General features: G+C 46.1%; 2 protein-coding genes, 1 long non-coding RNA gene and 2 other non-coding genes across 9 annotated transcripts; all 5 read left to right on the top strand.

Moving 5' to 3' along the window:
* The first annotated feature begins 182961 nt into the window (after window positions 1-182961).
* Window positions 182962-1010444, top strand: FAM131A (family with sequence similarity 131 member A). 5 transcript variants are annotated; one of them, XM_069618793.1, is made up of 7 exons: window positions 182962-183180; window positions 509846-509985; window positions 697711-697770; window positions 762507-762600; window positions 785790-785972; window positions 899769-899897; window positions 1000469-1010444. In XM_069618793.1, exons 4-7 carry the CDS (start codon window positions 762531-762533, stop codon window positions 1000966-1000968), a joined length of 882 nt encoding a protein of 293 aa, XP_069474894.1. In that variant the 5' UTR covers window positions 182962-183180; window positions 509846-509985; window positions 697711-697770; window positions 762507-762530; the 3' UTR covers window positions 1000969-1010444. The 5 variants fall into 5 exon arrangements, with proteins under 5 accessions (XP_069474894.1, XP_069474891.1, XP_069474892.1 ...); XM_069618790.1 differs by lacking the exon at window positions 697711-697770 and having other exon boundaries at window positions 182962-183276; XM_069618791.1 differs by lacking the exons at window positions 182962-183180; window positions 509846-509985; window positions 697711-697770 and adding exons at window positions 653041-654956; window positions 727492-727559.
* LOC138496850 (U6 spliceosomal RNA) lies at window positions 268111-268218 on the top strand. Its single transcript, XR_011278314.1, has one exon. It is a non-coding gene; the product is annotated as a U6 spliceosomal RNA (small nuclear RNA).
* On the top strand, window positions 517068-517939 carry LOC138493270 (uncharacterized). The gene is made up of 3 exons (XR_011276343.1): window positions 517068-517141; window positions 517232-517322; window positions 517432-517939. It is a non-coding gene; the product is annotated as an uncharacterized lncRNA (long non-coding RNA).
* LOC138496847 (U6 spliceosomal RNA) lies at window positions 791801-791908 on the top strand. Its single transcript, XR_011278311.1, has one exon. It is a non-coding gene; the product is annotated as a U6 spliceosomal RNA (small nuclear RNA).
* A 74661-nt stretch (window positions 1010445-1085105) lies between the features above and the next one.
* Window positions 1085106-1145360, top strand: LOC138493269 (heat shock protein beta-7-like). The gene is made up of 3 exons (XM_069620386.1): window positions 1085106-1085911; window positions 1139995-1140143; window positions 1145070-1145360. The coding sequence occupies exons 1-3, from the start codon at window positions 1085728-1085730 to the stop codon at window positions 1145241-1145243; spliced, it is 507 nt and encodes a 168-aa protein (XP_069476487.1). The 5' UTR covers window positions 1085106-1085727; the 3' UTR covers window positions 1145244-1145360.
* Window positions 1145361-1153433: the final 8073 nt, after the last annotated feature.

Raw genomic sequence — 1153433 nt, 5'->3', positions numbered from 1 at the left:
TATTCCCGAATTATTGGATCAAGTCAAAGACGCCCAAATCTATACCAAACTGGACCTTAGGGGGGCGTACCATCTTGTTCGAGTGAAGAAAGGAGGCGAATGGAAAACCGCCTTTCGTACCAAATACGGCTTGTATGAATACCAGGTAATGCCTTTTGGACTTTGCAACGCTCCTGATGCATTCCAGTAGTTTGTGAATGATGTTTTGCAGGAGTTAATCAATGTTTGCGCCCTGGTTTACATTGATGACATCTTAGTGTATTCTGCTACAAAAGAAGACCATGCCAGGCATGCCCGTGTCGTCCTTGCTAAACTCCACCAGCATATGCTAAACTCGAAAAATACTGTTTTCATGTCACCAAAGTGGCGTTCCTCGCACCAAAAGGTATCAGAATGGATAGGCACAAGGTAGATTCCATTCTTAACTGACCGTCACCAACTTCATTCAAAGGAATCCAGAGTATGTTGGGCTTTGCAAACTTTTACTGCCGATTCATCCGAGATTTTTCCCAAATAGTGCATCCAATTACATCACTATTGAGAAAAAACAATAAAAAGTTCCATTGGACCAAAGAAGCAGAGAAGGCCTTTCAAGAACTTAAGAAAAAATTCACTTCTGCTCCAGTTCTAAGGCATCCTCGCCCAGACCTCCCTTATATAGCTGAAAAAGATGCCTCTAGCATGGCTATGGGAGCTGTTCTCTCACAAAGTGACCCAGGAACTGACCAGTTACACCCTGTGGCCTTCTGGTCACAAAAATTCTCACCTCCTGAACTCAACTATGCTATCACAGATAAATAACTCTTGGCTAGTGTAGAGGAGGTTCCAGATATGGCCTGCACACCTGCCCCCCAGTGTGAGTTGCCAGTAAAATACTCGCCAAGGTATGTGACGTATGAGGAGCAACTGAACCAACAGAGAGCCGCATTGGGCCTCTGCCCCGTGTACATTAGAAGATCAGTACCTGTTGAAATGCCAATAAGCAGACAGCCCTGGGCAGCATAGTACCCAAACAGACAACCATACCAGCCGCTGATACGAAACGATGAGTATTTACAGACTGTCCATGAGGAGACACAAAGAGCCCTGATGGAAGACAAACGATGATGAGAAGAGGGCCTGGACAGACTAACGCATGAGAAAAGGCAACACGTGAACGCGTGTATCCACGAAAACAGGTGCAAGAGACACGAAGGACAACACAATGTTAAAACATAAGAAACGTCATAGCGAAAGAACCAAGATGAAAGAATCAAACCTGTTAAACGTGTGTAAATAGGCTTGAAACGCAAGATGCTAAAAAATCGATACTGCTTGCAATGCTTAGTAGAAGATAGAGCGGCAAGCGCCAACCATATATCTACCTTAAGAAGGCACAATGAACACGTGCAACTCCATTTTGTAAAAGCAGAAGTATGCCCAGGCGGCCAAGGCCTAACTGGTCGGGTTTCATATCCAAGCCCAAGCCAGGGGAAAGAGCGGAATTGAAACTCAACAATGGACGGCTCAGGCCTGGGAAATCAAGGTCAACCCAAGAGAGGGAGGCGAGCTTCAGCTAAGGAGAATTGAAACTTCAGAGCATACCAGCCTGCCCTGTGAAGGTCAAGATAAGGAGGCCCGGGCAGGTGGTGGAGATACATGGAGAATTAAATACACGAAAAGCTGGAAACTGAATCAGATTCACGGTGAACCAACACGTGACCAGCCAGGCGCGAAGATGTACCACCGTCTGATGTCACCCAGATCCAAGGGGTACCATAACTTTACCTGATAAGAGACTACAGTTTCGAGGCCTTCCTTAGCCAACTAATTGACACATCACCCTAAAACCACTGATTGATGGAAGGGAGGCAGGGTGAATCTTGGGACACTAGGCACCTGGGTGTCCATCCTGCATGCTGCTAATTAAAGTGGAGATTTATGGTTAGGGGTGTAACTTGCCCAATCACAATGGACCATGTAATATAGGGTCCTATAGACACTGTAACCAATAGGACGTCGTACTTATAGTGACGTCCATCACGTGTGATGTAGAGGGATGGGTGTAGACGCCCACCAGATAAGAGTTAACCAATCCGCATGCACTATTTGTCATATACAGATATAACACCTATACTTAAGTTATCTTTCCCAACCAATTATATTGCGTGATGATTTTTTGTAGAATTAGACGTCAATGATGATGAGTTTAGCCTATAAAAATGGCTGTTCGACTGAAGTTCGAGGAAGTCGGAGCGAGACAGGTGTTTGCAATGCTGCTGATTTCCATATGCTGATGTATGCATCATTAAACGGACCTCCCTTTGCCAACTTACTCAGTCCTGATTTTTTAGATGTGCTGGAGTATGTGAATCCTGCACCCTGTCCTCACATGGTGCAGCTATCCAGTATTACAAGTTCTCGGGGGTTGAGTACTGACCAATGGGCCCGTCAGTAATTTCCTCTCCTCGTGAACACTATAAAATCAGCTTTCAAGGCATGGTGACACTATCTCCTTGGTGCTAAACATACTGTCACGGTCATAACTGATCATCGAACCCTGCAATACCTAAAAACAGCAAAGGCTCAATCATCCCGTCAACTGCGGTGGGCTCTTTTCTTCGATGAATATGACTATGTGATCACCTACCGGCCAGGAGTCCGAAAGGCAAGGCTGACGCCTTGTCCCGCATGGGTGTTGATGAAAAGGTATACATAACTCCAGATCCAGTAGCCATCATTCCAGAAGACAAACTCCTGGGTTTTACGACAACTTTGACACAGGGTGAACTCCAAAACAAGATCCAACTCTTAATGGATCTCACTTTCTCACAAGAGTGGTGTATTCAAGGAGAACATTACACCATTAAAGACCAGGTACCATATTTTAGGAACTGTCTATACTTGCCAAGGAAAGATTTACAAGAGCAGGTTATTTTGCGTTATCACTACTCCCTGATTGAAGGTCATCCTGGAATTGCCAAAACTCTAGCTAAAGTAAAACGAAACTTTTGGTGGCCCACATGTCGTAAATACATCATACAATGTATCCAATCTTGTGGTGTGTGTGCACAAAACAAGTCCCAAAAGCAGAAACCAGCTGGTCTTCTCCAACCATTGGAAATTCCTCCCACACCATGGCACACACTGTCTCTTTATTTCATTACAGATCTACCTCCCAGTCAAGGATTCAACACCATCTAAGTAGTTGTAGACTTGTTCTCTAAAATGGCACACTTTATTCCTTTTAAGGGTCTTCCAAATGCATCCAATTTAGCAAAAGTATTCCTGGAGGAAATCGTACAGCTACATGGCTTTCCATCGGTCTTGATCTTAGATCGAGGTAGTCAGTTTGTATCCAACTTCTGGAGGAAATGCTGTTCAATGGCCCAAATTAACATTCGACTATCCACAAGTCACCATCCTCAAACAGATGGCCAAACACGAAGAACAAACCAAATCCTCGAGCAATACTTACGTTGCATGTTACATCAAGTGGAAAGAAATTGGAAGGACTTGTTATGGATAGCTGAATATGCCTATAATAATTCATTACACACCAGCACTGGACAAACCCCTTTCTACACTATATCTGGTAGACATCCACGTACTTCAGAATTGGATTTCCCAACCCCTTTGGAAATTCCAGCGGTTAAAACCCGACATAGGACTATTTCCCAGGCATTCAAAGAAGCAGCAGAACATTTACTCCAAGCAAAGAACAGACAAAAGAAATTTGCTGACCAACATCGTAGTAAAGCCCCCGACTATCAAATTGGAGACAAGGGGCCTCATTACGACCTTCGCAGAACGGGTTAACAGGCTCTGCTAATGGAAGCAGACCCGTTAAACCCGTTCCGCAAAATTACGAGGTCCCCTCGCAGGACTCGGTAAGGACGCCTGTTAAAACCAGGCTTCGTTACCGGGTCCTGCGAGGGGAAGAGGGAGGTAACAACGGGCTGGTCGTAATCGGCCCGTTGTTAGCTCCCTCTCCCATTCCCATTGAGCCTTATGGGGGCTCAGATGGGAATGGAGAAGGTCCGGCCCGGATTCCCAGATGGAGGAATTACCGGGCCCTCCGAACTTGGAATGGCCCGGTAATTCCCCATTCTGGGAACCCGTTAAAGGAGCCTGTTTGGCGGCAGCCATGGTTAGCTCCATGGCTGCCGCCAAACTCGTAATGAGGCCCAAGGTCTGGTTAGTATCAACATATGTGCCCTTAAAAGGGACTAGGACCTTTCGTCCCCGCTATCTAGGACCTTATTCTATTGAATCCATAATAAATCCAGTGGCAGTTAAATTAGCCCTACCACCCACTATGCAGATTCATCCTGTGTTTCAAGTATCACTCCTGAAACCGGTACAACCCGGTACTCGGGTTACAACACCACCAAAACCAGTATTAGTTGACGGAGAACCAGAATTTGAAGTAAAGGATATCCTAGACTCAAAATACACCAGATCCAAACTATACTACTTAGTTGATTGGAAGGGATACAGCCCTCAAGACAGATCATGGGAACCTAGTGAATACATCCATGCACCTCGCTTAATTAAAAAGTTCCATCAGAATTACCCAGCCAAACCAGGGCCAGGCAGAAGTGCCACCATGAGAGGGGCCTTGGGGCGGAGTGCTGTCATGACCCTTGCCCTGGCCCTAACTGGCAAGTCAGCCTTCCAGTTAGGGCCAGGTCAAAGGCCTTAAAACCTCATCCAAGACTCTCTTGGAGTCAGTCCTGACACCTTTGGCGCCAGGCTCATAACCGTCATGAAGACCAACATTAGAATGGGACTATTTACTTGGGACTATTTAACTTGGGGGGTTCAGCCAACATGGAGGCACACACATAGCTCAGTTACAAGGAACTGAGCTATGCGGTCTAGTCTTTTGGGTGTGGCAGGCCTGGGACTACTTTACCTAGACTACTTTGGGTGTGGCAGGCCGGGGACTATTTTACCTGGACTACTTTACCTGAGACTATTTAAACTACACCCAAACAGCAGAACATGCTTTGCGTTATTCTGCTGTGGTCAGCGTAACGCTCACCGTGTCCAGTTCTTTGATGTCAGCTTACCTGAAACCAAGGACCTGCAGAGAGAGAAAGAACACTACGAAGCTTACCTGGAACAGTATCCTGTCTTCAATCCATCGCTGACTTCAGTTCCACTCACCTGAAGGTACGGACTCCATCATCCGGCACCTCATGAATCCTGCTAGGAGAGAAAAGACACAGGTTAGCAATATAAAAGGCGAAACAGTGCCGCGCATCGCGCATTACTCACCGGACAGCAACGCGCACACCGCACTTTCGCCTACCGGCCCATGCTCATCTTCAAACTGCATGACAACACCAAAATACCTTTCCATACCTAAAAGGAAAGAAGCAAGACATTATTATTCGAACTAAGGGGAACATTAGAACTGCATATAAAGACTGTAAAGCAGCAAACCTACGGAGTCGCAGCAGGCCTGGATTCCCACAAGGGGGCTTGCACCAGTGAAGTAACTTGGTCGCTGCTCGCCCCCCACATCTACGTGCCCCTGCCACGAGGAGCATGACAGAGAATCCACCTTTTACAATATTAAGGTGAGGAGAAGGCTCAAGGGGGAGGAAGGAGTTGAGACCAAGGAAGGTGGGAAAACATAAAGACAATCTGGTATTGAATCCAGCTCTCCTATATTGCAGATCCATCTTTAACCAGAGGCCTTACCAAGGGACCGGTAGAGGGTTCAAGAGTGCAAATCATCCAACCAGGGCTGGGTGGCATTCCCGTGGATACCAGGTGAGCGTAACATAACGATTAAAGACATAGAAATATTTATAAAATGAGCGCATGAGCAGGGTTTTAAGAGAGATTGGGTAAAAAGACACCTAGTAGCAATTTCATATTTTTCAAAAATACGGGGAGACTCAGATCCCACCCAGAACGTCCTTATCTCCTACACGATGAAAGGCTGGGGCAGAATAGAGGGCCCGCAGGTAGACACCCCCTAGATTTCAACAAGGTAGTAAAAATAGCGGACCAGCTGGAGGCCATATGCTGGCATCCATATGAGATCATACTATTCAAAACAGCATTTTTCCTGGCCTACTTCGGGCTTTCCGGGTAGGAGAACTCATCGCCTCCAGCACCAAGGCCAACAACGGGTTAGGCATCACGGACGCCAGGGTCAGACAGGACAGCATCAGCATAGACATCTAACAGTCCAAAACGGGAGCCAAAAGAACTATCAACATTTGTTGCATTGATGATGCAACAAACTGCTCAGTGTGCATCACCAACCTTTATTACGCGCAGAGGCCCAGAGTGGGGGGGGGGTTTAATCCACAAGGATGCCTCGGCACTAAGCCGCTACCAATTTAAAGGGGTGTTGATGAAAGCAATCAGCAAAGTGGGATGGGATCCCAAGGAGTTTGGCACCCACTCCTTTAGAATCGGGGCCGCCACCTCAGCACCACAACAGCTAAAAAACATAGGGGACTGGAAGTCAGATTGCTGCAAAAGATACATCAGACCACAGCTAATATAGCCATCTCCCCACCCTCTTTCTCTCCACCCCTCCAGAATCAACAGACGGGGGTAAGACCCCACTTCGATTAGCATGGATAGTCGGACACTCATTCCTCTTCAGGACAGGTCGATGGGCAGAAGAAACCAAAGAGGGCCCACCCTTCAGGAACACCATTGCTTCCTGGTGGGGATACAGAGGCCTCCGCTGGGCCGACATCCATGAAACGCTAGCAGAGCTGGTCGCATACAGAGACCCGCCAGAATTCCTGATAGTACACTTAGGGGGCAATGATCTGGTGACCACAGGAAGGAGAAAACTATTAGAGGAAATTTGATCCTCCCTAGCTGGCATTTCACACAACTGGAGTGACACAGAAATATTCTTCTCGGCCATCCTACCCAGAAAGAAATGGCAGGGGGCCATCTGTTAAAAATCAGTAGACATTTCCAGAAGGAAACTTAAAAGGGGGCTAGAGAAATTCTGTATTGCAAGAGGCCTGGGCTTCATAAAGCATCCGGCCATTACTCTGGGTGACCCAAACCTTTTTCTCAAAGATGGCACCCACCTATCAAACCAAGGTATGGAACCTTTCTTTCTAGAAATTTCAACAACCCTAGCCTCCAGGGGTTGCCAATAAGAGATACTTTCGGGGGAACGCGATCAGCCGGCTACCTGCCCGTGTGTGGCGGCACGGGCCAGAGGGGATAACCTCAGGACCCGGTGCCCAAAAGTATGATATTATCATGATATGTGATTATTGTTATCCCTGTAACCACATCTGCACAATAAAATCCTACAGCCTTTTATTGCCAACACTTGACAAACTTTGTGATCTAACTTATTTACTGGTGAGGGTAAGGGTTCGGCCAATACAAGTTGCATGCATATGGGTTCAGCAGTTATGGGCAATGCCGCAGGGCCGCCCAAGGCGAGGCAGGGTAACTGCTGTTACCATCTGGCAGGCCACCCCCAAGCCTGCTCCTCTCCCCCCATGGAGACACGCAATCTCTGACACACAGAGCAAGGGAAGGGTGAGGTGTGAACAATCACCTCATCCTTCCACGAAGCAACAAGGTGCTAAGCACCTAGGAGAAGCAGCAGTCAGGCAGGGCGCAGGTTCAAAGACCTGTCCCCCCCTCAGGGGGACAGACAGTCGGCTACACCGGCCTGGGGGCCGGACTACAGCCCCCCACTACACACATCAAAGACCCAGGGCTCCCCTGGGTCTTATAAATAAGAGCAATATGCTCTAAGAAAACACAATCTGTTTGTGGACCCTGAACGGGGACCCAAACAAACAGGAGGTTCGCTGTTCACTCAGCGTCCTCCAATCTTTGCTTCTTTACCACAAAACCCTCCCACCCTATAAAAGAAGGGAGAAGAACAAAGAAAAAACGAAGAAGGACACTGTACGGTGACCACTACAAGTCGTGGGACAATAAGACAGCACGGGCCAGAGGGGGTAACCTCAGGACTCGTTGCCCAAAAGTATGATATTATTATGATATGTGATTATTATTATCCCCATAACCATATCTGCACAATAAAATCCTACAGCCTTTTATTGCCAACACTTGACAAACTTTGTGCTCTAACTTATTTACTGGTGAGGGTAAGGGTTCGGCCAATACAAGTTGCATGCATATGGGTTCAGCAGTTACAAATGAGTAACTCTATAGAGATGCTTGTGTCGTGTGGCCTACACAAGCAGCAGCAAATGGACACCTATTAGCTGCTCCCTGCGTACCATGTCCCCCTCCCTCCCTCTCTCTCTCCTACCAAGTCACCATCCCGAACTCCAGGACATATAAGCAGAAGTCACGAGAGACCTCAGCCGACAATTGATCTGATATAATGATTACTGTCGTGCATTGGTGGATGTTTGTCCTGGGTTTGGGGGGGGGGTGTTGCTCAGCATTTCCCATTTCGATAGTGACAGACCTAAATCATTCCTTTTCCTATAGAATTCCTTTGCATGAGTGCTTGCTGGGAAATCTGTCCTTAGGTTGACCATGATGATGATTTTTCCTGATGTGATTTGATTGCTTCTGATCAGATGCAACCATTCTCTAAGAGTGTTTGGCTATGCCCTGGTGGACAGGAGTCAACCAATATTATTAGAGTAGTTTTGGGAGCTGTGTCCCACTTAACAACACGCTTCCCATAAAGGAACAAAAAGAGGTCCGGGAGTCACTACCCTTGAAACAAACACAGCAAATAAACCTGTTCTCTGGGAAGGTGCGCACTTGGGAGGGTCTACGACCACGTTTCAGATCGCTGTACATTTTGCAGAGAAGAAATATCCAATTTGCATAGCCGTTTGGTCCCACCCACTTGGGCAGTCCCGCACAGCAATGCTAGGAAAAGCTCTTCTGAGCAAGAGTACCAAAAGCAACCCCAGCCATGTGTTTTGGCCTAGTCAGGACCTTTCTCCCTTGTGAAGGCAGCAGGGAGCTAAAACGTGGTTTTAGACCCTCCTGAGTGGGAGAAATCACACAGAACAGGGTATTTGACCCGCATTCATTCTCAATTGAGGGGCTGCCGCACCCTTGTTAAATTCTATTAAAGGTATCGTGTGTTAGAGGAGGTTGCAGTGCAGCCTTGGAGTTCAAGGAAAATAAATGTAGACCTTTCTCTTGTTTCTATATTTCTGATCTTTTCCTGCATTTTTTTATGAGAGTGTCTTCCAGGGCAATGTAAGCCTATAATGTTTACATGTAATTACTTGGATATTTTATGAATGTTGGTGGCATTTCAATTGGCTGATCTTGCATTTATTAAAGGGGTAATTCAGTCAGAAATGTTATTAGCCCAATGGATCGGGCATGTATTTCAGAGCATACATAGATCATTCTTTTTTTTTTTTCTTTTTTTTATTGACATTTTTGCTGAAATAAATCAACTTTTTTTTTCCAATTTATAGGAATACATTTTTTAACATGATTAAATACAATTGATATATAAAAGGAGAAATTTACATAAACAAAGAAAAATATTTACATGGAAAAACAAGGAAATATCATGGGCTTCTAGAGGCCAGCAAAAACACAAAAAGAAAACGACAATCAACGCTAAATTACAGAGAAAAAACATTCAACATATGATTACAGAAAAAAGACAATCTATGTTTGATTATACAATTTGTGCTGATACTGAAGATCTTTAACAAGTTGTCAAGCTGCACCAGTCATCAATTCATCAATTCACAGGTTCTATTGATCAAACAAATGGAGTGCATTAAGAAAACCCACCGATGCAATGAGTATACTCATGTTAGCAGAATTAAGTACAAAAGCCCATCTAAGATCTGGCGGGACATTAGCTACTGTAAGCATATGCTTCATAAAGAACTTATTTCGCAATGCACATAATGCTGGCCATTCACATTCAGTTATAATGTGTTCTAAAGTTTCTTTTTGAGATGGGTCATTGCAAAATCTACAAAAGTTACCAGTCATTTTAATTAGTTTGCGTTGAGCTAGAATATCGCGAGTATGCCAGAGGTTGAATCGCATTCTCAGAATACCCATATGTGCTTGGGGTGACAGAGATTTTAACAAATACAGTTCCACACTCCCCATTTTCTTGTCACCATATAACTGGCTTGAAAAATGCTTATATTGCAGACATAATGTCTGTGTCTTAATCCAGTCATCGAGAAAGATCTTCTTTTTTGCTCTGATAGGATTTGTAAGAGTATTCAATTCAACACTACAGCTAAGTCAATGCCTAGTCTGGGATACTGAATGGAAACACTTATTGATATATCTTTACGTCCAGTTCATGAGTTCTGGATGAATACCCCTATATAACACCCCTCTCTTGGAATCCCCCTGACCCCAGTGAGCCAAGAAGTAGTTCTGTTTGCAAGTTTAAACAGTTTATTTGATAATTTAAACAATATATATAGATATCACACTTTATAATAAATTAATAATTGAACATCACACTTAATCTGAGCAGTAATCAATAATGGATAGTCCGGCACTAGCACACTTCTTTATAATCAATGATGAGTGGTTATAGGATGGATAAGATAGCAACAATACTTTTATGGTTTCAAATGGATGCAATGTGGAATGAAATGCAGTACAGAAAATAACTTGATAGGATTTCAGCAAAAGACAATGTAATCACTTTCTTGGACAATTCACCCCCCTTAATGCAATGTAAGGAGATGAATAGAATGGGACTCAGTTCTTAGAAATGCAATCAAATAGAGTTCAGTTCAATTCCCCCCCAGCAGCTTATACAACAGATAGGAGTTTTGAAACACAGACCCAAGTGCTTTGAATATGGTGACAATGCAGTGAGAAATATGCTGAAAATGCTTTTAATTCCCTTCAGGAGGTTCAGGGTGATTGGTATCTAGTTAATATTAGTCCAGGTTCACTCTAGCAATGATTCAGGGATGGTTCTTAAGAGGCAAACGAATTTTTAGCAAGGAAAGAGATGACTGCTGATGGTTACACGTGGCTGGATTTTTAACCAAATCGCAAATCGCGGTAAAATTCACGAGTGTGAGAATCGTGATTACGGAGAAAGTTTGAGATTCTAAGCTTTCAGAGGAAAGTTACACCAAGTTCCTAGCCCAAACGGTTCCAGAGATACGGACGATTAAATAAAGGTAGTTTTTCGGATTTGAAATTTTAAAAGTTCAAAGCGACAGGTTACAGCTTGCAGCTAGAAAATGACAGGTGACAGCTTTGCAAATGACAGGTGACAGTTAGGAGGCAGTTCTGGTCAGATTAAAATAGATTGAATTATATTATTTTAACTAAGAGATTGGTTCTGCACAGTTCTGCTAGGTACTCACAATATATTTTTGAATTAGGCCTCGCCACGGATCTGGTCAGGTTTTGGACTGGACTCCGGTTCTGGTCTCGGCACTTCACAGTGATCTGGGTCAGCTCTCTGGTTCTGCTAACAGCGGTCTGGGTCACTCTGGATCTCTGGCCTCTGGTTCTGGATACTGCTCTGCTTTCTCTGGGTACAGCACTGCTTCTGGATCTTTCTGCACAGCTTTCTCTGGACCCAGCGCTGATCTGCACGGCTCCTGGATGCTGCTACCGCTGTTAGGTTTTCTGGATGCTGAGGCCTACTGAGAAGAGTTCTCAGTTTGTGGGTTTAGGCCCTTGCTTTGAGTTCTGAATCAAGTTCTTTGGAGTTTTAAAGTCTAAGTGTTAAATCTAGTATCTTCTGGATGTTGTGTGGTCCGGCAGAGCGCGTTGCAGCAAATGGATTTGAATCCCCTCTCTAGCTTCCAGTGGCTCTTTTTATGTCTTTTGAAAGTGGGTGTGTGTGCAGCGTCACTAGCCAGCCCCTCTCTCAACTGCCCATTGGTCAAGCTTTCCTTTCTCTCTTGATTGGGGAAAAGAAGTGGAGTGTCAGAGCGATGTCATTTAATGGCTTGCAGAAAGGATACTCCCCTGTCAAATTACACACAATCTATATTTGACCTAAAGACATATTTCATAGATACACAGTGGTTTGAAATTACATGCACCCATCACATATCACACGAGGTATACCCTGTTCAAACTCTGCTCTTCCTGGGGGCTTGCATTCAGAAATGGCAACTTATTTTCGATTTTAGTGGGTTATGCAACATCAGATTTTTCTCCAGATTTATACGCATGTACACGGCCTGTCCATACATACTCCAGTAAACTCCCATGTCTCTAGCTTAAACACAGAGTCTGTAGTATACATAAATAGTAGGGTTTGCCCCAGAACCTCACACAAATTGGAGTTTGGGCTTGAATCGAAGGTACATTTTTTAAATGAAGGCTCTCAAAGTTATACATTCCTGTCATTTGATTACAAAGAGTTATCAGTGTTTCTGTAAAATATATATTTTGCTTTCAATTCAGTTCTCAGAGTGTTGGAGTCTGCCTCCAAGACTTGGGTGGGTCAATGATCACATGTGTCTTCTGGCAGGCAGGCCTTTGTTGACAGGAAACAGTCAAAATCAACATATCCTATTCAAGTGCAAGAGCCTATTGTGTGGTCTCCAGGAGGCTCCCAGCCAGTCTGCCTTCTATCAATCAAGAGGTCATGTGAGATTCTAACTCCTGGTGTGAATCTCTGGAGGTGAGAGGTTTCCCAGCCTTTGGCCTGTTAATTAAATCAGATTGTCTTCTGGGAACAGCATGTGGTTAAGATTTTAATTAACTCCCAGCCTTTGATGTAAAGGCCTCTCCTGCAACTCCTGACATGCAGTTTCCCTGTCAGAGTTTAGACCGCTAGCGCCGCCCCCTGGGTCAAAAGCGGGTACTGCATGCAATTTTGGGATCTTCCTTGGATTAATGCATTCTAAACAGGAATGGTTCTTACATGGTTGTAAATCCTTGCGTAACATTGTTTTGATGGGGCTCCTTACAGTAAAATGGTTATGTGGAACCCCACAAAAGGGTTGAATCTTTAAAGTGGTCCGATGAGCCACGATTTCAGCAACTTTTTGACATCCGTAACAGTGGATTTTGTTAACAAAGATCTTTCTTTACACTGGTGGGTGGCAAGTTAGGTAACCATTTTGGTGTGCGCACAAACTGCGTGGTTCTCCTGGATTCTGGCGCACATGTGGGCTTTTTGGTCATCTTGGATTTTCTAAGCCCACAGCACCAAATGTTGCAGCATGATAGCTCAAACGTGGGTCAGGACACCCAACAGATTTTGTATAAGTGTTTCGAGATCTACATCTGCACTGATCATAATTTGATACACATACTTACTCCATTTCTGGACAAACAGATGAGTTGATGTGAACAGATAGGTGGATAAAGTGGCTAAAATCGACCCTTCATTAGAATTTACAAGACATTTTCGAAATAACGCACATAGTTGCCAATGATATTTTGCAGTTAACGAAACAAGACCTAGCTCGTATCCCAACCATGGGCCAGGTGTTGATTGTGGAACATTTAAACTTTTTCTCCAAAATTTGGATTCTACTTTATCCAAATCTTGTCTATCGGTGATAGCTCTTGCCTCCAACCCATACAATAACACTGGTGTTACCTTTTGTTGCCAAAAGTGTAATGCAGGACTGATAGAAAATTTGACATATTTATGGAGAATGAGTTTGGTTTGAGATATTGGCAATGTCAATTTGTTTTGTAATGTCTGCAAATGCTCTATAGAAGATGTATTTGCTTCAAATTGTGATCCCAGAAATTTATAGCATGGAACAATGTTCAAAATTCTGTCCTTGACCATCCAGGTATATTTAGTGCTATGAGTTGGTTTTGGACTATACGCTACTATCTGGGATTTTTTAACATTCATCGACAACTCATTCTCGTCATAGTAAATAGCAAGAGTAGAAATTAGCTTCTGTAACCAAGTTGGAGTTTTAAAGACCAGGACGAGGTCATCAGCATACCACAGTGCTTGAATAGGAACTGAATTCATTTTAGGTGAGTCATATGCTATATTTAGGAAGTTGGCATGTACATCATGGATAAAGAAATTGAAGAGGGCTGAAGCTAGGATACATCCCTGCTTCAGCCCTCTCGAAGTTCCAATGACCGCAGACAGCATGCCCATCATAGTCAAACAGATCTGAATGGACATCGAAGAATGCAAAGATAATGTCAATCAGATCTTGAGGACATTGAGCTTTAATGAGTTTCACTCTTGACACTGAATCAAAAGCCGCAGTTAGATCAACAAATGCAAAGAATAAGGGTGTTTTAGTATGTTGCGCTTGTGCTTTTAATGAATTGAGGATGAAGAGATTAACTACTGTCCCAAGGCCAGAAACAAAGCCCGTTTGGTTATGATCACGGCGGTTGCTTGTCTGAGTCCATTGGTTAAAGTCTCTTAGGACTAAGCGATTGAAGATCGTGCCTGGGGAGTCCAAGGGAGCTATCGGTCGATAGTTCGAAGGTGTTCCACAATCTCCTTTTTTAAAGATTGGGACAATTATATAAGTGCGCCAAGAGTTCGGTATCTCCTTGGATCGAAGAATACATTGAAAAATGTTGTTCAAGACGATTGCCCAGTGCTTAGGATGTTCCTTTAGCATGTAGTTGGTAATGCCATCAGGCCCGGCAGCTCGTGATGATGAAGATTTTGCTATTAGTTCCTCAATTATATTCTCGGTGCATTCCAAGGACCAAGAGGATGAAAATGTGTTTTTATACTGAAAAAGAACAAAGGACTTGTCAGCATATAGATTTGTGAAGTGTAGTATCCATTGATTTTCAGTAACTCCATTTATTTGTGAATGCAACTGATGAGTGTTTGCATTTAACAGTTGCCAAATTTGTGAGGTGTTTTTATTCAGTGTGGCTACGAGAAAAGCCTCTCCATCATGTTGAAAAAGTTTGCCTTTATGGGCCCTAACCCAGTTTCTATAGCGTGATTTCAACGCTTTACAGGCTTTAATCCTCTCATTCCATGGGAGGTGTCTGATTGTTCTTACTGCTTTTCGGTATTCATTTTTTGCATATGACATCGCAAGATCAAAAGTATGGATATGTGATCTTCTGGTCGGAATGTAAAAAGGTTTTATATGGTGACAGTGCATCCACATATGAGTTTAAATGGTGAAATTCATGTAACGTCAATGTTTCATTATGCGCAGTCAAATTTTTCTGAGACCACTTAAAGCGAGATTTAGCATTATTGATGGTCACATTTTGAGACATCCATTGGTGCTCACATGGGTCATCATAATTGTCCCTTGGCCAGGTTAACTTTAGCATGTCATGATCACTCATCGCTTGTTCTATTATCTTGAAGCTTGATGTCTGCATAAAATGCGCTTCTGTTAGATATATATAATCGATGATGCTTGCTGAAGCTCCTTCCTGCCAGGTCATCTGTGGAGGAATATCACCGGGAAGGGAACCGTTGGCCATTCTCATGCCTGCATGCTTCATAAAAGCAGTCCATCTATTAATCTCTTGAGTTGTTTTCCCTTTGGTGGATTTGATGAAGTCGAGATTAAGATCTCCAACTAATATGACTGATGTTATTCCTTTGGTTGTTGTGATCAATTCAAGAAGCTTGGATAGATCTTTGTAGAAGAGGACATCAGATATGGCTGCTGGATTTCTGTAAAGGTTAATTAATGCTACAACTTGAGAGTCCATTGTGATTTTCACGAGTTGAGTGTAGTTGTTCGGGCTTGCCCAGGGATGCAATTTTAATCCTGCGCTTGTTTTTACAGCAACCATCAAACCTGCCATAGGATGACCTTTTTGCACCGTTACCGCTGGAATAATAGATATTTCATGATTGTCCCATATCGGAGTAGCATTTAACCAGGTTGCTTGAAGGGCTACTATATCTGCTTCAATAAGGTTATTGTTCTGTTCAGTTAGTAAGTGAGCATGGCCTCTTGTGTTCCAACTTACTAATGTCAGGCAACTTGGGTGATGATTTTTTTTGTTAGCTTTTTGGTGCAATGATGGTTATGTTTGAAGTTCAGATGAGTGCCCTGTTTTGGGTTGTTCAATAGTACAGTGAATACACTGGCATTCAGAAATAGGAGATTTTATATGTACTTGCGATTCACATGGAGAATCCCAATTATTCCTTTCTGGATCCTGAGCGAGCAAAAATCCCATTTTGAAAAGTTCCATCCTGACTTGCCATAGAGTGTTCATCACTAGGCCGGATTTCATCCAAAGACGAACGATAGAGAGATTTACATCGCAGATAACACCTACTTGATCAATGTCAGATGAAGTTAAATCTCCTAGCTCAGGGACACTGTTAAAGATGTTTAACACGCTTGCTCTTGATAAGTCATATTGCGGGTGTGGAGCAGCACGACATTTCAATATTAAGGTGTGATAATTTGCAAATGCCTTTTTTTTAGGGTCCATCTTGTGTTGCTTGTTGGAAGACTCTCCAATTATAGATTGATTTTTGGAGTTTTTCGTCATAATGCTCGTCTTCTGCCGTGGTAAAGACTCATGGGCAGGAATCCTATCGTCAGCGAAAGTTACTTTTTGTTGGGTTTCTTTCATTCGCTCACAAGCATTCATCATCTGGAGATGTTGTGAAAAATAAGATTTGATCATAGACTTGATGGTCTCGTTCTGTACATAACTCGTGCCAAATGAGGGCGCATCCCTTAGAGACATTGGAGTGGAGGACTTCTCGAAGATGAATTGAGTTGAATCTTCTCTACAACTCAAACATGAGAATGTTGTAATACTCCGCTGGTATGGGCTTCTTGTGAGGCTAGATTCACATCTTGGTTAAATTTCTCTTTTGCTGGAATTAATGTCCTTAATTCATTTGAGCGTTGTAGAAGATAGGCATCTACCACATTTTTTATTTCATCATTCTGATGTTGTTTGTTTCTCATGGGTCCTACTTGGTGTAATACTGCAGGCGAAGGAGCCGAGTTCTTAGTATGTACGATTCCATTACTGGTTCTTGAAGGATTTGGTTGGTTGTACTGATTCTGATTCACTGAGTCAAGTGCTGTAACAAGTTGATTTAATGGAGAATGATTCGTTGGAGGTTGAGGATGACTTTCTGTTTGATTTAATGTAGCTCTCTGTCCAGTCAATGAGTTAGTGCCATCCTGTGGTTCATTAAAACTCTTCGCGGGACCTGTCAAGTCTACGGTAGGAGTACGTGAGGATAGAACACTCAGGTTAAATTGCCTCTTCTTGTTGGTTGCATTGGTTTAGTCATAAGGTGCCTGGCTTTTCCTTTGTGACGAGGGCGTTTCGAAAAGATGTCATAGGTTACTTTATTGGTCTGTTGAATAGTTGTGACGGTATTATTATCAACACTTATCCATGAAGAGTTTGGATCAGCTGTTTTCAGGACATCTTTTTCAATTGGGCAGATAATGTGCTCAAAAGCTGGAAGGCTTGTTGCAACTGTTGAAGGTATTGTAACAATTTCAACACTTCTAGACAAGTCATTTATGAACAGATCTTCAAGTTGAGATTTTTCTCTTTGGTATGGATGTGCTTGAATCCATGATGTGATTTGATCAATCTTTTCCATTCGCAGGATGATTTTTTGTTTGAGTGTTTCAAAGAGCTTAAATAGGCTTTGAATTGTGGTATTTACCACCACCAACGTAACTTCCAAGAGCCCCGAGTTTGGTGGTATTACTGTTTTTTCTCTGAGGAAGTTCGATGTCACGGCGTGGGCAATATCTATGATTCGGCCCCGGAAATAGAAGAATCGATTGAACAACGTTTATGATAATCTGTGACCGAGGTTCTCGGTGATAAGATCTTATCTTGTTCAGATTGTCTGATTGTTTGTAGCATGGTGTTACCAGACACCGGGAGTTCCTCGCGTATCTCAGGTTCCACATCACACAACTTGGGATTCCTTGATGAATCATGTTGTAATGGCGGGCATGTGTTGCCCTGAGACGTTTTTTCACCGGCGTCATGATTCTTTGCTATAGGATTAGATGTATCATTTCGCTCTGAGTGGGGAAGCATACTTGATTCATGTTGGCTTTTCTGGGGAGTTGAAATAGTAGCATGATGCAGAGTATTTTTTAGAGCGGGGCCGAATTGCCTAATATCTTTGCTCACAGTTGGCGTTTTCGGTCACGATTTACCTTGTGGCGTCAATGTTATTGTTGTGGTTGAAGACACCTTTTTTAAGTTACTTTTCATTTTGGTCGAACAAACACTGATCGGAGAGTCTGTGTGTGTTATTGATTTCGGCATGTTAGATTTCAAAGTATACGGAACTAAACTCATGATGAACTTCAGTTAACAAACTAGTGCAAATCAAAAATATACCAAAGCAGTGTTATAAATTAACACAACCTAATTAATAAATATTTAAAACCACACAAACAATTAAATTAGCCTTATTTAAAAGCTACTCAAAAAATACCCAAACATAAAAAAATAAAAAACAACACTTGAAAAGAAAAATACCAGGAAAGTAAAAAAGTTAAAACAAAAAATTAATAGCCTCCTAGCCACAACACCGCAACTCCGCGGCTAAGCGGCAAAGTGGGACTTGATGGGACTTGCTTGGGTGCGCGCAGAGATTTTATAGTCCCTCCCCTAAAAGCAGCCAAGCCTAAGAGGTAAACACACAAAAAGATTAAGGAAGTCCTTAAAGCACTGTTGGGTGCTAATATAAAGTCAATGTGCGTGGGAGGTAAAATCACCTTCTGGTATATCCAGTTCAAAGCAGACAATCCTTTTTAAAATGTTCCAAATAACGCGTCCTAGAGTAGCAGCAGAACAGCAATCTCCCGCGGCAAAGCGGGACTTGAGGGGACTTGCTTGGGTGCGCACGTAGCAATAGCAGTAGCAATAGCCCACTCAATCAATTTAATCTAGTTGCTCAAAACAGTTTCGTGCAGAAGCGCCCGTGGGCTCGGCAGGACACCCCCCAACAGACCCAACAAACCCCAATGAGCTCCTGCTCGTGCCTGGGTAGTTGAGGAAGAGTAAATGTCAGCTGGCGTTTTCAAAGCCACACCATAGAGAAAAACACAGCAGCAGTGCGCGATGGCTATAAGAAAGCTGCGTGCGAGCGGGATCAAAGAGGATTCCATCTGCAGTCTCCCACTTGCAACTTACAGCCGCAAACAGCCGCTAACAACTAAATTCATATGTGCATAAGTCACAGTTTTCAGAACGGCTATGGCAGCAAGAAAGTCGACACACTCCTGTACTTTGCTTAGCAGCAGCAAACCAACGGGCTATGAATCAATTCACACTCCCGAAAGGTCTCCAAACTCTATTTTCCAAAGGAAAAAAAAAGGGAAACAAATAAGGCAGCATTCACAGTGGGTATTTGTAGGTATTTGTGTGTTTAATGACCAGCTCCTTGCAAACACACTTTCCAATTTTACTCAGATTGCTCCCCACTCGTCTCGCGCCTCAGAAAGCGGCTCCGTTATAGTTCTTACCGGCGCGGCTGCAGTGCAAGTGAACCCAGACGCGATATGCTATGTGTCGGATCCTTTCTCCTCCGCTGTCACTACTATGGCTTGCGATTTTTCTTGCGATTTTCCTTGGAGATTCGCTTCTCCTAAACCGACAAAGCCTTTGTGTGGATTAGGCACCACGGGCACCGTTCACCGAGACCTGAGCTAAACCGAGCAAATCTGCGTGGTCAATAGGGTGGGGTTAGAGGAAGGAGACAAGGAAGGAAACAAGGAAGGAAACAAGCAGCTACATGATACGTAGCACGGAAGTCGTATCAAGCCGCACTGATTTCTCACATCACTAAAGAAACAGCCACTTCCGATACGTCTTGTGAATAAGGATTGATCATATTGGATAATTCTCACAAAAACATTCCAATGCAATTTACCCAGGTTTTTTGCACTTTAGCATTTAGCACATGCGAAAACGATGGCTGCGGTACCGCCATCTTGCGCTATTCTTATCCGTTGATCTATCGCCCTAAGTTCAAGTGCCCTGTGACACTGATTTGGATCGCCCGCCCCTAACACTGACATCATTAGATACTCACGCCCCATTTCACAACACCAATGCACGTTTCGTGTCAACGTCCGCTGTGCGCAAACTATTGACGCGTCTCCATGCCTTTCTGGGCACACAGCATTGGAGTTTCTCTTTCCTTCGTGTCAGTGTATTTCATTTCAAGCTTTCCTGACTTTTTTCTGCTCTGTTCAGCTCTCTGCCAAGTACGACAAACTGAGAACAGGTACTTATACGGCCTAAAATCAATTAACCCAGTAGTCGTTTTTCATTTCTTATATTATGCACAGATGTCTTTACTAAACCATATTTAAACATGTGTCCACGGGAATTTATACAGTTTGAGACTATTAATCTTGCCTTTTTATGATGTGCTTTTGTGGCATTGGTTGTTTCTTTAGTTGTCTTTCTTTAACATTCATTGTTAAAGAGAAACCTCTTTTCTTTGTTTTACACAGGTAACAAAAGTTTTTTTTTTGCCTCTCTGTTAATTCTGTGCTTCTTCACTATTCAGGAAATATGGCAACAATTCAACCCTACATGTACGAGCCCGAATACTCAGAAGAGGAGATCCTTGAAAGAGAAAAAAGTCAAGACGATGTGGAATCAGATGAAAGTCATGAGGATCAATCGCAGGAGCCTGAATCCAGTCGCATGGAACTTGTTTCTACCTGGTGTACCTGCCATTGTTGTGATCTTTTGCCTAGTCTGGTGGAGAGCTGCTGTTGCAGAGAAAACTCTGGATGCTTGGCCTACATTGCCAAAGGAGACACACCGCTGCTATGTGTCACCGAGCTGGATGACTTTAGGGCTGCCTGCTTTACAAGATCCGTGCTGTGAATGATGATGTTCCTCATACACAAACTTCGAGCTACAGTTCGCCCTCGTAATTCAAATAACAAGTTAGTTCACTCTATATATGTTATTTGTTTGACACTAGAGATGCAGTTTACCATCCGGGGTACTCCTGTATTTTTTTCTTACCATTTTCTGCACCCCTACCACCGGTGCCTTTTATCTGGGTCACTTATGTACCACACTTGCACAATCCCACGTGGTATGCGTTTTTAGACCTTGCATCACCAACACCGTCTAGATCTAAGGGAAAAATTACGGTTTGTCAACCTTGTTGGGCCCTATCATCTGGCCTGCATGACCTGATATTTCGGAGTCATCCCATGCAACCCTGTGACATGGGTTTTCATAGTCCAGCACTTCAAAAAGGACTTTCAAGCACAGTGCCCCTGCTGCAACTTTAGCCGACGGTGAACTGTTCTTTCAAATACACGACTAGTGTATTTAGGCACCAATCAGCCATTATTTAATCATATTTTAATTCATAAAATGACTCCCTGAGATCCTCACAGCTATCCCTTCCCCCACAGATTACCTACACGGACAGCCCCACGATCAGAGATCATCCTGATGAAGGCTACCACTACCTTGGGCTCTTTCTCAGCCCTGCATGGCCGAAACACTCCAGTGTCGATGTTCTGTGACACAACCCCTGTGTATATGTGTTTATAGATAGTGTTGTGTACACCATCTTGTTCAGTATCCCCGGACCTACTACAGTCTTGGGTCGCACCTTGTAAAAATTCCTATGTTCTCACTTACCTGTATTGTATACTTGTACATCACTTTGGGAATTGTACCTCGACAAGAGAGAGGTCGATACTCACCTGTATTTCCTGTTTTAAAATAATGTATGTCCGTACACTTTCGTGTTTATCGAAAGTCATGTAAAACCGTTAATTTTATTATCTGTGCAAAATCGTTTTGGAGGCTAAATAAACAAGCATCCAAACCAGACAGCTGGCTACGGATCTCCCACCCTGATTTCTAGCATTTTGTATACAGGTACCCTCCTGGGCATATCAGGACTCTGCCAGGCGCCCTTTATTTATCCCCCATCCACACTTGCATACATATTAATTTAAATCTTGCTGACATTGTGTTTTGAGATTCAATTCTTCCGATGTGGTGGAGGACCATTTCCTGAAATAGAAATGTTACTTTCTGATGTAAGCTTTCAATATAGTGAAACGTATCATTTCTTTGTGGATTTTTGACACATTTGGTCCATCAAATTCTTAGTGCAGTGTATTCAAGGACACATAACAATGGAACCCTTCATCTAGAGTTCACAACGTGCCTGAGTCAGTTTAATTTTTGGCAACACATGCCACAAAAATTAACAATATTAGTTGCGATCAGTGTACTGAAGAACAACGAAATAGTTCAAATAAACCACATATGACAATATTTACTTCCATTTTAATGGTATCAACGTGCCTGTTCCCACTACATTTATGTTTCATTTCAAAGATGACCTGAGGCACGGTGCACACAGGCACTGATTTCCCTATACGCTAATAGTGATCTGCACCCAGCACTCTGCTTGGAGAAGCGTTTGCCCAGCAGAGAGTTGGAGCGAGAGGATTGAAGGTATCGTGAAGGAGAGAAGTTTGTGCGAGAGAGCTGCAGATAGTGTGTTCCACACCCTAGACAGCCTTGTGAATGATGCAAATGGTCTTGAATTCGATCCTTGAAGGAGTAGTTTGAAGGCAGAAGTCACAGGAGAGAGTGTTGTGAGGGAGGCATGGTATCATAAGTAGACACTGACACAAGAGCTGCAAGTTTCAAAACCTTTATTGATAGTTTAAAAGGGGTTGGAAAACTCCTATCTTGTCCTATATCTAAGATGGGAGTATTCTCGACCATCAAACAAAATGAAAATACAGTCCTAGTCAGTCCTTAGTGAAAATACAATGTCCTATACTAATATACCTTATGCCTGCCCTCTTTCTAATACAATAAATATGTAAAGGGAATTTGTAATGCAAAAAGGAAAATCAGTGTTCAAAAGAAATGTCAGTATGACTGAGTACACTCCCTTCTCCACGTTCTGTAGCACGCGGTAAGGTGGCACACTTGGACCTTGCGACACATTCTGGCTTCGGACACAAGTATGCAGTTTGTTTCGATACCAGGGCCCACTTGGCCAACCTCAAAAAGTCATATGGTTAACTGCTGGACCTCTTGGCTTTTTCTCGCTCCAGCCCAGGTCACCTTTTAGCCTGTAATACAGTTCAACAAAGGTTTGTTTCCTTCTGATGACCACAATTCAGTATAGGCTTCCATCCGCCAGGCGCAAACCTTTCTATCACAATTTGCAGGGGTTCCCTTCCCCAAAATTCAATCACATCTTGATAGGCTTCCCTCCGATGGGCTCAAGCTTCCTTTCACTTTTCTTCCGCTGTCAAAGAGTTTCGAAACTGTGAGGCTTTTGCTCTTACCTCGACATGACCACTTCGACTTTCTTTCCTGAAATGTCACTTTTTCTCTCCTACAACAAGGCTTCTTGGCAAATGTAGTTCCGAGCACAGTACTTATTTCAAAGTTCATAGATATCTCTAAAATCCAGGTTTCCCTCTGTCGGATCAAACCTAACAGTTCAAAGCCATCGCTCACATCCAGGTTTCCCTCTGCCTGGATCAAACCTAACAACAGTTCAAATCTTGCATCTCAGTTTCTTTCTCTTCCTGCTGCTTCTAAGACATCAAACCTTTAACAGAGACTTTCGATTGGACAATCTTCTTTTGCCGGACCCCTCTGTTACTTTGTATCTTTAATTTACAATTCTTTACAATGCTTTGCTTTCTCTCGTGGCACATGCACACCCTTCATTCTTCATTCTTCAGATACTGTTGCCATCAAGTTTCATTTAACACAAACCAGACTTTTATTGCTTTCAACAACTCACCAGCTGTGTTAATTCATTTTCCATACCATGTCTCACCATCGGATGTTCCTCCCCCTCACCCCAAGGACCCCTCACCAAGGTGATCCGTATGCACTTGTCCAACCCCAGGGTCTGAATCCAAAGGCGATGGCCGTGCCCTGGCCACCTGAGTAAGGGATCCCCGGGCTCTAGGCAATGAAACACCCTCTGGTTTGTCTCAGTGAGAAGTTATCCCATTCAGAAAGGAAGACAGACACAGGGCCAGGGGGTCTGCACATAGTGGCACGGGGGAGAGAGAAGGTCGAGAGACACCCAGTTTGCAGACAAGACTTTCAAAGGAGGAATAGCGCTAGGTGGGTAGCTAGGGACCAACCCAGAGGAAATCAGGGCTACTCCAACGCTAGATCGGTTGGGTTGAGGCTTGGAGAGGATTTTGCAGACATCATTGAGGAGGGAGTCAAAAGCAGTAACAGAGCTAGCATTGAACCACGTCTCGGTGAGAGTGAGGATGTCAAGATCAAAGACTTCAAGAAGGAGGCAGATGTCAGTAGAGGCTTACTAGTTTCTGTGTAGATCTATTCCTGCAATCATAGCGATTTCAGAATTGATGCAGGCGCACCTGGTTGTCCTCCACATGTGGGCCTCCACAGTAAGATGTAAATGTGCAAAGGCCACAGGCGCATGTTCATAATGCACATTGGCAATACATATTCCTTTGCCCATTATTTCAATGTTGGCTAACACTGTGGCACGTAAACCTTTGGTCTATTGCAATCTGCAGCCACTTATCATGGTTCCTAATTTCCACGGTGTTCAGACTTCATTTACTTTATTGATTCATTTATTGGTTATTTGTGAAGTGCCTACACCAGAACATTGTGTTTCAAGTTGCTGTAAGACCAAAAAAGGGTGGGGTGCCAGGGAAGAAAACAACAATGATATGATATGATAAGTCATTTATGATGCGCCTGTACAAAGGTGTTTCTATGTGCGACAAGACAAGGAAGGAGAAGACAAAGGGGAACAGAACAAACAATTTTATTCGACCTTGTATCATTCAGATTGTGCAAGTGCAAGGGGAAGGGAGAGGAGAAGTGCCAGGGGGAGGGAAGGCGAGAGTGCATTAAGCAAGATCGAGTACGTGTCGATGGGGTGGCTGGCTCTAAGTAAGTTCAAGTAGGCCGGAGACTGTAAGGTTGCAGATACAGTCCATAGTGCATGGTAGGCCCGGAGGCAGTGCATTAGGCTACTGGTCATGAAGGAGCCTGGTCCCCATAAGGTTCAGTGGGTGGCCAGGTAACCAGTTAGCACAGTAGAACGAGAACATCAGCAGGGGAGAGAGAGCGAGAAAGCAGAAGCATAAAGGAAGGTCTTCAGTTGCTTCCGGATACCTGAGGTGGTCTTGCTCAGGTTTGAGAGAGGCAGGGAGGCTGCTCCAGAGGCAGGCACCTGCAGAGGCGAGAGATCTAACCCCCCCACTCTCTGCCTGGAGAAGCGGCTGACACTTAGAGAGTTGGAGGTGGATGAATGGAAGGCTCCAGAAGGAAAGTGCTTAGGAAGAGAGAATTGAATGTAGTGTGGTCCCCGGCCCCAGAAAGCCTTGCGGACAATGCAGAGAGTCTTGAACTTGATCCTTGCAGCCATCGGGAGCCAGTGGAGAGATTCCAGGGGTGGAGAGATATGATCCCTTGGCTTGAGGCCAAGGACAAGTCTTTCAGTTCTGTTCTGGATAAGTTGTAGAGGGTGAAGAGAAGAGGCAGGAAGATTTAGAAAAGAAGCTTTTGCAAAAGTCTAGCCTAGAGAGAACTATTGCTCTTCAGACAGTGAGCTTCTGGGGGAAAGTGAGAAAAAGAAGAATACCTCTGAGGAGGTGCAGCTGTCCTTGATGTGAGGAGAGAAGGAGAGGGGTGGAATCAAAGCTGACACCAAGGTTTTCTGCCTCGCCGGAAGGCGCAGGTAGAGGGCCCAAGGAGGGCGGCGGGTGTGAAAGAGGGAAAGTCAGAGCAGGGGTCCCAATGAGAAGGATCGCTGTCTTTCTGGAATTAAGGCAGAGATTGTTGGATGCACACCATTACTGAATCGCGGATAGACAGTCAGGAATAAGCGAGAGAGGAGGGGAAGCACCGCAGAGCTTGAAGGAGAGCTGAGTGTCATCTGCATAACACTGAAAGTTAGGAGAGAATGTAGAGATGAGGTGGGTCAGAGGTGCTAAGTAAAGGTTGAAGAGCCAGGGTGAGATATGTGATCCCTAGTCTTGAGGCCAAGGATATGTCTTGCAGCCATATTTCGGATTAGCTGGAGTGGGCCGAGAGAGGAAGCAGGTAGATTAAAGAAGAGGCTGTTGCAATACTACAGCCTAGAGAGTACCAGAGCTCTAAAAACATTGAGCTTCTGGGGAAAAGTGAGGAAAGGGAGGATACCTCTAAGGAGGTGAAGTTGGAAAATGGCCTTCTTGGCAAAGTCCAGGATGTGAGGAAGGAAAGCGAGAGAGGAGTCAAAGATGACTCCAAGGTTTCTGGCTTGAGAGGAAGGGGAGGGAGGAGAACCCAGGGAGGGTGGCCGTAGTGAATTGAGTAACAACGAACAGCAGTCTTTATAGAAAGGATCTCCGTCTTGTTGGCATTGAGATAGAGATCATTGAAGTGAAATAGTTGAAATAATCAGAGCAGCACTTATTGTTGAAAAATAAATCATTTATTTTGATTGTTAAAAATAGAAAAAGCAAAACAAAAGTTGAAATTGTTATGCCTATCTAGTGACATTACTTCACAAAGAGTAATTCATTAAAAAGCACATGTTTTATCAATTACATCGCAAGTCACATACTATTTCATTTTTTGTACAATAAAAACAGCTTGCAGGCACTGTGCGAAAGCTTGAAACTGCTGTTGTTAAACATTGTAAAAAGAGCCACACATCATTTAAATCTCAAAGTCAACCTTTCCCCAAGTTCACGTTTGGGAGAGCAAACCTCTTTTGCAATGTTACGGGGCACAGTCTGGGCCTTAGAAACAAAATATGGATCAAGTCCATGCATTTTCATGGCCAACACATTCAATGTCAGATCTTTCACCAATTAAAAATCCATCGGCTGGTAGATTGGCTTTGCCACCCACAGTTTGCTTCCTTTGGTAAACTCCTCGCTGTAACGAGCCATCCTGAAAATTCCTGCAGTTTTTGCTTGTTCCCTTCCAATATTCTCTCTTTGTGCAAGTACAGCAAGTGTTGTTCTTGCCTCCATACCGTCTATGCGAAAATGTAACCTTTTAGGCTTGTACTTTAGGCACATATTGTGGAACACCTACAAATCTCTGGTGTGGCAAAATTCAGTGAGTCCCCTCATGTCTCTTGAAAGCGTTTTGTCGAAAACAATCTTCTGAAGTGCTGTGTGAGGAGGGGAGCCTGTAACCAGCCACCTTTTCGTAAGCTCCTGCTCCTTGCTCAATGGTCCATGTGCACATTGATGGAAATTTTCTTGCCAAGAGTGTATGTTAGAACAATGTGCATCAGTGCATCACTGAATGCCATTTTTCAAGGAGATCATCAACAGATCCTTGACAAATTTTTGACCTTCACCAAAAATGGTTGCTTACAGATTGTGACCAATTTAAAATGTTTTCTGTGGCCTTTTTTCCAGCAGCTGTAATTTGTTTTGTAAATGGATTTTGCGACTTGCCATACATCATATTGATGCTTTATGTCTGGGAACAGTTCTTGCGTGGCCTTGGCAATGGAAACATGCCTGTCAGTGGCTATCAGGTCTATGTGCATTCCTCTCGGTTGCACAAGTTGAATGGATTTGATGGAACCTCACTTTTCCATGGCAACTGAAGATGTGCATTCAGTTACTTGCACAACCACCCACTCACTTTTTATTTGGTTCCCATGTCTTGGAAGTTTTAAGTGCAGTATTTAGCAGAAAAACCAGGACTATTGCACTGTACATCACCAGCAAGACAGAGCCTTTTGTCAGTGAAAGCATTGTCCACGCCTGGCTAATAGCGGGGAACAAGAAATCCTTCTGATATTTGTAGTATTGTTTGTTTTTTAAAGGAACTGGAGTCCCACAAAGTTAGAAAAACTTGAAAGTGTACTGAACGTTGATCCACTAAACAATAATGCAGATGTACAAATTCAATTTCCAGCAGACACTTTTCCAAGTTTAGGTTGAGTAGACCATGAAAATTAGTTATGGTGGTGTACACTGCTACCCCTGATCTGCACGTTGGTGCCTTTAACTACATGAGTAAATGCCACTAATGGCTCCCCACAAATCCTCCCCCGTAATTTATGATCACATTCAATCATTTTCATGATCTCGATCTGGCAGCAGTCGAATACAAGGTATTTTGGTTCCTTTAGTAGCCAATTGTCCAAAGGTACAGTGGATTGCGATTCCATTGAGGTGAATTAGTCCTCCACACTAAGAACACTGAAGTCCTCCTCACGAGCACAATCATCAACTAGTGGCAAAAATGCTTCAGTTAGTTCTGTGTGTGATACTTCCGATATGTCCACATGTATTGGGGAAACAGCAAAAATGTTCAGGTTCCTAGTAATAATTTTTTTTATAGGGTGTTGATTGTGTGGGTGGTTCTGCAAGCAATTCAGAAACATCTGCTGTGTTGTCTGTCTCTTCTGGGTGACATTGTGTGGTGTACCAATGATCCAGGCATACGTTTAATAGGTCACTGGCCACTGGACTTCTGCATCACAACACTGAATCTTGCGTGAACCATGCTCAGCCTCAACATATAGCTGCTCCCAAGTCACGTCTGTTTGGCAACTGACATCATTGGCTAGTGTAGTTGTCTGAGTCCTAAACATTTTTTTTTTTAAACCTTTGTTATGTATCCTTGTTTTGTGGATTTTCCTTGAAACTGTCAAATTGGATTTGCTGACCACCAGACCAAGCTGAAAAACAACATTTTTAAATTGTATAAACCTTGAAATTTGCTCTTCCACCTAAAGGATCATATATCCGTATGTCCAAATATAACAAAATGTCACTACGGAAGCATCTAAAACATATTAAATATGACATTACTCTTAAAATGGATGATAATTGATATTTTATAATATGTGATATATACCTCTTGTCCATGTGTCTCTTCACTTTCGGCCACTTCAGTAGCACAGTCCAAATTCAAAGAACATTGAATACATTTTTAAACAATGTAATGTTAAAAGCTTTCGATCTCACAAAGTACAACTTGAGAAAGTGGTTTTAATGATTGTAGACCTTGCAATATTGTAATTGTAATTGCTTATTTGTAATGCGGTTATACACAAGTGAATTACTTCAAAGCACTTCAAGGTGGGAAGGGAACCAGGGGACATCATTGTCATTCTTAGGCCTTGAAGATTCCAAAGGATCGAACAGCAATAACTAGCATAGTAGGCAGAGGCATTTCTACTAGTGTAAGTTTGTGACAAAGAGTGGGGGAAATAGGGAGGGAGCGGGTGAGGAACATACAAGACAATAAAGGTTGGTCATCAATGCGCCTATGCATGCAGGCATAACCAGCTAGGGAGGGGAGATATAGGAGGACAGGGCAGACAAACATGCTAAGCCTAGTACATTCAAGGTCGTGCCAGTGTGCAGACAGAAGTACAAGGGAGGAGGAAGGGTACAAGTGCACGCACACCAGCAGGGGCCAGGGTTAAGTGCAGAGTGGGTGCCACTCTCAGGAATGTATTCCGAGTGCAGTAATGCAAGGCAGAGTGCGGAGGCCCGGAGGCAAGTGCAGGACTGGCGGGGGAGCCTCGGACCTATGAGGCTCTGGGGGTGCACTGTGTGACCAGTCAGCTGACTGAGCATATTGGGGGAGAGAACAAGGGAGGGAAGCAAAAGATAAGGGAAGGAGGTTAGCAAGCGAGAGGGAGAGAGAAAGAGGAAGAGGAAGAGAAGAGGAATGTCTTGAGGAGTTTCCGGAACTTAAAGAGGCCCAGGTCAAGACAGAGAGAGGCAGGCAGCCCATTCCAGAGGGAGGCACCTGCGGAGGATAAGGATCTACCCCCAAATCTATGCTTGGAAAAACGGCTCACCCGCAAAGAGTTGGAGGAGGCTGAGCGGAGGGCTCTGGATGGAGAGTATTTAGGAAGAGAACATTGTATATAGTAGGGGCACCAGCCCCAGAAAGACTTGTGGACTATGCATAGGACTTGAACTTGATCCTTGCAGCTTCAGGGAGCCAGTGGAGGGATTTCAGTGCCGGAGAGATGCAGTCCCTGGGCTTTAGGCCAAGGATAAGCCTTGCGGTTCTGTTCTCAATAAGTTGTAAAGGATGGAGGGTAGAGGTAGGAAGATTGAGAAAGAGACTGTCACAGTAGTTCAGTCTGGAGAGAACCAGGACTCTGGAGACATTGAGCCCATGGGGGAAGGTGAGAAAAGGTAGAATACCTCTGAGGAGGTGCAGCTGGTAGTGAGACTTTCTGGACATGTCCGCAATGTGAGAAGAGAAGGAGAGAGTGGAGTCGAAAATAACCTTCCAGATTTTTTGCCTCATTAGTGGGTGAGGGTGCAGGACCACGTGTGGTCAGCCAGAGGGAAAGTGGGAAAACAAGAGCTGGGGTCCCAATGAAGATGTTCTCTGTCTTATTTGCATTAAGGCAGGGATCATTAGCAGCACACCAGGATTGAATTGCAGACAGACAGTCTGGGATGAACGAGGAGGAGGAAGAGGCCGAGGGTAGCCTGAAGGAGAGCTGTGTGCCATCAACGTTACACTGAACGTTGGAGGTGAATCCAAAGGGGCCATGCAGACATTGAAAAACCAGGGGGATAGAGATCTCTCTGTGGGACACCACAAGTAGAGAGTGTGATGGCGGAGAGAAAGGAACTGAGTTCTACTTGGGAAGGACGGTCAGAGAGAAAGGATGCTAGCCACGCCAGGGCCTGAACAGTGATGCCCAGGGTCTCACGGAGACAGGAGATCAGGATGTTGTGGTTTACCATATTGAAAGCAGAGGAGAGGTCGAGAAGAATGAGGACAGAGGGAGAATTAGACTAAAGGTTTGAGAGCAGGTCTTCACAGGTGTTCAGAGGAGCAGTTTCCATGCCTCTGGATGCTCTGAAGCCAGACTGATGGTTATGGAGACAACCAACAGATTCAGTGTTGAGGATAAGCTGAGAGACAGCCAACTTCTCCAGGAGTTTGCCCAGGAAAGTAGTGCTGGAGATTGGGCAATAGATAGCCAGAATAGTAGGGTCAGCAGAGGGTTTTTTGAGCAGAGGGTGTACAAGAGAATGCTTGAGAGAAGTGGGTCAGACTCCAGTGGCGAAGGAGAGGTTGCAGAGGTCTGCCAAGGCTGGAGCCAGTGAGTCAATGTTGTCCTTCATTGTTTTGGAGGGGCAGGGGTCCACCTGCTTGGAAGAATCTTTCATATACCGGACTTGTCTAGAGACCTTCTCAGGTGTGACAGGGGAGAGGGAGGAGAGAAGAAGGGGAGTGGTAGGGGGGGGGGGCTGAGGGGGGGAAGATGATGACGGTGCATGAGTTGGTGCAGAGGAGAGAGAAGACAGGATGTCCTGTGTTTTGGTGGTGAAGTGTGCAGCCAGGGCTGAGCAAAGGGCCTTGGTGGGTGCGGTGGAGGAAGAGGCTGCAGTAGGATTGGCCAGATCCTTACAGACTTTGAAAAGTTTGGCCGTGTTGTTGGATGCTGCAGAGATGCAGGCATGAATATGGACTCTTTCTTGGACTGGACGCAGAGTCTGTATTGCCTTTGCAGAAGATCGCAGGCCAGCTTGTCTGAGGGTGCGCCTGAAGATCCCCATTTCCGTTCCGCTGCCCTGCACTTGCGTTTAAGGTCGGCTAGGCCAGAGTCATACCAAGAGTTCCACTTTTTGGCAGGCTTCAGTCAGACCCTCATGACAGGGGCAAGGGTGTCAAGGGTATTGGAGATAGAAAGGTGAAAGTTAGAGAAGGCTGTATCAGGGTGGGAGTCAGCCACAAGAAGTGCAGAAGGAGAGTAGGTGGAGGCAAAGGCAGCCACTGACACTTTTTTCATGGGTCGGATGACCTTGAAAGTCGGAGGCAGTGCAGGGTGTGGCAGTGCTAAAGGAGAGGAAAGCTTCAAGTGAGAGGAGAGAAGAGAGTGATCAGTCCATGAGAGTGGGGTGGTAAGAGGAGTAGAGAGAGGAATGTCTGTGGAGATAAGAGCATCCAACGTGTGGCCGGCAATATGTGTCAGACCAGAAGGTAGAATGGAGCGAGAGAGTGAGTGGCATAGGTTGCGGAAAACATCTGAAGAGTCAGGAGAGTCAAGATGGATGTTGAGATCCCCAACAGGAGGAGTTGGGAGGAGGAGGAAAGGATAGAAGATGCCAGGTCAGCCCATTCCGAGAGGAAGAGGTTGGACTGGCCCAGTGGCTAATAGAAGGCGGCCAGCATAAGAGAGGAGACAGGAGAGAGAGAGAGAGAGAGAGAGAGACTGTAGACCAGGAATTCGAAAGAGGAATAGGCCTGAGTGGGGATGGTGGAAACAGGGATACTCCACCTCCTGGTCTGTTGGGCCTGGGATCCGAGAGAATCTTTTAGCCTTCAGGGAGAAGGGTGTCAGAACTTGTGATAGAGCTGTCCTTAAACCAGGTTGCAGTGATAGCGCGAACATCAAGGTCCAGGTGTTCCATGAGGTGGTAGATGTCGGAAGAGTGCTTGACTGTGGAGCAATAGTTAAGCATGAGTTAAACGATCTAAAAAATTAAGTTTCATCCTCTGATTAACATTTTTAAATGAATAATAGCATAGAGTCGAACAATGTGTGTATGTGTAAGATTTTAAAAAGACACATATGAAAACTATACCTGATAACCTTCAGAGATGTCGCAGGGAGTTGGTTTGAGTTCACCCTGGAAAACATATTGATTAAATTGACTTTAATGTGTTGTAATGTTATTTTGTTTCACCTATTCCATTTTTCACTAAGCAGCTAAAGTTTATGAACTAAAACAAAGACAATTAATATGGTGACAGGGTCTATATTATTCAGTGATAAAGTACATTTTTCTGAAGGTGTATTCATTGTTGCATGTATTTCTGCGATAAATACATCACGGTTGTTGATGTAATGACAGTATTGCAAATCACCCCAAAAATTGCAACTTAAATGTAAAAAACATATTGTTAATCTATAACCATTAGTATAAATCAATACATTTTCACTTCTCTTGCCTCATCTTGTGGACCGGTTGCAGTAGAAGAATAGTATGCTGTTGAAGTTCTAGGCTGCGCCTATTTAATGGTAATTGAACCAAGAAAGATGTAAATGCAAAAAGAAATGACAATAAAAAGGTTGGTATTGACACAGAAGCCTAAAAGTTAACATTATACATAACAGTAATCAATATGTTTTAAGTGTAAATTGAACAAATACATATTTTGTGTAGGCGCATCTGAAGGATTATTCCCAAAAATATACTTGAAAGGTGAGTGAGTTTGCTGTTGACTCCGGAACAGTAGTTGATGTAGCATCCTGGTCCTTTAATCGATGGAAATAGTCAAAACATTGTTTGTTTGAAAATCTACATTTGTATTATAACTTAGACCACATCAAAAACAAAAAAAAGAAGCTTGTGTTCAAGTCGCTTGGCCTCCCCGTTAGGATGTTAGACGTGTCTGTGGTTTCCATCTGTGCGGTCTAAGTAAAGGCAGACATGGTAACTTACCAAAAATGATTACATCATTTTTAAAAGTCACGATGGGAGTGTGTGTTTGGTAAGGCTCCCATTGCTCAGAGCTATTTTAGTATCTCACAAAGTAATCCAAAGTTAGAAATGTATAAACCAAAGATCGTGTCAAGAAGGAAAGACATGCAATGAAATATAAATGGAATTAGTCCCCAAAAACTGAAAACCATTATTTATGGTACCTGCCCACAGACTATTTCCACATGAGTGTTCACTTCGAAGACTTATTGTACATGCAAACCTAGAAAATGGTAAAATACATTTAAAAATGTAGTGTCCACTACTCACCTGGGTCAGTGTGTGCTGAAATTCAGTTGGAACTGCATTGGGCAGTAGTTTTTGAAGTACTCTGAAGCGATGCTTTTTGGGGTACTGTGATTGCTCATACATATATTCTGAGAACTGCATACTTTGCATACATATCGATTTCCCCTCATGTCATGTAAGACATCCTTGGCTCTGCTTTCAATTTCGGGCACTGGAAATCCGCAGTTCAAGAGCCATTTTCTGAAGGACTGTACTATCACTTTTAGCATGGCTGGTATTACTGCAACTAAAAACGATACAAGCAGGCATAGTTCAGTTGCCCTTATGATCTTTTAAAGAAATATAGAAAATAATTAGCATTAAAAAAGTATCACAGTGAGTAAACCAAACATCACATCCCTCTGAAAATACAAATAAATTGACTTTATAGAAAATGGCACTGAAAGCACATTGAAAACATGCACTACTAAAATTACATGAATAACAATACCCTGTAATGTTTTGTGCTAATTATAGAGATAGAAATGCCTTGTCCGGTTGATAATGGTGTAGACTTTTTAAATAAAATAAAGTGAGAATAGGGTTACAAGGGAGTATAAAGCAATAGAAAGTGTCCTAGTGGAGATCGTTGACAATACAGAAAAGTACAGGTGTGAACTGCCATTGATACTGGGCAAGCATGATAGGCCTGGAGCAATGTTCAAGGGACACATACATATGTTGATTGCAGGGACGGGGTCTTTAAAGGAGAGTCTGGAGACACCGGGTCCACAGTGCCATGTGGACAATGGTCAGAGTGCGTAAGATGCCTTTGAGATGTACATGTTGTTTGGCACCCTTAGCCTTCCCATCCACCCAGCCCCCTTGCAAGCCCATCGTCACAGGTGCAAACTGCCATTGATACTGGAGGGGGGATTGATGAGGCGAGCACTATAGGCCACTACAGATTTTATCGCACACCAATATCTTGCGATACTCTTATATTTCTGGACGTGTAGTGGACTTACAAAAAATAAAGTCTCACAGCTGTTCAGCTTGAATTATTTTTTCTTTTTGTAGTTAGTTTGGTAAGGTAGATGTCAATGATACTACAAATTATACTGCTGCAGTCGAGGTACTGGATGCATAAATACACGGTATTGTCCGCTGTCACTGGGGAATTCATCACAAATGGCTTGAACCACACAGGGAGGTAATACTCTTCGGACGCGAAATCCCAGTCTTACCCTGAATCCACCAAGTAAACGCACGATACGCCACAAGCCTATACCACCTTTATAAGAGATGCAGTCATAGTTTACTGGAGTGAACCCAATAGTTGCATTTTGTTTTATTTGCACTACCTTGTAAAATGTACGGCATTGTTTTGATTTAAAAAGTAACTTTTCATACAAGGTATTGACAGTACTTGTGATTTCAAGTATGGATCAGTTACAAATGTGAACCCACATTAAAGAAACAAATGTTTGGGGGATACTTCAAACAATTGTTTGGACGATAAATCTAAAGTTGAACACTTTGCTTCAGTTTACAATGAGTAAATTATTCAATCTACAGAAGAATTCTCGCATCAGTGATCTGAATTTATATTGATTTGGATGAACAACATATTATGTTATCTGTCTCTGTTGTCAAACAAATAACATATATAGGGCCTCATCATCAGTTGGGCGGTATCCGAATGGGATACCGCCCAACTGTATTTGCGTTACCACCCAACCATCCGACGCTATTAGTGCCGGATCAAGGGTTGGGTGGTAATGGATATTCCCCATTGGGTCCATTGGACCCAATGAGACATTTTTGGTACAATTCCCACTTGCGGTATTACCATGTGGTAATTGCACCAGAAATCAGCATTTTATGAGCGCATTTACCCCCAGCTTAGAGCTGGGGATAAATGCTGCCAAATCATGTTTGAGTGGACCCTTAAATGCAGCAGTAATAGCGTTACCACTGCATTTAAGGGCTATCGCCCCAACTTGTGATGACGCCCGTACAGTGAACTTTCTTGTTACTTGGATTACGAGGGCGAACTGTAGCTCGAAGTTTGTGCATAAGGACCATCATCATTTGCAGCACATATCTTGTAAGGCAGGCGGCCCTGAAGTCATGCAGCAGTTCTCCACCAGAGCAGGCAAAAGCTCACAACGATGAACACCAGGTGGAAACGTGTTCCATGCGATTGGGTTCAGGCTCTAGCAATTGATCCTCATGACTTTCATCTGATTCCACATCGTCTCGACTTTTTTTCTCTTTCATGGATCTCCTCTTCTGAGTATTCAGGCTCGTACATGTAGTGCTGAATTGTTGCCATAGTTCCTGAATAGTGAAGAAGCACAGAATCAACAGAGAGACAAATGAAACCCCTTTTGCTTGTGTAAAGCAAAGAAAAGTGGTTTCCCTTTAACAATGAATGTTAAAGAAAGGCAAGCAAAGAAACAGCCAATGTCACAAAATCCCATCATAAAAAGGCAAGATTAATAGTGTTAAACTGTAAAAATTCCCATGGAGACATGTTTAAATATGGTTTGGTAAAGCCCACTGTGTATAATATAAGAAATGAAAAGCGACCACTGGGTTAATGGATTTTAGGCCTTATAAGTACCTGTTCTCAGTTTGTCATACTTGGCAGAGAGCTGAACAGAGCAGACACAATTCAGGGAAGCTCGAAATGAAATATACTGACAAGAAGGAAAGAGAAACTCCAACGTTGTGTGCTAGAAAGGGTTTGTTTACACTTTGAGAAACGAGGCGTCTTGGCATTTCCATGGAGACACATCAATAGTTTGCGCACGGAGGACGTTGACATGAAACCTGTATTGGTGTTGTGAAATGGGGCGTGAGCATCTAGTGATGTCAGCGTTAGGGGCGGGCGAACCGAATCAGTGCCACAAGGGAACTTGAACTTAGGGCGATAGATCAACGGATAAGAATAGCACAAGATGGCAGTTTGCAGCCATCGTTTTCGCATGTGCTAAAGTGAGAAAAACGTGGGTGAGTTGCATTGGAATTTTTTTTAAGAACGATCAATGAATGCTCTGAAATGCAGGCCAGGTCCATTGGCCCAATAACATTTCTGACCTAACTACCCCTTTAATCCAATGCTCAGGTGTTTCATTTTGTTGTTTCCTTTCTGGTATTTTCTGTTCTTCTGTCGGGGGGTTCTGGATGTAATGAGTTGGTTGTGGGTCCTTTCGTGTGTGTTGATTTTCTCACTAGAATGGTGCAGTAGCAAGCACTTTTAGTGTTTTTTCTGGGTGAATGGGCCCCTGTATCCCCGATACATCCTGGGTGTATGTGTTCAGGTTTGTAGTCTTGATTTGACATGAGGTTGAGTATTGCCTGGTTCATGGGTGTTGGTGGATGTTGAAGAAGGGTGGTGCTTATGGTTTTCTGCAGGAGAGCCCCCTGTTGTGCTGTCCCTGAGCATACTGATGGAATCACATATGAAATCACAGATGCCATCATTTATGACATAACTTGCTACATCATCGATGACATCACTGGAAACTAGAGCACACTGATAGCATCACAGATGGGTGACAATGGCCCTCATTACGACCCTGGCGGAAAGCAACTGACCTGACCGCCATAGCGTAAATAGCGTTTCCGCCATGGCACGACAGAGTAAAGTGCGGCTAATTCTGACCCATCGGGCACGAGCACTACGCCTTGGCGGAAGTGCAAAGTCCGCGATGGCGGAAATGTCCCCAAAACGCCCCTCACCGCCGTCGTACGGCGACCTAGGTGCAATTCCGCCACCGGACATAGCGGTCACCGTAAAGAGCGGCAATCGGAAAATACGGTGACCGTAAATATACGGAAACGGAAGCAAAAACATGGTCCCGGAACGGGAAACAGCACGCCGTACACCTATAAAATCAGAACATTCACACAACCATTAAAAACACTACCCTGAGAGACATCCCAACCCGTCATCCACCCTAGTGAAACCAAAACAATGGGAAAAGTAGCGAAAAAAGCGTGCGACCGCAAGCGGCAGGTCCACTTCTCACGTGAGGAACTCACGGTGCTCACAGAGACCCTCCAGGAGAATGCTGCCGTCGTCTTCTCGACGCAAATGACCAGGACGGCACTTGCGAACAAGAAGGCCATATGGGCCCTGGAGGCACAGCGGGTAAGTGCGGTGGGGACCGCACCCCGCAACCCACAGCAATGCAGAAAGCGATGGGACGACTTGCGGATACGCGTACGGAGCATACTATCCGCCAACCATAACATTGCCACAGCTACTGGGGGAGGATCGGAATCACCCATCAAGCTGACCCCCTGGGAAGAAATCTGTGCCTCCACCATTGGAATGGAGACCATAGAGGGAGTCGGAGGGATGGAGAAAGGAGTGCAGACATCCGAAGAATCAGGTAGGTGGCCCAAATAAAACTATGCTAAAACCACAATGTTCAATCATGTGAAGTACCATGTGTCCACATAGTGCAACAGAAACACATGTCCAGGAGAACGTCCACTCACATTGGCCTGATAGCGGACATTAAAAGTCAAATTAAATAAATAAATAATTAAAATTCCTAAAAACACCCTCTACACGTGCAGCAGGCACCCCCTAACTGCAGGCTGCAATACAACTGCACCCTCAATCCACACAAAAATGAAACCACCTCCAAGGCCCTGACCCAAATCACCCTCAGGTACCACCCCAATGCATGTGATACATTGCCATTCCAATTTCCACAGACCCATTAATAACGCTCGCCCTCCTTTACTCCACCACAGGGTCCGATTCAAACGACAAGCTCCAGGACACCCCTACCAGCACACCTGCAAAGAGGGCCAAGACCAACGGCCAAAGACCCTCCACCTCAGCTGCACGCATCAAGACACGGCAGCAGCACAAATCAAGTGGCAGCACACAGGAGGGGACTTCAACAGGCACCCCAGCAGCCAGCATGGCCACAACACCACCACCACCACAGGCCCCCCCAATGGATGCCACAGAAGGCACTGCTTCTGGTGGCAGCAGCACCATAGGTGACACTGCATTAATGGCAGCATGCTCCGACACAGAAAACGGTGATGTCGATGTACGATCCATCCATGACCTGTCTCAATCCCCCTGTTTGTTTCATCCCGTACACCATGAGGATACCACGCAGGGGCACTCACAAGACGACGACTGGCCATCCCCCACAAGCCCTGTGTCAAGGCAACATGAGGTGATCAGCCCCTCTGTGACACCACCGCAAATGGCCATGGCCCAGCAGAGGCAACAGTCCCTCGACCAGGTGATCGTGCAACAGCAGCAACTGGCCACGCTCCTCAAGGACCATGCTGATGAATGTGGGGGTACCAAGGCAGCCATAGAAACATGTACAGAGACACTAAGGGCAGAAATGGAGAGAAGCACCGAGAGCCTGAGAGAACAAATGGAGAGAAGCACCGAGAGCCTGAGAGAACAAATGGAGAGAAGCACCGAGAGCCTGAGAGTACAAATGGAGAGAAGCACCGAGAGCCTGAGGGGGGAACTGCATGCGACGTCCAAAGACGTATGTGCTGAACTTGCCGCTGTGCGCCGTGTGCTCACTGAGCTCTCACAAACCCTTAGGGACATGCATGGACGTGAGCAGGCAGAGACATCATCCGTTGCAAGTTCCGTCCAGGGCAGCCCCCAACGTAGATCTGGGAGGAACCTGCGCTCCACAGGCAGGGGTGCCCCTGATACCCGGAGAGGGGGCTTGCAATAGCGTCTGCCCACTGACAATGAGCATCCTTGGACACTGGTGTTCGGGGGGGAGGTAGGAGGGTGGAGGGGGTGTGTTGGGCTTACTTGGGTGGCGGGTCGATGGGGTGTGTAACACAATTTCACATTTGCTATAAACATTTCACAATCATCCAATGAGATGTGTGGACATTGATCTTTGTGTACGAGGCCATCATAGGCGTACAGTTCATATTGTGCATGTTCCAGACACACACAGTGCCACAACTCCCGTGTCCATGTATCAACCACCAGGCGTGAGTGCTAGAAGCATGAATCTATGATAATCTGACGAATTTCACGGCCCTCCTGTGCCTCGCGGACTCCTTGAGGTTCTGCCACATCCCCACCCACATCATGACCATATTCTGGTGCTTGCAGTTCTGCGTCAGGGGGCATGGGCACATTTCTATGTATGCACATGTTGTGTAGCATGACACATGCCATGACCATCTTAGCAACCTTCTCATGGCGGTACAGGAGTGCCCCGCCAGACCTGCTGAGGCAGCGGAAACGACCCTTCAGTAGGCCGAATGCCTGTTCTATGACTACACGGGTACGTGAGTGGGCATGGTTGTAGTCCTCCTCATGCTGGTCCTGTGGGTTCCGGAGTGGTGTAAGGAGCCATCTCTTCAGTGGATACCCGGCATCACCTGTATGTGGACAATAAAGGATGTTTGAGGAATGACATTGCTACGTAAGCACCCCCCCCCCCTTCCTGGCAGGTCATTGCCGCATCACATACCCCACATTATCATGCATGAAATGAGACTCACCGAGTAGCCAGGATCTGTTCCCTGCATGTCGCTCCATGTAGCGTGGTATTGTAGAGTTCCGTAAGACCATGGAATCATGGGTTGATCCAGGAAATCGGGCACAACAATGTGTAATGATCCTGTTTGAGTCACACACCATTTGTACATTAAGAGAATGATATTGTTTTCGGTTGCGGTACTGGGCCTCCATGGCATGTGGGACAACCAATTCCACATGGGTGCAGTCGATGGCACCAATGCAACCCGGTATGCCGGCAAGTGCATGGAATCCCACTTTTGTGTTCGTAATTTCCTGGTCCGAGCGTGGTAGAGAGATGTAGTCGTCTGCGTGCTTCAGGAGGGCATCGAGCACTTGCAATAGTGTCCGTGACAACAGTGGCTGTGAAATGCCATGCAACTGTCCGACTGTGTGCTGGTAGGTGCCTGTGGCCAGGAAGTGGAGTACAGACACCACCTTCAGTAGGGGTGGGATGGCGGTTGGGCTATCTATCATGCTGACAAGGTCAGCATGTGTCATGTCCACAATGGCGGTTATGGTGTCCCGGTCCAAACGGTAGAGGGTGTGGATCTGCTCATCAGTGAGGTTGAACGGATGTGCTCGGAGGCGTGGGATTGCGGGCTGCCTGCGTGGTGGTAGTGGCTGTGCTGGTGGGCCTTGCTGGCCCTGCCTTGCCCTCCTCCTCCTCCTGCGTCTCCTCTGTGCGGCCGGTTGTTGTAGTAGTTGGTGTTCGTCTTCTTCTTGAAGTTGGAGTACTTGCAGTGCTATCAGGTCCCCCAGGGCCAACATCGCAAGTCCTGCCGGTAGCATTTTGGAGTGGGTGTGGTTGTGGGAGGGGGTTGGGTGTGCAATTTATGTGTTTCCAAGCTGTATAGCCTCCACCTGTGGTGATTCATTCCACCTGTGCAAGCTGCAATCCCCTTTGAGCGAGCACGTCCCGCACACAACGCTGCAAATCGACGCATGGCATCTTGCTATTACAATCATGTATTTCATCCCGATGGCAGTGAGATCTTGCTTCATATGTTAAATCTGCTATGCTCCCATTGTTTCACATACTATCTTTGCAGTCGGGAACATACTTGTGAAGGGTCCGTGGAATGTAGTACTCGATTAACGGTGGACCCTCATGCAGCGCTGTACCGCGGTTCACCGACGGGCGGGGCGTCCCATTTGTGAGTGTAGCCAGTTGCCATTTTCACACACTGCCGCACTAAATGGATGGATTTGTGATTTCAAGCGGTCACAGATGCCTTTTCGACGTGATGTTGCAAATGAGGAATTTGAAGGACAGCGCTTTCGGTTTCCAGCTAGCGGCGAGGAGACGCCCACAGGTCTGACTGCAGATAGAAAGTTCTATTGTTTAATGTCCTTGGGACAGGGGCCATGCCGAGAATGCAATGATTGATATGAATAGTATGGGATGCGCAATAGCGTAGTGGAGGATAAGGCAGGACGTTCCCAAATACATGTTACTTCACAACACTAGAATTCCGGCCTGGAGCACAGTGGATTTTGCAGACTGCATTTAGCACAGATTCAATGGAAATTTCTAATGTTATGTGAGTAAATAATCAGGCGTTTTTATACCGGGATGAGGGAATGATGTATGGATGCATGGACAGATGATTTAATAGAGAGTCTGCCATGTACATGGCTTTTTGGAATCTATCAACTTCCTCTGCGCTATGTGATGCAGGGCTGCCATAGTGGGACCATCGTCTATCTGCCCTTGTTGAACCCTCCCTGTCTCGACGCGCCTTCAAACACTTGTGTCTATGCACGTTACTAATCCCATCTAATGGATTCTGTTTTAACAGACGCATGCACACAAACACTCGTTTGTAATAGTGTTTTCACCTCGATTTATATGGTTATGATTCGCAAGTGATTATTGGGTGCGAATAATCCTTTTGAGTGGGCTAGCATGCATATGGCTGTGGATTTAGTGTGATCTTTGAAGTGAGTAATTCAAATGGAGTTCAGATGCCCATACTATTCTTTTTCGTTTCATTTGGGTGACAGGTATCTCCTCCCCTTTTGCCGCTGCCATCTGTATGCCACTCCTGCAGATGGCTTTTACTCCCGACACCTGCTGCTTCGTGTTAATCAGTGGAGCACCATTACGATCTTATGGGACGATCGCCAATGGCCCACATGCCCTTACGCAGTACTAGTGGCTAGGAGCAACATTTCGAGCTTTCAGCTGGACTAGTGCCTACCTAATGGGACGGCCCTGCGGTTCTAGGCGCTTCCATGTTGCCTTTTTGAACATGGATGTAGCCCCTGTGTACCATGGAGGAACAGGGCGTCACACAAGAAGAAGCTGGTCATTTATTGCGGATGCAGCCCACAATTATGAGATATGATTTGGAGTTCATGACCTAATAGCTGTATGGCCCGGGTGATTTTGTTGTGCATTAAATTTTGATTATGATATTGACCTTGTAGCGTTATTCTTTGCAAGTTATGTAGCATATTCCTATTTGTGGAGCGATGTATTGTGAGGAGATCTGCTTTGGGTTCGGCCTTCTGAGCATAGTTGCGTGGTACTGTACTGGGCGCGTTTGCCTACGAAGGCCAGTAAGGTCAGGGATAGGGGCTGCCATTATGACTGTTTTAATGATGTCATGCTCATGGGAGGGGGATTGGCTTTTGTGTAACAGATGCCGGTCAGCCAGGTGGATTGGTGGAATGATGTGATTTTCAGAATATGGCTGGTCACAGGTGCCTGTGTTTGCGTGCGTTTCTTTGAGGGAGACTGAGGTCATGTCCATTGGAATGGCTTCTGTATTCGTGCCATCTGTGCCCTGCTGCTCCCATTGGCCCCTCTTGAGATGTGCCTGGCTGCTCAGTCACTCTGCCAACTTGTGTGGTACATGCTTATGCTGCTGGTTGGTTTGTTTACTGGCAGGAGTACAGGGCTGGTGCAGTCTCACTCAGGATACTGCTTTGTATGTTGCCTTGCACTGGTGTCAAGCGATGGGGGGCCTGTTTTTGTTTGTCTCAGTTTTCAGTTCATGTTGCTGTACTTGGAGCTTCACATGCCTGTGCTGCATCAATACGGCAATGGTGCCATGGCTAATATGGATGGCCACTCACAAGGCACTTGGAGCCCCTACATTCATTTGTTCGTTGGCATGCATGGGTGACTTGTACATTTCACTGGTTGCATTGTTTGACTTCATTGCACCTACGAGGAGTTGTGCAATGTGGCCAGGGAGTGGTGTACAGGCACTCAGTAAGGCCTTTTACGGTTGGTTTGTGATGCCGTACTTCTCACCATGGCGGAATGGTACTTTCCGCCATGCTTGATGGCGTTAGGTACATGTCCGCTAGGGTCAGAATTCCCGTACCGTTGCGCCATGGTGGTAATTACGGTTTCGCAGTGCGCGCGTGCGCGTACTTGGTGCAGTTAGCGTTGGCGTTCACTACGGTGTCGCTAATGGCATCGTACTTTACGGTGACGGGTCATAATCGCAACGGGCGGTATTCGATGGCGGTATTGCATTTCCGCCATCGTTTTTCGATTTCCGCCAGGGTCGTAATGAGGGCCAATGCCTTGTATATCACAGAAAACTACTTGTCAAAGAAAAACATTCTGTTTGTCTGTTTGAAGACCTATTGTATAGGTGTATGTGTAGTATATGCTAACAGAAATGTAATTTACCTGTGGGCCTGTTATGAAGGTACCAGTGGCTCCTTAATGGCCTGGTGAGGCTGAGGGCAGAGCCATGGCTATGCCTAATGCATTATGGCAGCAGCCCATAGCTACAATCAGTGTGTTCTAGTTTGCAGTGATGCCATCGATGATGTAATTAGTGCTATCATTTGTGATGTCATCTATCTGCTCAAGGACTGTGCAAATGGGGGGGCGGGTGACGTTGTGTGGGGTCCGAGCTAAGCTGGTGTTGCTTCGAACACTAGCCGAATTTCAAGGGTTTTGTCACCATCACCTTAGCTCACATTAACTAAAGTTTCCTTACTCAAGTTCAAGGTTTTTGTTGCGTTAAACTGCTTCAATGTATCTTTCTCTTTAATCAAGTTTTTTTGTTTTATGCTTACATTTGAGAATATAAACATGCATATGAACCAAATAGTCATAATAATGCCCATGGTCCTCTTCTCTTGATTGTATATCTTTTTATATGGATTAGGGGTCATGAGAAGAAAGGAGGACAGGATTACGAGGTTCATGCAGGATTGGTGCACGGTGTGGATTACAGAATATAACCAGATGTGGGCTTCATACACAGAGCTAGGTGATATACACCAGGTGTTGTTAAGTGTAGCTTGAGTCTTCATAACCTTGTATATCACCCCTTTGGAATGGCTTGAGTTGGGAGGCCACTAACCCAATCCATGATTTTTCATGGTGCGTAATGTTTTTCCATTGTCGCTTATGGATGCACGTAGCAATTGCCAGACTTACTGAGTTCTCAGTGACCATGTATTGTGAGGAATCTGAGGGCATCCTCACTTCTTTCCCCAACATATCCTCCTCCCAGGTGGCCAGGGAAAGGCCATCGCTATCGGATCCTGACCCTGGGGGTGGATATGCGAGGGAGGATCACCTGTGTGGATGTCATGATCTCTGCTTCCAAAAGGTCAGGGTTTTCCCAACTCCCTTGGAAGCAGATCCATAACCCAGGTTCCGAGTGCCAACCAGTCCCAATTGGGACCTTTTGGACCCAGTCCTGGCGCCAGTGGCACCAGGCTCATAAATATGCCCAGTCCAAGTTGGACTTGCCCCCGCACATGAAGATACATCCGGTCTTCCACGTCTCTCTATTAAAACCCGTGCAACCTCAAACCCGACTAACCAAATCTCCAAAACCTATCCTAGTGGATGGAGAACTCGAGTTTGAAGTCAAAAGCATTCTGGACTCCAAGATCTCCAAATCTAAACTATTCTACCTAATTGACCTAATTGACTGGAAAGGCTACGGCCCCCAAGAGAGATCCTGGGAACCTGCTGAATATGTCCACGCTCCTCGCCTAATCAAAAGATTTCACCGAACATTTCCTGACAAGCCAAAACCCCCGGAGAAGCCCGGTTTGGGAGGGGCCTTGAGGGGGGGTACTGTCATGATCTCTGCTTCCAAAAGGTCAGGGTTTTCCCAACTCCCTTGGAAGCAGATCCATAACCCAGGTTCCGAGTGCCAACCAGTCCCAATTGGGACCTTTTGGACCCAGTCCTGGCGCCAGTGGCACCAGGCTCATAAATATGCCCAGTCCCAGCGCTGGAAGCGCCGGGCTCATAATGCTTGGGTGGACTTACCTTCAGCAGACCATGCTGCTTACTTGCCTGCCAGTTGAGCCTCTGATCCTCTTCTGTTTGGAACTACTTTTCCTGTTGGGTGGGGCTGGAGCCACTCCCTAGATTCAGAACACTGGAACTCTTCTGGAAGGCAGGAACTCTTTTCTTACCAGGAACTCTTTTCTTACTTAGGCGTGGCTGTGGAAGGAGACACCTAAGCACTACAGGAGGCTATTTAAACCACACCCGGTGGATGAATCTTGCTTTGCGTTATTCTGCAACCTCTGCAGCAGAACGCTCATCGTGTCTTCTGCATCCGGTCCTGGGCCTAAAGAAAAAGGCTTACCATCCTGAATCCAGTCTTCAGCAACACCTATAAAGACAAGAAAGAACAGGTTAGCATTCCGGCATCTGAAAGGCAAAGGCTTACCATCCTGAATCCAGTCTTCAGCAACACCTATAAAGACAAGAAAGAACAGGTTAGCATTCCGGCATCTGAAAGGCAAAGGCTTACCTACTCTTCGTGCGCTCCGGAGGTCTTCACACTGCATTCCGGCATCTGAAAGACAAAAGTTTACCAACTCTTCGCACGCTCCGGAGGCCTTCGGCGCTGCATCCCGCATCTGAAAGACAAAACAAGGTGCGATTAAAGACATTGGGGAACTTTAATACTCACGTGCCATTACTCCTTTCCACATCTAATCCAGTGGGTATTCCGGCACCCTGCAGCCGCTCCGAACTCGTACCTGCAAAATAAAAAGACAGTTAGAGCGCATAGTGAAGCAGGCAACAAGCGCTTACTTACGTGCTTCCAGGCGCTTCTATTCATCACACGGGCTCCATCTTCAACTCACTTCAGCCCGTCATCCGCCATCGCCGGAACCCTGCAAAACAAGAGACATCATTACTAAAGACTTTAAAGACATTTGAATGACTCGAAACTTACCGTTCGTGCAGTAAACGACGGACAGCAGTCCTCTGAAGTCAAGAGGCCTGCGCTACCTATCCAGTGAAGAAACTGGTTACAGCACCCTGCCCCGAGGCAGATGGAGAGCTCGGCATTCACTTACCTAAGACATCTTACTCTACACGTCAGGCATACAGTGCACAGAGGTCCAGCCCAAAGAGCCAACCGGGTGCTACACATCACCTTTGAAGATACGGTAGTCGCCCAGTCAAGACCGGCGCCTCTGCGAGAATCAGGTGAGCGTTACAGTGGAGGAGACTTGGGGAGTTGGATGAGGCACCCTTCGGTGAGACACGGTATCCCCCATTCCCCTTTTAGAATGAGTCTGACATTTCCCAGCCCTTTGTAGGCTATTCCAGTACCTTCCTATTTTTCCAGTAAATCATCTCCCAGTAAACACCAGTCAAGTACTAGGACAAGGAAGATACAAACTAGGGCAATACATCCTTTCTTTATTGACTCTCACGCACACAGCCATCAGTTATGCACTGGGACAAGGAGGAGGCAAGCAAGAGTAATGCAGAACTTCCAAGTCTGCAATGAGCGGTCTAATACTTTTTGGACCAATCGACCTGGCGGGAGTTTAAAAGCATCAAGAACGGTGAAAATGGAGTCAGCTGTGGAAACAGGTTGGCAGTCAGCTGTGGAAGCAGGTTTACGGACTGCTATACGAGAGTAGACCTCTCCAGGAAGACGGCGTGGCAGACAGAGTGCTCGGGGAAACCAGAACAATGCAGAGGGAAGTGAGGCTAAAGGAAGCTGGCGGCCTGTGGCAGAATACGGAGAAGGAACCGGTGTGATCAGGCCAAGCTACGAGAGATGCATCAGAGTTGGGTGCGAAGCCAGAGAGAGCCGCTGTGGAGAAGGAGCGAGGCGGTGCACGAGAGACACCGAGCTTGTGGCAGCCAGAAGCCTCGCCGGAACACTGTAAGCACCGACCAGTGAGTCAGTCTAGGAAGGGGGACACCGGGACAGCAGGCAAGCATGCAAGACTTATAAGAAAGTCAATTAATTCAAAACAAGCATTTTGAATACCGAACTGAATGAAAGCAATCACTTTGAATACTGAACTGAATGAAAGCAAGTATGGTTGAATACCGTTAGGAATTAAAGTCGTTTTGTGGAATCACACTATATAATGGAATTGCATAAGCTTGAGAGAATAAGCATTGGCAAGAGCCTTAAGGATATAAAGGAACTGTGCAGACTGACAGAACAAGCATCGGCAAGAGCCATAAGGAACTGTGTAACTTGAGAGAACAAGCATTGACAAAAGCCATAAGAGTATATGAAAGTGCAACAAGTGAAGGGTAGCAAAACAAGCAATGGTAAAGCATCATGAGGCTGTGAAATGAAAATAAGCCAAGCACCACTGTAGAGATGACACAGTCCAACGTGTAAATGAAGAAGGAGCAAATAAGGTGTGTCAGTTGCGTGACCAGTAATGGGTGGACCATGTGGTCCAACAACTGCGCCTAGACTGAGTAGAACCACCTATGGAAAAGACACTTAAAGCACCACAAAGAAGCTTGTGATTGGTCCTAAAGGAAATCTTGTGTGATTATAGCTTTCACATCCTGCTGCCGTGGCGCACGTGGCGTTTAAAAGCCCACCAGCACAAGCTTTGTTATACCTGAGTGAAGCGAGGGCCTCAGAAGTTAAATGCGATGTCGGCGCCAGCGGCGTGGTGTGAAAGATATTCACACCCCAGGATTTCCCAGGGTGCGGATAGTTTTCTTTTTTTTTCATTCTGACGGGAGATGAGCTCAGCACGAGCACATCACCCATTGGAATGAAAACAAAAAAGACAAGAAAATTGGCACCGCCGTGGAAATAGAAAAGGGACTAGGTCGCTTTTCGGATGACAGCGGCCATGTAAAACATGTTCAAAATGGCCATCGCCATCCGAAAAGGGACCTAGTGCCTTTTTTATTGCCATGGCGGCAACCATTTTTGTTTACTTTCCTTTTCCCGAACGGGGCAGGTGGTGAAGGCCCAATCGTGCCCAGCAAAGGCGGATTGTGATTGACCAATCTGCCTTCCCCGGTGCAAATTGAAATTAAGGAATTAAAATCTATGAAACTGGTGAAAGATAACAAAGCCAGTGGAGCTGGGAAGTATCCCAAGGAATGGTGTTGTGTTAAAACTGTTGACTGACTTGAAAGGGTGTGAAAAGGAACGCTTTTTCGCATTGTGATCTATATGAACCTTGGGGAAGGGAAATGCTTTGAAGACCAAGAGCTGGAACTTTTATTTGAACACTTATCATTTTGAGGCTGACATCCCTACACATTGTATAAAAATAGATATGAGGGCAAGTATAGGTTTTGGACACAGACAGACATTTGATTTGGACTTCCTGACACATACTACCCTTAGCTTTATTTAGGTAGGGATTTTCCACCTTAGCATAGGGCAAGTTAGGCCTTTTTTTTCCGAATTACCATGAATTAACCACTCCCCCGAACATTTCTGATAACCCACAACCCCCAAGCCCCTTACTCACCTTTTGGCGGCACACTTCACTGTGTGCCGCCGTCTTCTGCATCCCTCTGCAACGCCGGTTCCCTTCACTTACATGCATGGGAACCCGTGCCACAGGGTCCTCTTTTTTTTTAAAACGTTATTTAGTCGTGAGCGGAGGAACCCCCTGCATCCTCTGATGGCATTATAGTGAACAAGGGTCCGGAGGACACCCCCGCAACCCTTGCCCCATTGTTCACTATAATAACACCAAATGGGGGATTTATTTGACATTTTCGGCTGTACATAATTTTCGTCCAGCCGATTTTCAAACAAATCTCCCATTCGTTTTGTTAATAAAAATGATATACGGATTCCCCTTTTTCCAACCTTCTTTTCTTTTAAATAAAAATGTATAGCCCAAACATTATTTGCGTTATCTGGGTCTGCTTCATGATGCCTTCACAGTATATGTGTCATACTGGTTTAGGGCACTTGTGCCATAATATAATGAGACGTGAGTGTAGAGGTGTACACCTGTTCCCACCTGCGGGCAAGTCCACATTCCTGCCTCTGCTCCAACACTGCATGACCCTTCACAAAGCACGGCATGAAGCCCAGCTTCATACTCACATCGCCTGGGATGGGAGTGGGGAGGGGGTATTACGGGGAGCCTGTGCATCTGGAGTGCACAAATAAACTCCTCTAGATGGTACTGGATTAACTGGTTATAGAGTCAGAACATTCGAAACCTAAATCTGGGCCGCCTGAGGCAAGGGCAGTCTGGGCTTCCACCCAGGGTGCAGAATCCAAGGGGTTTGGGGGAGGACCCTGAAGCTGCTCTAACTTGGTGCTCCCATTCATTTGTTAATTTTTCAATCTCTGGCAGCCTGTATGTTGTGCTCTCCTGCTGGTCATTCTCACCTCATGACCATCGCATTTCGGGGCCTAATTAGACAGAATCAAGACACAAGTGCCAACAGCTGTTTGCATTCATGTTACCTGGGCGCTGGGTTGTTTTTAAAAATAATATTTAATCTCTTCTATTGATATATGGAGCTGGAGGAAGCTTTTTTCAGCAAGTTTGTCAGCTTGTCAAACCTTAATTCACAGCATGTTTCCTTCTTTGCATTTGACGTTTGGCTTGGTGGAACAACACACGTCTATTTCTGATGTGGTTATTTTCCATTTACCTCACTGCTCTGCTTTTAGAATATCTGCATTCCATCTCCTGCCCCTTTCTCCTCTAAAAGCAAACTGTGTATGTTTTACCTGACAGGCTTCTAAGATAACTTCCTGTTTTTTGTCAGATTCACTTATGAGACACGCTTCTTTCACAAAAAGTTAATGATAGACTACAGTTTTTGGGTGTGGAGATTTATTGGGGATGAGTTTCCGAAAGACAACAAAAACAGATGAAAAATATGTCGCATCCTATTCCCAGGTTAAACAATCAAAGTTACGCCAGTCATTTCTACCCAATGCATTATTCATTTTGGGGGGTTGCTTGGTAAATTTTCCTGGACATGACAATTCATATTTTGTGCTTGTTCTCTTTTTGACAATTCATGTTTGTGTCAGATTCATGCAGGCACGGGCAGGTTTAGTTTAAAACCAGGTGAGATGGATTCCCCACATTAACGTTATTGTATCATCCTGGGCAGAGGCGCTGCTGGGAGGCGGGGGGGGGAGTGAGGGGGCTATAGCCCCTGATCTTTTGTTTGTAGCCCCAGATAGAAGCTCAGGGGCTACCACCAGAAGGCTAGCTAGCCCTGAGTGCCGACAGTCCCGACAGTGTAGCCCCGGATCTTTTAGAAACGCAGCAACACCCCTGGTCCTGGGCATATCAACTTCTTTCTCTTTGCCTCAGTTCACTTAAGTGCCAAAACTGGGAGTGCATAAAAGAGTGGCCGCCAAAATCAGTGCTATATAAAACTGAACTAGCATTGGCAAAGCCAATAGTCGTGGCTTTTAATGAGGGATGGTGAGGAGTGAGGGAAAGCAGGGGCATTAGAAAGAGGAGGGTGGTGAGGGCATGAGGGAAAGAGTGGAGCTTCTACCCTAATGGCTACAGAAGTGCAAATGGGGAGATGGGGGCTGGTGAGGTTCAGGAGATGGGGGCTGGTGAGGTTCACAGGGATGAACACAAATCACCACTAAAACGTTCCTCTTAGTCGTTCGTGGGATATACAAAAAACCCATATGTCGTCAACTGGATCCAGTAGAAACCATTTAAGAATGGCTGAGTGGAATAACCAGCAGCACACCTTCAGAAGACAGCAGAGGCTGGAGGATATTCCAGGAGCTACTATGCTAGCTGCGTGGGGCTCATGCTAGTGATTTTCCGATTGACATGGAAGACGTGTTTAATACTACTAGGTGAATATATTGTCAGTTTTGTTCCCATTTTTAATACATGTTTCTTGCTTAATGTCTTTCAATTAATTTTAGTTTTGTGTACAGTGTAGCATATAGAGGCAAGTGCAGACAAAGCATGGTTTGTTGTGTTTCCATATAGTGTTGCATGTAGATTTGTACAGGCGTGTAGATGTATGTTGCTGTAGTGGGATGGCAAAGTTCGGCCCTGACTTAAAGTATGCTCTGATTAAGCATGACTAGTTTGATGCCATGTTTAGAGACCTCATCAGACGAGACTGTCCTACCAGTTCCAGCCTTCGGGGAGACATTGTGGGGATGGGCCCTAACGAGTCACACATCAATATTTGGGGGGCCTCGGTAGAAATGCCTGGGGCGGCCTTAGTATTGCAAGTAGCTGAGGAACCTTACAAAATATGAGGCCTATGTACCTGACGGGGTGGCCGTCCAAATGCGGTCGAGTGTCTGTAAATGTCACAAGAGGGAGCAAAATCAGTTTTTAAAAAGGCGCGTTCAATACAATACAATATAATCAGCAGCCAAGCCAAAAAATCAGCTAACATAAACATTTTGAGTATGAAAACGAAATCAAATCTTAATAGGCTATCTTAGTAGGATCCACTCTCTTAGTTCTTTTGAGGGAAATCCATGATTCTTATGTATTAATTAATATAATGTAATGTTACTAATGGCAAGGCTTCAGTATGTAATCTTTATATTTAAAGCAGAATGTATGTATGTGTGCATGTTTGTGCGGCTATACAAATGCACACCGTTGAACCCACGTCTACCAAATTTTGCATGGATTCCTCATTTCTCTGGGGCAAGATTATAGCCTATGTTCGGATGCAAAAAACCCACTCCGTAGACACCCTAATTTACTGATGCTCACCCCGATTCACTACACTAGGTACTAGAAGGAGGCTACATTTAGAAAGGTGTATGAAGCAAAATGTTCGATGTATTGGTTTTTCCTTTTAAATGTATTACTAACGTATACAGTTCTAAACTGTTTATTAAATAATTTTAAATGGAAAAAAATGTTTTAAAAATGTTATCACACCACTGCAAATATGGGAAATGGCAAGGTCACAATTTACTTAAGTTCATTCACGATAAGAGAGCACAATCAATCAATCTTTCTTGGGCATTTGCTCAAATGTTTTGAAGCCATTAAGTGACTGAAACATGCTGCATAAAAACTGAACATCACTTGTAAAAGCTCCATCTGATGCAAAGCGAAAATCAATATCAAGAGCTTCTGAAACACAACAACAAACAGCAGCGCGACTTTCTCCAAGGCAACTGAGATGCCAGAGTAAACTGAAGAAAGACTTTCTGACATGAGGACAAGAGCAACATCCTCCAGGGCACATGAGGCACCAGAGCAAACTGAAGCAAGACTTGCCAACAAGAGCAACATACTCCATGGCACATGAGACTCCACTCAATCAGGACATGGCCAACGTTGGATACCCCAGCTAGTATGTTGTACAAATAAATGTTTTGTTCGTATTGTTAGGTTCAGAGTATTACGAATCAGAGTAAGTCCAAATGTATGAAACTATGGGATGCTAAACAAGGGTGATAGCCCGAACTACTGGAGAAAAGCTGTATTTTTTCATAGCGTTTTAGTGTGGGGTCATCAGGTCCACAAGGGCACATTTTGGACACTGTCAGGCTGAGCCCTGGCTCATTTAAATCTCTGAGTTTCAGATGTCATCCACCAAGTTACACTCTCTGTGGCATTTTTTGGGAATCCGTGCCCTCTGATTTTCCAATATGTTCATGCCTAGAATGTGCAACATGAGTACACGATGGAAATTTGCCAGATGGATTAAACATATGTATCTGAAGTGGGAGGAGCCACTCATTTTACTGCAGATGTCAAAGCAGGAATGCACTGTAAGAATCTGTGATTGATTGCCATCTGGCAAGTGTGTAAAAGCCCTAGCTCTTTTGATTTGTATTAACCATGAAATCATGCGGGTAATCCAGCTCAGAAAGGTTGGTCTGCCAACCAGACCTCTTTCATAAACTCTATGCTGAAAGCATAGTTTACACATGTGCCCCGCTCCACTAGTCACATGCCAGGACTGAAGTATCTGCTCTCCAGTGACCCAGAACAGACACATGTCACATGTATCCTTTTGACAGCTGCTGGAGCACAAGAATTCTTTAGGATGAGGCTGCATTGACTTCAGCAGCTCTGATTCAAAACACCTGTAATCATGATGATACATTGTGTACCTAGTGGCAGGATTATCTTTAAATAAAAGCTATTTATGAGTTGAGTATGGTGGCTGGTAGTTCACAAAAGTAACCTAGCGTTGAGATGAGTCATGGCTGCTTCAGGTACCGGCATATGTTCCACAAAACCCAGATGAGGTCAGAAAGCAAGATGGCTGACACAAACAACTAGGAGGATGAATGCAGCTCTTCAGTGCGATGCAGGGCGCTATGTTGAAAAGGAGCACAACTTGCTTAAGACGCGGCAACAAGCACCAGGAGGGCCATAATGACTAGGGCCAGCAACTCATGACAATTCCATTCCAAAAGCCTGACTCACCCTAGTGGGTGGCACCAGAGAGAGCCTTTGAAACTGTGGGCTGGGAGAGGATCGGAGTAAGAACAGCCAAAGGGCCCAAGTGAGCTTAAGGAAGGGTAACTCCATTTGACTTTTCTGTGGGCTTCTTTCTCCTTCCTGTCGACTCCACTTTCTGTGGAAATAAGGCAGTCTGGGTATGACATCAGGAGGCAAGGGTAGCGTGTCTCAGAGACAGGCATTTGACCGCTTAAAGCAGGCTTGCTTTCAACCAATCCCCTGTGACCTTTTACTCATAAAAGAGGGGGTCTCCCATTCATTCTTTGATTGACTTTTGGACCATTAAGGACATCAGCAAGAATTAATTTGGACCCTGTTGGTAGAGCAGTCCATTCCGGGGTCCTTTGCTAGAGGTGAAGACAGGTGCTCCAAGCTAGAGGAAAGCTCTGCTCCCTGCCTATCCCAAGGGCACATTGGTGGTTACTTTGCTGGGGACCAATGCCTACCACTCTGCCAGATAAACTCCCTAGACTGGGAGAGCAGTGAGAAGGGCTCACTTTTCTCTAGAGCCCCTGGCAGTGGGACTCACCCCATCGCGAGGACCAAAGCAGCCAGGTCTCCTGTTTTAATTGAACAAACCACTTTGAATTGAATTTAAACCGTGTAGTTGTTTTCAAACTACTAAGACCCACAGTGCTGCCTTTGGCATTCGACTTCTAACCGCTGCTTGTATCCACAGGACCAGTTGGATGAAGCCTCACCCCAGCATAGCCTCGTCACCTGTCTGTCTCAAGCCACTGTGCCCTATGCACTTCACACTGCCGAGCCATCAAATCTAGCATTGAACCACCAGGACTTCGCATTGCAGCTCAATTCGAACAACTGGAACATTAGAACACTCATTGTTCTCAAACCAGCAGTACCCCTCGTGTCGGACCATGATCGTTTGCAGTAACACGTCTGGTGATCCATCAACCTGCATTGCTCAATGCCACACTTGAACCGCATGAAGCACTACTCAAACCCCACTCAACGCTGACTCGCTGCCTGGGATCGACACGACTCACCGCCTTTGAAGCGGTTTGACACACAAGCAAGGCATCTCAATGCCTTGTTGGAGACTGTCGAAACATCCAAGAACTGTAATCAGGTACTATTGCAAACTCTTGTCTGCTTGGTCCATTTTTGGGGCCCTAGTGACTGGTTAAGACCTTTGTTGCATCTTTTTCCTAGAGAACATATCCTTTTGAGTGACATTACTGCAATTCTTGCTCTTTTCCTCCCTACTAAAGTATTGAAAGTGCCTACAAATATTTGTTCTGCAAATTATGTCTTCTTTTACAGGGGTGGGCTTTGATAGTGTTGCAATGAAAGGGTGGTAAGTCAAAGCCCTCAAGAAGACTAGATAGGCAGAGAAGTCCCTGGCACAATAAATAGAAGAGTCAAAGTAAATGACAAAAGCCTGTGTTATTATCACTCATATAAAACAGGGACAGCAATAAGTGAGAGATTATCTGAGCTCTCAACTTGTTTAATGAAGGTAACAGGTTTATAAACGTTAAACGCGTCATCATTAGCATGGTATGACAAACTTAGTTACAAAAACTGATGAGGGTTGGGGATTGGTTAGGAGAATTGTCTACATATACGATATATAGGGGTTAGTACCATTATTGGTCATGCCATATTTGATAGCTCTGGCCGGAACCACCTCTAAACTTATAACATTGACTACATGTCAATTCTCTACCTCTGGATTGGCCAGTGCATTTAATTATGAGATATCGTGAATTGAGGCTAGGGCTTGGTTGGTGTGGACTTTACCAACCTTAATTACTTGGTGGGTCATCAACACATGAGTAACTGTACTGGCAGGGGAGAGAAATCGAGAGGTCACTTTCTCAATTAAAACTTCCCATTTCAAATTTTCTAGGTCATGTGCCAGGGCTTCCAGCTTTGAACTTAACCTTGTCCCATATAGCAGTTCCAAGAACGTTTTAAGGAGTTGCTGGCAGGTGCAGCTCTGTATCTAGCATTAATGAATATGCACTGTTTTCAACTGTAGGTCACGTGTGCAGAGACCACATTTTGACTTATTCTGCATGCCTTTTACTGGGATTTTAGTCCATTTGGACGAGGGTGCCTTTTCCCTTGCTGTCCTCTAGAGACTTGTTTGAGTTACTTTTGTTCAATAGTAGGCCTTACTAATGAGCACCTGGTTTTTATTGAGTTGTTCGTTCCCTAACTTAATCTTAAGAGAAACGAGTTTTGCCCCTGGGCATTATCCTGTTTTAATACCGCTAAAATGAATGGGAAGGAGCTCCAATGCGGGTTATTAAATACCAGCTCCCTCATAGCTCACTCTATGGAGTGCTACGATCTAATATCGAATTGGGGACTGGATCTCCTATTCCTGACTGAGAATTGGTTGAATGACATATCGGGTCCTGCCATTGTGCAGTCCCTTCCGCTGAACTATGAACTGATATATCTTGACGGGAAAGGTACCCACTCAGGTGGTGAACTGGCCATTATCTATAACACTAAATTTAAAGTGAATTTCTCCATTCCCAATCATATTTTGAAAATGGAATGTCTCCTTGCCGGTATCTTGGTATCTCCTATATCTACACTATCTGTGTTGTTTGTTCCGGGGGTGGATAGTGTGTTCTGCACGGATTTCCCGGCGCTGGCACTGGAACTGCAGACCCAACACCCTAATCCAATAATTATGGGTGATTTCAATCTCCCTAATAACCATGCCTCCAGTGATCAGGTGGAAAAATTCCTCCACCTGATGTTGGATCTTGGCCTCCGCCAGTGGGTGACAAAACCCACCCACATACAGGGTAATATTTTAGATCTGGTATTTGCATCGGAGAAATCCATCATTTTGTCCCCTCCTTCTCCTATTATCTGGTCTGATCACTGCTTGGTACTTTTCACGATCCCTCAGCCTGTCCCCATTGCCTTGAAACCTAAATTGGCTATTCTTAAACATAGCTGGCATAGGGTACCAAACTCTTCTATGACGGCCGTATTGGCAGCCCACTGTGGCCAGCCTACTCTGTGCTCCCTGTCTGCTCTGGAATCTGCGTTTTCCAGCACTGCAGACCAATTATCTCCCCTTAGGATGTGCAAGCAAGAAGCTCACCCTTCAGAGCCATGGTACACTGATCAGCTTAGAGCTGCAAAGCTTCAATGCAGACAGTCTGAGAGAAAATGGCGGGTTGATTACTGTGCGGAAGCAAAATCTGCTTTTCGCCTCCTGCTTACTGCTTACCTTAAATCAGTGGTTGACGCTAAGAAAGATTTTTTTGCCCTTAAGGTTGAAGGAGCCCTTAATCAGCCCAGGGCCCTTTTTCAGCTTGTTCAATCTCTGTCTACCCCTTTGATGGCCAGCACACAGACCACACCATCTCAAGCACTCTGTGACTCTCTCTCGTCCTTCTTTGTGTCAAAGATATCTGCTATCCGTGCCAATATTAATAATGATGTCGCACACTGGGCAGTCGTTAAAGTACTGACTGAGCACTCTCGGGTGGAAAGGACGTGGTCCTCATTTCCCACCTTCTCAGAAACGGATATCTTGTCTGCCATTCAATGTTTGAAATCAGCCTCCCCAACTGATCCCATCCCTTTGGCGCTGCTGAAGGAAAATTCGAGGGCTATCATTTCGCACATTACTGTGGCAGTTAATGCTTCCTTTATGAAGGGTGCGATTCCTTCCACACTTAAACATGCCCTTGTGATTCCGCTATTAAAGAAACGTTCACTAGATCCAGAGGTATTGGCTAATTACCGCCCCATTTATCATGAAATTGTTGGACGTCTTGGTCTCTCCACTGCTCTCTACTTTTCTTGAATCTACTTCTTGGTTTGACTCTTTTAATCTGGTTTTCGGCCCGGCAGGGGAACTGAATAGTCTTGAATTGTGTGCCCGATGACCTGGCCCGCCTGGTGGATCAGGGGGGTGACAGGGCAGTTGTCTTATTAGATCTGTCGGTGGGTTTTACACTGTCGACCATCCCACCGTGATCTCCCGGCTGTCTACTGCCCGGTTGTCTGGCAGGGCTCTTGACTGGTTTGTCTCCTTTCTTGCCGATGTTTCTCAATCGGTCTTGCTTCCTCCTTTTCACTCCAGGCCGGTCTGACTATCCTGTTGTGTCCCACAGGGATCTGACCTTTCCCTGAATCTGTTTAATCTGGCCCTCATCCCGTCCCATGGCTTTCGCTACTATTCCTACGCCGACGACACCCACATTTTGGTTTGCCTCGACTTAAATCAGGCCAATACGGCCAGTCGGTTTAGGATGTGTCTCCAGGAGGTATGGGAATGGATGTCCTCAAACTGGCTGAAATTAAATGGCAGTAAGACTGAGGTGCAGGTGGTTGGCACTACCTCGCCTCTTGTTTTCTGGACCAAGGACTGTTGGCCTGCGTCCCTTGGTCCTCTCCCGGTCCCTGTGTCATCAGTGAAGAACTTGGGGGTTGTTATCTCCTCCTCCCTGGCCATGGATGCGCAGGTGGCAGCACTATGTAAGAATGGGCATTTCAAACTCTGCATACTTAGGAATGTCCTCTAATTTGTGCCAGGAAAATGCCAGGCTCCGGTGGTAGCCACACTCGTCTTGAGTGGTCTAGATTACTGCATTTCACTGTATCTAGCCTAACCTCGCTGTGTGATTAATCGTCTTCAGCTGTTGCAGAAAGCTGCTGTCAGAGCTATTTTCCAACCCCCGGTTGGTGCCCACATTATCCCACTGTTAAGGCAGCTCCCCTGGCCTGCGGTGGAAAATTGAATTTTTTTTAACCCTTGTGCATGGTGCACCGGGCCTTTAATGGCCTGGGGCCGGAATATATTCAGGATAAATTTCCTCACTATGTTCCAACTCGGTGCCTCCGTTCCCATTCTGCATTTCTTGTTAAGGTACCCTGTTTCACACTTACCCGTACTGGCGGGTACGCCTTTTCTGTGGCAGCCGCCAAGGCATGGAACACCCTTCCTTGGGCGTTGCGTATGACTGGTGATCATCTTGCCTTTCGGCGTCTGCTAAAAACATTTGTGTTTTAATTCTGGTTATTAAGCTGCTCTTGTCAAATTCTAGCACCAGGGTGCCTTCGGGTGTTTGTGCGCTCTAAAAATGCATATGACATAACATAACACAACATAACATACCATAACATAACGTAACACAACCTAACATAAAATCTTCTTTTGTCCTCCTTAACTCCTTAGTGGTGGCCCAATTTTCCCCCTCCTCCTGAACCTTAGCAGGGGCTGGCAGCTGTCTTCTGCATTGCTTGGCCTAGAGTTTTTTTTAGCTAATTCTGCAGGTCTGTTTGGCTTTCAGGCTCCACGCATCCCTTGATGCCTTCCATTCACTCGACTGTGGCTTTGCCGTCCATGTTGTTTTCTATGGCCACGCATTCTTGTTGCTTCATTTGCATTAATTATTATTATTTGGAATTTATTAAGCGCAACGGTCGCCCAAAGGCATCCTGGCGCTAGAGGAGAGACAGATGTCCATGGATAGAGAGAGGCCAGCAGGAGGAGAACCGATCTAAAAAAGAAAGGTTTTCACAGCTTTCCTAAAAGTCAAATGGCTGGCCAACTTCTTTATAGAAGACGGTAGCGCGTTCCAGGCAGTGGCCACGGCTACAGAGAAGGAACAGCCACCTGTCCTAGCACAATTAGAAGATGGCACAATAAGCAGATCTGCCGACGCCGAGCGAAGCTGGTGACTAGGAAGATTGCGCACAAATTTAGAGATTAGAAACTCCGGACCAACATTGTGAATGGAACGATGGACAATACACAGAGCCTTAAATTGGATGCGTTGACACACTGGAAGCCAGTGTAGAGAGCGCAGAACAGGTGAAATATGTGCCCCATAGGGGGAGCCAGTGGCTAGCTGCCAGATTTTGTAGGCGCTGTAGTCTCTGAATAAGACCTCTCGGTTGGGCAAGATATAAAGAATTACAATAATCCAACCGAGAAAGTATAAGGGCAGCTACGACCAGGGGACGAAGATGTTCTGGGATGAGGGGCAGCACTTTTTTTTAGAACTTTCAACTGAAGGTGGCCAGTTTTGCATACCATGGTGACCTGACTATCCATAGAAAGAGAGGCAGTCAGCGTGACTCCTAAATTCTTAACCTTCCCGGATGGAATGGGAAGGTTGCCTAAAGATGTAGGCCAGAAAGAGGACACCCAAAGTGATGGATTGGGGGGACAGCCTACCACCAGAACCTCCGTCTTATCGCAGTTCAGTTTGAGCCAATTTTAGTTCATCCAGTTCCCCACGGCAGTCAGGCACTCGTGCAGACACGACACCATCTCAGCCTGATCTAGGTCTAAACGGATCAAGATCTGAGTGTCATCAGCATATGAATAGCACCTGACGCCGAAAGACTGGATGAGACCAACTAAAGCCCAGATATAGATGTTAAAAAGAATTGGCGACAAGGAGGAGCCCTGTGGCACACCACAACGAAGAAGACAGGGAGTGGATAGAAAAGGTGGCATAGAGAGAGTCTGGGTACGATTTGCCAGGAACGAGGTGAACCAGGCTAGTACTTGACCAGATATACCCATCTGGGCAAGGCGGGACAACAGGATAGGGTGACCGACCATGTTGAAGGCCGCTGATAGATCGAGTAAAATCAGGGCACCCACCCCAGCTGAGTCCACCAGCCTGGCCATATTGTCCTGGACGGAGACCAGAACACTCTCTGTGCCTCTACCAGGTCTAAAACCAGCTTGAGCAAGACTAAGAAGTGAAAAAGATTTGAGATAGGAAGAAAGTAAAGTAGAGACCAAAGATTCCAATAGTTTAGCAAGAAAAGGAAGAAGTGAAATAGGATGAAAATTGGCAAGGACTGTAGGGTCCAGGGTGGGTTTCTTTAGCAAAGGAATCACTCTGGCTGCCTTCAATTCTGGGGGGATAATCCCGACTGACAGGAGTTGATAATGGCAGTAGTGATTTCCCCTAAAATGGCAGGGGAGATAGTTTTCATAATAACTACAGGAATAGCGTCAGAGGAGGAAGAGGATTTGATCTTGTGAATGGCTGCACGGACTGTTTCTTCAGAGAAAGGTGGAAAAACCGACCAAGTGGGCAGTTCCAGTTAAGCAAGCCTTTTGTGAGTTCTTATGCATCTTGCTTTTCAGCGTATAGGGGACATTTGTTTTTTAACCTATTTGGTATTCTTCATGTCTACATGGAGTTTGACCGATTGTTAGCACAGCTTCATGGTGGATGCGTATTTGCTTTGTGTTTATTTACAAGTGTCGTCTCCTGTAGTGATGTTAACTGATGTTGTCACTTTGGTTCCATTTGGTTTAGTTCTTCTGGATCCTGCAAGTCCCCTTCCTCTTTGATTATTTCAGGAGAGGACTGATACGGAATATCGTCTTTTATTTCCATGATACAGCAGTGGAGTGGTGATGGGTTTCATGAATGGTGCTCTACCATCATTCTGTCATGATGCCTACCTCCAAGGAGCCAGGTCCGACCCAGCAACCCCAGAGGCAGGCATCATTCCCCACAGGGAAGTGCCAGCGGGCCCAAGCTGGGGCCCTTTGGACACAGTCCTGGCGCCCTAGGCGCCAGGCTCATGTTGGACCCCTGTCCTGGCGCCTTAGGCGCCAGGCTCATAAAGCTAGACATGTGTTCAAGTGTTTTAATGTGCACTTACCTGATGCAGACTATGCTGCTACATCCAGGCCCTCTTGAGGCCTGAATGGAACTACTTTACCTGTGGGACTACTTTCCACCTGGGTGTGGTCGGGGAAGGATACATACCTGATCGGTGGAAGGATACATACCTGGAACTTCTTCCAAAGCTATTTAAACCACGCCCGATCAGCAACTCACGCTTCGCGTTGTTCTGCTCCTCGCAGCTGGACGCTCACCGTGTCAGCTCCTGCATCTGGACTTCAGCCACGCCTGTCAGCATCCTGGGTCACCTGCTAAGAGAGAATTTGAGAGAAAGAAGACCTTACCTGCTAAAGCTGCTTCACAGAGACTTCACACCGACGATCCTGAAAGGGAAGACATCATTTTAAAAGCATTTCGCTTCGATCGCTGCAGCGCTGCATTTCACTCACCTTTCCTGGGCACCTCCATCTTCAGCAGCGATCATCCGGATCTGCAGCCACTTCCCAGAGCCTAGAGAGAAAAAGACAAGAACACAAGGTGAGAGAAGGAAGGGAATAGGAAAAGCTCAGTTTCCTTCTAAGTCTTACCTGTTGGGTCATTCCCATTTCATTTCGGGTCCTGCCGCTTCCTGGCATTCCGGACCCCGGCCCCTATGGGGAAAAAAGACAAAGACATTGAATGAGCGAATGCAAAGACATTACCCGAACACTCATCCAGAACTTACCTGTCATTTACTGGAACTGCACGTTTCACTTCGGGTCGGCGCCATATCTCCGGCATTCCGAACCCCGGCCCCTAAGGGGAAAAAGACATAAGCGTTAGCGCTTGCTGCAATAAGACAATGAACATTATTATTAAGCTTGAACTTTTGAACTTGCTACAGAACTCTTACAGCGCCTTACCTGAATAGTCAAGTTTATTTGAACTCCCATCAAAACTCAATCCAGTGAAGTAACTGGGTTTCAACGCGCCCCTGCATCAGAAGCAGGATGGAGAACTCATCCATCCAGACCCTAAGGTGAGACTTCACGGGGAATCGTGGAAGGGTATCGTGGAGGGTTGGAAGGGAGTGGGAGGCTTGAGCATTATTCCGTCAGTAGGTAATACTCCCTTTCCACGCACAGGGGAATATTCCTGCGAGCCAAGAAGCCAGAGTAGAGGGGCCATACCTGTCCATCCTCAGAGTCCTGCGCTTCACCATTGAAGAAGCATCAGCACTCGAAGCCAGACCTGCGCCTCCGTGGGAATCAGGTGAGCGTAACAGAACGCGAAGCCTACCCACAATTTCCCACCCGGGCGCTATGGAGACTTCCCAGACAGATCAGCTGTCCCAGCTTTTGGGGGAATTACGGGCAGAAGTGCACTCAGCCCGCCAGGAGACTAACGCTCTCAAAAGAGAACTGATCCTATCCAAGGAAAGAACAGATGACCTGGCCAAAAGGTTATTACAGGCCCAGGCAGGGCACACTCCTTTATCTAATTCCGGAGGTACTTCCACATCTATGGGTTTGAATAACCCGGTACAAATCAATCTACCTGGAACATGCCTTTGGCCCCGCCTGAACGTTTTGCGGGGGATCCCAAGAAATATGCCGTCTTTATGAACCAATGTCGTTTACACTTCCTATGCAGACCCGGGGCCTTCCCTAACGACCAGACCAAGGTAGCCTTTATACTATCTTACCTCAGTGGCAGTGCTGCCGATTGGTCTATTCCATTGGTAAATCAGGATGATCCCATTCTCCAGAATTTTCAGGGTTTCCAGGCCAGCATGGAAAGATTGTTTGCTCGACACTCTCAAGGACAGGCCCTTGATAACGAACTGCTATCCTTACGACAAGGTAATCAGGATCTCCTGTCCTAGGTTGCCACCTTTAATAGACTGGTTGTGGAAACTGGATGGCCAGAAAACAAAAGGATCACATTGTTTCATCGAGGCCTGCGTGGAGAGCTTAAGGATGTTCTAGCTCAGATAGTAGATCCACCAGAGGTCTGCGCAGACTACATAGACTTGGTGGTTCAACTTGATCACAGACTTCAAAATAGAAAAGCAGATCGGTTCAAGTACGAAACCCGAGTACCGATCAAAACCCACGCTAACTCCAAGAGTACCGACGTATCCGAACCTATGCAAATCGGCGGTGTTAAAGGACCGTTAAAGCAGAAGGAACGAGAGAGAAGGCGGCAAATGCAACTTTGTCTGTATTGCGGGACTTCTGGTCACTTTCTTCGAAATTGTCCGGTTAAACCACCTAAGAAGGTGGTTGGAGCCACTGATAACGATTTATTGACACCTGATTCGGGAAACGACCTAGCCCGACAAGTGTAGGGGTCCGCTTGCCGAGCTTGAAAACAAACTCTTCGACCTCGCATTTTGTCATGCCAATGGTGCTCGTGGACCCAAAACAGCCTCAGCAGTTGCATGCTATAAAAGCATACATCGACAGTGGAGCTATTGGAAATTACATAGACCGTGAATTGGCTTCCAGGATTAAGCTCCCTCTCCGCCCGAAAGTAACCCAAGATGTCATTACTACAGTAGATGGAACCGAAATAGCCTCAGGGCCTGTAACGCATTCCACTGTTGAAATGACACTGGTGGGTCAGGATGGACATCGGGATTGCAATCGTGTTTGATATGATCAAGGCCCCACAATTTCAAGTAATTCTTGGAATTCCTTGGTTAGAAACACATAATCCCAGAATTGACTGGCGAGCAAAGAAGATAAGTTTTCCTGATTGTGAACCAATTTGTTATCCAAGAAATCCAGTTATGGGTCTAGCCTCAGCAACTTTCACCCGTGTACAGCTACCGTCAGAATACCAAGAATTCCAAGACGTTTTTCAGAAGGAACAGGCTAACACGTTACCACCCCATCGGTTTTATGATTGCCAAATCGATCTGGTACCCAATGCTCAACTACCGTGTAGTAGGATTTATGCTCTTACGGAACCAGAGAACCAGCATTTGCGTCAGTATTTAGATCAGTACCTAGCCAATGGTTTTATTCGCCCGTCCAAGTCTCCTGTCTCCTCAGCTCTGTTCTTCGTGCCGAAACAAGAGGGCGACCTTAGAACATGTATAGACTATCGCGCCCTAAATCAAATAACGATTAAGAATCGTTATCCTCTGCCCCTGATCCCTGAGCTTATCGACCAGGTGAAAGACGCTTGTGTGTACACCAAGTTAGATCTTCGAGGAGCTTATCACCTGGTGTGTATAAAAGAAGGCGATGAATGGAAGACTGCATTCTGCACCAAATTTGGGCTCTTCGAATATCAGGTGATGCCCTTTGGTTTGTGCAATGCACCTGCCGCCTTTCAGTACTTTATGAATGATGTTCTTCGGGAACCTATCGATGTCTGTGTCATTGTTTATATTGACAACATCCTGGTGTACTCTTCTTCAGAATCCGATCACAGAAAACATGTTAGGGCAGTTCTTGAGAAATTGCGCCAGCACAGACTATTTGCAAAGCTCGAAAAATGCGTTTTTCATACCACAGAAGTTGAGTTTCTCGGATTCATCCTGACACCTCAAGGAGTCCGAATGGACTCGCGAAAGGTGGACGCCATGCTCAAATGGCCATCTCCTAGCTCGGTGAAGGGAGTTCAGAGCATGCTCAGCTTCGCCAATTTCTATCGAAGATTCATCCCGGAATTTTCCCGAACAGTCCAACCCATCACAGCTCTCCTAAAGAAAAACAAACGCTTTGAATGGACTCTTGAGGCCGAACAAGCCTTTCAGGACCTGAAAACCAAATTCACCTCTGCACCTGTATTGAAGCACCCGCACCCAGATCTCCCTTACATTGTGGAAACCGACGCATCCAGTTCGGCCATGGGAGCTGTCTTGTCGCAAAGAGACCCAGAAACTAACCAACTACACCCTGTGGCCTTTTGGTCCAGGAAATTTTCTCCTCCTGAAATCAACTACGCAATTACCGACAAAGAGTTACTGGCTATTAAATCTGCTTTCAAGGCTTGGTGTCACTACCTTCTCGGGGCAAGACACACCATCACCGTAATTACGGACCACAGAAATTTACAATATTTAAAGACGGCCAAAGCTCAATCTTCACGACAACTCCGATGGGCTCTATTCTTTGCGGAATTTGATTTTGTAATTACCTATCGCCCTGGCTGCAAAAATGGTAAAGCGGACGCCTTATCCCGGATTGGCATGGAAGAACCCAATTCGAGTTTAGAACCTGCGCCAATCATACCTGAACAAAGAATCTTAGGCCTAACTTCATTGCAAACTATTGAGGACATCCAAACGCAAGTAAAACAACTTCTAGACTCTTCAGCCTTACTGGAATGGACTCAAAAGGGTCCTCATTACACCGTTAAGGATGATTTACCCTACTTCCAGGAGCGGTTGTTTCTGCCAAATAAAGAATTGCAAGAACTTGTTATTGCCCATCATTATGAATCATTAATGGAAGGACACCCTGGTATCGCTAAAACGGAGGAAAAAATCAAACGCCACTTCTGGTGGCCTTCTTGGAGAAAAGACATAAAGTCTTTTGTATTGTCTTGCGGAATTTGCGCCCAAAACAAGGGTCAAAAGAAAAGGCCAGCCGGCCTACTTCAACCCTTGGATATCCCACCGGCACCATGGCACACCTTGTCAACGGACTTTATAACTGACCTGCCTCCTTGTGCTGGTTACAACACTATCCTTGTAATTGTGGATCTATTCTCCAAAATGGCCCACTTTATCCCTTTAAAAGGTTTGCCTTCAGCTTCCACCTTGGCCAAGGAATTTCTGGAGAATATAGTTCGCATACATGGTTTCCCTTCCATATTAGTCTCGGATCGTGGAAGTCAATTTATCTCCCATTTTTGGAAGAAGTGTTGCCAACTAGCACAAATAGATGTGCGGTTATACACCAGCCACCACCCCCAGACCGATGGACAAACCGAGAGAACCAATCAGACTCTCGAGCAATATCTTCGGTGCATGTTTCACCAATCCGAGTTAAATTGGAACGACATCCTTTGGATCGCAGAATATGCATACAACAATTCAGTGCATTCTGGAACCGGACAAACTCCTTTTTATACTTTGTATGGTCACCATCCTCGGACCTCTGACCTAGATCCACCTCTGACCCTGGAAATGCCCGTAGTAAATCATCTGCATTCCACAATAACCCGAGCCTTCAAAGAAGCTGCAACTCATTTACAGCAAGCCAAGAAAAAGTATAAAGAAAACGCTGATTTGCACCGAAGCAAAACTCCTCCTTACCAAGTAGGAGACCAGATATGGCTAGCAACGAAACATTTACCCCTCAAGGGCCCGCGAACCTTCAATCCCAGATTCATAGGACCTTATCCCATCAAGGCTATAATCAATCCCGTGGCCTTTAAACTGGATTTACCGTCCAACATGCGTATTCATCCAGTTTTTCATGCATCACTTTTGAAGCCAGTACAACCAGGGACCCGACTGTCCAAGCCTCCAGACCCAGTTCAAATTGAAGGGGAATTAGAATTCGAAGATAAAGACATTTTAGACTCCAAGGTGTTAAAGTCAAAACTCTTCTATCTTGTTGACTGGAAGGGATATGGACCTCAGGAGAGATCGTGGGAGCCTAGTAACCATGTTCACGCACCTCGATTAATACAAAGGTTCCACCGGAGATTTCCGAACAAGCCAAAACCCCCGGAGGGAACAACCTTGGGAGGGGCCTTGAGGGGGGTACTGTCATGATGCCTACCTCCAAGGAGCCAGGTCCGACCCAGCAACCCCAGAGGCAGGCATCATTCCCCACAGGGAAGTGCCTTAGGCGCCAGGCTCATAAAGCTAGACATGTGTTCAAGTGTTTTAATGTGCACTTACCTGATGCAGACCATGCTGCTACATCCAGGCCCTCTTGAGGCCTGAATGGAACTACTTTACCTGTGGGACTACTTTCCACCTGGGTGTGGTCGGGGAAGGATACATACCTGATCGGTGGAAGGATACATACCTGGAACTTCTTCCAAAGCTATTTAAACCACGCCCGATCAGCAACTCACGCTTCGCGTTGTTCTGCTCCTCGCAGCTGGACGCTCACCGTGTCAGCTCCTGCATCTGGACTTCAGCCACGCCTGTCAGCATCCTGGGCCACCTGCTAAGAGAGAATTGGAGAGAAAGAAGACCTTACCTGCTAAAGCTGCATCACGGAGACTTCACACCGACGATCCTGAAAGGGAAGACATCATTTTAAAAGCATTTCGCTTCGATCACTGCAGCGCTGCATTTCACTCACCTTTCCTGGGCACCTCCATCTTCAGCAGCGATCATCCGGATCCGCAGCCACTTCCCAGAGCCTAGAGAGAAAAAGACAAGAACACAAGGTGAGAGAAGGAAGGGGATAGGAAAAGCTCAGTTTCCTTCTAAGACTTACCTGTTGGGTCATTCCCATTTCATTTCGGGTCCTGCAGCTTCCTGGCATTCCGGACCCCGGCCCCTATGGGGAAAAAAGACAAAGACATTGAATGAGCGAATGCAAAGACATTACCCGAACGCTCGTCCAGAACTTACCTGTCATTTACTGGAACTGCACGTTTCACTTCGGGTCGGCGCCATATTTCCTGCATTCCGAACCCCGGCCCCTAAGGGGAAAAAGACATAAGCGTTAGCGCTTGATGCAATAAGACAATGAACATTATTATTAAGCTTGAACTTTTGAACTTGCTACAGAACTCTTACAGCGCCTTACCTGAATAGTCAAGCTCATTTGAACTCCCATCAAAACTCAATCCAGTGAAGTAACTGGGTTTCAACGCGCCCCTGTATCAGAAGCAGGATGGAGAACTCCATCCAGACCCTAAGGTGAGACTTCACGGGGAATCGTGGAAGGGTATCGTGGAGGGTTGGAAGGGAGTGGGAGGCTTAAGCATTATTCCGTCAGTAGGTAATACTCCCTTTCCACGCACAGGGGAATATTCCTGCGAGCCAGAGAAGCCAGAGTAGAGGGGCCCTACCTGTCCATCCTCAGAGTCCTGCGCTTCACCATTGAAGAAGCATCAGCACTCGAAGCCAGACCTGCGCCTCCGTGGGAATCAGGTGAGCGTGACACATTCCTTCTATATGGAGGTAAGGGAGGGGCCGAAGATGTAGATGATGTACTCATCTGTCTCCCGACATTCCCCCCTCTGGGTGAGACCTCTACCACATTTCTCGGATGGCCCTCTCCCCATTGTGATCCCTAGGTGGCCCATATCTCTGTCACCCCCATCAGGTCACAATAATTTTGGATGTGTTGGTCCACACTCCAGGTCATATAGCAGCACTCCCTATCTGGTTTGCAGAACATCCAATGTCCCATTTAATTATGAGGGTCTTGGGGATACCAACATTTTGAACCAGGAGGAACAATCAGACTATGTTTTAAGTCCAAATGAGGTAGATTATTGGTTGTTTGTGTGTGCTTGTGTATCCCTGTATCCATGCTTCTCACTATTTTCATTCTTAACGCCTTCTTAGCCTTTTTTTGCATTGACTAATGATAATCGTCAGGGTACATAATCCTAATAGCACTAACACTAGTATGGCTATCAGTATCTTTAATACATTAGCCAACCAGGAGGGGATCCAGGAGAAGAGATATGATAAAGATATTTTCCATTTCTACTACCATTTTAGTGTGGAGGTCTGTTAGCAATGTGATGGCCTCTGTGAGGGACCCAATTTGCCTCATCGTGAGCAGATATGCTTGTGCAGGGAGACAGGCCGATATTTGTGCACACGCCACCCTTAATGGCTGTTATCAGATCAAGGATATACCTTTTGCGGAGTCTTATCACCCTCAATTCTTCTCTTATGGCATTAAAGCCCTTCACTGTTGAGTAATTCTTTTGCAACAGTTCCCATCTCTTAATCTGCAGCCAACTTCCATTCGCTGCTGCCTGTAGGCCGGGGAGAAATATCACTGAAAGAACCATTTCTGTCATGCTGAACAACTTGTGCTCATGTGGTATGTCAAAATAAGCGTTAGTTGATCTTTGTGAGAAATACTTTTCTCTCTTCAGGCATTTCAGAGAGAGGGATCTCCTACACCTCAAATGTGTATCCATTTTAGGGAACTCTGCAATTTGTATGTCGCTTTGGGGTACTATCGGGGCAGGTATGCCCAAAGTTACTAAGGAACAGAGTCCTCCTCAATTAGGAGCCCACAGGCCCAATAGTAGTCAATTAATACCAATGGGCCTCATTACGACCCAGGCAGTAAGGGGTTAACGGCACCGTAAAAGGTGTCAGCGCCGTTAAACCCTTACCGCCTAATTACGAGGTCCCTTTGCGGGTCCCAACCTTAACAGCTGGTTTTACCAGCCGTTAAGGAAGGAACCCGCAAAGGGACTTTTGAGGTAATTATGGTACCGTAATTACTGCCTTCCCCATTCCCATTGAGCCCTATGGCGGCAAAAATGGGAATGGGGAAGGGCCAATGGTGAATGGGGAATTACCGGCTCGCCAACCTTGGAATGGGGCGGTAATTCCACCATTCACCATGGCGGAGTTGGTAAAATACCGCCATGGTTAACGCCAGGGTCGTAATGAGGCCCAATGTCCCCACTTTAATGCTGGGGAAATCATACATCTTCTTGCACCCCTTGTTTTCCCTTACTTTTACTGTGTCTGTATTTGTTATGCATAATGACACATTTTTTACAGGTGTATTTGTAACGTCCTAGCTTCATCCTCCACCCATGTTAGCAATCCAATGTATTTGCCCCACTCTTGTGACATTTGGCATTTACTTTGCGGATAACTACTCTCGGTTGTTCGGTGAGCACTTCTGCCTTACAGCTAATCAGCCCGTTGATCCGTTCTTCTTGTGGGAATATGTGGCCTTTTATGTGCAGTTGGCCTCTCTCCCAACATCCAGGGTTTTCTTTCCCCTTCTTATCATTGCAGTTTAAGAATCGGGTGTTGTTCAGTTATCATTTCCCTTCTTCTTGGGCCCGACAATGTGCATTGTATTACTTCATGGTTAGCCACCCCATCACCCTTAGAGAGTTTTTCTTTGTTTCCCAAAATATTGAGACCCTCCCTACCTTGAAACTGCCCTCTTGTCATACAGGTCGCAAGATATGTCAGGCAGGGTGCTACTTCCTCTGGGTATTCTGTGACTATGAAGGTCCTGGAAACGCCCATGGAGTACGGAATGAGAGAACACACTTAACAGCTCTCATTTGATGTCTCACTCCCCACCTGGGCCATGTGCTGATACCACATATTAGTTATCTGGACAGAGTCGGCCAGGTAAGCATTTATGTGCTGGAGGTTAGCACTAGCACTTCACTTCATTCTTTTCATCTGGCTAGTATTGATGGAGAAAGATTTGGTTATGGCTTTGTTCTTCATCAGCATGAGAGTTAAACTAGTATACACTTGTTTGGGGGCTCTATAGAGACCTAATTCTCTTAAGGCATAACGAACAAAGAAATAGAAAAAACAGAACATAAAGAATGTAGCTATGAGCATGATTGCTACAGTGGTCCAACCTTTGAAGAGGTCTATCTGAGTTAGGTGGTCTTTGAGCCAAAAGCGTATATCGCACAACATTAAACCGTCCCATTTGAATTGTTTTAATGACAAGATTATCTTCTTATCTTGCTTCACTGTGTGTATCAACTAGAAATGTCTGCACCTGTTAAGAAAAAGGCACCTTTATAGCACTAGAAGAGAAAGGTTACAAAAGAAATTGCATAATAAATGTTAAAAGAACTCTCTCGATAATAGGTCTTTGGATTTTCAAAGAGTGCCACAAGTGTGATGTTTCGAGTGCGGAGAACTGGGTGTAGATGTAGATGACGTACTCAATTGTCTCCTGACATTCCCCCCTCTCAGTGAGACCTCGACCACATTTCTCGGATGGCCCTCTCCCCATTGTGATGCCTACGGGGTCCATATCTTTGTCACCCCCATCAGGTCACCAGAATTTTTGATGTGTTCTTCCACGCTCCAGGACATATAGCAGCACTCCACATCTGGTTTGCAGAACACCCAACTTGTGTTCATGTGGTATATCAAAATAAGTGTTAGTTGATCTTTGTGAGAAATACTTTTCTCTCTTCAGGCATTTCAGAGAGAGGGACCTCCTACGCCTCAAATGTGTATCCATTTTAGGGAACTCTGCAATTTGTATGTCGCTTTGGGGTACTATCAGGGCAGGTATGCCCAATGTTACTAAGGAACAGAGTCCTCCTCAATTAGGAGGAAATTTCATGTTGGCTCTTGCCCCACAGGCCTAATAGTAGTCCATTAATACCAATGTCCCCACTTTAATTCTGAGGAAATCATACATTGTCTTGCACCCCATGTTTTCTCCTACTTTTACTGTGCCTGTATTTCTTATGCATAATGACAATTTTTTTACAGGAGTATATGTAACGGCCCTGCTTCATCCTCCACCCATGTTAGCATTCCGATGTATTCGCCCCACTCTTGTGACATTTGGCATTTACTTTGCGGATAACTACTCTGAGTTGTTCGGTGAGCACTTCTGCCTTACAGCTAATCAGCCAGTTGATCCGTCCTTCTTGTGTGAATATGTGGCCTTTTATGTGCAGTTGGCCTCTCCCCCAACACCCAGGGTTTTCTTTCCCTTCTTATCATTGCAGTTTCAGAATCAGTGTTGTTCGGTTATCATTTCCCTTCTTCTTGGGCCCAACAATATGCATTGTATTACTTCATGGTTAGCCACCCCATCACACATAGAGAGTTTTCCTTTGTTGCCCAAAACACTGAGACCCTCCCTACCTTGAAACTGCCGTCTTGACATACAGGTCGCAAGATATGTAGGGCAGTGTGCTACTTCCTCTGGGAATTCTGTGAATATGAAGGTCCTGGAAATGCCCATGGAGTACGGAATGAGAGAACACACCTAACAACTCTCATTTGATGTCTCACTCCCCACCTGGGCCATGTGCTGATACCACATATTAGCTATCTGGACAGAGTCGGCCAGGTAAGCATTTATGTGCTGGAGGTTAGCACTAGCATTTCACTTCATTCTTTTCATCTGGCTAGTAATGATGGAGAAAGATTTGGTTATGGTTATCTTGCTTCACTGTGTGTATCAACTAGAAATGTCCACACCTGTTAAGAAAAAGACACCTTTATGGCACTAGAAGAGAAATGTTACAAAAGTAATTGTATAATAATTGCTAAAGGAACTCTCTTGATAACAGGATAGGTCTTTGGATTTCCAAAGAGCACCACCAGTGTGATGTTTCGAGAGCGGAGAACTGGGTATGAATTTACTATATAGGCAAAGATTGTATCTAATAATCTTTGCAGGAGTGTCATTGGATGTCAGTTTAGGTATGTGTAGGTCACATTCTCGTGCAGGTAGAGTTTCTTGGAGTTAGCTGCTTTTTTATTGTGTCAAAGAGATAGGGCCTCTTTACAACTATGCCCGTCTGTAAAAAACGATGCCAGTAAGCTTACCGGCACTGTTGTTTCTGGACTGGCATATTACAACTCTGCGGGCCGGTACCATCTCGTCCAGCATGTCAGACCTGCTGGGCGGAATGGCACCCTCCCGCAAAGTTTTCACAGAAGCATTGACACTGTTATTAACGGTGCCAGTGCTTCTGTGGTCCCCATTCCCATAGAGTTTCATAGGACTCTATGGAAATTGGGATTTATCATTTGCCGGTGCCTGACAACCCGGACCACCAGGGGTGTAATCCTGTGGTGTTACCGGGAAGTCAGGTGCTGGTGACTCATTACGATCCAGCGGCAACCTGCCGGGTGCACCGGCACGGTTACCGCCAGACCCGTAATGAGGCCCATTGTGTCTTATGTTGGTTCTCCCATGGGCTGCTGTCTGTTCCTTGTAACAGACCGGCCTGAATTCTCATTGCTTCTTCTTCAGGTTCGACATGAGGGGTTGGCGGCAGGTGGTGTCTTGCCTTTGCAGGGTTTGACATCAGTGAGGTGGAGCCACGCTCTCCTTCCTTGTACCTTAACAACTGTAGGGGTGATGTTCTCTACGATAAATGGGCCATCAAATTTAGGTTTGTTCCATGTCCTTACGAAATTCTTCACATAGACTGAATCACTAGGGTATAGGGGGAGGGCTTGAGCAGAGTCTGGGTGTCAAGCTGTTGGTCCTCTTCATCATTCTTCTTTGACCCCACCTGCCATGTTTGTAACTGTTGAGACATAAAAGAAACACTTGCCGCCATAGCAACCAAATATTCATTCATTTCTGACCCAAGAACAGTAGAAGCACTTTGGGCATCAGTTAGCGCTCTAGTTGGATGAGCAAGGGGTGTGTGCATGCAGCGTCCCATCACCAGCTCATGAGGAGTCAGGTGATGGTCTGAGCTGGGCTGATTGTGTAATGCAAATAGGGCTAAAGGTAGGCAATGAAGCCATCCTTTTTTCAGGGTCAGTTTTATTTTTGCTATTCTTTCTTTGAGAAGACTGGTGAGTGGCTCGCAAATTCCATTTGCCTGTGTGTAATAAGTGGAGAACTTATGCTTAATACCCAGTAGAATTGTGATATGTTCGAACAATCCGTTTGCAAAATGTGGTCCATTGTCGATCGTAGGACCTCGCACACTCCCCATCTTGAGAACACCTCTCGTATGAGGAACTTAGCAGCACATCCGGGTGCGTAGATGGCCCAGCCTCGATCCATCTGCAAAAAGGGCATACAACTACCAGCAGTTACCTGTAGCTGTCACAATTTTGGAGCATGTCAACATAGTCGATATGCAGGTGCTGGAAAGGTCCAGTAGGGCAGGGTATTGTTCCTCTCACTACTCGCAGTGTGCGTCCCACCATTAATTGTTGACATATTATTATCATGCAGTTAACAATAAACACAGCAACATGCTCAGTCAAATTAGGTACAAACCAGTCCTCCAAAATCAGAGCTGCAAGACTTTCTCATGTTGTGTGTGCAGGGTAATGGAGCTGTTCTAACTCTACTTTAAGTAAAGTGAGGGGAATCAATGGCTTGCCGGTGAGGGCCAGTTGCCACAGCGCATTGGTGCGGGAAACTGAGCACCACCATTGTTTCCATAGTTCTTGTTCTTCTGGTAGTGCACGCCCCTGTAGTTCTATGACCTGTGTTATGGACTTGTGTTATGGGCAATGAATTAAAGTCTTCTTTCATTATCATGCTCCTTGCTCTTGTGTACTTATTAGGTGGTGTGTTGAATTCAGATATCTCAGGGGGGTACGCTGATGTTTTGGCTTCTTTGTCAGCGGCTTCGTTGCCACAGGAAATTAAGTCTCTTCCCCTAGTATGGGCTGTGCATTTTACCACAGCGATGGCCAGAGGTAGTTGTAGTGCATCTATGAGTCTGGCCAATAATGGTGCATGTTGCACTGGTGTTCCATCTCCGCGTAAGAAGCCCTGCCCTTTCCAATGTGATAGACCTGCGTGTACTGCTGTTGTCACGTAGGGGGAGTCAGAATGTACTGTTATTTCTTCATTCTCATGCATTTCAAGGGCTACAATAAGCGCTACTTACTCTGCTGCTTGTGCTGAGACATATATGGTCCCAGCATGTCTTTCCCCTGAATTCTGATTGATAGTTGATGACCCATCAATAAAGAGTATTTCCCTCCCTACGAGGGCATTTTCTCTAACATTGGGCATATCATCATAATGCTCTGTATACTTGGTGCAGTCATGCATGTAGAATCCTTCTTCCACTGGCTCTGCTATGAACATTGCTGGGTTTACCACCCTACACCTGACAATCTTGATGGCTGGGTTGGATATAATCACTTCGCACGCAGACGCCCTTTGTGTCATTAATGTGCTTTTAATTTGTTAAAGAATGGCGGGGCATGATCCACATACAATTTTAATTCACAGCCCATTGTAATATTTACTGATTTCTCAATTGCAGCAGCCAGCGATTGTTCTCAGGGGTAATGGCCTCTCATTACTGGGTCTGAAGGGTCGCTGTAATAGGCGAGTGGTTTGTGTCCTAGGGTAGTGTTCTGTGTAAGCACTGCGGTTATTACCACCCCATTTGAGTGTGAAAACAGGAACAATTATGCACCATAATGCAGGACCCCTAGGACTGGCGCTGACCATATTGCTCTCTTCAATTTGTCAAACGCTCCTGTCTGCTCTTCTGTCCACCCTATGTGTCAGTTGTCTTTCTGGGCTTCCTTGAGTCCCTTCAACAAGGGCCAGATGTATGTGCTGTAGTCAAAGACCCATGCCTTGCAATATTTGCACAGGCCCAAAAAGTGTTGCATCTCCCTTACTGTCTTTGGCTGTGATGCTTTCATAACTGTCTCTGCTCTTTCAGGAGTCACTTTCCTCTCGTGTTGGGATATCAATTGTCCAATATACAAGACCTCTTCCTGGTAATATTGTAACAGTTCCTTGGCTACCATATACCCCTTTGCTGCCAAGATTGCCATCAACTGCACTGAGTCATTACTGCACTGTTCTTCTGTTTCACTACACACCAAAATGTCATCCACATACTGAATTACTGTGATTTGAAGGTGCACCCTCCCTAAGGCCATCTCGAGTACCCAGTTGAATATTGAGGGGGACTCAGAGTACCCCTGTGGTAAACAAGTGTGTTCCACTTTTTATTTCAGTATGGAAATGTCTTGTTACTCCTCATGTAGGGGGATCGAGAAGAATCCATTCTTTAAGTCTGTTACTGCAAAACATTTGGCTTTAGCAGGGATGTTACAGAATATTGTGGCTGGATTTGGGACCAATGGAAACTCAGCTTCAACAATGTTGTTTAAAGGGTGCAAATCCTGGATAAATCTCCACGACCCCCCATTTGATTCTTTTCGCTGGATACACTGCAGTGTTAGATGGGGATTTGGATGGTACTAGTATTCCCTGTCTCACTAGTGCTGGGATCATTTTGTATATGCCCTTGTATGCTTCTTTTGACATGAGATACTGTTTCACTCTTGACAATATCACTCCTGTCTTCAATTTCATTTTAACTGCACCTATTCTTTTCAGCAGGCCGACATCATAAGGACAAATGGTCCACAGTATTCTTGGTACTTGTGTCAAATCTTTGTGAAAAAAGAACAGTCTTTTTTTTTTATCAATGCCATCCTCTGTGCCACTTTCCTGTTCTCAATTCTCCCCCAGTACGTGAGAGTTATGCAAAATACCACTTGTCTGAGCCCCGTCCCTGAATAGTTCATCATCTGTCAAGTCAGTAAATCTGTACCCTTTGTCCAAGGCAATCACTGCTCGCCATTCTATCCTTTCCTCATCCGTCGTGTGGAGGCTAACCCTCTCGTCTCTCACTATGTCTGTTTCTAGTTTTAGTGGGAACTCATGTCCTACCTCCTCATCCATGGGGATCTCTGGTCTGAATAAAAATTCTGCAGGTAACCGTAGCACTTTGCCCTTTCAGGAAGCCATGCTAGCAAAAGGTTCACTCCATATTGGAACACTTTGGGATTCCTGGGTACGCCCCGCTTTGCAAGCTGTCTTGAAAATGCCAATATAAATTCTCTTGCGTTCACATATTAAATCCCTGGAGTGACACATACTATTCCATGGTCAGTGAATGAGATGGTCTTGTTGAGCCGACCCATCATGTCCCGCCCAATGATGTTAAGAGGTGTCTGATGGGAATATAACAGCGGCATGGAGCGGTTGTGTTCGCTGGTAGTGATAGATAAGTCGTCAGTAAATGGAACCAAATTTGTTGCCCCAAAAAATCCTTGTGCATTCATGGCTATTAGGCAAGATTGTATGCAGTACCCTTTGGGTGCACTACACCAACCCTGACCTCCTGGCATTAGGAACCTAACCGTTGGTATAAGTCTGTACTATACAGGTTGGTAGCGTGTTGAGCAGCCAGGCCTATCTCAAGAGGGGTCAATGTGAGAAGTAGGGGAGTAACACAGAGATTCACAATGACAAGTATTCAAATAAACTCTTACACAGAAGGTTTCTTGATTAAACACTTATTAATTTATTTAACAGTCAGTTTGAGTAAGCCTTCTTCAGACGGGGCAATATAATAGAAACACACAAATACACTCCAAAATACACACTCTTAGTTTCCCTAAATCAGCAAATACCCATTTGGGATGGCACACAGACACTTCCTACACCCTCGGGTGACTTAAATAGCTAGGACACTGTGGACATTAATATATCACTGTTGCATTTAGGGCAATACGTAGGAGTATGTCAAAGAAAAAGATTATTACAATAAAACAAGAGATCTCACAAATATTCTGAAGCAGGTAAGTACTTTTGGTAACCCCCAATGCAAAGTAAGTCACCCCTTCCTGGAAGGAAGACAAAACACAATGTCAGAGGGAAGAAGAGTTATTCAGGGAGCCAGACCAAGCCAAAGTCAATTGGGCAAAAGTCTAGGTGGGCTGAAGCAATTCTTTCAGGTAGGTAAAAGCCTTGGTCAATGTTTTAGAAGTCTTTGTAGAAAAGTAGAAATCAAAATAGGGACACAAGCTGATTAGGCTTGTGAGGTAAATAAGTTGTTAGCACCTCTAGCGAAGCAACCAAGAGAAGTCTCCACTGAGAACAAGGGAGGTTACACAACAAGAGGTAAGTTCTCTGAGACTTTAGAGTACCTTCGGTTAGAAGAAATACGGTTTCAGCTGGCTTCTGTTCCTGTGCAGCTCTACAGATCTTGTGTTCCTGGGCCTCAGTCGTGGGGACAAGAGGGCGGACATCTGGAGGACTCCTACACTGCAACAGGACAGTCGGTGACAGAAAGGGACCAACTTCTATTCAGTGGCACTTCGCGGTTTCAGCTCCTCGCATCTCAGCAAATAGCACCACCGCAGACTCTTGGCTGTTGAGATGGGCTTTCGTTGCATCTGGGGTCCAGCACTCTGTTGAGGTGGCTCAGGCTTGGTCAGTCCTGCTTCTTGGGAGTCCAGAGGATCTTCCTACAGCTCTTGGCCAACTTAAAAGCAAAGCACATGATCTGGTGTTCCTGTCCCAGGCTCTTCGGTTTCCAGCAGCAACTGCAGTGGAAATACAACCAGCTTTGAGAGGATGTCCAGGTGGCTTACTTTGGAGTTCCCACCAACTCAAGGGGAGAAATCGTCCTTGCAGTGCTTCTCTAGTCGAGGTAAATTCAGAGCTTCAGCACCGCAGCAGGGCTTCACCGGGCAAGCCAAAGGTCCAGGAGTTGCGGCAGGCATCTCTTCCAAGTTCTTCTTCGGATTACTTCATCCAGTGGTCGACTCTGCCTTCCAAGCCAAAAAGCCTTGCCTTTTATGCAGGTTTCTCCCATAAATTCCAGCCCAGCTGTCAATCACCCAGCAGGGTGGCTGTCCTTGCCGGACAGCCAGCCGGCCAATCAATTAGGAGTGCATTCCTGTCTCCTAGGAGACTAAGCACAGGGGGTTTTGGGCACTTCCCTCACTTCCTGCCCCTACAGACACCCTGTGAATCCCGCCAAAGACAAAACAAACAAAGGGAGCAAAACTGGTTTGGCACGCAGAGTAAATCTCAAGAAGGACCTTTCCACAAAAAAATAGCAATAAAAAGAGGACCGGGCCCGCTTTGGCAAAAATGGCACCCTTGGGTGCTTTACTGAAGCTGCAAACGCAGCTCGCGGTAAAAGCACACCATGGTAGTTAGACGTAAACCACTGCCACCAGCCATTCATTGAGGAAAGGGTAACATAAAACTGTTACATGAGAAGCTAGACAAAGGGGATACTAAGTAAGCCCCCGGCACTCTGTTGTAAGATAGTGTGTGCTGGGTCTAGAAAGTTAAAAGTGGAAGTAAAGTCAATTCCACTTCCCTGCTCTTGGAAACAGTAGTTTATCCAAGAGAAGGTATTTAAACCTTTGGGAAATCTAAAAGACTTCCCTGTGCCATTGCACTGACGGTGCTGTGTGACACATTGTAAAGATGATGCCTATGGAGTTTGTCAGACTCCATACTTAACAAAGAAACACAGCATTCAAATCACTTTAAAAATAAATGAGAGAGTGGGAAAAAGGGTCTCACTCTCTCCAGGTTACAAATTAAAAGTCCCAAAATCCAGCAAAATTGCTGGGTGTCTCTAAGGTAGAGAGGAATTAGCACATTTCTGAGAATTCTCCCTAACAATGGCATTGCCTGAGAAATCTTCCCTCCTGAACACAGCACTTGAACACCCCAGTATCTACAAGAAAGGAAAATGTTTGTCACCTATCATCACTCCAACTCGTGGTTCCTCTTGTGGGTCAGGCGTAACAGATCGGATTGAACACATCAAGTTAGTCCGTGGGCTGTCCTATTGCAGATATAGCTTAATTTGTATACCAGTAAAAGGATTCCACCAACTACGGTCCCATTCCCTATTCTAGGCGTTGGTGCCTATACTCTTGCATTGGCGTTCCAGGTTGCCATGGTAGTATTCTGTTGTACTGGTGCTTGCGGTTGCATCTGTGCTTGCTGTGTCCATATGGGTACTTGCTGGGCCTGTGCTGGTGGTAGTTGTGCTTGCATTGGCGGCTGTGGTATGTGTTGCATTTGTGGTGCATGTGTCTGATACTCTGTGTGATCTTGGGCAAAATACTCAGGTGGCACTGTACTGTATGGAGGCGGATATTCCATCCCGCCTCTTGGGTTCTACCAATTCTGTTGCATCCTTCCCCCGCTTCTACACACTGGGGCAATGTGTCCCAAACCTGGGGGCTTCCCCAATAAATCCCCTTCCTTTTGGTCCCGGGACGCCAACCCCTCTTCCTCATTGCGCAACCTCTCTTCATCATGGCCAATAATTAAATTCTACCCTTCCTTCGAAATTCCCTCCAGCCATTATCTGCTCTTGATGTGCATCTTGCGTAACCCCTCCCTTGCCACTGGTCATTGCAGTGCCTTCCACAGAGAACTTTGACCGTTTTTTCTGAACTAGCTTGGCTTCTTCTGTCCTCTAGCTTCTTTCTCACCTTTTCTTGTAATAGTCGACAATGGTGAACTTTTGTCAGCTGTATCTCTCTGACCATGGTTTTGCCTCCATCCCCACTAGTTTCTTCAATTGTCTCTTCATTTGCTCGGGCAACCCTTGACATAGTATGTGATAAAAAATAGATATGCTTTTGTCCCACGGTTCTCACGTTTTGATACGCCAATGCTCTTGAATCTCAAGAATGTACACAATGGGGTCCTCGTCATCACGCACCTTGCATGTCATGATCGCACTGATATCTGACATGTCAGGGTATTGTAATCTGAGTGCCTTCCATACTGTTGCCCTGTAATTACTAAATGATTCTCCATCATGAGCCGTGTTCTGTGCAGTCACCCCAGGATGTTTTCAAATGTCATCAGCTCTTTGCCCTATAGTGGCAGCAACAAGATATTTATGTCGCCCATTGCTAGTGTCAACTCTGACGTCATTCTTTCTAGTTCATAAACCCATTTCCCCTCCCCGATGTCAAAGTCTACAACTTACATCTTAAATTATCTTTATCCATCTGTGGCCCTGGTATATATTGTGGTCGCCCTCCTCCCTTTTCCAACAATTGGAACTGTTAGTTCTGCATTTTGTCTAGGTTCAGTCACACCCTTTGTTTTTGTAAAAGTACCTGTTATGCTCACTTTCCTTCATCCTGGTAACGCCCCTAACCTGTTTGTATAAGGGGTTGTTTCTTCTAAGCTCTGTGACCGCCCCTTCGAATGCTTGGTGTGTTCTGCCTGCAAGTTCAGAGATTACCCCCTTCGGTTCTTCTAAATCCAACCACTCTATTTCTCTTTGTGGGTTCACTTCCACGGATGAGCCTTGCCCTGCCCCCTTTTCTTCCTCGTGGCCACTTACATAGCTTTCCTCATCTGAGCACATTGTCCCACAATTGTCATCACTTTCTTCATCTTCTCTGTCCTCAAAGTCTATTTCCTTCGGATGGTTTGTCCCATATCTTCCCCTCAACGCCTGTTCCAGTAAACTTGGTTCTCTAGGTAAGGATCCTACTACACTCCTTTTCACTCTACGGGTGTCCCCCTTTCCCTTCTGCTTCTATACAGGTTGCCAATCCTCTTGTGTGTAGCTGCTCCCCCATCTTCATCTGGAAGAGTATTATTCCTCACTATGTCCTCCACTTCTCTAGTGCGCCTCTCTAAACTTCTCTCTCCTGTCTGTTCATGTCCCACACTTTCTCCTTCCCTTGAAGTAAATGCTCCTTAACAAGCCTTTTTACTTCTTTCCGCTGTCTTTCTCTGCTCTGCTGTATCTGCCTTTTTCTTTCTTCTTCTATTTCCTTTGCTTTCTTACTCTATCTGTCTTCTCTCTTCTCTCCTTTTCTCTTTCTTCTAGTTCCCTCCTTATTTCTTTCTGTCGTTTCTTCTTCTTTTTCTTGGTTTTCCCTACGTCGTCTTTCCCTTTCTTCCACTTCCCCCATTTTTCTGCCCCATTCTCTTTGTTCCTCTTCCAACTTCCTTCTCTGCTGTCTCTCTCCTTTTCCCTTTGTCGCTTGGCTTCTCCTTCCTTAGGGTCCTCTATATTCCTTCCGTCCAGTTTAAGTCATTTTTGTCCTCCCACCCACTCATTTAAGGTTATCGCTGTTTCCTCCTTGTCTTTCAGCTGGCCTTTTTGTCTCTGGATCTCTTGCTCTGCCTTGGTTAGCCTCGTCTGCAACTCGCAGCGCTCGCTATATTCATTGCTTAAGTGCAGAGTCTTTTGGTTATTTAATTTAGCTCCACTAATGACATCTTCATTACTATAAGTGGGTGGCGCATATGTGGGGTTGGTGTACCCTGCTGCTGCTTTTAATTCTTTAGGTGGGCAGAATCCCTGTCCTTTGTTTAGCAGATCAATGCTAAGGGGAGGAGGAGGAGGAGGAGCCAAGGGCGCTGTGGCCTACCCTTCATACTGATTAAGTATCCACTCCTTCGAAGGTAGGTCTTCCACCTCGTCCTTGAAAATTTTCCATAGCTCTAGGATGGCCAATCTTTTCCGCAATTTCTTCCCTTTATACACTTTGTGTAAATATGTATTAATTTGTTGCAGCACTGATTTCGAGAGGGTACCCTCCAGTGGCCATGGTAGAAACATTTTGTTTGCTGTACCCTTTACCCATTTCTTGCTACACTTGAGGATTTTGTCCTTGTATCTCGGCAAGGATTTGCACAGGTGTACAAGGGGAGCATCCCCTCCCGTGATGGCACGTCACGCTCTTGCCTGCCGATACTTAACTGACCTTTTGAAACCTCTCAAATTTCCCTCTACCTTACCACGTTATCTTCATACTCTCTTGACTAACAATTCTCCTCAGTTTCTACCATTTTCTACACATTTTACCAGAAGCCTCCTTAACGTCAATACAAACACTTTGGGCGATCACCACTAACGCTGCTCATGCTCAGGGTCCGCCCTTTAAATCCTTACCAGAGGTTCTGCCCTTTGATACAAACCAACTATCCACAAATACTTTTTTTTTTTAAACAATTTTTATTATTTTAAACAAACAACACTCCAAACATTACAACCATTTAGGACGTTCATGATCAATGTTAAAACATTACATTATTCAATGCTCTCCTTCGTCCTCCCCCCTCCCTCCCCAAAAACTTGAGCCGTCGTATCTGTGCCATCCATCTGGGCATCTTCAGGTGTCTCAATCATAGTCAACTCATGCCAGTCTTCCGTTTCATGATTGACCTGGTGGGGGTTTGCCATCAAGGTCACCAATTGTCTCCAGGCTATCTCATCCTCCCCCCTCTAGTGACTGCTTCATACCAGACCGCAGTTTCTGCTTCAGCCCATTTCAAGAGGTCAGCCCACCACATTTCCACTCTAGGCCGCTGGGCCACTTTCCAGCACAATGCAATTCTGCGCTTGGCTAAGATTTAGGCCAGGTCTTTCATCTTGCTAATATGTTTTAGATTCCGTGGCCTAGGGAAACTCCCAAGCATACATGCCCAAGCAGACCCCACGTCAAGAACCACCCCCTGACTGGCCATTCTCGTCTCCAGTTCTACCCAGAATATCTTCACCTCTGGGCAAGCCCAGAACATATGTAACAGCCCAGCCTCTTCCTCCACGCACCTGGAGCATTTCTGTATAGCCGAGCCACCAAACCTGGCTATTCTGCCAGGGGTCAGATAAGCTCTGTGGGTGACATACAGCTGGATCTGCTGGAGTCTCGCATTCCGGGACACCTTCTTATGGTACTTTTGGGCTCTATCCCATTGTCCCTCTGTCATGGGTTCACCCACCTCCCCTCCCAGTCAAGCCTCAGTTGGAGCAGCTCCTTCCCCAGCTTTGCACTCAAGAGCTCATATATCCGGGATATCTCGTGCCCGTCCTCTGAGACATCGTACATCATTGCTAGGGTGGCATCAGGTTCTTCTGCAAGTACTGTTTCAGGACACCTTTCTCTCACCCGTTTCATGATCCTGGTGTAAGTGATATATTGGCCCTTATGCACCCCTGTCTCCTCCAGCAACCTCTGGAATTCCACTGCCTCTCCCTCCTGCCATATGTCTCCAAGGGTGGCCAGGCCCACCGGTTCCCAGTATCTGCGGACCCCTTTAATCAGTTGGGTGTCTTCCTCACATAATACCACCAACGGGACCTGCTGAGAGAGCGGGTCCTGGTCACCCACAGTTCTCCATGCCCTATGCCAGACCTCCCAGCCCAGCACCAACAGTCTCCCCATCTCCGCTACTTTCGTTTTATGCAGCCACACTCTATCATTTAGGAAGTATGGGGCAGATCCTCTGTGGACAACCACCTAGCCACATATAATAGCTGTCCCACCAAGTATATAATTAAAAATTTAGCAGGTTTATGCCCCCCTTATCACACAAGTTTTGTAGTTTCCACAGGGCCACCCTATTCCTAGAATTGTGTCATATAAAGCCCCTGCACAGGCTATGGAGTCTGGTAAAGAAACGTCTGGGGATCACGTACGGGACATTTACAAAAATGTGTAATAGTCTGGGCAAGACCACCATTTTGAGTAGCGCTGCTCTTCCCATCATGGCCAGGGGTAATCTGGACCAAAACCCATGCTCTTTTTAATGCCTTCGACTGCCTTCTCTGTGTTGTGTTTGTGCTCTACCTCTATCTTGTGGTATATGTTTATGCCTAAATATCTAAACGTCTCGGTCTGCCAGGATATCTGCAGAAAGGGCAGGTTTTCCAGTGGAATGCTTTTGTACCTTCCCAGGGGGAACACGCTGGACTTCCCAGGGTTTACTGATATGCCCGAGAGGGCGGCATAGCAATCCATCACCTCTGCACATATTGCAGATTCTCCTCCGGGAAGCGCAGATAGAGGAGCATGTCATCTGCGTACAGTGATATCAAGTGTGTGTTTCCTGTCGTACGAATCCCCACCTCTTTGTATTGTTGCCTAAGGCAAATTGCCAACGGCTCCAATGCAAGGATATATAACATGGGTGACCAGGGGCATTCCTGTCTAGTTCCCCTACTGAGTTGCCACTTGTATGAATTTATGGTGCCTATTTTGACCCTTGCGATCGTAGAGCTATATAACATCTTGACCGATCTAATATATCCCGGCCCTATCACGTATCCTTTCAGGGTCGCCATTAGCCATGGCCACCTCACTGAGTCAAAGGCTTTGACCGCATCCAGTGACACTATGGCCAGCTCACCCGGGTCATTCTCTGTTTGATCAATGATATGGTGTAGCCTTCTGTGGTTGTCCGTGATGTTCCTGCTGGGGACATAGCCTGTTTGGTCTGAGTGTATCAATTTGCCAATTACTTGTTTAAGCCTGTTGGCAAGTACTGCCGTGAGTATTTTGCTATCTTGATTAAGCATCGATAAGGGCTTATATGACCCACAGTCCACGTCTGGCTTGCCCGGTTTCAGGAGCGGGATGATCACCGCCTCTCGGAGGGATTCCGGCAGCTCCCCCTGTTCGTAGGCCTCATTGAACATGGCCAGCAGCGGCTGGAGTAGCCCCTGCCTATACGCTTTGTAGAATTCGCTAGGTAACCCATCCGACCCGGGCACTTTACACGTGGACAGGTGTTGGATCACCGCCTCCAGTTCATCTGAGGTGATTGGGGCCTCCAGATCTGCTCTTTCTAGGTCGTCCAAGGTGTGCAGCCCTATATCTTCTATTGTTTCCAGAATTTCTTGACCCATATCTACACCCACGTCCTCATACAAATGTTCATAATATATGAGGAACTCCTCGTTTACTACTTCCTGGGTGTTACGGATCTGGCCTTCTGCGTCCCTGACTTCTCTAATCACCGGCCGGGGTGTCTCATTTTTGTATAACCAGGCCAGTAGTCTGCCCGGCTTGTCTCCCCCCGCATGTTGCCTCTCTGTGTATTTCTTATAGTTTAGCTTACATAGTCTGTCCCAGAGTTCGCTGCTAGCATTTTGTAGATCTCTTATCTTAGCGCTGTCTTCCCGGGTGGCCCCCCCTTCGCATCAGGTCCTCTAGCTCTCTTTCAGTTTCCTGCAAGTCTTGTTCTGTACCCCCCTGGAGCCCTCTGGATTTTGAAATGGCCACCCCATGCACCACCACCTTAAATGCCTCCCATACTGTTCCCATGGATCGTACACTACCCGTATTGATTTCAAAATATTCCTCAATGGACTCCCTCAGGTCCTCTCTGAATCCTGGGTCCTGTAGGGCCTACAGAGCAGCTCTGAGCCTCCACGTCTGGATTCGCCCTCTAGGGGTGTGGTGTCGCCACTCCAAGACCAAAGACGAATGGTCCGAAAGTACCCTGGCTAGATATTCTGCGCTCACCATTTCTCTCGCTATCTCAGCGGCGGCGAGCACATAATCCAGCCTAGTATGTAGGTCATGTGGCGCTGTGTAATGCGAGTATTGCCTGTCTGTTGGGTGCAACCGTCTCCACACATCTTCCAGTCTGAGGTCTGTCAACAGTGTCCCCAACGCTCTAGCTGCTGGCGCAGGTTTTGCTAGCTTGCTATCTGACCTGTCTATCTCGGGGTTCAGGGTGCAATTGAAATCACCTCCCCACAATATTGCGCCACCTAACAGGGGGTGAATTTTACTATATAAAGACCTATAGTAGGCTGCAGTATCATGGTTAGGGGCATATAAATGTATGATGTTCACTGTTTTCCAGGAGTCCTGCCACCACCACCATTCTGTCTTACGGGTCTGTCGTCGATCGGAGCAGCTGAAACGGCACATGTGGTGCCATCCATGTAACCACCCCTCTTGCATATGCTGAATATGTGGCTCCTGTGACGCTACCCTTCCATTTTCTCTTAACCACCTCCAATTTCTCCTTGGTGAGGTGGGTTTCCTGTAGCAGAGCTATATCAATCCTCATCTTCTTTGGGTACATCATTACTTTATTACGTTTTAGGTAACTATTGAGGCCCCGCACATTCCAGGTCACGACTCTGAGGTTACCCGATTTCATTGTCTTGCTGTCCTCCCTCTCCCCTCCACTTCCCATGTCGTTCCCGATGGCTCGTTTTCTGGCTCATTTCCCTCTACCCCCCAACAACCTAGGGTGCCACAGCAGCATGTTACTTATCTTCTCCGGCTCCCGTCTGGATACCCGATTATTGGGGCTGACTCTGCATATCCAGCCACTCGATGGCGTTGTCTGGCGTTTAAAAAAACTAAGTTTTGTTCTTGTGGAACACCTTCTGTTTGGCCGGGTAAAGCAACATATATCTATAACCTGTTTCTCTCAGTCTTCTTTTCACCGCTCCGAAGTTCATTCTGCTAGGTTGAACCTGCAAGATGTAGTCCGGGTATGCAGTGATTTTCGCAGGCCCCCTTTCGATCGTTCCACCCTTCCGGAAGAATTTGAGTATTTTTTCCTGATCCCGGTAGTTCTGAATTTTCACAATCAACGGCCTGGGAGAGGTTCCCGGGGGTGGCCTCCTCGTTAAAGCCCTGTGCACCCTTTCAACAGCAAACCCCTGGGTCAGTGCCCCTCCAGTTATTTCCTGCAGTAACATGGTTTCCACGTATTCCGTTGGGTTAGGCCTTTCCGTTCCTTCTGGCAATCCAACGATGCGGATGTTGTTGCGTCTGGCGCGTCCTTCTGCTTCCTCCGCCCTCCAGATTGCCTACTCACTGTATAAGGGCATGGAGTTCCGATCTGTGGGCGGCAAATTCCGCCGTGTTTGGGGGCCAACTCTTTTTCCAGGTTTCCAGTGCGTTCCGCAAGTGTTCTCACATCTTGTCTTAGTAAGTTTACATCTTCCTGGACCGCTCTGACCTTAAGGTCCAGTGCCACTTTCAGTTCGTTCATAGCCAGGCCCAGTTTAGTCTCCCAGGCAACTTTCAGGTCCGCGATCGCCGCCAGCAACTCCTGGATTGCGCCTGGAGCTTCCTCCATCACAGTAGTAGATTTGTCCTTACTCCTGACCCCCTCTGCCCCTGGGGATGTCTTGGCATAGGCCTCCAACGTGGGCTGCTTGCTCTTTGGTCTTACAACTTTGTTAGAGATTGTGCCGTGCCACCTATGTGTGAGCCGGCTCAGCCGCCTCTCGTGTGAGGGTCTACGTGGTGTCGGGCTGTTCCTGATGTTTAGGACCTGCTTCGAGCGTGTTAGGGGTACACCCCTACTGCCTGCTGTACTCTGGAATGGGCTGTGTCCTCCCACGTGCTTGCACCCGCTCAGTGTTATTCCGCTGGCCCCCTGGTGGTCAGGCGCTTCCATTGGTTCGACACCCCTCTGCACCAGGACCCAACAGGGCCCCACGGCCATCTGGCCCACAGTCTAGTCCCTGGCACTTTTTTGCCTACTGTCTGTTATACTCCTGGAGTGGGTTGGGTCCTCCCACATGCCAGGCTTGGCTCAGTCCCTCTCACCTGCTTGCACTGTGGCTCAGCCAGGCGCTGGTGGTCAGGCGCATCCACTGACACCACACGCTTCTATTCCGGGCCCCAACCAGAACCCTCAGTGTCTTCACCAACAGTGGTACTTTCCGCACGTCGCCCCGGACCCGTACCAGCATGGGCTACCTTCTGCCCGCTCTCTAGTGTGCAGTGTATGCCCTGGAATGCACTGTACTGGTCTGCCCCGTCCTATGGGCAACAGGGTCTCTCACCGCCAGGGCCTTGTACAGGTGGCACGCTGATTCCTCTCTTTTTCGTGGGAATTAGTGTGGGGCACCGGCCCCTGGCGTATGTCTTTAGCCCTAGTGCATTCTCCCACTGTCCCCAGGCCAAAGCACTCTGGTTTCCCCTCGCCGGCACGTATGCTGCGCCGGCACCCCACAGTTGTTGCGGGTACTACAGTGTATTGACTCCGGGGCTGGATGCTCTTCCCAGCACTTCTGGCGGGTGCTCCACGAGATACCAGCTGGACGCCACTCTCGGGCGCTCCAGTCATCCAACGTATCCCCAGTTGTCCGGAGGGATCTCCGGCTCCAGCCCCCTTGCACCGATCCCAAGTGTGACAGGCCGCAACCCAGAAAGTTTAAGTATCCTCTGGATCTCGCTCTCTTGGGTCCCTTCGTAGCCGTGCTAAGAGGATTCCGGCATCACCTCACTGGTGATTTGGGACGCGGTGTGGGCCGGCGTCTCCTTATCCAGCCCCCTCCTGGCCACGACACTGCAGGGACCACCGCCGGGGGCCCTGCTCATCAGCCGCGAAGCCCAAAGCACCCAGCTCCAGCTGCACTGCCATCTCGCTCTCAGTGGCTGCAGCGCCGCCGGGGGCGATCCGCACCGGCTTTACTCAGTGTCTATCTGACGGTGTTGGCAAGGACCCCACGCCGCCCCTGTGCTCATCATGAGCCTCGGTGTCCACCTCTTGGTCCAGCAGGCCCCTTCTGTCCGGGACCTCAGTTCTGTGCACAGGCTGGACTTTCCCAGCAACCTAGCGCCGCAGCAGGCTTAATCATTGCCGCACCAGTTTGTGTTGCGTCCGCGACCCCGCGGCCAGTTTATAGCCCTTTGTCCTCTGTCAGCCATCTTGTCCTCTTCCAGATGTTGGGCACCCTGCTTCTTTTCGGCGGCCGCAGCTTCCGTGTCCTGCCACTGATCAGGCTCTTTGAGCGCTCCATACGTGCACCAGACCTTCACTCATCCATGGGTGCGCTGCCAGCATGCTTAGTTTCCCGGGAAACTTTGTTTTTCTTAAGGATCACTGTTGGATCTGCGGGAGCTCCTCTAGGGCACGTCCTTTCATGCGGCCATTTAGCTACGCCCCCACTATCCACAAATACTTGTTGTTACACCTAAAGACATTCACATTGTGCTCCCATGCAGGTGATGATGGCTATCCCTTGAATCCGTGGCTCCTCACCCCTGTTCAGATCCTGTAGACCAGGCACAAAAATCGGGTTCATTCCCGTACCCGTGTTGTGATCGAGGAGACCTTTAGCCTGTTGAAGGCACGTTTCCGCTGCCTCAGCAGGTCTGGTGGAGGACTCCTTTAGGGGCCTGAGAAGTTGGATAAGATCACCATGGTCTGTGGTATACTGATCAACATGTGCATCCGGTGGAACTTACCCCTGCCACCAGGCATTGACCAGCAACCACCGGATGAAGATCGGGATGATGAATGATAAGAGTAGTACATCAGCCATGTGCCAATGCCCATGAGGGACGTGCTGTGCGCCAATCAGTGATGGACATTTACGTTTGATGCACTGTGATGAAGAGGGTGCATCAATTCCCACTCGTTGTGCACTGGGATCGGGGGACTCTGGGCAGTGTACACTGTTTGGCATTATATTCTGACACACTCAATAAGTAATGTCCAGTCATGTTATTTTTTCCAAATGAGATGTAATTATCAATTAAACTATTTACATATGAACAGCCCACCCATGATGCAACTGAGTCTACCTGCCAACCCCATCCCCTCCCACCACCCTCCACCACTCATCCCTCTAACCCCCTCACACGCCCCCCAAACATCCCCCATCCCTCAACTCCCCCACACACCCACGTCTCTGCACACAATATGAGTTCTAACAGCCTCCTTCCCGCATGTCTGTCCGGCTACAGTCGGCCCCTTTTGCATGGAGGCTGTGGCTCCTCTGGCTGGCGCATGGTGTGTAGCGACCTACGCGCTGGGCTTGTCTGAGTTGAGCTTACAGGGGTACTGCTTGTGGATGGCAGGGGTTGTGACTCGGCAGGTGCTGCAGGGCATTGTGCCATGGTGGCAGCCAAATGTGTGTGTGCCTGGGTGACTGATTCCATACCCTGCCGCACCCGCCTGGCAACGCGGTTCACAGCACGGCCGAGTGCCAGTGTGCTGTCATGGTGGGCCTGGCGTGTGGCTTCCCCTACTGTGATGAATTGTCGCAACATCTCGTCCATGGATTGCTGACGCTCCTCCATGCGGGTGATGCGGGCCTCTAGGTCACGTATGTCAATGAGTGCTGGTGGTCGCATGGGAGCTGGAGTTGGACTGGTTTGAGGACTGAATACGGGTCCAGCTGTTTCCTCCCCGGAGCTACCACCACACGACCCATGTCCAAGGGAGTGCTGTGGTGTGTGCCCCATGGATGGTGTTCCCTCAGTGTCCTCCGACATGCATTGCCTTGCCCTGTGTGCCTTGCCCTGTTGATAATCATCCTCTGCACTATTTGTTGCGGATTGGACCACCTCCCCTGGGTCACTAGTGGCCGGTGACTGAGGAGCCTCACCATTGCTGGCTGTTGGTGTACCCTCCTCGTCCACATGGGCTGGCTGCAGTGGGGCAGGGGTCATTTGGTCTGTGGGCCTGGGGGCCAGTGTGCCTTGTGGCAGGTGTGCTGAAATGGCACCCAATTTCCCAGGCCGGTGCACATTCCCATGTGTTGGGGGTGGATGCTCCTCAGTCCTGTGGCCCCTGTTTACCAGACAGCTGTGGCATGGGGGTGCTAGTTTTCATCTGCCCGGCCCTTGACGTGGACGGCCTGCTGCCATCATCTTCCCCTCTGCTTCTACGTGGTGCTGATGGCTTTGTTTCTGCGGTGGGCCTGTCATCGCTGTCTGAAACTGTGCCTGTGGGATGGAGAGACAGGGCATGAGCCATGGGTATAGGGACATCCAACATATATTAGTGCAAGTACATTTTGGGACCTGTGCATTGCTGTCTGCATGTTGGAGGGGCAGACATGGTGCTTACAGGTGGTGCAGTGACCATGCGTCCTTCTAGCGCATCCATGTTGTGCATGCAGTTTGATTGGTGGATTACAGGTATGTCATGGATTGCATGCGGTGTACATGCCTCAGGGTGTGTGTGCCATGTGATGTGTCTCTAGGGCTCTGGTGTTCACTTGGTTGTGGAGATTTCTGCACCATGAAGTGGGATGTGACACTGGTGGGGCCTGCTTCTCTGCAGTGCTGCATGTGTGTGTCTGCATGCTGGTGGTACTTGGGTTAGGAATTGGGGACTTTGGTGGTTTGTATCAGTGGGGTTGTTAAGGGGTTGCTCATGGGCAGAGGCGGTATCAGCGGGTTCCGTGATGCCGCTATCGGGGGTCTTTAGCAGCATGGCAGTGCAGCCATTAACGGCATGGGCGTTCGCGCGTTCGTAATCAGACGATATTAGCGGCGTATAGGGTACACGACGCACCAATAGCACCATGCCGGTAATGACTGCGTTTTTCCCGCGATTCTTGTAATGAGGCCCTATGTCATGTGTGCCGAGAAGACATTTTGACTTATTCTGCACGTCTTTTACTGGGATTTTAGTCCTTTTGGACAAGGGTGACGTTACCCTTGCTACGCTCTAAAGACTTGTTTGAGCTACCTTTCTTCAATATTATGACTTACTAATGAGCATCTGGTTTTATTGAATTTTTGGTTCCCTAACGTAATCTTAAGAGAAATGTGTTTTTCACCTGGGCATTTTCTTCTTCCGTCCTTCTCAGTGCCGGCCCAATCCTCCCCTTCCTCTTGTAACCTTGGCAGGGCTGGCAGCTGTCTTTTGCATTGCTCGGCCCAGTGTTATTTCTAGCTAATTCAGCAGGCCCATTCGGCTTGCATGCTCCATGTCTCCCTTCATGCCTTCCATGTACTTGACTGTGGCTTTGCCGTCCATCTTGTTTTACATGGCCACTGATTCTTGTTGCTTCTTTTGCATTAAGCTTGCCTTTTATGTGTTCTTATACGTCTTGCGTTTCAGCGTATACTTGTGTTTTCTAACCTTTTGGGTGCAAGCATATTCTTCATGTCTACATACAGTTTGACCTATTCTTAGTGTAGCTTCATGGTGGATGCACATTTGCTTTGTGTCTAGCGCATCTACATGTGTTGCCTCCTGTAGTGACATTATCTGCTGTTGTCACCTTGGTTACAGCAGGTTTAGTTCTTCTGAATTCTGCACGTCCCCTTCCTCTTAGATTATTTGAGGATAGGAGCGATACAGTTACCTTGGGGAGCATTGTCTTTTCTTTCCACGATACAGTGGTGTAGTGGTGATGGGTTCCATGAATAGTGCTCTCTCGTCATTACTTCTATACAGACTTGGGGGAGGGGCCGATGACGTAGATTATGTACTCATCTGTCTCCCGGCAGTGGGCCTCATCAATAGTTGGCTGGTATTCTGGTGGTAAATCTGCTGGAATTCCGCCCAATGCAATTACCATTACCACCACTTGGTCCTTCGGTATTCCCGTCGGATGACAAATGGCAGTGTAAATCCCAATTTTTTCTGATTCCATAGGACTCAATGGGGAATTTTCAGTGGAATAACTGCAGCGATAATACCGCTGCGCCATTTCTGTCAAAAATGGGTGGTAAGTCAGTGGATTTACCCCCAGCTCATAGCTGGAGTTGAATTCTCCCACTTTCTGCCCAACTCATAGTTGGGCGTTGTGGAAATGCAGTGATAATGGTATTACTGCCGCATTTTTACCACACCATCCAACTCGGAATGATAATAAGATGTGCCCCTCCTGTACCAAACCTATGATGATCATACATACCCCATTATGGATGGCTGCAGGCCCATGAGCCTCTGTGCGACCCAATCAATCCAGACAAAATCCTGCTCTATTTGCACAGTTACAAGCTGGCTGAGGGACGAACATGCGGCTGGAACCTGCTGTGAATGCCCAGAACCAACTCTGATCGTTCACCGTGCTTGTTAAGTGGGCTTACACATCGTGCAGAAGTGTGCAGAGCTCCCGCTGCGTGATGTGGGGAAGGTCAATCGCCCTGCCTAGCTGTGGCGGGAGACAGAGAGCGAAATACTCCCATCACCGCTGCCCGCTGTACCAATTAACAACAAGCGGAGATAGCTGCTGCATGATCGGAGGCATGGACCGCTGAAGCAGAAGGGATTACCAGAGTGATCAGTGGAACTTCCTGGGAGGAGGCCATAACACCTGGGAAGGGACACTACCTCTGTTGAAGGCCCCAGAGAACTGGCCAGGCGCCCGTGCAGTGCACATGATAAAGAAAGGAACGTGTTGAGCTGCAAGGCAACACTACACATGGTCAGACCTGGGATTGGGCCCCAGATAGGAAACTGATCATGAGACAAGGGGGACCCCATATCCGGGACACCAGATCCAGCAGAGTGCAATCTTGAACGCACTCTTGACTCCCTCATGCTGGATTGCACCACTCCATATAGTGACAGTGGGGCGAGCTGATTCACCCTGAGTGACTGCGGCAGGGAAATAGCATGGACTATTATGTGGAGGCAAGAAGGAGTGGTTGGTGGAGCCACCAGGGGGAAGAAATAACCCTCTGGAAGAAATGCCACCTTGTCATGGACCCTGGGGAACTGACCTGGGTGATTGATGTCCCCTGCAACAGACAGAAGAGTTTAAAAAGAACGTGCTGAGAAAAGACGCAAACTCCATACATAACCGTCCTGGGATTGGGCCAACAGGATAGACACCTGGGTAAAAACCAAAAGGGGCACCATGTCCAAGGTGCCAAAGTCTGGAAAGCAGCAGTCCAAGCTACACTTCGAAACCTCACACCTGGCTAAGAGATCACCCAATCACCCGCAGAGGAAGGCCTCCAGGAGGGGGTTCCTCAGCCTACACTACCGGATCCAGGAGGAGTACTGAGTGATATTAAACAAATGGTCTGTCAGGTCCAAACCAGCATTCTATCCTTAGATGGGAAAATTCAGACTTTAACCTGCAAGGTTGATCACATGCAGGTTTGACTAGACAGACATGGGAAACGCTTGGATGAAGTAGAGCGCAGATTGTCTACGCTGGAAGATGGAACCAACTCTGCAACAAGGGGCTTAATAGCGCTTAAATGTCCATGAAAGAATAACTAGAAAAGCAGGATGACCTCGAATCTAGGTCCTGGAGGAATAACCTACGTATAACTAGGGTACTTGAAGCAGCAGACCAGCGCAACACGGAATCGATGGTGGGAGAATTACTGAAAGAAGTCCTGGATTAAGAGGGACTCTCCACTGTCTTTATTGTGGAAAGGGCCCATCGCATACTGAGCAGCAGAAAACATATGCTGGGAGCCCCCGCTCACGCACTCATAGCCCGGTTATTTAACTACCGACACAGGGATATTGTTAAGACGGATTTCTGAACTCTGTCCTGGTGGCGCAGAAGTTCAGAAGGCCAACCTAATTACTTGGAACAGGGTAACCTCTGGACAAGCCAGACCAATCAAGGTAGCGATCGCGGCGGTCAAGACTAGGTCTCAAGAGGGGTGAGGGTGACTGAAAGCCCGCAATGAGCACACAAAGCAAGAGCGCTTACAAACTACTCCAAACAGTTGTTATATCAAAAATAGATACACATTTATTTTAAGGCCTTTAAAATAATGACCGTAGCAAGAAAATCACAATATCACAATATTAAACCAACACATACCATATCAACACAATATATATACAAATACACAGTCGCAAGCGTTTAAAGCACGAAATATGTAGTCCACCTGAAAGGAAAGGAAAACAGGCAGTGCGATAACGCTTTAGACTCAGTTTGCTTTCAGAGGCGCCTAACTAGATGGAAGTCCGAGCCCTGCGAAGAGTGGAGCCTTGTGCTCAAAGTACCTGCCACGCCGGTGCCAACGGGCAAAAGGGGAAGCTCTTCAGAGGAAGTCAGGCAGTTCGGGTTAGTGCACAGCAGAAGGAGAACAGGTTCCGCAACTCAAGCGCAGCCTCCACAGCGAGCAGAAGCAGAGCGCGAGTACGGCAAAAGGGTGCTGTTTTTACACAGCAGGGAAAAGCAATGGGATACTGCAGGAGGGCGACCAGATCCTAGCTAAACTACTCACCGGTCCCCGAAGCAAGCAGACCCAGGCTTCTCCACGTTAGTTTCAGCAGCTGGCAGGTTCAGAAGAGCAGGGAACGCCTCGTAGTCGTGTAGAGCAAAAAGACGTCCCAATCGACGAAACCAGCACAGTTTGTTGCCGCAGCAGGACAACGGAGCGGCCGTGTGTATTCAAGCCAAATGTACACTCTTCCCTTCAGACTTGGGAACGCCAAGCGTACGAAGCGTGGGAGAGTGACCAGGACTCGAAATACAACACAACCTGGCGGCGGTTACAGAGCAGGACTCCCTTGTAAGCTGGTCAGTCAACTGGATGGCCCAGAGACACTTCCGAAGGCTTACTTGGCAGGAGATGATGAAGTCGCCGGGAATAGCTGTTCCTGCTATTCCAAAGGTCGAAGCACCAGTACAGGCCTTCTGGTTCGATCCAAGGAGGAAAGGGCTTCACAGGACGACAGCAGTGCAAAGGAGGATTCCTTCAGCGGGTCACCAGCGATTCCTCGGTCCAGCCTCTTGGTTGCAGGATACTTGGCTCCTGTATTCCTTCGTTCGTGAGAACTCAGGAGATCGACATGGTAGTGGTGTTTCCAGCTCCCTCTTATCCACGGTTCCCTTCGCGCCAAAACGGAGGGGAGCCAATGGGAGATCCGCTCATCAACACACATACCATACGTGGACCAATCACGGACCACGGTGGTCCCAGGCATTCACACCACCCCAGACTCTCTGGCACCCAGGATGTGTATTGGGACCAGACATCCCAGCCCACACCCTGGAGGCACACAAACGACATGTAGAAGCCCGCGAAAGCATCCGTGTTTCGCGGGAAAGTACATGCCCAAATAAGGAAGGCCCCGGGTCGCTGGACCTGGGGAAGGTGAAGGGAGCAAGACGGTCAGTGGACAGGACAAAGGAGCCTCGTGGTCTGGCCATTTTTGGAGAGCCAGGCCACCATTTTGGGTTCAGGGCAAAAACGTGCTCAGAACGCCAAAAGGAGCTCAAAATAAACAAAACGATCGCTGCCACCATTCCAGTCCCTGAATGACCTGCACCGATCAAATACCATCCTAAAAGAGTATCTAGGGTCTGTAGAAGGCTAGAGACCCAAGAGAGCTGTAACTTAGCTTACAGTGCCCTCTTGTGTCATGTTGCACTAAAGCCGCAACATGATAAAAGAAACTACGGGAAACAGCGTTCCCCGGTACTGACTGTCTTAAGGGCATGTCAGTTTCCCCGTAAGAAAGGAGCGAAAGCCCAGAGAAGCGCGGCAGAAGGCTGTACTTCTCTGGAAAAGTCAAGAACAAGGTTAAAAACAATAGCAAAAAGTTTAGGGGTTGCCACATGGAAGGAAAATTCCCTACAATTACGAAATCTTTCCTAACAGATATGGTCCTGGAGAAGGCGAGAGAGAAAGGTTCCCTGAAATACCACAATGCACAGATACAGATCTTCATGGACTTCTCTGATAAGGTACAAGCCTCGAGGAAATCTTTTATCAATGTCAAGAAAAGACTCAGGGAGAGGAATGTAAAATACGCAATGATATTCCCCTTTATACTCAGGATTGAACATGATGGCAGAGTACTGTTTTTCAGCACTCCGGGAGAGGCAAACTCATTCCTGGAGACTCTGCCTAGAGACCCGCGGGGCAGAGATAACAACAGCTAGGGGGGGTCCTCTCCCGTGGCAACCCGAAGCCACCGCAAGATGGGAGCACTGTTTAATAGCAGATACCTCTGGCGAATGAGACAACAACCGACAACCAGCCGCTGGGTTGACCGGGTCCTGATTGGCCCCCAAACGTGAGCAAATGCGTTTTTTTTGGGTGGGTAGGGAGTGGGGGAGCTGGCAGATTGGGGTTGCTGGTGGGGTTGGGGGGAGGAGTGGGGTTGTTATTGTAGTATGGCATGTTGGGGACGCCAATAGAGGGGGAGGAGGGGAAGTGGGTAGTGTTATGGTTAGTATAGCACAGGAGACTCAAAGGATACCTGCCTTCAAAGGCTATAGGTGGGTTTTGGTAACTTGGACTATACATACAAGAAAACCCCGGAATGCATCTTCATGGAAGGTAATTCCTGACTGGGTCACTTAGAAACATCACATGGAATGTGAGGGGCCTAAAATGCCCATCAAAATGCTGCAAAGTATTATTATATATGCAAAGACATAGAGTGACTGTTGCCTTTTTACAAGATACACACTTATTGCCAAAAGAGGAATCGAAATTTGGGCGGGACTGGGGATGTCACTGCTACTACTCCTCTTACTCCTAGTATTCAAGGGGAGTGTGTATTCTCCAACATAGATCGGTTGGGTTTTGGTTGATTAAGATGGTCAAGGATCAACAAGGGAGGGGGCTGGTGGTACATGGTACAATTCAAGGTCGGTTATACACTCTAGTCAACTACTATGGCCCGAATCAAGACACAATAGATACCCTGGAGTGGATCAATCACCAACTAGCCGAGTTACCATCCGGAGAGGTTATGTGGGCAGGCAATTTCAATGAAGTCATGAAACTAGACTTGGATCGCTCTGGGGGTGTCAACCGTCTGATCTCTAGAGCCACAAACAAACTACATCACATGTGCTGGGAATGGGAAGGTCAGGGCGTCTGGCGCATTGGACATGCACACAAAAGGGATTACACATTCCACTCATCGGTTCACAACTCTGCATCCAGGCTAGACTACTTCTTGCTCTCAAATACATTGGTGGGGAGCGTTACCGAGGTATCCATAATAGCGCGCACACTGTCAGGCCGTGCCCCATTGCTGCTAACTATCGAAATTCCTGGACGAGACAAGGGGCGGCCCCCATGGGCATTTAAAAGTGAAGGTCTGACGGATGGGGTGTTCTGGGAGGGATTAACAAAGGCAATTGACACCTTCTTTGAAATTAATGATAGGTGGGTAGAGTCAGTGGCAACATTATGGGAAAGTTTCAAATGCGTCATCAGGGTAGAATACATTTCTAAAGAAGCCGGGGTGGTGAGAAAAATCTGCTTGGAACTTGCAGATACCGGGGCTCATCTACATGAGCAACAATCAGAAACGGCCAATCCCACATTACTGGAACAGACAGGGATCAAAAAGCAGATACAGTCATTTAATGGCACAAAGGGAGATGACATTTTTCCAGGGGAAAAAGCTGCGCAACAATACGGAGAGGGGCAGCCCCCGGAGAGTTTTCTGGCAAGAGCTGCCAGGCCACAGGACTCTAAACATTGAGTGTTGTCCATAAAGGATGCAACCGGGGATGAGAAAATTGCAGACTTGGACACAGTTCAAGAATTCTGTACGTTCTACAGCGAGTTGTACTCCCCTCGCCTGTCGGGGTCCCAGTGGGAAACAGGTGATTACCTAGATCAAGTGGCCCTGTACTGGTGCACAGACGAGGAAAGAAAATGGCTGGGCCGACCCGTGCTGCTGGAGGAGGTACTGCTGGCAATCAAATCCCTCCCCTCCGGGAAGTCACAGAGACCTGCCGGATACACAACTGAGTTCTATGAGATGTATGCCCCGAAGTTAGCACCCTATCTGCTGCAAATGTATCACCAAAGTGTGGGGGCGGACCAGCTACCGGAGTCTCTAAGGGAAGCAGTGGCAGTGGTGTTATTAAAACCCACAAAGGAAGTGGATGACTGCTCCTCCTACGGATTATCCCTTATTATTCTAGACAATAATATCCTGGCTAAGATACTTACATCTCGGCTGGCACCACTGACAAAATAAATGGTGAGGGTGGACCGATCCGGATTCCTTCCATGGTGGTCCACCTCCTATGGCCTGCACAGAATGTTTGGGTTGATGGAGGCGATTCTGGATGCCACAAAGGCATTTGACTCACTTGAGCGGCCATTTTTGATGACAGTACTGCAAAGAATGTGAATGGGTGACCGTTCATATCCCTAGTCTCACTGCTTTACACGCAACCATGTGCCGGGATCCAGGTGAATGGCCGTGTAACATCGACCATAAAGCTGGAGAGGGGCACTCACCAGGGATATCCCCTTTCACCACTACTATTAGCACTAGCAATTGAGCCGCTGGTGGAGGCAATTAGGGAGAGACATATTCACAGAGGGGTTCAACTTTATACACACAGGGTGCTGATCTCCCTCTATGCTGACGATATGGTACTCTTTGTTAAATATCCCAGCAGCAACCTAGACCCGATTATGCAGGATGTTATGACATTTGGTGACTTCTCTGGGCTAAGAATAAATGTGGCTAAGTCGGTCCTATTCCCACTAAATGGCAGCGTGGAACAATACGCAGACAAGTGGGGGTTCCAGTGGCAGGGGGACAACACTCGATTCTTGTGGATATTCCTTGCTAGGCCCCCGCACGACCTCTATGTGCACAATTATCAGAGAGTGCTTGAACAAGCTAAAATATTGGTGGAGAGGTGGAAAAATCTCCATTTAAATTTATACAGAAGGATATCGTTAGTCAAGATGGCACTGCTACCACGGTTCCTATACATCTTTCTAAACGTCCCGTTAAAAGTGCCTGCAGAATAAATCCAGGAACTGAAGTCGGTGATCCTGGGGTTCATCTGGGCTTGGAAACAGCTAGGATTTCCTGGGATAGGCTCATTGCGCCAGCGGGGAAAGGGTGCCTGGCACTCACAGATTTTTAAAAATACTATGAAGTGGCCCAAGCACAGTTTCTTCTATACTGGTATGAAGATAAAGCAGATAGATCAGTTATTCTGATGGCACCCGATAGAATTAATCAAGCAGATAATATGGTGGACCTGACCTTTAGTGGCTATATCTCCTTTATGAATAGGATGCAGGTTTCCTGTTTTCGTGACCTATTCCCAAACCAAACTTTTATAATGTTGGAGGAACTTAGAGACAGGAGAGACCGCAACTCTCTAAATGTGTTTTAATGCTTAAGATTGAGAAACTCTCTGAAACAGAGGTTCTTAACCTTCCGAAAGGAGCCCGGGGTGGCTCCAATATTAGACAAGATGCTTCAAGGTGGCCAGATGAGTAAAGTAGTCTCCACCATGCACAATGTATGCCTTAATACCAAATTACAAAAAGGTGCAGATCCTCCAGTAAAATGGGAAATCACCACAGGAAGCAGAATCTCAGATGAGATGTGGAAATATTGCTGTGAAGGTACAAAAAGGGTCACACTGAACAGTAGGTACAAACTGATTCATTTCAAATACTTTCACCCATTTTACCACACACCCGCTGCTTTACACAAACACTACCCAGAGGTCTCAGAGAACTGTACAAGATGTGGGGACACAACGGCTGATTTCCTACACATGACATGGGAATGTCCAGGGATCTGACACCTCTGCGAGGGGGTCTTTGTAGCTCTGGGGGAGATTATCGGAGAAAAGCTCGGCCCACGCCATGAGATGGCTCTGCTGGGAAATACAAGACACATCCCCAGAGGCATGACGGGGCTGCTACTGCTCCTCGCAAAAAGACAAGTGGCAATGCTGTGGCGAGGAACACGATCCCCAAGACTAGAACAGCGGCATGTAGATATCCAATATCGTAACGACATGGAGGCGGAATATAGCAGAATAACGTACCCCCAGGCTGGCCCCAGAAACATATGGGGCCACACATACTTCATTTGATTGCCTAGTCCCGAACGCCCTCACCCCCAACTGAAAGGGACTCTGGTGGTGTAGACCAGTGTTCCCTCTAAGCTGTGCGCATGTGCGCTTGCCCAGCTTCCTTCTGGGTGCCACTCAGAAGATTATTTGCAGCGCACACAGACAATTCCCACCTATTCAAAAATATTTAATAAGGCACAAGCCACTGCAATTAATTGAAATGTGCTTTCTCTTAAACTAAGTAACTAGTCTTGATATTCTGCTAATTTGCATTAACCTACTATGCAAGGGTGTCCGTAAACACCTAAAACCCCTAACAGCAAAATACACACATAAGAGGTTAAAAATTAATATGAAAAACTGCTCCATGAAAAGAAGAATCTAACCAAGATATGCCTGCACACATTAACCAAATAATGTTCCCTCCCCACCGATGACTCCTAAGCTTGATTCTACCACACTTTTACCTTATGACTAACTTCTGCCCCAGAACACATTAAGATAGTACCGGACAACGATGACTCTTCCTCTCTTGGCTCTGTGAAAGCCAAGAAGACGTTTACCTACATCCACTTGTTTTATGTTTGTTGTAATATGAATAATATGAATAACATTCACGTACTAGAATTTCTGTTACTCATTGTGCCTTACCAAAAACATCACCCACACAATACAATCGAACCACCAGCTAAAATATTGGCTACTGACTGTGTAAGCAGACTACTTGGATGTGTAATCTTATCCCAAACTTCCTCTTCTTTGTACATATGTCACACAAGTGCTTTGAAGCGACCCCTTGCAAGTTAACGCATTATAAAACTCAAATGTTAATTTGCCGTGTAAGGAGTTTAATACAAATGTGATGCTCAGTATCTCCTACTTTACCATTACTAACATTACCCTATAAGTGGAGACCAACATTGCAATATTATTTATTTTGAATACAAGGGATAATGGGTATGGTCTATGTCTAGGATTACTCATCCATAGTATCAGGGCACTGGATATTAAGACAGGAGAATGCTTTTCACACAATCTGCCTCGTTTCCAAGTGATCAAAGTTCCTTTGGGCATAGACCTTCACACATTATATGTTAACTCTCTGCAATGCAAAAAAGGTTTCACTAAGCACTGTGTAATCATACACAATGTTATAAGGGTGGGGTATGTTGCATCTTGTATACACTGCAAAAGAATTGCGTACATGAAGAGTCATGACATTCTTAAAATGCACATATGTTGAGGCATTAAATATGCCTTGCTTGCAAAGTATTGTGGATCTGCAAATATCCCAGTGAGTGTTTACTGCTACAATCCCTCACTTTTTTTTACAGTGCTCTATCTACTAGTACTGGAGGCTAGCACAGTGGTCAGGGAAGGGTATGGGTGAAAGTGCACAGGTCATCACTCCTTACGGGTGGTGAACAAAGCAGCACATTTCAAAAACCAAGTCAGACGTTTCGGCAGTACACTGAAGGAAATGTGTTGCTTGTTTGCTGAAGGATAGGAAATTTTTGTACCCGTATAGACAACAGTATCTTCTTTTTTCTTTCTATGCTCAGCTGCTGAGGACTTTTCAGTATAACCATGTGTTCTGTGTGTATCGTCTCTAGCATCCCTCTGCATCTGATTGAATTGATAAAGAATTACAGAAGAGGAATTCATAGTTACAGAGGAAGGCACTCAATCAGTTGTATCTCTGATGAATTGATTATATTAACTTAAAAAGGCATATATATATATATATTTTATTTTCTTCAGCAGGGCTCCATAACAAACCTGAGTAAGGCTCTTAGTTAATTTTATCTAGGCTGTGGTGCGGAACTATAGACTTTATTATGTGCCCTGTCATTTAACTTCCTATGTCAAGGGTATAAGCAGGGCACTAATCAGATTTTGCTCCGTACTTGGAGTCAAATGATTTTTCAGGGAGTAAAAAAGTAATTAGCTTTGCCAGTAGGGATACCTTCTGCTTATTAAAAGATGTTCTTCCTCTTAAAATTCCTGTTGAGATCAGACATTAATATTATTAGAGTTCCTTCCTTTGCCACTGCTCTACCGGTCACTGATTTGAAAAATATTTAGTTGGGCACATTTTCATTTTTAAAGAGTAAAAATGGATGGTGAATATGCCTCTTAGATGTAAGCATGGTGTTATCACTACCCAAAGGACAACGTAACGTGGATAGTAAGCAGAGGCACATGAATATTTAATCACATTCTGAGGTGCAGTTATTCTGATGCAATCATCATCCTTACACAAATTATTTGAAGCATGTTCTCCTGGCCCTTGAATTACTTCATTAATGTGGCACTTGAACTCCTATCAGCATGTTTTTTGACACATTGCTTTTTAATCCAATGGCAAATGTATTCTGTCTGAATTTCTTGACAGCCACATCAGTTTATGACGAGCAATATTTGTGTTTTGTATTACACACGAGTAATTTTCCAGTGGCATAAAACGTTTTCAAGGTACTCTGACAGAGGCTGAAGTCTTGGACTGGTTGATGAGTTTTCTGTCTAATCACATATTACATTCTATTTTAGTCTATGTGTTTGAAAAAAGTGTTGCAAGATTTGTCAAGAATTGCCATGGCTGGGAAGAGGAAATTCCTTTCCAATCTCTCTTCTGCGATGGTAGTTCACTAAATACGCACAAAGTGGCTTACCTCATTAGTCAGTTGCGCACATGGAAAATAATATGCGCATAACAGCAAACCAGTTCTGCACACAGAGAAAAATAATTAGAGGGAACATTGGTGTAGACTGTATAAGATGAGAGTATAATCGCTGGTGAATTGCTGATGTAAATAGGCCTATGCACTTAAGGACCCTACCTCAAATGTCTGTGCTGTACAAGTTTGGGTTGAATTGTAATGTCGGTTCTCTCCATGAGGAGATGTTGCTTGTTCCTTTCTATTTTTCGTGGCTTGATTGTTAGCATGAAAGGTGCCAATGTATTGTTGGAAAATGCAAATAAAAAGAAATTAAAAATATATATAAGTACCCCATTATGGTGGCCTGCTAAACTTTAGGAATAAAGCTATGCCTGAGGTAGGGCATATTGCATGGCACTACTTATGATTGTTGCAGCCACATCCAATTTGATATTGCACATGTGTCAGCTACTGCGAGCCAAGCTCAGCTGTGGACAGTGATGTGTATTTGGGCCAGATGGGATAAGCCTGCCAAATGACAGTACAGGAACCTGAATGGCCATGCCTCTTCTTTGATCTCTTTGTGAGGTCAGGTAACACCTTCTGCCAGGGACAGTTGCAAAGCAGGCAGCTGCTCTGGGCTCACGCATCAAAGGAGCACACTGCGTCATTGGGAGTAGCCTCACACCATGGTGCTGCATTTCTAAAGTTCTTTGCTCCTAGTAAGACTAGAAGGGGAGTAATCAGGAGCGATCTGTTCAGTGATGGAGACTTCCACCATTGTGTTTCTCTCTGGCACTCTCTCCTTCCTGCCCCTTCCGCTTCCTCTGGAGCTAAGCACTTTGGGTGTGATGTCAGATGGGTAAAGTGCACTTCTTCCAAGAACAGGGATTGGACTACTAAGGTAGTCTAGTTTTAGTCCAATTACCTGTGGACTTTTACCTTTAAAACGAGGGGTCTCCCAACACTTCTTTGATTCACTCTGGAACAGCACCTGAGAAGGATTTGCTGAGCCTCTTTTGGGACAGCTGTACTTTCCAAAGCCCTCAACCAATGAGGGGAAGAAGGAGCACTTCAAGGCAAAGGAGAGCTCAGCCCCCAACCCAATCCTAGGGCGCATTGGGGGTGACTTTTGCTGTGGACCCAGAGCTGCTACACTGCAACAGCATCTCCTGAAGCTAGGAGAGCAGAACCTGGCTGAAACCATCCTGTCCTCAAGTCCCCCTGAGTGGGCCTCAGAGCAATCAGAGAACCAGACCAGCTGAAGTTCCCTGTCCTGACACACTGAACCGGTCGCACCTTGTTCATCACCAAGAGGGAACACTCCATTTTCGTGTTTTTTCGCTTCTCCACCCATCAGAACTATTTGCCTGCATCTCGAACCAACTCAACACTACATTGGGCCCTCATTGAGCCTATCACCTGCTAGGCTCAAGTCAATATATCGATTATGGGACCTGATCCGAACTGCAACAGAGTCCCATGCCCACTCTGGCCAGGGGTTGAAACCATGGCTCAAACTGACTACCCCTCAAACGGCTGTTTCACCGACCTGGACATCAGAGCACCCAGATCACCAATTCGATGACCGACACCTGCCAACCCGACCAGCTGAATTGTCACGCTTTGACCCTTCCCAGTAGCTATATCCCAACTCGGCCTGCACTTACCTCGAAGAGTTCCTGGGAAATGCCCCGACCTTTATTGCTGAAAGCCCCCCTTCGAAATGCACAGAGTGATCGCATTCCCCCTGCTTGATGCCCGCTTGCTGTAGGGCCCACATGATCCAGCGTATCCGAACTGTGCGAGATCCGCTTGCATCAACATTCGACACCAGGTGCGAAACCATCATCGCACCAAAGGACCGAAACCTGGCACTGTTCACCACAAACTCCCCCCTTAGTACACTTGGGCCCTAGAGACTGGGTAGGTCACTATTGCACCTTCTTTCGCCCAAAGACATATCCTTTTTGTGGTTGGTGTTTTGGCTATCACCCCTGTATTCACGCTCAGAGTGTTACTCTCTTCAGTCTCCTTGCACAGGGGTGGGTTTTTGTACAGTGTTCTCTATTTGTTCAATTGCAAATGGTGTGTTTAATTAAAGTATATATATTTGTATAGACCCTTGATTGTACATTCCCTTTATATTGGAATGTGTTACTGTGTTGTTTGGGTCACTACTGCATCACATTCATAGCCTTCCTTCAGCCAACTTTACCACAAAAGGCGAATGAGATATTTCTCTTAACTGACCCTGATTTACCTTTATTATTGTGTTTGCTCTTCGTTTGTAAAAGAGCTGAGTGGCCATTTTCGCCCCTACACCTTGTACACTTGCAGAGCAGAATCCAATTTGTCACAGTATTTCTTTTGGCTGTGCCCATTTTACCTTAATGATGGGATCACGGTTGGTTTGTAGAGGTGTGAGAGCTGAGTAAGCGATTTAACCACTACGCTTCAGAAGTCATTTCGTTGTGGGATCGATCACCTACTCTTTGTTGAAATGGGATCATGACAGAGCCGAGTAAAGCCGCCACTAAGAAAGCCAGGATCTGCACATGCACTCTCCGGTTGCTGCATAACGTAGATCACCTTCAAAACACTGACCAGACACATAAAATAACTCACTCAGCAGTCAGTGGGCCCAGTGAGTAGGCATGCATCCCCTTGCCACTTCACTGAATGCGATTATGCCAGGTAATGACACCATTCACGAACTTTGGAGGCTCCCGGGGGCCCTACGATGCTGATATTGGTGTGGCAAGGCAGCCAGGTATGGTCAAAGTGATACCCTTCGCCGAGGGCTTAGGGCCTTTACCAATTAGGTAAGCCCCCCCCACCCCTCTATTAGCACCCTGACATCAGCTGTGGGTACTAATAGTGTTTTTATACAAAGGTATTAAGGTTCCCTCTGATGAAAATGTGCTGGCAGGTGTGCACCATTTCATCAAAGGAAAGCGGGGGCCAACAGAAGATGGCCACCATGGAAACACTAGTGTGGTACTCACAAGCAAGCCATTTCTCTCTTTCTATGGCATAGTTGGTGGTGTTCAAGATGTGATGCAGCTGAAGGTAAGCGTAGAAGCTGGGAGGATGGAGGGTGGTGAGAGCAAGCATTCATATTTGAGAAACTGTTGCAGTTAGGTGGAACAAGGAGGGACAGGGCTGAACGTCTGCAGTGCCTTGGGGAGCAGCATTCATCTTCAGATAGCTGATTGGCTGGCTTCCCCACATCGGATGCTAATACAAAATGGAGAGCATTGAATGGCATTGTGAGAGCCTAATGAAATATCCACTTATAATACATGGCAGCCTGCAATATCCGTAATTAGCACCCGGGCAGGGGGAGCCAGCCAATCAGATGGCTAGGAACTTGGGCTTGTACCACCGGGAAAAGGCTCCGTTCCAAGCCACCTGACACCCGGCTCCCCCGCTGCCATCTTCCCCCCACCCTCCGTCCATTATTTTTCTTCTCCCCCACCCCGCCACTGCATCCGCTCCTTCCCTTTGCCTCTGGCAGGCTACCATGAAAAGGGAAGAGGGGCTCCATATGGAGCCCCGCCTTCCCTTTCAATGGTGGCCATCTTGGAAAAGGATTTTCCTTCCTACAGCGGGATGCCACCCGCGTCCCATTGTAGGAAGGAAAACCCTTTTTTTTTAGCACCACTGGTTACCGCTTTGGTGCTAATTGAAGTATGGGACACGAGCCGAAACAGTAAAACTCTTCTTTATTGTCTACATAAAGATAGTTAATACATATATAACCGGCGCCCTGCCTGTAATCCGCATCCACCTTCGTTCTCACATCCCACCCGTCTCCGACACCCACGTCACCGCATTCCACATTCTTCATGCCACGGCTCGAGGCCTCGCGATGAGAAGCTTCGGGACGTGGAATGCTAGAATACTACATCATCCCCCCTTTACACAAAATTAGAAAAACAAATAAAACCTTGAAGGTTCCCCAAACTTATCCATAATAATAAAGAACTTGAAATAGGAAAGCAAACTATTGGAAAAAACATCACATTAATAATTGAATGCAAACTTATTTAGTCATCAAAAGATTAAAGAGTCACTTAAACACAATTGCAAAATAAGTAATTTCACATGTCATAATCCCTAGACCAAAATGGTAATCTCCTCTCTCTTGTACTACGCACACTCCTACTATCAGACATCTCAACCACTTGTTGTTGGCGTGCATTTTCTCCACCAGAACCAGACTGTCTCACTCTCGCCACATTGTCATTCACCCTATCCGTACCCTTTGGAATATTCTCATCACCAAATAAATCATTCTCTCTTCTCCCAACATTGGCTTGTACAAGTCCTTCATTGTTTCCTTTCCACATCCACTTACTAACTCTATCCAGATTCCAAACAGATCCTCCAACAACTCTAACTGCCCTCTTGAACACTTGTACCACCTTAACAGGTCTGCTGTACTTAGATTCACCTTTTTTGACACTCTGCCCAGGTTTGATTCGCACATAATCTCCAGGTAGGATTCTCAACCTAACCCTCTCAGGAGGAGTATTATGTAAATCAACCGTACCTTTCCGTTCGTTGCAGTTCTTAGACTTTGTCTTCATCACTTTCCTCCGATTAACCCATTCAGGATTTAATAAAGTATTGGGAGCCCTTCCCCTCATTAATTCAAAAGGAGAAACCTCCATTCCTCTTTTAACTGACATCCTCGTGCTCCATACCCTCTCCTTTAACATTTCATCAACTGGTATGTTGTTGCTCAATGCCAATTCTACTGCTTTTACGATCACACGGTTATACCTTTCCACCAACCCTTTGGTTTGAGGGTGGTATAACGACGAAAACCTCCACTCAATTCCCATCTTCCTGGCAAAATTTTCCATTTCACTGCTTCTAAACTGAACACCATTATCACTTATTATTATTTTGGGAAATCCTTCCCTACTACAAATCTGCATTAGAAATTTTACTACCTCACCTGTGTCAACTTTCTTCACCGCTTTGACTTCTGCCCAACCTGAGTAATACTCTACTAGTACTATTAGGATTTTTTTTTCTCCCACTAGTTTCACATATGGCCCAATGATATCAATCCCCAACATCTCCCATGGGGACTCGCCCTTGTCCATGCTAATTGGCTTGGACTTGACAATCTTGCAACTTTTATCACTGTTTTGACATGGCCAACAATTCCTGATATATCTTTCAATCATAATATCCATACCTGGCCACCAATATTTCAAACGCACATTATTCTTAGTACCTGTAATGCCGGGATGACCTTGATGTGCCTTTTCGATGAGTTCACTTCGAAACTTGTGTGGGGGAATTAATTTATCACCTCTAACTAAAAATCCATCCTCCATTGACAATTCGTCTCTAATTTCCCAAAATCTTCTACAATCTTCGCTAATGACCCTTTTCTCTGGCCAACCTGACTCTGTGTATCTCTTTATCTCTTGCAACTCCTCATCTTTGGCAAACTCTACCATCCACATCTCTTTGGATGTGACCTCAAAAATAGTCGCTACTCTTTCTTCGTCAGAATCAGTGCTTGTCTCATCGCTCTTCAATGGTAGCCTCGACAAATAATCAGCAATTGTGTTCCTTTTCCCTGGTACATACCTTACAGAGAAATTGTAATCTTGTAATTTTAGACTCAATCTAGCTAATCTCGGTGAAGCTTTACACATTCCCTTCACCGTGAGAACTTCTATTAAAGGTTTGTGGTCAGTCTGAACTATAAATTTGTTTCCCCATAAATACTTTCTGAAATAATTCACTGCCCATGAACAAGCCAACAATTCCTTCTCAATCACTGAATATCTACTTTCTGTTTCAGAAATAGCCCTTCAGGCATGACTGATAGTTTTCTCATTTGCCTCTTCATCAATCTGTGTCAGCACTGCCCCTAAACCACTTCCACTGGCATCAACCGTGATCTTGGTCAATCTTCCATAAACAAATCCTCCCAATTCTATCGAATTACAAATTCCTTGTTTTATACTTCCAACTGCCTTACTACATTCATCACTCCATGTAAATTTTGCATCCTTTTTTAACAGACTCCTCAATGGTTCAATGGTGCTGGCAAAATTCCTTACAAATCTATTGTAGTATTCACAAAATCGCAAAAATGACCTTAACTCGTCTTTATTTTTAGGTTCAGGGGATTCCTTGATGGCTTTCAATGCATCCCCTTTTGGCTTATAACCCTTGCCATTCACTGTATGTCCTAAATACTCTACTTCCTCCACTCCAAATTTACATTTACTATCTTCAACTTTCAAACCGACTTCTTTCAATCTCTTCAACACTTCCTTCAACCTACTATCATGCTCCACAGACCCCTTGCCAAACACTATTATATCATCTTGATATACAAGTGTCCCTTTCAAACCTTTCAACACATTCATCATAATTCTCTGGAATACTGCTGCACCAGACGTCAAACCAAACGGCATACGTGTGTGTCGATACAATCCTTGAGGCGTAACAAAAGCAGTAATATCTCTACAACCTTCTGTTAGGGATATCTGATGATAAGCGCTAGATAAATCTAACGTAGAAAACACATCAGCATTATTAATAGGATTTAGCATCTCGGATATGATAGGAAGTGTAAAAACATCTGTTACAATGTTCTTGTTGACGTCTCTCAAGTCTACACAAATCCTAGGTTTGCCATTTTTCTTTACTGCAATCACAATGGGGCTTATCCATTCAGACGACTCAATTTTCTCTATCACTCCTTCAGATTCTAACAAGGTCAATTCCTGTTCCACCTTTTCAGCAATGGCAAACGGAATGGGTCTGGATTTAGTATGTCTAACAGGAATTGCACCATCCTTAAGACGAATTCTGTGTGAAAAATCTTTCAACAAACCCAATTTAGTCGATTTGGCCTGTTCTTTTTTATGACTTCCTTGCTTTTTGCTGCTTGGCTCTTATTGACAACCAGAATTTGTTCTTCATTGTTTGGGTCCAACCTGATCCTGAGTCCAGCTTGATCTCTCCAACCCAAAACATTTACTCCTTTTTCGGCCACGTATACCTTTACTTGAGATCTTCTGTCTTTAAATTGAACGATGCTCGAGAACCACCCAATCATCTCGATTTTGGATCCCTCAAATCCACCAGGGTTCAGAATGTCAGATGCCTCCATCCTGGTTTTTAGGCCACATTTTGCTAAATTCTTCCAAGTTTTCTTGGTGATAATTGTCCATGGCGAACAACTATCCACTTTTAATTTCATTCTCCAGTTGTCCAAAAATACTTCACAACTCGGACATTTGAATTCTCCATCAGGTGGTTCCCGAAAAATAAGAAACACTCTTTCTTCATTCAATTCTTCTTCTTCTTCCATAATGGCAGATATCTTCTTCCTTCTTCTACACATGACTGCTAAATGGCCTCTTAAGCCACAGTTTCCACATTTTTGTCCCAACGCAGGACATTGTTTTGCATATGCATAGTGACCAACTCTTCCACAACTATAACATCTGTCTCCTTCCTTCTGTTGGTTATACTGATTTCTCTGATCATTCTGGGGTCTGGGTTCATTTTTCACCCAAGACTTTCCTCTATATGAATTCCCTCTCTGCTCATAGTTTCTCATTCTGTTATTTCGTCCCGGTGCATTGACTTCAATCTTATCTTTGATCTTAGTATTTCCTCCTCCTCTGTCTTTCGGTCGAACTACATTGACCTGTGTTTGTTCCTCTGTTTCTTTTTCTTGCACCTCCTTGCTGCTCTGGCTATGTTTTTGCATACTTTGTATAGCCTCCTCTTTCTTGCTTTTCACCTCCTTCGAACATAAATTAGTGTGTTCTACTCGCTTTGCTATTGCTATGGTTTCTGGCAAAGACGATTACCCACCATCCATAATCTATCTTGGATTAAATTATCTTTCGAGTGGATAATGATTTGATCTCGGATCAACTCATCCAAAGTGATGCCATTGCCAAATTGGCAAGTCCGTGATAGTACTCTCAGTGCGGAGACATATTCTTCTATGTTTTCATTTTCCTTCTGTACTCTGGTATAGAACTTATACCTGTTTATAGCCACATTGGTTTCTGGAGCATAATATTTGTCCGATTGCCTGATCGCTCTGTCATGCTCATCAGCATCACCAGCTTCATCTCTAGTCAATTCTGGCAATTCTCTGAACTTCCTTTGCCCTTCCAACCCCAATGCATGTAGTAATAACAACTTCTTTTTTTGGGATGTGAGTTCTTCCTGTTCTACTGCCTGGATATAGTTTAACCAGAATTCTTTCCATTCTGACCATAAAACTACCAGTTGACCTGGGGTTGGAAGAAAACTTGCTGGCGGTTGTATACTGATGCCCTGCATAATCCTGTAGATAACTGATGATAGTATCTGCATAAACTCTTTTATACTCCTAAAGTATAGGCTATGTATTATAAGTTCTTTCTTATAATTTTTTTTCTTTTTTTTTTTTAAAGTACTGTGAGGAGGGGGAGTGGATCATTGTCTACTCCTCATTCTGCCTGCTCTTCCTGCTCTTCCTAATCACGTGACACGCTAAACGGCGGGTCCTTTACTCTAACGCTTCAATGGCATGTAACTTAGAGGGCAGGGAACAGTTCAGCACAAACCAACGTGAGGGACATTAGTTCGGAGCAGCCGCTCTTGTCCTGGCCTTGTTTAACTGCACGAACCAACGCAATGTCAGTGCGCTAGTTCAGAGCATCTGCTCTCTGTCTGCACAAGCCTGCACGAAGGTGCAACCGCTCGGAGCACCCGCTCTCGTTATGGCCGCTGTCGCTGTATCTGCCACTCCTTCCGACCAGTGGGCTCTCAAGGCGCCGGCATCCTCGTCGCCATTTGAAGTATGGGACACGAGCCGAAACAGTAAAACTCTTCTTTATTGTCTACATAAAGATAGTTAATACATATATAAACGGCGCCCTGTAATCCGCATCCACCTTTGTTCTCACATCCCAACCGTCTCCGACACCCACGTCACCGCATTCCACATTCTTCATGCCACGGCTCGAGGCCTTGGGATGAGAAGCCTCGGGACGTGGAATGCTAGAATACTACACTAATGGCCTTCATCCCCCGTTCCAGCCCCTGGAACTGGGGATGAATGCCACATATACGAATGGTAATCATTTTCTTATTACAGGCTGGTTGTGATATCACAACTGATCTGTAATAAGAAAATTACATCACAACTGCTCTGTGATCAGTTATCAGGCTTTAATTGTGATGTCACAATACCTCCTACTTGAGCCAGCAAAGGTCAGAATTCCACCTGTCACTGCAGCAGTTAATTTAAGCCATTGCAAGCTTTTTCAAATACTTGCTTGTTAAATAGTTTTCTGTGACACCTTACGATTAATTGCCAAGGAACTGTTTATGACAGAAACCCCTGCTATTTAGGCGTTCCTTGAAGACTTATATCTTCTAAACCCTATTGGATTCCTCCTTCTTTTGGTATACCTTCTTCTACCTGGGTTATCTGAGCGCCATGATGCCCCAGGGCCTATGTGGGACTTTACAAATAACTATAACATAACAGAAGGAATACAATACCCCCTACCATGTGTCAAAAGGATATTACAAGTCACCTCGGAGCTCATTGACCTTGTAAAGAAGCTCGCCCTTTGGCCTCGTTCCTCTGTTTGGTCACAGACCTCCTCAGTGACTTGCAATATATTTACTGGGGGTCCCATATATAAGGTTATGAAAGATATTGCTTTGAAGGGTGTAATTTGGTGAAAGGTGTTGGATTTAGTGTAAGCTTTCATAATACCATTATGGTTGTAGTAAACTACAATTGAGGGTGAGTTGCAGATGCTTTGTCACTTTTGTGCCCACATTTCTCGAAATATGTGTGCTTTAAAAATTGTTATTTGATATCACACTGGGTGTTTATTATATAGATTTGAAACTTTGTGAGCATTTTGAAATGTTTGTTTTGGTACCAGTTAGCAGGCTTGGGCTGGCCTGTCAGGCTGTGCCCGCACTGACAGCCATGAGCATAATGTGGGCTGCATTTGCATGCCAGTGTGTGGCCTTATTTTACTGTGTGACTGTAGTTTCGACCAGTCACCAGTCCAGTGTGATTTTAAAAACACGAATTGATACTCATCTTTCTGAAAACGCTATGGCAGACGCTACCCAAACAATTAGCATACAAGCCAAGATGGTCATTCCTCAGACACTACCACCAGTACTGGTTTTAAGTTTGCATCTGGGATTTGCAGTCCTTGATTTTCCCCATTATAAATCCGGACTGCAAGTCCCAGAATGCAAAGATGAAACCAGGCGTGGACTAATGTCTACCGGAAGGAGCGGATAATGTTGGCAAGTATGTATGCTGTGAAAGTTCACGAACTGGTGACTCGTGCAGGTGGTACTATTTGATTTTGGTAGCCAGTTCTATTTTGCAGCCCCAGTCCGGCCTTTCAAATTACATTGGCTCATATTTCACGAGCTTTATGCAGGTGTTGTAAGCAGGATAGTTCTGGATTCTACACGAGTAGACAAACACGATCTTTATCAGGGGGATAAGAGACTATGAAACCCAGGGCCTGATTTACAAAAGCGTTCATAATGGTGAAAATCCTATTGTAAACAAGCGTTTTGCAATTGGGAAATCCCATTGTAAAACGCTTTGTAAAATAGGTCCCCGGTGTTTTTAACATTCTCGCAAGATTTCAAGTACTTAAAAGTGTGTTTATTCAAAATGTGTTTATTGCACACGTGCTTCCTTTGGTCCGGCTTGTCATTTTCCGCCCCTTCCAAGAGGAGTTTAAATTTAAAATAGTGAAAATAACATTCATGAAAGTGATTGGGAACTTCCCATAAGCATGGGAATGTCTTGTGCACCCATTCTGATAAAGAGGTTTCTGCATCGAAAGACAGATGTCTGACTCGCCCGTTATTGATCTTTCTGTTATGTTATTTGATATTTGCATAGCGCCTCCTGCCATTGGCATGGCTTCGACATCAAATGGAATTATTTTGTGCAATATGCAGAGTATGCAATGTTTAGAATGCCTCCGAAGCCTGCATCCTCATCCCCCCGCTATTCTTTAAGTGCCGTTGTTATTGAATATGCTTATTTTCTGGCTTAATAAGGAGAAATAAATCGAAATATAATTCACTTTGAAATGTGTTAATAAATAATAAATGAGGCGGAAATCCTTTCAGAACCAATCTGCACACTGGACCGCAACGCGTGGCTCTCCAGATGTTTGGACTACAAGTCCCATGATTCCTCATCATTACTTACAATGGTTAGCCAGATGATGGGAGTTGCAGTACAAAATATCTAGAGAGACACAGATTGCAGACCAGTACAGGTGCAATGGTTTACAGTATAGACAGCCATTGGACTACTGAGTGCATAGCAGTCCAGCCTATAGCCATATCTCAGTGGGCACCCCCAACAGTAATGACCTTAACAGGAGGTTTAATGGTGAAACTTGGCAAGGCCCCCGGCTTGCCTTCCCCAAGCAATCGCATCTAGTTCCAAACCTCTCTGGGATCAGTGGATACAGTATTGGTCCAGCTAAAAGAAGCCTTAATGGGGGTCTCATATGGCAGGGCTTTTGCTACATACCCGACAGTTACAGCAAAGCGGAGACTCGGAATAGAATGTTGGCAAGAACGCATCACTGCACCCTCTTTAACTCACTCGGGCTACAGCTCAGCCCCTACGCTTCAATTAACTTTCTTTGCCCCTTACATCCACTCACTATACACAACTCAGCTCCAGTGACCCGGGCCCATCAGAATCCAATGCCATGGATAAAAACAGCAGGACTTGCCGCAGTGCACCATCCCCTTCCTGGCTACACCAACACCACGCGTAGAGATCTGTTCCCGGATACATCCGTTTCCAGAATCAGAAAGGAAAAAAGATCAAGAACCCTAATGACAGGTTATGCCTCTAGCAGAAGTTCCAGAAAGCTCACAGCTAATCTCTGATTGCATCCTCGAAGGCTAGAGACAAGGAGAAAACTATTCACGGCAAATCACCAAATCCCTCTGGCAACTTGATGGTCCAGTGGAACTAGACTCCTGATGCAAGGCTCAGTGAGTTGTGCCATCAGCCTTACTCGACGCCAAATCACTGAATCCCTCCGGCAACATGATGGTCCAGTGGAACTAGACTCCTGATGGAAGGCTCAGTAAGTTGCGCCATCAGCCTCACTCAACAACAAATCCCTCCGGCAACTTGATCGTCCAATGGAACTAGACTCCTGATGGAAGGCTCAGTAAGTTGTTGTCATGCCTGCGCCATGGGCGCATCCATTTACTCTCAATATGGACTATTTGTTTATCATTTATTTGCAACAGACTCTTGGATCCATCTATATTTACTTTGGGAACTTTATTATTTTTCCCACAAACTACGTATACCACAATGCACCTGGCTACAAGCATCGATTCCTGGCTGTTCCTATGGGTTATCAAAGGAACTACACCCCCCAGAAGCCCAAGGGACTTGCCCTGCTTCCACCAGCCCAGGAACAGAAAGGGAGGTGGCCGATTGCCTGCAGGTGTGCTTAGCCAGGTGCAACCAATTAGCCTGCCTCTCTGCTGGGCTAGGCAGTATAAAGGCTGCTGCCTGCAGTGGCTCAGCCTCTTGCATCTGAGAGTCCTTCCTCCACCTTTCGCGTCTTCCTACGGATCTTGTATGCTGTTACCTTCACTCCTGCTTGGACCCTGCCTTGTTGCTTGCTCCACCCTGCTGCCTCCAGCCATAGCCTTCCAGGCTCCCTGCCTCACAGCCCTGCTCCTCTGGGCTCTCCACACTGCAGCTGATCACGCTCTGCTGCCTTCCAGCCTCCGCCCTTGCCCTGCCGGGCTCTCCACATTGCAGCCGATCACGATCTGCTGCCTTCCAGCCTCCACCCTTGCCCTGCCGGGCTCTCCACATTGCAGCCGATCACGCTCTGCTGCCTTCCAGCCTCCGCCCTTGCCCTGCCGGGCTCTCCACATTGCAGCCGATCACGCTCTGCTGCCTTCCAGCCTCCGCCCTTGCCCTGCGGGCTCTCTACATTGCAGCTGATCACACTCTGATGCTTTCCAGCCTCAGCCCTTGTCCTCTGGGCTCCCTGCTCTGCAGCCTGCCTCACGCCGGCTGCCTTCAGCCCTTGTCTTCTGGGCTCCCTGTTCTGCAGCCTGCCTCACTCCGGCTGCCTTAGCCCTTGTCCTCTGGGCTCCCTGCTCTGCAGCCTACCTCACTCTGGCTACCTACAGCCCTTGTCCTCTGGGCCTTCCTACTTTGCAGCTTATCACGCTCCGCTGCCTACTACCTACCTTTTCCGCTGGGTTCTCGGCCTAGCAGACCTCTACAGTCCTCTGCTACCTTCTACGTTCAGCGGCCCTGTCCCTCAGGGTTCACTCCTACTGCCCGGCCCTTATGGGATCCTTGCCGTGCAGTCTGCTTTACTCTGCTGCCCTAAGCCATTTTCCTCTGGGCTTTCTACCTTACAGTCCTACTCCTGTGGGCTTACTCATTGCTTTCCTGCTCCTCTGAGCTCTCAACCTTGTTCCTTACTGTCCTCTGCAATCCTATCCTGTTACACGACTTTCCCTTCATTTCCTTCTGCTAGTTTGCTATCACCTTCTTCCCTGGATTTGTCTGTAGTATCTTCTCTTGTACTGTTTGTAGACCCTTTTGTACAGAGCTTGTCTGTTGGTTCCCATCAGTCAACCTCTGCCCCTTCCCTTGTCTCGTTTCTACATTACAGACACCCATAGCTGGTGTTCCAAGTCATGAGCAAACAGCGTGGGCCTCTGTTATAGCAAACTGTGCAGAAGGCTAGAGTATTTCCAAGGTTCGTGGAATACTCTTTTCCTATATCTGCATACACCCCAAGAGGGTATTCATTCTGTATCTTTTCCCTTGCTACTCTTGCTTACTCTTCGTTCTCTTTCCTTTCCGCTGTGTGTGATCTTTTCTGTCCACTTTATTTGGCACAACCACCCAAACCCTTTCTGGGTGTCCTGTGCCACTCTTAATAGAGTGCCATTCCTGACAGATGTGCCATCAGCCTCACTGAAAACCAAATCACTGAATCCCTCAGGCAACTTGATGGTCCAATGGAACTAGACTCCTGATGGAAGGCTCAGTGAGTTATGCCATCAGCCTCACTCAACCCCAAATCACCGAATCCCTCCGGCAACTTGATGGTCCAGTGGAACTAGACTCCTGATGCAAGGGTCAGTGAGTTGTGCCATCAGCCTCACTCGACTCCAAATCATCAAATCCCTTTGGCAACTTGATGGTGCAATGGAACTAGACTCCTGATGGAAGGCTCAGTAAGTTGTGCCATCAGCCTCACTCAAAACCAAATCACTGAATCCGTCCGGCAACTTGATGGTCCAATGGAACTAGACTCCTGATGGAAAGCTCAGTGAGTTATGCCATCAGCCTCACTCGATCCCAAATCACCAAATCCCTCCAGCAACTTGATGGTTCAGTGGAACTAGACTCCTGATGGAAGGCTCAGTGAGTTGTGCCATTAGCCTCACTCGACTCCAAATCATCGAATCCCTCTCGCAACTTGATGGTCCAGTGGAACTAGACTCCTGATGGAAGGCTCAGTGAGTTGTGCCATCAGCCTCACTCGACCCCAAATCACTGAATCCCTGCGGCAACTTGATGGTCCAATGGAACTAGAACCCTGATGGAAGGCTCAGTGAGTTGTGCCATCAGCCTCACTCGACCCCAAATCACCAGATCCCTCCGGCAACTTGATGGTCCAGTGGAACTAGACTCCTGATGGAAGGCTCAATGAGTTGTGCCATCAGCCTCACTTGACTCCAAATCATCGAATCCCTCCGGCAACTTGATGGTCCAGTGGACCTAGACTCCTGATGGAAGGCTCAGTAAGTTGTGCCATCAGCCTCACTGACTCAGGGACTATCACGATTCAAGCTCGTTTCTAATCTTGAACCATTTAAAAGACCATATTCACCACCACATGCACTGAATGCTAAACTAGTCACCCACTAAATGACTAGCACTCCCACACAATAGACATCCTGACGTAAGCCGATGACCAACTCCTATTTCCGACCTCCACAACAAAAGAAGCACAAAGCTGAACCCCTGGAAAATAAATCCAACCAAAGACTATCTAAACCAAAGAGCTACCATAACACTTTAATGCTTCCTCAGTACACTCACATCTACGATGCATCATTAATGATAAGGACTGGTCCTTACCGTTGTATGCCGGATACTGCCATACAGATTTGCCTTCCTTGAACACTACCCATTGTATCTCAATACCTTTAAATGATATCCAAGAAAGAACTGATCACGGGAGGCTTCAACTCATGGGCTGACTGTTTACTGTAATGGCAAGCAATTGATGGAAGTGGTGGAGAACTTGCTCCTAGTAGGGTTTGGGAAACACAAAAATTCACCCATCCACAATGCAGACCATATGCCCCATCCCTTCTTCTTTTGCAATCTGAATGTGGATACGGCGCACCTCTTCTCTTCTGAGTACATGATTATCTCGGTCCAGCTGGTTCTTAGAACCCCTTGTCAACAATCACAAAACAGCGAACACTTGGAGCCAATTCCTGTTGAATCTGTGGAAAAGGCTATGGACCTAATGAGAATCAAAAGCCACCCACTGGGAAGCCGATGTAGACCAACTGCCAGCAAACACGTATATCCCCATTTTTGCGCCGCTAGACGAGGCCCCCAATCACAATGAGGAGAACATCAGCTGCGAAGATAAACTACAAATGGCCAATTGAGACCTTACTGCCCTGAAATATGGAACGAAAATGAGATAGATCTAGATTAACAACAAGCCAATGCAATATCCACATGAGGGGTCGCAGCCAACCTACTGACCGCGCAATTCCACTTTTCAACACTGATAGTGCAGTCCATTGCCGGAACCATTCCTAAGAACTCTAGACACCCAAGATCAAGCTCTGCCGCTCTGACCTGCCAGCTGAAGCAGCACAGGGGCAGAAAGCTAAACTCCAAGGGGCATAGTTCTGGACCAACCTTGCCCAAATACTTGAGTATCTAGTAAATTACCATGAAATAGCCACAAACAGAGCTCTTCAGACATGTGTTCTACAAGCGACTTGACCTTTGGGAGCAGCCCTGCAATTCTCCATTAGGAAAATAGGCCCCTTTATTCACAGATCTGTGATATTTCAGTGTGGTGCACATTTGGCTTCTTTTTACTGATTTTTTTTGCAATCGTAGGCCAGCCTCATTTACCCCATTCTACCTCTCTCCTTACTGCCATATTACCTGTTTCTCTACCCCCTGATCTGCTACCTCCTATAAACATACTGCTTTCAAACGTTGTGAAATGTCACGTGGGCAAAGTGCTGTGGTGGTTTACAGTGATACCTTCTTCACAAACAGCGCTTTGAGGCCATAACAATGGGAAAGGCGCTATACAAATTAAAAATGACATTACACTAAAACTGGACATGGATGGATCACATGTCTGCCCTCCCCCAACAAGCCGAAAATCAACCAGACCTGTTCCAGTTTATATATGGAATGTCCTAATAACTTGGTCCCGAGGGCAACCAATCTTGCTCGCAAAGAAAAGTGGTCTGAAGTGGCCATGTGGCCTCATGTGGCGTGATACAAGAACAAATAAATAAGTATGCAAGTCAATACATACTATGTGGTCAAAAATCCACAATTAACCAGGGTGACTTGGGTGAGCCATGACTTAGCATTCCATGTTGTCCTGACATTTTTAAATAACACTGCCTTCCAGCCAGAGGTCAAAGTGGGAAGGAACAAGTGTGAGTCTAGAAATTACCCTACCCAAAGCATAGATGGTATATTATGTTGGCTGAAAACTAATTGCATCATATGCCCAACATCGCCAAATACAGAATCGTCAGCATAACCATAGAGCGTCCATTTTGTGCCCGCAAGATCCGCCATTTGCTTTCCCTTGCCTTTCTGTCTAAACGCTTTGCTAAATGTATTTTATTTCGTTCTGCTCTTGCACAAAGCAAGGCCACAAGTTACATGTTGAGAGACCATCCCAGACAGAAATGCCAAATAGCACAGAAATACATTGTTTTCCGACCTCACAAGCCCTTGAAGGCGAGCCGAGAGGCATTTAATCACCAAGTCAGGTGCCAGCTGCTCTCGCTGAAACTGTAGAAACAGGCTGTTAAAGGCATGAATTATAATCTCCTAACGGCCCCCCCTTTTCGGGCCCTCTTAGATCAGGCTGACCCCTAGTTCACGAATAGAAACTAGAAGATAACATGCTTTGGAATGTGTCTCTCCTACGTGCACAGTTTGCTTGCTAAACAAGTACTTTATGTTCTCCATAACAAAAGAACCATATCTCCTTACTGCAAATTGCAACTGTTGCTAAACCAAGTAATATAGATTAAGAAAGAAACATGCCATAATGTGTCATATTTGTCATATTTGTCAATCACCGAACCCTAGCTCAAGAAGATGCATTATGGGCGGTTTTGATGTGTCACAAACAGATTGTACGATTGTCTTTTCCTATATATGATACTGTTGTAGAATGCTCACTCTCTTGCATCTCACGAGGTCTGGGTGACACACGTTGTGAGACGTGAGATTCAGTTGGCCAACTGAGTATATTTTCTTTGCAATAAACCCTAGATTTTGGGAATCGAACCTTGTGTCTGTCGTATCAGTTAGTGTATGGTGATTGTGCCTTGTTTCCATGCGCGAGGGTCTTCAGGGCCTAGCAAAAAATGACGCCTGAATAGGGACCCTCCCCCATTTGCTCCATCGTGTACGTTGAATTTGGAGAAGGCAAAACGAATCGAGGACGAGGCCACTGAGCCGGGATCGAGAGGTGTTCAGGGTGCCCCTGTGAAAGTGATGAGGGACTCCTTTGCAGATCTGTACACAACCAGTCCCTGATCAATGAGTCCGGCCAGAGAGCAAGAAGGCGAGGGTCCCGAAGTGAGGCAGATTGAGCCAGATACGCAGTCACGATGATCGTTAGTTGCGTCTGTATATGGACGAATTGCGTCTTGAGAGACAAGCTGATTGATCAGGTGAGTCGTGCCCCGATTCTTAACAGCCCTGATATTGGTTGAGAATTGCTCTTGGGTACGAATAAGATCAAACATGCCTGGGAAATTGTCTTCCTGTCTAGTGGGATTTTTCCACTGCAGTAGACAATCTTTGGAAACTGGCCAGGCTGCGCCACCCATAGGGTCGCCAGCGTTCGAGATGTATGTGAAATATGGAATAGGAGCAATAATGTTTAATGAACTTTGGCATAAGCAGACCAGACATGTAGAGGATTTGCAATGGCTGAAAGACGGTACTTTTGAGATGTCTCGAATAGAGCATTTGGGATCCGTTCTGCTGCGCAAGAAAGCACGCCCCGCGACATTTGATGTCATTAGAGACTGGAGGAAAGAAGCTAACCTCTGTTTAAGAAGTAGAGAGAAACATGCGCGAAGACACCAATCAAGCACAGAGAAAGCAAGGGAACTGGAAGAGTTAAAGTGGGATGAGGATATTAGAAGAGGGGATATGAGCATCCAATTAGGCATACAAAAAATATATCCACAACAAGAGTTGCATGCATCAGATGAATTAATAAATAAGATTTTGAATGAAAAAAAGACAAGAACGCCCTCAAAGCAATATTGACATAATTGCACCAGTACCCATTGCTCCACCTCAGTTGACACCCCCCTTCCTGTTGTTCCCACTGCACCATCTCCCCCTAAACACGTGATCCCATGTGAAGAAATGAAAATATGTACACGAGAGGCGCTTAGATGGATTACGGATGCTTGCATTCCCATAATGGAGGTGTATGATACGTTTGAACAGTATACGATAGAAATGCAAAGGAAGGTATTGCAGGTAATGGTTGAATATTTGCAAGATAAATATGTTGAGAAAAATGATTGTTGTCCCTCTGAATTAATGACAATATACAAGAGAGTGCTTTTACCTGACTCTGGAAAGACTGCCCTATCCCTCTATTTAGCTATAGTACTTAATAAGAGAACAAAAAAGGAAACAGCCAGCTCGATATTTCCCATGAGAGAAGTCTCTCCCACTTTTGTGCCAAAAGTAGAAACTCCTGGTGTTAATGGAGCTCCAGCGCAAGTAACATTATACAGGACAGTATATACATGTCCCTTTCTCTAGACAAGAGGTGAATAATATCAAACAAACAATCGCTAATTTGAGAAAGAATCCGGCAGGATTCTATAAGAAAATGGAGTCCTATTTGAAATCGTCCATTTTTACAATGAGTGATATTGACCTATTATTTCCTTTGATTCTCCCAGTAGATATATGGAAGCAAATTAGGAATGTAGATGACCATGAAATTCTGGGTGGTACCTGGGAAAATATGATAAAAGAGGATACAGACAGAAAGGCCGGCGAGAAGCCATCGCCAACTCTGTTAGCATTACCGGTGCGAATAGTACAGAAATGAAAGATTTTGGTGCCTGAGAGAAGAATTATTTGGGACAAATTAACTGCATGCGTGCAAGGTAAAGATAAATTGGCTACTGACTATTTCAATAGATTAGAAGAAGTATTTGCAGATTTTAGTGGTCAGGATTTAAGCACTGAACCTGGAAAGAGATTATTTGTTGATAAATATGTGAGAGGGTTGCTAATGAAAATTAAAAATTTAATAATGACGTCAGAAAGTGCATGGCAAGCAAAATCACAGAGTGAAGTATTACACGTGGCACAATACTACGAGAATAGAGTAAATACAGAAAGAGAAAGAGGTGAGGGATAGAGTGAATCTGAAAACAAGAGTGTTACTGCAACAGTTAGTGAATAATAATAGGGGCGGAGATAATGCACAAATGAGAGGGAATTACTCCAACATGCACAGAGGTCCAATTGGCCTGCATCAATATGCATATTGTAAGGAAGAAGGCCATTGCCGAGAACAGTGCCCACATTTACAGAATAGGAATGGGAATGCCCCGAGAAGACAGAATAGAGGTCGCCTGGGAACACAAGGACAAAATAGAAACACTAGAATGCCACAAAATCAGAATAACCAAGGAAATAACAACCCGAATCAAAACCAAAATCAACATCAGCAGAATGGTGCAGGAGAAGGGAATGTCTTTGATACTCAATCGAATACATACTATTCTGGTGACTTCACATCGGATGATGTATTGTTCAGCTAGGACAGCCCAAGACAGGGGTTGGAACCGGTGTCTATTCCCGTTGATCAGAAAGTACCCTACGTAGAAATTAAAATTGGGAATAAGGAGCACACTTTTCTAGTGGACACAGGTACACAGAAGTGCTCAATAGACCATCACTTGGTTCCGGAGATACCACTGTCTGGGCAAAAGAATGTTTCAGTAGGGTTCGCAGGCACCCCAGTAATTAGTCCAGTGTCACAGTCAGTACCCATAACATTAGGTCCATTCACTGAGTCTTGCCCGTTTCTTTTGACACAAAATTGCATCGAGAATTTATTGGGTTTAAATTTGTTGAAAAAATTAAGTGTGGTTATTCATTGTTCTCCTGATGGAGTGTTTTTGACAATTGCACCACAAAGAATGCCAGTATCACAATTTTTGTCTAAACCACTACCAACTGAATTAAGCAAGGTAACGACTTGTATATGGATGTAACACTTACCTGGCTCTGCGGGGACACCACTCCCTATGATATAACTTTCTTCTCAGAGTGCGTTGTTCTAACCCTTTGGGACAGCCAAAACAATGTAACTGGAGGCGGGGCCAGCCAAAACCATGGTATTGGAGGCAAAAACCCTTTGTTTTTTCCTGAATCTCAAGCTTCAATAGACTAGGAATCTATGAGTAAACACAGGAACACAGATAAATGTAGCTTTCCCAAGGTAATTTAGCACTAACTACTCTCCTTATCTATCTCCCCCTTCAAATCTCACTACTCTTACCTTTTATTGGTATATGGTGGGCTATCCATCCTGCTTCTGCGCAGGGGCGCTAGTCCTGAAGATGGAAGGGGTGGCAACTAGGGTCTTACTGTAGAAGGGTGATTGGAGGGAAGGCAATAAGGCACAGGAATGGAACCAATAAGCCACTGTATAATAACCACCAACCAACTATCACACTGGAATGACTCCTAAACCCTCGGACTGGATTGAAACGGGACCCTGAGGTGAGGTGCACGCATGACAATAAAAACCTGAGGAGAACTGTAAAAGGGGTCTCAATTTAGAATGCCACAGGATTTCCTAATGACGTTTTCCAAATATAACAATGACTAAAATTAAATGGAGAGAATTTTTTAACAATTGCGTATTCAATGAAGTGTCACAGGTCAAAAGTATTTCACAGAGAAGACATAGCGACAGGGCACCTAAGGCAAGAGCCTGCGTGTCACAATTGACAGACTCCTCACACGCATTCGAGTGCCGGAGCCCTGACACTCGACACCTGACTGGAACTGATAGCAAGTTCAAGGCGCTACGCGCACAATCCACCACAATAAATATACTCAAAACTATACTGGCGGAAAGCGCGAGCACAGAAAAGCGTTGCCGCTAACTTACTTCAAATTAGAAGAATTTGCCCAAACGTGTAACGAACACCAAAGGCAAGAATGGCAACGGGCAAGGTAAGGAATGCTATGAATAACGGAAGCACTGGACCAGGAACTATCAACCATGAAGAAAGGACGGGGTTCTGAGGTGAATCTTGACAGGATCCGCGGTAAGCGTCCTTTGCAAACAAACAGACGCGAAGCGCGGAACGTAAAGGGGGAGGGGCTTAAATACTGAAGGCATGACAACAACTAGGCTGCACAGCCCAATACCAGGAATTTCACTGGGGGCCATGTTTGAAGGATGAGAAAGTGTTAAAACTACATAGCCAAGGTCCTACTTTCCCTGAGCCCAGGATCTATATGCAGTTAGCCAAGACACTTTAGTAGACCTTGTGAGGGGAAACCCAGTGGTCATGACCATGGGCGATAAATGACAGTGATGTTGGTTGTTTGAAAATAGAGCCAGTGAGAATTGTTTTGAAAGAGGGAGTCACATTGCCACGTATCCCAAAGTATAACATTTTTGTGGAAGGTGAGAAAGCATTGAAATGCATTGTTTCTGATTTGGTAAAACGAAACCTGATTGAAGAAAGTACTGGTAGCACTTGCAATAGTCCAATTCTCCCAGTACATAAAAAAGGAGGAAATTAAATACCATATTGTTTTATTATTGATTTGCACGCATTGAATAAAGTAGTTGATCCCCAATTCCCATTGGTTCCCGATGTCACTACCATTTTGACAATGATTCCAGCCTCTGCTTCATATTTTAGTGTCGTATACCTTAGGAATTCATTTTTTTGCATCCCTGTACATCCAGATAGCAGATATTCATTTGCTTTCACGTTAGGAGGACGTTCTTTCACATTCACACGAATTCCACAAGGTTACACTGAGAGCCCGAGTATTTATAGCAGAGCATTAAAAGAACAGTTGCACATGTTAGAATTGCCAACAGGTTGTGTACTATTGCAGTACATTGATGGTCTGTTGATTGCTGCCGACACAGAAGACATTTGCAAGGAGAGTATCGTTAAATTGTTGACACATCTGGCAGCACATGGACATAAAGCGTCATTAAAGAAATTCCAGTATTGTCGAAAGGAAGTGGCCTATTTGGGCTACCTCCTTTCGAAAGAGGGAAGGAAACTGACACCAGAAAGAATAGAAAACATCTCTGGTATGCCTATTCCAAAGACACAGAAAGATGTCAGAGCCATAATAGGCATGGCTTCATATTGCAGGCAGTGGATTGCCAATTTCTCTATGATTGTGAAACCAATGGTGGCATTGACAAAGAAGGACGTTGCTTTGCCTTTACCATGGAGTGAGGAATGTCAGAATGCATTTGATCTGCTCAAAGTTGCGTTGTGCTCAGCTCCAGTTTTGGGCACACCAAATTATGAAAAAGGATTTTAATTTGTGCATGAAAATGATGGCTGTGTGCTGGCTGTTTTGACTCAGGGACAAGGAGGAAGAAATAGACCATGCAGTTATTTTTCTTCCGTGCTGGATCTTGTTGCATGCGCTTTGCCACGCTGTTTGCGAGCTGTTGCTGCGGCTCCCACTTCAGTAAAACAAACCGAGGGAATGGTTTTGGGTCATGCCTTAACCTAAATGGTGCCTCACACAGTAGACGTTCTTCTAAATAGAACGCAGATGCAACATATCACATCAGCTAGACTGACTGGATATGAAATTGTCCTCTTTGCGCCACATATCCAAATTCAGAGATGTTGCGCTTTGAATCCTGCAGAGTTAATGCCCCCTCCCAATGAAGATACGGGTGAGAAGAAATCACCACCCCATGATTGTATAATGGTTACTGAACAAGAAACGAAAGGGAGAATTGACCTAACAGACACCCCACAGAAAGAGCCAGAAAGAAAACTGTTTTGTGACGGTTACTATTTTAAATTGTCCGATGGCACATCAACTGCTGCATATGCCATCACGACACTGAAGAGCATTGTAGAGAGCAAAAGAATTTCATACAATTCAGCACAGGCTGCAGAGATAATAGCATTGACAAGAGCATGTGAAATGTCTGAAAATTTGAATGTGAACATCTATACTGACAGTCAGTATGCATTTGGGATGGTACACAATTTTGGTCGACTCTGGGCTGAGAGGGGTTTCTAACATTACATGGAACCAAGATCCAACATGGTGCTTTGATAGCAAGATTGTTGTCTGCACTCATGTGTCCAAAGCGACTAGCAATAATGAAATGTGAGGCACATAAGATAGTAACATGTAACGTTGGAAAAGGAAACACATTTGCAGACAAGATAGCGAAACAAACTGCCACTGATCCACGTACAAAATGTTGATAGCAAAGTCAGAAGAAGTGCCCTGCATGATAGAAAATGGGATTGCCACAGTCAAGGAAATGCAAACAGAAGCAACTGCAGATGAAATAAAAGGGTGGGCTGAGGGCTCCGCAGAGTTAGACGTAGAAGGTTGCTGGGTGGACAAAGAAAGTAGAAAGTGGTTGCTGCCCAACTCCTATGTAACCGCAATGGTCATCATGGCCCACAGCCCCACACACATATGTGCTAAAAAAATGATTCAGCATCTAGCCACAGTATGGCAGAATCCACACATTAGAAAAACTGTGGAAAGACTAGTCCAGAATTGTATGACTTGTTTGCAACATAATATTGGAAAAGGAACAACTATTCTGATAGGTAGTTTTGCCCCCCCCTCTATACCCTTTGAAGTCATCCATTTTGATTTCATAGAAATGGAAAGATGTCAGAACCTACAATACATCCTAGTGGTAGTCTGTGCATTCAGTAAACGGGTGGAAGCATACCCGCTTAAGGACTGTACAGCAATGAGCACAGCAAAAATGATGCTAAAGGAATATTTCTCTAGATTTGGCCTGCCACGGGTCATATGGTCAGACAACGGCCCGCATTTTGTTGCCGCCATGATATCACAGATTTGTGCAGGCCATCAGATTGATAAATGATTCCATTCCGCCAGGCACCCGATGAGTGCCGGTTTTGTTGAGCGCCAAAACGGCATCTTAAAAAATAAAATAAGTAAAATCTGTTCAGGGAGTCAATTAAAATGGCCGGACACGCTGCCCATAGCTTTGTTGTGCATGCACACATCTGTGCAAGCAAGGACTGGACTCTCCCCATACGAGATTGTCATGGGGAGACCTGCGAATGTTTGGTGCGCTCCGCAGCCTAGGCACCTGAGTGAAGTAGAATACCCTTTGCTTAGTACCTATTGTGATGTGTTAATGTAAAAACTTTGTTTGATTCATCAGCAGGTGCAGGAGGCTCTTCCTTTCAGATACACAAGCCCGGGGCATTGTCTGCAGCCGGGAGACTGGGTGATGATCAAGCACTTTGAGAAGAAGTCTTCACTCGCACCCAGGTGGTGGAGGGGCCCCTATCAAATTCTCCTGGCAACGCAGACTGCAGTCCGTGTGGATGGTCGTAAGGCGTGGATCCATGCCACCCACATGAAAAGAATTCCATTCCTGTTGAAAGAACTGCATAATCTGGATGACAAGGAAGAAACAGGTGCCCTTGATTCGAAAGACACCATCGCCAGTTCTCTGTCACAAATACTGCCTGAGCCTGAGAAAAAGCCTGAAAAGATTGCCAAAGAGGAGAAGGGGTTGAATGTGCCCCAACTTTTCCTAGCTGAACCTGCATCATCACAGGCTGACATAAAGCCTGCATCATCACTTGCTGCATCACATGCTGACACTGAGCCTGCATCTGGAAGTACATCTGCACTGTTCATTGATCACACAGTACCTGGAGCGATAAGGTGCAACCTATGTTCTCAAAACCGAAAGTGATCTGATCTTCGTGTTTTGCTTTTGCCTCTATTCCCATCACGGATGAATTGGGAATCGGAGGCCTAGGAAAGTGGAGCGTTGGGGCTGTACCAATCTGCATCAATTTGGGAGCTCTGGAAGGCGGCTTCCCGGTGCTATCTTTGAATAAAATCCATTTGTTGATCACCCCGTGCAAACGAGCGGGGCGCACATGGTACAAAGGCAATTGATGTTTGCTCTGGAGTCTTTTGAGCAATGTGCAGAGGCACAATAATCTTGCTACCTGTAGAGCAATCCAGGCTGCCGGGAACTGGCCTAGACACTTTGCTAACCTCTTCGAACATATTGGTGTTTCAACGGGTGCTGCTGTGAGAACTATTCATGACGAACATTGTTGGAGAAGAAGAATTGCACACAATGCCCATACTTGCTTCTGTTCCCTCCTGCACCAATGCTGATGATGTAATAGATATAGAGACTATAAAAAAATCTAGAAAGACTCGCTGTAAGAAATCAATGCTTATAATTACACCACTTCTGTATATCCTGTGTACAATTATCCCAGTAGTATGTATCCCAGTATTATGGCATTTGGAGAGCGTGCATCCATTGAGTTCTCTTTTTCCTGCCAAGAAAGCACCTGTCACAGACAGTCCAATCCATGTACTCTCTTATACTCTCCCTCCAATAGAAGAAAGACACAGGGAAGGCTATGGTAATAACACGTTGTTTTTAATTATGAATATGACTCACTCCATCCTGAACAGAACGAACTGCTGGGTCTGCACCCATTTACCCCAGCATGGCGGTAAAGGAATGGGTTGGTATGTACAGCCATTACCCCTTAATACAGCATGCTATGCATCACTAAGTGCACTATTTTATGGAAAGTGAAATAAGAGTGACACAGGTCAATTAGACAGGACAAACATAGATGAATTTGAGAAAGTGGTAATGGAATATGTAGGTTGTTCCATATTTAACAGAGCAAGAGTGATAAAGCCAGTGGTGGTAAGGCCAGTAGACAGACTGTATGTGCTTTATAAGTCATTGGTAATCACGTTTCACATGAACCCAGTAGGGAACAAGGACGTAGTGCCCCCCTCGTGTACAATAAATTACAATCCTCACACTGTCCCATTTTGTCTACGGAAAAAGGTTCCTATTCTGTAGGGACATTCAATAGATGCATGAATATTGCAGTACTTGAGAGAGAAGAAGAACCAATAAATGTAGGTGATCCCGTTTATTTTGTATGTGGAGAAAAAGCGTATCCCTGGTTGCCTAGAAATTGGGGTGGGACCTGTTACGTAGGGATCCTTTTCCCCGGGGTATTCCTTTCCCGAACTCCAGATATATCAAAATTATCTAGATCGAGGCCCCGGCGGGATGATGAAGCAGGAATAATTGCGGAAGACATAGCAACATCATTTATACCATTTTGGGGCCAAGCAATAAACTCCTGGAATATACGCAGATTGTCCAGAATTTTAGAAAAAATGATAAATGGAACGACCAATATATTATATAATATGACACTAGAGGAAAAGGCAGTCAGATTAATGACACTTCAAAATAGAATGGCTCTTGATATAATTTTGGCCGATCGTGGAGATGTTTGCAAAATTGTGGGGTGAGCGTGATGCGTATTTGTAAGTGACTCCTCCCCTACGATTTTTGAGGCAATAGCGAAATTACACATTCTGAGCTCTGACCTTCGTGCCCCGACAGGAGGTTGGGAACTGAATATAAGTTCCTGGTTTTGGGAGTTACTGCGCTCATGGGGATGGAAACCAATTGCAATTTTAGTAACGGTACTCAGAATCTTCATGACATGTTGTTGTTGCATACACTGCCTGCTAATTATTTGATCTGAAATAACTGATGAATGCGTACACATGGTGACAGAGAAAAGAACTCCCAAAGTAGATACAAATACAAACAACGAAACAGAAACCATGAAAGAGTTCATGTTGATTAATATTGGTGATGACGATTACAGTAGTATGCATAGTTCAGAACCAGACACATGGCCAGAGGAAGATGCGATGTATGGTTGATGCTCTTGGCTTACGGCCAAGGTTGTGAGTCTAGAAATTACCCTACCCAAAGCATAGATGGTATATTATGTTGGCCGAAAACCAATTGCATCATATGCCCAACATCGCAAAATACAGAATCGTCAACATAACCATAGAGCGTCCTTTTTGTGCCTGCAAGATCCGCCATTTGCTTTCCTTTGCCTTTCTGTCTAAACGCTTTGCAAAATTTATTTTATTTCGTTCTGCTCTTGCACAGAGCAAGGCCACAAGTTACAAGTTGAGAGACCAGCCCAGACAGAAATGCCAAGTAGCACAGAAATACATTGTTTTCCTCCCTCACAAGTCCTTGAAGGCGATCAGAGAGGCATTTAATCACCAAGCCAGGTGCCAGCTGGTCTCGCTGAAACTGTAGAAACAGGCTGTTAAAGGCATGAATTATACTCTCCTAATGGCCCCCCCCTTTCGTGACCTCTTAGATCAGGCTGACCCCTAGTTCACAAATAGAAACTAGAAGATAGCATGCTTTGGAATGTGTCTCTCCTACGTACACAGTTTGCTCGCTAAACTAGTGCTTTATGTTCTCCATAACAAAAGAACCATGTCTGCTTACTGCAAATTGCAACTGTTGCTAAACCAAGTAATATAGATTAAGAAAGAAACGTGTCATAATGTGTCATATTTGTCATAATTGTCAATCACCGAACCCTAGCTCAAGAAGATACATTATGGGTGGTTTTGATGTGTCACAAACAGATTGCATGATTGTATTTTCTTATATATGATACTGTTGTAGAATGCTCACTCTCTTGCATCTCACAAGGTCTGGGTGACACACGTTGTGACACGTGAAATCCAGTCGGCCGACTGAGTATATTTGCTTTGCAATAAACCCTAGATTTTGGGAATCGAATCTTGTGTCTGTCGTATCAGTTTGTGCATGGTGATTGGGCCTTGTATCCATGCGCAAGGGTCTTCAGGGCCTAGCACAAGGGGGCATGATATTCCTTTACTTTTCGTGGGAACTCACCATAGTTCCCTTAATTTGCCATCTGGAGCACCTGTTCCCAAACGGTAAGGAAGGGCACCTTTGTTCTGTTTTTTTTCTCTCTCCTACTGGGGATTCGAACCTGGGCCTTGTGGGTAACAGTTCTGTGTCCATCACACTGAGGTATCTCACGAGCCGGTTTGCTCTTGTTTGTAGAGACTGCTTGGGAGCAGGGATGTCATTTGGGGGTCGCCAGGTGTCGCAACTGCGACCCCAGAGGGCTCCCTTGCTATCCCTGTGGCCTCCCTTGCTACCACCCCCTAAAAAACAAAAAAATAAAAACTTTTTCTTTTAATTGAAGATCATGGGCTGTGGCCAGCGGCATATGGCTCTTTATTTCTAGAGTGGCTGGCTTTCTTGTTCAGGCCTCTTTACAAAATCAAGGGGATTCCACAAGGGTGACACGGAGAGGTGGCCCTAAATAAGAAAGAATCGGAATAACAAATAATTTGTCTTTCTGGAATTCTATACAATAATTGCTAGACTCATTAAAGGTTTATTTCAGGCAGACTTCAGGGGCGGAGTCACTGATTTAGTCTGTTCTTAAGCACCTCAAATTCTCAATGCAGACAAAAACTTCCCAAAAACATTTACAGTAGAACAAGCATACATTTTGGACTATTTTTTTTTTCTTTTCACAAGTTGCAGTTATAGCTTGTTTTTTTTCTGCCGTTGTCTCCTGTTAAGATCATCACAAGATATTCCATCTCAGTGTCCTCGTTCACTTGACAAAATCATTGGGCCTAAAAGCTTGTGTACAGTGTAGAAATGCTTGACCAAAGTACATAACGTGGCCCTTGATTTCATTGTGCCACAATTAATGCTTTGGTGTAATGTGTGTATCTTTCCTATCTCCACGGCTTGCTGTTCAGGATGTTTGTTTGCATGTGTGAAGAAACGAGCGCCCAGAGTACGAGATGCCACGTGAGGGTGCTGCTTTCACTGCGCTACTCTAAATTCTTTAATACACAGTTATGAACCCTCGCAATGGTATGTATTTTTCCAACATCTGAAGCATGTAAAGTAGATCCATGCAGGCTTGACATGTGGACAATTTTGCACCAGACCTCCAGATAAACTGTCCTGCTGTTAAATTTGTTACCAGTTTGATGGTATCCACTACATAGTGTAATTTTTTTCTGACTTTGAGACCATTCAGACATGTAATTGCTAATTTTACTATATCTGAAGAGATAGTTATAGTTGGTAAAATAGCTCAGTGGGTTGAGTGCTTGCTGCTGCAATGTGTGTGTGTGATCTGCAGGTTGCAGGTTTTAATCCCGGCGAGGCCAATTTAGCCTTTGATCCTTCTGAGGTTGATAAATAAGTATCAACACAGGCTGTGTGATATTGTATGTATATTTGTTCTCTATAGACTAAAGCGCTTAAGCATACGTGCTAACTAATAACACATCACTATCATTTGGACATCTGCTTGAATTCTTGGTAATATGGGCCCACACTAATATTAGCGATACGCATGGTGATCCTTGCTTGTATGCAATGTACATCACATTACAGTGATATCGTAACCATATTTTTCGTAGTGTACTTGGGTACAATGCTATGTGATGCCACTTCCAGTTTTGTCAAGGGGTGAAAGGTTGTGTTCCATCGCTTCCCGTGATGTCACTTTGGAGTGGGGTCAAATGACATCACTTCCTGTGATGTCATTCGAGGTCAAGGGTCGTGTGATGTCACTTCGGCTACCCCTGGCATTTTGGTGAAATGACGTCCCTGCTTGGGGATTTTCCCCGCTCCACAAAGGTCCGCTGGGCAGTGATCTGGACGCAACTGCCTGTACAGTTGATGGGAGGGTATTTGTGGCTATACTCCCGAGCACCTACTTTAAGAGGTGGAATGGTGGGTGGTTGGAAAGGGGAGGCAGCATGCTGTGGGGGTACAATTACTGAAACTAATGGTTCGCATTCAATTGCGTTTATTTTCCCTCAGTGTGTTTTTACAGTTGTAAAACTCTGGAGTGGAGCAAAGGCACCGACAGGGCCCAGGTACAGGGTTGAATTGGGGAAGCGGTTGTGTGTGTGTTTGGAGGCGGGGGACACGGGCGGGGCAGGATAACATAGTTAGACTACTGTATTCCAGCGCCTGGGGAAATATGGGAGTTTAGCTATAGAGGGCTGAGACTGATGTGCGCTTCCTTGCATCTCAAATCAGCCCCCAAGGTTGTGCATTAAGCCCCTCCTTTGTCACACTTCTGTCTTGGCATTACATGATTCCCTCTTTCGCATTAACGCAGAGTTGAGCGCGCTTAGCTTGAAGCCAAGTTGTTCATCAACACATGGCGCGGGGAATCCTGGGTATTTTTAACGTTTCCATTCTGAACTGCAGGCTGCCCTGGATCAAGCGGTTGTTAACTTTCCAAGAATCACACTTGCTACTTATTTCTTTGTGTCCCAGATTTGCTCCCTCAGCACAAGGTGTCAGACACTAATTATCGAGAATGTAACGTTTTTTAATGCAGGTGGGGAGGGTGGCTTCATCGTGCAATTATTATAATACATTATGCACAGGAATTCATTTCTGCCATTTGGAAAATGCAGAATATTTGTTTCTGTCTAAGCTAGGTCTTTTAGATAGACTGCAAATTCAACCTAAATGAACATTGTGAAAGTGATAAAATGTGTCAACATATTTTGTGTTTGCATGACTGTGATCTTACCCTGGGTCTTCAATCCTTACACTCGTGTGCATGGACTACATCAAGCACAATGAAGGTCACGGAAATGGGAGATAACATTACCAGGGAATGACAACGTCTTCGAAATGTTAACGTGCTACTCCTGACCGGTGGTAGAAACAAGAGAACAGATCTGCAGGATTGAAACCAGGTGAAGCTTTTTCAGGCATGTCATTTCAGAAAAATGCCAGGGGTAGTGTAAGTGACATCACATGACCCTTTACCTCTGATGACATCACCAGAGGTGATGTCATTTGACCCCCCACCCCAAAGTGACATCGCGGGAAGCGATCTAACACGACCTTTCCTCCCTTGACAAAACAGGAAGTGGCATCACACAGCATTGTTCCTAAGTACGATATCACTGTAATTGACATCTATTCATACAAGAATGGATCACCATTTGTATAGTTAATATTAGTGTGTATAGGCCCATATTACCAAATGACTGTGAATGCAAGCAGACGTCCAAGGCCAAATGGTAATGTGTTATTATATAGCACTTACAATTAAACGCTTTATATAGAACAAATATATATATACAATATCACCCCCATTTATAGACCTCTGAAGGATGAAAGGCTGAGTTGGCCTTGCCGGGTTTCGAAGCTACAACCTGCAGATCACATACACATTGCAGCAGCGAGCGCTCAACCCACTGAGCTATCTTACCGGCTACAGCTATCTTACCAGCTATAGTAAAATGAGCAATTACGTATCTGAATGTTCTCAAAGTCAGAAAGCAAATTACACTCTAGTGGGTTACCATTAAACTGGTAACTGAGATTTAACAGCAGGCCAGTTAATTTGCAGGTCTGGTGCAAAGTTGGCCACATGTCAAGCCTGCGTGTATCTACTTTTCTGGATTCAGAGGTTGGTAAAATACATACCATTGGGAGGGTTCATAATTGTTTATTATAGAATATTTTTTTTTTATTCACTTTATTTCAGTTTTAAATTATCATACAAAAACAAACACAAAACACAAGTGTAAAATCAATACGTAGCATAGATCACAAAAATTAGAACATTAGTAATAGTCATTAAACATATGTGATAATTCATGAAAACCAACAAATCAAGCGAATGAGAAAACACTATACTACAGCCTAACCAATTAATAGTTTTCAGACTCACAACCACAAGACAATATTACACGAAAAGCTCAACAAACAATGATGTATAAACCACTCCATCCAACCCCCGACCAGTGTACATTAACAATTGCACATACAATACAGGAAACTTAGACATATAAGTCATTAAAGGACCCCCACAATTGCAAATAACAATCCTCTCTACCCTGGTGTAAATACATAACCTTTTCATAATTCGATAGAGCCTTCACATCTAACAACCAATTCTCCACTGTCGGTTTTTTCCTTGACTTCCAAACCCGCATTATCTGCTTAGTTGCCATCACCAACACTCTATTTATCCAATCAGTTTTGTCCCTGGCCCTATACCCTCTTCCCTTGTTTGACAACAGGATAGTGGAATAAAAGGTACGTGGAAGTTGTTCCTCTACAACAATGGCCAATCTATCCAACACCTTAGACCAAAAAACTGATACTCTCGAACACTCCCACAACATATGCATTAAAGTTCCCCCACCACATCCACACACCCAACATGAATCATTATCCAAAATACCCAATCTTAACATTCTAGACGGTGTCCAATACAATCTGTAAAGGATCCGCTGTCTAACATAACGTAGCCCTAGGTCCAATTTTGACTGCACCCCTACACGGAGTACAGGTATATTCACCCCAAGGTCCTCACTCCTGGTCTGACGAAGTTTATCCCATGCTAACACCTCCCGATCGTCCATTGGCATCAACCTTATATATGTGGATACAGTACACTGACAGGAGCGAACAATCTCGCACACTGAGGGCCTCTCCGTCATAGCATCACCCAACATACCAGTCCGCTCAATCAAAAGAGCCTTCAAGGACCTGTATCCTCCCCATTCCCTACCCCCAATCCCAAAAGATGTCCTCAGTTGATCAAAGGGAACCATACAATCATTGCGCCATACATCACGAATTTTGAGTATACCCCTATTAATCCAACTTTTCCAGCACAAAGGTCTATTCGCTAATTGCAGACCCACATTATGCCACAGAGAGGCATCATAATGCATCCAAACATCTTCACCATTACCTTTCACAAAGTCTTGCAATGCCTCCCTAGTAGTACCCATAGTCAGTAATTTCACTCCGGACTTTGGCAGCTTCGACATAGAGTAGACAGTACTTAGAGCATACGGTGAAAATTGAGAGTTCTCAATGACACGCCAAGTAGGTACATAGCCGCCCACTTCAGAGAAATAAAAAGTTGATTTTTTCAGGACAAAACCCATACTGTATTTCCTCAGATCTGGATATCCAAACCCTCCCTCCCTTACAGGAAGCTGTAAGATATATTTAGGCACTTTCGGTCTATTGCCCTCCCCCCAGAGGAAGGATTGGAAAACTTTATCAATAGAACCAAGGATTTTCTTAGTAACTTTTAGAGGGATGGACTGTATAATATATAGAATTTTGGGTAAGAGAACCATTTTCACCGCATTCACCTTAGCCCATAGCCCCAATTTCAATAGACTCCATTTTAGTATATCCCTCTTCACAGTTTCCAGTACTTTGGACACATTGAACCCAACCATCCTCTTCAAGTCTCTGACTAAATAAACCCCCAGATACTTTACAGCACCCACTTCCCAACGACAATCCCATGAACCCAAGATATCCCGTGGCAGACTTACATCCAGTGGGAAGGCCACCGCTTTTTCCCAATTAATCTTGTGACCCGACAACCAACCCACTTCCTCAAATATACTTTTAGGTTTATCGCATCCCTCTGCTGGATTGGACAAAACAATGGTCATATCATCAGCATAACAAAGAATCTTTACCTCATCATTCCCAAATTGGAGGCCACGTAGACTTGGTTCCTGTGCTAGATACGCAATGAGCGGCTCCAGTGCCAAATTAAATAAATAAGGCGACAATGGGCATCCCTGCCTCGTCCCCCTATACAAGAAAAAAGAGGAAGACATAGCACCATTTACCCAAACCTTAGCATTAATGTTTAAATTCAATGCCCGAATAGTATTAATAAAAGTGTCCCCAAATTAATTCTTTTAAGGGTATGATACAGGAAGGACCAGTTGACTCTATCAAAGGCTTTCTCAGCGTCCATGAAAAGTAGTAGGGTATCTTGAGTCGTAGTCTGTGGTAATCCCAAAATGTCAATCAATGTCCTAATGTGATCATATCCATACCTCCCTCTCATCAATCCAACCTGGGAACCGCTTATCAAGCCTCCAACATACGTATCTAACCTATTAGTCAATATTTTCGTAAATATTTTCAGATCCACATCAATAGTGAAACTGGCCTGTAATTCTTACACTTTCTACAATCTTTCCCTCGTTTTGGCAAAACCACCACACAAGCTTCCTTCATTGTGGGACACAGGACCCCATCCCTCATGAACCCATTATAACAAGTTCATAAAGAGGATGCTAACACTCCACTCAGTCCCTGGTAAAAGTCAGCGGGAAGCCCATCCAGACCCAGGGATTTACCCCTATTAAGTTGTTTAATCGCTGTCAACACTTCTTCCTCCGTAGTAAGGCCATCCACTACTTCTGCCTGACACACACTCAACTTGGGCAAAACAATCTTGTCAAAAAACGTATCCATATCATCCATCATTGGAGACTGTTCTACCTGATACAAAGTAGCATAAAATGTTCGAAACTCTTCACAAATATCACCTTTTTTAACTATAAAATCCCCATTCACTTTTTCTAATTTACGGACAAAGGATCTCTCGTGAGACCACAAAGTCTGTTTGCTGGGAGCTTACCATTTTTGTCCCCCTGTTCCCAGAATTTTTGCCTCATAAAGAACATTCCCTTTTCATATTGAGCATCCATCAATTGTTTAATCTGTTCCCTAAGACTTCCTATAACCATCTTGTCCTCAATTGTGTGAGACACTGCATATTGCTTTTGAGCAGCATTCAGCTCTACTTCCAATTTCTGAAGCTCCACCATCCCTTTTTTCCTTAGCCTAGAAGTAATATTAATGATTTCCCCTCTTATGGGCCGCCTTATAACTATCCCAGACCATATGATCCGAAGCCGAGTTAATATTTAGCTAAAAAAAAGTGTTAGTGAAACTTTCCAGGGACTCAATTACCCCCGGCTCTTGTAAAATATAAGATTTCATTCGCCATTTAGAAAACCCTGAGTCTCCCTGTCCCATAGTCGCTTGCATGGACAACAAGGAGTGATCAGATATCCCCCTTTCCTTAATAGTCACCAAACAGATTTTGTCATTTAACTTATCCGAAGTTAGGAAATAATCAATTCTCGAGTGAGAATCATGGACAGGGGAATAAAAGGTGAATTCCCTACTAATAGGATGCATGAATCTCCAAGCATCTACCAAGTTTAGACCATCCAAAAAATCTCTAACTGCCCTACTAGAGTGTCCAGCTGTGTATCTACAGTGCGCTGCACGATCCATCTTCCCATCAAGTACACAATTAAAATCACCCCCTAAAATCACAGATTCGCCAGTCATGTCTCGCAAGAGTGACAAAACCCTATCAAAAAAAGAATTCCCACCAGCACAAGGACCATAAATAGAGCCAATTGTGACAGAACTACCCTCATAATTAGCATCAATTAAAATTACCCTCCCTTCTCCATCCATCACCACCTTATCAATCACCAAATTCAAACCCTTTCGTAACAAAATACCCACACCTCTCGATTTGCTACCGTAACAATTCAACATGACCTTTGTGAATCATCTATTGTCAAGAAGGTGTTTCGACTCATCCAACAAATGAGTTTCTTGAACTAAAGCAATATCAATCTTTTCCCTTCTTAATCCCGCCAGTACCTCCTTCCTTTTCCGTGGGATGTTAAGGCCCTTGACATTCCAGGAACCAATATTCAGTTCAGCCAGCATTTATCAGTTCCCTCCAGATGTATGTTCAACCAAGCAAACAGACCTATCAATGAAAGGTCCCCCAGGGGGTTCGTACAGAGGAGTTGTAGGTGAGCTTCTAAGACAACAATCAACACAGACAAGCACGACAAACAACAAAACAAACAAACATATAAAACATTTAGAAACCTATACCCAGCCAATCTCACACCCAGCGCTACCCCCAGGTGATACTGAGTTTTAATATTTTAATATTAATAACCATTCCCGCTTCAAGAATTTCAGTCACTCCAGAGCCCACGCCAAACTTCATCCCCCCTCTTGCATTTTCTTGCATTTTGCATTTAAGTAATATGCCCCCCCACCCCACTTTCCAGTCCCACACAACCATTTGAATCATAAAAAAGCCTTCAGCCCCCAAAATAAGTCAGGAGCAACCATAACAAATAAAATATAATAACCATTGCATTCCCACTGTTATTCTCCCCGTTCTGGAAGCTACCAATCCCAACCCTACCTCACTTCCCCCAAGTCAAGATCCGGCGTGGCAGTACGGCACCTATTGACAGCATAAACAAAAACTAAACTAAATACAGTAACCAACTACAGCCCTCATATGAATTGTGGTCTCTAGCATAGACCTATGTTAGGATGAAGAGAGAAAACAGGTGTTAATGCAAAAAATAGTGAATGATGAGGAAACCATTAGTAGTTAAACAGTCATTGACCTACATCCTTATTCCCCCCCTTAATAATCTTTGCTGTGTAGAATGGAGTTCTATAACGACAATTGAACATCCCCGAATGATACCATTGTCTCCCATCCAAGTTCAAGCTTGAATCCCAGCTATACCTTATGCCTTTATCCATCAACACATTTCATGCACATCTAGAACTTGAGTGGTACCGTGAGAGGCCACTTCCATTAGGAACCCATCAAATGCACTTTTTGCCCGGTTACAGCAAAGAGAAAATCCATGTTGTTTACCATTTCCGCTGTACATTGACCATAAAATTGAAACACAGACCAGGTACATTCCTCCACGTTCAATATAATCAGCATATCTCCAAAGCATGAAAACAGTAATCCGTGAGTATTCTTTTCAGGCGACACCTCAATGGATTCCACCTTATCCCGTTCTAAAGAATAAACATCGAAGGCATCAGAAGGCAGTTAAACAAAAGTACGCACCCGACATATAAATATCGGTTTATAGTCATAATGTAGAAAAAAAAATGTCGACTTACAAAAATGTCGAAAAAAAATAGAAAACAATAATGTCAAAAACCTATACATATAATGAAAAGAGTGAATTTTTAGAAAAAACATGTAAAAAAAAAATGTCAATTAGCACTATCAATAAATACATAAACAAGAAGAGTATCATTTACTAGGGGGGCCCCCCACAACGCCCCTCACCCAACACCCCCCGGCCACCCCCCCACCACCCTCTCACCCCACATATGCAACACATTTTAATTATATATATATTTATTTTATTTTTTTGAAAAATTCGACATTATTGGTTTTCAACATTGTTTTCTAAAACAAAATTTCGACATTTTGACTTTCAACATTATTGCATTCTACATTATGACTGACCACCATAAATATCCAGCGCCACTGCCGCCAGGACTGAGAATGAAAACCAAAGTTCACAGCTGGTGCCTCGGTATCGTGCACCAAGGACCAGATCCCAGTTTGCACATCGTGGTGCATGTATTCTCGCTCTACAGTCGCTGTAATACCTTGAATGTTTTAGTCAGGGAACGCGCATATGCAAACCAATGTCGCTGCGCAAGCCTCATCTCCCGGAAAAGGCAGGCATCAAAGTCAAATAGGTAACAACCCACGGTTCAGCGTCAAATCCATATCCAATGCACTCGCTGACCGTTAGACCTCCCGCCTCCTCACCTGCAGTGAAACCGAGGAGCCCGATCCGCCAGTCTCGTCATCTCCACATCAAATAGACACGGAGACAGCAGGAATCCCCTCCGTTGTTTATGCATCTGCGCGTTCTCCATCTCCATCTCCACTGAATTTCACTTTAGTTCATGTTACGTGATCCACGCATGAAGCGTCGCCAGGGCCTTTCCTTTAGCATCCCGCGGACCGCAGAACAAAAATAAACAAACTGCAACGGATCCAACGGATCACTGGTGGCGACGTTTTTTTTTTTAATATCTCAATAAAGAAATAAAAGCAATCAAAAATAAAAACATAGGTAGTAAAAACATAGTTGTGAACCTTGGTGGAAATCACAAGCAAATTTATCTTTTCTTTTTGGAAGGCAGTGACCTCCATGAAGTAGAAGCAACTGCTTCCATGGGCTGCTTCACATCTGCCTCAGTCCCCAAATCACTGAGATAAGCCTCAGCACTCTTGCTGTCAGTAAAGGAGAATAACATACAATCTTTAACCATACGGAAGATGGCAGGATATACCATATAATATTTAAGATTCTTTGCTTATGCCTTGTCTTTTGCTGCTTTGAAATCTCTCCTCCTGTCAAGGATGTCTCGGCTGAGATCCCCAAAAATCATCATCAGGGAAAGCAGCACACTTATATGGCATCCGGTACTCTGGGCACTCGTTACCTCAAACATGCAAACAAACATCCTGAACAGCATGCCGTGGAGATAGGAAAGATAGACAAATTACAACAAAGCATTAATTGTGGCACAATGAAATCAAGGGCCAGTTTGTGTCCTATGGTCAGTGGTCGAAGTGTACGAAAAGAAGTAGTGGAACTATGTTCCCTACTGGACTGCAGGGCTCCCCCACAAACCCCATTGCCACGCACCCTCCCAAGCACAATACAAACCCCAAAACACATGCTTCTGCTGTTTAGGGGAACGCTCAGTGCAGTGCACTGAAAGTGAAAGTTTTAACTTCTTCCTGCACTTTTATTTTAAAACGAAACCATTCCGGAATGGTTTCTTTTAAAAATAAAAGTATAGAAGCAGTAAAACTTAATTAAAAGAAGTAGAAGAGCGCCGCTCCCGACCGCTCCCGCACACTTCAACCACTGTCTATGGTCAAACATTTCTACACTGTACACAAGCTTTTAGGCACAAAGATTTTATCAAATGACCGAGATGGAATGTCTTGTGATGGCCGTGACAGAGACAACAGCAGAAAAAAACAAGCTATAACTGCAACTTGTGAAAAGCAAAATACATAGCCCAAAATGTATGCTTATTCTACTCTAAATGCTTTTCGGAGGTTTTTATCTGCATTGTGAATTTGAGGTTTTTAAGAACAGACTAGTGCCTCACCCACTGAAGTGTGCCAGAAATAAAACTTTAATGTGTTTAGTAATTATTGTATAGAATACCAGAAAGACAAATTATTTGTTATTCCCAGACTTCCTTATTTAGGGTCACTGCTCAAAGTGATATACTTGTGGACCCCCCTTTTTTAATTTTTTTTAAGAGGCCTGAACAAAAATGCCATCCCCTCCAGAAAAAAGGGCCACATGGTGCTGGCCACAGCCCAGGAGCTTCAACTTAAAAAAAATATTTTTTAGGGGTAGCAAGGGAGACCTCTGGCCACCCCCAAATGACGTCCCTGCACTTTTTTGTTTGTTTGTGAGGTGGGGATTGGGAGGCCAGTGGAAAAGTGTTCTCTAGCTCATGACTCAGTATCCCTATGGAGCACCATAAAGATCTGCATATTATTAGGATTGTAATGATTAGCCTTGCGTGACATCTAGACAGAATTGTGAATATTAACATGTGTCACATTTAGAGAGGATTGTAAAGATTAACCTTGCCTAAAGAGGTGAAGGGGAGGGGCACTACAAGTATAACAAAAGTTCACGTTGTATTAAGACTTCAGTCAATTTAAAAGGTTTAAGTGTTAAGTGTAACTGCTGGTGCAAGAGGGTATATATAGCTTCCAGGCATATGGAGACTGAACGTAATTCCAAATCCACCAAACCTGTTGTCGCCAACAGGTAGCCCAATTGCACTCTCTGTGGATAGATGTCCTACTATAAAAATCACGTATTCAAATGTACGTTCAAACAAAACCAAATTTTAATGATTAACAGACATGCATATCAAAGAAACAAGATTTTTCTACTAGAAGTAAATTGAAATGTTTTGTTGATTGGGTTAATTCAACCTTGATCAACATAGATCTTAGATACAAAAATATAAATGTGTGTTCATTTTTGCACATGGAACTCTTTACAAATCCAGAGAAAGGTAACAACCATTTCTCCTCAACATAGCATAGCAATAATTAGTTATGTCTTCACGATGTTCCTTTTCCTATAACCAATCAACTCTAATTTAATTAATAAGATTGCAGATGCGTTTCGGATATAAAATCCATCATCAGGGCTTAGAGCTGTTTGTTCTTCTCAGTTTAGTGAAACAACATTAGCAAGTTCATCTGTAAACCTATAATACATAACAGGTACACATGGTGCGGTGTCTGTGACTCGCTCCCTCTCCATTCTTCTCTCCGGTCTAAAACACTTAGCCGGACACACTTTGGATGCTCTCATCTCTGCTAACATCCCCTATCTCCAACCCCTTAATTACTCCTCTCTCCTGGTCTGATCATGCTCTCCTGTCCTCTGCCCTAGACCTCCTGGGTCCCCCGGCTATGCCCCCATCCGCACTGCCAGTCTCCTTCTCCGTCATTCGACCTATGAAGCTAGTGTCAGTTTCAGCTTTCGCTGCCACCTTCACTCCCCCTCCTACTCCTGCCACTGACTCTCACGCTGACACAGCCCTTACTAACCTTCATCTCTCAATCTCCAACACTCTGGACATCCTTTCCCCTGTCATGAGTATCTGCATGAAACCTGCCTCCAAGCAAAACTCCTTGTATGACTCTGACCTGGCCTCTCTGAAATGCAAATGCAAAGCAGCTGAGTGGAAGTGGCAGGCTTCGAGCACAGCCTCTGATAAACTGGCCTGCCTCCTGCTCAAAGGCAATACAGACTTTCCAGCTGCTCGAAAAAAGAGGGAATATATCCAAGCCTGCAACCCTGTGGTCACTAACAACACGGCTGAACTTTTCAAAATCTGCAAGGAACTCGCTGATCCTACTGCAGTCTCCATTTCTCCTCTACCTTCCCTGGCCCTCTGCACTTCTCTGGCCTCTCACTTCATTACTAAAACTCAGGATGCCCTGTCCTCAGTGTCCTCTCTCTACTCTATACCACATCCTTCTCCCACCCCCACTCTCAGGCCTCCCTTGCCCCCCCCCTTCCATCCTCTTGCCTCTTTCTATCCCATATCACCTGATGAGGATTCTAGTCAAGTCTGCTCTATGAAAGCGTTGTCCAAATAGGTGCTCCCCTGCAACTCCAGAACTATCATGGACAACATTATCTCCCTTTTTCCAGCCTTGGCAGATTGCTGCAATCACTCCTTTGACACTGGATCCTTACTGTCACTCCTCAAGCACTCCCTTGTGCACCCTCTCCTTCCTGTCTGGCTAAAGTCCACCCTATCTCCATTAACCCCTTCTTGGGGAAACTCTTGGAGAAGCTGGCCATCTCCCAGCGTATACAACACACCAAATCTGTTGGTTGTCTCCACGACCACCAGTCTGGCTTCAGAGCTCCCAGAGGAATGGAAACTGCACTCCTGAACCCCCATGAAGACTTGCTCTGTAATGCTGATTCCAACTCTTCTTCCGCTCTTAACCTTCTTGACCTTTCCTCTGCCTTTGACATGGTCAATCATGCCACCCTGATAAATCGGCTCTGTGATACCCTTGAAATCACAGACCTGACTCTGTACTGGCTGACCTTCCTCTCTAACTGACCTCGCAATGTTCAACTAGGCCCTTTTCTCTCCTCCATCTCACTCTCCACCTGTGGCATCCGTCAGGGCTCTATTCTCTCACCTTGGTTTTTCAACATCTACCTTGCCCCCCTAGCCCATTTGATCCCTGCCTTTTCTCCTAGCTTCCATTGTTTTGTGGAAGACACGCAACTCTCCTTGAAGCTTCCCTCCTCTGCCTCCTCCTCTTCCTCTCATTCCTGACGGTCTGCCTGCTATTCAGGCATGGTGCACTGCTAACGATCTCTGCCTTAATGCCAGTAAGACTGAGGTCCCCCTCCCCCCTTCTCTCCTACACTCTGGACACCCTCCATGGGCCCCCTCCCTGCACCCTCCTGTGAGGCAAAAAACCTTGGTGTCATCTTCGACTCCTCTCTCCCCTTCTTTCCTCACATCACAGACCTTGCCAAGAAGGCCCACTTTCAGCTGCACCTCCTCACAGGCATTCTCCCTTTCTAATCTTCACCCAGAAACTCAATGTCTCTGGAGCTCTGGTCCTCTCCAGGCTGGACTGCTGCAACATCCTCTTTCTTATCCTACCTAATTCCTCCTTTTGCCCCCTTCAACTAATCCAGAACAGGACTGGAAGACATATCCTTGGTCTCACGACTGCATGGCTCCAGCCCTAGAATCTCTCCATTGGCTCCTGGTTGCTACAAGGATCAAGTTCAAAACCCTCTGCATCATCCACAAGACTTTCTGGGATCTGGGACCCCGCTACATCCAGCTCTCTCTCCCTAAATACCTCCCTGCTAGAGCCCTTCAGTCTTCTAGCTCCAACTCTCTGCAGATCAGACACTTCTCCAAGCAGAGAGTGTGGGTTAGATCTCTCTCCTCCGCATGTGCCTCCCTCTGGAATGGCCTCCCTAACCCTCACAGGCTTCAGTCGGATCTCCTTAAGTTTTGGAAGCTTCTCAAGACCCTCCTTTTCTCTTCCTCCTTCTCTCTCCCCCTTTCCTGCTAATGTTCCCCCTCTGACCCTTGGCTGGCTGTCTGGTTCCTTCAGATTCTTACAGGGCACCAGGACCTCACCTACCAGTCTACCCCTGCACTTAGTCCCCTCTGACCCTCCCCCTCCCTCAACCTGCACTTGGGCTCCCTCCCCCTGCATTAGTTGGGCTGGGCCTGCACTCCCTGAGCCCTTCAAGCCCAGTTCCTCGCACTTAGCACATGGAAGCTCTGCCCCAGCACTCTCTTCTCCCTGGGCTCTGCCCACTTTGCCTCCCCTGGCACTTGCTTAACCCTCCAGCACTCCCACCCCACCCCTCTCCCCTACACTTCTGTTTACTGCATGATATGAATGTCACAAGGCATAGTAGGACTGCTCTTGTTTTTGTCGTCCTGTCCCCCCACTTGTCTTGTTGTGCCTTGAAACAGATTGGGCCTCATTACGAGGTTGGAGGTAGCCTTGCCGGTTTTCCAAACTCGGCTCCGGCACCCGCGAAAGGGGAATCAACGGGCCATTCTGACCTCGGCGTACACGGTAATTCCTCTTACGCGGGTGCCGGAGCCAGTACGTCCCCATTCCCATTTGAGCCCCTATTGGGCTCAATGGGAATCGGGAGGATGGTAGCAGTGGTACAGTTCATAACGGTACCGTTGCTACCATCATGTTCTGCTCGCGGGTTCCGGTACGGCCACTTGGTTAGACCAGGTGGCTGCTAGGACACTCGCGGGCAGAAGTCCTAGTATGGCGGCAAGGTAGCAACGGTGCCGGTAGCGATACCGGCGCCGTTGTTGCATTACTGCCATACTCCTAATGAGGGCCATTGTGTATAGGCGCATTATAAAAACACAATAAATAAAATAAAAAATAAAATGTTACAAACATAGGGGGAAGAACACAGTGAGAGAAGCAGAGAAAAAGGAGTGGGGAGTTAACAGGGAAGGGTGGGCAATTGGCAAATAGGGGGCCAGATAGTAGGGAGCAGATCGCAAAGTCTCTGGTAGGGTGGGAACTGCAGGGTGTGCGGACCTATGTGTTACGGAGGAGCCATTCCTTGAAGAGGAAGGGCTTGAGCTCTTTCCTGAACTGCAGAAGTGGTGGGGCAAGTCTGATGGTGACGGGGAAGAGGTTCCAGAGTCTTGCGGCGTAGACAGAGAAAGCCTGTCTTCTGGTTCTTTCCTTTCTGCAGTGTCGTAATTCAAGCCTGCACATGTCCTTAGTTCTGGTGGATCACAGGCCTCCAGAGATGCTGAGTTTCTCAGTGAGGTAACCTGGAAACTTCAGGGTGACAGCCTTGTAGATGATGCAACAGGATTTGAAGATGATACAGGCTTGCAGTGGGAGCCTCTTTGTTGCATGCATTGTAAATAACACATGTTACAATACCAAATTCAATAGTACTAATTTCCTCGACTGCGAAGAATGAAATGCAGAGGGGGGATTGAGGGGGCTGCCAGAATTCGAGCAGATACATGCAGTTTGCACAGAGCTGATCCCAGACCTCTGGAGATGTACATACATGAGTACCTGGTCCTCTGAGATGAGCCCACTTTGTTGACAGGGCTTAATGTTTTCTCTTAATTCACATAATAGTACTCTGCGCACTAAGTAATTATTAGTCTGTTACTAGTTACTGTCGCTGCTGCCATTACACTATTTCTTTCTCCAAACTTTGCCTAAACAGTGCCTTCAAGGATTGCCCTGAAAGTTCTGGCTTTTTTAGAGCGTGTCATTTTGTCTTCTTGTGCAGAACTTGTTATCCTGTATTTATGAGAAAAACTACAAGTACTAGAATGCAGTATAATGTGAGCCTAGACGCCAGGACTGGATAAACTGCGTGCCTGTACCAAACAAAGCGCAGCATCAGATAACGTATACAACTCAGGCCCTGCTGAGGATGTGTATTTGCATATCAAGTAGTACAACCCATAGGCCGGTTACTGACGGTATCAAGTTGTTACATGTCAGGTGGAGAATAGTTACTGCTACAAATGATGCTAATTCTGTTTGCAATTCCACCAAAAATGTGAACGGATTTATGTTTGTTAAACACGCAGAAAATACAGACTTGTAAGCTTTACACAGAAATGTATACGGTACGATGCAATTGACTGCAGAGTAGGCACAGACTGAACTGACAATGAAGATACTTTTACATGCGGATGTGCTTGTTCTTCTGCTAACAGCAGGAGCTCGGACCTTTCAAGTGAAAAGGTTTCTTCCCACAATGCAATTCATAAACTGTGGTGTCTTCTGCAAAGTCCAAACAAAAGAGGTGCCTACTGAAAAAGAGCAACACAGAGAAATTGCAGCACCGCAGAAGCTCCTGCTCTAGCTGCTGAGTGGTCAAGATCTGGATACTTGAAACACTGGCAGGGGTGTCACGAAGGGGGGGCTACACTTACATTGGGACTGCCGGTACTCAGGCTAGCTACCTTTTGGTTGCAGCCCCTGAGCTTCTATCCGGACTACAACCAAAAGACCTGGGGTTATAGCCCCCCCAACCTCTCCCTCGATCCCTAGCGACGCCTCTGAACACTGCCACCTCTGGCCAGAGGTTTCATATGCATCGTTTTGTCGGAATTTTGGGGTTGGGAATTGAGCCCCAGAATGCTTTGATAAGCCGTGACCCTGTACATTGAGGGACTGAGAGCGTCACGTTGTGACAAGGCTGGCCTCGCCCCCCTCCCACATCCTTAAGTGGATGGCCCACTCTTTGGGCCAGACTGTTGGGGGAAGTGACGTTGGGTTAGGGAGGGGGCAGGATGAGACAAGGTCTGTTTTTTTTGGGGCAGTTACTAGATTGATGGCAAAGAATAAAGACATGTTAAAGTTGCAGTGCGTCTGTTAATGTTAATGTTAAAGGACATTTGTACCGCGCACTATCACCACCGGAGTGGTCCCCTGGCGCACTGGCGGCTCTGAAAGAGGAAGGGAGGGTGAGTTAGTGGGAGAAAGCAGGAAAAGTGCAAGAGAGCAGTGATGTGCTGTTGGCGACCTCAGCCCGGTGGGACCGTTGGCTGGGCCTGGGGTGTTTGCGGCCGGTAGTCATCATGTACTGTTGTATAAGTATATGTGTGTTTTTGTTTTGTTGTTGCAATGTAATGAAGTTTGTGCAGTTTGTTGTGCCCCCTGATGCGCCTTTGTTTGTTTGTTTGTTTTATTTATTTGTATAGCGCTCCAAACCCGGAGGTAGAAGGGCGCTTAATAAGACGGTTACATAATTGTGATGTATACAATTTCAAAATACAGCAGTTTACAGAGTATGAAGACATGTTTGAGCAATGGGAGGGGTACGCACATATTAGGTGTTACTACAGTTACAGACACAACAATTTGCAGAGTTCACATATATTTAAGCATATGGTGGAGCTACTCATTGTTCAGGAGCCAACGGATAACATGTTTCCTGAAGATCTGGAAGGACTTGATAGTTTTAATGTTGAGTGGTAGGGTGTTCCAGAGTTGGGAGGCAAGTAGTGTGAATCTAGCTCCTCCAGCTCTTTTTAAGAGGAATCTTGGCACTGACAAGCATAAAGTGTTGGAGGATCTAGTGGTTCTGGTGGCGAGTTTCAAGGTGAATTTGTTAGTGAGATATGGTGGGGCTAGGTGGTTTAAAGCCTTGTATGTGAGGCAGATGGTTTTCAGGTCGATTTTTTGTCAGATGGAGAGCCATTTGCAGGATTTCCTGGCAGTGGAAATGTGCTCTCGACTGGGGATGTTGAGTGCTGCTCGTAATGCGTTATTTTGAAGTACTAGTAGTTTGTTAATTATTGATTGGTTGGCACCTAGGTACAGGCTATTGCAGTAGTCTAGTTTGGATTGTATGAGGGCTCTCGTATGAGTGAGGCAACTGTTGGGTGATAGGAAGGGTCTACTGGCCCTGATAAGTGTGCTGGTGTAGGCAGAGGCTGAGGCAATCATGTTAGTTTGTTTGGAGAGGTTGCAGTTGGCATCAAGGCAAAAGCCAAGCGTTTGTACACTTTTGGCGATAGGGATGGTGTGACCATCGATAGCGATGTTGTTGTAATTGGGATTCAGTTTTGCCAGGTTACTGGGAGAGCCGACAAGGAGGAGCTCTGTCTTCCCATCATTCAAGCAGAGGCCATGGGAGGCCATCCATGCCTGAATGATGGAGAATATTTTGTTGATCCGGGTGACGTCTGCCTGGTAGTTGCCTGTGTTGGTGAGGAGTATCTGGGTGTCATCTGCGTAATTTGTGTATGTGACACCCAGACAGTCCAGTTGGTCAAATAGTGGCTTTGTAAATATGTTATATAAAGTGGGGGAGACACAGGAGCCTTGTGGGACTCCGCAGGAGATGGGGATGGGGTCTGCTGCAGCTGTTGTTGAGAAGACCCGCATGGTTCTGTTTGCCAGAAAGGATTGTATCCATGTGACGGTAGCAGAGGAGAAGTGAGCTGCGGTGGCTAGGTGGCTACAGAGGATTTTATGGTCGACCAGGTCGAAGGCGGCTGAGAGGTCTAAGAGGAGTAGGATTGCGGCATTGCCTTTGTCTTTAATTTCATCAATTTGACTTTTGAGATCAACAAGGGCTGTGTCTGTTCCGTGTTGAGGTCTGAAGCCAGATTGGCGTATTCCTAGCAGTTGGTTGGATTCTAGGTATTCCTGAATTCGGAGGTAGGCAACTCTGTCCAAGATCTTTAATAGGAAGGGGACTGTGGTGATGGGTCTGTAGTTAGTTTAGTGGGTATGGCTGGGTCTAGAGATTGTTTTTTCAGGAGTGGGAGAACCCATGATTGTTTTAGATTACTGGGGACTGATAGGTTGATGAGTTTCGTGATGAAGGGGGATAGATCTCTGGCTGCGTCCTTTATGATCTGGGCGGGACAGCTTTCCCCTTTGCAGTTCGAAGGTTTTAGGGAGGTGATGATTTTTTGAACTTCTACTGTAGTTACTTTCCTGAATGTGAAGCCTGATTTGGTATTGATGGGTGTTGGTGAGCCAGGGTTGGTGAGCTTGTTGTTAGAGAGTTGTTTGCGTTTGTCCTCAATTTTAGTTTGGAGTCCTATGATTTTGTTGTTAAGGGCGTTTTGGATGCGGGTGCACCAAGGTTTGTCTTTGACCTGATGTGGGTCCATCTTGTATTCAAGGTCCCTTTCACATCTGTCCCCCACCTCCACCAGCCTCCCTCCCAACCCCACCTGTTCTCCCTTCCTACTCCTGTGGGCAGTGCACCTGCCAATGTCCACCACTCAGCTAGTGTGTTGATTGTCAGGATCACAGTCTGTAACTTCTAATCTGCCTTAGAAGGATGAGGCACAGGAAATAAACCCTGAAGTTGCATTAAGTGGTTGATCTGGAATTTGGCGATTACCTTTAGTCGAAAAGGCTGCCTCACTCAAAGCTTCAAACGATCTTTCAAAAACATTATGTAAATCAGCCAACAGAATGTGTACCTCTCACCGGCCTGCAGGTTTCAGGGCAAGGCGACTGATGCTGCAACTGTGCATCTGCTTGAACGGTAAAGCCATCTGTTGTACAAAAACCAAGTTCAGCTGCTCCTGCTCCTGGGCACATGGTGTTGGCGGCTAGAAGATGATCAGCCCCTTCAGAAATTGGACGATGGCGAATCTCGAAACAATAACCCCACAGGGCCTCCGGACAAAGATAGGGAGCACAGTCAGGGAACCTCTTATGGTGGAGACTGAGAAACTGTAACGCTCACCTGATTCTCGCAGAGGCGCCGGTCTTGACTGGGCGACTACCGTATCTTCAAAGGTGATGTGTAGCACCCGGTTGGCTCTTTGGGCTGGACCTCTGTGCACTGTATGCCTGACTTCAAGAGTAAGATGTCTGCAGACAGAAAATATGGGATTAATGAACTGGGGTTATTGGGGTGTCCCTATCTCTTCCCTTTTTTGCTCTCCTGTAGACCCCCAAAGGTTAACGCTCTCACCTTAGGTAAGTGAATGCTGAGCTCTCCATCTGCCTCGGGGCAGGGTGCTGTAACCAGTTTCTTCACTGGATCGGTAGCGCAGGCCTCTTGACTTCAGAGGACTGCTGTCCGTCGTTTACTGCACGAACGGTAAGTTTCGAGTAATTCTATTGTCTTTAAAGTCTTTAGCAATGATGTCTCTTGTTTTGCAGGTTCCGGCGATGGCGGATGACGGGCTGAAGTGAGTTGAAGATGGAGTCCGTATGATGAATAGAAGCGCCTGGAAGCACGTAAGTAAGCGCTTGTTGCCTGCTTCACGATGCGCTCTAACTGTCTTTTATTTTGCAGGTACTAGTTCGGAGCGGCTGCAGGGTGCCGGAATACCCACTGGGGTTGATGTGGAAAGGAGTAATGGCACGTGAGTATTAAAGTTCCCCAATGTCTTTAAAAGCACCTTGTTTTGTCTTTCAGATGCAGGATGCAGCGCCGAAGGCCTCCGGAGCGTGCGAAGAGTCGGTAAGCTTTTGTCTTTCAGATGCCGGAATGCAGTGTGAAGACCTCCGGAGCGCACAAAGAGTAGGTAAGCCTTTGTCTTTCAGATGCCGGAATGCTAACCTGTTCTTTCTTGTCTTTATAGGTGTTGCTGAAGACTGGATTCAGGATGGTAAGCCTTTTTCCTTAGGCCCAGGATCCGATGCAGAAGACACGATGGGCGTTCTGCTGCAGAGGATGCAGAATAACGCAAAGCAAGATTCATCCACCGGGTGTGGTTTAAATAGCCTCCTGTAGTGCTTAGGTGTCTCCTTCCACAGCCACGCCTAGGTAAGAAAAGAGTTCCTGCTTTCCAGAAGAGTTCCAGTGTTCTGAATCTAGGGAGTGGCTCCTGCCCCACCCAACAGGAAAAGTAGTTCCAAACAGATGAGGATCAGAGGCTCAGCTGGCAGGCAAGTAAGCAGCATGGTCTGCTGCAGGTAAGTCCACCCAAGCATTATGAGCCCGGCGCTTCCAGCACTGGGACTGGGCACATTTATGAGCCTGGTGCCACTGGCGCCAGGACTGGGTCCAAAAGGTCCCAATTGGGACTGGTTGGCACTCGGAACCTGGGTTATGGATTTGCTTCCAAGGGAGTTGGGAAAACCCTGACCTTTTGGAAGCAGAGATCATGACAGTACCCCCCCTCAAGGCCCCTCCCAAACCGGGCTTCTCCGGGGGTTTTGGCTTGTCAGGAAATGTTCGGTGAAATCTTTTGATTAGGCGAGGAGCGTGGACATATTCAGCAGGTTCCCAGGATCTCTCTTGGGTGCCGTAGCCTTTCCAGTCAATTAGGTAAAATAGTTTAGATTTGGAGATCTTGGAGTCCAGAATGCTTTTGACTTCAAACTCGAGTTCTCCATCAACTAGGATGGGTTTTGGAGATTTAGTTAGTCGGGTTTGAGGTTGCACGGGTTTTAATAGAGAGACGTGGAAGACCGGATGTATCTTCATGTGAGGGGGCAAGTCCAACTTGACCGCTACTGGGTTTACTATGGTAGTGATGGAATAGGGACCAAGGTATCTTGGGTTGAATGTGCGTGGCCCTTTTAGAGGTAGATATTTGGTGGATAACCAGACTTGGTCCCCTACTTGATATTGAGGGGCTTCCTTCCGATGTTGATCTGCTCCTTTCTTGTATTGTTCTTTAGCCCTTTGAAGGTGAGAAACAGCTTCCTTAAAGGCTTGGGTGATTGTAGAATGCAGGTAGTCTACTGCTGGTGTTTCGAGATCTTGGAGGGGATCCAACTCCGAGGTTCGAGGGTGACTGCCGTACAAAAGAAAAAACGGTGTTTTCCCAGTTCCCGAATGGACAGAGTTATTGTAGGCATATTCGGCTATCCAAAGGATGTCTTTCCAAGTTTTTTCAGTTTGTTGCAGCATGCAGCGTAAATACTGTTCCAGAGTTTGATTGGTCCTCTCGGTTTGTCCGTCGGTCTGAGGGTGGTGACTGGTCGATAGTCTCACATCAATTTGAGCCGACCGACAGCAACTTCGCCAAAAATTAGAAATAAATTGACTACCTCGATCTGAAATTAGAACCGAAGGAAAACCGTGTAGTCGGACGATGTTTTCGAGAAATTCTCGGGCCAGAGTTGCTGCTGTTGGCAAGCCTTTGAGCGGAATGAAATGCGCCATCTTGGAGAATAAGTCCACGATTACTAGAATCGTATTGTATCCGGAGCATGGAGGTAGATCGGTGATGAAGTCCATAGAAAGCGTATGCCAAGGTCGAGGTGGGATGTCAATAGGGCGTAAGAGGCCTGCTGGTCTTTCCTTTTGACTCTTGTTTTGGGCGCATACTCCACAGGACATTATAAAGTCTCTGATATCTTTTTTCCAAGACGGCCACCAGAAGTAGTGCTTGATCTTTTCTGAGGTCTTGGCCATACCGGGATGACCTTCCATTAAAGAATCATGATAACAGGAGATTACTTTTTTCTGTAAATCTGTGCTGGGTAGGTATAATCGTTCTTGGAAATACAATAAGTTGTCCTTTACTGCAAAGTCCTTTCCCTGCAGATGCCAATTCTGTATGTCTGCTGGAGTTACAAGTTGCCTGGCTTTATCCTTAACTTCCTTTATGGATTCTGTGGCGATTACACCCAGAATTCTTTGTTCGGGAATGATTGGTACAGGTTTAGGGTTGATCAAGTGTTCTTCCACTCCCATCCGAGAAAGGGCATCAGCTTTACCGTTCTTTGTACCAGGTCGATAGGTAATTATGAAGTCAAACTCGGCAAAGAATAATGCCCAACGGAGTTGTCTAGAGGATTGGGCTTTTGCGGTTTTCAAATATTGCAGGTTTCGGTGATCCGTAATCACAGTAACGGTGTGTCGGGCCCCCAGCAGGTAATGCCGCCAAGCCGCAAAGGCAGACTTGATAGCCAGAAGTTCCTTGTCAGTAATCGTGTAATTGATTTCAGGAGGCGAGAATTTGCGGGACCAAAATGCCACGGGATGCAACTGATTGGTTACCGGGTCCTTTTGTGATAGAACTGCCCCCATGGCAAGGCTTGAAGCATCAGTTTCCACGATGTAGGGGAGTTCTGGGCGAGGGTGTTTTAAGATTGGTGCAGAGATAAATTTAGTCTTCAAATCCTGGAAAGCTTGTTCCGCCTCGGTAGACCATTCAAAACGTTTGTTTTTCTTTAACAAGGCAGTGATGGGCTGGACTATTCGAGAGAATTCGGGGATAAACCTGCGGTAAAAGTTAGCGAAGCCTAACATGCTTTGCACACCTTTTACGGAGGATGGTGATGGCCATTTGAGAACTGCATCGACCTTCTTTGAATCCATACGTACTCCTCCAGGTGATAATATGAATCCCAAGAATTCAACTTCAGTCACGTTGAAAACACATTTTTCCAACTTAGCGAAAAGTTTGTGTTGACGCAATCTTTCGAGGACCATTTTCACGTGTTTCCGATGTTCAGATTCCGATGAAGAATAAACGAGGATGTCGTCAATGTAAACAACAACACACATATCTATGAGCTCTCTGAGGACATCGTTCATAAAATATTGAAAGGCGGCCGGGGCATTGCAAAGTCCGAAGGGCATGACCTGATATTCAAATAGCCCATACTTGGTGCAGAAGGCAGTCTTCCATTCATCGCCCTCTTTTACTCGTACCAAGTGGTAAGCTCCTCTAAGATCCAACTTTGTATATATGCATGCTTTTCTGACTTGGTCCAGGAGTTCAGGGATCAAAGGTAACGGATATCTATTCTTAACGGTGATCTGGTTCAGGGAGCGATAATCGATACAAGTTCTAAGGTCTCCTTCCTCTTTTGGAACGAAGAACAAAGCTGAAGAAGCAGGGGACTTGGAAGGACGAATAAACCCATTCGCCAGGTATTGATCCAGGTATTGTCGAAGGTGAAGGTTCTCAGGCTCGGTGAGGGCATAAATTCTACTACAAGGAGGAGTAGATCCAGGTATCAGGTCTATCTGGCACTCATAAGACCTATGAGGAGGTAGAGTGTTAGCCTGATCCTTCCGGAAAACATCTTGGTATTCAAGGTATTCGGGAGGTAACTGGGGAGTCTCTGAAGAAATTGCTGCCAGTGCAACACCAGGTGGAGGGTGACAAGTAGAGACACATTCTGGAAACTGGACCGTTCCTGCTCGCCAATCGATCAGAGGATTGTGTTTCTCTAACCAAGGTATTCCTAGAATAATCTGAAACTGAGGGGCCTTGATCACATCGAACACGATCTTCTCATGGTGTCCATCTTGACTTACTAGCGTCACCTCTTGAGTGGTATGCGTTACTGGCCCGGAGGCTATCTCCGTACCATCCACTGTAGTAATGACGTCCTTTACAGCCTTGGGACAAAGAGTTAGATTCATCCTCAAAACCATTTCATGATCCACATAATTGCCGATGGCACCGCTGTCGACGTAAGCTTCAATTGCATGTAATCGATCCGGATTATCAGGGCTAATGAGGACCATAGGTATCACGAAATGCGAGGTCACGGAACTGGTTTTCACGCTCGGCAAGAGGACCTCTATTCTTGTCGGGCGAGGTCGTTTCCCTGCTCAGAGTTTGTAACTTTGGTAACTGCAGCTCCTACTGCCTTCTTGGCAGGTTTCACCGGACAGTCTCGAAGAAAGTGCCCTGAGTTTCCGCAATATAGGCATAATTGCAACTGTTTTCTCCTTTCCCGCTCCTTTTGTGTTAGAGGACCTTTCAGACCCCCAATTTGCATGGGTTCCCCGGAGTCTACTCCTTTGGAAGGAGTTGGCGGTTTGGAAAATACTCGAGCATCAAACTTGGAACGGTCGGCCTTCCTGTTCTGCAGTCTATGATCTATTTGAACGACCAAGTCTATATAATCCGAACAGTCTTGTGGGGGATTCACTACTTGGGCTAAAACGTCTTTGAGCTCTCCACGTAGACCTCTGTAAAACAGCGTAATCCTTTTGTCCTCAGGCCATTGAGTTTCCACTATTAGTCTATTGAAAGATGCAATATAAGCCAAAAGGTCTTGATTACCCTGTCGCAACGAAAGAAGCTCATTGTCCAAGGCCTGCCCCTGTGAATGTCTTGCGAACAGTTTTTCCATACTAATCTGAAAGGCTTGAAAATCATGGAGAACCGGATCATCTTGATTAACTAGAGGGATCGACCAGTCTGCCGCATTGCCACTAAGGTACGAAAGTACAAAAGCTACTTTAGCTTGATCAGTTGGAAAGGCTGCTGGCCGGCATAAGAAGTGCAACCGGCACTGATTGATAAATACTGCAAACCTCTTTGGGTCACCAGAAAATCGTTCGGGCGGAGCCAGAGGTACATTCCCAGGTAGGTTGATCTGCACTGGATTCATAGAGGATGTTGAAGGAAGATTTGCCCCTGATGCGGGTAACGGGGTTTGTCCGGCTTGTGACTGTAGCAATTGTCTAGCAAGACCGTCTGTTCTCTCCTTGGAAATAATTAGTTCCCTTCTTAGAGCATTCGTTTCCTGACGAGCTGCATGCACTTCTGCCCTTAGTTCCCCAAGTAACCGGGCTAGGTGGTCAGTATCCGAGGTTTCCATAGCGCCTGGGCGAGAGTTTTGCGGTAGGCTTTGCGTTCTGTAACGCTCACCTGATTCTCGCAGAGGCGCCGGTCTTGACTGGGCGACTACCGTATCTTCAAAGGTGATGTGTAGCACCCGGTTGGCTCTTTGGGCTGGACCTCTGTGCACTGTATGCCTGACTTCAAGAGTAAGATGTCTGCAGACAGAAAATATGGGCTTAATGAACTGGGGTTATTGGGGTGTCCCTATCTCTTCCCTTTTTTGCTCTCCTGTAGACCCCCAAAGGTTAACGCTCTCACCTTAGGTAAGTGAATGCCGAGCTCTCCATCTGCCTCGGGGCAGGGTGCTGTAACCAGTTTCTTCACTGGATCGGTAGCGCAGGCCTCTTGACTTCAGAGGACTGCTGTCCGGCGTTTACTGCACGAACGGTAAGTTTCGAGTAATTCTATTGTCTTTAAAGTCTTTAGCAATGATGTCTCTTGTTTTGCAGGTTCCGGCGATGGCGGATGACGGGCTGAAGTGAGTTGAAGATGGAGTCCGTATGATGAATAGAAGCGCCTGGAAGCACATAAGTAAGCGCTTGTTGCCTGCTTCACGATGCGCTCTAACTGTCTTTTATTTTGCAGGTACGAGTTCGGAGCGGCTGCAGGGTGCCGGAATACCCACTGGGGTTGATGTGGAAAGGAGTAATGGCACGTGAGTATTAAAGTTCCCCAATGTCTTTAAACGCACCTTGTTTTGTCTTTCAGATGCAGGATGCAGCACCGAAGGCCTCCGGAGCGTGCGAAGAGTCGGTAAGCTTTTGTCTTTCAGATGCCGGAATGCAGTGTGAAGACCTCCGGAGCGCACGAAGAGTAGGTAAGCCTTTGTCTTTCAGATGCCGGAATGCTAACCTGTTCTTTCTTGTCTTTATAGGTGTTGCTGAAGACTGGATTCAGGATGGTAAGCCTTTTTCCTTAGGCCCAGGATCCGATGCAGAAGACACGATGGGCGTTCTGCTGCAGAGGATGCAGAATAACGCAAAGCAAGATTCATCCACCGGGTGTGGTTTAAATAGCCTCCTGTAGTGCTTAGGTGTCTCCTTCCACAGCCACGCCTAGGTAAGAAAAGAGTTCCTGCTTTCCAGAAGAGTTCCAGTGTTATGAATCTAGGGAGTGGCTCCTGCCCCACCCAACAGGAAAAGTAGTTCCAAACAGAAGAGGATCAGAGGCTCAGCTGGCAGGCAAGTAAGCAGCATGGTCTGCTGCAGGTAAGTCCACCCAAGCATTATGAGCCCGGCGCTTCCAGCGCTGGGACTGGGCACATTTATGAGCCTGGTGCCACTGGCGCCAGGACTGGGTCCAAAAGGTCCCAATTGGGACTGGTTGGCACTCGGAACCTGGGCTATGGATCTGCTTCCAAGGGAGTTGGGAAAACCCTGACCTTTTGGAAGCAGAGATCATGACAGTACCCCCCCCTCAAGGCCCCTCCCAAACTGGGCTCCTCCGGGGGTTTTGGCTTGTCAGGAAATGTTCGGTGAAATCTTTTGATTAGGCGAGGAGCGTGGACATATTCAGCAGGTTCCCAGGATCTCTCTTGGGGGCCGTAGCCTTTCCAGTCAATTAGGTAAAATAGTTTAGATTTGGAGATCTTGGAGTCCAGAATGCTTTTGACTTCAAACTCGAGTTCTCCATCAACTAGGATAGGTTTTGGAGATTTAGTTAGTCGGGTTTGAGGTTGCACAGGTTTTAATAGAGAGACGTGGAAGACCGGATGTATCTTCATGTGCGGGGGCAAGTCCAACTTGACCGCTACTGGGTTTACTATGGTAGTGATGGAATAGGGACCAAGGTATCTTGGGTTGAATGTGCGTGGCCCTTTTAGAGGTAGATATTTGGTGGATAACCAGACTTGATCCCCTACTTGATATTGAGGGGCTTCCTTCCGATGTTGATCTGCTCCTTTCTTGTATTGTTCTTTAGCCCTTTGAAGGTGAGAAACAGCTTCCTTAAAGGCTTGGGTGATTGTAGAATGCAGGTAGTCTACTGCTGGTGTTTCAAGATCTTGGAGGGGATCCAACTCCGAGGTTCGAGGGTGACTGCCGTACAAAAGAAAAAACCGGGTTTTCCCAGTTCCCGAATGGACAGAGTTATTGTAGGCATATTCGGCTATCCAAAGGATGTCTTTCCAAGTTTTTTCAGTTTGTTGCAGCATGCAGCGTAAATACTGTTCCAGAGTTTGATTGGTCCTCTCGGTTTGTCCGTCGGTCTGAGGGTGGTGACTGGTCGATAGTCTCACATCAATTTGAGCCGACCGACAGCAACTTCGCCAAAAATGAGAAATAAATTGACTACCTCGATCCGAAATTAGAACCGAAGGAAAACCGTGCAGTCGGACGATGTTTTCGAGAAATTCTCGGGCCAGAGTTGCTGCTGTTGGCAAGCCTTTGAGCGGAATGAAATGCGCCATCTTGGAGAATAAGTCCACGATTACTAGAATCGTATTGTATCCGGAGCATGGAGGTAGATCGGTGATGAAGTCCATAGAAAGCGTATGCCAAGGGCGAGGTGGGATGTCAATAGGGCGTAAGAGGCCTGCTGGTCTTTCCTTTTGACTCTTGTTTTGGGCGCATACTCCACAGGACATTATAAAGTCTCTGATATCTTTTTTCCAAAACGGCCACCAGAAGTAGCGCTTGATCTTTTCTGAGGTCTTGGCCATACCGGGATGTCCTTCCATTAAAGAATCGTGATAACAAGCGATTACTTTTTTCTGTAAATCTGTGCTGGGTAGGTATAATCGTTCTTGGAAATACAATAAGTTGTCCTTTACTGCAAAGTCCTTTCCCTGCAGATGCCAATTCTGTATGTCTCCTGGAGTTACAAGTTGCCTGGCTTTATCCTTAACTTCCTCTATGGATTCTGTGGCGATTACACCCAGAATTCTTTGTTCGGGAATGATTGGTACAGGTTTAGGGTTGATCAAGTGTTCTTCCACTCCCATCCGAGAAAGGGCATCAGCTTTACCGTTCTTTGTACCAGGTCGATAGGTAATTATGAAGTCAAACTCGGCAAAGAATAATGCCCAACGGAGTTGTCTAGAGGATTGGGCTTTTGCGGTTTTCAAATATTGCAGGTTTCGGTGATCCATAATCACAGTAACGGTGTGTCGGGCCCCCAGCAGATAATGCCGCCAAGCTTTAAAGTCAGACTTGATAGCCAGAAGTTCCTTGTCAGTAATCGTGTAATTGATTTCAGGAGGCGAGAATTTGCGGGACCAAAATGCCACGGGATGCAACTGATTGGTTACCGGGTCCTTTTGTGATAGGACTGCCCCCATGGCAAGGCTTGAAGCATCAGTTTCCACGATGTAGGGGAGTTCGGGGCGAGGGTGTTTTAAGATTGGTGCAGAGATAAATTTAGTCTTCAAATCCTGGAAAGCTTGTTCGGCCTCGGTAGACCATTCAAAACGTTTGTTTTTCTTTAACAAGGCAGTGATGGGCTGGACTATTCGAGAAAATTCGGGGATAAACCTGCGGTAAAAGTTAGCGAAGCCTAACATGCTTTGCACACCTTTTACGGAGGATGGTGATGGCCATTTGAGAACTGCATCGACCTTCTTTGAATCCATACGCACTCCGCCAGGTGATAATATGAATCCCAAGAATTCAACTTCAGTCACGTTGAAAACACATTTTTCCAACTTAGCGAAAAGTTTGTGTTGACGCAATCTTTCGAGGACCATTTTCACGTGTTTCCGATGTTCAGATTCCGATGAAGAATAAACGAGGATGTCGACAATGTAAACAACAACACACACAACTATGAGCTCTCTGAGGACATCGTTCATAAAATATTGAAAGGCGGCCGGGGCATTGCAAAGTCCGAAGGGCATGACCTGATATTCAAATAGCCCATACTTGGTGCGGAAGGCCGTCTTCCATTCATCGCCCTCTTTTACTCGTACCAAGTGGTAAGCTCCTCTAAGATCCAGCTTTGTATATATGCATGCTTTTCTGACTTGGTCCAGGAGTTCAGGGATCAAAGGTAACGGATATCTATTCTTAACGGTGATCTGGTTCAGGGAGCGATAATCTATACAAGTTCTAAGGTCTCCTTCCTTTTTTGGAACGAAGAACAAAGCTGAAGAAGCAGGGGACTTGGAAGGACGAATAAACCCATTTGCCAGGTATTGATCCAGGTATTGTCGAAGGTGAAGGTTCTCAGGCTCGGTGAGGGCATAAATTCTACTACAAGGAGGAGTAGATCCAGGTATCAGGTCTATCTGGCAGTCATAAGACCTATGAGGAGGTAGAGAGTTAGCCTGATCCTTCCGGAAAACATCTTGGTATTCTAGGTATTCGGGAGGTAACTGGGGAGTCTCTGAAGAAATTGCTGCCAGTGCAACACCAGGTGGAGGGTGACAAGTAGAGACACATTCTGGAAACTGGACCGTTCTTGCTCGCCAATCGATCAGAGGATTGTGTTTCTCTAACCAAGGTATTCCTAGAATAATCTGAAACTGAGGGGCCTTGATCACATCGAACACGATCTTCTCATGGTGTCCATCTTGACTTACTAGCGTCACCTCTTGAGTGGTATGCGTTACTGGCCCGGAGGCTATCTCCGTACCATCCATCGTAGTAATGACGCCCTTTACAGCCTTGGGACAAAGAGTTAGATTCATCCTCAAAACCATTTCATGATCCACATAATTGCCGATGGCACCGCTGTCGACGTAAGCTTCAATTGCATGTAATCGATCCGGATCATCAGGGCTAATGAGGACCATAGGTATCACGAAATGCGAGGTCATGGAACTGGTTTTCACGCTCGGCAAGAGGACCTCTATTCTTGTCGGGCGAGGTCGTTTCCCTGCTCAGAGTTTGTAACTTTAGTAACTGCAGCTCCTACTGCCTTCTTGGCAGGTTTCACCGGACAGTCTCGAAGAAAGTGCCCTGAGTTTCCGCAATAGAGGCATAATTGCAACTGTTTTCTCCTTTCCCGGTCCTTTTGTGTTAGAGGACCTTTCAGACCCCCTATTTGCATGGGTTCCCCGGAGTCTACTCCTTTGGAAGGAGTTGGCGGTTTGGAAAATACTCGAGCATCAAACTTGGAACGATCGGCCTTCCTGTTCTGCAGTCTGTGATCTATTTGAACGACTAAGTCTATATAGTCCGAACAATCTTGTGGGGTATTCACTACTTGGGCTAACACATCTTTGAGCTCTCCACGTAGACCTCTATAAAACAGCGTAATCCTTTTGTCCTCAGGCCATTGAGTTTCCACTGTCAGTCTGTTGAAAGACGCAATATAAGCCAAAAGGTCTTGATTACCTTGTCGCAACGAAAGAAGCTCATTGTCCAAGGCCTGCCCCTGTGAATGTCTTGCGAACAGTTTTTCCATACTGAGCTGAAAAGCTTGAAAATCATGGAGGACCGGATCATCTTGATTTACTAGAGGGATCGACCAGTCTGCCGCATTGCCACTAAGGTACGAAAGCACGAAAGCTACTTTAGCTTGATCAGTTGGAAAGGCTGCTGGCCGGCATAAGAAATGCAACAGGCACTGATTGATAAATACTGCAAACCTCTTTGGGTCACCAGAAAATCGTTCGGGCGGAGCCAGAGGTACATTCCCAGGTAGGTTGATCTGCACTGGATTCATAGAAGATGTAGAAGGAAGATTTCCCCCAGATGCGGGTAACGGGGTCTGTCCGGCTTGTGACTGTAGCAATTGTCTAGCGAGATCATCTGTTCGCTCCTTGGAAATAATCAGTTCACTTCTTAGAGCGTTCGTTTCCTGACGGGCTGCATGCACTTCTGCCCTTAGTTCCCCAAGTAACTGGGCTAGCTGGTCGGTATCCGAGGTTTCCATAGCGCCTGGACGGGAGTTTTGTGGTGGGCTTTGCGTTCTGTAACGCTCACCTGATTCCCGTAGAGGCGCCGGTCTTGACTGGGCGTATACCGTATCTTCAAAGGTGATGTGCAACACACGGCTGGCTCTTTGGGCTGGACCTCTTTGCACTGTATGTCTGACTTGAAGGGTAAGATGTCTGCAGATAGAAAATATGGGATTAAGGAACTGGGTTATTGAATGTCTCTCTCTTCTTCCCTTTCTCTTCTCCTGTAGAACCCCAAAGGTTAACGCTCTCACCTTAGGTAAGTGAACGCCGTGCTCTCCATCTGCCTCGGGGCAGGGTGCTGTAACCAGTTTGTTCACTGGATAAGGGGAGCAGGCCTCTTGACTTCAGAGGACTGCTGTCCGTCGTTTACTGCACAAACGGTAAGTTTCGAGTAACTCTAATGTCTTTAAAGTCTTTAGTAATGATGTTTCTTGTTTTACAGGGTTCCGGCGATGGCGGATGACGGGCTGAAGTGAGTTGAAGATGGAGCCCGTGTGATGAATAGAAGTGCCTGGAAGCACGTAAGTAAGCGCTTGTTGCCTGCTTCACGATGCGCTCTAACTGTCTTTTTATTTTGCAGGTACAAGTTCGGAGCGGCTGCACGGTGCCGGAATACCCACTGGGTTAGATGTGGAAAGGAGTAATGGCACGTGAGTATTAAAGTTCCCCAATGTCTTTAAACGCACCTTGTTTTGTCTTTCAGATGCGGGATGCAGCGCCGAAGGCCTCCGGAGCGTGCGAAGAGTTGGTAAGCTTTTGTCTTTCAGATGCCGGAATGCAGTGTGAAGACCTCCGGAGCGCACGAAGAGTAGGTAAGCCTTTGTCTTCAGATGCCGGAATGCACCGCAAGGCGTTGGTGACAGCCGCTGGACCAGGTAAGTGAAGAGCTGTCACTGAAGACCGTAATGCTAACCTGTTCTTTCTTGTCTTTATAGGTGTTGCTGAAGACTGGATTCAGGATGGTAAGCCTTTTTCCTTAGGCCCAGGATCAGATGTAGAAGACACGATGAGCGTTCTGCTGCAGAGGATGCAGAATAACGCGAAGCAAGATTCATCCATCGGGTGTGGTTTAAATAGCCTCCTGTAGTGCTTAGGTGTCTCCTTCCACAGCCACGCCTAGGTAAGAAAAGAGTTCCTGCTTTCCAGAAGAGTTCCAGTGTTCTGAACCTAGGGAGTGGCTCCTGCCCCACCCAACAGGAAAAGTAGTTCCAAACAGAAGAGGATCAGAGGCTCAACTGGCAGGCAAGTAAGCAGCATGGTCTGCTGCAGGTAAGTCCACCCAAGCATTATGAGCCCGGCCCTTCCAGGGCTGGGACTGGGCATATTTATGAGCCTGGTGCCACTGGCACCAGGACTGGGTCCAAAAGATCCCAATTGGGACTGGTTGGCACTCGGAACCTGGGTTATGGATCTGCTTCCAAGGGAGTTGGGAAAACCCTGACCTTTTGGAAGCAGAGATCATGACAATCATCTGTAAAGTGGGACTGCTGTGAATCCGCCGACGATATAGTCACCGCAATTGAGAAGTTGAAAAATTCGCGAGCTGCAGGACCCGATGGCATCACAAATGTGATGCTTAAACAAAATAAACTGGAATGGTCTAAATTCATCGAGACATTATTTGCCAACATTGCATTGATGAGAATAATTCCTGCAAATTGGACAACAGCAATAATTGTCCCAATCTTTAAGAAGGGCGATCGGGCAAATCCAGCTAATTATCGCCCCATTGCCCTTCTGGACACAATTGGCAAAGTGTTTGCAAATTTTCTCCAAAAAAAATTAACGAAGTGGTCACATGCAACTGGAATCACAGACTGCCGACAAACAGGGTTCACGAAAGGTGTCGGAACCGAAACCAACTTGACACTGCTTAACATTCTAAAACTGAATGCACTGGCAGGAAACACAAAGTTGTTCTTAGCATTCATAGACCTTCATCAGGCTTTCGATTGTATTGACCGAGATTTATTGTGGGAGAAATTATACAACTGGAATTGTCCCCATGACATCTTGCTACCAATTATAGCATTACACACGGCAACAACAATCCAAATAAGGCTGAATGAAGCAGGTCACTTATCAGAAAGTATGAAAACACAAAGAGGAGTCAAGCAGGGTTGCCCGATTGCTGCTTGCTTATTCAAGATTTTTATTGCTGATATTCCCGCCGCCCTAGGTGACGTTCGCTGCTTTCCACCAAAGATAAACGGGACCCATATAAATTGCATGACATATGCGGACGACCTTGTTTTGGCTGACACTATGCAAATCGGATTGCAATGACTCCTTCAAAAGTTACAACAGTATATGTCGACCAATAATTTGAAAATAAACACGTCAAAAACAAAGATTATGAAAGTCGGATCTTACAAAGGAGCAAAGAAACATCCATTTAGCTGGAGAGTGGGAACAAACTATATCGAAGAAGTAACAGAAATCAGATATCTGGGCATCATGGTTAACACCTCGATATGTGAGAGGAGTTGGGTCCGTGATGTGGAGCTCCGGATAAAGATTCTGGCAGCGCAAGGCTCACAAATTCATAATCTCTTTGGAAAATTCTCATTGATTCCGATTCGTCTGTTTTACTTGCAAAAAGTCATTCCTTCAATTACTTATGGAGCCGATTCTGGATGGAATCTCGATAATAAAATCTGGGCAAAATTGGAGGGCTATTTCTGGAAGCGAGTACTAAGGTTACCAAAATGCCTTTCAATAACAGTAATAAGGCAAGAACTAGCTTTGGGTGACCTATATACAACTGTGCTATGGAAATCACTTGCACTATTGCGAAAGATGCTAATAGCGAATAAAGAACCTGCGTATGAAATCTTAGCGGTAAAAGATATGAAACTTGCCGGAGATGCATATACAAAATGGTCTAAGAAGGCGAATGACATCATGACAGCCGCTAACATATCTGAAGAAATGCTGATAAAGTGGCCACAAGTAGCAAAAAGAAAACTAAAAGAATGGACATGGGCGGGTAATATAGCAAGATTGGAAGGGCAGACATCTGCACCCAAACTTGGGCCCACTGCCAATAAAATGAACAAGATGCCAGGGTACCTTCTACAGTTTCCCTCGAGGTATCACCGTGATCGCTTTCTGAAAGTGAGAATGAATGCGATAAGAACAAAGGAAATCTTATTAATAAGAAAGGACGCAGAGACCAGAGACAATTTGTGTAGATTTTGCCAAGGAGACATTGAAAGAGTGAGACACATGCTAGTTGCCTGCCCCAATCTCCGATCTTTAAGATCTGTACATCTGAGTAAATACGCTCCGAGAAATGAGAATATGGAGGACTGGTGGTACCGAATACTGAGTGGGAGTTCTATTCATCTAACATGCTCAGTGATAAACTTTATTGATGCCATTCAATTATAAGGCCTATGTGGGTGGAGGGGCAGGCTTCTTGAGGTTGTAAAGGATTTGTTTTGTGTGAGATGATGTGTTAAAACAAAAAAGTTTAATAATAAACTAAGTTAATAAAAAAAAAAATAATGTTGGCTTATGGCGACACTCTTCCTTTTTAGCTGAGGTCTTATGGTTTCACTGCTTGGGTTTATGTGAGCCACTCTTCTGTGACCATCGACTGAGGGCTCCTCTTACAGCCCCTTGCCTACCTGTATTGTGGGTAGAAAACTTTTTCCCTTATTGGCCACAACCGATGCATGGCTCATGTTTGGATGCAGAGGGGTGTCTGGCAAATAATGGACTTTGCTTGGTGTGTGCTTAATGAATAAGGACAGTGAACTGAATAACCTCAGCCCTTTAAGATGAGTAGCAATTACCCTGGAGATTGATGGGGATTCAGAACTTACTCAAACATCAATAATCGAAATGACTCAATTAGTTGGTAAAAAGGATAGCTGTTTTATTTGCAATTGTCTAAAACAGGGAGCACAGCGAACATCAACACATTAGTTCGATCCTCTTATTCAACGAGATACATAAAAATAATGGAACTTATAAATCAAAAACTCATCATCATTGACATTGACCTGCGTCACTACCAATGTCATCCTACGTGGCAAACTACAAAAACCTAACAGCAACTGTGACAGGCTCTTAGTGAGCATCTAAGTATATGATCTATACTAGTAGGGGATAGTCAGTGAAAGTGATAGGTTGCTTAACATCAGGTGAGGCAACTAAGTCCTTCCCTCAAAATGGCCACTATGAACGTCACTAAATACATTACGTTCCATTGGCTACACAAACTATAGGTCCCTTACTTACGCGGTCCCCTACAATTGGTTGGCACTTGGACTTCCAGGTGCTGGTGAGCTCGTCTTAACCCCAGCTTCCCACCAATTAGCATATCAATCCATCATCACCTCAGTGGTCAGCGTAGTCAATTAGGCTTTGAAGCTCGGCCTTGACCTTGTTCTGTACTGTGGAGAATCAGGGGAGTGAAGGCACGCTCTGCCCTCCTGCGTAGGTGTGAACATCTTGCTTGTCCAACTTCATCTTTCCACGTGACTGAGGACCATGATTTTGAGTTTTCATTGTCTTTAAAATATTATTTTTTAACACAACGCTGACGTCTTTCTTGTTTGTTCATGTCTTTTGAACAGGGGTTTTGTTCTTTCCCACGATTCGCATCCAATGCTAGTTAACTTCATCCTGATTAGACCTTGGCTTCTTGGCTTGGCTTCATGGCTCATCCAGCCTTGCCTTTTCGAGATTCACTTTTAATTCATGTGTTTTCTTACTGCGTTACACTGAGAATGGGGACTTCTCTCTAAAGTCCAACTCTGCTATAACAGGTAGTGGAAACATCCATTGTTTACTCTTTTTGCATATATGTGTATATTGGCGCATGCTGCAATCTATTCACTATAAAGCTAGCCTCAAGATTACTTTGCTTGCGTTTCTTTTGCATCTGTACACGTGTAAACTGACTTGATATCTTCATCCATTTTATGGCATAAGCTTCTACACCTTGATCCCAAGATGTCACTTATCCTTGATACTTTCTTGATGCCTTATACAATATCTGCATTGTCTGGTCCCTGCATCGTTTCTAGGCACGTCAGCTCAGCTCTGCATGACATCACCATTCATCTAGACCATTTATTTGCTCTGCTTCTTTCGGGATTTCATTCAAACAGCCATCATATTTCCTTGTGCGCAGGTATGGTTTTCTTAATGGGAACCTTGCCTCCAGGATTCTCTTAGATATCGGTATCTTCACTGGTACTGCACGATTTTCACATCCGGGCTCTCAACATATAGGCAATGTGGGTGAGTTGGTTGAGGTAGGGGTACTTGGCTCCTCCTCTACAACTGAGACGAGGAAGAAGGGTGAAGTGATAATGCTTTGATTACTTCCTGATAATCTTCAATACACTGAGTCCTACTCTTCCTCTTCACTGTTCTGGATTCTGTGATGTATTTCTTTGACAGTTAGGGTACCTCTTGGGTATCTCCTGCGGTATTATGTGCAATTAGTTAAGAGCGTTGTATCGGTGTGCAGTCATAATGTCGAAAAAAGAATGTCGAATTACAAAAATGTCTAAAACGTAATGTTGGAAAAAAAAATATCGAATGTTTTTTATTTATATGTTTTTTTTGGGTTCCGGGGGTAAAAAAAGGGGTAAAACAAAAAAAAGTACAAAAAAGGGGGTTGAGGGGGAACCCCCCCCATTTCGAAAAAATAGCAACTAAAAAAAGAAATTCGATATTTTTTCTTTCGACTTTCTTTTTTAGACATTTTGACTTTTGTCATTATGACATGTGACTTTATGACTATAAACCGTTGTATCCAGGACAGTGCGATGGCGCACTTCTTTTTTTAAATGTAAAGTTATATCGCAAGGGCCTGTTTCCCGGACAGGACTCACCCTTGTAGAAAATGGCTGCGATGACGGAATAATAGTAGTTAGTGTAATTAAGATTTCCAGTAATTAATGAAAGGATAGTGCAGCTCATCGGTGCACTGAAGAAGGTTTATCATTTCAAGTTATAGCAATTACTTATTATAGTTCAAGTTGGTTTTACAGTATGTCCACATTGTTAATAATGGTGTGAAAATAGACATTTATGGTGCATATTTTAAAGTATAATTTTAATATTCAGTGAGAATATGCAGCTGGTAACAATGTCTTCATATGCTTGTGAAGGAAGGGTGCACTTGTTTTAACGTGTGCACTGGATTCAGTGGGTATCCGGTTTCCATTGAATACATCTTTGTCCATTGCGTGTGTAGTTAAGCAGTGCATCATAGCTGCACGACATTCATAGGGGTTACACACATCCCATGGGAAGGGCAAGAGTTAATGAATGAAACACCAAAGCAGGAGTTCCCAGTCCAGTCCTCCGGAGCTTGGACCTCGCCAGGTTTTCAGGATCACTGCTGCCCATGTAAATAATTTCCACTTATTGCCGCTGCATTCAAGTGCTTTGAATCAAAGGTTCAGTGACCTGTAAATGTTCGCGGATCACATTGGAGGTGATGGACTAGACGCCCCCACTCCCTTAAAGCAACCATATGCACCCAACTACTCCGTATGGCTTCTCTCCCCCTTGCAGCACCCCAAGAAGTGTAATAACCAGTGGAGACAAGAGGTTGGTGACTATTACCCATATTGTGTTTCGCCAATAATCACTGAAACATGTGTGTAAGTGTTGGCAATAAAAAAGGCAGTGGTTTTTTATTGTACATTACGTAATATTACACAACATAATAGTCATAATAATAATAACCCTATCATACCTAATGTACACTTTGGGCACGAGGTCCAGGGTTGTGCTGCCTGGGCCGTGCTGCCACACCTGGATGGGTTACCGGCCATCCAGGTTCCCCCCAAAAGTTGCTAATATACTACTACCAGTGGCCAACATGTCTGCCACTTCTAAAAATTGAACTAGCCCATTCCCTTCACCCGTAACTGCCCCTTGCGAGGGTTTTGTCATTCCCTGGTCTTGTTCGTGGGGGGGGGGGTGGATTCCACTGCTGCAATGGACCCCCCCTTTTATCGTTCTATTTTTGCTATGACTACCGCTTTGTATGGTTTTGAACCTTATATGCTGAGCTCTCTTTTTCCCCTGTCAAGGATTGCTTTGTGCACGCAATCTGCCCTTTTTACCCTCACATGCCTGATGGGTGGCTTGAACCCTGCATGTTGTTATTGGTGGGCCCATGCTCCATTTGGTGAGTTATTGGGATCCCTTTCAGGTGTCTGCTTTATTATTGACTTGCTTGCTTAAACATTGACTATCCCTTGTCTTCAACTTTTATTCCCTTTTAGTTGTTGCTCTAACTGTTTCTGTTTCCACTGGTTCTGGGAGCCCTCTTATGTATTATACTTTTAGGATTCCTTTCTTCTGACCCCCAAAACATGGTCCTCTTGTCCTTCTGTTGGGCCTACCAATTTTCCGGACCCTTTCCCTGCGCTCATTATGCGTGTGCATTGGTCTGGGTCTGTCTCGCTTGTTTTTATACTGCTTTCATGTGAGTTGGCCTTGTACCCTCTATGAATTTTTTGTATCATTTTTAGCCACTTACTGTATTGTGTTAGTTGCTAATTTTATTTATTTATTTAATTTATTTTTGCAGCTTATATAGACCACCGAGCCCCAGGGGTATCTGGGCGCTTTGTTAAGAAACAGAGATGTTTCGGTTTACAAATTTTACACAGAAAGCACATACAGGCTAATGTTCCCTTGGCGAGCCCCTGCCTGCCAATTCCAGCTTCTAGTAGTACTCTTTTCAGCCACATGTTAATTTGCGCTGGGTGGTGTTCGCCAATGCCTTCGAGCGAGCCCCCCTGTCCTTTTTATACCCTTTCTTCAGGTTTCGTGTTATTTGTAGCCTCTTAGCCCCGGCCGTCCGGCGTTGGCTTGTTGTTGCTCTACCTATTTCTAAAAATACTTCCACCTGTTTTTGCTGGCACCTTCCAGACTAATGCTGCCCTTATTCTACTAGAGTTCTCTACATCTTTATCTGGCTTGTTATTTTCTGTGCATTGTCTCCTTACTCATTCTCCCCTCTGTTTGGTATCTCCTGAAGTTCTCCGGCGATCTTCATCAGTGTCTTGTGGGCTTCTGCTGGACCCTGTTCTGCCAACGTCTAGTTGTCGTAACTTGTCTGGTAGTCGTCTGTGTGTGTTCTCTTTGCCCGTTTTTTCCTTCATGGTAGTTAAAACATGGTAGTTGCCCTTACATTTCTTATTTGTTTTCTTACCATTCTGTTATCATGCGCCTCAATACCTGCGAGTGGTTTCTGTAAGTGGGTGCGGGGTCGTCCTTCTGTTATGCTCCATCTTTATGTGTTTTTGGACAGTCGTGCTGCCTCTGAGCTATCCCCCCCGCAATGCAATGTGTTGGTTCTGGGGGGTTTTTGAGTGCCATCTTAAGCGCCCTGCTCATTTCTGTCAGCGTTGGGGTTCGGACACATCCCCACCCCCTTCTGTTGCTGTTCTAGCTTTCCTTTTTAGGCATGGGTTTGTTTTGGCCTATGCCTTCTCCTCTCTCTTGACCGCAGGTTTCTTTTTTGGAAGGACAAACATTGCACCCCACTGTTGTGCCTTACTGCCAAGTTCTTGGTGCAAGTTAAATGTAAACGCTACCCTTTTTGTGTTTTTATCACCATATATATTGTCTGCGTGGCCCTTTTGGGCTTGGCGTACTCTTTCCCGTATTTCTTAACCAAAAAAAGTCCCTCTGTTTTCAGATCTTGGCTGTTTTCCTGTGCTTCTTGTGCTATTTAACTTGCCATGTTTCATAGTAATATCGTCTATTGTGTTAAAGAAAATAAATCTGGTGCTGCCTGGTGCGGCTGCTTGGTGGTGTGTAGGAAACACTTATCTGTTGCGAAAATTGTGCCCCCTGGCAGGTTTTCTTAAGGGCCCTTGCCTACTCATAATTTGCATTTGTCTAGCGCTACAAAACCTAGCACTGCTTCTTATTAACCACGGTGTGTGGTGCTCGCTTCTCTACCTTGGAAGGATGAAAGGCTGAGTTTTGGCCGTGACGGATTCGCACCTGCATCAGCGGGCTCTGCAGGGATGTCAAAAAATGAGCATTTTACTCCCTTTGTTATCTGACCAGCTAGTCATTTATTACCTTTGTAACATGGGTAAAGTTTGCCCCTAACCCTTCAATGCTTCGGATTTTATATTGTGCATGAAAACTCCGTTATATGTGCACTTCTTTTAACCACAGTGCGTGGTACTCATTTATTGGCCTTGGAAGGGTGAAAGGTTGAGCTTGGTCTTCTGCGCTCTCCTCTCTTCCACCTTCTCCCCCTCTCTTGCTGCTTTCACTTTCTTTGTTTCCTTCCACCTTCTCCGCCTCTCTTGCTGCTTTCCCTTGCTCTCCTCCCTTCCACTTTCTCCCCCACTCTTGCTGCTTTCACTTTCTTTGTTTCCTTCCACCTTCTCCGCCTCTCTTGCTGCTTTCACTTTCCTCCACTCCTCTTGTCCCTTGCTACTTGGCACTTTCCCTTTCTCTCCTCGCTTCCACCTTCTCCCGCTCTCTTTCTGCTTACCCTTTCTCTCCTCCCATCTACCTTCTCCCTCTTGCTTGTTGCTTTCCCTTTCCTCCTCTCCTCCTGTCCCTTGTTCCTTCGCACCATCCCTTTCTCCCCTCCAACTTCTCTCCCTCTCTTGCTGCTTTCCCTTTCCCCTCCTTCCCCTGTCCCTTGCTTCTGAATTCCTTCTCTTTCTCTCCTCCCTTCCACCTTCTCCCCCTCTTTTGCTGCTTTCACTTTCCTCCTCTCCAATTGTCCCTTGCTCCTTCTGGTTTCCCCTTTTCTCTCCTCTCTTCCACCCTATGCCCCCCTCTTGCTACTTCACGTTTCTCCTCTCCTCCTGCCCCTTGCTTCTACACGCTTTCTCTTTCTCTCCCCCTTGCACCTTCTCCCCCTCTCTTGCTGCTTTCCCTTTCTCTCCTCCCTTTCACCTTCTCTGCCTCTCTTGTTGCTGTCACTTTCCTCCTCTCATCCTACCCCTTCCTCGTTCATGCTTCCCTTTCACTCCCTCTACCCCTTCCTCCTTTGTGCTTTTCCTTTCTCTTCTCCAGCACCTTCCTCCGTTCTCCTTTGAGCTTTCCCTTTCACTCTTCCTGGCCTTTCCTCATTCGCGCTCTCCGTTTCTCGTCTCCCTTCCAACCTCTCCCTCTCTCTTGCTTCTTTCACTTTCCTCCTCTCATCCTGCCCCTTCCTCCTTCACACGTTCCCTTTCTTTCCTCCCTTCCACATTCTCCCCTCTTGCTGCTTTTACATTCCTCCTCTCCTCTTGCCCCTTACTCCTTCACGCTTTCCCTTTCTATCCCCCCTTCCACCATCTCTGACTCCCTTGCTGCTTTCACTTTCCTCCTCCTCCTGTCCCTTGCTCCTTCATGCTTTCCCTTTCTCTCCTCCCTTCCACCTTCTCCCCCTCTTGCTGCTTTCCTTTTCTCTCCTCCCTTACACCTTCTCCCCCTCTGGCTGCTTTCCCATTCTCTCCCCCCTTCCACCTTCTCTCCCACTCTTGCTGCATTCCCTTTCTCTCCTCCCATCCACCTTCTCCCGCTCTTGCTGCTTCAACTTTCCTCCTCTCCTCCTGTCCCTTGCTCTTTCGCTCTTTCCCTTTCTCTCCTCCCTTACACCTTCTCCCCCCTTGCTGCTTTCCCTTTCTCTCCTCCCTTCCACCTTCTCCCCCACTTTTGCTGCATTCCCTTTCTCTCCTCCCTTCCACCTTCTCCCCCTCTTGCTTCTTTCCATTTCTCTCTTGCTACCTTTACTTTCCTCCTCTCCTCCTGTCCCTTGCTCCTTCATGCTTTCCCTTTCTCTAAACACTTCCACCTTCTCCCCCTCTTGCTGCTTTCCCTTTCTCTCCTCCCTTACACCTTCTCCCCCTCTGGCTGCTTTCCCTTTCTCTCCTCCCTTCCACCTTCTCCCGCACTCTTGCTGCATTCCCTTTCTCTCCTCCCATCCACCTTCTCCCGCTCTTGCTGCTTCAACTTTCCTCCTCTCCTCCTGTCCCTTGCTCTTTTGCTCTTTCCCTTTCTCTCCTCCTTTACACCTTCTCCCCCTTGCTGCTTTCCCTTTCTCTCCACCCTTCCACCTTCTCCCCCACTTTTGCTGCATTCCCTTTCTCTCCTCCCTTCCACCTTCTCCCCCTCTTGCTGCTTTCACTTTCTTCCTCTCCTCCTGTCCCTTGCTCCTTCACGCTTTCCCTTTCTTTCTCACCTCCCTTCCAACTTCTCCCCTCTTGCTGCTTTCCCTTTCTCTCCTCCCTTCCACCTTCTTCCCCTCTCTTGCTGCTTTCACTTTCCTCCTCTCCTCCTGTCCCTTGCTCCTTAGCGGTTTCCCTTTCTCATCCCCCTTCCAACTTCTCCCTTCTTCCTGCTTTCCCTTTCTCTCCTCTCTTGCAGCTTCTCCCCTCTTGCTGCTTTCCCTTTCTCACCTCCCTTCCAACTTCTCCACTATTGCTGCTTTCTCTTTCTCTCCCCTCTTCCACCTTCTCCCCTCTCTCTGCTTTCCCTTTCTCTCCTTACTTCCACCTTTTCCCCTCTTGCTGCTTTCCCTTTCTCCCCTCCCTTCCACCTTCTCCCTCTCTTGCTGCTTTCCCTTACTCTCCTCCCTTTCACATTCTCCCCCTCTTGTGCTGTTTTCACTTTCCTCCTCTTCTCCTGTTCCTTGCTCCTTTGCGCTTTCCCTTTCTCACCTCCCTTCCAACTTCTCCCCTCTTGCTGCTTTCCCTTTCTCACCCCCCTTCCGACTTCTCCCCTCTTGCTGCTTTCCCTTTCTCTCCTCTCTTTCACCTTCTCCCCTTCTCTCTGCTTTCCCTTTCTCTCTCTGCCCTTCCTCTCCTTCCGCCAGAAGCTCACTGTCTCCCAAGCTCTGTTTCTCTCTAGGTTGGACTATTGTAACAGCCACTTTCTAAATCTACCTGCCTCTACTCTCTGCCCTCTGCAACTAATCCAGAACAGGACTGCAAGACTTGTCCTTGGCCTCAAGCCCTGGGATCGTATCTCTCCAGCTCTGAAATCACTCCATTGCTCCCAGTGGATGCAAGGATTAAATTCAAAACCCTCTGCATTGTCCACAAGGCTTTCTGGGGCGGGGTCCAAAATACCTTCAGCTATCCCTCCGCAAATATCTCCCCTATCAAGCCCTTCGCTCCACTACCTCTAACTTCCTCAGGGTCAGCCGTTTTTCAAAGAAACAAGCTGGGGTAGATCACAGCCTGCTGCTGGGGCCTCCCTCTGGAACAGCCTCCCTGCCACTCTAAAACTCGAGAGGAACCATCTCCGGTTCCAGAAGCACCTCAAGACCAACCTCTTTGCTTCTGCCTTCGCTCCCACTCTCCCCTGCTGATTTGTTCTCTCCAGGCACTGTGCACCTGGCCACCATCTGTCCTCCGGGCCCACGTACCTGCTCACGCTGCCACCCTCCTGCACTGCCCCTGGGCCACCCCTTGCAATGGGGTCTGTATCTGTACCCATGCATTCCCCCCTTTGTTCTTCCTGCACTTATCAGACTTACCCTGTCTGCTGCCTTAAACACAGCACTTGCCACTTGCTGGCTGCACTACCGCTGTTGCCAATAATTTATTTATTTTATTATTATTTATTGTTTCTCCTTTGCTGCACACTTTCCACTTCTCCCCCTTCTATGAACTTTTCCCCTCCCTCTCTCCCATGCACTTGCAGGTTCTCAATGTCACTGGGCCTAGTAAGATGGTTGTTTTTACTTATTTATTTTTTTGGTTCTCCCCTGTTTCCCCTCCCTTGCCTTGTCACGCTCTGAAACACCTGTGTTTGAGCGTGATATAAATAAAATATCAATTCAATTCAATTCTCCTTCCTTCCACCTTCTCCCATCTTGCTGCTTTCCCTTTCTCTCCTCCCTCCCACCTTCTCCCCCTCTTGCTGCTCTCCCTTTCTCTCCTCCCTTTCACCTTCTCCATCTCTTGCTGCTTTCACTTTCCTCCTCTTCTCCTGTCCCTTGCTCCTTTGCACTTTCCCTTTCTCCCCTCCTTTCCAACTTCTCCCCTCTTGCTGCGTTCCCTTTCTCTCCTCCCTTCCACCTCTCCCCCTCTCTTGCTGCTTTCACTTTCCTCCTCCTCCTGTCCCTTGCTCCTGCATGTTTTCCCTTTCTGTCCTCCCTTCTACATTTCTCCCCTCTCTTGCTGCTTTCCCTCTCCCCCCTCTTCCACATTCCCCCCTCTAGCTGCTTTCCATTTCTCCCCTCCTTTCCAACTTCTCCCCTTTTGCTGCGTTCCCTTTCTCTCCTCCCTTCCACCTCTCCCCCTCTCTTGCTGCTTTCACTTTCCTCCTCCTCCTGTCCCTTGCTCCTGCATGTTTTCCCTTTCTGTCCTCCCTTCTACCTTTCTCCCCTCTCTTGCTGTTTTCCCTTTCTCTCCCCTCTTCCACCTTCCCCCCTCTAGCTGATTTCCCTTTCTTTCCTCCCTTCCAACTTCACCCGTCTCTTGCTGCTTTCACTTTCCTCCTCTCCTCCTGTCCCTTGCTCCTTCCCGCTTTCCCTTTCTCCCCTCACTTCCACCTTTTCCCCCTCTTGCTGCTTTTACGTTCCTCCTCTCCTCTTGCCCCTTCCCCCTTCATGCTTTCCCGTTCTATTCCCCCACCACCTTCTCCGACTCTCTTGCTGCTTTCACTTTCCTCCTCCTCCTTTCCCTTTCTCTCCGCCCTTCCACCTTCTCCTCTCTTTTGCTGCTTTCTCTTTCCTCCTCTCATCCTGCTCCTTGCTCCTTTGCGCTTTCCCTTTCTCTCCTCCCTTCCACCTTCTGCCCCTCTCTTGCTGCTTTCACTTTCCTACTCTTCTCCTGTCCCTTGCTCCTTTGTGCTTTCCCTTTCTCCCTTCCCTTCCTACTTCTCCCCTCTTGCTGCTTTCCCTTTCTCTCCTCCCTTCCACCTTCTCCCCCTCTTGCTGCTTTCCCTTTCTCTCCTCCCTTCCACCTTCTCCACCTCTCTTGCTGCTTTCACTTTCCTACTCTTCTCCTGTCGCTTGCTCCTTTGTGCTTTCCCTTTCTCTCCTCCCTTCCACCTCTACCCCTCCCTCGCTGCTTTCACTTTCCTCCTCCTCCTGTCCCCTGCTCCTGCATGCTTTCCCTTTCTGTCCTCCCTTCTACCTTTCCCCCTTCTCTTGCTGCTTTCCCTTTCTCCCCTCCTTTCCAACTTCTCCCCTCTTGCTGCGTTCCCTTTCTCTCCTCCCTTCCACCTCTCCCCCTCTCTTGCTGCTTTCACTTTCCTCCTCCTGCCCCTTGCTCCTGCATGTTTTCCCTTTCTGTCCTCCCTTCTACCTTTCTCCCCTCTCTTGCTGCTTTCCCTTTCTCTCCCCTCTTCCACCTTCCCCCCTCTAGCTGCTTTCCCTTTCTTTTCTCCCTTCCAACTTCACCCCCTCTTTTGCTGCTTTCACTTTCCTCCTCTCCTCCTGTCCCTGGCTCCTTCCCGCTTTCCCTTTCTTTCCCCCTTCCACCTTTTACCCCTCTTGCTGCTTTTACGTTCCTCCTCTCCTCTTGCCCCTTCCTCCTTCATGCTTTCCCATTCTATCCCCCTTCAACCTTCTCCGACTCTCTTGCTGCTTTCACTTTCCTCCTCCTCCTGTCCCTTGCTCCTTCATGCTTTCCCTTTCTCTCCGCCCTTCCACCTTCTCCTCTCTTTTGCTGCTTTCACTTTCCTCCTTTCATCCTGCTCCTTGCTCCTTTGCGCTTTCCCTTTCTCTCCTCCCTTCCACCTTCTCCCCCTCTCTTGCTGCTTTCACTTTCCTCACTTTCCTGCTCTTCTCCTGTCCCTTGCTTCTTTGTGCTTTCCTTTCTCCCTTCCCTTCCTACTTCTCCCCTCTTGCTGCTTTCCCTTTCTCTCCTCCCTTCCACCTTCTCCCCCTCTTGCTGCTTTCCCTTACTCTCCTCCCTTCCACCTCTACCCCTCCCTCACTGCTTTCACTTTCCTCCTCCTCCTGTCCCTTGCTCCTGCATGCTTTCCCTTTCTGTCCTGCCTTCTTCCTTTCCCCCTTCTCTTGCTGCTTTCCCTTTCTCTCCCCTCTTCCACCTTCTCCCCCTCTTGCTGCTTTCCCTTTCTCTCCTCCCTTACACATTCTCCCCCTCTTGCTGCTTTCTCTTTCTCCCCTCCTTTCCACCTTCTCCCCCACGCTTGCTGCATTCCCTTTCTCTCATCCCTTCCACCTTCTCCCCCTCTTGCTGCTTTCACTTTCCTCCTCTCCTCCTGTCCCTTGCACTTTCGCACTTTCCTTTTCTCTCCTCCCTTCCACCTTCTCCCCCTCTTGCTGCTTTCCCTTTCTCTCCTCCCTTACACCTTCTCCCCCTCTTGCTGCTTTCCCTTTCTCTCCTCCCTTCCACCTTCTTCCCCACTCTTGCTGCATTCCCTTTCTCTCCTCCCTTCCATCTTCTCCTCCTCTTGCTGCTTTCACTTTCCTCCTCTCCCCCTGTCCCTTGTTCCTTCACACTTCCCTTTCTCTCCTCTCTTCCACCTTCTTCCCCTCTCTTGCTGCTTTCTCTTTCGTCCTCTCCTGTCCCTTCCTCCTTCGTGCTTTCACTTTCTCATCTCCCTTCCAACTTCTCCCCTCTTGCTGCTTTCCCTTTCTCACCACCTGTCCAACTTCTCCCCTCTTGCAGCTTCCCTTTCTCCCCTCTCTTCCACCTTCTCCCCCTCTCTCTGCTTTCCCTTTCTCTCCTTCATTCCAACTTCTCCCCTCTTGCTGCTTTCCCTTTCTCTCCTCCCTTTCACCCCTCTTGCTGCTTTCACTTTGCTCCACCTCCTGTCCCTTGCTCCTGCATGCTTTCCCCTTCTGTGCTCCCTTCTACCTTTCCCCCCTCTCTTGCTGCTTTCCCTTTCTCTCCCCTTCCTCTTCCACCTTCTCCCCCTCTAGCTGCTTTCCCTTCCTCTCCTCCTTTCCACCTTCTCCCCCTCTTGCTGCTTTCCCTTTCTTTCCTCCCTTACACCTTCTCCCACTCTTGCTGGTTTCCCTTTCTCTCCTCCCTTCCACCTTCTCCCCCACTCTTGCTGCATTCCCTTTCTCCCCTCCCTTCCACCTTCTCCCCCTCTTGCTGCTTTCACTTTCCTCCTCTCCTCCTGTCCCTTGCTCTTTTGCGCTTTCCCTTTCCTCCCTTCCACCATCTCCCCCTCTTGCTGCTTTCCCTTTCTCTCCTCCTTTACACCTTCTCCCCCTCTTGCTGCTTCCCCTTTCTCTCCTCCCTTCCACCTTCTCCCCCTCGTGCTGCTTTCACTTTCTCTCCTCCCTTCCACCTTCTCCCCCTCTTGCTGCTTTCCCTTTCTCTCCTCCCTTCCACTTTCTCCCCCTCTCTTGCTGCTTTCACTTTCCTACTCTTCTCCTGTCGCTTGCTCCTTTGTGCTTTCCCTTTCTCTCTTCCATTCCACCTCTACCCCTCTCTCGCTGCTTTCACTTTCCTCCTCCTCCTGTCCCTTGCTCCTGCATGCTTTCCCTTTCTGTCCTGCCTTCTACCTTTCCCCCTTCTCTTGCTGCTTTCCTTTTCTCTCCCCTCTTCCACCTTCTCCCCCTCTAGTTGCTTTCCCTTTCTCTTCTCTCTTACACCTTCTCCCCCTCTTGCTGCTTTCCCTTTCTCTCCTCCCCTACACCTTCTCCCCCTCTTGCTGCTTTCTCTTTCTCCCCCCCTTTCCACCTTCTCCCCCACGCTTGCTGCATTCCCTTTCTCTCCTCCCTTCCAACTTCTCCCCTCTTGCTGCTTTCCCTTTCTCTCCTCCCTTCCAACTTCTCCCCTCTTGCTGCTTTCACTTTCCTCCTCCCTTACACCTTCTCCCCCTCTTGCTGCTTTCTCTTTCTCTCCTCCCTTCCACCTTCTCCCCCACTCTTGCTGCATTCCCTTTCTCTCCTCCCTTCCACCTTCTCCTCCTCTTGCTGCTTTTACTTTCATCCTCTCCCCCTATCCCCTGCTCCTTCACGCTTTCCCTTTCTCTCCTCCCTTCCACCTTCATCCCCTCTCTTGCTGCTTTCACTTTCGTCCTCTCCTGTCCCTTGCTCCTTCGCGCTTTCCCTTTCTCATCTCCCTTCCAACTTCTCCCCTCTTGCTGCTTTCCCTTTCTCTCCACCCTTCCAGTTTCTCCCCTCTTGCTGCTTTCCCTTTCTCACCACCTGTCCAACTTCTACCCTCTTGCTGCTTCCCTTTCTCTCCTCTCTTCCACCTTCTCCCCTTCTCTCTGCTTTCCCTTTCTCTCCTTCATTCCAACTTCTCCCCTGTTGCTGCTTTCCCTTTCTCTCCTCCCTTCCACCCCTCTTGCTGCTTTCACTTTCCTCCACCTCCTGTTCCTTGCTCCTGCATGCTTTCCCCTTCTGTCCTCCCTTCCACCTTCTCCCCCTCTTGCTGCTTACCCTTTCTTTCCTCCCTTCCACCTTCTCCCCCTCTTGCTGCTTTCCCTTTCTCTCCTCCCTTACACCTTCTCCCCCTCTTGCTGCTTTCCCTTTCTCTCCTCCCTTCCACCTTCTCCCCCTCTCTTGCTGCTTTCCCTTTCTCCCCCTCTTCCACCTTCTCCCCCTCCAGCTGCTTTCCCTTCCTCTCCTCCCTTCCACCTTCTCCCCCTCTTGCTGCTTTCCCTTTATTTCCTCCCTTCCACCTTCTCCCCCTCTTGCTGCTTTCACTTTCCTCCTCTCTTCCTGTCCCTTGCTCTTTCGCGCTTTCCCTTTCCTCCCTTCCACCTTCTCCCCCTCTTGCTGCTTTCCCTTTCTCTCCTCCCTTACACCTTCTCCCCCTCTTGCTGCTTTCCCTTTCTCTCCTCCCTTCCACCTTCTCCCCCACTCTTGCTGCATTCCCTTTCTCTCCTCCCTTCCACCTTCTCCCCCTTTTGCTGCTTTCACTTTCCTCCTCTCCTCCTGTCCCTTGCTCCTTTGTGCTTTCCCTTTCTCACCTCCCTTCCAACTTCTCCCCTCTTGCTGCTTTCCCTTTCTCTCCTCCCTTCCACCTTCTTCCCCTCTCTTGCTGCTTTCACTTTCCTCCTCTCCTCCTGTCCCTTGCTCCTTCGCGCTTTCCCTTTCTCACCTCCCTTCCAACTTCTCCCCTCTTGCTGCTTTCCCTTTCTCTCCTCCCTTCCAGCTTCTCCCCTCTTGCTGCTTTCCCTTTCTCACCTCTCTTCCAACTTCTCCCCTCTTGCTGTTTTCCCTTTCTCTCCTCCATTCCACCTTCTCCCCCTCTCTTGCTGCTTTCACTTTCCTCCTCTTCTCCTGTCCCTTGCTACTTTGTGCTTTCCCTTTCACCCCTCCCTTCCAACTTCTCCCCTCTTGCTGCTTTCCCTTTCTCTCCTCCCTTCCACCTCTCCCCCTCTTGCTGCTTTCACTTTCCTCCTCCTCCTGTCCCTTGCTCCTGCATGCTTTCCCTTTCTGTCCTTCATTCTACCTTCCCCCTCTCTTGCTGCTTTCCCTCCCCTCTTCCCTCTTCTCCCCCTCTGCCTGCTTTCCCTTTCTCTCCTCCCTTACACCTTCTCCCCCTCTTGCAGCTTTCCCTTTCTCTCCCCTTCCAACATCTTCCCCTCTCTTGCTGCTTTAACATTCCTCCTCTCCTCCTGCCCTTTCCTCCTTCATGCTTTCTCTTTCTCACCTCCCTTCCAACTTCTCCCCTCTTGCTGCTTTCCCTTTCTCTCCTCCCTTCCAGCTCTCCCCCTCTCTTGCTGCTTTCACTTTCCTCCTCCTCCTGTCCCTTGCTCCTGCATGCTTTCCCTTTCGGTCCTCCCTTCTACCTTTCTCTTGCTGCTTTCCCTTTCTCTCCCCTTTTCCACCTTCTCCCCCTCTAGCTGCTTTCCCTCCCTCTCCTCCCTTCCACCTTCTCCCCCACTCTTGCTGCATTCCCTTTCTCTCCTCCCTTCCACCTTCTTCCCTCTCATGCTGCTTTCACTTTCCTCCTCTCCTCCTGCCCTTTCCTCCTTCACGCTTTCCCTTTCTCTCCTCCCTTCCACCTTCTCCCCCTCTAGCTGTTTTCCCTTTTTCTCCTCCCTTCCACCTTCTCCCCCTCTCTGGCTGCTTTCACTTTCCTCCTCTCCTCCTGTCCCTTGCTCCTTCGCGCTTTCCCTTTCTCTCCTTCCTGATTCGCCCCTCCCGCCGTCCATGAGGCTGTGCCAAGTCAGGCTGACGTAAGGGGGAGCGTGTAACCCGGCCCTGCCCGAGTCTCCAGTGTTCCGCGCAGGGCCAGCCTACGGTACAGGAAGACACCCGGGGAAGAGGAGCGAAGCCCCGTGCCGCAGCCCCTGCCTCCCCTGCCAGCCCTCTCCCCGCCCTCCGCCGCCGCCAGCAGCCCCACCCAGGCGGGCCCCAGCACGCCCATGAGGTACTGTGGAAATGCCCCTCGTCTGGAGCAAGGGTTAATGTTCCTCCTGTGCGCCCCCATCGATTATGGGCTGTATTGCCTCCAAAACCACCGTGGGTAAGGCCCGTTCCGCTCCTCCCGGGAGGGCTCGCTGCACTGCACCGCCTGCACTACCTACACACCCGCATTGCTGCGGCTGCTGCACCGTCCGCATCTCGGCACCGCTCCCCCGCATGCATCTGCATGTGCGCGCGCGCACTCTGCGCCGAGGGCCGATGTTATTTACGTGCGCTCTTTTTTTATAACAGTAACACAAGCCTCTAATAAATGCAAATGTATTTATTTACTCTTGGAATTCTTTTCCGATCCACGTGCCTCTGACGTGGCCCTTATGTACAGTTTTTTTTTAATGGTGTTTCTTATAGCGCCTCATGCTGCTTAGGCTCGCTTCGTAGCACTGCTGAATTATGTGCATGGCAGAAGCCGCAGCGGGTGTACGGTGTAAGTGTGGGGGCAGGGGGAGTTGGGAGGGTCTGATCTTTCTGATGCATGCGCATTTTGATTCACTTTGAAGTGAGCCCTTATAAGCGCGCACACACACGGGTTTAGTTCGGGGGTGCATTAGGAGCCTCGTGTTTTGGAAAGGGGGATCTTGGGACACGGAGTAGTGGCGACAATTCGAGATACCCCCACAGGATAGAACAAGACGAGTAGGGCTGGAACAGAGTGAGTCTTTTGATTGTAATGCAGCGCCTGGCAGAGGGGCATCTTGCAACAGGTGGTGCTTCGTACTGGTCGGGGTAGAGCCAGCCATGTTCACCGTCGCCTGGCAGGGGGCGAGGGGTCAGCTCGATGCACGAGCTGTTCTGAGACCCTTGCCATGGCTGGAGCAGAGTCAGTCCCATTGTATCCGTCACATGGCAGGGGGTCAGCTTACATACAACATGAGCTGTTTCGAAAGCCTGGCCCGGGGCAGTGTCAGTCTCACCCGCCAGGAAGCCTCTAACCGAAGGTCAGCTGTGTGCAGGGGCTCTCCTGGGAGCCTTGCTATAGGTGGGGGCAGAGCCAGTCCCCCTGACAGGCTGCGCATGGCAGAGGGACAGCTTACAACAGGAGTTTTGGGAGTCCTTCCGTGGCTGGGGCAAAGCAAGCGCTCGGCCCGTAGTCGCCTGGCACGGGGGCAGTTTCCTGCAGGAGCTCTGCTGGCATCCTGGCCATGGCTGGGGCAGAATCAGTCCCATGCCAGGCAACACCTGGCAGAGGGATAGCTTGTTGCAGGAGCTCTGCTGGGCCCCTAGCCATGGCTGGGGCAAAATCAGCCTCCTAGCAGGCAGCACCTGGCAGGGTGATAGCTTGCAGTGTGTGCCAGGAGATCGGTTGTGGCCCTAGCCATGGCTGGGCAGAGCCAGTCTCGTGTCAAGCAGCGCCTGGCAGAGGGATAGCTTGCAGTGTGTGCCAGGTGATCGGTTGTGGCCCTAGCCATGGCTGGGCAGAGCCAGTCTCATGCCAAGCAGCGCCTGGCAGAGAGATAGCTTGATGCAGGAGCTCTGCTTGGAGCTTTGCATGGCTGGGGCAGAGTCAATCCAGTGTCAGGCTTTGTATGGCAGACATTTTGCTACCGCAGCTGTGCTGGGAGCCCTGCACTGCTGGTGTAGAATTAGCCCAGGGTCAAGCATTGCCTGCCAGGCGGTCATCTTGCCGCAGGACCTTTGCTGGGAGCCCTGCCATACACCCCAGGCAGGCAGTGATTGGATATAAGCGCGTGTGTGCCATCGGCGCCGTGTCACCTTACCCGTGCCGCGGGAGCTGCCCTATTAGTATGCAGCCCAGGATCCCGTTGCCCGGTAACCGTTCTCCTTAGGAGACCTTCAGCATCTTCTCCACGCATTCTCCGCGGCTTCCATCAGCATCACTCGCGGGCCAGACGGCCGCTATCATAATCATCACTAGAGAGACTGGGTGTGGGGGGAGGAAGGGGGGCTGCTGATGCCCCGCACGAGCCTGGCGCTGTGCACCCACCAGACCCATGGCTGGGGGTTGGCAAACTTCGCCCGGGGCATGCGTGGTCTGGGCAGAGGGGACGCTTACTCCCTCGCCCCTCATAAGTCGCCTGAGCCACCCACCTGGGCGATGACCCAGGGGCTGTAGAATGCACCACCCCCACCCCACCCCCGCCACCTCCTCCTCCCGCCCGGACCAGCATGATCTTCTACTTTGGGGGTAAAGAGCTACGCAATACACATGATGTTTGGGGGGCCCGTGCCTGGAGTTGGGAAACCCTTCCTGCTTAGTTTATTAACACAAAGGCATTCATCAGGTGTAGTTTAGGGGTATTCAAATTCAAAAGGGCAGTGAAAGAACGATGTTTTTGGGGAACAAAGCAGTTTTAATTGGTGCAGTTATGTCAGATGTTTGGCACACCTCTGATCACATAATCACTATATAATATACGGAATGGGGGAGAATGTAAAGGACTTTGGTTGGGGTGGGGGGGGGCAGCTGCGTGGTGCCTTCATTTTGATGAAGAACTTGTTTCAACGAGGGATCTCCCTGGTTGTGATCATTAAGGTTGCAAAACTTGAGCTCCACCTTGAACTCCGCCAATCTCCAACCATATTCGCTGCCCCACACCAAAGAGTTGAAAGTAGAGTAAAACATGTCTGTGATTAGTGAACATCGTTTGGCCAGGTCTATAGGTGGCAAGCAAGTGCATGTTTAAAGTGATACAGCCGTCAGTTACGTGGAGGCCTCCTTAGGGACTATGTGCATACCATCAGCCCCAGCTTCGTGGTAGCTCAAAACCTAAATGACCACTTAAGAGCTATGAAGCTTTCCTTGTCTGAGTCACAGGGGGCCCCTAGGGTGGAGGCCCCATTGCGACTGTAAGGATTAAAAGCTCATGTTGCCGTGCCTGGAAATAAGTGAACGTTTTGTGGGCGGCGCCCCGCCAAACCCTTTGGCATCAGGCGAAACAGGAGACAGATCATCAAAACCTGTCTTCCCCCAGGACAGATCTGCGCCATGACCTAACGGGCAGCAGGCTATGCCCCCAAGACCCAGCTAGCCAGGGTGTTAAGGGTGGCAGAGCCCACCTGTCCCGGATTGAACTCATCAATGGTCTTGGGTGTTGGCAGGCTGTGCCACCCACCCTCCTCTGTGGCTTGCCGAAGCCAGAGTCTTACAGCAGGATGTGCATGCGAGGTGCCACATTCCCAAAATGGGTGCTGGGGTATGAGAGGGGGCTGTTGGTTCGTATTGACTTGGTAAAGCTTCACACTCCTAAAAGGTGCGCTCTCAAGACCCCTACAAACCAACATACATGCAGCTCTGATTGTGAAGGGCAAACAAGCGTGCTATGTCCCATTGGCTCACCCTTGGTAGCGAGTATGAACAAGGACACCAAGGTTGTATCTGAGGGGCGATAATGTGGAGGATTCTGTACTCCACTGACAAGCCTCAGGGCTCCAAAACGACTACAGTGGTGACTTGTTACAGTATAAAACACATTAACATAGGGCAACAATACAATAGTTGAAAAATGACCCCTTTAGCAATATTTTGAAGAGCTCTTTAATCCCACTACAACCTTGTGGAGTGTGGTTCTGCAAAAAGGGGTGTCTGTGTTAAAGACCCTTTGCATTGTCTACAAGGCTTTCTGGGCCCTGGGACCGCACTACATCCAACCCTCTCTTCCTAAATCTCTCCCTTCTCGAGCTCTCTGCTCATCCACCTCCAACTCTCTGAAGTTCAGTCGCTTTTCCAAGCAGAGAGTTGGGGGCAGATCTCTTTCCTCGACTGGGGCCTCCCACCTGAACAGCCTCCCCGCCTGTCTCAAACTTGAGCAGAACCATCTGCGGTTCCGGAAGAAACTCAAGACCTTCCTTTTCGCTTCCGCTTTCTCTCCTCCTCTCCCCTGCTGATGACCCGTCTGTTCCACGCACTGCGCACCTGGCCACCCTATGACCTTAGGCCCAGGTACCTGCCTGTGCAGTTGCACCTGGCACTGCCTCTCGGCTCCCCTAGCACTTGTGGTCTGTAACCCTACTGTCCCCTCTCCCTGCACTTATGAGCCACTTGTTGGCTTCACTTTCTGAGAACCTGCGCTGTGCCACCGCTGACTGCACTTTTGATTACCTGCACTTCTCCACCCCTCCTTCTGCATTTCTCCCCTTTCTTTTCCCTGCGTAATCTGAAAGACACAAGGCCTAGTAAGATCGTTGTTTTGTCATCCCTCTGTTTCCCCCTCGTTGTCTTGTCATGCTCACGCTTAGTAACACTTGTGACAGGCGCGTTATAAATGCCATATCATATCATTAGACAGTGGCAGATGTGAAACCTGTGGTCTTGGTTGAGTGTAGAACTGGAAGTACAAAATGTTGGGTGACCGCTCTCACCCCGAAGGCTGGACTGAAAGATGTATGTTATGAGGCTAATGCAGTCGTATTCAAACTTTTTCATAGCGAGATCCCCTGCCTTGAATAAAAATACTGCTTCTGATAACCTTCCACCTAGGACCCTCGGTTTGAGACGTTAATTGGTCCCTAGAGCCTCTAGAACAGTGGTCTTCAAACTTATTTGGCCTGGGCCCCCCCTGAGCAAAGTTTGGGCAGGCCGGCCCCCCCCAAAAGTGCCAAATGGACAGTATGTAGAAATTGCTATGAACTTTTATGTGCCGTCACTGCTCCCTATTCCCAGTACAGACCCTGGGCTCTCCCCACCCTACTCCCACTACTATCCCAGTGCTGCCGCCCATCCTGCACCCATCACAGTCCCATAACACAAGCATACACACATCCATACACATTTAAATGAAAAATAAATCGCCATAAACGTACCTTGTGTGGTTGCTAAAATGCCCCGCTCCAGGTTGCTCTGCCTGTATGTGCGAGGAGGCGCAGGAGCACCCCCTTGCACATACATACATGCAGTGCCCCAGCCAGCATTTCCAATGAGCTATGCAAGGCTGGCGAAGCAAAACACCCCCAGCGTTGCATGGCTCAGTGATCATGTGCGGCTGGGGAAATGAACTGTCAAAGGCAAACAGAGTTTCCCTTTGACAGTTCAGCTAGCCCAGGAGCACTCCCTCAGCTGGAAAAAGCAGCTGAGGGAGTGCTCAGTGTTTCACTGGGCTGGTTCCTCAGCTCCTCCATAATGGCTGAGGTGGGTAGTGGGTGCACACCCCCTCACCCATTATGGATGAGCCGGCAGGCTTGGACTGGCCTATTGGGCAATAGGGCGATGACCGTACCAAAAATGCAAAATGCTAGTGTAGGCCAGTAAAAATGGGCCACTTTTTTGGCCAATGTGGGCCAGTTTGAGGAGTTACTTCACTATGCAGCTAGTAGTTTTGACCATTGCTTCTGAATAAATATTCTTTAAATATCATCATTTGTTTACAGTTGAACAAAAAAACAACCCCTTGGGTACTATTCAAACAGTCTGTGACTAAACACTGAATATCCATTTGCAACTGCTGTCCATTTTTTCATTGGTGCCTAAGACCGTTTTATGGCCCAGTCTGACCATGTGAGCTGCCCCTCCCCATTTCCTCCAATCTAAAAAAAAAAAAAATAATAACTTTTATTTTTACATTTCATGCTGGGCTCTGGCGCCCCCCTGGGATGCGGCTGCGCCCCATAGTTTGAAGACCTCTGCACTAGAAGGACACACAGAGCAGTGTTAAGACACCCATTTTTTATTCTTATGGGTTGTGTGAGAGGCGGGATCAGGGAGAGGAAGTGTAATCAGCTTCCTTTCCAACTTCCTGTATGGGCCTTAGTTAGGGGGGACTAAGTGCCGAGGACCAGTCACAGGACATTCCTGGGATCCAATGGGCGAAGAACAAACTCCCACGTCTGAGGAAAGGGAGCCATTTCTGCCCCTGTAGTGCAAATCAAAAGCTGGAACCATGGACCCACAGTTTAATTTCCTAAAAACTGCTGTTAGCGCACCAGAAACATTTGTTTGTTAGTAATCAGTATGACAAGCATAGAACATCTTTATAAATATAACCTGTGATAAAACACAAAGGAAGGAGTGCAAACATTACAACATATGTGTGCGGTACTCCGACAAAAAAAGAAACACATTTCAAAGAAAACAAGCGAATGCAAGTTTAAGCAGCATTTTTGAGTTTGGAAATGCCTTTTTTTCTATGAAAGTGTAAAATATACATTTGGAAAACAATAGTGTGCCCAGAATGTAGAAATCCTGCTTTCAACATTGATGGCGCCCACCCAAAGGATAGCCATGCCACATTAATTCCCGCGGTGTCCTTATCAAGGGAGAAGAAAGAACATAGGCTGAGCAAACGCTACCTGCAAACCCGCGAATGACAGCTGTGGAAGTGAGCGCAGATCAGAGTAGATCACTGAGCCCCAAGCTCGTCAGGGCTGAGGCAGGCCGGGTCTGAGATTCGGCCAGACATCTGATGCCAGATCTCGGATCCACCAGCAAGAGCCGGCCCATTTGCCAGCGCTGCCTGGAGTCTTCCATCACAGTAAAAACAAAAGAAGGGGGGCTTCCACTGTACCAAAGCCACGGTTACAAGGAAGGATGTTTTTTCTCACCTCTCAATTGCTGGTATTTTATTAATATAAACTCTACGTAGATAGTTGGGTTTTGAAACACTGAGTCAGGTAGGGCCTCGGAAATCTGGGTGAACTCGCTGAGGCCTAACGCGTGCATTTACACGCGGCACATTGTCCATCCCTCCTAGGCATGAGAAGTCAGCCAATGTAGTCGCTCCAGTGATTCATTCAGTTACTGATGACCAATGCTCTTTTTCTTTCATCTATTCACATATTGTAAGGCATGCGCAAAGAAGCTAACAAAATGGAAGGGTTGTATGAAACAAGACAACTTTACATTGAAACTCAGGAGTATAGCAATAATCACTCCGCTGCAGGGCTTCACGTGTCGTAATAGCTCAAGGTCCAAGCCTTAAAGTCAGACCTCAGTGGTGTTACCGGCCCATGAGGCCCTCCAGGTGGGTGATTATTGACATTAGGACCCCGGATTTACAAAATTGGGTGCGGATAGCGATGTATTTCGTTGAATCAAAGGGCGGCGCACTCGCCGCAGCCTTTTGATTCAAACACATCAAGATGGCCACCATGAAAATGGAAGGCAGGCTCCATAAAGAGTCCCTCTTTCATTTCCACAGCGGCCTGGGATCTAGGAGTGCACAGTGGTGGTGCTGAAAAGAAAAACTACAGCTGAGTGGGAATGAGGGCTTATGCAGGGGGTCAGCGAGGGAGTTGGAGGGGTGATCAGATGGATGGGGACGTGGAGGAAGATGGGGCACAAGTCAGAACCCGATCTTAGATCATGTGATTCAGCTTAGGTTTGGAGCAACCTGATTGGCTGCCACACCTGCCCATGTGCCATTCTCTTTATACAGCCTTTCCACTCATTATTAATATTATTATTATTAATAATAATAATAATAGTAATAATAGTAATAATAATAATTCTTTGTGTAGGGAACATTTCATTCCTACTGGATTGTGCACTATAACTCCACCAACCGCTTGACTGTCTTGCTGTATGTGCCACAAGGACATGTCTTTGGTGCATGGTTAAGATATAATTTATCATTTTGTACAACTATTCATGTTATTATTATGTTGGTAGTGTGGGCCATTAGTAAGCTATTTAGGTCATAACAGTTCACCTAGAAAAAATGTAAGGAGAGATTTGAACCTAGCTAACAGAGCTGCTCCCTTTTTCCAACGTTCAGGGTTTGATACTGTGCGCTACCAATGCTCTGACGTTGAAGGCCGTACAGCCATACATAAGCTCAAGCACAGCACGGTGCACCACTATGCACTGGAATCCATCTGCTGTAACATTGATGGAAAAGGTTGTAGCATTCAGCTCAGCCAATCAGCACCTTTAATTTTACTACAGTATTTTAAACTGCATGTGCGTGAAAATAAATTGAACATGAGCCCGTAGCAATGGAAGCCATTGGCTTTGGAAGTGCCAAAGTTCAAACGTTGCCAGACAACCCATGCTATTTTGTTTCTTTCTTTTGTGTTTGTTGACTACACATGTATTTTTGTTGTAGTATTCCACTTAGTTGAATGTTGTAAGGAAAAGCGTAAGAGTAGTGTGTGGGCTAAAGAAAGCAGTCAGGGGAAGGCCATGCTACAGCAACAAAAGCAATGTTCAAGAATGGCCTTGCATAATTGCAGCCACTTGGCAGGTGGTCCTTTTCCTCCTCTCTTTTATTGCCTTCATAGTGATATTTTGGAAAACTGTGCATATTATCATTTTTCTGTTATCATTGTTCTATTTTAGTTCAGTTCAGCTACAGAAGACCATGGACAGAGAGGTTTGACCCCAGCTCACATGCTGTTCCCTTTTTTATCCTCTACAGTGAAAATGCTGTGGTTATGAAGCACTTAGATGCGTAAATAATTGTATATCATGTATAGTTGTATGTCACCAGGGACCAAGTTGAGGGTGCACACAGGTGTATGGAGTCCTCCCACTTTTTTCCAGGAGTCCCGACACTTTTTTCAGAGGCCACCTTGATTATGGGTGTACCGAATTTTGGCTTCGAGTAAGTATTCGGCCGAGTAACGGCAGAAAATAAGCTATTCGGCTCTTGTCGAATACTTTGCCATTCTCATTTGAATACAATGCAACATGAACTCAGAAAGGCAAATATAGACTTCAGTTGGCAAAACTGAATAGAATTAGACTAGACAAATTGCTATCACACAGCTGAAAAATATCTTATATTGTAATCTGCTCTTTAGGGCATATTTTGTTACAGATTCTTAGACAAAAAGGTGCTCATATTTTATACTTAGCTTGCAACAATACAGGAACATCTTTTCTTTTGGCAAATGATTATATGCAATGTGCACTTTTTTTCAGTTGGAAAAAACAAACTGAAAGAAATGTGCATAGATACTTTCAGTTCCTGTCAAGTGACTTCCCATTGCGTACCTCATAGTCCCACCCTTTTCTTTTTTTAAGGACTTGAGTCCTGAGTTTACCATTATCTGACATTTTATCAGAAATTCTAAGTTGCATATGTTTGTGTATTGGCGAGAATGAGTGGCCAGGATAAGTGAAAAGTGAGCAGCATTTGTTTGGGTGGGGTGAAAAGTTGTGAGATGGATTTCACACATTTCAGATTTCCTCTCGACTTGTGTCCTGCATGAGGTGGCATGAACCATTTAATACATTTCTACCTGAGCTGCAAAGAAGTTTTGAAACTGGACCCCATCGACTTTGCAACTGGATAGAGAATGCAATGCATCTCATTCACAAAGGCAGTCCTTTTGCATTTGTGAAGCCTCCTAGTTTAACTGGCACTGAATATGCAACAATCTTCTGTACATTTGGTCCCTTCATTGTGGTTAAATCTGCTTTATTTCTGACTTTTATACTTTAAATAAAGATGCTACATTAATTGAAGAGAAATACAAGTATAGAATGCATTCAAAATGGTGCTTTATTTGTTTTTTTAATAAGTGTGTTTTTTGAAGTTTGGAACACGATTTATTAAATAAAGCAACTATTCGGCTTCATATTCGGCTTCGGCCGAATAGTTGTTAAACTATTCGGTATTTGACCGAATACTAAATATGCCATTCGGTACAGCTCTAACCTTGATATGCTAATTTTTGGTGTTGCCACATTCAATTGGTACATTAATGAGTCCCCCCACTTTAGGACTTGCCTCCTGCATGTCACTTTGTGCCTGCTGTGATCTTCACGATGGCACTGGATGCATACCCTACATAACAGGATATAGCTGGGTAGGGCTGAAACTTTGAGCATGCTCAGTGTGGATTGTGTCCAGCGCCACAACACGAAGAAGTGCAGTTGAGAAAACAAGAAATAAATGTGTGGGAGGGCGCGCCCCAAGACGGAAGCTATTGCATTGTGGCAGAGGTTACACCACGTGACAACCAAAAGAACAGCTGTACTTGACAAGTTCTATACACTGCCCAGTGGGCACTTTTTCCTCGGCATGGCCTTTGCCCTCTGCTGCTTCCAGGCACCCATTCCCTGGTGGTTGCTGGCAGCACCTAATACATAGCATGGCTTATCGAATTATCTGTAGCTGTCTGAAAAAGTCCAATTTACTTCGTTACAAATGCTTCTTGTGTGTGCCACAGGGTTGAACACGACTCCTATGGTAACAGGCCACCTTCTGTTTGTTCACCGGTGCCCCTACAGTTGATGTGTGAATTGGAAATGTTTGTTTCTTATTAAATCAATACTATTCCAGAGCAATGAAGTCTTAGTGCCCGCCTTCACCAGCGATCACACAAAGTGAGACACCAGCCCAACAAAAGTGTGCACCTACTGTTCTGTAAACAAGTTGTGAGGGTGTACAGCACGTCTCCCTTTTCAGACTTATTTTTCTTGTCTAGAAATCCAACCATGGACTAGTCCCTCTCCCCACATTCCCTACTCCTCAACCTACCACTATCGTGACCTACTCTCGCTTTGCATTGTTCGCTTCCCGGCACCCTCACCATTTCCTATCCGCTCTTAGCCACCTTGCGCTTCCGATTCCATACCTTCCTAACTCTGCACCCCTGGAACACCTTACCCTCAACACTCATGGACAGAACCACAACATCCGGCTTCAAGACTGTTCTCAGGAGACACAGACTCTGTAGTGAGTGACCCCCGATTCCTGTCATCATCATGAGGCCATGACAATGGCAAACGTTACTCTATATGAGACCCAATAGCACAACAAAACCTCACAGTATGGCCACAACTGTGTGCATATATCTAGATCCAAAACAGTGTTAGCCACCTTAAATCATTGCTCAATTAATTGCCACACATTACCACCCCCTCACACTCTAGATCATACGCTAACCATCTTGCCTTGCCTCTGTGTAAAGACCCAACCGGACGGTCCACCTGTTACTATGTCTCAAGTAAACCACTTCTGGATGAAGCATCAATATTAAGTTGATCAGCAGAACTGAGACGTTACCCACAATTGATAGATAAACACAGACAAAATTACAGACAGAGCTGAAGAAAAGCAAAAGTAATCTTTCTATTTCAAAGCACCACAAACCCAATGAGACATTAACCTCTCTGTCAGCTGAAAAGGTACTCTGCATACCAGCAAGAGAGGATTAACACCTCCCAAAGAACCCAAGAAAGACACTACCTGAAGCAGGCAGAGATGTTATGTTATGTTGATTTATACTATGCACCGATACCACCGGAGGGAAGTCTGCAGGCGCTAATGTGGCTCTGCAAGAGAAGAGGGCAGGGTGTGTTAGTGAGGATAGGATGATACGATAGGTTCAGAACCAGGAGAAACTGGCATCTGTGAGCGTTGCTTGCGCGTGAGAGTTGGCTCGAAGGCCCAGCATGTAACCGTATGGGTAGGACTCAGTGCCTTGGATGTGTGTAAGTGTTTGTGTTGGGAGTGTGTGTCATATGATGTTAGAGTGGGGTTTGCAGCTGTGTGCACTGGTTAGCTGTCTCCATAAGGGGTCCAGAGTCATGGATGACTTTTAGGTGTTTGATTGTATTGTGCTGGTTTGCATTTGTTTAGTGTCAGTGACATTTTGGACTATGTGCGAGGGTGTTCCCTCTAATGTTAATTTCACATTCTCAGAGAGTTGGTTGGGTGTGGTTCGATTAGTTCTCGATCTGTCTATGCGTAGTGTGGCTGGCCTCTAGTCGTCTATAGTGGCATTGGCTATGTTGGAGGAGCAGGTGGTAAATTGGTTAGTAAGTCAGTGAGTTCGACAATGCCTCTGATGTGCGTCTTCGGTTGCCACTCAATGGCACCTTCCAACGTTCTTGCTTGGGAACCGTCGACCAATTCCACCTCCACTCCAGGCATGGAGGCTGACTTCCCTAAGGGTTTGAGGGCAGAGGTTTGATTGTACCTAGTGTGTTCCTAGTTACTCTGCAGGGATTTAGTCGTAGCAGTTGGGATTGGACCTGTTGTGCGGTTGGCTTCTTAATGGGTGCACCGCTGGAATTATAATAATTGAGGAAGCAGTGCTTGACCGGGTGACCCTAGTTATGTGGCTGGGTAAATGTTAGGGTGATGTTTTGGTTTAATGCATTACCTGACTGGGCTTTGCTAGGGTGCATAAACTGTGCATGGGTGTTTCCTTGAGTCTGTCTGTTGATTGGCCAGGCTACTCTTCGTCAATCACTCTAGTTGTGGGGCATGACTGGGGAGGCGAGGAATGTGGGCATTGGGGTATTCTGGTCCTCCTTGATTTCGATGCTATCTGTGACCGTGTCCCTTGGTGTGTACCTTTTGGCAGTGATGTTTTTGCTGCTGTTGTCCCTTTGCACTTATTATTGTCTGTTGAATAACCAGATTTGAAGCCGTTTCCTGAAGGTGATGTCGTCGTCTGTAGTTCTAATGTCTTTGTGCATGGTGTTCCATAGGTTAGCAATTATTTATTTTATTTATTGAAAACGCCCAGACCCAGGGGTATCACAGCATTTGTACAATAAAGTAGTGCAAGAAAAGAAACAAAGACATTAGGCAATAATATGGTGTGAGAGGGGTAAGAAGGAGAGGAGACATAGTCATTACTCATATTTGTTGAAAAAGCCAAGTTTCGGTGAATTTCTTGAAGGTGGCGTAAGAGGTTTCATGCTTGATTCGAGGGGGAAGAGAGTTCCAAAGCGTAGGAGCAGTGATGGCAAAGCTAGTGCCACCAGCTCTGGATTTTTAAATCTTGGAGTAGCAAGCAAGGTGCTATGCGAGCAGTGGAGAGTACGTGTGTGGGGTTTGAATGAAATTCTCTTGTTCAGGTCGGAGGGGGTAACATTATAAATGCATCGATGTGCCCGAGTTTTAAATTCAATGCAGGCTTTAATGGGAAGCCAATGGGCTTCGCGTCTGGAGGTCGTGATGTGGTCGGAACGGCCCAGTCTCTTTATTCTGGAGGAGCAGCAGTTTAGAAAGGTTTGTTGAAGAAGTGGCCATGAGTAGGGTGTTTCAATAGTCAAGTTTGCTGAGAATGAGAGCTCGTGCAAGGGTGAGACAGTTCAGTGGAGAAACAGTGGTCGAAGTGTACGAAAAGAAGTAGTGGAACTATGTTCCCTGCTGGCCTGTCCCCGCTCCTCACAAACCCCATCACCACGCCCCCACCCATGCGCAATCCAAACCCCAAAACAAACACACCTGATGTTTAAGCAAATGTTCAATGCAGTGCACTGAAGTGCAAGTTTTAACTTCTTCCTACACTTTCATTTTAAAACGAAACCATTCCGGAATGGTTTCTATTTAAAATAAAAGTATAGGAACAGTAAAACTTAAAAAGAAAAAGTAGAGGAGCACCGCTCCTGACCTCTCCCACCCACTCCGATCACTGTGTCGAAAGGAATTGTCTGCTTAGGGAAATGAGCTTTGTGTGCATGCAGTAGATGAGGCCAAACTATTGATGTGTTTGGACAGGTTGAGTTCAGTGTCCAGGTAAATCCCCAGTTTTTTCACTTGTTTGCGGACTGGGATGGAGATACCATCAATGAAAAAAGAGGAAAAGGAATGTGAAATCTTACTGAAGCGGAAGGGGGAGCCCACCATGAGAAGTTCAGTCTTATCATCATTAGAACATGATTGCAGGAGGGCATCCAGTTTTGGATGGCAGCATAGATCCTATTGCTGGTGATGGAGTCCTCGAGGTAGATACCAGAGATGGAGATGAGTATTTGGGTATTATCGGCAAAGTTAGTGTATGTGATGTTGAGAGTCCAAGATGTCAAAGAGTGGCTTGGTATAGGTGTTGTAAAGTGTGGCGGACAGGCAGGAGCCTTGGGGGTCTCCCAGAGGAGCTGGGATCGGGTCGACAGCCGAGTTTCCAATGCAGTCCTACAGGTGCAGTCTTCAAGGAAGGATTTAACCCAGGCAATGGCATCAGCAGAGAAGAGGAAGTGGGAGCCCAGGTGTTGGCAGAGCATGTCGTGGTCAACCAAGTCAAAGGCGGCAGACAGGTCGAGACGGAGGAGAATGGCAAGGGTTCCAGTATCTCAGATAATGTGTAGCTGTAGTTTAAGGTACAGGAGGGTTGTTTCAGTGCTGTGGTTTGGTCGGAAAAGTGATTGTCTTGAGCCAAGAAGATGATTAGCTTCTAGGAAGTGTTGGACTTGGGTGTACACAAAACGGTTGAGGATTTTGATCAGGAAGTGATGGGGCAGTAGTTAGTGGGTATGATAGGATCAAGTGTGTTTTCTTTTAGGAGAGGGGTGATCCAGGCAGACGTGATGTAGTTGGGAATGGTGTTGGTCTTAAAGGAGGTATTCACAAAGTCGGTAATGATTGGAGAGTTCCTGGGTGCACAAACTTTTACAACGTGAGGAGGACAAGCTATCTCCCTTACAGTTAGATGGCTTGAGGGCTAAGATAGATTTGAGTATGTACTCTTCTGACACTTGGATGAAGGAGAAGTGGGTGATTTAAGGACTGTGAGGGGGGTTGGAGATGGGCTGCCAGAGGGGTTGGGAGATCTGGAGGTGAGAATGCTGTTCCTCTGAATTTCATCTTTCCATACTGTTTTCTCTCTATTTGTAGATCGACGCTTGATCTTAGGTCCCTTCTTGGCTGGTAGCAATTGATCTTGGCCTGGAAGAATTCAGCTCCTTATCTGTGTAAGGATTAGTTGGTGATGCAGAGGGCTTTGAATTTAATGCATTTTTTTAACTGGTAGCCAATGAAGGCTTCTCAGAGCTGTAGATATGTGGTCTCTTCTGTTTAATCTTAGTAGAATCCTGGCTGCATTGTTTTGGACCCATTGGAGTTTCTTGGTGAGTCTTTCCGGCATTCCTAGGTAGAGGCTGTTTGCGTAGTCAATTCTTGTTAGTATCTGGGATATGAATGTAAGGGTTCTGTGAGGAAAGCGGAGGTATGGGAGCAAACCCCTGAGTAGTCTTTAGAGGTATCAGCACTGTTTACTGATTGCATTGACCTGCAGTTCCAGGGATAGTCTGTTGTCCATGAGTCTTCCTAGGTTATTTACCATGTTGGAAGTCTCTGTTTGTGTTCCCATGCCAGCTGGCCAGTCCAGTTGTGGGTTGGTTGTGTTGTTTTCTGTGGGTGAGAACATTATTTATGTTTTTACCGGGTTCACTTTGAGGTTGGTCATTGTCATCCAGTTGTAGATGTCTGTGAGACAGTTGTTGAGGCAGTTGTTTCGTTCCTGTGTCGTGGTCAACTTCACAATCAGTTGGGTGTCGTCTGCATAGTTGTAGGCGATTTGTCCATGGGCTCAAATGATTTTCATCAGGAGTCACATGTAGATGATGAAGAGTATGGAAGAGAGGTTGGATCCCGGTGAAACTGCAGGAGATGTTTTTGGTGTTTGAGTGAAATGTGGTAAGTAGGTTCTTTACGGTTCGATTTGTGAGGAATAATGTAAGCCACCTTATTGCGGATTCCTATATACCACATTCCAGCATTCTTTTTATTAGTGTTGCGTGGCTAATTGTGTCGAATTCTACAGATATGTCCAATAGTACAAGGGCAGATTGGGCGCCTTTGTCTGCATTTATTTTCAGCCCGTCCCATAGCAATAGGACTTCTGATTCTGTTCCTCTCATTGGTCCGAAGCCAACTTGTTTCAACTTAATTAAGTAGGATCTTGTAAACATGGTTCTCCAGGATCTTCGCTGGGTAGGGCAGGTTTCTATATTGGTCTGTAGTTGCTTGAGTCTTCTGCACTTTCTGATTCCTTTTTTACCAGTGGTTTGATGTATGCTGATTTGAAGGCCGTTGGTATGATTCCTGTTTGAAGGGACAGGTTCATTAGGTTCCTGAAGTGTGTTGCTACGGTTTTGTGGTTGAGGATTTCTTTGAAGGGTCCCTTGGATATTTTGCAAGGTTGGTGTCTTTGATCAGTGTGGAGAAGATTTATTTCTTCAATGATTGGTTCTAGGCAGGTGAGTCTTGCTATAGTCAGTATTTTGGGGTTGTGGTTGTATTAGCACAGGTTGCGTTGATTGTCTGTTGGATTGTTTCTATTTGTGATCTTAGGTGGTAAGTGATGCTGTCACAAAGTGCTTGCGTCGGGATGACAACTTTCTTGCAGGATGAAGGTTTGTTTACCTCTTTGATGATTCTGAAGAGTTCTTTCTGTGGATTGTTTGCTGATTCAATTCTTGTAGCGTAGTATTTTTGTTTGTTGTTTTGAGTACTGTTGATTTGTATAGTCTTTGGTATTTTATTTTAACTTGGGTACTGTTCCCTCCAAGTTCTTTCCATTTTGCATTCTTTTAGCTCTTCTGTGAACCATTTTGCAGCAGGTTTTTTGGTGTGGCTTTGAAAGGTTTTACTGATGCTGTGTGGTCTGGGGCCTCGGTAATCCAAATGCTGAGTGCGTTTTCCACTACGTCGGGGGTTGTTTTGGTTGGCTCTATGGTTTTAGGTAGGGTTGAGTCTAGTAAGTCTATGCTCTAGCACCTTGAAGCCTCTCTTGTGCTAGATGGAATTACCAATAAATATCTCAGACCAAATAACTGAACAGACTCAAAGAATATGGCAAAGTACTACTGTATTCTTAATTTAATAAAGCAGGGTCAACTGGCAGACATTAGACTGATGCTTGCACACTCACACACAAACTTGATTACACAGAGGTATTATACCCCAAGATGCATCATGTATGATGTCCTACGTGGCAAACTGTAAAACGTAGTAGCGGAAGGGATTGGTTAGAGGTACATATCTAATTATAGAATACATAGGGGTTAGTACAGTTAGTACACCATTAGCTGTCTCTTAATTGTGAGGCACGCCTCGAACTACCTCTAAATACGTATAATAATGATTATAGCGAACAAAATGGCAGCGGATTGGCCTATACAACATTGTATAGCTGTGCCCAATAGACCCACTGATTGGTTGGCATTCTCACCCAACCTTGGACTTTTGGCTCAGCTACCAGCACGTAAACGAAACGAAACCCAGGTGCTTGAATCACATCTGATTATTCCCCACTTTCCCAATTAGTCCATCATCTCTCATCAGCCTGCCCATGAGTCAAAGCTTCCTGTCTGTAGTTGACCTTCTAGCCTGCTCTCTGTTCTGGGACATTCAAGGGAGTGTAAGCACATCACTATCTTCATCCGAGGCTTAATGAATAGCCCTTCTGAGTCATATGTTAAGAGACCACAAATTTGTCAATTTCGACCTCTTGTTTACTGCTATTTGATTTAATTATACTGAGTGGAATTGCTCTTCTTGGAGTCTAGGGACTTGCTCACTCTACCTTGTATAGATTTTATACACTTTTAATTGTCCAATACTTGGCTCTTGGAAATGTTTTCTTCTTCTTTAATCTAAGAGAAATGTCTCGTCCACGGCTTATCTGCATGCATCCCTTTGTGCTTTGCAGCTAGTCCTTAAAAATACCATTCTTGATCCCAAGCCACGTAGAATCCTCTTTGTTTTGTTGTTTTGGACACAAAGCTGTTCTTCCAGTGTCTCCTGACTCTTCAATCCTTATCTGTTTCTAAGGCAAGTTACTTTGTCTTCTTTTTCATTCATGATAACTTTATCATTTTGTACATGTTTCTCTTGTTACTCCATTTACATTGTCTGTCTTAAGTATTTTCATTTAGTTTCTCTATGGCTTTGTATATTTGCGTTATGACATCACTCTGCCCTCATCTGGTTTCACTCACCACTTCATGATGTCCAATGGTGCGTACCAACATCCTTTCACATGACATCCTTCTACACTTTCAGTGCGAGAGTACATTTGGTACAGTCGTCTGTGTGCATATTGTCTCTCGTACACTCGAGGTATAGGAACAACACATGGGGTCCCATACAGAGCTCTTTTCCTACTGTTCCAATATGACAGCAGTGAGGGGGCAGGAATTAGGGTAAATGCATTCAACTGCTTCACTACAAGTTTGTTAACGACTCCAGGTCTAGGCTCTTTCAGTTTTTTTTCTTGGTGGTATGGAGTATTTCCTTTTGGGTAGTAAGCAGGTTTGGAGTTTGATGTAGAAAGGTATCAGGTTTTGGTCACTCCATACCATTGGTGTAGGTGGCACGGATGCATATAGACCTTCTCTGCAGAAGATTGCGTCTAGGGTGTGTCCAGCATTGTGGGTGGATTCATTTACTATTTGCTTGAATTGCAGTGTTTCCAGGAGTGCGCAGAGTGAGTTCGATGAGGTTTCATTTTCTTTTACAAACCAGATGTCGAAGTCTCCCAGTATGACCAGGTTGTCATGGTAGGGTGATAAAATGGCAGTGGAGTCAGCTAGCATCGTCGTAAAGTTCGGGTTGTAGGACGGTGGTCTGTAGATCAGGCGGAACACTATGTTGGCTTGGTCGTTGACTTTGATCTTGATGAGAAGGGATTCACCATCTTTGACTTTGGTTGAGGTGAATGGAGCGGCTTGAATGTGCTCTTTGTGTATCACTGCGATTCCGCCTCCTCTTTGATTTTCTCTGTTGGCGTGTATTAAGTTGAAGTTGTCCGTTATGGCTTCATTTGGGGTGTATTTGTAGTTGTCGGATAACCATGTTTCTCTACGAAAGAGACCGTCTGTGCCTCCCTCGTTTAGTAGGTCATGGATTTCTGTTTTGCCATGGATCTAATTTTGAGCAGGCTGCAGTGTAGTCTGTGTAATTTCCCTTGTGGGTTATTGTTTGTTCTTTTGTCAGTCGGGGTCAATGTGGTGTCGTCGAGTTTCCGTTGCTGGTGGTTCTCTCCTGGTTGTGCCTTAAATGCTCAATTTCTTCATTGAGTAGTCTGAATGAATTAATGGCAGAGTTGTCTGGTGTTGGTTCGTTCTGCTTGGTGAGTTGTATTGGTGCCCATCCTTCGCTCCAGTCTTTGGTGATGTAGGGTGTGTTGAAGGTAATGGATTCAAGTTTGTCCCTGTTTCTTGTTGGTGTATTGTCCATGGTGTTCTGCCGGTTGGGGTGGTTCATTTATTGTCATGCTGGTTTTGGCATCCTCGTGGGGTGTGTATTTGTTTCATTTCTTGCCTGTTGGTTTGTTGCTGTTAGCCTGTTTTCACTTGCAAAGCAAACGCATGTGGAGAGGTAGCGAGAGATGTAGCCTGTCTTTGCTCTGTTCTTTGTCTGTGTCCTCGGTCCATTTGGTATTGTCTTTACCAGGTTTTTCGGAGTTGTTAAATCTTGCTGATCAGCACCTTCATGTGCGGCTGAGGTGTCCTTCCTCTTTCTGTTTCCCATTCTAGCTTCTTTGTCTTTCTTGGGGCAAGGCATGGTGTTTTGGAGTTGTGGGTTGAAATGTTTGGGGCTGGTGTCCTCTTCGGATTTGTTTGCTTCCTGGTCTGTGGGATTGATTCTTCGCTGTTTGTGGTTTCGTTTGTGGATAGTTGTTACTTTTAGTTGATGAGGTTGTGGTTGGGGAACCCGGGGCTCTGAGCCCTCCTGGTTCCGTCGTTTACCAATTTTCCTTTATTGCTCTGTGTGGTTTTGGTGTCCTTTTGGGGATTAGGGTGTTCCGGGTTTGTAATCCTCTGGTTGTTGTTGTGGGTTCACCTCTGTCCTGTTCCCAGGCTTTCCAATTCTTGACTTGAATGGTGCTGCTCCGGCTAACTGTGGGTGGTTGTGTCTTGGGTTGGTTCAGGAGGAACTGTTTTGCGCCTCTGTATGGGGCTACCTTGGGCGGTGGGCCTTAGTGCATGGCTGTAGGGCGTACTTACATACAATGCTTGTTAATTGGGGGACAAGAGTTGGCTGTAGGCGGGAGGGGAATGGACTCTGTGGCTATCTGTTGCAGTGGTGGAGACCAATGTTCCCTCTAATTATTTTTCTCTGTGTGCAGAACTGGTTTGCTGTTATGCGCATATTATTTTCCATGTGCGCAACTGACTAATGAGGTAAGCCACTTTGTGCGTATTTAGTGAACTACCATCGCAGAAGAGAGATTGGAAAGGAATTTCCTCTTCCCAGCCATGGCAATTCTTGACAAATCTTGCAACACTTTTTTCAAACACATAGACTAAAATAGAATGTAATATGTGATTAGACAGAAAACTCATCAACCAGTCCAAGACTTCAGCCTCTGTCAGAGTACCTTGAAAACGTTTTATGCCACTGGAAAATTACTCGTGTGTAATACAAAACACAAATATTGCTCGTCATAAACTGATGTGGCTGTCAAGAAATTCAGACAGAATACATTTGCCATTGGATTAAAAAGCAATGTGTCAAAAAACATGCTGATAGGAGTTCAAGTGCCACATTAATGAAGTAATTCAAGGGCCAGGAGAACATGCTTCAAATAATTTGTGTAAGGATGATAATTGCATCAGAATAACTGCACCTCAGAATGTGATTAAATATTCATGTGCCTCTGCTTACTATCCACGTTACGTTGTCCTTTGGGTAGTGATAACACCATGCTTACATCTAAGAGGCATATTCACCATCCATTTTTACTATTTAAAAATGAAAATGTGCTCAACTAAATATTTTTCAAATCAGTGACCGGTAGAGCAGTGGCAAAGGAAGGAACTCTAATAATATTAATGTCTGATCTCAACAGGAATTTTAAGAGGAAGAACATCTTTTAATAAGCAGAAGGTATCCCTACTGGCAAAGCTAATTACTTTTTTACTCCCTGAAAAATCATTTGACTCCAAGTACGGAGCAAAATCTGATTAGTGCCCTGCTTATACCCTTGACATAGGAAGTTAAATGACAGGGCACATAATAAAGTCTATAGTTCCGCACCACAGCCTAGATAAAATTAACTAAGAGCCTTACTCAGGTTTGTTATGGAGCCCTGCTGAAGAAAATAAAATATATATATATATATATATGCCTTTTTAAGTTAATATAATCAATTCATCAGAGATACAACTGATTGAGTGCCTTCCTCTGTAACTATGAATTCCTCTTCTGTAATTCTTTATCAATTCAATCAGATGCAGGGGGATGCTAGAGACGATACACACAGAACACATGGTTATACTGAAAAGCCCTCAACAGCTGAGCATAGAAAGAAAAAAGAAGATACTGTTGTCTATACGGGTACAAAAATTTCCTATCCTTCAGCAAACAAGCAACACATTTCCTTCAGTGTACTGCCGAAACGTCTGACTTGGTTTTTGAAATGTGCTGCTTTGTTCACCACCCGTAAGGAGTGATGACCTGTGCACTTTCACCCATACCCTTCCCTGGCCACTGTGCTAGCCTCCAGTACTAGTAGATAGAGCACTGTAAAAAAAAAAGTGAGGGATTGTAGCAGTAAACACTCACTGGGATATTTGCAGATCCACAATACTTTGCAAGCAAGGCATATTTAATGCCTCAACATATGTGCATTTTAAGAATGTCATGACTCTTCATGTACGCAATTCTTTTGCAGTGCATACAAGATGCAACATACCCCACCCTTATAACATTGTGTATGATTACACAGTGCTTAGTGAAACCTTTTTTGCATTGCAGAGAGTTAACATATAATGTGTGAAGGTCTATGCCCAAAGGAACTTTGATCACTTGGAAACGAGGCAGATTGTGTGAAAAGCATTCTCCTGTCTTAATATCCAGTGCCCTGATACTATGGATGAGTAATCCTAGACATAGACCATACCCATTATCCCTTGTATTCAAAATAAATAATATTGCAATGTTGGTCTCCACTTATAGGGTAATGTTAGTAATGGTAAAGTAGGAGATACTGAGCATCACATTTGTATTAAACTCCTTACACGGCAAATTAACATTTGAGTTTTATAATGCGTTAACTTGCAAGGGGTCGCTTCAAAGCACTTGCGTGACATATGTACAAAGAAGAGGAAGTTTGGGATAAGATTACACATCCAAGTAGTCTGCTTACACAGTCAGTAGCCAATATTTTAGCTGGTGGTTCGATTGTATTGTGTGGGTGATGTTTTTGGTAAGGCACAATGAGTAACAGAAATTCTAGTACGTGAATGTTATTCATATTATTCATATTACAACAAACAAAAAACAAGTGGATGTAGGTACACGTCTTCTTGGCTTTCACAGAGCCAAGAGAGGAAGAGTCATCGTTGTCCGGTACTATCTTAATGTGTTCTGGGGCAGAAGTTAGTCATAAGGTAAAAGTGTGGTAGAATCAAGCTTAGGAGTCATCGGTGGGGAGGGAACATTATTTGGTTAATGTGTGCAGGCATATCTTGGTTAGATTCTTCTTTTCATGGAGCAGTTTTTCATATTAATTTTTAACCTCTTATGTGTGTATTTTGCTGTTAGGGGTTTTAGGTGTTTACGGACACCCTTGCATAGTAGGTTAATGCAAATTAGCAGAATATCAAGACTAGTTACTTATTTTAAGAGAAAGCACATTTCAATTAATTGCAGTGGCTTGTGCCTTATTAAATATTTTTGAATAGGTGGGAATTGTCTGTGTGTGCTGCAAATAATCTTCTGAGTGGCACCCAGAAGGAAGCTGGGCAAGCGCACATGCGCACAGCTTAGAGGGAACACTGGTGGAGACATTCAGATTCGAACACAGGAGTCATTGTGCAGCACCTAGAATTGGAACAAAGGAATAGTGGGAAAACCCCTAGATTGGAGACACAGGCGTGGTGGATGATACCCAGAATTTGAGCGCTGCACTAGTGGGAAAACGTCAAAACTTGAGAGACTGCAGTAAATGATGAGCCACCTAAATTGGGTCATAAAAGTAAATGAAGAAACGCCAAAATTTGAGACTCAAAAGTAAATGGAGAAATGCCTACATTTGAGAAAGTTCAGCAGCAAATGGAGATTCACCCAAATTTAAGATACTTGATCAGAGGGAGAAATGCCTAATTTTGAAACACAGCTGAAAATGACAAACCACCTAAAATTGGGACAGAGCAGTAGATGGAGGAGCACCACATTTGAAGTACTTGTGCAGAGGGAGAAATGCCTAAGTTTGAGACAGCAGCAAATGGAGAACGACCTACAATTGGGAAACAGCAGTAAATGAGGGAACATGTAGCTTTGAGACACTTGAGCAGAGGGATAGATGCCGAATTCTGTGACACAGCAGCAGATAGAGAACCACCTAAAATTGGGACACAGCAGTAAATGAAGGAATGCCTACAGTTGAGACACTTGAGCAGAGGGAGAAATGCCAAATTTTGAGACACAGCAGCAAATGGAGAACCACCTAAAATTGGGACACAGCAGTAAATGAAGAACCACCTAAAATTGGTTACAGCAGTAAATGAAGAACCACCTAAAATTGGGACACAGCAGTAAATGAAGGAATGCCTACATTTGATACACTTGAGCAGAGGGAGAGCTGGCTAATTTTGAGGCACTGCAGCTAAAGGAGAACCACCTAAAATTGGGATACAGCAGTAAATGAAGAAACACCTACACTTGAGACACTTGAACAGAGGGAGAAATGCCTAATTTTCAGACTGAGCAGCAGATGGAGAACCATGTAAATGTTGTCACTGAACAGTGAATGGAGAAACGCCCAGATTTGAGATACAGCAGTGAATGAGAAACTATATACTAGCCGACTAACATGGGTGTGCTATGTTAGATATGGGTAATAAGAGTGGTAGAGTTTTATTGGAATACAGTTATTACTGCAATCTCCCCCAGACCACACTTAACTTATCAGTCACTTCTGGTTGGTAGCAGCAGGCTTCCCAGGTGAACATGGGCAAACACAGACAGGAGCTGCTTCTTCAGGAGCTGCCCTTTTCCTTGTGGCCCTTAGCTGAGGGCTGTCTGGACAGAGACTGCCCTGGAAGGTGAGTCCTAAATAGGGCTGCAAGGCCAAATCAGGTGCTCTCGGAGGCAGGAGCAAGGTGGGAACGCTGCCGGATAAGGAAGCAGCCTCAGGAAGATAGAGGGGCTGCAAAAACGCACACCAGAAGTGCAGATAAGCTATAAAATGCAAAAAGATGCAGAATTACAAATAAAACACGGTCGCAGACCCACACATACTTACTGGGAAAGCTGAGAAGCTAAGAGATGATTCACCAGGCCTTGGGGGGATGGACCCCTTGCGGATGGAAATCTAGGTATGCAAGGCCCAATCAGCTGCTCTTGGAGGCGAGAACAGGGCGGGAACACCGCCGACAAGGAAGCGGCCTCGGGAGCTAGACGGGCTGCAAAAACACACACCAGAATTGCAGCTAAGTTATAAAATGCAAAAAGATGCACAATTACAAATAAACAGGGTTGCAGACCCATACACACTACGTGGGGAAGCTGGATAACTAAGAGACGCTTCGCCCAGGTCTTAAGATGATGGAACCCTCTCGGATGGAAATCGGGGGCTGCAAGGACCAATCACAGATACACGATGCGCTGGGCCATCCCAGCCAAAGCACCGAGCAGAATGAAATGCTTCTGGCTACACACTAGCAGAACATCTAGGAATTGGGTCTCCAACCCTCTAAGGGGACCACTGCCGGTCACAATAAATAAATGAAGAAAACTTCACTATGGTTGTGCTTTAGTTGTGATCATTGTATTTTCAAAGTAATGTGTGAAAAATGAATGCCGACACAGATTTCTCACCGCTGGGTGCTTTAACAAGGTAAGTCATTCCTATGACAATCAAGAAAAACAAAAAAGGGCGAGGGAGAAAAAAAATGCAGTAGATTCAATATGATGAACACAATTCATTTGTGAAAAACATCTAACACTGTGACCGTAAACATGTACTATAAATGAACGCTCCTAATTAGACGTGTTGTTACCCATTCATGTTTGTGTATGCAAATGGAAATTAGGTAGGTACATGGCTCCATGATTCTTTAAGTAGGCTGAGATGGAGTTCCTCTGTACCAGCTATGCCACCCTCAACCCTCCACCAAAAGCCAGGTCTCCTCCCCGTGTGACTCCACATTAGAGTGCACGCTGGATCCCGGTGCTCCACAGAGGACTTGAGTGCAGAGTGAGGACCCGCCCTTAAACCGTGGTGAGACTCTGCAAACGGCTTTTCTTTCTGGCTCCCAGTCTTTAATATTCACAGAGCAGCCCTTTTTTCCTCATCTAATTCACACAGCAGTCGAAATTCGAAATCCTGCTCCTCTTTCTTTTTACTTTTCTGTCCCCCGACCCCAGCAGTCACATTTTCTAGCCAAGCCATAATGTGGGACTGTTGCAACCCATTTCATCTCTAACAACCACTCAAGGGAATCCATAATTAGGAGCATTCATTCATTGCACATGTTTACGATCTCTCTGTGTTAGAAGATCTCTTCATTTATCGCCAGTGGTGCTGGGGCCATTAAGTTGATACCCAATTTCTGCATCTTCACCTTTGGGGACTGTTGCATCCTAAGGAGGTTGTGTTGCTCCAGACTCCGGCTCCCCAAATTGCCTCCATTCTTATACTTTCAGACAGTGCAGGGGAGTACCCACGCTTCTTTTTGTCTCTACCCTAGCAGTATAGTGAAGCACTGCTCATGTGCACGTTTTCATCAATAAATACCATGTTGCATTATCTATCATTCTCCGAAGCGGACAATCAGTGCCATGTCAAAAACTATACTTTGATGCACTTCACTTGTGCATAAGCGCTTTACAAATAATGCAAAATGTACGCAGAAGGGCTTGGGGTGGGGGGGGGGGCTATTTGCTGGTGGAACAGAGTTGTCTGCGAATTTCCGCCAATTCTGTGTCACTTTCGGGGGTTTTCGCCCACCCCTAGTAGCCACACTGAACTACTTTAAAATATTTGTGAACTAACCACAGTGAAATATTGATTTCAGCTGAACACTTCCCTAAAGAAACATTTGGTAACGGAGCACAAAGGTAGCCAAGCTGAGGAAGCGTCTGTGAATACTGATGAACGATGCCCTTCTACAGTACAAGCCCCATCCCACCCCTGTGTGCCCAGGTGGAGTGAATCATTGTCATTTCTGCATTCTGTCGCGCCATCACATGTTTGGCCCTCAATGAGTTTCCCAAGGGTCACTGTGCCTTACTCAAAGATGTGCACCAAAGTAAGTGCTGTCTGGTAGACACTTATTGATGATGACATCATGGGCTGAACTAAATCAGTGACTAGACTTTTTTAATTTTTTAAAAAAAGGGTATTATCTTGTGTTAGATGTTTTATTTGTATTTTAGTTTTCTCAGTTAACGGGTTCAAGATGCATGTAGTCATGTCATCAGCATTTAATTGGTGACTTTGTTAAAGGGCAAACATATGTTCAACAACTATCTGTAAACCATTTCCGACTGCCCCATCTACTATGAACTAGACTCGTCATCTATGATGTAATCTAACTTCCATACGGTTTGTAACTCACGACCTAGGGAACCATGTAAATACCATACGGTTTCCATCTAGTCGTAACTATGTACCTTTAGCGCCGTGATACCTCCGTGTCTGGGCGCTGCCAACGAATAGAATAAAGATTTTTTTTTTTTTAAAAGAACAGCGTCGCTGGCCAGCTTTGACGCAGTACTTTTGACTGCTTCCTACACCCTTGGTGAGTGCTCCAACCTTTGGTTCACTATTGCCCTGGCTATGGCATGAGTGGTGTGTGCTTGGCAAAGGTGTGCCTGTGCGCATTGCGGACGAGGAACTCACGCGTGGCTGCCCTTCGACCCTTTCATGAATGGCAAGGAGACACGTGGTGGCCAAATAATGTACTGCTGCATTGGTCATTATCGGAGATAATTTGGGCCAAAACAGTGGCAAAATGTATCAGTGATTTAGGCGATAAAGAGCGAGATTTACCCTCACTCTGTTCTCAAGAGTGCACGGTCGCCGATCACAGACGCAGGCTCGAAACAAGGTGATCCGGAAACCTAGAAAGCAGAGCACTACTTGTTCCGCTTCAATGGCACAAACATGATTGTATAGGCAACTGCTTCTTTGGTGATTTCACGTTCAGAATTACCATCTCCACAAAGACTCCTATTCTCTTAAAGGAGAGCCTGAGGTTGCCAAAAAAAAGCGTCAGAATCTATTAAGACTCGTCATTTCACCAAAATGCCAGGGATAGCGAAAGAGAAATCAAACGAACCTTGGCCTCTGATGACATCACAGGAAGTGATATCATTTGACCCCACCCCAAAGTGACATCACAGGAAGCGATGGAACACAACATTTCACCCCTTGACAAAACAGCACGTTGTATCACATAGCATTGTTCCTAAGTACACTATGGTAAATATGGTTATGATATCACTGTAATGTGATATACATTTCATACAAGAATGAATCACCCCATATATCATTAACATACGTGTGTATAGACCCATATTACCCAATTACTGTGAATGCAAGCAGACCTCCAAGGGCAAATGATAATGGTGTGTTATTATATAGCACTTACACTTAAGTGCTTTATATACAACAAATATACATACAATATCACCCAACCTGTGTTGGCACTCATTTATAGACCTCGGAAGGATGAAAGGCTGAGTTGGTCTTGCCGGGATTCAAACTTGCAACCTGCAGATCACATATATATCACAGCAGCGAACGCTCAACCCACTGAGCTATCTTACCAGCTATAGCCATTTTACCGGCTATAGTAAAATGAGCAATTACATGTCTGAATGTTCTCAAAGTTAGAAAAGAAATTACACTCTGTAGTGCATACCATTAAACTGGTAGGAGATTTAACAGCAGGCCAGTTCAACTACAGGTCTGGTGCAAAGTTGGCCACATGTCATGCCTGTGTGGATCTATTTTTCAGGCTTCAGACTCAGAGGATGGCAAAATACATTCCATTGGGAAGGTTCATAACAGCATTAAAAAATGTAGAGTAGCGCAGGTAGAGCAGCGCACTCACACGGCATCCCGCACTCTAGACACTCGTTACCTCATACATGCAAACATCCTGAACAGCATGCCAGGGAGATAGGAAAGATAGACACATTACAACAAAGCATTAATTGTGGCACAATGCAATCAACGGCCACTTGATGTGCTATGGTCAAGCATGTCTACACTGTAAACAAGCTCTTAGGCACAAGGATTTTATCAAGTGACCGAGGACACCGAGATGGAATGTCTTGTGATGATCGTAAACAGAGACAATGGCAGGAAAAAACAAGCTATAACTGCAACTTGCGAAAAGCAAAATACATATAGTTTTTGTCTGCATTGTGAATTTGAGATGTTTAAGAACAGAGTAAATCAGACTAAATCAGTGACTCACCCCCCGAAGTGTGCCTAAAATAAACCTTTAATGAGACAAGCAATTATTGTATAGAGTTCTAGAAAGACTATTTGTTATTCCTATTCTTTCTTATTTAGGGTCACTGCTCAAAGTGTTACATTTGTGGAACCCCCTGCTTTTTTTTTTAAAGGGGCCTGAACAAGAAAGCCAGCCACTCCAGAAACAAAGAGCCACATGATGCTGGCCGCAGCCCAGGAGCTTCGATACATTTTTAAAAAAAAGATATATAAATGTATATATATATTTTAGGGGTAGCAAGGGAGACGACAAGGGTAGCAAGCGAGACCAAAGGGCCACCCTCAAATGACTTCCCTGCTTCTAGAGCCAAAGGATGCTCTTATATTCATATGAAAGACTTGAAAGCCTTCAAATCCACAAAACCTTGTATGATCTCAGTCCGTGACAGTAACGCATTACTCTGTTGTGTTGCAATGTAGTGCAGTGTATTGTACTGGCCTTTCCACTATGCACGGTTCCTGCCAGGACCAGCAACTGCACACTGGGAACCTTTCTCCTGATGTGGTGCTATGGGCAATCTATAGCCTTAAAACCTTGCTTCAAGCCTGTAGATAACATTCCAACTCTTCTTGCAAAGGCTCAGTGACCTCTGGCAATCTATAGCCTTAAAGCCTTGCTTCAAGCCTGTAGATAACATTCCAACTCTTCTTGCAAATGCTCAGTGACCTCTGGCAATCTATAGCCTTAAAGCCTTGCTTCAAGCCTGTAGATAACATTCCAACTCTTCTTACAAAGGCTCAGTGACCTCTGAAATGGTAAAGCTAATGGCAATGTGATCGCTGGCTAAAACGGGAAAAGGTAGTGCCTTAAAGCCAGCGACGGCGCCAAGGCCTTTCAACCTTTTCAAATGAAAAAGGCCTAGGGCCTCGAGCCTCAGGGTTAGGGGCGGCAGAAACTGCTCCCATGATGCCAGTCATCAGTCTTTTCATACGCCAATTGCTCCCTTTCTATATTTTCAAAATGTGCGCTTTCCAGCACTCTCGCTACAACCTCATTTGCTGGAACTCCTCAGGTCGTCACTTGGAAATGGCACTCGACCCTACTCTGTGTTACAGTAGGATCGAGCAAATGAAGTTTGTAATCAGAGCGCTGCAAACCTCATATTTAAAACAGAGAAATATAGTTGCGGGTTATAGCGAGACGGCCATTCAACAGGGAGCTGAAACCATAAATGCCCACTGAAAATCCATAAACTCTTCTATGTCGGCTAAGGGCTGATGTGGCGGCTGCGATGTTAACACGATGAGGGAATAATCAGTGGGAATTTAGTGTTTCAGCTCTCTGCTGGTTGGCCGTCCAGTGATAATTGCGGCTATTAACCCCGGCTGTATTTGCCTCTTTTATAATTTTTGTTTTTGTTTTTTATTTGTTTTTAATCACTTCAGATTTTTTAACAAAATAGAATGAATTCCAGCCGAAAGATGGTGGAAAAAAAGGTATTCTAGGAGGAAAGAAGAGTAGAAAAAAAAGAGATATTAGGTCTCTGGTGTAGTTGGTACAATTTTCGAGTCCTCTGGAGGAAGCATCACTTTAAAGTTGTGTTGCATGATGTTCACTGTAGTCAACAACAGTTTCGATTTGTCACCTCCAGTCAGTTTGTACCAACAGTTTTCCTCGTCTTGCAGACTAAAGTTAGAAATTGTATTTTTCAAGTAGGTGAGGCGGATGTCTCGCGTCGCTGGACAATTGAGAAGGAGATGGCAAATTGTTTCCTTTTCTGTAGTTGATTTGCAAATATGACCGCAGTTTGTTAGGGTTAAGCCTCTAGTAGCCAAAACTTTGTTTGTTTCTAGTAGGTTCAGGCGAATTTTCAGGAAATAGGTTTGTGCCAACCTGCTTGGAAACAATTTGAGATATGTTTGCACCGTGTTCAGCTTCTTAAAGAAGGGAGGCAGGTGATTGGCTAGTTTATATGTATTTGCTGTTTCAATGGTCTTTATCCAGTCCAACTCTCTAATTTTTTTGATGACTTTGACTGGGTTAGTTATGAGGTTGTCCTTGCTGCTTTCTACTGATTGTAGAAGGGTCAAGATCTTGGATTCCCATCTCCGCAGCATTTTGCATGATCCCAGTTGGATTTCTTGATTTATCAAGCGGTAGGCATATGGCGAGTCTTTCAGGATACATTTCCTGTATAGTAAGACGCTATTTGACGCTACTGTTGTTTCCAAAGATGAAAGACTAACTTCGCGTTTTACCAGGGCGATAAGAGTTGATTTTGGAAGGCCAAAGATTGTTCTCCAGAAAGTGGCTTCCAGTTTAGGCCATAACTCTGTGGGAAGGTTGGGCATAGCATCAGCACCGTAAATTAAAGATGGTATGACCTTCTTCTTATAGAAATCTCTAACTGGAATTGATGAATATCATCCAAATTTGGTGTCGATCGCCTTCCCCTGAGTTGGTAATTTCTTTGTTTTCTCATAAAGTACCTCTTGCATTGCTTTGTCCTTCGTCGAGCTGTGTAGTGTGACACCTAAGTACTTGAAGTTGGTGACTCTTTCGATTGTAGCCGGGCCCAAACGGAGGAGGATCTTTTCCTTTGTCTTAGTTGATTTTTCAATAACCATCATTTTTGTTTTCTCCTCATTGATTTCCAGGTTATTTTCCGCCATGTACATTTGTAGATTATTGAGTTGGCGCTGGAGGCCTGGAGGAGTGTGATCTAAAAGGATCAGGTCGTCCGCGTAGAGCAGACGGCTGATCTGGTCTCCTCCAAGCTTCGGTGGAAATGCTGGGACTGATTTTTCGGATTCTTGGAAATCTCCTAAGTAAGTCCAGAACAGAGCCGGAGCCAAAGGGCTGCCCTCTTTGACGCCTCTGGCCGTGGTTATCTCCCCAGATAGAGTCCCTTGTTGGTTTAAACAGACTTGCATAGACGTGTTGGAATAGAGTGCTTTGATTTGGCCAAGCAGACCATGTGGACATTTCCATAGAGTAAGTTTCTGCCATAGTCTCGAACGGTCAACTTTATCGAACGCCTGAGTAAGGGCGACAAAAGTGATGAATCGGCGAAATCGGCCTTCCAAGATCTTACTTTTCAGCGAGCTCAAAATCAGTATGTTAGCGTTCGTGCCCAAGTTCTTTTTGAAACCAGTCTGTAAATTGTCCTGACAAGGGGCTTTATTGGCCCATGTGGTGAAATGCTGTAAAAGAAGAGACCCAAAGAGTTTGCCTATTGGATCCAGAAGGGCAATCGGGCGATAGTTAGCTGGGTCAGCCCTGTTTCCTTTCTTATAGATGGGCACTATGTTCGCACAAGTCCATGATGGTGGGATGGATTGAGATGTAGTACAGTGACTAAAGATTGAGCTTAGGAGTGATGACCAAGCTTCTGGATCTGATTTTAGGTCGAGATTGGTGATTCCATCTGGTCCTGGGGCGCGGGATGGTTTTAATTTTCTTATCAGAGCTACAATATCGTCGATGTTGTCTAACCGGATGCAAGGGGCGTTGGAGTTGCTCGTCTCTTCCTGGCCGGTTTTGGGTTGTTGAAAAAGGATTTCAAAGTAGGCCTCCCACGCTGATTGGCCAATTCCGTTCAATTGGCACGGGGTGCCCCAGGTGTTGTTGAGTGAAGGAGGGACCAAAAGTCTCTAGCGCGATTGCCGTTAATAGCCGCAAGGATGTTTTCAGCATCTTGTTGCTAAAGGTTATGACGATAACCTCTCAGACATACTTTGTAGGCTTTTACGGCTGCGCCAATGATGTTTTGTGACAGTTGGGGATCTAGTTTCCGTGTCTGTCTTTTGATTCTTCTAAGGTCCCTCTTTTTTTCGAGATCAGTTTATTGTAGGTGTGCTTCTGTTGAGACCTGGTTAACTTTTTCTTCCCCTGTGGGACTCTAAAGGTAGTCAGCACGGGGATGTAGTTCATCGCCGATGAGTGTTATCGTGTGGTTAGATCTTTATATGCCACCTTTAAAGAGCTGATTGCCCTTTCTGTCATTCTGAGTCTTGTGCCTTGGGTTGTTACCTCTAATTTTGAGGTCATCAACGAGTTGTTTGGAGGACGCGAGGACCAGGTGGTTTCTTAGGGGTTGTGATCACTTTCCGGAGTTCTCACCACATTGAATGATGTTATTATAGTTAGTAAGGATCGTGACACGAAAATATGGTCAATCGTTGATTTTGAATTCACTCTTTCCCAGGTTGGGAGTCTATTCGGGTCATGGAAGACGTGGTCAAGGTTAGAAAATGATCTACAATTCATCAAGTTCATCCTTTTAAGAGACCTCTGATCTGTTGGTGGTCTTTTTATTTTGTTCATGTTGGCGTTGGTTGAATCTTGGCAGTTGATGTTAAGATCCCCCCATATGACTATATGATCAGCATGGTGGTTAGAATGAATCCAATCGATTTCCAGTTCAATCTTGTTGATAAATTTTGAACAGTCTATAGTAGCCGGGTTCCAGTATATGGTGATAATGACCATCGACTTTATCCGGGTTGTGTTTGACTCCACATCGGTTGAGGACTAATTTAGCTTCACCATCAGCATGTGTTGGCTCTCTTTCAATTTTTTGATGTCCGTTAAACCGCGTCCACTACGGATTGCAATTAGTAGGCCCGTGGTACGGCTTCCTGTGGAGCCCTTTTTCGCTAGGACTATGTTGGTTTCATAGCCATCAATGATAGGAGGTTGGAGTAACCACGTCTCCTGAAGACATATGATGTAGTCGCTCGAGTTTATGGAACCTGAGGTTGTTAGATGAAAAAAGCCTTGAATGTTCCTTGAACACATCTTTGTTTGGTCCTGGTCGATGGTTTTTTGATTGTCGCTCATGTTGCTGTAGATCTTATGCTTGGGTGGCTATTTTTGTCGTTGAGTCTTCAAGGCTTTAGGGAGCCATGACCACATTGTCTGGAATGAGGAATTTGGAAGTGGTTTTACCATGCTGGAGTAGGTCTTATTTTGGACCTTCCTTTGTATTTTCTGGGGTTCTTTCAATTGCGAGTTTTTGGATTGAGAGCTTAAGGCCATTGGAGAGGCAAGGTAGCTTGGGTTTTGGTGGGTCGATTTTAGGGGGAGATCAATTGATTTTCAACGGTTTCCTTCGACGTTAGAGTGGTTCGGGTTCTCTTTGGAGAACTTTGGTGTTTTTGGTGAGCTGATCTTGAACGGACATTTTCATTTGTGAATTCAGAGGGTTAGTTTGTTTCTGAATTTCTGCATACTTTTATTTTCATCGAGGATTCAGTTAGGTCGTAGCCCATAATTAGCAAATCTTCTACTGCTGGTCTTAGTAGGTTATTAATAGTCGAAGATGCTATATACAGATGCGAGATCGCCTTAGAGCGGCTATGGCTTGGGTCGACTATCTGAAGATCAGCAGATTTCACCGAATGTAGTTTCGGGATATGAATGAAGAGGTCGATGACTGATCTTCTGTTTAAGGTAACGTCATTGTGGTTCCCCTGAATCTGCTCTAGTTTCAATATCCATCGAGTTTGTATTTTCTTTTGATGATTATCTAGGTTTGGTTTGTAGAGCGATTTTAAGGGCGCCTTTGTTTGGGGTCTAGTTGTAGTTTTCTGTAACTGATTGTTTGGTCGAGGCTCCCGAGATCTTCTACGAGGATTATCTTCATGTCGCGTCCTCGGTCGATATGCATGGTTGTCTCGCTTGCTTGCTTCTCGACTTCGGTAGTTTGATCTTTGGTTTGAAATAGGGGTGAGCTGGTAAGATTGGGTCTTGTGTGAGTCATTATGTTTCCTGGTCGCTCTACATCTACGACTCTCAAGGGTAAGGAATGGAGATTCGGTCTTCTCGCTTTCTTCGTTGGTCATTATTTGTGGTTGAAAAGGCGTTGGAGCTGATTCAGTGATGGTTTTAGGATCCAAGTGTGGACTTGTTGTCGAGTCCGTTAGGTGTTGTGTGATGTTCATCATATCTTTGTTGTTTAGGAAAGTTTCAACCCCTCTTAGTGATTGGTTAGTAGACTCGATTTTGTCAGAGTGGGACACTGGTGCTTCTTTTGCTGTAGGCTTTGGCTTCGAGTGAGCCGCTGGGAGTCTTAGGAGTGGTGCCGCTTTACCCTTGGCAGGCTCTTGTTGTTGAAAGATAGGTTCTAGTGCCAGTTTCCCTCTGAGTTTTGATTTGACTTCTATGGTTTCTTTTGGGGCCTTTGCCTTTGCAGTTGGAGAAGGCACCGTTGTTGTTAGGTCAATAAATGGTAATGTTTGTGTCTCTTTAGATTTGGAATATACCTTTGATTGGCACGGAGGGCTCGTGCTCAATGAGCGATCTTGACCAGTGCAGGATGCGGGTGGATGCTGGTTCAGTGGAAAGTCAATGGGGTTTTGTTTCGATTCTAAAGCCGTAATATACCCTTCCAGGTAGGTCAGTTTGGTTAGCATTGACGCTTGGATCGATATTTGGTCTTTCACGGTGTCTCCGATTGTTTCATATCATTTAGTAAATGGAATAAAAGCTATCGTTATTGCTGACATCAGAGTGCACATGTCAGTTTTTTTTATTGAAGTTCTTTGGGAGTTGTTGAACTTTGAGAGGGTGGTCTGCTCCTTGTAGGTGATAATGGACGAGTTATTGATGTGTTCCAAGAGGTCGGCATTCTGATCGGTTGGTCCAGAGAGTGTCTTCTTTGGTTGTTGTAGTTGTCTAGATTTGAGTAAAAAGAGTCTAAAGTTTTCTCGAATTGTAATCTATTTTTAGATTTCAAAGGAAACTTGTTTTCGAGAGACGGTACCTGGAGCTTGTTTGTTGGATCTATGTGGCTCATCCACGACAGGGGAGGGTGGGTTTTCCGCCAGTTCTTTTTTGCTGTCTCGTTCCCCTGTGAAGAGTTTAGGACCACAATTAGGTGCCGAATCTTGTTGAGATGATGGAATTGGTCTGGTAGGGGACTTTCTACCAGGCCAGGGTAAGTTCAGGCTTTTTGTTGGAGTTTGAGGCATCACCATCTGGGTTCCGTCTGCAAGTTGAGTCGGAGCTAGCTGCGCCGATTCAGACTCTTTGTCATCGAGATTTGATGCTTTTTCCTGGGTAGACTCCAGCACTTCTATCGTATCTGGTGTTGTGTTTGTCGTTAGAGGTTTTGTGGAGAATATTGGAGGAGAATTTCGATCTAGATCTTGCTCGGCAGGCCACAAAACAGTCTTTGTTGGAGCACTTACCGATGTAAGTTTTCCTGCGAATTGCCAGTTGTCCTTGTTTATTTTTTGAGTGAGGTAATCATCCCCTCTCAAGGGGTGGTAAGGGAGCTTTTCTTTGTGCAGATGCCAGCCTATGCTGTTTGCGAGGTGGAGTATTCTCCTTTACAGCTTCGAGAATTTCAGCGTCCGTTAGTTCCTGGCACTTTTCTTGAATTGCTTTAGAGTGCTTACAGAAAAAGTCTGATAACAGTTTTAGGGGAGGTTTGGGTTTCTTTGTACCCTTTTTTGAGCCCTTATGGTCCATTCGACCCATTTTATTAATTTTTCCTTGTTTTTGGTTTGCCCTTTGCGTCATCAAGGGTTTTCTTTGTTTGGTTAGATCTTCTTTTTCTAGGTTTTCTTTAGTAAGGTCTCCCGCTTTCTGTGGTCTTTTTTTCTGATTTAGCGGATTTTGTTTTCCTTTATCGAGATGAACTGTTTGAGGTGTAGGGTCATCATTAGTAAGTGCCTGTCCTTGCGCTGCTAAAGGTGCAGTGGTCGTTGGATTAGCATGGACCAGGGCTTTTACCGTTAATACGGTAATGGGTAGAGCTGTTTCGATGTTAGTTTTGCTTTCAGCATTGGTATCCGGACGCACGGCACCCGGCGGCTGCGAGGATAAGGAAGCCGCTGCCGCAAGCAGACTCTCTCCGCCCTGGCCAAGTCCTCTGTCGTCTTCCTCACTCGTTGGTGGTCCAGATGGGTCGCTATCCAGAGGGGCGGCCAAAGCAGAGTCTGTTGCCGTCCTTCCCGAGGCTGCATCGGTCAGCAGGTCCGAAGAACTAGACGCCGCCTCCCCTCTGGGGGGAGCGTCGGCGGAGCTCCGGTTAAAGCCGAACCAATGCGCAAGCAGGCGGAGGCCGTGGAGAGGTCCTGGGCTGCACTGCAGTGCTAGTTCAAGGTAGGGTTTGTGCCCCAAAGGGGTGTAGCAGTGGCTTTTTGGAGGTGAGAGTCATGATTCACTAAGGCTCTGTGTTTTTCGCCGAACGTTGTTGATGGTATAAGCACAGAGCCATCTTTAGTTAGTCGGTTTACCGTGTTCTCAACAGTCGGGAAAAAGAAAGATTGCTGATGTTCGTGTATGATATTTATGCTTTCAGATGAGGACTGCTTACGAGAGCTCCTTAAACAGCATCCTGAGTCATCCTCTAAGTCTAAGGGAGGTGTCGGTGGGTGGGCCGTCTTTGCAGTTTTTGCCGGCTTGCCTGGCATGACTGCAAGACTGCCACTCACTGCCACTCCGCGTCTGCTCCGCGAAGTAAATGAGCTTTTGTAGAGGTGACTGGAAACACGCCTCCAAGGTAGCAGTAGACACAGAAAAGACACTGGAATGGTGGTAGCAGACTGCAAGACTGTCACTTACCGCCACTCTGCGTCCGCTCCGCGGAGTAAATGAGCTTTTATAGAGGTGACTGGAAACACGCCTCTCACCACCACACTTATAATGTATGCACCCCACGGGCAGGTTGCCCCAGACTGGTTTCAGCTCTAAGCAAGGGGGGCCCCCCAACTACCATATTGATATGGGTCCCAGCAGTTCTTCGGCTGGGCCTACTTAAAACGGAGAGCCCCTCCTTCAAATCTACAGAGATTGAGTTCAAACTTGATGAGGAGTTCTTTTAGGATGAAAAGAAGAGCAATGCTTTGTTAGGAGAAGCCTCAGAAGAAGCAGAGAAAGCAGCAGAATAATAACCAGCCTATGGCGCCATCAGAGACTTCGGGCCCGATTCATGGAATTCTTTGCACGGTTCAAAGTGACTTTGCACTGCTGAAAAGTGACTTTGCTCTGCCGAAACAAACCCTGATTCATGGAACTGTGCACGTGTATTTTTGCAGTGCAAAGTTTGTGCAAAGTCAGTGCAAAGTACAAAATGACTTTGCACGGCCTTTGCATGGCAAAAATACACCTTGTACAGTTCCATGAATCAGGGTTTGTGTTGGTAGTGCAAAGTCACCTTGAACCGTGCAAAGAATTCCATGAATCGGGTCCTTAAAGCCTAGTACAAATAATAGCTGAAATACCAGTGGGTCTATAAAGATTTGGCTCAGCCATGCCAATTAAGCTTTATTGAATTGAGAGCATAATCTGGAGCAGCCTGGTCTGGCCATCTGCCTGTCCCACCCCCTGCGTTTGGATAACCTTTGTGATTGTTATGACGTCAGAGGAGGGGCGTGCCCATTCGGGAAACCTCTTCCTAAGTAATCCCTCCCTGTGCATGCAAGACAGAGGCCGTGGCCTGTGCATGTGCCCTGCTCACCAGACTCCTGGAGAGGGAACACGAATATGACTCGTGATGACCAGAAACATGTGCTGCTACAGGGTGCAGGGGCAGAATGATCCTTAAAGTGAGCGGGGTAATGCCCACATGGCCTGCAGTCCCCAATCCTCCAGGGCAGGAACCCTGCATGCTTAAGGGTGCTGCAGCCAGCCCGCATGACCTGCAGCAACAAAACCCTCCAGTGCAGGTGCCCTGCATGCGTAGGGCTGCTGCAGCCCACATAACCTGCAGCACAAAACCCTCCAGTGCAGGTGCCCTACATGCTAAGGGCTGCTGTGGCCCCCATGACATGCAGCACCAAAACATTCAGGGCAGGAGCCTTGCATGCTTAGAGGTGCTGCAGCCTGCATAACCTGCAGCACCACAACCTCCAGTGCGGGTGCCCTGCATGCTAAGGGCTGCTGCGGCCTGCTTGACCTGCAGCACCAAAACCTCCAGGGCAGGAGCCCTATACAGCCCAAAGCATTAAGACCTCCAGAGGAGGGGCCCTACATGCTTGGGGCTGCTGAAGCCTGCATAACCTGCAGCAACAAACCCGGCCCGCATGACCTGCAGCACCAACACCTCCAGACAGGAGTCCTGCATTCTTAGGGCTGCTGCAGCCTGCATGACCCAAAGCATTAAACCCTCCAGAGGAGGTGCCCTGCATGTTTTGGGCTGCTTCAGCCTGCATGACCTGCAGCACCAAAACCTCCAGGGAAGGAGCACTGCATGCTTAGGGCTACTGCAGCCCACCTGACCCGAAGCATTGAAACCTTCAGAGGAGGTGCTGTGCATGATTGGGGCTGCAGCAGCCTGCATAACCTGCAGCACCAAAATGAGCCTGAATGACCTGCAGCATCAAAACCTCCAGGACAGGTGCCTTGCATGCGTATGGCTGCTGCAGTCCACATAACCTGCAGCACCAAAACCAGCCTGCATGACCTGCAGCATCAAAACCTCCAGGGATGGTGCCCTGCATACTTAGAGCTGCTGCAGCCCGCATGACCTGAAGCATCAAAACGTGCAAGGCAGGTGCCCTGCATGTTTGGGACTGCTGCAGCCTGCATAACCTGCAGCACCAAACCCTCCAGGGAAGGTGCCCTGCAAACCTAGGGCTGCTGCAGCTGAAATAGTAGAACATGCAAGGCAGATGCTCTGCGTGCTGGAGGCTGCTGCATCCCGCATGTCCTGCAGCACAAAACCTCCAGGACAGGCCCTGCCTGCTTTTTATTTACGTCGCAGATCACACGATTCAAGTCCCAGAAAGGTCATCTCAGATTTTCATCCTTCTGGTGTCAACAAATTGAGAACCATTGCACTGGGCGACCTTCCTAAAAAAGCAACACATCTGTTTTAGAAAGCATAATATAAACCACCATTAGCAAAGCCAACAGTTTTGTCTTTCGTGAAGAGACGTCATTAAGGGGTCGCCCGGGGTCATACATGCGACCCCTGAGGTCTCCCTTGCTACCCCTGTGTTCTCCCTTGCTACTCCTAAAAAATATATTTAATTTTTCCTTTTTTTTTCTTTAGTTTTTGTTTTTGTTTTTAACATTTCCGACTCCTGGGCCAGCAGCATGTGGCTCTTTGTTTCTTGAGTGGCTGGATTCCTGATAGCTATAGCTGGTAAAATAGCTCAGTGGGTTGAGCGCACTCTGCTGCAATGTGTGTAAGATCTGCAGGTACGGCTCCCGGCACGGTCAACTCATCCTTTCATCTTGCTGAGGTTTTTAAATGAGTACCAACTGAAGCGCTTAAGCGTAAGTGCTACATAATAACACATCATTATCGTTTGGCCCTGAACGTCTGCTTGCATTCACAGTCATTTGGTAATTTGGGCCTATACGCGCTGATATTCACCATACTTATGGTGATCCATTCTTGTATGAAATGTATATCACTTTACAGTGATATCGTAACCATATTTTTCGCAGTGTACTTAGACACAATGCTATGTGATGCCACTTCCTGTTTTGTAAAGGGGTGAAAGGTCGTGTTCCATTGCTTCCCGTGATGTCACTTCGTGTTGGTGTCAAATTACATCACTTCCGGTGATATCAGAGGTCAAGGGTCATGTGATGTCACTTCCGCTGCCCCAGGCATTTTGGTGAAATGACATCACTGCTTTTTTGTGCAGACTGGGGATAAGCATTTTCCAGTCAGTTGCATAATGGTGCTACCCTGCTATAAGATGGCAACAGCTGGTAAATGGTGACAGTGCCTGGTAATATTATTGCAGTGCCTTGAAAATGTTACTGGGATTTGTACCGAATACCACTGCAATTTGTATAGTCTCCAGGCACATTGGAGGATCCGAAAGGGAGGGCAGTGGTTTAGATTAGATGGGAGAGAGGGAAAATGCAAATGAGCGTTCCTGTTGTGTTGACTTATGCAGACCAGAAGTAGCCTGAGCTCTGAATGGGGGTATATTTCTAGGTGCTCTGTGTCAAGTGCATAGAGGTAACTGTGTTCTGAGAGGAGCCTTGTATGCCTATCTATGCATTTACAACAGCATTTAATAGGATTTCAGTGCAAGGACCAGATGCATGGACACAAATAATTGTCTGAAAGCACGCCTGCACAATACATGTTTTGTTACGATGTGAGCTGCTTTACAGCTGCAATTAAGCCATTACCTTTCAGAAGAGTGCTTGGAAACAACAATGGCATACCCTTAAAAGTCCACAGTTTGATATCACTGTGTATTAGAGATAGGGCAAAGGGATCCCAGGAGCCTGTGTGTTGAGCGAGGCGAAGCAGGTAGTGGAACTATGGGTAATAACCAACGGGATTAGCATGGCATGGGTGGAATGGGGGTGGTTACTGAGGGGTTGGGGACACATCCAAACAACACCCAGGGGCGATGTATGTCCCGCCTTGCATCCCACCTCATCCGATCACCCAGGGGCGATGTATGTCCCGCCTCATCCGATCACCCAGGGGCGATGTATGTCCCGCCTTGCATCCCACCTCATCCGATCACCCAGGGGCGATGTATGTCCCGCCTTGCATCCCACCTCATCCATCACCCAGGGGCGATGTATGTCCCGCCTTGGATCCCACCTCATCCGATCTGTACTCCTATGCCAATAGTTTGGGTTGTATAGTTGGTTGCAAAAGCACCACCTAACAGTCCAATCTAAAAGGTGCAAATTAGTGAATGTGCATTTGCTTTGACACGCCCTTAACTCCATCCTGACGCACCAGTGGGAATGACATTGTATTCCTGCAAAACAACTTTGTAAATTGGGCTAGGGTTATTTCCAGTGCTGTAAAAAAGACAAAACGATGGTAAAAGCGTTATGTGAAAATCATATATTATTGTAATAATTTAACTAATTGGGCTAAACAAATCGCCAGCATGCTTTTTCTGTGGGTGCAGGCTGGGTGTGTGGTTAAGCCGGCAGAGACCGAGCGGGGAGAACACATATTTGGAACGGTTACATCGGAAAAAAACTCCTGTCAAAAAACAACGCGAGACCATAGGACGGAGGTGCAGGGGAATAATGGTGGCTTTGCCTGATTGCGTACACATGGAAGGCCACATTGAAGGATAGGGTGGCCAACTCTTTGATAGTCTTTCACGGGACACTTGCCCACAAGGCGGTGATGACGTCACGTCATTCACGTTTGGCCCGCCCCTTTTTTAATGTACATTTTTTTAATGGCTCTTAATTCCTGGCTTAATTGAAATGCAAATGGTTTGTCCTTGGGAGGTGATGGTCACGTTTTTTAACTGCAAACATGACCATCAGGACCCCAGGAACAAAGCATTAGCATTTGAATGAAGACAGGTGTCCAGCGTTACAGCTCGACCTGCAGGCTCTAAAGGAGCCGGGGCTGCAGAGCTGCCCCGGAAAGAAAGCAGCAGGCGGCAGCGCCGTGCTGTGAAGATGGCCACTTCAGTTTCCAGAGTGGCTGTGCTGGATGCAGGTTGTCCTGAGGAAAGTCGGGACAACCTGCGTCCCGCACAGCCACTCTGCAAATGGCGGGATAGAGTCCCTAATTGCGGGACAATACCACGAAATCCCAGACAGTTGGCCACCCTCTTGAAGGCAGAGAAGGTTGGTTCCAGTGGAAGCTTAGAGGACAGCACGCCCCATCAACCCTGTTTAGTACACGCATGTCCCGGTAGCTGTGTGCTGTGTCTAGTCCTGCGGTGGAAGGCATGCGTGCATGTCAAGGGAGAGCAAACGTGGAGAGTTAATAACTGTTAAATTGCCATAGTATTAGCCTCAGAGCTAGTAATGAACTGATGAAGCTTATGGTGACAAAATAAATAAAAGAGGCAGCAGCACACTGAGATGTCATTTTGAGATATTGTGTACACACGCACATTATACATAATTGCCAACCCTACTAATTTAGGCAGCATGCTACTGCTTTTTAAGCAGTCCTACCGCCTACAGATTGGGGTGACAGATCCTACTTCTTTTTACAAGGGGAGGTAATTTATGTGACTCTAAGGCATTTAATCTGTGCAGTGGGCGGGTAAGTGATACATTTGAGTGGTGGTTTAGGCCAATCCAGTGACCTGACAGCTAGATGTCTGCCCCGCACTCTGGCCGGCACAGCCCTAGGCTACATGACTCTGCCCTGCACTGAAGGCAAGTGGCAGAGCGTACCACCATCACACAGCATCTGCCTGTCAGACTTAGGGGGGTATCAGTCTCCATGTTGTTCAGTGTTGAAACTGCACTGCAGGAATAAATATGTACTGCCCGGGGCTGCTGCTAAAGAAAAGTGGCAAACGCTGCCGACCAGCTCTGTGTGATTATTTCTGAAAACTTAGGTAATTGAATTCGGTGTTAACTTACCATTCACAATTATACATTTGAGCATCTTTCCATGTTGTGCTGTTTGATGGGTTGTGCATTTTAGAATGCTCCAGTGGTGGCAACAATGGATGTTGTGTAATTTCCTGTGATGTAATTATTATACTAAGTATTAGTTTTGAAACATGAAAAATCCTACATCTTTTTGGTCACAGAATGTTGGCAAGTATGATTATATAACACTACATCTGCCTCATATATAGGGCTATGCAGCAGGAAGGGGCGTTCAGTGAATTTAGAAGGGCATGGCTTTGGGCCCCATTCATGGAATTTTTTGCACCATTCGTTTAGTTTATTTTAGTTTATTATTTATATAGCGCCGCCTAGCCCTGGGGCATCCAGGCGCTTGATATGGTTACACAGAAGTGAACGTGTTACAGGCAAGTGTTACAAGCATGGTAAGAGTATGCGAGCATTACATGAAGTGAAGACATAATACAGTTGCTGATAAATATACACATTATAACGCAGTTACAGGAAATATATACAGATTATGATGTATTAACAAGGTTTGAGAATGTGCAGATTATACAATATAAACACATGTGATGTAATGATGTAGTGTGATGTAGTCAGCGTTTTATACTTCTTTGGCCAGTAGCCAGGTTTTGGCGCTGTGTCCGAAACGGTGAAATGATGGTTCGGATCTTAGGTCGGTTGGTAGTGAGTTCCAAAGTTTGGCGGCAAGCACTGGGAAGCTAATGCCGCCTGTTTTTTGGAGCTTAAATTTGGGGATATTTAATCACTGAGTTTGGGCAGATCTGGTTGGGCGAGATGGTGTATGGTGCATGAAGTTGTCAGAGAGGTATCTAGGTGCTTGGTTGGATAAGCATTTATGTGTGAGAGAGAGTGTTTTATATTCGATTCTCTGAGGTATGGATAGCCAATGACAGTCACGTCTGGTATCAGAGATGTGCTGTGTTTGGGTATGTTCATAGCTGCTCTTAGTGCGTTATTTTGGATAACTTGAAGCTTGTTGATGTTCTCTTGGCTGGTGCCCAGGTAAGGAGCGTTACAGTAGTCGACTTTGGATAGCACTAGTGCTCTGGCTAGGGTGGTGCAGTTGGAGGTCGAGAGGTAAGGTCTACTGGCATTGATGAGCTTACATGTGTAAGTGGTGGCGGATGAGATATAGTTGATTTGTCTTGTCAGTGTGAGGGAGGAGTCAAGGTAAATACCAAGAGTTTTGATGCTGTTGGAGATAGAAATGTTATTACCGTCAATGGTGAATGGCTGATAAAGTTTGTCAAGTTTATCAAGTCTGGATTGGGAGCCTAGGAGAAGAAGCTCAGTCTTGTCATCGTTGAGGCAGAGTCCGTGTTTGGCCATCCATTCTTGGATAATGGAATAAATGTTGTTGAGTACTGTATTGTCGGTGGAATAATCGCCTGTTAGTGGGATGAGTATTTGAGTGTCATCGGCGTAGTTCGTGTAGATGACACCCAAGTGGTCTAGTATGTCGAAGAGGGGTTTTGTAAACACATTGTATAGTGTGGGGGAAACACAGGAGCCCTGGGGGACGCCGCAAGTAACGGGGGCTGGTTCGGCAGAGGCTGTGGGAGAAAAGACCCTCAGATCTGTTATTATGGAAGGACTGAATCCAGGCATTGGCCTTGTCAGAGAATTTGGCTGCTGAGGCTAGGTGTTTGCAGAGAATGTCATGATTTACCAGGTCAAAGGCAGCTGACAAGTCAAGGAGGAGAAGAAGGGCTAGTTTGCCATTGTCTTTGAGGTTGTCCATTTGTGTCTTAAGGTCGATCAAGGCTGTCTCTGTGCTGTGTTTGGGGCGGAAGCCCGATTGTCTTAGCCCTAGCAGGTTATTTTTCTCTAGGTGGTTCTGGATCTGCAGGTAGGCAGGTCTGTCGAGGATTTTTAGGAGGAAGGGCACAGTGGTAATAGGTCTGTAGTTCGTAGGGACACTGGGGTCTAGAGTGGGTTTCTTGAGTAGCGGTAAAACCCAGGAATCCTTTAGGTTGTTGGGTACTAAGCTGGATGTGAATGATGAATATATTAGAGATGTGATGAAGGGGGCAAGATGTTTGGCCGCGTCTTTGATAACTGGAGCGGGGCAAATGTCGCCTTGGCATTTGGAGGGTTTTAGAGAGTTGATTATGTCTTCAACCTCTTTGGTAGTGATGGTGGAAAATTCAAATAGGTTATTGTCGTCCAATCGTGAGGTGTGGGTGGGAGAGATGGGATTGTCTGTGAAAGTAAGACTATCTTTCTTTGACTCAATTTTGGCTTGCAGCATATCAATTTTGCCAAGGAGTGCTTCTTGTATGTTGGTACACCAAGAGATGTCTTTGATACATGTGTCTGGGATGGGGGATGGAGACTCTAGGTCTCTCAGGATGTTGAAGAGCTCTTTGGTGTTAGATGTAGCAATACAGATTCTCTCATTGTGCATGTTTTTTGTTTGTTTGAATGATTGCTGACTTATAGGTATTGGAGGCTAGTGAATAGGCTGTTTTATTGTTGGCGGAAGGGGATTGCTTCCATGCTGATTCAGCTTGTCTTTTATTTTTGCGGAGAGTTTTTAGTTCAGGAGTAAACCATGAGTTGAGATGGGCACGTGGTTTGGCTTTCCGTAGTTTGAGTGGTGTTACTGTATTTATGGCCTTGAGAATGGTAGTGTTGTAGAGGTTTACTAATTCAGTGGGGTTGGTAATGGTGGGTGTGAAGTCGATGATGGGTTGCATTAGAGGGATGAGTTTCTCAACTGGGATATTTTTGTTGTTTCTTGTGAGTGTGGGTGGAGCGATGGGAAGGGTCACAATGTGATTGTCAGTCCAGGCACAAGGTGTGCTTGTGAGGATGGTGGTGTTGCAGTTGAGGTCTGCTATCCAGTCGAGGATGCAGCCTTTGTTGTGAGTGGGTTGAGATATATAGTGGGTGAATCCAAATTCTGATATGGTATTAGCGACTGAGCTTGCTTTGTCATCTTCATCATCATTGTACCCCAGGTTGAAGTCGCCTAGAATAAGTAGCTGTGAGTTGGGTTTGGTGTTGTTAGAAAGCAGGAGAGCTATATCGTTGTTGAAAGAGGATATGGGGCCCGGCGGTCTATAGATGAGATGGGTGGTAATTGTGCTTGTGTTGGTTGTGGATATTTTGATGGTGAGTAGTTCAGCAGATGGGAGTGATTGGTTTTGTATGTGCCTAATATTACGGGAGCTTCTTGCAATAATGGCTTCGCCTTTAGCCGTTTGTCTGTCTGCGCGGTAGATGGTGTAGTCATTTGAGATGGCTAGCGCTAGGGTGGGACCTGATGCTGCGTGGAGCCAGGTCTCGGTAATAGCTATGAAGTCTAGTTTGTTGAGGGAGATGATGTCTATATCTAGGGCATGGGCATATGATTGTTTTGGAGGTTGCTTGGTGTGGTTTTCTGTTGAGTGTGTGGGGGGAGGTGGCATTGGAGTGGGAAGCAGACTGGAGGGGGGATGCTGTTGTGTGTTTGAGATGAGTGGATGGTGACTTTGCACTGCCGACACAAACCCTGATTCATGGAACTGTGCAAAGTGTATTCCTGCAGTGCAAAATCAGTGCAAAGCATTTTTGCAGTGCATAAGGGGCCTCATTACCACTTTGGAGGCAGCCATGCCCTTAATAAGGGCATGGCTGCCTCCAAAATCATGTCCGGGGTCCCTGAATGGGGAAATATCGGGCCATTCCATCTTTGGAGGGCCCGGTATTTCCTCCTTCAGGGAACCCGGACACAGTCCTTCCCCATTCCCATTCGAGCCCCCATAGGGCTCAATGGGAATGGGGAGGGAACTAACAACGGGCCGTTAATAACGGGCCCGTTGTTAGCTCCCTGGTCCCCTCGCGGCACCCGCTGTGGACGTCTGTAAAACAGACGTCCACAGCGGGTCCCGCGAGGGAACCTCGTAATAGGGCGGAATAGGATTAACGGCGCCGGCACCATTACCGGCGCCGTTAAACCCATCCCGCACGCCTCGTAATGAGGCTTAATGACTTTGCACTGACTTTGCACTGCAAAAATACACTTTGCACAGTTCCATGAATCAGGGTTTGTGTCAGCAGTGCGAAGTCACTTTTCGGCAGTGCAAAGTCACATTGAAGCATGCAAAAAATTCCATGCATCGGGCCCTTAGTGTCGGCTGGAGGGGTTACTACTGACAAACACGAAGCCTGCATTTTATCAGTATAAAAAGTAGAATTTGCTTACATGTTGGCTGGTCTAGTACAATATTCACTGGAAGGGCATCTTGGCACTAGAGACGAGCTGAGCCTGAAAATATAAAACAATTGGGAACCTGTGAAGTGATGGGCAGACGTGGCACTGTGCCTTGCACCACATTCTGGTTGGCATACTTTGTACTCAACATCGTTTTTTTATAGTTACATGTTAGGGGTCCGAAACAAAACTGCATAGTAACAATAATCTTACCCAGCTGGAACAGAGCCATTAACAAATGTGACTTTCCGTAGAAAAGACAGTGCACAGATGTTTTTTCCAGGACCAGTAGTTTCCTTTTTCACTTTATGCCAGAAAGCATACAGGCAGTGCTTAATTTGTGAAGGTGTTGCCAGGGCTCAGCACCAGGGCTTATTTCTGAGCACCGCCCCCCATTCTCCCTGACTCAGTTCGATTAAGATGCAGTGTTTTTCAACATTTCTTTTTTTTTTACTGTCAGTCAGTCTTAGTGTGACAACAAGCAGCAAAAGTGTGATCCACGCTGGCAGCACCCACACAGCCACGCTAGCAGGTGCCGTTCACTTAGACGGGCCAGTCACCTGGTCTGTGAGTGACAAAACCTGGGTCATCCTTTTCCAGAGCATCCCTGCCACTGACACTGAAAACAGCTGAATGTGCACTCAAAGCAACACCATAAATGCTGCTAAATGAAAACAGCACATACAATAATACCCCACAGAATGCTAATACATAGAGTAATAGCACACTCACAACTGACCAATAGAAGGAGGGTGCCTAGAATGACAGCAGTAACAACAGTAAATCATAGAATTATAGTGCTTAGAATATTAGCACAAACATTAACGCTGTGCAGAATAATAGAGCTTAGGCTAATAGTGCATGGAGTAAAGGCATGTCAAATAATGGTGTGCAGAACTACAGGGGGTGATTCACAAGGAAGCTATTATGAGTAATCCAGACTTTCTCTTATTAAGCTGGTGCAAGTCAAAGTTACTCATAGTAACGTCTTTGTGAATTGGCCCCACAGTGTATAAAATAATAGCCTATTATATATAGAACGATAGTGAATAGACTATTAGGGGCCGATTCATGGAATTATCTGCACGGAAAAGAGGGTACATGCGCACGCAACTGCGCACAAATCCGCCTTCATGAATTCATGGTACCGAACGTGCAGTACTTTCTCTGGATTTAAGCAGAGTTTGCACTGGGTCGGCACATCTGTGTGAGCCGTTGAGGGCCTTGCGTGAGACTTCGAGCAGAGCGTGGGCGTGGCCTTCGCAGAGGGCTGCGAAGGGGGCAGAACACCAAAAATGTGGAAGAACTTGTGAAAAAGTGGGTGTTGCAGGCCATCCCTCTCACGCCAACTATTGAATGAGACTTATTCATGTATTTGATCGCGCAAAGTCTTGGCTGGGAAATGGCCATGCAAGTACTTCATGCGATCCGCCACCCGAAGGCAGGCGTAAGTACACTTGTGTGTAGGATTTTCAGTGCGCAGGTGGGCTTGCATGTCGGATTTCGGGGTGCGTGTACTCAATCAGGGTTCTGATGTAACTTAGACATGTGCGTAAGTAGTGTAGTGGGGTGCAGGAAAGTTTTACGTCGGTTCGCACGCAGATTTCCTGAGTTATTGCTGAGTTACAATTTTTTATACACATGTTCTCGGGGTGCCGGATACAGTTACGGGGGACCCCGCGCAGAGTATCCGAGACGCAGGCTTGCTTACGGGGGACATACTGTTTGAAGGGTGTGTGTATTCGCACCCGGCGGACCGCGCAAAGGTAACTGTTCGGGCTGTTCATGCTTTGCGTGTGGGCGTGTCGGGGGCATTCCGGGCGCGACTTGCGAATACGGTTACTTTGGGCTGTCAATTCCATGAGTACGCACGGCATGCATTTTTCTTTCTGCGCACAGGCTCGCGCAGTGTCCTTCTCGGCACGTGGTGCTTGCGGGATTTCTGCCCCCATTTCCATGAATAATTGCATACAGCATAACAGTGCTTGTAATAGTACACAGCATAACAGTGCATAGAATGAAAACACATCTAATAATAGTGCATAGAATAACAGACCTTGGCTTAATAGAGAAATTAATAAAAGTATATGAGAGAGCAGACAAACCAATAGTCTGTGTAGTGAATAAGGACTGTGCGTGAGATGGGTATGGGACGTGAGTGGCCCAGAAGGAGGTCAGTATTATCGAGCAGGCATACTATACCCTTGTGTCCTCAGCCAGAGGACTTCATTGTGCCCGGGCTGGAATTAGACCCCCCTCGATTGGCTATTAATACCATATAAGTACTGAAACCTACTATAAATAGTCACACCACGGCAATGTTACATTACAAAATGCGCATGCAGCATGCTGTCCTGGAAGAAAATCAAAGATGATGAAAACACGTTTCAGCACAAAACAGCCCCACTGCCTTTACTGTCTTCTAACCTCTGTAAAAATACACATTAGCACCCAGGGCGAGGGGAGCAGCCAATCAGGTTTCATGAAATGTGGACTGAAATCGCTAATCTCAGTCCGCGTTCCACGGAACCCGCAGGCTGCCTCCCCCGCCACGGGCCGCCTCCTTCCCACCACCTTCTGTTTTTTTTTTCTTCCCAATCCCCCTCCTCAGTCCCACTCACCTGATTGGTGTGCCGCCGCAGCAGTTTCCCTCAATGATGTTCTGGCCACCATGATAATAGAAGCGGGCTGTGTATGGAGTCCCGCCTTCTACAGCCATGGTGGCCATTTTGGATAAGTATTTTCATTAATTGAACGGGACGCACGCGGCTTCCCGTTCAATGAATGAAAAACCTTTTTTAGCACTCCGTTCCAAGGGCTGGAACGGGGGTAACGTTGCCGTTCAGTTTTGCTTATGTCAACCCCAAGTGTCTACCCAGATAGTTCCCAAAACTGCTGGGCCTACAAGCTACACCTCACTTCTGATATTCAATGAGGTCAAAACATGTCTGGGGTGCTTTTGGTCTTGTGCAGAAGGGATGTGATATAATCATGTGGGCCGGAAAGATGCTTTTGGGGTGGGACCAATGCTGATTTGACAGACTGATAAACAATGGTGTGTATGGTTGTCCACAGCAATGCCAGTAGATATGATTAATTCAAAACCTTCCAACCATCCCCTATCAGTTTGGCTTCTGGCAGCTCAACTCCAACACATGCCACCTCCTGTCACGACAAATAAAAAGAGTAAAAAAAGTTCAGGGACAGTGCAATATTTGCCGTTAAAAACCTGTTGCCCAACTGATTGAGTCAATGAGTAAAGGCTTGCTACATGGGGCCGATTTCATAGCCACATTGTGGTCATAAACCTATACACCCGTGCTTGGTGTTTCTTTTTCAGATGTACAAATATGCAGGGCTTTAAGAGGGCCGGGGGCTAGCCGGGGCCAAGCCCTGGCAGGCTCAAAAATCTCATTCTGAGGCGGGGCACTTGCGGGGCTCACTAGTCTCCCCTGGAAGCCCCAGTCGCTAGAGTACAAGGCTTTTTTTCTAAAGCCTCAGACTTAAGAAAAAAATGCCTTTCATCCATAATGGTGGCTCCGGCACTTGTGAGGCATCCCTTCAAGCAAGAGATGCTGGCGCCACCATTATGGAGAGCATCGTGAGGCCGCTGGAAGCAGAGGCCTTTTTTTTCAAAATACTAAAGCTCCCGCGAATGAGAGGGAGGTTAAGGATTGTAAAAAAAAAGGCCTCTGCTTCCAGCGGCCTCACCTTCTTATCCTTAATGGTGACGCAGGCCTTCTCCGCTGGGGAGAGGCAGCGCCACCATTAAGGCGGAAAAGGCCAGGCGTTGTCCCCTGCCAGGCAAACCCAAGGGGGAGAGGGTGCTGATCTCTACAAAAGGGTGCCTGGCAGGGGTGCCTGTAACCCATTGAGCGGGTGCTCGTCAAGGGGACGTGGCCTAACACGTATGCAACCCCACTCATTAGGCCACACACCCTTGATGAGCAGGCTCGTTTTTTAGTCCCACTTAAGGCACTGCAAATAGGTGTGATGTGAAAACATCCACGGCTGACTCGACAGCCTAAAATTAGTTCATTTTGTAAACCAGCACCTGGGAGAATGTGCCCGAAATTCAGGAGCGGTATAAGTCTGTGTTCCCTGCTGACGCCTGATGCCTTCCTCCCTGGGCTTCATTCTGTCTGCCTTGCCCCAGAGCACCGTCGTCCCCACTCAGTAGCCCACCCGCATTCCCTCCACGGAACCCGCTTTTGCCCAAACCGAACACTTCCTCCTCACACCGCAAGTCCTGCAGCTTCCTCCACCTTGCTCTTCCCTCTACGACTTTGCTTCGGCAGGTCATGGAAATGGAAGAGGTACTCCAAGCGCAACGCAACTTTGATTTCCTCAACAGCGTTTCATTTTTTAAAATTAAAACAATTCCTTAGCACTGCTGGGTGGCTGGACTGGCTGGTAAGGGCACTGGGCCTGACCTGTAACTTTGGCCCCGGGCCATTACTGGCTGATCCAGTTCACTGGCACGGGCATGATTCCATTGACCATCTCCTGAACAATAACATGAATGTAAAAACCACAAGTGCATTTTATAACAAAACATACATCCAAACTGCATGCATCAACGCCACACTCAGAGCCGCCAGAACACCTAGAGACCATGCAAATGGCAGCAGTGTGTGGTATACATCACAGTAATGTAATATAACATAAAATAATCATCAGAAAAAGATGAATGCATAGATTAAGAACACATTGTAAAACAATGCACCCAATAAAATGGGGGCAGATAAATAGTACTTAGGCTAACAGAGCAAAAATAAGAGGTAATGGAGCGATACACCAAGGCATAATAGAGCACAGAATAAGTGAACATTAAATCAAAATGCATAGAATTATAAAATAGAGCTTAACGCAACATAGAATTACAGAGCACGGACTCAAAGGCCATAGAAGGGTAACTTACAGCGTAATTGAGGATAGCCCAGTGGCAACGTGCTTGCCTTGGAAACAAGACAACACGAAGCAACACAGGTTGGATCCCCGGTTCGCGCCTAGACGTATTATAAATACGCAACTAAGAGGCATATTCCTGTACCAGCGCTTCGATGCCCCCGGGCTGTGTGAGCGCTTTAAAAATGCAACCAAAAAAAGAATAATTGAGAATTGCATAACAAGGCATATAATCAAACCCAACAGAATGATAATCCTGTTAAACTGTGACATAATAGTGCATAGAACCATAAACCACTGACACGTTAGAGAAGGGCCATTTTGCCAAGCGATAATGGCCGAAGTCTATAAGACTATTAGCACATAGTGGTCATAGCTACATAGTTTTAGAGTTTTGCTAGTACATTTAAACAGCATTATTTTAACAGTGAGTAAGGTAAATGGAATAAAATGTGTTAGTAAATCATATGTGATTATATTCTGTAGTATTTCAATAACAAGGTCTTTAAACGAAAATTATTTTAATGGTATGCTTTGTTGAAGTGGAATGTTTTAAACATGAGCATGCATTGGGAGTAAAGTAAACGTAAATAGTTTCTCTATATGAAATTCAAAGTATTGCACGTGTTTGAGCTTTCAATTTGATCCCTTAACTTGGATGTTGCCCGTCACGTTGAAGGTGCAGTGAAAGAGAATATTTGCAGAGGGAGAGAGTGTGGTGTTGGAAGAAGTCTTTCTGGGAAATTGCATTGCTGTTTCTTGAATGCTCACAAAGGCTTTCTTCTGCATCCCCGCATGCATCTCAAATCAGACAAATTGGAATGGAGGCAACCGTAGTTATTGACTGCATTCCAAGCATTCTGAATGTCACAGAGGAGGCCAGCAATTACTTCCATGTGCCAATAGAGCATAGACTCGATGTCCATACAATCGTAAAACAAAGTCGAATCGAGCGTACACTCAAAGCCCATACTTTGCTAAAACACAGCATATATTGATAAAGCCGTTCAGATAGCACAGTGAGCTGAATGTTCGCTCCTGATATCTGCGCGCAGCCGTCTGTGACAGGTTCGAATCCCCGGCAAGGTCAACTAAGCCTTTCATCCTTCCCAGGTCGATAAAGTGAGTGCCACTCTGTTAGATAATAATATCATCTGTTATTTCAGTGCTCTGAGACCCATGGGTGTGTGGTGCTATATAAGAAATAGATATCAACCACAGCATAATAGAGCATAGAATAAAAGCCCATAGAATGATAAACCACAGCATAAGAAAACAGAGACCACTAGAGCACACAATCAAAGCCCATAGAATTATGAACCTCAGCATAATAGAGCAAGGAATTATACAGCATAGAGTAAAAGCTCATAGAATGATACACCACAGCATAAGAAAACAGAGACCAATAGAGCACACAATCAAATCCCATAGATTTATGAACCTCAGCATAATAGAGCAAGGAATAATACAGCATAGAGTAAAAGCTCATACAATGATACAGCACAGCATAAGAAAACAGAGGACAAAAGAGCACACAATCAAAGCCCATATAATGATGAACCTCAGCATAATAGAGCAAGGAATAAGACAGCATAGAGTAAAAGCTCATAGAATGATAAACCACAGCATATGAAAACAGAGACCACTAGAATTGAATTGAATTGATATTTTATTTCTATCGCGGTCATACACAAGTGTTTCAGAGCGCGACAAGGCAAGAGAGGTGAATAGGGGAGAACAAAACAAATGATCTTACTAGGTCCAGTGACATTGAGAACCCCCAAGTGCATGGGAGAGGGAGAGGGGAAAAGTGCATGGAAGGGGGAGAAGCGGAAAGTGTGGAGCAAAGGAGAAACAGATAAATAATAATAAATAAATAAATGATAAAGGCACCAAACAGTGGTAGTGAAGCCAGCAAGTGTCAAGTGCTGGGTTTAAGGCAGCAGACAGGGTAGGTCTGATAAGTTCAGGAAGAAAAAGGGGGGCACTGTATGGGTACAGATACAGACGCCAGTGCAAGGGGTGGCCCAGAGGTAGTGAGGAAGGGTGGCAGGGCGAGCAGGTACCTGGGCCTGGAGGACAGAGGCTGGCCAGGTGCACAGTTCCGAGAGAGAACAGATCATCAGGGGTTAGGGGGGCGAAGGCAAAAGCAAAGAGGAAGGTCTTGAGGTGCTTCCGGAACTGGAGATGGTTCTCCTCAAGTTTTAGAGTGGCAGGGAGGCTGTTCCAGAGGGAGGCCCCAGCTGAAGACTGAGATCTACCCCCAGCTTGTTTCTGTGAAAAACGACAGACCCTGAGGGAGTTAGAGGTAGAGGAGCGAAGAGCTCGAGAGGGGAGGTATTTGCAAGGGATAGCTGAAGGTATTTTGGACCCAGGTCCCAGAAAACCTTGTGGACAATGCAGAGGGTTTTGAATGTAATCTTTGCATCCACTGGGACCCAATGGAGAGATTTCAGAGCTGGAGAGATACGATCCCAGAGCTTGAGCCAAGGACAAGTCTCGCAGCCCTGTTCTGGATTAGTTGCAGAGGGCGGAGAGTAGAAGCATGTACATTTAGAAAGAGGCTCTTACACTAGTCCAACCTAGAGAGAACCAGAGCTTGGGAGACAGTGACTTTCGGGGGTAAGGAGGGGAAAGGCAGAGTATCTCTGAGGAGGTGCAGTAGGAAGTTTGACTTTTTAGAGACCTCAGAGATGTGGGGGAAGAAGGAAAGTGTGGGGTCAAAGATGACCCTGAGGTACTTAGCCTTGCATGTGGAGTTAGGAGGAGGGCCAAGGGAGGCCGGCCAGAGAGTGAGGGGAAAGAATGGCGAAGGTGTGCCGATGAGGAGGATCTCTGTCTTTCTGGCATTCAGACAAAGATCATTGGCTGCACACCAATCTTGAATGGCAGTTAGGCCATCAGAGAAGGGAGAGGAGGTGACCGAGGGCCGCCTGAAAATGAGTTGAGTGTCGTCAGCGTAGCACTGGAAATTTGAGCAGAAAATGGCAATGCAGTGGGCGAGAGTTGCCAGGTATTGGTTGAAAAGCCAAGGCGAGAGGTTAGACCCCTGAGGAACACCACAGGTAGAGAGGGATATAGATGATAGGAAGGATCCAAGTTGGACCTGAGAGGGTCGATCAGAGAGGAAAGAGGTCAGCCAGGCCAGAGCCTGATCGGTGATACCCAGGTTATCACAGAGACGGTTGAGCAGGATGGTATGGTTAACTGTCGAAGGCAGAAGAGAGATCGAGTAGGATGAGGACACAGGGAATGTTAGAGTCAAGGTTGGAGAGCAGATCTTCACGGATGTTCAGGAGAGCAGTTTCTGTGCTTCTGGCCTCTCTGAAGCCAGACTGATGGTCATGGAGACAGCCAACAGAATTGGAATGCAGGTTAAGCTGAGAGATGGCCAGCATTTGGAGGAGTTTGCACAGAAAGGGAGTAATGGAAATTGGGCGATAATTAGACAGACCAGAAGGATCAGCTGTAGGGGCTTTTTGAGAAGAGGATGCACAAGGGAGTGCTTCGGAGGGGAGGGGAAGGATCCTGAGACAAAGGAGTGGTTGCAAAAATCGGCAAGGGCTGGAGCGAGGGTATCAATGTGGTCCTTGATGGTTTTAGAGGAACAGGGATGAACCTGTTTGGACGAGGCTTTCATAGATCAGACTTTTCTAGCGCCCACATCAGGGGAGAAAAGAGGAAAGGATGAGAAGGAGGGTGGGGGCTGCACACAAAGCCCAAAGAATGATAAACCATAGCATAATAGAGCAAGGAATAATGCAGCATAGAGTAAAAGCTCATAGAATGATAAACCACAGCATAAGAAAACAGAGACCAATAGAGCACACAATCAAAGCCCATAGAATGATAAACCACTGCATAAGAAAACAGAGACCAACAGAGCACACAATCAAAGCCCATAGAATGATAGACCACTGCATAACAGAGCAAGGAATAATGCAGCATAGAGTAAAAGCTCATAGAATGATAAACCACAGCATAAGAAAACAGAGACCACTAGAGCACACAATCAAAGCCCATAGAATGAAAAACCACAGCATAAGAAAACGGAGACCACTAGAGCACACAATCAAAGCCCATAGAATGATAGACCACTGCATAACAGAGCAAGGAATAATGCAGCATAGAGTAAAAGCTCATAGAATGATAAAACACAGCATAAGAAAACAGAGACCACTAGAGCACACAATCAAAGCCCATAGAATGAAAAACCACAGCATAAGAAAACGGAGACCACTAGAGCACACAATCAAAGCCCATAGAATGATAAACCACTGCATAAGAAAACAGAGACCAAGAGAGCACACAATCAAAGCCCATAGAATGATAGACCACTGCATAACAGAGCAAGGAATAATGCAGCATAGAGTAAAAGCTCATAGAAAGATAAAACACAGCATAAGAACACAGAGACCACTAGAGCTCACAATCAAAGCCCATAGAATGAAAAACCGCAGCATAAGAAAACGGAGACCACTAGAGCACACAATCAAAGCCCATAGAATGATAAACCACTGCATAAGAAAACAGAGACCAAGAGAGCACACAATCAAAGCCCATAGAATGATAGACCACTGCATAACAGAGCAAAGAATAATGCAGCATAGAGTAAAAGCTCATAGAATGATAAAACACAGCATAAGAAAACAGAGACCACTAGAGCACACAATCAAAGCCCATAGAATGAAAAACCACAGCATAAGAAAACGGAGACCACTAGAGCACACAATCAAAGCCCATAGAATGATAAACCACTGCATAAGAAAACAGAGACCAAGAGGGCACACAATCAAAGCCCATAGAATGATAAACTATGTGGTATTATAGCACAGAATCATAGCCCATGGAACATTCCACCAAAAGCTAATAAGATATAAGACCCATAGCATAATCAAGCATAATATAATAGGGGAAGGAGGTAGAAACGCCCTCTGGGACCGAAGTCCAGGTATGACTAAGTTCTAAGAGGAGGCTTAAGATGTATGTGTGCATTTTGCCAAGATAAGGACTTAGGGGGGCTGGCTAGGCTCCAGTTTCTCAATCTTGTTTACCTCTGGAACCTTGCCCAACTGGGGAGTGCCCCCACACATAAAATCCAGATGCTACTCAATTCCGGGATCATGTTCCCTATTACAGAAAAATTATTGTGTGCATTTTGGTGAGAATTTGAGACTGCAGTGGGCCTGTCTAAATCCTGGAAAACAAAATTGCTGGAGGTTTCAAGCTGGTAACTTCCACAGTGATGCCTATTTACCTGCAGTACTCTCAACATGAACTGCCAATCAGCATCCACCACGCACACTGCCTATCTGAAGGCCATAATTGCCCACATCATTGTCCGAAGACTCAGAAAGCTCTCCAAGGCAGAAAGGTATTGGTGATCAAAGGTGTGAACTGATTGGAGCCTGTGATGTGACTTTAAGCTTGCAGCACAGCCTGGAGCAGTGGTCTTCAAACTGTGGGGCTGGCCACACTAGGGGGGGGTGGCCTAATGTGTGTAAACTTGGGGCCTGAGGCTCTTTATAAAGTGAACACGGTGACGGTTTTTCATTGAAAATGTAAGCAGTTACAGCTTGAGAGGCCACAGAAGCGATATTTTTACTCAAGGGGGGACTAAGTGCTTGGACGTTTCAAGCATTAGCCAGCCTTATGTCAAACTCCTGACACAGGTCAGGGGTGCAACCAGCCTCTGGACCAAGACCTCTGCCAGTGCACCGCCTTCTGAGCACTCTGACCCAACCTTCGTGGAAGAGATGCCAGTGAAGCCTCCTACCTGCCTGGGCTCTGTCTGAGGGTGCCCAAGGTATGCTCGACTGGTGGCCAGCACATAGTCTTCAGACGTACAGTTTACCAAGGAACCAAACAGGTAAGTAATCTGCCAGTCCTGCTTTTTTTGAACTATTAAAGATAACTAAGTAGTGACTAGAAGGTCACCATAGAAAGGGTTGTGAAATTGGGCCTCCCGGACGACCCACTTCTAGCAGATTATGGCCTGTTGTGCCTGGCAAAGGGTTTATAGTCATAATGTAGAAAAAAAAATGACGACTTACAAAAATGTAGAAAAAAAAATGTAGAAAACAATAATGTCGAAAACCTATACATATAATGAAAAGTCAATTTTTAGAAAAAAAAATGTCGAAAAAAATGTCAATTAGCACTATCAATAAATAAATAAACAAGAACAGTATCATTTACTAGAGGGGGGTCCCCCCCAACACCCTCCGGGCACCCCCCAACACCCTCTCACCCCTCATACTCAACACATTTTAATTATATATATATTTATTTATAAATAAACAAGAAGAGTATCATTTACTAGGGGGGGTCCCCCCCCAACCCCCCTCACCCAACACCCCCCGACCACCCCTCCACCACCCCCACCACCCTCTCACCCCTCATACTCAACACATTTTAATTATATATATATTTATTTATTTTTTTGAAAAATTCTAAAAAATGTAGAAAAAATTCGACATTATTGTTTTTCGACATTATTGTTTTCTAAAAAAAAATTTGACATTTTGACTTTCTACATTATTGCATTCTACATTATGACTGACCACCCTGGCAAAGCACTGAGATCCTGAAAGGAAGCTGCTATCGGGTCCACATTCTAAATGTGTGAAAGCCCGATACGGGAATCTTTGATCCCAGCAGCCCCAGTTCCTACATCTGGAGCTGGTAACTCCCTGTGCTGACGCGAGAGAGACCGTATGCAAGCTGTGCTTTGGGGTTGGCATGTTTTTTGCTGCCCGACCGGATTGATTCTGGACTGGGAGTCCACAAAATATTAAACAGACCTATGCTGTTGGTGCTAAAAATAAAACGGCAAGGGTTATGGTAATGAAAACTCTCTGCTCACCAGACCACAAGGGCTAACCTTGAACCTGTTGTTTCCTGATCATGGTTAGAACCCAGAGACATTCATGAATTTGAGCGTGCAAGATAACATTGAGACCATTGTTGCCCCTCAGGGCCATTTCTGGCTGTGGTTGTTCTCCACATTTTAGAGATTGTGCTGTGACGTCTGAAGGGTTGGAACCATTGAAAACACAAAATGAGCAAGCAAAGTCCTCTTTTTTGGATGAGGACACAAATACATAATTATACACACAATTTCCACAAATAGCTGCCCAGCTGTTACCTAACGGGCTGGAGGGGAAGAGTAACAAGGAAAAAGTTGTACCTTAATGTTAATTAAATTCATAAATGGTACTGAGGGTCAGTTGCATATAAACATTGCATTTTTATTTGAAACACCATCATAAAAAAAACGTTAATTAGATCGTCAATACAAGGTAAAACATACATATCAACATTTTTGTCCAGTTGGAGCCTGCCGGTATCAGACAATGTGCTTAAATCAAGTTATCAAAACGGTTATAGGTGTGTTCAATAACCTTGTTGAGTGACCAATCCCCCGCAGTTTATTCTAGAGAGGAGCAATCCTCTTTTTTAAATTTTTTAATTTAATTAACATTAATGTACACATTTTCCCTTGTTACTCTTCCCCTCCAGCCCATTATGTAACAGCTGGGTAGCTATCTGTGGAAATTGTGTTTATATACTTCTGAGTTGGAACCATTTACATCCGCTTCAAACCTGCGGTTAGTTTTCCACTGTCTTTTGTATGGGAAACGTTCTAAGAGTCGACTTTAAGAAAGTTGTTTGCATTCTGCCAAGATTAGGATTTAGGAGGGAGGCTAGGCTCCAGTAAACAATCCAATAGGTCAGGCACGTGGGCGGTTGCTGTCGGTGGTCAAGACAGAGCGAGACAGAGCGCTAATGCAGGAGACTCGATGTGTGCGCAGCAAGACCGAATTTGTCATAGGTTGTCGCTGTATCCTAATGTTAGGGGGGTTGAGGCAAGTCTGGGGTTTCAGTGCAAGAATTTATGTGAGAAGCTAGACCGAATTTGTCATAGCCGTAGCTGCATTTTGGAGTGTGTGGATGGAGAGTCGTGCCTGTGGCAGGTGTCCACAGACGTGGTGCGTTTATACATACCTTAAACTCGGATGGAATTTGTCTTCGATGTTGCTTTGTCAGGCTTTTTTGTTTTCCTTTCTTTTCTTCTCTTCTGGCACTATAGTCTGGTTACCCATAAATCCACCAAGGCGATAGGCTGGTTGTCCAAGTGTATCTTCTAGTAGGGGCAGTGACATCATTTAGGGGTTGCCAGGGGTCACAACTGCAACCCCTGTGGTCTCCCTTGCTACTCCTAAAGAAAAATGTGAAAAGAAAATGTGTCTTTTTTATGCAAGCTCCTGGGCTGTGGCCAGTGCCATGTGGCTCTTTGCTTCTGGAGTGGCTGGTTTTCTTGTTCAGGCCTCTTTGGCCCTAATTAAGAAAGAATAGGAATACCAAATGTGTCTTTCTGGAATTCTATACAATAATTGCTGGACTCATTAAAAGTTTGTTTCAGGCACATGTCAGGGGGTGAGTCAATGATTTAGTCTGTTCTTAAACACCTCAACTCAGCCTTTCATCCTTCTGAGGCCGATAAATGAGTACCAACACAGGTTGGGTGATATTGTATGTATATTTTTTCTATATAAAGCGCTTAAGCGTAAGTGCTATATAATAACACATCATTATCATTTGGCCATGAACGTCTGCTTGCATTCACAGTAATTTGGTAATATGGGCCTATGCACACTGATCTTAACAATGCTTATGGCGATCAATTCTTGTATGAAATGTATATCACATCATAGTGATATCGTAACCACATTTTTCGTAGTGTACTTAGGAACAATGCTATGTGATGCCACTTCCTGTTTTGTCAAGTGGTGAAAGGTCGTGTTCCTCGCTTCCCGCAATATCACTTCGGGGTGGGGTCAAATGACATCACTTCCTGTGATGTCATCAGAGGTCAAGGGTTGTGTGATGTCACATCTGCGATCCCTGGCATTTTGGTGAAATGAGGTCCCTGCCCCGCCTCCACCCTGAATATAAGCAAGTGACCAGTCAAACCCATCCCCGGCCAAACACCTTTTATAGCGCTTTTTTTTTACAAGGAATTGCAAAAAGTCATACTATTAACAAGCAGTTTTTAATAGCATCTCAGCAATGGTCTCTCAACCTGCTGGGCTACCCAGGTAACCTCCTACTTTAGAGCTTGTCTATGGATCCCTTAATGTACTAAAAAAGCACTGCACAGTATTTTGGGTGCACCACTTTCAGTGATTTCAAGTGGAATTGTACAGTGTGGAGTTTGGAAAGAAGCAGCATGAAAGAAATTGCCCCATTTTAAAACTATTATTTAGAAATTTTTCTTTGCGTGGAGTTCAAATGCCAACTTTGCCCCCTCCGAACTCTGCCCCCTCCTGCAAACTACGCCTCCACCCTGGCCCTTGTGGGATCCCCCTTTACATTTTTTCCATTTCCACCACTGACTGCAGGTGAAACCATAGACGTCTCGTAGGATATTTTATGTTCAAAATAGTATAGTGGTGAATTGTGTGGATGAAATGGCCGTCTCTGGCGATTAAAAAAGGACCATAGCGCCAAATGTTGCTCTCAAGTACAGCATGTACAGTAGTGTATGTTATTAAAACGTTTTTTTTTTAAATCAGTAATACACAGATTCGCCAGTTATGATTTCTAAAGCTAGTATAACTCGCCCTCACTGATGACTTTGCAAAGCTTATGATGATATGATAGGTTATTTATAACACGCTTAATACCCGGAGGTTTCTAAGCGCGACCCGGGGATCGAACCTGTGTTGGTCCGTGTCGTTCTGCGACCAAAGCGAGCATGTTGCACCTGAGCTACATGTGCCATCACAGACCGCAACGTTCCTACAGGAAACTAGGAACAAAAAACAGCTAAGGAAAAACAGGGGTACCCCAGACGGAAAACCAACACAAAACAAAGCCCAACTGCCCTGCAAAGGTTATTTATAAGAGCTGATAAGTTAATTAGCACAAAGTGAGACACCACGATCAGTGCATGACCTCATACTCTCTGCCTCTCTCTCTCTCTCTCTCTATATGCAGTCACGCACCCTTATCAGATTGTTGTTATGAAAGCAAATATGTTTTTCACACTCTTGCGCTGAATAAACAGAAACCAAATGTATCACAGATTTGTGCAGGGTTCTCTTTGAAAAGTCAATCTTTTGATGACAGCAATGACAGCATCTTGTGCTTTGCTTGCTTAGCCTGCCAGTGTCTGTCGGGAGAAAGGTCAGCTGGTTCAGCAAACAAGCAGTGCTTTGACTGGAAGGTAGACAATCAGCACCCGGGGCACGGCCAATCAAGGTTGCTCGGTTCGCGGGCCTAATCCCAAGATCCAAGCCCATTCTGAGCGGCCTGGTGGTTGCTTCCCCCACACTGCTATCTTCCCCTCACCCTCCTTTGCCGTAACATTATTTCCCCCATCCCTCCCACTCCCACTTACCTGGTGGCTGTGGCAGCAGCAGCCCGCTGCCGCTCTTGCTGCTCCGACTTCCTTCTTCCTGCAGGCATAGGAATGGAAGAGGGGCTCTGCTTGGAGCCCTGTCTTCCAGCTCTGTGGCAGCCATCTCTACGCAATCTTTTCTATGAAGGAACGGAACGCCACGAGGCGTCTTGCTCATTCATTGGAAAGACACTGCTCTCAGCACCCCGAGTTACTGGATTGGCAACTCGGGGTGCTAATGGCGTTAGTAACCCATTCCACAGGTTATACCTCGCTAAAAGCCCTTGCTTTGCTCTTGCCTTTAACTCGGGCTGCTGGGCCTTTACCCACCGTTATAGCCCATGGAACAGGTTACTAACGTCATAGTAGAGGGGTTAAGTTATCAGATTGTTATGTACACAAACAGAGCATTGTGATGTCAAGGGACTACATATTGATAATAGCCTGGGAGCATCATAGCAAGATTCATATCACATCACCCTTAGTCTATGGTTTGAACTGTACTGATAGCTGCTGAAATCTTACAAATGATCACTCTCCTTTTATAGATGAGGCAAAGTACCCCCTAATGTAATTTGTAAGGATACTGCACATCACTGAGGAGTTACAAGACCAATGTTGGGGAGCAGGGGCGGAAGTTCAAGGCCCCTCTGTGCTTTAGGACGAGGCGATTGTAGGAGAAGGCACTGTATGGGACACAGGAGAACGGATGTGGGATGGGGTGGTCGCTCATAGGAGTGGTATTATGATGTAAACGTAGTGAATCCTGGTGTTAGTATCACGTTTGCAATGAGACTTCATTTGAAATTGAGACCTAATGTTAGAACTATGTAATTATTCTTATTCCGGTCCCGAGGGTTAGAAGGGTGTGCCTGCATTCTTTGCTTGCAGCCCTGGTAGCTTTGCAGAAGGTTAATTATTTGAACACACACACAGTTCTTTATTGTGTCCTATCAGTAGTGCACGCACCCCAGAATGAATGTGCCCTGCAAGGCCAAGAGAGGGCCGGAATGGATCTTTGAAGAAGTTATTCCGTGAGAAAGGGGGGTGAGGGCACTAGGGCTTCACCGTCCAGATCTATAAGTTATAGCGGCCCAATACCGCCAAGTCCCGGACACAAACATCTGAATACACTGACCAGTCCAAGGTCCCGGATCATAACATTGTAAAATGACCAATTGATAAGGAAGATCAGAGAGTAGGGGCCCCCACCATCATTTCATGTGATTTGTGCTGCTAGGTGCCAGGGGAGAAGGTAACAAATGTATGCCGTGGGTGGGAAAATTGTGGAGGCGCTGGCATGTCTGGGATTGGAGCAGGGGTTCACGTAGTTCTAAGAAGCTATCACAACCTTGAAAGTATCCGCCTCACTCATGTTCTTGGTACCAGGAGCACTGTAGCAGCTATGAAATGATAAATTGTGTAACCACATTGCCAATTTTGGCCCTTGTACCCGATGACGGAAGACAAAGTTTGCGGCGAGGAAGAAAATGGACAGAAGATGCTGGGACCAAATCGCCTGTCATCCCATAAGGAGCAGGCTACATGTGTATAGGGTCACACCAACCAGCTACCTGGATTTGTAACCTATGTGATTCTGTGTAAGTTTATTACCAATTGTTTGTGCTGTTTTTGTCAGAGCGTTCTGTGGCAGCAGAGTTCTTTGATGGCACACATTTATACTTTTCTGAGAATAAACATTGTTCTCCTTGCAAGAGGTGTGCTGGGCTGTGTCCAGTCAAAGGATCCAAAAAAAAGGATCGAATGCCCTTTTATTCGAATCCAAAAGGGCCACAAAAAAAAAAGAATCGAATGCTTTAATATTTATTTAGTTATATGTTTTTTTGTTTAGTATGCGTAAAAAAGTGTTTTTATAAAGGAAAACAGGGGCTTGGGGGGGAACCCCCCCATAAGAAAAAAAAAAGAAAAAGCATTCAAAACTTTTTTTTCCGGCACTTTTGGTGTCGAAAAAAGGCATTCGATCCTTTTGTTTTCGATGCTTTCACCTATAACCGTGCTGGGCCTTTTTCTCTAGTGGGTTGTATTTTTATCGGGTGTGAGCGTTGAGGGGTTTACTCTACAGCAAATAGGGCAATGGGGCCGAAGTCTGATCCCCCTTATAAGGTGGTAGAGAAGAAAGAAGACATTCATGCACAGCTTCAAGCACTTAACAGTTGAATCGGTAATTGTGTTACATTCTATAGAGCACTTTCTCAACACAAGGGATATTGGCACAGAACATGCACATGAAGCAATTTGCACAATATACAACCCGCGAAAAGAGGCTAAATAATGCATTGCAAAAGTGAGGCATAGCGAAAAAAATACAGAAATAAAAAAGGGCTGAAAAAGATGGGTAAACTGAGAAAGTAAAAGAAAAAAGGGGCGTGGTGTTACCATGCCACTGCAACACCGTTAACCCATTAAGAGCGGGAGTGGGCAGAGCCTACAACGATTCTGTATGGAAATAAATATATAATATGTATTGTATTCAGTTTAAAGAACACGCATATAGAAGCTGGATTTGTGGTTTACAATAAGTGGTATCCCGCTGATCAATTGCTGCTCTCATGTACTAATCGCCAACAGCGCCCTGAATAAATATGCTGCCATAAATGTCTTGCTTATCAACTAATGACTGTGAATCACCGAAGGCAATTAGTTAAAAAAGGACAATGAAACACAAGTCAGGGTTTTAATTGATTCACAGTCAGCGTGTGTCCTAGCTCTAGCAGCAGGAGTTCAGGCAGCCCAGGTTAGCTGCAGTAAGAGGAATGACGTCATTCTATGCTCATAGGTCTCAACTGTTATAAGAGCACTCTCCCTGGCAGCCTGCAATACCGGTATGAAAGCCAGGGGATCATTTTGTTATTGTTGGCAGGCTAACTGTGACACCACGACTGACCTGCAATTAGAAAATGAGATCACTGCTGTCCTGTAATCAGTTATTATAGTTCTCTTGTGACGTCACAATGCCAGCTGCTTGAGCCAGGAGAGAGCAGAATTAGACTTCTCACTGCAGCACTTAAAACCATGAAAACATTTCTTTCACATTCCTTTCTTGTAAAGTAGCTTCCTTTGACACTTGATGAGCCATTGAGAGAGGAGTATCAGTTCATGGTAGCATGTTTATTTTGTGAACTGCTGCCGTTAAACACTTGACAACAAGAATCTATCTGCGCGTTATTACTTACTTTAAAACAAACCGTTTTAAGAGCCATTACATTAAACTGCTTTCACTATTTTTCCTGCAACACATTAGAAGATGAATAATACATTTTTTAAAATATCCAAATAGAATTTACATTGATGTGTTGTAGCAACAATTGGGTGATCTCTAACATCAGATTAAGCAAGATGCCAGGTATTGAAGGGGATAAGAGTGTGTGGCCATGCATGATAAGGAATAAATCACCTCCTGCTGTATGTATAAAGGATAGTGCAAGTCATATTGGAGTTCCGTGACCTTAAAAAGGTACTCAGCCTTTGTCTCATTCCTATATTTGGTCATAGAATGCCACTGTGACTGTAGTGGTTAAATACACACAAATAACCTTGTTAATTGATACGTTATTTATTAACGTTACACGCTTAGTAAAGGTGAACAGGCCCCACCGACTGCGGGCAGCAACTGACGAATGCAGGTTTAAACCTCGCATTCTACGCGTTAGTCACCACATTCCATTCATCCTTCTGTCACGAGGAAAACTCACGCGGAGCCTCATGATGAAAGGATAATGGATACTACACATCTCCCCTCCTTAGTCTCTTGTTGTTTATGTGACACAGTCTGGTGTGTATACTTCCTCCGTGTCTTCTGCATCATTAGACAAAATCCTTCATGTGGTCTGGTTTGCGGATTATTCTCCCTGTTCTAGACACGCGCGAGGAATCTGGTTTAGGTTTTGGCAAGGAAATTTTCGACATCACATTCTTTTTCAACATTGGTTTCCCACGCTCACCACTTCTCTCTATATTTCCATTACTGCTCCAACTCAGTTGCTCTTTGCATTCTGTTTCATTAGTTCTCACATTCTTACACGACTTCATCACACAGACTCTCTCCATATTCCAGACTCTACCATCTTGTACTCTCACCGCATGTCTAAAGACTTCAATCACACCCACTGGTTTGGACCATTTGCAGGGTCCATCTCTTAGTGCAGGGGGCAGTTTAATTCTCACTAGACTTCCCACTCTAGGAAGCTCCTTTCCTTTCTCATTGCTTATTTGACTGTCGTGAGCTGCTTTATTCTTTAGTTGGATGTCCCTGATACTCTCAACTGCCTCTCCAAAATCCTTTCTCACAACAGTTTCTCTTTCCAACCAGGATGGGGTCAATTTGGTGTTTGCTCTGCGTCCTCTACTCAATTCAAAAGGTGATAAACCTGTTGTACTGTGTGGAGTAAAACGGTGAGCAATTATTTTTCTTTTTACTACTTCCTCCCAGCTAAGCCCATTGGCCCAAGCCCAGCGAATGGCATCTTTGAGTACCTTGTTGAATCTCTCAACTACTCCATTTGTTTGAGGGTGGTATATTGCGCTAGTTTTGTGCACAATGGAATTACCAGTACAGAACCTTTCCATTTCCTTCGACTTGAATTGAACACAATTGTCCGTTCATATACTTCTTGGAAAACCCTCTCTGGCACATATTTCTGCCAAAAATTCTACCACTACTTTAGCATTCATATGAGGTTTAATTAAGACTTCTACCCACCTGGTCAGAAGGTTAATAACCACTAAGCAAAATTGCTGCTTACCATCACAATAAATGGGCCCCAAGATATCCATACCAATTTCATCCCATACTTTTCTTGGAATGTTCGTTATTACCATTGGGTACCTCACACTCACACATGCTCTGTCACTCTGATTACAAAGGATACATTCTCTGATGGTTCTTTCTATTTGCAGGTCACATCCTGGCCACCAAAAATCATCACGTATTCTTTGTTTAGTCTTCACTATTCCTTGATGGCCTTCGTGACCCAAATCGATGATTCTTTGTCGTAGGCTCTCAGGTGGAATTATTCGATCTCCTCTCATAATCCTGTCATTAACTATATTGAGTTCATCTGCAACTCTCCAGTATTCGACGAGACCAGATTCTTCAAATTTAACCTTCCTTAAACTTTCGTTGCTTTGTATAATTTGTTTCAACTGACCCATATTATTATCTTGTTTCTCTGCTTCTTCCCACTCAGTTTTGGATATGGACAGTGCTTCTATGCTCAAAACAACTTCCGGATCATTTTCACTTTCATTATCTGTTTCAGAATTCTTTGTAAGCCGCGACAGACAGTCCGCAGCATGATTTTTCACTCCTGGTACATATCGTACCGTACAGTTGTATTCCTGCAGAAGTACAACCCATCTTTTGATCCTGTTAGATACATTGTCCAAACCTTTATTCATAATGACATGTATCAACGGTTTGTGGTCAGTACGAATCTCCACTTCCACTCCCCAAATGAAATTTCTGAACTTTTCCGTCGCCCACTTGATGGCCAATATTTCTTTTTCTATTGCAGCGTATGATCTTTCTGCACCTTTTAACTATCTCGATGCGAATGCAATGAGAACCTCTTTTCCATCAATTTCTTGGGTGACAACAGCCCCTAACTCCAGGTTGCTCGCATCTGTTGTTATTATGGTCTTCTTTCCACTCTTGAAGTTCTTCAATGATGGTGCTCTTTTTAATTCTGATTTGATATTTTCAAATTCCTTTTCACATTCCCTGTTCCACTCGAATGACTTCTTCTTTAAAAGTTCACGGAGGGGAACTGTATGTATAGCAAAATCTCTTATAAATTTAGAATAGTACTCTGCCATCCCAATGAACGTATGCACTCCTTCCTTTGTCTCCGGTCTCGACATGTTCATTATGGCATCAGCTAGTTGCTTCCTTGGCCTTATGCCGCCAGCAGAAATCGTGTGTCCTAGATATTCGATCTCACTGCGATTGATGTTACATTTGTCTCTACTGAGAGTCATACCTGCTTCATATAATCTTTTGTAGACATGTTGCAATCTTTCATTATGTTGCTTTTGATCAACAGCATGTACTAGTATATCATCCTGAAAACAGATGATCCCTTCCTCACCTTCAAACAACCTGTGCATGATTCTTTGAAATACTGAAGCAGCTGATACCAGCCCAAACGGTAGTCTTCTGTATTGGTACTGGTGTGATAAATGCTGTTAATTTCCTGGATTCTTTGTGAAGCTTAACCTGATGGTACCCTGATGTTAGATCCAGGGTACAAAAATACTTCGAGGGTCCAATAGTGGACACAATCTCTTGTATATTAGGGAGTGGATGTCTGTCCGGGATTACACTCTTATTTAATTCTCTAATGTCTATACATATTCTCAGTTTCCCGGATTTTTTCCTCAGTACAACTAATGGCGAAACCCATTCACTGGCATCTATTCTTTCAATGATCTTCTGATCCTCTAACGATTTGATCTCTTTTCTCACTTCTTCTCTCATCGAGAGTGGGATGTTGCGCAACTTCTGCACTACGGGAACATGCCCTGGTCTCATTTTGATCTCATGAACAAACCCACACAGACATCCAATTTCCTTCCTGAAAATATTTTCCATCATGTTAACATCTCTGGTGGTTTCTTTAATTTCTTGAATTCTCCCAGCATTACTTTCAATAGAATACACAGACTCTTCCGATGCAGCATCCAACTTCACTTTGAGTTTGCTTTGGTGGGTCCAGCTTAACAACAGCGTTCTACCCTTTTTTGATATATATATATTTTCCCATTGGCTTTCCTCTCCTTGAATTTGAGTGCTCCCCATAACCATCCAATGACATCTATTTTAACCTCGCCATACGCTCTGGGTTTTATGTCTGGCTCATGTAGATATTTGTGTTTCTTCCTGTCCCAGAGAGTCTGTGGTATCAAAGTATACTTAGCTCCCGAATCAATCATCATGTGCATGTCAGTTCCATCTACACACACTACGGCTTTGGGACTTTCCATTTCTTGTTCATTTTCCTCGTCAGTTACAACAAACACGCATTCTTCTCCATCTTCATCACTACACTCATCATTTCCTATCCAATTAGTGGAAGCGTTCTGCATTCTGCAACAACGGGCATAATGTCCCTTGCCTTTGCATTTCCCACATATCATTTTCAGAGCAGGACATTCCGGGTTATCTGCCCAATGATCCACGCTATCACATCTAAAACATCTCCCTGTACTCTTCTTTCTGGCGTCATCTCCTCTCCTGCGTGGACTTTTCTTTCTTCCGTCACTGTTGTTAGCTCTGGAACTAGGTTTCTTCCTTTTATCATCATTCCAAGCTAATCTCCCACTCCTTTCCGACTTGTACTTCGTACTGGGATTTCCTATTACTTGAGCTATGGATTCATTATCCTTGCTTGCAGTAATTGTTACATTCTTGTCTTTGGAAATTTCATGTTTGATATCAGTAGTCTGTATCCTGTTTTCCAATTCTTTGACACGTTTTTCAGTGTGCTCCACTTCCTTGGCCACACGTAGGACAGTGTCAAGGTTGGGGTCATCATCAGCCCATAACCTTTCTCTTATTTTACTACTCCTACACTCCAACATGAACTGATCTCTTAATCTCTTGTCTAATTGAGCATTGAAATTACATGTTCTAGTGAGTTTCCTTAAATTGGTGATGTATTGATCAACACTCTCGCCCTCACCTTGAATTCTCTTCCCAAACTTATACCGTTCCAAAATAGTGCTCAATTTTTTTTCGTAATGTTTGCTCATCTTCTTCACTGATCGCTCATATTCATTTAGACCATCACCTTCGTAAGGAAGTAGATCTGGTAGGTCTTCAAATTTTTCCTGCCCAGCTGGGCCTAAACAATGCATTAAAAGGGACTTCCTCTTCTCCACACTGCAATTCTGACCACACACAATGCCAGCGTAATGTTCAAACGATTTAATAGGTACACCATTGAAGGACATGACAATTGAAGTAGGGTAGATGTCACACAGCTGAAAAGTAGTGATTAAAAGTGCAATTGCAGATCTTTTACTGTCCCTTCAAATTTAAATGCACTGGATCCAAATCCCAATACAATAAGATATGCTCAGTCAAATATATGACTCGCTGCAGTACACATAAACTGTTTGTTTAATATCTTGTACACTTTCACTTCCCATGCACCTGCATTCATATACTGAGATTTCGGTAGGAGGCTTGAAAATTGGCAATTGTAATCCAACTTTGTCTTTTTTTCCATTTAAATGTAGTGGATATGTGTCCCAAACAATAATATATGTTCAGCTAAGCAGATCCCTGCTTCAGTACAAATGAACTGTTGATTTGATATCCTGTATGCTTACACTTTCTATGCTTTTGCACTCATATGCTGAGGAATACTGCTGGAGATTTTGACTAAACAAAATGTTGCTTGTACACCGTTGAATACGGTAAAAGGAGGCGTAAACAGGCTAGGGGCGTGTCCGGACAGCATACACAGGAAACAAACACATGCAGGGTGAAAGTGAAAGAGGCACTCACTTAATTAACTGCTCGCTCGCGTTGCCGGAGATCAAGCTGACTGCAGGCGGAGCGGAGCGGCCACAGCTTTTGGGACAGCTGCACAGCCTGCTCACACTCACAAAATTTCAGCCGATCAGACGAACGGAGCGGTCACAGCTTTTGTCACAGCTGCACGGCCTGCTGTGCGTTCGTAGCTCTGACGGACAAACAGAGGCAGGTAAAATGAATCGTTCGGGACGAAAGGGGGCGGTGGGGCCTGGAGATCCTCGTCGCCACTTGTAGTGGTTAAATACACACAACTAGCCGTGTTAATTGATACGTTATTTATTAACGTTACACGCTTAGTAAAGGTGAACAGGCCCCACCGACTGCGGGCAGCAACTGACGAATGCAGGTTTGAACCTCGCATTCTACGCGTTAGTCACCACATTCCATTCATCCTTCTATCACGAGGAAAACTCACGCGGAGCCTCGTGATGAAAGGATAATGGATACTACAGTGACTTGCAATATCTTATATGGGCCCTCATTATAAGTTTGGTGGTCCAGAAATAAAGGTGCTGATAGCCACAAACCGCCAGCCTTTTTGTACCACCAAACTGTTAGTATGCCGGTAGGGGTCCTGATCTGCCGACATGTTTTTCACTGAAGCACTGGCACCGTTAACAACGGTGCTGGTGCTTCAGGTTTCCCATTTCCTCTTGTAGGAAATGGGAAATCTGGTCATCCATATAGGCCATCCCATTTCCTCGAGTCCTTGTGTACTCCATGGGAATGGGAAATAACCATACCTATGGCGCCTGTGATATCCCGGTAGCCTACTGGCATGTTTTACCGGCAACCACGTACTGAGGCCCATTATGTACAGTAATTTATACAGATATTGCAGAATTCCATGTGTTGTATACAGATCAGTGAATCTGGTGCAGTCTTTTATTATATTCAAATTGACAGTACATAACTTGCACCAGGCAAGAACGATTCATGTGGTTGGAGAGAAGCAATCATTGAGGTATAATTATATTCAGTACTGTCTGTTGTATGGGGAGAAACATTAACCAAAAATATATGGAAAAAACAATAGGTACAACAGGAAAGGTTATGGGAGTAGGGGACTATGGGGTCAGGCGGTTGCCCGGGGTACATGTAATCCTACAGAGGTTAACCATAATGTCCTGTGTGTAGTGGGGCATCGTTCACAATGACTCAGTTGACCCTTGCTAGTCAGAGATTACTCCCAAAATCTGGACTGCATCTTCTAGTGTTTCTGGGGTTCACCCCTGTTTGCAAGTGTTAGGGAGAATTTTCAGAAATTTGATAATTTCCTTCTACTTTAGAGACCCCCAGATCTTTTTGTTGGACCTTAGGACTTTTCATTTTTATCCTGGAGAGAGTGAGACCTTTTTCCCACACTCTCATGTATTTTTCATTGATTTGAACACTGTTTCCTTTGGATTTGGAATCTGACAAACTCCATAGGCATCATCTTTTTTCACTGTGTCATACAGCACCTTCAGTGCAGTGGCACAGGGAAGTCTTACATTTCCTCAAGGTTTAAATACCTTCTCTCGGTTAAACTACTGTTTCCAAGTGCAGTGAAGTGAAATTGACTTTACTTACATTTGTAACTTTCGAGACCCAGCTCACACTATCTTGCAATAGGGTGTTGGAGGGGTTACTTAGTATCCCCTTTGTCTACGTTTCTTATGTATCATTTTTATGTTACCCTTTCTACAATTAATGGCTGGTGCAGTGGTTTACTTTTTCCTACCATTGTGTGTTTCTACCACGGGCTGCAATTGCAGCTGCAGTAAAGTAACTGGCTACCAACCAATGACAAAATCCTCCTAAAAACTTTGTCGCTCACCCACAAATCTCTCAACAATGCTGCCCCCAGCTACCTGGCTGAGAGATTCCATAAAAAGACCTCCCTGAGACCACTCAGATCAGCTAACAGAGATCGCCTCTCCATACCTAGTTTCAAACGCTCCACAATCGGAGGCAACAGCTTCTCTGTGAAAGCAGCCAAACTGTGGAATTCCGTGCCTCCCACACTGAGATTAGACCAATCTTACCAAAACTTCAGATCTAACATCATTATGTGGCTGAAAACTAATGACCAGTAAATGATAACTCTTGCTCAAGCTTTGTATGTATTGCTTCTGTAAAATGTCTGTACCACTTGTATATAACGCTTGTGATTAGGTACCTTCTGTATATACCTTCTTGTATTAATAACCTGTATGTAGATTATATACCTTCTCTGTTGTAACTAAGCCTTGCATATACTTGTAACTGCAGCGCCCTGTTACCCCTGGGTATGATGCACATTATAAATAATAAAACAAACAAACAAGAAAACAAACAAACAAACAAAGCACTCATGGGTGCCCATGTTGTCAAAATGGCCCCAGTCTTCTTTTTTCGCCATTTCTTGTTACAAAGGTCCTTCTTGAGATGTACTATGCATGCTAAATCAGGTTTGGTCCCTTTTTTCATTTTGTCTTTGGCAGGATTCACCAGTGAAGCCCGCCTCTGGCTGCAGCGTGTCTGGCAGGGCATTAAGTGAGGGAGGTGCCCGAAACTCCCTGTGCTTAATCCCCTTGGTTACAGGAAAGCACCCAAAGGTGATTGGCTGGCTGGCTGTCCTTGGAGGACAGCCACCCTGCTGTTTGAGTGACAGCTAGGCTGGGAATTAATGGGAGAAACCTGAATAAAAGGCAAATTCTTTTGCTTGGAAGGCATAGTCGACCTCTGGACAACGGAATCCGAAGAAGAACTTGGAAGAGACGCTTGCTGCAACTCCTGGACCATTGTTTTGCCCGGTGAAGCCCTGCTGCAGGACTGAAGCTCTGAATTTGCCTCAACTAGAGAACCCATGCAAAGGACGACTTCTTCCCTTGGTTTAGTGGGACCAATCGACCCCAAGACAAACTCATCTGGAAATCCTCTCGGAGCTGGCTGTACTTCCATTGCTGCTGCAGGAACCGATTGCCAGGGAGAGGAATACCAGAATCGAGTGTGTCATCTTTAAGTTGGACCCGAGCTCCAGGAAGATCCTCCGGACTCCCATGAAGCAGGACTGACCAAGCCTGAGCCACCTCAACAGAGTGCTAGACCCCATATGCGAGGAAAGTCCATAAGGTATCCGAGAACCGCAGTGGTGCTATTCGCGAGAAGCTGAAACCGCGAAGTACTGCAGATCTGAAGTTTGCCCATTGCTGCCGCCGACCTTCAATTTGTAGTGCGCGTGTCCCCATATGTCTTCCCTCTTGTTCTGACGACTGAGGCCCAGGAACAACTGTATCTGCCATACTACAAATGGAACCGAAGCCAGCTGGAACCAATTACTTCAGACCTAAGGTACTGTAAACTAAGAGGTACTTGCCTCTTGTCGTGTAGCCTTTCTTGCTCTCAGTTGAGACTTGTCTTGGTTGCCTTTGCATTGTTGCTTGCAGCTTTGCCCTTCACAAGCCTCCCAGCGTGTGGCCCAAAAGTGATTTCATTTTCTACAAAGGTTTCTAAACTAGTGTACAAGACTTTTTACTTACCTTCAAGGAGTGCTTCAGCTCCCCTAGACTTTTGCTCAATTGACGTTGGCTGTCCTGGCTCCCTGAAAGACTTTTCTATCATCTGACATTGTGCTTTAACTATCCCTCCAAAGAGTCACACATTCTATAACTTGTGTAGCTGGGTTAATTTGCATTGCACTGGGGGGTTCAAAAGTACTTACCTGCTTAAGAATATGTATTAACCATTGATTTATTCCCTAAAACATTTCCTTTTGACACCAAACTCAGTCTTGCTCTGAATGTACCAGTGATATATCAATGTCCACAGTGTGCTAATTATTTAAGTACCTCAGGGAGTTGGAAGTGTCTGTGTGCTATCCCAAATAGGCATCTAGTGAATTTATAGAAACTGAGAGTGTGTATTTTTGAAGTACATGTTGGTGGTACATATATTTCTCCCTTCTAAGGAAGGCTTTTTCAACTGACTGTTAAATTAATAAATAATCGTTTAATCAAGATACCTTGAGTGTAAGTGTTTATTGACCCCTCTTGAGATAAGCCTGGCTGCTCAGCCACTCTACCAACATGTGTAGTGCATGCTTATACCAAAGGTTGGGTTAACTATTGCCAAGAGGACAAGGCTGGTGCAGACTCCCACCGGCTACTGCATAGGATCTTGCCTAACAGCAAGCATCACCTTTTTATGAGCATGCAGAACTTGCATCTCCTTCAGCCAATCAGCCCACAGAGGTTTTGTGTAGTTGTTCCACAAGCAGAGTTTTATTCTCTTTCCCAGCATTATAGCCGTCATCCATCTTTCCCTCATTCCCCATTTCAGCTCTTCACAGTTCACACCTAACATCAGTACTACAAGCGGGCATGACCGTACCCTCCCTGGCCCCAAAATCCACACTACATTTTAATCCACCTCTGTCCGGTACGTCTTTTGTGAACCACCAAAGCATATGGATTCTTGTGCCATCCTTCCTCCCACATGACCAGCACTTGTCTTCTTTCAGCCCCTGCTGGCACAATGTTACTGGCAGCCAACAAAAGAAGTTTCCTGTTTCAGAAAACTAAACATTCACTTCAACTTCCCACCTGGTACAATGCCTCCTTACCTCAACTTTAAGAGATCCGGACTCCTTCAGCTGCATGCAGAGTTTGAATTCCAACATTGCCTTTCTCCAAAATGGAGAGCAGAGGGGGCTGGCCTCTCACCATGTGCACTCCAACAAGGGCCTTTCCATAACATCTTGAAGTATATGATATCATCCTTCCTACCTAAGGTTATGCCTGTAATTAATGTTCAAGAATGGAAATCTCAGCATGGATCCATCTACCTAAACCTGGTGAACCCTCAGCATATCCTTACTCCCCCATGAAGCCCATTTAAGTCTCTTGCCCCTGAACTTTAAGGTAGATGTCAGCCCTATTTATTTCCATGGCCCCAGTGATCCAATGTGGTTCCAGAATCCAGTAAGTGTTTGCACCAAAGCCAAGCACATATCTTGGTGGTCATAGCCAGGATGGCTTGCAGTCTTTGATGATCAGCTGTCTAGTGATCTCTTGCCCCAGTGGGTTCTTTGAGAAACCTAAGGATATTCTCACTCCTACTTCCCTGGGATCCTTTGCCCATGTGGCCAGGGAAAGTTCATCGCGTTTGGATCATGACCCTTGGGATGGAAAAGCGAGGGAAGATCACCTGGGTGGCGAATCCTTGGGAATTGGGAGTGGGGTACCTGCAGGGGAGACATGGTATTCCTCTTTTACTTTAGAAAGTCAACCCAACCTCCCCCAAGCCTTTATGGGCTATTAGACGTCATCTCCCTTAATATCCCCACCTTTGTCCTTTAACAGTACTGTGACGAGGAAGAGGCAACTAGGAGTAATGACACTAACAACTCCCATGTCCACTTTAACACTGGGATGAGGAAGATGCCTGCTAAAAGCTATGGGGGTCAGGCATGTCCTCTTAATCATACAGACCTGCGGCGAAGCCAGAGCGAAGAGGACGCTGTGTTCGTCCTTACAGAAGCAGAGGAGCCACCTGTGCCAGCCGAGCTCTATTACACAGGCAAACGGGCTTTTCAGAACCAGAAGCAGCAACCGGAGCAGAGGAGAAAAGCAGCGAGAGCCGCCGTAGGAGGAAGCCGACGACCAGTGAGTGCTGGCAAAGCCACTCAGAGACCGGGGTGCTCCGGGCAGGCTGCAAAAGCGTAGAGCAGCGCTGAAGGAATAAATGGTTCTGTTACAGATAACATCTGTGATACTAAGTGAATGCAAGAAAGGCACGTTAGGTGAGGCACAGTAAATGCCAATATTGAATAATGAATTGAAAGAAAGTAGCAAATCAAGTCGAATTAAGGACTCCGACTACAGAGTTGAAATCAAGTCTGAGAAACCATTTGTTTTTTGAGGGGCGAACTGATTGAGCCCTTCAATCGTGCTAAAAGGAGAGTAACCTACATACTTGAAAAAAGCTAAGCACGAAGGGGGAAAGAGGGTCACCAAAAGTGTAGCATGAATAAGACCCTAAAATTCAGTGAGACAATTAATGTGTACAGGACAAGGAAGCCAAGTTAAGGAAACTCAAATACCGAGGCAAGATTCTGAGGAGCCTATGTGTGAGCAGGAGTAGTAAGGGTTTCTAGTTGTGCGACCTGTGATGGGTGGACCATGTGGTCTAACAACTGCACCCAGACCAGAGAACCCCAACGTGTTGGAAAAGGTCAAGATAAATATGTAAAGTGCCAAGAAGGAAAACTACCATTGGTGCATTTAAACCTTGGGGAAGGAAACCCTGATCTGAGTGAAGAATTGTTGGAAATTACCTTGAGAACGGAGCCTTGAGATTATTTCTTTTGTGATCACTGTTACATTGAAATTCGGTAAGGGAACTCCAAGACCATCTTTGATGAGACTGTATTGAACCTGGGGAACCAGAGAAAGTTGTCAAACTGTATTAACTTGAGTCCAAGAAAAGGTAACTTGAAAACTGCTGTGAACTTGGGGAAGAGGAGCTGAAGAAGCCCCAACCTGGAAATAGCTCAGAACCTTACTTTTGTAACACTATTCAGTTTATGGTTGACATCCCTACACATTGTTTTACTTTAGGTGTGTGGGCAAGCATAGGTTTTGGACACAGAGAGACTTTTAAGTTGAACTTATTGACAAAGAATATCGTTAGTTTCTTAGGTAGGGAAATCCCACCTTAGCATAGTTGAAGTTAGACCTTAAACCATCCTGACATTTAAGTTAATAAAAGCAGTTTTGTTAATATTGAATCTGTTTTCTGTGTCTTGCTTCATGATGCCTTCACAGATCATTGCACCATCCTCGAACAACTTCCAAGTATTGCTTCACCCCTGGCACAGCCAATCAGATAGTTGACTCAAGATGTATGTGCCACATTGGACTTTTCTAAGTCTGGCAACCCAAAGCCTATTTCTTTTCTATTCCCCTTCAATACTTTGCTGGCTTGCTAGGTGCAGCTTTGGGGGGAAGATTTAGAGCGCAGGACTCACAAAGATGCTCCAGTTCATCGTCTCCCTTCTTATCTCCTGTTAAATAATACACATTGAAGTCTGACTCTTGTATAAAAGGCCTCTGGCCGACACGCTGGAGACCTGCAGGCACATCCTCCTTCCCTGCTTCCGCTCCTCACCTCAATGCAAAATGTTGACGTTTCTCTCTAATCAAATTCTATTAAAAATGTACCAGCAAGATGTGCAGCTGTTACCCAATAGCTTGATTGCAAACATTGGTCCCAGAAAAGAGAAGCGCCTAAACAGGAATTGTACAGCTCCACACCTCAGTTATCAATTCACATTTAACCCATTACCTGCCTCATCTTCCATTTTATACAGATGATATTTATTGCCCACCATGAGAAGAGATTTAAATCATGTCAATATGGTGCTGGATCTTCTTTCTCTCAGAAAGAACTAGTCAGTAACACAATTGTTGTAGGACAGTTATATGGCCCAACCATTCAATATTTTGGCCAGGTATACAGAGATTCAATTTCATGCCCAATCTTACATAATTTTAAAAAATCTGCATGTTTAACAGCAATCCTGTATGACCAAAATCATTGCAAAAAGAAACAAGTATGAGAGTCTGAGAAGTTTTGAGTTCGATGTATACAAGAACCTACACTGGGAGAAAGGAGTGGGAGCGTTAATATGGTCATAGCATGCTTCAGCTGAGCTCCCACAATGCCCTGTTCTAGGGTTTCTAGGTCACATGGGCCGTGCTCAAAGGCTTAGGCTTTGCTGGAAGTGCTAGCAGATGCAGGTTTCACAAGTTCAAAAAGCAATGCAAGCTCCAAAATAAGGCTATTATGCACAAATCCTTCGGAGAGGCTGGTCAGTTCTGTTTAGTTCTACTGTGTTTGCTCTACTAAGCTAGGCCCTCCTTGTCTGCTGCATAGTTTACTGGGCTGATACCATTGACTTGTTTTTTCAACATTTTTTTTTTCTTTTTCTTTTCTTCTTTCTCTGATCTACGGAGATTTTGTGTCTAACTTGTAAAAATCACTTTGGTGATTATAAACTCGTAAATAAAAAAGAAAATGATGCATTTAATGCCAACATATTGTCTAAGTAGCGCTAAAATGATTCAATCAGTATAGATACAAGGGACCAATTATTGGCTGAAATATAAAGTTGCCTGCATCTTTGGGTAAAAGATAACAATTTCATTTAAAACAGAACAAAAGAACTCTTAATCAATCATACATTCATGCACATATTCTGTAACAGGTATACGTGTTCACTGAGTCACACATTGCTCACACAGACTGGTAGGGTTGGGATGAAGTTAGCCAGCAGAGACTATGGGCCTCCTTACACGGTAGGCGATAAGGGTTTACCGGTACCGGTAAGGGCACCTGTACCGGTAAAACCTTACCGCCTTACTTTGAGGTCCCTTTGCGGGACCAGACCTTAACGGCTGGTGTAGACCAGCCGTTAAAGTTGGGACCCGCAAAGGGACCTTGGTGCTAATTACGGTACCGCAATTTGCGGTACCGTAATTAGCCCCTTCCCCATTCCCATTGAGCCCTATGGGGCAAAAATAGGAATGCGGAAGGGCCATGGAGAAAGGGGGAATTACCGCCCCGCCAACCTTGGAATAGGGTGGTAATTCCCCTTTTCTCCATGGTGGTACCGGTATGGTACCGGCGGCAACCATGGTGCTAATAGCACCATGGTTTACCGCCTACCATGTAATGAGGCCCTATATCCTTATAGACCGAGGGAGGGGTCATTATCTCAGGATAATCATCTGCCACCAAGTTCTGGCCTGAGGCGAAGCCGAGGGCTATAGGTTGGCGAAGGGTTATTATCCAAAGCGATAAGGACCCCCCGCCTCAGGTCTACAAGGCTATTAGCATATGGTGGCAATAGTAATAAAGGTTTGGGAATTTTGTGGTGAAGTGAAAATGTTACTTTAATAGCGAGTAAAGTAAATAAAGAAACTGGGCTAGTAAATTACATGTGTTTTTATTTTGTAATATTTAAATAAGGTTGTCTTTATAAGTTTAAATCACCAAATTGGTAATACTGGTGCGGGTTTAACATGAGCATGCTTTAGGTGTCATGTAAAATTAAAAAATGTCTTGCCAAGAAAGTGAACGCCTTTTCCACTGATCCAGCTTTCTCTTTGTTGTGTTAAATAGGATTCTGCAGCATAAAAAGCTTATCCTAGATAGGAAGTGTCGTTGAAAAAAATCTTGCCTGCATTGCTGTTTCCCTGTTTGCTTTTGAAGACAGAATATTCAGAATGCATTCAATACCAGTAGTTATTGACTGTACTCTGAACATTCTGATTGGCAGAGAGGAGGGCAATAATGATCTCCATGACCTAATAATGGTTAACAGACATGAGCACAAAAAACAAATAGGACCCTACACGGGCCACCAGACCTGAACCAAAGGCCCACAACGTTTGTTACACATAAGAGTTCAGGTTTCAATTCTTACTTACACAATTACATCGAGCCAATCTCACTGTTCTTACCCTCCAATATTCGCTAACTATCCCTTCTACTCTTTTAACAGCCTTATTGGCTGTGGACATCCGCATTAATTGCAATATATTTACCTACTTATTTGCTTTCCTGTAATCCTGGCCTATTCTAGATAGCTCTGTAATTTAGAGAGTGAAAAAGAAGTAGACTGGGAAAATAGTTACCTGGTTGTCTACTAAATGTGAGAAAAGGAATAATCAACATGACCGAAACTAATTATCTGGCCTATGCAGAGGAACTTATGGAGTGTATTTTTGCAAACCTATCCATTTTAGGTCCAGTCGAATTACATGGTGCAATAATGACGGAATACCTCAGTTCGCACACTTCATTCACCTAATGGCCTCATAATAAGGATAGAACCACACATTTTTCTTGATCAGCTCCAATTCCACAAGGAATTGAGCTATATTGCTAACAAGTGCACCAGAGACTGGTTAATCTGAATTATAAGTACAGCAAAGACGGTCTATGAATCAAAACAAGACTCCTTGCAAAATCCATCAATATTGGCAAACTATAAGAAAAGTCTTGATGCAGCCATGAAAGAGTTTAAGGAATTCACTCTAGGTAAAACAAAATATTAAACTCACAAAGGACATTGCTGCCTTTTCTCATGAGAAAATGTATCCATATACTTACAACACATATTATGAAGAACAGAACAGCAATGGTGAGAATAATAACACAGGTGCAAATCAAAAAGTTACTTCTTCAAATCACATCCTAGACCAGAAAAGTGGACATTTTCAAGTGCCGGCTTAGATGACAGTAGTGCGGGTCCATCTATGAGTGGATCCATGTAGCAGTTCCCATATAGAAGTGTTGATTTCCAAGAAAGAAATTCTAATAATGAGAATAGAAACGCTGCACTTTTTTTTACACCAATGAAGCAGAGGCAGAGGGAGATGGCAGAGGAAGTGGCAAGACAATTCACGACGAATCACCCGCAGCAGGGGCCACGGGTGGAACCAGCAGCCGAACCTGTAGAGAGGCTAGAACCCTTCACAATAACTACATCCCTGAATAATTCAGACTCCCTAATCCTAAGCCTCTCAAATATTGTGCTCATTGCAGATCAAACCTGAGTACTAGGAAGAGGGTACCCTCTGCCAAGTATGATCCCTTTCAGACTCCTATCGAGATTACACAATTGGTATGCAAAATTTGTCTCAAACAATACTTTGGGGATAATACATTTGAGGAACCTACTAGTGCCACAAGTCTCTGTAATAAATCTACATTTTACCCACCTCCATCAGGGGTAAGTGCATGATCTATTACGTTTGCAAGAACTATGTTTAAAACCCTTGAAGTATTAGACACAACAATGTGACATCATTTTAGTAAAAAGAGAAGGTTTCCCTTTAACAAATCCATCACCACAAAACAAGCTGATAAGGGAGGTGTTACTGTGATCATGGACACTGCAGTCTATCAAGATATGGTACAGGTTCTCCTGACAGATCATAAAAGCTACAGACATTTAGCTGAGGATCCCACTGCAAGCATAAAAAGATGAATTAACCCTATCAGAGAGGAAGCTGTCAATGAGGGGGTACATCTGCTCTAAGGAATATGAATTCCTTAGCCCTCAACATCCTAAATTCACAGCCTTCTATGCGCTGCCAAAAGTACACAAGGGGCTCGAGCCACCACCAGATTGACCAATTTTGTCTGGCATTGGCTCCATCTTGGAGCCAGTCTGAGTATTTGTGGATTTCTTCCTCAGAGATGAAGTATTGAAAATGAAATCCTATACGAAGGACAATACGGCTGTCCTCTGTATAACAAGACAGGCAATGTTCAATCCTTAGACCCAGTTCCTGATTACTTTAGATATTGAGGCTTTGTACACTAAAATTCTGCAGAAGGAAACTTTGTTAGTAATTGACAAGATACTACGGGAAACAAATCCACCACTAGAGATACCTGTCACGTTTGTAATGCAATTAGTAGAAATTGCTTTGACAAAGAATTTTGTTATTTTTGAAGAAAACTATTATGAGCAGTTCTCAGGTACCATCATGGGGGCCAGGTTTGCTTCCTGTTTGGCATATTTATATGTCTCTGAATTTGAGAACTGTAGTATTTACAATACAAACAATCCTTTTGCAAAAAACATCTTCACTGGTCTAGCTATATAGACAATGTTTTGCTAAATTTTGAAGGTACTGAGAGACAATTGGGCACTTTTCTAACTGGGATGAATGTACAGAATCATTTCCTCCACTTCACTATGACATGGAGCATATCGGAAATACACTTCCTGGATCGAATACTCACAGCTAAGGAAGAGGGGATATTTATGTCCGTATACCACACAACAACGGATATGAATGCACTGTTACAGTTGCAGAGTTACCATCCAAAAACTTTTAAAGAAAACTTACCCTTTGGGCAATTTCTTTGTTTCTGCAAGAAATTGCTCTACGGTGAGAGAATTCGATTCACAGGTCAGTCTTTTGGCTCAAAAATTGTGGGCACAGGCAAGAAAAAGAGCCAGATATTCCTAGAGAGACCACCCTCATGCAACATTCATCAAGAAAAATCACAGATGAAAAAATCACTCCAGTCTTCCACTATTCACCTCTAGTGAACCGCCTAAAAACAGAGATTTTGAAATTGTGGCTTTTTTTGAAAGTAGGTAACAGCAATATACCAACCCCTAGATTTGCCATCAAGTGAAGAAAGAATCTGAGAGACTCACTGATTAACAGAAATCCAGAGATTGAAGTGCCCACACAAGGGACACTTTGGAACCAGCCGGCACCAGTGGGATATTCCCCTGGTGGACAATGCACAGTATTCCTTCACACAACAAAGTACCTTCATAGAAATTGGATGTAATTTCCCATGGGTCCAAAAGTCTTTTACGAACTGTAACACCTCAGACGTGATATACTTGATCACGTACCCCTGCAGACTAAATTACATTGGGATAACATCTCGCCCAATAAAAATCAGGATTGGAGAGCATCGATCCTGTATAAGAACAAACAAAACTCACAGCTCTGATGGTGGAACATTTCATGAATCTTAATCACACTTATAATGATTTGAGATGGACCATCTTGGCAATAATAAAAGTCCCTAAAAGAGGTGGAGACATTGCTGCAATAGTATACATGAGGGAATGGCTATGGATTTCTTAATTAAAACTGATGTATCCGGTCTCAATGAAAAAAAACAGATGTCAAACTTTGGCGACCCTCTAACTAATTCATACAATGAAGTATGGGAACACATCCAAACATCACAGCTGATATACTTGAATGCGTATCAGTATGTGAATACAGCTATCATCACTAACACAAGAGATGGGCTACCTACGTTTCATGGTGACGATTATGCATCCTATGTTCTACTATAGATAGTCAAAAATATATTGTATGATTCCCAGATTGGGAACATTTAAAACATAATAAATAAATAAGAAACAAAAAAACAACGTAATTTGATATACACACAACACATATTTCAGTATTAGTGACCATACACGGGAGCACTAGGAGTTAAAAGTACACAGGAGCATTAAAAGTACACAGGAGCACTAGGAGTTAAAAGTACACAGGAGCACTAGGGGTTAAAAGTACACAGGAGCACTAGGAGTTAAAAGTACACGGGAGCATTAAAAGTACACAGGAGCACTAGGAGTTAAAAGTACATAGGAGCACTAGGAGTTAAAAGTACACAGGAGCACTAGGAGTTAAAAGTACACAGGAGCACTAGGAGTTAAAAGTACACAGGAGCATTAAAAGTACACAGGAGCACTAGGAGTTAAAAGTACACAGGAGCACTAGGAGTTAAAAGTACACAGGAGCACTAGGAGTTAAAAGTACACAGGAGCATTAAAAGTACACAGGAGCACTAGGAGTTAAAAGTACACAGGAGCACTAGGAGTTAAAAGTACACAGGAGCACTAGGAGTTTAAAGTACACAGGAGCACTAGGAGTTAAAGGTAAATTGTCAACTGCCTTTGCACATATCCCCCAGGTTATGGTAGCTGCACTATATTGCCTATGCAGAGACAGAGATGCTTTGCTTTCTCATTGTCATTCTCACTGGAATCGTGATACGAACAATATGATGAGTCTGAGTACTCGGGTTGTTTTGCAACCAATTATCATTACATTGACCGGGCGTCTGTTGATTTAAACAGACGCTCATGAATTGCATAACAATGTTTATGTAAATCGATGTCAGCTGCACCGGTTGTGTAGTCGCCCGTTTAGCTATCCTAAATCAGTGCATTAGCTATGAGTTTGTCCAACAAAAAAGAAACATACATCTATTGCATGTAAATCCTGATGTGCAGGTGGGAGCCTGGACCATAGGGTGACCAGACGTCCCGGTTTTTCCGGGACTGTCCCGGTTTTTGCTGCTCTGTCCCCCTTTCTCAAGATTATGTTCCCATTGGAAACTGCAGTGGTCCCGGTTTTTGGTAGTGTGTCTTCATAGCTGGCAGGCATAGCTCGCAAAGAAGAAATGCTGCATTTTACAAATTAAGATAGTGTTCGTTTGTTAGAAATTGATTATAAAATGTGTTTATTTTAACAGTAACACTGAAACCGCCTCTGCTCCAAACGCTACTTAAGTGTAGTGCCTTGAAAGTGCCACTTTCAAGAGTTAGTCCTACTTTTATGTTAGTTGCCCTGTCCCGGTTTTTTACTTTTTAAATCTGGTCACCCTACTGGACCACCTCCTGGCGCCCATAGAGATCCGTGCTAGAATATGCCATTTAATAATGGCAGCCTTGATGGCTGGACGCATTGCGGGATCGCCCGTTTATACAGACACACACACATGCGCAAATGAAAAATGACATATTACGAGCCCGCCCAACGTTAGAAAGATATATATTTATTGTTTGTTCCGCATTATGAAAGGGCTTATTTAGAGGCCAATCGAATCGGACTAGGTGAGCTAAACATAAAAATACATATTACAGCCCCCACACGCGCCAGCAAATCTTTCCTAAAAAACACAGAATAGTGGCAGTGTGTGCTTTGCTTCGGCAGCACATATACTAAAATTGGAACAATACAGAGACCATTAGCATGCCCCATGTGCAAGGATGACATGCAAATTGGTGAAGTATTCCATATGAAGAAAAAAAAGAATAGTGGCAGTGTATGTCTATGGCCAACTTCTTCGTATGTGGCGACCCCCAGAACTTGTTTTGGGGCAGACAAAAAATCATTGATCGTTGGTGGCCTAACTCTATTTTGTATCACAGACGCAATCACAAGATGGCGGCCGTTCTGACTGCCTTCTTGTGTTACATTTACTGTTGGTAGAAACATGAAAACTTCTACAATTGCACACACTTTTTGCCATGCGGACACTCTGTATCGAAACAATTGGTGCTGCAGGTTGCACAAGACTTCTGAAGTCTGTATCTGGTAAGCAGTTTTTTAAATGTATGAAAGTTTTCCCTTACAATGAATACAATTAAATTGCCACTCCAATAAACAATCTCTGTACCATCCATTGTTTTAGATAAATGCAACAGTCAATTCAACACTGTGACCACAACCCACGTCCATACAAAAGGCATGATTCAGTAGTGCTCTGATTACTTACCGGTAATCTTCATTACTCCTAGTCATACTCTTCCTCGTCACAGTACTTACTTCATGAGGCACCCGCCTCCGACACAGGACCTTCTTCTATTTCTTTAAATCCCTATAACTCCTCCCCCACATCCATGTCACTCAGTTTCATATTACCAAGCCGGAGCATGGGACCTTCCCCGCAGGGAGGGTGAGGAGGGTCGTCAGTACTGTGACGAGGAAGAGTAGGACTAGGAGTAATGAAGATTACCGGTAAGTAATCAGAGCATTACCTCCACGTCCACTCTTCCTCGTCCCAGTACTTACTTCATGAGGTATACCAAAGCATCAACGGGGAAAAGGTCCCAATGAGACAGAGCCAAAAACAGTGCAGCAAAACACACCCACAATAACTCTTAAATCACATCCCCACAGACAAAAACTCCAACCACAAAGGAACCAACCCCCGAGTGGGAGAAACTCAACCCATAGCGGTTGATGAAAATGCCTAGACCAGCCAAGGCGGCAGCCATACAAATCTCTTGCAGAGAAAAACCCTCCTTACATCGGGCCAGGAAGCCGCGAAACCCCTGGTAGACCGCCCCTGATTGTGCGCAGGCACAGGCAGGCCAGAAGCCACATAGGCCCTAGAGATCACAACCCGGAACCACCGGAAAATGGAAACCACAGATGCGTTATGCCCAGCCCCAGCCAAACCACAAGCAATCAGAAGACTATCAGATTGGTGGAAAAGGCAAACCAAGCCAAATACTCCAACGCGTCCCGCCGGACATCAATGTTAAGCCGAGCCACCTCCTCAGGCGTTCTTGGATCATGAAAGAAGTCACGGAGAACCAGACCCTGAGAGGTGTGAAACCCGAGAGACAACTGAAGGGAGAAACTTCGGACCACACCCCGGCACCACCGAGTCTGGCAGCACCCTCAGGAAAGGAGCGTGACATAAGAGAGCCCCAATCTCCCCAAGCCTACGGGCAGAAGTGAGGGCAATAAGAAAAGCAGATTTCAGTGTAAGATGTTTGATATCAATCTCAGAAATGGGCTCAAAAGGAGGCCCATGAAGGAACCGTAATACAAGAGGGAGATCCCAAAAGGAAAGCCCTTTATCAGCACAAGGAAGGGAAGAAGAAAAACCCTGGATCAACTTCCCCACCAACACCTCCCCATCCAAGTGACCGTCAGAGTCCCCCAAAAGGAATTTCATGGAGGCCCGCTGAGAGCGAAGCCTGGAAAAACTGCCAGGCCCCTGTCAAAACCCCTCCTGGAGGAACCGAAGGATAGCAGAGGCCAGAACGCAGGGGAGGGATCCCAGACTGCCCATACCAGTCTCGGAAATGGCCCCAATGTCTGCCTAACACCTTCAGAGTGGAGGGTCTAAGAGCATCCATTTGGACTCAACTACAGGATCTGAGAACCCCTGAGATATCAACCTAGACTGAGCAATAGCCACACCGCCCATTGCATCCGGTGGAATTCTAACCGCAGATCCCCTTGAAGGGGACACGGCCACCTCGGAACCAGCCAAGGTTCCTAGGAACGAAGCTCCAACAGAGAGGGGAGCCAACTCCGGCGGCACCAGAACAGAGCTAACAACAACACAGTCACCCTGGACACTCAGATGCGCCAAACCACCCGGGGCAGAAGGGGAATAGGCGGAAAGGCATCAAGGAAAACCCCAAGGCCACTGTACAGAGAGGGCGTCCATCCCCCAATCCCCTCAACCTGAAACCGAGAGCAGAAGAGGGGAACTTCTGCTGAGGCCGGGGATGCAAACAGGTCTAGATCCAAGGACCCTAATCTGACACAGGTCACCGCAAAGACCTGGGCCAACAGGACCAGTTCTGCAGAGGAGTGAAAACCGGCGTCTGAGAAGATCCGCTTGAACATTGTCCACCCTTCTGATACGTGAGGCCAGCAGATACACCAGATGAGATTCCTCCCAGGTGCCTATCAGCGCTGCCAGAGCATTCAAGGAACAGCCGGAACCCCTTTTGCAGTTCACATATGCCAAGGCCGTCGTATTGTCCGATCGGACCAAAAACCGCCGACCGTCCAGCAACTCCTCGAAGTACACCAGAGCTTGCACAATGGCACAACTCTTGCCAATTGGATGATCAGCGGCTCTCCCCAGATCTCACAACCCTTGAGCTGAGAGGACCCCCAATGTATACCCTTTCTGCTGGTGTTGGTAGTAGGAGAGGTCACAGGAGGAAGGACCATGCACACCTCAGCCTGTAGACCTGAAACCCCCCGCCACCATAGCAGGGACACTCGCAGCGCTGGGGACACTGAAAACAAAACTACGAAAGCCGAGATGTCGGGAGCCAGTGGGAGAGAGTATAAGACACCAGGAGACGTAACCGAAGACAGGCTCAAGGAACTGGAAAACATGCAAGACGCCACGTGCCCCGTAACTTCAGCAACAGGTGAGTCGAGACATACTGCCTTCTGAGAACCCAGCCCAGAACAGCCAGCAAGCGCCCCCCCTGCACAACATCCAGAGTACGCTCTCCCCAGACGTCCGGACAAGCAGTGCAGGGTCTTGAGACCCATAAGCAGGTGACACATCCTAGAAGGCATAGGGACCAGGAACACCCGCAAGTAGAAAACTTGACCCTGAACAGGGAGAGGAACGGGCAAGACGGTAACCCACAACAACCGTTCGGAGAGAACGGATCCCATGGCCAACTACTTGGACCGTGAGCTGGGTACCAAAGTCCTAACCATGCAAACCTGGACAGGAGGAGACAGGAACGGCAACTGATACCCCCTCCAGAAGGAGCCCATTACCCAGGAAGCCGAACCCCACCGGTCCCATACACCTCCGAGAAGATAGAGACGAGGAGCCAGGGAAAACCGCCAGTCACTGCACTTGCACCAGAGGGAAATCACAGGACGTTGAAACAGGCCTGCGCCACAATATAACAGCATGCTTGTCAGCCCACAAAAAGATTTGACCTATCAAAAGGAAGATACTGGACAGCCCAGAAGTCCAGCAGACTATGGCCCCCTCAGCCGACAGAGGAGCCACCAGGCTGGCGTCAAAAGGGCAGAGTACTGTCACAAAGCGGGGCAAAGCAATCCATCCCGGAAGCCGACATCAAAGGCAACCCCCTACCTGAGGTATGCCTATACTGGAAAACCCACTGAAGTGAAATCCCCCTCCACCGGCACCAGGGGCTCTGAGAACCCCTCTAAGCACAGACATGTGCCACCATGTGCCCTATCACTTCCCACAAGTCTGAGAGGAGGCGTGAAAGCAACACGTCAGCACCGGAGGACCTAGGGCCTAAAAGAAGAGACACTGGGAACCCCCTGCATGGCCGTTACTTCCATGATCATTTTCCATAATCCCATGCCGGACAAGGGAAAAGCAAATCAACTCCTTTGACTTTCCCTTGCGCAGTTTAGAGGAAGAGGACAGGACAAGGAGTCTGCGTCCATAGCTAGCACAGACCCAAACACACCACTAACACACCACATGACTGAGAGGTGGCTTGAGCCCTGTATCCAGTAGCTGGTAGCCCCATGCTCTAAATCGTTCCAATGCATCGGTCTAGGAAGGATGAAGGACCGAGTCAGCACCGCTGAGACTCGAACCCGAAGTGTAGACTATGCCAGGCCGGTACCCTTCCGGCCGCTTGCAGATGTGTCCAAAATCTGCGCCGTATTCACAGGCAGCACGCAAGGAATGCAGCCAACATCCGGTGCATACTGGGCTGTGTGTGTCTGAGGAGCTGGTGGTATTGACATGTCTGTGACAGAACAGAGCCCCGCACTTTCAAATACTCTGTCACAGTCACCCCACGACAAGAAGCAGAGAGTCCTCACAACAAAAAAGGAAGGCTAGCCCAGAGTGCCAAGTGCTTGCCATCATTTCCAATAAAGATGTGTACACAGAGCACGAGGTAACGGCCTTTCAAAGGAGTCAAGATGGCCATACCAGCAAGAGAGGGGAAAACATCAAGCACAGTCCTCCCCTCTCCTTACCTTCCCCCAGAGAATGCAGCTGACATCCGGTGCATCCTGGGCCGTGTGTCTCTGAGGAGCGGGTGGTATGTGGCATGCCTGCGACAGAACAGAGCCCCCGCACTTTCAAATACTCTGTCACAGTCACCCCACGACAAGAAGCAGAGAGGCCTCACAACAAAAGGGAAGGCTTAGCCCATACTGCCAAGTGCTTGCCATCATTTCCAATAAAGGTGTGCACACATAGCACGAGGAAAACGGCATGTTGAAGGAGTCAAAATGGCCATACCAGCAAGAGAGGGGAAAACATCAAGCACAGTCCTCCCCTCTCCTTACCTTCCCCCAGATAATGCAGCTAACATCCGGTGCATCCTGTGTTGTGTGTGTCTGAGGAGCGGGTGGTATGTGACATGCCTGCGACAGAACAGAGCCCCCGCACTCCCAAAGACTCTCTGCCACTGTCACCCCACGACAAGAAGCAGAAAGGCCTCACAACAAAAGGGAAGGCTAGCCCATACTGCCAAGTCGAATCAAGATGGCCAAAACAGGAGGAGAGGGGAAAAACATCAAGCCCAGTCCTCCCCTCTCCTTACCTTCCCCCGGGCCGTGCAGGACCCGGAACACAATGCTCACGCTGCGGTCCGGAGCCCAGCAAAGGACCGAGCGAGGCAATCCAGCTCAACTGTGACCCCAAGCCCCGCAGGGGGCCCAGGAGCAGTGCCGCACCTGAGGGAGCCGAGGGCCCCGCCACACAGCCCCCCCCCAGGGGGCCAGCAATCGGTGCTCTCTGGTGCCCCGCACCGGGAAGAAAAAGTCCAACCTGCCGGAGGCAGGAAAAATTTAAACTGAGTGACATGGATGTGGGGGAGGAGTTATAGGGATTTAAAGAAATAGAAGAAGGTCCTGTGTCGGAGGCGGGTGCCTCATGAAGTAAGTACTGTGACGAGGAAGAGTGGACGTGGAGGTAATGAGTCTCTACCATTAATCTATTTAATAAAATCACCTAGCATGAATAAGGAGTTTTGTGGGCACCATTGATATAATATATCTCTCTAGGTGCAAGCAAGAATCAATGAGTTAGAATTCAATGTGGCTGCTCCAATAGACATTTAATGGTGAGTGCTTACCAAATTAACTAAGACAGCCAGTGGTTATGTTGCTATACTGTATTTACATTGGTTAAGGGTAAAAACAACGGTCTTTGTTTGTCTTTAGGAACAAGATGGAGGGTTGTGGCATGCATTTTTTGACCGTATGGAAGTCAGTAAGTGACTCTAGGCATTAAGTTAGATGATATATATTGGGTCCTGATGAAAGTGGAAGACAAGTAATTGAATACCACTGAAACTGGTCGACCATCGTAACAAGGGAAGCCTAGCTAATTATTCAGACACCCAGAAAATGATTTTCTTTAAATTATAAACTTATTGTTTTTATAAATGAGCAGAAATAAATGTACTTTAATCTCCTGCTGTGCTCACATCCTGGTACATATCCAGGTTTGTTAACTTGTAGCAACCACCATAATGGTGTTCATTTGAGTCTGATTAATCTGGGCTTAGACAAGCTTTTAGGGTCCATTTTCCATCACTATCTCCTCACCCCAGATAAGCGGTACATCACCGGATACTAGGGCAAGTTACAGCAGAATGGATAGTTAGCAAATGTTGGAGGGTAAAACCAGCGAGATTGACTCAATGTAATTGTGTAAGTAAGAATTGAAACCTGAACTCTTATGTCTGTAAATCTACAGACATTACATTCAGACTCTCACTTCGGATCCTGGGTGAGGGAGTCCAATTTTAAGATGGTGATGAATAGAGATGGAGTCTCAGGAGATTCATGCGTCTCACATAGACTTGAATCTAAAGGGCACTTGCAATGTATACACTCCTCCTGCACAGGCCCTTGAGCCACAACCCCTCTGCTCAGGCCCAAGAATCTTGCTGCTTTCTTGGTACCAAGTGATGGGTTGTGGGGGGGAGACCCACACTCCGGGAATGATTCTGAAGGGGATTTGCATGTGTAAATGCACTCTATGTGACAAAATACCTCACAGTGGTTGCAGTTTTCAAAACCAGAAGCCGGGAGCTGCATGCACAGAGATGGCTAATTGCGTGAAAATCATAGGTCCAAAAACAGTGCAGCCCTCTACCTGGTATTTGCCAATAAAGAGACAACACAGAATGGATGGTGGTATGCCAAATGCAAGGCAACCCAGCTTTATTGGCAGTATGCAATGTGCAAAGCAGGCTGGGGAGAAAACAAAATCAACAACAAAGTTCTCTCTCTCAAATACTTGAACAGAAAACACAGTTTATATAATGCAAATTCGTCACTCTGATGTCATCATAATCATTGAGCTATGAAAACCTATCTCTACTGCGCATTGGTCCTAATTGCTAAGCAACACATAGTATCTATATGTCCCACCCTACTGATTAGGTAACTCTCTAAGGTCCCACCCTTAAAACATCCCATACAAATGTACGACCTTATCATGCTTGAATATTATTAGTAAGCTCTAAATTACTTCTGCATTGAAAAAGGCATATGCTTATCGGTTAACATGCGGTCACACTCTCTGTGAACTGGCGGCATGATGACATGTGTATGTAAATAGGAGGAGAGGACAAGCGTATCGCTTTTGTTCTTAATTAAATAAACAGCCCATTTTATCCCTGCCATGATGTCTCTGAGTTTCACAAACCTTGCTCCCCCAACTTCCAGTAATTCCGGCCCTCCCTGTTCTTGCAACAGTAAACATACCATTCTATTCTTGACTCATTATAAGTAACTATTATTATTGAGTCATGCTGCTTTCACCATGTTAACATTTCGTTGCAGCAATTATTTGCCTTTTTAGCCGCATTTGCATTTCTGTGACACGCCTAGCCGATTGTTGAGACATTAATCTGTCAGAGCATCTCAGGAAACCTCCTAAGTGTCTGTTCGTCCCATGGACTTCAAATGGTCTGCGGTGTTGTCATAACTGATTTACCTTAATGGTTGAAAGGTTGCTGCCCAGACAATGGTATCTTGTTCTGTTATGTAAACCTCCCCTGCAGTGTTATGGCTTTAGACATTCCTTTGAGGCAGCTATGTCCAGCCACCACAGCATTTTCCTGAATTAAATGTATTTGTTTCAAATAGCGTGCTTAGCTGTGGGCCCCTCTTAAAGCTACTGAGCTTAATTCTCTGCTGCGCTTGTGCAGTTTAAAATGGCAACTGCGTGTCACTGTTTTTCCTCTGCAGGACACATTTGCTTTGCTATCTACCGATTCACTGGTGCATGCCTGTCACATTATTTCCCTTCCTATGGGTAGCAGCAACCTTATCTGCCTGCAATTTTCTGCCCTACTTGTGTAGTGAGTCCCTACCTTGTGTACACGCCTTCCTGTCACCTAATCTATTCTATTTTAAAACACACTAATTGTGCAAGCTAATGCCTTATCTGTTCCCTACTTGTGTAGCACAAAATAACTATTCTTTGTGGCAGCTGCATTAACAGGAGAATTCAAAGTGCAGATTCAAATGTATCCTTTCTTATCTTATAATTTTGTTTCTTCTGAGGAAGGCGGGGGGGGGGGTCAGAGCCTGAATATGCTTTCTAGTCAATAATTGCCCCACTACATGCGTGTGCACAGATATAACTGCATGGAAGCTGCCTGCTTACATGCAGATACATGATTTAATGGATGGCAGGCGGTGTACCTCATTTAACATCCACTTTGCATATTGTATAGTAGTATTCACATATATATATAGCACCTTTTCCCATTTGTATGGCCTCAAAGCACTTTGTGTATGCAAAATAGATGTGTCGGAAGGAGTGCCAAAGGCGGGGCAATGTCATTCATGTACACATCTACAAACCAAACACAAGTGGCACACCTGGCCCCAGAGCAATTTGCTCCTTTTCCAAGTTGGCATAGGTCAGAATTGGGACAAAGGGAAATTTGCAGGAACAAATGTTATTTTTTCAATTTTTCTATTTGCATGCAACTTGTACTTTCAAGGACTTTTTAATTTTTTGTGAATCAGTTACATGTGCGAGTTTGTAAGTGCGGTAGGTGCAAATGCCGGGTGCATCATGCATGATTCTATGAAAACATTTTCCCTAATTCTGATGGTCTGTTGTGCTGTCTGTATTCAAAGGGAGGAGTGCATGGCTTCCAGCTCTTCTTTCTACTCTCTTTACCCTTGCTACCCACTCCTCGTTATTCTTCCCTAGTTCTGTTCTAGGATGGTTTCAATCTTATCTTTCTGATCACACTTCATTTATTTTGTGGGCTGGCAAGTGCTCCCCGCCTTCCCCTTATATTGTGGTGTGTCTCAGGGCTCTGTCCTTGGTTCCCTTCATTTTACATTCTGTCCTATGTCACTGTCTTGTATCATCGCTACGTACAGATTTTGCTTTCAGTAACTGATTTCCAAATCTTTATTTCCTTTCCTTCCTTTACCAACTCTCTTTTTTATCCCATCCTTGCTGCTTGTCTTCTTGCTGTCCAGTCTTGGCCGTACTCCCATTTTCTACGCCCTAGAGCCTCTAAAACGGAGGTTTTCTTCACTGGTGCAACTATTCCTCCGCTGCTGCCTCCTTCCGCTCTCTCCTTCCCTCCATCATTACTTCCTCTATCTGCATCTGCTCCTAATCTTGGGGCTCCTTTTGATTCTGATCTTTCCTTTTCCTCCCAGATTTCTAGCATCATCCGCTCCTGTCACTTCCGTCAATACAATATTCATAAAACTTGTCCTTTTCTCCCCTTCCAAGCTACCAAACGTCTTGTTATTTCTCTTGTCCTCTCCCGTCTTGATTACTGTTCTGCACTCCTGGTTGGCCTATCCTCCTGCACGCTCGCATTGCTGCGGTCCATTTGTCCTCTTTTCCAGCTCTTTCCTTGTACCTCTAATTCCTCGTCTTTTCTTTCTATTTCTTGGGTCACTTTTCAGGATGTATACTAATTGACCTCTTCACAACTGACTTCAGGAGAATTGATTTGGGAGAATTGACCTAATTTAAAAGGACAATTAGGATTTATATGCGGGGGGGGAACCCCCCGCAATCCCCCACCCAAGCCAAAACCCCCTACAAACCCCTACCCAATCCCCTTATATTATTTATAATCCAAAACCAACCCAATACATATATGAAATAACTAAAATAATTTAAAGGTCAATTGTGCAGAAGGTCAATTAGGACCACTCTTATTAGGTCAATTAGGACAAAAGTCCAATTTAAAAGGCCAATTTGGGTAACATCACTTTTCAGTCTTGTCTCTTCTACCACTTCATTTGCATTGTTTTTTAATCTTCTCGTACTTCACTTTCTCAAAATCAGTTACCTCTTGTCATTCCTACACCACTGTGTGCTCAATCCTGTTCCCACCCTCTTTATTTGCACCGAAACATTGGAATGCCTTGCCTCGTCTATAAGGCCTTCCCTTATTTCGGTCTCGTCTTAAAGCCTGTCGATCCAGCATCCTGTGCTAACTGGCACTAATGGAGTGCTGTTGGGAACAAGGACCTGGGGCAGGTCTAGATGGCCAGGGGATCCGGAACCTCTAGCCGATTGGAACCGAAATGAACGAAGATACATAGGCGACCCCTGGGGCCTTAGTGTTGCAATTGTTATATTATCATATGGAAGGATGTACTGCCATTGAGATTTCTTTAGCATTTTATTGTATGTGTTCGGATATACTTTTATGGGCCTATGGCCGAAATAAAGTTATTGACTGACTATCGATTATCCTCCCTATCTTAATCTGTTTCATTATTGATTGTTGGACCGTTTTTCCCCTCATCTGTGAAGCGCCTTTATACAAACATAAACTCTGCCTCATCTTCAGCAAGCGCTTAAGGTGTCTGTTGAGCATAAATTGAAGTGTCCTTTGCATCTGAAAGATCTAACAGAGGCACCTTACAGCAGCATCCAATCATACAGATATGGATGTAGGAGTAAACCTGTTCCAGTTCTGAGCTCTTCACATTACAGAGTCATGCACCTGTAAGATAGCTCAGTGGGTTGAGGGCTTGCTGCGAATATCTGTGTTTCATCTGCAGGTTCAAAACCTGGCAAGGTCAACTCAGTCTTTCCAGGTGGTTACATGAGTGCTAACTTTGTTTGGGTAATAATAAGAATATATAAACACAAACGTTCAGTCCACAGCATAGGGGCAACGGTGCTATGTAGAAGATTATTAAGAAGTGATACAGATGTGTGTCCATGTGGGAACCAATGGCAGTTCTGACACGGGAGGGGGTATCAAGTTTGCCTGCTCATTGCCAAAAGAACTTTGCAGTCCTTGTGTCTGATTTGTGGGTGTGGGGGGGGGGGCTGTCAGTTTCCCACTGACTCCTGTTAGTGCCTAGAGGAAGGATGCTTTAGACCAGAAGAGCAGCTCACGTGGTCAGCATTCACTTGGCAGGAGGTGGGAGGCGGGGAGGGGTGTTAGAAGGAGGAACCTTTTCTGTGTGTCACCTCTGCCAACTTCAGAGCATGGTCACAAAGTCACATTGTCACGTTTTGGGTTCCTTTGACTTGCAGCCCTTAGGGCGGTCTGTGGTCGCTTGTGACACCTATAAGCCGCAACTATTGGATTGAAGTACAGATAGGGAGGAATGGCATAGGAGGAGGGACCCACAGTCTCTAGGTGTTAGGTTATGTGCTCACGCATTGCCCGCCCATGGACATGCTAATCCCCATGGCCATTCCCACTCATTCCTGCCTTTCCCCGCCCAAAACACATCATCATGGGAACTCTTCGAGCTCACTTTAATCAAGCCTTGCCATCAGACTTTGCATTCAAGGTGCCTACCAGTGTACGTTCAAAGCAGTATTCTGAGAGTTAATTGGAGTTGTAAACACGCTAGTGGTATAATACAAATGCCTTACCAGGCCTGCCTTCAGCCATTCGATTTATAAGCACTCTGCGTGTCCTTCACTGAAGTCCAGTTAAAAACAAGCATTGGCAAAGCATCTGAAGTCCTGGTTCAAACATTCATTGGCAAAGCCAACATTTTTGGCTTGTGCATAATATGTTTTAAGAATTAGCCATGCACTGCTATTAGATGCCCAGGTACTCGCACAATTTTGCACCTGCTACCAACAATGGGTAGTTATTACCACTATGGCCGTGCCTGGCAAGCGCCTTTCCCATGCCTATACAAAGCCCAAAGTGTTGGCATTGCCAATGCTTGTTTCTTGGTTGAGTTTAAAAACAGTTTGCAAGTTGCACCCAGGCCCAGTAGGCGGTGCACAGAGTATTGGACGGATAGAGTCTAGCCTCCCAGTGAGACAGTTCAAGTTATTACTATTATTTCCACTCTAGGGAACATTATTATAAGACCAGTGATGAAAGGAACACCTATTTCATGGAGGCCTCAACCAGAGTCACAATGCTTTCCATGTCATACACATGTTCCCGCTTTCCAGACATTAACCTGCCCTGAACATGTCTGTAGACTGGACGAAACTGCATAAAGATTCTGCTCACACAATAAGGGGTCACGATATTAGATGAGCCTGGTGTGGATGAACTGGCAGGCCAATGCACCCTGAAATATGCACCTCACATGCTCAAAGAGAACATCACACAGTCACTGGAGGGGATGCACTTTACCAGCACCACCTAGTGCCTTGCCAACTTGTCCTACCTATTGCGAGTGTTTGTAAAGTGCTAACAGGGCACTCCATCTGGAGAGTAGGGAGGAAAACGAGAAAACATTGTCCTCTTTAACCTTTGACCGGGACCAGGAAGGTTCACCAAATGTGGCAAAAAATTGGTTGCCAAAAGGCTATCGCACGCCACATCTGGTGAGCTGTCATGGCTGCTGTCATGTCCACATACAATGGGCAAGATCGCCTTTTTTTGCGTTAAGTGTTGCATAGGTCCAAAATCACGCTTTTTGCTACACATATCTCAACATTGTCTAATCCATGGTGCAGAGAGCTACATAAATCTACAGATCACGTCCGAGCATGCATCAATTCATACGGAAAAACTTGCAGGCAGTCCAGTTCTTCTCATGTTGCTCGGGCCCCAGGCATCTCTGGCAGAACAACAACCAAAAAGGAAACAACATTTTTCACACACGCCATGGAGGGGTTGCTTGTTATTGTTATTTATTTCTTATAATGCACAACCCGCCCATAGGCCTCAGTGTGCAACAAAACACAATACAAACAAATAAATAAAACAAGGATTATAAAACAGAGCGGTTTACAATCAATTTCAGGTCAAATTACATATTCATGAAAAAGTTGCAGTTAGCTGAAAAGTTAGGAAGATTAGTACAACCACATCCAATGATTATGCTGTCCCTATTGACTTGAGAACACCAGCCATCTATCTTTGCCCTAAAAAAAAAACTTAAGATCAGACCCTCTAACAATCTCAGGTCCAGTTCTTAGTCGCAGCCAGGCCAGTCCCTTGTTTCTAAGCGCATCCCTGGGTCCAGGCCCTCTTGAAGGCGTAACATTAGTGATGATGATATTTATTTGATCCAAAACCAAATCTCTCAGGGACTTGTCCACAATAGCTGGCATCTGCATTTTAGTCAAGCGTAAATCCCTAAGAGAATTAGAAAAAGAATTTGAGGACCTACAAAGATCAAACAATGAAAGCCCTGGGTCCGGTGCCACATCAGGGATCAAAAGCTCAATGTGAGCTTGCCCATCAATGGCCCATCAATGGCACCAGGTAAAGGCGGATGCATAATATTTACGTCAGATTGCTTCAAATTCTCAGCTTTCAATCAATCCCACATATTAACAAAATAAAGTCTGGCTGAATTAATCTTCAAAACCCCTGCATTATTCTGACATATCTAGTACAGAATCCTGTTGGGGACTAATATTAGCATCCTCCACAACCATCAATCTGTTTGGCATGAATTATCCAACATAGCGGGACGCGCTAGTGACGCAACTTTGTCTATATGGGCCAGCCATAAGCAGAAATCATGGGGAGTTCTACACTGAAAAAGATCAGCAACATTTGCCACTTTGGCTTGTTGCCATTGAGCTGGACGGCAATAATCCATCTGAATAGATTGCTCGCCCTTTAAATCCAATGCATCCACAGAGGGTGAGGCAACTATCGCCCGCCCTAGAAACACATGTGTACAAGCGTATTATAAATGCCACATCATATCATATCAATCAAACTGTGTCGACAGTCCTGGAATACCCATGGGAAAGACAATAGCTGACTGATAATAGCTGAGTCATACTGTAGGCGCAATGATACTAATGGGGGTACAGATTCAATGCCATCCAATTGTACACTAACTTCTTCCTTACTAGTGTGACTAGAATTTTCCTGCTGCAAAAAATCTTCTGCAGTAGCATCTCCATCATCATCCTCGGACAGACTCATTTTAGGCTTTTGGAGACCCTCCTCTGCCAGGCTCTGGCAGCCACCACATCTGAGATTCGATTCCTGTGAGGCGTTAACATCTCAACTTTGGTGCCCTCTCGTGTAGTCACCATCACAAGGAGTATATTGCAGAATAAAACCCCATAAGCCTCTTACATGGCTCACAAATATCAGTACATTCACACAATAAGCAGGCAAAACACATCTGTGTTATGAACTATTAGCAGCCAAATTGAACCCGGGATTGGTCCAGTTGGCAAAGCCAAAACCTATGGTATGGACTAAAATAAGCTAGTTGTAGCTAGAGTAGAATGAAGGCTGTGAAGGAAGACAGGACCAACCAATATGTTGCTAAATTTGCGGAGACTCATATATACCAGCCATCCAACCCCTTCAGGACACAGGTCACCCTGTGGACGCGGTTTATCGATGACTTTCTGGGCATTTTTACAGGTACAGAATCAACATTCAGAGATTTTCTGACTTGGCTCAAGTCAAGAGATAGATATCTAAAATTCTCACATTGCATCTCTAAAGACATCATCCATTTCCTTGATGTAGAAATTACATCAAAATCGGGCTACCTGGCTACCACGGTCTTCCGAAAACCCACTGATCGCAACTCCTTACTACAATACTCCAGCTTCCATCTGAGGAGTCTTCGCGAAAACTTACCTTTTGGCCAGTTTCTGCGATATAGGCATAATTGTTAAACTGTGGCCAAAACTCAACATAGGACCAGTCACTCTACCTGTACCACGATTTGTAATGAAAAAAAGAAAGAACCTGTGGGACACTTTGATACATTCATATACACCAGCTGTGGAGGCCCTTGGGCCGACAACCCTATGGAATAATACAGCTCCACAGGGACATACACCATGTGGTCAGTGCAATGTATGTATACTTACTAAACGCACAAAGACCATAGACCTAGGTTTGAAGACACAGTGGAAACAAATTGCTCTAACCATTCCAATACATCTAATGTCATTTACATGACAAATGTGACAAAAGATACATTGCCATGACTACTAGGCCAATCAAGAAGCGTATCCAAGAGCACTTATCATGCATCAGGGCCCACTGGGACAATGCACCCCTGGTTGACCACTTCACCAGGCTGAGCCATCAGGCCACTGAACTTGAATGGACGATCATAGAAAAGTGAAATGTCCAAGAAGAGGAGGAGATATGAGTCACCTCCTCCTAAAACGTGAACAAAAATGGGTGTTCCGCATAAAAACAGATAGGTTGGCCTGAATGAGAGTATACCGTGGCACTCCCTTGCCATGATTACTTAAGCCATTCCATAAGCCCTTAAAATCACATATCCACTGGAGTTGTTGTCGAATGTGCAATTATATGTGAGAACTGTTCTGGCACCTTTTTATGGAGTACATTCCAATTAATTATATGTCAGTTTGGGTCATGTCTAATCTTTGACACATTTAAGCCATCCCTTCCCTTTCATTGATAAGGGAATGCCACATAGAGAAAGAGCACAGATTAGTACACATTTGTGCCTCACTTGGTCCTAATGAGCCCGCTCCTCCTCCGGGACGTCACGTGTTTTGAAGTAACACAATCTCGAAACAGTCAGACAATATCAACACCCGTCTGTTGTTTATTTATTAACAGACATAAGAACCTCCATCCTTAGATTGCTCCCTTCGCTTCACTGGCAGTGTATAACAGCACACGATCATGCCTGTGCTGGTCCCATTGAGTTTGCCTGACTTCCGGGCTGACCAGGCGCACAGACATGCGCGCACATGTGACATGCTCGAAACATTCATCCAACAGCGAGCGCGACACGGTTGTGTTCGCGCTCGCTTTCGCCATTGTATTTTCAACACGGTGCTCACCAAGGAAGGTGCATGCAAGTAAGTCTTGCAGATACATTGGGTTTGCTATAATCTATCTGCCATATGAATGGGACATTGGCCCTCATCACAAGGTTGGCGGAATGGGTTTACCGGCACCGGTAAAGGTGCCAGTGCCGGTAAACCCATTCTGCCCTACCACAAGGTCTCTTCGCGGGACCCGCAATGAGCGCCTGGAAAAACCAGGCCTCCATTCCGGGTCCCGCGAGGACACCAGGGAGCTAACAACGGGCCCGTCATTAACGGGCCCGTTGTTAGCTCCATCCCCATTCCCATTGAGCCCTATGGGGGCTCGAATGGGAATGGGGATGGACCGGGTCCGGGTTCCTCGGACGGGGAATTACCGGGTCCGCCAAGGTTGCGATGGCCCGGTAAGTCCTCATTTGAGGAACCCGGGCCCGGAATGCGGTAAGGAGGCAACCATGCCGCTAAAAGCAGCATGGTTACCTCCAACCTCCTGATGAGGGCCATTGTCTTATTGAATGCAGGGAACTCGCCCTTACAATGAGTGAGCTTCCTTCTGCCTCTGATTTTGTTTTCCCCATACTTTGCTAAATCTGTTAGAAGTGCTGACTCACAATCGATGCCAAGACTTTGTTATATGTGACCATTTGCAGATATAAGGCCTAACTGGTGCCCTAAATACTTCTATACTTTTACATTCATTTACAGATCAGAAGCATGGGGACTGGTCAGTCACGTTGTGCCTTTGTTTGAGGTATATATCCAATTTACCGATTTGAAGGGAACTAAACACATGGTGAGTGTACCTTTCCATTTTATTAATGGAATGATCACTACATTCTAACAACCACTGAATAAATGCTTAGTGTATGCATTGCTGTTGCCCGATCCCACAGTGCAACTAGTAAACACGCAATATAATGAGGACATTGATAGTTACACACTATGATTGAAGAAAGAAGTGGTGTTTTAACAGGCTTTGATTGTATAGATGAATAACACGTATTTATGTGTCTATTCATAATCCAGTGCATGGAATCTAGCAGCCTTACAGAGACTGTGGTTTACTTTGTTTGACCCCACAGGCTCCCTCCCAGACTGTTCCAGTCCTATGACACCTTTGGGAAGGTGGTAAAGTACTATTCCATCCACCGTATTCTGTTTCTCACAAACTGGTTTTCAAATTGCATAATAAACCAGCTTTGAGGAACCTAAGACTCTCCTGATGAATGTGGCTTTATCAAAGTTATGCCACTGAAACCGGTCGACAGGGTTTGCTACACTTAAAAAGGCGCTAATCTGCCTATTGTTGAGAGTTTGAGCAAACCTTTTTATATTATCCTACTTCCCCTCAGTAAAAACCAGTCCTAGACGGGAAGTAGTGACTGTATTGTCTTTGTGTTCTAGAAAAAGGAAAGTTTCCTTTTTCCTTGTATGTGTGTCTTTTTAACCCTAGCAATCCAGGGCTAGTGAGACAATCTATGGGTCATTAAAAGATTTTGTTATCCCATTAGATGCCCCACAAGTGCTTAAAAAGGAAAAATAACCTTTTTACCTTCCCTGGTGCGCTTTCCCTTTCACTTTAGTCTCTTCCAATTTATATACACTCAAACGGAAGAGAATGGTACTGGATTTACAAGGCTGAATGTGTTACATACTATTGAAGTTGGTAATTTAACTCTTATTCTGTCACTATTAGAGAGGCGTTGTAACACCGCAACCTAGTTGCGAGCGCACATTATGCAGGGATGGCCTATTTTTCGCTCTATCCCCCTGTCTTCCTTCACAGCCTTGATTCTACTCTAGCTACAACTAGCTTTATTTTAGTCCATACCATAGGTTTTGGCTTTGCCAACTGGACCAATACTGGGTTCAATTTGGCTGCTAATAGTTCATAACACAGATGTGTTTTGCCTGCTTATTGTGTGAATGTAATCTATTAAGGGCAATACCCTGTTAACTTTATATAACCCGCCCTTGTGTTTAGTAACAATCTTTCTAACGGCGACAGCCGTGGGCCTTTTTCGTCCCGTATTATAGTTGGGACTTTGAATTTACTTCGACCCTATGGTTCTGTAGTCACAACACACCTTTAATACAACATTGATCAGCCATCCACACCTTTCTCCTTCAATCCTCTTTTTCTCATAAGCATTGCTTTCTATTACATTTTCGAGCAAGACATCAAGCTCAAATAGAACTGACGTGTCCCCCTCGGATATAAGCAAATGGCGGATGTCAGTATTAACATGATGATGGAGTCAAATTTTCTTCTATTCGCAGAAGCGCAGAAGATCTAGTAGAATCCATCCTAGCAGCCCCTTCCTTGATAGGGGGGGCTACGGTACCCCAAGTAACGGCTAATAACGACTCCTGGAATGAACTTGAAGGCCTTAAAAAGAAGCTGATTAGAGCAGAGCTTCATGGTCTGATTATGACAGAATACCTATGGGCACAAACAGCACCAGATGGTCTAATCATTCGAATAGAACCAAGAATCTTCTTAGACTAGATCCAATTCTGTAAGGATTGGAGTTTTATAGTCAATAAATGTACAAGAGACTGGCTAATTTTAATAATCAATACAGCCAAAACGGTCTCAATTAAATTGATGACAGAAATTGAATCAAAAATCGACTTACTTAAATCATCAGAAATCCTTGAGAACTTCAAGAAGAAATTAGAGGACCTCGATATTTTGATTAACGATTTCAAAGAATTAAATCTAAACAACATTTTTTTGAAATTAAAGAAAGATATTTCGGTATTCTCTCATGAAAAGATCTACCCTTATCTACTTGACAGCTACTATGATGACCCACAGCCAACAGTGGGACACAAATTGCCCTACCAGAATAAGAGAAATTGGCAACTAAGACCAAATAATAATAAGAACAAGAAATGGAATACACCAACACAATGGACCTTCTCCAGTGGCAGCTCAGATGAAGACAGCAGACCTGGCACCTCTGGAGTCGGTACCCATGAGCGCAGTACCTCACATAATCGCGATCAATCAGGCGATAGGAGGGTACAATTTCAGGGCAACACAAATCAAAGAGGCCAAAACGCAAATAGAAAGGCTTTTTTTTATCGAGGCCAAAGAGGAGGAGGCAGAGGGGGAGGACAAGACTTAGTCTCCCCCAGAGTTACGAGGAGCAGATGGAGGGAACTCCAACAGCCCCAGAACTATTAGTAATAAACCTCTCGGAACATGTCCTGACCAGAGTGGAACAAGTCTTACAAAAAAGGACTGAGTTTCGTTCCCACTGCTGTACATGATGACTTTCAAACACCTATTGAATTTGCTAAATTAATGAGAAACATCAGACTGAGGCAACATTTTGGCATGTTAGACTCTGCCCCCACAGATGAGAGAGAGACAGATGTGACTGGACTACACCCAAGATCGACCTTTTACCTGCCGAATGCCTCTGCGGAATCCTTAACCTTTGAGAAGGCTATATTGAAAAAAATGGAAGAGATTGAAAAGCAAGAAAAAAATACCTTCCACAATATTACCATGCAAGAACACAATGCCCTACGTGAACTAAGCAGCAATAAGGTCATTATAATAAAACAGGCAGACAAGGGCGGTGCAACGGTCGTGATGAACTTGGTTGATTATGATCTCATGGTTACATCACTCTTGGGAAATGGCGAGCATTACAAAATCTTAGCAGGGGACCCCACTGAGAGTCTCCTTGTTACCATTACTAACATTGTGGAAGAAGCAGCTTGCAAACGCCACATAAGCACCAAAGAAGCGGCCTTCCTAACTCCACAATTTCCCACAATTCCGGTGTTCTACGCACTTCCTAATGTGCACAAGGGGACATCACCACCCCCCGGTAGACCAATTGTAGCTGGGATCGACTCCATTTTGGAACCACTCTCCCAATTCGTAGATTTCTTTCTGAGGCCACTAATTCCCGAAATGCGATCATACACCAAGGGCACCATGAGCATTCTGAATATGCTCCAGGGTGTGACATTTGATCCAACCACTCAATTTTTGGTGATGTTGGACATAGAAGCCCTTTAACCCAACATTCCTCAGGCAGGCAGCCACCCTTGAGATAGTGGAAAAAGTTTTTACAGATCTAGTGGTCCCCCCAGAGGTCCCTATTGAGCTCATAGTACAACTGGCAGAGCCTGCACTTACAAAAAACCTTTTCCTCTATAAAGAGACCTTCAATGAACAATGCTCTGGCACTGCTGTGGGAGCTACTTTCGCCCTGTCTTTGGCCAACCTATACATTGCTGAATTTGAGGAGACTCATATATACCAGCCATCCAACCCCTTCAGGACACAGGTCACTTTGTGGACGCGGTATATCGATGACGTTCTGGCCATTTTTGCAGGAACAGAATCAACATTCAGAGATTTTCTGACTTGGCTCAATTCAAGAGATAGATATCTCAAATTCACACATTGCATCTCTAAAGACATCATCCATTTCCTTGATGTAGAAATTACATCAAAATTGGGCTACATGGCTACCACAGTCTTCCGAAAACCCACTGATCGCAACTCCTTACTACAATACTCCAGCTTCCATCCAAGGAGTCTTCGCGAAAACTTACCTTTTTGGCCAGTTTCCGCAATATATAGGCTTAATTGTTCGACCACACAGGAGTATGATGTACAGTCACATGTACTCACAGACCGCCTATTAGAACGCGGATATCCCAAGAAAATTGTGAGAACAGCAAGGAAACGTGCAAGAAATATCCCCCGTGATATAACCTTGCAACAAAAAACACGACCAGCCGGAGAAAAAACCACCACGGCAGTCTTCACTTATTCTAACAAGATCAACCTTATTAAAAGGGAAATCATGAAACTGTGGCCGATACTCAACGTACGACCAGTCACTGTACCTGTACCAAGATTTGCAATGAAAAAAAAGAAAGAACCTGCAGGACACTTTGATACATTCATATACACCAGCCGTGGAGGCCATCGGGCAGACAACCCTATGGAATAATACAGCTCCACAGGGACATACACCATGTGGTCAGTGCAATGTATGTATACTTACTAAACGCACAAAGACCCTAGACCTAGGTTTGAAGACACCGTGGAAACAAATTGCTCTAACCAATTGCAATACATCTAATGTAATTTACATGATAACTGCCCTTGTGACAAAAGATACATTGGCATGACTACTAGGCCAATCAAGAAGCGTATCCAAGAGCACTTATCATGCATCAGGGCCCACCGGGACAATGCACCACTGGTTGACCACTTCACCAGGCTGAACCATCAGGCCACTGAATTTGAATGGACGATCATAGAAAAGTGAAATGTCCAAGAAGAGGAGGAGATATGAGTCACCTCCTCCTAAAATGTGAACAAAAATGGGTGTTCCGCCTAAAAACAGATAAGGTTGGCCTGAATGAGTGTATACCGTGGTACTCCCTGGCCATGATTACTTAAGCCATTCCATAAGCCCTTAAAATCACATATCCACTGGGGTTGTTGTCGACTGGCAAATTATATGTGAGAACTGTTCTGGCACCTTTTTATGGAGTACATTCCAATTAATTATATATCAGTTTGGGTCATGTCTAATCTTTGACACATTTAAGCCATCCCTTCCCTTTCATTGATAAGGGAATGCCACATAGAGAAAGAGCACACATTAGTACACATTTGTGCCTCACTTGGTCTTGATGAGCCCGCTCCTCCTCCCGGATGTCACGTGTTTTGAAGTAACACAATCTCGAAACCGTCAGACAATATCAACACCCGTCTGTTGTTTATTTATTAACAGACATAGGGCCTCATTACACGGATGGCAGTAAATCCTTACCACCTTACTACGAGGTCCCTTTGCGGGTTGGGGGATTTAACGCCTGCTTTTTGCAGGCATTAAAAACCATCCCGCAAAGGGACCCAGGGAGCTAATTAAGGTACCGCAATTTGCATTACCGTAATTAGCGCCTTCCCCATTCCCATTATGCCCTATGGGGCACAAATGGGAATGGGGAAGGGCAATGGTGGAAGGGGGAATTACCGCCCCGCCAACCTTGGAATGGGGCGGTAATTCCCCTTTCCGCCAAGGCGGTGCCAGTATTTTACCGGCATGAACCATGGCGCTAATAGCGCCATGGTTCTCCGCCATCTGTGTAATGAGGCCCATAAGAACCTCCATCCTTAGATTGCTCCCTTCGCTTCACTGGCAGTGTATAACAGCACACGATCATGCCTGTGCTGGTCCCATTGAGTTTTCCTGACTTCCGGGCTGACCAGGCGCACAGACACGCGTGCACACGTGACACGCTCGAGCATGTCACGTGATACAGGAACGAAACATTCATCAAACAGCGAGCGCGACATGGTTGTGTTTGCGCTCGCTTTCGCCGTTGTATTTTCAACAAGGTGCTCGCCAAGGAAGGTGCATGCCAGTAAGTCCTGCAGATACATTGGGTTTGCTATAATCTATCTGCCATAAGTACATTGTCTTATTGAATGCAGGGAACTCGCCCTTACAATGAGTGAGCTTCCTTCTGCCTCTGATTTTGTTTACCCCATACTTTGCTAAGTCTGTTAGAAGTGCTGACCCGCAATCGATGCCAAGACTTTGTTATATGTGAACATTTGCAGAAGTAAGGCCTAACTAGTGCCCTAAATACTTCTATACTTTTACAGTCATTTACAGATCAGAAGGATGGGGACTGGTCAGTCACGTTGTGCCTTTGTTTGAGGTATATATCCAATTTACCGATTTGAAGGGAACTAAACACATGGTGAGTGTACCTTTCCATTTTATTAATGGAATGATCACTACATTCTAACGACCACTGAATAAATGCTTAGTGTATTCATTGCTTTTGCCCCATCCCACAGTGCAACTAGTAAACACGCAATATAATGAGGACATTGATAGTTACACACTATGATTGGAGAAAGAAGTGGTGTTTTAACAGGCTTTGATTGTATAGATGAATAACACGTATTTATGTGTCTATTCATAATCCAGTGCATGGAATCTAGCAGCCTTACAGAGACTGTGGTTTACTTTGTTTGACCCCACAGACTCACTCCCACACCTATGACACCTCCGGGAAGGTGGTAAAGTTCTATTCAATCTACCGTTTTCTGTTTCTCACAAACTGGTTTTCAAATTACGTAGTATACCAGCTTCGAGGAACCTAAGGCTGTCCTGATGAATGTGGCTTTATCAAAGTTACGCCACTGAACCCGGTCGACGGTGTTTGCTACACTTAAAAGAGGTGCTAATCAGCCTATTGTTGAGAGTTTGAGCAAACCTTTTTATATTATCCTACTTTCCCTCAGTAAAAACCAGTCCTAGATGGGAAGTAGTGATTGTATTGTCTTTGTGTTCTAGGAAAAGGAAACTTTCCTTTTTCCTTGAATTTGTGTCTTTTTAACCCTAGCAATCCAGGGCTAGTGTGACAATCTATGGGTCATTAAAGATTTTGTTATCCATTAGATGCCCCACGAGTGCTTAAAAAGGAAAAATAACCTTTTTACTTTCCCTGGTGCGCTTTCCCTTTCACTTTAGTCTCTTCCAATTTATATACACTCAAACGGAAGAGAATGGTACTGGACTTACAAGGCTGAATGTGTTACATACTATAGAAGTTGGTAATTTTACTCTTATTCTGTCACTATTAGACAGGCGTTGTAACACTCGCTCTATCCTCCTGTCTTCCTTCACAGCCTTGAGTCTACTCTAGCTACAACTAGCTTTATTTTAGTCCATACCATAGGTTTTGACTTTGCCAACTGGACCAATCCCGGGTTCAATTTGGCTGCTAATAGTTCATAACACAGATGTGTTTTGCCTGCTTATTGTGTGAATGTAATCTATTAAGGGCAATACCCTGTTAACTTTATATAACCCGCCCTCGTGTTTAGTCACAAATATCAGTCACAGAGTCCGAAAAGATGAAAAAAAGCGCTACTAGTGGGAGGCTGCTGACAGCTTAACTAATGTTAATGTTAATGTTAAAGGATGTTTGTACCACGCACTATCACCACCGAAGTGGTCCCCTGGTGCTCTGGTGGCTCTGAAAAAGGGAAGGGGGGGCTAATACAATCATTGAAAGCCAGCACTTCGATGGATTCCAACAGCACATGTAGAACGCTCTTCCACGCAAAAAGCAAAAAGACAGGTAGCCATACAAACACAGAAAAACTAAAGTAAGCTCCCAGTCAGTGGGGCAGAAAACAGGCACTCGGACTCAGAGAACAGATGGCAGCTCAGGTAGCTAGTCAAGACAGGGCAATACAGCGCTCAAGAGACTCACCAGTCACTTACTCCCGAACTCAACAAGGCCACCCACTCTAAATGAGCCCTAATGCCACACAAAGCTCATGCAAGCAGTATTCCGTGTTTCAAAAAGACCAGAAAAAATTTCTACCAGTCCTCTGAAGTTCTCCGAGTATAGCTCTCAAACAGTGCCCCCAGACGAACGGGCAATTTCGAGGTGCACAACAGCACAACGGGTTGGAGAAGGATGGTGTCGTCGTCACAGGCAGTGTACTGGAAAATGATGAGAGGAAAGGACCCAGAAACATGGACAGCGTTCCATCACAGCAGCAAGCCGTCAAGCCGCACCCAGAAGGGCTGCTTCTGACAGCAGGTACCCGTATCCCATAATGTGGGGGCCGAACGCCTGAAAATGCAACACCTACTCCCAAAGCAACATTTCCCAATTCTTTGTGCGTCTTCTGTCACCCAACTACAGCAAATGGTCTTTCATTGAAATAGGTATTTGATTCTAGTGAGGGCATGGCCAAAGAGACACAAATCTGCCAGAAAGGTGACAGCCTCTCCACTGAAAACGAACAAGTTAAAATAACCTTTTTTGCGGAAGGTGCGCACCAGTGAGTGTCTAAAATCATGTTTTAGCTCACTGTGTCTTACCAGAGGGGAAAAATCCATTTACACATGAATCTGTTGCCATTCTCCTCTGCACTAGAGTGGCACTCGCCATCATTGATCTGTTTTCACTCCCTGCAACATAGCAGGCAGTGCTAAGGCGTGAATTCACACTTACATCCCTGGAGCACGGCTGTTGGTTTCTCCCGGGATATGAGACTTGCATACCATTAAGCCTTCTGCTACTGACTTAAATTAATACACTATGGGCCTCATTACAAGTTGGCCGGTCCGAAAAAGGCCCGGTAATAACAGATACCAGCACTATTCCGGACCCGCCAACTACAAGTTTGTTGATAGGATGGAGGCTTTACTTCCAGCTTTGATCTACCTACTGGCAAAAAACTGCCGGCATTACTGGCCCGGTAACACCAGTGCCTGCAATACCGGCAAAACCTCCCATGGAGTGCTATGGGACTCTAAGGAATGGGGATTTACCACCGTTTCTGCCACTTGCTGGTAATTCAGGCAGACCAAGTGGCAGAAACGGTATTACAGTTTGCCAGTATCCCGCTGGTAATATCGGCGGCATACCGGCAAACTTGTAATGAGGGCCTGTGACTCTTCAACCTTTTAAATTTCTTAGAAAAAGGCACACAACACACCATGTTCACATACTATGTTGTATGTATAAAAGCATTGAAAATCAAGTTGCAGTTTAGCTCTGATTGCCCAATTAGACAATGTGTGACTATCATTTTAAGGGTTATTATTGTATGACCACCTGCTGGTTTCTATTATCTGCAACACATTTTGAAGATGCATTTTTTGCTGTGAGGTGAAATGAACATTTTGTCTAGTACTGTCAGAGGTTACACTGTTGCAGCCTGACTGGGGCAGGATGCCATTTGTACAAAAAGACAGAGGCCCATTCAAGTGCATCCAACAGGTTTTGTTACCAGGCCCCACTTATCTTTCTAGTGTAGCTTAGAGCCACTTGGGAGGGGTGTATTGTATAATTCAGAAGAACCATGGGGATACCGGGTCAGTAAAATAACCCTTAACCCTTCAGTGGAGATCTACAGTAGGGTGCAGAAAGGCATGCCAAACCAGGGGCCTAGTTAGGGGAGATGCAGTTCTCAGCTGTGTACCAATCCTCTGAGAAGTTTGATTCTCTCTGATGAATCTTGTTAGTCAATATCTCCATTCTGCATATCTCTCGTACCATTTACAATCGTTTAATCAGAATAGGTTTTGTGCTGTGTCCTTTTGGAAGCGGCACATTCTCCAGCTGTGCACAGTTTGCTAGTTTCCATACTGAGGAGTTTCCTAGGCATAGGGCGTCACCATGAGTTGGGCGGTAGCCCTTAAATGCGGTGGTAATGCTATTACTGCTGGATTTAAGTGTCCCCCAATCACGAGTCTGGCAGCATTTACCCCCAGCTATAAACTGGGGGTAAATTTGCCAATGTAATGCCCATTTTCAGGCACAATTAGTGCATGCTAATTGTGCCAAAAATGAGAATGGGGAATACCCATTACCGCCAACCCTTGATCCGGCGCTTATAGCACCGGACTGGGTGGCGTTAGTGCTATTAGCCCAGGCAGTTTCCCCGGTGGTATTACTGCCGGGATACCACCAAACTCGTGATGAGGCCCATAGTCTTTTTAGGGAAGGCCGGATAGTACAATGAGTTTGATCGGGGGAGGGGCATAGGGGGCATTATTTCTTTAATCCTTGCAAGTTCCTCTCTTCTGTAGATTTACTAGATTTCCATTTCCATACGAACCTTTCAAACAGAATTGTGAGTTACTTTGCACTTTACACATAGGATTTGAGACCACAGCTTGGGGCCCTCCTTCAATGACGATACGCTTAAGCAATCTGGCCCCACCGCCCTTGATTTCTTCGCTTTAATGATGAGCTACTCAGTCTCACCAGGTGCACATTGTTTATCACACCTACCTAGTTGGCCACTGATTGATTATTACATCTTGTCTGATAAATCGAGCACCACGAGTCCTCAGAAATTGTAGCTAACTGAATCTCTGGTTCTGTGTTCCCCAGCTCCTTGATCATCGACCATACATTCTTTGTGTTATTGGATATCAAGGTTTGTATCATGTCTGAATCACCCTTTTGATTTTTTTGCATCCAATAGAATTTCATCGCATTCTTATGTTGTGTCGTTAATTTACAGTTTTCTTCAATACATTTTACATGATTTTTCTGCAATACTGTTTTTGCGTCAGCTTTTCCTATTTTGTATCATTTGGTCATAAAAGTGGCATCCTGCACTCTTTGAAAAGTAGCTGTCGGCAATCTGCTGTTAACACCATTACCCCACACAATATTTTCAATTTCAGTATTATAGTTTTCAGGGGTCAATTTTATAATGCCTGCTTTTAGCATTGCTGCCAGACATAAATTGAATATTTCATATAAGTCGGATGACCATTTAAGTCTACTATTGGTATTTGTAACTGTAAAATGAGTCAACATATGAATGGCTATTGGCTGCTGCGTGTATAGGTTGACCCTTAACTCTAAACGTGCATGATCACTCAAGTCATTGCTATCGATATGAAGAGAATTTGCTCTCCTAAACACATTTTTAGAAAAATGACTATATTTGATAGTACTATGCCTATCACATCGCCTCCACGTAAGTGAGCTCGGAATATCCCCTGCCAAATTGGCATTGGCTCTGTGTAGATTCCACTGAGCTATTGTATCGTTCAGAGCTAGCCCTCTTTTTATCCTGCTGTCCTTTGGGATCAGTGTACTGCAATTGTGCATGCCGTTACAGTTAAGGACTCCCGCTATAATTATCTCATTTAAGCAATTGCTACAGACCATTGATTTAGTAAATTCTGTAATCTGCATAAATAAATGTAGCTGCGTGATTCTACAACAGCAGCTTCACACTGAGTGGGCCATTCCCTAACATTAGACCAATACTTATTGTCAAATCCAATTAAAAGACCCCCAGCTGGGTCGAGCCTTCTGGCCTTTAGTAGCCTTTTTTTAAATGTTGTATATCCACCCATTACAAATGAGTCAGTTAACCAGACTTCTTGTAAAAGAAACGTTTGGTAATTACCAATACTAAGCTCTCCATTATTTATGTTAATAAAGTTGCTGTAGCCACAAGTGTTCCACGACAAAATGGTCATTTCTAGGAGATAAAAGATGATCCATTGGTCGCGCTGAACTGGATTTCAGATTTCTACCCATGGCAGCCAGGACCAATCTCTGCATTTCAAATCCAAACCCTCCGATGTATTAACTGAGGAGGCCATTGAAACAATCCTTTTACCATCGCTCTTCAAAAATACATTTAATCGGCCTTAGATCCATAAGATTAGCACACCGCGCCTCTACAGCACCCTGCCCTGACTGTTCTATGTGTCTCAATTGATTGTTAACTTACCAAGGAAAAACATCAGTCCCCATTGAAAAAAAGGATGCCAGTTTGAGTGAGAATTAGGTATTAGGTTATAGATCAGTCTTGATTTACGATGTACAATTATAATCTAACTTTAGATCACTCGTAAATTCAATTTGTTCCAAATCCCATGAATTAATCAACCACAGAGCAGGTATCAGAGCTAAAAATTGAAATATCGTGCACCTATTCAATATTGTACAATCAGGATCATTAAAGATACTTTCAATACCCAGCAACCATGTTGTAACGTTTGTTGTCGATGACAAATGCCCAGACTGACAATTACAAGATGGACACTTTGAAGATGTTATTTGATTTCTTAACCAATTTGTTTACCTTGTAAACCGGAAACCCTGGTTAACTTAATATCCCTGGGGTGTTCAAAATGCCTATTATTTCTAAAATATTGTGAGACAGGTAGGAATGTATTATTGGTTCTGTCTCTGCCAGTTGTTCAGCCAGTTCTGTGTCTCCAAGGACATCAATACTGTGCGGGGTAAGATTCATTAGATCAACTGTTAATGTTGACAATGAACTGCCATCAGCAACTTCTACGATTATCGTATTTGGCTATATTTTCTTCAAGGATGAAGCACTTGATGAAGTATTATTCGGCCTCTTTTTTTACCTGCCATTCGTTCACATGTATTGCAACAGTATCTTTTGATGGTTCCGAATTCTCTATGGATTTCTTTTGTTTTTTTAATGTTTCTTAGCTCTCTTAGTCATTGACTCAGTGGGCTTATTATTAGTAGTGAAGTAATTCTCCCCAGGAATCACCCTCATTTCATTGTGACTTAAATTGAGAGATCTTGAGAATTTCCTAGAGGTTTTCCATCTCACTCCCTTGACCTTCTGTCATTTAGTATTTTTGTTGTTTCTGCAACGGAATAGTGACGTTTCTTGAACTTCACGCTTGTCAACGTTCTGATCTTTATCAATTTCATTTTGTTCCAAGGCCGTTTTCAGCTGTTCATCAACACCATCCATTATGGGTGTTAAGTTGCTTAAATGTCTACACTGCACCACTTCGCTATAAGAGTGGGGGTGAGATGCCTCCAAATGATCTTCTGGAGCAGTGAAAGTTGAGACATCAACGTTACACCGAACGTCTTTCTGTACCTTATCAGGCTTTGCATGCTCCGTATTTCCATGTTTCCATGGTGATGATAATATTCGCTCGTTGAAATGTGCCTGCTCCAAGTTGTTTATGCAATGCAGTAAGTTTAGCAAATATGAACTGTTTCATTGTTTCCAGTCTGATATTATCACGTAATCACACTAACGATTGCAAGACCTAGTGTAACGCATACAGAGTGGTGGGTTCCATTGAATTCTGCCCTGAATGGGCATAATTAAGTTCCACCGAAAAACAAGTAGTTTGCGGTCATTTAGGGTCACCACACCTAATATCGTTATTGGTTAAATTTTGAATCTTGCTTTCGTTGTGCCACCACATTGCATTTCTCACCCACTTTGCTCCCTGGGTTGAGCATGCTTTGCATTTCAATCTTGCTGGTACTGTGTTTCACCACATTGAATTTTTCCTTCCGCAGAGCCCTCTGAATTGCGTTTTGGTTACATTTTGAATCTTGCTGGTGTTGCGCTCCATAACATGGCATTTTTATTTCCACAGCGCCACCTGATTCGAGTTTGGTTACATTTTTAAACTTGCTGGTACTGTGTTTTGCCACATTGCATTTTTACTGCCACAGTGCCACCTGATTTCAGTTTGGCTACGTTTTGAATCTTGTTGGTGTTGTATCCCACCACACTACATTCTTCACCCACTGTGCTCCCTGGATTGGGTTGCTTTGCATTTGAATCTTGCTGGAACTGCGCTCCACCACGTTGCATTTTTACTTCCACAACGCCACCTGATTTGAGTTTGCTTACATTTTGAATCTTGTTGGTGTTGTGTTCCACCACATTGCATTTATCTCCTGCTGTGCTCCCTGTGTAGGGACTGCTTTGTATTTTGTATCTTGCTAGTACTGTGTTCCACCACACTGCATTTTTACTTTGATAGCGCCACCTGATTCGAGTTTGGTTACATTTTTAAACTTGCTGGTACTGTGTTCCACCACATTGCATTTTTACTTCCACAACGCCATCTGATTTGAATTTGGCTATATTTTAAATCTTGCTGGTGTTGTATTCCATCAGATTGCATTTTTCTCCCACAGTGCTCCCTGGGTTGGGTCTGCTTTGCACTTAGAATCTTGCTGCTACTGTATTCCACCACATTGCATTTCTATTTCCACAATGCCACCTGATTTGAGTTTGGATACGTTTTGAATCTTGCTGCTGTTGTGTTTCACCACATTGCATTTTTCTCCCGCTTTGCTCCCTGGATTGGGTCGCCTTGCATTTGAATCATGCTGGTACTGTGCTCCATGACATTGCATTTTTACTTTCACTGCACCACCGGAAAAGGTTTGGCGACTTTTATAATCTTGCTGGTGTTGTATTCCACCAAATTGCATTCTTCTCCCACTTGGCTCCCTGGGTTGGGCCTGTCATGCATTTGAATCTTGCTGGGGTTGTGTTCCACCATATTGCATCTTCTTCCACAGCGCCACCTGACCTGAGTGTGGTTACATTTTTAATCTTGCTGGTGTTGTATTCCATCACATTTCATTTTTCTCTCACGGTGCTCCCTGGGTTGGGTCTGCTTTGCACTTTGAATCTTGCTGCTACTGTGTTCCACCACATTGCATTTTTATTTCCACAGTGCCACCTGATTTGAGTTTGGTTACGTTTTGAATCTTTCTGGTGTTGTGTTCCACCACATTGCATTTTTCTCCTGCTGTGCTCCCTGGGTTGGGTCTGCTTTGCATTTTAAATCTCACTAGTTTTGTGTTACGCCACATTGCATTTTCTTCCCACACTGCCTTCCGGCGGGTGTCTCTGCATTCCTAAATCTCAATAGTATTGTGTTCCATTACATTGCAATTTCTACCCACAGTAGCGCCGGGGTTGAACATTTTTCAGCCCACGCTAGTGTGGTGCTCCAACACACTATGCTTTCTAACGCCTGCAGTAAGTCTGGTCAATGCCTGTAGTTTGCCACACCTGCATTCTGCCTCAGGCTTCAACTGAGCGACTATAAAATGAGTATCTAAAGACTACAACACTCCGAACTTCCCACTACCAATTCTGGAAACCTTGAAGCCCCCCTCAAATACTACCATTCTACAGCTGGAGATCCCAAGCACCACACATTCCAGAGAATAATACACAACACCACAGGAAGATTTTCACCACTGTGAACCCAATACCACTACAAAACCCTAACAAGCTGGGACCCCATGCATCTCGAGACTTTGAGACTGAAATACAACCACCAGAGAGAAGCTGTTGCCACTTTAAACCCAATACAACTACAAAACCACAACAACCTGGCACTCCCAAGCCCCACGGGTTACTGAGACTGAAACATCTCTGTGAAGCTTACAACTATACAGGACACCATAAAGGGAAGCCCAAACCATCACGAGGCTAAAACTACTCAGTCACTCAGCAATACAAGAGACCATCACTACATTAACTCACAACCAGGAATCCTAACCGTAAAAACGTACCTGTCAGAAATCCAGCTCTGGTGAATAATCCAGCCAGGTAACATTTCCACTTTCGGACAGCTCTGCCCGGTGACACATAAGGCCACAGGACAGCTCAGAATCTGGGATACCTCACAAGCCTGGTATAGCTCACCTCCCGGGGATAGCTTGTGCCCCTGTGATAGCCCCCCACCTCTAGAATAGACCCTGCCCTGAAATAGCCCCATCCCTAGGATAGCACCTGCTCTTGGGTTAGCACCAGCACCAGGGATAGCACCTGCCACGGGGATAGCCCCCACCACTGGGATAGCCCCAGCCCCCGGGATAGCCCCTGCACCTGGGATAGCCCTCACCCCTGGTATACACTCCAACCACAAAATGCAATGCATCAAGAAAGACTGACACACAAGCAATAACCAAAATAGAATAAGCCAATTGGAACAAACCCAATACACCTGGGACCCAACCGATACCTAGAGATAACACACCTACACATCCACAGCAAAAGAGCCCCTTTGCTGTACCAGGACTGAAATAACTCTACTTATTGCGTTACCAATCAACTTACCACCCACTCGGACAACCATCCAACCTCAAGAACCATAAGCACATATGGAGCATAGCCAGCAACCTAACGGGCTGTCGGGGAACACACAGAAGAAAATCTGATTGAAATGTCCTCAATACGCCTTTCTTCACAATAAATTGGCACAGCACAATGAATCGTCAATGTGAGCACACAAACGACACTGAATAAAACATGAATCCAAGATGCAACCTTACTGAACTAATTAATCAATACCAACTCAACCTCCCAACTCCACAATCAAAGATTAAACAAACCGCAGAAAACAAAAAGATACACTGCAACCTAGTCAACGCCAGATAAATGTCAAAACACTCAACAGAAATATACAAACTGCTAAGCAATGGAGAGACAGACATGCTATTCCTAAATGAAACCTGGCTGACTCAAAACTTCAAAGAAACAGAACACGGTTCCCTAGCCAACAACTTCAAACTTCAACCAACTAAGAAGGAAAAAAGAGGAGGTGGTCTCACCATGGCATACAAGGACCAACTCAAAATAACAACCGCACCACCACTGAACATCCCAAACTGTGAATTGTTCCTTGTGCACTTAGCCTTAGATCACCAAACCAACCTATCGATCCAACCTATCTACAGACTGCTGACATACAACCCTCTGACATAATTGTGGTTGCCATCACCAACATCCCCATTAAACATGATCACCTGATCATACTGGGAGATTTCAAAATCTGGTTCGAAGAAGAAAACTTCGAGTCACCTAAAACCACAACAAATCAACTAGCAACAACGCATCTACAACAACTGGTGAAAAGAGCGACACACACTGCAGGCCATGCACCAGATGCAATCTTCTCCAAGAAAAAGCACTGGTCGCAACTGCACCACCAATGCCAATCCTCTGGAGCAACACCTCATTATATCCTTTGTGATTCACCCGCCAACAAGAAAACAAACTAACCTCCCTAAAAATCCTCAAATTCTGAAAAGAAAATGGAAATCCATTAACAGTGGGGACCTAGATGTCAGACTGGAAGCCACAAAACCATCAATCACCCTTCTAGACTCAACCAGCATAGAAAAAAGAATGTACAGAACCCAAAAATGGATCATGAAAACACTGGATGACATGGCACCAGAAAATAAAAAAACATCTCACTAAAGAAACAATGGCACGAGATGGTGCTCACCCCACTTCAGAGCACTAAAAAGAAATAACAGGAAAATGGAACAAGAATGGATGAAAAACGACACTCATCTGAAAGAAATTACATACCAAAGACAGATACGTCTGTACAAAGCTGAAATACTCAAACCAAAAAAGACATTCTACAACAAACGGATCACCAATTCAAGCAACACCCAAAAAGAGATGTTCTACATTATCAACTAGCTAAGAAACCCAACAGCATGCAACAACACACCAACCTCATCTCAAAAACTATGCCATGACCTTGCAGACCACTTCAAAAAACAAAATCACAAACATCCAGCAACTCATTAAGAGCATGCCTAAAATCACAGACAACCCCCTTAACCAGCGAAAACCGGAACTGTCTACTAGACTAAACCACTCCCCTCCAATCTCAAAAAAAGAATTCAACAGCCTGGAGAGCAAAAGCACCAAAGCTGACCCCTGCCCACCAGGCGTATGCAAAACTATCCTCACCCAGAAAACACCTGTCCAATATTTCCTCAGCCTCTTCAACCACTCACTAGCAACAGGAACTATGCCATGACCCTTCAAATCGTCATACATCAAGCCACTCATTAAAGACTCACGGAAAACATAATCAACTATCGACCAATCCCAAACATTCCATACCCAGCGAAACTACTAGAAAGCTACGTCTACAAACAAATCCTAGAACACGTATAAAACAATCTGATACTAGATCAGGCACAAGTAATCTTCCGACCAATGACAGGAATGGAAACAGCATTACTATTGATATGGGAAGGCCTAAAAACCAACGCAGACTCCAACCTCAAATTGGCACTAATACTACTCGATCTATCAGCAGCCTTCAACACAGTCCAACACAAAACACTCATCAAAAGACTCTAAGATATTGGAATCAGCAGCACAGCACTGCTCTGGTTAACATACTTCATGACAGAAAGAACAGAAACAACTTGGATAACACCATTCAAATCAACACCTCGCAAAACAACATGTGGGGTCCCACACGGCTCATCACTTTCACCACTGCATTTCAACAACTATATGAGCCCCCTGATTAACATCATGAAACAACACAGCCTCACCTGCTACAACTACGCAGACAACACTAAAATCATCTACAAAATTAATGCCAGTGAAGAACAAAATCCAACCCTTACAAACTGCCTAAAAGAAATACATCAACAGCCTTTTACTCAACCCGACTAAACAGAAATCATGATTGCACCAAATGGCCAGTCAAACCATCACCACATTCCATGGCCTACCGAACTGGGACATCTACCAGAACCATCCAAAGTGGTGAAAAATCTCTGCAATATTATTGGACAATGAACTAATACTAGAACTGCAAGTTATCGCAGTCATTAATAAATGCTTCTTCCACCTACACACAATCAAGAGGATACTCTCATTCTTCACCTTACCACACAGAACACTCGCTGTTATCTCTCTCGTCATGTCAAGAATAGACTACGCCAACAGCATCTATTTCAGAATGCCAGATTACCTTATGAAATAACTACAATGGATACAGAGTGCAGCAGCAAGACTGCTCTTCAGACTCACTAAGAGAGAACACATCACACCAGCACTGAGAACACTACATTGGTAGCCTCATACACAGGTTTTGGGACAAGGAAGAATAGGGGTATGAGCAATGAGGATTACCAATAAGTAACCACGGGATTAAACATAAGTAGTGGTGCAGCACCATTGAGCTGACTGGGCGTCAGCGCTCCCCCCACAAACACCCCTGACATTTTGGGCTATGTTGACTTGACCTGGCTGACGTACAGAGCCGTTACCGGACAGAACAGGACACAGATGTTAAACGGCACCTGGGTTTCGCCTTTAACAAAGGCCCGGCAATTATAACGTAAAGCATTTCACTGTTAGTACCTGCATTCAAATGCATTATTCTTTGGGCAATTGAAATCTTGATGTGGGTGTAGTACTTGCATGTCAAGGAAGTGATTGGAATGGTAGAGAGGGGACAGGTGACCGCTTGTTCTCACAGCAGTCCATAGGTTGGTGCTTTCAGACTTAAAGGAGAGAGTTAACTGCTTGTAACATTGAAGCTGCACTAGAATAGTCTCATTAGAATGCATAAAGGAGTTAGATGCCCCTGCACACATAGGTTTGCCCCTCCCCCTCTGCCCGTGAAGTTAGCACCTCTCCCACCATTTGAAGGGTTAGCACCCCCCCAAAAATGCAGGTTCTGTTCTGCCCCTGAACACAAGCACACACACCATTCACCATGCACGCACACCGAGCCACCCATACATTTAAGAGTGTACCCTTTCACCATACAGGCACACCCAGGCAGCCACCCATACATTTAAGTGTGCACCCTTTCACCATACCGGCACACCCAAGCAGCCACCCATACATTTAAGTGTGCACCCTTTCACTATACAGGTACCCATACCCAAGCAGTCACCCATTCATTTAAGTGTTCACCCTTTCACCATACACACACACAGGCAGCCACCTATATATTTAAGTGTGCACTCTTTCACCATAAACTCACACAGGCAGCCACCTATACATCTAAGCGTGCACCTGTTCATCATTCAGGCACACCCAGGCAGCCACCCATAGATGTAAGTGTGCACTCTCACCAAATACTCGACATGCACACCAAGCCACCCATACATTTAATTGTGCACGCACCCTTTCACCATACACTTACACACGCACACGTCATGGGCTTAAGGGGAGTCTTATTACTTCATAAAGAAATTATTTCTGTTAAGGACCAAACCATAATGGAAATAATTGCTTTATGAAGGCAGACTCCTCCCCCAAAACCCATGACATGGAGGCCTCCAGCCTAGAGACTTCCATGTCATGGGGTGGAGGAGCCCTTGGACTTAAAAAGAAATAATTTCTTTGTGTAGTCACTCTGCCTTCATAAAGAATTTATTTCTGTTATGCTGTAGCAGAAATAATGTATTTATGAAGCCAGTGACTACAAAAAAATATATCTTTTTTTAAATTCAAGGGCCTCCCCTGCTCCTCCCACCCCCAGGACACGTGGTGGCAGGGCTCCCCACACTGCAGGGGCTGTGGGGGCCCCCGTTACACCAGTGCAAGAGGCCATGCAAATGGCAAAACCCACCCGCTACGTACAGCAAAACCCCGGAACATGACATGACACAATACAACACAACATAAAAAGACGAAAGAGGCAATGCAACTGGCAAAACACACTCATTAGATGAGCAAGACCCAGGAACATGACGTAGCACAACATGAAAAGACCATTGCCCATGCCAAAGGGTTGCCTACAATGATGAGAATATTGGCATAGACTCATGCTGATCTGTATATCTAAGCCCTCATTAGGAGTCTGGTGTTAACAGCAACCACAGTTGTATTTCAAATACCGCCTGCACGATTATAGCTTTGGTGATATTCACTTCCTAGAGAATACTTCATCCGGTAAATATCATTCAATATTAAAGTAGAATATTTGGCAAAAATGGCTGCAATTTATACCTCCTCCCAACAGATGGAGGTAAAAATTGCAAAAAGTGCCCTGGAGTATTTTAAAGTTTATCTCCCCTAGTGAAGGCAGGTTCAAGATGAAGAAGTGCAAAGAAATACCTTCACTGCAGGAAAATGAATGCTCAATACTATACACCTGGCTGAGTCTGTTGTAAGAGATTTGAATAACTGTCCTGAGTGTATGCCTGCCATGTCAGGTGTGCAGTTAGGTGCAAACACTATGACAAGGTTGGTATCTGCAATGTGGTTGCCTATCTCTGCAAATCTGCCCTGCTCACAGACATGAACGTCCTGAAATCAAACCTTTGATCCCGTCTGACAGCATCCGAGTGCTGTTGCTGTTTCAAAGCTCTGCTCCAGATTACTGAGCACTGGTGCGAGCATGCAGTGGCAGCCTTCGCATTTAATGTCTCGATTGGTTTCCTGCATTCTGATCTGCTTGACAATGTTTAGGAGACAGCTACTAATAAAAAATAAAGATGTTTGTTAAGGTATTATGGTAAATGGATATGTAATTCCCTTTTTAAATAAAGAGCAAATAAACCAACCCAAAAAATCATTGTACACATGTTCATACTCAGAGCTAAAATTGGGAGATTCAGCCCACGTTTAAGCCTCCTGATGGGCTGGCTCCCCCACCAAGGGTCCTCATTTTAGTTACTGGGCCTCATTACAAATCAGGCGGTCCGAAAATAACAGTGGCGGTAAACCTGCCGCCACCGTTGTTTCCGGACCGCCTGATCCCGACTCCTGCAGGCGGGAGGTGATGTTCCCGCCAGGTTTGACCTGGTGGGTTTAACACCGCCCGCCTGCAGGCGGACGAGGAAACACCGGCAGCATTACGAGATGCTGCCGGTGTTTCCATGATCCCCATTCCCATTGAGTGCCATAGGACTCAATGGGAATGGGGATTAACACCATTCCCCCTCCGTGATCCCCGGAAAACCGGGGTTGTAATGCCCCGGTAATTCCGGGAATGACGGAGGCGGAATGGTAATACGAGTCCGGCGGTAACCAGGCGGTTTTACCACCTCGGTTACCGCCAGACTCGTAATGAGGCCCACTCCCTTGAAGAATATGATCAAGATGACAGCAGAGGCACAGCAAATATGTATGCCTATCTTTACTGGAGTGGCGTTTTTTCGAGGAGATGGAGTCGGAGCCACCTGACCTGGCCCTGGAAGCTTTCTCAAATAGTTGAAGAGGATTGGGTGCGGCCCGGGTACCTCAGCTAAAATCCCACTCCTGGGCCGCAAAAGTGCCTCCCGCCTTCCAAGACTTTGGGAAAGCTTGAATAGCCAGCCTAAATGTCAAGAGCAGACTGTGTGGCCCTAAACAGATTAAGAAACGTGGTGGCCTCCCAGCCAATCACGGAGCACAAAAGGCGCGCTTCACCTCACAGTATTGCCCGCTCTCCCAGCCCTGTGATGCTGCCATCCACCGTCCTGCGTGTCCCACCGTGCACCCCTTTCTGAGTGTTGGCTACAGATTTCTTCTCAAGGAGGCTCAGAGAACTTCTCCATGTGGACCTCCAGCTAAACCTTAGTTGTATTTGCTTGTACGAACAAGCAAACGCCTACTTAGCACTGCGAGTTCACGGAGATACCAGCTGCGTCTCCCAGAAATGCACGCATCAGGGGGCACTCGGAACACTTCACCTCTTTTGCCTGTTTTCTCTCCAGAAGACCCCACTCAGTCCCACTTTAGGTCTTCATACTGCGAAAATGCTCTAGGGTCAGAAGACATGGGAGTGCTGGCATTAGCGCGGTGTCGCCTATCCTTGTTGTGTCTGGGCAGCCTGGGTCCTTGTTGGGAAGGCGTTGGGGGTGCAATATCGTCCCACGGAGATCCTTTTCATAAAAGAAACCCTGCAGAGGTCCCAGAAGGGAATTTTGACTCTTCATGGACCACTTTTGGACTGGTAAATAAGCACAGAGCTCGAGGGGCCAGACTTTCTGCTGGAAGATAGCGCATGAGTTAAGTGCTCTTCTCTGCCCTGTGCAAATCCTGGCAGGTCTGAGGGAGCCAGTCAGCCTTCTGAGTTTGATAAATTGAGTACCATTAAAGAGGGAAGGCATTAGTGACCGCCATGTTTTGCAGCACTTATAGAGTGCCCTTAGACTGCCCCTGGGTGGTAGCAGTGCGTGGTATAAATCAACATAACATAACATAACTTAGAAGTGGGAAGAATTTGTCATGATGCGCTATAAAAACCGATATTAGTCTTATTATTATTAGTTCTTGAAAGAGATATTGTCCATATAGAAACTATAGGTCTTAACAGTAACAACATGTGGTATTTCAGAATATGTTTTACCGCCTTCTGAAATATGGGGTTCATGCGGCATTGACATCATGCAGTTTCTGGAAATACCACTATGGGTAAATACCGCATGATTCAGGGAGAAATCAACCTCTACCACTGCCAGTGTTTGCAGGCACGCAAAAGCCTCACGTAAAATGCGCTAACCTCCCAAGTAAGGCTCAACGTTTTCGCATTTTAGGCAGAGGGACGCACCAACACATGCTCTCAACTTAAGGGACACAATTCTGCGGCGGGCCCCAGAGGGAGTGATAATATGTCCTCTCAGAGAGGGAGAGCAGATTTTCAAAAGAAAAAAACGGGACGGTCACAAACATAAAAGAAGGACTACCCGATTCCAGGACTGGTCAGCCCACGCCTACCTCAGATGGCCACAGTCTCACCCACTCGATGCATAACGCACAGAAGAGTGATTGCAGACTGTTCTGTGCATTATGAGATATGAAACTGCTGCACCGACATGTGCATTTCCGTTCCCTTAAGTGGGACGCAAATGCACACTATTTCAGCAAAGATGACATGCAGAATCTCAGGACTGTGGCATTGTGGAATATTGTAACTCTACGCGGTTCCTGTAAGTGTATTCCTAATTGCATAAGCCTAGGCTGCGCGGGGGGCTCTAGAAGCTCACTCTGCTCCCCAGTAGAAAGGGATTTGCATCGCAGTCTCCGCGTGGGCGTAAATTGTCTCGAGCGACAAAGCATCTACTGGCGAACACGTCTGCCCACTTACAGGCGCGCATGTCGGGGAACGCGGGCGGGAATTTGCAAGACCCACTGTGGTCCTTTTCAGTGACGTTCATTAAACTGGGCGTCGCCCTCAGGGCCGGCGCTAGGCAGGTGCAGCAGGCGCAACTGCACTTGGCCTCGCGCTCATGGGGCCCCGCACAGAGGCTGATCCTCTTTCTCCCTGGGAAATCAATATGCGTGCAGCAATGGTAGCCATTGGATTAATGGGCCCACTGCTGAGATCTGTGGTTACACTGCCGGCCACGTGGTCCAATCCCCTCAAGTTTCATCCTTCTGAGTTCAGGTTGGAGTGATGTCACTTCCTGTGATGTCACCGCTATGATATCATATGGAAATTAAGGGGCCCGGCAATTAATTTGCCACACTTGGCCCCACAATTCCTAGGGCCCGCCCTGCTGATCTTGACCTATTTTGCACAGGACCTTCCTATTGCCCTTACTAGACTTGTTTATGTGGTTCGGGAATACACCACAGCCCTCAACACCAGCAGAAAGCATGTGACGGATTTAAACTTTACATGAAGGGGAGGATGGCAGTTGTAGTCTGAAACATCTGCAGACCCCTGGACTAGGTAATAGGCTTCAGGATCAGGCACTTCCAGACCACCGCCCTGCACAGCGAGTGTGAGTTTGGCGCAGGTTAGTCTGGGTTGCCTGTCTGGTCACATCAGCTGACGCTAAATGATGTGTCTTTTTAGAGCCATTTCAGAAACTCTGCGGTCTGTGCTCTGCTTTTTCCTAGGATACAATACCTTTATAAGTGCTATAGTATGAAGGCTCTGTATATACCAAAGGCCTGATTCACATAATGTTTTCCTAGGGGATTTGGGCATTATAGAACACTTCCATGAATCAGGCCTTAAGTGGCTTACGGTGTATGGCTGGGTGTTTTTGAATGAATCATAACCTCGGGTATTGCTCTGAGCCACCCTCCAGACCATCTACTTTCAGCCTGCCATGCCATCACAGCTAGGGAAGCGCTGTTTACAAAGAAGCCAATGGGACAACCAAAACATGAAAATTGGAAATGCTTGAGCCAGATCTCCTTAGCTGCTGGGAATTCACCTGAGTGGGGCGCAATGCTTGAGCCAGATCTCCTTAGCTGCTTCACCCGAGTGGGGCGCAATGCTTGAGCCAGATCTCCTTAGCTGCTGGGAATTCACCTGAGTGGGGTGCAATGCTTGAGCCAGATCTCCTTAGCTGCTGGGAATTCACCTGAGTGGGGCGCAATGCTTGAGCCAGATCTCCTTAGCTACTGGGAATTCACCTGAGTGGGGCGAAATGCTTGAGCCAGATCTCCTTAGCTACTGGGAATTCACCTGAGTGGGGCGTAATGCTTGAGCCAGATCTCCTTAGCTGCTGGGAATTCACCTGAGTGGGGCGCAATGCTTGAGCCAGATCTCCTTAGCTGCTTCACCTGAGTGGGGCGCAATGCTTGAGCCAGATCTCCTTAGCTGCTGGTAATTCACCTGAGTGGGGCGCAATGCTTGAGCCAGATCTCCTTAGCTGCTTCACCCGAGTGGGGCGCAATGCTTGAGCCAGATCTCCTTAGCTGCTGGGAATTCACCTGAGTGGGGTGCAATGCTTGAGCCAGATCTCCTTAGCTGCTGGGAATTCACCTGAGTGGGGCGCAATGCTTGAGCCAGATCTCCTTAGCTGCTGGGAATTCACCTGAGTGGGGCGCAATGCTTGAGCCAGATCTCCTTAGCTGCTGGGAATTCACCCGAGTGGGGCGCAATGCTTGAGCCAGATCTCCTTAGCTGCTGGGAATTCACCTGAGTGGGGCGCAATGCTTGAGCCAGATCTCCTTAGCTGCTGGGAATTCACCTGAGTGGGGCGCAATGCTTGAGCCAGATCTCCTTAGCTGCTGGGAATTCACCTGAGTGGGGCGCAATGCTTGAGCCAGATCTCTTTAGCTGCTGGGAATTCACCTGAGTGGGGCGCAATGCTTGAGCCAGATCTCCTTAGCTACTGGGAATTCACCTGAGTGGGGCGCAATGCTTGAGCCAGATCTCCTTAGCTACTGGGAATTCACCGGAGTGGGGCGCAATGCTTGAGCCAGATCTCCTTAGGTGCTGGGAATTCACCTGAGTGGGGCGCAATGCTTGAGCCAGATTTTCTTTAGATGCTGGGAATTCACCTGAGTGGGGCGCAATGCTTGAGCCAGATCTCCTTAGCTGCTTCACCCGAGTGGGGCGCAATGCTTGAGCCAGATCTCCTTAGCTGCTGGGAATTCACCTGAGTGGGGCGCAATGCTTGAGCCAGATCTCCTTAGCTGCTGGGAATTCACCTGAGTGGGGCGCAATGCTTGAGCCAGATCTCCTTAGGTGCTGAGAATTCACCTGAGTGGGGCGCAATGCTTGAGCCAGGTCTCCTTAGCTGCTGGGAATTCACCTGAGAGGGGCGCAATTGTTTTTTTCACCCCACTAGCTTTTTGTTTCTCAGCTGAAAAGCTGAGACCCGTCTACCATTCGAGGTCTTGACTGTTTGCTCTCTCCCCTGCATCTTTCTCCACTCACATCAAACTGGCGGAAAATAAAATAAAAAAAGGTCCTCCGACTGTTCCTCATGAATGCCACCTCATTGGCTCCGCCTCTTTGTCTTGGCAGACCGCCATGGAAATGGAAGAGTGGCACTGCCTGGAGCCCCAATCCACCAAATACCCAGAGGTTTCACGGGGATCGAACCTGTGTTGCTCAATGTCATCTTGCTTCCAAGGCGAGCACGTTGCCCCTGAGCTATCCTGCTGAGACATTTTCATTATGGCAATTTTATCCATAGATCCTTTCTAAAGGCAAAAAAAGCTCACAGATTTCCCAAAGCCCCTTGTTTTCACCTGTCGGCAATTGACCATTAGCACCCAGGATGTTACCCGATTATGCTAAAAGTGATAAAGGCCATAGGGGTGGACTTTGTTGTTTAAATAACTTCCAGGTGTTAATCTATATACACACAATCCATAGAACATGTGTTTAATTTTCAGGGATCACAACTGCCAAGGAGATACCCATTTCCCACGTAACATCTTCAGACACACCTGGTAGGTTGCATTCAGGAGCCTGCAGTTAAATTTTCTCTATTATGAGCAACTGGAGGATAATGGCGCAAGGACTGCACCTGTCTTCCCTGAGCTGGACGCGCGTCTGCACAAGTTCATATAGGGCTCGGAACCAATGAGACCAACAATCAGAACTTCAGTCTCAGATGTGTTCAGAGTGAGGTGCTTGCTATTCATCTAGGATTGTATGTGCCGGTATTGACTATTGTCGACAAATATGTGGTAGCTGATCTTGTGGGGATTAAGGATATGGGATACCACTATCAAATAGGGGATCTGAGACAATGCTGATCCCCAGGGCAATACATTCTGGTATTATTAGACAGGATAATAATAATTTGCATTTATATAGCGCTACAAACCCTCAGGCATCTGAGCACTGCTTATTATTACCCACAGTGTGTGGTGCTCATTTATTGACCTTGGAAGGATGTAAGGCTGAGTGTGGCCTGGCTGGGATTCGAACCTGTGTCGGCACGGATGACAAAACAAGCGCTTTACTCGCTGTGCCATCTGACCAGCTAGGACAAGGGAATTTTCACCTGTTAGATACTATCAGTAAATAAGGGTACAAAGCAGTGCATTTGATTCCCATTAAATCTTGACTGCAGCGAAGCAGGAAACTATGATCTACATTTTTAAATCCCGCAGAAAGGTTAAGTAGGGCAAATGTGCTGGTCTGCCCCTGATCCAGGACAGTGAGAAGCTGTTCCTGGGTATCCATCAGGGTTGTTTCGGTAGCTGAATGCATGCAGAAACCAGACTGATACTCACTTAGGTGATTTATATTTTCAGTGTTGTTCGAGCTAATCTGGCTCAATTGTTTGCCCAGATTGTCTGAGGTGATGGTAGCATGATTTTGAAGGATTAATAGATCAGCATCAGGCATTGATAGAATCAACCATCAGAGGAATGAACACAGCGACACTTGTTTGGCAATATTAGCACAACAGACATTGTAGGGAGGAGCAACATCGTTGAGTGTTTGCAGGGTCTTTGCAGTGCCATTGGTCGTGACTGGGGTAAAGCTGGAGGGGGAAGCCTAGGGTTCCAGTGCAACTGGGGCAGGCAATTGTGAGAGCCATGATGGGTCCCCAGCGGTAGCGCAGAAAAACCTGATTTTCATATGAAAAACCTGTACCAAATCACCATACCGTTCTGACAAGGGAACGGGAAGAGGCATCCTTGGTGGGGAAAGCATGACCAATGTGACCGGGAAGTTGCTTCATGGCTTTCTACTTAGCGGCGATGCTTCCTTGCTAGTCTGGTGTAATTACCCACAGGCTGGCAGCCTTGCATCTGAAAAGAGTAGGGCATACCATTTAGATGGATGAGGATCTTACTTTTCCCAAGTGACACCAAGTTCTGCCATGTGATTACATTTGGCTTACTATGGTTTGCTCTTTCATTTTTTGAAGCGTTCTAAACCATCTTTATAATTTCAAGAAGCCATGCAAATCCCTAACATAACACCAGCAGCGACCCCACCAAGTAATCTTTGGTGTCAGCTGGTCAAGAAAAAAAGTTCTTTTTTATTTTTTTAAAACCTTTATTGTTTTTCATAATGATATTGGTTTTAATTTTGCTTTGTTCAGAACAGAACCTTAAACTCATCCTGTTGATCAATGCGCATTTGCTGTGTTTCAAATTCGATATACACCCAATGTGGTTTTGGGAAGAAACCCAACAGTATGACGATGCATCGTTAAAGACCCTGAGGAAGACTGGGTTAAATCATGTTCCCTGATGTCGAAACATGTCATATCCGTCAAGTAAGAGCTCACGCGACCCTACAAAGTGTTCCATAAGCATATGGCATCTAGAAAAATTGCAAATCCCGAAAAATCAAATACTTCACGTGAATTTGCAAAACCACCATCATTGTTTTCCCTTTTGTGTGGCTTTTTGTGGATTGAGATAAGAGTGTGGCAGAGTGAAAGGTTGAACACATTTACTTGTGATGGTTTTGATTTGTAAGTTTTTCACCATGTCATTTCATGATTGACTTTTTAGATATTTAAAATACATTATGTGCATATAATAACCACACATGTTGTGGGAGGTTCTTTGTGACCCGGAAAACATAGAAAAACATACTTTATATTCAAATAATCTGCAATCTCATAATGTTACTTCCATGTGATTAGGACATGGTCCGGTGAAGGTCAGACCTCTCCCTCTCATTTCTCTCTATTGATTTTCAGCAATATGCAGATTACACCCGAAACAGCATCTCTTAAGACGACTGTCCTGATTGGTGGAATGGATCATTGAAAACATGAAAAAGAGTGTTTTCCTGAACAGCAAGAACATAAGCTACACAAGAAAAGTAAACAATGCTAAGGCACTGTGAAACATGGGCACCTGAGGAGAAGTACTTGGACAGTTGTATAATTCATTAGCCTGTTATAATACCTGCAGGAACAGACACATCTTGTGCAACATTCTCCGAAGCCTAACAAAACCAAATGTCAAAGAGTAAGCAATACCAACCAGGACTCACCTCTTGAAATGGAAACCTACACTAAGCATGCCATTGGGATCAGGTTCAGTGGCAGGTGAGCAGGCATACCGGGATACATTGCATCTATTTTGTTGCTGAAGATAGCTATGTAGGCGGAGTATGATATGCAAAGATTATAAACAACACCCATACATCTCCAGGTACTTTTGTGGAGTATCCGGGTAAAGCCTCTCCCAAAAAGCAGAGTGTTCCGCTATAGAGTGCTTCGTAAGTATTTCACTGCAACTCCTTATATCCACCCCCTTTTTAGCTTTCCAGTCTTAAAGCAAGGGTTTTATTCTTGAAGAGGACAATATAGTATGTGTGAGATACTTTTTAAAGTTGGACATTGTTAGACAAAACACACCTTGTTATAAAGGAGACCCGTGCCCCTCACTGATAATTAAGGAATGCTCCCCTGCATTACTGGGCACTATGTAAATTTGTGAACGCCTCATTCACAGAGAATCCTTTTCCGAGTGAATTTAAGAAGGCATGGATCAAACCCTTGCTTAAAAAGATGGGCTTGTGCCCGTTACTCTGGAAAATTACTGACCGATCACTGACATCCTGTTCCTTTTGAAGATTTTGGATCGAGTGGCGTATTTGCAAATGTCAGACTTTTTTTTATGAAACTGGCATCCTAAACAAATGGTAGTCTGGGTTCAGAAAGGGTCATGGTACGTAAACGTCCCTGCTTGATCTGAAGTTCAGACTACTACAATATGTGGATACTCGGCCAGACTGTGATGCTGATGTTACATGATCTGTCTGCCGCTTTTGACCTGGTGGGCCATGGCAAATTGCTCACCAGGCTAAAGGAGGTTGCTCTCTTTTCTAATAATGCGGCCCTTTGGATTGCATCTTTCTTGAGCAATCGATCATGAAGTGTCTTGAATGAACAGGCTGAAGCCCCACCAGCCCGCTTAAATGATGGCGTGTCTCAAGGAGCCTGCATATCTCCCTCGCTATACAATATTTTTACAGTTACATTTTTTTATCTACTGGAGGAAAATAACATATGTTTTACGAACTATGCGGATGACACTCAATGTGTTATCCCATTGTCAGGACTGGATGCAGTGGATAAATAAAACATCAACAGGGTATATGAGGTCATCCAAAATTGTATGACGGAAAACGGCTTGGCGCTCAATAATGAAAAGACTGAGTTGATGGTGATAGGCACGAGCACTAAAATCAAGAAGCTGGACCGAGAGTATAGTCAGTACATAATGGCTGGCTGTAATAATACAACGAAGAAGAAGGCGAAGACCTTGAGCATTGTTTTGGATATGAGGGCTCAAGTAAATAACCTAGTTTCCTCAACGTCCTATTACATTAAACTGTTAGCCCAACTGCGTCCTTATATCTTGCAAGTTAATTGTGAAACGGTGGCTAGAGCCTTGGTAGGGTCAAAAATTGACTACTGTAGTAGCCTTTTGGTAGGAATTGCTCAGGCTGATATTGCGTGACTGCAAACCTTGCAGAACAGTATTGTTAGGATTACTGTTGGTCTTAAGAAGAGAGATCATATATCAGAGGCCAGACGTAACCTGCACTGGTTCCCGATTGAAGCAAGGATTCAGTTTAAGCTGCTTGTCATAACACACAGATGTGTCAAGGGCACTGGCCCTTCATACATAGCAGAGTCACTGACTCCTAAATCTAATGAACGGGCATTGAGATCTAATAACACCAACCAGCTAAAAAGTTCATTATGCACTCTCACTCGGGTTCGGAGAAGTAACTTCTTTATGGCGGCACCTAAAGCATGGAATGCCATCCCTCTGGACCGCAGAGATATTAATTCTATGGCAATATTCAGGAAGAAGATTAAGACGTTGTTATTTAAATAATAACATTTTCCCTCCTTTTTTCTTTTTTCTTTTTTCTCCCATGTAGAATTCATTCTTGCTGTGTCGGTTGTTGTGAATTGTTGTGTTTGTTGCACCCTTGAGCCACCGGGTTCTATGGAGCGCATAATAACTAACTAACTAACCTTCGCCAAAACGTGCTTATTTGAGAGTGAGAGGCACTGAATATTTCAGAACTGGGATCATTTTGCGGTCAGTGCATTTGCAGAGCATTGCAATTTTGTGTCAACACCAGAATAAACATGATAGGGTGCTGTCTTTTATATAGACGACATCCTCCAATAACAAGATCAATGAGTCAGACTCAGTCTGGCTAAGCGCAAGGAGGTGTAATGGATCCTGCGGACCTACTCCCAATTTTTAAAGGAAGATGCCTCACGTACCTGACAGTGCACGAAGACGTGGTCTTTTTTTGCGGGGGTCAAGTCCTAAAAACTAAAGTAGGGGGACTCATCCACAAATGCAATGGGATGTGACGTCACCAAAGACATTTGGCTTTGTATAGCCACCCAAATTGCACAGGACGAATGGCATTTGCCTTTCATTAAATCGACACGCACACAAAACCAAGAGAGGATATTTTCTTCTAATAATTCTTTTGAAAACTTTAAAAGGTGTGCATGTTTTAAACTCCAAGAACCAATACAAATGTTTTCCCTGGAACTTGGAGTATTGAAATGGGACATTTCACCTTTAGTGGTTTATTATTTGTCATCAGGTTATATAGTTCAGTTGTGAAGTGTCCGGCCTGCAAACCTGATGACCTGGTCCCCGAGGTCAGCCTTAATTCATAAATTCAGAGAGGACATTCAATGTTTCTTATTTTTGCTGGGGGGACTGAGTCCGCCGTCGGCAAAAAGTGGGGACAACGTCCTCCCGCGTGTTGCCTCGACTTGAGCCCTTCTTTTTTTGCCAGCCATTGAGTGGAGAACCCAAGAGATTTGGATTGGTGTCTTCCTAGACTTCATATGGAAATGAAGCACACAACAGGAAGACATTTCCTTTCAGGAGATCTGTGCTATCATTGGTCAGAGATTTGAAGGCCTCAAATCAGTTCTTTTCTAATCAGACTGTGAGATGCAAAGACAAATAGGGAAACGAGGAGCCCATTGTCTTGTGGACTCCAATGATGGAAGGTTTGAATGTCGTTGAGTCTGGTGCTCTGGACAGAGGCATAGCCAGGATTGTCTAGCCTGTGGGGCCTGAAGCTAATGTACATGAGCCCGCCACAGTGACATTAACATTTATGAATGCCCACACAGCACTGCTGAGAGGGCTTTTATAGATTTTGGGTGGTCCTTGCCCGCTCAGGCCCCACCCTGTCTATGCCCCTGGCCCTGGATAGCATTGCGATTGGGCTATATGCATTCTACATAAGAATACACCCTGGGCCCTATAATGCACTGAGAATAATCATATATCTTTATTGGACTAATTCACTTTTTTGTCTAGCTGAAAATTGATTGTGGAATTTCCCACAATTTCTATCTGATTTTGGAATTAGCTACCTATATCTCTAAAAACAACTCAGAACCTTCTGCACTTTCGTAAACTGCTAAAAAAAAACGTACCTGTTAACCACTGACATGTAATGCCTTCCCCACATTATTGCGTGATGTGTTTAGTAGAACTATTCTACAGAGCCAAGAACCCTCTGCGTTGGCCATGGCTCTATGACAAACTCCTCAATATAACATAACATCATTGTTTCCATAATTCAAGGTAGTTTTGAATTCAGAAAAATCTGATATTAGTATATTAAAGGTAGTTCTGAATCGGAATTGCACTGCAAGAGATGGCTCTTTGTTTTGGAGTGGAAGGTTTAGGACTTACAACTACTTTAGTAGAGGAGGAGAGCTGGCATTTAGAGCAGGAAGTAGGCGGAACAGAGAACCTGTCAGTCTATTAGTTTGGTTGACAAGGATGGCCTGCTTGGTGGTCATTGCATGGATTTATACACAAACCAGCAATAGAATGATACAATTATTGGTTTGGTTGAGAACAGGCCATTATTTATGGGCCCAGATGAAATGGCCAGTTCTGGAAATTATGCTATAAGTGGGAAAGCGACATGGGGAAATAAGGGGGGCTTCGAGGCTGAAGGTCACTGTGGACAGACACTTGTGTACAAATTGGGCAACTTTAAGAGGAAGGAAACAAGGCAGTTTGTTTACTGATCACTACTGTGTTTAAAATGTGAACTAATACATGCCTATTGAAGAGAAGAGTTTATATTTTACATATGATTATTATATAAGCTCGTTGAGAGGGCAGCGTAGATTCTGGTGTTGGCGTTTGTTGAAGCAAACCATATTCTGGGGTGTAGCATAGCTCAGGGGTAACGCCTTTGTCTTGGAAGCAAGACAACCCAGAGCGTCACGTGTTGGAATCTTGGTCTCGTCCTTAGAGTCTGGTCTCCTGCATGAAGCGTGATATTAAAAAAAGCCCCATATTCTGTGAGCTGCCCATGCAGGATTCCACCCCGCTATGCCCCGAAGAATGAGGCAGACACCGGCCATAGAGCAGCAGCCTTCCTTCTTCTGGACCGCTCTGCTTCATTCATCATAGTTGCCCACTCAACCCTTACCTACCAACTCTCACCATCAGGGATCAAAGGTCAAGCACTGGCACGGGTCTACTCTTGCCACTTGGATTGATGCTTGATGTTTTGATCTCTCATTTGTATGGCGCTAATGACCTGAAAGGGTATCCAAGCGCACTTCTGCCAATGGTAAAAGTAAGATTTATTTGACAAATGCAAGAACATTCCTAGATCTATTCAATGACATCTGGGCAATGATTAAAACAGCCATGTTTCACTTTCTGTTGGAAAAGCAAGACGATTTTGAGTCCGGTGCATATATACTAGAAGGGAGCCAGGCTCGGTCAACACTCTGACCAAGTCCAGGTCCTCTCTCGTCCTCCTTTTCGCTGCACTGCCTGACCACTGGAATCCTAAAGGGCTCGACGGCTTTCCCCTACATGTCAACCTCCCGTGTTTAATTCTATCCTTGGGGACGTACCTGCTAGAACAAACATAATTCTGAAAACTCCCCCAACTCAATGGATATCCACTTGAGCAATCTCAGTCCATTCCTGCATGCATTGGACTGATGGTTGAAAGTCAGCCACCTGGAAAGGGCTGCAGGAATGTCAAATAGTACAGTCTTTTGCAACTGGGCATCTCCTAGACTTCTTCCATTGTAGCTTGCCAAGCTAGGTAGCCCATGCAGACCATCCAAGGCAAAGAAACATGTCAGACTCATTCTAGATGTGGCCCTCACCCTACCTCCTCAAATCAACTCCATGGTGGTCACGTACACATTTCACTCCCTCCGGGTTCTGAGGTCCATCTTCCTTGTCCTGGGTTTCTCAGCACACCACTGATCTTATCTCACTTAGTCTACGCTATCGGCCTCTGTTGAGGCACCTCACCATACATGCTCTGAAAACTCCAGTGAGTCTCGAGCTGTACAGCCAGATCACTACTCCTGCTAAACCCTTGGGATTAGACCTTGCCAGAACTTGTGGTGCTCCACTGGCTGCCAGCCGCCCACCACATCTTCTGCAAAGCACCGTACATCCCTTGCTGGGCACGCCAGGGATTGCAGAAAGGTTTGCCCTGCAGGAGCCACCAAGCTGCACCGGGGCACTGCCTATATATCATGTCTTACATCGTTTTCAGATACACTGGCATGCAGTTGGCAGAAATGCTGCACCACGATTGGAGATTTGTGTCTGACCCCTTCTGACACAATCAGTATCCAGTCATTATATCGAAAGAAAAGAACATTGTTGGGGAAATCATTTATTTTTCTCCCATCACCCAGCAGTTTCTCCACATATTCTAGGACTGGTGTTTGTTCATATAATTGTACGAGTCTAACAATATGTTGAGATGACCTCATACCAAAATGTCAACCGTATTATGGCGACGTAACTATTATCGTGCCTTTGCGCAGAACAAAAATGCTGACTCACATTACAGCTAATAAGGAGTGCGGGGGTCGGGAGGGCATCCCCCGCTTACCCTTGTTTTGTGTAATTTGAGTCAGGGTTTGCGGGGGTGTCCCCGTCTATCCATTAAATGCATAGCAGGGGATGATAAAGTAAAATAAATAAAAATAAAAGCCCCTACAAGGCCAGTTCCGAGCCATGCCATGTCAACGAACGGGAACTGACGCCACAGGGGCAGAGGGGAGTAGGTGGCACACGCAGAAGTGTGCTGCTGAAAGGCAACTAAGGAGGTGAAGGGGAGGCGGGTTGGGGATGTGCGCAAAAGTGATCTATGTGAGCCCGTTTGGAATTTGTTTAGAATGCGGTTACTTGTGGCCCAATGATTCAATGCCTTGAGAACTATTGATGCTAATATTTTCCAGTCAGCATCCAACAATGCAATCGGTCTATAGTTTATTGGGTCTAGTTTTGGGCCCTTTTCGTATATAAATATAGGGTAACCCACAGTGCATGGTGTCTGGCTATGTCCTGCTGATCTTGCCAGTAGGGAAATGCTTAGGGGACATAGCTCCAGGCCATGCTGTGTGGTGGTACCTACAGCGTATGGCTGCAGGACACACCTTCTTAGTAGTGTGAACTGGGGTACTGCGTTTGGGATGCAGTATCCATAGGGCACAACTAAAGGGCATGGTGAGAGCTGTGCATAAGTATAAATCACTCAGGGCATTATGGCAGGCCATGCCCAAGGGCAGTACCACCAGAGTGTGGAAAATATGGCCACATGACTTCAATTTCTATCCTTTTAGATCATACATGTTCTCTTCAGGCTTTCAGTTCAAAACGTACAATCAACACATGTTGCACTCATGTGTGTATTTTTCTATGGGATTTATGAGGTCAAAACCGTGCTGGGAAGCAACAGAGTGCTGTACATAAGGAACACCCTCAGGGAGTTATCGGAAGAGTGCAAGGGTAGCAGAGGCTTCCGGGATAGGTTTGGGGAGCAGGGGATGGGGAGGATCTCTCGGGCGAGGGGGGACATCTTTTTAGTATCCTTATTCTAGCTCTAAATTCTTCTATCATATATATATACATATGCTTATACGTACATATGTGCTGAGTTTTATGACCTATCATTCAAACTATTGGTTCGGGAGGATAGCTCAGGGGCAACGTGCTAGCATTGGAAGCAAGACGACACGGAGCAACACAGGTTCGATCCCTGGGCTTAGAAACCTCTGGGTATTAAGCGCATTATAAATAATTTATCATTCGTTATACAGCACACACCTAGCTGGGATACAACAGTGGGATAGAATGATGGGTACAATGATATGGATACACTTAGAAGGATAGATTATGAAGTTTACCTTTGGAAGGACATGGAGAGAGGGATACATAGGGTTACAGGCAGGGAATACAGTTTAGAGAGGAAAAGGAGTAACCTGTTGCCGTTGCGTCTCAAAACTACTTTCATACCTTAAGTTGCATCATTCAGTACCCATAGTGCTTTCCTATAGAAGACACCTGCAGTTTCCCATGATGCGCACTATCCGGGCGCAACACTGATTTGATTAGGGTCACATTCACATTTTCGGCAGAATCCTTTGTCTAGAGGTGTAATTCTGCCGTGGATATGCTGTTTGGTAACTTCGGCCTTGGAAGCGGAAAAAGTGTTTTCTCAGAAAAGCACTTCACCCCCATCCTAAATCATTGACAGGTCATGTATAACGTGGATTCTCCATGAGTTGTATCTCCCAGGAATATGCCCACATGAACCAATCCATAGATAGGCTGTCTTGAGAGGGTGCATATGTGCTCACCATTGCAGTTCCCTATTTTTGAACGAATATATCATCTTCAATAAGCAAATTTTGCTTCGTAAGGCGAAGCGGACCATAGCCCATTTTATCTTGAAATGTTGTGAAAGGCTTACAAGGCATATATGCAGGCCATGCCCTGCAGGCATCTTGGGAAGGGTTGGTGCCCACTGGGGGAACAGCTGCAATCCATGCACTGTGCTAAGTACCCACAGTGCACGGCCAAAGGCATGGTCTTTTGGGTACTGTGGATGGTGCACTCCACGCAGGGCATGACTGCAGGCTGTGCCCTGTGTGGAATATCCACAGTGATGTTGATGATGCCTTTTGTGATATCATGTGTGAGTACATGGACTGCGCATTGTGAGGGATGGCTACCGGGAACATTTCAGTGGTTTTTCCTCCTGGATTGTAATGGTACCATTCCAACAGCTTAAGATTTTGATGGAAATTTGATATGTGTAGCAATAATGTACTAACACATTGGAAAGCAGGTGGCTAATTAGACTTTTCAATAAGCAGCTCTTTGGCTGGAAGACTGATGGGACGATACTGTCATGAGGTGATATTGATAATGCAATTGGCAGGAAACACATTTGTTTTATTGGACCTAGCCCCTTATCTAAATCACCTGTGCAGGCTGCTTGAATGCATTCTTGTAATTAGTTTCCCCAGCTGCATATTATAGTTAATTCGTGACAGATCAATTGATTATTAAATATGGGTATTTAGACTTTAACAAGAATTGTTCACATGCACACACGCACATTGAACATGTCGTGTGTAGCATATGCGGTCTGCTGTGCAACGTAGCATTAGCAGTTGCTAACGATGCCTCGTAGATCGATGAATTGAAGTGTGACCAAATTGAAGTGTCAATGATGAATATTATATACGTGTAAACTGGCAGCATTATGAACTTGAAGGCGGCCTTCAGTCAATGTATTCTGCCCGCCGCTGCGCCTGACCGTGTAGCGTGTCGGTGTAAAACGCCTCAGATGGCACTTGCTTTTCCTGGGTAATCTTCTAGTCGGAGAAACACAATTAGCATTTGTTGCAGCACTTGCCATATCTTTGAGTGGCGGAGTCTCGCTGTTGCGTCGGATGATGTAGGAGACATCTTGCTAATGCACCTGTGCTATGGCTATCACGCATAGTCAACTTGGGAGGTTGTACAAAGCCAACTTGAAGAACATTTTGTTAGTAGACTCGTTCTGGCTAAATGATCCTTTTTAGATCCAGACCAGCGGTGAACAGCAACCAGTTGAGTTGAGGCGTCAATCCATTATTATGCTAAATGTTGAGCGCGCCCTCTGCCCGAAGTAAGGATCCATTGATTGGCTTTAAGCGGCAGTTGGTTTGTACCGTTCCATCGTTCACTGGAACAACTGTTGCGAAACTGACAAGAACAGTTGCACTTAAACTCAAATAGGGTGACCTGCACTCCATAATTGATGAGTGTTTCATCTTTATTTATGTGAGTGACTTGTGTAAGAACACCTTCAGTTCCTTATGGCCTGTCTGAGCACAGAGACATTACAATAAGATATGCGCTGAATGTGACAAGATACGGGTTGAAAGACAGAGATGCCATAAATTCTTAGTAATGAAAGTGTGAGGAGAAGTTAGGCTTTAACCTCTGGTGCTGCAGCATGAGTACAATCCGCCAATATGTCTGTCAACTAGATATAAGAAGGACTTAAACTCTTTTCTGTTGATTGCAAAATGATTGGCATCCAATTTCGATTCGCTAAACCAAGCCTAGCCACCAAGACATTCCAAAGTAATGGCGCTGCTGTTGGCCATCAAAGGAATGACATCCCACCATTGAAAGAGGAAACACGGTCTCATGGAAGGTTTCCACCATGTGCAATGGCCAAGAGGCAGGCGTTAACCCCAAATGTCAGTTGTTTGGAGGCTAGCAGAGTTCCAAGAGTGCTTCCACTCTTAATTTTTCGAACATTTGAGGATGGTGATCTACAATAGTTTAATGAATTGGCACAAATTCAAGAATTATCCTCAAAAAACATGCTACAGGCGCTGGTGCAGTGTGCTGCGAAAGATCAACTGTTGTTTTAAAATAACTGTGCGGACTTAAAGAAGGACGTACAGGGACTGTTTGTGGAAACGGAATTCAAATTTGTTTTAAAGTCTATAGAAAATAATAACCGGTAATGTTAAGGGAAAAATGCTTTAGCAATCATATTTCAGCTGCCTTAATGCTAGCTGCACATTGGCCTGTACCCAGCCAGATTCACCTTCTTGCCACGTTTGAGGCATAAATCGGAAACCAGCCTCCATTAAGCACCACGAGTTGTGCTACTCAAAGATGGCCGCATGCACGATGAGAAGTGCATCCTCCTCCATTTTGGCCTGACTGCGCCCTGATTGGCCCGCCTGGTGCTCTTGTGCACCAATCACGAGCCGGCAGGCGAGTTCGGGCCGGCCCACCTCAACGAAGGCACACACCGACAAAGGCTCTCACAGTGCCTGTCCCGAGCCTATCACTTGCCGTCAGGCCATCGGCCAGAACCCCTGCTCACGCCAATCCACATGCACGGCTAAGGTAATCACTACAACCACCTGTGACACTATTGCATTATCACTCCAACCCTGTTACTACTAGTGAATATGCACACGCCCAACAACTAATGCAGTACACCTGGTCTTTAAGCGCCCAGTCGCCAAATGTACTTGTGATTACATGTACTGCATCCTCCCGGATTTAACTCTGTTGCTCACTCCATAATATATTAATGGACCAGCACCGAGCTGCTTTAACAACGCTGCCTAATGACTATACTACTTGCGCCCCTTACTTTTGTACCTGACTGCTTCCATAGGTAGCACGTGACTATCCACCCCAAATATGTTATCCCATATTAAGGCGCCCACTCATTGTATCCATCACGTTTCACCCACCTTGCATCTCAGTCTTACTGTGCCTTTCTGAATGTAGCATTGATCGCTGCACATTTGATTTGTGTAATGCCTCTTGGTCACTTTCAGACCACATTTGAATTGTGTTGTGCCTTATGGTCACTTTTCTGACCACATTTGAACTGTGTTGTGCCTTATGGTCGCTTTTCAGACCACATTTGAACTGTGTTGTGCCTTATGGTCGCCTTTCAGACCACATTTGAATTGTGGTGTGCCTTATAGTCGCTCACTCCTGCCACCTCTGGCTAGGTCCACCCTACCTGACTGTGTCCTCTTCCTCACACAGCCCCGCCCAGCATACAATCATGCCCACAGTGTCCTCCAAGCCCACCGCTGCCACCACCACGGTGCTCACTCTCCTCGCAACACTCACTGCTCTACAACTCCATACTCCTACACATCCCCACAGGCCCACAACACTAAGACCACTCCCCTATCCCATGCATCCCGCTACCCCAGATACCTCACTAACCATGCCACCTTACACACCCTGTTTCGCAATTATGCATAGGCGAGAAAGGCTTAGAGCTCGCACACAAACCACAGAATTTAGCACACGACCCCTTCCCACAGAACAGAGAAACTATAGACTGAGCTCCCGCACCACCTCCAAACGCTACTCCCGAATGGGACACCCACTCTCCCACAGTCCACCTCCCACTAACCTCGCCACACCTCACAATACCACCACACTCAACATATCAGCTACAACCACCACTCACACTCCCACAAACAAATCACACACACCTCACATCAAATGTGTCCTCCTCAATGTCCAATCACTCCCAGCTCATGCATCTGATATTCATGAGCTCATAGTCAACAATAACATAGACTTATTAGCCATCACTGAAACATGGTTACATGAAGCATCAGGCCCCGCCATTGCACTTGCACTACCACCTGGCTTCACCATACTCAGACAAGACAGGCCAGATCGAATAGGAGGCAGAGTAGCGCTCATCTACAAGGAAAACCTCCAGCTCCGACCTGTCAGTCACCCCTCGACCAACAACTCTGACCTCTTATTGACCAAACTCACACTGTCACCCAACAGCACCATTAACATCCACCTACTATACCGCCCCCCAGGCAACACCCCAGACTCCCAGGATAACATAATTCACATCCTCAGCAATAACATCAAAAGTTCCACCAAAACCCTTCTACTAGGGGACCTCAATCTCGGATTCAACGATACTAAAGACAAATCTGCAGCCACTCTTACCAAAGGCCGCATCCTTGATTGGATTGCAGACCATAACTGTCTCTCCACTATCATCTCTAACTTCTCATTGCCCTGGACTGACCACAACTGCATCGAGTTCTCTATTCCCATCACCAAAAACCACAAAACTCTGACCCCTGCTAGCGCTGCACAAGTCAGAAGCTCAAAAAAACTCACAGAGGATAACCTGCGTCCTTACCTCAATACCCCCGAGCTAGCTCCCCCATTTGCTAATGATCCCAATGTTCTAGCAGACATCTATAAAGATGTCATCACCAAAGCTATCAATGAAATAGCACCACTCGAATGGAAAAAAGAAAAGAAATCTCTACACGCCAACTCTTGGTTTACTGAAGATCTGCAATCTATGCGATCCGACAAAAGAGCAGCACTAAAAAACTGGCAATCTGACCCCTGCACTAGCACCAAAAACAATTTCAATCTAATCTCCCACCAATACAAGATAGCTATCACCAAGGCCAAAGCCAACGCTTTCAACACCCAAATCTCTAATGCCAATCACACTCTAAAGAGATTTTCGCCATTTTTAATGAGCTTATCCCCCCCCCCAATACACCAGACGAAATAATCAAAGATGAAGCCTGGTGTACCAGCATTCAAGCTGCCATGCTACATAAAATTGACCTCATCCAAAATAAAATCGAAGACCACTGCAAAGCACTTCCTCAACAGACAGAAACCAAACCCACCAACACCCCACCGCACCTCGCCCTAGCCCACCATATCTGACTTCTCCTTCAGAGACGTCACTGTATCAGAAGTCATCAACCTACTGAAAAATCTCAAACCTTCCCCATGTAAAGGCGATATTTGGCCACCTAAACTTGTCAAAGACTGCACAGACTGCTTTGCGCCGCTCTTCATGGCATTCATCAATGCATCCTTTAAAACCGGCATCATCCCAGCTAACCTCAAAGAGGCCTGGGTCCGGCCTCTCCTAAAAAAACCTACTCTCGACCCCTTACAACCAAACAACTACAGACCTATAACCACAGTGCCATTCCTCCTGAAATTACTGGACAAAGCCGCACATTGCCAAATCCAACAATTCCTGGAAACCCACTCCATCCTCGGGACTAGGCAATCAGGCTTCCGAAAAGGACATGGCACAGAAACAGCCCTGGTGGATCTGAAGAGCCAGATCACCCAAATTATGGACACAGGCAAGCCTGCTTTTCTTCTCCTTCTAGATCTCTCAGCTGCTTTCGAACTGGTTGATCACAAGACTCTCACTTCACACCTCACACACTCAGCCAACTTCTCTAAAGAGTCAGCTCTCTGGATCACCTCCTTCCTAGAGGGAAGAGCCATGAAAGTCTTCTCGGATATCGCCAACGCCACCCCTATGACAATCCACTGCGGGGTCCCTCAAGGATCATGCACTGCACCCACACTCTACAGCTTATTCACCAAGCCCCTCTTTGACAAACTCGACTCTTACGGCATCACATACACGAACTACGCAGACGACACACAAGTACTTCTACCTCTATCAGGATCATACAACGAAGACGCTACGGCTCTCCACACAATCTACTCCACTATCAAGGCATGGATGGCAGTTAATGGCCTCTGCCTCAATGGAGACAAGACTGAAATCATGATATTAGGTCAACAGAACACACTAGACAAACTTGACAAACTGTACGGCAACTTCTCCATTGACAACTCCATCATCCCCGTATCCACTACCGTAAAGACTCTGGGAGTATACCTTGACTCCTCACTATCTATGACTAGACAAGTCAGCGCAATCACTTACTCATCTGCACACACCAACAAACTCATAAACGCCATCAAGCCCTACCTCTCCAAACCCAACTGCCTCTCTATAGTGAGAGCAACCATTGGAGCCAAACTGGACTACTGTAATGCACTCCTAGCAGGCACATCAGCCAAAAGCCTAAACAGACTACAAGTCACGCAAAACAATGCTCTCCGGGCCGCTCTCAGTATCACAAGAAGAGAGCATATCACCCATGCCAGGCACTCGGCCCAATGGCTCCCGATCAAAGAGCGGATCACTCTCAAAATCCTCACACTTACACAAAAATGCCTCTCTCTCTCCGCCCCGTCCTATCTATCAGAAACCATCTTCAAACCATCCTCCTCCCGTCCCACCAGGACGCAATACTCCAACCTACTCTGCATCCCACGCATCAAAAAATCCAAAGCCGGAGGTCTAAGCTTCCCCTACATCGCAGCCAAGACCTGGAACGCTCTTCCTGCAGACATTAGAGTGGAAAACTCACTCTCTGTTTTTCGCAGGAAACTGAAAACCTCATTCCTTGCAAAATAATAGGAAACTTACAGGAATCCTTGTAAATATACTGCTCTGCTAATGTGTACATGTCTATTGTAAATATTGTAATTGTATGTAAATATTGCATCCTACGTAACTAAGACAGTGGGCCTCATTACAAATCAGGCGGTCCGGAAATAACGGTGGCGGTAAACCCGCCGCCACCGTTGTTTCCAGACCGCCTGATCCCGACTCCTACAGGCGGGAGGTGATGTTGCCACCAGGTCTGACCTGGCGGGTTTAACACCACCCGCCTGCAGGCGGACGAGGAAACACCGGCAGCATCACGAGATGCTGCCCGTGTTTCCATGATCCCCATTCCCATTGAGTCCCATAGGACTCAATGGGAATGGGGATTAACACCATTCCGCCTCCGTGATTCCCGGGAAACCGGGGTTGTAATGCCCGGTAATTCTGGGAATCACGGAGGCGGAATGGTAATACGAGTCCGGCGGTAGCCAGGCGGTTTTACAGCCTCGGTTACCGTCGGACTCGTAATGAGGCCCATTGTCTGTAACAAGCGCCACGATGCCCACAGGCTGACGTGCGCTCTACAAATCTGAATAAATAAATAAATAAATAAATCTGCAAGATCGCTCCTTGCACAAATGCAAATGTTCTCTAAAAACCAACTGCACCCTCCAATGCATCCACCACAATGCTGAGTATAACAAGAGTGATGGCGAGCCTGCATCAACGTAGAAGTGGCCTAAACCTTTTTTATTTAGAGAAAATGCAATGGGGAACAAATGGCAGTGAACATTCAAGGATGTAGCCTCTAAGAAGAGGCAGAGATGATGCTCAAATAGGAGAAGAAGCCACAGAATACTAGGAATGGTCAACAATTCGGGACAAATAGCTTATGTTGTTGCTGCTTAACTGTGTACTGTAAACCTTAACCAAAGCGGAGCAATAGGTTTTCAGACTATGGGTCTCATTACGAGTTGGCCAGTAAAAAAATCAAATTACCGGCATGATTCTGATTCCGTGGTGTCAACGGTTGATTCTGAGTCAGCGGGCACGTGCATACCGACATGCTGGTAACCGCTGCACCGCTGCACCGGCATGCAGGTAAGGTCCTCCAAACCCCCGATAGCGGCATCTTCCATGCCGCAGACACGGGCACCGGCATCCTAGATGCTGTACAGAACGGTACCGCGCTGGAACGGGAAATGCTCTGGCGGCCATCTTTAAAAACACAATCCATTGCAATCCTCTGCCCTACAGCACCTGGACTGGCAAAATGTGGACAGTGTTAGCAAGGACATGGCCAAAGCAACCCGAAAAGGTACAGTGCAGCTGCAAAAGCCACGTTTTTCTGATGAGGAACTCAACATGCTCGCCAACACTCTGGTCGAGCATGCAAATGTCGTGTTCTGCCCAGACCTGCGCCGTGCGGCACAAATAACAAAAAAGAACATCTCGGAGGAGGTTGTGCAGAAGGTCTCTGCGGTGGGGATAACCCCACACACAGTTAAAGACTGCAGGAAACGTTGGGATGATCTGCGGCTGCGTGTCCGCAACATCCTCTCGGCAAACCGCAGCCAGGCACAGGCAACAGGTGGTGGATCATCATCCCCTATAAAGCTGGCACGTTGGAAGGAAACCTGAAGCTCTGTCATAGACATGGAGGCCATCGAGGGTGTTGGCCATTCCAAGATGGGAGTCCCATCATCGGCGGATGACGGTGAGTGACCCTTAGCGTAATACAAAAGTCACCATACACACCTAATACCCCAAGTACAATGGTGGAGCCCAAATGGCAAGTAGATGAGAGCAAATACATGGGCCATCACCTCCCACCTAAAGTCAGCCCTACAAAACCGCAACATCACAGCCATGAAAACACACTACTAACCCGACTGACACAAACCACATGAGTCCCCAATTGCAAACACAAGCACCATCTGCATGCACGCATGCACACACACACACACATATACATCACCGTAAAGATACAGGCCTGACCACTGTGCCATCCCATTGCATGGTGCACACATCTCCACCACCAATTGCACACTTGACCCACATCCAAACAGTACATGGCACACAGTCCCTGAGGCATGGCTACAGCACACAAGCCATGATACACCTGTAGCCCATCCGACAGACACCATGCCCATCATGGCTGCACCAGAAGGATGCTCAAACACTGCACCCCCCACCCCCAACTCCTGTAAGCACCATGGCCACCCCTCCAACATGTACACGATAATGCACAGGACTCTAAATGTACTAGCATCGATGTATATAGGATGAACGTTCACTCATGACTGATGCCATGCCTCTCTGTCCCCCACAAGCATGGGACCAGACAGCGAGGCGTACACACCGCAACACCAAAAAAGCCAACATCACGCCTGGGCAGAGGGACCGACGACGCCTCCAGGCCATCCACATCAAGGGCTGGCAGAGGCAAACCACTGCTCCCAAGCCACAGCCCCCCAGCCAACAGGGCGCACAGGCTGGAGAACCAGATGAGCACCTAGCTCCAACACCTAGGCAGGAGCCCCAGCACCAACACACTGCTGCCATCAAGGCACCAATGCCAAAAGGCACACCTGCCACTAAGGTCACATCGAGAAAAACACCTGTGCCACAGCTAACACCTCAGGTGGATGATGAGGGATCACCAACGGCCAATGATGTGGAGGGGCCACAGTCGACTGCCACGAGTGACCTCAGTGAGGCAGCACAATCTGCGCAACATAGTGCACAGGAGGAGGACAAACTGGAGGAGGCGGACAATGCAGGCTATTGCATGTCTGAGGCCATGCCACACACCCTGACCATGCTGCCTACACCACAGTTCTCCTTCGAACATGGCTCTGATGGACGCAGCTCTTCGGAGGACATGCCTGTGGTAGCACACAGCCCCAGAACCACGTAGACACCACCACCTCCCGTGCAACCACCAGCTGGGCAATGCATCCAGGTTTTGGAGGGGCAGTTGATCTGCGTGGAGGAGCGCCAGCAGGCCATGCATGACATTGTCAAACAATACGTCCTCGAAGGGGATGCCGCATGCCTGGCCATGCAAGAAAACACCAGGACAATAAGCCGTGCTGTCTACCGAGTGGCCCGGCGCGTGCGTGAGGGCATGGCAGCAATGACACAGGCTGTCTCCCAGTTGGTTGCCACCATGGCCCAACACCGTGATGCATAGGCCGACCCACAACCACCACCATCAACCAGCTCAACCCTGGTGAGTTCTACACAGACAAGCCTGGTGTGGAGGTCGCTGTGCAGTATGCGCTGGCCAGACGAACACCCCCTCCTCTTGAAAGGGGGTGTCAGTAGCCTGACACACATTGACATGTCAGGAGGGGGTCCAGTTGGACTTGAAATGGGTGCAGGGGGTGGAGGGGTGTGGGGATGTTGGGTGGTGGGGGCCGAGGGGTGTCAGTGTGTGTGGATGTTGCAGGGTCGGGGAGGGGGCATGGGTGTGGGGATGTTGGGGGTGGGGGATAGTTTGTTGCATATTGAGGGGTAGAGGTCCACGTTGGTTCCTGCTCACTGTCCATAGGTTAAATTAATTTAATACACCTGGTGTGCATATGAAAAACACATGACTGGACATTGCTTCTTGAGTGTGTGTCAATTTATTTCTTCACAGTGCCCAGTGCTCAGTGTCCCCCATTCCGAGTGTCTTGTGTCACCCAGTCCATCAAAAGTATTGTGCAATCAAAGTTGTCCGTACTACACATCTTTCATTCACATTGTGCCGTGGTCGATATGCATCTTCTTCACCTCCTCGTCTTCTGGTGGAATGTGGCCGTGTCAGGGGGCAGGGGTACATTGCGCTGGATGCACATATTGTGCAACATGGCACATGCCAACACTATCTTGCCCACCTTCTCAGGCTTGTAAATGAGTGCCCCACCCAACCTGCTGAGGCAGCGAAAATGGGCCTTCAACAGGCCAAATGTCTGCTCAATTGTGACACAAGTGTGTGCATGTGCATGGTTGTAGTCCTCTTCGTGCCTGTTGACTGGTTGCCTGATGGGGGTCAGGAGCCACAGCTTCAGGGTATATCCGGCATCACCTGCACAGGAGCAATAGAAAGTGTATTTGTGAACATTGTTGTCATTCCTTGTGTGCAATGCCTGTACAGTGTTAATGGTCACATGCCACAGATTCATCATGACTGCACTTCACATTACCTTATAGTGAGACCCAGGTAAGTGTACTTAGGGATGCTCCATGCTTGGGGGGTATGTGTGCCGTTCACATTTTAGGGACCTTTCCATCAGGTAGAGCACTCACACAAATGAGTTGATAATGACCATGATCTGCTGACATCTGATGGGTGTGTTGCATTGGAAATTTGTACTATACATGTGGAGTGCATCATGACATATTTGCCTAATGTGCTTCATGATACACAGTGGTTTGCTAATCATGTTTACGACTACTTGATGTCACCATGTACTTGTCCATCACTGCCTTCCCCCATATGACCAAGTCCTAATGGTAATGGTGGTATGGTCCGCCAGTGACGGCAAACATTTCTGTGAGGGGGCTGGGTGTGAACTGGCATGGTGGATCAGAGGTACTGTGGATGGGTCCTGTGCCACTCGGTCATATGTTAGTGTTGTTAACTGATCGGTGATTATATAAGTTCCCTTGCTTGCACCATTGCAATTGTAAGTGTTCCTTGAGATGCCTGGGCCGGTATACTGGTCTGCGGTGTACCTGTGGGGTGGGTGCAGTGACAGAGATTTCCATGTGTGGCAGTTGGATTTTCCCCAGGCATGGCTGCATGCCCCGTGATATACTTTGCTTCGCTCATGTATTTCAGGCATTGTGCCTGCAGGGTGGTGCATCATGGTACCCGTGGTTCATGTCCGATGGTGTTTAAGCTGCATGTGCTGGGGTGTGCGCTGTGTATGTTTCTTACATTTACGCACAGCTGTGTAGCCATGCCACATCTGCATCCATTGGCTGTGTCGGACATTCTGTCGAGGTGATTGGGTTCACAGTTTTGCCACCCAGGTCGCTGTGTCCCCCCACCCCGAACAACACCCCTCATAACCCAGCCAGCAGACAGGTTGCCTATGCTTGTGGTCCCCCCGCCCCCAGGCAACACCCCTCATACCCCAGCCAGCAGACAGGTTGTCTATGCTTGTGGTCCCCCCCAGGCAACACTCCTCATACGCCAGCCAGCAGACAGGAAACATGGTTGTGAGATGCCATGCAGCTAGCCCACTGTGTGCTGGTAGGTGCCTCTGGCAAGGAAGTGCAGCACAGACACTACCTTCAGCAAAGGTGGGATGCATGTCCGGATGTTGATGAGGCTTACTAGGTCGTTATGGATGAGGACCACTATTGTGCATATGGTGTCCCTGTCCAGGCGGTACAGGGTGTGGATCTGTGCAGGGGTCAGGTCAAATGTACTGGCCCTTAGGCGAGGTATTGGTGGCTGCCTGTGGGGTACAAATGTCTGTCCTGGTGGTATGTGCAGACCCTGATTCACCCTCCTCCTCCGGTACCTCCGCTGCATTCCCTGGTTCAACGCCTGCTGGAAGTAGTAGCAGTGCAGGCATGTCCTCCAGCCCCAGTATTACAACTCCTAATGGTAGCATTTTGGGTTTGGAAGGGGTGTGGTGTGTGGGTGTGCTAATTTTGTGCTGTGCCGGACTCCATTGCCTATACCTGTGCTGATTGTGTGCACCTGTGGCAGGTTTCGACACAGCAGATTTCTATTAACGTCTGCCATGCGATCCTGGTGTTAATGGCATCATGGTACTCGTTCTTACCGGCATCTCGATGCCGGTAAGTGCATGTCCGTGAACCTCATAATGTGCACTTATTTACGACATGCTTGTGTTACTGGCATGGCTGCCGCATGCCCGTCCCCATTCCGTGTAGGTGCTACCCACTCACAACGGGTCCCTGCAGACGCCAGTAGCACCGGCATCGCGGGTTGTAATGAACCGGTTCGGTAAACGATGCCGGTATTCCCTTACCGGTATCGTTATTACCGGATCACAACCTTGAAATGAGGCCCTATGTCTGCCCTTCCAACCATTATGTGGATTTGGACAATTTTGACTATTCACAAAGTAGCATTACTTTGTATCGAATCATTCAGAAGCTATATTTAAGTAAACACTTTCCTGTGAATGGTGAGCATGAATCATACAATTTGGTGTAATGCACAGATACGTTCAAATGGTCGGTTGTTGCATTGGAAACAGTGTAAATAGGTGTGCAGTGATGTTATCGAATAAATAACAAAGAATGCAATTTTAGGCAAACCCAAAACATCGAAAAGAAATTATGAATTTTAGAGGGCCAATTAAATGTGGTTGGGAATGGGAATAGTAGTTTAAGGGGTAGGGGAAAAGTATTAAAATAAAAAAGGGTGGCTTGAGGAGGGGCCCCAGAAACAACGAAAAACTAAATTGGTTATTTTTTTTAGATGTTTTTTGGTCGTTCAAAATTGATTCTTTGTTTTGTAATTCAATAAAATCACATGTAGCCTTGTATATATTGCATGTCCTGTTGAATGGTGGGTTCCCTAATATTCATGTTAAAGCACTCTTTCATATGTCCGATCGGTTTTTAAATCCTGCATGAGTAAAGAAATTGATCCCAAACATAGATCGAAGTTTGTAGCAGTGTTTGGAAGTTCTTCTCACATCAACTTATTTCAGAAATTCACAGTTAACACTCTAATGAAATTTGAGAAAAATCACAGATTTATTCTTACATAAACTTAAGAGCCAATTGATAGAAGGGCTTATATAATTTACAATCTGATAAGTCTATAACAATCAAAGAGGATGTCAATGGTGGGGTGGGGTGTTGCAGTGACCTTAGGAAGAGATGATAATGCCAGCAAGCTACGTAAACAGTTTAGTGATGCCAGTTGCTATTGATTGTTGAATTGTGATCCAGCAGAGGGTGTTCTCATGTTACCAAAACCTCTTCTAGCAGATTCCCAGAATCATGATTTAACACTCGTGAGGAGCATGAATTTATTTTGACACCTTCCCAAAGGTTGATGGCATTTACCATCAATGCCTCCACCTTTGGCTAGCTGTGAAGATACCAGGATTTTGTTCACTCTGTTCCGATGGTCAAAAATGTGAAGTCATGTGCCTCTGATACCAAGTAAACATTGGCTAGACTTAATAAAAGTACAGCTTTTACACTGACATCTCTAGATGTAACATCCTTATATACTTGATAATGGTATGATGCTGGCTTTAATGCTCTTCAATATTTATGCCACTCTTGGTCTTCTTCTGTTTCTAATGCACAGAAAAACTTTGGTGAAAATGACTAGTTTGTTTCTTAATAGCAATAGAGGGGAAAAGTCCTCCAACTCACGAATATTATCATGGGGTGGTTTGAAGAAACCTGCATGAACTCTAACGCAATGAGTCCATATCTATTGTATATACAATAAGGGAGCCATGATGTTGGTGATGTGTTGATGGTCCAGAGTGGTGAACAAAGCAAATTAGATAATTTCACTGAAAATCGAGTTCTAATGAGATCAGTAGTACATTTGCTCTAAGATATCTACATAGGAGATTGCCTGCTAGGATTTCAAACCTTTGGTACGGGGAGTAAACTTTTTTCCACTCCACAAAGGGGCTCATTCAGAGTTTGGTGGGCCATCGGAAAGGGACTGAATCAGAATTACCTCCACTTTCACTGCATCGCCAAATTACGACTTTGGACGTCTTAGGGAGGAAATTCCTCACTGCATATTCAATTACTAAGGAATTACTCCTTTAAAGGAATTACCAGGTGCTCCTGGTAATTCCTTCAAATTTCCCACGACATCCTTCAGATTGCAAACATGGGGATTTCCCCGTTTATAATCTGGTGGATCTGCTGCTGGGCTGAGTGGCAGTAACTGTAACTGAGTATTGCGGTATTTTCTCCAGAAACATGAGAATATAAAATCATATACTGGGGACAATCTTTTCAGTCATCAAATGACGCCTTTTATAAGGGTCCATGTCCTCCAGGCTTGTCATTTTAGCAAACAGTACCTTGTATCCTGGAACTTGTAGTCTTGCCATTTCCATTATACCCATAGGGTAATGTGTCCTACCATTTTAAATAGTTTGTTAAAAGGCCTGATCTGGATTAAGTTGACTCTCACAGTATGAGATTTTAGCACAACTATGATAGTGTGTCAAATATGATGCACTGAAAGATACTATTATTTCTCTGCCTCCCTCAGGCTTAGAGCTAAACAGCTCATTGCAGATCACACATCATCTTCTGTTTGTCAGCAATAATAATAATAATAATATGTTGGGACCTGTTTCTTCTGACATCTGGTTAGGCTCCAGAGGCTGTCTGTGAGCAAGAACCATGTTTCTGCTTGGCGGACTAGCAATTGGGGCAACTTCCATCTTTGGCACTGCCCTCCGAAGCTTGCATTGTGCAATGCAATTGAAAGCTCACAAAAAGGGAGGTTGTAGTTTATGTGGAAATAAGATTGGGAAGTGGGAGGGCATAACCGGAAGCCATCACAACTAATTAATGGATTCTGAAGGTAACCGGGAAGAAGAAAGAGTGGAGGGAGGGAAGAGGATAAATAGGGAAAAAGAGGAGTTGTGGAAACAATGACGATAGATAAAAGTAAGGGCAAAGAATTGGAGAGGGAAGCATGGATGAATTGGGGCAGTAAGGTGGAAGTGGAGCCAAACATTTCAGGTGCAGAAATTAAGAAATAGTGCTTTGGCATAAGAGGAATTTTGAAAAAGTATGGGTGGACGAGAAATATAGGATTGGAGGAGTGTGGTATGATGGGAAAGAGACAAGGAGAAGTAAGCAATGGTGAAATGGAGGAAACATGGGGAGAACTTGAGAGAAAAGGATGGGAGAAAGAGTAAGAAGAAGGATTGGTGGCAAGGAAAAGTGGAGAAAATAGAGGATGAGGAAGAGCAAATAGAGGGGGAAGGAGATAGAGAAATAGAGAAGAAGATGAGGCAGCTGTAAAAAGGGTAATGAGAAGGTTGGAGATGGAGAAATGAAGAAACAACGAGAAACTGGTGAATAAACAAGAAGAATGGAGGGGTTGGATAAAGAGAGACCGGCTAAGTGGGGGCGGGCAAAGAAGAAATAGAGAAAAGAGAAAGGAATTGTGACGGAGAACATGAGGCATTAGGAGTGAAGACAATTGGAGGAAGACCCCAAAAATAAGGAAACAGGTAGGAAAAACGGGCAAAAGAGACAGCATGTAAAATAGAGAAAATTGTGATGTTTTTGAAAGAAATGGAGAAAAAAGAGGAGCGAGTGAATTTGAGAGGAAGAAAGAATGGGAAGAAGGAGGCAAGGAAGATACAGAGTGAGGGAGAGAGGAGTCAGGAAAGAAGAGAAGAGGGAGAAAAAAAGAGTGTCAGGAAAGTGAAAAAATAAAGAATCATCAGAGAAGAGAGGGGGAAGAATGAATGGGGAAAAAAAGTAGAAGGAGCAATTCTGGAGAAGAGAAAAACAATTATTGAATGGAAGTCGATGGGAGGAAAGCCATAAGAAGTAGGAAAGGGAGTCTAATAGAGACGAAGAGGAGGAAGATGGGTGGAAAAAATACAAAAAGGGCTAGATGGGCAGAATGATTACAAAAATATAAATACATCTAAAGGAGGAATGTATGGAGTTACAGCAAAAAGCGCAATATTGGTGGAAAAATGAGAAATACAGAATGAGAAGTGTAGCTGAAGAGGAGAGGAAAGGATAAACAGAGGGTAAAAGAGGAGAATGGACAGATAGAGAGGAAGGAGTAAATGGGGGAGTGAGAGTCAGCTAAACAAAGAGGGGAGGCAGATGCGCCGTAGGAGGAATATAGATTGCGGGAGGGGAAAGATGGAGAACAAGCCAAAAGGTGAGAAGGAGTGTCAGAAAGGAGATTGGAGAGAAAGAGTGTGATGTGGTGATGATCAGAAGCAGAGGAAGGAGAGAGATGCAGGCAGATGAGGAAAGAGAGAGATCGTTTGGCCAGATTGAGGTATTTCTCTCTTTGAAAATCAGAACACGATCACAATATTGTGTGTCCAGATTACATGGGAGACCCACAGTAACCAGGCTGAGGGTACAGAGACGTATTATTGGTTAGATCAGCAAATGGCCTGTCAAATCACTGCGGCGCATATATCGAGAACAGTAAGCTTTATTGGAAAGACAATCCATAAAGGCAGAACATATGAATACATACCTACAATTAGATGGAGGGCTGAAATCCCCACTTTAAATCCCAACAGAGCATCAAAAAATAAAAAAAATAATTCTAATTTCAATTAAGCAATAAGCCCCGAGCCGTGGGGGCATTGCGGATTAGGTAATGCCCTGGGGCCCATAGGTATAGGCCCGAGCCTATAATTCCCTTCTGATCATCTTTAGTTTCGTAGAAAGCTGAAAATGTTTCTTTTTTTACTTGAGGTGACCTGTTCAGATGTTCTTTTTTCCTCCCCTCTCTGTGACCCATAGCGCCTAGATGCTGTTTGACCTTAGTCCGCGCTCTACAAATGCCCATACAATACTATACAAAGGATGCCCAGGTTAAATTTGAATTACAGGGTTTAAGGCAGCCCATCACCAAGACCTTGCTTTCCATATATTCCCAGTAGTGAAGTTTCAACTCCCTAATGTCTTCTCTTTGAAAGGAGTTGGTCTCCTATGATGCCGGCTGCATCGGATGCTTCTTGGTCCAAATTCTAATGTGTGACAACCACCAGGGCAAGGACCCGGCGCCCCTCAGTTCTTCCACCTCCTCAAGGTGCATCTTGTAGTCTGAGGGCAAGGGCGTTTCCCAGATTTTAAACCAGCAAAGCAGGGGCTCTAGGGACACCACATGATGGATGAGCCGGAGCCTGAGGTCCTCACTTGAGGGAAAGGATGCTCTCTGGTACACAGAGGAGAGGCTTCAGAGGCCTATTTTCCTTGACTATCAGGAAAGAGGCATTGGTGGGACCCCAAAGCTTGCTACCGTGTATAGCCCATGTGACAGCTTTTGTTTAGTGCACGTGGCTGGTGCTGAAAGCTCACATGACCTCACCTGTTCATGAAAACAAAGTACTCACCTGGCTGACTGAGTCAACAAGAGGGTACCTTTTGCTACCTCTCTGCTCCACAAACCTGAGGAAACACCCGGATAGTACCACGGGCTGTGAGGATAGCTCAGGGGGAACGCGCTTGTCTTGAAAGCAAGACAACACAGAGCAACATAGGTTCGAATCCTGGTCCCACGCTTAGAGACTGGTCCCTGGTGTTCAGCAAGTTATAAACGATGAATGAATTAATTTAGCATAGGGGACCAGCTGCACACGCTCACCCTCAATCAAGATCTTGTGCGTCAGGGTTTTGGTGGATCTGATGGCCATCAATTTGATCATGGCAATATTCATGGTACTTCCCTTACTATGTGATTGCAATATAGGCCTTGAAACTCCCCAGAAGCCTAATCATACCACCATTCTCTGTGTGGGGCAATGGCACTACTTCATCTGCAAAGAATGCACTCGGCAGGCTACTCCTGCCCATTGAAGGGGCGTTATGTCCTCGGAAGCGGCCCACCATTTAATTTGAAAACAGATTCAAGAGAGAGTGGAGGCAGCACAGGACACCAAGGCGTATTGGGAAGGCTTCCGTGACCTCCCCATTGAGACTACATTATATGTGCCAGACGGTTTGGAGGCGCAGGGTTTTGAGGAGCTTTAGATTGTTAGAGTTCATACCCTCAATCGCAAGAGCTTCTCATAATTGGGACCGACTCACTATATACAAGAAGTCATTCGCTTTTCAAAATATAAGCAATTTGGCCCATTTTACTGAGATATGACTCTGTGGAGCAAACTAAGAGTCAAGTGACAGGTGTTTAAAGGCTTTATTGGCTGTAGCGATTTACGGGCTCTTTGACTCAACATTAGGTAACGCAGGCCAAACCCAAAGCTTAGCTCTGCCAGAACTGCTGACGAAAACAAAGTACACACCACAGTGGCAACACGGGTCAAAATACAGAACACAACATTAAAACTGGAGAATATGTATACAAGTTTGAGGAGTCATTCAATATTAACCATAAAAAAGGATTGTGCAAAATGGAAGAAAGTTTCAGACATACCGTCATTAGGGAGTGCTTCGGAACACAGGTTTCCAATGTGCTTTGTGATGGCACAGGAGTGGCTTCAAGTTACCCCACTAGTTGTTGCAGGTAATCTCACTTTTCCTGGTAGACAATCAGGAGGTTGCCTTTAACTGGCAATTGCTCCTTAGCCTCGCAAGGGCATCAGAAGCAGAACAGCTTCTCCAGACAGGGGCATAGTGGCCTCCTAGATATTCTGAGCCCTCAACTCTGTAGGTATTTAACAGATTGGTCATGCCAGCTTGACTCTGTGTAGGCCATTCTAGCTATGTGATGAGTGGATATCCTAGCCTACAGAACTACCAAGAAACGTATGTACATAGACCAAGTGGCAACAGACTTTTTGCGGCATAGTGGACAGATGATAGGAGAACCTTTCGATAATTCCTAAAACTAACATAGTGCCTGGAAGACTATTTGAAGTTAACGCCTCTCCCAGGGCATTGCCAGGACATTACCTGCCTGTCTATTGAATTAAAGGATGTCGTAGAGAAGCGCCTGTATCTCCTAGTGGGTCGAGGTCGGAGCCAGCAGGTCTGATGATTCACTGCTTGCTGGACTTGCGCAATAATGAGCATCTCTTCGGCATATTGAGGGCTAAGCACTCACCCTCAGTGGGCAACTAGAGGAAAGCGAGGCTCTTGAATCTTCGAGATATGTCTACGTGGCTTACATCCTGCCGACTTTACCGTTGGCTATCAAGATCACAGGCCACATGGAGGGAGTAGCTGAGCTCCATTACTCTCGTCAGGGCGCAGCAGCAGATATGCAGTTAGGTTAATAAAATGCCCACTGACTGCAACCAGAACAGCGGCTAACTTTTGGGGAAAGGAAGTCATATAATTCCATACCTAAAAATGTGGAAGTTAGTCAATTTTCTGGGCAGTCAAAATACTTCCATGCTTACAATTTAGGGAGTAAATGACTTCTGTGACAACAAAATGGAAGTCAATAGTAAAGAAAAAAAGACGTGGAATTCTGCTGCCTTTCTCAATTGTGCTCAAGGAAAATAAATAATACTTTTGAGAATCAACAAATTAAAAGTCACACTATAAACACATGTACATTTACAGTTCTCTTTAACTTTCTGGCACAGTATTGTTTCAAGTATTTTTTGTTTTTTCTCGACTTAAACATTTCCAAAACAGCTAAATTGAAGCATTGATTGTGGCCCTCAATTGATAGGCCGCTCTGCCTTTCTATACATTATTTGGCGTTCATATTCGGTAGCTGTCCAGGGACTACTGGGGGGAGAGGGGAATTTGATCGCAGTGAGCTCAGAAGACATGAGGGCTACGGGTCACAATGCACTGCATGCAACAAAAGTAGTGAACTATGGTTAAAAATTGGACAGTTCAGTGAGCAAACTTTGGGTGCCACAATAGTGCAGTGAAACAACTCTGGGTCCCGCAACAGCACAGTGAGCAAACTCTGGGTGCCGCATTGGCACAGTGAATAAACTCTGGGTGCCACAACAGTGCAGTGAACAAACTCTGGGTGCAGCAACAGCGCAGTGAAAAAACTCTGGGTCCTGCAACAGCACAGTGAGCAAACTCTGGGTGCCATAACAGCGCAGTGAACAAACTCTGGGTGCCGCAACGGCACAGTGAACAAACTCTGGGTGCCGCAACAGCGCAGTGAACAAACTATGGGTGCTGCAACAGCGCAGTGAGCAAACTCTGGGTGCCACAATAGCGCAGTGAACAAACTCTGGGTGCTGCAACAGCGCAGTGAGCAAACTCTGGGTGCCACAATAGCGCAGTGAACAAACTCTGGGTGCTGCAACAGCGCAGTGAACAAACTCTGGGTGCCACAACAGCACAGTGAGCAAACTCTGGGTGCTGCAACAGTGCCCTAAGAAAACTTTGGCTGCCACAACAGCGCAGTGAACACATTCTGGGAGCCGCAACAGCGTAGAAAGATCTCCCACCTCGCAAACATATTTTATTTAGATTTAAAGGGTCAAAGGTGAACAATGTGATATTGTGTGAAATCAAAAGGAAGTAGGTGGCACTTTTCAAAGCTGAAAAGAGTAATTCTTTTGAGAGGAATATGGGGCGATCCATAATTGTTCATTTTCACGTATTTGGCAAAAATATTATTTTTAGATGGCTACAGTCTACCATCGGTACACGATGTGGATTTGCTGAAATACTGCATTCTGTAGTACAGAAAATCCACGTATTGTGTGGCTTATGTTTGAAGTATTTCTCTTCATACGGGATTGGGTGATGAAATGGACTGGGCACAATAGCGGATCATACCAATACTGTCTGTGCCATGTGCCATAATGCACAGTACTGTGCATTACATGGGATGCAGGTTGAGCAGGTGGACAACTGAAATCTTCATGGTTTCTCCCCTTTTCAGGTCTAACTGCAGATTTGTGCCTCTTCAGTTTTATTTGATTGTATTTCAACGTTGTATAAAGTGTCAGCTTGCAGGAGTGATGCTTCAAAACGCCAGTAGGATTTCCAGGGACAGGTGCGAAATAGAAATGACAATTCAAGGATTGATTAAAGGCACAATTTGTGAACACATGAACAGATCTAGGTGGCACAAGTCAGATAAACGTTTGCAGGACCAAGGGAGGCAGATTCGAGGTTAAAGTGGTGGGTTGCTGGGCCGGAAGTGCTGAGCATTATTAGGGAATTCCTCTTGCAGATGGGTTCGATAAATTGATGGCAAAAAACTGGAGTGACAAAGGATACCAGGTCTATCTCTATTCTATGGTCTAACCTGGAAATCACCATTATATTTATATAAACAAAAGAGACCATAGAATGGGATTTTCTGTATGGTAAACTCTAGAACGGTACACCCGTTTAAACAGTAATTATCTCATATAGACAAGCCACAAAACTGCGAAATGTCCACATAAAACAAACAGAGAAGCAAAACAATTCAATTGACCTCACTGGGCACATTTAGAATATTAATTTTATTATTTAATAGTAGATTATTAGAAAAAGGCATATCAATACAAAATTATCACATATATCTAAAAATCATCCGTAGTGCCATCATAATAGCACCTCTAAAACATCACAGATACATAAGGTCTGCCTCATACAGCACACTATTCACATCCTCTCCCAGAAACCATACTCCAGACAAACCTCACTCATACACAAACATTCAAAATCACATGGCTGTTATTACATTCAATTATAACAATTAACACACAACTCTAAAACAGTGTTCTAAAATACAATCTCCAATAGTTATGAAAAAAATAGGAGATCATCACAGTAAGATAACCAATCAATATTCAAAGTATTCAAGACAATACACACCACTGTGAAATAGACTGCTGACTACTACAGCATCAAATTCCCCAACCCTATCGATAAATTGATGTCATTGGTGTGGGTTAGGGTTTCACAGTGTGCTTCGATAGTCCGGGGGCCATGCTTTCAGATTTGTACTCCTACGTCCCGTCCCCCTTCCTCCATACTTAGCCGCCCTGCAACATAGGGTCAGGCAACATTTATGTTTTTGAGAGCACTTATGTAACTAAGTAAGCCTTCTGGAACAGCGCCGTGATGCCCAAGGGCTGTTGTGCGCTTTATAAATCCAAAATGAATAAAAATACTTATGGTAGTTCCCGTTCACAGGATGAGAACAGTGCCATTTTTCAGGGGGGAATAGCCTCTCGATCTGATTGGTTCGGGTATCCTCGGCCATGCCCCGCCAGTCCGTTACTCCTCCCCAGGCGGTTCAGAGCCTTGTGTTTGGCTCAGACTGCTGCTAGGGTTCTCCCTCTGTGCCTCGCTGCCATAAGATTTCTGTTCATTCATCGGATCTCTGTGTTCCCGCGCGGCGCGTATTTATTGATGCATGTATTCAGGTAGCCTGGGCCAGTCTTTTTCAGAATTTGGAAAGTGAAGTACAATACATTGTGTGTGCACTAACACATCCCTTTACCTACACTACAAATGTTACACTGTTACAAATGTAACAATTTTTAGTGCAACTTTTTGGGTAGAGGTAAAAATTCAAAGGAATGTTTCGGAGGTTTTTCGCCTCGTGACCATGTGGTATTCTCCTGAAATACCTCATGCGGTAAATACCTGACCATTTGAATTTGGTGAGCAGCAAAACTTTGCAGTATTTCAAATATTACCTGTTTTAGCCATTACTGTTGGTGACCTGGTGTCCGTGTCAGGTCACCACATGGTATATCACCTTTTGACCTCTAGCCCCTGCTTCCAGATTTGTGCACAGTTGAGTTCTGAAGGGCAGGGCCTAGTCATCCCTTCCTGGGCAAGCAACAAGGACACGATCATATCATCTCAGGCATGACCTCTATCGGGAGTGCTCAACCATTCTTTTCCCCTTGCCTTTTAGGCCATTGTTGACATGATTCCTGCTTTATCCCTCCAACCTATGAGTCCTCTTCCAGACATTAGCGCCCGACTGCTCTTCACAGCCAATCAAGTGTGAGAGTATGCGGACTGCACTCAGTGCCACGCACCTGCACACTCGCAAGTCTGCGTCACTGGGAAAACTCTGCATCGCACCCAATGGATGCCCCTGTTCTCCTCAAACCCCCCTGCCCGCAAAAACGAATCCTGAAGTTTACCGCAACTGACACCTTCCCATTGCTGCTGCCCTCACGTCCACTTCTGGCATCTGCCAACCAACCTGCAGCATCACTTCTCCGATGGCCTAATATTTTCATTTGATGCGGTGCTGCGCATGGCAGAGCTTTGCACTGAAGGAAATCACCCTTAGCATCGGAGCCCCTGTGGGTTTTGATGCCATTACTAGGGAGGGCAGTGGGCCAATCCTACAGGAAATGGCACCACTGCCCAGTTTAAGGGACCCTCGCTTCACTCTAGCCCTTAACTTGGGTGGTGGGCTATTACCGACAGGTTCGTCCGGACGCCCTGGGCAATAATGCCTCAGGAACTTCAATATTGACCAGCATTTCCGCATCCTAGATGCTCCGTATAGTTTTCATAGCTTCAGGACTTGGGGGAATTGTCTATCTCCATGATTTTACGTGGCTGAGGATAGGGATATTAACAGCATTACTTTTGACCTTTCAAAGTTTGAGTATGGGGTGTCTCAGAGAACAGGTGAGGCCCTTCGCGGTACATTTAAATGCCATATACCCAAATGTAGTTTGAGAAAAGCTACAGATGAATTGGTCGAGTGCCAGATTGAGGGACCTTCATACTGCAAGTTTCCATGGCAGGGTACCCCTGCTGTTTCAAAGTCATTAAATGTGCATTTTTATCCCACAGCGCAATGCATCACAGTTGTTTTCTTTTAGGTCGTGGAGGATACAATAAGTGACAAAGCCAATAGTTATGACATTGTATAGGCATTTAATACTATTGCCATGAAATCTTGAGATATTTCTCTGGCCCTCATATCACATGACAGATATTGTTACCATATACCAGCGGTTACCTTTAAAATCCAAGGCACTGGCAGCATTGGCATCTTTAACCTTATAACCCCCTAGTACTCCCTCCATTATCAACACTTGCCATCGAATGCCTGGGTGCACAACCCATTGGGCAGGTATTGTGAAGTGAAAATAAAGCCACACCATGCACTGTCAATGTTTATATTGGGATTCACACCCTGCTCTGTGCCTGCCTTAAGGAAAATTAAGTCGACAGGAATGTGGGGTGCACACGTCGCATTGGAAAGCACTGTTTGTCATGTGTATTGCTACACACAGCATGGAATGTTTGCAATGCAGTACTTCGTCCAGTTTACCCGGCACATGGCAGTAGTTATTCATATATTATGTTATGGAGTTATTGTAGAGCCCAGAAGGTTGCCAAAAGGCCTCATACCACTGTGAGGGACAGCAGCGGTAGTGTACATAAAACCCAAAATAACTCTACACGGGAGATGATTTTAAATGGATCGGCTACTAAGAGACAAGTTGTTCCATGAGTTTCACAGGGAGTCATGTACAGCATCAAATGCCCTATGGGAAGTTCCATGTAGGGAAGACTAGCCGCAAGGCCAAGGCCAGATGGGACCCGCATGGCTCCTCCATCCGTCTGACGTTTAGCCAGACATTTCATTGACAACAATCATGGTCTACCCAACTTCAATTGTGTATCTCGGCGGTAGCCCTGAAACGATAGAGGCGGTAACAAGGAGACGTTCTTGACCATAATGAACTTCATCATTTCTTGTAAATGTGTGATACACTTACTTGACTGACTCGATCCAGTAGACTGCAAACGATGTATCATAAATATTCAAATGTAACCTATATGGTCATTGGTGACTGAGGATGGCTTTGTTTGATTTTTGTGTAAATCATGAAATACTACGATTGGTATCAATTTGTTTCATGTTATGGAACCAACGCATAGTTGATGTTTTAGTCATTGTATGAAATTCAACATTGTTTGTCCCATTCCCGGTTTTGATACACTCATGTAACCTTCATTGCATATTCTGGAATGCCAGTATTATTGTCAACCATGTGATAATATGGCATTTGCTGTCATAACATTTATGCCTGAAGATCTTTATTATCGAGGATTACTCGTTCTTTACTATTGTACTAGTAATGTTGATTTTCAACATGACAAAACCTGATGTGAAATACCTCGCAATAATCTATGCAAGGTACAAAACAAATAATCTTCTCTTCACATCTAATATGGATGGAACACTGGACGCTGAAACATTCTTTCATATGATTGTACTGAAAGTAGCGGTCTAGTGGTTCCTCACACGCTTACTTAGGTACCATATGCCATCACGTTTGTTACATCTTATGACTAGACGAACACCGTTGAAGCCAACGTTTATAAATATGATAATTAGTTACCATCATTGTGATGTCATCATTGTGGTCAAAGGCTGCAAAACAGGGGGCACGAAGTTAAGGCGGCTTTAGCTGAATTTCACAGTTTTGTTTCCATTAAGTTCTCACCTTAACGTCCCTGCAACCAAACGTTTTTTCCTTGAATTTCAAAGATTTATTTTACAATGCATTGCTCACCTTAACATCCTTGCAACTGATTAGCATCCTTGAAACTAAAGTTTTTTCATTGAACTTAAAGGGTTTTGTGCTTCCATAGATTCTTTACATGCCACTGGCCATGGCCTTCGGCCGTGCCCACTGTGAATTTAGAACACTACCAGACCACTAGACATGGCCTTCGGCTATGGCCAGTGGGCACGGCCTCTGGCCATTCCCACTGTATTTTTTAAATCACTCCCAGACCCCTTTCCATGGCCTTCAGCTGTGATCACTGTCCATTTTAGAACACTAGCAGGCCACTGTATTTTATAAATCATTACCAGACCACTAGCCTTGGCCTTCGACTGTGCTCACTGTACATTTTAGAACACTACCAGACCACTAGCCATGGCCAGTGGGCACGGCCATTGTATTTTTAAAATCACTACCTGGTTAATAGCCATGGCCTTCGGCCATGCCCACTGTCTATTTTAGAACACTGCCATCCCACTAGCCATGGCCTTTGGCCATAGCCAGTGGGCACAGCCGGATGGCCTTCACCCATGACCAGTGGGCACGAACGGATGGCCTTCACCCATGACTAGTGGGCACGGCCACTGGCAATGCCTGCTATATTTTTTAATTCTCTCCCTGATCACTAGCCATGGCCTTTGGCCATGGCCAGTGGACCCGGTTGAACATACAACTATGGCCAGTGATTCAGAACTGGAGATGAACTTCCAGCGATGGCTACTAAGTGGCCTTGTGGAATGTGCGACTTGGCTCAAATGGACTTTCCTGCTTTCACATTTCAGGTGAAAGGGTTTTCAATTCTCGGTGTATTAGCAGCTCCTTACCCAGAGATAGCTGTTCTTTTCATATGGGTCTGCTGGCAGCTTGACCATTAGAGTGCAATACTTTCAAGGACTGACAGATGCGCAGATTTTAAAAAAGAATAATGCGGATGCGGCCCATTTTCATTGTGTTATGATATATTTAAAACTAAGAAAACACACAGCATCTGGGACTCTGGACTGTCTCCCATCTGTATGGTAACCGCAATCAACCCTGCTTAGTTTCAAAGCGAGGAAGGGGCTGGTCCCCTCAGACTATTAGGCAACAGTGCCTGGGGGGGAAGGCTCCTTCCTCGCTTTGGAGCTCACTGGGTCACTTCTGGTTACTTCATGGATGGGAGACCTGGATATTTTAGTATGGACTACAGATAGCCGCGGATATGTGTCGTTTATAGCCGTGAATATCGGAAACGAAAAATGCTTTTCTGACCTCACCAGGTGCCCCCCTCATCTGTGCCAGCTCCCCCACTCCCCTGATGGCCTCACCTCCCATGCCCTCATCCATTTACCCCACAACACACAGTGTTACTGTGACACAGTATGCTTTGAGATGTCGGCTATTCTGGGCTATAGCCGAGGTTACAGAAAAGATTTGTGTTGCAAACTCAGTCCTTAGACACCCTCCAACTCTCAAAATTCACTTTGTGTCCTCTTACCATTCCCCAGCTGAAGCCCGATGGCATTTGCATCTTTCTTGACATGCAAAAGCCTTTTTTCTGCGTTTTATTCTTCTGATACCAATGGCTATAGCCTCAGCTATTGTAGAGAAACCCCTCAAAGCTCACACCAGAAGAAATGCAACCAACTATGGAAAAAGGCCCAACATACCTTTTGCAAGGTTTATTTCCACAAAAATAGAGATGCACCAGCAAAGCACTCTGCTGCAGTGCAGAACGCTCTGACAAAATGGGCCTCATTCCGAGTATGGAGGAAGTCATGGCGCTTTTTGCGCCATGACTACCTCCCATACCGGTACCGAGTCCGACCTGGTTCAATGGGGACTTACTGGTCCATTCCGTAGGGCTCAATGAGAATGGGGAAGTAGCTAATAACGGTACCGCAATTTGCGGTACCGTTATTAGCGCTAAAGTCCCTTAACGGGTCCCGTCCTTAATACCTGGTGAGAACAGGCGTTAAGGAAGGGACCCGCTAAGGGACCTCGGAATAGGGCGCAAAGGGATTACCGGCAACAATGTCCTTAACGGTGCCTGGGATCCCTTTGCGCCCACCTCGGAATGAGGCCCAATGAGTACAAGCAATGCATTAAAAAGGCACATAGTGTCATCAATTATGTAAATTACATAAGGTACAAATCTGAGTGGCTGTTTGGCGCGATCCTATACATAGGCTACATGCTCCATAAGGGATACGAGGCCATTGGTCCCAGCCCTGTCTGTCCATCTTCTTCCACGTGGGCTTCTCCTTGTACGCCATCAAGCATGAGGCTACAGTAACTGCTCGTTATGGGAATAAAAACAATACAGTTGTTATCTCTAACCTAGTTTGCACCTGCTACTGCAGACAAGGGCTAAGTGTATACTACATGGTCATTGCAACCAACGCACCTTAACTCGATCCCAGACACATCAGCGCCCTTCCAAAGCTCTCCACCCTCGTTTTAGGTTTGTTGTCTTGCCCCTCCCGGCACCTCGCAGCACAAATAACGTGACTCATGGTGAAGGCAGCCTGTCCCTGCTTTCTGATCTTTTCTGATCAACTGGGGGGGGAGGGGTCTAACAGTTTTTTGGTTAGTTGTCTGGGACTGACTGTTAACTTGGAATGCTGGGGTCTTGGGAGGGAGGCAGCTGGATGCTATTACTTAGAGCTGGGATGGGGCAAGGTTGAAGACTCATGCTCTCTTTGTCGTGGGATCACTTTTTGCAGGGAGCTCTCAACCCCCTTGTGGCGTTGCAGGGTGCATTATTCCTAGAATACGAAATGCTGGCAACATGAAACAATGAAACGTCTATGAATCTTTGCAGCTCTGGCCTTTCTCACCGGTGCCCATGATACAACCTACTCTTGTACATTTCCATGTTTGTCGCATAGGCCTGCAGTCCCAGCTGCACTGGTAGGCCTCGATTTCAATATGGCTGCTATTACCTAAGATGGCGTCTGATTCCGAGTGTGTTCTAAACACACAACATGCGCTACCCTCCCTTCACGATAGCCCCGGCTGCCACCCACCTGCCCCCTGTACCCTCCCCAAATGCCTATTGTATACTTCAGGGCCTTTGCCTCATTGGAAACCGCTTGGGGATCTGGGACGATCGTCCCCCCTTCCCAACACTATTTCTTGCATCTAGAAAAAAAAGATGGCGGCTTTTTCATTTCTGAAAACCATGACCCTGTAATGCACCATGGGAGATATAACTATTTTTGGGGAAATAAGGGGGCACCCCCTTCTCCATCAAATATTTTAATAACTACTGCACGGAATAACCCCAAGGCCAAAACAGGCCTTGAGTCAACACTTCATGCTTAAGGGACTTAATTTCTAGGACAAGTATGGGGTTAATCCGTCCAGTAGTTTTTAAAATATTTGATGGATGACAGGTTGCCCCCTGTTCCCAAAAATATAGCTAAACCTCCCATGGTGCTTTGCAGCAGAGAGGCTTTTCCGAAATGCAAAGCCGCCATTTTTGTTTTGCTCAAAACGATCGATTACCGGGTTAAAACCCGGGGAATGCGAAAATGAAAAGTGCCCAAAAAGGTTTTTGGAGTAGGAAAAATAATGCAATTACATCAGGCTAGAGTTGGGGAGTGGGAAAGAGGACACCATGTGAAATTGGAGATCTGGCAGTGGTCTGGGGAGCCAGTTATAGTTCAAAGTTTTTGGATTATCAGAGGAATTCCGATGGAATCGCGCAAAATTCCTGCGGCTTCAATGGAAGACGCACTCGGCAAAGAAAATGCGTCACACAAACAAAACAGTGAAAGGGGGTAAGGAGAGATGGCCAGGGTGGTAAAAAGCAGCTGAGGGGAGTGGGAGGACCACGGAAAGAGGAGGGGGGCACTTGGTGAATGCCGGAGAAAACTGGAAGGAGTTTTTGGATTGTCATGGGAATACTGCGGGCATGGATAGTTCATTGCCGCTGTATGTGTAGTTCATTGCCAATATCGGGGGAAGTCCAGCGGAATCGGGAGAGAGTGAAAAAAATACATTTTACACCTAGAGTGATCACATCTACTAGGCAGGGTGTAATGGATCTTTGTGCCACTCTCCGGCTCCAAAGGCCAGGTCTAGTGGGCCCCAAAGAAACGTATTGGTGCAACATGTACAGTGGCCATGGCTGAAGATCATGGCTAGTGAGCCCCAGAAAAACATATTGGTTCAACATGTACAGTGGCCATGGCCTATGGCCAGGGCTAGTGGGCCACAAAGAACCCTATTGGTGCAACATGTAATGTGGCCACGGCCGAAGGCCATAGCTAGTTGTCCCCAGAAAAAAATGTTGGTGCAACATGTACAGTGGCTGCAGCTGAAGGCCATTGCTAGTTGGCCACAAAGGAACGTATTGATGCAACATGTACAGTGGCCAAGGCCGAAAGCATGCCTAGTGGGCCCCAAAGAAACTATAGTATAACAAAATCCTTGAAATTCTGTGAAAAAAACTTTAGTCAAGAGAGAGTTAAGGTGATCAGATTTAACGTGAAAATACGTACCACCAATACCTTTAAAAATGAGTGAAAAAACCTTTATCAAGAGTGAGTAAAGGAGTTAACGCAACAAAACCGTTGCAATTCAGCACTTGCAATTCAAGCAAATCCACCTCAAATTTGTGCCCCCTCTTGCCCAGCTATGATCACAAGATGGTCTCACAGATGACATCAATGATGATATCACTGATGAAGGCCATGGCTAGGGGGCCCCAAAGAAACCTATTGGTCCAACATGTACAGTGGCTGCGGCCATAGGCCGTGGCCACTGGGCATGGCCGAAGGCCATGGCTAGTGAGCCCTAAAGAAACGTATTGATGCAACATGTACAGTGGCCACGGCTGAAGGCCATGACTGGTGGGCCACAAAGAAACGTATTGGTGCAACATGTACAGTGGCCACGGCCGAAGGCAATGGCTAGTGGGCCCCAAAGAAACCTATTGGTGCCCTTCGGCCATGGCGAGCAAGTGGATAGATGGATAGAATGAGGGCAGAGGATTTAGAGAGATGAAAGGTTTGGGAGGGGGCTGTGACAAGGGGTGGGGGAGCAGAGGTAATCAGTTGTGCTTTTGGATAAGGGGTGATGTAAGCCTGGGTGGTATGTGAGAAATCCAGGGGAGACTCAGGGTTTCTTCTTCACATTGCAGTAGAGGGGGTTGGAAAAAACAGAGAGGGAGAAAAAGAGAGAGTGGCGTAACACAACCGAAAACTGAGAGCGAGGGAGAAGTGCAATAAGGGGGAGAGCGATGTGGTGAGAGAGAACAAGAGCGAGGAAAAAGAGGAGATATTCAAAGTGTGACAGAGAGAAATAGAGATAGAAATAAAGAGCGACGGCGAGGGAGTTAGCACGAGAGAGAAAGGGAGGGAGGGATAGAGACTAGAGTGGCAAATAAGGAGAGGGAAGAACAAAGCAAGGAAGGGGAGGAGGCAGAAGAGAGAAGAGAGACAGGGAAGAGCAATAAAAGACAGGTATGAGGAAATAGAGGGAAAAGGAATGATAGAGGGAGTTGGGGTCGAGTGTGGGACACCGGAGATGGAGAGTGGGCTAGAAAGAAGAGAGCATGAAAGGTAGAGAGGGAGTGAGTGGGAGGTAAGTAGATGAAAATGGGAAGATGAGAAGGAAAAGAAGAGGAAGCAGAGGCACTGAGCAAAAAAGAGAGAGAGAACAAGAGGAGAGAAAAAAAGAGTGAGATAGAAGACGCGAAGGTGAGAGAGATGAGTGATCAAGACCTAGGGACACGGAAGGGAAGATAAGCCGGGAGATTAAGATTTCTGTGTAACATTCAGATTTCGGGTTTGAATACTAGCGGGTATGACAGCCTTTCATCCTACCGGAATAGAGTACACAGGTATCATTAACTTGGGTAAAGGAGACTATCCAGTTTGGGGTGTACACTGCTTACATGGGCACCATTAGTATCAGGGGTGGTAGCGGATGCTCCTACATTCAGCAATATGCTTTCACAGAACAATTCCATCCATATGATATGCTTCATCGGGAGCATAATGTGAGAAACAAGCACCACAGCATATCAGGTGACTCCACTGTGTTTTAGGCGCTCCCTGGACCGCTGTCAGCACAGTTAGAAGAGCCAAATATATTTGTATTTTATTTTTTAAAGCGCGGACATAGGCAGAAAGCAGGGAAGCGTTCTACTTGATGTGGGTAGCCAGCGTTTGCGCTGGCATAGTTTACCTGTAGCGCAGTACTGTGAATTGTGGTGTCTGCATCCTTTGGGACTAGTACTTGGTCAGGTGTTCTTGGAAAAAATATGTTTTGAGAGATTTGCAAATTTGGAGAATGGTGGGGGCATTCCGAGTTGATTCTTGTTTGTGGGTCCTCTCTTTGCGGACGAGTTGTGATTCGAGCTGGTTGGTCAATTTACTGTGCAAGGAGCGTGTGCCACCAGGTATGTAAAGCGTAGCCCCCACGTACGCTGGTGTTCTACTCGTGACTGCTTTGTAGATTATATGCGCAGTCTTGAACAGTATCCTGGCCTGGAGAGGAAGCCAATGCAGTCTGCGTACGACCGGGGTGATTACAGCTCTCTTTCTGCACGAGGCAGTCAAAAGACTGAAGTACCCACACTGGGCAAGCCTGGCTGACATCATATTTAGCACTTGTTATTTAGATCACACTCTTTACAGTTCAATCTTTTCAATGCAGCACAGACTGAATGTTTTGCAAACCTGTGTGCCATTCTGAGAAATGTGAATTTCAGTTCAAATTGCCATAGGGAATTTTGCTTTCACATAATGCAAACACTGCAAAATGGATTTACTCCAAACCTGGATGATAAATTGGTGTCTGGGCAAGTTTGCCGGCTTTGCCCGATTTGGCAAAAAGTGCTAAGGAGTTTTCTTTTAAAAAATCTCCAAAAGTGACCACATATATTTCTTAGAAGTGACTGGTGGATGCCAGGCCCGGCTGAAGATGTTTGGGGCCCATTTCAACATGATGGTGGGGGCCCCCCTGCTTAGAGTGAAAACAGTCTGAGACATCCCTGGGGTGCATACATTACAGTGGCCACAAAGATATGGTTAATAACCACCGATTATCAGTTGATGGCCAGCCAGCAGGGATCTTAAACACTAGATGCCCACTAAAACCCTTCTTTGCCAGCAAATGGCTGATGTGGAGGAACCAGAGTTAAAAGGCTATGAGGTGATAACACTTCTGTATATCCCAAGGGAAGTGGGGGCCCTAGGGGCTCCAACAAACTCAGCTTGTAATGCGAGCACTGCATAACGCACATTTTAAGCCCCAGAATGAAAATAGAGAAAGGAACATATTGCTCTGTTACAAGACTGCGGACGGGCAGCATTGGTGTAGTTTCTGGGACGCACACCCCCTACCCCCCACTCCCCAGGCTCGAGGCCCCTTTCATTGGAAAGGGTTGAAAGGCTGTGACGCCGTCCCCGATGGCTGCAAGATGGGAAAGGTTGACTCATTCATGCATCTTGGGGAAGACACGGTTACCCTGGGTTTGGGAGCACCGCACTGCAGACACTTTCAGAACGGGCGCAATAGCAGCGACATGGGAGCTATCGTGGCCGTGGGGAGGGGACGGCCTGGTAGGGGGAGGGTGAAAAAGCCCTCTTTTTAAAAAGAAGATCAGGTGAATTCGGGACCCCAGGATCACCAGAGAATAAACAAAGGCACAACTGAGGGCACCGAATGGTAACTAAGGGGTGCTGCGGGCAGTTCAGAAAAGGCACACTATCATGGCTCAGGGCCAAGCGTGGGCACAGTGGCAACCTGACCAGGCTGCGGGTAATATAATTAGTTTCAGTGTGACCGCAGGGCATGTCCCCAGGCCATGCCCTGCAGGCAGTGCCGCTAGGGTCCCATCCCATGGCATACTGGCAACTGCAGGCAGAGCAGCCGCATGGTTAAGGGAGGCTATGGTTCTGTGCTATGACTGTATAATAACATCCTTTAAAAACGTTAGAAATTCCTAGAAGAAAACCTGAGTGGAAAGGACGTAATGCAAAACGTATACAGCAGTGCAGTTCGCCATGTATACGTACCAATGTGATCAAGGCTCGAGCACCTTCACCCCCATGTGTTGCTTTTAATGTCAACCATGTCCTCAAAGATGTTGACTTAAATGGCATCTTCTCTGTGTGGAAGCACGGGATTATATGATAGGTTATTTATAACACGCTTAATACCCAGAGGTCTCCGTGTCGTCTTGGTTCCAAGGCCAGCACATTGCCGCTGAGCTATCCTCCCGAGATGATTAGCAGCAAGCAAGAAGCTGAGCAATATTAACCTCTTAAACCTTCTTATGCGTTCATAAATAGACGGGCAAGCCACACCTGGAGCCAGGAACCCAGAGGCAAGAAAGACAACATAGTCTACCTCCCCTGAGGGCATAAGGAAGCGCTTCATACCCCACATGAAGACTTCCTGGTGTTCCTGGTTCCTGATAAGGCAGAGCTCCTGTTTCTGCTTCTCCTTTGTCCTTCCCACTGCTTCCATCTCTCTAGCCAATCAGCATGCTTGGAATGGGGGCTCTACCTGCCTGTAAAGGGCGGGATTCCAAGCTTCTCTGTGAGATGTGTACACACTGGGCAAGGACACATGGCTAGGCATCATCGGAATATCATTAAAGCCCTTACCATCAGACTCTATCGTGTGCTACGTGCCCTCTGACCTCATCAGAGGCTCTTGATTTTTGCTCAGAAACACTATTTTAGGCGAAGGCCACCTGCCACAAAACAGAACCCTCTGGGGCGGGCTATAGCCCCTAATTAGAACCTGTTTGACCGGTATCTTGTACAGGGTAGGTGTCAAGTACTTCAGAATGCAGCTCACTGGAGTCCCGTTTTCAAATCCCCAACAGCATGGATGCTTCTGCCTAATATGCCTAACTCCCCTGTACATTCCTACCTGCGCTCTCAAAACAGGTATCCAGCTGCTTGTCAGAGATGTCCCTAACAGGACAGTTTCCCGCCAGCGGTAGATCTTGCTCGTCATTGGGACTCATTGATCACGGTACACGGTACCGGTACACGGTACACAGTACATAAACATTTCAAGTTGTAACCTAGCCAGGCATGAAAAGTCACTCTCCCCCTCAGGTCTATCCATACAGACAGTACACCTTCTGACGCGCCACGAGTCAATTATCACTCACCATGGCTAAAAGTCAATGCAATTTTTTTGGTTTGGCTTAAGGATCAGATATATGATAAAAGGAGCCTTTTCTGACTATGAGGATATTTGCCAGCCTTCTCACTAGGAAGGTTAGACACAGGGTGGGGTTCATGCCCTTCTAAGCTCACCCTGGATCCGGGGTGTGCTAGCCAAGCTTCTGTGAGCTCCAAGCAAGTCTCTTTTAAAGCTCAACGCTGGCAGCGACGTGAAACAGAAAGGCTGATGCATGACAAGAGAGAGTGGACGGGCACAAGATACTTTATTTACACAAAGGTGTACAAGTGAACAAAGAGCATTGTGAGGGGTCAGAAATGCGGGACGGACACAAAGGGATAGTTTTCTCAATGTTTGCCATTTTATTAAAATAAAAATGTTGAGATGGACGCTCATCTTTCCCTATCCTAATGAGAATGTCCCTACCTAGCATACTAAAACTAAAGAAAGATGACCTACTGTCCAGAAAGCATCTGACCCTCACACTAATACATACAATACAAACAAATGTATAAGGAATATGTGGATGTCTTCAGTTCAATAAAACAGTGCAAAAGCTCAAACTTATAAGAGTTAGAACATACTCTTTGGGGCCAGGGTTGGGCACCTTTACCCTGGATCAATTCATGAATATTCTTGGACAAGTTTGTATTCAACAAGGATCTGTTCAGTACAACACAAAATTTATTTTCCATCCACTGCGTCTTTCCACTTGGTAAAGCAAATGTCTTTTTTCATAAACACTTGCTCAAAAACGAAAGCATTTGTTCTCCTCCACAATAGCCTTCTTGGTATGGCAAATATCTCTTTCACAAAACACCAACTCATTAACCAATGCAATTGTTTTCCACCACACGTCTTTTTCAGGTTTCAAAGTAAATCTTAACTCATCACAATTATGCGTCCAATGGAATACTTTTGTCAGGATAGTACAACCACTACCTTTGGTGAGGCAAGTTTGTAAAAATGATATAGTTATCCATGTCTCTCGTCAACACCGTTTTACCACAATCGCATTTCTTCCAATCAACTGTTCCTTTCCTGGTCTACTCCCCTGCCAGGACTAACTATAAATGGTCCCTTTCCTGGTACACTCTCCTGCTAGGAAGAAAAACTCCTATCATTACAGTGCATCTCTTTAGTGGCAATATGGGTTACAGGTTTCCCCAAGTTGACATCTCATCAATGGAGAATTGCACCTTTTTTTGCATTCTTGCTCCTTCTTTTAGATAGCCTTTTGGCTGTTGGTAATGTGGGTTACAGCTTTCCCCAAGTTGACTTCTCATGAATGGACAATTGTACCCTTCTTGCGCTTTCACTTCTTTAAGATAACCTCTTGGCTGTTGGCAATGTGCGTTACAGGTTTCCCCAAGTTGACTTCTCATAAATGGAAAATTGCACCCTTCTTGCCCTTTTATCTCATGGTTATATTGTTTGTACTGTTGGCAATTTGGGTTACAGGTTTCCCCAAGTTGACATCTCATAAATGGAGAATTGTGCCCTTTTACATTTTGACAATAAAGGGGTTTTATTAGGTATTCATTTAACTCTCTTTGCCACCCCTTCTTCTTTCACTTTGCTCTTGGGCTCACCATGGCTTAATTGAGGGAGCGGAAAATATTATCCGAAGCACTGCTGTGCCATGTTGTGACAAATCAACTTCCAGGGCACTAGTGGTCCAGGAATGAATATCGGTTTCTAAACCATCAATCAACCCCACACCTCTAGTACACCAGAAGGGATCCGAACAGATTGGAATACACGTGAACTATAAGACCGCCTTGTCCAATTTTGGTAACGTGGACAGAACGGCAGGCTTATCTCCACAAGGTTGTGGATCGTTGGTAAGTTGCAACACAGCGAAAATACAGTTATTACCCAATGATAAAAGAGACTGTCCAGTCAAGGTTGTATACAAATATCTACTTCATTATTCTACAACAGACAGTTCTAGCATGCTACAAAATACAACCTACCCTGTAAAGGAACACATAAGACAGACAGTTCAGGAAGGAAAGGGATGCACTCTGGATACTGACAGGAGGGTAGTTGGTAGAGTAATCAGTCTTACTGTTCAAGGTTATTCGGTTCCAGCACAAAAGGGGCAAAAGGTCGTAACTGTCTCTAGGGGACTTCGGAGAAGGACCAGCGGTCAGAACCACAATGTACCTAATGCTGAAGAAGTTCTTGGTGTTCACCAGCATCAAGGCAGTTTCAGAGTGCTTTGCAGCCCTTTGAGACAGAGTTAGTGATGGGAGAGAGCTGCGGGTACCAGGCGGCAGCCAGTTCGGCATGCAAGGCTGGATGGACGTCTGCAGGATTTCCGGCGCGGTGGCTCAGGGCCAAGAATCGTTGTCTCTGTGCTGGTTGGTGGACCTGGAATGCTGGTCGAGGCGGCTCAGACGGTTCTTGTGACTGCGCCGTGACAAAAGTCAGCGGTGCAGCTGGAGGTGGTTCAAGGGCTTGACTGTCTCGAAAATGTCCTTAAAAGATGGACGCTGGATGATGCTTGTGTGGCACTCCTCCTAGCTTGTTTGCAGGGCTCATGTCCTTTCAAGGCAGACGACCCAAAGCTCAGAAGAGTGATTGCAGGCAACGACCTTGTCCTTTTTCAAGAGATTCTCTGGAACTTCCCAACTAGGAAGCGTGCTGGCAGAACCTAGCAGGGCATGCTGTGTGCTGGCTAGGTACCAGTTCTGGTGTGGTGGGACGGGTCCTCTGAATTCGGTATCTCCCTCTGTTCCCTGGTAGATGTTTAGGAGAGGGATTTTGCTTCACTCTTGGAACTCCTGGCCTTCCTTCAATGGCAGAAGATGTAAGGTAGACTGTTCTTTCAGCTCGGTCCAAATGAGTACTTCTTCTCACACCTTTCGAAGTCTTCAGATGATCTGTCAAGTGAGGGGTTCAGCACTCTTTTAAAGCCAAATGGGCCCCAGTGATTGGTGCAGGCTAAGCCTACCTTAATGAACCAATCCTGGGTCCCCACCAACAATCTTGTTATGCATGAGGTCAGGACCAGGGTGCTCTGCAACAGGACAGACAGAGGTGACAACATATACTTATGTCCCACCCAGCTTCCTGTCTGCTGTAGATAAAAGTGTCTCTCTGGTTCACTGAGCCCTCTGTGACTCTTGATTAAAGTGCAGGCTTCCTCTGAAGTTTGTACTGGGAGCAGACTTCCTGTCTCTCCCAAATCACATCCTTCCTCCCTCTGAAAGAGGTCTGCTCTGCAGGGACACCTGAGGTAACTGCTGGACCCAGACATGCCATTCACTGCCTTTCATACAGAGAGGAGGGAACTAGCTTCAAGTTGACACATTGCTTACCAAAGGGGTGATAGTCCCGCCTTCCTGTTGTCTCCTCCAGCAACCAAGCCTCTCCTCTAGGCTTGCTTCAATTAGCTCATTAGTATCCACTGCCACCAGCCGCAGCAGTCAAAAGGAATGCAGACCCATGGAGCCTTTGATATTTAAATTAGGTTGCTCATGGCCAGAGGAAGGTGTGCCTTTCCCCTTCTGGAGAGGCTTTGATGTACCCGGGGCTGTCACATTCCAGCTGAATATGTGAATATGACAGGGGAAGGCAGCGCCTGTAGGATATGTCTTCCCAGAGTAAATGTGACCATGCGCTTTGTGCAGGAAGCAGATGGACTGTGTGTGGAAAGGCCTACACAGTCCTTGGAGGTTGAACTCCCATCATTAATTTTTATTGATCCAAAAATCAAAAAGCCCAGTTGAGCGCACTCTCCCCGTGCGGATGGTCGAATTCCTCACACCTGTATATCTTCAAGGCTCACCGGTTGCTGTTGGCAGCTTCTGCGTCCTCCTCATGTGCTGCACGGCATTTATGAAATAAATGCTTTCAATAATTATTTGTTAAAAATATTTTTACCATTGCTGACATTTAAAGCATGTATATTTATTATTTTTTTACACACAATTATGATTTTGTTCATAAAGTTAAAAGGCTTTTTTAAAATTAATGTTGTGTTGTCCGTACCGCTTCATTTTATTTGAAACTATGATTATCACTGCACTTGAGTGCCCTTATTCGTTTTTTTACTTTTGTGAAGTGTAGTTGTTCAAAACTAAGGCTATAATAGCAGATAGTGAGCTGGAAGCAAAGATGTGAGCTCACATTTCTTGATTCCAAACCGATTCTGAGATTTCTTGACTCTTGAAAGTAATTGTGGAACTGGCAATTTATGTGTGCATTGGTTCAGTTTCATTGGTGCAACTGGAAGGATCTCTTCTATGTCCATAGCGTCTGATGCCGACAATGTCACACATACATTTCATGTTAACATCTGGTAGTCTTTCTTCTGAGTCCATGGCTGCTGTCACAGATTATAAGACTATAAGCCTTTGGCCTTCAGTGATCATTGCCTCTGACAACTTTGTCTGGCATGTGGTTTGCCAAATCGAACTGCTTTCTTCAATGTATACATTTCGTTTTCTCCATGCTTGCTTCTGAAACACCTCTGGCTTCTGCACGCTCTATGTTCTATTCTAAGCAGAATCAATGTCCTTATCCCATAACTGCATTTTTCACTTATTCTCCATTATTGATTTTCTGCTTCCAGCCTTTGAATTGAACCGTGCCATTGGCATCTGCTAATGGACTGTGTCTACCATCTCATTCTGTCTGACCACTGGTGTAGTTGATATGTGTTCCCCTTCCAGGGAAGGGTCAAAGGTTCTACTCTCTTTTTTCCTCGGGTCTGATTTTCATCTGGTTGCCCTTAGTGTGTTTTTGAGTATCACTCCTGAGTACTCTTGCCTTTCCGCTGTTACCTTGATTTTTAGAAATTCTAGCTGTACCGATTCCATGGTGTGGCAATCATTGGGGGCCTGATTCATGGAATATTTTGCATGGTTCAAAGTGACTTTGCACTGCTGAAAAGTGACTTTGCACTGCCGGCACAAATCCTGATTCGTGGAACTGTGCAAAGTGTATTTTTGCAGTGCAAAGTCATTGCAAAGTTCATTTTGTACTGACTTTACACGGCAACAATTTTTTTTGCACAGTTCCATGAATCAGAGTGTGTGTCGGCAGTGCACAGTCACTTTGCGGCAGTGCACAGTCACTTTGCAGCATTGCAAAGTCACTTTGAACCGTGCAAAACATTCCATGAATCGGGCCCTGGTTGTTTTATGGATTGCCAAACACCAATGAAAACTGTGGCCCTATTTGCAATCCCCTGAGTACGTATGTTATATGCCAAGCCGTCGCCACGTCGCGCTGATACGCACATACACTCCTTTGTATTGCTCGCATTTTGTCTATTTCCATTTTCCCGTAGCGCAGATTCCTCTCTGACCTCCCTTCAGTCTAACCTCGAGAGATTCCCAGATTTCTAGCAGCCTGCCTCCCTGGGAATTCAGATAAGAAAGCACTGACTGTGCAACAGCTGGTGACTGCTATACAATGTTTACAACAACAACGCTTGGCAGATAGAAAATGTTAGCATTGTTTCTCAGATGCAATTCCCCCAAGAAGTACCCACATTTGGTAAGTGTGCATAGGTCGATTTGTCTGAAAGGCGTGGAAATAACAATAAGCGCGCTCATTTTCCATGACAAGACATAATGCGAAAAAGTCATGCGTAAAACTTGTATGCATTAATTTTATGTTACACCTCATTTTATGCCTTTAGTTGTCAGGCAGAGGGCATTCATCATACTTCATGATTCCACCCCCCTGCTGTAATTTTTTTTAAAATAATGCTGTGGATTCCTTTGGAATCCTCCTACTTTTTACACCAGCAAAAAGCAGGCAGATTCCATAAGAATCATTTGTACACCCTGTCTGCCATGTGTTAACGACAGACAGCTTTTATTAATATGTCAAAGTGCAAAAGGGAGGTCTGAAGGAGATTTTGCCTGCACCATACACCTCCCTTTTGCACTCGGACATGCAAATGAGGAAAGTTACACGCAGGGGATCTGTTTGCACATAAGTGGAAACGTAACAGGTCCCCTCTGTGTAATTGACAGAGATTTAAAAAATGAGCCCCAAGATATTCCCGGAGCAGCATCAGCCCATTTGGACACCCTCTTTCCGATTCTTGTTGGTAAAGCCCCCTCATTGGATTGTTCCAAGACAATCTAGAGAGAGGAGGTTTAGCAGCTGACTTGCTGGCTGTCGAACTGGAACTCTCATCCAAGATTCCCACTTAATCGACATGTGCTATCCTGGGAATAATCATATTATCCCTATTTCCTCCACTTCTTGTGTTGGATTGGTGGTGCTTAATAGAACAGCTTTGGGATACCTGGCCTACGCATGCTATATGGGTTGCTTGCTATGCGTGCGCTACGAACAAACTTGTTTTGCAGATGTGGCCCTCAGGAGGAGACCCAGAGAGCAGAGAGTGCTAGAAAAAGACCACGCCTAATAGTGATAGTGAGGTGCACCTGAGCCAGGCACTGAGAGTGAAATCAGGACCCGGCAATAGGAGGCCTGCACATACCAAGAACATCAAAGAGGGCCATTCTGTGGCAGATGGTCTGCACATGCTCTGTCTGCATGTATGCATGGGATTTATATAGCGCAAACCTAGCTTGCAAGCAACAGAGCGTAGAGCAAAATACAGCGTAGTACAAATAAAGGAATAGCAAGCAAAAGACAGACAGCCTGGGAAGAAGAGGGAGTGAGGAGGGGGGAGGAGGTGGTAGCTGGGGTTCCTTGAAGAAAATGGTCTTCAGTTCTTTTCGGAAATACATAAAATATGGGAACAGTCTGTTCTGCATTTGTGTGTTATTCAAGATTAGTACCCCTGGCGAGGCAAGGGGGGTGGCGTTCTCCCAGTTAATTAGGAGGCTCAGAGCGGGGGCTTTGCCATACAATACAGCCCCTGCTCCGAGTCTGCTGCTGCCATCTTCCCTCGCCGGGTTCTGCAGGTAAATGCGCTTCCCCACGTTCCATCCCCCACACCCACGCCCCTTTTCCACACAAGGGACCCCCAAGCCCCCACTTACCTTCTGCGTCCTTGTTTGTTGGCTAGTGTTCCCAGTGCATCTCTGACCTCAGCAAGGCTACCATGGAAATGGAGAAGGGACTATTTGTAATCCCTTCTCCCAAATCCATGGTCGGATCTTTTTGTTTTGTTTTTTTGAACAATGCAAAATGCAATTTACAAACTTTTAGTATCCCAGTACAACATGTCGGTATACTAATAGCAATAAGCCCCTCGCTGGGCCCCAGAGCATTACCTGATGTGGTTATGCCCCCTCCCCCCCAGCTCAGGGCTTATTGCTTAAGTCTATGTGCATCGCAGGTCAAGGCCTATTTTCTGGTTTTCCCCTTCTTGCATCATTTAGATTCTAGTCTAACGATGGTGAGTTATTCAGCCATATCGGATGCAATCCTGTTTGCCATAGCCTTGTAAGTGACAAGTCATTTTGACGGTGATGTGGGCTTAGAAGTGCTCCAATGGAGCTCTTTGCAACAATTCTTTGATAAGACGGCCTGTGGCATGTTGAACAGATATCAGTGGGCCATAGAGAACGTCGGGACAATAGTGAGGAGAGTTTACCCCGTCCAAGTGGCAAAGGACGAGGACCTGGCCAACAATTCTGAAGTCTGTGGCAGGGATGAAGGGCTTCCTTTTCCAAAGACAAGACAAATGGTACTACGTGGGTTTTCATTGCATTATGGGCTTTGAAGCCAAAGGATGAATGTGAGCTGAGGAGATAAAACATCACGTTTAATTTTCATCAGCCTGTTCTATATTTGAGCGTGTTGGTAGAGCTCCCTGTGATGGGGAATTTAGTCTTAGTGGAGATCACTTTTAGGTAGGTATATCCATGATTGAATGATGGTGAGGTCAAGGTTTTAGACGATGGGTGTCATTGACAGAATTGACCTTTAGGTAGAGCTGGGTGTTACTGGCATGCTTGATATCATGGTTAGATAGATGTTCCACCATTAGATCTATAGGGATGTTGGAATTCATTGAGAACAAGGATGACCCCTGTGCTACAATGATTAAAATGCAATACAGGGGTCATGTGTTCTCATTTTGCTTGATCTCTCTTCTGCCTTTGATACCGTCAACCATACCATCCTGCTCAACCGTCTCCGTGATAACCTCGGTATCACTGGTCAGGCTCTGACGTGGCTGACCTCTTTCCTCTCAAATCGACCCTCCCAGGTCCAACTGGGGTCTTTCCTCTCTGACATCTTCTTCTCTACCTGTGGTGTCCCCCAGGGATCTAACCTCTCTCCCTGGCTGTTCAACCAGTATCTGGCACTTCTCGCCCACCACATCGCCACTCTCTGCCCCTACTTTCAGTGCTATGCGGATGATACCCAACTCATTTTCAGGCTTCCCTCGGCCTCCTCTTCTCCTTCCCTCATCTCTGACTGTCTTTCTGCTATCCAGGAATGGTGTGCCGCCAACGACCTCTGCCTTAATGCCAGTAAGACTGAGATTCTACTCATCGGCACTCCCACTCCCTCCTTCCCTGCTGCTCTCTGGCCGGCCTCTCTGGGCCCTCTTCCTGCTCCTACATGCAAGGCAAAAAACCTTGGGGTCATCTTCGACTCCACACTCTCCTTCTCTCCTCACATATCCGACGTATCTAAGAAGTCACACTACCAGCTACACCTCCTCAGAGGTATCCTTCCTTTCCTCTCCTTCCCCCAGAAGCTCACTGTCTCTAGAGCCCTGGTTCTCTCTAAGCTGGACTACTGTAACAGCCTCTATCTTAATCTGCCCACCTCTACTCTCCGCCCTTTGCAACTCATCCAGAACAGGACTGCAAGACTTGTCCTTGGCCTCAAGCCCAGGGACCGTATCTCTCCAGGACTGAAATCACTACACTGGCTCCCAGTGACTGCGAGGATCAAGTTCAAAACCCTCTGCATTGTCCACAAGGCCTTCTGGGGCCTTGGGCCAAAATACCTTCAACTCTCTCTTCCTAAATATCTTCCTTCTCGAGCTCTTCGCTCATCCGCCTCCAACTCCCTCAGGGTCAGCCGCTTCTCCAAACAACGAGTTGGGGGCAAATCTCTTTCCACTGCAGGGGCCTCCCTCTGGAACAGCCTTCCTACCTCCCTGAAACTTGAGGAGAACCACCTCCGGTTCCCGAAGCACCTCAAAACCTTCCTCTTTGCCTCCGCTTTCTCTTCCCCTCTCCCCTGCTAATATTACTGAAACTGCACTGAATCTGCAACTGGGCCATTCACCGTTCTCGGCCCAGCCACTCTCCCCTGCACTGCCTCCACGGCAACCCCTGCACTACGGGACTGTGTCTGTATCCATACAGCCCCCCTTCCCAGCACTTGTCTGCACTTACCTCGCACTTGCCACCAGCTGGCCCTTGTTATTTATCCTGTATGCTGTATGCTAATAACCCTGTACTGCACTTTCCCCTCTCCCTTTCCCCCATGCACTTTTCCCTTCCCCTCTACCCTTGCACTTGCGCGATCTGAATGACACTTGGCCTAGTCAGATCGTTGTCTGTCTCCCCTTGTTCCCCCCCTGCCTCGTCGCGCCTTGAAACACTTGTGTATAGGCGCGTTACAAATGCCTTATCATATCATATCATATCCTGGGGGCACATCCAGACACTGTAGTGTCTCTCCATCAGTTAGGAGGCTAACCATCAGAGTACCGTGCCAACCCCCCTTTGGCTGTTAAGTAGTTTGAGAGCACTTTGTGGTTGACAGTATCAAAGGTTGCAGATATGTTGAGAAGAACCAGTAGATAGGAGCTATCTACCTCTGCGTTGAGGGCGGCATTGTCAGTGGTCTGGGAGTGGTGGTCTTAATGCTGCATCTTGCCCAGAATATGCATCAGAAGCTTTTCAGGAGGTTGTGTTTGGTGACCTTGTCATGCACTGAAGATTGACAGCTTTTTGACAATCTTTCCACTGGGGGGTATTTGTGCAACGGATCTGCAGATTTCCAAGTCATCTTGGTCAAGTGCGGCCATCTTTAGTAGGGGAAGGATCTGGTCAGTCTTCCATGCATCAGGGAAGATGCCTTGAGTGAGGGAGGCATTCTTGGGATAGAGTCCCTTTCGAACTATAATCTTGAGGTATTATGGAGGATGCCATCTTCAAAGGTATTGACCTAAAGGGCTACATGTATGCTGGTAAGTTCTTCAAGTCAGTCTGTGTTGGAATGCCCCATGGTGGAATGGTGGGATGGCTCTGCTGAGCTTGCTGATTTTGATATGTTGTCTAATTTTATGTATTTTATCAGTGAAGAAGTAATTGATTGCATTATATTTGTCTTTGAAGTGTAGTGTTGCAGGTTATGGAAGGGATGATGCAATGTTTTATGGCTTTGAAGAGAGCTCTCCTTTTGTTGGAGGCTTCTGATATGGTTGATAGGATGTGGTTTGTCTTATCTGTGGTGACAAGTGTCCTGTGTGTGGAGCGGAGATTTTCCAGAGTTATGAGGTCTTCCAAACTTTGGGATTTTCTGTACCTACTGTAAGTGTCTACTGTGAGTTATTGTTTGTACCATGGAGCATAGGATTTTTCTCTGCTTGTTTGTGTTTTCAGTGGAGCATGTGTGTTGGCAGTGTTCATCAGGGTGTGGTTGTGTTTATCCAGTGAGGTGTTGATGTTAGCTGTTGGATTGGAAGTGGCTGCAAGGGCAGAGAGGTGTTCTTCCAAGCAAGGGGTAATAGGGAGTCTTGGCCAGATGGGGTTGGCAGTGGTGGGAAAGGAGTGGGTGCTGCAGTAAGAGTGGTATGGCCAGCCCACTTGTAGTGGTGTGAAGCACATAATGGCAGAGGGTGCAGTGGATACAGGTTTGAGTATTTTGCCATTATTGTATGTGTGCACTGTAACCAGATCCAGCAGTTCGATGTTCAGTTTCAAGGTTGGTTCCTGACTGAATGATTTTTTCCTAGGCAGATTTAGACTTCCTGAAGAAGATGTTGTTGGAATGGGTGATGGATGGTGTTTTGATGAAACCTGTGATCTTGTTGAGGAAGCCTTCTTTGTGTTTATCTGGAGTGGTCTGTAGATTAGTTGGAAGGTGGCTGTGTGTGTGTCTGAGAGCACGAAGCAGCAAGCAAGAAGTTAAGGAAGTCAACAGAGGGCCATTTCTGTTGGGTGATAGTCTAAGAGGCGACTGGCAGGGATAAATGGGGTGTGATGCACGTTATTGACCTAAGGCGATACAGCCAAAAGTCATAGAAACCCCTTATCTTCATCAGACATTCACTTCATAATCGTGAGGCAGGTAAGAGTTAAAAGGGTAAATGAGGGTGCCGTCAGGCAAATAGGGCAGGTGGGGCAGGTTAAGAGGGGAAGGGATGGGTTGCAACATGGGTGAAAAGAGGGAAAAGGGAGGAGAAACAAAAACAAGCAGCTATTGGCTGGTGGTGCAGGAATCATGGACACTTTAAAAGAGAAAAAGGCTGAAAGGTAGTTTAATAATTTGCTTATTGGTTCTTGATGGATTTGATTTTGGGATCACCTCATCTTTTCTCATCACCTGGGCACCTTCATTTGGTTGACCTAATTGTAGAAGACGTCAAAGCATATGTTTACTTTGCATCCTTGAATTGGGTGATTTACTGCATCATGTACATGGTGGCAGATGTTGATTAAGGACAAAGGTTTCGCCTGTCAATATGGTGGCATGGTCCTCTTGGGGTTGTAAGCTGAGAAAGAGGTTGTGCCTGTTTAAAGACCAAATGATGAGCTAGCTTTGGTTTCTTCTGCTCCCCTCAACCTCTTGCCTGAGCTGAGATCGGGGCGGGTGAATTGCGTCCATTTGGAAGGACTGGAGATGCCAGTAGATGTTTACCATATCAAACCTTCTCGAGTGGCCATGCCATCTAATATTGCTGAATAGTTTGTGGTCAGGGTACTGAGTTGGAGGATCACGTAGCTGGCAGCGACTTCGCAAGTTGGCAATTACAACCATCCTGGAAGTGGAGCACACCCCTTGCCAGCTATGCTATAAGTTGCTATTGGATAGCCATGAACATGGCAACAAATTGTAGAACACCCTCAGCCATTAACCTCAAACATATCATTATGGTGTTTATTAAATGTCAGTGCTCTGAAAACGCACCAGGCGCGAAACATGTGTCACCACAGGTTGGAACCATTTCCTTGGTACTAACATAAGAGCCTGTGCCAGCATAAAAATGCAACCTTCTATGTTTTGATCTCGAGAACATTTTTTGTAACTTCTAAATTGCATATTTTGTATTTTAATTAAAATAAATAGAAATGCAACACGTTTAAGGGGCTATGCGGATTCCACACATCAAGGAATACCTGAGCCCCTTCAGTGAAAAGGGCGTGCATGTACTTAGAGATGTATAGGAGCCCAGCAGGCAATGGGTTTTTAAGCTTCACTCCTCTGACTGCATGAGCCCCACGTCCTCTAAAGTTTCCTTGACTACTCGGGATTCTGAGGCCGTGCCGCACCCTCAAGTACTGTTTTCTGACTTGTTAAATCCTTTATCAATGTTTTATTGCACTCACCACATTATAGTTATCCGACATGGTCCTATTGAATTACATTTTCATTGACACCTTGGAATCCACCATTTTGTTCTCGCTGTCTCAAACTTTGTCAATCCTACCGATTTGGGCGGTAGGCTACTGATTTTAACACACTCCTCCCACCTACAGATTTCAGTGTCCAAGCCTAGCGATTTCCAGGCTTGCCTGCCTGAGGCCCAGCCAACCCAGCCTGGGCAGAGCATCATCCCTGGCATTCAGAAGGTGGATGTGTTAAATGGGCCATTCATTTGATGGTTGTATGCCTGACCACAGATGATGTGAAACAGACTGGTGGACAAAAACAAGTTATACTAATTAATGGATCCAGGAAGTGAGGAACAAGAAGCTCATGTGTTAAGGGCAGGGGCGGCATCAGGGCATTACAGCCTTTTCAGTTGAAAGGGGCCATGAGCCTCAGGGATGCCCCTAGCGACTGCCCCATGTTGCCAGTTAGCAGTCTTATAAGACAGTAATATATTTCTCTCTATATCACTTTTGGTCTGGGGCTTGCCTTACAAACTATTTGCGGGAGCCCATGCGGCCGTCACTTCCCTTGGGGTATACAGAACTGGTATCAGCTTGTTGCCTTTCCACACCGGTTCCTCCACAGCAGGCACTTGCTGACACAGAAGGATTTATAGCCTCTCAATGGCTATTTCTTGTTTCAGGTCGCTAGCCTTCTCGTGATAATCAACGGCTATTAACCCCCAGATTTATTTCTTTGTCATTTCATTGGGTAAAATTGACATAACATCATTTCCTGTGATGTCATCATTATGCTGCTTACTATTTTTGAAACTTTAAGATTCCTACAGATTTTTGGTCACAGAATGTTGGCATGTATGCTGTCCCTCGAGCTTCATGTCACAGCATAGGTTTTCTTAAGCAAGGGAAGTATGCAACGCTGCTTCATCTAAACCTTTACAATGAAATTCATGTACACAATATATTGCTATTTTGGAAACTAGAAACATAAATTATTACCTAGTTTACCTTCTTTGTTTTAATATTATAAAGATTTAAATAAGGCTAACTGTACATTGTGAGAATGTTAAAGAGAACCATGGAGGTCTGTGCCTGTATAAGGCCCTCTGGCTGTGGCATTGTGCTATATATGGCTCCGACTTCTCCAGTGACATTCAATATGCATATAATGTACAGTTGGGGGTACATTCATGTTTTGTTTTATTCCGCTTTAGTGGAAATACAGGCAGAACCCCTGCAGTGGAAATAATGAACAATTATATTTGACTCTAACTTAGTCAGAGCTCAATCTATCATTGCAAATTAAAGAGCATTTACTCTTTCAGAAACCTTCAAAATCATATTGGCTGGCACAGGGCTCTGCAACTTGTAGTTCTCCAGAAACTACAACTCCCATGATCCCTCACCATTGACTGTGCTGGCTAGGGAGGATGGGTGTAGTTGTCCAAAAACATGTGCAATCCCAAAGGTTGCAGATCCACAAGTGGGTGTGTGCCCCAGCACATTTAAATGATTTCCCGACACAAGGTTAGGCAGATCCCTAGCAAAATGATGTGCACGCTTGCTAGCACTGTGATGCAACAAATCTCTAGCACAGATCCTGGCATATTATCTGGTACATTAGTGGGAACACTCGAACACAATGGAGGGCACACACTCGAGCAATGTGATGTAAGCACTCTATAACTATGACACCTTGTCTAGCACAGTGATGGGAGCATTAGTACTGGAACAATGATGGACGCATAGTGTGGCACAGTATTGGAAAGAAATAAACATATCCAATCAAAGTTCTAGAATTATAGGAACATTAATAAAACAAACAATGTACTCAACTAAGTAAAAATACTAAGGGCCCATCCCTGTAAACGAAACAGAGAGAATGCAAACGTTGACAGTGAAGGATACTATGGGTTGAAAATCAGGGGTTCTCAGGCAAAAGATTTCCGCAGCAATGTCAAAGTTCAACGATATGTCATTGAAAGGCAAGAAGGAGGGCTTAAAAGTCAGTATTGTCCCTTAAGGTGGACCAAGGGCCTTTTCAAATAACGTATGTTCTTGTCTTTGGCACTCAACAGCATTGAGCTATGCTTTTCGGCTTCGAAGTGGGAGTCTGAGCATTTTTGACACCAGCAGTTGTCGAGTCAGGGAGCGATGCCACTGCGTCCACTGATGCCCTGCTGTTCGGCAGTAGCGACAGCTTCTAGGTCTAAGATGCTGGGGATGGCAGGCAATGTCAAGTCGTCAGCACTGGAGGACTTGATGGCCTCAAGAAGGGACTGACCTTCAGCAACTAGTGGGCTTGGTGGGCTCAACATGGCATCGGGTTATTGTAGCAGCAACTGCTTGGAGCTCGATGAAGCTGGTGACCAGGCGGGGTGTTGAGTTGGGGATATTAGAAGACTCGGCAGATCTCTGATGTGGAGACGGCAGAGCTTCAACGTCAAAATCGGAGATGCAGTGGCGGTTGTGTGCCAGGATCTGAGATGACTCCAATGGTTCCCGTGCAGCAGCTTGGACGGTGTTCAAAGTGCCCAAACTGATGTCAAGGCGATTCATAGATGCAGAGAGGCTTTGTGGTTGCAGAGAGATACAGGGTCTCAGAGGCAAGGTAAACCCCTTTCTGCACTTTCTAGCAAGCAGAGAACGTAGAGCACAGTTCCAGGGTTCTGTCACTCCCAGTATTCAAGTTCCCCAGTGCCGGTGCCTCTGTGGCAGAGATTCTGTCCATAGCAGTGTCATCCCAAAATGCCCCCCCCCAGAGATGGGCTGGTAGTAGAGCTTTCATCTTCATTTGACCCCCCCGTCTTCACTTCTAAGGCAGAGGACTTTGAAATAGACTGTATTCCCAGCAGAGTTCCAGTGAATCCTCCATCTTCTGACAGCCCACGGATAAATTCACCAAAGAAGGATTCCCTGCCCTTATAAAGTCAAACTGCTGCAAAGGATTGGCTCAAAGCAAGCCTGTTGTCAGAGGCTCATTCCAAGCTGCTAAACAAGTGTCCTTTGCCTTGTGACATCATACTCACAGTGATCTGTCTGCAGACAGTGCCTAGGGGAAGTAAATCCAGGGAGCCCTCGCCCAATCTAATAATGTGGAACCCCTCTCTTGGCCTACACTTCCTGTCTGACTCCACTAATTCTATCCCCTTCCCATCACTGCCTACTTCAAAAAGACTCCAGTGATCATCACTCTGGTGTGGGAGTAGCTTCGTTATGTGAGGACTGTCCTTGAAGCGCAGGTTCCCAGAAGACCTCCTGGGGTGGGTCCTGTGCACTGGGAATAAGGTTTTGGCCTTTCTCAAGGGATTCAAAGAAGCAGCTTCCTGGTCATTGTCCCACGTGGCTGTTGCAGAGACATCCAGGTTGGACTGCTAATACGCACCCGCCCTGCCATGGATGAAGCATTGCTCACCAAGCTGACACTAATATGATATCCCAATGGTGTGGCTGTATAATTGTGTGACCCCTAGATGCCAGACGCTGCATATATTTCCAGTTTAACGTGCCTCCGGGCTCACTAGTCTACACGATTACTATGTTTAAATCAGAGATGCAGAAGATTAAAAGGCCACCTCTCCCTGTTTGAACTTTGTGTTCCAGAAGCTGTTAGAAATGCACAAGAACATATGACCTTTGAACCTGCCCTGCTGCCTCTGCAGAACAGTTGCTGGTGATGTCAGGAGACTGGTTACAGCAAAAGCACTTGAGTGCACTGTGATATTGGCATGGAGCATTATGAAAGAGGGGCCCTGATTAGCAAGCCTCCATTCCAGAAATGGAATTACCCACATCACTTTATTCATAAAAATAAAAAGCTAAGGCTTTTACACCCTTGCAGGTGGCCTTTCCATCACAATGACAATATGTGGCATTATATTACCAAGCAATTTGATGGTTCTTGGTCACATTTCGTATTGCACAAGTTTCCTTACATTCTGTGCTTGCCATGCAATGAGGAAAAAAACAGAAGGAGCGTCCATGGCAATCCTATGACACATCCCAAAGCAGATCAGTGTGTGTACCCAGTGCTAGGGAAGGACACCAACACCAACAGTTTCATGTTGTGACATATTTGGGATCGCCTTTAGTTTATGTTTTCTGAGCTGTAATCTCCTTTTTATGGATGGTGACCCTTGCAAGCCCTCACTACAGAGACTTGGCTTGAACAGATCAAAAACAGTAAACAGAGCTGATTTTGACAGCTGAACTGTGCAGGCTGTGCAAGAGCACCCTACCGCTGCTTCTACTATTGAGCTTGAAAGACACAGTCGGAGGAGATTCTAGGATCTATTCGCTATTTATTCTACACGTTGATGTGCACACTATATGGAATTGCTTATATAAACATACCATTCCCCTGCCTATTGCCACACGTTAACCCCATATACCCGAGCACACCACCACCCCCCAACCACTTAATCTCACTCCCTTCCCACAAACATGCCCCTTGTTCACACTTCCTTCATGCTCACCCTTCTTATGCCTGCCAACTCTAGTTCAACCTTGCCTACCCTTACCCATTGTCACGATGCCTGCCCCCGGAAAGCCAGACCAGGCCCAGCAACCCCGGAAGCAGGCATCATGCCACTTGAAGCATGCCCAAAAACCCCAGTTAGGGGCTCTTTGGCTACAGTCCTGGCGCCTATGGCGCCAGGCTCATAAGAATAAAGTCAGTCCTGGCGCCATGGGCGCCAGGATCATTACAGAAATCTTACCTGTTGCAGACCATGCTGCATACCTACCTGATGCAGACCATGCTGCACGAAGCCACAAGCCAAATGAGGCTTAAAGGGACTACTTTACCTCAGGGACTCCTTTCCTCTCGGGTGGGGCTGTGGAAGAATACTTACCTGGGACTTCTTCCAAGGCTATTTAAGCCACACCCGGACAGCCACATGTGCTTCGCGTTATTCTGCTTGCTGCAGCGTAACGCTCACCGTGTCTTCAGCAGCTCCAGTCTTCAGCCACGCCCGCTTCAGTCCTGGAACACCTGGAACAAGAAAAGGAGAAGGAGAAGAGGTCAGAACAAAACCCTTACCTAAATCCTTGATCCAGCACATCATCGATCTGGAAGAGAGAAGCCTTCTCAGGTGCATTGCAACGCACCTCGCAGAGCCGCGCTGAACTCACCAACCGAGGCTGCATTCCTTTACTCCTTCGCGAATCCAGCATCTCCAGGCCATTCTTCAACACCTGGGGAAGACAAGAACAGATAGGTGAGCAAGGGCAATACAAACCACCCCCAAAATCTTACCTGATTACCACAGGGGGGTACTCACCTCATCTCGGGTCGGCGCAGTCAATTCTGCATCACCGCCGCACCCCGGCCCCTAAGGGGAAAAAACAAGGACAATACAAATCTCCCCCAAAGACTTACCTGATTACCACAGGGGGGTACTCACCTCATCTCGGGTCGGCGCAGTCAATTCTGCATCACCGCCGCACCCCGGCCCCTAAGGGGAAAAAACAAGGACAATACAACCTTACCCCAAAGACTTACCTGATTTACCACAGGGGGGAACTCACCTCATTTCGGGTCGGCGCAGTTAATTCTGCATCATCGCTGTACCCCGGCCCCAAAGGGGAGAACCACAATAGACTTACCAGGATCTTACCGATTGCCACTTGGAACTCTTCTGGTGGTTTAAATCCGCAACCTGCAAGGAATCTGGCAGAGTGAAGATCAGACTTTTGAACTCTTACGAACAATTGGACTTAGAGTCAATACTGGAACTCACCAACGCCAGTGAAGTAACTGGTCGTCTACGCGCCCCTGCGCTCGACGCAGGATGGAGAGCTCATCTTTCCAAATCTTCAGGTGAGATTAAGAGGGAACTTCAGGAGTGTTCAGTGGGCAGACAAGGGGAGTGGGAAGGCGGGTTAACGCTCAGATTACGGGAGGTTGATTCCCTTTCTCCATTGCAGAAAGATATTCATACGAGTCCAACAAACGAAGCTCAGTGGGTCTGTCCAGTCTGTCATCTCGGCTCTATGTGTTACTTTGGTGGAAGCAACAGTGGGCCAGTCCAGATCGACGCCCCCGTGGGAATCAGGTGAGCGTAACACCCATCCATTGCTCACCACAAACACCCACCATTGTAGCCTCATGTTGGCTCCTGTCCTTTCCACCTAGCTCATCCCTGGCTACTCCCAGCTGCATAGCAAACCCCTGCCCACCTGTCCACCCTAACACGCCCCTGTCTAATGGTGCCAGCTAACTGACCCTAGTGCACTCTTGCTCATCCCTGCCCTTCTTACACCCACCCACTCTAGCCCACTCCTGTGTACCCCTGATGACCCACCCTCCACCGTACCACATTCCTGCCTACCGCTGATAGCAGTAGCACACTGACTCACCCTAGTACACTCCTGCCTACCCCAGCACAGCCTTGCCTAAAACCCCAACCAAGCTATTCTACATTATCCATTCTTAGTCCCATCCGCCCTACCTTACCCCGGCCTATTACCCCACCCACCCACATCTCCACTTACACACTCTAACTTACTCATGCCTAGGGGTGTCACGGTATTGGTTTTATGGTGGTATTCTTAACAAATATTTTCTTAAAGGTCATAAATTGTCAGCATTTTGAAACTTGTCTCTGCACATTTTTAGCGGCTCCTCCAGGAATCTAAGGCAGCTGCAGAAATGGTCTTTCATGGCGCACATTCGTTAATCACCTTGAATGAAAGAATGACTAGTGGAAGTGTTAAAATGCACATTTTGAGCAATGAGCTTGCTGCTCAGTCACAGGTCATCGCTTTGAAAATCGGCCTCGACCTGCATTATTTTGGAACCACATGGATGTGCATCATGACTCCTCGCTGCGATCGGTCATAAAAGTTTGTTTTGATAACGCTTGTTCCCATTAATGGGAGAAAAGTCACTCATGTGAGGTCTGAAAGCCAGTGTCATTGTGTTTCTTTTGTCAAAATGTCATAGCCAACACACACTCACTGAAAGGTTGCATATTGATCAAATCACTATAGCTTGTTTACCATGTGCCTGGTGTATTATAAAGGGCTGATGTTGGAGTCGCCACTGACCATGTAATCCTAATAGGACCATGTTCAGTGGGCACTGTCAATTTCTTTCTTGATTCTTGCAATACATGCTCATTTACCTTCTTAAAGATAGTGGCACAAAAACGTTTTGAAAATGACAAAGTTAAAATTAATATCGGCACAAATATGGCCTAGCCCACCACATCACCACAACCCCATCATTACCATTTTCCCCAGATCTGAGCGCATCAGGACCCTTGTCATGTGAGTTGAGACGGAGGAATGCTTTCATGGGTGGTGTCACAAATCGAGGATAGACCTGAGAAATATCTCACCCCCATTGCTCTGGATGCTTCAAATTGAATGTAGAATCTGTCCTGCCTGCTTGAGTCCAGTGCCATATGCAGAAGGCAGGCGCAGGATCAAGCGAAGCAATAACTCTAGTGCCAATGTGTAAACCTACACGGAGGACAGTGGGGCGAGGGGGCAGTTTATATACTAGCACAAAGCACTAATAGGCCCATTGTTCATACAGTCTATAGAGCTAACATTTTTTGTGGACATGCATCAGAAGGGCATCCAGTTAATTCCCCCCATTGAATTCTGGGATGTGTAGTTCCCCATCTTTCAAATTGGTGGGAAAACTACAAATCGGATGATCTTTAACCCGACTCTACTGATCACAGAGAAAGAGCAGTCACAGCATCAAAGCTGCATTTACGAATGTGGCCTCACTTTCCCTATGCTCTTGTCTGCCAAACGCCACATCCCACAGTGCAACATCCAGAATGCGCAGTACTTGCTTACTGCAGCCTTTCCAAATCAGATTTAAAAGCTCACTTAATAGCTGCAGGCCCTAAAACGCTATACCGGTATAAACAACGTGACAATTATTATTCTAGTTCAATTAAACTGTTCACGGTATCTATAATGGTATACCGTTATACCATTACACTCCTACTCCCACTCACCCACCTAAACACCATAGCTATCACCTGGCTAACTCCAGCTCATCAAAGTCATCCACCCTTCCCTCACCCATAATCCAAATGAAGGTTCAAAGCATTCACTCAAAGCCTCTCCATAATCGAAACTAGTGGGGAAAAACCTAGCACGCCAAAACAAATCTCTCAAACCACTAAATTGAACAAAAACCATTAACACTCTCACTTTTCAACCACCCACACTCAACACATGCTCACCAACTTGCCATCACAAATGGCTAAACAGAATACATTCCCATAACCAACACAGTCACAACTCTATATATATCAAACCAACATACAAACCTCGCCACACCGACCAAAGCATCCTGATAAGTCAGACACGTGAGGCTTTGCATCTGGAAACAAGGCACCCCTACCTTACACATTTCTCAATCCACCTAGCAAAAACAGATGTCAGTTGCTACCGGTTCTACCACATCAACAGTTAACATAACATAACAGCATATTTCTAGAGTGCACATTCACCCCAGAGAGGCATCTTGGCGCTAGTGACAGATTACAGATGTTTGTTAGTCAACTTAATGGTACTCATTTCATCGACCTCAGAAGGATGTAGAGCCGAGATTACCTGCTGTTATTCCATCCTGTGACCATGAGGTCCAACACAGGCCCCTGTAATGGATGCATTAGTCCACTGAGCCACAGACCCAACCTAACAGTTAAGCTCAGTACATAGTCTTATCCATCTCATCCCCTAACACCCCCTCACCCCTTTCCCCTCCAGATCCGAATGAGCCCCTGGACTGTCAGGGATGCATTTTTTAAACCCCAATAACAAACCATAACTCCATCAGAAACAGAGTTCACCATCACTCACACCATCAAACCTCATCCTAATTCACCCCTGCTCACACACCCTGGTTAAACTCTAAAATCGTCATGGTTACTTAAATAAGCCCTACATACACAGTAATTGCTATAAAAGTTCCACACATGTGTATAAGTTAGTATTTCCAGATGTATAACATCACTAATAGACATATACAAACTCCAGTATTCGACTAGGAATTTAAGTATTTTTGCTATCTGTTGTACGAATGCTATTCGTTTGAAAACACCATCGATTCATAGAAAAGTGTGCATAGACCCAGCAAAGTTCGCGCAGCGAGAAAGTCTTTGCTTGCCCCTCGCACATGAGGCACCCGTGCACGATCTGCGTATTCATGGAATATTCCCCGCAAAGCAACCCTTTGCGCAAGTTGTGGCCGGAATGCCCCCCGACACGACCCTCCACATAGCAAATGTAGCCACTAATACCTACCTATGTGCAGTCCTTGGGCGTGAACTCATTCACCCTGGTAACTCTGCGTGGGGTCCGCCACAACCAAGCTAACACCCCGGCAACACTGCATAGGGTCCCCTGGAAATGCTCACAGCAGCCCGACAACATGCGTACCAAATTGTAAAAGTTGTTATTTCCTGGCCAGAACCCCCGTAAACCATGCCTGCACCCTGCTACACTGCTTATACGCACCCATAAATCTGATCGGAACCCCGACTGCATGAATGCACTCCTAAATTAAATGTGCAATCTTACCTGTGCGTGGTGCATCCTTTGCACAAGTGTCTGTAGGCCTGCCTTCGGGTGGTAGATAGAATGAGGGCTTTGCATGTCCATTTCCCCTATGAGAGGTTGTGTGGACGGATCCATGAATCCGCCTCGTTCTGCGCATTTGTGGGCGTGCGATGGACTGCCTGCGGGCCGTCCCTCGTAATGCCCACATTTTCCTTGCTCTTCCTCATTTTCAGAATTCTGCCCCTATTCTGCCCTCTGTGCAGGCCAAGCCCACGCTGCGTTTGGCGTCTCGTGCAAGTCACTCTGCCGCTCGCAGAGATTTGCGGAGCCAACACGCAGTCCCGGCAAAGTATGAGAAAGTACCGCGCAGTTGATTCCATGAATAGACAAACGGTATTTCGCACACGGTTTGGTGCTTGAAGTCCCTATTTACTGCGCAATAAATTACATGAATCGGGACTGTTTGGAATTGCTGTTTGGAATTACTGGTTATGTAGGGCACAAGTATTTACTGCATTTTTGCCAACAAATATAAAATTAAATTAACAACTTAAAACACCAATACAATTGGCATTGCCCTTGCTTGTTTTATTCTTGGGAGACCCATTTTTCACATACAATTTATTATAATACAGTTTTCCAACTGTTACAATATATCTGCATGAGGGGTGTAAGGAAGGTATGGTATCAAACAATGAAGACAGACACAAGCTATCACAGTTCAGTGTTTATTGAACTTTAATGGGTTGGTTGAATGCCTATCTAAACCTAAATCTAAAGATGCAAGCAAGCTACTTAAAAATAACGCAGTCCTAGTCAAGTCTGTGAAAATAAAAGGGCCTATGCTAATCTTTACTTCTAAAAACAAAATGGTATGAGATAATGGTGTATGCAAAAAGAAAAGTGTTCAAGAAATAAAATGTCATGATGGTTGAGTAGTTGGCTTTCCTTTCCCACATTTTCAGCACTGGGCAAGGCAGCACATTCGAGCTTTGCATACACTCTGGCTTCTCTGCCAAAAAGATACAGGTGAAAGCAAAGGTTTCATGGCCTTTTGCCAAAGGTTCTTTTCCAATAACAGTCTCTTACTGCAGAGGGCCTGTCGTAACAAATAAGTAACAAAGTTCCTTTCTTATCAGGACTTTCACTTGTACAAGTTCTAGTTTTCAATATTCATCATGGGTCTCTCTCTCCTTCAGGTTTGGACCCCTTTTTACCACAATTTTCACAACTGATCTCCCTTGTTCGGGCTTGCATCTTTTTAGCACAATATTCAGATTTGGTCTCCCACATTCGGGCTCAGGCCATGCACTCTCACTTTCGACGTTTTCCTCTTGATATCAAAAATCAAAGACTTTCGATTGTGCGATGGGTTTTGCTTAACGTCGCAGGATCACTTCAATTCACTTCACACAATGTTCTTACTTTTGCTTCTGCCACCTGTTGGCTGCATACCTTTACAGAGTCCTTTGATTGCGCACCCACGTGGCATCGGACCTCTCTGTCAGTGGTATCATATTTTTCCTTCTCAAAGTTCAAACATTCATCAGCAATTTAGCTTTACTTGCGTATTTCCTCACACATGTTTAACAATGTTCGCTCCTGCGCTCATTATACAACGTTGCCGCTTGCAACCTTGATTTCAACACAGACCAGTCTTTCATCTGTCTCCCGAACTCGCCGGCTGTGTTGATCTTTCGGGCACTACTTTGTTCTTGGATCCAAGGACGATACCAGGGCGGCTGCTGCTCCTTCCCGACTTGGTCAACTACGCAGGCCAGACTCTGATATCTACGACACAGAATGCAGGATTCGTTAGCCTGGTTTCCTGGCCTTACGTTTTCTGATCTACAAGGGTTTTGAAAGTAACAGTTTACTGTCAGAAAGGTCAAGGGTATTTCCCTCCTTGCAAATTCTTCTTGGTTTGCCATCCTTCTTCTCTCGTTCAGGTGCCCTCTCGAAACTGCTACTCCTTCGTTTGCTTTGCCTTGCTCAGAGTGTGCTCTCGTGCTCTGCCTTTTATCTGTGTGCGGAGGTTTAATGGAAGTCAGGTGTTCAGGTGTAAGTGATTGTCAGTAATTGCCTAACTTCACCTGACCATAGTAGCCATACTCATGTCATGTCATGACATAGACATGTCAGGTACACTGCTCAGGTGTGAGTCTGTTTTTTCCCAGAGTGGCCTGTCTGTGTGGATGTGTTTGTCAAGGGAAAGGAGGGGTAAAGTTTCCACCTATCCTACCTGGCACGATGGGTAAAGGTGTTACAGGGGGAGGGATACCACGTCTCACCATTCGGTGTCCCACTTCCACTCCCGAAGACCCCTCACCCAGGTGATCCTCCCGCATTGGTCCACCTGCAGGGTCTGGATTCAAAGGCGATGGCCATGCCCTGACCACCTGAAAGAGAGATCCTTGGGGACTAGTGGGTGAGACACCTTCTGGTTTCTAACAGGGGACAGAAAAAGCTATACTGATTGACATTGTGTTGGCTGCCTAGAAAGTTCACTCCTTTCCATACACATAGGAGCAATGTTCCACTCCTGCTGGTGAAGGGCTTTATATTTCAAGAAGGTAATTCATGGCGAATCAAATACTTACCTGGCCTATCTCCATGTAGGTGTCTGTATTTTCAAACCAGGCGTTCAGCATGGCCGCCTACCCTCTGCTGCTGACTATAAACTTAGTATCTCTTCCATGCAATGATGGAAATTCTGTCTTCCATGTCTATCTCAATGAATCCAGGCGTAGCCTAAATTATAGAGCAAGGTTGTCCAACTGTAGGCCTCGAGGGCCGGATCCATGGCGGCTTTTCAGGATACACCTTTTTAATATTCATGAGATATGTTTGCATACAATGGGCCTGATCACGAGTTGGGCGGTAGCCCTTAAATGCTTCGGTAATGGTATTACTGTCGTATTTAAGTGCTGGCCCTATCATGAGTCTGGCTTATTTAATTCGCTGAAAAAATTCCCATTTTCGGCGCAATTTCCGCCAGCAGTATTACTGGGTGATAATTGCGTAAAAGATTCACCATTGGGTCCAATAAACCCAATGGGGAATGGGGATTAACAGTTAGCGCCCAACCCGTGTTGCGGCGGTATTGTGCTCGAACGCTAATATAGTTGGGCGGTATCCCAGCCGGGGCACAGCCCAACTCGTGATCAGGCCCAATGATTCTAATTGGATGCACATATTTCCTCATGAATATGAATGAGGAATATCCTGAAACCCATTAGGATCCTGGCCTGGAGTTGGACAAACCTGCCGTAGAGGAATGTGTCATTGCTTTGCTGCATCTCATGCATGATATCCTGCGCTATTTTTGTTAGATTTCCCTTTGTACAAAAGAGGAACTATAAGAAAGCATGGATGATTCATGAACAATATCAATCAAAGCAACAGAATAATTTGATTCTTTTAAAGAAAGAACTAGCTTCTCCTTGCCACGAATAATGACCATTATTATATCAGGTTAATGTATAGCATTTTATGCCAGGTTTCGTCTGCTTTTAAGCGCTGTAATCATAGGCGCTACAAGCAAACAGACATGCACCAGCAGCACAACAGCCTCAATCAATACAGGCCCACCACGCACCCTACTGGGGAAAAGGGACGATTATATTTCTCTGCTACTTGCATTAACTAGGTTTTTAAAACACTGTATCGATTGTTGGAGCTGTAAACGTATTGTTTTGATATTAACCCATATTAATATTCATGTATTTTGCTACTGTAATATATCTTGTGTTTTGTATTGACTTCAGTTTGTAATGTAACACAGTGGATTTTGGTACTAATCATGGTTTGTGTAAGGTTTTAATTTAAAAATAATTGGGGATTATGATAATTTTTGGAAAGATTAACTGCAATCCTATGCAAATTGGCCCATGATTTACAGAGCATTTTCCATTGGAATTGCACCATTATAAAACGCTCTGTGAATCAGGCCCAAAGTGTGACTGGGGAAATTGTGCCTGATTCACAAAACAATAATATACTTGGCTTGTGACTGGCTGCATTGAAAATGCTTGTTCAGACAGTAGTGTACCACTAAAGAGCAGTTTGCACATACCCATTTCCAGAGCCAAGTGAGAGCCGACTCCATTAACAGACAATTTTCTTAGGAAAAATGGATGTGTCTGGAGGAGTTGCAATGTCAATGAGGCCTGTGACAAATCAATTTCCGGGGGACACCAGTGGTCCAGGGATGAATATCGGTTTTTAAACCATCAATCAACCCCACACCTCTATTACACCAGAAAGGGTCCGAACAGATTGGAATACAAGTGAATTATAAAACCTCCATGTCCAATTTTGGTAACGTGGATGGAACGGCAGGCTTATCTCTGCAAGGTCATGGATCGTTGTTTAGTTGCAACACAGCGAAAATACAATTATTACCCAATGATAAAATAAAATGGACTGTCTAGTCAAGGTTGTATACAAATATCTACTTTATTATTACTACAACAGACATTTCTAGCACTACAAAATACAACCCGCCCTGTAAAGGAACACAGAGGACAGACAGTTTCACAAAGGAAAGGGATGCACTTTGGATACTGACAGGAGGGTAGTTGGTTAAGTAATACATCTTACTGTTCAAGGTTATTCAGTTCCAGCACCAAGACGGCAAAGGGTTGTAACTGTCTCTAGGGCCCTTCGGAGAAGGACCAGGGGGGCAGAACTACAATGTACCTGGTGCTGAAGACATTCTTGGTGCTCGACAGCCTTTAGGTGGTTCTAGGGCGCTTTGCAGCCGTTGAGACAGAGTTAGTGGCGGGAGACAGCTGTGGGTATCCGGCGGCAGGTAGTTCGGCAAGCGAGGCTTGACGGATGTCTGCAGGCTGGCCGGCATAGCGGCTCGGGCCATGAATCGTTGTCTCTGTAGCGGTTGGCGGATCCAGAATGCTGGTCGAGGCGGCTCGCACGGCTCTTGTGACTGCTGCGTGACAACAGTTAGGGGTACAGCTGGCTGCGGTTCGAGGACTCGGCTGTCTCGAAAATGTCCTTAAAAGATAGAAACTGGTTGATGCTTGTGTGGCACTCCTCCTAGCTTCTTCGCAGGGCTTGTGTCGTCCTTTCAAGGTGGACGGCCCAAAGCTCAGAAGAGACAACGGCCTTGTCCTTAGTTCAGGTATTCTCCCGCACTTCCCACCTAGGAAGCTTTCTGACAGAAACTAGCTTGGCACGCTTTGTGCTGCCTGGATACCGGTTCTGGAGCTGCTGTACGGGTCCTCTGAGTCCAGTGTCTCCCTCTGTTCCCTGGGAGATGTTTAGGGGAGGGATCTTGCTTCCCTCTTGGAACACCTGGCTTTCCTTCACTGGCAGAAGATGTAACGTAGACTGTACTTTCAGCCCGGGTCCAAATGAGTCCTTCTTATTACTCCTTTTGAAGTCATTGGATAATCTGCCAAGTGAGGGGGCCAGCCCTCTCTTAAAGACAAATGTGCCCCAGTGATTGGTGCAGGCTAAACCCACCTTAATGAACCAATCCTGGGTCCTTACCAAAAATCTTCTTCGTCCCTCTGAAGGGTCCGCTCTGCAGGGCCACCTGCAGTAACTGATGGACCTAGACAGGCCAGTCACTCCCTTTCATACAGAGAAGTGGGAACTAGCTTCAAGCTGACACATTGCATACCAAAGGGGTGTTAGCCACGCCTTCCTATTGTCTCTTCCGGCAACCAAGCCTCTTCTCCGGGCTTGCCTTAATTATTCCTCATTAGTATGCACTGCCACCAGCCGGATTAAACAAAGGGAAAGCAGATCCATGGGGCCTTTGATATTTTAATTAGGCTGCCCATGGCTGGAGGAAAGTGTGCCTTCCCCTTTCTTGAGTTGCTTTGATGTACCTGTAGCTGTCACATTCCAGCTGAATATGACATGAGAAGACGGCGCCTGTAGGCTGTGTCTTCCCGGAGTACACGTGACTATGCGTTTCATTCGGGAAGCAGATGAAATGTGTGCAGAATGGCCTCACACATTTCTCAGAGGTTGATCTCCCATCATTCATTTTAATTTTTCAAAAAATCCTCAAAAAAGGCCAGTCTAGTGCACTCTCCCCTTGCAGATGGTCGAATTCCTCACAAGGGGCACACTCGCAAATGCAAAAATATAGCATGATGATTCACAAAAAAGGAGGGAATGGCATGGCTATTTACTCCCTTGCCACACTTTGCCCCCAAACTGGCATAAGTCGAGGTCCGGGTACAGGCAAATCTGTAGGGAGAAATACAACTTTTAATAAACATGTTTTATTTCCACTTTTCACCTTTGTATGTTCCCTACCAGAGACTTGCTGGCGTGCATGTGTTCTTTCTATGTGATTGACAATTCATTTGCGTGTGAAATTTAAAGTTGGGGCAAATTGATCACATGGAATTCTTTGTGATTCGGCTTGCACACACACTTAACTTTTAATTAGGCTTGCAAAGCACATGCTCCACACTTTGCACGTGCAACATTATTCTCTTTATGAATTAGGCCCACAAATGCAGTAAATACTGGACAAAATATTTTATTGCATCTTTGGCAGTCTGTCGTCCGCTTCACAAAAAGATGTTTCTTGCACAAATCTGAAAACAATTTTAATGTAACAAGGTGGAGTAAGGGCTTTTCCCTTTCTTAGCAATCTACAGTCGCCCATCCTAGAACTGCTGTCCATCAGCCTTTCAAGATACAAACTTTTCAGAGGCAGGACTCGAGGGTGCTTATTTTGCTGATGTACATAATTTGGCAGCAGAGAGCCGTTGTGTGTAGAAATACACGTAAGCAGTTCCCTGCGGGCAACATGTAGTCAATTGCATGGCAGAGTGCAAATGTGCATGGCAAAAGATGCTATACACGCAAGATTTTTATGTCTACATTTGACGTTACGGCTCATTGGAAAATGAGGTTCTCAGTAAGCATGGTGAAAACCTCTGGAACTCACTCCCCGTTTCTACTCTAATTTTCAATCATACGAAAGGCTGCACTTGGCACAACGTGTGTGTACACGTTGCGAGCGAAGATGCAAACATTTCTCCCCTAATGTTAAAAGCAGTCGTTGTGAAAATGTGCAAACCTGTTATTTTTTTATTTTTTGTTGTTTGCTTGTTAGGCACTTATACAATGAGAAAATACTGTTTCAAAACTCATTTATTCTGCGCTGGCTTCATTCTGAAGACAGCCCACACAGGTCTCCAGATAAGATTTGGAAGTGAGTTAAACAGATAAACCAGTATTCTACGCTTACCAAAACTAACATAAGTCGTGTTTACAAATTGGAAGTGAGTCTTATTAATAGTACATCCAAGTTAGGTCAATAGAAAAGAATACAATGCAATTGATGATTGCAATTGATTGAAGTGCGGACTGGGGATGGAACCTGTGTTGCTCTGTGTCGTCTTGCTTCCAAAGCGAGCACGTTGCCACTGAGCAATGCTCCTGAGTGCAGTACACTACAAGTACAGCGGTGTGATAAGAAATGGCAGTAATGCAGTGGTATCTCTGTTACCATTGCATTGCTGCCGCATTACAGCACTACCGTACTACAACTTTGGTGGTGAGGCAGAGGTAATTCTACCGCCTTACTGGCAAAAACAGTTAAATCGGCGGTATTGCCGCCGGCGGAATTACCACTGGCGATAATTCTGCTGAAATCCACATGGAGTCCTAGACTCTATAAATGGGGAGTAACACGGCCATACCACCATTTGTAACCCAGCGGTAATTCCGCCGGACCAAGTGACAGCAGCGGTAATTCCATTTGGTGGTATTCTGGGGGATTTACCACCGGAATACTGACAAACTTGTACTGAGGCTGCAAGTCTTCACTAGGGAATTATGGAAACACTTCTGGCATCTGCCAAAGCGACAACCCCCTCGCAATTCCTTAGGAAGTCGGCTCAGGAGAAATACACGTGCTCATTATGCTCTCGCAGGTGCAAGGCTGCACTAGGTGAGACCGCAGGCATAATGAACACATTTTATGCACATCTTGAAATTGCTGCACAGTTGCTTTGTCGCTTTCTGATGAAGCATGTATCTCTGTGATCAGATAAAGTAATTACAACATTTCCTTTTTTTAACTATTTTATTCAATTTATGACTATACAAGTAGAAAGTCAAACACAACCAAGCAATATCATAATGAACACATTTGAAAAATGAATAATAACAATCCCATCCCCCACAAAATGAATTGTAATTTCTTGTTGGCGTTAATTATATATACTAAAGGCTCTGCCCCAAATTGTCCCACATTCACAAGGTGCCAGCCTTGGAACTGCTGCCTGGAATATGGTCTGCTTCTGGTCTTGCTGCCAGGACTGGCCTTACTGCCAGGACTGGCCTTACAATACAGGGCAATACAGAAGGTATATGCCAGTTTGAAGCAGTGGCAACTTGTAACACATAAAAATACGCACACCCAGTCAAAATATTGAAAAAAATAGTGGTAACAGCACCCTGGAACTCGTTATGCTATGGTATTTGCATGATAAGTTAACACATACCAATGGGCTTCAAGGCGCTAGCTGAAAACCGATAACCGTCATCAGATCAGTTCATTGAAAAGGAAGGCTTTGACCAGTTTGCAGGAAGAGAGAGTCGTGGGTAGATCGGATATTGGGAGGCAAAGGGGAGCACCCACCGCAAAAGAGTCCAGTCAAGCACCGTCTTTCAAATGTAGGCACTGTAAGCAGAAAGGAATGGGATCATGTGGAGGATGGAGGTGATGAGGGGGACAATATCGTTTAAATTTGCATTGACAAAGGTACATCCGAGACTATGAAGAGCGCGGAACAAACATAAACCAGTCTATACATCCGACAATATCAATATACCCCTTTAAAGATAAAGCCAAAAGGGAGATGATACCAATTGCTTCTCAGAAGAAAATCCAAAATGTATGGGAATTACGATTACAGAAGGAGGTCCCCATTTGCCTCCTCATCCCTTCAGAAACATTGTGTAATGATGAGCTAAGCAAGAAGTTGGATCTGCTAGGGATAGGATTTAAGATCTCTAGCAATTAATTCAGGTTACAGTAACACCTCATGAACAAACAAGCCTCCACACTTATGGAGTACATTACAGCACATCTCAAGCTCATGACAACCACATATTAACTCATTCCCATACTTGACAGCAAAGTACTATAAATTGCCAGCCCGATTATACACTTGTTCACTCAAGCATTAAGCATGTGTCTCATTGTGATCAGTGCTACGCTTTGATCTTTCTACATTGACTCCACAGGTGTGCAAACACTCAGACTCCATCCCTGCACCTCATTCCTTCCAGGCCTTTACCCTTGCCCTCCTATGCTGCCCCTTTCTGCTCTGGCTACCCCTAGCTTGGTGTAGCCAGTTAGTAGAGACCTGACTGGAGCTTCTATTGGGGTGACTAGCATTAAAGCCCACAAGAACAAAAGTACCAACCCACGAGGTAGGTTGAACAGGCTCTTCCTTGAGGAAGGACAGGAAAACTGGGCTTCAATCTCATAGTATTCCTGGAACTATGGGCATAAAATACCACCATCAAGCGATATACCATGCTTAAGAGCCGAGATCCTGCGCTACCCTAGACGCGGATTCTCGCGCACGCCCATGCCTGCCTTTTAACGCTATGTCCACGCAAACCATTTCTTACCTTATTATCAACCGTTCAGCAATAAAAAATGGATTTGCTTTTCACAATCTCATTATTGACAGGGATTTTCCTGTGTATCACAGAAGCTTGGTTTTCTGACACCAGCATGAGTGCGCTAAATGACGTGGAACCCGCGGGAGACAAGGCAGTAATGCAAAATCTAGCGAATAAAATAGGAGTTGAGCGGACCTGGGATTCGTTGATCATTTTCGATAACCATTCACAGTTTCAAATATGTGGAATCCCCTCCTTCACGGAAATTGATGTAATACTCTCACCCCCTTTATAATGCCAAATGCATTGATTTTATTTAAGCCTTATACGCTGGGGAGAGGCCATTATCGTAGAATAATGACCTGCCTCGGGCAATAAATTGGAGAAGTGTCATAATCCCAAGCGAAAATATAAGGTAATTATCACATAGAGGTAATACCAATGCAGTGTAGGTTTTTTGTGATGGTGAAAAAACCCACTAGTTTGACATTAAAGTAAATGGGAAAACTGTTGGTAAATTAAATGCACTTTTATTAAATAAAAGATTGTCTTTATAAGGTAAACATTTTAATTGTAAGCTAGGCTGAAATTGAACTGCTTTTAGCATGAGCAGGCATTGGGTGTAATGTAAAAGTAAGAAATGTCTCTATATGAGTGTGAAAGTCGTTTCCCATGTTTTAGCTATCTCTTTGTTGTGTTAAAATTGGACGTTAGCTGTCACGTTGATGGTGCAATGAAAAAAGATACAGCGAGGCGAGGGAGTGTCTTGTCTAAAGAAATCCTGCTGGGGAAGGGAACAGATGCTTCTTGAATGCAGGGAATGATTCATACTGCCTCCCTGTCTACTTCTGAAATCTGAATGTTTGGAATGCAGTCCAGACATTGTGATTGGCTCAGAGGAGGTAAATAGTGATATCCATGTGGTAATTTAGCAATGATCTCCTATTCCACAGGTGCTACCATGTGATAATTGCCCAGGGCCTGAGATAATAACCAGGGGCACTGTGCCAATAACACCTGGCACTGACCATGGAATTGGTGATTATTGCTCTTAGCACCCTGGGTTTGCTAACCAGGGTGCTGCTGTTAGCAATTTTGTCTCTAAAAAACAGGCCACTCAGAGCATGCAACTGTTTTATTTTTAGAGAAAAAAGGCAATCTCACCAAAGATGTGTGTCCTGGAAATGGAAGGTGGGGCTCCGTGTGGAGACTGCCATCGATTTCGATGTTGGGCTCGCAGGCTGCAAACAGGGGAAGGAGGCCTTCTTACCAGGATACTTTAATCTATATAGATATAAGTCAAACATTGTTTGTTTGTGGCTTGTGGATTTGTGGCTTGGCAAAGCTTTGATGGATGGGTGGCAAAGGCATATGGGAGACAAAGGCGAGGTGTAGGGGAGGCAAATGAACCTACGAGGCAAAGGAGAAGGCAGGTAGAAGTCCAGATGTTTGCAAATTGTTGCTATACTATTCAGATTCAGGATATGCTTCCGGGCACAGTTACTAAGTACGACAATACGGTGGTGGATGCTGACAAAGCCGTAAACTATCCAACAGAATTCCTCAACTGGGAGGCGCAGGCGTATGAGAGGCGAAAGCTGAAAGGCGAAACCGTATGGGAGGCGAAGGCGAGGCATATGGGAGGCAAATGGACCTGAGAGGCAAAGGTGAAGGCAGGTACCATTCCAGAAGTTTCCAAATTGTTGCTATTTATAATCAGACTCAATCGATACAGTAGTTCTAGTAGATGCCGAAGAAGCTGTAAACTATCCAACAGAATTCCTCAACTAACTCGACCTCCAAGGAATGCCACCACACCATCGTCCAGTGAAAGTTGGGTCACCCATCATGCTGCTTCGCAATCTCAACCCACCTAATTGTCAAGGTGTGCCCCCCGGGCCGGTTCACCTTGGTACTGGCATTCCCTCCGGTCCTGATGTAGTATGGTTAGGGAGGCCACCCGAAGCCCCTAGTCTGAGAACTGAACTTAGTCAGAAACTGAGAGACCTCTTCCAATGCCACAGAGATAGGACCACCCATGAGATGATAGTGGTGTCAGAACAGTGCAAGCACTGATGTGGGCACCCAAGAAATTAATAGGAATGGAACAGGACAGAAAGTAATAAGAAATTAGACAAAAAGGGTAAAACAGGGAATTAGAGGCAGAACCAAGATAATGAGATGGGTCCAAGGAGAAACCACACAGGTTAGGGAAGGTAGGCAGAGAGGTAGAAGACAGTCTACGTATATACAGGAACCAGGATTCAGGCAGCGTCAATTCCCAAGGAACAGGGAAAGTTGTGATGTGCTGATGGCAGCGTCTGCTTTCCTTAAATGCCCTTGGATCAGAACGAGGCTCCATGGCTCACCCTGAAAACCATGGCAACCACAACAAGCCATGTGTACTGCACATGTGTGGAAACTGCCCGCCGATCTCCCGCTCATGCGCACAAACCGCAAGATGGCAGCGCCCATGAGAAAGGGTCGTGGTGCAGGTCCATGCCGGAACAGACCCCAGGGAAGGCGGTCCCGGAGATGCAAGCAGGACCTCCATGGAAGGTAAGCGTGGCGCTGCAAGGAAAGCGGCACTGTGATACTAGGCTATGCAAGAGCACAAGGCCGTGCATTAAGAAATGGCTGCCCACTGTAATTGAAGCAACAGTGTTGACCAGGAAGGGAAAAGGAGAAAACGTATTCATCTCTCATCTCCCGCATTCCACTCATTCTGACAGACATGCCATTCAGGTTAGCGCCTTCAGTTCCCGGTCAGGCTGGTCGACCGGTATCATGATCAAACAAGGCACTATGCCAGTCGACCAAGTGTACTGGTATCAACTTGGAATCTCCATGTTTCTCCCACGGGCACCTATATGTTGCGTGCTCTAGAGTGGGTTCCCCAAATCAGTTGTATATATGTTTGCTCCAACTGGAAAAAAACAAAAATGTGTTTATAAACAAGTCTTACAATGACCATGTACTTTGGTAATATTGAATTTTAGGGCCATAGTTTTTGGCACCGTCGGCATCATGCAGGGAAGTAATTTCACCAAAATGCCAGGGGTAGCGGGAGTGACATCACACGACCCCTTACCCCCTGATGACATCACAGGAAGTGATGACATTTGACCCCACCCCAAAGTGATATCACGGGAAGCGATGGAGCACGACCTTTCACCTGTTGACAAAACAGGAAGTGGCATCACATAGCATTGTACACTACGAGAAATATAGTTACGATATCACTATAATGTGATGTACATTTCATACAAGACTGGATCGCCATATGTATCATTAAGATCAGTGTGTATAGGCCCATATTACTAAATTACTGTGAATGCAAGCAGGTGACCATGACCAAATGATAATGATGTGTTATTATATAGCACTTGCGCTTAAGCGCTTTATATAGAAAAAAATATACACCCAATATCGCCCAACCTGTGTTGGTACTCATTTATCAACCTCAGAAGGATGAAAGGCTGAGTTGAGGCGTTTAAGAACAGACTAAATCAGTGACTCACCCCCTGAAGTGTGCCTGAAATAAACCTTTAATGAGTCTAGCAATTATTGTATAGAATTCCAGAAAGACACATTATTTGGTATTCCTATTCTTTCTTATTTAGGGTCAGTGCTGAAAGTGTTAGACTTGTGGCACTCCTGTTCTTATTTTTCTTCTAATTTTTAAGGGGCCTGGACAAGAAAGCCAGCCCCTCCAGAAGTAAAGGGCCACATGGTGCTGGCCACAGCCCAGGAGCTTGCAATACAAAAAAAAATGTTTTTTTAGTTTATTTTTAGAGGTCACATGGGAGACCTCAGAGGTCACAATGGAGACCATAGAGGTTAAAGTTGTGACCTCTAGTGACTCCTAAATGACGTTCCTGGCATCATGTCACCCCTCATGCTGCTCTGGAATCTCCATGGTAAACATTTTTAAAATATGAAATAACCGAAAAATGTACTGCATTTTCTCTTTAAATTTTTCTTATGCAGCCTTTCCGAAAAGCTTAAAGCCACCTCAAGTATTTCTAACAAATAGTACATATGATAAAATTAAATCCTGGGCAATGCCGGGTATATAAGCTAGGACTATATTTAGGGAAATATACCGCCAACAGTGGGATAAGTGATGGGCATATCACATACCTTCAAAAACAGACAACTTTAAGGAAGAGTGCAAGACACATTTTTCAACACTCTGGGTGTTGCCGGCACAGGGCAGAACACACAGAAGCACATAGACAACCTTTCTCTGTCTCTTAGCGATGGATGACTGTAGACATAGCAGGCGGGGGTAATTGGGAGTGACTATTCTTAATTGGATGTCCATTAAAAGTGCAAATGGTGTGTGAGTAAAAGTAAGAGGGTCCATGACAAGTTCTATACTATGTGAATCAATTAGTAAAACAGGTGACTTTCTCATGCATTTTCTTATTCTTTGTGTCGTTAAGTCTCCACAGTGCAGCTGAAATCCCAAAAGAGATTTGTTTAGGCTCCCATTTTGTTGCCCGTTGACTGTACTCTACCATTCACTATGGGGGAGTAGGAAAAATAAGCTACAAGTGCGCCCTTTTTGCTCAATATATTTCTATAATGATTTATAACTATTCAGATTGGTTTATTATTTGATTTGGGTACTTTTAACTCACCTGCATAAAGCAGAATATTATTTTATCATTGGGAAGCAAAATATTAACACACTTTTAACAAGTAGGGCTTGAAGAAATGTTGTCAAGTGCCTAAATTGCAGACTGGGTTCAAATCCCAGATTCACCACTTAACCAAAGTGTGTGATCCTGTCCAAATCATTTAATTCGATTGTGCCTTATTTGCCAAAATTAGCAATTCCTAGAAGTGATCGATTCAGCTCATAGTGTTTGCAATCCACAAAAAAATCTCACTCCTGGTTTACTACACAATATTGTTGCATTTATAAAGCCAGCAAAAACGTCTTATGAATTGTCAAAATGTTTTCTTTGTTGAAAAATATTCACCTTTGAAAGAAATATTTGTTGTTTCCAATATTTGTTGTCATCACCCTGAGGATATTTGGGCAAAGTTGCTTTGGTGGTGATTGTTTTGAGGAAAGTCAGTAAATTAAACTTTACTTTACTTTATAAACTGGTACTGCACACCTAGGAACCCGGAGGCTTCTGGGCACCAGACAAACAAACACTACCTAGAAAGAACCAGAAAGGGAAAGGAACAAAGATCATACCTGATACTAACGAAAGCTGAACTATAAAGAGCAAAGTCTTCAGTTTCTTCTTAAAAATGTCCATAACCTTCTCTTCTCTAAGATCAGGTGGAATTGCATTCCATGCCTTGGGGACTGCAGCAGAGGCGTAACCAGGATTGTCTAACAAGTGGGGCCTGAAGCTAATGCAGTTGTGCCAACCACAGTTTAATTAATACCTGTAAATGCTCAAACAGTGCTGCTAAGTGAATATTTACAGATTTTGGTTGGGCCTTGCCTGCCCAAGCCCTACCCTGTCTACACCTCTGGGCTGCAGCAAAGAAGGCCCACTTGGTGACTTCTGAAAGCCCACATCAAGGCTCCTTTGACTGATAAGTATTAATTGATCTAACCTTAATGGCTTTATTCTATCTGCCTTACAAAGCACAACATGGGGAAAATTTGGTGGTACTCTCTATGTTGCCTCAATCGATTTGTTAAATGCATTCGATTTGGTAATTAGGTCAAGGCTCTGGGCAAAACTATCAAAGTGGGGGATCCTTGCAGGTCTTCTCAACCTAATTATGGCAATGTATGAGTACTTGGGGGTCCATATTAGGATTGATTTAGAAGGAACGCTCTCTATAAGAATAAGGACAATCATTGGGGTCAGACAGGGTTGTTCCTTAGCTCCATGCCTTTTTATTCTCTACTTGGCAGATGTATGGGGGTTTCTCGGAAATGGAGGGTTGGTGAATGCAAAATTGGGGGATCTCAAGCTCTCTTGGTTGGCATATGCTGATGATTTCCTTCTCTTTGATCAGACCAAAGTGGGCTTGCAAAGACTTGTAGGCAAGTTTGAAGATTACTCTACACTTAATGGGCTGAAAATCAACCCGAGTAAAACCCACACAATGGTCTTTTCTAAGGGCAAAAAAGGGAATAAACAAGTGTGGTAAATTGTTGGTGAAAACATTATGAGAGCACATAAAATGGTCTATCTGGGATTCCTTATTTTGGCCCAACCATCGGCCACTGAATTAAGATGCTCACTCTGACATAAAGTACTTCCGCTTATTTTACAATCCATTAAGTTAGATAACAAATATGGCAGGTTCTTCTTTAAGCCAGTGGTAGATTTCTTCAAGGAAAAGGTGATTCCAAAATTAATATATGGAATGGAACTACACTTTTTGGTTCTCTTGACCTTTTGGGACACCCTTGATGGTATCTATTGGAGAAAGGGCATGAAATTGCCCAATTGTGTCCCGATAGTGGGTATAAGGTTTGAATTGGGTTTAGTTTCTTTGCGGGCCAGAATCCTTTGGAGGGCTCTTGCATTTTTTTTTGCCTTGCTCTGTCCTAGACATGACACACTATATGATGATGTGGGTAAGGCTCTCTTCTCACAGGGATCCCTAGATCGAAACCTATTTCTTTTAAAATTTAGGGACCTCTGCGACAAGACCCTATTAGATCTGTCTACCGATAGGGATACTCTGTTGACCAATCCGAACAAAGTTAAAGAGCTCCTTTTCTGTTGTGGCTAGAATGATACGCTGGAAAAATTACATACTTATCCATCTCTTTGCGATTTACAATTTGATCATAAGAAGAGAGGCTGCTTGTCTTTTATTCTGACACAATTTCCTAACCGCCACTACCGTTCACTACTCCTGAAACTTAGATTGAATATTTTACCTACCAAGGAAGTTTTACATAGAAGGAAGGAGATTAGTGACTTGGATCTTACATGTCATTTCTGCCACAATCCTGGGGTTATTGAATCTGGCCGTCACTTTTTTTTAGACTGTGTAGCACTGAAAGGGCTTAGGGCCATCTATTTAGGCAGATTCAATATTCTGGGACTCTTGGGAGCAGAAAATCTTATTTGGTCTCACTGTCTCTCTATCTCTAAAACTGTAGATGGACTTGCGGTGGCGGGCTTTATTAAATCATTAAATTTGTATGCGCCTTCTCTAGGATCTACCGGTATGATGAATTTCTAATCCTTTTATACGATATAATGTACTGTATATGTATATACATTTTATATCTTATTGATATTTTTGCACGCAGAGTGAAGTATGACTTGGAATTTTGTATTGGTTTTAATCCTGCACTGATTTTATTGGTTTGTTCTATGTTTTCTACTTTTAGAAGAAGGATCCTGGGGTTGTGTTGTATCTTTAATCAAATCTATTGTAATGTATGTATATATGCCTTTTATTGTTCATTTCTTTTCTTATCGAATGTAATTGTAAAGGTTTCTTTTATAAACCATATACAATAATAAAAAAATAAAAATAAAAAGATCTAAGGGTTTTAGCATTCGCTTTCTTACGCAAAGCTTCCCTCAAGTAGGTGGGGCTTGTACCAATTACGCATTTGTGTGAGATTACAAGAAAACGGAACTCAACTCTAGCCTTAATTGGCAACCAATGTAGTGCTTTGGAAATATGGTCTCTCTGTCCAAGTCTAACAGTTACCCTCATAGCACTATTTTGAATCGTCTGCAGTCTGGCACACTCTGCCTTCTTGATACCAACTAGTAAGCTGCAGCAATAATCAATCCAGGACCCCACAGTAGCTCTTGCTATTGTCTCACAATTTGCCTTCGAGATGTTGGGACATATTTGTGCTAACAGCTTGATATAATCTGCAGATGTAGAAACCAAGCTGTTAACTTGGGCGTTATTTAGCTTCTGATCCAGATGAATTCCCAAGGTTTTTGTTTCTATAGCACATCCTGCCACCTGAAAGCTCCCATAGTCAGCTTCAAGTTTAAGACTTTTCTGTGCAGTTCCAACAGCCATTCATTCATTCTTTTCCGTATTCAGAGCAAGACCATTCTCCACCATCCAGACCTGGATTACATCATAAACTTCATTTATCTTTTTTGTATCATATAAAACATGTTTAGAGTTTTTAAATGACAGAATATGGCCTATGAATACCAGTTATACTTTTAATTGGGAGCAAAATGAAGGAAAAAATGTATTGCCCAGCGGCAATAAAAAAAATGTGTGGCTGAAGAAGCTAGTAAGGTGTGCCTCAGATATTGAACATATATATATATAAAATAATGAAAGTGAAATTTGTTTTGCAATACTGTTGTCTTCTTGACTTACTAGTTTTAAGTTCATTCATTATGAATTCCTAAACCAACTTTATTTTATATTGTGGTCATTTTATTATGTCGGGCCGCACAGTTGCGGGTCAGATTTACGGCATGGGGTATATTCTAGTATTTCACTTTGGCCACTATTTGTCTTCTCCAGAGACTGCCCTTCGTACAATCAGCAGACCACACTCTGATTGCAAATACACAACACATGACCCACCTACTGCACACTCACATGGATGCCAGGGAAGGCCCCTAGTGGCACCCTTAGTAGGGACACAGACAAACAACTGAAGGGTGCCTCTCAACTCACCCGCAGTTGATGAGTGTCACCTACCATAATATTCCCCTCACCTGCTCTCCTACCAACTCTGAGCTTTCAACCACTGCAGGCGCACAACCTCAATTTGGATAATTTGGCTTTTGCACTCCCCCCCAGCCGAAATACTAGGATGTGGGTCTAGACCCACTTTCACATCCATAGCTGCAATGACGATGATGCCTGTGATTAAAAAGGTCTCCGGGACACTCATCCCGTAGCACCTGAGAATGGACTGGTACACACTTTAACACATTGCTTTGTGCTTTTTGTTAGAGGATTGGAAAAGTCTCTTTTGTATGTGAAGGCCCACATACAGCTCCTGTCACTTACCACATCTGTACGTTCTTCCAACGCAATAACATAATCACAGAATAAAACTATTTTTTAAATGGTTGAATTGAAATCCATGTTGCTTCTTAGTTTGCCGTGTGATAAAAGGGTTCACCTTTTTGTGGAAATGTTCATTTTCTTAATTTTGTGTATAATATATGCTACAAATCTGTGCCAAACAATGACTACAGGCCGGTGACTTCATTACACAGTTTTGTTTTGTTTCTTTAAGTCCTGAAAACACAATGGCCAAACAAACAGGAGATATTGCAGGCACACATTACTTGCATTCTGGTACTTGTTAGCTTTTATCCAGTATGTGGAACATTAAGATAGATTCATACTGTTTTTGCCAAATAAGGCTCTGCATATTGACAGATTGCTTTATTGTGTGGTTTGTCCACTTTGCAAGTAATCACTGTAAAAGAGAGTAATTTTGTAGCTCTTGAACACCAAAATGTAGCAAATATTTTCACCAACTAGCGCTCACAAGATTTGTGATCAGGTGCCTAAATTATAGACAGGGTTCAAATCACAGCTTCACCATTTACAGAAAATGTGTGATCCTCAGCACACTATTTAATCTCACTGTGCGTTATCTTCAGAAATTTGAAGGCCCTTTATATGATTTATACTAAAAAGAATCATGGTTACATAGAATATAGTGATGCTTCATATATAGTATTATTATTATGAATTACATTTCATAAATCACACATTACGAAGCTATTTGTGCCTTGGCTTTCTCATTGCAACACCACCTGAGTACTTTGGACCTCTTTAGACTACAAGGCTAAATTAATGATGGGCAGCTTATAGTTTTGCCCCCCCCCCCCGGACGAATCCTATCCAAACTTTGCAAAGAGAATATATGGCCCCTTCAGAATGATTATGTGAAATTTGGTGCGGTTTTGTCAAGGGGGGGAAGTTATAGGGAGGGTCTCAGAATTTTTGAAATCCTCATAAACACAATGGAACATTTTTTGCTTGTGCCTACAGCCCAAACCACTGGAGGGATTTTCGTCAAACTTGCGAGGAGCGGCGACTTGGTCCCGAAAGCGTCCTTTTGCAAATATGGTATACATCCCTCCAGTCGTTTTTTAACAAATAGCCAAAAAGTAGGTAAACATTTTTTTGTGATATCTGGTTCCAGGCCACAGACTAATTTCCTGATTCAAAGTCCGCAGACACCTCTGGGCCAATCAGCGGGTGGCTTGGTGTCTTTGGAGATCCAAGATGCACGCTGATTGGATCTGGTTCCAGTCCACAGACTCATTTCCTGATTCAAAGTCCGCAGACACCTCTGGGCCAATCAGTGGGTGGCTTGGTGCCTTTGGAGATCCAAGATGCATGCTGATTGGATGTTGAAAAACGTGGGCTGCGTCAGATCTTTTGAAAGGGTTGCCATATTGGATTTGCCTTTGTCTGAAGACACTGCGGTGAGCAAAATGTTGGGAAAACATATTTAGGGTTATTTTGTGGCCAAAAGAGGGCCTGGAAAGGGTGGGAGGGTAGAAAAAAAATTTGATAGGGAGCTGTTTTTATAGGTGAATAAAAGTGTTGCAGGTGCCGCTGAGTCCACGGTCATCTTTACTGTCCATGGACTAACTTGGGAGTGGGGCGATTAAGGATGAGTCTTGTTATATTTGAAGGTAGATTTGCCCTGTGCAATGGTGTCTGTGGACCTGCAAGTGCCATCTGGGGCTTTTAACAATGGCTGGCATGGAAAGAGGACAAGACATTGGGGGACTAGCCAATCAGGATTTGTGGGTCTGGAGGTGGTGTTGAAGTGTACAAGAGTACAGGGTAGCAAGTGGTTTCTTTGTTGTGTGTAGTGAAGATGGCTATGGCTATGACGAAGCACAGTGTGTGGATGGTGAGAGATTCTTGGATCCATTCATTAAAGGTTTATTCTGAATCTCGTGGCATCTCTGCTATTATTGGATTGGGCGAAGTGGACGTTTTCGTGGTATGCAGATTGTGGCTTAAACTGGGTAACTTTATTATCATTCTCTGAGAATATGGCTCACTTTAAATGTCCAGATATTATTATTGTGCATTGTGGAGGCAACAGTTTGGGCTACATGACTGCAGGATCTATGCAGTTTGCCATGACGGATATGTTCAGAAGCCTAATGGAACTGTTTATAGCTGCAAAGATTATTTTTTCTGAAATCAATCAAAGACAAATATGGAGATGCTCAAACTTTTTTTGTCCTCAAATGCAGGAAGCTAGACAGCATGTCAAATGTGCTTTTTTGATATGCTTTAGGAATGGCCTCTTTTGACAATGAACATATCAAGTTGAATGTCGTAAATATTTTTTCAGGCGATGGAGGGCATTTGACTGATGTCGGAAATCATATTTTTCTTTTGAATATCCAAAATGAACTGAAACAATTTTTGTGAACTCGTGAAATATGTTGTGAAGTATTTGTTTAGTAGTTGCAGTAAATAAAAAACAAAAACAGAAAGAAAATTAGAAGCAGTTTTTGTGAAAGTTACATAAATTTAGTAGAACATTTGTTAGTCCAATATATAAAATAGTTCAATATATAAAACCCCCCAAAATGTAGGTTCTTGTGAGAGCCACAATTTTTAAATGAAAAACAAGTTAATTGATTTTAATTCCCCCACCCCCGTCTGGAATTTTCCTGATGCCTGCAGACTGCAAACGGTCCTGTGATTTCTATTTTTAGTTCTATTTTTTAACTGTGAAAGGTGGGTCCTAAAGGACCCTTTTTTTTTTCTTTCTCACTTTTATTTTGTTGGGGATTTTGTTTTTTTGTAGGAGAGGTGAGGAGGTAAGGTGGGGGAGGGAAGGAAGGGAAGGGGCACCAACCACAGACACGCAGGGGCAAATAGATAAGGGAAGATGTTGTCCATGCCTTAAATCTAAGGTCGGGGGCAGTGCCAAATCTGTTTTACTGGTGCAAGACAAGCAGGGGAACCTACAGAAGAATGCTGCAAAGACAACTCAGCAAGTTAGGTTACTGTTGCTGAGTTTTTATATATGTAGACCTTCCTGTAAATCAAATGACTTTTTTCCTATTCCTGCTGCAAAATGTGCTGTAAAATGTGTTGTTTCAACCTGGGGATGGGCACAGCTCCCTCGCTTCACTCAGTGTGGGAATCTCTGCCCCTGTAGAGAAAATCTAAAGCTGATACCCATTAATAAATGCACAGTAAGTGAACATATCTAAAAGTGAAATATACACTTTTAGTTCAATTGACCTTCCCCTTAGAAGAAAGCGCACAAGAAAAATAAGCACGTGCCTTTCAAAAAAATTAATCAATCTGGAAAAATAATCAGAGAGAGGAGAATGTCCAATAAATATGCTGGCAAAATATAAAAAGGTGCCCACCTTGTAAACTCAACAATTTATAATGAAATATTTCAAGGATTACTAAATCCAAACAGGAGACGTGTGCTTTAATGACACTTTTATGTAGTCTTGTGGGTAAGTATCTGCACTGAGAACATGGCAACATAATGTGAAATCCTTGTGCCCTGAAAATCAGCACAGGGCCAGAATGTGAGAAAATAACCCCTGCAGTCTCCAGCGCCATACCCTCTCCCACAAAATCGTGGGCAAATATTCATGACTCACTTGCCCCATCATCCTTTCTCCTCCCTACCCCATGTTTGCCTTTCAACAATATTCTGTTTTACAAAAGATAACTTGAAAAGTACACAAACCATAGTAACGTACTCAGACAAATCTATAAATCATACACAAAGTTTACAATTGTGGCATTATACCCCCGCCTTGAATGGAAGACTACAAATACCAGAATGCAATTCAGCAGAAGGTAAAAAAAATGGCCTGTGGATTTTGAAAATATACTTTCAAGAATGTTTAACAAAGGCATTCTTGATATATAATGTGAGGACAAGGTTACATTCTACCTAAAATATACGCTTTTTGGTGTTAAACATGAACATGTAAACACAAGAATAGTTTAAAAATGTTTTATATTTTTTATTGTCCTCGAGGAAGGCACAGATTTTAGGCAGCTAACTGATGCTTTGTGTGTGCTTTCAAAATAAAAACGTGACTTTCCAGTTCTGAACATGGCAAAAACAATGGTCTCTTAAATGCCAGATCCCCCGGGTTCGGTGCGCTTTACAGATGTCAAAATAAATAAATAAATGGGCCCTCACTTCTAAATCGCTCCCTCTTTAAATGCTCAGCTTGAAGAAAGGAAGTGATGAGCAATACTTAGAGGCCCCGCTGCATCTGATGGGCACCTAAGTACTGATGGGCTGCTGGCAGGGGGATTATTTGTCTCAAGAGCGTTGCAGCAGGCGGTTATGGGGCAGCTTAAAGGGGTATCAGATCCATAAAAGCTAAACAGTGCGGCGGGAAAGATACGTTTTTAGAGCTTTTCTAAAATGAAAATGGTCTCAATCCTGCACATAGAGGCTGGGCGTGAGCTCCCCAAAATAGCAGCAGCTACGGAAAACTCTCCACCCCGCAATAGTCCCTTGCGAAACCTAGGAACCCGGAGTAGACACAGATTCGAGGACTGGAGATTTCTGGGAGGGGGACATCCGGTAAATTTCTCGCTCAAATGAGAAGTCCCCAGAACATACAAGGACCGATGAAGAATGCAAAGTGATTAGAATTGTATCCTCCTGTCTACAGGCAGCCACTGGAGGCTTTGAAGTACCAGAGAAATATGAGCAAATGTGGGTAAATCCGCTACCAAATGAACGGCAGAATGTTGCAGAATGTGAAGCCTTTTAATAAGATTGGGCAAGCAAAGTGGCACTATAGTAATCCAGAATCCCAGAGATGGCAGAAGAGGCGACCAGTCTATGAAGTTCAGCTGAAATAATCAGAATGACCTTTCTCGCCGAACTACATACAGCTCTGATCTGAAGTTCTGGAGAAAGTGAAGCAGTGATTTTAACTCCTAAATTCTTGACCGAGCCAACTGGAGCCATGGAGAGTTGGTGGGGTCAGAAAGTTGCCCGATGCCAGCTCTGCTTTTTAGGCCTGGCTCTCACCCTCCGAGTTGATGTTCAAGATGGAGAGCTGTGGTTGAAGGCACTCTGTATATAATGCAGAGCACCTGAGCCCACTACATGCCCTTAAACACTCCTACGAGGAAATCAGATTTCCAGGGCTTGTCAGGTAGGGATTGACCCAACCAGAAGATTTTCCACCTAATGTTGGCACGAGAACTAACAAACTGTGTGCCAAGGCATTGGGCTTCATACATGCTGTGCAGGGTGCGCATTTCTGATATTAGGAATACACAGTTGCGCAACATGAAAGGTTCTCTTTAGACGATAGTGCTGTCAGAGATGCGACCAATGTTTCCCACAGCACAGTGCCATGTTTTTCCAGCCGGCCCACGCACGCTTATCCTCGGCCCAGAGAGCTCTGGCAGGCACCGCTTGCTCAACCTCCACACGGGCCTTTTTTAGCTGGCGGGAAAAGGCGGAGAGCTGCAAAGCCTTTCCAAGGCTCGAGCCTGTAAACAGCAGCTGTGCTCCTTCCGTCTCCACGAGCCACGGCTTTTGTTTCTGAGAGCCGCGTGGAAAGCTGCCAGTGTTGACACTGATTAGCTGGAGTGTCAAGGCTGCGCACGCTGACAACGTGCGTGGGGGTGGGAGCAGAGAACAATAGCGCCACCAGTCAGCTCAGGCGAGTGGCGCGGGCTGCGACTCTTCTACCCTTCAAAGTGGTGTGCCCTATACGCAGGGGTGTTGCTAGGCCTGGACAAAATCGGGACAACGCTAATGTCGGGACTGTCGGGACTCAGGGCTAGCTAACCTTTTGGTTGTAGCCCCCAAGCTTCTATGCGGGACTACAACCAATAGACCCAAGGCTACAGCCGCCCCCCAGCTCTCACTAGCAACGCCTCTGACTCAGAGGCAGCTTGGAGCTGATTCTGTGGTGGTGTACCGACGTGAAGGAGAGATTTAAATGCTTTTAACATTGAAGCTGAAGCAGAATAGTCTCATTAGAATGTATAAAGATGTTAGACCTCCCCACCTAAGTAAGTTTGCCCACCCCACAATCTATGAAGTTAGCTCCTCTCCCAACATTTGAAGGGTTAGCCTCACCCAAAACTTTAGTCTATGTGCACCCCTGGCTACTGTACCTCATCTCCCTCGCTAACGTGCCCGGAAGCATATCTTTTATTAAAGACGCAGACACATTGTGCACATAGCACTTTTATCTACTCTTCCAGGAGCAAATACAAACACAAAACACAAGTAAAACATATTTTTTCAAGATTCAAAAATGAGAAAAACAATGTGTTCATGAACTTCCATCATGGCCCCTGAGCCACCAGTCACCATGACCCTAATGATATATTTAGGCCTCTCCTTAATTCCCTGCCCCTTCTGAGTCTTGTAAGCCTGCATCACCCAAAAACAGTATTCAGACTGGAAACGTGATCCATGTTAAAGAGAGTACCATGAAAAGGCTAAACAATTTGGTTTATTTTCTTCTATCTTTTGAGCCTTGGCCAAATGAAGAAGAAATGGCTGGGTGGGATAATACTCATTGTAATGTACTGTCCTATATTTATGTCTATGCACAGTGCAGGATTCGGGACAGGAAGGAGGCAGGAGGAAGGGGAGGAGTTAGTACAAGTTTAGCTGAAGAATAAAGAAGATGAGATGTTATAAAGTCGCTCCTTGTCCTTGTTATTTGATAAAGTTATACCAAGGCACTGCAACCCAGCACACATCACTCACCTCATGTCTTTAACTCCTTAAGTGCCAAGGACGAGTATGCTCGTCCTTTTTGCATAGACTTGTATAACAGCCTGGCACTTTAGAATCTAAACCCTTTAAACATTAGTGTAGTGTGGGGAATAGACATTCAATTTCAGGACGAGAGAATTCACACGGAAATTTAAAGCACCTCTATTGCATCACAAGCAGTATGTTGCATATGTGTGTGATATAATGTCTTAAACGTTGACTTTTGTGATCTATTGGCCGCTATTCTAATATCTTAATTTCTTCCATCACGGAGGAAAGGCTTAGGTACAGCATCTCAGGCGATGGGTGAGGTCATATGAACTCCTGCTTTCTACATCACCATTCGCACCTACTGTACAAGGGAAAACGAAGGCATAGAGACAAGTCTTTCTGTAAGAAATTAGAGGCCGAGAAGGTAGAGAGAGTCAAAACGGAACTGCATTTTGCTTGTAACATTCGGGGCAAATAATGTCCTCACTTGGAAAGGAGGCGTGGGAAATAGAGGATGGCCTATTATTGAAGCAGTGAGTAATGAAAAAAGTAAGCCCTTCGGGATAATACACTTGAGTGTCAAAATTGAACACTCGAACATCAGAAGCTCTGTAAACTGACAAAGTAACATAGTCCATTTTGCCAGCAATTTCTGGAAGAATAGAAGCTTACCACAATGCCAGGTTTTGAAAAGGCAAAAACACATCTTAACATTCCTTCATTTTGAGCATCTGGCTTTTGGAGGAACCTGTAATTTGAAGGAACATAAAGGCATTCATATCAGGAAATGTTGACCTACTGGGTCAGCTTTTATTTTAGGAAGACATGTCCTGTTGAAATACCTGATCTAAAACGTTTAAGCTTCACATTCTTTAAACACGATAACCAAGAAATGTGCTATCTCTTCTGGAGATGCTGATATGGGTCCAGTGGCCCAATTCATGCACAATTTAGCTCAGCACGCTGCCATGAATCTGATGATGTCACTCCTTTCCCGGAGGTAGCCTCTCCCCATGTGGCATGGGACGGCAGCCACTACCTGATGCTGAACACATGAGGGGAGGTCGATACTCAATGGGCTAGCATCATTAGATGAAAACACATATACCTCTTCTTTCCCTTTTATGGCTATTCCCTCCATGTCTCATGCCTTTATGGATTACTGTGATAGTTCTCACCAAGCATCCACACAACTTACTAATGATATCTTTCAGTATGACATGTCAAGAACTGCCTATCATTCCCAAGTATATGGGAGTACTGGGACAAGGAAGATGACTGGAGAGATACAGATTACGATGCTGAGACGCGCTCTAGAAGTTGTAGGTGTCGAACAAGCACCGGGACATTGAAAAGGAATGCACCCGTAGAATGGAGAGAGAAAGTCATGACTCCTGGGTCGGGTCAGGGAGCCTGGAGGAAGCAGATGGCCACGGAGAACAAATCAGCTCGAGGAGATGGCATTTGTGGATATCCTGCTGGGAGAGAAGCCCTGTATAAGCGTTGGGAGTAAGGGGAGAGGTGAAGCCTCTCTGACGACACAGGAACCATAGAGCAGGATAAATACCACCCACCCGCGGCAAACAGAGAGAGGAAGCAGCGAAGATTGCGACGAGCTTTGGATCAGCCGAACAAAGTCATTGAGCCTGTAGCAGGAAGCTGGGAGACCAGGGTGCTTTGCACAGAGCTTCACATAGGAAAGCAAAACACTGAGCATGTAGAAGCAAGTACACAGCAAGGATTTGAGACTCTGGGGCGAAGGTGTAGAACTGATGAATGTGAGAACGGGCCAGGGGTTCAATATCTTGGGAAAAGAGAAACCAATTGAAAGAGTTAAGTATTGATTGAGAAAAGGGTTACAGACCTGGAACCCACACCCTAGTATGAAAGAGTTGTATCACATGAGAAAGCCTGGGCAGGAGAGTATACCAGGCAAAGTCAAGTTTGAAGTGTAAAGAGTGAATTGTGTAATAAAGTCCTGTTAGGAGAGCAAAAACAAAGAGGTGATGGCTGGAAGGTTTAGACTGAATCTTAACCACTGGCATTGCTCGGGGCAACCCTCCAGACCATCGTTCTTCGCCTGCCAAGCCATTACAGAAGGGGTAAGACCATATGCAAATCAGGCTTGGCCCCACCCCAAAAGGGGAAGTCCAGCCCGAACTGCTAGGTCACATCCCTTCTGCACGAGACCACAAGCATCCCCAAACATGTTTCACCCTTGTTGGGGCTCATCAGTGAGGAGTAGCTTGGGTCTCTAGGCCCAGCAGGCACGGGACCCACGTCTGGGCATACCCGTCCCACTCGGGGTGACAAAGCAAAAACAAAGAGGTGATGGCTGGAAGGTTTAGACTGAATCTTAACCACTGGCATTGCTCGGGGCAGACAAAGCCAATTGCATGAAAAGAACGCTAAGGAACATCCATGCCCTTGGGGATTGTGAATCGTCTGAACTGTGTAAGAAAGTCCTGGCAGGTGACTATACCAGACAAAGCCAATTGTGCGAAATTAATCTTAAGGAAGATTCATATCCTTGGGATTTCATATTGAGTGAACTGTGCAAGGAAGTCCTGGCAGGAGAGTATACCTGGTGGAACCAGGTCTGTGAAGTAAATTGGAAATATCAAGAAGAGGGAGCTATCTTCTTGAGCTACTCAAAATTTGGTTATATTTTTGAAACTTTTTTTGCTGGAAAGAAACCTGATTAAGGGAGACATTCCCTGGAACTGTGAACACCGACTAAGTGGAAGCCTTTTTGTTGGAGTTAACCTTTTCCTTTGAACTTGTACATTTGTGCACTTTCAAGGCCAGAGACAATACCCTTAGCACCTTATAGTTTCTTTTAGAGTGTGAGGGCTAGGGTAGGATTTCAGACACAGGACATTTTGCCTTGGACATCTTGATGCATGACAGACCCTTTATTTTGGATGAGGTAGGGAAATACCTCGTAGAGTAGGGATACTGATGTATTTTTCAACCCTTTTATTATTTCAATAAAAGTTTGTAGCAACCACTGTGAGTCCTCTGTGTCTGCATCTCATTACTGGTTCCTCACACTGCCCAGGCTGATCTGCAAGTAAATTAGTTCGACCTAGCACAGGAGACCTTAATGACCTGCAGGTGGCCAGTCAGAATGCCTGAGAAAGACCAGGCTGAGCAGCAATTGTTAATGCTGTTAGTGCTTGTTTGATCAACATCTTGATGGTTAAGATTGCAAAAATTGCCTAAAAAGGTTGTACGAATTGCGGGAAGACTGAGAGGAGCCCAGTAAAAGCCACCAGCAGTTCACAATGGATTGTAACCGGGGTGAAGAAGAGATTGTGAGATCTCAACTTCAAATATTTGATGTTTTACCCTCTAAGCTAAAGGTGTTAGCGCAAGGGAGATCCTTCTTTTTCACTGGCCCTAAGTACGCTTGGCATTGGTTGAAAGAAATGAGCCATAGTGGATCTTCTTATTGGTATCCAGCACCGGCCGGTGCGTGCCGAGACCTACGCCGGGACCAGGAGGGAATGGGAGATGCCTATGGGACTGGGAAGGGAAACTTGTGCTTGTGGGCGATATGGAGTCGGCTGATGCGGTTGTTCTCATGGAGATGGTCCACCACAGATGAAAGCATGATCTGTTGGACAAACTCCCTGTTCCCACAATCACAGAGGAGGAGAGGGGATTGTTAGATGCAGAGATTACGAAAGATGAAGTGGGAGTGACAATTATGTCTCTTCAGTTTGGTCAATCCCCAGACCTAATGAATTCTCAGCAGAACTGTAGAAAAACTGTATTATAAGGTCTCAGAGCTAATGCTATCTATGTTTCAGAGTAGCCGGGAGCAGGGTGAATTACCTTCTGTCCTGCAGCAGGCCCATATTGTGTTCCTCCCTAAAAAGGGTAAACCTCCGGAGTAATGTCCATCCTATAGACCGATTTCCCTTATCAATATTGAGTCAAAGGCGTTCGCCAAACTCTTGGCTCAGAGGCTACTGAAAGTTCTGCCAGCACCGATATACCCTGACAAATGCAGGTTTCAACCGGAACAGGCCACTCAAAGGAATATCTGGATGCTCCAAATAGCCATAGATTGGGCAGTATACCTTCCGGATCCTCTCTCAGAGGTGACAATTGATTATGTAAAGGCATTTGATTCAGTACACTCAACGTTTCTCTGGGCCATGCTGGCAAAAGTGGGAGTGGGTCCTAGGTTTTTACAGTGGGTGAAATTGCTGTAGGTGCGCCCAATGGTGGCGATCTGGGTTAATGGCCAGATCTCTCGTTATTTCCTGCTGGAGCGAGGCACAAGACAGGGATGCCCTCTCTCGCCGTTGCTCTTTATACTGGCAATGGAACCACAGGCGATTTGGCTGCAGGGCTGCAGGGTTGGGGTGCAGGCTGGGAATTCCCTGTGAAAGTCATGGTTGTGGCACTCTGGGAGGGAGGCCTGTGTGTCACTATATGCAGATGATCTATTGGGGATCAATTGCAGCCCAGGTAGCATATATTACTTTTTAACAATCATGAGATAGAGGTTAGTCTGACAGATTAGAACGCTGAAAGGTTTATCAAGAGAGATCTTTCAGTGTCATTAAAAACATTTTAATCAGCAATACAATATTTCATACAAAAATCAACACATGATATTCTAAAAACAACCAAACACCAGGAACTACTCATAGGTCCTGTTCATTTACAATTACCACAAGTGTGGCCTGGTTAACATAACATCCACAAGTTGTGGACTGATTTAGTTTTAAACACTGTTGTCTTCTGGTTGGGGATGTAGGGAAAACCAGAAGTCATACATGAGTCATAGTGCTCTTTTGAAACTCTTTGTGACTGTATATTAGTTTACAGTTTGTACTCTCAACATGTTTCAGCTCATGGATACATTAATGCAGAACATTCAGCAGGAATAGATACCCAGCAATTAAACATGCATAGGTGCGCTGTGGTGTTTGTGGTAGTCCATATGTAGTTTTTCTAACAGAAATTCTTGACCTGTCAGGCAAAACACAACCATAGAATAGAGTGAGTGATTCAGAAACATATGTGGGTGATAAATACCGGCATCAGTTTCTTGAGGGCAAGGCCACTTGGATTAGTGATAGTAGGGACTCCGGTGTGTCCTTCTCTGTTCCTAGTAGGTGGCAAAAGCATACAAATATGCTTTTAGTGTCGCTTTAGCAAGCCACATAGGGTAAAAAAATCTACAACAGAAACTTGTCATGAAGTTTACTTAAACGGGAGGTACAAGGTTTACCCACCTCACGTGTATCTCGTAGGTAGCCTTTTTTAGGTGGTAGGAGTCACGGCAGAACCTTATGGGTGGCGTGTGACTGGTAGATTCTTCTACATGCCTCAGTTTTTCTCCCTTTTCAATGAGTATAGTGTTTTAGAAATCCTCCTGGATAAGAGGTACAGATGTAAGTGTGCATTCACTAATTATCTGCAGATTATGCAATGTTGTGGCCCCCATGTATTGGGATAGATATCCTACCTTGCGGTTTAACTTATATACGCATGGTAGAGGCGCTGTAGTATTCACGTTCCACTGGGATCATTGTGGCCAGTAGACATCCGAGCGGTAGCGTGGGCGCTGAAAAAATAGAAAGCTACTTTCAGCGTGCATGCTCAGGTTTTAAAATACGGTAGGTTGTAGAACACGCCTTTATGTCTTAAGTTCCGATGGGTCTCTCATCTAGATCTGGATGCTATTGCGAGCTGGGCTGAGGTGTCCAGTAGACAGGCTGGGCGCGACTGCGGCAGCATTCTGCTTGTCAGTGTCTTGTGCGGTCAGCATCGGTTGCTAGGAAACCGCTCTTCACGTTAGATGTGCTGAGTCCTGCTTCGCTGTTCAAGGCATAGATGCCAAATTGGGCGCCATCTTGGAATGGCCGTCTTTTCAATGGAAATGTATGTACTCCGGTACCCTTTTCGACCATACAGTGGTCTCAAACACAAGTAAAGTTTGTGTATGAATGGGAGATAGCCAATATTAGTGAGGCTCATGTCCGTAGGCACATGCAGGTTTTGATGGAGCAACCCATTTAGGTATGTGGTGGGAAGTACATCTCTGGGGGTAGTTGTGCCCCCACGGGCGTTGAGTATGGATATTCAGAGTGTTGGTAGTAAATTGCAACAAATGTAATAAATAAATAAATAAACAAATAAATAAATAAATAAATAAATGAAATGTAGGCCAACATGTAAAAGCTCTGTTATTCAGTTCTTTATCTTGTGCCATTCAATGGCCTTGTTAAGTCTGTGTGTATCACTGTTTAATATGTAGATCATTTCTTGTTCCTTTTTCAATAACAGATTTTCCATATATACGGAATTGTCCCCCTTAAGGCCTCACAGGACTGTCGATGTGAAGACTTCATGTCCATGGTTCTTTTCCATGAACTGCCTGACCAAATGTGCCTTTTGTACTTTGCTCTTTATGCAAATCTGGTGCTCCATTATTCTCGTTTTTACTTTTCTGTTGCTTTTACCCACGTAGGGTAGTCCACATGGGCATTTAATAAGTTAGACCACATGATCTGTGTTGCAGTTGGAGAATGATCTTTGTATCAAATTATTGTTAGTGCAATGTCTACCTTGGTCATTTTGCATACCAAACATGTCCCACATGGGTAGTGTTCTGTCGGTTTGTCCAGCCCCACAGTGTGGTAATATTCTGGCTGGAGTGACTGGTATTTCTAACTTTACTGCAGCTCATTTCTTTTGCTGATGGACATGCATTTTTTATATGCAAAGATGAGGCTAGCCAGTGGCTTCTTGGAGGTGATGAAAACCCTCCAATGTTTCTGAATCACATTTCTGATTTTCAAGCTCAGGTCAGTAAAGGTACTGACACATACCAATCTCTCCTCGGGTGGTTTGGCTTGCTTTTTTTCTAGGAGGGCTTCCCTATTATTATTACTCGCCCTTTTAGATGCCTTCCTGATCACTTTTTGGGGTATCCTCTTTTCCGTAGTTTGGTGGCCAGGGTTCTGGATTCCTGTTTGAAAGTGGAGTTCTGGGAGCTGTTTCTCTTTAGCCTGAGGAACTGCCCAAATGTCAGGTTGTCAATGAGGTGCTTGACATGGTGGTTATTGTAGTCTAGCAGAGAGTTTTTGTCCGTAGGTTTGTGGTACGGTTTCACAAGGCATTTGCCTTCTTGATTGAAAATGGTGAGATCCAGGAAGTTGGTGGTTTGGTTATTCACTGTCATGGTGAATTTAAGGTGCGGATTGAGCGAGTTGATACAGTTGAAGAAATAAGTTATGTTTTCTGTAGAGCCTTCCCATATAATGAGAATATCTTCTATATATCATGTCCACTTTATGTTGTTTTTAAGAAATGGATTTGTGTCAGTGTAGATATGTTTCTTCTCAAAGTTTTCTACACATAAATTGGCTAGATTGGAGCCATGGTTGCCCCCATTGCGTTGCCTTCAGTTTGTTGGTAGAAGGTACCTTCGAAATCAAAGAAGTTTTTCTTCAGTGGATTTCTATGCACCAAAGGATGAATGACAATAGTACAGGGTCAGTGTCAGTTCTTTTGAGCAGGATTTCTTCCACAGTGTCATCTGTGGCTTGTTGAGGAATGTTTGTATATAGTTCCACCATATCCAAACCTACAAGTAAGGAGGTTTCTGTGTTAAACTCCATGTTTTCAAACTGGCTGATAGCTGCAGTCATGTCCTTCAAGTAAGACTTAATTTCTTTAACATGTCCTTTAAGATAATGGTCCGCAAACTTGGATAGTGGCTCTAGGACTGAGTTTATGCCGGACACTATGGGTCTCCCCGGTGGTTTGTCCAATGTTTTATGTATCTTGGGTAGGCAGGCAGTAGAAGGTCGGGGTAGTAGGTTTTTTGTTGGTGAGGAATTCTGCTTCCTGTTTGGAGATCCATCCTCTGTCTCTTGCCTTGGATACTTTCATCTCAATGAGCCCATGTAGATTGTTGGTGGGATCTTCTTGCAGCTGATTCTGATAGGTAGTATTGCTGAGCTGGTTCAGGCATTCATTGATGTAGTCTTCTCGGTTGATTATGACAATACCCCCTCCTTTGTCCGCTTTTTTAATGATGATGCTCTGGTTCTTGGCCAGCGATTCAATGGCTTCTTTCTCTAATTTAGACAAGTTCTGGAAAGGTTTAGGTTCTTTCGCTCCAGTTTCACTAGATCTGCCAGTACTCTGTGTTCAAACACTAGGGATTCAGGGGAGTGGCTGCTAGTTGGTGCACAGAATGTAGAGGGATTTCGTAGGCCTGTATGGTTGATGCTTGAGTTGGAGTTAGATCCCACTTCGTCGTTCGCGAAGTATTATTTTAAATGGATGGTCCTCATTAGTTTATTGAACTCTATTCGGAACTCGAAGAGGTCAAGTTCTTTTGTTAGGACGAATCCTAAACCTTTTTACTTACCTTCAGCTATTTGTATGCAACCAGAGAAGACAAGGCATCTAGGTACCCCAGTGACAGCATGGAGGACTGTGATGAGGAAGAGTGGGACTAGGTGTAATGAAGATTACTAGTAAGTAATCCGAGCAATACGCTATGCCCTTTATCCCTTAACTTAATGAAGAAAAAGGCAGAGCCAGGAATATTGTAAAACCCAGTTTACCTTTAATTCCCCTACAAACATCAAAATGGGCTTTAAGCCCGGAATAGACAGCAGGTACTGATGTACAACGTGTAAGGGGGAGTCCAGTTAGGAGCTCAGCAGGGAGGCTCTTCAATTTCCCGACCTTGGGTTGATTTTCCTACCATATTTCCCGGCACGGGGGCGTCCGCGATTGAGTAAGCCCAGGAGATGGTGTCCTTCAGCCAATAACTAATGGACACATTTGACGCTTTGTTACCATTATTCGTTTGCCCAAAATGTCATAAAAAGAGCATTTGATGACCAAAGGCGAGAGATCCTGTCCAGATAGGTCAGAATCACTTCCCGGATATGCAAGGTTGACAACTGCACCTCTGACCTCCAGAGACTGAGCCGCGGGAAGGGCTGGAAGCACAATCCCCGGGAGGAGATGGAAATTGGAAATTACTTTTGGGATGAATGAGGGGTCGCAATGCATGGTGACCAGCTCGGTAGTGATGGAAAGATGAGGAGGCAAACAAAACAGAGCACTCAATGTCCGTAGCCTACAGGCTGAGGTAACATGGCTACCAGAAAGGCTGTTAACAATATCACAACCGGACCAACGGTTACATTCCTACATCGCCATGCGATGATCCTGGAGCAGAAGAGTCGCCCCTTCCTCTGCATACCTCCTGCCGCCTGTGTGTGGCCAAAACTTTGGGCCCATCAGAAGGACTGCCACAGCTGTTCCTGCTGTGGACTTTCTGGCTCACCACAGTACAAGACCTGGGGTGTTGCTGAAAGTCCATAAGGGGTCGGGGAGCAAATAGCAGGGGACATCACGAGGAGAGAAAGACAAGCCCACAAGGCTTTCAATAGTGGAAGGCTGCCAATGGCACAGCAAAGCAAATAGGACTGCCAGAATGCTGGCAGCCATTTTGTGCACTCGGATCTGGGAAAGTTAAAACATTTTTATTTTTTCATGACAATTCAGAGGAAACTCTGCGGAAAGCCATACACCTTCATTAAGTCAAGGATTGGGACGTGAAAGAGGGGACCTGGGGCTCATTTTAAATTATTTTATTATTTTAAAGATAAAAGAACATAAAAAAAGCAATAAAGTAAATGACAAACATCTAAAGCAAATAGGTACAGTATGTACATTAATTTTAAATTCTTACATTACTGTTTTCCGAGCTACTGTAAACACAGAATGTCTGCCTTTAAAAGGGTTAAAAGTACTTTGTGATTTCAGGCACTTTCCTGCACTCTTTCTGCACTCTTTCTATTCATTGGCTCGGTCTGTAGACTGCAGTGCCCCTTAGGACTCGTTAGAGGTCGCCCAACCTCTGTATCATCTGTAGGCCGCATGTATTGCCATAAAGGCACTGGCTCTTTAAGAGAACTGGCATGCTCAATAAAGCCACCACACGCTGTCCCCCAATCATTGAGCAGGAGGAGGTGTGAGGAAACCCCGGAAGTCAATCAGTGGAATGTGAAAAGCCCTGCTAGCATCGAGGGTCCCTTGCTTCTTAATGGCTTCTGTCCACCCCGAGGCTTCAGTGAAGCACGCGAAGGGAGAACAGAGTCTGCACAGAGTCTGTGCATACACGACTCCGCGGTTCCAGCACATGTAAGCCTGTCTAAGCAACTTTAATATCAGATACGTAGTCTTTAAGGCATGTAAAGTACGATGCAGAGTACAATAAATACTTGACTGCTGGGAACAGTGTAGTTTGTTGTCCTAATACGGCGGACTAAGCAAGACACAGCCAATGTATATAATCTGGGACATTGCCTAGACAAAGTGCTTGCTAAACATTTTTCAGACACATCCCAAGCAGTGATAAGCCTGTCACTTTTACAAGCACTTCATGTTCTCTCTAAGCATTGAGCAAACTGCTTAGGCAATGTTCACTGACTATTTACTTAGCTAATTTACATTTTTTCGTGCTGCATTAGGGTGGCCAACTCTTTTATAGGTGGTTATGACATCACAGTGTCATTCACGTTTGGCCCGCCTCATTTGTAATTTAAATGTGTTAATTGCTCTTAACACCTGACTTAATTGCAATGCAAATGGTTTGTCCTTGGGAGGTGATGGTCACGTTTTTTAACTGCAAACATGACCATCAGGACCCCTGGAACAAAGCATTAGCATTGGATTGAAGACAGGTGTGGAGCGTTACAGCGCCACCTGCAGGCTCTAAAGGAGCCGGGGCCTCAGAGCCACCCAGAGAACGAAAGCAGCAGGCGGCAGCGCCGTGCTGTGAAGATGGCCACTTCAGTTTCCAGAGTGGCTGTGCTGGATGCAGGTTGTCCCAACTTGCTGTCTCCCGAGAGTCCGATTAGCATTGGATTGAAGACAGGTGTGGAGCGTTACAGCGCCACCTGCAGGCTCTAAAGGAGCCGGGGCCTCAGAGCCACCCAGAGAACGAAAGCAGCAGGCGGCAGCGCCGTGCTGTGAAGATGGCCACTTCAGTTTCCAGAGTGGCTGTGCTGGATGCAGGTTGTCCCAACTTGCTGTCTCCCGAGAGTCACACTGCAGGGAACAACGCAAGTCGGGACAACCTGCATCCCGTACAGCCACTCTGCAAACTGTGGGAGAGAGTCCCCAATTAGGGGACAAGCCTGCAAAATAAGGCACAGTTGGTCACCCTATGCCGTACACATGCCTGGGTAGGCCTTACTAAATGTTTAAACCATGCATCTTGGAAGCAGTTTGCTTGCTAAGTCAATGCTTTTCATTTTGAGGAGGGTGGCGATTTAGGGGTCAAGGTGTAACGTTTTCTTTACTTCTGGATTAGTAGATTCCTTACATATATGTGCATAGTGGTGGTGATCTGGCGGGGTATAAAAAAAACAGTAATAATAATAATCCTCCGGGCATGCAGTAGAATACTTTGTAAGTTACTAGCCGCTTCTCTTCTCCCTCCGGCTTGGCTCTGCATGTGTAAGTCTCCATGTTTACATTTATTGCACCCTTCTTGTGTTGCCGTGTAGGCTCTAGCGCTGCCTCATTCTAAACATGTCCTATGTTCTAGGTTATGGGAGACTGCAGGGAATAAGCTTACTCCTCCTACCTCCAGAGTGCGTGTCATAACCAAAGTCCTATAATGGGACTGCGATTCAGGGAAGAATCTGTGTGGGGTCATTGGCACATGGACCGCTCCTCAAAGTTCTTCTTAATGTTAACAAGCTTGTTCCAGTATACACCCTCTTCCTTCCATAAAAAATGCATTCCTAAATCATTTAATAACGATGTAATAAACTTCAACCATTTCCTCTGGGGACCCTCGTTTTGTCTCCATAATTCCCACATAATACTCTTTTGCAGTCCCAGTTTAGCCCTTGTGCTGATGCAGAGCCACAAATGCAGGGCTTTGAGCCGCACAGCATATTCAATGGGTAGCAAGCCAAACTCACAATATAAGGGGATATTTGGTGCACAAGTTAGTAAACAAACTAAACTATATTTACAAAAAAGGTCTATGAGCCCCTCTACTGAGAACAAACACAGCCACATAACCTGTTCTATGGAAAGGTGTGCACTCTGGAGGGTCTACAACCACGATTTAGCTCACTGTATCTTTCACAGACGAGAAATATCATTTGCATATCAGTCTGGTCCCACCCACAAGGGCATCATCAGTGAGGTGAAGATGTGCCCCTCTAAGCACAGTGAGCAAGGGGTCCACGTCTGGATTACCGTGGGTAAATTTGGGTCAAACCCCAAGTTCCTAACATTTCACAAAAAGGCCTGGGTGCCCCGCTACTGAAAATGAACACAGCAGAATATTCTGTTCTATGGGAAGGTGCTCGGGAGGGAGGGTCTACAACCTTGTTTTAGCACACTGTACCTTTCACAGAGTAGAAATATATCCATTTGCATATCAGTAGGCTTCCACCCCCAGGGGCAGTCCAGCATCGAAATGCTAGGCAATTCTCCTCTGAACAAGAGTATCAACAGCAACCCCAGACACGTGTTTCAGCCTATATTTACAGTTGCACATTTTCTCATATTAAAGTGAATACATTTAATAATAATAAGCTGAGCCTTCTTCATTGACCTTTCCTAGTGCTTTTTGTATTTTGTGCCAGTTCACCACCTCTCACAGTGTATCAGCCTTGAGGTTCGACCTCGCTACCATAAGAAACTTTAAAGTGGCTTGCATACACTTTACTGCAGATTGGATGGAGTACCATTGGCCCACATGCTGCGAAACAAACCAGCAGACTCTCCCTCCATCAAGCTAGCAAATACATGAACATATTAAATATGCATTAATTCTGTCGTTCATGCTGCCTACATTACAAAATACAAAAGAAGGAAATTCCTGTTTCCTGCGGCACAGCCCATCCCAATCCAGCCTCACTTCTGTAGGGGACTGTGCGGTCTGTAACAGATATATTCATCAAAAAAGTTGGTGTTTGAAAGAAAATACAATTTTATAGCATTTTCGGATAATGACATTGATAACAGCCACTTAAGATTTGAAGTCCACTTAACATGCAACATGTGAAATCTGCGCCATTGTATTTTTAGGAAAGTTAATATTAACTGGATGAAATAGTAATCATAATACTAATAGTAACAATATTAGTAATTGTAATTAAAATAATAAAATACAGAAATATATAATTATGTTTTGTATAGCACTTCATGCTGGAGTCCTTCTAAGCACTAAAATAACAGGTGCAATTATCACCTAGTTTAATGGTACTCAATGTATGGACCTTAGAAGGATGAGGGGCTGAATTGGCTGGTTTGTGTTGAAGCACATAATGCTAGTGGCATTAGTAAGCTCCAGAGACTGATTAAAGACCATTTTGTAGGAGCATCGACAATCAATGCTTTCTTTAAATAGTTTCCTCTGTTGGAGATTTTATTTCTCATTAATTGGTTACGACTTCGCCCTGCATCAAGTGTGGCACTTTCTGGTGTATACAGTGGCCCTGCATCAAGTGTGGCACTTTCTGGTGTATGCAGTGGCCCTGCATCAAGTGTGGCACTTTGAGGTGTATGCAGTGGCCTTGCATCAAGTGTGGCACTATGATTTTTGTACAGTGACACAGCATGTGTTTAAGTTGTGATGGAGCCTGCACAAAAGAGTATAAAAGGGTGTGAAAGGAAAGAGCAGATCAAAAAGGCAACACGGGGTGCTGAGGGGATGAGAGGGAGGGGATGGGGTGAAAACCTCACTTTAAAAAATTGGCAAAAATGTTTTTGATAAAAGAAAAAACTAAAATGAAGGGTAAATAGACCCCATTCTCATTAAAGTGCAATTGGAATTTAAGACGTGTAACCCAGAATTACACAATTGCACTTGAATGACAATGGGGCCTATTTACCCTCCATTTTAGTTTTTTCTTTTTTTAAGAAAATGTTTGCCCATTTTTTAAAGTGGGGGTTTCACCCCATCCCCTCCCCCTCATCCCCTCAGCGCCCCCTTGTTGTCTTCTTGATCTGCTCTTTGCTTTCACACGCATAACTGGAGCAAAATAAGCCTGCAGCCTTGGATGAGCCCGAGTTTATTACCTCTTAAGATGACCATGGCCTCTTCATGTTCCTGTACCCATGTGTGTAATGACACCAGATATAGAGCAACACAGTTAACATCATGAGAACATAGCTCTCTAATGTAATGTAAAGGGGACTTGTGTAGCACACGTAGACCAGGTAGGTGACCTCATGGGGGATGGTTCTTCTGCATGAGAAGGAGAGGTTGTTTGGGTAGAGGGGGATACAGGTGTGAAACCCGTGGTGTTGATGGGGGCAGGCCGTGGTTTGTGACAGTGACACTTGCATGAAGGTTTTATCCAGGGGGGCACCAGCGCTGCCACACCTGGACATCTGCTAGACCGCAGGCGGCTGGGAGAGGGTATGGATAAGACTAAAGATGTAGTGGGCCAGACAGAGACCCTTGAGTCGCTGTGTCAAGATTAATGTGGTGGGATGGGGCTAACATACATAGACCAGCCATATGTGTGAGGGGAGTCCATGTTTGTAGTGCAAGGGTGCTAGTAGATTGAAAGGTAAGTCATTTAGTTGGGAAGGGAGAATGGGCTTGGGACTATTAGGGAATACCGTTGTTGGATGGCCACAAAGAGGCCCAGTCTGACGTTGGGCTGAAGGGAGGTCTTAGCTTGTTATCCACTAGGATGTGTGGTCTTGCTGTTCTGGTTTAACATGTTCTGATGATTAAAGGATTAGCGTCAGCGTCCTATGTCTTAAGAGGAAAACTATCTGGGAGACTGATCCAACGAAGTCCAAACTCCACGGTAGTATTAATTAAGGGTCGCGTCCAGGTGTTTTTTCACCTGTTGGTGACGCTGACACTAATGGGTCCCACCCCTTTTTCATCCTTAATTCAGCGGTTGCTGCGCTGGTCAGACCCTGGGTCCAATTCATGGTGGGTATTATGATGCAAAAGATCAAATGGTCTGATGTCTGTTGTGTCAGTGGTAGTTCTTCTATGTGCTTCCGGTGGGTCTTCTAGGTGCAAATCCATGATGGTTAGTAGGTAGGGAAGTTCTGATTTGTCCAGTCTTTAGAAGGCACTGCAATAGGTTTCTGTTGTGGTCTTGTGAACAACCAGGTTTTAAGACTTTTTCTGACCACCAGGTAATTTTTCTCTCAGCAGAATCACCTGGGACTGTGCACACAACTAGCGCTGCTAAAGGAATTTGTAAATATATTAATGGACCAAAGAAAACTAGCAGTCCACCAATACCGCAAAAAGGTAGTTGTCAAACCTATCCATCAGTCTTTGCTGTCAGGCATGTGTTCCTGGAAAATCAGTGCCCTCATTCTTACAATTCTCAATGTCCGGTACATCTGGCAGGAGATCTGCTTTTTGCGCATAGGACTGTTAGAGCCGCCGGTTAGTGGCAGACGAGGGACCTCTGTGTTTCTAGGAAGTTTGGGGAGGGGGAGGAACACTTCCTTATGGGGTAGTCCTCAGGTGTTTTAAGGGACACCACCATCCAGATCTACACATAGTGCTTACCCTGTTCCTAAAGACACTGCTTTTGAGCTTTATAATCAGTAGAAAAGGCAATTATTATTATTAATACTAACCGTTCCCGGCATAACATACACCGTTCTAGCATATCTTAAAGGTCAATATCGGTTGGTAATTCATAGGGTCACTTCTGTCCCCCTTCTCAAATATATCAGAATTATCACTGATCGTTTCCAGGAAGGGGGCATAGGTCCCTGTGACTTATTAATGGTCACCACCGATCGCTTCCAGGAAAGGGGCGTAGGTCCCTGTGACTTCATAATGGTAATTGAAAAGGCTAAACTTATAGGTAACTGTCGTCTTTTGAATTTGAAAGGCATATTTGTATCAGATGGAACGAGAGGTATGCACAGTACAAGAACAGTATCTAAGTTCCATCCATTACACGAGCCTCTATGATGTGTCTTTGCAGATGTGTAATTGTCAACCTTGTTCTATTGCAGAGTCCCTGTGATGACGTAAGATTGCTTATTAGCATAATTACAGCACCTACTTTCAGTTTTAGCTCTTGAGGAGGCACTCGTCCTACAGCATTTAGTTCTTTGGAGACTGAAACGTTGAGCCAGAAATTAACTGTTCATTGACACTGGAACCGCCGTGCCCTGTGTGAACAGAAGTGGGGGTGGGAAGAAGTAACTTGAAATAATTCTGAATGTTTGAGATAGTGGAAGGTGAAGGTGACCATGTAGAACCGTGCTCATTCTGTTTGTTAAAATGATAGCAGACACTGCAGTCCAATCATTTGTGCAGTCTGTCTTTGCTGCCCATTACTATTGAAAGTGGTGCCTGCTACAAAATCCCAGAGAGGCTGCAGAGCGGAGCGAGTGGTGTGAGAGCTGAACCAGTCACTGAAGTCCGTGCAGGCAGAGCGGTGCATGGCCACTCTCTGGAGGCCACAAAATGACAAGGCGCAAGTAGTATGTCACTAATATTTGGGTCCCGTGCAATACACTTATTTCTATCGGAGTGGCGGTGAGTAGCTTAAACTTTAAGCCCCTTTGACTATTTGTGATTACCCCAGTGACACAGCTGAACTTGCTAGGGGGAATCAATCTATTTGCCTTCTGTACTTACTTGCATGTACATTTTGAGGAGCGGTTAAAAGGGCATCAAAAAGAGCATGGTCCCCTCATCTGAATCTGGGCTAATTACCGACGCTGAGATGTTGGCAGCCATTAATCTGTCTTTGCTGTTGCCACCGGATAGTGGTTTAAATTCACCTCTGTGCATAGAGAATGTCATGCGTGCATGTGAAAGGGACCCTCCGTGGGAGTCGGTGAAAGTGATCGAACTCGGGCCAGATGGCTTGATACCCACCCACCTGCCCCCCAGGGAAATCGTCCTCAAAATTGATTGCCTCCTTTTTTCCACCAAAAGGGAATCTGGTGAAGATGACAAAGGGGGTCATTCTGAGTCTGGAGGTAGCCATGGTGCTACTAGCACCATGGCTGCATCCAAACCCGGGTCCGGTCTGGCTGAATTGGGACTTACCAGGTCATTCCGACCTTGGAGGTTCCGCTAAGTCCCCATTCAGTAAACCATTCCCCATTCCCAAAGCCCCCACACGTCCTTTGCGGGTCCCGCTAAGGGACCTCGGAATAGGGCGGTAAGGGTTTATGGGCACCAGCATCCTTACCGGTGCCGGTAAACCCTTACCGCCCAACTCGGAATGAGGCCCAAAGACCGACAGGAGTAATTTGACCTCACCTCCCCTTTTTACAAACATTGTTACCCCACAAGTAGACGTTGATGGGCCATTACCCCCGAGTCAGATCGATAAAGATTCAAGTTTTTCAGACCCCCCCCCCGATGATACTGACATGCCAGCGATATGTCCCGATTGTTGATTCTTCTTTTTCTTTGATTGGCTCTCCCTCGGTCCTTGTGTTATCTAGGAATCTAGACGCTCCATTTTTAACGCACCGGGAGGGAGCGCCTCCATGGGAACACTCACTGGTGGTCCTATGTATCCTGGTCTCCCTATACGAAGGTTTAAACATGGAGACAAAAGCCAATTCATTGATACTGGAATTACTCTTGTTTAAATTTAAAGCCTAGTCTGATGCCAACAGTGGAGCCCTTTGTAGAGAACACTTTAAGTGGCTCGAGTGATAGGATTAAGTCTGCGCCAAACTTTGTGAAAATGGCCTCAAACCAGCATAAATCTGCGTCAATGCCCTTGCAGGCTCCTTTTTGGATAGTGTTATGTGTGAATGAGACGTAATGCCCCATGTGAGGGGGTCCGCCGAAGGTGCAGTAGAGGTTGGCCCTGGTGACGCAGATTTATCTGGAGTTACGATCAGTAAGAAGCCACAGCTCTCTAAGCAGTTCATTTTGCACCTGACAGCTGCTACTTGTGGGGCAACATCTGCCTCTGAAGGTGCTGGTGATTGCCTTGAAATAGCTCCTGAGGCGCCCATTAACCCCTTACCGGGCCCAAGGCATGAGGTATTAAAACAGAGAGACTCTAAAAAAAAGATTTTAGAGTTAAAATTCTTCTGTTCGGAAAGTCAACACTCAGGTGTGCAGGCATTTCCTGAGTAAACTGTTATCCAAGCCGGCCGTGAGAATGTCACGATCAAAAGCCTCAGCGAGTGATTTATTGTCTCAGGACGATGAACCTAGGATATCAATTTCCAGAGAGTCTAACAATACTAATAAGGATACCTGCTCTGTACCCTCCAGTACTAATGCTCCTGGAGAAGAAGCCCGATCTACTGCCCCGGGTCCCTCGAGTGGTGGCTCTGGTGGTTGTTCCTACGGCTCCTTCCTCATCGAAGCAAGGGTCTTGTGAATCGCACATTCCAACTTCGGGTCCAATGGTAAGCAATGAATCGGGACAGATGGATGCAAGATCGGACGCACAGATGCAGCTCCCCTTAAAAAATTCGGTGGCATAGGGCAGCAGTCATGGGGAGCGTGGGCTTATTGGTCCAAAGAGTTTTTATGGCCCCAGTAACATCATGAGGATACCGCATCATGAGACAAAAAGAGTGGTCCTTTTGCATGGGTTAATGAGAGTGTGATACCGGAAAAACAGATCAATGAATTTAAATCGCACAAATAATCTCTGTCTTTTGGTTGAAGCCCCTAATTTAGTGGGTATTTCTACAGATGACTTGAGCAGAGTCCATTTTCCTGATAATCGTAGGATTGATCGCTCTGTGGTCTGCTTCAAATATAAGCTTGTTGCTGACATTGTGCTGCAAGAGAGGGTCTCATGGCGAGTTTTTGGTTTTGACCAAATACGATGACAGCTAATTGGCTGGTGTTGTAACTAATAGTTTGGAAATCCCCCAACAATTAAGCACAGATGTTTTGGCCTTGAGACTCAAAATTAAGATTTCCAAAGAAACAATGGACTGGTCGTGGCTAATGAATGCGACAAAATCCTAACTATAATCCAGTCCGGAGCCATGTACAGAAGGAGACCTCATTTGCAATTATGTCTTGGAACATGCAGGGTCACTCCCACCTTTTTACTAACCCGATGGCCGGTCTGGTATTGAACTTGCAAGTAATCGCGTGCCTTCAAGAGACTTGGTTGGTTGCATACTTGCCCTTTTCTTGATGGTCTTACAGTACTGTGCCAAGCTGCGAGGTGTGGAGTGGCTGGGTGGCCATATGGTGGATTGCTAACTTTGGTTAAATCAGCAAGAAAACTTTGGTTTGTGAACTTTTTGGGGTGGTTACAATTGATTTGTTGATCTTCAATGTGTACTGGCACGAAATGATTTCAGACTTGGTGACCATCCTGGATTACCTGATTAGATCTACCAATGTGTGGTGTGACTCACATGTGGGTAGCCAAATTCTTCTGGCAGGCGATCTTAATCCAGAGTGTTCTGAGTCGAATTTGTATTTGGGCAAGGGTTGTGATGTAACATAACTAACAAAAAAGCAGCACAGAGGCTGTCAATGGTTGAGCTGCATGAGAGGTCTTGGTTTCTACCCACTCAATGGTGCAGTGGAGGGGGATATTACGCAACACCCAATGTGGTCTAATGGGAATGTGCAGTCCACTATTGATTACATTTTCGTGGGGAATGGTTACTTGGAAAATGTAGTTCACTGACTGTTCTCCCGACTGCATTTAGTGATCATTGTAAATTGATCGCTGTGTTTGCTTTGGGATGACAGTCGAGGAACCTGAAGGTGTGCCTTCAGCTAAGATGTCAGCTAACCCAAAGAGTAATCGCCTTTACTGGAATCAAGTTCCGGCGATGAGAGTCAGTCACTCTTTGATGGAGGTCCTGGAGGACTCCTCTATGGAGTGGAAGTGTTTGGTATTTTCAGCCTCCAACTTTGAACATTTTGTTGGGGACTTAGTTGAGCATAACCAACGGCTGAATCTCATAGTCCGGCAGAAAAATAATTTGCACGTCTATAGTGAGGAAGTGGCGGTTAGAAAGCGTCAATTAAGGAAGGATGTAAGGACATTAAATTAATTTCTGGACATCCCACTTGACGTAAAATGAAATCTGATGAGGCAAAAGCGCCAATCGCACAGGAATTGGATGTGGCAGTGGCGCTGTGGGAGACTCCAAAGAGACGCACAGGCCCTTTTTGTTGTCCTAAAAAACAAAAGTTCTCAGGCTTTCTGACAACTCTTGAGTAGCGCTGACCCTCAATTCCTAGGGATCCAAATAAATGCAGTCCCCGAGAATGACTGGGTCCTGCATTTTACATCTCTATATGCACGACCTCTGGATACTATAGAGTACGCTGCATTGGTTTGGGGTACCGGTGACCGGATGGACTTAACTCTATTCAATTATGAAAACATCTTGGCAATAATAATGAAGATCAGTCCTTTCCGGGCACCGGGACCCAACAAATTATCGAACTTCTTGCATAAGAGCAATCCAGCGGCTTGGGACTCTTCCATCAACATTTGGTTTAGGATTATTGTACTTTCTGATCTGTTTCCCCCTTTGTGGTCTAAAGCCCATATTGTTCCAATTTATAAGAGGGGTGCCAGAACCAGTCCCCTAAACTACAGGCCCATTGCCGTTCTGGATGCGACAGCAAGGTCTTTGCCTCAATCTTGCTGTCCCATCTAGAGGCGTGGGCCATGGCAGTGGGTCGACTTTGAAAATGGCAAACTGGCTTTCGCACAAATATAGGAACTTCTTTAAACAGGCTCATAGTGAAAACAATTCAGCATCTCGCTTGGGAGGGGCAATATGATTCCGTCTTCATAGCCTCGATAGATCTAACAGCGGCATTCAATGCCGTGGATCGTGCACATCTGTGGGCTAAGCTCCAAAAGTGGGGAATTCCTAGGGGACTTCTGAGACTACTCGTTGGTTTATATTCTCTCTCTGAAATCCAACTTCATTTGACTCACTCGGGCAGTCTTTCATGCTCAATCCCACATTTCGGGGAGTCAGGCAGGGTTGCGTTCTTGCACCCTGCCTGTTTAACCTTTATCTATCTGACATTGGTGAGCGCTTAGCAGCAGCAGCATTCATCACGCCGGTTAAACACAATTTACACCATTTTGGTTGTGCTACACAGATGATTTTTTCATTTTTGACTGTACTCTGGTAGGACTCCAGAGGTTGATGGATGCTTTTGTGGTATATATGAACAATCATGCTCTTCAGATGAATTCTAGTAAAACCAAGATACTGCAATGCTCTAAGGGGCGAAAGAAAAATAAAATGTAGTTGGCACATTGGTCTAGAATTTGCGATCAGAGTTAATTCCATGACCTAATTTTTTTCTTATATTGGCGAAACCATCGCTGGCCAGGCTGAAATAATGGCTGAAGGATCGCATTATGCCATTAATTAATCAATTGAAGAGGGTTGACTCCAGGTACGGTAGCTATTCCTTGAAATCGAGTTTAAAATGTTATGAAGGGTTGATAGTCCCTAAGATACTGTACGTGATCGAAGTATATCCCTTATTATTACTGGAGACACTACAGCTTCTTGAAGCCCTGGTTTGGACCAGGGTTCTGCATATTCCTAACTCTGTTCCAATGCATGCAATTCAAAATGAACTGGGCCTTATTTCTCTGCAAACACGCGCACAATGGAGAGCTTTGCCACTAAATAGGAAAATCTTATCTCCAGACCCAGATTCCTAGTTTTGGGGTTTGAAAAGCATTCTTGAGTCAAGGAAGGGAAATGTAGATGGCTGAATGAGATGTTTAATCATTGCAATCTGCTTTTGGGTAAAATGACTAGCTCTGTTGGTGAACTCAGAGCTAATCCCGGCAGAGTGAAGAAGTTGCTAATTGAATACGATTGGGCCAACACAGTTGATAAAATGCATGGATATCCCTCTTTGGCTCACTTGAAGGGGGATCAAAAAATCAAGGTACTTTAGCTCCCTTTCTAGTGATATATCCAGCCAAATCGATCAGGCTTACATTTCTATGTTTTCGCTAGAATTTGCATTCGACCAAGCAGATTTTGTTCAGACTTGGCCATTCGAACGTTGATCAGCTGAGTTGTCATTTTTGCAAAGGTCAGGGTGAGGGTGAAACCCTGAAGCATCTAATGATATATTGCCCAGCCATACAGGGGCAGTGATTGAACCATCTAAAAGAAATTTGATTAACATTGGAAGCTGGGCTGGGCGAGCATGTTTGGTCTTAATGTTTGTCGGGACGTACTACTTCCACAGTAGTTGCAGTAACAAGTTACTTAAAATCTCTTAAGTTAGCTGAATATCTAATGACAGGTCAGACTGAAATGAAGTCTTGTACATTAACTGAATTGCTGGTGATTTTATGTATTGTTGATATTTTTTTCTTTTTAGCCTTTTTGTGTATATTATTCATAATTTATTTAATCTTTTTATAGTTTTGTTTATTGTAAAGTCTATATGTTAAAGGTTAACTTGTTTTAACCATTAAACATAAAAGAAATGATAGCTGTTGTTGAATTGAAAGGGCACACAGAGATGCATTTTGCCATTTGGGCAGCAGAGGGCAACTTAACACTTTTACATTGCATCAGTTGAGTATGGAAACATACCTAAGCGTTTTATATATATAGATTATTAGTGAATAAACACCCAATTATTCATATTATTATTGTATATTATTCATCATTTATTTAATCTTTTTATATTTTTGTTTATTGTACAGTGTATATGTTAAAGGAATGATAGTTGTTGTTGAATTGAAAGGGCACACAGAGATGCATAAAGAAAACCTAACTTTAGGAACCAGTACATGTTTCATTGGGGTGCTTACAAGTTACAAGCCTTGAAGAGAGGGGGATAAGGGCTACAACATGGGTTTGGAGGACATACATGTCACATGACTGCAAAGAGAGGAGGTTGGTGGCTGCAGACTGGTTGATGTCGAGAGTTGCATATGCAGGCATTAAAGAGGTGGCAGCAGAGGCAGGGTATAGTCCCAAATGAGGACTGGTATGGGGAGTTCCACAGAGGAACGGGTCAACACCATTTCTCTTCCTTTTCTGATAACCTGCACTCTACTGTCTTTGGTTTCCTTACGGCCCACCAAACTTCCTTCCTCTTAATCCCCCCAAGATGAAATTTCTTTTCTACAATACTTCCCTCCTTTGCTTGATCTCCCGCCATTCCTGCGGGCCTTCTATTCACTTCCTCCTTACTCCCTTTCGCTTTCTCTGCTTGTGATCTCTCATTCTCTTTGAGCCTTCTCTTTGATTCTCCTCTCATATTACTAGCACAGCTTGTACCTGTTGCTTCCACCTCTACAATCGTTGCTGCGCTCACCCCTTTCTTTTCTTTCAAGCCACTAAACCTCGAATCTCCTCTCTTATCTTCTCTCGTCTAGACAATTATTCTGCTTTTCTGCTTGGCCTTCCTTCTTCTCATCTTACTCCTCTTCGCTCCATCTATAACTCAGCTGCTCTTCTTACGGTTCCATGTACTTGCATGAAGTTAATTACTTTGTGAAAATTACTTGAAAATTCTACTTTTAAATGTTTTTTATGGGGGCCCTCCAATCCCCCATTTCCCCTTCATTACAACTCCCACCCCACTCCCCTTTAACCCCTTAACCCCCAAACCCATACACATTTCAAAGTATTTTCAAAGTAATTTCCACAAAGTAATTTACTTTGTGGAAACAGCGGGAGAGACCCCACTTACCCCACTTACTCCCTGCCCGCTCCTTTTTCTTCCTCCCTTCTATCGATCTCTTATCTACCTTTCTACTCATATTCTCTTCCACCTTCTTTGTATTTTCTATAAATGTTTGCCTGGTCTGGCTCCCTCTTGCCTTTCTCTTTAATTTCTATCCCCACAGACCTCTTCGGTAATAATAACTTTATCTTCTTTTGCTTGTAAAACTTTTTGTGTCTCTTCTCACTTTTGCTCCTTCTCCTTCATTATATCCCTCGACATCCGTTCTTCCCCTTCTGTTCACATTTATCATACCCGCCTAAAAACTCACTTTCTCTCTTTTCTACATATCTAATTTTCCTCTTTCTCTCTGCTGTTAATCATTTCATTGCCGAGTCTTCATTTTCTGTTGCTTGTACTGTTGTTTGTGGTCTCTGTTCAGCGCTTTGGCGAAAGCACTGTACAAATCTCAATAAATGCAAATACACTACTTTGGTAAATTGTGTGTCTATACTGGGAACTGCTTTGTATTTTGGTGAATGATTTCTGTGCTTTACACAAGCTTCCACTCTCTATGCTAATGATATGTGGTGTATCATTATAGTATATCAAAATATTAATGAATTAGGCTTTATCTTGTTTATGGTCTCTCCATCTAATGCCATTGCATTTAATGCCTTTCCATCGATTATGTGTCCATCTAAATACATTTTTGGGGAGGGGTCCCCCTCAAGCCCAGTTTTTGACCCTTTATAATGCACCTAAACAAAAATTAACCCTTTACCCCCCAAAAAAAATATGCATTCGATGGACATTTTTTAGATGGAAAATATTCAATGGAATGGCATTAGATGCAATGTCATTAGATGATAAGACCATATACCGCTTTATATGTGATGCTCATGGTGCACAGCGTCACTTGAATCACTTCTCGGTGCTCCTAATTACTAATAAGGCACATTGAGGACCAATTACAGCCATGTACAAAAATCTGCAATGTATTAGTTGTCTGTGTTAACTAATGTCTTGTACAGTACACAAATCCTTTGTGACAGTTCTGAATTTCAATAAGAAGTCCATATAAAATCATAATGTGCAAAACCAGTATTATAAGATTATTCTACCTCAGGAGGGACACAAATACATATGAAAATGAATATCTGCAAAAGAATTATGCAATTCGCTAGACTGCATGACTTGAGAAGGCACCAGTGTCACGGTTTCCATGGTAAAAACCCTCAGTAGGCTTGCACACTGTGTTAACAAGGGGATTTATTGTACAAGCTGACAAACTCCCAGGCAGGATTTGCTTCCAATTAAAGGCAATGCTTTAAATAAGCAGAAGAATGGCTTCAGACAGCAGGCAGACATTACTTGCCCTGCCAGTCATAGGCTTCTCAATACAAGCAAAGGGCTCCCTTCCTCATATCTGAATTGTAGCCAAGTGGCCCCAGGCCATGGATCACACCTTCAGCCATACCTGCCATTTCACCATGTATTCTGAGAATTGTAATTTGGTGTCCCCAGTATAAGCATGGCCCTTCAAGTAATGTAACACAAAATGTGGGCCCCTCCTGTGAGCCATTCTGACCCGACCAGTCAAGGGCCTCAACAAACCATGGGGCGTGCTACACTATGGGCGGGCCTCGACCACTATGCGTGCACAGTGCTCTTGATGATCATGCCAGAGCAGGGGCACGCACGCACTGCACTAGGTGAAGAATGCATGTTTTTTAATCAAAGCTTAAATCTTTCCCCTGGCGTAGAAACAAGGAGGTGGTGTCTGGCACCTGGCACCCAAATGTACCACCCACCAGTGGAGGCTGGTGAATTCTTTTATAGGAGAAGTGTAAATATTTGCCACAAGTATGAGAGAGCGAGTGAGCCCGAACCAACAAAACTGAGTTCGGGGAGTCCCCACCACCCTCAACAAAATCTTTTGACTAATGGGTTCAAATTCAGCATTATACAGGACACTTTCTTGGAAGAATTGGGTAAAATGTCAAGCAGTTTGCAATCGGTATTGTAAGGTAACAGATAAAAAAAGCAAGTAGGTGTATGTCACCAACTGCACAGGAGCATTTCCCAATGCATTTTCATGCCTTTCCCCAGTATAAAAATCATTTTCATGCTGGCTGTGCTCATACATTTCCATGATGGGTGCACCACAATATGCCAGTATTCCCGTATAAGAACATACTCATGTTTGCTTTGCGCATAATGTCAGTAAAGATACTATAATGTTAATGTTTATGTTAAAGGATATTTATACCAGTCACTATCACCACCAGAGTGGTACCCAGGCGCTCTGGCGGCTCTGAAAGGTAAGAGGGTGGGGTTTGTTAGTGGGGCATAGCAGGACAAAGGTAGAGTGAGAAGATTATGATGTACTGTTGGCAGCTTCAGTTCGGTTAGCACCGTCCGCTGAGCATGTGTGCAGTGTATGGATCGGTAGAGTCCCATGTGCTGTTGTGCGAGACTATGTGTGGTTTGTTTTGTTGTTGCAGTGTAGTGAAGTGGGTGCGTATTGCTGCACAAGGACGTGGTTGTGTTTGTTTAGCATTTGAGGGGTGTATGCAGAGAGGAGAGTTGAGGTTTAGCAGTTGGGTTAGTAGGGCTTTTTTCTTACCGTGTTGCTTTTGGACATTTAACACTTGCGGAGTCCCTCGGCACATTCTGCACAAGTGGTCTTGCCTCTCTGTAGCTGCTTGGTGGTCTGAGGAAAATATTTCCAAGCTACTTCTGCCAATATATACCAGTACCCCCATGTAAGAACATACTCCTGTTGGCTTGGCCATTAAAAATGCCACTCCACAAAAAGAAAAACATGCCCAAACTGGCTCCAGTGTAGAATAGTATAGACACGTAAGAACACTTATCATGCTTGTTTTATCATAGATGCTAAGGAGAAAATGTCATGCCGCAGAAAGCAATGGCTAGACTGGCTGCAACAAATTGCCAGTCTAGCCTTTAATAACATACATCAGGTTGGCGTTGCCTGAAAATTTCAGTAAAACATGCCATGCCAATTAAATATATGGTAACAATGCTCCAGTATGCCCCAGGTCCCCCAGCACCTCGACGATACACATAATCACATTTATACCAATGCACCCACCAGTCATTCACCCATACACTTTATCTCACATTCACTCCCAAGCGCACCCTGTACATTCACACTGCATTCTCTACATGGGCATCCACCCAGGACATTCACACACAATCACATTCATATCCATTAACTCACATATATACCTTCTCTCACATTCACTTACACTGCTTTCTCCACATGGGCACCCAAGCACCCAGAACATTCATTTTCACATTCATACCCATTCACCCAAATGTCACTCACCCATACACCTTTTCTCACATTAACACACATTGCATTCTCCATACTTGCACCCACCCAGAACATTCACACAGTCGCATTCATACCCATTCACCCACCAGTGACTCACCCATACACCTTCTCTCACAATGCGTTCTCCACACGGGCCCCCACCCACCCAGACCACACACACTCAAACATACACACATCCACCCATTTACCCACCAGTCACTTGTCCATACACCATATACATGCATCCGACATGCACAGCATGCACGCATAATACACACAATGCACATGCAAAAATATAAATAAAGCTTCCTTATCTGTTTCCTGCTGCATCTTCGTCACTCCAGGCCTCCGGCTCTCGCACTCCAAGCAGACAGAAAGCAGAGAAGGCTTCCTGGTACCTGTATGATGTGGCACAGGAGAGACGGAGGCAGAGCACCTCATTCCTGTACTGCCAGCTGCAGTCGGACCAGTCCAGCACTCACCCTCCCAGGGTAAGATTTGGGTCAGCCACCCTCCCCTTTGCCCTGGGACCTTTTTGTGGGTGGATTCAGAGTTCACCATTAGTGTTGTAGGAGATCACTGGAATCTGACACCCCTCTCTGTCTGTATGGAGAGTCACTAAACCCTCAATGTGATGGCATTCTGGGCAATGTATTACAAGAAATAGCAATGTTTCAGTGAATAGCTAAACATCAGCCAGCAGGACTAAGGAGACAGTGGTGAATATGTCAACGGTTTAAAGAAAGAACCGCCTGGCTGTATTGACTGCCCAGAAGGGCCAAACAAAGGGACTCTGGCACTGACACGAAACACATCAACGAACAAGGCACACAACAGGGTGTGAAGCTGTAGGACATCAATGATGGGTGAAGGGGTAGTGTCCCAACTTCCATTCTCGAAGAGCTGAGCTCAGTAAAAGCTGAGTGCCACATGTGTTGAAGTATAGTTGTTATCCTGCTGGTCAGTGTATGCCCTGGCTGTTCCTGCAGTAGCCGGGGCCAGGCATGCCTAGTGGTGAATGCAGGGCAGGCGGTGCTCTGCTTCACCACGCACATTGGGAATGCTGGCTGGAGTACTGCAGACAATGCCATGAAGAGAGGGCATTCTGGGACATCTCAGCTCATAGGCACCCTAAGGAGGAGAGAGGCAAGCTTCATGATGCCAGGCTATCAGCACTGCCTGCATCCTTAAAGCGTGAAGCTAAGTGCCCTACAGGTTTCTATTGGTCGCTCTACAGGAAGCAGGACTCTGGGAGGGGTATTGATAGATACCTATTCTTGTTTCCTGCTTTAAGTGAATGCTGCTGGTGTTGGCTTTGAGGAACCAGGATGGAGTCTAGGGGAAAGTGGAGGAAAAAAATTAATAAAACTTAGTGTTTTTGCAAGTGGGTGTGTGTGTGTGTGTGTACGCACACGCGCACATTTGGAGTGTAGGGTGGCTTGTTTTTGCAGTGGAGCACCATGAAAAAGTTTAAATAAGGAAATGCTCTAAAATATTATTGGGCAGTGGTGCCGTTCACATTTGTTTTACATGGCAAGCACAGGCAGCAAGACAATGGGCCTCATTACACGGTAGGAGGTAACCATGCCGCTATTAATGGCATGGCTACTCCCTTACCTCATACCGGGTCCGGGTAGGCGGTATGGGGACTTACTGGGCCATTCCGACCCTGGAGGACCTGGTAAATCCCCATGCCAAATACCATTCCCCATTCCCATTCGAGCCCCTATAGGGCTCAATGGGAATGGTGAACGAGCTAATATTGCGGTACCGTTATTAGCTCTGAAGTCCCTTAGCGGGTCCCGTCCTTAACACCTGGTCAGACCAGGTGTTAAGGACGGGACCCGCTGAGGGACCTCGTAGTAGGGCGCTGAGGGATTACCAGCACCGGTGACTTTACCGGTACCAGTAATCCCTTAGCGCCTACCGTGTAATGAGGCCCAATGTGTTTTTTCAGTGGCATGCGGTCATATATTGGTCCCACCCACTATGGAGATGTGGTTTGCAGTATATATTGGGAAAAGCCAAAATGGAAATGTGTTCTTACAGTTGCATACTTACATATATTGGGCACAGCCTTTATGAAAATGTGTTCTTAAAGTGTCAATACTGGCATATATTGGGCACAGCCATCATGGAAACGTAGTAATGCTATGAAATGCGGATATATGTTGGGCACATTGAGAATGAACATGTGTTTTTACAGTGGCATACAGGCAGAGATTGGGCACAGGCAGCATGATGATGTGTTCACTGTGACACAGAGCATGAAAATGTGTTCTTACAGTAGCATGCTGGCCTATATTGGGCACATAGAGGGGAACACTCTTCTTTACAATGGCATGGTGGCACATGTTAGAAACAGGCAGAATGAACATGTTTTACAGTGACATTACTAGAATATGTCCCGTACAAGCGGGATGTATATATAATACAAGCATTGGGGTTAGGAAGAGCTGGAAATCTGCAGACCATGGAAAACCCAAATGGGAATGTGTATAAAAACCAACAGTAATGGCAAATACCATGAGTAAGAAAACATGCTTTAATGAATACATATTAATAACCAAGAATGGCAAAATACAAGAATACATAATCACGTAGAAACGGAAACTAAGTGGTGTTTAAAGATAAGTAAAGTGCATACAATCAAGATGTGCAAAATGTGCAAAAGTCACTCTCATTCTAAAGAGGTGGGAGCAGGCTGTTATATGCAAAACCTGGATAACTTGACAACGTCAACAGGTTATTGTCAGATCTCATAGAGTTATTATGACTCAATGTAATACCAATACATTTTTACATATGCCTTTGCATTTAGCAATAGCCGTTGCTCAACATGTTTCTGTTCTTAATTCCAAAGATTTCGATAAAGTGGACTAGTAGACGGTGGCCATATTGGATTGGGGCGGCAATGGGAGTATTATACTCAACTGCTGGAAAAATAGCTCACTATTAATTGAGTATGAAAATCTCACCTCTTATAAACCCTGTAGACTTATGTAACTGTAAATCCCTCCACCAGGCCATGCGTGAAGGCTGATATGATCCCATAAGGTGGACTAAGGCTCCATCTACGAGCGGTGATCACTATGTGGTCCAAACCTCTCAATACCCAGGCATCCAAAACCCCTGTGTGGGACACAACCAGTTGGTGCCACAGAACAGGGCCTAACAAGCAACCTCCGGTCGGGCTGCAAAAATGGTGCATGCCAGTGGGCCCTCCAAATACCTGGTAAAGCGGCGAGAGAAGGGCCACCCTGTGAAAGTATATATTGGGCAAAGCATACCCGCCTTATGGGGTTGCCATAAATGGCATCCCCCCTGGGCGTGAATAGGTAGGTCCTTGACAGGCAGGATGAACATGTGTTTTACAGTGTTATGCAGGTATATAATGGGCATGTCCAGCATGAAATTGTGCTCTTACAGCAGAATTGTTGAAACATGCCTCCCCGTTTTTCTTTACAGCCAGCATGGAATGTGTTGAAACATGTTCCTGTCTACAGTTGGTCACCTGACATCTATTGGAGTTTTTCATGTGCTCCCCTACAGAAACAATTGTAAATTGTATGGCTTATTTACCCAATGTTTCTGTCATTTTGCTGTAAAAATGCACCATTTCAAATCATTATTCAAAAAGATTTCTCTGGGGCAGCCCTCAATGCTGCAAGCATGGAAACCTTCAAATTAATGTGGACTAGGCAATTTGGGGAAAATATTTACGCCCCTCCACTTAAACAATTTACAGGTGCAAGTGCAGGGGGGACTACTAATCTTTGGCCTGTGGCACAAGCACAGTTTAGTAGGCATGGTCTAGTGGCCTCCAATTCAACATTCAACTTGCAAATTTGAAATGAAAAGTGTCTGGGCGCTTGTGCCCAATATACAAAAGCTTGCAACTTATATAAGGAGTAAGGTGACTCTGAGAAGCATGCTTAACATGCCACTGCACAGTACGAGATGAGATCTAAAGCATTTGGCTGAAATCTTAATAAGAGAAAACCATAATATTAACCGAGGCACCCTCAATATTGACTCTTCTTTTAACACTAACAGGGTTGGTTCCCATCCTTGAAAAACCTATTTGCCTACAAATTGAGAAGAAACCATTATTTGGCACTAGGTGCTGCAACAAATCGCGTTGCACAATGTATATGTGACCTACAGCATAGATGACCTGTACAGGATTTGAACGCATAGCAGTAATAAAGGGGTCTGCTGTCAGTGGCTCTGTCAGTTGTACTACAACTCCCATAAGCCCTAGCCTGCAAAGCCAAATGTGAGGGACCATGGTAGACATAGTCCAGTACATCTGGTGAGGCGCAGGTTGCAGACCCCAGAAGGTTTACACGGAGAGTGGGACATAAGGGTAATAATACACTTCCAGACACAGCACATAAGGACTGCAGGGAAGAGCGGGGAGTCTCTCCAGCAGAGGGGCCGCAGGAGGGAGAGACCACGCCTTTGCACGCATCACAAACGGTCAGGGGGCCCTGTCTCACTATCATTGTCAGTTACATGCTTCTCTGCTCTCTTCTCCCACTAACCGGAAGACAGGGATACATGTGGATGTTATGTCTCACACAGGCAGCCCTTCATTAGAAGCACAAACACGCACAGCCAATGCCCGTTCATTTAAAATAAACACTGAAACCTACTGCATGAAGCACGTAGACATTATGATGTGAGGAACTCTTACAAATCACCCATAAAGCAAGCCTTTGGCAAGACCAGTAGGTTTGGCTCTGCAGTTATGGAAGTTTAAGCTCGTTTATTCCGTTTGGGGATTTATAAAAAGTATCCCGTACATTTGCAAAGCCAGGCCCAAAGCGTTATAATGGCGTCCATTATGGATTGGGAGCATCATAATGACTGCATTTTTAACTATGCAGAGACAGCCACAGACATTAGTACTCTTAATAATAATACAAATAACGAACAATACAATAATAACAAACGCAGTGTCCTCCATCACAAAAGTTGAAACCACATCAACATACCAATCACCATGGAAGCAAAGTAAATTCTTGAAAGCAACATTCAACAACTCTCCCTTCTTCTTAAACAATTCCGCTTGGTTCTGCAAAATGGCTGCCACTGTAACAGTGCTTTCAACTTGAAGAACTCGTTCTGCCACATGGAGCAGCTGATTGGCCCTCAACTTTGTATCTTCAAACGCTCTAGCAGGGAACTAACGTTTTTTCGTGCCAGACATAAAAGCCTCCTCACTTTGCTTCTTCTGGCAATGAAATGCTTGCTGCATCTTCAAGCAGCAAGCGGTCCACACCATCTGTGGAGAGCCTTCCCATCAGGAAACTCTCCACTACCCTCTCGAGCCACAAGATGTCCCTGCAAATTTAGGAGGGTTCCCTCCTGTCAGGAAACACTGGCCCAGTTCATCAAGGCACTACCTAACATATTGGATTTCCTGGCAAGAACCTGTCGACTGCTACAGCCCATAATCTGTCCCCACCAACTTGAGTCTACAACCTTTTCTGCGATCTTGGAGTGGTCCTCTGGAATCCCTTCACCACAATTTGATACTACAGCTTGGCCGGACTACCAACCAAGTTATACTCAACCAACAAGTGGCTGGAAGGTTCTGAAATAGTCTTAGCCTCTGGCATTGCTCTGGGCAACAGTCCAGACCATCGTTCTTCAACTCTTCAAAGGAGGCGTTCTTATAGCGAGAGGCTCTTTAAATGGACTTTTTAATAAAAGAAATGGCATAAAGTTCCATTGTTTAAAGATAGCTCTCCTGTACACCAATGGATTTACAAGCTGCATAAGTTTGCAGCAAAGCGCTCCCTCCACATTATGTCAGCACATCATTTTGGCCCTAACCCAAAAAGGACTCTTTTAACATCTCCATGAAAGTTGATCTTATTTACAACCGTCTGTGCCAGAGAAATTCCAGATCTAATTCTCTAATGATTTCTATAATTTTACACAACCACGGCAATGACAGTGCCCCACTCACATTTATTACATGGAGAAGGCACCTATAACCTCATATTACTCCGGTGAACTTCACAACCTAACACCGTAGAGTAGCATTTTTAGTTGGGCCTCATGAGAAATCCCTAGATGTCTTAACCCTAAGCCCAATAATTAAAGTGGCTGTGATTTAGGCCATCACCATCTATTTTTTAAGAAAAATATTTTTGCCCAACCAATCAAGATTGGTGTACCTCCCAAATCTCTATGAAACAAGTGGCAATTTTTGCTTGACAGCCTGACCTTCAAAGCACCTTGAAAAATTGAAGGTGGCCCCTCCCTGCCTGCTTGCGGTCAAATCACTCATAATACCTTGAATATTGCTGGTTCTTATATGAGCACTCCGGTAATCATAGGACTCTGCTTTCCTGACCTACCTTAAGGTTGAACCTGGAAGTTTTGTTTGGATGACAAAGCATCGTCTTAGTTTTGGTTTGATTTATTATCCGCAGGGTCTAGGGGCCTTTGCAATGGTAATGCGTGGCAGTCTTGGAGTGAGGAATTCTACTCGCATATCTTTTGAGTCCCGGGTGGATTTCTGTGAGAGAGTGTTGGTCCCGTGGCTCCAGAGGCGGACAGGGGCAAACAGGAAGGGCCTTTCTCTCTGGGCCTTCCTCGAGATGGGCCGGGTTCTGCCTGCCAGCAGGCTCGCTCGCAGAAGAGCGAGACGCGTTGCTAGGCAAAGCAATAAACAATAATGGCGGCAGCCATTTTAGGAGGCTTGGTTGGTGGCGTGGTGCGGGCAGTGGGCTTCGGGTGCCTGCGCTGCCTGGGATTCACTGCACACTCGTAGGTGAGGGGCATCTAGGGAAGCATAGGGGGTGCTTCACAACAACTGCTCCAGCAGCGCTGTACAGATGAGCATGGCTGCTCCTGCAGACCATGTGCAAGGTAGGCGGTCGATCGGGGGAGGAGGAGGCATCAACGGCTGGATCCTCTCGATGCAAGGGGGGCTCCTGCCCCGTGGAGATGCTGCCTGAAGTGATATAAGTGAATAAGGCATATAGAGTGCGATAAGTATCACAGATTCTATTGCCTCCCGCAGTTTCTTGTGGCTGAGAGTGGCACATACCTTTTTCCACACTTTGACTCATTTATAACTGGAATTCATATATGTTATGTTATGTTATTTTGTATTTGTATTGCGCCTTATGTATCATTGGTATGATCTCAAGGCGCTGGTAGGTTGAACGCCCTTGGGAACCGCAGTTCAAGTCAATTGAGAGAGAGAGAGTCGTAAAGTGTGTGGGCACACCAGGTATGTGTGCAACTGGTGTGGTTGTTGCATGATAGCTGCTTCTTAGCGGTAGGTGTGGTGCTGAGGAGATCAGTTGAATGTGTTCAGTCTGGAGGGTGGACATCCAGACTGAGTTCTGGCTGCATTAGGCCTGAGGGGACCACTAAGCTAACCGGTATGTGCTAGCTGGCTGTGTTTTATTAGGATTATGGGTAGTTTGATGAGTCATGTTAGTATGAGAACAGCTTTACCGAATGTGTCATAGTACGGCTGTGTTCTAGTTGAATGGTGGTGTATAGGAGAGAGTAAGTGTAGTAGTGTGATATTGTGGTAAAGTGTATGCGACCAAGCACACTCAATGTTGTTGGGAATATCTTCTAAATTCAACTTTTTGGACAAAGTTAAACGCACAATTGCAATGAAAATTGAGGCAGCACTCACCTGTTCCCCAGATGGAAATTGGGGGCAGGTGGCTGTTAACGGGTCGCTAGACCCAGGCTGAGGATGGCAAGTAGCCAATGGGAGGTGATGGGCTGGTCGGGAGGCGAGAGGGAGAGGGAGAGCAGGAAGGACACAGGGGATCGGGGGTCAAGGCCCACAGGCCTGCAAGCACTTTTGGGACAAAATTAAAAGCACAAATGCAGCGAAAATGGAGACAGCACTCACCTGTTCCCCAGATGGAAAATGGGTGCAGGTGGCTGGAGAGTCAGTGCATTATGACCACTCTCGATCCTAGCATCTACTGTGACATTCCATTGGTCGAGGTGAGCAGGAACTGTCGGGAGCAGTGTTCCACTTCTTTTATTTTTTACTGTTAACAGTTCCACTACTTCTTCACAATTCTCCACTTTAACACCCAATAGCAGTTTCAGTCAAAATGACTTCTTTTTCAACTCAATTGGCTGTCAACCACCATGGCTGCAACCCATGGCTGCCACGTGCTCCCTTCCTGCCTACTCTGTCCCCAGCTGGGGTTATAACTCCACTTTTTTGATACACTTCTTTCTGAAACACTTCTACCACTGCATTTTCCACCAAAGACCCTCCCAGGCATCCGCCAAGATGTAATCTCTATGACTAGTCCTAAGATGAGTCCTATGTCGGTCTGGCAAGAGAGTCCTCTGAACATCTACCATAGCATGCTGTGGCCCCCTGGAGGCAACCAGGTGCTGTGGCCCCCTGGAGGCAACCAGGGCCTGTGCTTGTTGGTTGTATGGTTGAAGGCGCTTGAAGTGTGTCCTGAGAGATGTTAATGGCACAGTGGCCTCTTATGGACAATAAGGGTCTGTGATGCTCTGGGTATCCCCAAAACTCACCGCAGACGTTTTATCGGAAACAGTGCTTGGCTATTTTGCTGCAGCTGCCTTCTTGGGATGGGTAGAAGGACGGTTGGTAAAATAGGGACTTTGAGGGTGTGGTGAATAAAGGGCGGAGGAGATATGAGAGCGTGTGCCCCACACAATGGCTGCAATAAAATGACCACCGTGGTGAGTTGTCACAGATTCGACTCACTGCACATACAGGTGCAGCCGACAGAGCAGCCTGTGTCTGCGGGCCCCCGCTCTGTGCTATTGGAGGCAGGGGGCAGGGCAGCGCCGTTATTTGTTGAAGTTGTGCTATTAGTGGTGCATTCATTTAGCAAAAAGGATAATGCAAAGTGTTGGTTTATTTAGGTAAAATTAAATGTTTAAGTGGGTCACCTGTAGCATTAGAGGCTTTGCAAGGGCAACGTATTCATAGTAGGGACCAATGGAAAATGCAATGTTTGCTAAGCTGAGAATTATAGGAAATTGGAAGGTTTTTTGTTACAGCAGCATTGATGACAGGAAATGGGAAGTATACCATGCAGCAAGAAAAGTGATCTTATTTTGGGGGTTTTCAAGTTTTAGTCTGTTGGATACTCACCTTTCCTCCAATATAACATGATTAGTTAGTCCGGCATTTTAGAGATAGATCCCATCTGTAGAGATTTGGAGTGATAAGAGCTCTGCCTGGATTGCTATGGAATTTCCTATATGTGCCCACTGGGGCCACATGGAACTGGAAACCTGCGGTGTGTGCCTCTGTGAGTGGGCTTGATGTAAAATGTATGTGTGTTAACTAATTGAAAAAGGCACTTAACAAATGTAAAAAAAGATGCCTACGAGGAGCTTATAGAAACTGTGATATGCACACAATGGACGTTTATTGGAATTTGCAAGGCAGGCTTTTGGTACAGTCAAACGTGCACTGCCATAGTGCATAGCTCTTAAGTCAAGTGGCCATACTTTGGAGTGTCCCAGTAGCAGTCTGCTCCTCAAGCGTAGTTTAAATACACATTTTGACTTCTGTGACCTTCCAAACATGTATTTATGCCAAAATGAAAGAGAAGCCACTCGCTAAAGAGGATTGTGTTCTCACCCAAAGGCAGGGACTGGTTATAAATTATTTTCATGTTGTACTGTTTTTTAATAGGGAGGGTATTGGGTTTCAGCAACATCTGCCCTTATTAAAAATTGATTTTATACACTGTACTCCAGAATTGCCTGTGTGAAACGTTCTCTTCCTTTGCTCTGCCCCCTCACATAAGTACACTCACGATGAGGATTTTATGCCTGCTTCAACATTTTGAGACATATTTATCCTTTTAAATTTGAGGAGGAATCCTAGGATGCAAAAACAGCTGTCTCATTTGAAGGAAGAATCCTGGACTATAAGATGTGAAGTCTCATTTGGAGGAAGAATCCTGGACTATAAGATGTGAAGTCTCATTTGGAGGAAGAATCCTGGACTATAAGATGTGAAGTCTCATTTGGAGAAGTAAGCCAAGGATGGAGAAGATGTCCCATTTAGAGGAAGAATCTGAAGATATAAAATATGGTGTCTCCTTCTGAGGAGTAATCTAAGGATATAAAACAAGGTGTCTCATTTGGAAGCAGAACCAATTATATAAAATTAGATGTCTAATTTGGAGGTGTGATCCATGGATATAAATATGCATTTATTTAGAGGATTAATGGTAGGCTGTAAAATGAGATGTCTCATTGGAGGAGGAACCCTCATTTTATCTCCTAAATTAGATTGCTTTATTAAATGAGACATCACATTTTAGATCCTTGATGTCTCATTTAGATGAGGAATCTTAGAATATAAAACAAGATGTCTCATTTGGAAGATAAATCCTAAACTATATAACAAGATGTCTCATTTTCAGCAGATTACTCGGATATAAAACAAGATGTTTAATTTGTAGGAGGAGTATTAGAATTTAACGCAGAATGTGCTGTTTGGAGGAGGGGCCTTATGATATCAAATAAATCTTAGGATATAAAATGAGATGTCTCATTTAAAGGACAAATCCTACTATATAATTTGAGATCTCTCATTTAGAGGAGGAATCGTAGATATAAGACACAATTTTGAGCAGAATCCTAGGATATAAAACAAGATATTTAATTTTGAGAAGAAACAAGATGTCTCGCTTGGTGGAATAATTCTACCATATAAAGCTGAATGTTTTGTTTTGAGGAGGAATTTTAGGATTTAACATGAGTCTGAGGATACAAATGAAAGGCATCATTGATAGAAGGAATATTACGATATAAAACAAGAAGTTTCATTTGCAGGAGGAATCCTAGGATTTAAAGTGGAATGTCTTGCTTGAAGGAGAATTCTTAGGATATAAAATGAGACGTTTTATTTAAAGGGGAATCCTAACATATAAAATGAGTTGTCTCATTTATAGGGGGAATCCCGGGATAAAACAGGACATCTAATTTTGAGGAGAATCACAGGATATAAAACCTAATGCCCCACTTGTATTGCATTGTACTTCTTATGTGTATAGAGCCAATTTTACCATTATTATAGTCTCAATGCGCTGTTAGTGGGAACGCCTTCGGAGGACCGAAGTCCAGAGTGTTGTAGCTCGTGGAGCATGTTTAGGATGCGTGTGTGCATCTGGCCAAAAAAGGTTTAGTATGGCTGGCCAGGCTCTGGTAGAGAAGAAACCCATGTGGTCAGGCATGTGGATGGGTGCTGAGAGGACTAGGGGTGGCGTCAGGGCTAGAAACTCGCTTTGTGTTTAGTGTGCCCAAAAATGTCATAGGTCTGCACTGCATTCTGCTGTCAGAGGTGTTGAAGCGTAGTCTGGTGTAAGTAGGCAGAGAGTTTATGTGAACAGCACAACTAAAGTTTGTTGTAGTCCTTGCTGTATACTGATATGCCTGGATAGCCATGCCTGTGGTCAGTGGAGTGGTGTATTATAGGTACCTTGCTGCCATTGATGGCGCTTTGTTGCTAGGGCGCCCACTCAGGTATTTGGCTTCTGTCAGTTCTTGCGGCTGTGATGAAAACGGTTAGCAGTAGCAGCAGTCTATGCTCCAACTAATTGCCACAAGAGGCGCACAGGTCATACTTCCAGATTCTTATAGGTGGGTCGGGTGGTGAGTCTACCCCTTATATTGAACGATTACTGATCATCTTTTAGGAGGTATCTTTACCAAAGGCTGCCCATCCTATGTTCTGTATTTGCGCAATTTCTGCCTATTACCCCAGCCCCTCATTCCTTCTAGAGTGATGTTGTGCTGGTTCATGATTGCCCTTCTGTGGTTTTGCACAGGGACCCCCCACCTGGCCTGCTGGCTCGGGATATGGCCATGGCGGATGACTTCCCATGAATTCATGCAGTGCATCCCAATGTGTACGATTGCAGTGGTGGTGGAGTTGTTTCTATCACACCACTGTGCTTCTACCGCTATTCTACTGCTTTTCCTGTTTTTTCCGTACTTGCCTGGTGCAGTCATTCATCAATCCTGTGACATTACATATATGAGTGCTGTGAAACAGCTAGTGGTGCTTGTGGGGAGGCAGGGTCATGATACGTGTATGATTGTGTGTGTGGTCCGGGCTACTGCGAACACAGCCAGCACCGTCAGGTGTTTAGAAGATCGGTAATGCCACGAATACAGCCGGCACCGCCTGGGGAGATGGTTCATATACTCTGGATTTGACTTTTTTAGGAGGTTATCAGGATAATGCATTAAATAGGCAGGTTTTGAGGGCTTTTTTTGAAGGAGAGGTCGTTTTCAGCGGATGTGTAGAAAAACAGTGTTCCAGATGACAGGCGCTAGGATAAAGAAAGAGGAGCCGCCAACTCTGGAAGAGTCATGCGGTGGGATAGCCAGGAGGATAGCTGAGCCCGCTCTGAGGTTTCTGGGGGATGGTAGTGGATGATTGTGTTCTGAAGGAATTGGGGTTCTGTGCTATGGAGGGCACAGTGTGTGAAGCACATGGCTTTGAAGGTTGCTCTTGGGCTAACTGGAAGCCAGCGCAAAATTCTGCTTTCAGGGGTGATGTGTTCTCTGGGCAAGAGGGAAAGGAGCAGTCTGGCTGCTGCGTTTTGGATTCATTTAAGTTTCCCAAGCTGGAGTGCAGGGACCCCCGAGACAGAGGGAGTTGGCATAGTCCTGGCGGAAGATGATGATGGCCAGTATTGCAGAAATTCTTTGAGGCTAAGAGAGGTAAGGAACAATTTGTTCACGATGCGTAGGTGGAAGTGGCAGGTTGTGGATATGGAGTTGATGTGCTTGGAGAAGGATAGGTCTGGGTCCATGGTGCATCCAAGATTGTTTACGGAGGCGGCAGCGGTAAGTAGGGCTCCAAGGGCCTGCGATAAATGTTGGGGGATAAGAACAGTTATGTTGCATATTAGGATCTCTGATATGCCGGGTTGAGGATTAGTTGGTTGTTAGTCATCCAATGGTCAATGTCTGAGAGACAAGAGGTGAGGAAGGGGGGTCTTGGATCTTGGGGATTTTGAAAAAGATCTGCATATCGTCTGCATAGTTATAGCAGGTAAGGTTGCGTGTGCAGATGAGAGCTGGCAGTGGGCTTAGGTAGAGGTTAAAAAGGAGTGGTGAAGGGGAGGCTCCTTACAATGAGGAGTTAGTTAGGCAGCTCTGGTAATTGTATTCCACTAGGATTTTGTGGAGTTCCTTGTATGGATTTTTGGAATTGGGGATTCTGTTCCCATAATGTTTTTTTTTTACTTTCCTGATTTGTAGAAGGGCTGTTTTGTTAAATGGGTGGGGTGGTCGTCCAGGTTCTCTCTAGGTCGATGCTTGAGGGTTTTGAGTGCTTTGAGGGGCGGATATACCAGTTTTGGTGTGGGTCGATCATCTGGAGGGGTGACTGTATGAGGGGGGTTATTGCTTCACAAAGCCATAGGTCAAAGAGATCGATGGAGGGGTGTCCTTCCTTGCGAGTGAGATCTGGAAGAGTGTGAAGTAGGCAATTGGCCACATCTGGAATGATGGCGATTTTATTTCAAAGAGGGAGAGTGGTGGGGGTAGTTGAGGGACTGATTGGTGGGCATAGTGAAGGTATTGAAGTGAGAAAGTTATCAGTCCAGGGGAGTGGCCGAGGCGTCAGGGTGGAGACGTGGCCCGAAGTGCAGAAAAGTGCATCTAGGGTATGTCCTGCAATGTGGCTCAGGTGTGAGATCAGTTGTAATAGGCTGAGGACTTCCAGATTGTCGGAGACAGAATGTGTCATGGCGTTGACAGAGACATCAAATCGGATGTTGAAATCTCCTAACATGGTGAGTTTAGGGTGCTGGTTCTGCGTGGGTGAGAGGGCGTGGCAGAGAGAATTGGCATAGTGTCGGTTGTAGCTGGGTGGCCTCTATATATGAGAAGGAAGCTGTGGGTGAATGATGGGCTGAGGCGGAACTCAGCGAGATGGATGAATCCTACCATAGAGTGTGGAATGCCATATTTGAAGGAGGAATCTTAGGATTTAAAATGAATCTTTCTTAGGATATAAAATGATTTGGCTCGTTTAGAGGTGGAACACTAGGATATAAACGGAGAGATCTCATTTTGAGAAGGAATCCTAGGATATCAAATAAGATGTCTCATTTGGAGGTGCAAACCCTGGATAGTAAATCTGAATAGCCCTTTGCAAGTGGAACCCTTCCATTGTCATTGCGATATCACTTCTGGAGCAGGCATTCCTGGATAATGCATACCATGCCCGCATTTGATGAATCCCTGTGCTTTGCTTAAGAGATGTCTGCCGGAGGAAGGATGCCTGGGTGCAGCAGATGTAGTGAGGAAGAAGCCAGAACTAAAAGAAACAGCATTGACAAAGCCCATGATTTTGACTTTCTGTTAACAGCTAAAGACATATGTCTGCTAAGCATTAAATGGTGTATGTTTTTTGTGTGTAAGATGATGATTCTGTAAGACAGCTATATTGAAAAAAAAGGATTGTTAAATGTGAATTGGATTTAGCACAGAAGCAATACAAGCATGTGTCTTGCTCATAATTGTGCCAAAAGACATTTAAGGTTAACAATGGCCTTTGGATATGATTTCGACACACACAACTGAACAGCAATGATGGCACTGGTGCCCAAGTGCCCCTTACAATGTTTTATCAGGCAGAAATTAGCAGACTAAGAGGGCCCTCTGTATCTTATCTGCTATGCACATCTATCTATCTATCTATCTATCTATCTATCTATCTATCTATCTATCTATCTATCTATCTATCTATCTATCTATCCAACTAACGATCTATCTATCTATATATCTATCCATCCATCCATCCATCCATCCATCCATCCATCCATCCATCCATCCATCCATCCATCCATCCATCCATCCATCCATCCATCCATCCATCCATCCATCCATCCATCCATCCATCCATCCATCCATCCATCCATCCATCCATCCATCCATCCATCCATCCATCCATCCATCCATCCATCCATCCATCCATCCATCCATCCAACTAACGATCTATCTATCTATCTATCTATCTATCTATCCAACTAACGAGCTATCTATCTCAATCTATAACCGGTCAGACACATTTTCTAGCATATGTGCTCCTCATGGGAGTTATAGGGCCACCCGTTTGAAAAATGAAAGCAGCAATACCAGTAGAAAAGGCCACATGACAGTAAATGTTTAAACGGTACTATTCGTTGGGCTTTATTATGGGCTTGGCAGAACTAGCCACTGTAGTTCTGCCAAACCCGTTTGCCATTACTGAGACATGGAATTGCAGTAAATCTGCAAGAAAGCAAATGGTGGTTACATCCCATTATAGAATCCCAAAAAAAACTCTAACGCTGGGGTAATTACACTGGCAATAATTCCTCAATTTCCGGAGGAAATACCTCAAGCCAATTGGAGGAGGGGTTTCTTCTGATTCAACTGCATCCCCAGAATATGAGCGATAAACTCTACTGCTACCACCATAATAATGCGGCCCGTTGTCTTGCATCAATTCTATGCGAGGGAGGTTTGCATGGCTGATGCCTTTACTATAACTATTCTGATCAGTTCCTGTTCTGATCATGAAACCTTGCACAGCTGTTACCTTTCGTATACCTTTTTGATCATGAAAGCTTGCACACCTGCTGATTTGAATATGCCTGTTCTGAGCGTGAAAGCTTGCACACCTGCTGATTTGAATGTGCCTGTTCTGAGCGTGGAAGCTTGCACACCTGCTGATTTGAATGTGCCTGTTCTGAGCGTGGAAGCTTGCACACCTGCTGATTTGAATGTGCCTGTTCTGAGCGTGGAAGCTTGCACACCTGCTGATTTGAATGTGCCTGTTCTGAGCGTGGAAGCTTGCACACCTGCTGATTTGAATGTGCCTGTTCTGAGCGTGGAAGCTTGCACACCTGCTGATTTGAATGTGCCTGTTCTGAGCGTGGAAGCTTGCAGAGTTGCCGCCTTTACTGTACCTGTTCATGAACTCCCGCACAGTTGCTGCTTTTAATGCATCTGTTCTGATCATTGAAGTTTGCATTGCAGTTGCTTTGCTATGCCTGATCTGTTCATGAAAACTTGCACAACTGCTGCCTGTAATATACCTGCTCTCTTAATGAAAGCTTACCCCGCTGCTGCATTTAATGTACCTGCTCTGTTTGTGAACGCTTGCCCAACTGCTGCCTTTAATGTATACATGCTCTCTTAATGAAAGCTCGCACAACTGCTGCCTTTATTATACCTGCTTTCTTAATGAAAGCTCGCAAAACTGCTGCCTTTAATATACCTGCTCTCTTAATGAAAGCTCGCAAAACTGCTGCCTTTAATATACCTGCTCTCTTAATGAAAGCTCGCACAACTGCTGCCTTTATTATACCTGCTTTCTTAATGAAAGCTCGCAAAACTGCTGCCTTTAATATACCTGCTCTCTTAATGAAAGCTTACCCCGCTGCTGCATTTAATGTACCTGCTCTGTTTGTGAACGCTTGCCCAACTGCTGCCTTTAATGTATACATGCTCTCTTAATGAAAGCTCGCACAACTGCTGCCTTTATTATACCTGCTTTCTTAATGAAAGCTCGCAAAACTGCTGCCTTTAATAAACCTGCTCTCTTAATGAAAGCTTGCACAACTACTGCCTTTGATATACCTGTTCTCTTCATGAAAGCTTGCAGGGTTCCTGCCTTTAATATTCATGTTCTGCTCATGAGAGTTTGCAGAGCTGATGCCTGTATTATGAAATCGTGCACAGCTGCTGTCTTTAATATGTCTCTTATGGTCGTGAAAGATTGCAAACCTGCTGCCTTTAATATACCTGCACTCTTAATGGAAGCTTGCAAACCTGCTGCCTTGAATATATCTGCACTCTTAATGAAAGCTTGCACCACTGCTGCCTTTATTATACTGGCTCTCTTAATGAAAGCTTGCAGAGGTGCTGCCTTTAATATGCCTGCTCTCTTAATGAAAGCTTGCAAACCTGCTGTCTTTAATATACCTGCTCTCTTAATGAAAGCTTGCACCTCTGCTGCCTTTGATATATCTACACTCTTTAGGAAAGCTTGCACCGCTGCTGCCTTTAATACACCTGCTCTCTTAATGAAAGCTTGCAGCGCTGCTGCCTTTAATACGCCTGCTCTCTTAATGAAAGCTTGCACCTCTGCTGCCTTTGATATATCTACACTCTTTAGGAAAGCTTGCACCGCTGCTGCCTTTAATACACCTGCTCTCTTAATGAAAGCTTGCACCTCTGCTGCCTTTGATATATCTACACTCTTAAGGAAAGCTTGCACCGCTGCTGCCTTTAATACGCCTGCTCTCTTAATGAAAGCTTGCAGCGCTGCTGCCTTTAATATATCTGCACTCTTAATGAAAGCTTGCACCACTGCTGCCTTTAATATACTGGCTCTCTTAATAAAAACTTGCACCACTGTTGCCTTTAATATACCTGCTCTCTTAATGAAAGCTTGCAAACCTGCTGTCTTTAATATACCTGCTCTCTTAATGAAAGCTTGCACCTCTGCTGCCTTTGATATATCTACACTCTTTAGGAAAGCTTGCACCGCTGCTGCCTTTAATACACCTGCTCTCTTAATGAAAGCTTGCAGCGCTGCTGCCTTTAATACGCCTGCTCTCTTAATGAAAGCTTGCACCTCTGCTGCCTTTGATATATCTACACTCTTTAGGAAAGCTTGCACCGCTGCTGCCTTTAATACACCTGCTCTCTTAATGAAAGCTTGCACCTCTGCTGCCTTTGATATATCTACACTCTTAAGGAAAGCTTGCAGAGCTGCTGCCTTTAATATGCCTGCTCTCTTAATGAAAACTTGCACCACTGTTGCCTTTAATATACCTGCTCTCTTAATGAAAGCTTGCAAACCTGCTGTCTTTAATATACCTGCTCTCTTAATGAAAGCTTGCACCTCTGCTGCCTTTGATATATCTACACTCTTAAGGAAAGCTTGCACCGCTGCTGCCTTTAATACACCTGCTCTCTTAATGAAAGCTTGCAGCGCTGCTGCCTTTAATACGCCTGCTCTCTTAATGAAAGCTTGCACCGCTGCTGCATTTAATGTACTCGCTCTCTTAATGAAAGCTTGCACCGCTGCTGCATTTAATGTACCCGCTCTCTTAATAAAATCTTGCACAGATGCTGCCATTAATATACCTGCTCTCTTAATGAAAGCTTGCACTGCTGCTGCATTACCCGCTCTATTCATGAAAGCTTGCACGGCTCCTGGCTGTACTGATCCTTTTCTCCTTGAGGGGGTAGATTTCACTGCTTCTGTCGCTGTCTGCATTGTGGCTGTGTGAGCAAAGCGTGATGCCCTGCTCTTTATGCTACATACGTTCTATGTAAGGAAGTTTGTACTGAGGCGGATGTTCTGTGCCTGCTTTGTATTTGGAAAAGAAGCCGACCCTGCCCCTGTTTGCGTGCGAGCGACGCGTACACTCTGCCTGCACTTTCTTTGTGAGAGGGAAGTTTGCACTCAGAGGAGGTCCGCCCTCAACAAAATAAGATGTCAAAAACAACCTTTGACCGATGTTTAAAAAGAGTTAATGGAGACAGAAGCCCCCCCCCCTCCCCACCCCCACAACTGAACCGCACTGGGTGGGTTTGAACTTGCTCGCCTGCTCATGCAAATCTGGGGTAAACATTATAAGCCCTCGTGCTCCACCTTTCCTGTGTGCGTTATAGAACCTTCTTACTGTCTCACGCTCCCTGTTCTGTAGGTGCAACACATACTTAAAAGCTTGTGTGTTTGCAGAAACCCTGCATTGCTACTGCTCTGCCATACCAGTTCTTTGTGTCCATGGCAATGCTACTATGCCTGTTGTGTGTGTGAAGAAACCTTGCACTGCTACTTCCTGTCCTGCACCAGATATGTGTGTACATGGGAATGCTACTATGCCTGTTGTGTGTGAAGAAACCCTGCACTGCTACTTCCTGTCCTGAACTATATATGTTTGTGCATGGGAATGCTGCTATGCCTGCTGTGTGTGTGAAGAAACCTTGCACTGCTACTTCCTGTCCTGCACCAGATATGTGTGTACATGGGAATGCTACTATGCCTGATGTGTGTGTGAAGAAACTTTGCACTGCTACTTCCTGTCCTGCGCCAGATATGTGTGTACATGTGAATGCTACTATGCCTGATGTGTGTGTGAATAAACCTTGCACTGCTACTTCCTGTCCTGCAACAGATATGTGTGTACATGGGAATGCTGCTATGCCTGCTGTGTGTGTGAATAAACCTTGCACTGCTACTTCCTGTCCTGCAACAGATATGTGTGTACATGGGAATGCTACTATGCCTGATGTGTGTGTGAAGAAACTTTGCACTGCTACTTCCTGTCCTGCGCCAGATATGTGTGTACATGGGAATGCTACTATGCCTGCTGTGTGTGAAGAAACCTTGCACTGCTACTTCCTGTCCTGAACTATATATGTTTGTACATGTGAATGCTGCTATGCCTGCTGTGTGTGTGAAGAAACCTTGCCCTGCTACTTCCTGTCCTGCACCAGATATGTGTGTACATGGGAATGCTACTATGCCTGTTGTGTGTGTGAAGAAACCTTGCACTGCTACTTCCTGTCCTGCACCAGATATGTGTGTACATGGGAATGCTACTATGCCTGATGTGTGTGTGAAGAAACTTTGCACTGCTACTTCCTGTCCTGCGCCAGATATGTGTGTACATGGGAATGCTACTATGCCTGTTGTGTGTGTGAAGAAACCTTGCACTGCTACTTCCTGTCCTGCACCAGATATGTGTGTACATGGGAATGCTACTATGCCTGTTGTGTGTGTGAAGAAACCTTGCACTGCTACTTCCTGTCCTGCACCAGATATGTGTGTACATGGGAATGCTACTATGCCTGATGTGTGTGTGAAGAAACTTTGCACTGCTACTTCCTGTCCTGCGCCAGATATGTGTGTACATGGGAATGCTACTATGCCTGCTGTGTGTGAAGAAACCTTGCACTGCTACTTCCTGTCCTGAACTATATATGTTTGTACATGGGAATGCTGCTATGCCTGCTGTGTGTGTGAAGAAACCTTGCCCTGCTACTTCCTGTCCTGCACCAGATATGTGTGTACATGGGAATGCTACTATGCCTGTTGTGTGCATGAAGAAACCTTGCACTGCTACTTCCTGTCCTGCACCAGATATGTGTGCACAATGGAACGCTGCTATGTCTGTTGTGTGTGTGAAGAAACCTTGCACTGCTACTTCCTGTCCTGCACCAGATATGTACATGGGAATGCTACTATGCCTGTTGTGTGTGTGTGTGAAGAAACCTTGTACTGCTACTTCCTGTCCTGCGCCAGATATGTGTATACATGTGAATGCTACTATGCCTGTTGTGTGTGTGAAGAAACCTTGCACTGCTACTTCCTGTCCTGCGCCAGATATGTGTGTACATGGGAATGCTACTATGCCTGCTGTGTGTGTGAAGAAACCTTGCACTGCTACTTCCTGTCCTGAACTATATATGTTTGTACATGGGAATGCTACTATGCCTGCTGTGTGTGTGAAGAAACCTTGCCCTGTTACTTCCTGTCCTGCACCAGATATGTGTGTACATGGGAATGCTACTATGCCTGTTGTGTGTATGAAGAAACCTTGCACTGCTACTTCCTGTCCTGCACCAATTATGTGTGCACAATGAAACGCTGCTATGCCTGTTGTGTGTGTGAAGAAACCTTGCACAGCTACTTCCTGTCCTGCACCAGATATGTACATGGGAATGCTACTATGCCTGTTGTGTGTGTGTGTGAAGAAACCTTGCACTGCTACTTCCTGTCCTGCGCCAGATATGTGTGTACATGGGAACGCTACTATGCCTGTTGTGTGTGTGAAGAAACCTTGCACTGCTACTTCCTGTCCTGCGCCAGATATGTGTGTACATGTGAATGCTACTATGCCTGTTGTGTGTGTGAAGAAACCTTGCACTGCTACTTCCTGTCCTGCGCCAGATATGTGTGTACATGGGAATGCTACTATGCCTGCTGTGTGTGTGAAGAAACCTTGCACTGCTACCTCCTGTCCTGCGCCAGATATGTGTGTACATGGGAACGCTGCTATGTCTGCTGTGTGTGTGAAGAAACCTTGCCCTGCTACTTCCTGTCCTGCACCAGATATGTGTGTACATGGGAATGCCACTATGCCTGGTGTGTGTGGAGGTAGCTGGAAGCACTGCAGCCTGCACTGTACCTTTTGTGTTTGAGGGAGTTTAGTACCTTGCTAGAGCCTTACTTCCTGTATGTGTGAGGGAGCTTGCTATTTCTACACTGCAGAAAAATACTGCTGCTAAAGACAGGGTAAAATGAACAGGGAAAAGCGCAATTAACACCTAGCGCCATCTCGGCCATTCAAGGGCCCTGGAATGTGTCCAATAATGTATATTTGACCGCAATTCTGGGAAGACTCTCGATGCCTTACCAAACTCGAGTTTAGGCTGGCTATGAGCCCCAAGCCTCCAATGCACCTTCTGTTAACTCTGCGCCTTCTCGGCTTGCGCTCTCCTACTCTGTATTGCCGTCCTCTTGGCTCTGTCACCTCTGCGGCCAAAGCTTCTCCTCTCCTTCCTTGGGCTACCTAGTCTTTTTCTGGCCACTGGTAGATTTCTGCTCCACTCAACCTTCTCCTTCAACAAGGGTTTCTCCCATGTTCCAGACATGGCAGTCCTTTTGTTTTCTTTCACACACAAATAGCTTAGCCTTTTGTACGTGAAACTGAAATTGATGGAGCAAATTTTACACCCACCTTATTTTGGGTCACCGGAGGCTAGGACCAATACGTTGAGTTCATGGCAATTAAGTGCTCTTAGTGCCCTCACAGAAACTGTAAGTGAGCACACACAGCACATTCTTATTCAAGGGGCGCAGGCATGATGGGACGCAAGCAGATCCAGAGATCATGCCTTAAAACATGAAGGCAAGACAGAAGCGCTATATCTGGGGCTGACATATGGGTTTGGGTGAAATTGCCATACTAATAACTGTAGTGTTTAGGGATCATTTTGTATGTGCTGCCTAGGCTTACCAAGGGTTACGTGGTTGTATCCGTCAGCCTGGGATTGGGGTTAACTGCTTTATTAGCTGCAGCAAGTATCGTTGATACTGGTCCGATAACACAGCGAGTAGAGCGCTCGCTTTGACATCTGTGCAGAGCCTGCTGACGCAGATTCGAATCCTGGCAGGGCCAAACTCAGCCTTTCATCCTTCTGAGGTCCATAAATGAGCACCACACACTGTGGGTAATAATAAGCAGTGCTCATATATGTAAGGGTATGTATTGCTATACAAATGTTAAATTATTATTATCATATAAAGACTAAGCTGTCCTAGAACGACTCGGCCTTTATCAATCCAAGTGTACTCTGAAGCAAACCAAAGGAGTTTGTCTTGAAGAAACAGGCATGGAAAAGGCTGTTGGCGGCTTGAAAAGAAAACAAAGCAGTTAATAAATTCAATCAAATGGTAAGGAGACTTTGTAGGGGAAAAACACTGAAATCCCTGTTGCTTTATCAGAATTCAGCAGGCCCTAGAGAATTAAAATAGTATTTGAAAATGTTTTGAAGCTCTGCTAGTGCGAAGAGACATTTTAAAAGCAAGGACATGCTTTTTTCCAGTAAGTGGGTTTTTGGGGTGTCTGTTGAGAATCCACTAAGCAGCAGAGTATTTGACTGTCATCTAAGTGGCCAGTCCACTTAACCCTTGCATGTACAGCTTGTTATTTGTGTTTTTGTGTTGAAAAATAGTAATACAAATCAGCTCAATGTCCTTCAGAAAGTGGATATCTTTATTAATAACACATAGTTTGGTCGCTTGCTTTCCAAAACACCCACCTTACCTGCCTGGGCGATGCCCTGCATGGCCTTCACAGCTGGCCGGCTAAATGGGTAGTCCCAATACATGTGGCAACTCTACAAGAGCTTATAGGTTATTGTTTTTAAAAGAATCAGTTTTATTTGGGTCTGGCTAAGTGTGTATATACCTCCTGACCCCCGCTGCTGGCCTGGCTACTCGTTCTGCACCAATGGAGCACCCATTGGAGACCTGACCTGCTGACCTCATTGTGGACTTATTAAATCTGCTCATTTCAGAGTAAACCCTGGGAGCCATATGCTTTGCTCGACGACTACGGCTTATAGCGTCGATCTCTGCAATTATAGGTTTGAAAGAAAAATATGGTGCCTTTGGTTAAAATATTAAACCTTACACAAAGGGAAAAAAAACACATACCCAAGAATGGAGAAAAAAACAAGAATAAAAAACAAAAAAAAGAATCAAAACCACAAGTAGCACAACACTAATCCCCATTCATCATATTAACAACATCAAGTTCCAGACATTTCAAATCAATCCAAGCCACCCATTCAAAATCAATCAATTTGACTCTCCGTAAAAAATGCGGCAATGCAGAATTCAGTGCCATCGAAGTGGTGATATAAATCTTTCCCACAAAACATCACTTAAGATAATAAAAGTATTGTTCACCAAGCAACCAAAGCATAATGAGCGCACATCATTTAGCTCAGTGCAATATAGCACCAAATGCTTTAAGGTTTCACTCTCTACAGCACAGAAACTATCTTGATCAATTAAGGTTCCCTGTTTGTTCCACAATGCTAAATTGTCCCTAGTTTCTAATTGATTAAAACAAAAACGCGTCATAATCGATCTTAATCCAGGGGATGGAAAGTGCTGCAGATAAGGAGGAATTTGCCCCGTCTGTTTATTAATTACTGTGATCTCCGCTGTATGTTTATATTTTGTAATAAACTGGCACGTGTCACACCAGTCCAATTGACAGATTTTCATTTTAAGATAAGGCACATTCCCTAACACTTTATGCTGTGATAATCTCCATCGATTAAACTCATTTTCACAGATTTCCACAAATTCATTCCGCACTCCTTGAGCTTTCTAATTGAAATCTTCAAATAAAGAAAATCTCAACGGCGCTACAAACTTGTCACACAACTTTATTCTTTTCCAAAGCAATCTCACATTAGGAAGCCCCAGTTTATGAGTTTTATGGAATTGCATTTATTGTATTCATATGTATTGTATTGTTTTGTTTAGCTCTTTCAAGGTACATTTCGTTGGCGAGTCGCGACTGTTCCACTTAATGAATATTTGTACTATTTCTAACAGTTGCAGGGGGATCCTTATGACCAATGTATGTCAATGCCCTTGCCCACATTTGTAGGAACTGTAAAATGAGTAAAGAAGAGATCATCTTTCCATAGAATATGAATAATTCTGTTGAAAATTGTATAAATAAAGAGTACACCAGGTTATGATGCGCATGTAAAAGGGAATTACAGGAATCTCTTTTTTTCCTATATAAGAAATGTTAAACTTTGGTATTATTTCTGTACTTATTTGAAAATCTTCCATTTTGTTATCTAACATTTGTTATATGTGTAGTTTTGTAAATCTCCAAATTAGCTAGTAGCATTTATTATACTGTTAAATATTGGCAATCAGTTTTACATATTTATTTTTGTAAATCTTCATTTTAGCTATGTTGCAATAGTCATTTTTTCAGTTTTTATAAATGTTCAATTTAGCTCGTAACATTTATTATATTTTTTGAAATCTTCAATTTTGCTATGCAACATTTGTTAAGTGGTTATTTTTGTAAATTTTCAATTTAGCTATGAAGCTTTTGTTATATTGTCAGTTTTCATTTAATCTTCAAGTTAGCTAGTAGCACTTTTTCAATCTTCAATTGTTCTATGTAACATGTTATGTCTTTTATAAATCTTCAATCTACCTACACAACATTTCTTTTTCTGTTTTTGGAAAAACTTCAATTTGGCTACATAACATTTGAAAGAGATCTGCTGCCAGCTTGATTGGGGCCTGGAGGATAGCTCATGGGCAATGTTTTTGTTAACACAGGTGAGAATCCTGGTCCTGCGCTTATAAACTGCAGGGTTCGAAATTGCGGGGAGCTGGGGGCTATTTAGCTCCTGCTTGTGCTCTAGTAGAGCCTGGTTAGCTTGACACCAACAGCTACCAGGAGCTACTTTTGTCTCCCCAGGCCAAATGATGCCGAACAAACCTATGTGAATTTATATCTGTGCATTTAGGACAATCTATAAATAAACATTCAGACACACCTATACAACATTTAATGGATAATGGGTCATAAATAATGGACAAAGTGATAGGTTTACATCTTATGTGGAAGTTAGATTTGCGTAGCACTATATACCAGCTCACGGTTCCCCAGGGGTAGCTCCTGGTCTCTGGTTAACGTGGGATACCCTGGAACTGCTTTTAGCTCCTGCTTATCAAATCTTAATTTCAATCCCTGAAACTGGTCTCCAGTTTTAAGTATGCAATAAAAGATTATTTAATTATTTGTTCATTAATTACTGATTATTTGATTTTCACACTGAAAGGAAAGAGAAGGTGCGTGGGGACGGAAAAGGCATTCATATTTATTTGCGCCAAGTGGAAAGGAACCCCAGTCTTTTGATCAATGTTCATCCCTTTTCTCCTCACAGTCTTAGGTTACTCTCCACATTTTAACATGTGGCCTAGCATTTTCTCTACGTTTTTCCCCCAAGAAGTGGAATTGGCTAAAGTTTTGCATAAAACATCCTTTCCCAGTCTGCTTTCTCTCCCACCATGTTTTATGATGGCTGGATTCCTCAGCTCTTAGTGCTCAAACCAGCAACAGGAGACAGGGGCCTGTGCTCTTATCTGATCACCATCTCTACCCCCACACTCGTGGCAGGAGCATTCTGTACCGTTCCACATGTCACCGCTACCCCCACCCCCGACCTCGTGGCAGGAGACTTCTGTACCATTCCACATGCCTCTTAGAAGTTGCCCTTTCATATCACTGAAGTTAAATACAGAGGTAGGGCATTTTCTGTTCACTGTCCGCCATCATTTTCAATGGGTGCGCGCAGTGTGTGAATATGGGCAGATGGCTGGACTGTGGAGATGGGCGGAGTCTCTCCGTTAGCCCACGGAGACCTGGATGTTAGCTTTATTTTCAACATGATAAAACAATTGAAAAAAGGTGGTTTGTTTTCTCCAGCATGGAAACGTATTACTAGGGCATTGCGGCTTCGCAGATTGGCGGGCTGTACTTTACCAGTAGTACTGCGGAAGTGCACAGTAGGAAAAACACACAGGAGTCACGGCAACTGAACCTGCCTCCCTACGCCCAGAGAAGCAGCCATGATAGCGCGGAGGCTGGACACATGGACGCGAAATCAATGCTCCTCGGGACTCATTCATGGGTCCCGGTCCGTGGGATGGAATGACACCAGGATTCATGAAGAGTGGCTTTAATGGCAAGTCACCAGTAGAATTATACTCTCCATGTCAGGGATGAGCTGCAGACCGTCCTCTTCACGCAATGGCTCCTCCTTCAAACCTAGGACCACACACATTCCACTCCCCACCTAACCTGAGACTAGGCGATGTACACCCCTCCCCTTTTCCTCCCCTGATTGCTTGTAGATCTCTTGCTGCCAAATTGTCTGCCCTCCCCTTCTCCCTTTGCTAGCTCCCCGCTCCCTTGTACCTCTGCTTCCCTCAATCTGTTCACCGCCCTACGACTTGTAAAGCGCTCCGTTGCTTCCTGAAGCAAGGTCTGCTCTCAATAAATACAATAATAATCATTGTCAGTTGATTGGTTAACACCAAACAGCTGATTGCATGCCTTCCAGGTAGCAGGGATGATTCTAGAGGCCCCTCGAGTGTATTCTGGTGTAACGTCGGGCTTGGCACTTAGTACTGTTCAGACCGACCTAAAGATGGAAGACTGAATAAAAAGAGGCAGAGAGCAGAGGCACAGGCGAAAACTTGTTGGAGAAAGGGGAGATGGAGGCAGTGGATGGGGGAGTTAGATCAGAGTCAGTAAAGGGAGAGAGAGCAGCATGAAAAAAGAGAAACGAGCAAGGGGTAGAGAAGGAGGTGAGGGACCGCAAGAGGGGCAACGACTTAGAATTAGAGAGTTAAAAAGAGGGGGCGAGCGAGACAAGTGGAGAAAGTGGTGGGGATTTAGAAAGTAAATGGGAATGGCGAGTGCAGCGAGAGAACCAGCGATCTAGTAAAGTGACCGAAGAGGAGGCAAGAGACTGAGGCAAAGGAAAGAGGGGAGCTCATGAAAGAGAATCACAGAAGGAGAGGGGATTTGAGATTGGCCGAAGAACGAGACAATGAAGAGAAGAGAGAAAAATTGGGTCCGAGAAGAAGAAAGCTTACAGGACAAAGGGGGGAGGAAAAAAGCAGAAGCAGACAAGCAAGAGGTTAAAGGTGGTGAAGGGTAGAGAAATACGAGAGAAAAGATGCGAGGAAGACAAGTGATGGAGGTAAGAGACAGAGAAGAGTGTGAAGAGGCGAGAGAGACAGAGATGGAGATAGATTAATACAATTTATAAAGGCAAGAGAGAAGGCAGTGCAACAAAGAGGGAAGAGGGTGAAGGTTAATAGAGAACACATGGGCAGAATGAGAAAATAAAAGCACAAGAATAGAGAAAAAATTAGACATGGCGAGAAGAGAAGTGAACTGTGAAATGCGGAGGAAGAGAGATGAGGAGGATGAAATGCACAAAAGACAGGAATTCCGCAGCGCTCTGACAAAAGCCGCTTGTGCACTGGTTTTCCTGAGCTCTCCCCGTCACCATGGCAAAGGAGAGAGGTAATTACGGGGTGTCCATAAACCCAGTCCTATAACTATGGGGAGAGACAATCTGCAGGCAACAGGAAGCCTAAATGAGGAAAATGTTTCCTGCCCACACAAGACACCCACGGCCCAGCGGCAACAGAGGTGGTAGAGACTGGCTAAGGGAGCAGCGGGCAAGGGGCAAGCATGCATACAGGGGATACACCTACAGAGGAGAGGGGAGAGGTTGGCAAGCGAGAAGACTAGCTGGAAGAGGGTTAAGCAGGGGAAGGCCAGGGCGAGAGGGGCAAACACGATAAAATGATGAGCAAGTAGATAACCGACAAGTAAGCAAAGAGGGAGGATATGAAAGCAAGTAGGGAGAGAAAGAGATCTGCAAGCAGGTAGCAGTAGAATGTAAACATGCAAAGGAAGAAGCAGGGTTGGGCAGGCAACCAAATTGGTAGGGGAGAGGGGTAGCGAGGCATAAGCAAATAGGCCTGGGGAGGTGGGGAGAAAGGGGGGTAGCAAGACAACAGAAAGACAATAACAAGTGGCAACGGAGGAGACAGTAAGGAAGAAGAATAGAGGCTGAGTGAGAGAAAGCGATAGGCAGAGAGAAAGCAAAAAAATGGAAGGACATTAAAGAGCAAGCAAGCAGAGGAAAGAGGGAGAGAGAAAGAGAGCGAGAGGGAGAGAGAATGAGCAAGAGGGGAAATGGAAGGATAGAAAATGCAAGTGGCAATGGGAGGAGAGGGGAAGCAATCGGAAACTAAGTGTGAGAGGCAGAGAGATAGAAGGATAGAGTGGCAGAGAGAGGGCACAGGGAGAGAGGAAATGGATGGACAAAAGAAGATAGTGGCAATGGAAGGGAGAGAGCAAGCACCTAGAAAAAAATTCGGGTGCGAAAGAGTGAGACAGAGCGAGGAAGAGAAACAGGGCGAGTGAGAGAGAGATAGAGAGGTTGGGAGGGAGAGCAAGGCAGCAAGAGGGGAAATGAAGGAACAATAGAACCAATTGGCAATGGAAGAGAGAGAACAAGCATATAGCGAAAAGAGAGGGTGGGAAAGAGTGAGAGAAAGCGAGAGAGAAAGAGAAAGCAAGAAAATGTAAGGATGTAAAGGCAAGTTAACAATGGTAGGAAAAAGGGCAAGCAATCATAAAAGAGTGTGACAGAGAGATAGAAAGAGAGCGAGAGTGGGAGAGAGAGAGAGGGGTAGGGAGAGGGGAAGTGGAAGGACAATGGAAGCAACTTGTAGAGGAAGAGAGAGAGCAAGCAGACAAAACAGAGGGAGGGGGCATAGAGGAGGAGAGAGGGGGGAGGGGAGAAAAGGAGGGAGAGGGGAGAGAGCAACTTTGAGAGAGAGAGAGAGAGAGACAGACGGAGACAGACAGAGACAGTGAGGAAAACAGAGAGGGCGTCAGAGATAAAGCGAAAGAGAGAGAAAAGAGCAAGAAATAGAGACAAAGAACGAGAGAGTGTAGGAGAGAGCGATGAATGAGAAAGAGAGCGAGAGCAAACCTGCCTTGCAACTACCCATCTCTCCCAGGAGGTTGTAGGCCACTGAAATATGAACAGTGACAGAGCCCTGTGCTGGGAATAATGACCATTTCCCATGTTCTGGGGGAGTCCACTGGCGTGAGATAAGGCCATTCCTCCTATTCCTATTTAGCAAGAGTTATTATGATACGTTTTGGTGCTGGGAGCCTCAGCTCTGCTCCCTGGTCCTTCTGTGAAGGAAGATAAGCAGGTGACATTGATGAACTAATCTTAGGAGAACCGGGGCGGTGGGGCGAGGAGAGGCTGGACTCCTGCGGGGACCCAGCACGGTGTGTACACCAGGCTTGGGGAATCCAGCGGTGACACCTAGCGTGGCCGCCTCCTGACTCACCTCAATTGATGTCTTCTTCCAGGACATGGAACATTTTCCAGTCTGAAATTCTCATTTGCTTCAACAAGGACAGGTTGAGTCATCATTCAGAAGAGATGCTCTCCCGCAAGGACACAAGAAACTTCGTAAGGATCCAACAGCAGAAATCAAAATGAAAATAAAAGAGACAACTGATTTGGCTATGTTGAACAATTGGATTTCGGATAAAGAAGAAATCTTCCTCAACAACTCTGCGGGACGCATCCCAGCGTTCTACGCCCTTCCCAAAATTCATAAAAATCAGACTACACCTCCAGGTAGACCCATTGTGTCGGGATGCGGTTCAGTGCTTGAACCTATCTGCCAATTTATTGATTTCTTCTTAAAACCTCTGAGTCAGAAAACTCCCACATATTTGCGTGACACAATGGCAACCATAAACAAGTTTGAACACCAACCATTTAACCCTTCAGAAGATATCTTAGTGACCATGGACATTAATAGCCTTTACACCAGCATCCCCCAAGAAGCTGCGGTCGAATGCATCAGACACCATCTCACCCATCATATGTCACAAGCAAGAGTTCCTGTTAATTTTATAGTTGAACTACTGGAATTGGCCCTTATGAACAACTTCTTCCAATTTGAAGAGACCTTCTACCTGCAAATTCGGGGCACAGCCATGGGGGCAGCCTTTGCCCCCAGCATGGCAGTGATATTCATGGCCGAATATGAATACAATCATGTCCTCAACACATGTAATCCATTCCTGGACAACATAATGCTTTGGCACAGATACATTGACGACATCATTTTTATCTGGAAAGGAGAGAATAACACCCTCACCGAGTTCTTTGAATGGATTAATAACTGTACGGAGGAAATCAAATTTACCATCCTTAGTAGTAATACCAGCATCAACTTTTTGGATCTTACCATCAGACCTAAGAATAATATTTTGGAATGTACCATGTTCAATAAGGAAACAGATCGCAATACAATGCTTCACTATAAAAGCAACCACCCGTGCAACCTGAGAAACAACCTGCCCTACGGCCAATTTCTGAGAGTACGCAGAAACTGTACAGATACAGAAGAGTTCAAAATAAACGCAACAGCCCTTGAAACGAAATTGAAAGCTCGAGGATACCCCAAAAAACTCCTCAGAGATACCCAAAAGAGAGCCAGATTTACACCGAGAGAAGTACTCCTTACACCCAAAATCCAGGACACCCAACAAGACATCATGGCATGCGTCACGACTTTCGGCCCCAGCACGACTAAACTTAGAGGAGCCATTAGAAAGTTCTGGCCACTTATACAACTTAGCCTACCCCAGGAACCGTTTCCTAGAATGGCACTCAAAAGATCTAAAAACTTGAGAGATATGCTCACACATGCCAGAATAACTAAAACCAGCACTAGATCCACCCTATGGAACTTGAGAGAGATCAATGGCCATCACCCATGTGGGAATTGCACAGTATGCAAAGAGACGAAGAAAATGAATTCCTTCATGATTGGCAACAAGGAATGGAAACTCAAGCATTTTTCCAACTGCAAGACCTGCAATGTAATCTACATCATAGAATGTCCCTGCAAACTACGGTATGTGGGCCAAACATCAAGACCAGTACAAAAAAGAATTGGGGAGCACCGTTCGAGAATAAGGTGCAAAAATGTGACGGCCCCACTAGTTCCACACTTTCTTGAAATGCAACATGGCCCAGATAACTTTATTTGGTGGGTTGCGGACAAAGTAAACAACACCGGCAACATCACCAACTCCTTGAACTTTAAAGAAAGCTGGTGGATGTACAAACTTCAATCAATTGACTCAGGACTCAATGAAATAGAACCCCACCGCCAATCCTAAGACTTGCCCTGTTCACATGTGGGGCCAGATGGGTTTTCTCCCCCCATGCTCTGCTTTTTCCATTCACCCGCGACCCTGCGGGCACTCGAGTCCTGGAACAACACGCCCCCTCCATACGTCCCCTTCACAGGCGCAGGCAAACAGCGCCTGTTACGCATGCGCTTATATTCAGATTATTTCTGGGCTTACATCGCACTCCCTACGCGCATGCCTATTCTAATACTTGCCCTCGTTTACATAGGGGGTCAGATGAGTTTTCTCCCCTCATGTTCTGCTCTTTCGATTTACTCGCGACCTTGCAAGCACTCGAGCCCTGGAACAACACGCCCCCTTCACAGACGCAGGCAACCAGCGTCTGTTACGCATGCGCAGGTATTCAGCGCATATTACTTCTGGGCGTGCATCGTACTCTGCACACGCACGCGCAGACAACCAGCGTCTTACACGCAGGCGCAGGAAATCAGCGTTCGCTACTTCTGGGCATGCGTTGTAAGGCACGATGCACACAGCTTCACTCTGTGTCCCACCGTGCTTACGTTCACACGCGGCTGCCGCAGTTTACACCATTCAGGTACTTCCAGTCTTCCCTCATTGTCATTGCACCTTTTCAGGCGCACAGCGCTCCCAGCACCTGCGGGAGGCGTAGCCCTTGTACGCTGCAATCCCTATGTTAGACTCGAGCTGATCCCGGTCCTCTCTCTCTATCTCCTCCCTTCCTTTACAGACTCCAGCTGTCTCTGCCTATTGCTGTTCGCCAGTTTTCCAAGCCGGCTACTTGGGGTACTCCCCCAGTTGTTTTACTCTGGCGCCGGGACTACCACCCTGCAACCCAAGGTATTGTTACTGGCAAAACCCCTATTTTCCTTCAGTCACACCACAGGGGTCCCACTGTTGTAAGAGCCCCATCTTTTCTTCATTTGTTTTCCAGTTCCTCAGTATTAGAAGCAGCTTCGACTTGTTCCTCTAGAGTTATCCATTGAAAATTGCTTCTTTAGCCATTTGGCCACCATCCAGGACTCCGTCCTGGTCAAGGTCAGTACTAGACCAATTACATGAGTCTACCAGAGTTCTCTCCTTTTTTTAATCAGTGCGTCCTTTTGTATGAATTTTATTAAATTCTATAAGTGGAGGTCTTTTTGTATACCATGTCCTGTCATGTCATTAGGTGCATTAACCACAGCACCCCTTCCTTTTCCACAGGGGTTTCCAAATCCTTGGCTCCATGAAGAAGGCTGTGATCCACTGTCTAGCCGAAACGTCCTGGGACCATTCCCCCCTAGGGGTCAACAGGTCCCTGTTTTCCAATTGGTTTTGATTTATGTCAGTGACGTCGATCTATTTTTGGTCACCCTTTAGCCTGGCTTCTGTCAGACCCATCCAAGGATCTGTGTTATAGCAACTAAAATGTTTTGTTGTTCTATGCATCAATATGTCTTTGCTTTTTATATGTATGATTATGTGAAATAATGTAAATATTATACAATGCAAAGCTTGCACCATTTATAGGTCTATGCAACATTTTGCTTGTCAAAAAAATGTACATTTGACCGAGGAGAGAAAATAAAAAATACTCCCAGTCTTTTATCAATTAAGTGCTTGTGGTATATATCTGTCCTCCTGGGTACCTTTTCATCTTTCCTTTGGATTGATATGAATAAGCAGTATAACTAAGGATTAGATACATATTAAATCTTATTTGCATTCCAATCACTTGCAACCAGCTTTGACTGTTTCAGCCAGGACCACCCCCCTTGTGTTTCCTCCCGCAAGGACACGGCACACGCTTCCTCCCGGCATTGCCATGGCGCTGAAAGTGCCAGCATCCTTCGCAACATATTGCCCAGCGCAGGTACCAGTGCCAACAATGCCAGCCCAGCAACAGCTCTCCAGGAAAGGGATGCTTTCCCCCCCAAGCAGGGGCATCCTTACCAACATTGCAGGGCACGCCCCACTGGTACAGAGATCTTTCGCAATATTGCCAGAGAATACACCCAGCACATGTATGCTTCCCAAAGTGGCCAGGACACCCTAATCGGGAAATCCATCCTTCCCAAAACTGCCAGGACCTTCTCCGCTGCACGTGCACCTTCCCAAAAACGTTAGGTACCCCTCTTCCTCACAGACATCCTTCCCAAAATTGGGAAGACTCGGGCCCCTGCTCAGACATCGTTCCCAATATTGCCAGGAACCCGTCCCAGAATAGAACTCCGGCCCAGTAGTGCTAGGACACTCTCACTGGCAAAAGAACCCTTTCCAGTATTGCCCTCACCTACTCCCACAGCAAAGTCATTCTTTGTGATATTCTCCAGACGCTCTCCTCTGCTTGAAAATCCTCCCCATATTGCCAGGGTACTCTCCCTTTTGGGGATATGGTTTCAAACTCCAGGACCTCTGTCCCCAAAACTCAAATTCTTTACACATTTAGTACATGATCCATTTCATATCGTTTGCAACATTGGGTGGATTCCCTCCCAGCACATGGATCCTTCCATGCATTGTCAGGATCCAGTCCCCAGTAACCAGTCACTCAGCATAGACAGACTGCCAAACCTCGACAGCCTGGCCTACACACCAGAAAAGAGGACTTTGTGAAGGCTCCCTTGGCCCCTTCCAGCCTCCCCGCCCCCACCCAGCTCAGATAAACCCCCCTCATCTCCTCTTCACAGCTGGCACATATCCTCCATTGCACTTTTCATTGTTAAGTATCAGACTTCTGGGTCTATAAGTCATTACCATCAGAACTCAGGCTCGTAGCCCTTATTAAGCACCTGTGTACTTTCATCCCCTAAAGAGGTGGCTTGACTGTGTGAATTACAGGACATGTGAAACACCTACATATCCCAAACATTAGGGGAACTGCAATGGATATCAACAAGATGAAGGTGTGAAGAATAATGCATGGCGGAGAATGGAATTGTGTGTCATGTGTGCTGGACTACAGTGTGTCATGGCGCATGATGCTGCGCGACATCCAAAGTGCGATTATTAGATATGAAAGAGGAAAGCACTGGGAATATTACCACAAGGTTCTGAAATTCTTTATATCCTGGTCTAAGTGAAAGGGGTAAGTATGAAATGAAATGATAGGTTATTTATAACGCGCTTAATACCCAGAGGTTTCTAAGTGCGGACCCGGGGATCGAACCTGGGTTGCTCCGTGTCGTCTTGCTTAGAAGGCGAGTACATTGGCCCTGAGCTATCCTCCCGAGGCAAGTGGAAAAAGTGTGCGATAGAGTGCAGTGTGTCATGGGTTGTGGCACTGTGGTATAATGCATTGCATCTTAGGTGTGCATATCAAGAGTCTAGGTAGGATACAGGTAACCCTGGGTGTACCAGCTAGGGTATACGTCTGATGTTCCATGATCTAGGTGAAGGGGAAATGTGTGCTCTTCTCCAGTAGATAAGCACGAGTTCTGTGTGATGGACTGCGGTGTGTCATGGCCCGTGGTGTAGTGACGGTTTGCCTCGCATGCCACTATTCATAAAAGGGGTCTCAGTGCTGAAGCCGATCCTGGATATTGGAGATAGGTCAGAGTAACATACATTTCTGGTTGGCCTGAACAAGCTGAAGGGTCCTTGTGATAGGTTGCGGCGGTTATTAGCTTAATGATATGGTTTGGAACATGTTTTGAAGGCTTTCCACAAGGGAAGGCAATTGGTAAAAGGTTGCTAGGATATGGATGCGAGGCAACGAGTTGGGATGCTTGCAAACAGAAGAAACTAATACCTACAGTTAATCTGGTATGGTAACGGATTCTGGGAGAGAGACCCCATCTGCAGAGACGTTTTTATGGGAGGGCAAAAGGGGCACTTGCCCAGGGCCCCCACCCTGGAGGGGGCCCCACAAGGATAGCTGATCTGAAGAAGTAAGATTCCATTGTTCAACTGTCTTAAATAGCACACTCAGGATATTTTATGGGGTGCTGAAGATGCTCTAAACCCGTTGCCTTTCTGTTTTGGCAAGTGCATTCTGCCTTGATCAATTCATCATGCATTGCTTTGTGTTCACTGTGGTATACATAGTTTGTGTGTACTTTGTGGCACAACTCTATAGCATTCTTTCCTTCCTGTGGGAATTATGTTGATCATGTGCATTAGGAAATGGTGAAATGCATATTGATAAATTGAGTGCCACAATGGTTCAGAAGTTAGCTCAGTGTGTGAAGCACCCATGGCAGAGATATGTGTTCATATGCAAAATTAGAATATCACATTCCAGCAAGGCTGGCTGAGCCTTTCTTATGTTTGAAGTTTATAAACCTGCCTGCATAGGTACTTGGGTTTTGCAGAACAACATCTGCTATTATCAGCAACGTACCTGTACCAGATAGGAGTTGCTACAAAAACTAACATATCATCCGTATGGTGAAGGTCTAGAAATGTGGTTGTTCAGGTGGGGTGTTGTAAAACCTAGGCAATCGCCTCCAACAATGGCATACACTGTTAGTCCAAAAGGTGAATAAATATTCAAATTCAAGACTATGGAACGACATCAATCATGTTTGTATCCTTGATTTGCCAGCAGACGATACAGTGATCCTGGTCAAATCATCTAATATATCTTACATTACTGTGCTGGAAGGTTTGTCTTCTTGCATGCTGCTGGTATCGTGTAGCCCATTACTTGATCTTTCTTCTTATGTAGGTCATTTGTGTGGAAAGGTTGGTAGACAGAAGAGAGCGGACCATATGTTGCAGGCCTCAGGCAAGCATATTTTAACGTCTGCTTGTTTGACACAAAAAAACGGTTTGCTTTTTGGTAAAAGTCAAAGGTTTTTATGCACATAGGCCATTGTTTTGGAAGTATTTAAAGCTTTAAAATACAAAAGACAAGCCAAGATTAAATTTGTTAAATCACATCGATTGGTATGCTGGTTCTTATATACTTATCTTAATGATGGAGAGAATGAAGCTAGAATCATTCCCATTTTGCATAACACCCATCTGTAATATTTTGTTTAAAAATTGTCATGTTTGGTAATGTGATTTGTGTACTTTCCAAGTCTGTTTTTTTAATACAATGGCATTGTTTTAGTTCATGGTAAGAACTGGAAAAGAAAATGTTGAAATTCAGAAATTGCAGAGTTGGCACAAATCCCAGCTTCACCCCTTAAACAATGTGTGATCCTGGGCATCTCATTTGATCTTGTATTGCCTAACCTCTCAAAATTGCCAGAGTTGAAACCTTTCAAAATTGTCAGCCCTTCCGAGTGATTTCCTTCTCATGGTATGATCTTCATAAAAGCCTTATTCATGGTTTCACTGTGTTAATAGTGAGCATATTTATATCACACACCACAAGCATGTATTCCTTTTGATATCTAATGGCAATACCATTTGAAAACCTTATCCCACTTCTAATCTCAGTCTGTCTGGCTAAAGACACCTTCTTGGTAGCTTCTGATCTGCCTCCACTATCCATGCTACGGTATGTGTACCGTTCTCCTTCCTTCCAATTGGTGATCTCTATCCATGCATGAACACTTTTGCATTCTGTGAGGCAGCTAATGTGAGTTCTCTATCTATTATGGATTTCATGTACCTTTTACATACGGTCCTGCATTAATCCTACATCTACCTTTCTGGATGTTATTGATAAAAAGTATCCTCTATATACTATAAGAGTAACCCCTTTGTAGACTGCTAATGTTGGTCTTCAAATGCTACTTGTTTATCATTCTGATTAGAGCAAGAATGAAGAGGGCAAGTGGACTTAAAGGGAGTAAACGTGATTATAATGCTGCGAGACAGCATATCAACCTATAGGATGTGAGCGTGACGGGTGGTGGGCACAACCCGTATTCTTGATCCCTTAATTCCTTTGGTTTGGTGGAGGGGGGCCCCAAAGATGTCCGTGCCCATGGCGCCAAAAGTGCTTAAAATGGTCCTGCTCATCTGAAATTGCTCTAGTTATCACCCGGGTAGGCGTTATAATTCTGTATCATACTACCAAAACCCCACCTGAGAAGGCTGCGTATAAAGCGCAAAACACGTGTCGTCAAATTGCAAAATGGTATCACAAATAAAAAGTTACTGAGCTCAATGCCCCAATGTATGTATCCCTGCTTCATTCTGACCTTGCAAGACACTGTAACAGTGGCTGAACACTATCATGCCACATACGGGCATTAACTTAGTTGCAGACCATCTGAGTCCAACGTGAAGTCCACCACGGACACCGGTTCTGCGGGCCCTGGGGTGTCACCAGAACTGAAGGAGGTGGCCCGAGGCTCAGGGTGTAGCACCAGTTTGCCTTGTGCATATTCTGCTCCGGCACTGTGTGTACCGCAATGGGCTCCCAACTCGGCAGAGCATGTTGAATCTATTATGGTGTGCAACGGAGAGCCAAGTCAGGAGCACGTCCAGGAGAGGGGTGAACACTTGCACCAAGGACCGGCGGCAGCGATCGGACCTCAGTAGAGTCGACTCGTGCAATCCTAGTTATAATCACTATTCCTAGTGCAGCTTCTACTGTCTGGTAGCCTTTATGCAACCAGTGGGATCCTCGGTATAGAGTGAAAATCACTCTTTATTCCGGAAAAAAATTAACTATTTAGAAAGACCGCTCAGCAGTCTTTCTAAATCTGTCGCGCCCATGTTGAACACCGGGGCTGACGGGTGCGGCCAGGACGGGCGGGGGGAGACGGAAGTTGTCGGTGAGGTAAGTGTTTGTTTGAGTGTCTGTGTGTATGTTGTGGCATAGTGTGGAGGGAAGGGTGCTGGGGAGAAGGTGTGTGTCTGTAATTGTGCATAATTATATATGTGGCGGTTTCCATAGGGATTGTTAGGGCGGGGAGAGTGCACAGGATTAAAGTGAAGGTTCGGGGGGTGAAACTCCCATTCAGAGGTTGACGGGGGTCAAAAGAGATATTTTGAGAATATTAAAGGCTGCTCCAAATCGCCGGAAAAAGCGGTCTTTTTTGCATGCGGCCTTTAGAGCTCTTGTATGACCAGTGCCCCAGGCAGGTGATTAGTATAAATGAAAAAAAATCACACCCCAGTTTAGAGTGTTTTAATATTCTAAGTGTTTCTTTGAAGCATTAGTGAGACGGCTTTTGCTAGTAATGGTGGTTTTATGAAAACCAGAATCCAATTTGTAAGATATTACCACATCATAGTATTAATATTGGCTTTTTTGAATGTATTCGCTTACTACACATTTTAATTCTGCTACTGTGCATTCCTGGGGCTTCTATGTCCAACAGAAAGTAAAACGTTTGCTGTGTACAGCAAGTACTTGCTACACACTGTTCACGCACCCAGTAGAGCGGTTCTCAGATTAGGGGCGTCTAGGTTTGGATTTACACATGTGGATGTGTTTCGCTCTTTGCACTCCTCCCCGAGACTTCACATTTGTTTCAGGTTTCATATGTTATGTCAGCTGATATTTATTCTGCACCCATCGCCACCACGTTTCATGCCAGAAAGCAATGAAAAATAATAGCAGAAAACGTTAAATGGCCTCTTCACATACATCTCCAAAATCCACACTGTATGGAAAACAACGCCAAGTGACTTACCTATTGCAAACGTTACGAGCCTCATTTTGTTTCCTCAAATACTTTTCAATGTATTTCCCTTTGAAGCACAATCAGACGTTTTTACCATAAGGTTTTAAATGACCTCCTCGGAATATCCCCAAATATTCGAGCCACGGGGCCTTTCTAGACTCTCACCTATCCTGCTGTGTCATGTGTCTCCTGTACTTCACAAGAGTCCATGATGATTAGCTGACATTGATATAGGACTTTGTTATGTTGTGTCATTGAAATAGAAGAAGGTTATGCGTCACCTTAATTTGCCTGACCTTGTAGAAATGGAAGTCATTTTTTATCAATGATATAAAGCATGAATCAGTTTATATAAAACTATATATTTGTAAGCTTTGTGTTTAGCCCTGCTTACAATAGACCAAAGAATTCCTATGGAATCTGCCTGACTGTTGCACCTGGTAAAATCAGGTGTATTTCATAGGGATACACTCTAAATGTTGCCTACAAAGCTTTATTTGCTAGAGGAATTTACATTTTTCCCAAAATGCTGTGGCAAACTGAAGTGTGGTGGGGATTTTAGTTGTTTTTCATTTCACTCCATTTTGAAAATGTGCAAAATTGAACAGAGGAGGGCCTTTTGCACATGAACACAAACAGACATGCCCCTTTCATGAAATTTAGGAGACCCTTTGTGTGCAATGTGGTTAACAGAAGCTCTGCCCTGGAGTCTAATTATAAGGCTTAATTCCCCTATATACTTCTCACTGTACTAAATCCAGTATGCAGGCAGTGAATCATCCCTCTTACAGCGAACCAGCAAGCATGCAACTGATCCTCAGGCTGATAGATCTGGGAAGCAGGCGGCCAGCCAATCATTCCACTTATAGACGTAGAGCCAGCTTCCAAATGGAGATCCTCCTGCTTATTCTGAATCTATAGGCCCAACAAGCAGGTGGCAACTCCTCCCACTTATAACTGTACATCAGTGGTCTTCAAACTGTAGGGCTGATGGCCAGGGGGGGCACGAGCCGCATAAAAAAGTGAGTACTGTGATTGCTTTTATAGAAACAGTAAGCAAATATGATATCTGTGCGGGCCTGGCAACTTTTTCTTTTCTTAATGGGGGGTTCTGTGGCAATATTGTTACTTAAGGGGGCGGGGGCAGATCTACCATGGAAGCAGACAATCATCCTAATGATAAATGTTGATCTAGAAGGTAGGCGTTGAGTCATCCCGTTTATATGTACACAATATATGGGCCTCATTATGAGGCTGGCGGTAGCCGTGCCTGTAATACAGACATGGCTGCCACCGGTATTCATTTTTATCCGGCGCCCAGAAATTGGCATTTACTGGGTCATTGTGGCCTTACCAGAGCCGGTATTTGCCCATTCCTGGACGCCGGAAAACATTCATTCCCATTCCCATTGAGCCTCATAGGGCTTAATGGGAATGGGGAAGCCGGATGCACAGGCACCGTCAGACCTGGTGGAATAAAAGGCACCCAGGAGTACAACTCGGAGTTTGCCGGTCCGGATACAATGGTAACGGCAAGCTTACCGGTACCGTTGTATCCAGACCGGCAAGCTCGTAATGAGGCCCAATGTATCCAGCATGCTGGAAGCCAGCCTTCCCACTTACAGCGAACCAGCACGCATGTGAGTGATACTCAGGTTTATGTATCTGGTAAGCAGGCGGCCAGTGATCCTGCTTATAGCCGAAGAGTCAGCTTGCAAATGGAAGATCTTCCTGCTTATTCTATATGCCCAGATCCAACAAGCAGGTGACTAGTCCTCCCACTTCTAACTCTAGATCCAGCATGGAATCAGCCAATCATCCCACTGATAAATATAGATCCAGAAGGTAGGCGTCCAGTCATCCCGTTTATACATACACGTTGATCCAACATGCTGGAAGCCAGCCACCCGAGTAATATAGATGCCCACAATATGCAGGTGTCCAATCATTCCATTTATATACATAGAGCGTGAAGGCAGGCAATTGGGCCTCATTACGAGAGGGCTGGTTTGGTTAAAATGCTGGGAAAAATGCCAGTAGTACTGGATCCAGCATTTTTATCGGACCGGCACACTCCAAGTTTGCCGGTCGAGGTAATGAACTACCGGCAGGCCTGACCTGCCGGGAGTTCGGGACCCTACCAGCAAAGAATTGCCCCAATTACCAGCACCGGTACTACCGGTACCAGTGATTGCGGCAAACCCATTCCATGGAGTCCTGTAGGACTCCATGGAATTGGAATTTACTGCCGTTGCCGGCACCCACAATATCCCAGAACACCGGGATATCGGGCAGCGGTAACAGTAAGGTGAGTTTTCCTGTAACCCGCTGGTAGTACAGGCGGGTTACCAGCAAACTCTTAATGAGGCCCAATATCTTCTTTGTATGTTTACAGGTCTGAAGGACTGGCATTTAGGACAATAGGTCAATACCCAAAGAGTCAACCTGACAGGCCAGTGTGGACCACTTTTGTGGTCCAACACGGGCCCGTTTGATGACTTAGATTCCCTGTAGCTCTGCTAGTTTTTACCATTGTTACTGGCCCAATGATATTTAAAGCATTCAAATAAAATAAATAATGATAATAAATATGAATAATAAATATTGACTCATCAGATTTATATGGGGTTCATCTAGAAATGCCAGATGGTAATTTAATATTACAATTTAACATATATAATCGCCCATATGGTCTAAGAGCCAAGGAAACTTTGCACACATTAGACAATACATTTAACTGTGGTTTAAAAATCCCAAGGAAAAATCCCATGATGTTGTTCGAACTCATTGAGGAATTGATGGACCTCCTGGATGAGGAGGATTTTATCTGGGATATTCCTCCTTTAACCACACAAGCGCAACCACAATTGCAAGCATGCACCTCAAAGTGCACAACTGTTCTATAAACTATGTTAGGTCCTGCAATGGCAGAATTCCAGCTCTATACCCTCGAATTCAATGTATATAACTAGTCATATTGGCTCAATTCTAGTTAACCTTCAAGCTCGGCATAGAGCTAGGAAAATGAACATGGAGCTAAGAGGTGAAAGTGACCATACGCTGCTATCTATATGCTTGAATATCAACAACCTTGGCGAGAGCACAAAGCAATCTCACCTCGTAGCCTGAGGCCAAGTTCTCAATTGCATGACCAATAGACTTAGGTTGAAATGGGAGCATTGTAATCTTGATGTTATACTGCCGAAAACATATAGGTATTTATTGCGTGAATTAATAAACGCGATGCTATTACCCGTTTTAACTACACCCATGAAAATCGTAGCTTTGAGACAAACCTAGAAGGAGACTTGGTTTGACGATGAGTGTAGATATACGAAGAGGAAGCCAGTGGAAGCTCTGACAAATGCGAAACTGTGGAAAGGATGAGAAAAGAATATAAACATCCTATTGAGAAGGAAAAAGCAAACAAAGTGAGGAACATTGGGTGGCACCTTTGTCTGCCTCCAAATCCAATTATCCTAGGGCCTTCTGGAAAATTGCTATGCAAGGTGCTAAATGTGACAGCAACCCCTTTGACTTTTTGCTATCAACAAAGATAGGTGGTTTTAATAATTTATCAAGTGTACATAAGAAGGACAAGGCATCTTGCAATACCAATTGGATTTTGCAGCCATCTTAGAAATTACATTACCTGAAATATACATAGCAATTGGGAACCAAAAAACAGGTAAGGCCCCTGGCACAGATAGGATCCCAGTAGATATGTATAAGAGGAAACTGGTGATCTGTGCACCCTATTGTCTGCAATGGTTTAACACAGTTATAAGTCTGGTTAAGGTCGCAGCATCCTGAATGTTGTAGAAATATTCTCCATCTATAAAAAAGGGGGGCCGCCATTATCCCGGAAACTACCGTTGGACAGTCATCTTACTAAATTTAGAATTATGGATTGTGCAAATTAATCCAATTAGTCATCTACAAGCAGGATTTTCCGTAGACATTAGCACAATGGATCAGGCATTAAGACTTTCGCTTGTGAGGAATAAATATGCAACTCTCCAGGGATGTGCACTGTACCTCCTCTTTGTGGATCTGGAAGCAGCATTCGATGGAATTATAAGACAAGTACAATGGAACACTCTCAAGAACAAACATTTTCCTGTATTTTTACTATCATTGAGCTGTTCCATGAGGGTTCTGCTGTGGTTAGGTGGGGGATGGGAGGTGAGTGCACAGAGTCCTCTATGGTTAAAAAGGGGGTAAGGCAGGGGTGTGGTGTATATGAGCCCGACCACTTTTTAATTCATTTTTTGATGATGTTACAAAGGAGCTTCTAATACTGAATGCACACGCCACAATGCTAGGTGGCGAGACATTGGGATTACTAATGTTTGCAGATGACATTGTTTTAAGTCCATGGTCCCCAATATGCATTAAGACATTAAATTACATTTTTTTTAATATTGTGAGACGAGTAGCCTGATAGTCAATTCCTAAAAAACTAAAGCTATGTCATGAGTGAAGACCCCCAGAATTAGAAATCATATTCACTTAAAAATTGGAGGGGGAAACATAGATGAAGCAATCGCATTAGGTATCAGGTTTAGTCAGAACACCAACTAGCTAATTCATATCGATAGGGTGAGCCTGACATTGGGAGAAAATGTAACTCAATTCTCTGTTTTGCAAAGAACTTTGGAAATAGTATCCTGGTCCTAGCACTTGAAGTTTACAGGGCACAGGCTGTGCCTGTTGCGTTGTATGGGGCTGTGCTAGGAGGCATTTGACCCACAGTGTTGTCTATCTAAAGTGCCACCTCCGATCAAAAACACATTTTGGCACCAAAGCACCACCCATTAGACAAAACTAATAATGCATCTGAAGAGCAGCCCATGAGTCAAAACTAGTAGTGCAGCTAAAGGGCAGCCTATGAGTCAAAACGAATAGTGCCGCTAAATAGCAGCCCATGAGTCAAAACTAATAGTGCCGCTAAAGAGCAGCCCATGAGTCAAAATAGTGCCGCTAAAGAGCAGCCCATGAGTCAAAACTAATAGTACGGCTAAAGAGCAGCCATGAGTCAAAACTAATAGTGCAGCTAAAGAGCAGCCCGTGAATCAAAATGAATAGTGCCGCTAAAGAGCAGCCCATGAGTCAAAACTAATAGTGCTGCTAAAGAGCAGCCCATGAGTCAAAACTAATAGTGCAGCTAAATAGCAACCTATAAGTCAAAATTAATCGTTGCACTAAAGCGTCATCAATGAGTTAAAGGTAGATCGAATGCTAAAGCACCATAGACAAGTCGAAAACCAATTATGCTGCTAAAGTTCCCCTATGATCCAAAATTAAATAGTCTAAGAACACCAGAGATCTTTTTTTCTAATGTGCCAGGCCTTCACTTTCCCAACTCACTCTCTACCAATATATTTGATCCACTATAAAACGAAAATGTAAATCAATAAACAAAAAGCAAAAGTCAAACTCGGTACAAGACAAAATTCTTTATTGCTTTCTGCAACTTGTGCCTTTTCGCAAACAGAAAAGGGATCCTATACAGGTAAGACAAAGGACACATTCACAGTGGTATCATGCTTTTGGGTAAGGAGGGGAAGGTGCATGGCTTTGTCAGTGAATAGCACACATGTTAATGTTAATGTTAAAGGATATTTGTACCGTGCACTATCACCAACGGAGTGGTCCCCTAAGGCTCTGGCGGATCTGAAACAAAAGGGGGGTAGGTTAGGCGTGTTAGTAGGACAAAGTTTGGAAAAGAGCATGGGAGCTGTAAAGTGCTGTTGGCAGCTTCTGTTCGGTTAACACAGTTCGCCGAGCATATTGGTGTGTTATTCAGTTCTGAGTCTGTCGTGTGCTGTTGTTTGGGGGTCTGTATGGTGTGGTTGTTGTTGCGATGTGGTGACGTGCGTGCAGGTTGCTGCGCCTTTAAGAGCTGTGGTTGTGTTTGGTTAGAGTGTGAGAGGTGTGTGAGGAGTGGAAAGGTTTTTAGTAGTTTTTGGGGTTGGTTAGTATCCTTGTTAGGAGAGGTTCTTTATTCCTATTGTCTCCTTTGTGATTTCGAAAGGGTTGTTTCCTTTTGGTGATTAAGTTTCAGCATGATAAGGCTATCTCATCTCTTTGTCCTTATGTTAAGTTAGTTACTTTCGTGTTTCCATCTTTGCATTTGGCTAGCCCTTTTATCTTAGTTTGTCTTTGCTGCAGCCTAGGTTTGGATTGATTTACTTGGGAGCGATGCCCGTACCCTATGTCCTTTCACAGTGGGCAAGGTTGTTGGCAATGTTGGGCATGTATATTAAATGTCTGTCCTCGTGGGGTTGTCGCTTGTCTTCTATTCCACTTAGCGTCGTCTCTCTAGTTCTTGTTGGAGTTTCCCTTAGTCGGTCCTGGGTGTTGTCTGTGCCATCATATATTCTGTCAATCTGTTATTTGTGTTTCCTGTTTGATTGTTTTCTTTTTTCAATTTGGTTCGGAGGTGTTGAAGAGTCATGTTTTTAGAAGTTTTCAGAATTTTAGGTGGTCTTTGGTGTTTCTTATCTCTTTTGGGAAGTTGTTCAAGGTTTTTTGTGGCTAGGTGGGAGAAAGAGGAGCCTCCTAGTTTTTTCTTGATGTATGGTTTTGGTTCCAGGCAAATTTCATTGCTTGATCTGAGGAGTCTCGCTGGCTTGTAGATTGTTGGCATGTTCAGAACAGGGCACCACACACGCTCAAAAACGTTAAGAACAAAGGCTGGGGTGAGTATATGCGTATACTGCCACATAAGGAATTATGAACAGCTCAGTTCTGTTGTAGGCATTCAATTTGTTCTAGTTCCCGCACAAGATTGTAACAAAAACGCAGACTGGTGCACGAAAATCCAGCAAGCCCTCGCAGATAAAATCACCTTACTCCAAAATAAGATCAAAGCTAAAAAGGCAAGTCTCATGTGCTCTCAGCCCATCCATCCTAATTCAGATAAAACACCTCACCCTTGCACCCCCTTCTCCTTCTCGCAAGTCGCCCCTAAGGAAGTTGAAGACATCATAAAAAGCCTAAAACCATCCCATTGCCAGGGCGATGTCTGCCCTGCCACAGTCATCAAGGATGGAGCAAAAAACCTAGCCCCTTTCATCACCTCCTTGATAAACTCATCATTCTCTTCCAATCAGGTACCGAACAACCTCAAGGAAGCCTGGGTTATGCCACTACCAAAAAAAAAATAATCTTGACCCCAATGTCCCCACTAACTACAGGTCCATCACCACCATCCCGTTCCTTCTAAAAATTCTGGATCGCGTTGCTTATCTGCAAATCCAGAAACATCTAGAGGAGAACGACCTCCTATGACTCAGACTATCTGGTTTCAGACCCAGACATGGAACTGAGACAGCACTCCTAGATGTAAAGATCCAAATGGACGAGGCGAAGGATAAAGGCATATTAGCAATCCTTCTACTACTTTACCTATCTGCAGCCTTCGACCTCGTCGACCATCAAATTCTCACCAAACACCTCACAACAGCTGCAGCATTTTCTGCTGATGCATCCGATTCGGTCAAATACTTCTTATCTGACCGGACCACCAGAGTCTTCTCCCCGTCGGCCTCTGCAGACCCAACTCCGATATTGTGTGGTGTGCCTCAGGGATCCTGTGTGTCACCTACACTAGATAATATTTTCACGGAGCTTCTCTTCGACCACCTGGACAACTTGGGTGTCGTCTACACCAACTATGCTGACAACACTCAGGTCCTCATCCCCCTCACTGGCTGCTATGACCATGACTCTAAACTGCTAAATAACATCTATCTTGAAATCCAAGCGTGGATGGCCACCAATGCCCTTTGCCTCAATGATGATAAGACCGAGTTAATGATTGTGGATACTCAGGCACGTTTGAATAAACTCAACACCAGATATTCTTCTTTCATCATTGATGACAACATAACCAACGTCTGTCTCCAAAAAGAAATAAACATTGGGGGTCTACCTCGACTCAACACTCTCTCTTAAAAAACAGGTCAACAGTGTTGTGTCTTCCACGGCCTACACTAATAAACTGATCTACAGCTGCAAATCTTACCTATCCACAAGCAGCTGTTTAACGTTGGCCAGAGCACTTGATCTATCAAAAATCGACTACTGCAATACACTCTTCCTTGGCTCCTTGGAACGCAATCTAAACAAACTCCAGGTACTCCAAAATAGCTCACTAAGAGCTGCACTCAGTCTTCCGAGATCATGCCACATTTCCATCCACAGACATAACGCCAATTGGCTACCCATTCGAGACAGAATCACTCTACGCACCCTTGCCATCACGCATAAATGCCTCACAAGCTCTGCCGGAAATACCTGGCAGACAAAATCTGCATTCACCAACCCACACGTAGTACTAGATCCCCGCAGTCCCACAACTTAGTGGTCCCAAGGTACAATCTAAAAACAGCAGGAGGAGCCAGCTTCCCTGTTCAAGCTGTCAAACGCTGGAACTCTCTACCCATCCCCCTCAGACACAAACCCTCATTCCTTACTTTTAAATCCAGTATAAAAAACTGGCTGAACAACAAGCCTTCTCAGTAAGATGTAGTCACCAAGCCATCCAATCACCCTAGATGCCTTGGCCTAGCCTCTGCAGCTCACTACTGCACATTCCTTCCTGTGTTTTACTATTTGACCCACCTGTAACCAGGGTCCATCTGTTGATGATAATCTGTATGCCTGTCTATGTCTGTAAACTTTACGTTCTCAAGCGCCCAGTTACCTGAGGGTTTGGTGCGCGATACAAATAATAAACAAATACAAAATACAAATACAAATACAAATACATAGTTTCCTCAACAACAATAAAAACTCGACACATGTTTCAGTGCTATATAGAACTTCTTCAGGACTTTACAATCATTGTCTCTGTTTTAAATGTCTGAATCTCCATAAATAGGATAGCTTCAAATATTCTGTTCACTGCAATGTTGTTGTTGTTTAAAGTGTCTGGGGCACTGCAATTGTTTACTCATCATCAATGACATAATTGTTAACGAAGCCCAGACAGGTGTAAACACAGAGCACAGTGCGCCAGACGCTGAAGAGTAAAGGCTATGTGCATTGGATGCTCAGGCCCCAGCCTGCGGCTCCTTCTCCCCTTCACGTTCAAGGAGCAGTTTTTAGATGTGTCCATTGATTTATTTCCCATAGTCAAAGACCTGCAGAAACACCAACGAGCTGCATTACTGACTACTAGGTTGATTGTGACTGTGATGATGCAGTGCCCCCTTGGCACACATTCGGGAACGCTGCTTGTTATGTTGCAGTGCCCTCTGGCACATATTTCGGAGCTCTGCATTGATAGATGTAACACTGTGGGATTGAGTGCCCATTGCACCCTATTCTGGAGCTCTGCAGTAATAGATCTGTGTGATGGAGAGCCTTGTCATACGTATACCCGGAGCAGGACACAGAGAAACACTCATTTGCCTCTGTGAGCCACATTCCTTACACATAATTATGCGAACATTCCGAGGCAGTAATGATTCAACTACAGATCAATTATGTCACCTAGAAATGTATACCACGAATGTGTATGCATTCCAAAAATGCTAGAAACATCAATGTAAAAATGTAACATAATGTAAAAATGGCCATATTTTATCACATAGAAATTGGATCATAAAAAGTTCTTATGATCATTCCACAAGTGTGTGACTGACAAAGAGAAGTGAGTTTAAAGTTGTGCCCTGTCTCATTGAATTGGGGAGATTTGGCAGGTTTTAGCCAATAGTTGAACTTATCTGTGCAGCCTACACCCGATCCACCGATATAATCTTATTTGGTTAATATATGTCTGGGACAGCGCGGATACACATGCATATAGACGTGGCAGTGCATGTGATTGGATATACCAGAAGCAGTAAAGGTTCAGGGCCTATTTGATGCTGGACACTCTGGTACCTATTTTTATGCTTGGAAGTAACAGCAAAGGAGCTGTTTCAGTATATTGTTTTGTTGTGTGCATATGTGATGCGCTGCCCATTGGTTTATAATCACGAATGGTACTTTAATAGCTTATGAGCTGTGTAATGCAGTGCCATTGATACATGTTCTGAAGTGAGGAAGCAATAGTCCAGGAGCTGTGTACTGCTGTGCCCACTGCTACATACAGTGGAGTGATGAATAATAGCTTATGAGCTGTGTAATGCAGTGCCATTGATACATGTTCTGAAGTGAGGAAGCAATAGTCCAGGAGCTGTGTACTGCTGTGCCCACTGCTACATACAGTGGAGTGATGAATAATAGTTTACGAGATGTGTAATGCAGTGCCATTGATACATGTTCTGAAGTGAGGAAGCAATAGTCCAGGAGCTGTGTACTGCTGTGCCCACTGCTACATACAGTGGAGTGATGAATAATAGTTTACGAGATGTGTAATGCAGTGCCATTGATACATGTTCTGAAGTGAGGAAGCAATAGTCCAGGAGCTGTGTACTGCTGTGCCCACTGCTACATACAGTGGAGTGATGAATAATAGCTTATGAGCTGTGTAATGCAGTGCCATTGACACATGTTCTGAAGTGAGGAAGCAATAGTCCAGGAGCTGTGTACTGCTGTGCCCACTGCTACATACAGTGGAGTGATGAATAATAGTTTACGAGATGTGTAATGCTGTGACCATTGGTACATATTTTGAAGCTATGCAGTGATGTCTGCGGCAGAGTGTAATTGGTGACCATTGGTTCTTTTGTTTTAGCCCTGCAGTGATATCTGTAGCTGAGTGTGATTTGGTCACCAGTTGACACATATTGTGGAGCTCTCCAGTGATATCTGCGGAAGAGTGTAATTCGGTGATTGCTGGTACTTGTTTTCTGGCCGTGCTGTGATATCCGCGGCAGAGTGGGATTCGGTGACCATTGGTACATTTTCTGGAGCTCTGCAATGATATCTGCGGCAGAGTGTGATTCGGACAAACATTGGTACATTTTCTGGAGCTCTGCAGTGATATCTGTGGCACAGTGTGCTTCTGCGACTTTTGGTACATATTATGAAGCTTGACAGTGATATCTGCAGCAGAGTGTGATCCGGTTTCCGTTGGTACTTGCTTTGGAGCCCTGCAGTGATATCCACACTAGAGTGTGATTCAGCGACCATTGGTACATATTCTGGAGCTTTGCAATGATATCTGCGGCAGAATGTGATTTGGCAAACATTGATACATTTTCTGGAGCTCTGCAATGATATCAGTTGCACAATGTGCTTCTGCGACCACTGGTACGTGTTCTGGAGCTTGACATTGATATCTGAGGCAGAGTGTGAATTACTGACCATTGGTACATATTCTGGAGCTTTGCTGTGATATCTGTGGCAGCATGTGATCCAGTGACCATTGGTACATATTCTGGCAATTAATATCTGCGGGGGGAGGACGTGCTATTAGGTGACCATTGGTACATATTCTGGAGTTCTGCAGTGATATCTGCGGCATCATGTGATTCAGGTACCATTGGTACATATTCTGAAGATCTACAGTGATATCTGTGGCAGCGTGAGATCCTGTGCCTATTGGTACATATTCGGGAGCTCTGCATTTTTCCCTAGATCCAGAAGGAGGCATTGGAGCGAGGGCACGAATGGCATAGCTGAATTTCTAGCCCTAAGCCACAGTGAAGGAAAAGGAAGGTGTGAAGAAAAAGGGGAGGTGACCCCAAAACCTCCTTCCCGGGCATTTGGCTATCAGGTGAGGCAAGGTATGAGGTTCGGGCCCCGGCCATGGACAGGCCTGGCCATTAGGGGAAAGAAGGTTAAGGCGAAGCATAACGGGGGATAGGACTTTTTCTGAAATAACAGCAAGAATGGCACAAAAAGCACGCTATAGAGGGAGGGGTGAAGATGAAAGTGTGGTGCAGGTGAGGTATGGGGTGTGGTGGGGTAACATGGTGATCCAGAAGGAAAAGGGATGACTACCACCAAAAATAGGGTGAAGGAGCAGGAAAGAGGCCCGTCCCGTCCTTGATTTCAGCTTCACTGGCTCCCGCTGGATATGCATATTCAATCACATTGGGCAGCATAGCTTTCACTGCCCATGTCCTGGGTACACTGATATTCCTGGAAGGGAAGTAAACCCCAGTCATTGTCTGGAGAGTCGCATGCAGCACAGAGATTGGGGGCGGAGAGGGTAGCACATTAGAAAATGTAACCACTCCAAAATTCCTAAATCCACTTTCCCTGCAGCAGCTCCGTGGATATGGAATCCATCTTCCTTTTACTCGGCGAGAGACTCGCTGCTGGTTGGGGCTTACCTGTGACGGACTACTGTGTCCAGAGTGCTGAGCAGTATCTGTGGGAGTGGAACACGCCCTTTGAACCACTTTCCTGCCTATTTCTCTGGAGTCAGGATGCTGAAGAGACGCGCGTGAAGAGTGCGAAGCGCGCAAAGCGCATCACCATCACGCCGCCAGGCGACCGGGCGGATCAGGTGGACTTGTTAGCCACCATGGATGTAATCAGGGAGAGCGTGGTATTCAAAGTGGTGGAGGGTCCCGAACCTGTGGACACGGACATTCTGTGTGTGGTGGAACTAGTTGAAGCGACCCAAGCTGCTCCTATTCGAAGGATTGCGAGGACATGCCCACAGAAAACGATCAGAGCTGTCCGTGTGGATGACGGATTTAAGAGTGTGGTAAAAATTAGCATGTTTTTTCCCTATCCGTGAAGATACTAAGTTTTACTAACTTGCTTGTTGAGACTACGCGTACTGAGCTGGTGTCTGAACTCATGGCATATGTGCCTTGTTTGGACTCTAAGACAATTGAAAACATTGGGGATGCTATACAACCCCAATATGGAACACGTGAACGCTTGGCTGAGTCAAGGGGCGTTCAGCATCTGATATGCACAAGAATTGACCATGAGGCTATTGAGCCCTCTACGGGGTTTGGCTGAGGGAGATAATCCTGATGGACTACCACCACTTACAGTAACAGTTAACCCTAGTGATAAATACAAGATACATTTGCTTCGTCTCCGTTGATGCCAGGTGTTAACTTAGATGACTCTGTTAACATGTAAGGGTAGCAGAAAAAGAAATTGACTTAACCCAGGGAAATAACGTTAGTTGTACATTGGCTGAAATGTTCAGCATCTTAGAGAAATTTCTATTTATCTTGGTTGAAAAGTGTGACAAATTAGAGACTATACTGCATTTGCAAGCCATCACTTTGAATAAGATCACGGAGTCTCTTTCATCAATGGTTAGCAAATTTAATGTACAATCCCGAATATTGGAAAAGACCTCCTCTAGAATAGAGATAATGACTGACAACTCAAATACACCTTCATGGCAAGTACTTGAGGGCAAAGATCGTAACTTGGGGATGGAGGGCTATTGGAAACAACTCCCGCTAAAATAAGTAGAAACAGTGGAAATGTACTAACTGGTGATTGGTGTAAGAGGAAAACTAGACGGGTGATTCATCAGGCTATTATGCATGGAGAAAACAGGAAAGGTAGTGCCCTGCGGGCATCTAGTACTATTGCAAAAGGAATCAGTCAGATGGCCTGGTGGATAAATCTAATGGTGGTTTAAACACCATATCACACTTATCCAAGGATGAAACAAGGAAGAACACAACCAAAAAGCATTGTGGTACTTCTAACCATGTGATGTGGGAAATGTTGTTAATATGTCACTCACAGTTGAGGAGGGCACGGAGGTTTTTGGTGCTTTAATACGAATAGAGATTAACATCCCTAAACATTCTATCGCAGAGGGGGTCCATAAGCACACCAAACAACTGAAAAAGAAGAAGAGGGATAATGATATGATAGGATATGATATTTTATTTGTATCACACTCACACACAGGTGTTTCAGAGCATGACAAGGCAAGGGAGGGGAACAAGGGAGAACACAACAGCGATCTTACCAGGCCCAGTGACATTGAGAACATGCAAGTGCATGGGAGAGGGGGGAGGGGAAAAGTGCATGCAAGCAGCAAGTGCTGTGTTTACGGCAGCAGACCTGGGTAACACTGATAAGTGCAGAAAAGAAGAAAACGTAGGGGGACTGTATGGGTACAGCTACAGTCCCCAGTGCAAAGGGTGGCCAGGTGGAAGTGCAGAATGGTGGCAGGTTGAGCAGGGGACAGTGGGTGGCCAGGTGAACAGTGCCAAGACAGAGCAGATAAGCAGGGGAGGGGGAAGGGGGGAGAGAAGGCAGAAGCAAAGAGGAAGGTCTTGAGGAGCTTCCGGAACTGGAGATGGTTCTCCTGAAGTTTTAGAGTGGCAGGGAGGCTGTTCCAGAGGGAGGTCCCGGCCAAAGACAGAGATCTACCCCCAGCTTGTTTCTTTGAAAAACAACTGACCCTGAGGGAGTTACAGGTAGAGGAGCGAAGAGCTTGAGAGGGGAGGTATTTGCAGAGGGATAGCTGAAGGTATTTTGGACCCAGGCCCCAGAAAGCTTTGTGGACAAGGCAGAGGGTTTTGTATTTAATCCTTGCATCCACTGGGAGCCAATGGAAAGATTTCATAGCTGGAGAGATACAGTCCCAGGGCTTGAGGCCAAGGACAAGTCTTGCAGTCCTGATCTGGATTAGTTGCAGAGGGTGGAGAGTAGAGGCAGGTAGATTTATAAAAAGGCTGTTACAATAATCCAACCTAGAGAGAACCAGAGCTTGGGAGACCATGAGCTTCTGGGGGAAGGAGGTCCAGTAGGAAGTTTGACTTTTTAGAGACCTCAGAGATGTGAGCGGAGAAGGAAAGTGTGGAGTCAAAGATGAGCCCGAGGTTCTTAGGCTCGCAGGTGGGGCTGGGAGGAGAGCCAAGAGAGGCCGGCCAGAGAGTGGGGGAAAGGATGTTGAAGGTGATAAGATAAGGAAAGTGGTCAAGGGAGGGACGCTAGGTTAGGTAATAACGGTTCTTCTCACAAGGCCTTCCTAGACATTTTCTCTTGACCTGCTCTGCTTGCTCTTTCTAAACCACAAGATAGCGATATAAGAACCAGTGGGCCAAGCGTGCCCTGTGATCGATAAGCAGTGCAAGACGGCTGCTGGGAATGGTTACTTGAAACGTTAGAGCAGAAATTGGCTGGGTGCTCCTAGTCACCATTCTATACATTGTTTTGGAATACCATGGTCTGTAAACACTTATTTGATCAGGATGGCCTTCTTGAAGTGATTGATAAGTTCTGTATTGTTGCACTTCAAGAAAGTTGGCCCACCTAGCCTTTAACAATAGAAGATTGACACACCATTAATAAATTGGCCATAAAGGGACCCAGGGGAAGGCCCAAGGGTGGCTTACTACTTGGTGCCAAGAGTCCAATCCACATTGCAGAATAGTGAATAGTGAGTCGAATTACATCTTGTTTGGAAAACTAACTCTCCCCAGCGATGGTAGCATCAAGGGATTTGGGAGTGAGTTCATCCTAATCAATGTGTATGATCCTCCATACAGTGCGTTCAATTGTGAAATTCTTAAGGGGTTGGAGATACTTCTTGCCAACAATAGGGGTTCTGTACCTGTTTTATTTGGTGACCTAAAAGCAAAAAAGCATAGAGATGGCATCATATATAGATATGAGCAGGAGTATTGTTCCGCTCCATGTGCGACTAGTAGATCATATCTTAAATGCAAACGAGGCATGAGCTGGGCAACCTGCTTTATTCCTTTGCCTTAACTATGGTCAATGGTAATTATCCCTCTGATGTGCCTCCACAGTTTATCTGGACTTCTAATGTCATTGCTAGTATTATTGAATACGTCTTTACCTCTCAACGGTACCCTTTGATTACTGACATGAGTGATTACTTTCCCCTTTTTCTTAGTCTTGCTCTAGCTAGTCCGTCAACTGGGCAGGAGGAACAAGGGACAATTGGTGTTAATACTCATTTAAATCACATCACGTAGAACAGCACTTGTATAAAGATGGCCAGCAGTGTGGTCAATGGTCTCCTTATGTATTATGCAGCTGAGCGTGGAGGATTGACTGAAGAACAAGAAGAATTCTGAATTGTGACTATCCACACACACGAGCCATATTGAGAAGATTAAATCTAGCATACTGAAAAATAAGGGTTGTTCCTTTCGGAAGGGTGTGGGATCTACTTAGATTGCTCATCGTCATGAATTTGAGATAATATTGAGAGACAGAAAAAGGCTTCTTAGGTCTGAACTGCATAGGCTGGCCTCACAATATTATCTGCCGGAGGTGCATGTACTTCTAGTAAGGAAAATACTAATTACTGAGGATTAATTGTTGAAAAGGCACAAGCTGATTCTTGAATGTACAAAATGGCAGAGATTGGTCTAAAGTGTACAATACAATGACTGCAAGACCTTCCGGAGGATTATCAATGATGCTAACAGTCATAATAGTGTTGTTTGTGGAGTTTCTGAGTGTGATTGGATAACGCACATTGAGGCTACTTTGGGTGTCACACACTCTTCTGTTAGTATTAAACCTTTTATAACTCCAGAAAGCTGGGTCTCCACTAAGGGCTGCCAGTCTGGTATCATTAAAATAATTAGATAAGTTAAATCCTCTAGAGCACCAGGCCCCGGAGGACTTTGTAATCAGTTAATTAAGGAGGATTCCATGCTTTGGGCGGGAGCCCTAAATTGGCTATTCTAGTGGATCAGCATCACCCATTGTCTGCCTTCCACCTGAAATAATACTTGCCAGTTTACAAGAAAGGCTGCCTCAGAGATCCCAGAAGTTACAGACTATTAGCTATGCTTGATTCCCTTCCAAAATCCTCGCCAGGGTGTTAGTGGACACACTAAACTGTTGGATTGAGGATAATAACATCATACCACTGAATCAAAAAGGCTTTAGAAGGGGCTCTAATACCACTATCAACAGGTTCACATTTATTACCATTATACAGCAGGCCTGACTGATATGCAAACAATCTGTCTGTGGCATTCATTGACTATAGGACAGCCTATGATATGGTGGACAGGCATAGACTATCAGGGTAATTCATAGAATTTCGCAGAAAAGTGTCGCAAGCGGCTGGCGCAGAGTGTCCGCGTGCAATTGTCTGCGCCAGGCGCGTGCGCCAAAACCGATTTCCGCGCACAGCGTATTCATGGATTTCAGGCTCCCAAACCAGCCGTGGCGCAGAGTATCGCAGCGACCCTGCAGCAGCGCCAGTAACGCCCCCAAGAACGCCCTCGCGCAAGGAAAAGCCATCAAAATCGCGAAATCATCGCAAAGGGCTGCGCTAACCCTGGACCAGTTTACAGGGCTGCCAAACAAGGAACGCAAAGCGGGTAACGTTCATATCAGGGGTACGCGGGAAGTATTACATGCGATTAACCAGGGTACGTGTATGACAGGGGTACGCGTGAAGTTTTACACGCGATTAGCTAGGGTACGTGTATTACAGGGGTACGCGGGAATTATCACACGCGATTTGGCTGGGTACGTGTATGACAGGGGTACGCGTGAAGTTTTACATGCGATTAGCCAGGGTACGTGTATTACAGGGGTGCGCGGGAAGTTACACACGCAATTAGGCTGGGTGGGTCCTCACAGGTGTTTCCTGTACACCCTCCACGGCCCCTGCAGGCAGCCCACAAAACAGGGGACTACCCTGCACACCTGCTCATGTCTCCCACCCCCCACCCCCCCCCAGCGGTGTGGGGCACCCTCCACCAGGCCCCCACTCATGTCCCCTATCACCCCCAGCCACCATGGGCAGCCCCAACCAGGCTCCCACCCATGTCTACCACCACCCCCACCCCCCAGCACTGTGGGGCAGCCTCCACCAGGCCCCCATTCATGTCTCCTACCACCCCCACCCCCCAGCCACCATGGGCAGCCCCCACCAGGCCCCCACTCATGTCTCCCACCCACCCCCACCCCCCAGCGGTGCAGGGGCACCCTCCAACAGGCTCCCATCCGTGTCTACAACCACCCCACCCCCCAGCCACCATGGGCAGCCCCCGCCAGGCCCCCACTCATGTCTCCCACCCACCCCCACCCCCCCAGCAGTGTGGGGCACCCTCCACCAGGCTCCCACCCATGTCTACAACCACCCCACCCCCCAGCCACCATGGGCAGCCCCCACCAGGCCCCCACTCATGTCTCCCACCCACCCCCACCCCCCCAGCAGTGTGGGGCACCCTCCGCCAGGCTCCCACCCATGTCTACCACCACCCCCAGCCCCCAGCACTGTGGGGCAGCCTCCACCAGGCCCCCACTCATGTCTCCCACCACCCCCACCCCCCAGCCACCATGGGCAGCCCCCACCAGGCCCCCACTCATGTCTCCCACCCACCCCCCACGCCCAGCAGTGCAGGGGCACCCTCCACCAGGCTCCCACCCGTGTCTACCACCCCCCACCCCCCAGCCACCATGGGCAGCCCCCACCAGGCCCCCACTCATGTCTCCCACCACCCCCACCCCCCCAGCAGTGTGGGGCACCCTCCACCAGGCCCCCACCCATGTCTCCCACCACCCCCACCCACCATGGGCAGCCTCTGCCAGGCCCCCACTCATGTCTCCCACCACCCCCACCCCCCCAGCAGTGTGGGGCACCCTCCACCAGGCCCCCACCCATGTCTCCCACCACCCCCACCCCCCACCCACCATGGGCAGCCTCCGCCAGGCCCCCACTCATGTCTCCCACCCACCCCCACCCCCCCAGCAGTGTGGGGCACCCTCCACCAGGCTCCCACCCATGTCTCCCACCACCCCCACCCCCCAGCCACCATGGGCAGCCCCCACCAGGCCTCCACTCATGTCTCCCACCCATCCCCACCCCCCAGCAGTGCAGGGGCACCCTCCACCAGGCTCCCACCCGTGTCTACCACCCCCCCACCCCCCAGCCACCATGGGCAGCCCCCACCAGGCCCCCACTCATGTCTCCCACCACCCCCACCCCCCCAGCAGTGTGGGACACCCTCCACCAGGCCCCCACCCATGTCTCCCACCATCCCCACCCCCCAGCCACCATGGGCAGCCTCCGCCAGGCCCCCACTCATGTCTCCCACCACCCCCACCCCCCAAGCAGTGTGGGGCACCCTCCACCAGGCCCCCACCCATGTCTCCCACCACCCCCACCCCCCACCCACCATGGGCAGCCTCCGCCAGGCCCCCACATATGTCTCCCACCCACCACCACCCCCCCAGCAGTGTGGGGCACCCTCCACCAGGCTCCCACCCATGTCTCCCACCACCCCCACCCCCCAGCCACCATGGGCAGCCCTCACCAGGCCCCCACTCATGTCTCCCACCCACCCCCACCCCCAGCAGTGCAGGGGCAGCCCCCACCAGGCTCCCACCCATGTCTACCACCTCCCCACCCCCCAGCCACCATGGGCAGCCTCCGCCAGGCCCCCACTCATGTCCCCCTGCCCACAGGCTCTGACAATCCTCAAGCATGTGCCTCATGGCCAGCCACCACAGCCCAAAGACACAACCAAGTATTACATGTGCCCATGATACTACCCCAATGGAAACAATGTAAATCAACACATGTGTCTCACACACACACAATGGTTGCAAGTGAACCTGAAAACTCATATCATGATAGCATGAAAACAATGAGAAGAAACCACACATTGAAGAATGAAAAAATCCAAATAATGTATTAAAAACAACAGCAATGGCAATCAAAATTAAACAAAATACATCAGTAAAAAAATAACAAAATTAAGCTGGCTGTCCCTTTTCAAATTAAAATCAATAAATGATAATCCAAAAAAATATCTTCCAAAGTTCAAGTCCATGAAAAGGAAATGAAGGGAAAAAAGAAATAGAAAACCATTGCTCCATGGGAAAAAATATTCATAGTAAAAGAAATATCCAAATCCAAAGTCCAACTATGTACAAAGTATTCAGGGTCCATCATCCCAAGAGAAGAAATGAAACCTACCAAAAAACCTATCTAAAATGGAACTATATACAAAAGGTGGAGCAGTGTCCGTCGACTCCAAATAAAAATAAACTATAAAGGAAACCTATCACTAAATAACTATATACAATGGCAGCGGGCCAGTCCAGAGGCTCACTTAGTGGTGTTCCGGGCCAGGGCATCATCGAACTCCTCGTCTATGTCCCGGAGGCGGTCCTGTTCCATGGCCCCGAGGGTCCGCAGGGACGCCGACATGTTCACCTCCAACTCCCTGCGGATTGCCTCGAGGCACTCGGCCCGCCTCAGGGCCCTCCGCATGGAGTTCTCCGCCCTGACCATCGTGAGCCGCGCCTCTTCCGCCCGCCGCCGCTCCGCATCTATGGCGTGGCCCAACCGCTGCCACATGGAAGACCCTTCCCGTCCAGGGTCCTCCTGCCCTCCGGCCGATGCCTGCCCCTCCGATGTTGAAGGCCCCGAGCTATCGTGGCTCCCACCTACAGCCTCCTGCTGCTGCAGCTGCTGCTGTCCATGTGCCCTGTCCGATGGTGCCTGCACATCCTCCTCCAGCTGGGGTGCAGTCGTTGATTTGGCCACCCCTGCTGGACGTCCGACTCCCGACTGTGGCAGGGATCTGTTGTCCACCAGCCTGGCCGCACGGTCGGAGGCAGCTCCACAGGGCACCCAGGTGACACATGGGTGGGAAGATGGCATGGAGGACGACTGGGGCATAGGGGGTTCTGTGGAGAAGGGGGTCGGAACAAGGTCCAGGAAACGGAGGAATCCAGCCCTGGTGAGCTGTCCCAGTGGGTCAACGCGGTCAACGAGCCATGCGAGAAGACGTGCAGACTCATCATGAAAAGACTGCAGGTCAGCTCGCATGGCCCGGTGACGCAACGCCACCCCACCCTGGACAGGCTCAACCTGGTGCAGGATAGCCACATCCGCAGGGAGAGGAAGGCCAGGTGTTGTAAGCCAATCCTCTCTCTGAGAACGTGTCTGGAGGTAGGCATCCCCGCTGGTGCAAGATGATGCAGTGACAGGAGCAGGGACAGGATTACACACAGGCACCTCCGCGGCGGCCTGTGCTGCCTCCTGTCCCTGATCCTGCACTGCACCACTAGCACCAGTGGAATCCCCACCTCCAGACCCCACCACTGTCGCTTGCACGGCCTCCTCCTCCACCAAACCCCCCACCAACCTGGATGACTCTGTGCCATCTTCCTCCGTTGGGCCCTGTGGGGTCCCAGCTGCCCCTTCTGCTGCCGAGGAGTCCAACTCCAACCTCCGCCTCTTGGACCTCCCCTCGGCAGCTGCGGCCTGGGACGCGGCACCGGACTCCTCACTCCCCGACGAGATCACAACCTGGAGGGGATCCGGGCCTTGCATCTCCGGCTGGTGGTGCGACCCCTGCCGCTGTGCTCCACAGCACCTTCTCCGCCCTCTTCATCAGTGGACGCTGCAGACAGGGAGAAAGAAAACACAGGCATCAGGGCACTGTAAAATGGACTCATACACACATGACAGTTATACATGAGTGGCATTGGTAAACCTCAGACATGGCATCACAATCCCCAACACACATGTCATTTCAACTTGCACACATGAGCCATACCACAGCCATATTGCAACAGCCAGCACCATCCATTCACATACAACAGCATGAGCAGCCAAAGGTCATCCACACATCACATGCAACATAGGGAGTACACTACACATGCACACACACCACCAAACTTGCATGCATGTGTACACCTCCGCCAACTGTCGCAGTGTTTTGATCGACATCCATGTCACACCTGACAATCATTCCTCCACATCCTGTGCCATGCAAGCCCACACACACAAGCACCATCCATGTGTCACACATGAGACCCTTCGCATGTGTCACCCTCACGGCCCTGTACACCCCCCCTACTTGGCCACATAAAAATACATGTTCAACCTGCACACTCCTGGCACACCACCACACGCACAGCTTACAATCAGTATGCATGTACACTTACCGCTCGACTCCAGACGGGTCTGCTTCTCAAGGACCTGGATGTGGAGCGCTGGGGATATGCGTTCCAGGACCCTCATCTGATCTTCCGACAAGTGGCCCTGGCGCCCCTTAGCATCCGCTGCCTTCAGGAGGCGCCGGGCCTTGTTGAGGGTCCTGGACCTGAAGTCCTCCCAGCGCTTCCTGACACGTTCGTAGTCGCGGACTGCCACCTCCTCCGCGTTGATGGCAGTCACGATGCAACCTTCCGAAGAGGGCATCATACTGCCCCAGGACATGCTCCACCAGGACACCAACTTCGGTGGCAGTGAAGCTGGTGCCCCTCTGCCTCCTTGGCCACGGGTTGCCACTGGTGCCAGATGTTGCAGTGCCCGACATGGCAACCCCAGAGGCAGGAGTGGGTGGGCAACTGGGTCCTGGGGCTGGGCTGTGGGGCGATGGAAAAGCAGTCGGGAGTCTTCGGTTCCAGCAGGGGTGGTCACAGCAACAGCACCCCTGGCTGATGTGCAGACAGCAAATGGCAGGGCACGTGGGCAGCAGGCAGTCAGGCATCAGCAGATGGCAGGTGGGAGCGTGCTCAGGGCTCTGGGGGGCAGTAATTCGGCCTTCTGGGCAGGAGCGTGGTCTTCCGTGTGTGAACGCGTGGCCAGCTTGATACGGAGTGATTTTGCACGTGAAAATCCAACACGTCTGCGTGTAATTCGAGGAAAGGCCCTTAGCGCGTAAACGCATCAGCACACGTCTGTACATTCATTAGCCCAAAGGCCACCAGCGTATGTGCGTCTATGAAGTCACGTGCACGTTGAATAGGGCACACGTTGGAAATGTTGCGTGTTAAAAAAATGAAAGACACGTCCGAGTGTCAAAGCGTGTAATTGGTGGAAATGGCCTTAGCGCGTACACGCGGAAGTGACAAAGCGTGTAATTGGTGGAAATGGCCCTGCACGCAGAAGTGACAAAGCGTGTAATTGGTGGAAATGGCCCTAGCGCGTACACGCAGCGTAAGTGACGCTGGACGTGTGGGCCTGCATAAAAGGTACGTGTAGAACACCATTTCCTTGTACGTGCTTTTCGTGGAGAGCGAGTGGGTGAAATCTGTACTTCTTGTCGTTTCACACGCGATTTACTTCACGGCGTTTCAAGTTCGTACTCCCTGTTACTTCTGACAGCTTTTTCTCTTTTTTCTCTTTTTCTGGTTTTCCTGGGCCTGTTCCCTCAAACAGCGTTCCCTTCTACTGTTGTCCTGTCTCCTCAGACAGCGTACAATTCTTCTTTTGGCGGGGGTGTTGCCAACGCGCACACACGCTTCTTTTTCACGCTCTTTTTCCTGGCAGACGGTGAGTCACGCACGTATCTAACATCTGTGCTTGCCCCGTGTGTAGCCTACCCCTTCAGAGGTCATTCTAGGCTGCGTGTGACACGCATACGTTCATTCTTGTGTTACTGGGTGCCACAGCGTAGTGCAGTTTTTTTTTTCCGCACACGTGGTCTAGGAGGGGTTGCGTGCATGTCATCTCCCTTTTTTGGGCTTCCTGTGCGTTGCGTGACCCGTCATCTTTCCCCAGGGGTCACATTCAGCCTTGCTAGAGCACTAGGGTACAATTACCATCTGGTACCCAACCCCTTTGACCCCCAATTGCCCAGGACAATAGTTTACAGCCACTCCCATACGCACATTAACATCAGTGCCATGGTTGGGAGGCGAGGATTCCGTAAGGGTGGCAAAGGTGGACGAGCCACAAGTGGTGGCCATGGTGGATCCGGTAGGGGACGTGGTCGTTACTCGCAGGGTGACCCTGTCCCCCCATGTGTGGAGGACCAGTCAAGGGCACCCATAATCCCCCCCCCCTGGTTGAGGCTGATGTGGCTGACACCATCCATGCTCAGCCCTTGTTGGACCAGCCCATTGTGGCACCAGACCTGGCTGACTCCATGGCTGACTTCCAGGTTAGCAGGCCTATGACACGTGCGCCGGTGCACGTTGATGTCATCAGGCCACGTGGATCAGGGGCAGCAAGGTCATCTGCTGCCCCAAGTAGGCAGGGTGGAGAGGCTGCAGGGGCAGCTGCGGCTCCATCCACCCCAGCTCTCACACACCCAGCCAGGACAGTGTCGGTCCTAGTCCATCCTGCTGATATTCCCCCTGACACCATTACACTTGAGCCAATGCCTGCACCAACTCCCATGCTGAGTGTGCAATCCCACACTCCTGATACAGAGTCCACCAGGGCTCCTGCCCCTAGTGTCCAGAGCGGCGTAGGACACTCAGGATCACCACCACCTTCCAAGCGGAAGAGGAAGAGTGCTCGTCCGGCACAGGCTGATGCCCCAGACACGGCTACACAGTCCGGCCCGTTGAGGAAGCCCAGCTTCACGGATGCCGAACTGAATGCACTTGTCGAGTATGTGTCCGCACATGATAACGAGATGGTCATTGTTGCAGGATCCAAGACCACACCTGCACAACGCCAGGCACACTGGCAGACAGTTGCGGACATCGTAAGTGCCCTTGGAATCGTGAGGCACACAGCCAATGATTGCTATAAGCGCTGGAATGACCTAAAGCGCAGGGCAAAGAATAAGCTGGCCTCAGGTCATGCCGCAACTCTAGTGACTGGAGGTGGGTCTCCAGTAGAAGACATGGAACTTACTCCACATGAGTCAGTCGCTGGGACCTACGTCACGGAGGAACAGATCCAAGGCGTGGGAGATCTGCCTGATTATGAGGCATTGTCCGGTGAGTGCACATGCATGTGTGTGTCATCCATGTGCATGGTGTGTGTGTGAGGGCTTCTGTTTGTGTGCCAGGTGAGGGTGTGTACGCCTGAGTCGTTTGGGTCACCCATGTGCTTCATGCAATACATTCTGCGCAGCAGCATTTGGCCATAGCAGTACCCCTTCTGCCAACAGTAGACATATAGCCCAAAAGCACGCCAGTTGCCCTTGAAGTGTCACCTTGCAACAACATTGTTGCTTATTTTTCTCTGTTCATTCAGGCAGATTGTTTGCATTCCACCACTTTTACTAGGCATTTCTCAGTCCTCTAGTCACATGTCTGACATGGCTATGGTAAAGTGGAGTGACTTTGTTACCTGGATATCATTTGTTTAGACATGTCCCTGTGCAATCGGACCATTTTGGACTGGCAGCTCCAGGTGAAAAATCAGACCTGTTTGAATTAGAAAAGCTATTACATGAGGGAACTGGACTGAATGAATAAGTGCTGTCCTCCTTTCCATCTTCACTCAATAGCAATGGTACATGCCATCTGTGTGATAGCATGTGTATTTCACCTGGCAATCACAGGCCAATGTGTGATGCCACTGCTAGGCAGCATGCAGCAAATGTGTTCATCTTCCATCTTGGTGTCATCAATGTGTGCCATTTGCCTCCCCTTCATACGCAGTGAGGGTGCATGCATGGGAGGGTTTTAGTCATGTGGGACATGTGTCAATCAAGTACTGGTTCTGTTGCTTCTCAGCCCTCATTGTGTGCCATGGTGCTAATGCCTGTTTCCATTTGTTTGCTTTTATGTCTTTGCAGGGGAAGACGCACCTGATACTGCTGGGGTTGTGGAGATGGTGCAGACCCAGGAGGGGTCCGAGGGCCGACCGACCACCAGTGAGGGACGTGGTGTGGTGGTGGGTGAGAACCCACAACTGCTGCAGGTCGTGCTCTCAAGGGGTGTCTCTGGCTGCACCTCCCCCGAGCTGTACTCAGGTGTTCATTCGGATGATGAGACCTACGTGCCGTCGCAGGTGAGTGTTCCTGGGAGGGATTCTGTTCTGTCCCACCCACCTGCACCAGGGTCAGAACCCTCAATGGGGATGTCAGTGTTGGCAGCTACGCCTTTGGTGGTTACGGATGCAGGGTCACACTCCGCGACATCTGATCCTGTTCCTGGGCCAGCAGATCAGAGGGGGAATGCAGTCCTGCAGCCTCAGGCAGTGCCGGCACAGCAAGGCGCAGTTCGCCTTGCCCCAGACAGGTGTGGTGCCCGCCGACGTGGTGGCCGTACGCCACCTGGCAATACCGCATGGGAGCAATCCATTTACGGTATGGCAACCCAACAGGCAGCATCATCAGAGATGATGGCTCAGGCCATGGATAGGGTGGCCACTTCCATTGTCCCCCCCGAAAGGCTGATGGAGCGACTACAGCAGGCAACCGACTCCATCTGCCAGTCACACAGGGAGGACATGTTGGCGTCCAACAGGGACAGGCGGGCGGCACTGGCGACTCTGCAGGAAGCCATCTCCATAGAGTCCCAGGGCCACAGGGAAGCCCTGAGGCTGGAACTCCTTCACCTCAGGACGACTCTTGTTGAGCTTGAGGCTTCAACAAACCGAAGGACAGAACAGCAGCTGGAGCGTCTCACCCGTACGCTCTCAGCTGAGATGCAGGCAACTAGGGCGGAGGTCCGGGCATCCCGTGAGTTGTTGCATGGGGACCTCTGCACACTCATCCTCCAGAACGAGACCTACCACACCCGCATGCTTGCAGCCATGGAGGAACAGACTAGGGCCTTGCGTGGGCTGCCTCCCATAGTGCAACCACCTCCGGATGCAGCTGCACAGGGTGATAATAGCGACAGCAGTGATACTCCCACAATAGGGTAGCCGTGTGGGCCATGAGCCCATGGAGGTGTTTTTTTTTTCCGCAAGATCCACACAGGTGGGTTTTGGTGTGCACCCTGTCCTCGGACCTCCTGGGTGGCCTCCCAAACCCCCCCGGGCCCATTAATGGCCATTTTTGATGTTTTTTTTTTAATTTTAATATATATTTTTTTTTTTATTGGGACAATGTGTTGCCTTGTGTGGCTCCCGTGGGCATACGCTGCATTGTGGCTGGGCACATGCAGGCTTGTCATGTATTTGGTTCAGATGCTTGGGTTTATGTCACACACACCCCTCCTGCTTCCCGTTTCCATGGGCTTGCAAAGGGTGTGCCCAAGTGACATTGACGTACATGGTGACATTGGACTCCCACTACATGTGTGGGCAGTCTAGTCAATACTGTGTATACATTCCTAGTGCATATTGCTGTTGTGTTGTACACTGCATGTTGCATTGATGTGTAACTCATCATCCGTGTCTACCTCCTAATTTGCAGGTCCTTTCCTCATGTCTACACAAGGCCCTCTACTTTGGAGATGGGGTCCATGTTGGCAGCAGTGCACCTACAACTCTACATGGCGGCAACAACATACAGTTGGAAGTGGTGGGAGTGCAGGCATTTCCAGGTGGTGAGACTACTAATTACTTACATTCGTAATGTCATGTTAATGGTAGTTTTGAGGGTCAGTAGATGATAAGTGTTTTTGCTAAATACCTGCTCAAGTGTGTTGTTGGTCCTGCATTACTGTGAGCATTTCAGGTGTCGCGAGTTTCAATTAGGGACACTGTACATTGTGACACTTTTGTCATGTTGTGGGGATTACTTTCTTTACCTGCACATAGCATGACATGGCACGGTGTGTCGTGTGGCGGTGCTGGGGATGGGTTGGGTGACATGGCACTGTCCTCATGTTGCATTTTGCAAGTGGGTATTCATTTTAGCTGCATGAATGTGTTTTTTCACGAAACTGCATTGGTGGTGTCTGTGTAGGTAGGGATGCACACATTGTAACACTTCCAGGTGAACAGTCTCAGGCTGATATGGTTTTGACGGTTGATTCTCCAGACATTCAGGATCAGTGTCAGGTTAAGTGATCATTGATTGTCAGATGGTATGTGCCAGGGCAGTGTGCACTCCACAGGGGTGTGATTTCTATGTGAAGTAATTAGCCACTAGCTGTGTACAGGCTGCCTCCCCCGTGCCCTTTCCCCTCCCATGCGCAGCGGGCGTGCATGTGGTTGGGGATGTGGGGGCACCACCATGTCCACAGGCAGGCCCCGGCGTGTTGCAACGTTGTGCAGGACACATGCTGCCACCATGATCCTGCACACTACTGGGGGAGCGTATAACAGCTGCCCGCCAGAACGGTCAAGGGAGCGAAAGCGTGACTTAAGCACTCCGAATGTGCGCTCCACTATGCCCCGGGTTGCAATGTGGGCTGTGTTATATCTTACCTCGGGTGGCGTGGTGGGGTTCCGAATTGGCGTCATCATGTGGGGGCTGAGAGGGTAGGCACTGTCCCCTGTGGAGGTGGTGATTGGTATCATTGGTGGGGTTGTGACCTTGCTCAGTATCTGACATGCATGCATGTGCAGTGGCATTCATTCTCACCAAGCAGCCATGTATCGCCATGCCGCCCAGCTTCTAGGTCCCGGCTTAGGGTGGACATTCGGTAAATGAAGCTGTCGTGGGTGGACCCGGGATAGTTGGCATATACTGAGGTGATGATTCCCTTGGCATTACATACTACCTGCACGTTGATGGAATGCCAGTGCTTGCGGTTCCTATAGATGTGCTCAGATGCCCTGGGGGGACGTAGAGCCACATGGGTGCAGTCGATGGCACCTAGCACTTTGGGGAATCGTGCCACACCATAAAAATCCAGGGCGGCAGCATGCCTTTCTGCATGTGTTCTGGGCAGGTATATGTGCCTGCGGACTGATGGGCGTGCAGTGATGATGTTCAAGACCTGGTGTAGGCAGCGTGACTGCCTGGCCTGTGACACCCCACCCACTATGGCACTTGTCCGTTGAAATGATCCAGTGGCTAAGAAGTGCAGTACATTGAGGACCTTCTCCAGGGGGCTGAGTGCTTGGGAGCACAGGGTGGGTGATGTGAGGTCATCCTCCCACTCACTCACCAGGTCCAGTATTATGTGTGGTGGAAACCTGTACCTCCCATACACCTGGTCATCAGGCATCCCGAAAAGGCTGGTTCTGGGTGTGAATATTCTGGCCCTGACTATCCTCCTCCTCCTCCTTTGGTAGCCCACTGCCACTGCTGCTAGGAACGGTATGTTCATCGCGGGTCGACGTATGCCTGCTTCCTACTGGAGTACGTGTTTCTTTGCGCGTGTTGTAGGCGAGCGTGTGAAACTTCCCGCGCACCCCTGAAATCCAGTACCCAGGCCAATAGTGTGTGGAAATTCCCACGCACCCCCGAATACATGTGCGCTGATGTACTTGCGTGTGAAACTTCCCGCGCACCCCTGAAATCCAGTACCCAGGCCAATAGCGTGTGGAAATTCCCGCGCACCCCGGAATACACGTGCGCTGATGTACTCGCGTGTGTAAGTGCCCGCGCACCCCTGAAATACACGTACATAGGCCAATCGCGTGTACGCGCACTTTTGTCCAATTACACGCGATGACACTCTGACGTGCATTCTTTCCACATGTGCTCGGTCATCACGTGCTATGAGGGAAACACCCGTGCGGGTCACGTCACAGATGCGCTTACGCGCTGAGGGTCTTTGGTCCAATAGAATCGCGTATGTGTGCTGACGCGCTTACGCGCTAAGGGCCTTTCCTCGAATTTCACGCTGACGTGCAGGATTTTCACGTGCCAAATCACTCCGTATCAAGCTGGCCACGCGAAAACACACAGAAGACCACGCTCCTGCCCAGAAGGCCGAATTACTGCCCCCCAGTGCCCCGAGCAGCCTCCCACGTGCCATCTGCTGCCTGCCTGCCTGCCTGCTGCCACCGTGCCCTGCCATTTGGTGCCTGCACATCAGCCATCTGCAGGGGTCCAGTTGCTGTGTCCACCCCTGCTGGAACTGAAGACTCCCGACTGGGATAACATCGCTCCACAGCCCAGCCCCAGGACCCAGTTGCCCACCCACTCCTGCCTCTGGGGTTGCCATGTCGGGCACTTCCACATCTGGCACCAGTGGCAACCCCAGGCCAGAGGGGCAGAGGGGCACCAGCTTCACTGCCACCGAAGTTGGTGTCCTGGTGGAGCATGTCCTGGGGCAGTATGATGCCCTCTTTGGATCGTCCCGCGCCAGCAAGGAAGGACGGGAGAGGATCTGGGCCGACTGTGTGGTTGCCATCAACGCTGAGGGGGTGGCAACCCGCGACGTCCAGAAGATCAAGAAGCGCTGGGAGGACTTGAGGTCCAGGACCCTCGTGAAGACCCGGCGCCTCGTGGAGGGGGGCCGGGGCCGCATGAGTTCCATCCAGATGAGGGTCCTGGAATGCGTATGCCCAGCTCTCCACTCCCAGATCCTTGAGAGGGAGACCCGTCTGGAGTTGAGCGGTAAGTGGCCAAGCATTGCTGTGTGAGACAGGGCATGTTGCGGTGTGCTGGTTGTCTGATACTTGCCTGTATGTGTGACATAGGCCATGTATGCATGTATGTGTGCAGGGACATCATGGTAATGCATGTGCGACCAGTGATGTGTGAACCACATGGTTGTTGCATGTGTTTAAATGCGACATGGGGAGCCCTATGCAGATTTTACACATGAGAGCATGCCAGTCTCTGTTCCTGGACATGGGTGGGGGTGAGGGATGGGTGCTGATGCCAGGTACATATATGGTAGCCATGTCTGTGTGCCTGACCTGCGTGTCTGTGACTTGTGAATGCCATGGATGCATGACACATGTGTGTGACAATGCACAGATTCACTGATGCAGCCTAGTTATCCTTGTATCCGCTGTGTTTGGGGTGTATGAGGCCAGATGGATGTGACTGAGGTGTAGTGTGTGCATGTGATAGGCATGAACTATGATGCATGTGAGTTCCATATCATTGTATGTTTCAAGAGTCCATTGGACATGTATGGAAATGTCCATGGCATGCACCATGCCTGTTACTGTGTGTGTTTTGCCTGGACTGACCCATGTGTTGTGGAGGGACATGATGGAAGTGTACTTTGACAGTGGTACTCATCTGCTATTGCTTCCTGTCTAGGGGACCATTGAACAGTACCCTGATGCTTGTGTTCTATGTCTCCCTCTACGCAGCGGCTAGTGAAGAAGAGGGCGGAGACGGCGCTGTGGAGCAAGGCGGCGGGGATGCCCCCACGGCTGCAGCGGAAGGGATGAGTGAGCCCCCACAGGGGCCTGCTACGGCGGAAGACGGTGAGGAGCCATCCAGGTTGGTGGTTTCCACAGAGGAGGAGGAGGCCGCCACTGAGGCACACATGGGGCCTGGTGGGGGCATCCCTGCTGGTGCAAGTGGTGCAGTCCAGGGGCAGGGGCAGGAGGCAGCACAGGTCACCGTGGAGGGGCCTGTGCATGTCGCTGTCCCTGACCCTGTGAGTGCACCACCATGCACCAGCAGGGATGCCCCGTCCCAGGCCCGTCCGCAGGTAGAGGAGATGTCCATGTCACCTGACTCCCCTCCACCTGCGGACGAGGGGACCCGTGGCCGTATGGAGAAGGTCCTGATTGGGGTCGCGATGCGCGCGGGTGCAATTCGTGATGACGTGCGTGCTTCCCGGGAGGAGCACGCACATCATCACGAAGAGCACCGTGCCGACGTGGCCCAATTGGGATCTTCCATGTTCGGGGGTTTCCTGCATGTGTCGGCCAATCTGGCGGCCCTCTCCTCCTCTGTGGAGGCTATACGCCGGTCGTTCTCCTTGCCGTCTTCCGGCCCAGATGCCACCAGGCCTCCTGTGGACCTGCCCTGACCAATGCAGCCAGCTCGGTGGGGATCCCAACCCTGCCACAGTCGGGAGTCGGAGGTCCAGCAGGGGTGGACACCACAGCAACTGTACCCCAGCAGATGGAGGATGTGCCGGCATCATCAGGCAGGGCACGTGCACGACGGCGTCGGTGGATTCCATCAGCCTGGATGCCATCGTGCTGGCAGAGGCAGTTGCGTCGGAGGCAGCAGCAGAGTCAACGTGGGAGGCATCATGGCTCGGGGCCATCAACATCGGAGGGGCAGGCATCGGCCGGAGGGCAGGAGGACCCAGGACAGGAAGTGTCTTCCGTGTGGCTGCGGTTGGGCCAGCAGATAGGTGCGGAGCGGCGGTGGGCGGAAGAGGCGCGGCTCACGATGGTCAGGGCGGAGAACTCCATGCGGAGGGCCCTGAGGCGGGCCGAGTGCCTCGAGGCAATCCGCAGGGGGTTGGAGGAGCAGATGGCGTCGTCCCTGCGGACCCTCGGGGCCATGGAACAGGACCGCCTCCGGGACATAGACGAGGAGTTTGATGATGCCCTGGCCCGGAACACCACGGAGTGAGTCGCTGGACTTGCCCGCCGCCTTTGTATATAGTTCTTTAGTTTTAGGTTTCCTTTGTTTCTTCTTATGATTTGGAGTCGACGGACACTGCTCCACTTTTTGTATATAGTTGCATTTTAGTTAGGGTTTTTTGTAGGTTTCCTTTGTTCAGTTGGGCTCATGGACCCTTGGATGTTTTGTACATAGTTCTTCATTGGATTGTTTGATTATTATTTTTTTTATTTATTCACCATGGAGCAATGGTCTTTGCATTTATTTTTCTCTCTCTGATTGATTTTATTTTTAATGTGACTTTGGACGACATTTTTTTGGATTTGGATTTGTATTTTTGATTTTTTTGGACGGACATGCAGCTTATCTTTTTTTCATTGCCATTGTAGTTTGTTTCATTTCATTTGCATTCAATTTTTTTTAATACAAAATTTTGTTTTCATACTTCACTGTGTGGTATCATCTCATTGGTTTCATGCATGTCATGTTGGATGTTTTCCCATTCAATTGCAACCATTGTGTGTGACGGACATGGGTTCATTTGCTTTATGAACATTGGGGGTGTAACATGTAATTTCCATTTCCATGTGGGTGAAAGGGTTACTTGGTAGGGCCTTTTGGCTGTGGAGGCTGACCATAACGCACATGATTGGGGATTGTGAGGACCTGGGTGCAGGGGGACATGAGTGGGGGCCTGGTGGAGGGTGCCCCTGCACTGCTGGGGGGTGAGGGTGGTGGGAGACATGAGTTGGACATGAGTGGGGGCCTGGTGGAGGGTGCCCCTGCACTGCTGGAGGGGTGGGGGTGGTGGGAGACATGAGTTGGACATGAGTGGGGGCCTGGTGGTGCTGCCCCTGCACTGCTGGGGGGTGGGGGTGCAGGGGGACATGAGTGGGGGCCTGGTGGAGTGTGCCCCTGCACTGCTGGGGGGTGGGGGTGCAGGGGGACATGAGTGGGGGCCTGGTGGAGGGTGCCCCTGGATGCTGGGGGGTGGGGGTGGTGGGAGACATGAGTGGGGGCCTGGTGGAGGGTGCCCCTGGATGCTGGGGGGTGGGGGTGGTGGGAGACATGAGTGGGGGCCTGGTGGAGGGTGCCCCTGCACTGCTGGGGGGTGGAGGTGGTGGGAGACATGAGTTGGACATGAGTGTGGCCCTGGTGGTGCTGCCCCTGCACTGCTGGGGGGTGGGGGTGCAGGGGTCATGAGTGGGGGCCTGGTGGAGGGTGCCCCTGGATGCTGGGGGGTGGGGGTGGTGGGAGACATGAGTGGGGGCCTGGTGGAGGGTGCCCCTGCACTGCTGGGGGGTGGGGGTGCAGGGGGACATGAGTTGGACATGAGTGGGGCCCTGGTGGTGCTGCCCCTGCACTGCTGGGGGGTGGGGGTGCAGGGGGACATGAGTGGGGGCCTGGTGGAGTGTGTCCCTGGATGCTGGGGGGTGGGGGTGGTGGGAGACATGAGTGGGGGCCTGGTGGAGGGTGCCCCTGCACTGCTGGGGGGTGGGGGTGCAGGGGGACATGAGTGGGGGCCTGGTGGAGGGTGCCCCTGCACTGCTGGGGGGTGGGGGTGGTGGGAGACATGAGTTGGACATGAGTGGGGGCCTGGTGGAGGGTGCCCCTGGATGCTGGGGGGTGGGGGTGCAGGGGGACATGAGTGGGGGCCTGGTGGAGGGTGCCCCTGGATGCTGGGGGGTGGGGGTGATAGGGGCCATGAGTGGGGGCCTGTTGGAGGGTGCCCCTGGATGCTGGGGGGTGGGGGTGGTGGGAGACATGAGTGGGGGCCTGGTGGAGGGTGCCCCTGCACTGCTGGGGGGTTGGGGGTGCAGGTGGACATGAGTGGGGGCCTGGTGGAGGGTGCCCCTGGATGCTGGGGGGTGGGGGTGGTGGGAGATATGAGTGGGGGCCTGGTGGAGGGTGCCCCTGCACTGCGGGGGGGTGGGGGTGGTGGGAGACATGAGTGGGGACCTGGTGGGGGCTGCCCATGGTGGCTGGGGGGTGGGGGTGGTGGGAGACATGAGTTGGACATGAGTGGGGGCCTGGTGGTGCTGCCCATGCACTGCTGGGGGGTGGGGGCGATAGGGGCCATGAGTGGGTGCCTGGTGGAGGGTGCCCCTGGATGCTGGGGGGTGGGGGTGCAGGGGGACATGAGTGGGGGCCTGGTGGAGGGTGCCCCTGCACTGCTGGGGGGTGGGGGTGGTGGGAGACATGAGTTGGACATGAGTGGGGCCCTGGTGGTGCTGCCCCTGCACTGCTGGGGGGTGGGGGTGCAGGGGGACATGAGTGGGGGCCTGGTGGAGGGTGCCCCTGCACTGCGGGGGGGTGGGGGTGGTGGGAGACATGAGTGGGGACCTGGTGGGGGCTGCCCATGGTGGCTGGGGGGTGGGGGTGGTGGGAGACATGAGTTGGACATGAGTGGGGGCCTGGTGGTGCTGCCCATGCACTGCTGGGGGGTGGGGGCGATAGGGGCCATGAGTGGGTGCCTGGTGGAGGGTGCCCCTGGATGCTGGGGGGTGGGGGTGCAGGGGGACATGAGTGGGGGCCTGGTGGAGGGTGCCCCTGCACTGCTGGGGGGTGGGGGTGGTGGGAGACATGAGTTGGACATGAGTGGGGCCCTGGTGGTGCTGCCCCTGCACTGCTGGGGGGTGGGGGTGCAGGGGGACATGAGTGGGGGCCTGGTGGAGGGTGCCCCTGCACTGCTGGGGGGTGGGGGTGGTGGGAGACATGAGTTGGACATGAGTGGGGGCCTGGTGGAGGGTGCCCCTGGATGCTGGGGGGTGGGGGTGCAGGGGGACATGAGTGGGGGCCTGGTGGAGGGTGCCCCTGGATGCTGGGGGGTGGGGTGATAGAGGCCATGAGTGGGGGCCTGGTGGAGGGTGCCCCTGGATGCTGGGGGGTGGGGGTGGTGGGAGACATGAGTGGGGGCCTGGTGGAGGGTGCCCCTGCACTGCTGGGGGGTGGGGGTGCAGAGGGACATGAGTGGGGGCCTGGTGGAGGGTGCCCCTGGATGCTGGGGGGTGGGGGTGGTGGGAGACATGAGTGGGGGCCTGGTGGTGCTGCCCCTGCACTGCTGGGGGGAGGGGGTGATAGGGGCCATGAGTGGGGGCCTGGTGGAGGGTGCCCCTGGATGCTGGGGGGTGGGGGTGGTGGGAGACATGAGTGGGGGCCTGGTGGAGGGTGCCCCCGCACTGCTGGGGGGTGGGGGTGCAGGGGGACATGAATGGGGGCCTGGTGGAGGGTGCCCCTGTATGCTGGGGGGTGGTGGGAGACATGAGTGGGGGCCTGTGGAGGGTGCCCCTGGATGCTGGGGGGTGGGGGTGGTGGGAGACATGAGTGGGGGCCTGGTGGAGGGTGCCCCTGCACTGCTGGTGTGTGGGGGTGGTGGGAGACATGAGTTGGACATGAGTGGGGCCCTGGTGGTGCTGCCCCTGCACTGCTGGGGGGTGGGGGTGCAGGGGGACATGAGTGGGGGCCTGGTGGAGGGTGCCCCTGGATGCTGGGGGGTGGGGGGGGTGGGAGACATGAGTGGGGGCCTGGTGGAGGGTGCCCCTGCACTGCTGGGGGGTGGGGGTGCATGGGGACATGAGTGGGGGCCTGGTGGAGGGTGCCCCTGCACTGCTGGGGGGTGCGGGTGGTGGGAGACATGAGTTGGACATGAGTGGGGGCCTGGTGGAGGGTGCCCCTGGATGCTGGGGGGTGGGGGTGCAGGGGGACATGAGTGGGGGCCTGGTGGAGGGTGCCCCTGGATGCTGGGGGGTGGGGGTGATAGGGGCCATGAGAGGGGGCCTGGTGGAGGGTGCCCCTGGATGCTGGGGGGTGGGGTGGTGGGAGACATGAGTGGGGGCCTGGTGGAGGGTGCCCCTGCACTGCTGGGGGGTGGGGGTGCAGGGGGACATGAGTGGGGGCCTGGTGGAGGGTGCCCCTGGATGCTGGGGGGGTGGGGGTGGTGGGAGACATGAGTGGGGGCCTGGTGGAGGGTGCCCCTGGATGCTGGGGGGTGGGGGTGGTGGGAGACATGAGTGGGGGCCTGGTGGAGGGTGCCCCTGCACTGCTGGGGGGTGGGGGTGGTGGGAGACATGAGTTGGACATGAGTGGGGGCCTGGTGGAGGGTGCCCCTGCACTGCTGGGGTGTGGGGGTGGTGGGAGACATGAGTTGGACATGGTTGGGGGCCTGGGGGTGCTGCCCCTGCACTGCTGGGGGGTGGGGGTGATAGGGGCCATGAGTGGGGGCCTGGTGGAGGGTGCCCCTGGATGCTGGGGGGTGGGGGTGCAGGGGGACATGAGTGGGGGCCTGGTGGAGGGTGCCCCTGGATGCTGGGGGGTGGGGGTGGTGGGAGACATGAGTTGGACATGAGTGGGGCCCTGGTGGTGCTGCCCCTGCACTGCTGGGGGGTGGGGGTGGAGGGGGACATGAGTGGGGGCCTGGTGGAGGGTGCCCCTGCACTGCTGGGGGGTGGGGGTGGTGGGAGACATGAGTTGGACATGAGTGGGGGCCTGGTGGAGGGTGCCCCTGGATGCTGGGGTGTGGGGGTGCAGGGGGACATGAGTGGGGGCCTGGTGGAGGGTGCCCCTGGATGCTGGGGGGTGGGGGTGCTGGGTGACATGAGCAGGTGTGCAGGGTAGTCCCCTGTGGTGTTGGCTGCCTGCAGGGGCCGTGGAGGGTGTACAGGGAATACCTGGGAGCACACAGCCGAATCGCGTGTAGAATTTCCCGCGTACCCCTGTCATACACGTACCCAGCCAAATCACGTGTGGAAATTCACGTGCACGTACCCTGCCAAATCGCGTGTGGGACTTCCCGCGCACCCCTGAGATCCACGTACCCAGCCAAGTCGCGTGTGGAAATTCCCGCGCACGTACCCGGCCAAATCGCGTGTGGTACTTCCCGCGCACCCCTGAAATCCACGTACCCTGCCAAATCGCGTGTGAGACTTCCCGCGCACCCCTGAGATCCACGTACCCAGACAAATCGCGTGTGGAAATTCCCGCGCACGTACCCGGCCAAATCGCGTGTGGAACTTTCCGCGCACCCCTGAAATCCACGTACCCTGCCAAATCGCGTGTGAGACTTCCCGCGCACCCCTGAGATCCACGTACCCAGCCAAGTCGCGTGTGGAAATTCCCGCGCACGTACCCGGCCAAATCGCGTGTGGTACTTCCCGCGCACCCCTGAAATCCACGTACCCTGCCAAATCGCGTGTGAGACTTCCCGCGCACCCCTGAGATCCACGTACCCAGACAAATCGCGTGTGGAAATTCCCGCGCACGTACCCGGCCAAATCGCGTGTGGAACTTCCCGCGCACCCCTGAAATCCACGTACCCTGCCAAATCGCGTGTGAGACTTCCTGCGCACCCCTGAGATCCACGTACCCAGACAAATCGCGTGTGGAAATTCCCGCGCACGTACCTGGCCAAATCGCGTGTGGAACTTCCCGCGCACCCCTGAAATCCACGTACCCTGCCAAATCGCGTGTGAGACTTCCCGCGCACCCCTGAGATCCACGTACCCAGACAAATCGCGTGTGGAATTTCCTTCGCACGTACCCGGCCAAATCACGTGTGGAACTTCCCGCGCACCCCTGAAATCCACGTACCCTGCCAAATCGCGTGTGTGACTTCCCGCGCACCCCTGAGATCCACGTACCCAGACAAATCGCATGTGGAAATTCCCGCGCACGTACCCGGCCAAATCGCGTGTGGAACTTCCCGCGCACCCCTGAAATCCACGTACCCTGCCAAATCGCGTGTGAGACTTCCCGCGCACCCCGGAATACACGCACACGTTATTTTTCAGTCAGCGGGTGTCCGTGTTTGTGGGTACCCCTTTGAACGTCATTTGTCCTGGAGGGCCCCAGTATAGGACATTCATCATGGCTGTATATAGGTGCTATTTGTTGGCGCACCTTTTGGCGCACATTTATTACAGGCGCAGAGACGCTACCGCCTGCTTTCTTGTGGCGGTCGTGTTTGTGCCTGTGCGCTGGTTTGACCGTGCGCTTTTTTGCCCTATTCGATTCCATGAATACGGGTTGTAGGCGAGCGTGTGGGCGTTCCGCGCACTTGCACCCTGTACTTCCCCCGTGACGCCCACATTTTGGCAAGTTGTTCCCCATTCCGAGTGTTACGCCCCGTGTTCCGCCTACTTTTGTTGTGTGCGCTGCGCTATGTGCGATTTTCGCTGTGGCCTGTGCGATTTTCGCTGTGACCCTGCGCACGCCGTTAGATGGCCTGTGCGCCAACGTGCGCCGCGCACTTTTTTAGCGCACATCCGATGGTTTTCTCGCGCACAGCCTTCCATGAATCGATGTGCGCTGCTTTTCGTGCGATTTTCGCACTTGCACTGCGATTTTCGCTATTCCACTGCGAATCGCACGTTTTTGGCCACTTGCGCCGCGCTAATTATTCCATGAATCGGCGTGTATGAGTTAAGCTAGAAAACTGGAATATTCCACAAGGATTATTGAATATGATTCTTGCAATTCATGATAATGCCACAGTTAGAGTGCGTATGAATCAGCATGGATCTTTGACCAGCTGGATGGACACTCACTCGGGACTTAAGCAAGGTGGGATTCTTGCTCCAATGCTTTTTAATGTATGTCTGGTGGATTTGGGAGATGATATAGACAACCCAACTTCGATGCCTCCGGAATTAGGCAACACAAGTCTTCAGTGGCTGGCATATGCGGATGACCTTGCTCAACTCCTTAAAGATCAATGCTAACAAAACTAAAATCATGATGTTTTGCCCCACACATTAGAAACCACTGAGGTGGAATTGAATGCTGAATCAGGATAGTATTGAAGTTTTGCATCAAAAAAATATCTAGCGATTACCCTTGATGCACAGCTGGATTGCAATGTGCACCTGCAACAGGTGCAGTTAAAAACTTCACAGGTCATAGGTGTAATCGGATCCTTCTTCTATAGGGACGGGAGGTACTCTATTGGTGTGATCGTTAGAATGTATTTTACGAAGATCCTTCCAAACATGCTCTATGGGGCAGAAACATGGGCACTAAAGAGAATTTCTCAAGTTGTCAAACTGGAACATGACATACTGAGAAGGCTGTTGCATTTAACCAAAAATACTCCTGCAGAGTTTTTCCTGATTGAGTTTGATATTAAGAGCATTACTGCTAAGATCTATTAGCATTGCCTACTCACACACCGGAAATTAGTTAACGTCTCCTTTGGATTGTTTTTTGCACTACTGAGGGACACCTGGGTGACACAGAAAGATTTTATGAAAACTAGCACCATTTCTAAGTTGCAGGAAGTTACTGAGACGTGGATCTGAGCGGGATTCTGGGGACATTTTGAACTTGCCTTACAGTAGGTATAGATATAGTGTGTGATCTTCTCTTTACACACAGTAGGGAACAAGTCTATGCCGACTTGTCTACTAAATCTGCTGCTAAAACCTACATAACATCCTTGGAAGGACAGGAAATAGTTCCAAGATATATTGGTAATTACCTGCGAGTTAAATTTAAGTCAGTACCCACATTGGAAATTACTATGGCTTGGGTTGATATGATATGAGTACCCACATTGGAAATCACAGTGGCTTGGGTTGATATGATATGATAGGTTATTTACAATGCGCTTAATACCCAGAGGTTTCTAAGCGAGGACCCGGGGATCAAACCTGTGGTGCTCTGTGTCGTCTTGCTTCCAAGCCGAGTGCGTTGCCCCTGAGCAATCCTCCCGAGACGAGGATTCCGGCATTCGGAAGCGTGAGAGACTGTGTCGACTATGTGGTGAGAACTGTATTGAAACGGCAAAGCCCCTTCTATTGGGATGTGCTTCGTTATCTAGTTTGAGAAAAGGCTGCTTGGCTGCAGCGGGTTTGTGTGAGGATTATGACATTGCCCAGACTTTGGACATTTTTATGAATGGAAATAACAAAGCTTGTATCTTACGTTTGATGACATTTTGGAAACGGATGAAGAGGATCCTAAACATTTTTAATTGGTGTGGGACTAAATGCATGTCTATTTTATCTTGTAGTAATTATGAAATTGTAATGTTTTATCTGTTATGGACTAGATATTGTTCGTGTAAATGTATTGAAAGTTAACTTTGGTAACAATATAATACAATAAAATAAAAAAAGGAATCCTTTCCCCGTTTCTCCACGCACCTGTGTTTCTGCTAAGATTGCCAAAAACGAATTTGTTTAAACTTGCTTTCCCTTATTTGATGTTTTTTAGTAAATTCTGCTTCTGTCTACTTTTTTCCCCTATTTGGGCTCTTATTTCCTTTTTTATTTGAAAGAATATATGTTCTTCACTTTTATTGATGGTTTTGGTAATTTCTTTTGCGTTTTGGTAACTGTACAGTGCCTTTGGATAAGAAAGTGCTTCATAAGAACAGAACCCTTAAAATAAATAAATAAACCAGTGACGGTAGATGTGATCCAGTGCATTTTCATGCATATTGTAGGGCTGCGCAGCAAAGGAGGGTCCGTGTGATGCAGTGCCCATGGGAACATATTCTGGAGCTATGCAGGAACTTTGGGGAATTTGCGTGATGCAGAGCTCTGCACTAGTAGCCGAGGAGCTCAGCAACGCAATGCTGTCTGATGCTTTGCAGTAATGCCTGCCGTGCGTTGTGTATTTCTGCTTCTGTTGACCCACCTGTTCTGTAGCTTTGCATTTGTAGCCAGGCTGCTGCTACTGGATTTGAAAGAAACCTCCTGTCTTATGCTGAATGGTCTACCCTCCTTGCTTCCCATTGCAGTGGCAGTGGACACAGCTCTACAAGTGGAGTGGAGTGAAGCGAGTACGAGTCCATCCCTGGTGCCTTTGGGACAGACCAGGACATCCGTCGTGAGAACGCTGGCTCGGCAGACCTCCGTGGACAGTCAGGACTCAATAGAGGTACCACACGGCTTTCCAGTGCATTCAGCATGATGAGGACTGTGGCTTTGTATGTATAAGGCTGTCTCTGTTTCCCCTGAGAGGACAGTGGGTTCGGTATGATACTGTAACTCACTGCACATAGCTATGTGGCACCTCAAGGTGGTGTGTGTGAATCACCAGGGGTCCACCTAACTGCTTATCCTTTGCAGGCTGATGAAGCGACCATCGCTAAGTTCATGATGCAAGCAGGACTTCAAATGTCGCTGGGTGATTCGGGTCTACAGTAATTAACTCTTTCATTGGAGCTGGGTCACATGTGGTGCTCTGGCAAAGTTTATGAACACATTTTGAGCAAACCAATCTGCTAGTGGCTGACAAATGGCTGGGGTACAATTAGGGTAAGAGACTCGGGCTGGCACTCTCAGTTTAAAGTTACACCCTTGCTCGTCCCCATTTTTATAAAACACCCCCATTCCTTGTTTTCAGCATTCATTTGAAACACCCCTTGTTCCCAAAATCAAGGAGTTTGTAAACAATTACAAACCCTGATGCATGAAAATGTCTTACCTGCTCAAGACAACCAGACATCTCTGTGTGGTGCCCTACTTGTCTTCACATCACAGAATTGTTTCAGACAAGCACCTTCTGAATAAAATGTGCAAGTGAAGTGTGCCTGCATTACACTGTTTCCGGTTTATGCAATGCAGGCATTTACTGTGGCGAATGCACAGAATGAGGGGCTTTGGGATGCTAATGGCCCTTTCCCAGTCTGCTGTGACTTGTCAGGGAAAGGGGCCATTAGCACTCTCTTGGGGGATTACCTGGGGCCTGTGAAGCCCAGCTGTGGCGTTTACCATCACAGTACTCCAAAGCCCTGGTCAGTGCCAACATGTAGTATGCCGCAAAAAAACCCAAAAACTTTTGTTAGGTTTTCAAGGAGGCAGACCTCTGTGTTTACACTTCAAATAAACCCCCTTTTCCATGTATTTGGGGACGAGGATGCATACCACAGAGCAGTTTAAGGGCCACCACCAGGGGTAGGAGTCTGAGCGCAGGGGGTATCTCACAGTATACACACATAGCTCCTCACTGTGGGGAAGGGAAGAGGGTATATGCCAAGAAGCAGCACCAATGCTTTCTCCCAACTCGCTGCCAGGATAACTTCACCCCGCCATTCTGGCGGGTACTCTGCCTCCCACTCATTATGGTCTGCAACTGGTAAGCGGTGCTGGGAAGAGATGGTGGAAAGTGTCCGTTTCTGCATACTAGGCAATTGTGCAAGCTGACAACATCTTCCTGGCAAGTCTGGGAATGTCTGCATGTAGGGGCGTTTTGGATGGGCAATACTTGCATTCTGATTGGCTGTATTGAAATACCTCTGTGCCCGGGAACTGTGCAAAACAAGCACTATCTGCTGAGCGGGCATGTAGAGTTAACTGCATACTGGTCACACTACCTGAACTGGAAACATCTGCATACTGGTCATGCAGTGAATGCAAACATCTGCCTATCGGGCCAGTCTGCACCATCGATACTGGCATTTGGATACATTTTGCTGAATGTGTGCGTCCCTTGACTTTTATTCTAAAGAAAGAGGGTGGGACTGGGAGAGGATAATATTTCGTGTAACCACATAATTAAGGTCCATACGCCCCACACAGGTATCACGTCAGGACTGGGACAAAAAGTAGAATTGGGCCACAATGAAAAAATGGACCACGTTCACAAATCACAATGCATGCGTGTTATCGGAGGTGATGTTTTTTCTGAATATTTATCCAAACTCTGCATTTTAAAGCACATTGGTCCCTTATCATTGTTTAAAACTTTCAAACTTTCATCTGCCAAGTGCATTAAGTAGTTGGCCCACATTGGCCCAAAAAACGTGGCCCACACAACTTGCCAGACCAGCCCTTTCAGCATTGCCCTTAAAATGACATACCATGCAGATGCGTGAAGTTGGCATTTTACGCGATGCAAAAAAAAAAAAAAAACGACTTCAACCCAACATTTTTTAAAATCTGATTCAAAAGCCACTCATCTTTGTATTTTCTTTTGAACCATTGCCAGTACATGTTACCTGCCATTGAGACTATAAACAGTACAAGGGACAAACGTCTAGAATGACATGAAGAACTAACATGGCAACATTTACACTCATTATGGATTACTTTATGTGATTATTTAAACATTCTAAGTATTGAATATATGTCTATTTTAGGATGTTTTATATGTGAAAAGTTTTTTTTTTAAAACGATAACACACACCATAAAGAACTAAAAATGTTATGTTCAATTTCAATTTGTCAATTTAAGATCAAAAACATGTGTCTATTACTCACAGGGTTGTCTAAATCTGGGCCTCGAGGGCCGGAATCCTGATGGGTTTTCAGGATAGCCCTCATTAATATTAATGAGGAAAATGTGCATACATTTAGAATCATTGAATGCAAATATATCTCATGAATATTAATTAGGGGTATCCTGAAATCCTGGCATGGGTCCAGCCCTCGAGGACTGGAACTGGACATCCAGTGGTTAGGTGGTCGCAGTGTTGCTCATCAAATACCTCCATATAAGCCAGGAATTGGTGGATCACAAAGTTGGTTTACCTAGCGTGGCATCCTCACCCCCACTGGCAAAATTGCTGAAAGCAGGGGGGATTGCAGCAGCAACTTTGGCCCCAGTGCTTAATTTGTAAATACATAAGTGACAGGGAGCAATTATTTTTTAGAACTGTGCCGTGTGGGGTGGCAGCTAGCTGTTTACCACTGCTCTCCATAGTTTCAACATATTCGGGATGTAGCTGCGACTGTGACCTCTGGCTCATTATGGGTTATGTGTGTACCACCCAAGTCAGATGTGTGATTTAAAGATAAGAATCAAACTATAACTACATAGTTGTTTCTTGAATTGAGACACCAAATCCTCATTGTTAATACCCACTGATTCTATGGATAGCAAGATGAACATTGTGGTTGTCTATCTTCAGAAAAGAGAGTAAAACTGTTATCTTCATATAGTAAAATGATGGACAAATGCAGACACAATGATTCCTGTACTGATGAACTTGCACGTCACACAGCTCAGCCAGAGGATCTTCTATAGGGTGGGACTCAGCAAAGGTCTTTTCCTTTTGTAGGCCTCTCTGTGCTGAACGCTCCGCTGCTCTACTAATTCAGCTGGAGACTGCGGCACTGATCGCAGCCATGTGCCAGTGCCTGTTTAAGGCTCAGTCAATTGGTGGCATGTCACCCGTCTCTGTACTGTTGCATCGAATGCTAGCGGCATACCAGAAGGAAAAGGGGAAGTTCCCAGCTTAAACGGGCCATGCATGACCACTAAGTGTCCCCACCTGCTGAGGTGCAGCAAAACAAGCATCATTCTGACACTGGCACATATACATGTCTGTGCCCACCTGCCCTCTGAACTGGTAGCTGCACCTGGCATGGTGGCTGCATCGCTGCTGCCCACACTACATGCCCAAGACACCCACCTTGCTTTGGCAATGCTGCCAGTGATTACAATAGTGGCTTGATACCAGTGCAAAGCAGGCTGACTAGAGCAATGTGCTGGCATAACCAGCGTGAGCACCTTATGCTGTGACCTTTCGGCTCATGGTTGCTCATGAATCTGGATAATTAACACAACAGTGATGGCATAGTTTACACTTTTGTTGTTTGTTGTGTGGCTAAGATTGATATACTGTTAAAAAAGTAAAGTTGCCAAAACACCATATCATAATTTACCTGAGTCTAAGACAATAAGTGTCAGTGCTCAGAAATAAGTCCTGGGCTCAGCCCTGGCAAACACCCCCACACATTAAGCATTGCCTGGCCCATGAAAAAAACAACCTCTGAGAAATTGATGCAAAGACCGATGTTTGCAAAACCAATGTTTTTTGCCTTGAAGTTTTAACAACTTGATGTAAATATGACTAAATGATGATATATGTATTTATTGGAATAGCAAAGCTTACGTTTTCACCACTCTATCCAGTAGCACTAAAGACATTCTCTAGAGTGACTGTAAGGATGATGATGATGATTTCCTGACCAATAATAGTGGAAGATATCCACAGATCAGGAAAGGGCTGCATTGGCTGCCCGTGGCTGCCAGGGTGCAGTTCAAGATAGTCACCCTGACACACAAATGTATATACTGTAAGGCTCCCATATACCTAATGAATAGACTGACTAGTTATAAGCCAAAAAGAGTTCTAAAGCTTGCAAATACTGGCCTCCTTTCATGTCTCAGAATAAGACAGCTAATGGAAACGGTGGGTCTTTTCTGGTGCTGGCTACCTCTGCATGGAATTCCCTGCCATTGAATGTAGGCCAGAAAAGAAATCTGCTATCATTTCAGAAGCTTCTGAAAACGTTTCTGTTCAAATAGATACTTTTTATGAGTATCTCCTGTTCTCGGTGCTCCTGTCCTAAGTGTTTGTGTGCCCTAATGCCCGTGGGCTATGGTGCATAATAAATAAATAATAGAATATACAATACAAAAACAGTAAAATAAAAATGGCACAAGTTTCAATAGTAACTGTGTTTAAATGTAAAATATACTGACTGACACCAGCATTGCCTCAACAAATATGTTTCCAGGTACCTAATAAAACCATCTCAACAAGAAAACAAAAGCAGCTTGCAAGCCATGACTTTCGATGGAACATTGACTTTTGCTTCAGGTATATTAATTAATAGTTGCAACAGCAAGATAATGAAGTGGATTAAAATATCAGAGATTTGTATTCAATCAGCGGGTCAGAGGTTTTAATACTTGTGGAGCAACTCAGCCTTTTATCAACACATTAAGTGCAGCTGAAATTAATATAACTAACACCTGAGGCCACATTTAGAAAGATTTTCACTAAAGCAAATGAGGAGATGTCCTTGTGCACCTCACATATTGTTCCAAAGTCATGGCGGCTACAATGCACTTTTGCCCACAACCAAGCAGGACTATACAGAGAGGATCAAAATAAATGTAGTTATGTGACCATTGTGTGCTCCAGAAAATGAAGGAGACCTACCCAGAACACAGACCTACAAACATTCCAATAAATATTATGCCTTGACAAAGCATCACCAGTGCGAAACACGTGATGGAAAATATTAATTGAGGAATTGACAGTTCATTCTTTGAACCGAATTGAATAAACTGCCAGCAGTCAGAAAACTTAATGTTGACATTTTATTTATTTGGAGGGTAAGCAAATTGTCTGGGTTTAATTAAGGAAGTGCTTACTGAGATATACTTGATGTTGCAATTGAGGAACATGTCAAAGTTGTGTGTGGGGTAATCAAATGCCCCAAACTAACAGAACTGAAAGGACATGTGAAAACAACATCAAAGGAAAAGCAGCATTTTTAATTCACAAAGGCTGAAGAAATTCAAAGGTCCCTTTCACATAAAAAATAGGATTTTAGACACTATCACCAAAACGGCTTTGCAAGGGAATCTTTCTGCAAGGGAAATCCAGAGAAAGCTAGAAAGAAATAGAATACAAGTGCAGATTGGAAAAAAAACATCATATTACTGGCTGAGAAATAAATGCAGCATTTTCACTGAAACTGCCACCCATCAAAATATGGTGCACTGTGACCATTCAGACTCACTTTTTAGCAGAAAAACGAACAGCAGGTAATTAAAAGTGTATTTTATTAATGACTGAAAGAAACAGCTCTGTACGTTCAGGGCAAAAGCAAAGTGGACTCTTAAAACACACTGTATGCCAAGGAATCAAAGGTGATGTTAGAAAATGCAATATGTGGGTTCCATTCAGCCAAGGACACATAGAGGGCCTCTGTGTAAACTTCACAAAGGCTTCCCCCACTGGCAGCCTGGTTTTTGCATTGCAAATGTTTACAACTGCAATAAAGTGTGGCTGTTAAGAGTGTTGAAAATCAAGTGTTCTCCAGACTTGCTGTCTCTGAAGGCAGTTCTAAGCAGAGCAAATAGCTGTAGCAGGTGCATCCCAGGTATCTCAAACAAGCGAGTACATTAACCACTAGCTACCCACTTCTAACACCCCCAAGGGGAAGGCTACTTATCAGAAATTATCCTCACAGTGGAATTTGCATACAATTCTGTCTACCACCACGGTCAAAAAGTTATCTTAAACATATTTTAATCAATATTTACTCCAAACATAACAGTAAAAACAACAACATAAAAAGCCATATACAGTGTTTATCATTTACGAAAGCCATAATGGACAAGATGGAGAAAAAACAACACTTCACACTTATGGCTGTAGTTCACATCACAATGTTTACAATCTATCAACATTGGTTATTTAGCGTGATGTTAGTAATAGTGTGACTGAATCACATAACTATTATACACAAATATGGTATAATGGCGTCTACAATCTGATGTGTTTCTGGGGCAAAGGACAGCACTGTTGCAGTGAAAGGCTCGTCAGTAGTGTCCCAGGACCCGTCTTCAGGATGCAGTGAGTTAAGAGGGCGGTTACACTGTCACCATGACGCATATGTAGCAGTGTAGTCACCTATACAGTGAATAAAAAATTGAAGCAAATATAAGATTTACTCGATACCAGTAAAAACCTTTGTATTCGTGGTGTGAGTGTAATACAGAGAAGTAGCCAATTCGCTAACCTTATGGTGATTTCTTTTGGTGTGATGAGTGAGGCGATTGCACTGCACAGCTTCAATAACACCACTGGGCTCTGATAGAAGTGTGCAGGCAGTCCCTCCTTGAGGTACATGTTATTGAAGCTGTGCCCTGCAGCGGTAGTTTTTCACCGCGTGAACGGACAGATAAGGTAAGCTTCTTTTGATTTTATGACACACACGGCTACCCGACAAATAACTAGACGGCTGACCGTCTCCTTTGGCTCTTTCTGCCCCCATGCAGGACTTGATTCCCTGGTCTGGTTGACAATGCGAGCTGGCACTTAAAAATAACGAAAATAGGAGGAAAAAAGCAAGATAGCGTTTGGGACATTCTTTGTCAAGTAAGTGCTGAGTGTATGTAACCTCTACACTTTTTAAATTAAACCAGCACAGAACTGATATATTCCTTATCCTTTATAGATTCCATGATGCATTATGGGATATGTAGTGCCAAAATGATTACATAACCTATGCTCACGATCAACACGCCGTGCGGGAACTTATAATTGAATTGAGGTCCACGCCAAACGGTAAATATTTAACTTTGACATACCGTATCGTGATTAGTATCCCTTGAAAATCGTATTATTGATTGACTAAAAACATGTATTGATCTACAGCTGTTACTATTTGGACGGACTTGTCGGCCGCCATTATAAGATTGATGAGTGCAATCGCCTCACTCACCACACCAAAAGAAATCACCATAAGGTTAGCAAATTGGCTACTTCTCTGTATTACACTCACACCACGAATACAAAGGTTTTTACTGGTATCGAGTAAATCTTATATTTGCTTCAATTTTTTATTCACTGTATAGGTGACTACACTGCTACATATGCGTCATGGTGACAGTGTAACCGCCCTCTTAATTCACTGCATCCTGAAGACGGGTCCTGGGACACTACTGACGAGCCTTTCACTGCAACAGTGCTGCCCTTTGCCCCAGAAACACATCCGATTGTAGACGCCATTATACCATATTTGTGTATAATAGTGATGTGATTCAGTCACACTATTACTAACATCACGCTAAATAACCAATGTTGATAGATTGTAAACATTGTGATGTGAACTACAGCCATAAGTGTGAAGTGTTGTTTTCTCTCCATCTTGTCCATTATGGCTTTCGTAAATGATGAACACTGTATATGGCTTTTTATGTTGTTTTTACTGTTATGTTTGGAGTAAATATTGATTAAAATATGTTTAAGATAACTTTTTGACCGTGGTGGTAGACAGAATTGTATGAAAATTCCACTGTGAGGATAATTTCTGATAAGTAGCCTTCCCCTTGGGTGTGTTAGAGGTGGGTAGCTAGTGGTTAATGTACTCGCTTGTTTGATGTATCCTTCCTCATATACCACAGCCCCCTTTACAAAAAATGGAGGAATCTTGTGTGCTCACAACATTTGTTTACGCATCCCAGGTATCTACAATCTGCAAACAACCAACTTCAAATAACAAAGAGACAAATGGCCCAGTGGAAGCAGAGCTCCCATTCTGCCAACATGAAGATTTGTTATTAATTTAAAAGGACTATTATAACTTAGACCTTTTATTCAGCAACCAACATTCTTGATGTGTCGTTTTTAGGTAAATTCCAGGCAATTTTGGTGATATAAAATGCATCCACCTGCGACCCAGAGAACTGTGATGGCCATCTAAAATGGGTTTCTGGCTAATCTGAAAATGTTATGAATTTGAGAGTTACCAAACTGGTGGAGGGTAAAACTAGGAATGTGGGGAATAAATTGCATGTTCCTAACAATACACTTTTTTTTTTAAAACAGCTGAAAATTGCCAAACGGCCTTGCAACATGGTGCAGATCCGGCAGTTGTTGTATTAAATTGCCCCTGATTAGCTGAATCAGAAAATATATATATATATATATATTATGGCAGTAACTAGTAAAATTATGAAGTTTTGCCACATAACTAGTTTTTGCCAAATATTTGAGATTAGAGCAAATGGGGATTGCAAATGGAAGCTGCCATATGTCTACTCCAGACTTTTAAGCCAATCCTGAGAGAGGCTGGATTTGGGAGGAGAGGGAAAGGTGACTGTCCAAACCTATTTGCGAGAACTCTTGCAGGGAACTCCCCAAGATTGTAAACTTGACGATGTCATCACTTCTATATAAAGTGGATGCACTATGAGAGAAAGGGAGAGCTCCTTAAAATTATCATCAAGAAGAGAGATGCTGAAAATTGCCATCTGACAGCTGCCAGGAAACACCAAAAGGAGATTTTGCAGAGATTGTCTCTGGGTGAAGCTGTCTCTTTCTGGGAAGGCCTAAATGCTGACTGGGTCCTATGGTCGAGTGCTGTAGGCCATCCTTGAGAGTGCAGTGACCAGACCCCTGCCCTGTCCTTCTAAAGGGTCCTTACATGCAGCTGGCTTTTCTGAACTTTAAACAGCGGTTTTCTATATATGTAGAATTGAGCAGTTTGTAACCAAAAGGTAGGGGAATCTGCTGGCCTTAAATCCATTATAGTGAGCTGGAGGAAGGGTGCGAAACTGTGTACGTGGATCCCCTATTTAACTAAAATGATTAATTATGTAAACTATTAATTTAATTAATTCCCCTTGGCAGAACACCACAGGGTGTTTTCTTTTTTATTTGAAATTAACAAAGCTCATTCCCGGCGTGCCCTGAAAACTATTGACCCTGACTTACCACGACTTCTTCAGGAAGAGGGGTGTCTTTGTCCCTAACTAAAAAAATCAAATGATTATCATCCCCCTTCCTCAACACAGGCCTTTAAGTGGAGGGGGTCTGAAATCCAAAATTCTCAAATCGTCCCAATTTTTACCATCCAGCTTCCCCAACACAGACCTTTAGGTGGAGGGGGGTCTGAAACCCAAAATTCTCAAATCCTCCCTATCTTTGTGTCCAGATTCCCCACCAAAGGCCTTTTAGTGGAGGGGGGATGACGTGAAATCCAAAATGTTCAAATCATCCAAATGTTTACCATCTAGTTTCCCCAACACAGGCCTCTAAGTGGAGGGGGGTCTGAAATCCCAAATTCTTAAATCACCCCAATTCTTCTGTCCGACTTCCCCAACACAGACCAAAGTAGGGGTGGGGGGGTCGCAAAAACCAACTGCTAAATCACCCTGTTATTTTAAAGAAAAAAGTGTGGGTGAAATCATAATTGCCATATGCATTGTACCAATTGGTAAACTAACTGCTAGCCCTTTTAAGAGTCCCAGAAAATCAATATTGCATACATAATTGTTTTTGTTTTATTGATAAGTTTATTTCTATCTTGAAGTGACATTTTTAGAAAGTAAATAATTGTTATTTGTGTTCTTTTCAACTCACTTGTTTGATTTATTTATCTCGAGTGAAGTTTATTCTGTTGTGCCACAGACAAAGCGGTGTTTGACATTTTAGTGCAATTTTCTTAACATCTAATTCAAATAAACAATACACCAGCCTTGTTCTTGGCTCCTCGGTAGCTTAGGGGAGGTATCCAAGTGGTATTAGATGAATTGAAGATAGGTCTGAATAAAATAAATGACATTAACCGTTTATTGTGTGCCACTTTGCTTGGGGAGTGAAGGAACTCCCTTTGTTGTGAGTGGCCTCTCAATAAACGGTTACAGTTTGTCCCAAATCCCAATCGCCAGTTTAAAAGCTTCCTGGCCATCGCGGTACCAAGCTGCCGGCTACTACACACAGTGACATCAGATTGCAAGATCCTTTTATCCAAATGCTTATATTCTTATCAATATGTAGATGTGTCTTGTTCAACATTTCTTGCTGTTTGTGTTCAATTTGTATCTACTCTATTTCCACATCATTGTGAAATATATGACTCCGTACACTATTCCAACCAGACGTTTGATTTGAAATAAACAATAGTACCAAAAAGAGACACACTGAAAGTGGCCTTCCAACAAGTGCATCAATATGACCGGATTAATTGTTACTCCAGGAAGTGGTTATAGATATTGCTTATCTTGATGGAGCATTGCCAAACAACCATTCCATGCATGCCTTTCAGGTATACAGCTGAGTGTTTGTCAGTCCAAAAGGCCAAACGTTGTGTTTTCTTCATGTGGCCCTCTCTGGCTGGTGTTATCACAGTTTCTAAAATGATGATTTGCAGTTCGGCAGTGTGTAGGGTCTGTCAGTACAGTCACAGTGTACTAAATGACTATCTGGTTTTTAGAACGGACGATATATTTGTGTTAATGCGAACAGATCTTTAACCTTCCTGTTGGCTTTCCCCACATGATAAATTGTGCACAACCAACGTAAAGCATACATACCGTTCTTACTGACACGTTTCAGATGTCCAGAAAAAGTTGTTATGATTAATAACATTGCATTTAATACATGTTATTGCAGCACAAGTGATTTAAACATTAAAATGTGGTTGCCGTTAATTTTCTAAAAAATATTTGTTTGGAAGTAGATTGTCTTTCACCTTTCACCATTAAGTTCCTCAGACTTTTATTTCTTCTGTCGGAACAAACTGTTTGCCCAATTGTTTGTCATGTTGGAAAATCTTAGTGTTTCTGTAATATTGCCTGCTATTTTTACTCTTGCTTAGACTGCGTTGTCACAAACACCAACTTAGCGAGAATCTAGCAGAGCTATGAATTGACCACCATGAGTCACAGAAAGGGGCAATTGGAAATTAGGCAATGCCTGAAGGGCTGGCTTGCCAAGTCTGTGTGGGCCAATGTTGGCCACTTCAATTACTTAATACACTTGGCAGCTAAAGGTTTTAAAAAATGACATGGGACCACAGCGCTTTAAAACGCACAATTTGTACAAATATTCAGAAAATATACCACCTCAGATACCATTCAGAGTTACTTCAGTTACTGTGCATCAAGGAAAAAGCAAACATGACGAGCGTTGTCACTGGCCTACGTTCAATGCCGGCCAGTCTAGCCAGGTAATAACACTTATTATGTTTGCTTTACCCTAGATGTACAGTATCCAGGTAATTACATTTTTCAGGTTTGCTTTAACCTTGATGCAGTTACATGATGGGTGGTATTACATGGCTTGCTTGGCCTATGGTCTATTGACGTTCTTACTTTTGTTACTTTTTGCTTGAAAGCAAGGGTAAAGCAAACATGATGTGATTATATGGCTACACTGGCTTACGTTGGTTCTAGTCTAGCCATATATTTGTTGTGTGTCATGGCATTTTTGTACTTTGCGTCAAGGGTAAAAGCAAACCTAAGTGTGATTACTTGTATACTGGCCTATCTTGGTTTGACAAGTCTAGATATAATTTCTTTCTGTTGCATGGCATTTTTTAAAGATTTTGGGAGTCCTTATATGGAAATACTGGTGTATATTGGTGCAGCATGCATGCTCGTGTATGGGATCAGTCAGCATGAATATGTTTTCTATACTGTCATAGGTTGTGGACCAAGGCATCATGAAATTGCCTTGCAAGATGGTCCTGTGCACTGTTGGTGACTTGCATTTATTGGGTTTCTTCATGTGCTACCATACAAAACAGAGTGCAAACTGTGTGCATGTATACTCAATTTTTCACAGAAAGTGCTGTCAAATGCACCGTTTTAACCCATTAATTTAAACATGTTCTCCGTGTGGTGGGGGGTAGGGGAATACATTTACGCCCCTACAGTGTCGCCACTATTAGGAAGAGAATTTCAGCAATGTAGTTGGCTAGTTTTAGGAAGAGAATTTCAGCAATGTAGTTGGCTAGTTTTAGGAAGATAATTTAGTTGGCTAGTTTTAGGAAGAGAATTTCAGCAATGTTTTTTTCTTGTATGTACAAGTGATGTTCCACTCAGGCAGCATAAGGTTTAATGCCATTTCCTTCCGGGAAAGTGCTGCTGCACGTGCTTTCTGATCACTGTGAGCCTCGCGCCTTACCTATTTACCACGCATGTAGCTTCTGCTCCTTTTTGTGATGCCAAGATTGCCTGCCAGGGGTAGTGATTCTTTTCGGTGCTGGGCTAAAGACTGCATCGGAATCGTACGTGCAGGAGGGACACGTGCATGCTGTGAGCCCATGGTCTGGGCATGAGCTGAGTATGTCTCTGGGGAAGAGTAACTGTAACTGCAGATAGCTGCGAGCACTAGGCTATTTGGTGAAAGTGTGTAGGTTGCAACTGGCCATCTGTTGTTAGTTGAGAGGTGATTAGGGGGAGGGTGCAGGGATCGGTGTCTGTGCCCTCCCCTCCTCTTTCGTTTGAATGCATTGAGTGTCCTTAGTAGCCATGTTTGAAGGATGGTGGGGTGTAGGACGTGGCACCTACTATCTGAGTGCATGCGTGCCTTGGGTGGCCTTTTGGGAGCAATCATTACAGATTATGCTACCTCGCTGCAAGCCAGATTATGCTACCTCGCTGCAGGCCCAAGTCCTGCTCCATGAACAGATTTGCATTGGGTTCTCCCATGTGCACAGTTCCTTTCCCTCTAGATCTGGCTGGATTTGAGATTGTTGTAGGTGCACTGTGACGTTCAGCTATTGTACTGGCCGGGCCTAGGCTTGCTCAACTGGTAGAGCGCGGCTTTCACTTTAAGGGCAGAAGGAGCTCAGGGTTATTCCATTTGTAGGCTGCTACAGGGGGGTGTCAGAGCTGGGCAGAACCTTTCACTGCAGTGGTACCTCTAGGAATGGGGACGCGGGAGGGCGGTATAGTCGTCCTGAGCTCTTTACCTCCAGTCTTGGGGGTCAGAGGGTTGGCATAGTGGTCATTAGCCGTTTTTTTTCAGGTGAGTGGCATAGAGATACCTCCTAGGATGGATGGCGCGTAGTGGCTCTTATTTTCCCTATCTCTAGTGCGGGCTGGCTCGGGATGGGTAAAGTCATCCTGAGTATTTCTTTTTTACCGCTGATCTGGCTAGTCTAGTAGATGGGAACAGGGCCATAGGGGTCTATACCACAGGACCTTGTGGGTCTATAGAGGTGCTACAATATCAATAGCCTTCCTTCTCTCACCACTAAGAATGAATTACATTGAGGTGCTCGAATTCTCTTGCTTTTCCTTTGTATATTTCTGTCACACAAGACTCGGTGGTTGAGTTGCATAGTCACATATGTAAACCCTGGGGGGAGTTCACAATGACTGCATGGACTGACTATGCAGACCGCGGGCTATATCCTCACAGTGACCTCCCGAGGGGCTGTGCACATACACATCCGCCAATATCCCAGTTATGGAATCCCTTTAGCTCTGGAACAAGAAGAAAGGACAATGTTGCACGTGCAGAGGTTTCTGTATTTGATGTGTGTTTAAACAGCACAATAGAAAGAAAGCTAGTAAGTGCAGTGCTTAATGGCATGCGTGCCAACATTGCTATAATCTTCACTGCAGTGGTCCCGGGATCATCCCTGCCCTTAGGTATATCACTGCCTTAAGGCCCATTTCTGCTCCGAGGCCCATCCATTCCCCCTCTGAGATTCTTCCCTGTGCCAACACCTTTTCCTGCTCTAACACCCCTCCCTTTTCTGGGCCACTTAGTCTTCTAATGACCAGCGTCTGAGGCCCATCTCTGCAGAGGCCCATCCCTGGCCAGAGGCTCACTCCTGCCCTGAGGCTTAGCCCTGCTGTGGGGTGTACCCTTCCTCCTCACCTGAACTGTAATGGTGGAGCTGTAGTATAAAAATGGCATATAACGCACATTAAACCCGACACTATAGTTAACTAACAGTGCACATAATAACACAAACACGAAAACATCGTCTCTAAATGTGGGCCGCTTCCATGTAAGTTCAACATATTTGGAAAAGTGGTTCTCTAGCCACATCCAAACACACATGGCAAACTGGGTGTACTTTCCAGAATATGTACATGCTAACGAAAAGACCGACCAATACAAAGTGTTGTTGTACTGTATTTTACAAACATCTAAAAAGAAATGACCAGCTTCCGTTTTCGAGATTTGTGGCACAAACCTAGCCCTTTCCCAGAACTGGTGATTGACACAAATAATTCCAAAATCCAATGAGCATAAAACTCGAGGGGTTCACTTTTGTACGTTTTCAAACAGAGTGTAAAATGACTTTTGATGACACGAAAGCTCGCTAAAAGTACGCCCTTCCATCCCCCCCATCCCCGCCTATTCCGTCTGCACCCCACGGCAGTTCAGAACACTGCTCTGCTAGCAGATGAAAGAGAAGGAGATTAAACCAACACATGGAACATGTCCACAGTGAAAAACACAGCTCCCATCTCCTCCTCTTAGCCTTTTCTGCCTTCTGTGTGTCAGGCCACTTCACTGCTGGCGAGAAGATCAATAGGAAGGCGAGGACACAGCAACAGATGCTGAAACTAGACATCATTACGCTTCAGCCACATAAGGGCTTCCTATACAGATGCTTATGGCAGAGACATGAAACAGGAGGAGGAAAAAGTGACATTCCTGGAGCGGAGGCAGCGGGCAGACCCTGAGCGCGGTTTGGGAGTGTATTCTGTGAGCGCAGATTAAAAACATACTTAGACATGGGCATACATGTACGGATGATACATGCGCACACAATGTGAACCTACTCAAATCACAGAATGCTTTGAAATACTGTGCTCAATGTGGAGATTAAATCCTCATTGACACACACTCGCCCAAATGCATGAACCTCACACATGACACTGTTTTAAAAAGAGGTAACTAACTGAACAATACTTTAAAAAGAGATTTACCGTTGCTATCTACACAATGTTCAAGGCTACACACATTGGGAATGTCAGTGTTAAGGTTATTACAAGCACTCAGCCTTCATGACATATTCCCCAAACATCAACAAATTCCCTCAAACTACACATAAACCCTTAACTAACCCTACAGCATTTTCTCATAACACTCAATTTCAATTCGAGGTGTGGCGCTTGTCATTGACATGTGTAATCTCAGCTGACATGCGATGTCCCTTTATTGTGATGTGATACCTTGCATCTCTGTGAGCCACATCCCAAACTTTTCATGTATTTTTTCTTGCATCGGTGTAATGGCTGGAAGCGAACAAACTGCTTTTCTCCATTCTGTCGACAGTGTTGCGTTGGACACAATCCACACTGCGCCTGGGTAACATGTTGCATTATCTGTTGGGCAGCAGTGTTGGCAGTAAACCCACCCCACAGCAGATAATGTCACACCATGGCACGCTTAAACGTGTGAGAGATTGCGAGAGCTGGGCTTGAACCTCTTCCCCAGTGATGTGGCATTTTCTAAATGTACATCATTTATTTCATAGCATAGCGGAAACCTAGATTAAACGTGCTTTCTGAATCAGATACTGATCCTCAGACCGCCAGTGTTTGACAGCTGGTTTCAAGCCTCACCCAGTCTTGCTTGAGTTTCAGAAAGCTGAGCCCTGTGCCATACTCGATGGGGAAGTGTGATGTGTTCTCTCGTGGGTGGTTGCCCCTGTGGTGGTGACAGCAGTGCTTAATTTGTGGGGGGGGGAGGGGTTTGCCAGTGCTCAGCCCCAGCAATTATTTCTGAGCACCAGCACTTATTGTCTCAGGCACAGTTTGATTACGATGTGGTGTTTTGGCAACGTTATTATTTTCACGCCAGTCACATAATAACCACCTATAGAATCAGAGCAACATGTAAATGATGTGTTTTAAGACACCCTTAAACGTGTCGCACGTCAAGCCACGACTGGCGTGTTATTTTATGCGTATGTTTATTGGCATTTGTAAATCCCATTTCTGCCATAGTGAGTACAGCCAACCACAATAAGCCGGTGGGAGTTGCAGCTGCACCCCGTACATGTTGACAGCATGGCGAGCAGCCGTGGGTGGAGGCAACCGTGGGCGGGCAGCTGCCCACCCTGACGCGTCATGTGTGTGTTAGAAAATATTTGATCCCCGACACTTTACAAATTAAGCACTGGCCAGGAGACAGTGCTGTCTCCATCTCTGCATCTGTTAAGCTGTGGAAACTTCATTAAGAATTCATATTAATGGGCAGGGTACACATAATGAAAGGGCCTCTCATGAATGGAATGGGAGCACGTGGTAGCACTTACCTAGTGCTGACATACTGTGCTCTTCCTCTGATTTCTTGCACTCTTCTAATCGTCCATCATAGATGAACTTTGGCAGTGCATTGTTTTGAACAAACAACTTTAAAAAGGGAGCATCCACGAGTGATGTGTTGACAACAGCGCTAAACCGTTTTTACTGTTCTTTTTTTCATAGGGCATTAATGGTCTGCTTTAATATGTCTAATATACACAAACAGCTCCCAGGAACCGAAACGTATAATGGCAGACCTTGTTGTACTGGGAGGGAGTGGGGGGCAACGAGGTGCTTTCAGTGAGAGCAAGCACAGCTCATACATTGTTTTGCAAGGCTATTCAAAACTATTTTCTACATGCTGCTGCTTGGAATGCCAAGTGGCCTTCTTGGCGTCTCTGCTGAAAGTGGACTAATGGATATGCTCAGAGCAGGGCCGTGCCTCTGATGGGATGGCGAGCAGAGGGGGCCTTTGGATGCAGAGAATGGCTGCGATTATCCTAGATTCCCCTGTCAGCCTTCATGCGTGCCGAAGTGGGTGTACTCGGTGATCAGCGTCAAGTGATGCCTGGATCACCGCCGGGAGGCTCTGCACTGCCAGCCACCATGAAGTGAGCATATATTGTGGTAGGGTTACCGCATGAATCCCAACAAGCACCTTCGGGTGTGGGCGCTACACATAGGTATACACCAGTAAATAAATAAAATAAAGTGGGTGCTCGGAAGTTATTGATAGAAGACAGGAGCATCGGTGGGGCTGATATCTGACCAGTGGAAAGATGCGGCTGTGGTAGTCCGACCCCTTGAGGGTTGCAGGAGGAGCAGCGCAGGGAGAGTAGGGGAATCTGCACATGCTACTGCTGGGGGCCACTGGAGACCAGGCGCTGGGTTAAAGAAAAGAAAGACCATCATGGGAGTGGTGTCCTGAATCCAGGAGAAATTGCCCCCCTTCACCTTACAACTGACACCTTGCAGTCACAAACATGATCATTCATTGATCTTGCCTTTAGAATACTGACAAACAAAAACAACCAATCAGGAGTATACTAATAGGTACCCTGGTCTCTTTCAAAGTAGTAACAAGCCTACTATCTGCTGCTAATTGAACCTAGGTACTGTCTCTGTCTCTAGCCAATCGCTATCACCTGCTGTGTTATCATCCACTGCTCTCAACCATAGCACCCAATCAAACCTGCCCACAGCCAGAACCTAAGTGCTGCCTCTTGCTCTGCCCCAACCAAATGACTAATCTAGGAATTAAAGTTGTGGCCCTTCCACCGCAGTAGGATTAATGAAACTCAGTGATTATAGCCATTGACATTGCATCTTATATTAAGCGCATTCCAATAGCACCACATATTCGGATTTCTCTATCCCTGCTCACTGGCATAGTTTACCTCCACTATGTATTGGTGCCTGACCACTCTCCTCCACCTATTGTACATTTATACCAAACGTTGGACATGCCTGCCTCACCTACATAATAACCAACACACATACCTCAGCACACTTAAGGTACCCATCACCGACACCTTGTGGACCACTACTATGGCCACTACCAACCCCTACTTGGATGATCCAGCACTCTGGATACGCCACTTTGCTACTAGACCAACACCTAATCAACCCTGCGATATCACTAGCAGAAACCTCAGACTAAATTCCAGAACCACCTCACTTAAACAGCACCCATACCTGAAGCTCTATAATAGCTCACCTCCATCTCGCAGCATTATCACAAACAACTACGCTCCATCCTTATCATGCTCTCACCACCCTAGCATTTTAACTAGAAATTCTAGATTAGGATCCCGATTGTGGACTAAAAACCCCCAACTACACGCTCACAAGAGCAACAAACTTCAGCGCAGAAATAATAACCTAGCTAACCTCGATACTGATTTAGATAGTACACCAGCCCATACCACCTTGCACGACCTATCTTTACCATCACAAAAAACGACTCCTAAAGACAAATTCATCAAAGCAGTTTTGGTGAATGCTAGGTCCCTCCCCGCCCATGCACTGGACATGGCTGATTTCATAAGTCATGAGAAGCTTGATCTCCTCGCAGTTACAGAAACCTGGCTCAATGCAGCCTCTGGCCCATCCTTGGCCCTTTCTATACCAAATAACTACTCTATCATTAGATGTGATAGAAACACCAACCAGATGAAGGGAGGCGGACTCGCCCTCATCTTCAGAAACACGTACGACATCAGAGTCATCCAGGATGCTCAAATCCCCTCCGCTGAATCATTGTCCCTCAAACTGCCACTATCACCTAACCACACAGCAACAGTGCACCTTATTTACCGACCACCAGGACCCATTTCTTCCTTCATAGAGGACATTGTATCCCTTGTATCCACTGATACTAAACCCAATTCACAAACTATCCTACTTGGGGATTTCAATAATAGTGCCCGTGATCTAGCCAACGCCCTATCTGACTTGGGTCACACCCACATTATTCATGAGCCTACACATATCAAAGGTAGAACACTGGACTGGCTCACTAGCCTTAACTGCCCTATCAATCTCCTATCCAATGATCCATGTATCTGGTCAGATCATCATAAAATAACTTTCTCCATCAAAGTTAGCACACAACACCCGGCTCCCATCATTGCTCCAGCGACCCGGACTAGAAACAAGAAAGACATTACACTGGATAAACTCATACCGCTACTTCTCCCCCTTCTTAACAACTCTGCCACCTCTGACCCCACAGTCTTAGTGGATATTTACAACCAGGCAATACTCAAAACCTTGAACACCATTGCCCCCCTAAAATTACGGAAATACAAACCACAACGTCACCTGAATACTTGGTTCACGCCGCATCTTAGAGAACTACGAAAAACCAAGAGAATTGCGGACGCACATTGAAAAAAGTGCCCTACAGTATACAATAAAAATGAGCTAGTATTAGCAACCTCTAACTACAAAGAGGCCATCATACTTGCTAAAAAAGACATGTATAACAAAAGGATTGTTCAAGCGGAATCTAACACAAAATAACTGTTTAAGATTTTAAAGGAATTAGAATCCCCCATTGCCCCTAGTGATAAATGTGTCACAGATGCACTCTGGTGTAGTAACATTCAGAAAGCACTATTAGATAAAATAGCCCGTTTACAAACTAAAATGAATGCAAAAAAAGACCTGTTACTATCTGACCCTGAGTACAAACAACTCCCTAACAAATCACCCACTTTTGTGCCAACTTGCAAACCATTTAGTTTCTCACCCCTCTCAATTTGGGAAGTAGAAAACATCATTAGGAAACTCAAGCCATCTAACTGCCAAGGTGACGCTTGCCCTGCTCCGATTATCAAAGCAGCAGCACACGACCTGGCACCATTTATTACTAATTTCATCAATGCCTCCTTCAAAACTGGAGTAGTGCCAGATAACTTAAGACGCGTGGGTCATCCCATTAATCAAAAAACCAACTCTTGACCCAGCTAACCGATCTAACTATAGGCCGATAACAACTGTACCCTTCTTATTAAAAATACTAGATAGAGCAGCCTGCCTGCAAATACAGGCTTATCTAGAAACAAAGAACCTTCTGGGAATAAGGCAATCCGGCTTCCGACCTAGACACGGCACGGAAACTGCCTTAATAGATCTCACTACTCAGATCCAAATTCTAAAAGACAACGGCAAGCTAGCACTCCTCTTACTGCTTGATCTGTCAGCAGCTTTCGATTTGGTCAATCACCAAACGCTCTGCCACCATTTGAAAGCGGCAGCACACTTCTCCGATGCAGCCACTGCCTTGATCAGCTCCTTCTAGGCGAACAGAACTATGAGGGTCTTTTCACCCACTGACTCGGCTGAACCTTCATCGGTACCTTGTGGGGTCCCGCAAGGCTCTTGTGTGTCCCCAACACTATACAATGTATTTACGAAACCCCTCTTCGATATCCTCGACTATCTGGGTGTCACGTACACCAACTATGCGGACGACACCCAGATACTCATTCCTATCTCGGGTGATTATGCAACCAACAGCAAAACCCTTAATGAAATCTATGCTGTAATACAAGCGTGGATGGCACACCATGGACTTTGTCTCAATGACGAAAAAACTGAGTTGCTCATCCTTGGTACTCACGCTAAACTAAAAAAACTAAACTCTGACTTCAAATCGTTCAACATAGATGGCAACACCATCACTGTCTCAAATAATACTAAAACCTTTGGTATCTATCTGGATGCCACCTTATACCTCACCAAACAAACTAATGCAGTAGCATCATCAGCCGCTTACACCTGCAAACTTATCACTGCATGTAGGCTGTTCATCTCCCCACCTAACTGCATTACACTTGCAGGAACGTTAGTTTTGTCCAAAGTAGACTACTGCAATGCCCTCTACTTAGGCACTAGCCACAAAAATATCCAAAAACTACAAGTAATTCAAAATAATGCCATCAGGGCAGCCCTCAACATCCCCAAGAAATCGCATATTTCTGAGACTAGACATAATCTGCACTGGCTCCCACTAGAGCACAGAATATCCCTCAAAACCCTTGCCCTTAACCACAAAGCCAGGGCTAACCTTGCACCCACCTACATCACAAACCAACTTACCCCACACACATCATTAAGACCTCTTAGATCAGCGCAAGCAAACACTATGGCCATACCAAGATTCAAACTCCATAACTCGGGAGGGGCTAGCTTCCCTGTACAAGCCTCTAAGTTATGGAATACACTCCATGCCTTCCTCAGGGCACAACCTTCCCTCAACCTATTTAAACATAATACTAAGCGCTGGCTTCATGACTTGGACACGACGACAGTTTAACTTCCTAGAGCTTACATTTGCTGTCTGCCTACTGTATATATATTGTAAATAATATATTAGCATACCATATTCTATATACTATCTGCTTCCTCATTGCCTATTGTATGAAAATGTAACATGGATGTATGTATCTGTAACTCCCATATTCTATATCTTTCTGTAACTGCAACCACTGTAATCCTTGCCTAACACTTGCAAATTTAACTTGATTCCTTGTAACTTGATCTAAAACATGGGTGCACAAAATACGGCCCGCGGGCCAGTTGCGGCCCGCCATGCTCTTTTGTCCGGCCCGCGAGGCACAAAGACTTTCATAAAGGAGAGCGGCCCGCGGCCGCCCTCCATTAGGAAAGTCTTTGTTGTCTTCTGGGCCGGACAAAACACTGGCCGTCATTGGCTCAGCACACATGCACCACGTTGCTCCTACGAGCCACGTAGTGTGTGTGTGCTGACCCAATGGAGGGCCAGCACTACGGCTGGCGTGGTCCATAAGGCTTGATGCCGGAAGGCATTTCAGCCTTGGACCACGCCAGCCGTAGTACGATTCCAGCTTTCCTGCTTACCTGCCGCTTACCTGCCTTCCAGCACGTCTCCGGTAAGTGGTCTGTTTGCGTTTGTGTGTCGGGTCTGTTTTACTTTATGTTTGTGTGTGTATGTTGCGATGGGGGGGTGGGGGGGTGTCGGATGTGTATGAATGTTGGAATTTGAATGTATTTTGTGTGTGTGTTGAGATGCGGGGATGGGTGTCGGATGTGTATGAATGTTGGAATTTGAATGCATTTTATGTGTATGTTGAGATGCGGGGGTGGGGGGGTGTCGGATGTGGATGAATGTTTTGATTTGAATGTATTTTGTGTGTGTGTTGAGATGCGGGGGTGGGTGTCGGATGTGTATGAATGTTGGAATTTGAATGCATTTTATGTGTATGTTGAGATGCGGGGGTGGGGGGGGTGTCGGATGTGTATGAATGTTGGAATTTGAATGCATTTTATGTGTATGTTGAGATGCGGGGGTGGGGGGGTGTCGGATGTGTATGAATGTTGGAATTTGAATGTATTTTGTGTGTGTGTTGAGATGCGGGGGTGGGTGTCGGATGTGTATGAATGTTGGAATTTGAATGCATTTTATGTGTACGTTGAGATGCGGGGGTGGGGGGGGGTCGGATGTGTATGAATGTTGGAATTTGAATGCATTTTATGTGTATGTTGAGATGCGGGGGTGGGGGGGTGTCGGATGTGTATGAATGTTTTGATTTGAATGTATTTTGTGTGTATGTTGAGATGCGGAGGTGGGGGGTGTGTCTGATGTGTGTGAATGTTTGTATTTGAATGTATTTTGTGTGTATGTTGAGATGCGGGGGTGGGGGTGGGTGTCGGATGTGTATGAATGTTTTGATTTGAATGTTTTTTGTGTGCTGAGTTGGGGGGTGGGGGTTCGGGTCTGTATGGGTGCATGTTTGTGAGTGTGCTGAGTTGGGGTTGGGGGGGTTCGGGTCTGTGTGTGCTGATTTGGGGGGTGGGGGTTCAGGTCTGTATGGGTGCATGTGTGTGTGCTGAGTTGGGGGGTGGGGGGTTCGGGTCTGTATGGGTGCATGTGTGTGTGCTGAGTTGGGGGGTGGGGGTCCGGGTCTGTAAGGGTGCATGTGTGTGTGCTGAGTTGGGGGGTGGGGGGTTCGGGTCTGTAAGGGTGCATGTGTGTGTGCTGAGTTGGGGGGTGGGGGTTCGGGTCTGTACGGGTGCATGTGTGTGTGCTGAGTTGGGGAGTGGGGGGTTCGAGTCTGTATGGGTGCATGTGTGTGTGCTGAGTTGGGGGGTGGGGGGTTCGGGTCTGTATGGGTGCATGTGTGTGTGCTGAGTTGGGGGGTGGGGGTTCGGGTCTGTAAGGGTGCATGTGTGTGTGCTGAGTTGTGGGGTGGGGGGTTCGGGTCTGTAAGGGTGCATGTGTGTGTGCTGAGTTGGTGGGTGGGGGGTTCGGGTCTGTATGGGTGCATGCTTGAGAATGTGTGTGCTGCGTTGGGGGCGGGGGGTTCGGGTCTGTATGGGTTCATGCTTGAGAATGTGTGTGCTGCGTTGGGGGCGGGGGTTCGGGTCTGTATGGGTGCATGCTTGAGAGTGTGTTTGGTTGGGGGTGAGGGACAGGGGGCATAGTGTTTGGTTGGGGGTGGGGGCCATGGGGCATAGTGTTTGGTTGGGGTGGGGGCCATGGGGCATAGTGTTTGGTTGGGGGTGAGGGGCCCATGGGGCATAGTGTTTGGTTGGGGGTTAGGGGGGTGAGGGGGCCATGGGGCATAGTGTTTGGTTGAGTGTGAGGGGCAGGGGGCATAGTGTTTGCTTGGGGGGTGAGGGACAGGGGTCATAGTGTTTGGTTGGGAGTCATGGGGCATAGTGTTTGGTTGGGGGTTAGGGGGGTGAGGGGGCCATGGGGCATAGTGTTTGGTTGGGGTGAGGGCAGGGGGCATAGTGTTTGCTTGGTGGGTGAGGGACAGGGGGCATAGTGTTAAGTTGGGGGTGGGAGCCATGGGGCATAGTGTTTGGTTGGGGGTGAGGGGGGCATGGGGCATAGTGTTTGGTTGGGGGTGAGGGGGCCATGGGGCATAGTGTTTGGTTGGGGGTGAGGGGGCCATGGGGCATAGTGTTTGGTTGGGGGTTAGGGGGGTGAGGGGGCCATGGGGCATAGTGTTTGGTTGGGGTGAGGGACAGGGGGCATAGTGTTTGCTTGGTGGGTGAGGGACAGGGGGCATAGTGTTAAGTTGGGGGTGGGAGCCATGGGGCATAGTGTTTGGTTGAGGGTGAGGGGGCCATGGGGCATAGTGTTTGGTTGGGGGTGAGGGGGCCATGGGGCATAGTGTTTGGTTGGGGGTGAGGGGACCATGGGGCATAGTGTTTGGTTGGGGATGGGAGCCATGGGGCATAGTGTTGCACTCCAAGAGTGAACTCAATAATAAAGCTAAAACAGGCACAGTTAGGAGATGTACATCCTTTGCTTTTTTGAGGAAACCTGACTCAACGAAGGCCATACTCCTCTTGGGTAACCCAAACAGCAAACTATAGCAGTCCAAAATAACGGAATGTCCAATCAAGGGTCAATAAAATATATATAATTTAATTAAATAGACGATATACAATAACTAAATCGAAATAAATGATAGCAATGGAAAATGTGTAGTACAAAATGTAAGTTTGAAATGCAATAAAAATCGTTACCCCTCAAAAACATCTTTTTCCATGTGTTTAATACAAATTGGGGGTTGAAAAAGCCTCCTGACATGTCCCGCCTACCGCCCCGCCCACTTTTACTTTTCGGCCCACTATAGCCCTCATGTAAGGTACTTTCGGCCCTCTGTCAAAATCAGTTGTGCACCCCTGATCTAAAATTACGCGCCCGTATGCCCCTGGGACTGGCTGTGCTTTATAAATAAAATAAATACAAATACAAATACAAATAAATACAAAATACAAATACTGTACAGGAACATGAATGAATGTTTGATTTAAATCCATGTGTTTCCTTTGTTCTCAACTTCTTCTGTTTGTTCATTTGTATTTTATACTCTATGTAATTTTCAAACTCAATTTTTAATTTTCACGAAAAATATTGGCTTCAGGGTTTAGGTATTGCCACTAAGTATGTACCAGCCACTATTTTCTACATTATTAAAAATGTTGATACACTTAAGACACTTCTTTATGTTTTTTTACCTGTGAATCTTTGAGCACAAAAATTCTTCTAGATTAATTCAAATGAATAATGAAAGAAAACTGTGTTGTCTTTAGTGCGGATTTCCAATCTCTTTGTCTAACCTTGCAGTCACATGCATGCTTGCATAGCGCCTTCGATATGGAGAGGCGTGTCCAGCAACAAATAGGACTCTCGATTTCCCATATTTAAATACAGGGCTACAAGGTCCAGAATGCAAAGAAAAATGTTTCCCAAAAAATAATTTGGGTGCACTTCATATTAGAAATGTTCACAGATTACCGTATGGGTGTTGCTGAGTAATCGATAACTTCTTTGCTGTACATTAAGCACTGTACTCTGAACATCTTTGAAGAGCAATTTAGATAATGCAAAGGATGATCATTGTTAATTATGGCCGGGGGAGGGGCTGAGTTCCACGAAATCAAAGGGGGGAAGAGCATTGATTGTCCTGAGGAACTGAACATTGAAATCTGGCGTGACTAGTTGCAAGGGCAGGCCACCATTTGGCAGGTGATGAGCTTGTGGGGCCTGTGCCTGCCAGTTCCCCTATGAGCACTGGTCATTCTGTAGGCTTCAAAGTAGGTAAATGTATGCGCTTATGTTGATGACATTCCAGGGCTTTAGAAAGTTCACTGATTCTGCTGATGCTGCACATCAGTTTTTAAGCACCTACTGTCTACTGTTTATACTTATACAACTAGAAGTTGGTATAGGGTGCTTTACTGAAGCGGAGTCCTTATTAGACACTTTGATCTGATGATCTCTTTACACTGTAAACATCATTTCTGTATTACAATTATTAATGGGTGCAGGAAAATTAATAAGATGAGATCATTGGTGGGAAGGGTTAAGGCCACAGTTCCTGCTGCTGCTTGTTTCCCAGGAAAGTGCTCCATTCTCTGCTACAACACTGTACTGGCAATGACGCGCGCCTGAAGACATAGGAATCTGCTTTCAGCTCAAGATGTCCGCTCAAAGAGGGCAGAGCTTGAAAGTAACAGCATGATGGTCCCTCTTGAATGACAAGGAAACGGTAATTCTTTCCAACCAATGGGAATGCCAATATTTGCCAAATGCATAGTACACTGCAACTTCACAATTCTCCCTTTAACTGTAGTTTGGAGGTGCGCTACTCAAGATAGATATTTGGACATATTTCTCTTTCGTCACCTGAAACAGCCATTTAATTGATACTGATTACCACTGTTTTGGCCCCAAATCATCATGCAACGTGGCTGACCCAGCCATGCAAGGTGCTGTCTTTCATTTTGCCACTAGGGGCCTGCTTGTCATTCAATAGGGATCATAATCGCATATATATATATATAGATTCACTGAAAAAACTTTGTTTAAGGGACATTATGGTTAAGTTGCACTAATAAAAACCTATGAAATAAACAACTTTGTTAAAGGGACGTTATGGTTATAAGTAAAACCGAAAAACACCAGAAATTCACCAGTTATGGTAAGCTAAACAACCATAAGTGGCGCCGCCACCGTGCACTGCTAACACACACCCAGTACATGAAAGATGACATCACTGATGACATCACATATTAAAATAATTTTGAGGAACAGTCCCTACAAGGGGTAGTGTTTATAATGTTGGGACCAAGATGTCAGGGGTGATCAGGAGATCTGTCATAAACTACTGAGTGTATTAAAGAATGTACTCATCTAAAGAAAACATTATATTCGATTAGTACCCGGCGAGAGTCAAGCAGAATGCAACACGCATTCTGATTGGCTCTCAACGGGTCGTTACCCGGCCGATAATTCCTCGATTCTCGGCCGGGAGTCCAGCCTCCTTGTCCAAGGTGGGGGGGGGGTGGCAGCCCCTCAGCCAATGAGGAGGCTTGAAGCGGGACCATCCCCGCTCCGAGCCTCCCCGCGGCTGAGAGGCTGCCTTCGCTCCCCACCGGGGACTCAGATACGTTTTTGTTTTCCCTCCCCTTTCCTCCCTCCTCCCTCCCCTCCCCACCCCACTTACCTTCTTGCTCCTTTATCCTCGGTGGGGGACGATGGCAGCCTTCAGCTTCTTCTGGCCTATAACTTTGCACCCCGGGGCATCACCTGAGTCGGTAATGCCCCTGCCGCTCGGGTCATATTGCTTAAGTGTAGTTGTTAATAGAGAAACCTAATCCTACATACACATGGGCGATGGCTGCAGCATGTACCAAAGAAGTACAATATTTTGTAATCTGGTAATTTCTGATAGTAAAATAATAAATGCTACCTTATCAAAGTTTTGCGTAAAGTTAAACATGGAATAAATAGCTAACAATTTCACACTTACGACACACTTGTGTTAATAGAAAAAATACATATAAAACCCAGAATGCTAACAAATTAGAGCCACATACAGGGAAAGTAAAGCAAGGAACAAACTGCACCAAAAAATGACAACAATATTAAACTTGATTATCATGTACATAAATTAATTTGAAAGTACTTTAAGAAGATATAAGGAGGTTAATGTTTATATATATATAGCACCTTTTCATCTTTTAAAATTCTCATTGTCAGTAAAAAGAAAAACTAGCCCAGACATGTCAGTGAACAAAAACAAGTGGCTCAGATATGTGATGTCATTGGTGATGTCATCAATGCCATTTGTGATGTCATCTTTCATGTACTGGGTGTTTGTCTTCGCAGGGCACGGTGGTGGCGTGAGTTATGGTTGCTTAGCTTACCATCACTGGCAAATTTCTGTTTTTTTTGGTTTTACTTGTAACCATAACGTCCCTTTAACAAAGATTTGTCATTGAATTTGATATGTTTTTATTTGTGCAACTTAACCATAATGTCCCTTTAACAAAGTTTTTTACTGTGAATTTCATGGGCCTTTAACAGTGCACCCTAATTAGCTGAAACATTCTAATATCATACTTACCCCAATATAGCAATATTTAGAAAGTGTCACCTTAAAACTCTGCCAGTCGCTCCTGGTTACTGCATGGATAGGAGACAGTACACTGCCCTGGATGCCGTGTGTTTTCATCGTTTTAAATATCTCATAACACACTAAGAAAACACACGCCACCCGCAGAATTTTTTTAAAGCCGTGCTGCTGTCAGTCCTTGGTCAAGCTGTCATGAGACCCACATGAAAAGAGCTTCTATCTCTGGGTAAGGAGCTGCAAATACATGGAGAATTGCACATCCATGTTGCACGTGCAAGGCAAACTAGAAGAACCTTTTGTTTATATATATATATATATATATATATATATATATATATATATATATATATATATATATATATATATATATAGTTTAAAGATCTTATATGTTCCCAGTGCTCTCTGAGAGACCACTTACCTTTTGCTGAATTGCATTCTGGTATTTGTAGTCTCCCAATCAAGATGGGGGGAATAATGCCACAATTGTACACTTTGTGTCTAACATAGTTTTATGAGGAATTATACCATTTAAATGACGCTATGGTATGTGAACTTTTCAAGTTATCTTTATAAAGCAGAGTTTCATTGAAAGCCGACATGGGGGCGAGGAGGGGAAATGATGAGGAGGCAAGTAAGTCATGAGTATTTGCCCAGGATGTGGCAAGGGAGGTTGCAATACTGGAACTGGTGCAGTTCATTTCCCCCAATTGTGGCTGATTTTCAGGGCACAAGTAACGGACACATGTGGGTGGACAGCGTAACTTGTTTTCAGGGGGTGTGCGCAACCTCTTAGTTTTTTTGAGGTTGGCAAGCTTGCTCAAGTGTTCGACTACCAGGATTTTACTCAGGTTGTCATGTTCCCAGTGGAGACGCTTACCCACAAGTCCACAAGCACTTGTCTGGTATTGGGATTTTGTTTTCCTGGGAATATTTCCCTACAGATTGCTGGGTTTAAAAGGTGAGCACATTTTATACTATGCAAGCATATCTATTGGAACATTTCCTCTCTCAAGTTATTTTTCTGGCGTTTATTACTTTTGTTAAAAGGTCCAATGCTATTTGTCTTGCACTCTTTCTTCTAAGGGGAAGGTAAATTGAACTACATTTGTATATTTCACTTTGGGATATATGTATACTTACTGCGTGTATATTCATGGGTGCCAGCTTTCTGATTTTCGTTAAGGCGGCAAAAGTACCTGGGCATATATTATTCTTACAACTGGTAATTTTTTCCACTTTATCCATGCTGCTTAAATGCGATTAGTTGGGGTTGTGTAATGTATCACTTCAGTCACCAAGAGACCAGCCATAAAACAAGGGGCTTGTAGCATGCCACTTAACCAAAGTGTATGATCCTTGTCACATAATTTAATCTCACTGCGCATTGCATACATAAATTATGAGTTTTCAAAGCCTGCCATCTTTAAACATAACAATACGACTGTCAAAACAGGTTAAAATCAGTCTGTGATGGATGAACGTCTTTGAGCGATGGGTTGCAAGTGTTTTAAAATATTGAGTGGACATGGCCAAAGGCTGTGACCGCTGGAAATGGCCAAAGGCCATGGCTAGTTGTCTGGAAGTGGTTTACGACGACAGTGGGCCAGTAGCACAGAAACAATCTATGGAATAACAAAACCCTTGAATTTCAATATAAAAACTTGAGTTAATCATCAGTTAAGGTAAGAAACTTATCGCAAAAAAAACCTGGCATTCAACGCATTGGGAAACTCAGGACCAGCCTGACTCGGTGCATTCCCATTGCAAAGCCAAAAAGCACATATATATTATAAGAGAAGGGCTTCACAATGCCATACAAAATGGCATTATGTAGGACAAAGTATTATATGGAATCCACTGGCTAGGACGAGGCCATGTGTAGTGGTCTGGTAGTGTTCTGGAATGGACAGTGGGCACAGCCAAAGGCCACGGCTAGTGGTCTGGTAGTGTTCTAAAACTTACAGTGGGTACAACCATTGCCAGTGGTGTGAAAAGAACTATGGTATAACAAAACCTTGGAAATTCAAGGAAATAACGGTAGTTACCAGGACGTGAACATGAGCAATACATTGTAAAAAAAGCTTTCAAATTCAACAAAAATGTTCAGTTGCTAGTACGTTAATGCAACAAAACCTCTGAAATTCAGCTAAAGCCACCTTAACTTTGGGCCCCATGTTGCGCACCTATGACCACAATAATGACATCGCTGATGACAACAATGATGACATTAATGGTGACATAAAAGGAGAATGTGTTATCGGAGCATGTGTCATAGGAATGGCTTTCATTATAGTGTGTGTGGTAAGAGTGTGTGTGGTAGGAGCGTGTGCCATAGAGGCATGTGTCATGGGAGCATGTATTGTAGGAGAATGTGTCATATGTGCATGCACCCTAGGTGCCTGTCTAAGTGTGTCGTATGCCCACATGTTATGTGTAGTAGGCGCACGTGTAGTAGGAGTATGTGTTGTATGAGTCTGTGTCCTAGGTCCATGTGATGTAGGATTGCATGTTATCGGAGCGCATGGCGTAGGAGCATGTGTCATAGGAGCATGTCTGTGTAGTAGGAGCATGTGTAGTAGCTGCATGTGTCATAGGAACACCTATTGTAGGAGTGAGTGTCATAGGAATGTGTCATAAGAGTGTGTTGTAAGTGTGCATCGTAAGAGGGTGCATCGTGAGAGTGTGTGTTGTAAAAGTGTGTGTGGTTGGAGCTTGTGTGGTAAGGGAATGTTGCATACATTCACATGTGTAGTAGATGCATGTGTAGTAGCTTATTATAGGAACGTGTATTATGGGAGTGTGTGTGTTGTAGGAGCACGTGTTATAGCAGTGCTTGTCATATGAGCACATGTCGTAGGAGTGTTTCATACGAGTGTGTGGTATGAGCGTGTGTTGTAGGAGAGTGTGTGGTAGAAGTGTGTGTGGTAAGTGCATGTGTCATAAGTGCATGTGTTGTAGGTGCATGTATTTTAGGTGCATGTGCGAGCATGTGTCATACATCCACATGTTATGTGAAGTAGGGGCATCTGTAGTAGACAAGCACATTAGCACATTATAGGAATATGTATGATAGGAGTGATTCTTATAGCAGCATGTGTCACAAGAGCACAAGTCATAGGAGCATGTGTTATAGAAGTGTTTTGTAAGAGTATGCAGCAACTGTGTGCATCATAGGAGCATGTGTCATGTGTGTCACGGTGCATACTCTCTGTACAGTTCATGTGAAAAGTGTACATTTATTCCATCACCTTAAAATTCAGATTAAATTCAGAGGGTTCGAAATAACCAGGAGCTGGAAGCTTTTTAGCTCCCGCTTATAGCCAAGAGGAGTCTGGTTAGTGTGAAACAAACAGCTACCAGGAGCTACTTTTGACTCCTGGGGCAACTGGTGCCATACAAACCTAGCTATGTGATATTAATTGTGTATGTTTGGGAATGTGTATTAGGGAGAATAAAGAACACACCTACGGGACATTTAAAGCATATTGGCTAATATAGAATGGACAAAAGTTAGTTTACATCCTGTACAATGTTAGATTTGCTGCACACTATGTACTAGCTCGCGGTTCCCCCAAGGTAGCCCCTACTTTTTGCTCCTGGTACACAAATCTTAAATTCGATACCTGAAGTCAGCTGACACTTGCCTTTAATGTGAATTTTTAGGAGATGTTAATTGTTAATGGTGTAATGCATGTATTGTAAAACTCTATGGGCCTCATTACGGGTCGGGCGGTCCGGAATTAACAGTGGCGGTAAACCCGCCGCCACTGTTAATTCCGGACTGCCCGATTCCGACCCCTGCAGCGGAAGGTGATCTTCCTGCCAGGTCTGACCTGGCGGGTTGAACACCTCCCGCCTGCAGACGGACGTGGAAACACCAGCACCATCACGAGATGGTGCCGGTGTTTCCACTTTCCCATTCCCATTGAGTCCTATTAACACCATTCCGCCTCTGTGCTGTAATGCCCTGGTAATTCTGGGAGTCACGGAGGTGGAATGGTAATACGAGTACGGCGGTAACCAGGCGGTTTGACCGCCGCGGTTACCTCCGGACTCGTAATGAGGCCCATACCATAGGCTCTGCGGACAGTTCGTATTGAAAATGTACATTTCTTCCATCACCTTAAAACTCACATTAAATACAACTGACACTTGACTTTAATGTGAGTTTTTAGGAGATGTTAGTTGTGTAATGTAAGTATTGTAAAAAGTATACACTCTGTTATGTTATGTTATGGTATGTTATGTTGACTTATACCGCACAACGCTACCACCCACGGGCTGTCTCCAGGTGCTCACGTTGCTCTGCAAAAAAGAGGACAGTGTTGGTTATTGAAGGTTGAGGGCTAGGTCCAGAACCAGGAGAAATTGTGTTTGTTTCGGGCACAGATGGGTTGTTAGCGTTCACTGGCATGTTGCATCTTTAATAGTGAGATCCAATGCCTAGGTTGTTTGTTGTATGTGAATGTCTGTTATGTTGGGTGTGTGTTTGTGTGTTTTATGTGTAAATTGGCTGGTATTTAAGGTTGTGGTTGAGGGCACTGGCTTGTGTATCCGTAAGGGTTAGGCCCAGTGCCTGGGTTGTTTGTTGTATACAAATGTTTGTTATGTTGGGGGGGGGATGTATTTGTGTGTGTTTATGTGTAAATTGGCTGGTGTTTAAGGTTATGGTTGTGAACTGGAGGCTTCCAGCACTTTAAGATGAGTAGCGGTACCCTGGAGCTAGATGGGGATGCAGATTTGATTCATACATCAATAATCAAGACGAGACAACTAGTTAGGCAAAGTTCATCTGTTTTAATGTCAAATATCTTAAAACAGGGAGTACAACGGACATCAGCAATCTCTCGATACTCTGACTCTAACTACTTCATAAAAAGTTGTGCTTTTGTACCCTAAAGTGGTCATTACTGACTTGCTGACCTGCGTCACTACCAACGTCATCCTACGTGGTGTGTATTAGGGACCCCAGATGGCCCATAGGACTGGGGTTTTCCAAACAGCACTTTAAGATGAGTAGCAGCACGCTTGAGATGGATGAGGATGCAGATTAATACTCTTGCATCAAATCAATAATGACAACTCAATAGTTTGGCAAAGGGAGTCTGTTTAATGACAAGTACAAAAAACGGGGAGTTCATGAATATCAGCAATCTCTCGATCTTCCTTCTCGCTTCAACTCCAATTAATTTCAGAAAAAACATAACATTTATACCAAAGACTCATCATCACTGACGTGTTACTCTTCAAATTTAGCATGCAACTTGATTGGTTCTAGAAGGGTAACTTTAATATAGGTACTATATATGTATATGGTAACAGGAAAAGGGGATTGGATAAATAATGTCAGGTGGGGCATCTAAGTCCTTCCTTCTAAATGACTACTGTAGACGTCACTAAAACTACGACGTCTCATTGGTTCTACTAACTATAGGACCCTAGGTTACACGGTCCACTATGATTGGGTTGGCATCAACCCCACTCATACTTTTCCACTTACGTAGCAGCGTGCAGAATAGCCGGTCAGGTGCAGGGAGTTCATCAGCAACCCCAGCTTCCCTTCAATTATTGCTACAATCAATCATCACCTCAGTGGTCATGTGTCAATTATTTCTTTGTGGTTGGCCTCGAGTCTGCTTCTTGGTCTGGGAAAGTTAAGGCGTCTGGGCATAGCAAAGGCCCATGCATAGGTGTGAAAGTTTCATCCCTTCCTGCTAGTCTGGTCACATGGTTCCAATACCGTGAAATCATCTTATTCTTCATGCAATTTCGTGTATTTGATTTAATTCTGCCAGTCGTCTCCCATCTCTGGCTTATCTTGACCTTTCTGCACAGGATACTCTGTTCTTACGACCTTGGCTTCTTGGTATGATTACCTTCGTCTGAGTTTCTCTCTGTCTTTAATTCTCAATTTGCTTGCTGCAAAGCTCTGCTCTTGAGACCTTTAGTAACCTTTGGTTGATTCTGCTCTTGTGCATAGTGGAAGTATACTTATATAAAATGCTCATTTGGAGGTAGATATGTATAGGTGGCGCTTGCCGCAATCTATCTTACTACTAAGCATAAGCAAGCCTCACGTTTTACTGTGCTTCTTGCAGTTACTTTGCACATGTACACTGTTAAACTAACTGAATATCTTCATTGCGCATATGGCATAATTTCTGACATCTTGACATCAATTATTTCACTTTAGGTTCAGAATGTCACTTATCCATGCTTATTCGTCTCTTTTCACTATTCTCAGGTCGTTATATCTTCTATATGTGAGTCAGTCCGGGTTCTTATGATGTCACCATTCGTCTTCTTTTAGTATCTTCTTGGCTTCTTCAGGTATTGCATTCTGACAATCATCATTCTGTCTCCCGTGTCGATATGGTTTTCTCAATGTGTACCTTATTGCCCAGGTTTTCTTAGGTGTTGGTACTTCAACAGGTGTTGTTCTTCTGATAGGTACTGGACAGAGCCCAACTGCGGCTCTCTTCTGGTTTATCTGCTCATTATATGTCACATATTTCGGCATGAATGTTCCTGGTACTTCAAAATGGGCAGTTGGAGTGTGAACTGTGCTTGGCACCTCCTCTTCACTCCCCCCTCTGAGCGATTCATCAACCACTTTCACTTCTTCTTTTGTAGCCACCTTTACTACATCCTCTGGATCCGCTTTTACTTCATCCTCTGGGTACAGACATAGAGGTCTGAAGAAATGTCTCTTTGGGGCCCATATTTTTATGACTCCCTTCAAGCTTCCTGCTATTCTTACATGCTCATCTTTGTTCCATGTCATACGTTGACATTGTCCACTTGGATTGCAATAGATTCATCTTCCCACATAATTTCTGTGTTTCCTTGGATACCGAAACTTTGTTCCTTCTGGTGCATAAATGCTGGCTTTCAGTCTCTTATTTCTTCATCGGTCAGGTCCTTGGGTTTCCATCCTGGCTCGATGTCAATCATGATCTTGATCCCTATGGTCTGTTTTGCAGTTTTCTGGCACTGAGATATTATTATCTTGATAACACAGAATCCGAGCAATATCATCACTAGCAGGGCTCCTAGGAATTTGAATGCATCTGCCATACATTGTGGAACCCATGAAAATAGTGATCCAAATGAGCTGTTATCGTCAACTTCGCAAGCTTCATCAGTCATTTGATTTTGTAGTTTTTGTCAGCATACATATGGCCTCTGCTAAGGTTCCATTTTCATCATCGTGAGATGGTATAAATGTGCAACATGATTCTCTGATTTTTGCACAAACACCTCCATCCATAGCTGTGATCATGTCAAGGACATATCTGTTCTTGAGAGTCATTAGTCAAATCGCCCTTAACGCTTCCTTGATTGCATTGAATCCTTTTATAGTCGTGTTGATGGTCTGCAGTAATTCCCATCTGGTTATCTGCAACCATTTAGTATTTGCTCCTACCTGAACTATTGGCATCAGAATTGTTGTGAACACTGATGAGGTGAGGCTGAACAGCCTTTGTTCATACGGGATCACATGAAAAGCTTCTTCTGATTTGGCAGAAAAGTAATTCTCTCTCTTCATTCGGTTCATCAGTTCCACAGATCTCTTTTTCCTCAGGTGCGCATTTGCTTTCAGGAAACTGTCAATATTCAGATCACTTTTTGGTATCACCAATGCTGGAATATGGACATTTACCAATGTGCATATACCTCCCCAATTTTTCAGCAGTCTGATGTATGCTTTGGATCCACATGCCCAATAATGATACATGATCACTGCAGTACCATATACCATTCCTGGATCGTCAAAAACTCGTCCACAGTTCTGATTCTCTCCCATTTTTCTTGTACCATTGTTTCTGAAACACAATTTGAAATTCTCCAATGGCACTGTCTCTAAGGGTCCTCCTCTGTCTTCGATCCATGTCAGCAGTCTTGCAAGTCTCGGCCTCAATGGCTTGCATATACTCTGCACATTTTCAATTGCTTCTTTGCCGGCTCCAATGACCATCCATGCTCCGCAGATCAGTACTCATTTCTCCCATCTGTCTGGTAAAAGCACTGTTCCGCAAATTTGCATTTGACCTCTGTTCTTCCAACTCTGAGCTTCTTCTGGAGTTTTCCCTTGAACGTTTAGCTTTTGGTTTGCCTCTCTTCTGATCTCTGCTCCTTTAACTCCAGGCTTCTCATATCTGATCACAATGTTCTTTGTTTTTCCATTGTTTCTTGTCTTTATGTCCTGGACATAATCGTCTTCATTTGGATCAGTTGCTTCAGTTGCCCATTTCAGTGAAGCGTCATTTCCCATGAACTGGCCTCTGGTCTTGCACATTGCTATGTGTGATAGACAGCGGGCTGTCTGGACATCAAATTTCCACAGCTACGAAGATCTTCAACTTCCTCGTGCTTTATGGCAAGAGTGCACAAACAAAGCATTCTTCCTCGGAATTTTGTCGTCCAACGTCTTTCATATGTTGGTACCAGATGTTATTTCCCAGGTGTGCTGACCGTCCAGGTAGTCGTTTAGTTTGTTGTTGTCTTCTTGTGTGCTTCTCCTGATTGTCAAGGTTTTCATGTAGTTTTCTATCATCACATCCTTAATCGCATCCATATGGCTTCTTCTTGCTGGAGGATTCTCAGGCATCTCCATCCATGGTCCAGGCATTTTCATCTGTACCATATGAGTAGGAGAAAGTCTGGTAATTCTTTCCTTGTCGTCTTGTCTTTTCCTGGCTCTGGTTATGAACGGCCATATTGATTCTGCTATCATCTCTGCACGTGATAGTTTTGTAGGACCTCTGCTTGTTCTCTTCATTGGATCAGGCATGCTTGTCAATGCTGTCTCTGTTTGTTTATTCTCCAACTGCTTTTGTCGCTTTAAAAGTTCAGCCTTCTCCATTTGACTTTTGGCTTCACTTGGTGTGGGACTTCTCATCGTTGATTGTCCAACCTTCTCCCCTTCTTTGGACTGCGGTTCTGCAGTTATTGCCACTAGACCAGGTGTATGTGCACTCATTGTGTGTGTGTGTGTTTTTCATTAACTCCCCCTCATGTTTGCTATGCCGACCCTGTCTCCGGTGGTTCAATCTATTTGTTAGCACAAGTGTGTGTGTATTATTGCTCATTACATTCATTTCAAGTTCACTCATTCCGCTAGCAGACCTTCTAGGGACTGGAATGACTATATAAGGTCTGGGCACCTTCATTGGTTGCATGCTTACATCATTAGGCGGGTGCACTGGAATCGGAATGCTTTGTGCACCAATAAAAAATTCAGTTTGAATTGTCAGTGACAGTAAGACAATGATGAATACAATGCATAGGTACATAATTCCTCTGTAGGTTAACCTACAACACTTATTTCCGGGACAATACGACTGTCTCTCCTCCTGAGGGAGGACAAGATTACTATTCTGGTTGCCCATCTCGATCATCTAAGGAAAGAAAACTAACTCTTTAATACATTCTAGGTAATGTCGTTATATCCAGGTTCTGCTGTTTCTGCTTGTAGGTTGCAGATACTGGAACAATTGTCCTTTTTTGCCTGAATAATAGATTGTCTCTTGTCTCTGGAAACAGTTCTCTTTTCTGTATACGAAAATGTCAGGTAAGGTAATAAGTTCAGCAAGTCTCTTAGCTTGCATGTTCAAAATAAACAAGTTCCCTGTCAATGCCTCTTATCTCTTTCACGCCAGAAGACATGTCGTTTCGTTGTCAGCATGAGCAGGAGTGAAGTTCTCTTACAACACTCTCTCGATTTGTCCCTCGGCGGAAAGTTTACACTCTTCTGTGATTTTGATGAGCTTGAAGAGCAACCTGAATTATGATTCCGTTCAGGATTATACTCAAACGTTCTGTGTTTGCTGGATCTCAAAGAAATGTCAAGACATCAGTGTGTCTCCCGGCAAGATCTGGACAGTCTGCAATTAGGTGAAAGAATAGCACGCTGATAAGTCTATTCGCTGCTTCTTCTGCTGGGGACATTTGTCTTGCCCTCGCTGTATTCCTGAAGCAAAAGGAACCGCTCAGCAATCACAATGAGCAGCCACCTTATTGTATTTTCATTTTCAGGATCTTGAAGAAATTTGGTGATGTTAGTGAGCCTTCACACTAACGACGGGTACGAGCTCAATACTAACTCGAAGTAGGTCAAAACGTCCTTAGTGATTCTTCCAATTTATGTGTCCTCGATCACAATATGGCATATCCTTTTCTCATCAAGGCTTCAGTGTGCCTCAGTCCAAAGTTGAAAGTCAACAGACAATGTTGTGGCTTATACGTGTAATTTTCTTCTTCACCCTGCACCTAGGAAGCATAGAGTATCCATGTGTATGTCCTTATCCCCTTTTTTGCTCAGAGGAAATGTCCAAAATAAATCCACAACTTTGCACAAAGGTTATTTGCCTTTGCTTTGCTGGTCATGCGTCCTTCTTCCTCGTCATGGATCTCGTCTGAACGTGCTGTGGTTCTTCCCCATCGTCTGTAGTCTCTACGCATAGGGGTGAGGGCAGAGGGTCTTCTCCGTTGTATGGCTTGATGAAACCCAAAAAGATCCAGGCTCTTCTTCCCTGTAACTTGACTGTAGAGGGAGAGACATCCTCCAGTCTGAATGGACCGTTGAACCTTGGCTCGTCTTACTTTTTTCTTGTGTGGTTTCTCATCAGGACCGTGTCCCCAGGGAACAGTTGTGGAACATGTAAACCCTGAACTTGGTCTGTTGTGTCTCCTTCTGTGTTCGATGCTGGCCTGCACCCTTTTTGTCGTCGCTGCAGCTGTCCTGAAATTACAGTAAGACAAGATGTCATGCAATTCAAGTAATTTTGCATTTCTGATCCTAACACTTCCCCTGTTGGCTGAGCATCACATCAAGCTCTATCTCGGGGTGTATGTGGTGTGTGCATCCTTCTGCCTGTCACTATTTCATGCGGCATAAGATGGTGGTCAGAACCAGGCTGGTTCTGAGCGCATACAGTGCCAGTGGAAGGCAGTGTAGCCATCCCTTCTTTAGAGTAAGCTTCAACTTGGCTATCCTTTCTTTTAACAAGCCGTTGAGCTACTCACATAATCCATTACCTTGAGGACGATACGCAGATGAAAACTTGTGCTTTATACCAAGCAACAAGCTGATCTGTTCAAATACTGGTTAACAAAGTGAGGTCCATTGTCTGACCTCATGACCTCACATACTCCCCATCTGGGGAATACCTCCCTCACCAGAAATGTGGCCACACAGGTAGAGTCTGGGTGTGTACATGGGCCTGCTTCTACCCATCTAGAGAATGGACACACCACAACAATTAGGTACCTGTACCCATTACATACTTGAATCATAACGGCATAATCGATATGCAAATGCTGAAAAGGTCCGTTGGGCCTTGGGATGACTCCTCTAATTACTGAGTGTATGCCCAGCTGTGAACTGTTGGCAGATTATACAGTTCACCATAAAAAATCCAACGTGCTCTCCCAAGTTCGGTATAAACCAGTCTTCAGTAATCATCGATGCTATATTCTCTTTCTTCATGTGCGTTGGATAGTGTAACTGTTTCAGTGCGATTTTCAATAAGGCTATAGGAATCACCAGTTTACCGGTGCTGTCTTGTCACCACAAGCTCTCGGAGTTGTTTAAAGAACACCCTCGCCGCGTCCAAAGGGTTTTCACCTCCTGTGGTGCCTCCCCTTAGAGCTCTATTAACTGGGTTTTCTCCATATTACTATAACCTTCAGGTTCACTTCGTGCAACAATCATTCTCTCATGCACATCAGTTATTTCCACATTCATTATTATTTCGTTTTTCGTCGACACACATGCTTGGCTTATGTGTCTGCTGCTTGATTTCCTTGTGAGCTAAAATCTGTCCCTTTCGTGCGGGCGGCGCATTTCATGACCGCTATGCCCACTGGGAGTTGTAGTGCCTTAATCAGCCTGTCCAATAAGGCTACGTGCTGCACTGGTGTGCCGTCCACTCATAGGTAGCCCCTCCTTTTCTAGTGCGCTAGGCCTGCGTGCACTGTCGATGTCACATAGGCGGAGTCACTTTACACCATCACTTCTTGATCTGTGTGATTCTCGAGTGCGAGTAGCAACGCCAATAATTCTGCAGCTTGTGCTGAATAATCTGATGGTAATCGTACACTAATGAGTACTTGAAAATCTCCATTTGCTGCTTGCTTCATCACAATGGTGCCTGTATATCTCTGCCCATCATTTTGATTGATTCTCGTAGAACCGTAAACGAAGACAATTTCTCATTCTGCCAATGCATTTTCTTTCACTCCTGGAATCTCATCATAAAATTCTCCATAGTTCGTGCAGTCGTGGATTGTCTCTCCTTCAGTGACTGGCTCTGCTATAAACATAGCCGGGCTCATTATCTTACATCAAATTATCTTAATCAACGGATTTGATATGATCACTTCATAAGCAAAAGCTCTCTGAGATGTCAATGTGCCTTTCGGTTTCTCTAGAATGGCAAATAGTGCGTGCTCTACGAACAACGTCATTGAGCATCCCATCGCAATGGTTGTAGTTTTCTCTATGGCGAACGCCACTGCAGCTAAACTTTGTTAACATGGGAAGTGACCTCTCACCACTGGGTCCAAGTTCCCACTGTAATATGCCAGGGGCTTGTACACCAACGTGGTTCTCTATGTGAGTACTGCTTTCATAACACTGCCATTTGTGTGTGAAAGCATGTATAATTTCTCTGCATAATTGGGAATCCCTAAAACTGGTGCCATGCAAATGGCCTTTTTTAGTTTGACAAACCCTTCTTCCATGGTTTCGGTGCATTCCATTTTTTCTTTCGTCCCCTGTGCTTTCTTTAGGGCTTGTAACAAGGACTTGGTATAAGAGATGGAGTCAAAGACCCATGCCCTGACATAATTGCATAATCCTAGAAAACTCTGCAATTGTTTTATCGTGTGTGGCTTGGCTGTGTTTAATATGGCTTCAGCCCTTTCAAGGCTAACCCTTTTCCCCTCATGTGAGATCAGCTGGCCTATGTACAGCACTTCTTGTTGACAGAATTGTAACATCTCTTTGTCATCTTTATATCCTTTTTCAGCCAATACAGTCAATAGCTGAATTCAGTGCCTGTCCTGTACTTGTTGTCTGTAACAGTTGCATCGGCGACTGTTGAGACTGTTCTTGCAGAAAATGTGTCATATTCTGAGGTTGAAAGTTTTGCTGTGCTCCCAGTGCTTGCTGTTGCACCGTTTGTGCAACTCCATTTCCACCCTGCTGTAAAAACACAGGTGGATTCACCATCCCTACTTTTGTTCCTTGGTCTCTTTGCACCATGCCTTGTCTTCTGCATGTGTGTGCTAGATGCCCTGTCATCCCACACATCCAACATATTGGCGGTGGTCCGATTATTTGCCTATTTGACATATCCTCATTGCCGTTTTGCATGTTTTGAAAACATCCCTGATTACTTTGGAAACCTCCCTGATTACTCTGCCATCCTCTTCCTCGAAAGCCTCCCCCCCTTGGGTAAAACCTGTTATTGCCTTGTTCACCCTGCCTTTGATTATTTACCTGCTGCAGGTTTGATCCGTCTGTGCTAGTTATCATTGCCCCTTCAATGGCATATTTCAACAATTTCTTCTGCACTCATTTTGCCACTTCAACTTTTCATGCAGCCTCTTTTTTGCAATTTTTCTCTTGCAGCAGCCTGCAATAGAGGGCTATGGTCAGCTGTATTTCAGACCACAGTTTGGCTTCTTTTCCCACCAATTTCTTGAGCTGCTTCTGAACCTGATCTGGCAGCCCTTGGCATAATATATGGTAAAACACTGGTATGGACTGCCCCCAAGATTCGCGAGTTTCCAGAACCCATACGTCTTGGAAATTCTGAATGTAAATTCAGTATCCCCCCACTCCTTCATTTTACATGTCATTATAGCTCCCATGTCAGAAGTATCCAGGTATAGCAATTGTAATGCTTTCCGTATCGCGGCTCTGCAATTGTTAAACAGAGCTCCATCATGCGCGGTATTAACTGTAGTTACACCAGGGTAACCTGCAAGTGTCCACACAGTGTCGGCCCTATCACCAAGTATGGCGATTAAAAGACCCTTAAAAAACCCTCGATAGCTAGCGTGTTCCCCGTCATCTTTTCTAGCTCATGTATCCATTTTCTGGCTCCCAATGTTAACTTTGGAAGCTTATTTTTCAGATGTTCTCGATCCATGTGTGGCCAGGGTATAAACTGTGGCCTTGTTCCTCCCTTTTCGAGTAACGGGAACTATAACACATGGCACTCCTTTTCCTCTGTCATCATTTTTCTATCCACTGAAGGGGTATTATTCCCGAATCACCGTCTACCTGGCAATGTCCTTAGTCTGCTCACATATGGTGGTAGAGACACCCCCCTCTGACCGTAAAATACTTCTTCGTGTTGGTCTCATTATGTGACTGATTCTGATGCCTAAGGTGCAGAACCACTAGAATCTGACCATCTTATTCCCTTTCCTCTAGAGAAGCATTTTTCGCATCTTCTCTCATCTTTCTTTTCCTCATATTCCTCTCTTTCTGCATCTGATATTGTCTTTGCCCAACTCGTGTAACTTCTCTCATCCGCGTGATTCCGTTGAGCGTCAACCTATCTAGGGACAGCTCTCTATTCCTGCTACTTCGGGAGGCGTCCTTAGTGTCGTGCAACTGAGTGCTCCCAAGACGCTCATCCTCTCCTCTCCCTTGGGGTACCTGTTCTAGCCCCATTTCATCATATATTCTATTGATTGTCTCTCTGATGCTTCTGGTGTCGAAGTCATCTTCGATATTTGCCCTAGATGTGCGTGGCACTGAATCGTACTCAGGAAATAATTCTTCTATGTTTTCCCAGTCTACTACGGGATCAGGTTTTTTAACCTCTCTTTCCAGATATTCAAGATCCTGTGCTCTCTGTCTTTGATTGCGTTCTATGTCGTCATCGAACTCTCTGCGCTTCCTTACTTCCTCTCTGACCTTATCTTCTTCTTGTTTCCTCGCATCTTTATGTTCATTTGTCCTTCGTATTTCCTCATCCCTTCGTCTTTTTATTCTCTTCCCCCAAATTTTTTGTTCTTCTTCTTCTATTCTCTGTTATTCCTGCCTGTCCTAATCATTAGCTGCTCTTGGCTTATGATCACGTTTTCTTTCTTGCTCTTCGCGATACAACAGCTCTCATCTCCTTCTGGCCTTTTTTTTATTCCTTCGTCTCTCAATCGTTTTACCTTTTCCTTCTCTTTCCTTTTTGAATCATCTGACTCTCCCTTTTGTCTCACATCCTCAATGCCTTTACCATTGAGTTTCAATAAAATCTGACCTCCCATCCATTCATTCTGTGTGAATGCCATCTCATCAGTTCTGTCCTCATCTCCTTTCTATCTCTTTCCCTCTATGCCTGTATCTAGGGATGTACTTGCATGTGCCTGGTCTCCTTTTTCTTTCTCGCACCTCTCCTTGTCCCTCTGAACTTCGGAGGTAATATCTCTGTCTCTGTCCTTGTCTGGGCTTTCGTCACTCCTTTGCGTAGGTGACTCATATGCCGGGTTGCTATATCCCGTGGCCGCTTTAAGTTCCCTTAACGAGTATAATCCTTCGTCTTTACTGGCTTCGCTTTTTGTTTCAGACAGGGTGGGTGGTGCAGAAGGCATTTCACCCCCTCTGTGCATATGTTAAGTATCCAATCTAACGGTGGCTCCTTCTCCTTTACCTCTTGGTACATCTTCCAAAGCTCTAAACTACCTAGGCGTTTGTCTAACTTTTTGCCAGCATACGTGGCGTGCAAATATGTCATCATGTGTTGCAGGACCGTTTTAGATAGTGATCCACCCCGGGGCCATGGCATTAACATTTTGTGGGCTGTTCCTTTAACCCTTTCTGCATTGAACTTCTTCAGCTTTGGTGCATGTTCTGGCAACTGTTTGCACAAGTTTACTAATGGTGAAATGTCTTCCATGCTTAAATCTGTTTATCTTCTCCACATATAACACTTTGTTATGCTTTACCTTTCTCAACCAAAATCAACAATATGAACGAGTACCAATCGTTGGAAGTTCCAATCCCGTTTTTTCACAAAAAATGTTTACTTTTATTTTTTCAAACAACAACCATCAATTAATATCATACAACATATTATCTATACAAGCGCACAATTTTTATGCTATTTCCCTCAAAATTGTTCTTACCTTGTGATGTCAGAAAAATGAAAAAACACAAGACAGACACGCTACATAAATCTCATGCCATCTGCTTCCTCAGATGCATATCTGCCCCTATTATTATTCCGACATGGAATGTAAGCACATTTCTTTTAGATCACCTTTTTAGTCGATTCTGTTCGTCTACGTCATCCTATTAATTCAGGACTTTAAATGCAGGCTTCTTCTATTCCCTCGGGTATCCTCCCGGTATCTCTCTCTGACCTCTCGGGTAGCCTCCCTGTATCTCTCTATTGCTCGGCCAGCCTCGAGTTAATTTTTTCCCCTTATATATATATTATACTCTTACTCTGAAGTTATTTTTGTCCAACCTCCCTCTGTTACCTTCTCTTACTAGTTCTAAGGCATGCAACTTTTTGCCAAAGCATTTAGTCTTTTTTCACTCACAAATCAAATTTTTTTCCTCTCTGGACGCTCGGGATCACTGCCTCTCCTTGCCATTCGTCTGATTAGCTGCTCGTAGAAATGGGAAGGAGTTTATGGGGGAAATCAAAGGTTCCTTCCGACTGACCCTGCAGGGTTTTTACTTTAGACTAACCACTATCTATGTGGAGCCTCTCGTTCTACTCAGCCGGATGGCAAATGACTTGTGATATTGCCAAGGACCCGGAGTTACTTATGCCGACGGTCAATGGGTGTCTTATCTAATCGATTCTAATTGAACCATCCTCTGCGACCAAGTGTGCAGTAGAGCCCCAAGCCTGCCCATGGGACTGGGGGTTTCCAAACAGCACTTTATGATTAGTAGCAGCACCCTTGAGATGGATGGGGATGCAGATTAATACTCTCGCATCAAATCAATAATGACAACTCAATAGTTTGGCAAAGGGAGTCTGTTTGGTGACAAGTACAAAAAATGGGGAGTTCATGAATATCAGCAATCGCTCAATCTTCCTTCTCGCTTAAACTCCAATTAATTTCAGAAAAAACGTAACATTTATACTAAAAACTCGTCATCACTGACGTGTTACTCTTAAAACTTAGACTGCACCTTGATTTGTTCTAGAAAGGGAACTTTAATATAGGTACTATATCTGTATATGGTAACGAAGAAAGGGGATTGGATAAACAATGTCAGGTGGGGCATCTAAGCCCTTCCTTCAAAATGGCTACTGTCGACATCACTAAAAGTACAACGTCTCATTGGTTCTACCGACTATAAGACCCTAGATTACACAGTCCACTACGATTGGGTTGGCATTAATCCCACTCATTCTTTTCCACTTGCGTAGCAGCATGCAGAATAGCCGGCCAGGTGCAGGGAGTTCATCTGCACCCCCAGCTTCCCTTCAATTATTGCTACAATCAATCATCACCTCAGGGGTCATCTGTCAATTACTTCTTTGTGGTTGGCCTCGAGTCTGCTTCTTGGTCTGGGAAAGTTAAGGCGTCTGGGCATGACAAAGGTCCATGAGTAGGTGTGCAAGTTTCATCCCTTCCTGCTGGTCTGGTGAGGTGATTCCAACACCGTGAAATCGTCTTACTCTTCATGCAATTTCGTGTATTTGATTTAATTCTGCCAGTCGTCTGCCATCTGTGGTTATCTTGACCTTTCTGAACAGGATAGTCTGTTCTTTTTCTCATTAATTGTATCCATTGTTGGTCCATTTCAGCTGAAATGACCTTGGCTTCTTGGCATGATTACCTTCGTCTGAGTTTCTTTCCATCTTTAATTCTCGATTTGCTTGCTGCGAAGCTTTCCTCTTGAGACCTTTAGTAACCTTTGGTTGATTCTGCTCTTGTGCATGTGGAAGTATGCTGCAATCTATCTTACTACTAAGCATAAGCAAGCCTCACGATTTTCTGTGCTGCTTGTGGTTTCTTTGCATATGTACACAGTTACATTAACTGAATATCTTCATCGCATATATGGCATAATTTCTGACATCTTGACATCAATTATTTCACTTTAGGATCAGGATGTCACTAATCCATGGTGTTTCGTCTCTTTACACCATCCTCAGGTCGTTATATCTTCTATATGTGAGACAGTCCGAGTTCTTATGATGTCACCATTCGTCTTCTTTTAGGTTCTTCTTGGCTTCTTCAGGTATTGCATTCTGCCAATTGTCATTCTGTCTCAAGTGTCGATATGGTTTTCTCAATGTGTACCATATTGTCCAGGTTTACTTAGATGTCGGTACTTCAACGGGTGTTGTTCTTCTGATAGGTACCGGACAGAGCCCAACTGCGGCTCTCTGTTGGTTTATTTGCTCATCATACGTCACACATTTCAACGTGAATGTTCCTGGTACTTCAAAATGGGCTGTTGGAGTGCGAATCGTGCTTTGCACCTCCTCTTCACTTGCAAACTACTAAAACCTATTGGGAAGCGTAATTGGTTCTATCTGAATAACTAAGCATATGTTCTATATCTGTTGGAGTAACTGAAAGAGATAATTAGATAGTTAACATCAGGTGGGGCAACTAAGCCCTCCCTTCAAAATGACCACTATGAATGTCACTAAATATATGACGTCCCATTGGCAACACACACTATAGGACCCCCAACTACGTGGTCCCCTACAATTGGTTGGCTCTAACCCCCGTCAGTTTTCCTACCTACATTAGCGGCAATCAGACTGAACAACCAGGTGCGGATAAACTTGTCTTTGCACCAGCTTCCCACCAATTAAAATATCATCCATCATCACCTCAATGGTCCAGTGTTAATTAGTACTTAGAAGTTGGCCTTGAATTTGTACTGTTCCCTGAGTGGTTTTAAGGAGTATGGACACTATACGGCTTCTGTGCATAGGTGTGATCATCTTGCTTGTCCAACTTCCCTCTACCACATGAATGGATACCATGAAATTAAGTCTTTTCATGTATTTGATTTTATTTTCAATAGTCCTCTGACGTCTTTTGTTTTTGCTTGACCTCTCTGAACAGGAGCTTCTGTTCTTTCACGTTAATTGTATCCAATGTCAGCCAACTCCAGTTTGATAAAACCTTGACTTTCTTGGCTCAGTGAAGTCCTTAGCTGCACTTTTTATCTGTTTAATTCAATGCCTTTTCTCAACTGCGACACTGAAATTAGGCCTTCTGTTTTGTTCAGTACTGCTTATATGTGTAGTGGAAACATTCATCCTTTACTTTTCAATATGTATCTATTGAGGTATATATGTATATATTGGTGCTTGCCGCGGTCTGATCTATTTAAAAGCATGTGGATAGCTTCATGATTGCTTTGCTGCTTGCGTTTTATTGCATCTGTACACGTTTAAACTATCTAATTATGTTTATCAGGTCTGTGGCAAAAGTCTCTTCATCTTGATCCCAAGATGTCACTTATCCTTGGCATCTTTTTGTACTTTATAAATCGTCTGCCTCTCTGGTCTGGTTATCATTCTAGATAGGTGTCAATTCAACTTTGTATGACGTCACCATTCTTCCTTGTCATTTAGTTTCTTTGCTTCTTCAGGAATCTCATTCAAATGGCCATCATATTGTCTTGAATGCAAGTATGGTTTCCTCAATGGGTAATTTACCTCCCATATTCTCTTAGGTATAGGTATTCTTGTGGGTACTGCACAAAGCTCACACTCTTCTCTTTGCTGGTTTAACTGTTCAGTATAGGTCACATACCTTGGTTCATACGTTTCAGGTAATGTAGACGGGGCAGTTGGAGTGGGGGTACTTGGCACCTCCTTTACAGTTGTGCGCACTGGCTTGTTGTGTCCATAGGGGTAAGGTCCAGTGCCTGTGATTGTTGTTATATTCAAGTGTCAGTTATGTTGTGGATGTGTTTGTGTGTATTTTGGCTAGCCCATGGGCATGTATAGTACAGGGGATGTGTGTAAGAGGGGAGCAGGAGTGGCGTGGTTAGTACATTGAGTACTCTCAAAGTCCTTCTCATGGCTAATCTTCACAAATCATTCTAAATGTAGCACATGGCTAATCTTCACAATTCTATCCAAATGTGAGGCATGGCTGATCTTTTAATTCTATCTAAATGTGACGCATGGCTAATGTTTACAAATCTATCTAAATGTGATGCATGGCTAATCTTCACAATTCGATCTAAATGTGATGCATGGCTTATCTTCACAATTCTATCTAAATGTGATGCATGGCTTATCTTCACAATTCTATCTAAATGTGATGCATGGCTAATCTTAACAATTCTATCTAAACAGGATGGATGGTTATTCTTCACAGTTCATAATGCAAAATAATGCAAAAGAAGGTACAAATGTAACTGCTGCTACCAGCTATTCTATAAGCACATATAAAAGTAGCCAAAAATCCTTTGTGTACAAAGGAAGGGTGATACAAAAGTATCCCCATTGCATTGTAAAATGCTGTGTGCAATGTTAAAAATACAAGAAATCGAAAGGGAAACAAAGTATCCTAATACTGAGCCTGAAGGATTGATGTGTTTTGCTCACATGTTATGGAGAAACTGAAGTGAAGCTGAAGGCTTTATACTTCCCTTCAAGAAGTCAGGAGAGGATCAAAAACAGAGCAAAAAGAATGGGGTTCCAAAGAACATCCTTTTTCCTAACACCATCAAAGCCTTCAGCATGGTTGTTAAACTCCAGGCTTTGAGGGCCGGATCCATGCCGGTTTTTCAGGATACTCCTCAAACAAACTTCCCTTTTCAAACAACGCTCTGGGCTTTAGAAAAATCTCCCTAGCACATGCACTGAAATGTATTACAAGTTTCATGTTCCATTAAGATTTCACGCCTAAACCCATCACAACTGTGGCAGTACCCTCTAAGACAAAAAACACTATGTATTCGATTGGTTTATTGAGACGTTGAGGGGCTGTAAGAGCCCTTCGAAAGACTCTGGGCCTACCCCAGAAAGGTTTAGCTTTCGCATCTAACTATTTGGTAAACATGCTCCTGACAGAATAAACTGCATAACACGGTGTGCAGTCAAAATATCGAAAAAAATGTCGAAAGACAAAAAAGTCGAAACAAAAAGTCGATAAAAAAAGTCGAATAATTTATTTTTTTATTTATATTTATTTTTTGGCTCTTGTATGCAAGAAAAAGGTAAAAACAAAAGAAAATTAAAAAATGGGGAATTGGGGGAACCCCCCCATTTCGAATAAAAAATGTTATTAAAAAAAATCGAATTTTTTTTCTCAATATTTTGACTTTCGACCTTTTGTTTTTCGATGTGTTGACTATGAACCGCATAACACAAACTAGTGTTAAAATCCTTGTGTAGCATTGCCTCTACTTCCCGGGCTACCACAGGAACATAAACATCTTTATAACTGACAAGAGGTCCAAATAAGGAATGCTTTAAACCTCTGCAAGAGGTAACAAAGAATTGTTTTGACCTTTGTATTGGAGAGCAAGACTTTGGGCAACTTATAAATAAAGTGAATGATTGTAGCGCTGATGGGCTGCCTGGATAGAAGCCAAAAAAGAGCAATCAGGAGCCTCACCTCTACATGCATATGAGCTGCGATACAAATATAAATGGCTGTAACAGGAAACAAGAAACAAGTTCAAAACAATGGCTGCACAGTTTACACTTGGCCAGTTCTCCATAATGTAGGTCAATAATTCAATATTTAGGATAGGAAGGTACAACACAGAAAAGTGGGAGACAAAAACCTGGAAAGCAAGGTCATTCCAGGTTTATAAAACCAGAGATCTTCTTGCGGGGCTCCCAAAAGAAATGTTTTAATACTGAGCAGACTGAATAAACTTTAACCTTGCTGCCTGCATGTGGCATTCATTGGCAGAAATCAGCCCTGCACATTAAAGCAAGCTGAAGCAATCATACAATGTATTGTTTTAGTGGGGACAAATAACACCCTTATATTGACAGTTACACAGAAACACATGGTTCTTGTGAATAAGGCATTTCAAACATGTGCTTTTTTCCACTCTAGTCTAAACCACGGAATAAACTACATGAAATAAAATAAAAATGCAACATTTTAAAATGAGAGCACTTTCAATAAAATCTCAACATAAGAAAATTAATAAAAACAAGACTGTGGCGACACCAGTAGTGTCTTCCATTTTATCTTTTAGCTTCTTCTTAGTTTTTGGTTGGGAGTGAGATTCTTTGTCCAACTGCAGTTTCATCATCCAACTCTTCATCTGTTGCAGATTCTGGCTTTGCATTCCCATTGGAGGCTCTGTGGAGAATTCATATTGAAATCGCACATTTATTCTATCACCTTAAAACTGACATGAAAGTCAGCTGTGACTTGCCTTTGATGTGAGTTTGTAGATGTCAATAGCATAATATACATACTGTAAAACTCATACGCTCTGTGTACAGTTCGTATGAAAAAAGTGCATTGATTCTGCATGCGGATCATGTATAGATACATTTCCAATGTAAATATCTCAAAATTGGGTGAGTCGTTTTTGCAAAAATGTTTTCAGTGCACTAATTTCAGAAGAAATCTCAGTTAGGTGCCTGCAAAGAATTGAGAGAATCGAAGTGGCTAATTTTCAGTTATTTGGAAGGCATTGGTTTATTTATATGGGAAAACCCATGTTAAAAGCTGTTCAAAATGCGATCAAAGTAAAACATTTTGAAACAATGAAACCTTTGATGTACAAATCAGTGCGTGCACATGCAGCTATATTTTCAGATTTTTTCATGCAAGTGTTCGGAAGTCATTGAGAAAAGTCATTTTCTGAAACGCCATAGAGAGTTCATCTTAACCTTTACTATGCCTTGGGCTAACATGAAGGTATTATATATATATATATATATAATATATATATATATATATATATATATATATATATATATATATAGAACCCAGGTTTCCTCGTTCAAACGTAGACACTCATATCACTATATCTTCCTTGGTGCATCCGTGGGGAACGTCCGCTGTCACAAAGGTGCTGTTTGAATACAGAGGAAAGGCTTTACCACCAGCTTGTCCCATGAGAAGCGCCATCTGTGTGGGGAAAACTGGCAAGCTACTTCTAGTAAGGATGAAAGTGGACATTTTTAGCAACTCCCTCATGGACTGTACATTGAAGCCATATGCTGTGAGCAGGAACAATATGTGTTGATCCCTCTATATGCAACTTTTATCGGTTTAATGGGATGTTTAGAAGTGTGATAGGCCACAGGGAATATCTCCTTGTCAGGAGACATTTTTAATTTGGCTTTGCTCATAGTTCTGTACTAGAAATTGTTTTTTTAAGGCTAACCTCGCAAAAGTTTCAAATAGGCAACATTTCGTTCTCTGCCAATTTGTTTTCAATTGTAATGCCCTCCTTTATGCAGTATCAGATAAGGAAATCCACAAGGACATAATAGCCCGTAAGGGAGAGGCTAGCCAAACCTATCACTCTCTTACTCCCTCTCACTCACTCTCCCTCATTCTCCGTATATCTTCCACTCCCTCTGTCTGTTCTCTAGTGTGAGAGCCTCACTGAGCTAGCCTCCTCGCCCACACCCAGAAGGTGCCCAGATGAGATGTTAGGCGAAGGAGGGGCTGAGTGATTGGGGAGGGGGTTATGGCTGTAGCTGTCCCAAGAGCCTTGCTCTGTTTTAGTAATCATGTTCTTGTGTGGGGTGCGAGTTAAGGACTCTCCCTGGCTTTTGGAAAGGAGGGGTTGAGACTTGAGAGAGGGAGCTTGGGCTGTATATTTGGATGACCAGAATTTCAAAATACAAAACTAGGGCTGTTCACCAGCATACAAATAGTACAATTTGTCAGAGTCTACCAACACAAAATAAGACCACATTTCAGTAGCATTGGGACAGGGTTTGACATAGGAGGTTCTCTAGTTCGTAATATCATGAATGGCAGAAATTGCCTATCTTGGAAGCCTAATCTAGTCCCTCTGAGTTAGAAAAATTGTTTACCCAACTGCAAGTCATGCCTTAGAAGCGTTATTGCATTGAATTGAATTTAAAATGGGCTGGTGCACAGTTCTTTTGCACTATTATTCAAGGAGTTGGGCAGGCAGAGAGCCACTTGGAGCAGTAATCCAAAGTGGCAATTCTTATCGGGGTTCCATGTGTGTGCATGGGGAGCAGGGGGTTCTACAGACCCGCTGCACTCCACCCTCTCATCCCTGTTCTTCCCCTAACACATTTCCTCCTACTGTTTGCTAGAGCCAGCCCACCATTTCTGACAGCCTTGCGACTACCCTGCTCCCAGCAGTCCCACAGCCAGGGGCGGCTGTTGAATGTTTTAAGTGAAGGGGTATAAATATTTCCCCCAGATATGAAACAGTGACTGAGCGTAGCAAGGGTGCCAAACCAATCTAGGTGGGTTCAGGGGTTGTCCTCAAGGACATTTTTGTGAATAATAGGTTAAAATGTTGCATTTTAGAGCATACCTTTAAAAGAAATTAGGTAAAAAGCAAAACAATTTGCAATTGGCACAGGGGTTGGTCCAGGGGGCAGGTATGATATCTTTTACTAGACATCTATGATAGATGCCTAGTAAAAAGATACCATGCCTGTCCCCCACAGTGCCTAAAACAATCAGCATGATTATGTGTGTATGCAAGACGCTGGGGGGTACAGGGGGAAACATGGTATTTTTTGACTGGCCATCTATGATAGATGTCCAGTAAAAAAATACCATCTATGTCCTCTAGGCTCCACAGCGCCTCAGAAGGAGAACTGATATTGGCAGGTGGGTAGGGGGATTGTGCGATAAAGGCACTCAACGGACCCAAAAAAACACACACACACACACACACACACACACACACACATCCCCCCCACATTCAATCATTCCCACGAGCACCCATCATCATACACTCACACATAACACAAGCATACATGCACCCATTCACATATTTAAATAAACATAAACATACCTTCTGCCCCGGCACTGAAGGAGGAGGCGCTGGAGCTCCCTCTCGCACATATAGACATGCCGTTTCCCAGCCAGCATTTCCAATGAGCTATGCAAGGCTGGAAAAGCAAAACACCCCCAGCCTTGCATGACTCAGTGAGCATGTGCATCTGCGGAACTGAATTGTCAAAGGGCGGGAGCACTCCCTGAGCTGGAAAAGGCAGCTGAGGGAGTGGCTGGCTCCTCTAATCCTCCATAATGGGTGAGGGGGCCACTGGGTCGATGCTCCCTCACCCATTATGGACTGGACTATAGGAGAATAGGGCAATGCCCAAACCCAAAATGCTAGTGTGGGCCAGTTTTGTTGGTCCAAATGGAAATATCACACTGTGCTTACATTTTAACAAAAAGAAACCCCTGGGTACTATTCAAACTGTCTGCCACTAGAGAAATTAATTGCCATTTGCAAAAGTGGCCACTTTTTAATTGGTGCCCCGCCCTGTGAGCCGTCCTTGTCCATTACCTCAATAAACAAAAAAAAAAAAAAAAAAAAAAAAAAAAATATATATATATATATATATATATATATATATATATATATATATATATATATATATATAATATATTTTATGTTTTTCCCCAACTGGGAATGCAGCTGTGCCTCCCTGGGGGCTGGGGGACACAGTTTGAAGACCTCTGTGGTAGGGTGACTGGTGCACTGTGTTATTATGGTTAAAGTAGAAACAGAGAAGCAAGAACAAAAGCATCCCCAAGATAGGGACTGCCATGTTATTCAGAGGAAGACATTGTCATTCTGTGTGTCCTGCAGGAATGTTACCATTACTCTGATGGTGTATTTTCCATACAAGGAGTAATGAGGGTGGTGCGGATAGACTATCGGGTGATGCTGGGGTTCTTCCAGACCTTGCAAGGGACCAAAGGACACATCTGAAGGGGCTACCACATGTGTTTCTAATTTCTTATTTTTGTTAGTTATTAGTGCTTGTGCATACTTTAATAAATGTGCAGGTTAGCAGCACTACCAACTAATCAGTGGCCAGCATAAAAAGCTAAATATTAGCTTTGTGTTCACAGAAGAAAACAATCACTGGTTTTGATCTGAACATGATCCTTTCAAAGAAGGAAGGACATTTTGATTGGGAAAAGTAATTTTAGCAAAATAAGCTATTAAAAAAAGCCAATAATTTAATTGTACTAACATTGTAAACTGGCTGAAAATGTACAATGGCCTTTCTAATGCTAATTTGCAATGCTGCACATGTCTTCCTGAGCAAAGCATGTTATAAATACTCAGAATAACCATATGCATTATTTACACGTGTGTTCTTTCAAAATACCCTTCACATACAACTCATTTGGCTGTGCTAATCAGTATACACGGTTCATAGTTAAAAACAATGAAATGTTAGCGTGAGTGTTGTGAAAAAGAAAATGAGGACTAATCCCAGTTTGCATTACATATTTAGTAATGTAAGTATATCCCTCTTTTAAAAAAGAATTTGTATTTGTATTTGGTTAAACGAAAAACCTTTACAAATCCATACAATACATAGATTAGAACCAAAACAATATTCAATGATAAAAATCAAAGCACAAGAAACTAATCTCAAATCAATACATCACATGGTCAATGCCTATAACATTTCCATCACAATTATTAATTTAAAAGCATAAATTCATCAAATGCATAGTCTTAATGAAACATGCAACTGCTAAACCTTCTTTTACAGAGTAAATATTAGGACATCTTTTCCAAACATATTCACAATTCAACGTGCCCAAATTCTGAGCCCGATCTAACATCCATGAAAAATATTTCATCCTACATGGCCCTAAGGCTTCACATTCTAAAACCAAGTGGCGCGCAGTTTCCACAGGGCCCCGATTACAATATCTGCAGCTGGTCTCCAGCTCAGTAATGATTCGTCTTCTAAACAGTATGTCCTTTGTTAGAAGAAGATTTCATCTCAGTCTCAGTAGAATCATTCTATAATAGTTATTTGGGAACTGGGACAGAATCATAGATGGGCTTCCCCCACTTACATGATCAAATACCAGATCCTTCAAAGATGGATACGAGTGAAATAGATCGATGGTGCAAACCCAATCATAATCATACAAAGATTTCTTTACTTTCTCTGGGTTTGCTAATGGGGTAGCCAGGTTCTCTAGAATAGCAGAAGACCTTGCTTCCAACTGAAAGAGGAAGTCACTATTATTCTTCACACCATGCAGTTGTTTCCCTAGATGCTCATATAGAGAGTGCCGAATTGGGGCAATCAATTTCGAAAATAGCAAAAGTAATCCGCCATTACACTCGTGCCACACGGTAGATGGTCCCTAGTTCAAATCGAATTGCTGCTAGCGGTATGGCATTTGGTATTTTCAGTATTTTCCGCCATAGTTGTTATTCGATAAGATCGAGAACTTTGAAGATGGATTCATCCTCCAATTCCAGACCATACATTTGTTTCGGAACAAACTTCCCTTGATAAATATTTAGAGCAGGTTTGCTTGAGAAGTGCCCATATTTCCTGTCATTCTTCAGTGCCTCATTGGTCAGGAACTTCCCTTTATTTATTTATTAGGCTATCTCTGGTGTTAGACAGGCCAGGTCGAGCACTTATCTGATAACCCAGGTAAACCAGCGAGTCCACAGTTCCTATCACCTTATTCTCCAATGACCAAACCCTCCCTTTCGTTTCCCCCCGCCCCCCGAGAGATTGGCAAGATCCTGGTCTTACTAGGATTGATCACAAGTCCATTTGTCAGGAGCTGTTGTAAGCCAGTCCAGGAGTTGTCAAATAATAAAATATCATCAGCATATGCCAACCATTCATCTTTCATCGATCCTATCCTAAGTGCAATAAGCCCAGCTCCCGCTAGATAATTGACTACATCTGAGACTTTAAGTTTAAACAGGCATGGTGCCAGGTTGCAGACCTGCCCAAGGCCCATAAAGGTTTTAGTGCATTCTGAAAGGACACCGTTCTTATTTAGTCTAACGCAAATACCGGAATTCCCATAGCGGCCCATTAAGGGTTTCAGGAGACCACCCGGTAAACCCAAGCTAGCAAATTTGCTCCACAGTCTGTTCCTAGAGATCTTATCAAAGGCCATTTCGAGGTCAATGGAGGCCAGATATGTGCAGCCATTTCCCTTTTTCCAGGCTGAATCATGCAGGGCCCTCACCACCAAACCATTCAGGTTTGTGCAGTGTCATTTACAGAAGCCCATCTGGAGAGGTTTAAGTCTGCCAGACACATGTGCCCACTCTTCTACATGGCCTAATAAGAGCGAAGAGAAGATTTTACAATCTGTATCAATCAAAGAGATGGGGCAATAGTTTTTTGGTTCCGATCTAGAGCCTCTCTTGAAGATGTGAACAATACTGGCAGTACTCCATGATGCAGGGAAAATCCTTGAATACATAATACTGCCAAATATATTACACAAAACCTTAGACCAATTTACAGGATCCATTTTGAAAGTGTAGTTCGTAAGCCCATTTGGCCCAGGGGCACACAATTTCTTACACTTCTTAATTAAATTCTCAATGTCCTCAGACTCGATCTTAATGACTCATGGTGACTCAATGATATATTTACCAACAACCGGGTCAGATTCTATATCACTTTACCCACACCCTTAAATGTCTCCAAAGAAATCCAATCATTGGGTTTCTGTGACTGCATTTAGTTCATTAACTTGAAATGAAGGTGCCACATTATTCTGTGACTGCATTTAGTTCATTAACTTAAAATGAAGGTGCCACATTATTGACCAATACTCAAAAGGCACAGGTATCATGTTTTTTTTAAAGTTCGGAGCATACATTCTGCATCCAACTGAAGCAGACCATCTTTTTTTGATTTACAGAAGTTTCTATATTTCTGTTTTAACTTCTTCAATTCGGCCCAAAAATGAAGGTAAGGTTCCCCTTAATCCCAGGCTTCAGGGCCCTAATGTCTCTATGCAGTTTTCTCTTTACTTCTGTCTTATCTGCATTATAAACATGATTAGTTTTCACCCTAACTTTACTAGAACATGTACAATTCAGTTTTACTTGTTCATTCACATCCCCCATGAAATTATTGAAACAGAGAGAGTTATATACCATCATCTTCCATTCTAAAGGAGTGCCTTCTGATGATAGCGGTCAACTCTTCATTCATGATCGCAAGGTTCGGGTCTGACGACCTAATACCATTCCCTGCACAGGTGGATACTACTTTCTCCATAGAACTACGTGTCCCCAATTTTGTCTGGATACTAAATTCGGAGATAAGAACTGCATGGTCACTCCAAATATTAAGATAAACTGAAAATGAAAAAAAAACCTCATAGAGCAGCTAAGTAAAAGATGATCTACAAAGATGTAGTCCAGGGTTGAAGAAATTCCCCCTCGCTGCCAAGTTGTAAGTACCTCTCCCTCCGGTGATGCGCAATTCATTAAGCTCAAACCTAACACCTCCATGGTTGCCCACCACAACCAACCATTTTGTACCTTAGGCTCGTTTGATATGCTATCCCCAATCAAATCCCAATTTCCATCTAGATTTTCTGGTTTAATACAATTTGAGTTAAGGTCTCCTCCCACAAGCCTTCTTCAAACTGGGTGCGCAGTAACCCATGTATTAATGTAATCAGAGATAATCTGTAGGAAACGTTGCAAATCTGCCACTCCACTGTGCCAGTAGATATTCATAATTAACATATTCTGCAAACCCTCAGGGGAAGATAGCATCAGTGCCATCAACCCAAATGGAAGATCGGTTATCAGGGTAGCTCTCATTCCCAGGGTAGACGCCGCTGCCATCAGTAGACCCCCCGAGGCCCTCCCACCTTTACTAGCCCTAGCTGACTGAGCGAACATCTGGTAGCCATCCAGGAAAGGAGATTCCAGCAACCACGTTTCCTGAAGTAAAACCAAGGTATACAGGCGGGTCATGCCTTCTGCCATTGTAAGCAGTGATAGGCGAGTGATTGCATGGTGACATGGTATAAGTGTGCAGCTTGAAATGACAGATAGAGTAGAGAGGGAGGGACGCCTTCCGCGTTGTGGATTCAGAGTTTAAGAGGAGGCAGATGCCTCCCATTGTTATTCTTACAGAGTTGACCATCTCTTTAAATAAGGCGCACTGTGTGTTGTTTGTGTGTGTGTTGGTAACATATTGTACATGTTAGTGTGTGTGAGTGTGGTGTTTCTGGAAGAAAGGGAGATGTGTTGTGATGTACTTGGAAGTGTAGGCACAAGCATGTGATGTAATGCGGAATGTTATGGTGTAAATGAGAGAATGTTTGTGGTGAGGGTTCTAAGCCCAGGCAGTTGGAGAGCCCCTGCCTGGGGAGCCAGTGTCTGTTCCTTGTAACTGTTCCAGCTGAGCTAACAAGATGTAATTTAAGAAGATGTAATAAATCTTAATGGAACTTACCTGCAGCCTAAGTAAGTCACTTTGTTTCAAATATGATATTACCGTGTCTCAGAATTTACATAGAGTCACACTTAGTGAGGAGATTTTGACTTCCTCTGGAGTTCCAGGATACAACTTTCAGTCCCACATCCTGGTTACCCCTCTTACTAGCATGGGAGCTGCTATGGTACCGATATTTTCCCCAGAGCGGATGTAACTAGAGCCCAGTTATGATCATTCCCACCCCCTTGTAGCCCAACCAATTTAGCAGACCTATAACCATGAATGGCAGGATTAATTGATAATTGGAAACCCCCATCCCCCTAGCATATTTAGCCCCTCCTGCACCGTATTCCTCTCAGGTTTTATGTCAAATCCCAACTCTTTCAGTTTATTCGATTCTGATAGTACCAACACTTTCACCAAATTTGACCCAAAATAAAGGTGGCAATGATTTGTGTCAGCTCGATTGGGAAATGCTACACAAATAATATCAGTTGATGAGAGCAGGCTTAGTGTGGGTATTTCGGCAAATCTGGTAAGTACGTTCCCCCTATTTAAGCATACCTACACCTCTGGACCCTAAACACAGCTTAGACTTAATTTAAATTGGGTACAGTGAGCAAAAAGCGTGTGCTGCAAACTCTCATCTCAGAACAGGTTATCATGCCATGTTCTTTCTGGAGAGCAGCGCCTGCTAACCTTTTTTTAATTTAAATTGGCCATTCATTTGTCAACTTTCTGGTTCTTTGGGAGTAACCTAATCCACTCTATTGTCCATCTCATTAGAGTCCATCCCTCTCCATTGGCCATCACCATCCTTGTCATGTCGTAACACACTGTACGGTTTGGATTTGGAACTCCCCCATCCTCTACTCGCCCTACCATGTGATTCTTTCCATTGTATCTATATAATCTATCTAACAATTGCCCAACATCCGAGTTCAGCCTCGGGTATAAGCTTGAGGGTATGTTCAGTGCACATTGGTGTTTTTGTTGACTCCCACTTACTGTTGGAAATCCCCTGGGACATCCTTAATACCTCGTTAGCCTCTGTTACTGAGTAGGGAGATATCACCTCAGAGATCTTTCCCTGTTGAGCAAAATTGTTATCTAATTCGGCTGATTGCAATCTGTGGTCTGTCTGGGCACTCATGCTATTGGCTGATGAAGTGGTCACAGACCCAGAACTGGGTCAGAGGCATTCTTGACGAGATTGGGTGGTAAGCGTTCCCCTGAGTCCCCAAACGTACCCTTCTTTGACAAATCCAGGATATTAAATGTCAAGCCCCTCTTCTCTTTTACCTGGTGTTTCTCCCTAGATTGTCCCCCATTAAATAAAGTGGATGCGCTCAGGATGATACCACCCACTTTACTCGGCTTCTCCTGAAGTAGTGGGTCTGTTTGGGTAGTAACATTTCTACGAGACTACATTTTCTCCTTCTTTGAGATAGATTCAAATACCCTCCTGATCAGGTTAGTATCCCCAACCAACACACTCCATCCAATTGATTCCTTCTCAAATAGTGTGTCAGTTTGCGTAGCAAGATTTCTACTAGACCAACCATTATCCCTCTTAGGACATGATTGTGGTAAAGGAAGTGTACCTAGAGTTAAATTACTAGACCATTTTTTGATTCCCATGCCGTTCACCACTGCTTCTTAAACCTCTGGTGGTGACCTTATTGATGACAGTTTCTTTTACCCCCCTGATTAGATCTCAAAGGATCCGTGTTAGGCTGCACCTGGGATGGTTTACCTGCAGGCGCAACTTTTTCTGGCCTCCTTTTTGCGGTCTGCTTGCCTTTAAAACAGAATAGGTCGCTATTTTGAAGCTTAGGGCTGCTTACTTTCACCCCTTTTTAGTTTCCTCTCAGGATTTCACCAAACAAGGCCACCTCCAGATTCTTACAGAGAGGTTGGTCTTCCGCCAGAGTATCCTGAGGGACATTGACCTCAGACATACTCTGAGACAGGTTTTTAACTTCTTTCATTTTACTTAATCCCGTTCTGTCTGCATCTAATTCATTTGCAATCACCTTAATGGAGTCATCACTAATCATGATAGGCTTCGGATTAGCTGCACTCTTTGGGAGAAAAGCCAGATCCTCCCCCACCATTATTTGATGTACCTCAATATTGGGGATAGTAGGAGCATTAACCCTAGTCAGGTGTTCAATCTCGTCATCCAACCCAATTAACAAGAGACTATGTTCTTTGAGTTCATGCCAGATATTATCGTAGAGAATAACAAACAGAGCACCATGTTCAGTGCTGACACTGTAGGATGGGTTAAACGGATTTGTTCATCAACCTCTCTCAGGATATGATGAATTTCAGGATCACCCAGTGAGTCTTAACCGTCTACTTGGGGCGATAGGATAACATTTTCAACCATTGGGTCATCTTTCTCAATGAGATTGGTCAAGACGGTTGGTGAGTTAGGCATAGATGCATCACATGTCTGCTTTATCACACTCATTGAGTTATCCACCATCCCAACACCCTCTTGCCCTCCCATCTCCAAATCAGCAAATTCAATGATACTCAGATCACATATCTCCCTAAAGTCAGAATTACAATTTCTATTAGTCATAATAGAGTTATCAATCAACACCATAGCTTTAGTTGGAGCTATGAATTTTATCTCACTACTAGTTACCGCAGATTTACCAAAATATGAATCAATAATTCTTTGTCCCACAATCAGTGAGCGGATACAAATTTGATTTGCTGTGTATAATTTCCTAATTTGTTGGCGAGTTGAATTTTTTAGGCCAATTAAGTCCCCACGATTGTCACTGCATTCATAGGACGCACACTCGTCCCCCGCGGTTGGTCATTAGATACCAAGTTCAACCCTTCATTGCCCCTACCTGGCGGGATGTCCAGAGGGTACCAGTATCCACCATGTTAATCAACAAATTATCTGCAATGGTTAATACATTACCGGGTGCATCCGGCTTCCTATTATTCTCAACCTTCCTCATTTTAACAGGGATGGCAGAGTCCGGCAGCTCTGGACAATCAACAGGTAGAGTCCTTGGGGACCATTTGGCTCCTCGAACCCTTCTGCATTTTTAACAATAACTATGACTATGTGCAGCCCCCAGTTACGTTCTAAATTATCCCTTTACGAAAATTCACCACATGAGAATTCTAATAAGAGAGTAATGGGGGGGGGAGAGAGTAATGTGCAAATACGCAGTAATATACACATATTGAGATACCCAGTCTAAATGGGTCACCAGTTCCAAATTTAAAAGCAGGCTCACAGAGTTAAAAAGCACACAATTTGATGCAGGACATAAAATGCAGTAAAACAAAACTAAAGACGGATATAACAAAATGTAACATGAGATGGGATTCACTCACGGAGCTAACTTATGAGAGCCACACTCCAATGGTTTTTCTCAAAAAATAATGAATTGGACAGATTTGCCACCCACGCTACACTGCCCCAATAGTTACAGGAAGAATACAAACAGCTCGAACAATTTCAACGGAATAAGCAGGCGATGGCGTTGCTTTGCGTCCAAGTTAGCCACGTCACATTTAAATGCAAGACGCACAGTACAAGCAGTGTCAATAAATAAGCAGGCTATGACTTTACTAGCCTCCTAAATCACAACGCCACACTCCTGCTTTTAAATGCATGTCCGCACAGTTCAAGCAGTGTCAATAAAATAAGCAGGCTATGGCGTGCTAGCCTCCTAAATCACAACCCACACTCCCGTTTTTAAATGCCAGTCAGTCTATACCGAGAAGAGCAGGGATCCTGACCGCAGGATTAACAGGTCTAAGCCACGCTGAGAGCACAGATAGTGTCGATCCAAAGAAAGTGCAAGCAGAAGAGCGCCTGCACGGCCAACGTAAATAAAAATAGTTCAACCAGCGATCTCTTGCCACGGGTTTCTCCACAGTCAATTTGTCCCCTTGCTAAGCCATTGCCATGACCGCGTAGACTGCGTTGACTGTCTGCACCAACTGCGCTCTACTCCGCTCCGTGGTCTGGGGGATGTTTTGTCAAAGAAGCTCCTCCTTTCAAAGAAACACTGAGAAAATACTCTCACGATGTTCACTCATGTGAACAATGCAACTTCTGGTTGGTGGCGAAACTCCTACAGGACGCACGTGATGACCATGTAGGCCTCCAACTAGCAAATGGCCAGGCTGGTCCCCAACTGTTGCTACTGCTCTCATTCTACTTTCAACCATAAAAAACAGCACCCCCTCTTTCAGGGTAACTGTGTTTTTCTCCGGCCGCACTGCTTTCAGCAACTGCTGGGGTGGCTCAAGCAAACATGTACCTGACAATGCAACTCTTGCAAAGAGAGAGAAAGAGAGTGCAGAGACAGAGAGAGCGAGAGCTAGAATGAGAGAGAGAGAGAGAGAGGGAGGGAGGGAGAAAGCTTGGTGAGAGACAGAGAGAAAGAGAGAGAGAGAGTCCTATGATACACCAGGTGCAGCTAGAGTATGTATATGTTATGGAAGTGTCTGTAATCTGAAGCTATCCATATGTTTTGGACTACAACTACCATGAGCCATCACCGTTGAATATTCTGGGTTGGTCTGTTGCTGTAGATAGTGATTTAGTTTACATTGGGTCGATGTGGCAATTTAAGGCTCTTCTCGGAGCACAAAAGAACAAGACAATTAAGGTGGGTGCAAAGTTGCAACGAGCGAAGTGTTTCCTATCCAAAATGTTTGTGAAGTTGGCTCTAAGAAAGCTAATTTAGGACAGTGCTTTGCACAATGTCCAATTAAAAATGATTCGTGAAACCACAAATTCCCTGAGGCCTTTCATTAGTTTCGAAAGAACGGGAACAACACAGGCTACATCGCCGATCGTACTGATATGATACAAGATGTATATTGGAGGAGCAACACACGTCGTTCTCTCGACATACGGCTTCTAGAAGCGTCCACGAGGGAGTTGCTAAAACTGTCAACTTTCTTTCTTAATAACTGCAGCTCGTCAGCTTTCCCCCGCGCAGACAGGGCCTCGCACGGGACAATCTATGACAGTGGATGTGCCCAATGGACTCTCCACGGCAGATGGTAGTATATCGCTAACGTTCTCTCCTGTGGAATGAGGAAACCTGGATTTTAATGCCAGCGTCATTCCTCAGTCGCACTGTCTGGCCCAGGTCAGATCACGTCCAAACACTTCAATTACCTTTGGTGCCAAAGGTGACAAAGCTTAGAAAAAAGTACATAAGAGTGAATAGGCCCAAAGCAGCCATTATCTTAGGACAAGAGACAAAAGTTGGAATTCTAGGCCAGCCACCACCCTAACCTGGGCATTTATTTAATGTGATATAGTTCAAATGAACTTTCCACATAGTAAAACTCAAATTACAATATATATGTTAAAACGTGTACAAAATACCGTACAATACAATATAAATACAATATAATTAACAATTGACACAAAACGTTCAAAATTAACTAAAATCAATGAATGTCTTTCACCATGACGGCTTTACGCACAATCAACCATCTATAAAGTGCAAGATTTACTGCAGTGCTTTTAGAGTTGAGGAAAAAATACCAAACGGCGGGTTCTTTCATAGAGCACTTATTGTGCACAAAGCCCAAAAAGCCACAGATAAGTGGCCCCCAGCCTATTGCATTCAGTCAGCACATGCTCAGCCGTCTCCATTATGTTGTTCACTTTACAGATAGGACAAGCTCTATTGTCTGAGGGGAGATTAAGCGCTGTCCCGGTTACGGACAGTACAGGGCCCTTGCCTCTCACTTAATCTCAAAAACACAGGACATTCTGTCCACCCTCTCTTCCCCTCCCCTCTGTTAACTCAGACCCTCCTTCAGCCACCAAGAAGAGAGCCCACATCCAAGCCTGTGTCTCTGCGGCATCTAATAACTTGGCCAAACTCCTTAAAATCTGCAACGAGCTGGCCAATCCTGATGCAGTCTCTACCCCTCCTGTCGCCTCCCAGGGCCTTTGCACGGCCCTGGCCTCTCACTTAATCTCAAAAACACAGGACATTCTGTCCACCCTCTCTTCCCCTCCCCTCTGTTAACTCATACCCTCCTTCAGCCACCTCCCACCCTCTTTCTCCTCCTTTCCTCTTTTCTCCCCTGACAAGTTTGCTAGACAAGTCCGATCTATGAAAGTCTAGTCAAAACACGTTCATCCCTGTTCTTCCAAAACCTTAAAGGACCATATCGACACCCTCGATCATGCCCTGGTCGATTTTTGCAACCTCTCCTTTGCCTGAGGAGCCTTCCCCTCCCCTATGAAGCACTCTATTGTGCATCCTCTTCTCAAGAAACCCATAGCTGCTCCTTCTTGCCCGGCTAACTATCACCCAATCTCCATTACTCCTTTTCTGGGCAAACTCCTGGAAAAGCTGGCCATCTCTCAGCTTAACCTCCACTCTGAGTCTGTTGGCTATGTCCACGACCGCCAGTCTGGCTTTAGAGCTGCCAGAAGTACGGAAACTGCTCTCCTGAGCATTTGTGAAGATTTGCTCTCCAACCTTGATTCTAACATTCCCTCTGTCCTCATCCTACTCGATTTCTCTTCTGCCTTTGACACAGTCAGCCATACCATCCTGCTCAACCGTCTCCATGACAACCTGGGCATCACCGATCAGGCTATGGCCTGGCTGACCTCTTTCCTCTCTGTAAAGCCTCCCAGGTACAAATTGGGTCCTTCCGCTCCTCTATCTCCCTCGCTACCTGCGGTGTTCTCCAGGGTTCCAACCTCTCACCTTGGCTCTTTAACCAATACCTGGTATCCCTCGCCTACCGCATGCCATTTTCTACTCAAACTGTGCTGATGACACTCAACTCATTTTCAGGCTTCCCTCGGCTGCCTCTTCTCCTTCTCTCATCTCCAACTGCCTATCTTCCATTCAGGATTGGTGTGTCGCCAATGATCTTGGCATGAATGCCAGCAAAACGGAGATCCTCCTCATTGGCACACCTTCGCCCTCCACCCTTGTCACTCTCTGGTCGGCCTCCCTTGGCCCTCTTCCTACCCCCATCTGCGAGGTCTAGAACCTCGGGGTTCATTTACTTTGGGAATGCCCACAAATCAGAACCTTCACGGCTAAATGCATGGGAAAACTGTCCAATGTAATGTTGGCCCGGGTCCCGTTGGAGGCGAAATTGGCATTACTGGGAATATGGGAGTACACAGAATTCAACTAATATGAGAAAACCTTCCTGGCTGTAGAATTGGGACTGGTCAAAAAATTGATAGCAGTAGCCTGGGGCTCAGTGGAGCGCCCAAGATTAAGCAAGTGGTCGGCAGAAATGGACCATTGCATGGGCCTAGCAAGAAGGGTTTACAGAGCCTGGGGCAGTCCTGGGAAATTCACGAATGTTTGGGGGAAATGGGAAGATGTGGATTAGATGGATGGATGGGAAGGAAGGCCCGGAACTTGACTGCTCCCCTACAGACTTACCGCCTTGGAAGGCGGCGCTCTCATGTCAACACGAATAATATGTATGACCTTAACTGTAATATGCATAAGTTGTGCTTTGTTGTGTATTGTGTGTTCCGTTATGAAAACAAACAGATTAATAAAAAAAGAACCTCTGGGTTGTCTTTGACTCCACCCTTTCCTTCTCTGCTCACATCTCTGATGTCTCAAAAAAGTCACCTGATGTCCTACTGCACCTCCTCAGAGGTATTATTTCCTTTCCTCTCCTTCCCCCAGAAGCTCACTGTCTCTCGAGCCCTGGTTCTCTCAAGGTTTAACCATTGCAACAGCCTCTTTCTAAATCTCCCTGCTTCTACTCTCTGCCCTTTGCAACTTATCCAGGACAGGACTGTGAGACTGTCCTTGGCCTCAAGCCCTGGGATCATATCTCCCCAGGACTGAAATCTCTTCACTGGCTGCCAGCGGCTGCAAGCATTAAATTCAAGACCCTTTGTATTGTCCACAAGGCTTTCTCGGGCCTGGGTCCACAATGCCTTTAGCTGTTTGTAAATACCTTCCCTCCCAAGCCCTTTGCTCCTCCACCTCTAACTCCCTCAGGGTCAGTCGTTTTTCTAAGAAACAAGCTGGGGGTAGATCTCTGTCTTCGGCTGGGGCCTCCCTCTGGAACAGCCTCCCTGCCACTCTGAAACTTGAGGAGATCCATCTCTGGTTCCGGAAGCACCTCAAGACCTTCTTCTTTGCTTCTGCCTTCTCTCCCCCTCTCCTCTGTTGATCAGTTCTGTTCTCAGCATTGTGCACCTGGTCTCCCTCTGTCTTCAGGGCCCAGGTACCTGTTTACCCTGCCACCCGAACGCACTGCCTCTCGGCAATCCCTTACACTGGAGTCTGTATCTGTAACCCTACAGCTCCCCTTTCTTTTTCTGCCCTTATTCAGACACACCCTGTCTGTAGCCTTATTCCTAGCACTCGCCACTTGCTTGCTGCAATACCACTGCTTGTTGTTTGTTATTTATTTATTCATGTTTTATTTTTCACTTCTTTATATTTTTGCTCAGCACTTTCCACCCCCCTCCCTGCACTTTCCCATCTTCTTCTCCCATGCACTTGCACATTCTCAATGTCACTGGACCTAGTAAGATCGTTGTTTTGTTCTCCCTTTTTCCCCTCCCTTGCCTCGTCATGCTCTGAAATACTTGTTTACGAGCGTGATACAGATAAAATATCAATACAAATAAAAAATATCAATAGTATAAGCTTGTGAATATTTAGGCTGGAAAATGCAGACCTAATTTTTGCATTAAATAGATCACCAACCCAATTAAATTTCTAAGAATTATGCTGCTCCAGCTTTCTACTTTAACAAACAAGTCACACAATAAGAGGCACCCAAGAACAAACCAGTGGATTTACAGGTAGTCTCTTATTCCATGGCATTTGGCAAAACAAACTGTCCACCGGTCGGAGCCACATCGCTTCTGTGAGCCTTATTTAGAGCTTGACAGATTGTAAAGCCTGTTAGTTTCCGCCGGTGGAAATTTGAAGTTAGCAGTAGACCTTGGGGCTAATTACAAGTTGGGTAGTTTGGTTAAAATGCGGCGGTATTACTGTATATTGCCACATTACCAGATTGTCCAACTAAAACATTGGCAAAACGTTGGAGGATTCACCTCCAGCTATGAGCTGCAGGGAATTCCGACAGCTTTCCATCAAATTTAGCTGGAATTACTGTGGTGCAATTACCGGCCCCACAGTTTGAAGATCACTGATCTAGGTGCACATTTTATATAATAAGCAGTGCTTAAGGTGCCCAGCACAGTATCTAAACTGGAAAGAAAGAAATCAAATCAGCAGAAGAGAAAGTTCTTCAGAGCTTTCTGGGATAAGGTGAAGGGGGCAAGGCTTCAAATATCACGTAGCAAGGCCTTCCAAAGCGAGGTCCATCTACAGCAAACCTGCGGTCTAGTCTTGCACCTGGTCTTGAATCACCTTAGTGCAAAGCAGATAATCTACAGATACACTTCGAAACAAAGCTGAGGGTTTTAAAGTGAACCCTCTATGGAAGTGGCACTCCATGAAGGCATTGACGAAAACAAGACCCAGGACTCCAGGAGGTTGAACAGATTGCAATCAATCTCTGGAATGCTAAAGTGTGAGGCAGTAGAGTGATCAAGCTCAGAGTTGGATAAGATTCCAAACCCTACTTCAAGTTAAGTTCTTGGCAAGTAAGGGAGACTCCACCAGAGATCCTCGCCTTCAACTCAGTTAAAACTCTGAGCTGCTTCCCAGGAGACACCCACAGTTTTAAAATTTACTGCATGAGCAAAATTCAAAAGATTTATTTGGGGGTGGGGGTGGAGTTTGAATGGACTGTGCAAAAGATGGTTTGTCCCCAGAAGAAGAATTTTTGGATTTGGAGAGGTTTACTTGCAGATGGCTACGCACCATCCAGGGCTTCATCGCATGCAATACGTCAGTCAGGTGGGTTAAACCAACCTTTGTGGGGCGACTTTGAGATAAATCATGTATCGTCCTCATTTGAATGATAACACACACCAAATTTAGCAAACGCGACTTCAATCAACTGGGTAATCCAGATCGCCTAGTCCATAGTTTCAAAAGCTACACCCAAAGCATACCCGGTCCCATGGAAAGGATGGAAGCCAGACTGCAGAGTATCGAATAGATTCTGATTGTCCACATGCAATCGCAACTGTGCAACTGCAATTGTTTCCGATGTAGACCAGCAATCGGATGATAATCTCTTAAAATGGCCCAATCCAGATTCAGCTTCTTTAACAGTGTCAAAGGGGTCGCCCCTTGTGCAAAGGAGAGACTGATGAAATTAGCATTAAATGGTGCTCAAAGCTCAGTGGGTCTCATTACGAGTTTGGAGGTAGCCATGCCGTTTTTACCAGCATGGCTACCCCCAAACTCGGGTCTGGGTCCTGAAAAATGGGCTCAATGGGAATGGGGAGGATGGTAACAACGGTCCTGTTAATAACTTGATCGCTGCTACCATCCTGTTCTCTAGCGGGTGCCGGTCTGCACGTCTGGTCTGACCAGGCGTACAGAGCGGCCCTGCGAGCAGAACTCGGAATGTTGCAGCGAGGTAATAACGGTGCTGCAGCACTACCGCCGATCTTGTTGCCTTACCGCAACACTCATAATGAGGCCCAGTATGTTGTGGTGAATACAAAGCATCTCCTAGCCTCGATGTGGACTTTCATGAGTATAATGTTGATACTATTTCATCCGCAGCAATTGGGTAAAAATAAAATAAAGCTCCTTGGGCGGTGGACAATAATATTTATTGATAATCTGAGCTCCTTCATCAGTCCTGGGCATAGTCTTGTAAAAATAACCACAATTTCCAAGGCCTCCAATTGCCACCCTTTCCAATTAGGGACATGGCGGGCGCTCTGCATTGTTGTAACCAAACGTAATGCAGCCATGGCCATATCGATAAAGTCATCCAAACAATATAAAATGTTCTTTTACATAGTTTTGGTTGTCCTGTTTGATTTTGCCCTGCTCTTAAACCTAAACATGCAATATGTAAATGGGAGTTTATCTGGCTGTACCAACACCACCGTATGGTGGTAGGTCGCAAATGGCTCGCTGCAGTCCTGTGGTAACCTTCTGTGTAGGGTGCACCATTTGTTCATTAATCACTGCACTACCCTGACGTGCCCATAATCTTGGTCACATCCAATTTCCCACTTAACACATGATGTTACTATTGCCAATCCAGTGCTATTAATATGCAGTTGCCTTCATAGGGGCTGCTTTATACCCTATTGAATGATATGATAGGGCTTTTATAGCGCACCTATACACAAGTGTTTCAAGACACGACGAGGCAAGGGAGGAGGAACAGAGGGAAGACAGACAACGATCTTACTAGGCCAGGTGTCATTCAGATCGCGCAAGTGCATGAGAAAGAGGGAAAGGGAAAACTGCGGGGGGAGCGGGAGGGGAAAGTGCAGTACGTGGGATAATAGAATAAATAAGATAAATAAAAAACGGCCAGCTGGTAGCAAGTGCAATGTAAGTGCAGGCATAAGTGCTGGTAGGGAGACTGTAGGGATACAGAAAACAGTCCCCGGGTGCAGGGGTTGCCAGGGAGGCAGTGCAGGCATGACGAACTTTGGCTTGAGGGATACTTCAGTCATGTGTAATAGAAATTGCCTTGGTTTAACCGCATAGGGCAATTTGTCATAGTATGTCTTTCCAAGATTAAGGGTAGATATCGTTTGAAAACACAAAGATAAACATTTGATACTAGCAGGATGGAATCTTTGCATACTCTCTACCTGGTAGCTTTCGTGTACTATGCTATTGATTTTTTATTGGACCAGTTTCATGCTGATCAATGTCCTTGCTATGAAATTGCCCTTACCCATGTGGGATATCATTTAATTGACACCTGCCTGTGCCCCTAATGATTTCCATAAATGAAACACCAGCACAGGATAATTTTTTTAAGGCACAGCTTTTAGTTTATTTTAATGCGCTTCAAGCGGAGAGTGGACGACAGCTGCGGGCTTTGTTCTCCATCTGAATTTGTTGTTCTCAAAACAAACAGCCTTTCAAACATTTGGTACACATAGCTTCATGACAAGTCATTAACTCACAGGTTAGTTTTGGACACAGGCCAGAGTCTCGGCTTTTGTTGATGCAGCTGTCAACTTACTATTTCTACTCCACTTCTACTGCTCTCCCATGCACTTGCACGTTCTCAATGTCACTGGGCCTAGTAAGATCTTTGTTTTTGTTCTCCCTTGTTCCCATCCCTGGCCTTGTCGCGCTCTGAAACACTTGTGTACGAGCGCGATACAAATATAATATCAATACAAATAAAAATATCACTACTCCTGAAGCCTGTTCCAAGAATACACATGTACTAGCAAACCACAAGAAGGACTTCCCTTTTTCTTCCAATGCAAGCAGTCTTCAAACGTGTGTACAGCCAGTTAATTAGAGAATCTATGTTCAAAAAGTGCCTACAGTGTTTGGACATAATTTTCACACGCACAGTAAGACAGCAGCTGAATCATGACAGAGAGCTAAATGGCTATACGATGGGCAAAGTATTGCTTGACCAATGAAGTCTGCCCTAGCGCTAATGGCTATACCATAGGCAGAGTATTGTTTGACCCGATGAAGTCTTCCCAAGCGCTAATGGCCATACCACAGGCAGAGTTTTGTTTGACCAATGAAATACGTCTGATCACAAATGGCCATACTACGGGCAGAGTATTGCTTGACCAATTAAGTCTGCCCAAGCGCTAATGGCTATACCACAGAGTTTTGCTTCACCAGTGAAGTCTTCTAGAGTGCTAATGGCTATACCACTGGCAGAATATTGCTTCACCAGTGAAGTCTGCCCGAGAGCTAATGGCTATATCACGGGTAGAGTAGTGCTTCACCAATGAAGTGCATTCGAGCACTAATGGCCATACCATGGATGGAATATTGCTTGACCAATAAAGTCTGCATGAGTGCTAATTGCTATACCACGGACAGAGTATTGCTTCACTTATCAAGTCTGCCCGAGCGCTAATGGCTATACCACAGGCAGAGTATTGCTTCACCAATGAAGTGCATCCTAGGGCTGATGCTTGGCCAGTGAAGTGCTAATGACGGTACCACTGGAAGAGATTGATTCACCAATTAAATCTAGCAGTGCCAGTAGCTTATTCTGCATTTTCCTACATGGTAGGTAGCATCTAACCATCTCTGCTGCCAGCCCTAGCCCTTCTACACCAATAATCCCCCATTTATTCACAATTTCCCCCAAATTCCCAGTAGTGCAGTGGTCAGCTCCTTGATCTCACTTCTTTTTATAATCCCTATTTCTTACAATTGTCCCAAATCTTTGGTGGTCTAGTGGGGCCTTCTGATAGCTCATCTCTTTATTCCCCAATTAATTATGTCCTGGGTCTCGTAGGAGTGATTCCTTCATTTGACCCAACTCTCTTTTTCCCTAAAGGTCAGCAACCTTTGGTTCTGCAAACATGTTGGGCTATAATTCCAACAGCACTAGCCAGCAAAGTCAATGGTGAGGGAGCATGGGAGTCGTAGTCCAAAACATCTGGCGAACCACAAGTTGTAGACCCGCCCCGCGTTATCCCACTTCAACCACAATTATTTTTACAAGCCCTGACCATCCCCTCCTCTCTTGCCCTCTTTCTCTCAATTGCCAATAACTCTAATGGGTATAAAGGAGCAGGTGGAGTCCTGCGGGGTCAGATCATGTCCTCTTCTTCTGTCCTGCTGCCCCCTGCAGTGGGGTTGCCTATTCCTCCTGACCTGGGGCCCACCTGCAGCGGGCTCACTGCTACTCCTACTGCACACCACTTCCCCTCTGCCTCTTACCCCGTGTTAATCCCCTTGCATTGTTAACCTCCATAAGAAAGATTACTAAAATAAGTCTGTGCCACGCGCTGCCACTAGAAGACCTAGTACGTCATATCTACTGTGGCCTTATTGTTCACCTATGTTGCCCCCGAGTGCGGAGATCTGGGTTCATGGCCCCTCAACACCCCCTCAGCCATACAAACCCTCCCCATCCTAGGGGCCTGAAACTGAGGCAAAATCTGGGGGAACACGTGAAAATTACTTGGGTGCACATACATTGTGGATTAGGAAGGGCTGGCAAATACAGATTAGGAACTGGGAGAGCGGGTAAAGGGACCAAAGAGGGAAAGGTAGGCTGGCTCCTTTTCAATGGGGATTGGCTGGGGTGAGGGGTACTGGGAGTCTCCCCCGATTTTTTAAAAAAATTACAAACAAATAAAAAGATCACATTTAAGAAATGAAAGATAAAAACAAAATGGCGATCAATACAAAAGAAAACATGTTCAAAATGAAACTCCACCGCAGAAATGATTGAGAATAAAATAACACCAAAGTACATGAGGCCATTCAAGGTGGCCTGGCAGGATGCAGCTGAGACATGGGCTGCAGACGCCTGCATATCATTCTTCTTTCATAGCACATGGGCCTCATCACAAGGTGGGCGGTCGCCCTTAAATGCGGCAGTGACGCTTTTACCTCTGCTTTTAATGCCTGGCCCTATTATGGGTTGGACGGAAAGTTTGGAGTTTTACTTACAGCTTTCTGTTGGAGGTAAAAATCCTGCTTTCCGGCCGTTTTATGCTCTATTAGCCTGGCGCTGGGCAATAACCGCCCAACTGCTACTCGTGATCTGACGCTAAGAGCACGTAATGGGTGGCGGTAGCTCTATTTGTGCTGGCAGTATCCTGGTGGTATTACCTCCGGGATACCGCCAGACTCGTGATGAGGCCCACAGTCTCCCACCAAAGTTGGAAGGTGCACACCTCCTGATTTGTAGCACCACCCCATATTTTGTGCTGGGCCCGAAGAGCAAATTGAATTTCACTGTGGAGTGAATTTGGTGGTACGGTCTCAGCAAGAGGCAGTTGCGTTGATTCGTGGGTTGGGCCACGCCTGTGCCAGCGCCCCTTGTATGGCTCAATGGGACGTACATTAATTATATTGAAGAAAACAAATCCATTTTTATTTTCAAATGACAAACAATATTCTAGAGTTCATGATGCCTCTGCAAACCCAACATTGCTTTGTGAAGGGTCATTGGTTTTGTGCGGATGCTCCGTTTAACTCGTGTGGGGCATTTAAAAACAATACACGTTTGCCAAACGCATCCCGTGACAGAAAACATACTTTGAGGTGGTGTAAATGTGAAATAATTTGAGCAGGCCTGCCACAAATAGGCCCCTTCTATGACAAAACTTGGGCACATCGAGCCCTGTGTGTCACCCTAAGTTTTCAATGGTGGTTGCTCCCCTCTTACCCTTCGCGCTCCTCCCACTCTATCTCTATTTAAAACCAACCTCCTAGGTCTCCTCCTTTCTGAAGAACCACTTGCATAGCATTTTACGCCACCACAATGTTGCAGTTCTCTTCTCCCCTAACTCTTGACAACCCCACAGCACTTATCCCTCACCCCTTTATCCTAAAACGTAGCACTTCCTCAACTATCATGTTCCTATATCATGCTCTACTGTCCTTGTTCTTGGTCCTGCTGAGAAATAGAAGACCTGGCATTTTGGTGTATCACTGCATAGTCTCGCCTGAACCTCAGACTTCCCCAGAAATAGCATCCCTTGGTTCTTGGTGCCCTTTGGCATCATCCTGATCCTCCCCAGAAATAGCACAGGCTTTTTTTTGGTGCATCTCTGCTTCACTCGCAGATACTCCAGTAACTCCACAGAAATCGCATCCCGTACTTCTTGCTGTATCAATGCACCAACCCGTCTCCAATGCTCCCCAGAAATAGTGCCCCTGGCTCCTTGGTGTATTAGTACATCTCTCCATCCCATCCCAGCCTCTCCCCAGAAATAGTGCCACTGGCTTCTTGGTTTATCACTGCATCACCCCATCACTAATGCTTTCCAGAAATAGTGTCACTTGCTCCTTGGTGTATTACTGCATCACCCACTCCATCCCAGATCCTCCCCAGAAATAGTGCCACAGGCTCCTTGGTGTATCACTGCATCCCTAATGCCGCTCCTGATCCTCCCGAGAAGTAGCGTCCATGGCTACTTGGTGTATTGCTGCATCGCTACACCAATCCCTGCTCCTCCCCAGTGCTAGTGCCCCCGGCTCCTTGTTGTATCCTTTTATCACCCCAGCCTGCCACTGATCCTCCCCAGAAATGGAGCTCCTAGCTTCTTGATCTATCGCTGCATCATTCACACACCCCCGATCCTCCCTAGAAACGGCATCCCTGGCTTCACCCGCCCGACTGCCTCCAGAAATATCGTCTTGGTGTAAAACTCAATTACCTCAGCCCACCCCTGATCCACCACATAAATAGTGCCCCTGGATTCTTGGTGGATCACTGTATCCCCCTCATGATCCGCTCCAGACATAGCAGGCTAAAATGTTTGGTTTGCCTCTGCATCATGCGCTCACCCAACCTGCCACCCGATCATCCCCAGAAACAGTGTCCATGTCTTCTTGGTGCATCTCTGCACCTCCCTCTGTGTTCAGTTTGAATTTTCCGCCCGGGCTGTAACTCACTTTACCCTTTAATCGTATCCTCACTGAAGGCCATTGAAATCCTCCTAGGTTCGTCCTTATTCTTGGCCCTAGTACTTGGATGGTCTTCAACACTGTCATTTTCAGCATCAGGCTTGTCCAGTCCCTTTACACCGAGGAAGCTTTTGCCCCAGCGTGTCTCCTTATGGTGCACTTGTGCTCTTGGTTCCTCATTTTTAGAACTTCTGTTGATCACCTAAAGGAGCCAACCATGGTGATGTATCTAGCTCTTGGGCTAGCGCGATGCCTAGGGGTTCCAGCTTTTCTTTCCAGAAATGCTTTGGTTCACATTTGCCACCTTGGTGTTGGGAAAACAATTGAAAGTAACTTTCAACCAATGTTCAGGCATGTGCATGCATGAGAGTTCCTGTTGAATGACAAGGAGACTCCTAATGTCCAAACAGTACACTGTCTCTTACCAAGCAGTAGCTGCCACATCATTGTCTCATCCGGCAGTACCTGCCACACCACTGTCTCATGCGCCTGTATCTGCCACATCACTGTCTCACCTGGCACTAGCTGCCACAACACTGTCTCATGCGCCTGTATCTGCCACATCACTGTCTCACCTGGCACTACCTGCCACAACACTGTCTCATGCGGCTGTATCTGCCACATCACTGTCTCGCCTGGCAGTTCATGCCACAACACTGTATCACTCGGCCTTATCTGCCACATCACTATCTCACATGTCTTTATCTGTCACAACACTATCTCGTCCATCTGTATCTGCCATATCACTGTCTTGTCCTGCTGTGTCTGCCACATCACTGTCTCACATGTCTGTATCTGCCACATCACTGTCTCGCCCGGCAGTATCTGCCTTATCACTGTCTCGCCCGGCAGTACCAGCCCTATCACTGTCTCGCCCGGCAGTACCTGCCACCTCATTGTCTCGCCCGGCAGCGCCTGGGATACCCGGATTTTAGCCGTCTCAAATGTGGTTCTCAAGCCCAGCATGTGGCTAAAAAGCCTGCAAGGTGCCTGTGTATGGTGTGTGCCCTAGAGTAAGCACTGTGCACTGGAAGAGTTGCACTTGGAGTAAGGGCACTACTTGTAAGCGTAGGGCCATTGGGAAGATGTCCACGTGACGTTGCTATGAGGACAAGTTGGGCATTCTGTCGCTCTGCCTGACCTAGACTTGACTTTACCCCAGCCCTACTGGCATCCCAGGAGCACCTACTGGCTCTGAAATCTTCCAGTTTCCTCTTAGTGGTAAAGAGTCGCCTGGCCTCCAACTCAGGATCACACGGCCTTCTCTCGACAGTGCTAACAAGTGCACTTCATATGGTATTCAATCAAAAGTGCTGTCAGCCAATGATTCCTCGCCTTCTCTGCTGCAGTCTGCTCCCCCCCTCCTTCTCTGACCCCATCTGTAGCGTCCAGTCTAAAAAGGATGGCTCCGGCCAAATACCCATATGAAGGGCTGTGCACCCCTGTTTGGAAGGAGTACTGACGGCCATGTATGTGCCCCCTGCTCTCATCTCATAAAAATCGCAATCTTGCACATTCTGACCTTGCATTTTTCCCGTACATCAATTGCGCGTCATCCTTAGTGACCTTTTAGAAAGGTTGCCAGAGCACAGCCAATGAACACAGGTCCAGCTTTAGGGACTCCATGTTAGCCATTGAAAGCCTGGCCATGTCGCAGAAGAAAATTGGATACAGAAGTGAATTTTCCAGGGCCCGTTATTTGTAAAACGTGTGCTAATACATTTATATATGCATGATAGAAGTGAATTTGGCAACCTTGCTACATTTAAGTTTTCAAAGTGGACTTCAAGTTTGGTGTAGGCTAGGTGGACTAATGCACCCAACATTTGGCTCTTCAGATGTTTTGGACTACATCTCCCATCAGCCCTAGCCATCATAGACAATGGTGAGAGATCATGGGAGTGATGATCCCATACATCCAGACAGCCACATGTACTACAGGGATCTGTGTCTGACCCGTGGGTCACAGGCTCAAGTCCCCCTTGACCCAGGCAATGCGTCATTCATCTGAGGTTAATAACATGACTATTAGTGAGCTGGGTAAAAATCAGACTATCGCGCCAAGCAGCCCCACTATGGGTGAATGTGTGCTTTATAAACACGTGTTCGCATGAAAAGCCATTTGCACCCGAATCCTATTCATGTTATTTCAGTCTTCCAATCAGGTCGCAAGTAGGAAGTATGCAGTCTCCTACAAATGACACCTTCAGTATGCACATATGTTGTTATGCATGATTAACAACACTTCAAGCACTCCTCATACAATTGGGTCAGGTTGTCCCTTTGCAGTGAAGAAAAGCCTGACATTGCACAATGTGAATAAACAGTATTTACCAATGTGTTGAAAGCAATTCTGTGAGCAATGAAACTTTGATAATGTATTATATATTTATTTTATTCGTTTTTTTGTACTATTGTTCATACCACTGCTTTAGGGTGCAAAAGTCTCAAAGGAAGTGTCTCAGGGGAAATGGCCTGGTAGACTCAGGGTCCAAAGGCCGAGCAGAGCAGACATGTCTTCAGGACTTTGAGTAGCCTCAGCCAATCAGGCTTGAGCCTGAGATGGAACTGGAGGAAGTTCCAGAGGGAGAAACCCTGCGTGGGTGGGGTTTGCCACCAAAATGCTTGTGGGCAAGCCAGCGGTGGCCAGCAAGCAGGGGTGGACTGGGAACCAAAGGAGGCCCTGGAAATATTTGTCAAAGTGGCCCCATATTACACATTTTCAGCAAGTCCAAACCTTTGGACAAATTTGGAATTACCACACAAAAGAGGCCGAGGGTGTAGAGGCCTACCTGGAAATCTCAAGAGTTCCCCATAGACCAGCCCACCCGTGCCAGCAAGTACAGGAAAGCTGGCCTTAGATGTCTGCTTGACTGGTGGTGCTTGAGCACCATGGCAAGGGAGTCACTCTCAGAGCCCTGGTAAGTTTTGGGTCAGGTTATGTTATGTAAGGTTAAAGGTTCTTATGCTGCACACTTTTGCCACCTACGTGGTTTCTTGGCGCTCTAACAGGTGAAGAAAATTGAAGTCGTTGTACGCTAAGATAGGGAGCAGGTGTGGCCTTAGTGGCGGCAGTGTGTCGGGCAATTAAACATTTGCCAACCCTCCCCGTCAATGCCGGTGCCGGGAGGGGGCCACATTTTTGTTTAACTCCCTAATCTCGTGGTGGAGCGGGGAGGTAATCATTGCAATAGGGTGCCGATGTGAAAGCATCAGCGCCCTATTGTTATGTAATGCGCCCGGCTCCCGCGCTGGAAAGCCTGGCTCTAGCACGAGAGCTGGGTGGATTTTAATATAATAGGGTGCCTGCTGTGCCTTCCCCCACCACACCAGCTCGGGGGAGTCTTTGAAAGACTCTCACAAGCTGGCATGGTGGGAGGCTAATGTGGCGCCCCCGGCGGTCACCCTGCCCACCCGGGCCTAACGCCAGCCCTGATTGGGAGGGGGCAGTGAATTTCTGTGCTTCAAATTTTGTGGACATTTTACCCTCAGTACCCTTCATTGATCCCATTGCAATGGGTGCAGAGGGATACGATGATTGTGATCACAACAGTGAATTATTTGTGGGGTTACTGTAATAGGGGGTGGGCGGATTAAGGTGTTTTTTGTGACTGTTCACTCTTGCTACAAAGGTCAGATCCCATTTTAACTGGTGCACTGAGGGTGAGATGGCCACGTCCAAGGCAAGGGGTGCATGGCTCCACGGGGGCGACCAGCAGCAGACCAGCCTTGGCGATATTGATGCAAAGGGGATCACCCAGACTGCACCTGAGGAAGGCACCCAGCCACTGATTGCTAAACACAGGAGCAAAAAGCACATGGAGGTAGACGTTTTCTTAAATTCCGAGAGCTTTCTTTCATCAACAGATATCCAAAGTAGCAAAGTCTGCAAAAGGGTGTGAGAAACGAAATTGCCCAGTAGTCGGATAGTTTCTGTCACCCCTATGTTCAGGGGGTGTGAGACCCAGAGCTACGTGGCAGGGTGTCCCGTCAGCTTTTCCTGACTCGCCTAGTGCTGGCGCCGGCTGAACAATCCATGGAAACCCTCAGGAGTGGAGCAGGGTGGGGGGGGTGGATGTCAAGATACAGCGTGAGACCTATATCATTAATCACAGAATGAATGTCGGTACGTGGATGTTGATAAAACGATGCCCGTGAAAATGATGCGCAGATAACCAGTAAGTAGGTTTGTTAGAATGCGCCTTTTCAGAATTCAAGCACATGACCTCAACGACAGAGTCATAGGCAATGTCAAAAGTCTCATTGGGTCCTTTGGGTATCCAATCCGGCTGTTAGTACCTCAGGGCCCATTATGGTCTGTGTCTGCCCAACTGGGAGTTTGCCTCACATAGAAATGATCGAGCTATAGTGACAATATTCTGATTGGTTGCGTAGGATACTGGTCCTGATTTTCTGGTACCATTGACGTTGAGTATAGACTCAATATAAAAGATAAGATTGTGGTTCTTCTCAACTCCTAGGCCATCATATTGCCCCTCGCGCGACCTGGCTCGCTAGACGCCGTCCTCCGCTCCTTTCCGCCACCCGGTACAGCTTTACTGCTCATCTATGCCCCTCTGCATCCTACCTCGCGCTGTATATCTATTCTGTTACCTCTGAAAAGCACTATGTTGCTTCTCGAAGCTAGGTACGCGCACAATAAATACAATGATAAGAAGGATTCCAATGCCTCTACTGAGGTGTTTCAATGACCGGTGACATTGTGGGAAGAAATTAGCATATATTTCTGGCTGATAGTCAACACAATTTCCGGGCCCTAGAAAAGTCGAAGGTCAGTGGTGTCAGTCCCTGGTGTCATGAGGTGCATGAAGGAGATCAGTAGGCAGGTGGCCCTGCAGAGGATCCGCTGGAGAAGGTGCTCTGCAGAGGATCTGATGGAGAAGGTGCAGTGCAGAGGATCCGCTGGAGAAGGTGCTCTGCTGAGGGTCTGCTGGAGAAGGTGCTCTGCTGAGGGTCTGCTGGAGAAGGTGCTCTGCTGAGGATCCGCTGGAGAAGGTGCTCTGCAGAGGGTCCGCTGGAGAAGGTGCTCCGCAGAGGATCCGCTGGAGAAGGTGCTCTGCAGAGGATCTGATGGAGAAGGTGCACTGCTGAGGATCCGCTGGAGAAGGTGCTCTGCAGAGGATCCACTGGAGAAGGTGCTCTGCTGAGGATCCGCTGGAGAAGGTGCTCTGCTGAGGATCCGCTGGAGAAGGTGCTCTGCAGAGGGTCCGTTGGAGAAGGTGCTCTGCAGAGGATCCGCTGGAGAAGGTGCTCTGCAGAGGATCCGCTGGAGAAGGTGCAGTGCTGAGGTTCTGCTGGAGAAGGTGCAGTGCTGAGGTTCTGCTGGAGAAGGTGCTCTGCTGAGGGTCTGCTGGAGAAGGTGCAGTGCTGAGGTTCTGCTGGTGAAGGTGCACTGCTGAGGATCCGCTGGAGAAGGTGCTCTGCTGAGATTCTGCTGGAGAAGGTGCTCTGCTGAGGTTCTGCTGGAGAAGGTGCTCTGCTGAGGTTCTGCTGGAGAAGGTGCACTGCTGAGGATCCGCTGGAGAAGGTGCTCTGCTGAGGCTGGCCAACGGTTCAGATGTCTCACGTCAACGGTTACAGTTCTTCTTACCGGAAGATGCAGTCGGATTCCAGTGGCTACAGTCTGGGTAGGACCAGGGATTTCCATAGCACCACCAACCAGTTCTTCCACCGTTCTTTGGTTCTTTGTTGCTTTTCATACCGACTGGCCTCAAGTTCTGTCCAGAGCCAACCTTCCAGTTGTCTTGTGCTTCTGTCTTTTTCCATCATAACCGTGCAGCGAGAAGCTGGGAGGCTTTGGCTGTGAGCAGCGGATCAAGAGCAAGGAACACCACTTCATATGTTGCCACCGGTGGGTCTCCAGACACTGGCAGAACCTCTCTGTCGGATTGATCTTGTAGAGATCCATGCAGGCAGAGCTTCCACAAACTCCTCTTAGATGCGGCAGGATTCCAGACACTCATTCCCACAGTTGGAAAAATCTGGTTTTGGTCACTGACGCCCTGTTTACCAAGGCAGGCAGCAGCCATGCCCATGTATGGCTACATTTCTATTCCGTTCCCTTTCTTTTAACACCGATGGATAGCTGTCAGACTCAGTACTCGGATTCATCCGTGGCTCCTGGCAGTGCATTACTAAATGTGCACACAAGCACCATAGACTGCCACCAATCAGTGGATACCATACAGCTTGCCTTGCAAGGCTAATGACATGCAGGACAGGGTGCCCTTGGAATACCTTAACTTTGGGGTCTCTCAGAGGGAGCACCACAGAGTCGCATCTCTGATGAGGCCACAGATTGGGGCATCTCAGACAAAAACTCAGGAAACCAATCAGGGATAAAGAAAAATGTACTGAGGCCTCTGTCCAGAGGTACAGTATAGGACTTTCAACCTCACAACTTACTGGGGGCAGATTTCCATATAAATGGATGCTCTTTTCTGTCATAGGCAGGAGCAAATCAAATGACATCCTGCTGTTTCCTCAAATAGATTTTAATATAGTGAGTGAAAAGACAGAGCTCATTGGCTCATTGTAGAGCTTACTATGTCTATGTCCTACTCTGATTGGCTGATGAGAGTAGGTGGCGTCAAGCCACATATAGTACCCCCCCTGCATTTTGCAAGTACGTCTTTTTTTTTAAAGTGACCTGGAAAGCGGAAATTCGTCCCCAATTAGTCTTCCCTTTTGTTTTTTTAATCCTCCGAATAAATCTTTCAGCGATGAACTCACGTCTTGGAGTAAAACTCTCCTTTATCCCGTAAGCAGAGCGCCAGATTCTCGTTCAATTTTAATTAATGAACACATTCTTTTGCAGGTAATTTGATCTATCCAGCCATGCCATTAAGGGTATTGCCTTGTTGTGGCTCTTATTTTGCTGGCACAGCGCTCTATAACTAGGATTACATAAATCAAATTCTAGGAACAAATGAAGGGGATGCAACAAAAAACAGCCAACACCCTAAACAATATGCTTGGTGAGCTTTCCTTTTTTGATGGAGTTTGGTTTATGTATTATTTCCAGGAACATTATGTTGGGACATAGTTTATTCAAATATATGTCTTAAAGAAACAGAAGCCAAGAGCAAGATTCGAACCAGCAATGGCTGAGTAGCCAACGCAGGATATCCATATATGGTGGCCTTGCAGGGTAGGACTACCTTTGAGGAAGCATGGAGGAAGGCAATGGTGTGGAGCAGGGAGAACTAAACCTCCGTATCACGCTGTTGCCCAATATCGAAATACAGCCTATGCTTGATTCCTACATGTGGCAGCTGTACGAAGTACCAAATGAACCCCCTTTCCCATTGAGGACTTGTTATGTTGCAGGATCTATGCTGTTTTATGGATGGGAATAATACTAAGCTCTTGAGTGCGTTGCTTCCCATTGAGGATGTACGCATTTGGAACAATTCCAGGCGGAGGTACTCATCGCCGCTTTTGAGAGTTTGGCTGGCGAAATTACACGCTTGGCCTTTTTAAGCATTCGGTCCCCTGATGAAGACGTTATGAATTCTTTACACGTCGAAACCGGTTGGGTCATTGAATCGTGGAACATTGGATAGAAGATGGCTGTGGGAAGTGATAGTGTCCATCTTCCCAAAACAATTTGTACAATCGATGACAGCTTGTTTTGTTTCTCGATTCGCTTTTTATTATGTGTTTCTATTTTTGAGACCAGGATATGTGTATGGTGAAGAGTGAGGGAGTGGTTGAGGTGCGTCTGCAGTTTTGTAATGATGTGGTTTCTTATGTATGGATTCATGGATTGAAAGTGCTCATCTTCTGTCTGTTTCCTGTTTTGAAGAAAATGCTCTGGAAGATATGTGACTATTCTAGCATATGATTATTATGAATAAAGTGTTTGTTTCGTAAACTGGTGCCCGGATTGTTTTCTGCGTATTAGTGTTTTTCCATGATCCTGGGGGATAAGGACACCTGTGTTTCTGTTTCTGTTCTACTTGCAGGGGTGGGTGTAAGGCAGCAGGTTGTCTAGGAATGAGTTTGAATTTGAGACAATAGGCCTAATTACAAGTACTACGTTGCAGGTAACAATGCTGGTAATTCTTTTACCGCCACTTTACTGCCACATTACCACACCACGAGTTTGGGTGATAAAGTGGAGGATATACCTCCAGCAGAAAACTGGAGGTAATTATCCACTTTGATGATTAAATCATGAGATGTACTGCTTGCTGTAATGCCAAAAATTCCCATTGGAGTCCTATGGACACCAAAAATGGGAACTAACTCCACTGTGTTACCACCACATTACTGACAAACTTGTAATGATACCCAAATGGAGGCCCTGGAATACTATCTGATTTTCATTCCTCTGGCACAGGAAAGTGGTTTGTTCTCACAACTTGGATTCGGTCAGCTGTAATCTAAGAGAGTCTGTGGGCGTTTTGGCAAGGTCTTCCAGAGTCTGAGCGTCTTTGGTATTGTCCGGTGAAGTAGGTGGAGCCTCTAATGCTTTTGCTTTTATTCTTTTATTCTGCCCACTTTATAACCCCTTATGGCACCCGTGTCTGGAGCCTATTTTTAGGGCGATAGGAGCATGGAGGCTAAGTGAGAGTCATGGTTGTGATAGCCAGTACCAAATTCTTGGCACGAGCATGGAAACAGCAGGAACACTGCTGGAAAAAGGTAAGCGGGCTACAAAAGAAGAAAGGCTGGGTCTTCTATCCCGCTCCTTACATGGGTGTTAAATATCTGGGTTTGGCTGGGCTACGGTTTTATTATAGGTGTTTTAATTTTTTTTTGTTTTAATGTATGTTCTACAGTTTTGATCATTGGAAAGTTTTAATTTCTAATTAATTTAAAAAAGGCTGTATTTCCATGCATTTTAAATACGTCGTAATGTCACTCTAAAAATAGCTGTGACTTGATGCAATGCATTGAAATATGGAAAGTTTATTGCACTTTTTACCGAGGCATAAACAATATGTAAATTGAACCACAGACCGTCCAAAATAATTTTTTGATTAGTATTTAATATATTGGTATATCAGTTTTCAAAAACGAAGTTATACAATACTCAATTGACATAGCCTATTTCGATAAGCAACATTCAAATACCGTTGGTATACCAGTAGTCAAAGTCTAATTATACAATAAATCTCATAGGTAAATCAATAGTCAAAATCTGAATTATACAGTAAATATCATAGCCAATTGAGTATTGTATAACTTAGTTTTTGAAAGCTGCTATACCAATATATTAAATAATAATCAAAACATTATTTTGGACTGTCTGTGGTTCAATTTAAATATTGTTTATTCATAAACTACTAATGTTGATCCCCAAGTGCAAAAAGTGTCTGGACAGGCGTGGGCCATGGTGGTTCCAGTCATTCAGGCCTACCAGACATATTGGCACCAGTAGTGTGGATTCGGACCAGACAGTCCCTGCCCTCTTCCTGGGCACTAGCACACGTGACATGCAGGAGGCCACGAAAGATGCGGTTTTCGCGGGAGGCTGCATCCCCAAATAAGGAATACCCGGGTCTCTCGACCTGGGTGAAGGCAAAGGGACAAAATGGCCAAAGGGCAGAACAAAGGACTTTGTGGTACTGCCTTTTTCGGCACTGGCCGCAATCTTGGGCCAAATGCGATAAACGCGGTATGGTCCATAAAAACAAAGAAAAAACACTTTAAAAGTAAACAGCTGCTATCAGTTACTCCTAGGCACACTTGTACAAACACCAAAAAATCCTTATTATGTGGCTAGGGCCATAAAACAAAAGGACCCCTAAGCGCGGTACTGTAAGGTACTTGGCACATAGAAAAAAAGTTACCAAGAAATGGCAACATAGTCAAAGACTAAAGGAAACATAGTTTCCCAGTACTGACAGTCTGAAGAACGCGTCAGTTTCCCCAAAGCAAATGAGCGAAAGCCCAGAGGAGCGCAACTGAAGACTTTGCTCCACTGAAAAAAGTCAGGTTAGGTAAGCCAAACAAAATCTTTCCTAACACTTACGCCTGGCTAATAATTACCTGCTGCTTCAATGACAGTTTAAGAACCTTCTTTTTTGATTTTCTCTTGGTTCTCAGCTGCTCTCCTCACACTTTCCCTTCAGTGCCATGATGCCTTAATTGGTGCAGGTTCACACTTTACAAATCTGTATAACATAACATAACATAACAAGCAAATCAAAGTGTTTAACTAGATCATCTGACGTTTTTGGTGACCAATCAAAAGATAGAGTTCCCACACAAAGAATTCAGCATATTGATTGTTATGATAGATGTAGAAGTTATAAGCAGGCAGGGAGGGAGAAGAGAGCCTGCAGCTGTGACTCTGCTTATAGAGGCAGAGATGCAGATGAGATCACATGAGCTTCATTAAGATACATTAACTGTGAAAGCCGCACTAGCGTCCGGCTACTGCGAGACTCCTGGTAACCGTCTCGCATTCCAAATCCATGTGACATCACATTATATGGAGAGGACTCGTGGTGAAGCCACTCAGGATGCATGCTCCTTTTTACAAATGAGTGCCACAGGTGGGGAAAGAAACGGAGGGAAACAGGCATGAGACCATTGGGAGGTGGAGAGCACAGGGCCGAGGATGCCGGGGAATGAAGGAATGGGTAGGACCTGGAGGGATGGGAGGAAAGGAAAAGACTCAAAGCTGCTCACTGATGTCTATGGGGTATTCTATATTGTCTCTTAAATAGCTGGGTTTGCCACAAAGCCTCTTGGTCTCGACTATGCAAACCCTCTTGGTGGTATGCCAGCCTATTCTCCCCATCCTGCCAGCACTGACAACCTCGACATTCCCTCTGTGGTTGCCGTCTCAGACACTAGGAAGAGGTCCTACCTGGTGGTACTTACTGGGGTCACTAGGGACTTTACATTAAGCGACACTCCATACGCGTCTATCCTCAACAACCCCAACCGCCTTCATGGGAGTGGGCCATTTCGGACATTGGATCTGTTCTCTGAACACTCAGATAATAAAACCTTCCTGCTCTTCGCTGGACATTACAACTTCCTCAGCATTTGGGTCCAACCTCATTTCCATGGTGTAACTAAGGAGCACTGTGCTCCACTTCCACATTGAAACATAGACTTGCCTTTGCCTTTGGTTGTTAGCTCTGCATGGAACCACCCAATCAGGTCTATGGGCTTCCCTCCGCAGGACAGAGGGTTGCTATCGATCCTTCTGAGAGCTTCCATCTCTCTGAATGCTGCGTCACACACTGCTTTCGGAAGCAATGTGTATTTGGGGCCTGAATACACCATCACCGGAATGTTCTTGCAATTGATGCTTGTGGTCGCCATGAGCTTCTCTGTTCCGTCATTGCCATCCTCGATGGCAGTGGTAGAAGTGTACCCAAAAAAGTAGTGTAACTGTGACCCCAGCGGGGGATAGAATGGGCACGAAGGGGGCAAAGTGCAGTACATTTTTCAAGGGTCGCAGCCATGCTGGTTGACAGCCAATTGAGTTGAAACACATTTCAGTTTAGCTGTAATTTCTATCGGGTGGTAAAGTGGAGAAGTGTGCTTCAACTTCACAAAGAACAGTTCTGGAATGGTAAGAAAATGTTTTTTTTAAAAAAGCAGTGGACTGTTAACAGTAAGAAAAAATGTGCCAAAAGCTTTGGTCCAAATTAGAGACGTAGAACTGTCCAGGACCCATCCTTGAACCAATCAAAGCAATGCATCGAGCTACATCATTACGAGTCTGTCTAGAAAAATCTGGTTTGTTGTCTGAAGAAATATCCACAGCCAGAGGAGTAAAGCAGGGCTGCCCCATGGCTTCGGCCCTATTTAATTTCTTCGTAGCAGACATGAAGTACATGGACGCCGATACACGATTATTTCCCCCAGCGATAGGTGAAGTTCCTCTACCTCGACTTTTATACGCCAACAACATCGTCTTAGTAGATCAACCTCCTGTGGTGTTACAGCGATAACTAAACATCTTGAAAGCTTTCATCTCCGCCAATGGACTAAAGATCAATAAATCAAAAACAAAACAAACATTTGGGAACTCCAATAGAGACAAAAATGCCTATTCCTGGACGCTTGACACCGAGCACATTGAGCAAGTTATAATCGTCAAGTACTTGGGAGTTTGGTTAAGTGACACTGTGTCAGAGGCACCTATGGCCGATAGTTTAAAAGTCACAACCAAGGCTTTAACCAGTCAGGCATGTGCCTTAAACCAGATTTATGGGCGGTTGTCCATTCTACCGCTACTTACGTTCTATCGGTCAAAGATTGTACCAATAATAACCTATGGGTCAGAGGCAATGCCACATATTCCAGACAAGACGTGGACTTTTTTGGAAGAAAGTCCTTGGTCTTCCTAAATCTCTGCCAATCCAAATAATACGAAGGAAGCTGGGCCTTTCTTCATTATAATCAATTGTGCTTTGGAAAAGTCTCAGCTTCTTCAGGAAATGCTTCACTCCCGCGCGACCAGAGATTCTGGATATATTACGTAAAGAAATGACAGCATCCCAGACCATCATGCTGCAGAACTGGCGTGGGAAAATGTGTTCTGGTTTGGTAAAAACTGGCTGCTCAATTAAATCACCAACCCCAAGCGAATTAAGATCAAATTAAGAGAACTTGATTGGATCCGCACCGTAGAGTCTGCAGTTTGGATATCAATCAGTTGCGCATATCTCAGAGGAATCGTGCAGATTGGACACAGTTTGTGAATATTTGAAACAATGTCTGGACCAATATTTGCGAATTCCAATCAATCTCCAGCCAACAAATGAAGTAAGAGTCATTCATGGCCTCTGCGTAAGTACCATTTGTTGTTTTTGCAAGCATCTAGATAAGGTAGAGACTTTAAAACATTGGATTACCTGCTGTTCAGCCCTTAAAGCGAGGCGAACCGTGTATGGGCACGGATGAGCAACACCTCCGTGTGAGCTCCGGACCCACGGGCCCCAAAAGCAACCTGAGCCCCCGTTTTTGACCCCCCCGTTCACAACATTGACACCTCAGCAGGATGAACCGATCCTCCATCAGATGATCAAAACTCTGGCGAAAAACGGTGGACCCAGCCAGGAGAAAAGGCCAACAACGTGAGCCTCCCTCTCACCGAGCGCGCAAGCAGCAATCAAGGCAACGGCGGCGCCAGGACGAACCCTGCAGTATCCAGTCCTTCCCATCAGCCACTCGCAGAGAGCGCGGGCCTCACTGCGGTTTTCCGGGGCACTCTCCGTTCCTCTGCCCGTATTGCGGACTCAGGTGGAGCTGGTCGAGGAGTTGCGAAGAGCTCCACGCACACCCTCCGTTTAGTCACTCGAACTGCGCCGAGGCCCGGCGCCCTACTAAGAGGAGCTGCACAGTGAACCCGGTAAGTGCCCTCCCGCTCCCCCCTTGGAACACTGAGCGGCCCCAAGCCAGCTCCGCGGCCTCGCCTCCCCCATGAGTGCCTTCCGAGGCCCTGTTTGCGGAGGGGGGGCCTCTCCTGCTCCCCGCCCCTGACCGCAGACGCAGCTGCGAGCAGGGTGCGGGTTGAGGGGGACCTCGTCCCACACCTGCTGCCGATGGTATCAACACTCGCCACTCGACCCGCACAGGAGGTGCGCCACCACGGGGTAATCCCCCTTTGCCACGTACCCCAAGAGGCCCTGAGGCCCCGGATAAACAGTGAATTGCGGGCCTAACATAAGTTGCCCCACGGCACACCCAGTGCTGCATTTCAGACAAAGGGACTCCCCTTCCCCAGTATCCCAAAAAGGGGGCCCACAGCCACACCCCCTCCCCAGGAGGCAAAGACGAGACTACAGCCAACGGAATTCTTCTGGCTCCCACATAGGGTGCCTTTCAGGCAGGAGTACCACACGTCACACCCAGCCCTCTTCCAACTGACCATATCACCACGAGCTATGGTCTGTGACCCTACACGCGAGCCCGTGGAAACGTTCCATGAACCCTCTTTGGACACATCACTGGGTACTACACCACATAACACGAGGAGCTGGCCCCTGCAAAGAGGGCAACGCGGAGGGTTGGGCCCCCACGTGTGGGGCGTGTGCATTCCTCCATGTAACACCCAGTCAACAACCCCTCTAAGGGCCACGCAGGCGGACCACCTAAGAACACGGACTGAATATCTGTATGGGTGTCCCTCTGAACCTTTCCAAAACTTGGGTCCCCCGCCGCAGGACCTGTCCATTGTGACTCCTCCTGAGCCCACCGACGAGACTGGTCCATGTATCAGACTCCCCCCTGAAGAAACAGCGGTCTCAGAGTCGGAAGCCGACGCAAGTGGAGGGTACGGCCCCTGGTCCCAGGGCGTGTGCCTCTTCCCACCATCGGGCTCCCAGGGCGGTGTTCCACTACACACTCCGAGAACTCTACATCACGCTGGTGCAGACGGTAGGGCCCCCATTCCAGGGGCGTGTGCCCCCTCACACCCAAGCACCATATGAGCACCCAAAGCAAGTTGGCCAGGTACGCATACACCCCGCTGCACTTGGAACCGGACATAAATGCCACAATGTCAGTAGAAACAGCGGAGACGGGAGCGGCAGCCACAAAGGCAGACATCGCCGCCCTCCTGAGTGAAATCCGCAACATGGGTGCTAACCTCGGTGACAAAGTGGACAAGATGACCCAGAGAGTAGACAAAATCGAAGAGAGACTGGAAGGGGTTGAAAACAATCAAGCCTCGATAGATACACTAGAAACCCAACTAGACCTCAGAATGCGCAATATAGAGAAGAGGGAGGACGAAATTCGTCTGAAAAATGACGATTTAGAAAATAGAGAAAGAAGAAATAACCTACGGTTCTTCGGTATTCCGGAACGTGAAGGGGAGACAGAGGAAGACCTCATGCAAACTGTGCATGACATCATCAGAATCCTAGCTGCAGACGAGAACATCGATGAACCAACAATAGAGAGAATATATAGAGCTCGAGGTCCCCCAGCCGGCCTGCGATCCGTCCTTGCTAGATTTCATAAATACCAAGATCGAGCCAATATACTCGTGAAGGCCAGGTCCTGTGATGCTCTCACCCTTGGAGGAGCCCAGATAACCGTCTTTCAAAACCTATCCTCGCTCACCCTGGCCATGCGGCGTCTCTGTAGCCCCCGAACGAAATGGCTGAAAGCACAAGGGACCAGATATAGGCGGGGATACCCCTTATCCCTCACATTTGAGCACAGAAGTTGGAAGATAATCCTCCGCTCTGAAGAGGACATCCGTGAGTGTATAGCAGACCTGCTCGAGACTGACCCAAGTGATGGAATGCAGGAGGAATCCCTACAAAAAAGAGCGAGAGGGGGACCCCAGGGCCCGAGGAGAAAAAGAGTCAAGGGATCTAGAAAGTACAGACGACCCAACGATACACTCGACAGTAACAAATGAAAGGGCAGATGCAGGTCCCTTACCACGGCGACATACGCCTCGACACCATTGCTTGGTGACTATCGGCACTTTGGAGACCGGTAAAGTGGTCTGGCCTGTTCTGGCACATGACAAGACCACCATCCGAAACGTAGAGACGAACAGCTGGTGGGGATGAATCCTTAAAAACTGCACGTATCAATTAACTTACTAGTTCACAGTAGCAGTTGTTATTGTTTGTTAAAGTGTTGTTAAGACCAAAATGCAAAAAATGAAATGGGGGGGGGGGGCTCAGAATGTTACATAGATGATAGCAGTGGTCGGGGTTGTGCGGTTACGACCCTCACTAGTGGTCTGACAGTAGACCGGCTGTATGCACCTGGTCCAACTCGGACGCCATCTAACTGGGACACAGACCCCCATGAGGAAAATGAGGGGCGGACAGCTAAAACTGGGGACAACGGGTATGATGTTTAATACCCGGAAGGGGGACGGGGGAAAGGGGCATATCTAATCTTAAAGCCTCCGTCATTCAGGGGCAACTATTACACTACTCCCACCGTGGCAATTTCCTGCAATGGGCAGCACGACATGACGACTGATTTCTATGAACATAGCACTGATCCACAGTCATAACAAATCAAGTGACAGGCAAGGCATACCCAAAATTGGCACGCTGAATGTCAAGGGACTTAACTCCCCCACCAAAAGGTCGCTGGTGTCCAGAGAGTTCAAGAGGGCGAAACTAGATATACTCTTTTTACAAGAAACCTGATACAGCAAAGGAGAAGAGAGGAAGGTCCTATACGTCAAGCTGGGCTCGGAATACTGGGGCTCTGGCCCACTAAGAAAGCGGGAGTCGGCATCCTAGTCAATAAAACAATCCGATTTGAACTCCTAAAGTCCTGGAGGGATGTGAGTGGCAGATCACTAGTATTAGTGGGCAAGATACAAGGCACCGTCATCACCCTTGCGTCAGTGTACGCACCCAACACAGGACAATCTAGATTCCTACAACAAATAATCCCGAAAGTCATGAAAGAAGCAGAGGGCGAAGTAATATTGGGGGGTGATCTGAACACGTGGATGGATCTGAATCAGGATAGGCAAGCAGGCCATCCTCCTTCGCCCCCCCCATCTGGTTTCCGGACGCTCACCGGCTGCGGACATGATGGAAGCCTACAATCTCACCGACGCATGGAGACATATGAACCCCAACCGAACTGGCTTTACCTTCTTCTCAGCACTGCACGCGACGTTCTCCAGAATAGACTACATATACCTAACCTCAGACCTCATCGCAGCGATGTCCGAAGCCACCATAAATCCCGTCATATGGTCAGACCACGACATGGTCACGGTCACTATTAATCAGATCGCTCTCCCTCGGAGGAGCTCCAAATGGCACTGCAACGAGACTCTCTTTAAAGATCCACTCTTTCGGGTGCAGCTTGAGCAGAACATCACCCAATACTTTGAACACAACAACACGGGCGAAATATCCATGAATACAGTATGGGAAGCTGGCAAGGCTACCTGGAGAGGACTACTCATTAAAGAGGGAGCAGCGAAGAAAAGAGAATGCCAACTCATAGAAAGCAGGCTCCGAAATGAAATTACCCAACTTGACCTCATGGTGCAATCTGCAGACCAAGATAGACCACAAAAGATTAAGCAAGCCAATGACAAAAGGAAAGAACTATGGCAGTTGGAGACGGGCAGCATCGCTCGCAAGCTCCAATTCCTGAAGCAGAAGCATTCTGAACACGGGGACAAAGCAGGCACCCTACCGGCCGCAAGACTCCATGGCCAACGCCAAGAGCAGTGGGTACCCACGATCCAAAACGAAGGAGATCCCTGCGACCCATATCCCCCCAGTGTCTCCGAAGCCTTTGCCGACTTCTACGAAAAACTATACACGTCGCACGCTGCCCGCATCCAGAAGCGATAACAGATCACATGGACAGAATATCCTTGCCCGCTCTACCACCAAATACAGTACAAACCTTGGAAGCTCCCATTACAGGAGAAGAAATTGAAGAGGCGATCAAGAGACTCCCAACAGGGAAAGCCCCCGGGAATGATGGCTACACAGCGGGGTTCTATAAGACCTTCAAAGATGCCCTTCTCACATTCATGGTTGAGCTCTTTAACAACATCCTCCAATCCGGCGTGGTGCCCGAATCCTTCTCAGAAGCACTAATAACAGTCATTCCCAAGGAGGGTAAGGACCCAAAGCTGTGCGCTTCCTACCGCCCAATATCCCTTCTAAACATCGATGCTAAAATCTATACAAGAATCCTCACTGCAAGGCTGGAGTCACACATGCCCGCAATAATCCACAACGACCAAGTAGGCTTCATCTTAGGCAGACAGGGTGCAGATTCCACCCAAAAGACCCTGCACTTAATTCATGAGGCCCAAACATTGTTGAGTACACCAGCGTTATTTTCAATCGATGCTGAGAAGGCGTTCGACAGAGTCGAATGGCATTTCCTAGAAGCCACGTTAAAGAAGATAGGAGTAGGCCCCACACCCCGTCGAGGGATCAAGGCTGTCTATACAGCCCCAGAGCATCGGTGGCAGTGAACTCCCAATTTTCCTGCTGGTTTCCTCTCAGTAGGGGTACGAGACAAGGTTGCCCCCTCTCGGCAATACTCTTCGCGCTGTCTTTGGAGCCTCTTGCCCTAACGCTCCAAGCAGATCCTGCCGTGGAGGGGATACAGGTAAACAGCAGAGAATATAAGCTGGCCTTGTACGCAGATGACATCCTGCTCCATGTATTAAACCCAACGTCTTCAATCCCATGAGCGATCCACTTGATAGAAGAATACGCCACACTCTCAGGTTTCAAAATTAATAAAACCAAATCCATTCTTTTTCCACTTCACGAATCAAATAGCTTTTGAACGCCTTGGGCTGTTCATCGGAGGTCCAACACTGAGATACTTAGGGATCAATTTAACGCGACACCTCGACAACCTTTACGAAGCAAACTTTCCTCCACTTCTTTAAGCCCTCAAGGCCGATCTTAGGAAATGGAACCAACACAATCTCCTGGATGGGACGCCTAAACGCAATCAAAATGGTGAGCCTCCCACGGTTCTTATACCCTTTTCAGGTCTTGCCCATCACGATCCCCGAACACTTCATCAGACAAGTCAAGAAGGCCATACTAGAATTCCTGTGGAATGGAAGGAAACCCAGGATCCCCTACGACATCTTAATACTGCCAAAGGAGCTAGGTGGAGTAGGCTTTCCAGACATAGAACGCTACTATCAGGCCACGCAACTCAGAATCCTGATCCCACACCTGCGAGACAGAAAGGACCTCCAATGCATCCAGCTTGATAACAACATTCTAGCCATTGTGACCCTAGCAGAATGGTCATGGGTCCCCAGACTGAAGCTCATAAGATGACTGTGCGATCACCCAATATTGGGAACAATGTGGAACATATGGAAGAAAGGGAAAGCAATGTCGGGGGTCACCACGTGGCCTTCACCCCTGAGCCATCTCTGGTCCCCTGGGATCAGAGAAGAAATCCCAGAACATGCCAGATATCAAACTTGGTTTGACGCCGGCCTTGAGAGAGTTGGCCAGTTGTGGAGAAAAGGGAAATTCATTTCAATTATGGAACTAGAGGAAGCTCTCCAAATCCACCCGATTCCGATCTTCTTGTATTTGCGGTTGAAAGGCGTACTATCCAGAAGAGAATGGAAGGCCACCACACAAAGAGAACTCACGCCCTTTGAGACGATCCTGGATACGTCCACCACCTCCAAAGGCCTAATAGCACGAATGACACCCCAAGTCTCTGTCTCCAGGGAAAATGGGAAAGAGACTTTGGCAGAGAATTTGACCAGTAGGCTAGGGACAAAATTTGTGAAACACCATCCAAAATATCAATCGCAGCCCAGTATAAACTACACGCCATAAAATTACTCCACAGGTGGCAGTATGACCCACACAGGCTGTCCAAAATGTTCCAAACCTCCAGCCCCAGATGCTGGCGCCAATGCGGTATGGATGCCGACTACTGGCACATGTGGTGGACTGCCCCAAAGTTCGCACATATTGGCAAGAAGTCCTGGGATGGATTAAACAGCTTGATGGCATAGAGAAGGAACCATCCCCCCTCGTGATTCTTTTTGGCCTTGAAGAGGAGGATGACAAACTGATTAGGATAAAAGGACTAGTGTCCCCCCTGCTACTCGCGGCGAGGGCGGGCCTGGTTATAAAATGGAAATCTCCTCGCCTTCCAGACAAAAAGGACTGGGTACAGATTGCCACGAACATCTATACAATGGAGAAAATAATGGCAATACTTCACAACAAGGCCGCACGACATGAAGAAGCCTGGTGCGACTTTACCTGGCAATACATCACACACCCAATCACATGACTCGACGCAACAAGGACCTTGACACCCAGTCTGCGCCATCACCAAATGACTCACTGCCAACCACCCATGCCTGTTACAGACTCTGATAGGGCTCCACGATCCATGGATCACTAAAGATGAACGTCACGCAGCCCAATACGGTTCACCACAGCAATGCCACGAACAAAGGCGACTCATTAGCTGGGAGGGGGGAAGGAGAGGAGGGGGGCTGGACCTTAAATTTCCTATCATTGGAACGGACGCGTCTATGTTGTTAAACACTGTTAAGGTGGAACAAAGCAGTCTTCTGATGTAACTGTTAATGCATAATATACATCCACCTGTATGTTCATTTCCAATGTCAAAACCAATAAAATTCAAGCTGAAAAAAAAAAAAAGCGGCGAACCGTATTCTTCAATCACGTAGGGCCTCATTCCGAGGCTGGAGGTAAGGGTTAACGGTCACCGTTAATGGCAACGGTGACCGTTAACACTTACCACCATATTCCGAGTTCCCTTTTGCGGGTTGGCATTTAACGCCTGCTTTTAGCAGGCGTTAAAAATCCAACCCGCAAAGGGACCTTGGAGTAAATTACGGCACCGTAATTTACGGTGCCGTAATTTACTCCTTCCCTATTCCCATTGAGCCCTATGGGGGCAGGAATGGGGATGGGGAACCGGTATGGTGAATGGGGACTTACCGGTCCCTCCAACCTTGGAATGGACCGGTAATTACTCCATTCACCATGCCGGATATCCATGGAGTAAATAGCTCCATGGTTGCTTACCATGGTGCTCTTTACTCCATGGATAGCTCCAGCCTCGGAATGAGGCCCGTAGTATCGACTTTCAAAAACAAGACGGGAAGGTGTGGTGATCAACACTGATTGCAGGAAACAAAGCGAGTCATGTAATTGCTATAACAATATTCTGCGAGTCCTTGTTTTTCTCATAAGGATTTTCAAACTAGTTGCACTCGTAAAAGTTACATGTATTAAGACGTTGTGAACCTTCACAGAACGCTTAACAATGGAAAAACTCTGTTTTATTTTTAAGACTATGCGTATGGTTAAGGATGAGGATTGTCATCCCTTTACTTCAATTTAATGTAATTGACTTGATGTATATGTGAGTTTGCTAAAAAAAAATTGTTTCAATTCATATGCAAAAAAAAAAAAAAATGTAGTGCAAAGCCGCTCCCGACCATTCCCGCTCACTTCGGCAACTGCTCGATAGTGAAAAAGGCCTCTTCCAGGTGTCTGCCCTCGTCATCCACCATTGTTCTGTTGTCCTCCTTTGCAACATTTGGCCAAGTGGCCCTTCCTTTTGCTTTCCTGCAAACTATTTTGATGGTTGGATTGCAGTCGCTGCCGGCCAGATGATAGACTCTGTCACACCTAAAACACCTTCTTCTTGCTTCTTGTGCAGCCCTTTCTGGGCGGACCAGTAGTGTTATTCTTTGAATGCTGCCTGCTCTTGATTTCTCAAGTACTTTGGCCTGTGTGGCAGGCACTTCTGAGAACGCACTTCTCTATTCCTAGATGTTCTTGGCTTGTGTCTTTTTCCACAAGACCTTGATGCAGCGTGAGTTGTGCACGACCTTCTTTGCCACACAAAAAACGTTGTTCAGGTTTGGGTTGGGCTGTTGGAAACAGGGCATCCTAACTTTACTCTCCATAATTAGGCCCTTACGGAGCTCTTATATTTGGGTCGTAAAATTACAGGGGATGGTTAGATTCTTTAGGGCCGTAATGCACTGCTCTATAGCCTCTCCTTCCTGTACTCTCTTTCTAAAATGATTGCATTCCAGCACAGTGCTCTGTCAGGGGTGTTGCGAGGTCTGGAAAAGACCCGGGGCTACGCTGATGTCGAAACTGTCGGGACTGGGGGCTAGCTAGCCTTTTGGTTGTAGCTCCTGAGATTCTATCTGGGGCTAGAACCAAAAGATCAGGGGCTATAGCCCCCTTACCCACCCCAAAGCAACGCCTCTGCTGACAGTATTTACCCAGCATCCTCTGACATGTTTTGCATTACTTGAATCCCTATGCTTCACTTGGAATCTGTAAGGGCAGATTCGTAAATTGGCGCTGTTTGTGATGTTGTATTTCCAACCTCCGGTGCACTCAGTGAGGTTGGATCGCATTCACCCACACTCTCACACACGTGGCCGGGAGCAACAAGAAAACACGTCTCACTGGTCTGCGGGATTACTCGGTTTAGCCCTTCCGAGGCGAAGCCACCTTTATTTCCGCCCTGATCATGTGGCACGGGTCTCCCCTCACTCACGTGATCAGGGTTACCTTAAATACACCACACTGTCCAGCTGTTCATTAGTAGCTGTGGAAATTGTAGGCAGTGCCCCTCAGCACAACCGGTCACTTTGCTTTACTTGCAGCCTCCCCACATCTTCGGTTGTGTGGTGTGACTGTGATGCAGATTGAGCATCTGGCCAGTGTGTATATCCACGTATTGGTGGGCAGCTCTGCTCGGAGCTTGCTTCTGCGTGTCCTGTTGAATAGCTGTCACCCACTTTGGTTGGGCATTGCTAGGCAACATCCCTCCGGTGTGCATGAAAGAGTCTTTGTGCTCCTGCCTTCAAGGAGAACCTGTGCACATCCTCACACCACCCACAGAAACGCCCTCTTGCTTCCACCATCCACCAGGCACATATATTTGATCCAGGGTGCAAAGTTTGCCATTGGCTAGTGGTAATTGACTCTTGGCGAGTAAGAAACAGTGTGCTGCCTGTATGTTTAGAATGGAGGTGGCAAGTGGCTTTTTATGGATGGTTCTCACACCCTGTCTTTGTGGTGCGCCGTGGCATACCGTCACTCTGGGGCCAGGTTTGGTGGGGACCAGCTTTCCAACAGTCACAGGAGCCGGCCGGGATCCATCTTCTGGGGCAGTAGGCGCACCGTGCTTGGCCTGCAATGGGAGAATCAATTTGCCACGTCTGGGTCTCCTGGCGGGGCTGGGGCATCCGTCTCCAGATTTAAGCAGTGGCTCTACATACAGAGGCACAGGTGCATATGAGGTAGCACGGATCTATTATGACACATGGGGCCTCATCATGAGTTGGCCAGTATCCCGGCTGCAATTGCGCCAGGATATCGCCCAACGCAATTAGCATTACCGCAACACAGTGCGGCACAATTTGAACAGGATCCTGAGTTGCAGTGGCACTGTTAGTCCCCATTTGTTATGAGTCCATAGGACTCTAGGGGGTTTTCAAAGCTATTACCGCTGCTGGTAATAAAAATGGGCGGAAATCTGGAGATTTACCTTCAACTCAGAGCTGGAGGTAAATCTCCAACTTTCCGTCCAAACTCTGGATTGGGCAGATCGGTAATGAGGCAGTAATAGCGTTACCACCATATTTTTGCCACACTGCTCAACCCCTGATGGGGCCAATGGACTGCAAGAGCCCCACCTGTGTCCGGCTCCTGCCAGACTCATTTAATCATCTTGCGTCTCAGGTGACATTACAACACGAGGGGTGTGGCTTGTGGTGAAGCCACACAACATGACACAGAGGGCCTCATTACGACCCTGGCGGAAATGGAAAAATGATGGCGGAAATGCAATACCGCCATCGAACACCGCTCGTTGCGATTATGACCCGTCACCGTAAAGTACGATGCCATTAGCGACACCGCAGTGAACGGCAACGCTAACTGCACCAAGTACGCGCACGCGCGCCTTGCAAAACCGGAATCACCGCCATGGCGCAACGGTACGCGAATTCTGACCCTAGCGGACATGTACTGAACGCCATCAAGCACGTCGTAAAGTACCATTCCGCCATGGCGAGAAATACGGCATCGTGAACCAACCGTAAATGGCCCACTGAGTGCCTGTACTCCACTCCCTGGCCACATTGCACAACTCCTGGCAGGCGCAATGTACTCACACTATGCAACCAGTGAAATCTACAATTCACCCATGCATGCCAACGTAGAAATGCATGCAGGGGCTCAAAGCGCCCCGTGAGTGGGCATCCATGTACGGCATGTCACCATAGCCGTACTGATGCAGCACAGGCATGTGAAGGTACAATACATCAAAATGAAAATCAAGAACACATGACACAAAACAACAGTAGTCCCCCATCGCTTGCCACCAGCGCAAGGCAACATCCAAAACAGCATCCTGAGGGGGATTGCACCAGCCCTGTACCCTTGCCAGTAAACAAACCAACCATCAGCAGAAGCATGTACCACACAAGTTGGCAGAGTGACTGAGCAGCCAGGCTCATCCCAAGAGGGGCCGATGGGAGCTGCAGGGCACAGATGGCATGAATACAGAAGCTATTCCAATGGACATGACCCCTGTCCCCCTCCAACAAACGCACGCAAACACAGGCACCTGTGACCAGCCACATTCTGAACATCCCATCATTCCACCAATCGACCTGGCTGACAGGCACCAGTCGGCCAAAAGCCAATCCCCCGCCCCTGAACAGCACATCATGTAAACAGTCACAATGGCAGCCCCTATCCGTGACCATACTGTGCTACGTAGGCAAACCGGCCAGTACTGTACCACACAACTCAACTCAGAAGGCGGAACACAATGCAGATCATCTCGCAATACATACCGCCACAAATCGAAAATCGCCACATCACCTGCAAAGAATAACGCAACACGACAAATATCGGAATACAATTTAAATGCACATCCAAATGACAAAGGCCCCACAGCAATTTGCAAAATAACACCAAAACATCCATCATCACCGAGGGCTGCATCTGCAATAATTGACCAGCTTCCACTTGTGTGACGCCCTGTACCATCATGGCACACAGGGCCTACATCAACGTTCCAAAAGGCAACATGGAAGCGGCAAGAAGCGCAGGTCCGTCCCATGAGGCAGGCACTAGTCGAGCTGAAAGGCCAAAATGTTGCACCTAGCCACCAGTACAGCGTAAGGGCATGTGGCCCATTGGCGATCTTCCCATAAGATCGAAATGGTGCTCCACTGATTCACCCGAAGCTGCAGGTGTCGAGAGTAAAACCCATCTGGAGGAGTGGCGTAGAGATGGCATCTGCAATAGGGCAGGAGATACCTGTCACCCAAATGAAACACAAATTAACCGATTGCATTACGGGACTCATGATGCATTACAATCTTCATTCAACACACCAAATCCACACCCATATGCATGCTAGCCCACTCCAAAGGAATATACAGACCCCTAAATCAGTATTGATTCATAACGAAATCAATCGAGGTAAATACACCATTGGCAACGTCGGTTACTGTGCATGCGTCCGTCAAGATAGAACCCATGACATGGGATTAGTAACGTGCCTAGACACAAGTGTATGAAGGCGCGTCGAGACAGGGAGGATCCGACAAGGGCAGATAGACGTAAGTCCCACTATGGCAGCCTTGCATCACATAGCGCAGGGGAAGGGGAGTGATTCAAAAAACCCATGTACATGGCAGACCCTAAACGGAATCATCTGTCCATGCATCCATTCATCATTCCCTCATCCCGCAATGAAAACGCATGAATATTCACTCACATAATATGTGAAACTTCCATCGCGTCTGTGCGTAATGCAGTCTGCAAAAACCACTGTGCTCCTGGCCGGATCTGTAGTGTTGTGAAGCAAGATGGATTTGGGAACGTCCTGCCTTATCGTCCACTACGCTATTGCGCATCCCATTCAATTCATATCATTCATTGCTTGCTCGTTATGGGCCATGTCCCAAGGACATTCTACAATAGAACGTTACATTTCCAGCCAGACCTGTGGGCGTATCCTCGCCGCTACTTCAAAACCAAAAATGCTGGCCTTCGAATTCCTCACTTGCAACATTACGTCGAAAAGGCTTCTGTGAACGCTTGCATTCACAATTACATCAATGTAGTGCGGCTGTGTGTCATAATGCTAACTGGCTGCTATCACAAATGGGACGCCACGCCCGTCGGTGAAGTACGTTACTGTGCTGCATGAGGGTCGGCCATCGATCGAGCCCTACATACCACTGACTCTTCACAGGTATGTAAGCGGCTGCAATCATAGCATGTGTAACAATGGGAGCATAGCATGAAAATCAGTCAAAGTACATCACACTGCCATCGGGATTTGATACATGATTCCAATCCCAAGATGCCATGCGGCCAAATGCAGCCTTACGTGCGGGACGTGCTCGGCCAGAAGGGATTGCATCTGCCACAGATTCATTCAATCAGCACAGGTGGAGGCCATACAGGCCGACAGCACATATATAGCAGACCCAAACCCCTCCCACAACCACTCCCACTCCAAAATGCTACCGGCAGGACTAGCGATGTTGGGCCTGGGGGACCAGATAGCACTGCAAGTGCTACAACTACAAGAAGACGACGAAAACAACAGGTACAACAACCGGGCGCACAGGGGAGACGGAGGAGAAGGAGGAGGAGGAGGGCAAGGCAGGGTCAGCAAGGCCCACAAGCACTGCCACTACCACCACGCAGGCGGCCCGCAATCCCACGCCTCCGAGCCGATCCGTTCAACCTCACTGCTGAGCAGATCCACACCCTCTACCGTTTGGACCGGGACACCATAATCGCCATTGTGGACATGACACATGCTGACCTCGTGAGCATGATAGATAGCCCAACCGCCATCCCACCCCTACTGAAGGTGGTGTCTGCACTCCACTTCCTGGCCACAGGCACCTACCAGCACACAGTGGGACAGTTGCATGGCATTTCACAGCCACTGTTCTCACGGACACTCTTCCAAGTGCACGATGCCCTCCTGAAGCACGCCGACGACCACATCACACTACCACGCACGTACCAGGAGATTACCAACGCAAAAGTGGGATTCCATGCACTTGGCGGCATCCCGGGTTGCATTGGTGCCATCGACTGCACCCATGATGAATTGGTTGTCCCACATGCCATGGAGGTCCAGTACCGCAACCGGAAACAATTTCATTCAATCAATGTGCAAATGGTGTGTGACTCCAACAAGATCTTTACGCATTGTTGTGCCAGATTTCCAGGATCTACCCATGATTCTATGGTCCTGAGGAACACAAGAATACCACGCTACATGGAGCGACACGCAGGGCACAGATCCTGGCTACTCGGTGAGTCTCATTCCATGCATGACATCGTGGCCCATTTGATGCGTCAATGACCTTGCAGGAGGGGGGGGGGGCTACTTAGCACTATCATTCCACTGACACCCTTTATTCGTCTCATACAGGTGATGCCGGGTATCCACTGAAGAGATGGCTCCTTACACCAATCCGGAACCCACAGAACGAGCATGAGGAGGACTACAACCATGCCCACTCACGTACCCGTGTGGTCATTGAACAGGCATTCGGCCTACTGAAGGCTCGTTTCCGCAGCCTCAGCAGGTCTGGCGGGGCACTCATGTACAGCCATGAGAAGGTTTCTAAGATGGTCATGGCATGTGTCATGCTGCACAACATGTGCATACGTAGGAATGTGCCCATGCCCCCTGACGCTGTACTGCATGCACCTGAAGATGATGATGATGATGAGGGTGGGGATGTGGAGGCACCTCAAGGAGTCCATGAGGCACAGGATGCACGTGCAATCCGACAGAGCATCATAGATGCATGCTTCTAGCAACCACGCATGGTGCCTATTACACGGAAAGGGGACCTGTGGCACTGTGTGTGTGTAGTACAGGCACATTGTGGACTGTACGCCTATGAAGGCCTCGTACGCAAATATCAATGTCCACACATGTCATTGGATGATAATGAGGTGCTGTATTGTTAATGTGATTTGATTTATACACCCTATGGACCCGCCACCCAGTGAAGCCCAACACACCCCCTCCACCCTACTACCTCCCCCCCCAACACCAGTGTCCAAATATGCATGCTGTCCGTGGTTAGACGCTATTGCAAGCCCCCTCTACGGGTATCAGGGGCACCCCTGCCCGTGGAGCGCAGGTTCCTGCCAGATCTGCGTTGGGGGCTGCCCTGGACGGAACTTGCCACGGATGATGTCTCTGCCTGCTCGCGTCCATGCATGTCTCTGAGGGTTTGTGAGAGCTCCGAGAGCACACGGCGCACAGCAGCAAGTTCAGCACAAACGTCTTTGGACGTCGCATGCAGTTCCCCCCTCAGGCTCTCGGTGCTTTTCTCCATTTGTGCTCTCAGGCTCTCGGTGCTTTTCTCCATTTGTGCTCTCAGGCTCTCGGTGCTTCTCTCCATTTCTCCCCTGAGGCTCTCACTACTTTTCTCTATTTGTGCCCTGAGTGTCTCGGTGGATGTTTCCATGGCTGCCCTGGAACCCCCGCATTCATTTGCATGGTCCTTGAGTAGCGTGGACACTTCCTGCTGTTGCTCGATCAGCAGGTCGAGGGACTGTTGCCTCTGCTGGGCCATGGACATTTGCGGTGGTGTGACAGGGGGGCTGCTCAACACATGTTGCCTTGGCACAGGACTTGTGGGGGTTGGCCAGTCGTCGTCTTCAGGGTGCCCCTGCGTGGTTTCGTCATGGTGTAGGGGATGGAACATGCAGGGGGATTGGGAAAGGTCATGGATGGTACCTACGTCGCCAGCACTGTTTTCCGTGTCGGAGCATGCTGGCATGACAGCTGTGTCACCTATGGTGCTGCTACCACCAGAGGCAGTGCCATCAGATACGTTCTTTGGGGGGACCTGTGGTGCTGGGGTTGTGGACTTGCTGGCTGCTGGGGTGCCTGTTGCAGTCCCCTCCAGTGTGCTGCCACTTGATTCCTGCTGCTGCCGTGTCTTGATCCTTGCACCTGAGGTGGAGGCTCTTGGGACGTTGGTCCTGGCCCTCTTTGCAGGCGTGCTGGTAGGGGTGTCCTGCAGCTCGTCGTTGGTATCGGACCCTGTGGTGGAGTAAAGAGGGGCGAGCGTTAGTTATGGGTCTGTCGGATTTGGAATGGCAACGTATCAAATGCATTGGGGTGGTACATGAGGCTGATTTGGGACTGGGCCTTGGAGGTGGTCTCATTTTCGTGTGGATTGAGGATGCATTCATTTGGCTGCCTGCAGTTAGGGGGTGCATGCTGCACATGTAGGGGTTGTTTATGGCATCTTGATTGATTTGTTTATTCATTCTGACTTTTAGAGGGCGCTGTCAGGGCAAAGTATGGATTGCACTATGGGGTCACATGGTACTGCACATGTTCGTGTTTTGTGGATTTCGCATTGTTTCTCTTGGCCAACCTACCTGATTCTCCGGATGTCGGCACTCCTTTCTCCATCCCTCCGACTCCCTCTATGCTCTCCATTCCTATGGTGGAGGCGCAGATATCCTCCCAGGGGGTCAACTTGATGGGCGACTCTGAACCCCCCCCGGTAGCTGTGGCGATGTTCCTGTTCGCAGAAAGTATGCTGCGTACGCGGATCCGCAGGTCGTCCCACCGCTTGCGACATTGCTGTGGCGTGCGGGGTGTTGTCCCCACCGCACTTACGCGCTGTGCCACCAGGGCCCATATGGCCTTCTTGTTGGCAAGGGCCGTCCTGGTCATTTGACTGGAGAAGACGACGGCGGCATTTTCCTGGAGGGTCTCGGTGAGCACGGTCAGTTCCTCTCGGGAGAAGTGTACCTGCCGCTTGCGATCACACGCTTTCTTGGCTACCTTTCCCATATTTATTTTCTTAACTGGGGTTGCTAACGGGTTGGGATGTGTGTCAGGGTCGGATTTTTAATGGTTGTGTTGGGATTCGGATTTTATAGTTGTGCGGCGTGCTGTTTCCCGTTCCGGCCACATGCTTTTACTTCCGTTTCCGTATATTTACGGTGCCCGTAATTTGCGGTGCCCGCTCGTTACGGTGACCGCTCATTACGGTGACCGCTAAGATGGGTGGCGGTATTGCACCTGGTGCAGCGTACGGCGGCGGTAAGGGCCGTTTTGGGGTCATTTCCGCCATCGCAGCCTTTCGGATTCCGCCATGGCGTAATGCTCGTGCCCGATGGGTCGTAATTAGCCGCACTTTGCTCCTTCGTGCAATGGCGGAAACGCTATTTACGCTGTTGCGGTCCGGTCAGTCACTTTCCGCAAGGGTCGTAATGAGGCCCAGAGGCTTTTTCGATATTTAGGTTCTTTTTGTGGTCGGATGGTATTTTAATGGTCTTTACTGTTTTTAAGATGCATTCAGATGGAACCACATTTTTTTCATAGCAGTTCTGTTGATGTGTACAATCCCAGGTGCCAGCAATTGGATCCAGTTGATCCATTTGCAACTGATCGTTTCAGAAGCATCCCTCTGAAGCCAGCTAGAGTGCTGATTTTCAATCAGTACCCTAGACAAAGAGAAATGCTTGCTAAACATTTCTCAAGCACCTATCAAGCAGATAACAGTTTGCAAGCCGTGATAAGCAAGTAAGATAAAATATAGCATATAAGACATAGCTGGTAGGACAGCTATGTGGGTTGAGTGCTTGCTGCTGTGATCTGTGTTTGGTGGTAAATCGCAGGTTCGAATCCCCAGGCAAAGCCAACTTAGCCTTTCATCTTTCTGAGCTCAATAAATGAGTACCATCTTGGTTTGGGTGATATTGTAAGTATATCTGCTCTATGTAAAGGGCTTTGGTGAAAGCGCTATATATATAACACATTATAAGCGTTTCTATTTTTTTTATCAGTTTGGGTTTTCTCTGAGCATTGAGGAAACTGATTAGCACATGCCCTGTGACTTTTTTTCTGCTTATTTACATTTTTAATGTCCTACGCTTGCCTGTGTGGGGTTCAGGGAATGCTGATTGTAGGAATGTTGGGAGCAGGCTGCTTGTCTAGTCAATGCTCAAAGAAATGTCTTTCATTTCGACTGGGGTAGATTTTAACATTGGTGTTATTAATAATGGTTGAAAGGGCAGTAATTCGGTCTCTTGTCTATCAACATGATCATATTTTTGTTGGCCTAGGTTCGTGTCATTGCTTTAACGATTGTTCATATATTTCACGTTTCTAGATGTTTTTACAGTCCTACCAACTACCACACGCCGTGGGGCAGGGGTCACTATCTGCCAGTCTTCACTTTTCAACCAGACACCGTTTTGTACGGATTCCCAGTTATAAATATGGCCTACAACTCCCAGCATTCAGAGTGACATGGTTGCAAGGGTCACCGTGTTTTTGTTTTGTATGTACCTTCAGAATGACTCACGGCAGACGTTGTCATGGAAACGAATGCCAGCGCAGACAGAAGGCGGTGGGCAGAGCAGTTTAGATATGTCTGTGCATGAGGGTAGGCAAGTCTGTTTTAATGTAGTGTGATGTCTATTCCGTGCCATGGGTGCGTTCATTGGAATGCAGATGTATGTAAAGGCGTGTGTGTAAGGAGGCGGTGGCATGTGAACACCTGTATTGAAAAGTGTAATGGTTGGACCCAAGACGTGAGTGAAGCAACATGCTCGTCTGCCAATCTGGGAAGAGATGTGCCATCACACTGGAGGGGGTGGGGTGGGGGGGGATTCGGAGTGGTTGGAGTGGGGGCGTGTACGCTTCAGATGAGGAGGCTTTGACTTTTTGCTGTTCAGTGCTTGTTGAGCTTAGGAAGGGAGCGTTGGTAAGGACGAGTGGGTGGGCTTTCTGAGTTCGTGATAGGTTGACTGAGCACAGCAGCACGCGGACCGAGACTTTTGACACACTTTTTCTCATTTATTTTTTAAAGAAGAACCTGTCACCTGAGTCTGACTGAGGCAGAAATTAAGCCTGGGAACAAACACAAGTGACCCAGGGTTGCAAATGACAGCTCATGAATTTCCCCTGTTTTTTTTCCTGTACATTCCTTGTGTTGTACCGGGGGTTGTATTTTTGGGACAATGGGTCTCATTATGAGGTTGCCCGTAGACCGCTGGCAACCTCGGCTTACTGTTTCCGCTGCCCGATGTCCCTGTAATGCCGGGATATTACGGGCGCCGGCGGAACTGTAAGTTCCCATTCCCATGGACACCGATAGGACTCCACGGGAATGGGAACCCTGAAGCAGCGACACCGTTGTTAACAGTGCTGGTGCTTCAGTGATTTAGCTGCTGGTAAGGACCTGAATTACCAGCAGGTCAGACCTGCTGGTAGATTACAGCCCCTAATGGCAGACTCGGAGTGAGCCAGTACTGAAAAGGTACCGGTCACATTGTTACCGGCACCTTAATTCCAGACCAGCTCACTTGTAATAACGGCCTATGTGTGGCAAATTGTGCATTTTGAAGAACAATGTGCCAGTAACATTGGTCAAACCTATCAGCTGCACCAGGGTTCTGCAACATTTGGCTCTCTAAGTGGTTTGGACTACTAATCCCATCAGCCCTCGCCAGCACAGTCAATAGTGAGGGGGAGTTGTAGTCCAAAACATCTGGTGAACCACAGGTTGCAGACCTCTGAGCTACACAGTGCGCCAGACACCAACCTGGCCAACACATGCTCACAAGACTAGCCCCCGCCTGCTCAGAAAAGCGGCCCATGCTGTGCTGTTGGTCTTGCCCTTCCGGCACTACCCTATTAGACCTTTGGACACTGCCCTAATGTCCTGTATGGCAGTATGACTCTGCGTGTGCCTTGAGGTGCATTATAAAGCACAGTTTTTCAAGCATCATAAGTACAATGCTTTTGAGACAGATTTGTGTTTGATGGAGAAATGCGAGGGGCAGTCCACGTGTCTAGGGATATTTGCGAGTCATGAGGGTGTGGCCCATGCACAGCAGTGTATTTAAGAACTATTTAGATGGCCTGGCACACACTAGGGTGTCCCTCCTCTAAATCGATGGACGCTATCTGTGAGTATGTCTTTCATCTTTTCATAATCTGCCTCTGATCTTGCCGCAGCCTCATACATCTTTCCATGATATCTTTTATTTCCCCAAACATATGTTTCATTTCACCCAACACGTCTCTTAGATTCCCCCTTCTCCTTCTCTCATCTTCTCCAAACGAGGTTCTCCTCTTTCCAGAACATCTCTTGCTGCCTCTCATTATGTATCACTCCTTCCTGCAGCATGTCTACGATTTTCTGCACACTGTCTCTACCCTCACACAATGCCCCTCATAATACTTGATGTTTCTCCCCTCATCGCCTACGCTCCATTGGCGGCACATGACGCGACCGTCTTGGTGCTTACTCAACCCAAAGAAAAATACCAAGAAGCCTGGCTCAATGCTGTTGAGCCCCCCAAGAAAAAGAGAAAGCTATTCCCTTTCAGTGGTCCTGTCCTCTTGGATTTAAGGGGCCTTCGTGAAATTCTAAGTCCCCACTCCACATCCTTTTAATGAATAACCTTGAACTTTTGCTTGCCTACTGCACCTGTCTTCAGAGCTAGAGTGCGCCTTGCATTCAGATGTCTGCATATTTGGTGACTTCATTTTATGGGGGGTTTATTAGTGTGTTTTGTATTTTTTATGTAATTAACTCCTATTTATTTTTTATATCACCCTTGATTGAAAATGTCCTTTTAGTTTGGTATCACAGTAGTATTGTTGTTCGGATGCTGCCTTTCCGGCTCACATCCCTCCTGGAGAGTATAGCCTGCCTTCTGCCCACGTCACCATAAGCGGTGAAGGAGGTGTGCCATTCATGTTGCGCCTATTTCACCTTTATGATTGAGATCACAGCTGGTCTAGTAGAAATGTGGGGTTCAGCAAGTGTTTCAAAACCAATATTCATCGGTGTACCTCTGCAGAGCAGTAGTCATTCATCACACACTCACCTACACTTTGTCACAATACACATTGTGCTCCTGGGACACCCTATGCTTCACCTCCCGACCATGCTCCCCATTGCCCACTCGGTTCCCCTTCAGCCATTTTGTGTCCCCTTCACCCACTTTCTACACCATTTGCCCCCTGCCATATACCTCAACCAGTGGTCAAAGTGGGTGGGAGCCATTGGGAGCGGTGCTCCTCTACTTATTTTAAAATTAGGTTTTACTGTTTCTATACTTTTATTTTTAAAAGGATGTGTTCCTGAGTGGTTTCGTTTTAAAATAAAAGTGTAGGAAGCAGTTGAAACTTGCACTTAAGTGCACTGCACTGAATGTTCCCTTAAACAGCAGGTGCATTTGTTTAGGGGTTTGTATGGTGAGTGGAAGGGGCGTGGCAATGGGGTTTGTGGGGAGCAGTGACGGCCAGCAGGGAACTTAGTTCCACTACTTCTTTTCGTATACTTCAACCACTGTCCTCAATATGTCAGTCTTACGAGTCTCCTCGGATGCAAACATACATACAAGGAGTCAGTCAGGATGGTCGTTTTTGGCCAATAGATACGGATGGACCATCCAAAGGAGGAGGCCTTGAGATCCTTCTCTCATGTAGCTTTGTAGGTTGGCCTCTTCTCCCTCTGCATATCTGAGGTGGCCCTGCCCTGCCTCTTCTGCTCTTGGTAGGCTTGTATGGCCAAGAAAACCATCACAAGGTGACAGCCAAAGCTTTCTATAGAGATTGCAGTCTGCTTTCCTAGCTACTCAGCAACAGCCTTCAGGTCAGTTTCACTCGTGAGCCCTTGCAACTGTAGCAGGAAGGAGGGAGATCTCATTCTCAGTTAAATGTTTGTTTGATTGAATAAATAACCAGATCCTTTTGCAGCATCTTAAGTGTGGATGGGTTCCTTCAAAGAACCGGATAGACCTGACCCGCTTAAAGCCCGGGCCTTTTCACATTCTATTACATGGGTTTGCTGTGTAAGTATTCCATGCAGTGTAGGTTGATTCATCGCAGTAGGAAAAGTGGTGTCTTTCCACTCTGAATTTTGGTCCATATTTGGGAGATGAAATGTTACATTTGCAAATCGCCAACAAGAATACACACAGTGCTACATGTTGAAACACATATTATCCTCTCACTCTCACGTGAGTGATTTAATATGACAATGTACAGACATATTTAAGGATTTTCCCATACAATGGAAGGTGATGATGCTAGCATTAAAAAAAGTTACCTTGTTTGTTTTAATTTACACTAGCTAGCTGTGACGAATTCGACCATCTGCACGGTGGGTGTGCGTGCCCAGGGTGTTTTGAAATGTTAAAAGAAATTAAATTATGGTAGATCAACCTCCGGAAAATGTGTGGGGCTAATCCGCACACATTTTCCTATGCTCACCGCATGACATACACATAAATTCGTATACTCTGGGTGGACACAGCTACAGGCGCCATCCGCCTGTGATATTTAGTTGGGATGTGACAGCCACTATTACACCATGTCCTTTCAGAAGGGGGAGGGAAAACATTCCCCATGCCATGTCCACTCTAATTAACTATCAAAGGCTCCATGGATTCGCCCTGTCCTTTTGTTGAGCCCTGCAGAATGGTGGTGTTGATTAACATAGTAGCATACTATTAGAAAATACTTCAAATAGGCCCACATGAGGCCTTGATACAGAGGTTAACAAAGGAGACAGTAACCCCAACAACATTTGATATGCACTTTGTCAACCTGAAGCCAGCTCCCACCCTTAGTATCAAGGTAAAGTGAAAGGTCATGTCAGGTACTGCATGTTTACAGTAGTCATCCCCGGAGGGGGACCCCATTCAGAACGTGCGAGTATGTGGTTTGATGGAGACAGAAAGTCTGTTCTCGTCGCAGCTTCAAGGGACACCTACTGCTTTAATCAGGAACTGCAAAGAGCTTGATTAACTAGAGAGACCCTTTGCTCCACGGCAGACAGGAATATGGGTGGGACGTAGTAGTACATATTTTCACCCATTTACCTTTTCTGTTACAAAGAACTCTGGTTATGACCTCATGCATACAGGAGATTGTTGGTGGGGACCCAGGATAGGTTCATTAAGGTAGGCTTAGCCTACACCAATCACTTTGGCCCATTTGACTTTAAAAGAGGGCTGAACCCCTCTTTTGGACAGATCATCTGAAGACTTTGTAAGGAGTAGAAAGAAGAACTCAGTATTGGACCTTGGCTGGAGGTACAGTCTGCCTTGCATCTTCTGCAAGTGAAGGAAGGCAGGACCTGCAAGAGGGAAGCACGATCCCTCCCCTAAACATATCCCAGGGAACAGTGGGAGATACGGAATCCAGAGGACACGCAAACAGCTTCAGAACCGGTACCCAGCCAGCACCCATCGTGCCCTGCTAGACTCTGCAGCAAGTTTCCTAGGTGGGAAGTGCCAGAGGGTCTCTGAACCAAACCAAGGACAAGGCAGTTGCCTGCAACACTCTCCTCAACTTTGAGCTGTCCGCCTTACAGGACAACACAAGCCCAGTGAAGAAGCTAGGAGAAGTGCATCGACAAGCATCTACCAATGTCTGTCTTAAAGGACATTTTCAAGACAGTCGAGCCTTTCGAACTGCAACCGACTGCATCGCTGACTGTTTTTACGCTGCAGTTGCTAAAGCCATCCGAGATGCCTCAACCAGTGCTTCAGAACTGCCGACCAGCACTAAGACAACAATTTCTGACCCCGAGCGGCCGTGTAGGCCAGCCTGCAGCCGTCCGCCCAGCCTCGCTCGCCGGACTGCCTGCCGCCTGATACCCGCACCTGTCTCCAATCTTGAACTGTGTTGTAGAAGCTGAAAAGCACCCTGAAACCGAATCTACACTGTCGAGCACCAAGAACCTCTACAAGCACAAGGTACATTGTGGTTCTGTCCCCTTTGTTCTTCTCCAAATGCCCCTAGTGACATTTTCCGACCCATTGCTCCCTTTCTGTTGAAACCAAATATTCTTGAACTATTGTGATTAATTACTTTACGGACTACCCTCCTGTCAGTATCCAGAGTGTATCCCTTTTCCTTCTTTGAAACTACTGTCTGTCCTCTGCATTCCTTTACAGGGTGGGTTGTATTTTGTAGTGTTATATAACTGTCTGTTGTGATAATAAAGTAGAGATGTGTATACAACCTTGACTGGACAGGCCCTTTTATCATTGGGTAATTTTTGCTGTGTTGCAACTAACCAACGATCCACGACTTTTCAGATATAAGCCTGCCGTTCCGTCCACATTACCAAAATTGGACAAGGAGGTTTATCATTGACTTGTGTTTCCAATTTGTTCGGATCCCTTCTGGTGTACTAGAGATGTTGGGCTGACTGATGGTTTAGAAACCGATATTCATGCCTGGACCACTGGTGCCCCGGACGTTGATTCACCATACTAGCCCTTCTATGAAAAGAATTGTTCTGAAATCTATATTGCAGGGGCACTGTCTGCCTAGACAACTGAATGCCTTTGCCTTTTCTTAAGTTAAATCTACCTTAAACTGAATTTCTGTTGATCCACTCACCTACCTTTCTATCTTCAAATGTTCAACTTTTTCATTCTTCATTATTGTCTTTATTAGCCTCACCAATGCTTGCTTTTTCTTTTCAACCTCTCGCTTCTATTTGGGACTCTTTACATGTGTCCACTATATCTTGAAAAGAAAACATTCTGCTTTTCCCCAACTATGTTTTTAGAAACTTATAAAAACATACATACATCTTTTGAGTTCTGTACAGTGGTTCCCTACTAGGCTGTTTCATGATTGGCCACTGAAATGCTTTTCTTTGTGGTCTTCCTGCATCTTTTTTTTCTCCATGAAGGCAATGTTTAGTTTTGACTGTTAAGAGGGTTTTAGCGCCACCAATAAGCTTACACTATTGCATTGGAATACAGATACGAGCCAGATGGGAAATAAGGAGGGACACACATCCAGTGGGCCCTGTTTGGTTATTTACCCTTCCATTGACTCATTGGGGGTCATTACGACCCTTGCGCTAAGGGATTACCGGTACCGGTAAGGGTACCAGTACCGGTAATCCCTTAGCGCCCAATTCGCACAACGGTCCCAGCCGTTATTGCAGGGACCCGCAAAGGGACCCTGGCGATAATTACGGTACCCAATTTGCGGTACCGTAATTACCGCCTTTCCCCATTCCCATTATGCCCTATGGGGCAAAAATGGGAATGTGGAAGGGCCATGGTGAAATGGGGAAGTACTGCTCCCGCCAACCTTGGAATAGGGTGGTACTTCCCCATGCCACCATGGCGGACTCGTTACAATACCGGCAGCAACCATGGTGCTAATAGCGCCATGGTTTAGCGCCGGTGTTGTAATGAGGGCCATTGGCCTCGTACAGCCATGCTAATGTCTATGGCCATCCCCATGCACTATCTGCGTCTTCCAGCCAAAACACACACTTCTGAGAACTCTTTGAGATAGCTCTATTATGCAGTAGCATCAAATTCCATGGTGTTTATGGCCTGGCAGTGTTATTTCTAAGCAGTCTTTTGAGAGGTAGTTGCTTAATTGCCACTGTGAATGAGCTTCTTTTGTAATAAAAATATCTTAACTGAGTGTGTCTTCTCCCACTTGATTTATAATCAGTCTATGTCCTTGGATCTTTTTCTTGCACCAAAGTCCAGTTAAAGGCAAAGACAACAATGTTGGCTTGTCTATAGGAATTAGGCATTTGCCAGTGTTCAAGCTGGCTCAGAAATGGATCAATGCAGAGAAGCAGGATTTACAGCTGCTCCTTGACTTCTTGGTTCTGGGGAGACCCAATGCAGGATCCCCACAGGGAGGCAAACCCTCTATTTCTACACCTTCAGCCAGGAGGGTCACAGGGAAAATGTTGAGGGTTATGCCACATTCAATGAGCAGGGTCCTGGGTACCAGTGCCTCGATTGTGCTAAGGAGGTGCCGAGGATCACACAATTGGTCAGAAAAAATGCTCGATGATGGAGGACTCTGGTGCATGTCAAAACCTAGCTTGAGTCAGACAACAAATCTAAGCCAGAAGAACACACAAGCATTTCCTCTTGTAGCTCTCATGTTCCAGACAATTGCAAGCTGGTTTTGTTACAAAATGACATCAGAAATGACATCACATTACATCACCAATTTATGAAACCTATGGGGGACTGGGGTTGGTTAGTAAGTCATGCTACATATAGAACATTTAGAGGTTAGTCACTTAATTGGTGGATACCTATCTGATGGCTTCACCTGGGCCCATTCTACCTACAGATACTATTTTGAATACATCACTGTAGGGCTTATTGATTGGTTGGCGCTATCCATCATGGACGGAGTGGTAAGGGTACCTCTTATTGGTTGGTTTATAGCTTACCAACCTTGGACACTTCGACCGGATGTCAAGGTACTAGTGAGACACAAATGGGGGAAGAGACTTCCTTGGTCTGTCATATTTCCAAATAAAGATTAGCCGTAATCATCCGAAGGAGATGAGGCCTCCTTTATTCTTTGAACTTGGCCTTGTGTGCAGTCTGTTGTCTGTGTGCATATTGAGCGAGTTCTGCATGTGTTTTATCTATGTTTGGCACATAATGAATAGGCAGTGTTTTCTGTATCTGCGTCACGTGTTGGGATACCATATTTGAGAGTGAATTTCCTTCTATTTATTAAGGTTTTAGCTAATTCTAATGTGCATGTTGTGTCCTTTGTGACCACTCATGGTGCTAGTCAGCTTCTCTCTATAAAGGGCTTTGGCTTGCTGATCTCATGCACCTGGGCCTCAAAGCTTATTTGTGCTGTTATTCTGTTATTGAAATTGATTAACTGGGGAGCATACCATGCCTCATCCTGGGAACTGTTCCTGGTGTCTGCGTTCCACTCATCCATGACTCCCTTCCTAGTTCCTGACCTTGGATCTTGATGCAAGCTACTCATTGGGCCCTGCACGAATATGTGTTTCTGTGGATTCGGCCTTTTGAGTTTTCTGGGGCCTTCAGTCCTGTGTTCGCTCTGAAACATGCTGCGGCTTCCATCTTTGGGAAGATGGCTGGCCTGTTACACTCTTGCTTACATGTTACCAAGCTATGTTCACGTGCTATTCACGTTGCATTCCCTTTATACATTGGCCATGTTAATGTTCTTCATGTCTATGGATGCTATATCGGTATTCTTCATGTCTAAATGCATATAGTACCTATTGTACATGTTCTTCTTGTGGAGTGCATTTTTTCTTTGTGTCTAATGCATGCACTTCTAGTATGTGTACTTCGTGTGTATATGTATAATCATCTAGTTAGTCTCTATATCCATATATATATTTCTGATGTTTGTTAATCTGCTTAGAATCACATGCTGTGCATAGTCCGACATCCAGTGGTCACTGCGAAGTATTGCATTTTGTTTTTCGTAGTCGAAAAGGGGACGTCGACAAGGCGTGTCTGTAACACTATCCCTATAGTGACGTGCAGTGTACCCACAATCCCTCACGCGTCGAGGTCCCTCAGATTGTTTTTTTCCGCCCAGATATTGGTCGCCTTTACGCGGAGCTCCTCGAGAGACATTGCAAATATTCACTCGATCATTTGGTCGTTATTTAGAAATAATCACTCGACCTTTGGTCGCTATTTAACATTACGTTCCTCCTTCGATGAAGCTGTTCTCCGCCGACAAGATCTTCGACAGCTGTGCCTTTGACGGAGGAGATCCTTCGGTGTCGCCAAACACGTGGCCTGGCCTTGCCGGCCTCAAACAGTAGGGAGAGTGGGGTCGTGGGACATTTCATGCTATCTCTTTAAGAATGCCTTTCTCTTTCCCCACCTTTTCCTTTGGGGTTGTTATCTCGTCTGTCGGTTCCCTCAGCTATGGAGAGGACACCCTTTAGGTTTTGCCCACGCTGCAAGGGCAAATTCACCTGGAAAGACACCTGGAAAGACAAGCACAAATGGTGCAACCGTTGCTTGCCCCCCGACCACAAGGAAGACGGTTGTGCGGCCTGTAAGCTTCTTAAACCCAAGACTTTAAAGGACCGCAGGGTCAAGAGGTGGGCAGCCTACGCCATGTCTAGGTCTGATTCCTCCGAAAGTGGAGAGGAAAGTGATAACCTGACCTCTGCATCGGAGGTTGTACACCCCTCTAGGGAGCGGTCACGCTCCTCGTCGTCTGTCCCCAGCCCCGACAAGCTCTGCTCATGCCCTGCTTATAGACGAAGACTGCTTATAGATGAAGGCGAAGAAAGCATTAGCGCCAACAGAGACGCAGGTCTTACTGGTGGCCTCCACGGACCGTAAGGGTCCAAAGCCCCCCTCGCAACCGCAAATGCGACCAGCGACTGGGCTACCCCCAGATAAGGGCACTATCACCAAACTGCCAGACGACGTGCCGCGCCAGCGAGCGCCCCTCGGCTTAGAGGACACGACACCTGTAACGTCGAGGCCGGAGGAACCCTCGACAGACCATTTAGTCGTCGAGAGCCTGGCACGTATTGTTTCCAACGATAGCCAGAGACGGACGGTGAAAGAGACGCCGAATACCGCTCGCAAGGCCAGGGAAACGCCGAAAGGGACGGAAGGAAGGCATGAACTGCCCCCTCCGTCGAAAGGGACACCTAGCCTACTATAAGGCTTTTCAGAAGGCGATGGGAGCTTATCCTTGACGTTATGCGATAGGTCAAAGCGTTTACAGGCCGAAAGCCTCCCCCCCCAGACCGCTCTGGGCTACCACAAGGGACCTTAGAGAGACTCCAATTTTGCATGGACAAAATGGAGAATTTTATATCTACCCAGTACCTGCCCCCACCCAAAAGACCAAGAGAGGGGCCTCAGGAGGATCCTAGGGCTAAATATCCTAGGCTGTTTAACCCCCCACAGGGGTATGTAGAGTTGTATGACCTCACTGAAGAGGACTCCCACTTTCATGAAGATGAGGAGTTCTTAGGTAACGAACAAGAACAAAACATAGACCAGGAAGGTTTCGAGGATGACCCAGACATGGGTGATGGGGGGTTTTGAAGAAGACCCAGAAGAAGGTGCTTCACAGCCCTGGCAGCCCCCATCAGCGTCTACAGACCCCGACGCCCTAAACCTGTCCCCCCCAAAGACTCACCAATCAGGAATACGTCACCTATAGACGATCAACCTACCTTTAATGCACTACTACGTAAAGCAGCAGTGCATTTAGAAATCGAGACTGGGGAAATTTCTCCTGACATAGACTTTGTTGAAAGGATTATCAAGGAGAAACCCCCTGTCAGTCAAACCATTCCCCTCCTTGCCTCAGTAAAGAGACGAATCACTCCTTCGCTTTCTACACCCGCATTGGTCAGAGGGGTCAACCCAAGGATAGAAAAATTATTTAGTCCTTCTCCATCGGACCCGTTATACATCAGGGGCCACTCAGTACCGGACTCCCTAGTAGTAACTAATACAAGAAAAAGGGCAGGGGTCCCACTATCAACCAGCGAGGCACCTCCAGATAAAGAAGGTAAAAAGCTGTATGCCCTAGGTAAAAGAATTGCAGCCTCGGCAGCCTTTTCCACTAGGATTGCTAACAACAACTCCTTACTGGCTAGTTATGCAGATGCCCAATGGGGCAAACTACGCAAAGACATTGAGGAGGTACCTGAACCCCTAAAAACTTGGCTTTTGGCCACGGTTACCGAGGGAACCTTAGTCAACCAGAGCATCATTAAGAATACTCTAGATGCTGCAGAAACGGCTGGCCGTTCCCTAGTCCAAGGAATCCTCCTCAAACGTCATGTCTGGCTACGTAATTTGGGGTTTAAACCCGAAACACAAGCATCTCTCATTAAAAAACCAATAGAGGATGCCAACCTCTTTGGGAAGGTGGTGGATGACACGCTAGAGACTGCAAAAAAGGAATTTGACACCATTAAGACCCTAGCTCAGATTTCAAGGCCTCCCAACAAGCGAGGTTATGGAAACAGATGCTTTTTTCGAGGCCAACGCCAACAACAACATCAGCAACAGCAGCAGTACTCTGCAGGCAACTGGTCCTCGAATCAAGGAACCAGTGGGCAATACACCCAGAGAGGACAGCGTCGTGGCAAGCGAAGAGGTCGGGGCTCCACCCCTAGAGGTTCCCAAGCCACCAACACCAAATGACCCAAAGATTCAGGTCCCCTCTCATGCATCACCGGTCGGGGGCCGGCTAACATCCTTTCTTCCAGCATGGGAGGGAATAACATCAGCCCACTGGGTACTATCAACCATAGCCCGCGGCTACTGTATAGAATTCAAACGCTCCCCGACATACAGACCCCCAAGGGGACGACGCCTGTCACCAGAACACCTCGCCATCCTTCTTCAAGAAGTGGACCAGCTACTAGAAAAAGGAGCTATACAGGTTGTGCCTCTATCACAGGTAACAGAAGGTATTTATTCAGTGTACTTCCTTGTACCCAAAAAGGGTTTAACCATGCGCCCTGTACTAGATCTGCGCCCAGCAAACAAATTTGTAAAACCTCAAAAATTTCATATGGTGACATTACAGGAAGTAATCCCCTTGTTATCGCAAGGGGATTACATGACAACACTGGACATGAAAGATGCATACTTGCATATTTTAATGTTGCCAGCGCACAGAAAATACCTCAGGTTCATGATAGAGGGCAAACACTACCAGTTCAGAGTGCTACCCTTCGGCATAGCGTCAGCGCCAAGGGTATTCATGAAAGTACTGGCAGTGGCAGCGGCCCACCTGCGCAGGTTGTCCATCCCAGTATACCCTTACCTCGACGATTTGCTCATAACAGGGGATTCTTACGAGACATGCTTCTCAAATACCCAAAAGACTGTAGACCTTTTGTTCCAACTGGGCTTCTCCATCAACGAGAAGAAGTCCAGCCTAGAGCCCAGCCAAATCAAGCAATTCCTAGGGGCTCTAATTCGAACAAAGTATGGCCTTGTCTTCCCCTCCAACGAGAGGGTCCAAAATATGCTGTTTCAGATCCCTCAATATGTGGCCGGTCGAGAGGTGACGGTGCGCAAAGCAATGCGTTTGCTGGGAATGATGGCGTCATGCATATATTTGGTACCTCACATGAGACTGCGCATGCGTCCAATGCAAGAGTGGCTCAACAGCCATCGTCTTCGACGTCTTCACACAATGGGGATTCCCAGAAATAGATCTTCTCTGGAGAACGCCCAATGCCAAGATTACGCCTCCAGGTACCCACAGAACCAATCCATGGGGAACGGTCTATCGATACTCTGGCCAGCGGACATTGGGATGATCTAGTGGTGGTCTTGCAGGCCTTGGTTCTCTCGCTAGGGTGGTGGTCGAAGGAAAACCTTGTCATAGGGAAACCATTCGCCACCCCGCAGTGTAGGCCACTCTAACCACAGACGCGTTCCTCACAGGATGGGGGGCTCACCTCTCCCATCAGACTGCACACGGAGTTTGGACTCCAAGTGTAGCATCCAAACAAATAAACTTGCTGGAACTGTTAGCGGTCTTCAAAGCACTGAAGGCTTTTCAGGCACACCTGCCAGGGAAGACAGTGATGGTCCTCACAGATGGCACCACAGCTATGTACTATCTGAACAAGCAAGGGGGCACTCACTCTCCAGGACTGTCCAAGCTGTCCCAGAACATCTGGAAGTGGGCTCTCAAACACAACATGTTCCTGTTGTCACAACATGTACCAGGGGAACTCAATCTGCTAGCAGACGAACTCAGCATAGACTTCTCTCTACCCCCAGAATACGAATGGCGGTTACAAGAAGACATCGTCTTCGACGTCTTCACACAATGGGGATTCCCAGAAATAGATCTTCTCTGGAGAACGCCCAATGCCAAGATTACGCCTCCAGGTACCCACAGAACCAATCCATGGGGAAAAGTCTATCGATACCATGGTCAGGGAAATTTGTTTACACTTTTCCCCTGACTCCCCTTCTCAACAAAATAGTGCACAAGATGCACCAGGAACCAGTGACCATGATACTAGTGGCCCCTATGTGGGCCCGGCAACCATGGTTCGCTCACCTGATGGAGATGTCTCTGTCTCTGTCTCCACTGGCGAAACTACCCTGCCCGTACAACATGCTGTCACAGGACCAGGGCAAGACACTACACCCATGCCCACAGACCATGAACTTAGCAGCATGGCTCCTGAGATCATAGAATTTGATCATTTACAGCTCCCGCAGAGATGCATGGACATTCTCAAAGAAGCTAGAAAGCCTAACACTCGTCACTGTTACTCTAGCAAGTGGAAAAGATTTGTCATATGGTGTAGAAATAAGAGCATCAACCCGGTTGACTGCTCTCCCACACAAATTCTTCTCTACCTGACTCACCTACTAGACTCAGGATTAGTGTTTAATTCTATTAAGGTTCATTTGGCTGCACTTTCTGCATACACCACTTCTCAACTTAAAGTGTTGTGGTTGAAAGTCCCAGTTATTAAGATCTTCATGGAAGGACTTAAAAGAATACACCCTCCCATAGCTAACCCAGCTCCCGGATGGGACCTAAATGTGGTACTAACCAGGCTCATGGGCTCACCCTTTGAACCCATGTACAAAGCAACCCTTAAGGACCTCACCCTTAAAACAGCTTTTCTAATAGCTATCACCCCCATCAGGAGAGTAAGTGAACTACAAGCACTATCTATTCTAGACCCCTTTGTAACAGTTCGCAAAGATAAGGTGGTTCTACGCACACACCCTAGGTTTGCACCTAAATTCATTTTGAAGTTCCATGTGAACCAATCTATAGAACTACCAACATTCTTTCAAAACCGTTCAAACTTGAGAGAAAAGAGCCTGCATACACTGGATGTGCGCAGGGCTGTTATGTTTTATATGGAAAGAACTAGACCACTGAGAAAGACTAATCAGTTCTTTGTCTCGGTGGCAGCAGGAAGAGACGGAGATTCAGTTTCAAAATCCACTATATCTAGATGGATCGTACAATGCATCACCCTCTGTTACACTCTTGGTAAGAGAGAACTACCCTTCAAGCCAAGAGCACTCACTACTCGAGGCACTGGGGCTTCCATAGCATTCATTGCAAATGTCCCTCTTGAGTCCATTTGCAAAGCGGCAACCTGGAGTTCTGTACACACCTTTACAAAACACTACTGTCTAGATGCCCACTCTAGATCTGATTCACAGGTGGGACAAGCAGTATTAAGACACCTTTTCTCTACTGTTCATTCTCACAACCCACCTCCAACTCCGGGTACTGCTGGCTAGTTTATGCACAGCATGTGATTCTAAGCAGATTAACAAACATCAGAAGACAATGCATTACTTATCGTAAAAGCATTTCTGATGGTTGTATCTGCTTAGATTCACATGCACCCACCCATCCTCCCCGCTCGGATTGAAGGAACATAGACATCCTTTTATCTCTCTCTTTTCTGTACTCACTCACGTCTATAAGGCTCCCTCAGGGCAGAAAAAATACAAACAGAGGGACCTCGACGCGTGAGGGATTGTGGGTACACTGCACGTCACTATAGGGATAGTGTTACAGACACGCCTTGTCGACGTTCCCTTTTCGACTACGAAAAACAAAATGCAATACTCTGCAGTGACCACTGGATGTCGGACTATGCACAGCATGTGAATCTAAGCAGATACAACCATCAGAAATGCTTTTACGGTAAGTAATGCATTGTCATATATATATATATATATTCATAGAAAATGCTCCAACATTAACACTTTTGACAGCAAATGTGCCTTGATGGCTCACAGGTTCAAAAATCGTGGCTACCGATTAAAGTACTGGAGAGAGTGTTTCTAAAAAGCTAGGGACATGGATTGTTCTCTACTATTGGTTTCCAATGCTGTCCAAGCCAAGATCGCGGATAATGCAGACACACGTCTGATTCTGACCTACGGTAATGGTGCCCAGAATATTCGCCAAGTAATACAGAAACACTGGCACGTTCTAAAGTTAGATGAACATCTTGGTGAGTTATTGGCATCTAAAGCAAACATTACATTTCGTAGATCGTCCTCATTTAAAGATACCCTTGTACCCGGTTTCAGGAGTCCTCTTTATGACCAATCCTGAGCCAGTTGGATGAACATCAAAAGACTGGGCTTCCAAAAATGTTCTAAATGCAAAGCATGTACCTATGCTGTTAACATTAATTGCTATTTACATCCCATTTTAGGAGAGAATATTAAGATTGTGTCTAGAATTACTTGTGAAACTGAATACGTGGTATACGTGTTAAACTGCCCATGTAACAAGTGGTATGTCGGAAGCACCAAAGGAAAACTAAAATTGAGGGTGTTACAGCACATTAGGGCAATCAAGAATGCTGATCCGACTTATCCAATGGCCCTTCATTTTAAGAACCAACATGGAGGCAAATTAGAGGGTTTCACCTTCTTTGGCATACACACAGTAACCAAACCACTCAGAGCAGGTAATCGCAAACTAACATTAAGACAATTGGAAACCAAATGTATTTTAGACCTCGAGACATAAAAACCCATGGGTCATAACCTTGATGAGGAATTATATACCTTCCTGGGCACATGAGGTTTTTTGTAGACTCTGTCTTTGGTTTGCTCGGATTAAATTTCACATGCATTACATTGCTGTCATTTTTTCCAAGTATAGACAGGGTTATACATACATATGTTGCTATGCCTCGAGCTATGGAATGTTTAATTGCATGTATGCTCCTTATGTATGAATATCTCTTTCACTCCATTATTTTTTGATTGAATAGGTGTTGTTATATATACATATATAATCATGGTCTGGGCTTTTTCTCTTTCAGATTGAGTGTTTTTAAATATTATTTTATCTTGTAGCTGTATAGGTTTTGGTACTTATTTTAAGTGGCCCTCTCAACACAGAGATTTTTGGACTTGTTTTAATCCATTCTACTGTTTAAATCTGTGATAATTCTCAATGGGAGAAACATCTAGGGATTTTAAATTGTATTTGTAGCACTTTTTTTAACAATAAATTGCATGTATATGGGCTAATATTTAACTAATTTGACTTATAGGCATTTTTATGAATATGGATATTCAATGCACACAGCACTTTATAACAAAGCAATATTTGCACGCACTTTGCACTTTATAAGAGGACATTTTTCCCCTCTTTAGTTCTAAAAACCAGCAGCCCATGAATGCACTGAAGACTCTGTGAGAAAAACAAATCAATAGAGACATTCTTTATTTTAATACAATTAGGATACTATATTCCACATACTAACATCTGACTACAGAGTCTTACATTCTTAGTTGAGTGACATGCATGGACGGAGAGCACCATGCACTTTATTTTCTGCTGCTATGTTAATACAAATCTTTGCTGCTAAAATGCAATTTGCACATATTTCTATATTTCTATTCTTGCGTATTTGCACAGCCCAACAAAATAGGTAACATTACCTACATGCCTTCTTTTTAAGTATTACCCAAGCCTGCTGTACAACACATACAGTTACAGCATCTATCAAACAGGCATCATACACGCAGTGCAGCATATCTCTGCTCGAGCAGGTCACAAGCATTACAGCCGATCTACACTTTGCAAAGGCTGCTTTCTTTTGATTTTCATTAGGCAGCCATGAGCAGTACTCGATCTTTTTCATTTCCACGAAATGTCATTGGACATCAGACACACAAAAAGACAGCATGTAAGAAACAAACGTCTTTCATGAAAGTTGTTTTATTTATGACGGCATCATTATTGTCTTTATTGCATAGGTTTTGAAATTGTGAATTTATTCTAAAACATTTCAGAATTGTTTTCTAGGCTTTGAGTGTTAGTAGAAACTGTCTGCACTTTCCCATGTGAATTATATACTATTTAAGTGTTTAAAGATGTCTGCTTGATAAAACATGCAAAAAGCGGCATTTAGCAGGTAGACACTCTCTATGCACAATCAGAGAGTTGTCAGCGGTTAAATCTCAGTCCATCATCTGTGTTGTCGTTTTTTTATCAGCATGGTTCCTTTTCCTGATACATTTATATTAATAAAGTAAACTGTGTTGCCAGGAAATACAGAGGCTTTTTTGTTTCCTCTTAATCGCCGCAGGGATAATTCTCCCGTTGCAGTCGCTCCCTGGAGTGCATTCCACAAGTTGCCTTTCCCTCGAAAAGCTTCATTTTGCTATATATATATATATATATATATATATATATATATATATATTTCTCCAGCATGGGGTCTGGCATGGATTCACATGCTCATGAATATTCCCCGTCGTCAGGCTGGGAATCCTCGGTAAAGAAAAAACCAGTATCAGTTTCGTTTCTGATCTGACTTTCGTAGTAATAACCAATCACTGGTCTCTGCGTCATACTGACCACAGCCAATGACTGCCCTCTACCTAAGCCCCACCTCTGGCAGCCATCTTCAGATTTTTACCGCACGTTCATGTGTTGGGATCCTCGTGCTATTGCTCTCGAGCGTTAGTGCTATTTTTTCACGTTTTTTCTCAAAAACTTCGTTTTTTCGGTCAAAAGAGCCTCAAGCTCCACCGACTCTCTATCCGATCAACGGGGACCCGTGTCGGATTCGTCTGCGCCCCTCAAGGGTGAAGATTTCGTCGAGCTACGCTTTTGGAGGACTCCAGAAGTTTCTCAGGCCCGGTCATGGCCCAGGAGAAGGGAAGCTCGACGCCCGGAAAGCTGTTCAGGGTCTGCCCTGGATGCCAGCTGCAGAACGTCTTCAAGGAGGACGAACACTCTTTTTGTCTCTACTGCCTACATGAGGACAAGACGCACGTGGAGAAGGACTGTGCCTTTTGCGGCAACATGTCGGAGCGGACCATGAAGGACCGCCATCAACGTCTCGCCAACTGGCTAGAAGGGAAGAGCCCGTCCGGCGAGAAGAAGAAGAAGAAATCTGAGCGGTCTTCTAAGACCTTTGAGGACGCCCCGGCGACGAGGGTCCAACATAAGGCCAAGCACCGCGAGTCCGCTGGCACCGGGAGCGCCGAACGGTCGGGCTCTACGGGCGCCAGGCAGGGCGCACCCTCGCCGGCACCATCAACCACGAGCCAACGCTCTGGGTCGGGTAAGAGGAAGGCTGAGCACCCGGCGAAGCTCCTGGAGAGGCCCCGGTCGAGCTCGAAGGCGGAGGGGGAGCGAGGCGGTGTCCTCCCCCTCAAGGATAAGGCGGTGAGCGCACCTAAGGTGGTGAAGGCCTTAATCCATCCGGCCAAGCCCTCTATCGAAACTGTCGCGGCGGCCCTGGCTCAGCCTGTGCAGGCTACACCAGTGGTGGCGACCTCGGGGCTCAGAGTCTCCCTGCCACCTCGGAGGGAGTCCTCTTTTGTGCCCATCGATAGGACCCCCGTGAAATCCCCCGAGGGGAAGAGAAAGGGGGGGCAGGGCGTCGTCGTAGATTCGGCTTCAACCTCGGAGGAGGAACTGGTCGAGGTCTTAAGCCACGGCCTCGGCGTGGAAGAAGACCGGCCCGTCGGGATGGATCCCGACGCAGGTGACGACGACATCGTCGAGGGTACCGACGGGGCCCCTGATCGCCCGTCGGATTCCCCTCTGCCAGCACCGCAAGACAACTCGGCGGCCATTTTGTTGGCTATTCAGTCCTTATGCTCAGAGTTAAGGACGAGACTACCGTTGCCGACGGAGGAACCTCTCCCGTCGGGGGACCCAGAACCGGGACCTTCTGGTGTTCCCCCTATTAAGAAAAGAAGGATCCACCCTCCACCTCCTTTTCAGCCGTCGCGCCCCGTCCAGCCCTCCTCCCCGTCCACCCGAGGGGATGATACGGGGACTGACACGGCAGCGACGGGTACGGACGACGAGGTATACGACGAGGATGTACCGTCGTCGCCTCCCACCAGGGCTTCTCCGCCCGACGAGATTGGATCATTCCACTCCATGATCACCAGGGCATCCGAGCTTTTTCAACTCTGCCCTGAGGAGAAGAAGAAGGAAGGTTTCCTTTATCAGCGGCGCGAGGCCAAGAGGAAGACGGTCCTCTCAGTGCCTCTATTGGACGACATTTGGGATGAGGGCCTCACCCTCCTCAAGAACCCTTCCACGATGCCAGCTAGAAGAGACCTGTACGAGAAGAAGTACCGGGTCCCGGACACGGCCCCCTGTGCCTCCGGGCGCAGCCTACCCCGGACTCCGTCGTCTTCGCGGCGGACAGGAAGAAAGCGGGGGGGGGGTGCGGCCTCCACATCGACTTCCCCACCGGACGGTGAGGGAAAGAAATTGGACGCTATGGGACGCAGAGTCATCTCGTCGGCAGCGACGACGATTAAAGCGGCCAACGCCTTGGCTATCGTGGCCCGCTACGACAGGGAGCTCTGGTACAAACTGGCTCCCCTGCTGGACTTCCTGCCCGACGACAAGAGGGCAGAGGCCCTGGAGATCCTGCAGGAAGGTGAGGTGGCTTCGGACCACGCCATTACCGTTGCGACGGACATCGCCGACACTGGGTTCCGCCAGCTGGGCAACGGCGTTTGCCTTAGGCGGCGTGGATGGCTCAAGGCTACGGACTTCCGTCAAGACGTTCAGACCAGAGTCCTGGACATGCCCTTCGATGGGAACAACCTATTTGGGAAAACAGTGGACGATTCCCTTCAGGCCATTAAAGCGGACACTGAGACGGCCCGGGCCCCTGATCGCCCGTCGGATTCCCCTCTGCCAGCACCGCAAGACAACTCGGCGGCCATTTTGTTGGCTATTCAGTCCTTATGCTCAGAGTTAAGGACGAGACTACCGTTGCCGACGGAGGAACCTCTCCCGTCGGGGGACCCAGAACCGGGACCTTCTGGTGTTCCCCCTATTAAGAAAAGAAGGATCCACCCTCCACCTCCTTTTCAGCCGTCGCGCCCCGTCCAGCCCTCCTCCCCGTCCACCCGAGGGGATGATACGGGGACTGACACGGCAGCGACGGGTACGGACGACGAGGTATACGACGAGGATGTACCGTCGTCGCCTCCCACCAGGGCTTCTCCGCCCGACGAGATTGGATCATTCCACTCCATGATCACCAGGGCATCCGAGCTTTTTCAACTCTGCCCTGAGGAGAAGAAGAAGGAAGGTTTCCTTTATCAGCGGCGCGAGGCCAAGAGGAAGACGGTCCTCTCAGTGCCTCTATTGGACGACATTTGGGATGAGGGCCTCACCCTCCTCAAGAACCCTTCCACGATGCCAGCTAGAAGAGACCTGTACGAGAAGAAGTACCGGGTCCCGGACACGGCCCCCTGTGCCTCCGGGCGCAGCCTACCCCGGACTCCGTCGTCTTCGCGGCGGACAGGAAGAAAGCGGGGGGGGGGTGCGGCCTCCACATCGACTTCCCCACCGGACGGTGAGGGAAAGAAATTGGACGCTATGGGACGCAGAGTCATCTCGTCGGCAGCGACGACGATTAAAGCGGCCAACGCCTTGGCTATCGTGGCCCGCTACGACAGGGAGCTCTGGTACAAACTGGCTCCCCTGCTGGACTTCCTGCCCGACGACAAGAGGGCAGAGGCCCTGGAGATCCTGCAGGAAGGTGAGGTGGCTTCGGACCACGCCATTACCGTTGCGACGGACATCGCCGACACTGGGTTCCGCCAGCTGGGCAACGGCGTTTGCCTTAGGCGGCGTGGATGGCTCAAGGCTACGGACTTCCGTCAAGACGTTCAGACCAGAGTCCTGGACATGCCCTTCGATGGGAACAACCTATTTGGGAAAACAGTGGACGATTCCCTTCAGGCCATTAAAGCGGACACTGAGACGGCCCGGGCCCTGGGAGTTCTGCAACAATGACGGACGCCCTTTCGGAGCAGCGGAGGCAAGGGCGCCTCCAAAGTTTCCGGCGGCGGTTTCTCCACCTACCGTCAAGCGGCCCGCTCGTCGTCTCAGGAGGCCTACGGAGGACGAGGCAAGTCTGGCGGACCCCGCCGTCGTCGCCAAGGAGGTCAAGGCGGCAAAGCCTCGTCGAAGCAGGATTGAACCGGCCGTGGGGTCGGGCCCCCACCGAAGCACCCCGGTGGGAGGCCGGCTGGCGAGCTTCGTCAGCGTGTGGGAGTCCATCTCCACCGACCGTTGGGTGCTGGACGCCTTGGCCCGGGGCCACGCGCTCGAGTTCCAGAGAAGGTGCCCGCGCGTCCCCCCCGTGGCCAGGAAAGAACTTCACGTCCCTCAACTTCTCCTGGAGGTAAAAGCGATGCTCAGGAAGGGCGCCATCGAACTCGTCCCAAAGAGGCTTCGGGGCTCCGGAGTCTACTCGAGATACTTCCTCGTGAAGAAGAAGACGGGGGGATGGCGCCCCATCCTGGACCTGCGACGTCTGAACAAGTTCATCAAGGCGCAGAAGTTCCGGATGGTCACCTTCCAGCACGTCCTGGGTCAGCTGGAGGAAGGAGACTTCCTGTCGTCGTTGGATTTGGAGGATGCCTACTTCCATATTCCCATCCTAAAGGGGCACCGAAAATTCCTCAGGTTTGTGGTCCAAGGGCGTCATTACCAGTTCAAAGCCCTCCCCTTCAGACTACGGTCGGCACCCAGGGTATTCACCAAGTGCCTCGCACCGGTGGCGGCGCAGCTGCGCCGCGAGGGGGTCCACGTCTACCCCTACCTGGACGACTGGCTCATCCGAGCCAAGACGAGGGAGCTCGCCGTGGTTCACACGGCAAGGACCGTCCAACTTCTCACGGACCTGGGATTCTCCGTGAACTACGCCAAATCCCACCTGGTACCCGCGCAAGACGCTGTGTTTCTGGGAGCGAGGCTCAACACAGTGTCCCTTCTGGCCTCCCCGTCGGGGGAGAGGACCAGGACCATCCTGGGCAAGGTGCAGCGGATGTTGGTGGCCGACGCGGCCAAGGTGAGGTCCATCAAGTCCCTCCTCAGAATGATGTCTTCCTGCATCTACCTCATTCCCATGTGCAGGCTCCGGATGCGCCCGTTGCAGGAGTTCCTGGACGCGCGCTGGATCCAAACGACGGGCAGCTTCGAGGAAAGGATCACACTCGACGAGAGTTTCCGACGAGCGATCCGGTGGTGGGGCACCCGCGCGCATCTGACGGCGGGCTTGGACTTCCAGACCCCAGCCCACCAGGAGACAGTGACCACGGATGCCTCCCTGGAAGGGTGGGGAGCGCACACCGAAAATCTGCACGCAAGAGGCCTTTGGCTCCCGACGGAGAAATCCCTACATATCAACGTCCTGGAGCTCCGTGCAGTGTTTTGGGCCCTCAGGTCCTTCCTTCCGTCCCTCAAGGGCAAGGTGGTGAGGATCTTCACCGACAACACCACCACCATGTTTTACATCAGGAAACAGGGCGGAACCAGGTCCCCAGCACTGTCCAAGGAGGCGCAGGACCTGTGGCATTGGCCCATCGCCCAAAGGATATTTCTGATGCCGTTTCATCTGGCAGGGATAAAAAACACCATCGCCGACTCACTCAGCAGGGAGCTGCGCTCGTGCCACGAGTGGGAGCTACGGCAGGATCTAGTGGATCGCCTCTTCCGACGGTGGGGCACACCCCAGATCGACCTGTTCGCGACGGCGACGAACTCCAAGTGCCGGAGGTTCGCCAGCAGGTTTCCCCAGGCGAGGAGCATGGGCGATGCTTTCTCGTTCCCCTGGGAGGGCCTGTTCCTCTACGCGTTCCCTCCTTTGCCACTGCTAATCCGGCTCGTCAACCAGCTCAAGAGGTCACGGTGCAGGATGATCCTCGTCGCACCTGCGTGGCCGAGGCAGATATGGTTCCCGGACCTTCTGGACTTGTCGGCGTCCCCGCCAATTAAGCTGCCGGTGGACGCGGATCTACTCTCCAGAGAAGGAGGCGCCATCCTCCACCACGACCCGAAATCGCTGAACCTGCAGGCCTGGCTCCTGCAGCGCTAGAGTTTGGAGGATACGACATACCGGCCGACTGCAGAGAGGTTCTTGCAAAGGCCAGGGCGTCCTCGACTCTTAAATGCTACGGACACAAATGGAAGAGGTTCTCTGTCTGGTGCCACGCACAGAAGATTAACCCTCTACGGATTACAGCCCCCCAAGTACTGCCGTACCTGCTGACGCTGGCCAAAGCTGGACTGGCACACGCGTCCATCAAGATTCATCTTGCTGCGATCTCCCGATACACCAGAACCACGGGGCGGACGTCCTTGTGGTCTCATCGTCTGGTGAAAGAGTTCATGAAGGGACTGTTCAGATCGTTCCCGCCGGTGAAGGCTCCGGCCCCGGCATGGGAGCTCAACGTGGTGCTGACCAAGCTCATGGGACCTCCGTCCGAGCCTCTGCACTCAGCTCCGTTGAAATTTCTGTCGTGGAAAACAGCGTTTCTTGTGGCCATCACCTCCGCACGACGAGTGGGAGAGATCCAGGCCCTTTCCTGCAAGGCCCCGTACTTGACTTTTCACGACACGAGGGTAGTGCTCAGGACGCACCCCTCCTTCATGCCCAATGTACCGTCGGACTTCCATCTCAACGAACCCTTGGTGTTGCCTGTGTTCTTCCCGTCGCCTTCGTCGCCGGCTGAGAGGACTTTGCACTCGCTGGATGTGGCTAGAGCGCTGAAGTTCTACGTGGACCGCACGAAGTGTTTTCGGAAGACGTCACAACTCTTTGTGAACTTTGGACCTGTCAATCAAGGGAAGGCTCTCTCGAAGGCTTCCATTTCCAGATGGCTCTCCGGCTATATCATGTACTGTCACCGGTTGGCAAACCGACCGCTGCCTGGCCGTCCGAGAGCCCATTCCACCAGAGCGATCGCAGCTACCACGGCGTTCCTATCTGGTGTGCCCCTGCTGGACATATGCAGGGCTGCTACGTGGAGGTCGACGCACACCTTCACGAAATTCTACTGCGTCGACCGGGATTCCAGGGAGGAGTCCAGGGTCGGCCAAGCAGTGCTGCGCAACCTGTTCGCCTGAGGTGAGCCTGGTGAGGAGGTAAGATGCTTAATGTTGAGTTTGATGTGATGCTTAATATTGAGCCTTTGCCACCTCCCGTGGTTGTGCATGTGTGTACTGCTATGTATTCTTTATTCATGAGCATGTGAATCCATGCCAGACCCCATGCTGGAGAAGGAACAAGTTACTTACCTGTAACTGTTGTTCTCCAGCATGGGTCTGGCATGGATTCACATGCGAACCCTCCCGCCTACCCCTCTGCAGCTCTTCACTTGGTCATACTGCCACTTCACGTGCTTCCAAATCTGAAGATGGCTGCCCGAGGTGGGGCTTAGGTAGAGGGCAGTCATTGGCTGTGGTCAGTATGACGCAGAGACCAGTGATTGGTTATTACTACGAAAGTCAGATCAGAAACGAAACTGATACTGGTTTTTTCTTTACCGAGGATTCCCAGCCTGACGACGGGGAATATTCATGAGCATGTGAATCCATGCCAGACCCATGCTGGAGAACAACAGTTACAGGTAAGTAACTTGTTCCATCCGTATATATATATATATATACACATTACATGGCCACAGTAGTGGCCATGTAGTTATGGTTAAGTTGCTGTTTCCATAGGAAGAGCACTTTTTGGGTGGCTTATAACTCTGCTGCCCCTGGACGAATCCTCACCAAACTTTGCAAAAAAAGGTATATGGCCCACTCTGAATATTTTTGTAAAGTTTGGTGAGAAATCGTCCACGGGGAGGGGAGTTATAGGGGGTCCCAAAACGTCTTTTTTTCCCATAGACTGAATGGGGGGAAAACTTTGCGCACGGCTACAGGTGAAACCGCTGGACGGATTTTGACGAGATCTGCGGCAGGTACAGGGGCTTGGTCCAGAAAGCGTGCTTTTGTACATTTTGTCACCATACATGCAGTACGTTCATTTATAATTATGAAAAAGTAGGTCTGAAATAATTACTGATATCTATGTTCGCTCCGCGGTCACACTTCCCTGTTCGGTCGACGAACAAGAAACCGATTGGCTAAGAGGCTGCCGTCATGACCGCGTACACGCGACGTCTCTGTCCATTGGCTGCTGCGAGACGTCTTCTGCGTCAGATGGTTTGGATGCGCCCGACATCTTGGATCCACAGAGCATTGGGAAAGGTTAACACAGTAAGAAATGGGTGATCTATGCATTTGTTCCTCGGCCGTCATGATGTAATTTCTATGGACACCTTGTACGTACAGTACATGTGGGGGATAATAACGATAGCACTTCAGTCCATATAGTGGGCAGGAAATTTCTAACACTTGACTGCATGTAGTGGATAGGAAATTTGTAACTCTTGAAAGCACACGGGTATAGGTAGACAACATTGAAATTGACAACATGCCGTGACTGTATTATTTTTCGTAATGCTTATTATTACAATCATTAGTACGCCGCCATGGGTGGCACATGCTACGGTGGTAGTGGCCAGGGGCTACAGTCTTCACATATGGGTGATTAATGCACTTGTTCTGGGGGTCGGTCGTCATGGTCTAATGTGTATGGACATCTTGTACGCACAGTACACTTATACCTACTTAATGACGTATGTTCTATGGCCTCCTTGTACGCACAGAAAAGGAGGGGTCCAATAAGGGCAGTATTTGAGGCCGTGTATTGCACAGTACAATTGTTACATTTGTACGGACACGTCTGGTTTTAGAGAACATTGAAATTTCCTACATGCTGTGAATACATTACTGTTTCCAATGCCTATTATTATATTCATTAGTATGCTGCCATGGTTGGCACATGCTACAGTGGTTGTGGCCAGGGCCTAGAGTCTTGGATGCATGGCCGTCGGCCGAAGGCCATAAGACTTACTTCCAAGACTCTAGGCTCTGGCCACAACCACCGTAGCATGTGCCAACCATGCATACACCCCTTGTGTTGCATTTTCATTGGCAAGTTGTGGAGAGTGTGTGCAGTGTTGGGTTCATGGTCGAAGGCCATGCACCCAAAAACAAAGAGGTGGTTGTGGGAACATCCTGCACTCTTGGGTACAAGGCCGAAGGCCATGCACCCAATAATACACTTATACATACTTTATGACGTATGTTCTGTGGCCTCCTTGTACGCACAGAAAATGAGGGGTCCAGTAGGGCCAATATTTCAGCCTGTGCAGTGCATGGGGGAGTTGTTAGATTTGTAGGGACACATGCATTACTGTTTCCAATGGCTATTATTATATTCGTTAGTACGCTGCCATGGTTGGCACATGCTACGGTGGTTGTGGCCAGGGCCTAGAGTCTTGGATGCATGGCCGTCGGCCGAAGGCCGAAGGCCTTACTTCCAAGACTCTAGGCCCTGGCCACAACCACCACCGCATGTGGCAACCATGCATACACCCCTTGTGTTGCATTTTCATTGGCAAGTTGTGGGGAGTGCGCGCAGTGTTGGGTCCATGGCCGAGGCCCATGCCCCCAACAAGAAAGTGGTAAGTACTACACTTGGAAGACAATGCACACCCATCCCATGTAAGATCTACAGACATACATCTAGGAGGGAAGCCTCTGGGCAGAGATACAGCAGGATAACACACCTATAGAACAACCCCCACGATCACACATCACCGAGGTGGTTGTGGGGTGGCCCTGCAGTCTTGGGTGCATGGCTAAAGCCCATGCATGCAATACTGAAGTCATAAGCAGTGGAGTTACAAGTTAATATGGGTGTGGTGGATTCTGGTCGTTGTTTTGATGCCCTAGTTTCTTCACTTCATGGCTGCAAATGATGGTCCGAAAAGTAAGTTTATAAGCAGCTAATTTACAAGGACCATGTTTCACATATGCAGTGATGGTTGTGGATAGGACCTGTGCTCCTTGCAACTTGTTTGTAAGGCGTAGGTGGTAGGTTACTCACCGCAGACGAAAGGCCAGCCTACAGGCACTGCAGCATATTACTACCACACATGCGATGTACATTCCCATGTGTAGAAAATGCCTGCCAATATACTTACTCCTTACTTTGTTCAGAATCCAGAAACTTTTTTTATGTTTGGTTTTCGTACTTGGCGGAAGTATCACTTTTTCCATTTCTGTGATGAAAGAAAAAGGTGTGCTAATGTTTGCAGATTTTCCACATTTACAACATTGCTTAATAAACAGTGAATTTTTTTTTTAGACCCTCATTTTTACTTTACAAACCAGTGTACTGTGCATTGTGCTCAGTTTCTGTGTTTGCTTTTCTAATCCTTGGGTCTGGGGAAAAAAATCCTTGTCGGATTAAAAAAACCCTTAATTTCTTATGCAACTAAATAAATGTTTTACTTTCAGTGTTTTCTTCATTTTTCTGATCAATGTTATATTTGTTGCCTTCCTGCCCATTTTTATCAACAGTTAGATACCTGTAGGCGTATTCAAACTGTGCATTTGTTCCTACAGATTTTCGATACTCATTCATTTCTGTTGTTGTTACATCTGTTTCCTTCATCTTTCCCATTAATGTTTTCTTTGTTGCCTTCCTGCTGATTTTTAACAACACTTAGATACCTATAGGCATATTCTACCTGTGAATTTGTTTCCAACAATCTGTGATAATCATTTATTTGTGTCATTCTTCCATCCTGTTGGGTAGTTAGATACCTGCAGGCGTATTCTAACTGTGCATGTGTTCCTACAGATTTGTGTTACTCATTCATTTGTGTCGTTGACTTATCCTGTTTCCTGCATCTTTCCCATCAATGTTTTCTTTGTTGCCTTCCTGCCCATTTTCAACTACAGTTGGATACGTATAGGCGTATTCTGCCTGTACATTGGTTTCCAACAATCTGTGACAATCATTTATTTGTGTCATTCTTCCATCCTGTTGGGTAGTTAGATACCTGTGGGCGTATTCTAACTGTTTGTAGTCTTTCACTTACTTTGTTCACAATTTTGAAGTGTACATTATTTCGTACATTTTGGCTTCAAGAACATTAAATACGCATTTGTTAGGTTAGCTGGCAACCTCTGCTTTAGAGTAATGGTGCTATCATTACATTCAAACCATCCACAATTCTTTTTAATTTATGCAGTGTAGTGACCTGCATTGGTTGTAGCTCCTGCATGGTAGATTATTCCTACTGTTGTCAAGGTTTTCTTTCCAAGTGACACTTGACCGTGTGTAAATCCAGTTAGTTTGCAGTTGTTTTTGGTGCCACCTGCATTATAACGTAGAAGCATAAGTATTATGTAGGCACTATGTGATTGTATCAGTAAGGTAGAGTGATTGTCTGAATTGCAAATACTACATAATCTGCCATGGTTTGCATTTTGTACAAGTTGCTGAAAAGGAATGCTCTCACAATTTGGTATGGAAATATACACAAATCGCTCATTTGGGATTTCTTCCTGTATCACTTTGTTACAGAGAGTGCATGTACGTTTCCACGTGTACGAAATTTGGAAGATTTCATTTACAGGTATACTTTTGTTTTTCAATCCTAATAGTATGTACATTAGAAATTCTTGTGGATCTTCTTGTGAGTTCATAGTGAATCTCACCATTCCAGCACAGTCGTCCAATTGTTGCCTTACTCCATAAACACTGTTGTGTTGTCAGGATTGCTTGTTGCATTTCTATGCAGTACTAACATTTGCAAACACAATTGGTCTGTGCTGTGCAGGTAAATATTGTTAACAATTGGTGGCATTTGAAATAGAATATTCATTGCTACATTTGCATAGCAATTTACCCCACTTTCATTTGTAAATTTGAATGAGCCAGCAAATTCTGTACCTGAGTGCATTTTTCGGTTTTTCTGTTGCTTCTTTGCCGACGTGCCTGGTTTACATTCCCTAATAGGTTCTTCTATGTTTGCGGCAATTGATGAAACTTTAGCTTCTTTTCTTTTTTTTGCAGAATTTCCTGTTGCATTCTGTTGCATTTCTGTTTCATTTACTTTTCTTTTACCACATTTCACTTTATCTGGAACAGGGTATTGTTTCAGATGAGGGGTGTACAGTGAACGCAATCTATTGTATTCTAGAATGCAAGGAATATCAGCTTTGACTTTACTTGAATCAAAGTTCATTAACAAAAGACTGTCAAGTGTACGTAAGCGTGATAATGCTTCGTAGCTCCTGCCTACCTTAAACACTGTCTTTCCTATATCTATCAATGCTTTATCTAGGGTAAGACCTTAGGATTTATGAATGGTAACTGAATATGCAAGAGTTAGAGAAAATAGCTCTCTACGCACATACATGTCTTTGAAGAGAAGGAATCGAGCCATTGAGCACCTTATCCTTTTTACTTCTGAAACTTTATCAAAGCAAATATTTACAAACTGAATGCTGTTATGCTGTTATCACGTGGGTATGATTGAAAGCCAACAACTGTGCCCAGTGCTCCATGAACTAGCCCTTGCTCTACGTCATGGTTACGTTTAAGCATTACTCTACAATTTAATGATATTTTCAATACTTTTTCCAACCCAGCTGTGTTGGAGATTGAATGTTCTAAACTATTTAGTCTTGTTGTGGCTTGCTCACACATGGGTACTGTCAAACCATGTACGTCTAGTTTGTCTGTGGTGCTAATTTCTATTATTGCTTGCATTTCTTTCTTTAGCATTGTTTCATTGAATTTGAAACAGCTTGCAAGAGTTGGCATTAAGGCCATACAATTGACATTTTTGTGCGCTATTTGTTCCATAACATCAGTTGGGAATGCATTATCACCATAAAGTGCATGTATATGCCGCTTTTTAATAACAGCTTGTGCTTCTTGCGATAATACACCAACTCTAATACTTTTAAAGATGTTGGCATAAGTGAGATCTGCAGATTGCTGCATGTTCTCAGTTAATTCTCTGTATTGGAAATGTTGCCAAAGGTTAACATTACCTATGCTACCAACAGTTTTCCGGCAGAGTTTGTGGCCTAAGGTTTTAAAAATTGGTTCACCTTTTACTGGTGTCAATTGTAGAAGATCTCTGAAAACGATAATGTGTTTCCCAGCAAATAGTTCTTCCTTATTACTTTTAAGTACTTCTTGCAATCTGAGATGAATCAAAGCCAACATTAGATTGGAGACCATGCTTACTTCATCTATTAGTAGCATTTTCATTTGCTTCAATACTTTCCTTAATTCCATTGCAGCTTCTGCAGAAAGTTTGTAGTAGTCTCATTTATTTTGATGCTCTACTGGAAGCAGAAATAATCGGTGTAAAGTCACACCGCCTATGTTTGGGGATGAGTCACTAGGGAATGGAGAAGCAGGGCATGTTCAGGTGGGGCAATGGTACAGAACTTTCCCTCTCACAACGTCCTCCACAAACTCCCGTAAACTTTGAAAATTGTCGTTCAAAACATCAATTTTTGATTCTATCCTTTTTATTCTGTCTTCTTCTATCTCGTCGGTTGCCCTTTGCTCTTTTTTTTCCTGGTCTTTTGAAAAAAAAACACCACAAGTTAAATGCCTATAAAATACTGGTCACTATTCTCCATATGTAGACCAATGTAAGAAAGGGGATAAACAAGTGATGTTGTCATTGATGTCATCATTGACATTTGAGAAGACATCTTTCATGGTCTGGGTGTTAGTGTTAGCAGTGCACAAGGGTGGTGGCAGGGTAGGGGCTTAATTTACCATAACTGTCGAATTTCAGGGGTTTTTCGGTTTTTATTTGAAGCATAAAGGGGGGAGAAAGATTTTTTTTTAGTGATATTTATATATATATATAGTAACATCTGCCTGTCACTCTACTAGTCAACTCATCTATCTTATTGATAATAGTGACTTTGTGGTTTTAGTTGGTCTCATCTTCCACCCCTAGCTCGTGGGGCGGTAGGGCTGCCTCAGTTGGTACCGTTTCTCACTTGGACGTTACTGGCAAAGTCAGGGATTAGAATCCGTATTTGAATATTCATTTTAGTATGGGCAGTGGGTATTACCTCTGTATTCATTTACCCCATTACAATTGCAGTAGGCCTTGTCTAGCCAGCTATTCTCTCCAAGTGTGCCCTTGGGATGGGTGGGGAGCTAAACTTGCCTCTGCCTTGGTGTCTTCACCTCTGTGTCAGAGGACTTTGAAATAGTCTGTATTTCCAACAGAGTTCCAGCGGATCCTTTTCCTTCTGAGAATCTAAAGATTAATCAACTAAGGGTAGGATTTAATTGCCTTTAAAGGCATATTGCTTTAGTGGATTGGTCAAATGCAAGCCTAATTCTCGGTCCAATCCAGGCTTCTGTAACAAGTTTTCTTTGCCTCCTGATGTCATACCCAGAGTACTGTGTCTGTAGGAAGTGGGAAGGGGGCATGACGTGTAGGGATCCCTTGCAGAATCCAAGATGGTGGAATCCATTTATTGGCCTAAACCATCTGACTACTCTAACTCCACCCCTTCCCATGGCTGCCTACTTCAAAATGACTCCAGTGATCAGCACCCTGCTGTGAGAGTGGATTTGTTATATCAGGACTGTCTTTGAAGCAATCTTTCCAGGGGTTCTCCTTCAGATAGTTCCTGTGCCCTGAAGGATGGTGTCACCTTCCTAAGGGTGATCAAAAGAGAAGCTTATGAGGGCGGGTTCCCACATGGTTGTTGTGGAGACACCAAACCGAGACAGCTAATACACACCAGCCTTGTCATAACTAGAGCACTGCTCACCAACCTGATTCTAAGATAGCATTCAAATGCTATGGCTTTATAATTGTGTATCCTCAGTAGCCATCATGCCATAACCAGCATGGCTTCTATTTGCAGTTTAACCTGCTACCAGGCTGACAAGGTTATTCAATTATGTTTGAATCAGAGGTGCAGGTGACTAAAAAAAGGCACTGCTAGCTGTAGAAACGTTGTGTTCCAGCAGTTATCAGGTATGCACAAATGACCTTTGAACCAATCCTGCTGCCACTGCGGGGTAGTTGCTGGAGATGTCAGGAGACAGTCAAGGCAGAGGCCCTTGATTGCACCATGATTTTGGCCTGGAGCATTTTGAAGGGGTGGTGTGATTAGCAGACCTCACTCCCAGAAACAAAATTGCTCACATAATTTTATTTCTAAAAATCAAAAAACCCAAGGCTTTCACAACCTTGCAGATGGCCTTCCATCATATGAGGATGTTGTTACAGAGGTCAGGCGGCTTAAGTCATGCTCCTTTCCTGTTTACATCCAGGTAGTGCTAGGTGGTCTTAATGACTGTTGGAATAATATTTGAAAGGGACACACATGCATACCCACACGCAGAACCTTACACTTTTGGGTTGCTTTGCCTTGAAGGCACTTGTTCTGGGTTCTCCAATGTGTCTTGCTGAGAAGCTGGTCTTTGTTGGTGGTTGCAGACAGTGCCACACCTTGTAAGGCAATCAGGAGAATGTACATAAGGAAGCTCCAACATGAAACCCATGCAGTCGTTTTTTGCTGCAGTCCCTCAGTTGCAAAACTCGTTTCCTCTTGCTCTGTGACTGACTCTTCATCATTACAGTTACAGAGAATGTTTCAAATCTTCCTATTTACTCTTGCTATTCCACATGTGCTCTTGCCGCGATTAAATATTTTATGTTGCCTTGGGCACTTTCTTCATTCTGTTGAGTATCTTAACTTCTTACTATTTTTATTACCAAAAGAATCTTTAACAACTGCCAATTAATTTGCTATTATATAGACAGTAGTTTAAAAAAGGGGTGTGCTGCCTAAGGATACGGAGCCGTATAGAGGAACTCTTAAATAAAAAATAAATAAAGCATCAAAGTTGGGAGTGTTTGTGCATCTATGGGTGCAAAGAACTGGGATTGCTCCTGTTCACTAGCTGGTCCCTGAATACTCTGGAATTATTATTGTTGGTGATTGTTCATTTTGCAGGTGCAGGCAAATAAAATGTGAATTGCTCCTCATTTGTTAGACCTTTTTTAAGAAGGAACACTTTGACATCCTTATTGACGGTGGTTGTTAAAGATGCCTTTATGGAAAAAGGAAACATGAAAAAAAGCCATCCGAGGAAGGTCTAGATTCTGGTATACAAAGTGTTTCGTCGAATTCAAGGAATTTCTTGTTTAGTCACTATTAGTCATGACAATCAACCCTGATCTAGACCTTGCCATGCTGATGGGCATTGCAAACTCCTAAACGTATTGACCAATACACTGCCTGCCTGCTCTCTTTGCTACCAGAAAGTCTGCCCTGCAAGTGAACCACTGTAAAGTGTCCTCTAGGACCATCCCCTGGTCCAGTCCAGGCCTGTCCTGCCACAGCTTCAAGAGAGGCCAGCCACGCCTTTACCTTGCTTTCTTGCTTCTTTCTCCTACATCACACATAAGTATATTGATCTTCTCAATCAACTTCCCCTTCTGGGCGTCCCATGCTAGAAATACTTCTGCCTCTTTGCCCACCTTTCCTCTGAGAAGCGGGCTCAGTACCATCCACCGGCAAGTAATGCATTCTTACTCCTTCATCAAGGAGTTGTTCAATTTCCAGCACCCGTTCTGCCCAAGGTCTGCCAGTGCAAGCTTCACGGATACACCTTTGTGGTCATATATCTGCACAGAGGACCTCAAGAAGAACGCCGGTGGAGATCCACAGGAAGTCAATTATAGAGTGTGCATGATGTACCGAGGAGCAAAAGGGATAAGCTTAATCTTGGGTGAGATTCCCTCCAAACATCCACCAGGTCTATGTCATGTGTCAGTGACCTTAGCCCATTGATCGAGGGTCTTTAACCTTCCCGGCGGGCCATGAAGAGCAGCTTTCTATCATATTGGACAGCCTCTGTCTTTTTAAATCGCAGTGTCCCTGAACTATTAGTTTAGTTTAGTTTCTTTATTTGTACCGCGTGCCGAACCCTGGGGTAACCGGGCGCCGGAGACTTAGATACAGTTACAACATGGCAAAAATATAGAATACAGACTGAAATAATAGCAATAAGTGTAGTAGACCGGGTTACAAGATGGTCGACAAGGACATGCGGAGAAGAAGTACATTAAGCAGAATTTTTGCTGGAAAGCCATGTTTTTGTTTTGGCTCTAAAAGTCCAAAAGGAGGGTTCTTCTCCAAGGTTTAGTGGCATAGCGTTCCATAGTTTGGCAGCTAGGACCGGGAAGCTGGCGCCGCCTGCTTTTTTTAGGGAGAATTTGGGAACGGAAAGGCAATGTGAGTATGGCGTTCTAGTTGGTCTAGTTGATGTGTGATTAGGTAATATCCTATCGGTTTAAGGCGTGCCCTGACATTTTGAGCAATACCATGGACATTTTATCAGCATCCTGGCATGGTGAGCAGCACAAGGCTTACCAAGATGCTTGCTAATTTGTGAAACAGCCGCCTGACATTTGGAGCATACTAATGTACAACCTGGCATATTATGAGGCACTCTGGCTTATGGATCAACCCTCTGGTGTACTGGCAGCACCTTGGCATATGGACTAGCAATTTGGGATATTGAGAAGCAGATGGAGCATCACTTTTGCATAGTGAGCAGCAGACCAGTTATATGGGTTTCTCCCGGGTCACTTAGAAACACCCAAGCACATTACATTGCAGCACTTATGATGATTTTGGCTGCCTTAGTACACCTGTTCACTGTGATATCCCATAGTATTATAAACATTTACAAGCTTGGACCTGAGCAAATGGCTACTGTTTACAGTTGTACTTGTCTTGTGTTTTTAAATTGAATGCTGAGCTGTGAATACAGTTGTATGGAAGATACTTTGGTGCAAATTGGGTATGATAACAGTTCCATGTCATTTCAATGACAGTAATTACTTCAAAGTAATTTACTTCAAAGTAATTACTTCAAAGTAATTTACTTCAAAGTAATTACTTCAAAATGCCACTTCTATTTTTTCAATTTGGGGATTCCCCCATCAATCCTTCCCCTTCACTACTTCCTCTTCCCCAAAGCCCTCTCCACCCCCTTTTTAGCCCTTAACCCACAACTACATGTATTTTTTCGAAGTGATTTTGAAGTAATTACTTGTGAGTAAATTCCTTGAAATCCATTCATACAAACTGGTGGCAATTAGTAATGTATGATTTGAACCAGCTGTGAATGATCTTGCTGATCCCCATGCAACGATATAGATTATCGTTTAGTGTCTGGTGGTCTACTGTGTCAAATCCTGCTGAGAGGTCAAGAAGAACCAGGAGGTAAGGATTGCAATCATCGAGAATTTTACAGGCATCAGCGATCACTTTGATAGTAGGCATTTCTGTGCTGCATCTGGGTCTGCAGTTTGGTTGGTAGGACTGAAGGAGGTTGTTAGCTTCGATGTGTTGGAGGAGTTGCATGGTTTTGCTTTTTCAAAGAGCTTACTTAGGGAGGGAAGACGTGTGATGGGGCAGTAGTTGCTGAGGTTGTCAGAGTTCAGTGTTGTTTTCTTGAGAAGCGGGAGGATTTGTACAGTCTTAAGGGTCAAGGGTAATGTGCCTTGAGTTAGGGTACTGTTGATGATTGTCAGGTAAGGGAGGAGTGCTTTAGTGGGAAGGGTCTTGAGTACAGAGACAGGGAGTATGTTGTCTGTGGGCGATATGGCCCTGAGGGATGCTAGAGTGCAAGTGAGGACTTCCACAGAGAGTGGGTCTCATTACGAGGTTGGCGGTAACCTGCCGGTGCTACCTGTGGGCTGCTACCAAGCTCGTAACATTGTTTCCTCTGCGTGATATCCCAGTGCCACCAGGATATTCCAAGTCCTGGTGGCCCCGGATGTCAGGCGGCAGGAATTGTAAGTCCCCATTCCCGTGGAGTCCCATAGGACGCCATGGATATCGGGACACAGAAGCACTGACAGTGTTGCTAACGGTGCCGGTGCTTCCGCGGAAACCATGCGTGTAAGGGCCAGTGACCCCAGCAGGTCAGACCTGCCTGGAGCACCGGCCACTTCAGGCATACTCGTAGTCTGGCAGTCCGGAAAGGGTGTCGGTTGCTAGCGGCACCCTTATTTCCAGACCGCCAGACTTGTAATGAGGCCCAGAGTGTCTTGAAAGTTGTCCAGGTAGTTGTGGTTTTGGGAGATGGGATCTGTAGTGTGCTGTCAGTTGTGGCATTGGTGTCTATGTGTTGGTGGCGGGTCATACTGATCTTGTTGATGAAGAAAGTGTTGATGATGGAGTGCCTGCCGTATGGGTAGGTCCTTCAGAAGGTTGATGCAGTGCTTCATGGCTTTGAAGAGGGCTCTGGTTTCATTGTTGGTCATGGTTATGGTGTTTTGGTAGTTTGCCTTGACAGTGGTCATAAATCGTCTGCGTGTAGCACAGAGTTTTGTGAGGTAGGTGAGGTTGGATGCGCTGCAGTGTTTTTGCCAAGAAATGAAAAATGTCTCTTGCTTTATGAACATCACAGGAGGCGTGTATCACACCTTTCAGAGAAGGGTGTTAAAGTGAGAATTAATCCCAACTCGGCTCGCATTTACGTGTTAATTTACACTCTTCCCTTAAAAACGATGTCAGATCCTACGGACGCGACTGCAGTCCACGAAAGTGCTCACGTTATCATACAATGAGCAATTTGGGAAAAATAAGCCACTATACAGTCTAAGATGGTATATTCTGTATTTACCTGACATAGTAAATACCCCAGAAAAGTGCATTGCCTCTTGTCCTAAAATTGCCTATATTGGAAGCAGGTGTACCTTGCCCGATCCTTGCCCACATCCACCGGTTTGCCACTATTTTATAAACTGGCCGTGTGATCAGGAACTCTCCATTCATGTTGTGAACCAGGCTCTGATGCACCACCCCTGAGTGGCGAGAGAAGATGGATGACCCTATACTACGCACGCTCTGTGGGGCCAGAGCATCACCGGGGGTCCCCTGCACCCGGGTCTCTCCAGTGCAGCCTCCACCTCGGGCACAGACTGCACGAGAGCGCTGCATGCACCTGCAGTCCTAGAGCGTTGTTTACGAAGCCCCCACCCACATCTGCCCCCCACCCCCCGCCGCCGCTGACGGTGACGTCTATGCCAGGCTGTATCCCGGGAGAGCGCGGGCTATAGTGACTGGTTGCCATGGAAATACACCTTTGTTGGAGGCAGGGAGCATCTCTTCTGCGCGACGTGGCCAAGGCTCGGCGCTGGGAGCTGAGCAGCAAGAAGAGCCCGGGCTAAACCGGATGCCCGCGATAAGGGCGGGAGCAAGCACGCACTTGTCCACCCTGCCACGGACACACTGGGTGCACTGGGTCCTGTTCACGGAGGGCAGGTGGGCACTGCAGATCCTGACACCTGGCTCGTGGGCTCGTCATCCTTGGAAATCGTTCCGCCTCGGTCCTATGCGCTGCTGTGCTGTCTGGGGATTGCAATTAAGGAGCCATGCCAACAGCAGCAGCAGCCATGAACTCCATGCGGACAGGAGCTGCGGGCAGCCGCCTTGCACAGTAAGGCCACTAAGCGTTTAACTGAGGAGACAAGTACTGCACACAAGCCGACACAAGGGTGGAGAGGCCCCCTCTCCAACCCCCCGGGGAGAGACAGCTCCCGGCTGTCGCCAAGGACCGCCTGTTACCACCCGAGAGGCCGGTCAGCTCTCGAAGGAGGACACGATCCTGGCAACAGGTACCTTCAAATAATCCCCTCCCCCCGCCCCCTGCCCCCACAGAGAGACTTCTGTAATTAATGGCCTGCAATCCACTTTGAGAGATAGCTCTTCGGAGAGGCAGCTCCTGCAACTAAGGACAACAAACTGGCCCCCTGGGAGAGACCGCTTCCTGGGGAGCCTGGCCCTGTAGCTAAGCACAGCTCATGTGAGCGGCCGACCCTGTAACCACGGACCAACAATTAGCTCCTTTGGAGAGACAGTTCCTTGGTGAGACTGCACATTAGGACCTACAATTGCCCCCCTAAGAGTGAGAGAGCTCCTGTGAGAGACCCCTCCTGTGACCCAGCCCCCTCACTTAGCTTCCTGGGTGAGACCAGCTCTGTAAGCCACACTTAGACGGCTGGGAGAGACAGCCCTTTAGGTCTGGAGACACATTTAGCTAGTTGGGAGAGACAGGGCCTGGGAGAAACAGATCCTGTAACCCAGGACCCTCACTCAGTTTCCTGGGGGAGATCACCTCTGTAAACCACACTCGAGACAGCCCCTGGGCGGGACAGCTCCTGGGAGGGACAGCTTCTGGGAGGGACAGCTTCTGGGAGAGGAAGGCCATTTCGCCGTGTTTTCAACTGAACGAACAGGAATTGCACCCCCCCCCCCCCTCCCACCCCACCTGCCAGGGAAGACGGGCAGACTAGACCATGGGAGGAGACCCTGCAACCCAGGGCCAACAGTTGGCATGGGAGAGACGGTCGCTGTCTCCAAGGACTACACTGAACTGAACAGTGGGTGCCTCCGCGCGCTGGGAGGAGGAGGCTGTGACTGTGCAGGTCCTGGAGGGCAGAGGCCATTGGTGTAACTCTTGGGGACACTGGGGGAATGCAGAGATCACCCCGGAAGGCTGGACACTACGCTGGCCATATCGCTCGGGAAGAGACAAGAGCCGGGCCTGTATGTCCCACCATCGGAGAGACCTCGCCTGACAAAAAGGAACTGCGCTCTCTCTCTTGGGTGGGGACCGCGTCTATCATATGCCACGCCGAGAGGCAGCACCGGTCACTAAGGCGCTGCATAAGCCCCTCCAACTGCTATGAGAGACAGCTGCAGGCTCTGCATATCCCCTCCCCTTCAGCCCGCTGGAAGAGAAAGCTCCTGTAACCAAGGAGCTGCAGAGACCACCCTGGAACAGCAGCGCATGTAACTAAGGGGCGAGAGCCGCGGTAACTAAGGGGCTGCATACACCGCCGTGGGAGCGACAGCCGCGGTAACCAAGGGGCTCCATATAGCTCCCCGACAGAGCCGGCTCCTCTCAAAAAGGCTGCTGAGCGAAAGAGGCAGGAGCGGTCCAAAGGCGCCGTGCGTGCTTTTCAGAGGTGAGAAGACAGCCTAATGCTTGCGTCGCCGCGGGGTTAGGGGCGTGGGATGTGCGAGCGGGAGAGTGTGGCGAAGAACGGGGCATGGGCTGCGAGAGCACCGGGGGTCGGTGGGCGTGGGGCCGGAGCACTGACGTTCTGCAGCAATCCGGGGAGTTGTCCTGGTGCTGAAAGAGTCTGCATTCCAACAGGTCCCGGCGGAGGTTCCGCAGGCAGGCGAGTACAAGGTGCTGCAGCCCTGGCGTGAGTGCGGCAGCCCGTATGGATGCAGGCCGGGGTGGGAGTGGGGCTATAGCCACGCGGGAGGAATAAGTGTTATCTCTGAGCGTGGAATAGTGTTGCAGCCTTGGCGTGAGGGCTGCAGCCCGTATGGATGCAGGCCAGGGTGGGAGAGGGGCTATAGCCACGCGGGAGGAATAAGTATTATCTCTGAGCGTGGAATAGTGCTGCAGCCCTGGTGTGAGGGCTGCAGCCCGTATGGATGCAGGCCAGGGTGGGAGAGGGGCTATAGCCACGCGTGTGGAATAGGTGTTTTCTCTGAGCGCAGAATAATGCTGCAGTTCTGCTGTGAGTGCTGCTGCCCGCATGGGTGCAGGCCGGGGTGGGAGAGGGGCTATAGCCACGCGCGTGGAATAGGTGTTATCTCTGAGCGCAGAATAGTGCTGCAGCCCTGGCGTGTGGGCTGCAGCCCGTATGGACGCAGGCCAGGGTGGGAGAGGGGCTATAGCCACGCGTGTGGAATAGGTGTTATTTCTGAGCGCGGAATAGTGCTGCAGCCCTGGCGTGAGTGCTGCAGCCCGTATGGGTGTAGGCCAGGGTGGGAGAAGAGCTATAGCCACGCGTTGGAATATGTGGTATTTCTGAGCGCAGAATACTGCTGCAACCCTGGCGTGAGTGCTGCATCCCGTAAGGATGCAGCCCAGGGTGGGTGAGGGGCTATAGCCACGCGTGCGGAATAGGTGTTATTTCTGAGCGCAGAAGAGTGCTACTGCCCTGGTGTGAGTGCTGCAGCCCGTAAGGATGCAGCCCAGGGTGGGTGAGGGGCTATAGCCACGCGTGTGGAATAGGTGTTATCTCTGAGTGCAGAATAGTGCTGCAGCCGTGGTGTGAGTGCTGCAGCCCATATGGGTGCAGGCCAGGGTGGGAGAGGGGCTATAGCCACGCGTGTGGAATAGGTGTTATTTCTGAGCGCAGAAGAGTGCTACTGCCCTGGTGTGAGTGCTGCAGCCCGTAAGGATGCAGCCCAGGGTGGGTGAGGGGCTATAGCCACGCGTGCGGAATAGGTGTTATCTCTGAGTGCAGAATAGTGCTGCAGCCGTGGTGTGAGTGCTGCAGCCCATATGGGTGCAGGCCAGGGTGGGAGATTGGCTATAGCCACGTGTGTGGAATAGGTGTTATCTCTGAGTGCAGAATAGTGCTGCAGCCGTGGTGTGAGTGCTGCAGCCCATATGGGTGCAGGCCAGGGTGGGAGAGGGGCTATAGCCACGTGTGTGGAATAGGTGTTATCTCTGAGTGCAGAATAGTGCTGCAGCCCTGGCGTGAGGGCTGCAGCCCATATGGGTGCAGGCCAGGGTGGGAGAGGGGCTATAGCCACGCTTGTGGAATAGGTGTTATTTCTGAGCGCAGAAGAGTGCTACTGCCCTGGTGTGAGTGCTGCAGCCCGTAAGGATGCAGCCCAGGGTGGGTGAGGGGCTATAGCCACGCGTGTGGAATAGGTGTTATCTCTGAGTGCAGAATAGTGCTGCAGCCCTGGCGTGTGGGCTGCAGCCCGTAAGGACGCAGGCCAGGGTGGGAGAGGGGCTAGAGTATGGGTGTAGGCCAGGGTGGGAGAGGGGCTATAGCCACGCGTTTGAATATGTGGCATCTCTGAGCGCAGAAGAGTGCTACTGCCCTGGTGTGAGTGCTGCAGCCCGTAAGGATGCAGCCCAGGGTGGGTGAGGGGCTATAGCCACGCGTGCGGAATAGGTGTTATTTCTAAGCGCAGAAGAGTGCTACTGCCCTGGTGTGAGTGCTGCAGCCCGTAAGGATGCAGGCCAGGGTGGGAGAGGTGCTGCACCCATGTGTGTGGGCTGTTCTTCATCCTGGCGAGGGGAAGGTGCTACAGACCGTTGTACGGGTGATGCAGGCATATGCGTGGGAGATGCTGCAGCCTTGCATGTGGGAGGTTGGAGGTTGCAGATTCTGCAGCCTGGTGTATGGGCAGTGCTGCAGCCCAGTGTCCTAGTCGTGCTGCGGACAAAGGTCTCAAGGTTTTGCAGCCTGGCGTATAATGGGTGCTGGAGCCGCATATGGTAGCAGCCCTGCCGACCGGCGTGTAAGTAACTCTTTCCAGTTTGTGGTGTGTTCTGTGGCCAGGTGTGTGGCATGTGCTTCATCCGGGTGTTTAGCAGAAGCTACTACAACCAGGTACACAACTGGCAGTGTAGCCTGTTGTGTGGAAGGTGCTGTATCCATGTATTTTGGGTATGCGTCAGTTACTTGTGTGGAAGGCACCAAAGTCACACGAGTGGTTTGCATTGCATTTGGTATATGGAATGCGATAGTTCGTGGCATCGTAGCATTGTGTGTAGAGGGTGATGTGTGTGTAGAGGATGATGCTGCTTGGTGTGTGGCAGCTGCTCCACCGTGTGTGTGGAAGGTGGAGCAACTGGATCTGTCGTACGTGCTGCAGTCACTGTCTAGAAGGAGTTGCAGCCAAGTGTGTGGCATGTGCTGCAGCCTGTTGCATGGAAGAAGCTGCAGCCTACTGTGCTAAAGGTGTGATCAGGGAGCCAGCCACACGTGTGTGATGTGCTGCAGCTTGTGTGGTTGATGCAACAGCCTTATTTGCTGAAGGTGTGATCAGGGAAGTAGCCACGCGTGTGGGATGTGCTGCAGCCTATTGTGTGGTTGATGCCAACGACTTATTTGCTGAAGGTGTGATCGGGAAGCCGCCGGGCGGGTGGAATTTGATGCATCCTTTTGTGTGGAAAGGGCTGCAGCTTAATGTGCTGAAAGTGTGATCTGTGAAGCAGCCAGGTGCGCGGAAAGTGCTACACTGTTGCGTGGAAGAAGCTGCAGCCTACTGTGCTAAAGGTGTGATCAGGGAGCCAGCCACACGTGTGTGATGTGCTGCAGTTTGTTGTGTGGTTGATGCAACAGCCTTATTTGCTGAAGGTGTGATCAGTGAAGCAGCCACGTGTGTGGCATGTGCTGCATCCTGTTGCGTGGAAGAAGCTGCAGCCTACTGTGCTAAAGGTGTGATCAGGGAGCCAGCCACACGTGTGTGATGTGCTGCAGCTTGTGGTGTGGAAGAAGCTGCAGCCGAATGTGCTGAAGGTGTGATCGGGGAGTAACCACGGGTGTGGCATGTGCTGCATCCTGTTGCGTGGAAGAAGCTGCAGCCTACTGTGCTAAAGGTGTGATCAGGGAGCCAGCCACACGTGTGTGATGTGCTGCAGCTTGTGGTTTGGAAGAAGCTGCAGCCGAATGTGCTGAAGGTGTGATCGGGGAGTAACCACGGGTGTGGCATGTGCTGCATCCTGTTGCGTGGAAGAAGCTGCAGCCTAATGTGCTGAAGGTGTGATCAGGGAGCCAGCCACACGTGTGTGATGTGCTGCAGCTTGTGGTGTGGAAGAAGCTGCAGCCGAATGTACTGAAAGTGTGATCTGTGAAGCAGCCAGGTGCGCGGAAAGTGCTACACTGTTGCGTGGAAGAAGTTGCAGCCTAATGTGCTGAAGGTGTGATCAGGGAAGTAGCCACGGGTGTTGGATATGCTGCAGCTTGTGGTGTGGAAGAAGCTGCAGCCGAATGTGCTGAAGGTGTGATCGGTGAAGGAGCCAGCCACACGTGTGTGATGTGCTGCAGCCTGTTGCGTGGAAGAAGCTGCAGCCTACTGTGCGGAAGGTGTGATCGGGGAGTAGCCACGGGTGTGGGATGTGCTGCAGCCTGTTGTGTGGTTGATGCCACAGCCTTATTTGCTGAAGGTGTGATCGGGAAGCAGCCGGGCGGGTGGAATGATGCACCCTGTTGTGTGGAAAGGGCTGCAGCTTAATGTGCTGAAGGGGTGATCTGTGAAGCAGCCAGGTGCGCGGAAAGTACTGCAGCCTGTTGTGTAAAAGATGCTACAGCCTAATGTGCTGAAGGGGCGACCGGTAAGTGAGTCAATAATTCCTTCTTTCGGAGCACACCATTACCAAAACAAAAATAGGACAACATTACATACATGTCATAGAACATCTAAACTGCCCTATAAAAACTCTAGAAACTGTAAAACGTCCTGGTAACGCCTCTTTTAGGTCTTGTAAGACATCATACATCCACTCTTCAGCATTGGGATGCATACATCGAACCATAGCATCAGTACATACAAGAACCATACATTAAAGAAATGTGGCCTAAGCCCTCTTCTTCTGAGATTGATAGAAAGCGTACACATGAGCAAAACATGCATAAGATCCTCATCTTTGCCAGCCCTCAAGTACATCGCCCATCTTTGCCCATCCAACGCATTCTAGTCGTGTGGGAAGTAGCACATTTAGTCTAATCATCAGGGCAGTCCTTCTACACTGCTGTGATGGTATTTTAGTTATCTATCTATCTGCGTTCTTGTATTCCGCCACTAACCCGCAGGCCTCAGGGCGCACACGTTATTAGATTAGATGGTATTACCCCAACACAGGCCTCGCTATAAAGCCTGAATGAAGACAGCTTCACAATGCGGGCTGGATCTTATCCAAACCTGCTTTTGCAGCATGCATTTTGAGTAATCCCTTCAGTTGCGGTTGCAGCCTAAGTCTGAGGGGCGCAATGCCCATCTCTTCATTAATGCAATCGCGGTCGAGTACCAACTCTGCTTGCCCTGCCGAGGGGGTGCGACCATTTCTTTGAAGGCATCCCTTATGTTGGAGTTTATTGAGGGATCAAACTGTGCTTTTAGGAAGATCTCTAAAAATCTGTTTTGTGCCCGAAGTAGGTAAAGCACCAGGTCCGTGGAATAGGCCGCATCCTGTTGTGCGGAAGATGCTACAGCCTAATGTGCTGAAGGTGTGATGCCACAGCCTTATGTGCTGAAGGTGTGATCGGTGAAGCAGCTAGGTGCGTGGAATGAGCTGCAGCCTATTGTCTGGAAAGTGCTGCAGCCTAATGTGCTGTAAGTGTGATCTGTGAAGCTGCCAGGTGTGTGGAGCGTAATTCACCATGTTTTGTGGAAAGTGCAGCAGCCTAATGCGCAGTAGGTGTGATACTACAGCCTAATGTGCTGAAGGTGTGATCTGTGCAGCTGCCAGGTGTGTGGTACGTAATGCACCCTGTTTTGTGGAAAGTACTGCATCCTAATGTGCAGAAGGTGTGATGCCACAGCCTAATGTGCTGAAGGTGTGATCGGTGAAGCAGCTAGGTGCGTGGAATGAGCTGCAGCCTATTGTCTGGAAAGTGCTGCAGCCTAATGTGCTGTAAGTGTGATCTGTGAAGCTGCCAGGTGTGTGGAGCGTAATGCACCTTGTTTTGTGGAAAGCGCAGCAGCCTAATGTGCAGAAGGTGTGATGCTACAGCCTAATGTGCTGAAGGCGTGATCTGTGAAGCAGCCAGATATGTGGAATGTGATGCAGCCTGATGTGCTGAAGGTGTGATGCTACAGCCTAATGTGCTGACGGTGTGATCGGTGGAGCAGCTAGGTGTGTGGAATGAGTTGCAGCCTGCTGTCTGGAATGTTCTGCAGCCTAATGTGATGAAGGTGTGATCGGTGAAGAAGCCAGATGTATGGAACGTAATGCAGCCTGTTGTGTGAAAGATGCTATAGCCCAATGTGCTGAAGGTGTGATGCTACAGCCTAATGTGCTGAAGGTGTGATCGGTGAAGCAGCTAGGTGTGTGACAGATGCTATAGCCCAGGGGTCTGCAACCTTTGGCTCTACAGATGTTATGGATTACAACTCCCATCAGTCCTGGCCAGCATAGTCAATGGTGAGGAATCATGGGAGCCGTCGTCCCAAACATCTGGAGAGCCACAGGTTGCAGAACCCTGTAGCCAGGTGTGTGGCAGGTGCCACAGACTGGTGGGTGGAGGCGGCTGCATGCTGCACGTTATAAGCGAAGTAGCGCAGTGTGCCAGAGATGCTGAAGTTGGTGTGTGGATGAAGCTATTTCTCCCGTCTTGCAGGCACTATAGGCTGGTGTGTTAAGACCTCTGCATTCCATTCTGTGGGTGCTTCAGGCTGGTGAGTGGAGGCTGCTGCATGCTGCACGTTATAAGCGAAGTAGCCCAGTGTGCCAGTGATGCTGAAGCTGGTGTGTGGATGATGCTATTTCCCCCGGTCATGCAGGCACATTATGCTGGTGCATTCCATTCTGTGGGTCCTTCAGGCTGGTGGGTGGAGGCTGCTGCATGCTGCACGTTATAAGTGAAGTATCCCAATGAGCCAGTGATGCTGAAGCTGGTGTGTGGATGATGCTATTTCCCCCGGTCATGCAGGCACATTATCCTGGTGCATTCCATTCTGTGGGTGCTTCAGGCTGGTGGCTGGAGGCTGCTGCATGCAGCACGTTATAAGTGAAGTAGCCCAGTGTGCCAGAGATGCTGAAGCTGGTGTGTGGATGAAGCTATTTCTCCCAGTCTTGCAGGCACTATAGGCTGGTGTGTTAAGACCTCTGCATTCCATTCTGTGGGTTCTACAGAATGGTGGGTGGAGGCTGCTGCATGCTGCATGTTATAAGCGAAGTAACGCAGTGTGCCAGAGATGCTGAAGTTGGTGTGTGGATGAAGCTATTTCTCCCGGTCTTGCAGGCACTATAGGCTGCTGTGTTAAGACCTCTGCATTCCATTCTGTGGGTGCTTCAGACTGGTGGGTGGAGGCTGCTGCATGCTGCACGTTATAAGCTAAGTAACGCAGTGTGCCAGAGATGCTGAAGTTGGTGTGTGGATGAAGCTATTTCTCCCGGTCTTGCAGGCACTATAGGCTGGTGTGTTAAGACCTCTGCATTCCATTCTGTGGGTGCTTCAGGCTGGTGGGTGGAGGCTTCTGCATTCTGCACGTTATAAGTGAAGTAGCCCAGTGTGCCAGAGATGCTGAAGCTGGTGTGTGGATGATGCTATTTCCCCCGGTCATGCAGGCACATTATGCTGGTGCATTCCATTCTGTGGGTGCTTCAGGCTGGTGAGTGGAGGCTACTGCATGCTGCACGTTATAAGTGAAGTAGCCCAGTTTGCCAGTGATGCTGAAGCTGGTGTGTGGATGATGCTATTTCCCCCGGTCATGCAGGCACATTATGCTGGTGCATTCCATTCTGTGGGTGCTTCAGGCTGGTGGGTGGAGGCTTCTGCATGCTGCACGTTATAAGTCAAGTAGCGCAGTGTGCCAGAGATGCTGAAGCTGGTGTGTGGATGATGCTATTTCCCCCGGTCATGCAGGCACATTATGCTGGTGCATTCCATTCTGTGGGTGCTTCAGGCTGGTGGATGGAGGCTTCTGCATGCTGCACGTTATATGTCAAGTAGCCCAGTCTGTCAGAGATGCTGAAGCTGGTGTGTGGATGATGCTATTTCCCCCGGTCATGCAGGCACAGTATACTGGTGCATTCCATTCTGTGGGTGCTTCAGGCTGGTGGGTGGAGGCTGATGCATGCTGCACGTTATAAGTGAAGTAGCCCAGTGTGCCAGTGATGCTGAAGCTGGTGTGTGGATGATGCTATTTCTCCCGGTCATGCAGGCACATTATGCTGGTGCATTCCATTCTGTGGGTGCTTCAGGCTGGTGGGTGGAGGCTTCTACATGCTGCACGTTATAAGTGAAGTAGCGCAGTGTGCCAGAGATGCTGAAGCTGGTGTGTGGATGATGCTATTTCCCCCGGTCATGCAGGTACATTATTCTGGTGCATTCCATTCTGTGGGTGCTTCAGGCTGGTGGGTGGAGGCTTCTGCATGCTGCACGTTATAAGTGAAGTAGCGCAGTGTGCCAGAGATGCTGAAGCTGGTGTGTGGATGATGCTATTTCCCCCGGTCATGCAGGTACATTATGCTGGTGCATTCCATTCTGTTGGTGCTTCAGGCTGGTGGGTGGAGGCTTCTGCATGCTGCACGTTATAGGTCAAGTAGCCCAGTGTGTCAGAGATGCTGAAGCTGGTGTGTGGATGATGCTATTTCCCCCGGTCATGCAGGCACATTATGCTGGTGCATTCCATTCTGTGGGTGCTTCAGGCTGGTGGGTGGAGGCTTCTGCATGCTGCCCGTTATAAGTGAAGTAGCGCAGTGTGCCAGAGATGCTGAAGCTGGTGTGTGGATGATGCTATTTCCCCCGGTCATGCCGGCACATTATGCTGGTGCATTCCATTCTGTGGGTGCTTCAGGCTGGTGGGTGGAGGCTTCTGCATGCTGCACGTTATAAGTGAAGTAGCCCAGTGTGCCAGTGATGCTGAAGCTGGTGTGTGGATGATGCTATTTCCCCCGGTCATGCAGGCACATTATGCTGGTGCATTCCATTCTGTGGGTACTTCAGGCTGGTGGGTGGAGGCTTCTGCATGCTGCACGTTATAAGTGAAGTAGCGCAGTGTGCCAGAGATGCTGAAGCTGGTGTGTGGATGATGCTATTTCCCCCGGTCATGCAGGTACATTATGCTGGTGCATTCCATTCTGTGGGTGCTTCAGGCTGGTGGATGGAGGCTGATGCATGCTGCACGTTATAAGTGAAGTAGCCCAGTGTGCCAGAGATGCTGAAGCTGGTGTGTGGATGATGCTATTTCCCCCGGTCATGCAGGCACATTATGCTGGTGCATTCCATTCTGTGGGTGCTTCAGGCTGGTGGGTGGAGGCTTCTGCATGCTGCACGTTATAAGTGAAGTAGCGCAGTGTGCCAGAGGTGCTGAAGCTGGTGTGTGGATGATGCTATTTCCCCCGGTCATGCAGGCACATTATGCTGGTGCATTCCTTTCTGTGGGTGCTTCAGGCTGGTGGGTGGAGGCTTCTGCATGCTGCACGTTATAAGTGAAGTAGCGCAGTGTGCCAGAGATGCTGAAGCTGGTGTGTGGATGATGCTATTTCCCCCGGTCATGCAGGCACATTATGCTGGTGCATTCCATTCTGTGGGTGCTTCAGGCTGGTGGGTGGAAGGTGCTGAAGCACATGCTTTATGCCGGTGTCTCCCAGTTTTACTGCCAGTGCCAGGGCGGTGGTGCTGTCTTGCGGGTCTATCCAGGTGCTCTTAAGGGCCTGTCTCGTTGTCTGTTAGGATCTGTGTTATAGTGACTTGTTGGTAGTGTCACCAGACATTCTTACTTTGCCTGGAATTAGACCCTCTGCCCCCGTCCTGAGAGTTTTTCAAAATTTAGAAAACAATTCCTGGTTTTGGGAAGGGGAGCGTGGCCGCTGCGGAAGGGCAACAATTCAAGCTGAGATATTTGCAGAATTAACAGTTTCCCAGCATCCCCTTTGTCAGACACCCCAGAGTAGCCTAGAACCTCCAACCTGTCTGTTCATAGCCATCTGCCTTTACTGATTGCGTCACAAAGACTAGTTAAAGCGCAAGCGTAGCAAATTCTACAGCAGCAAAGCAAAAGCTCCTCAAAGCGCTCTAGTGCGGTGCATCGCTTAGCAACCCTGCAGTTTATACATATGAGAAGCGCTGGAAATATTTATTTTAATTCCCGATCCCATGGGGAGGGGAGGCCGTGCCACATGGGGGGCTGGGGTAGTGGGCTTGGGTGAGCTTGGCGTGCTAGTCCTACTTTTATGTTTCTGTCTTGTCCCATTTTTTTTAATTTAAAACATCTGGTCACCCTACTTGTTAGTAAATGCCACTGCATGCTATTTCTATAGTCCTCGGTTCATGCACTTATTGTCTATGTCATCACCACTTGGCATTGCGCCAGAGAGCCCTGCGTGGTTCTGCCAGTTGGTGCCAGTGGTTGTAGGACGTGGCTGGGCGCTGTTGAATACACTCTTCCTTCTCCAGCATTGGATCTTTCATAGAGTCACACAGTCCGCGGCAGCCTGCTGCTTCCAGCAGCGAGCCCTGATGCATCCAGTGGGTTTCTTGCACCATGAAACACGTGCAGTGTTTCGCTGTGTAGCTGCTTTGGGTACTGGGGAAGGGGCGGTGGGCACACCAGTGAAATATCCTTTTGCCCAGATCTTTATTCTTATGTTCCCATCCAGTGAGCCCCTCCCCCCCCACACACACACATACATCCCCTGAGCCTTAACTCTGTGCAGGCTCCTTTTTTTCCCAACATCTTCTTTAAGGAGAATATATTTGCCTTTTCAAGTTATAGATATGAGATTGGCATTAACATGAAAAACATGTGCAACATATGACAGAGCGGGGACAGAAAACGGGATCTAGTCTTTGGACCTCAGAAAAGTCACTGCAGCTAGGTTTCACCACAGCTTCCTTTGCTAAATGTGTGATGTAAAACGCAGGGGGAATACTTGGGGGAGGCAATATTAGATGGGGAGAGGGTGGGAGTGGGTAGGGGTAGGGAGGCTGGGCCACCCACCCCACTGTGCAGCAAAACATAGGTTTAAAAATGTGGTTAAAACAGTGGGGAAACGTGTGGTAAAAACACAAAGCAACGCTGCTCTTGTAGACAGAGCACACACCTGAAGGACAGCAGCAACCGCGCCCTTTTTGGAGGCGGGTTAAGCTTCAGGTGTGTTTCCCTAGAAGCTTGCCCTGTGCTCCTTTGCTTTTGAATGGACTGTTGTATAGTGCCTCGTTTTCTTTCTGTGCGCTAGCTTCATGTGACCACTACAGTAGTCCAATGTGCCGCCGCACTTCAGAAGTCTGCAAGAATAGGTTGTCCTGTCAGCATTACATCTCTCACAAGAGCCCCCCACCCTCCCGACCCCGCACTCTGGGCTTTTGGTGGCAATTACAAACAAGATCAGACATGATTTTTCATATAGTTTTGATCAAAGAATGTGATCACGGCATTTGGCCGCTGGGACCTTATTCTAGAAAACTCCACCGCAGGACTAGTTTAAATTGTGTGTAACTGTCGATTTCATAGATTGGGCGCAGGCCGAAGTGGGGTTGTAAAATGAACACACGAAAGTCAAAGGAACTGATTACATGTGTATTCGACCAGTTTCCCTCCTCCTAGACCCGCTCCTAGATACCGCCTTTTTATCGCTGCACCTTAAGCATAAGTGCCAGACCTCCGTAGTGGGGTATTCGCTATATCCCCCCTGGACATGTGCTGCTTGAAGGAGAGGCCACAGGCTCGAAAATGCACAATGTGTGCTGTGCCTCTATCATCGTTTTGCATTTGTATAGTGCCTTTCACCCTTGGTATGGTCCCAACGCGCGCTGAGGGGGCCAAAGCCTCCAGGTATGGGAATTGGTCAGAGGAGTTTAGGATGCGTGTGTGCATTTTAGCCAGTGCGATAGTCGGCCGGGGTGGCCCAGCCTCTGCTTGCCACCCACGTCCAGCTGTCTATGCACTGTATATGGGCCTGACTCTCGCCTGAACATTGCCGCCCTGAGCCTGGCAGTGACTAGATTGGGCATTTTGCCCTGTGCCACTAAAAGTTAGAGCAATCTTCTTCCAGTGCTGGACCGCCAGCACCATGGGTGGGAGTCATGACTAGTCTGATCCTGGGAGGCTCCTTTGCCCGCCCTGGATCCCATCCAATAAGCTGTTGCAGTATAAGTGCACAGTCCGGAACAGCCCTGACTCTCACTGCGAAGACCCTGTGAAACCAGCTCTACTGTGACAAGACCACACAGACCAAGAAGAATACAAACCCACCACTACACACTCAACCCGAGAAGATGGAGTAATGAGGCTCAAGCCTCGGTATCCAAAAATCACAGCTGATGTACACAAATCTTTCAGCAAGAAGAAGAACAAGTGAGCCGGAGCCCTTACTCTATTCATTGGGTGCTCAGCTTCTCCTGATGGACAGGTGAGCCCCAGGCCGCCCCAGCTTGTTACACTTCCAAGAAGTCATGTTATGGGAACCTGAACTACTGCCAAGAAAGTCAGTCTCCATCTCAGCCAGACGTTGGACCTAGTTTTCTCTCAGGATACTACTACGTCTATCTTCCTGGTATTGCAGATAAGTTGGGCTGATCACTTTGTTGTGCCATTTAGTATGACTTTTGATTGTGATTGACCCATGTCACACAGCCACAAGCGGCCTCGTCTCAATGCTGCGTGCCCAAGTTGTTTCGCACCTGGCCCAATTCCATCCAGCGGTTTTTAGGCTGTGCAGTCCAGCAAAAAAAAAATGGTTGCTGTTTTTTTTGTTTTCTTTTTTTTTTCTTAATAACTTTCTTTTCAGGTTTCCTATGGGAGTCCAACTCACCTTAACCTTAACCCTAAGTGCTGCCCTATAATATTCACACATAGCTGTTAATCCACATATACCAGCGGGTACTCCTCGTCACACATTTGTATTGGTAAATATTAAAATGAAACTGCAAGTTCCAGCATGCACTGCACTATGTAGCAGGACTCGCTGAAGTCATCACACGTCATGGCCACTGGGCAGTGATGCACTACTTTGCGAGCATCAGCAGTACAAGCATCCGATACAGCGAGGTGCAGCAACAACCCGAGCTTTTTACACGTAGTTCGTCGACATCACAGACAACTTTCTATTGTGATATTTTTGGGTCTGTCTAGAGGTAGGTTTCAGTACTTGAGGCTAGTTGCTCTTTCATGTTTCCTTAGTGTTCGTCTCTTAATAACTCCCTGGTTGTGATGGTTGTGATGTCACGGGTCGCTGAGTGTGTTGTAATCGGTGCCAAGTGAACACACGCAGGAGGCAAACCTTTGGGGAGAGGTTAGAGCGCAGTGGCACGTTCAGCCTTCATTCTGGGGAGAAGCAGCGAGGTGTATTGACTCCCAGGCAGCCAGAGTTACTGCTTGACCCCAAGTCATGGGTGGCGTGCTGGCGCCTCGGGAGTGTGCTGGATTTCAGCTGGATGCATGGCATGTTTTACCACTATGCAATGCCCAACCCTTTTTTTTTTAACTTTTAGTATGTTTGGTTTATTGCAAACTTTTCATATTTCCCCAAAAATAAAACCATATACATCATTTCATCCAGTTCATAAAAATTCCACTTACATGGTATCTAGTATCAGATGGAAATTGAAAACGCAACAGATAATTCCAAAAATCGTTATCGGGCATGAGCTCGGGTTGGTCTCACTGGCAAGAGGGCTTTGTGGAGGAGGTTGTCAGAGTTTGCCAACTTTTTATCACCACTGGTAAACTCGCTCTACCAAGCCCTCAGACTAAACTCAATACTCGCCTCTGCGGGTACCATAAATGGCTTTAAACAAAGTATGTGCCACAGTCTTCAGATGTTTGGGCCCTGGTGTGAAGAACTTGCTATTACACACTGTGTTGGGAAAAAGAAACTGTTTTTATTCGACTGGACGGAAACTATTGATTTGCTGGCTAAATATTCACTGTGTAGAGAGTATGCCAACTTTCCCAGGAAGAGGGCAGATCTCCCGAAATATGTGGTTCTTTTTCCTTGTCCAAAAGCGTGTGTCGAATACCTAAGGCTTCGATTAAATCAGCGTCCAGCATTAGAACGAACAAGTAAATGGGACAAGGGATCTTAAAATCCATATTGTTGGTTTTTGCTCAGGGACTGATGTTAAAGAAACATGGACACATCTAATCTTAAATTCACTGATTTCAGGGATTCAAGACTAAGGTTTATGGGCTCTGATGTGTTGGCTGAAATGTTCTGCATAAGGTTGATGTGGGGAAATGGCGTGAATTTAATTTTACTGTTATATGCTTTTTTATTGTAACATTAACATTGGGCATTATATAAATCTCAGGAAATTGAGTAAGTAAATTGTAATGAAAACAATTGTTTGGAGAAAAAAAACCGTTTTTTAAAAGTTGTTTTTAAGAAATTGTTATAAACTAGAAGAAATATTGTGAAAAGTTTATATATTTGTTTATAGAGTAAAACACAATACATTTTATTTCAAAGTTAGCTTACCAATTCTCTGAAGAATTAAGACTTTTTCAAGGAATTTCATAACTGCAAAATCATATGCAGATCATCCCTAATTAGGTACATATTCCACCACTCAGCAGCTGCCATTGTGCTAACACCATTCACAAAAGCCCCACAATAACTAGATCTCAGTTGTGTTAGGCCCATGCACGTTACCACTAAATGTTTTAGTGATTCAATCAATCCCACTTTTTCATAAAATATACAGTTAGACTGTATCTTTTGTGTCTGTTTGCAGGCACTTAAAACGTCTCTAATCATTAATATATCCAAACGCAGTCGCATGAATTGGTCCTGATGATGGGGGCAAGGAAACATGGTGAGATATGCTGGGAGTGTATTAATAAATCTCCTTTCATGTTCTATGTTTAATGATAGTCTATATTTGCTTCTTTGTTCTTGCGTGTTTATCCAATCTTGCCAGATCATTTTTTTCTTAACCACGCCCGGATTTGTTATTAGCACCTCAACCGTTGTTTACAGATATTAGCCAGCCCATACATATCAGTTGCCAGCTATCTAGAAATCAAACAGTATTACAATTATTCGTATTTCTCAATATTTCTGACTGGGGAAGAAGGTCTGACATGACACACTTTCGAAACAGCGATAAAGATTTCCATAGAACAGTAGAAGATATTGACGGCAGATCCAGTTCGTTTCTAACTGAAACCATCGGAAGTCCTTTAGGGAGATGGAGTACTCTTCTCCAGAAGAGTCCTTCCAGAACCCCCGACATTAACCAATACATATTTATGGTAAATCCGCTCCATAGTTTAGTATCGGCACAACCTTTTGTTTATAAAAGGTCAAGACTGGAATGATGGTAAACGTTCTGTATCGCTTGTGCAGTACCAACTCTTAGGCTGCCAACCTCTTAACTTTAGATCTTAACGTGAGGTACCATGCTTTCTAATCGATGCTACGATTTATAATGACCCCCAAATACATGATTGAGTCCAGCTGTGTCCATTTTTTGACCCCCACATACCAATTAAATGCACATTTGGTTTTCCCTTGTGCTGTACTTAGAGTCATTATTTTAGATTTTTTAGCATTAATTCTCAAGTCATACATACTAATGTAGGTTAAAAATTTATTTAGCCTCCGCTGCAGACCTATTGGTGTTTAGTCAATAATGACCAAGTCGTCTGCGTATAGGATCCAAGGTAAAGGGCAATCTTGAATTTTTGGAGGAAAGGCATTTACACCTCTCTGGGACTCACATAAATCTGACAAGTATAGATTGAACAATGCTGGCACCATAGGACAGCCTTGTTTAAGAACTCTATATATGTATCGAATTTCTTTAGAAGGTACCTTTCGTTGTTAGTCTTACTTGTATTGAGGTGGACTAGTATAATGCCTTGATTGCCTCAACAAGGTCGTGGGGACATTGCCTGCCTCAACAAGGTCGTGGGGACATTGCCAGCTTTGTAGTTTCTCCCAGAGCCTCTCTCTGCTGACGCTGTCAGACGCTTGTTCCAGGTCAATGAACGCAGGTAAATGTTTGACTTCTTCCTTAAAGCTTTTAGTTTTAGCAGGTTCAGCAGAACGAGGTTTAGGCTAGTGCCCACCCCCTTGAGGAATCCCGTTTGTTGAGGATCTAGATGGCCTGCTTTAGTTGCCCAGGCGTAAAAGCGCAGACGCAACGATCTTTCCCAGTATATCTAGAAGTGCGATAGGACGATAATTCCTAGGATCTTCTCTGCCGCCTTTCTTGAGAACAGGGATAATCAATGCCATTTTCCAGGAGCTCGGTACCGTTCTAGCAGCCATCACCTGGGCAAATAGTAACATAATAAAGTCCGCCCAAGGATCCGGGGCTTTCTTTGGCGTGGAACTTGTGGGGCCACCCAGCCCTGCGGCTCGAGAGGAACTTAACTTTCTTATTAATCCCTCAATAGAACCCACCCTTTTAGTTCCACAACCTATATGATAGCTGGAGCATTTAATGACAAAAGCACCGAAACTGCTAGCCAAACAAGATCTACGTGTTTAAAGCTCGACCTGTTAAGTGCTGAGAACAAGCATGCTCGTCCTATTTGCAAAGACATGCACATAGCCCAGCAGTTAAGGGGTTAAGCTTCATTGTCAATTTAACACAAAACGAGTACAGCTCTTCATTTAGACACAAACACATATATCACTGCTGGAACTACCCTACATGTAAAATACATTGAAGCATGTATACCTTCTCCAAAAAACAGTTAAACATGTGAATGTTCAAACCTTTAAATGTAGGCCTCGTTATATATTGGAATTATGTTGCAGAGATAAACAGCAATCGTTCGCTTGTATGGTTAATGTATTCCCAGCTTCGTCTAGATCTCCGTTAGTTAAGCATTTTCCATCCAGGGGTTGCATATTGGGGGCAAGTGGCTGGTGCTGGGCCTCATTTGTGTATTGTGAAAAGTGTGGGCGTACAAGTCCCAGCATACAATGCTGTGTTGGATAAACAGGCCGAGCTGGAGGTGTCACAGATGACGCGGCCGCTCTGGGGCCAGGGGGAGGGACGCTTTCCACGCGCACACGACAGCCTATGGAAAGACTGCCACATTTTCCCAGCTTAGCATCTTTCCCTTAGGCAATAATTAGAATAATGGGCACCGTCAATTAATAATTAACGCCCGACTTCTTTCCCACACGAAGCACTCTGTGTGTAGGTTCATTCTTTATATCGCAGAACACCTCAATGGCTTAGAATAACATATACATTGCAGCTGGCGTTACTGACATCTGGATATAACACATGGGACAAAGAAATACGTGTGTGAATATTTCATTATTATTATTATCATCATCATCATTATTTTATTATTACAGCCCATGGAATGATGAGAACGCATTCTTATTGGACAATCTGTAGGTTATAGCAACCGGTATATCCTACAGACTTTTGTAATGCTCCATTCAATGGCTACAAGCAGCACAGAGAGTGCTCACAGCCAACTCCCTATGACTACCCAGGCAGATTTTTGTACTGACAACTTGCATATACTTGCATGCACACCAAATATTTCGAAGAGCGATGAGGGTTATAATAGCTTTATATATCTCGACTTTGGGGAATACTTTTGGGCCCATTAACCTTGTTCAATGCCCTCGCTGTACTTGGGCCTTTAACTCCGTTTTCCAGGCCCATAACTCTTGGTCTGGCCCTTGGGCGAGGTCTGTAATGCATCCTCCTCATTGAACAATCTAGAGGCTATATGACTGGTTTATAGAGCCTGCAGATTATTCAGAACACTGCAATCCAAGGTTACCGGCGGCACATGCATACCCCAACCCATTCCATGGGACAGCCTGGGCAGATTTATGTATTAACAACTTATATATACTGTATACTATAGTTACTCATCATGTGGCCATCTAGATGTCTTGGCCCACAACTCCCACGATCCTTCATCATTGACTATTCCAGCTTGGGAAGATTGGAGCTGAAGTTCAAAACATCTGGAGAGCCAGACAAGCAAACATGCTATATTTTATCAAGTGTGATGTGGGTTATATTAGATTTACAGACCTCACCCTTTGGCTGTACTGGCCACTGTAGGTCCCCAAATCCTGTTAAACACCCTCGCTATGGTTCAGCCTTTAACTTGGTCTTCAGGGCCATAACACCCACTACGGCCCATGAACCGGGTGTATAAAGATTATTTAGAGCATTAGAATGTTGGAACTACCATTGCAGAAAATGCAGAAGGCAAAAATAGCTTGTATATGTCTTCTCTCCCAACATTCCAAAGGTTCTACGTTATCCCTTCCTTTTTTAAACAGTGCATTCTACCCTCATTGGGTGTAATGTTGTCCATCTGTCTCAGGGTATTAATGCCCTCCCCACTGTTATAGGCCAACAAAGCCTATACTTCATGGCGAGGGCATTAATGGCCGGAATAGCCCTTGACAGATGCCTATTATGCATGTTACAGGTGGGTTCTAGTTTTGATGTCACAACTTGCTTGACATAAGCACCGTCCAGCCACTGCACCCTTTGCCCAGCTCACATGGCCAGAACCTGTCATGTTTCACTGATGGTCGGGAAAAATGGTGCTCCTCTCTCTGCTATTTGTGAAAGTGTTTCAGAAAGAGATCAGGGAATTTTTAAGAATGGAGACCGAAAGGAAAGAGTCGACAGAAAAAAGTGCTCTCATCCAGGCAGGGCAGGGTAACAAAGATAGAACAATTTATTTCCAAGGCTGCTGCATTTTGCTGTCCAAGAAAGTGTCACTAAAGCAATGGAATCCAAGGAGGGGGGCATTACTGGCCAGGTAATGCCCCCCCCGGGCAATAGTTACAAGCCTGAGTAAAGTAAGGGCTTTAATGTAGTCCCGGGGGCCTTACCTGACTGGTAATGGCCCCCTCTGCCCCCGAGGGTCCTATTGCTATTAGTACCCCAGCATGTCGTAACCTGGGTACTAATAACATTTTCTCTCAAGTTGTGAAACGGCAGAGAAACCGTTTCGCAACTCGAGAAAAAAACACTAAAAATGACTGACATGGATTCGGGAGAAGGGACTTCACATAGTCCCATATCCCTTTGCAAGGCCCGTGGACCGGGTGTATAAAGATTATTTAGAGCATTAGAATGTTGGCAGTACCATTGCAGAAAATGCAGAAGGCAAAAATAGCTTGTATACGTCTTCTCTTTCTTCTATTAGGTATTTATCTTGATTCCACCCTCTCTTTATCCGGACAAACGAATGCAGTCTCCTCAGTCGCATCTCACACATGCAAGCTTATCACAGCTTGCCGCCCTTTTCTGTCTCCTGCCAATTGCACAACTCCAGCCAGGACTCTTGTCCTCTCCAAAATCGATTACTGCAATGCCCTCTATCTGGGCACTAACCAATGCAATATCAGAAAACTTCAAGTCATCCAAAACAACGCTATTAGAGCGGCCCTGAACATTCCTAGAACTGCACATATCTCCGAATACAGACGGACCCTCCGCTGGCTCTCAGTTACCCAAAGAGTCTCTCTTAAAGCCTTGGCACTCACACATAAAAGTATCACTGACCTAGCCCCCAGTTACCTTTCCAACAGGTTCACCTCGCACTCAGCTGCGAGACCTCTCGAAGCGCACACACTAATTGCCTTGTCATCCCACGGTTCAACCTCCAAAAATTTGGAGGCCACAGTTTCCCTGTCCTAGCAGCCAAGCTGTGGAACACACTACCCAACCCACTCAGAGCTGAACCTTCCTTCACTGCCTTCAAGCGTAATACCAAAGCTTGGCTGTCCACCCTCGACTAAGGATGACTATTGACTGTAACAATATTTTATGACACCACAGGCTATTTTTATGTCTCTGCCATTGCATCCTGCCCTATCCTGTAAATTATATACCTTTGTTTATGTCACTTGTATATTGTAAATTGTATACCTTTGATTATGTCACATGTATATTTTGTATATTCTAAATGTAAATACTTCTATGTAAGCTGACTGTAACTAAATAATGCGCCCGGTTGCCCTCGAGCCTTGTGCGCTATACAAATAAACAAAATACAAATACAAGGTGGCCATTAAAATGATTGAAAAAAACAAACAAAGAGAGTGGCCACCGTGGTGGCTGGGGAAGAAAGGAAAGGAATTCTGAGGCACTTGGTGCTCTGAACGGAGCACAGCAGGTGAGTCTTGTTTGTAACAATGTGGTTGTCCCACACTGGGTACTAATCTTTGATATGTTTGCTCCTCAACCAGTTATTATCACATTGTTTTACCACATATCATTTAAAAGAGAAATATATAAATACAAAATAAGGGTTCCAGACAAACACTTTGGGAGCCCCATTTGTCATTGATGGTTTCTTTATCCATATCAATAAGGGTAGCTGATGACTCCATGTGACCGGTGACATCCGACTCCATTCATGGACTGTGTTTTTACTTTGGCTTAAGTTACCCCATTCCATTTAATTGAAGTGACCCAAGACCACATTTTCCAGAATGCAACTGAGGAGCCATGTGCTAATCTTTCTCATGAACAAGCTATCAAGAGCACACCTGCTAGAATGCTTCCAATCAAGCATATACACAACTGCAGTAAATAAAGCAAAACAGTGGTTAAGTGCATAAGTTACCAATTCATCCTACCCAGTAAAATGGCTCACTAGTAATACACGACCAAACGATCAACGTATTAGGGCACTCGCAATCTGCACTGAAGTTCTATACTGGCCTTTACAATTCACAAGATCAAGCAGCAAACACGTGGCTTTCATCTTGATAATGGGGGAGGGGGCACACACTCCTGTCCTCAGTGCACCCCACTGAGTGAGGCAAATATAATTGTCTCGGGAGGATAGTTGAACAGCAACGTGCTCGCCTTGGAAGCAAAATGACACACACAGGTTTGGTCCCCGGGTCCGCGCTTAGAAACCTCTGGGTATTAAGCGTGTTATAAATAACCTATCGTATTATATCAAGGGATGGATTTTAAAATCTTGTCTAGCACGCACAGGCCTATTGGGACAGGGGATGTGGAGCACGGGAGCTACCTCATTTCAGGCAGTGTTTGTCTTTTTTTTGCAATCTGTTGTTTGAGGGCTTGCATTTTCTGTCAGACATTTTAATGCAAACCAAATCTAGCAATTGGATTATTGATTTACTGCTTATGTGGGAGCTCTGTGGCTGGCCCCAACTACATCTTCCACAGCGCCCTAAGATCCAGGCTGCAGCTTCTGCCTGCCAACATGGGGCCAGAGGGACACGACATGACCGATGCTCTCCTTCTAAATCTAGATGAAATTACCTGTAGACCAGATAGCCTCCAGCACACTGTCCACAAGGTCGACATATACTCTGACGTGCCCTCAAAGCAACATGTTTACAAAAACCTAAATAAATAAATACAGGAGCAATATACTAAGGGTTCCAGGCGTCCAGTCATGAAACAATTTAAGCTAGTTCCTCGAGGGCCAAGGAAACCAATTAGGGTTCCAGAAATGACTCAAAACCTCTCTTTCTAAAGACGCTTTCAAGCAGTAAGGAGGTTGGCCCTGTATAACCACCAAAAATCTGCCTGGGTGGTCACAGGGAATTGGCTGTGGTCTCTCTCTGTGCTGCTGGTAGCCTTTGGACAGAGCATTAAAGAATGGTATACCGGTAACCTGCAGATTGTCTAATGAGAATGCTTTCTCAGAATTCCAAGGTCTATAGTAACACCCCTATGTAGATGCAGGTTACTCCCACCCATCACTGTGGTGGCTGTCCCATTCCGATCCCGCCAATGGTGACCTGCTTACTTTGTGCATCAAGATAGTCTAATGCAAGCTGTGCCGGCCTTGTCTGTTCACTGCCTCCTGCTCCACGTATCCAGGCAGGTGGCAGGCGGACAGACTGCATGCCTGGGCCACCAGAGTAGATCGGCCAATCTTCTTTGTAGCCTGATGTGAGGTGATATTGTGCTTCACAAGAACTTGAAATAGATAAAGAAAAGGTGTCCCTGTGCCATAAGCATCATCTTCCTTTGGCACTAGTGTATTAGACTACAGCATTTTGCAGGTCCGGACTTGTAGGCCAATAAGTAAAATGGGAAAGAGTGGAAGTACAGCACCAAAAAACATTAAAAGTGGAATCCCATCAAGCAAATTGCTGTTGGCTCAAAAGCCAGGTCTGGATACAAATGAACCTCAAAACATGGGACCAGTTGATATATATGCACTTATATGTATACACTGGCATACCTGAATAAATGTTGAAAAAATATAGAGATGAAACAAAATCGGTGATAGCTGGAAGGTTTAGAATTAATCTTAACATCTGGCAATTGCTCTGGGCAACCCTTCAGACCAATGATCTTCAGCCTGCCAAGCCATTACAGAAAGGGGAAAGACTGTTGTAAAGGTATGCCAGAGGACCAAGTTTCGTGCTACAAAGTCACCATTCCGCAGAGTACCCAAGGCCCAACAAACCCTCCCCCGGCAATGACGGAGGACTCAGCCAAGTGCAAGTTAGAACTGTCCTGTATTTTCCATAACAGACAGGGATCATACAGGAAAAATAAATTTTCCAGCAATCACAGCTCCTTCCTGCAGCGGTTTGTCCTGCATGGTTTTGCCCCTCCCGTCTGCTATATGCTGGAGGTGCAAATATTGGGTTTGTGTACCATTCCGCTGCTCTCAATTCCTTCGGTGAATCTAATCCTTGTGCCCCTGCTGTTGCCCCTTCGCTCTCATGTTCAGGAGGAGGAGGAGTGGGGGCCAAGGGCTTTTCGCCCAGGGCCTCCTGTTGTTTTGGTTTTGGTCTGTTTGACTGAAATAATTTGACCTTTTCCAATTTGGCCGAATTATTTTGGGTCTTTTCATGTTCAGAAATGCCGGGGGAGACCCCCTGACCACAGCCCCACCTTCCTCCACCTTAACCTACTCCCTTACCATACCCCACATATATATTTAATTTAATTTGACCAAAAGTCCCCAAAAAAACTATCAAAACAATTCAGTCAAAATTGAAAAGGTCAGTTTGGCCTGCGATCAAGTATTCTAATACCATTGGTTTAGCATCATGGATGCTGCGCCACAACCCCCCTGTCGTCCTGCAACATGTTCCACAACTTAAATATTGTCATTTGTTTTCTCAATTTCTTTCCCTTGTAGACCCCTTGTATATGTGTACGTAATGTCTGCTGCACATACTTGGAGAAGCTCCCACCTTTTGGCCATGATTTAGGAAGTTCACCCTCTGTGCTCCATGTCCATTCCATGCTATATTTACAAATGTTATCCTTATATCATGGTAGGGACTGGCACATGTGCGGTAGTGTTACTTCCCGTGTTACTTCCACGCTACATTATTCTTGATACTTACTTGACCCCAAGTCAGGGTTTTTGACCCTTCTGCTGTTACTCAACAAATACACTTCACTTCAAATTTTCAATTGACAGTTCATTTTACAAATTCACAAGCCTCTCCGGCTCTCAATCAATATACTGGGTGTGCTCCACCGCACCTCCCCTTTACAACCCTCTGTCTTTTCAAGCACACTCACTAATCTCGCACATGCACCTTCCGCACCCCGCCTTGGAGCACCGCTGCACTCTGTCGCACCTTCTCGTGCTCATCAAGTCCTATACAGAAACCTTGCTGGTGACGTCACCTCTATAATGCACAAGTGAAGGAAAGAAACCCTGCTGATACTCGCCCTCTTGACCAAACTTTACCAAAACACTCTCCACTGACACCGCCACTTGGACTAATGTGAACAACATATACCCACGGCCGTAGTCCTGCCTCCTAACAGAGGATACCAATATTTCACGTTCTCAATCTGTACCTACAGCGTCGCCTTGTAGGTAAAAGTCCTATACAAAGGGATACCATCATCCATGACCTGAGCTACAATGCCTAATTCACAGGAAATCCAATATTTACATAACTTCCTTCATCTGTACGCTTGAGTCGATTGTCTAAGCTAACGGCCTCAACCAATCTCCTTAAGATCGATTGTTCCCTAACCATGAACAAATGACATCTACTTCTGCTCCTTGCTCAACAATGCTTAACAATACTCAACAATACTCGTCACCATTTTACAATACATAACAACACTCCGCACCCAAACTCTGTTAACCACCTCCCTCAATTGCTGTATTGCTGAGTCAATACTTACACTTTGTGATCTCATGACGCTGCTCGGCCACCTGCTCTCCCCAAAGCTGCCACTCCGCCCTTCTGGTCTGCTGGGCTTCTAGCAGACCGGGGACAGGATTTTCTCCAAAGCGGCTCCTGACGGCCTCTGCATGGGGTGAACCTCTGTGTGGTCCTCACATTCCATGGGCTACCACAGCCCTCCAGGCATTGCGACGGAAGAGGCGGCTCCGTGCCGAACGAACACAGCGAACCGTCCTCTGCTACCAATTTGTAACGGTATGCCGGAGGACCGAGGTTCGTGTTACAAAGTTACCATTCAGCAGAGTACCCAGGACCCAACAAACCCTACCCCGGCAATGACGGAGGACTCAGCCAAAGGCAAGTTAGAACTGCCCTTTATTTTCCAGAACAGATAGGGATCATACAGGAAAAATAAATTCTCCAGCAATCACAGCTCCTGAGCCTTTGCCACAAGTTTTTATTACACAATGGCATCACAGCAGCTAGATTTTCCCCAAAAACGTAAAAGCCCATTCTATTGGGTGGCTTGGGTAGTATTACCTATAAAGGTCACCTATATAAGTGGCCTAACTGGTCCTTCCATGTCAGGTGGTCTCGCCTGAGACTTTCCCAAAAACTATTACATTGTTGCAGGGTCGCAGAACTACCATTGGCCCTTGTCCATTATACACCACCCCTGAATTTCGTCTCCCTGATTGGCTGGAGCGGGTCCCCCTAGACCCCACAGCACCAGTGTACCTTCTCAAGGTAATGAGAAAGACTGTGTGTCCCAATTGTTGCCAATGGTATAGCCACCTAGCCTGAGAGAGTACCTGCAGATTGCAAATGTATGTTGGGCAACACATGTATCAGTTTTTGTCTGCTTCACTGGGAAGAGCTCCTCTTCCCACCAGGGGTAAATGGCTATTGTTCAGCTTGGCTGAGTCATGTGAGTGAAGACCAGCTTTTTGGTCTGCAATTAGTGAGGATTTATTCTGTTATTTTGCAGATGGCTCCTTGTCCCTGGAGTCAGGAATGCTCCACCCGCCCTTGTCCTTGGCTGCGAGCACTGGCCCTTTGCTTCATGCTGCAGTCTGCTTCTCTTTGCCCCTTATTCTGAGGGCTGTGGCTTCATGTAATTACACTGCAGTCATTCTATGGTTTTCCTACACATATATATTGTGGCACTCTTCTTAGGGGTTAGTAAAATGTGGCTCTTCCAGGTTCCTTATACTTTCACAAAGTTCCATAGGGTTAGTTGCAATAAGCGATTGCAAGCTTACTCTGTGTGACTCTTGTTTTCTTGCGTTTCTGCGTTTGGCTAGTGAAAGATAAAAGGCTTCTGACAGTATCTACAAGTATCTGTCCTCTGTCTACAGGACTGTGTATACATGTTCTTCGTGTGTGCACATGCATGTCTGTGTAACTTCGTGCAGGGATGCGAGTTTGCTTTGTGACTAACATTACCATGTCATCGTGTCTCTAATGATGTCAGCACAGCTGTGTATTTGTTAGTCAACCTGGTTTATTGATGTGGCACCTGTATCCGCGAAGAAGTCAACTGGATAGGGTTTCAACGGTTGTCTAAGAGAATATCTGCTCACATACATAGGGTGTACTGGCCTCCTTGGGGCTGGCCAAACAGTGACTGGCATTCCTCAGACTTTGGGCTGTCATGTGTGTAGGGGACACAAGGGCCATTCCAGGGACCCTCTCTTCACTGTATAGAAATCAGGCTTGGTGCCACCCCAAAAGGGGGCCAAGCCATTCCCCACTGATGACGCACAATGGGGACAAAAAAGGCCTGGGTTTGCTTGTGGTCTCGTGCAGACAGGATGTGACCAAGCAGTTGGGCCTGGGCTGCCCCCGTTAGGGTGGGACCAAGTATGATTTTCATAGAGTCTTTACCCTTTCTGTAATGGCTTTGCAAGCTGAAAGAACAATGGTCTGTAGGGTTGCCCAGAGCGATGCCAGAGGTTTAAGATTTATTCTTAGCCTTCCTTGTTTTGGCAGATATAGACGATCAGGCCCATCTTAATCACCATTTCTTTTTTTTGTAGAAACCTTATAGATTCTAGTTGTTCTCCTGCTGTTTTTATTGTTTAATAATTTCTAGCTTGTTTTATGTAAACTCAACTTCCCCTTCATACAAAGGTTTTGCAGAACTCACGATCTAGACCACGAAATGGCAGAGCTAAAAGAAGCGTGGCAAATGGGAATGGATGCAAGAGACGGAAAAAGTAAAGGCGTGAATTGCAACACTGAATTTCATGCACAGAACTGCCAGGCTGCTCTATTTAATGCCTGCCGCCCTCGCCCAGTTCTGTTTCCACTTTACACCCAGGTGCTTATAGTTTCCTTTTCCCTAATCCGATTATGTTCCAACAAATGAACACCCAGCACTGGCACAAGGGATCAAGCATGATATATATGAGCACTTGGCAGCTATGCCCATGGTCTGGCATATCAAAGTATCAGAGACTGGTTTTTAATTCTAAGCTGAAGAAGTACCAATTTGTTAGTTATTTACAGTGGTCGAAGTGAGCGGGAACGGTCAGGGGCAGTGTTCCAGTGTTTTATTATTTACTGTTAACAGCTCCACTACTTTTTGCAAACATTTGCGCAATTCTGGAACTGTTCTTTATGAAGTTAAAGCACACGTCTCCACTTTACCACCGGATATCAGTTACAGCTAAACTGAAATCTATTTCAACTCAATTGGCTGTCAACCAGCATGATTGCAACTCTTGAAAAATTGCACGATGCTCCTTTCCTTCCTACTCTGTCCCCCGACAGAGTCACAGTTCCACTACTTTTTTGGTACACTTCTATCCCTTGTTATTTATATATTGCAAAGTTCTAGTTGAGATGTACAGCTCAGCTGCATTCATTCGGTTAAATTGCTGGGAGCAAGCCCATCGGAGTCAAGTGGTCTTATGTCATGCGTGACACACCAAGACAGCCCTGACCTTTCACTTTACATGACATGGTGGGACTTATAGACCCGTACCCATACAGGAAACTCAAAACGCAAAGTCCCAGAATGCAAGTAGAAAAACAAGGACAAGCTCAATGTCACAGGGCCACTTGGCAGGTTTGCCAGCATACAGATTGTCAGGGAAAGTGGGCGCTATAAGTGAATATAAGTGAACGTCAGACACAATAGCCTATGACCCTAAAGCCCAGCACAGCTGTTAGCAAGACTTATGCCCCATAGACTTCTTGTGTTACACGCATAAAGTTCCTGATTAAATCTTAGGTTGGCCTTTTCTCCATGCCAATCCTGCTTTTTATGTCTTGTACGTAACTATGTGCACTTTGAGGCCCATGGGCGATTTAGCGCGTTACAAAAAATATAAACAATTACATTATGAATAAACTCTTTGAAATTACCGTTCTTTGCCAAGAACTGCTCCTTACAATCATAAACTCACACAAAGGAGACACTGGTTGCATCCGTAGAAGGTAAGTGAAGATACATACCAAAACGCCCCATTCCACTCCACAGATGAAATCCCAGTCCTGGTTTTAACTTTGGATTCTGGGCCTTGTAGTCTTGGATTTCTGCATTATGAACCCAGGGCTAGAAGTCCCGGGATGCAAAGTTAAAAACCAGGACTGGATTCTGTGTTAGGGTGACCAGATGACTTGCTGTCAAAGGACATCACTTTGTCTGTCGTGGGTTTTCGTTTAACATACGGATGCATTCTGTGTGTTGTAGTCTTGGAGTTTAGTACCCGATGCCAATGAATTTAAGAGAAATGCCCAGAACAGCAAATAATGGTCACAGTGACATTAGGTCGTCTGGTCACTCTATCATTATGATCACAAAAGCAATATACATTTCAAGATGTCTATTTTGTAAATCAAATAAAATGTGTTGCTATGTAAAACATACAAACCCAACAGAAAACACTTCTCTGTGCTCTGGACACAAATTTGCTTCAGGATAAGTAAAACGGCAGGCTGATTTGTGTTGTCAATGTGTTTTAGGATCGGGAAGGAAGTGGATTCCGATTCCCACTGTGGGGTGCACAGGTGTCAAGTGGCCCCATGTCATGCATGGCCCTTTCAGGAACTCATTGTTGACCGCACACATGCCAAGTGGCTCCATGTCATGCATGGCCCTTTCAGGAACTCATTGTTAACCGCACAGGTGCCAAGTGTCGCCATGTCATTCATGGCCCTTTCAGGAACTCATTGTTGACCGCACAGGTGCCAAGTGGCTCCATGTCATTCATGGCCCTTTCAGGAACTCATTGTTGACCGCACAGGTGCCAAGTGGCTCCATGTCATGCATGGCCCTTTCAGGAACTCATTGTTGACCGCACAGGTGCCAAGTGGCTCCATGTCATGCATGGCCCTTTCAGGAACTCATTGTTAACCGCACAGGTGCCAAGTGTCGCCATGTCATGCATGGCCCTTTCAGGAACTCATTGTTGACCCCACACGTGCCAAGTGGCTCCATGTCATTCATGGCCCTTTCAGGAACTCATTGTTGACCGCACACGTGCCAAGTGGCTCCATGTCATGCATGGCCCTTTCAGGAACTCATTGTTGACCCCACACGTGCCAAGTGGCCCCATGTCATGCATGGCCCTTTCAGGAACTCATTGTTGACCGCACACGTGCCAAGTGGCTCCATGTCATGCATGGCCCTTTCAGGAACTCATTGTTGACCGCACACGTGCCAAGTGGCTCCATGTCATGCATGGCCCTTTCAGGAACTCATTGATAACCGCACAGGTGCCAAGTGTCGCCATGTCATGCATGGCCCTTTCAGGAACTCATTGTTGACCGCACACGTGCCAAGTGGCTCCATGTCATGCATGGCCCTTTCAGGAACTCATTGTTGACTGCACAGGTGCCAAGTGTCGCCATGTCATTCATGGCCCTTTCAGGAACTCATTGTTGACCGCACACGTGCCAAGTGGCTCCATGTCATGCATGGCCCTTTCAGGAACTCATTGTTGACTGCACACGTGCCAAGTGGCCCCATGTCATGCATGGCCCTTTCAGGAACTCATTGTTGACCGCACACGTGCCAAGTGTCGCCATGTCATGCATGGCCCTTTCAGGAACTCATTGTTGACCGCACACGTGCCAAGTGGCTCCATGTCATGCATGGCCCTTTCAGGAACTCATTGTTAACTGCACAGGTGCCAAGTGGCTCCATGTCATGCATGGCCCTTTCAGGAACTCATTGTTGACCGCACACGTGCCAAGTGGCCCCATGTCATGCATGGCCCTTTCAGGAACTCATTGTTGACCGTACACGTGCCAAGTGGCTCCATGTCATGCATGGCTCTTTTAGGCAGTCCTTGTTGACCGCACAGGTGCCAAGTGGCCCCATGTCATGCATGGCTCTTTCAGCCAGTACTTGACTGTACAGGTGACAAGTGTCGCCATGTCATCGATGGTCACTTTAGCCATTCCTTGCGTGCCACTATGCATTCTGTGCCTTGCACTTTCATTTTACAGTAATACGGATGGGTCTATAAGTCACAGCATTCAAAGACCTGTAGGCGCTAAACCCAGGACCGCCTGACGGTGTTGTGCGTGACATGGGGTTACTTGCCAGCTGTTTCAGAGAGGCCTGCTTGCACCCGTCCTTGCAGTTCGCGGGTCTGTTATAGATCTGCACTGGCAGAGCGTGGTAGGGGAGCCTGTACAGAGGAGGCAGCATAATTGCCCATGCGTAAACCACCCCCCCCCCAAGCATCAGCAATTAGCTGACTTTTATGTGACTCCCGCGCCGTCGTCTCGTGTCGCCAGTGCCTGCCGCTGTCAACGCTCGCAGCAGCGGTCCGTGTTTGTAAATGGCTTGATGACGCTATGACAGCCCCGGAGGCCTGAGATCCTGTGTTTGTATCCCCTTTCCTGTGCAACGGAAGTAATACACTGCGCATGATCCCGAGATGTTTGTCATTGGGAACGTCCTGTTTGTGCTAATGCTCTGCATTGCTTTGCATCTCGTGCGCCAGCCTTTCCCTGCGCCTCCACCACATCCTTCTACGCACGCTGCTCTGAACCCCATTTACCACATTTCTCCGGGAAATGCATGGCTGCTGGCTATAAGTCAGTCTTCATTTATCATCCAACAGCACTTTCAACTTTGAGACTTTTAGGCGCATTCATTCTATTCACCTGCAAAGAAATTACCCCGAAAACCATTGTTCTCTTGTCACACACCCCCCTCTGGAACTCGAACCCGGTATCGTCACAGAATGCCCCCCACAATTCTCAGATTTCTCAAATCTCTCAAAACATGGCTTTTTCAACAACACTTGACCAAGGACTAAGCCCAGTGGACGTACGTACCGAGGTGCAGACCTCAACTCACAGTACTGCACTACTGTTAAAAGATGCAAGTCCAAAAGCGGACTACCCACTCTCTGTACAGCGCACCACTGTTCTTGACGTAGGTCTGCGCATTCAACAAAAAATGTAACTTCCATTATTAGTATGTACATCCTGCTCCAAGTGCTGGGGCCGACCTAGATGTGAAGCAACGCAGCGCTGTACAACCAGGGGATTCAATGATAGGCTACAAAACTCTAGTTAGAATTAGAAAGATACTATTATTGGGGTACACTTCTTATGTTACCAAATGTATAGAGTGCACGTTCACCAAAGGCATCTTGCCACTAAGTAACCATTAGGGGCTGAGTGAGGGACCTAAGGAGCTAACACAAACAGCACCTAATCACCAAGTGATTCTTGGTAGCCGTAACAGAAAATGGCAATGAGTTTCAGAATTTGGCAGCAGCCACAGAGAAGGCTCGGCCTCCAGTCCTAGACAGCCTGTAACGTGGTACTAGAATTAAGGAACCATCTTGGGAGTGAGCTGAACATGCAGGGATGTATGGCCGGAACTTCACTTGCAGGTATTCCGCACCTTGACCATAGAAAACCTGATGCACAATACATAGGGCCTCATTACGAGCATGGAGGCAGCCATGGCTGCCTCCATACCTAGTCCCAGTACCGGGTTCTGTGAATGAGGAATTACCGGGTCATTCCCACCTAGGAGCACCCGGTAATTTCTCATGCACAAAACCATTCCCCATTCTGATTTGAGCCCCCATAGGGCTCAAATGGGAATGGGAATGGGGATGGAGTTAATAAGGGGCCCGTTAATAACGGGCCCGTTATTAGCTCCTTGGTCCCCTCGCGGGACCCGGAAAGGACGTCTGATTTTACCAGATGTCTCTTCCGGGTCCCGCTAGGGGACCTCGTAATCAGGCATCCCGTAATGAACGGTGCCGGTCCCGTACCGGCACCCTTCATTACGGGAGCGCCTGCCTCGTAATGAGGCCCATAATGATTTAAATTCAGCCCGCTTTGCTATGTAAGCCAGTGCAGATTAAGCAAAACAGTCGATTTATGAGACTCACATGGGGTGCCAGTGCCAACTCTTGCTGCCAGATTCTGCCATAGTTGGAGGCGATGGATGCAATGCTGAGACTGAGCCAGATAAAGAGAATTACAATAATCAATATGGTTCAGCATCAGTGAAGCCGCAACCGGAGCATGAAGTTGCAAGGGAAGCAATGGCAGAGCCTTCCAAGGAACCCCCAGATGAAAGTGACCTGATTGACAGGTAACATTTACTTGAGCCTCCATAGAGAGAGAAGAGGACATTTTGATGCCAAGATTTTTAATAACATACACTCGAGAAGGAAAGGGTCCAAGAGCTGTTGGCCAGAACACAGGTGTCCACAAAGAGGTGGCAGAACCTACGTCCTGTCCCCATTCAACTTGAGCCAGTTGTCACTCATCCACTTGGAAAGCCACTTAGGGAGGCGAAGCAGAGGCTTGCAGGCAGGGAATACAGGTGAAGGTGGTAAAAGGGGACCTAGTCTTCAGTCATTCATTGGTGCATATGTAGCCATGTCCCCATTGAGGCTATGAGATTCTGAAGTCATGGCCCTCCTAACAGCATTTTCGGGATCAGAAATTTCCTGCCTTAACCTCTGCTGCTATGAGAGTAGAAGCGAAGCCTGGTCCCTTTTATTCCCCACAGAAGACCCCATAGGTGGCAAAACATTAAGGATCTTCGTCCACCTTTCTCTATGCCAATGTTTTCCGACTTTAGAAAGCGATCTTATTTGAAAGTTACTGTGTTTCTCTCTAGGGTCACGCACACACCTGATTATAGTCACGTGCTTTGATTTACAATATCTTTAGTTAGATATAACCTGGCGAGCATATCCACCAAAAGAACGGAAGAGCCGGTGTCCCCAAGGTCTAGAACCAGGGAAAGAAAAAGAAGAACTGAACCAAGGTTCTAGACAGAGGCATTGCTAGGGGGGGGGCTAAGGGGTGCTATAGTCCCAGGTCTTCTGGTTGTAGCCCCGGATAGAAGTTCAGGTGCTACAACCAAAATGCCAGCTAGCCACGAGTCCCACCAGTCCCGACATTGGCTTAGCCCTAGATCTTTTCCAGAGCTAGCAACACCCCTGGTTCTAGAATGTATTTATTCAAAAAGTGTTTTCTATTTTTATTATAAAATGAAAAATTAATCATACAGTCATATCAAGGACAAAGTCAAATTCAAATGAACTATCACTATTAACATAAGATTAAAAAAAACATACACCTAATGTGTCAATTTTGATAACAGTTTACTCAAACATACCAGTCATACACATCAAACAACATCCACAATCAATGATAAAATGACATACAGAAACACATAATTTGCAATGTAACACTTATTGAGCATAAATCTTTAGTTCAAAAAGCCAGGGATCTCAACCAACTTCTAGAACATTGCAATCAACCAGTCCCAACCGGTTTCGACATATAGATATTCAAGAACGTCTTCATCAGGGGACATCAAAGAACTAATATTGCTTTTTCGGAGGCGGTTGTCCAAAGATTGACACGGACAAGGAAAAATTGTTTAAATCGGGAAAAATGGGGAAAACCAACCCCTCAGCAGAATCTGCCGTCGTACACCAGATCGCATGGTAGAGGATCACCATCAATTTCAGAAAACAAACTGTGGGACACAAGGTACTCAATCCCAAAGTAGGACCGCTGGCCATAACCTAAACACTTCGTTGTAGGCACAGAAACGGAGGGACACAACTCCAGGGTGCCCTCACCAGGAGATCTGATTGCTCCATCTCCACCATATCCATCAAGCCATCAATGAATTTACTGTAATAAGTGGTCCACTGCATGCATAACTGTCTAATTGCTAAAAAGGAAAATAGGCAGACAATGCTAGATGGGGCGGGGCTTAAAATCGAACTAAGTAGCCCATTACAGACGTTGGAAAGAGGAGGAGGGGGGAATATGATGATTTCACAGACTGTTGGAGTTTCTTAATGGGACCACGAACGGACCAGGCCCTCCCTTATAAGGATAGGCCCCAACACCATCCGCCCAATCCTCAAAGTTGTATTTGCATACAAGAAACACAGCGGGGAACCATTGATAACACAGGTGGAGTTGCTCACTCCCGACAGGCCTCACAACATGAGGACAGACCCCTCAAAGTCAGCGCCGATCTCCAGGATTTACAATGAGGAATGATTCACAGGTGGGGTCAATAACTCACCAGCGGCAGGATGCACAGCACAGTCACCAAGCAAAGGGACTTCACGTACACTTTTTCACCAGCCTATCAGATTTCTCCCTGTAAAGAAAGTGAGCTCCCTGGAAATCCGCAAAGTTATAGTCATGGCTATCTGGAAAGGGCTGCTCTTCACACATTACATAGGGTTGAAAACACAATGGGCCTCATTACACAGTATTTTACCGGTACCGGTAAACCCTTACCGCCTTACTACGAGGTCCCTTTGCGGGTTGGAGAATTTAGCGCATGCTTTTTGCAGGCGTTAAAAACCAACCCGCAAAGGGACCAGGGAGCTAATTACGGTACCGCAATTTGCGGTGCCTTAATTAGCACCTTCCCCATTCCCATTATGCCCTATGGGGCAAAAATGGGAATGGGGAAGGGCAATGGGGGAAGGGGGAATTACCGCCCCACCAACCTTGGAATAGGGCAGTAATTCCCCTTTCCACCAAGGCGGTGCCAGTATTTTACCGGCATGGACCAAGGTGCTAATAGCACCTTGGTCCACCACCGTCCGTGTAATGAGGCCCAAAGTGCCGGGTACAAACCTGACTTCCAGATATGTGTCAAGGCACCTGCCTGCCAGTTATGGCCCCGGGGGGAGAGTTTGGTGGACATCACTGAATAAAGATGCAACCATTCTAGAAAGTCACAAAGGACACCCATTTTACCGATTGAGCAACATTAAAATATCATAAATTGAATTGGTTCCTTAAAAGGAAATCCTCAAAACCTTCCTCTTCACCTCTGCCTTCTCTCTACCTCTCCCCTGCTAATCTCCGCTCCCTACCATCTAGCTCCTTCACCTTCTCAGCTAACTGGACTGGTGTCCTGGATTACCTCAGAACCTTAAAGGTCCCAGGCACCCACACCACACCAGTCCCTGCACTTGCCTCTGGGCCCACGCACTTCCCAATGGGATAACCCTCCGCACTTAACCCGCCCCTCCTGGACTAGGCGCACGTATCCCTTCTCCCATCCCTTGCACTTCCTGTCTGCTCACTTACATTGACTGCATGTTCCCAAACCAGTCATTTTGATGTCTGCCAGACCCTTGTTTTCCTGCCCCCCCCAGCACTGTGCAACTGAAGTACTTGTGTTAGTGGCACATTATAAAATTCCCAACCAATTTATCACTCCCCTCTCCTCCCCTGATCCATTCCCCTTATGTCAATGTACACTTGTGTTCATTAGCAAGAAATGTTGTCTAATATAGCTGTCGAGTTGTGACTTGCCTCCACATCTCCCCCCTCCTACCCTCACTACTTCTCACACACTAGCACTACTTTCAGTTGTAATCCATGTACCCCCTTCGCCTACCCTCCCTGCTTTCCCCCACTATCTGTTAGCACACTTGAATTAGCAGAAATGTCGACAGGCCTAGTGTCTTTATTATTGTATATCGATCGGAATTCTCCAAGGCCTTATGAATGATTGTATCCCATGTCTCCCCCACCCCCTCTTCAAGCGCTTTGAAGCACTCGTTTTGTGTCTAAGCGCTTTATAAATAAACACTACCAATTCCATTTTTTTGTGTTCATTAGTTGTATAAAACCTTAAACAAACATGTAATTAGATACATATATAAACTATTCTTACATATTACATAGAACATTACTATAATCATTAAAACGAGCACATTTCATAATGAGAATTCATAAAACATAAAAACAATATAAATGCAAATGGACTTCCAAACTCACACCACCTGATGTTCAAAATTATTTCAAGTAAATACGGACATTACGAGGTCTGAAGTGCATAACAGATCACTATGCTACCAGACGCTTTATAATTCACCATCTCAGTTGAACAATCCCAGCAGCCGCCAGCGATTTTAATTATGGTGCAAACCCAAAACGTCTAAGTGCATCTAAGTGCTCAATATCATGGCATGCTTAGGCCACATCGGTTTCTTCCATCATGCTTCATGCCGGACCCCAGCCTCCAGCCATCGGGGTGTTACTGCGTATCTAACCCATGCTGCGCTGCTGTGTCCGAGCCAAGCACTTTGCCCCTGAGCTATCCTCCAGGCACAGATCAGGGAATGGCATGGAAAGGAAGGGAGGCTTCCTCGTTCCTTTCTTCGCGTGCAAGGGGCAGCAGAGAGTGCTCTGAACCTCGCCCTTCCTTGCACAGTTGGTGTGCCCAGTGGAGCCTTTTGCCCTATGCCCTTCACGTATGTGCCCGCAACTGCTGTGAACCTAAAAGCTAGGCTTGAGTAAGGAGCCACAGGTGGTATGGGCCCCCTTGGCAGCTACTGGAAATGCTGAAGGGAAAACACGAAGCATTCAAACAAACCTACATCATTTCCACTGCACTGTGCACATTCCTCTTACTTGCCATTTCATTGAGATTGCTTGGTGTTGGAGACCACATACGCGGTATTCCTCTAAAATCAAGTCTGCTATGTGACATGGAAACAGAACAAAATGGGCATGGGATTGCAGGGTATCTTATGAGGGTTGTATATTTTATGTTTTAAGAGTCACCCAACCTATAGACCATGAAATCCTTTTGAGCTTTCGCTTGGCATCCTTGATGCTGGGGGCCGAGTGATTAGAGCAAAAACAGTCCGAGGCACCCCTGGGGTGCATAAATGACAGTGGCGACAAAGATTAGGTTATTAGCCGCCGATTATCACGCGCCCACTAGCCAGCAGTGACCTAAAACACTAAATGCCGACTGAAGAGCTCTAAACCCTTCTTTGGCAGCAAGTGGCTGATATGGAGGAACCAGTGTAAAAATGCAATGAGGTGATGACACTTCTGAATATTCCATGGGATGAGAAAACTCAGCTTGTAATGCGAGCGCTGCAAAGTGCACATTTTAAGCCCCAGAAAAGAAAATAGAGAAAGATACATAGTGCTGTGTTACAAAACTGCTGACTGGCAACACGGGACGCCCTGAGGCTCGAGGTCCCAACACCGTCCTTGGTAGAGGGCTGCGTGTAGGTTGCCATGCGAGTATCTGCTGTGCGAGAGTGCACACACTGTAGAGTGGAATTTATATCACATCTTACAGTGGATTATATCATAGTTTTCATACTTGCCATGTAGTTAAGGCAGAGCTCACAGGCTTATCCACACTACGCTTGAGTATGTCGTGCAGTCTTGGTTTTATTTTTTGCATTCTGGGACTTGACTTTTTCCATTTCCAGTTTATAAATTCAAGAAGCCCCGGTCCAACAATTCAAAGAAAAGCACATAACTGGATGATCTGTTCACACTTTCCAGGACACCTTGGGAGCTCTGCATGAGGTTATTCCCTATGATCCGTGGGGGCGGGCGGATACGGTGTTCATAAATTAGTTTAGAGTAAAGGGACACAGAAATGGCAGCCATCGACTGAATGGGCATAGAGGCTTAATTTCACCGCTGGAAATGATCGCTGCCACGAGAGGGTCAATGATCGAATGGTCATGGACACTGCGCTCTAGCTTCTTGAGCTGGCCTCTTCAGAGGAAATCTAAGGGCCTCATTACACGGTAGGCGGTGAGCCATGGCGCTATTAGCGCCATGGCTCATGCCGGTAAAATACCGGCACCGCCTTGGCGGAAAGGGGATTTACCGCCCCATCCCAAGGTTGGAGGGGCGGTAAATCCCCCTTCCGCCATTGCCCTTCCCCATTCCCATTTCTGCCCCATAGGGCTCTATGGGAATGGGGAAGGCGCTAATTACGGCACCGCAATTTTGCGGTGCCGTAATTAGCTCCGAGGTCCCTTAGCGGGTTGGTATTTAACGCCTGCAAAAAGCAGGCGTTAAAACTCCAACCCGCTAAGGGACCTCGTAGTAAGGCGGCAGGGATTTACCGGTACCGGTATTTTACCGGTGCCGGTAAATCCCTACCGCCTACCGTGTAATGAGGCCCTAAGAGTTGGTGGCTGGCCTGCTGATACGATTTTCAAGTGGGACTATATTACTCCCTATATGTTTTGAAGTTGACACAAACATGTTTTTTCGGGAGTAAAACAGTAGTTGCCATTCTCAATGGGAGGTATTTTTTACACAAGTAAAAATATATTTTAATTCTAAAACACATTTTTAAAGCATACTTCCTGCAACCATTAATTCACCACGCAAATGAATATATCTATCCTTGAATAAAAGTGCCTCTTCAGATCGGGCAGACATAATATTAGAGCTCCTTCTGGGACCTGATCCGGTGGCACCACTGATCTGCACATGTCTGTGGCGCTACGATCAGGAAAGCAGGGGCCAAGCTCCTGTGTATTCATTATTTCCCATGTTGTGTAGGTAGTGTTTCTACTACTGGTTTGTTTTTTTGCTGGGCATAGACGTGCGCGCGCGTTCTCTCTCTCTCTCTCGCTCTTGCTCTCACCCCCGCACCCCCCGTCCTTTCTCGGTGAAACGGAGACTTGCATCCTGTGATTTTAAGTCCAACTAGGTACAGGAACTGTTCATTCCATCAATTATATTATAAAAGAAGTTTTTTCGGAGATAAGCCCTGCCTTGAGAAGGACCCAGTGAAGGTCTAAATACGTGTTGCCAATTGGGTATTTATTGGGGGCTTTTGGGTACTTGAAACTTGAAAACCCACTTTTGGGGTGTCCCATTTTTTCTTTCCTTGGTATTGGACTATGAAATCAAATATATGTCATGGAATTGAAACAATGGGGGTCCTTACGAGTTTGGAGGTAGCCATGGTGCTATTAGCACCATGGCTGCCTCCAAATTCGTGTCCGAGTCCGGGTTCTCTGAATGGGCAGTTACTGGATCATTCCAACCTTGGAGGACCCGGTAAGTCCCATTCAAAAAACCCTTCCCCATTCGCATTCGAGCCCTCATAAGGTTCAATGGGAATGGGGAGGGAGCTAATAACGGGCCCGTTATTAGCTCCCTGGTCCCTTAGTGGCTGCCGCTAAGGACAGCTGGATTCACCGGCCAGCCTTAGTGGGACCCGCTAAGGGACCTCGGAATGCGGCAGTAAGGGGTTAACGGCACCGGCATCCTTACTGGTGCCGTTAACCCCTTACCGCCGCACTCGTAATTACCCCCAATGACTTTTTCGCATCTATGGGATGAAATACAAAACTACTGAAACTGCAGGTTTACATCATCATTTCAATCCAACAAAAAGGCAAACAGCATTGACATCTCAAGGACTAGCACCAATAAGAGATATGATATGATATGATATGGCATTTATAACGCGTCTATACACAAGTGTTTTAAGGCGCGACGAGGCAAGGGAGGAGAACAGAGGGAAGACAGACAATGATCCTACTAGAGCAGGTGTCATTTAGATCACGCAAGTGCAGGGGAAGGGGGAGGGAGGAAAGTGCGAAGGGGGACGAGGGAGGGGACAGTGTAGTACATGGGATAATAAAATAGATAACAAAGTAGAAGTACGGCCAGCAGGTGCCAAGTGCAAGGGTAAATGCAGACAACAGGTGTCAAGTGCTTGTTGTGGGACTGTAGGGCTACAGAAAACAGTCCCCAAGTGCGGGGGTTGACAGGAAGGCAGTGCAGGAGTGTGACTGGCGGGGGTGGGGGGTTGGCCTGGGCCCAAGATCAGAGGGTGGCCAGGTAACCAGTGTAGTTTCAGTATCAGCCAAAAAGTCAGTAGGGGAGAGATAGAGAAAAAGCAGAAACAAAGAGGAAGGTCTTGAGGTGCTTCCGGAACCGGAGATGATTCTCCTCAAGTTTCAGGGACGCAGGGAGGCTGTTCTAGAGGGAGGCCCCAGCCGAAGAAAGAGATCTACCACCAACTCGTTGCTTGGAGAAGCGTCTGACCCGTAGGGAGTTGGAGGCGGATGGGCAAAGAGCTTGAGAAGAAAGATATTTAGGAAGAGAGAGTTGAAGGTATTGAGGCTCCAGGCCCCAGAAGGCCTTATGGACAATGCAGAGGGTTTTGAACTTAATCCTCACAGCCACTGGGAGCCAATGCAGAGATTTCAGTCCTGGAGAGATACGATCCCTGGGCTTGAGGCCAAGGACAAGTCTTGCAGTCCTGTTCTGGATGAGTTGCAGAGGGCAGAGGGCAGAGAGTAGAAGCAGGCAGATTTAGAAAGAGGCTGTTGCAATAGTCCAGCCTAGGGAGAACCAGAGCTCTTTGTTACCGGAGGTACCACATTGCTCTATGTTAAAAGGTTATAGGTTGGTGGAATACCTATAGGCACCTACCGGAGCAGCAGTCCACAACAGACAATTGATTTCCTAGGCACAGCAGAACCCAGCATACCCCACCATCCTCTCACATACCACACACACACACACACACACGCACATGCCTATACCTCATGCATGCCCACACTGTGACAGAGTGCCATCTGTGTGGACAAAATAGCCTGAGCTTTTTTTTTGATTTTTTAGTAATTTAGGCAGATCTGTCTCTGAAAGTGGGGTCTACTAATCAGACCCCCCCCCTTTCATATTGCAAGCATGTAACTCTGCTTGAACGGTCTACTGACACCTCTCAGCAGCTGCCTTGTAGTTTGGCAACATGGCAATACAAAGTGATGTCTGCATTCCAAACAACAGTCTGGTGGAGCCCAGTTGATTAATAAATAAATACAAGTTATCTCTGGTTATGACATTGTGGTCTCGAGGAATCCACAATTATATTGGGCAATACCGTTTGGTGTCATTTTATTGTCAGCTTGGTTCCCCAAAACAGACCATTTGGGCTCTGCCACAGAAAATGCCTTTGCCGCCTCTGAGAAGGGTCTGTCGCCTTTCAGGGAGACAGGGACTGCTCCTGGAGGATTTCCCCATTGGGTTTATGAAGGTTTTCACAGCTCCAGAACTGACTCTATAGTTGCTCCCACTGAAATTTTTCTATGTGCACAATTCAATTGTATGCTTGAAATGTTCCATGCTGCAGCTTAAAACCCATATTACAGAAATGGGCCATATAGAAAGTACTCTAGTACGCGGGGATACCATCAGGAGGTCCGTACATCCCATTATGGAAGCCCAGCGCGGTAGTGGCACATTGAGGAGAGTAGATACAACTACATGCGGGGGCGCTGTATGCAAATCTGTCCCCAACTACCAAGGTGTGGCAGGTCTGTTGACCAAATTGGTATTATAGAGCTTGCAAACCCTGTAAAAAACATCCGGATTAGGACTGATGATAACTGCAAGGTTCATATTTTGCACTTTGTTTTGTAGTTAATCGATTTGCGGTAAATTAAATAAATGTTTGCCAGTCATGTTGTCAGTACATATGGAGTGCATGGGGTCTTGTTGAGCAATCATAGGGGAGGGACTGAAGTTAGCTGTCGATGGGCATTGATCCAGAAGGTAACTCCATTTGAGAGGGTAACTGAACATGTTTTGAGGCATTCAGCTGGGCCGGAAAGGTTGCAAAAGCATCGATTCAAAACCATCCAGCCATCAGCCTACTGCTGTGCTTGTTGTAGGAAGCCCTTCTCTAATTCATGGGGTGGCTAACAATTAAAAGACCTGCCTCAAAAGAAGTATGTTTCGGTTTTTCTGAAAGCTTGCTCATTCTGAAGGGCGCAGGGCCGGATTGAGTGGATTCCAGAGTTGACCATCTTGCATCTGTGCGCTTTGATGGTTTGTGCCATAATAAGTTGTGCTTTACAATTGCCTTTTCGTTCAGTCATTCATGCACTCGGAGAGTATGCATCTTTTATTAGTCCCTCTGAAATTGGTGTGGGCGATGGGGAGGGAATGCCCGGGTCGGAGATGTTGTAAAGGAGCTTAAGGGGAAGACCGGTTTCTAGGGATATCATGCCTCATTTTCCCAGAATGCTTTGAGTTTCATGCATAGGACCTTGAGGGTTATACTCTATTGCATAGTAAGCCAGCACAGTCATTTGATCAGTAATGGCAAGCAGTGGCTGGTCTCTAAACCTAGAAAAGGTCTGTCCCCCTGATTGTACCCGCTGTACGATTAATGTGATTCTCATTAGGGTAGGCCTATGTAAATAGACATTGGGCGCCATTACGACCCTGGCAGTAGCCCTGCCGCCGGTAATGATTTTTTACCGGAGCCCAGAAAAGGGCAATATCCGGGTCATGCTGACCTTTGCGGACCTGGTTATTGCCCTTTCCTGGGCTCCTGTAAAAATTAATCCCCATTACCATTGAGCTGCTCAATGGGAATGGGGAGGATGCTAACAACGGGCCTGTTAATGACGGACCCGTTGTTAGCATCATGGTCTGCTAGCGGGTCCCGCCAAGGACGCCTGGTCTGACCAGGCGTTCCTTAGCGGGTCCCGCTGCAGATCTGGTAATAGGGCGGCCCGGAATGAACGGGCTGGTCCCTTACAGGCCCCGTTCATTCCGTGGCCGCCTGGGTCGTAATGAGGCCCATTGCCTTTTTCTAGTTTGGGAAAGACCAAGGACATAACCTATGGAAGAACAGGGAAAACAATCCCATGGAGGTCTACGTGCCTAGACTAGGATGTTGCTGTTAGAAAAACGGCAGGCAGGGGTCAGTCACATCAACCAGCACTTTTACCAGGTACAAGTAAAAGTCCTTCGTCCCAGAAAAGGGAACATCAGCAAAACACCCAGGGTGAGTATGCCTAAAGAAGCCGAAACTGATTCTCCACCGGCCTCTCTGGATCGCAGCCAGACAGGCAGCGACTAGTCTTGAATTGTTGATCATCGCTGCAGAATCTCTGCAGGGAGTCTGCCTGCCAATCTTCCAGTAGCCCTTGCTTAGGTGGTCCCCTCAGGCACCCTTCCATCAGATGTGTAATAATTGGGATGCAATAGGCAGCCTCCAATAAAACCAAGAGGGTGTGAAAAAAGGGGCACTCTTGTAGAGACCCTGATGAATCTTTTCATCCCTTTGGCTAAACCATCCAACTCCAGGCCTCGAGGGCTGGGATCCTGACAGGTTTTCAGGATATCCCTCAATAATATTCATGAGGAAAAATGTGCATGGATTAGTATACACATTTTTCTCATGAATATTAATGGGGGTATCCGGAAAACCTGACATGGATCTGGCCCTCGAGGCCTGGAATTGGACAACCGGATCCAGTAAGGAACAGAGTGGGAGAAGTAAAAGGGGATCCCACCTGGTTTATCGCTAATATACTCACTGTCTAACCTAAGGCCATTTAAACACTTAAGGCCTGGATATGTAGAGGCACAGTCAATGTTAACCAGTTCCCTATAATAATATTTTGCTTCAGTGATTGTCAAATTTATATTCAAGGTGCTCCCAGTTAGTGGAGTGCTACCGCCACTTAACAAATGAAAAAATAATAAATGGTACAACGAAAAACCACGTTGGACAAACTGGGGCACAGCATAGGGCAAACCTCGTTTGCTTCAAATTCAACTTGGCTTAAAGGATGCTTTTTCAAAGTCCATTGTTCAATTTATGCGAATATACTTCATAATAAAGATCTTTTTTACAAAAACATTTATTTTCTGTTCTCATGATTTGATAATCAGTTCAAAACCATAACAAAATCAAAACTTTCATCATAACAATGGCATTATACATTTGCACATGTGTGATTTCACAATGCAGATCTTGATTCACATATTGTTTGCATATATTTCAAACTGTATTTTAGACGAGATCCAATAATCTTGATAGGTTTCCCAGTGTGATCTCCTATCTTTAAACGACACGTTTTATCTTTATTCCACAGCATTCTTACTGAGCCATTTTGGGCAGCAAGCTTTCCTTGAGAGGGGAAACCGACTCTAAGGTTAGTTGATTTGAATTGAGCCATGTTAGGAATGTTCTTCATTAAAAAGAGTCTAAGTTAAATAATAGAGACAAAAAAATGTATACCTTACAGATAATATCAAGTCAATCCAATTATCTAAAAACCTGAAGAAGGGCATAATTAGCCCGAAACGCAAAGTTTAAAGATAGGAGATCACACTGGGAAACCTATCAAGATTTCACACCCGTGCAAGCGCATGAGCGCAGCAAAAGACAGCACAGCACGGTCTAAAACCCAGTGACGTAACATAACATTTGATAAGACCCCATCTGCAGTATTGTGTACACGCATTAGTGGAACCTTTCCTGCTGTACTGTGTCTACGTATGAATGTGACCTCACCTGGAATATTGTGAGCCTGCGTTGTGGAAACCCTTGCACGGGTGCTGTGTCTGCACATTGAGACCCCACCTACACTATTGTGTACACGCATTAGTAGAACCTTTCCTGCTGTACTGTGTCTGCAAATGAATGTGACCTCAACTGGAGTATTTGGAGCCTGCGTTGTGGAAACCCCTGCAAGGATGCTGTGTCTGCACATTGAGACCCCACCTGCAATATTGTGTACATGCATTAGTGGAACCTTTCCTGCTGTACTGTGTCTGCATATGAATGTGCCCTCAACTGGAGTATTGCGAGCCTGCATTGTGGAAAACCTTGCAAGGGTGCTGTGTCTGCACTTTGAGACCCCACCTGGAGTATTGTGTACACGCATTAGTGGAACCTTTCCTGCTGTACTGTGTCTGCAAATTAATGTGACCTCACCTGGAGTATTGTGAGCCTGCATTGTGGAAATACTTGCAAGGGTGCTGTATCTGCACATTGAGACCCCACGTGGAGTATTGTGTACGCGCATTAGTGGAACCTTTCCTGCTGTACTGTGTCTGCATATGAATATGACCTCATATGGAGTATTGTGAGCCTGCGTTGTGGAAAACCTTGCAAGGGTGCTGTATCTGCACATTGAGACCCCACCTGCCGTATTGTGTACACGCATTAGTGGAACCTTTCCTGCTGTACTGTGTCTGCATATGAATGTGACTTCACCTGGAGTATTGTGAACCTGCATTGTGGAAACCCTTGCAAGGGTGCTCTGTCTGCACATTGAGACCCCACCTGCAGTATTGTGTACACGCATTAGTGGAACCTTTCCTGCTGTACTGTGTCTGCATATGAATGTGACCTCACCTGGAGTATTGTGAGCCTGCATTGTGGAAACCCTTGCAAGGCTGCTGTGTCAGCACATTGAGACCCCACCTGGTGTATTGTGTACACGCATTAGTGAGACCTTTCCTGCTGTACTGTGTCTGCATATGAATGTGACCTCACATGGAGAATTGTGAGCCTGCATTGTGGAAACCCTTGGAAGGGTGCTGTGTCTGCACATTGAGACCCTACCTGCAGTATTGTGTACGCGCATTAGTGGAACCTTTCCTGCTGTACTGTGTCTGCATATGAATGTGACCTCAACTGTAGTATTGTGAGCCTGCATTGTGGAAAACCTTGCAAGGCTGCTGTGTCTGTACATTGAGACCCCGCGTGGAGTATTGTGTACACGCATTAGTGGAACCTTTCTTGCTGTACTGTGTCTGCATATGAATGTGACCTCACCTGGAGTATTGTGAGGCTGCGTTGTGGAAACCCTTGCAAGGGTGCTGTGTCTGCACATTGAGACCCCACCTGCCGTATTGTGTACACACATTAGTGGAACGTTTCCAGCTGTACTGTGTCAGCATATGAATGTGACCTCACCTCGAGTATTGTGAGCCTGCATTGTGGAAAACTTTGCAAGGGTACTGTGCCTGCACATGGAGACCCCACCTGGAGTATTGTGTACACGCATTAGTGGAACCTTTCCTGCTGTACTGTGTCTGCATATGAATGTGACTTCACATGGAGTATTGTGAACCTGCGTTGTGGAAACCCTTGCAAGGGTGCTGTGTCTGCACATTGAGACCCCACCTGCAGTATTGTGTACACGCATTAGTGGAACGTTTCCTGCTGTACTGTGTCTGCATATGAATGTGACCTCAACTGGAGTATTGTGAGCCTGCATTGTGGAAAACCTTGCAAGGGTGCTGTGTCTGCACTTTGAGACCCCACCTGCAGTATTGTGTACGCGCATTAGTGGAACCTTTCCTGCTGTACTGTGTCTGCATATGAATGTGACCTCAACTGGAGTATTGTGAGCCTGCATTGTGGAAAACCTTGCAAGGGTGCTGTGTCTGCCCATTGAGACCCCACCTCGAGTATTGTGTACACGCATTAGTGGAACCTTTCCTGCTGTACTGTGTCTGCATATGAATGTGACCTCACATGGAGTATTGTGAGCCTGCGTTGTGGAAACCCTTGCAAGGGTGCTGTGTCTGCACATTGAGACCCCACCTGCCGTATTGTGTACACACATTAGTGGAACATTTCCAGCTGTACTGTGTCAGCATATGAATGTGACCTCACCTCGAGTATTGTGAGCCTGCATTGTGGAAAACTTTGCAAGGGTGCTGTGCCTGCACATGGAGACCCCACCTGGAGTATTGTGTACACACATTAGTGGAACATTTCCTGCTGTACTGTGTCTGCATATGAATGTGACCTCACATGGAGTATTGTGAACCTGCATTGTGGAAACCCTTGCAAGGGTGCTGTGTCTGCACATTAAGACCCCACCTGCAGTATTCTGTACACGCATTAGTGGAACGTTTCCTGCTGTACTGTGCCTGCATTTGAATGTGACCTCATCTGGAGTATCGTGAGCCTGCATTGTGGAAAATCTTGCACGGGTGCTGTGTCTGCACATTAGGACCCCACATGGAGTATTGTGTACAGTCATTAGTGGAACCTTTCCTGCTGTACTGTGTCTGCATATGAATGTGACCTCAACTGGAGTATTGTGAGCCTGCATTGTGGAAAACCTTGCAAGGGTGCTGTGTCTGCACTTTGAGACCCCACCTGCAGTATTGTGTACACGCATTAGTGGAACCTTTCCTGCTGTACTGTGTCTGCATATGAATGTGACCTCACCTGGAGTATTGTGAGCCTGCATTGTGGAAAACCTTGCAAGGGTGCTGTGTCTGCACTTTGAGACCCCACCTGCAGTATTGTGTACACGCATTAGTGGAACCTTTCCTGCTGTACTGTTTCTGCATATGAATGTGACCTCACCTGGAGTATTGTGAGCCTGCATTGTGGAAAACCTTGTAAGGGTGCTGTGTCTGCACATTGAGACCCCAAGTGGAGTATTGTGTACGCGCATTAGTGGAACCTTTCCTGCTGTACTGTTTCTGCATATGAATGTGACCTCACCTGGAGTATTGTGAGCCTGCATTGTGGAAAACCTTGTAAGGGTGCTGTGTCTGCACATTGAGACCCCAAGTGGAGTATTGTGTACGCGCATTAGTGGAACCTTTCCTGCTGTACTGTGTCTGCATATGAATGTGACCTCATATGGAGTATTGTGAGCCTGCATTGTGGAAAACCTTGCAAGGGTGCTGTGTCTGCACATTGAGAACCCACCTGCAGTATTGTGTACACACATTAGTGGAACCTTTCCTGCTGTACTGCGTCTGCATATGAATGTGACCTCACATGCAGTATTGTGAGCCTGCGTTGTGGAAACCCTTTCAAGGGTGCTATGTCTGCACATTGAGACCCCACCTGCACTATTGTGTAAACGCATTAGTGAAACGTTTCCTGCTGTACTGTGTCTGCATATGAATGTGACCTCACCTGGAGTATTGTGAGCCTGCATTGTGGAAAACCTTGCAAGGGTGCTGTGTCTGCACATTGAGACCCCACCTGGAGTATAGTGTACACGCAATAGTGGAACCTTTCCTGCTGTACTGTGTCTGCATATGAATGTGAACTCACCTGGAGTATTGTGAGCCTGCGTTGTGGAAACCCTTTCAAGGGTCCTGTGTTTGCACATTTAAATCCCACCTGGAGTATTTTGTGCACGCATTAGTGGAACCTTTCCTGCTGTACTGTGTCTGCATATGAATGTGACCTCACCTTGAGTATTTTGAGCCTGCGTTGTGGAAACCCTTGCAAAGGTGCTGTGCCTGCACATTGAGACGCCACGTGGAGGAGAATTGTGCACACGCATTAGTGGAACCTTTCCTGCGGTACTGTGTCTACACATGAATGTGACCTCACATGGAGTATTGTGAACCTGCGTTGTGGAAACTCTTGCAAGGGTGCTGTGTCTGTACATTCAGACCCCACCTGCAGTATTGTGTACACGCATTAGTGGAACGTTTCCTGCTGTACTGTGCCTGCATTTGAATGTGACCTCATCTGGAGTATCGTGAGCCTGCATTGTGGAAAATCTTGCACGGGTGCTTTGTCTGCACATTAGGACCCCACCTGGAGTATTGTGTACAGTCATTAGTGGAACCTTTCCTGCTGTACTGTGTCTGCATATGAATGTGACCTCACCTGGAGTATTGTGAGCCTGCGTTGTGGAAACCCTGGCAAAGGTGCAGTGTCTGCACATTGAGTCCCCACCTGGAGTATTTTGTACACACATTAGTGGAACCTTTCCTGCTGTACTGTGTCTGCATATGACTGTGACCTCACCTGGAGTATTGTGAGACTGCATTATGGAAAACTGTGCAAGGGTGCTGTGTCTGCACATCGAGACCCCAGGTGGAGCATTGTGTACACACATTAGTGGAACCTTTCCTGCTGTACTGTGTCTGCATATGAATGTGATCTCACCTGGAGTATTGTGAGCCTGTGTTGTGGAAACCCTTGCAAGGGTGCTGTGTCTGCAAATTGAGACCCCACCTGCAGTATTGTGTACACACATTAGTGGAACGTTTCCTGCTGTACTGTGTCTGCATACGGATATGACCTCACCTGGATTATTGTGAGCCTGCATTATGGAAAACCTTGCAAGCGTGCTGGCTGTGCATTGAGACCCCATTTGCAGTATTTTGTACAAACATTAGTGGAACCTTTCCTGCTGTACTGTGTCTGCATTTGAATGTGACCTCACCTGGAGTATTGTGAGCCTGCATTATGGAAAACCTTGCAAGGGTGCTCTGTCTGCACATTGAGACCCCATGTGGCGTATTGTGTACACGCATGAGTGGAACCTTTCCTGCTGTACTGTGTCTGCATATGAATGTGACCTCACCTGGAGTATTGTGAGCCTGCATTGTGGAAAACCTTGCAAGGTTGCTGTGTCTGCGCATTGAGACCACACGAGGAGTATTGTGTACATGCATTAGTGGAACCTTTCCTGCTGTACTGTGTCTGCATATGAATGTGACCTCACCTGGAGTATTGTGAGCCTGCATTGTGGAAAACCTTGCAAGGGTGCTGTCTCTGCACATTGAGACCCCACCTGGAGTATTGTGTACACGCATTAGTGGAAACTTTCCTGCTGTACTGTGTCTGCAAATGAATGTGACCTCACCTGGAGTATTGTGAACCTGCATTGTGGAAAACCTTGCAAGGGTGCTGTGTCTGCACATTGAGACCACACGAGGAGTATTGTGTACATGCATTAGTGGAACGTTTCCTGCTGTATTGTGTCTGCATATGAATGTGATCTCATATGGAGTATTGTGAGCCTGCATTGTGGAAGACCTTGCAAGGTTGCTGTGTCTGCACATTGAGACCACACGAGGAGTATTGTGTACATGCATTAGTGGAACCTTTCCTGCTGTACTGTGTCTGCATATGAATGTGACCTCACCTGGAGTATTGTGAGCCTGCATTGTGGAAAACCTTGCAAGGGTGCTGTCTCTGCACATTGACACCCCACCTGGAGTATTGTGTACACGCATTAGTGGAACCTTTCCTGCTGTACTGTGTCTGCAAATTAATGTGACCTCACCTGGAGTATTGTGAACCTGCGTTCTGGAAACCCTCGCAAGAGTGCCGTGTCTGTACATTGAGAACCCACCTGCAGTATTGTGTAGACACATTAGTGGAACCTTTCCTGCTGTACTGTGTCTGCATATGAATGTGACCTCACATGCAGTATTGTGAGCCTGCGTTGTGGAAACCCTTTCAAGGGTGCTATGTCTGCACATTGAGACCCCACCTGCACTATTGTGTACACGCATTAGTGAACGTTTCCTGCTGTACCGTGTCTGCATATTAATATGACCTCACCTGGATTATTGTGAGCCTGCATTATGGAAAACCTTGCAAGCATGCTGGCTGTGCATTGAGACCCCACCTGCAGTATTGTGTACCAGCATTAGTGGAAACTTTCCTGCTGTACTGTGTCTGCATATGAATGTGACCTCACCTGGAGTATTGTCAGCCAGCATTATGGAAACCCTTGCAAGGGTGCTGTCTCTGCACATTGAGACCCCATCTGCAGTATTTTGTACACACATTAGTGGAACCTTTCCTGCTGTACTGTGTCTGCATTTGAATGTGACCTCACCTGGAGTATTGTGAGCCTGCATTATGGAAAACCTTGCAAGGGTGCTCTGTCTGCACATTGAGACCCCATGTGGCGTATTGTGTACACGCATGAGTGGAACCTTTCCTGCTGTACTGTGTCTGCATATGAATGTGACCTCACCTGGAGTATTGTGAGCCTGCATTGTGGAAAACCTTGCAAGGGTGCTGTCTCTGCACATTGAGACCACACAAGGAGTATTTTGTACATGCATTAGTGGAACCTTTCCTGCTGTACTGTGTCTGCAAATCAATGTGACCTCACCTGGAGTATTGTGAACCTGCATTGTGGAAAACCTTGCAAGGGTGCTGTGTCTGCACATTGAGACCACAAGAGGAGTATTTTGTACATGCATTAGTGGAACGTTTCCGGCTGTACTGTGTCTGCATATGAATGTGACCTCATATGGAGTATTGTGAGCCTGCATTCTGGAAGACCTTGCAAGGTTGTTGTGTCTGCACATTGAGACCACACGAGGAGTATTGTGTACATGCATTAGTGGAACCTTTCCTGCTGTACTGTGTCTGCATATGAATGTGACCTCACCTGGAGTATTGTGAGCCTGCATTGTGGAAAACCTTGCAAGGGTGTTGTCTCTGCACATTGAGACCCCACCTGGAGTATTGTGTACACGCATTAGTGGAACCTTTCCTGCTGTACTGTGTCTGCAAATGAATGTGACCTCACCTGGAGCATTGTGAACCTGCATTGTGGAAAACCTTGCAAGGGTGCTGTGTCTGCACATTGAGACCACACGAGGAGTATTGTGTACATGCATTAGTGGAACGTTTCCTGCTGTACTGTGTCTGCATATGAATGTGACCTCACATAGAGCATTGTTAGCCTGCATTATGGAAAACCCTGCAAGGGTGCTGTGTCTGCACATTGAGCCTCACCTGGAGTATTGTGAGCCTGCATTATGGAAAACCTTGCAAGGGTGCTGTGTTTGCACATTGAGACCCCGCCAGGAGAATTGTGTACACACATTAGTGGAACCTTGCCTGCTGTTCTGTGTCTACATTTGAATGTGACTTCACCTGGAGTATTGTGAGCCTACCTTATGGAAAACCTTGCAAGGGTGCTGTGTCTGCACATTGAGACCACACGAGGAGTATTGTGTACACACATTAGTGGAACCATTCCTGCTGTACTGTGTCTGCATATGAATGTGACCTCATATGGAGTATTGTGAGCCTGCATTATGGAAAACCTTGCAAGGGTGCTGTGTCTGCACATTGAGACCCCACCGGGAGCATTGTGTACACACATTAGTGGAACCTTGCCTGCTGTACTCTGTCTACATTGAATGTGACCTCACATGGAGTATTGTATGCCTGCATTGTGGAAAACCTTGCAAGGGTGCTGTGTCTGCACATTGAGACCCCACCTGGAGTATTGTGTACACTCATTAGTGGAACCTTTCCTGCTGTACTGTGTCTGCATATGAATGTGACCTCACCTGGAGTATTGTGAGCCTGCATTGTGGAACACCTTGCAAGGGTGCTGTGTCTGCATATAGAGACCCCATCTGGAGTATTGTGTACATGCATTAGTTGAACGTTTCCTGCTGTACTGTGTCTGCATATGAATGTGACCTCACCTGGAGTATTTTGAGCCTGCGTTGTGGAAACCCTTGCAAGGATGCTGTGTCTGCACATTGAAGCCCCACCTGGAGGCGAATTGTGTACACGCATTTGTGGAACCTTTCCTGCTGTACTGTGTCTGTATATGAATGTGACCTCACCTGGAGTAATTTGAGCCTGCATTGTGGGAACCCTTGCAAGGGTGCTGTGTCTGCACATTGAGACCCCACCTGGAGTATTGTGTACACACATTAGTGGAACCTTTCCTGCTGTACTGTGTCTGCATATGAATGTGACCTCACATGGAGTATTGTGAGCCTGCATTATGGAATACCTTGCAAGGGTGCTGTGTCTGCATATTGAAGCCCCACCTGGAGGCGAATTGTGTACACGCATTTGTGGAACCTTTCCTGCTGTACTGTGTCTGCATATGAATGTAACCTCACCTGTAGTATTTTGAGCCTGCATTGTGGAAACCCCTGCAAGGGTGCTGTGTCTGCACATTGAGACCCCACCTGCAGTATTGTGTGCTCTCATTAGTGGAACCTTTCCTGCTGTACTGTGTCTGCATATGAATGTGACCTCACCTGGAGTATTGTGAGCCTGCATCGTGGAAAACCTTGCAAGGGTGCTGTGTCTGCACATTGAGACCCCACGCAGAGTATTGTGTGCTCTCATTAGTGGAATGTTTCCTGCTGTACTGTGTCTGCATATGAATGTGACCTCACCTGGAGTATTTTGAGCCTGTGTTGTGGAAACCCTTGCAAGGGTGCTGTGTCTGCACATTGAGACACCACCTGGAGGAGAATTGTGAACACGCATTTGTGGAACCTTTCCTGCTGTACTGTGTCTGCATATGAATGTAACCTCACCTGGAGTATTTTGAGCCTGCATTGTGGAAACCCCTGCAAGGGTGCTATGTCTGCACATTGAGACCCCACCTGGAGTATTATGTGCTCTCATTAGTGGAACCTTTCCTGTTGTGCCATGTCTGCATATGAATGTGACCTCACCTGGAGTATTGTGAGCCTGCATCGTGGAAAACCTTGCAAGGGTGCTGTGTCTGCACATTGAGACCCCACACAGAGTATTGTGTGCTCTCATTAGTGGAATGTTTCCTGCTGTACTGTGTCTGCATATGAATGTGACCTCACCTGGAGTATTGTGAGCCTGCATCGTGGAAAACCTTGCAAGGGTGCTGTGTCTGCACATTGAGACCCCACGCAGAGTATTGTGTGCTCTCATTAGTGGAATGTTTCCTGCTGTACTGTGTCTGCATATGAATGTGACCTCACCTGGAGTATTTTGAGCCTGTGTTGTGGAAACCCTTGCAAGGGTGCTGTGTCTGCACATTGAGACACCACCTGGAGGAGAATTGTGAACACGCATTTGTGGAACCTTTCCTGCTGTACTGTGTCTGCATATGAATGTAACCTCACCTGTAGTATTTTGAGCCTGCATTGTGGAAACCCCTGCAAGGGTGCTATGTCTGCACATTGAGACCCCACCTGGAGTATTATGTGCTCTCATTAGTGGAACCTTTCCTGTTGTGCCATGTCTGCATATGAATGTGACCTCACCTGGAGTATTGTGAGCCTGCATCGTGGAAAACCTTGCAAGGGTGCTGTGTCTGCACATTGAGACCCCACACAGAGTATTGTGTGCTCTCATTAGTGGAATGTTTCCTGCTGTACTGTGTCTATATTTGAATGTGACCTCACCTGGAGTATTGTGAGCCTGCATTATGGAAAACCTTGCAAGGGTGCTGTGTATGTACATTGAGACCCCACGTGGAGTATTGTGTACACACATTAGTGGAACCTTTCCTGCTGTACTGTGTCTGCATATGAATGTGACCTCATATGGAGTATTGTGAGCCTGCATTATGGAAAACCTTGCAAGGGTGCTGTGTCTGCACATTGAGACCCCACCAGGAGTATTGTGTACACACATTAGTGGAACCTTTCCTGCTGTACTGTGTCTGCATATGAATGTGACCTCACATGGAGTATTGTATGCCTGCATTGTGGAAAACCTTGCAAGGGTGCTGTGTCTGCACATTGAGACCCCATCTGTAGTATTGTGTACGCGCATTAGTGGAACCTTTCCTGCTGTATTGTGTGTGCATAGAATGTGAACTCACCTGGAGTATTGTGAGCCTGCATTGTGGAAACCCTTGCAAGGGTGCTATGTCTGCACATTGAGACCCCACCTGGAGTATTATGTGCTCTCATTAGTGGAACCTTTCCTGTTGTGCCATGTCTGCATATGAATGTGACCTCACCTGGAGTATTGTGAGCCTGCATCGTGGAAAACCTTGCAAGGGTGCTGTGTCTGCACATTGAGACCCCACACAGAGTATTGTGTGCTCTCATTAGTGGAATGTTTCCTGCTGTACTGTGTCTGTATTTGAATGTGACCTCACCTGGAGTATTGTGAGCCTGCATTATGGAAAACCTTGCAAGGGTGCTGTGTATGTACATTGAGACCCCACGTGGAGTATTGTGTACACACATTAGTGGAACCTTTCCTGCTGTACTGTGTCTGCATATGAATGTGACCTCATATGGAGTATTGTGAGCCTGCATTATGGAAAACCTTGCAAGGGTGCTGTGTCTGCACATTGAGACCCCACCAGGAGTATTGTGTACACACATTAGTGGAACCTTTCCTGCTGTACTGTGTCTGCATATGAATGTGACCTCACATGGAGTATTGTATGCCTGCATTGTGGAAAACCTTGCAAGGGTGCTGTGTCTGCACATTGAGACCCCATCTGTAGTATTGTGTACGCGCATTAGTGGAACCTTTCCTGCTGTACTGTGTGTGCATAGAATGTGAACTCACCTGGAGTATTGTGAGCCTGCATTGTGGAAACCCTTGCAAGGGTGCTGTGTCTGCACATTGAGACCCCACCTGGAGTATTGTGTACATGCATTAGTGGAACCTTTCCTGCTGTACTGTGTCTGCATATGAATGTAACCTCACCTGTAGTATTTTGAGCCTGCATTGTGGAAACCCCTGCAAGGGTGCTGTGTCTGCACATTGAGACCCCACACAGAGTATTGTGTGCTCTCATTAGTGGAATGTTTCCTGCTGTACTGTGTCTGCATATGAATGTGACCTCACCTGGAGTATTTTGAGCCTGTGTTGTGGAAACCCTTGCAAGGGTGCTGTGTCTGCACATTGAGACACCACCTGGAGGAGAATTGTGAACACGCATTTGTGGAACCTTTCCTGCTGTACTGTGTCTGCATATGAATGTAACCTCACCTGGAGTATTTTGAGCCTGCATTGTGGAAACCCCTGCAAGGGTGCTATGTCTGCACATTGAGACCCCACCTGGAGTATTATGTGCTCTCATTAGTGGAACCTTTCCTGTTGTACCATGTCTGCATATGAATGTGACCTCACCTGGAGTATTGTGAGCCTGCATCGTGGAAAACCTTGCAAGGGTGCTGTGTCTGCACATTGAGACCCCACACAGAGTATTGTGTGCTCTCATTAGTGGAATGTTTCCTGCTGTACTGTGTCTGCATATGAATGTGACCTCACCTGGAGTATTTTGAGCCTGCGTTGTGGAAACCCTTGTAAGGGTGCTGTGTCTGCACATTAGGACACCACCTGGAGGAGAATTGTGCACACGCATTTGTGGAACCTTTCCTGCTGTACTGTGTCTGTACATGAATGTGACCTCACCTGGAATATTGTGAGCCTGCATTGTGGTAAACCTTGCAAGGGTGCTGTGTCTGCACATTGAGACCCCACACGGAGTATTGTGTGCTCTCATTAGTGGAATGTTTCCTGCTGTACTGTGTCTGCATATAAATGTGACCTCACCTGGAGTATTTTGAGCCTGCGTTGTGAAAAACCCTTGCAAGGGTGCTGTGTCTGCACATTGAGACACCACCTGGAGAATTGTGTACATGAATTTGTGGAACCTTTCCTGCTGTACTGTGTCTGTATATGAATGTGACCTCACATGGAGTATTGTGAGCCCACACTAGTGAAACGTTTCTGTGTTGCTATGTCCGCATATTAATGAGAGCTCACCTGGAGTATTGTGTCCACATATTATTGAAACTTCACCTAGTATACTTGTATAGGGTAGGGCATATAGGCACACCTGTTCCTGCGCTGGGTATATGCTGCATGAATACAGGTTCGCTGGCAGTGCCCTTGCCACCCCAGTGATGTGGCAACTTGATGAGTATGTACCTGAGTTCATGTGTGCTAGTTCCATTCTAATTTAATCAATGGTCCTATATAAAGATTCATTAGTTGCTATCTGTTAAAACCTTGTGACCTAGAGCTCAGAAGGTTTATTTTGTACCACAATGCACTTTGGATTACGTGGCAGCTTGGTCAGGTATCCCCATGAAAAAAGATGTTGCTGCTTGTGTAGTACCAAGATAAACACAGCTAGACATGTACTAACTGAATGTACATACTTGACAGAATATTATTGGAGAGGATATGCAAGATTTGTTACTACTCCCTTAAGTATTATGACCGATCAATTTTTGGGCTAGTGTATATTCTGCAGAATCGCTTATCATCACGACAGCCTCTTATTATGTATGGAAAATAGCTAGGAGTATTATTAGTAAGATGAAATGAGTATTAAGATAATTAATTTAAGGAAGTGCAGGGTTTGAAATTGCCAGGAACTTGGAGCTATTTAGCTCCTGGGGATAGCCAAGGAGAGCTACCAGGATCTACATCTGATTGCCCAGGCAAGTGGTGCCTTACAAGAATAGTTATGTAATATTAACTGTGTAGGTTTGCGTATGTGTATAAAAGAGAATAGAAATCCACACTGAAGATATATTTTAAGCATATTGGATAACATATAAATCAACAAAAAATGAGAGTTTGCATTTTACGATAAAGTTGCATTTGCTGTGCACAATGTACTAGCTCCTTATTCCCCCGGCGTAGATCCTGCCTAACCAGTGATGCCTGATACCTAGCAGCTGGCTTTTGCTCCTGGTCAACAAATCCCAATTTCGACCCCTGAAGTGTTGATGATTGATAGGAGTGAATGAACGTTTGGGCTATATTGTATATCGTTTGGGCTATATTGTATATATTTAGATGATTTTGAAAAATGATGTTGATATTGCATTAGTAGCAGATTTAGTTATGAAGATATTTAATACTTGAATATTTCAATGTTTAATCTGCTTTCCTAATGTGTGTTATATAGTGCAAAGCTTGTGCTTCTCGCTTAGTCTATGTAGGTGAATGTTGATTGTGCACTTTCTTTTCGTTAGGGTAGATACCGTGTATGCCATAGGTGGAACACACACAGCATGCAATGCCAACACGGCATCTACCCCAACTAAAAGCACATTGAATCAACATGATGTAAAAATAAGTTCATGCATATAACTAGGGAAAATCTCAACGCTTGCAGAAAGTTCATAATCAACATTCACCTACATAGACTAAGCGGGCACCAGAAGCTCAACAAAGAACCACAAGAACATGTTCTTATGATATATCATGTGCAACTCTCTAATGAATTAACTGAAGAAAACAAAAATAATAAGAGCCATATTCTGACCAAACTGAGGATTTAAAATATGGGCAAACAGTCCCAATCGATCGTTATAGCCTAGATAAAGACCTTTTTCAGGTCCACACACGTGTTGGCTACAGCAGTTCTAATAAACCCGGAAACCTTTATTTACAAATCACTGAATCTATGCAATAATCTTTATATAGTGTGAAGGTATCACAAAGGAAACACAGACAACTGAATAATATTTTGTTCTACAAACTTGTATTAACTAAAACAGAGGTTTGGAAAAAAGGCCTAACTTGCCCTATGCTAGGGTGGGATTTCCCTACCTAAAACAACATAATGATAGTCTGTGTCAGGAAGTCCAAATCAAATGTTTGTCTGTATCCCAAACCTATACTTGCCCTCACATCTAACTGTATACAATATGTATGGATGTCTGCATCAAATGAAAAGTGTTCAAAATAGTTCAGAGCTTCTTCCAGCTCTTAAGTGGAAAAGGGGTTTTCCCTTCCCCAAGGTTCAAATAGTTCACTTTACAACAGAAGGGTTCCCTTCCCCAAGCTTTCAAGTATTTAAAAACACCACCGTTCCTATGGATATTCAATGTCCCAACATTACACACTTCCTTGAAATATTTCCCAGGTCTTCAGGTTTGGTTACTTATCACCACTTTTTATAAAGTTCAGCTCATCAATCTCAGTTCACATAGGTTTTCTTTATTCTCTTACAATGTGGCTTTTCCTTAGGTGGATGTATTCGGTCTACGCGCACTTGTCGGACCACACTGTCCACCCATCACAGGTCACGCACCCGACACACCTTACTTGGATCTGTTTCAAAGCTTTCTTGCAGCAATTTCAATTTCACAATGAGGCTTGTCACAGTATCCTCTCATGTGCCTTTGAAGCTGTATTATCACTGGTGTTGTCAACATTCACTTGTTTAGTAGCTTTCCCTTGCAAGACCAACATAGTCTTCCCAGTACACTTTTCTGCTATGACACGTAGCTACTGTTATAGTTCATTTTGCACAATCAATTCACCATAAGCTTCAGAGTACACTCTCCTGCTAGGAAACATACTCTCTGTTTCAGGATTCTTGATCACCTGGCACCCTTTTGCCAGGATCCTCTTGCATGCAGGCTTTGCTACTATTATAGTTCTTTTGCACCACTTTTTCTTGCCTCTTGGCAACGCTTGCTTATTTAACTCTTGGCAATGATTATTTGACTCTTGGGAATGCTTGCTTACCTAACTCTTGGCAATGCTTGCTTTTGTTGCTTTTCATCCGGTTAATTACTTTCTCATCTTGATCTCCTTATATTCAATTCAGATATTCAAAATCTAATGTCTCTGGCATTAAACTGGCCATCCACTGTGTCTGTGGCCCCCTTTTCACCCAGGCGGACTCACCGCTTTCTTGTGGTCTGGTTTCCACTTTCTGTGGCTTCCTGGAGACCCTTCTCTGCTTACGGTCTGCTTGCACTGGTTCCCTCTTGTATACAGCGTCATCCACGGCTTCCCCGCTTCCCGCTGCTTACTGTGGTGCTCCGGTAAACTGCAGTCAGCGGTCCTGCACCTGTGAGCGTTCAGGAGTCTCTCCAGTGGTCTCAATACCTTCGCTCTTTGCCGCACTTCTTTCTCTGCTCTGCCTCAGACTGCCAACGAGTCCCTCTCACTCACTACACCGGATCGCACTCCCTACACCTACCAGCGTCTCCGGAAGGTGCCTTCTCACCACTGCAACGTCTGCCCTGGAACTCTCTTTCGCGCTTGCCGTGCCTCTCCTCAAAAACTCTCAGCTGAATTTGCTTTAAAGTTCCTGGCACCATGATGATGAGTCCAACCACTAGACTGCTCATGTTTCTTCTTCCAGGTTGTCTCCTTTGTCAAGGGTGACCTCCTCGTCTTAGTACCTAAGTGGTGTGTGGTAGGAGAGGGTTTTCTAGAAAAATAAGGAAGGTATTGGCAATACCCTACAAAGACCTGAGGAATATTAGGCTCATTGGAACAGGGAAATGGGGGATACCATGTCTCATCCAAGGGTGCTTCATCCCCACTCCCCAAGTCTCCTCCAGCCAGGTGATTCTCCCTAGCATATCCACCCCCAGCGTCAGGGGCCGAAACTGACAGCCTTCCCCTGGCCAACTGGGAGGAGGATACATTGGGGAAAGAAATGAGGACGCCCTCAGATTCCTCACAATAGTACTAGCCGACTGATTAAATTAGAAGGGATAGAGCGCTTGTGAACACAAGTACATACTCATCAAGTCAGCTAGCATACTGTATGTTCCCATTAGTGAAACTGTTCTTTTAATAGTGTCTGTACATTAATGAGACTTCACCAGACTTTTTGTACTATTGTTGAGACATGAATGAGAGCAATGCATTCACTCCTTAGTGAGATCCCAGCAGCAGTATTGCACCCACACTTTGGTAAGAACTCACCTAGATTACTATGCACTGATTCATGCAATCTCACCTGGTGCATTCATTCACCTTAAATATTGTGTGCATTAATTTGGGAAATCTCACCTGGAATATTAAAAACACTCATTGGGGAGAGCCTAACTAGAATTTTGTGTAAACCAATAGTGTGGCCTTAGCTGGTGTACTTGGAGCATGGTTACTCATTATGTGGGCCTCCAGATGGTTTGGACTACAACTCCCTTGATCCTTTACCACTGAATGCGCTGTGTAGAGATGATGGGAATTGAATTCCAAAACATCTGGAGAGCCACATAACTAAGATTTGGAGTAGCATTTAGTGAGACCCCAGCTGAGGTACTGCATTCATTTCTTTTAGAAGGCTTCACCTGGAGTACGGTGTATGCTCATCAGTGAGTTGGAAGCCAAACCAGTTATAATGTGGTGCAAACAGATAGGTTTATTTAGGAGTAAAGAAAGGGGTTCTGAATAAGGTTTTGAAGTGGGAGTATATTTTGTAGTTGGGAGTAAAATGTTTTTCGGGGTGGAGAAAAGTAATTTCCAATACCGATGGGGTTTAATTTAGGTGTATACAAATATATTTTGACCGTAAAACAACTATAATTTTGTAATATGTTCTTATTTGCATGTAATAATTCATGTGTGTTAAAAGATGCATCCTGTTCATATTATGCAGGAATAATATTTGAGCGCCTTCCTATGCCTGTGCTCTGCGGGTACCACTGATATGCACATATCTGTGGAGCTGTGTGGGTGCAAAAAGTGGGGGGGAGCCTATGCCTGTGCTCTGCTGGTACCCTGAAAATATCTGTGGAGCTCTGTGGGTGTGGAAGCAGGGGTGGGAGCCCATACCTATGCATATCAGTGGATCTGCGCGTGGGTGGAAGCGGGGGCATGCCCATAGCTATACTCGGTTGGTACCACTGATGTGAACATGTCTATGCCTGTGCTCTGCTGGTACCACTGATATGCACTTATCTGTGGAGCTCTGTGGGTGTGGAAGCAGGGGTGGGAGCCCATACCTATGCATATCAGTGGATCTGCGCGTGGGTGGAAGCGGGGGCATGCCCATAGCTATACTCGGTTGGTACCACTGATGTGGACATGTCTATGCCTGTGCTCTGCTGGTACCACTGATATGCACATATCTGTGGAGCTCTGTGGGTGTGGAAGCAGGGGTGGGAGCCCATACCTATGCATATCAGTGGATCTGCGCGTGGGTGGAAGCGGGGGCATGCCCATAGCTATACTCGGTTGGTACCACTGATGTGAACATGTCTATGCCTGTGCTCTGCTGGTACCACTGATATGCACATATCTGTGGAGCTCTGTGGGTGTGGAAGCAGGGGTGGGAGCCCATACCTATGCATATCAGTGGATCTGCGCGTGGGTGGAAGCGGGGGCATGCCCATAGCTATACTCGGTTGGTACCACTGATGTGAACATGTCTATGCGTGTGCTCTGCTGGTACCATTGATGGAAAGACATCTGTGTAGTTCTGCTGGTGGAATCAAGGGGCACGCCCATACCCAAGCCTGTGCTATGCTGGTACCACTGATATGCACATATCTGTGGAGCTGCGTGGGTGGAAGCGGAGGGACAGCCCATACCTGCTTCCCCGCTTTGCTGGTACCACTGATCTGTGCAGATTCGTTGAGCTTTGTGGGTACATCCATATGCGTCTGATTAACTTTTTATGTTTTGAGTCTTTTTACTCTCTTTTTATGTTGGGCATATGTGCCTGTTATTATGGATTAGAAAAGCTGGGACCCTGATATCTATAGGGCTGAGTACCCTGGTAGAAAGTACTTGAATGCGCTTATGCTTATTATCCCTTTCAACATTAACTTATACGAGGAACAATACATTTTGCGACGACTTTCGTTGGAAAAAGAAGATGAAATGATGTTTGACAAGTATGTTCTTTCAAATACAATAGACGTTGCTATACGATATGCAATGTTTTAAAAACTAAAAAGTCAATGTTGATGTAACAGGGGTAAACATTTCAAGTTGCATGCTACTAGCCAGCCAGAAAAAAATGTCACTTGCTTCCTCAATCCTATACAGACACACATCAGTTCTTACTCACAAGAGTCAGTTATCTCTAAACCAGTGGGTATTGGTGAGTGCAAAAGTTGCTCCCTGGGTATAAAACGAACATCCAAGGACTCTTAATGGAATCTAAAGAGGGTTATGAGCTGCGTTGTTTATTCATCTGTCTATACCCGAATACAGAACAGGAGCATGCAAAGCACATTACACAGTCACCAAATAGCTACATGGATTATTTACTGTTGTATGTAATATATCTATCTACTCTGGCCTGCTACTAGGTGGCTTTTTTTGAAGCCAACAAATTACTCATGTGCTTCTGGAAGAAATATTTTTTTAATGATTATTATTATTTTAGGCTAAACTCGTGAAGGTATTGGTACTTAGCTAAAAATCCCTTACAAAAACACCACTGTCATATAGGTCTTGGAAGAGCATAATATAGAAACTTTGAAACATTTGATCACCTACTGCCCTACCAAAATGGATAGCATATATTTAAGGAGTTATATTTGCTTAATGAAGCGATTATCGGAAAAACTATCGTCGATGTGTACGGAAGGAGCGACCCTCTTTTTTAGTGCAGCTCGTATTCCTTTTCGGAACGCCATTCAGAATTTCATAAACGCTAACAATGTTTAAAAAGTAAGACTTCTCCTTGTTTTTTTTCTCAGTTTTCTGCTGATTTAGTTACACATTTAGACTGTGTCGGTTTTATGAGTTTTGCAAGGATTTGGATCCAATAAAATAATGTATTTCATTGGGAAAGTTGAAGGTATTTTGAGTATGTTGTATTGAATGCTTTTATAATCCAAGCAATACAATTTAAAGCTTAAATAAAATGTAAAAACAATTGTGAGCCTTACCCTGGACTTCACACGGAGTAATGTTTCTGCTCAATAACTTGTGACTATTACTTGCAGTATTGTGTCCTTGCGATGGATGTTTGTGATGGGTTCCAGCTAGAGGTAAAGCTACTTGGGTACGTGAACTGGAGAATATTGGGACCTTTTAGGACCTGATCGGTTATGCCACATACTCAAGCGTGTTCACTGGTCAGGGAATTTCAAGGGTGTTGAGATGTTTAATCTCTTCATTTGTATTGGTTAGGCCAAATGGATTTCAGCACATGGCCAATGCCCCAGGTTTAGACATGTTTTTAATGCAAGCACTACATTTGCGAATCTAAAAATACCCTTGACATATTTTTCTTTATTTTAAATAATACCAGAGCTAGCGCGATAATTACACATTTTATGACTAACTTCTGTTCAGAGGACATTGACTTTCCAATGCCCACACCTCCTGCAATAACTACCCAGATGTTAAAGTCACATTGGGGCATAACCTCATTCCCTGGTTGTAACACATGTTCTGCAACTGGTCAGGTACTTGGTAAAGATGAAGAATTTTGTTTCGATGATGAATATGTAAGTGGTCAGTTGGGTGATAAAGATGTAGTTGTTATAGTATGAAGATGTAAGTAGTCAGTTGGATGATAAAGATGTAGGTGTTATAGTATGAAGATGTAAGTGGTCAGTTGGGTGATAAAGATGTAGTTGTTATAGTATGAAGATGTAAGTGGTCAGTTGGGTGATAAAGATGTAGTTGTTATAGTATGAAGATGTAAGTGGTCAGTTGGATGATTAGGATGTAGGTGTTATGGTATGAAGATGTAAGTGGTCAGTTGGATGATAAAGATGTAGGTGTTATAGTATGAAGATGGAAGTGGCCAGTTGGATGATAAAGATGTAGATGTTATAGTATGAAGATGTAAGTGGTCAGTTGGATGATAAAGATGTAGGTGTTATAGTATGAAGATGTAAGTGGTCAGTTGGATGATAATAATGTAGGTGTTATAGTATGAAGATGTAAGTGGTTAGTTGGGTGATAAAGATGTAACTGTTATAGTATGAAGATGTAAGTGGTCAGTTGGATGACAATGGTGTAAGTGGCATGTTCAATAGTATGAAAATGCAAGTGGTTGGTTGGATGATGACGATGCATGCAGTCAGTCAGATGAAAAAAGGGTAAGTGGTAACTTTAATCAAATGGACCAGTAAGCAATCATTTGGATGATGAAGAGGTAAGTTGTTGGTTTGATTATGCTATGTGAAAGGTGTGAATAGTAGGAGAAGATTTAAGTGATTCGTTTTCTGGTAGAAATGAAGGCCTTCATTTTGATGATAGCAATGTAATTGTAGTTTGATAACTATGATGTAAGGGGTAAGTTCAACATTATGAAGATATAAGTGGTTGGTTGAATGATGAAGATTTCAGTGGTTGGTTTGATAAAGATAGTGAAAGAGGTAACTCTAGTAGTATGAAGATTTAAGTGCTCAGTTTGCTGGTAAAGTTAAAGCCACTCATTTTGATCATGAAGATGTAAGCCTGGGTTCGATGATTACACATACGTGGTAAGTTCAAGAACATGAAGATGTAAGTGGTTGGTTGGATAATGAGGATGTAAGCTGGTAGGCAATTTTATGAGGAAGATGTACGTGGTAGGTTCAATCACATGGCAATGAGTGGCCGGTTGGATTTTCGAGATGTAAGCGATCAGTACAATGTTGAAAGCAGCCTTTTGTTGGGGGTGGGGTTGTCTGTAAACTGGCAAGCCGGTCAGTGAACTAGCGCATCCATTCGAGTGATGTGGTCGTGGGCTTGAATCCCCTTGGCACTACTCAACCTCTCCACTTTTTGAGGTTAATGAAATAGGGAGCAGCGTGGTAACGTATCTGCACCTAAATAGGTTTTGTTTTTTAAAGGACACTGTGTATGTGTACATATTGTTCCTATTGTTATTATCATATGCGTGTCATTATGAAATCAAAAGAGGAGCCATAGGCACATTTTGCAACCAAGTGCTAAACTGGTACAAAACTATTCCTCAGTAGTTTTGGTGCAACTGGATGTCTCATGAAAGACTAGCGAAGTTCCCGCCACCTCTCCACGTCATAACCTTTCTCTTTCATTTTCTGTATTTTTGGGAAACATTTAAAAATGTGGAGGGACTAGTATGTTGCATGATTTGACACCATCTCATTGATCCATGTTTACATGTCGGCGTTGAAAATAATTGATTTAGATGGTGCCTGGAGTCTAATTGCATGTAGCTCTTCACCATAAATTGCTTGAATGTTGTTATTCCTTGATTCACTTCTAGCTGCAGCAGGTGGCCTGGACTCAGGCATACACTTTGTTTCATACTTATTCCACATTGAGTTGTCATTGCGTAAGGTAGCCATATTTTGCATTTTGTCTAACAGTGTATGGTAGCCTTAGCTTGCTTTTAGCCCATTTGTGTTAGTCAGCCATATCTCGCAGTTAGCCTAATTGTGTAAGGTAGCCTTAGCTTGCTTTTGCCCCATTTGTATAAATCAGCCATATCTCGTATTTAGCCTAGTTGTGTACGCTAACCTTACCTTGATTTTAGCCCATTTGCGTTAGTCATCCATATCTCTCATTTAGCCTAATTGTGTAAGGTAGCCATATTTTGCATTGAGCCTAATGTTGTAAGGTAGCCTTACCTTGCTTTTAGCCCATGTGTGTTTGTCAGCCATATCTTGCATTTAGCATTATTGTCTAAGGTAGCCTTACCTTGCTTTTAGCCCATTTGTGTTAGTCAGCCATATCTTGCATTTTGCCTAATTGTGTAAGTTAGCCGTAATTTGTATTTAGCCCAATAGCGTAAGGTAGCCTTACCTTGCTTTTAGCCCATTTGTGTTAGTCAGCCATAGCTAACATTTTGCCTAATTGTGTAAGGTAGCCTTACCTTGCTTTTAGCCCATTTGTGTTACTCAGCCATATCTTGCAGTTAACCTAATTGTGTATGGTAGCCATATTTTGCATTTAGCCTAATAGTTTAAGTGTCAGTGTGCTTTAATGCAATCTCATGCGGGTTTGATTCTGGAAACCAGGTCTAGGGTTGACTGCCACAATCCATTTGTGCTTCCCTGCATGCCATTGCCAGTCCTTTCATTAGGTTAAGAAGGTTTGATTCTAGAAACCAGGTCTGTGTTTGTCTGCCTCAACCCACTCGTGCCTCCCTGGTACCAGTGCTCCATGCCATTGCCGGTCCTTTAATGGTGTCCAGAGGGTTTGAGCCTAAAAACCCGGTCTATGTTTGCATGGTGCAACCCACTGATGCTTCCCTGGGACCAGTGTCCATGCCGCTGTAGCCCTCACACGCGGTCATGCGGTTTTGATTCTAGAAACCAGGTCTGTGTTTGTCTGCTTCAACCCACTCGTGCCTCCCTGGTACCAGTGCTCCATGCCATTGCCGGTACTTTAATGGTGCCCAGAGGGTTTGAGCCTAAAAACCCGGTCTATGTTTGCATGGTGCAACCCACTGATGCTTCCCTGGGACCAGTGTCCATGCCGCTGTAGCCCTCTCATGCGGTCATGCGGTTTTGATTCTGGAAACCCGGTCTGTGTTTGTCTGGTTTGACCATATTATACTAGCGCGGAAGCAACTACAATGCTTTCTACTCGCAGTAGCACTCAATGTAAGATCCCGTGTATTGCCCACAGGGCAGTACGTTTCAGCACTCGCGACTCTTTTGGCAACAGCTGAAGACCTTTCTCTGCGCTACCTTTTTCAGTGATTAGCACCTCTGTTGTTGTGTGTGATGTGTGTTAATTAGCGCGATAGAACTCAGGGGCGGCTTTCAATCACTTGTATTGCTCTTTTGTATATCTCTTTTCAGAAACTTTGTAAAGCGCTCTGACTCACAGTATGCCTGGTTTGCGGGTTCACAAACACTGAAAATGAATCTTATAAAAGCATTGCCATTAGTGGCATGCAGATGCAGGCAAAGGAACAACAGAAAGCGTTTCTCAGACACACAGAATTAACCAGCGCTGGCAGCACAACCAACCACTTACCTGTGCAAACACGTACCACTCGGGAGGAAACGGAAGGACCTTCTAGCCATGAACCTGCACTTTAGCAACACTTGCCCGCTGTTACAACTAATGCAAACTCACTTTAAAAAGTGCTCCAAATCAAGAGAGATTACAACTAAAATCATGATCATATAATTCACAACCGTGTTCTTTAAATGAGACAAAAAAAAACAACACTTAATTCAGTAGCATGTTATCACAATTTATTATTCATTTTTAAGGTAACATTTTTACTTTAGCACCACAACTCCAAAACCTACACTGAAATAAATGCTACGGGCCACATTACGAGTTTGGTGGAATTTTGCAGAATTACCGCCAAACTTGATTACCGTTACTGCCACTTTGTCCCATGGAGTTACCACCAGATTACAAGTGGTGGTATGGCGTGGTAATTCCTAATTTTTTTTAGGTTATAGGACACCATGGTGGATTGTTGCTGGATTTATCGCTGGCCAAATTACGGCGTGAAAAATCTATTGATTTTTTTAAGGGAAAGTGGAGGAACAAGCTGGAGCAGAATCAGCCACTTTTCCTAAAAAAAAATGGGCTGATTTACCACATGGTAATTCTGCCTGCGGTAAATCCACCAAAACATATCATTTGGTGGTGCGTAAAAATGGTGATAATTCCGTTACCGCCAAAAAAGGTGGCACTAACGCAATTGCAGCAACTTTTTTCCTGCACCGCCAAACTTGTAATGAGGCCCTGTGTGGCAACAGTCATACATTACTTGGCGGTGTCTTTGTCTCTTGGGATAATGATCCTTTTACAACTTATGGCCATCGCCTTCTTCTTGAGCTGTAACTTGGAGGCGGGACATTATCCTGCAATAATGACCTCACTATAATAAGGCTACATAATCTTGTATTTGCATCCGAGGAAGGGCGCTCAGACAATCACATGGCTGGAAATGCTGGCTAGAACACACAATGTACTGTGCTGCCATCTTGATTGTAGGGAGGCAACAAGGAGCCCCTCCCTGTTGCCTCTCCATGCCCCCTGTGACAAATCAACTTCCAGGGCACCAGTGGTCCTAATGATAAACGGGACTGTCAGACAAGGTTGTATAACAATATCTACTTTATCATTATTACAACAGACAGTTCTAGCAGAACTACGAACTACAACCCATCCTGTAAAGGTTTGCAGATGAAAGACCATTTCAAAGAAGGAAAAGGGATGTACTCTGGATACTGACAGGAGGGTAGTCGGTATGGTAAGTAATTGCAACAATTCAAGGATACTTGGCTCGTTTAGGTTGGAAAGCTCATAAATAAAAAGCAGAACGTACATTTAGTGCACATTAGGCTTGGCAACAAAAAAAAAATGAAACCCATAAGGCCGAAAAAAGGGGAGCAGGGCTTCCATGGCCCCCCGCATACATTATATGGAAAGCAGGGGACAATATAGACATTCCAAAAAGCTCAAGTTACAAAATGCGAGCAAATCATCTCTGCTATTTTGTAACTCGAGTTTTTCGGAATGCAGACTTTCAACTTAGATCCACTTGGCAAAGGGAGCAATGGGCCTTAAAATGTCTCTCGGGGCCTTCGGAAAAGTACCAGGGGAACAGAACCACAATGTACCTTGTGCTTGGAGGTGTTCTTGGTGTTTGACTGGGTCAAGTCGGCTTCATGGTGCTTTGCAGCTTCTGTGACAGAGTTCAAGACGGGAGACTGCTGTGGGTACGATGCGGCAAACAGTTCAGCTAGTGAAGCTGGACGGATGGCTGCAGGCTGGCCTACACGGCAGTTTAGGGTCAGGAATCGTTGTCTCGGCGCTGGTCGGTGGTTCTGAAGTACTGGCCGAGACATCTCATATGTCTTTAAGCGACTGCACCTTGACAATGGTCAGCGTTGCATTCGGTTGCAGCTTGAGGAACTCGAATGGCTCGAAAATGTCTTTTAAGGCAGACGTCGGTAGATGCCAGTCGGGGTACTTCTCCCAGCTTCTTCAGTGGGCTTGTGTCGTCCTTCAAGGTGGACGGCCTAAAGCTGAGCAGTGTGTTGCAGGCAACTGCCTTGTCCTTGGTTTCGTGTTCAGAGACTCACTGGCACTTCCCACCTAGGAAGCTTGCTGCAGAGCCAAGCAGGACACGTTGTGTGCTGGCTGGGTACCGGTTCTGGAACTGCTCAAGGGTCCTCTGGATTCGGTATCTCCTCTGTTACCTGGGAAATGTTGTAAGGCAGGCTGTACCATCAGCCAGGGTCCAAATGAGTTATTCTTTCCTGCTTCTGGTGAAGCCTTCAGATGATCTGCTAAGAGAGGGGCTCAGCCCTCTTTTAAAGCCGAATGGACACCAGTGATTGGTGCAGGCTAAGCCTACCTTAATGAACCAACCCTGAGTCCCCATGAACAATCTTCTGTTATGCGTGAGGTCATAACCAGAGTGCTTTGCAACAGGAAAGATAAAGGGGTGAAAACATGTACTGCTAAGTCCCACTCATCTTCCTGTCTGTTGTGGATCAAAGGGTCTCTCTGGTTAATTGAACTCTTTGTGGTTCCTGATCAAAGCACAGGTCTCCCTTGACGTTGTGGTGAGAACAGATTTTCTGTCTCCATCAAATGACATACTTCTACCCTGTGAAAGGGGGTCCCCCTGCGGGGGTTGCCTACTGTAAACAGTTGTCCTAGACATGCCAGTTCACTGCCCTTGATACTAAGGGGCGGGAGCTGACTTCAGGCTGACACAGATGCATATCAAAAAGGTGTTGGGTTTCGTGTCCCCTTTGTCAGCTGTGCGACCAGGCCTCTCGCAGGCCTACTTCAGTTAACTTCTTATCAGTATGCGCTGCCACCAGCAGGTCGGACAAAGAATAGGATGGATCCATGGAGTCTTTGTCAGTCAATGAGGGTGGCCATGGAAGGAGGAAGGTTTTGCCTTCCCCTTCTTTAGCTGCTTTGATGTACTCATGGCTGTTATATTCCAGCTGAACATGACTGCTCTTGCAGGCTTTGTCCACCCAGAGTAAACCTGACTATGTGTTTGTTGTGCGGTGAGCATAGGAAAATGTGTGTGGATTAGCCCCACACATTTTCCGAGGTTGATCTCCCATTATTCAATTTCTTTAGAAATATCCAAAAAGCCCAGGCGAGTACACACCTGCCGTGTCGATGGTCGAATTCCTCACACACTTGACAAAGGCTTCTGGCCTCTGCCACCCGTCATGGGGCATGCTCTGCTGATAACCGAGAGGGTGCAAACAGGGGCATACATTGAGGATCACTGAAAGGGTGCAAATAGGGTCATACTCAGTGGATAAACAAAAGGGTATAAAAAGGAGCATGCTCTTAAGATTTCTGATAGAGTCCCAATAGGGGTATTCTCTGATAATTACTGAACGGGTGCAGATAGGGGCATGCCATGATGATTACTGAAACGGTGTAAATAGGGCCATGCTCTGCGGATAACCGAGAGGGTGCATATAGGGGCATGCTCTGCAGATAACCGAGAGGGTGCAAACAGGGGCATGAATTGAGGAGTATTGAAAGGATGCACAGAGGGTCATACTCAGTCGATAACCAAAAGGGTGCCAATATGGACATGCTCTGCGTATTACTGCAAGGGTACAAATAGGGACTTGCTGTGCGGATAACCAAAAGGGTTCAAATAGGGGCATGCTCTGTGGATTTCTGCAAGGGTGCAAATAGGGCCATGCTCTGCGGCTAACCGAAAAGATGCAAATGGGGGCATGCTCTATATTACTGAAAGGGTGCAAATAGTGGCAAAATACGTTGAGATTGGGACGTAATAGTGCACATTTGGGTATGGGTGAAGATTACAATGAAATAATGCAAGTTTGGAGAGTCATGTGAATTACGTCATACAGGTGCCAATTCCAGCATGCATGAGAATTACAATGTAGTGGTGCAAATGTACATAATGGAGCAAATTTGGGTATGCATGTGCATACGTCAGTAATGGTGAAAATCTTTTATTAGCATTCTCATTCGGTTTGGGCCAAAAGAAAGCATTTACTGAATATCCTCATATCTTATTTTGGTGACTTGTCAGGGCGTTTTCTGTATAATTCAGGTTGTCATACCTGGGATTGAAACAAGACAAAAAACAGAAGGTCCTCCGAGAATACTCCAGATTTAAAATGGAAACCTTCAATGTAAAGAATCTTTTTAATTGGCACGTATCCGCCAGCTTGGGGGGAGACCCACAGCACCCAATGCTTTTTGACCTGGAAGAGTTTGATCAAAGGTGGCTCGTCATCTCAGTCTACAAGTATTTCAATTCATAACCAGGTCACATGATCTAGGAACAGAAACATGGGGCCATCTTGGACTGGAGTACATGTACATAATAAGTATGCATGTTGCCCAGGTTTCCCAAACATCAGATTTCACAACCATTATTAATTGAATTCAATCCAGAAGTATAATGACTATGTGGGTTAAACAAACATGTTATAACAATATAGCAAAACATCAAGGGTTAAATCCCAACTGTTCTGTCATATTTATTTGCCCCCCAGACTGGCTGGGCTGTTACCCCATGGGCCAGAGCTCCAAAATGTATAATAACTAGCCTGCCACAAAGGAACCGAGTGCAGCAAAGCCATCTCAGATTCTTCGATAATGGGGCGCGGCATTTCGTCTTGTTTTAGCAATGTCGAGGTTCTTGGGTGGCCCCCACAGTGAGTGGTAGGGAGAGGAATCTAGGATGCAGGAGCATGTTAATGCCACTCAGTGGCAATGTATCCATTTGAATACATTCCGTGACCGTGCATGGTGATGTTGGCATCGTGGCTCCCCCATACACCATTGGTCTGTTACAATCGACAGCAGCTTATCACGACTCTTACTTGCCAAGGAAGTATGGGTTTCTATCTTATTAGTGTTTGTCCTCGGTTTGATTCTGTCTGAATGCTTCCCCTATGTTCTGGTGAATTTCTTGATCACCAGTGTGTTCATACACAAAGAGTTGAATAGCAGCCTGAATAGCACCCATGGATGTTCACCCTGAATAGCACCCATGGACGTTCACCCTGAATAGCACCCATGGACGTTCATCCTGAATAGCACCCATGGACGTTCACCCTGAATAGCACCCATGGACGTTCACCCTGAATAGCACCCAAGGATGTTCACCCTGAATAGCACCCATGGATGTTCACCCTGAATAGCACCCATGGATGTTCACCCTGAATAGCACCCAAGGATGTTCTCTTTTATGGTGATGATAGGATTGGTTGCTGGGCTGTTTGTAGTACTTACTTTGGAAGCAGTTGAAAAACACATAGCTGTAATATTAATTATGAGAAGACTACAAACTAAGGGGGGTCATTTCTGAAAATCTGCCATACTCAAAGTTTGTCACCAGCAGAGGTGGTATGTCTGGAATACCCCCATTGATATTTCAGAAATACCACCTCCAATGGCGCTAATGTAAAAACTTAAAAAAATAAATCACACATTTGCAGCATCAATGTGAAGGCAGAAATGGATTATGTACTTTAGTGGCTCATATCACTACTGTTGATTTTCTTTATGCACAAAAGGGTCAACCACCATTTTACCACTGCAAGGTGGCCTTTGGTAAAGAGATACAAAGAAATTCAGTCTATTGAAGGGAATCACCTGTGCTTCCATTCTATATAGTAAAAAAAAAGATTTAACACATTTGGGGCCAGTTTGGAATTTTTACCTCCACCTTGAAGGTGGAGGTATAAATAGGTGGATTTTCTGCTAAAAGGCCACCTAAAATACCACTACGGTTATTTCCATGGAATACCACTGATGGTATTTGATCAAACCCTGAATTGGGTGGGCGGTAAAATCAATGGTATTTGCCAAATACTGACAGTTTAATTGTTACCACCCAACTCTGAATGATCCCCTAAGTCTGTGATTGTTGTTCATTGTCTTGTCCGGAACACACTTCTCTTACGTGACCATCAAAAGTCACACATGAAAATCAACACCAGATTCAAATACATAGATCCTATGTCTCATTACACTGACGCAAATACACGCCAACACATTAACCCAGTCAAAGACACTGAAGCACACACACACCACTTTCTTTGAAACACACATACATATAATAGATTGCTCTTGTTCCCTCGCCATCACCAGGTCCAAGGTGTATTCCCCTAACAGTATTGTCTGGTTCTGTGAAATATGCAGCTGACTTTCCATGAAAGTACAACTTGGGAGCACACAAATAACACATCTCCTTGACATCTTGCGCCCTGCATTATCCAAGTTCAGACCCCATACCTACTACTACCAACAAGACCTCGACCATGGCTTCTTGCCATGTCTGGCAGGAGCTGACTGGCAAATCAAGGTGGTCTACTGTCTAACTGTAAGCCAGTGCAATGGAAGGTGGTGAAGGGAAGGAATGGGAATGGTGTGATGGGAAATTAAAGGGCAATAGTGGCAAGCAATTGGTGACTGAGCAATGTGGGCAAGGGAAGGGGTTGTGCTCAAGGCAAGGGAAGGGGATTCATTTAACAGCTAGCTAAAGGATGGCACAAAAGTGCAACAGAGTTCTGAAAGTTAATTTTGAGAAACAGGGGGGCATTGAGAATGTGTTGCAAAGGAAGGGTCCTAGTGGATGAGGGGTAATGAAAATAGGGTAAATAAGATGAAAGTACACATCTGGAATGGTAGGTCAGCAGGTTGACTGTTGCTGAGATCTATGTCTGACCTGCATTCTACTGCATCCGATTGCGGGACTGGCTGCATATTTGCTTTATGTACATATGTTTCAATTGCTATTTCTCTTATATTTGTTCAGGTTGCTTTTTCATGTGACTTGGTACTTTGAATGTACACACAAATGTACAGACTAGGACTATAATTATGGTAAGTTTTCATTATAATTATAATCATAAGTCTGTTTTTCAGATGTATTTGCCTCAGGATACAGATGGTTAATAGGCATCCCCCTTGTAGATACATTGCTGCTTTTATAACCAGATGCATTGAACAGTACACTCATTTAGCCCTTTAATAACAACTTTACAGTACGCAATTTTTGTTTTTAATATTAAAGATGGAATATGAGAAGATGAAGTTATGCTTGCTTTCTGAATTGGAAACTGTGGAGCCAGGAAGACAGGCTCAAATTCCAACCTTCTACACTGAATACAAATGTGATCCTGAGCCAATCACTTTTCATCACTGTGGCTTATTGTCCTTAACTATCTCTAGAGGAAGCCTCACTCATATAATTGTGTACACTGTAATGTTACTCTATAAATAACTATAATTTTAACAATTCATGTTAAGCATACTGGTGAGGAGGTAGGATGACCGGTGAGGGGCCTATGTTGTGGGGGTTGGGACACAAGAAGCGGCTATGGGTTTTGTGTTGTGGGCTGGGGATGCAGGAAGCCAGGTGTGGGTCTGTTGCCCTACCAGCTCATGTTTGAGTGAGAGCAAGCCCAGGCCCCCTGGTTGAGCAGTGGCTCTGCTTGAACAATTAATGTTCTACCTCCACCACCTCTTTACATTGTTCTAGAACTATAGATGGGAGGGGATGTAACCTGTCAAATTACAAACTGTAACACATTAAAAACTGGACTCCCATTTCACCAATTATATTGTTCTGATGAAATTATTCTACTATGGTTGGTAATTGGGAGGATTTCCAGGGGCCCGGGTCTATAAAAAAACCACAAACATAACTGAAAAATGTGTTGCATAAAAGGATAATAATGTCAATAATATCTACTATATATACTTGAGAATGTGCGGGAGGGTTAGAGGTCTGCATTGAGGCTACTTGTTCTGCAAGTTACGCCTGCTGTACTCTGAATTCGGGCCATTACACTGTAAGCTAGAAAAGTAAAGTAAACTTGCCCCTCCAGGCCAAATGTTGCCAGTCTTCCGCTGGGGACGGTGCTGTTGTCAACTGGGTAGAGGGCCTGGTAACCTGTGTGATGCATGAGGACCAGCCCACCGGTCTCAGCGGCAGTGGGGTAGTTAGCAAGGAAGGGAAACATGAAGAGAAGACTAGAGTTTTGAGATGTTTCCAGAGTTAAGGAGGTCCGGCCCAAGTCTGAGAGGGGCAGGGGGGCTGTTACAAAAGCAGGCACCAGCCGAAGAGAGACCTGCCCCCCACTCTCTGCTTGGATAAGCGTTTGACAATCAGAGAGTTGAAATCAGAAGAGTGGATCGCTCTAGCAGGGGAGTATTTAGGGAGGGAAAGTTGGAGATAGCATGGTCCCAGGCCCAAGAAAGCCTTGTGGATGATGCAGAGGGTCTTGAATTTGATACTCACAGCCACTGGGAACCAGGGGAGCGATTTTAGTGCTGGAGTTATACAGTCCCTGGGCTTGGGGCCAAGGATAAGTCTTGCAGCCCTATTCTGCATTAGCTGAAGGGGGTGTAGGGAGGAGAGGGGGAGATTGAGACAGAGGCTGTTACAATAGTCCAGCCTAGAGAAGACAAGGGCTCTGGCAACGTTGAGCTTCTGGGGGAAGGTGAGGAAAGGGAGAATGCCTCTGAAGAGGTGAAGCTGGAAGTGGGCCTTCTTGGCAAGGTCCAAGATGTGAGGGGTGAAGGAGAGAGCAGAGTCGAAGATGACCCCAAGGTTTTTGGCCTCACAGGATGGTGAGGGTAGCAGACCCAAGGAGGGAGGCCAGGCGGTAGGAGGAAAACAGGGTGCAAGTGTTCCAATAAGAAGGATCTCTGTCTTACTCTCACACCATGCCTGGATGGTGGTTAGACAGTCGGGATGAGAGAGGGGGAACAAGAGGTAGCAGAAGGAAGCTTGAAGGAAAGCCGTGTCGTCAGCATAGCACTGGAAATGAGAGTAGGAGGAGATTAAGTGAGCAAGAGGGGCGAGATAGATGTTGAAGAGCCACGGCGAAACGACAGAGCCCTGGGGGATGTCGCAGGTCAAGAGTGTAGTGGTGGAGGAAAAAGAGCCCAGTTGCAACTAGGATGGGCCATTGGTGACGAAAGAGGGCAGTCACAGAGTGTGTTGGTGGTGTTGGAGGACTCTTGTACCCTGAAGAGCTGCAGCTACGGTCTGTTTACCACCTCTATTCAGGCAGAGGCGGAGTATCTACTACAAAATACCACACCCGGATGCGGAGCGTCGCAGAGTGAGCAGAGTGTGTTGGTGGTGTTGGTGGTGGGGGGCAGTGTGAGGCGTTGAAGGCGTTGGAGGTAAAATATAATTTGCCATGCCCAATATTCCCGCTTTATTGTTACTGACGGCAAATTCTTGCGATATTTCTGCAAACATAGCTGAGACTGAGACTGTTGGGAGTAACAGCATGGATTTGTTTGAACCGCCTGTCAAATTGTTGGTTAAAGCACCAAGTCTCACTGGGTATCGTCGGACTCGCTTGTATAATAGACGTTGCAACTCAGCTCTGGATTGTGAAGGATGCGAGATAGTCTCAATTCCAGAGCCACCGCGCTCGCAGTCATCGGAGCGGCTGCAACGGACAAGTAGGTGGTCCTGTAATGTAAATAACAAGGAAAGCTCTCGTCGGCTGAACTCAAAACTAAATGCAACTAGCACGAACGCTGCAAAAACTAACCTTGATGGTACCCCTCAGCCGGCTGCACTGGTGGTTGGTGTGTCTGTGGGTCCGGTCATGCTGACAGGTTCGCCTTCGTGTGCGGGGCAGCGTGAGGGCCTCTCGGCTGGGATTGCCGGTGTGGGATCGGAGACTGCCCCAGTCTTGCCTGTTGGAGGAGTGGCGTCCTCTGCTTTTGGGGTGGTGCTGGGCTGTGGCGCCGCGTTGGCGGGCGTTGCTGCGGGCCTGCTCCAGCGTCTGCTGCAGAGGGGTTAGCCGTGTGTGAGGTGCGAGACTTGCGGGATGCCGCGTGTTCGGCTGTTGGGGCGGAGCCTGATGACACAGACGGAGCCTCTCTCAGCGATGCCGCACCCGACGCTGGTTTTGCTTCCCTGAGCGTTTCACCTCTGATGGATAATCACTGTGCGAAAGTAACTGTGATTGAGTTGATACTTGCTGGGGAGGGCGTAAATAATTCTGATGAACTGCCAAACCCCACGATAGATCGTTGCAACTTAAAGTCGCACATAGGTTTAGCGAAGGAAAAAGATGATATGAATGCTGAATTCATGTCTGATAACGCCTCGAGTGTAAACGAATCCAATGATTTACAGTTAAAGGGGTGGGCTGGTAGTTTGTGTACGCCACACGAATTGCCACATGAAGGGCACCTTAAAAAGAGTTTCATCAGAGGGAGGTAAAATGGATTCAACCAAAGACAACCCAATCGAGTCAAAAGATAGCTTCCGCTCTCTAAAGGAGGCAGTGTCAAATGACACATTAGCTTTTATTATGATACATGAACCTGAACATAGAAGATCCTCACTGGCAGTTGCTGATCAACTGCTTTTAGATTTGACGACCCTCAATGCAAAATTACAAGCTGAGAGAGTGTCAAGAGTGCCAAATGTCCTGAATAATTCACTCAACGTACCAATGCCAACAATGAACGGTGACAAATTGTAACATTCGCAAATTTATGTTCCAGTGCTCTCAAATACAACAGGCACAAGTTCGGGATCGGCTAAAAGGAGTCCAGCTGAGCCCCTTAAATGGCATCTTAAGCTCTCAGAAAAGACTGGTCGTAACGAGCCAAAACTCAGCCCAAGGTGATATAGCGCTGAATGAAAGAAATCGAAGTGGAAATGTGGATTGCGAGTTATCTTCTGATGCAAATTCAGACCCCTCTTCCTCTGACTCCTCCTTCGTTGAAAGACAATTTCCCAAAGTTAGGAGGACGATGCAGCATAAATCGCAGAAGGCAAATGCATTGAATCATTCTTTTAATGATCTAAGGGAACAATTATGTGCGGATTTAATACAGAAAATCTCTCTAGCAGTAACAATAGCAACTGCTCCGTTTTCAAAAAAGTACGAGCAATTTAATGAAAGTTATAGAGATCAGGACACTCTGCTAGCAATGTTAAACACCAAAATGGCAACCATTGATTTAGAAATGCGTGAAATGAAATTCCAGTTTCATAATGACCTGCTCTCAATGGAAAAATCAAATGCTTTACTAGGAGAACATCTAAGAAACTCGACAGAAGATAAAAGACTTCTAGCGGAAGTGGCGAGGGAATCTCTAACAATCCTGAAAAAAGCCCAACAAAACAAGGTTGACAGTGGAATGCTTTCTGACTCAAATGAATGTATGACACCCAATCAAATGACCCCGAAAACCTGTTGTTGTCGACCCTTACAGGAAAAAGTGTTTATTGGTAAACAAAGCATCGTGGAATGCTTGACAACTGGGTTGAGCCTGGTGGGAACCTTTGATTCTTCAGATAGTCAACCAGCTAAACAAAGGGTACTTGTGGATATTGAGCCTCAACGCAACTTGATCAATACAACTTCTGTCAAACGTCGAACAACAACAGAGAATTTAAATGGTCGCGCTATGATACTGCAAGGGAAGTTGCTGCACTCTTTAAGCCAATTTCTGGAGCATTCTCGAATTGTTGTGCCCCAAACCGACTCCCTCGACCTCGTCGAACCTATCAAGTGAGACACTTAAAGTGAGTTTGAATGTGGACCTCAACAAACAAAGAGAAAGTTATCCAATATTTGCTAAGAAAAAGGCACAATCTATACAATCTGTGCTATCTGGCCCAACAAATCCATCTCAAAAAGGGAAGTGCACAAAGAAATCAAAGACCATGACATGTCAGAAAAAAAACAATTGGAAATGGTTCAAGAAAATTCTTGAGAAATTTAAAATCTTTAAATCTTACAATTCTGACTGCAGAACCTATGAATGGAACAGCTGGCACAACAGGAAAAAATAGTCAAGTATCTGTGGATGCTGAATCTGAAAGTGCTGATTTACTCACTCATAAGAGTTCAAATGAGCAGATGGAAGATCTAATGAACATTTCAACATATGAAATAAGTGACGATGATCAGAGTATAGGTAAAGATTCGCCTGACGATGAATCTGATACTCCTTTACACATTGTCGATATAAGGAATAAATCAGATGTGGTTAAGCAAATTGAAATAGAGTCAGAAAATGTAAAGAAAGGACGAAGAATAAGAACTGTAGAACTGATTCATGTGCCAAAAAACGAATTGCCTGACTGAAATATAGCTGCAAATAAGAATCCTCTCAAATTCCTAACATTGGAAGAAGATTTAATGCACATGGGTTACAAGTAAAGGCAATGGTAGCTTTGCGCGACAACACAAATGCTGCAAAAAAGGTCGTGAATGACGAATCTAGACCCTCTAAAGTGATAGCGCAGTTGCTTCAAAATCAAACCATGAAATATGATGAACGAAAAAATGATGTGAAATCTGATGGTGAAAATGGAGAACAGATGTATATCAAGTTAGCCATAAAAAAAACAGAAAATAGTAGTATTAATAAAACCAAATCAAACTACTATATCGCTCTAGAAAGGAGTGAAACCAGGAATGATGGATTAATCATGAACAGGAACAATGTAATTACTCTATTCAGACAGATTCCAGAATTGTGTTCAATTACATTGAGCGATATTAAAACGGTTGAATTCGCAAATGAAACCCAGTTGGATCGAGTAATCCTTCATATTAACTACAATTACAAAAAAAGATAAAATTATGGAAGCTAAGGAGGCATTACGGAATCTAGGATTCAAACTAACAAGAGTAATTCAGGATCTGGAAACAAAAGATCCTGTCATTGTACCCAGCAACACTTCACAGGTTCCTATGGAAAGAAGTGAAAGGCAATCTGATCCTTCAAAAGAAAAGGAACCTGTAAACAAGTTACAGGCAATCTCGAAGAAATCAGTATCCTGGATTTTGGAGGACAATGATATACTGTCTGAAAAAACAATGACGAACTTGTGACAAATCAAAATCACAATTCTGCTGGAAGAGCTGGAGTGTACAAGATCTGATCCACTTGAACAAGAGGAAACAAATGACCGTCAAAATAATTGGAGCTGTCTCGCTTCTGCTTTAAACAACTCAAGTTAACGTCTAAAGCATATAAGGAGGGAAATCTTAAAACTTGGTTCGTGGAACACAAGAGGGTTCATCCATTTAATTCAAAACCAACCGCTGGAACTCATGGAAATGGACTTTGTATGTTTACAGGAAACGTGGATCTCAAAAACACCTGTGGTGGAGGGTTATGAATTTGCCATGAATCGAGCAATTAAAAATCAAACGGGGAGGCCAATGTCTGGCTTGTTAACCTTAATCCACAAAAGATCTGGATACAGGATAAACGAATCACATAACAAGTCACCACATATCCAGGCAACTACAATTGATTGGATTGAGGGAGTGAGTGAACTGAATCAAAGAGTATACTTAATCAACATCTATTGGCAGCCAAATTCAACTGGAACCATGCCCTTCATTGACATGCTATGTGATGAACTGGATGAGATAATGTGTGCTACAGAATCACCTAACATTCCTATCTGTGGAGACTGGAACCTCGACCTTGTAGCATTACTTGATACAACTAATGGTGGCCGGAAATCTAAATGATATCCTAAGAAACAGAAACTTGCCTCTCACATACAAGATGAACTGTCCATGAGAAAATTCCGGAGACTGAATGGTTTAACATCTGGTGATATTCCTGCCAAAGCCACGTGGAGAAGGAGCAACCAGAATTCGGTCCTAGACTATGTCTTTGTGTCTAGCTGAGTAGTTAGAATGATCTCATAATTAAGGGTTTGTGAGATGGAAAACAGCGACCATGACTTGGTACATGTGGGAATCCAAAACTTACAGTGTTATAAAGAAAAAGAGAGATTTTACCACAAGGTTGAGGTAGTTCCTGGTCGGAATCGTTCAAGACTAACCAGCTCAAATATAGTTGATCTAACAAGGCACGTTGGAAATGAAGGAGATCTGAATTATCCACCATTCCTAGAGCAATTTAGAGAAATATAAATGTACAATGGCAAATCGAACTTCAAATCGCGGCACAATTTCGATGCTGAAATTATGAAGAAAAAACGCGAATTACGTAACAGCATACGACAATTGAAAAATAAAGAAAGAAAATGTAATCGAGCCTCGATTCTTAAGTTAAAGAGAACCTATAACAACTGGATAAAAAGCCACAAAAGAATAATGTTGCAAAACGATGCTGAAATAATGCAAGAAAGTCTATCGAAAAAAACGACAGAAGATTTTTGGGCATTAATTAACAACTGTGAAGCTCAACAACAAGCTTTAATTAGTAATTCTGTGACTGAAGCCCAATGGATTAAACATTATTCAAGTCTTTTTTGATGAGGATCAGCCCGGAACTTAACAATTGAACGATCTGATATCTTGCATAATATTAAAAGATTGAGTTCCCCTAGGGCTTGTGGCCCTGATGGTTTAACCAACTTCATGCTAAAATCGCATCCGGAGGAGTGGGCTGACTTCTGTGAAGCGACGTTCAGCATTGTTAAACAACAGAAACAGATTCCAGCATTTTGGAAGAGCGCAATAATTGTGCCAATTTTTAAAAAGGGGATACGCTCGGAACCGAAAAATTACAAGCCAATTGCTCTCCTGTTGTGGGCAAAATCTTTGCAACTCAACTTCAAGAACAGTTGACAAAATGGTGCAAAAAGTCAGGTGAATTTGACACAAGGCAATCAGGCTTCATTAAAGATGTTGGTTGCAACCCAAACCTGTTTATGATAAACAGCTTGAAAATGGAGGCTATTAACACGAACAGAACCGTCTTTGCTGCCTTTGTTGATCTCGCACATTCGTTTGATGCAGTAGATCGCAATAGGCTCTGGAGTAAAATGAAAAAGAAAAAATGTCCGGAGGGCCTTATCCGTGCGACAAAACAACTGTACACGGACACCAACATAAGCATTCGGCTTGACGGCAAGAGAACCCTATCACGTTGCATAAGAACTGAACGTGGAGTGAAACAGGGATGCCCACGTGGTGCTGACCTCTTTAACTTTTTCATTGCAGATGTAGGTTCCGCATTCGAAGTTATACGATCCTTTTCCCCAAAAATTAATAATAACAAAATTGAGTGGATGCTCTACGCTGATGATATTGTTCTATTAGATCTAACCGAGATTGGTCTTCAGAGGAAATTAACAGCTCTACATAGATACATTGAAGAGAATGGAATGATAATTAACAGCTCGAAAACGGAGATAATTGATCTGAAAAATCTGCGTGGTCAAAAGAGGATCTGGAAGCGGAACTTCCAATGGAAGATCAGAACAGATATCTTAAAAAGAACAAGTCAAATAAGATATCCGGGAGCCATAATAAGTGCAACAATCAATGATGATCCAATGGCCAAAGCAGCAAAGGCAAAAAAGAAACATCTGATGGCACAAGGTCTGTTCATTAACAAAAAGTATGGTGAATTCAGGCTAAAACCTGTGACAGACTTCTATAAACTTAAGGTTGTACCGACTTTAATCTATGGAGCCGAGACCGCGTTTGGATGTTCGTATAAGCTTTGGGAAACCTGTGAACATCAATTTTGGACAAGAATTTTAAATCTCGGAATTGGAGTTCCAAAAGCGTGTATCTGCTATGAGCTGGGACTAATATCGATCTCAGCAAAAATTATGTGGATTGCACTATCATTATATGGGAAAATGACCGACCCAAATGCTGTACCCCAATTCAACATACTAAAAGTAGAATATGGTACAATGGCTCACCCTATTCAAAATCTTTGGGTAAACAACTGCAAGTCAATTCTCGAAATTCTGAATATGAATGAAGACACTTTGTGGTGTAATCCAAATAAGATAAAGGAAAAATTGTGGCAATGGGATTGGATGGAAACGTGTCATAAGGGATCCATCCACAAATGTATGGAACTTGTACCATTTGAAGCCAGGGCCTACAATATTTTGCCAAGCTATATAAGAAACTTCCCGAATAGTGATTCTCGTAACACATTCTTAAGATTCAGGTTAAATAAATTTGAAACAAAGGAAGTACTAAAAAGAAGAAACAGTTTGGCAATGAATGATCTAACCTGTAGGTTATGTAACAATGCAACAGAGACCCTGAAACACCTCGTGACTTTTTGTCCCGCTTTATTAGACAAAAGAATAGCAACTTTTGGAAAGGCAGCTGAACAGAGATGTTCATGGAGTTGCGAGGACTGTTGGGCTGCACTTTTTGAAGGCGTGAATAATAAACTGACATTTGCTTTGATTCATCTCCTAGGCCACATGAGAAATATATTGCGAATAGTGGATTAACGGACAATATCAGTATGTACATAAAACCTGGCCATTGATTGCTCGATGACCAATCTGACTAGAGAATGAACAATTAAATTGTTTTGTCAGATGAGGGATGGTCATCAAGGAAAGTTATGAAGTACAACAAGAGTAGGAGGATTCGTCAGAGAAAGAAGATCCTGTTTGCCATTTTAATCTCTATTTGTAATTCATTTCTTATGGCTGTCTTTTGTTTTGTTTCCTTTGGTCCTTTTTTTTTTTAAAGTTTGTAATAAACTGCATAAAAAAAAAATTAAAAAGAGGGCAGCCACCCCCAGTGCCCGGTACTTGATGCCAAGGGTATCACTGAGTCGTTTTATGAAGATAGAATGGTTGGCTGTGTCAAATGCAGAGGATAGATCAAGGGGAATGAGAACAGCAGGAGAGTGTTCAGGAGAGCAGTTTCCATGCCTCTGGATGCCCGGAATTCAGATTGATGGTCCTGGAGGCAACCAAAAAGTTCAGTGTGGCGGTTTAGTTGGGGGAGGAACAGCTTCTCCCAGAGTTTACCCGGGAAGGGGGTAGTAGAAATAGGGCGATAGTTAGCCCGGGCAGGAGGGGTCAGCAGACAGCTTTTTTAGGAGAGGATGCAAAAAGGAGTGCTTAAGGCATAGAGGGAATTAACCAGTGGTGAGTTGGCGTGGGCTGGGGTGAAGGAGGACATGTTGTCCTTAATAGCCCTAGAGGAGCAGGGGAGCATCTGTTTGGAGGAGACCTTCATAGAGCAGACAACTGTATAGACCTCATCCCGTGCTATGGGCAGTAGGGAACAGAGTGTAGTGGGTAGAAGGAGGGGAGTCAAGGGAAACAGGGGAGCACAAGTGGAGAATGGGTAGAGGAGAGTGTGGACAGGATGTCTTGAGTTTTAGATTAGAAATGGGAGGCCAATGCAGTGCAGAGGGCCTAGGAGGGAAGGGGAGAGGTGGAAAATGCTGTTGGATTGGCAAGTTCTTTGCAGATTTTTAAAAGTTCTGCCGTATTGTTAGTGGCTCCAGAGATGCATGCTTGAATCTGGGCCCTCTTCTTGGAGCGGATAGAGAAACGATATTGCCTTTGGAGCAGGCGGCAGGTCAGTTTGTCATTGGCTACACCCAAAGTCTGCCACTTCCGTTGAGCAATTCTGAGATGCTAGATCGGAGTGATACCAGCCGTTACTCTTGGAGGAAAGTTTTAGGCGGATCCTGTTGGGTGTCCTGACCCACGTTTAAGCTATCATGCCACAACATTTGGTGCTGTGGGCTTAGAAAATTCAAGATGGCGGAAAACCCACATGTGCGCCGAAATCCAGGAAAGCTGCGCAGTTTGTGCGCACACCAAAATGGTTGCCTCACTTGCCACCCACCAGTGCGAGAATGAAAGGCCGGGTTGCCATGAGGGAAATGGGTTGCCAAAGGAAAAACAGTAGCGCCGGTTAGCTTCAAAGCGCTTTAAAACCACCATTGGACTACCCGCACAGTAGTCTGAAACCATTGGGAATGGCAATGCTGATTGCCAAATGCAACTTAGAATTGTGGGGAATTCATTTGTTAAATCCCAAAAATGGGTGCAGTACCAGTACTCACCACTATCCAAAAGCCGGCGTTTTAAAACCACCCTGTGTTTCTCTGAAGGCAGGCTCAAAATGCCTATTTTCAAACATTACAATATGTGCAAAATATTCACTGAACACCAGCAGACATTTGGCAGAATGGAGTTTTGTGTGCCTACAAAATCTGGGAAATGAAGAGCCCAGAACAATGCTTATAACAAAACTGGCTGAGCTATGGAGTCAGCAGTTTAAGTTGCACTGGATTTAAAGACACTAAAATCGAAAATGTTTAGATTAAATGAGTGACCTATGTTTGGTGTCACATGCCTTTGTAACTGTTGAAATGTCATAGTTTTGCACTTAGAATCAGCATTCTAGCTGCATGTGTAAAATTGCAAGTTAATTTAAAAAGCAACAAAAAAAACATGACAGTTAGCTGAAAGTCTGGCTTACGGAACTTGATTTTGCTTGACAACTACCCCCATCAGGAGTGAAACTTGAGTCACAGCTGTGTTCCCAGGACTATCTGCCTTTTTGCTGGCCACACTAAGAATATACCGTCTATCTGATAATTGAATTACCTGTGCTCTGCAGGAGAGTGAACAATGCAACTCCCTTCACCCAGGCAGAGGGTTTATTGAGAGGATCATAAATGGCTTCCTCTTGAACAATGAGCCTTTCAGGACCCAAGCAAATCTTATATTGCAGGGGTCGTAAAAGTGGCTTACTCTTGGCAGAAACTGGGAGGGGGAGAAACTGGAGACAGAAGCTGGCTTGGCAGAACTGGATAAACCAGTATTTCTACCTTGTGCTGAGAGGAAACCACACCCCTTTGGAGCCAGAACATAACTTTAAAAAGATGGATCATTCATAGAGCGGACATGTGAAAATTTTATAAATGATACCATAATTCTTGTGATTTTTCTGCCCACAGTTTAAGAGGTTTTTAGAACCGGTGGTATGTTCAGGGGGGTGTCAGCGGAAAAGTGGATATTACTCTAAATGTATGCATGTTAAAAATCTGAAACTTCATCAGTTAATGTCCATACTCCCTGCGCACATGTATGTAAAGTTGGGTCAATGTCAGAAATTGAAAAATCAGTTAAAAAGTCAATTATGTGCCATTTCTGAATGCAAGCTCTTAGAAACAACAGATTTGGACAGAGACATGGCTAAATTCAGCCACACCATGTATATGTAATTTCAAGCAACTGTGTAACTGTGAAATATGTCTTTTGTTATCAAATATAGAATGTGTGCAATCTGACAGAGGAGTGTCCTATCTGCAAGCCATAAAATGACATCACTCTGACACAACTTAGCTTCGCCAATCAAGTGAGGAATGGAAATTTGACCAATGACAAGTGAGAGGGGCAAGTTTAGTTATGACCAACATACCCACCCACTCTCAAAACACATAAAAGCAGACAGACAGGACAGATAGGGACCTTCAATTCCATTTGCTGCAACGCGCTCTGCCGGACCATACAACATCCAGAGATCCAGACTTCAAATTCATCAACCTCCAGAAAGCCAAACTAGAGACTTCAATCTATCCAGAACTAAGAGACCAGACCAGAGAGCGAGCAGTTCCAGAGACCAGACGCTGTGCCCAGAGAGAGACCAGAGCCCAGTCTAAAACCCTGACCAGATCCGTGATGAGGCCCATTTAATTCAAGAATATAGTGTGAGTACCCAGCAGAACTGTGTAGAACCAATCTCTTAGTTTAAATTCATCTAATTCAATCTATTTAACCTAAGTAGAACTTCCTGATAGCTCCAAATCTGTCATCTGTCATTCTAGCTGCAAAATCTGTCACTTGTCATTTTGAGCTTTTAAAATTTCAAATCTGAAAAACGACCTTCACAAAATCGCTCATATCTCCGCGACCGTTTGTCTTAGAGTCTTGCAGTAACTTTCATCTGAAAGCTTAGAATCTTAGCTTTTAATCGCACCAAGAACCACATTCCTACCCCTTATAGTTTTACCGCAATCGCGGAACACGCATTCGCGAATTTTACCGCGATTTGCACATTTCTCCACATGTAAAATCAGCTGCTGCTTGCCTTCCATTTGCCAGAAAATCGTTTGCCTCACAAAAACTATCCCTGAATCATTGCAAGAGTGAGCCTGAGCTAATATTAACTTGATTTCACTCACCCTGAACCTCTAGAGGGAATTAAAAGCATTTTAGTATATTATTTTTTTCTACATTGCCAGCGCCTATAAAAGCATTTTGCCTGTGTTTTCAACTTCTGTAGTGTAAGCTTGCTGGGGTGAACTGAATTACAGTTGATTGCATTTCTGAGAACTGTGTGCTTCCTTCCATTTCCTTGCATTGCATCAAGGGGGGGAGGGGATTGCCAGAGAAAAGTGATTACATTGTTTTGTTGAAATCATAGTGAGTATTTTCTATACTGCATTTCATTCATTCAACATTCCATCCATTGGAACTCTATAAAGCATTCTCTATCACATTATACTTCTGTACCTATTTACCACTGTGCTACCTTATCCATTTCATGTCAACTCATTAGTGATTATAAAGAAGTGTGCTAGTGCCAGATTCTCCGTTGTTAATCATTATCATATCAGATTAAGTGTGATATTCAATTATTAATTTATTATAAAGTGTGATATATATATATTTTAAATTATCAAATAAACCTTTTAACTTGCAAAACAGAACTACTTCTTGGCTCAGTGGGGTCAGGAGGGTTCCAAGAGAGGGGTGTTATATAGGGGTAGTCATCCAGAACGCATGAACTGGACATAAAGGTATATCAATAAGGGTTTTCATTCAGTATTCTAGATTAGGCGTTGACTTAGCTGTAGTGTTGAATTGAATCCTCTTACAATCCTCATGACAGGGGCGAGGATATCGAGGGTATTGGAGATAGAGAGGTGCAGGTAGACAAGGACAGAGTCAGAAGGAGAGTGAGAAGCAGGAGTGTGGTGTGGAATGAAGGTGGGAGCAAAAGCCGCGACTGACACTCGCTTCATCGGTTGAATTATGGCAAAGGAGGCTGGCAGTGCTGGGAGTGACTCAGATAGAGGGCCAAGGGGCCCCAGGCAAGAGGAGAGGAGAGAGTGATCAGGCCCGGAGTGGGGGTGGTGACAGGGTTGGAGATAGGGATGTTGCTGGAGATGAGGGCGTCCTGAGTGGGTTGGGCCAGAAGGAAGGATAGAGATAGAGAGGGAGTCACAGAGGACACAAAACTGTGAGGTGGCTGATTCAAATGGGTTGAGGTAAATATTGGAATCACCAAGGAGGAGGAATTTGGAGGAAGAGGTCGAGACGGAGGAGGCAAGGTCGACCCATTCAGAGAGGAAGAAAGAAATAGGGCCAGTTGGCATGTAGATGGTAGTGAGAGTGAGAGAGAGAGTAGGTGAGACCCCAAGCAGCAGACAAGGCATTAAAAAGAGGAGCAGGATTGAGTAGGTATGATAGAAGCAGGGAGCCACTGAGGGAAAATCAAGGCTACCCCACCTCCTGGCCTGTTGAGTCTACATTTGGAGAGAATTCTGTAGCCCTCAGGAAGGAGAGTATCAAGAGCAGTGACTGAGCTGGCATTGAACCATCTCCGTAAGGGCGAGTATGCCAAAGTCACAGTCTTCAAGAAGGAGACAGATGCCAGAGGAGTCTTTTGACAGAAGAGCGGGCATGCAGAATAGCTAAGGGAAGCTGATTGCCACCTTTTAACATTTTCTGAGGGGGGTACAAGGGTGTGGTACTCCCCTCTTTAGTGGTGGAGAGGTTGGTGGAGAGTAGGTTGGAGGGAGATCGGGAGAAGAGAAGACGTTAAGGAGATGGTACTTCTCATCTAGTGCTGCCATTAATGGGGAAGAGGAAAAGGGGAAAAGAGTGGAGACCAGGTGGGGAGTCCATAGATTAGAAGGGACAGAAAAGAGGATGACAGTGACAGTCTGCCTGGATGTAGCATTGACATAAGGGTCAGCAACAGGTAGGCCTGGATTACAGTCCAGGAGGGCTTTTTAAAGCTTTTTTCTTCCAGACTTTGTGAGAGGGATAGGATAGGTGATAGCGTAGCAGTTAGAATAGATAGAGGAGATGGAAGGAGCCATGTAGTTGCGAGGAAGGTGAGGGAGAGAGCCAGGCAGAGGAACTGCCCAATGCACAAATAACTCACCAGGGGGCCTAGCAGCCAAGCAGGCCAGAAGGAAGAGGTGCTTTAAACACAATTGCATAGGGTTGCAGAGGTTATAAAGCAACCCGGCTGGGTCAATGCTAAAATGCAGTACAAAACATCCATTGTGCCGGTTCAAAGGCCCACCAAGATTCCATTTGAAGGCAGAGCACTAAAATGCAGTACAAAACATACACTGTGCAGGTTGCAAGGTGCACCTAGATTCGATTTTAAGGCAGATCACTAAAATACAGTACAAAACATAAACTGTGCAGGTTCAACATGCATGAGATTTAGTTTATAGGTGATGCAGGGACTACAGAGGTGAAAAATGACAACATGAGATGGTGCCAGATAGGAAGGGTGAAGAACAGCAATAATTAAGAACACCAAGCTCCAAAAGCAATGCACACATGTGCAGTTGACAATCATGGGTAGGAGATGGAACTTAAGTTACAGGCTGCAGTGTAAAGGTGAAAAGTACTTTCCTGCACGTGCCTGGTGTTAGAGTGCAGGAATGCTGGCAGAGGACAGGAACCAGCAGCGTTTGGTGTAAGAGGCTGGAGTCTCATTGGAAAAAGTGGGGGCACAGCAGCCAGCTTGATGATACAGCAAGCAATCAGGGTGTAGATGGCATGCACTTACCCGGGAATTGGTTAGGAAGTCAGTGCAGGTAGGAATCAGAACTGTTGTGGGGGGTCTCCGCGACCCACCCAGGCCCGGACAGGGTCAGACAGGGGCTTTCGTGACAGCCTTAGTTCGTGGGCCGGCTCTCACCTGCTGGCTCACCGATTGGCCCTGGGTGGGTGAAGTTAGCCAATCACGGCGGCCGAAGACAGAAAGGAAGATGAGGCCCTCAGGTGCCTAGAGGGGATGCAATGGCAGCGGCCATATTGGAAAAGAAGAGAAGGCCTTGAATAATGGTAGCCCCGCTGGACCACAAAGGCAGCTGGACTGCAGCACCAACTGCAACAGCGATGATAACACACAATTGTGAGCAGAGAGCCCCGCTGTGCAATTAAGACACACAAACATGATCTTAGTCAGTGCCCATCAACAAATTGCACAATAAGGCTAGCAGAACCCAACTGGACTTACCTAGCATTGCTGCAGTGTCCATTTGATCGTGCCACCTCATGGTCATTGAAGAAGTGAAGTGCGCCTGGTAGTGCAGGCAGGCAGTGGTGAGATCCATAGGGTTGCAATGTATGGAAATGGATAATCATCTGCACCTCCACCACCCTCAATATTCAGTCCTTGTTCCCACCTCTTTTACCCAATATTATTCTCTGCCCATCAAAAATTGTATATGTTGAGCATAGTGCATGGCAAGTGATATGTTTTGTCCATCTTTTGTTATGCCACTGATATGTTCCTGGGTGTGTAATTTCAGGCAGCAGGCTACCCACATATAGTACACAACAAATTTGGAATTTCAATTAATAAATGACCTAATATCTCACACATTGCTTGAGATAGCATTTTTATACTCCTTCATTTTTTAAACTTACTCTTCTGCCAGCATTCACCTTTGGCCTCCTCAAAATAACTTTGCACCAGTAAGTCCTTTGGGGTGGGTAGCTCTCTAAAATGAAAGCAAGGAGCTTCCCCCAGGACAGATTTCACCCTGTGGCCGTATTAAATATTTTTGATATCATTGTTCAAAGTAATGATTTTGGGTCTAACTACTGAAATAGCGACATATGTTTAACAACCCTGACGACCACACTAACTACCGCACCATCACCCATCTTCCCTTCCTAGGTAAAATCCTTGGGAAATCAGTAGCTATGCAATTTCTCCAACACATCAACGCCGACAACCTCCATCAGTCCTACCAATCTGGCTTCAGTCCCAGATGCAGCACAGATATGGCTACCATCAAGGTGATTGATGCCCTTAAAATCCTTGATGATGGCCATCCTTCCCTCCTGGTTCTCTTCAACCTCTCAGCAGCCTTTGACACAGTAGTCCATCAGACACTCACTGACACTCTACAACACTGCATGGGGATCAGCGAGATCTTCCTCACCTGGTTCAAATCGTACCTTGCTAATTGACACAATTTTGCATCAGCACGACGTTAAGGGACTGCGCAAATTCGGCTACATCACCTTGACCCTCATCGAACGGCACTGGCTCCCGCTGCAAGCCTGCATCATCTACAAGGCTGTCACCCTGAAGTCCCCAAGCTACCCCACTGAGAAACTCACCATCTCCGGAGAGCTACAATCCATCAGAAGTAAGGACATGTGCAGACTTAACCTCCGCCGGTGCAGGAAGGAACAAACCAGAAGACAGGCCTTCTCTGTCTACGCCCGAGGACTATGAAATCTCCTCCCCTTCAACATATGACTCGCCCCCTCGCTCCTACAGTTCAGGAAGGAGCTCAAGACCCTCCTCTTCAAGGAATGGCGCCTGCCGAACACCTAGGTCCAGGCATACTCCACTCCCCACCCTACCTGAGACTTTGTTATCTGATCCCCACTGTTTCCTCCCCAGGTTACTTGTAGATCCATTGCTGACTATTACCCTCCCTCCCCTTTTGTTAGATCCCCACTACCTTGTTTCTCTGCTCCCTAACCTTTTTCTTCCACCTATGATTGTAAAGTGCTCTGTTGCTTACCTTAGCTAGGTCTACGCTCAATAAATAACCTAATAATAATAATAATAATACTAATAATAATAATAATAATTAAGATGACATCATATATTTGCATGCATGGATTTATGAAATATTTGACATTGGGTTTAAGGGCCAATTAATATTACGTTCGAAAACACGTGACATATTGTTTTATTTCTCTGTCAGCCCCTGGAGATACGAAATATCTTTTTTTGGCTGAACAACATTCTGCTGTCAAGAACGTTTGATGTGTTTATTTTGGGAGCAAATATATGCTGAGTTTGGGACATTTATTGCTGAGGTTTTCAATTGTTTTATACAGTCCATATTATGCACCTGTTCGAAGACATTCAATGCCTATATTTTCACTGATGTTTGATAACTGCACTAACCCGCTCTTTTCTTTTTAAGTAAGGCTCTTTGGCTTTGGCATTGTAATATTTTTACCAATAAGCAGGTCAGGCTTATTGTACAATTTGACCTTTAACACTTGTTTTGTAAAAACTCTGTGGAGTATTCATAAAAACACATCAGGGCCCATTTTCAGCCAGCCCTACTGTTAATTGAATGTGTAAAAGGCCTGCGTAAAACTTTTACGCATTCACTTAACAGTGCGGCTCATTTTCATTCATTTGTATGGCATACAGGAGGTGTGGCTCATGCATTGTTTCCACCTCGCCCTTCCTCTCCGCCATGCAAATAAACCACCATTTACTCCAGCATTACATTTTCAAGCTGGTGCAAATGCTCTGGATTCCCGTGGTATACGCCTGCTTTTTACATCATCAAAAAGCAAGCCAATTACATACGAATCCATTGTAAACGCTGCCTGCCGTGCGTACACGGCAGGCAGCGTTTACTCATTTTGCTTGTCGGATTGCAAGCACACACCACCTTTAAATACTGCACTTGTGCACTCTGCCGTGCAAATGTTGAAAACTACAAAGTGGGGACCTGTGGACATCAAGGTGCAAACGTAACGGGTTCCCTCCATGTAATATACGGGGAAATTGAAAATGAGCCCCATTATTCTCTTTAAAATTGTTCATGATGTAACCAATAAAACCTAACAAAGTTGCTTTAAAATTGCAACCATTTACTCTTCTGGTTTTATACATGATTTGTGACTAGGCCTAAACTCGCCTATAAAGCCTGCCTCTAACATCTACTATATTTTGACCACTAAAAATACCATGAAGTGCTTTATAGTGTCACCGATTCTGTCTTTACTACAAAGGAGCTCATGTTCCGTGAGGCGTAATGTGAAATGTGAAGAAAAAAAAACGTAATCCAGGCCATTGCACGACCTGCAACGTCCGTCCTGTTTCATCTGGACGTGAGCTGCTGAACAGGTAGGTGTCCCCTGACCCTGACATCTTGTGGCCTCCAAATTCGTTTTGCACCTGTGCTTAAAAGCACGGTGAGCGCACTCGGCACGTGGTCCCTCTCCCCTTCCCAACCCGCTTCCCGAACCTCCCTACACCTGCCTCCCTCAACGTCCCCCACCCTGATTGGCACACAGAAGTAGGAAACAAAATAAACCTAATCCAGGCCATTTCACGACCTGCAGCGTCCGTCATGTCTCATCTGGACGTGAGCTGCTTATCAGGTAGGTGTCCCCTGACCCCGCCATCTTGTTGCCTCCAAATTCGTTTTGCACCTGTGCTTAAAAGCATGGTGAGCGCACTCGGCGCGTGGTCCCTCTCCCCTTCCCAACCCGCTTCCTGAACCTCCCTCTACCCGCCTCCCTCAATGCCCCCCCGCCCTGATTGGCGCACCACGCCCTCATCAAGGACACCGCAGGGCAGCCCCCTGCCCGTGCAGCCCCTTTGGCTAAGGGCCCCAAGGTCAAGGGCGGCTACTACAATGGCGGCTCCTACAATGGCATCTCCAAGACCTGTCTGCAGGTGTCAGCAGGGGAAGCCAATGAAGCCAGCAGTCAACAGACACCAACAAAAACTGTAAGTGTGGCTTGGGTGGGGTGTACAGCAGTTACTCTACTCCAGAAAGCCCCTGCCACTCTACCCTATCTCTCCATAAAGTACACCGCCATAGACTTACACCATGCACATTTAGAGAGATTTATGACCTCTGACCTAAATCTACGCATGACTGGACTGTAAATGTTGTTTTGCATTACTTACGAACATAATTCCCAATGTTAGCATATGCCACACTTAGATGGAATTCATAATTTTAGCCTACATCGCATCTAGATAGAAATTTGAATGTTAGCAGGTGCCACACTTAGATGGGTTTCTTAACTTTAGCCTACATCGCATCTAGATAGAAATTTGAATGTTAGCAGGTGCCACACTTAGATGGATTTCTTAACTTTAGCCTACATCACATCTAGATAGAAATTTTAATGTTAGCATGTGCCACACTTAGATGGATTTCTTAACTTTAGCCTACATCGCATCTAGATAGAAATTTGAATGTTAGCAGGTGCCACACTTAGATGGATTTCTTAACTTTAGCCTACATCACATCTAGATAGAAATTTTAATGTTAGCATGTGCCACACTTAGATGGAATTCTTAACCTTAGTGTGCATCGCATCTAGATATAAATTTGAATGTTAGCATGTGCCACACTTAGATGGAATTCTTAACCTTAGTGTGCATCACATCTAGATATACATTTTAATGTTAGCATGTGTCACACTTAGATGGAATTCATAATTTTAGCCTGCGTTGCATCTAGATAGAAATTTGAATGCTAGCATGTGCCACACTTAGATGGATTTCTTAACTTTAGCCTACATCACATCTAGATAGAAATTTGAATGTTAGCAGGTGCCACACTTAGATGGATTTCTTAACTTTAGCCTACATCACATCTAGATAGAAATTTTAATGTTAGCATGTGCCACACTTAGATGGATTTCTTAACTTTAGCCTACATCGCATCTAGATAGAAATTTGAATGTTAGCAGGTGCCACACTTAGATGGATTTCTTAACTTTAGCCTACATCACATCTAGATAGAAATTTTAATGTTAGCATGTGCCACACTTAGATGGAATTCTTAACCTTAGTGTGCATCGCATCTAGATATAAATTTGAATGTTAGCATGTGCCACACTTAGATGGAATTCTTAACTTAGTGTGCATCACATCTAGATATACATTTTAATGTTAGCATGTGTCACACTTAGATGGAATTCATAATTTTAGCCTGCGTTGCATCTAGATAGAAATTTGAATGTTAGCAGGTGCCACACTTAGATGGATTTCTTAACTTTAGCCTACGTCGCATCTAGATAGAAATTTGAATGTTAGCAGGTGCCACACTTAGATGGAATTCTTAACCTTAGTGTGCATCACATCTAGATATAAATTTTAATGTTAGCATGTGTCACACTTAGATGGAATTCATAATTTTAGCCTGCGTTGCATCTAGATAGAAATTTGAATGCTAGCATGTGCCACACTTAGATGGAATTCTTAACCTCAGCCTGCGTCACATAGAAATCGAAAAAAGTGAATGTTAGCATGTGCCACACTTAGGTGGAGTTCTTAACCTTAGCGTGCGTCGCATCTGGATAGAAATTTGGATATTGGCATGTTTCGCACTTAGATGTATTTCTTAACCTCAGCCTGCGTCACATAGAGATAGAAAATTGAATGTTAGAATGTACCACACTCAGATGGAATACTTAACTTTCGCCTATGTCGCATCTAGATGGAAATGGAATGTTACCATGTGCCACACTTAGAATTGAGAACATTATCCTGCCTCACATCGAGATAACTATTGGGAAGATTAGCGAGTGCAACACTTGGACGGAATATGTAGATTAGCAAGTACTACACTTAGACAGAACTGTGAATGTTAGCATGTTAAGCGTCATATGACCCACTAACCAATATAAGCTCAAACTCTCTGCATACGTATCTCTCTCAAAAAACTCACACAACCATCTCTCGCACAACAAGCCGCACGCACTTCACCACACTGCAACAACACATAAGCCGCATCTACAGCACACGAGGAGTGACACGGATCCAATGCTCGCACCAAAGCTCAGCACCCGGTGTCTACCGAGTTGAAGCTGCCAACAGTACACCACTCCTCTCACTATCCTACTCCCTCTTCACCTTACTAACCCATCCCACCTTCTCGTTTGCAGATCCGCCAGAGCGCCTGGGGACCAGTTCCGTTGGTGACGGTGCGCTATATAAGTACCTTTAACATAACATAACATAACATAACAAATGCATTCGTAAAATGCACGTGCAAAAATGTTACACATGCATTTCACTCCAGCCATATTTTGATTTATTTGTATGGCGCTGAGGGGTGGGGGGTGGATTGTAATGTACCATTCTGCCTCCCACTTCCTCTGCGTCACACACTCCAACATTTGCACCAGCAAGTCGTTTACTTTGCAACATGGAGTACAAAAGGGAGGTGTAAATGCAAATGCTCCCCTTCTTTGCACCTCCCTTGAGCATTCTGGCATACAAACGATGACAATAATAATTGGTTCTTTATAATGCGCGCGGACCCGGGGATGGAACTACGTGCTTTGCCCTTGAGCTATCCTCCTGAGATGCCCCATGAAGCGCAGGGTACCTGTTTCCTTCAAAGCGCACATGTAACAGGCCACCTCGCATAAATTACGGGGACTTAAATGAGCCCCAAAGTGTTCCAGGGGAAAGCCCTCAGGCAGGGGGCCTGGAGGTAAAAAGTACAGTGAGAACCTTTAAGACAGCTGTGTGTTTCCATTCAAACGATCTGGCACTCAGTCCTGTTGGTAACAGTGGGGCGGAGGCGGGGGCTTTGGGTGAGCTGCTAGCAAGCACCTGCCACAAATGAGCAGCAAAACAGACCCAATGCAGCAGCTCCTGGGTGTTAATGGCAGTATTTCAAACAAGCACCCTGGCATTTGGCAGCTACTATAACTGACACATGAATTCTGATGTGATGTCCACTGCCACAGAATGCAGGTGGGCTTTACATCTCCTGGCAGTGCATCCAGATGGGGTCCACGATGCCCATTGTTTTCACGAGGGTCCGATAAACATCTACTCTTCTGTCGCAAATGCATCTGCTGTGCATCCAGCAGGCTGAGACCACGCTCACTCGCGTGGTGCAATCAATATGAGACGCTCACTCACATGGTGCAATATGAGACGCTCACTCACGTGGTGCAATATGAGACGCTCACTCACATGGTGCAATATGAGACGCTCACTCACATGGTGCAATATGAGACGCTCACTCACATGGTGCAATATGAGACGCTCACTCACATGGTGCAATATGAGACGCTCACTCACGTGGTGCAATATTTGTATTTGTATTTATTGAAGTTATATAGTCCTTTAATCCAAAGTGCTTTACATAAGAACAGGCAAAAAACACAGCAAGCATAAGATGGTAATTGAATCATAACACGAAAACAGTTTAAAGAACAATTTACAACATTGCAAAGGTGAGGAGGGAGTAGGGAGGGGCAGGGTGAGCAAGAGAAGGAAGGAGTTGGTGGGGTAAGAGCGGGAGAAGAGGGAATGTAAGAGTGAATGAAGAAGAGGAGAGGAAAGAGTGGGATTATGCGAGAGCAGGGGGTGGGAGGAGGAGGAGGTAGAAAGGGATGGGAAGAGAAGTGGTAGGAGGTGAGGAATGAAGGTGAGGGAGAAGGGACGAGATAAACAGAGGGTGCTAGGGAGGTGAGTGAAAGAGGTAAGATTTGGGAGAAGAGCGAAAGGAAGGGAAGGACGGGGAAGAGCGGATGTGTAGGGGGAGGCGGTTGCAGTGGAAGGGGGTAAGGAGCTGGAAAGATCAGAAGCAGGAGGGGGCAGAGGGAGGTGGAGGAGGGGAGAGTAGGAAAAGATTAGCAGAACGGAGCGAACGAGAAGGGGTATAGAAAGTTAAAAGGGAGGAGAGATGGGGGGGCAAGACCATAGAGGGATTTGAAGGCAAGGCAGAGGAACTTGAATTTGAGATGGGAGTGAAATGGGAGCCAACCTAAAGAGGAGAGAGAAGAGGAGATGGAATCGAGAGGTGAGAGAAGGCAGAGAGAGCGGATTGCAGAGTGGTAGATGGATTTGAGCGGGGAGAGATGAGAGGAGGGGAGTCCAAAGGGAAGGGAGGAACAGTAGAAGAGTCTGGAGAAGATGAGGGAGGTAATTAAAAGTTTAGTAGCATGAAAGGTAAGGAGGGGTCGAATTTTACGAATGTTGTAGATGTGAAAGCGGCAAGATTTGGCAGTAATAGAAATGTGGTGAGATAGAGAGAGGTGAGAGTCAATATGAAGACCAAGGTTAATATGAGACGCTCACACGCATGGTGCAATATGAGACGCTCACACGCATAGTGCAATATAAGACACTTTCATGGTGCAATGTGAGACGCTCAGGTGGTGTAATATGAGTAGCTCACTCGCATTCTGCAATAGGGGGCGCTCCCTTGCAGGGTGCAATATGAGGCGCTTGCTCACATGGTGCAATATGAGTAGCTCACTCGCGTTGTGCAATATGAGACACTCACTCGCATGCTGCAATATGAGGCGATCACTCTCATGGTGCAATAGGAGGTGCTCACTCGCATGATGCAATATTAGGCGCTCACTCGTATGGTGCAATAGGAGGCGCTCACTCTTATGGTGCAATAGGAGGCGCTCACCCGTATGGTACAATAGGAGGCACAATATGAGGCGCTCACTTGTATGGTGCAATATGAGGTGCTCACTTGCATGGTGCAATATGAGGCACTCTCTTGCATGGTGCAATAAGAGGCACTCACTTGCATGCTGCAATATGAGGCGATCACTCTCATGGTGCAATAGGAGTTGCTCACTCACATGATGCAATAGTAGGCGCTCACTCGTACGGTGCAATAGGAGGCACTCACTCGTATGGTAGAATAGGAGGAGCTCACTCATATGGCACAATAGGAGGTGCTCACTGATGAGGCCCAACAAGGCTGAAACACGTGTATGGGGTTGCTGTCAGGTACTCTTGTTGAGAGAGGAATTGCCATAGCATTTCGGTGCTGGACTGCCCATGTGGGTGGGACAAAGACTGATATGCAAATGGATATTTCCCATCTGTGAAAAGTACAGTGAGCAAAAAGCGGGTGCTGCAAACTCTCATCTCAGAATGGTTATCATGCCATGTTCTTTCTGGCGAGGAGCGCCAGCTACCTTTTTTGAAACACAATCGGAGGTGCTCACTCTTATGGTGCAATAGGAGGCACTCACCCGTATGGTACAATAGGAGGTGCTCACTCGTATAGGCACAATATGAGGCGCTCACTTGCATGGTGCAATATGAGTAGCGCATGGTTCAATATGAGACACTCACTCACATGGTCCAATATGAGACACTCACTCGCATGCTGCAATATGAGGTGATCACTCTCATGGTGCAATAGGAGGCGCTCACTCGCATGATGCAATACTAGGTGCTCACTCGTATGGTGCAATAGGAGGCGCTCACTCTTATGGTGCAATAGGAGGTGCTCACTCTTATGGTACAATAGGAGGCGCTCACTCGAATGGCACAATATGAGGTGCTCACTTGCATGGTGCAATATGAGGCGCTCACTTGCATGGTGCAATATGAGGCACTCCCTTGCATGGCACAATATGAGGCACTCACTCGCATGGTGCAATATGGGGTGCTCACTCGCATTGTGCCTATAAGGCTGGCATTACATTTATCAATATTTGCTTATGTTTAACAGCTCCAACCTCAAGCAACATACATGACCCAGTGTTCACTTCGTTGCACACCTGTTTGGTAGGTGCACGGTAGCGTGAGATCTTTTGACTGGGTCAGTCTGAGTGAATATGGAGCATTGCATGGGAGTGTGCATCTTCTACACCACTGATGAGGGTAACAGTGAATGTCAGGGTGTACACTTCAGAATTAGGTACAACACTGCTGCAAAGGCCTGAATGGAGCCACAGCCAAGGAATGCCCGGGTCTGCACTGCTGCCATAGCCGTGAATTTGCTCTACTCCTATAGGTGTGGAATCTACCGCACCTGCATGGCTTCTGGTAGGATTATAATGCCAGAGAGTGAATGTGCAAGGTCTGCTTTGTGGTGGTAGGTAGGGCGCATCCACAATCAGTTCAGGGAATGTAGAAAGACTGATTTGATGCAATAAGCAGCGAATGTGTGAGGTATACTGTGCTGCAGTGGCGATGGAGTGTAAAGTATCTGCTTGACTGCAGTAAGCCTGGAATTTGCATGGACTGCTTTGCAGTGGTAAGCAGGAGATGTGTAATGTTTATGTAGGGAGGGAATGGCCTGTGTCCACACGGATGCCGTAAAAAGGGAATGTGCATGGAATGCTTTGCTGCAGTACGCAGGAAATATGCGAACTCTGCTTTGCTGCAGCAATCAGGGAATGTACAGTATCTGTAATGTTGCAGTAGATGAAATTTGACAGTCGGTGCATTAGAAAGGAGATGTTTAAGGTCTGCTCGGCTGCAGTAGTCAAGGAACATAATAATAATTTGATGTAGCGCTTTTAGCCAAAGCACTTTACATAGCACATATTTACACACATTCACACCTGGGAAAGACAGATTGATCAATGAAAATCTGTGTTTTTCGGGTGCGATTTTTAATCACTGCCCGCACTGCCACTATTTAAATTGAAAAGGGACTAGGCCCCTTTTCGGATGACGGCGGTCATTTTGGAACATTTTTCTTATGGCCACTGCTTCAGTGTTGGGAGTCCTCAAGTATGTTCTCTGAGCTATTTGTACCTTTTCGATGGAAAAAAGTTCTATGTTTGTTTCAAAGAAGCCCGTGGGCTCTTTTCTTCATCTGCCGATAGTGGGTATCCGTTGTTGTCAAGTTCTGTGCCTCTCAAGGGGGAAGATTGTCGAAGATTCTGCAAGGCCTTTGGGCCTACTTTGCACCCTCCGACCATGATGGAGGAGAAGAAGGAGGGAAGGACTCTCTTCAGGCCTTGCACCAAATGCGGGCTACGGAATGTGTTTGTGGAGGACAAGCACCTACAATACCTCTACTGCCTGCACTCGGACCACAAGGAGGTAGAGTACGAGATATGCCTTGGTTTATCCAAAAAAACATGAAGGACAGGAATCGTATGCTGGCGGTATGGCTTAACGTCAAGGCCTCTGACCGGTGTTCCGAGCTGGGTCATGCCTCACCCAGGACCAGCCGGTCCGAGGAGCGATCTTCTAAGTCGTTTGAGGATGCCTCATCTGTGGGGGCCCAAGATAAGGAGCAAGTCCGGGACCACCTGGTTTGCTGCAGAAGCGGCTCCCAAAGTGGTTAGGGCACGATCAGCATCACCTTCCGCCTCCATTGCCAGCCTACCATCAAACTCCTCTTCAAAGAGGAAGTCATCTACCCTGGCTAAACTGTGCGAGAAATCTGAGAAGCGGCGGCCGGAGGAGAAAAAGGCTGAACAGCCCAAACAGGTTCAACCGGCAGAGGCTAAGACTTTGTTGGTGACCCGTCGACTCTGTCGACGACTGCTACTGCCATTACAAAGGGCGCTGATCCTGCGAGGGTAGCTCCCACGGCTCAGAAAGTGTCTCTACCCCCAAGGAGTGACACCACTGCAGTTACTTGGGCAAAGTCTTCAGTAGGCATGCCATAAGGAGTGAAACCGGCTCAGGCCCCGGTTCAACACCTTCAGGGGGAAAAAAGGGGGGATGAGTAGGTCCACTAAAACAGCCCTCCCAGTCCATCGCCCAATCCATGGAGGTCTTGTCCACAGACGACAAAGATCAGGAGTCCTTACATATGGTCCATGAGGATGCTGAAGAGGAGGACAACGGCGGCGCAGGGCCTAGTTTTCCTGTTCTGCCCTCTCAGCCGAGGGACATTTCCTTGGATATTCTTCCCACTCTACACACCTTGGTGTCAGAGATCCAGATAAGGATGCCTCCGACTCCGGTACCTGTCGTGGTCCCCCAATCCCTGATCAGACTCCATCAAAGAAGTGGATGTGTCATCCTGTGCCCCCATTTCAACCTCCTCCACGTCAGGTCCCTTCTGCCTCAGCAGACATAGGTACGGGAACGGATACGGCGACAACGACGGATGATGAGGAAGACATTGTCGCAGCGGCCGGTGAATTGCCACATTTGGATGCTCCACATAGGGTGTCCCCACCGGATGAGGTGGGTTCGTTCCACTCCATGATTGCCGCTTTTCCAGCTGGTGCCAGAGGAAACCAAGGAGGAGGGATTCTTGTACCAAAGGCGCAAGGCCAAGCGGAAGACCATCATGACCATCATGGCATTACCCTTTCTGGACAATGTTTGGGAGGAGGGCCTGACCCTCCTGAAGAACCCTTGCACGCTCCAACCAAGCGGGATAGGCTTCAGAAGAAATATAGGGTGCCGAACTCCGCACCCAAGTGCCTGAGGTCACAGCCATCGCCGTATTCAATGGTATTGGCGGCTGCGAGGAAACGGTTGGACAACCCGTCCTCGTCATTTTTGGTTCTTCCGGACAGCAAGGGGAAAAGGATGGATGCCATGGAAAAGAAGGTGATTTGCACCATGGTGTCCACTAGCAAGGTGGCCAATGCACTGGCGATCCTGGCCAGGTACGACAGGGAGTTGTGGTACAAGCTGGGGCTGATTCTGGAGTTCCTCCCCAATGATAAGATGGAGCCAGTCGCGCTCTTCCAGGAAGGGGAAGGGCATTGGATAACGCATCACAGTGGCATTGGATGTCGCCGACATAGGGTTCCGGCAAATGGGGCACAATGTCTGCCTTCGTTGCCAAGGTTGAATGAAAGCCACAAATTTCCATCAGGAGGTCCAAGCGAAGGTGCTGCAGATGCCCGTTGGCAGAGAGAATCTGTTTAGGAAGGTCGTCGACGGATACAGAGACGGCACGTTCTCCAGCAGCACTGCTTGTCCTTTCACTCCTCCAGGAGAAAGTCAAGCATGTCTTCAAAAGGTTTTTCTACGTCGCACCGACAGCCTTCCAGATCCTCAACTCGGGAAGCCTACAGAGGCTGTTCTCAGGCCTACGGTAGCAGAGGACAGCATCGACGTCGCCCGCAGGGCAGGACGTCAGCACCGAAGCAAGCATGAACCGACCATGATGTTGGGCCCCCACTCGTGCACCCCGGTGGGAGGCTGGCTGATGGGGTACGTCAGCGAATGGAGATAGATCACCATCGTCCGGCTCTACAATTTGCAAATGCGACCCCTACAGGAATTCCTGGACTCCTGCTGGATACAGGTTTTCAGATGCTTCATGGACAAGATCACCACGAGTTCCGTCGGGTGATAGGATGGTGGGGCATCCGCTTCAACATCGCCCAAGGCACAGGATTTCAAACCCTCCCATACCAGGAAATGGTCACGACGGACGCCTCCCTGGAAGGCTGGGGAGCGCACACCGGACATCTACACACCATAAGCCTGTGGCTGCCCGAGGAGGAGGATCTTCATATCAACATCCTGGAGCTACAGGCAGTGTTCTGGGCCCTCAAGCTATTCCTATTGATACGGCAAGGTGGGGAGGATCATCACGGGCAACACCACTACCATGTTTTACATCAGGAAGCAGGGGGCACTCAATCCCTGGCACTCTCCAGAGAAGTGCAAGACTTGTGGCGCTGGGCCGTCGGATAGGGATGTTTCTCATCCCTCTCCACCTGCCGGGAGTCAAGAACACCATTGCAGACTCCCTCAGCAGGGAAATGCACTCCTGCCTATTCATCATATGGGGTAGGCCCCAGATCGTTCAATTTGCGACTGCAGCAAACTCCAAGTGCCAGAAGTTTGCCAGCAGATTCCACAAACTGAGGAGGCTGGGGGAAGGGCTGTTCCTGTATGCGTTCCATCCATTCCCTCTCCTGCTACGAGTCATCAACACACTCAGACAATGCCCATGCTAAATTATACTCATCACCCCGGTGTGGCCGAGGCAGATTTGGTATCTGGACCTTCTCAGCCTGTCAGCGTCGCCTCCGGTCAAGTTTCCAGTGGTTTCAGATCTTCTCACCAGAGAAGGAGGCGCAATCCTTCCTCAAGACCCAGGATCGCTGTACCTGAGGGCTTGGCTCCTGCAGCCCTAGAGATTGGAGGATATGAGTTGCCTGCAGACTGCAGGGAGGTCCCCGCCATGGCCAGGGCGTTGTTGACTTTGAGGTGCTACAGTCACAAGTGGAAGCGTTTTGCTACATGGTGCCAGTCTCAGAAGAATACCCCTATGGGGGTCACAGCCCACAGATCCTTCCATACTTCCTATCCTTGGCCAAGGCCAGACTGGCGCATGCCTCTATCAAGGTACATCTGGTAGCTATTTCTCGCTACACCAGGTCTTCAGGAAGATCTCCACTTTGGCCACACTGACTTGTCAAGGAATTTCTCAAAGGACTTTTTCATTCTTTCCCGCCCGTGAAGGCTCCTGCCCCGGTGTGGGTCTGACGAGGCTCATGGGGGCCCCCTTCGAGCCTACGCATCAGGCCTCTCTCAAGTTCCTCTCATGGAAAACGGCTTTCCTTTTGGCCATCACCTCTGCCAAAAGGGTAGGTGAGATCCAGACCCCATCCTGCAAGCAACCATACCTGACTTTCCACGAATTGAGGGTGGTGCTGCGTATCGTTGGAATTCCACCTCAACGAGCCTTTGGTGTTACCTGTTTTTTTCCCAAAACCTTTGCTGCCCGAAAGGGCCTTGCATTCGCTGGATGAGTTTTTGGAAGACCTCACAACTGTTTGTGAACTTTGGTCCTGTGAACCACAGGAAGGCCTTGTCTAAGGCTTCCATTTCAAGGTGGCTCTCCGGCTGCGTCACACACACTGCCATCGATTGGCGAACCCACCAATGCCCTGCCGTAGGAGAGCCCACTCCACCAGCGCGATTGCTGAGATGACGGGGTTCCTGTCTGGTGTGTCCCTGCTGGACATCTGGAGGGCTTCTACGTGGAGGTCCAATCTAAACCTTCACAAACTTCTACTGCGTCAACAGGGATTCCAGCCAGGAGTCCAGAGTCGGCCAAGCAGTGCTACGCAACCTGTTCGCTTGAGGTGACACTCTTATGGAGGTAAGAATTAATTGTTTCTGTTGAGCCTTGCCACCTCCCGTGGTTGTGTAATGTTGTACTGCTGTGTATTTGTTATTCATGAGCATGTGAATCCATGCCAGACCCCATGCTGGAGAAAGTTTAAGTTACTTACCTGTAACTATTGTTCTCCAGCATGGGTCTGGCATGGATTCACATGCAAACCTTCCCTCTGTCCCCTCTGCGGCTCTTCTTTGTCATGCTGCCACTTTACGTGCTTACTATATCTGAAGATGGCTGCCAGAGGAGGGGCTTAGGGAGAGGACTGGCATTGGATGGGGGTAGTATGACACAGAGGACAGTGATTGGTTTAAATACCATTTTTAAGTGAAAGTGAAACAGTTTTTTCTTTTACTGAGGATTCCCAGCCTGATGAGGGGGAATATTCATGAGCATGTGAATCCATGCCAGACCCATGCTGGAGAACAATAGTTACAGGTATGTAACTTAAATCTTACCAAATCGAAATTGATACTAATTTTATCGACCTTTGAAGGATGAAAGGCAGAGTCGACTGTGCCTGGATTTGAACCTGCGACCTGCAGGTTAAACATGGATCACAGCAACGAGTGCTTAACCTTCATTTTACCAGCAATTTGCAAGATCTGATTTGCCAAAGGAGGCAGGGATGGTTCAGGATCTGCACAGCTGGGGTATGCAGGGAATGTGAAGTTTGTGCTCAGATGCAAAAGGCAGGAAATGTGCATGGTGCCCTTCATTATAGTGTGCTTAGAATGTGCCAGGTTTGCCCAGATGTAAGAGACTGGGCATCCACTGGGTCTGCCAGATGCAATCGGCAGGAATTGTGCATGGTCCACTCAGCTACAGCGGGAAGGGAGTGTGCAGTTTCTGCCCTAATGATGTAGGGAGGGAATATGTAGCATCTGCCTCATGCAGTAGGCAGGGATTGTGCCGGGCCACTCTGGGAATGAGCAGGGTCTGCCCAGATGGAGCAGAGTGGAAATCAGCAGGGTCTGCATGATGCAGTAGGTAGGGATTGTGCAAGGTCTGCTCAGCTGTAGTAGGAAGGGAATTTGCAGGGCCTGCCCAATGCAGTAGACAGGGACTTTTCATGCTCCACTCGGATGCATGGGTAGGGAATGCCTAGGATCTGCTGTGATTCAGCAGGCACTGTATAAAGAGACCCTGTCCAGATGCAAAACAGAATGCCTGATGCAGTAGGGGGTAGGGTGTGTGCATGCTCAGCTGAGCCTCAGTGGAAAGGGAAGGGGCACAGACTGCTCTGATGAAGTAGGTAGAGAATGTGCAGGGTCTGCCCTGATGCAGCGGGCAGTGAATCAGCAGGGTCTACCTTGTGCAGTTGGTAGAGATTGTACATGGTCCACCCAGCCACAGTGGGCAGGGAATGCCCTAATGATGTTGGAAATGTACAGGGTCTGCTTGATGCAGTAGGCAGGGATTGTGCATGGTTCGCTCTGCTGCAGTAGGCATTGATTGTGCATGGTCTGTTCAGCTGCAGTACGTAGGAAATATGCGGGGTGTGTCCTGATGCTGTGAGATGAGGATGAGAAGGTTCTTCCCGTTGGAGTCGGCAGGGGATGTGCAGCGTGTGTGCAGGTGCAGTGGGATGAGGTTAAGAAGGTTCTTGCTTATGGAGTAGGCAGGGAATGCGCAGGGTGTATCCTGATGGAGTGACATGAGGATGAGAAGGGTCTTCCTGATGCAGTAGGGAGGGAATGTGATGTGCATGATGTGTCATAATGCAGTGTGATGAGGATGAGAAGGGTCTTCCTGATGGAGAAGGCAGGGAATGTGCAGGGTGTGTTCTGATGTAGTGGGATGGGATGAGAAGGTTCTTCTTGATAGAATGGACAGGGGAGGTCTTCCTGGTGGAGTAGGCAGGGAATGTGCATGGTGTGTTCTGATGCAGTGGGATGAGATTAGAAGGTTCATCCTGATGGAGAAGGCAGGGAATGTGCAGGGTGTGTTCTGATGCAGTGGAATGAGATAAGAAGGTTCATCCTGATGGAGAAGGCAGGGAATGTGCAGGGTGTGTTCTGATGCAGTGGGATGAGGATGAGAAGGGTATTCCTGATGGAGTAGGCAAGGAATGTGATGGGCATGGTGTGTTCTGATGCAGTGGGATGAGATGAGAAGGTTCATCCTGATGGAGAAGGCAGGGAATGTGCAGGGTGTGTTCTGATGCAGTGGGATGAGGATGAGAAGGGTCTTCCTGATGGAGTAGGCACGGAATGTGCAGGGTGTGTCCTGGTGCAGTGGGATGAAGATGAGGAGGTTGAAGTAGGCAGGGAATGTGCAGCGTGTGTGCAGATGCAGTGGGATGATGATGAGCATATTCTTCCAGGTGGATTAGGCAGGGAATGTGCATGGTGTGTCCTGATGCAGTGGGGTGAGAAGGGTCTTCCTGATGCAGTAGGCAGGGAATGTGCAGGGTGTGTGCTGATGCAGTAAGATGAGGAAGAGAAGGGTCTTCCTGATGGAATGGACATGGAATGTCTTCCTGATGGAGTAGGCAGGGAATGTGCAGGGTGTGTTCTGATGCAGTGGGATGAGATGAGAAGGTTCATCCTGATGGAGTAGGCAGGGAATGTGCAGGGTGTGTCCAGATGCAGTGGGGTGAGATGAGAAGGTTCATCCTGATGTAGTAGGCAGGGAATGTGCAGGGTGTGTCCTGATGCAGTGGGACGAGGATGTGAAGGGCCTTCCTGATGGAGTAGGCAGGGAATGTGCAGGGTGTGTTCTGATGCAGTGGGACGAGGATGTGAAGGTCCTTCCTGATGGAGTAGGCAGGGAATGTGATGTGCATGGTGTGTCCTGATGCAGTGGGGTGAGAAGGGTCTTCCTGATGCAGTAGGCAGGGAATGTGCAGGGTGTGTGCTGATGCAGTGGGATGAGATGAGAAGGTTCATCCTGATGCAGTAGGCAGCGAATGTGCAGGGTGTGTCCTGATGCAGCGGGACGAGGATGTGAAGGGCCTTCCTGATGGATTAGGCAGGGAATGTGCAGGGTGTGTCCTGATGCAGTGGGGTGAGATGAGAAGGTTCATCCTGATGCAGTAGGCAGGGAATGTGCAGGGTGTGTCCTGATGCAGTGGGACGAGGATGTGAAGGGCCTTCCTGATGGAGTAGGCAGGGAATGTGCAGGGTGTGTTCTGATGCAGTGGGACGAGGATGTGAAGGTCCTTCCTGATGGAGTAGGCAGGGAATGTGATGTGCATGGTGTGTCCAGATGCAGTGCGGTGAGAAGGGTCTTCCTGATGCAGTATGCAGGGAATGTGCAGGGTGTGTCCTGATGCAGTGGGACGAGGATGTGAAGGGCCTTCCTGATGGAGTAGGCAGGGAATGTGCAGGGTGTGTTCTGATGCAGTGGGACGAGGATGTGAAGGTCCTTCCTGATGGAGTAGGCAGGGAATGTGATATGCATGGTGTGTGCTGATGCAGTGGGGTGAGAAGGGTCTTCCTGATGCAGTAGGCAGGTAATGTGCAGGGTGTGTGCTGATGCAGTGGGATGAGATGAGACGGTTCATCCTGATGCAATAGGCAGCGAATGTGCAGGGTGTGTCCTGATGCAGCTGGACGAGGATTTGAAGGGTCTTCCTGATGGAATGGACAGGGAATGTCTTCCTGATGGAGTAGGCAGGGGATGTGCAGTGTAATCACTGGCCATTCTGTTTATTAGCGAAGGTCCGTCCCCAGGCTAATTTCTTGCACTAAATAGAAATGCCCATTTCATTGAGAGAGCCCCTATAGGGCGAGGCAAATAACTAGTCTGTGCAGATGCATTGCCATTGACCAGGTAATGCCGCAATCAGAGAACTCGCCCATGCTACTGAGATGGCCAATGAGTAGGTATTTTTATGCATCATTTATACGTGTGCCTTCATTCGCTACATTTAGGTGAAGTAATGGCTCATACAATATCAGTGAACCCCCAAACCCGGAATTCCCTTCCTCTGCTATTAATGCAAACCGTAATATGTGAGGCAACTTCATGAGGAAAATGGAAAGAACTCTACTCTTTTCGCTTTTTTCCGGTGAAACAGAAGAAGCAAATGTGGCTTAAGGAACGTATATTTCGTAGGCTGACAATAAAGGTGCCTGGAAATGTCATTGTAACTTTAATGTTATTGTTGCATGGATAAACACTTTGAAGTTTTCATGTAACTGTCTCTGAATGTGTGTAACATAAAAATCGAACAGTAGTAACTGAAATGTGAAAAGGCTCTTTTGTTTCCCCCTTCAGGTAAATGTTGAAGACACAATTGAAATGTTGCCCAAGTCGCGCCGAGCTCTCACGATCCAGGAGATCGCAGCGCTGGCCCGATCCTCTCTGCACGGTGAGTGCCATCTTCATCCCTTCACCACCACCAGCACTCACCCTCACTTCACCCTCACCTGCAGGAAGTCACCCAGCCCAGCTTTGCAGGCTTCTGCTCTTGCTCGATATTACAGCTGGAAGGGCAGACGCCTAACCCGGGGCAAAAGAAAAGATGGGTTTCCATTTAGAACAGTTATGTGTCAGCCACGCTCCCTTGATGATGGCCATATTCACACGCTGGCCACGCTGGCTTTAAAGGTAGTCAATAACACATCTCAAAGGAGGCGGGAATAGAAAAAAAACAATCCGCGCCCGGTTCAGAATACGCCATACTTATCAATAATTCAGTTTCCCAGGCCTGCGGGTGTGCCAGCCTGACAGCTGATCCATGTTTCACTCAGGTTTGATGTTTTGTGTTTGTGAACAATGTTTTGTTTGCCTTCAAACAGAGCCTGCGTTATTTGATACTGATAACAGGAATGAGTTATTTTGTGGGAATGTGATTTCCTTCTGGATGCCATGTGTCTCTGATTCTTTGTGTCTGGGAAGCAGACTTGTTGATGAATAGTAAGTAATTCAGGTGTGCCCACGTGAGCCACAGTCCATGTTCTGATAGAAAGGGTTTATGAGTATTTACAGTCTAAATCCGAGGAAAAGCGTGGACAGTGCCTTTGTGTGCTTTTCCTCTTCACCTGCCCATTCTCATTCCACTGCTGGCAAAAGATGGCCCAGCGGGTTAAGCGCCTCTTGCTGCGATGTGTGTGTGTGATCTGCAGGTTTCACGTTGGAATCGCAGCAAGGCCAACTCAGCCACTCATACTTCCGAGGTTAATAAATGAGTACCAATTTCTATTTGGTAATAATAGTAATGTATGTAAATATGTCCTATGTAAAGTGCTTTAGAGTAAAGCACTATAGAAAAAAAATGATTGTTATTATGGTGGACAATGAGTTTCTGCATGGTGCCGGGACCCCACGTGATGCCCTGGGTCTACGCACCATGCAGGAACTCTATGCACCACAGTGACCATTATTCTGCTCCATGCGTACTGGCATGTGCCAGGAATTAGCCACGTGTGCCAAGGGCGCAGAGCAGAGACCACCCTGGACTGACTTACCTGAGTGTGGGGCAGATCCCGGGTTCCCGCGCCTCCCTACACATGCGACTCCTGCGACTCCTTGCTGTGTGCGGCCGTGGGTTCGACACTCCCAGAAGTGGGCCACAGCTTGTACAGCTTCCGGTTCTACTCTTCCCAGGGATTCTAATGGGCTCATTTTAATGAACTGGTTAGAGGTCGTTGGTTGCTATGCTATGCTTCCCCTGAAGCTAGATACATGTGTGCACAGGCCCAACTCTTCACATTTGCCCTATCCAATCTGAAAAGCAGTGGCACCTAATGGGATCCCAGTGGAATTATACAAAGCCTCAGCTGTCACTTAAAATGATCTGTCCCTGCTTATAATTGCCTCAATCTATTTCTGTATTCTTCTTTCTAAAGGTGGGTGGGCGTGACAAACTAGATTACGTTTGTTTACAGCAGTCCTTAGAGTGCATGACATACTCAGGTTGGCATTTGATGAACTCCACTATTGCACATGTCTTGCTGATAAACGTCAAGCGCACACTCTTGCTTATTGTGTGAAGCTTAAGTCGAACACAAGTGAGTTTTTACTGGAAAGTTGCCAAACCTGAAAGCTGAGCCAATCATGTCAGAGGCCTTAGCATATTTGGAAAGCGCATCAAAATGTAGACCTTGCATTATCGCCTAACTCAGTAAGAAACTCCTAATCTGGTAGATCGACTTCTTATTCATTTAACTATTTATCTTTTTCTCATTCATTGCTCATCTACTTCTAAAAAAGCGGAGCGCGAATCACCTAAATCCAAACAATTAATTATCTATTTATATAGCGCCCAAGACCCATAGGGAAAGGGGCACTGCTTACAAACAGCAACACACAAGGCAAACAATACACAAAAACAATAAACAGAAACAGAAAAGCCAAACATATTGCAGTTACCACGTAAACCTAACCAATGAAATCAGATTACGCATGAGAAAAGCAAAACCACCAGTAATAACACAATCCATAGGAACAATGAACACTCAGTAAAAGCATCAATCCTGAGCAACAACAAAGAAGCATCTATGAATCCACATCCTAGTCAGTCTCTAATGTAAGATTAGAAGGAGCGATTGGCAGATTTGTGTATATACTCAAAACATGAGGGAGGTTGCATCTTCCACAGCCCACGACTATACAGTCGCTGTTCACCTGTGAGCACCAGGCATCTACCTGCACCCTACGGAGAACCTTTAAGTCACCCTACTTTCGGACGCAGCCAGGCCAGACCTTTACTCCTAAGGGCCCCTCTCCACTCAGGACACGTTGGTTTTTCCACACCTGTGATGATAATATTCATTTTATCCAGACAAAACCCTCTCAAGTTCTTATCAGTGATGTCAGGCATTGTTTATTTACTGTGGCGAAAATCACTTGGGCTACAAGGTTTTTGCCTAGGACTAGGGTGACTTAATGGACGCCAGTGAGACTGAGGCGCCCCATCAGCAGCATGTACTGCCACTGGCTATAATGATGCCTCACGGCAGATTCCACATCCGACACAGAATACTTATCGACTCCTTCTTGTACAGTTTGACACTGTGTACCCATCGTTAATCCCGCCTCTTTCCATCGACTCAAACCACCAACACACCTCTTGAAGGCTATTGGACAGGTTGAGCGTAGCAATAATACATTCCTTTGTATATATGATTGTGATGCTGGAAATGCATCGGAGGGACAGGGCCTCCATATCCTTGTCATTTACTGCCTTTTATCGTGTGTTCTGTCGTGTTTTCCATGCAGGAGTTCATGTGGGACTCCTGGCGGTGCAGCTCTCTCTTTTGGTTTTGGTGAACAGACCCATGGGATACCATTATGGCACCCATGGATGGGGATACAAACCTGTGCCCCTAGTGTATGTTGTGTGACCACAGAGCAGGGTATGGGCTGGTGGCAGCTCCATGCTGAATTTGACAGGTGCTCTGAGTATCCTCCATTTTGGGATACCCAGGCCCTGCCATTGGAATCAGTTGATTCCTGATAGGAAACAAGATGGCCCCTATGGCCTCTTGCTTTCTATTGCCTGTTACCTTGTTTTCCCAAAGTCCTGGGAAGCCCTGACTCTGTCCCTTCCCCCGGACTGGCTGTTGGGTGGACGTTCCATATATGGTGTTGTTGTGAAGTCCAGGCCAGACTGGCTGAGCCTTCCTAACGACTGTATTTTGTGGGTACGCCCTGTGGGTGGGACCTGGGTGAATGGAGTGTGTGACCAATATGCACTTCTTGTAGATGTCTGGTTTCTGGTGTTTGACACAATGACTGAGACAGCCCTGCCCGAAACTGGTATGAATGCAGTGTGGAGTGTTGAATGGCTGGGTACTTGTCCCAATACACATAACTTGTTGTGAGTGTCTGGGGGGAAGTGAAAGGCCTGAATGCACTATGCACCTGATTGGCTGCTTGCCTGCATGAATGCCCTTCTGACCGATTAGTTGCCTGAGTGTGACCCAGCAGAATGATTGGGAGATCAACTAGTATATCTGGGGGCCTCTCACTGCTAGAATTCATGTTCAGAAGCTGAAGTCCAAACTATGAAGAGTAACTGGAGTGGAACTGAAGCTTGACCTTGAAGCCCTGCTGGAAGAGAAGAATTGCTGTTGCCCTTCTTCATCAATCTGAAAGCTGCTGTGTCTCCAAGGACTGACCCAGAGAGGACCTGGTAAGGTACCCTCTTCTCGAGCTACAAGGGACCATCGTGCACCAGCTGATCTTTGGCAAAGCTCCCTGGTAGACAGACCTACGACAGGCTGCCAACCGGAGGCAGGGACTGCTGCGGAATGCCAAAGAGAAGTGCCCGGACTGTTGTCCGCCACCGTCGACGACCACCATCGCTGACCGGAGCCGCCATGCTGCTGTTGCCTAAGAACTTCATTTGATCCAAGGACGCTCTTGCCTGCACCGCCGCCCGCCTTATCCCGCCAGAGAAGTCCAGGCCGTCGACGCACCGAGGAGTATCCGCCGCTGGGTTTCCTGCCACCCAAAGACCAGAGAGACGCTGACGACTCAACGCCCTTGCTGGGCCACAGTTCTTAAAACTCTTTGCGGTCCAGAACTATCGACATCGAGGTGCCCCGCATGCCTCTTCCTTGCCGGACGTTTATGCTTCCCCGTTGACGAGCACCACTGGGAACGAAGCTGCCACTTCACCGCCGTAGTTTACCCTGTTCTTCATCGGATGTTCGACGACCCGTGACTCCTACCTTAAAGGGAGGGCACTCAAGAAGGGCCGTCGATTCCCCGACGAGGAACGCTACAACACCAGGTACTTTGGGGTTGCTAAACTATTGGGAAGACTCTTGTGAACAATATATGGATGGGGCTTGTGATATATCTTTATTCTGCAGGTCGCCCAGGAGGGGGAATCTCCACACAGAGCTGTGTCTAACGGTAGGAACCAGTATTCTGCCAATTGTTCTAACCAACTGTTTTCCTCTTATATCTGTTGCTGGTTTCATTTACAAACTGATTTGTGTGACATTTAACCATACAGTTGATGCATTTTAATGAGATCTAATAGTAATACTGGTACCAGGTAGAACTGCATATTTGCCATTATAGATAACCGAGTACAAAGTGAGTTATCGTGATATTGTACATAACCTTGAATATTCATTATATGAAGACTGTGTTTTAACTAATACAGTGTGTGGACATTCCTTTGTGGGGGTTTGGGGACTACACTGTACTTATGAACCAGCCTGCATCACCTCCTGAGAAGCTAGGCCTTGATTGCTCGACCACATACCAATAATAGAAAATCTTGGCTGGGGTCCTCTGTGCCTCTCCTCTACCATATAGAGAGCAGAAGTACAGACACCCCCCTCCAGTCTTTACACTGGTGGCAAAGGTGGGATGCTTATGGTTTTAAGAATCAGTGTATAATCGTGCCACTTACAAAATATCTGCACTTTGTTAAATTGAGGTTTAGTTGTGTACAAGTTAACTGAATTACAAGCAATGGAGTCCATTGCAAATGGTAAATTGACTAGGATGAGCTTAGAGGCTCTCCAGAATGCTTGTGAAGCCAGCGAGTTAGACTTTGTGGATAAGTCTAGGGCTGAGTTTATAGCTGCCCTGGTGGACTACCAGACTGATGGTGAAACTCTTGAAGGGGGGGGATTCATCCAATGAGGACTCTTCCCCTGTGGTCTTTGCTGAATCTGATTCTGGGAATGTCACCATTCCTGCTGCCTCTGTTCCAAACCCTAGCACTGCTCTTCAGGGGGAAGCCCTGAAGATTGTACTTTTTAAAATTGGAGCTACAACGGGAACAGTTAGCCTTTCAAGACAAAAAGTTGGCAACAGAAGCTGAGTTGAAGAAAGAGGAGTTGGCACAGCAAGTGTTACTCAAAGATAGGGACACTGAGCACCAAAGAATCCAGCTAGAGAAAGCTAGAGTGGAGACTTCAGCTAAACCAGTTGAGAGTGGCAGGTCCCCAGCCACCAAGTTTATGAAAGATTTGGTTGGTGTGTTTGTGGAGTGTTCTGATATCCTCCAGTGGATCGAAGCATTTGAGATGGCTTGTGCAATTCATGATGTAGACCAATGGTCTGGTTGAGAGATTTAATAAAACTCTCAAGGGCATGCTAGGCGCTTTGGAAGAGCCCCTCCTGCCATGCCTGCTGTTCGCTTACAGAGAGGTACCTCAAGAGGGTGTTGGTTTCAGCCCCTTTCAGTTACTCTTTGAATATCCCGTGAGGGGGCCCCTTGGCTTGATCAGAGAAGGTTGGGAGGCCACCCCTCCAGGTCCTGCCAAGGAAGTGGGGGACTATGTGTTAGGCCACAGATGGAGGATGACATAGATGATGGGTCAGGCAACAGCAAATCTCAAGGCCAGCCAGGAATTCAATAAGTACTGGCATGGCTTTAAAGCGTCACAAGTGGAGTGGACTCCAGGACAGGAAATACTTGTGATGGAGCCTGTCATCCTTGTGATGCCGCGTGTCAGAGCTCTCATCCGATACAGCTCATACGCTCCCTTTCCCAAGGCCTCCGTTCCCAGCTCTATCCGTGAGCTTGAAACAAAGGCAAAACAAAAGCTGCTGATTACTTCCGATTTTGTGGACGCAGATTGTACCTTACAGCTCCAGGTACTGTATGATCAATGAACAATGCACTGTCATTGTTTGCAGCAGATGCAAAAACAGTGCCAGTCGGTGATGCAATTGGTGATGATGAGGCAGCAGTCGAACAATGTTGAGGTACCACTGATGTTTCAATTTTCATTGCGATCTCCCCAGGCCCTTTCTCGGGTTTAGGAAGGACTTGTGGTTGATTTTCGGCGATGTCTTTGTGATCGATCATGGCTGGATTAATTTCGACGTCAGGATTATCAATCTCTTTCTCATGTGTCAAGGGAAACGGGATTCTTTTTGTGTGTGTTGCATGGATCCAATGCTTTCGACCATTCCCTCGGACTGCAGTCTGCATTGCTAGCAACACCTGATAGGGGCCCTTGCAGCACGGTGCAAGCAAAGATTTTCTTTCAGAGTTCTTAACCAGGGTCCAGTCTCCCAGTTGTAGACAATGTCCTGGGCCTGTATATCTGACAGGAAGAGCCTGATGCACCTGCTGATGAATCAAACGCAAGTTTTGAGCCAACTACTTACAATAGTCAATGAGCAATGGATATGCAACATCCCTCAATCTTTTTGGTCGTGGCACATTCCAGACATTCGCTGGTCTCCCCATTATTATTTCATATGGGGAGAGGCCAGTCCTTACATGAACAGATGTGCGCATGCAAAGTAAAGCTAGTGGTAATGCATCTGGCCATTTCAAATTGCTTTCGGCGCAAATCTTAGCTAATTTGTTTTTTCAAAATACCGTTTTGGCGTTCTACCAAACCTGCACTCATTGGGTGTCTGGCCGAATGGAATCGCTTATCGATTCGGAGGCCTGCACAAATGTGTAATATCACAGCCGCTATAAAATGCGGGCCATTGTCGGACCATATAACATGGGGCAGCCCGAATCGGGGAAAATATTCCTTTAACATGGATTTCGCTGTTGACATGGCTGAACATGGCTGAACAATCTTTCAGGGGATAGGCCTCCACCCATTTGCTAAACTCACACACCACTACGAGGACATATTTATAGGTCTGGCATCTTTCCATTTCTATGAAGTCAAAATGGATGACCTCAAAGGGCATAGAGGGGCATATAGGGGGGGGGCAAAACTTCCTATTGGCGTCGCTGTTCCTTTTCCAATGTTATGTTGTAAGCAAGTCATGCAATTCTGAACCAATCTCTCAGCAGTTTTTTTATGCTTCCATTACACCATACAGAATCAAGGTGCTGTGACATCTTTCTCGCACATATATGTGTTGGACTGTGGGCCATGGTAACCATTGCCATAACATATGCATTTGGCAACATCCATCTATTATTCTCTTTGGGCCTCATTACGACCCAGGCGGTAAGTTACCGCCTGGGCCGTGACTTTACCACCATGACGTAAACTACATTTACGCCATGGTGGTTGGCGGACTTACCGCCCCATTCCGACCTTGGCGGGCGGTAAGTCCCCAATCCCCATTTACCCTTCCCCATTCCCATTTTTGCCCCATAGGGCATAATGGGAGTGGGGAAGGCGTTAATTACGCCACCGTAAATTACGGTGGCGTAATTAACTCCATGGTCCCTTAGCGCCATGGATTTTAACACCTGCTAAAAGCAGGTGTTAAAAGCACCATGGCGCTAGGGGACCTCGTAATCAGGCGGTAAGGGTCGGCGCTGTTAACGCTGCCGTAAACCCCTTACCGCCTGAGTTGTAATGAGGCCCTTTGTCCACCCAACAACCCTCAAGATCTAATTCTGCTGGACCCTCGGACCATTATTTTATTTCCTCCGAAGTGGCTTCTGCTTGTATCTCTCTAACTGTCTCAATTCCATCCTCTATCATGCAGAACACTTTCTCTGCTGTTTCGGCATACATTTTTGTGTGTAAATCAATGGCAGTTTGTTTCGCATTTCGGTCAGCAAATGCGTTTCCTACATTACACGTTATTTTCTTATGTGCATCACATTTCATTATTGCTAACCGCTTAGGAAGTGCAAGTGCTGACAACAGTCTCACTATCAAAGTGCCATGTTGAATCTTAGTTCCATGTGACGTCAGGAAGCCCCTTTCAGCCCATAGTTGGCCAAAATTGTGGACCACCCCAAAAGCATACTGGCTGTCAGTATAAATGTTTACACTAAGGTTTGCAGAAATGTCACAGGCTCTAGCTAACGCTATTATTTCCGCAGCTTGTGCTGAGTTATATGGGATTTGTTTGCTCTCTACAATAGTTTTCAGTGTAGTAATGGCATAAGCAGCAGTTGATGTGCCATTCGGTAATTTAAAACAAGAACCATCACAAAACAGTTCTCAAATTGACTCTTTCAGGGGGGCATCAGTTAAATCAATCCTTCCTTTTGTCTCTTGCTCGGTAGTGATTAAGCAATCATGTGATACTCGTTTCTCACACACTTTTTCACTGGGAGGGGGCAATAACTCAGCCGGATTTAAAGCGTAACATCTCTTAATTTGAATATGCGGTGCAAATAGAACAATTTCATATCTCGTTAGTCGGGCGGATGTTAGATGTTGCGTTTGCGTTCTATTTAAAAGAACGTTTACTGAATACTGAATGGGATACCATCATGGTTAAAGCGTGACCTAAAACCATCCCCTCGGTTTGTTTTACTGATGCTGCAGCTGCAGCAAAAGCTCGCAGGCAATGTGGAAAAGCACATGCAACAGGATCCAGCCTGGAAGAGAAATAACCGCATGGTCTATTTCTGCCCCCATGTTCCTGAGTCAAAACAGCCAAAGCACATCCATCCTTTTTATGCACAAACAACATAAAACCCTTTTCATAATTTGGCGTGCACAAAACTGGAGCTTAACATAACGCAGCTCTGAGCAGGTCAAAAGCTTTTTGACACTCCATGTTCCATGGCAAAGGTAAGGTAACATCCTTTGTTGTCAATGCCACTATGGGTTTCACAATCATTGAGAAATTAGCTATCCACTGCCGACAATATGAAGCCATGCCAATTAAAGCCCTGACTTCCTTCTGCGTGTTTGCAATAGGCCTATCAGAGATGCTTTCTACTCGTTCTGGTGTCAATCTTCTTCCCTCCTTCGATAGGAGGTAGCCGAGATAGGCCACCTCCTCTCGACAATACTGACATTTCTTCAATGATGCCTTGTGACAGCTGCCGCCAAATGTGTCAATAATGCGACAGTTCCTTCTTTACAAATGTCCCCTGAGCCTGCTGCTATAAGCAGGTCATCAATATATTGTAACAATATACATCCGGACGGTAATTCAAGCATATCCAGTTGTTCTTTTAATGCTCTACCATAAATACTCGGACTTTCAGTGTAGCCTTGTGGAATACGTGTGAATGTAAATGAACACCCTCCTAATGTAAAAGCAAACAAATATCTACTGTCTGGATGGACGGGAATACTGAAGAACGCGTTCTTCGTGTCCATAACGCTGAAGTGCGATGCAGAAGCAGGAATCATAGTCAAAATCATGGTTACATTGGGGACTAACGGGAATTGGGGATCAAAACAGTGAGTAAATCAATTATAAAATGGTAAGGAATATCATTAACTTCTTTCTTGTAAACTGGAAGAATCGGTCTACTACAAACACTACCAGAAATTTCTTCAATTACATTTCCAGCAATTAAATCTGACACAATATATTTCAATGCCTTTTCACCTTCACTCGAAATTTTTAATTGTGAAATATGCGGTAATGTAATTCCTTCCTTCAATACAATTTTTATTGGTTCTACTTTCAAACATCCAACATCATTATTGTTCACTGCCAATATACAAGCTGGTACTTCACATAATTCAGTCGGCAATGGCATGGATACAAATTGTAATACAGGAGTTTTTTGTGGCGTAATCATCAAGTACACTTCATCAGAAGAACAATAAATTACTGCATTCAACTTTTTCAATAGATTCAATCCCAACAAATTTTTGCCACTATTTGTCGTCAAGAGAAATGGGCATGATTCAGTAAATGGACCTAGTGTAATTGGCACTGGCTGTGAAACTGGACTAATTACTGATGTACTGAGAACCCTACTGAGACATTCTTATGCCCTGACAGTGGTATGTTTGGAACCCGCTGATGATCAATCGAACATTTTTGTGCACCTGTGTCCACTAGAAAAATATGCTCCCTATTCCCAACCTTCATTTCTACATAGGGCCCTTTCTGGTCAACGGGAATAGGCACTGGTTCCAACCCCTGTTTCGGGCTGTCCTAATGGAACAATACATCGTCAGATGTAATGTCTCCAGAGTAATATGCATTGGAGGGATTATCGAAAACATTTCCACCATTCATGGTGTTCCGTTTTTGATTTTGATTTACCTGATTATCCTGAAATTGTGGCTTCAACTGATTTCTATTCGGACCTGCTATTCCTGGCCTACCTCTAAATGGTCTTCTCGAAATAGTCCCATTTCTATTCTGCAAGTGCGGGCATTGTGCTTGCCAATGGCCTTCTTGACTACAATAGGCACATTGATTTATACCTATTGGACCCCCTTGCATGTTGGATGTTAAGGCAAATTGAACTCTAGACGGTGCGTTCCTACCTCCTCTATTATTGTTTGCTACCTGTTGCAGTAACACTCTGGTTTTCAAATCTCTTTTTCCCCTTATTTCCTTATCCTTCTCTGAATTTACTCGATTCTCATAATATTGGGCCATATGTAATACTTCGCTTTGTGATTTTGGTTGCCATGCACTTTCAGAAGTCATTATTGATGTTTGAATTTTCGGTAGCAATCCTCGCCCAAACTTATCAACAAACAATCTCTTCCCAGGTTCATTACTTAGATCTTGACCACTAAAGTCTGCAAATACATCCTCAAATAGCTTAAAATAATCTGTCACTCCTTCCGATTTGCAAGCAAGCAGTCAATTTATCCCAAACTATTCTCTTCTCAGGCACTAAAGTTTTCAATTTCTCTACTGTCCGTAACAGCAAAGTCAAAATTACTTGCGGAGGCTTCTCCCCCACCTTTCTTTCGCTATCAATTCTAATCAGGTTCTCCCACTTATCGCCTAACATCGGCGCATCATTTATACTTCTAATCTGTTTCCATATGTCCGCAGGAAGAATCACAGGGAACAATAAATCAATGTCACTTAGCGTATAAACAGACACATTTAAAACTGATTCAATTTCTTTATAAAATCCCACCAAATTTTTTCTAATGTCAGGGACGGTCTGCTTTATCGTATTCACTTCTTGCCTAGAAAAGGGAACATGCACAAACTGTGTGATATAATGGGCTTCTATCATTCGTGCTGGAATCACCCCATCAGCGGCAACCTTTACTTTAGGGACAAACGTGGGAGGCACCTCCCTCACGGGTAATTGCACAGTAGGGGATTCTACTTCTGTTCGTCTATTAAGCAGCAAAGCCAAATCAAGAGAAAAAGCAGTTGTTCCGGTGTCAGGCGAAAATGCTCTTTTATAAATCATCATTAAATCAGCAGGACAACACACCTTTTCTTCATAAATTCATCCTGCAAATACTCCACCATAACTTGTAACACCTTTGTCTGCATCTCTCGTGTATACTGACTAAACGTATCATGCACTTCAATCGGGGAACTGGTGGCATCTGTAATCCATCTGAGCATGTCTCGTGTTCAAATCCGCATTTTTAGCGGCGGGAGAAACCGTTGCTGAACATAGGACATATGCGGTTCACTTTATCTCGTATATTGGAAAGGACAGTCAAATCATGCAACTCTTGTGGTACCACTGTATTAGTCAGATCACTCCATATTTTAACAAGATAATCTCCCATACATTCTAACAATACCTGTTGTTCGCCAAGGCCTCTATGATCACATATGGAACTTTGCACTTCATCGCTATCATCAATATAGGTCTCAGCCCACTGTTTCAGATCGTCTTTCATCCCTTGCTAATCGTACTTCGAGTCAGTCTAACACTTCCCTTTTCAGGCCCCATTGATGCAGAACTACCAGCTAATGCGTACAACTCATGCTCTAGTGGAGGTGGAGGAAATGATGTCACGGGTAAAGATGGGACGGCTACTGCAGGTGCAGATGGGATTGTGGGAATAGCAACAGGAGGGGATACATAAGGCGGCGGTGCAACTGGGTCAGTGCTTAAATGTTCATTCCTTCGCTCATTCAATATCTTGTTTATCAGTTCATCTGATGTATGCAAATCTTGTGAAGGATATATTTTCTATACGTCTAATTGGAAGGCCCTATCCATGTTCCTAATAGGTTCTATATGCTTCTGCTGATCATTCTCTAGCACTTTTTCTGTATTTGATTTATGTCTACGTGCATGTTTTTCTCTACTTTTCAAGCGTAGATTTGCTTCCTTCCTCTAATCTCTTACAACGCCGAATGCTGCAGGTCTGGCCTTTTACTGTAGCAAAACAGATTCTAAATGGTTATATGCGCAAATTCAAAACTCACATTATTCGGCCACTGAAGGTCTGATACATGTCTGGTCTGCCTATGCCAAATCGCATTAAACACTATTGCCCCTATTCCGTACTTTATGTACATATCATGTGCCGGTGACCCCTCGGGTGGCGCGACCTGGCCAGTTTCCAAAGATTGTCTACCACAGTGAAAAAATCTCACTAAACAGGAAGACATTTTCCCAGGCATGGTTAACGTTTACCCTTTTCTTACCCTGGGTATTTGTACTTGCAAGTGCAACTCTCGACCAATATCAGGACGTTTAAGAATCGGGGCACGACTCACCTGATCAACCAATTTGTCTCTCAGGATGCAATTCGCCGACAGTTCTGAGGCAGAAATACCATTGTTCGTGAAGGAGCACCACTAGTTGCATATAATTCATGTTTAACTGTCTTTTACAACAGCTCTTGCAAGACAAACCGGCACCTGGACTGCTGATTAGGCGTGGCTTCTGCACAGCTTCAAGGCCTCAGTGAAAGGGAAAACAATGTATTTCTGCATGGCTCTACATTCCTGCCTATGTTAATATTTCAGAGTTCAAGCTGTGGCCTCGCACCGTGTGTGAGTCTAAAGCATATAATATACTTTGCAAAGCGTTTTACTAAAAGAAAAACAAAATGGCCGATATTTACAAAATTGACTCCCTATGGTCACATTCAGGATTCTTGGTTTGTGTAGTTTGTCACATGATGCGATTCGCTTATGGCCAACATACTAGTCATACCATTCGGGCTATGTGATTGCTTTTACGGTATAACACTTAGTGATTTCTTCATGACTCAAAAAGCCCTCTCAAGGTGTAAATCCAGGGCAAACCACACTAGCTTTATTATGAAATGGCCCCAGAGTTCATAAACATACTGTCTTCGCGCACAATCTAAAACTGATCCCAAAAATACTGTTTCTATCACTACAAGAGAGGAGTGCACCTCTCATGGTCACTGCTTTTTCTTTTACTACCACCTAATAAATATACAGCAGACACACATTTTTTTTAACTCAACATTTACTGAAAATATTTATTATCTAATCTAGGAATATTGTCTGCTACTGGTGATGGAGAAGGACGTGTAATCGCAAGAATGCGTTTCCAGCTACTACATATTGATAGATTTTTAATGCTTGCAGAGGCCTTGGGTTCATTACACTGTCACATGTTATAGATATTTTCAGTATCCAGACATTTGAAAGAAGAAATGGAAAAAAAGGCTGGCTATAAGGAACTACATTCCTAGGACATCAAAATATTAAGCAAGACTCTGGGGTAGATCCAGGTCATGTTATGAATGATATATTGGACCTTATTTGTCCAAGTAGTCAGAAGTCTATCCCATCACCCGCTTCTCCCAGTGAACAGAGATAGAATATCTCTGACGTTGATGAGATCAATCTGCTTCTGAGTTGGGTGAACATCGTCTTTGTGTGTTATACGCAACCTCCGTGTGAACTCTGTCCCTTACTTTTCGCCTCTGACATTAACAATCTTTGGGCCTCATTACGAGTTTGGTGGTATTCTGGTGGTAAATCCGGGAATACTGCCAAATGGAATTATCATTACCGCCACTTGGTTCTGTGGGTTGACCATGGGATTGCAAGTGGCGGTAGGGCGGTGTAAATCCCCATTTTCTGGAGTTCATAAGACTCCATTGGGGATTTTTTACAGAATTACTGAGTGATAATACTGATGATTTTGGGAGTCAAATTGGAGGGTTCACCTCCAGCATGATGCAGGAGGAGAATCCTCCATGTTTCCTCTGTAAATTGGTGGAATTACCACTCAGTAATTCCAACTCTGGTAATTCCACCAAAACTTGTAATTTGGCGGTGCGGGACTGAATTACCTCCTTTTTTTCCCACACTGCCAAACTTGTAGTGAGGCCTTGTCCTGTATGTTTACTTCTTCATGATTCTTGTGGGTTTTAAGGGGAGTTGGATTTTTCTGGGATTGTCCAAGGCTAAGGATACGGGTTCTCTTTGTTAATTTTTATCTGTGTTCCTCGACTTTGTCAAGTTGAAAATGAAGGCATGGCCTCCACACAGCAGAACGTCTCTATTCTCTTCTTGGGCCACCATAGCTCTGCTTCATACTGCTGTCACCCATGAACCAGCCAGATTGGTGGCTCCTGCCCCTTTAACAGGCCAATAACTGAAGCTACCTCGAGAGCGAAGCTGGCAGGGAAGCTAATAACATGCAGGTGGTTTCTGCCCTCTATGGTGCCTAATTGTGCTTAGCTACCTGTGTACACACAACAGGAGAAATGTATATGTGCAGGAGTGAACCAGAATCCTTGGATCATCCAAGCCATGTAAAGAACTCCAACCTCCCCTACTGCACCTGAACCACGGATGCCAAACTGTGCCTGTCTAATTTCCCAGTGCCTCCACACACATAAGAAAAGTACTCTCCTTAGTCAAGGAACATGAGTCTACTCCAGCGTGGGATGACCTGGTGGTTGCTTTATTGTATTATTTGCAAACTAGTGTACAGGCTCGTGTACACGGGCAAAAGTGCAGGTTTTCATTGACACGGCAGGACCACTAAATATCCTAAGGCAACAGCTCCCTCGAGCGGTGACAACAGGGGAAGGTATGTAAATTGGACCACTGTATATCATAAGGAAACAGCTCCCTCTAGCCGTTACAACAGGTGAAGCTACTGCATCAGACAAACCTACAGGGACAAACATACATCTGGCCTTTTTTTATATTGAGATGGTATGACAGTCTATCATTTCTTAAATTTGTTTACAATTATATCTCTTTCTTTTTATAGCCCTGTTCAGGAAAGACAATTAAGATAATTTCTTCTAGCTATCCCCCACCTGGATTATATCCATGTATGGGTGTGTGTGTGTGTGTGTGTGTCTAAGAGTGCATGCATGTGCTTGTTCATGTGTGTGGCACGCCATGTGCTAAATGAAGTGTTAGTCCAACTACCTCCTGCAGATAAATTGGTCCCAGGGTGCACCTTCATTGCCCTAATGCTTCACCAGCTTCCTACATGGCTTTTAGAATCTCAACGGTACAGCCCTGTATTCAGTCTGTGCTGGAATCTTATTACGAAGGAACAATGCTATCAGCCCTTGCCACGCTTGAAGGGAAGAACCTCTAGCCCATGGCAAGCTCCAGCCCTATCTAAACAAGCCAGTCCTTGATATAAAGACCTTGATCGACCTTGATCGATACTCGCATCATCCATTCAAATCACCCTTAGTCCAGCTGTCCCGCTGTTGCCGCCCGAGGCTCAATTCTACTCTAGAAACAGAGTCCCCATCTTGCGCGGGTCCAGAAGGAGTTCCAGGGCCATGTATGACTTCAGCATTGAATGAGCTTGGCCGCAGGGACGGCGTCAGGGCCTTTCAATTTTTGCAGTTTAAAGGGGCCTCAAGCCTCAGGGTTCCCCCAGCAACTGCCCCATGTTGCAAGTCAGTTATCTCATAACACAGGCACACAGCACTATATTCCTTTCCATAATACTTTCGTTCTCAGGCTTACAATGTGTGTTTTGTAATATAGTATTGGGGTGGCAGCGTTCTGCTGACTCACCCCCACCCCCTACCCCCCATGACTTCCTTACAGGCTCTCTATAGCCTGTGTAGCTGTATCGCTTGTGAGCCTTTTAAAGTAGACTTAGAGGAAGGAACCCATCATCGTAGTTCCCCTTACAACATGTACACATCATTTAGTGCGGACGCCATGTCGCTCTTTTGCGCGTTAAAAGGGAACAACATGTACACATCGTTTAGTGCGGACGCCATGTCGCCCTTTCGCGTTAAAAGGGAACAACATGTACACATTGTTTAGTGCGGACGCCATGTCTCTCTTTCGCGCGTTAAAAGGGAAACTGAATATGCCAAGGTCGGTAGTCAATGCTGGAAATGGAAATTATACTGTTGGATCCCACCGGCAGGGTGGGGATATGGTTCTCACACCACTACAAACGTTTGCCTCTCAAGGTTAATCAGGAACAATTTGAAATTAACCCAAGAAAGGAGCATTTTCTATAATGTCACTACCAAAGTATAAAAGGTACAAACACTTAAAGCTAAATAGCTGTATTTAAATTGTTCCTGCAGTGTTAAATCTGAATGCGCGATGTCATTTGGCTATAGGAACGTGGTTTAACATTTTGGCTTCAGCACTGTTCAAAAGTTCACTGACAGTCAGGACAAGAGGTATTCCTGGATCTGAGATCAGGAGAGAAATGTTTTGCCGGACACCGGTAAATCCAGCCCAATTCCAGAACTGTCAATATTACATTACCAACTCTTGTAAGCAACCTTTCCAACCCCATAATTGATATTGGGGTGGCATTTTCTCTCTCTCGCATTCTCTACAGAGCCGTAGCGACTCCCCTCATCCCATTGCTTTTCTCAGACATCCAGGTGCCAACCAATGCCAACTGAGGCAGCACTCAGACATCAACAGTTGGCCAGTTAACACTTAGCCAGACAAAACTAGGCCAGTCAGCATTTTCTAGCCATAAATTGATGCAAAATTGGTGGTTGAAAAAGACCACCTGATCCATCAGGTTTACATATTGTGGCACCTGCTGACAGTGCCTAGTTTCCAATGTTACTCCGGTGCCATCTAACTCATTCTGACCTTTTGTAAGTAACAGACATTTTTTGCGATCTAACCTCATGCCAGTCATTCCTTGACACAGCTCCTCTCATCCAACCAGCATCTTCTAGACTGCAATCAACCAATCAGCACTGCGCCAACTAACACTTACTAAACTAAAAAATCAGCTTTTGGTCGATCAACCCCACAGTCAAATACCCCTCAACTTTCCTGCCAGCCCGACATCGTCTGACAAGCGCTTAATCAGCACATACTTATTCATACCTCTGTCAACCAATCAGAGCTAGCCATGTACGTAGTCTGTCTCCTCCCAACAGCACCTTGGCCAATCAGCTTCATAGCTAAGAAGACGCGTCTTCTAGCCACCGCACCCCACTTGTTAGCTTGCCTCAGGTGATCACATTTTCTGTAGGTGAGAGGGTGAGTGAAACTGCAAGGAAGCGAATGAAGCAAAGCAATTCCAGAAAATAAGGTAGCATATGAAACACCAGGTACCCCAGGTACCCTGCATGCAGTACATGAAACATCAAGGGACACTATATGTAGCGCTTTGGAGGCTGAGTGGAGACTCTATGTAGTTCTGAGTGGTCAGGGGTCACTGCACAGTGTATATAGCGTGTGGAGGGCCATATTTAACGTGTGCAGGGCACTGAAGGCACAGGGGCCCGTGAGGGGCACGACGATGAGAGCAAAGTGGGCTTCAATTTATGGAGGTTTCCACCTAAATAGGAGAGGAAGATTCTGCGTTGTTGCATGCCAAAAACAGCCAAATGTTAGATGAGCATACCTTTATGCGAAGGTTTAACAGGAATAAGTTGGAAACCACTTAACACTATGAGTAAGGCCCATAGCAGATGTAGAAATGATCGTTTCATAACATTTTTAGACATTCTGCATCTTTTCAAAGAGATATGCACACACAATTCTGAATAAAACGTTTTTTAGTAGTGAATTGCCCCAACGCGTTTCGAGAATAAATACCTTCATCAGGGGTCTTGATCAGTAGATATTTCAACAAACAATAAAACATTTTTTTTCTGTCAGTAGATTCCATAACTTTGCATGTACAACCACACATATATATTGAAAAGATGCAGAATGTCTAAATATATTATTAAAGCGATTATGTCTACATCTCCTATGGGCCCTACTCATAGTGTTAAGTGGTTTCCAACTTATTCTTGTTAAACCTTCGCATACATTTATGCTCATCTAACATTTGTCTGTTTTTGGCCCATGACAGTGTGCAGGAGACGGCAGTTCCCTTTCCTTGGGAACTTATTCTTGCTTTGTTAGTTGTTCAGCCCATGTGCCAGGGCTGATTTTTCTCCCCTGCATCTCAAAGCTCATGTCTTGACTATTTAGAGGGATGCATTATGAATGTTTGTAACTAAGAGTGCATTGTGACGCATTTCAGATCCCTGTAAGGGTTAGGTGATCTGTACCCTGCACTGAAAGGATTGCTTGATGGTAGGCATTTGTAAGGAATTTATCTTTGATAATGGCAGTCTGTAACAGTTGGGTGGTTCATACGCTACGTAGTTCGGAGTATTGCTTTGATGATTGCAGTATGTAAGGATTGTGTGGTCCCGACCCTAAGTAGTAAGACGTATTGCTTTGATGATGGCAGTCTCTAAGGGTTGGGTGGGTCTGACACTAAGTAGTAAAGAGTAATGCTTTGATGATGGCAGTATGTAAGGGTTGGGTGATCCCGACCCTAAGTAGTAAGACGTATTGCTTTGATGATGGCAGCATGTAAGGGTTGGGTGGGTCTGACACTAAATAATAAAGAGTAATGCTTTGATGATGGCATTATGTAAGGGTTGGGTGATCACGACCCTAAGTAGTAAAGAGTAATGCTTTGATGATGGCAGTATGTAAGGGTTGGGTGATCCCGACCCTAAGTAGTGAAGAGTAATGCTTTGATGATGGCAATATGTAAGGGTCGATCCCGACCCTAAGTAGTAAGACGTATTGCTTTGATGATGGCAGTCTCTAAGGGTTGGGTGGGTCTGACACTAAGTAGTAAAGAGTAATGCTTTGATGATGGCAGTCTCTAAGGGTTGGGTGGGTCTGACACTAAGTAGTAAAGAGTAATGCTTTGATGATGGCAGTATGTAAGGGTTGGGTGGTCCCTTCCCTTCGTTGCAAGGAGTGTTGCTCTGATTATTACAGATTGTATGGGTTGGTCGATGCTTATCCTACATTGAAAGGAAGATTGCAATGAGGCTAGGCAAATACATTTAAGTGTTGGTGGTCCTACATTATTTATTTTATTTTTTAAAGCACAGACGTAGCTCGAGAGCAGCAGAGCGCTGTACAGAGTGTGTATAGCCAGCATTTGGGCTGGCATCTTTTACCATTACTACAGTACTGTGAGTTGTGCATCAGGATGTGTATCCATCGGCATTCGTCCTTGGCCAGGTGTTGTTTAAAAAGCCATGTTTTGAGAGATTTGTGAAATTGGAGAATTGTGGAGGCATTCCGAGGTGATACCAGGATCGAGTTGCAGAGGGTGGGTGCATGACAAGAGAAGGATTGTTGGTGGGTTCTCCCTTTGCAGACGAGTTGTGATTCTAGCTGGTTGATTGATTACTGTGTGAGGAGCATGTACCACCAGATATGTGGAGTTTAGCCGCTAGTGTGCTACTCTTAGATGATACATGCAGACTTGAACAGTACCCTTGCCTGGAGAGGAAGCCAATTGAGTTTTCACAGGATGGGAGTGATTCAGTCAAATTACTGCATTCAGTAAGATGTGCTGCAGCGTGATGGACTGCTTTTAGGGGAGCAGCTGCGAGCCCCGTCAGGAGGGCATTTCCCCCATCGATGTGCGAGACCAAGAGCCTGCACTACAGCCCAGACATCCTGTAGCAGGATGAAAGGTTTAATTTTGCAAAGGGTGCAGATTTGGAGCAAGGCAGTTTGGCCTTCTTGTCTTTGTTTCTACAAGGACAGGCTTCTGTCAATGGTGAAGCCTAAGAGTTTTGCTGACTCCGAGAGTTGTGGATCAAATCCTTCTAGGCACATATCATTGAGCCATTGTTGGATGAGTTGTGGTTTACCAGTGGAACTGATGACGATGAGTTCAGTATTGATGGGCTGAGTTTGAGGTGGGCAGTTGACGTCCAGGACTGGATCGTGGCTAGGTATTCGCAGAGACGACTGACGTCTTGTGGGCTTTCTGCTCTCAAGTACAACTGGGTTTCATCTGCGCATTGGTGGAGGGCTATATTTATGTGCAATAGCACCTTGAAGCGTTTATTATGCGCAGAATGGAATTATCATAATAAATGACCCCAGACTAGGCTAACAAGACAGACCCAAAGAATAAGGCATAGTACTACTTTATTGTCAGTTCAAGATAAAGTAGGGCTTCCTGGCGAACCACAAGCAGTAGTCCGCACAGTGACACACAATTTTAATTACACAAAGGCTTTATACCTCACTATGCATCAGCTATGATGCCATCCTACATGGAAAACCTAAAACCTATTGAAGGGAGGGATTGGTTAAGGGAATATAAGTACCTATACTATATGTAAGTGTTAATAATTTTATTGGCTGCCCCTTATCTAGTAGACACGCCTTGAACTACCTCTAAATACATTAAATACTGATTATAATAGAATACAGAAGCGGATTGGCCTGAGCAACTTTGTATAGCAGGTTGCTACATGGACCCATATGATTGGTTGGCATTCTCTCCCAACCTTGGACTTTTGTCTTGTTAGCAGCACGTAAACCCAACGAAACCCAGGTGCAGAGAACAAAATCAGACTACTACCCACTTGCTCCAATTAGTCCATCGTCCATCATCTCTCATTGGTCAGGCCCTTAGCCAAAGTTTCTCCATTGTAGTTGACCTTGCAGCTGGTTCTTTGCTCTGGGATATTTGAAGGAGTGTGGGTTTTCCCTTATCTTCATCCGGAACTTAATGAATGGCCTTTGTTTTCACCCTCCGAGTCACATGTGAGAAGACCACAAATGTGTCCATTTGGACCTCTTATTTACTACTATTTGATTTAATTGTACTTGGTGCTATTATTCCTCTTGGCCTCTGGAGACTGGATCACTCCATCTCACATATGCTTTCTGCATTTTTAACTATCCAATACTTGGCACTTGTGGATGTTTTCTTCTTAGATTAATCTAAGAGAAATATGTGTCATGTCCACAGTTTATCCTCTTGAATCCCTTTTTGCCTTGCAATTATTCCTTGATCAACATCCTTGATCCTAAGCCAAGAGCCTCCTCTCCATCCTTCACACAAAGCTGTTTTTCCAGCATCTCCCGTCCCTACAGCCTTGGCCTGTTTCTGAGGTAGCTCGGTTAGATTCAATACGAGTCCGATGTCCACCTTTTCCCCATGGCCGCTTTAGTCACATTATAGGTTATATCGCAGCAAGCTTCCATATGTCTCCTCTATCTTGCGTTTCCGCATATATGCATTTACTTTGCCTCTTCTAACTTGTTTCTTTGATAGTCATGGGTTCTTTAGACTTAATTACATGTTTCTCTTGTTGCTTCATTTACATCTTTTATTCTTTTGAATATTCATAGATGTTTTAGTGCGTTCATGTGTCTTTACTTCAAGACGTCACTCTGCAACTTACATTTTCTTTAAAGTTCTTCAATGTTCATTGCGGTATGTCAACATCCTTCAACTGTCTCAGTATGAGGGTACTTTCGATACGGTTGTCTGAGTGCATAACATCACTCGTACACTCGATGCGGCATCGGGAGAATGCCTGGTGTCATACATTGGACTCTTTCAATGTTGTTCCAACATCACAGAGGTGAGGGGCAGAGCTTAACAATTACATATTTGGCTGCTCCTCTGCATTGGAATATTTGAGGACGGTGCCCAGGGGCTCCTACATTGTTAGGGGGATAGCTCTGATGAGTGAAACATCTGTGCACGGGATGGGTGCCATACAGTGCAAGGAGTGCTCTGGTGGTGCACAAAACTGTATACGAGTTGGGTGGTCCCTGCCACACATTGAAAGGAATATTGTTCTGATGGCTGGCAGCACCCTCTAAGGGTTGGGTGACCCCCACCTACATTCTAAGGGGATTGTTCTGATTCTAGGTAGGGTGTAAAGTTTGGGTGATTCTTACCCTACATTGGAAGGGGAACTGTTGTGATGATGTGCAGATCCCTGCCCTCCATTGGAAGGATTGCTTTGATGGTGGGCTGTCTGAAAGGGTTGGGTGAGAATGATTGGTCTGATGGTGGGCTATCTGGAAGGGGTGGCTGATCCCTGCCCTCCAATGGGAGGATAATTGCTCTGAATGGGGGGGGGGGGCTCTCTGTAAGGGTTTGGTGAGGAGGATTGCTGATTTCCAGTGATAACGTTGCTGAGGAAATGGCCGCTAGATGGCGACATTTTCATAAAATCGCACCTTCCAGACAATCAGACACTTTCCCCAAATTTTCTAGGATCGGAGGTAATAATATATAATTATACCTCTCCTAGAAAATTTGGGGAAAGAATTTTAGGGGTCAGTAAAAAAAAGTGACCTATCTGCTGACTCTTTTTGCGGCGACATTATCACATGGAACGGGATTGCTCTGATGGTGGGCAATCTGGATGGGTTGGGTGAAGAGGAGTGGTCTGTTGATGGGATATCTGTAAGGGGTGGATGATCCATGCCCTGCATTGTGAAAGCGAGTTTGGATAGTGGAGCGACCGCCATAAGGGTTTGGTAATCCATACTCTACACTGGAAGGAGGATTTTTCTGATGGGAGAAGAGCATGCGAGGGTTGACTGAGCGCTAGCCCACCCTGATTGGTGGATTGCTCTGTAAGCCTAGTGTTGTCCTTACCCTACGTTAAAAGTCTTCCTGTATGACTGTATTCATCTGACAATGGAGAATACCTTTTAAGAGTGGGTGCAGCGGATCCTGTGATAGTGGAAGTATCCATTCTCATAACTGTGATGGGATAAAGGAGACTAAAGGTGTCATTCTTTGATCCTCAGGTATCTCGCAGGTGGTAAAGGACCATGTCACAAAGCCCACGGCCATGGCCCAAGGAAGGGTGGCCCACCTCATCGAGTGGAAAGGCTGGTGCAAGCCCCTGGACTCTCCGGCAGCACTAGAAAGTGACTTCAATTCCTACTCGGATCTCAGCGAAGGGGAACAAGAAGCAAGGTTTGCAGCAGGTGAGGCGAATGTCTATAAAAAAAACAGAAGGAAGAAAGAAGGAGAGAAGGGAGGAACAAAGGAAGAAAGAAAGGAGGGAAGGGAGGAGGGACGGAAGGAAGGAGGGAGAGAATGAAGGAAGAAATAAACAAAGTAAAGGGGGGAAATGAAGAACAGTAGAAGGGAAGGATGAACGGAAAGCAGGAAGGAAGGGAGGGAAGAAGGAGAGGTGGATAGAGGGAGTTAGTGAGGGAGGAAGGAAGAAGAAAGAGGTGGATAGGGGAAGGAAGGAAGGAAGGAAGGAAGGAAGGAAGGAAGGAAGGAAGGAAGGAAGGAAGGAAGGAAGGAAGGAAGGAAGGAAGGAAGGAAGGAAGGAAGGAAGGAAGGGAGGGAGGGAGGGAGGGAGGGAGGGAGGGAGGGAGGGAGGGAGGGAGGGAGGGAGGGAGGGAAGTCAATAGGAGGATGAGCAGGTAGGAAGGGAGGGAAGAAGGAGCGGTGGATAGAGAGAAGAAGGGAGGAAGGAAGAAGGGAGAGGTGGATAGGGGAAGGAAGGAGGGAAGTAAGGAAGGGAGGGAAAGGGGAAGGGAAGGAGGCAGGGGGGAGGAAGAAAGGAAGGGGGGAGGGAGAGAGGGAGGAAGGAAAGTGAATAGGAGGATGAGCAGGGAGGAAGTGGTAGATGGATGGCAGAAGGAGGTGGTAATTGAGGATAGAAAGAAGGGGAAGACAGAAGATACATGAAAGGACAAGAAGAGAGTGAAAGTGATTGGAAAACTTTTGAGGGAAAGGAAGGGGAAAGAGGGAGAGAACTAAATGGAAAGCAGTGGATGAAAAGAATATAGGGGGAGATAAAACAAAGGATGTAAGAAAGGAAGAAATGAGATACAACGAGAGATACACTGATTGATCGGAAAATGAAGGACGGTTTGAGGTGGAGAAAGATGAAGGAGGGGGGAGAAATCATAGACTTAAGGGGTAGGTATCCGTATAAGAATGGGTGGCGAGTAGTGAGGAAGCGGGAGAGCGGGAATAAGGGATGGTGGTGTAAAGATGAAGGAATAAGGATGAGGAAATAGCAAAATTCGAAGAAAGAGAAAGTTGAGGATTGTAGGGAGTTATAGAAAGAAGGAAACGAGAGAAAGCGCAGGGAACACTTGAAGCTTCGAGAAAAAATGCAGGAGGGGCGACTGAGGCAGTCAAGAAGAAGCAGAGAACACTGGGTAGGAATGGGGTAGAAAGTGAGGAAGGACTCGAAAGAGAAGAACAATGGCGGAATTAGAAATAGAAAGCGTTCCTTGGTTTATTGTGATGTAGATTATGCAATGTTACATTTTATGGCAATTAGAACGTCATCAGTCGGTTGATAGTGTCAATATGCTGTCATCAGTGAGATTTTTTTTAAACGTCATGCTCTGTGATTCTCTCGGCGATAATCGGACCAGTTGTGGTGAATGTATATGGAAACCTTAGCAACTCTTGAAATATATGTATATATACCTATACCTGAGCTACATTTCTCATTTCTAAAAAAGTTGCGTGGGCATGTTTTAATTTAACGTGACAATCTAGGAAAACGTCTTAACATGAAAGCAAATGTGTTTAAAATTAACACTTCGCAATATGACTTGCAAATAGAATGTCATGCTTGGAAGTAGGGCCTCGATGTGTATTACTGGTGTACTGCCACAGGAATGCTCGAGTAATAATACAGTCAGAAAAGGGGGGCGGAAGGGGTTGACCGCCTAAGAGAAATACCAAAGGTTGCTGGCACACGTTACGCGCTAATTCGGACGAACAGCGTGAATGACTGGTGTGAGTCCTCACCAGCTCTGGCTGCTGCCACGAGTAATTGGCGTGAGGGCTGGCTGCTGGCTGGCACACCTGGTGTGCGCTATCAGTTGCATGAGTAATAGCTTGCCAGGGTTCTGCCTGCTGCTAGCAATAGCTTGCCAGGGTTCTGCCTGCTGCTAGCAATAGCTTGCCAGGGTTCTACCTGCTGCTAGTAATAGCTTGCCAGGGTTCTGCCTGCTGCTACTGCCTGCTGCTAGCAATAGCTTGCCAGGGTTCTGCCTGCTGCTAGCAATAGCTTGCCAGGGTTCTGCCTGCTGCTACTGCCTGCTGCTAGCAATAGCTTGCCAGGGTTCTGCCTGCTGCTAGCAATAGCTTTCCAGGGTTCGGCCTGCTTCTAGTAATAGCTTGCCAGGGTTCTGCCTGCTGCTAGCAATAGCTTGCCAGGGTTCTGCCTGCTGCTAGTAATAGCTTGCCAGGGTTCTGCCTGCTGCTAGTAATAGCTTGCCAGGGTTCTGCCTGCTGCTACTGCCTGCTGCTAGCAATAGCTTGCCAGGGTTCTGCCTGCTGCTAGCAATAGCTTGCCAGGGTTCTGCCTGCTGCTACTGCCTGCTGCTAGCAATAGCTTGCCAGGGTTCTGCCTGCTGCTAGCAATAGCTTGCCAGGGTTCGGCCTGCTTCTAGTAATAGCTTGCCAGGGTTCTGCCTGCTGCTAGCAATAGCTTGCCAGGGTTCTGCCTGCGGCTAGTAATAGCTTTGCCAGGGTTCTGTCTGCTGCTAGCAATATCTTGCCGGGGTTCTGCCTGCTGCTAGCAATAGCTTGCCAGGGTTCTGCCTGCTGCTAGCAATAGCTTGCCAGGGTTCTGCCTGCTGCTAGCAATAGCTTGCCAGGGTTCTGCCTGCTGCTAGCAATAGCTTGCCAGGGTTCTGCCTGCTGCTAGCAATAGCTTGCCAGGGTTCTGCCTGCTTCTAGCAATAGCTTGCCCGGGTTCTGCCTGCTGCTAGCAATAGCTTGCCAGGGTTCTGCCTGCTGCTAGCAATAGCTTGCCAGGGTTCTGCCTGCTGCTAGCAATAGCTTGCCAGGGTTCTGCCTGCTTCTAGCAATAGCTAGCCAGGGTTCTGCCTGCTGCTAGCAATAGCTTGCCAGGGTTCTGCCTGCTGCTAGCAATAGCTTGCCAGGGTTCTGCCTGCTGCCAGGGTTCTGCCTGCTTCTAGCAATAGCTTGCCCGGGTTCTGCCTGCTGCTAGCAATAGCTTGCCAGGGTTCTGCCTGCTGCTAGCAATAGCTTGCCGGGGTTCTGCCTGCTGCTAGCAATAGCTTGCCAGGGTTCTGCCTGCTTCTAGCAATAGCTAGCCAGGGTTCTGCCTGCTGCTAGCAATAGCTTGCCAGGGTTCTGCCTGCTGCTAGCAATAGCTTGCCAGGGTTCTGCCTGCTGCCAGGGTTCTGCCTGCTGCTAGCAATAGCTTGCCAGGGTTCTGCCTGCTGCTAGCAATAGCTTGCCATGGTTCTGCCTGCTGCTAGCAATAGCTTGCCAGGGTTCTGCCTGCTTCTAGCAATAGCTTGCCAGGGTTCTGCCTGCTGCTAGCAATAGCTTGCCAGGGTTCTGCCTGCTGCCAGGGTTCTGCCTGCTGCTAGCAATAGCTTGCCAGGGTTCTGCCTGCTTCTAGTAAAAGCTTGCCAGGGTTCTGCCTGCTGCTAGCAATAGCTTGCCAGGGGTCTGCCTGCTGCTAGCAATAGCTTGCCAGGGTGCTGCCTGCTGCTAGCAATAGCGTGCCAGGGTTCTGCCTGCTGCTAGCAATACCGTGCCAGGGTTCTGCCTGCTGCTAGCAATAGCGTGCCAGGGTTCTGCCTGCTGCTAGCAATAGCTTGCCAGGGTTCTGACTGCTGCTAGCAATAGCTTGCCAGGGTTCTGCCTGCTGCTAGCAATAGCTTGCCAGGGTTCTGCCTGCTGCTAGCAATAGCTTGCCAGGGTTCTGCCTGCTGCTAGCAATAGCTTGCGAGGGTTCTGCCTGCTTCTAGCAATAGCTTGCCAGGGTTCTGCCTGCTGCTAGCAATAGCTTGCAAGGTTTCTGCCTGCTGCTAGTAATAGCTTGCAAGGGTTCTGCTTGCTGCTAGCAATAGCTTGCCAGGGTTCTGCTTGCTGCTAGCAATAGCTTGCCAGGGTTCTGCCTGCTTCTAGTAATAGCTTGCAAGGGTTCTGCCTGCTTCTAGTAATAGCTTGCCAGGGTTCTGCCTGCTGCTAGCAATAGCTTGCCAGGGTTCTGCCTGCTGCTAGTAATAGCTTGTGAGGGTTCTGCCTCCTTCTAGTAATAGCTTGCCAGGGTTCTGCCTGCTGCTAGTAATAGCTTGCGAGGGTTCTGCCTGCTGTTAGTAATAGCTTGTGAGGTTTCTACCTGATGGTGGTAATCGCTTGCGAGGGTTCTGCCTGCTGCTAGCAATAGCTTGCCAGGGTTCTGCCTGCTGCTAGTAATAGCTTGCCAGGGTTCTGCCTGCTGCTAGTAATAGCTTGCCAGGGTTCTGCCTGCTGGTAGTAATCGCTTGCAAGGGTTCTGCCTGATGGTAGTAATCGCTTGCGAGGGTTCGGCCTGCTGTTAGTAATAGCTTGAGAGGATTCTACCTGATGGTGGTAATCACTTGCGAGGGTTCTGCCTGATGGTAGTAATAGCTTGCACGGGTTGTGCCTGCTGGTAGTAAAAGCATGCAAGAGTTTCTGCCCGAGAATAGTAATAGCTTGTGAGGGTTATGCCTGCTGGTAGTAATAGCTGGCAGCCGGCTGTGGCTGCTGGTAGTAATAGCTTGAGAAGCTTCTGCCTGATGTTAGTAATAGCTTGCAAGGGTTCTGCCTGCTGGGAGTATTATGGTGGTAGCAATAGCTGGCAGTGGCTCTGGCTGCAGGAATGAAGGTTCTGCTGGCTGGTAATAGTTGGTTGGGCCTCTGGCTGCTATCAGTGATAGCTAGCGGGGGTTCTGCCTGCTGGGAGTATTATGGTGGTAGTAATAGCTGGCAGTGGCTCTGGCTGCAGGCATGAAGGTTCTGCTGGCTGGTAATAGTTGGTTGGGCCTCTGGCTGCTATCAGTGATAGCTAGCGGGGGTTCTGCCTGCTGGGAGTATTATGGTGGCAGTAATAGCTGGCAGTGGCTCTGGCTGCAGGCATGAAGGTTCTGCTTGCTGATAATAGTTGGTTGGGCCTCTGGCTGCTATCAGTGATAGCTAGCGGGGGTTCTGCCTGCTGGGAGTAATATGGTGGTAGTAATAGCTGGCAGCCGGCTGTGGCTGCTGGTAGTAATAGCTTGAGAAGCTTCTGCCTGATGTTAGTAATAGCTTGCAAGGGTTCTGCCTGCTGGGAGTATTATGGTGGTAGTAATAGCTGGCAGTGGCTCTGGCTGCAGGCATGAAGATTCTGCTTGCTGATAATAGTTGGTTGGGCCTCTGGCTGCTATCAGTGATAGCTAGCGGGGGTTCTGCCTGCTGGGAGTAATATGGTGGTAGTAATAGCTGGCAGCGGCTCTGGCTGCAGGCATGAAGGTTCTGCTTGCTGATAATAGTTGGTTGGGCCTCTGGCTGCTCTCTGTGATTGCTAGCAGGGGTTCTGCCTGCTATCGTTTGTTAGTGAGGGAGCAGGCAGATGTCAGTAATAGTTAATGGGGGTACTTGCTGCTGTCATTAGTAACCGATGGGTGCTCTGGCTGGGGCTCGGGCTGCTGTCAGTAAGTATTCGGAGTGTGGAAGGTGTTCAGCCTGCAGGCTGCACAGAGACATGGGAATGCAAATGGAGGTCATTCCTCGGGTGCTTATATTTTATTAATGTCTTATTCACTCTCGCGGTCTCAGTTGGAAAAGCCGCCGTCGCCGGGCCCTCAAGAGTTGTAGTGAGGTTCTACAGGAAGCCAGCCTATTCCTGCCCAGGCCGCTCCTATGCACAGCCAGCACGGTATGCTGCTCCAGTCAGCCGCTATGTGTTTTGTTAAACTAGCCGCTATAATTCAGCAAATTGAAACTTGAATCAGCGCATTTTCAAAAAAGGAAAAGAGCCAGTTCGTGTTTTTCAAGGAATAGAGTATTTGTGCTTTGCTTCGGCAGCGCCTATTCTAACACTGGAACGATACAGAGAAGATTAGCACAGCCCCTGCGCAAGGATGACACGCGCATTTGGGAAGCGTTCCATACATTCTTTTGAAAATATTATGTTTTTACTTTTGAATGTTGGGTGGTGCATAAGCCACACGTCAGCCGAAACTATGACATTTGATTACATGAAGGAGGAATGTGGGTGGTGAGGACGGACACATGGGTTATTTTTGGACTGCTCATGTACATGCAAATCTCTATAGCCATTCCACCCACTGCCTGTCAAACACATCCGCCTGGGATCTCTGTGAGCGAGTTCTTTCAAGCAGTAACATCAAACGCTGTACTGTATTGGGAATTCAAGTGTTATTCCTAAGAAATCCTCTGCGAGTCAATGTCTTAATAGCAGCTTCAAATGAGCTTTTGGAGGTAATTAAAATGTCTTAACCAAGTGTGCCTTCAGCCACTTGTTTTATAAGTGTTGTTTTCACATCTGTTCCTTGCACTGAAGGTCAGGTAGTACCATTATATCAGTGCCTGCCAAATGCTGATCCCATAACTTACATTTCTGAAACCGTGGCAGGCCAGATGTTCTGGACTGCAACTCCCATGATCCTTCACCGGTGACTATACTGGTTAACAGCCGATGGGAGAGGTAGTCCAAAACATCCAGAGAGCCAAAGGTTGCAGACTTCTGCCAAAGCTGCAGTAAAGCCAAAACGATTCCCAATGCTTGTATTTGTATTAAAATTGCCCCTTCTTCCAAGGACCTTCCACATGCACGTGCTCGCAGCTGCCAAGTTTACCCATTGTCACCAGAAGACACCGCTGTCAATTCTACTGTTTTAGCGGCGACCCCTTTGCAGGGTCTGCATTCGCCCATTTTTCTGCTCGTTGCACGAGGGACTGATCAAACGGGGTGTGTCTGCATATACACCCAGGACTGAATTACACAGAATGCTAACCCAGGAAAAGAAAAATGAGCACAGTGATGTTTGATGTGTTGTTGCTGTTGTCATATGAAGGGAGAAAGCACGTACACATGGTTTCCCTTTTCAAATAGGAAAGTGTTTCAGGTACCATCTCGACAAACACGGAATATCTCCACACAATGATATCAAGCTGGAAAAAGTTGTTGATACTATAAAGCGCTTTCCAGACAAGCAAACACTGCGGATAGGCTGACCACCATGTCTTAAACCGGATGAAAACGTGTGTGTATGTGTGTATGTTTGGGTGTGTTAGGAGGTTCCCTTCATGTGTATTTGTCAGTACACGTGGCCGAAGAAGCACGCCTTAAGTTTCCAGCTTGCATTCTTGGGTTGTCAGCATTTGACAAACTCTGGAGACAGGGACACTGGTGTTTTGTGCAGCGCTAACATGTTGACGTACGGCTGCTTCCAAGCGCTTTGATGCACTGCAGCCTGCTGCAATGTCAGAAAAGGTCAGGTTCAGAGACACCTGCCGTAAGTAGAGCACTCGAGGGGCTTTGCTGTGGTCTTGGCCGGTCAGGCCTGCCAGTAGATCAGAGCCCCTACCTGCAGACTTGTAGTTTGCCAGTCCAGATAGGTGCTGGTATACATTGTTACTAGCACTTTATTTCCAGACCGGCACACTTGTAATGAGCCTAAAATGGTGCAACGCATGACACAATTTGCAGAGATCTCAAATTGTTCAATGCCATATGAGAAATAGTAAACCGGCCTTAGCTTTCAGGCTAACATGATATTGCCTTCTGGTTCTGGAGTGAGGAAAGGGCGGCCAAGACGAAGGATGGGTAGGTTTTGTTTCATTCTTTTCCCACACTTTGGGGGACCCAGTTTGCTATTTATTTCCCATGGTTCTACCCGTCCTCTACTATTCTGAACCTCCGGCCAACTTCTGCCTCCCTGAATACAATCCTGAGTCAAGTGTAAGGCAACCCATTTCTCAAATGTAAACCTATCTCAATCAAAAGTCATGGAGCAGATTGTAAAGCTGTATAAGCGACAGCAGTGTTGAGAAATATGTGCTTTACCTAATTTAGGGTTTCCTTTTTTAAAGTCTCACTTGGATAAATACCAGTACTTTTTACAGTGTACGGCACCATGAGAAGTCCATGGATGGTTACTGAGTTCCCTCAGTCTTTTTCGTGTGTGTGTCTGCACTAGCAGAGGTTAAAGACAAACACGAACAGTACTGTAACTCTGACCCCTTCTTGTTAGGGAAGGGTGGAGGAGGAGGTTGGGGGGGGGCAGAGTAGGGCAGGTGGAAGCATGCAGCAATATATGTTGAGAGTGTGGGGGTGCTTGGTAGAGAGCCGAGTGGGGAGGATGTGGAAAGGAAGGTCATATAGATTTAAATTTTAATATTACTGCTTTGAGGGCTTTGGTAAGTTTTTTCATGCAAATTCCAGAAACTCTAGAAGAAGCGCGGTGGATGGTGGTGGCTATTTAGATTTTTCTTTAGTCACCAAAACCCTGATATGATATTTTCATTTGTTGCAAAGTGACCTCTATTTTTTCCTCAAAAACTAAATTCAAAGGTGGGGGGGGAATAATAGGGAAGGGGGTACCCCAACAAAAAAAAGTTGCTGAGTTTTTTTTGGCTGAAAATATTCAAGAACATAGAACCCTTTAGATTGGGGTTGTCAGGATGCTCTTTTCTGTTGGTCTTTGCGTTAAGTGATGGGATTAAACACCACTTTCCTTGTGGTGTGCCCAGCACTCCATGGATTGATTTCTTTTGTCAAGTTGTTGCATGCATTGTTGGGAGGGTTTCGGTGGCTCCTCTGTGTCTGTTGGCAGAACAGTTGGTGCATGGATTCTCTTGGGATCCTGTGCCTCTTAACAGGGTCTTGGTTGAGAGTTGGTCCCCAGCTCTCACTTTTATTCTCTATACACATCATTCTATGCACCGGGGACTGGCTATGCAATGCACGCTAAAATACTGTGAGGTTCCCAAACCCAGCCAGGCTTCACTCCAGACATTTCTTTCCCATTTTGGGAATTGTAGTTTTGCTTTTTACCATTTCAAATCCAGGACTACAAGTCTCAGAACGCAAAGATCAATTGTGGACTGGATGAGAACCTATCACATGACCTGGGGCGTTTGTGAAATATCCCTATGCACATTTTCCACATTTGCTCACGTGCATTCGCCCTGTGTAATATTTCACTATGTGCAAATGAAATCATTGTTGTGCGTGAATCCAATCCATTGATCCTCCAACCCCTTGATCAGGGACACAGCACATGAAACCATTGCTTCCTCCAACCCCGAACATCCTTAACCAAATCGCGAACACTGCTTAGCCCCCCAATAAGTTACTTCATTTGTCAAACTAGAAAAATGCATTAAAAAAGTGACTCGTGATAAGTGTAAAAAGTTATAAGTATGAACATAAAAACAGATGTGAAAAGAAGAAGGAATATAAACAAATAGAGCGAAATGTAATTTCCATGGAGCAATTGTCTTTGCAACTAAACACTGTCTGGTTCCTCTGTTTCAGTTTAAGACAACACTGACCAACATGTGTCAAACTTTTTTGTAATCATCAGTCCTTTTTACAGAACAATCACGACTATTTCCTGGCACAACGAGGGGGCGCACTTCACTTAAAAGGCCTGGGTTTCTCGAGCCACAAAATAATAGCATTTGGGTTTCCAGGATGAGCAAAAACATGCAAATGATCTGCATTGAAATTCATTGCCTTAAACATTTGCGATTTTCACTCATGTGTATTCATGATATGTATCCTGATATTACCGGACTGGAATTAGGTGCAGAGGATGCGGTGTAGTTAACCATGCACAGCACCTGAAGTGACCTCTCTGTATTCAAAGCTCCCTTCTCATCAGCGCAGCTATGCTGATTAATCCAGAGCCAGGCCACGGAACATCATTTATTGGGAATAAGGCTTAAGAGATGACTACAGTTATATATTCACTCATACACAAGGGTTCCAGATCGATTTGATATGAAGACAAATTAGTGGCCTTGAGAAAGCGCGAGTAAGCAAGAAGCACGTGTTTCCCTACACTGTTCACGACAGAATCCTGGAAAGGGCTTCACGCGCCATCCTAAATTGAATATTAGAAATTTCAAAGCGTAATTGGGTGAAAGGTCAAGGCTATTGCTATATATAAATGATAGTAGAAGCTCTCTGAAGGGTAGGTCTTCATACTCCTTTTGGAAAAATATAACTGCTCTATCTAATTTCGCGACTGATATAATAGCTAATATGATCCAGGAAGCCCCGTGGGTCGAGCATTTAAAAAAGAACTGTGCATTAATTTAGAGAAGAGAATGGAATTGCCGTTCAGTGTTAATACTCTACAGATGTGGAGCGGAAACTTTCCTGTGGCAGACATTATGTGACAAGTAAATACATGTAAAAGCTATAGATCTATGGGCCTGGAAGATCTCCCTAACCTGGTTTTAAAGGCAAGCTCCTGTATGTCGGCTAATATCCTAAGCAGCGTATTTGGAACTATTAGGCAGGACTGCCTTATGCCTAATATATGGAGGCATAGCTATATTGTCCAGATGTATATGAAGGGGATAAGACTAACCCAGGAAATTACCGACTGATAGCCCTACTAGTTTGTTTAGCAAAAACCATTACCTCAATCCTACTGTGGAACTAAATGAATGGTCTAAAAAAATTGGGAAAACCACGAAATTTCAAACAAGTTTTAGAACATCAATATGGAATCCCTGAATGGCATTATAGTTACCTTTTTACAACAGAAGTGTAAGTACCAAATAATAAAGCATTATTACCAAACAGTAGACCACTCTTTAGTGCTTTTGTTGATTTGTCCCTCGCATACGACCATTGTGGAAGGATTTGATTATGGAACAAACTCTGGTCCTGGGGGATAGATGAAGGCCTAATAAAATGAATAATGGGCCTCTATCTCGATACTACCATAAGTATTAGACTGGATGCAAGTGGCACACTTGCAAGATAATACCTACATATAAAGGAATGGGGCAGGGTTGGTGCCAGTATTACTCAATCTATATGTGTCCAATTTCATAGAGCAGGTGGAAATTCTTAATATTAATAATATCTTCCCTCCGAAGTTAAGCCATCTGCGTATTTTCACCTTATTATTCGGAGATGATATTAGGTTTTTGATTTGACACAAATTGTATTACAGTGAGCGTTAAGCTCACTGGAAAATGATATGGATCTTAATAAACTGCAAATCAATGAACTAAATTAGTTATTTTAGTAACTAGAGTTGGCAGAATAACCAAGCAAAAATGTCCCTGGTATATTGGAGGGGAAAAAAAACTGTACGTCAAGCACCGCTGATATACGTGGGATTTCACATACAGGCGAAGCCCAGTTGTAAAAATACATTACAAAGAATAAGAAATAAGGTTGTTCTGCTATTGGCCAGATGCAGAAATTAAATCTAAGTATTGCGCTTATACACAAATTCCTCTGAAAACATGTTATTGTGGGAAAGTGATGCTCGCTTTAGTTTATGGGCTTGAATTGTTGCCATTACCGAAGCCCATAGTATTGGATCCTTCAGAAGGGCTCTTTTGGGGCTACCAAAAACAATTCCTCAAGCTCTGATCTTCTGTGAATTGGAATTGCAGTCTTGGAACTCTATATTAAACACAAACAAGCTTAATTTTTTGTTGTAAGATTTAAATCCAGTTAGTAACTCATTGTACAAAGATTTGAACAAAATATAGTCTGGAAATTCCTCTAAAGTTGTTAGAAAATTTACACAGGAAAGTGAGCATGTAGTTTTGGAATTGGATAGCAATATTGATGCTTTTGTGGAAAATCCAGATAAGATATGGAAAAAAATGAAAACATATATGATTGGTGCCAACAATTGCACACATTATACAGATACAAATTGTACTCAGAATATGTAAAATTGTGGCGACCTCCGTACCAATTCTCAAGTATCCGATTCGCTACCCTAGTAAGCATTACTGGTATATCTTCATGAGAGACCGTTTTAACTTATTAGGTACATTAGAGAGGTGGGGTTCCATTATATCTTCATGAGAGACCGTTTTAACTTATTAGGTACATTAGAGAGGTGGGGTTCCATTCGTGGTCTGGAGAAAAGGCAAAGAGCCTGCAGATTGTTTACAAATACTGAGCAATGTTAAACTTGGAAACATCTTGTTGTGCACTGTGAGTCCATACAATCGTATAGAAGATTGTGGTTGGAAAGATGTGTGCACAATCCTAGTATGGTGATTAGTGAGAACTTCTGGGTATGATTAATGGAGGGGACATTGATTGCTGCACTGATGAGGTTTCTCAAAATTATACATGATCTTTTAGATGAGGAATTTTATATTAAATCGCAATGACATTATATAGATGTTTTAGAGAACAAAAATTAAAAGGGAAAAGTATATTTGTATAGGAAACAGGTGGATGAATTGAATAACTGCATTTGTACTATGTGTAGAGGTGTTTTATATAATGTATAACAATAAAAAATCATTTCAAAGCATAACGTAAAAGTTGTGATTAAAAAAATAGTACACCTCAAGGCATATCAAATTAAGAGCGCAGACACTGGGTATCGATGGCACATTGTATTTACATTTGGTGAAACTAAGTGGGAGCCGACCCCCCACCAGTGTGTTCCTGCTTAAATCGTGTTGGATTAGCAACTATTTCAGACTTTGCCAAGGGCTGGGGCAGTACACCTGCCTTCCACTTGTGCTGATTGGGATGTGGTATTCGGTAGATTGATCACAGCGCCTCATTTAGGTATCAAAGGCTTTAGTGTGCACATTGCACATATATGACCTGTGCAGCAATTGCATGTTAGGACAGGATTGCAGCACTATAAAGTCCTACCAATGTCAGTGGTGGGCTATGCAATGTACCTTTGCCATCGACCTAAGTGCAGTTTAATGGGCTGCAGTTACCACAATACCCATGTGCAACATGTAGGCGCCTCCATAGATAGCCACGGGAGAGGTATGCAAATAAGTGACACCCCTACAAAACTACATAGAACATGTAGATTCACAAAAAGGAGCACATCACTTGCCCCTTTCCTCCCAGATCACAATGTACCCCTGTTCCAATTTGAGGCCCTATTACAGAAATGTTGCACCATTGCAAGTTCAATTTTGCACAGCATTAGCACTAGAGCTAAAATGTCCATAATGCAAAAAACCAACATTTTCAATGCATTTTTGCACCAGGGCAAAGTTGCTGACTGTTCAGGTGGGTTTCATTGTAAATCAACATGCTGCTGCAACTTGCACGCAGGCACGGTGTGAAACTGTGGCAGCTACTATTCACTGCTGCTCAACCGAAACCTGTCCTCCCAATTGGGGTCAGAATCTGGGTGTTTTTGGATGAAGCCACAGACTGCAGTATATTAATAGACACTCTCTTTATAACTAATGTGTTCATTGTGTTCCCGATAATGTTTCTCAAACCTGGACGAGGGAGCGTGTCCTCCTCCCTTCAACCAGCTTTTAAAGATAGCTGAATGGGTTGAGCACCCATTGCATAGATCTGTGCACGCAACTCGCAGTTCACAGATATGAATCTGAAGGGTAATTCTGGGGGCAGTAAAATGCAATAACACACATTGGGCCTCGTTATGAGTCTGGAGATATCACAGAGGTTAATCTGCCGAGATACGAACAAACGGATTTACTGTTGCCGCCACTTGGTTCTGCGGAATTACCGCTAGATCATAAGTGGACTCCATGGGGATTTCAGCAGAGTTACCGCCAGCACTAATACTGCTGCAAGGGGCTGTTTGTTTACTCTAAGGTGGCAGAATAACCTCCAGCATTTTGATGGAGGTTTTTCCTCCACCTTTCCTCCAAACCCATTGTTCGGCAGTGCAGCAATGTGGCAGTAATGTACAAACCCGTCCCATGCATTTATCTTAGTAGGTTTCAAAGGCTGTGCGGCAAAAGTAACCTAATATATATGCATTTTAGAATCCATCAAACCAAGTATCCTAAATATATGACCGTGCCATTGCTATGGGTGCACCGTTCTTCCTATTTATCAAACATAGCTTGTTTCTTTGAAGCTCATGTCAACGATCACATAATTATTGCATGAATACATAAATAAATAATGTCTAAATGTGCATATCTTGTACATCAAATAAATAACCTGGCGGGGCCTTCATCTGTTTTCCTGTAGATCTCACTGCTGCCATCTATGTTTGGGCGATCTTCTTTCTGTTACCTGTCGCCATACAGCTGTCATGCCTGCCTGCCCCACTCACCAGGTAGATTGATTATTGTAGCCTTTGCAGTGGGGACCCATTGCGCTCAATGCCACCATTCAATAAACCGCTATGAGTGCATGTGTGAGTGTTCCTAATACCGAGTACTTGGTGAGGATGTACCCTACTATGAGTGCATTCATGAGTGTTCCTCAGACGGAGCCCTTGGTGAGATTGGATTCTACTGCGAGTGCATGCTTGAGTGTGCCTTACACTGAGCCATTGGTGGGGCTGTATTCTACTGAGAGGGCATGCATGAGTGTTTTTCACACGGAGCCCTTGGTGCCGCTGCATTCTACTATGAGTGCATTCATGAGTGTTCCTCACACTGAGCCTTTGGTGGGATTGGATTCTACTGTGAGTGCATGCTGTTTTTCCACACTAAGCCCTTGGTGCAGTAGCATTCTACTATGTGTCCAAGGCATGAGTGTTTCTCATGCTAAACCTTTGGTGCAGTAGCATTCTACTATGAGTCCATGCATGAGTGTTCTTTACACTGAACCCTTGGTAGGATTGGATTGTACTGTGAGTGCACCCATGGGTGTTGCTCACGCTGTACCTTTGGTGGGGCTGCATTCTATTCTGAGTGCATGCATGGGTGTTTCTCACACTGAGTCCTTGGTGGCGCTGTATTCTACTCAGAATGTATGAATGCGTGATCATCACAGTGAGGTCTTGGGTGGGTTGCATTCTACTGTGAGTGCATGCATGAGTGTTCCCTACACTGATCCCTTGGTTGAGCTTCATTCTACTGTGAGTGCATGCATGAGTGTTCCTCATGTTGAACACTTGGTGGGGTTGTAGTCTACTGTCAGTGTGTGCATGTTTTTCACACTGAGCCCTTCGTGCACTAGCATTCTAATGTGAGTGCATGCGTGTTACTCACACTGAGCCCTTGGTGAGGCTGCATTTTACTGTGAGTGCATGCATGAATGTTCTTCACAGTGAGCCCTTGGTGGGGCCGTATTCTACTACGAGTGCATGCATCAGCATTTCTCACACTGAGCTCTTGGCACAGTAGCATTCTACTGTGAGTAAATGAATGAGTGTTCCTCACTTTGAACACTTGGTGGGGATGCATTATACTGTGAGTGCATGCATGTGTTTCCCTCACAGTGAGCCCTTGGTGGGGTTGTATTCTACTACGAGTGCATGCATCAGCATTTCTCACACTGAGCTCTTGGCACAGTAGCATTCTACTGTGAGTAAATGAATGAGTGTTCCTCACTTTGAACACTTGGTGGGGGTACATTATACTGTGAGTGCATCCATGTGTTTCCCTCACAGTGAGCCCTTGGTGGGGTTGTATGCTACTACGATTGCAATATCATCATTTCTCACACTGAGCTCTTGGCACAGTAGCATTCTACTGTGAGTAAATGAATGCGTGTTCCTCACTTTGAACACTTGGTGGGGATGCATTATACTGTGAGTGCATGCATGTGTTTGCCTCACACTGAGCCCTTGGTGGGGTTGTATTCTACTACGAGTGCATGCATCAGCATTTCTCATACTGAGCTCTTGGCACAGTAGCATTCGACTGTGAGTAAATGAATGAGTGTTCCTCACTTTGAACACTTGGTGGGGGTGCATTATACTGTGAGTGCATGCAGGTGTTTCCCTCACAGTGAGCCCTTGGTGGGGTTGTATGCTACTAGGATTGCATGCATCAGCATTTCTCACACTGAGCTCTTGGCACAGTAGCATTCTACTGTGAGTAAATGAATGAGTGTTCCTCACTTTGAACACTTGGTGGGGATGCATTATACTGTGAGTGCATGCATGTGTTTCCCTCACAGTGAGCCCTTGGTGGGGTTGTATGCTACTACGATTGCAATAGCATCATTTCTCACACTGAGCTCTTGGCACAGTAGCATTCTACTGTGAGTAAATGAATGAGTGTTCCTCACTTTGAACACTTGGTGGGGATGTATTATACTGTGAGTGCATGCATGTGTTTCCCTCACACTGAGCCCTTGGTGGGGTTGTATTCTACTACGAGTGCATGCATCAGCATTTCTCATACTGAGCTCTTGGCACAGTAGCATTCGACTGTGAGTAAATGAATGAGTGTTCCTCACTTTGAACACTTGGTGGGGGTGCATTATACTGTGAGTGCATGCAGGTGTTTCCCTCCCAGTGAGCCCTTGGTGGGGTTGTATGCTACTAGGATTTAATGCATCAGCATTTCTCACACTGAGCTCTTGGCACAGTAGCATTCTACTGTGAGTACATGCATGAGTGTTGCTCACTTTGAACACTTGGGGGTGCATTATACTGTGAGTGCATGCATGTGTTTCCCTCACACTGAGCCCTTGGTGGGGTTGTATTAAACTCCAAGTGCATGCATGAATGAGTGTGTCGAGAGACAGATGAATGTGTCATTAATGGCAACTGTCCCTCCATCGCCCCAATATCGAAAGGCTATAAACGCTATTTACTGAGACAGTGTATCACCCATGCCCCAATCATGTGCAGCAAATAACCAAACCAATGTGCGCACTAGGTCAATTATGCAATTATACATGAAGAATACCACGAATATCACTTGCAACCATATAGACATGACAAATATAACATAGACAATGTAAACGCTGAGATGCAACAAGAATCAGATACAAATACAGCTCACTAACATAGAAATGCAACAGTAATCGACTGCCATGTTTTTCAAAATGGAAGCAGAAACACACATTAAAATGAATGTAAGTCTTCCAAGCTTCATAAAACTCAAACTACTGAATTCAGTGAAACAGATGAGTGCACCGGGCAGGGAGTAGCTGTGCAGCCCCCAACAAGGTTACTGCAGGACTAGGGAGGACTTGGACAATCCAGAAGAAGAACATGAGATAAGGCAAGACATATTTTTCTAAGATTAATTAAGGAGCAACCAGCCTTTGAATGACCAGGTGCCAAATAATTAGAAGCTAAAACCTCAATAGGGAATGGATCAAGTAAGCCTCTAGTGGTCGGAAAGGTAATAATACCCACGTTCATATTAGCGAACATCTCAGTAAATACAGGGTGAAATTAATTCAGACCATGGTCCTCTCACACGTGACCCATAACTCAAGCACAGTGTCTATTCATTAGGGCCAGCCACAGACAAGCACCTGCTTTAACTCCCAACACATTCTCAGAACCAAGGCCCCCAGCAAGACCAACTACAAAAAAGATCCTCTGGCCCGTGGCCTAGGCATAAGGGATGATATCTTCTTTAACGGAATAAAAGCAGTTTGCCGACCTTCCTCCTCCTACTCCTTTTTCGGCTCATGTGTTGATTACCTGTCAATTGCTCAAGGTTGGTAAGTGAGGTGCCAACCAACGGAAACTCGTGATACTTTGCCAACCAGTACATGTTGCATCAACCAATGAACTACTTTAAAATTGCATGTATCCTTTATGATCAATGCAGAGGTAGTCCCAGGTGGAGCCATCAGATAGACAATAACCAATTAAAAGACTAACCCATCTACAATGTATATACATATCCTATTTCCTTAACCAATCCCTCAACCCCCTGGGTTTTGTCACCAAGATTGTGATATGACATCAATGGTGACTTATTTTCTGTTTTTAAACCATTGTCATGCCCGAGAAGCGCTCTAAGACTATGTTGCTTAAATGCTGTCCCTGCTTTATGTGGATTGTTAATAAAGAGGGTTTTGCCATTTACCTTGACTATTTCCGTTATTGAGACTGGGATTTTCTAGCCTGCCATTTCTGCTTAAACTGTGGTTTTCCAGACCATTATTACAAGTGTTCCTCACACTGAGTTCTTTGTTGAGCTGAATTCTACTGTGGGTGCATACATGAGTGTTCTTCACACTGATCCCCTGGTTAAGCTGCATTCTACTGTGAGTGCATGCATGAGTGTTCCTCACACTGATCCCTTGATCAGACTGCATTCTACTGTGAGTGCATGTATGAATCTTCCTCATCGCGAGCCCCAGGGGCTGCATTCTACTGTGAGTACATGCATGGGTGTTTCTCACTCTGATCCCTTGATTGGACTGCATTCTACTGTGAGTGCATGTATGAATGTTCCTCACCGCGAGCCCCAGGGGCTGCATTCTACTGTGAGTACATGCATGAGTGTTTCTCACTCTGATCCCTTGATTGGGCTGCATTCTACCGTGAGTGCATGTATGAATGTTCCTCACCTTGAGCCCCAGAGGCTGTATTCTTCTGTGAGTGTGTGTATGAGTGTTTCTCACTCTGATCCCTTGATTGGGCTGCATTCTACCGTGAGTGCATGTATGAATGTTCCTCACCGTGAGCTGTATTCTTCTGTGAGTGTGTGTATGAGTGTTTCTCACTCTGAGCCCTTGGTGGGGTTGTATTGTACTGTGAGAAAATGCATGAGTGTTCCTCACACTGATGCCTGGGTTTGGCAGCATTCTACTGCAAGGTCATGCATGAGTGTTCCTATCTCTGAACCCTTGTGGGGCTTGTATGAGTGTTCCTATCTCTAAGCACTTCAGGGGCTGTATTCTACCGTGAGTGCATGCATGAGTGCCCCCCACACTGAGCCGTTGCTGAGGATAGCTCAGGGGTAACGCACTCGCCTTGGAAGCAAGGTGACGCAGAGCAACACAGGTTTGATGCCCGGTTACGTGCTTAGAAACCTCTGGGTATTAAGCACGTTATAAATAACACATTGTTTAATGTTATTAATCAGGGTCAAATCCTTTTAAATGATGTTTTATAGGAAGTGTCTTCTGGAGAGTACGAACTACTGATGAATATTGATGTATGAGTAACTATTAATTGATTGAAGGAGGTTTATAATCATACAGGACTATTCTTCACACTGAGCCTTGGTGGGGGTGCATTCAGTGGCAGAAATATACTGTAAAAGAGTCGCTGAACTGTGATCTCGGCAGGGGACAGGGTAGGTGGAAGCATTGAGCAACATGTGACAAGCGTTTGTGGCCCGGGCATTGCATTGGTCCAAGCGACTGGTAACCAAGTCTCCTACTACAACTTTACACTTGCACAGGGACATGATTCGACACATCCTCCATAACTGCCTGATATTTAAATAGAGTTCCTTGCGAATGTCATGAACCTTTACCTGAGATAATAGCTTGCCATGTTTCCCAAAAATCAGGAGGCGATAGAGTGTGAGTAGACATTCCTTTCCAGTGTTACTGGGGCCCCCCCGCCTCCCCCAACTGCAGTATGATGGTGAAGGGAAGAGGTGTGCTTTAACTTCAAAGAGTAACATTCCAGAATGCTGAATAGGGTTGTAAAAAGTAGGGCAACGGTTAACAGAAAAAACAAAAGTAGTGGAACACCGCTCCCGACCGTTCCCGCTCACTTCGATCACTATGTGCATTCTATTGTGAACGCATGCAGGTGCTTTGGTACCTCTGTAAGCCCAGTTGCAGGACTAAGGAGTGGTCTGTGTACCAGGTTCTGAGTGGTGCGACTGGGATGCTGTGAGCAGATCGGGGAGCTATCAGTCTGGAGCTCGGTTTCCAAACTCATGTCATATCCCTCTGAACACGCTCCAGTTTCAACACCTTTGCGACAGTGCACAGAAAGAGGAGACTTCTACCCCCGGGCTAGCATTGCCTGCGCCACCATGCAAAGGGTAACGTTGTCCCTCACTCTGCTCTGAATCAGACATTGTGCAAAGGTAGGTATTAGCACCGACCTTGCAAAAAATATACTAAACTGTTAGTAGCTTCTGTTCTATTTGTAAGACTTCCCGCCATCTCTTTGCTGATTAGTAGCCCTGGTGCTCCTATAACCTGAATGTATCGACACCAGAAGGACGGAAGGATGAGTGACGAGAACTTGTGACATGGCAAAGGCTGAGCACAGTGAGCAGGGGAACTCCAGCTCTGGGATTGTGGCTCACTAGTCACTAGCGAGTTGTTTGGAAGGATGACTGTAGGAGGGAGGGGTGCAGAAATTAAATGGTGCATCTGGCACTTCCCTTATGACATAAAGCATCACTACATCGGCCCTCATCAGGAGGTTGGAGGTAACCATGCTGCTTTTAGCAGCATGGTTGCCTCCTTACCGCATACCGGGCCCGGGTTCCTCAAATGAGAACTTACCGGGCCCTCCCAACCTTGGCGGACCCGGTCATTCCTCGTCCGAGGAACCCGGACCCGGTCCATCCCCATTCCCAGTCGAGCCCCCATAGGGCTCAATGGGAATGGGGAAGGAGCTAATAACGGGCCTGTTTATAAACGGGCCCGTTGTTGGCTCCCTGGTCTCCTCGCGGGACCTGGTAAGGACGCCTGGTTTTACCAAGCGCCCATTGCGGGTCCCGCGAGGAGACCTCGTAATAGGGTGGAATGGGTTTACCGGCACCGGCACCATTACCGGTGCCAGTAAACCCATTCCGCCAACCTCGTAATGAGGTCCTATTGTTTCTCTTGAAGCAGTCCTTGTCTTGATGTGTTAGTGAGAAGGGTGGTGGTCACATACAGTGGTACAGTCCTATTCTAGACGGGGCTCTAGCCCTAGAGACCTTCCTCCTGCCGGCCAGTTGGCCGCTAGCCCATTGGGGTTCATGGCTAAGCCGGCCCTGACTAGAGTGTCAGCCGTTCACATCCCCCTTCATCCCACCAAACCACAGCACATCTAGGACCTCACATGTGTGGGTGATCACATGCATTTGTAACTTCCCCTTTTGAAGTTACTAGATTGCATGGGGGAAGCCAGTTAATGAGGTTAACATTGGGTTTCCTGCCAAGGACCGGGAACAGAAAAGAAGGGGCAGTTTAAAGCGTGAAGCGATAGATGCAGCTGGTGGTCCACTCGGCCCCCCGCTTTCATATTTACGAATGGATACACTTTCCCCAGCAACAGCCCTGGAGCAGCTTAGCCCCCCGAGGTGGCCCCCTTAGTGAAAGCAAATGAGCAGAATGGTACAAGGAGAGGACTCATGAGGGGCAGGCTGTTGGAACAAGGCAGGGTCCCTGCAAGTCTGGAGTAGGTATGAGGCCCATGATTAGCCTGTGACAGGAGGCTCCGCCTTATGGAGTGCCTTTGCGCCCCTCATTGCCAGGGGAAAAAGAAAAAGATGATAGCTGGAAGTTTTTGAATTAATCATAACCACGGGCACAGCTCTGGGCATCCCTCCAGACCATCGTTTGTCAGCCTGCCAAGCCATTCCAGAAGGGGAAAACCCATATTCAAATCAGGCTTGTTCTGCGGCAGTCCAGCCTGACTGCTAGGTCACATCCCTTCTGCATGAGACCTCAAGCATCCCTGACATGTTTCAGCCATTGCCAGACCAAGAGAGAAAAGAGGGAGAGTGAGAGAGTGTGAAGGAGAGAGAAAGAGAGAGAAATAAAGCGAGAAGAGAGAGAAATGGAGGAGAGGAAGAGAGAGGTAGAAGGAGGGAAAGAACAATAAAGAGAAAGGAAGAGAAAGAAGACAGCGATAGAAAGAAGAGATAGGAAGAGAGAGAGTGGGAGAAGAGAAAGAGAGAGATTGAGGTTAACCCTGCAGACCCTCTGGAGGACTTCAGGTTGTCCCATGGTTTTGAGGACTTTATAATGACATGGGAAACCTGCTACTGGTCTTTCAAATCAGGCCCAGAAATGGCTGCATCACATTTCCACATTAACCAAAATGGCTGCTCGTTATACTCCCTCCACATGTGGTGGAAGTCCCCTCTCTTATATGGCATGAAGGACAGCTAGCCGATGACCCCCAAGTGGAACCTGTGCCAGTATAGCATGGATCCCCTCGCAGAGGCTCACGCTCCGGCTGATCTCTTCCTTCTTTGTCATGAGGATACCTCAAGTAGAGATGGGAAGGGGTCCCGAATGCTGGGAAGCCCCTGATCCTGGGGAGAATCATCCTCCCCTCCAGGTCTCGGGTATAGAGGAAATCAACGTGCATAGCTGAAAAGGAACTACTAAAGCACAAATCTGCCAGTCTCTTCCAGGAGCTGGACGAACCCGTCTGGCATCACCACAATGTCTTGGGAGGATAGCTCAGGGGCAACGTGCTCACCTTGGAAGCAAGACGACACGGAGCAACGCAGGTTCGATCCCCGGGTCTGCGCTTAGAATCCTCTGGGTATTAAGTGCGTTATAAAAAACCTACTACTCATAACGCTGAGCACAATCTCTCTTGAGCAAATATCAGCCATCCAATCAGGAACTGATAAAGACGAGGCCAATCTCTTCTAACAAATAGCGCCATCCAATCAAAAACTGATAAAGCTGAGCACAAGCTCTTGTTAGCAAATAGCAACCATCCAATCAAGTCCTCGAAAAGCTGAGGATAATCTCTTCTAGCAAATAGCAGCCATCCAATCAAGAACTGATAAAGCTGAGCACAAGCTCTTGTTAGCAAATATCAGTCATCCAATCAAGTACACGTAAAGCTGAGCACAATCTCTTCTAGCAAATAGCAGCCATCCACTCAAATACTCATAAATCCGAGCACAAGCTATTATTAGCAAATAACTGCCTGCCACGTGTGGTAGTGGCCACGTAGAAAGGTGGTGGCATTATGACAGAAAGGAACCTGAAATCCTCAGTAGGAAGGGACTGGGGATCATAGAGGCCAGTGGGCATGAGGAGAGGAGGAGGCACTATAGCAGAAAGAGACCTGAAATCCTCACTAGGAAGGCACTGGGGAGCATAGAGGCCAGTGGGCATGTGGACAGATGGAGGCACTATAGCAGAAAGGAACCTGAAATCCTCCCTAGGAAGGGACTAGGAAGCAGAGAGGGCAGTGGATAGGTGGAGGCACTATAGCAGCAAGTAACCTCAAAATGCTCACGCGGGAGGGACTAGAGAGCAGAGAGGCCAGTGGGCATGAGGAGAGGTGGAGGCACTATAGCAGAAAGGTACCTGAAATCCTCACTAGGAAGGCACTGGGGAGCATAGAGGCCAGTGGGCATGCGAACAGGTGGAGGCACTATAGCAGCAAGGAACCTGAAATCCTCCCTAGGAAGGGACTAGGAAGCAGAGAGGGCAGTGGACAGGTGGAGACACTATAGCAGCAAGGAACCTGAAATGCTGATATGGGAGGGACTAGGGAGCATCGAGGGTGGTGGGCATACATAGAAACTCAAGACGGCATTAACCATAGTCTCCTGGTAACACCTCACACATAGTGCCAGGAAACTGGGATACCTGTCTTCCAAGTTTATGGGCTGTTTCTGAATAGCTTCCACTCCTTTTTTCTAGGCAGAGAGGAGAAGGGGCAATTGTCACGGTCTGCCTGAATCCAAGCACTGCTCCTTTTCACCCACTTCCACAGGCTTGGGGCACCCACAGCCACTCAGCTGCACAGTTTCCAGCACCCACAATTCATCACCATTCACACACAACTCCAGGTAATTCACCCCACTCCGTGGATCACCATTTACGCCCAACTCCAGGTAATTCACCCCACACAGTGGATCACCATTTACACCCAACTCCAGGTCATTCACCCCATGGATCACCATTTACGCCCAACTCCAGGTCATTCACCCCACATCGTGGATCACCATTTACACCCAACTCCAGGTCATTCACCCCACACCGTGGATCACCATTTACACCCAACTCCAGGTCATTCACCCCACACCGTGGATCACCATTCACGCCCAACTCCAGGTAATTCACCCCACACCGTGGATCACCATTTACACCCATCTCCAGGTCATTCACCCCACACGGTGGATCACCATTCACGCCCAACTCCAGGTAATTCACCCCACACGGTGGATCACCATTTACACCCAACTCCAGGTCATTCACCCCACACCGTGGATCACCATTCACGCCCAACTCCAGGTAATTCACCCCACACCGTGGATCACCATTTACACCCATCTCCAGGTCATTCACCCCACACGGTGGATCACCATTCACGCCCAACTCCAGGTAAATCACCCCACACCGTGGATCACCATTTACACCCATCTCCAGGTCATTCACGCCACACGGTGGATCACCATTCACGCCCAACTCCAGGTAATTCACCCCACACCGTGGATGGAAGGAGGGGACGTCATCTAGTGGCCAAGTTGGTGACTTTGAAGATTGAAGATCTGGATTCTAGCGCCAGAGTTGGCACTGCGTAGATCTGTGCATGCACCCTTCAATGCACAGGTATGCATCTGAGCAGGGTTGACGCAGCATTTCACCCTTGTGTGAGAATCATAAAACGAGTACCGTTGAGATGAGTAAACACCTAGATTGCCTGAGGGTCGAGAGACCATTCATGTTTATTTGCGCAATGCCAATGGTCAGTTGGGTTGTTGCAGGACATGTCAAAAGTGCAAAGCACCACATAAAGGCATCACAGTAGAGTTACAGAGGGCTGCACAGAATGTGCCAAAACATGTTTTTGATACAGATATTTTAGAATCTAACCAATTAAAACCCTTACATATACGAGCGCGCCCTTATCTATGTGGTGCACCGTCTTATTATTCAAATGCAGTCTAGCAGCCATTAATCTCAAGTCAACGATCATGTAAGTATGGCAGAAATACATGAATAAATCATTTCTAAATGTACATGCCGTGTACATCAAAGAACTAACCTCCTGGGGCTGTCATCTGTTTTCCAACAACCCTCACGGAGGCCTGTATGTATGGGCGATCTTATTTCGGTCACTTGTCGCCATACATCAGTCATGCCTGCTACACTGCCTGGTAGATTGATGATTGCAGCCTTTGCCCTGGGGCCCCTTGCCAATCAATGCCACCATTCAATAATCCTACTGCGAGTTCCTGTGTGACTGTTCCTTACACTGAGCCCTTGGTGGGGTTGCTTTCTACAATGAGTGCATTAATGAGGATTCTAAAATGAGTGCATTCATGACTGCTCCTTACACCGAGCCTTTGGCAGGGTTGGATTCTACAATTAGTGCATTCATGAGTGCTCCTTACACTGAGCCCTTGGTGGGGTTGGATTCTACAGTGAATGCATTCATGGGTGCTCCTTACACTGAGCCCTTGGTGGGGTTGGATTCTACAATCAGTGCATTCATGAGTGCTCCTTACCATAAGTCCTTGGTGGGTTCGGTTTCTACAATGAGTGCATTCATAAATGCTCCTTACACTGAGCCTTTGGTAGGGTTGGAGTCTACAATCAGTGCATTCATGAGTGCTCCTCACACTGAGTCCTTGGTGGGGTTAGATTATACAATGAGTGCATTCATGAGTGTTCCTTACACTAAGCCCTGGTGGAGTTGGATTCTACAAAGAGTGCATTCATGAGTGCTCAATACACGGAACCCTTGGTGGGGTTGGTTTCTACAATGAGTGCATTCATGAGGATTCTACATATGAGTGCATTCGTGAGTGTTCCATCCTCTCACTGAGGCGTTGGTTGGGTTGGATTCTACAATTAGTGCATTCATGAGTGCTCCTTACACTGAGCCCTTGGTGGGGTTGGATTCTACAGTCTGTGCATTCATGAGTGCTCCCTACCATAAGTCCTTGGTGGGTTCGGTTTCTACAATGAGTGCATTCATAAATGCTCCTTACACTGAGCCTTTGGTGGGGTTGGATTCTACAATCAGTGCATTCATGAGTGCTCCTTACACCGAACCCTTGGTGGGGTTGGATTCTACAATAAGTGCATTCATGAGGATTCTACAATGAGTGCATTCATTAGTGCTCCTTACACCAAGCCCTTGGTGGAGTTGGATTCTACAATGGGTGCATTCATGAGCTCTCATTAAACTGAACCCTTCGTGGGGTTGGTCTCTACAATTAGTGCATTCATGAGTGTTCCTCTCACTGAGTCCTTGGTGGGGCTGCGAGTGCATGCATTAGTGTTCGTTACAGTTAGCCCTAGGGTGAGTGCTTGCTAGAACATTTCTCACACTGAGCCTTTGGTATTGTATTCTGCTGTGAGTGCATTCATGAGTGCTCCTTACACTGAGCCCTTGGTGGGTTTGATTCTACAATGAGTGCATGCATGAGTAGTCATCATACCAAACCCTTCTTGGGGTTGGATCCCACAGAGAGGGCATGCAAAAAGACAGCTTTCAGGACTCAGGAGCTGTCGGCTTCCAGTTTCTGACCCCTTTAGCCACCCCCACCCTCCACCCTCCCTATATATAGACCCATATCACATAGATTTACACTTCTCTCTCAACCACTCTGCTCTGAATGGGACTGCAATTGGAATTCTTTGCCTGGGCCCTGCAAATATACATGCTGCTGTTAATAGCCTCTGCTCTATTTATAAAACTTGCTACCACAGTTGTTGCTGCTTCATTGCTCTCGTGTTACTATAACCCAATTTAATGGCACTTAATTAAATCAACACCAGAAGCATGACACACTGAGTTTGCCCATCTGGGATGCTAACCTGTGATCTGCAGTGTGACTACACATTTCACAATAGTGCTTAACTCATTGAGCTATCTGACCTGCAGATGAACATTAGCGGTCTAGATGGGGCTCTCTACTAACCAGCCATGTGCCTGCAGGGGTGACAATAGGGGGAGGTGCTTCAGTAATGCTAATGAAGTCTTTTTGCATTGTTGTGCCTATTGTGAAGCGACCCTTGGCTTGATGGGTAAGGGAGGAGGGCTGTGACCCTGGACATACACCCCGGCAAAGGTATTTATTCCTTCTCTACCGCCTTTATTGAGAAACTCCAATGCCAACACATGTATTTACTCACAGAGAGCAGCATTACTGGGATTACTAGGTAATGCTATTGTGAGTGTGTACTTACAGTAGCAGTATTTTTTTTTAAAAAATGTATTTATTTCTATAGCGCTGGAACAGAGCTCGTAGGCATAGAAGCGCTAGACAAAAGACACAATACAATAACATAAAACAAAATTGGCGAATCAAGAAAAATCAGTTTCTCGAAGCATAGTCTCTGGCCACGAATACAATTAACAGAGAGATAGGCTGACAAACGTCATAAAGTAAAAGGCAACATCTAAACAGCCTTACTAAAAAAACAAGTAACAAAAAGATTCTCTAAATAAGGAAATAAACAAAGAAAAACAAGATTAGGCTAGGGCAATTCTCAAAGTTGAGTCCAGTGTTATGTTGTCCAGCCTCTTACACTGATTGAAAAAGCAGGCATGCGGCTGTTACCACAACCAATAATGATACAGTCTGCGTTACTTTCAGAACACCATTCCGCTACTGGCATTATTGGGCAAAAGCATCAGGAGACTGTACTTATAGTGGCAATGCTGGCATATATCGTGGGCACGAACATCCTGAAAATGCATTGGAAAATTCTCTTATGTACTTTTGATGACCAGCCATTGAGTAGACCTTTTAATGTATGGAAGCAATTACACATTGTATGGCTTCGTACCCAATTTTTCCACATAATGTGCACTTTAAAATGAATCTTATTGGGTCCCCCCTCCCTTCCCTCTGAATACCTTTGGTTGCTTTGTGCTCATTAGTGGGGAAGGTTTATGCCCCTTTTTTGAAACCCTTCACTCGCCGCCAGTGGTGCTCATATTTGTATGTGGCATGGGATGGGATAGCTTTCACTGCTCACTTCTAGGCAGGGAGGGGCAGGTTCTTTCACCTACTTCTTGCCTGACGTCCCGGCACTGTTCCTTTCCGCCCACTTAAACGGGTTTAGGGCTCACCTAGCCACATAAATGCAAACATGCCTAATTCCATTTGGAGATGCTAGTCCACACCCGCTCTTTTTCATTTCATTCTGGGACTTGTAGTGAGGGATGATGCCCCCATTGTAAATCCAGGACTACGAGTCCCAGAATGCAAAGAAAATTTAAAACAGTCCTGGGGCAGCATCTCCTGGCCTGGGTCTTGTTGGCGTGCAGCCATACATGAGCATAGATTCCAACACCTTTACTCCCTCCCTTTTTCTGGGTACTAAAGCCTGATTACTTGCAGGTTATCCATCCCACAATGTGAGCATAGAGGAGATGTGATCCTGTGGCTAAGTTATTGAATTTGGAAACTGCACTTGGTGAACGCAGGCTTTGTGATCCTGGAGGAATCACCTTAACCTTAATTTGGAAATGTGTTAAAAAAAAATGCAGCATCCGAATTCTGGCCCATTTAGTTGTTCAGGTGAACTTCTGGTTTGTAGTGCTGTTCCATGGTTGCACTACTTTTTACAACCATTTTGGCACTGTGCTTTTTCATTGTTGCGTAGTAGTAGATATTTATTTTGGCACTTATTCCATTTTCTGCTGACTCAAAGGCTAGTCCACTTAAATTAAGATCAACGTGGCTACTTCTGGACCACTCTGGGCTGCTTATCCACATGCCCGGGCATAGTGGGCAACGGCCCAGGGCGCAGAGCTAAATAGTTCAGGAGGGGGGCGCAGTAAGGGGCCCACCCGGAAAGCTGCTTCTGAGCTTGCAGGACAACAGATTAAGCAGCCTGCTGTGCTGTGGGTGCTCCTCTGTGTTGTTCTGCTGGCTGCTCTTTGCCAACTTGAGGATGACTGCAATGCATTCAGAATATGCAAACAAAGGAATGCATATTCCAAATGCAACATGTGAGATGCTCTTGAGTCACACATTCCGTGCCCCTCATTTTTTGTGCTGACAGCCTTTCAAGCAGGGGAATTTTTAGATTTGGCTCGCTTAACAGGCCATTGTTTTTACACAGTATGTGCTTAACATTTCAGTGTTAAGAACTGAACATGGAGCATTTTTATTCACCAGGCCAGCACAAGTATCAGTTAGCTGGCCAAACCGATGCATTCTTCAAAGAGAATTAACGTGCCACACAGAAAAGTTTTAAACTATTTTCATTATTTTCATATCTCTTTATTTGACACACCAAAAGTTTTTTTTTTTGTATATTATGTTTTAGTTACATATGGCGCATCCCTGGGAATGTTAAGTCTAATGTTCTTGCTTAGATATTATACTGGATGCTGTTCAGCATCAAAGTTCTCTTACTTTTCTAAACAAGCAAACTACTGCCCATCACGCACACCAGATGGCAATTCAATGTCACTTGGCACCTTGATTAGGAAAGCAGAGTTCATGTGTGTCACTATGCAGAAGTAGTCCATGGCAAATAAATCTGTTTGCAGCAATGATTTGTGCGCTGCACAAGTCACAACCTGTTGGTTAATGGCATCTATGTGGCACTCTCGTATGTAACAGCACATATACCTGTTTTTGTCTGATGTGCCCAATGTCCATACAAGAGCACACTGGAATGTTTTGTGCATGTGACTCTGACGAGCATGCCATACTGTGCCCACACTTAAACACATAAAGCTATCAAAGAAGTTGTCTCGAATTGTAAATCCACTAGGCCAAACCCCCTTTCTACACTGCCACACCATGATATTCACTAGCTGCAGGCCAGAGCTAATAAGAGATGCTAACACCAGCTGGGCCTGCTTTGTTTTGCCAAAATAATCCTGAGGCCTGAGTAATAGTGAGGAGGTAGTGGCTGATGAACCATGGACCCTTTACCATGCATCAGAAGCCAGTTTTGTTTAAAACGCTACATCAGCTTATTACTGGTCAGGCTAAAGTTTGCAGGAGTTACAATCCTTTTTGTGTAGCCTTTCTGTGCTTTTGTATTGGGTCTCTATTGTGCGGTATCCTTCTGTGTCTGTAGATATAATTCCCTAAAGATGTTTCTGTATTGGGGTTGGGATTGCCCACACTGAGACCCAGCCCTTCCACCTCCAAACTGCTTCAGAAACAAGAAGCAAAAGAGCCCTTGTACCTCATTTGAGTGGCTGATCACTGTTACAGTCCTGAAATGCGCTGTGATTTAATGCAAAGCATACAGGAATCCTCATTGGTGCTATTTGTCCAATTTTCCACTCTCAGAGAGGTATTTTGAAAGAGTACAATAAGAGAGTACCAGACTGCCCATCTTGGAATGATAACCTTCTATCAGAAAATAATTCATATCATTACTCTAGTATTGCCCCTTGCGAAATACAAGTGAGGTGGTACGAACAGAACACTTGCAACACAGGGCCAGGTCAGTGGGCCTTCAGACTCTGGTAGGCTGTTCACACCGCAGTGTGCCAGTACGGACAGTTTGAAACTGCATTCTGGCAAAACCTTCCCTAAGAGCAGGTGACAGAAAAAACATTTACTTGGGCAGCAACAGCTGTGTTTTCACATTAGAATTCTTCTGTGAAGTACTTGAATTACAATGTAATGAAACCAGCTTCATTTATACAGCAATTATTTATTCATATTGAGGAGGGGTTTTGTCGCAGGACAGAGGTGTCGTTTGGGAGTGACGTGTGCCAGTCGGGGTGGGGTGGGGGGACGCATTCTTATGTTTCGCCCTGGGCACCAAGTTGGCTAGAAACTGCCCTGAACATGTCCACCAGCATCCCCCAATCTCTGCACCTGTGCAGAACACTTTAATTGAATTCACTTTTTTAAGTTACTGTTTGCCTAGATTTCTTAACTCCTAAATTATTATAAACTGAAATATTTTAGAAAAGCTGTAAAACAATATAAAATGTCACATTAGGGCAGACAACTAAACGAGATTCTTAACAGCTCATCTACACTTTTCCTAGAATTTCTAGAATTAGCTGGAGGAAAATCTCCCAGCACCCGTTACATCCAAACGGAAAAATGTTTAGGTTGGAAAAAAAAAAGCAAAACGCTCCAAGAGGCCCCCTTTCTTTTGCCCATCCCACCCACTTGGCCACCTGTCCACCAGCTCCTCCCCACACATGCTGCTTCCCCCCCCCACGCCTCCACCCCCATCCTCAGCTCCACTGTCTTTCATTGCTGCACTTCTACTTCTCCACCCCAATAAATGCCCCCCTGGGGTGCTTTCCACTTCACTTTGGAGATCTCTGTTCTATGTTAAACATTGAAAGAAGAAAGGGTGTACACTGGGCCTTAACTCATTGACGGGCCTTAGGACGTACGTACGTGCTACTTGTAATTTCCATAGGAAAGCATTGCAGTCCTGGCAGTGAAAGGGTTAACACACATGCCCCCACTGTGTACTGTGAATGGCGAGTCCTTCCAGGGAATCATCAGCCCTAAATGATTGCTAGCATGTTCTATGAGCATGTCCTATAATGTCTATTCAATGTGCACTTGGAAGGCCATGGTGAGAGGCAGCATAGAGGGTTACAGGCATGGGATACAGGTTTGGGATGGAAAGGAAAGACAGACTCAGTGCTGATTAACGTGTTCGTAGATCCGCTCCTGTGACCCCTTAAATCCTGTTAGTTTCACAGTCTGACCTTCCTCTGTGCACTATTGAGTCGAAATGCCTGCCTCAGCACTTCCCGCCAGTAAACAGGACACGCCTGTCTCCGTTTCTGCTGCCTCTGCAGAGAAGTACTAGTGTTGTTTGCACAGTATTATTTTGTCTATGTATTTTAATGTAATTTAAGGTTTAATCAGTGGTGAAGTGTACCAAAAAAGTAGTGGGACTATGGGTCTCAGCAGGGGAGGGTAGGTGAAAACATAGTGCAACACGTGACAAGGTGTTGCAGCTGGGACATTGCAATAGTCTATGACTAGTAACTAAGGCTCCTATTACAACTTTACTCTTGCACAGGGACATGAATAGACATATCCTCCACATAGAATGGTGAATATTGCCGTACAAAGTAGAGGAATGGTAAACAGATAAACATAAAGGTAGTGGAAGACCACTGCCGACCGTTCCCGCTCACTTCGATCACTTTGTGTATCATTGTGGTGAGCCCAGAGGCCTTCATATTTTTAATGTTGAACCCCTTGAGGAAAAGGAAATGTTGGTGGGGTACCGCAGTGATCGAACCGCAAATATGTTCTCGCCAAGGAAGTACCACTTCCCCATTGTCTCATATGTGGTTTAAGGCATACTGAATATTGAAAATGATGAACCATCTGTTCTATTTGCTTGAAATTAAACTTAAATGAATCACATTTTAGTCCTTTGGGGGTGGGTGGTTGGGGAATGGGATGTGGGTAGACGCGAGCAAGCGTAATGGGTGCAGCCCTTATAATTCAATTTTGCTGTTATTTCCTTTAGGTCACCATGGCATCTTCTTTGGGTGTGGGCTAGGAAGAAGTTTTAGAGTGTTTTGTAAGCTACACGACATTTAGGGAAACAGGACAGACGACTAGACATGTACAGCCACAGCAGATGTGGAGGGGGTCCTGGCTACTCACAAAGTTGTCTAGGAACTCCCCAGTACAATAAGGAGCTTGTGGGTGCTTTACACAAAGAGAGTGTCGCTGTCTTCAAAATTCGTTTATTCCAATCTTTGCATTCATTTAAGTCCTGCGCTGCACTTTCTTTAGGAAAAATCCAAATCTTTTTGGAATTCTACATGCATGCCATAAGCACCAGCAATGCTTGACCTGTACATTTAAAGTAATGTAACCCATTTCATATTCTACCAACAGACCCATCATTGGTCTCTTTCTTATAGAGCTTTTCCTATCAATAGTGCTGAAGTACTTGCTTGGTACCTCTTCATGAAGTAGGTCAAAGGACATTCAGGTTAGTACATTCCATTGCTCGGGCACAGTAATCATCCCGACTTTTCTCTGAAGCGCAATTTTTAGTTTTGGCCATTAGATGAAACTTTAGCACCATCTTTAACCAGAAACTATTGCATTACAGTACAGATAGGGAGAACTGGCACAGGAAGAGGGACACACAGCTTGTAAGTGTTTGGTTATTTGCCCACCCATTTACTGCCCATGGCCATGCTAATCCCTATGGCCATTCCCACCCAGTTCCTGCCCCTACCGATCCAAAGCATCTGCTTATGGAAACTCTTTGAACTCGCTTTAAACAAGCCTTACCATCTAACTTTGCACTCAAAGTGCCTGCAAATGTTTTCTCAGAGCAGCATTCTAAGAGTTGACTTAAGTTGTGAAAATAAAATCAAAATATTGAGGCTGAGTACCCCAAAAGGAAATACACCGAACACGGGTTACAAAGGAACATACAAAGAACTTTATTTTATACTGAACAGTTTTCCAAGAAAAGTAACAGATAGCATTCGGCCCTCAGTACAACACAACGAACTCCAGAGTGGTTCAGTGTGCTTAGTGAGAGACGCTGTACATTAGAATTCGTTGCTCTTTTATACCATTTGCGTACATGATGTCCAACCCTACTTCGGGTTAATATTCCTCTAATACATTACTGATCTAGGGTTCATGCCGAGTTCGCATATCCACATGCAACTAGTTTGCTTTTAATACATACGCCAACAAGCCTACACAGCAACTGTGTATTTTGAGATTTCCCATACAGGTATTCTCAAACATTAATACAATATAGTTAAACAAGTGTTCTTAGTTCAGTATTTGGATACATTCTTCTTAACATATGTTTGTGGATTAGTTTCATTGCACGAGTAATCCTTTACACACAGGTCAGCGAAGGACAAGGTCTCAGTTCACGACCCCAACAAGTGGCCTGCAGGCAAGTTACATATTAATTACACACAGAGGTCAAGACGGCCATGTTGTATTTTGGAATGCCATCGTCCACCATTTTAACTCACAGGGTGACTTTGCAGAGAGAACCTAAATTGGCGGATTGACCTAAAATGGTGGTTTACATTGATTTTAAGGTCAGGACGTTGCAACACGGATTTCTTCTCAAGTGGCTTATAAGCAGCTTGCCGTAGGCCAATATACACATATTCGTTGCATAGGAGGCACGATATAATTTCCCATTTGACAAAGTGGAGCTGTAAACGCTCTGCTGGTGTAATAAAATGGCCTTACTCGCGTCTGCCTTCAGCCACTGAATTTATAAGCACTATGTGTTAGCTTTACTGAAGTCCTGTTAAAAACACACATTGGCAAAGCCAACAGTTTTGACTTGTGTATACTTATTTGGCATTTGCCAGACACTGCTATTAGATGCCCAGGTACTCGCACCGTTTTGCTCCTGCTACCATTGATGGGCAGTTAATACCACTAGGGCAGTGCTTGGCAAGTGACTTTCCCATGCCTACACAAAGCCCAAACTGTTGGCATTGCCAATGCTCGTTTTCAATGAGACGTACATTACAAATGTCACAAGCCGAAGGGTTCTGTCCCTGAGGAGAGAACGCTCTCTTTCAGCTGGCTGTAATAGCAAGGCTAAGACCCTGTCTCTTCAACAATGAGGCAGACTCCCCCAGGAGACCCCTTGGATCTGACCATTTGCTACTATTCAATCAATATATCAATCAAGCACTTATATTGCACACTGTCACCAAAGGCATCATGGCGCATTTGAAAAAGATACCGGAGAGAGGAGATCAGAGAATCAAGTGAACAAGTGAGTTTTTAAATTTCATTTAAAAAGTGCAAAGTCCTTGGTATGCCATAGTGGAGGCGGCAGTGAATTCCAGAGTCTAGGCCCTGCAATGGAGAAAGCTCTATCTCCGAATCGCTCCTTTCGATGTTTAGGAACGTATAGGAGTGCTGCATCAGTAGATCTGAGGGGGCAGCCTGGGCTATAGCGCAGTAATTTCTCCCGAATGGCCCGACAATCTTTCCCACTCATAGCTTGATGGATCATACAGGAGGCTTTAAGTTTAACTTGTGCTGCAACCGGCAGCCAGTGTAGGGATTGGCGCGCCTTAGAGACATGCTCATCAAAATGGATCAGTTTCACTAATTGAACTGCTGTGTTTTGCAACACCTGAAGATGCTGAATTAGATACAATGGTTTCGCCAGATAAATGGCATGGCAATAATCGATGCTGCCATTAAGGCAAGCTGTGACTACCTGGGCATGAAATTCCCCAGGGATAAAAGGGAGAACGTTCTTCAACTGCTTCAGTTTGAGACAGCCGAGCCCACAGACCGAATTTATCTGGTTCTCCATAGTCAGCGGAGTGGGTATTTTGATGCCCAAATTCCGGATCACCTTAGCAGGTTCTGGCAAAGGGCCAAGTGAAGGCAGCCAGAATTCAGAAGTCCAACCCGCAGAGGCATCGGTCGAGCCCACAATCAAGACCTCAGTCTTTCCGCCCTTCAATTTTAGCCAGTTGGCTTCCATCCTACCCTGGATGGCGTCAAGACATTGTTTTAGCCTTGCTCCCACTCCAAGCTGATCCGGGCCTAGCCTTGAAAGAACTTGTGTACCGTCTACATAGAAAAAGACCCGGAACCCAAATGACCGGATAAGTGTTATTAAGGGCCGTATATACAGATTAAACAGCAGCGGGGACAAGGCCGAACCCTGTGGGACCCCGCAGGTCACTGCGACAGGGGAAGATCTATAGGGAGGAAGGGAAGCTGTTTGAAAACGGGAGGTCAGGAAAGCACAGAACCAGTCCAAGACTGGTCCAGAAAACCCTGCTTCTTGTAATCTGGATAGTAGGATCTCATGGTCAATGGTGTCAAAAGCGGCCGACAGGTCCAAAAGAATAAGGCCTGCCGTGCCATCTTCATCCCTGATCATGGTAAGCTCGTCAAGTACTGCCACAAGAACAGACTCTGTCCACATCGGGGGAGAAAACCCATTTGGCAAGGGTCGAGAACATACTATTGGTGCAACTACAGACACTAGCTGCCCCCAACAATCTCTACCCCTCTACTGCCTTAGTATTTTGTCCCAGGGCAGAGAACGCTTCCTTCCAGCTGGATAAATTGGCAGGGCCGAGCCCAGGGTTCTCCAACACGTTGGTAGACTCCCCCAGGAGATCCATTTGCTCATCATTGGAGCAATTACAGACCCTAGATGCCCCCAACGCTCTCTACCCCTCGACCGCCTTAATGTTCTGTCCCAGGGCAGAGAACGATTCCTTACAGCTGGATAAATTGCCAAGGCCAAGCCCAGGGCTCTTCAGCACTGAGGCAGACTTCCCCCGGAGACCCTTTGGGTCTGTCCATTTGCTCACTGTTGGAGCTACTGCAGACCCTAGCTGCCCCCAACTCTCTGTGTCCCTCGACTGCATTATCCTCCAGGTGGATGAATGGGCAAGGCCGAGGCCCTGGCTCTTCACCCCTCAGGCAGACCCCCCCAGGAGACTCTTTGGGTCTGACCATTTGCACAAAATCAGACCCTGGCACAATTTGATCCTTAGATAAAACGGAAAACAGCAAACAGGTTTAGCCCCAATCTCTATTATGTCAAAATAATTTTGAAAAGTGCAAAAAATGAACTCTTTTTTTTGTCCTATGTTTGCTGCATAAAATAAAAAGTATCTAGTACATTTCTTTTAGTGTTACGCAGAATATAGTTAAAAAATGACAGTCTGCTAATTTTTTCCCCAGCTCAAGAGTTGTTAGTGCGGATTGTTACAAAGCCTGTTTACTCCACTCTGTATTACCAAAGCATTTGCACAATTTTTAGCACTCGTGCACATGCTCAGTGATCTGGTCCCTGGCATACCCCGAGCGTGGTGATTTAAATGTACAACGGTTGTGTGAAGAATAAAAGGTGCACACCTTTTATTGGCAAAAGATGTATCCCTTCTGTAACTTTTTGATTTGTGACTGACGAGAACTGACAGGTAAGCAAGGATGGGAAGTAAAGTACAATGGCTGCAAGAAGTAGGCTATTTCGTTATTTTCACCTTACTGGGATGCACTGATGGGGCGAGGTGGCCACAAAAACAACGCAGATATGGATTCAGAGGCGCGTGACCCGGGAATAGGCAGTGACATGCGTTTATCATGTAATCTGTGGTAACCATTTGTGGGCTGGATTCCATCTGTGCCCGGAGGTGCTTTGAAGTCAGACTGCAGACGCCCCTCTGCGCTTCAGAGTATCTCTAGCTGGCAGCCTTGGTAGTTGCATCGCAGTGTGCCCTGCACACCCGCACTAGTAAAACAAATGTGTATTCTGTAAACCACGCCTCTGGTCTGCCAAGAGCTGCAGATGGCAGGTTGGCTGCACATTCTAGCGCCATGAAGCAGAGTGCGAGTGGCATGACATGCATAATGCAAAATATGTTTTGTGTGCTGTCGTTTTTAAAAAACGTTTCACATAATTAAACATTATTGTAAGTATATAGGACTAAAACCACAATAAATAAATACTTCAAATCGACAAATATGCAAATTATACATTCTATTTCCCAAAGCCATGCCTTCTCCTAACCTAGGCCACATGCATACAATCCTGAAAGCCCCCTTTTCCGGTCCCATAGGTGTTTATGCTGTGACCACGGGGGTAAGGGGATGTTATGTTGGCTCTTCACCCACCAGCTGGTACTGGCGTTGTCATGCGGAGGGCTCCCATTGCTTTTGATTTGGCAGAATAATAGCAGACCATAGGCAGAGAAAGGTGGCGTCGGCCCGGGCAAGATGTCAGAATGAGCCTGGCACAGAGAGAGAGTGTACCCCCCAGGGAAGGACGCGGAAGCTGCCATGAGTCATGTACACTGGCAGAGTCCGCAGTAGGCAGCGCCAGCCCCAGGATGAGGGCAGATGGTGCCTTCTGCAGCCTGCACAGTCATGTCCGGGTTAGTGATGCCCACACAGCTCTGCCAATGCTCCTCAACCCTGACCCATGAGCAGGTCTGCTTGTGTACCTCGCTCTGCCAGGGCACCTCAAGACACATTGGCAGCCTCTCATGTTATCCCAGACTTATTAAGCGCCCATGCAGTGCTGTTGCAGTACTCTTCATGTCCATCTGACCGCAGCACAGCATGCTACTCCAGTGATGAGACCCGACCACGCAGGTGGCCTCTGCCAGGGAACCCCAATGCTACTCTGCATCACCTCCTATTTCAGCGCTGCCTTGTCACTTGCACTTGACAGAAAGACACTTCACCGGGATTGGGGTTACAATTCTCCAACAGGGAGGAATCTTATTATTGGCTAGAACAAGACAGTGCACATGCCTTGGGGTCAGGGACAGTGTCAGGGCCTTGCCACATTTTCAAATGAAAGGGGACTCGAGCCTGGGGGATGTGGAGGGGGGGGGGCAGCAGATGTTGCCAGTCAGCAGTCTTGTAACACAGCAATTTATTTATTTCTCTATTTTCGTTATGGGGCATAAAATGTGCGCTTTGCAGCGCTCGCATAACAAGCTATGTTTTCACTTTCCACAGGATATATAGAAGTGTTATCACCTCATTGCCTACTAACACTGGTTCCTTCACATCAGCCCCTTGCTGACAAAGAAGGGTTTATAGCCCTTCATTGGGCATTTAGTTTTTAAGCCCCCTGCTGGCTACACGTCTGGTGATAATTAGCAGCTATTAACCTTATCTTTGTCGCTATTGTAATTTATGCACCCAATGGGTGCCTCAGACTGTTTTCACTCTCAGCAAAGGGGCATGGGGGGGCAACCATCATGCTGAAATGAGCTGCCACACATCTTCAGCCAGGCATGCCTTGGGCTGGCCTGTGTGCCCTCTTGAGGTTGCTAGCAATGAGAGCTTGAGGACAAGGGGAACACAAGCCCGCTAAGGGCTAAGGTCAAATCCTTAGTGTTTGAATGCCTGTAAACATAGAATACAAATAGGTACCAGACACACTTAGATATGCAGATAGGCAAACCTAAAATGACACATGGGTGAAAGAGTAGTGGTCTTCTCTAAAGGTAATGACGTGCTTCCATGTGCGATCCTTGTACACAAGAGAAAGGAGGGGTCCTGCCTGTGAAAATACCATTTGTTTGCAAACTTGTTCAAATGCACATTTACTTACATAAATGGCAAACCGGCAGCATACTATTTACTGTCATGTTATGCACAGCTGTGTAAAAAATGCAGTTAGGCACTCGAAGCAGATTTCAGTTTGTTTACTGATAGTTGACACATTCTTTTTTGAAAACATCCATACAGGTTAAAAAGTACCGTGAGCAATGTACATAAAGACCCAGGAGGGTTCATAGAGCAAGAGACAGGTGTCTCACGATAAGCAAAAGGGTACAGGTAACAGTATAATCCCAACAAAATTAATTATTTATACACGCAAAGGTGAGTTTCCTAAGTAAGTGAATACCCAACCCAAGCAAACACAAGCATTACTTCATGCCAATGTACAAGTACCAATGTAACACCAACAGTGTTAATTGTTTTCACATATGAGGGAGGGAGAGAAAGGGAATTTCCAGACACAAGCGCATTACTTCATGCAGATTTGTCATTCCATGTGAACACTGTAGATATGTGTAAAAAGAAAAGAGTCCATAAGATGCACACAATTCTGCACCTTGTACTTAAGATTGGATACTCTATATAAAGTTGTTTTGGGGGGGTGTCTTCTGTCTTCATTAGTTAGAATATAGTCAATGCATTCCATCTAGAAGACTAGACCTTGAGAAGGTTTGTTAGAGCTAGGCTAAAGGGTGACCTTGTAGTAAGTTATGTGCGATCCCCCATCTAAGGGATAAGACGTGCTCCCATGAGTGAGTTTTGGGGCAGTTGTCTCCTCTAAAGGTAATAGTGTGCTCTCAAGGGTGAATTATGCAGTGTCTGTCCATTCTAAAAAGTAAAGGTGCCCCTGCATGGGCATCGTTGACTATGGTTGACTCCCTTAAGTTAATAGTGTGCTCTTATGGGTGAACTCTGGAACTGTTGTCTCATCGAAAGGTAATAGTGTGCTCCTATGCGTGAGTTCTTGAGTGGTTGTTTCCTTTAAGGGATAAGCCATGCTCCTGTCGTCACGCTCTGGAGTAGATGTCTCCTTCAAAGGTAATAGTGTGCCCCCAGGGGTAAATTATGGGGTTGTTACCTCCCCTCAAGGTAATGGCGCTCTTGCATGAGTGAGCTTCGGAGTGGTTGACTCCTGTAAGATAATGTCTTGCTCCCATGAGCGAGCTCTGAAGTGGTTGCCTCATCCAACGGTAAGGTTGTGCTCACATGGGTGAACTCTGCAGTGGTTATTTCTTCTAAATTTAAAGGGTTGCTCGCTTGTGTGGGCTTGGCAGTGTTTGTCTCATCTAAAGATTAAGTTATGCTCCCATGTGTGAGCTTCGGAGTGGTTGCATCATCTAAAGGTAATGGTGTGCTCCCATGGCCGAGGTCTGGAGTGGTTGCATCTTCTAAAAGTAATGTTGTGCTCCATGGCCGACGTCTGGAGTGGTTGCATCGTCTACAGGTAATGGTGTGCTCCCATGGCCGAGCTCTGGAGTGGTTGCAACATCTACAGGTAATCGTGTGCTCTCATGGCCGAGGTCTGGAACGGTTGCATATTCTACCGGGAATGGTGTGCTCCCATGACCGAGTTCTGGAACGGTTACATCATCTACAGGTAATGGTGTGCTCCATGGCCTAGGTCTGGAGTGGTTGCATCATGTAAAGGTAATGGTGTGCTCCCATGGCCGAGTTCTGGAGTGGTTGCATGATCTACAGGTAATGGTGTGCTCCCATGACCGAGGTCTGAAGCGGTTGCATCATCTATCGTTTATTGTGCACTCCCAATGCCGAGCTGTGGAGTCGTTGCATCATCTACAGGTAATGATGTGCTCACCTGTGTGAGATCTGGAGTGGTTGCAACATCTACCGGTAATGGTGTGCTCTCATGGCCGAGGTCTGGAACGGTTGCATCATCTACAGGTCATGGTGTTCTCCCATGGCTGAGGTCTGCAGCGGTTGCATTACTACAGATAATGATGTGCTCCCATGGCCGAGGTCTGGAGCGGTTGCATCATCTACAGGTAATGGTGTGCTCACATGGGCGAGATCTGGAGTGGTTGCAACATCTACCGGTAATGGTGTGCTCTCATGGCCGCATTCTGGAATGGTTGCATCATCTAAAGATAGTGGTGTGCTCCCATGGCCGAGCTCTGGAGTGGTTACATCTTCTACAGGTAATGGTGTGCTCCCATGGCTGAGGTCTGCAGCGGTTGCATTTCTACAGATAATGATGTGCTCCCATGGCCGAGGTCTGGAGCGGTTGCATCATCTACAGGTAATGGTGTGCTCACATGGGCGAGATCTGGAGTGGTTGCAACATCTACCGGTAATGGTGTGCTCTCATGGCCGCGTTCGGGAATGGTTGCATCATCTAAAGATAGTGGTGTGCTCCCATGGCCGAGCTCTGGAGTGGTTACATCTTCTAGAGGTAATGGTGTGCACCTATGGCTGAGGTCTGCAACGGTTGCATTTCTACAGATAATGATGTGCTCCCATGGCCGAGGTCTGGAGCGGTTGCATCATCTACAGGTAATGGTGTGCTCACATGGGCGAGATCTGGAGTGGTTGCAACATCTACCGGTAATGGTGTGCTCTCATGGCCGCGTTCGGGAATGGTTGCATCATCTAAAGATAGTGGTGTGCTCCCATGGCCGAGCTCTGGAGTGGTTACATCTTCTACAGGTAATGGTGTGCTCCCAGGGCTGAGGTCTGCAGCAGTTGCATTTCTACAGGTAATGATGTGCTCCCATGGCCAAGGTCTGGAGTGGTTGCAACATCTACAAGTCATGGTGTGCTCTCATGACCGAGTACTGGAACGGTTACATCATCTACAGGTAATGGTGTGCTCCCATGACCGAGGTCTGGAGTGGTTGCATCATCTGCAGATAGTGGTGTGCTCCCACGGCCTAGGGCTGGAGCAGTTCCATCATCTACAGGTAATGGTGTGCTCCCATGACCGAGGTCTGAAGCGGTTGCATCATCTATCGTTAATTGTGCGCTCCCAATGCCGAGCTCTGGAGTCGTTGCATCATCTACAGGTAATGATGTGCTCAACTGGGCGAGATCTGGAGTGGTTACATCTTCTACAGGTAATGGTGTGCTCCCATGGCTGAGGTCTGCAGCGGTTGCATTTCTACAGATAATGATGTGCTCCCATGGCCGAGGTCTGGAGCGGTTGCATCATCTACAGGTAATGGTGTGCTCACATGGGCGAGATCTGGAGTGGTTGCAACATCTACAGGTAATGGTGTGCTCTCATGGCCGCGTTCGGGAATGGTTGCATCATCTTAAGATAGTGGTGTGCTCCCATGGCCGAGCTCTGGAGTGGTTACATCTTCTAGAGGTAATGGTGTGCACCTATGGCTGAGGTCTGCAGCAGTTGCATTTCTACAGATAATGATGTGCTCCCATGGCCGAGGTCTGGAGCGGTTGCATCATCTACAGGTAATGGTGTGCTCACATGGGCGAGATCTGGAGTGGTTGCAACATCTACCGGTAATGGTGTGCTCTCATGGCCGCGTTCGGGAATGGTTGCATCATCTAAAGATAGTGGTGTGCTCCCATGGCCGAGCTCTGGAGTGGTTACATCTTCTACAGGTAATGGTGTGCTCCCAGGGCTGAGGTCTGCAGCAGTTGCATTTCTACAGGTAATGATGTGCTCCCATGGCCAAGGTCTGGAGTGGTTGCAACATCTACAAGTCATGGTGTGCTCTCATGACCGAGTACTGGAACGGTTACATCATCTACAGGTAATGGTGTGCTCCCATGACCGAGGTCTGGAGTGGTTGCATCATCTGCAGATAGTGGTGTGCTCCCACGGCCTAGGGCTGGAGCAGTTCCATCATCTACAGGTAATGGTGTGCTCCCATGACCGAGGTCTGAAGCGGTTGCATCATCTATCGTTAATTGTGCGCTCCCAATGCCGAGCTCTGGAGTCGTTGCATCATCTACAGGTAATGATGTGCTCAACTGGGCGAGATCTGGAGTGGTTGCAACATCTACCGGTAATGGTGTGCTCTCATGGCCGAGGTCTGGAACGGTTGCATCATCTACAGGTAATGATGTTCTCCCATGGCTGAGGTCTGCAGCGGTTGCATCATCTACAGGTAATGGTGTGCTCACATGGGCGAGATCTGGAGTGGTTGCAACATCTACCAGTAATGGTGTGCTCTCATGGCCAAGCTCTGGAGCAGTTACATCACCTACAGGTAATGGTGTGCTCTCATGACTGAGGTCTGGAGTGGTTTCATCTTCTACAGGTAAATGTGTGCTCCCATGGCTGAGGTCTGGAGTGGTTGCATTTCTACAGGTAATGATGTGCTCCCATGGCCGAGGTCTGGAGCGGTTGCATGATCTACAGGTAATGGTGTGCTCACATGGCCGAGGTCTGTAGTGGTTGCAACATCTACAAGTAATGGTGTGCTCTCATGACCGAGTACTGGAACGGTTACATCATCTACAGTTAATGGTGTGCTCCCATGACCGAGGTCTGGAGTGGTTGCATCATCTACAGATAGTGGTGTGCTCCCACGGCCTAGGGCTGGAGCAGTTCCATCATCTACAGGTAATGGTGTGCTCCCCTGTCCGAGGTCTGAAGCGGTTGCATCATCTATCGTTAATTGTGAGCTCCCAATGCCGAGTTCTGGAGTCGTTGCATCATCTACAGGTAATGATGTGCTCACCTGGGTGAGATCTGGAGTGGTTGCAACATCTACCGGTAATGGTGTGCTCTCATGGCCGAGGTCTGATACGGTTGCATCATCTACAGGTAATGATGTTCTCCCATGGCTGAGGTCTGCAGCGGTTGCATTTCTACAGATAATGATGTGCTCCCATGGCCGAGGTCTGGAGCGGTTGCATCATCTACAGGTAATGGTGTGCTCACATGGGCGAGATCTGGAGTGGTTGTAACATCTACCGGTAATGGTGTGCTCTCATGGCCGCGTTCTGGAATGGTTGCATCATCTAAAGATAGTGGTGTGCTCCCATGGCCGAGCTCTGGAGTGGTTACGTCTTCTACAGGTAATGGTGTGCTCCCATGGCTGAGGTCTGCAGCAGTTGCATTTCTACAGGTAATGATGTGCTCCCATGGCCAAGGTCTGGAGTGGTATCATCATCATCTACAGGTAATGGTGTGCTCACATGGGCGAGATCTGGAGTGGTTGCAACATCTACCGGTAATGGTGTGCTCTCATGGCCAAGCTCTGGAGCGGTTACATCACCTACAGGTAATGGTGTGCTCTCGTGACTGAGGTCTGGAGTGGTTGCATCTTCTACAGGTAATGGTGTGCTCCCATGGCTGAGGTCTGGAGTGGTTGCATTTCTACAGGTAATGATGTGCTCCCATGGCCGAGGTCTGGAGTGGTTGCATCATCTACAGGTAATGGTGTGCTCCCATGGCCGAGGTCAGGAGGGGTGCATTATCTAAAGGTAATGGTGTGCTCCCATGGCCGAGCTCTGGAGTGGTTGCATTTCTACAGGTAATTGTGTGCTCCCATGGCCGTGGTCTGGAGTGGTTGCATGATATATACAACATCTGCAGGTAATGGTTTGCTCTCATGGCCGAGGTCTGGAACAGTTGCATCATCTACAGGTAATGATTTGCTCCCATGGCTGAGGTCTGAAGCGGTTGCATCTTCAATAGGTAATGGTGTGCTCCCATGGCTGAGGTCTGGAGTGGTTGCAACATCTACAGGTAATGGTGTGCTCTCATGGCCGAGGTCTGGAATGGTTTCATCATCTACAGGTAATGGTGTGCTCCCATGACCGAGGTCTGGAGCGGTTGCATCATCTACTGGCAATAGTGGCGGCTGGTGAGTTTGAAAGCTGGTGGGGCGTACATTTCCCAGGGTGAATTTTTGAGCTTGCGCGCACAGTGCGCGACCCCACACCCCCTAAAGGGGATGCGGGGGTAGGGGGTTCTCCCCCCTGTGAAATTTTTGGAAAAATTGCCTCCAAAATGTGCAATTCACTGTCCAAAAAAACCACCGAAATATCACAAAAAGCATTAGGTTTTACATACTTATGGTGGTACATTATTCTTACGTCTGCAAGTGTGAGGCTCAGAGCAGTATTAAAATGCTTTTCACACATGAAGGAGAGAATTAACAGCTTGTAACATTGAAGCTGCACCTGAATACTCATTAGTACAATGTGTTAAGAAAGTACCAGCAACTACCACCATGTGCCAGTCATCAGTTGTAGAACGCTGCAATATAAACATTGTTATAATGTGTTTGTTAAGGTGATCCAGACCTCCCCCTTTAAAAAAAACGGTCTGGCTTATCGAAATAAATGAAATATCCCTTAGTCTTGCAGGGCCTCTTGCCTGCAGGTTTCCTTGGTGAATATCAATGGAGCGATGAACACTGCAAGAGTGTTGATTCACAACAATTGATAACAAGCCACACAACACAATGAGCGTGCAGATATGGCATGGGGCAGATAACTACCCACATGCCACTAAATGACTGACAGCTGAAATTATGCACTCATACTTGGCCAGGTATATTGAACGTTACCACCTGGGAGTCAGCCGAGCAGTCTACTGATGGCAAGTGGGCAAGCAGGGATCTGGTAAAGTCGGTGGGCCTTTGGAAAGGAATAAATAGCCCCATTTGTATCTGGGCATACATTATTCAAGGTGTGCATCATCCCGACTGCCCTTCACTACATCAGCAGATGTGTAGGGCAAGCGTCCCTATACCAGAATGTACTCATTCTTAATGAAAAGGGCTGCAGTTCTGGGAAACCCCGGCCACAGCTGCTCAGCATCCCCTGGGGAACCATGCCCAGGGGCATACAGTGATGGGTCCTGCTACCAGACCCATATAAAATACCTTCGATGCCTCATCGGCAGGGGTGGACTGGCCTATACGGAACTCTGGGGATTTCCCGGTAGGCCTCTGCACCTGGGGCCTCTTTTGTGTGGTAACCTATTTTATTTATAGGGGTTGGGCTTGCTGAAAATGTGTAACATGGGGCCACTTAGAACATTATTTTCAGGGCTTTTGTTCCCAGTCCACTCCTGCTCATCAGTGACCCTGCATAGAGAGAGTGGTGAGGTATTGTGAATAATCCCACAGCCACACTTCGCAAGGCAGAGGTGTGATTCCCAGCGTCCCTTCTGACGAAACTGTCACCTTTGGGCGCTCGATTTACTGTACGGTTCCTTTACCTGCCAACGTTTGGGGGCGTGCCAGTACCCCTCGGCCTTGCACGACTAGTACTGCAGGAGCTGCGCTGCTTTTACATTGATGTGCGCGAACAGTGTGCATTGTAGCCACGCATTGCCAGCCTGAACCCTTTGGCAAAGAAGGGGCCGCCATGCCATGTGCACCTATGAAGCTCGTATTCTAATCTCAAGGCAGCATTAATACTGCTTTGTGGCCCCTTTCAGACAACATGAGTGCTGAAAAGCTGGCTGGCATTCATGTGAAAGGGGGAACACGCTAAACATTTGGGACCGAGATGGAAAGAGCTTTTTTGGTTAATTTAACAGCATCATGGTGAGTCCGGATGTAATAAATTTTATTACACTAAGCACACACTTGGGTCTTTTTTTTATCATTTTACAGGCGCTGCCACTATCAGCGATGCATGCTTTACTCGCCGACCATATTATGAAAAAGACGTTGCTAAGTCCTGTGACATGGGAAACCGCCCAACTCAATAGAACTCATTCTTCCGACCTCGGAGACGGAAGGGCGAGGCGCTGCGTCAGCCACATTGGGGCTCAGACCTGCAGGCCAGTGCAGGCCAGTGCAGCGTTTTTCGTTCTGTGTCATGCGCTTGCTCGGCCTTTCCAGCATCCTGAGGTAAAGATTGCAGTGGCCAGACACAAGCAACATATTCTCTATTAAAAGACACTATTCTTGAATCTGCACCGGACATGAAATGTACCCAGCCGAGCAGCGGTCTTTTGCGCAAGAGCTCTAGAAAGCTGTGTGTCTAGTGGATCCCATCCATAGACTTGTTTGAGCTTGGCTTATAGAGAAGAGCTGAGAGCAACCCAGGACACACAGGGTCTTAATAAGAACGAAAGCCACTTTAGTCAATTGAATAACTTGCTTTGCGCACAGCCGAGAACAGCCTTGATTGCAAAGAGCAGAGGGCAACTGAGCTACACTGCCAACCGCAAGGCAAAGATTGCTCTTCTGGACCAGCGGTGTACTGGCCACTCCAGTGCCTCTCACCAGGGACAGCAGTGCAACGCACCAACCTTTGCTTATGACAGGCTGCTTATAGCCAGCGGTGCAAGCCTGGGCCTTCCTGTATGGTCCATGGCCCAAGCCCCTTGGGCCACAGACTGTGGGCAAAGGAAGGCCCAGGCGGCCCCCGCCGCTACCTTGGACGTGCGTCCCAGGTAGCGGGCCCAGGGACACAACACAAGGCCCAGGTTTCCTACACGGCCCAACAGTCAGAACCGAAAGACGTGTAGGCCGTGGCCTACACGTCTTTCGGTGCTGACCGTTGGGGCCCTGTTACACGCCCAAACAGTCTGGGTAGGGTAGTGCTAATGGATGTGTACTTACCGCCGGCAAGCTTCAGCAATGGCCGTCTCTGCTGGTCTGGGCAGCAGCTCTCGTCCTTCACCGACACAATCCAGAGGCAGACTGAAGTGTGAAGGTGGCACAGGCGCACGCACACACCCTGCCTGCGCCGTCATCTGCATAGATACAGTAATGTCATTGGCTAGCAAACAGCCAATGACATTACTTTATCTATCTTCGGTGCGCTGTTTGCGCACATTTTATACTGGCGGGGACATCCCTCAAGCGCCCCACCAGCCTTCTAATGAAAGGCCTTACGTAGAGTGCATGGAGCTATGAGCTCCACGCACTCTACTAGTGAAAAACCAGAGTAAAATGGGACACGCCCCGCTGTGGGAGCCGTCCCGTCCCGTAGGAGTTCTGACTGAGACAACACTATTGTTGCCAACTTGCCACAGCGCCCCCACGCTGATGGCAATGAAATGCAAAGAAGATTCGAAGAGCAAGAGCTTCTTCCAAATCTTTTACAGTTTTACTGGTTCTACTTTCGGGGCCCGTTGGGGGGGCGGCGCCCTGCCGCCCTCTGATAGCAGCCGCCACTGACAGGGAATAGTGTGCTCTCATGGCCGAGGTCCGGAGTGGTTGCATCATGTAAAGGTATTGGTGTGCTCCCATGGCCTAGGTCTGGAGTGGTTGCATCATCTACAGGTAATGGTGTGCTCCCATGGCCTAGGTCTGGAGTGGTTGCATCATCTACAGGTAATGGTGTGCTCCCATGGTCTAGGTCTGGAGTGGTTGCATGATCTACAGGTAATGGTGTGCTCTCATGGTCGAGTTCTGGAATGGTTGCATCATCTACAGATAGTGGTGTGCTCACATGGCCGAGGGCTGGAGCAGTTACATCATCTACCGGTAATGGTGTGCTCCCATGGCCGAGCTCTGGAATGGTTGCATCTTCTACAGGTAATGGTGTGCTCCCATGGCCGAGATCTGGAGTGGTTGCAACATCTACTGGTAATGGTGTGTTCCCATGGCCGAGGTCTGGAACGGTTGCATCATCTACAGGTAATGGTGCGCTCCCATGGCCCAGCTCTGGATGTGGTTGCATCGGATGTATACGATTTGGCCGTGGCAGAATTCTTTGTGTCGGAATTGACTGTGGTCAATTAGATGCAAATACAATTCAGCTGAGGCCAAATCTGGCATAACTTTAACCCCCCATAGCCCTAATACATCCCCCTACTTATCTTTTTGACATCCGCTTTTCTTCTGACCCTGCAACGTCAGTTTCGTCCCTCCTAAGCGGTTAAATGCGACACCGCAGGGTCAGTTTTTCAGTTTCTTTTCCACCCCCCCACCTCCAATCCCCCGGAAGCGGGGGACACCCCCACTGCCCTCAAAGGCCATCACTATCAAACATGGGGAGCAGGGGACACCCCCTGAAATCTCTGCTCCCCATGTTTGGTAGTGATTACCCAATTTGATTAATTCGAATCGATCGAATGGTACTGGCCGAATTTGGCCAGATGCACCATTCGATTAATTTGAATTGATCAAATTGGGTAATACCATTGCATCATCCCCATATAATGGTGTGCTCCCATTGCAGAGGTCTGGAGTGGTTGCATTTCTACAGGCAATGATGTGCTCCCATGGCTGAGGTCTGGAGTTGTTGCATCATCTACAGGTAATGGTGTGCTCCCATGGCCGAGGTCAGGTGGGGTGCATTATCTAAAGGTAATGGTGTGCTCCTATGGCCGAGGTCAGGAGGAGTGCATTATCTACAGGTAATGGTGTGCTCCCATGGCCGAGCTCTGGAGTGGTTGCATCTTCTACAGGTAATGGTGTGCTCCGATGGCCGAATTCTGGAGTGGTTGCATCTTCTACAGGTAATGGTGTGCTCCGATGGCCGAGTTCTGGAGTGGTTGCATCTTCTACAGGTAATGGTGTGCTCCTATGGCCGAGCTCTGGAGTGGTTGCATTTCTACAGGTAATTGTGTGCTCCCATGGCCGAGCTCTGGAGTGGTTGCATCTTCTACAGGTAATTGTGTGCTCCCATGGCCGTGGTCTGGAGTGGTTGCATGATATATACAACATCTGCAGGTAATGGTCACTCCCATGGCCGAGCTCTGGAGTGGTTGCATCTTCTACAGGTAATGGTCACTCCCATGGCCGAGATCAGGACGGGTTGCATCTTCTACAGGTAATGGTGTGCTCTCATGGCCGAGTTCTGTAGTGGTTGCATCTTCTACAGGTAATGGTCACTCCCATGGCCGAGCTCTGGAGTGGTTGCATCTTCTACAGGTAATGGTGTGCTCCCATGGCCGAGATCAGGAGGGGTTGCATCTTCTACAGGTAATGGTCACTCCCATGGCCGAGCTCTGGAGTGGTTTCATCTTCTACAGGTAATGGTGTGCTGCCATGGCTCACCTCTAGGGTTGTTGTCTCCTCTATAATGTACCTTATATGCTCAAGCTTTAGACAGCTGAGCTGTCCCCGTGAACGAAAAGCTCACGCAGCACAAGGACGTAGAAAATGACCAGTCGACCAAACGAAACATACTTGGCCTGTATGTGATACAAATCAGACATTCCCGCCTTACTGCAGAAAGGCAGCCTCTCTCCCCTTCCTCTCTTTTGAAGAGTAAATAGCTGGTAATGAGCGAGGCAACACCTTTCTGGCTCCAGTATACACCTGTGCAAATGCGAATCCCCGACAGCCCCTCCACGCGCCCTCACATAGGACAACATTTAACATTTTGATTTATACAGCATACCTGTTTTTAGCATTGAACTGTTGCACATAGCTCTCTAAGGAACCCTGCCAGAGAGCTTTATCTAGCATGGGGCAGAGTGAATGCACCCTTTGATTGCAGTGTAATTTTACTGTCCACGCCATCCGCCCCACTCATACGCCCTTTTTCCCACTTCACATTCCTGCAGCCGCCTCACCCATTTAAGGCCAAATGCACCAAGCTTCATGGGGCACGTCAAAGTATCCCCACTACACTGTCTATCTTTTCTGCTTCTCCTTTCATCATGAAGAAGCTTCCACTGTTGCTGAATTACTTAGATATTGAATCTCTGATTCGGCCTCAACACCTGGTGATTTGTGGCCATTGGGAGTGGGGTGAATTAATTTTGGCTTGCGTGCGTGCGTGCGTGTGTGTGTGTGTGTGTGTGTGTACTAGGTGAGAGGAATTTGGGGCTTGTGGAAGGTAGTAGGTTAGGCCTCTAGGAGAAACAAGCAGAGATGTATTGCCTGGAAAATGCCTTGCACTCCCTGTGAGGAATTTGACCATCCGCACGGTGGGTGTGCGCTTGCCTGGGTTTTTTTAATTTTAAAAGAAATTGAATGATGGTAGAAAAACCTCCGGAAAATGTGTGGGGCTAATCCGCACACATTTTTCTTTACTCATTGCACGACATACACATAGAGCTGTGTACTCTGGGGGGACACAGCCTGCAGGCGCAGTCTCCCCTGTCATATTTCTTTGGGATCTGACAGTCAGGATTACACCATGTCATCTCAGAAGGGGGAGGGCAAATCCTTCCCCGGCCAGCCTAATTAACTATCAAAGGCTCCATGGATCCGCCCTGTCCATTTGTTGAGCCGTACAGAATGTGGCATCGAATAACACAATTAGCATACTAATAGAGTATACATCAAACAGGCCCACATGAGGCCTGGCTGAAGAGGTTAACAAAGGAGACAGGAAACCCCAACAACCTTTGATATGCACTGTGTCAACCTGAAGCCAGCTCCCGCCCTTAGTATCAATGGACAGTGAAATATCATGTCTGAGACTGCATGTTTACAGTAGACATCCCCTGAGGGGGGCCCCCATTCAGAAGGTACAAGTATGTGGATTTATGGAGACAGAAAGTCTGTTCTCGAAGCAGCTTCAGGGGAAACCTGCCGCTTTAATCAGGAACCACAGAGACCTCCATTAACTAGAGAGACCCTTTGATCCACAACAGACAAGAAGATGGGTGGGACTTAGTAATACATGTTTTCACCCCTTTAACCTTTCTGTTGCAAATCACTCTGGTTATGACCTCATGCATACAGGAGATTTTTGGTGGGGATCCATGATTGGTTCATTAAGGTAGGCTTAACCAACACCAATCCCTGTAGTCCATATGGCTCTAAAAGAAGATCTTTTGGTAGATCATCTGAAGACTTCACAAGGAGTAGAAAGAACTCAGCATTGGATCCTGGCTGAAGGTACATTCTGCCGTAATCTTCTGCCATTGAAGGAAGGCCAGGACCTCCAAGAGGGAAGAAAGATCCCTCCCCTAAACATCTCCCAGTGAACAGAGGGATATACTGAATCCAGTAGACCCTCCAGCATTTGCAGAACCGGTACCCAGCCAGCACACAGCGTGCCCTGATAGGCTCTGCAGCAAGCTTCCTAGGTGAGAAGTGCCAGAGAGTCTCTGAACCAAACCTGGGACAAGGCAGCTGCCTGCAACTCTCTCCTCAGCTTTGGGCCATCCTCCTTAAATGATGACACCAGCCCAGTGAAGAAGCTGGCCGGAGTGCATCGACAAGCATCTACCGCCATCCGCCTTAAAGGACAGTTTTGAGCCAGTCGAACCCCTGGAGCTGCAGCCGACTGCACCGCTGCCTGCTTTTACACTGCAGTCGCTACCTCCGTCCGAGACGCCTCAACCAATGCTTCAGAACCACCATCAGCACTGAGACAGCGATTCCTGACTCCAAGCTCCTGTGTAGACCAGCCTTCAGCTGTCCGTCTGCCTCGCTCACAGATATGTCTTCTGCCTGATACTCACAACTTTCTCCCATATTGAACTTAGTTGCAGAATCTGCAAAGGGCCCTGAAGTCGACTCGACCCTGTCGAGCACCAAGAACATCTAAAGCAAAAGGTACTATGTGATTCTGTCCTCCTGGTCCTTCTCCAAAGGCCGCTAGTGACATTTTATGACCCATTGCTACCTTTGTGTTGAAACCAAGTATCCTTGAACTATTGCGATTACCGACTACGCCCCTGTCATTATCTAGAGTGCATCGCTTTTCCTTCTTAGAAACTGTCTGTCCTCTGCATTCCTTTACAGTGTGGATTGTATTTTGTCGTCTGCTAGAACTGTCTTTTGTGATAATAATAAAGTAAATATTTGTATCCAATCTTGCTGGAAAGGCCCTTTTATCATTGGCTAATAATTGTATTTTCGCTTTGTTGCAACTAACCAATGAACTACAAACAGTTGGAGATAAGCCTGTTGTTTCGTCCACGTTACCAGAATTGAACAGGGAGATTTAAAATTGACTTGTGTTTCCTATCTGCTCGGATCCCTTCTAGTGTACTAGAGGTGAGGGGCTGACTGATGTTTTAGAAACCGATATTCATCCCTGGACCACTTGTGCCCCAGACGTTGATTTTCCCTGCAGCCCAATAAGCGCAGCACCTGACCATGTTAGAGTGAGGTTTGAGTCATCTCTCAGCCGCTGAACCAACATATTAAGGAAGGCAAAATGTGTGTCTGTGGTCCTCAAATTCCAAGCACCCCTTTCTCTGAACCAAAAGTGATTGCCTCTTACAACCCTTAGCATGTAGCTTATGGTAATGAGTGGAGATTCCAGGCTGCTCCGTTCCCTCACTTGCCAACTTGCAGTAGCTTTATTTGTTACACTTGGGATGCTATGTATCTGAGAGCGAGAGAGAGAGAGTGCGAGAGAGAGAGAGAGAAATTGACAGTGGCAATGTGAGATAGTGAAATGAGAAATGCCCGCAAGACGCCAGTGGTGGCTCCTCTACCCCCAACAACTGACTCCTGGCTAAGATCTCATACCACCTTGCACTACACACACAAGTCTCTAGCTGAGAGCACATAAACTAATTGGGCCATGACTATGCTCTCCTTTTTAGCCCTATCACACTCACTCACATCAGAGGTTCACCAGTCCCAAAGTGCTGTAGTCTATCAAATCTTAGGCTCTTCCCTGTGTATTTTTATTTTTGTTTATTTATATTGCGCAACCTGCCCAGGGGCATCAGGGCGCATGTTTGGAAAGGTAGTTACAAGAACAGTGTTACATAAGAGAATACAAGATACGGTTATTTAAATATATACATACAATTTACAATGAATGTGGAACACAATGAGGGACCCTCCACGAGGTGTCCGAGCGGCAGGCAGCTACAATATATACATTTGTCTAGTCAGTTAGCAGAATACGAACAACCAGAATTACAGTGAGGAGGCCGATGCAACATCCTGTTCGTAAAGCCACCGTTTGCTACTGTCTTTGAAGGAGTGGAGGGATGGAGTATTCCTGAGCTCATTGGGTAAGGAGTTCCAGAGCTTTGCTGCAAGAACTGGGAAGCTCATACCTTTAGCTGTCTGAAGCTTGAAGCTGGGAATGGTTAGTGTGTGCGCTTGTGCAGATCTCAGGGGTCTGGATGCTATGTGTTGAGTGAAGCGCGCAGACAAGTAGGCAGGTGCAGCATTGTTCTGTGCTTTGTAGGTTAAGACAAGTGCTTTGAGGGCGATGCGTTGTGTAATGGGGAGCCAGTGTAGGTTGCGCCTGATGGCGGAAATGTGGGCACGTCTGGGTATGTTGAGCGCCGCTCTGATGGCGTTATTTTGGGTGACCTGGAGTTTATCAAAGTTTTTTTGACTTGTCCCAAGGTAAAGGGCATTTCAATAGTTGATTTTCGACAAGATAAGGGTTCTGGCAAGGATCAGGCAGTTATCCGATGTCAGGAAGGGGCGTCAGGCAGTGATGAGTTTACATGTGTATGAGGATGCTGAGACAACTGAGTTAGTTTGTCGGTTGAGAGAGAGGGTTGAGTCTAGGTAAATTCCAAGCGTTTTTGTGACGTTAGTGACCTTGATAACATTACCATCAATGTTGAGGGCGACATATTTGTGGTCAAGTTTGGTGAGTTTGGGCTGAGAACCTAGGATGAGTAACTCAGTTTTCTCGTCGTTGAGGCATAGCCCATGGTGAGCCATCCAAGCCTGGATGACAGTGTAAACTGAATTGAGTGCTTTAACATCATTTACATAATCGCCAGTGATAGGGATGCGTATCTGGGTGTCGTCCGCATAATTCGTGTAGGTGACACCCAGATGGTCAAGAATATCAAAGAGCAGTTTCGTAAATACGTTATAAAGCGTGGGTGATACACAAGAGCCTTGTGGGACTCCGCAGGGCACGTGGGCTGGGTCGGCTGCAGCTAAGGGGCTGAAGACCCTCATGGATCTGTTTGCCAGGAAGGAGCTGATCCATGTGGTAGCTGCATCCGAGAAGTGGGCGGCACTCTTAAGGTGCTGGCAGAGGATTTGGTGATCGACCAGATCGAAGGCCACAGAGGGGTCGAGTAGGAGTAAGAGTGCTTGTTTGCCCTTGTCTTTCAAGTCCTCGATTTGTGTTTTTAAATCGATCAAGGCTGTCTCAGTGCCATGCCTCGGACGGAAGCCTGATTGCCTAAGTCCTAGTAAGTTGTTAGAGTCCAAGTAATCTTGGATCTGGAGGTATGCTGCACGGTCCAGGATTTTGAGAAGGTAGGGTACCGTAGTGATGGGTCTGTAGTTGGTAGGAATGCTAGGGTCAAGATTAATTTTTTTAATTAAAGGGATGACCCACGCATCATTGAGGTTGTCAGGTACTGTGCCAGATTTAAAGGAGGAGTTGATGAGGGTGGTGATGAAAGGGGCCAGGTCATGCGCTGCTTCCTTTACAATCGGCACAGGGCATGCGTCGCCTTGACAGTTGGATGGTTTTAACTTTGAAATGATGTTTTCCACTTCCTTAATGGAGAGTGTTGAGAAGCTGAAGGGTTTGAAGGAGTGTTTAGGGGCTGGGGTATTGTAGGACTGGGGGCTACCTGCTGAATCCAGGAGGGGCTTTTTTAACGTTGATTTTGTCTTGGAGTACATCAATTTTGTTTAGTAGTGCTTTTTGTATATTGGAGCACCATTCAGCGTTAGGGGTACATGTATCCAAAGGAGCGACAGGAGACTCTAGTTCCTTGAGGATCTTAAAGAGTTCCTTGGTGTTAGATTGAGCTTGTATGATCCTTTTGTTATACACTTCTTTTTTAGCCGCTAGGATGACTTCTTTGTAAGAGAGGGAGGCTACTGTGAGGTCAATTCTATTTGTAGGTGTGGGTGAACTTTTCCACTGTGACTCAGCTTTTCTTTTATCTTTGCGCAATTCGCGTAAGTGGGGGGTGAACCAGGAGTTAAGGTGGTTGCAGGGTTTTTGTTTGCGCAGTTTGAGAGGGGCAATGGTGTTGAGAGCTTTTAACATAGCCCGGTTGTAGATATCCACCAGGGCGGTGGGGTCAGCGCAGGTGGAGGAAGCCATGTTCAAAAGAGGGAGGATGAGTGGGAGTAGTTTCTCATTTGTAATATCCTCCTTGTTGCGAGTATAAGTGGGCGGAGCAGTGGTAGGTTTGTCTGGCGGTGGGCTAGCGTTGATGGAGAATATTATTTTGTGATGGTCCGACCACGCACAAGGTGACACAGAGATTATGTTTACTGCACAGTTCAAGTCTGCAACCCAATCCAGGGTGCGACCCTTAATATGGGTCGGTACGCTGACATGTTGGGTGAGGCCGAAGTCAGTCAGAACAATGGCTAGGTCACTGGCTTTAGAATCATTCGTATCCTGGTAACCCAAGTTGAGGTCTCCAAGTATAATGATTTGGGATTTGGGTTTAGCGCTAGAGGCTAGGATTGTAGAGATGTCCTCTACAAATGTAGAGGTGGGACCTGGTGGCCTGTAGATGAGGTGTACTGAAGTGGTATGATTGGGTGGGATAGGAAGTTTAATAGAGAGTAGTTCAGCTGAGGGCAACTGATGGGTGTTAGCCACTCTAAGATTAACGGAACTCTTGAATATGAAAGCTAGTCCACCCCCCTTAGTTTGATGAGTATCTCTGTCACACCTGATGATGGAATAGCTGTCGGGAATAGCAAGGGTCAAGGCCCTGGCCTGAGGCCGCATGCAGCCAAGTTTCAGTGATCGCCAGGAAGTCGAGGTTTTCGGTCAAGATGAAATCTGCAATATCTAATGCGTGCGCAGGGACAGAGCGTGCGTTAATGAGCGCACCTTTGAGTTTGGTAGTAGTGTTGGAATTATTGGTTGTGCGGGTCACGTCAGTTATCGAGGCAGCTAAGGCAGAGGAGTTTTTCTTGATAGGGTTGGCACCAATGATATCCATACTAAGGAGATTCGCGTGGTAGGATAACATACTTTCAAGTCTCGATGCCAAACCCAAAGCAGATTGCCACACAGGAACCGGGTTCTTCGTCCTGCACCCATCAATACCACAGGTTTCGTATCGGCCTCTCCCACTATCCCACTAAAACCCCACTTTATTCTCACAGAGCCACGGCCAACGAGGCCAATAAACGAGGCAGAAGGGCGCAATACATGAGCACGTACGTAACAGTAACTTGTGCCTCTTCTAACATAAGTGACATTTAGGGCGCAGCCAAATACACAGGAGCACATTTTACTTTAAAACTGGTACACTCTCCGGATGTTTTGTGCTTGGAGGCTAGGGAGCAGGAAGGGGTGTCGTAATCCGGGGGTGCGCTGGGTGATATGGGTGTCTGCAGGGGCATTAGGCCGAAGAGAAGATGGCGACCTAAGGGACTGGAGCCCGGGGTTGTCATGGAATGGAGGCTTACAGTGTCTGATTAAGCCCATGTTCTTGGCCAACTGACTGGCTGGCACCTCTCCTGCAAGTACTGATATATAATGTAGTCGTGTGGACCACTTAATTGAACACCTTCTCTTACCAAAACAAATCCTGGAAAAGCCAACAGATTTAGCTTTTGTAAAGGAAGACCTGTTTCCTCACACATATATTTTTTACAGCTGAAACTTGTATATGTTACTAATTTGTACACATTAGGCCCATCACTATACAAAAAGAAAATTAATACAATCTTCTGCTGTCATTTACTCTCGATAACCTACAGGTATACCTATTGGCTTTACTAATTAATGTTATTTTCAACAGCTGCCAACGGGGGTAAATGAAAGCTCAGACAATAAGTCCGAGTGTAATTAAAGGCAGATTCTTGACCTTTTACCAGCTGTGGCACAACCCAGCTCCGCAGTAACTGACTGAACCCATCAGCGTTGCATTTCGTTTTCTTACAACAAATAATGTGGAAGAAAAGACCCACTTGGCTGAGAAGCCTTTGTTACATCCGAAGCAGAGTTTTACTCCAATTAACTCAATGCTTTTCTGGCCATTGATTTTGCAGACAGAAATGGATGTTCTAAATCACTTTGCTGTGACACGTAGTAGACACCACAGGTAAAATCGCACTGGTCAACCTACTAGCATATATTTACCCCATATACTATCTGCACAATCTGCGCATTCCCCTTCAGGTTGATGATACCTCTATGAGCCTCACATAAAGAGCTTAATTGTGCCTAGCAGTCTTTTTGGAGACTTCAGATTCTGTTCCAGGACAGCTCGTCTCCTTTTTTGGTTACCGGGAATAATGACCCTTCGCAGCTGGACATGGAAGCATGGGACTTCCTGTCTGCTGGAAGATCCAAGTATCTCGGTGAGAAGCAGAGGTTTCATTTTTGCCCACCCCCACTAGATATGAATAGTCAGATGAAAGCTGATGACCCATCAGCTTGAGTCAACAGGCCGGCCCCCGAGATGCATCTAAAGCAGAGCTCCTCGAAGCCTGGAGAAGGCACTGTGACCGAGCCATTGTTGGGTAAAAAAGTTGGCGCGAGAACAAGCTTGCGTGCAAGAGGACTTCTGTGAAATTACCAATAAAGTAACAAAGAGAGAGACTAAAGCAAGCTTGTACCCGAGGCCATAGAACTGGGCCACTCTCCCCATCACTGGCCGGCAGGATCTGTTTGAACACGACTTGAACCGTAGGCCCATCACATCAAAAAGATCTAAAGTGACACCTGCCCTCTCCTTTGAGCCTCTTTCTCTAAGCACTGGGGACTTAAGTAGATATGTAGTATCCAGCCTTACTGTAGTGCCTCACCTCCAAACCCTGTACTGTTCTTAAAGTATTTGTTTACCTTATTTTTAGTATTAATTATTTCTTTTTGCATCCATTTTCCTTTTGTTTATTGTAGTAATTCATGATGTATTATTTGTATAAGTCACTTTACCTGGACCAGGTGTTCTGCCTATCTTATACTGTACTGTTCCATATTGTGATTGCTATTTCCCTCACCCTTGCCATTTCTGAAATTAAGCCTTGTGTTCAGCTGTGCTACTTAAAAGTGAGCCAACGATGCACCAGAGAGCTTTTTTTTAAATTATGTGAGCATGTGCTCTGTGTGGTCCGGTAAATGGAGTTAATATTTTTTTTCCTTCACCACTTCCTTCTTGCAAGTGACATATAATTACCCAATCTTGCACCCATTGTAGGTGGGGTTTAATGTAGTGAGAAGAAGAATTGGTAATAGACGGACAGGGAGCCAATACATTTGAGTCTTTTTATTGATAATACCCAATCTGACCGAAAAAAGTTGTTCGAATGGGAGATTTGATCGAAGATATGATCGAATACGATCATTGCGATCAAATCTCCCAATCAAACAGCATTATAATGAACAAGGTGAGCGGGGCTGCTGGGGTGTACCCTGCACCCTTATTCACTATAATGTCGGCAGGGGTTGCTGGGGTGTACCCCACACCCGACCCCTTAAAGATTGATTTAAAAAAAGGGACCCTGCTGCATCGGATTCGACCCGCGGGGGCACAGGTGGAGCGGTGGGGAGAAAAAAGGTAAGTAGGGGAAAGGGGTGGGTGGGTTTGGAGTATGGCATGATTTGGGTTGTTTTGCCAAAGTGAAAACAGATTTGCAGCGAAAATGACGTAAATCTTTACACCTCGGTCAAACAACCTGTTTATTGTCTTCATTTGTCTTTATGGCAATGGGCACCTGCTGAGAAATGCCATTGGATAACTGAATGAGGTGCTCGCCAACTATAGATACCTGCCAGGCACAGGTTCAATTCAAATAGGCAGAACATTCTAGTGCATATATGTGGCAAGAAGGAAGGGTTATATGTGATTTTACCGACTACAATTACATAGTGGTAAATGTAATTGTGGACAAAACACATTTGTGTGATTGTGGACAACACATCCCCCTTTTCCCACCCTTTTAAAGCATCCCAACCCATTTTAACCCCTTACCCCACTACCCTTTATACATGTATTTAAACTTTTCAGTGTTTTTCTGTGTTATTGTCCACTCTGTCATGTACCACTCTGTTTTGTCTCAGATAAAATGAATGGATACCGAAGGACTATGACTATGGTAAGATTGATTGGCCATGTGTATGGTCTCAAGTGCTGTACAGAGACTGCTTTATGGCCTAAGTGCTGAGATGATTTAGTAGAGAGACATGTTCAGCAGGTGGTGGAAGCCAAGTTCTGCTCTCACTAAGGATACTCTACTTATTATTATCTTATTTCTTAGAGGGTTTATAAAGCATAATCGTTCAGTGGCAGAGGTCTCTTGGAGCTAAAGCAAAACAAGGAGAGCACGGGTTCTATACTTGAGGTTGGACTGAAAACAACGGAGGAGCACATTATTTTATATTGAAGAAAACTCTCCATCCATAATGAATCCTGGAGGAAGTTCCAAAATGTGTGCGCTAAGACCACAAATGATCGCCTACCGTCCTTTACCACAGATCTTCTATATGAAGGACAAGTAGATTTAGAACCCAGTGAGTGTAGGGGTAGGTAGCGACATAGCCTGGTGGGTAGAGAAGTATGTATTGGCCCATTAACAGATTAGTGTGTAAAGAAGATCGATGCCCACGTTACCTTACCCGTGGACATTGCAGTTATATTATATTTGGTGTCACATGCTCAAATTTCCGGATCTTCAGCAATCCTGGCAGCCGTATTTTGTGTTGGGTGCTAATGTGACAATAACTTAACTGAACGGCCTAAGGAGATTGCGTGCTGAAGTAAAAGCTGTAATGGCCGTCACTCTTCGCGGAAGTGATAGGAGAAGAAGTAGGGTCTTTAGTCTTCTTAAAGGGAAGAAACCTATTTCGGGTACAGTTGCTACTTGTTAGTTCAGAGGGAGCTCTACATCCATGATAATACCTACCTTCTTTACTGAGGAGAAGGACTTGGGCAGAGAGTAAAGGTTTTCTGGCTGACGGGCCGAATCCCATAGGCCGGACCCTGAATTAACCGCAAGTGTCTTGGGTATTATCATATCATCATCATTTAGAAAAGATAGACTGCAAAAGATCCACCAAAGGATGGGGATAAAGATTGAAAAGAAGGGACGACAGAGCCCTGAGGGACTCCATAGCAGAGTGGTTTAGGATCAGAAGAGAAGGTGTTTTGTTCAACCTGCTGGGTAAGCAAGGAACTTAACCTGCTCAGGCTTGTGCCCTTAATGCCCCTGGTCTCCAGATGAGCCCCGGGGGAGTTAGCGATCGATGGTGATGAAAGTCACAGATAGATCTAATAAAATCAGAGCACTGGCACCGCTGCCTTCAACCTCCTCCCTTAACCGAATCATTATAAATGCTGCAACCAACTCAGCACTGCGACCTCGCCTAAAGACTGATTGAGCAGTGTCCAGGCTGTCATGTTCCTCCACATATGTTTGGAGCAGGCTAGACCATATCCTTTCCAGCACGCAGGGGTGATGGCTCAGATTCCGGCATTTTAGGTATTTAAAACAAGAAGAAATCAGTGCATTCACTACTGAACACCTAGTCTAGAATGCAAGATATACTGAATAATGTACCCTCAACTGTTCATTATAAAAATGTACAAGTCGCACTGGAGTTCTGTGCAATGTTTAGTACAAGGCCTCACACTAAGTGCTTTATTCAGGCCCAGAACTCAGAGGTGACTGGTAATAACCGTATAAATATGCTTCTTGGGAGTACAGTATTCTATATAATACCAACGTTGATGACATTAGTGTGTGTTCTTCTTTTGAAGTAGTCAAGAGGTATCTCAAAGTTAGGACGATTGTGAAGTGTTTGGAAGGGCTGTTGTGACTAATCAACTTCCGGGGCACTAGTGGTCCAGGGATGAATATTGGTTTCTAAAACGTCAATCAGCCCCGTACCTCTACTACACCAGAAGGGATCCGAACAGATTGGAACAAATGTAAATTATAAACCTCCTCATCCAATTTTTGGTAACGTGGACGGAACAGCAGGCTTATCTCCGCAAGGTCATGGATCGTTGGTTAGTTGCAACACAGCGAAAATACAATAATTACCCAATGATAAAAGGAACTGTCCAGTCAAGGTTTTATAAACATATCTACTTTATTATTAGTACAACAGACAGTTCTAGCACACTACAAAATACAACCCACCCTGTAAAGGAACACAGAGGACAGACAGTTTCACGAAGGAAAGGGATGCACTCTGGATACTGACATGAGGGTAGTCGGTAAAGAAATCCATCTGAACTGTTCAAGGTTTTTTGGTTTCCGCACCAAGGGAGCAAGGGGTTGTAAATGTCCCTAAGGGCCTTTGGACAAAGACCAGGGGGACAGAACCACAATATACCAGGAGCTTGAGATGTTCTTGATGCTTGACAGTTTCGAGTCAGTTCCAGGACGCTTTGCAGCTCCTGCGACAGAGTTCAAGACGGGAGACAGCTGAAGGTATAAAGCGGCAGGCAGTTTGGCAAGCAATGCTGGATGGATGGCTGCAGGCTGGCCTACATGGCGGCTCGAGGTCAAGAATCATTGTCTATGTGCTGGTTGGCAGATCTGGAATGATGGTCAAGGTGTCTCGGAGGGCTTTAATGACTGCAGAGTTACAACAGTCTGTGGTGCAGCCAGTAGTGGTTCGAATACTCAACTGCCTCGAAAATGTCCTTAAAAGATGGAAACTGGTTGATGCTTGTTGTGGCTCTCCTCCTACCTTCTTTGCAGGGCTTGTGTCATCCTTGAAGGCGAACGGCCCCAAGCTGAGGAGAGTGCTTGCGGGCTACACCCTTGTCCTTTGTTCAGAGACTCTCTGGCACTTCCCCCTAGGAAGCTTGCTGGAAGAACCTGACAGGGCACACTATGTGCTGGCTGGGCCCGGAGCTGCTGGACAGGTCATCTGAATCTGGTATCTCCCTCTGTTCCCTGTTCCCTGGGAGATGTTTAGGGGAGGGGTCTTGCTTCCCTCTTGGAAATCCTGGCCTTCCTTCACTGGCGGAAGCTGTAAGGTAGACTGTACCTTTTGCCAGGGTCCAATGCTGAGTTCCTCTTTCCTGCATCTGGTGAAGCCTTCAGATGATCTACTAAGGGAGGGGCTCAGCCCTCTTTTAAAGCCAAATGGGCCCAGTGATTGGTGCAGGCTAAGCCTACTTTAAGGAACCAAACCGGGATCCCCACCAACAATCTTCTGTAATGCGTGAGGTCAGGACCAGAGTGCTTTTCAACAGGAAGGTAAGAGGTGACAACATGTACTCCTAAGCCCCACTCATCTTCCTGTCTGTTGTATATCAAAGTGTCACTCTGGTTCACTGAATACTCTGTGGCTCTTGATCAAAGCTCAGGACTCCCTTGAAGTCTGTGACAAGAGCAGACTTCCTATGTCCCTTAAATCACATACTTCTCCCCTCTGAAAGAGGTCCCCTCTGCAGGGGTTGCCTACAGTAAATAGTGGATCCAGACATGCCATTCCCTGTCCTTCATACAGAGGGGTGGGAACTAGCTTCAAGTATGTGCCTCCACCACACCGAACTTAGACAATAGAACTGGGCAGACCCATGGAGCCTTTGATATTTCATTAGGCTGGCAATGGGAGGAGGAAGGTGTTGCCCTTCTCCTCTGTATGTCTGTAGGCTGTGTCCCCCAGAGTACACTGGACCATGTGTTTGTTGTGCGGCGAGCATTAGAAAATGTGTATGAATTGGCCTCACACATTTTCGGAGGTTGATCACTCATCATTCATTTTCATTTATACAAAAAATCAGGCGAGCGCACACTCCCCGTGTGGATGGTCGAATTCCTCAAAGTTCTCTTTTGGTTTCAGGAAGCACGCTGTCTGCAAAATGAATGACATGTCACAGTTGAGTAATTATGTCACACCCCTGCTGCCAGAGCAGTGTTGTCCCCCCAAAAGTATGTATTATACATTATTATACATTTCAACAACTGGAAGATCTCTTGCATCAGAGTGAGCAACAGATCAAGCGTTAAAGAGACCCATGGTTTGAGTTTGTATTATAAGGAATAAAATACCCAGCCCCACTGTACACAAAAAAGATTACTCCAAGTCACCTCTGAATTTTGTGTCAGGGGGAATTATCGGCTAGCGGCCTCACCTCCCTACCCTCACAAATTCAGCACTTTTAGGTGACCTGGAAAAATCCTTATCATTCATGCACACATTATGTTTCTCTTAGTATTAGAGAGAGATATACCCTTGTAAGCCTTTGGATGCAAAAGGCACACTGTGGCCACTATTGCTGTTTGTAGAGAGAACATCAGCTTGCATCGCAGACCTACTCCAAACCTTTGGAGAAAGGATGTTGGTGTGGGGTAAGGGCTCAGCAAAGTGGGGCAGAGCTTCTGAAACAGTAGTTTAGGGTGGAGGTCAAACGCTACTTAGGTTGTATTGGTTGACAAAAAATCTTACCACATCAGCGTCAATGACCTACACGCCATCAATCGACTTGTGTAGTAGGCCTGCTGGAACCATTCCACCCCCTACATTTTAATGTAATTTGTGTGTTTATGACATCATTGTTGAATGTGATTGTAATGATGAAAGAATTTGAGTTAATGGGCTAGGATACACATTAATAATCAGTAAGAAGATGAGAAGCCTGAATTCAGTCCAAATTCCAGGCCAGTGCAATCAGTGTATTGATGTTGAGAGATAATCGATTATTAAGCGCCAGGAGACAGTTCTCTTTCTGGTGTGCACTATGTAAAGGTTCAGTGTCAGTGTTATTATTTATATATTTATAGATACTGGGAAGAACAATGCTCTTTTGATCGCAAAAGAACGTACAATGGATGAGATATCAGATTTGATGGGAACCAGTGAGCTTCTTTGAATGGGTTGAGTTTGAGGGACATTCTGACCAGGTTGTGGAGGGGAGTTAATGGAACAGTCACCGGGCACAATACATAAGTGGACATACATAGATTAAGGAAAACCAACATTGGACATTTTTAAGTGCAGGTAGGCGGTACAGCCAGCTGTGCTCGGGATGTGACCATGATGGATTAAATTCTGCAATGGAGGCAGTAGAAAGTGAGGGACAGCGGCAGGTTAGAGGCGAGGGGAAAAATGTTAGCTAGAAGGCAGATGAGAGGCAGGTTATGAGGGTAACTCGGAGGAGGGGAAGTAGGCTTTGAAGAAATTGGTATGGACTGTTTCTCAGATGTCCAGGGGCAGAGAATTCCATGCAAGTGGAGCAAGAAGAGAGAAAGAACGTATTACGCAGGAGTGGTGGAAAGAGCAGGCCCTTCTGTTACAGTACAGATTTGGGGGTGGGGCGATGCAAAACTTCTTGTTTAGGGGTGCCGATGGAGAGGTATAGTGGAAATTCCAATATGTGTATATCGTTAGTTCGACATTTCGGGATAAGCATAAACTAGTGCCTGTCACCCGTAACATGCCAACTGTAGCGCCAATGGGGGCTCACTCTGCAAATCCGCCTAACTCTTTATCAGTCCATTGGGCGAGGATAAGAATGTGTGGAGGGTGGGTGGGGATCACTGTGGCCCCGCTCTGTTGCCCCTTCTGTATCTGCTATTACTGTGGTCGTGCCTGCTTATTTCTTCCTTATATGTTCTCGTGGATATGGCTGCCACTCCATTCCAATCCCGGCCTGTCCCTCCATGTTTCCTGTGCCTTCCTGTTCCTCCCTGTGTCCTGCCTGTACTCGATGTCATGCCTGTCATTCCATGCCTCCTGCTTTTCCCTCCATGCATTCTGGGGATGCCTGTGCTTCTGTCTCCTGGCCCTGGTCCTGCATGTAACCTGGACCTGCCTGTCACTCCCTGTCTCCTGCCTGTGCCAACCTGCTATGCTTGTCTGCCCATGCCTCTTCGGTATGCCTGAAACCCCATTTCTCCTGATCTTGCCTGTCCCTCCAGGCAGGGGTGGACTGTGAACCAAAAGAGGCCCTGGAAATCATTTGATCACACATCTTCAGGAAGCCCAACCCCTTTTCTATGAGAACATTTGGAAATAAAATAGGTTAGTGCACAAAAGAGGCCCAGGGTGCAGAGGCCCACCGGGAAATCTCCAGAGTTCCCTGTGGGCCAGTCCACCCCTGCCTCCATTTCTCTTGGGCCTGTCCATGCCTCCCCTCTCCCTTCATGCTTCCTAGTCCCGCCCGTCCCACCACCTCTGTCCTTGACCTGCCTGGCCCTCCATGTCTCCTCACATTGCCTTGCTTTACCTCACTCTCCTTGCCTCCTGGCGGTGACTAGCTTTCCCTGTTTTTCCCACTACCCGCATCTGCCTGGCTGTCCCGCTTCTAGCCCTGCCTCTGCCTGGCAGTAAGTCACCCTTCCATGTCACGGGACTGTGACTGGCTGTCCCTCTCCTAGCACTGCCTGACTGTTATTCTATTACCCCGGTCCTTTGGCACTAGTTGTCATCTTGCCCCTTGGTACTGCTTGGCCTCCTATCAAGTCTTCTCTAGTCCTGCCTGGCTGCACCACTCTCGTCCCTGGCCCCTAACCTTGCCTGTCCTGCACCCTGGCTGTCCCTCTCTTATTCCTGGTTCTACCAGGATTCCCCCCTCTTAGGTCTAGCCCCAGCTGCCGCCTGGCGGCCCCTCTCCCAGCCTCCTTTTCCTGTCCCCCGCGAGGCTCCCCAGCAGCGCACTGGCCTCTTTAGTATTCGGCTGCAGCGCTGCTCCTGGGCCGGAGTCCCTCCTGCAGTCTGCGCAGGTGATCTGCAGAGCCCAGCAGCTCTGAAGGCTGCGTGCTTCCCATCCCAAGCATGTCTGCAAGAGCTGCGTACTGATCAGCCCCTGGCAGCATGGCCGTGCGTGAGCTGATCAGAGGCTGGCCTGCATGCTAATGCGTCCGGGGGGATCCGCTGACACACACTGGCTCATCCGGGATCGATGCAGGGAAGCCGGGGAAGCTCTGCCGTGTACCAAACTATGCCGAGGCCTGCAAGCATGTACAGGACATGGATGAGCTATAGGAGACACAGTGATGCTCTGCATACCACATGCCCTCATGTACAGGACATGCATGAGCTACAGGACACCCGGAGATGCATACCACACTATGCCGAACCCTGCCCTCATGTACAGGACATGGATGAGCTACAGGACACCCGGAGATGCATACCACACTATGCCGAACCCTGCCCTCATGTACAGGACATGCATGAGCTACAGGACACCCGGAGATGCATACCACACTATGCCGGATGAGCTACAGGACACCCGGAGATGCATACCACACTATGCCGAACCCTGCCCTCATGTACAGGATATGCATGAGCTACAGGACACCCGGAGATGCATACCACACTATGCCGAACCCTGCCCTCATGTACAGGACATGGATGAGCTATAGGAGACACAGTGATGCTCTGCATACCACATGCCCTCATGTACAGGACATGCATGAGCTACAGGACACCCGGAGATGCATACCACACTATGCCGAACCCTGCCCTCATGTACAGGACATGGATAAGCTACAGGACACCCGGAGATGCATACCACACTATGCCGAACCCTGCCCTCATGTACAGGACATGCATGAGCTACAGGACACCCGGAGATGCATACCACACTATGCCGGATGAGCTACAGGACACCCGGAGATGCATACCACACTATGCCGAACCCTGCCCTCATGTACAGGACATGCATGAGCTACAGGACACCCGGAGATGCATACCACACTATGCCGAACCCTGCCCTCATGTACAGGGCATGCATGAGCTACAGGACACCCGGAGATGCATACCACACTATGCCGAACCCTGCCCTCATGTACAGGGCATGCATGAGCTACAGGACACCCGGAGATGCATACCACACTATGCCGAACCCTGCCCTCATGTACAGGGCATGCATGAGCTACAGGACACCCGGAGATGCATACCACACTATGCCGAACCCTGCCCTCATGTACAGGACATGGATGAGCTATAGGAGACACAGTGATGCTCTGCATACCACATGCCCTCATGTACAGGACATGCATGAGCTACAGGACACCCGGAGATGCATACCACACTATGCCGAACCCTGCCCTCATGTACAGGACATGCATGAGCTACAGGACACCCGGAGATGCATACCACACTATGCCGAACCCTGCCCTCATGTACAGGTTATGCATGAGCTACAGGACACCCGGAGATGCATACCACACTATGCCGAACCCTGCCCTCATGTACAGGACATGGATGAGCTATAGGAGACACAGTGATGCTCTGCATACCACATGCCCTCATGTACAGGACATGCATGAGCTACAGGACACCCGGAGATGCATACCACACTATGCCGAACCCTGCCCTCATGTACAGGACATGCATGAGCTACAGGACACCCGGAGATGCATACCACACTATGCCGAACCCTGCCCTCATGTACAGGATATGCATGAGCTACAGGACACCCGGAGATGCATACCACACTATACCGAACCCTGCCCTCATGTACAGGACATGGATGAGCTATAGGAGACACAGTGATGCTCTGCATACCACATGCCCTCATGTACAGGACATGCATGAGCTACAGGACACCCGGAGATGCATACCACACTATGCCGAACCCTGCCCTCATGTACAGGGCATGCATGAGCTACAGGACACCCGGAGATGCATACCACACTATGCCGAACCCTGCCCTCATGTACAGGGCATGCATGAGCTACAGGACACCCGGAGATGCATACCACACTATGCCGAACCCTGCCCTCATGTACAGGGCATGCATGAGCTACAGGACACCCGGAGATGCATACCACACTATGCCGAACCCTGCCCTCATGTACAGGACATGCATGAGCTAAAAGAGACCCAGGGATGCTATGCATATCAAACTGTGCTAGACCCTACACATATGTACAGTGCATGGCTTTTAATTGGGGTTTCCCATCCCCAGAGCAACCTCCCAAAGCACCCTCCACTCCAGAACCCCCACATACACATTTACGCATACATACATATACATGTATATGTAATTGGTAGAGTTTGACTAAAAGTGCAAGAACGAAGTGCATGAGTTTAAACAGCTGTCCACAGGTAAAGGTGTATGTACAGCTTCTCCAGGACTTTATGACCATGCATTTGTTTTTTTCAGAATGGACGGACTTGTGCCTGCACCTGCTGTTCGGGCTCTAGTTGGAAGCTATGCCAAACCATCCCATCATATACACGAATAAACTAATGGGGCCCCAATAAGACTCTGCACACTAAACTGTCAGACCTATCATTTATATATATATATTAGTTATGGTTAAATTGCTGTTTCCATAGGAAGAGCACTTTTTGGGCGGAAGAGCACTTTTTCGCCCCCCCTGGAAGAATCCTCACTAAACTTTGCAAAAAGAGTATATGGCCCACTCTGAATTTGTTTGCAAAGTTTGGTGAGGTTTGGTCCAGGGCGGGCAAAGTTATAGGGGGGGGGTCCATACATTTATTTTTTTCCCATAGACATAATGGGAAAAAACTTTGCTCACGCCTACAGCCCAAACCGCTGGACGGATTTACACCAAATTTGCGGCAGGAGTGGTGGCCTGGTCCCGAAAGCATGCTTTTTTTATTTGGTGTAAATCTGTCCAGTAGTTTCTTTTTAAATGACCAAAATGTAAAGCAAAAAAATTAGTGATATCTATGTCCGGTCCGCGGACTCACTTCCCTGTTCGGACCGTGGACTGGCCTCTGATTGGCTGAAAAATGTGCTGACTTTTGTGTGGTCCGCGAACACCGGGACGCGTCCGCTGATTGGATGGTGAGAAAACATGAAATGCGTCTGTTTTCTTGAAACGCCCGCCATCTTGGATTCGCAGACTTTTTTGGGGTCCACGAACAGCGCAGTGAATTTTTTATTTTTAAAAGCAGCATTTCACTTTTCAAACTCAACAAACAATCTCTGGGGAGGATGAGGCTGGGATGCGATATGGACATAAGAAGCCAGAAAACGGGTTCTTTCACCCCCGAAAGTCCGCAAACATTCCAGATGTCCTGGGACAGTCCTGTGGTGTTCGCAAAGATTCCAGATGCCCTGGGACAGTCCTGTGGTGTTCGCGAACACCCCAGATGTCCTGGAGCAGTCCTGTGGTGTTCGCAGACACCTCAGATGTCCTAGGACATCTGTACCTATTTCTGCATCACAGGGTTGGGGGAAAGCAGTTTTTGGATGGCTTATAACTTTTGCACCACTCAGTGAAACTGCATGTAATTTTGTAATTTTATTCTAGGACTAATCCTGAAAGGTTATGCAAAGTTTTGGGGGTTTCTGTCAAGAGGGGGCAAAATTAGAGGGTGGGGGGTCCCATAATATTGTAAAGGCATATAAATGTGGTGTCATTTCACGAATCTGCACAACATTTGGCAAAACGATTTTGGATCTAGATATGCATGGTTTTCTAAAGTTTGGTGGGATTTTCTAAAGAGGGGGCGAAATTAGAGGGGGGGTCTCAACATTTTTTGATGGCTTATAACTTTGTTGCTATTTGATGAATGTGGACAAAAGTTTTGAGAAAGATTATAGACCCAACCTTCCATGTTTGTGTAAAGACTGAATGGATTTTGTCAAGTGGGGGCTAAGTTATATGACTATTGTATGTACATATATTTTGACACTTTTTAAAAAATAAAACATGGGCGGGTTTCGAGCAAACTCCTGAGGAGCATTGGCAAAGACATTAAAGCATGGTGTTTCAAATGTGGCCGTGTTTTATTTTTTGACAAGTGTAATAATGTAGGTACAAAAAATAGTCATATACCTTTGGTGACTGAGGTATAGCCTGTGGCCGTGGGCAGTTGCCAGATTGTCTGGGTCATGGCATAAGGTCATGACGCGGATATCTGGCTACTGGCCATGAACGCTAGGGACGAAAAATGGTGTTAAAGTGGCTATGTCTACCTGGGACCGGCAATGTGGTAAAGTTATTCAAAGGTAGGATAGGTTTGAAAGGGAAACAAGTGCTTGTGATAATATGTTCATAGGGTTTTGCAGGCTGCCATGGCAAGGGAAGAGGGGCTGTGTACGGAGCTCTGCCTTCTCTTTCCATGTTGGCTGTCTTGGAAAAGGATTTTCCTTCCTACAGCGGGACGCCGAAGGCGACCCGCTGTAGGAAGAATAATCCTTCCATCTTACAGCGGGACGCCACAGGCGTCCCGCTATAGGAAGGAAAATCTATGTTTTAGCAGCCTGGGTTCCCGCTTTGGGAACCAGGGGTGCTAATGGCCTTTACCCCCCATTTCAGGGGCTGCAATAGATGATAATGGTCTGTAGCCCTCCTTATTTATTTATTTATTTAGTTATAATGCACCAATGCCCGCAGACACCAGGCTGTGTGGTTACAGTATTTGTTAAAGAAGATGAGGTGGAGGAAGTTCTATTTTTTAACTGTGAAAGGTGGTTCCTAAAGGAACATTCATTTGATTGTTTTTGGATGGGAAATGAGGGAAGAGGCACCAAACACTACTATGGAGGGCAGGTGGACAGAGGAAAATGTTGCACGTGTGTTATTTCTAAGGTGGGGGCAGTGTTTCTCATGCTCCTTGATTAAAGCAGTGGTGGTGTCTCTTGGGGAAGAGGGATGGCGTTAGCTGATTCCATTTGAAGAGAAATAGCAGTTTTGCTAAAAGTATGTACTGTGTACTAGATTGTTAATGGATGAGTAGGAATAGGTGTTGGAGCTGTGCAAGCAACATGTTTAAGTTGAAAGTTCCTAGATCAGTAGAAAATGCAGTTCCGAACTATCCGCGAAGGACGGACCTTATTGTGAAGTGCGGACGGGTTCTTGGACACGTCATCATGCCGCGCGCTAGTGTATGATCATGTGGCAATGTCCGGAAGGTCTGCAATGAAGTCAGATGTTCGTAGACATCTACGGATGCAAAACTATTTGAAATAGTTGAAGAAAGTGTATAGAAGTGTTAAACATGATTCTGGAAGGTGGGAAATGGCAGAGTTTTAAGGTGACACTTTCTAAATTGGACACAAATATTGTTATATTTGGTAAGTATGATATTAGTAAGTTGTAGAAAAATAACATGCACTAATAAAAACCTATGAAATTCAATGAAAAAACTTTGTTAAGGGGACGTTATGGTTAAGTTGCACTAATAAAAACCAATCAAATTCACTGAAAAAACTTTGTTAAAGGGACATTATAGTTAAGTTGGACTCATAAAAACCTATGAAATTCAATGAAAAAACTTTGTTAAAGGGACGTTATGGTTAAGTTGCGCTACTAAAAACCTATGAAATTCAGTAAAAAAACTTTGTTAAAGGGACGTTATGGTTCCAAGTAAAACCAAAAAACCCCTGAAATTCGCCAATTATGGTAAGCTAAGCAACCATAACTCGCGCCACCACCGTGCACTGCTAAGACTAACACCCAGGACATCAAAGATGACATCACAAAAGTCATTGATGACATCACTGATGACATCACATGTCTGGATCCCCTTTTTTCCTTTACTGACATATCTAAGCCACATGGTTTTGTTCAGTAACAGTCAGGAACAAAAAATTGTAAACTTACTAAATTTGTAGACTTATCCTTCAAGTATGTTCTTACAATAATTCCCTTGGGGTTCATTCATATCATTTGAAACATATACATAGGGGATGACACAAGCTTGAAAGACAGCAATCCTTTCTGTGCATGAAGATTATCACTAGAGTTATCAGCACTTTCTGATAGTTCTGTTGTTTTTTTATTACTGTACTTTCCCTGTATATGCTCATATGTGTATACATTATACTCACACTACTTTCCTTAGGGTCCAGTCAAATCATGTGATACATATGCATAGGGTAAGTAGCAGCTTTGAAACAGAGCAATCATTTCTCTGCATAAAGGTAATCAGTTAGGTTATGAACACTTTCTGCTACTACTGCTGTTTTTTTTCTTACTTCAATTTCCTTGTATATACTCATATTTGTATGTGGTGTTGTCTCTTTGTGTTTTGTCTATAATAATGCAATTATGTAGTAAGTGGGTTTTATTACCTACTTATCACATGTTTCACAGTATGCAAAACTCTAATAAGAAAACAATTATCATTTCACTATTCAACATGGCAAGCTTATGAATATTGCACCTCCATCATGGATGCTGCACACAATGCCTATGTTTCTACATGAGTACCTTAGTATACTGGATGGAAGTTAATAATAGAATGCTATTTATATCAATGCATTGCTTAATGCACTAATTAGCACTTGATATTTATTCCAATGATCCTTGACACTTTTTTTATTAACATTACAATAAGAATCCCTTGTACAGACTTTTCATGAAAGGTAAATGCACATGTGATGTCATCAGTGATGTCATCAATGACATTTGTGATGTCATCTTTGATGTCCTGGGTGTTAGTCTTAGCAGTGCACGGTGGTGGCGTGAGTTATGGTTGCTTAGCTTACCATAACTGGCGAATTTCTGGGGTTTTTCGGATTTACTTGGAACCATAACGTCCCTTTAACAAAGTTATTTCATTGAATATATATATATATATATATATATATGGATAGGCTTTTAGAGACCCAAGGAAGCGGATCGTACTAAGCTATACTGAACATTCGACGCATCCATACGGGTAAGCCATGGAAGAACCGTAGGTGCTCTCGATACTAAACTATGCCGAACTATCCACTCAGACACATGGACTAGTTATAGGGGAACCATAGGGACTCTTTATACTAAACTATGCCGAACTATCCACTCAAACACATGAACTAGATATGGGAGACCCATAGGGACTCTTATACTTAACTATGCTGAGCTATCCACTCAAACATATGGACTAGGTATAGGGGACCCATAGGGACTCATACTTAATTATGCCGAACTATCCACTCAAACAGATGGACTAGCTATAGGGGACCCATAGGGACTCTTTATACTTAATTATGCCGAACTATCCACTCAAACACATGGACTAGCTATAGGAGACCGATAGGGATTCTTTATAATAAACTATGCCGAAGTATACACTCAGACACATGGACTAGGTATAGGTGACGCATGGGTGCTCTTTATACTAAACTATGCCGAACTATCCACTCAAACAGATGGATTAGCTATAGGAGACCCATAGGGACTCTTTATACGTAACTATGCCGAACTATCCACTCAAACACATGGATTAGATATAGGAGACCCAAGCAATCTCACTCCATTGATATACACAGTTTTGCTTTTGAAGACCAATAGGCCCTCTGTGTACTTAACTATGCGATCCCTCCACTCAATCATGTAGATAAGCTATAGGAGACCCAAAGGTGCTTTGTAAAGTAAACTATGCTGGACCCTCCACATCAATACATGGATAAGCTATAGGAGTCCCAAAGGTTTTCTGAATACTAAACTATGTCAAACCATCTACCCAAATATTTACTTGATTACTTACCGGGACTCTTCATTACTCTTAATCCTAATGTTTCTTGCCACAGACCTAAACTAGGAGAAGGTGCCCACCCCAGAGACAGGCATATGTTTGTAAGCAGTTCCTCTAAGTGGTTTATAAGAAACTGTTCCCTCCCCTCTGAGGGGTCAGGCAGGCATGGAATGGCGTATAGGGAACTCTGGAGATTCCCCAGTAGGCCTTTGCACCCTGGTCCTTTTTTGTGTGCTAACCTATTTTACTTCCACATGTTCTCATAGGAAAAGGATTGGGCTGGCTGAAAATGTGTAATATGAGGCAGGCCACTTCAAATATTATTTCCAGGGCCAATTTGGTTCCCAGTCCACCCCTGGGGGCAGGCTATGAATACCATTTCCCCCAAAACCACACATTGCCTCCTTATGTCACAAGCAATAAACCAGGGTGAAAGGAGAGGGGGGGACAAAGACTTTGATAAGGAAGATAAGGGTTCAGAGTAAAGATTACCAGTAAGTGTCTTCTCTTCATAGCCCTAAACCAAGCATGGATATAACAAGCCACCCAACTTTGATCCCCAAAGTTAAAGCACTGACAATGTAATGTTTTCAAGCACACCACAGACTTTAATCAATGGGAGGCAGCAACTAATAAGTCAGCAGAAAGCAGAAATGTTGTGCCAAGGGATGTAGCAGTCAGATCCCCCCTGTGCACAATACATGAGGGGTACATGTAGATGTGGAAGCCCAGGTGTCTTGTCTCCAACCTTGACTGGGCAGTCCCTTTTTATCATTGGGTAACAATTGTATTTTTGCAGTGTTGCAACTAACCAACGATCCACGACCTTGCAGAGATAAACCTGTCGTACCGTCCACGTTACCAAAATTGGACAAGGAGGTTTATAAATGACTTGTGTTTCCTATCTGTTCGAATCCCCTCTGGTGGACTAGAGGTGTGGGGCTGTTTGATAGTTTAGAAATCAATATTCATCCCTGGACCACTGGCGCCCCAGAAGTTCATTTGTCACAGGGGCTGCTAACGAGGAAGTGGTCAGTAGTGAGGAAGAGGTGACACCTAATATGTGGGTTCCTGAGGGATACTTGGTGTATAGTGGGAAGGAGGTGGTACCTAGAGAGAAGGGGGTGATTAAGGAGGAGAGTGATCACAGAGGAGAAGTATGGAGGGTAATTGCCAAGAGTTGGAGAGAAAAGGGGGAGAGTGACCAGAGAGGAGTGGTTGGGGAGGAGAAATACCAAGAGTTGGAGAGAGAAGGATCAGGGTGGCCAGAGAGGAGAGGTGGGGAGGATAATTACCAACAGTTAGAGAGAGCAGGAGGAGGGTAACCAGAGAGGAGAGACGAGGAGGAGAATTACCAAGAGTTGGAGAAAGAAGGAAGAGGGTGAGAAAAGAGAAGAGGTGAAGAGGAATGTTAGTAGGAGGCAGATAAAGGAGGCGGTGGAGAGAAAAGAAAAAATATGTTGGAAAGAGAAGATGAAGGAGAGTAGAGGAGCGGGCTGTAGTAGTGAAGAGGAGGAGGGAACATCAGACTCTGACAGGGTTAAGGTGATGTGAAGGAGAGAGCCGTACTTTGAGCCATAAAAGGGGGATATTATTAACATATAAAGAGACACACAGCTAAAACATACAGTTAAAATTACACTTTAAATAAAAGGCTAAGGCCTAACAGGAAGCATTTAAAACACACACGTACTCCTACAATTTACATTGCATCTTCTATGATCTTTAACACTCCCAAAAGAAATCTATGCAATGACAAAATGAATGATACACTATCTCCCCACGTCAGCCTTGACCAGAGCATGTCCCCCAGCCAAAGTCTACCCTCTGGGGCTACCAACTTAAAGTGACGTGTTCTGATCTTGTTCCATGTTGGGCATTCTAAGACCGGATGCCTCAGTGTTTCTGAAGTGTATAGACACTTGCAAAGTCTACAATTCATGGTCTGATTCAAACCAGTTTGCTTCCAGCAGCCCGGGTGTTCTAAAGTGCGCATCTGGTTTAGGCGAAAACTGAGATAAAAACTGTGAACCTTATTACAGGGGAAGAATAATGAATAATTTAGACTTGGTTTTAGTGGATCTCAATACAAGTTCCTCTTCCAATGATTGAATATCATGTAACAGCTTGGTCTTCTTCTCCTTAGACAGATTTACAGAGGGCAGGGACTATGTTCTTAAGATTTCCCCCCAGATCCAAGGACAGGGAATTTACCAGAGGACTTATTATTTTTGCATAACAAGTCAGTTGTCTCCATAAAACCCTGTACTGCAGCAAAATCAATCCCTCTTAATGTGTTCTCATCCGATCAACAATATAATGCCAGTAAAACCATAAACGTTATTTATAATGTGTGTACCACAAGGGTATCACTCAAATGGGTTGCTCTGACGTAGCCGCCTTGCAACATGAGGTCAAGTTTTCCCATTTCATGTACCTGGACTTTTCCAATTGTAACCACATGCTCTGATGTAGCCGCCTTGCAACACGAGGTCAAGTTTTCCCATTTCATGTACCTGGACTTTTCCAATTGTAACCACATGCTCTGATGTAGCCGCCTTGCAACATGTGGTCAAACCTTTCCATTTCATGTAGTTGAACAGTACAACAATTTTGTATTGTATGTAACCACCTTCTTAGGTTTAAGCGCCCAGATACATGAGGGTTTGGCACGCTATATAAATGTAAAAATAATTAAATAAGTAAAGGTTAAGTGAAGGGCTGTCTCATCGCTTGCCACCATATTCACAATTTTAATAAGACTACACAGTGGATTCAAACATAAAGATATATATACATGATCAATCCATGATAAAATGTCCCCTCTAAGCCAAGTAAAATTCTTTGTCTCATTAAGCTCCCCCTCGGAAAAGCATAATGTCAATTCCCTGCTTCGCATGCATAGGTCCCAATCGGTGCCACGAATAGTACAATTTTATGTATGCAATAACAGCTTTGCCAAAATATCATTTATTTTGTCACCCTCTGCATAGTTGGAATTAAAGTCTCCACCCATGATGATATCATGAGAGTGACCCTCTTCCAACCAATTGTCAATCGTTGCATCCAGGGCCGCTTGTAATACAGAACTTATAGTCACTTTAGGGTTGCAGTATAAGCTTATTAATAGCAATATGTTTAAATCGATAGATATCGCCAGACCTCCAGATGGTCACCCCGACTTTTCTCTTTTTGCCATCTTATTATTGTTATATATCCTTCCAAATCGAAGTGCTGGACTGCCATAATTTCTTGGAACGTTAGCACATATTGATTCAAGAAGTCGTCGGTTGTCTGGGAGACTTTTGATATGTTGTGTTACCCACAGGCATTCCAGGAAGTTATGATAGGTATTCTGTGTTAAAGATGCTTTGGATCGTTTCTGGAATTGGCAAACATCTTCCTCGCTGCCTCCAATCAAGACCATTCCTGCATCGGCTCTTGATTGGATCCGAGGATTCTTGTACTTTATTGGTAACTTGAGCACTTAGCCCTGTTTTTTGGTAAGACACTTAGTTCTTAGGGTCGGTCGTTCATCTAGGACCAACCGGGCAACTATAATAGAGTAGAAGTAGCATACCAGACAATAGTTTCCTTGTTCTGGAAATGCCACATAGTCATTGTCACTCCTATGCAGTGCTCGAAGCACCGGAATAGCTTGAAAGACGCCCAAAGTTTTGCCTCTATTCAATACTAAGGGCCTCATTCCGAGATTGGAGGTAGTCATGGCGCTATTTGCGGTGACGGTGGACCCAGCGTGCGCATTCGAGCGTCTTGCAGTGCTGGACGGACTCAGCCTCCAGCAAGCGGGCAGTCGGCATTCACTAGCGAGGCAGCACTTGTCGCTCCCTCTGAAGGCAAGAAGTTGACTGCCCTTCACAGCTAGCACCACAGCTAACTTTCAGCTGGGTCCACCGTCACCCCACTCTTCAAGGTTCATCCCTTGATGTTAATGACGGGCCCTAGGACTCATCCCAGGAGCACTGCACAACGCTAAATTAGGAGCGTTCCCAAGAAGCATTCATTGACAGAGAGCGTGTTCCTCTCCAATGTGACCCCTTCTCTGATGATGTAATCCTCTCGTGGGTTACCCCGCTTCCACCCACCTAGACGCTCTGCACCGGTTTCTCCGGCCAACAACGCGACTGGCTATCTCCACTTACCCACAGTCAAATTATTTGTGTCCAGTTGTTGTGTGTTATCTCCCCCTGAGGAAGGCAACTTGTACTATGTCATGGAACTATTGGCCAGACAGGTGGCTTTTTTGCCGAAACGTGTTTTAAAGATGTCAATTTAAATTGACTGTTTATGTCATTAATTTCTGACACGCACACGTAGGCAGACCTGTCAACAAATCGTAGGACATAGAACAATTCTAATCCTGCCAATTTTTTGAAAATAACTTGTGCAGTGGCTAAACATAAGCCATACATGGGAATGTTGGCTTAGAATTAGGTCACCAATCAGCATTGGCAGTCTTTTGTCCAGTTTCTTTCAGTGTTTTCTTTTATTTATTCTTTTTAAAACTTCGAAGAAAAACCCAAATTTGTGTTTTTGTGTTTTCAACTATCAACCTCTTAACTATGCATTTATATGTTTATCACATTGCATTATCTTCAGTTGTTTATCTATTTTTTACATAAAATAATCTTTTTTTGTTAAATAAATATTTTTACTGTTTTTCAAACATGAGACTACCCTGATTGTTTTCAGAGTCTGCCACAGCCTACAACCCATTTGAGTGATACCCTTGTGATACACACATTATAAATAACTTTTATGGTCTTACTGGCATTATATTGTTGATCGGATGAGAACACATTAAGAGGTTTAGATGATGGTGTAGGATCATCCCGTGTGTCACTCCTACCCTGTGCGTGATCGTTCTGAACTACTCCTACAGATGTTGTAGGGAGTTCACTTGGCAGAACAACCATTGCCAGGTTATCTGCCTTATCAGTGGTCGAAAAGCTAACACTGGGGGGAGTACAATTCGTGGTCAAGTCTCTTGTAAGTATCAAAAAGGTGGTGATCTTACTTTGATTGGCATTGTCCGATAATTGGCATTTAGCAGATGCTCCCTTTGGAGGGTGCAGCCTGGCCAATACCACTGGCTCATTCTCTGCAGAACCCTGGGAGCTGAGATCTATGACCTCGCCCTCTGTCAGAGTGACACTCGCTCTTGCCAAGACGCCAAGCTTCTCGTTCGCCTTTGGCACGGGAAAAGAAGATTTCCTTAGTGACAATACATAGTATCCAACAAACTTGGGCTTCAGTCACAAATTGCCGCTCACACCACCCGATACTATTTTGGACTATTCTTAATGAAGCTGGGAGGTCACGGGAAATCCACTAGAGAACTGAAACTTCAAGCCACAAGTCTGTATGGCCAAACGGACACGGGAACACTTGGCTGCACCTCTATCACACAGCCACCAGAGCATTCACTGCACACTAACAATAGGCCAAGGTCCAAACTCTAGACCTGACTCATGTACCGGGAGCTCAATTAATAGGTGCACCAGTGCTCATGTCGGCGGGCTCGCCACATACTCCATACAATGTGCCTACGGCAGTGGTACCTAGACCTGTGCCTGGGGCCATTCAACAAGTTTAGCAAGTTTAACTAGGGAATGCAACAATACTGCGAGCCCAAGCGCCCAAATACCTGCAGTCCAGGCGGTGCGTAGATTTGGTGCCGCACTGCAGGTTCTCGCTGGTCACTGCAGTTTCTCGCTGGTCACTGCACAGCCAGCTCTCTTAGGCTATTGGGCACAACGCTCCTCTCCACGCTCCACACTCCGGTTCATGCGCCGCACTCCTAAGGTACCTTCACTGTGTTGGGATAACGCTAGAGGAACAGACCCAACAGCGCGACATTAAACGTGTCAAGCCGCACTGAGTGAGTCGCTCAGACGCTCAAACGTTCCTGAGCTTCAGCCGTTTTCAACAGAGAGCCTGTGGATTGTGGAGAAATGACCATGTTATAAAGCATTAAGGAGAAGCACACAGACAGAGAGAAAGAGGAGGAGGGGAAAGAGAAATGCCCCTAAGTCATGAGCTTGCGGTGAGATGACAAGGAGACAGTGAGATTTGGTTTGTAGGCCATAGCACCAAGGTCTGGGGAGATGAAGGTGGTGTGAGGCCTAGTAAGAACTGTAAGCAGCCTAGGGAGGCCTCCTATCCTCCTATGCTTCAAGGCCTTGGAAAGACCATCTCCCACTTTGGGCTTCATTTAGAATTTGCCGAATTGTAAACTCTGCCGGTTTTCTGCTGGCAGAGCCAACCCTATTTGAAGTTAACACTACACCAGCTTTACACTGGTATCTGCTGTCAGAAAGCTGGCAGAAAATCACAATCCGGTTCCCCTTGACATGCATGGCAAGGGGGAACGGGCGACTTAAAATAGAGTTTTTTCCACCAGCTGAAAACCATCGGATTTTACATTTCAACAAACACTAATTGAGACTCTTTGAATACCAAACCAGCCAGCACACTTCACTTCCAACTTCGGTAGAAGTCTCCCCACCATACTCTAGCTATAAAAACGGACTGACATGAAACTGGCAGATGCCAGACACTGAGACTTTGCTGAAAGACTGAAATTGATGAGGAGAGTCCACAATAATCAGCAAGAGGAATTGGGACAGTGATTTCATTTGGAATCCTTTGTGTTTTGTCTAAATCACCCTAAACACTCCCTTCAAATCTATTTTGTTGTGTGAGGCTGCCAGAAAAGACTAGGGCCCGGGCATAGCAAGCACAGAAGAGCTTTGCTCCTGAACACTTGATTGTTCCAAAAGACACTGATATTTGAGTTGACTCTGAGGACTGGTCACATTCCGCTAAACGACCATTCAGACCATGGTTATGTTGATTTTGGCCACATTCGTGGCCTTGAGGGAATTTGCTAGGCTTTCCCCTCTTTGACACCACAATGATGGGAGAACATTTACGTCTAGCGTGTGTTTGATCCCTCTAGGCTTTGTGACAATACTCAAAAGGTGCTGTGTATACTAGGCTATGTTGTACCCACCACTCATATGCTCTATACGCCATAGGAGACCCATAGAAGCTTTGCAGTCTAAACCATCCTGGATGCTTCATCAACATAGCCCGACCAAGCTACTGTATGGCTGCTATGTGTGATTGTGTGACCATTATACCAAACTATCCAGTGCCTTCTATGCATGCATATATTAGGTGCAATCTATAGGAGATCTAAGAGAGTCCTACATGCTATATCCTTCTATTGGTGTTCCTAGGGTATTGTGTGTGTACCCAGCCATGAGGTACATCTACACCCACAGGTATCATGCATGTAAATCCAGTCATGGAACACATCTGACATAGCTTCTGGGGGGAGGGTGGTGAGCTCCATGAGATGCAAGGGTGTTCTGCATCTGAGTCCAGCTGTGGAACATGTTTGTCATATCTTGGGCAAACTCAACGAGACCTAAGTGTATCATACATGTGAATCCAGCCCAGATACGTAGCCAGGATTGTCTAATAAGTGGGGCCTATAGCTAAGGTACCTGGGGCCACTGTAATGACATTCACATCTGTAAATACCCACACAGTGCTGCTGAGTGGTCATTTACAGATTAAGGGTGGGCCTATCCTGCTCATGCCCTAGCCTGTCTACGCCTTTGATCCAGGGGAGGTCCAGCCATGAAACACATCTGTACCCAAGGGTATCGTGCATGTGAATTCGGCCACCAAACATATCCCATAACTTGCGCAGGCTCCAGGAAAACCCAACGTAATGCGGATGTGAATCCAGCCACGGAATATATTTGATATAGCTTTGGCGAGCTCCAGGAGACTCCAGTGTATTGTGCATGTGAATCCAGACATGGGACACTGTGACGAATCAACTTCTGGGGCACCAGTGGTCCAGGGATGAATATCGGTTTCTCAACCATCAATCAGCCCCACACCTCTAGTACACCAGAAGGGATCCAAACAGATTGGAACACAAGTAAATTATAAACCTCCTTATCCAATTTGGTATCGTGGCTGGAACGGCGGGCTTATGTCTGCAAGCTTGTGGATCGTTGGTTAGTTGCAACATAGTGAAAATACAGTCATTACCCAATGATAAAAGGGACTGTCCAGTCAAGGTTGTATACAAATATCTACTTTATTATTATTACATCAGACAGTTCTAGCACACTACAACACACAACACACCCTGTAAAGTAACACAGAGGAAAGACAGTTTCACGAAGGAAAGGGATGCACTCTCGATACTGACAAGAGGGTGCTTGGTAAAGCAATCAGTCTTAACTGTTCAAGGTTATTTGGTTTCAGCACCAAGAGAGCAAAGAGTCATACATGTCACGAGGGGCCTTCGCAGAAGGACCAGAGGAGCAGAACCACAATATACCTGGTGTTTGAGATGTTCTTGATCGTCAACAGCGTCGGGTCGGTTCCAGGACGCTTTGCCACTCTTGCGACTGAGTTCAAGACTGGAGACAGCTGCGGGTATTAGGCGGGAGGCAGTTTGGCAAGCGAGGCTGGACGGACGGCTGCAGGCTGGCCTACACGGCAGGTTGGGGTCAAGAATCATTGTCTCTTTGCTGATTGGCAGATCTGGAACACTGGTCGAGGCGTCTCGGATGGCTTTAGTGACTGCAGCGTGCCAACAGTCATTGGTGCAGCCAGTCACGGTTTGAGGGATTGACTGCCTCGCACATGTGCTTTTAAGATGGACACTGGTTGATGCTGGTGTGGCACTACTCCTAGCTTCTTCGCAGGGCTTGTGACGCCCTTTCAAGGTGGATGGCTGAAACCTGAGGAGAGTGTTTGCAGGCAACAGCCTTGTTGTTTGTTCAGAGACCCTGTGGCACTTCCCACCTAGCAAGCTTTCTATCAGAATCTAGCAGGGCATGCTGTGTCCAGGTTGGGTACTGGTTCTGGAGTTGCTGGATGGGTCATCTGAGTTCAGTATCTCCCTCTGTTCCCTGGGAGATGTTTAAAGGAGGGATCTTGCTTCCCTCTTGGAAATCCTGGCCTTCCTTCACTGGCGGAAGGTGTAAGGCAGACTATACCTTCAGCCAGGGTCCAAAAGAGTTCTTATTCTTACTCCTTTTCGAAGTTGTGAATGATCTGCTACGTGGGGGGCTCAGCCCTTCTTTAAAGCCAAATGGGCTCCAGTGATTGGTGAAGGCTAAGCCTACCTTAAGGAGCCAATCCTGGGTCCCCACCAACAATCTTCTGTAATGCGCGAGGTCAGGACCAGAGTGCTTTGCAACAGGAAAGGTAAGGGGGGACACCATGTACTCCTAAGTCCCACCCATCTTCCTGTCTGCTGTAGATCAAAGTGTCTCTGGTTAACTGAGCCCTCTGTGACTCTTGATCAAAACGCATGTCTCCCTTGAAGTTTGTGATGAGAGCAGACTTTCTGTCTCTCTTAAATCACATACTTCTCCCTCTGAAAGGGGTCCGCTCTGCGGGGGATGCCTACGGTAAATAGTGGACCCAGATGTGCCATTCACTGTCCTTCATACCGAGGTATGGGAACTAGGTACAAGTCGACACATTGCATATCAAAGAGGTGTTAGTTTTCATGCCCATTGTTAAGTTCTGTGACCAGGCCTATTCGCAGGCATGCTTCAATTAACTCTCATCAGTATATGCCGCCACCAGGTGTGTTCCATGGCTGGATTCACACGTGTGATTCCCTTGTGTCTTCTAAAGCTAGCTCGATCTATGCCAGGTGTGTTGCATGGCTGGATGCACATGCACGATTCCCTAGTGTACATTGTGGTTCTGCTCCCCCTCTGGTCCTTCTCTGAAGGACCCTAGAGACAGTTACGACAAACCTTTGCCCCTTTGGTGTTGAAACCAAATAACCTTGAACAGTAAGACTGATTGTTTTACCAACTACCCTCATATCAGTATCCAGGGTGCATCCCTTTCCTTTGCAAAACTGTCTGTCCTCTGTGTTCCTTTACAGGGTGGGTTGTAATTGTAGTGTTCTAGAACTGTCTGTTGTAGTAATAATAAAGTAGATAGTTGTATACAAACTTGACTGGACAGTCCCTTTTATCATTGGGTAATAATTGTATTTTCTCTGTATTGCAACTAACCAACGATCCACGGCTTTGCGGAGAGAAGCCTGCTGTTCCGTCCATGTTACCAAAATTGGACAAGGAGGTCGTATAATTCACTTGTATTCCAATCTGTTGGGATCCCTTCTGGTGTACTAGACGTGTGGGGTTGATTGATGGTTTAGAAACCAATATTTCGCCCCGTGCCACTGATGCCCCGGAAGTTGATTAGTCACAGAGATACATAGCACAACTCTGCCACTCTGTAGGGGGAAACATCCTAGGAGCTCAACTGATATTACTCAGCCACTCTGTGGATAGGCTAAGGTGCGCAGCATGATAACACCTCACAGGAGCTCCACAGCATAACTCTGCCACGCTTTGACCAAACTAAAGTCCACTGCATGGCTAAGCATCCTGTGAGTTCTGCTGCAGGTCATCCAGGGGTGCTGTGCATGCTCTGCCATCCTGGGACCTCCATTGATATTACTCAGTCACCCCAGGGACAGGCTATGGGCAGACGAAGGTGCACAGCAAGACAATGCATCACAGAGGCTACACCTGGGAGCTCCACTGATATAGCTCAGCCACTCTCTAGAGAGGCCGTGGTGCACTGGACGGTAAAGTATCCTAGCTGCTCCACTGATATTGACTGATATGGCATATTGCTGAAGCGGTGGCGGCCAGGCCCTTCTGGGCAGATTCTTTGCCTCATTTATTAAGACAGTGTTACTACGGAAACTTGTCACTAACAATGGCCCCCCGCCAATGATCTATTCTCCATTCACTGCTGCCTGCCGCCATCCACCATTAACACAGAGCTTTGCATTTAAATGTGCTGCGAAACTCCAGGATAATTGACACTGCAGAGCAGTCCCGGATCTCCGTCTCTCAGCCCTGCGCTATCGGAGGAGCCCCTTGGATGTTTTACCATGCAGGGTGGCTGAGTCTGTCCATAAAGTGACTGACTTTCTGGTATGCTCAATCATGCAGCAGAAGCTGGCCTGCCCATAGTGTGGCTGAGCTATGTCAGTAGAGCTCCCAGAATACTTTAACATGCAGTGTGCACCTTAGTCTCCCCATAGCCTGTCCATGGTGCGGCTGAGTAATGTCAGTGGAGCTCCTAGGCTCCTTTACCGTGCAGTGCACCATGGCCTCTCTAGAGAGTGGCTGAGTGGTTCTGTGTAGCCTCTGTCATCCATTGTCATGCTATGCACCTTAGTCTGCCCATAGCCTGGCCCTAGTGCGGCTGAGTAATATCAGTGGAGCTCCTAGGATGCTTTACCGTGCAGTGCACCATGGCCTCTCTAGAGAGTGGCTGAGTGGTTCTGTGTAGCCTCTGTGATGCATCGTCATGCTGTGCACCTTAGTCTCCCCATAGCCTGGCCCTAGTGCGGCTGAGTAATATCAGTGGAGCTCCTAGGCTGCTTTACCGTGCAGTGCACCATGGGCTCTCTAGAGAGTGGCTGAGTGGTTCTGTGTAGCCTCTGTCATGCATTCTCATGCTGTGCACCTTAGCCTGCCCATAGCCTGTCCATGGTGCGGCTGAGTAATGTCAGTGGAGCTCCTAGGCTCCTTTACCGTGCAGTGCACCATGGCCTCTCTAGAGAGTGGCTGAGTGGTTCTGTGTAGCCTCTGTGATGCATTGTCATGCTGTGCACCTTAGCCTGCCCATAGCCTGGCCCTAGTGCGGCTGAGTAATATCAGTGGAGCTCCTAGGCTGCTTTACCGTGCAGTGCACCATGGCCTCTCTAGAGAGTGGCTGAGTGGTTCTGTGTAGCCTCTGTCATGCATTGTCATGCTGTGCACCTTAGTCTGCCCATAGCCTGGCCCTAGTGCGGCTGAGTAATGTCAGTGGAGCTCCTAGGCTGCTTTACCGTGCAGTGCACCATGGCCTCTCTAGAGAGTGGCTGAGTGGTTCTGTGTAGCCTCTGTCATGCATTGTCATGCTGTGCACCTTAGTCTGCCCATAGCCTGGCCCTAGTGCGGCTGAGTATTGTCAGTGGAGCTCCTAGGCTGCTTTACCGTGCAGTGCACCATGGCCTCTCTAGAGAGTGGCTGAGTGGTTCTGTGTAGCCTCTGTCATGCATTGTCATGCTGTGCACCTTAGTCTGCCCATAGCCTGGCCCTAGTGCGGCTGAGTAATGTCAGTGGAGCTCCTAGGCTGCTTTACCGTGCAGTGCACCATGGCCTCTCTAGAGAGTGGCTGAGTGGTTCTGTGTAGCCTCTGTCATGCATTGTCATGCTGTGCACCTTAGTCTGCCCATAGCCTGGCCCTAGTGCGGCTGAGTAATGTCAGTGGAGCTCCTAGGCTGCTTTACCGTGCAGTGCACCATGGCCTCTCTAGAGAGTGGCTGAGCTATATCAGTGGAGCTCCCAGGATGGCAGACCATGCACAGCACTCCCGCACCACCTGCACTCTGCCTGCCTCTATCAGCAATACACACAGAATGCTTAGCCTCGCAGCGGACCTAGGTTTGCCCAAAGAGTGGCTGAGTGGTTCTGTGTAGCCTCTGTCATGCATTGTCATGCTGTGCACCTTAGTCTGCCCATAGCCTGGCCCTAGTGCGGCTGAGTAATGTCAGTGGAGCTCCTAGGATGCTTTACCGTGCAGTGCACCATGGCCTCTCTAGAGAGTGGCTGAGTGGTTCTGTGTAGCCTCTGTCATGCATTGTCATGCTGTGCACCTTAGTCTGCCCATAGCCTGGCCCTAGTGCGGCTAAGTAATGTCAGTGGAGCTCCTAGGATGCTTTACCGTGCAGTGCACCATGGCCTCTCTAGAGAGTGGCTGAGTGGTTCTGTGTAGCCTCTGTCATGCACCGTCATGCTGTGCACCTTAGTCTGCACATAGCCTGGCCCTAGTGCGGCTGAGTAATATCAGTGGAGCTCCTGGGCTGCTTTACCGTGCAGTGCACCATGGCCTCTCTAGAGAGTGGCTGAGTGGTTCTGTGTAGCCTCTTTCATGCATCGTCATGCTGTGCACCTTAGTCTGCCCATAGCCTGGCCCTAGTGCGGCTGAGTAATGTCAGTGGAGCTCCTGGGATGCTTTACCGTGCAGTTCACCATGGCCTCTCTAGAGAGTGGCTGAGTGGTTCTGTGTAGCCTCTGTCATGCATTGTCATGCTGTGCACCTTAGCCTGCCATAGCCTGGCCCTAGTGCGGCTGAGTAATGTCAGTGGAGCTCCTAGGATGCTTTACCGTGCAGTGCACCATGGCCTCTCTAGAGAGTGGCTGAGTGGTTCTGTGTAGCCTCTGTCATGCATTGTCATGCTGTGCACCTTAGTCTGCCCATAGCCTGGCCCTAGTGCGGCTGAGTAATGTCAGTGGAGCTCCTGGGATGCTTTACCGTGCAGTGCACCATGGCCTCTCTAGAGAGTGGCTGAGTGGTTCTGTGTAGCCTCTGTCATGCATTGTCATGCTGTGCACCTTAGTCTGCCCATAGCCTGGCCCTAGTGCGGCTGAGTAATATCAGTGGAGCTCCTAGGCTGCTTTACCGTGCAGTGCACCATAGCCTCTCTAGAGAGTGGCTGAGTGGTTCTGTGTAGCCTCTGTCATGCATTGTCATGCTGTGCACCTTAGTCTGCCCATAGCCTGGCCCTAGTGCGGCTGAGTAATGTCAGTGGAGCTCCTAGGCTGCTTTACCGTGCAGTGCACCATGGCCTCTCTAGAGAGTGGCTGAGTGGTTCTGTGTAGCCTCTGTCATGCATTGTCATGCTGTGCACCTTAGTCTGCCCATAGCCTGGCCCTAGTGCGGCTGAGTAATGTCAGTGGAGCTCCTAGGCTGCTTTACCGTGCAGTGCACCATGGCCTCTCTAGAGAGTGGCTGAGTGGTTCTGTGTAGCCTCTGTCATGCATTGTCATGCTGTGCACCTTAGCCTGCCCATAGCCTGGCCCTAGTGCGGCTGAGTAATGTCAGTGGAGCTGCTAGGCGGCTTTACCGTGCAGCGCACCATGGCCTCTCTAGAGAGTGGCTGAGTGGTTCTGTGTAGCCTCTGTCATGCATTGTCATGCTGTGCACCTTAGTCTGCCCATAGCCTGGCCCTAGTGCGGCTGAGTAATATCAGTGGAGCTCCTGGGATGCTTTACCGTGCAGTGCACCATGGCCTCTCTAGAGAGTGGCTGAGTGGTTCTGTGTAGCCTCTGTCATGCATTGTCATGCTGTGCACCTTAGTCTGCCCATAGCCTGGCCCTAGTGCGGCTGAGTAATATCAGTGGAGCTCCTGGGCTGCTTTACCGTGCAGTGCACCATGGCCTCTCTAGAGAGTGGCTGAGTGGTTCTGTGTAGCCTCTGTCATGCATTGTCATGCTGTGCACCTTAGTCTGCCCATAGCCTGGCCCTAGTGCGGCTGAGTAATATCAGTGGAGCTCCTGGGCTGCTTTACCGTGCAGTGCACCATGGCCTCTCTAGAGAGTGGCTGAGTGGTTCTGTGTAGCCTCTGTCATGCATTGTCATGCTGTGCACCTTAGTCTGCCCATAGCCTGGCCCTAGTGCGGTTGGGTAATGTCAGTGGAGCTCCTAGGCTGCTTTACCGTGCAGTGCACCATGGCCTCTCTAGAGAGTGGCTGAGTGGTTCTGTGTAGCCTCTGTCATGCATTGTCATGCTGTGCACCTTAGTCTGCCCATAGCCTGGCCCTAGTGCGGCTGAGTAATGTCAGTGGAGCTCCTAGGCTGCTTTACCGTGCAGTGCACCATGGCCTCTCTAGAGAGTGGCTGAGTGGTTCTGTGTAGCCTCTGTCATGCATTGTTATGCTGTGCACCTTAGTCTGCCCATAGCCTGGCCCTAGTGCGGCTGAGTAATGTCAGTGGAGCTCCTAGGATGCTTTACCGTGCAGTGCACCATGGCCTCTCTAGAGAGTGGCTGAGTGGTTCTGTGTAGCCTCTGTCATGCATTGTCATGCTGTGCACCTTAGTCTCCCCATAGCCTGGCCCTAGTGCGGCTGAGTAATGTCAGTGGAGCTCCTAGGCTGCTTTACCGTGCAGTGCACCATGGCCTCTCTAGAGAGTGGCTGAGTGGTTCTGTGTAGCCTCTGTCATGCATTGTCATGCTGTGCACCTTAGTCTGCCCATAGCCTGGCCCTAGTGCGGCTGAGTAATGTCAGTGGAGCTCCTAGGCTGCTTTACCGTGCAGTGCACCATGGCCTCTCTAGAGAGTGGCTGAGTGGTTCTGTGTAGCCTCTGTCATGCATTGTCATGCTGTGCACCTTAGTCTGCCCATAGCCTGGCCCTAGTGCGGCTGAGTAATGTCAGTGGAGCTCCTAGGCTGCTTTACCGTGCAGTGCACCATGGTCTCTCTAGAGAGTGGCTGAGTGGTTCTGTGTAGCCTCTGTCATGCATTGTCATGCTGTGCACCTTAGTCTGCACCTAGTCTGGCCCTAGTGCGGCTGAGTAATGTCAGTGGAGCTCCTAGGATGCTTTACCGTGCAGTGCACCATGGCCTCTCTAGAGAGTGGCTGAGTGGTTCTGTGTAGCCTCTGTCATGCATTGTCATGCTGTGCGCCTTAGCCTGCCCATAGCCTGGCCCTAGTGCGGCTGAGTAATGTCAGTGGAGCTCCTAGGCTGCTTTACCGTGCAGTGCACCATGGCCTCTCTAGAGAGTGGCTGAGTGGTTCTGTGTAGCCTCTGTCATGCATTGTCATGCTGTGCGCCTTAGTCTGCCCATAGCCTGGCCCTAGTGCGGCTGAGTAATGCCAGTGGAGCTCCTAGGCTGCTTTACCGTGCAGTGCACCATGGCCTCTCTAGAGAGTGGCTGAGTGGTTCTGTGTAGCCTCTGTCATGCATTGTCACGCTGTGCGCCTTAGTCTGCCCATAGCCTGGCCCTAGTGCGGCTGAGTAATGTCAGTGGAGCTCCTGGGATGCTTTACCGTGCAGTGCACCATGGCCTCTCTAGAGAGTGGCTGAGTGGTTCTGTGTAGCCTCTGTCATGCATTGTCATGCTGTGCACCTTAGTCTGCCCATAGCCTGGCCCTAGTGCGGCTGAGTAATGTCAGTGGAGCTCCTAGGCTGCTTTACCGTGCAGTGCACCGTGGCCTCTCTAGAGAGTGGCTGAGTGGTTCTGTGTAGCCTCTGTCATGCATTGTCATGCTGTGCACCTTAGCCTGCCATAGCCTGGCCCTAGTGCGGCTGAGTAATGTCAGTGGAGCTCCTAGGATGCTTTACCGTGCAGTGCACCATGGCCTCTCTAGAGAGTGGCTGAGTGGTTCTGTGTAGCCTCTGTGATGCATTGTCATGCTGTGCACCTTAGTCTGCCCATAGCCTGGCCCTAGTGCGGCTGAGTAATGTCAGTGGAGCTCCTAGGATGCTTTACCGTGCAGTGCACCATGGCCTCTCTAGAGAGTGGCTGAGTGGTTCTGTGTAGCCTCTGTCATGCATTGTCATGCTGTGCACCTTAGTCTGCCCATAGCCTGGCCCTAGTGCGGCTGAGTAATGTCAGTGGAGCTCCTGGGATGCTTTACCGTGCAGTGCACCATGGCCTCTCTAGAGAGTGGCTGAGTGGTTCTGTGTAGCCTCTGTCATGCATTGTCATGCTGTGCACCTTAGCCTGCCCATAGCCTGGCCCTAGTGCGGCTGAGTAATGTCAGTGGAGCTCCTGGGATGCTTTACCGTGCTGCGCACCATGGCCTCTCTAGAGAGTGGCTGAGTGGTTCTGTGTAGCCTCTGTGATGCATTGTCATGCTGTGCACCTTAGTCTGCCCATAGCCTGGCCCTAGTGCGGCTGAGTAATGTCAGTGGAGCTCCTAGGCTGCTTTACCGTGCAGTGCACCATGGCCTCTCTAGAGAGTGGCTGAGTGGTTCTGTGTAGCCTCTGTCATGCATTGTTATGCTGTGCACCTTAGTCTGCCCATAGCCTGGCCCTAGTGCGGCTGAGTAATGTCAGTGGAGCTCCTAGGCTGCTTTACCGTGCAGTGCACCATGGCCTCTCTAGAGAGTAGCTGAGTGGTTCTGTGTAGCCTCTGTGATGCATTGTCATGCTGTGCACCTTAGCCTGCCCATAGCCTGGCCCTAGTGCGGCTGAGTAATGTCAGTGGAGCTCCTAGGCTGCTTTACCGTGCAGTGCACCATGGCCTCTCTAGAGAGTGGCTGAGTGGTTCTGTGTAGCCTCTGTCATGCATTGTTATGCTGTGCGCCTTAGTCTGCCCATAGCCTGGCCCTAGTGCGGCTGAGTAATGTCAGTGGAGCTGCCAGGCTGCTTTACCGTGCAGTGCACCATGGCCTCTCTAGAGAGTGGCTGAGTGGTTCTGTGTAGCCTCTGTCATGCATTGTCATGCTGTGCGCCTTAGTCTGCCCATAGCCTGGCCCTAGTGCGGCTGAGTAATGTCAGTGGAGCTCCTAGGATGCTTTACCGTGCAGTGCACCATGGCCTCTCTAGAGAGTGGCTGAGTGGTTCTGTGTAGCCTCTGTCATGCATTGTCATGCTGTGCACCTTAGTCTGCCCATAGCCTGGCCCTAGTGCGGCTGAGTAATGTCAGTGGAGCTCCTAGGATGCTTTACCGTGCAGTGCACCATGGCCTCTCTAGAGAGTGGCTGAGTGGTTCTGTGTAGCCTCTGTCATGCATTGTCATGCTGTGCACCTTAGTCTGCCCATAGCCTGGCCCTAGTGCGGCTGAGTAATGTCAGTGGAGCTCCTAGGATGCTTTACCGTGCAGTGCACCATGGCCTCTCTAGAGAGTGGCTGAGTGGTTCTGTGTAGCCTCTGTCATGCATTGTCATGCTGTGCACCTTAGTCTGCCCATACCCTGGCCCTAGTGCGGCTGAGTAATATCAGTGGAGCTCCTAGGATGCTTTACCGTGCAGTGCACCATGGCCTCTCTAGAGAGTGGCTGAGTGGTTCTGTGTAGCCTCTGTGATGCATCGTCCTGCTGTGCACCTTAGTCTGCCCATAGCCTGGCCCTAGTGCGGCTGAGTAATGTCAGTGGAGCTCCTACGCTCCTTTACCGTGCAGTGCACCATGGCCTCTCTAGAGAGTGGCTGAGTGGTTCTGTGTAGCCTCTGTCATGCATTGTCATGCTGTGCACCTTAGTCTGCCCATAGCCTGGCCCTAGTGCGGCTGAGTAATATCAGTGGAGCTCCTGGGATGCTTTACCGTGCTGCGCACCATGGCCTCTCTAGAGAGTGGCTGAGTGGTTCTGTGTAGCCTCTGTCATGCATTGTCATGCTGTGCACCTTAGCCTGCCCATAACCTGGCCCTAGTGCGGCTGAGTAATGTCAGTGGAGCTCCTGGGATGCTTTACCGTGCAGTGCACCATGGCCTCTCTAGAGAGTGGCTGAGTGGTTCTGTGTAGCCTCTGTCATGCATTGTCATGCTGTGCACCTTAGTCTGCCCATAGCCTGGCCCTAGTGCGGCTGAGTAATGTCAGTGGAGCTCCTAGGCTGCTTTACCGTGCAGTGCACCATGGCCTCTCTAGAGAGTAGCTGAGTGGTTCTGTGTAGCCTCTGTGATGCATTGTCATGCTGTGCACCTTAGCCTGCCCATAGCCTGGCCCTAGTGCGGCTGAGTAATGTCAGTGGAGCTCCTAGGATGCTTTACCGTGCAGTGCACCATGGCCTCTCTAGAGAGTGGCTGAGTGGTTCTGTGTAGCCTCTGTCATGCATTGTTATGCTGTGCGCCTTAGTCTGCCCATAGCCTGGCCCTAGTGCGGCTGAGTAATGTCAGTGGAGCTGCTAGGCTGCTTTACCGTGCAGTGCACCATGGCCTCTCTAGAGAGTGGCTGAGTGGTTCTGTGTAGCCTCTGTGATGCATCGTCATGCTGTGCGCCTTAGTCTGCCCATAGCCTGGCCCTAGTGCGGCTGAGTAATGTCAGTGGAGCTCCTAGGCTGCTTTACCGTGCAGTGCACCATGGCCTCTCTAGAGAGTGGCTGAGTGGTTCTGTGAAGCCTCTGTCATGCATTGTCATGCTGTGCACCTTAGTCTGCCCATAGCCTGGCCCTAGTGCGGCTGAGTAATGTCAGTGGAGCTCCTAGGCTGCTTTACCGTGCAGTGCACCATGGCCTCTCTAGAGAGTGGCTGAGTGGTTCTGTGTAGCGTCTGTCATGCATTGTCATGCTGTGCACCTTAGTCTGCCCATAGCCTGGCCCTAGTGCGGCTGAGTAATATCAGTGGAGCTCCTAGGCTCCTTTACCGTGCAGTGCACCATGGCCTCTCTAGAGAGTGGCTGAGTGGTTCTGTGTAGCCTCTGTCATGCATTGTCATGCTGTGCACCTTAGTCTGCCCATAGCCTGGCCCTAGTGCGGCTGAGTAATATCAGTGGAGCTCCTAGGCTCCTTTACCGTGCAGTGCACCATGGCCTCTCTAGAGAGTGGCTGAGTGGTTCTGTGTAGCCTCTGTCATGCATTGTCATGCTGTGCACCTTAGTCTGCCCATAGCCTGGCCCTAGTGCGGCTGAGTAATGCCAGTGGAGCTCCTAGGCTGCTTTACCGTGCAGTGCACCATGCCCTCTCTAGAGAGTGGCTGAGTTGTTCTGTGTAGCCTCTGTCATGCATTGTCATGCTGTGCACCTTAGTCTGCCCATAGATTGGCCCTAGTGCGGCTGAGTAATGTCAGTGGAGCTCCTAGGCTGCTTTACCGTGCAGCGCACCATGGCCTCTCTAGAGAGTGGCTGAGTGGTTCTGTGTAGCCTCTGCAATGCATTGTCATGCTGTGCACCTTAGTCTGCCCATAGCCTGGCCCTAGTGCGGCTGAGTAATGTCAGTGGAGCTGCTAGGCTGCTTTACCGTGCAGCGCACCATGGCCTCTCTAGAGAGTGGCTGAGTGGTTCTGTGTAGCCTCTGTCATGCATTGTCATGCTGTGCACCTTAGTCTGCCCATAGACTGGCCCTAGTGCGGCTGAGTAATGTCAGTGGAGCTCCTAGGCTGCTTTACCGTGCTGCGCACCATGGCCTCTCTAGAGAGTGGCTGAGTGGTTCTGTGTAGCCTCTGTGATGCATCGTCATGCTGTGCACCTTAGCCTGCCCATAGCCTGGCCCTAGTGCGGCTGAGTAATATCAGTGGAGCTCCTGGGATGCTTTACCGTGCAGCGCACCATGGCCTCTCTAGAGAGTGGCTGGGTGGTTCTGTGTAGCCTCTGTGATGCATCGTCATGCTGTGCACCTTAGTCTCCCCATAGCCTGGCCCTAGTGCGGCTGAGTAATGTCAGTGGAGCTCCTAGGATGCTTTACCGTGCAGTGCACCATGGCCTCTCTAGAGAGTGGCTGAGTGGTTCTGTGTAGCCTCTGTGATGCATCGTCATGCTGTGCACCTTAATCTGCCCATAGCCTGGCCCTAGTGCGGCTGAGTAATGTCAGTGGAGCTCCTAGGATGCTTTACCGTGCAGTGCACCATGGACTCTCTAGAGAGTGGCTGAGTGGTTCTGTGTAGCCTCTGTGATGCATCGTCATGCTGTGCACCTTAGTCTCCCCATAGCCTGGCCCTAGTGCGGCTGAGTAATGTCAGTGGAGCTCCTAGGATGCTTTACCGTGCAGTGCACCATGGCCTCTCTAGAGAGTGGCTGAGTGGTTCTGTGTAGCCTCTGTGATGCATCGTCATGCTGTGCACCTTAGTCTGCCCATAGCCTGGCCCTAGTGCGGCTGAGTAATGTCAGTGGAGTTCCTAGGCTGCTTTACCGTGCAGTGCACCATGGCCTCTCTAGAGAGTGGCTGAGTGGTTCTGTGGAGTGGTTCTGTGTAGCCTCTGTGATGCATCGTCATGCTGTGCACCTTAGTCTGCCCATAGCCTGGCCCTAGTGCGGCTGAGTAATGTCAGTGGAGCTCCTACGCTCCTTTACCGTGCAGTGCACCATGGCCTCTCTAGAGAGTGGCTGAGTGGTTTTGTGTAGCCTCTGTCATGCATTGTCATGCTGTGCACCTTAGTCTGCCCATAGCCTGGCCCTAGTGCGGCTGAGTAATGTCAGTGGAGCTCCTAGGCTGCTTTACCGTGCAGTGCACCATGGCCTCTCTAGAGAGTGGCTGAGTGGTTCTGTGTAGCCTCTGTCATGCATTGTTATGCTGTGCACCTTAGTCTGCCCATAGCCTGGCCCTAGTGCGGCTGAGTAATGTCAGTGGAGCTCCTAGGATGCTTTACCGTGCAGTGCACCATGGCCTCTCTAGAGAGTGGTTGAGTGGTTCTGTGTAGCCTCTGTGATGCATTGTCACGCTGTGCGCCTTAGTCTCCCCATAGCCTGGCCCTAGTGCGGCTGAGTAATGTCAGTGGAGCTGCTAGGCTGCCTTACCGTGCAGTGCACCATGGCCTCTCTAGAGAGTGGCTGAGTGGTTCTGTGTAGCCTCTGTCATGCATTGTCATGCTGTGCACCTTAGTCTGCCCATAGACTGGCCCTAGTGCGGCTGAGTAATGTCAGTGGAGCTCCTAGGCTGCTTTACCGTGCTGCGCACCATGGCCTCTCTAGAGAGTGGCTGAGTGGTTCTGTGTAGCCTCTGTCATGCATCGTCATGCTGTGCACCTTAGTCTGCCCATAGACTGGCCCTAGTGCGGCTGAGTAATGTCAGTGGAGCTCCTGGGCTGCTTTACCGTGCAGCGCACAATGGCCTCTCTAGAGAGTGGCTGAGTGGTTCTGTGTAGCCTCTGTCATGCATCGTCATGCTGTGCACCTTAGTCTGCCCATAGCCTGGCCCTAGTGCGGCTGAGTAATGTCAGTGGAGCTCCTAGGATGCTTTACCGTGCAGTGCACCATGGCCTCTCTAGAGAGTGGCTGAGTGGTTCTGTGTAGCCTCTGTCATGCATTGTCATGCTGTGCACCTTAGTCTGCCCATAGCCTGGCCCTAGTGCGGCTGAGTAATATCAGTGGAGCTCCTAGGCTGCTTTACCGTGCAGTGCACCATGGCCTCTCTAGAGAGTGGCTGGGTGGTTCTGTGTAGCCTCTGTCATGCATCGTCATGCTGTGCACCTTAGTCTGCACATAGCCTGGCCCTAGTGCGGCTGAGTAATGCCAGTGGAGCTACTGGGCTGCTTTACCGTGCAGCGCACCATGGCCTCTCTAGAGAGTGGCTGAGTGGTTCTGTGTAGCCTCTGTCATGCATTGTCATGCTGTGCACCTTAGTCTGCCCATAGCCTGGCCCTAGTGCGGCTGAGTAATATCAGTGGAGCTCCTGGGATGCTTTACCGTGCTGCGCACCATGGCCTCTCTAGAGAATGGCTGAGTGGTTCTGTGTAGCCTCTGTCATGCATTGTCATGCTGTGCACCTTAGTCTGCCCATAGCCTGGCCCTAGTGCGGCTGAGTAATGTCAGTGGAGCTCCTGGGATGCTTTACCGTGCAGTGCACCATGGCCTCTCTAGAGAGTGGCTGAGTGGTTCTGTGTAGCCTCTGTCATGCATTGTCATGCTGTGCACCTTAGTCTGCACATAGTCTGGCCCTAGTGCGGCTGAGTAATGTCAGTGGAGCTCCTAGGATGCTTTACCGTGCAGTGCACCATGGCCTCTCTAGAGAGTGGCTGAGTGGTTCTGTGTAGCCTCTGTCATGCATTGTCATGCTGTGCACCTTAGCCTGCCCATAGCCTGGCCCTAGTGCGGCTGAGTAATGTCAGTGGAGCTCCTAGGCTGCTTTACCGTGCAGTGCACCATGGCCTCTCTAGAGAGTGGCTGAGTGGTTCTGTGTAGCCTCTGTGATGCATTGTCATGCTGTGCACCTTAGTCTGCCCATAGCCTGGCCCTAGTGCGGCTAAGTAATGTCAGTGGAGCTCCTAGGATGCTTTACCGTGCAGTGCACCATGGCCTCTCTAGAGAGTGGCTGAGTGGTTCTGTGTAGCCTCTGTCATGCATTGTCATGCTGTGCGCCTTAGTCTCCCCATAGCCTGTCCATGGTGCGGCTGAGTAATATCAGTGGAGCTCCTAGGCTGCTTTACCGTGCAGTGCACCATGGCCTCTCTAGAGAGTGGCTGAGTGGTTCTGTGTAGCCTCTGTCATGCATTGTCATGCTGTGCACCTTAGTCTGCCCATAGCCTGGCCCTAGTACGGCTGAGTAATGTCAGTGGAGCTCCTAGGCTGCTTTACCGTGCAGTGCACCATGGCCTCTCTAGAGAGTGGCTGAGTGGTTCTGTGTAGCCTCTGTCATGCATTGTCATGCTGTGCACCTTAGTCTGCCCATAGCCTGGCCCTAGTACGGCTGAGTAATGTCAGTGGAGCTCCTAGGCTGCTTTACCGTGCAGTGCACCATGGCCTCTCTAGAGAGTGGCTGAGTGGTTCTGTGTAGCCTCTGTCATGCATTGTCATGCTGTGCACCTTAGTCTGCCCATAGCCTGGCCCTAGTGCGGCTGAGTAATGTCAGTGGAGTTCCTAGGCTGCTTTACCGTGCAGTGCACCATGGTCTCTCTAGAGAGTGGCTGAGTGGTTCTGTGTAGCCTCTGTCATGCATTGTCATGCTGTGCACCTTAGTCTGCCCATAGCCTGGCCCTAGTGCGGCTAAGTAATGTCAGTGGAGCTCCTAGGCTGCTTTACCGTGCAGTGCACCATGGCCTCTCTAGAGAGTGGCTGAGTGGTTTTGTGTAGCCTCTGTCATGCATTGTCATGCTGTGCACCTTAGTCTGCCCATAGCCTGGCCCTAGTGCGGCTGAGTAATGTCAGTGGAGCTCCTAGGCTGCTTTACCGTGCTGCGCACCATGGCCTCTCTAGAGAGTGGCTGAGTGGTTCTGTGTAGCCTCTGTGATGCATCGTCATGCTGTGCACCTTAGTCTGCCCATAGCCTGGCCCTAGTGCGGCTGAGTAATGTCAGTGGAGCTGCTAGGCTGCTTTACCGTGCAGCGCACCATGGCCTCTCTAGAGAGTGGCTGAGTGGTTCTGTGTAGCCTCTGTCATGCATTGTCATGCTGTGCACCTTAGTCTGCCCATAGACTGGCCCTAGTGCGGCTGAGTAATGTCAGTGGAGCTCCTAGGCTGCTTTACCGTGCTGCGCACCATGGCCTCTCTAGAGAGTGGCTGAGTGGTTCTGTGTAGCCTCTGTCATGCATCGTCATGCTGTGCACCTTAGTCTGCACATAGCCTGGCCCTAGTGTGGCTGAGTAATGTCAGTGGAGCTCCTAGGCTGCTTTACCGTGCAGTGCACCATGGCCTCTCTAGAGAGTGGCTGAGTGGTTCTGTGGAGCCTCTGTGATGCATCGTCATGCTGTGCACCTTAGCCTGCCCATAGCCTGGCCCTAGTGCGGCTGAGTAATATCAGTGGAGCTCCTAGGATGCTTTACCGTGCAGCGCACCATGGCCTCTCTAGAGAGTGGCTGGGTGGTTCTGTGTAGCCTCTGTGATGCATCGTCATGCCTTGCACCTTAGTCTCCCCATAGCCTGGCCCTAGTGCGGCTGAGTAATGTCAGTGGAGCTCCTAGGATGCTTTACCGTGCAGTGCACCATGGCCTCTCTAGAGAGTGGCTGAGTGGTTCTGTGTAGCCTCTGTGATGCATCGTCATGCTGTGCACCTTAGTCTGCCCATAGCCTGGCCCTAGTGCGGCTGAGTAATGTCAGTGGAGCTCCTAGGATGCTTTACCGTGCAGTGCACCATGGCCTCTCTAGAGAGTGGCTGAGTGGTTCTGTGTAGCCTCTGTGATGCATCGTCATGCTGTGCACCTTAGTCTCCCCATAGCCTGGCCCTAGTGCGGCTGAGTAATATCAGTGGAGCTCCTAGGATGCTTTACCGTGCAGTGCACCATGGCCTCTCTAGAGAGTGGCTGAGTGGTTCTGTGTAGCCTCTGTGATGCATCGTCATGCTGTGCACCTTAGTCTGCCCATAGCCTGGCCCTAGTGCGGCTGAGTAATGTCAGTGGAGTTCCTAGGCTGCTTTACCGTGCAGTGCACCATGGCCTCTCTAGAGAGTGGCTGAGTGGTTCTGTGGAGTGGTTCTGTGTAGCCTCTGTGATGCATCGTCATGCTGTGCACCTTAGTCTGCCCATAGCCTGGCCCTAGTGCGGCTGAGTAATGTCAGTGGAGCTCCTACGCTCCTTTACCGTGCAGTGCACCATGGCCTCTCTAGAGAGTGGCTGAGTGGTTCTGTGTAGCCTCTGTGATGCATTCTCATGCTGTGCACCTTAGTCTCCCCATAGCCTGGCCCTAGTGCGGCTGAGCAATATCAGTGGAGCTCCTGGGATGCTTTACCGTGCAGTGCACCATGGCCTCTCTAGAGAGTGGCTGAGTGGTTTTGTGTAGCCTCTGTCATGCATTGTCATGCTGTGCACCTTAGTCTGCCCATAGCCTGGCCCTAGTGCGGCTGAGTAATGTCAGTGGAGCTCCTAGGCTGCTTTACCGTGCAGTGCACCATGGCCTCTCTAGAGAGTGGCTGAGTGGTTCTGTGTAGCCTCTGTCATGCATTGTTATGCTGTGCACCTTAGTCTGCCCATAGCCTGGCCCTAGTGCGGCTGAGTAATGTCAGTGGAGCTCCTAGGATGCTTTACCGTGCAGTGCACCATGGCCTCTCTAGAGAGTGGTTGAGTGGTTCTGTGTAGCCTCTGTGATGCATTGTCACGCTGTGCGCCTTAGTCTCCCCATAGCCTGGCCCTAGTGCGGCTGAGTAATGTCAGTGGAGCTGCTAGGCTACCTTACCGTGCAGTGCACCATGGCCTCTCTAGAGAGTGGCTGAGTGGTTCTGTGTAGCCTCTGTCATGCATTGTCATGCTGTGCACCTTAGTCTGCCCATAGACTGGCCCTAGTGCGGCTGAGTAATGTCAGTGGAGCTCCTAGGCTGCTTTACCGTGCTGCGCACCATGGCCTCTCTAGAGAGTGGCTGAGTGGTTCTGTGTAGCCTCTGTGATGCATCGTCATGCTGTGCACCTTAGTCTGCCCATAGACTGGCCCTAGTGCGGCTGAGTAATGTCAGTGGAGCTCCTGGGCTGCTTTACCGTGCAGCGCACAATGGCCTCTCTAGAGAGTGGCTGAGTGGTTCTGTGTAGCCTCTGTCATGCATCGTCATGCTGTGCACCTTAGTCTGCACATAGCCTGGCCCTAGTGCGGCTGAGTAATGCCAGTGGAGCTCCTGGGCTGCTTTACCGTGCAGCGCACCATGGCCTCTCTAGAGAGTGGCTGAGTGGTTCTGTGTAGCCTCTGTCATGCATTGTCATGCTGTGCACCTTAGCCTGCCCATAGCCTGGCCCTAGTGCGGCTGAGTAATGTCAGTGGAGCTGCTAGGCGGCTTTACCGTGCAGCGCACCATGGCCTCTCTAGAGAGTGGCTGAGTGGTTCTGTGTAGCCTCTGTCATGCATTGTCATGCTGTGCACCTTAGTCTGCCCATAGCCTGGCCCTAGTGCGGCTGAGTAATATCAGTGGAGCTCCTGGGATGCTTTACCGTGCTGCGCACCATGGCCTCTCTAGAGAGTGGCTGAGTGGTTCTGTGTAGCCTCTGTCATGCATTGTCATGCTGTGCACCTTAGTCTGCCCATAGCCTGGCCCTAGTGCGGCTGAGTAATGTCAGTGGAGCTCCTGGGATGCTTTACCGTGCAGTGCACCATGGCCTCTCTAGAGAGTGGCTGAGTGGTTCTGTGTAGCCTCTGTCATGCATTGTCATGCTGTGCACCTTAGTCTGCACATAGTCTGGCCCTAGTGCGGCTGAGTAATGTCAGTGGAGCTCCTAGGATGCTTTACCGTGCAGTGCACCATGGCCTCTCTAGAGAGTGGCTGAGTGGTTCTGTGTAGCCTCTGTCATGCATTGTCATGCTGTGCACCTTAGCCTGCCCATAGCCTGGCCCTAGTACGGCTGAGTAATGTCAGTGGAGCTCCTAGGCTGCTTTACCGTGCAGTGCACCATGGCCTCTCTAGAGAGTGGCTGAGTGGTTCTGTGTAGCCTCTGTCATGCATTGTCATGCTGTGCACCTTAGTCTGCCCATAGCCTGGCCCTAGTGCGGCTGAGTAATGTCAGTGGAGCTCCTAGGCTGCTTTACCGTGCAGTGCACCATGGTCTCTCTAGAGAGTGGCTGAGTGGTTCTGTGTAGCCTCTGTCATGCATTGTCATGCTGTGCACCTTAGTCTGCCCATAGCCTGGCCCTAGTGCGGCTAAGTAATATCAGTGGAGCTCCTAGGATGCTTTACCGTGCAGCGCACCATGGCCTCTCTAGAGAGTGGCTGAGTGGTTCTGTGTAGCCTCTGTGATGCATCGTCATGCTGTGCACCTTAGTCTCCCCATAGCCTGGCCCTAGTGCGGCTGAGTAATGTCAGTGGAGCTCCTAGGATGCTTTACCGTGCAGTGCACCATGGCCTCTCTAGAGAGTGGCTGAGTGGTTCTGTGTAGCCTCTGTGATGCATCGTCATGCTGTGCACCTTAGTCTCCCCATAGCCTGGCCCTAGTGCGGCTGAGTAATATCAGTGGAGCTCCTAGGATGCTTTACCGTGCAGTTCACCATGGCCTCTCTAGAGAGTGGCTGAGTGGTTCTGTGTAGCCTCTGTGATGCATCGTCATGCTGTGCACCTTAGTCTGCCCATAGCCTGGCCCTAGTGCGGCTGAGTAATGTCAGTGGAGTTCCTAGGCTGCTTTACCGTTCAGTGCACCATGGCCTCTCTAGAGAGTGGCTGAGTGGTTCTGTGGAGTGGTTCTGTGTAGCCTCTGTGATGCATCGTCATGCTGTGCACCTTAGTCTGCCCATAGCCTGGCCCTAGTGCGGCTGAGTAATGTCAGTGGAGCTCCTAGGCTGCTTTACCGTGCAGTGCACCATGGCCTCTCTAGAGAGTGGCTGAGTGGTTCTGTGTAGCCTCTGTCATGCATTGTTATGCTGTGCACCTTAGTCTGCCCATAGCCTGGCCCTAGTGCGGCTGAGTAATGTCAGTGGAGCTCCTAGGATGCTTTACCGTGCAGTGCACCATGGCCTCTCTAGAGAGTGGTTGAGTGGTTCTGTGTAGCCTCTGTGATGCATTGTCACGCTGTGCGCCTTAGTCTCCCCATAGCCTGGCCCTAGTGCGGCTGAGTAATGTCAGTGGAGCTGCTAGGCTGCCTTACCGTGCAGTGCACCATGGCCTCTCTAGAGAGTGGCTGAGTGGTTCTGTGTAGCCTCTGTCATGCATTGTCATGCTGTGCACCTTAGTCTGCCCATAGACTGGCCCTAGTGCGGCTGAGTAATGTCAGTGGAGCTCCTAGGCTGCTTTACCGTGCTGCGCACCATGGCCTCTCTAGAGAGTGGCTGAGTGGTTCTGTGTAGCCTCTGTGATGCATCGTCATGCTGTGCACCTTAGTCTGCCCATAGACTGGCCCTAGTGCGGCTGAGTAATGTCAGTGGAGCTCCTGGGCTGCTTTACCGTGCAGCGCACAATGGCCTCTCTAGAGAGTGGCTGAGTGGTTCTGTGTAGCCTCTGTCATGCATCGTCATGCTGTGCACCTTAGTCTGCACATAGCCTGGCCCTAGTGCGGCTGAGTAATGCCAGTGGAGCTCCTGGGCTGCTTTACCGTGCAGCGCACCATGGCCTCTCTAGAGAGTGGCTGAGTGGTTCTGTGTAGCCTCTGTCATGCATTGTCATGCTGTGCACCTTAGTCTGCCCATAGCCTGGCCCTAGTGCGGCTGAGTAATATCAGTGGAGCTCCTGGGATGCTTTACCGTGCTGCGCACCATGGCCTCTCTAGAGAGTGGCTGAGTGGTTCTGTGTAGCCTCTGTCATGCATTGTCATGCTGTGCACCTTAGTCTGCCCATAGCCTGGCCCTAGTGCGGCTGAGTAATGTCAGTGGAGCTCCTGGGATGCTTTACCGTGCAGTGCACCATGGCCTCTCTAGAGAGTGGCTGAGTGGTTCTGTGTAGCCTCTGTCATGCATTGTCATGCTGTGCACCTTAGTCTGCACATAGTCTGGCCCTAGTGCGGCTGAGTAATGTCAGTGGAGCTCCTAGGATGCTTTACCGTGCAGTGCACCATGGCCTCTCTAGAGAGTGGCTGAGTGGTTCTGTGTAGCCTCTGTCATGCATTGTCATGCTGTGCACCTTAGCCTGCCCATAGCCTGGCCCTAGTGCGGCTGAGTAATGTCAGTGGAGCTCCTAGGCTGCTTTACCGTGCAGTGCACCATGGCCTCTCTAGAGAGTGGCTGAGTGGTTCTGTGTAGCCTCTGTGATGCATTGTCATGCTGTGCGCCTTAGTCTCCCCATAGCCTGTCCATGGTGCGGCTGAGTAATATCAGTGGAGCTCCTAGGCTGCTTTACCGTGCAGTGCACCATGGCCTCTCTAGAGAGTGGCTGAGTGGTTCTGTGTAGCCTCTGTCATGCATTGTCATGCTGTGCACCTTAGTCTGCCCATAGCCTGGCCCTAGTACGGCTGAGTAATGTCAGTGGAGCTCCTAGGCTGCTTTACCGTGCAGTGCACCATGGCCTCTCTAGAGAGTGGCTGAGTGGTTCTGTGTAGCCTCTGTCATGCATTGTCATGCTGTGCACCTTAGTCTGCCCATAGCCTGGCCCTAGTACGGCTGAGTAATGTCAGTGGAGCTCCTAGGCTGCTTTACCGTGCAGTGCACCATGGCCTCTCTAGAGAGTGGCTGAGTGGTTCTGTGTAGCCTCTGTCATGCATTGTCATGCTGTGCACCTTAGTCTGCCCATAGCCTGGCCCTAGTGCGGCTGAGTAATGTCAGTGGAGCTCCTAGGCTGCTTTACCGTGCAGTGCACCATGGTCTCTCTAGAGAGTGGCTGAGTGGTTCTGTGTAGCCTCTGTCATGCATTGTCATGCTGTGCACCTTAGTCTGCCCATAGCCTGGCCCTAGTGCGGCTAAGTAATGTCAGTGGAGCTCCTAGGCTGCTTTACCGTGCAGTGCACCATGGCCTCTCTAGAGAGTGGCTGAGTGGTTCTGTGTAGCCTCTGTCATGCATTGTCATGCTGTGCACCTTAGTCTGCCCATAGCCTGGCCCTAGTGCGGCTAAGTAATGTCAGTGGAGCTCCTAGGCTGCTTTACCGTGCAGTGCACCATGGCCTCTCTAGAGAGTGGCTGAGTGGTTCTGTGTAGCCTCTGTCATGCATTGTCATGCTGTGCACCTTAGTCTGCCCATAGCCTGGCCCTAGTGCGGCTAAGTAATGTCAGTGGAGCTCCTAGGCTGCTTTACCGTGCAGTGCACCATGGCCTCTCTAGAGAGTGGCTGAGTGGTTCTGTGTAGCCTCTGTCATGCATTGTCATGCTGTGCACCTTAGTCTGCCCATAGCCTGGCCCTAGTGCGGCTGAGTAATATCAGTGACTTTGCATTTCTGAAAAGGGACTGCAATGCCGACACAAACCCTGATTCATGGAAATGTGTAAAGTGTATTTTTGCAGTGCAAAGACACTTTTCAGCAGAGCAAAGTCACTTTGAACCGTGCAAAACATTCCAGGAATCAGGCCCTAAGTCTCCTGGTAAATATACAAAAAGTGCTCCTGACATGCAACTAATCTAAACCTGTAATTTCCAGGAAACAATCCCAACATGTCCACATTTCTATTTATGATGTAGAACTACCACAATTAATAGTTTACTCACACAAAATATTTATTGAGCGAAGATGTTTCATTTCAGTTCATACAAAAAAGGAAAAAGGAAACAAAACGATTTCCTGAACATGGCCCAGCCAATGTGGCCTTTTATAAGAGAAATCAAGAGGTAATCTCCAATTTGGAGGCAATGTGCATAATGCACACAGTGTAACACACATCAAGGTAATTTAAAGTGTTCAGATGTGAAAAATAAAGACAAAACCTTACATAAAAATGGACAAATAATATTGCTGATAATGATGTGTGGCTGTGACTGGCTGAGTCAAGCTCAGAAAGCAAAAACAAAACTAATGGTGAAAGGTTATTGTGCGGAATACAAATAAAGTCACGTGCTTCTTTTCGACAACACATATACGGCCTATGTTGATGCATAGTTCAAGGGAGCAACTACCTCCTATGTCCCTTTGTTCATGCTTCATGTTAGAATGAGTGCCGGGTCAATGTCCTGGTGGGCTGATGCCCCTAAGTCTCTAGATAAACATTCCTTTGAAACTCTCTAACTTATTTCCATGATGTGCGCTTGTTTGATACACACAAACATATTTTATGATTTGCAGAGCTTCACATCTTCTTGTATTATAGCAATCTGCATGAATGCGTCAAACAATTACTACAAACCTGTGACTTTATAGCATAGTTTATTTTGTTGTGTGTTGCTGTCTTGCAAGTACAGATTATGTTGCATTCTTGTGCTTGGAGTCTTCCATTCAGGTTTGGGAATATAAAACTACAATCAAACTCTTGATGCTTAACCTGTTTTTAGGAGGATTTATTTATTTGTCATTTGGTTTACTATGTGATTTATGTACTTTTCACATCATTTCCGTAAGACACTATGATTTCAGCTCTTAACAGCCATAACAAAAATTTGTACCAACTAGAACGGAAGACATATCCCGTCAAGGCTGCAAATTGCAGATTGGGCTAAAATGCTGATTTCACTACCTAACTAAAGCTTGTGCTCCTGGGAAAGTCATTTTTATCTCACTCTGCCCTATGTGCCAAAATTCTGAATCTCGAAAAAAGTGATCTAGCTCACAATTTATGGTGTTTAAATAAAAAGCCCACTCATAGTTTATTTGACTATAGTGTTGCTTAATTTAGAATAATAACAATCATACATATTTTACACATCATATGCTTGCCTTGACTTACTCATTGCAACTACTTGCAACATAACTTCCCATACTGCACTTGACTAGTAAAGCCTGGTTTCACTCTCTGCGATGTCGTTTCAGTTATGTCGCGTTTTGTGATGAGAAATACCATGCCATGTTTGTGACCATTCATGTATTTTGCTGCACAGGGCCTTGCAAATCTATGAACTGCCCCTCATTACAATGATCAAGGAGTAGGGGACCCTCGGTTGAAATACATGATAAGATAAGGTGCTGGTGCGCCACTAACTGCATAGAAAAGCCACAGTACCCACTGGGTTACAAGGGAAACCATGAAGTTCTGTACTAACCAACCACACCGTGGGACTCAATATACCGGCCAACGGAATTACTGTTACTGCTACTTTGTCGGACGTAATTAACGCTGGATTACAAGTAGTAGTGGCGGATTTAATCCCCATTTTCTGAGAGTCCATTGGACTGTATGGGGCATTTTTGGTGGAATTACCGCTGCAGTAATTACGCCGCTGTTGCTGATTTTCAGTGGGAAAGTGGGAGGATTTACCTCCAGCATGATGCTGGAGGTAAATCCCCCACTCCAGGGCCATACTCGTAGAATGGCAGAGCCTGAAAAGTGGTGGCGATTCCATTACCGCCAATTTCTTCCCACACTGCCATACACGCAATGAGCCCCAATGTCATCTGCCTGCCTCCCTGCAATGTATACGACTCTAGGGTCCTCAGTGTCCTATGCCAGCCCTTACTCTCCTCGTCCTGCAGCGTCTCCAGTTTACGGGAGATTCCAGGGGGTCTGCATGGCAACTGACCATGCATCTCCTCTGCTTGCACCCTGCCACATAGCTCGTCTGCCTGCCTCCATGGGCTGCAGAAGAGCCCACTGTGATTCATATACTCATCTATCACATTGTTCTGGGCTGCAGAAGACCCCAGCGTGGTTTATGATGTGGTAACCAAGCCACAGATGTTCCTAACTGTAACCATACACTGCAGAAGACCCTAAGGTCGTTTGCCTGCTAATCCGGCCATAGATATTTCTGTGTGCATCCCTGGACTGCAAATGACCACTTGGTGATCTGCATACTTCCCCATCTTCGGAACCTCCTGGCCTGCATCCATGGCCTGTGAATAATCACGGATTAGTCCGTGATATCCAAAGATATCCCTGACTGTATCCCAGGACTGCAAATCCCCACATGGTGGCCTGCGGGGGTGGGGTGGACATTAACCAACTTGCGTGTTTGCCTGGTAGGCCAGCAGCATCCAACACATCAGGGCCTTTCCCTCGAAGGTTTAGTGCTGCCTCTGTGCATGGCAATGCCATCCTCCTCCTTCCCTCTCAGACCAAGTGCTGCCTTAACAGAGACAAAACAATTAAAAACACACAGCATAACTAAATGTTTGTGAGGGTTTCTCCAGCATCTTCCTCCCACAGCCAGTGAGAAAAGAGGGCTGGACACTACTCAGCCATGCCTATACAGCCCAGGGATCGCGCATCTCAACACTTGCGCCAAAAAAAGGTGCATCTAAATGCCACAAAAGGCATCAGAATATGCACATCTTAGAAGCACACATTCAGATGTCCTTTGCTTATTTATTTATAGTTTAAAACACAGCCCTAGCTAGAGAGCAGCAGAGCACTGTAAAGAGCGTGGGTAGCTGGCATTTGGGCTTCCATCTTAGTAGCGCAGTTCTATGAAGTTTGTGGGTCAGTATGGTGCCCATTGGAATTAGTCTTTGGTCAGGTGTTGTTGAAAGAGCCATGCTTTGAGAGATTTGTGAAATTGGACAGTTGTGGGGGCATTCCAAGCCGATACCGGGATCGAGTTCCAGAGGGTGGGTGCATGACAAGAGAAGGAGAGTTTGCAGGTCCTCTCTTTGTGGACGAGTCGTGATTTAAGCCGGTTGGTTGTTTTTTGCTGTGCAACGAGCGTGTGCCACCACATATCTGAAGCTTAGCTGCCAGGTACGCTGGTGTGCTACTCGTGACTGCTTTGCAGGTGATACATGCAGTCTTGAATAGTATCCTGGCTTGGAGTGGAAGCCATTGTACTTCATGCAGGATGGTGGTAATTTGCCACCCCATTTACTCATTTGTTCAGATGAAGGGGCATTTCTGCACATTTTAAAGTGCATCCCAAAGTTATGAATGGGATGCACTTTAAAATTCACTGAAAACGAGACCCCGAACTGCGCCTGACTGGAACAGTTGCAGGGGTGTGCGCATTGCATGACACGGTCTTTCCTGACCCTTTTCATACATGTGTTTAAGTGTGACTGAATTATACCGCTGCTGTTCCACTTGCATTTCTAGCCCTCAAACAAAGATAGAAATGTTGTTTTCTTTTTCTTGTGTTTCACAAAGACAGGCCCTTTAAGGGCATGTCTCTGTGAAAGGCAGCCAGTCGTGTATGCCAGGGGGCTGACCAACACATCTGTTCTATTGTTGTCCAGCCCCTCCCCTGAAATGCGCACGTGATCTTTGAGAATAAAGTGACCTGCAGATTTCTGCATTGGGAGCAAGTGGAAAAAGTGCATTCTTTGAGCTTTTTCCATTAGCACTCATTTTTGAGAATCTTCCCCATATGGTCACCTGTGCGACAGACAGCTCAATGTGTTAGGTGCTTGCTGCTGAGTTCTGTGCTCACACTGTAGATAGCAAATTCAAGCCACAAGTCTTTTTTTGTGTGGGTTTAATAATAATGTGCATTAAGACCAGTGATGTTTATTTGTTACCATGGCCTGTGTACACTGCCTTTGCACGCTGATTCAGAGCAAAGTGTTTGCGAGAGAACACCAGTGGAACCTGTGCATCACCTTGTGACACTGTAATGTTAGCGATGGGTTCACAGGTCTGTTTTTGGGCTTTGTTTCTGAGCACAGAGATGTTGAATGTGATATATGCAGGGGAATTCTTTTTTTAAGTTTTTGAACTGGGCTGGATCCCCATACTGCACGGGGTGCTGGTGACCTCCCGGCCCGCCCCCGGTGGTCTAGATCCCCACGCCATCTCCTGCAGTCTGTGGGCTGGTCTGTACAGTAAGCACGCCTGGCTATCTATCTCCCGGCTGCGCGGCTGGCTATCCGCAGAGGCCCCCCAGAGTCTCCCGCGCGCCAGTTCATCTCCATGGCTGCTCCATCTATGCCCCGGGGCTGCAGGCGGACCAGGGTGACCTCTGCGCATTTTCCACGAGGATGCGCTGCCGTGGCTGGTTGGCACGTGCTGCTCACTCAGCAGTTATTCTCTTCCATTCAATTATGCATGATGGCTGGGCCGCAGTGAATGGGACACTTGGCGGCTGGAGAAAGTGTTGGCCCCTGCACCGCGTGAAAGCTTGAAGACATGTCAGCATTTTCCTTCTGTGAAAAGGAGGGGCCACTGGAGCACTATTAAGACGAGGTTGGGATTCCTGACGGCCCACTGGGCGCTACCACTGATTTCCCCCAGCTGCCTTTCTAAAACTGCGCTGCCCGTGCTGCTAATTCCAAGTTGGGTGGTATCTCGGCTGTAAATCCACTGAGATACCACCAAACGGAATTACCACCACTTGGTCCGGCGGTGTTACCGCCCGATTATAAGTGGTGGTAGGCGTTGTTAGTCCCCATTAATTGGAGTCCATATGACTCCAAGAGAATTCTCGGCAGAATTACCGCTGGCGGTAATTCTGCCAAAATTACCATTTTTTGGTGTGAAGGTGGCAGATCTATCTCCAGCTCTCCACCAAACTCGTAGTTGGGTGGTGTGGTAATCTGGCGTAACGGAATTACTGCATAGTTTTACCGCACCACCCAACTTATATTGAGACCAATCGAGTGACTTTAGACAGCCATTTCACCCCCTTTATGCGCCAGGCCAATCCTTGCTCTACTGCTAGCACGGGTGTGGCCTTGGACATTTTTCTGAATATGAGTAAGGCTGCCTCTAACTTTGTATACTTGCTCTGGGCTTCTGTCACTGTTCATGGCCACAGTCCCTTCTTCTACACTGTGTAGGCCTTTACATTTTCTTTGTATTATTATTATCGTATTTGTTGAGTGCTGACCTAGCTTCGGAAAGCAACAGTGCACTTTAAAATCACCCTGATTCTGCAGTTTACTCTCATTTGACCTCAGTCAATCAGTTCATCCCCATGCTTCTGTCTTATCCTGGCTGGGCCACTGTCACTTTGTGTGACCTGTGATGGCCACATGTTCTTACTGTCTGGGTAATCCTGATGTCCTTGGCAGTGCTGCTGGGGACATCAGGCAGTCTCCTTAGTAACACTTTGGTCCTCATTACAACCCTGGCGTTAGACCATGGTGCTATTAGCACCATGGTACATGCCGGATTCCGCCATGGTGGATGGCGGATTTACCGCCCCATTCAAAGGTTGGCGGGGCGGTAAATCCCCATTCACCATGGCCCCTTCCCCATTCCCATTTTTGGCCCATAGGGCTCAATGGGAATGGGGAAGGCGCTAATTACGGCACCGTAAATTACGGTGCCGTAATTAGCACCAAGGTCCCTTAGCGGGTTGTTCTTTAACGCCTGCAAAAAGCAGGCGTTAAAGTGTGAATCGGGCGATAAGAGTTTAACGGCGCTGCAGCCTTTTACGGCACCGTTAACCCCTTAACGCCAGGGTTGTAATAAGGCCCTTTGTATCTGCCTTGCCCTGACTCGACTGTCGTCTCTGAGGTTGACGCTTCTCATGCCTGCTTGTGCTCTGTAGTCAGCGATCTAAGATGGGTTGAGGTCCATAAGAAGGCTTCTCCCAGATGGCCAATGCCACATTATACACAACTCTTAGTCTAAGGCAAAACAAAGAGATTTACATGAACAACTGGTTCACCTTTTTGGTAGCAAGACTGAACGCTCAGGCTGTATTCGGTAAATGCAAAATGGGCAGGCTCATATTACAACAAAGCACAGAGATGCAACCTCAATACATATACAGGGTATTAGCAGATTAATATATAAATGTAAACTTTAGTTTCTGGAATACATCACAAAGTTAGACTTTAGCAAATCTATGGATAACAAAAGATACTGGAGTAGCAAAGCAGTATTTCCCAGTAAGGAAACCAATGTAGGAAGGCACATTTTATCTTTTTGGTTACGTATTCTATGATAGCTGAATCTACTGAGCACCTCTTTGGCATGGAGGCGGCGTTCCGGAAGTGCGTTGGAGAACACCAGGATGTTGTCCCGATAAACTAAGGTGTATGAATATGAGCTATCCTGAGCACTCCCCATTGAGGCGGGGGGGGGCATCGATACAGCGGGGGCATTGCATAAGCCTCGTGGCCTAACTAGATATTTGTAGGAATTGGGCAAACCGGGTGATTAATACGCCTAGGTCAGATTTGTCCTGAAAAGTTGCTCTAATACAACTAACATATATAATACTAATGGACCACTGTGTGTGTGGGTGTATATGAGGTTAAGCCCCAACCTCAAGTTAAATACACTGTTTTTACAGAAGACAGAAATCCAAATGCACTTCTACCATATAATCAATCAATGTTTACTGTCTATACATTAGGGACATTTCTGTCCTCACCAAAATCATTTTGCTTTAGTCCTATATGTGAAGTCTTGCCCACAGAGAAATATTTATGCCTTCTCCGACACGTGTTTCGGCCCTTTCTGGTTCTCCTCATGGCTATACAATTGCAAACATGTGCAATGCACATGAGATCCGAACAGAGTTTGCAAATAAATGAAAGATCCACAAAAAGAATTGGATCAGTCTCTAAGCTCATCATGGCAAATGAACCCAAACGAGTGCGTCTGATTTTAGGCGTTACCGGATCTTGGCCTATATATGTTAAATCAGTTTGTGGGAGTCAAGTTCTGATGATTACATAAAGGCGTCATGCGTTTTAACCCAAAATGACTATTGTTCTTCGCACATAATACTAACCAGCAGAGCTACCAAAAGACATTGCTAGGAGGGTAGATTTACTGAGTTTGGGAGGAAGTGATAGGAGTGGGTGATCGCCAGATGCTCATATTGGAAAAGCAGCCTGTTGCCTAGTGACTTAGCCTGGTAAGGTTGGTGGTAGCAGCTCTTGCTTCCCCCCAGCAGCCCTGTGCTACCTGTGGGATCTGCAGAGCAATCTGTGATCAATCATTCCTTCAGCCAGGTAGCCTTGCGCGTTGCTCCCTATTGTGCCATTTAAACTACTATGTTGGATGCTTATTGTTTATCTCTATGGAGTAACTTTGCTGAAAATGTTGGGGGGACATGACATCTAATGAAAAGAGGCCCCTGCCAAATGAGGGGGGCCCAATGGTGTGCCACGAAAATTGGGGGTACAAACACCCTTGTACCCGTTAAAATTACACCAATGCCTCTATAACCCTTGCTCCTAACCCCTGGCTCATTTCCAGTGGCCCTTAAATGTTCACCACTTTTCCACTTTCTATCTGCCCGCTACGCCACTTGGGTACCCTTTGACCTGGGTTATAGTCTTCCAGCCTTCCGTTGGATCCCTTCTGTTTTCCTCACGCGATTTCGCGATGAGCTCATTTCCTGCACCGTGTTGCCCGATACTTGCCCCTCTTTTGTTTCTGCCATTCTCTTTTGTTGTGTGAAGCACTTTGGATGAAAGAGCAAAAAAATGTGCAAGCTAATTAATTAAAACAGGAACATGAAAGCTCCAGCTGGGGGCCACACCTGGAAACTGAAATCGGATTTCATGAGTGCAATTTCCATAGCAGTTCCACGTGATTCCATGTGCACAGTCAGTGTTCAAACTTTCCTTAAATTAGGGGTCTGCAACCTGCAGTTCTCAAGATGTTTTAAACTACAACCCCCGTGGCTCTTTGACTGTGCTGGCTAGTCCAAAACATTCAAAGAGCAAAATATTGCAGACCCTTTCCGTAAGGGAATGCATGATAGCAGGCAATGGCGTTGTCGTTCCATGTAACTCAACGGGAAGAGGGGGAAGTCCATGTCCCAACCACATGATTTCAGGGGAGAAAGCTATTCCAATGCCCTTCCTTGATTATTCCAAGTGGGAAGAGGAGGTCCCCGGCATTACAGAAGAATCCTGTAGTGATGTGGCCACTCCCTCCACCATCACATTCCATTCCATGAGCCGATGCTTGTTCCCGGTATCCCAAATTCATTTCAGGGGAGGAGGGGACGTCTTTGATATTTCCTTGTGATTCCTAAGGGTAAGTGGTGCCCACCCTTGTCTCATATATTCCATGGAAGAACCTCGTCCTCAAAATGTCCTCATATGATTTTATGAGGGTACATCCTTTTGACATGGTTCCTGGATGGGTTTCTGAGGGCATGCTGTGTCCCTGTCGTTCCTGTCATTCTTTGGGAGGGGGTGATTCCCATTATATTCCCAGGGGATTCAGTGATGAAAAGTGCTTCCCTCATCATTCCCATGTACTTCCCTGAGGAGCGGTGATTCCTGAAATACTCCGGGATTATTCCAGCCGAGTCTGTGGCAGCCCAATAATGTCCATGTGATGCAATAGGTGGGTGGGGCTGGGGTTGATGACCATGCTTTTCCATAATATTGTCCCTGCTACTCCCACGGGTTTCCATCAGGGAGTGTGAAATCCATGTTATGTCCACGTCGCTCTATGAAAGAAGGTGCCACCACAGTCATTCTCATGTGATTCCATGAGGGCCGTTAATCTTCTTTCTATTCCCAGATGATTCCATGTGGGGAGGTGATATCCATGCTAGTTCCAGCTGACTCCACGGGGGAAGGTGACGTACGTGTAAATCCCATGTGATTCCATGTGGGGGAAGTGATGTTCTTGTCATTCCCCTGGAATTCCATGATGGTAGATGATGTCTGTGCTGTTCCCATGTGATTCCATGAGAGGACGTGATGTATGTGTAGTTCCAGTGTGATTACTTGGGGGGAGGCTGGTGGGGGATCGATGATGGCTACACACCTCCCATGTGACGCCAACAATGATGGGGTGGTGGCTGCCCTTGTCATTTCCATGTGCGGCGGGAAGCCCGTGCTAGCCGCAGATGTTCCATTGGGAGATCTAATGCCCTTCACATTCCTTTTTTCCGATAAGGGAATTTAATGTCCATGATATCCCTTCCATTGTCTATGAGGCTGAATGATGACCATACTATTCTCCTGGAATTCAGTAGGAAGACGTGAGGCCCATGCCCATCCTAGACAATCAGGGGAAGGTGATGCCTATGATATTCCAATGGAATTCCAAACAGAGGGAAGTTCTCTCCTTGACATTCCCATGTTGTTATACAGGAAGAGACTATGGCTATGCTATTCTCATATAACAAATTGGGGGTAATGGTTATTTATGACCCTATCATTTATTACCCTTTGCATATATATACCCGTATTAACTACCCATAATGGGAGGCAATCACAGTGATAATCCTAATTAATGGAACATGAGATGGGTGGGGTCCATGCCAATCTGATTCCATGGGGGCAGGAGAAATCCATGCTACTTCCTATGTACTCCCATATAAATCGGTGTGGAGATCTTCTGCCAGGACGTTCCCATGTTATGGAAGTATGATGTCTTGCCATTGCCGTGTAATGATAGACCCGAGCGGCCTTGTGTTTCTGCATTCGCCACTACAGTGAGTTCCCCACTCACACTCTCCTCTTTCTTCTTCCTCCTCATCTGCATTTCCCTGTCTACCTCCAGGCGTAGCCGAGCAGTTTGCCATCGCGGAAGCCAAGCTGAGGGCATGGTCATCAGTAGATGGAGAGGACTCCAACGACGACTCGTACGATGAGGACTTTGCGTCCACCAGTGACAGCACACAACCTGCTGGTAAATATTCCTCGGGGCGGGGTCCAGAGAGTGTGGAAAGAGTTAGCATTAGGACTTTGAGGGGAGGAGATAGAGAGGGCAGAAGCACTAGGTGGGTGGCACTGCCGCGAGAGAACCTGGAATGGTGAGGAAAGTGAAATGAGGGAAGAGAAAGGGGTGAGAACATTGAAGGCAGAGCTGCTGTAGTAGGGCAAGCTCTAGATTCTAAGTCAGGAGGTTTGCCTATTCAGTGCCTCTGTATGCGCTGCATGAGTGAACGGTCCTGTGTACCCAAAAAGCAGAGTGTGCCTGGTCCTTAGAGATGAGACATAGTCACGACATAAGGCTGGGGGATAAAGGGGGAGTTATACCCGCGTGGGCTTAGTGCCTATGGGCCTCACGCCAATTCTGGAGCCCTATCTCTTCCTCAGCCCCTCAAGCTCTCTTTCCAGCTCTGACTCTGCACTCTGTCTTTCCTCCTGGCCTCATACAGGTGTTCCTAGCCTGGTGGAAGAAGTAACTTGCCCACCCTTGGAAAGGAATCCGAGTCTAGTTGGTGGTTTGCAATGCCTGCTTATCAGCCCCCAAGCAACCATGGATGGCTTGGTCTCTTGTGCCACAAATAAAGATGAGGATTCACTGTGGCACAAGCAGGTCTTAGGTGGAATTGTAGACCACCTGGTTCTGGGGCAAAGCCCAAGACTCAAAGACAGAATGATTAGTGTCTTGCATGCTGGCCTGAGTATAGACTCTCCCAAGCTGAAGTCTTCAACTCAAAGTGCTGAGGTGTAGGTGGAGGACAGCTTCCTCCATGCCAGGTCTTTGTGCCACTAGTGCCACATCATTGCCTTTGAACTTATTGACTTTCCTGCACCCTTGGGCATCACTAGAACAACGCTGGGTATGGGTGGAGGTTCAGGAGAAAGGGTGAGTTACTATCTGAGGGTCAACCTGTGTCTGAGTGTAGTAGTTATGTTATGTTAATTTTATATAGCGCACCACTACCACCAGGGGGCAGTCATTATCAGGATGTTGCCTTGATCTGCCTGCGCAGGACTTCAAAAGCGGTGACAGGATCTGCGCAGGTGTGTGCCTCCTGTGCTTGCAAATCTGCTCATTGGCACAATCCTGCCTTCTGCAGCCTTAGTGCCCTTCAAGGAAAGGTGATTTTTTGGGACCGATTCATGAAATGTTTTGCATGGTTCAAAGCGACTTTGCACTGCTGAAAAGTGACTTTGCACTGCCGTCACAAACCCTGATTCATGGAACCCGGCAAAGTGTGTTTTTGCAGTGCAAAGTCAGTGCATAGTAATTTTTGCAGTGCAAAATGACTTTGCACTGACTTTTCACTGCAAAAATACACTTTGCGAGGTTCCAGGAATGAGGGTTTGTGTTGGCAGTGCAACTGCACTTTGAACAATGCAAAACATTCCATGAATCGGGCCTTTAATGTCTACCTAATTCTGCTGGTGTGTGGGTGTGCTAATATAAACACTGGCCCTCATTACCAGCCTGACCGTAACTGAAAAAACAGGCAGTCATGGCATGAGTGCCTGTCTTTTCAGTCGTCCTCATTATGGGTTTGCAATCCCATCATTTGGAAATGCGCATGAATGCGTATGGTAGTATTAACTCCAAATAATGGTGGTAATAATGCCGGTGGTATTGCCATAGGCAGGAATACCCCCATACCTCTAAGAATTCCAAAGGGACTTTAGAGCAGGGAATAGCAGTAATCTCATAATCAGGTGAAGATGCCACTTTTACCACCGTTGGTAGCGGTAATTCAGATTGGTGGTATTAACAAAACGAATCCCACACACACACAAAGCACACACACCATGCTGACTGATGTCTGTTATATGACACGCCGACCTGACATACGGTTCTGTTTCCTAGTGGGATCAGATGTGATGTCACATGGGGCCTCATTACGACCCAGGCGGTAACCATGGCGCCATTAGCGCCATGGTTGCCGCCGGAACCTTACCGATTCCGCCATGGTGAATGGAGCAATTACCGCCCCATTCCAAGGTTGGCGGGGGTGGTAATTCCCCATTCACCATGGTCCTTCCCCATTCCAATTTTTGCCCCATAGGGCTCAATGGGAATGGGGAAGCCGGTAATAATGGTACGCAAATTGCGGTACCGTTATTACCTCCAAAGTCCCTTTGCGGGTCCTGTCCTTAACGCCTGGTAAAACCAGGTATTAAGGGAGGACCCGCAAAGGGACCTCGGAATAGAGCGGTAAGGGATTACCGGCACCAGTGCCCTTACCGGTACCGGTAATCCCCTACCCCCTGGGTCGTAATGAGGCCCAAGGACTTCCTCGGTTCTCTTGCTTTTGGTGAGAACTGCAGAAACAGGATAACGTACACATGCTATGGGATGGAGATGAGCGTCGCGGCCATCAGAAAAAACTGGCTTCCTAGCGCAGGGTGTCTCCAAGTTAAGTCTTCGAGAGCCCGACCACCCCACATTTTCAGGCCAATTCCCGATTTTGTAAATTGCTAGCATTTAGATTCACTGTATCCAAATGCAGCATTTTGTGCGGAATCTTGGAAACATGAAGCGGAGTTGACTCTTGAGAACCCGACTTTAAGGCCTCTGTTTAAAGGTATTCTACGGGACTGGCTAGAAGGCGAGCTTGCAAACCTTCCATGTCTCTGCAGTGTTTGGCTCCACGGGATAAGTTCCACTATTTTTGCTGTGTTAGCCTCACATAGAAGGGCAGGCATATGGAACAGTATAGGGGAAGTATAGGACAGAGGAGCAGAGCACCACATCCCACCCACATTCCCCGTCTGGGTACCTCTCAGACCCTTTTTGTCACATGAGTGCAAGCAGCAACGCAGATAAGTGGGTGACATTTCTTACCTAACCCCTCGTCCTCAATGCTCAGTGGTGCCTAGTACTTTATCAGCATGCTGTCAAGACCCGGTCCGGTCTTATGCCATATTCCTCAAAGCTGTGGGTAGTGCCGGCCCAAGGTCTCCCAGCACCCTGTGCTAGATGTTTGGGTTCACCATTCCACCTTTCTGGCCCGGGCATGCCTAGTAAGCCCAGAATAAAATGCTGCATAAAAAGGCCAGTCTAGCCATGTAATAACACATCATGCTTGTAGATGCCCAGTAGAAAATGCTGCGTCCCAGTAAGAAATGTCTAGACTGGCTGCACTCAAATGCCATTGTAGCCAGAAAATAACACGTATCATGGTTGCTTTATTATAAAAGCCCAGTAAAAAAATGTCATGCTACAGTAGGAAATGGCTAGACTTGCTACACCAGCATGCCAGTGTAGCCACATAATATGCTTGCTTTATTATGGATGGGTGCCCATTAAACAATGGCACCCACCCCTCACTCTCCATCCGTCAAAATCTGCTCCTCCGAAGCCGGCCTAGCACAAATACATGGACACACCGATTCACACAAAATTAATCTGCTCATTTTCTCACACCATTCACTCGAAAACCCATACATCATACACTCACTCATTCACACACGCACCCAGCCACCCATACATCATGCACTCCTCAATTCACGCACACATTACCTAATTCTTAACACACCCTTGCATGCACTCACGCACGCACGCACGCACGCTTGCGGTGCCATTAATTTGTTGCCTCTCCTATCACAGTTACACTCTGCTTCCCACCGACGCCTGCCATTCTAACTCTTGCGCTGGGTTCCAAAGGACTCCAGAATCTGAAGAGACCAGAGAGAGGGGCTGTGTGGGAGAATAGAGGAGGCAGCACAGATAGCCGGAGCACTCCAGCAGTTGCTACAGCCTGCCTCCAATGAGGCCACTGACTTGATTGCACCAGTGCACAACACTCAGGATCCTGCTATGAGGACACGCATCTGGTGCAGAGGTCCTGCAATCAGAAACGCTGTACCTCACACTCAGTTTCTCTTTTTTCCATTACCACTGCAAGTCCATTTGTTTACATTTATTTGTGTTTTTATTATAATTATAATAATAATAATTTGGCATTTATATAGAGCTACGAACCCTCAGGTATCTGAGCGCTGCTTATTATTACCCACGGTGTGTGGTGCTCATTTATCGACCTCGGAAGGATGAAAGACTGAGTTTGGCCCCGCCAGGATTCGAACTTGCGTTAGCAGGCTCTGCACCGATGTCAAAGCAGCACTCTACTGGCTGTGCCACTTGACCAGAACACCCCGGTTGAACACCCCCTCGCCACATATTTTAATTTTTGTAGCGGTTTCTGGTACTCCATTTTAGTGAGCTTGACTTTTCCTTTGAAAACCTTTATACCATTTCACGTAAGGTTTCATTAGTGCCTAGTATCTACGCTGGGCACTTCATTCATTTCTCGAGCATGCTCTCGCTTTTGTGGGACACGCAGGGATGGCTGGGCAATATTTCTGCCAGTGAAAAACAACTAGCAAAATTCGCCAATGTTGGTGAAGGAGATTTGTTCTCTATTTGCTACTTTTAGGTGAATTTCTCTTTTGACCTAAATTTCAGTTTTTTGCCAAAATTTCAGGGTATTAGGGGGCCAAAATGTTTCACAGCCCACTATTAAGACGACATTTTTGGCCAAACAAATGACATTTCTGGCAAAAGGTGAAACGTTGTGCCAGAAAACGTCTGAAATGGCCAATTTGGATATGTCATGTTGTGCGTGTTTTGGTAAAGCGCTGCTATCACCCGATGGTATCTTGGCGCTGAGAACGTCTGCTGTGTGCTCAAAGTGATATATATGAACTCAGTTCTGACAGAAGAGGTGAGTTTTTAACTGTTTGCAACATTTGTGCAGATTTGTTTCACTCCAAAGTGCTGGTGGTAGGGCAGTCCACCTTTCTGCTTCTAATACCGAGAAGGAGCGTCCGCCTTTCCTTTCCCTTTCATATATTGGGACCATTGGCGTGTCCATTCGATCGCTTCTATGGGAGCGGCGAGCTGTGCAGGGTATAAGCCTGGTCGAGAAGGGGGAGTTATCGGGCCAGAGTAGGGTCTTGAAGACAATACACATGCTCTTAAAAGCCATCCTTTTTCTTACCGGAAGCCAGTGTAAGGATTTCAACGCAGGGGTCATATGGTCAAATTGCTTCAAATTCAGAAGTATTCTAGCTGCTGCATTCGGCACTCTTTGGAGAGGATGGAGCAAAGACTCCGAAATACCCAAACGTGCTGTTGCTGAACTCTAATCTGCAAAGAGTCAGGGAGTGTATAATGGTTCCTCGCTGAGGAACAGAGAGTCATGGGAGCACAGGTCTTATTTGCTTTAACAGAAAGAAACAAGATTTGGTCACAGCATTTGTGTGTCCTTTTAATCTAAGGGAGCTGTCAAGAACAACTCCTAAATTCTTTAGCCCTTCTTTTGGGTTAGGACATATTCTAAGTTCTTCTGCATAGACATCAAAAATCTTGAGGGCTGAGGGAATGTTAATGAACATATTCTTCTTTTTATCTGTGCTAATTTTTAGATCGTTCCTATACATACAGTCCTTGATCGCAACTAAGCAGTTTTGAACTCTGGTCATTGTCAATTAGTATTTGGGTGTCATCTGCATAATTGAAAAACAGAAGCCCATGTTGATGGATAATTTCATTATGGGATGTATATAGTGTTTGAACAAAATGGGTGACAGGGCTGATCCTTGGGGCACCCTACAGGTCATCGCTACAGAATGGCAGTAAAAGGAGCCCAATTGAACTTGTTGAATGCGGTCCGTTAAAAAGTAACAGAGCCAATGAAGGACTTTGCCCCTAAAGCCATAGTCATGTAAGCGAGTAAGTAGAATTCTGTGATGCAGCAAATGGAATGCTTTCTGCGGACAGGTCCAGCAGTAGCAATATACCTGATTGACCCATGTCTTTTTTTCTCTCTGAGATGTTCTGTGATGGCCGTAGAGGTATATTCTGTAATCCTCATTGGTGTAAATCCATATTGGGTCCAATCCAATACGCCTCTGTTCTGTGAGCGAAATTGGCAAAGGGCTGGATTTGTCCTGAATTTACCAGTTTCTTTGCAGAGTGAATATCGGACATATCGCCCACCACTACTGCCAGGGGATAATGCACGAGTATGCTTGCTGGCCTCACTGGATTGATGCTTTTTTGCCTCATTTGTTACGCCGACACAGGATATTGTGCGGATAGAGCTCTAGGCTTCCGTTCTGACTTGCCATAGAACAGGTTTTCACATATACTTCCATCTTGAGTGCACTTCCTCTAGCTTGCCCTATCAGGTCCTTTCGTCCCCAAGTATATGGTGGTCATTTTATATGTATTGTTCAAACCTGCCAGAGTAATTTAAGGGCTTTGAGGTGTCGTTTCGACATCAAGGCATTACAGCAATGCAAGTGTTGGTAATCTCCTGATTGGACCTTTCAAGTGGGCTGCATTTCTCGGGCTCCGGAATTATGCAAAAGCCAGGCTAATGGGAGTGAGTCGGTGGCTGCAAACCCTTTTCTTAATCAACCATGCAACACGACTAGCATTGTAGCGCTTTGTAGATTACATTGGCTCCCATGAAAAAACAGATCCTGTGCAGTGTATGAGCCATAAAGCTATTTTTGCTGGGATTTCCCCTCTCATGAACATACCATCGCTGATTGATTCATCCATTATGTGCCAGCAAGATCTCTCCAATTGCCAGATAGTTGCTTACTTGAAATGTCAATGGTAAGGGTCCCTTGGGTGCTATGTGATAACATTGAAAAGAATTTGTCGAATATGATTTCGTCAATTATTTTTCTTTACTTCCATTTGGCCAAAAATATATGTGGGGGGTGCCCCCTCGCAGAACGCCCCACACCCCCCTATCTTATTTATCATGATTACCCACTCCCTACATATATTCAAAGCCAAATTCGATAAAATAAAATGGTTGAATTCGTATTCGACAAATTCTTCCAAGATGTAACCTCTTCTACCTGGCCAATGCTCTAGCACGTCCTCCCACCTCAACTGAGAACCATCGCTACTTACTTTTGTCTATTTTTTCTTTAATTCAATTTGACTGAAAATATATGCGGGGGAAGACCCCTTGCAGCCTGCCCCACACCCCCCTATTTTAATGATCACGATTACCCAACCTCTTCATATATTTACAGCCATATTCGATAACAAAAATGGTTGAATTCTGATTCGACGACTTCTTCCACGATGTAACATCTCCTACCTGGCCAAAGCTCTAGGGTACAGAACATCACGAGACGAGCTCTCAGATTATTTCCCTAAACTAAAGAAGCAACTAGTAATGCAGTTTGCATTGATATTGATGGAATGCAATTGATTCTTGGAACAGAACAACGTCAATACCTAATTGCCGTAACGTACTGCACGACCTATCCGAAAAAGACAACCCTGCCGAAAATCTAACTCACGCGCTCGAGCGCCTTTCACAAACACAAATGCCCCCAACCCTGGATCATTTTTTAACCACAGAATGCCCCCTGTCACTGGAAGTATAATTTCATTTGTCACGGGATACATGCCATGATTTCTCATGATGGATAATGTCGGGAAATAGCTTACTTATACAAATAGCACCAGTTACAGAAATAAAATGAACATGGGACACTTACAATGAAAGTCATTAACGAGTAATGTCACAAATCGTTGTCCGCGCATGGCACTAGATAGATATGAAATCATATAACTCATTTAGAATCGGATCACAAAGACACAAGGACGCGGCCAGGCAACGTGACGGAAGATGGCGTTGCTTCTAGCTTGCAATGATCTCGACCTTGATTATCACCAAAAACAAGAACACATGCTCTCCTCCGATAAGAAAAACGTTCACAACCTAACCCCGTGGATCAGTTGCTCTTGACAAGGCACAGGGAGCATGTTATAGGGAATCCAACATCCTGGCCAAACATCAGCTTCATTATGGCGACTGATTCCAACAAATTACCCAACCGTGCCTGAATGAATAACGAGCAAACCTAATTAAGGTTACAATAAAGTAATTTATCCTCTTAAACCACAGGGATGGATATAATCCGCTAAAGACAGGAGCAAGTGAACCACGAGTGGCATGAGCCAGAAGATGGATTGCATGCACCTTCAGCCATCTCAATTCTAAACGGGACCCCAGAATAGTGAATTCCCACTAGAAATCAAAGGTGAGCCCCCTGCCTTCATCTCAGTAACTGAGCAGTCAGCAACTTCTTACCTATTTGGTGCTCCCTTCCTGTGCCCCAGCAGCTAAAACTAACCAAACCTCTCCACCCTTTAACTCCTCAGAACCACAGAAGTCTGTTCATTCAGGAACTACAAGAAACAAACCCCTCATTTTCTGAAACGATGAAACTTATCTGTGTTATATCAAAAATGTTTGCAGAGAATGTATCTTATGAATCTAATTTGACACACCAAACAATGTATTAAGTGACTTGACAAAGCCCAAGAAAGAGCGAAACATTAGCACGTGCCACCTAGTGGAGAAATGCTGGCACAAGTCTACTTAAGAATGACACACTTTCACTTAAAATTTCACTATGGGCACAAGTTCACTAAGGAATGACACTAAGTGAAGAATTTCTCTTTTATGATGAATGTGGGATAATTGAATAAAAACATAACAATCTGTAATCACTAACAATTGTGTACCTCACAATCATTACAGAAATGGGAACTTGTGAGGACTGTTTATTTGAATGCGCATTGGCTTACATAGAAAACCACCTTTTCTCCTAACTTACCTAACAGGCCGATAGGTGAATATCGGTCTCCATGAAGCCACGTAGCCACTGACCTCCAACTAACTTGGATCAGTCAGGTATTAAGTAAATACAAAAACATAAAACATCATAAACAGATCAACAGTGGGTAGATCGCATAGACTGATAACATTCACCAGAATCAGAAACGTACACTCCAATGCTCTAGCACACCCTCCCACCTAAACGTAGAACCATCTCTACTTACGTAATCTTGACAAAAAAACAGAACACTTTCCTGTACCCATAGATCATCTCCCAAACTCACACTTTTCCCTGTAAGTCTGTGGCTACCAGCGCCAAGAATCCTAGTTGGTTGAACAATGCGCTTTATAAATGTATAGTAACGTAACAACGTGCCATGATGCCCATATCCTGCTAGAGCTCAATCGGGACCAGGTCTCCTCAGCATCCGTGTACAGGCCTGGCATTTAGCCAGTGATAACCAAATATGGTTAACCGAATAGGGGTATATGGCTAAACCCTAAATTGTGGAATTCGCTCTGAGAAGAGAAGCATGACAATGGAAGCCTAACAACCTCTTAACTGGGCATCTACAGTACGCTTCCCAGCTGCGGGCATACGGAACCAGGCCTAAAGGACTCCTTGTCCCATCCTTCATTAGACTTCCCGAACGCTCGCCCCTAAATAGCAAAGGTAGAGCTCCTTATTTGACTTGTCCTAGCATCTGGGAATAAACCAATAACAAAGAAATACTGTGAACAAAACAAAACAATTGAAGGTACAATGCATTATACTATTAGGGACAACGTATTACTCACTTAATGAAATGAAATGTGCCACTGCAAAGGTCAGAAAGTAAAATGTGAGAAAACAGGTTAAACATACACTTAATGATCAACCGTGTCATTATAACTCAACAAAAGATAAAGGCCAGACGGCCTCAGCTAGCAGGCTTTTCACACACTGAGGGGAGGCATGGTCCAGACTCTAGACCTGTCAAATGCAGCAAGTGACCAAGTCCGTCATCATAGAAACCAAACATGCATTTACGCTCCGCTCAGGAGAGCCATTGTCCAGACTCTAGACCTGCCCTACCCAGCAAGTGACCAGAAACGGCATCATAGAAACACAGCCAAACATGCATTTACGCTCCGCTCAGGGAGCCATTGTCCAGACTCTAAACCTGCCGTACACAGCAAGTGACCAGAAACGGCATCATAGAAACACAGCCAAACATGCAATTCCACTCGACTTAAGGCAGCCATTGCCCTAACTCTACACCTGTCCTACCCAGCATGTGACCTGGCCTGGCATCATAGAAACACAGCCAAACATGCATTTCTGCTTCAGTCAGGGGAGCCATTGCCCAGACTCTGGACCTGCCCTACCCAGCAAGTGACCAGAAACGGCATCATAGAAACACAGCCAAACATGCATTTACGCTCCGCTCAGGGAGCCATTGTCCAGACTCTAAACCTGCCGTACACAGCAAGTGACCAGAAACGGCATCATAGAAACACAGCCAAACATGCAATTCCACTCGACTTAAGGCAGCCATTGCCCTAACTCTACACCTGTCCTACCCAGCATGTGACCTGGCCTGGCATCATAGAAACACAGCCAAACATGCATTTCTGCTCCAGTCAGGGGAGCCATTGCCCAGACTCTGGACCTGCCCTACCCAGCAAGTGACCAGAAACGGCATCATAGAAACACAGCCAAACATGCAATTCCACTTGACTTAAGGGAGCCATTGCCCTAACTCTAGACCTGTCTTACCCAGCATGTGACCTGGCCTGGCATCATAAAAACACAGCCAAACATGCATTTCTGCTCTAGTCAGGGAAGCCATTGCCCAGACTCTAGACCTGTCCAACAGAGTAAGTGACCAGGTTCGGCATCATAGAAACACAGCTAAACACGCATTTCTGTTCCGCGCAGGGGGCAATTGCCCAGACTCTAGACCAGTCCTACACAGAAAGTGATCAGGTCCGGCATCATAGAAACACAGCCAAACACGCATTTCAGTTCTGCTCAGGGGCGCCATTGCCAAGACTCTAGACCTGTCCGACCCAGCAAGTGCCCAGGTCCGGCATCATTGATACACAGCCAAACATGCATTTCCGCTCCACTCAGGGGAGCCATTGCCAAGACGCTAGACATTTCCTACCCAACTAGGTCCGGCATCATAGAAACACAGCCAAACATGTATTCCCGCTCAAGAGAGGGGACCAATTGACGAGACGCTAGACCTTCCTACCCAGCAAGTGACCAGGCCAGGCATCATAGAAACACAGCCAAACATGCATTTCTGCTCCACTCAGGGGGGCAATTGCCCAGACTCTAGAGCTGTCCTGCCCAGCAACTGACCAGGACTGACATCATAGAAACACAGCCAAACATGCTTTTCAGATCTGCTCATGGGAGCCATTGCCCAGACTCTACACCTGTCGTACCCAGCAAGTGACCAGGTCTGGCATCATAGAAACAAAGCCAGACACGCATTTCTGCTCCAATCAGGGGAGCCATTGCCCAGACTCTAGACATGTCCTACCCAGCAAGTGACCAGACCCGCCATCATAGAAAACCAGCCAAACAAGTATTCCTGCTCCGCTCAGGAGAGCCATTGCCCAGACACTAGACCTGTCCTACCCAGCAAGTGGGCAAGTCTAGCAGGTCTAGCATCATAGAAACACAGCCAAACATGCATTTCCACTCCGCTCAGGGGAGACATTGCCCAGACTCTAGACCTGTTCTACCCACCAAGAGACCAGGTCCGGCATCATAGAAACACAGGCAAACATGCATTTCAGCTCCCCTTAGGGGAGCCATTGCTCAGACTCTAGACCTGTACTACCCAGCAAGAGACCAGGTGGGTATTATAGAAACACAGCCAAACACGCATTACCGCTCCGCACAGGGGAAACATTGCCCAGACTCTAAATCTTTCCTACCCAGGAAGTGACCAGGTCCGGCATCACACAAACACATCCAAACACACTTTTCAGCTCTGCTCTGGAGGGCCATTGCCAAGACTCTAGACCTGTCCTACCCAGCAAGCGACCAGGTCCGGCATCATTGATACACAGCCAAACATGCATTTGCGCTCCACTCAGGCTAGCCATTGCCAAGACGCTAGACATGTCCTACCCGGCAAGTGTCTAGGTCGGGCATCGTGACCTGGCTGCTTTGCATAAAATCAAACATTATTTTGGGACATGAGAAAGACCACCGAGCTTTAAATTAAAAAAAATATGCATGTGATAAAAGGGTTTATTTTTGAATCACTAAGTATGTAATGCACACTTTGAATGGTGCTCATTTAATTTTTTGTGACACTCACTCTAACATTGAAGTTTTTGTAACCATGAACCATAAATACTAATTGGTTTTACTAGACGTCCAGAGCGGGTCCCACGAGGGGACCGGGGAGCTAGCTTCCGCTCCCATTCCTATTGAGCCCTATGGGGACTCAAATGGGAATGGGGAAGGTCCGGGCCCGGGTTCCCTGTAGGAGGCATTACCGGGCCCTCCAAACTCGGAATGGCCCGGTAATTCCCCATTCAGGGAACCCGGGCCCGATTTTGGAGGCAGCCCTATGTCTCTAAATACCAAGCCGCTGCCCACTACGAGCGATGCCGGTATCAGTATCCCTGCTCCTCTCATTCTTCTTATAACCTCTCCTTCAAGAGTTTTGTTTTTCTGGTTATGGTGAGGATGAGGTACAGGGGCCTGCTGAAACCACACACCCCCCCACCCACGCTCCCCCCGCCATGCAACCCTTTTTAAAACGCACACTTTGGAATACAGCACTTTGCCTGCACATATCCACAAATAAAAGGGCACACGAGCTGTTAATCGGCACACTTAAATTCAATACAATGCAATAAATAGCGTGATTTGAAATGGGCAGTTTTTCGAATTCAGGTGACCTCATTTGGCATTTCAAGTTATGCGATCACTGCACAGGCTTTGCTATTCCAAACTAGAGAACCTACTATGGCTGACCAAAGAGGCTCAGCCAAGATTGTCTAGCAAGTGGGGCCTGAAGCTAATGTAGTTGGGCCCGCTGCACTGGTAAAAATATCGGTAAATGCCCACACAGCGCTGCTGAGTGGGCATTTACAGATTTTGGGTGGGCCTGGCCCTTCAGGCCCTAGCCTGCCTTCGCCTCTGTGGCTGACCCTACCCCTCCCCATGCTACTGAAGTACAGACCTACTTTTATGTTGGTATATCACTCATAAGTAGTGCATTTATGTTGCTGTCCTGGCCCCGTTTTTTAATTGAAAAATCTGGTCACCTTACCTATGTAAGCAGGCCTGTCTCAAGCTCTAATCCCCTCCGTTCCATACTTTGCACAATTACTCCAAAAGTGAATCTCTCTAGACAGCAACAGCCCCCTTCCTAGTTGCCCATCTTTCTCTTGTACCCCAGGAAGCTTTCAGGAAGAGGGGCAGCGGAGAACTAAGTGAGGCTCCACTAAAGAACAGACAGAGGGAGAGGAGGAGAGAAACGAGATAAGAAAATGAGTTGGAGACAGAGAGCGAGAGACCGCTTAGTGAGGCTCTAGGAGGGGCGGTCAGAGGGAGAGGACACGAGAGAGAGGGGCAGGGTGGGGAAGGCAGGCAAAGGGAATGAGATGCTGTACAAGACGTTTTGGCGTGGCCGCTTTGGCGGTGAAGGCCGTTTGGCGTGCCACTTTGTCCGCTAAGCTACTTTTGGCACGGCCAAGTGTCACGAAAGACAATTCGGCGTGTGCCTTTTGGCAAGAGGGTCGTTTCGACCAGGCTGACATTGCAGCCTATGTTCAAACGGCCCTCGTGCCAAATGGGCGCTCGGGGGCTGCTCGAACCCCTGTGAGGAACGGGGCAATGGATGAAAAGTTTCGTTCCCTGCTACCCCTTCCTTTCATGTCAAATGTGCGCGTTTCTGGTTTGGATGCGAGTGCCGCTCTGCTGGGCAATGCATGCCTCTTATGGAGGATGGAGGCGTCACAGATCCGTGCTGAACTGAATTGTCAGGGCAACCCTCTGCAAAACAGACGTGCAACAAATCCAGGGGATTCCATGTGACACAACACTGCGGTCTGCATCCTAAACTGAATGCAGTCTCCTCACTATGACATCATCGAAATCAGTTTCAGAATGTTAACTATTACCTCATGCAAGTTATTTTTATACGAGCAGTAAGGGATATGCAAATGTGTGGCGCTTGTCGGTACATGGGTTTTTCCCAATAAAAACCAAATTACCAAACAGACTTGTCTGTAAGCATCGCGTCTCAGGACAGTGCGGGGCTGGAATGTCTATACAATGATTCTGTTAGCATTTTTAAAATGTATTTTTATTAATCATTTATACATTTTACAATAGTACATTTACAGAACCCACTAAACAAAAAAATGGTGTCAATACAGATCTAAAAATCTACCCCAAATTGCCTCAAAAAATGTCCTCTTTTTCTGGGGATTGTATATAACCCTTTCCATATAAGCAATTTTTGACACTTCATTCAGCCAATCCTCCTCACTTGGAGAATCCCTTGACTTCCGAACTCTCAATTATAACTTTGTAGTCATCATTGATCCTCTGAACAGCCACTTTTTTGGTTTCACATAAGTCATCCAACATTTAATTGTCTCCAAGAACTAAAGTTACAAAATCAAAGTCCAAAGAAGCTCTCAATACATTGTTAAAAATTGTAGAAAGTTTCCCCCAGAAATATCTTACCCCGACACATTCCCAAAGCATATGTTCCAATGGTCCTACTCTGTGGGGGAAACCCCAGCAACTATCAGAATCACACATACCTTGTTTGTGTACTCGCTCTGGTGTCCAATAAACCCTGTTCAAAATCTTTGTCTTGATCTTCCCCCCAGGCTCACAGACGAGAGACACACATTCTTACATATTCTAAACCAATGTTCCTCTGACACCTCACACAGCAGTCTCTTTATCCACTCTTTTAGTAAGTCAATATTCCCTTTGTTTATGTATTTATTATTTATTTATTCAGATTTGTAGAGCGCACGTCAGCCCGGGGGCATCTTGGCACTTGTTACAGACAATGGGCCTCATTACACGGAAGGCGGTGGTCCAGGGTGCTATTAGCACCCTGGACCATGCCGGTAAAATACCGGCACCGCCTTGGCGGAAAGGGGATTTACCGCCCCATTCCAAGGTTGGAGGGGCGGTAAATCCCCTTTCCGCCATTGCCCTTCCCCATTCCCATTTCTGCCCCATAGGGCTCTATAGAAATGGGGAAGGCGCTAATTACGGCACCGCAATTTTGCGGTGCCGTAATTAGCTCCGAGGTCCCTTAGCGGGTTGGATATTAACGCCTGCAAGAAGCAGGCGTTAAATCCTCCAACCCGCAAAGGGACCTCGTAGTACGGCGGTAAGGGTTAACGGTCACCGTTGCCATTAACGGTGACCGTTAACCCTTACCGCCGTCCGTGTAATGAGGCCCAATGTCTTAGTTACATAGGTTACAATATTTGCAAACAAATACAATATTTACAGTAGACATGTACACATTAGCAATGCAGTATATTTACAAGGATTTAAGAGAGTTGCCTATTATTTTGCACGGAATGCGGTTTTCAGTTTCCTGCGAAAAATAGGGAGGGAGTTTTTGGCTCTGATGTCTGCCGTAAGAGCATTACAGGTCTTGGCTGCAATGTAGGGGAAACTAAGACCTCCGGCTTTGGCTTTTTTGATGCGTGGGATGCAGAGTAGGTTGGTGTATTGCGTCCTGGTGGGACGGGAGGAGGATGGTTTGAGGATGGTTTCTGATAGATAGGACGGGGTGGAGAGGGAGAGGCATTTGTGAGTGAGTGTGAGGATTGTGTGAGAGATCCGCTCTTTGACTGGGAGCCAGTGGGCTGAGTGTCTGACATGGGTGATATGTTCTCTTCTTGGGATACTAAGAGCAGCCCGGAGAGCATTGTTCTGCGTGACCTGTAGTCTGTTTAGGTTTTTGGCTGATGTGCCTGCTAGGACTGCATTACAATAGTCCAGTTTGGCTCCAATGGTAGCTCTCGCTATGGAGAGGCAGTTGGGTTTGGAGAGGTAAGGCTTGATGGTGTTTAGGAGTTTGGTGGTGTGCGCAGACGCGGAAGTGATTGTGTTAACTTGTCTGGTCATTGATAGAGAAGAGTCAAGGTATACTCCCAGTGTCTTTACGGCTGTGGATATGGGGATGATGGAGTTGTCAATGGAGAAGTTAGCGTACAGTTTGTCAAGTTTGTCTAGAGTGTTTTGTTGACCTAATATCATGATTTCAGTTTTGTCTCCATTGAGGCAAAGGCCATTAACTGCCGTCCATGCCTTGATGATGGAGTAGATTGTATGGAGTGCCTTAGCGTCTTCGTTGTATGATCCTGAAAGGGGAAGAAGTACTTGTGTGTCGTCCGCGTAGTTTGTGTATGTGATGCCATATGAGTCGAGTTTGTCAAAGAGGGGCTTGGTGAACAAGTTGTATAGTGTGGGTGCAGTGCATGCTCCTTGGGGGACCCCGCAGTGGATTCTCGTGGGAGAGGCGTTGGCGATGTCCGAGAAAACTTTCATGGCTCTTCCCTCTAGGAAGGAGGTGATCCAGAGAGCTGATTCTTTAGAGAAGTTGGCTGAGTGTGTGAGGTGTGATGTGAGAGTCTTATGATCAACTAGATCGAAGGCGGCTGAGAGATCTGGAAGGAGCAGAAGAGCAGGCTTCCCTTTGTCCATGATTTGGGTGATCTGACTATTCAGATCCACTAGGGCTGTTTCTGTGCCATGTCCTTTCCGGAAGCCTGACTGCCTGGTCCCGAGGATGGAGTGAGTATCCAGAAAATGTTGGATTTGGCAATGTGCGGCTTTGTCCAGTAATTTCAGGAGGAATGGCACTGTTGTTATTGGTCTGTAGTTGTTAGGTTGTAAGGGGTCAAGAGTAGGTTTCTTTAGGAGGGGCCGGACCCAAGCCTCTTTGAGGTTGGCTGGGATAATGCCTGTTTTAAAGGACGCATTGATGAATGCCGTAAAGAGTGGCGCAAAGCAGTCTGCACAGTCTTTGACGAGTTTAGGTGGGCAAATATCGCCTTTACAGGGGGAGGGTTTGAGATTTTTTAGTAGGTTGATAACTTCTGATTCAGTGACATCTCTGAAGGAGAAGTCAGGTATGGTGGGCTTGGATGAGGTGGGTGGGGTGTTAGTGGGTTTGGTTCCTGTCTGTTGAGGAAGTGTTTTGCAGTGGTCTTTGATTTTCTTTTGGAGAAGGTCAATTGTGTTTAGCATGGCAGCTTGAATGCTGGTACACCAGGCTTCATCTTTGATGATTTCGTCCAGAGTAATGGGGGGGGGGGAGATGAGCTCATTTAAGATGGCGAAGATTTCCATAGAGTGTGATTTGGCATTGGAGATTCGTGTGTTGAAAGCGTTGGCTTTGGCATCGGTGATAGCTATCTTGTATTGGAGGGAGATTGAATTGAATTTGTTTTTAGTACTGGTGCAGGGGTCAGATTGCCAGTTCTTTAGTGCTGCTCTTTTGTGGGATCGCATTGAGTGCAGTTCTTCAGTAAACCATGGGCCTCATTACACGGTAGGCGGAAAACCATGGCGCTATTAGCGCCATGGTTCATGCCGGTAAAATACCGGCACCGCCTTGGTGGAAAGGGGAATTACCGCCCCATTCCAAGGTTGGCGGGGCGGTAATTCCCCCTTCCACCATTGCCCTTCCCCATTCCCATTTTTGCCCCATAGGGCTCTATGGGAATGGGGAAGGCGTTAATTACGGCACCGCAAATTGCGGTACCGTAATTAGCTCCCTGGGTCCCTTTGCGGGTTGGTTTTTAATGCCTGCAAAAAGCAGGCGTTAAATTCCCCAACCCGCAAAGGGACCTCGTAGTAAGGCGGTAGGGATTTACCGGTACCGGTAAAATACCGGTAAACCCTTACCGCCTACCGTGTAATGAGGCCCCATGAGTTGGTATGCAGGGATTTCTTCTCTTTTTTCCATTCGAGTGGGGCTATTTCGTTAATGGCTTTGGTAATGACATCATTGTAGATGTCTGCTAGGATATTGGGGTCATTAGCGAATGGGGGAGCTAGCTTGGTGGTATTGAGGTATGGGCGCATACCTCAATACCTTTAGCCTTAGATACAAGCAATCTGTAATATCTACTCACTAAATGTCCCTCCTCTTTTGCTAGTGCATTCATGCTACCAAAATCTATTTCCCTCTTCTCAGAGATTACTCCTATTGCTTTTTTTACTCTTTTGAGGTCACGTGGTGTGCTATTCTGAATCTGCCATATAGTCTGAATTTGATCCTGTGTCAACCATCCGCGGTTTCTCCTGAGGTCTCTTATCAACTGCACTCCTCTGAGAAACCATTCCGGCCAGAAAAGCATCTTATTACTCTCCGTTATTGCAGGATTGTGCCAAGTGGACGAGTCAAGTCACTTATGAGTCTTCTCCCAATAGAGAGAGCACATTCTTCCATTAATTCCTTAAAAATGTTGAGGTTGGGTTTACCTTCGTAGCCTGTTTCAACTTAGTTATTAGAATTGCTTTCGGGGCTAACGGACCCAACAGGCAAGCCTCAGCTTTAGCCCACTCATCTGGATCTGGGTCCAGCAGTGACGCAAAATATCTTGCAGAAAATGCGAGATGAAACGCATAAAAGCTTGGTAATCCTAGTCCCCCTCTTTCCTGCGGTAATTGCAGCTTTCAGAGTTTCATTCTAGGCGGTTTATGGTCCCAAAGGAAACTCTGCAGGTGAACATCAAATTCCTTCCACTTTATTTTTGCAACATGCAATGGTAGCATGCTAAGCACATAAGTAATTCTTGGAGTTGAGACCATATTCAAAGCGTTAACTTTCCCCCACAAAGAAAGTTTCAATAATTTCCATCTTTCTAAATATTGTTTTAGAATCGCAAGAATAACCTTCATGTTCTCAGCTATTATATTCTCAATCCTATTTGTTATCCATATGCCCAAATACTTCAGCTTTTCTGGACACCACTTAACCCTAAACTCGTAATCTGATTCTTCCTGACATTGACAGTGAGCGGGATTGCCTTATATTTCATCCAATTAATCTTATAACAGAACTAATATTGAAGTCTGTAATCAGCTCCAAACATTTTGGAATCAAATGTTCTAGATCTTTCAACACAACTAGAAGGTCGTCTGCTTAAAGCCATAATTTTTGACAAACCCCACCGTAGCAAACTCCTTAAGTACTTTCCTCTTGTCTAATTGCAGATGCCAGGAGCTCGATGGCAATCTTGAATAATAGCGGCGACAATGGGTATCCTTGTCTTGTGTCACGTTCTAGTCAAAAATACTCAACTCACACCATTTGTAGTCACATCAGAAGTTGGATTGGAGTACAACAGCTTTACCCAGTTTATGTAAGATGTTCCAAAGCCCATTCTCTCAAGTACTGCATATAAGAAGTCTCAGTTAACTCAACCAAACGCTTTCTCAGCATCTAAAGAGAATAACGCAGCAGTATCTTCGCAACTATCAATCTGTGAAATTGTTTGCAGCAGTCTTTTCATTTTATTTGCTGTGTGTCTCCCCTTTACAAAACCTGTTTGTTTCTGGTGAATCAAACCCAGCAACAATTTCTCAAGGCTTCTTGCCATTGCTTTGGCTAAAATCTTATTGTCTGTGTTCAGTAGGCTAATGGGTCGATAGCTACAAGGTGATATCTGCTCCCTATCTTTCTTCAGTATTAATGAGATAGATGCATCACGGGTAGACAGAGGTAACATCCCCCTTGCCAACAACGTTATGTACATACAACGCATAAGTGTAAAGACTGAATCGGGTATTAACCTGTAAAACTCCATAGGAATCCCGTCTGGTCCCGGGCTCCTCCCTGAGTTCAAACAGAGAGTCGACTTCCTCAATTCCTCTGAAGTAAAGTCCACTTCCAGGGATGCCCTTTCCGCATTGGACAGTATTCTTAGTTGTGAATTCCCTCCAAATCCCTGTAGATTCCCATATACGTTGGTTTTATTCGAGTAAAGATCCTTGTAATTGTTCCTGAAAACCTCATTTATTTCTTTTGGGTCGCACATGATATAACCATTTGGCCTAGAAATGGAAGAAATTGCTCTTTCTGGCTCCTTTTTCCTCAATCGATGAGCAAACCAGCGGTCAAATTCTTCACCCTTTTTAAAGTATGCACACTTAATACGGAAAAGTATATATTCTGCTTTCTCCGACATTTTCATATTGTATCGCCGTAGCTCTCTAACCTTATTGCTCACCTGGTTTTGTATAACTTCTTGCTCAATCTCTTTAATATGTAAATCCAAGTTATTTATCTCATTAATGTTCTTCCTCTTCCGGCTACTTGAAAACCCAATCAGCAGGCCCCTCATGGAGCACTTAAATGCCTCCAAGGCTGTTCTCGGATCCAGTTCACCAGTGTGATTTTCTTCAATCAAATGGTTTGCCTCGTCAATCATTTTCTCCCCCGTTTCTTCATTCTCCAACAACAGGGTATTCATTCTCCATATCGCTTTCCTTATATTGTTTAATCGCAAGGCTAACGTCATCTCCACTGGAGCATGATCCGATATGTGTATATTTTTTATCGCCGATCTGTATAGTTGAAAGTAGCTAAACCAGCCAATAAAATCATGTCAATCCTTAAGTAAGAGCTGTGGGCACTCGAAAAAAATATATACATATAGTCCTGAGGTGATGGATGTTCAAGTCTCCAAGTGTCAACTAAATTGTGTTCCTTGATCAGGTCAAGTAAAGCAACCGATTGGCCACCCCTAACCCGGAATCTACTGTTATTGCTTCTGTCCATCGCCTGGTCCCACGCTTCATTGTAATCATCTTCCTAGTATAATATTCACACTGTTCTGGTCTTGCAACGCCTGTGCGACGTAGCTGAAAAAGGATCCATCGTCCACAGTTGGAGCGTAAATATTACATAGAGTAAAAACCACTCCTTGAACACCCAACGATAGTAATATCAGCCTACCTTCCCGGTCTGAGTATTCTTTCAAAACCTGAATTCCAAGATGTGTCCAGATTAGAATGGCAACTACTCATGAATGTGAGTTACATGAGGAGCCATAGACCCTCCAAACCTAGCTTTTTTGTAGTTTTTCTGTCTCCTCTGGCGTTAGATGTGTCTCCTGTAAAAGGCATGTGTCTGCCTTTAGGCTATTCAAATGACTGAGGACCTGCCCTCGCTTCAGAGGACTGTTTATCCCTTCAACGTTCCGGGAGACGAAACGTAATTCATTCTGAGTATGGGCCATGTTTATTTTCTCTAACGCGTGGTGATTCAAAAAAGATACCAACACTACTTGCAACACACAAAATAGAAGAAGAATTTCACACCCTCTTGGGATAACATTGGACAGAAGAGTCGTCCACCTGTGGAAAAAAAGCATTACAAAAAACGCCTATCCTTTCACCCCCTCCCTATATATACAACACATTTTAAGAATCTCAAGCTTCTAGTAACCTCAATCTTCCCCTCTCGTCCCCCGGCCCATCGCCACCCACTCACCCTCTGCATTAAATCAAATACTCTGTATTATACCCGTTTCAGGCCACATCTCAACTGAACCTTCCCCTACACTACCAGGAACTCTAGAGCGACCCATTCAACACGTAGTATAAAAGTTCAGAGATGTAAAACGTCTTAAAGTATAAAACACCTTATATACAGTGATAATATGCGTCCTGAATTATTTCTATTGCATTTACGGTTCATATTCAGCAACTTTGCATACCAATGATGACCTGGAAAAAAGAGCAGTTGGTACATACGCTATAGCAAGCCACAAGCCCACTGGTCCAAATTAGCAAACATTTAGAAACTCATGACCACTTGCTGTAAGAACCAACACCTGCCCTCATTGCGTGTAGCATCACCGGTATTAGACACAACAGACACAACGACAAGCACACCACACATGCACAGTATATAGTATAAAGTATATGGTGCAACAAATGTAAAATATCTTGACCTGGAGGATACGTGAGGTTCTGCTAATTCTTAGGCCCGGGCCGTGAGACGGTTAGCAGAGGCTTTAAGGGAATTATATAGGAAGTAAGCAAGGTCAGCTGTGGATGAAGTGCAGTCAAAATTAGTTCATCTAAACCAAGTTCATGCATATCCCCTATATTGAATCAGAAGAATAACAAACCCGTTGTCTTCTGGGGTTTCAAATCGAATTGAACAGAATCGTAGTATTCAAATCCCATTACCTGCTAGATGTATGAGTGTGACACTTTACATTAAATGATACCTGTAAATAGAAATGGGTTAATACAAATTTGCTGTTAATGGGCACTTTCATACAAAAAGTTTGCCCACCCCACAGCTGACCCCGAAGGCATGACCTCCATAGCCAGCAAATTACCCCAGTTGTCCAGAAGAATAATGACCACATGGTCTAGTGGGATTTTCCAATGAAAGCAAAGAGAATCATAGTGTTCAAGATCCCATTACCCGCAAGACGGATGAGCGTAACACTTCTCATTGAATGGTACCAGTGGATAGAATACAGTCAATAAAGAAGTACTAAATGGCCACACACAAACCAGCCATTACATTATACCTATAAGCCAACCATTGTCACTAAAGGGTACACAAGTTCCAAAGTTGCTGATAATGACCACTTTTACACAACGATTTTGCTCCTCCCACAGCTGGTTCCGAAGGCATGAGCTCCATAGCCAGCAATTAACCCTAGATATTCAAGTATTTTAGCAGATCCATTTTAGTCGGAGGCTTTTGAAATTTATAACGAAAATAACAATAGCCCAAGTTTATGCATCCTACAACTCACATTGACATTCAATGATGATCACATATTCTTATGAACATTCAACACTGATAACTGTATTACACGTAAAACCTGATAGTTATTGCTCACCCAGTACTCATAGGAACTATACATCCACCATAAATCCATTGTATGAGGTGTGCTATGGTGTGTAAAGTTTCACAGTTTTATTTATTCCATGTTCTGAGTACCAACAACGTTCCTAAAAAACGCGAGCAGGGGTTAATGTACATGCTGAATTACCGAGCTCTGTTGTAATGATTGTGAGACAAAACCGTTTTACGAGCGTGTGTCCGTGCTGCCCTCAATCACAATTTTGTAGAACCATCGCTAGAAGTTTTCCGGTAGCAAAGATTACTCTCTCCAGCAACTGCATGCTTCGCTGTGCCGCAATACAAGACCCAGAGGGTCTGGAAGTGTTAATTTCTCTGATTTCATTAACAACGCCTTTCTGCCAGCATAGATGATACGATCGCCAACAATCCTGGTAGAGAGTCCCATTCACAACACATCCATGTTTGACCGGTGTAATACACGACCTGCAGCGTTGATGTGCTTACGTTGAGAGTCCTTTTCTCTAATGTTATCGAGACAGCGCTCCCGAGGGAAGTCATGAACGAACAATACGTCTGTATCTTTAGACCACCGCACATTCAGTCAGGCAAGGCGTGTGCATACATTGTTCAAAGTAGAACTGTCAATGGTCGAATTTTAGCCCATTTTATTTAATCAAATTAAAACTGAGAAATGTATATAAAGCACGGGGTAGACAATAAGAGGTGGATAGAGGGGAAGACGAGCTGCGGTGGGCAAAAAGGGGGGCTCAAACCCAAAAAACCTGTGCCTTACTGTTCAATACTCTCAGACCAAGAAGTAGGACCAGGATCCACCTTCCCTAACCAAAGTAGGGCCTCAGAGGCATCAGAGGTAGTTTTCCCTCCTTCAGGTAATGACATCCTCAGAACTGTGGCTCTGTTCAAGTAGACTTTTATGCCCTTTTTCCTTAGCAAGTGCCTTGGCAGCATTGAAGGTTTTTCTTTTTTCCAGAATCTCCTTCAGGTAGTCCGGCAAGACCAATATGGTTTTGCCTTTGAAAATGATTTTGCCTTTATTCCTCCAATCTTCCATATTTTCTCCCTTGCCCGCACACTGCTAAGGGCTAACAGAATCTGCCTAGGTCTGGCTCTAGATGGTTTCCCCACTCTGTATGCAAAGTCCACATCATGTTGGGAGAGAGAGTCTGGTCCAAGGCAATCTGTTATAATTTTCATCACAAAGGAAACCATATTATCCTTTTCTTCTCTGGTTTCATCCACTCCAACCAGCCTTATATTCCTCCCTCAAAGTCTCAGATCCATCTCAAGGGATTTCTCTTTGAACTTCAGAAGGTCAGCCTTTAAATCATTGTAGACCCTGAAGCTCCCAGATATTTCCACCCCCAAGGGATCAGAGTTGGCTTCAAGCTTGGTAACCCGGCCTTACAGATGGGCCACCTTCTGAGTGAGGTCTGACAGCGAGTTCTTAACCTCACCCACATCCTGGGCCACTTTCAGAAGTAGGGTATAGATGTCTTGTATCCCAGGGACTTCAGTCATACCAGCGGCCTCTTTAGACTTCTTAGGGATTGGGTTTTCAGCAGTTTCTATCTTTTTTCTTGGTGTTCATAATCCTTAGATGATCCTAGGAGCTGCATGCTTAAGCTGCTACCCCAGCGACTAACATTTTACATCAACTTCAGGGGCTGTTGTAACTGCTTGTTGGACGCAGGCACTTGTGCCATAAGCCCGGCTGTCCTTGTGATCATCAGGGATGCACTGTTCATCGCCGAAACTCCCTGCGCCCAGTGGTTCCCACGCCCTACAGCTGCGGCCAACAGTGCACGCCGATACGGACCTGCGGACAAACGTCTGACGTCCAATTTGTTGCGCCGAAACGTCCTGTCCCGATGGGAGGGATATGAAAAGGGTGAGAGCGGGATGAGCGAGAAACACAGAGGGAGAGATGGTGGTAGGGTGCGAGAGAGAGAGAGACAGATGTGTATAATCTTCTAACACCTGTTCTCTGTTGATTTTGGAAACCGATTTTTGAAACCTCTAAGTTATGAGCATTCAATAAAGATATTGCAGCGAGTTCACTAAAACTTGCATTTACATGCGCCAAATGCAGCCCATGTATAATGCGCCGGCAGCCATGCTCAATTTGCTAGTGCATGGTGAGTCATAAAAAATGCACTTGCCTGGCACACAATTGGCACATGACATGATACATGAGATACTTTGAACAAATTGACCCGAATCACAAGAAAAGAAAGAAAAACATTAGTGGCTGGAATTTAAAATAGTTTAAAACCTTACTTTACTATTTAAAAAGTGAAATGGCATTTATTACTGAAAAGTGCTGTCAAATTTAGCGGACAGTGAACCACTTACAGAGAGAATGCGAAAAAGGTGATATTTCTTCCGGTGCAGAAGACGTGTCTCAAATCCCGGTGGCAGTCAGTAGTCATTTAACACAGCAATATATTCCTTTATTTCTTGGCTTTATATGTGCACTTTGCAGGGCACCCGTCACAAGCTGTATTTGCTGGAGCCGTCTAGGCCGTCTCCTCCCTCGGTGTATACAGAAGTGTTCTTATCACCTCATTGCCTTTTCAGCCCGGTTTGCCTGCATCTGCCCCTTCCTGGCATAGAAGCATTAATAGCTTTTCAGTGGAAGCTTGCGTGTCTGAAAATGCCCAGAACCCTCCCTGCCAACACTTGGCTGTGTGTCCCCTAGCCACTCCTCTAATCAATGAAATCTGGAAATGAAGGGCCCTGTACCCCTGTGCCAGTCCTCTCAATCAATGGTAACTAGAAGTGAAGGGCTCGGTACCCCCCGTGCCAGTCCCCTAAATCAAAGACAAATGGAAGTGAAGGTCTCGGTACCCCCGTGCCAGTCCCCTAAATCCAAGAAACATGGAAGTGAAAGGCTATGTATCCCAGTGCCAGTCCTCTAAATAAAAGAAAGCTAGAAGTGAAAGGCTCTGTACCCTGTGCCAGTTTCTGAAAGCCATAAAGTCAAGTACGGGTTGTACTATTCCACAGCTACTCCTATATTTAAAATAAAATAGAAGTGAAAGGCTATGTACCCCAGTGCCACTGCCCTAAATCAATTACACCTAGATTAAAAAGGCTCAGTACCCCTGTCCCAGTTTCTGAAGTCATAACCTAAATCAAAGAAACCTAGAAGTGAAATGCTCTGAACTCTCATGCCAATCCTCATCAAAGAAACCTAGAAGCGAAAGGCTCCGTATATCCCTGTGCCAGTTTCTAAAGACGCAAAGTTGCAGGGGAACTAGTTGTGCTACCCAGGCACCCCATGGGATAAAATGCCCATTTGCAAGATATCTTGGGTCGAATGTGACTTGGTCCTTGGAAAAACAGCCTTTGCAAAAGTAACTAAAAATATTATAATCTGTGTCCTTCTACCCATCTGTATTTAAATCTCCCTGTAATTAGATGACAGCTAATCCGGCCTCATTTGCATATCAAAGGCGTTGAGCGGTAATCGTCCTTCCTGTGTGCTTAGAGAAAGTTCTAATTGCGGTTTGTATAATTAGAGTGAAAGGGAGCACGCAGTAGGCCTTTCATCGCCCGCTTCCTCTGCTCAATAGAAACTTCCGGAGTGGGTTGCAACGTGATGGATATTTTTAAACGGGAGCTGTACTGTTTGTAATCAGCGTTCTTTGTGGAAACGGTGGGACACGCTGTTGGCACTTGCAGGTGATGGTCCCACACAGTGCACCCTGTATGCCGTATGCATTTGCATTATCGGGTCGGTGGAATCCTAGTCACGTGGCCTCCTCTGCTTTTGCTGCCAAATGTGCGGCACTGCAAGAGAGCGACATTATGTACAGGCGATGTGTAGTTTACAATCAGAATCCTATGCGTTCAGCATTCTGCCTGTCTTCCTTCCGAGTTTGTGACTTGGAGTGCTTGTAACATTTAGTGTTCCTTCCTGTTATGCAGTTTTACCGGATCAGAAGCAAAGCATAAGCCCAATGCACCTTAGAAATAAGCCCAAAACAAGTAGACTCCCACCAAAAAACCAAGCAGAAACTTTGGGAGTGGTTAGGCAGCAGGGTCGGTCATCTGTGTGTGGGAGGTTGCTTGACTTGATTGGCTGCAGGTTCTTCTCTCTGATTAAGCTATTATTCAGCTTTTAATCCAATCAGATAGACCGAGGTTGCCAGCCAATCAATCATCTAGCAGGCAGCCTGAAAAAAACTGGATGGCTGATAAAGTAGGGCTGGAAGAAGCCAGAGAAAAAAATCGACAAATCTGCTATTTAAAGGCTCAGTTCATATTCCCTCCCCCGCCACTTCTGTATGATTTTGTCTTATTCAAACGGATTTGAATAATTCATATTCATTATTTACACTATGATAGTCAATTGGCACAATTTTCTAAATCCCTGGAGCGTAAAAGTAAGGTGTAAAAGCAAGGTGTACACTGTTTACTCCTTGCTTTCATGCTCTGGGTTTCTTTCACTCTATTTGGAGGTAGAGGGCGGGCACAGAATGGGATATGCATTTCTGCTGTGCACGCTGGCAGAAACCAATGGATTCCAATGGAGTCCGTCTGACTTTACCACCTGTAAAAAGCAGGCAGATTCAATAGGAAACCATTGTGAATGTGTCCGACAACAGGCAATTTGTAGAAAGCATTTTCACTTTTTCCAAAACCGAGTGGAAAATTGAGGCGTCAAGGTGATTTCACTTGTGTTTTACTCTTTTCATTTCCACTTCATTTTGTAAATTCAAAAATATGCACGCATGGACCCTTTGCACTAAAGTGGAAATGTAATGTTATCTTATATAATATCTGTATAGACCCTCCTGCCATTTGCTATGGTGTTGAAGTGGTAATAGTAGGCTGGCCCTTCAGCAGACTGTAGTCTAAAAAGCCGGGGATAAAGGAGCATCACATTTTATGCAGTAATAATTGTAGTGTAAGGAACTTTAAAAATAGCAGAGGTTACTAATGCACACGGTCCCCTGCACTCCAATTACCGTCTATGACTTAAAGCCTCTCCCACCTCTGATATATCTGAAATAGAAGCTTTGTTATCCAGCACTGCATTAACCAGCACCTGTACTGTTCTAGTTAATGAAATGCTGCCTATGAAAGCCTAGTGACTGGATAACAAAGGTTTCGGATGGGAGAGCCCAAGTAAACAGTGCAGAAGGCCCGGAAGCTTTGCTACCTAGACATAGGCCTCATTACGACCCAGGCGGTAGAGTGATAACAGCACTGGCATACTTGCCAACCCTACCGATTTAGGTGGTAGGATACCGCTTTTTAAGCAGTCCTACCGCCTACCGATTTTTTGACACCAAATACCGATTTTTTTTGTAAAAAAAAAAGACATTTTTTTTTTTACATTTTTTTTTTTGCCCACGACAGCTCGGGGGAGTCTTTCAAGGGCTCCCCCGAGCTGGCGTACTGGTAGAACAGCATGCAGGCTTTTAATGTCAAAGGCACCCACGGCGGTGGGCTAAAGCGCCCCTCTGCCGCGGGTGCCTTTGGGAAAAGGCGCCATTAGCCCCCCACCACGCCAACTCGGGGGAGTCTTTCAAGGACTTACCCGAGCTGGCGTAGCGGGGGAAGGCATGGCATGCAGGCTGTTAATGTCAAAGGCACCCACGGCGGTGGGCTAAAAGCGCCCCTCCGCCACGGGTGCCTTTGGCAAAAGGCGCCATTAGCCCCCCACCACGCCAACTCGGGGGAGTCTTTCAAGGACTTCCCCGAGCTGGCATAGCGGGAGAAGGCGTGGCATGCAGGCTGTTAATGTCAAAGGCAGCCACGGCGGTGGGCTAAAAGCACCCCTCCGCCGCGGGTGCCTTTGGCAAAAGGCGCCATTAGCCCCCCACCACGCCAACTCGGGGGAGTCTTTCAAGGACATTCCCGAGCTGGCGTAGCGGGAGAAGGCGCAGCATGCAGGCCTTTGATGTAAAAGGCACCCACGGCGGTGGGCTAATGGCGCCCCTCCACCGCGAGTGCCTTTCACAAAAGGCGCCATTAGCCCCCCACCAAGTCAACTCTGGCGAGTCTTTCAAGGGCTCCCCCAGGCTGGCGTGATGGCAGAAGGCCTGGCAGGCGCCTTATTGTCATTGAATGCACCCGCGGCGGCGGGCTCATTCAATGACAATGGGCTGCTGACGCGCCCTATTCCTATCATTACCTCCTCGACTGACTATTTTTGAAACGTTAAGATTCCTACAGATTTTTGGTCACAGAATGTTGGCATGTATGCACTGGTAGAGCTGTCGGCGCCGTTATCACTCTACCGCCTCATCATGAGTTCTGCTTGCAGGTGCCGGACTGCACGTGTGGTCTGGCCAGACGTGCATACCGGCACCCGCGAGCCGACCAGGATGCTAACAACGGACCCGTCATTAACGGGTCCGATGTTAGCATCCTCCACATTCCCATTGAGCCCTACGGGGGCTCGAATGGGAATGGGGATGTACTGTGTCCGGGTCCCAAAAATGGGAATTACCGGGCCTGCAAAATTCAGAATGGCCCGGTAATTCCCTTTTTCCGGGACCCGGAAACGAGTTTGGAGGCAGCCATGCCGTTCTGAGAACGGCCTGGCTGCCTCCAAACTGGTAATGAGGCCCATTATCCTCATATTTCCAGCTCTCTGCCCCAGATTAACCGACATATGGTTAATCAGCATATTTGATTATCTAACAACATTGAGTTCCGATTGGTGGTGGTTCATTGCTCTTCTTACTGTATTTACCTTAAAAACACACAGAACCATTGTATGAGGCACCATTACATGTGTTCATATATGAACTGCCAAAGGCAATGTTTTCTGGTGGATGTGTCAATTTGCCAAACTGAAAAGGGGGAGGCAAATTTACAAGTACAGGCATAGTTTAAAAACTCACCAAAGTTAAGAGTTGCATCGAGAAACCAGTGTAACGGCCGAGGGATCAACAGACATCTTCAAAACAACTTGGCCTTCTATACTTGCCTTATTTGCATCACATGAAGGGATTAGGGTTGATTGAAGTGCCACTGGTGGGAATGGTAACAGCAGATTAAACAAAATGGCCTTCCACCTGGTCTTTAACCTCTCTTCCTACCGGGATCCTCAGTGCTGATAGCTGTGCCGTGGTAGAAGTCCACTTCCCAAGCTCAGTCACAGTCTCTGTGATGTTATAGTGTACCAAACTCATCTTTCTTATGCCTGTGCTGTTTTTGGTGGTGCAGGCATTGTCCTGCTGTTTTATTTGTCCTCCTGGATTCTGCTACCAGCCACCACCACCCAGCACCTGTAGTTGGTCTGACAGGGTCATGTGTCAGCTTAAAGAGGTGCTACTAAGTCTTTACACTGCTGTTCCCTTTTATATGCAAATTTTCTAATTTTAGGGCTTTCACAGGTGTCATTTCCCTTAGACCAAGGCCTCTGTGTGAGGTATTTGACCATCCACACGATGGGTGTACGCTCGCCTGGGCTTTTTTGAAATTTTAAATGAAATTGAATGATGGCAGATAACCTCAGGAAAATGTGTGGGGATAATCCACACACATTTTCCTGTGCTCACCGCACAACATAGACCCATGTACACTGGGTGGACACAGCTTACAGGCGCCGTCTCCCTGTAATATTAAGGTGAAATATGAAAGCCAAGAGTACATCAAGGCATCTCAGAAGGGGGGAAGGCAAAAACTTCCTCCTGCCATGGCCAGCCTAAATAACTAACAAAGGCTCCATGGATCCACCCTGTCCTTTGTTAGGTGCTGGTGGCAGCCTTGCATACTAATCAGAGTTAATTCAAACAAGCACAGGGGAGGCCTGGTCACAGGATTAACAAAGGACAGGAAAACCCCAACAACCTTTGATATGCACTGTGTCAACCTGAAGCCAGCTCCCGTCTCTAAGTATCAAAGGTAGTGGCCTGTCATGTCTGGAACTACGTATTTACAATAGTCATACCCGCAGGGGGACCCCATTCAGAAAGTACGAGTATGTAGTTTGGTCACACCGCAGCTTCAAGGGAGACCTGTCACTTGAATCAGAAAGCACAGAGAACTCAATTAATCTGAGAGACCCATTGATCCACAACAGACAGGAAGATAGGTGGGACTTAGTATTACATGTTTTCACCCTTTTACCTTTTCTGTTGCAAAGCACTCTGGTTATGACCTCATGTATACAGGAGATTGTTGGTGGGACCCAGGATTGGTTCATTTTGGTAGGCTTAGCCTACACCAATCATTGTGGCCCATTTGACTTTAAAAGACAGTCAAAACGCTCTTTTGGCAGATCATCTGAAGACTTTGCATGGAGTGACAAGAAGAACTCATTTGGACCCTGGCTGAAGGTACAGTCTGCCTTACAGCTTCCGCCAGTTAAGAAAGGCCACGATTCTTCAATTTACTCCACCTGGAGCAACCGCGATGACCTTTACGGTCCCGTGTGCGACCATGGGGACCTCTGGACCTAAGAAGTCCTTGTTCAGGCCGGTGGTCGGTCATTTTTTTATTATATATTTATTTTGGGGTTCGGGATAAAAAAAATGGGTAAAAGAAAAAAAAACATTTAAAAAGGGGGGTTGGGGGAGCCCCCCCATTTCGAAAAAAAAATGCATTAAAAAAAAAATTCGACTTTCGACATTATTGGTTTCTACATTATGAGCCTTGTTCAAGCCTTGTGACACCTGCGGCCTAAAGAATGTGTATGAAGGCGACAGACATACAGAGTGTCTTTATTGCCTCTACCCTAACCATTCCGCAGAGGAATGTGACATCTGCCAAGGTTTATCCAAAAAACACTTAAGGACAGAAACGGTTGACTAATTTGTTGGCCCAATGAAGCAGCATACCTGGCATCGGAAGTGGGCTCGTCAAGGAGCGGGAGAACTACCACTGCCTCTGACAAGAGGTCACCATCACGTCAGAGATCCAACTCTGAAGAACCGTAAGCGAAAAAACATGTGCGCCAAAGTCATCCACGGGTCACGATAAGGCCAAACACTCCTCCCATACTGGGTTTAAACACTTGTACAAAGTCCCATCGACGAAGAAGCCGTTAGGAAAACCAAGGGAAAAAAGCTCTTACCTGTCAACGAAACCCACATCTGTTTCGTCAAGAAGGCCCTCTCCGGCGACAGACAAGCATAGATCCAAATAGCCCACAAGGACATTCTGTTAGTCGTCAGCAAACTAGAAACATCACTCGTCCTCGGAGTCTCGCAAATCCTCCTCTGGGCAAGAGTCGTCCTCGAGACACCCGCCGACGTCCAAATCATCATCAACATCAACTCTGACGACGACACCGGCAACGACAACAGAACGTCACTCGTCGACGACCACCTCGCAGATGACCAAAGCACACAAATTGCCGGAGAGTAAGCCGGCTCAGCCTTCAACCCCGTCAACCACTGTGGCAACGGAGACCACAGAGTTACCTGTACTTCACAATATATCATCCTTTAAGAGTATATTAAAAACCCTGATAAGCGACACAGTAGAGCATGAGCATGTTCCTGTGGGAATAGCTCCGATAAACTACCCTGACATCATGCCTCAGGAGATTTTACAGCATGAAATCACTCCAGATTTTGAGCCTCCCCCAGAAGAGTGTACAGGGGTCACTGACTCTGATCCGGTGCAAGGTACTTCCCAACCTCCCATTCAAGACAATCCCTCTGACCGCCTACCGTCAAGAGGGGAAGACACACCAACTCTTCCTAAAACACCATCGGGAAGGGGAGGTATGAATCTGCAATACCCCCGCCTAAACCTGCAATCCTTGCTCTCCCTGCAAGTGCTTTCCACACTACAGTTATTATTGGGACAGCTCAATGCCAGGCTTCCACCCTCGCAACCATAGCCAGTTCATGTATGGGGAAAAGACCAAGGTATGCCAGGGCAGCAGCATCAAAGGGATTCAGGCCATCCCTCTAAAGGCCAAGACAAATGTCTATGAGCTCAATCCCCTCTTAGACCTCCACTTCCATGAGAACAAAGTCCATGTATACGCAAACAAGAAGAGGGAGAATTGAAAGACACAGACCAAGACACTGGTCCACGAGACACAAGCTCCACCGCCTCATCGTCTACTTGCAGAACCGACACGTGGGACACGAATGACCCACACCAAGATATGCAGGGTACTTCTGCTCAACCCTCTCTTCCAGGTGACATTGGGGCTTTTAACTCCATGTTTTCTAAAGCGTGCAAGGAGTTCGGCTTAATCCCTGAAGAAGAAAAGAAGGAATGTTTCCTTTTTGACCACATGGGGAAGCGCAGGAAAGCAGTGTTTTCTATACCCATCCTCGATCATGTTTGGCAGGAGGTACTTCGCACTCTTAAACATCCTTTTACAGAGCCGGCCATTAAGGGGAAACTGGATAAAGAGTTTAAGGCACCTGAAACAACACCAAAATGTCTCACCTCACAACCCACCCCAGAGTCAGTGGTCTCAGTGGCAGGGAGTCGCAAGGCTTATACGCAGCACAAATGCGCCACTTCCCAGACAATGAAGGCAGGAAAACTGATGCCTTTGGTAAGAAGGTGCTCGCCATTGGTGCAACAACTGTCAAAGCAGCAAATGCCATCGCTATAGTGGCTCTATACGTTCGAGAAATGTGGCATTGGTTGGCTCCTATATTAGAACACTTACTGGAGCAACAGAGGAAGGAACCCATGACGCTGGTGCGTGAAGGGGAAGAAGCCTCAAACCACAGCATTAATATCACTGTAGATCTCACTGAAACAGGGTTTAAACAAATTGGAAGTGCTGTTGTCCTCCGAAGGCAAGGATGGCTAGGTTGCACTGATTTTCAGCAAGAAGTTCAGCACAAGGTGGTCAACATGCAGTTTGAAGGAGAAAATCTGTTTGGTGACAAGATTGATGAGGCTCTCAAAACTATGAAAGCAGACTCAGACACTGCTAGGTCTCTCACTTTCCTGCAGGGCAGGCAGTCCTTTCGATCCTTTTGTGGAGCCTCGGGTAATTCCAGATTCTCATCCTCAAGAGATAACAAGAATTACAACAGATCTGGCTACTATTCTCAGGGCTATAAGAGAAATTACCAATCCTCCAAGCGCAGCAGGTAGCATCACCAAGGACGGCGAAAGCACGGATCAGCCAGATGACAGGTTGGTTTGAGGTCCAACATATCAGCAAACCATGTTTTCTCTCAGACAAACAGAAGCTCTTCTCCAACAATTGGGATTTGCAGTAAATTACCCCAAATCTTGCACAGTTACTTCAAAAAGTTTAGTGTTCCTGGGCGCTCAGTTCCTCATGGACCAAAGTCTCGCCAGGCCTTCTTCAGACAGGGTGAAAAATGGATAACCCTGGCAAAGCCCTTCATTCCAAACAAGCGAGTCACGGTGCTCACATACATGGCTCTCCTAGGGACCATATCTTCCTGCATCCTGCTAATCCCCCATTGCTGGCTACACATGCGGCCAGTGCAAAGTTTTCTAGCCACCAGATGGTCCCAAACCCAGGGATCCTGGTCAGACAAAATCACCATCACTCAGGCTCTCTCCACAGGACTAAAATGGTGGACATACCCCTACAACATCGCGAAGGGGATGTCCCTTGTGGAACACAACTACCATCGCACGATTGTGACCGATGCCTCCATGGTGGGATGGGGAGCTCACCTGGACAATCACCAAGTCAAATGCCTGTGGACTCCCAAGGAATCTGTCCTCCACATAAATGTGTTGGAACTATGGGCGGTACATTGGGCTCTGAAATCCTTCCTCCCTCTAATAAAAGATTTGGTGGTGCGGGTCCCCACGGACAACACAACTACAATGTTTTACCTGAGGAAACAAGGCAGAACCTGGTCAAACACTGTCCCAAGGAGCACAGACCATTTGGCACTGGGCCATTCACAACAATATTATGCTTAAAGTATTCCACCAAACAAGCGGATATACTTAGCAGAGATTTGTCACAGTACCACGAATGGCAACTACACAACAACCAGATATCTGAAATCTTCTGGACATGGGGCATCCTCCTCTGAACCTATTTGCCACTCAGAGCAACAAGCAGTGCAAGAAATATGCGAGCAGGGTCCTTCATCCCGACTCTCAGGGGGACGCATTCTCGTTCCCATGGACCGTAATGTTTGCATATGCGTTCTCTCCGTTCCCTCTCATCAGGAAGACAATACGGATGATACGCAAATATAACTGCAGGATAATCCTGATAGCCCTGTAATGGACCAGACAGACCTGGTTCTCGGGTCTCTTTCAACTGGCGGTGGACAATCCATTCCATCTAGGATCTCACGCCTATCTTCTGTCGCAAAATGACAGAGTGATTCTGCACCATGACCCGGGCTCCCTCAAATTAACATTGTGGCTCCTGACCACTCTGAATTCGGCCACTTAAACATCCCTCAAGACTGCCAACACCTTCTAGCGGTGGCTAGGGCTCTGTCCACTAACATTTCCTAGAGCCATAAATGGAAAAGGTTCTGTACAAGGTGTGCACAGCAGCCCAACCTCCAACCACTGGCCATAGCACCTCAACAGTTTCCTCACTACCTTCTCAAATTGGCACAGGAAGGTCTAGCGATCTCCACCATAAAGGTGCACTTGGCTGCAATTTCTAGATTCACAAGGAAAAGTGGATGTCCTCCTCTCTAGAGCGACAGGCTACTCAAACACTTCTTAAAAGGTCTCTTTCGGACCTCTCCTCCAAAGAAAAAGATTCCCCCGGTGTGGAGCCTGACTCTCGTCCTGGCCAGTCTTATGAAAGCTCCTTTTGAACATCTATCAACAGCAAACACCAAGTTTGTGAGCTGGAAGGTGGCATTCCTAGTAGCCATTACATCCTCTAGATGCGTTCCGGAACAACAAGCTTTAGTAGTAGATCCTCCGTATCTCTGATTTACAAAGGACAATGCGATACTTTCCACCAATCCTCACTTCATCCCAAAAGTGCCATTGGAAACAAGAATGCAAACATAACTCTACTTACATTCTTTCAAAACACCACTTCACCAGCAGAGAAAGCCCTACATTCCGTGGATGTGAAAAGGGCACAGAAATATTATTTAGACTGGACAAAATAATTTTTATCAACTAAAGAGTTTTTTGTTCCCATTGGCCCATCCAACAAGGGAAAATCCATTCCAAAACAGGGCATTGCAAGGTGAATTTCATCAACAATCTCCTTCTGCCACTCGAAGGGCAACAGGCCAATGAAAACTGCGGCTAGAGCACATTCTACAAGGGCTACGGCTGCCTCTGCGGCTCTCTGGTGCGCAGTGCCCATGAAAGACATTTGCCAGGCGGCAACCTGGGCAGTGCCTCACACTTTTACCAGGCACTACTGCTTACAACAACAGCACACTGAAGACGTCCGCATGGGACGAGCAGTCCTTCAACGGCTGTTCCAGTAAGGTAAGCCCTGCAGCTTCCGGGTATTTTGTTCTGATACTTTTGTATATATACTTTTCGCATTAGCGCAGAAAATGTGCAAGTCTTTAATTTCTGTTTGCCTGTTTTATCTTCTCCTAACATGTATACTGCTATAAAATCCATTCACAGCATGTGAATTCATGAAAGATCCAGTGCTGGAGAAGGGAGTAGTTTCTTACCTGTAACTCCAGCTAGAGTGGTTAAAATCTGAGGGGAAGCTGCTGGGGCGGAGCTATACACTCAATGTCCTATTGGTGGGGACCAAAAGCACCCACAATGACGTCGATGGGACACTCAAAGTGTCAAAGTGTTTCCATAGGAAAATTACTAAGTCAAAGTAACCGGGGATTCCCAGCCTGATGACGGGGAATATTCACAGCATGTGAATCCATGAAAGATACCAACGCTGGAGAAATGGAGTTACAGGTAAGAGACTACTCCCTATTCACCCACTCATTGACTGCCCATGGCCATGTCACTCCCTATGGCCTTTATCACCCACTTCCTGCCCCTCCCCTTCCAAAACACATCCTCCTGGGAGTTGTTTAATCTAGCTTTTACAAGCCTTACCATCAAACTTTGTGCTCAAAGTGCCTGCCAGTGTTTTTTTAAAGCAGTCTTCAGAGAGTAATAACTTAATTGAAGCAGTAAACACGCTACTGGGGTAATAAAAATGTCTTATCCAGATCTTCCTTCAGTCATTTGATTTATAAGCTCTATGTGTGTCCTTCACTGAAGTCCTGTTAAAACAAGCATTGGCTAAGCCAACCGTTTAGACTTGTGTATAGGTATTTAGTATTTGTCAGGCACTGCTATTATATGCCCCGGTAGACACAGCCTTTTCTCATGGGTGAGTTTTGCTTCTCTCAGTCCTGCACAGAAGGACACCTTTCGGTGTTGGTATCATCTTCTATGTGAAAGGCACTTGTCTCAACTCTGCACTTCTGGTCACATTGCTGTATTGCTGTTGTGCACTTCAAGTGGGTGAGTTTCACTTCTCTGTTCTGCAGAGAAGGGTACCTTTCAGTAGTGCAGTGTTGGTATTTTGTCCGATGCGAGAGGCACTTGCTCAGTTCTGCACTTCAGGTCATATTTCTGTATTGCAGCGGTGCAGTTCCAGGGGGTGAGTTTCATTTCTTTCAGAGCTGTGGCGAGGAGCAGGTTTCTTTCCAGCAGTGGGACCGTACTACTGCCTGGTGTGAGAAGCACTTGTTTCGGTCCTGCAGTGAGTGTTATCGTCCTTAGAGGAGGAGATCTGTACGAGGTGTCAAGCACTTGTCTCTCTCCAGCAGTGATGGTCACCTTTCAGCATCACCTCAGAACTTTCCAGGAATTGCATTGTCTGGATTTTGGGAACACAAACACGCATGCGCATGCGCACACGCACGCGCACACACACTCTGTTTATCCATCTCGCTCTGTCTCACCCCTTCCCTCACTCTCTCTGAGAATTGCATACTTGCCAACATTCTGTGATCAGAAAAATATAGTTTATTTCAAGTTTCAAAAATAATACTTCACATAAGAATTACATCACAGGTAAATACAAAACATACATTGTTGGCACCACTGGAGCATTCTAAAATACACAACCAATCAAACAGCATAACATGGAAAGATATTCAAATGTTTAAAATGTATCATTCTGAATGGTAAGTTAACACCGAATTCAATTACCTAACTTCACAGAAGGTAATCACACAGAGCTAGGAGGCAACGTTTGTCACTGCTCTGTAGCAACAGAATGGGCAATACATATGTATTTCTGCAGTGAAAGATGAATAACTGAACAACGTGGAGACTGATAGCCTCCTCAGTCTGATATTTAGATTCTGTGGGATGGTGGTTCACCTAAGACCTGTCCCAGCCAGAGTGCAGGGCAGAGTCACATAGCTGTCAGGTCAGTGGATTGGTCTGAGCCCATCACTCAAAGTAATCACTTACCCGCTCACCACACAGACAAACTAATGTGTTGCATGCTTTTGTCCTGGGCCGGTCTCAATCCGCCTGCCTTAGAGTAAAAAGCAGTAGGATCTGTCACCCAAATCTGTAGGCGGTAGGATTGCTTAAAAAGCAGTAGCCTACTGCTTAAATCAGTAGGGTTGGCAAGTATGGAATCGGTCTTAAATATGAAACGTATTTGTTAATGGAAAAATAATTTCACAGTAAATACTGGAGGGGCAGGCGTTTTTCCGTGAAATTAACATTTTCATAAAAAAGATGGTGGATTTGATTTTCTCTGTTTTCCAGCACTTTTGCAAGTGAGGCCATAATCTTGCTCATATACTGTGCTCATTATGGGATAAACTAGTCAAATACCTCAATGTTCAAACCCCCTACTCTCTCTCTCTCTCTCTCTCTCTCTCTCTCTCTCTCTCTCTATGAGGTAATCACAACTACAAAAGGCTATTACACAGAATGCTAATCCGAACCGAATCAAAGTAAAAATACAAGCATTGGCAATGCCAACATTTTGGCTTTTGTGTAGGCACTCCCATAGTGGTATTAACTGACCATCAAAGGTAGAAACTAAACATTGCTAGAGTAGCTGGCCATATAATAGCAGTGCTGCTATTATATGGCCAGGTACTCCAGCAATTTTCAGTTGCTACCGTCGATGGTCAGGTAATACCCCTATGACAGTGCCTGGCAAATGCCTTTCCTGTGCCTACACAAAGGCCAAAATGTTGGCATTGGCAATGCTTGTGTCTAACAGAACCTCTGCGAAGGACACACATAGTGCTTTTAAATGGAGTGGCTGAAAGCAGACCTGGTTCACTTTTTTTTTACATTCAAAATTGATTATTCGGATGAAGATCCATTAAACAAGCACAGAATACACACAGTATAAAAAGCAAAAGAAAAATTAAAACTGGTGATACAATCATGATTCATGAAGGTATGTTTGATGTTAAATAAATGTGTATAATTCATTTAAAAAGAAAACATGTCAATTCACTTTACATTATTGAGCACAGATGTTCTCACTTACAGATCCTTTTTTAGGAAAGTCAACAAAGCCCAAGCCACATACAGCGAATCGGCTAAAAGAAGATAAAGCAGGCGACATTGTCTGAAGCTCAACTGCCTAAGCGCAGCAATAATAGTTGCTTGTCCGATATGGCCGTACGCAGGACAGAACAGCACAATATGCAATACATCCTCAACTGCATCCCCCCAAAGTGGGAAGATCAAATCATCTGAAAAACCCTGCCGCCTAGCAGTATTAGCACTTAGCATTAGGCCATTGAATCGAGCTTGGGTGATCAGCCATCGATCATATTTTCTATGGCTCAATGTTAGATAATACTGTATAGAGTCCCCGCAGCTGCGAGTGATCTGTTTGCATTAACGTGCAGTTCTTTGGACTCACACTGTTCTTTGACTGCAAGGTCAAATGAGTACTTGTAATTGTAATTGTTTATTTATACAGCACTTATACACACGCGGCGCGCTTCAAAGCGGGAAGGGAGCCAGGGAATACAGTAATCATTCTTAGGCCTTGAAGTTTCCAAATTATCTTGTGCTCTGAAACACTTGTGTATGAGCGCGATACAAATAAAACATCAAAATCAATAACAGAAAAATCTAGCGTACTAGGCCTGACGGCATTTCTCCTAGTGCAAGTGCATGAAGTGTTACATTCACGACCAAGCTAGGGAGGGGAGACAAAAAGGGGGTCGGGGGCACAGGGCAAACAAACATACTAGTCATAATACATTCAGGTCATACATGCATACAGACGGAGGTGCGAGGAAAGGGGGGAGCAAGTGCGCCCAGTCCAGAAGGGCCCTGGGTTAAATACAGAGAGGTTGCCGCACTTATGGAGTGTAAGCTGAAAGTGCTGAGCATAGAACAGTAGCCCGGAGGCAAGTGCAGAAGACTGGCGGGGGAACCTGGGACCTGTAAGGCTCTGGGAGTGAACCAAGCAACCAGTCAGCAAAACTGAACAGAGTAAAGGAAGAGAAGGAGGTTTTAGCAGGGAAGAGGGAGAGAGAAGGAGGAAGAGAAGAGGAAGGTCTTGAGGAGTTTCCAGAACTTAAGATTCTCTGGATCAAGACAGAGAAAGGCAGGGAGGCTATTCCAGAGGGAGGCACCTGCAGAGGATAAAGATCTACCCCCAAATCTCTGTTTGGAGAAACGGATTACCCGCAAAGATTTGGAGGAGGCCGAGCAGAGGGCTCTAGAGAGAGAATATTTCAAAGGAGAGTGTTGTAGATAGTGCGGGCCCCGGTCCCAGAAAGCCTTGTGGATTATGCAGTGGGGGGATTTCAGCACCAGAGAGATGTGGTTCCTGGGCTTGAGGCCAAGGATAAGTCTTGCAGTTCTGTTCTGGATGAGTTGTAGAGGACGGAGAGTAGAGGTCGGAGGTTTGACAAAGAGGCTGTTGCAGTAGTGAAGACTAGAAAGATCCAGGACTCTCAAGATGTAAGCCTCTGGGGGAAGTGAGAAGAGGTAGAATACCTTTGAGGGGGTGCAGCTGGTAGTGGGACTTTTTAGAGATGTCCGAGATGTGAGAAGAGAAAAAGAGAGTGGAGTCGAAGATGACCACTAGGTTTTTTGCCTCATTAGTAGGAGAGGGCACAGGTCTAAGGTAGGCCAGCAGAGTGAAAGTGGGAAAGCTTGAGCAGGGGTCCCAATGAGGATGATCTCTGTCTCACTGGTATTCAGGCAGAGATTGTTAGCAGCACACCAAGACTGAATTGCGTACACACAGACAGGCATGAGCGAGGAGGAGGAGGCCGAGGATAGCCTGAAGGAGAGCTGCGTGTCGTCCGCATAACACTGAAAGTTAGAAGTAAAGGTAGATACTTATAACCATTTTTTTGTGCAATCGGCAATGAAGTGCAGGGGGGAAAGTGCTGGTGCATTCAACTGAGATAATTTTCTACTCATAAAAAATAGCCAGGGAATTGTATGCCAATCTCCATGGCTAATAAAACATTAATAATAAAATTAGTTAAAACCCCATTGACATTAGACCATGTATGAAGCAAATGAAGGATTGGAGCCAAACGCCAATCACCCTCAAAGATGCCAACATCCAGCTCTGTGTGGACTCCGGAGCTGGGGGATGACCCTGGAAGATCCAAGAGCCTTTTACAAAATGTGTTTTCAAGGATATGTAAGTTAGACGAGTTTGCATAACCCCATAGTGACGCTGCATAGATTGTTGCTACCTTCGTCTGAGCCTTATACATCTTTAGAATCCTACAAAGTAGTTGACCTTGGCACATGGTCATGAAGCGTGATAGGCCCCTCAGAGATTGATTCATCTTGATTTTTTGTTTATTTCCATGGGCTAGACCAGTTACCACACAGGAAAATCGAATGCCCTGGAAATTGAATTCCTGAACCCTCGGGATACCTGCCTGTTGCATAGCATAGGGTTCATTTTTGCTGCCTTTCATCCTCACACAGACTATCACTGCAGACTTAGAGGTGTTAATTTTAAAATCCTGTTAATTTATACAATCTTTGCAAATCTGAATCAACTTTTGAAGCACATTTGGGGTGCGCGCAATGAGAACGCTATCATCGGCATAATCCAAGGTTGGATATTTATATTACACCAGTAGGGATTTTAATTAAGTCATTAAATCTCAGATGAAAGATTTGAAAAAGACACTTTGAGCACAATGTTTAACTAAGGCTTGATAAAGGGAGCTCAAAGAGATCCCAGGAGGATGTGTTTTGGGTAGGAAGTGGGTGGGAATGGCCATATGGATTAGCATGGCCATGGGCCATTAGATCTTTCAGCTGCCTTTGATACCATCGACCACTCCATCCTGCTTGATGGCCCGGCTAGGGCGGGAATAGCCGGGCAGGTACTTCCTTGGTTTCCTTCTTTTTTGTCTGATCGCTCTCAATCTCTCACTCCTCCTCCATTTTATTCTTCTACTGTTCTTTTGTGCTGGGGGGTCCCCCAGGGCTCGGCCTTGTCGCCCACTCTTTTTAATGTTTACAACCTGCCGTTGGTTCAGCTGATCCACTGCCACTATCTTTCATGCTATTCCTGAGTGGATGACACTCAGGTCAATATGCAGCTTGATCTACCTCCGCCCAATCCTGAGTCTCAGCTGAGGGATTGCCTCGAGGCCTTTGGATATTGGATGGGCGACAACCAGCTGAAATTAAATGGGTACACAACTGATGTCCTGGTGGTTGGCCCCTTTGCACTCCCCGCTCTGTGGACTCCCTCTTTTTGGCCTTCTTCTCTCAGCCGCTTTCTTGTACCAGTTCCTGTAGTGAAGGATCTAGGAGTCAAGCTTTCATCTTCACTCTCGTTGGAAGTCCTCGGTGCCTCCGTTTGTCAATCTGGATGCTTCAAACTCAGGGTGCTGCGCAAGGTGCTGGCTTTTATTCCTGCTCAGTTCCATGCCCCTGTTGTTGCTTTCTTAATATTGAGCGTGGCTGACTACTGCAACTCTCTCTTCCTTGCTGAACCTTTATTCCTGCCACATTGTCTCCAAGTTCTCCAGAATGCTGCGGCCAAAACAGTGGCCCAGATTCCTCTTACCATGCATATCTCTCTGGTTCTGTACCGGCTGCACTGGCTTCCTATTATCTGTAGGTTGCAGTCTAAATCCTTGTGCATTGTGCACCAGGCCTTCTATGGCTTAGGGGCTGAGTACCTCCAGTCCAAATTTCACCCGTATGTGCCCAACCGCTCCTGTGACTCACAAGCTTCTTTTACCATCCAAGTTCCCCGCCTAAGGTTGATGTGTGTTGGTGATCAGGCCTTCTACGTAGCAGCAGCCAAGCTATCGCACTCGCTCCCTCTAGCTCCTCGTGCCTATGTGGATCACTTTTCCTTTCGATGATCTTTGAAGACTTCTCTTTTCAAGAAACCTTTCTACTAACCGCAGTTCAGCACTCTCTGGTAGCTCAGCGCCAAGATGCCCTCGGGTGAACGTTCGTGCTTTACAAGCTCTGCTAACATAACATAACATGTGCAGTCAATGGACGGGTAAATAACCAAACACCAACTACGAGCATTGTGTCCCTACTCATTTGCTATTTCTCCCTAGCTGTACTCTAATGCAATAGTTTCGGCGTATAGAGGGTGCTTTAGCGCCACCTAATTGCCGAAACAAAACGATCAAGCTGCTTCCATATGAAGAGATGCCACCCTGTGAAGAGACTACTGGGTGCTCCAGCCACTGCAAGGCACAAAGCTGTTATCGCACATGCCTTACGACATCCCTTGCAATATGCTCATTCAAACCCTTCTGTTCAATACATATTAATTTGTAATCTTAAAAAAGTTTCTCTCACAAAGATGGCCCAGAAAATATATGTCTGGAAATAGCTGTCAGCATACTCAAGGTGCAAGGACGTGCTTGAGCTGTGTATCAGTCTAAGCAGCAGGGGCCTAGCCCTGCAAATGTTGGCTCTCCTGATTTTTTGGACTAAATCTCCCATTAACCCTAGGAAGAATAGTCACAGGTGAAGGATCATGGGATACTTAGTCCAAAACGTCTCTGGACGACCTTTGCAGGAACACTGTTTATTGTCAGTGCCACAAAGTCTATTATACAGTTGTATGTTCTATAGAGAACTCGCATATTATATCATAACCACCAGGACTTGGTTAGAAGATGACAGGTGGCCAATGACCTGTCAGCTTGTGCCTGAGTGGATCAGTTTGAATATTTAAATTAGTATCCCTGGGGATTCCCAAATTACCGCCTACGGGAAAAGGTTCACTAGTCGATTAAGTCTAAGAGCTTGAGCTCCAGATTGTGCCAGTGTCCCAGTCGCAGAGGTGATGAGAGGATCTCTGTTCATTAGCATTAAGCTTCAAGATATCACCTGATATCAAGCATGCTATAGCAGTCCAAAAATGAACAGCCAACTAGCTAGCTCACACAGACAGTACATATCCAGCCAACTAGCTAGCTCACCCAAACAGAGAATATCCAGCCAACTATCTAGCTCACCCAGACATAAAATAACCAACCAACTAGGTAGCTCCCATAGACAAAAATATCCAGCCAACTAGGTAGCTCACCCAGACAGAAAATATCCAGCCAACTAGATTTAACCAGCCAGAAATATCCTGCCAACTAGCTAGCTCACCCAGGCAGAACATATCTAGCCAACTAGCTAGCCCACCCAGACGGACAACACCCAGCCAAGTAGCTAAATTACCCAGATAGAAAATATCCAGCCAACTAGCTAGCTCACCCATACAGAAACTATCCAGCCAACTACGTAGCTCACCCAGACTGAAAATATCCAGCCAACAGGCTAGTTCCCCAAGATAAACAATATCCAGCCAACTAACTTGCTAACCCAGACAGAAAATATCCAACCAACTAGGAAGCTCACCCAGACAGAAAATATCCAGCCAACTAGCTAGCTCACCTAGACAGAAAATATCAATCCATCTAGGTAGCTCACCCAGTTATAAAATATCCAGCCAACTAGCTAGCTCACAAAGACGGAACATATCCAGCCAACTATCTAGCTCATCCAAACAAAAAATAACCAACCAACCAGGTAGCTCCCATAGACAAAAAATATCCAGCCAACTAGGTAGCTCACCCAGACAGAAAATATCCAGCCAACTAGATTTAACCAGCCAGAAATATCCTGCCAACTAGCTAGCTCACCCAGGCAGAACATATCTAGCCAACTAGCTAGCCCACCCAGACGGACAACACCCAGCCAAGTAGCTAAATTACCCAGATAGAAAATATCCAGCCAACTCGTTAGCTAACCCATACAGAAACTATCCAGCCAACAAGGTAGCTCACCCAGACTGAAAATATCCAGCCAACTAGCTAGTTCCCCAAGATAAACAATATCCAGCCAACTAACCTGCTAACCCAGACAGAAAATATCCAACCAACTAGGAAGCTCACACAGACAGAAAATATCCAGCCAACTAGCTAGCTCGCCTAGACAGAAAATATCCATCCATCTAGGTAGCTCACCCAGTTATAAAATATCCAGCCAACTAGCTAGCTCACAAAGACGGAACATATCCAGCCAACTATCTAGCTCATCCAGACAGAAAATAACCAACCAACCAGGTAGCTCCCATAGACAAAAAATATCCAGTCAACTAGGTAGCTCACCCAGACAGAAAATATCCAGCCAACTAGATTTAACCAGGCAAAAATATCCTGCCAAATAGCTAGCTCACCCAGGCAGGAAATATCTAGCCAACTAGCTAGCCAACCCAGATGGACAACACCCAGCCAAGTAGCTAACTTACCCAGATAGAAAATATCCAGCCAACTAGCTAGCTCACCCATAAAGAAACTATCCAGCCAACTAGGTATCTCACCGGACTGAAAATATCCAGCCAACTAGCTAGCGCCCCAAGATAAACAATATCCAGCCAACTAACTTGCTCACCCAGACAGAACATACCCAACCAACTAGGAAGCTCACCCAGACAGAAAATATCCAGCCAACTAGCTAGCTCACCCAGACAGAAAATATCCACCCATCTAGGTAGTTCACCCAGTTAGAATATATCCAGCCAACTAGCTAGCTCAGTAAGACAGAACATATACAGCCAACTATCTAGCTCATCCAGACAGAAAATAACCAACCAACTAGGTAGCTCACATAGACAGAAAATATACAGTCAATTAGGTAGCTCACCCAGACAGAAAATATCCAGCCAACTAGATTTACCCAGGCATAAATATCCTGGCAACTTGCTAGCTCACCCAGACAGAAAATATCTAGCCAAGTAGCTAGCCTACCCAGACGGACAACACCCAGCCAAGTAGCCAACTTACCCAGATTGAAAATATCCAGCCAACTAGGTAGTTCACCCAGTTTGAAAATATCCTGCCAACTAGCTAGCTCAGTAAGACAGAACATATACAGCCAACTATCTAGCTCATCCAGACAGAAAATAACCAACCAACTAGGTAGCCCACGTAGACTGAACATATCCAGCCAACTAGCTAGCTCACAGAGACAGAACATATCCATCCAACTAGCATGCACACCCAGACAGAAAACATTCAGCCAACTATCTAGCTCACCCAGAAAGAAAATAACCAACCAACTAGGTAGCTCACGTAGACAGAAAATTTCCAGCCAACTAGGTAGCTCACCCAGACAGAAAATATCCAGCCAACTAGATTTATCCAGGCAGAAATATCCTGCCAACTAGCTAGCTCACCCAGACAGAAAATATCTAGCCAACTAGCTAGCCCACCCAGACAGACAACACCCAGCCAGGTAACGAACTTACCCATATAGAAAATATCCAGCCAACTAGCTAGCCCACCCATACAGAAACTATCCAGCCAACTAGGTAGCTCACCCAGACTGAAAATATCCAGCCAACTAGCTAGCTCCCCAAGATAAACAATATCCAGCCAACTAACTTGCTCACCCAGACAGAAAATACCCATCCAACTAGCTAGCTCACCCAGACAGAATATATCCAACCAACTAGGAAGCTCACCCAGACAGAAAATATCCAGCCAACTAGCTAGCTCAACCAGACAGAAAACATCCACCCATCTAGGTAGCTCACCCAGTTAGAAAATATCCTGCCACCTAGCTAGTTCACCAAGACCGAAAATGTCCTTATGACTCGTTAGGTCACCCAAACAGAAACCTTCCAGCCGACTAGCTAGCTCACCCACGTAGACAATATCCAACCAACTAGGTAGCTCACCCAGACAGAAGATGTCCAGCAAACTAGGCATCTCAACCAGACAGAACATGTCCAGCCAACTAGCTTGCTCACCAAGATAAAAAATGTTCAGCCAACTAGCTAGCTCACCCAGGCAGAAAATATCCAGCCAACTAGCTAGCTCACCCAGACAGAAAACATCCAACCAACTCGGTAGCTCGCCCAGACAGAAATATCCAGCCAACTAGCTAGCTGGCCCAGATAGAAAATATACAGCCAACTATCTGGCACATGCAGATAGAAAATATCCAGCCTACTAGGAAGTTCACCCAGACAGCAAATATCCAGCCAACTAGCTAGCTCACCCAGACAGAAAATATCCACCCATTTAGGTAGCTCACCCAGACATAAATATCCTGCCACCTAGCTAGTTCACCAAGACAGAAAATAGCCATCTAACTAGTTACGTCACCCAAACAGAAACTTTCCAGCCAACTAGCTAGTTCACCCACACATAAAATATCCAGCCAAGTGAAGAAGTGAGGCACATTAGTATATAATAAAAATATTCAGTAAGGTATCAGGAGTAATATTCAAATAAAAAAAAGAAATTTGGAACATCCAAGGAGTGTTCGATATTAAGCAAAGTCACATTCCGTGTGTGGTTACATTAAAGTGATCAAGATAGTAAATGAAAAATGACCATTTGGCATTGTACCTAGGTATAGAATTGAGATTTTTTTGCCATGCACAGTTCCATCCTTTGCGTGAGACAAATGTTATTCCACCAACTTCTGATGCACAAGGAACGAGAGTCTTTCCAATTGGCAGTTATGCTTTTCATAGCGAGACATATAAAGAGATCATAAAGTTTAGAAGCTCCAGACGGTAAATAGGTGGTTATAGCAAGACTTCCCAAAACAATATTTATGAAAGAAAGTGGGATATCTGTGAGGAAAATAGAATTAAGGTATTTCCACACTTGTTGCCAAAACTTGAAAGTATAGGGACACATGAAAACATATGTATATATGATGCTGAGGCAGCTCCACATGACCAACAATTATCGTTGTTACTTATCTTAGATAAAAAATAGTTTAGCAGGTGTAATGAATGCTCTGTGTATAAAGAAGAAGACATGCTGGGAGATATTTGCTGAAGTAGAGATATGCTTAATTCTGGAGAAAAGCATAGACCATGTGTGGTCATCTAAGGTGAAGCCAAAATCGTCTTCCCATTAGTGACGTATCATACATATCTCTAGGGATGTGATGAGAATGTTGTAGAATTGTGAAGCCTTAGCGTCTGAAAGCATTGTAAATTGTAGTAGTCCCCTTCATCTCTTGTTTGTCATATGTCTGTCTTGTGTTTGTCCTCCCCCTATTTAATCTATTGTAATGCAGAGATCCTTCTATGCTTAGTTGTGCACAATACATGGCTATATATCTTTCTTGGTTTATGTCTTAATTACAATGGTACATTGGTCTAAAATTATATAAGCAAAATGAGTTTATAGTGCACTCTTTTACCTGTTCTCTAGATTCGCATTTGTCTAAATATTGTTTATCAATTGTTTATCTAATGGATTACTGCATTATGCTTCGTACATAATTACTTTATTATTGTATACTATATACTTCAATAAAAAAATTATGAAAATAAAAAAAAGAAAACATCTAGCCAACTAGGTAGCTCACTCAGACAGAAAATATCCAGCAAACTAGGCATCTGAACCATAAAGATCATTTCCAGACAACTAGCGTGCTCACCCAGACAGAAAATATCCAACCAACTAGCTAGCTCACCCAGACTGACAAAATCCAGACAACTAGGTAGCTTGTGCAGAAAGAAATTTCCTGTCAACTAGCTAGCTTACCCAGACAGAAAATATCCAGCCAAATAGCTAGCTCACCCAGACAGAAAATATCCAGCCAAATAGCTCACCCAGACAGAAAATATCCAGCCAAATAGCTAGCTCACCCAGACAGAAAATATCCAGCCAAATAGCTCACCCAGACAGAAAATATCCAGCCAAATAGCTAGCTCACCCAGACAGAAAATATCCAGCCAAATAGCTCACCCAGACAGAAAATATCCAGCCAAATCGCTAGCTCACCCAGACAGAAAATATCCAGCCAAATAGCTCACCCAGACAGAAAATATCCAGCCAAATAGCTAGCTCACCCAGACAGAAAATATCCAACCAACTAGGTAGCTCAGCCAAACAGAAGATATCCAGCCAACCTGCTAGCTCACCCAGACAGAAAATATCCAACCAACTAGGTAGCTCAGCCAAACAGAAAATATCCAGCCAACCTGCTAGCTCACCCAGACAGAAAATATCAGCCAACCAGCTAGCGCATCCAGACAGAAAATATCCAACTAACTAGGTAGCTCGCCCTGACAGAAAATATCCAGCCAACTAACTAGCTCTGCCAGACCCTCTTTAATGTCAGAGGCATCTGGGTGTCTTTGGCATACATGGGAGAGTGAAGAAGAATGATGAGGGGTGGCATACAAATATTACACAAGAAAGGGAAAAGAACGGTGAGCTGGGGTGCCCCACATTGAACTGGTGAAGATTGTGTTTCTATTTAGGGAATGGAAATTGGTTGTTCCAGGCTTGTAAAACAAGACTAAATCCATTTGAGTCCAAGCCTTGGGAATCCTATTGCTGAGCAGATATGTAAAATGTATGAAAGGCTGGCAGTGCCAAAATGCCCCATCCCACTAGCCCAGATTCAGAAAGCAAGCAAGGTAGCTCAGCAAGTTAAGTGCTTGCCCCACAGATGTCTCATTAACCGCTTAGGAAGCAGGTTTGAATCCTGGCAGAGCTTTCTAAGTTGATAGAGTACTATTAAGTTGGGTAATAGTAACAACTGTTCTTACAGTGCTTAGAAGGTAGAAGACTCTGGCGCAGAGCACTATATGACAGGATGATGTTATCATTGCTAGGAGTTTGAAATCGTGTTTAAACATATGAAGGAGCAGGTGTTTCCGCCCTTTTTAAGGGTAAACCTTCCTGGCTGGAGATATGTGAGTACAAATTAAGGGGGGCTGAGCTGACTCGGGGAGTGGAAAAAGGAGATCTCCTAGTGCTGCTAAATGAAGAAACCAAAACACATTTTTTTAAACATACATGTTTATTTGGACAGAATTTTCTTTTTCCATCTATAACATTCTTCTTTTAAAATGTTATCATTTTTACTTCTAACATTGCTCTTAAGGAAAACGTGTTATTTGGCCTCTTCTTCTTTTTCGGTGAAATCCTGGTTCACGGGAACTGCTGCACCAAGCCTTTCAGGGTGCCAAGCTCATTACTCCCCAGCGCCCCCATGTCGGGGTTTCTCAATCGCTTTTGTGCATCTCCAGTTTTTCACCCCTTCATAACTTTGTTCTACACTCGCTCCAGATTTTGGGGCACTCATGAATGATTATTTGGAGGTCTCCACGCCTGCTTCTCTTTCAGGTCATATCTTTTCTTTATTCATGTACTTCAGCACCTTCAAGCATTGGGACATCACCCTCTTTCCCTTCCCCAGCTTTCTCAACTTTTCCCAGAGCGAGCAGACAGACGAAGAGGCATCCATTGCTTAAGCAATGGGTGCCAGCTGGCATGGCATCAAGGCATGTGTCTTGCTTCTGGAACTAGTGGCCACCGCGACCTTCAGAAGAAAAGGTCCCAAGCAAGTTTCTCTACAAAGTCTCTCCTATTTCCTTCAATTCTTTTGAGGCTATTTTGAAGCTCAGGCGTTGCTAGGGTACTCTTGCAAGATTGTGGTTGTAATTGGAATATTTACCTTGGTTACTCGAAAAGGATTCAACCATGGATGAGCCTGTCCGGACAACGACTGGTCTTTGCACTGGCTTTCGATTTCCGTAGTGACCTGGAAGGGACTGTACGAAGTTGAGCATTAACAGGGTCTGTAGATGGCAGAGGTGCTCATGCAAAGCACATATAATGTAACATATGAACGGAAGTGGCCTCGCAGCACCACATTGCTATCTGTACACACGCGCTTCGAACCACCTCAGGTCTGTTTTGCCAGATTACGGCTCTGCAAGGCCTTGAAACAGTGTTGCGAGTAACAGACACCTTTATGAAAGTCTATTGTGTACAAAACACTAGAACTCAAACTTGACGTCTGCCCCGCGTTACCTTTTAGTTTTGTTTTATCATAGGCTTTTTAATCCCATCTTCCCGGGCCGCAAACTCTTTGTAACAAAATTACTATTAGACCGCTTCATATGCGTTTTTTGTTATTGATCCTTTGCATATTTTAAATGTCATGTTTGTGTTTTCATTGAGAGTTTAATTTTCTTAATATTTTCATCAGGCATTTTCAAATGGATTCAAATCCCATACGGAAAGTCCCCATCACTACTTGTTTCGGGACATGTCCTTCATCAGGTGAATTTCTTATTGGTGAACCAGAGACCTTCGGCTGTAATCTCAGCCACTTACAGGCCTGGTGTTTGCTCTACAGCCCATTAGCGTTTCAGCACGAAAGTTCCCATTCCTATATAAATCCTGTTGTTATAATCACATATCAGATAAGTCCTACATTGGTGGGGCCACACCCCAAGAGTGGCAGAGCCTGATGTCTGCATGCAATTTGAAGTTAATTTCTTTTAAGTCCACAATGTTTCAATAGGAGCACTTGGCTTATACACTATTACCCAAACAATTGGCAAAAATAAAAAAAAGATTTGTGTAACTTTTTTAAAATTTCTCCTGAAACACCCAGAGGAGCCCCACTTCTTTACTGACCCACCATCATGTAGAATATTTTGCAATTATATGCAGCTGCAAAGAAATAGGGTTCTGAAGATCAGCAAATCTTATAAAGGTGTCCGGCGCTTTAGACTCAGGACTCTACACAGGGCCAAGCATGTCAAGTTGTAAGCTGCATGAAACGTCACTCGCCATCTGAGTTCTGCACATTCACACAGCACACCATTTCTTACTCTCCAAAAGTCAATTATCACTCGCCAGTGGCTAGTGGCGAGTGCACATTTTACAGCCCTACTCTACATTTTATCCTTTCAAGGATCAGGAGTAAGAGAAGATGTGCCAGAACATTTTTGGGGGAGTGCGGTAAGGCACTCCCAAGACCAAGCATACATCTCGTATAATCAGAAGGCAACGGTCAGATAAGTTAGTCCCTATCATATGGAATGTCTATGAATTAGCCCTGATGAGAAAAGTGGGCGTTACGAGGGATGGGCCAAAGGCATTCCATAGCACGCCCATAAAATCGCATGACAAAGCGTATTCATGGGTGTGACCGCGCAAACTCTCACCTGTGAAATGCTGACGCAAATCCCTCGATCTCTCCGCCACCCGAAGGCAGGTGTAAAGACACTTGCGCATACGAATCACAGCGCAAAGGTACGTTTGCATGTCAGATTTAGGGGTGCGTACATGCAGACAGGGATCCGATCGGACATAGGGATGCGCGTACACAGTGTAGTGGGGTACTGGGCCAGTTTACGGGGGTGCGCACGCAGATTGACCGAAATATGACAACAGTTATGGGAAATGATACGCATGTTCTCGGGGTGCTGGTTACAGTTACGGGGACCCCACACAGTGTCTCCAAGCTGCTATCTTAGTTGTGGGGGGACACCACACAGTTTTCACAGGATGCGTGTGTTTGCGCCCTTGGAGCCTGCAAAGGTAGGTGAATGTGTTTGTTTTGGCTTTGTGTAGGAGCATGTCAGGGGGCATTCCGGCTGCGACTTGTGGATAGGCCTACTTTGCAGAAACAATTCCATGAATACACAGAATGCACAGATTTCCTTCTTCGCGCAGAGTCGTTCTCAGCGTGCAGGATTTGCAGGATCTCTGTGCACTTTTCCATTATTGGGGCCCACATTCTTTAACTGTTTTCACAATTGTGTTACAGCACACACTTAGTTATTGCACACTTATTTCTGCCATCCTAGCTTTTAATAGATTTTTCAACTCAGTTGTGAGGGGTATAGGCAGGGGCACAACAAAATCTAAATTTCGGGGGGAGAGGTAACCCTTCAAATGTTGGGAGAGATGCTAACTTCAGAGATGGAAGGGGAAAACGTATTTGTGTGGGGCATCTAAAAATGTGTCATGAGCGCCCCTATATGAGAACTGGGGGAATCTAACTTCTTTACACATTCTAATGAGACTATTCTAGTGCCGCTTCAATGTTAAAAGCAGTTAACTCTCTCCTTTAAGTCTGAAAGCACCCAGGTAAGGACTGCTGTGAGCATGAGCAGTCTCCTGTCCCCTCTCTACCCTTCCAATCATTCCCCTGGCATGCATGCACAGACCCCACATCACGATTTCAACTGCCTAAAAATGTATTCCTATGAATGCAGGTGCTAACAATGAAATGATTTCCGTTAGTAATTACAGGGCCTTTCTTAGCTGTGGAACCCAGTCCCTGTTCTGTCCTGCCATGGCTCTGTAGGGCAGCCAGGTCGAGTCAACAAAGCCCAAAACCTTGTGGTTGGGGGCTGTAAGGGCTGATGCCTGCGCAGCTCAGTGGTGTTGTGCTACTGGGTACAGGCCGGCATGCCCTCGCCGCGAGGGGCATATTGCAATTAGTACCCCAGCCCGCAATATCTGCGTGACCGGGGCATTAAAAGCATTTTTTTCTGTCCCGAAACGCTGCAGCGTTTCGGGACAGAAAAAAAAAAGAAACAACCAAGAAAATGGCAGCTGGGAAAGGGAAAAAAACAGAGTCCGCTTTCCCTTTCCATGGCGGCCATCGGGAGCAGACGCGCTGGGAACAGAAGTGTTCCCAGCGTGTCCGCTCCCGAAAAAAAAGGAGCAGAAGGTAAATGGGGTTGGGGCAGGAGGGGAAGAAAAAAGTAAAAACGTACCTGCATCCCCTGCGGGGGACGATGGAAGCCTCCAGCCGTGTGGAGTCTCCCCCCGGCTGGAGGCTGCCATCGCCTCCCACTGGGGATGTAGGAGCAAGAAGGTAGTGGAGTGGGGTGGGGAGGGCAGGGCAGAGGGAGGAGGTAGGAAAGGGAAAAAAACAATTTAAAAAGCCTTAGCCGAGTCCCCAGCGGGGGGCGAAGGCAGCCGCTCAGCCGTGGGGAGGCTCGGAGCAGGGATGGCCCCTCTTCGAGACTCCTCATTGGCAGAGGGGCTGCCACGCCCCCCGCCAAGGACAAGGCGGCTGGAATCCCGGCCGAGAATCGAAGGATTCTCGCCCGGGTAACGACCCGGCGAGAGCCAAATCAGAATGTGTGTTGCATTCTGCTTGACTCTCGCTGGGTACTAATATAAGTTAGTGACCATTCAATGCATATGCTCCGAACTCTATAAGAAATGCATGTTTCAAGAATCTGTACCAGGAAACTCATGCGAAGGGATATTGCAAATTTCTTGTATTTAGAAAGTAGGTCCTCCTTCAAAAAGATGAGGCAACGTCCACCCCGCATGCACTTCACCTTACTTGCTTCACCCAGACAGGGACGTCATTTGGGGGTCGCCAGAGGTCGCAAGAGCGACCGCTGCCGATTGGCCAGCGACCTCTGTCAATCTCTTGCGACCTCTGGCATTGTCCAATCAGAGGAGGGGGCGTGGCCAAGGCTGTGATCATGCGTCGTACTGCGTGCTTGGTCCTCTAGTTTGTACGTGTTTTTTTGGTTGCAAAACTGACTTGGGTGCGCGACGCTCCTCCTGTGTCCAAGAAGGGCTTAGAACTGAAGGCCAACTTAACTTCTAAACACGTTAGTAGCGGCTAGTCTCAGCCTTTTCGTGTGTCTGACTGAGGTCGGGGCCCGGGGTGGGGGCGTGTGCCCGGTACCGTATGCTGTGAGTTGCTGCTGCGGCGTGTGAGGTCGGATGGTGGTGGTGCCTGCCCTCGCCTGCGGCCGTGGCGCTGCTGCAGGCCCAGGCCTGGCTGAGCAGATCCTGATGCGAGAAAGGGTTTCATGCTCTTGCTCGTAGAAAGTTGGTAATGCGCCATCTATGAAATATCAAAGAGAGATCCAGGAGGAAACCCAGGGGCTTAGCAGAGGAAGTCGGCTGCAGAGAGGGGCCGGCTGTATCTGCTCAGTGGGCCTACGCTCAAACATCTTTTTGCAAAACGCCTTCATTTTGTGAGTACCGTATTGCAAGCAACGTGCTATTTTGCGCAATGTGTTGTGTGAGAATGTGCTGTGCGAGTATTGTATAAATAAACAATATTTTAAATTGCTTCTTCACCGTGTTGTCTGTACTAAAATCACATTTTAGATAAATGGGATCCTGTTAAAAAAAAATATTTTAAAATATGCTTGCTGCGGTGGTGCACTTGATGGCTGGCAGCCCCTAGAAGCTGGGCTGGCACTGTGCCTAGCTGTGATTCTCATGGACTCAGTGCTTAACAGCTAATGTTACAGTGCTTGGAAGTGCCAGGAATCCAGCACAAAGCACTATATGACAACCTTAAAAGTTCACATCCAGTTTAGTCTGCGCGACACTTTACACTCAGAAACGGTAAAGAATGTTATCTTCAGAGAGATATGGGACAAAAGGTGAGCTAGGGTATACATATACCCCCTTAAAGGTGAAGTAACAAAGAAGTGAGGTAGATTCATGAAGATGAAACCGTTCGCTTTAACTTCGCAAAATAAGCAAAATCGTTAAAAAAAAAGGCCATAGAGCTTATTTTTCTGCAGAGAAACACGTCATTTCAAGGAGGATTAAGGGCATCTTGAATACACGTCGGGTGCAGCGGGTGTGGGCTGTGTGCTTCCTTCATGGCTTCGCCCCATGGAATTCTCCCGAGTTGGCTGTGGTGCTGCAGCAGGCACCTTGCCTGGCCAGCTGGCCCAGGCCCACTGGCAATTCCAAGAGCCAGTCACGCAAGTCAGCCGCTCGCCTGCGACCACGGCAGGCCCAGGCTGACCTCACCTGTGTGCTTCAAGTGAGCGAGTTCAGTTGAAGCACACAGGTCAGCCTGCCTGGACCTGCCGCGGTCACAGGCGATTTGCACTCGCCTGCGGCTGACTAACTTTACTGCCCCTCCCCTTCCTACAATTAACTCTACTCTCACCCATTCCAACTGTGCCTCGCCCTCGGGCGTGCCGTGGCCCGTGCCGCCTTCACTCCCTATGCTGCTTTGCCCATGTACCCAGAACGCTGCATGGGCATCAGGAGAGGATGTGGTCATTCTAGGGGAGTTTGCGCAATTCACGGTGCAGCCCCTGTTTTCTGCGACACAAGCACGTACTCTTTTGGAGCCTATCCATCCCAATATATCTACCATTAACGGTATGCCCCCGGCCCTGCAGAAAATGGGCTGCAGAGAGTAAAAAAAGCTTGGGAGAAATAGGCATAGCAAGAAGTGAGCATGCATTTCAATAATGAGATTGCAATGCACGGATGTGCCACTTTTCTTCAGATCAGGCAGAAACAGTCAATAAAACATCCAGGGTTTCAAACATTTTCCAAGAAAATGTTGCGTTAATCACTTGCTAGCTATAGGCCTGCCTGGCCTGCCCAACACACTCCTGGCTCTGACGGAGAATCTTATCTTCCATCTGCTATTTTCCAAAAGCCTCAGAGCTGTTGTTACAATGCATGACCCAACAGGTGGTAAAACTGAATCAAGCAGAATTTGTGAGTTAGGCACCGAGCACATGCAAACTCACTTGGTAACGCCAGCCATCTTAACTGCACACATAAAGGGGGATTGGGTTCATACACTTCCCATGGCAACATGGACCTTGACACACTGCTACATATGATGATCCATTCTTGTATGAAATGTCACAATACAGTAATATCGTAACCATATGTACTGAGGGATAATGATGTGTGATGCCACTTCCTGTGATGTCACGCGGGGGCGTGGTCAAATGACATCACGTTATGTGATGTCACACGGGGCGTGGCCAACTGACCTCACTTCCTGTAATGTCACACTTGGGGGTGGCATTGTGATGTCACTTCCACTACCCCTGGCATTTTGATGAAATGACGTCCCTGCACCCAGAGCTTGCATTAATGATCTCACCCTCACTGTGAGGGCAGGCATGCATGGTTCTTGGTGGGCTGGTTCACTTCTTCCTCCGTAGTGCTGCTCTATTAGGTTCCCATAGTCACCGTCACACGGTCAATTCTTGGCTGTGTCACTTCTAACAGCTGACCTGGCACCCTGCGGCTATTTCCCTGGGGATTGGCAGGGGGGACTAAAAGCAGTACCTGACAAAGACGTCACAATACTTTAAGAGATCGCTGGTGCACACCTCGGACTACCGCACAACCATCCTTTGACTAATTCTAGTACCACCTTCCATTGTACTAGAAACTGACATAACTTGAACATGCTTGTTATCACGAGCTACCGTATTTTCCTTCTTTCTAATCAGCGTTTCATCTGATTCACTGGTAATGACTAGCCATCGCTGCTTTCACAATCACACACCAGCTCGCTCCAACTCTTATTCTTCCAATTGTTAGGCCCTGATTCATATAATAATTTGCATGGTAAATCGGGACATTGCGCGCCAAACTGCGCACAAAAACTCTTGTTTGTCGATTCATGGAATTGACTGCACAGGACTTTTTTGTACTTTGAGGGGGCTTTGAACAGGCTTGGCACATCTCGAGCGGCCGAGGGGCCTTGTGCGAGATACCTCAGAGAGCATGGGCCTGGCTTTCACATAGACCGCAGTAGAGGGCGGAACACACAAAATGGGGAAAAACAAGGAAAATGTGGGCGTTATGAGGGACGGCCCGCTGGCAGTCTATAGCACTCCCACAGATGTGCATAACCAAGCATATTCATGGATCTGTCCGTGCACCTCTCGTCAGGGAAATGTCCATGCAAAGCACTCGCTCTAACCGCCACCCAAAGGTAGGCATACAGACACTTGCTCATCACTGCGCAGAGGTAAGTTCGGATGTTGGATTTAGGGGTACGTGGACACAGTCGGGGTTCCGATCGGATTTGGGGGTGGACGTAAGTAGTGTAGCAGGGTGCAGGAACAGTTTATGGGGGTTTGCACGCATATGTGCCGGGAAATGACAATTTGTATGATACGTGGTACGCATGTTGAGGGGATACTGGGAATAGTTACGGGGGACCCCATGCACCCCGTTGTGGTGCTGGCCTGGTTGTGTGAGTTCACAGGCAGTTTTTCCAGTTGTGTGCGAGGAGTGCGCAAAGGTCTCTATCCATGGCTGGAATGGATCTGCATGTGGCCGTATTGTGGGTGTTTCCGGCCACGACTTGCGCATAGGGCTACTTTGCGTGAACAATTCCATGAATAGGCGTAGTGTGCAGATTTTCTTCTGTGCGATGGGCCGCGCAAAGTTGTTCTCGGCACGCAGGCTTTTTGGGATCTATGTGCCCTTTTCCATGAATCGGGCCCTAAGTCTGTACGTCTCCTGTCCTACTCGTCCTTCTCCCTTCCTCCCACACTTCCCTCTTCCTCTTCTCCCTGCAAACCACAGTCTCGTTATTCCTGGCAGGACATAATGCCCTGCTTTCCGGACAAGCCTTGGCGCTGTATGACCACTACAGTGGGAATGGGCATAGTACAAAAGCTTATTAACAATACATAGGGCCTCATTGCGAGTGTGCACGTGCGATAATAACGTGCCAGTATTACCGCATACTGGCACGCTACCGCACCGGCACACTCCAAGTTTGCCAGTAGCGTGGTAGATTTACCTCCAGCTCTCAGCTGGAGGTATATCTACCCCACCCTACTGGCAACAAAACTGATGGTACTACTGGCCGAGTAATAACATTGCTGGTAATATCGGCAAATCCACCTGTGGGACTCCATGGAATGGGGATTTAGCAGCATTTCTGCCACTTGGAATCTGCCGGTAATTCAACACCAAGTGGTGGAAATGGTATTACAGTTTTCCGGTATCCCACCAGTAATACCGGCAGGATACCGGCAAACTTGTAATGAGGCCCTACTTGTTTTTACTGTATGCTTATGTCTGTCAATCTGCCCATGTTTGGTACAGAGCTCTCAAGTTTTCCATGCCACGTGAAGTGTCTCTTCCAGTCCTCGTTTTATTCATTGCATTCTGGGACTTTATGCTTTTATTTTCCCATTTTAAATTCAGGGCTGCAGAATGCAAAGGAAAACATGGACTGGATTGCCTACTCACGCATGACGTGAGAACACCCGAGAAATGTGCTCTTAATGTACATGCTTTTGTTACTATGCATACACTTGTGTTTAATGTGTATACACTTGGGATACAGGGTATACAGGGTTGTGTCAGAGTAGGCATGCTTTTTTAGAGGGATTTCTTTTACTGTACATGTATGCATTATACATAAGCAGCTACAGACACAATGGGCCTCATTACGACCTGTGCGGAATGCGTTTAACGGCATATGGTCGGTAATGGTGCCGGCGCCGTTAAATGCATTCTGCACTATTACGAGGTTCCCTCGCGGGACCTGATATGGACGTCTACCAGGGAGCTAACAATGGGCCGGTCGTAATCGGCCCGTTGTTAGCTCCCGCACCCATTCCCATTGAGCCCTATGGGGGCTCGAATGGGAATGGGGAAGGTCCGGGCCTGGGTTCCCTGATGGAGAAATTACCGGGCCCTCCAAACTTGGAATGGCCCGGTAATTCCCCATTCAGGGAACCCGGACACGGTTTTGGAGGCAGCCAAGCCCTTATTAAGGGCATGGCTACCTCCAAAGTCGTAATGAGGCCCAATGTGTGTTACAATGTACACGTTTGTATTGCATTACACAAATGTGTGTGAAAGAATTAACTTGTAGGACAATATACACACTTATGAATTGGTTCACATACTTGAGTTAATGTTCCCAAACCCATGTTACAATGCACACAATTGTGCACAGATGCATACGTATTTGTTGCTATATAAAACTGTGCTACAGAACAGACGCATGTTAGCATAGATAGATATACGTGTGCCAAAGTTCACACTCTTGTGTTACAGTGCTTACAATGCTATCATAGTTCACATACGTAACTGGATTAGGTGTACTTGTGTGACAGGTGATATGAGTGTGTCACTCTGCACACAATTGTTGCATCTCATTTACTGATGCCTAATTTGTGCATCCTACATATTGCTCCACAATTGTCACATCTCACATATTGATCCCTGAGGGTGCCATCCTGCACATTGCTCCTTGAGTGCTGCATCGCATATATTGCTCTCAGACTCTGCACCCATATTTTGCTCCCTAAGTGTCACCTTGCATATATTGACCATGACTGCTGCATCCCAGCATCTCACACTCATCTCTGGTTGTTGCAGCTATATTTTTCTGTTTCCCCATACATTGCTCCCTGATTGCTTCACTCATATATTTCTTCGTTGCCCCATATATTGATCCTTGATTGTCATCCGATTGTACTACCCACTGCCCTTTTACCCACTTGATTGTCACCCCACACTGCACTTTTACACCCTCGGTGACAGTGCCCCTGGTTGTCTCTCATAATACCTTGCCACCTGAGGGCTGCCCCTAGCGACCACCAGATGCTCGCTTCTCTAGACTATTCTCCAAAATAGGGCAACATACCCCTAGAACAGCTTTCTGAACAGCCAGCACCACCATGATGAGGAACCACAAAGGCAGCAGAATCTAGGCAGCAGGAAATATCATGGCCTCAACCCTCCCAACAGAGGGACAAAACGGGACAAGGAAACACATGCGAGACATCAGAGAATGAATCTACAAGAATCCCAAGCTCTCACAACATGCCACCTTTGAGAGAGCACCCTCCATGTATATCTCGGGCTACTTGGCATGGTCATGTCCACCACAAAAGATTGAACGGGGACAAAAGAGTGAAGGGAGCCCACCACAAATCACTCAAATAACCCAGATCCACATCACCACACTGGAATACAACAACCAGACTCTGGCAGTCAAGCTCCCTATGGACACCCTGGTCAGTCTACCATCCTTCACATTTTGAATCACCCCTGATTACCTATTACATGACAAAATACAGGCAACACAGCACCAGCTGCTTTAATCAGGAGGATGATTACAACTTCACGAGGAATCTACTTACCCTCTCGGAGGACAATTTCAGTTTACACAAGATGCCTGGCAGAAATGCCTTCTCTTCCAAAAAATTCAGTAGAAAAGCCTCCAGGCCTGTGGGCTGGACAGAAAACCATCACAGGACCTGTTTCCGTCTCATCAATGCCCTCTTCCTATCTAAGCAAAGTGCAGGTATTTATGAATTTCTTTAGGGAGCCATACTGACCTACTATTCATCACTAAGAATAGGCTAACATCCACCTTTGCTTACGTATAAGATAAACTATCCCACCATCATACTAGATCAAGTTCCTTAGTTGCACCAGCAAGAAGGGAGGAGGACGCTCCATCATGAACAAGGATTACATCAACACAACAGTATCCCCCTCCAATACATCCCGTTGTGTGAATACTATTTATTACATTGCAAAGTCCATGCTTACATTTTCCTAATGTATCTACCGCCTTCCTACGAACCTTGGTTCACAGATACATGTGCAGGTAAATTATACAGTAAACCATGACTACCTCACAATCCTAGAGAGTTTCAACCTGCGGGAAACCATGAGCAACTAGTGAGGTGACCTACACACTCAAACAGACACTGGATGAAATGTTTTGCCATCGCATTACGCGGACATCTGTGGTGAACCAGATGTAAGACTCGGATGAGAGGACATGGTGCAATGTGTCTTGATTTAAATAAAATAAAATACCTTGCTTGCAAATGGAGTGTGTCCTCCCACGTATTTCTCATCCTATGATATTTATCTCTCCAGCTTCAGCTGCTTCGGAATTTATTTTCGACAGGGGGCGCTGTGTGCTGTCTCATTGAGTCGATATCCCTCGAGGGCCTCTGTTCGATGGTCGGCGTCATCATCAGTCAAAGTAGTTCACGCAGCACCTGTTGGCTTCAGTTCAGTTTTTCTGACCTAACGCGTCGAGAGAATTACGGCATGCTTCGGTTCTTCGGTGACAATGTCTTCTTCATCAACACCATCGACACATAAGTCGGGCTTCAAAAAGTGGCAGGACTGTGGGTCACAGATGTCGCTCACCGACCCCCACCGTGTATATCTGTTGTGCCTGGGTTCCAGCACCGTACCACCGACTGCAGCTACTGTCAGGCAATGACCAAGAAGGCTCTCATGGAGCGTAAAGGTAAATTGGTGGTGGGGAGGTTGCCTTCAAAGTCTCCTTCGAAGAGTTCAACAAATACAGATGAGTCAAGGGATTGTTCTTGACGCAAAAAATCCAAACGGTCTCGATCGAGAAGTCCATGATGCAATTCTTCGTCGTCTTCTTCGAAGAAGGTAAAGAAAAGGCGTCATAGGTCACCTTCGACCTCCAGTGATTCCTCGACTGAATTAATCAGCTGTCCTATGAAATCGGATTCCCCTGCAAAATGGTACACATTCTGTAGTGAAATGCTAAAAATCTTTGAGAATGCGGCCTCGACCCCCTCGAAGGACAAGCAGAAAAGCCATGCCCCTGTCACTCCGCAAAAGGAAGACAAAGGGAAGTCGAAGACAACATCTTCGAAACCAAGCCTTAAGGTGGTTTTGCATTGAGAAAAGTCTCGATCTGACGAAAAATCATCAAGGGATACGACGACTCAGTAACCTAGCCCATCGAGGGTTCTGTCGAAGAAGCACAAGAAGTCGACAACGTCAACGCCTTCACCGACTCCGTCGGCATCTGAGCCATCAACACCAGTACCGAAGTCGACGCAGACTAAAGCAGATCCGATTTTGAAGCCATTGTCGACGACTGCTTCAAAATTGTCAAAGCCAGTAGTTGTACAGGAAAAGGTTTTCAAACCTTTGCCTAAAAAGACAATTTTAAGTCCTCATCTGCCATTTATGTGGAAGACCAACCTTCCGATGACAATAAACCACATATTGGCCTACAATTCACCACCCCTAATGTGCCAGAAGAGCTAATCTCTGATGAGCTCATATTAAGAGATATATATGACAATATTCAGTCATCCAGTTGGTTGGATACCTCGCTGGAGTTAGAGTTTGATAACCAGACCCAACTGAACATGCTGACTTTTCATATAGAAAACTCATGGGAAGGTTATTGAGTTTTTAGGATGGAGCAGACCTACTCCTTCTTTTGAACAAGACGGCATGACAGATCTCTTGGACCAGGGTCCGCAGAAAGACCAAATGTTGCCCTTTGACACAGCATTACAAAAAAGAGTCTCCGAAAAATTGGGAGACTCCAGAAACTGCAGCTGCAGTCAATAAAAACTTTGCAAAAAAGCATAGACCATCCAGCAGCGACCAGAGTATCTGACTAAGCATCCGACAGCAGAGGTTTGGTGGTACAGGCTGCATCATCTCCCAAGCAGTTGGCATACCCATCCATCCCTCCTGATAGGGATGATAAGAGAGTGGATGCCTGGGCAATAAAGGTTTTTACTACAGGTAATATGGCATTAAAATCAACAAATGTGACTTGCACCGTATCAAGCTTTACGTTTACTCTGTGGGTCTGTGTTGCTATGGCAGCTGACCACATCCCGTAAAAAGAGGAAAGAGGCGACTTCATCAAGGATGGTAAGGAGGAAATGGGTGAATGTCTCCAGTCAGGTTTGGATACTGCAGACAGCATCAGCAGATCGATGGCAGCTAGCACAGTGTTAAGCAGATTTGCGTGGTTGCGGAAGTCTGGGTTTGCACCAGATGTGCAAGCTAGACTACTCAACATGCCCTTTGGTGGCTCGAGGCAGTTTGGCAGCAAAGCGCATAAGAGTTTAGAAAAGCTGTAGACCTCAAAGGCTGCGGCTAAATCCCTGAATGCCATCATTAGACAGCCTCAACACCCCTTCTCTGGCTCATCTTCCTGGAGGGGTAAGTCCTTTCAATTCTACTCATTTGGAAGAGGACAAGCTGGTCAAAGAGGTCAGAAAAGATTCCCTCGTGGTTAACGAGGGAGAGGTGCTAAGCCAGCGCAAACAGCTTCAACTGCCTCAAAACCATTCTTAGGCCTTGACTCACAAGACCCCGGTGGGAGGCAGACTTACTCAGCATCTGAACAAATGGCGGGGCATTACTTCAGATGCTTGGGCACTGGAGACTAATTCCCATCACTGCCTTCCTTTCCAAAAAAGGCCTCAGGATCATCCACCGAGGAACACTTCTTTCAAAATTCTGGATCAGCTCCCTGTGCAGGAAATTTTGACCCTGCTAGAAAAAGGTGCAATAGAACATGTACCTGTAGCAGAAAAGAACAAGGGTTGGCATTCCCCATATTTTCTAATCACCAAGAAGAACAAAGTATTGAGACCCATCTTGGATTTAAGAAACTTGAAAAAGTTCCTCAGGAAGGACAGGTTTAAAATGGTTACCCTTTCTCAGATCCTTCAGGATCTCCAACTCCAAGACTGGGTGGTATCAATGGACCTTCAGGATGCTTGCTTTCATGTGCCTATCCATCCCAAGCACAGAAAGTACCTGAGGTTTGAAGGTGGCGGTTCTCATTATCAGTTTTGAGTTCTGCCATTTGGGCTGACCTCGGCCTGAGGGTTTTCACCAAATTGATGGCGGTGGTGGCAGCGAGTCTCAGTAGAGGGGGGATTCACATTTACCCCTACCTAGACGAATGGCTGAACAGGGATCATTCACCCGAACAGGCCCAAGAACAAATGAACGTGACCTGCCATTCTCTACACAAACTGGGCTTCTCCCTCAATTACAAGAAATCCCACATGATACCATCCCAAAGACTCCAATTTTTTGGAACAGTCCTAGAAGCTTCCTCAGGTAATGCCTCACCACCCGAGGTGAGAGCTCAACACATTCTGCAGATGATTTCCAAATTCCAGAGTGCCAGCATTTTCCAGCCTTCGATTTTTGGAGGTTGCTCGGTCTCACTTCATCCTGCATTTTCCTGGTGCGAGAGGCTCGCCTGAGAATGAAATCCTTCCAATGGGCTCTCAGGACTCAGTGGTCCCAATTCTCAGGCAGAATGTCAGACCACCTGTAAGTTCCGAGCAGAGTTGCTCAGGACCTTCTGTGGTGGGCTTGCAAGGAGAACATTTTCAAGGGAGAATCTTTTTGGCAAACATGGCCGGAGATAACTGTAGTAAACGGCACCTCACTCACGGGGTGGGGAGCCCGCACCAATGATCTGATAATCAGCGGTCGTTGGTCTCCATCGGAGTCCAAACTACACATCATATTTTGGAGCTGAGGGCAATCAGTCTAACGCTGAAGGCCTGTCTGCCCTCTGTATGGGGAAAGAATGCCCTGATAATGACGGACAACACATTGGCCATGTACTACCTCAGCAAGAGAGGACATGTAGAGTCACTACCACTGTGCAGAGCGGCAATGCAGCTCTGGTTCTGGGCAATTCAAGAAGATATCTCCCTATCAGCAGTTCACCTAGCCGGAGTGGAGAACACAGCGACGGATGCTCTGAGCAGGTAGAGCACAGTCTCCCACGAGTGGGAACTAGCTCAAGAGGTCCTTCAAGAGATCTTAACCCTTTGTTGAACCCCTCAAGTGGATCTGTTCACTACCAGCATCAACCAGAAGTGTGAATTATTTTGCTCAAGGGAATGTCCTCCAAGAGGAGCTATAGGGGACGTGTTCGTAGTGGACTGGAATTTCCACTTCTGTATGCATTTTCTCCAGTCCCCGTCCTTCCTCATGTGATCAGGAGGTTGAGAAAGTTTGGGAAACCCATGATCGTAATTGCCACTGTGAAAACAAGGAAATAATATGAGGCAGGGTAACCAAAAAGGAAACACACCAAAGACAGGTTACAAAGGAACATACAAAGTACTTTATTTTATACTGAATCCAGTTACAAAAGAACAGAACAAAATTCAGATAGCTATCGACCCTCAGTACAAAACAGCGAACTCCGGCGTGGTTCGGTGTGCTCAGTGAGTGCAAATATTCATTGAACAGTCAGGCTTTTATTCATTTCTCCAGCCTGTTGTCCAGCCTTTCTGCAGGTTACCCATTCCATAAATAAGTTACTGCTCTAGGGTCCCTTGCCAGGTCAAATCTAGTTCATCTTAGGTTTATACATTAACAAGAAGAAATGGTAATAATGTATGCTCTAGGCCTAACATTACAATGCAGGACTTAATTTATACAATATAGTTAAGCAGGTGTTCTCATTCAATTATAGATCAGTTTCGGTGATACAGGTAATCCATTGCACACAGGTCAGCAGATGGACAAGGTCTCAGCTCATGACCCTAACAAGTGGCCTGCAGGCAAGTTATACATTAGCTGTACAGAGGTCATGACAATCAAGTTCTGTTCTGAATAACATAGGCTACCATTTTAGCTCACATGGTGACTTTATAGAGCAAGAAAACCTAAAATGGCGGCTTGACCCAAAATGACAGTTTACATGGTTTCTAAGGTCAGGACCTTGCAATGCGAGTTTATTCACATGTAGTTTATAAGCAGCTTGTTAGCAGCTTGGCGTAGGCCAATATACATATATTCATAGCAATAGGAGGCACGATATAATTTCTAGTTTGACAAACCCTCCTTTTGGCCTATGCCAAGTGCTAAACTACTTCTGATCTCCCTGCAAATAACTCCATGTGTCATCGTCCATACACCCTGAATAGCTGTCAGAAATATCTATCGCCATTAGATCTTTTACTAAGATCTCTTTCAGTACATACTCCTTAGAGGTTTTATCCGGGGCATACACTTTATGTCCTATTGTACCTATCGCCTGAGCGCAACATCCCCCTAGCATTGAACATATACTTGGTAGACATTGGATACAACAACAAAGAAATAGCAGAATTCCCAAAACAATCAGCAAGACTGAAAGAACTTTCCAACCCCAAGACCGCAAGAAGTCCCAGAACCAAGGCTAAGATCCCAATTTCCCTCGGGAACATGCACTTCTGAACTAAGAATGTGCAGATTCTGTATTGCCTTAAAAATAGTTGGGGAGGAATTCGGTGCGAAAACATAGCAAGCGGCCCCACTAGTTTACATACTCCACCACGTTCAGCCAGAATGACATCTAATGCCATCCGGTTCTGAAGCGCTACCAATCTGATTGCTTTCTGCTCTAAAGTCATATTATAGAGTATATCTGTGGTCCGGTTGATGGTTCTCTCCAGTACTCTCGCTAGTTTCCTGATATCCTCGGAATTCGCGATCTGCCCAAAGAATGGAAGGAATGATTTCGCTACATCTCCTAAAACCTGTGCTGGAGTGTCGCCATTCTCGTCCCACCATGGACGAGCCTTCGAAACCTCTACAGTACTTGCTATAAACACCCCAGGTAACAGGATTCCTAGATAACAAGTTCCCTGCCAATCCCTGGGCAACCATGGAAATGCTACATTACCGCAAACAAAATAGATAGGTTCGCCTACATACAAAGGTCTGTCTTCCCCAGTCAAATTTGCAACGTTGGCACAACCTTTAAAATCTCCCATTGAGCGGGTGCCATTCCTCTGGATGCAGAAAGAAACTGAATCGGGGCTATGGTTAACAGTATAAGAAGGAGGCACGGCATCCTTATTGCCTATCGGAGCCATTTTAAAAGAAATCAAAGATTGGAAAGGACGAGACAGTCTAACAGAAGGCCTAATAGAAGCAATATTAAGCTTACTCCTATTTGCGAAAAGCGAGCATCCCAGGGGAGTCAGAACACGTTTCTTAAAACTATTCAAATTAATGCCATCAAAGTTCCCCGAGATGCTATCGTTCCATCGGCCAAAGAACAGTGCTCTAAGTGAAGCCTAACAAGCAGTTGTCAAAGGTAAAGGGTGAATATACCAACCTAGCCCCTTATCCCCATGTTGCGGTAAATGCGAGCAGATCCAACAATTGGTTCTGTTAAAGATTGCATGGGTAGCATTCATAATTAGAAGTAGAGTGTTATTTTGATAATTCCGTCTATGCAAAAGATCTCTAGGTGACAAGGTATGTAGTTGCACAGAAGGAGTGGGAACAACAGTTATATTTTCAACAGGTAGGAAATCATTCAAAGGGTACATTCTCTCCAAATACCAAAACCCACAACCAACAGTTACTAAAAGTCCCGTGATTATCACCAGTAGACAACAAAACATTTTCGGGGCCCCCATACATATCTGCTCATTGTCTCTCCTAGTCACATTTTTGTCCAAAAGTTAAGTACGAACGGTAGCGGATGCGGGCATTGTCGTCTTCAATTGAGAAACACCAATTGTTCATTTGCTGGCGACTCCGGTCGCGCGTCTCTTTTAATGTCTTTTCCCACAACCCTTAGCCAGCAGAACCCTTTATGCAATTGGGCCAAAAAAAGGCAAGCCCTCAAATTCTTTCAATTGTACAGCAAGAGCCGTATTGCAAACCTATCTCCTGGGGCGGAGATTATACTTCACAGTTTCCGGTGCAAAAGAATCAGCAGACAGGATGTTGTCACTTCCCACAGGAGGTGGCGAGTGAACGGAAGTTGGATCAGAAGATGGATGATCCACAAACGATGCAGTGGGAGAGCAAGGAGGTAAGATGGCCGTTTTGTCGGGCCTTACAACTTCCGGAACGTCCTCCGATAATCTCTCTCCACCGTCTGCCGTTTTGGGTACGTTGGTTTCAATGTCGGAACGGGGTTCTGCGTCTTCTGTATCGTATGGCACTGGGTGTGGGATCTGTTTGGTGTGGCTGCCGTGGATCCAGTGGCGACGTCCTCCTACCCGCACCGCAGTCTGAGTGACCAGGAGCACCTGCTAGGGGCCCCTCCAACGTGGTGCGAGGCAAGACGCTCTTTCGAAGGATTTAACGAGGATCCAATCCCCTGGTCGTAGACTCTGACCGGGCCCCTCGTACCTCACCGGCAATGCCTCTCGCACCTGGTGATAAATTGAAAACAGGTTTTTAGTCAATTGGTTACAATAGTCGGAGAGAAGTACATTTTCTACATCGCGCAATGCACAGCTTTTAGGCAAACCCCAAATATTAGCAGGTCTCCCCATTACCACCTCAAAGGGAGAGAGCCCAGTCTTAGTTTGAGGGGTTTTCCGCATTGAAAGTAACACGATCGGTAAGGCGTCCGGACATTTTAGTTTGGTGCCGGCACACGTCTTAGCGAGCTTGTTTTTTATGATACCATTGTGTCTTTCCACTAATCCGGCGCTCTGAGCATGTCTGGCCGAATGGAATTGTTTGTCAATTTGCAATGCCGTACATATCTGTAGAATTAAAGCAGCAATAAAATGTGGACCATTATCCGACCAGATAACTCTCGGCAAACCGAACCGTGGGAAGAATTCCTTTAAAATGGTCTTTGCAGTGGTCATGGCTGTAGCGTCTTTAACAGGGAAAGCATTGGCCACACTTACTAAAGGCGCAAATGACCACATGGACATATTTTAGATTGTTACATCGCTCCATTTCAATAAAGTCAAAGTGAATCACTTCAAACGGGACAGAAGGAGGCCCAAAGCTACCTCTTGGAGTTGCTGTCCCCTTTTCCACATTGTGTTGTAGGCAAATCATGCAATTTTGGACATAATGCTGGGCAATTTATGAAATCTTATCATTTACCCAGACTTTCTCTAACATTCTCGTGATCTGTTGAGCGCACACATGTGTGGGACCATGTGCCATGGTAACCATCATTACTATATAGACATTAGGAAGCAACCATTTCCCTTCAACCATGTCCACCCAACACCCATCATCATCGAGTTTCCCCAAGCCCTGAGCCCACCTCTTGGATTCTTCTAATGTGGCATCGGCTTGGATATCCCGTACAGACCCAACACCCTCATCCATTGCATAGGCATCTACAGTCTCCCTTGAAACATACATCTCCGTGAAGAGATCAGAGGCAGTTTGTCTAGCTATTTGATCAGCGAAAGCATTCCCTTTCCCTACATCATCTATAATCTTGCGATGTGCTGCGCACTTAATGATTGCTAACTGACTAGGGAGCGCAAGCGCTGAAAGCAATTGTACTATCAGGGAGCCATGTTGGATCTTGGTGCCATGCGAAGCTCTCTGACCAAAGTCTCCCAAAGTTGTGAGCCACCCCAAAGGCATACTGGCTATCAGTATATATGTTTACTGTTAGCCCTTCGGAAAGCTCACAAGCTCGAGTCAATGCTATAATCTCTGCGGCCTGCGCAGAGTTATGCGTAATTCTCTTGGTCTCCACAACCGTACTCAATGTAGTCACTGCATAAGCAGCTGTGGATGTACCATCCAGTAGTTTGAAGGAGGAGCCATCACAAAACAGCTCCCCTTGTGGGTTATCCAAAGGAGTGTCCCTCAAATCAACTCTGCCTTTTGTATCTTGTTCAGTAGTATACAGGCAGTCATGTGACTCTTCGTCACCGCAAACAGTATTTTGCGGGAAAGGTAGGAGTTCAGCCGGATTAAGAGCGCAGCACCTCCTAATTTGAATGTGGGGAGCAAACAAGATTAATTCATATCTTGTCAGTCGTGCGGAAGTGAGGTGTTGCGTTTGGGTTTTGTTCAATAGAATATCTACAGAGTGAGGCACCATCGGGGTTAAATCATGGCCTAGGACCATTCCCTCACTCTGTTTTACAGACGCAGCAGCAGCAGCGACAGCGCGCAAACATCTTGGCAAAGCGCATGCAACAGGATCAAGGGCGGAAGAGTAGTAACCGCATGGCCTATTCTTCGCTCCATGTTCCTGCGTTAATACAGCCAAAGCACATCCATCACATTCATGCACAAACAACACAAAGGCCTTCTCATAGTTCGGTGTGCCCAAAACTGGCGCCGAACATAATGGAGTCTTGAACAACTCGAATGAATGTTGATGCTCCGTATTCCATGGCAATGGCGAAGAAATACCCTTCTTCGTCAAGGGCAACATCGGTTTTATCACTAGTGAGAAGTTTGGGATCCCTAACCTACAGTAAAAAGCCATACCTATCAAGGCTCTAACTTCCTTTTGTGTATTTAGGACAGACATGCCAGAAATGTGTTTTATTCTTTCAGGTGTCAATCTTCTTCCCTCCTTTGACAGGAGATAGCCTAAATAGGCGACCTCCTGGCAACAATATTGAAACTTTTTAAGCGAAGCTTTGTGACCATGCTTAGCTAGATGGATGAGCAACAACACAGTGCCCTCTTTACAAGAGCTCTCAGAGTCAGCGGCTAAAAGCAAATCATCAACATATTGAAGCAACGTACAAGTAGGGGGCAATCCAAGGGTATCAAGCTGCTCTTTCAAAGCCCTACTATAAATACTAGGACTCTCAGTATAACCTTGAGGTGCACGAGTAAATGTGAATGAGCGTCCCCCTAAGGTGAACGCGAACAAGTATCTACTATCCTCATGTATAGGAATACTGAAGAAAGCATTCTTTAGGTCGAAAACACTGAAGTGAGTAGCCGTAACTGGAATCATGGTTAATATTGTCGTCACATCAGGCACAATTAGAAATTGCAGAGCAGCGACTTTATTAATGGCACGTAAATCAATTATAAAACGAAATGGAATTGCATTATCACCTTTTTTGTACACGGGTAAAATCGGACTATTGCACAAACTTCCTGCAATCTCCTCAATCACCCCACGATGCACAAAATCGGAAACAATGCTCTTCAAAGCTTGCTCGCCTTCAACTGAGATCTTATACTGTGGAATACGGGGCAGCTTAATTCCATGTTTCAAAACTATTTTAACAGGCTCAATCTGCAAAACACCGACATCATTGTCATCAACTGCCCACAAACACTCTGGTGCATTACTGAATTCTGGCGGCAAAGGTCTAGTCAAGAATTGCGAAACAGAACATTGCTGTGGTGAAATCGTCAAACGCACTCCATCAGAAGAACAATGAATTACCGCATTTAATTCCTTCAACAGATTCAACTCCAGCAAATTCTCTCCACAATTCTAAGTCAAGAGAAATGGACAGTGGTCCGTAAAGGGACCCAAAGAAATAGGTACCGGTGAAGAAACCGGACAAACAACTGGTGTGCCAGAAAACCCTACAGAAACATTGGTTTGCCCTGACAGTGGAATGTTTGGAACCCGACAATGATCAATGGAGCACTTCTGTGCTCCAGTGTCTATCAAAAATTGATGTTTCCTATTTCCCACTACCATTTCAACGTAGGTACCTTTCTGATTAACGGGAATAGGTGTAGGTTCCAAACCCTGCTTCGGGCAATCCTAACGAAACAAAATATCATCAAAAGGAAGCTCTTCAGATAGATATGCAGCAGAAGGATGATCAAATATGTTTCTAGTATCCACACCCGAAGTCTGATTATCCTGTGAAAAAGGTTGTTGGGGATCCTGCGAAAACTGGCCTCTACCAGGGCCCCCTACACCCGGGTGACCTCTGGATCGTCTACCCATATTTCCAAATGTGTTATTCGACCTCTGTCGAAGGACGGGGCATTGTGCACACCAATGACCCTCCTGGCGACAATAGGCACACTGGTTAATATTCACGGGACCCAAGGGCACATTCCCTTGTGGAACATACTGACCTCTAATCTGCGAACTACCCCCTCTGGGGCCTCTAACAATTTGCTGTAACAATACTTTAGTCTTCAAATCACCTTTTCTCTTCTCGACTCTATCTTTTTCATTATTGACACGGTTCTCGTAGTACTGAGCCATGTGCAGTACTTCTGATTGGGATTTCGCCTGCCAAGCGCTCTCAGAAGACATAATTTGTGACTGGATGTCAGGCAGCAATCCACGTACAAATTTGTCCACAAATAATCTTTTCCCAGACTCTGTGCCTAAGTCTTGTCCACTGAAATCCGAGAATACCTGTTCGAACCGATTAAAGAAGTCGGTAGCACCCTCAGATTTTCCTTGGACACAGGCCGTAAGCTTGTCCCAAATAATTCTCTTTTCGATAGTTTTCAATTTTGCAATGATTCTGTCAGGCAAAGTTAGTATCACCTGAGGTGGTCTCTCACCAGCTGGCCTTTCCCCATCAAGCCTAACTATGTTAGCCCATGTATCTCCCAACCCTGGTACATCGTCTATAGTTCTAACTTGTTTCCACAAATCTACAGGCAGGAGTACAGGGAATAGCAAATCAATGTCGCCTAGGGTAAACACTGAGGACTGCAAAACGGACTCTATCTCTTTATAGAACCCTGTCGGATTCTTCCTAATGTCAGGAATAGTTTGTCTAATAGTATTCACTTCCTGTCGTGAAAAGGGGACGTGAACAAACTGTGATACATAATGTGCAGGAATGTCCACAGCAGGTGTACCTGCTGCAGCATCAGCAGGAATCTCAACCTTTGGGACAAATGTCGGAGGAACCTCTCTCATAGGTAACTGAGATGTAGGCAACTCCGAACGCTTACTAAGCAAAAGAGCTAAGTCGAGCGCTAAAGCAGTTGAAGAAGTGTCAAGTGAAAAAGCTCTCTTATAAATGCTCAATAACTCTGTGGGACAACTAACCTTTCTCTTTAAACATTCATCCTGCAGGTACTACTGTATGTCTCATATACCTCAACTGGAGTTATCGATATGTCTGAAATCCATCTAATCGCATCTTTTGTACAAATTCGCGCCTCCTCAGATGTCGATTTACGACACGGAAGAAATCGTTTCTGTACATACATACTTTCTTCTTCGTCATCCTCATTCCCTAATCTTTCCAACTCCTTTCTATACTCAAATATCGTCTCAACATGCTCATGTACCTTCTCCACAGTGTCTCTTGAAAACGCTAAAGTATTCAGGTCCCTCAACCCTTGTGGGAGGTCTGCATTATTTAATTTACCCCACATTACACATAAATGAATCCCTAAACCTTCAATGAAAACATTTTTCTCAGGAAAATTATCCATATTAGAAAGTGTGGCAAGAACATTAGCTCGATCATCTCTCCATACAATGCTTAGCCCATGCAAACAAATCCTGTTTCTTTTCTGTAGGAACAGTATTACGAGTAACAATCCTCGACCCCGCACCCTGATCAACTACAAGCGGTACAGAACTACTTGGGAGTGAGGGTGCAGGCAAATTCAATGGAGGTACTATTACTGGTGCAATGGGAAGAGGCAGAGGAGCAGGTGGAGGAACAACAACCGGAGGAATAGGAACAACAGGTTGAGCAGGAAGAGCAGGAATAACAGCAGGAAGAGGTACAGCAGGAGGAAGAAGAACATACGGAGGTGGTGCAGAGGCACCAGGCCTTCGTTCATTTAAGAATTTGTCGATAAACTCATCAGAAACATGAAAATCTTTAAAAGGATAGATTTTCTGAATACCGAGTGAGAGAGCCCTGTCCATATTCCTAACCGACTCAGACTGTTTGTCCTGATCATATAACAACGCCTTTTCAGCATTTGTTTTATGACGGCGCACATGTTTTTCCCTACTTTTAAGCTGCTGCAACGCTTCTCTTTTCCAATTTTGCAAAACATCAAATGCTGCAGGTCTGGCCTTCTTTTTTAACAAGACTGACTCTAAATATTCAATACGAGGGATCTCAAAACTACCATTGACTGGCCACTGAAGTTCGGAGGCATGTCTGGTTTGTCTGTGCCAAATTTCTTTAAATACTACACTTCCAATGCCATGCTTACAGTACATGGTACATGCCGGTGACCCCTCCTGTGGTGCCGGACGGCTAAATTCCAAAGATTGTCTATCGCTGCGGAATAATGCCCTAAAGCAGCTAGACAATTTCCCAGGCATTTCTCAAATACTCGGTGTTACCTGGTCAATAATTGTGTCTGCAGATATGATGCGCCAAATTCAAATTGTCAGGGTTAAATTAAGAGTCGGGTAACGACTCACCTGACCAAACCTAAGGAGGACCGATCGGTTTACAAAGGACTTACCTAACGAATTTTGCCTTGTGTATGGTGATTTCGGCAAATCTGCCCGCCTCAAAAAATTGACCCTCGTCAAGATGCCGTCTCAGACGACACGGCTATCGTCCAGGGAACGGATCGTGCAGCGCTGTTGAGGTGTCGCGTCTCGTTCAGTCGGGCCCGTTATGTCACATCGTCCGATCCCGGTCCGATAGCGTGCGTCAGCCTTCAATAATCCGGCATCAATCTTGAGGGTCCCTATTCGGGCGCCAACTGTGAAAACAAGGAAATAATATGAGGCAGGGTAACCAAAAAGGAAACACACCAAACACAGGTTACAAAGGAACATACAAAGTACTTTATTTTATACTGAATCCAGTTACAAAAGAACAGAACACAATTCAGATAGCTATCGACCCTCAGTACAACACAGCGAACTCCGGCGTGGTTCGGTGTGCTCAGTGAGTGCAAATATTCATTGAAACAGTCAGGCTTTTATACATTTCTCCAGCCTGTTGTCCAGCCTTTCTCAGGTTAACCATTCCATAAATAAGTTACTGCTCTAGGGTCCCTTGCCAGGTCAAATCTAGTTCTAACAAGAAGAAATGGTAATAATGTATGCTCTAGGCCTAACATTACAATGCGGGACTTAATTTATGCAATATAGTTAAGCAGGTGTTCTCATTCAATTATAGATCAGTTTCGGTGATACAGGTAATCCATTGCACACAGGTCAGCAGATGGACAAGGTCTCAGCTCATGACCCTAACAAGTGGCCTGCAGGCAAGTTATACATTAGCTGTACAGAGGTCATGACAATCAAGTTCTGTTCTGAATAACATAGGCTACCATTTTAGCTCACATGGTGACTTTATAGAGCAAGAAAACCTAAAATGGCGGCTTGACCCAAAATGACAGTTTACATGGTTTCTAAGGTCAGGACCTTGCAATGCGAGTTTATTCACATGTAGTTTATAAGCAGCTTGTTAGCAGCTTGGCGTAGGCCAATATACATATATTCATAGCAATAGGAGGCACAATATAATTTCTAGTTTGACACCTCGGATTGGGCCAGGAGGACGTGGTACCTGGACCTTCTGGACATGTGCATCTGCCCTCCAATACGTCTTCCACAAAGAGAGGATCTTCTCTTGCAAGAGGAAGATCGAGTTCTCCATCCATAGGTCAAGACACTCAGCCTTCACGCATGGTTTCTGAGAGGCTGAGATACAAGGATTCGGACCTCCCAGATGATGTAATTGAGATTTAGCTTTCAGCCAGAAGGCCAGCAACTAAATCTTTGTACTGCTGATGTTGGAACAAATTTTGCAACTGGTGCAGGGATAAGAATGTGGATCCCTTTCTATGTGACACACCTATGGTGCTTTCCTTTTTGTTACATTTGGCACATTTGGGGCTCCAGATTGGAACAATTAAGGGTACCTAGCGGCACTGTCTATTTTCAAGCGCTCCTCAGAGGAGGATTCATATTTTAAGATCCGTCTGATTGTTCAATTCCTTAAAGGCCTTACTAATATATTTCCACCAGTTCCATTCATTGTCCTTGTATGGGATCGCAATCTGGTGTTAAGATTTTTTACATGCATTCCTTTTGAGCCTTTACACTCATGCCCATTAACACTTTTGACCTTAAAAACAGTTTTGCTTATTGCAATAACATCAGCCCGCATTGTAAGCGAGTTGCAGGCCCTCTCCTGTAAGCCTCCACATACAGTTTTTCATAAAGACAAGGTTATTCGTAAAACTACATATGAAGAAGTTAAAGAATGTTGTCTTGATGTTCATCATTAAGAAATCACAAATGACTAGTGTGTTTAATTAATTATTATCGAAATAATATAGATTTGTTGTCTTAACACATCACACTTGTAGTGTGAACAGAAGTAAAAATCCAAATTGTTTGGCTCATTATTCTGAGCTTGTGAAAGTGTGCGGGGGACGGGAGTTCCTCTATTAGGAACTTATTTTGTTTGTATTTATCTCACAACCCATATGCCAGGGTTGACTGTTATCTCCCCTGCACCTTAAATTCATTAAAAGCATTTTTGCTTTAAACTTCACCTGAATTTAAGGAATTACCTAAACAAGGAGTGCATGCTGAACACAACCGTTGATTCTATATTCTTAAGGTGAAACCTTCTTTCGTACCAAAGGAAGTCTCTGACTTCCATTTGTCACAAAAGATTACTTTTTCAACTTTCTATCCACCTCCCCATCCCGGAAAGGAGAAGGAGAGATTGCATAGACTGGACCCAAAAAGGGCTCTCAGTTTTTACATATCCAAGATGGCTAAATCTCGCCAAAATGACCAGTTATTCATTGGCTTTACTGGCCCAAAGTGTTTACTAAACAAACCATATCCAGATGGATCATCCTGGCTATTGGTGTATGCTACAGATCAGTGGGCAAGGACCCACCGGAAGGCCGAAGAGCATATTCCACAAGCTGCTCTTCAAAGAGGTGTCCCAATCAGTGATATTTGTTCAGGGGCCACTTGGTCGTCTATACTGCCTGGATTCATCTTCCAGTCAGGGAGCACAATTTGCAAAAGCGTTCCTTCATTCAGTCCATGATTAGATCTAAATTGAATTAGTACTCCCACCTCCAAATTATTACTGCTTTGGGAGTCTATCATAAGATGAGGAATACGTGGGAGGACACAATCCATTCGAAGAACAAGTTACTTACACCTGGTAACATTCTTTCGATTGGATGTTCCTCCCACTTAATCCTCAAGGCCCCTCCCAGCCTACCCCGCCGTACAATTTATGTGTTATTACACTTTGCGCTTTCTGTGAGCCTTCGGTCTATGGTACGCCTGGTAATTCCTCTTCAGGAGGGGGAAAAATGGAACTGAAGCCAACAGGTGCTAGATGCGCTACTTATATTGATGATGACATCGAACGGAGGCCGTCAAGGGACAACAACTCGATGAGACTGCACACAGCGCCCCCTGTCGAAAAGAAATTCAGAAGCAGCTGAAGAGCTAAACATCATAAGATGAGGAATATGTGAGAGGAACATTCAATTGAAAGAACGTTACCAGGGGTAAGTAACTTGTTCTTCCTTACTGCTAAGAGAGGGATTCCAGTCTTGGGAAACTAAAACTAAGGTGCTTGTCAGTTGTTCAATAACTAAAGAAACAGTCCTCTGATCTAACCTCTCCAGGTCACTGGCCAGTTCTATGTTCTTACATAGCCAGCTTTATTTTCGTGGGGTTTCATTTTGCGAAATATTTTTGGCAGAAAAAACGAATTGAATTCTTTTTTTAAAATATTTGGGGGGTTGCCCCCCTAATCACCCTTACCTATTATCTAGTTCCTATTCCCCCCTACCTCTTACATCCCCATACCCCCAATATTTTCTGATTCGTTTTTCGGACGAAATATTTCGGCAAAAATCTCCACGAAAAATAGGCTGGTGTTGTAACAACGTCAAACCCCCTGGCTCTACCACAAGACAAAATGAAATAGACCCAGGGGTCTATCAATACTTCCTAGCTGGCCGCCTTCCTTTTGTAAAACGCCTTCTCAATGGAAATGTTCTTCCCAGGCACAGTATCTGGTTAAGATGTCCCAAATAAACAAAAGCAGTTCAAATAAATGCTCCTCTTTAGAAAAGTAAAAAAGTCGCTCAATCCTGGTTCATCAATTCACCCACTCTTTTATAGCTTTCATCCAGTAGCTTGTCTGACTTATCTCTCCCGAAGATGGGCGTATCCTGTGATCTGCCCTGTCCCCTCGGGCCTCTCCACTCCTGGGTAGAGTGGACGATATCCTTCTTAATTCGAGTTGTCTGTAGACTTTCATTATCATGTTGGTGTCTCTATGGACCACTCGGCTCTGCTGTAGGCTATTTGCAGCATCACCCATTCCCGGACTCTCCTTTCAGCATCCAGCCAGAGTTTGTATCCCTCTCTTCTGTCGGGACTTGCTAATATGATACTCTTGGCTTTCTCTATTTGGGTTTCTTCGATGTCCTTCAGCACTCCTTGGCCCTGTGTTAGATTGTTTTCAGGTTTACTAGCCCGCAAAGGATATGGGGTTTAGATCTCCCCTTGTGGCATTCCACCGCCCATCTCCCTTCTTCCTGTGTGGGCCGTGTACCTGGGTCCTCTCTGTTCTTCCCCCAGTGAGGGTCTGTTATGCTGGCGTCAGCAGCGTTTGTCTCTGCCTGCCAATCAGTTTCCTCCAGTGGTGACGACATTCTCACTCACTCTCTCTCTCGATTTCTCGTGCCAGGGGTTACACAGCTCCCCCCGCCCCCCAGGATTCCCGGGCTATGCTCAGTTTTGTGGCCTACGCGCCCACTACGTCCTTTGTGGGGTCTCACCACCAAGTTCCCAGCAAACCACGCTCCAGCTACAGCATCTACTCAGCGTAGCTTCTCTCCTGCTGTTCAATCTCACGTCAGGGAATGGCCTCCTCCAAGTAAGGACTTCTGTGTTCTTATTGGAGTCTTGATCCCAGTTAGTGATGTGCTTCTGATTATGCTGTGTTAAGTCTGAAGAGGGGTCAGCATGGGTGTTAGATGAGGCAAAAGGCTTTATCAACTTTACAACCTCTGTGTTTCCCATACAGGCAAGAGTAAAGATGGTACCAGGTCTCGAGCCCTACCTCAGGGGTCCTCATTCCCAAAGGGGGAGTCACTCCCAGTGATGTTCCGCTTGCCCAAACCCCTATGGCGGGTCTTGCAAAGCTGGATCACCTCCCTAGCCTCAATGGGGGTGGCTCTGCCTTGGGGAGAAGGGACTCATTTGAGGAATCGTCACACATCTCTTCTACTGCTGCTTGGGGCAATCCATTTGTAATATGTTCACCCTATTGACATCCACTGCACACTGCCTTAGTGTGCCAAGGCCCCGTGAACAGTAATGAAGGCTTGGATAAACATCAATTTGGAGAAACCTGCTTGCAGCCCTTAAAGCCTCAAAAACACACTCAACTATCCTATGGTGTCCTGAAAAGCCAGATGACGGCTCCATACTCTTTAAGCATGGATAATGCAAGGCCTCGACAAGCTTGCATGGCTGAAACATTCATATGCTCCCAGAAAAAGAAAGATGCAAGATGTTACATCAGCAACCTCAACAATCTCAAGAAACTGAAAACACACTGTCAGCCAAAACCACCCATTACAGCTCAGGTTCTACAGGGCAGAGACGATAAAGAACAAAAAGGCCCACTATGAACAACACATCGAATGTGTACAATACCTTCAAAAGAAAAAGTTCAAGCTCTTTAAATATTTCAAGAACCCATCTGACTGCAATACTATGCCATCCGCATCACAACAACTTTGCGACTTGATAACCACTTATTTCATCAAAAAATCGTACAGATTATTGACTATCCGGACAAAGGGGCAGTACTTCAATAATCAACGATGTAACTGGACTGACACCTAGGACAGCACACCATTGGCGCTTTCCAAGCATTGTGCAGAAATGTGTGACCATAGTCAATCTACAGGACCCTAGTCACGGAAATCATCAGCAACTCAAGTTTGCAATGGCACACAAAGCGTCTACAAATTATTGGCAATGTCAGGTGAACATCAAACAGATCTCAGAAATGTCCTCAAACTAATAGACTCCTTGATGATCATCACCTGACTGAAAAGCAACCCAAGAAAAGGCTAAAATCATGATCTGCAGCACACATACCGCTGAACTAGCGAAATCATGATCTGCAGCACCAAAACAACACACCCCTGAACTAGCGAAGTCACGATCTGCAGCACCAAAACAACACACCCCTGAATTAGCGAAATCATGATCTGCAGCACCAAAACAACACACCCCTGAACTAGCAGAGTCACGATCTGCAGCACCAAAACAACACACCCCTGAACTAGCGAAGTCACGATCTGCAGCACCAAAACAACACACCCCTGAATTAGCGAAATCATGATCTGCAGCACCAAAACAACACACCCCTGAACTAGCGAAGTCACGATCTGCAGCACCAAAACAACACACCCCAGAACTAGCGAACTCACGATCTGCAGCACCAAAACAACACACCCCTGAATTAGCGAAATCATGATCTGCAGCACCAAAACAACACACCCCTGAACTAGCGGAGTCACGATCTGCAGCACCAAAACAACACACCCCTGAACTAGCGAAGTCACGATCTGCAGCACCAAAACAACACACCCCTGAATTAGCGAAATCATGATCTGCAGCACCAAAACAACACACCCCTGAACTAGCGGAGTCACGATCTGCAGCACCAAAACAACACACCCCAGAACTAGCGAAGTCACGATCTGCAGCACCAAAACACACCTCTGAACTAGCGAAATCATGATCTGCAGCACCAAAACAACACACCCCTGAACTAGCGAAGTCACGATCTGCAGCACCAAAACAACACACCCCTGAATTAGCGAAATCATGATCTGCAGCACCAAAACAACACACCCCTGAACTAGCGGAGTCACGATCTGCAGCACCAAAACAACACACCCCAGAACTAGCGAAGTCACGATCTGCAGCACCAAAACACACCTCTGAACTAGCGAAATCATGATCTGCAGCACCAAAACAACACACCCCTGAACTAGCGAAGTCACGATCTGCAGCACCAAAACAACACACCCATGAATTAGCGAAATCATGATCTGCAGCACCAAAACAACACATCCCTGAACTAGCAGAGTCACGATCTGCAGCACCAAAACAACACACCCCAGAACTAGCAAAGTCATGATCTCCAGCACCAAAACAACACACCCCTGAACTAGCGAAGTCACGATCTGCAGCACCAAAACAACACACCTAAGAAATAGCGAAGTCACGATCTGCAGCAACAAAATAACACACCCCAGAACTAGCAAAGTCACGATCTCCAGCTCCAAAACAACACACCCCTGAACTAGTGAAGTCACGATCTGCAGCACCAAAACAACGCACCCCTGAAATAGCAAAGTCACGATCTGCAGCACCAAAACAACACACCCCAGAACTAGCGAAGTCATGGTCTGCAGCACCAAAACAACACACTCCAGAACTAGCGAAGTCACGATCTGCAGCACCAAAACACACCTCTGAACTAGCGAAATCATGATCTGCAGCACCAAAACAACACACCCCTGAACTAGCGAAGTCACGATCTGCAGCACCAAAACAACACACCCATAAATTAGCGAAATCATGATATGCAGCACCAAAACACCACATCCCTGAACTAGCGAAGTCATGATATGCGCACCAAAACACCACACCCCTGAACTAGCGCAGTCATGGTCTGCAGCACCAAAACAATACACCCCTGAACTAGCAAAGTCACGATCTGCAGCACCAAAACAACACAGCCCCATGATCTCCAGCACTCTAAACAACATGCACCCAAACAACACACCCCTGAACTAGCAAAGTAATTATCTGCAGCACCAAAATAACAGATCCCTGAACTATTCATTGTTTGGAAGACATGGAAATCTACCCTCAACCAACCATAGATTTCATTTGGACAATTTTCTCACCTTGGAAACACATGTTAAAGCAATTGTAAGAATATGTTCCAGTTCATGCTACACTGTACCTGCCATTTTCATGCAAGACCCTGGCAGTCAGTCTAGTGTCCTCGAGACTTGAAAATGCCAGCAGCCTTTAGACCTCCCAGATTGCCAACACGACTCTAAACATTGAGGATAATGTTCAACAGTCAGGCTCCTCCTGACAATGGAAATAAGGGAACATATCACCACAGGACTCGGGACCATTCACTAGGGCCGCATCAATTAGGCTGGCCATTGCAGGAGGAGGGTTTTGCCTTCCGCCTTCTGAAATGCCTTGATGTACCCTTGGCTGTCATATTCCAACTAAATATGACATGGGGCACAGTGTCTGTAGGCTGTGTCCACCCAGAGTACACAGGTCTATGTGTATGTCATGCAGTGAGCATAGGAAAATGTGTGCGGATTAGCCGCAAACATTTTACCAAGGTTGAACTACCATCATTCAATTTAATTTAAAATTTCAAAAAAGCCTAGGCGAGCACACACCCACCGTGCGGATGGTCGAATTCCTCACAATGGGCCCTCCACAATGTACAAGGGACACCAAGACGTTTCTCAAGACCAGGCTCATAACAAGGCTGAAACATGTCTGGGGATGCTTGTGGTCTCGTGCAGAAGGGATATGACCTAGCAGTTTGGGCTGGACTGCCCGTTTTGGGGTGGGCCCATGCTTTATTTTCATATGGTCTTTCCCATTTTGTAAAGGCTTGATCAGGCGAAGAACAATGCTCTGGAGGGTTGCCCAGAGCAGTGCCTGAAGTTAAGATTCATTCTAAACATTCCAGCCATAACCTCTTTTGTTTTGCTGTAGTCATCATGAGCCATGGGCAACTAGGAAAAGTCCAAAACAACACCCCCCACCATCACAAAAGTACACGGAGGATTACAAGGACAGTCAAGCCTGCTAAAAATCCTCAGTCCATAATCAGGCTCCCAGACTGCACCTAAAACAGTCACCAACGCCGCGCCTTTTGAGAAATGACACCGACATTATTGAGACTTGAAGCAGTGGTGCCCAGCTACATTTCAGTAATTTAGTAGTCATAGTAAAAAGACATTGGGACCAGGGATAGAGTGGAGGCTGACGTCCTTTACTGGGTAAATATGGCAAATGTACAGCTTGTTTTGGCATTGGGAAGTTCCCATCTAAAAACTAATTGAAAAAGTCACTATAAACCCCTAAATAGGTCAAGCATATCTAGTAATTACTTATCAAAACTTTAAAATATGTGCAAGTGAGCATTTGCTACGGGCCGAGTAGACTTGTTAAAAAGACATCTGCTCGCACTTTGGGTGGAAGTCTTTTTAGTATGTCTATTACTAGCAAATAAAGTGTGTCAAGACACATTTGCACACATTTCTAAGCTTTGTTAAGTCGTTACTAGATGTGTGGGTCATGTTCAGGCACTAACTATGAATTTGCAGCTCGTTTTGATATGGGGTGCCCCAATATCTAGTAATTACTTTTCAAAGCTAAACACTGTGAAAGTTTGTATTTGCAAGCTAGTGCTTTTAACATGTCTAAGATCACTCACAAGTGTGAAACTGCGGACCTGCACACATTTTTAAGCTTTAAAAAAGCAATAAGTTGGTATGCTGGGCCTATTTCATAGTCCATGGTGAATTTATAATGCCTTTTATGATTTAACATGTTAAAGATCTAAAATGTCAGTAGCTAGTTCAATTCAAGGTAACAAAAGTGAGCAGAGTACATGTTCCCGTGGTTTCTTTTTGGTTAAATGATACAGGAAATTGGTTTTCTTGTATGCTTGCATGAGAATGCAAATGGTAACGGTGTGCTTATAAGTCAACTTAACATAAGATGATTTTGAATTTGCAATCATTTTAACCATGTGGCTTCAAAGAATGTGAACTGGCTATTTCCATGCCAGCTGCGTGCGGCATGCAGCGCTGAACAGTCCACCACACTCAACCCTTCAAAGACCCCAACCTTCCCAGTTTCTACGTAAAACTAGTTGGTGGCAAGTCGAGCTGGACACTAACGCCCGAGGCACCTTCCTGGGTGCACATACCAATGTGTCTTCTGAAGGGACCACCTAGAAGCGTACAGCCACACAGTACACAAACTCTTCCAGTCTGCAGTCATCAACCCTTCAGGAATTGCACCTCATTATTTCTGCTCCAAAACCACTGAGCCCCTCTTCTTTTAGAACCATGCACTTCTAAGACCACTGTGCAATACATTACACGTGTGTACGGCACCACACACTTGAGGCACAGAAGACAGACGTGTGGTACTGTTGAAACACAACCACAAGCCTAAAACACAACAATCCGCACAAACGTCACTACACTGCAACAACAAAACTAACCACACATAGACTCGCACAACAGCACACGACGACGACCGACCGTAAAACACCCCAGGCCCAGCCAAGGACCCACCGGGCTGAGGCTGCCAACAGCACATCACTGCTCTCTTGCACTTTTCCACCTTACTCCCACTAACTCACCCACCCCCCCTTCTTCATAGCCACCAGACGCCAGGGGGCCGCTCGGGTGGTGATAGTGCGCGGTACAAATATCCATTAACATTAACATCTGCAAACGTGTGCAACAGCACAAACAACTGTGTTGCTGTGTTAAGCATATGCAATTGTATCAAATCACTTTTCTGTACGCATCTTTGTGTTACTGTTAAAAGAACTGTCTTTCAGAACACACATGTACATGCATTTCATTGTACACACTTGTTTTATGTTTTACTAAACACAAACGTGTGCTGCAGTGCAGGAAAATGAATTATAGTGTGTGTAATGACTTGTGCTTCATTTTATACACGTGTCTTACTCTACATCGAATTGTCTTGCAACACACCTGCGTATCATGTGTTGCATTTGTATATGCTGTACTTCCTCACATTTTACAGTTCATTTAATTTTCTCACTAAACATACTCCTTTTTTTACCCATGTACGTTACTGTGCAATACTGTGCGGTGGTGTAGACACGTGTGCTAACAGTACAAACTTGTTTAACTGTACAGATGATTGTGCTACACTACTAATGTGCATACCTTGGCTTTAACATACAAACAATACTACTATTGTACAAACCTATGTGACGGCGTTCACCTTTGTGTTGTCATGCGTCTAAGTGTGTTACACTATTTCAGGCTACAATATCATTGAGGCGTGTGCAGACACGTGCCACCGTTCACGTAGTTGTGTTACTGTGCTCATAACTGTGCTATGCAACTTTCACCTAGGTTACCGGATACACAATTGTGTAAAGGTACATGAAGTGCATTGCAGTTTCATTAGATTTTTGTGGCATCTTGAGGGCTATTTCGTGAAGCGGAAATACGATTCGTACACAAAGTTGTCCCCAGGAAGTAAGGTGGGTGGCAGCAGTTGGATCATGCATGGCGCAGCAGAGTGCTCTCCCACTTCCAGCAGCTGTCAGGAGCCAATGGTGTCATCAAGAGGATGGCGAAGCCGGTAAGGGGACATAGCGGCGGCTGGTAAAGCAGGTAAGGGGACGGATGGTCGGGTGGGGGCCCTGCGAGAAATGGCATGTTGGCAGGTTGGGGTGGTGTGCTTGAGAATCTGGGGTCTGTGGGTGGCTGCCATGTCGGAGGACTTGAGGCTTTGGAGCCGTGGGACGGAGTGTGGGTTGTGGAATGTGGCTTACCTAATGTTGCGGTGGATGTATAAAGGGAGTTTTGCAGGGTGTGATAGGGCGGGCTTGAATGGGCCAGATTAGAAAAGTATTGACTTCTTTGCATAATACTCGGTGATGACACATGTGACTTCTGTACAACACTGAATCATAGCAGAGGTGACTATTGCACAGTATTAGATGAGGGCAGCCTTGACTTCTGTAGAATACTGAATGATGACAGAGGTGACTCCTGCACTATAAAGGATGATGGTAGAGGTGACACCTTCACAGTAAGGAATGATGTTATCGGTGGCACCTGCATCATAACGAATGATGGCAGAGGCGACTCCTGCACAATAAAGGATGATGGCGGAGCTGACTCCTGCACAATACTGGATGATGACAGAGGTGACTCCTTCTCTGTAAAGGATGATGGTAAAGGTGACACCTTTACAATAAAGGATGATGGCAGAGGCGACTCCTGCACAATAAAGGGTGATGGCAGAGATCACTCCCGCATAACACTGGATAATGGTAGAGGTGACACCTGCACCATAAATGATGATTGCAGAGTCAACGACTGCACAATAAAGGATGGTGGCAGAGATGACGCCTGCATAATACTGGATGATGGAGCAGCTGCCTCTTGCACACTACTGGGCGATGGCAGAGGTGACTTCTGCACAATACCGGATGATGGCAGTGGTGACCCATGTAAAGTACTGGGTGATGACACAGATGACTTCTGTACAATAGCAGAGGTGACTACTGGATGAGGGCAGACTTGACTTCTGTACAATACTGCATGATGGTAGAGGTGACTCCTGCACAATACTGGATGATGGTAGAGGTGACTCCTGCACAATACTGGATGATGGCAGAGATCACTCCTGCATAATACTGATGATGGTAGAGGTGACTCCTGCACAATACTGGATGATGGCAGAGATCACTCCTGCTTAATACTGATGATGGCAGAGGTGACTCCTGCACAATACTGGATGATGGTAGAGGTGATACCTGTAATACTAGCTGGAGGTAGTTGTGACTCCTGTACAATACTGATGGATAACACTGCTGGCTGATATCAGTGGTCAGTCACATGCAGTACCTATTGCTACGGTCGACTCCAGCAGAATCTAACTGATGGGGTGATACCACCACAGTATTGGGTGATGGAGTGACAGTTGCACCTGATGGCAGGGGTGAGACCTACCAAAAAAGGCTTTTTAGAGGGGTGACTTCTGAACAATACCTACTGACAGTATGCAGAAGGGGAAGACTCTTGCTCTATACTGGATAATGGTAGGAGTGTCTAGTGAACCATACTCACTGAGGGTGACTCCTGCACAGTAACAGATCATGACAGTAACTCTGCCATGATACTGGATAACAGGGGTCTCATCTTCTCAAAATGACTGATGTCAATGGTTGCTCTCCTACAACACTGGATATTAGGAGTAACGTCTTCTCTGTACTGACACATGTCATGGGTGAGATCTGAACAACATTTTATTTGTGGTGTAACTGCTGCACAATATTTGCGGTGACCCCTCAAAAACACTGACTGTTGACACTTGCATCTCCATGCAATAATGTCTTATAACGCTGCTTCGGCACAATATTAGTTGCTGATACTGGCTTTTGCATAGTAAGGCGTGAATGCGTGAGAGGACCCGGACCAGTGCTGGCTGATGGTGGGTGACTCTGTACTGGCTGACGGGAATTAATCCTACTGACAGATGTGGCTCATGCACAATGCTGGCTGCAAGAGAATGAAGTATGTGCAGTACTTATTGACAGATGTGACTCTTACAGAATACTGGTTTCAATTAATTAATCATGTACCGTACTTGCTGACAGATGTGACTCTTGCACAATACTGGCTGCAAGAGAACGAATCATGTACAGCACTAACAGATGTGACCCTTACACAATACTGGCTGCAAGAGAATGAATCATGTACAGCACTAACAGATGTGACCCTTACACAATACTGGCTGCAAGAGAATGAATCATGTACAGCACTAACAGATGTGACCCTTACACAAAACTGGCAGCAAGAGAATGAATCATGTACAGCACTAACAGATGTGACCCTTACACAATACTGGCTGCAAGAGAATGAATCATGTACAGCACTCATTGACAGATGTAGCTCTTGCACAATACTGCATGCAGGGGAATGAATAATGTACAGTACTTATTGACAGATGTGGCTCGTGCACAAAACTGTCTGTAAGGGAATGAATCCTGTACTGCACCAACTAACAGATGTGACTCTTACACAATAACGATTGCAAGGGAATTAATCCTGTACAGTACTTACTGACAGATGTGAGTCGTGCACAATCCTGGTTGCAAGGGAATGAATCCAGTACGCTATTTATTGACAGAGGTGACCATTGCACAGTACTAGATACAAGGGAATTAATCATTTACTGCACCAACTAACAGATGTGACTCTTGCACAATACTGGTTGCTAGGGAATGACTCTGTATGCTACTAATTGACAGATGTGACTCTTGCACAATACTGGCTACAAGGGAACAGATTGACGGGGTGACACCTTATCAATAGTGGTGGACAGCGGTGATTCCTCGCTCAATAGGGTATTGGTGACTCCAGCTCCACATGGGCTATTGGCACTCGTGAATACTGGCCACTAGTGGTGGGGCTTTCTGCTCAATAACGGCTGATGGGTGACTGCTTGGTCATGTGGGATCACGACAGAGGTTAATCATGAGCCGAGCTGTCCAATGGCGGGCTTGGTTCCAACACAATGCACACCAGCGATGGTGCCCTCGGTACTATACTGGGTGTTTGGTCACTATACTATATTGGGTGACAACAGTGGTGAATACTGCACAATACTGGCTGAACTGTGACTCCCCTGATATTTGGCAAGGTGAGTAGGATACTTCCAGAACAGTGCCATCTGGTAACAGGGGCTGATTCCTGCACAATTACACCAGATGGGGGTAACTCCTGCAAGAGCAGGCTGATGCTAATTGGTTCTATCACACAATGCATAACGGTGGTGGCACTACTGCCAGAATGTGGTGACTTCTGTACATTAGTGACTAATGTAAGGCTACCTCCTGTGTAATAACGACTGATGGTGGTTACCACTGAACCATATCTACTGATACGGGTGACTTCCACGTGGCCAACCATGGTGACTCCTGCACAGTATTGCCTTACAGAGTTGCTGCTTGCTCATTACTGGCTGACATGGGTGGGGGTGACTCCTACGCAATACTCCGGGGTGTTGGCCGTAACCTGCAAACAAAACTGGGCAATGACAGGGGTGACGCCTTAACAACACTAAGCAATTGCACCGACCCCAGAACAATACTGAAAGCGGTGACTCCAGACTCCTGCCACGCTGATTGATAGCAGGAGTGACTATGCACAATACTGGCTGCTAGCAAAGACGTGTGCACAATGGTCCTTGATGGGAGTGACTCCTACACGATATGGAATGATGTTAGTTGGAATTCCAGGTCTCAAATACTGCTGGATCATTGCAGTGGTAACTCCTGCAACATACCACGTGATAACGGGGATGTCTGCACAATTCCGACTGGAAGGAGAGGCTATGTGCACAATACTTACTCATAGGGATGACTCCCGGGCAGTACTAGTTGGCAGGGGTGACTCCTGCACAACATTCGACACTCGACTCTTGGCACCTGTTAAATGCTGCCTCGCGGGATACCGTCAGATTGGATTGACTCCTACTCAGCAATAGAGAATAGCCGGAGTGCCTCCTGCATAATATATGTTGCGACTGGTAACTCCTGCACAATACTGGCTGATGGGAGTATCCTTTGACCAATACCGGAGAATACCAGGCGTGAATCCTGACCAACCCTGCCTGCCTGAAGTGACTCCTGCATAATTCTGGAGACAGCCAAGTGCTGCTCCAGCCTCAATGCTTGATAATAGCGATAAAACCTGCACAAGGCTGACGCTGTCCAGTGGGAGTGACTCCTGCACAATCCTGCCAGCTGGGAGTGACTCCTGCAAAAGGCGGATGCTGTCCGACGGGAGTGACTCCTGCACAATACCACACAATGGCAGGGGTGGCTCCTGCATAATCCTGCCTTCTGAGAGTGACTCCTGCACACGACTAGTGCTGACCGGTGGGAGTGACTCCTGCACAATGCCACACAATGGTAGGGGTGACTCCTGCATAATCCTGCCTTCTGAGAGTGACTCCTGCACAAGGCTAGTGCTGACCGGTGTGAGTGACTCCTGCACAATACCACACAATGGCAGGGGTGACTCCTGCATAATCCTGCCTTCTGAAAGTGACTCCTGCACAAGGCTATTGCTGACCGGTGGGAGTGACTCCTGCACAATACCTCACGATGGAAGGGACAACCCCTTTACACTCCTGCCTACTGGGAGTGACTCCTGTATAATTTTGCAGAATGGCAAGTGCTGATAGTAGTGACTCCTGCACAAGACTGATGCTGTCTGAAAGGGTTGACTCCTGCAAAGTACTATGGCTGGGGTGACTCTTGCACAGCACTCTATCAAGGTGTGATATCTGCAGAATAAATGCTGATGCAGACATCCCAGGTTTATTATTTCTGTCTCCGAGATTATCGACGTGGGAGGACAAACATTCCACCAGGGGCGCCTGCTCAACAAAAAACGGATTCTCCCCCACTAATCCCTGGCACAGTGTGTGGTCCAGAGAGGGATTTAGGGGGACATTATTCGAGGGAGCCAAAGACTACTCTGATAGGGTCGCTGAAAAGGATGTGTTAAACTAAGGTCCCTAAAGAAGAGCGTTAAACAAGGGGCACTGAAGAAGAGCGTTAAACAAGAGGCACTGAAGAATATTGTTAAACAAGGGTTCCTGATGAGTAGTGCTGAACTAGGGTCCCTGAAGAAGAGTGTTAAAGTAGGGTCCCTGAAGTAGAGTGTTAAGCTAGTGTCACTGAAGAAGAGTGTTAAACAAGGGGCCCTGAAGAAGAGCATTAAAATAGGGTCCCTGAAGAAGAGTGTTAAACAACTCTCCCTGAAGAAGAGTGTAATACAAGGGTACCTGAAAAAGTGTGTTAGACTAGGGTCCCTGAAGAGGAGTGTTAAACAAGCACCCCTGTAGAAGAGTGTTAAACTAGGGTCTCTGAGTAAGAGCGTTAAACAACGGGCACTGGAGAAGAGTATTAGACTAGGGTCCCTGAAGAGAGTGTTAAAGTAGGGTCACAGAAGAAGGATGTTAAACAAGGGTTCCTGAAGAAGAGTGGTAAACTAGGGTCCCAGAAGAAGAGTGTTAAAGAAGGGGCACTGAAGAAGAATGTTAAACAAGGGTCCCAGAAGAAGAGTGTTAAACTAGGGTCCCTGAAGAAGAGTGTTAAGCAGGGGTCCCTGAAGAAGAGCGTTAAACTAGGGTCCCTGAAGAAGAGCGTCAAACAAGGGGTACTGAAGAAGAGTGTTAAACAAGGGTCCCTGAAGAAGAGTGTTAGATTACGGTCCCTGAAGAAGAGCATTAACCTAGGGTCTCTGAAGAAGAGTGTTAAACAAAGGGCACTGAACAAGAGGGATAAACTAGGGTCCCAGAAGAAGAGCGTTAACCTAGGGTCCCTGAAGAGGAGCGTTAAACAGGGGTCCCTGAAGAAGAGCGTTAAACAAGGGGTACTGAAGAAGAGTGTTAAACAAGGGCACTGAAGAAGAGTGTTAGACATGGGTCCCTGAGGAAGAGCATTAAGCAAGGGCCCCTGAAGAAGAGTGTCAAACAAGGGTCCCTAAAGAAGAGTGTTAAACTAGTGTCCCTAAAGAAGAGTGTTAAACAGCGAGCACTGGAGAAGAGTGTTAAACAAGGATCACTGGAGAAGAGTGTTAAACAAGGATCCCTGATGAAGAGTGTTGACCTAGGGTCCCTAAAGAAGAGTGTCAAACAAGGGGCACAGAAGAAGATTGTTAAACAAGGGTCCCTGATGAAGAGTGTTGAACTAGGCTCCCTGAAGAAGAGCGTTAAAGGAGGGTCCCTGAAGTAGAGTGTTAAACTACGGTCCCTGAAGAAGAGCATTAGATTACGGTCCCTGAAGAAGAGCATTAAACTAGGGTCTCTGAAGAAGAGGGTTAAACAAAGGGCACTGAAGAAGAGTGTTAGACATGGGTCCCTGAGGAAGAGCATTAAGCAAGGGGCACTGAAGAAGAGTTTCAAACAAGGGTCCCTAAAGAAGATTGTTAAACTAGTGTCCCTAAAGAAGAGTGTTAAACAGCGAGCACTGGAGAAGAGTGTTAAACAAGGGTCCCTGATGAAGAGTGTTGACCTAGGGTCCCTAAAGAAGAGTGTCAAACAAGGGGCACAGAAGAAGATTGTTAAACAAGGGTCCCTGATGAAGAGTTGTGAACGAGGCTCCCTGAAGAAGAGCTTTAAAGGAGGGTCCCTGAAGTGAGGGGTTAAACTACGGTAGCTGAAGAAGAGCATTAGATTACGGTCCCTGAAGAAGAGCATTAAATTAGGGTCTCTGAAGAAGAGCGTTAAACAAAGGGCACTGAAGAAGAGTGTTAAACTGGGGTCCCTGAAGAAGAGTGTTAAACAATGGTCCCTGAAGATGAGTGTTAGTCGTGGGTCCCTGATGAAGAGCATTAAGCAAAGGACACTGAAGAAGAGTGTCAAACAAGGGTCCCTAAAGAAGAGTGTTAAACTAGTGTCCCTAAAGAAGAGTGTTAAACAGCGAGCACTGGAGAAGAGTGTTAAACAAGGGGCACAGAAGAAGATTGTTAAACAAGGGTCCCTGATGAAGAGTGTTGAAGTAGGCTCCCTGAAGAACAGCGTTAAACTCGGGTCCCTGAAGTAGAGTGTTAAACTACGGTCCCTTAAGAAGAGCATTAAATGAAGGGCACCGAAGAAGAGTGTTACACAAGGGGCCCTGAAGAAGAGATTTAAAAAAGGGTTATTGAAGAAGATTGTTACTTAGAGGGTCCCTGAAGAGGAGAGTTAAACTAGGGTCCCTGAAGAAAAGTGTTAAACAAGGCTCCCTGAAGAATTATTTATTTATTTATTCACATTTTTAAAGCGCACATCAGCCCAAGGGCATCATGGCGCTGTTACATATATAAGACATTGCTGGTTACAAAGGAAGGTTTATTAATTACATAAACATTTGCATCTTGGTGTTACAGGGTACAGAGGATAGTATATATTTACATTTACCGTTCATCTTGAGGTCACAGAGTACAGAGCAGTTAGCAAGTGGCATGTATATGGAGTTGGCGGAGGGGTAGCCGGACAGGCTTGGGTGCTAGAGTGTGGTGTAGTGAAGGTTTATATGAATAGTGTGGTTTTTAGGGTTTTGCGAAAGGCGAGAAATGAAGGTTCTGCTCTGAGTGTGCTGGGGAGGGCATTCCAGAGTTTGGGTGCTATGTTATTTAGAGTGTTATTTAGAGAGTTATGAAGAGTGTTAGACTAGGGTCCCTGAAGAAGAGTGTTAAACAAGCACCCCTGAAGAAGAGTGTTAAACAAGGGTCCCTAAGGAAGAGTGTAATACAAGGGTCCCTGAAGAAGAGTGTTAGACTAAGGCTCCTGACGAAGAATGTTAAACTAGCGTCCCTGAAGAAGAGCTTTATACAAGGTCCCTGAAGAAGAGTGTTAAAGTACGGCTCCTGAAGGGGACAGTTAAACAAGGGGCACTTAAGAAGAGTGTTCAACAAGCACCCCTGTAGAAGAGTGTTAAACTAGGGTCCCTGTGTAAGAGCATTAAACAACCGGCACTGGAGAAGAGTGTTAGACTAGGATCCCTGAAGAGAGTATTAAAGTAGGGTCGCTGAAGAGGGGTGTTAAACAAGGGTCCCTGAAGAAGAGTGTTAAGCTAGGGCCCCTGAAGAAAAGTGTTAAAATAGGGTCCATGAAGAAGAGCATTAAACAAAGGGCACTGGAGAACAGTATTAAACAAGGGTCCCAGAAGAAGAGCGTTACACAAGGGCCCCTGCAGAAGAGCATTAAACTAGGGTCCCTGAAGAATAGTGTTAAACTAGGAGCTCTGTAGAAGAGTGTTAAACTAGGGTCCCTGAAGAAGAGCGTTAAACTAGGGTCCCTGAAGAAGAGTGTTAAACTAGGGTCCCTGAAGAAAAGTATTAAACTAGAGTTCCTGAAGAAGAGCGTTACAATAGGGGCACTGAAGAAGAGTATTAAACAAGAGTCCCTGAAGAGTGCTATGCATACATGAGTGTGCTCTACAGGAGCCATGCAAAGAGAATGCTATACACACAGATGCGAGTGCATATGGAGGGCCTGTAAGGAGAGTGCTATGCAAACATGAGTGTGCTCTACAGTGTCCATGCAAAGACAGTGCTATAAACACATATGCAAGTGTTATATTGAGTGCATGTATGGAGAGTGCTATACAAACATGACTGTGCTCTACAGGGTCCATGCAAAGACAGTGCTATACACAAACATGAGTGTGCACTACAGGGGCCATGCAAAGAGAGCGCTATACAGACACATGCAAGTGTTATATGGAGGGCCTGTAAGGAGAATGCTTTGCAAACCTGAATGTGCTCTGCAGGGGCCATGCAAGGAGAGCGCTATACAGACACATGCGAGTGTTATATGGAGGGCCTGTAAGGAGAATGCTTTGCAAACCTGAATGTGCTCTGCAGGGGCCATGCAAGGAGAGCGCTATACAGACACATGCGAGTGTTATATAGAGGGCCTGTAAGGAGAGTGCCATGCAAAGGGTATGTAAGGAGACGTAAGAAAGCGTTACAGAAGGCATGTGGGGCGAATGCTTTATAGGGAGGCACTGCAGACTATCATATGCAGTTGCATAGTATGGAGGGGGCATACACTGAGAATCTGGAAGGTGAGTGCTATGCAGACAACATGTTAGAGTGTTATAGAAACTTACTGTAGAGAGAGTGTTATATGAAGCCGTTGGACAGATTGTTCTGGAGAGTCTGTGAGATGAGAGTTAAATAGACCTCCAAGGTGTAAGCATATTTGCTTAGCGCTTGTGGCTGTACAACACTGGCCCTCTTGCAATACGAGCATGTTTAGGACCTGGGGAAAGCGTGATATACAGAGGGCCTGCGAGGGCAGTGTTATACAGTACCAACGACTGGTGTGTGGTGTACAAAATGGCCACGAAGAAAGTATTTTATAGAAAGTACTCTGAACCTCTTTTCGACAACTTAGAACTCTTTCTTGAATCTCTGTGTACTGATCTCCCAGCTCTACCAATGGGTGACTTCAGACCCCCCCCCCCAACACGACGAAAGCCCACAGTCTTCAGCATGAACCCCCCCCTTCTCTGACAGCTCTCTGGTCACCTTCCACCACCAGCCCAGCCAAATTCATGGTGACTCGCTGGATCTAATCTGTCCCACTCTCTGTAAGCCTTACTCCCTCAATGGACTGCCCCTCCCCCCCATCACTCCCTCATGCACTTCACATACCTCTCCCCCTTCATTCACCCTCCTGGCCCCCACCATGACCAAATGAAAATTCCTCTATGGCCCCAGTCTTGTCCACATCACGCCCACCCTCCAGGCTCCCTCACCACTTCTTGCCGACACCACTGAAAAAGCCATTCATGACTTCAACCAAGCACATGCTGCTCCGTTTAATCATTATCCAGTCCGCTACTACATCGCTTCTTTTCCTCATCCTCAACCTTGGATCGTCCCTGCCATCTTAGAATTAAAAAAAATGCATGTGACTTCACTTAGACTGCTGTAAAACAAAGGTTCCACTGTAATAGGGAGCAAGTTCTTAAAAATCGCGCGCAGCATGATGTGTCTGCGAACGTGTCTACACTTCGCATTCAGGGTCCATGCTTCGAGGACAGTTCAGAACTGCATTTTCTACTGATCTAGGAACTTTGAAGCTCAAAATGTACCCTTGCACAGCTCCTGCACCTATTCTTACTCATTATCCATTAACAATCTAGTACAAAGCACATACTTGGAAGAATAGTAGCAGAACTGCTATTTATCTTAAAAATGGCATCAGCTATTGCCATCCCTCTTCCCCAAGAGCCACCACCACCACCAGCTGGAGGACCTACACAACAAAAAAAGCTCAGTACTTCTAAAGACAACGAAGAGGACCAAGAAGATGAGGTAGAGGAAGTGCCTACCTCTAGCACTCAGAGAGAATCATGGGTGGGGCAGTTCTTTACCACTTTTGGGAATGTACCAAAGGCTAAAGCTACTAAAGTGAAATGCACTGAGTGCAACTTTGTACTCAGTGGCGGACTACCTGGACAGTACTCCTACGGGACCACCTCCATGCGTCGCCACACCAAATTTAACTACTGCAGTGCTCTCAGAAAGGTGGTTCCTTTCTTAGCAGGTAGTAGGCTGTCTTCCTCCACATCATCTTCCTCGACCAATACTGTAACCACACGGCCTACGTCTGTGGGACACAAAATCAAACTAGCTACCTTGGAAGCTATAAAAGAGGCTGTTAATCCATAACTTTCGAAAACAACAGTCCTCTGTATATACTGCAACACACCACTCTGCAGGGGAGGATCAATTTCGAAGTGCTTTTGAAGCTGTAATCAAGGAGCATGAGAAACACTGCCTTCTACCTTAGATTTAACAAACACGCAACATCTTCACCTGTCCACCTGCCCTCTATATGTATGGTTGGTGCCCCTTCCCTCATTTCCCTCCCCACCTTACTTTCTGACCTCTCCTGGAGCAAAAAAAGGTTCCTTACAAAATAGAACAAAAAAAATAAGCTTATAGACTCTATCTACTTTCAATTCTTCAGTAAAGTAGTTAGATTCAATAAGATTCTCCAACATTCCCATTCATATTTTTTATTAGGCTAATGCAAATAATGGACAATTGTATACTAGAGAAAAAGAAAAAAGCACAAAAACACATTTATGTCTGAAATTCTTCTCTCTAGTATACACTAAACTCCATAATCCATTTACCTTCATGACTTTCAACAGTCTCTGCATTCTCTTGTCTAGTCCATGCCTTATTATAAAACCCGGACTGCACATGCAAACCATCACACAAAACAGCCCTTCTACTCTTTTTGCTGTTATGTTTGTAACACTCCCTCATTGACTGCTTTAAACCATTCACACATATATCCACCAATCACTTAAAACATATTAAACTACCACCCACCAACTGCCACTTAACAATGTTCTACAAATCTTTTGCATCTACATTTCCCATACGTATACCAAAACATTGTACGTAGTGCTCCTATAAATGCACATATGCATTGTGCAGTGACAGAAGTGCATAAATAAAAGGGGCAGTACGGATGGACAACTGCAGAGGAGTCCCAAGGTTGGGTTACATTTTAACCGTAACGTCCTCTTAACTGAGTATTTTTCTATCAATTGAATAGGTCTTTATAAGTGAAAATGTTTCCTAATGTTCCATCACTGTATATAAGTTATTTATAATTCCTCTTTTAACATATATTAAAGAACTATAAATCTCCTTTAACAAACACAGTTTTTGCAACACATACTTATGTGAGTCGTTATCAGCAGAGCATAACCCCAATAGGCAAATCAGAGTAGATGCTTGTCCTTGCCGAAGGCCTGGCCCACTGCCAACGGCAGAAAAGTTATATCACTATTTTTTGTACTTTCCTTTCGACAATTTCAAAAAAGTAAAACACAACAGATTTCCAAAAGCATCCTTTCAGGTCCTTGCTGATGCTCCACGCACAACTTTGCTGCAATCCCGTTCAGCACTCAGGGCTCCAGCCGCAAGCAGATTGTTTTTCTCTTTTTCTCCCATTTAAACCTACAGCTTTGGCCAATGCCGCATGCCCTAATAAGTAAATCGAAGTAGCCATTTGTCCTTGCCGAGGGCCAAGCCCATTGTCCATGCACCAAACTTATATCACTATTTTCTGTGCCACTGGCCATGGCAGAAAAGTTATATAAATATTGTTTTTACTTGCGCTTCCACACTTTCAAAAAAATAAAACAGAGATTGTTATATAGAGGTCCTGCGGTGGGCATGTTATATAGAAGGCCTGTGGGCAGAGTGTTATATATCAGGCCTGTAATGAACATGTTATTTAGAAGGTCTGTGGGGAGAGTGTTATATAGGAGGCCTGTGGTGGGCATGTTATATAGAGGGCCTGTGGGGAGTGTTATATAGCAGGCCTGTGACGGGTATGTTATATAGAAGACTGTGGGGAGAGTGCTATATAGCAGGCCTTTGATGGGCATTATATAGAAGGTCTGTGGGGACAGTGTTATATAGAAGGCCTGTGATGTGCATCTTATATAGAAGGTCTGTGCGGAGAGTTTTAGTAAATGATCTCTTGGGAGAGTGTTATTTAGAAGGCCTGTGGTGGACATGTTATATGTAACACCTGCGGGGAGAGTGCTATATAGAAGGCCTGTGATGGGTATGTTATATTGAAGGCTTATGGGGAGAGTGTTATATAGAAGGCCTGTGGTGGGCATGTTATATAGAATGTCTGTGCTGAGAGTGTTATTTAGCGGGCATGTGACAGGCATGTAATATCGAAGGCATGTGGGAGAGTGTGATGTAAATGGTCTAATAGGAGAGTGTTATATAGAAGGCCTGTGGTGGACATGTTATATAGAAGGCAGGGTTCCAAATTGTGGGAAGCTGGGAACTATTCAGCTCCTAATTCTATCATAGTCTGGTTAGTTTGAAACCAACAGATACCTGGAGCTACCATTGGCTTCTAGGGCCAACTGGTGCCTTTAAACCATGTAAATGTGACATTAACTTTGAGTATTTGATAATATTAATAAAGAAGAAATAGAACACATCTATTACGCATTTAAACACAATGGTTCATACAAAATGATCAAAATGTTAAAGCAGTATCTCTGGTAGCTCCTGGTTCCCCTGCGGTAGCTCCTGCCCACAGGGTGATGCCCGACACCCAGGAGCTGGTTTTAGCTCCTGCTCAACGAATCTCAATTTCTTACCAAGGAAGGCCTGTGGGGAGAGTGCTATATAGGAGGCCTGTGGGGGCATGTTATATAGGAGGCCTGTGGGGAGAGTGCTAAAGAGAAGGCCTGTGGAGGGCATGTTATATAGGAGACCTGTGGGAGAGTGCTATATAGAAGGCCTGTGGAGGGCATGTTATATAGGAGGCCTGTGGGAGAGTGCTATATAGATGGTCTGTGGAGGGCATGTTATATAGGAGGCCTGTGGGGAGAGTGCTATATAGAAGGCCTGTGGAGGTCATGTTATATAGGAGACCTGTGGGGAGAGTGCTATATAGAAGGCCTGTGGAGGGCATGTTATATAGGAGGCCTGTGGGGAGTGTTATATAGAAGGCTTGTGACGAGCATGTTATATAGAAGGTCTGTGGGGAGAGTGTTACATAAATGGTCTCTTAGGATAGTGTCATGGGCTTGTTATATAGGAGTCCTCTGGTGGGCATGTTGTGTAGAAAGCCTGGGGGAGAGTGTTATATAGATGGCCTGTGGAGACAGTGTTATATAGAAGGCCTATGGTGGGGATGTGATATAGAAAGCCTGTGGGGAGAGGGTTATATAGCAGTCCTGTGATTAGCATGTTATATAGCAAGCCTGTGGGGAGAGTACTATATAGAAGGCCTGTGGTGGGCATGTTATATAGGAGGCCTCTGGGGAGAGGGTTATATAGCACGCCTGTGGTTAGCATTTATAGAGAAGGTCTGTGGGGAGAGTGTTATATAGCAGTCCTCTCATTTGCATGTTATATAACAGACCTGTGTGGAGAGTGCTAAATAGAAGGCCTGTGGTGGGCATGTTATATAGAAGGTCTGTGAGGAGAGTGTTATTTAGCAGGCCTGTGATGGGCATTTTATATAGAAGGTCTGTAGGGAGAGTGTTACGTAAATGATCTCTTAGGAGAGAGTTATATTGAAGGCCTGTGTTGGGCTTGTTATATAGGAGTCCTGTGGGGCCTGTGGTGTGCATGTTATATAGAAGGCCTGTGGGGAGAGGGTTATATAGCAGGCCTGTGATTAGCATGTTATATAGCAGGCCTGTGGGGAGAGGGCTTTATAGAAGGCCTGTGGTGGGCATGTTATATAGCAGGCCTGTGATTAGCATGTTGTAGAGAAGGCCTGTGTGGAGAGTGTTATATAGAAGGGCTGTGGGGAGAGTGTTATATAGCAGGCCTGTGATGGGCCTGTTATATAGAAGGTCTGTGAGGAGAGTGTTATATAGAAGGTCTGTGAGGAGAGTGTTATATAGAAGGTATGTGGGGAGAGTGTTACATAAATGGTCTCTTAGCAGAGTGTTATACATAAGGTGTGTGAGGTACATGGTATATAGCAGGCCTGAGAGGAGAGTGTTACACATGGTCTCTAAGGAGAGGTTTATATAGACAGTTCATGAGAAGAGTGTTATATAGGCGGTCTGTGAGGAGAATGTTAGGTAGAAGGTCTTTGAGGAAAGTGCTATAATCACAGTCTGTGAGGTGAGTGTTATGTAGAAGTTCTGCAGGGCTAGTGTTATATAGAAGTGCTTTAAAGAGAGTATTATATCAAAGGTCAATGAGGAGAGTGGTCTATAGAAGGCGTGTTAGCAGAGTGTTATATCGAAAGTATATGAGAGAGCGTTATAAGGAAAGCCTCTCTGAGTGTCATGCTATATAGAAGGTCTGTCGGGAGAGTGTTATATAAAAGACTTGAGGAGAGTGCTAAATGGAAGCAGTGTAAGGCGCATTTTACATAGAATGTCTATGAGGCTAGTGTTATATAGAGCTCTGTGAAGGGAGGGTTATATCACAGGTCTATGAGGAGACTGTAATATAGAAGGCCTGTTAGCAGAGTGTTATATCGAAAATATCAAAGGTCTATGAGAGGAGGGGCAGATAAACAGCCTATGAGAAGAGTGCCATAATGAAGGTCTGTGAGGAGAGTGTTATACAGAAACTTAGTGTTGGGAGTATTATTTGAAAGGTCTGTGAGGAGAATGTTATACAGAAGGCCTGTTAGAGTGCCATTAAGAAGGTCTGTTAGGAGAGTGTTATACAGAGGTTCTGTGCTCAAGGTGTTATACTGAGGGCAACTTAGAAGGCTGGTGTAAAGGTGCTTTTGAACACATTGATGACAATCCACTGTCTTTCTGTCTACTGATGTTTTGGCCTCTCTCTCTCTCTCTTTCCTAGACAATGCAGCACAGCTTCAAGCTGGTAGCTATTTGAAAGACTTCCTTCAAACCCACCTGCACCAACTCACCGTGCGGCAGAACTCATGGGAGCCAGAGAGCGACACCTCCCAGACCGTCTCTCCAGAAACATTGTGCTCCAGTCTCTGCAGTCTGGAGGATCACCCCCTCCTCAAAGTATTGGGATCTCCAACAGAACTGGCCGCAAAGCTCTTGGCAGAGGAAAGCCTTCTGTCCAAGCTGACTCCAGCGGGGGAGCATACTTATCGAAGCCTGGGGCAGATAGGGTGTGAGGACTCCACGTACTCCATGTCCTTCACCGAGTCCTGCCTTTCCCCCACCGAGGATGACATTCTGTCTTGCCAGGACTACCACGCAGTCTGCAAAATGGGTGGAGAGGACTGCCAGGTGCGGCGGAAAGTCTCAGATGTCGCCTCCTCCGGTGTTGTGTCCCTTGACGAGGAGGAAGCTGCGGATGAGGAGGAGGCTGAAGAACACTGAACGGCTCCTGCGTTCTTAGCATGCGTACTTACCTGCCACCGCCTCCCCTTATACAAACCTCAAGCTCATTTGTGCCGCCACAGCCCAGCTGTTCAGGAGATGGGGGGTTTCCATCCTCTATGAGCGGCCTATGCAGGCACCACCTTTTGTGGGAGCAATGCGTTGGCCATGGTGCCAATACTTTCTTTGCGCCTTGAGGTTCCACGATGGTGGCCCGGGGTGACTTTGGTCGCCCCTCCACCTTCTTTACCTTTGTGTCCTTTGCATGAAAGGCGTGGCGGCTACTGGTGCCTCGCAGGACCAGACGAAATGGAATGGCCGGAGTTTGTCCTTCGCATGTGGTGCACTTACTTCCTCGCCTCCAATATTTTTGCTGGAACGGCCCTAGCTTCAGGGTCAGGTGGGAACCTGTTTGCTTTTCCCCAGCGAGGAGTGCCTGGACACTGGCTGTTTGGCATGGCTTCGTGGAATATTACAGACGTAAAACGAAAGAGAAGCAAGATGTGGGTCTGAAATGAGGCATACACTTTGACTCTCCCTCCTTCCCCAATTTCTAAAGAAAAGTCACCAATGCCCAGAAACGGGAGGAGAAGGCCGGAAGGACATGGGTGTGTTCCCACACTGTTCAGGGTTCTACTGGTGTCCCTTCCACAACAGTCTGGGAGATGTTTGACTGGGCCTCTGAAATTGACAAAGAATTCGAACCAGAAGGGAAGAAAGCCAGGGGGTGGACCCTGGAGAGGAGATTTTCAGGGACAGATCCTGCGGCATCAGGCAGACACATTTAATTGTCAAAGGGCTTCTTTTGTTATATATTGCATGCCATCATGTGCTGAGGTTCAACAAAAAGGAAGCTTGACCAACAATGAAGCAGATGCCCACGTTCCCCTCAGCACGCATTGGAGGGGGAAGCGCTCTTTCAAGAAGGCTACGGAAACTTGGAACAGTTCACAGACTAAGAAAGTGGCGAGTCTCTCCGCCGCCCCGTAGAGGATTGGCCTGAAGAGTCTCCATCTCCCACCAACCGCTGAATCTCTTGCTTATTGCACTCCTTTGGCGACGAGGGTTGGCTGCGAGTTGGGAGGGACGAAGAGAGGATCCATGGAGTCTTCTGCAGAAGGACTTTGGCCCACCTCCTTTTTCCAGAGTTGGATCTTTTCTCCTCTATATTTTTGTATCAATGTCTGCTTCCCTTGGTCTCAGATGGTTGCACGAATCGCTTTGGGTGCTGTTGACGTACATGACTTCTTCAAATCTCTCTTGTTTCTTTCTTTGCTGGGATTGAGTATTTTTGCTTCCTCCGTTCAATTTGGTTGTGTTTGTTTTCTTTCTCCATGACGTGGTTCCTGTTGTCTTCTCAGGGGGTTGTGGGGGGATGTTGGTGGGCGAGAGAAGGGAAGCTTTGGATCAGACATGACTTTGGCAATGTCCTCCTGTTACGGGGATCTTCCTTCCTCCCTGGGGTCCTCATGGCTTTCACCTTCAGAGTCTGATATCTGGCCCGCCCCTGGAAATCCATTGCTCCAAGGGCTCCTATCCCTCTGCCTCCTCTTCACAGTTACTGGAAGGGACTGGGGAGGGGACAGCTACAGGACTGAATCCAAGGGCTTTTCGCAACTTGTGAGTATCTTTCCAAGTCTTATGACACAGAGTCATTTACGCTGTCAAGAATGTAGGAGATGCCATCAAACACGTCACACTAGACCTAACTGGTCGACATTATCAACTGACCTCACTCAATGAATTCAATTGGTTTATTCATAAAGCACATAGATCAACTGAGCTTCAAGGCTCTTTATTGGTCCCTTGTAGCAAGTGCGCTAGAAACGACACTGCCATAATCAACCTAATTGGTCTACATTGCTTTTATTTATTGAACATGATCTCTCAAGCAAGCTTAACACTTCCCATGTGTGAGGCAACAAGAGGTGTGAATGTGATTTCTGCTGATGTGTGCGAGTAGATCCTTCCCGTCAATGCCTCTGAGCTGAACAGACCATGCCACTATGCCATCCATACAGGAGATCCTTTGATACGGTCTGCCTTGCTATGTCTTTGGGTACCAGTGGGTTCTGAATTGCATAGAGGCCATCCTTTCCAGCAGACAATGGTGTGATATCTGCCCATTGACAACACTGGGCATGTCACCCTTTCTAATTAATTCACTAGTGGGCAAAAATGTGAAAATGCATATATACCTTGTGTACCTATTCTAAGACCACATAATAAACCTACTTTACATGGCAAAATTAGTGGGCATTCAATTCAAATCACTCAACACCCAACCTTTAAAAAAATATAGTCCTACATTTATTAATCACGAATTGCCAAACTCATCTTTTACAAAAAGGCAAACTTTATCTTTTTGGGTTTGTCAGCCATACTGCCAGATCCATCCTACATCCTAAGGTCAGTCTGGGTACCAAACGATAGCGCCTGTTTGATTGCAAAATATTCCTAATATCTGTAGCTACGCTCTGCCTCAGTCAAATCCTCCAACATCGTAAATAAGACTGCCATCTCTCACCTCCATTCCTGTTCGATTTGTTTCCCGCTTCTGTCTTTTATAAGGTTATGTCCCCCATAACAAACCAGGTTCTGAACCAACTCTACAAACTATTCTTCAACTAAAAATAAACTGCATTAAAGTCCGACTCAACCCTAGTTTTACCTTCCTTTTTTTTCAACATAACCACCGCTCCTAGTCTCATCTTCTGCATAACTGAACTATATTCCCAAAACAAAATTAATGCATTTATTTATTTATTTATTGCTTATAGCGCACACCTTGAAGCAGAGTAATTTACCAAGGGCTGGTAGTAGCACTGGGATTGGCATTTTGCACAGCAGTGCAGTACTGTTGGTGGAGGGAGGGAGGGATTTCTATGCATTCGGCAATTTACCAAATGGCCTATAAAAACATGACATGATCGTATACGAATCATTAAACCAAATCTCATATTTACCCAGAGTTCTTCCCTAGGACCACTCAATCTACCGAAACAATTGTGCTACCTCACTCTGTTCTCAAACCCAGACAAGAAATGCCTACCCTTCACTACACAGCCTCGCCCATATCCAAAACATCAGAGCAGGAGTATAATGGCAAGGTGGCCAATCCTCTTGCTTTACAGCGGTTTAGCTCCTTACGGAAGGCGCTCTTATGCAGACACGAAGATCAGCTGTTCAACTGCACACGTAGAACACTCTGTGGCAGCGCATAGAAGTGAGCTGTCAAGCATGGAGTGCATTCTGGCTTGCCCCACCCGCCCCCGCCTTCATTGGCATGCAGGGTACCCAGGGAAATAGATGGATGGATGAAGGCAGCTGCATCGACCCTCATTATAATGCCCCCCATTTTCTCTAATTTAGGTCTTTTGGTCGGGATAATGAGCCGGATGTATGTCTTTACTTCCCCTGCATACACGTCATCATACATTCACTCAGTCACATTTACTTCTCCACACCTTAACTTCTCCTGTCTTTCACTTCCCCTAGCATTCACTTTGTCATTACAAGGGAAACCCACCTGTACCCACCCTTCCGGTATCTGCTGGAAGAGCCATGGAAAAAGGCGTGCAGCATTTCAGCTAAAGGAAACACCAGTGATAGAAAGAGGACTAACACTATCCATGATGCAGGAAAAGTCAAGTCCTCTTCAGTAGCTGGAACACCAAGAAGTGGTCTGATTCATGCTATAGAAATGTCAAAGGCCCTGTCTCAAATCTAAGCTAGGACACGAACATGGCACAGCAGATTGGGAAAATGGCACAGAAATGGCACAGCAGATCGGGAAAATGGCACAGCAGAGCGGGAAAATGGCACAGCAGATCGGCGTGAAAAGGTGCCTGCTTCCAACCTTGGTGGTTCTAGATTTACAAGCCGATCCATGATGTGTTGTGGTCCATTATAAACCCTGTTTATGGAGGACATCTGGTCATGTGGCTTATTTGTTGCACTTGGATCTAGCAGACCTGGGTTCTACCCGCTTATCTACCGAACAGAAATTGTGTCACCCTGCAAAAATTATCTCATCTCCCCGTCTCCTTTTTCTGCAAAATGTGGGAGCACTAAGAACAGGCTAAGAGCTAGAAATACATGACACGTAAACAACAGGGCATCTGAACTCAAACCTAATTCCTAATCTCATGTTCCACATTCCACACAACCCTACTGCACACCATGCTCTCAAACCCTCACAACATCTAATTCTACAATCAAGTCCCACCCAGAGCCTCAACATCGTTCTAGCATTGTCCTCAATTCAGTGGTACTCAATTCATACTCCACACTTTTCTCTTATGCGATAAGGTACTAATTCAGTGAAGCATTCCATTTAAAAATATTGATGTAGATAGACAGGGAATCAAGGGAAAGCAGGCCACCCTTTGCAACATTTTCAAATTCAATAATGTCCAGTCCTGAAAATGATCAACAGTTTCGCACCCTGTACTTCATTAAAAAGAAGAAAACACTTACTAATTAATCTCAGATTAATCCAGCCTCTCCTCAATAAAACCATTTTAAATTCCTCAGAGAATTATTACTCACACCCTATCATTGGTCTGCAACATTTGGCTCTCCAGATGTTTTTGGACTACAACTATCATCTGCCCTAACCAATTGTGAGGGATCACTGGAGTCAGAATACAATACATCGGACAAGCCAACATTCGTATCCGCTTGCTCTAGTCTAGTGTCTCGGGGTGATAGCTCAGGTGCAACGTGCTCACCTTGGAAGCAAGACGACACGGAACAACACAGGTTTGATCAGCATGTCCACGCTTAGAAACCTCTGGGTATTAAGCGCGTTATAAATAACCTATCATATCATATCCATCTGCAAGCTACTATTCCAGAGATAGTCCTGCCATATCGCCCATATCAAGCATCATCCATGCCTTTCCTTTCCATCGTTGCATTGATGATACGTAGGAGGAGTAAAAACACATGGAAGCCCCTGAGTGTTCACTTTCCCATTAGGGTATTTATTAGGCGTAGACCTAGCTTTGGAAAGCAACGGAGCACTTCACACTCATGGGGAGAAGAACACTGTGAGGGAAGCAGAGAAAAAGGGAGCAGGGAGCTCACAGGGGAGGGCGAGGGTGGGCCATTGTCAGCAAGGGATCTACAAGCAACCAGGGGAGGAGACAGTGGGGCGCAGATCACTGAGTCACAGGTAGGGTGGGGAGTGCAGGCTGTGAGAACCTAGGTTTTAGGGAGGAGCCATTCCTTGACGAGGAAGGTCTTGAGCTCTTTCTTGAACTGAAGAAGTGATGGGGCAAGTTTGCTTGCCCGCCTTCTGGTTCTTCCCTTCCTGCACCGTCAGAGTTCAAGTCTGCACATGCCCTTTCTTCTGGTGGATTGGAGGCCTCTGGAGTCCGGGGGATGCTTTGTTTCTTAGTGAGGGAGCCTGGGGACCGCAGGATGACAGGCTTGCAGATGATGCAACAGGATTTGATCTGTGGGCTTATGATCTCTTCATGAACCGTGTAGCACCTCGTTTTATCAGCGAGTCGATATCAGTTGGTTTGGTAAAACCATAAAGCAACATGAAAAAACATTCCATAAAACATTGTTCAGATTTAAAATGAATGTTCTCCTAATATTAAAATCGCATCATCAGACAAGGCCATAGTAATTTGTAAGTATTCTTTCTTGAAATGTATCTTTATTATTAGAACATATGAAAAAACTATCCCCATCCTCTTCACTTCATCCTAATATATCTGAGAACCCAAGAACTTATATCCTTTAATCCATTCCCATTTTATTGAAAACAAACACAGCATAAGTGCAATGTTCAATCTTAGGACACATTAAACAACTCGTATACTTTACTTTACCCCAGGTTAAACCTCTATATCACACAGACACTAAACCTGACCTTTTGACATTGATCAGTACATTTTATCCAGACCCGGACAGAACCATCTCTTATTCTTTTAAATCTTATTGATATGGTATTAGGTGAAATTACTGTTAATGACAACTTTGTATAGGAAAACAGTGGGCCTCATTACGACCTCGGCGGTAGCCATGCCGCTATTGGCGGCATGGCTGCCGCCGAAATCGCGTCCGGGTCCGGGTCCTCAGAATGAGGAATTACCAGCCCATTCCGAGTTCGGAAGGCCTGGTAATTCCTTCCTCCAAGGACCCGGACCCGGTCCTTCCCCATTCCCATTTCAGCCCCCATAGGGCTGAATGGGAATGGGAGAGGGAGCAAACAACGGGCCATTACGAGTTGGCCCGTTGTTTGCTCCCTCTTCCCCTCGCGGAACCCGGTAAGCATGCCTGGTTTGACCAGGCGTTGCTTCCTGGGTCCCGCAAGGGGACCTCGTAATGAGGCGGTACGGGGTAAACGGCGCCGGCACCTTTTACGGCGCCGTTTACCCCGTACCGCCAGGGGCGTGTCTAAAAAATACTGGTGGCATTTTTCATCGTCTCGTATTAACATTTCTCCGATAATAATACCTCGTTTGTTTAATGAAAGCGCGCTGCAGTGTAGGAGTCCAGATTCCCATTGCCTCTGGTGGCTGTCCAGAGTGCTCTGCGCGCTGGCGCGGAGGGCACTCCTTCCAATGTGCGATGCCCTGCGTGCAGTGGGCAGTTGTGCAGGGAACTGTTGTGTATCACGCTCAAAGTGAAAACTCACGCAGGCCTGGGGTGAGAGAAAGGGACACAGTGAGAAGGGGCATGGGGGACCAGAAGGGATGAGGCGGACGGGGCTGGAAAGAAGGGGAAGGCGGACCGCCACCCACCGTGTGGTTTGGAGCGGCGTAGCTGTGCAGTTCCAGCCAACATGCAGGGATTCAGGTATGATGCCCACACATCCTCTGCACTTGCCAAAACACCTAAGAGACTTCACTCCCTGGAAAGAAAGTCAGACGCTTTTCCTATCTGCATTGTATGCTGCACAATATTGGGGGAACAGTGTTTCGGCCACTTTGCATATTGTCAATGGATTTATGATAAAAAAAGAAACAATATTTTGTCACCGGTATTTTGAAGCCACAATATAAAGTTGCTGTTAATATGACATGCAACCATTAACACAGCCTCACCATCATTCCATCATATTTTAAGAAGTCTTTCACCAGAATATGAACTACATCTGTTGTACTTAACATGTTCTCTATGTGTTTCTTATGCATCTCCTTGTTGACTCAGTTTTTACTTCATGCATTCTAAACATGCCATATTAAAAAGAGTCGTCAATCGTGAATTGTACTCTAAATTCCAAATCTATCGAAAACCAGCCTTGACCCCAGTTTACCCTCCTACCTCATTCACAGTTCCAGTTGCACCTCCATCACCAGTTTGCATCTCGACACTGGTTCCTGCTGCAAGACCAACGCTTCCTCAAAATTGCTCAAGAATCAGAGGCCTGCAGCCTCCCTGCCACGGTGGCACCCGCTTGGGCCGGTCCGTCCTCAGCGAGGGCAGTTGGAGCTCAATCGTGGCATTCTCTGCAACATCCATGATGCCGAAACTCATCTTCCCCTGAAATGTTTTCCCGAGTGCTGCCATCCATTCCACCTCAAGAGCAGTTGGAGTGCAGGCCTTCCCAACATTCGCAAACGTAGCCTGCTCTGACCTTTTCCCCCCTTTTGCTTTGGTTTATTTGAACCTTTCCAAATTACAAAAAAAGAGGAACAAGTAAGCTTAGCATAAAATAATTCAATACATACAACCAATACATTCCATGATCAGATTGGCAGATGAAAGGTTAGTAAAAAAGAGATAGTTAGTAGCCATCATCTTCTCTATAAAACGTGCTCGGGAATGTACGCTTCTGCGCACAAGAAGAGCTTGTCCTTAATCTAGTATATCAGAACAGTCTGTGCTGAAATGTGTTCTCCTAGTTCTGGCAGAGCTCCTAACTGCACTGTGTTCAGACTTCAAGAACGAATGGAGCTAAGCCTGTTGGTCACTGCAGGACAAGCCGGTGGCAGTCTTCTTTCTATAACTATGAAAGCCACAGGTGCCCTGAACTTAAAGGAATGGCCAATAAAAAAACAAACTCCTCATGCTGTAACATCAGTCGGGTAGCACCTGAGTCTAGCCGTTTGCAGTGGTAACCTGAGCTTAAGTTTCTTTGCCTGCAGTCCAAACCTGCGATTCTTCATGTTCCCTGGCAAGAAAACCTAGTGCTCCATCACACAGATGTCCACCACACTAGACTCGTCAACCCTTTTCCGTCTCAAAAACAAGCTTCACACCCTGGTCCTACACCCAGCACACGCACTGAAATCAGTCCCTGCCCCTCTTTCACCCTCCAGCAACAGCCCAAACCATTGTTCAACTAATATGTCAAAACATCCTATGCCTAATTGCCTCTGATTGCAAGCGGACAGAACTTAAAGCCTTCGGAAGGCAACCTCACTTCCTCCAACCATTCCCTTCCTGGAACAGACAAGGTTAAACCTTTAAGGATAACCTGATCTCCTAAAGATGCTCTCCAAATCTATAGCGTTCGTGATACGTGGCTTTGTATTTCTCACCATTCCAATAATGAGTTAATACCCTGGCTTTACCATCCATTGTCGCCAACAGAAAATCACATGTACCCACTCGAAACATGGTGTGATCCGGATCTTTGCAATTTAATGTCCTCTTAGCATAACCATCTCTTCAGATCAGTCTTGAGTCCTTCATTTCCCTGTTAGATCTCTTTGCTCCAAGTCCAATGAAAAGGACCACAGCCACAACCTTTGTGATTGTATGGATTTGAGTGTAGCCTCTTTGCTTCACCCTGGAAGCCATGGAAGCCATGACTAAACTGCCCGGTAGTTCCATAAAGCAATCACAAAAGCTAATCCTCCATGAGGTGCATCAGTATCTAGGGCACCACTTTGTCCCTCTCCATATTGCACCATACATCTTGACCAACACATGCCACCAGACCTGGGTATGCAGTTCCGAAAGCCATCCTCCGGCGGCACTCCCCTTCTCTGCAGCATGAGCCTTCAAATAAGGAATCACTACCTTTGACCCCATTACATTTTTTTGCCAGTGAGTGTGTGTGAGTGTGTGCGTGCCTGTGTGTGGGTGTATGTGTCTTATGCATGAATGGAAGGCAGTGAATGTGTCCACAAGCATAGCTGGTGGGAAGGCACCTTGCTCCAGCGAGAGCTTGCTGGAACCAGTGAACACCAAACTGCACCCAGGGATCCAAGGGAGAGGCCGTCGGGTGTAAGTTTGTGCACCGGAGGGTGGTTGAGCGTGTACATTGCCACGGGATGGGGCCGGCAAAGCCTCAATTATTACAGGGTCCTGTTTCTTGGGAGATGTCACTGTGAGTACTTTGGTTCCAATCCAGGTGTTCCTAGCCTTTGCACTTTCATATCGTGAATGGTTTACATTGTACTGTTTTCATTGGCCGTCAAGATGGGAATATATTTTGTCTTTGAAGAACATGCTCTTTGTTACGACAGCCTATCCTGTCAGATGTCTAATAAAAGTTAGTAATGGTATTTTATCCTGTTTCCTGAACTCTTTCCATGCGCTGCAGCGGGGTCCCGCTCCAGCTTCATGAGAGGATGGGCTGGTTTTCCAATTCTCTGTACACCCAATGGTGAGGCGGAGGGGTAACCCCAATCTCTATATTGAAAACCTTCCACAGAGAGGAGACATCAAGCACTGGAGTGTACTTGGTGGTGGGCTTCGAAAGCGAATCTTGGGGCAACCATGGAGAGTGGTCTACAGCGCACGGCTCAGCAATATCTGGGAGAGAAGAGGACAGAAAGCAATGTACACTGAGGTGCCTGCCGGGTGAGTAAATAGTGTACACTTGTGTCCCACAATCCGTGGAATTACCCACCTAAAAGTACAGGTGCTGGTAGTAGGTGAGTACAAAGGAATGTTCATGATGGAAGGAATCCTGTGGGACCAGTTTTCGAGATACATTGATTCGACCCGAGTACCACCTCTGCATGCGCGCCAATCTTATTACACACAAGTATGCATGATGCCATATTACCATGAGGTGTGGGTCCAGCTGTCCTAGCCCACTTCCCTCCTCCCACCCAGGTGCTTTGTGAATGTTGGGTACACAGTCTCATACAAAGGCAACTTTGGGATGCATCAAAGTGGAACATTTTGGGTAAATCATCATCGGCGTGGAACCCTCATTATATGGCCTTGCTTCGCTTGATCAGATAACTTTACAGCTCTTGGAACAGGGGATTAATGCCATATTGTGTTAAAAAAAAGGACAAATAATGCAAAAAAAATCATACAATTTCCAACAAAAACACACTTATGACACAAACTCATCCATATAAAAAAAACATATTAGATATCTCTAACATACAAATTGAACAATGGCACACCTTGATTCATTAGTTCATTAGGACCAATAATGATCTTTCATTCTGAAAAATAGTGAATGGGCAAAATAATTCCCTCACCCCCACTGTGATGCTCATATTAAAAGCACCATTGGCACTAAGCCACCTGGGGAGGTGGAAACTGGTGCCCAACTTTACAGATGGCGCTACTGTTATGTAATGAAGGATATCGTTTGGATAATTAAAAAGATCAAGGACTCTATTTTACATGATCGTTTTCAGATCATCAGTTTAACTGGATATATTCCCAAGAGCTGGACGCAAAGCATCATTGTACCGGTACATAAATGGACCAAGGGATGATCCCAAAAATGGCCCAGTACTAGCTGTGTTGGACGCACCTGCCAAGATATTAGCTCGGATACTGTTCTTAGAACTTAATGAATGGGCTGAGAGCAATCACATCTTCCAATTCAATCAGCCGGGGTTCAGGAAAGGATCCACTACTTTAGTTAACATCCTTGCATTATCGACTATTGTAGAATTGGCATTTTGCTTTTCTTGATTTTAGCTCTGCCTTGGACACAGTCACTCGTTTTTTACTGTAGCAGAAGCTACTTGGCTGGGGCACTCCTTTATGATTATTGAAAATGATTAAAGCTCTACATAAGAATCCCTCTGTTAAAGTAAGGACTTGTGAAACTGGAGAACCTACTGATTCCATCCCTATATATTTAGGATTAAAACAGGTTGTATTCTAGCCCCACTTTATTCAATTTATCTACCCACAAACTTTATTCTGACAAAGGGTTTCCTCCTAAACTAGGTAAGGAACATCGGTTATTGTTGGGTTATGCATATAACATGATCCCGATTGATTACGCATTCATGGGACTACAGCCAGAGTAATGTTTACGGGGTTCTTAAGCCCAGGCGCATGGTGTCACCATCATCAATATTAATTCTTTTTTAATTACTTTGACTTCAACCATTGATGGTTCAGCGCTTAGATGCTTCGGCCGTAGGTGCTATAAACATGCACATACCTTACATTAATAAGACCAAAATTATGACCTTCTTCTTAGTAGTAAATAGTTTCTTTACAAATTTACGTGGAGACTAAATGAACATTCTGTGGTGTTTGTACCATAATAAAACTGTGATGCTTGCTATTGATTATACACTAATTTGGCAACTCCAAATAGAGAACATTGGTCATTCTGTTCTACAACAATTGGGGGCCATCAGATCCTTTGCCTCAACACATAGTTGCAAGTCTCCTACTACTCTAATTACCTTTTTAAGGGGCTATAATTATCCCATTAATGTTGTATGGGGCAGACGTATAGGCATTCAGGCTTGCAATTGAACCACAAAAGCTGGAAGGCTATTGCCTAAGTTTGCTTGCCAATGTGCCAGGTAACTTGCTGGTGGCGTTTCTCCTGGTGGATCTGGGAATATGCTCTGTATATCCATTAAAACTGCAACATAATCTGAAACTTTCTTGGAAACATGTTCATTCTACTCTGAATACACTGATGCACATTGTGGCAAGAGGTAACCCTATGGAGAAAATTGTTCATAAGGGTATCATCACTGATCAGCTCATGGTAGAGGGATTGCATTGGTGTAAGTCTTTAAAAATGGCCCCACTTATCATTTCCACATTCCAAATTTAAAATCCTGACAAAAACCCACATGGGTCAGACAAACTATGGTAGACATGGCTTCTAAAGTATACAAAAGAAATTATATTTTGCATATACCCATTCTTTATCAGTCTCCTAGATATTTAAAGGTGTTTTCCAGTAATAACATCCAGCAAGAATAAATTAGACTACATTGTAATATAGTTGATATGCTGGAGGTTCTGGGGACATGGGCAAAAAGTAATACAGACACTAGACTGTGAAGAGTTTGTGGTGATAACAGCCTGGAAAGCGCTAAAGATGTTCTAGTCAGCTGTGAAGCTGCGGTCAACCTACATAGGGAATATTTGTTGGCCTATGGCAATTTGGACAATTCCTTGTGTAATGGAGATTCATTGTTGGGAAGACACATGGATACATTAAGGGAAATTATATTGGGTTAATGTACCATTTCACTAAATTCTGGCGCAGTCATGGGTCCTCATAAAATATAAACAGGCCACAGGACAATGCTTAAAGTCCAGGATCTTCAGTAAGGGAACTACATATTTAGACTGAAGACCTGCATAGCACCTGCAGAAGAAAAGGAAATACATTGTAAATTCTATTGATAAACTATCATGATAATATACTGATCGATTAAAGAGTTCTAATTAGCTGATGTAAGGCTAAAGGGATTTGATAATACCCTAAACAAGTAGGAATGTTCCTAGCATAACAATTATAAACCCAATTTAGATAGATATCAACAGTAGTGGTGACATATAGACCAGGGAAAATGCTTTCAACAGGGGCTTGGACCATTCTGCTTCCAATAGACTAGTTCTATAAACTTAATAATTTGTGTCCTAATCTGTTCTGTCACACTGGCCACATCATTTAAACAATGTGATGACCCAGCCTCATTTAAGAATAAGCTGTGAGAATAGAGTTTTGGTATTAAGTCAAATGGCCAACTGTAAGATAGGGCAGAATGGAACCAAGAGACTAGCGGTTTCAAGTCTCTCTCAAGATACTAATTAGCTGATCATCCCACGCACATCTTTCTATATATAAAGTAAAAAATCTGTTAGTTTGTTCCTTATACAATTCCACACCATTCCACCAATCTGCACCAAATTTGGCATAGTTTCCTGTTAGGACCCTCTGGACATTACTGGCTACATGACATTTGGGCACTCCCCTCCTTCCTCTGGATTTCAGCCACTTCACACATGAGACAGTTGCCTGAAATAGGCGAAACATCAAGATGGTCATAGAAGGGCTGGATAAAGTTCAGTTTAAGCGTCTCTAAGGAAACCACGATTCAAGGCCCTTGGAAGCACAGTTTCCGAGATATTTGCACCTCAACGCACTGCACCGGATACTGTTTTATTTTGTGTATTTTCTATGCTTTTCTCTTTCCAGGTGCCTCCCAAAAAGCAACAATGTACTGGACAAATTAATCCAAAATTAAAGAAAGTGAGATTATTAAGGGCCTGTCTACAGAGCCTGTGCAGAGTATGGATACTTTTTGCTAGTTTCTTATAAACCTATGCTCAGCCTTGACTACACAGGCTAAGGTGGGTAATCCCCACTGTACCGCTGCATAGTGCCGGTTCCACAGGACGTAGCCTAATGGGTCTGTAGAGTCAGTGGTCAAAGTGTATGAAAAGAAACCATGTTCCCTGCTGGCATGCCCCCGCTCACCACAAACCCCATCACCACGCCCCCTCCCATACACAATATAAACCCCCAAACAAATGCTCCTTCTGTATAAGGGAAAGTTCAGTGCAATGCACTGAAGTGCAGGTTTTAACTTCTTCCTACACTTTTATTTCAAAACGCAACTATTACGGAACGGTTTCTTTTTCAAATAAAAGTATAGGAATAGTAAAACTTAATTTTTAAAAAGCACTGCTCCCAACCACTCCCGCACACTTCGACCACAGTTCAGAGCAGGCAAGACAGAGCTGCCAACAACATTAGTTGGGAAACGCAGAATAGCTCTGTTATTCTGCTTAATCTTTGCAGCCATTTAGTCAAGTTAATATTTCGAGCTCTTGTTGTCAGCGAATCTAACTCCAAGATAATGCACTCACCTGTGATAGTTCATGTACATTAATGCGGAAAACAGGGTGCACTTTCCTACCCCATTGGTTGATCATAACGTGTGATTTGTGGTTATTGATTGTCATGTGAAAAGCTTCCATAAATGATCCTTAATCATTTATCAGTTTCTGTGCTTCTGCCAGGATTCTACTAATGAGCTCTGTATCGTATGCATAGACTAGTAAGGGAGCCGGTGTACATGACATGCATGGAACATCCGCAGTTAAGCTAATAAAATAGTCATTCAGACCATTCAAACAGGGATTTGTCATTTGGGGGTTTGCCAGGGATAGTAGCTGCTACCATCCCAGCCCCCGCTATCCCTACACCTATCCTTGCTACACCAGAGCCACTGGACAAAGAGCTAGTGCCAAGAGCAGATATCTGTGTTGCACCTGAAAAAGGCGGTTGTAAATGCAGCTAAATGTGCCACAGCATTTTTCGGTTTATAGATAGTTTTGGCATTCAGTGCTATGACTGGATACCCATTTTTCCTGTGGACTCTCGATCTTGTTAGTTGGAGAAATAACAGGGATGCAGGAAAAACCATGAAGCCGCCATCACTAACTGGTTGGCATTCCATTAGTGAAGAATGCCTGAATGGTTGGGTTCAGAGGCTGGGCTGTCTTTGCAGCTCACACCCAGTTCTGTAGAAACAGGAAAGGTATGGAGGCTAGATCTAGCTACCTGGGAATGGGAAAGTGCATCCTGCAGTACTCAGTGACAGCACAGCATAAACACAAATCTCTTCAGTGTTTCTCGTTGTCTGCTTTGCACATCCAGTGAGCCACTGGGCCTGTGATGAGAGGGGTGTTCCCCAGTGACTTCTGCCACAAATCCTGCCTGGGCACTGTGTGATGTGAGAATCCAAAGGGTATATCACCTACTAGTCCCTGGGGATCTCTCTCTCAGGTGGCCAGTGCACAGCCATCGCCTTTGGATCCAGACCCTGGGGGTGGCCCAGTGTGGGAGGATCACCTGGCTGAGGGGTTTTCAGGGAGTGGAGGTGAGACAACCGATGGTGAGATGTGGTATTATCCCCTTTCCCATACCATGCCCTATCCTATTTTATAGGATTTTCCAATATCCTAACTCCCCTCTCCTTCTGCACACACAATGGGCCGAGGAAGAGGATGTGTCTGAGAGTAAAGAGGCTAAGCCTTGTATATTACAACAAACATATCACGCTTATTGGGTCAGGCAAAGTTAGGCACTTGACTTTAATCACCTACACCTGATACCCATTAGCTCTCCCCACACAGATAAAAGGTGGAACATAGAGACACACTCTGAGCAAGGTGGAACATGAGAATGAGCAGAACTAACGGGGCAAAGGCGTACCTACTGGAGCAGAATGACCGACAGAGGCATGAGAGAAAAGGGCTGAGAAACCCTGGAGATCCCTGCTGGAGGTCGTTGCCTCTGAAGAGCCTTGAATGATAATCGGAGGAGGCCAAATCCCAGACAAGAAAACTGCATTGTGTTTCAAGGACACCAGCGACCCTCCCGGGAGAATGATAGAGTTGGGGAGGTGAGGCCAAGCCTGTGGTATTAAGCTTGACTCGTGAATTAAAACTAGAAAGACAAGAAAGGAATGCACACAGCAGGTGAGTTGTCGAGCAGCATGAAAGGCCGGTGTGTTTTAAGGAAAGATTGAAGATGCATGCGTAAATCTCACAATTGAAGGCTGCACACGGGTGGATGAGACACAATGGAAGGCAGACCTGTGGGGAACTTTAAATTACTGATAACTGTGAAGCCAGTGATAGAGTAGCAGAGTGGTCTGGCGAAAGGAAGTAGCCCACTCGAAAGTCTGCGTGAAGTATGTGATATCTTGTTACAAAGCACCAAAGTGAACGAATTGTGAAATCTCCAATGGTCCAGACTAACCCCAGCAAAAAGAGAAGTTAAAAGTTGATTATTTTGAGATAAAGATTTTTATGAACATTTGTGCTTATGGTGCTGAACTACCTAGACCAAAAGACGCTGGGCAAATAACAGAAGAGTGTGAGTTGAAGAGAAAGTCGAAGTGGTCTTGCAGAGATTTATAGTAAAAGCCTCACACATTCGAAAGTCTTCGACATCAGTGAAAGGTCTGAGCCCAACTGAGGGAGACGGAAAGTGTGATAAGTGAGGGGAAGAGACCCTCTAATGAATGTGAGATAAGCTTGGAGCGGGAGCCCCTGTAAGTGCTCCATTTGAGAGGTCCGAGCCCGACTATGAACTTTTTTGTTGAATCGTGAAATAACATTTTGAACGGTGTAATAAGTGACTTTAACGTTGACGGCCAAGTGGGCCTCGATCCATGTTTTGAAATGCCATTGTTTTAAGAACCTGCGCCAGAGTGTGTCACCCTCTCTACGGGGCTGCCTTAGTCCAGGCTATCCAACATGGGGAGGAGAGCTGACTTAGCCATCTTGATCCTTTATAATATAGCACTGACTTTTCTTTGCATGCATATTCCCCTTTACACACTTTTTGTATGAGAGATAGGGTAGGCATTAGGTTTTGTTAGTATATAGGCCATTTTGTTTTGACAAGGACTGACTAGGACTGTATTTTCTTTATTATTTGATGGTAGAGACTACTCCCATCATAGCTATAGGGAAAAACAGGAGTCTTTCCAAACCCTGATGATTGAATAAAGGTTTTGAAATTGTACCTCTTGTGTCAGTTTCATACTTGTGATACCATGCCTCCCTTACAGTGACCTGACTCAGATATGCCAGACCTGTGAAGAGGGAGACCTAAATATGGCCCTCATTGCACCAGTCCCGCCCTCTTCTTGATGTCACAGAAATTAGAGGTGTACATCGTTCCTGGCCCCCCCCCCCATCATCCCTGTATCGGAGATGTGAAAAATGTTATTCGCTGAGAGAGCCATTTAGACCCTATCCTGCTGATGTTGTTGAAGAGGTACATCTGCAATCGATGGAACAAGTCGACTGACTACCCAAAAGGAAAGCTGATGATGTCATGACTAACACTACGACACAGATACATTAGACATGAAGCACACACGCATTCCTGTGCAAAGTTACGTGGACACTTAGGCCACATACTCTTACTCACAAAGAACATGCTTATGGCCCACTTAGCTAGAGGATGGACGCACGTTCGCTATGCAGTAACCGCAAGTTGCACAAGCATACATATGCACTGCTTGCTTATGCTTAAACGCAATTAACATGAATGGTCATGAAAACAAAGATAGAATCCACAGCTGCATTGAAATCAATGGGAAGACTCTGGATGGGATCGAGAACACAGAGGGAGACTTGACATGCATACCAGGCTGTCAGTGCAGCTATTGTGCACAGCCTTGCCAAGGACGCTGAGAGAGGGAAAGTTTCAAGTTAACAGAAAAGCTAGAAAATTCTCATAAATGCAAGCAGAAAAATCAAGTTTGCGGTCCCTACACATGTGACCTAAAACCAGCAAGACAAGGCCTATTCATTTGAGCCATATGGAGACCATTATTCCCACCCAACTGAAGGCAGGATGATACAAAAGTAATACAAGGATGAAAGCTTAGTGTTCTGTCTCAATGCCTAGAGGATCAGAGATGGTAACTTGTCGGGAACAAGCATCACCTCTATGGCGGTTCCCACCATCTTGAATAGTTACTCATGGGCTTGTACCTTTCCAAAGCAACAAGGCTGAGAAGACCCTTGCTGACCAATTCCTATCCACTTTCCACGCTAGCTCACATTTTGTTGCGAAGCCCAATCACAGCGTATTAACCTGGCATACCTGTAGTTGCAACATTTAGTAGGTGATCACAGGAGGAACCACCAAATATTGCCTAGCCAATAGGGACACTAACCACCTATGTATTATATATGTAGTTTACCTCACTAACCAACCCCGTTTCCCCTTCAGTTTTGATATGTTACTTGTATTTCGTGATGTCACATGCTCTTCAATGACCGTGACAACCATGGAAGCGATGTGAAAGTATTGGAGAATTGCCACATGTCCATTACCCTAATCCATGTACCAAAAGCTTTCAATAAATAGAGAGTGTTTGTGACAATGGTGGACTCATCCTTTTTTGGAGCAGGAGATTTCCTCAGCCCAGTTCCTCTTGCTTGTAATTAGGGGGATTAACAAATCCCTAAATTGATTTCAGGTGGTAGCAGGTGATGGTTGCTATGACCCACGCAATTGCTGTTTTTTCCTGCCTCATGCCCAAAGGGATGTGTCGCGACTCGTGAGGACCAGACCAACGTACCATGCGTAGAAACTGAAATGATCGCCAGGAGCCCCCTTGGTGAAATTCCTGCCTGTTCCCCGTGGGACATCGAGCAAACCACAAGGCAGAGTGGCAGATTGTGGGAGTGACGGCATACAAGGGTTTCAGTGGATGCATGGAGAAGTGAGTATAAGTCCACCAATCCGACAAATATTGAGGAGGGCAAGAGAGATGTGTTGTGGTTTGTTTTATGTTATTTATGGAAGATTCCCTGTTTCCGAGCATTAGCTCTGTTACAGATGTCGAGACGATTCCCTATGGCTAGGCGGTTAGCTTAGGTTGCGGAAGGTGGTACCTTATTGAAGTTACAGAAAAAATACAAAATAGAAAAAACTTTTCTTGAGGTTTTCCTGTGCTATTTGCAATGTAGTAGAAGGACCACATGCCCCTGAGTGGGGACTTTCAAGAGAAGGATTCCCCCTGTGATTTGAAAAGAAGAGTAGGAAGACAGCTGTAATTGTGGTGTTTTATATTGTTTGGTTTCAGATGATGCATGGTTTAAGAGTGCACTCAGATATTTAAGTACTTAAGTTGTTTTGTATGCACACTGGTTGGTGACGTCACATAAGGGTTGTTAATTGGATACGGCACATTGACGTAAAGGTGACAGCCTGCAGTGGGGCACAGAGTTGTAGGTAAACGAAAGACGGAGGAGGTGTTGTTTTGGAACGGAACGAGTTGGAGGTGAAGTTTGTTGAAAAACAAGAAGGTTGCTGTACCATTTTAGGGTTGGGCTCGATGAGCACTTGGAGAGTTGTGGCTTGGCCTTTGAGGGTGGAGACTAGAGTATGGGCTGTGCATGGAGCATGCCCTTGCTGCTGTTGGTGGGCTGGAAAGGTTGGTGGAATAAAGTTGGAGTTGTTGTGGGTTTGGAGAAGTTGAATAAGAATTGAAAATAATTATGACATTGAGTTTGACATTGTTGAAGGGTGCAACACATTTTTTTACAAAAATTGAGGTCAACTAAGTATTGCCAGTCAGAGAGTGACATGCCACCATGGGGGATACACCCCTTAAGCACTTGTGCAAGTCCCTTCCACGTTATCAGGACAAAATATGCAAGTATAGTGTGGAATGGACTCGCAATACAGATGGCAAAATGGGAAATTCATGGCCCCGGGAGGACAGTCTTTCCAAATCTGTGCTCTAACACATGACTACGTATTTACATGCTGCATATAAGGGAAAGAATTGAGTAACAGATTAGCAATATTGAAGTTATGGAATGTGTTTGAGGACAAGGAAGAGGATCCACCGAGAGAGGGGATGCTCAACCAGCATGATGCAGGGGGCAAAGCGCCCAAGGCGTCTGCTCCCCAAACAGCTGATCCACCAACAGGAGGCCAGGGATTCTACACCTTGAAGGAGTTAAAAGCAGCTTCAGGTTATTCGAATCCTGTTTATGCACCACCTACGTATTGCAACAAAGGTGCACTTAGTGATGCTAAACTGGTGAATAAGAAAACAGGAACTATAAATGATGAACGCAAGGAGCACAGCGACCTGCAAGCAAAGTTGACTGGGGGCGATGAAGTGGCTCAGGGACACATAGGGGACAATGAGATGACAGTCCCCCTGAATGAGTGGGTGGAAGGACAGATACTGCTCAAACTGGATGGAAGAAGTGTAGCAGCGCCTAGAAATATTGAGGAGGAAGCTAAGGAAGAAAAGGAAAAGGAGGAAGAGGACAGAGAATGGGCAAAGTTAATGGAGGAAGTGAAGAGAACGAAAATAAAGGACGGAATGAGAATGGTTGAGAAAGGAGGCAGAGAAGGTAGAAGAGAAGGAGAGAGGAAAGGGAGAAAAGGAGACAGAAAGAAATAGAGGAGAAGGCGATGAGAAAGGCAGAGGAAGAAAAGGAGAGGCAGTTTAAAGTGAAGAGGAGGAAAATAGAGATTGAAAGACTTGTTAAGGAACATTGATGTAGTGAGAAAGAAGAGAGGGACAAGAGACAGGAGCGAGAGAGAGATGCTGCAAGGAGGTGGAGGGGAGAGAGAGGAGGGGAGAGAGAGATGGCTCAAGTAGGTGGAGGACATAATGACAGAACATAAACGTTTAGATGATGATGAAGTAACGGGAATAAAGAGGTGGATAGGGATACTGTATAGGAAGCAGGAGGTTAAGCTTCTACCCCTAAGGCAAGCAGGTGTGTAGCTGGGTTCCCATTGAGGGGAGAATGACTCGCTGGACAGATTGATGGGGAGACGACAGTGGAAATGCATGTTGAGGAGGCTTAATTTCAAAGAGGGTGAAGGCAGTGATAACAGCTTGGGTATAACGGGGTCAGATGAGGGCCTAGGGGAGGGTGATGATGCTGAAGTTAGGAGGCCATGCCACCCCTTCAGGGAGGTAAGCCCAGAGTGGGAGACACTATGGGACAGAGAGAAGGATACCAAAAGGGGAAAGCTAGAAACCAAGGGACGCCTTCAGCGTTCCAAAGGCTGATCGCATAGCGCCAATGAACTTACTCCATATGGGCAGAGGTTGAGAGCATTACGGGATGAAAGAGAACTAGCATGACGAGAGCATTCACAACTACGAAAGACATAGGCAAATATGAGAGGTGTGGGGATGACGCAGGTTTCGCTGCTAGAAAAGGGTGGAGGACGACCACAGTCTATACCATGGCAACAGATGGACAAAAATAATTTGAAGTGTAAGTTGCCGTCGTTGACTGCAGGAGTGCACACATTGATTTATATACTAGAAAGAATGACAGGAGGGACCAGACTGGCAGTTGGCGACATGAAGAGTTTACTCTCTGCCATTCCTGGGGAGGTAGTTGACAATGTTTGGAAATGGGCAGGGTATCCCGGAGTGACAGCACACAGCATAAACGGGGCACCTTTCAATAACTGCAGAGCAGCTATATGGCTGGCTCTGAGGGTACAGTACGCAGACACATCTGATAAGGACAATACTCCTACATTCCATCCCCCTGCCTCCATACTATATGGGCGTCCCACGCTAGGGACGGGAACTGAACCTTTTTCACCAGAAAAATATGTATTTCTTCTTTAAATTTAGTTGCATGTGGGGGCGCAGCCCCTGGAGCTTACGCATCCCTGACTCCATCCACCAGCGCCACACCTTTGTCCTCTTTTCCGTGTCCATGGGAGCAGACCTGCTTCACCAATGCTGTGGTTGGGCCTTCTTGGTTCCACTAATTCCATGTGTTTGAAGTCTTCCCTCGGGACCGGTGTCCCTATAGATATAATTTTTGTATAATTTTTTTTCTAATCCTATTTAGGACTGTGACAACCTCCGGCCCCTCGCCCTTACCCAGGTTTTAGCAAGTTCCTGCGTGCGACGGCTCCTTCCCTACCTCTGACCCACGCGCGCTCTGCCTTCGGTTCCTAGGCGAGGACCATGATTGGGAAGGCTGTTCGGCGTGCGATGCTCTTACAAATGTGCGATGTCCCTGAAAAACCATCTGGCAAGGTGGAGGGAGTTATTCAACAGATCCTCACCAGACCACTTAAAGGATACGTAAGGAGAAGGACGAAAAAGGTAAGTACTTTATTCTCAAGAGCACCCCAGGATATGAGGGGCTTTGCTCTGTTACCAGTCACATGTCTGAGGGAGTGCCTAAACGCACTGACAAAAGCACTCCAGGCATGTCTGAGGGCAATCAGCCTACCAGGTCTACACCTGAGGTGCAGGCCAGAACAGAGCCTACACAGTCAGGCAAACCGGCAGAGGCCAGGGACAGTGCCTCCACAGACTCTCAGACAGCACCTGGGGCAGTACCTGACAAAATAGCTGCTCAGCCAGAGAAAATGGCAGCGCAGGCAGAGACGCACCATTCCATTGAGGCCACTAGAGTGTTCATGGTGTCCCATGAACACGTAAGAGGTCACGTGGTGCACCTCCTACACATAGGGCCTCATTACAACCCAGGCAGTAAGTTCCCTACTTTACCACCATGGTGTAAACTCTGTTTACACCATGGTGGATGGCGGATTTACCGCCCCATTCCAAGGTGAGTGGGGCCGTAAATCCCCATTCCCCATTTACCCTTCCCCATTCCCATTTTTGCCCCATAGGGCATAATGGGAGTGGGGAAGGTGCTAATTACGGCACCGTAAATTACGGTGCCGTAATTAGCACCAAGGCGGGTTAGCGCCTTGCATTTTAACGCCTGCTGAAAGCAGGCTTTAAAATGGTAATCAGGTGTTAAGGGTTAACGGCGCCGACGGCGCCGTTAAACCCTTAATGCCTGGGTTGTAATGAGGCCCATAGACTTCTCAGATGAGATACACTGAAACAGGATATGGCCAAAGCTTCGGCTCAGGGAGATCATACACACCGACAGCTCTGGCCCAAGAACTGACCTCTCCAGCTTGTGAGGAACAGTTCTTTGACAAATTCCTCACTCTCACGAGGTCTCCACAAATGGGAAATATCCTCAAGGGCATCATTCAACCTATGATTCCGCGAATGCTTCCAGCTCCAGTGCAGCCTCAGCCTAGACCCTCAACCTTAGCCCCAAGCACTGCCACGGTGGTACCATAGTATACTGAGATCCCTGCCACCCCGCAGCGTAATATTACGGATCACTCGCTTCTACCAATGGTCCCACTGGGAGTACTGTCTGCGGACAATATGGAACCACAGGATGCTGGCAACCAGACTCACACCGACGATGAGGAGGAGCAAGACACATTGTCCTCTGCATAGGCCTTTCATGACAGACTTTCGGGCCTGGTGCAATACCTATGCATCCCGCAGCCTCAAAAGGAGCAACCGGAATCGGGGGGACTGGCATAAGTCCTGAGCATCCATTCTTACACCAAATCGACATTCCTCTTCAAAAGGATGTGGAGGCTCTGGCAAAAAAGGGTTGGTCCAAACCGCATTGCACTCAACCCACCAACAAGAGGCTTGAAAACAAGAATAGACAGGCAGAAAGTGACTCTCTAATCCTATCAGTACAACCACAGCTGCATTGGTCCGTTATAGTGGCTGCATCTATTTACACTAAGCCTCAAGCTGCCATATCTTTCACCAACACCTTGGCTCTTCTAGGTAAAGAAGAAAAGGTAGTAGAGGCTTATGGGAAGAATATCTATTCCAATGCCATCCTTCACTTACGGCAAGCTAACACGGATGCCATGCTAGCTGCCGCAAACCAAAGGCTCTGGAGAGAGATACCCAAATTCCTCCCTGTCTTGCCAACTCACAGGCAGACTTGTTTTAATGCAGGAATAGCCGAGGGCAAATTGGAAGCGCAAGACCTAATGGAGTCCTCTTTGCTCTATATAGACATCGCTGGGAGGGCAGTCTGTGTGGTGAAGGACATCAGGCGCACGGTGTGGCTCAAAGCCACCACATTTAATCCAGATGTACAGGACTGCATCCTCAATTTACCATAAGAAGGAGGAGACCTGTTCCACTCATTCACTGACAAAGAGCTGGACAAGAAAAAGCAGAGCTCGCAAACAGCCAAATCCCTGGCTATACGTACAAAGCCAGCACCAAAGAACTTTGGTCAGACCCAATCTTGAGCTGACAGAAGTTGCTCCTTCAGTGAAGTTAGGGTTTTTCAGGACTGCCGCTCCATACAACCAGACAGATTCCCCAGCCAACCCTGGAGGAAACAACATAAGACATCACACAAAATCTTCTTTCAGTCCCCCTCCCAGGCTCCATCCCCAGATGGGAAGAAGCAATGATGGGGCATCATGATCCACAAGTCTCTGGTGGAGGGCAGGCTTGCTATCGACGCCCAGTCCTGGCGGGCTCAGTTCACTGACACCTGGATACTATCTGTGGTGTCTCAGGGCTTCCAACTTCCCATACTACAAGTTCCCCCATTCTCCCCAGCCCTCCTTTAGATTGGCACTCCATCTCTCCTTGCAGAGATTTGTTCTCTCTTTGAGAGCAAGGCAGTAGAGGAGGATCCCCCCTCTCAGAGAAATTCCGGGTTCTATTCTTGTATCTTCGCACTACAAAAGAAGATGTGAGGCAGGCCTGCGAGTAATCCTAGATCTATCCTTCCTAAATCTTAACCTAGCCCTTCAAAAGTTCAAGATGGTTTCAGCAGCATTGATAGCGAAGTCTCTGTCTGGGGGAGACTGGACATGCTCCCTGGATCTGAAGGATGCAAATTTACATGTCGCAATTTGGCAGCCCCACCACTCTTTCCTCAGGTTTTGGGTCATGGGCTCGCTATTCCAATACAGGGTCCTTCCGTTTGGCCTCAATTCAGCCCCCAGGGTTTTTATGAGGCTCATGAATGCAGTGACTGCACGGATCAGGTTGGAGGGACATCATCTTTATCCTCACCTCGACGACTGGTTAATTCATGCGGACTCGCCAGAGCAAGTTCAGGATATGGCGCCCATCTTGATGTATATTCTCTACAAGCTGGGATCCTCCATCAACCTCAAAAAGTTGCAGCGCCAGCCTACTCAGTTACTGACCTTCCTGAGGCTGCACTGTATGCCAGACTCAGAATAAGGACACTGCAGCTACATTTTGCAGTGTTTTGCAGCCAAGAAGATGGTTCTTAGACAGCATCAATCGCTAAACCTACACATCTGCACCAAGACTTGCTATGGTGGAGGATGGATAGAAACCTGAGGGCAGGCAGACCCTTCAGGCAGCCCTGTTCCACACACACTGTGACCACAGATTCATCCCCAGAAGGATGGGGAGCCACTCTGGGTGACCTCTGAGTACACAGTCTGTGGTGCCCGGAGGACCAAGAAATGCACATCAATTGGCTCAAAATGATGGCTATCTGGCTAGCTCTCAGGACGTTCCTCCCAGTAATCAACAACAGCCCAGTCTGCATCGAGACCGACAGCTCTACATGCATGTACGAAGTCAACAAACAGGGGGGCACCAGATCACATCCCCTGTGCAGGCTAACCATCCACATTTGGGAATGGGCCATAGAGAACAACATTTGTCTCTCAGCGACCCACATACTGGGTGAGTCCAACCTAGAGGCGGACAGGCTCAGCAGACAGGCTCAGCAGACTGGGGGTCGACAACTATGACTGGCAGTTGAACAAGAGGGTCCTCAAGGAGATTTTCCTCAAGATTTTCCTCAAGTGCAGCCATACATGGATAGACCTTTTCTCTATGGTATTCAACAGGAAGTGTCAACTGTTTGTGTCCTGGATGGAACACTGCAATGGATCATTAGGGGACGCCTTGCTACGTCAGTGGGACTGCATGTGGGCCTATGCCTTTCCGCCAACACCCCTAATCCACAGGGTCATCTGCAAGGTCAAGGAGGCACGCCAACTACTGCTCATTCTGAGTGCACCACGGTGGCCGGCCAGACCTTGGTTCTCCAGCTACTGAGACTCTCAAATCAGCAATCAGTTCCCCTCCAACTGGGGCCTGTTCCCCTATTATACCGGCAAGGGGGAGAAGTAGATCACCCCTCCCTGGAGAAGGTAGCTCTAGAAGCCTCGTTCCTGAGCACATAACCCTACGGCACCTCCATCTGTTGGTGGACAGCTTGGAGATCATCCAAGGGGAAAGAAGTGCTTCCACAAGGAGGCAACACAAGACCAAATGGACTAGATTCTGCCACTGGGCCAAGGAAAAGGCAGTGGAACCCTGAGGTGCACCCTGGATCAGACTCTGTCCTTCTTAGCACATCTAGCACAGTTGGGGGTTAAGGTTGAGACATGCTGCACCTACCTGGAGGCCATAGGTGCCTGTAGAAATTATGGTGACAATGTTTTGTCCTCTTCGAACCCAGTGGTGAAAAGACATCTGGCAGGGCTAACCAGATGGTACCCATTTATTATTTATTATTTGTATTTATTATTTTATTATTATTATATTATTATTAACCCCCGGTCAAACGCCTGCACCCTATCTGAGACTTCAACGTGGTTCTAGGTGCCCTGGCAGACAAACCATTCAAGCCAATGGCATCTATTGAGATTAGATTGGTAACTATTAAGACAGCGCTACTTGTGGGTCTTTCCTCAGCGCGCAGATTCAGCGAGATCCAAGCCCTCGTGGCCTATGAACCATATACAGCTTTCCATCGGGACAAGGTAGTGCTCCGGACGCACCCCTCATTTCTCCCAAAGGTGGTGGTGTCCTTTCACCTCAATGAAGAAATAGCCATCCCAACATTCTTCCCAAACTCTAAGGATGAAGCAGAGAAAGACTGGCATTGCGGCAACATTTTGGAATTCACTCCCCGCTGCTGTGACCCTGGACCACAATATCCAGACCTTCAGAACATTCCTAAAAACCGTATTGTTTAAGTAAACCTTCATACGGGCTGGAGATCGCGTCTTGTTCTTTGTGTTTATTCCTTGAGTGTCTATGTCGCGGCCAGATGCCTGGGGCTGTTCGGGGTGTAATAAATAAATAATAAATAATAAATAAATACAAATATTGTCTAGATGTCAGAAGAGTGCTGAGATTCTACTTGGACAGAACCAGGATCTTCCGTAAATCAGATGTCCTCTTTTTTACTTTCGGCAGGTCAAAGTCAGGGTGTCAGGCCTCAAAGGCCTCTATAGCCAGGTGGATGCTCATGGCAATCCAGGAGGCCTACGAAGGGCAGCGCATGAAGCCCCCAGCAAACATGAACGCTCATGCGGTCAGAACCAAGGCGACAGCTGTGGCCTTCCAAAGACACGTGCCTTGGCAGAAAATCAGCAGGGCAGCCACCTGGGCTACCCCCTCAGCCTTCTGCAAGCATTATTGCTTAGGCTCCAGTGCCAGGTCAGACGCGCCCTTTGGCAAAGCGGTTCTGAAAAACTTGTTTGCTCAGGAGTTGCATCATCTCTCCTCCCTGAGGGTTCATTCAGTGCTAATCTCCCATAGAGTATTGCTGAAAGTGGATGCGACGAAGGAGTAATTACAAGTTACTCACCATAGTGACGAACATACTCTTAGTCCATAGTACCCTTTCCTTCATATGTCCCACCATCCTCCCCCCTTAAAAAGGACCAGTGTTATTAGGCAATTGTAATATAGCTGAAGCATCAAAGGGGACTGAGGTGTGGCACCGGTGGGCAGAGTCAGGGGAGCACATTTTCCTGGGGCCGTGCCCCCCGCGTGCAACTAAATTTAAAGGGGAAAGACATATTTCTCTGGTGAAAAGGTTTCCATTGCTGCCCCTAGCGAGGGATGCCAATAAAGTATGGAGGAAAGGGGACTATGGGCTAGGAGTATGTTTGTCACTATGGTAAGTAACTTGTAATTTATGGCATGCAAAATGTGTGAGGACGAAGACCCACTTCAATAAATCCAGGAGATACAGGAACGTTGACGTCTTGATGCAGGAATCATGGGATAAAACAGTGGGTTTCTTTTTCCACATACTAAGCCAGGGGCTACCAGCGCAGGTACAGAAGACATTAAAGAAATTAGTGGGGATGTAGGTGAAGCCATGGTCAGAAATTCAATTGAATATATTGCATTATTGATGTTTAATGCAGAAAAATGTGAGAAAGAAACGCAAAGAAAGGAAACAGGAAGAGGCGAAGTTGGTTATTAAAAAAACTGTCAAAGTTTACAATGGAAGGGGTGAAGTTGATGAGCAGAGAGAGAATGGTTACCCCGAACACACAGAACCGGATGGCAGGGGTAAACTTTGCGGGAAGAGGAGATGTTAACTATTGGTCGCTGGGAAGAGGAGGGGTGCCCCGCGGGAGAGGAGTTGGGTCCACAGTGCAGCAAGGTGGAGATGGGTTTAACTTGGCACAGCCTAGACCAATGGGAGGTCCACCACAATGCTGGACATACATAAAGATAGGCCACATATCACAAATGTGTAGGGGAAGAGGTGGAGTGCAGCAAAATGTGAGGGGCAACATACCAACCAACATACCATGCCGAGCAGCCAGACAATTATGCCCAAGATTACACGCAAACACATGCGCCGCAAATGGCACCAGCACAACATTGTCACAAAAGCCCATGAAGTATACATCGCAGGCATAGGGGTACACATAGCCACCTCAAACAGCACGGCAAGCACAAGCGCAGCAGAATACTGTAGCTATGAGACATGCAGACACCACAATGCAGACTCCCATACAGAGACCAATAGGACAGCGCAAAGACTGACTTGATGTGTTCAATCCTATCTGTTACACTCGGCCCGAACGAGGAACCACATGTAGGGGTAACCTTAGGTGAAAAAACATTATCTTTTGTCTTGGATATGGGGGCACCAAATCCTGTATTAGGGAGGGGAGATACCCTATGTCATGCATTGCCATAAATGATTAAGGCTTCTCTGGGGCTACGGATTTGGTTCCTTTTACTGATGAACTCAATTTCTGTAGGGGAGCATGACCTTACCATGCCACTGTTATATTCCTGACAGAAAACAGTTAACATAATGGGAAGGGATATGATGAGCAGACGTAATATGACCATTTTGTTCACTGAGCAAGGGATAGTGTGTTCCACCCCAGGAAATCACAACAAACGTACAAGAACGTATACATGCATTTTGCGGTCAGACTGTACAGAGGGGGGGTGCCTCTAGATCCCGTGCTAATCCAGTATGGGGTGGGAGTGTTATTAGCATGGCTCCCAGGGATACAGGGCAAACTATTTCACTTGCCCAACACATTTTTGTTCAGACCAGAGATTCCACTAGATGAGGAAGAACGACAGGTGTTCCCACTAGAATTGGTTTTGGGGATTCCAGACTATTACATAGAATCTTATTTTTTTTCTCACTCCAACGGAGTGGTGATGATGGCAGTGCTCAGACAGAAAATGACCATAGGGCACAAACCCATAGCTTACTATAGTGGGCATTTAGACCCAATAATGGGAGGTTATTATCCTTGCGATCAAGCATTGGCTGCTGCTAAATTTTCAGTAGAGAAATCAGCAAGTGTCACAATGGGCTGTAGCACCACATTGTACATGGAGCATGCCCTTTTTGCCATTCTTGAAAAGACCAAGAGTACATTGACCACACTGAGAGCATCGGCATACAAGGTGATTATCTTGAATCCGGTGATAAAAGTAGTGAGGTGTAGACTTGTGAACACAGCGACATTCATAGCAGAACCAGTACAAGAAGGAGATTATGTGCACAACTTTATCACATACACACAATATTATGACATCCCCAGAGCAAGGGAGAATGCCCTTGGGGGATTTAAGAAAGGCATGGTATCAAAGTAAGATGGACACAAGTGATCACAGTTCAAGGGTGTTTATTAAACTGTAAAAATGGGTGAGATAAATGCCTAATCTAAACCTAAATCTAAGACGGGGGCAAACTACGGCCATCAAATCATAACAATGCAGTACTAGTGGAGTCTAGTCAAATAAACAGGGTCTATACTAAAAAGCCTATTGCCAATCCTTACAGCTATGCTACAAAAGAGTGTGGGGTAATGTTCACAAGATAAGAAAGAAGTGTTTACAAAATGATAATGTTATGGCCGGAATCTCCCTTCCCCACGTTTTTAGCATGGGACAAGGCGGGGACTCAAGCACAGCACACTTCTGGGCTTCTCTGGCACAAGGTTACAGTTACTTTTCTCAATATCAGGAGCTTCTGTGTCCAAGTCTCTTTCATGCAAAGTCTCCCGCTTCAGAGGGCCTGATATACCATTCACAACAAAACAAAAGTTCCTTCTGCTAATCTTCATATGAGGTGATTTCGTTTCACCCTTGGATCCCCCTCAGTCGGGCTCTGATCATTCTCTCAACTTTGGGTTCAGCCCAACCACTCACTGTGGACATCCCTCAGTCGGGTTCATACTTGTCACAATGTTCACAGGTGTTTTACTGCTCAGCCTAATTCACAGGCATCCCTCAGTTGGGTTCACATTTGCCTCCACAACATGCCAAAGACTTTAAACATTACAAGGGGTTTGGCTTGACCATTGCATGACCACTTTGACACCTTATGCCAGCCTCCCCTAAGGCCTCTTGGTACTTGTAATTTCTACAACAAAGACTTTCGACTATGCCCAGGATTTAACATAACCTGCTGCAGGACCACTTCACTTTCTCAGTTCAACACATTCTCCTTGTTCAGGAGTTGGGCACCAGTCAGTGTCCTTCGAATGAGCGCCCACGTGGCGCCAGACCACGCTAACTCTGATACCAATTTGGCTTTCCAAAAGACCTTCGTAAATTACTCTTCTATCTTTATACAATGTTGCTCTTCACAACCTTGAGCCCATCAGAGTCCAATATAGTATCAGCTCTTTCCGACTCACCGGCTGTGCCGAACTCTGTTGGAGTCTCTTGCCTCTGGAGTCAAGGATGGTACCACAATGGCAACCGATACTCCCCGCCCTGGCTATCAGTGTGGGAGGGTCCCATGTACCACTGACATCCTTAGTACCATTCGCCAGCTGTAATTCCCAGTCTTACGTTTGCCTTATTGCAGGCTCCACGGGTCTGGGTTGAAAAGGGCAAGTGCAATTCCATCCTTGTCGTCGTTTCAGGTCTCATCCGCCGCTCTCCTCCGTTTGAACCGCTGTCCTGGAATAGCTGCTTCCTTGTGCTTTTAGCCTGGCTTAGAGTGTGATGTAGTGCTCTGCCTTTTATCTTTATGGGGAAAGTGAAGGGAAGTCAGGTGTGTGTAATTATCAGCAATTGCCTGACTCTGCCTGACCCTTGTGTTGGGACATGTCAGGTATACGGCTCTGGTGGTAGTCCATTGTCTGTCATGGTAATCGATCTGTGAGAAAGTGTTCATGTCAAGAAAGGGGAGGTTGAGTTTCTAGATATCCTATAGGGTAGGATGGGGAAAAGGTGTCATAAGGAAGGGGGCACCACAGCTCACTGTTCGATGTCCCACTTCCACTCCCTGAAGACCACTCACTCAAGTGATCCTCCCGCACTGGTCCACCCCCAGGAACTGGATCCAATAGTGATGGCCATGTCCTGGCTACCTGGATGACAGATCCTCGGGGACTAGCGAGTGAGACACCTTCAGGTTTCTCACATACCCTTACTCCCTGCAATGTAGCTGCATCTGTTTCACAGTGTAACCGGGAAAGGAAATCTACATTTCCCTGGTCTCTACCTTTTTGGTTTTTGGTTTTGCACAGTCAAACAGTAGGGTTGCAGGTCTAAGAGCCATTGCATGACACAAAGGTTGGAGTCGTTTCTTTGGCTAATCCAAACTAGGGGAGAATATTCCATGATGAGTGTGAACTTTTTTTCCTAAGAGGTAGTATCTAAGATGGATAATGGCCCACTTGATGGCCATGGCCTCTAATTCCAGCACAGAGTAATTATTTTCATGTGGGAAAAGTTTGCTAATACTAACTAAAATGGGATGTTCTAATCCATCACAAACTTGTGATAGGACTGCTCCTAACCCTGTAAGGGAGGCGTCTGTTTGCAATATGAAACCTTTAGAGAAACCTACTACCTTTAGGATCGGGTTCTGGCACAAGGTTTGCTTTAAGGTGTTATAACATATATCTTCTGCGTCAGTCCAATGGAGTTTCTGGGGTTCGGCGTTCTTGAGTTTATCTTTCAGCCTAGCTGTTTTGTCCGAAAAGTTTGGGATAAACCTACAGTAATAGCCTATTAACCCTAGGAATGCTCTGAGATCTGTTTTAGTTTTACGTGTAGGTGTAGCTAGGACGGCTTTCACTTTCTTTTGTTGTGGCTGTACATTCCCAATCCCTACAAAGAAGCTGAGGTATTTTATGGCTGTTTGGCTTAGTCTGCATTTGGATGGATTAACAGTGAGGCCAGCCTCTCTGAGGACTTTCAATATAGTATACAGATGGAAAAGATGATCCTCTCAGGTTTGACTATAAATGACGATATTGTGAACACACCCCATTAGTTGTAGAGGGGTCTCTGATACGCCTTGTGAAACATTCACAGAGGTGCACCCAGCTACAACGCTAGGCACAACAGCGGGTCTTGCACACAATGCACTAACCGCCTGTCTATTCACTTTTCCACAAAAATGTGTGGGGCCTAGTATATACGCATCTCTGTCAAGCCCTGCATCCAGAAATATCCCAAATATTAAACATACCAGCAGAGCTCGCAATGTTATGACTAGCAACTAGTGAACCCCCTCAAACATTTGGAAAGGGTGGAAACCTATCAGAGAAATTATAAAACATTTTCGTCCATGGAACATTACGAGGAATTTAGATTTGTGAACCTGGATCACTTACGCTCCTTGGGGCATGGGATAGCGGTAATAATGGATGTTGTGGAGAACGTTAGTCCGGCAGATTTTGGAAACTGTTAGGTCCAATGATTTTGTGAAAATAAGAATGCAGGCTGATGGTTTAAACAGAGCCTAGTTTACAAGGCACTCACATCATGATATGTTTAGCATTTTTCAGTTTTTGGAGAATTTACGAAGACTTTTGCAGAGTAAGACTAAGATTTTGTGTTTTGCCCTGCTGAAAATCGTAGCGCTGGTTGTCAGGCCTGTTCTGGCGGTGCTTATAAGCCTCTGAGTAAAATTCTGCACAGCCACATCATAAATTCCAAAAGCAGATGGCTGCTAAATTTTGATCACAGACCCCTAAATCTCTGTCTGGTGTCTAGTCTCATAGGTTTAATCGAGCCACGAAGCATAACAGACGCCGCCATATGTGCGAAAGCTCTGCAAGTGCACACTGAGTTGCGACTCCCAATGGAGGACACACTGGTAGAGTTTGGTCAACTGAATCTCTTTGAGGAGTATTTTAATAAACCCATTAAGATACTCTATTTTAACAATGGTGTGTGGAGGTATTTCCTGCCTACGGCTAAAACAGCCAAAAACACTTTATATGTTTTACACCATGACAACCATTTCTATGGTTGTTTTACACCATGAAAACCATTTCTATGGTTTAATGAATCTAAAAAGTTTTCTGGGTCCTAAACCAGTCTTTCGGCATTGTCATCACATTTCCAAAAACAAACATAGACACAGTTGTCAATACCACTGTCGCTTGTGTCTAGGAGAAGAATGTCAAACGCTGAAGGAAAAAACAAACCTGTCTATACACACATTAAAAAAGCGGCATTGGGGGCGGTTGTGTGCGAGCCGCGCATTGAGTGTCCAGCTTGTTAAAAGATGTCTTACCGAGAGTCATAACTGTGTCGGGATGATTTCCAGTGTGTGCAAAGTTTCCATTGTCAACACGGCTGAACACCTGTCCTACATGATGACCGGCAGACCGCAAAATAAAACCAAGAACTACATTATATACGACATGGGGCCTGCCAAGAAAAAATATCACACCAACAAAACTATATCTAAGCAAGATATCTAACAGGAGATAGTTATTGGGAATTTACAAAGGACGCCTGTGTGGCTACCTTTATAAGCACTTTTATAACAAGCAAATTCACAGGGTATACCTTTCTAGCCCATAATTCAAAAGGATATGAGTCATACTTTGTGTTGAGACAGTTAGTTTGGGAATACATTTAAATAAAACTTATCACCCAAGGTGCTAAGCTAATTGCCATCTTTGTGGTGCCTCTACAAATACATTTTATTGATTCCTTGAACTTGTAATTTGTTTAGGGACGGCATCATTCAAATGATTCATCGTGAAACACCTATAAAGGGTGGAATACATGTGTCATACATAGACCCTTTTCAAAATATCACGCTGGATAGTTGTTGCATGCAGATCTACAGACAACTATATCTAAAACCCAAAAAAATGGCGCTGTTGCCCCATGACTCATATCACAGCCGGCAAAAACGTTATTCCACGCCGGCTATTCAGTGGCTCTTGTTCATCTCAAAAACAGAGAACATCTCTATACAGCACGCGCTAACTGGCGCTTGTGAGAGAAACGCTACAAACAGTATTGATTGCACGGTTATGCAGTGTTTCTACGAGTGGAAACAACCTATGAATTTAATAGCTGTTTTTATCATGGCTGTCCCGATTGCTACCCTGCCACGGGTTTTAACACTTTAACGGGCACTACTTACAAACAGCTGTATAGGCGCACGATGTTGAAACAAAAGTTTCTAGCCAATATGGGTGTTCGTGTTGTCACTATCTGGGGACACGAATGGCGCGCGCTGGTACAAAACAATCCTGGTGTGTGCCGTTTTCTTAAAGAAATGAATCTACCAGAACCCCTAAACCCCCAAGATGCGCTATACTTTGGCAGTACAAATGCTTTAACGCTACACCACTGAGTCTCAGAGGGTGAGCAAATACACTATCTAGATTTTACCAGTCTATACCCATCTATAAATAATGACAAATCCTACCCTGTGGGACACTCTGTGATCATCTGTAACAATTTTGTTGATATAGACCAATATTTTGGTCTAATCAAATGCAAGGTCGATCCACCCCGGGGCCTCTACTTAACCGTGTTACCCTATAGATGTGACGGTAAACTAATATTTCTGCTTTGCCGCACATGCATCAAGACAAAACAAGCCTGTTGCAATCACACGGGTGAGGAGTGAGGCTTGACTGGGACTTGGTGTACGATCGAGATACAGGCACCTCTGAATCAGGGATATCGCCTGGAGCGCATGCATGAAATAATGGCATTTTAAAACAGTCACCCTTGCGCTCTTCTGTGAATATGTTTTCACGTTACTACAGCAGAAACAAGAATCCTCGGGCTTTCTTGCACAGTGTGTGGACGATGCCGCTAAACAGGCCTACATTTATGATTATTATAAACATCAGGGCATACGATTGCATATGGAGCACTTAGAGAACAATCCCAGTCGCCGGATGTTGGCAAAATGATGCCTTAATTCATTGCGGGGTAAGTTTGTACAAAGAGCTAATTTGCCCAATACAACCATCATTACAGACCCCAATGTGCTTCATGCCTATCTATTCGATATTTCTTATGACGTGAGCAGCTGTGTGTTCATAGACGATGAAACTGCGTGTCTGTGTTGACGCTACACCGTAGAATACCCAACAACTTCAGAAAATACAAATATATTCATAGCGGCGTTCACAGCCACTCACGCCCGCTTAAAACTGTTTGCTGTAATGGAGCAAGCACGGGTTTGGTAGCACAGTACCGATAGCATTATTTTTGTCAGCTGCCCCGGGGATGTCAACCTGGCCACCGGCAATTATCTAGGCATTCTGACTTCTGAGCTAGCTCCTGAACTCCATTGTGGAGTTCATATCTGCAGGGCCCAAAACATATGCCTATCGCACATCCATAGGAACCGTCAACATGAAAGTAAAAGGTATAACGTTAAATGTTAACAACACAGGCCACATACATTTCGACAGTTTAAAGATCTGGTGCAATACTTTGTACAGGGAGATGCATGAGACACCCCACAGTCTTTCGTCGTTAAAACATCCATGTATAGTGCGTGATAAGAAAATGGTGGGAAATTAACACCGTCACTCTACAAAAGATGCTCAGTGTTGGGTTTGATAAAAGAACACTGGCAGCAGACAGGTTGATCCACCCCTATGACTATTAAATATTTTAACAAGCCCCTCTACCAGCCCCTCGCTTTTCACAGCGCTTCTGTAGTTGGAATTATGCTGCAGCCCTTCAAGTTGTGTGTCTGAGCTTCTGACTATTTGCATCTGCATGTTTATTTTTTCTACTACATTAAAATGTGTTTACACACATATTTTTCCTTTCTGTATTAAGTTTCATAAATAAAATATTTTTACTAATCACAAAGGAGTGTCTGAGATTTTGGATATTTGCAGCGGCATGTTCTTTCACAGTAAATGTTTTTACACAGGTATTTTTCCTTTCTGTATTAATTATATCTTCTTCATGAATAAAATATTTTTACAATTCATAAACCGGTCTTGTTCTTCATTACGTGGTCCTGTTTACTATATGTATAATAACACACATCACTTGTTAATTAGATATCATCAGCTATGTTGTGCTTGGGGACATCCACTTTTAGAGAGACTGGTTTTAAGCTTGCTACAGAATTCTGTTTTCAAATGTTGACTTTTTCTTTTCACAGGCATTGTTATAAACTCTTGGCCTCTTTATGTCATCATATATTTCTACCACTTGTATACAGGGCATGTTTGCCCTCCCTGCCTGTTCAACATAAAAAGACTCAACCAGGTTTTTATAAAACAGCGGATATGTATTCATATTTAAAACACGTGTTTTTATTCACATTAAATAACTCGAGTTATCACCTGTTGCACGGCGATCTTATCGGATACACATTTTGATGTATCATCAAGTACTTCATACACAGCCTGTCTCTCGCAAGGTTGACATGCAGATATACATAATAGAGAGACGTTCAACAGAAATTCCTAAAGTTCCCTGTCAAACAATCAGTGGCCTTTAACACATTGAAAACGTTGTTGCAGGTTGGACACATTTACTTGCAATGAGGACCCAACCGGTGCCCCTAAATCGCTGTGGCCTCCTTTGTGAGGCATTTGCCAGTAGTTGTCCATTACTGGGTGATTGCTGTTGACGCATATGTTTGCGATGCATAAAAGATTGTTAAATTTCCTCCAGTATATCGTCATTGGTGCTTCCAGATAACACAGCAGCCTTGGACATATAGTAGCCAGCCGCTCTTTAAGTGGATCCAGCAATAACTGCTGTACACATCCAACGTCTGGTTTCACATTAAATTGATCACTTTTCAGCAAATGTTCATTTTATATTTCCTGCAAATAAGCGCAAATACATATGAAGACATCTACAGTCTCAGACCTCGTAGATCAGTTTACGGGGTTCCATGCACATTGCTCTACCATACTGTCTTTGGTACACTTTTACCCCCCCATTTACAAAATGTTTTCTCAATAATGTTTCTAACACACATCAGGAAGCCCCATCTAAATTGCTTCATTTTCAAAAGGGGGTTATTCGCCGTTTGTATCGCCGACAACGATTTAGAAACACATCACTCTGCCCCATACCCAGCCCTTAGCTTTGTTTAGAGCTCAGCATGTGACATATTTTACTAAGCGAATTATCTGAGTAAGCTTTATCCAAACATTTGTGAGCATCCAGTGGGGGGTCCTCAATTTTGTGCCCTCAGTACCATCTGTGAAAGTATTTTTTAAACATGTTTTCACAACAACACCCATAAAAACTTCGATAGCCATGATATGGATCCAGGTCACAGTCGCTATAACTTTATAATTTTTTACACTATGAGTTTCCATTAGCAAAACACAGGCCTTACACAGGACATTTTCAGACGCCCCAAAGTTTTGAATTTGGTTTGAACAGCAAACACAGTAAATATTGATGGTCTCCGCTACATTCTGGTTGTCCTCCATGCCATCTACTTTATCGATTAAAGGCTGGAAACAAAACAAATATGCACAGTTTTAACTAAGACTACTTTTTACGCCCTAAAGAATACACATGATCGCTTTAAAACATACTTACCGGACAGCACGCTGTCCGATACCCTGGGCGCTTGGCCCCCCATTTTTTTTGATGGGGTAGTAGGGCATAATCTGTCTCTGCAAAACCATAGATTCATATCCACTGTCTTCAGCACCCACATTGAATGCTGTTGGTTGCACCATAATCGCGTCATCGCCATTCGAGGTCGCCATCCCCAGATTAGCCATTGTTATGGGCACATGCTCCCTAATGTTTTGTATGCAATCTCCAACAGTCTCCCGCACAGCCGTATCAGTAAGCGCCAGCTTGCTTTCAACAGAAAGTGTAGCCATGTTTTCACAGAGCTGCTCAGTCTCATGCTCCATCAGCAAGTCCTGTTCAATCTCCATATTATCATTTTCCATAAAACAATATGGGGTATAACCGTCCTCAGAACCACCCAAACTTCCTGGAGGTGTTTTCACCTCATCAAAGCTATAGCTGATCATAGTCTCCATTTTCTTAATAGCCCTTGGTTAACTTAAAAAGAGCCGTGTTTTCCACCCTGTCACAAAAAGCTAAATCCGATATTATTTTGATATAAAAAAAATCCTTATATATATTGTTTTATATCAAACCTTTTTGATATCAAAACACATTTTTTATAGCACTTTTTTTTAGAAAAAAGTAGAAATAATATAAAGTTTATATAAAATTATTCAAAGGCTTATCAAAGGCCAGCTATATATAACATCATGATGTCATACCATCACGGCCACAACCCACTCCCTCTTCATCAAAGCGTCACCAACACCTCACACTCGCCGGCTAACTCCTCACAACTCACTATGCCCTCGACCAAGCAACAGCGCACACTCACTCTCCCATATTAAAAACATTTTAATATAAACTTTATATTAAAAATCCTTGTAATATAATCTTTATATCAAACTGATATAAAAGATACCCTTTTCATATCAAAGCATATCAAAAACACGCCCTATAAAATAAACATTTGATATCATTTTGATATCTTTTTGATATCAAAGATATTTTATATTAAAATTCCTATCAAAAACAAATCAAAAGGGGGTGGGACTAAAGACACAAAGGGTGCGTTTCTAACCTGTCAAAATCTACTTGAAGAGGAAAGGGGGGCCCCATCTAGCACTCACTGCAGTCCCTGGGATTGGGCATAATCCTTAGGGTGGAAAAATCAGACAGTTCTCGAACATGGACAATGGACCTAACCTCAGAGGATCAGTGGCGGAGACACGGGCGGTTGGGGGTGGGGGGTGACCACCTCCATTGCCCCCCTGGTGCCCAGTGCACCCCCCAACCTCTCACTTGTGCCATATTAGCCTCCCTCTGGCGCCAAAAGCTGCTTCTGCTACTGCAGATGATCTATGAACATCATTCACTGCAGTTTTGTGTGGCAAATTTGCTGAATTTGTTTTGGCGTATTTTATTGCTTTTTTACTACAAAAAAGCAGGCAGAGGCCCACAAGGAACCCTCCTCCTACCCCTTAACACCCTTCCTATATATCTTCTCCCAAGGAACCCTCCTCCTACCCCTTAACCCCCTTCCTATATATCTTCCCCCAAGGAACCCTCCTCCTACCCCTTAACACCCTTCCTATATATCTTTCCCCAACTTGCCATCAATTTCTATGGTAGAAAAGCAGCAAAAATGTGGGGGGAAAATGTTTGCGAAATTGCCATTCAGCAAAAGTGGATAATACCAGCACATATCACTGTCCATTTGGTTTTTAATGGTTAACAATTAGGCCCTAAGCCTTCCTAATATCCCTAAGTGGAGAGATCCTGGTAATCTCCTTCCTGAGCAGAGACAAGAGGATGTTCATTACGGAAGCAGTATGGACACACATCAAAAATAGAAATACTGCTCCTTTCTCAGGAAGAAAGCTATGCGACTAGGCTGTGCGGGATCAGACAAGGAGGAGTAACTTCACAGACAGGGAACTGCATCCTTATGCCGCGGGGCTGAGCCAGGCAATGATATAACTCTGAAGCCCACAGCTCCTTTCTTCAAAGTCAAGGCATGAGAGGAGGCTGGGCATGATCGCAATGGAGGAACAGTTTCTTTCTTTGGGCTCTTTCCATAATCAGGCAATGAAGAAGAACATTCAGCCTGCAGCTCCTTACTCTTCTGCCTGGGCACAGGCTGACAATGAGAACTAACTTAACAGACACAGAGGTATTCTCTCCCAGCTCTGCGCTGAGTGGGAAAATAGAGAATGGGTGTCACAGCCCTAGGCCCAAGACTACAACATCCAATAATGATTGGATGAATGCACTGAAGGAAGTCAACAGTAAGCCAAAGTCATTTATTCCTAAAGAAGGCACAGTCCTCAACTAAATCATGAACCTGTTGACCATGATGGTGCAAGCTCCACCTTTCAGCCAAAACTAAAACAGTTGCAGTCCAGCCTAATTGTATCAGAATTGATCATGCAGAATCAGTGTAACGATGGACCTCACTTACACCTTAAGCAGAACGACCTTCAGTGGCTTTAACGAAAAACATACAAAAAGTGCCAGAGAGGGAACCCAGAAAGAAATGGAGAATAGAGTAAACTTTTGAAAAATCAGATTATGTAGGAATGAGTGAAAGCAAGAAACCTGGCGAAGGTGGCTTCTGCAACTTCTGTCACCCTGCTTCTCAGGCAAAAAAGATCCAGAGTTTCAACTGCAGGAACGTAATCCAGTAAAGTAGTGCTCATTGACTACTTCCAGTCAGAATTAGTAGAGTATGTGTCATTAGTATCTGCATCGCTGTGAGGGAATCCATTAACTATACTCCCAGGGCTTACCTGACAATACGGCTGTCCATTTAAATTATTCCAGTGAGGTTGTCGTCTCTGGGTTGCTCGTTCTCTGCTCTCCCGACTGCTGATATCTGTCTTTGCCACTCCATCCCAGAACAGACCCACCAAGGGGGAGAGAGGGTTCATGCGAACAAGACCATAGAATAAATCAGTGGAATATACTGACCACTGTGAGGGAGCTAAATATGGGGATAGATCAGGTCAAGGAACATAGAGAAGTATTCAATTTATCTTTAATAAACATATATTCAATTACTGTACAAATAAAAACAGCATAAAAACACATAATTAATGCTGAACATATCCAGTTAAAGTGCATATTATTTTACTAAACATCCTAGGATGTAAGCATAAGTGCATTGTGCATAACTTAGTTCAAAAGTGCATAACTTCCGTAGACAGCAAAAATCCTCAATTGGTACCCAATCGTTATTCAAACAAGGGGATATTTTGTAATCAATTTATATATATGTAAGAATTAATTAATGAGGCTTGAGAAGTTATATAAGGCACCAAAGCCACGCAGGTCAACAATAATCAATATTTTCTGCGGGATGGAAAAGGTTGTGCCTTAATCAAGCCCACCATTTCTTTATAGAAAACAAACAACAAAACCTGTGCTTGTCTCCAATCTGACCAAAGTAGTCAACAACCGGTACCTAGTACAGCTCCCAAACGTATCGTGCGTTGTACTGGTATCTGAACGCAGGTAGTTTCGACGATAAAATAACAGTGTCTAAGCTGTCTGTCTCTCACCGTAGCAGGAGAGAGAAAGCTTGACAATCGTCTTCCTCAGGACAGGGCAGATTAGATGATAAATTCTAAAATCTAAACATACAAATTCTCTACATTTAAATATTCAAGAGCCATCTAGGGAATTTAGATTTGTGAACCTGGATCACTTACGCTCCTTGGGGCATGGGATAGCGGTAATAATGGATGTTGTGGAGAACGTTAGTCCGGCAGATTTTGGAAACTGTTAGGTCCAATGATTTTGTGAAAATAAGAATGCAGGCTGATGGTTTAAACAGAGCCTAGTTTACAAGGCACTCACATCATGATATGTTTAGCATTTTTCAGTTTTTGGAGAATTTACGAAGACTTTTGCAGAGTAAGACTAAGATTAAGATTTTGTGTTTTGCCCTGCTGAAAATCGTAGCGCTGGTTGTCAGGCCTGTTCTGGCGGTGCTTATAAGCCTCTGAGTAAAATTCTGCACAGCCACATCATAAATTCCAAAAGCAGATGGCTGCTAAATTTTGATTTTTGATCACAGACCCCTAAATCTCTGTCTGGTGTCTAGTCTCATAGGTTTAATCGAGCCACGAAGCATAACAGACGCCGCCATATGTGCGAAAGCTCTGCAAGTGCACACTGAGTTGCGACTCCCAATGGAGGACACACTGGTAGAGTTTGGTCAACTGAATCTCTTTGAGGAGTATTTTAATAAACCCATTAAGATACTCTATTTTAACAATGGTGTGTGGAGGTATTTCCTGCCTACGGCTAAAACAGCCAAAAACACTTTATATGTTTTACACCATGACAACCATTTCTATGGTTGTTTTACACCATGAAAACCATTTCTATGGTTTAATGAATCTAAAAAGTTTTCTGGGTCCTAAACCAGTCTTTCGGCATTGTCATCACATTTCCAAAAACAAACATAGACACAGTTGTCAATACCACTGTCGCTTGTGTCTAGGAGAAGAATGTCAAACGCTGAAGGAAAAAACAAACCTGTCTATACACACATTAAAAAAGCGGCATTGGGGGCGGTTGTGTGCGAGCCGCGCATTGAGTGTCCAGCTTGTTAAAAGATGTCTTACCGAGAGTCATAACTGTGTCGGGATGATTTCCTGTGTGTGCAAAGTTTCCATTGTCAACACGGCTGAACACCTGTCCTACATGATGACCGGCAGACCGCAAAATAAAACCAAGAACTACATTATATACGACATGGGGCCTGCCAAGAAAAAATATCACACCAACAAAACTATATCTATGCAAGACATCTAACAGGAGATAGTTATTGGGAATTTACAAAGGACGCCTGTGTGGCTACCTTTATAAGCACTTTTATAACAAGCAAATTCACAGGGTATACCTTTCTAGCCCATAATTCAAAAGGATATGAGTCATACTTTGTGTTGAGACAGTTAGTTTGGGAATACATTTAAATAAAACTTATCACCCAAGGTGCTAAGCTAATTGCCATCTTTGTGGTGCCTCTACAAATACATTTTATTGATTCCTTGAACTTGTAATTTGTTTAGGGACGGCATCATTCAAATGATTCATCGTGAAACACCTATAAAGGGTGGAATACATGTGTCATACATAGACCCTTTTCAAAATATCACGCTGGATAGTTGTTGCATGCAGATCTACAGACAACTATATCTAAAACCCAAAAAAATGGCGCTGTTGCCCCATGACTCATATCACAGCCGGCAAAAACGTTATTCCACGCCGGCTATTCAGTGGCTCTTGTTCATCTCAAAAACAGAGAACATCTCTATACAGCACGCGCTAACTGGCGCTAACTGGCGCTTGTGAGAGAAACGCTACAAACAGTATTGATTGCACGGTTATGCAGTGTTTCTAGGAGTGGAAACAACCTATGAATTTAATAGCTGTTTTTATCATGGCTGTCCCGATTGCTACCCTGCCACGGGTTTTAACACTTTAACGGGCACTACTTACAAATAGCTGTATAGGCGCACGATGTTGAAACAAAAGTTTCTAGCCAATATGGGTGTTCGTGTTGTCACTATCTGGGGACACGAATGGCGCGCGCTGGTACAAAACAATCCTGGTGTGTGCCGTTTTCTTAAAGAAATGAATCTACCAGAACCCCTAAACCCCCAAGATGCGCTATACTTTGGCAGTACAAATGCTTTAACGCTACACCACTGAGTCTCAGAGGGTGAGCAAATACACTATCTAGATTTTACCAGTCTATACCCATCTATAAATAATGACAAATCCTACCCTGTGGGACACTCTGTGATCATCTGTAACAATTTTGTTGATATAGACCAATATTTTGGTCTAATCAAATGCAAGGTCGATCCACCCCGGGGCCTCTACTTAACCGTGTTACCCTATAGATGTGACGGTAAACTAATATTTCTGCTTTGCCGCACATGCATCAAGACAAAACAAGCCTGTTGCAATCACACGGGTGAGGAGTGAGGCTTGACTGGGACTTGGTGTACGATCGAGATACAGGCACCTCTGAATCAGGGATATCGCCTGGAGCGCATGCATGAAATAATGGCATTTTAAAACAGTCACCCTTGCGCTCTTCTGTGAATATGTTTTCACGTTACTACAGCAGAAACAAGAATCCTCGGGCTTTCTTGCCCAGTGTGTGGACGATGCCGCTAAACAGGCCTACATTTATGATTATTATAAACATCAGGGCATACGATTGCATATGGAGCACTTAGAGAACAATCCCAGTCGCCGGATGTTGGCAAAATGATGCCTTAATTCATTGCGGGGTAAGTTTGTACAAAGAGCTAATTTGCCCAATACAACCATCATTACAGACCCCAATGTGCTTCATGCCTATCTATTCGATATTTCTTATGACGTGAGCAGCTGTGTGTTCATAGACGATGAAACTGCGTGTCTGTGTTGACGCTACACCGTAGAATACCCAACAACTTCAGAAAATACAAATATATTCATAGCGGCGTTCACAGCCACTCACGCCCGCTTAAAACTGTTTGCTGTAATGGAGCAAGCACGGGTTTGGTAGCACAGTACCGATAGCATTATTTTTGTCAGCTGCCCCGGGGATGTCAACCTGGCCACCGGCAATTATCTAGGCATTCTGACTTCTGAGCTAGCTCCTGAACTCCATTGTGGAGTTCATATCTGCAGGGCCCAAAACATATGCCTATCGCACATCCATAGGAACCGTCAACATGAAAGTAAAAGGTATAACGTTAAATGTTAACAACACAGGCCACATACATTTCGACAGTTTAAAGATCTGGTGCAATACTTTGTACAGGGAGATGCATGAGACACCCCACAGTCTTTCGTCGTTAAAACATCCATGTATAGTGCGTGATAAGAAAATGGTGGGAAATTAACACCGTCACTCTACAAAAGATGCTCAGTGTTGGGTTTGATAAAAGAACACTGGCAGCAGACAGGTTGATCCACCCCTATGACTATTAAATATTTTAACAAGCCCCTCTACCAGCCCCTCGCTTTTCACAGCGCTTCTGTAGTTGGAATTATGCTGCAGCCCTTCAAGTTGTGTGTCTGAGCTTCTGACTATTTGCATCTGCATGTTTATTTTTTCTACTACATTAAAATGTGTTTACACACATATTTTTCCTTTCTGTATTAAGTTTCATAAATAAAATATTTTTACTAATCACAAAGGAGTGTCTGAGATTTTGGATATTTGCAGCGGCATGTTCTTTCACAGTAAATGTTTTTACACAGGTATTTTTCCTTTCTGTATTAATTATATCTTCTTCATGAATAAAATATTTTTACAATTCATAAACCGGTCTTGTTCTTCATTACGTGGTCCTGTTTACTATATGTATAATAACACACATCACTTGTTAATTAGATATCATCAGCTATGTTGTGCTTGGGGACATCCACTTTTAGAGAGACTGGTTTTAAGCTTGCTACAGAATTCTGTTTTCAAATGTTGACTTTTTCTTTTCACAGGCATTGTTATAAACTCTTGGCCTCTTTATGTCATCATATATTTCTACCACTTGTATACAGGGCATGTTTGCCCTCCCTGCCTGTTCAACATAAAAAGACTCAACCAGGTTTTTATAAAACAGCGGATATGTATTCATATTTAAAACACGTGTTTTTATTCACATTAAATAACTCGAGTTATCACCTGTTGCACGGCGATCTTATCGGATACACATTTTGATGTATCATCAAGTACTTCATACACAGCCTGTCTCTCGCAAGGTTGACATGCAGATATACATAATAGAGAGACGTTCAACAGAAATTCCTAAAGTTCCCTGTCAAACAATCAGTGGCCTTTAACACATTGAAAACATTGTTGCAGGTTGGACACATTTACTTGCAATGAGGACCCAACCGGTGCCCCTAAATCGCTGTGGCCTCCTTTGTGAGGCATTTGCCAGTAGTTGTCCATTACTGGGTGATTGCTGTTGACGCATATGTTTGCGATGCATAAAAGATTGTTAAATTTCCTCCAGTATATCGTCATTGGTGCTTCCAGATAACACAGCAGCCTTGGACATATAGTAGCCAGCCGCTCTTTAAGTGGATCCAGCAATAACTGCTGTACACATCCAACGTCTGGTTTCACATTAAATTGATCACTTTTCAGCAAATGTTCATTTTATATTTCCTGCAAATAAGCGCAAATACATATGAAGACATCTACAGTCTCAGACCTCGTAGATCAGTTTACGGGGTTCCATGCACATTGCTCCACAATACTGTCTTTGGTACACTTTTACCCCCCCATTTACAAAATGTTTTCTCAATAATGTTTCTAACACACATCAGGAAGCCCCATCTAAATTGCTTCATTTTCAAAAGGGGGTTATTCGCCGTTTGTATCGCCGACAACGATTTAGAAACACATCACTCTGCCCCATACCCAGCCCTTAGCTTTGTTTAGAGCTCAGCATGTGACATATTTTACTAAGCGAATTATCTGAGTAAGCTTTATCCAAACATTTGTGAGCATCCAGTCGGGGGTCCTCAATTTTGTGCCCTCAGTACCATCTGTGAAAGTATTTTTTAAACATGTTTTCACAACAACACCCATAAAAACTTCGATAGCCATGATATGGATCCAGGTCACAGTCGCTATAACTTTATAATTTTTTACACTATGAGTTTCCATTAGCAAAACACAGGCCTTACACAGGACATTTTCAGACGCCCCAAAGTTTTGAATTTGGTTTGAACAGCAAACACAGTAAATATTGATGGTCTCCGCTACATTCTGGTTGTCCTCCATGCCATCTACTTTATCGATTAAAGGCTGGAAACAAAACAAATATGCACAGTTTTAACTAAGACTACTTTTTACGCCCTAAAGAATACACATGATCGCTTTAAAACATACTTACCGGACAGCACGCTGTCCGATACCCTGGGCGCTTGGCCCCCCATTTTTTTTGATGGGGTAGTAGGGCATAATCTGTCTCTGCAAAACCATAGATTCATATCCACTGTCTTCAGCACCCACATTGAATGCTGTTGGTTGCACCATAATCGCGTCATCGCCATTCCAGGTCGCCATCCCCAGATTAGCCATTGTTATGGGCACATGCTCCCTAATGTTTTGTATGCAATCTCCAACAGTCTCCCGCACAGCCGTATCAGTAAGCGCCAGCTTGCTTTCAACAGAAAGTGTAGCCATGTTTTCACAGAGCTGCTCAGTCTCATGCTCCATCAGCAAGTCCTGATCAATCTCCATATTATCATTTTCCATAAAACAATATGGGGTATAACCGTCCTCAGAACCACCCAAACTTCCTGGAGGTGTTTTCACCTCATCAAAGCTATAGCTGATCATAGTCTCCATTTTCTTAATAGCCCTTGGTTAACTTAAAAAGAGCCGTGTTTTCCACCCTGTCACAAAAAGCTAAATCCGATATTATTTTGATATAAAAAAAATCCTTATATATATTGTTTTATATCAAACCTTTTTGATATCAAAACACATTTTTTATAGCACTTTTTTTTAGAAAAAAGTAGAAATAATATAAAGTTTATATAAAATTATTCAAAGGCTTATCAAAGGCCAGCTATATATAACATCATGATGTCATACCATCACGGCCACAACCCACTCCCTCTTCATCAAAGCGTCACCAACACCTCACACTCGCCGGCTAACTCCTCACAACTCACTATGCCCTCGACCAAGCAACAGCGCACACTCACTCTCCCATATTAAAAACATTTTAATATAAACTTTATATTAAAAATCCTTGTAATATAATCTTTATATCAAACTGATATAAAAGATACCCTTTTCATATCAAAGCATATCAAAAACACGCCCTATAAAATAAACATTTGATATCATTTTGATATCTTTTTGATATCAAAGATATTTTATATTAAAATTCCTATCAAAAACAAATCAAAAGGGGGCGGGACTAAAGACACAAAGGGTGCGTTTCTAACCTGTCAAAATCTACTTGAAGAGGAAAGGGGGGCCCCATCTAGCACTCACTGCAGTCCCTGGGATTGGGCATAATCCTTAGGGTGGAAAAATCAGACAGTTCTCGAACATGGACAATGGACCTAACCTCAGAGGATTAGTGGCGGAGACACGGGCGGTTGGGGGTGGGGGGTGACCACCTCCATTGCCCCCCTGGTGCCCAGTGCACCCCCCAACCTCTCACTTGTGCCATATTAGCCTCCCTCTGGCGCCAAAAGCTGCTTCTGCTACTGCAGATGATCTATGAACATCATTCACTGCAGTTTTGTGTGGCAAATTTGCTGAATTTGTTTTGGCGTATTTTATTGCTTTTTTACTACAAAAAAGCAGGCAGAGGCCCACAAGGAACCCTCCTCCTACCCCTTAACACCCTTCCTATATATCTTCTCCCAAGGAACCCTCCTCCTACCCCTTAACCCCCTTCCTATATATCTTCCCCCAAGGAACCCTCCTCCTACCCCTTAACACCCTTCCTATATATCTTTCCCCAACTTGCCATCAATTTCTATGGTAGAAAAGCAGCAAAAATGTGGGGGGAAAATGTTTGCGAAATTGCCATTCAGCAAAAGTGGATAATACCAGCACATATCACTGTCCATTTGGTTTTTAATGGTTAACAATTAGGCCCTAAGCCTTCCTAATATCTCTAAGTGGAGAGATCCTGGTAATCTCCTTCCTGAGCAGAGACAAGAGGATGTTCATTACGGAAGCAGTATGGACACACATCAAAAATAGAAATACTGCTCCTTTCTCAGGAAGAAAGCTATGCGACTAGGCTGTGCGGGATCAGACAAGGAGGAGTAACTTCACAGACAGGGAACTGCATCCTTATGCCGCGGGGCTGAGCCAGGCAATGATATAACTCTGAAGCCCACAGCTCCTTTCTTCAAAGTCAAGGCATGAGAGGAGGCTGGGCATGATCGCAATGGAGGAACAGTTTCTTTCTTTGGGCTCTTTCCATAATCAGGCAATGAAGAAGAACATTCAGCCTGCAGCTCCTTACTCTTCTGCCTGGGCACAGGCTGACAATGAGAACTAACTTAACAGACACAGAGGTATTCTCTCCCAGCTCTGCGCTGAGTGGGAAAATAGAGAATGGGTGTCACAGCCCTAGGCCCAAGACTACAACATCCAATAATGATTGGATGAATGCACTGAAGGAAGTCAACAGTAAGCCAAAGTCATTTATTCCTAAAGAAGGCACAGTCCTCAACTAAATCATGAACCTGTTGACCATGATGGTGCAAGCTCCACCTTTCAGCCAAAACTAAAACAGTTGCAGTCCAGCCTAATTGTATCAGAATTGATCATGCAGAATCAGTGTAACGATGGACCTCGCTTACACCTTAAGCAGAACGACCTTCAGTGGCTTTAACGAAAAACATACAAAAAGTGCCAGAGAGGGAACCCAGAAAGAAATGGAGAATAGAGTAAACTTTTGAAAAATCAGATTATGTAGGAATGAGTGAAAGCAAGAAACCTGGCGAAGGTGGCTTCTGCAACTTCTGTCACCCTGCTTCTCAGGCAAAAAAGATCCAGAGTTTCAACTGCAGGAACGTAATCCAGTAAAGTAGTGCTCATTGACTACTTCCAGTCAGAATTAGTAGAGTATGTGTCATTAGTATCTGCATCGCTGTGAGGGAATCCATTAACTATACCCCCAGGGCTTACCTGACAATACGGCTGTCCATTTAAATTATTCCAGTGAGGTTGTCGTCTCTGGGTTGCTCGTTCTCTGCTCTCCCGACTGCTGATATCTGTCTTTGCCACTCCATCCCAGAACAGACCCACCAAGGGGGAGAGAGGGTTCATGCGAACAAGACCATAGAATAAATCAGTGGAATATACTGACCACTGTGAGGGAGCTAAATATGGGGATAGATCAGGTCAAGGAACATAGAGAAGTATTCAATTTATCTTTAATAAACACATATTCAATTACTGTACAAATAAAAACAGCATAAAAACACATAATTAATGCTGAACATATCCAGTTAAAGTGCATATTATTTTACTAAACATCCTAGGATGTAAGCATAAGTGCATTGTGCATAACTTAGTTCAAAAGTGCATAACTTCCGTAGACAGCAAAAATCCTCAATTGGTACCCAATCTGTATTCAAACAAGGGGATATTTTGTAATCAATTTATATATATGTAAGAATTAATTAATGAGGCTTGAGAAGTTATATAAGGCACCAAAGCCACGCAGGTCAACAATAATCAATATTTTCTGCGGGATGGAAAAGGTTGTGCCTTAATCAAGCCCACCATTTCTTTATAGAAAACAAACAACAAAACCTGTGCTTGTCTCCAATCTGACCAAAGTAGTCAACAACCGGTACCTAGTACAGCTCCCAAACGTATCGTGCGTTGTACTGGTATCTGAACGCAGGTAGTTTCGACGATAAAATAACAGTGTCTAAGCTGTCTGTCTCTCACCGTAGCAGGAGAGAGAAAGCTTGACAATCGTCTTCCTCAGGACAGGGCAGATTAGATGATAAATTCTAAAATCTAAACATACAAATTCTCTACATTTAAATATTCAAGAGCCATCTAGGGCCACGTAGTACAAAAAGTGTCTTTGAAATTATTCCATGTATCGAATCTTCTTCAAATGGTTCTTCCTTAATTCGCCCAGATGTTCAATATATTCCATCTTAGTAATGTTCAGAAATAAGGGATACATCGAAGAGGGATATATAAAAGACCAAAAAAGAAGAAGAAGAAAGAAAAAAAACAAATATAAGGTAACACATAAATCAGAAACATGCATAAAAAATTACATGATTAAAAATATTCCTTGAACCGATCTAGCAACCCCGCATGTAGCATCCTCCACGCAGTTAAAGATCCTGGGTTCCTTAGTAATAATCCAGGATAAGCCCCATAATCTATTCGTAAGTCAGACAAGGGGAATCCCAATTAAATTAGTGGGAAAGTGACAAGGGGGCATGTAGTCCCTATGTCAGAGCCGTGAATATACTAACGAGATTATGTAATCCAACATGGCAGAATAGGGAGAGGGAAACCAGAGTCAATATGAGAATCCACTACCATCCCGGTGGCAATAAAGCTAAAATGCAGAGTGAGAGGCATCCCGGCAGTACAATACATAGATAAGTAGCATTTCCATACCTTCGAAGGGAACAATTCCTATTGAGTGTATTCGAAAAATAACCATCAAAGTAGAGAAAGAAATTTTATTTCTCTTGGTGGTACACCCCTAGAGTCTTGTCCGGGTGCACAGTAGTTCAGGCTAGATGGGGAGAGAGAATCCCATCAACTGGTAATCTTGTGCAGACCAGATCCTGCATAGAAAAGAAGGAAAAAGATGAGCAGGAAATAAAGTAGGAAAGGGTTATAAAAGAGAACCATGAGAAAATCGCATTCGCTCAAACGTATCATTCCTTCCTAAAATCGGGCCCTCAGTCTCGACGGCATTAGTGATAAACATAATTGGTAAATTGCAGAAAGAGCCTCTAAGTATCGTTCCCCTCAGGTAATACAAATCTACTCTAGGAGATATTCCTGGACGCTGGGTCCCCTACTCAAACAATGTATCTCCTGTATCTCCAGTGGCCATTATATAGCGGGGGAGCCAGGAGAAAAAAAAGAGAGAAAAAGAGAGAAAAAAAGAGAAAGAAAAGACACCCGCAATGGAGTCTGGCCCACTCTCTTGCCTCTTCCTCCACTGGTTACCGCTAGGGAACAGCCCACGGAATTCAATAAAGTCGGCAAGTGAAACAGCGACAGGAAAAGGGATCCAAAACGAAAACAACCAATCTTAATAAGACGTGATCCCCGGCGGTCGTGGAACTGTTGCCGTAATAGGGCCGGGTTCCTCAGGCTATCGCCGGCTCCGTGTGTAGAATGGCAGCCGTATCGAGGCGCAGCTCAAATCAGCTGCTTCCGAGTTCGAGGAGGAATCTTGGCTGACTAAAGTAATGCCTCATCGTGCCACGTGACTAACACAAGTTGTCATGTGACCTAGATTCTAGTGAACTTAAAGGGGCAAAGCGCATATTTACGCTACCTGAAAACAGAGACCACCAAATGTCATGCCAATATTACAGAGAGGCCCCCAGATCACCGGAAGCAATGCCGAAGAACAGAAAGAACAAGAGAGAGAAAGTGGTAAAAAGAACAAGGGAGAGAAAGCGGTAGCAAGGCTAATGTGCTCTCTCCAGTGTGACATATTGACCACCACAAATAATCATGCAACAGTGCTTCATTGGTTTAACCCCTCCACAGGGGCAGCACACACAAAAGTAATGGTATGAAGCAGGGACCTTCAATAACGTGCCATTATTAGAAAGAAGCCATCAAATTAACAGCAATAATGCTGCATCACAGAAGGATGATAAAGAGACGAATGATGAAACTCTCTAAACTAGTACAGCATCACTGTCTGATGCGTGTAATGTAAGAATATATAAACATCAATACATACCCCAATATTGAGCGGTGGGTAACCATCCTCTGGGTACAGATGAAAACAGTGCAAAAAGGGAGGGGTTGTTTGTAGTTGGTGGTGAACAGGTGAAACATAGTTCTCAAATCACGCACTGGAGCCATTCTTCTTGATGGTTTAGTCCAGTGTGATAGCTGTCGGTCTGATACATCCACCATTGTTCCCTCCGTGCCAATCTAGTAGCAGTGTTGAGATGATCAGTTCCCACAACTCGTTCCAATGCCCACCACTTAAAATCATCAAAGTTGTGGCTCAATTCTAGAAAATGGGCCACTAGGGGAGCATCCGGCATCCCCCACCTACTGTGGTCACATGATTCCCACTACTCGCCTCATTCTCCAGCGGGATCCACCCGCCTCCTATGCAATGACACATTCTCCCTGGTGTATGCTGTAACCATGCAATGGAACCCTCCAGATGTCCTGTGCTGGTTGAAAACCTGTCCCTTGGATGTGTTGGCAGTAGCTTCTCCCTCACTCTCCATCTCGCTTGTGTGCCAGTCCAATAATGAGTACCCCAGGACTGCAGTGCCCCATGTCGTTTGCCCTAGACTACTAACAGCTACAGCCCCCTCCGCAAGGCACTTTACCGGGTGGTAATGTGGTATGGGTTGGCCTTAAATGCCAAAACAAGTTCCAAGGACCATTACCACCCAGTGAAGCCCCCTGTCTCGCGGGTTATTGCTCAAGGGTTGTACAGCAAAGAGAATCCTATGGATTCTGTTTGCATTGACAGTCACCCAGGTTGCTAACCACTACTAAGTGATCCCGAAATTGAGATTTTTCTTTAATGAGCAAGCACATGCCCTTGAAAACAAAATCCGCATCTGGATTTACGCTTTTAGAGGTGCTTCGTTCGTTCGTTCGTTCGTTCGTTCGTTCGTTCGTTCGTTCATTCGTGCGTAGCCAGGATTGTCTAAAAAGTGGCACCTGAAGCTAATGCAGCTGGGCCCAGCTCAGTGACATTAACATCTGTAAATGCCAACACAGCACTGCTGAGTGGGCAGCTACAGGATTTGGGTGAGCCTGTCGAAATGTAATAAATATATTTAATATTGGCCTACGCCAAGCTGCTCGAAAGTCGCTTGCAAAAGAAATCTGTGTTGCAAACCGCCATTTTAGGATTCGTTGTGTAAAAGTCACCCTGTGAGCTAAAATGGTGGACGATGTCATTCCAGAATACAACATGGCCATCTCGATCCTCTGTATATAGCTAATATGTAATTTGCCTACAGGCCACTTGTTGAGGTCATGAACTGAGACCTTGTCCTTCACTGACCTATGTGTAGAAGGATTACTCGTACAATGAAAACTAATCCACGAGCATATGTTGAGACAATGTATTCAAATACTGAACGAAGAACATCTGTTTAACTACATTGTATTAATGTTTAAGAAGGCCTGCATGGAAAACTTTAGAATACACAGCTATTGCATACGCTTGTTGATACATGTATTAAAGGCAAACCAGTTATATGCGGTTATTTGAGACTTGGCACGAACCCTAGATCGGTGATATATTAAAAGGAATATTAACCCGAAGTGGGGCTGGACATCGCACCCACTAAATGTATAAAAAGCGAATGCATTCTAATGTACAGCGTCTCTCACTGAACACACTGAACCACGCTGGAGTTCGTTGTGTTGTACTGAGGGCCGATAGCTATCTGATTTTGCTCTGTTTTTGTAACTGGATTCAGTATAAAATAAAGTACTTCGTATGTTCCTTTGTAACCCGTGTTCGGTTTATTTCCTTTTGGGGTACTCAGCCTCAATATTCTTTTTCTGTTTTCACAGTTGGCACCCGAATAGGGACCCTCAAGATTGATGCCAGATTGTTGAAGGTTGACACACGCTATGGGACCGGGATCGGACTGTGTGACATAAGGGGCCCCCTGAACGAGACGCGACACCTCAACAGCGCTGCACGACCCGATCCTTGGACGATAAGCATGTGGTCCAAGATGGCATCTTGACAAGGGTCCATTTATCGAGGTGGGCAGATTTGCCGAAATCACCATACACGAGGTAAGATTAGTTAGGTAAGATTCTTAGAAGTACCGATCGGTCCTCCTTAGGTTTGGTCAGGTGAGTCGTGACCCGATTCTTAATTTAACCCTGACAATTTGAATGTTGGCGCATTGTATCTGCAGACACAATTATTGACCAGGTAACACCAAGAATTTGAGATATGCCTGGGAAATTGTCTATCTGCTTTAGGGCATTATTCCACAGTGATAGACAATCTTTGGAATTTAGCCATCCCACACCACAGGAGGGGTCGCCGGCATGTACTATGTATTGTAAGTACGGCATTGGAAGTATAGTATTTAATGATATTTGGCACAGACAAACCAGACATGCCTCCGAACTTCAGTGGCCAATCAATGGTAGTTTTGAGATCCCTCGCATTGAATATTTGGAGTCAGTCTTGCTAAAGAACAAGGCTAGATCTGCAGCATTTGATGTTTTGCAGAATTGGAAAAAAGAAGCATTGCAACAACTTAAAGGTAGAGAGAAACATGCACGTCGTCATAAAACGAACGCTGAAAAAGCATTGTTATATGACCAAAACAAACAGTCTGAGGCGACTAAAAATATGGATAGGGCTTTTTCACTTGGAATTCAGAAAATCTATCCTTCTAAAGATCTTCATATTTCTGATGAGTTTATTGACAAAATATTAAAGGAGAGTTCCGGGACTTTTTTTTTATTGTCCCTACGGGTCGGCCATGTGTTTGTAAGCATAAATCGGTAGATCGTAGGAAACTTTCCTATGGACCTTACCCGACTTTTCGCCCCTTATCGCACTCGAAATCAGCCTCCATTTTGTGATAATCCTATCATTCCGCCGCATCGACCTGGCTCACCTGCCTTTGCGGCACTAAATCAAATCCCCCGCCCCTGAAACAGACTTTATCAAAACATTCATATTCCCCGCCTCTATCCGTGACGTGACTGTGCTGCGTAGGCAAACGCGCCCAGGCGTCTTCTACGCGACTCCACACAGACCCCGGAAATCAACACAGATCAGCTCACAATACAGCGCACCACAATTCGGAATATGAAACTGTACTTTGAAATCAAACCGCAAGATTGTAAATGTGGTAAAGTACATTTATTTGACATCAAATGTTTAGAGAATATTCAGCGATTTGCATTTTTATTTGCTCATGTTCCAAAAAGTTCGTATTGAGGAACGCGATGGTCCTTTGCTGTACACAGGGTCTTAGAGCATCTCACAATACAGCACCACAATTCGGAATGTGAAACCGTGGTTTAAAAGCAAACGGCAAGATTGTACATTTGGCAAAGTACGTTTATTGGACATCAAATGTTTAGAGAATATTCAGCGATTTGCATTTTTCTTTGCTCTCGATCCAAATTAGTTCGTCTTGAGGGAAGCGATGTTCGTGTGCAGTACACAGGGTGTTGGTTTACGATAAAAATAAGCTCTTCTGTCGCACTGATAATCGCATGGCTGTTCCAACAACGAGGCGCTAGGCCACCACAATGGTAGGTATGTTGCATCTAACCGTTAGTACCGCGTAAGGGCATACTTGTACTTGGCGATCGTCCCATAAAATGGTCAGGGTGGTAACGTTGTTCACGCGGAGAAGCAACTGGCGGCTGTAGAAGCCGTCCGCCGGTGTCTGGTACTCGTGACACAGACAGTAGTGAATGATGTACCTAAAAACATAAAAAATGAAATTAGTCTCACCATCAGATCCTTATTAAAATTATTCATTTCATAGCGAGGACAGCGCTACTGGGTGTACACAAGTGTTTAAAGGCGTGGCGAGGCATGGAGGGGGGGGGGAGTGCAGGTGGAGAGTGGAAGGGCCCAGGACTGAGGTCGCAGACAGTGGACCAGTTGTAGCAGGGGAGAGGGAGAGAGAAAGCAGAAGCAAAGAGGAAGGTTTTGAGGTGCTTCAGTAAAAGCAGATGTTTCTCCTCAAGATAGTGCGCGGTAGAAAACAATATGCCACATAGAACGAACAAGTACAACTGAACCCGTCTTTAAAGCCACTGTATAGTAATGAAATTGCGGTATAAACTCATCAAAAGTTACTTACATTATATTTGCATTTTCCATTGTGTCTCTGTGTAGGGCAGACCCGAAACACCACTCCTTCTTTGCCGACGTTACTTCTTCTAATGAACGTGGCTCATCGTTTCGTTTCTGAAATTTTATTCATTATCTTTTCTTAGTCTTTCAGGATGGTCCCGGCCTGTCAAGGTCAAATCACAATAGAACCTTATATTGGGTCGTGGGCCGTTCCGCCACCCGAGCAAAACATCAAAGCAGCTGACCTTCACTTTGAGCGAGCACACATTTCTAGTTAGCTGCAGTTAGTTTTAGGGACATCTTGTCTGCGTGCCTTTTTTTTTATTGTCCCTATGGGTCGGCCATGTTTTTGCAATACGGAAACATTCTATAATTTTTGTAAAAATGATTTATATTACTGTTTGGTTTAATTGCAATGGGCCTGCAACATGAGGAGACTCGAGAGAACAGACAATCAAATTACAATCATTTAAACCGTGATGTGTATTTCTCAATGAGCTCTGCTTTAGGTGGACATGGAACAGAGGCAATGTTGGGTGGCAATGCAGTTGTCCCCTGCATAGGTTCGTTCACCACTCCATGTATGTGCCTATCGAGGACATCTACGATAAGTCTCTCAATAAACTCATATTGCATATCCTCAAACACTGGTTTGATCACCCATTGTTTACTTCTTTTAGTGAAGGCCTTATTGTAGCGAAGCGTCCCTAAAGTTCCGGTCGTCCTACTTTGTTGACGGCCAACATTGTGGTTATGTGCCAAGACCGCTAAAAGAGTCCGATTTATCATGCCTTCCATGCCAAAATGCAATCTTTTGGGCCTGTACTTGAGGCACATATTGTGGAACACCTCCAAATCTCCTGTGTGGCAGAATTCCGTGAGTCCCCTCAAAGCTTTTGTTATAGTTTTATCAAATACAATCTTTTCAATGGCTTTGTGAGTGGGTGATGAAGGAATCAACCACTTCTTCTTCCGTGCCTCCTCTGTGGACAAATGGCCATGTTCACATTTGTGGAAATGCTCATTTGTCGACCATCGATGTACGTTGCTACAGTGCAACATTACTGACCGCCATTTTTCCAGTAGAATTTCCAACGACCCTTCACATGTTTTTGAGCTCCACCAAAGATGGTTGCTGATTGACTTGGACCACTGTGAAATACCTTGCAATTCTTTTTTTTTACCTGCAGCAGACAATTTTTTATTGATTGATTTTGCAAGATGCCAAACGTCAAATTGGTGATTTATATTTTTGTACTGTTCTCTCATTGTCTTGGCAATTGAAACGTGTCTGTCCGTGGCTATCAGGTCGATCACCATTCCCCGCGATTGTAGTTCTTGCAATGATGCTACAAAGCCAACTTTCTCCATGGCCACTGAGGATGTACTTTGTGACACCTGCACGACCACCGAACTCACAATTTTCTTACTTTCCATGTCCTGAAAGTGGTAGGTGCAGTACTTGGCTGAAAATCCTGGGCTGTCGCACTGTCCATCACCGGCTAGCCTGAAGCGTTTGCCCGCGAATGTACTTTCCATTGACATTTTTTCCATTCTCCAAGCTTCGCTGATGGCTGGAAATAGATAATCGGTTTGGTATTTGTAGAACTGACTTTTCGCAATGAAATGGATTCCCACAAACTGAAAGAAATACTGTAACTTTTTAAAACTTGAACCACTAAAAAGTGCGGCCGCTGCACAAAGTAGATTGCCTGCTGGCAGTTGCCCCAGCATGGGTTGTGCAGACCATGCGAACGGATGATATTGTGTACAGGTGGCATGTATTTTAAGGTTAGTGCCTCGAATTGCACGAGTCACATTAATCAATGGCTCCCCACATACTTCCCCACCAACCGAATGCCCACATTTCATCATCATAATAATATCCATCAAACAGCTATCGAATACAATGAATTTGGCCTCTTTCCTTATACTTTCACTCTGCATCCCAGCTGGTTCGGCCTGTAACGTTGAGGACATGTCACTCGCATGAAAGGTACAATCTCTGATATCGTCTTCCGCTATGCTGAGTGATATTGATGGTGTTTCATTGTCGTCCACGTCATTCTCTTCCATTGCAACATCTGTTCCTTGTCCGGAGATGGGAGAAAAAAACAATGTCTTCAACTTTCGCGCGCTCTTATTTTTTGCGGGTGTGGATTCTGTGAATTGATCTCCGACTGCATCCAAACTACCAGGAGGACATTCACTATCAATGGCTGGTGGTGGTATAGCTCCGTTGTCAATCACTTCATATTCTTCCCATTGGCACGATGCATCTCCAGTCTCAAGTCCCTGCCAAAAGGTTTGACAAGCAACATCTCTCGTTCGCTTCACTGTCTGTGTAGATTTAGTTCTTACACCCACTCGCAACTAGAGGACAGATTAGAAAAGGGATGTTCAGTTTAAACACAACTTACAGTATTGAACTATTGACAGTGAAAGACAACATAATATAGTGAACAGGACACTAACCTTCTTTTGCTTTCTTTTCTTTGAAACTTTCTTGCCTCGAACTTCAACATCTGGACGCTGTTGCTCCGACTCGTGTGTGCATGTCTCCACTTCCTCTCGCGCTGCAACGACTATATTTTCATGATAAGCACATCCATCACTCACTGAGGCTCCATCGACTCCCTGAAACATAGAACTTTCATTAGTATGTATAATAATATTGAAAACACAAAATGTACTTGGGGACCAATACCCATACGTACATCTCAATAGCAAAACACGAATGAACGCATTGTGTAGAACATTCAAACGACAATAGTTCACGCATTGTTGATCTAGTTAGATTGAACTGTCAAGATCCATACCTCGGGCTCCGCATAGACTTCCATTGATGATATTATTGAAGATGACGCTTCAGCAACTCCCTGAAACACAGTAATTGCATTAGTATGCTTTTCTATTTTGTTAAAAAGAACATAAACTTTGAGCAGGCGTCAACGGCTCATCTAAATAGACCTGCACAAATGATCAGTTGTCTAAAATAAATAATGGATATGTAAATATGATTCGATTTGCTCGATCGTTGGAAGTGTCACCACCCAGAGATCTGCATCAACTACTAGGGGTGATGTTCTTGTAGAAGAAGCTCCGTCATCTCCCTGAAACATAGTACTTGCGTTAATAAAGAAGGAAGTATAGCGGATGTAATCACGTCATATGATTTCGCTTGATCGAACTGTCAGTATCCATACCTCGAAATGCATAAGAACATCAAGGGACGATGTAACTGCGGTGCACACTTCTGCAAGCTGTTGCGCCGACCCGTAACTGCATGCTCCCCCTTCTACTTGGACTAATGCTCCATCGACTCCCTGAAACATAGGACTTTCATTAGTAATGAACACAATATTGAAAAAAGAAGACAAATAGGAGGGCGACGACAGAAGGACATATCAATGGCTAAAAACGAAAGAAACGTACCTCGAGCATCTGAGTGACATCTACGGTTGTCGTCAATGCGTTGGACTCCTCAGCATCTCCCTGAAAGACAGTACTTGCATTATTTTGGATAACAATAATTATAACTGAAAACAAAGACTAGAGGACGAGTACAAGGGTGTACCATTAGGTAAAATAATTACACGATCAATTAAAACTATTGATTTACATGCCTAAAACAAGTCAGTGTCAGAATAGCTAAGTAAGATTACCCGATAGGCGCTTGAAGTGGCTGATGACTGCAATAACGACACGGATGGAGAATCTTCCGCCTTCATATTGAGTGGATACATAAATGGGGAAATTATTGTTAGCTACTGCTACACACTACCGCAAGGCCGAGAACTAGATCCGTAAACTTGACTCACCAGTGGAGGCATGTGGACGAATAGAGTGGGAATAGCGGTTGAGAGCAATTTTCGCCTCGCTCGCGGTGTTTTCTTCTTTATTAGCAATGATGTGGAGTACATGTCTGGGCTAAAGTGCCTGCTGCAGATGCGGTATCGATCACCCCTCTTGTCCGCAAAGACTTCTAGGACTCTACTTTCTAGCTCAGAGGCTGGATATCCGCAATATCGGACCCATCCTCTTATCTGATCTATTGTCTTAGGGAAAACATGCATTATAGTACCTTCAGATTTGTTATGGGTCTTCGAAGGGCAACCGCCAATGGAACAGGCAGGCATTATGGAAAGTTCTGAAAAGTAAAGATCAACAATTCTCTATGAATACCAATGTGTTAAAACAGTAAATGACACATAAAAGGTTCAATGCAAGGTCCGTTTTGGTTCTTGGAACTATACACGTTATTCACATGCGGATAAGTATTTCAATAACTTTCAAAAAATAGAAAAAGTAATTTGACTAAACTCAGAACATGTGACTAGTTCCTTGCATGTACTGTCGTGAACGAAAAGAAAACATGGATGCAATTTGATGACTACTAGCAAATAGATATAAATTAAAAAATTGGACGCAAAATGATTATGGTACATGGACTTACCTTGACGAACAAACAGTTAGATGCAGGGATCAGAGTAGTTTCTTGTCGTAGAACAGGGAGCAGTTCACAGGTTGCAAACTGACGAGTTTGCTCAAAGTGGTCACGGAAGTTCACAGAGACGAAGAGCAGATAACCAGCACCTTCACGGGTTGACTAGCAAAGCGCAAAGAAGTTCTCATTAGAAATATGAGGTGGGTTATAAAGAATTCGAACCAGGGGTGTGTTTGTGAATGAATGACGTGTATATGTCGTGGCATTATGTGGATTGCAGGGGGCCGTCCAGCGTGAGGGGGATGCTTGGCAGGAGACACGGGGTCTGGAGGTAGACATGGGAACAACAAACCCATGCTCTATAGACCACTTTGAAGTGTACATGGTCTTTGGCACCTCTTGGCCTTTATCGCTCCCTGACAGCTCCACTTGCCAGCAGCTCAAGTACCCCGGTGCGAACTGCCTTTGATAGGGCGGGGGGTGGATCGGGGCGGTGGTCGTGCAGACAAGACACAGGAAGACTCGTGAATGGAGACACACTTATGTGGATTGCAGGGGGCCGTCCAGCGTGAGGGGGATGCTTGGCAGGAGACACGGGGTCTGGAGGTAGACATGGGAACAACAAACCCATGCTCTATAGACCACTTTGAAGTGTACATGGTCTTTGGCACCTCTTGGCCTTTATCGCTCCCTGACAGCTCCACTTGCCAGCAGCTCAAGTACCCCGGTGCGAACTGCCTTTGATAGGGCGGGGGGTGGATCGGGGCGGTGGTCGTGCAGACAAGACACAGGAAGACTCGTGAATGGAGACACACTTATGTGGATTGCAGGGGGCCGTCCAGCGTGAGGGGGATGCTTGGCAGGAGACACGGGGTCTGGAGGTAGACATGGGAACAACAAACCCATGCTCTATAGACCACTTTGAAGTGTACATGGTCTTTGGCACCTCTTGGCCTTTATCGCTCCCTGACAGCTCCACTTGCCAGCAGCTCAAGTACCCCGGTGCGAACTGCCTTTGATAGGGCGGGGGGTGGATCGGGGCGGTGGTCGTGCAGACAAGACACAGGAAGACTCGTGAATGGAGACACACTTATGTGGATTGCAGGGGGCCGTCCAGCGTGAGGGGGATGCTTGGCAGGAGACACGGGGTCTGGAGGTAGACATGGGAACAACAAACCCATGCTCTATAGACCACTTTGAAGTGTACATGGTCTTTGGCACCTCTTGGCCTTTATCGCTCCCTGACAGCTCCACTTGCCAGCAGCTCAAGTACCCCGGTGCGAACTGCCTTTGATAGGGCGGGGGGTGGATCGGGGCGGTGGTCGTGCAGACAAGACCCGTTTGCCGCAGGGCCTCACCAAGGAGAGGCCATCTAACTGAATGTAAGAGGATGGCTGCAGGATCTACTACATGGAAGGCAGGGGGGTGAGTTTATAAATACCTCACCCTCCCAGGAGAATATACACTAGATTCATTTAAAAAATCAAAACAACCATTGTTAAAATATATGTTGGGCTTTATTTTAGATTTTAATTAAACATAAATAATAAACATTACACATTGTAAAGTTGAGGTTGCAGCACATCGAGGGAAAATCCGCGGTATTGTCCACTGTCACTGGGGAAATGTTGTCTAATGGCAAGTACCGCACAGGCAGGTATTACTCTCCGAACGCGGTGTCCGAGCCTCCCGTGAAGCCACCAAGTGAAGCAACGATAGGCCACCAGCCTGTACCACCTGTGAAAAAAAAAGATGCAAACTGTATTAAACTGACCAAACTTTCTTATCAATGTCGATTCAGGTAACACATGTCATTTTTCTTAGAAAAAAATTATATCTAGAAAATGCACTATATGGAACCAATTTACATGCGTTCCAATGATATGTAAATGTAATTTTATATGTGGGAGACGACCATGAAATAGTGGTGGCATCACTGACATCACAAACAGAGTATACTTACTCGTTACTCGGATTACGCGGACGAACAGTGCCACGAAGTTCGTGCATAAGCACCATCATCATCCTCAACACTGTCCGTGAGAGGCAGGCTTCCCTGAACTCTGGCAGCTCGGTGATGCATTGCGGACTTTGCTCGCCTTCCTGCTGACTTTGCTCGCTTTCCGAAATGTAGGCCAAGCACCCGGAATTTTCACGGCAGCAGCAGTTCTCCTCCTCAGTTGGCATTAGCTCGCACCGATTGCACGTGCACCAGGTGGAGACGCCGTCCATGCGACATGGTCCAGGCTCTTCATCCGTTGACTGGTCCTCCCAACTGCCGTCCGAATCCCCATCGTTTTCGCGTGCTTGCCTTTCCAGTAGTTCTTCCTCGGTGTACTCGGGCTCGTACATATACGGCATTATTGTGGCCATTGTGCGGTAAAGATAGTAAAATAATTTATAGCGGTGGTACTGGTATCTGTTCACACGGGCTACAAGCGGCGAAGGTAGCTGACCAGAGCACTGAAACGAGTCACAGAATACTCAAAGTAACACAGAGAGAGGAATGGAATCGAAAATCTGCTGCTGTATGTTGTGAAACGGTCTGTTTATACTTATTGGGGAAAGAGGCGTCCTGCCATTTCCATGGCAACACGTCAATAGCTGAGGCGCAGCGATTGTTGACACGAGACGTGCTTGAAATGGGCAGTACGCGTCTGCTGATGTCAGGCTCAGGGGCGGGGGATTTGATTTAGTGCCGCAAAGGCAGGTGAGCCAGGTCGATGCGGCGGAATGATAGGATTATCACAAAATGGAGGCTGATTTCGAGTGCGATAAGGGGCGAAAAGTCGGGTAAGGTCCATAGGAAAGTTTCCTACGATCTACCGATTTATGCTTACAAACACATGGCCGACCCGTAGGGACAATAAAAAAAAAGTCCCGGAACTCTCCTTTAAATGAACGAAGGCCTGGTGCCTCTGCGCCACCTCCGTATGTTCCTTTTCCCACTGCTGTACCTCTTCCTGCTGTTATTCGTGCTCTACCTGCTCAACCTGTTGTTCCTATTCCTCCGGTTTTTGTCCCTCCACCTGCTCCTCCGCCTCTTTTTATCACACCAGTAATAGTACCTCCATCGAATTTGCCTGCTCCCTCTCTTCCAATTGGTCCTGAGCCGCTTGTAATCGATCGAGGTACAGGAACAAAAGTTGTCACTCGCAATACTGTACCGCCGGAGAAGAAACGTGAGTTAATTGCATGGGCTAAGCATTCTATGGAGAAGGATGATCAAGCTAGCGTTTTTGCTACACTTTGTAATACGGATAATTTTCCTGAGAAAAATGTTTTTATTGAAGGTTTAGGGATTCAGTTATGTATAATGTGGGGAAGATTAAATAATGCGGAAGTTCTGCAAGGGTTAAGGGATCTAAATACTCTAGCGCTTTCTAGAGCCACTGTGGAGAAGGTAAATGAGCATGTAGAGAGGTTATTTGGGTATAGAAAGGAGTTACAGAATGAGGATGATGAAGAGGAGAATATGTATGTACAGAAACGGTTCCTTCCGTGTCGTAACCGATATCGGAGGAAATGCAAATTTTTAAGAAAGACGCGATTAGATGGATTTCAAACATATCGATAACTCCAGTTGAGGTATATGACACATATAGTCAATATACGTTGAAAATACAGAGGAAGGTGATACAGGTAATGGTAGAATACCTGTAGGATGAATGTATAAAAAGGAAGATTAGTTGTCCCACAGAGTTATTGAGCATTTATAAGAGAGCTTTTTCGCTTGACACTTCTTCGACTGCTTTAGCGCTCGACTTGGCTCTGTTGCTTAGTAAGCGTTGGGAGTCGCCTATTTCTCAGTTGCCTATGTGAGAGGTTCCTCCGACATTTGTCCCGAAGGTTGAGGTTGCGGCCGATGCTGTAAATAATATAGTCACTGTGAACATTCCTGCACATTATGTATCACAGTTTGTTCACGTCCCGTTCTCAAGACAGGAAGTGAATACTATTAGGCAATCTATCCCCGATATTAGGAAAAATCCGACAGGGTTCTATAAAGAGATGGAATCCATTTTGCAATCCTCAGTGTTCACCTTAGGTGACATTGATTTGTTGTTTCCTGTACTCCTGCCTGTAGATTTATGGAACTATTGACGATGTACCCGGGTTGGGAGATACATGGGCGAATATAACCAGACTCGATGGGGAAAGGCCAGCTGGCGAAAGACCGTAACAGGTGATATTAACTCTGCCTGATAGAATCATTGCTAAATTAAAAACCATAATTCCTGAGAAGAGAATTATTTGGGACAAGCTTACGGCCTGTGTCCAAGGAAAGTCTGAAGGTGCTACTGAGTTCTTTAATCGGTTCAAACAGGTATTCTCAGATTTCAGTGGACAAGATTTAGGCACAGAGTCTGGGAAAAGTTTATTTGTGGACAAATTTGTACGTGGATTACTGCCTGACATCCAGTCACAGATTATGTCTTCTGAGAGTGCTTAGCAGGCGAAATCACAATCAGAAGTACTGCACATGGCTCAGTACTATGAGAACCGTGTCAATAATGAAAAAGATAGGATTGAAAAACGGAAAGGCGATTTAAAAACTAAAGTGCTATTGCAGCAAATTGTTAGGGGCCCCAGAGTGGGTAGTTCTCAGGTTAGAGGCCAGTATGTCCCACAGGGGAATGTGCCCTTGGGTCCTGTGAATATTAACCAGTGTGCTTATTGTCGTCGAGAGGGTCATTGGCGAGCACAATGCCCCGTCCTTCAACAAAGGTCAAATAATACATTTGGTAATATGGGTAGGCGATCCAGAGGTCGCCCGGGTGTAGGGAGCCCTGGTAGAGGTCAGTTTACACAGGACCCTAAGCAACCTTTTTCGCAGGACAATCAGACTCTGAGTGCGGACACTAGGAATGTATTTGATCATCCTTCCGCTGCATATTTATCTGAAGAGCTTCCTTTTGATGATATTCTGTTTCATTAGGATTGCCCGAAGCAGGGTTTGGAACCTACACCTATTCCCGTCAATCAGAAAGGTCCCTACGTTGAAATGGTGGTGGGAAATAGGAAACATCAGTTTTTGATAGACAGTGGAGCACAGAAGAATTCCATTGATCATTCGCGGGTTCCAAACATTACACTGTCAGGGCAAACCAATGTTTCTGTAGGGTTTTCCGGTTCACCAGTTGTTTGTCCGGTTTCTATGCCGGTACCTATTTCTTTGGGTCCCTTTATGGACCAGTGTCCTTTTCTGTTGACTTCGGATTGCAGAGAGAACTTGCTGGGGTTAAATTTGTTAAAATAATTAAATGCAGTGATTTATTGTTCTTCTGATGGAGTGCGCTTGATGATTTCACCAGAGCAATTTTCTGCCTCGCAATTTTTGACTATACCTTTGCCTCCAGAATTCATTGATGTACCAGAGAGCTTGTGGGCTGTCGACAACAATGATGTCAGTGTTTTACAGATTGAACCTGTTAAGATAGTTTTGAAACATGGAATTGAGCTGCCACGCATTCCCCAGTATAAGATTTCGGTTGAGGGCGAGCAATCTTTGAAATGTATTGTTTCCGATTTTGTGCATCGCGGTGTGATTGAAGAAATTTCAGGAAGTTTGTGTAATAGTCCGATTTTACCCATGTACAAGAAAGGTGATAATGTAATCCCATTCCGTTTTATAATTGATTTACGTGCCATTAATAAAGTTGTGGCACCACAATTTCCAATTGTGCCTGATGTAACGACAATCCTAACCATGATTCCAGCTACAACTACTTACTTTAGTGTTGTGGACTTACAGAATGCGTTCTTTAGTATTCCTATACACAAGGATAGTAGATATTTGTTCGCGTTCACCTTAGTGGGACGCTTGTTTACATTTACTCGTGCACCTCAAGGGTACACAGAGAGTCCTAGTATTTATAGTAGGGCTTTGAAAGAACAACTTGATACCCTTGAATTGCCCTCTACCTGTACTTTGCTTCAGTACATTGACGATTTGCTTCTAGCTGCTGACTCTGAGAGTGCCTGTAAGGAGGGCACTGTGTTATTACTTATTCATCTAGCTAAGCATGGTCACAAAGCTTCGCTTAAAAAATGTCAATATTGTTGTCAGGAGGTCGCCTATCTAGGCTATCTCCTGTCAAAGGAGGGAAGAAGATTGACACCTGAAAGAATAAAACACATTTCTGGCATGTCTGTCCCAAATACACAGAAGGAAGTTAGGGCCTTGATATGTATGGCTTCTTACTGTAGGTTGTGGATCCCGAATTTCTCCCTGGTGATCAAACCGATGGTGGCTTTGACAAAGAAGGGCATTTCTTTGCCATTGGCATGGAACGCGGTACACCAGCAGTCGTTTGACTTGCTTAAGACTGCATTATGCTCTGCACCAGTTTTGGGCACACCAAACTATGAAAAGGCCTTTGTGTTGTTTGTGCATGAATGTGATGGATGTGCTTTGGCTGTATTAACGCAGGAACATGGAGGGAAGAATAGGCCTTGCGGTTACTATTCTTCCGCCCTTGATCCTGTAGCATGCGCTTTGCCAAGATGTTTGCGCGCTGTCGCTGGTGCTGCCGTGTCTGTAAAACAGAGTGAGGGAATGGTCCGAGGTCATGATCTAACCCTGATGGTGCCTCACTCTGTAGATGTTCTATTGAACCGAACTCAAACGCAACAACTCACTTCTGCACGGTTGACAAGATATGAATTGATCTTGTTTGCTCCTCACATTCAAATTAAGAGGTGTTGTGTCCTTAATCCGGCTGAACTCCCACCTTTTCCGCAAGATACTACTTGCGGCGATGAAGAGTCACATGATTGTTTGTATACGACCGAACAAGAAACAAAGGGTAGAATTGATTTGAAAGATACTCCTGCTTTAAACTTCTGGATGGTACATCCACAGCCGCTTATGCAATCACTACATTGAGCACGGTTGTGGAAACTAAGAGAATTACGCATAATTCTGCGCAGGCCGCAGAGATTATAGCATTGACCCGAGATTGTGAACTTTCCGACGGGCTTGCAATAAATATATATACTGATAGTCAGTATGCCTTTGGGGTGGTTCACAACTGTGGGAGACTTTGGTCAGAAAGAGGGTTCCTAACTTCGCATGGTAACAAGATTCAACATGGCTCCCTAATAGTGCAACTACTCTCAGCGCTTGCACTCCCTACTCAGTTAGCAGTTATGAAATATGCAGCACATCGAAGGATTGTAGATGATATTGGAAAAGGGAATGCTTTCGATGATCAGATAGCTAGCAAACTGCCACAGATCTCTTCACGGAGATGTATGTTTCAAGGGAGACTGTAGATGCATATGTAATGGATGAGGGTGTTGGGCCTGTACGGGATATCCAAGCTGATGCCACAATGGAAGAGTCTAAGAGGTGGGTTGAAGGCTTGGGGGAACTTGATGATGATTGGTGTTGGGTGGACATGGTCGAAGGAAAATGGCTGTTACCTGACGCCTATGTCATGATGATGGTTGTCATGGCACACGGCCCTACACATGTTTGTGCCCAACAGGTTATGAAAATGTTAGAAAAGTTTGGGCAAATGACAAGATTTTGAAAATTGCCCAGCACTATGTCCAGAACTGCATGATTTGCCTACAACACAATGTGGGAAAGGGGACATCAACTCCAAGGGGAAGTTTTGGCCCACCTTCTGTTCCCTTCGAAGTTATTCACTTTGATTTCATTGAAATGGAACGATGCAATAATTTAAAGTATGTCCTTATGGTCATTTGTGCCTTTAGTAAATGGGTTGAGGCTTTCCCTGTTAAAGATGCTACAGCCATGACCACTGCGAAAACCATGTTAAAGGAGTACTTCCCCCGGTTCGGTTTGCCGAGAGTTATCTGGCCGTACAATGGTCCACATTTTGTCGCCGCTGTAATCCTATAGATATGTACAGCGTTACGAATTGACAAACGGTTCCATTCGGCCAGACATCCCAAGAGCGCCGGACTAGTAGAAAGACACAAAGGTATCATCAAGAACAAGCTCGCTAAAACGTATGCCGGCACCAAACTAAAATGGCGGGACGCCTTACCGATCGTGTTACTAGCCATGCGTACAACCCCTCAAACTAAGACTGGGCTCTCTCCATTTGAGGTGGTAATGGGGAGACCTGCCAATATCTGGAACCTTCAAAAATGTCGAACTTTGAAGAATGTTGAAAATGTACTACTTTCAGATTATTGTAGCCAATTGACTAAAAACCTGTATTTGATTTATCACCAGGTACGAGAAGCTTTACCTGTACGATACGAGGGCTCGGGCCACGGCATACGGCCTAGGAGTTGGGTGCTCGTCAAATCATTTGAGCGCACCTCCTACCTCGTGCCTCACTTGCGTGGGCCATTCCAGGTCCTGTTGGTCACCCAGACAGCGGTGCGGGTAGCTGGACGAAAGAACTGGATCCACGTGTAACACATCAAGAAACGTCCTCGCCCTGTGCCACACGCTACAGAAGAAACAGAACCCCTCACTTATACTGCAACCAATGATCTCAAAGCAGTAAGCAGCACTGAGAGTGTGTCAGAGAATATCTCTGAACCCGGGAGGCTTGAGGAAGCTGCCATTTTGTCTCCACACTCATCGAGGGCTTGCTTTTGCCCAAATTTGAGAAAAGGGGATTCTGTTGGCTAGGGTTGTGGAAGGACTAAGAAGTTACGTGACCGGGGGGTCATCAGCAACGAACATTGGGGTTTCCATCCGAAGACTACAATGCCTGCTACCGCCGCCGCTCATATTGGACTTGTAAATAAGGGGGTGACCAACCGGGACAATGGACAAAATGCCTGGGCCCCGAAAACGTATTGCTGTATTCTTATAATGATATTTGTTTTTTTAATAGTCGCTGCTTTAGGATTATGGTACCTCGAGGAAACTCACTCTTTAGAACTTTTGTTGCCTATTGAAAGTGCACCCATTGTTCCTACTCCCTTTGTACATTTGCACACTTTATCCCCTCGAGATTCCCAGCACAGACAAAGGTACCATAATAACACTCTACTACTTATCATGAATGCTACAAATCCCATTTTTAATAAATCCAACTGCTGGGTCTGCTCACATTTACCACAACACAGGGATAAGGGGCTAAGTTGGTATATTCATCCTTTACCGTTGACACCTGCCTGCTATGCTTCTCATTGAGCACTGTTCTTTGGCCGATGGAATGATAGCATCTCAGGGAACTTTGATGGCACCAATTTGAATAGTTTTGAGAAATGTGTTTTAACTTCCCTGGGATGCTCGCTTTTTGCAAATAGGAGTAAACCGAATATTGCTTCTATTAGGCCTTCCGACAAACTGTCTCGTCCTTTCCAAGCCTTGATTTCCTTTAAAATGGCTCCGATAGGCAATAAGGATGCCATGCCTCCTTCTTACACTGTTAACCATAGCCCTGATTCAGTTTCTTTTTGCATACAGAGGAATGGAACTCAGTCAATGGGAACATTTTTAGGTTGTGCCAACGTTGCAAATTTAACTGGGGAGAACAGACCTTTGTATGTAGGCGAACCTATCTACTTTGTCTGCGGTAATGTAGCATTCCCGTGGTTGCCCAGGGATTGTCAGGGAACCTGTTATTTAGGGATCCTGTTACCTGGGGTGTTTATAGCTAGTACAAAAGAAGTTTCGAAGGCTCGTCCACGGCGGGATGAGAATGGTGACACCCCGGCACAAGTCTCGGGAGATATAGCAAAATCAGTTGTGGCATTTTGGGGGCAGATAGCGAATTCAGAGGATATCAGAAAACTAGCGAGAGTACTGGAGAGAACCATCAACCGGACCATGGACATACTCTATAATATGACGTTAGAACAAAAGGCGATAAGATTAGTAGCACTTCAAAATTGAATGGCATTAAATGTCATCCTAGCTGAGCGTGGTGGAGTATGCAAATTAGTGGGGTCCGCTTGTTGTGTTTTCGCACCAGATTTCTCCCCAACTATCTTCAAGGCAATACAGAATCTGCACGTCCTTAGTTCCGAAGTGCATGTTCCCGAGGGAAACTGGGATCTGAGCGCTTGGTTCTGGGACTTCTTGCGATCTTGGGGTTGGAAGGTGCTTTCGGTCTTATTGATTATTTTGGGAATACTGTTGTTTCTTTGTTGTTGTATTCAGTGTCTGCCTGGTATGTGTTCGATACTAGGGGGATGTTGCGCACAAGCGATAGGTTCGATAGGACATGAAGTGTATGCCCCAGATAAGACTTCCAAAGAATACATATTGAAGGATATTTTAGCAAAAGACCTAATGGCAATAGATATTTCTGATAGTGATTCAGGGTGCATGGAGAATGATGCATGGAGTTATTTGCAAGAAGATCCAAAGTAGTTTTAGCACTTGGCATAGGCCAAAAGGAGGGTTTGTCGAAATAGAAAGTATACCGCGCCTCCTATTGTAATAAATATATTTAATATTGGCCTACGCCAAGCTGCTCGAAAGTTGCTTGCGAAAGAAATCTCTGTTGCAAGGTCCTGACCTTAAATCCATGTAGGCCACCATTTTAGGTCAAGCCGCCATTTTAGGATTCGTTGTGTAAAAGTCACCCTGTGAGCTAAAATGGTGGACGATGTAATTCCAGAATACAACATGGCCGTCTTGACCTCTGTACATAGCTAATATGTAATTTGCCTGCAGGCCACTTGTTGAGGTCATGAACTGAGACCTTTTCCTTCACTGACCTATGTGTAGAAGGATTACTCGTACAATGAAAACTAATCCACGAGCACATGTTGAGACAATGTATTCAAATACTGAACGAAGAACATCTGTTTAACTACATTGTATTAATGTTTAAGAAGGCCTGCATGGAAAACTTTAGAATACATAGGTATTGCATATGCTTGTTGATAGATGTATTAAAGGCAAACCAGTTATATGCGGTTATTTGAGACTTGGCACGAAATCTAGATCGGTGATATATTAAAAGGAATATTAAACCGAAGTGGGGCTGGACATCGCACCCACTAAATGTATAAAAAGCGAATGCATTCTAATGTTCAGCGTCTCTCACTGAACACACTGAACCACGCTGGAGTTCGTTGTGTTCTACTGAGGGCCGATAGCTATCTGATTTTGCTCTGTTTTTGTAACTGGATTCAGTATAAAATAAAGTACTTTGTATGTTCCTTTGTAACCCGTGTTCAGTGTATTTCCTTTTGGGGTACTCAGCCTCGATATTCTTTTTCTGTTTTCACAAGCCTTGCCCGCTTAGGCCCTACCATGTCTACGCCTCTGCGTTCGTTCGTTCGTTCGTTCGTTCGTTCGTTCATTCGTCATCCATAATTTTTTCTAGAAGAAAATATATATGTGGGGGTCAGTCAATGTGTGAAACACTGTTAACATTCAGGGTTTTAAATATCTTTTACATGTCTTGCTAGTAAAATAATAATCAGCCTCTTGTTCATATAACACTCTATACATCACATCCCTCAGTTCATGGCTAGATCTGAGGTGTAGATTTTCAATTTTATAGGCTGGACCGCAGGTACACCTTGTCTCGCTCAAGGTCTTTATTATAGTTTTAACAGTAGCAGGGTGTACCGTCGAGCCTAGCATGCTATAAACGTTGTTCAATGTTTTAAAGACTGCTGCAAGGTCTAACATGTCACATATTTTTGAAATAGTATGTTGCATATATGAATCACTCAGACATACGTGCGCATCTTTTTGCAGGTCCTGTTAACGGTGGCTGTAACAATCGTAATAATCACGCTTCAAACACTCCTTTATCACTGCAGTCGTTACACCTTGAACAGGCACCTCTTCCAACCGTCACACTTTTTCCATCCCTCTCAACTTTTAGCAGCTCCTCTGCAAATTGACAATCCTTACATACGCCCCGGCTTTGCACATAGGTTTGTTTTCTATGTTTTGAACCGCAGAGGTAATAGAAGCTCCCAGTCATCGGAGGTACAACATAAATCTGTTTGCATCACTTCTTCAACATTTTGCTGGGGGGAAAAGGGAACATTACCTTTTACAATTCAAATACGAGAGCTAGTGAAAGCATTTATTACAGATTGCTTCAAACGTACATACTTACATTTCCAACATTCTCCTCATCTTCCTTATACGTGGTTTCCGCAGCTGCAGGGGCCTCGTCCTGAAGTTGTTATGCAAAGATTTCTTCGAATTCTTCCATATCCTCATGTAATCCGCCATAATTCTTGTCCTCTCTCACAACTTCCATATACAACGTTACCTCAGGGGTCTACGCTGAATTGTTCGCTCCACACCATCGATAGCCACCTCGGTTTCTCAGTTAAAGAGGTCCTCATCCCAAGAGTGAATTTCACTGGAATTAAGAGCTGTCAGAGGTTGGTATTTTTTAACAACATTTAATGCCCTGTTAAAAACATCCTCAATCGTTGCTTTCGCGCTTTGCAGGGTATAGCAAACATTCCACCCCATTTTCTTTCAGGGATTATTCACTCTCTTACAAGTTGTTTTGAGTTTTTTTGAGTTAGTCATCACCGTTGTGTACTGATTTAGCAATGAATTCAACCTTTGGAAAGATAAGCGAGCCAGGTGCCCTTTATACAGAGCTCAGAATGCATGCACCATCGCCTACGTACCGCACAAAGATCCCTCCAGCCCATAAACCGTATGATTTCCAGACAGTCCCGGACATACCCATCGGCACAGCAGCTGTACAGAATAATAGGAATATGCCCAAAGTCGTGGCAGCTGTTCAGACCATTAGGAACAGCCCATCAACCTTTCATCCGTACACCCTGTCCGGAAGGGGGCTGATGTCATATCATATGTTTTAGGGAAATAATATGACCCCAAACAATTGTATATAAAAAAAGTAAATTAACATTAATATTAACAAGAAATTACAAGAACATTAATAGTAAAAATACAAATAAAAAAAAAGCATTTTTTCAAATAAAAACTAATTTTGTATTAAAAAGACATTTAAATGGGGCCTGGCATCATCACCTTGGGGTCTAACCTCCACCTGTCACTTTTGACAAAAGGTATCCCTATATACTACTCATATTTACCCCACAGCTGCCAAACATTTACAGCTGTGAAAGTGGATATTCCATGCCTCAGAGAGTCAAGCGGTTATGCAGTGTGCAAGTAGGTTCTTTTGGCATAGCCTGGGAGAGTATTCCCCCAACACCAAGAACAGCTGTGAGTATGATGTGTTATAGCTTAGATGTGCAAGCGCAACAGATGACGCATGTTTTCATTGTATTTGCTTGGTTTTAATGCTTTTTTTTCTTGCTTTATCTTGTAGATTTTGACTTTGGGTGACAAGGGGTTGACCGGTCCTGATAATCACGCCCAAAGGAGTGACATCATACCTATGCTCATTGGAATGCCTGCCTGGATAATGGTGGGAAATGCTTCACCACAGAGGGTGTGGAGTTACAGAGTTACGTAACAAGGGAGGACATGTCACCTAGAGACTGAGGAGTCACAGCAAGCAGAACCAAAGGCAGAGCTGGTAGACGTGACAGTTGAGATCCAACAGGTTTTGACTGAGCTAGAAGGTGACTGGCGAAGGAAGAGAGCATATCTGTTTGCAGTCAGAGAAGATTTCCAACATTTCCCAGAACTAGCCCCCCCCCCTCACGCCCTCCCTCGCCCGCTTTTGTGGGTATCCATGCAGCATTCTTTCCCCAGAGGTGGGGAGCAAGTCCCCCAGCATACAATGACACACTATCAATATTGCCTGGCTCCAATACCCTGAAGTAAGCTGCCCAAGAGGCTTCTGTGGGTGAGCCACGGAAAAGCCCCCCTGGGACTTTGTTCCCAGGGAGCTCTTGGTAGTGATCTGACAGACTGGTAGGATAACAAATGCAGCATAATATGGGTAAAGCTGAGGTAGTCAAATAACTCCAAGGTGCCCATAATCAAAGAAAGCACCAATGCCTAAATGCCTTTCATAGATCGAGAGATTGTGAGGAGCTAGAACCTTCTTAAAGGGCTCCCTGAAAGAAGGCAGAGGGGAGAATATATCACTGACCCTCCAAGGGCACAACTATCCTGCACTGCATGGAGAGTAGTCACTCAATGCCACCACCTTGCCTGATCTGGTAATCCAGCCACAGCACAGTGAGTGCCTCACTTCAGGGTGGACTATATGCTGAGATATAAGTGTATGATATGATATGATGTTTATTTGTATCTCGCTCATACACAAGTGTTTCAGAGCGCGACGAGGCAAGGGTGGGGAACAAGGGAGAACAAACAACGATTTTACTAGGCCCAGTGGCATTGAGAACGTGAAACCCAACAGTCAAAGGAGGCACTCCACAGGAATCCCTTATTGTTTGGTTTGAAGTGGTAGTGTGAAATGTTTAAAATAAACTGCGGCCTCATTATGCCACAGATGAGGAAAAGCTGGTCAGTCCCAGTTATTTAGCCGAGGTGGGCTACAACGGGATGCCATGTAACTTGCCAGGTGGGGAGGGAGCAGTACCCGACTGCCCATGTTAGCACATGGCGCTGCCCCAAAGGGGCTCGAAGCGCCAAGGCCTAACAGGGCTGAGGGGCCGAACGCCTTTGCCCCGCCTGCTACCTCAGTAGGGAGGCTCAGACAGGAAAAGGAAGTGGGGCCATATACTAGGGCCCCTATATAGGGTACCTGTGCAGGGGGAGTAGCCTCTTTGCACATCTGCTCTCCCTGCAGCAGAATCATTGTTGTCCCACCCAACCCACCCTAACATGTAATTTTCTTTGCAGGTTGTCTAATGATTGTGTTTTTTGTCGCAGGCATTAACTCAGACGATCAAGCAGTGCCTAAACTAACCTCCTGAAGAGGGTATAAAAGGGCCAAGGGTCATTGGCCCCCCGGTAGCCTAACACGCCAGGGGGGCACACGGTATAAAGAGGAGGGGAACCCCCCATGGTCGCTAGCTTCCAGCTTGGGCTGGTGGAAAAAAAAGCATAATGGCTTGGCCAATGTGTTTTTGCCCAGACCGAGAGGCTCTGGGAGGTTCAGGCAGTGGTGGCCTAAGTATGCTGGAAAGGAATGGATAAGTAAAAGAGAGCTGACTGGGAATAAATGAAGGAACAGAGAAAGGTGAAAGGGGGGTGCAGGGTAATGTGTAAAAGTAAAGGTGCTGCTGATCGTCTGGGATTGTAGTAATGTAATAAAGATTTAATTTTTTGTTTTGAAGTGATAGTGTGAAATGTTTAAAATAAACTGCGGCCTTGTTATGCCACAGATGAGGAAAAGCTGGTCTGGCTCAGGTATTTAGCCGAGGAGGGCTACAACGGGATGCTATGTAACTTCCCAGCTGGGGGGCGAGCAGTACCCGACTGCCCATGTTAAGAGAAACGGCCTGGAGTTTGGGTCGCATGGACAGCCAGTAGCGGAGGCAGCTTTTGGTGTCGGGGGAGGGTGGATAATAGGGCGCCAGCGGGAGGTTGGGGGCGCACTGGGCACAATGGGGGGAGTAAGGGGGCCATGGACACATAGGGCCTCATTACGACCCAGGCGGAAAACCATGGTGCTAATAGCACCATGGTCCATGCCGGTAACTTACCAACTCCGCCATGGAGAAAGGGGGAATTACCACCCCATTACAAGGTTGGCGGGGCGTTAATTCCCCCTTCCTCCATGGCCCTTCCCCATTCCCATTTTTGCCCCATAGGGCTCAATGGGAATGGGGAAGGCGCTAAGTACGGTACCGCAAATTGCGGTACCGTACTTAGTACCAAGGTCTCTTTGCGGGTTCCCTACTTTAACGGCTGGTGTAGACCAGCCGTTAAACTCGGGTCCCGCAAAGCGACCTCGTAATCAGGCGCTAATGGGTTACCGATGCCGCAGCCTTTTACGGCGCCGTTAACCCATTAGCACCAGGGTCGTAATGAGGCCCATAGTATGAAGAACGTAGGACACATGGTTAGCCAGTGTGAGGAACTTGGGGCACATTGGCTGTGTGAGGAAACGTGTGGCATATGGACAGTGAGAATAACCTGGGGTACACAGACAGAAGGTGGGAGGTACTTGGGATACAACGGCAGTGTGAGGAAATTGGGGCACACGGGCAGTGTGAGGAACTTGTGGCACATTGGCAGTGTGGGGGAAGTGGAGAACATGGACAGTGTGAATAACTTTTGGACCCCAAGTTGGGGCACATGGTTAGCCAGTGTGAGGAACTGGGGGCACAAGGGCAGATGGTGTGGTGAACTTGGGGTACATTGGCAGTGTTAGGAACTTGGGCCACTCGGACAGTGTGAGGAACTTGGGGCACACGGACTGTGCGAGGAACTTGGGGTACATGGACAGAAAATGTGAAAAACTAGGGGCACACGGGCAGATGGTTTGATGAACTTGGGGTACATTGGCAGTGTGAGGAACTTGGGGCACAGAAGCGTGGAGGAACGTGGCGCATGTGAGCATCCAGAATGAGGATCTTCCAGTACCTGCACAGGCACTGTGAGGAACTGGCTACATGGACGGCCATTGTGAGGGGTAGGGTCACGTACACAGCACGTGGGGAGCCTGGTGGGGCCTATTTGCAGCCAGTGTTAATAGCATTGGCCCTTGGACATGTTCACAGACAGGGGCCTCTGTGCCAGGGTACAAACGAGCAGTGTGGGGAGTTTGGGGCACTTTGACAGGCCGCCAGTACGCTTTCACTTCCATGGAGGACTGTAGTCTGGGACACTGCACATGGGCACGCTAAAGTTCACGGTGGGAACTACGTGAAACGGTACTCTGTTCCCCCCTATATCCGTGTAACCTTTCCTGCTGCACACACCGGTCGCAAAAGCGATATACAAAATGTGCGTTAAATCCATATACCGCTGCTTTCACAGAATGCTCGCAGCTGGCATTTCGGAGCACTCGACTGCCGAGTTGCTAAAGGTAAGTCCTCCCAGTGTGTGCTATAACTATATACGTGGTGTACTCAGAGACGTTGTTAGGCTGCCTGATCTGAAGAGGTAAGATTCCTTTGTTCACCAGACTTAAATAGCACACATCAGGATATTTTATGGCATGGTGCTGAGGCTCTAAACCTATTGCCTGTCTGTTTTGGCAAGTGCATTCTGCCTTGATCAATTCATCGTGTATTGCTTTCTGTGTTCACTGTGGTATATATAGTTTGTGTGTTCCTTGCGGCACAACTCCTACAGCATTCTTTCCTTCCTGTGGGAATTATGTTGATCATGTGCAATAGCCAAATTTGAAAAGCATATTGGCAAATTGAGTGCCACAATGGTTCAGAAGTTAGCTCAGTGTGTTAAACACTCATTGCAGAGATATGTGCTCCTATGCAATACTAGAAAGCACATTCCTGTGAGGCTGGCTAAGCCTTTCCTATGTCTGAAGTTTATAAACCTGCCTGCATATGTACTTGGTCTTGCAGCACAACAGGTGCTATTATCAGCAATGTACCTGCACCAAATAGGGGTTGCTATAAAAATGAACATGTCATCCTTACTGCGAAGGTCTCGAAATTGGTTTGTTCAGATGGGGTGTTGTAAAACCTAGATATCACCTCAAACGATGAGCATACATTTTATTCCAAGAGATGAATAAGTATCCAAGTTTGGAACATAAGGATTCATGCTTGTATCCTGGCTTTGCCAGCAGACAATACAGTTATCCCGGTCAAATCATCTAATAATTAGTATATTACTGTACTGTCTTCTGTGATGTTTGCCTCCTCGCATGCTGGTGGCATCATTTAGCACATTACTTGATCTTTCCTCTTATGGGGCCATTCCAATGGAAGGGGTGGTAGACAGAAGGGCGCGGACCAGATGGTGCAGGACTCAGGCAAGCATATTTGAATGTCTGCTTGTTTGACACAAAAAAAAACGCTTTGTATTTTTGTAAATGTCAAAGGTTTTTATGCACATTTATAAATGACAATTTCCAAGCCAGTAAATTATGTAAATCTTTAAAATACAAAAGACAAACCCAGATTAAATCTGTTAAATCACACTGGTTGGTATTCTGGTACCTATAGACTGCTCTTGATGACGGGGAGTATGAAGCTAGAATCATTCTGTGTTATACCCTTCTATAATATTTGATTTTGAAATATGTTCATGTTTAGTAATGTGATTGGTGTACTTTCCAAGTCAGTTTTATAAAATTAGATTATTTTAGTTCATGGTAAGAACTGGTAATGAAAGTGTTCAAATGCAGAAATTGCAGAGTTGGCACAAATCCCAGATTCACCCCTTACCCAGTTTGTTTAATGCTGTGCATCTAATTTAATCTTGTATTGCCTAACCTTTCGAAATTGCCAGTCCCTAAACCTTTCAAAATTGCACGCCCTTCAGAAAGATTTCCTTCTCAGGGTATGATCTTCAAAACAGCCTCACTCATAGTTTCACTGGCGATACTGTTGCTTCCACTATAATACTGAGCATTGATATATTGCACACCACAGACATTTAATCTTTTGATCTCTAATGGCAACTCTATTTGAAAACCATGTGCCAATAATCTCAGTCTGTCTGGATACAGACACCTTCCTGGTAGCTTCTCACCTACATCACTTTCCATGCTTTGTGTAGCTTTCTCCTTTCTACCAATTGGTCTCCTCTATCCATGCTTGAACACGTCTGCATTCTGTGAGGCAGAAAATGTGAGTTCTCTGTCTATTCTGGGTTACATGTACATTTTGTACAATGTAGCTAATGTTATATTGCCCATTTGCTTGTACCCAATATGTTCCACAATGGCCAACTAGGACTGTAGGCTTGGCACCCATATGGCTCCCCACCCGTGCGGCCAGAACTCTTGACTTATTCCAACTCTAAAACTACCTAATCAGGGTTCTCACTGGTCCTCCATCCCACCGATAGCTTCCTATAGAGTGTTCCCCAACCTCACGACCCATCATTATGGGCCCAGCTCTCCACCCCCAGGACCCTAGTCCCTGCACTGGGGGTGCATTCCTCCCCCTAAACGATGGCCTAGCTAAAGTAGGCTGTCACAGACACCACCCTCTCCCTTGCCAGACCCTGTTTCTCCCTAAGACAACACCCTTCCCCCCACCTCCCCGATGAAGAATCATGCTAGTAGCTGCAAAGGCAAGGCTACGGCCATAGTCAGAACAGGTCCCCCTGCTTCGGACCCACCTATCCTACCATAGGAACACCACTCCCATTACGGGTGCACTTTGTAGATCAAGGCTCAGGGCCAGACTACCACCATCTCCCCTTGACACTCTGCGCCATACCAATGGAAGGAATAGATTAACTAGTCCAACATCACAACTGAATAACAGCAGGACCCACAGTAGGGCATCCAAACACTATCACAATGGACAGAGACCTCTCTCAGTTAGGAAACTGATTAATAGCACTACATCCATGAATTCTTCAGCTAATGCCCCAACCATGCCACCCCGCACTTCAACCATTCTACCTCAGCCTCAGTGCTTTCAATTCCCTCCCAAAAACACACACTCGCTTAAAGGCACCCTCATGAATGTGCGCTCTCTAGGAGCGCATGCCATCGAGACGCATGACCTAATCTTAGATCAGCAACTCAAGTTCCTAGTCCTCAGCAAAACCTGGTTACATCAGAGAACGGGTCCCACATTAGCACTTGCTATTCACCCTGAATTCACCTTACACAGAGCTGACCGCATTAACTCACTGGGAGGAGGTGTCGCTATTATTGACAAATCTAGCTTAGATTTTAGAACATGCACACTCAATACTAGTGAGGTATACGAAATGCTTCTTCTAAAACTTGCAACAGACCCAAAGACCACTACTAACAACATTGTCATTTATAGACCCCCCAAACAGCCGAGTCACCCTGAATCAGATATCCCATTGGTCATCACATCCTACCTCAAGCCCAACACGAAATTCATAATGTTATGGGACATCAATTTAGGATACAATGACCCTCAAGACCACAAAGCCAGCGCACTCCTTACCGCGCTTCATGACATGAACTTCACCCAACTGGTGACCAAACCCACACATGAAAAAGGGAGAACCCTAGACTGGGTGCTGACTCTTAACGTTTGTCTAACCATCGACTCCATCTCAGAGATCAACTGTCAGACCACCTCCTTATTAGCTTTACATTAACCACCTCAGAGAAACACATCCTCCCATTGATTTCACACAACCCCATTGACACAAGAAATACCTGCAATTTCACTTCCAACAACCTTTCTCCCGTGCTGGCGGAGGCCCTTTCCTCTATGCCCCTCGCCAACCAGAACGCAGATCCCACCTACCTAGCTAATGCCTACCAAAGTTGTCTGAAAAACACTATTGATGCCCTTGCACCGCTCATTATCAAAATACCACGCAAAGCTACACGCTCGAATTTCTGGTTCAATGATGAATTGGTCTTGCTTCGGCATAACAAAAGAGCACTGGAACATATTTACAAAAAATCCCCTACTGCAGACATGGCCAATTTACTCCGGGAAGTAATCAAAAATGATAAAACCACTGTTATTGAACATAAAGCTAACGCTCTGAATACCCGCATCAATAACACAGCTTCTAATTCGAAAGAACTGTTTACCATTCTACCAGAATTGGAAAACCCCACCCATATGACCAATCCTATGACCGAAAGTAAAGACTGGTGCATGACTATTCAGAATGCATTCACCTCTAAAATAGCAAAACTCCAAGACAACATTTCAGCCAAACAACAACTATTAGCCAGTAAATGCCCACCCCCTCTGCCTCAGGACATAGACCTGGATAAAACAGAAATGCAGTTTAACTTCTCCCAGGTCAACCAAACTCAAGTCCAGGAGATTATAGCTGGGCTTAAACCCTCAAACTGCAAAGGAGATTGCTTCCCCGCCCATCTAATCAAACTATGTGCACCCACGCTCTCTTCAATTATGACTAATTTCGTTAATGCTCCCTTCAGCACCAATGTAGTACCCACTAGCATTAAAGAAGCTTGAGTCACACCTCTCCTGAAAAAACCTTCCCTGGATCCCCCAGTACCTACCAACAACCATCCCATTACTACAGTCCCTTTCCTTCTGAAAATAATAGCCAAAATGGCCTACACACAAATACAAACCCATTTGGAATCAAACCACGTTTTAAGAACAAGACAATTCGGCTCTCGGCCCAGCTATAGCACAGAAATGGCACTATTGGACCTAAAAATCTAAATGGAGTCCATTAGAGACTCTGGCAACCTCTGCATCTTACTTCTCTTACATCTGTCGGCTGCATTTGATCTGGTCGACCACGACAAACTATTTACCACCCTGGCAGAAAACCTCCACTTTTCACATGAAGCCACCCTTTGGGTAAAATCCTTCTTAGCTGACCGAACCTCCAGAGTTGCCATAGGAAAGGAAGCCACCGACCCCATTCCAGTACCCATAGGTGTACTGTAAGCTTCCTGCCTTTCGCCCATACTCTACAATGCCTACACTAATCTCCTCTTTGCTGCCCTCGAAGCCATGGGTGTCATCAACACCAATTTTGAAGATGACACCTAGATTCTGATCCCCATTACAGGAAACCATGAGCAAGATACTATCCTAGTAAACAAAATGTACGCTATAATACAAAATTGGATGGACGTCAATAGTCTTTGCCTTAAATATGAAAAGACGGAGATTCTCAATGTGGGCGACCCATCCAGAATCAATTCGCTCCACCAAGACTACTTCTCCATCAACATCGATGGCACTCCCATTCCAATCCTCAACCAGGTTAAAATGCTGGGGGTCTACCAAAAGTCAAATTTAACTTTGGCCAAGCACATTAATACCTTATCATCATCTACATCATAAACTGCCAAACTTGCTAAATCGGCAATTCTTGACCCCACAAAATTGGATTACTCTTGCCCGTGCATTAATCTTCTCAAAATTAGATTACTGCAATGTGCTACTACTCCAGTGGTCGAAGTGAGCGGGAGCGGTCGTGAGCAGTGCTCCTCTGCTTTTTTAAATTACCCTTTACAGCTCCTATACTTTTATTTTAAAAATAAACCATTCCGGAAAGGTTTCGTTTTAAAATAAAAGTGTAGGAAGAAGTTGAAACTTGCACTTTCAATGCACTGCACTGAACGTTACCTTAAACAGCACGTGCAAGTGTTTGGGGGTGAAATGTGTGTGGGAGGGGATGTGGTGATGGTGTTTGTGGGGAGTGCATGCAGGCCAGCAGGGAACATAATTCCAATACTTCATTTCGTACACTTTGACCACTGTACTACTCGGCTCATCAAAGACAAATCTCGCGAAATTCAAACTCCTACAAAGAAAGCGCTAAGAGCAGCACTTTGCATTAAATAATCTGACCATATCTCTAAGATCAGAAGGGAAGTCCACTGGCTGCCTATTAAGGCAAGAATACTCTTCAAAACACTTCTTGGTGTCACACACAAATGCCTAGCCAAGACGGCTCCTATGTACCTCACTAACACAGTCATGCTGAATACCTCGGCAAGAATACTGAGATCCAACAACAGCTCCCAACTCCGCGTCCCGCGGTTCAAACTCACGAGGGCAGGGGGGAGTAGCTTTCAGGTCTCAGCCCCAAAATCTTGGAACTCCCTCCCATCAACGTTGAGAAATGAGCCATCCCACTCGAGATTCAAAAAAATCCTAAATACCTGGCTTTTCAACAAATACTAGGCGGAGACAATATCCACCACTAGGGCCAGCAACATAGCCCCAGCCCCCCACACCCTCCCTGCAGATCAGACAATAGTTTTGACAACTCTCTGCAATTTGACTCTCACCTGCTCCCTAAGATCTAATGTCTTATCCCTTAACCCTGGCATGAATTTTATTTACCCACTGTTTGTGTGAGATATCCTTCACTGTAACTAGATACGTGAGCTGTCGTTAACCTACGCCGTGATAGCTCTGGGTTTGGGCGTATAACAAATGTAATAAATAAATAAATAAATAAAAGTGTACATACAGTCCTGCACTAACACTACAGGCTACATACCTTCCTGGATTCTATTGATAAAAAAGTCTCCTGAATCTACGCTAGAACAGAAGCAATATCTTCTTAAACTGATAATGGTGGCCTTCAAATGGTATTTGTGTATCATTCTGATTAGAGCAAAAAGGAAGAGGGTAAGGGGACTTAACGGGAGTAAACATATTTATTTTTAAAGCTTTGAGGCAGCATATCAACCTATGGGTTGTCATTTCGGGGGTGGGGAGGACAGACATTCTTAAACACTCAATTCCTTTGGTTTGGTGGAGGTGGACCCCAAAGATGCCCGTGCCCAGGGCCCCAAAAGTGCTTAAGATGGCCCTGAGTGTACTGTGTCACTGGGTGTACTGTGCCTTTTTGTGATGTCAAGCTAGGTGACCCCACTACTTGGAGAAAGCGCTATGTAAACACAAGCATGCATGGAGCCGTGGTGTGCGGCCGGCCCCCTCCCACCCCTGCCTCTCACTGCTGCGGCCACTCGCCCTATCTCCCGGCGAGGCCTTATCTGGCATTCCTGGGAGTCCTATCCTACGGTCTCATGGAGGCTTAGTGAAGAGGAGAGGGGTCTGCCGAGTGCCACCTCTAAGTATGGGCATCTCTGGGCCCCGGGTACCAGGCAGCGCCCCCTCCCCCTACACCCACCAGCCGCTATAGCTCTGTTCTGGGGACGCCTTCCCCGGAGCACACGGCGGCAGCGAGACGGACACGCAAGACCCGTCTTCTCACTGTTTCCTATTTACTCTTTCTGCAGTCCCCTCTCAGTCTCCTGTTCCCTTCCTCCCCGTCTCTTCTACCCGTCTCTGCAGCCTCCTGTCGCTTTACATTAGTATTTGCCTTCCCCTGGATCGGTGTCGCTTTCCCTCTCTCTCTTCGCCACTCTTATCCCTTTCTCTCCTTTACCCCTCCCGGTCCCATTTTCCTCCACTTTGCATTTCTTTGGTTGACTTCCTTTTCTTTCCTAAAGCCTCTCTCCACCCACACTTCTCTGTCTTACTCTCTGGCCCATTTCTATTTACTATTTATTTTTCTCTTTATACATCACACATCTATCTGCCACTTGTGTCTTTATTTGCATTTAATTCCCTCTGTCCACCACTCTACATCTCCCCCATCCCTTTCTCAATCCCTCCCTTATCTTGGCCATCTTCTACACATCTCCCTATTTTCACCCCTGTTGTTCTAAATCCATCTACCACCTCCTACACTCACTACTTCTTTCCATCTCTCTCCTGTAAAACCTCTTGGCATCTTCCTATCAATACCTCTCACTGCATCCCTTCCTGGCTCTCTATCGTTGCCATGTCCTCCCGCAGTTCCTCCTCCACCTACCGCTCCTCGCAGCGTTACAGCGCGTTTGGCCCCAACTCCTCAGCCGAACCCAGCTGCTTTGAACCACTGATGGAGAGCACCAGGGCCCTGGACCACGGCTCCCTTCGCCGCAGTTCCTTCGGCATCCCGCCTCGCGAGTCCTACGGATACACAGGTGGGTTCCAATCATGCAGTGCTGAAGTTCATAGGACATGGCTAGTGGATGGCCACCTGCTCCAGAAAGATGGACCTAAGTAAGGATTCTGGATCCTTTTCCAGAGATTATAAACCAGAATCAGGGCTGGGGGCTGCTTCTGCAGAGGGGCCTTTGTGGGCTAGGGGTGGAGCCAAATGTTCCAGAAGGCTTAATTGGCTACGGATGATGGTTGTGAGCGGAAGTTGTGGAACCTCTTCCAGCGAGAACTTCAGGGACCATTGTTCCATGTCGCCTTCTGAGGAGGAACCTCATAGGGCAGACCTAGTGACATCTGATCCAAGAAGCCGGGCATCTGCCAGAGCATGGGAAACCTCTTCCAGGGGGACATTCATGGAGCAGGGCAGGGGCCACCTTTTCTAGAGGGACCTTTATTGACCAAGGCTGGGGGGGGGGGAGACTTTCATGGGTCGTGGACAAGCGTTACAGAAGGACAGTCATTGCCCAGGGTTGGTGTCACTATCCCACTGGCATTGCTTCTATTAGGGCCTTCATTGGCCACCTACAAAGGCTCGCATTTTCTCCAGGAGGATCTTCCCAGGACACGGCTGATGACACCTCTTCCAGGTGGCCCTTTGCAAGTCAGAGTTAGGGACATTAGGACAAAAGAACCCTTGACTGGGTGAAGTGAGAATAACGGACACTGCTCATTGCTGACTTTCTCGTGTAATTCAGGCGCAGATTGCCACATTTCACAATGTGTATTATTCTGATTTGGCTTTAAGATTCTGACTGGACAACCTGAATTTCTGATTGGTCCATGGAATTATGAATTTGTTTTTTAGAAACATTTCCTGATGTAGCTGACAGGGCACTATGGACCCGATTCAGAAAGATTTTCACTTCAGCAAACGAGGAGATTCACTAAGCAGCTAATATCTTCCTATACCTGAGTCGCAAAGCCTACATGTAAAGCAAAGCTGGAGGTGCCTGGAGCATGTGCACAGCATCTCTGCGATGACCATAAGCAAATCTTCTCCAAGGTGCCCGTTAGAACACCTGAGAGCCCCATTTGTGCCTGAGCCTCTGGCTGCAGCCTCAGATTTACCCCACTTTCAGGCTCTGTGCATGAGTTGGCAGGAGCAAATCTGATACACACCTGGGCATCTCCTAATTTGCTCCACTGCAATCCTTAGTCAAAAGGGCCCTGTACCTCCTATTGGTATTTTCTTCATGCCTGAAGATTTTATGCCCAAAAAAAACCACTGAGCGCTTGTGCAGGTGTCTTCGGTGAGTGTCGGTGCCATCCGTATCAAGTGTGTGCATAATGTTCTACCTGCGTGGTTAAAATTGTCCCATGATTATAGCTCAGCATCAATAGAACCTCCAGCGTGGGAGAATGACCTCAGTGAGTGAATGGGTGGGTTGGTTAGTCAGTCAGTCAGTCAGTGTCTGGGAATACCTGCATAGAACACACCATAACAAATAGAGTATCTGCAAAGGAGAAGTTCAGGTTGTGACTGGCTTTCCCTGTTAGTTTCTCCCACGTCTCGGGAGGATAGCTCAGGGGCAACGTGCTCACCTTGGAAGCAAGACAACACGGAGCACCACAGGTTCGATCCCCGGGTCCGCGCTTAGAAATCTCTGGGTATTAAGCGCATTTTAAATAACCTATCATATCATATCACGTGGTGACTGGTTCAACATGGCACATTGCAGTCTGGTGAATTTCCCTGTCCACTTATGCATGTGAAATACAGGGCTAAAGAAAGGCCCACTGAAAGGGCAAACCTTATTATCAAATGGCTAAAATGGTGATCTGGTGAGGTCACTCCCAGCGGTCTATCATTCAGCCAATCCATGGTCATCTAGATTTACTTAAAATCTCCGGTGAGATGTGTCTAGTAGTAGATGGTATGGTTAGTGGCATTTGGTGCAATGTAAGGGACTAGATGGGGTCTAACAGCAGGTAGATTAATATAGTGGTAGAGAACATTCCCTAACAGTAGGGGGTGGGGTGTAGATAGAGACTGAATGGGCATTCTAGTGGCAAGAAGCGCAATCACTGACCTGAAGGGGCCAACCACCCCCCTAGTGGATCCATACGTGCAGCCGGCACTGAGATATCTGCTGGTGGACAGGAAGGTCTAGGAAGTTTGTGCTCATTGGGAAGAGTAGTCTATGGGCCTCATTACACGGTAGGCGGTAACCATGGCGCTATTAGCGCCATGGTTGCCGCCGGTATTTTACTGTGTCCGCCTTGGTGGATGGCGGAATTACCGCCCTACTCCAAGGTGAGCGGGGGCGGTAATTCCCCATTCACCAAGGCTCTTCCCCATTCACATTTTGCCCTCATAGGGCATAATGGGAATGGGGAAGGTGCTAATTACGGTACCGCAAATTGCGGTACCGTAATTAGCTCCGAGGTCCCTTTGCGGCACCCTACTTTAACGGCTGGTAAAACCAGCCATTAAAGTCGGGTCCCACAAAGGGAACTCGTAGTAAGGCTGTAGGGGTTTACCGGTACCGGTGCCCTTACCGGTACCGGTAAACCCCTACCGCCTACCGTGTAATGAGGCCCTATGAGATGAAAGGTCCTTCAATGGATTCAGGTGTCTTCTTGTAGGGGGCGGGAATACCATACAGTGTAGCCTACCGACGGGTGACGCGGTCGACTCCCTTGCAGCCGGACCAAGTGGAAGGAGGCTAGCTGTAGGGCAAGCAGCATGGCCTAATGGCAGAAGTCCTGTTATAGGGCAGAACGAGTTGCAGCCTACAGTTTTGAGGGGCAGAAGAGGTGGTCTACAGGCATGGAAATGTGATCCCGGAGCCGAACATATTTTGGGTGGTATTGGGTACGATATTATGTGCAGACGCCTGATTGGTGGCCGAAGAGCATTACAAGTTAGTTGTTTCTTGGCAGAAAGTGCCTGAAAGGGCAAGTAAGTGTGGTGCTTGGTGGGAGGTCTAGTTTGAGGAGGTTATGTTATGTCAATGATTGCTTGTAGACACTGCGACCCAAGGGTATTCTGCTGCTTTTATCGAGAAACCTCTGAAAGAAAGGGAAAAAAAGAGGAGAAGAAAGTAAAAAGAAGGGTGGAAGAAAGATAATTTCATTTTTTTCTTTCTAACCTTGATAAAGGAAAGTTTTTAAAGCTTTCCGGAGTCCAGATGATGTAACATCAGTCATAAAGAGAACGTAAGGGGTTTCCAGAGACTGGGGAAGCAACAGAAAAAGCCCTGCCACCCATCGTCACCTTCCGAATCCAGGAGACACCGAGAAGGCAAAGGTGTGCAGGACGAAGGCTTTTAGCTGGTGATCTTATCGCGAAAGGTAGGAGGCACTTTGTCCATAGTAAGCCTGACGGATCAAGCATAGCACTTTAATTATAATCCTACTCTCTACGGCGAGTCAACGAATGCTCTGTGGCACTGGGGAAATGTGGACGTGTTTGGGTAGTCCAGCAGCCAATCATGCCGCTGAGTTTAGCAAAATGTGTAGCCTGTTGAGATAGTGATTAGGTTGGGCCAGAAGTGCAGCATTGCAGTAATCTATGATCCCTAAAATGGATGAAGCCACCACTGACCCACGAAGAACTTCAGGGATAAAAGGAGTAACCTTTCTTAAAATGTTCAACCTGAAAGGTGTGGTGAAGAGTCAAGACGTGCATACGGGCAGGGCGGGACAATGAGGGTCGACGATTAAGTCTATCCAGGAGTGCAGCATTTAGGATAGTGAGCAGGATATATGATCGAAAAGAGGGCAGGAGTGGCGGCCTGCTAGACGACAGGAGGTGTTTTCTGTTGACAGCGTACGGCTAGTGGCAGGCGCGGTGGTCTGGTGCGAGGTGTGCTCTACTGGGAGGGGGTGTGGCTTAGAGAAAAATGCCCAGGCCCATAAGACGTGCTTCCAGGCTCTTAACAACCCGCCCGGTCCTCTGCGCAATATTGCTTATCTTGGCCCATATATTAATGACGGACCAAACTGGAAGGTCATTCAAGAGTATATTACAATTAAGGTGTGCAAGCAAATGACGGCTTTGGTCCCGCTTGATATCTTCCATGGAGGATATTGTCTGAAATCTTTACTGAAGCCAATAAACCCCCACTTACTCTAGTGGCTCTACAGAGGAACAGAACATTGGGCTTTTGAGGGCCTCGACTGGATTAAAAAAGCTGTACGGTAGAGATTGGAAAAATACCTTCGGGCTGCCTACGAAGACCAGTACTGAATACATCTGGACTGATGCAGGACCCGCGTCTGTATCCACTGGAGCCAAAATACGAGCGCTACATTCTGATGTTAATCCCACAACACCTAAAGCAGATGCTCTTCTAAATTTGATCAAGGAAAACCATCATGGCAAATCTGGCCACTACAGTCACCGCAACATAGTGGGTTTGCCATTAATCGCATCAAGCCTTTGACTCATTGGTCTAGTGAGTACCAGGGTACAAGACCTTGAGAACTTGTAAGGGATATCAAAATGAAGTGAAGAGAATGTGGCCACCAGAAGATTTATGATTGTCTAGTGTAACACTGAGCCTCCTAGAAATATAGGCTATATCCTGCCCATTGTTTGTTGACACAAATCTTTGTGCCAAGAAAATACCAGTGCTTGTAATCACTGGCGCAAACAGCACAAAACTGTTGCCATTGTAGCAACATTAGTGCTGTTGGCACTCGCATTTTTTTAAAACTAACACTTGAGGTCTTCAATTGAAGGATAGATGATCAATTCCTGATTGCGCCAGTAAAACAAGCATTGACAAAGCCAACCGTTGTTTTGTGTAGGCCTTCATCGGGCATTGTCATACGGTTACTAAAGTTAGGAGAACGTTGTAAATAAACGAATCATAACTGAGTAATTAAGGACGATTTTCGTATACAAGATATTTTTTTTAGGTATTCGCTTTTTTTTAAATGTCAATAATGACAATAATAAATTAAACACGTCGATTGACTCATGTAATATAGGATCTTTTCATATTAATGGTTTGATGATTTAATTTGTATTAAAGGTTATGATTAAGCGCACTTTCCTAATAGCAAAGCAGAAGAGGATGTGAGAGATGGGGCGGGGGCTGTACTGGTAAATAGAGAGGGTGGGTGGGCGGCGGAGCAGGGAGGGAGGGCTCCGCAAGAGCTCAGCTGCCTCCAGTCCTGTAATCTGCCCTTCGCTCGCCGGCTCCTTCACCTCCTCGGGAGAGACGCGGAGTGTTTGTAATGATTTTCACAGGTGATAAGACATTCGATTTTCCAAATCATTAATCTTATCGTATTGTGTTGGGTTTGGAAACACTTGTATTCCAGTCACAGCCATAGAGGCAAAGGAGCTGAAAACCCCGGAAGACCTAACGTGAGAGGAAGCTGGGGAAGGGGGAGAACAGTGGACAAAATGAGGGAGAGAGAGAAGGGGAGAAAGAGGGAGAAAGGGAGAGAGCGAGAGAGGCGCACGACAGAGTGAGAGTGAGACAGAGAGCGAGAGAGATGGAAGACTGAGGGGAGGAGATGGGAAGAGGGAGAGAGAGAGTTGGAAGACGAAGAGGGAGAGATGGGGTGAGAGTGAGACAGAGAAAGACGGAGGGGAGGAGACGGGGAGAGAGAGAGTTGGAAGATGAAGAGGGAGAGATGGGGTGAGAGTGAGACAGAGAAAGACGAAGGGGAGGAGACGGGGAGAGAGAGTTGGAAGACAAAGAGGGAGAGATGGGGTGAGAGTGAGACAGAGAAAGACGGAGGGGAGGAGACGGGGAGAGGGAGAGAGAGTTGGGAGATGAAGAGGGAGAGATGGGGTGAGAGTGAGACAGAGAATGACGGAGGGGAGGAGACGGGGAGAGGGAGAGAGAGTTGGAAGACGAAGAGGGAGAGATGGGGTGAGAGTGAGACAGATAAAGACGCAGGGGAGGAGACGTGGAGAGAGAGTTGGAAGACGAAGAGGGAGAGATGGGGTGAGAGTGAGAGAGAGAGAGAGACGGGGGAGGAGACAGGGAGAGGGAGAGAGAGTTGGAAGATGAAGAGGGAGAGATGGGATGAGAGTGAAACAGAAAGATGGAGGAGACGGGGAGAGAGAGCTGGAAGACGAAGAGGGAGAGATGGGGTGAGAGTGAGAGAGAAAGAGAGAGAGAGAGAGATGGAAGACGGAAGACCGAGGGGAGCAGATGGGAAGAGGGAGAGAGAGAGTTGGAAGAGGGAGATATGGGGTGAGAGTGAGACAGAGAAAGACGGAGGGGAGGAGATGGTGAGAGGGAGAAAGAGAGTTGGAAGAGGGAGATATGGGGTGAGAGTGAGACAGAGAAAGACGGAGGGGAGGAGACGGGGAGAGAGAGAGAGAGTTGGAAGACGAAGAGGGAGAGATGGGGTGAGAGTGAGACAGAGAAAGACGAAGGGGAGGAGACAGAGAGAGAGAGAGAGAGTTGGAAGACGAAGAGGGAGAGATGGGGTGAGAGTGAGACAGAGAAAGAAGGAGGGGAGGAGACGGGGAGAGAGAGAGAGAGTTGGAAGACGAAGAGGGAGAGATGGGGTGAGAGTGAGACAGAGAAAGACGAAGGGGAGGAGACGGGGAGAGAGAGTTGGAAGACAAAGAGGAAGAGATGGGGTGAGAGTGAGACAGAGAAAGACAGAGGGGAGGAGACGGGGAAAGGGAGAGAGAGTTGGGAGATGAAGAGGGAGAGATGGGGTGAGAGTGAGACAGAGAAAGATGGAAGACGGAGGGGAGGAGATGGGGAGAGGGAGAAAGAGAGTTGGAAGAGGGAGAGAGGGGGTGAGAGTGAGACAGAGAAAGACGCAGGGGAGGAGACGGGGAGAGAGAGTTGGAAGACGAAGAGGGAGAGATGGGGTGAGAGTGAGAGAGAGAGAGAGACGGGGGGAGGAGACAGGGAGAGGGAGAGAGAGTTGGAAGATGAAGAGGGAGAGATGGGATGAGAGTGAAACAGAAAGATGGAGGAGACGGGGAGAGAGAGCTGGAAGACGAAGAGGGAGAGATGGGGTGAGAGTGAGAGAGAAAGAGAGAGAGAGAGAGAGATGGAAGACGGAAGACCGAGGGGAGCAGATGGGAAGAGGGAGAGAGAGAGTTGGAAGAGGGAGATATGGGGTGAGAGTGAGACAGAGAAAGACGGAGGGGAGGAGATGGTGAGAGGGAGAAAGAGAGTTGGAAGAGGGAGAGATGGGGTGAGAGTGAGACAGAGAAAGACGTAGGGGAGGAGTCGGGGAGAGGGAGAAAGAGAGTTGGAAGATGGAGAGAGGCAGGGGGAGAGATCGGGTGAGAGTGATAAAGATGGAAGACGTAGTGAAGCAGAGAGTGACGGAAGATGGAGGGGAGGAGTGTGAGGAAGAGAGAGACAGAAAGTGAGAGAAAGAAGGCGGAAGACTGAGAAAGAGACATAGAGAGGAGAGAGAACAAGAGAAAAGGGCAGATCAAACACAAAGAGCATGTAGCAGGGTAATTGTATTACACACCTTATTGGGAGACAGCGAGCACACAATATACATCTTATGCCTTAACTTACAACTTGCCCAACCTATTACCTGCCTCCAACCCTGCTTCCGTAGGTTTCGAGATCACCCCGATGAGCCCCACTGTAAATGTGCAGAAGGTAGGAAAAATCAGAAGGTTTGGGCCGGATCCCCAAATACCCCTAAGGAAAAAGAGACACGGTTAAAGTAACTGGCACACAAAAGGGAAGGCGGGCAAAGGAAGGCGGGTGTACGGTCCTTTTAGTTGTTATATGCACACTTTGTCTCTTCCGGTACACCAGCCGGGTTTTCAGAGTTTCTTACAAAAGGGGACATCATAAGACACTTTATACAATATCCTAAGCAGCTGCGTAACTAAACAAAAATATGAAAAGAGTCCTTTAAATATTAAAAATATAGAATATTCATTCAAAAATATATACAAAGTCCATACAGTGCACAGTATCAAAAACTATATATAAACACCTTACGCCTGTGACAACCTGACCAAGGCTGTCTCAAGGTCTTTGCTGCTGTTCTCTCGATGTTCTTGGTCTCAGTCTTCACACTCTCTCGATATGGTCCTGGCAGTGAGAAGGCAACAGCAGCAGCAATGTGGGGCGAGTGGGTAGGCAAAGTCTTTACATGGGCTGGACTGAGTTTGCAAGATGCAGCCCAGTAATCAGATGCAGCTTGGGGGGACCCCAGAACTTTTTTACACCTGTGCCACGTCTGCTAGGTGTGGCCAGGGAGTCTTGGTGGGACACATGTCATGGTGGTCGGGCCCTTTACTCATATCCAGCCCAGGATGGTTCACATTGGGAGCTCCCCTGCTGTGGGTAGCGCTGTTGATTAAATATGTGCCTGGGGCCTGGCGATGATTGGTGGCCACCTGGAGGGTGGCAGTGCTCACGGCACTCTCCTGCCTGTCAGGGGAACGCTTACAGGCCCGGTCAGTAGCAGTCAACCAGTGCTGAGCAGAGCACCTCCAAACCCTAGAAGGTTGAACCCATTATGTTAGGCACTCCCCTCGCACTGTTTTTTTTTTTAAAGAGTAAAGGAACCCTCATGTAACCATGCAGGAGGGTCCTTTACTTCAACTATTTTTTTCCTGTTTCCGATTCCCCAGAGTGGCTTAATGCACCTGGGATCCTTTCTCTCTCCCACCTCCGACACCCAATGTGGGTTCCAGCGCAAGACAGCAAATCACAAGAGAAGGGAACCCAGCCAAGGTGAGAGAGAGAGATAGAGGGCAAGGTAAGAGTGCGGAAGCGAGAGAAGATAGAGAGCATGGAGAGAGTGTGATATAGAGCACACATGCTAGTAATGAGCACAGAGAGAGAAAAGGAAATGTTAGGGACAATTCCCATAAATGTGCTAATTCCCTCCACTTTAGAGACCCCCAGCAACTTTGCTGGATTATTGAGGACCTGATTTTCTTTACCTGGAGAGAGTGTGAGCCTTTTTTTCCAACTCTTTCATAAAATAATAAAATAATAATTTAGCATTTATATAGCGCTACAAACCCTCGGGTATCTGAGCTCTGCTTATTATTACCCACTGTGTGTGGTGCTCATTGGCCCTGCCGGGTTTCGAACCTGCATCAGCGCGAGCACTCTACTAGCTGTGCCACTCGACCTGGCTTCATGTATTTTGATGTGTGTTTTACTCTTGTGTTCTTTGATTATGGAGTTTTAGATAAATCCATAGGCATCATCTTTTCATGTGTGTCACACAGCACCCTCTGTGCAGTGGCACAGGGAAGCCTTTTAGGCTTTCCCAAGGTTTAAATACCTTTTATGGGATGAACTACTGTTCCCCAGAGAATGTAACGTTAAATTGAATTTACTAGTCTTTTTAAATTTCTAGACCCAGCACACACTATCTTACAATAGAGTGCTGGAGGGGTTACCTAGTATCCCCTAAGTCTAGAAACTCATGTAGCAGTCAAATGCTACCCTTTCCTACTGAAAGGGCTGGTGGCAGTGGTTTTACAACAAACTACCATGATTTTTCCCAACCGCGAACACCGGTAGCTAAAAATAGCAGGAGCTATGTTTTTCAAGATGGCGCCTAAGCCCCCTTTATTTAAATAGGTCCCGGTCTTCTTTTTTCACCATTTCTTTTTGGAAAGGTCCTTCTAGAGTTTGTCTCTGCGTGCCAAACCAGGATTGGTCCCTTTGTTTCTGTGCCTTTGGCAGGCTTCAGGACTGAAGACCGCCTGTGGTGCCTAAGTGTCGGGTGGGCAGACATTGAGGGAGGTGCCGGAAACTCCCTGTGCTTAGTCTCCTAGGAGACCCAAATGCACTCTGGCATGATTGGCTGGCTGACTGTTCAGCAAGGACAGCCACCCTGCTGGGTGAGTGCCAGCTAAGCTGGAATGAATGGGAGAAAACTGTTTAAAAGGCGAGTCTCTTGGCTTAGAAGGCAGAGTCGACCACTGGAACGAAAGAACCGAAGACAAGCTTGAAGAGGACGGCTGCTGCAACTACTGGATCGTTGGTTTGCCCGGTGGAGCCCTGCCGCAGGACCAAATCGCCAAATTCATCTCGACAGAGAAGCCCCTTCAAGGATGACTTCTTCCTTTGAGTTGGTGGGACCAATGAACTCTTAAGCCACCTGGATCCCATTCTCAGAGCTGGTTAGGGTTAACCAGGGGGAAGGACACCAGCTTGTGTGCTTGAAGAACAGAAACCAGAATCGGAGATTTGCCAATTTGCCAGCTTTTGTGACCCGTCCCAGTGCAGTGCAGGAGTCCTTCGACATCCTCCCCCTTTTCCCCACGACTGAGGCTCAGGAACAGCGACATCTGCAGGAACTGCCAGGAACAGAAGTCTTCAGCTGCATCTTTTTCTTCAATATAAGGTACTGTGAAAACCCGACTGAGAGAACTTACCTCTCACCGCAAACGTTCGTGGAACTTTGGCAACTTGCAGGCCTAGTTAGCTTGTGACCCAACATAAGAACGTTTCTTCCGTGAACTAGTTCTAAGAGCCGTGGCAAAGACTTTTCCGTTTTAAATACCAGAACCGTTTTTACTTATACAAGACACTAGCCCATTGACTTTGGCCTACCTATTACATTGAATCAACTCCTCTGGTGAACTCAAACTATTTGCACTGTTTTAAAGTAACTGTAATATTCGTTTTATTACCTTATGCCTCGTTGCTCCTACTTCAATGCTATTTTGCTCTTATTTCAAGGGGGCTCAACTGCTTAGTAATTAGTATTGTAGTATACTTTTTGTGTGATATTGGTTGCCTCTTTTAGTGAAGGCTTTATAAATGATTGTGAAATAAATTAATAAGTATTTTACCAAGAAACCTTGAGTATAAGTGTCAATCTGAAAACTTGTCATTGTAGACTTCTGTGTAACACCCTTACAAGTTCACATTCCCCCTTGAGATAAGCCCGGCTGCTCAGCTCGCTACCAAAAACTTTGTGGTACAGACTTATAGCAAAGGTTGGTTTTGCTGACACCTGTAGACTTAGTTGTGTGTAGTGGTCCCAAAGGGTACTGCATACCAACTCTGCCTAACAGGAAAGGACATCACCCATCACTATAAGTCATCCTAACATTAGTGGTTTTCTGCGCATGACCATATATACTAATTGAGACAGCCTCAGAGTTGGGTGTGAGGATAAATTGGCAGAGAAATCTGTCACTGTATTGGGGCCTGAGAGCCGTTTGGGAGGCATGACTCTTGATCCTTAAGTTTGATGAAAGGACACTTTGTTTCAAGGCAGGTCTGTTAGGCATAAAAATTACTGGCCTATTGACTAGTAACCTGCGTATTCTCTGTCTCCAATTCAAACACCTCATTCTTTATCGCCTCTTATCTCCCCTATCAATCCCTCCCGAAGTACATTGTCACCTCCTATTTCCCAGCGGCTTCCTCCCGGCCTAGATCTTTCTTCCCTTTCTACTTTTCCCTGGACCAGTCCTCCTTCCATTTCCCCCTTTCATTCTCACGGTATGCGTGAACGGTCCAGTACCAGATACCCTTCTTCCTTCGTTTACCTCAATTTAACAAACCCCCAACGGTCCTTAACCTTTTATTTAACAACTTCTACGTCACTGAAAATATCACTGCCCAGATGGTGTTCTGCTGCCGACCCGCCCTGCACAGCTACCACCGCTGCTTCTGCATGTCCTTCAAGTTCATCAAACCGGTATCCGTCCCCAGGAAAGACAGGCGTATGCCACCCTTGTGGAAATAAGTGGGCCTGGCAAATGCCTGACCGCATATCTTACCATAAGCCTGATATGATTGGTTATTTATAACGCGGTTAATACCCAGAGGTTTCTGTGTTGCTCCGCATCGTCTTGCTTCCAATATGAGCATGTTGCCCCTGAGCTATCCTCCCGAGCCGGCCATCTCTCCATTAATCTTTTTCCTACTCCCGCCGCTATCTGTCTGCTTCTTCGCCCCAATATACTCTCCATAGAAGCCACTGGGTGCAACTGAACTTGTTGTCTGGCCAGACATGCTGAATAATCCCCAATCCCAAAAAAGGGAAGAGGCCGAAAAATTGTGCACCTGGGGGAGAATAAGCTGGTGCAATCGAGGCTGGTACAACCTATGCATCTGGAAATAATTAAGATGATAAACCTTCATCATCTTAATTATTTCCAGGTGCATGGATTGCACCAGATTATTTTCCCCCAGATGAATAATGAACATGTCCACCCCTTTCCTTTTTTTTCTCCAAACTGCTCAATAAATACAATAATAATACAATAATAATAATAATAATAATAATAATAAAAAGGATAATAGCGGCGATAGCATTGGCAACAGACGGCCTAGTCTGGCTTCCCCGATCCCAGAGACCATAGGAACTGCAGCTCACTGTCTCAATGCATCCGCTTCTCTGCTAATCCCCTTCTGTTGTTCCACTTCCAAAACAAACAAAACCATGTCAAAGCCGGCCATCTTCTAAGCCATCACACCATCTGTCCCTGTGGGGAGGTTCCCCTTTTACTGAGTACCCTCGACACCTTGCTGACCTCCGCCTGCCCAGGGCCTTCACCTCTACCCAAGACATGCAAGGTCTTTCTCCGTCAGACGCATCCATGGCCCTGAAAGAGTGTGTCCCACATTGTGTCGGGTACCATCCTGCTGCCTCTAGGCACCGCCACAGAACGGTCTGCATTTGTCTCCCCTGCAGACCAGCACTGTCCTTATGCACAAAATTAAGCCCCTTTTCTCACCTTTACTGCAGCTTCCAATAGCTTCCCAACGCCTTCATCGGACCTGCCGGGAACTACCTTAGCTCCTTTGGTCTGTTCTCTGCTTCCTGATCCACCAGCGCACTCCCAAATCGCACCGTTCCACATCACTGATCCCTAGGATGGCAAACCCTCACCATCTATCGTTTCTGAAACCCAGAAAGCCCCGAAAACATCACAGAGAGTAGTACCTGGAACGTAAGGCACTCCCAAGAACACACCACACTCTCCTGCTCTAACAAGGCCTTCAGTTTTACCGGCAAGATCAGCCTGCGCATGTCCCTTCATGACTCCACTTTCTGGCCCAGCCTTCAAACATCCTCTTCCCCATTTCCCCCACCGAGTGCTCGACGCTCTCAAACTACTTCCCATAGAACCCAATCGGACCATTCCGCTGCTATCATCACTCGCCACGAACCTCTCTGTAGAAGCGACAAAAAGTAAACCACAGAACCATCCCTTCTCAAATCCCACAGCCCATGTCCCATCTCCACCCTTGCCCTCAGTCACATTCAAGAAATTCAACCCACAGTGCTCTGTATGTGATCTGCGTGGAGTCTACCAGTGAGCCTTCAACCAGCATCTTCATAGTCCTAGTGGCCACCTCTCTTCTGGCACCGATGCTGGCCATTCTGCCGCTGAGGCCAACCAAGGTGTCAGCAATGCAGTTACATACACCCAGAGTATGCTTTGCTCTAAATACAACATCCATTTTAAACAAAACAGCACCCCCTTCTCATCAGCCTGAACCCCCACTTGTTTCTGCTAGATTGCCATGTTGACAGAGCTCTCGTTATCTACCACAAATGCCACTCTCGCGTTCTTCAATTCTTTGCCACACAGCTGACGGGCCACTAGCCCTGGAAAAAACTACAGAAATGTGATGATACGTTGACTTACTTCCCATGCCTCTGACCACTTTTCCGCACACCGGTTCCCATGATCTCCATGGTCCACGGCATGGGATCTGATGCCATCAATAATTTCCGTCAAACTCCTCAACTCGCCCGTATGCGCGCCATCCCTTAATCCTTTACTATGCTTTACCACGCCCCAGGATCACCAATGCAAGCTGCCAACAGAGCACTCTCCCAGGGGGCACCGCTCTGCAAGGTAAGGTGCTCTGGAAACTGAAGAACTTCTTTTTGAAAGGCAGATCCTCCAACAGGTCCTTCAGTTGCATCAGCTTGTCTCCTGGAAGCTGTGATTCTATTGCCACGGAATCCAGCTTTATCCACAAGAAAGGTACCACCACTAAAGCCACCCATCTCCTCAGGGGCACGCGCACGCCCAAGCGACCTGTACACCGCTGAAAAAAAAACCCAGCTACCTAGTGCATTCTACTCACTGAGCCGTCCTGCCCTTCTTCAGGAACTCATCCAAGAAATGAATCATGTGTGTTGATAATCCCTATATGGTGAATGCCGACTCCATAAATGTGCTAACGCACTTGAAGAGTGCACACGCCGCTGAAAATCCATTGGCAACCCCTTGTCCACGTAGTCATGTCCTTCACATAGAATACCCAACATTGGGAAAATCATTCAGGTGAACTAAAAGGAGATGAAAGTCCAACTTGATGTGGCCATCTCAGCCGCCTTTCTGCACCTCCTCACCAGCACAATTGCCTTCTCTACACTGGAATATGTCACTGCACAGTCCTTTGGATCAATGTAATCACTGATTGATTTGTTATCCGGTCAAGACAAAAAAATGAATCATCCTAAACTCACCCTCCGCCTTCATATTCATGTTACGCATTGGTGAGGTCTTCTCAAGCATGGGGACCCCAGTAAATGGTCTGCCATCTTTTCTTCGGCCTCTTCCTTCCTCAACTTCTCCCACACTAAATAGCTGTCTTACCATAATGATAGTAAGCCTTCCACCCACCTGCCCTCCCGCAAACCCTTGTCCTTGAAAGCTTTTCCCGGCAACTTTGCTGCCTCTCTACTGCCACAGTGGTCCAGTCAGGTCAGTAATCTGTCCTCTTTAACCAGAGTGCGTGCCCTTTCCCAGCACAATCTTCAGTACTCCTCCCCTGACCTTTGCGTCCTTGTCCAAAACACTCTATCAATGAATGTTGTGCCGCACATTTCATGCATTCGTGCCACTCTGGTGCATGCCCTCCCCTCTCCCTTGTCGAAATGTACCGCTCCGTCCACACACCCACACTGTGTCAGGCGACCCTGAAATGGCATTGGTGGAACAGGCAAACCATTCGCCATGTGCGTGCCCACTACAGGCTGCGTTGGGGCCATCCATTACAACCAGGGCTTCGGGTGAGGTTCACACCATGCCACCAAATGGTCCTCACCCAACCTACAGCAGAACTCCTTGCCATAACTCAAGCATGCGAAACACCCAAAATTCACTTGAGATTTCCACATCATATCCATGTATTTTAACAAAGATGTGCCCCACTCTGGGAAGTTTTTGCTGTACATACTAGCGAATATATAATGAAGGTCAATTTCCAATTGTCTATTGCTGTCTGGGCCCCTGGGCATTATTGCCAGCTCCCTCTCCTTCTCCACGGACCCTTCCTTGCATCTCACTTCTATGCAATAATATGAAAATCTCAGCAAACTCCCGGGTCCAAATCAATTTTCAGTGACCTTTGTCAAGCGCGCTCCATATGGTCTTGCAATCCCCACATACGGTACCTTCACATTTTTTGGTGTCACCTTTTCCTTCCTGGCACCCTTTTTCCTTCAGGGGCACAAATGAAACCTCTTCAACCCCCTCTGCATCTCTATTGACACTTTAAGGCTGTTGGGTTTCTTCCTTGGAGACTTGCCGCACCCCACTGACACCGATTCCCCTCTAGTCCCCTTTCCTTCTCTCACAACCCTGTTCCCACTTCCATTGCTTAACCCTTTCCCATCCCAACCTTCTCCAAATCCCCAGTTCCCATCCCCCACCTCTTCTCAATGCCACGTCCATTCCTCATCACTCTCCCCATCTTCCACACTCACTCCACACCTCCGCCAAATGTGCCCTTACTTGCCGTCTTGGGTCCACTCCCTTTAGGTTCCCATTGGCACAACGATGGCATTCTCTCACCCAGACCCCTGGGGGTCAGTTACTCCCAAAATCAACTCCAGGAGCACAGGGCTGCAGGATTTATTGAAGCACGTGGCAGCACAAGGGTTATGCCGTCCCCACCGGGTCATGAAGATGTGCAGTCGCTCGGGGCATCAGGCATCAGAAAACATGGCCAAAGCTTCCATCCATTCCTCCCACTTGACCGCCAGATGTGGTTGTCTAGATCTTCACTACCCCCACCCATGTCAGCACTTCACATGTGTTCCTCTCATAAGATGACCACCTCGTTGCCAGTCAAGTAACCAGGGTCCGGAGGTAACGGAGGACAAGGGATCCGGTAGTCAACGTAGGTGTGCTTGTTTGCCCACTGGTACAACGGACACATCTAAGGTAATGCATAGGCCATAGGAAGACAAGAACTGGCCCATCCTCACCCAGCCAACATCCAGATCTAACATTCATTAAACTCACTCGCAGGCGTTCCGAGACAACTTTCTACAGGAGCATCACAGGCCCTGCATGCATCAGCCCACAAGACGGAAACAGCAGGCTACAGCCGAATGGACAAAGCGTCCAGGCGTGCACAGCGCGCAAAGTACGCGTGTAGACCAATGGAGGATTCAGTGAAGAAGTGGAACGAATGAGGGGGGTCATTACGAGTTTGGCAGTATTTCTGCATTCTGCATGTGGTACTCCTGAGGAGACCACCCATGTTATTGGTAAAAGCATGCCTCGCATGCCGTACTCAGAAAACTATGTCTGAAAAGGTATATAGGATAGCCGTGAAGCATGGCACTGTGACACCCGGGGAAGACTGGGGTAAAAAGAAGCAGAAAAGTATCACTAGAGCATGTTCCTTTCCCTTTAGACAATCAGATCATGTAAAATCCAGGCTGTAACCACAGTCGGAGGCTGCACTCCACGCTTCCCAATAGTTCTTCCCACAGCTTCCAGCTCTCTAGCCAATCAGCACGATTGGAATGCATGCTTGACCCACCTGTAAAGACTGCACTCTACGCTTCCCATTTGTTCTTCCCACAGCTTCCAGCTCTCTAGCCAATCAGCAATATTGCAATGCATGCTTGACCCACCTGGAGAAGCTGCATTCCAAGCTTCCCTTTGTGATGTCTACACGCTGGACAAGGAGACATTGACAAGGTGTGCCACAGGAAGCCGCAGGTGAGGAATTTCTCCCCTCACCCTACACACGCTCTGTTAGAGCCCTTGCCTTCGGGATTTATTGTGTACCAGGCGACCTTCTCCCTCACTGGGTGCCTTCAGCTAGGGATCAGCAACTTGAAAAGCAGTCACCTACCACACAACACAGCCCTCTGATGAGGGCTTGAACGCTTGAGTGATGACCCCTTTTTGCACATTGCACAGGCCGGCCATCCCACATTCACATGCATGCATCTCTGCACACATTCTGATGTTCCTTGGGTGCCTCATTCTTCATCCAAGAGAAGGATGAGGTATTCTGCCAATTGCCTCAAAAGGCATAATGAGCAAGGTCTGTAAAAACAGGTGGCATTCTTAACACTGCCTGTTACTATGGTTACTGCCATTCTCATAATAAGCCCCTTGAGGACCAATCCACGGTCCAGCTGCTTCTTAGGCAAATGGTTTATCCTTGTGAGGACCTATCAGAGCTTAAGAATGAGCATGCCCCTGTCGGTGAGTGGTCTCTTTTTTATGTTCACACTGGAAGAGCAACTGGAACCCTGATGAACTGTACACATGTAAAATAAAACTCCTTGGACCATTCTATGAGGAGTCTCATGGCTGGTCTGCGTGTGGGGATGACCTTACCTCTTTATCACGGCTCCCACTTCTGCTTGAGCATTGCACCCTAGATGGCAAATGTTGCAGCTGGCCCTTTCAATGACTGGCGGCTGAGCCATGGGTCCCTGACAATATCTTGAATGGTATTCTCGCTAAAACTCTTAGCACAGGTGGTCGGGGACGTGCGTGTCCTTCTCAGTGACCGTGGTAATGACAATTTCACAACAGTGGCAGCCTGTAGGTTACATTTTGAGATGTACCACCAAGATTGAAGCGGGTAAAATCCCTATTCGATAAAAGAAAACGATAGAGAAAGAACTGGAAGGCGCTAAAGGTGGAGTGCCTGAAGAAATGAGAGAAGGGGGGAGCGACTAAAGGGCTGAGTGGCAAATGTACAGGCCTATTCATAAGGATGGCCGCAGACATTAACTTAACAGGTGGAGGAGAAGGCATCCAGCCCCCACCTGCTGTGAGTCTTTCCTGGCATCATCCATGTGTGCAAATTAAAGCTAGGCGGGGGACTAATTAGATTAATTATTTCCACCTATCTTTCAGAAATGTAAATGAGCCCTAGGGGTAATGCAAAGTGTAGCTGCACTGATGATGAAAACACTCATGCCGGGGAAGTGTCTGGCTTTCTTGCATGAGGTGAGGCTCTGTTTGCAGTCATGAGGGGCCCAGGTGACGTGTGTGTACTGTGCTTGTATTAGGTACGGCCATGTTGGCGATCAGAGTGTTGAGAGAGGGGCCTAGGAGATGTGTGCAGTGTGCATGAGTTATGTTAGGGGCCTGTGACAGGTTTCCATTTAGAAAGGGTGTAGTAGCCCTGGCTTTTTTTTATTTTTTATGAATTAATAAAATGACTCGAGTAATTCTATCTCTGAAAGGGTAATCGGCTGATCAGATTCCACATCCTAGGCTCAATTCCAAAAGCATAGCGTGTATCTTTGTTCTGCTGCAGCAGTACCCTAATTTGCAGCGCCTGCTCTACCAGTGGTAGAAAGAAGATTCAGAGGCCCCAGTGGCCCATTTTAAAGATGTAGTGACAGCCAAGTCTCTGCAGTGCAGCGGAAGCATTTAAAGTGTGCACCCCTGTATCAAAACTATGATGACCGTAAGTAACTATGATGCTGGCAGGTTGAACTCTAAAATAAAGCTACGCCCAAGTGTAGACATGGTGCATGGCACTCATTTTGATAATGGCCGCCACATCCAATTTGGCATCACACATGTCACTTCCTGTGAGTCAGCTTCACTGTGGAAGGTGATGTGTATTCTGGCCAGACTGGCTGAACCAGTCAAAAGACAGGACGGGAACCTGAATGGCCATGCATCTTCTTTGATATTTTTGTGAGGGTAGGTAACGCCCTCCGCTACAGCAGCCCTGCCAGGAGCTGCCCTTGGGCCAGGCATCAAAGGAGCACACCCATTCAGAAGGAGTAGCCACACACCAGGGTGCTGCATTTCTGAAGGCATTGGACCCTAATAAGAAGGGAACTAGGTGGGATTAGAGAAGTCGGGAGGACTCGTTTCAGTGTAAAAAGACTTCCCCAATTTTGTTTCTCTCTGCCTCTCTCTTTCCTTCCTGTTCCCTCCACGTCCTCTAGAGCAAAGCACTTTGGGTGTAATATCTGTAGGGAAAAGTCCACTTCTTTCAAAAACAGGGATTGGACCACTAAGTCAAGCTGGCTTTAGTGCAATCACAAGTGGGTTTTTGCCTTTAAAAGAAGGTGTCTTCCAACACCTCTTTAATTCACTCTGGAACAACATATGAAAAGGATTAATTGGACCTCTTTTGGGAGAGTTGCACTTTTCAAAGCCCCCAGCTCCTGAGGTGAAGGAGCAGTTCAAGGCAGAGTAGAGCTCTGCCCCCTTACCACTTCTAGAGCAAATTGGAGTGAATTCTGTTGTGGACCAGGACCTGCCACTCTGCACCAGAATCTCAAGCAGACCCTGAAAGACTTGTTTTGTCATAGAGCCCCTGGAGTGGGACTCACAAAATCTGTAGAACCAGACCAGCTATAGAATCCCTGAACTTCTGTCGATACCATCAATGCAGAGGGATCCTTACAGTACTACTTTCTGATACTGCTCCGAACCTTTGAACAATTGCTTGCACATTGAGCCGCTCAACACTAAATCCCTCTCTGAGCCAGCCACCTGCTAGGTTCAAATCAACCGCTCGATGTAGGGACCTGACTTTAACTGCTGGAGAGTCACTTACCGAATATAACCAGGGTTACACAATGACTCGACCCAACCCTGTCCCTTGAAACTGCCGCTTTGCCGAACTGCACCTCAGAGTAACAGGATCACCATTTCGACCATCGTCACCCGCTGACTCAAACCACTACGCTTCACACATCGACCCTTCCTGGTGGTTGCAACGCGACTTAGCTCGACTTCGAAGAGATACAGGTGAATGCCCTGACCTGCATCACTGAAAGCCACCTTCCAGCCACAAAGAGCTAATGCATTTCAACCTGCTCAAGGCCCGCTTGCTGCTTGGGCCCACACAATCCACAGTACCCGAACTGAGCATTGCTCAAAGACGACGTTCAAAGGCGTTCAATCTCCTAAGAACCGAAACAAGGTACTATTGATCATTAAATGCCCACTTAGTCCACTTGGGCTCTAGACACTGGTTAGGTCACTTTTGCACCTTTTTCATCTACGAAACATATAATTTTAAGAACATTGTGGTTTTCACTTACCTTACACTCCTGATTCATTACCCAGAGTGGTGCATTGTATTTTCTGCTCTTTCTTCAGGGGTGGATTTTGTGTAGCATTTTTGTATTTTGTTATTTTGCTGATGGTGCGTTTTATTAAAGTATATATATTTTTAGAGAACCTTGATTGGACAGTCCCTTGATTTTGGACTGTTGTGCTTTGCTGTTTGGGGTGCTACTGAATCACATTCACACCCCTCTTAAGAGCATAACCTTTCCTCTGACCACTTTACCAAAAAAGGCAAAGGAGGTATATCTCTTAACTGTGCCTGTTTTACCTTTATGATTGCTTTGCCTCTTGGTTTGTAGAAGTGTGAGGGGTGAGTGGGCATTTTCACCCCTAATCCTCTTTGTACTCCCGCAGAGTAGAATCCAATTTGTCACAGGGCCGTAGTGAGGAAAGACTCTGAAGAGGTACGAGGGGATGTGTGTGCAAAGGGGAAGGCTAGATCAGGTACCCAGGAAGTGGGAGAGTGACCTAGGAGATGTCACAATGTGCTTGATGATGTGCAGCTGTGTTAGCAGCCCTAGAGGTGAGAGAGGGGCGCATGCGACAGGCAAAGTGTGCTTGGATGTGGTACAACTATGGTAAGGGTGAGAGAGGCAAAGGAGATGCATGCAGTGCATGTGGATGAGATAACACTATGTTATGTACTTTAGAGGGTAGAGGACATCCCAGTATTGGGGTGGTGTGTGCATGGATGAAGGAAGGCTATATTTAGGGACTTGGAGGTGGCAGAACGTCGTAAGGGATGAGTTCAGATTGCTTGGATGAGGTAAGACTATATTAGTGGCCCTAGAGGTGAGAGAGCATCCTATGAGATGGGTATGGTGTGCTTGGATGAGACGAGGCTATGTCATGGGCCCTAGAAGAGAGGCAGCAGAGCAGGAGATGTGTGCTTTTTGCTTGAATAAGGTAGGGTTACGTTACGGGCCCTAGCGGCATGTGAGCACCCAAGAGATGGGTCAGGTGTGTGGGGATGTGGTAAGGCTCTGTCAGGGGCCTTAGAAATGACACAGCAGCCCACAGGGGCAGTGTGGTTGGATGAGATAAGGCTAGGTTAGGCACTCAACGGATAAGAGAGGAGCCTGGGAGATGTGTGCAGCGTGCTTGGATCAGGTAAGGCTAGGTTAGGGACCCAACAGGTCAGGGCGAGGCCTGGGAGATGTGTTCAGTGGGCATGAATGAGGTAGAGCTATTTAGTGGTCCCTCAAGGTGACAAAGTGGGCCAGGGGTTGGGTCGCTGGATCGAGTGTGTGGATGCTGAAAGTCCATGGCGCAGACCTCAGCAGCAAGGCAGCCCCAAGGAAATGGTTGCAGTGTGCTTGGACGAGGGAAGGCCTTGTTGAGGGCCCGGAAGGTGAGAGAGTGGCCTTGAAGGTGGGTGGAGTGCACTCAAGAGGGTCAGAGGGTGATAGGTGGATATAAACTTTGTAAGGGTCCCCACAACAAACTGGAGGCCAATGAAATTGCCTGAGCCACGGCAGTCATATCTGAAGGTGTCCAGAGCTGACTTCCATCAGTAGACCCTAAAACAATGTGGTAGGTTAGGGAGCACAGCAAGAACCTCTAAGTGAGGGTGCACACAGCTACAACAGTTTGACAGGGCAGTTGGGGGTGGTCTCTTGACAGGCTGGAAGTTGATGATGTCCTTTGGCCCGGCACACAGGATGCTTGGATGGAAGATTTGTTTAAAGTCAGTGGGGAAAGTGAAACCGTGCTTCACACCAGGTTGACCTCAGCCCCTGGCAAGACGCAGAAGTCTAGCATGAGTGAACGTAAGAAGTTGGCATAGCAGGGTTGTTGCTTCCCCCCCCACTAGGCCAGAGGTCCTACTGTCCTTCCCACATTCAAAGAGTTTGAGTCTGAAGTCAGAGAAAAGGTCACAGCTATAATTTGGGGGTGGCTAAACCCTTGCTGCTTCTTGCAACTTCTACGATGAAACCACTCTGAACACTGATTTTTCTAAAGTAGGTATTCATCTTTTGCTGGTTTCAATAGTTGGTTATTTGTGCTTTTAGTCAATCACTGTTTTTGTAGCAAGTGACATCTTCAAGTAGTCAAACGATTACTTAAAAAGAGAGTCCATCATCGAGATTGAAGATCATGCTGAGAACTGTCTCTTCTCAGGAGTTTTACTGGAGCCGGGAGTTCCACTCTTATCTACCGACTGATGTGAATTGGCCATGCCCCTCAAGTGATCCCAAGCGTTAGCAGAAATTATCACTTATAATAACAAGCTCCTTTTGATGTGATCTTTGCCACACACCTGCAATTTTATATTGTTGATTGAATTGGAGTCTTCTGGCCTTTGCTCTCAGAGAACTTAAAATACAAGCAGATGTTTAAAGTTTTTCTCCTTTACAACAAGACTGAGTAGATAGTTTACACAGAACAAACCCCTTCTTTGGTCATTTAGTTTGATCCAATGACTGCCATATTGAGGAGAGGACACCAGAATGTATAGACAGAAGTGATATTCAGAAAAACCTGTGGGTACCACCTTGAATGTCTTATGTAAGCGCTTATGGTGGAGTTTCCACAAATTACACTCATACAAGGTAAACTGAAGACGTTCTTGAATTGCTGCTGGCCAACTCAGAGCTCCAAAAGTCAATAGACCCCCCCCCCCACAACCCCCTCTTCATCGCTGAAAAGCCTCCAACAGACCCCAACGCAACTAAGTTCCACTTCAAAGATCTTCTACCAACTTAGAAATCAACTCAAACCCAATGCCTCTATGCATCAAAACCCCTCCCCAAAAACAATGCGGACGCCTCCAAATCACAGATAGTTGCAGAAGCAGGTCTCATGTCAGGGCTCTTTCTGTAGCACCCTGCGACCATTTGCACGGTCTCTTGGCACTCTGGGATGTTCTGGAAATTCGCTTTGGTATGGACAATTTTTAGAGAACCTTGATTGGACAGTCCCTTTATTTTGGGCTGTTATGCTTTGCTGTTTGGGGTGCTACTGAATCACATTCACACCCCTCTTAAGAGCATAACCTTCCCTCTGCCCACTTTACCAAAAAAAGGCGAAGGAGGTATATCTCTTAACTGTGCCTGTTTTACCTTTATGATTGCTTTGCCTCTTGGTTTGTAGAAGTGTGAGGGGTGAGTGGGCATATTCGCCCCTAATCCTCTTTGTACTCCCGCAGAGCATGAGTTTGTTGAAAGCATGGACAGAGTGCAAGCTTGCTTTACTGTTGTGTTCATGATTACATATCAGAAGTAACCTGGCTTAGTGTGCTGGTAGGGCTCCAGGTGATTGGTGTTAAGGGCACTTTAAGTGTGCGTATATGTATCAGGGGGCTTCGAGTGCCCTACAGTAAGGCTGGTTGGACTGGCTATGTTGCACAAGCTGGAAGGAGAGGTGTAGAGTTCTGATCGTGTTTGTGTGTGCAGGGGAGGGGCTGCTACTAGCCGTGTGTCTGGAGGATTACCAATGGGCACACTTTCAGGTGAACAGTAGAATGTTTATTAGGTTTATGAGCAGTAACAGAGCCCGAAAAAATATCACAACAAACCTTGCAGAGCAAACACCACAATGGACCTCCCGTAGGTTCAAAGACTGTACTGCAACTTCTCTAGCCACTGATATTACCGCGGAGATGTCACAATGGCCCTCCCATGTCGAAGCACACATTACAGTGCAAGTTTCACATTGGGCCCTCTCACGGAGCAAACATTGTAGTCGAAATATCACAATGGACCCCCGGAAGGGGAAAATATAGATGTGATGCCACTTACACCCGCAGAACCGGTAAACTGCTACTAATTACATACAATAACGTCTTACACCTTGTCTGTTCCGGAAAGATCAGAAGACCCTCTCTGACTGGCTCCTCTGCTAGTGGATGACTTACACCAATTGGATTCCTGGTGAGTGTTTGTTGAAAGCATAGGAATAACAACGCATGTGAAAATCAGAACTACGTCATGAGGTACAAACAGTCGCCAGTAGCAGTTCTGACAGGGGTGCAGACAGGGGCTCCACTGAAGGAACACCTGTGCTCTGGAGTCAGGGAAAACCTGGGTCTACTGGTAAGATACTATGGTTGTGACCAATGAGTCTCACGTTTGCAGGGCCATGCAATTCCGATAAATGCTTGGGTGGAACCATGCAGTTTGCCTTCTTTTGCATTATTCCAGTGCCAGATAAGGACATTATTTCTGGCGACCATGTGTCCTAACCATTGGGACAGGTTCTTTTTTTTTTTTTAACAGACAACTTTTAATAGAATCCTTTTGTTACCAACATGAAAGTAGATCAGTCCACTGGGTGGACCCTTGGGAGGAAATCACTTTTATTGGGTAATTTGGGTAATAGTGGGTGGGGCCAAGTTTGTGAGTGCGATTTCGAGATATAAATCAAACAGGAAAATGGCGGGAATCGAGAATTGCTCGTAGGCTAGTGCATGGTTGCAGGAATCCCAATAGAATAGGCTCAAGTGTTCCTCCGGCTCAGTTAGCACTATTTCCCTGCTGGATCTATCCAGTGGTAGGAAAAGGGGCCCAAACTGCACAGGGGAACTAGAAAAATGGGTGACTTGTGGCACCGAAGAGAGATGTCCATATGGAGCAATGCCTGCCCCCCAGAAGCTAAAACAGAGAGAGGATTATGTATTTATTTGCAGAATGTATATAGGGCTTTTAGCCAAAACACTACACAGCAGAAAGAACAGTGTAATAACACCAGAAAGGAGAGCTGTAGTAAATTAGATTTTAAGACGTATTTTGAATTGTGAAAGAGTAGTGAAAATAACGAATATCAAAAGGTAAGGAATTCCACTGTTTAGGAGCAAGACTTTGCAAAAGAACGAAAGCGGAAGGCAGCACGAGGAGAAACCGAGAGACAGAACCCAGATTACGAGGGGGGTGATTGAGGGAAATCAAGTCTCACAGATAGGAAGGAGCAAGAGCAGGAGGAATACATTGGAAGACTATCCAGAGAAAGTGAAATTCGCACCGCGTTGTTCCAGTAACCACTTAACACATGCCAGAAATGGGGCAACATGGGAAGAAGGAGGTAGATAGAAAAGAATCCTAACAGCGGAGTGCAGAAGCTAACGTAAAGGAAAAAAGGAATCATTTGGTAAACCAACCTAAAGTGAACAGCAATAGTATAGACGATGTATGTGATTAATTGAGGTTAACATAAGCTTGCACTTAAATGTTTTTATATTTTTTATCTCTCTCGCTTTTTTTAAAACGATTTTTATTAGTTTTCAAACAAACATTACATTTAACAACCAACAATAAACCCACAACTCCCACAGTACTTGTCTTGTATTACCTTATGCGGACATGTGCTTAATGCCTACTGTTTCCTTTATCCCTCCCTCGAACGAGCCTATCCCGCTCCATCCCTTTGCTCTTTATTCATTGGTGGTGTTTCCTCATCAGTGTCTTCGGGGTATTCTGTACTCAAGCACCCCTGAATGGGGCCCCAGAGTGTGGCCACTAGGTGTTTCCAGGCTGTTAGGGCTTCTGTTTCTTCCTCCCCACCCTTTATTAGTTGCCTCACTCCATACAACAGTTTCTGCTTCTGACCATTTACGGAGATCGGCCCACCAGACCTCTACCTTGGGTCTGTTAGGTGCTTTCCACCCCATGGCTATCCTGCGCTTGGCCAGTATGTAGGCCTTGTCTCTGCGCGGCCTGGGGAACCCTCTGACCATGCATGCCCACATCAAGTCTATTTCCAGGTACATTTATTTTTTAAAACAATTTTTATTGATTTTATTTCACAACCAACACAAACCAAACTTACAGTGCACATAATGGTGTTAATACACATCACTTTATCCAAGTCCACTGTGTCCCACCCCTCCCCACCCCCCTCTCCTTCCTGTTCTGTTTCTGCATCCTGCAATAGGGATTCCTTATCAATGGTTTCCGTTGGATCCTGGTCACTTGCCCCATCATGCATGGGCCCAAATAATTCAGCAACTAGTGGTTTCCAAGCCAATAGAGTTCCCGCCTCCTCCTCCCCTCCTTACTCGCCTCTTGCCATACTACAGTTTCCGCATCTGCCCATTTCTGTAGGTCCTTCCACCACGCTTCTATCCTCGGACTATAACATGCTTTCCACCCCATTGCAATTTTCCTCTTAGCTAGTGCATACGCCAGATCTTTCAGTTTACTCACGTGCTTTAGCTTCTGTGGTCTAGGAAACCCTCCCAGCCGGCAAGCCCATACTGTGTCTACCTCTATGTTGATCCCTTTGTCTTCCATCCTGTGCGCTATTTCTCCCCAGAAACGTCCTATTAATGGGCATGACCAAAACATGTGTACCATTCCGGCATTTTCCTCGTCACATTTGGGGCAAGATTGTCGTCCTGTATTTTTTTTTATAGTTGTATCTGTTGTAATCTTGCATTTCTCCATACTTTTTTGTGATATGCCTGGGTGCGCTCCCACATCCCATCAGTCATTGGGGCCCCCACTTCCTCTTCCCAATCTTGTCTGAGTTGTACCACTTCCTTCCCCACTTTGGTCATCATCAGCTCATATAGTCTTGATATTTCGTGCCCCCCCTCTGCTATGTCATATATCGTATCTATGGCGGCATCTGGTTCATCTGCTAATATATCTTCAGGCCATGTCTCTTTAATTCACTGCACCACCCTATGATATGTGATATATTGTCCCACATGTAACCCCGTTTCCTCCACCAGACCCTCAAAATCCCTTATACTCCCTTCTTGCCACATGTCGACCCATCGTTGCTATCCCCACAGGCTTCCAGTGCTTCCTAATCATTAGTCTTAATTGCCTCTCTCTTCCCGCCAGAGCGACCAATGGTACCTGCGGGGAGCACGGGGACGGGCTATCCATTATCTGACAGGTTCTCTGCCATATCTCCCACCCAAGTGTCATCATTCTTGGGCGCCCTTCCATATCTGATTTAGGCAACCACATCATTTCTGTCAGGAAAAATGGGGCGCAATCCAATTGGAGCACCTGGATTCAGAGGTCGGCTCCTCAGAAAGCCATTTAGCTACATATTGAAGTTGACTTGCTATATAATAAAGTTCATAGTTTGGTCATTTTATGCCCTCTTTTTCGTGTGGGTTTTGCAGCTTCCAGAGGGCCACCCTGTTTCTTGTCCCCTGCCAGAGAAATTCCCTGCATATGCTACTCAACCTAGCAAAGAATCTCCTAGGTATCAAGTATGGGATGTTCCCAAAGTAGTGCAACAGTCATGGCAGGACCACCATTTTAAGCATTGCCCCTCTTCCCATCATCGCCAAGGGAAGCTTCACCCAAAACCTCATACTATTTTCAATCTGCCTGATAGCCTTCTCAGTGTTGTATTGGTGCTCCGCTTCCACCGTATGGTATATATCTATCCCAAGATAGCAAAACATGCTAACCTCCCATGGTATCTGGAGGATCAGTAGTTGCTCCAGCGAGATCCCTTTGTACCTATCCATTGGAAATACACAAGACTTTTTGGGGTTCACAGCTATACCCGAAAGCTTTGCAAATCGTTCCATCACTTCCAGGACATACTGAAGGTTTTCTTCAGGATAGCACAGATACAACAGCATGTCGTCAGCATACAGAGAAATTAAATGCGCTTCCCCCTTATGGTGATTCCTATTGTATCATACTGCTGCCTCAGGTATATTGCCAAAGGCTCTAAGGCCAGAATGTACAACATGGGGGACCACGGGCATCCCTGTCGGGTGCCTCTACTAAGTTGCCACCTCTCTGATATAACTGCCCCTGTCTTCACTCTGGCCAACGACGCACTATATAGTAATTTGGCCCATTTAAGATACCCTGCCCCTATTCCATAGTTTGACTCGGTCAAATGGCCATGGCTACTTTGACAAAGGCCTTTATTGCATCCAACAACACTAGTGCCATCTCACCCGTCTCCTTGTTGGCATAATCAATGACTCGGTGGAGTCGCCTAAGATTGTTGGATATGTTCCTGTTGGGGACATAACCAGTTTGGTCGGGGTGTATTAGTTTGTTAATGACTTTCCTCATTCTATTTGCCAGGGCCGCCGGCATTATTTTGCTATCCTGGTTCAACATCGACAGGGGTCTGTAGGAGCCGCACTCACAGCCAGGTTTGTTAGGTTTGTGGAGCGGTATGATGATCGCCTCTCTCAGGGACTCTGGTAGCCTTCCAATTTCATATGCTTCGTTGAGCATCTCCAAGAGCGGGGGGAGTACCTCATTTTTATACATCTTATAAAATTCATTGGGGAGTCCATCAGACCCTGGGGTCTTACTAGTGGGTAGCTGTCTCACCACTTCTTCCAGTTCCGCTAGAGTGATTGGCGCATCTAGCTCCTCTCGCTCTTCAGCGGTAATGAACGGCAATCCTATATCCTCCAAAGTTTTGCTTATTTCCTTGCTATCACTTTCCTCCACATCCCCATACAGGATGTGATAGTAATCTCCGAATTCTTGATTCACTCCCTCCTGGGTGTCTGCTATGCTTCCATCCTCTCTCGCTATAGTCCTGATTACTGATCTGGGAGTCTCGCTTTTGTATAGCCATGCCAAAACTCTCCCCGGTTTGTCCCCCCTGCATGCTGTCTCTCTATGTATTTTTTGTAGTTAAGATTGCACAGCCTTTTCCAGAGTCCCGCACATTTCTGCTGCAGCCTAAGTATTGCTTCATTATCGTCTTTAGTGCTACCTTCTCTTTTCAAAGCCCTTTCTAGCTCCGTTTCCGCTTCTTGTAGTTCCGCCAGAATCCCGCCTTGTAGCCCCTTGGACTTGGCTATAGCTGCCCTCCTCAGTACCACTTTAAAGGCTTCCCAGAGCACACCTGCCGATTCCACACTGCCTGTATTGGTCTCAAAATAACATTATTTCCTCTCTCATGTCCTCCCTAAAGATGTTATCCTTCAGCGCTTCTGCCCGGAGGCGCCATGTTGGTATTTTTGCTCTTGGGGGTCGGTACTGCCATGCCAATATCAGCGGCGAATGGTCCGAAAGGACCCTTGCTTTGTATTCTGTCTGCACTATTTCTGCCATCAGTTCATGCGTGACAAACATATAATCCAATCTGGTGTGTAGATTCTGGGGGGCTGAAAAAATGTGAATATTTTCGGTCTTGTGGATAATGTGACCTCCATACATCCTCCAACCTGAAGTCTGCTAGCAGGGACTGCAGTATCCTGGCCGCAGGGGTCGGTCCCTCTATTTTGGTGTCTGACCTATCCAGCCTCGGGTCCAGTACGCAGTTGAAATCTCCTCCCCAGATCACCGCCCCTCCCAGGCTCACGCTGAGTTTGCTATATAGGGTTCTAAAGTATGCCACCGTGTCCTGATTCGGGGCGTATGTATTTATAATACATATTTCCTTGTTTTCTACCAACCCTTTCATTACTACCATCCTCCCATCTGGTTCAACTGTAGAGCACAATAGCTGAAACGGTACGTGCGGTGCTACCCAGGTAATCACCCCTCTAGCATAAACTGGGTATGTTGCACCCACGACAGTCCCTCTTCACTTCTTCCGGACCACCTCCAGCTTTTCTTGCGTCAGGTGAGTCTCTTGCAGCAAGGCGATATCTATTTCCTGCCTGCGCAAATACATCATAACCTTATTTCTTTTTAGGTAGCTATTGAGCCCTATAACATTCCAGGTAACTACTTTTAGGTCTCCCATAACAAATCCGGGTCCCACTCCGCCCTCCACAAATACCGGCGAGGTCTCAGTTCTTCCCTTTTTTCATGTAGGCTTGTTCTCCAATACAAACTTCCCCTAACTATTAACACTCCCCCAACTCCCCCCTCCCTCCCACCCTCCTCCCATCCCAACTCCATCACACTCCCTCAACTCCCCCTTTTCCCCCCACCCTTCCTTGCCCCAATTTACCCCGCCCTCCAACTGTTGCCCAGCTCCATTCCTGGATCTCAGGCACCCCCGCATCTAGCCCTTTTCCGGCAGTTGCCTTACTTGTGGCTCAGCAGGGAGATGTCGCCCTAGTGGTGGGCCTCCTATTCTGACTCTCGGGGGTAGGTTGCATCCGTACCGTTGCTCCTTATTTAGAAATCAAGCTGATCGCACCTTCCGTTATTCTTATTACATTACACATTCTATATTCCAGTCCAACATGTTCAAATGTCTCATATTACTGTTACACATTACCATGCGCCCTTCCCATAATATGCATAGCTGTTAGATCACTTATGGTATCCTTCTCAACCCTGCTCCTCATCTCGCTCCGGGCAGCCATGTGCGTCCAGCCACGTTGCCGCTTCTTCCGGGGAATCAAAAAAGTGTGTTTTGTTTTTATGGAAAATCTTGAGTTTTGAAGGATACAGTAACATATATTTAAATCCAGCTGTGCGCAGTCTCCTCTTGATCACCACGTAGCTATAGCGCGGTCTCTGAACCAGCATTGTGTAATCTGGATATACAGTGATGGTCGCAGATGCTTTCTATCGTCCCTCCTTTCCTGAAGAACTCTAGGATCTTTTCCCTGTCCCTATAGTTCAGGATCTTCGCTCTGATTGCTCTCGGAGGGGCTCGAGGTTGCGGCTTCTTCATCAAGGCCCTGTGGGCACATTCGACCGCAAATCCTTGGGAGAGCTTATTTGCGCCTATCTTTTGTATAATCATGTTTTCAACATAGTTCGTGGGGTCTTGGCCTTCTTCCGCTTCCAGCAGACCGACCACGCATATGTTGTTGCGCCTAGCTCTTCCTTCGGCCTCCTCTGCTCGGTTCTCCAGGTTGGCTACCTGCTGCTTCAATATGTGGACTGCCTTGGCATTGGCGGTGCTAGTATCTGTGTTGATTTTCACCACACTCTCCAGACCGCTGGTCCTTTCCGCCAGTGCTCTCACATCTTGCCTCAATAGATTGACCTCAACTCCAACCGCGTCTATTTTCGTTTCTAGTGCAGTTCTCAATTCTGCCATCGGCGTTCCCCATGAAGCTTTCAGTTCTGTTATGGCTGTTAGGATCATGTGGTTTTCGCTTGGCGTTGCTTCCCCTGTGGATGCGGCAGCTACACTTTGCGTTGGAGTGGTGGGGGACTGTTGTGGTTTAGCAAAAAAGTCCATTGTGGGCTGCTTGCCCTTGGCATTGCCTCCTCTCACAGACATATCCGTCTTGTTATTAGCTCTCAAGTCTGATGCACCAGCAATGATCAGGTCTGTGCCACTTCGCAGTTCTTCTCCTGGTTGAGGGTTTCATGTGATGTGGCCCATCGCGATTTCCGTGTTGTCTCAATGTGCACATGGAAGATGTCCCAGGCGCGCCTTCCTTTTCTAGGGGTGCCCTTAGTCTTCCTGTCGTTAGGTTAGCTCCGCGCCCCGCAGCTGGTACTCTGCTTCGCTGGCTCATGAGCTGCTCCGGGCTTGGAGCGCTGTGGCTGCTCCTTGCCTCTTGTCGGGGAATATCTTCTCCTTTCTCTGCCCCACCCGTGGCCTCAGTGTCGTCTGTTAGTTGTGAGGGATCTCCCTCAATGTGCTGCCTCAGGCACCATAGGTGTGTCCTCACAAGTGTGACTCTCTGTCTCTCTGGGAGTCACCTCCACCTTGTGCTTGGTGCTTGCATGTCCGTGCCCAGGCTGCCATTTACATTGGCAGCTTCATGCCAATGTGCGCCTGGGCAGTGCCACCGCCCCTGAGGTTCCAATACTGTTGCCACCAACCTGCGGGCCACTGTCCAGCCCTTGACGTTGCACTCTGTCACCTTTTTGCCATGGGGGGGGGGGGGACCACCTCTGCACTGGTGTCCCGCGCTATCGTGTTAGTGTCTGTAACTTCCGGCACTGTGGCTGAGTTAGGTAGCAGGAATTTTGTTCACTCGCCTATTGTGTACTACCTTCCATCTTGCCTGCAATCAGCTTTTCTACAGTACTTCGCACCCAGGCCCCATTGGCCTGCATTTATCAGGGCGTATGTCGCTGGACTGTTTGCATTTACAGATGTATATGGCCCAGAGAGTGCTCTACTGATCTGGCCCCCCTTCCAACGTGCGCCTCAGGTTCTGCCAGACTGTCCACGCTGTACTACTTGCACACGACAGCTTTTGTTTCCAGCTCCATGGGCCTGCCCAGCTCCTTGATGCTCTGCGCCGTGCAGTCTCCTCTGCCTCTGCTAGCGAAGGCGTCCCTGGGCTTCTCCTCCTCTTGCTACTGTTGCCAGCCCACACCACTGTTAGCGGTCCGCGACTTCTGGTTATTGCAACAAACTTGCATTGGCATTCCAGAATGTTGTAATATTGATAACAGGCCCCGCGCACTCGTTTAGTCTCTTTTGCTCGCCGGCTTGTTCCGTGTGCCCCGCACTACACGTTACAGTGCATTTCGGCCATCAGGTGCGTCAGAGGTTTCCTTTGTCCTGTCCCCTCCACCATCTTGTCCTCGTCCAAATTGAGTCGGGTCTCTGCACTTCAGAAGCTCTATTTCTGGGCTTGTTTGTAGAATGCAGTCAGCTGTTCGCTCGTTCAACGGGCCTTGTATTCAGACAGCTCTATGTCTCTTTTCAGATGATTGTGGGTTCATTTTCAGTCTTGTGCTTCAGGATCTTCGTTGGATGTTCGGGAGCTCACGGTAATGGCTGCTTACACTGTGGCTGCTAAGCCACACCCCGCCCTATTTCTAGGTTAATCTCTCTCTCGTTCAGTCTTTGAGCTACCTCTCCCCAATACCGTCTTATTTTGGGGGATGCCCAGAACATATGTATCAGCCCAGCATTCACCTCCCCGCATTTAGGACATTTTTGTGGTGCCGCGCCTTTAAATCGCAAAATTTTCAGGGGGGTCATGTATGCTCTGTGGGTTATATACAGTTGTATTTGTTGTAGCCTCGCATTAACACTTTCTTAACACATCCTTTCTTAACACTTTTTTGTGGAACCTCTGTACCCTTTCCCATAGCCCATCCGTCATAGGTTCTCCGGCTTCCTCCTCCCATTCCTGTCTTAGCTGTGTCACCTCTTTTCCCACTCTTGACATCAGTAGCTCATATATCCGGGAGACCTCATGTCCCCCTTCCGAAATGTTATACAGTGTTTCAATGGCCATGTCTGGTTGCGCCCCCAGCATTATTTCGGACCATGTCTCCTTCCCTTTTCGTACTAGTCTATAATATGTTATATGTTGTCCCAGGTGTAACCCCGTTTCCTCTACCAGCTCTTCAAATCCCTTTACTTCCCCCTCTAGCTATATATCTCCTGTTGTTACAATCCCTACTGGCTCCCAGTATGTACAGATCGATCTCCTGAATTGGGCATCTCCTCAGGTCAGTGTCACTAGCGGCACTTGCAGTGAATATGGGGTCGGGTTATTTATGGACTGGCACATTTTACGCCATGTTAGCTTCCCCAGTGTCAGCATACCTGAGCACTTCCCAGTTTCATGATTGGGGAGCCAGATCCATTCTCTCAGGAAATACAGGGCACATTCGCATCCCAACAGCCTAGACTCTGCTGTGGAGTCTTCAGCTAGCCTTTCAGTCACATATCTCAGTTGGCTGGCCAGGTGATACATCTCAAAATTGGGTAGGTTTATGCCACCTTTGTCGTATGTGTTTTGCAGTTTCTACAGGGCTATTCTGTTCCTCGTGTTCGCCCATAAAAATTCTCTGCATATGCACTGGAGTTTGGCGAAGAAGCGCTTCGGTATGATGTGTAGTATGTTTCCAAAAAGATGCAATAATCTGGGCAATACTACCATCTTCAGTAGTGCTTCCCTCCCCATCATAGCTAGGGGGAGTTTGGACCAGAACTTCATGTTATTGGCAACTTTTGTTAGGGCTTTTTCGGTGTTATTTATATGTTCTGCCTCTGCTGTATGGTAAATGTCAATTCCCAAGTATCTAAAGGTATCTATCACCCAGGGCACTGGCAGTACTGGTAGCATGTCTTGTGGGACCTCTATATACCGTCCTAGGGGGAATATGCAGGACTTTTTAGGGTTTACTGCTATACCCGAGAGCGATGCAAATCACTCAAGTACCTCAAGGATATACTTCAAGTTTTCTTCTGGGTACCTCAGATATAGTAGCATATCGTCTGCGTACAGCAATATTCAGTGCGGTCTTCCCTTTGTGTAAATCCCTACTTCCTAGTATTGTTGTCTCCGGTATATCGCTACAGGTTCCAGCGCCAGGATATACAACATCAGGGACCAGGGGCATCCCTGTATTGTGCCTCTACTAAGCTGCCATCTTTCTGAAATAACCACTGCTGTTCTAGCTCTGGCTAGTGGTGAACTATATAGTAATTCCACCCATTTCAGGTACCCTGGTCCCATCCCATTTTCTTTTAGGGTTGCCAGGAGCCATGGCCATTTGACCGAGTCAAATGCTTTTACTGCGTCTAATGAGACTATAGCTAATTCGCCTGAGGCCCCTTCGGACTGCTTTATGATGTAGTGTAGTCTTCTAAGGTTATTGGATATACTTCTATGTGGGACATATCCAGTCTGATCAGGGTGTATCAATTTACTGATGACCCCTTTAATCCTGTTTGCGAGCACAGCCGTAAGGATTTTGCTGTCCTGGTTCAGCATCAAAGGCGGTCTGTATGATCCGCAGTCCGTGCCCGGCTTGTTGGGTTTGAGGCGTGGAATGATGATCGCTTCTCTGAGTGATTCCGGTAGGGTCCCCATCTCTTAAGCTTCATTTAGCATTGCTAAAAGCGGGGGGAGTACTTCTTTCCTATAGGTTTTACAGAATTCGCTAGGGAGGCCATCTGTGCCTGGAGTCTTGCTAGTCGGTAGTTGCTGTGCCACTGCCTCTAATTCTTCTAATGTGATTGGGGCTTCTAGATTTTCCCGTTCTTCGGCGCTTATTTTTGGTAATCCAATATCCTTCAAGATTTCTGCTATTTCCTTGTCACAACCCGGCACGGTATCGCTGTACAATTGCTTGTAGAATTCGAGAAACCCTTTGTTCACACCTTCTTGGGTATCCAGTGTCAGTCCCCTCTCCCCTTGTATCTCTCTGATCGTGGGCCTAGGGATCTCGTTTTTATATAGCCATGCCAGTAATCTACCTGGTTTAACCCCCTCCGCGCGTTGCCACTCCATGTATTTTTTGTAATTTAAGTTACACAATCTCTCCCAATATCCCGTACATTCCTGTTGTAGTCGGGTGATGTTATTAGCATCTTGCTGTGAATGGTTCTCGTTGTTTGTTAGGATCTCTAATTTCTCCTCCGCGTTCTGAAGTTGTAGCAGTATACCCCCCTGTAGTCCCTTGGATTTGGCTATAGCCGCTCCTCTAACCATCACTTTAAAAGCCTCCCACAGGGTCCCGGCTGACTTTACACTTCGTGTGTTAATTTGGAAATATTCCACTATTTCGCTTCTGAGGTCTTCTCTAAAGACCATGTCCTTCAAGGCCTCTGCTCTAAGTCTCCAAGTGGGGATCCTGGCTCTGGGGGTTGCATATTGCCATGATAAAGTCATTGGCGAGTGGTCTGAAAGGACTCTCACTCTGTATTCTGGATGCACAATTTCTTGGGTGATCTCTTGCGAGACAAATATGTAATCTAACCTCGTGTGCAGATTTTGAGGGGCTGAATAATGCGTGTAATGCCTGTCATGTGGGTGGCACAGCCTCCACGTGTCTTCTAGTTGGAGGTCTCGCAGTAACGTTCTTAGGGTTTTGGCGTTGGGGGGGGTCTATCATATTTCATATCTGACCTGTCAATTGTTGGGTCCTATGTGCAGTTATAGGCCCCACCCCAGATGACTGTGCAACCTAAGTACGGGCTTATTTTGCTGTATAGGGTCCTAAAGTAGGTCACAGTGTCCTGGTTCGGGGCACATGTATTAACGATGCACACTTCTCTGTTTTCAGTTAACCCCCTCAGTAGTACCATTCTCCTGTCAGCCTCAGTGGTGGACTGTAACAATTGAAATGGAACATGTGGCGCCACCCAAGTGACCACCCCCTGGCGTAAGTTGAATACATTACACGTATGTGGGTGCCCCTGATTTTCTTTTTTAGTACTTCTAGTTTGTCTTTAGTGAGGTGCGTTTCTTGTATCAGTGCAATATCTATCTTCTGTCTTTTTAGGTACATCATGACTTTGTTTCTTTTTAAATAACTGTTTAACCCCCTAACATTCCAGGTCATTTTCTTCAAGTCTCCCATGTCTTATCCATATCCCGTCCCTCCTTCCTCTCCTCTTTTTATCCATTCTCGCCTTGGATGTGCGCTTTTATAGGCTTGTTCCCAAACTACTAACTCTCCAACTTCCAAAGCTCCCTCCCCACCCCCCCAACAAAACCCCGTCCCTCAACTCCCTCTCTCCCCCTCCCTATCCATCCCCAACTGTTGCCCAGCTCCATCCCTGGATCTCAGGTGCCCCCGCATTTAGACCTATCTCGGCTAGCCGATATTAGGAGCTCTGCAGGGCGGTTACCTCACTACCTGCAACCTAACTAAACTACTGGGGTGTAGAAGTGGGTCCGCTATGTCCTGCATTATACTCGACAATCTGCGCGCACAAATCTACTTGTGTTAGGCACCAGGTACTGTAATGCTACTTTGTGCTTTTTTCTATACTCTAGTCCCATTGTCTTAGGTAATACAGCACCTTGACTTCTGGAGGCACTGCTTTACTTCTCCAATCGATCCGCCTTCTACAGGTCAGCCTCGTCTGGGCAGCTTTGACTGTCTAGCCACTCTGTTGCCTCTTCTGACGTCTCAAAACAAAGAGCCCTGTTTCTGTGGAGCACCTTCATCTTTGCTGGGTACATCAACATGTACTTGAAGCCCCCATCCCTCAGCCTCTTCTTGATGGATCCATAGTTCAATCATTTCCTCTGCACCAGGAGCGTGTAGTCTGGGTGTGCCGTAATAGTTGCAGCCGCCCTGTGTATTGTGCCTCCTTTTCGGAAGAATTCTAGGATCTTCTCCCTGTCCCGATAATTCAGGATCTTAGCGATGATCGGCCTTGGAGGGGCTTCCGGTGGCGGTCTCCTTGTAAGCGCCCTATGCGCTCTCTCTGCTGCAAATCCCTGAGTGAGAGCTCCTCCCTGTATTTCCTGTAGCAGCATGGTCTCTATATAGGCTGTGGGGTTTTGGCCTTCTTCTCCTTCCGGGAGCCCGACAATGCGTATATTATTCCTGCGGGCCCTTCCTTCGGCTTCTTCAGCCCTGCTTTCCAGGTTGCCTACCTGCTGACGCAGTATATGGATTTCCTAAGCATGCGCCTTACAGGCCGCAGTGTTTGAGCTTGCCTCTTTTTCCAGCTCACTCGTGGGTTCCGTCACCTTCCGAACATCTTGTCTCAGGATGTTCACATCCTCTTGTACCGCTCCAATTTTGAAGTCCAATGATGTCTTGAGATCTGCCATGGCTGCTTCTAGTTTGGTCTCCCAGGCGGATTTCAGGTCTGCGATTGCATCTAGGATTGGCTGATTGTCTTGCTCCGGTGTGTTGTCCGGTTGTTGATTTTTGTCTTTCTTGCTGGCCCCCTCCATTGCCTGGGGTGTCGTAGCATAGTCTTCCATTGTGGCTTGTTTCCCCTTGGACTTCAGAAGTTTGGAAGTCATTACAGTTCCCCCTTAAGCTCTGGATAGCCGCAGTCAGGTATTGGAGTCTCTTGCCTCACAGGGATTGGGTCAATAAAGCCTTTTTACATGCTAGCGGGGCTCCTCTTAGCCGGTTCTGGTTCTTTCTACGTATGTCCCGCGTGGGCTTGTGCTTCTGGTGTATAAAGTCAGGTGTCTGTGGCGGTGGGCTCGAGCGCTTCTCGTTTTTGCTTCCGGCGTGTTCTCTCTCCACTAGTCCTCCAGACCCATTACCTTTTGCTCCTGCAGTTGTGCTCTGCTCACCTCTTGCAAGCCTCTACTTTGGGGCAACCGAGGTCGGCACCCTGGATTGACTCTCCTCTCCCTTGGAGCTGGGTGCACTTATGTGAGCGCGTGCTGCGTCTATGCCTTTGGCGTGGCTGGTGGGCCTTGTTCACATGTCCATTATGCCCATACCACACAAGGAGGCTTTGTGGGCTGTGGCGTGCTGTTCAGCCAACTGTCTTATCACAAAGGGCTCCGCTCATTCTGTTTGCGTGCATCCCCTTATTTGTTTGGTGTGCCAGGGGCCAATTTTGTTACACAGCACTGTTGTGGTGCACTTCGTTGCATGCGTTCGATCTGGCATGCTGATGCCTCCACCCCGCTTCTAGCGGTGTCACCTCAGCTGCTGTGTATCCTGTGTCTATGTTAGCCACTATATATTCGCAGTGTTTTATATTCTTTGTGTCAGCCCAAGGGGCATATGGCCGCCATTTTATACATTATTTATTGACTTTGTTGCTTGCATTGCTTCATCACCCTCGGCGGGGGCCTCCGCACACTACGGTGCTGTAACAGTGACTCGCTTCAGTGCTCGTGCTTCCTCAGCGGTGCCTCGTTGCGCTTGTTCGCTCCCATTACCCCGCTTGTCGCGGCCTCCGCTTCCCTGCACAGCATTCGCTGCTACCCAGTTACACTCACTTGATTTCAGCAGCTCGTGCACTGGGGCCGTGTCCACAACACGCTCCGTTTCAGCACGCAACCTCCCTTGATGCTTTGTTGCAATCTTCCATTCACCGCCGCACTCACCCTTTTGAGGCCGCCCTGTTATGGGTCTTCCCCTGTGTTCTGTCAGCCGGCCCTGGTCTTCCGCAACCCACAAGGCTCTGATGTTGTGCCTGTTCGTTTACACCTCCTCACCCAGCAGTTGCTGCTACTTAGTTGCGCTGACTTATTCTTGTTGCTCGCGCTCTGGGGCCATGACCGTAGCACACTCCATTTCCCTACGTGGCCTTACTTGTTACTTTGTTGCTATCGCCCCTTCGCTGTCGCACTCGCACTTGTGAGGCCGTCCTGTTATGGGTCTTCCCTTATGTCCTGGCAGCCGGCCCGGTCTTCCACAGCCCGCAAGGGTTAGTTGTCTAACCAGTCGTGTGTATGCGCCTTGCTCCAGCTCTCTTATCCTGCACTGTAGAGAACTCTCTTCCTGCGGTTTCAGACTCGCGCACCAGCTTCCCTCGCCGTGCCCCTTTGTTCTGTTTCATCTACCACTGGCCATTTTGTATTCGTCTCCATCAGGGTTCGTTGGAATCTATCGACGTCTGGCCCGCGGTCCTTTTATGTTTCACAGGGTCCAGGGTTACCCTTTATGTGCCTCTGTGCTTCCGACGCAGATGCCGTTGTTTGGTGCTGAAATGCTCATTAAAAGTGCACATTTTCTGCTCGGATCTTCAAGGATCAGCAGGAGCCGTGCAGAGACACGTCTCACTCCATGGCATCTTGGCCACGCCCCCCTCTCGCTTTTTATGCACTTTATTTGTATTATGTAATGAATACTGTTATGATATGATGTGATGTATGTTACTATTGTTAGTATTATGAATTATGTACTGCTTTTATGACTTGTGTCGAAACAATGAATGAAGAATTGATTGAGTATAGGTGGGTGTGACGAATCGCAGGGTTTCGTGACTTCTTACCATAGGGGAGCCTTTCCTGGTGAGGCTAGGGAGGTGAGCCTGCAACAGAACATCCCCCCTACGGGTGGCGGTATGCAGGACCTCACAGGGAGAGACTCCCCTTTTGGGGATAAGGACTCCCCGTTCCCTCAAGGAACTCCCTTAAACTCTTCATTGTGGGCCATCAGTACCAACGAGGATTCCGAGAAATCTATTAGAACAAGCCACTGTGTTTTATTGTAACATTAGACCACACATTCAACTTGAAGGCATGTTTGATGAAAATACTGAGAAGGCGAGAGGTGATCGCGTAATGCTGATTGCTCAATGGTTGGAAGCCAACCAAACTGGGACAATGAAGTACAGAAGAACAAGAGAGAATTCTCAGCGGAAAGACAAAAGGTACTTTGATGCTCCGCTGGGGAGGGCCTAGAAAGCTAACAAAAAAAGGGAAGAAGGACTACCGAAAGGAGATAAAACCCAGGAAGTATGAATCGACCAAGAAGTGGAAGTTGCTTAGAGAACAGGCCAATCCTCTGTCGGGAGGATACAGCCTGTGGGTTTAACCACGAGGCACAGAGAGAGTGGAGAGCTGAGTCATGCAGGGCAAGAGAACCCTAGGCATAGGAGAACCAAGAGAGCAGTGGTGTGACCAGTGGAAGGTGGACTGTTCAGTCCAAGAACAATGCCAAGAGCATTTCTACGCTCACCCCGCCGGGCCAAGCAGTAGACTCAGCCTTCGCAGAAACAGGCTGCTCTTTAGCACTGCACTATTAATCACAGCACGGCCGTTATATCCAGTCAACTAAGACGGCAACCCGGCAATCTTAACAAGACTGCAAGGACACATCGCAATAGATGTCTTTGTTGTCCATATAACAATGTGAATTGGGACTCAAGAACCAGAACGTTCAGTTTTTCACAAGCTGTAAGAAATCGACCAAGAATCTCCATTAAGGACTTGATATTAAGAATTACAATGCCTTCTTTGAAACCCAAGCCTGTTTGCCTTCTTTTCCGTGGCGCGCGCCTGTATCAGTGGGCCTCCACAGCCAGTTTCCAGCGAGCATACTGACAGTTTTTTGCTCCCTATTAGGGGTTCATTTATCCTTCTATTCGCCCTGATGAAGGCTTCTATCAAAATGTATTGCCCGGCAGGTGGCATCTCGACCGAAACGTGACATGGATGTTACTTCAAAACTTCTAGAGTTCATTTGGACTTTTCTCTGACAATATATGGATTTTTTGTCTGAATAACATTGGAGTCCAGTTCCTTTTGGAGTTTTTGCATGACACACGCACGTTGGCAGACCTGCTTTCAACAAACAAAGTATTTCCGACCAAATAACTGGTCAGTGTGGCACTTTTGAATTAGCAGCATAGGCCACTTTCTTTTTAAATATTATACATATTTTATGTTTCAAACTTGAATTTCATTGACCAAAGTCTTTTTTTCAGATTAATTGATGTCAACACAAAATGTCTTTTTTGTTCATTCATGTTTGACCTTTTTTCTTTCTGATTGAGCATTGTATTATTATGAAAATGGACTTCTCTTTTGTAAAAAGACAGTTCTTTATTTGTTTTCTTTGCTCTTTTTGAGTTTTTTGAGTTTTTCTTTTTTACTATTTATATGCATTCATTAAATTGTGAACTTATCAACTATATGGATTGTTGTCAGTATCTTTAGAGGCTTTAACTAATAGTGATATTTTTTTTTGGATACATACCACTTAAAAGTAATTGAATTCTCTCCTAGTATACGTTTTAGCACAGTGGATACCAATGTTTATTTTTTTCTCCTTGAATGTCCCGATCCACTATGTCCTTTGGGGACTCTCCCTACTTTTTTGTATGAAGGCCCACACAGAAGAACCCAGAAGCGTAGGAGTGATTGCTGGAACCATTCAGACTCCAAGTGTCATCCCGAGCCTGGAGAAAGTCCCGGTGATGCAAGCCTGTGAACAGGAAGGTAACGGGAGAGGCTGGAGAGTGGATACAGGGACCAAGGAGACACACATCCTACTTGTCCCAGTGAAAGGACAAGTGTTTATACAAGTGAGAATAACTACAGCATTCAGCCTACTCGTCCCAGTGACAGGACAAGTGTTTATACAAGTAAGAATGACTACAGCATTCAGCCTACTCGCCCCAGTGAAAGGACAGGTGCTTATAAGATTGAGAACCACTACAAAATTCGCCTACTCATCCCAGTGAAAGGACAGGTGCTCATAATTGTGAGAACCACTACGGCATTCAGCCTACTCGTCCCAGTGAAAGGACAGGTGCTCATAAGAGTGAGAACCACTATGGAATTCAGCCTACTCATCTCAGTGAAAGGACACGTATTTTTAAGAGTGAGAATAACTACAGCATTCATCCTACTCGTCCCATTGAAAGAACAAGTGTTCCTAAGAGCAATCACCGCTACAACAATAAACCTACTCGTCCCAGTGAGGGGACAAGTGCCTATAAAAACGAAAATAACTCTGAGACTCTGTTTACTCATCTCAGTGAAGGGCCTAACACCCATCAGAGGGAAAATCAGAGTTGACCCAGTCTCAGTCAGTACAACGGGACAGGAACGGAACAGGGGAGCAAACATAGTTGCTTGGACTGCTGTATGCGATCTAAGGAGAAGGGAAGTTTGTCAGAACAAGATGAATGTGATATGAGACATATTGATTATGCAGAAGTAAGGAATAAGAAGAATACAGAGACACTTCAAGAAAGCATAGTACAAGGGGATAACATTCTAAACACAGTGAAGAGACTAAGTCTAATTCAAGAAAGAAGAGGGACACCAGAAACGTGGGAAACTCCTCGAGACAAATTGTACAAATTAATACAAGAAATAGCCAAGTAGTGTTTAAGAATCAGCTACTAGAGCTGAGGAAAGCCTATCCAAGAGAAGGGAGTCAATCTCCTGGACTTTTTGTTGTTTTCTATTACTGATAGGGTCAGAATAGATGAGCTTTCAGATAGAGGACAGACTGTTTATTTTTTGGACTTTACTACTGAAAACCCATAGAATAGGGATAGAAAGGCATTTTTCTCACAATTTAAATAAATTACTTGTTTATCATGCCGAAAACTGGTCTGCCTCCTTCTTCTGACCTACTGCACGGGATAAAACCAAAGACTGAAGTAACGTTTTAGCTAAAGCGAAATTAAGCAAAGGATGAATTTTCTTGATATTAAATAAACAAAAATGACACGAGTGGACCACTGTTGCAATTTGAATCTGAAATGAAAGAGAGGGGTCAAGTAAGACTCTAAACTTACAAGCCTGGGATGACAAAGAAAGATGAAGCAGAGAAAAAAAAGATGGATAAAGGAGGAGAGATCTTAGATCTTGGGTTGTGGTGAGGCTGAACAGCAGAAATGAAAGTGGACAGATGTAGATCCCACTTAGCTACTGAAGCTTTCTCCGCGTCCGCTGTGATACTCCTGTCCGACACCAACATGGTGGACAAGAGTTTTACAGTCCTGGCTTGGCTGACCTCCTTTCTCTCCAACTGACCCTCCCAGGTCTAACTTGGGTCCTTCCTCTCCTCTATCTCTCTCTCTACCTGTGGTGTTCCCCAGGGGTCTAATCTTTCTCCCCATCTGTTCAACCAATAACTGGCACCTCTTGCCCACCGCATCGCTGCTCTCTGCTCCATTTTTCAGTGCTATGCAGATGACACTCAGCTCGCTTTTAGGCTCCCCTTAGCCTCCTCTTCTCCCTCTCTCATCCCTGATTGTCAGCAATCCAGGAGTGGTGTGCCATCAATGATCTCTGCCTTAATGCCAGTACGACAGAGATCCTCCTCATTGGCTTACCAGGGTATCTGGTCATTTCAACTAAAGCATTACGACGAATGCCATTCCATCGAGAAAATTGCATCGAAAAAATATATGTATTGAATGCATGTTTTTTCAAGGTAAAGGGTTTAGTGTTATTTATAACGGGTTTTAAAGGGTAAAAAACAGAGGGTTTGAGGGGACTCCATTACAAAAAAAGGAAAACACATGCATTCGATGGTACTTTTTTCAATGCATTTTAGATGGAATGGTCATTCGATGGTAGAAAGTCAAACTACGAGCTGCACCTCCTCAGAGGTATACTTCCTTTTCTCACTTTCCCCCAGAAGCTCCCTGTCTCCAGAGCTCTGGTTCTCTCTAGGGTGGACTACTGCAACAGCCTCTTTCTAAATCTACCTGCCTCTACACTCCGTCCTCTACAACTCATCCAGAACAGGACTGCAAGACTTGTCCTTGGCCTCAAGCCCATGGATCGTATCTCTCCAGCTCTGAATTCTCTCCATTGACTCCCAGGGGATCAATTTCAAGACCCTCTGCATTGTCCACAAGGCTTTCTGGGACCTGGGACCACAATACCTCCAACTCTCTCTATGGAAATATCTTCCTACTCAAACTCTTTGCTCCTCCACCTCCAACTCCCTGAGTATCAGGCGCTTCTCCAAACAACAAGTTGGGGGCAGATTTCTTTTTTCGGCTGATGCCTCCCTCTCAAACAGCCTCCCAGCCTCTCTGAAACTTGAGCAGAACCAAGTCTGGTTCCGGAAGCTCCTCAAAACCTTCCTCTTTGCTTCTGCCTTCTCTCTTCCTCTACCATGCTGATCTCCTGTCTGATTCATGCACTGGTCACCTGGTTATCCTCTGAATTCGTGCCCAGGTCCCAACCCATCCAGCTGCATACCCGCGCTGCCTCCTGGCACCCCCTGCACTTGTGATCTGCATCTGTAACCCTAAAGTCCCCTTTCCAGCACTTATTAGACACCTGTTGTCGGCACTTCTAACATTCACACTTGCCACCTGTTGGCTGCACTACTTGTGTTGATCCCTTGTCCTGCACTTGTCCATCCTCCCACCCACTTTACCCTGGCACTTCCCCCCTCCCCAGCCCCCTGCACTTGCATAATCTCAATGTCACTAGGCCTAGTAAGAGCATTGTTTTTTGTCCTTCCTCTATTTCCCCTCCCTTGCCTTGTCGCGCCTTGAAACACCTGTGTATAGGCACGTTATGAATGCCATATCATATCATAAAATCAGACAGCAAGACCCCGGGCAGAAACCAGTCTACTTCATGGAATTATACTCAGCACCTGAGGTTGACTGATAGAAAGACACACAGACCTGGGGAGGAGCTGGAACCATCAGCAGTCGCACAAATGACTTAATTGTTTCAATCACTCTATTAGCACCTTTATAAAAGGGGACAGAAACCTCCTGACCATCTAGGATGGCATTTCAGAAAGAAAGAATAGGGAGAGAGAAGGAGTATTAGCAAGTCAGAACCAGTTTTGGCCTAGCCCTTGAAGGCCAACTCCATACCAGGAGAAATAGGAGGTAGCTGTGCAAGATAACAAGCCGCATAAGAGAGAGAGAGGTTGGGTGACATGCCTGAAGACCTGAGCAAGGGGTTGGCAGATGCCAAGCATCGAGTGAAGCATACGAGGAGATCACATATGGTGGCACTAGCCCAGATTGTGAGGACAGTTCAAGACCACCAGCCCACACCATTTTGAGAACCCAGGTGGGGGTTGTGGGGTGTAAAGAAATCTTACCTGCAAGTAAATTGGGAGATGGGGGAATATTTACATGCAGAATTGCAGACGAATCCCTTTGGGGTATGCAGCAGGTATGGCCCAGGTAATGCAGGAGAAAACTCACTGGGCCAAGAGTGGTACAAAGGTCTTACCCAGCTGACAGATTCCAGGCCATCGCAAAAAGCAGCGCAAGACAAAGATACAGCTGATGACAGGGCCAAAGACCGTGCCTGAGGACAGCAGCAAAGACAGGGAAGCGTGCAGGGACATAATAAACCACCAGAGACTGTGAGAGACCGGAAATACACTCTCTTGAGTACAGACGCCCTGGGAGGTGAAGATTTAAGGCAGGGAATAGGTCTTTGCTACTCAAGACATTAGAAGTACAATGGGTTTCATGGCTTTTCATCCAGACACATTTGGGTGCAGAACCTGCCTCCTGAGTTAAGCTCCTTCCCGAGATGCATTGCTGCACCCCCGCCTTCCTCAAGAGAGACATGAAGGTGTTGAAACATCTTCCTGTGTCTGTGTTTTTTGTGGTATCCTCCATGACACGATGTGAAGCAAGCTGGGCCTTATTCACTTAAAGGTTTTCCATGTAAGTGACGTGCATCATTTGACCTGGGGCCAGAAATTCACAGGCCACCGTTATGCATCAGATGACCATTGCATTTCTCTTGATGGCGCAACTTAAAGCAGCTCCCCTATGCTCTTTTTGAGTTGCGTGATTCGGTATGCAGTGTTTACAACGAAAAAAAAAATACTGACATACTTTTTTAACGACACCTAAATAACGACAAAAAGTACATGTATTTAGTAAAAGTATATATGGGGTGGAGTAAGGGATTAAAAGGGGTAGGGGTAGTTGGGGGGTGGGTAAAAGGGCAGTAGAAACGGGGGGCTGGAGGGGACACCCCTCAAATTAATTATTCAGGTGTCATTTTAAAAAGTATGTCGTTATTTATGGTGTCGTTGAATAAGACATGGAACCATGCGATTCTTTTTTAATAGTTACTTTTATCTACGGGCTGTCCCTTGTGTCAGTGTGCACATGCTGCACCTTAATCTCTGTGCACCAATATCTAGTAATAATTTGATAGCTATATAATAATAATTTAATATTTATATAGCGCTTTGATGCATACCTCATCTCGTTAAGGAGCAGCCCCCCTCAGTCATTGGGCGTCTTGACGCGTGCAGTAGTAACTCGTTATCTGTCAAATCACCTAAAAGTGTGAGCAAACCGGTTGCTATGGCTTCGTCTCATTTTGGCACCAAATCGTTTTCCCATTTGCAACCAATGCCACCAGCCGTGGCATAGTTCCCTAAAACACAGAGTCGTTCCAGAACAACAACCTACCCACGATTCTTCCAACTGTGAAGAAACTCCAGGCAGCACCTGAAAAAAAACAGTGTTGAGGAACTTAAAGAGCAAGCCAAGACTCAGGCAGCGAGACTGGGCTTATTATACAAAAATAGACTCTGTATTTAGAAACCCACGATAATTAGCCAGCGGTGTTAAAACACCTCGTGCTACTTAGTTATTAGTTTAACAAAGAAACAACAGTAAACTGTACAATTAGAGATCCCTTCAGCCTCCTGAAAGCATTCCTCCTTAAGGGAACAGCAAGCGGCCTTGTAGAAAGAGACTCCCCCCCGCCAGCCACCCCCACCTAGACTGCACGGGGACAGAGAAAAGCAGCACATGGTAGGGGCAGGTCACTTCACTCAGGGGCACGATTCCTTGCCTTGGCGACGGTAGAAAACACCAGGATGTCGACCTGTTGTAATGGTGGTTCCCAAGAGAAGTAGTGCGCGCCTAGGACCACTGCACCCTATGACAGGGGTCTGGAACCTTTGGCTCCCCAGATGTTGTAGACAACTCCTATCATCCCTAGTCAGCATAGTCAATAGCCAGATATCAGGGTAGATATAGTCCGAAACATCTGGAGAGCCAAAGGTTGCAGGCTCTTTCCCTGTGATATTGTATTATGGTAGGACATATTCACTTATAAAGTGCAACGTCCACCTCGAAAAGGCACCACAGTGCTGAACAAGAGAACATCCAGAGTATGGAAACTCAAGAGATACTCCCACTCCTCTCCCCCAAACAAGGAAAATATCATTATGGCGGGAACAAACAAGTCTTTCATTTATGTCTGAAGTCTAGGTGGTGTGAGGAGCCATTAGCAAAGAATTCCAGAGCTTTGCGGCCTAGCTAGAGAATGAGCAGACCCTCCATCTTTCCAATCTAAATTTAGGGGGAACAAGAAAGCGCGCAGAGCGGAGGGCTCTGGAAGGTTGATACTGTTAAATCATGTTAATCAGGTATGCCGGGACCCTAGTGCACTAAGGCAAGAAAAAGACTGTGATTATGAGTTGGGGAGCTCGAGATAGTCACCCCCTGTGCCAGGTGTCAACTGAGCCCAGCCAGATTGAAAGGCATAGTCTGGATGGTCACCTCCGTGGACCGAGGTGGACAGAAAAACCCTGGCGTCTTCGGCCAAGTCACGGTTTGGTTGTCTTTCGTGTTGTGGGCTATGCGGGGCAGTTGGGAGAAGGATTCTTTCTGGGCACTAGACCATGGCAAGGCTTGAAAACAAAACACAATCTAGAACCCCAGTTCAGGAAAGACTGACCTGGGTTGTAAAGGTTCTGATACTGCTGTGACAGACACAGAGAGGCAGACACAGACAGAAAGAGACATATACCCCTAGCCCCCACTGCATCTGGACCGGATCACCCCCTTTGCACTACCATCAGTAAAGGATCATCATTACGGATGCAAACATTCAACAAAAGTGCCCTCGTAGGATGAATCCTCTTATCCCACTAAATCGGAAAGATTTAAGCCTAACGTTGATTTGCTTTTAACCCTTAGGATCACTTGGGGAGGTGTGTCCGACCAAAGTCGCTACAACTATAGCCCCACTGGCGCCCATCTTGATCATGAATTCTCTAAACAAACCACTGAGTTTGGGAGGTGTGCCTTCTGGACTAAAGCTTACTGTGTGTTACAGAGACCCCATATCCCCCTATTCCAAGGCGGCAGTGGCTTCATGCAATTACAGAACCATGTAGAACCAGCAGGCATCTGCGACAATAAAGCATCTTCCTCCCCGGTTTCAGTTCAATATGATTGGTGGTTGCTGTGGTCGATGGCACCAGGGGGTGGAGGAGTTCAGGTACTTTTAAGTCTTTGGGCCACCCACGACACCATCAGCCACACCACCCTCCTGGACCAACGTTTCCTCTTTGGAACTCCAGGCACCACTGACCTGGCACATGGAATTCCTTCCTGGCAGAATCCCAATCAACAGCCACTGAAATCATTTCCCTCTGTACCTGGTACCTGTGGAGTTCCTCATGGTGCTGCATTCTCCCATCACCCCTCAACCGAACCTCTGTCCACTGGCCAAACTGCTCCACTGCTTTGGATTGGAATTGTAGACCTACGCTGGCGATATACAGATCCTTCTATGTCTGGACGGTGACTCTACCATCATCAATGCCACCTTCTTGCTGGGTATGGAAGCAGTTACTGGCTGGATGGATTAGAGGAGGTGGTGGTTTAATGCAACAAAAGCATAGGCGCTGCCCTGTATAGTTACAGAATGTCACAGGAACAGACACCCCTATATGTGCTAGAATGGTGGCCATCCTTGTTGGCACAGGGAGAGGCACGCCCCAAAGGGAATTGTGATTAGAAAGCGGCAGGGCCCAGAAGGCACTGTAGAGATGGGGCATAGAGTGATGGATAGCTTGTGGCTGGATGGAGTGAAGATGTGTAAGTGAGCCATGATATAAATGATGGTTCTATGTCATTCCATCGCCAGGTTGTTTTTCGCTGAGGTTTTTGCCACTGATTTTTGGTCGAAAAAACTCAATCTGTTTTGTTTGTAATTTGGGGGTTCCCCCCAATCACCTCCTACCCAGTTATGTATTACCTATTCCACCCTGCCCCTTATATCCCTTTAACCCCAACCCCATATTTTTCAATGAGTTTTTTCTGCCAAAAATCATGCTATGTTATGTTATGTTATATGGACTTATAAAGCGCAGCATAGGCCCAAAGGCATATTGGTGCTAAAGGGTACAAAGGTGAGGCAGATCAAGTTAAAAAAGAGAGTCTTTGCAGTATTGCTTGAACTGCAGCATTTTGTAGCATTTGGATACGATTAAGTGGATAGTGTGGTATGCCGAAGTGCAGTGAGTTACAATAATCCACTATAATAAGAACCAGCGCTCCTACCACTGGGGCATGAAGATGACCCGGGATGAAGGGAAGAACCTTCCTCAGAGTCCGCAGTTTGAGGTGGCAAGCTTTACAAACTGCACCTACCTGCTCAGTCATCATCAGTGAGGATGAGAACTTGACCCCCAAATTTCTCACAGTGAGAGAAGGTAAGGGGAACGGGCCAAAAGAGGTAGGCGAGAAGTCCGGGGTCCAGTAGTTAAGGGGGCTGTTTGTCCCGACCACCAGGACTTCTGTTTTACTGCCATTAAGTTTAAGAGAGTTGGTTGCCATCCAGGCACCCAAATCCTCAAGACAGTTCCTGAGCCGGGCCGCAGTGTCGGAACGAGTGAGATCCAAACGTACCAAGATCTGTGTATCATCTGCGTATGAATAGAACCGAAAACCGTGAGATAGGATAAGAAGGAGAAGAGGACGGATGTAGACATTAAAAAGAATAGGAGATAGAGCAGATCCTTGCGATACACCGCTGAACAGTGCGATAGACTCCGAACAAAAAGGAGGAAAGAAGACAGATTGGGTACCGGTCGGTCAAAAAATCTGCAAACCAGCTCAAGACCTGGCCCCCCAGGCCAGCACTCGACAGACAGGAGACCAGCGTAGAATGATCAACCGTGTCGAACGCGGCTGACAGTTCAAGTAAGAGCAAGGCTCCCACACCGCCCTCATCAGCAAAAAAGTCAGCAAAATAAAAAGCTGCGATAAATGAACATCATACCTGTGAGGAATTCGACCATCCACACGGGGAGCGTGTGCTCACCTGGGCTTTTTTTATATTTTAGCAATGAAAATAAAGGATGGGAGATCAACCTCTGAGAAATGTGTGAACACCCATTTCATCTGCTTCCTGCACGAAGCGCATAGTCACATGTACTCCAGGAAGAAACAGCCTACAGGGGCGTCTTCCCCTGTCATATTCAGCAGGAATGTGACAACCACGGTTACATCAAAGCATCTCAAGAAGGGGGAAGGCACACCTTCCTTCAGCCATGGGCAGACACATTTAAATACCAAAGGCTCCATGGATCTGCTTTCCCTTTGTCTAATCCGGCTGGTGGCAGTGCATACTAATGAAAGATAATTGAGGCAAGCCTGCTGAGGGGGCTTGGTTGCCAGACAGACAACAGGAAAGCGGGACTAATAACCCTTTGGTATGCAATGTATCAACTTGAAGCTAGTTCCCACCCCTCTGTATGAAAGGCAGTGAAATGCATGTCTGGGTCCACTATTTACCATAGGCAAACCCCTGCAGAACTGAACCCTTTCAGAGGGGGGAAGTATGTGAATTTGGGGAGGCAGGCAGTCTGCTCTCATCACAAACTTAATGGGAGACCTGCGCTTTAATCAAGAGTCACAGAGGGCTCAGTTAACCAGAGAGACACTTTGATCTACAACAGACAGGAAGATGGGTGGGATTTAGGAATATGTTGTGGCCCCTCACCCTTTCCTGTTGCAGAGCACTTTAGTCCTGACCTCATGCATAAGAGAAGATTGTTGGTGGGGACCCAGGATTGGTTAATTAAAGTAGGCTTAGCCTGCACCAATCATTGGGGCCCATTTGGCTTTAAAAGAGGGCTCATTGAGCAGATCACCCGACAACTTTGAAAGGAGTAGGAAGGACTCATTTGGACCTGGGCTGAAGGTACAGTCTACCTTATATCTTCTTATTGTGAAGGAAGGCCAGGAGTTCCAAGAGGGAAGCAAGATCCCTCCCCTAAACATCTCCCAGGGAGATACCGGACTCAGAGGACCCGTCCAGCAGCTTCAGAACCAGCTTAACAGCCAGCACACAGCGTGCCCTGCTAGGTTCTGCCAGCAAGCTTCCTAGGTGGGAAGTGCCAGAGAATATCTGAACTAAGGACAAGGCCGTTGCCTGCAAACACTCTCCTAAGCTTGGGGCCATCCGCCTTGAAAGACGTCACAAGCCCTGTGAAGAAGCTGGGAGGAGAGCCACACACGCATCAACCTGCATCAATCTTTTCGAGACAGTCGAGCCCTCGAACTGCAACCGGCTGCACCGTTGACTGTTGTCACGCTGCAGTCACTAAAGCAATCAGAGACGCCTCGACCAGTGCTCCAGATCTACCAACAGCACAGAGACAATGATTCTTGGCCTTGTGCTGCCGCGCCGGCCAGCCTGCAGCCTTCCGTCCAGCGTCGCTTGCCAAACTGCCTACTGCCTGATACCCTCAGCTGTCTCCCACCTCGAACTCTGTTTTAGGACCTGCAGAGTGCCCTGGAGCTGCATCAAGAACTTCTTAAGCACCAGGTACATTGTGGTTCTGCCCCCCTGGTCCTTCACCGAAGGCCCCTAGAGACAGTTATGACCCTGTTTCCCTTGGTGCTGAAATCAATAACCTTGAACAGTAAGACTGATTATTTTACCAACTACCCTCCTGTCAGTATCCAGAGCGCTTCCCATTCCTCTGTGAAACTGCCTGTCCTCTGTGTTCCATTACAGGGTGGGTTGTATTTTGTAATGTGCTAGAACTGTCTGTTGTAGTAATAATAAATGCAACCTTGACTGGACAGTCTTTTTTATCATTGGGTATTAATTGTATTTTCGCTATAATGCAACTAACCAACGTTCCACGACCTTGCGGAGATAAGTCTGCCATTCCGTCTACGTTACCAAAATTGGACAAGGAGGTTTATAATTGATGTGTGTTCCAATCTGTTTGGATCTAGATGTGTGTACTAGATGTGTGGTGTACTAGATGTGTGGGGCTGACTGATGGTTTAGAAACAGATATTCATCCTTGGAGCACTGGTGCCCCGGAAGTTGATTCGTCACAGTACCATAAATGACCAGTTCAAGTGAAGATTTGCAAGTGAGAGACGGTTGTCTCCCTGATAAGAGAGAAGTGCACACGGGTGTGAGACTAGACATGTCTGTGATGTAATACACTACTCCCTGTTCATTAGTCTTCTGCTAAAAATATAAAACAGGGCAACTTTGTTCGCTCGGGGTTCGCGTTTACAGACATGATACTCTGTTGAGTTGCCTCCTTACAGTCAAATGAAACAAACAGGCTACCTGCTGGAAAACAAAAAATGACAGAGTAGTGTTTTTTTGCTGTGACACCTGGGACCCTACTAGCAGTATTTTGTAACCATGTTTATCGCTGCCTCATCCATCTATTCATGTTTGTAATTTGGGTCAACGGTCAATAATGTTGTTAGCTCTTCCTTTGGATCCTTGAGGCAGCTAAGGAAGTGTCTTTATCTTATGCCATTTAACCACCAACTCTGCTCTCAAATATCTTTATCTCTTCGAGATGGGATTTTTTTTATAACACCCCCTATTTCCGGCTGCCCAAGAACCTGCTTCTTAGTCTTGAGAGTGCAAGAAGCGTCAGCAAGAACCCTGCTAAACCCCCTCAGATATGCACACACGTCTCTAGTGCTCAGAGAACTGCACTGGCTACCAGATGCAGAGCTTGTGACATGTAAAACACTCTGCATTGCCAATAATCCTCATCACTTGAGAGAACCTTATTTTCTGAAATATACTCCTAGTCCTTTTCTCCGCCCAGCTCATTTTAATCTTCAATAATTTACCAAGATCAATTATGTCAACTGGGCCAACTCTATTGCGCAATTGCAGCAACATCACTCTGGAGCCCGCTGCCTGACCATCTTAGAAATGTGGATCCCCACTTACAATTTGGAGCACTCCTCAAAATCTTTCTGCATCGTCCCTGAATTTCATAAATCATTCTGTAACCAAGCAGATTAAGGTCTTAAACTCACAGCACCGGCACCTTTTGAGGTGTTTGATTCACGATCTAATAATTTTAAAAAACTATTGTAGAGCGATTCCTATGCCTCCTCAAACCAACACGAAGCCAGGTGTCCCCTAGTTCAAAATGTTCCTAAAAGCAGGATATTTGGATCGGGTTCAGAGGTGAGGAGCGAGGAATGGTAGACAGAAAGCGGGAGCGTGTGGGGCATAGCTGGAGCAGGGTTTCCTTGGTGAAGTATTGGCTAAACCAAACCAATTCAAATGGGGTCAAAGGTGGAGGACAGTGACCCAATGAGCTACAAGCCCTCTTAGCCTTTGATTTGGATTCCGGGCGGGTTGCGTCTTCCCTATACATTGTCCAATAAAGAACTTAATATTTCTCATCGACACAACAAGCCGTAGGATCACGGATGAACAGAATAGCACCCCGGAAGCCTCAGTCCACGGGATGGAGTAGCTTTGGCCCATCCAAAGACCAGGACGGTAGACCCTGGAGCAGCACCATCAGAGTTTTGGGGGGTGAGGAAGAATATGTACAGTATGAGCTGTGTCCTGCCTTCATATGTTTAATAATTCCTTTCTCAATGTTCTTTTTTTCTCCTCTCCCAAACCCTGGCTACACTGCTTGTTTTACCTCTGTGCATTGTACCACTTTATTCCCGTCGTCTCACCTGTCCCGCCCTATGTCATCCTTTCCTAAGTCATCAACTTCTGTTCCACCTTTGCTTCTCCACCTCACTTTTTCTTCATCCTGCTTCTGTTACTCTTCTCTCCACTGCCCATAATATGTCCCCCCGTTTAACACAAACTGTCTTCCTGTCTAATGTTCATCTGTATTACCACTGCCCCCATTCCCCTCCTTTGCCCCATTTCCTTCCGACATATAGATCCTCCGGTGTCTGTGTGCCCATCGGGTCTTGGAAAAGTCATGACGGTGGGAGACACCTACCAGGTTACTGCAGACGTCAGTCCGTTCGAACCTCAAGACATTGTGGTCCTGACGTACAACTTCCACATCGTCATCCAAGCAGAAAAGGTAAGGGATTGGGGTGACTATCTGGAGTGGAGACTGAGGGTTACAGAAGGTGTGTGGAGTGAGGGGTGTGTGTGTGAGGAGTTTGGGGTGTGTGTGTGTAGAGTGAGGGGTGTGTGCGTAGTGAGGGGTGTGTGTGGGGTGTGTGTAGTGTGGGGTGTGGAGTGAGGGGTGTGTGTGTGAGGAGTTTGGGGTGTGTGTGTGTGTAGAGTGAGGGGTGTGTGTGAAGTGAGGGTTGTGTGTGGGGTGTGTGTAGTGTGGGGTGTGTGTGGTATCTGTACTTAGGGGTGTGTGTGGGTGCTGTGTTTGTAGTGCAGCGTATGTGGTGTGTGTGTGTTTAGTGAGGGGTCTGTGTCTAGTGAGGGGTGTGTGTGTGTAGTGAGGGGTATGTATGTGTGTGTGTGCGTGTGTGTGCGTGTGTGTGTGTGCGCGTGCGTGCAAGCGAGTGCCAACACTAGAATTCCCAGAAGGTAATGTTTCTAGGCAGAAAGGCCAAGCCTGAAAATAATGTTGAATTCATGGTGGATCACCCTTAGCAGGGACAGAAAGTATCGTGCTTGATTCCCCATTACACTGCTCCCCTGCCTAGCGTCCCTTCACCACCTGCCTTCCCACCTAGCGGAGTGTCCATTGGGAAGTCTGCCCACATCTGGAAAAGGGCTCATGGCGAAGGGGAAGTTGATGGCATAGGTGCTAAATGATTAGGTGAGGGCATGCCACATGAACCATGAAATTCACAGAACTTGCCAAGATAAACTAAGAAACAGGCTGGACTGAAAGGAACCCCAAATTCACTGTAAATAATAGCGGTTACGATTACCCAACTCAATGGTTCCCATATCATCTACCTCTGAGAATTACAAGCTGAATCGATTCTGCTGGACTAGCAAGTGCATGTAGTTTACACTCAGATCTCTGCATAACTATACAGCTGCTGGTATACTACATGGAGTATCCCGCCCCATGCAAAGAATGTAACAGGCATTAGCGCTCTGGCAGGCACCATCAACCAATGAGAATGCTCGGCATGTGGGCTGTATTCACTAAGGAAAGCTGTAATTCTAAGGATTTTCAATGGGGTCGGGCGCCATGGTCAGATTGGCCCCTCGGCCTTTCGGCCCCTGGCCAGGCCGAAATCGTCCTTGGGGAGTGGGGACCGTTTTCTGGCCACTCCTGGGCCGGTTTGGAAAAAAAAAAATATGTACTTTAAAAAAGAAAAAAAATAATCCCTGCAACGTGCAATATGGATCTATACACACACAATGCTATTTGATGCCACTTCCTGATTTGTCAAGGGGTGAAAGGTCATGTTTCATCGCTTCCTGGGATGTCACTTTGGGGTGGTGGTCAAATGACATCACTTCCGTTGATGTCATTTCAGAGATCAAGGGTCGTGAGACGAGGGGTGGGCCACTTTTTTGAGGCGAGGCCACTTTTTTTTGGTGTCCGGGCCTATTTCTTGTCCAAGTCCGACCCTGTTGGCGCTTCCCTTCCCAGCTCCCTATTCACCTTAGCACCCCCCCAAGGGTCCTCATGGTGACTCATTTTTTTTAAGAAAAAGAAAATCAACTTATTTTTGTTGTGCGACCCGGCGCTGCTCAGTGCTGCTCTCCGTTTTCATGCTGATGACGAAATAGTCCTCAACATGAAAAATGGACTTCAGGAACAGCAGCACTGCCAGCACCGAGGCGCGCAAGTAAGGTAGTTTTTTTTTCCTTTTTATTAAAAACAAAATAAAACATTAGCATCCGTCTAGGGATATACACGGGTGCTAATGGCGATATGCCCCTTGGTAGCGAGCCGACCTTGTAGGTAATGGCTCGCCACCCTCGCTGGATTCGGGTCCATAACTTGGGCGGCGGGTCATTACACACACGGCCGGCCGCCGCCTCGGGGCATATCTTTCCTCTCTCGATCAGAGCACATAGGTGCTGTCGAGTACGTATAGTCTGGAAGCTACTGCATAAAGTAATGCTTACAAATGACTGCCCACTGTTTTTACCCTGCGCCAATTCCTAGTTCACACTCCAATCTAGTTCTGAAGGGACGGTCTGTAAACATTTCAGAGGCTATGTCGACTGCCACATCAATTCCCACCCTCACCACCACCCCCCCAAACATTTCAGAGGCTATGTCGACTGCCACATCAATTCCTCCTCAACCCCCCCCCCCCGCTGCTCCTGCAGCCGTCTTCTTGCCACAAAATAACTAACTACCCATTATCATTGCCAGACAATCAGAACTTGCTTTATTAGGCATGTGTCTTGCAGCAAAGCTCACAAGTCACAAAACACATAAATAGAAACCACTGAAACAATATATATATATATATATATATATATATATATATATATATATATATATATATATATATATTATGTCTCGTACCTCCAGATTCAACATTAAACGAATGCGTTAAAAGATTTCACAAAGTGAAAACTACAAATGTAAAACCAATCAATGTGATCGATAGGCGGTGAAGAACCTTGGTATGAGTGGGCAATTCCGCTTCATCGCAGTCACATGTAGGGAGTGCTGGTGTATTTATCATATGATGAATACATTGGCATCTCTGCATAAGTCGCCTTTTTCAGCCATGCTCTATAGCTGTGCGCACTAGTCATGGCTATTACTACATCATGCGAGGCAGATCCATATAGACGCGTGGCCTCATTAACAGAGCGCACGTGCCAGTTTCGGAATAAAGGCTCAAGAAAAAAAAAAATAATAAAAAAAAACAATCTTAGTTTCTTGCAACCTGTGCAGAAAAGTAAACAATGGTCCCATATGTTGGGCAAAGACCCGTCACCTCTTTGTGCCAGTCTCTTAGGTGGGCTGCTAATGGCACTGTGCCAAAGTGAAACTTAAGCCTCCTCGCCATCGGCATCAGACTCACCCCCATGGTGCTCCAATTCAGAAAAGAACTCAAGACCCGCCTCTTCAAGGAGTCTCTCCTCCTCCACACCTAGGCCATCGCGTCACCCCTGCGCCTGCCACCTGACTCCCTGGAGGCCACCGCCCCTCTCGTCCCCGCCACCTGGTACAGCTGTGCACCTCTCTATCCCACCCCCCTGTACATCTGTTCTGCTGTATACCTCTGTAAAGCGCCTTGTTATGCCACCTGACTCCCTGGAGGCCACCGCCCCTCTCGTCCCCACCACCTGGCACAGCTGTGCACCTCTCTATCCCACCCCCCTGTACATCTGTTCTGCTGTATACCTCTGTAAAGCGCCTTGTTATGCCACCTGACTCCCTGGAGGCCACCGCCCCTCTCGTCCCCGCCACCTGGTACAGCTGTGCACCTCTCTATCCCACCCCCCTGTACATCTGTTCTGCTGTATACCTCTGTAAAGCGCCTTGTTATGCCACCTGACTCCCTGGAGGCCACCGCCCCTCTCGTCCCCGCCACCTGGTACAGCTGTGCACCTCTCTATCCCACCCCCCTGTACATCTGTTCTGCTGTATACCTCTGTAAAGCGCCTTGTTATGCCACCTGACTCCCTGGAGGCCACCGCCCCTCTCGTCCCCACCACCTGGCACAGCTGTGCACCTCTCTATCCCACCCCCTGTACATCTGTTCTGCTGTATACCTCTGTAAAGCGCCTTGTTATGCCACCTGACTCCCTGGAGGCCACCGCCCCTCTCGTCCCAGCCACCTGGTACAGCTGTGCACCTCTCTATCCCACCCCCCTGTACATCTGTTCTGCTGTATACCTCTGTAAAGCGCCTTGTTATGCCACCTGACTCCCTGGAGGCCACCGCCCCTCTCGTCCCAGCCACCTGGTACAGCTGTGCACCTCTCTATCCCACCCCCCTGTACATCTGTTCTGCTGTATAGCTCTGTAAAGCGCCTTGTTATGCATCTGTACTGTTATTTACCTCTGTAAAGCACTCCATTGCTTCTCTAAGCCAGGTCCCCGCTCACTAAATACCATAATATGAATAATAGGACGCGCAAATAGTGTCTTTGCTTCGCTCCGAACGGAGAAGTGTTTCAATGCTCGGGCATCAGGGAACGAGCTGGGGCCTGGCAAATAATACTGCCCGCCTCATGTCACCCTGACATGGAAGCACCACACTGCTGCCAAGCACCGAGTTATATCACTTAATATTGAGCTTTTGTCCATTTATATGCTCTCCAGAGTTCATTTTACGAATGACAGTGAATATCGAAATCATTTCAAGTTAAACGGTGATTCTTGTACCTTCTCAAAAGCACTTCATATGCGATTATAATTCCTAAAACGAGTGTCTCTCTCCTCTTCATTGAACACACGTTATAAAAACAAAGGGAATACTGGATTACAGCACAGTAACATGTTTCTTTTAAAACTACTCATCAAATGAAATCATTTTTCTGATCTTACGACGTTTTTTTTAAGGAAATTAAATGCAAATATTTCATCATGCCACGTGTTGCTATTGAAATGTAGGCAATACTAGTTTAATTTAGGGTTTTTTTTAAATGAAAACTGAACTATTAAACATTACCCAAACAGTGGCAAGCATGCAAAAGTTGCCTTTAGGCGTAGAAAATATATTTGGAGCGTGACCCGTGAGATGTTCGACTATTAAAAGGCTAATTTCGGGGTGTCTCACATTTTTGGGTCGGTGTCTACAACATATACATTAGATTCTTAAATGTTACTCCGTTACTCCAAGCGGCCATAGATTTTATGGTTTGTGATGAGGGTCCATCTTCCCTGCTCCGCCCCCATCCATCAGAGCAGAGCCCTCCTACAGACTATTCCGAAAACAACTAAAGACCCAACTGTCCGACTAAGCAGCACCTGCCCAACCAGCTCTGTATAGATGTGCTTTCTATGCTGCCTGTAACTAGCGCCTAGACGCCTCAGGGCCAAATGCGCTCATATAAATGCAAAATAAATACATGTCTGGTTAATGCTGGCTCTTCTGCTTCCCCTCCAGGTGGCTGATGATGGTACAGTCTCCAACACCTTCACCCACAAGTGCCAACTCCCGAAGGATATGGACCCCATGTCCGTGAGCTGTTCCCTGGCAGAGAACGGCAAGCTGGTAATCACCGCCAAACGCAACCGCGAGCTGACCGAGCCGCTGTACCGCAGTGAGGTGAAGCTTTAAGCCTGGCATTGGCGCAGACGGGACAAGACAAGAGATGTGCCCTCGCCACAGGACAGAGCACACCTGCAAACGTTAATGGACTCTTCTGAATTAATTAAAGGCCCTTGTGTGATCATGTTCTGGCTTACTTGTCAGTCTTGTAGCTTCCTTGGGGCTGCACGAGATGGTACAACCCGGAAGAGATGCCGAGGCAAGTGGGCCGTCCACTGGCGGGCTTCCCACAGTCAATGGGAGTCTCATTTCAAGGGAAGCTTCCCAGAGAGCAAGAATGCACTGACGTAATGCCCAAGGGTAGTATAGGAACAGTCACCGCTCTGTATATGGTCCATACGGGGTCCTAATCCCTGTCTGATTTCCGCTCCCTCTTAAACAGGAGTCAAGTCCTAAAAAACAAAAATGTGGGGGGACTCATTAACACACACGATGTAATGGGACGTCACCGGAAATTAGCAAATCAAGGTGAAATATGCACATTTCATTCTATTGGCTTTGCATAACCACACAAATTGCACAGGACAAATGAGCATTTTCCTTTCACAAAATCAACACACACAAAAAGCCAAGAGAGGATGTATTCTTCTAATAAAGTTTGAAAATGTTGAAAAGTGTGCACGTTTTAAACCCCACGAATCAATGCCAATGTTTTCCTTGGAGAATGCTGTACCGAAATGCGACATTTCACCTTTAGCTCATCAGTTTTCAACAGCTTGTAGGGTGTGGTGTTGAAGGGCCCGACCGGTAAACATGGCGACCATGGTTCGAATTCCCAGGTCAAGCTTAAAATCATAATTTCGAAAAAGACAAAAGTATCTTCTTTTACACACAGCCTCTAAGCTACCCTGGGGGATGGTGTCCCTCCTCTAAACGTACCCTCGACTTGAGCCCTGAATGAACTCTTATACTAAAGATATTCATATCATCATAAAAACCTATGGAAAGGAAACCTAGATGCCATTTCACCAATTGGGAGACACAGGACTGCCGGACCACAAGACAATGACAGATTCTAGAACACAAAAAAGGGAATCACAGGAATAAGTACCCAGCAAGGGTCAACCAGAATGCAACAAGCATTCTGATTGGCCCTCCCCGGGGAATTACCAAGCCAGGAATCCCTTGCACGCATGTGCGTGCCTTTTGATCCTGGCCGGGGGCGTGGCGGCCCCTTAGCCAATGAGAAGGCTCGAAAAGGGGGAAATCCCCGCTCCGAGCCTCCCCATGGCTGGAGGCTGCTTTCGTCCCCCACCTGGGACTCGCGTTCGTTTTTTTTTTCCTCCACCCCTCTCCCCTGCAAACTATCCCTTCCCCGCCCTCCCAACCCCACTAACTTCTTTTTTCTTCTTTTCACAGTAGCGAACGCACTGGGAACACTTCTGCTCCCAGCGCGTCCGCTCCCGATGGCCGCTATGGAAAGGGAAAATGGACTATGTTTTCCCTTTCCCGGCGGCCATTTTATTTGACTTTTTTTTTTCTGTTCCGAAACGCAGCAGCTAATGTATAAGCCCCTTGACAGCAGGCCAATACCGCCCACGGTAATGCCCCGGGGCCTCATTAAGCCTGTAACTATGGGCCCCAGGGGCATTACCTGGGGCGGTATTGGCCCGCTGTCTCGTGGCTTATTGCCACAATAAAAACTAAACAGTCACTAAGTTAACTCGATAGAACACATGGAGATCATTTGATTCAGAGAGAGAACAGGATGAAGAATAGCAATGGTAGAGTTAATACAATTAAAGAAATTGGTAGGATAGATCAACAAAACCTTCACTGCAAGAAGCATTAAGAATGCAATTTAGTTATATCTAATGCTACAGAGACCTAATATGAGCCAACAATCTCTATATATACATTTTGAGACACATCCATGAACTTAAAGATATCTAGCACATGAGCACCTGTGATAGAGTTACAAACCAATCAGTCTGCCAGCAATGCAGGTGTTATTCACAAGTGCAAATTCCATTCTGACTGCCGCCGCCGCAGCTGCATCCTGTGATCCTCCATTATTTTCTTCTTCCCAACTCCCCTCTCCCTGATGGCATCTGCCCCTCGCACACTCAATCTCCCTCTCTCCTAGACCCTTCCTACCTCCACCTATTCCCATGAAAAACGCCCCTCCTTTCCCCACCCCTGAACCGTAGGCTGCCAATCTAAATGGTAATTTGACTCAGGGAGCCTGCTTTGTGACTTTCCTGCAGCCATCTTTTTTGTGGTTTTTACTTTTTGTTTGAAGGAATGGCTCAGGCTTACGGTGTGAACCTTTTCTTCTGCCAAAAAAGAACCACAGAAAAGAAGACCTCTTGTGTACTGTCGTGTGTCACAAAAGATATCTGCTGGCTCACAGGCACGCAACCCAGAAGCTGGCAGATTCCGTGCTGTGCACTAGGAGAATACTCTTCTCACCAATGATGCTCTCAAGGACCCCTGGGTCCGGGAGTGGGCCTTTTTTTTGGAACAACTTTGAAATTATATGTGTCCTCCATTTTTGTCACAAAGTACTGAGCAACAGCCCACGGGTTAAAGTAAGTCTCTTTTGGATATGTTTTGACTTTCACTTCCATATCCCTCAGCTCCCTCCCAGACTTTCTCCTGTTCTTGTTATCTGCTTTGGGTGGAGACATTTCCCTGGTTCTGCCTGGGCATGTTCTTTGGTGTTATGTTTCTTCCTTCTTCTTTTGTTGGGGCCTGCTTGGCTTTGCAGCCCTTAGCTAATGACAGCTCAGGCGTTCGGTGTAGACCCGACCGCCCAGCCCTTCTAGATAGCGTATTGCTCGCACTTCTGGTTGTTTCTCATAAAACTGCCTACCCATTCTGCGGTAGGCAAGTGCTAGAGGTTTCAATGTCATTCCTGGACTGCCCTGTCCACTCACCATAGGTCACATCTCCACCACACTTTCTGTTGGTTTCAACTATGCCGGTTCCCAGACAACCATTAAGATACTCTCTGTGCATCTCACGCTCAGACTTCTCCACTTCACTCAACCTTTTCTTGATAGATTCACCTTTGTATCGCCCGGTCTCTCTTTCCCGGGCAGGTAGAGTGCTGGACCGGTTTCACCTTTCTTCAGTCTGTCGCTCTCCCTCTGGTTTCCACTTTACTCTACTACTACTGTAGACGTCCTGCCAACTTGCAAGATGATCTCTCCACTTGCTACTGCTACTGATGCTATTGTCGATACCCAGCTGACATCCTCAATGTGTTTGTGTTTTCTTATAAACGACACATTTCACGTCGGTCTCCTCTCTGGAACCTCTTGTGCTCTTGTCCTTCTTTGCTGTTTAGTTTAAATAGCAGGAACTGCCGCAGCGTAACGTCAGTTCAAATGACAACAGCTGGTTGAGCACTCTTCCTACTCGATTGTAATGTGCTCGAGTTCTTCTTTGTCCCTCTACTCATTACAGCGAGATTGTCTGACAGGTTACAATAACAATTTTTTTCCGAGTGTATCTTAGGTAGAAAAGGTGTGGGTGTTATTATAACCCTGTGTTTACTTCTTTCATTTTAATGTCACGTCACTTTTACAAGGCAGGCACGCACTGTGAAGTAGCTGGAGATGACATGCAGCACTCCACAAAGTCCTAAATAAATATGAATACATGCTAAGAGCACTCATGTCTGCTAAGGGCGAGTGCAGTGTTTGGCACTGCTGGCAGCACACCTGAACTGGCGGCCGCACCCCCTTCTTCTTGAAATTTCCATCCAGCAGCCCGGAGCAGCAAAGTCTGGGACGCTAGAGGTGGGCGTGGTGTTTTGCCCTGCAGGTGTTCGGCGGCACAGCTAAGCATGCAGGGAACCCAGCACTCCTGACTTGCCAATTACCCACTTGACTAACGTGGACTATTGTGGATGGAAGGTAGAGATTGGGAGCGAAGGAGAGCTTTACTCTTTGCACAATGCTGGAACTGCGATAATCGAAAATTTGCTTCAAGACTGGTGCTAGCTAGAGCGTGCTTTTTTATCTGTGGCTGTTACTGCTTCCTCCACTTCATTCATTTCTTAGTGCTGTTACTGTGTCTTTGGATCGGTGAGCTTGGAGGGCGGAGCAAGGGGGAGGAGACGGACTCTGGCGGCCTCTTGAACCGGGCGGGTGCTCGCTCGGTCATTTAACAACATCTTATCTAGCTGCAAGCAGCTTTTATCTACTATTGTCATGTTTGTTATTGCATTGAGGGAATAGTTTATATTGTTGACATTGATAACGCTATCAAAATTCATTTCTATTCCCTGGTCTGCATTTACACACAGTATATATATTGTTTTTACTGATGCTTCTTTTTGTTGGTTATTTTTTAAGCAGATGATTTTATCTGCTACTGCTTGTGGTATAGGCTCACTTGCATTAGTCTTTTGTTGTCATGTCCAAAAGGAAAGCGTCTTCCTCCATTTCGGCAAAGGACCAACAACATTTTTTTAATAAAATGTTTGAGCCTATCAAAGAAGGTAATATCTAAGTTTCAGAGATAAAGGACCTGATTCAGGACACTGCTTGTTTAGAAGGACCTAGCTTAGTTGGAAAGGATGTCAGACTGCACCCTGGTGTAGGGTCAAATGGGACTTGCACCGTGGTTAGTACTGGGAACAATGGTACTGTGGTATGTGCGGGCTCTAACTGTTTAATAGCGGCATTGGGGAAGGACTCTATTGAACCTTTTCTGGTGGACCTGGCTGAACCATTGTTAATTGCCGGTTCTCGGAGGAGCTGTGGCACTGATCTGGCCACGGATCCATTAATGGCCTTTGAGGTCGATAAGGGGGCAGGCCAAGAGGAGGGGAGAACTTTTTCTTTTCTGCTGCATCAATTGGCCCTAACACCCACGGAGGTTCCACTGATGATATTGTTGAAATTTACATACCTGAGGCTGCTAAGGTTTGGAGCAAAATGTGTGATTATTAAAGATAGGAAGAGAAGCCCTAGAGTCAAAGCTCCTAAGATTCAAGCCAAGCCAAAGGTCTCAGTCCAAAGTGAACCCAATGGGGTGTAAAGGATCCTGGCATAGGAACTGGTGATTTGGGACATGGTGTATGTCGATGTGAACCTGTGTTATGATTGGTTATGATTATGGTTGGTTATTTATAATGCGCTTAATACCCAGAGGTTTCTAAGCGTGGACCCGTGGATCAAACCTGCATTGCACCAAGTCATCTTGCTTCCAAGGCAAGCATGTTGCCCCTGAGCTATCCTCACAAGACAAGTGAGTTGATATCTGAGTTGATGTTAAGTGAGTTGATGTCTGAGATTAAGGCTCTAAGGGCTTTGGTCCCGTTAGCATTTTGCAAGACTTGGCGAAGGAAATGGAGGCCCTGAAAGGCATTACCCAAGTTCTTGCAGCTAACGTTGATTCATTAGTCAAATCCAGTCCAAATAATCTAAATCTAGCAACTGGTAGAGAGGGCAATTAAATCAAAAGTGATTGGCAAGAGTAGTGTGGTACTAGGTGAGAGAGTGAGGACGGCTGTGTAACATCTGCATTCTCAAGTGCCCCGCCCGCCCATGAACACAAAACACTTCTGTCACACAGACAAAAACACAGGCTGTTTCGGATGGGTTGGATTCCATCCTGAATACTATTAATCGGCACACAACTAGAACTAAGTCTAATGTTCTCAAGCTGCCTAGAGGCTTATGGAGAGGTAACCCATTTGGGGAAGACCAGAGCCAAGCAATGCTCTGCATAGGAATTGTGGTACAGCAAGGATTGAATGACCAACCATTATAATGTATAATGTCCCCATATTATCCAGAGATTCCTTTGAGCTTGTAAGGAACTCATGGTGGCAACCGTAAAGACAGACACAAGTGATCACATATCAAGGGTGTTCCTTAAACTGTACAGGTAGGTTACAAAAATGCCTAATCTAAATCTAAATCTACGATGGAAGCAAGCTTCGACCATCAAACAATAATAAGGCAGTCCTGGTGGCGTCTTTGTCAAATAAAAGGGCCTACACTAAAAAACCTATTGCCAATCCTTATGCTTAATACAAAAAGAAGTGTGGGATAATGTGCATAAGAAAGAAGGAAGTGTTCACAAATAATAAGTCAGAATGCAGTAATTGAGGTCTCCCTCCACCCCGTTTACGGGATAAGGTAAGATTTTGGAGCACAGCACATGCTTGACCTTTCCCAGCGTGAGCTAACAGTTGTGCTCTCAGCAATCAGGGCCTTTGGTGGTTAAGTCTTTTTTCTACAAAAAGTCTCTTGCCGCCGTGGGTATGATGTATTCGAAATAATAAACAAACATTATTTTCAGCTTGCCCGTTGGGTGATGCCTTTCAGGCTTGGATCCCCCTCTTCCTGGTCGCAGATCCCTAGAAAGTTCCTTAATGATATCAGGACTTTTGATAGCTATGTTTTCTTGCTTTCAAGGGCCTTATTCAAAGAAAACGTTTCAACAATCTCTTCTTTGATATTCACGAATCTTGATATCCTTCTGAACAGGAACAGTTCACTGTGGACATCCCTCGCCCGGGTTCACGCTTGTCAGCACACTGTATTTCAGGACTTTGACTCCACCCCCTTTTTCTCTGCCTCCCTCTTTTGGGTTTACTCTTGCCAATCTTGTCAATCATGCCTTTCTCATTCAACGGTTACGATGCAGGATTAACTTCTCTTAGCTTCACAGTCATCTGTCGGTCAAAGACTTTCGACTGCACAGAAGATTTTACAAGACACCTGTATAACCACTTTGACCCCCTTCTCGACTTTCCCAAGGCCTTCTGGTTATGGTAGTTTCAACAATCAGGTAGAGTTTCCTGTGTGAGCACCCACGTGGTGCCAGACTCCTCAGTTGCTGGTCTTCCCCCTTTTGCATCAATCGCTCCTTATGCGTTCACATTTCAATTAGCCGTTTGCTACTTTTCGTTCAACACAGTTTGGTTTCTTATTGACTCCCCCCTCGACTCACCGGCTGTGATGACCCAATGGGCTTTCTTTCTCTTTGGAGTCAAGGTTGATACCACAGAGACAAGCGTCTTTCCCGGCTAGGTTATCAGCGGAGGAGGGTCTTGTGTACCGTTGACATCTGCTGCAACACACACTTGCTATTGTTTGCGGTTTTATGATTCCTTCTGCAGAGGTTTCGCAGGCCCTGGTTGGAAAGGGCAAGGTCGCTTCTGTCCTTGTCACGCTCTCGGTATGCGCCGTCTTTCTCCTCCTCTTGAACTGCTGTGCTGAGTTAGCTCTCACGTCGTGCAGTCTGCCTTGCTCGTTTTGTGCTCTTGTGCTCCAGCCTTGATCCCTGTGGGGAAGGGAAAGGGCTGTCAGGTGTGTGCGGTTCTGGTCATTTGCCTGACCTTGCCTGACCCTGGTGTTGGGACATGTCAGGTAAATGGCTCCAGTGTTAGTCCGTCGTCCTTTGTAATATGCGAAAGTGATCACGTCGGAAAAGGGGCGGGGTAAAGTTTTTGTGTATCCTATTTGGAAGGTTGGGGAAAAGTTGTTGTAAGAAGGGGGATACCGCATCTCACCCGTCTGTGTCCCACTTCCACTCCCAGAGGATCCAGGTGATCCTCCCTAGCTGGTCTACCCCCAGGAACTGCATCCATTAGCAATGGCTGTGTCCTGGCCACCTGGATGACAGACCCCCACAAACTAGTCACAGAGACACCTTCAGGATTCTCACAACCCCCAGGATTCTTTGATCAACAAATGCATATACTGGATAAGGACTACCAAAGGATGCCCCTCCATAATCAGGAAGGACACAGGTTCTTGAGATTGAGTCCTCATTTCCCATATGATAATATTCAAGTGCTTTTTGCCAATAGGTATTTAGTTGCCGGACTGTTGGCCATCAACCTTCGGACCTAGACCCCACCCCATAGCTTTGAAATGACACTAAGAGCCTACCCACCACCTCAATCAAATCTAATGGGGGATTGGGAAATCTACCATGGTGGGGAGAACCGAAAGATTGACTGCTAATCGTTCTGTAGAGTTTATTGATAAAAAGGGGGTAAACAGTGATGACCACATAAATTATGGAATTTGTCTTGAAAGGGTCAATTGACTCATTTGGGATAATGGGGTGGTTGCTGAGACTGCCCTGTGTAAGCTCCTTTCGTGGAACATAGCTGGTGTGGCTAAGAATTTGGAAATACCGAGCTGGTGCAGGTTAATAAAGGTCATCAGTCTGCAAGAGACAGGGGCCACAGTAGGTGTGGAAATACAGGGTCACAAGTTGTTTCTT

This window comes from Ambystoma mexicanum, chromosome 10, assembly GCF_040938575.1.
Source record: "Ambystoma mexicanum isolate Mex_15411 chromosome 10, UKY_AmexF1_1, whole genome shotgun sequence".
NCBI lineage: Eukaryota > Metazoa > Chordata > Amphibia > Caudata > Ambystomatidae > Ambystoma > Ambystoma mexicanum.
This window is presented reverse-complemented; position numbering and strand designations above follow the sequence as displayed.

Coding starts and splice junctions, on each gene's coding strand:
- FAM131A (XM_069618790.1), top strand. CDS start 183,246: ATGGGCTGTATTGCCTCCAAAACCACCGTGG. Junction 183,277..509,845: donor TGCCTCCAAAACCACCGTGG/GTAAGGCCCGTT, acceptor TTCCCATTGCAG/TGGCAGTGGACACAGCTCTA. Junction 785,973..899,768: donor AGAAGCAAGGTTTGCAGCAG/GTGAGGCGAATG, acceptor GTCTACCTCCAG/GCGTAGCCGAGCAGTTTGCC.
- LOC138493269 (XM_069620386.1), top strand. CDS start 1,085,728: ATGTCCTCCCGCAGTTCCTCCTCCACCTACCGCTCCTCGCAGCGTTAC. Junction 1,085,912..1,139,994: donor CGAGTCCTACGGATACACAG/GTGGGTTCCAAT, acceptor TCCGACATATAG/ATCCTCCGGTGTCTGTGTGC. Junction 1,140,144..1,145,069: donor TCGTCATCCAAGCAGAAAAG/GTAAGGGATTGG, acceptor CTTCCCCTCCAG/GTGGCTGATGATGGTACAGT.